Here is a 1,153,433-nt window from a genome sequence, read left to right on the forward strand (position 1 = left end):
ATACGTCAATAAGGATGTCATACGAACTGATCGTTCGCACATTCTTTACTGAAGTTCTCGGCTAAATCAAAACAATGGCTGTGGGGATTTCCCAGGTCGTGGTAGGTTTGATTTGTTTTGAGAACACCGTATGCCTATTAGGGGGCTGGAGGAATAGTGCTTGCCTAATGAGATGGCATGCGTTATGACCTAATCAGATAACGGGCTTCTGTGCCGTTGTGTGGCTAATCAGATAACGGGTTTCTGTGCAGTTTAATGGCTGCTAGTTAATTATTAACCAGACAAGGGTCAGAAATAGGGGGATCGAGACAGTACCCATAGTAAATACACCACAACTTTTGCACCCACATTGTCATGCCTATTGTCATCAAACCCTGTGTACAGTCTAGTTTGTGTAGGCTGATGCAATCAAGATGGCCGCAGTACAAGCTCAATAGCACAAAACCACCTTGACAGTGGGGTTCCTATAGTAAAAGCTGCATTTGATCATTTACGGCTGCAACAGCATATAAATCAAGTCACAACTAAATATGCCTGAAATTCTCCTCATCTCAACCTCAATCCCAAAACAACAGAATTTAGTTTAGATCGAAAACCCAAAAGACGTAATGCTTCCCAGTGATGAACATTGTTAATGGTGGATAAGAAGATATAGATTTGCCTGGCTTTAACATTTACCCAAATGGAATGCCTACTCAAGAACTAAACAAAACGTCTAGCAATATCATGATTGCTAACGAGACTCTGATATTTATTGACTGTACCCCCTTCTATACCTCACAGGCCTCTTCATAGGCCAGTGTAAAAGTTTCTTGGTGATATGTTTTTTGTCATTCTGAGTCTAAGATTTGGAGAACTTCCTGCTCAGACACATCATTCTCTAAAACTTGAGGCTGTCTGACTGATTTCAATTGATTATTTATAAACCATAACTAACACCACACAATGGCTTCTTGGTACTAAGAGAACCATGAGGGCATCACAGAAACACAAGAGAGAGTTGCCAATTCTATCTAAAAATACAATATTGTGCTTTTCTAAAGGTCAAATCATTACTGATTTCCCATACTATCAATGGAAGTGTGTTCTGCAGCTATGGGACCAGAAACTAAAAAACAACATCCTCCGAAGCATTTTCATTTAATCTTTCTTTGCAGGAGTAACACAAAGCTTGCTTTATCCCTTTTGTGGATGGTACAGCTGAGCATTGTGCATAAAATCATAATGCCCCAGTCCATAAAATGGAGCAGGCAAAAGGGCCTTGAACTTTAGTTGTTGCTCCATGCCAACCAGTGACGCCTTTTCCTGGAGGCTGAGACATGATCAAACATTTTCACCCTAGAAATATTGTGAGCTGCCGGCACGGTACACCCTTAAGGGCAGAGGGAGTCCCACCCACCCACCTTTTTGTACATATCAAGAGTGTCTGACAGGCTGAGGAAAGGTCAGCTAAAAGACACTCTCTATGTTCAGGTCAGGCAGCCAGGCAGTATACAAGCGCTGAATTCACAGGTGCCTTGCTGCTTGAGCTGAACTTTGTCGGGCTGAGGATTTCACAGCCCTTTGGTCATGACCTTTTCAAGCTGGCAAAACCCCTTGAGGTCCACCTCCTCATGATGAGTGGGCGCGTCTCAGATAGACTCGGACCTGAGTGCTTCATTTTTAAGCCCTGAAGAGCCCAGGGCTGAGTGTCAATCAGTGACACCATGTCACAGAGTCGGGTGAGGTCAGCAACTCTCACTGACCCTCATCCCACTCTGGGACGAGTAAGGGAATGCCACCTATACTCATTGGCTGACCACAATGAGAGGAGACGGCAGTGCCAGCCCACCAGAAACCTCAGAGGCCTCCCTCCTGCCACTTGAGATAACTGCTGGTAAGTTTTTCTTTCTTCAATGTTTGGTTTGTGCATGTGTGTATATATGTACATGTTTGAATGTATGTTTATTAGTGCATGCTTGCTGTGAATGGGTGTGTATATGTGCTTGTGAGTGGCAAGTGTATATGTGCATGGGTGTGAGTGAATGTGGGTGTGAGTGTGAATGTAGATGGATGAGTGTGAGTATGTATGTATGTTTGATCCACCCGCCTCCACCAGCTTAAATTACTGGCTGCCACAGATGGGCCGCTAGACATTGTAGTCAGTGCAATATTGACAGTTAGAAAGCTGGGAAACCGATGTTCAAAGTGTTGCAGTGGACTAATTGCCTAGTCTCAACAAAACACCAGAAGTGAAAAATATCACATGTAATGCAGTAGGAAAAAATGGAAGCACTTGCCTAAGCGATTTCACGAAGGTGTTAAATCGGTCTTGAATTGTTTGTTAAATGTGAAATCTTTTTGTAAAATCCCACACAGAGATTTAAGTTTAGTCGTGGGAGCTGACAGGTTACCCATATTCAGAGGACACAAAACGTTTTTCAATGTAGTTTATTTTTATCTAAAGGTAAAACCTCCGTTTCGTTGGGGTTCAATTTGAGAAAATTGGATCCCATCCATTGCTGGATGACCAATAAACAAGCTCTAATTTTTGTTGTTGAGCAGTGGACATCTTTGTTTAGCCGGTAATAACCTGTGTGTCATACACAAATGCTAAGGCATGACAGCTGAAATGTCTGAACTGGCTCAACATGGGCTGAAGATTGAGGAACCATAGGGCAGTCCACAGCATACTGTGACACTTGAGGACCATAAAGAAGAGAGCATAAGGGATTGAGAGCTGTTTTCTGTAAAGGAAGTACAGTAACCCAAAGTGTTTTTTTTTTTATTCCAATGTCTAAATATCTCCTTAACAAGGAGTTGTCCACCAGGTCAAGCACATCACAGAAGTCTAAATGGATCCCTCCAACATGTCTCTCTTGCCGCAAAATGTTCTTATGTCATTGGTGAAAGGAAAATTGTTCCTATCTGCCAGTTTTAGATACAATGGCACCAAAATTACATAAACACAATAAGTAGAATTGGAGAAATGAATGTTTAAAGTTTAAAAAGAATTATCACCAAAATGTTCAAAGCCTCAACTGAAGTTACCCTGTCGAGCTAGACCAGGTCAAAGTCAAAAGTTAAGGTCAACTGCAATTGGGTTCAGGTCAGATACAGAGAGCATGTTCGCCCCGGTGAAATCTTTACCTTCTGACTCAGAAACTTTTATGGATAAAAAGTGGTAATTGAGGTGTCATTGATGGAGGGGACTTAACAGCAGGCTGAGGCTGTCCTGTGTTTCAGCGGCTGCTGCTTTGATGTTGAACCCAAACTCTGTTGGTTCCCTAGCGGAAAGGTGGCCAAACATATCTACATCCCATTTCTTGCAGGTTGTGGGCAGGAGGAGTGCACTCTAACACCAGCCAAAGGTCCAGGTCCTGGGGGACATCACTTGGGGGTTAGGACTCACTCCAACAGAGGCTGGCAGCAGGATCCAGGGCAGATCTAGTTGGAACTAGTCAGCTGAGCAGTTGCAGGGTGTGAGGTTTCTGGGAATTTGTTATGTCCCAGAAGCTCAAGCTGGAGGTCAGCCCACTAACACTTGGAGTCACATCTGGGGTACAGTTTTCTTTCAGGTTCTTCACACAGTAGGGCATTCCTTCTTCTGTCTTCACTGGTCCAGGGCTGTTCTGAGGAGAGGTCTGTGGGCTCCACTTTGATGCGCAGTGCCAGCCGATGGGTGGAGAGCAAGCCTTTGTCCTCCACCTAAACTACTCCTTGTTAGTTCCTCCCCTCCCAATGGGTTTGGTGACAGCCTGACTAGATACACAAAGTGAAAGCAGGCCTAGGTGCCTGCCCGTGCCAAGGAAGGCATCCTTTGAAGCTCAGGTGGGGCTGGGAAGATCCCAGCCCATCCTGCCTAGGAAGAAGCCCCTAACCCCACACCCTTTGTCCACTGTCTGAGGAGCATCTGGTGTCAAGTGACAGCTGGACACTTGCTAAAAAGGATTTTGGTTTTAGGCAAGAAAATGACAACTTCCTGAAAATTTCATTTCTAAGGTCGTAATGTAAAATCCGACTTGACCATCAAGTTCTATTTTATATTACTATTAAAATGAGTCCTTGAACCATTTTCCTAGCTACTTCCAAACTGAGCTTAGAGCTCATAAAATTGAATAGAATAAACCAGTACTAACCTTTGGGAGAGCCATCCTTGCTGCAGTGAGAAACGCTTTTGGAGTAGTTTTTTTAAATGCCAAAGCATGTATAACATTGACTATACATGCCCTACTTTTTAAATGTCGTGCACCCTGCCCTATGTGCATTTAGGGTCTAACCTAGGGGTGGCTTATAAGCATGTATTAAAAAGGAACATTTGAGATCATCAATGTGTTTATTTTGCTAGTTCAAAATGGCAGCTGAAAAGTAAAAAAATGGGTAAAGATCCCTGCCAGTGCCTTGGCGGCAGGCACAGTCACTGATCTCAGAGGAAGGGCCTCTGGGTAATGGGTGGCATGGTCCACCAAGACCAGGATAGACCTGTGGTCAATTCTATGGCTGCCTTGGTGGTTCAGATGCTCAACAATATCAATGCCCACCCCTTCAAAGAGTGTTCCTACTACAGGGGAGTGAGGCATGAGGGCCTTTTGCTTTACCTCTGACTTCCCCCTGGCCAGGTAGGTTAAAATGCATCTGATTGCACCATCATCCAGGGCCAATATAAGTGGGTGACCCGTAGGTCAAAGGTTTTAGCCTGCCCCAGATATCCTGCCAAAGGTATGTTGTGAGCCAACTCCAGTAGGAAGGCCTGGTAGCACTGCAGAGCCACCAACACATGGGTTGACCCTGCCGCAGGGATGTTAGGCTCACCATACAGGAGATCATTCTTCCAATAAATGAGATCATCACTAGCGGTGGCGCCAGCTGCCTGGGCCTGCCACCATAGGCCCTTAAGAGTATGGTACTCCTTTTGCAGCTTAGGCCAGCCTCTGTTCAGTTTGCCACCGGCTTACCCAGGTAGGTCTCCCACGGCAGCAATGTCTTCCAGTGTAGGTTCTGGTCGTCACCCTCAGGCTCAGCCTCCTCCCAGACCATGTGAATTTCTGGGGCAAGTTTCTTGTGACTACTGCTCTTCCATTTCTTGGCTGGAACCTGGGCCACTTTTTTGGGCTTTAGGTCCTTCTGACTTTCCTGATTGGCTGCCATGGACTATGTGGTCAAGTACACCTACTCAGGCAATCCCAACATCACGAAGTGGGACGTCAGCGCCACCTCTCTCCCTATGGTGTGTTGTAGGTCATTTCCTAACAGATAGTCTACACACCTGGCTGGTTTCACAGCTACCTTTAAGGAACCTAAGACCTTTCCCTCCTCAAACGGAACTAGAGCAACTGGATTGTAACTAACCTGATTGCCACCTGTAAAACTTGGTGGACTACATCAGGGACTAATTGCTCTGAGGCCACCAGATGACAAATAACAGTAGTCATATTCCCTTCTGTGTCTCTCAGAGCCTCCATCCTATGCCCATTGACAGTGAGCAATTGCCTATATGTTTAGCAAGGTCAGGCATGTGAGCCTTAGGCACTATCTCCTTGTTACCCATGGACACTAGCGTAACCTCTGCACTCCTCCTATATCTAACTGGGGCAACCTCCTTCCTAAGTACTACACTGGCCATTCTCAGGGTAGGCCCACCAAAGGAGGACTGCTTCTAGCGGGGACAGATCGCATCACACTGACTGCTTATCACCAGCATTTATACACTAACTACATTTCAAACTCAAAGTTGGCAGTATATCTAAGGTGCACACTTTTGAACATTTATGTGGTCGCAGGCTGTAACTTGAAAATGATAGAACTATGGCTAGGATACAAAACTGTGCCTCATGGAACATCTCTACCGAGGTTTATGCTTGATATCAGGGCTTACTGGTGCTTCCTTTGTTTGAATTGTACAACTCCATGCACATTAACGGTTGTCTCCCTTTCTCTAGGAAATAGATAGTAGTGATGGTTTTATTCTAAAAACAACAGGATCCAAAGAAATTGCCTTCTAGCATACTTTATTTATGCTTCTTATCAACTGCAAGGTTCTGTCAATAGTAGTCCTGGCAAACAGGATGATGCATGTTACCAAATGTGATATATTCTGGCCACTCTGCTTTTGTGTCCTAGAGAAGTACCTCCCAAACCATCAGGAGGGTATTTCATTTGCTATTTGCTAAACTAACAGCCCAGTTGAGAACAGGTTCTATAATATTTGAAGCTTGGCAAGTATAGTGGCAATGTGACAGGGACGTCTCATGTCACCTCTCCTATTCACTTTAGTGATATATCCGTTGGGGTGACTGTTCATAGGGAAGGAGTTGACAGGGAAACATTGCTAGAGGGTTGAACATGTAATATTGTTGTATGAAGCTGATTTTATTTACCTCTAAAACATTAATATGGGCCCGAGCCACCCATGAAGCACCTAGAGTCCTTTGGTGAACTATCAGGTTTGTGGATAAACAGTGACCTATTGTGCACATCTCCTATGATTAATCTATTTGCTTCTTCTCTTTGATGGGAGAGAGCAACACATATGTATCTATGTGTCCAGGTCTAGCACACATATTCTAAAGTGACAATTTGAAGAAACTGACATCAATCCAAGAATCCATCATGTTCTGGAAGAAAATGGCCTTATCAATTTTGGCCCGGTTGTGCTTTCTTAAATTGTAAAGCTGCTATGCGTCTTATATTTCCTTGAACATTTACTCATCATAACTATCTCAAAGCTTTTTGGAGCTCTTAATTCAACACTGATTAACGAATGTATGACACAATCACGCATGCTTTTACAACACCTGCCATTGCAAAGCAGGCAATACGATGAACGCGTTGTTACCACGCTTTCCATTACCATGCAAATCGTTACAATGACTTGCCTTAGGGAAGCGCTGGACTTTGAATAGTATATATTGCTATACCAACTCCAGTCTGTGCAACAGTAGGGAAGGTGTTGGATTTAAAATCCAACAACACGTTCACTAATGCAAGTCGTTGCAATGACTTGCATGGTAATGGAATGCGTGGCAATGGAACGTGTGGTAACAACGTGTTGGTTGTATTGCCCGCGTTGTAATGGTACTTCGTAGTTCTGGCTGCATAGTACGGGCTGTTTCCCCTTATAAAATTCATCTGGTGTCGATGCTGTTGTAAAGTGGCATAATCTCTCTCCTTTTTTTGCCATCAATAAAAATATTTGGTTTGGGTTGGTACGGACGCCCCATTGAAGATTTTCCCTGACCTGGAATCATTACGTTTTACAAGGTGCATTTGATTTTTTAAAAGTCCTAAGCGGTTGCTGCAGCCCATAACCTGATATACAGAAAGCTGCATGACTTGTCAGTTGACTCTTTCTTAGCCCTGCTATGCTATAAAATATAAACTATGACTACCATTTGAGTTGGAAACCCCCCACCTCCTGAGCTTCATTTTCTTTCTACTTTGTTGAAGAAGCTTATTCTTCATTTTATCTCCGGTCAAAAATCTCAAGATCAGCTTTTTGGCATCTTGCTTTCAACTTTCAGTGCCTTTTCACATAGCGTTGGTTCTATCCACTTTTATGAGGCGGCTTCATGGTAAATTTGGGATATAGGGTGAATTAGTTACAATAGAAGATATAATAGATCACATCACTCCTCATCTACTCACTACGATGAGATATTCAGGTGGCACAACAAATTTGTGATGCACTTACTAAAATAATAGATCAAACATTTTGGAGGGCTAATTAACCCTATCCTGGGTCTTTTTTAATATATACATTTTTATAGGTTCCAGTTACCATGGCTTCCTGATTAAGGCTGCTTAGCCAAAATGGATGTAGTTCCAAAAGCCATGATGAAGATGAACATTTAGGGGCACATTAGGATGCCCGCCACCCTAGCGGAAATCGAGACCGCCTGCCTAAAGGGCGGGGGTCCCGACATTGCCATTAGGATGCGCTGCGCCACAGTGGCGGGCGCATTCCTCAATTTAACATTGTGGCGGGCAATGTTAAAAAACAAAAGCACGCCTTTGCACAATTGAAGCGGCAGGCACCGCGCAGTGCCTGCCTCTTCGATTATGCAAAGGCCGTGTGCCACCCCCTTTGGCCTTCACTCTGAGTGAACACCGCATGCCTTTCACGGAAAGGCATTGACAAAAGCCCATAGTAATATGGCTGGCGGTGTCTAACAGACACCGCCTCCATGTTACTCGTTTTCCGCCCCGGCCGCAAGGCGACCGGGGCGGAAAACAGGCGGGCGGTATTTTTCACCGCCGCCTTCCCCACCGCCATCCTAATATGGCGGGGGGGATTTGGGCTTGCGATGTTGGGCGGTTTGCCTCCGCCAGGCCGGCAGTGGCCACCGCCAGCCTGGCAGAGGCAAACCGCCCGACATCGTAATGGACCCCTTAGTTTCCAACAACTTTGATCATTGACGAAACAACTCTGACCTTACAAATGCTATTATGCTGTTATACAGATAAGAATATCTGTTATCTCTTGTGAAAATGTTGTGTCCATAAACATATGAATATATCGATGGAAGTATCCCTCACATAAGATATTAATGAGAACATTACATTGATTTGCGAATTTATCATCAAGTGCACAGCATAGTGAATTCTATGGACTGAAGCTTAAATGAATAAGTATGACTGAGTGACAGGGTTGTTACATCATATTCAATATGAAAGTCTCTTTTTAATGAATTGTTTAATATAACTATTGAAATCTAAATTTAAGATGATTATTTAGTCCTCTTAAATAAAAAGATTCTATTGCTACAACAATCTGGGTTTCTATATTTATACTTTAACGCCCCTATTCTATATTGTTACCTAAGTATTATTTTCAGACAATTACTGCAAAAGATACAGCCACTTGTAACCAAGGAGGTATAGTTTCCTGGACTTAGAGTCTTGCTAATAACTGGGAAGATTACAAAAGATGCTATTTAATCTGGCATCCTCGGTGTGGTATACCCTGTCGTTTTGCCTTCTTACCTCCTGGTATGCTGACTTGTTTTTTACTGGCTTTAGGATTCTGGGCATTTTACCACTGCTAACCGGTGCTAAAGTGCATATGCTCTGTATTCAAAATATGGTAATGATGGAGTGGACTTTTCATTTTGTATTTTACTCATCTGTAGGGGTGCATTATAATGACATGTATAGTGCACCCACATGTAATCCGGTTTTGAATAAATTTGAGTGTTAGAATTGTGAACCGCGTTAATGTATTTACGTGAGATATTTTAGTTTACTGAAAAATAGTATGAGGAATTAACATAGGAAATACATGTAACTAGTAGAAAATGCTAATATGAAGAAATCGTGTTGTGAAGTCTGACACTTCTCATGTACTAAATGTATTTAAGAAGGATACTTTCCATAATTAGGTAAAGGTGTTGAAATGTAAATTATATATGCAAACTCGTAATGCTTACAAGTGATACATTCGTATGTTAGCCAAAGCTATAGGCCTGAAATGCAAATTCCTGACAACTCTTGCTTTAGGATTAATATTTTGAATGTCATGTGCACTGTGGAAGCTGTTCTTTCTCACATTTTGCATTGCAGGTGGAGAAGCATTCTCGTAGGCAAAAATGTCTTTGTTTTAGCAGCTAGGCAAGGGGAGAAGAATTACAAATATATGGCTTGAAAGCGATAAGGGAAAAGGTTGGTTTCATGCGGGAGAAGGTATGAGAACCAAAGACGAATTGTTGTAAGGAAGGTACATGAAAACATCGTGGAAAAGTATGCTCTTGACTGTACCTATAGCAGAGTACCTGTGAGAAGTGCAGGATGGGAATTCTATCTGTGGATAACTGGTTTGCCTTTGACGAGGGAGCATCTCAGAACGAGCCCTTTTTCTTGTGATGGTGGCTTTATGCTGCTTCACTCATCTCAACTGGGAAGACACTTCTTAGGAAGACTCCCCTACTGACACCTTTCCTTCTGATTTTAAATGCTTGCCTATTAAAATAAGGATTTCATCTTAGCGATAGTGTAGAGATAGATTTAAATTCTCTTCATTCACCAACCCTTGATGCAGGTAAATTTGGACTCTTGCTTTTGATTATGTGTATCCTCCTTCTCGAACTAATAGTCCTGTTCATGTTGCACCATTTAAATTGGGTGCGTAGGTTTGGCTTTATGTTGTTTCCATTGTATTTTTGTAACCTTGTGTTGAGGTGTGTCTTTGTTCAATTCGTTTTGGCTTTGTAATAAAGCTACCTAACATTCCTTAATTGTCCTTTGGTAATTATGTATCAGGAAGTGGTATTTCTAAATGGATTGTGCAGAAATGATTGTCTCCCCCTCAAACTTTCATGCTGCTTAAAAGACCCATCAAATAGTGTCTCTAGAAAAATTCCAGAACAAACCAAAATGGCCCTTTCAGTAAAATTGGCTTATGCACAATTGCCATATTTAATTTTCTTATAAGTCCCTCGTTAGGTTCGCTATGTGTGCCTAGGGCCTGTACATTAAATGCAAATGATTGTTCTATCCACTCAGTAGCCCTTCAAACATGGCTCAAACCTGCCATTTCAAAGCCTGTGTATGCAGTTTTAAACTGCCATTTCGACCTGGCAGGTTAGCCTACTTGCCACACACAAACCTTACTTTTTATTACATCTAAGTCACCCCTAAGGTGGGCCCTAGGTAGCCCCATGAACAGGGTGTGGTGTATTTAAAAAGAAGGACATGAACTTTCATACTTTATATGTCTTAGTAATGAAACGCTCTTAAATTTTCTTTTAACTACTGCAATCTCTCCCATAGGTTAACATTTGGATTGCCTTAAACATCTTTTAAGTGTAATTTCCAATTGGGAGCAGATAGAAATTTGCTGTTTGCTGCCTGTGGACTCACAATTAAAAATCACAGGTTATGGTGAAGTCGGATTTTAATTTGTAAGTCTGAAAATGCCACTTTTAGAAGTTTGCCATTTTCTTACTTTAACCATTTTGTGCCTCCGCCTGTCTCTGAATACATTTCTGGTTTGGGTGACAGCTGAGCTTTGTTCATTCCCTTTAGACAGTCACATACAGAGGGAGCTTAGGTGTGCCAAGCATACCCTGATGGCCTATCACGAGGCTGATGGGACTTGCCCCTGAATAGGGCTATGCCTGTCCCCACACAAAGAACTGCCTACTCCCCTGTAGTGCATCTGGAACCAGGAAAGGAAGGGATGGGACCTTGTGAATTTCACAGGTCTCTTTGAAGTTTCTCTTTGAAGTGGGTATAAGTACTGGGCCTCTGACACAATGTTCTCAGGTCACGTTTGGGTCTTGAGGAGACTCTGCCAGGAAGAGGAGCTGTGCTGCAAGGATAGACTGCCACTTTGCTAACTGCTCTGCTGAATTGGCCTGCTGTTTGCTGTGCTGCAGGAGGGCCTGCCACTTTGCTACTTGCTCTGCTGTATTGGCTTGCTGCCTCCTGCCTGGGTAGTGAGAAGGACTGGATTTATTCTCTACAACATTTTGCAACCTAAGTAACTCCAAGGGCTTGATGTTTAGCCACCTGTTCAGGAAGTCTCAGGGACAACAAATACTTTAACCGCACAGTGACTGCTGCTAGGCTCTGCCAATCAGGAGTCAAACTCGCAGCAGTGCTGTGTGCCAAAGAAGATCTGCTGTGTCTGCCTTCCCGATGAAAGGCCATCACATGTGCCTGCTTCGCTGAAACTGCATCACCCAAAGGCAGTGGCAGTCCAGCTCAGCACTCACCGCCCTCAACAAAGAAAGAAGAGCCGACTGAGAGAAACCATCACGTCTGCCCCCTGTGACTCTGAACGCCGCGCCTGACTTCCCTGCGGCTCGTCACCGCATATTAGCCAGGAAAGAGAGGCTACAGCCCCTCAGGTCCCGATCCTGAGACTGATGGCATTGTTGCAGCCCTAGAGAAAGTACTGTGTACTTCGGGACTTGCAATGTCCCTGTCGTCTACCTGCATTCTCACAGGTAGCCAGTATGGAGCAATTCAATCAGTCTCCCATACCCTGATCTGACATTCTGTCTTTATTAACTTTTGAAGTACTGCATTCGCGCTGACACTGGGAGGAAGCCTTTGTTCTGATCGCCGGCTGGGTTTGCTGACATTCTCCAAGGGCGGCAGCAAAAAACCTACTAAAAATGAAAGTGCTCCTTTACCATTGTAATTGCATATCTTCTTTAAGTGTTCCTAACATGAGAAGTATCGATTGGATTTATTTTTGTTTTGGTCTTGTTATATTCGGTAAAGAATATAGTATTTTTATAATTCAGTATGGAGTCCTTTTGTGGTGTTTTACTGTGTTGCTGTAATTTAGGTGTTGCACAAATACTTTACACATTGCCTCTTAAGTTAAGTCTGACTGCTCTGTGCCAAGCCCAGAGGGTGAGAACTGGTTAATTTAGGTTGTGAACTGACTTACCCTGACTAGGATTGTGGATCCTGCTTGGACAGGGTGTATACTCTGCCAAACAGAAAACTTGATTACTAACAGATGGGTAGGTGATTCGAGTTACTAAGTTTTGAGCTGTTCAGCAAGGATTTTTGGACAATATGTGTGTTTTTTTTGGCTCTGATGGCCATGTTGGATAAAATTGACAAACAGTGCAAGCAAATCAGACTGTTGGAGACAGCCAGGCAATAATGGAAGCAGTACCTCACAGGTGCAAAAACTGATGTAGCAAACTCCCTCTATCTACCACCACGGCGCAAAATCTATATGAATATGCATCCCATCACACATTTGATCATTTTAGCCTTTACTCAATCCCTGCCATTTAACTTTTTTTTTTTTATGTTCGGTCCTCTTGTGAGTCAGCCGGCTAGTCAGAGGGATGTTGTTATAAGTTACATGTGCTTTTTACTTTGTGAGTGACTATGAAAGTGATTACACATGAGCAGTTAAGAATTAATCAAAGAAAAAGACCAACTGTGTGACAAGTGGGTTGAAGATTTAGGTAAAATGGACTGGTCCTTGGTTTTCCTGCTAGGGTCTCTAAGAACTCTTGGTTCAAAGTGATACAATGTAATATCTTACATCAAACTTACTCAACACCTAAACGGTTCCACCACATATTTCCAATGACAGAGAACAACAGTCCTAGAAGTTACACAGCTGGTGTATAATTTTTATGTCTGGCGTTAGCCAAGACCTTTTGAGTTTACTAAATGTATTTGTAAAATATTCTTACCCACAGGGGCATTCAGCCAACTCTCTTCATCCATTGGACTGTTGTGTCATTTACTTTTTGCTTCCGCCCACTGGAGCATACAGCATGGGGCCATGTGTCCGCCTTAATAAGCCACTAGTTAACTTCACTTAGAGCTTAGAGGGACTTCATTTTGCTCTTTCACAATGAGCACGTCCACAAACAAGGTAGTTCCCGTCAATGCCAGTGTTTTTTTACTGTATAATTACTTTAGTGTTGCCTTTGTGTTTGGAGCCTGAGGTTTAAGCAGAGCGTTTTATGCCAAATTTGAGCAGAGGCCACAATCCATGTTTTTTCAGTTCCTGTGTCCTTATAATGCTGTTTTAAATTCCTTTGTTTATCCGTCTGCTGGCATTTCATAGCATAACGGATCGTGTCCCTTTGAAACTGTTCTGTATTACGTTATCCTCTTTTCCTTTCTGTATTAAGGTATGCACACAAACCGAAAGCTTCAATAATATACATATAAATTCTTCAGAACACTTTTATTCTGGACTCAATTTCACCAATGGTTCTTTATTAACTTTTACCCAAGAAGAAATTCAGCCTTTAACATATTTAATTTACAGCAATTGTAACACTTTAAAATTATTTCCTTCTTTCATTACTTCTTTCTTCATTCTTTTCTTTCTTTGTTTCTTTGTTTCCTTCTTTCTTGCTTACTTTTTCCTCTTTATTTCTTTCTTTTTCTTTCTTTCTTTATTTCCTTCCTTTTTCTTTCATTCCCTCTTTCTATTTTTATTTCCTTTTTTCTTTCCTTCTTTCTTTCTTACCTTTGTTCCCTCTTTCTTTATTTCTTTCCTTCTATTTTTTCTTGCTTTCTTTACTTATGTCTTTCCTTCCTTCTTGCTTTCATTCTCTTTTTTATTTCATTTCTTCATTCTTGCTTTGTTTCTTTTTTCCTACTTTCTTTTCTTCTAACTTTACATCATTCATTCTTTCTTTCTTTCTTTTGTTCTTCTTTCTTTCCTTCATTCTTGCTTTCTTTCTTTTCCTTTTTCCTCCCTTCTTTCTTGCCATCTTCCTATCCATCGGTCTGTCCTTCTTTCTTCCCTTTTCTTTTATTCTTGCTGTCTTTCCTCTTTCTTTCTTTCCTTACTTTCTTTTTTGTTCTTTTGTTCTTTCTTTCTCTGTGTCTTTCTTTCCATCCTAATTTCTTTCCTTCTGTTTACTCCTTTCTTTCCTTCTCTCCTTCATTCCTTTCTTTATTTTCTGTCTTTCTATCCTTCTTTTTTCTTTCTTTTCTTCTTTCTTGCTTTCTTTCATTCTTTGTTCTTCTTTTCTTTCCTTTAGTTGTTATTTCTTTCCTTCTTTTCTTTCTTACAGTCTTTTCTCTTTTTCTTCCTTCTTTCTTTCTTTACTGATTTCTTTCTTTCTTTTTTTCTTTTTTTTTTCTTTCATTCTTTTTTCTTTATGACAAGAGGCTGGCAGCCAATGGCAGAAAATAAGTTAGACATTTTAGCTTTTTAAAGGTATGTGTTAACCAAGACCTTTTGATTTTCCTAAAAATATGTGTATGACATAATTACAAGTAGGGATCTTATGCCACACTGCATCCATTTGTCTGTGGTTGGGTCATTCACATTTTTTCCAACCCACTTGAGCATGCATCAAGGGGCAATGCGGAATCCCACTTTTGCCATTTTCTGACTTTGTTATGAGTAATGGCAGGCTTCCCTTTCACAAGGAGCACATACACACACAAAGTCGTTCCCATCAGTGGTAGGTAGTGCTATGGTAATGTGTGCTTATTTTCAGACCCAAAAACATTTTGCCTTCAGACACTGATTTTTTTTTTTTGGGGGGGTAGGGGGATTGACAAACACCTGGCAGCTTCCCAAACAATAGAGCTTTCCAAATACATGACAAAACAAAAATAGCCAAAAAGCTGAAGGACAGCACCAGAACTATTGGCTTTGCTAATGCTTTTTATCACATGTTATTGGAGTGCCCCACTCTGGGACTTTATAGTCTGGCATTCACAAACATCATTGTGGAACTCAAGCGAGAAATCTGAAGTCATAGTCTCATGGTCTGCCTGCACCTGTCTAATAACAATAAAAAATGGAGTTTTACATTTATAGACTTAGGGCCTAATTACGAGTTTGGCGGTAAGGGAGCAGGACTGCCCTGCTCCTGCCCCACCAAACCCATGGTTGAAACGCTCGTCAGATTAGGAGTTTTCGCCTGTCTGACGGATGGTTCTTTGGCGTTCCCACCGCTGGGCCTATGAAATTGGCATGCTATAGGAATGTCAAAATCAGTGCCAATACGGCATGGACTCCAACAGTCCTGGCAGTGTAGGGGCTGGGGTGCATGCACAGAGGCACAAAGTGTACCCCCCCTTGCATGCACTCCATGGCACAGAGGCACAGGAGACCATCAAGGGCCTCCTTTGTTTCCTCACCGCCACCCTTTTCATGGTGGTCAGGAAACTCGTAAAATGCCCTGGCGGCCCCATCAAGCATATTGCGGCCTCAAGACGGCCGATCCACCACCACCGAATTCTAATTCCTGGTGATTGCAGTGGTCCCAGGGTGGCCCAACTGACCTGGTCATATTAGGGTGGTCGGAAGACTGCCACCGTCGCGCCACCATAAGTCTGGCGGTCCACGGACCGCCAGACTTGTAATGAGGCCCTTAGCATTATAGTTGAGGACAAGACACACAGCAATGTCCTGAACATATTTGTACCCTACATTTCTTAAATGGGGCTCTCATTCCTGTACCTACCTTGGGGCTTACCTCCTAAACTGACCATCGCGTGGTACAGCATTCCATTTATATTTCACATTCAGGCTCCATAACACTTTTAATTGTACCACTGAAGAACGCGGTAATGGAGAATATTACCAATGGTGAACAATAGCTTTGTCATATTTTGTGTTACATTTGCAGAGCCATGAAAACTGTTTTTATCCGTGGAAGGCCTGGAGGAATGTAACTCAAATGTAAGCAATTGGCATACATTTTAAATACCTAAAAACTTGCATTAAATGTGGGTAACTCATAGAAAGTCACTAATTTAGATTAAGCAAAAGACTGCACAGTGTCAGAAAACAATGAGGAATCGACACGTATTGGTGGACGTGAAAACACTAGCACAGATCTAAAACTGTTCTTTTATATATAGTGCTAAACATCTGTGTTGGTGTTTCTTGGTGCTTTGAATAATTTAATTAATCAAACTCTTAAAGATGAAAGCTTAAGTTGCTCCTGTTGGGAATCAAAATAATGAACTCTAGGATGACAAGGATATCAGAAGAGAACCATCATGCCTAGATAAATATTGAACAATGTATTTCTAAATACAACGAGATACTGAACACAAAGGAAGGCTGAAATCACACACCTTTCTTGTGGATCCCTCATCCTGCCTGGTGAATGGTGCATCCATTTCCACTAGCCTTTACACATGAGTAGGCCATGAAAGGGGAGCGAGGGGGCTGTAGAACGAAGGTCTGTGATCAGTGAATGAGACAATACGCGTCCCCGGCTGTCGGGGTTCTCTAAAGGGGCTTTGCATAATGTCACCCTCACCTTTATCTTGGTAGCATGTCACCTAGACGTTTCAGCGTTGACACGCCGTACAGGTCTACCAGTTTGATACCATGACTGCAAGCTGGAGGGAGCCGTTCTGTTTACTAATTCTGTGCACACTAGCTAAGAAGCGCGCTGCTCTCGGCGTGTCAAAGTGTGAAAAGGAAAATGCCATTCAAACACTGCGATGCGTGAAAATCAAACTACTAACTGGAACTTTTTTTTATCCAGGTATTGAAAAATGGTAGCTGACATACAGAAGCCATATGTAACACTTTCTGCACAAAGCTAGTGTAACCTTGGGCGCCTGTGGGTATCTTGACAGGCAGTGGAAAGAAGCGTTCTGTTTGCAGTCAGGAACAGACATGCTATGTTCTCGATTTGACAACAGAAAGATGCACCGTGGTGTCCATTGAGATGATTAAGCAACAAAAAATGATGTCTGGAAATGTTTAACTCGATCGAAACAATTTGCACTTACTCCTGGAGCAGTTCAGGCCACCATTTTGTTGCTAATGTACCAAAGCATCTAAGGACTTACCATATCCAAATGATTTGGCCCCCCTCAGGGGGAACTGTACAGCCTGAAGTGCTAGACAAAATGATGTGTCAATGAAAGAGCTACCTCCAAACGTGAGCCAGCCTTGAAGGGCATACAAGAAAGAGAAGGATAGAATGCTTGAATTAATCTCAGCCACTGGTAATTATTAGGGGCTGCATCCCAGTTCATCTTCGTATTGCACACTATGCCACCTCAGTGTGGACCCAGCCATATGCAAATCATTTTTGATCCTGCTCCCATGAGAACAGTCCAGCCCAAATAGCTAGACCAGGTTTTATTTGGACCAGAACAAAAGCAAGCTAGTATCAGTTTTCCCTAGTTAGGGCTCATCAGCCAGATGAAGTATGGTTCCAGGGACACCCTGTGCATGGACCCACAGCTGTGCATAACCATGCCACTTAGAGCAACACACTAAAGTATAGAAAAAAGGGATGTAAAGAATTCGAGAATAAATCTCAGCTACTGGAAATTACTTGAGCCGCATTCCAGTCCATAATAATTTTGCACACCATGTCACCTCAGTTTGGACCCAGCCAAATGCAAATCAATCTTGAACCTGCTACTTTAGGCTTGTAGGGCCTCATAAACTTGGGATAACAAGCCTGCAAGGCACAATTCCACACCTACTTAAAGAGAAGTAAATCTACAAAAAAAAATCTGCATGAAAATACTTGAATCCAATATGAAGCACTGATGATTAATTACACCAGGCTATTCTATTTTCATTGCTTTTACATCTTTTGTGACCAGAGCATAATTTGTGTAGGTGGTTGGAGGTTTTGGAGACCACTCATTTTGAAGACTGAAGCTTATTTTTCTTTATCAGACTCAGACCTAGAGCAAGAGGGACAAAAACAGAATATGTACAGGAGAAAATAAGGCAAGGGGAGAAAGTAGGGGACAATACACCTGCCAGTGACATAAAAAGAAAGGAATAGTAGGGTGGGGGAAGAAAGAGGCACAAGATGAAATCAAGACCAGGCAGCCATGGTATTTAGCAAACCCAGCATTCAGCAGCACCTGTGGCTGTCAAATTAGAGAAAGGTTGTGCCCCTGCACTTTTATTTTTGTCACATTAAGCAATGCCTATGGCGTAATAGGCATTGACCAACCATATGCACATTAGCTAACAATTAGGGAGAAATTACAAAAAACACTTTAGGCGCCAATAGCTGTGGGAGCCATGGCCCCATCTATCCACTACCAGGAGTTCTTTACAGACCACCTGCGTTTTCTACTTTGCTGCGGTACATGTTTGTGGGAGGATTGCAATACTTCTACGGTATGCTTGAAATTTTGGTCTGCTTAATTTTGCACTGCCCTTCGAACTATTGGTTCTTAAATTAAAATATTCACCTCTTGGTCGTTTCATAAAGGGGCTTTGGGGGACAGCCGCCGCAGGGAGATTTGCCCCCCTGGGAAGATTAGGGGAGTTGGTGCAGTGCAACGACTGTGACAGGGATTTGGGCTGGTTGTGGGCTACTTTGTAGCCCTACAGGGGCACCTTTGGTCGTAGTTAGTGCCAATAGTGTGGTGTTTTTAAAGTAGTGCCATGAGCAGTTATATAAGTCCAAAGCTGCTCTGTGGTGCTGCGGTTGTAGGCTCTAGATTCAAGATGGCAGCAGGATGGGAAACAGGCGAGAGCGTTCAAAGTATACCCTAATGAGGTACAGCATGGGACATCATTTTCCGAAATGGCAACCGGGTTTTGAGGCCATGGTACGGCCCCATAGCACATCGAGGTGCAAAGAGCATATGCAGGGCATGATGTGCAATGACATTGGCAGGCAGTTCCTGAAGCGAAATTTGTGGGGGGTATGGAGGAATTGGAGGACAAAATGCTGGATTATGATGAGGAGAGATTGGAAGAGGATGAATTGGTGGATGATGACTCGCAGACTGAGAAGAATTGGTGGTGGCAACAGGGTGCGGGCCAGGAGCGAGTGGGTGTCACCACTCAGCATGTGCCTAGTATTTTACAACAGTCACGTTCTTGTCAGCAACAATACAGAAGACCTGGTGTGCTGGAAAAACGGGAACAACTGGTAAGGCGGCAGGCTCCGGAGCAGGCCCCAATCCTGGCACCAGGTGAGGAATCGATTGATGAGGCAAAGGCCTGCAGAATGGTTTCAATTGGTGTGGATGCTAGAGAGGCTCAGGGTAGTGGGACCACTAGGCTAAGGTGGGGTCTCTATGTGAAAGATACTGGGGTAGGCACAGAGGAACACAACAAGTGATTCCATAGGCTGTCCAAGGATGCAGACAGAGACAGGACTCGAAGGCCGCAGGAGCTTTGGGCAATAGGTAATAGAGGATGCCACAGTTGGTGGTAGGATCATTGACAGTGTCTACTAGGAAATCCTATGCACAGGCTTGGGAGGAATTTTTGGATGGGGGACGCAAAATAGACATGAGAACTGGGCCAGGACAGAGGACATGGTGCAGTTCATTTTGTCTCAAATTGACAAAAGGGTTGTGGAGGATCACAATATCATGGAAATTGATGGGCTCTGCATTCATGGAGAAGCTTTGTGGGGGTGACACACCATTGGCAGGAGACCTGGGGAGATGGATATTGGAAGGTTGGGCCAGGTAAACAGGAAGAGGGGGGCCGACCAGGTTGGCCACTAATTTGGGGACAGTTTTTTAGGTGCTTGCCTGTTTGCCAAGCATATGTGGTGGAGAAGATGAATCTGTGTTGTTTTCAAAATTGATGACATGGACGTTTTTGGGAGATTATTGGGTTTCTGAGATGCTAGGTGGTAAGAGGAGTAAGGGTTTGCTGTGGTGCAATGTGAGGCACGTAGGTGTGGGGCTGGAAGTCTGGTTGCACAGGTCCTGAACAGACCAGAAGGGGGAAGGATAGGTCGGTCTTGCTCCGGAGTATCCCGTTGATAGGTTCTGCCTGGAGAAGTAGGGTATCGCACTATGGGGAGCACCCGGCTGCTTTAGGGAATGTTTTCTCCCACAAAGATGGGAAGGCAGTGTCGACTTTCCAGCTTTTAGTAGTACTGCGCAAGATGCTTATTAGTTTGGGAGTTGAGGCAAGAGGGTATAGAACATATTCCTTCAGGATAAGAATGGCCACAGAGGCGGGTAGGAGAGGTTGGAGTAGGGAGAATATCATGGGACTGGGTAGGTGGTCATCATAATGCTTTCAGCAGTACGCTCAGGGAGGAGACAGGGATTGTTGAGCCATTCCCATAATCTCACCTGCTTCTGCCGTGTTTCAGGATCGGTTACCAGTCCAGAGGCCGTGGGTTTATCTATTTGGATTGTGGGGCACTCATTCATTAAATGGGCTGAGAGGCAAGTGTGCCAGCTGAGCCATGGAGCAAATTTGGTTCTGGATTGCAATCTGTTTGGAGTGCTTTGGCAGGGGAAGAATGCGGTGGAAAGAACTGTTGCCCTGCCTTAAAACGCTGTTGGTAGAAGGGAAGTGTCCAGATGCATTGCTGAGAACGACTTGGTAGTGAAGGGTTTGGCATTGATGAGCGCAATGAAGGAGGACTTAAAAGAGATAAAGCGGCAGTAGTTCGGGTATTATGCTTTTGTGGACAAAGTTCATCCCTTAGACAGTGTGGCAGGCGGCATCTTGCCAGCAGCGATAGATAAAGCCAGGAGGAAAATGTACAAGGAGATGAGGGCCTTTTGTAGGGATTTTGACATTAAATAGATTGAGCAAGAAGACCGGCAGTACAACCCTAGTGAGTTTTTTCAGAGGGGGACGGAGCTCGCTTGTCTCATATTGGTATGGTGTTAAACTTATTGCACCTTAGAGAGGTGTTGGTCTCCACAGTGAACGTGAATATTTAAGTGGTGGTAGGTTCAGAAAAAGCCCAGACAGGATCATTTTTGGGTTGGCAGTGGCCCAGAAGTTGTCAGGATTTTTAGCCAATGTTATTGCTGTTGACAGCGGTGAGCCAGGCTGAAAGAGAACATGTGGATAGGCTCACACCTGGACGAGGCAGGATGTTTAAGGTCCATTAGAAAGTTAAGTTAGTTAGAGGTTAAGAGTTGCATCACAACTGTATGGGAGGTTAAAGGGCTCAATTGCTGAAGATCAGAATAGGCAGAGGTAGAGACTTGCAGGTTTAAGTTTTGTGGGGGTGAGGGACATTTAGGGGCGAGGCAGTTTAACATAGGTGAACATATCTGTATAGTGAGGATTTAATTTTGTAAGGTGAAAGGCCCAGGTATGTGATGTGCACCTGTTTCAATACAGCTGCTTTTATAACACAAAGCATGTGTCAGTGCTTTGTGCTGTGCCCCCTCTCCCCAAGGGGGTTTTGGGGCACAGCCGACCGGAGGGAGGTTTGCCCCCCGAGAAGATCTGGGTAGTTGGTACAGTCCAACAACTGTGAATGGGTTTTGGGATACTTTGTAACCCCCATATAACTGCCCATTCCATGTACCAGCCACCAATTTGTCATTAGATGACACAGTGGCTGAGTGGGGCGTGGCTAGCCAGCCAGGATGGTGGACGTAGCCTGATTGAGCTCCGTCCTATCCCGGGGGGAATTCTCTTGTAGGCGCGATCCCAACGGCGCCTGAAACTGCTGAGGAGTGGGATTGTGCCATCCACACCCTGGTGCCCCACTGTATGACGACGAGACTCCCCGAGGTTTGCCTGACGTTGATGAGGAGAGTCGCGGTCTGTCTCCCACAAGTGGTAGGCTGGGACCGGGAGCTGCCATAGAGGTGGAGGCAGGGCTGCATGGAGCCGCCCTCAGGTGAAAGGCTGTGAACGCCTCGAGGTACAGTCGCGGCCGCCATTTGCATAGTGCGGCCGCGATCCGGGATGCCCCCTGGCCGCTGCGAGTGTCTGCCTCACTGTGGGAACCCCCTGTTTGAAGGTGCTGCGGCCGTTTAGAAGTGGTGCCTGGGAGGACCGGCAGTGCCCACGATCCAGTGGCGTATGCAGCCGGGAGAGCTACTCTGGCGAGGGCGGTCATTTGGCTAATAGCTGCCAGTGCCGAGACCTGTGGGAGGCCCTGATTGCTACCGAGCTGAGGTGAGGAGCTGTGAGGGGGGCGAGGAGAGCGGTGGTGCCCTGCTGACATCCGGAGGGGTACGTGCAGGCACTGGAGTGCAGATGGAGGGCTGCTGGGAGCCATGAGAGAGTGGCGGCTGCCCTGGTGCCGCCTCGACAAGACTTGCAGCGGCGAGGTGGGACGGAGGGTTCTGCGGGTGCCAGAGGTGTAGCTGAGTGCTGGGCGCATATCGAGGTCATTGGGGCCTGAGGAGGACCTTGTTGAACTGGACTGTGACCTGCCGATTGCCCTAGGGGTGAGGAGATACAGACGGAGGCCTGAGGGAGTGAACGAGTCTGTGTACTGATCACGCTCCTCTACGGAGAGTCCTCCCCATTCCTTTATTATCACACTGACTGCCAGGTCCTGAACAAGTTGCCTTGCCTGTGACTGGGTCTGGCCTGGATGGTTGCTGGCTGCTTTTCCTTTCCTCGTGCCTGGGCGTGGAGGGCCTTGGACTGAGTGCGCCTTCCCTACCGGCCGTTGTACTGATCCTCCCCCTGCGGGCTGCCGGTAACCTGCCTCTATGGGCAGAATTCGGACGAGAGGTCAGGAGGTTCAGAGTAGTTTGCCTGCTCCCCACGCGATGTTGGACGATGCCAGCGGGAGATCATCGGTGGGGGACACCGTGACTAGACGCGGGGACGGACAACCTCCAGATAAATTGGATCTGATCCTTAAAGAAATTCGGGACTCTAGGGAGGCGATGGAGCTGCAGCTGGGCACCCTTACTACTGGCCAGACTCTCCTACGGGTGGACCATGGCAAGTTGGCGGATAAAGTCAAGGATCAGGGCCTGACCTTAACGGACCTTGCCCCGACGGTCGCAGAACATTCCACCTCCTTGAAGCAGCTTAACTTGCAAGTCACTACGCTCCTGGATCGGGTGGAAGATGCAAAAGAGCGCAATAGACGCAACAACATACGTGTTATTGGCCTACCGGGGCGCTGTGAGGGGGTCAAGGCACCAGAATATATGGAACAATGGTTTAAGGGACATGTGGCCCCGAATGGTCTTTCCCCATATTTCTGTGTGGAACGGGCGCACCGAATTCCGACTGGTCAGCCTAAACCGGGAGCGCCGCCTCGTCCCTTGATAGTGAGGGTCCTTAATTACAGGGACCGCGATACTTTCCTGCAGAAAGCCCAGGAGAAGTCGCTTGTCCAATTTGAGAATCATCGAGTGTCTTTGTATCCGGACTACACACTGTTAGTGCAGAGACAGCGCTCCTCCTATTTCGCAGTGAATAAAAAGCTTCAAGCCGCGCAACTCAAATATGCCTTGCTGTACCCTGCTCGTTTGAAGGTCATTCACGAGAAGAAAATGCATTTCTTTGAAAGCCCGGCTGACGTTGAAGAGTGGATGGAGGTGATGAGTATAGGCCCCAGCCAAGCTAGTGCTTCGGAGACTTCTGCGCAGGGCGTGAGAGAGCCCTCTGAACGATCTCCCTACGGCTCCCCGAGACTCGGCCGGAATGGCGGGGCGCTTGTCCTTGGAAAGCGCAGCAGCTGAAGGACCAAGAGGAGGCGTTGGAGGCGGCCGGAGCATTCCGTGAAGACCGACACAAAATCGCCATTGATTCGGACGACAGTACCCTGCATTCTGACTTTGACCATAGTGCCATACTGTTCGCTACCATCACACCTAGAATGGCTGATGATCTTATAGATAATTGATGATTGGCATTGACATTTTTCACTCTGCTCTATTATGCATATATTTAATGCTGGTATCCTTTCCTATGCTGTTCTGGACAGAGTGGGTGGTTTACACCTCTAGGTCGGGACTTCTGGGACTGTTGAAGGCGTCACTCCTGGAACATTTATGGTGGGTTGAAGCTTTTGTATGTCCCCCCCCTCATCCTGTACATGTTTCCGGGCCTCGGGCTGATGGCGTCTGATTTGGGGACTTAGGGACTTCTGCATGCTGTAAGGTCCGATGAGGGCCTAGATCCTCCTCACCACTACCTCTGTACTGCTTACTTTTATTTTACCGCCGGGATGGGGTACTGTAGACCCATCGGGCGCCTTATGGATGTCTGTATACTGTCCATGCTGGTGGCTGCCCATCTCCCTCGTAGCGTACGCACCACTGTTGGTTTTTGGTTCTTCATGTTACACCATAGTTGGGCTCAGCGCAGTTCGAGCGATGTGCCGGGTTTAGTTCAAGTTCTGGGGGATAGGGATTTCTGGTCATGTTTACCCGAACACTCATCACGAACAATGTTATTAGTTCCCCATAGGCGGCATGGCTCGTTTACTTATACCACAAAGGTCTTATAATTTGCTCACCTGGAATGTTAGAGGGCTAGGGTCCATCCAAAAACGTCACCGTATCCATGCCTTCCTCCTCAGACACCACACGCACATCGCGTTCCTTCAGGAATCGCACCTAACAGATGCTGAAGCCCAGAAAATGCGAAAGAAATGGAGAGGATGTCTATACTCGACCAATTATTCTGCCTTTGCTAGGGGGGGCTGCTCTGTGGATTCGTCATGGGGTCCCATTCGTTGAGATTGAACGGCGGGTGGATGACCAAGGGAGATATGTCCTAGTGAAAGGAACGTTGGATGGTTCCCTGTTGGCTTTGGGAAGTGTTTATGCCCCGAATTTTGATCAAGACAAGTTTCTGCAGAGGTTGGGTGTGTCGCTGTCGGACTGGGATGGGATCCCTTGGATCTTGGGTGGGGACTGGAACGCGATACTGGATATTGGACTGGATAGGTCGCACCCCCCGCTTCAGGCCTCCGTCACTAACAGATTGACTGATCAGTTTGCCTCCTGGACTGATGGCTGGTCCCTAGCTGATGCCTGGCGGACAGTCCATCGCTCACATAGAGAATACGCCTGATTGACCGTTTCCTGTGTTCTAAGGCTCTTACTACACACGTGGGTGGGTCAGAATATCTGGCTAAAACTTTTTCCGATCATGGGCCCCTGACATTAGCACTATCCTGGGGAAGGGTACCGACTCCGGTACCCACCTGGAAATTGAACCCGTGTCTACTAGAAGACGCCCCTTTCCGTTCTTTGCTGTCCACTGCAATCTCGGACTACTTAAGGAAGAATTGGAATACGGCTTCTTCTAATTTGATAGAATGGGATGCCCTAAAATTTGTGATCAGAGGGGCTGCGATGGGGAAATTAGTGGGAGCTACGGCAGGAAATACACCAGACACTGAGGGATGTGGAGGATAGGCTACGATTGCTGGAGCGGGAAGCGGCCCTTGATCCTAGGAAGAGAGCTTACAAATGGCTTATATTGATCATGCTGAAACATTGGAAACTCTCAGGGTGATAGATTATAAGGAATATACACGCCGGAAACACACTGAGGTGGACAAACCCAGCACATTACTCGCCCGATTGGTGAGGGACCAACCTGACCATCTCATATCACTTGCATTCGTAACCAGTTGGGGAAATGGTTCATACACAAGTGGACATAAACACTGCATTTCGTGCTCATCTCCAGCCGCTATACGCACCCCCGAGTCCGTAGATAATGCGAGAATCACTAGGTTTTTACAGGACCTGCCATTCCCGACACTATCCGAAACAGCTAAGAAAGACATTGATGGCCCCATTACCCAATCTGAGATTCGCGCTGCGATTAAGTGTCTTAACCGCAATAAGACGCCCGGCATGGACGGTCTACCTGTGGAGTTTTACTTAACATACTCGGACCTCCTAGTCCCGGTACAAGAAGCTGTCTTTAAGACGGCGTTTGATACGGGCCGCTTACCTGAATTCACTATGCAGGCGCTGGTGACGTCGATACCAAAACCCAGGAGGGATGACTTGGACATGTCCAACTATAGACCCCTTTCCCTACTCTCGACAGAATACAAGATCTTAAGTAAGGCCCTTGCTACTCGGATACAATCGCATCTTCCCACACTTATCCATCAGGACCAGTGCGGGTTCCTCCCAAACCGTAGCACTTCCTTAAACACTCGTCGGTTACACTCAATAATGTCGGCTACTACGGATGACTTTCCCTATGTGGGATGTATAGCGCTGGATCTCAAACAGGCATTTGATTCCTTATCCTGGGAGTTCATGTTTGAAGCTTTAAAGCATTTTAAGTTCCCAGATAATTTCTTGCGATGGGTTCGCTTACTTTATACACGTCCTACTGGGAGATATATCTCTGACGGTTATGAAGTCTATAGAGGCACGAGGCAAGGCTGCCCCTTGTCCCCATTATTATTTGTCTTGGCCCTTGAACCCCTGGCACAATCTCTGTGTGGTATGGCTGATCGCCTGGGAATACCGGTCCATGGCACGCATCATCTGATATCTATATATGCGGATGACATATTGTTATATTTTCGAGACTTAATAACTGATCACAATCCCATGCCTTTGTTTTTACTACGTTTGAACAATTATCGGGCTTGGCGATAAACCCTGCAAAGTCAATTGGCTTCTTTTTCCGGGAGGCACCGCAATTCACTCATATACACTTTGGCACCCATTGTATGCCGGTGGCTCCTGACACCTTTAAGTACCTGGGAATACAGGTGTACAGATCGCCTGCTGATCAAATCGATGGGAACATCCAAAGGACGATAACTAGACTAGAGCAGTGTAGGCTTCTGGACCTCGTCTGGACCCTGTCCGTGATGGGACGCATTGCCATCTCAAAAATGGTTGTGCTCCCTCGCCTTCTATATTATTATTATTATTTTGTGAACCTACCAGTGAATTTTCCTCAATCTCTCTTTGCCACATTAGATTCCATTTTGATTACCCTAATTTGGGGGACGGGCAGGAGACGGATTAGCCTCAAGAAGCTCCAGCTGGGCACGTCAATTGGCGGGTTGGGAGCCCCGGATTTCCGGGGGTACTATTATGCTAGCCAACTCCAATAGTTATCTTACTGGACTGCAGGTAGAAACTTACATGAGATTGGCTTTACGCCTGAAAAACTTAGCCGTGGCGAACTCCACTCCTTATTTTTACCCAAAGCTAGGATCCCCTTGGATTGCCCCCCCCTCTTAAAATGTGCTGTAACTTGTTGGAGAAAGGCCCTCTCTTACACTCGACGCTTCCACCATATGCGGCAAATATCCCCCTGCTTGATATCCCCACACCACAGGGTAGACTCACTCGACGTAGGCTCCGGGACTGGATGGACAATGGGGTAGAGATTGTGGGCTCCTTTTTTGGAGATGGCGTGTTATTGGACCATGACACATTTGTACGGACCACATGTGCTCCGGCACGATTATATTTGCTTTATGCCACAGTAACGCATTTTATTCGGACCACCTGGGCGCCACAACGCACTGAACCTAAACAACACCAACTGGTACACTTGTTATATTATATGGGACCAGGAGGGCATTTGGTCCGATGGCTATATACAGGGTTTAGGACGCATGCAGCGACTTCACTTGTGACCCTACGGACACGTTGGGCTGAAGATACTGCCACAGACATAGTGGATAGAGCGTGGCAGTCTATACTGGAATACCCCAAGAGAGTGTCACGCAATGCTAGGTTTAAATTTATCCAAACGATGGTGCTCCATAGAGCTTACCTAACCCCCAAGAGAATACATCTCATGTTCCCGGATTCCTCTCATCGGTGCCCTCGCTGTGGGGAGGATGAGGCTAATTTTATACATATGATATGGGCCTGTTCTAGATTGCGTGACTATTGGAGTGAGATCTGCTTCACCCTTCACACACTGACTCAGATGCCAGCTCCGGTTGAGGCATTATCTTGTTTATTAGGACTGCGACGCCGTTCTGGGAAACAGAAAGTCAGATTAAAATTAATAGATTTGGCGTACGTGTTGGCTATTAGGGTCCTAACTATGAGGTGGAAATCCCCTAGACCCCCTACAGTGCCGACTTGGCAAGCTGATCTGTTTCTGTGGGGCCGGGCAGAAGGGACAGCCCTCCGTAGAGAAGAGGAGAGGTAAACACCCTATATCATCGGAGTGGGAAGCTATGTTGATTGCCCTGGAAACAATGGATCTCTCCCCAACTGTGGTGGCTGGGTCCCAATAAGACATGTTAGCCCTCAGATATCTTGTGGTTCATGGTCCTTTTTTAATGTCACACATGAGCTAACTTAGCCTTTGGTGAGTTTGAAATTTAGGTGATGCCCGAAGAGCCCACGGGTAGTGTATGTTTCGGGGGGACTGACTAGGAATGGGTGGGGGTCGGGGGCGGGTGGAGTTGAGGGTAGTGTTAGTTTAGTAGGAGTTGTTTACTGTAAATAATGCACGTCTAAATCCTAGTAATTGGGTTGTACATAGCACGATCCTGCTATGTTCGGATGGGAGGTGATTACATAAGGTTGTTTAGAGGGTACTGTGTCTTACGCATGTACAAATACAGTGATTTTCCTCGTACCTGTCCTAGGCGGGATTGGGGGAGATAATGAAAATGACTGTGTATGCTTCTGATTGTATTGTACCTGCTCATGACATGTTACAGTCTATAATAAAGTGTGTTAAAAAAAAGATGACACAGTGGCTGATATTTTAAGTTCAAGAACATTTTTATTTGATAATGACAAGAGAAAAACCAGGTGTCAAAACAAAGTACATTGGAATATAAACTTGAAGACTATGAAGAGAATAGAACAAGCATACAAATGCAAATATCATGAGAAGGTAAATCTGGGTAATGGAGGAAAGGAAAAAGAAAAGGTAAAAGAAAAGCATGTTAAACAGCAAACATTGCAAGCATGAAAATATTCGAAAGGAGTAAGAAAGTGGTACAATGAAGAAAAATGGAATGCATTGAGCAATTAAGGAGGTTTGAGGACTTCCTGTTGCGAAGGTGGTGGATGAAACAAACGCTTAGAACATGAGTCCAAATAAAGCGTGACAGGGAGCCATAAGTCCATGCGTTTTGTGGCCATACATGCCGGAAAAACATAAGCAGTGTCAAGTCTATGATTATGGCAGACATTAAACCACCACGCCTTGAAGGAAATATTGGAGAAGTCTTTCCAATTAACCGTTATTTGCTGGAAAGCAGCAGCCAGTAGTAAGTCCACAATCTGAGGCTTTAGATCAACATTATCCCAGCAAGGGGAAAGGCTGCCCAGGAAGATGTGTATGTGAGAAAAGGGGATACAAGTATGAAAAATCAGATTAATTTGAGCCCAGACCTGTAGCCAAAAACCATGAACAGGAGTACATAAAAATAACATGTGAAACAAAGTAGCTTGTGGTGATGAACAAGACCAACATGTGTGCGGAGTGCTTGGAAAGCGTTTGTGAAGGTCAAAGGGTGTAAAAAGAAGTCTGTTGTAAATAAAAAACAAAGTCTGTGTAAGGGTTGCCGCTCTCGAGGATTTTCGGATCTTGATCCAGATTCTGTCCCAGAATGAAACTGACCAGGACACAGACAAGTCGTGTTCCCAACATTCCTCCACCTTGGATCTAGGTCTGACAGAGTCACCGTTGTGAAGGTATTTGTAGATAGCAGCAGCTTTTGGTGTAGTGCGTAAGAAGGAGTGGAGTGAGGAAAGGAGAGTGGGTGAAACAGGAGGAGGACAGAGCTGAGAAAGTCGATTAAGGTTTGTTAGGACTGTATCCTTAAGCAACTGATAGTTGCGAGCAAAGGAGGTAGCAAAGTCATAAAGGGAGCGAAGAGTAGCGAAAGGTAAAAAAGAGGATTGAGAAAAGAGTTGGGAGATCCACAACAGACCCCTGCAATGCCATGTTTTCCAAAAGAAGGGTCTGTTGCGAATAAGTAGAGCAGTATTATGCCAGATGGGGGAGGAAAGAAAATCAGCAATGGTTGTGGGAGGGGGATGGGAAGAAGATAGGAGCAGTTTAGTAGTGAATTTATGAATAGGAGTGGAAATAGAAGAGGGTTTGCGAGAGAAGGAAAGATATTCGGCAAAGGAAAAGGGAGAAAGAAGAAGACGTTCAAATTTAGTCCATAGAGGACAGGGAGTGCTAGGGTCCTGTAACCAAAGGGAGGCTTGTCGCAACTGAAACGCCTTATGATAAGCAGGAAAGTCAGGAAAGTTAACCCCACCTTCTGACTTAGGACGAATCAGTCGAGCTAAAGACATTCGAGGTTTCTTTTTATTCCAAAGGAAGGACGTTAGAGTGAAGTTAATCTTTTTGAAAAATTTAGAAGGGATGGGGACTGGAATATTAGAGAGAGTATAAAGGACAATGGGAGACAGCATCATTTTAATAGTGTCAAGGCGACCCCACCAGGATAGGTAAAGAGGATGCCATTTGGACGTGAGATCCGCTAACTTTTGGATGCATTTGGACAAGCAAAGGGAAACAGTATCTGGGATGGTAGGAGTGATATACAACCCAAGGTATGTAATATTGGAGGACTTCCATGTAAAATTAGATGCGGCAAACTCAGGCTTAAATGTAAATTTTGTCAAGGGTAGGATCTCACATTTATCGTTGTTAAGCTTATATCCAGATATCTGGGAATAGGCCCGAACTTCAGTCAGGAAGGCGGGGATCGAAACAGCGGGATTGGAAAAAAAGAGGAGGATGTCATGCGCATATGCGGCTAATTTGATGTGGGAATCTGATATTTGGAAACCTTGGATAGAGGGATTTTGACGAAGTTTAGAGAGAAAAGGTTCTAAGACCAAATTAAAGAGAAAGGGAGATAAGGGGCATCCTTGACGAACACCTCTTTTCAAATCAAAAAAAGAGGATATTTGACCATTGGCACAAACCGCTGCACGCGGGTTGGAATAAAGTAGAGAAATTAGAGAAAGGAAATTAGGACCAAAACCAAACCAACGAAGGGTATGAAAGAGATAAGTCCATTCAACTCTATCAAACGCTTTTTCAGCGTCCAAGGCAATGGCCACAAGGGAATGGGGTAAAAGGCGAGATTTAGAGAGAATATTAAAGAGAAGTCTAGTGTTATCAGTGATGAAGCGGCTCTTGACAAAGCCCGACTGTTCCTCACCCAGAAGATCTGGGAGAAGAAGATCGAGACGTGCCGCGAGAGACTTCGCAAATATTTTATAATCAATATTAACCAAGGAGATTGGCCTGTAATTTTTACAATGTTGAGGATCCTTCCCCTCCTTGGGTATGAGGCAGATATGCGCATCAGAGAAAGAGCCTGAGGAGGAACCCAAGGTAAGGAAAGCGCCAATAAGGGAATTAAGTTTTGGGATGAGAAGTTTTGAAAAGTGAAGAAAAAATTCGACAGTAAATTGTCTGGCCCAGGAGCCTTGTCTTTTTGGAGAGACTGAAGTGCCGTGAGCAATTCTTGTTGGGATATTGCAAGCTCTAAGTGAGAAAGGTCAAGTGGGAAGTGGGCTGGTTTTTGAATAGTAGAGAAAAAATGGCCTAGGGATTGAGAAGAGGGTTGGGTTTCAGAAGAGTAGAGAGTTTTGTAAAAGGTAGAAAACTCAGTAAGAATATCTGTGTCTGTGTGTTTGAGATTGGAGTTAGTGTCATAGATTGATTCAATATTTAACTTATTTTGCTTAACTTTGAGATAATTAGCTAATATCTTACCAGCTTTATTTTTGCCCCCATAAAACTTGGCACTTGATTTCAATAGATACAAGGATGCGTCGTCCGTGGATTTTTTGTTAAATTTCATTTTAGCGTTAATCAAGGCAGTTAAACTTTCCTGTGAACGGGAAGTAAAATAAGAATGCTCCAATTTCTTAATATCCAGAAGGATAGCCGTTGTGAAGCTGCGAGCAACTTTTCGTTTTTCTGCAACGAAGCCAATTATGAAGTCTCTTGCTGCAGCTTTAAAGGTGTCCCAAATGGTGTGCTTGGGGACGGAGGGATTGTCATTGAAAGAAAAAAATTCTTCTAAGAAGGCAGTGAAGGAGGTGGTGAATTTAGGGTCTAAGAGAAGAGAGTTATTAAAACGCCAACGTTTGGGACCAACTGATTTGGGTAAAATATCCAATTGAACTAAAGTGGGGGCATGGTCGGAGAGTAAAATCGGACCAATTTCAGCATGGGTGAGAGTTTGGACAATGTTGTGGGTAACAAAAATGTAGTCGATCCGGGATTGGGAGTGATGGCATGGAGAATAAAAAGTAAATTATTGAAGCTCTGGGTTACATAAACGCCAAGCATCAGTAAGTTTATGCTGGGAGATAGCTTGAGAGAAGGATTTATGTGATTTATTAGGAATGAAATGTGCCTTGGAATTTCTATCCAAAAAGGGGTCTAGGGGCTGGTTGCAGTCTCCTGCTAAGATAAAATTGTCATCAATAGATCTGGTAATGTGCCGAGAAAATGAATGCCAAAAAGTGGGATCACCAGTAGTAGGAGCATAAACATTTAGAAGAGAAATTGGAACATTCTTAATAGACAATTTAACATACGTCCAACGACCATCGGCATCCGATTCCTGAGCGAGCAAAGAGTGAGAAAGAGCTTTGTAACAGAGAATGGCCACACCATTACGCTTGCCATCCCCAGGAGAATAGTAAACATCACCCACCCAACTTCTCTTCAGTTTAACAGATTCTTCAGCAGATAAATGGGTTTCTTGTAAAAAAGCAATATCCACACTTAAACGTGCAAGGTGAGATAAAATTCTCTGTCGTTTGATGGGAGAATTAATGCCCTTAACATTCCAAGTAATTACTTTCAATGACATATCACATAAGAAAAGAAGAAAATAACAACATGAAGAAGAAAGATGTAAGAAAAACCCAGAGGGGAAGAGAAATCAAAAAGAGTAAGAAAGTCTATAAAAGGCAATACAATATAAGATTGAAAAGGAGGGTGAGGAGTAGTGAAAAAGAGTAAAAAAGTGGTAGTTAAGACCCATTGAATTAAAAAACAAGAGAAGGTGATACAAGTAAAAGAGAAAGAGATAGGAAGGAATTTATAGCAGAAGAATTGTCGAAAAACAGAAGAGGAAGACACCTGTGGAACAAGGGAAACCAATGAAGATAAGAGGAAAAAAGATACAAAAAGGGAAGCGAACACCAGGGAAAAAAGGGAGAACATACTTACGGAGGGCAGAGCTGGGGAGGGATGATCACCGGGGAGAGAAGACGAGTAGAAAGGAGTGAGGGGGGAGCGCCAACTAGAGGAGGCAGAACATCCAACGCAAGCGAACCAGCAAGTCGAGGGGAAAACACAATATAAATTGTAAAACCTGCAGGAAAGAAAAAAAAGGGAACAATAAGTTCAAAAAAGAAAAGTAAACATAACACAGGTGATTGGTAAAAAGGGATACAAAGTACACTAGTGAACATTACATATCCATATGACAGGAACGTAAGAAGATGAGCGAGAATCAAAAAAGGAACATAGGAGATGAAGACGTTGGAAAACCTAACAAAGGCAAACAACAAAACAGCCAGCAACAAACATCAAATATGCAGATTAATTAAGACAACAAAGCGACAACATGTGAGAATCACGGAGGAAAAGCTGATGAAGAACTGGATAAGTCCATATCAGACGCCTGTGCAGAGTTCAAGAAACTTCGGAGACGAACAGGATCCTCGTAAGTCGTTGTCTTGTTGTTGTGAGTGACTCTGAACAGGCAAGGATGAAAAAGACCATATCTGGCCCCAATAGAGCGAAGCTCTGGTCGCATATCTAAGAAGGCTTTGCGACGGTTGGCTGTGGCTTTGGCGTAATCTTGCGCAAAAAAGAGATTAGAACCGGACCATTGAAGACGAGGTGAGGCACGAGCCGCTGAGATGACTTTGAGAAGATCAGTATATTCTAAGAAGTACATGATGACACCTCTTGGCCGTGAAGAAGGAGAAGAAGTGGAAGAAAGCCGGCCTAGCCTATGTGCTCGCTGGATGTTAAGCGTAGTACCTTCAGGCAGATGGAGAAGCTTGGGTAAGAATGATTTGAAAAAGGCGATGGGGTCAGTCCCCTCACAATTCTCAGCCAGGCCGTAGAGTCGAAGGTTATTGCGTCTATTTCGGTTCTCCAATTCTTCGACTTGCTTCTGGAGAGAGGAAATCTGTGACTGCATGTGTGATACCTTGGAGGATGACTCCTGAAGAGAAGACAGAGAACGCTCCACTGTAGTCACTCTAGCATCCATCTGAGACCAGTTGTCAGTAAGAATCTGCAATTTAGAGTTAGTTTCCTCCATGAAGGGTCTGAGAGCGCAGATCTCTTCCAATAACAATTCCATAGAGACAGCCGATGTGGATCCTGTCGGTGATGGAGGATCTTTTTTAAGGCGTTTCGTCGTGGCTTTTCCTGGAGGCTGGACAGGCCGCTCCGTGTTGGATTGCGACATTTTAGCAACAAGCGCCCGAGAAGCCTCGAGATGCGCCAATGCAGAAAAGACTTTTGAGTTTTTAATGAAAACACGACGTGGAGTTTTGGGAGTACAAGAAGTTACACTTCGTTCCATAAAAAAAAAGAGTCTCTTTCAGAAGAGAAATAAGAGAGAAATTAAGTCCAGTAGTATTCGCTGCAAGCCCACAGGCACCAAAAAGTGTACGCAAGAGCACTTGGAGGAATCTGCACATTGAAGAACGAAGCAAAAAATCACCATGTCGATTGGGTGCAAAGAAGTAGCATATTGTGGAGCAAAGGAAGTCCATCAGGGGAGGCGCATTATGAACATGAAAAGAGCAATTGAAGGTGAATGCGCAAAAACAGCGCGAAAAACTGCTACAAAATTCAAGTAACCATGCACAGGAAAGCGTGAGGAATTGCAGCGCTTTTGATATGGAGTAGGCTCAAACTGCGTATACAGGTAGGTTACTTGAGGAAAGAAGAAGTCCAAGGAGACAAAATGGCCGCCGAATTTATAAAATCGCGAATAAAACTCGCATAAAGGCAGCATGTGTTAAATATTTGTGGCGTTAGTGCAGAAATGAAGAAAATAGCTCACCATGAGCAGTAGATGGAAGGTGGAGCTCCGTGGCAGATACGCATGACCTGCGAGCGGGTGCGCCGTGAATCGCGCTAAGGAGGAACAAAATGGCGGTCGCGGCCGTCAGAGAGCCGCGTCCGCCACAAGACTCGTGAAAATGAGCATTCCTGCGCTTAAGTGCTGCCGTATCTGGAAGCGCACTGGTGCCTGTGATCTCCGGTCGGGGAAAATTCACTTTGCAGGCGGAGAGGAATGGAAGAAGGCAGCGAAATCCCCTGCCGACCCGGAGCGCTCACATCGGAGCCGCCGTCCTCGCCGGGCGCCAAGCCACGCTCCCGTATAATCAGTGGCTGATATTTTAAAGAAGCACTTTTTGCCTACTTCTTTTATTAGAGTTTAGCTTTGGGTGTTATTTGGCATGTTTGCCAATTTTCCGGCTGTCAGACATTGGAACAGGTGTGCAAGGCTGGGGAAACATGCATGTGGTTGTCACTTTGAAGCAGGTGCAGAGGCTGTTGGCCCAGAGGTTTCCAGGGTTTTTAGCTAATTTTATTATTGTTGACAGCGGTGAGCCAAGTTGATAGGAATGACTGAGCGAGGCAGGAAGTGAACAGTGCGGTTTTAATTTTGTGATGCGAAATGCCCAGGGATTATATGCCATGTGCACCTGTTCCAATAAAGCGGCCCTTTTCCGCACAAGACTAGTGTCAGTTTATGCTCCGCCCCCCTTTCTCCCAAATGGCATTTTGCGTCTCTGGGTCAGTGAAAATGTGTAGCAACGGTCTGTCAGTAGGGTGACCAACCGTCCGTAAATTTCACGGGCCTTTCTGTAATTTGGACCTCACATCCGTTGTCCGTGAGGATCCCTTTTACGGATGCCTTTTGTCCGTAATTTTGGCCATCACAGGGAGCAGCACTGCTCCCCTGTGAGAGGCCTCACCGCCCCCGACCCCGATGGGCCACCTCGCACTCCTCCTGGAGCACAAGAGCTGACCCACCTGCCCATTGTCATTCTGTATGCTGGGTAATTACCACCTACAGAATGTCAATGGGACAGTCTGGGGTGTTAAAGCATGTGGTGGCCTCCTCCTGCCTCAGTGTACAGCATGGCATTCTGTTAGATAAAAGGTAAAACGTCAATGCTGCAACGTTAGAATACAGTTTATATAAAGAAGCCTGTTAAACAAATTAAAAAGAACAGGTTATCGTTCTTACACTATCTCATCATTTTAGATCTGACGTATTTTCAATATTATATTGAACAAATCCATGGTTGCTGCTTTTTTATTTTACAAAAAGAATGGGTCCGAGTTCTGGTATCTCTATTACCAAAACTTACTTAAATTTGTTTTTGGACAGACATACACCACAAACTCTTCAATAATTGCGATTACATTTTGAGAACAACAAGGTGATATTTAAAACCTTCAATAGCATTTATTTCTGCAAGGTTATTCTTTCATTGTTTTGCAATATTATCAATCATATGCAACAGAGTTTTTCAATGTAATTGTATAATCATTACATACATGGTGCTCTCTGTGAGGAGGGGAAAGGGTGTGTGGAGATTGTGAGGGACAGGGTAAAGGTGCTGTGACTTTTCAGAAAATCGCGTTAAAATCAAAAACGCCTTTACAATCAAATAAATGAAAAAAGTTCCCAAAATGCATCACACATAGGCACAAATTAATTCCTCATTTTAATCCTATTGTGTGTTGGATTGGCGTAGTTCTACGTTTCGACCCCCGATTACGCTAAAGGGTTATTCACGCCTCATGTTGGGGTCTTCTTCAGGAAGGTGAAATAGAGAGCATTAAAGGACGGTAAGTCGTTATTCCGTGTGGTCAAGGGCCTTATTGTGCTCCTATGATTTTAAGACGGTGTTCCTGCGTGAGTTATATACATCGCCTTGACAGGTGAAGACAAATAGGATCTCTCAATAGTGCAGAAAACGTCTCTCTTTGCGTTAGTGTTTTCATGGGGAGAAGGGGCCGCTGCCGTCAGTCCTTCATGCTGCCGCGTTGCATCTGCAGCTGCGACATCTGCAGATGCAACGTGGCAGCATGAAGGACTGACGGCAGCGGCCCCTTCTCCCCATGAAAACACTAACGCAAAGAGAGACGTTTTCTGCACTATTGAGAGATCCTATTTGTCTTCACCTTTCAAGGCGATGTATATACCTCACGCAGGAACACCGTCTTAAAATCATAGGAGCACAATAAGGCCCTTGACCACACGGAATAGCGACTTACCGTCCTTTAATGCTCTCTATTTCACCTTCCTGAAGAAGACCCCAACATGAGGCGTGAATAACCCTTTAGCGTAATCGGGGGTCGAAACGTAGAACTACGCCAATCCAACACACCATAGGATTAAAATGAGGAATTAATTTGTGCCTATGTGTGATGCATTTTGGGAACTTTTTCATTTATTTGATTGTAAAGGCGTTTTTGATTTTAACGCGATTTTCTGAAAAGTCACAGCACCTTTACCCTGTCCCTCACAATCTCCACACACCCTTTCCCCTCCTCACAGAGAGCACCATGTATGTAATGATTATACAATTACATTGAAAAACTCTGTTGCATATGATTGATAATATTGCAAAACAATGAAAGAATAACCTTGCAGAAATAAATGCTATTGAAGGTTTTAAATATCACCTTGTTGTTCTCAAAATTTAATCGCAATTATTGAAGAGTTTGTGGTGTATGTCTGTCCAAAAACAAATTTAAGTAAGTTTTGGTAATAGAGATACCAGAACTCGGACCCATTCTTTTTGTACTGCTTCATGGACCCAGGGTTCCGAGTATATAAGGGCCTACCCCTTTACTACTCACGCTTTTTTATTTTAAGCAACTAACAACCATTGACAAAGCCAATTGTTCTAGCTTTGTGTTGGTGTATTGATACTTGCTGTATTATATATCTGGATGCAATGACAGAAACAACATAATACCAGTCGGGCGGAACACTATGCTAAGCGCAGATATTTAGCCTAGGTGTTTTAAACCACGCCCCTTTGAAGAGACCCCCCAGTTTTTTTACACCACTTAAAGCCCTGTAAACAACACCATGTCACAGTCACCTCACATCCTGGCACTGTGCATCATGCATGACTCATGACTTCTACGTTTTCAGACTGCTTATGTGCAGAGGCATAGTGAACTTTACCCCGCCCCTTGCTTTGGGAACTACAGCAAGGTGAAGTTCTTGATGGGCCTCTTCTGTCTGCAACTCTGCAGACAAAGGCTCAGCTCATAATGTGAAAAGGTGGGTGAGTATTTAAGTGAAAAAAGTGTGAATGGCTGGATGGATTACTGAAAGTATGAATGGATGAATGAAAGGGTGAATGGATAGATAGTGAAAGAAAGTATGAATGGATGAGTGAATGAGTGGAAGTATAGATGAGAGAAAAGGTAAATAGATGGATGTATGGGTGGAAGGGTAGATGGATGGGTAAAAGGGTGGATGGGTGTGTAAAAGGATGGATGGATGGATGAGTGAAAGGGTAGATGATGGGTGAGTGAATGGGTGGATGGATGAGTGAAAGGATGGATGGATGGATTGATGAATTGATAAGTGAAAGGGTGAATTAATGGATGAGTGAAAGGGAGGATGTAAGGATTGATGAGTGAGTGAAAGGGGGTTGATGGACAAAAGGATAGATAGATGAGTGAAGAAGTGAAAGGGTGGATGGATGAGAGAACGGATGGATGGATGAGTGAAAGGATGGATGAGTAATAGGTTCAATCGATGGATTCATGAATGGATGAATAGGTTGATGGGTGGGTGGGTGGATGGATGAATAAGTGAAAGGGGGATGGAGAGAGAAAGGAAGGATGCATGACTGAAAGGGTGAATGGGTGGAAGGATAAGTGACTGGTTGGATGGATGAGTAAGTGAAAGGATGGGTGGATGGGTGAAAGGGTAAATGGCTGCATGGATGAGTGAATAGATGGATGGGTCGAAGAGTGGGTGGATGACTCTACAGATGGATGGGGTGAAAGGGTGGGTAGATGAATAATGGATGGATGAGTGAAAGGGTGGATGGAGGGATTGATGAGTGAAATGATGGATGGAAGGATATATGGTGGATAGGTTTGCAAATGGTTGAATATGCTTGGATATAGATGGGCACATAGATGGAAGGACAGAATGAATGGTGAAATACTGAATGATAGATAAAAGAATGATTACACCTTGTAGCACCCATTATCTTAAGTAACATTTCCAATACATTGACTTTCATGTTAATGTAAATGTAAATGTAAATGTACAGGAATTTATATAGCGCAAATCACCGAGCGGTTTCTAAGCGATTGCTTAGGGAACCCGTCCTGGTATTCCCCTGTGAGATAACCCCGGCAGGGTATCCGCAAGGTGAAAGCCAGGCATCCAGCCGCGAGGGGCCGTTGTGGAGATTAAGCAAGCTATTGCCCAGAGTGGCAGAGTGTGAACCCGTGAATCGAGTAGGCACCGGAGTGAGAATTGTCGAGTCCATGGACATTTTAGGACTCAAGACCCCGCCGAGCCGGGAATTGAACCCTGGTACCCGGCTGACCTCTGCTTCCAGGTCTGCCTCCTCTAACCTGTGAGTCATTGTCTCTATATAATGTGTGTGTGATGTAACGCACTCTGACACCCTGCCCTACATACTTGGGATGAGTAACACTATAAAATAAATTAAATACACATGAGAGACGGTCTAAGTGAAGATGTGGGGCACCATTGGAGGGTGATAGCAAGGCCGTACTGGCCGGACTGGGCATCGGATGTTTCCCTGGGAGGCTGGAAAAGGGGGGGGGGGAGCAGTTTTGTTACTGGGGGCTGGCACTGCAAAGTTCCTTGTATATCCAGTAGTTTTTAATCAACAATAAAAGCAGCCTCACTTATATTCAAGTGTGGTACACCATTGTCTGGTGACTAATGTACCTGCTGGAGCGAGATGCAAATTTTGAATCGTCTAAGGTAGTAAGCTGCTGCCATACTGAAAAACCGTGAAGTGGTTAGGTGGTTGTCTATGTACTTACTTATATACTGTTGCGCGACCACCTATGACGTGTCTGTAAAACTTACCTTTTGTCCCGAAGTTTTGTCCTGACTTTTGACCTTTTGTCCTGCGTGTTTGTCCTGAATTTTGTCCCTTTGTCCTAAATTATTACACTCACCGTGCTGAATTTGCACCTATGCCAGTTGGTCACCCTATCTGTCAGTGCAAATGATCAGTAAAACTGACCCACAGCAATGTGCTCACCACCAGAGCAATGTTCTATATAGATAGCTATATTACTGGAATATATACATATTTATATATTTATATAGAGGCCTAGTTCAGGCTGCTCTGGCACATGCGTCTGCCGCTCTGTCTATAATTCTGTCACTTAAAAATACAATTTGAAATAATCGTAAATAGTTCCTCGATGCTTCTTTTTATAGGGCTATAAAGCAGATGTATTTGATTGTTTTATGGGAGCTCACTCAAGTCCATAAAAGTTGCCAGTTTGTTCGTCATTTTGCTGGTTTTTGCTCTTCCGATACTTAATACACTACTATCAACTCTGCCAATCCCCCTTCTCACCTCAAAAATAATTCAGATTTAAGCTAATGAATTCATGGAAGTGAATCAAAAACAGGCTCTCAGTCTCTGAAAACTGTGCTATAGATTTCAAGACCCGTGAAAGCGCATGAGGGGAAAGAGAGAAATGATAAAGGGAGCGCGCGCTAATCTGGTGCTGCTAAGGAAACCGCGAGGCGGTCCTCGCGCCGAGCCGCAGAAACAGAAAGAAGCCTTTCAGTTCCACTGCCTTCTCCCAGGGGTGGGAGACATGGTTGTCATGGATACCCTGGCTGCATGCAGCTAATGGGAGGGTCTGCTCTAGTTGTGCCGTGCTGGGGGCTGTCGAGGGTGAAACATGAAATGAAGGCCCATGGGTACGAGTTCAGGGAAACTCAAGGTCGCAGGGTCAGGTGCCGGCGGCAAAACAGCAAAATTTCAGATCAGGTCGCATTTGCCCAGCAATCTGTGTTTTCCTGACATTGGAAGAAGGTTTTCTATAACTCCTGCTGCAGAACGCGGTTTCCATGGGAAATAAGAGCACACATCATCGCAAAGTGTTTCTGCCAATGAACAAGAATATGTCACACCTACTCATACACCATTTATTTTGCTTTGCATCCTCTATAAATGAAAGAGTTATATTTCCACAAATATAATGTACAGTACAGAAAGCGTTGGAGTATCCCTATACTTGAATATAACTTCTTGACTGATTTATATTAAATCGAAAAACAATCTTGCTAAAGTGCCTTGAAAAACAGTTATCTAAAGCATACAACTGAATCGAAAAACCAGTGCATGTTCTTGCCCTCAAGTAACGTTGGGCCTGATTCGCAGAGTTGTGTATGAGTAAGTGTTACTTACGCTTCCTAGCGGTGGGAAGCCCCGTCTCTGGGACAGCTATGCGCTAAATACGTTTTTTAATATAACATAACTTTCAGTGCTAGTTTACTCATGAATTTTAGGAGTAACCCAGCAGCCTTGATTTACTCCTGGATTTCTGGAGCACTACAAGAGTAAGTCATAGCAAAATATGAGTGATTCGGGCCCATAACGTATTCAAGGATGAAAAGCAAAAATTATAACAAATCAAATATACATACTGAGATGCTTGGCTATTTGCCACACTGGGATTATACAGCACTGTTAGGGTTAAGTCTAGCCAAGTGTCTTGATGAATGTCAAAAGTGTAAACATTGCTTTGCAAGCACTTCATAGTGCTTGGTTGCAGGTAGACATTATAAGCATAAACACTGGTTTAATAATGGCTAAAGTGCAGAGGCATTTCAATTTAAATTGTTCTTTGTGGCTGTGTTTCTTAACTCCCGTCATATGGCACCTGCCTCTATGGTCACAGTCATTTTGATGGGAAAAAAAATGATTGTAAGTCTGCCATTTGTTGTAAATAGATGACAAGATAAGCTAAATCATCCCCAAAATGTTGTACATAGATGACAAGATACTTCTAGTTGATTACATGTAGATTTATTGTAGGACACAGCTGAGTACACACCTCGCCAGCTGACCAGACCATCAACTGACCCAAGTAGAACACTCTGGTACAAGTTAGAACACTCACAGGTATTCTGGGAGGCTGAGGAGGTAAGAACACTAAGGAAAGGCTAATAATGACTACTGTCAGCCATATTACATGAAGAATGTAAATGTAACGTAAAGGAAAGTGGGGGCCGCTCGACCCCCACGCACACATGGCTGTGCCCGGCCCCTCCCCTTGGCCAGTCTTGATTGGGCGCGCATCCCGCCTTGCCCCGGAAGCAGTTTTGCGCTTCCGGGGCAAGGGGGCGGGACCGCGGCATCTGTGGGGTTCAAGAGCCTGGGGAGCGCGGGAAGCGGCCTCTTTGTGCCCGCGCTCCCCAGGCTCGCTCCTTGCCCCGCGGTGGGCACTCTAATTTTCCCCACCCTCCATCCCCAGGGTCCAGAATACTGGCAGGGACTTTGCTAGGTATACGGTTCACTGGTATGCTGTCATATGTATAGATTTCCTCCTTAGGCCTTTTTCCCGCGTATACAGGCAATGTTGATATGTTTACTTTCTGGTGCATTAACTATTTTTCCTTAGGCCTTTTTTCCCTCTTAGATTAGGATTGTCGTATTTATTGTGTGTGTCTGGCGGTAAGGTCATAATCGGTGAGCAGCAATTTAAGGTCCTTAGGTGGGGGCGGCCCCATTCACGAAAGGGGTCGCCCAGGGGGAGGGGCCATTGGTCTCTCCCAGAACTTCAGGGGCAGGATATCCGCTTGCTTGGGTGCGGGGGAGAGGAGTCAACGCTTTCCTCAGGCTGGTAGCCACCCCACACATACACTATGCACTATGACGCTAAGGGCGCGAGTGTAAGGGCCCTCCTGTTATGGTTAAATGGAGTTCACGGAGCGCACAAGGGTAAACTGGCCCTTGTCGCGCATGCGCATCTCGGACGTGAGAGCGTAGCTGGGTAAAAGGATCTGACACCGGTTAGCGACCTTGCCGTAGGACAGAAATTATTAGTAAATGCAAATTTAATACCAGGATGTTAGATTCGGTTAGGAACACGCTGTATTAGAGATTTGTTAAGGTTAGCCCATCATACCTGTCAAAATGGATGTAAATCTAATGTTCTGATGTTTGCATTTTTAATAATTATGTAAATGTTTATTTTATCAATTTAAATTTTGTTTCATATTTTAATAAATACGGCCGGGGAGTCTCGTAAATGTGTAACGGTGTTCTGCATGTTATGGCGGGGGGTGGCCGGCAGTCACAGACCATGTGTAAATTGATACTTCTATAGCCCACTACTCACCCGCAATGGTCTCAAGGCGCTTGTACGAATACCGCTGTGGAACCCATCCTGGCTTTCCCTGTGAGGTGTCCACTCCTGGGCACCCCCAAGGTGGAAGCCAGGCATCCTTAGCATTGTGGGGGCCGTTGTGGAGATTAAGCAAGCTATTGCCCAGAGTTGCAGAGTGGGACTCCATGATTGGAATTGCCATAGAGGCGAGAATTATCAGGTCCATGGAATTTTTGAGCCCAAGACCCGCTGAGGCGGGGAATTGAACCCTGGTCCCGGTCTAGACCTCTGCATCAGGGTCTGCCGCTCTAACCATTGAGCCACACTTCTCCAGAATCAATATACAACACCATTCCTTAGAGGACCTGATGGCACTTTGTTTCTGAAGAAACCACCACAAACATCCCTGAGAGTTGTCTTGCAGCACATGTAGGGTGTTAGTGTGCTTTTCTTGTTCTGAACCATTATCACGGGACAAGAAAAAGCCAGTGTAGATATTGCATGAGAGGAGCAGCACTGAAAGTGGTGGTACCTTCCGACACCATATGCAGCAGTGGCAGCTCTGTTGAGTGAGATTTCCTGATAATGGAACATGTGCAGCTCCTTCATTGAGAAAGCTATCATACCCCATGCTCTAAATGAGGTAGGGGAAGAGGGAGGTGGGCAGACAGGACCCAAGCCACCTCTGACTCGCTTAGTGAATTTAACTTATAACTCAGAGAGAGGGCTTGGGATGAATCTAAGTACAGTGCAACTTATGACCATTGATTGTCCATCCAAAAGTGGAGGTATGGCTGCTGTGCACTAGATGTTTAGTTGTATTATATTTCACCTTAAGATTATTTTATTTATTGTATAAGTCCAAGGCAACTAGGGCCCCTAGTAAGCCCATGAGAGTTTCTGCCCCTACCAAAGTGTCATCTTCATATTAAAGCAGGGATAAATGCTGTTTCCCCAAGTTTGCAGCAACCCTGTTTACATGCTCAATATTCCTACCTAAACCTGCAGTGTACAGATCAAACAGAGACGGGCCACTACACCTTCCTGCTTTAAATCATGGCAGTCAATTTAGACAAATCATCCACTTTAATTTATACCCTGGTGTTGGACCTGTGTCTTTTTGCAGGGTTATCCCCAGACGTTTTGCCTTTTTCCTCCTATTTTTTCTTACCTGTTGTTGTTGGCTTTAGGACTCAGGGCTCTTTACCACTGCTAACCAGTGCTAAAATTTCATATGCTCTCTGTCTAAACAGTAATAGTGATTAGTTTAGCCATGATTGGCATATGTGATTTACTGTTAAGTCCCCAGTAAAGTGCACTGTGTGTGCCCAGGCCTGTAAATTAAATTCCACCAGTGGGCCTGCAGCACTGATTGTGCCACCCAGATGAGTAGCCCTGCAACCAAGTCTTAGACCTGCCACTGCAGTATCTGTCAGTACAGTGTTAAAGTGCCATGTCGACCTGGTAAGTGCACCCACTTGCCAGGCCCAAACCTTCTATTTGACTACATGTAAGGCGCCCCTAAGTTAGGACCAAGTTAGCCCTATGGGCAGAGTGTAGTGCATTTAAAATGTAGGGCATGTGCTGGGTGTTTCACATGTCCTGATAGGGAAATACTGATAATTTCGTTTTTCACTATCGTAAGGATTATCTCTTTCATAGTTTATCATTGGACCTGCCTTGTAACCTTGTACAAGTGTAAGTCCAAATTGGGAAGCAATAGAGAATTGTGGTTTGGGGTCCATGAACTCACAATTGAAAAAATACATATTTTAGTGCAGTTGGTTTTTAAATTGTGTGTTTGAAAATTCCACTATTAGAAAGTATAATATGTCAAAGGGGGTAGGCCCGAATATTGGCAGCTAGATAGGGCCTATGTATAGTAGCACAGCATTGCATCTAGCTGCCACTTGTGTAGCTGTTATCTACTTAACCCCTTGGCCGTGGCGGTAATTCCGCCGCGGCGCTGGGGGGGGGTGCACGACGCCGCCATGCTCGTGACGGAACCACTCCGTCACGAGCCGCGGTGGCGCTGTGCTTGTGACAGAATGGTTCCGTTACGGCCCCGCCTGCTCAATAGAATGCGCCGCGCAGGTGCGAAATCAGCGCCGCACAGGCGCGGCGGCCGGGCCGTGACGGAACCATTCCGTCACCAGTACAGCCCCACCGTGGCTCATGACGGAATGGTTCCGTCACGAGCGTGGAAGGGGTTAAACAGACTAAAACCAATAACAAATTTCATTGGGCCTGGTTATTTATTTAACAATTATTCTATATTTTTCATTAAACTGTTTATTTTACCTTAAAGTGTCAGAAAACGAGAAACACATTGTTTCAATAAAGTTAGTACCGAAGTATTCAATAATACTTATATGCATCAAACGTGACAAAACAATACAAAAACAAAATAAATCAGTGAACAATACGTCACAGTATTGATGTCATTGATTTCACAAATGCAACAATGCAATTCATAATTCGTTTGAACAATTTAAATAGTCCTTTTTTGTGATTGCTACCCACTGGGAGCAAACTTTCACGCAGCTAAGGGTTTGGAATTTAGACTGGTCCCTTAGAGCTGATCCTATATGTATGTTCCCAAATTGTGTGAAATGCCAACGCGTTTCAAGCCCCAATAATATTCTTGGGGTTCTCTTCAGGGCTCTGACTGGGTTCAATCTAACGAATGAGAAACTAATGAAACAACCTTTTGTGAGCAATTTCTACACTTTTCTCAGTGTATTTTATTCAGTTTAGTGTCATGTGGTGCTTAAAAGTACCTGCTTATTCTTGTGCCTATTCCTTTTACAGTTATCAAAAAGGAAGGGAGAAAGAGGCTAAGGCTAGTTTCTGCCTCTTGACTCTACAGTATCATAATGTAAACCATACTTCATGGGTCGTGAGAGACTAGCCTATCTGAATAAACGGGGCAGGTCTTACCAATTGGTATACCTGCTTGGAAAAGAAAATTATTTCCTTTAGTCCCCTCACTCACCAGAGGTTGCCCTTAGGTGACATGCTTCATCATTGGGGCTTCCCAAGCAGCTGCTGCTTGGGGTGTGCTGCGACTTGCGAGGGATACGTAGGAGCACTTTTGTGACACTATGTGTGGTGCAGTGTATGGTGGAGTGGTGTGAGGTAGTGATTTAAAAATACCTAACTAGTAAGCCTACACATGTATTCCTGCTTCTAGTTGGTATAGTAAAAAGGGGTAGATGTAGGAATTGGATCCTTCAATGTGGTCAAAAACCTAACTCTCTCGTCGACATGTTTCAAGGTGTCCCCTACACCTTTTCATCAGGACAGCATGAGGACCCGCCTCATGTTTGCCACTCCATTTGTGAACCTGTAATCTGGTTTACAAGAAAATGAAAGACTCACCTATTGTGTGTATCTTGTATACATACGGTTTAAAGATGAATCCGTAGTATCTGTATTGGGGAAAAACAATATCATTAGTGCATGTGACCTGCCCACACGGGCAGGCCTAATCCCAATGGTGTAGTTCCTTTTGGACTGTGCCTAGGAAATGAACATTTTAATTTGGTGCATATCGTGATGTTCCTAAAAAAAGTGATGAGACAATGGGTGATCCTCCATTCGTCACCTTTCCAACCCTCATTTCATAATGCACCAATGTTCTACGGTCCGCCACCATTTCCACAACAACAGTACCCTTATTGGGAACAACAAAACGAATACCCCCAGCCGCCTTTTTTAGGGAGGGGCAATGGTCCACAGAAAGGAAAAACAAAAACAGGGCAACAAATGCAATGGGCACAACCATTAGAAACATCCAGGAGTCACACTCGGAGTATGGGCCCACCGGAGCAAGCGAGCACCAGCAACCACAGAGTTTAGTGGTTAATCTATCTAAAACCGTCCTATCCATGTTCAACTTACAGTCCTTGAAAAGGGCTTGGGTTTCGTTCCTACCCCAGTCTTGGACGAATTCCAATTGAGCTGCGAACTGAATTAATTTATTAGGAAACTCAAAATATGAGTTTTCTTTGAAAACAAACAAAACCCTGAGTTGGATAAAGGGGACACTGGACTTCACCCCAAATCTACTTTCACCCCCCCGTCAGCAACACTGCCAGTAGAAATCCTCGCTTTCGAGAAAGCGATAATGAAAGAAGTAAGTGACATTGACCCCACAACTGTCAAGGTGTTTCACAACACTTCAAGAGAAGAACAAGATGCAATCAAGACACTTGCCAATAATAAGGCAATCACCATAAAACCAGCAGACTAAGGGGGAGGGATTTTCATACAGGACACAGAGACATACCGACTGGAATGCCTTAGACTACTTAAGGACAAAAGAAATTACAAACAGATTAAAGAAGATCCCACTGAAAGAATCAGAATTGGGATTACTAGCATGATAGAGCAAGCTCTTTCCCATGATTGGACCACCAAAAAAGAGGCGGATTTCCTGAATAATAAAAAACCTAGGACACCTTACTTCTACATGATCCCAAAGATACACAAATCTTTGGAGACACCCCCGGGAAGACCTATTGTCTCGGGCATTGGATCCATATTGGAACCACTCTCAAAATTTGCCGACGCCTTCTTACGTCCATTAATTCAATCTACCAACACGTATCTCAAAGATACAAAGGCAGTGCTATGTCTACTGAAGGACTTCACTTTTGATCCTAGTCAACACATTCTGATAGGGTTGTACGTAGAAAGCCTATACACCAGTTTACCCCATAAGGAAACCTTAGACATTCTGGAAGAAGTAATATACTGCAGCAATTGGCTATACCAGACACCACAACATGTGGTACTAGAATGTTGCAAATGGGCACTCACAGAAAACCTTTTCCAGTTTGAGGACCAACTGTTTAGACAACAACATGGTACGAGCATGGGCAGTACTTTTGCTCCTAGTATAGCAGAATTGTATGTCCACCACTTGGAGGCACAAGTGATTCTATCGCAACAGAACCCACACCGCCATAGGATACTAGAATGGAAAAGATACATTGATGATATTCTGGTGATCTGGGAGGGGGATGAGGTTGAAGCAGTTACCTTTCATCAACTGGCTCAAAATCCAGGACCCTTTCCTAAAATGTACCCATACTATGAGTAGATCCGAGTTAGTGCTCCTTGATTTGAATATTTTTGCAAAAAAAGGATCTTAAAAAACTATGACCCATTTTAAACCCACTGCAAAAAATTGCCTCTTGCTGTACAACAGCTTCCATCCGCGCCATTTGAAAGAAAATCTCCCTTTTGGCCAGTTCCTAAGACTAAGAAGGAACTGTTCGGATACCAGTGATTATGACAAACAAGCCACAGAACTTGCGAGCAAATTGAAACTACGCCAATACCAAAACAATTATGAGGGAAAAAAAAACGAGCAAAGAATAACCACAGAGACGCCCTACTCGAATCATATGAGAAAGAAAACAAAGAGGAAGACAAAAAACCAGTATGTATCACCACATTCAACATCGCCTCCAACCAAGTTGCTAAGTTTGTCAAAAAATATTGGCAAATAGTGAACAGTGGTAAACTCAACATACCGACTCCTATGTTTTCCCACAGACGAGCAAAAAACCTGAGAGACCTGCTGATACACACACGCCCACGACTTGGCGACAAGGGCACACAACAACTAATGAGTACTCTACCAACAGGCCACCACCCGTGTGGCAACTGTAGCGTTTGCCACCTTACCAACACCACAAAAAAAGTGTTCTTCAATAAAGGCCAAACATGGGAGCTGCGAAAATTCACGAATTGCAATACAGTGGGAGTTCTATACCTCATTACCTGTATTTGCAATTTACATTATTTAGGACTGACTACAAGGAAGGCAAGTACCAGGATTTGTGAACATCGCAGCAACATAGGATGCCACAGAGCTAGCACAAAAATGGCAGCCCATTTTAATGAAAAACAACATACTCCCAATGACCTGCACTGGGTAATTCTGGAACACATCAAACAATGTGAGAACCTTGAGCAAGCTCTCCTACTAAGGGAACAAAGATGGGTTTTTAAATTACAGACAGACAGCAAAGGACTGAATGAAAATATTCCGTGGGGACAATTTATGAAATAAATAAATAACCTTCACGAGTACTTCATCAACTCTAGAATTACACTACCCTGACACAATCTGTCCTGTAATTTTCTGAAATAATAGCCCTTAATTTTGCTTGTTAAGTTCATTCAACCTCTCCTTAATTATTGTGTTTATGTATTTAATTTTATTTTTTTGAGCCTTTCTTTGCCCAATCCAAAATGGCACCTACAGTAGGCAGGGTGCAATCCCCCACCAATATGAATACGGCATTTAAAACAAACAAATACGTTTAAATATCCAATAATTCATACCCAAGCCCCCCTCGAAACCATAGGATTTTTAAAGGAATTTTAAATGCAATTTGAAGAGGTTTAGTAAAACGGAGACTATCACGCGCCAAAAGAAACAGAGCGCTCTACTCTTTTTTTCCACCCCGTCTTTTCCTCCCACGTGGTATTTGACCAGACCCGGAAACACTCATAAACGACCGGCAATGGAGGCAACAGTAAGATGCGGCCGCCCGAGGTATGAATAGGTCTAACAAGACGGAGGGAAGCTGAGCCAAAGTAAGTGTTTTCTTAAAACTAACTAACATACGATCTCGCTTTTAGCACACGCAGATCGAAACTTTGCCAGCACGAAACTTTTCCGAACGAGCAGTATAGCGGGGGAAATATAAAAAAAAAAACGCTTTAGATTTCTAATACAGGATCTCACATGCAGATCGAAAATCTTGCCAACAAGACCATTAATAACAATATAATTAGCATTGAATTCCCTAGGTCGAGTAACTGTTTATTTAACCTATTATAGAGTTGTTCTCCAGCGACAATTGGAACACATGTTGCATATAAGTTTTCGAACTTTAAAATTACCGTGCAATCACTGCATTCCTTTTTCCCGGCCATCCCAACCACCTCTGTTTTGACATTTTTGACCAAGCTTTGAAGGAGAATAAGCACGTCTCATGACTTGTAGATATCACACTGCTACATTGATTCAGGAGTTAAATTGTAATAAGAGCAAATTCTACAACAAACGATACATATATATATTTTTTAATCCCACAGGGTATACAGGCCCCTCCACCCAGGCGGACCATGGGGCATATTACTGCTAACAACTAAGTACGTCTAACAAGAGTTACAACACCTATTGTGGGATTTCATTATATGTTTCATTATATGTTTCATGTCATGTATTGTCTATTGTGAGTGTGTTTTTTCCATAATGAGTGTGCACAAAGGTGTACATGTAAGCACCAATAGTGAGATGTATATAAAGTCATGTATATTTTTCACCCCCTGTACAGATACAATATGCACAGATACGAATGGAGGATCACCCATTGTCTCATCACTTTTTTTAGGAACATCACGATATGCACCAAATTAAAATTTTCATTTCCTAGGCACAGTCCAAAAGGAACTACACCATTGGGATTAGGCCTGCCTCTGTGGGCAGGTCACATGTACTAATGATATTGTTTTTCCCCAATACAGATACTACGGATTCATCTTTAAACCGTATGTATACAAGATACACACAATAGGCGTGTCTTTCATTTTCTTGTAAACCAGATTACAGGTTCACAAACGGAGTGGAAAACATGAGGCGGGTCCTCATGCTGTCCTGATAAAAAGGTGTAGGGGACACCTTGAAGCATGTCGACGAGAGAGTTTGGTTTTTGACCACATTGAAGGATCCAATTCCTACATCTAACCCCGTTTTACTATACCAACTAGAAGCAGGAATAAATGTGTAGGCTTACTAGTTAGGTATTTTTAAATCACTAACTCACACCACTCTACCATACACTGCACCACACATAGTGTCACAAAAAGTGCTCCTACGTATCCCTCGCAAGTCGCAACATGCCCCAAGCAGCAGCTGCTTGGGAAGCCCCAATGATGAAGCATGTCAACTAAGGGCAACCTCTGGTGAGTGAGGGGACTAAAGAAAAGAATTTTCTTTTCCAAGCAGGTATACCAATTGGTAAGACCTGCCCCGTTTTTTCAGATAGGCTAGTCTCTCACGACCCATGAAGTATGGGTTACATTATGATCCTGTTTCTTTTACTTCAAGTTGTAGGCAAGGTGCACTTCTCCACTTTCATTTAAGTTAACGCATGTCCATTGACCATCCAGTCTGGAACCTAACAGTGAATAAGTACCTTTAGCATTCTCATTTCAAAGCTTCCTTAAGCAAACAATCACAACAAACACTAAGCTTGTTGAACGTTTGTTCCCAGTGGGCAGCAGCCACTAATAAGGACTTTAAATTGTTCAAACGAATTTTGAATTGTGTTGTTGCATTTATGAAATCAATGACTGGCTCAATATTGTGATGTATTGTTCACGGATGTATTTTTTTGTATTGTTTTGTCAACCTTTGATCCATGTGAGTATTATTGTATACTTCTTTAGTAACTTTATTAAAATAATAAGTGTTTCTCCTTTTTCTGGCTCTCTAAGGTAAAACAAACAGTTTAATGAAAAATATAGAATAATGGTTAAATAAATAACCAGGACCAATGAAATTTGTTATTGGAATTAATCTGTTCAAGTAGATAACAGCTACACAAGTGGCAGCTAGATACAATGTTGTGCTACTTTTAGAAAGTATTATATGCGGAAACAGTGGTTCGTGTGGTGGACATAAATCTGAAAGGATAATGGTATTCTAGTGCGCAATCTCTATATATTATAGGGTTAATATGATGTCAGAAGGAGAAAAGACTGTACACAACACAGTATAGGGTAAAGAAAAAATTATTTATATAATCATGATATAATACAATTCAGTTGAAAACAGTGTATTGTGTCCCCAGTGAAAAAATGGAATCCATTCAAATTGTGACAATTGTCTCAATGGTTACAGCGGCAGACCCTAATGCAGAGGTCTAGCCCGGGACCAGGGTTTCTTGGGCTCAAAATTCCACGGACCTGATAATTCTCGCCTCGGTGCCTATTCCAATCATGGAGTACCACTCTGCAACTCTGGGCAATAGCTTGCTTAATCTCCACAACGGCCCCCACAACGCTAAGGATGCCTGGCCTCCACCTTGGGGGTGCCCAGGAGTGGACACCTCACAGGGAAAGCCAGGATGGGTTCCACAGCGGTATTCGTACAAGCGCCTTGAGACCCTTGCGGATGAGTAGTGCGCTATACAAGTATCAATTTACATTTACATTTACAAATATACAGAGCAGTTTCCAATGTTGTTATAAAGTCGACCTTCCAAAACAATGCATCATGGGAGTGCTTCGTTTTATTGTCGTCAACGGCGTTTTGAACCCTATGTGAATGGGGGGTCTCTTCAGGACCTAACGATATAGGGACTTCTACAATAAAATAAAAGAAGTGAGGGCCAAGAAGAACCTCATTTTGTTCTAATAAAATGAGGACTAGGGGAGGGCTATACATTGTTTTGGAGGGTCAACTTTATATCTACTTTGGAAACCGCTCTGTATATTTGTACAATTGTCACAATTTTAATGGGTTCCATTTTTTCACTGGGGACACAATACACTGTTTACAACTGAATTTTATCCTATCATGATTAAATATTTACCCTATACTGTGTTGTGTACAGTCTTTTCTTTTTCTGACATCATATTAACCCTATAATATATAGTGATTGCGCACTAGAATACCATTATCCTTCCAGATTTATGTCCTTCACAGGAACCACTGTTTCTGCCTATATTATGTACACCCTGGTTCCAAGTGAGAAGGGTTCCCTTGTAACATTTTTCCGACTTTTAGAAAGTAGGCATTTTATTGCTTTACCATTCTGTGCCTCTGCTTGCCTGTTGATTTCAAGTCCGAGCAAGGGTTAAAGTTGTGCTGTTTGTGCATTCACTCTAGACAGTCACACAAAGGGAGCTGAGGTGTGCCCTGCATATACTGATGGCCCAACATCAGGCTGATGGGCCTTCCTGAGCTAGAGTGGTGGGAGGAGTTGTTAATGGCACCTGAACAAGGCTCTGTCTATCCTCACACAAAGCTGTTTCCACCCCCTGTAGTGTGTCCGGAGCCAGGTCAGGGAAAGGCAGGATCTTGTGCACTACAAATAATTTCCTTTGAGGTTTGCCTACTTCAAAGGCAGAAACTGGTATAAGGGCTGGAGCTGTGACACCATAACTTCAGAACACTTCAGGTTAAAGAGGAGACTTCACCAAGAGGAAGAGCTGGAGAGTTGTTAGGATGAGTAATGCCCCTTTGCTGTGTTGCTTTGCTGGGCTGTCCTGCAGTAGCTGCTTCTGTCTTGGGGAGGCTAAGGACTGGACTTTTTGCTTTTGTACCCTGCTTGAGAAGATTCTCCAAGAGCTTGTGTGTACTTGCCTCCTGTTCAGAAGTCTCAGGGCCATTAAATACTTCATCTGCAGCCCCCAAACTCCTCTGCTGGGAGTTCTGACCTGCCAAGTGGTGCCAATTCAAGTTCTGGGCCCTTGGAGGTAGCTTCTGCTGCAAGGAGAAATGAAAATTCATGCATCTCCCTTCAGAGCTGTTTACCCACCGCAAGCTTGTTGTGCTGTTGAAAGAACAACGCATCACCGTGGCTCAGCAGAAAAGATCAATGCAGCACCTGTTTGCAGTCAGAAGAATTGCTAGAGCCTAAGTCTAGAGCACCATGCCTCTGACGTCCGAGACCTCCCCCATTGATGTTTTTGCTGGTCTTAGGAATCTTTGCACTTTACCACTGCTAACCAGTGCTAAAATGGTTGTGTTCTCTCCTTTAAACATGGTACCATTGGCTTACATTCAACTGGCACATTTAATTTACTTGTAAGTCCCTAGTACTGTGGCACTACGTGTACCAGGGCATGTAAATTGAAAGCTACTAGTGGGACCGAGCACTTATTGTGCCACCAACATAAGTAACCTTTTAAAACATATCTCAGGCCTGATGCCGTGCCCTGGAAGGAAACGGGCCAGAAATCTTGCGGGAGAGGACGCGGGATACGATCTACTGAACAGTGGAGCACCTCAGTTTTAGAACTATTAAACTGCAGAGAGTTGTTACCCCGCCATTCCGCCGTACTGACCATACACTGATGAAAGGTCTCCAGCGACACTGCGTCCTTACCCTCAAAAGAGAAGATAAGTTGGGTGTCGTCGGCGTAATTGGTGACTGCGATGCCAAAAGATTTAATAAGCCTGATCAGGGGGCGGAGGTAAAGATTAAAAAGGATGGGACTGACGGCCGAGCCCTGGGGTACGCCCTGCTCAACCCTTTTGATGGAAGACTTAAAGGGAGGCAGGGCAACCACCTGATGTCTATCGGCAAGGTACGAAACCAGCCAGTCTAGGGCCCGGCCTGCCACCCCAGCCTCTTCCAATCTCCTGATCAGGATACCATGGCTGACCGTATCGAACGCTGCCGACATGTCGAGCAGCACTAAAAATGCCGCTCGGCCTTGGTCGGCACGCGAACGAAGGTCGTTCAAGACAGTCACCAAGGCTGATTCAGTTCCATGGGCTGGTCTAAAGCCAAACTGCGTCGAGTCCAGGTAATCATTTATCTCCAAAAAACTGGACAGGTGTTTTGCAACCAGTTTTTCCAGGATTTTAATCGGAAAAGGGAGCAATGATATAGGTCGATAATTGCCTGGACAGGAGGGGTCCAATGATTCCTTTTTCAGTAGTGGAGAAACTACCGCAAGCTTCCAACTATCCGGAACCAAGGCGGAATCAAGAGATTGACAGCAAATTGCATGGAGTGGAGGAAAAAGTTCATCCCTAAACAACTTCCAAAATTTATGCGAAAGCACATCAAGGGGAGAGCCGGAAGCTACTCCATCTGCTAGAGAGCAAAACTCCAGAAGGGAGGGGAGAGGAAAACTGTCCAGCCGGGCCTTCCCATTCCCTCTCTCCAAAGTAGTTAGAGAAGCAACCGCAGGTACCTGAGGATTCAAATTACTCAGGATAGTCGCAATTTTATCCTCAAAGGCCTTGGCCAATGCGTCACATAACAGTTGGGAAGCTGGAGTATCTGTTATGACACAGGCCGGGCATGAAAGGTCTTTAACGATTTTAAACAGGGCCTGAGCTTTATTTGAAGCTGACAACAAAGTCTCTTCTAGGAACTTAGCTTTAGCGCACTTAATCTGCGACTTATAAATCGCTAGTTCCTGTTTAAAGAGAAGTTTGTCAGATTCACTGTATTGCTTTCTCCATGCCCTCTCCGCGCGTTTACACTGCAATTTTTGCTGTAGAAGCTCCCTCGAGAACGAAGGCATTGCATTTTTGGTTCTATCACGCGTTTTCCTCAAAGGGGCCAAAATGTCTAAAGAGGCGGTTATTTGCCGGGAAAGAGAGTTATAACTTTCATCCACATTCCTTCCCAGTAGAAAACTCCCAGGGAGCAGGTTCGGCAGGCGAGAATCTTTCAAAAGCCTCAACCACTGTCTACCAATCTTTGCCACTCCCGGGTTACTGATTTTTAAACAGCCCCCTGGAAGAGCCATGGAGAAGAGAACAAGGGCGTGATCCGTCCAACATTGTGGTAAAATATTCTCGACAATCACCTGACTAGGGGCAGCAAAGATAAGGTCCAGAGCATGGCCCATTTGATGAGTTTGAGAAAGGACTAACTGCTCCAGTTGAATATTGCAACAGGCCTGAGTCAGATATTTAAACGCCAAGTCAGTTGGTCCATCTGGCCACAGATTGAAATCTCCCAACACCACCAGTCTGGCATGGGAGTTAGAGAGATCATAAATCAAATCCGTGAGCTCTGTCACAGCAGACAAGGCACAGGCCGGGGGTCGATAGCACAATAGTCCGGTGTAAAGAACCCCACTCTGCCCCTTCAGGGAGAACCCCATAAGCTCCCAGTCCGGGATCTCCTTGATTTCCAACTGGGAGAAGTCCAGCGATTCCCTGAAAATTAGCCCTATACCTCCTCCTCTCGCCCCAACCCGTGGAATATGTCTAAGCTTATAGCCTGGAGGGCAGGCTTGACCCAGCTCCACTGTACTGTCAGTCCTGGTCCAGGTTTCCGTCATGAAGAGAGCGTCCAATTCGTGTTGTTCAATAAGTAGCGCTATCTCCATGAAATGCTTGCAGAGAGATCTCACATTTAGCAAGCCACAGGACAACATTTCCTGACATCCATTGGATGTAAGAGGTTGATGGCCAGGTAAGGCAGTAGATTTCAAACTAAGGAGCTCCTCTTTAGTATAAGTTAAGAGGGGGGAGTTCGCACGGGCAACATTCCCAGGCACCAGCGCGCCCTGGGCGCGAACGGGCACAAACGGGCTTACCTCTGGCGCACCTCCGGCGCGCCAACGCTGCGCGTAGAATCCATGTGTTCTATTTATCACCGTAAGCGCGGGAGTCCACCGATGCGGCCTCTAGACCGCCAACCAAGATGGCGCCTAGTGAACGGCCCGTCCTCACTAACACTCCCTCACCCAATATGGCGGCTGACGCCGCGAGGCGAGTCGCACAGCGGCCCTGCTATCTAAATCCAGCTAAATGCGGGTGCAACCACGATTACAGTGCGGGTAAGTCCTGCCAGAAGTAATGAGCCACTAAAGTAAATGAAATGCGGGTGCGCGTGTTACAGCGCGAGCGTGCACAGTAGCCAAAAGTTTAAAAGATTTAAAAGCTGCCAAATGCAGTAACGCGCGTGCAGATTCCAACCGATCTACCTGAGTGTGGGTAAGAAGCTCCTTAAGTGCGGGCCAAAGCGCGGGAGTCCACCGATGCGAGCCTCTAGACCGCCAACCAAGATGGCCCTAGTGAACGGCCCGTCCTCACTAACATTCCCTCACCCAATATGGCGGCTGACGCCGCGAGGCGAGTCTCACAGCAGCCCTGCTATCTAAGTCCCGCTAAATGCGGGTGCAACCACGATTACAGTGCGGGTAAGTCCTGCCAGAAATAATGAGCCACTAAAGTAAAGTAAATGAAATGCGGGTGCGCGTGTTACAGCGCGAGCGTGCACAGTGCCCAAAAGTTAAAAAGATTTAAAAGCTGCCAAATGTAGTAACGCGCGTGCAGGTTCCAAGCGATGTGGATTAGGTGTTTAGATTTATTGATTATAAATGTGGATTGTTGTAAATTTTGTTCCGGAAGAATGTATTTGTTGTATTGCTTTTCTGTAGGATGAATTTAATGTCAAAACTTTGAAAGAGGTCCTATTTTACTGTCTGCTGCTTGAGCATTGGCATGCTGTTAGGAAACAAGTTTAACCCAGATGATTTATTTTCTCTTTATCAATCCTTTGTTTGGAGTGGTGTCTGAATGTAATTTGGTTAGAGTTTTTCTTGCTTGTGGATTGGTCTTGTGCTGTTATTTTGTTTCACACTTTTATTGCAGGACATGATTTGGGTTTAATGGATTCTAGTTTTGATGGTATGTGTTTCCACAGATTGATTTGAAGGGTGTGTTTGAGGGTGCATCTGTTTAGGGCTGGGATGGGGTAAGAAAGTGCTAAGGTGACAGGGTCAAGGTTTCTGATGGAACATGATCATATTTTATTTAGGTTTTGTGTGGACCATTGTGAATTGTGACAGTGATTGCCTTATTATCTATCCAGTCTCATGGTTTTGGCATGAGATTTCGAAGGGGAAGAAGTGATGAGATGAAGAGACTTTTTTTCGTTTTAGTGATTCTTTCTTGGAGGTTGAAGTCATCTAGTAACTGTTGCTAAAATATGATTGTGATATAGTGATCAGGCGGTCAAAGAAGTTGTTGATAAAGGCTTTGCGGAATTCAGATGTCCTATATCTTTGGTGAAGGACGCCACTTTGTTTGCATGAGGAGAGAAATGGCAGGGGATCATTCTAAATGAGCTGCTGGTGACTATTTCTAACCTGGTGAATGGCTACAGTTATTGATAAAGACAGCTATTACCTGCTATGTGTGTTTGATTGAGCTGTTGTATGCTATAGCCATAGAGAATGAGTACATATGGGATGTGAGTAGAAGTGGACATCAGTTAGTCTCAAAAAATGTAAAGATGCTTGATTTATTTAAATTTTTAGTTGAAAATTGCTATTATTTTTATTTTTTCAGGGCTTCTTGATCACGAACTTTCCAGAAATCTTTCAATATATTCTTCCTATAGCTGATTGCTTCATTTATTCACTTTGAATGGTATTTTCTTTGCATCGTCTTTGCTTTCTTATCCATGCAGGGAGCACCGATAAGGTGGCAATTGTTAGCAAGAGGATGTTTTTCTTATTGTGCTGTCAGGTCTGAACTCACTGCTGTACAATCATTTCTGGACTCCCCGCCCAGAGCCTAGCTGGGCATTCTAGTAGCATAGACCGTGCTGATGCTCCATAGTGTGGGTCAGACAGAGGATTGCTCTCTGACTTGCATGGAGTGTCGACGAAGAAGGGCATACGGTCGGGCTGCGGAGAGATGTCAAACTAGGTTTCTTTTGCATGCCTTGTTAACTGTACATGTTGGAAGGAAGAGGCATGGCCAAGCCTTACAAGTGCTCTTTCCAAGATGGTGGTCTCTCCAAGCATTGCTGCCTAGAGTTTCCAAATCAAGATGAAGTTGAGTCTTTTCCTGCAATGTCATTTCCTATTTGAATCATATATAAAGGAGGCATTAACAAGTGATTGTTGCAGTGCAATGTATAAGCTCCATTTTTCCCATCCCATTGATCACACATTTGCTTCTTTTTTCCATGGTTTTGTCTCCTTCAGTCAGAATTCCCTTTAGATTATCTTATGGAAAGACTTGCTTGGCTCTTTCCCTTCCCTGATGTCAGGGAGGGTTAGGTGTGTCGCTAATTTTCTTTTGGGTGAATCTTTATCTTCAATCAAGTGCTACACGATTGACAAGGAGGGTTTGTTGATCTCTGTGAGATTCTCCTAAGCAACCTCTTAACACATATCACATACACTATTAGGTGCAGCTACTGACTGAAGTTGCCTTCTCTTTGGGCAATCAAGAAAGAAACTTAATGGATCTTCACAGCGTCCATCCCTTGATAGTGTCCTAACAATATCTTGCTCTAACTGACCAAGAAAATATGCCACATTTGATACTTGGAGCCACCTTGAGGTTTACAGATCATAAAAACAATAAAGGAGTCATTTATCTTTTATCCTTAACTCCATATCTGCATACCTTGACACACACACACACGCACATACAAAAAATTGTCTCCAAAACCAGCCTCTAATCATGTAATGTAATGTAAGTGGCACTTATACCGCGCAGCTTCCACTCCAAGGAGTATCTTGGCGCACACCAACTCAGATGGACCGGTTGGAACGGAAAAGAGTGTCCTAATTTCTGCACACACATTACACTAGAGTCCTGCAAGAGGCGTCAGGCAGAGAGAAAATCCAAGTTTTCAGTGACTTCCTAAAAAGAACTTCTTGCGAAATAGATCGCAGGGAGAGGGGAAGTTTGTTCCAGGCTTTGGTTCCAAGTACAAAGATGGATTTGCCACCCTTCGTGACGAGTTTGAAACGGGGCAAAGTAAGCAGGTTCTGGTTTGCAGATCTCAGACAGCGTGCTGGGTAGTATCTTTTAAACCCATTTTGAAGATAGGAAGGGCCACGTTTGTGAAAAGCCCTAAAGGTGATTAAGAGAAGTTTGAATAAGACTCTTTTCCCTATTGGCAGCCAGTGTAAGATGTTCAAGGCTGCCGAGGCTGACGATTTACGAGGCAGGCGTAGTACGAGACGTGCTGCCGCGTTTTGGACCATCTGTAATTTATGATGGACGATTTTGTTTGCCCCGACATAAAGTCCATTACAGTAGTCTAGCCTGGAATTGATTAAGGCTACAGCAACAGTTTTTCTCGCAGATAAAGGCAGAAGGTCAAAAAACTTTCTGAGTGCTTTAATAATTTGAAAGCACATGCCTGCTACAGCTATAGCCTGGGGTTTAAAAGATAGATGGTCATCAAATTTAACGCCCAAATTACGGGCGGATGCAATAGTGTTGGGTGGCACTTCAGCATCTGGTGGCCAGCATGCTGTGGGGGAGAAAAGGTTGAGATTACCCATTGGTAGAATTTCCGTTTTTCCGGCATTGCACTTCAAATGGTTGTTGTTCATCCACTTGAAAATTGCTGCAAGACAATCCCTAAGATTCTCTTCGGCACCTGGTTGTTCCCTATCCAACACCAAAATCAACTGGGTATCGTCAGCGTAAGAAATCGAGCTGATCTTGAATGACGCGATCAGACTCATCAGAGGTGCCATGTAAAGGTTGAAAAGAACAGGGCTCAAACTAGAGCCCTGTGGCACTCCTGAGCTGACGTTTTTAGCCTCAGATTGGTATGGGCCTAACACAGTTATTTGGCGCCTGTTGGTAAGGAAATTTCTACACCAAGCCAACACCTGTCCTCCTACTCCTGCGGCAGCCAACCGGTCCATTAAGATGTTATGGGACACGGTATCAAAGGCTGCCGACAGGTCAAGTAGGATGAGGACGGCCTGCTTTCCTTGATCCATTGCAGCCCTTAAGGTTTCAGCGGTGAATAATAGGGCTGATTCGGTGGAATGTTCTGACCGAAATCCTGACTGGTTGGGGTGGAGTACGTTATTCTTCTCCAGAAAGTTAGTCAGTTGGCTATTGACAAACTTTTCAGTCAGTTTGAAAAGAATGGGTAACAAGGAAATCGGGCGTAGGTTGGAGAGGGTAGTAGGATCAGCGATGGCCTTCTTTTGAAGTGGCTTCACAGCTGCCAATTTCCAATCATTAGGGATGCTTGCAGTTACTAGTGAGGAGTTAATCATGTTGTTAATCATAGGATTAACCATCTCTATTAGAAGATGCAACACCGGAGGGGGACAGGGATCAAACGGGGAACCTGATTTGCTAGCCAGAATGGCTTTAGCAGATTCTTCCAGAGGTACTGGGACAAACTCATCAAAGTGGAAAGGGGAAGTTATCTTCACAGTCTCGTCAGAGATTATTGTTGTGGTGGTTACCGACGGAAAAGTCTTTGTGATGGTCAGGATTTTATTGTCAAAGTAATCAGATATCGCATCACAGAGATCTTGCGATGGAGGGATCTCTTGCGACAGAGCTGAAGGATGCATAAAGTCCTTGACAATCTTAAAAATTGCTTTTTGTTCCTGGCCAGCAGAGGAGATAGCCTGTAGGTAGTGTGTTTTTTTTGCTAATTTTATCTCTGCGTGATATTTCCGTCTCGCTGCTAGATAAATAGCACGAGCAGCGGTATCGTAATTACGACGCCATCTTCGTTCTAATGTTTTCACCTTGCCCAGTTCAAGTTTGAGCATTGGTGAGAACCAAAGAGCATTTTTCTTTGTCAACCTAGTATTAAGTTTCTCGTTTCTGGGCGGTTTAAGTACCGTGCCGACTCCAATAATCCAATCACAAAATTTCTGATAGTCTGACGTAGTACAGTCAACAAAGGCTGGTAGCCTATTTCTAAATTCATCCACAATATCAGGTCTGCTGGACAATACCTTCCAATCTGGAGTATGTTTGATGTAAGATTTATCAATACATTTTGAAAGATTGATAGTGGGTTTCCGAGCTCCAGCTATATACAGAGGAATGAAAAAATGATCTGTCCATAGCAGTGGTTGAGGGGAACTGATTGTCAGACTAGAAAAGTTAGAACAGATACAGTCAAGTAGGTGCCCTGCTTGGTGAGTGGGTTCCTGATTCACAAGGGTAAGACCCAACACTTCAATTGTGTCGAGGAAACAGCTGACTCCAGGGTCATTTGGGGACTCAAGATGCAGGTTGAGATCACCCAACACCGAAAAATTAGAAAACCTAAGGGTCAGATCACTCAACACACCACCCACAGAGTCCAAGAATTTAGTGGAGGAGCCTGGGGGGCGATAAATGAGAGCACCGGAAAACACAAGGGAGCTATGAATTGTCATAGAGAATGCCAGTGCTTCTGCTTCCTTTATTTCCGTCAGTTGCTCTATGGAGCATCTGAGGGTGTTCCGGTAAATAATTGCCAGACCACCTCCCCGCTGTTCATGTCTATCCAGCCGCTGGATAAGATAGTCTGGGGGGAGGGCTATGGCCAAAGCAGGATTACACCATGGCTTTAGCCAAGTCTCTGTGACGAACAGGCAATCCAACTGAGATTCACTAATTAGGTCATAGACATTCTGGGCGTTTTTTACTAAGGAGCGCACATTAATTAATCCGCCCCGAAGTAATATAGTGTCTATAGGTGTCTGGGTTGGTAACGAAGGACTCATGGTCTGATGGCAATGGGCACAACTAGCAGGACCATACCAGTCTGACGGAACTAAAGAGCCATGACACAGGTCCTGAGAATTTTGGAACGATAATAGGTAGTCCCGTGACATACCAGAGTCCGACATTTACGTAACGTAACGACCGAGGGCAGCTCAGAGTTTACCGCCTCTCGCGCCTCCTTAGCGCTGACGGGCGCAGACGGGCAGACTCTGGCTTGACTCAGGCGAGAGTCAGGCGCCACCGCTGCGCGTCACCGCTGCGCGGGAGGGTGTGAGTTTTAAATACAGGCTCACCTGATGTCCCACAGAGCGCTAGAGCGCTCTGACAAGTGGCCCACTGTATCCAGTAGCAGTCCCAAGATGGCGGCCGGGCGCCTCAAGCAGCACTCAATAAGCACAGTAATCCGCTCTAAAAGCGGTGGGGGCACTTTTTAACTGCAAGTATGTGGGCGGACTGATGGGGGTTAAAATACAAAGGTGCAATTTGCAATTTTACAGAAAATGTAAAAACGAAGAAATTTTGTTTTAAAAGTTGCCGCGCTGTGCACCTAAGCACACGCTAGCAGTAAAGCGCGCTTTTAAAGAATAACTGCTTTTCCTAAGGTCGAGCCACACTAGGTGCTCGCCTTAAATACAGGCTCACCTGATGTCCCACAGAGCGCTAGAGCGCTCTGACAAGTGGCCCACTGTATCCAGTAGCAGTCCCAAGATGGCGGCTGGGCGCCTCGAGCAGCACTCAATAAGCACAGTAATCCGCTCTAAAAGCGGTGGGGGCACTTTTTAACTGCAAGTATGTGGGCGGACTGATGGGGGTTAAAATACAAAGGTGCAATTTGCAATTTTACAGAAAATGTAAAAACGAAGAAATTTTGTTTTAAAAGTTGCCGCGCTGCGCACCTAAGCACACGCTAGCAGTAATGCGCGCTTTTAAAGAATAACTGCTTTTCCTAATCATCTTCAACTCCACACGAGGCGAGGAAACAGCAGCTCAGCCAGGTAACCAGTTTTGTGTATTTTTTTTTAATTTAATTTCTACCATCGGGTGCGGACATGAGACCAAAGAGTTTCAGCCGTAGCCTTCAAGATAATGGACGCTTACACAAAAATCTACATTAATCAAAAATGTAAAAGTATCCAAACATGTGTTTAATTTTTTTCATAAACTATCACATTATATACATATTCATTACACATTAATGGAATTATGTAAATGTAATAAAATGTAGACATTGCACTAGACAAGGCAAAAAATTTCATTTAAAAAAAATGTAAAATCAATATTAGTTCTAAAGCTAAATCATTTAATATATTTATAAATGTAACATTTCCCCTCATGTAATACATTTTCTGTATTTCATTACATTTTAATTTACTCCTAATTTTGTTAAGGTGTAATGCATAAGTGTGTATTTTTATCATTTATCATGTTAAAATAAGCACACCAGTATTAACACTTAAAATAAAACCTTGAGGTGTACTTGTCCATCATCATGATGAATGCTTGCACCAAAATGTCATTGTCCTTAAAAAAATATTTAAATTACTAATGTTTGCACTGTACAAATATGTCATTTTAAAAAACATTTGTATTTCTGTCATAAATGCAAGTAAGAATAGGTATTTCACATTTTCATCATTAACTTTGTTATTAATCGATGACTTATAAATGAATAATAATGCCATGACAAACTTTGTAAAAATTCAAATATTTGTATTAATACATGCGATACTTCTTTCATAAAAAGTTTATTTAAAAATAATTTAAAGTAGGACAAGCAGGATACACTACAAAAGCCTATGGCATTGTTGCACATAACTTGACTCCTAAGCATACTGCCAAATGGTAACCTCCTGAGGAAGGGGTATCTTTTGGGCACAGAGCGGGCACCCCAAGGATCTTTCTTTGAAGGGGCAGATTTAGGTTTGACAGGGGTTAAGGACAGGTGAGATGTGAATGTAGGAGGAGTAGTACGGGGAGGAAGGTGGGCAAGGATTGGGATTTAGAGGTAGAGGGAACTGGAATAGGTAATGTACAGGTGTCAGTATGTTTGGCAGTTGCATGTGGGTCCGGTGTATGTTGTGCATGCTTGGATGTCTGTTTTTTGGCAGGTGTTTGCTATTCAGGTGAGTGTATGCATTTGGTTTTCATTGGTGTTGTTTTGGGTGTGGGTGTGCTTTTGTGTGAGTGTGTCAGTTTGGATGAGTGTGCTGTTGAGGTAGTTAGTGTGGTTGTGTGCTTCTGGGTGTGGTGGTGGTTGTGGTGCTTGTGGGTGTGCTGGTGGTTATGCTGCAGAATGTGGTGCTTGTGGGTGTGCTGGTTATTGTGTCTGTGGTGTTGCTTGTGGGTGTGGTGGTGGTTGCAGTGCTTATGGGCGTGGTAGTGGTTGTGGCGCTTCTGGGTGTGGTGATGGTTGTGGATGTTGTGGTGGTTGTGGTGCCTGTGGGTGTGTGGTGTCAATATTGTGTGTATGTTGTTTGTATGTAGCTTTGTGTTTCTTTTTGCGTCTGACTCAATGTGTGTTTGTGAGTGTGCTGTGTGTGTCTGTTGTACTGGGTTCCTGCACAGAAGTGAATGTGCTTGGGATTGGAGTTGGAATTTGGGTTGAGGAATATACCTGAGTTTAGACAGAAGGTTGGGCTGGTTGGGAGGCTGGAGGTGAGTGGGGAGAATATTTTTGCAAGCGATCTCTGCATGCCAGACATTGATCTGTGAATGGCATCCAGAAATACAACCACTTGTTGCATTTGGCAGCTAAGGCCATGGATGCCATTCACTATTTCATTCGGGCCTACAGAGATGCTGCATAAGAGGTCCATAGCCACCGCACTGAGCGCAGCTGGGGTGACAGGGGCAAGGGGTCAGGTACCTGTCGCAAAGGAGATGCCAGCCATTTAAGGTTGCTGGGTTTGGCCAACTGGGGGGAGCAAAAGGGAGGTTGGAGATGGGTCTCTGCGTGGTGGAAATGGATGAGGTTGGTACAGTACTTGTTGGGTCCACCACCACTAGGGACTGGTTCCTCGTGGAGGCCTCCGAAGAAGATGATGAGGTGGAGGCCCTCATTCCAGTCCCCTCACCCTCCTTTCCATTGTGTCCATTGGTGTCAGCTGTTTCACCACCCGAAGCACAGTGGCCAGCTGCTTCCCCGCCTACTTGGCCAAGGTCCTCTGCTCCTGAAGATGCTATAAAGACATACACAATAGTTTTATGGTATCTGTTCAAATGTAACTGATCATTAATTTGTTTCTCAAAACATTTTCCAAACTTGGATATTTCACCTGTTTCAAAGTTTTTTAAACTTTGGTTTATGTCTATCATTATCTCCTGCATGTAGGAAGATTTTCCGAAACCATTTGGTCACAGTTTTGTAATTCCCCATTTTTGCTGCTATATTATTTTTGATCATTTTTCATAACCATTTTCAATTCTCTCAAGTAACTGTTTAACGCCTCTGAATGGTTCTGGTTTGTTGTTTTGAATAGGGACCTTATGCCACAAAAAGTAATATAAAGCAAAAAGCCCTTTGTACATTTACTGCAATGTTGGATCAGTATTTGTATCAACTGAAAGCCTGTTTCATTTGCTCAGGCATTTCACAATGATAAAACCTGCTTCAAGTAACTTAAGTATTTATCAAATGTTAAAATTAATTTTATGGAATCAGTACTTAAGTTAATTATTAATGTATCCTGGCCTATGTATTTACTTATGCTGTTGAAGAAATTAAAAAATATATTTTTTGGTATTACTTCTACAATGTAAGTAAATACATAGGGCTTGATACATTTTGAATACACCTTAGAACAGAGCTAAAAAAAAATAGAATTCGACTCCAAAATATCTTATGTTATTTTTAGTTTGTTTTAGCATTGTGAATAACATGTAAAACATATTCTGGCTTTCAGAGTACTCAAGTATTGGTACAACATTACAGTACATGTTCAATTTACTGATTCATATATGAATATTTTAAAAAAGAAATCATATGACAATATGAAAAAGATTAAACTTTGATGCATTTCTAAAATGTCCTAATTAGTTAATTGTTTGTGCTTGATTTGGAGTTTTTTGGATGGGGTATTCCAACATATATGTGACAGAATATTCTATCTGCAAAAAGTACTTTAAAGTAATCTATTCTTGTTCATTACTGATTTATCTTCTGGGTATAACGAAGGACATAAAAATAATATTTTTGGGTATGGGTTACTCTGTCACCAATGTGTTCACATTCTTGTCTGTTTACTTTAGCTTTTTACGTGCTGATGACGGAACCGCTCCGTCATCAGCCGCGGTGGCGCTGTGCTGATGATGGAGCAGTTCCATCATGGCCCGCCCGACGCGCCTGCGTGGCGCTGATTACACGCCTGCGCGGCACTTTCTATTGAGGGGGCGGGGCCATGACGGAACCGCTCCGTCATGAGCACAGCTCAACCGAGGCTGGTGACGGAGCGGTTCCATCACCAGCATGGGTGCGCCGCGCGGCCCCCCCGCCCCCTTAGCGCTGCGGCGGAATAGCCGCCGTAGCGAAGGTGTTAAATGTATGCCTATCAAATTCATTTTTTTTAAAACTGACTGGCTTACATGCACATTTGTGAAGGAGTAAGACATCATGCAACTCCGTCACTTTTAACATGCATTTAATTGTATTTTTGTATAGAAAACATATTTGTAATATGTTTTTAATTAAAAATGTAACAATTTCATCTTATGTTTCTAGTCATTTTGGCTCGCATTCTCATTGTCGGTTGTTTGTTTATAACACACAATTGTGATGTTTGGAATATCCACTATATCATAAGTGCATTCTATGCTATGTCATCTTCAATAAGGCTAGTGTAACATCCTTCACAATTGTGAAAGAGCATTACACCTTATACAAATTAACATTTTGGCCTGTTTGGTTCAACTGTCCCTTATAGCATCAAACAATCTCATGTTGAATTCTTTTTAGGCAGACATGAGTCTTCTCAAAACAGTCCTTTAATAGTGATCAGAAATATATTGGCATCATTTTCTGCAAATTAATCTACAAAACACATCATCATTCACTGTGTGCAAAACTTACACCTTCAAGAAATCTTCTTGTGCGCTGGACATTTGCCGACCTTTATATCGATGCCATAGTTTGTTGCTGTAACAAAAAATAGTTATTTAAAATGAAAAACTCAAAAAAGAACTTACCCCCTTGATGATGCTGTAGGGCTCTCAACTGCCCATCAAGCTGGGTATAGGCCTCCGCAAGAATGCGGGCCATTAGGGAGGTCAGGGTGCTGCGCACGTGCTTGGCATGTTGGGAGGACTGGCTAAGCTGGACTTATTTTGACTTCTTGGTCCAGCGTTGTATGTCCTCCCATTGCTTCCTGCAGTAAATGCTGCGCCTCTTGGAGATCCCCAGGGTTCACACCTTCTTGGTGATGGCCTTCCAGATCTCCTTCTTCTGATTGGACCTCACCAGTACTGATACAGAAAATGAAGAAGAAAAAAAATCTTTTTGTTTGTTTGTATTGATGTAACACAATTTTCAGAAATAATTCACAAGCATTTTGAAAAAGTTACATAAGCATTTTTAGTTATTTCTTTTTATAACATTTTAAAAATAACATTTTAAGGAACCTCTTGAGTAAACCTATCCCTTGTTATGTCCTTAGGTTTGCTGATACAGGGTAGTGACATCATCTAGGCTGAGGTATTTATGGGATTATACAAATGGTAAAGATCACGTTTTTTTGGTTTGCAAAATACATATACATATATATGTGTGTGTATGAATTTGTATTATAAATATGATATATTTTTTGCACATGAAATTATTAAATATACACACTCATATATAGATTCACTGAAAAAACATAGGTTTCAGCGACGTTGTAGTTAGAAATTAGCATTTAAAAAACCTTTGAAATTCACTGAAAAAACCATAGGTTTCAGAGACGTTATAGTTAGAAATTAGCATTTAAAAACCTTAGAAATTCACAGAAAAAAACATAGGTTTCAGGGGTGTTATAGTTAGCTGGACATTTCACTCGTACAAAACCATCGAAATTCCTCCGTTATAGTTAGTTCTGCTGACTATAACTCGGGCGCCTGCAATGCACTGCTGATGATGGCACATATTACATCATTCAATACATGGTCAGGAACACCTGCAATGGACATTAGGCCAGAATTCACCTTTCTCGAGCAACTTTGCATGAAGTGTAAGAAACTTATATGCTTCGGTGAGCAGTCGGTGGATGCAGTTTGTGCTGCGCAAAGCAACCATCATTGTTAATTGTTTAATTTTTGGAATGATAAGAAATTCCAAAAGTTCCCTGTTTTATTAGTTCTTTTTTTAAACATTTTTTGAAAAAACACAAAAAAATACAAAATTGTTCAAAAAAATAACATAAACGTACAAAAGAAAGAAGAAGGAAAAAAAGTTCTTATCAGAACTACCTTATCTGGTTAAAGAAAGAACTATAATTGCAAGGTAATGAGTGAAAGTTTGGTTGAATATATGTATACAGCATGATTGACTGAAAGAATGCATTAGTGGAGTATAGTGAATTTATAGGTGAAGATTTATGAGGAAGTACTGCAACGTGACACTGCAAGCTCTTTGGCTGTACTGCACTGTGGCACTTCCAAAGCACAGGGATGTGGCATATGTACATGAATATGTTGCACCTCTGTCCCTCTCTATGCACTGCTGCACAAACAGCAGCCATGCGGTGACACAGGCACCCTTGCACCATGGTGCAAGGATGTCTGTGTCGTGCGGAGATTGTTTTTTTGCAGGAAGGGAAACCTTCCTGCACAAAAACAATCAGTAAAGGCATTTTCTTTTTCAATGTATGCTGTGGAATGCAGCATGCATTGAAAGAGGAAAAATGAGGAGAAATGAAAACAATTCTCCTCGTTGCGCCTTGCTACACAAACTCTAGGATGGTGCAGCATTCACACACATCTCCAGATTTACGATTCCCCATAAATCTGGAGATGTGTTTTGTTCTATGGGTGTTGCGTGGGAATACCCACAGCAACACCTATGGAACGCCCCTTCAACGCAAAGTTCTGTGTATGAAGGGGTCATATTTACAAGGAGAGGAAAAACTGCGCAGGGTGGCTTTTCCTCTCCTCCTAAATATGAAGGAGTGCCTGGCGCTATCACTATGTTACAAAAAGTGATGAACTGGTGGCGCAGGGTGCTTGTAAATCTGCCCCATAAGTGCTTATGTATTGGCAGACTGATACAACAAGAATATAGTGCTGGATGGGTGATTGAAGAATTGCATGAGACTGATAGGAGGTATCCTACGCTGCATGGGTACTACTTCAGTATTTAATGGAGTGGACCAATAGTATGTATCTGCTTAGAGATTTGTAGGGATTATGCACATAATATTTTATGTGTACTTGTGTTGGCGCCTAGGTCCTTTTATAAGAATACCACTAATAACTGGAATGATGACAGTACTGCAAACAGAGTGAACACTTAATTTATAAGTGCTTACGTATTGGTGGAGTGATAGGATAAGTAGATAGTGGTAGATAAGTGATTAAAGAAGTGCATGGGACAGACCGGACGATTTCTACACTCCATAAGTACTAACTGGGTATTTAGAAGAGTGTATCAATAGTATGTAGCTAGTTACAGGTCTGCTTGGATAGTGCTCAAAATATTATAGCTGTACTTGTGTTAGTTGCTAGGCCATTCCATAAGTTAATGAATAGTAACTATAATAATTACAGTATTACAAACAGAGTGTATAGTGAATTTATAAGTGCTTAGGTATTGGTGGAGTAATAGGATAAGTAGATAGTGCTGGATGGGTGATTGGAGAAATGCATGGGACAGACAGGAGATTTCCTACACTACATAGGTTCTAACTGGGTATTTAGAAGAGTGTATCAATAGTTTGTAACTGGTTAGAGGTGTGCATGCATAGTGTACAAAATGTTGTACCTGCACTTGTGTTAGTGACTAGGCCATTCCTTAAGTATATGACTAATAACTGGAGTAATTTCAGTGCTGCAAAGAGAGTCCATGCTAAAGGGAAACATCCTAAACAACGAAGTCAGAACAACGACTAACCAGAACAACGAAGTTTGAACAACGAAGACTCACATTCAACGAAGTCTGGAACAACGAAGGTCGGAACAACAAAGGTCAGAAAAACGACTTTTCAGAACACTGAAGAATCAGATACTGCAGTGTGTGTTGCACGTCACTTTTCTCTGCCCACCTTCCCCTCATCTTCACTTCGATTCGGCATTGTTGGAGTGTTTAGTGTTACGTCACTCATCTCTAACAAATCACAATTCAGTCTTTTTTGGCATCCATTCCTCTGGAAAGGAATTTCTGCAATGATATTGGCGGGCAACGTGACATGCCAATGTCAGCCTTTACGTCTCGTTTGCACACTGGCTGGCGGACAAAAAAGAGTTAAGGGAAGTAGTCTGGTTTCATCCTACTTGGTTTTAGGACCTGGGAAAAGCATAATTGCAGACAGCAGAGTAAATATAGATGATGGACATTTAATGTTGTGACTCTATGGGGCCCATTATAATGGCGGGCGGATTGCCCCCACCAGGCTGGCGGTGGCCACCGCCAGCCTGGCAGGGGCAATCCGCCCGCCATCCACTCACGTTTCCCCCCCCGCCATATTAGTATGGCGGGGGGACCTCGGCGGACGGAAAGACCGTCCGCCGCTTTTCCGCCCCGGTCACCTTGCGGCCGGGGCGGAAAAGGAATAATATGGTGGCGGTGTCTATCAGACACCGCCAGTCATATTATCATGTGCATTTGTCAATGCCTTTCCGTGGCAAAGGCAGGCACACTTCACTCTGGGGGCCCCCTGCGGGCCCCCAGAGTGAAGGTGAGTAGGGGGGTGCACACGGGGGGTACCTGTGGTACCCCCCTGCATTAGCATGATCAAAGCGGCAGGCACCGCGCGGTGCCTGCTGCTTTGATTATGCTAATGCGGAAATGCTTTTTTAGCATTGTGGCGGGCGGTGCAGAGAGCACCACCCGCCACAATGCTAAAAATACAGGATGTGCCCGCCACTGTGGCGGGCACATCCTAATAGTCCCCACGGGACCCCCGCCCTTATGGCGGGCGGTCCCGATTACTATGAGGATGGCGGTCGGGCAAAGTCCGGCCGCCATCCTAATGACCCCCTATGTGTGTAATAATGATTTTTACATGTTTGTCCGGTATTTAAAAGTATATCTTTTGTTTGGAAAATATATATTTTTTTAAGTAATCTTCACTTAAAATGATTTACAAAATGCTTAATTGATTCAAGCATTACGAGACTACTTTCATTGATTGTGCTTGTGCAGAGGATCTCAGCTTGATGTGTTTGGGCTCAACACTTGTTAGGAGATTAAGAAGATAAACACTGCCTTTAATTTTACTCAGCTCGATTGAGCACGTAGATGGAAAAGATTAAACATGTTGATTTAAGAGAAAATACAGGCGTCAAATAGTAATTGTCAAATTCAAGTATTTTCGTTGTATAGGAAGTCGTTCTAAAATAAGTAGTGGTTAAGCATAGTTCGTTGTTTAAATTTTGTGGTTCAGGAAGTCATGGTTCAGGAAGTAGTTGTTTAGTCACACATCCCATGCTAAATTTATCAGTGCTTAGGTATTGGCAGAGTGATAGGATACGTACATAGTGCTGGATGGGTGAATGGACAAGTGCATGGGACAGACAGAAGGATTCCTAGACTGCATAGGTACTAACTGAGTATTTAAAAGAATCTATCAATGCTATATAGCTGATTAGAGGTCTGCATGCATAGTGCACAGAATATTATAGCTGTACTAGTATTGGTGTGTCTATGGTTTCGAGAATGGTAGTCTGTATTTTAGGGTGTGAGGAGGTGCCTCAGATGGTCACGTGGATGATGTCATCAGTGAAGTCATTTGAGATGTCATCAGTGATGTCACTGACCATGTCATGAGTGATGTAATACGTGACGTCATCAGCAGTGCATTGCGGGGGTGCGAGTTATAGTTAGCACAACTAACTATAACGGACGAATTTCTCTTGTTTTGTATGAGTGAAATGTCCAACTAACTGTGACCTCCATGAAACCTGTGGTTTTTTCAGAGAATTTCTGAGGTTTTTTAAATGCTAATTTCTAACTAAAATGTCCCTGAAACTTGTGTTTTTTTCAGTGAATTTTATATATATGTATTTAATCTCCTCTCACTCTTACAAGGAAGGAATCAGCACTCAGGTTGTAGTTTGGAAGTATTTAACCTGCAAAGGACGTGATCCACGCGTTTCAGCTCGTCCGAACCTTGATAACGATACTAGACGTCATTGTAGCATCCTTATTTAAATGTACAAATGCCTCCAGTTGCCAACATTAACAAAGGACTACATATTACTTTAATCCAAAAAGCTGGCGTCCATATTGGCCTGGTCACGATGTGAAAATTCATGAATTGATACAATATAGAAAAGAAAACAAGTGTTAATATGCACACAATGTCATTTCAGCATATCTTGCCCCCTGACCGCTATACCTGTGTGTTCGTCAATGTGATTTATTCATAATAAACATACTTAGTATTGCAAACATCAACATAAACAATGGTCTACACATTACTTTAAAGTCAAAGTCTATCGGCCATATTAATATAGGCACATTGCTTATTATAATGGTTCTTATACGAAAGAAAATTAAAAAAAGAGATGTTAATATACATACACTATCCCTAAATAAAGTTCAAGCGATTATAGTTCCATTCCATTCACAGCTCATTTGAGATGTAATGAGTGATGCCATGAGTGATGTAACTGACCATATCATGAATGATGTTATGTCTGAGGTCATTAGCAGTACATTGCGGGGCGTAAGTTATAGTTAGCTCAGGTAACTATAACTGCTGAATTTCACTGGTTGTGAATGAGTGAAATCTGAGTCTAAGTATACCGTCCCTGTAATCTTAGTTTTTTTCAGCAAATTTCTAGTTTTTTTTAACGTAAGGTAAGTTGCATATCACAATTGATGGTGGGAGGTTGGAAGCAGGGCCTGGCATTGTGATGCCCCCACCCTAGCTTGCTGCTTCTGCCTTCCCTCCTCCCAGCCATCCATTGTCCAAGTCCATGTCCCTGCTCCCTTGTTACAGTCCTGTGTGGCCATTGTTCTGCCACTGGCCTTCCCGCCTTCTCTGAACAGTTAACTTGCTGCCCCATCAACCTCCTCCCTATCCTCTGGTGTGTGAATCCATGGACTAGCCTCCTCCCTCCTGCCATGCATGGTCTGATGTGTTGCCACTGCCCTCCATTTAGCATGATGTACCAGTCCACTCCTCCTGCTCTCCATTGCCCAATTCTATGCCCCATCATTGACCTCCTGTGTAGCCTCTGTGCTTAGCTTGCTGCCCCTATTCTCCTTCCCCCTGCCCTGCGGTGTCTGTGTGCATGCCCCTGCTCCATCCTTTTTGCCCACCATGTTCCATGGACCTGCACTCCTATCTACTCTGAGTGTTCTGTTGAGCTGCCTTTTCCCTCCCACCTGCCTAGCATAGTCAGATGACTGTAACCTGTCCCTGCCACCTCCACCCTGCCTGTACACATGCCATGCCCCTATCCCATTCCTCCTGTCCTCCATGGTCCATTTTACTGCCACACCCTTTTGCCCTCCCTGGTCTGTTGTGCTGCAACTGCTCCTCCTGCCTGCCCCGTGTGGTCTGTTGTGAGGCCCCTTCCCCTGAACTCTCTTGTCTGTGCCCAGGTCCTGACCCTTCCTTCTATCCTCCATGGTCCTTTGTGCACGCCCCTGCATCCTCCTTCTTGCCCATCATAGCCATTGTGTTGCCACTAACCCTCCTGCTTGCCATGCATGGTCCTCTGTGCTGCCATTGCCCCTCCCACCTTCCCTGTGTGGTCAGCTCGCTGCCCCTGACCCCCTCCCACCTTCCCTCCATGGTCTGTGTGTAAGCCATTATAGTCTCACTGTTGCTCTCCATGGTGTGTCTTGTTTCTAGTGCCCATCCTGCCTGACATCCATGGTCATCTTGCTGCTCCTGCCCTGCCCCTTGCCCCCAGCCCTCTGTTTCCATGGGCAGACCCCGATTCCCTCCCTCCTGGCTTGTCTGTTCCATTGTAATGCTCCTGATCCGTCCCTCCTGCCCTTTATGGGTTGTTATGCTGCAGCTTTCTTTCCTGTCTGTCCATTATGGTCAGCTAGCTACCATTGCCTCATTCCCGTCTGTTCTCTGTTGTCCATTTGCAAGGTCCTGCACCCTCCCTATTACTTTCTATGGATTGTTGTGCTGCACTCCCGTCCCGCATGCCCTGTGTGGTGTATTGTGCTGCTGCAAACCCTGATGCCTGCCCTATAGGGTCAGTTTGGTGCACCTCTCCATGTCCCTCCTGTCCTCTGTTATCCAAGTCCATTTCACTACCCCAATTCCTCCTGCCTTTCATGATCCAATGTATCATACTTGTCAACATTTTGAACTTGGTAAGAGGGAGATTTTGAAAAAAAACTGGGGTATTGATTTTTCCCTTTGACTTACAATGAAAAAGAGGAGATTGTAGACAGGAGACAGATCAAATAAAGCCCATTTGGGCTTAAAAACATTGGACGTTTCCTGGCTGAATTGGGTCTGTTGGCATGTATAGTTGTACTACCACTGCCTCTTCCTTCTGCCCACAATGGTCTATTATATTGCCACAGCCTCTCCTGCCAGTCCTGTATTGTTGGTTTGTTGCCCCTGCCCCCCTTTCCCTTGCCCTCCATAGTCTGTTGGGCATGCCACTGCCCTTCCTGCCTGACATCCATGGTCATCTTGCTGCTCCTGCCACTGCCCTTCCTGCCTGCCCAGTGTGGTCAAATTGTTGCCTCCACACCCTCCAACCTGCCTCCAATTTTCAGAGTCCATGCCCCTGGCCTCTGCCTCTCACCAGTATCCTAATGAACAACTATATTGCTAACATTCTATATTTATTACAAAAGTATGGAATGCCTAACCTCATCTTGATGTAATAAAAACTGTAATACCTAGAGAATTTCCTTTAGAAATTACATATATGAGAGGGTCTTATTTGCATCAAAAATATGGTTAGTGCTCTAAAAAACTAAATTGAGGACATATTTTCTGAGTTTTCAAATAGCGACAAAGCACTTTTAAATTATTTGTTATCTTTATGTTTTTTTATCCAGTTGACCACTTGATTAAATATTGCACTATGGGGAGAGGATGTGGTGATACTTCCAGAGCTGCAGACTTTGCAAATGGGGAACCAGGTTGGAGTTTCGGCTTTGGCTCGACATTCTGTGATTCTGGTCAAATCACTTAATCTCCCCATGTCTACAACCAAAATGAATTTGTTCTTGTGTGATGTAACCAATGCTCATGTAAAGCACTCCAATACCTGACAAGTCTGCACTATATAAAACTGCAAAAACACAAAAAATAAAAAGTGTTTTGCACACTTCTGTCATTGGGCTACATGTGGGCTACATCTGGGTGATATTTGTGCTTCATTTGGGCTCTTTTGTCTCTGGTGGACATCTAGGGAGATTTATTTGTTATGAAGTTTCCTAATTTCCTCATTTACTGCAGTCTCCTCAGTAGAAAATGTGTTCAGTTTTTTACTTTGAATCCATCAAAAGGTATTCAGATATGTCACACATTTGCCATAAATTCTGAATGTCAGCACTCTAGCTGATTACTGTAGTAAAGCTACTGCGCACCACGGAAGTCTGCTGCTGGTATTAAAAGTGCATGTTTCAGTCTGCATGTCAGAATTCTTTTAAGAAATAGAAGAGGAGTTGAGAAGTCACTCAAAATGTGCCCTCATTTTACTTCCTTCAGCACTAATCATAATTTCTATGGCACAATGAACCCCCTCATTGTGATCATTTTAAAATTAAATGTTTTAAGTGTTACCAGTTTATTCCAATCAAGATGGCTTCAGGTGTGCCATACTTTTGTCATAAGTAAGACAGTAAGCGCTCTAGTTGTTCTTAAGAACACTCTGGGACATTCTGTCATTGAGCTATACGTGGGCTACATCTGGATGATATTTGTGCTACATTTGGGCACTTTTGTCTCTGGTGGGCATCTTGGGAGACTTATTTGTTATGAAGTTTCCTAATTTCCCCATTTACTGCAGTCTCCTCAGTTGGAAATACTTTCAGTTTTTTTACTTTGGTTGCATCAAGAAGGAATTCAGATGTGTCACACATTTGCCATACATTCTGAATGTTAGCACTCTAGTTGCTCATTAGATCACTGTAGTAAAGCTACTGCTCACCAGGGAAGTCTGCTGCTGGTATTCAAAGTGCATTTTTCAGTCTGCATGTCAGAATTTTATTAATGAAATAGAAGAGTATTTGAAAAGTCAAAATGTGAACAAATTTTTCTATCTCCAGCACTAATCATAATTTCTATGGCAAAATGAACACTCTCATTTTGTTCCTCTGCAAATTAAATGTTTTAAGTGTTACCACTTTATTCCAATCAAGATGGCTTCAGGTGTGCCATACTTTTGTCATAAGTAAGACTGTTAGCGCTCTAGTTGCTCTTTAGAACACTCTGGGACATTCTGTCATTGGACTATACTTGGGCTACATATGGGTGATATTTGTGCTACATTTGGGCTCTTTTGTCTCTGGTGGCCATCTTGGGAGACTTATTTTTTATGGAGTTTCCTAATTTCCTCATTTACTACAGTCTTCTCAGTAGAAAATACATTCTGTTTTTTGCTTTGGTTCCATCAAGAAGGCATTCAGATGTGTCACACATTTGCCATAAATTCTGAATGTTAGCACTCTAGTTGCTTAATAGATCACTGTAGTAAAGCTACTGCTCACCAGGGAAATCTGCTGCTGGTATTGAAAGTGCATGTTTCAGTCTGCATGTCAGAATTTTGTATTGAAATAGACAAGGATTTGAGAAGTCACTCAAAATGTGCCCTAACTTTTATTTCTGCAGCACTAATCATTCTTTCTATGGCAAAATGAACCCCCTCATTTTGTTCCTTTTTAAATTAAATGTTTTAAGAGTTACCACTTTATTCCAATCCAGATGGCTTCAGGTGTGCAATACTTTTGTCATAAGTAGGACTGTTAGCGCTCTAGTTGTTTTTTAGAACACTCTGGGAAGCTGCAGTAGAACACAAAGGAATCAACTGACAGTCTCTGCCCTTGTTGGATGTACATGTTTTACTGAGAATGTCAGACTTCATTCTCACATGACTGAGAAAGATAATGTGAATTTACAGAAAATATGCTCTCAGTTTAGCTTATAGATCACCTTCCAAACCTCTGTGGGAAAAGCATGAGAAAATAGTTTTCTCTCAAACATAATTCATGATATCCCAGCAGAAGGCTTTTTCACATGGTAAAATCACCTTAGAACACACCACAATTCCTAAAATGAGTATGGTACCATCAACAAATGATGTATAATGTAACTAAAGTCTTAAAACCTTCTATTAACTGCAATGCTTTTTAATGAGGTGCTATCATGTATATTGGTCCCAAGATGGCTGTCAACACTTCTTGGATGAAGTGCTGACAGCCAATCAGATCTCACAATGAGATGTGCGGTTAGGCTCCGCCCACATATATATATTTCTTTTTCCATTAATATTTTAAAACCTATAGAACATATTTACACCATTTAAAAAAAGGTTCTCTTTCTGAACCAAGGGCTACCTTTTTGCTATATTTGGTGTAATTCCGTTCAGTAGTTCGGGCTGTAGCTGTGTCTAAAGTTTCCTATTGAAAATTACATGGAGAAAACACGTTTTGGGCCCACCTTTTTTCTCGGCCCCCACTTGGCCGAATTACTCCAAAACTTTCAGGATAGGAGCGGACCGGAGCGCCCCACGAGTTTTGAAAATTTTGCGAAGATTTGTCATCCGGTGCAAAAGTTATTGGGAATACAATGTTTTTGTTGTCCTATGGTAACTAGTTCCTAACTATAACTACCTACTGGCAATTTACCCGGGGTTGCCAGCTGGGCCAGACCAAAGTAATTAGATTGGATTGTAGTCCTTTGAAGAAAGCCTGTGTGATCAGAATGGAAAGGTTTACAAATAGATAGAGGAGCTTTAATGTGACCATTTTTGCGATATCAATTCGGCCTGTCAAGGACAATGGAAGTTTAGACCATAGCGGGATATGGTCCTCGAGCCATGTCATTGCTCTGCCATAATTGGACTTCCTGAGATCATCAATGTCTCTACTGACATAGATCCCTACATACTTGATGGGGCCGGCTGCCCACTGGAACGGATACTCTGTGGGATATGGGACCAATGCCTCTGTTAGGGGAAGAAGCACGGATTTAGCACAGTTGATTTGAACTCCGGAAAGGCCCCCAAAGTGTATAATCTCCAGAACTAGTGAGGAGAGATAAAGATCTGGCTTACTCACATGGAGAGTAATGTCATCTGCATATAGGGGCACTGTAAGGCCACGGGCTGTGAGCCCCATCCCTTGATTCTTATGTTTTCACCGAATTTGTGCAGCCTGGGGCGACAGCGTGATATCGAAGAGCAGGGGGGAAAGCGGGTACCCCTAGCGCGTGCCCCTGCTGACCAGGAATGGTTCCGATATCTGCCCATTGAGGCGTACTCTGGCGGGTGGGTAGGGTGTAAAGGGGGCAAATTTGTGTGAGAAAAGTTGAAGCGAGGCCCATTCAGCTTAACAGCGGGAATAGAAATACCCATTACAGAGTGTCAAATGCTTTGGTCGCATTGAGCAGAGCCGCCAAAGCCGTGGATTGGGGATGTGAGTAATGCATAACTGTGAGCAAAGTACGAAGATTATGTGTAGTCGAGCGTCCTGGTATGAACCCAGATTGATCCGGCCCTATCATCACAGGCGATATAAATAAACAGTGGTCCTAGACCTATTGATCAAAATAATTGACCCAATCAATCTTCATTAAATCATTTTGAAAATTCAAGAGCACTTCAGCCGAATCTGCTCCAATGTAATTAATAATTTAAGATGCAAAAACAAAGCAAGCCACTACAACCTACAACAGAGAATACAATGTATTTAATTCATTGTCTCATGTTTGGAAACATTTTTTAGAAATCATTTTTTCAATAATGAAATATTTCAATAAGTAAAAACCAGCGGATAGGTTGCCCACTGGGAGCGTGCAAAAAGAAGGTGATCAGAGTGCGGAGTGAGTAAGGAAAGAAAAGGAAATTTCACAGCAATTAGTGTAACAAATTTACATTATTTATCACACAAAACGGTATTCTGAATTTACCGTATTGGATACCTGGCCAAACAAAAATTCACATGAAAACTTTGTATTTACAATTTTTAAGACATTTATGCCCTCAGTAAGCACTATATCAAAAAACAAGATTGTGGTCCAAGGTAAAAGGAAGGAGCGTCGACGTTTCGACTCGACTTAGGGCCAACCGGTCATTTGAACCTGGGGCATGCGAGTCTTCATCAGGACAAGAAGGTGGGCAACCAAGGGGTATCGATGACCCCCAAAGTGGAGAATCAACGTGGTATGTATCCTCTTTGCAGTAATGCGTACTCCTTAATTGTAGACGGATCAATCATCCAATTAAGGGGTGGGCACAGAGTTCCAACCATGTGATGATAAATACCTTAGCGTCTTTTAATGATCCCCATCAACACAATTTATCAGGGAGTTCCATGTTTTATGCCACAGTTATGGTGATAAATACCTTATCTTCTTTAGTTGATAATTCCCTTGCTCCTGTCACAGTTCAGGAAGCGTTTAGGCAGCGTTGTATCGCGTACAGGAGCCGAGTCTGAGTTCTACCGGGAACCAACAGGCAGCAAGAGTTGCAGTCTGGGTGCCAGAACATTTGCAAAGATATTATTATCTATATTGATAAGTGATAGGGGTCGTTAGGAATCGCATTGTTCAGCTGGATTGTCTGGCTTGAGGAGTGTAAAGAGTACGGCTTCCCGCATCGATGGGGGGAGCGAACTCACCAACAGCGCATCGTGGTAGATGTCCAGCGATATGGGAATTAGAAGATCAGAATATTATTTATATAAAGGGGCTGCCAGCCCATGCAGGCCCGGAGCTTTTTCCGGAGAAAGGTTGGCGATCGCATGCCGTACCTTTTCACCAGTGGCGGGGAGATCTAAGAATTCTCTATGTAAATTTGAGAGCCACACCAGCTCAATGGCATCAAAATAGGATTGTCGGTCTGGTGGGGAAGATGACTGGGAGGAGAAGTAATGGCCAGCGATGAAGTTGACCATGGTTTGTAACAAGTCTGGGGTTCAGGAGTGTCATTGGCCTTCCGCAACGACAAGCTCAACAATATAGGAAGCAGGGCGTAACGTCTGAAGCATTCTGGCTAGTTTTTTGCCCGGGCGGTCTCCCTCTCTATACCTACAAGCCTTGGTCTCTTTGCCCAGAAATGGACTTCTCTTAGTGCCTCTTCCTGATATGCCGATAGTTTAATACTTAAGTCAGTCAGAACAGCGATGGAACTGGGTCTCAAGTGCGGAAATGTCAGCCTCAAGTGCCGGTATTGTCCTGTGGATAGATTTGAGAATGCTGTTTTCTTTGGCAATACAGGCGCTACGGATTACCACTTCAAAGGCATTCCAGAGAATAGCAGGGAAGCTAACTGAGCCCGTATTGTGTTTGAAGTAGTCCTGGATTGCTGTTCGCACCTCCTCCCTGAAGACCTGATCTCTGAGGGCTTTTGGGGGTAGCCTCCATGAGAACGCAGGGGAAGGTGCTTGGGGTGGCCTAATGTTTAGTTGGACTGGAGCATGATCTGAAAGGGTGTGTGGCAAGTGGGAAACTTCTGGTCGCCATGTCAGGGTATCTCTAGATGTCATCCAATAGTCAATTCTAGACCATGCCCCATGTTGTATGGAAAAGCATGTGCCCCGCATATACTGTGGTGTGTGTCCCGCCAAATATCTAGGAGACAGTTATCTGTGATGATTGAATCCAATGTAGTGGTAGCTTGTGGGTGGGGATATTGGGAGCTACCAGCCCTATCCATTGCATCTACCAGTGGGACATTGAAGTCGCAACCCGTAAAATGGTCTGTGGGTAGGTGCCGGGGATCAGATGCCAGACTCATACAAAAAAGGCTGGATCATCCATATTAGGACCGTAGACGTTGGCTAACGTCATGGGATGGTTGTGGAGTTTGCCAGTCAGAATAATATAGCGTCTCACATCATCGCAAATGCAATGGTCTGTGGTCCATGCCAGGCCCTAACATATAAGGACACAGACCCCCTCACATAGTTAAAGTATGTAGAAGAGTATGTTGGTCCCCATCCTCTGGTGATTAGGGGGGAAGGTTGGTGCCTACGAGATGGGTTTCTTGTAATAGGCAGATGTCAATAGCATGACTGTTCAGATAGACGAGTACTTACCGGATTTTTCTACTATCGTTCAGCCCCATTATATTCCAAGACATTAGCTTTACTAGGGCAGTCTTATTCATCTATAACGAGTGTGGCGATGATGCTACATGTATGAACGAGATAGAGAATTTGTCATCCCCGGCGCTTGAGAAAGGTGTGCATGTGTGTGCCATTATACCAAACATTTTAATGCGAAGCCTGAGATTAACTGGAATAACTCTCAACAAACCCTTCACTCCCAGTCCTCCCCCCACCCACTCCAATGTCCCAATCAGGTTGAAACATACCTGTCTATAACAGAAAATTGCGGGAATCATTCCTGGAGGCAGCGGAGTCTCTGCGGGAACTGCCCGCTGTGACGCTGGGTGGATAAGCATAAGTATAGTTGGGAAAGCCCACCTCTCACACCCCCCAACCATGCGCTACAATATCATAGTTGCAACAACATTGCTTAGTATAATCAGTTAGCATCTGCAGAGTTAGTCCCGCAGACAGGGACAATCATCCCCTATCCACGGGAACAGTGTTTAAGCTCTTACATTCTGCATCAGGTGTCAGCAGGTGGTGGTTAATTGTTGTCACTGAGCCGTGCCTCTGATGGGGAGCCACCGTGGCTCTCCCGGGAGCAGCTGCTCTTGGCCTGTTGTTTAGCAAACTTGAGAGCCACCTTTGGATCAGTGAAATTAAGTGCTTTGCAATCCTGGGTTATCTTGAGTTTGGCGGGGTATAGCATGGCATACTTGATATGGGCCTGCTGCAGAAGGCATTTGCCGGGAGAAAGTCGCAGTGGCCCATCTACACCACCATGGTGAAATACGGGAAGAAGGATATAAAGTCACCTTTGTATTGTATCTGCCCCCTCTCCCTAGCAAGCCAGAGAATAGTGTTGCAGTCTTTGTAGTTTAACAGGCAGGCCACCATTGGACGGGGGGGGCACCCAGAGGAGGTTAGGGACCCACTGATAAGTGGGCTCTTTCAACAATAAAGATGGGGGACAAATCCGCTCCGAATAGGTCTAGCAGCAGAGTTTCCATAAAGTCCTATATCTTTGATATCGCAGTGGATTCGGGCACGCCCACTATGCGGAGATTATTTCACCTCGAATGAGCCTCAAGGTCTTTCTTTTGTTGTTTAATTAAGTCTAATATTTTGTCCATTTGTAGGAGGCGCTCAGAGATAGCAGATTGGGCGTCGTCTGACTCGGAAATCCTTATTTCCAGGTAGTCAAGCGGGAGTCATGAGCATCGACCCTGTTTGTAACCTTGTCCAGGCGAGATATGAGCAGATCCAGTATGCATCAATGTTTTTTAAACTGGATTTTATGTCCAGGAGTATTCCCTTCAGGTCCAGAACTTGCTCTTCGGTGTCGGTCTCTTCTGGCTGGTGAGAGGCAACGTCTTTTCCGGCCTTAGTGTCCGCAGACCTAGCACTGCATTTTTTCTCGAATGAGAGCTTGGATTGTTTGCTCGTCAGCTTTCCCATAGCTGTTGAGGGGTGGCGGGCCCACTGCCTGAGCCGCTGCTGAGGTCTGCGGGGAGTGTGTATCGTGGCCCTGGGCCGCCGGGGATGGATCATGGATCGTTCACCCTTCTGCACCTCTGTCCCGGGCCCAAGTCGGTTCTTCCGGCAACAGCATCATTGAGTCTCTAATGGGGCAGCCGCCCCTGTCCCAAGGCTTTAGCACCGGGGCCTGGGCGGGCACCTCTGATGGGCTGCAGTGTGTTTAATACTGTGCAGGGTGAACCGCCTCCAGCCTTCAGTCTGCCCTGGCACAGAGTGGTGGCAGTCACAGGAGGGGGCCACCAATGCAGCATGCAACCGAACCCCAATGGTGAGCAGGGTGTTTCTCCAACCGCAGCCACACAGAGTCAACTGGGGTAGCGTCCCACTACCTCCGTGGGCCCGGCCCTTTAGCGCCGCAGTGCGGACTCCAGCCTTGGGTCGCTCAGGGGCCCCCACTACAGCGCTTGCCCCTTCTGTGTCCTCCTTTGGATTCTTTCGGCGAGGTGCAGCTCTGCTATCCACGAATCTCTCAGCTGGCCGGGAGTCCGTGCAGTCTTCAGCTGCTTCTCGCCTGTCCTGCCAGGCCAGTCAACCTCAGGCCAGCCGAAGTTTAGGGGGTACACCGCTCTATCTTGTTGCCGGCATCTGGGGTATGAAGCACCTTGTAAGGGAGCAGCAGATGGGCCTTATAGCGCCTGAGAAGTGTCTGCAGGGTGCTTTTCAGCCATAGCACAGCTGCTTAAAGTCAACTGGAGTAGCGGGGAGGGGAGGGCACCCCTGGAGCAGCCCACCATGCCCGCCCTGCAGGACACACTCACCGCCTGTCCACTGTGGAATCCTCCGGTGGGCCCTCCACCGCCGCAGGCCCAACTCCACCAGCACCGCCGTACGGGCTCCTACCGAGGGTCTCCCGGGCCCGCCCGATGCAGCACCAGTGGAGTCCATGTTCTCTGCCAGCTGTCTCAGTGAGGCTCAGCCCCACCGGCCAAGTGTCTCCTGGCCCGCCGGAGGGTCCAGGCAAGCTCCAGTTGCTCCCCGGTTTTTCTACCAGCACAGTTGCCCCCAGACGTGGGTCCCGTGCTCACTATGCCACTGGAGTCAAGCTATCCTGGCTGATGAAGGCTGATAGCCAGAAACCGGTCCTAGGATGCTTGATTCCAGGTCCAGGGAAGATATGGCTTGGCAGTTCGGTCTGGACTGTTCCCATGAGGCTCAGGGTCAAGACTGATTTGCATATGGCCATGTCTGAACTGGGGTGGCTTGGTGAGCAAAATAACGATGGATTAAACCCAGATCTGTGACTGCGGGTGAATGTTTTGCCATTGTGCAACATTCCGACCATCATCTTGTGTGTTTTGCTGTTCACCGTATGTGGGAAGGGTATGCCCAGACGTGGGTCCCGTGCTCACTATGCCACTGGAGTCAAGCTATCCTGGCTGATGAAGGCTGATAGCCAGAAACCGGTCCTAGGATGCTTGATTCCGGTCCAGGGAAGATATGGCTGGCAGTTTGGTCTGGACTGTTCCCATGAGGCACAGGGTCAAGACTGATTTGCATATGGCCATGTCTGAACTGGGGTGGCTTGGTGAGCAAAATAATGATGGATTAAACCCAGATCTGTGACTGGGGGTGAATGTTTTGCCATTGTGCAACATTCCGTCCATCATGTTGTGTGTTTTGCTCAGTCTGGGGGTTTCACCGCTTCCACCTTGTCTCTGGCACTTGTGGGATGCAGCGCCGAGAGGGTCAGATGGGCCATATAGTGCTCGGAGCATGTCGGATTGTAGGCTCAGTCGGCAGAGCTCACTTACAATGGGGCCATATGCATTGCGGCAAAGCCACGCCCCATCTATGCGACTTCTTCAGGACAAAAATGATAATGGGTGAAACTTCCTTTGTGTCGATACAAGTGCCCTAAATGTGGTACCTACTTGTCTTGGTGTTGGTTTTCCAAGCTGTTAGAAAGAGAAGTAGTATAGCAAACCAATAGTCATGTTTCTGGGATAACAACATCTTATTAACTAGAATGTCTCTTCTCGTGGACCAGAATGTGTGTCTGGAGCTGAATTGGCTGCCAGACAGTATATAAATAAGAATGAGAGAGAAGTACATAAACATGGAGTCCGTTTTTTACGATGCCGTAATTATTTCTTTGACATGTCTGCACCTGCTTGATTTTATGTTGCACAATCTTTATTTATTTCACTGTGCAATATTTATCAGCTGGACAGTGGCATCATCCTTACAAGACAAGGCTGATACCTCTTGCATATGTAACATCCTAATAAGATATTCTTACATGCGTGTTGCACGATATGTTCTTGATCTACCTTTTTCCATGTTGTATGTAGGTGCTACTCTCTTATTCTTCCTTATATACGTCTGTGTGTGCAGGTTGTTTGTACAGCATTCACTCCGTCAACTATTCTGGCCCACATTTGCCTTTTCTGAGCTATAGTTGTATTTTGGACTTGGGCTCCAAACAATTGTGGCTCTACTCTTATAATTTCATTCACCATGACAGTCAATTCTACCTCAGTAAAATTTCCCCTCCCTGCCATTGTGAAATGATAAACTTAAATGATTTTAGGACATTAGAATGCTGGGAGCCCCATTGAAAATAATGAAGTGCTCCGGGCTTCTAATAGCTAGTAGAAGCCCAGAGCGGCAACAGTCCAATGGTTGACGTTAATCACAGCTGTTGCTGTGAACAAAGGCCTCTCACAGCTCCAAGAGGACTTTCTTTTTACTAATCAGAGCATTCTGTCCTCTAGGGGCGGAATGTTCTAATAGTCTTAGAGCCATCTGTAGCGGGCTCCACCAGCCATTAAAGGCCTGCTCCTTTTAACACTGGAGCGGGTCTTTAATGGCCGGTAGAGCCCACTACTTCGGGCTCTAAGGCTATAGTAATAACTCACAACATAATTAATAAAAAAAAAGAGATAAACAAGAAAGAGAGTAAGCAAGAAAACAACATGACAGGACCGAAAAAATGCTCAGGACCAATGTAGTGCTGCATTGGAATGGCAAAGGATCATGAACAGTGGAAATGGAGTGTGTTTTATAGTGTGATATGCAGGTGCAAATAATTAGCCAAACCACATCAGTTGTGTGATATTAGCATCCATCTAAAAGCTATAGGAATAGACATAATCTGCTGGTAATCGGCCGCTAGGACAATGTCAGTCCAGCTGTGAAATCTAAATCGGCTCGGTGCAATCTTGCCACCCTTACAGCGACAGAGAAAAGTTAGCCAGCAGAGGAGTCTGCCTCGTCGACGGAGGTAAGATGCTTACTCGGAGGAATGCACTCTGTCAACACGAACTGCAGATCAATCAGCCCACATCTAATTACGACACACGGGAATCCATCACCTCGATGGAGTACTTGTAAACTCCACCACAGAGGCATGACAGGAGTACCGCCAAGATCAAAATCAGGCCCTTAGGCACCCTTCTTGAACATGTTTAAAAATTAAATCTAAGGTCGCAGGGTGAGAATACCCTGACCTCCTAGGCCCCATCGGTGTACACAGAGGAATCCCCCAAAGGCCCAAAACAAAGAAAAAAATCTGCAGGACTCCCTCTGGATTGTAAAAAGAAATTATGGCAAGGGAATCTAACCCCTGGGGCCAAACTAAATATATATGGGGAGGAGCACCCCCCTCCTTGAGACATAAGGGGCCCCGGGAGTGGGCTCCCCAAGGTCTCTGATGTCTCGAGGAGAGGGGTGAACATAAATGAGGAGGGGGGATGCATGGCCTCCAAAGGACCCTGGGACCAACCACCGGGGCTGAACATGGCACCACTCCCCTAGCCTCTAAAGGCCCTGGGGAACTCACCCCGGTGTTGAAATTACTGTACCTGGGGAGGCCCCCCTCTGAGCCATTAATGGCCCCAGGGACCCCATTCCCTGGGGCCAGATCACTTGTGGTTTCCCTACCCCCACCTGCGAGGGCAGGGAAACATGTGATTGCTCCTGTTGGGTAGGAGCATTTTCAAATCTTAACCAAACTGGAGCAAACACAAAGTCTGCTCCCACCAAGCTGGAGCTTTAGAATTGCTCCCACCGGCTGGGAGCAGCCTTTTGATCTGCTTCCCTGCCTGCACTGGTTGTGGCAGGGAAACCAAATAACAAATTGCTCCTGCTCAGAGGAAGGAGCAGAAATAGCTACTCCCTCCAGATGGGAGCAATATCGGTTCTTGCAGCATGTGGGAAGCTGGCTTGGACAGTGAGGGGAGCCACAGGGCCCCATGGTCCTAACTTCTAACCCCATGCTACACTGTGCTTCATGCATGCCCCGGATGGGCACCGGGGCACCCATCTTTAGGTGGAGAAGTGTGGCTCACTGGTTAGAAGCGGCAGACCCTGAAGCAGAGGTCGGCCCGGGACCAGGGTTCCATTCCCGTATGCGGCAGGGTCTTGGGTCAATGTCCGCGGACTCGATAATTCTCGCTTAGGTGCCTACGCTAACCTTGGGTCCCACTCTGCAACTCTGGGCAATAGCTTGCTTAATCTCCACAACGGCCCCAGCAACGCCGGGGATGCCTGGCTTCACCTTGGGGTGCCCTCTCACAGGGAAAGCCAGGAAGGGTTCCCCAGCGGTATACAGCGCCAGGACACCACGTAACGAGGTAACAGTGTGCTTTACAAGTATACATACATTACATTACATTACATCTTTAAATACTGGAGGCCTAGGAGGATGGGATCCCTGTTGCCTGAGAAGGCCCAAGGAGAGGGGCAACGCTGACACCCCCTTTTTAGGTGCACTGGGCCCTGGGTAATGAAGCCCTCTGGCCTGAGAAGGCTTGAGGCTGGGGGCCCCACAGTCCGCCCTTCCCCCTTTTATTTTTTTCCCTGGGTGATGGGGTCCACAGGGCATAATAATACTCAGGAAAGTGAACTACACAAGTCTCTCCCCTTCCCTTTTTATTGGGGTTGGTCCCGGGGATGGGTTTCACAGGGTCCATTAAGGTTCTGAGGCAGGGGCTGTATGCCCTTCTCCCCAGTTTAATTGTATTTAGCTCCAGGAAATAGGGTCCCCAGGGCTTTTTAAGATTTGGGCAGGGGGACCACATGGCCCCCTCCCCTTTTTCTCGGAACTCCCATAATATAAATGTTTTGGCCCCAGGTGATGGGGTCCGGGCCTGAAGGCCTAACCTATGCTACACACACCACAGTCTGTCCATTGTGTGGTGTTGACAGCCTGCTGTTTAACCACAGGACCTGGTGGCAGGCCAAGCCGTGGCCAATCCCCAACTGTGCATCAACAAAGGTGGTGCACAGCATGGAGTGTTGGCTACCTTTGGGGAGTTGGAAGCAGGGCCTGGTTGCAAGACACACCTTGCAGCTAATTCTATGCCATGCACAACCAAACCCATGCATGCTGTGGGGTTGACTGCCTCGAGATGGCTGCCTGCGTCCAATCACACGCCACACGAGATGTAAGGCCATGCACAGAGTAAGGTTGGCTGCCTGCGGCTGGGTCAGCTTCCTCTGGGTGGGTTGTGTATCCAACCCCCATATGTGTATGGCCAAAGGCTGTCCACAGTGTGGGGTTAGTTGCTTGTGGAGGGTTTGCCACAGGGCCAATGATGTCATTTGAGATGCTGTCACTGATGTCATAAATGATGTCATAGAACATGTCATGTATGATGCAATATGTGAGGTCATAAGCAGTGAATGGTGGGGAACATGTTATAGTTACTTTGCTAACTATAATGGGTGAATTTGTGTTCAAAATGTTGTTGTTGTAGCGAACTGTCACCTGTTGTTCCCACAAGAAGAATATGCAAGTTTCAGAAGAAAAGTCCCAAGGTCTTCTACCCACTAAGTATGCCCACAAATGTCATAGCAACACTGGTGTATAGGGAAAGAGGGGAAAGAAGGGAAGAAAAAATGAAGAGGTGTCCCTCGGTATAACCAATAAAGCAGGTAAGCTTCAAATCAATCTGGTGTGTATGTACTTGTTTATGTCTAAGAATTTACAGTTCTGTGTAACTGTCTCTGTATGTAGTAACTTTGCTACCTGTTTAATTTCCCTCTTCCACTATAAATCAATTGCAGTCCATACAGGATCATTGGCGCAATCTGTATGAAAGAAGGATGGAGAATAAAGACAAGTTTTGTAGTGTAGCCATGCAATTATTAACAAATGTAAAAACACTCACCTGCTTTTAAGTAGTATCAGTGAGTAAGTATCACCCAAACATTCCTATATAGATAAAGGAGTACAAAATAGAATGACTTTTCCCTTTAAAAAGAAAAAAAGAAAAATGCAAAAAATCAGCAGGCTATAGCTATGTCTCCTTAACTTCAGGAAATACTAAAGTGCTGTTTCTTGTCTTACAGCTGTACACATTGTATATAGAGGGAATACAGAATTTCAGATAAGTAAAATGTATTTCCTAAGCATGCCAGAGTGAAGCACGTTACCGCCTTTAAATCATTTGGACGCTTTGGGTATCTTCATATCTTTGGATGTGCAGGATACCAAGGAAATAGCATCAGAGCCGAGGAGAGCGGTCACACTGACCAACGATGGGACGCTGACCGTCACGAACTCAAGATCAACCCGGAAAAGACGCGGAGAGCAATCCGGATGTGGAAGAGCAGCACGCGAATGACTAGAACAAAAAGAGCTCTTCCACATTTTCAGGGCTGTTTTAAACCTACATCGCTCGGCCACCACTGCCACCTGCAGTTGTCACTTGCATATTCACCTAACTATAACGTTACTTGAAACTTTGTTTTTTCCGTCAACATACATATATATATTCACTTAAACGTTATTGTTATGAAAAGAATTAAAAAAGCTTAGAAATGTACTGAAAAAAACAAAGGTTACGGGGACGATATAGTTAGCCTCAGATTTCACTCATACAAAACCAGTGAAATTCAGCAGTTATAGTAACCTGAGCTAACTATAATTAAGCCGCTGCAATGTGCTGCTCGTGACCTCACATATTACATCATTCAAGACATGGTCAGTGACATTATTGATGACATCCCTGAGGACATCTCAAATGACATCACTAATGATATCATCCATAGAACTACTCACACACCCACTCGTACACCATGGAACCTCTCATATACCCACTCCCATACAACCCTCACATACCCATTCACGGGCCCCTACCAGTACTCACACAATCAATCACTCATCCACACGTTAGTGTAGGAGAGTGCCTCATTTTTCATGGTTAGCCCCCACTTTTTGCCCTATATTTGATGTGCTATCGAACTGTAAGTGCACTGGGTCCCTGCTAACCAGGTTCCCAGTCACAGTTCTCTTTCCCAAACACTGTACCATGATTGGCACCACTTCAACTACCCCTCTAAGTCCATAGTACATGGTTTCCCTGGTACTTATGGCATGGGTACTGAAGAGGGTCCTTTTGTGCAAATGAGCCCTTTAAGGGGTCCACTGGTGCAGGGGTTCACCCTTATCTGTCCACTGGTCCTTAAACCAACAAAATAGAGATTGGCACAGAAGCTGGAATATCAAATAACAAGTTTATGAATCACTCATGAGCGGGCCTACATCAACACAACACCCTCGGGCACTGTATGAGGTAGCACATGTAATATAGAAACCAGGGGTATTTTATACACACTTTGTAGCTGAGTAAGCATGGAAACTCAAATAGAAGGTACAGTCATACACAGGAATAGCTATCGACTAACATGGTCAGACAAATATCTCTTAATCAGCAAAGTGGGAGGGGAGACAGAACTGCTTACATCAGTTGAAATAGCCTGACAGTTACATTCTAAAACAGGTGCATTCTAGCAGCTACAGGCCTTTCTGAGCTCATACATTGCTCTGGCTCAGTACTGAAGGAGTTAACTACAGTTGATGACTCAAGTAGAATAGAAAGGTAAGCAACAGTGAAGACGGAAGAATCACATGGCTAACAAAATGGGTGCCACAACCAAATGGCTTCAGCTTATGCGAACACCAATTTCTGTTGATTCCCACACTCTGGGGAGGCTGCAGCACTGGTTGTGCCATCACAGAAACCCCATCCAAGGCTAGGCACTCAGCCATTGCAAGCTGCATATCTTGGTGCAGGGAAATCCTAAGAGTCGACATGGTACACAGCCTTGTGTGGTATGCCACTCATGCACAGCACAAGCGATAGGTAACTCACCTCTACATCAGGCCTCAAGCCCTAAGGCAGGGTGCACTATATCCTATGTGAGGGCATATCAGCATGAGCAGAAATGCCCCTACAATGTCCAGTCTATGCTGAGATGTTGTAAGAGCACAGGGAAGCTACGAGGCCCATTGGCTACTATTCGTATCCCTTTAAACACCCCTAAATTTAGTATTTAGGTGGCACCCCAAGACCTAAACTTCAGATTCGACAGACAAGAAAAGACCAGGACGACGAAGACATGTTGCTCAAGAACTGAAGTCCTGCTTCAGAAGAAAAAGTCACCAAACTCTTCCTCATGCCTCAAGGACTCAAAAATTGCTGCCTGCTGTGTTGTCCTGGACCGGAGAGGACTTCAAGAACCCTGGAGCACCTCCATCTTTCAAGAAATCACCAAGAAGCTCATTTGGAGTGAAGTGTGGGAAAACCAGGTCCTATCAGATCCATGGTGTATCAAGATATGGAGTACCATACCCTGAATGGCAAACACCAACAAAAGACTTCACACTGGACTCCCAAAGCACCAGAAGCAAGCACCCATTGAGGAACATCAAGACACTGTGACCCACTTCCTGAGTGGCCCAGCTGTCTCGAGATCGCCTGTCCAAGGTGCCTGCTCCTAACCGCGAGGACCACAAGACACATGACACTGGCTGACCTGTTCTCTCTGAACCTGGTCTCACTGGCCCCAGCACCAACCAACCAGCTGTACCCCCATGCTCCAACCTCCTCCCTCAAAGTATCCCCACCAGACTTACCTGTACATCCTCCTGTGAAGTGTACTTTCAAATTACCCCCTTCGTCTTTGCAGTCCAGCTTCCAAGACCCTCAGCACACTGCTCCCCCTGATCAGGAATGCTCTTGATAGTCTCCTGCTGGAACTTTGGACCTGATCCCGACATCGACCTAAAATGAGAAGGTGAGCTTTGTGAAAGCATTGCTTGATTTTATATGCATTTTTCAGCTTTTTTCCTATTGTTTCCTATTCTGCATAATTGTGCACAATAGAGATATATTTTCAAAACTTTTCAAAATCGTAACTCCGAAAGTACTTACCTTAGAACTGTGTTCTTGGTGTTAGAAATTACATAAAAAACAATATTATGTTGAGAAATTGGTTTCTGATTTATCCTAGAGTGTGTGTCTCATTTATTGCCATTGTGGAGTACAACAGATGCTTAGCACTGCCCTTTGATAAGCCTAAGTGCTCACCCTCACTACCACAAAAAGAGCATCAGAATTCTTTGCTTTTACCTATGTATACCATTTGCGGATTCTCTGCACAGTGGTTCTCTTTTTAGTACACTATATAGAGAGCCAGCTTCCTACACATGTTTATTGTTGCTGTCCAACAAGTCCCTTTCCATGTAAATCCAGTAGAATGCTATTTATTTAAATGCATTTTCTTTTTAAAATGTGATTGCCCATTTGGTTCTGGTGTCATGCACCTTCCCAGAAGTTAGCCGTGATTGGAGTTAGCATAGTAATTCTGCCCCCTCCCAGTATCCAGCATCCTTCCTAAGGATAATCCTGACTAGAATCAAAATAGGAAATCTTACCCCCTCCCATGGTGTATCTTAAATGACTTTTGACATTTTATTTGTAAATAATAAGTAATAATTATAGAGCTAGAGTAAAGTTTTGACTGTGAATTTTATATTTAAATAACAATTTTATTTTTAAAAATGACATGAATAATACTGACTACAATGGCAATTAGTTTTTAAAGTACTGCCACGCAGCACTGATTTTCTGTTTTCTTCTTTTCTATTTTTACTGAAAATGATTTGTGAATAAACCTGTGGCAGCTCCTCTGCAATGGCGGAGGAGCTGTTGCCCACTTCCTGGCTTAGAGCCAGTAAATGTAAATTAAAATGATGTTCTTGCATCGTTTTAATTTACATTTGCGCTCTCTTAGCCAGCGCTGTCGGGAGGGGTGAGGCTGAGGTATTGGAGGGGGAGGAGGAGTGCTAGTGCACTCCACTACCTAAGTGCGCCTATGTGTTTTGGCCAGCCGTCTCAGGCCAACCAAAACACACAAGCGCACTTAGGTTTTTCCCAGCCCAGCTGCATTGAGCAGTGGGCTGGAGAAACCCCACAGACTCCCTAGTCTGAGCAGAGCGTCTTTTCTGCCTGCTTAGACCAATCACTGCACTGCTGCTCTGCAGTTCGGGATTGGATATGGAGTCTGTCCAAGGTGCTGCTGGGACCAGCAGGCAGAAAGAGGAGCGGCGGCGGGAGGAGACGCGATGCTGGAGTGGCCAGGGGCAAAGATACGTTTTGTTTTATTTGTTTAATATTCAATGCACCCTGCGCGACACCTCCTGTGCGACCCCACCTGCCCCTCCACCCTTCAGCCGCTGGAATTAACTAGAAACGTTATTCAAAATTAAATTTTTAATTGCAAACTATGCTTATGTTAAAATGCTAATTTATTGTACTTCTTGTAGCTGTACTCACTTAGAAAGGAAGGTGGTACTGTTTCTAAAGTCAGCTCTCTGGAGAAAGTCTACTACTCTAATAAACACACCTGGTCACTTCAGATACCATTGTACTAAAAAAGGTGGGACAACAGTTTTATACTATTTGAACAACTACATTTATTAATAACATGTTTCTGATTCCTCGATTTTTGCACTTTCTAAACATGACTGAACCATCAATTTTAAAGCAGTGTTTTGTTGTTTTTCCAATTTTATTTGTGACCTTTTCTGTATTTGACATCCGCCATCTTGCATGGGGAGGGTTTAATATATTCAAAAGAGGCATCTTTAAATGGTAAAAACTTAGTAAAAATATAGAAAAAAATAATGCAGATGTTTTATAATATTCTTATGTTTCTAGTATTTTATTTTCAATATTAAAAAATGCGTAGGTAAGGTATGCATGGCAAGAGCACATGCATGTTAAAGGCAATTTTAACAATCGCCCATGTAACTCCGTGGTAAAGGCATGCGTGACATAGCCTGTCCGGAAAATGTAAGTGTGGAAATGGTATGCGTGGTAGTGTCATAACAACCATCATGGCTGTATCAACTACTAATCAGACATGAATGTTGCCTTCTATTTGCTTGAAGCTTCCCATGGCATTGTATTAATCATAAACCTTTCATGGCCTTAGCAGGTGCAGCTGTAATGCTCCATGTTGTACACTGAATATTTATCAGTAGCATAACCTCATCTTCAAACCTGGCAAGAGAAGCAGGATTTCATGAGAATAATGGAGCTAGCATTGTGTATATGAATGATGTCTCCCCTTTAAGGCCCCCTGCTCTTCCTTGAGGGGAAAATGGGGACACCTGGTAAGCTTTTGCTGAGCTATAATATTTGGTCAGGTTATTTTGACATGTATTGAGAGAAATTATATATATATACCTGCTCGATTTTGCTTCTTTTTTTTAGCTCTTAGCTCTAACTGGTCGTTTCCTAGTGAGATACCTAGTCAGCTGAAATTGCAATTAGTTGCCTTTTGATCTTTTGATTTGCTTCCTGCTGTTTTGCATTAAACGCCAGTTAGACTGCAGGCTTCCTGACCTGTTGTGTTTTATTTTTAATACTTGTCTATTCCTGTTGTTCAGACTCCTCGGTCCAAGAGAAAGAGAAAGGTGCAATGGGTACAAGTACCACCTGTGCCTTGATTCAGCAGCCAAAACAAATGACTCATAATTACACTATTAACGCCAATATAGAAAGACAATGTATGATTGTGAGATTGATTCCAAACGAAAACCATCCAAAGAGAATTACACCTGACCTTCCATCTTATCTTATCAAAATGTATTTTAGGCATGAACATTTTTTACAAAAAATAATTACATGCTATGAGCTGAAGTTTCCAAAAAAAAGTTATATTATTTACTCTGTTCCTACCTTTAATGAAATAAACCTGCTATTTTCTGACCATCTGTGGCGTTATGAAGTCAGTCCATCAGGGAGAACTCGAACATATACCTTCCCATCCATATAAAGTAAGGAAATCGATCTAGAATTTACTCCCTTGCAGTCTTGCCACTTACTTGAAGCATTGTCATTACGGTGACACTTGAGAAACCAGGCAGAATCACACGATATAAAGGTTCAAACACGCGCGATCACACCTGATAAGATTGAACAAAAGTACTGCCATTAAAGTATCAAAACCCAATCATTTACCATATTACATTCGTTAATTTCAAATCTTTCTCGTAGATGTTTTTTTTGCCTGGGTTTATCATTAGGATAAAGCTTCTTTACATGTACATTTTATGTTTTTTTAAAAACCCAAAACACCCAGGTCCAAATTATGTTGTCCTTTATGCAAATTAGAAAAAGAAGTTTGATATTTGGTGTTAACTTCAGATATAGAGGTGAGTGGGTCTTTCCCATCAGGCTACCCAGTCACTTCGAGCGCTGGCATTTCTTTGTTTCAATCTGTCAGACAAGAGCTAACAATCTATTTGCCCAGAACGCCAAAATGATGTTGGAGTCGTCGCAGGAAATACTGCTCCTAGCACAATGTTCATTAGAAGTTTTAAAACTCATCTTTGTCTGTTGGGTTGTCAATGTCATCAGGGAGGTGACACTGATATCTACCAATAAAGATGAGAGCAGGAAAGCTGCCCAAACAACAATTATCCTGTGTGCATTTGGCAGAGTTAATGAAATGAAATAATGGAAGAGGTTATGTAAATTTTGAACCCATCAATATTCATTTAATCCTGCTCCTGATAAAAAAATCTAGAAAGTTCACAGATTTTTACAGCACATGGACACGGTAGACTTTGGCAGTAAACAGGACAGCTTTCGGAGATGTTTCTGGGGCTAACAGTGCTGTCTTTGCAAACTTTCAGATGTAGGACAGCACAAAGTTTAATGTAATCTGCTAACTTTGGGGTCTAGAATTTCCAAAATTCTCTTGCGCTGCATGTGCTACAAGTCTCATGACAAGTATGTAATAAGTCGCACTGGCGGTGAAAATGCCTTGTTTGTGCAGTACTTAACATGATTTAGCCTGGCACCACAGTCCACCCTTGAGCAATTGACGTCTTGCGGGAGTGTAGTGCTCAAGGCCCACCCTTCATTACACATTTCTACGCAGAGATAACCACATAAGGGTAAATCACATGATATCTGTGTTATAATATCAAAGACAAGGATGAGCCACAAAACATTCTGAACCGTCTCAGAGGTCTGTGAGATTTTTGAATTGGAAATAAATGACCTTAAAATTAAATTTATGAATTTACGTCCACATAAGTCTTTTAAAGAGAAATTATGCTTGGTTCTAGGAATCTGGAACAGGTCAAGGAATTTGGGGGCATATTATCAAGAAACAGAGTTAAAATTATCGCCGCTTTAGCGGCAGGAAACTGCCGCTAAAGCGGCGATAATGGGCTTGATAATATGCCCTTGTGAATTCCCATAGAAGCCCATGTTCTTGTGTGAACATGGGCTTCTATTGGAATTCTCAAGGGCATATTATCAAGCCCATTGTCGCCGCTTTAGCGGCAGTTTCCTGCCGCTAAAGCGGCGATAATTTTAACTCTGTTTCTTGATAATATGTCCCCTGATTATTTAGGAGGAAGACTGACATGTAACTTATCTTGGTCCGCCCAAGTTCTGAAAAGTCAAATGACCCTGCAACATGTTGAGTTGGCAATCGTAAAGAAACTAAATAGATCCAATTTCCAACCAATCTCCCCCACACTAGAAATATACCTTTTTAGGGGGATTGGTGATGCCCTCTATGGAGCAGAATTGTGGGGCTTTGACTAGACAAAAGGACTAGAAAAAGTAGAGAACCCGTTTATCAGAGCAATATTGGTTATGCCACAGAGTGCCCCATTGTCCCGATGCGCCTAGACCTAGGAATGAAGCCTACACCACATCTTGGAGCACCTAAACCCCTGCCTTATTGGATTAAGCTTTGGACACGTAAGTCCCAAATTCCCATTAAACTAGCTGTGTCAGAGGTCAAAGTGCTGGATAAAGTGGGGATAATAGTAAGATGTGGATGTATAAATTTGGCCTAGAAGAAGCATGGGATAATAAAGAAAACATGAATAAAGAAATGATAGCCAAATTGTAGTCGACATTTTGGGTCATATCTTGGGCAATTGGAAATTTCCAACAGCACATGGCACTTTAACTAATCGTTTTATTTATATTAAAGGCACTTTGGCCCTTTAATCATTTATAGTTCGCATAGAACCCCCACTTAGTAAAAAAGCAAGTGGAACCTACGCCCTCCTAATCTTTATGGCAGACATGTAAATCTAGTACTGAACCTGTGGAGCACTTTATGTTCTTTTTCCATTGCTATGTAAAGAATAGGAGAAGATGGATAATTCCAGTTTGTCAGTGACTCTCTATATCACAACTCACAGAGGTTTTCCGTATCTTAAACTCTGAAAATACTGAGTGGGTCGTGTTCTCAGTGTCAAGAAATGTAATGTATTCATAGTGCATTAGATGTAAAATACAGGATACAAACTAATATCTTACAATGCAAACTGGTTTTATGCACATGTGTTTTGTACGCTGGTTCACTTTAACCAAACCTAGATTGCTGCAATAGGCACTTGCACTTTACTGATGAATAAATTCCAAAAATATTACCATAAAATTGCCCAGATGCCCTATAACATAGGTATCAAATGGTTGTGGAAATTTAGATAGGTGTTATTATTTTGGTTGCTAGGGATTATCATTAATATCAGATAACTTAAACATTTTAATGAAGATCTATTTGTATATATTATATTTATGGAAGTTCAGGTACTTAATGCATGCATGGTGCATAGATAAAAAATACTGATAAAACCCAATAATTTTAAGTAGCAATTTGGTTTTATATATATGCTCTGTATGCAGGTTCATCACAAGTAATTTTTATTTTTGCTATAGGTTCTTGCATTTTACTAATAAATTAGCTTTTAATCTATATATATATAAACGAATGTATGTCTGTCTGTCTGTCTGTCTGTCTGTTTGTCCTTTATGCATGTCTGTCTGTTTGTCCTTTATGCATTACTACACCATTCATCCGATCGCCATGAAACTTTGGGAAGTTGTTGAGTACACTCCCGCGAAGGTTTCTGGCATAATATTTTTTTAAATATCGGCCCCCCAGGGCCCTCATAATCTTTCGAATACTGATGTACGCACCAGACGGAAAACCACAAATCGTGTATCTACAAGCACTCAAATAAATAAATAGAATTGAAACACATTCCTCCGATCGCCATGAAACTTTGGGAATTTGTAGAGTACACTCCCGCGAAGGTTTCTGGCATAAATGTTTTTTAAATATCGGCCCCCCAGGGCCCTTATAATCTTTCGAATACTGATGTACACACAAGACGGAAAAACAAAAAATCGTATATCCACAAACACTCAAATAAATAAATAGAATTAAAACAGCATTCATCCGATCGGCAGGAAACTTTGGGAAGTTGTTGAGTACACTCCCGTGAAGGTTTCTGGCATAACATTTTTTTAAATATTGGCCCCCCAGGGCCCTCATAATCTTTCGAATACTGATGTACGCACCAGACGGAAAAACAAAAAATCGTGTATCCACAAGCACTCGAAAAAATAAATATAATTAAAACGACACTTTGAAATGTTTTCCATATTAAAATGAATACGTTTCAATAAAAATGACACAATGTAAATTGAATGTTATCATAACGAGTTTTATGAATTTCCTTTCTTCAGAGATTGCAGCAACGCGCTACGGGTAATCTAGTTTTAAATAAAATGCCCAGATGTCTTGTATTAACTTCTACAAATATAAATGCCCAATGTTTACTGGAATTTAGATAGGTGCTACTTTTTTTGCTTACTAGTTTTTAGTAACTTATGATAATGTATATTAAATGTATTATGATGTAATGTATTGCATTTAAATTGTATTTAGTTTTGTTTCACTATACTGGTATTTTATGATCATATATTAATTGATTAGGCAACAACTACTACTATAGTATCATGGAAATTATATATATTATGTATAGAAATATCACAGGATTCGCTTTTTTCCCATTAGTTGCATATGTTTTTGTTTGTCCCTTGGATTCCATGCAAAGCCATGTCACACTAGTTTGTGTGACCTTAGTTGCTCTAGCTTTGTGTGGGATCCTAGGAGTGAGTCTTTCCCCATGCATCCAATTATTCATAGATTATCGAGGTGGAGTGGAGTTTCTCTACTTGAAACAATGTTGTTTCAGGGTTTGTGTTCACATTTAATGCCAAAATCTTTTTGTCTGCGAAAGTTGATCAATGCCGGCTTGCAGCCGATACAAACCCCTTAGGTCAGGCATTGCATATTTTGCTTGTATTGTATTAATTCACCCCTGAAACGTCCGGGCTCAATTTACATGCATCTATACGAATTCCAAATCTCTCTAAAGGTTTAAGCTAAATCTGTTTATCTTAATGGCCATCCTCTACATAGCAACTCTTCCAAGAAAAATCAGACAATAGCTTTTGAGACAATTGGCATGATTGATTTGTTAATTATGAGTTTGTCTGTCATCACTCAGGTATACAAAATTGGTATCAAGAGAAAGTTCAATAGTGTAAACTTGTCTCCTTTTTAAATCACATCAATCTGATTGATTTCAGGAATACCCCTAAACATCTCCTGATGAGCCTTTCGTAATTCATTATGCGTTGCACTGTTGTTGCCCCCCCTTATCTGCAGATTATAAATATATAGTCCATTCCTGTTATAATTTCTTAGTAGTTCACCATTCTCAGTTTGTTAAGCTATGCATTTTCAAGTACATGCCCAGTTTTCTATTAGAATTAATTGTACAAAATGTTCTAACCCTACCTATTTCAAGGAAATCTGGTCTTTTGTTTCCTAAAATCCCTAGTTGTCTAGCTAAATAAAACAATATGAAACCTGATTGTGAAATTAGGACGGAGTGCCGCTGTGGTCTTGATGTGAGATTGTAAAATTATGGAGGAGAGTCTTGATCTGAGCTGTGGCTAAGCTCCATCACAATTAGGAACATCTAGCACCTAAAAGTATAAACAGGTTTCAAAGAGTAATTTCAAGTTCACGCTTGGCACAAAAACGCTGCCTTCCCCAGAGAAAATTAATGTGCATGAAGAAAAATAAAAAAACAACACTATTGTTAATAAAGTAAATATCATAAAACTGTAACAAAAAAATAAGAAAATATAATGATTAGGAAGATACCTGGGGGTGCTATTTCTTTTTTTTTTTTTTTAATCCGCGAAAGGGATCCTAGGAAACAATCATGAGCTAAAACGGAATGCTATCCTACAGGTTTTGGTTGAGCAGGTCCTAGGCACCTCCTGTCATCAAACAGTAATGGTGCAAGCCTGAGTAGATGCTGCTGGATCGTTCTGGGCAAGTTGCATAGAGGACCGCCACTTAGGCACCAATTGAGACCAACTCGCAATTAAGTGAAGGCCATTGGAGGGAAAGTGACTCATCTGAGCTAACAGTTTACCTTCAGGCGTACAAGCATTTTCAAAATTGAGATCATTCACCTGGACACAATGTTGTGGGGTTCAACAGGGCACGTGCACAAATATTTTCATCTTGACTTACACATTTAAAATTGACATCTTTTTAGATGGTGACTTTTCTACATGCTTTGCAAGCACATGATAACATACTCCCAAAGTGTTCTGCTTGAAAGCATATTTCTTTGTAAGCATTTCATCACAATACTTGTACATTCTGTCCAAGGCTAAAGTACACTGAGCACGTTGCTCTTGCATTTTGTTGTCCAGTTGGAGATAGCTCTAAATCGGAAAGACAAACAATAACACCAGTTTTGCACGTCCAACATAGTGAGAATCGAACCAGGCTTTTGTTGCGTAAACTGCCTCTGAGATTAGTTCCACAGAGGAGCATTTCTATGGCTTATCCTGGAAAGTATACCAGTGACTGTGATCCAGCCCTGCTGACTGCACTCACTATCCTTCAAAGGACAGTGGCGTGTTCTACTCCAGACTGGCCTCATGATACATCACTCATAGGTATAGGAAGCTAGGTTGCTCCAAGCGATCTGGCAGAACGTATTCTCACTATGCTCTGTATATTATAGGTAGTGTTAGGTAGAAGTATCAGTATGACTTAAATTCATGTATTCATATGATCACTGCAAAGTTATAATACATTATTAATCTTTTTCACCATTCTTGTAATGCTGTTAATAGTGCTTTGTTTCCTTCTGCTAATATTTGCAGCCCATGCTTTTTACACAAGAGCACAATTGCCTCAATAAATGTTTGAAATGCCAATTCCTGTATTGCTTGTGTTTCCCTTTGGTCATGCCTAAGTAACAACGACAGGGTGAATCTGTTTCTACGATTTCCTTGTGGTAGTTAAAGTGGTCATGTTCTGAGGTTTCAGATAGCATCCTTTACCCTACCAGGTTAGGGGTCCAGATGGCACATTGTGAGCTAGCTAGGAATTGGGCTAAAATACTCTGATTATATGAGTGAACTTAGTATCCATATTTTGTCATTTATGTTGTCCAGATGCACAGTCCTACTTCATTTGTAGGAACTGTCCTGCAACAGTTGGATGCTGTGTCCAAGCAGTGCTCTATGAGGTTAGAGACCTTTTTTCACAATCCCAATGTAGCCTCAAAGTAAAAATTCAAAAGCTCAGATTGGGACTAACACAAAATCTGGAACTGGAAGTTCTGTTTACCACCTTGTGTGGCCCATCAGCATGGAGGCCATATTTCAAATCTGCTCAGGCTGGGTACATTTCAGTGAATGAAAGGCTGCGAGTCAGTATGGAGTGCTGATGCTAACAGGACTGAAGCGGCTCAAGTGGCAGCATGCTGTAAGTGAACTACAATTGCCAGCAGGCTGCAAACTATCACGTGTTTTTACTTAGGTACAACAGCCTTCATAGAATATTGAATATACCTTCCTTGTGGTTCATGGCGTCCTTTGTTAGGCAATTGTGCTACCATGTTGCCACATTCAGTGCCTTAATATAGGGCTTTCAGATTTATAACCAGAGATCTTTTGCTTTTTAAAGGATAGTTTGCATGGACCACTGGAGAAGTGTTCTGAAGAGGCATTGTTGATGAAAATGAACTTTCAACTACTATCTTAAACATTTATCAGAGTTGCTGAGACTAAGGCTTTATTTTCCAATGAGCTTTGAACGTTTGTCTTTAACATTTATCTGAATTGTTGAGACTGGGGTTATATACTACCAAGGTCACCCAGGAACAGGGAAGACTCTTTATGAGGTTTATTGCATGCATGTTTACGAACATCATGTGTAGAAAATGACCATCTTTTACACGGTGTACCCCTAGATGTTTGCCCTATCTGGGTTTAATGGATGTAGAACTCTGTGCATTTTGCTCAGCTAACCAGTAGAAAAGCACCTGTGCTCCCCTTTTTAACATCATTGTATGGGTATACTCATAATTCAAATAGTTAACTTATCAATAAGTCTGTAATATATGGTACAAAGTGTGCCCTGAGCTTGTAAGTTAAATGTCACTAGTTGACAGCTGTTCTCCTTATTTAAAACCTTCAATTTAAATATTAATAAGTCACCCATACATAGGGTGTATGGCATTTCAAAGTGGGACATGTAGAAAGTTAATGTTAAACATGTCCTTACAGTGAATGTCCCCTAAAAGCTGTTTTCACTTCGCAAGGATAGCAGTTCCAGAGAGAAACACTGGACTGCACTATTAAATGTAATAATGCTGTCTTTGGATAGGAAACGCATAGATACATAATTCCAGGACTCCTCGCAATATGTATTAAAGCCCAATACAATGGCGAAGATAGATTTTTTTTATAAGTATCAAGGAACACGTTCTTTTAGAAAGTAACCTTCTCCCTGCCTAAAGCCTCTGCAGCTAATTAGCCCTCTGAGTGCACACACCCTGAATGAGGTGTGAAAACTGCTCTCAGAACAGGGACAAAGGCTTGGTATAGGGAGGAGTTTTTGTTCCTCAGCAGGATGACCATTTGGGAAGTACCTGGAACCTTAATTTACTTCTAAGGGGCCTCCTCTGTCACGGGCAGATGTCTGGTAACACCTGGAAAGGCGCCTTCATTTGTTCCAAAAGCCAGGCTATGAGGCAGGCTCCCCAGTTGGGAGAGAGCTGCTGTCAAAAATGGTTTGGACTGACCAGAGAGGAGGGGTTGCTCACTAATCTGGCCACACCTCCAGGTGGACACACAGGCTCTGCACAATGGAAGAAAAGGTTTCACATCTTGGATTTAGGCAGAGAGGAGAACTGTGGGATTGTTTGCAGTAGGGTCACAAGAAACATTGCAAAAGTGGGTAGGGTAACCAATAGGAACATTTACCCTAGAGTGGAGCCAGGAGTGATCCCAAACATAAGTTTGTGCGAAGCATAAGTGTGACATCCACAATACCATTCTCAAACCACTACAGGATCTGAGAGAAATCAGTTGTTTGAGACCTGAGAAGAACCCTGAAGGACTGGACCTGCTCTATCTTGTATCTAAAAACAACAAGTTGATATATGGAATGCTTGGATAAATCTCATCAACTGGCAATCACTTGGGTTGTATCCCAATCCATCGTTTTGTGCCCACTATGCCACCTCAGTTTGGACCGAGCCATATGCAGATCCAGATCAGATGAGTGTTCCTCATGGGAACAGTCCTGCCCAAACTGCCAGGCCAGGTCCTCCCTGAATCAGAACACAACCAATTCAGGACCAGTTTCGCCCTTGTTATAGGCTCTTCAGCCGGGTATAGCTTAGTTTCAGTTGCACAGTAAACCGGGGACTCACATCTGGAAATAACTGCTACACTTAGGGTATCAAATGCAAAAACAACAAGGTGATAGATGGAATACGTGAATTCATTTCAGCCACTAGTGATCTCTCAGGGGAATCCCATTCCACTGTTTTTTTTACCACAAGGCCACCTCAGATAGGAGCAAGCCATATGCAAATCAGTCGCCATAAGTGGGACGGGAATGTAAAGACATGAGTCCCATGCACACTGTGTCAGTGTAACCAAATGTAGCCAGTTGAAGAGCCCATAACTAGGGGGAAACCTGTACTGGGTTGCTTGTGTTCCAGTTCAGGGAGACCTGGCCTGGTAGTTTGGACTCAACTGTTCCAATTGGAATAGCGTCTGATTTGCTTACACCTGGGTCCAATCTGAGGTGGCATGGTGGGCAAAATAACAATGGACTGGGATGTGGCCCCCATTAATTACCAGTGGCTGAGATTATTTCAAGCATTCAATCCATCACCTTTTTATATAATTTAGTGTGCCACCCTAAGTGGGACGGGTATGTCAAGACATGATTCCCGTGCATACTGTGTCACTGGAACCAGCTGTACCTAGGCTAATGAGCCCATATCCAGGGCAAAACTCGTCCTGGTTTTCTTCTGTTCTCATTCAGGGACGACCTGGCTTGGCAGTTCGGGCTGGACTGTTGGAACAGGGTTTTGACTGATTTGCATATAGCTGGTTCCAAAGTGAGGTGGCATGGTGTGCAAAATACCGATGGACAGGGATGTGGCCCAAGTAATTACCAGTGGCTGAGATTAATTCAAGAATTCCATCCATCACTTTTTTGTATACTTTAGTTGCTCTCTTGTGTGCATGCCAAAGAAGTGATGCAATGATTGCAAGGCTGGCCTCCTATTCAAGCTACGGTGGCACAACAAGCTACAAGAGGCCTTTCCTGAATATTTCTAGCTGATCAGTTCAAACTGCACGTGTCTGGACCTTTCTGTTGGCATCTGCTGGAGTGAGTCCTAATCCCCAAGTGTTGTTCCTGAGCTCCTGCAACACTTGGATCCATCTGACTGGACTTTTCCTACCACCTCTGAAAACCTAGGACTTGGAAACTGTTTGGTTCTTAAGAAATTCAGAGGACCAGGAGAAACCTGTAAGGCCGATCTGCCCAAGGTGCACTGCAGCTGGTCTCAAGGCTTGGTTCCCTCACTCGGATCTTGATCATGATGACTAATACTTATCAGAGGGACCTCACTGAGACAGTACCAGGCCTCATGGAGCCCTCTTTGGCCACAGCCTGTAGCCTCGCCCCAATGGAAGCATCCAAGCTCCAAAACAGTGACTAAGTGTGAACAAGGAAATCTTGACCAGGTGAAGGCACGAAATTCAAATGTCTCCTGTTCGGAGTTTACATGCCAAAAATCAATTGCTTCACTGGGACCTCGTCAGAAGGCTATCCAACCTCTTGCAGCCCTCCTTGGCTACAGTCTGCTGCCCTGCACCACGGAAAATTTTGGACTTCCATTTTTTAGACTAAGAGCCCAATTTAGAAGTTGGTGGTTGGGGCCATCCTCCACCAGGATGATGGGTTATTTTGCTACATGGCGGAGGCCACAACTGCCAAATATAGAAATGTCTGTCAGGCCAACAAACATTTCTAGCATACACAGGAACCGCCATCAAGGCAGTTCCTGTGAATGCATTGTAACTATGCCGTAAGGCTCCATCAAACTTGAGGAGCCATAGAGCAAAGTTACAAAGTTTTTTCATTTTCAAAAACAAAACTTCAAATAAATAAAAAGAGCTATTCCCCCCTTGCTATGGGCATCACCTCCAATGGTGAGTGGTGGGGGATTTTTTTATTTTTTTACTGCCCCTACCACAAGGGTTTTCCAGACAGTAATAGGCATTAGAAAACTGCTATATGTCCACCCATCTAAATTGGGCTGGCGGACATAAAGCCAATTCTCAGATGACCCAATGAGTTAAGTTTGGCCACGACAGAGGCAGAGTAGTCTCCGCCAAACTATGGTCTGCCCACTTTTAAATTTGGTGGGCGGGCTATCATGCTGGCGGCAAGGGTACTGTGTTGCCTTTGCAACAGAGTACCATTTACCCACAATATAAATTGGGCCCTAAGTCACAAAGCTAAACCTCCAACCAGGTCGGACCTGGTTCCTCTATGTGGCCCACGCTCCATTGGAGTCATCCTCAAATTGCGCCTAGGTCCATGTCAAACACCACCAGTTGCCGCTTAATGCTTTTTGGCACTATTTTTATTTTCAAAAAATGTAATTCATATCTCTGGATCCCTTATTGGTGTCATTTTAATTATTAAAATGTAATCTATTTTTCTAATTTGGTTTTGGAATTTTCATGTGTTACGTTTTGACTTTATTAGAGTTTTGGTACTGCATAAATACTTTGCACATTGTCTTCTCTGTGCCATATCTAATGGGGGCATTGAGCTCTGGTTAAATTATTGATTTTAGTGGTTCACCCTGAAAAGGATTGTGTTAGTCACTGCCCTTAGCTAAAAACCCAGTTTCTTACATCAAGTTGATGATATTAGAGTTCTGGTAATACACCATTGTTAGATTAGGCAACAAATAGATATTAACAGTATTGCTTAATTTTCCAGCTTTACAGAAGTCAAGTACAAATCTATAACTAATGTTCCACAAGAGAGTGTGTAGTGATGACTTTTGAGGTAGCTATGCAAAACAGAAAGAGAAATATTAATGCACATTTATATTTGAAACACATACTGTTTTTGGATGTTTACTTTCCATGAAATATCAGTTCCATATCAAAGTACAGAGAGTTGATCATACTGAAATAGAATTCAGGTATGTAAAATCTTAATTGCAGTTACATTTACCAGATGTACAAAGCATTTTTCCGTCTCAAACAGCTTGAGTCAAAGAATCAGGCCATTTGCGACAGGAAAAATACTTTTTCGAATATCAAATGCAATTCGGTAACTTGTTACCGAATCGCATTTTGCATTTGCAATTCGAATTTGGAAGGGGAGTACTGTGAGCATCCCTGCCAAATACCAAACCGGTATGGTAAGTAATCCTGTTTTTCACCGAGTCCCTGTGGCAAAACAGTAATACTTAACCACCAATTTAAACTTGGTGGTAACCCAATCACAAATGGGAAGATGTTGAAAAATTATTTTTTAAGAGTGGGCTCTAGTCCCACGGACCACTGCCTACTCTTAAAAAATGAAACTTCAAAGTCCAATTTTTTTCTTTTCAAACGCATGTCGTTTTCCTTTAAGGAAAACGTGCTGCATTTTTTAAAAATGATTGCTTCATTTAAAAGCAATCACAGACATGGTGGTCTGCTAACCTCAGTAGGCCACCATCCATGTGATGGCTGCAATGTCTAATGGGTCACAATTTGAGACCTACCTCATTAATATTCATGAGTTAGGTTGATTTGCGACCCACCAGGAATCGCTAATTAGAAATTGTACGTTTTCTTACAGAAGGAATTGTGATTTACTAATTGTGATTCAGTAAGAATTGCAATTCCTACTTTTTGTAGTTCTCTTCACAACAAGACACTTAAGGTATCTCCTTTGCCTTGTGGGAATTCACTATATTACGAGACCTCATTGACCAGCCAAGTGGCAAGCAGAGACCTGTGTCTCTGTTTTCTTCAATTACTCCTTCCACATAAATCTTTCATAAGTGACATCTGCTGGGAGGTTTGAGCTCAGGAAGACCATTGTTCTGGGAAAGCCAAACTATGCAGGCTATTCAGACCTCCTCCCACCTTTGTGGTCTGGATGGCAGTATGAGTGAATCTAATCAAATGCACTCCAGTAACCCAATCAAAAAATGTAGTTGCACACGTATTTAGGATGGACAGTAAACTAGCAATATTTCTAGCTCTAACTCTCCCAAGCAACACATACACAAGAGTGGCTTTTGAAACTGCACAGATTTACACTGTGGATGAGATATTGTCACAGAGAACAAGGCACTTTAGCTCAAGTTTCTTTTGAGCAAAGTAAGCAAATGCAGCCAAAACTTGGATGTGAAATACCATAGATTATTGAGGAATAGCCAGGGGAATCAGGCGTAAATTTTGAATTCTGGTAATTAGAACCACTAAGGACACCCTCAGGGTTTCACTTGTCATCATTGTCAACTTCAGCCGATTGAGTGGCCACTGATCCCCAATATCAGCAACTCAGGGTCAGAGTTGTCTTTGTCTGTTAACCATTGGGAAGGTACAAGAAAACCAGCACTGGCATAGCCAATAGGTCTCGCCTTTGGGACCTTATAAGTGTTTAGCCATGCAGCACATTATCTTGGGTGCTGTACCTTCCTCGCCACAGACAAATGTAGGTTAAATGTAAATCAGTGCCAGACATTTGAATGCTTTACCACACATTAGCATGTATCCACATGGTTAATAAAGGAAGCTTTAGAACGTACCTTATTGAGTATAACGTGAAGCCACATAAACCACGCTTAGCCCTTTACAACTTACAAGAATCAAGGTACGAATGCAGTCCCATCACTGCTTTACACAGCCATCCTCACACAATCACAAAACCACAATTGATATGTTCATAGTGTTTAACAGAAGCCATTGCAACACTGCTTTTTACAGTGCACCCGACAATGCAGCGCTCGTCAGATACAACGTAAATAGAGGTCAAGTACTTTACATCTAGGTAATGTCAAATAACATCTTCTTTTTATGCAGAAGGGCCCCACAACTTGTGAGTCTTTTTTGAAAGTTGCACAAAACGTTTTTTCAAAGGTAACACTGACCCATTTAACACGCAAGAGTGTAGATATTTCCATCAGTTAAGTGCGGAGCAGATGACAGCACAAGTGTGTTACTCTTGCATACAAAAACTAAACAAATAATCTCTGCACTCCAAAACAAACTTTTAGATGCATGAGATTTTACGTGTGTGTGTGAGTATATATATATATATATATATATATATATATATATATATATATATATATATATATTATCTACTGACAGTCGCCTGTAGGTAGTTATAGTTTGGACCAAGTTTCCATAGGAAGAGCATTTTTTGTTTTGCTTATAACTTTGGCGTTGTTTGATGAATCTTCATGAAATTTTCCAAACAAAGTCTTTGTTCATATCAGCTCCTATGTATAAAGTTTGGGAGTGATTCATCAAGGGGGGGCCGAGATAAAAGGGGGTTCCAAAACGTGTTTTCTTCATGCAATTTCCATGGGAAACTTTAGACAAGGCTACAGATCGAACGGGTGAACGGAATTAACCCAAATTTGACAGAGAGAAGGGTCTCGGTCTAGAAAGCACGCTTTTGCTTATTTGGTGTAAATCCACTCAGTAGTTTTGGAGAAATATCAAAATTTACAGATATCAATATTTGGGAATTCTGCCATCTGATTGGCTGGGGCGTTACGAGCACAAGCTTGCTGCTTATTGGTTGCGAGCACTACGAGCGTTTGCAACTAGGAAATGTTGGCCGCCATTTTGTGATTTCGTTGAAACGAGTAAGGGGAAAAAAGGGCAAAAAGAGTAGGAAAGAGGAGGATAGGAGCACTGTAACCTCTGTGGGGGACTGTGAAGCGAAGTAGTCACTCCTACCGCTCTGAAAGTGTGGTGTTGGTCAGAGTGAAATGGTGCTGAGATGAGATGCTGCTACACTCAGGTATGAAACCGAGAGCCTAAACCGTGAGCTCATTGCTGTAAAGTGATGGGCTCTGGTCTTTGTAGCATACATGTGCAAGTAGTGTTAGTAGGCATTTATACCATACAGGGAGTGGGAAGCGAACTACTGACCGCTACTGTGCATTTATACTATACCGGAAGTGGGAAGCGAAGTACTCATGCCTACTGGTGTGAAGACTCGGGGATCAAACCGAGCTGATTGCTGTAAAGTGATGGGCTCTGGGCGCTGTAGCATCCTGGTCGCTGTAGTATAGCAGTGTAAGTAGTGTTAGTATGTGTTTATTCTATACAGGGAGTGGAAGCGAACTACTCACCCCTACTGGTCTGAAGATTCAGGGATTAAACCGTGAGCCTAAATCATGAGCCCATTGCTATCAAGTGATGTGCTCTGGGCGGTGTAGCATACCTGTGGAAGTAGTGTTAGTTTGTGTTTATACAATACAGGGATTGGGAAGTGAACTACTCACCCCTACCGGTCTCAAGATTCGTGGATAAAACAACAAGCTCATTGCTGTAAAGTGATGTGTTCTGTGTAGTATTCCAATGTAAGTCATAGTAGAATGTTAGTATATAATTCTACTAGAATGTAAGTATATAATGTTAGAATGCAGGGCTGTCATGAGGGGAACCTTGGGGAGTTTGTACACGGTGCTGGAGAAGACGGTTGCGTTGCTGTCTGCTCCTATTGGTGGCTGTTTAGGCTGTCTTGTTTTCCTGCAATAAATCTACTTATCGGATCCACTGCTGTCTGCCTCTTCACTACATAAATTTGGCGACGAGCGGAAGAAGGTTAAAAAGAAGGCAGCACTCACCAATATGCTGAGGTTGCTTGCATTGTGCTGATGACCCGTTTTCTTTGTGAAGCTGTTTCTACTCATCCCAGGGTCGTCGGCTCATTGAACTATGTCATCCGACCTCTGGTAGGATTTATATTTTTTGATTTTGGCTTCCTCTGCCTCTTCACTACACTCTGGTCGCTGTACTACACATGTGCAAGTAGTGTTAGTATGCGTTTATACTAATTCTGTAGTTATGCCATAACCAATGCATAATGGCCCTAGGGAGCGCCACCTCCCAGGCGCAGCTCATACAATGTCCCGAGGTGTGCATCCGCGGGACATTTATGTTTGCTATTAGAGAGCGGGTGCATGGCTTCCACCCTGTGATAGCAAATCCTTGTTTGCCTCCTTGAAGCGAGAGGAGGAAAACCTCGTATCGCTTTAATAGAGTGGATCCAGATGGTAAAAATGGAGAAAAAAAATGAACTGGTCCCACCCGTTCATTTAAATGAGCCCCCTGGTGGGTAACTAGGCGCGGGAGGGCAGAGAGACGTTTCGCAGCCTTGGGGATCGCCACCTCCCTGGATATTGTTTACTAATTGTTCAGGGGGCTTTGAGGCCAACTGAAGTCTGGGGATCGCCACCCTCTGGGGCTTTACCTAAATATGCAGGGTGGACCTCGCCAGTCCCTGAAGCCTCGGTGGCCCTAGGCAGTGCCTTACTGGTTCTGTAATCACACGGGCAGTACTCATGGTGTTGTAAAGTGATACATGCATAGAACCCTTGCAGTTGTAGAATTCCGCAGGCTTCATTTATGTAATAGTCTGTTGGCTTATATTTGGTAGGTGCACCACAAAATTATAAATGTTTTCCCCCATAACCTCCTATAAACAGCCGATTTTCACAATAAACTACAGACAAGTGTTGTCAGAAAAAGAAGACCTATACACTCACTTATTTATTGGGTAAAAAGTATAACCTTTATTAAAACAACACAAATAAATGGAAACACAAGTTTATTAGAACAAACAACAGTATAACATGAAATAAGTGGGTCTTTTTGGAAGCAGCGTACAAAACCTGCAAGACAAAAATGAAACATAAGTATGTGTGCCATGTCCAAGAGAAAAAGAAAGGTAGTCAGAATGAAAGGAAGATAGTGAGAATGGGATAGAGAGGGAGTGGGTGGAATAGAGAAGGGGAGGGAGAGTCAAAAGAACAGAGGGAGGAGGAGACAGAGCATTGGGCTACTGCACCCAGCCCTCACTGTTTACCTCCCGTCACCCGTGTGCCTTGGACGCTGGGGTCCACGAGAAAGAGTGCAGTCCAGCAAGTCCTTAAAATGAAACAAATATGAATGAAGCCAGAGATTACATTATTATCTACGGCAACATTGCTTGCCTGCACCTGTGCACCCAGGCTGCTGTACTCCAGCCCCTTCCCTCGCACTGTGCTCAATTGCAGCTCCTGCGTACTGAGGCTTCACTGCTCACCTGCCACCACCAGTGTGTCCAACAACATGCTGGTACAAGCTCCAACTCCGGGGTGCCTCTCTAGGGTGGCACAGCAGGTCTCCGGTCAGGGATGGTATTTTGATACCACGAGGGAGAAATAATATAATGGCGGCAACGTCTGGAGGTAAATGAAGGTTTATTTGAAGCTTAATAGAGAACACCACTTGAGTGCATCCTTCCTTCTTGAAGTACGATCTACCAACTGTTAGTGGTAATCGTGGTTCAAAGAGGAGTTGGAGTGCACGAGAATACACAAGGTTAAATAATAATATGTTATGCCAACGTTCACATATGAAGGAACAGAGCGCATGCTAGAAGCATAATGTGTGCGTGTAATGCAGTGGTCTTTTGGAACATAAGTACTCTGTGAAGTGTGGCAAAACAGGTATCACAAAATACCCTAGGTCTTCCTAAGTCAATTATAGCAGTGACCAAAGGAGTCATTTTGGTGATCATATAAAAAGGCAGAAAGACAGAGGAAATTAAATAACAATACATCTAACAAACAATTCTGCAAATTACATCCCAAATGTAAGGTTCTGATTCACAGTCGCATTGTTATCCAAGAAGAGGGCGCTTCCAAATAGTTATTGACCTGTGTGAAATATGGTCCTCCTCTTCACAGTAGACCTTCTGGCTGCACCCTAGTCAATAATTTCCAAACAGTGCCTTTCTGTATTGTTTAAATACTTGGCCACATGACATTTTCCAGTGTGTCTGAACATTTGGCAGACTGTCACCCTAAAGAGACACAGATTAATATATATTAGAATATTGGAATGCTGAGAGGTCCATTAAAAACAATGCAGTGCTCCGTCTTCTATTGGACAGTAGAAGCCCGGAGCTCCAACATTTCAATGTTGTCATTCACAGCTGTTGCCGTGAACAAAGACTCATGAAACCAGAGGGCATTTATTTATTTATTTATTTATATTTGTTAAACTTATAAAGCGCGCAAATGCCCATGGGCGTCTCGGTGCTGCGGACGTGGCAGGAAGAAAAGCTGAATTATTGAATAAACAGCCAGGTCTTTATTCTTCTTTGAAGGCCAACAAGGTGTGACATGATCTGATCTCCAACGGGAGAGAGTTCCACAGTTTTGTGACCGAGACAACAAAGCGTTGCTCGCCCCATGAGGCAGTTTCGGTCCGCAGTACTGACAGGAAGTATGCATTGGAGGATCGAAGTGGCCTGTTGGGGATATGGATGGCTAGAGAGTTTAGTAAGAACTGAGGACCTAAATTTCGAGAGGCTTTATAGGCAATACACAATGCCTTAAATTTAATTCGGTTCCTCACAGGGAGCCAGTGGTAACTTTTGATTACATGTGCAATGGGCTTGAATTTGGGGGTTCCTGACAGCATTTTAGCTGCTGCATTCTGTACAGATTGCAACTTTTGAATAATCCTTTTTTGCGCATTAGAGAAGAGTCTGTTACAATAATCCAAGGATGACATCACCAAAGCACCGACCAAAGTCCTGCCTGCATTGAGAGAGAGGTATGGAAGGATCTTTTTGATCTGAGTTCTGAGTTTGTGAAAGGACGATTGCATTCGCATGGGATGCGAAAGTCAGTTTGTCGTCGAAGATTACCCCCAAATTCTTGACTTTGGAGACGGGGTTTGGTGGGGGACCGAGATCTGACGGCCACCAGGAGCTAGACCAGATGGGAGAAAGCTTACCAAAAATCATGACCTCCGTTTTGTCGGAGTTAAGTTTGAGACAATTGCTGGCCATCCAACTACTGATGGCCAGCATGCCTTTTTGGAAGCTGGCTGCCACCCTTTCTCCATTGTTCTTTATGGCGAGCACCAGCTGTGTGTCATCAGCGTACAATGTTAGGCCCATCCCATGTGCCTTGATGACTCTGGCTAAGTCCGATACATAGATATTAAAAAGCGTTGGACTTAGGGATGAGCCCTGTGGGACACCGCACAGTAATGTCATCTGGGCAGAATGGAAGTTGCCCAGTGTTACAGTCTGGGTCCGGTTGGTGAGAAAGGAGGACAGCAGGTCTCTTGCTTTGTCCTGAATGCCCATCGCAGTGACACAGACGATCAGGATGTTATGATCGACCGTGTCAAATGCAGCGGAGAGGTCCAGCAGAATAAGAACTGCGGTTCCTCCCTGGTCAAGGATGGATCTTATTTCCTCTGATGCCTTGATCAGCGCAGTCTCGGTACTATGACTTTTACTGAATCCAAATTGGGTATCATCTAGTCGGTGACGATCCTCTATGAACTTAGAGATTTGATTGTGTAGTATTCTGATACCCTATTAATGCATTACATGTTAAATCCATTTCTACCCCAGCTTGTGGAATGTTGCAGCTATGATGCATTGTGGAATGTTGGGGCTCTGTGGACTGAAGATTTCAGTTGGCATTGGGCTGAGCATCATGTTAGATGTTCCTGGTGGGGCGTTATTACCATCTTAAATGCTTAATTACAAATAAACATCTTTACATCATCATCTGCGTGGACATCAACACTACATTATTTATGGCGATGAGGACTAGAAGAATCTACGCGTAAATCAAGGTACAAGTGACTTACGAAGCCTCTACATTACGTCTATACTGCAGTTGGCGCAATTTACAGCAAATAAACATGACGAAGATTTCAGTAAGAAGCCACAACAAACGTGAACTAAATGAAACTACAGAAGAAACTAAGGAACATAAAAAGCCAAGAACCATGGAGCCACCAAAAGTAAATCAACACGCTTTGAAGCCCCACCAGTGTCCCTCAGATCCGACAGCCCTGCCCAAGCGTGTTGTACATAGCTCACATGGACACTCAACAACAGTAAGCAAGTTTTTACTCCTTTTTGGTTTCTGCTATGAATCAAATGAAAGCTGCGCAGAGATATTGTTGAAAGGATGTTTTGCATCGGCTGAAGCGTATTATTTAGTGTCTAAACAGCTTGACTCTTCATGCTTGGAAACTACGGGGAGACGGTCTGCATATATAGTAAGCCAATTTGTTTGTTTAACTCACAATCCCCAAGGTGTTTAGCTGTTAACCATCTGGCTTCGTACAAACTTAAAAAAAAAACGCTTGATCTTTGTCTATTTCCCTCATATCATTTGTTGAGGTACTGATAAAGAATTAAACCAAGTCACAAGAAGTATTTGAGGGCACGCAGCAGCGACCTTGGAAAGGAAAAATTACTCAATAACATTGATGTTTAGGAGCAATGCGAGGTTCACATGAGTTTAGTGCAAGACGACGAGCATCGTGATGTTTGTCAAGCCGACCAGACTCTCAAGCCAAACAGTCTTGTTTTATTTCCGTTTTTACACACATTCAAAATTTTTAATGGTGGTCCACGTGTGTCACATTTTCCAACTGTCACTACGAAGTTCAAAAAGAAAAGTGCTCGCGCTTACCTGAGAGCATTCCCGCGTCTCGTGCAGACTCTGGACACTTCTTCTTCTCGACAGTCTACTGTGTGACGCATCTGCAATGCTGCCATCAGCCGTCTTGGCGCACGCTGCTGCCTTGAGCCTACCGGCATTACGTGCACTACGTGCCGCCATTTTTCAATGTGTTTGGCTTTTCATGAAGATCTTCGTTCAAAAAAAAAAAAAGAGGTGACATTTCACAGTGTATGCCGAGGATCAACCTGCTTTGTTACTGAAGCTCATCTACGAGATTAACGGGCGAAATGTGTGGTATACTACTCTGCCAATGTAGCAGTTATTTTCAGACAAGTTCTTCCCGAACGTTTGGAAGGAGGAAAAAGAAGCCGGAGCACATTTTGAAGTCTTGAGGTACTTTTGAAATTACCAGGACACATTTTGGAGGTACTTTTGCTGTTTCGAGACTTTTCTTTCTTGTCCAGTCTTGGCAAAGACATAGTTCGAAAGGTCATCGGAGCACTCTTCATTCAAAGTTTATTTTCACAGGCTTTTACTAGAGTATTCTTTCGCAGTGTTTTTACATTCTACTATTTTTGTTCTCCGTTTTAGTATAGAGCATACATTTTATTTTAATTTGGCTGATATAAATACGTTAGATTGATAAAGAAATAGGTTACGCTGCCTTATAATGGTGTTTTAAGTGAAAAATGTTCATCCTATTTCATTTATTTATGTAAACACTGTGTTTTAATTTATGCAAAAGAATACCTTACTATTAAGAATATGCTTTAGATGTAATTTGCCATCTTTTGTGCTGACGTACAATTCCATAATCCTAAGGAATGGGTTTTAAATCCCATATCATATATATATATATATATATATGTTTTGTCTGTAGGAATGGGTTACAGTCCCATAATCCTTAGGGGTGGGTTTTAAGTCCCATATCCTATGTAATAGTTTTTGTCTGTAGGAATGGGTTGCAGTCCCATAGTCCTTAGGGGTGGGGTTTAAGTCCCATATCCTATGTAATAGTTTTTGTCTGTAGGAATGGGTTGCAGTCCCATAGTCCTTAGGGGTGGGTTTTCAGTCCCATATCCTATATAATTGTTTTTGTCTGTAGGAATGGGTTGCAGTCCCATAGTCCTTAGGGGTGGGTTTTAAGTCCCATATCCTATTTTTAAAGTTTATGGTTTTCCTGACTATAGACTAAAAAAAAATGTTTTAGGCGGTTTGAGTCCTACCTTTACACTTCAATGGATTTTATCCTATGTATCTTATATTTAAGGGGATGTCAGTTCCACCTGTTTAGGGGGTGTCAGTCCCACCTAAGTTTCTAATTTTTCCTACCTTTACACTTCAATGGATTTTATCCTATGTATCTTATATTTAAGGGGATGTCAGTTCCACCTATTTAGGAGGTGTCAGTCCCACCTAAGTTTCTAATTTTTACATCTTAGTCCCATTTTTTTAGAGCAGAGGGACTTTGTTGGACTTTATTCCCATGTACGTAGTCTGCACACTACTTCTTCATTGTAATAGTTTTTTACATGCTTATATTTCACTTTTTGGTGAGAGGATGGGTAATTTTGACTTCTTCTGATGCTGCAATTTTATCTGTTTTCTCTTGTTTTTATATTGTTCTCACTCTCGCAATGTGGTTCTTTACTATACATATATTTGAGAGTTGGACTTTTAACGCTATCTTGATTCTTATACTTTTGTCTATCCGTCTTGCATTCCTGTCTGGCCAGTAGGTGTGCATGTCGTTTAGCCGTTGGTATTTTCAATTTTCGTCTTCCTTTCTGCTGTTTTCTTATCTTTCTTCTGTTGTTGAAGGGAGAGTGGATAGGTTATTGTATATTTGCCTGTCTTATTCACGTTTCTGTTTTAAAGGAGGATGGGTTTTATTCTTCTGTTTGTTGTATCGTATTTGGTTCTTTCTTAACGAGGTTCTTTTTGATCCATGTTCTTTCTCTCTTTGTTTTCAATTCGGACGAAAGGGGAAATGTAGTATTCTGATACCCTATTAATGCATTACATGTTAAATCCATTTCTACCCCAGCTTGTGGAATGTTGCAGCTATGATGCATTGTGGAATGTTGGGGCTCTGTGGGCTGAAGATTTCAGTTGGCATTGGGCTGAGCATCATGTTAGATGTTCCTGGTGGGGCGTTATTACCATCTTAAATGCTTAATTACAAATAAACATCTTTACATCATCATCTGCGTGGACATCAACACTACAGATTGTTCATTAGTTTTTCAATCACTTTGGTCGGGAAAGGCAAACTAGCAATGGGCCTGTAATTTGTGTTATCCTCTGGCTCCAGATAGGATTTTTTTCAATAGAGGTTTAAGTATGGTATGGTATTTTTCCAGATGATTGGATATGTACCAGAGAAAAACATTGCGTTACATATCTCTGTAAGTGTAGGGGCTATAATTTCGGTAACCGGGAAAAGAACATCTGGTGGACAAGGATCGTTAGCTGGGCCGGATTTGATGGAGGTCATAGTATTAATAACTTGGGCTATGCTGACTTTATGAAATTACACTAAGAGAGGCTCAGGAAGTTTAGGAAATGAGGATTGAGCAGACAAGTTTCTTTGGACAGAAAAGTTGGAGTAGATGTTATTCACTTTGTCGTAGAAATAGTCTGCTAAAGAATTGCACAGTGTTTGTGACGGCGCAGAGGTGGTTTGTGGTGCTTGTTGTGATATCTTGGTTACTACTTGAAAAAGTTGTTTATTTGAATTTTTAGCAAGCTCGCTCTGCATGGTAAAGTACGTACTTTTTTCTTGAATGATCATTGCTTTGTATTTCGCTAGTTTATTCTTGTATACAAGTTTTTCTTCATTGGTGTATAATTTTTGCCAGTGTCTTTCCTGATTCCTGCATTTTTGCTTTTGTTCTCTAAGTGCATTAGTGAACCAGGGGGCAGATGGAGAGATTCGATTTTTAGATATCATTTTTAGTAGGCACTAGCTCATTCATGGCATTAGGGAGGCAGTTAGTATAGGCTGTTGAGGCTATATTTGGGTCATCTGAGAGGAGGGCAGATGTGTAGTTAGCTGTTATTATCTAATTTTTTCCAAGCCTTAAATGCAACCGTTACATTCACGGAAGTATTGGTAGGTAGATAGATATCAGGTAGTATATCAAATATAACAGCATGGTCATCAGACCATGCTAAGGGTAGGATTTCTTTTATGAAGATGTTTTTGGAATTGGAGAATAGCCCATCCAGAGTATGACCGGCCTCATGGGTGCTGTCCAAGACTAGCTGTTATAGACCCAGCGAATCAAGATCTGATAATAAAGTTTTAGTGTCCTTGTCATGTAAATTTTCTAAGTGAAAGTTGAAGTCGCCTGAGGGTGCGTTCAGCTGCTATGGACTCCAACACCTCACTAAATGTGGTCAGAAATTCCATCCTGGTTCCCGGGGGTCGATAGAGTAGAATACCCTTAAAGATTTGGGAAGGGGTCAAAGAGATGGAAAAGTATATTGCTTTACAAGTTGTCAGTGGGGCATGAAGTATGGAAGTAGTGAAATTGCTGTGAGAGATTATTGCTAACCCGCCCCCTTTTTTGTCTACTCTGTCCTGTCTTACAATGTTGTAGCCCTCAGGGGTCGCCAAAATCAGGTCTGGTTCAGAAGCCAGATCAGTCCATGTTTCTGTGATAAACAGAAGATCTATTTTGTGGTCAGTGATAAAGTCTGCAATCTCCTTTTTATGTTTGCCCATGAATGAGAGCAGCTGCTATATTGATTCTCCTTTTGTTGTTAATATTGAGGATGTTGTTGGTTTCAGGCCTTGGGTCAGTGACTGGTTTAAAGTGACAGTAAGTGCAGGTTTTCGTTCGCAGTTTAAGCGGGCCATCTAATATGAACTGACTGCAAAGTTGGTTAGCTGTTGGGCATAGTTGTAGAAGTTCCATCCCTGAGTAGGATTTCTTCAGGGCTAAGTGCTGATGACCAGAGGGTATGGCCCTAGGCATGGTCTTGATTTTTCTTTTTCTTTATTTGGGTAACTATACCAAAAAGGACAAACACAGCCAGACAATGAATATACAGATTAAATTGATGAACAAAATATTGTGTGGTTTTATCGAATATGTACCGTTTGGTTTGGATAGTAATGGGTGTGGTTTGACCTATTTGCTTCTGTTTTATCCATGTAACTTACAGTACATATTCGATAAAACCACACAATATTTTGTTAATCAATTTAATCTGTATATTCATTGTCATCTTTTAAAATATGACTAGGGCGGGGATTATATTTCCTTTGTCCTATCCTGTTTACTGTCACTCTGGGTCGCTTTTTAAATATATAAACTTTTTGGAATTACAAGCATTAATTATTATGTTTTTTCTCCGTTATACATTAAGATATCGTACAGAACATTAATATATGGTTCGTTTTCTTTCTGCCCTTTTTATTCTTGTTCTTGCTGTGATGCAGGATTTTTTCGCTATCCACTACTGTGCCAGCCCTATTCTACATCTATCCTCTGCATTTCACTTGTTATTTGTGACCCACATCCAACAATACAGATCTAGGTGAGCATTTGTAGATTTAGAGTTATTTATGGACATTTGTCCAGTAAGAGGTATGTGTCTCTACTTAGCTTTGGATATGTACACCAGAATGCCACCACAATTTTAGGTATAACAAATGTATAAAGTCTCATTTTTGTTTTTGAAAAAATTAAGATGTCAACCCTATACCAGTATGACATGTGTTAGAATATTTTGTCTCATTTTTGTACATTCTGTATTTTTCTCTCCCCTTCTCCCCTTCTCCATTCCCTATATGTTTTCTGGGAAGCTAATTGGCACTTAATGGAAGTGTTAAATGTCACCTTATAATAATATAGATACAAGGATCAACTGATTTTAATTAGTCTCATGTGGGTTGTAAAAAAACAGGTCTTGATAATCGCACATGAATTGATATATGTCCTGTATTCGTTTTTAAAGGTCCACTAGAAGAACCGTTGTGATTTTTCACATTTTGTGTGATAATGCTAATCGTTATTTTTTGTCGTGTCTTCCGTCTTGAATTTGGTGTTTTTAAGGTTATGATGTATAAATGGTTTGCACATTATGCTATATTTATGATAAATGTAAGTAATTTGTAATATGTCATGTTTGTTTTCAGCCCTGACGAAGTTACAATACGTGACGAAACGCGTTGGCTGTGTTTGTCCTTTTTGGTATAATTACCCAAATAAAGAAAAAGAAAAATCAAGACTACAAGTACCTGTGTAATTCCTTTGAGTGCGCCTTCTATTCTGTTTCCATATCTGTTTGTTGTACATGTGCCCAGGGACAACGGGCACGGGAAGTGTGCTGCACCATCCTAACTTTTATCTGGACTAGTGTTTTGGTTGTGCTGAACCTTGGTCATGTTGTCCTGTTGCTTCTGCTAACATCCGCCGGAAGTGGTGCGGATCTCCCAACAAAGCCCTCCGAACAATCGGCACAAGCCGTGTCGGACAGGGGCTAAGGGAGTCTAAGCAGCCGGTGAGATGGTGAGTGAGTGTGGAGGTATTTCAGGGCAACAAGCGTTAAAATCAATTTAAAAACGAAAATTACCACAGTGTTAAAAGACCAATTGCAAACAAAGTAGCTAGCAGCGTCTGAGGATTTCAGCCTGGCTCGTCCGATTTCAATCCCCTCGAGCTCTGTAAGGCCTTTGTTTTATTTGTTGGAACATTCTGCCCTTTAGTGGCAGACATTTTAAATAGCCTATAGCCCTCCGTAGCAGCTATACTGACATTAAAGTCCCGTTCCCTTTAACGCTTGAGGCGGGCCTTTAATGGCCAATATATAAGGCTATAGTATCCCTTTGTAACCAGGAATACCATCATGACAGAGAAATACATTACACTTTTCACTTGAATTCTTTTCCTCCTTTTAGCAAGGGTGTGCTCCTTTTTTGCAAATACATTTTGAACTGTAACTTTATTTTGGGAAACACAGCAGTTTCACGGGACCAATAACTTAGCAAATTTCTTGATAGTTTTCCTAGTTCCAAATAATATAAGCACCTACATATCAGCTTTGACGTCTCCGAAGTCAAATCTGTTTCGACAATTAACGCAGATCATAATGCTTTCAAAATTACACCATTTTGTTTGTATGTCAAATTGTATACATAGGTCAAAATAGAAAAGCGTTTATTTTAGACAAAAAAGTGTGTATTTTCATAATTCATTAATGCTGGTTTGTAGAAAATATTTTAAATTTCCAAAATATATTTAATGCAGATATTTTTCCTATGATAAATTATGTGCTGCTAGGGAGACTTATTACTAATATTATTACCTGGTGCTAGTGACATTTTAGCTATGGCCGAATTGTAGTATCCATGTAGAGACATTCCACATTAACAAATTATTTTTTTTCATTATTTCTGGCAACCCTGCCTTATGTATTGATGTTGTCTGGTAATCTTGCATAAGGTGGCTACTAATGTAGACTTGGCTGATGTGGTCACTACTACAACACTAATACTATTAGTAGCTCTGGATAATTTTTATTGAAGATAACACCCCTGGTCCAAGGAGACCCAAGAAAAACAAAGGAGCTTGGGTGAGGCCACTAACCACCATTCATACTGCTGCTTTAATTTGATGTCTGGAAAAACGGGGGAGGCAGGGGGGGCAACATGGGAAACCAAGAACAGTGGAAAACTACTCTATTATCAGCTGGTGCTACATCATAACTTTGAATAACCTGATTCAGAATCTAGGGTTGATAATAACAATAATGTAATCAAACATATGTAATCTACGACATGCTTAGTAAAGTTCAATTCAATTCAATAGATCTTTATTCGGATTCTTAAATTGTACCCATAAAAGCACAGGTCAAGTAAATCAATTGTACAAAATACTTTAGAATCTATAAAATACATAAAAATACAATACTCATAAAAAAGAAGGAAAATGACATGTGGAAAATGCACATAAATTAATTATTGCCACTCACTTATAACCATATTTTTTGGGAACATGCGAAGATTCAACCATCACTCATCGTCCATGGAAATGCGTGCACGAATAGCTGCTTTCAAAAAGGAACTTACGCGGATGACCAAAGCATCTTCTTCTAATCTAAGAATTTTAGTACAAGCTATTTTATAGTCAATAATGGCAGTTTCCTTAAAAAACTGAATTAAAAACAGTTTTGTGTATATGTGGTTAAAATTACAAAAGAATAAAGAGTGTGCCATAATGTTTTTACTATGGTTATCACATGGGCACGTCATAGTGTCTGCTCTTATGCGAAACAATAATCCTCTTTCCCATCGATCAATGTTCTTCAAGAGATAACCTGATGGCAAGTTGGATGGCATATTCTCTATTGACATATACCTTGCTACTGACGATATAGACAACTCTTCATCATGTCTTAACGTATAATACTTTTCAAACAACATCCCCTGAAGCGATTTTTAGTTACACTACCCAGATCACTTGGGTTTAAAAAGAGGTGTTTGAGATTTACACTAGACAGACTTTCTCATACAGCAGACAGCCATGGTATATCCATGCCCTTATCGCAATTGAGGCAATCAGAAATTATACTTCTTGTTAGTGTTGCTGTTGGGTTCTGCCATACTTTAAGCCAAAAAAATGGCTCCCTGTGACAGATGTACTTTAATGCAGTGATCGGGGCGCCCAGCAATTTCCTGCAGAATCTATTTTCCTCACTTTGGATGCCCTTGAAGCCTGAATAACCCCAAACCTCTGCCCCATAGGTTGCAACCGGGATGCATTGTAGTTTAAAAAATGTTGTGATGGGTAGTACTGCCTTGACTTTTTTAGGTTGGGGTAGTGACAATACTGAATTAATAGCTTTAGCGAATTTACCTCTACTGTGAGACACATGAGTCGTCCACAGACCGTTAGCTGGAAATAACAAACCCAAGTATAGAAAAGTGCAGGTGCTTTGTAAACATTAATTTCCTATGGCAAATGATTTAACAAGGTGCTTCTTTGGGCCACATGCCATTAAAAAAGATTTATTAAAATTAGCGTGAAGATCTAAAACAGCCATAAAATCAACAACGCCCTTTATTAAAGTGCATAATGCATTTGGGGTGCGGCCCATTAGGACTACATCATCTGCATATAACAGAGCGGGGAGAATGCTACCATTAATAATAGGGACATCAATAGTGAGCTTGGACAGGGAATTGTGCAAATCATTGGTGTATGGAATAAATAACAGGGGGCCAATACGCACCCCTGCCTGACCCCTCTGTCAATAATAATGTCATCTGACACCTCTACGTTTTTACCAATCCGCACCCGGGCCTTTAAGTCCCTGTGTAGATACGCTAAAATGTGATCTAAAACTTTGTCCAACACGTATTTGAAAAGAATAGACCAAAGATGTGACCTGTTTACAAAATCAAAGGCGGATGTTAAATCCATGTACTCCAAATAAATAGGAGATTTCCGTGCCACACTATATTTACCAATAATTATATTGAGGTTTAGGCACTGTTCAACAGTGTCTAATTTACTTCTGAAACCTAGTTGGCAGGAATTTAGGATATGTTCGCCCTCCGCCCAGGCCCTAAACCTATTAAACAGGATTCTCCCAAGTATTTTTAGTGTATTATCAATCAGAGAGATTGGTCTATAACAACTCGGGTTGGTACGGTCACCTTTTTTAAAAATAGGGACTATAATACTAGTAGACCATGTGCAAGGAATTGAAGCAGCAGTTAGATTATTAAAAACGTTAAGTAAAAGGGGTGGACAGAATTTTAGATCATATTTTATAATGTCTATTGGTAGCCCATCGGGACCGGGCTCTTTATTACCCAGACTCTGCTGTATGGCTTCCTAAACTTCAGATACAGTTATCTAAATCTTAGATGGTCTTTGACAGTCATGTGGGTCCTCATTCCCTGTTGTAGCTTGATAGATCTTGGAGAAATGGGATGCCCATGCCTCACTAGAAATTGTACAGCTTATAGAAGTTAATGTGAGGCCCGCTGATCTCATGTCCTTCACTGCTAGCCAAAAGTCATTCCCATTGTTGAGTTTGACAGGACATGCAAGGTTATCCCATCTCTCTTTTAAAACAACATCTTTCTGTTGTTTTGTGATAAACTTATATTGGTACCTCAATAATTTTATAAGCGCCTGATCCCTTGGTTCCATACCGAGAGACTTTCGAAGATCTCTATTGGCTCTAGAACAAGCACTATTAAACCAGCATGGGCCCCGATTGCGCTCGATTGTTGATTTTGATAACATTTGTTTGATGCCCCCACAAAGTTGGACAAATGAGTCAACTACCTCAGGGTTATGATCGCCTGGAGTCAGACATCCATCGATAAGTGTTAGGTGTGTTTTTATCACTCTGGAGAATAGATCATTGCTATTAACACCTCTCCAGACCACTCTTAAATTATCAGTTGTAGGCACTAAATTACTATCCCACATTATTTCTCGAAGTTTGGCCTGGGAGCAACTCTTAAGGTGGTAGCAATGGGGTTATGGTCACCTAAGAATGTTTGTATAACTTCAGCGTTCACCAGGCCGTCTACCAATAAAGAGGAAATAAACACATAATTGTTTGTGGAGGCACAGCCTCGCCCTCTGTAAATTGGTACAATGTGATGGTCTTTGTGGGGTACTGTCGCGATTTCCATTGTATTTGTTAGATTGAAATTGCACAGGTGGGCCAACAATTCGGGCCCCCTATTGCACGGACGTTTATTTGCAGATAGATCCTTGTCGAACATGTCATTATTTGAAATCTTAACGTTAAAATCACCACCTAAACATAAGCCAGCTAATTTGTCGGACAGCCTTAGTCTTTGTAAATTTGCGATAAAATTAAACAAATTAATAAAATTTGCATTCGGGACAGTGTGAAAATCATTGTTATAAAAATTAATAAATGCTTAGTAAAGTATAATCTGTCAAAATACTAGGGGGCATATTACCAAGCTTAAGCGAAAAATATCGCTAAGCTTGGTTAGCGGCGATATTTATATCGCCGTGCTTCGCCGATTTTTATATCTTAGGAGCCTTGCTATTATCAAGGTTTATCTACTAAGCGATAAAAATCTGCCGAAATGCATGAATATCGCTGAAAAGTCAGCGATGTTCATGCATTACCGAGCAAATGCTCTTAGCCATGTTACCCACCTACCATTGGATAACATGGCTAAGAACTGCTCTGGGCAGGCGTTAGGTTTTGGAGATAATCGCGCTTAGCGCGATTATTTCCAAAAGTTGGTAATAGGAGTTAGCGATGTTAGCGACTGTTTCCAGTCGCTAACATCTTGGCACGCCCACTTTGCATGTCATTAGTGATATATATCGCTGACATGCAAAGTGGGCCCCCAGAAGCTCGCTATCTCCTACTTGCTGTCGCTAACTGGTGTTAGCGACAGCTAGGTAATAGGGTGATTAAATTATCGCCGCTTTAGCGGGGAAAAATTTCCGCTAAAGCGGCGATAAGGCCCTTGGTAATATGCCCCTAGGTTGTTTAGGTTTACACTTAGAGGAAAGTTATTCAGTTATTGGACTTCATACTTGTGCATTTCCAATAGCACTGGTGATGTTAAAGGCGATAGAGACTTGAAAACAGATAAAAGGAACACACACGGCAGATGGAAGGCTGCTCGATACACCAATCCTTCTAACAAGAGCCAACTAGTGAGGCAGAAATGTGTGACTCCCCTGTCCTACGATCACATTCACACGCCTCAAAAATTGCATTGTTAAATATCGTAGCTGTTTATGGTAAAAGCTTGGTGCATTGTTTTGTTGATGCCTTCCTTATAGGACACATTTTTAGCTGCTTGTCAGTTGGCAGAAGAATGCCTGAAAGTTTATTATTATTTTTAGTTTAAAAAGCTTCATTGAGTAGAAATAATGCAATGTAAAACATCAGTACATCTGCAAACAATGTCAAATAAGTAGAATGAAAATACAACAAATAATGCAAATCGGAAAAGAACCCCCCCCCGCCCCCCACCCCCCAAAAAATGGGAAATTCATATACCAATGAACAGTGCTTTTATGACTGAAAGTTTATTATGTAATGTCTTGTTCTCTTGATGAATTGATAACATCAATGAAGTGCGGTGCCAGAGGAGTAAGCCGTTTTCAAACTGTCTGCATTAGGGCAAACGCAGGGAGACAAAGGGACAGGGCGCCATCTAGTGCTCATAAAAATAATTCAGACGCCAAAAAAGCTTTCTAACGAACCATAATAACTAAAGAATGAGGAGCAGATGTGAGTAGCCTGTGTTTCTGATATGGCAAACCCTTATTTATTTGTTGTGTGTGTTTATTTTTGTCAGACAAATGTAAGTAGGGTCTCGCCGCATATGTGCCTGAGTGTTTTGAGGCCATACTTACCTAGTAATTGTTCAGACGCCTGTGTTTACGTTTAATATACGAATCCGATTACAGCTCCTTCAAAATAGATGCGACTGCAATTTAAGGTACTTAATCATACCCATGAGATGTACTCATTTGTATATCCTAAATGTAATGTTTATAAAATATGAAGAAGTGCAGGTATGAGGTAATTTTGTATTTGTGTTACCTGTCTACATATTAAAAACACTGCAATGTGATTTAGACTAGTGGCAACCACAGACATACAGATTTAGTAAGACGAAAACAAGGTAGAGAACTGAGAAGGAATTTAATTGGCTGCCTCCTTTGTAAACAACGAAACGGAGATTCCCATTTAGAACTGTGCATGTGGCACAAAGAGAGAGAGACCTCACTGGTTGGGTACAGCGGGAGAGAAAGAAGCGGATAGTTTTCTACGGTAGGCCACGAATAAATACAGCGCCACTTAGGGTGACGAACTGGCATGGGTGCAAATTCAGGACAGTGAGTGTAAAAATTCAGGACAGGAGGTCAAAATTCAAGACAAAATATATGTTTTACAGACACATCAGAGGAGGTTGCGCAATAGTATATAAGTAAGTAAATAGACAACCACTTAAGTACAAGTAAAAAGAAGTTTATATTAGGTTGAGACAATTGTTCACTTCATGGTTTTTCAGTAAGCGCGCGGCTTTAAGCAAATGTGCAGGTCTTTTTGTGGTAGCAAAACTGCCCCACCCCACCTTTCCAGCTCCCAGAGAAAATGCCGGATGCCCGGTCCGGCCAGTATGGCCTTGCCACCACCCTCCAATGGTGCCCATCATCTTCACATAGAGCCTCTCTCATGTGTATTTAATTTCTTTCATATGCTACTCATCACAAGTATGTAGGGCAGAGTGTCGGAGTGCGTTACAACACACATATTATATAGAGACAATGACTCATTTAAATGTGAAAGCCAATGTATAGGAAATGTTGCTTAAGATAATGGTGCTTACAATGTGTAATCATACTTTCATCTATCATTCAGTCTTTCACTATTCATTCTGTCCTTCCATCTGTGTGTCCATCCATATCCATATTCAAACATTTAGAAACCTATACATCACGTATCCTTCCATCCATGAGTTCACTCATCCATCCCTCCATCCCCCCTTTTACTCATCCATCCATTATTCATCCATCAATCCACCCTTTCACCCTATCCATCCGTACACTCATCCATCATCCATTTACCTATCCAGCCATCCTTTCACTTACTCATTCATCCAGACACTCATCCTTCCACCCATTTACCCATTCAGTCATCAATTCACCCATCCTTCCTTTCTCTCTCCATCCCCCTTTCACTTAGCCATCCATCCTTCCATCCACCCACCCATCCAACTACTCATCCACTCATGAATCCATCCAGTGAACCTATCACTCATCCATCCTTTCACTCATCTATCCTTTCTCTCATCCACCCACCCTTTTACTCATCTATCCATCCTTTTCCGTCTACCCGCCCTTTCACTCACTCATTCAGCCTTACATCCACCCTTTTCCCCATCCGTCCATCCATTCACCCTTTCACTTATCAATCCATCCATCATTTCACTCATCCATCCACCCATTCACTCACCAATCATCCAACCTTTCACTCATCCATCCAGCCATCCATCCATCCATCCATCCATCCATCCACCCATCCCGTCACTTACTCACTCGCCCACCCTTTCACATTAATTATGAGCTGCGTCTTTTTCTGCAGAGTTGCAGACAGAAGAGACCCATCAAGAACTCCACCCTCGATGTAGTTCCTAAAGCAAGGGGTGGGGTGGGGGAGGGTTCACATAGGCAATCTGAAAAAGTGGAAGACATGAGTCATGCATGATGCACAGTGCCTGCACATGAGGCGACTGTGACATGGTGTTGTTTACAGAGCTTTCAGTGGAATTAAAAAAAATAGGGTGGTCTCTCCAAAGGGGGTGTTCGATGTAATTAAGGGCGTGGCTTAAAGCCCTTAAGCTAAAAATCTGTGCTTAACATAATGTGCCGCCTGACTGGTATCTTTGTTGCTTCTATCATTGCATCCAGTTATATAATACAAGTAACGTTACACCTAGAACAAGTAATGTTACGCCTGCAACAAGCCAGAACTATTGGCTTTGTCAATGGTTGTTAGTTGCATGAAATAAAAAAGCAGCAACCATGGCTTCTTTGAATATAATATTGAAAATGTGAGAGTTCTAAAATGAAGAGAGGCTGAAAGAACTGTAATCCTTTCCTTTGAACTTCTTTCACCCCTTCCTTTGATGAACTGGATTCTCAGGTAGCAGCAGCATGAGCGTTTTTACACTTCCATGCAACAGAATTCCCTGCCCTGCCCTGCCCTGGACTGAGGCTGGAGGAGGCCACCACATGCTGTGCCAGCCCAAACTGACCCATTGTCATTCTGTATGGGCGGAGTGGGGCTGCTCTTGTGCGCACAGGAGTGCAAGGTGGCCCGATCACAGTAAGGAGTCTAAGGCCTTTCACAGGAGAACAGCTCTGATCCCTGAAAGGCCTAAAATTACGGACAAAAGGCGTCCGTAAAAAGGATCCTCACAGACAACGGACGTGATGTCCATTTTACCGATGGTCCATGAAATTTACCGACGGTTGGTCACCCTAGCACCACTGTGTAGTTATGGATGACATGCACTTCCATTTAATTATTTAAATTTTTTTAGGAGAAGCCTGGGCGGCAACGGTCGCTTTGATGTCACACTGCTTTATTTCTTTCTTTTATCCGTCGTACAGTGTTGTGATGCCTGTTCTTTTTAGCTTTCAAAACAATAAACAATGTACTAAAAATAAAATAATTTTTTTATTTACCTTCAACTTTGATCCCGTAAATAGATCTGCATGAACTTCGGCATACCAGGAGGGGCGGACTGGGAACCAAAAGGAGCCCTGGCAAAAATGTTTAAATGAGCCCTGTTTTTTTTTTTTTTCCTCTCTCTCTCTCTCTCTCTCTCTCTCTCTCTCTCTCTCTCTCTCTCCTGACCCTTGCCCTCACCCGTGACTCCTGTAAATACCACGGGAACCGGAAGAAAGTGACATAGGCACCAGTTGCAGCCACCTGCCCTAAAGTAGAAAAAAACAAGCAGTCTGGACGAGTTACTCATCTAAGATGCGGCATCCTAAGTTTTATGAACATCTGTCTATTGGAAATAAAGTAAAAGGTGTTGCAAAAATTTTTTTTTCCTAATTTAGCTATCTTAGGAACTTTTGCTTGAGCCTGCAGGGCACACTGCTAAAAGGATTTACACCATACTTGGAATGCAAGTGGAGCTCTAAGTATTTTAAAAACTTTCCAAGAGGGCTTTGAAGGGTTTAACACTTTAGTATATCTTTGCATTTGTAAATAATAAGTTGTTACTCATTTACAACTGTCTGCCTGCGGCTGCGACAATAGGTCTCCGCAGGACACCCTTCATTTTGTATTACTTTGTTCTTTTTATAAAATCCCGCGTCAAAGATTTCTGGTGAACATTTTAAAGGAATCAAAAATTATCCATGCCAAACCTGCTTTATTATTTCTGCAAAGAGCAACTGAGATGCGTACCTTGTGTGCTATTATGAGTTTTCTAAAAATTGTGGTCAAATTAAGAAATACAAGGGGTTGATGGAGGATGAAATGAAATTTACCGCTCCCTTCTATGCTTAAAGTCTGTATATAATAATAACAAAATTATTTTTTTAAACTTGCTTTTAATTGTGATGTCCAGTTTGATTCTATGTGGTTATGTAATGAAATGCATTTTTATGATGGTTTTTAACCATCGAAATAAATAAAGAACTGAACTGAACTGAACATTTACAACTGTCAATCACATATTGATTTATTTTTACAAATCTGGGCAAGGGTTGGGGAAATATTTTCTTTTGCCATCTTAAAACTAAAGAATTTTTTTTTAAATTCTAGTTTTGCGAATTGGAAAAAAATCCACAGCCAAGGAGGGAGAACCGTGAGAGATGCCTGAACACAGGAGAGTGCCGGGGAGCACACAGAGGTATGGAAAATGGTTGCAAACTTGAGATTTTAATGAAAATCATGATTCAGTGACTGTCACTGATTTGACTAAACCTCACAATTTTCAATAAAAATGTAATAGTTTGCAACAAGGAAATGTAGAGAATGGGATAAAACATCCATTATGAGCAAAATCAACGGTGTGCAGTCAAGTTGGACTCTCCACAGCTGGAGATGGCTGCCTCTGGCTCGGACTGTATGTCCATGACTCCTGAGTAGCGATCTATATGTCGGTGAAGTCTGCCTGACTTCTTGGTACCCAGACTTGAAGCTTGCCCTAGATTCATGGTACCTTTTTGGATCTGCGTATCTCGTGCACCTTTGCCATCCAAGTTCTACTGCACCTTCTCATGGTTTCCTCGAACCTCAGATGCCATTTTCTGTGTCATGGTTCTGCAAATCTCGAAAAGGATCCGCAGAGCGAGCGATTGATTGATTTTATTCGGGTTTTTTTAATTAACTCGATAGGAGGCTCCTTTGCTGATCAGGGTCTGCCCACACTGCCCTATTAAATGCTCTTTAAACATTTTGTACTGGACATGGAAAGCAGGATCTACATCCTGAAACGCTGCAAGAGCAAATGTTCTCTTTCAGCAGATAGTAGGAGTACTAGACTTCCTGGATTCAACATTTGAACCATTGTTCCAAAAGGGACAACTGGAGAAAAAACTCTATTGTCGAATTGATTCTTTATTATTTGGGTATCTGGATTGACAGCAGATGCACAAATCTCAAACAGCAAAGATACAGAAAGTATTAACCAGTTATAGCCTGGTTGACTACTGTAAAGAAAAATACTTATATCTCAAAAAACACTGAATGGATTGACACCAAACCAACAAAAGCACACTCTCTGAGTAACTTTATTGCCAGGTCTGGTGTAAATTCGTTCTGCGTTTGGGCTGGAAGCTCAAGCAATATTTCCCATGGGCGCTAAAAAGGGAAAACGCATCTATAATTCAACCCCCTCCTTTTAACTTTTTCCCCTCTATGAATATTCACCAAAATAGTCATGTGGACCTTAGCTGACTTCGCTAAACTATTCTCAGATTTGGTGTCCAGGGAGTCAAACGTTCTAGGCAAATCAAAACATTTCTTTTGAATAGAAAATGTGGCTAAACTACACAGTAGAGACTCCCAATGGGTAATTACAGAGTTGTCAAAAGTGTCTAAAATCCTGAAGTTGGTGCCCTCCCCCTCACACCCCCGCAATCCCTCCATCCCCCACCCCCGGGATTATGTTCAGTGTTGTGGGGACACAGTCATATTTCTCAAACTCCACAATACAAATTTGAAATGGGTCAGCCTTGGAGACTGTGGCAGATGGCCCAGTGATGGATGGGAAGTCAAAGGAGGGTGAAGTCACAGGGTAGCACAGATGAGTACTTCGGGGACAAGGGAGAAAGGGCCAGGATATTCCGGAAAAGCCAGAACGTTCTGTAAGGTGCTGGAAGGTTCCAGATACGTCTGAGCCAGTAAGACCTAGGAGAATTTAAGCACCAGGCACAGCACTACACTTTTTCTGATGGATTCTCTACTCGGGCTGCATAGCTTAAACCATTTGTGCTCCCTACACCTTTTGTTTTGTTTTGCTTCCCTTCAGTTCCCTCAGGTGGGTGGGGTAGCTCCACAGATGCTGAGCTTTCCTTGCTTCCATTTCAGAATTCCTGCTCCAACTTCAAACACTCCAAGTCATCCTGGCTTCTGGTGTCTCTACTGTTGGAGGTGGACTTATGTATTCGGTTTCTGGACTGTATCTAGGACATCTGAGGACTAGTCACACCCTCTCCAAATCTATCCCTTGGTAAGCTATTCTACTGTTACCCACAAGACATTGTATATTGATGTATGCCAGTATATTTAGATTAAAATCTAATTGTCTTATTGGATTACAGGTGTTTCCAGTCAGTCCATTGCAGACCAAGGGTCCTCCAACACGTTTTCCACCTGCTGTACCACCAAAGTCAGCAGTGCTTCATTTGCCTCTACCCTGTTTTCTTATTTCCCTCTGTATTGCCAATTCAGATTCTTCAATTCTTTGCAGATCTTATTTGCCTGAAAGGGGAAGATCTGGTATTATTAGTGGAGTGCCTGGACTGAATTCTAGTGAAATTCTCCCAAAGTAGTGACTTTTGTAGCTATAGTTAGATAAGAGTTTCCGTTAAAAGTAAATTTTTGATTTACTTATCATCTTGACACTGTTTGAGGAATCTGCACAAAATTTTCAGAAGAATAAATAATTAATTCTGGTTTAGGTTTGTCACAACGAGTTTAATGATTGTCCTTCTGACCGGGGTATGGGAGAGGAATAAATAAAGGGGCAGATCAAAAATTGATCCAGATTTGAAATCCCTCAGGAAACCTTTCTGTTTGGTATTAATTTAAAATAAAATCTGGATGTTGAAGGAAATAGAACAACATTCCCATTAAACTAGATCTTTACTCAAAGTAGTGTCTTTACTTGGTTTGATGTAAATCCATTCAGTAGTTTTTGAGAAGGTAGCATTACAAAAAGGTGTTGGTTGGGCTTGATAGGAATTGATTCAGATTTAAGGACAGTTCACAGGCACAAATTTAAACAATAAAGTAAACTCCATTGATCAAGTGAATTGTTCACTCATCATACATTAAGGGTCAGTGACATGAGATTTGGGTTCTGAGACCCAAAGTCTTTGGCTGGCTGCTCACAACAGGGCTTTGCATACACAGGTGAGTAGTGCGCTCTATAAATGCATTGATTGATTGATTGATAGCAAGTGCTACTGTCAGGCGCATCTTAAGTTTACACCTGAGCCATGGCAGAGAGTGCAAAAGAGATGATTCCAAGACTATCATCTGTTTATCTAGACTGAAGTACTGGGGAGACTGTAGAATTGGAAAAGCACAACACAGATTCATAATATTTGGTAGATTTTTCACTCATCCCCTAAGAGAGAAAAAACTGAACACAAGGAGTGTAACCTGTAAATCTGGTACCAACAGTTCAATATAAGGCACAGAGAGCTGAACTCGTAATGGAACTTCAAAAATTACTCGGAACCTGAAATATAAGTATATCAAGGAGAATTTGGAGCTCCAGTAGGAGCATTAAAAAAACACACACTCGAAAGACAGGATATAGAAACACTGAAAAATGTGTCTGCATATGTGCTGCAGTAAGCAGAAAAGGAGAACAACCCTCTCCTGAAAATCTTCGCTTTTAAGAACAAATGTGTGATAGAAAGTGCCGAATCCCAGAATTGGGAATGAGAAGATGAAGGACCACTATAAAACAAATAGCCTGCAATAAAAGCCACTTTAGCCACCACAGTAGCATCAAAGTTTATTGAAAACATAAAACACCTTGTATCCCCAAAAAAACAAGTACAGAAAAGAAATAAAAACATGGCTCTTTCGAGAGCCTCCCATAAAATTCGATTAACAACTTGTAATATTTAACTCCAAACTCTTAAAACACCTGTGGTGAGTTGGATTCAGGGCTTGTCCAAAGACCATGCCCTGCTGCCTGTCCCTGCTGCATATAGTTGAAGGACATGTGCAGTCAATTTCGGCACTCATGAGGATGGAAGGTTGGCCATTTCAGTTTGCAGATGGCTTGCTGACATTTGACATTTTAGCGACCCATTTTTAGACTATTTACCTTTATTTACATTTAGGGGAATTCAATAAGGCTTAACAAGATTACATCAGGGGCATAAGAATAGCCTAGGAGTTTCTCAACCTGAATTTTCAAGTTATTGGTAGATGATTTGACTGTGGCCTCTTATGTTGATGACGTTTACATTACAGATAACGAACTGAATGTACACCTTCAATAAGATGATAAAATAGTTACACTACTTGCTGAGATAAGTAATGACCTGAACTTCAGAAATTCCAAAATATGCTTTTTAACATATCTGGGATATGAATTATCAAGTGAAGGAAAGAAACTCACACTAGAATGTCCTAGAAATGTATGTGAAATACTAGTCCCCAAGCACTCTTACAACTTTTAACAACATTAGTATTTATGAACATAGCCAAACATATCTTCCAGCATTATGCCAAGCAAGTAAAATGCATTGTACCAGTTTATCACCCCTACCTTTACAGCAAGTACTGGAAGGAAGACCGCATCAAACTCCTTAAAGACTTGCAAAAAGAAATGATTGCAACTGCATTACAAATGCAAAATAACAAGTACAGCTTTGTGATATGAATAACTCTCAGCCAGTTATGATACACATATATTATAAACAATCTTAATTGTATACAAATAACATTTATATTCTATAGCACGAGTGCTTCACTCCATTACAGAATGTACTCATTGCAGTTCAAACAGCAATCATCAAAACAACCAACCCCACAAGGTCAGCAAATAATTGTGTTGACGCCTATACACTCACTTGATGCTACCACTAAAGCAAGCATATTGGATGCTTTACATGTGCGCTGGGTTTTATGGGACGCTAGGCAGGCTATTTCAAATGTATTATTTGAATATGATTCCAAATTGAAACACAGGAATGCCAAAGCAATGCCATATCAAAAATCAATTTCTGAAGTTGTCATTAAAATGATTGCATGACTATCATGATATTGTCTGTAAAGATGGACCAGCATAGCTTGCAGTAGGCATTACACAACTATATTCCATGGCTTGTTTAGCAAGCATGTCTGCAAGGGTCTTAGGTAATAGTGCACCCAGAAGGGGAGAATTCACATGATCAGTCATGTCTTTTCATCTATTATAGCATTTTGAGATCAACCGACAAGGGCAATGCTCTACAGCTCTGTCATTGTAAGCTATGACTGGCCGGTTACCAAAGTTCAGAGAACTTGTAGCTAAGCAATTGGGAAAGCAGAAAGAGATTGGTTCTACCTATTGGAAGTCCCTGCTAGTGCTTGCAATTAAAGGAACATAAACAGTGATTTTACCACCATTACCCAGGAGGAGAAAGAATAAATAACAGTTCTTGTGGCCCATACTGCTCCACCAGTGCTGCCTCCAAAACTATTGCAGACTATACAATCGATGACAGTGTTGCAAAATATTTCCCAGTGGGACCACCTCTAAATGAAATGCAAGCACAAATCATCAAGCAGCTAACTGAAAATATTATAGAACACATCAACACCACCATTTACATTAATTTAGGAACTTAGGGCCAGATGTACGACCAATATTTGCAGTCGCAAATTGTAAATCAGCCTGTTTGTGACTGCAAAAAAATGGTGGTGGTATATACAAACGCTTTTGTGAGTCGCTATTAGGATGGGGCGTACCCAGGGCGTCCCTTCCTAATAGCAAGTCAAAATGGTATGTACCATTGTGCGGTCGCAAAACACTTGCAGTTTACCACCTACTTCAGGTAGGTGGTAAGCTACTCGCAACCGGAAGGGGTTCCTAGGGGACCCCTTCCCCTTTATGAATGTATGCAAAAATATTTTTAAGAGCAGGCAGCGGTCCCACAGACCACTGCTTACTCTTAAAAAATTAAACAGAAAGGTTTTGCATCCTGTTTTTTTTTTAAGGAAAACGGACTGCATATAAAAAAAATGTAAATCCTGCATTATTGAAAAAGCAGTCACAGACATGGTGGGCTGTTGATCCCAGCAGGCCACCATCCCTGCGAGTGTTAGCCATTCCCAAAGGGTTGCAAATTGCAACCTACCTCATGAATATTGATGAGGCAGGTCATTTGCGACCCCATGAGGAACCTCAAAGTGTCTGAGACACTGTTGTACATTCCAATTTGCGAGTCGCAAAACATCGCAATTTGTGACTCACATAATGGAATGGTCGTACATTTGGCCCCAAGTGAAAGTTTGTTTATTCCAAATATCAGAAATCCATAAGCCTCTGATTAAGAGTTGCCCTACCGTTTCACTTTATCGTCAATGATTTATCTTCAGAAGAGTCAAAATATAGGTTTTAAATAACTGTTCAAAAATGCCCACTGCAAAATAGATTTGTAGTGTTCAGAAATGCAACAGAAATGTATACAAAGCCCTGTTTGACTTTAGTCTGCATAGTGTTGACACTGATCTTGTTTATGATGCTATAAACAAAAGGGGATAGGTCCATAAACAAGTGGTGGGGGCTAGACCCTTTATAGAATATGTAACACAAATTGCCCGAACCACAAAATCTCCACAAGCTTCTTGAGAGGGAAAGATCAATTTATTGTGATCACCCTCGACACTTTACTTAGTGTCAATGTTTTTTTAAAATCTTTTTCAAGTTATCACAAGCTATATGACAGAAAACGAACAATACATTAGATATTTACACAGCTATAAATACTTTGTACATACATGAAAAACAAATTCTTTACACAATACAAAAAAGGGAAAATTCCTTGCATCAAACATTACAAAAAAACTAAGAATACATCACAAACAACATTAGAACAAACATTACAATCAAAAAATTAGAAAAATATAGAGAAAACCAATCCAACTGGGAATTATAAGCAAATGAATGGCTCTTAAACAAATCAATACTGGACCAGCCGGTCCTAGTATCGTGAAGATGACATTTTGTTCCACCCTATGAAAGTGCCGACGCGTTTCGAGATCAGGCACAATGTCGCTGATCTCTCATCAGGGCTGTTTTATTCTTTGTATCTGCAAGATGCAAAGAAAATATTTTACTCATCACTCCTCAAAACCAAACTTCTTTTAAGGCGATGGACTGAGAAAGAAAATTGCTACATACCAAACTTGTTTGTAAGTAGAGCAGGGCATTAAGGCGTAAAGGGGTTTTAAACCAATTATTTTAAGCGTGCATACAACAAATGATTACAATAATGACCCTTAATGTGCTCGCCGTACTTGTAACATATATGCGATTTAAATCAGCGTTCAAATTAACTGGCCCGTTTTAACATTAGTGTTTAGATAAGAGTTGTTAATAAAGTTTTGAGGTTTTTTATCTCAAACTCAGCGCGTAACTAAAATAGCCACAAAATAGGTTTTCTATATCTATTCATTGAAAATGACACCACGCAATAGGCGCGCCCTGACTTTATATGCGCTTCACATAATAAATATAATTTTCTCGTAGTGTAAGTTTGAGGACACTACAAGTACCATCATGCCCTCTTTTGGAGGTGGGCTTTAAATACAGGAAGTACCTGCGCGGCCATCTCTTGGGAGAAAACTTTGATTACACCAGTGGCGTGCTGTTATTTCTGAGCAGGTAAATGCCAGGACATGCTTTCGGTCCATTTAACGCTCAGAATCTGGTTGAATGCTCAGACTTTTAGCTACAAGTGCTCACACTCGTTTTTTCGTTTTTTTGTTAACACAGGACGGCCAATTGAGAGCATTTTTTCAAAAAAATTCAGAAATTTATAAGGGAACAGAAATACATCATTAAGGTAGGCGAAATGACTCCTGCCCATTCTGGTATTTTTTTTAATAATGCATGCACTATGCGAACAATGTAATCATCAGCCCCACCACTAAAACAACGTTCACTATTGTTTTAGGAGCTTATCCGCCTGGTGGTAGACTACATATAAGTGCGCCGGTTGGCGGCGGTCGACAATAGCAAGGTATGCTTCATGTAGTACTGGGTTACGCTTTAGTAATGAAACCATGAGCTGGTTTGAATTACTAATGTATAAAAACTTCTAAAAATTTCTTGTAGGTTGTCCAGCCTGGCCACGCTTAAAATAATTGGTTTGAAACCCCTTTGTGCCTTAATGCCCTGCTCTACTTACAAACAAGTTTGGTATGTAGCAATTTTCTTTCTCAGTCCATTGCCTTAAAATAAGTTTGGTTTTGAGGAGTGATGAGTAAAATATTTTCTTTGCATCTTGCAGATACAAAGAATAAAACAGCCCTGATGAGAGATCAGCGACATTGTGCCTGATCTCGAAACGCTTCGGCACTTTCATAGGGTGGAACAAAATGTCATCTTCACGATACTAGGACCGGCTGGTCCAGTATTGATTTGTTTAAGAGCCATTCATTTGCTTATAATTCCCCCTTGGATTGGTGTTCTCTATATTTTTCTCATTTTTTGATTGTAATGTTTGTTCTAATGTTGTTTGTGATGTATTCTTAGTTTTTTTGTAATGTTTGATGCAAGGAATTTTCTCTTTTTTGTATTGTGTAAAGAATTTGTTTTTCATGTATGTACAAAGTATTTATAGCTGTGTAAATATTTAATGTATTGTTAGTTTTCTGTCATATAGCTTGTGATAACTTGAAAAAGATTAAAAAAAACATTGACACTAAGTAAAGTGTCGAGGGTGATCATAATAAATTGATCTTTCCCTCTCAAGAAGCTTGTGCAGATTTTGTGGTTCGGGCAATTCTTGTTTATGATTCGGCAAACAGTGGTGGTATACTTAGCAAGATGATGAACAGGGAGTATGTTCCAGAAACTGAGGATAATGTCTAGCAGCAAGAAAGCTAAGTAAACAGGAAGGAATGTCTACAGTTACTAGGGGTGTGTTGAATGAGTCTCAGAGTAATCTGATAGCCACCCAGCTGCAAGATGCTGTCAATTGGTAGCAACTGCGAAAATCAGCTCCTGGGTCCAATAGAGACTGCCCCAGTTCCACACACCTTTCTTTTGACTGGGGTAGGAGCACTAAAGAATTTGTTTGCAGACCTAAATTCCCACGCTTCCTTGTATGATGCAATCCTCATCACACAGTGAACAAATAGAAATATTTGCGTTGCTAAGGAAATCAATATGCTGATTCGTTCTTATACATATCAAATTGACAGTGTACCTAAATTTGTAGTGCCATTACCATTTCTTAAACCTCCAAGAAAGGGCAGGTTTGACACTTACACTTCTATAGCCAAAATTTCACAAAGTGAACTTGTGTGTTTTTTTCTAGTCACACGATGATTTATTTTCTTGCATGTTTAGATGAATATACCAAACAAGTGTTTGCAATTTGGAATAAAACACTATATTTACAATCAGTGTGTGGAAACGAGGTTTGGCAAACTTAGGGATCGGGCACATTGTTTCCTGCTTGTTAGTTTACTAATGGTTTAATCTTTCTGAATGACACTTTACAACAGATCATATGTTTTAGTTTTGTAATTATTAGAGAATTATTAATTTAGTTGATGCCTAGACAGAGTTATTCACACTTTACGAATTGGAGGTAGAGAATAACTTTGAGCTGTAAAACAAATGAACTCATTGATTGCTAATGTTACATTTAGGGATAATATTCTGAACTTAAAGTAAACTGTTTTAAAATATACATAGAAATTAATGGCATCACAAATTTGCTTAAAGAGTTTCATGGCCACTTGCTACTAGAGAGGACCCGAAGTATGGTAAGGTATTGCCTCACACCTACAAAAATTGTAAAACTTGCCAACATTAAGTTAATAACTTCATTAGACACCATTACTCAAGTTGGAAGGAAATGCCTCTTTGTGCATGCTCAAACCAAACGTTTTGGACTGATGCAGCTCTTTTTTCTACTGTGAGAGTGCATGGAGGCCTTTTAATCAGACCTCAGTGCAATTGTTCGAGCCCCTTACAAAATGTATGTTGCATTGGCTACCCCCATTTGGCATGAACTGATTTACTTATAAGTCCTTAGTTTATGGTACCAAGTGGGCATGTGAGTGAAAGTGTTCCCACAGGGCTGCAGCACTGGTTGTGCCACCCTGGGTGAGACAAAGCACAAAATGGGCAGTTTTAAACTGCTAGTTCAACTTTGCCATTTAAACCAATGGCAAAGCTTCCACTTCCCTTAACAATATATACAAGCCTCCCCTATGGAAGCCCTATCGAGCACTAAGGCACGAGCAGTATATTGGTGATTTGGACACGTATTTTAATATGTCCTAACAGTAAACCTTCCAAATTGTCATTTTACTGTGGAAAAGCTAGTGGCCTCATTGTCTAGTACAGAGTTACAGGCTGATATATTGGTCCATCTAACTTCTAAATGGGACTACTAAAATGGGCACTTCAAGGTATCAAATTAATCGCGGCAATAAACCTAACTTGCTGGTCAAGTCAAATTTAATGTCACTTTTTAGGAATAGAAACGTTTAGAAAGTTGCTACTCTGTTGCCCAGTTTATCCAGTGGCCTTTTAGAGTTGCTGGCCACCAGACAACCTTTTGCCCTCTTGGGAAGTAGTGTGTATGACTCCCAGGGTCAGGAACAAAAGAGGCCTGCCACAAAGTGAGGTGTTACCTCTTACTAGCAGGAAGCTACACAGGGTGTTGGCCAAAAAGGCGAGTTTCAAAGGAGAAGCCACCATTGGTGAGCAAATGGTGATAGCCCTTGAGGAGGACTGCCTCTTTTTTCAGGTAAATGGCTGGCAGCAGGAACAGAGAGGGGAATCCGGTTTCCAAACCGTTTTTTCTGTGGGCGTGTAGCCCAAAGGTCCACACTTCTAAGCTGTGCTACCAGGCTTTGCAAGACTAAAGAAGAGTTCAGACATCTTGAGAGTGGGCACAATAGTGCACTCTTGGATTGCTAGATACCACACATAGTCAGAAGCCATCACAGGATGGGAGGGATTTTGGTAAACCATTGCCTAGTGACTGCATCATCCATGCAAGGTGCTTTCTGTGCATAAATATGGCACTCCTGGCACCCTCAACCTCAGATGACATCTGGATGTGAAAAATGACTGAAAAAGGACTGCCCTGCTGACCCCTGGACCTAGCAAGAGAGGCTGCACTAACCGCAGGACTGCACCGGCTGGTCCTTAGGCTAGGGAAGAGGTGGTTGTGCCCGGCTGATCAAAAAGTCACTCCAGAGCCCCAGACTTATGCAGTGACTCTAAGGGTCAGTCAGCTGACCACCTGTTCCAGTTCCAGGGTGTTAGACCTGACACCTTTTGGCGTGGTTCTTCCCCCATCTTTTTGCCTCTGACTCATGTGTTTTGATGCTGTGCTGGATTTCGTTTTTGCTGATTGAGATGTTTTGGACACTCTGCCACTGCTGATCAGTGTCAGAATGTATGTGCTCCTCCTGTAAATTGTGATATTGATTGAGTATACCTAATTGGCATATTTGTATCACCACAAAGTCCCTAGTAGAGGGCACTGTGTGTGCCAGGGCTGGTGATGACAAATGCTACTAGTGGGCCTGCAGCGCAGATTACGCCACCCACATGAGTAGCTTTTAAAAGGTGACTCAGGCCTGCCAGCGCAGGGCCTGTGTGCAGTCAGTGACTGCCATGTCAGCCTGGCCAGTGTCCCCACTGGCTAGGCCTAATCCTTCCCTGTCTGTGCACATCAGTCACCCCTATGGAAGGCTCAAGGTACCCCCCTGGGCAGGGTGCAGTGTATGGATAAGGTAGAGCATGTGCTAGTGCAGGTACTATGCTCTGGTAGTGGGCTACAGCCATTTTGTGTGCTCACTGCTGTAAGGCTATCTTGCTCCATAGAGTAACATGGAGGGGGGCTGGGCCCATGTGATACCAGCCTATCTCCCCATAGGAACAAGATGGGACATAAGTGAAAGATATCCCTGGACTCAGAATTTAATGACACATCTTTTAGTGAAGGGTGTTTTTAAATCCTGGGTTGGAGAATAGCCCTTTTAGAAAGTGGCTATTCTCTTGTCTAAACCCTTCTGTGTGCCTGGGTTTGTGGAATGTCTGCCTGGTCTGGATGTGACAGGAAGGGGCTGCAGAGCCCCAGAGGAGAGGGTCGGAGCCATCCCGGGGATGAAAGGGCACATCTGCCTGCTTGGGAGGAGGGAGGAAGGAATGCCAGATAAGTGCTGGGCTGTGCCTGCCTACCTCCCCCACATTCGCTCTCTCCTGGTGGTCAACTGACCCCACTGGCCCTGAAGCTGACAGGAAGAAGAAAGCCAGAGACACCTCAGTGCTCCGCAACCCCCAGAACTGGTTTAGACTGGACCCAGGGCCTCTATGCACCAAGAACTTCAAAGACATTGGGGGGTATAAGGAAAGGACCCCTGTCTGCAGAGAATTAGATTCTGAAATTCTGCAAGCAAGAAGGAACCCTCGCTGGAAGGAGGACAGCTAGAGAACTGAAGGAAGACTGCCTTGCTGTGTGCTCTAAGGGCTGACTTGTTCTGCTGTCCACCTGGAAGCTAAGGAGAAGAAAGGGACTTTGCTGTGTGCTGTGACCCTGCCTACTTGAAACTGCCAAGACTCTGCTGTGTGCTGTGTCTACAACTGAATCTCCAAGGGCCTGAGAAGAGCTGGCCTCCTGCTGGGAACCCAGGGCTAAAGGTTCCTAAAGCTATCCCAGGAAACAGCTGCAAAATCGTGCTGTGGGGACCCGGGACGCGTGGTGCTGGACTGCGGAGCGTGAGGAGGAGATCGGTGTGCTCATCGGCACAGTAATCGTGAGGGTTGGAGGCTTGTGGAGCCTCCCCTCGTGAAATCTGCTCCCAGGTGGTGGCAAGGTCGAGAGGGGGGTCTAGTTCCGACCAGCGCCCTTTAAAACCCTTTGCCGCCAAATCACTGTCGCAGCCCGGGGCCAGGATCACCCCTGGAAGTTGCTGTTCGTGACCAGGAGCGGCCGCGGCGAAGAACGAAGCCGCCGCGACCCCATTGGCTGAGGGAGCCGAGCCCCCTCACTAACGCCGCGACGGGATTGGCCCGCGCGGCGCAGCGTCATCAGGTGTGGTGTGCCGTGATTGGCTGAGCCCGCGGAGCGTCATCGGCGAGGCCGCGCTGCCATTCGTTGGCGGCCTCGCGCTCAGAGGGGCTCGACTGAGGGCCGCGACCGGATTGGCTGCCTCCGCTGAAGCTGCAGGAGGTGCCTCAGGATTCCCCAAAATCACCGCCGGGACCGGGGAAGAGGTCCGACCCCGCCGAGGGACCTGGAAGCGTCCCGCACCCCTGGCCCGCCGTCCCTCCATCAGGTGAGCTTCACCGCCTCCCCCGCCGCTCGTTGGATTGTCGAGAGCGGGCGGGAGAGGAAAGGGGACGGGGCGGGGACGCGTGCAGTCTGCACGGCTGGTGCGCAGTGGTGCGCCTGTGATCAAGGAAGACGCGAGGCTGCCCCGGGGACGAGAAAGAGTCCCTGGGCCTCGCGAGGGAGTGTCTGACAGCGCCTGAAGCCCATAAATATCAGTACACGTGGGCCTGGTGTTGACTGTTCGTTTTGAGAGCGAAGTGCATAGAAATCAGGGGCATATTTTTGGAGGCCTGATTTGAGAGACTAGAGACTATTTTTATTGTTATGCTGAGAACTGCCTATTTACAAGACCTACTAAGAATTAAGTGCAACCTTGTTCTAAATGAAGTGTTTAACGTGCAACCTTTAAGTTAGAAATGCTATGTGTTTTAAAGAAGTGATTATCATGCAACGGCTTCATTTACATGCTGAAACTAGATAAAGTTATATTTTATATATACTTACCTGTGTGGTCTCAGTTTGTGGTGGATTGGGAATTGCTGTCGTGTTAAGTGCAAATGTTATCCACATTGTCTCCGAGTTTAGCCTAGACTGCTCGCGCCATGCTACCTAGAGGGTGAGCAGGGGTTATCTCAGAGGGTTATTCCGTCGCCCTGACCGGATCTAGGGGTCCCTACTTGGGCCAAGGTACTTACCTTTGCCAACCAGAGACTCCCGGTTCTAACATTGGTGGCTCGCGGTGCGGATTTTGAACTAATAATTGCACTTGACCGGCAGTGATTTCTTGTACATCACTAGTCTAGTTTAGCGGAACAGGTTGCGCAGGATTTTTTCTTTTGGTGAAACCTTTTTTAGTTGAAAAAGGGTAGGAGGTAACATGTCTCAGACCGCGCAAAGCATGAATGCAGAAGGGGAAGTGGAATTTGAAAGCCAGGAGTTGCTCACCTATAACAAGGAGCAACTGAGAAAATTCTGCAGACAGCTTGAATGCCCAGTGAGGGGCGGCGCAAATAAGGAAGAGCTACGGACAGCTCTGAGGGCCTGGTGGGAGGCCAAACATGGTGTCCCAGAAGCTACTATTGAAGAGGGTGGCGCACAGGAGATTGGGTTTTTGCCCAGTGAATTGCCAGTGGCGAAGCCAGCGTCTAGGGCCGGCAGCACCCACTCCAGTAGGATTATTTCTCCAGAGGAGTTAGAGGAGAATCAGAGAGCTAGGGCCCATGAGATTGAGCTTTTGAAGCTCAAAGCGGAAGCCGACGAGAAGAGACTGCGCCTAGAAGTTGAGAAAGAGGCGCAGGAGAGGGCGGCACAGGAGAGGAGGCATGCTCTCGCTTTGGAGGAAAAGAAGCTCCAATTGGCTCATGAGAGGAGCATGAAGGAATTGGATTTCAAATATAAAGAGAGGGGGTCCAGTTCTAATGGTGGCAGCGCACAACCAGTACAGGCGGGTAAGGTATACATACCAAAGGATCTGGTACAGAATTATCAGAGGGGTGAGGATATTTATGCGTGGTTCAGAGCGTATGAACTTGCCTTAAAGATGAATGAGGTGCCTGAGAAGAATTGGGGAGCAGGATTGTGGAAGCATTTTGAGGCCTCTGGGAGGGATGTTTTGGCACCCTTAGAAGCAAAGGATGCTTTGTCCTACTCCGCCATGAAGGAGGCTTTGTGCCTCAGGTATGGGCTCACTGCTGAACAGTACCGCCTGAAGTTTAGGAACTTCAAGAAGCTTGATTCAAGTACTTGGGTGGAGTGTGTGAGTATGTACACGCGTGCACTGGAAGGTTGGATGAAGGGCAGCAAAGTTACTGATTATGTGGGGTTGTGTCACTTGATTAGTAGGGAGCACTTAAGTAGTTTGTGTGTCCCAGAGCTGCGCCAGCATCTTTTAGACAGTAAGTTAACTGATCCCAGTGAGCTTGCTAAAGAGGCGGACCGGTGGACTAGCACCAGGGTCCACAAGGGGGTGGTAAGTACCCCAGCCAAAGGTGGACAGGGTCCCCAGCAGAAGAGTGGGGGGGACACGGGTAATCAAAAGGAGTCTTCTAAAGGGCCCCAAAGTAGTTCCCAAGAGAAGGTGTCTCAACCCCCCAAGTCTAAGAAGTCCTGGCCCCATAAGGGCCCGCAGGACAAGAAGACCCTCACTTGCTATGCATGTAGGGAGGTGGGGCACATTGCTCCAAACTGTCCAAAGAAGAAATCTGCACCCACTGGTGCTCCAGCTCCAGCTCCGGCGATAGCCAGTGTAGCTTTGGGAGGGGATTTGATTTCTAGTGGGGAGGAGGGGTTAGCATTGATGACCCTTGTCTCTCTAGGAGACCGAGAGATGGCCCAGGAAACCTTGCTGCCCCAAAACACTAAGAAATACGGGCAGAAGGTAACCATCAATGGACAGGTGGTGGAGGCTCTGAGAGATACAGGGGCCAGCGTGACATCTGTGAGGTGTCAGTGGGTGTCTGAAGAGCAAATTGTTCCCCAGGTACTCCGGCCTGTGGTGGCAGCTGACAGTTCAGTGCGCTACTGCAGGCTGGCGAAAGTTCCATTTGAATGGGGAGGAGTCTCCGGTATTTTGGAGATTGTTGTAAGTGATGCCTTGCCTGTAGATTGTCTATTAGGTAATGACCTGGAGAGCTCCCCCTGGAAAGAGGTGGAGCACAGGACTCACTTGGAAATGTTGGGTTTGCCTGCGTGGATCTGTGTGTCCACCCGTGCAATGACGGCAAGAGAGGGCGGTCTAACAGAGCTGGAGCCTGGAACAATGGCCCAGGGACCTGCCAAGAGAGGAAGGGGTAGAGGGCGCGGGAAACCAGCCCCCACTGTTCCCACGGTCCAGGAGGAGGCAGACCCAGAGGGGGATGCCCTGGAACCTACAGGGGAGCAGGTGGCCGAACTAGGGGAATTGCCTGAGCTGTCCCAGTGGCAGCAAGAGGGTGGTCCCTCCAGGGAGGAATTCTGCCAGGCTCAGAAGGAGTGCCCTTCTCTCATTGGTGTGCGGCAGCAGGCTGCTGACCAGGCCGCAGGCCTGGGGTCCAAGGAGCATTTGATCTATTGGGAGGATGACTTACTTTATAGTGAGCCTAAGTTCGCTGAGCCCGGCGCAGCCCGTGTGCTGGTGGTACCGGAGCGCTTCAGGAACTTCCTACTGGGTCTGGCTCATGACGTGCCTCTCGCAGGACATCTGGGGCAAGACAAGACCTATCACAGGCTTGTCACCCATTTCTACTGGCCCCAGATGAAGACGCACGTCTCTGCCTTTTGTAAGTCTTGTCAGACTTGTCAGGCCAGTGGCAAGAGTGGAGGGAAGCGCGTGGCACCCCTCCAACCCTTTCCCGTGGTGAGCACCCCTTTTGAGCGGGTGGGCATTGACATCGTGGGGCCCCTGGATCCCAAGACAGCCCTAGGCAACAGGTTTATCCTGGTCTTGGTGGACCATGCCACTCGGTACCCGGAAGCCCTTCCGCTCAGGACAGTCACCGCCCCAGTGGTGGGCCGTGCCCTGATGGGGATCTTTTCCCGGGTGGGATTTCCGAAGGAGGTCGTTTCGGACCGCGGGACAAACTTCATTTCTAAGTATATGAAGTCCCTGTGGAGTGAGTGTGGGGTGACCTACAAATTCACCACTCCTTACCACCCTCAAGGAAATGGTTTGGTTGAGAGATACAACCGCACATTGAAGGGCATGATTATGGGCCTGGAAGAGCCCATGAGGCGGAAATCGGATGTCTTGTTGCCATGCCTGTTGTTTGCCTACAGGGAGGTGCCTCAGAAATCATTAGGGTTCAGTCCCTTTGAGTTGCTGTATGGCCACCCTGTCAGAGGGCCTCTGGCTCTGGTGAAGGAGGGGTGGGAGAAATCCCGTGGGAAAACCCCTCAGGATGTGTTCAGCTATGTGCTGGCCATTCGCAACCAGACCAAGCGCTTCAGGAAGCTCGCTCAAGAGAACCTGGAGGCTAGCCAGGAGGAAATGAAGAGGTGGTATGACCAGAACACTTCTCTGGTTGAGTTCCAACCTGGTCAGAAGGTGTGGGTGATGGCGCCAGTGGAGCCTTGTGCGCTCCGTGACAAGTGGTCTGGCCCATATGAGGTGGTGGAGCGCAAGAGCGAGGTTACCTATTTGGTTAACCTGAAGACTCCCAGGCAGCCCCTGAGAGTGCTACATGTGAACCGCCTCAAACCCCACTTTGAAAGAACTGAAGTGACTATGCTCATGGCTACAGATGTTGGAGGGGAGGAGGATAGTGATCCTCTCCCTGACCTCCTGGCAGTCAAGGAGCAAGATGGGTCAGTGGATGGTGTGGTCCTCTCCCCCACCCTGACCCCAAAACAGCGGGAGGACTGTCGCCAAGTGTTGGGTCAGTTCGCCCCACTGTTCTCCCTGACCCCAGGTGTCACCAAATGGTGCGTCCACGACGTGGACACTGGAGACAGCATGCCTGTGAAACAGAAGTTTTACAGGGTGGCTGACAAGGTCAGAGCTAGCATCAAGGAAGAAGTTTCCAAGATGTTGGCGCTTGGGGTTATTGAGCCCTCCAGCAGCCCCTGGGCTAGCCCAGTGGTCTTAGTGCCTAAGAAAGCTGCTACCCCCGGTGGCCCCCCAGAACTTCGGTTCTGCGTGGACTACCGTGGGCTCAATGCGGTCACGAAGACTGACGCGCACCCCATCCCCAGAGCTGATGAGCTGGTGGATCGGTTGGGAGCTGCCCAGTACCTGAGTACTTTTGATTTGACTTCAGGGTACTGGCAGATTGCCTTAACTGACGGGGCAAAGGAGAGGTCAGCATTTTCAACGCCAGAAGGACACTTCCAGTTTCGTGTCATGCCCTTTGGGTTGAAAAATGCCCCCGCCACATTTCAGAGATTGGTCAACCAGGTACTGGCAGGGCTGGAGCAATTCAGCGCAGCCTACCTGGATGACATTGCGGTGTTCAGCTCCACTTGGGAGGAACACCTGCAACACCTCACTGAAGTGTTGAAGGCTCTGCAGAAGGCAGGCCTCACTATCAAGGCCAGTAAATGCCAGATAGGGCAGGGATCTGTGGTGTACTTGGGACACCAGGTGGGGAGCGGCAAGGTGGCGCCCCTACAGGCAAAAATTGATACCATTCTGGCTTGGGAACCCCCCAAGACCCAGACGGAGGTGAGAGCCTTTCTAGGTCTCACCGGGTATTACAGACGGTTTGTCAAAGGCTATGGCACCATTGTGGCCCCTTTGACAGAGCTGACATCTAGGAATCAGCCCAGGAAAGTGAATTGGACTGAGGCCTGTCAAACTGCTTTTGACACCCTCAAAACTGCCATGTGCACAGCACCGGTGCTTAAGGCACCTGACTTTTCAAGTGAGTTCATTGTGCAAACTGACGCTTCAGAGCAAGGCGTGGGAGCAGTGCTCTCACAGATCAATGATGAGGGAGGAGACCAACCTGTGGCTTTCATTAGCCGGAGGCTGATCCCCAGGGAACAAAAATGGAGTGCCATTGAAAGAGAAGCTTTCGCTGTGGTCTGGGCTCTGAAGAAGCTGAGGCCCTACCTGTTTGGGACTCACTTCCGTGTTCAGACCGACCACAGGCCCCTCAGATGGTTAATGCAGATGAGGGGTGAGAATCCAAAATTGTTGAGGTGGTCCATTTCCCTACAGGGGATGGACTTTACGGTGGAGCACCGCCCTGGTACAGAACACGCCAATGCTGACGGTCTGTCCAGATTCTTCCGCCTTAGTGATGAGGACTCCCAAGAGGTTGGGTAGTTCTCCCCACTTTCAGCTGGAGGGGACACGTGTTAGACCTGACACCTTTTGGCGTGGTTCTTCCCCCATCTTTTTGCCTCTGACTCATGTGTTTTGATGCTGTGCTGGATTTCGTTTTTGCTGATTGAGATGTTTTGGACACTCTGCCACTGCTGATCAGTGTCAGAATGTATGTGCTCCTCCTGTAAATTGTGATATTGATTGAGTATACCTAATTGGCATATTTGTATCACCACGAAGTCCCTAGTAGAGGGCACTGTGTGTGCCAGGGCTGGTGATGACAAATGCTACTAGTGGGCCTGCAGCGCAGATTACGCCACCCACATGAGTAGCTTTTAAAAGGTGACTCAGGCCTGCCAGCGCAGGGCCTGTGTGCAGTCAGTGACTGCCATGTCAGCCTGGCCAGTGTCCCCACTGGCTAGGCCTAATCCTTCCCTGTCTGTGCACATCAGTCACCCCTATGGAAGGCTCAAGGTACCCCCCTGGGCAGGGTGCAGTGTATGGATAAGGTAGAGCATGTGCTAGTGCAGGTACTATGCTCTGGTAGTGGGCTACAGCCATTTTGTGTGCTCACTGCTGTAAGGCTATCTTGCTCCATAGAGTAACATGGAGGGGGGCTGGGCCCATGTGATACCAGCCTATCTCCCCAAAGGAACAAGATGGGACATAAGTGAAAGATATCCCTGGACTCAGAATTTAATGACACATCTTTTAGTGAAGGGTGTTTTTAAATCCTGGGTTGGAGAATAGCCCTTTTAGAAAGTGGCTATTCTCTTGTCTAAACCCTTCTGTGTGCCTGGGTTTGTGGAATGTCTGCCTGGTCTGGATGTGACAGGAAGGGGCTGCAGAGCCCCAGAGGAGAGGGTCGGAGCCATCCCGGGGATGAAAGGGCACATCTGCCTGCTTGGGAGGAGGGAGGAAGGAATGCCAGATAAGTGCTGGGCTGTGCCTGCCTACCTCCCCCACATTCGCTCTCTCCTGGTGGTCAACTGACCCCACTGGCCCTGAAGCTGACAGGAAGAAGAAAGCCAGAGACACCTCAGTGCTCCGCAACCCCCAGAACTGGTTTAGACTGGACCCAGGGCCTCTATGCACCAAGAACTTCAAAGACATTGGGGGGTATAAGGAAAGGACCCCTGTCTGCAGAGAATTAGATTCTGAAATTCTGCAAGCAAGAAGGAACCCTCGCTGGAAGGAGGACAGCTAGAGAACTGAAGGAAGACTGCCTTGCTGTGTGCTCTAAGGGCTGACTTGTTCTGCTGTCCACCTGGAAGCTAAGGAGAAGAAAGGGACTTTGCTGTGTGCTGTGACCCTGCCTACTTGAAACTGCCAAGACTCTGCTGTGTGCTGTGTCTACAACTGAATCTCCAAGGGCCTGAGAAGAGCTGGCCTCCTGCTGGGAACCCAGGGCTAAAGGTTCCTAAAGCTATCCCAGGAAACAGCTGCAAAATCGTGCTGTGGGGACCCGGGACGCGTGGTGCTGGACTGCGGAGCGTGAGGAGGAGATCGGTGTGCTCATCGGCACAGTAATCGTGAGGGTTGGAGGCTTGTGGAGCCTCCCCTCGTGAAATCTGCTCCCAGGTGGTGGCAAGGTCGAGAGGGGGGTCTAGTTCCGACCAGCGCCCTTTAAAACCCTTTGCCGCCAAATCACCGTCGCAGCCCGGGGCCAGGATCACCCCTGGAAGTTGCTGTTCGTGACCAGGAGCGGCCGCGGCGAAGAACGAAGCCGCCGTGACCCCATTGGCTGAGGGAGCCGAGCCCCCTCACTAACGCCGCGACGGGATTGGCCCGCGCGGCGCAGCGTCATCAGGTGTGGTGTGCCGTGATTGGCTGAGCCCGCGGAGCGTCATCGGCGAGGCCGCGCTGCCATTCGTTGGCGGCCTCGCGCTCAGAGGGGCTCGACTGAGGGCCGCGACCGGATTGGCTGCCTCCGCTGAAGCTGCAGGAGGTGCCTCAGGATTCCCCAAAATCACCGCCGGGACCGGGGAAGAGGTCCGACCCCGCCGAGGGACCTGGAAGCGTCCCGCACCCCTGGCCCGCCGTCCCTCCATCAGGTGAGCTTCACCGCCTCCCCCGCCGCTCGTTGGATTGTCGAGAGCGGGCGGGAGAGGAAAGGGGACCGGCCGGGGCGGGGACGCGTGCAGTCTGCACGGCTGGTGCGCAGTGGTGCGCCTGTGATCAAGGAAGACGCGAGGCTGCCCCGGGGACGAGAAAGAGTCCCTGGGCCTCGCGAGGGAGTGTCTGACAGCGCCTGAAGCCCATAAATATCAGTACACGTGGGCCTGGTGTTGACTGTTCGTTTTGAGAGCGAAGTGCATAGAAATCAGGGGCATATTTTTGGAGGCCTGATTTGAGAGACTAGAGACTATTTTTATTGTTATGCTGAGAACTGCCTATTTACAAGACCTACTAAGAATTAAGTGCAACCTTGTTCTAAATGAAGTGTTTAACGTGCAACCTTTAAGTTAGAAATGCTATGTGTTTTAAAGAAGTGATTATCATGCAACGGCTTCATTTACATGCTGAAACTAGATAAAGTTATATTTTATATATACTTACCTGTGTGGTCTCAGTTTGTGGTGGATTGGGAATTGCTGTCGTGTTAAGTGCAAATGTTATCCACATTGTCTCCGAGTTTAGCCTAGACTGCTCGCGCCATGCTACCTAGAGGGTGAGCAGGGGTTATCTCAGAGGGTTATTCCGTCGCCCTGACCGGATCTAGGGGTCCCTACTTGGGCCAAGGTACTTACCTTTGCCAACCAGAGACTCCCGGTTCTAACACAGGGCCATAAAAGCTGTAGTTGCCCATTCTGGCTAGTCAGTAGTCATCTTCAAGGAATCTCAGCTGACCGCCAGCGTGCAGTACAAAAGGGGGTGGTGATGGATGGAGCATTTGAACCAATCAAACACAAACACCCAGTCAACAGATCTGGGTTTAATCCATCACCGTTCTTTAGCCCACTCTGCCACCCCAGTTCAGACATGGCCATATGCAAATCAGTCTGACCCTGTGCCTCATGGGAACAGTCCAGCCCGAACTGCCAAGCCATGCCTTCCCTGGACCGGAAACAAGCTTCCTAGGACCGGTTTCTGGCATCACAGCCGTCTTCAGCCAGGCTTACTTGAATCCAGTGGCAAAGTGAGCAAGGGACTCACGTCTGAGCATACCCTGCCAACTTATGGCGAACAAAGCGTTTCAAAAGGGGGTGGTGATGGACGGAGCATCTGAATCAATCAAACACTCACACCCAGTCAACAGATCTGGGTTTAATCCGTCACCATTCTTTAGCCCACTCTGCCACCCCAGTTCAGACATGGCCATATGCAAATCAGTCTGACCCTGTGCCTCATGGGAACAGTCCAGCCCGAACTGCCAAGCCATGCCTTCCCTGGACCGGAAAAAAGATTCCTAGGACCGGTTTCTGGCATCACAGCCGTCTTCAACCAGGCTTGCTTGAATCCAGTGGTAAAGTGAGCAAGGGACTCACGTCTGAGCATACCCTGCCAACGTATGGCGAACAAAGCAGTACAAAAGGGGGTGGTGATGGGCTGAGCATCTGAACCAATCAAACACTCACACCCAGTCAACAGATCTGGGTTTAATCCATCACCGTTTTTTAGCCCACTGCCACCCCAGTTCAGACATGGCCATATGCAAATCAGTCTGACCCTGTGCCTCATGGAGACAGTCCAGCCCGAACTGCCAAGCCATGCCTTCCCTGGACCGGAAACAAGCTTCCTAGGACCGGTTTCTGGCATCACAGCTGTCTTCAGCCAGGCTTTCTTGAATCGAGTGGCAAAGTGATCAAGGGACTCATGGTCTGAGCATACCCTGCCAACTTATGGCAAACAAAGTGGTACAAAAGGGGGTGGTGCTGGATGGAGCATCTGAACCAATCAAACACTCACACCCAGTCAACAGATCTGGGTTTAATCCATCACCGTTCTTTAGCCCACTCTGCCACCCCAGTTCAGACATGGTCATATGCAAATCAGTCTGACCCTGTGCCTCATGGGAACAGTCCAGCCCGAACTGCCAAGCCATGCCTTCCCTGGACCGGAAACAAGCTTCCTAGGACCGGTTTCTGGCATCACAGCCGTCTTCAGCCAGGCTTACTTGAATCCAGTGGCAAAGTGAGCAAGGGACTCACGTCTGAGCATACCCTGCCAACTTATGGCGAACAAAGCGGTACAAAAGGGGGTCGTGATGGACGGAGCATCTGAATCAATCAAACACTCACACCCAGTCAACAGATCTGGGTTTAATACATCACCGTTCTTTAGCCCACTCTGCCACCCCAGTTCAGACATGGCCATATGAAAATCAGTCTGACCCTGTGCCTCGTGGGAACAGTCCAGCCCGAACTGCCAAGCCATGCCTTCCCTGGACCGGAAACAAGCTTCCTAGGACCGGTTTCTGGCATAACAGCCGTCTTCAGCCAGGCTTGCTTGAATCCAGTGGCAAAGTGAGCAAGGGACTCATGTCTGAGCATACCCTACCAACTTATGGCAAACAAAGCGGTACAAAAGGGGGTGGTGATGGACGGAGCATCTGAACCAATCAAACACACACACCCAGTCAACAGATCTGGGTTTAATCCATCACCGTTCTTTAGCCCACTCTGCCACCCCAGTTCAGACATGGCCATATGCAAATCAGTCTGACCCTGTGCCTCATGGGAACAATCCAGCCCGAACTGCCGAGCCATGCCTTCCCTGGACCTGAAACAAGCTTCCTAGGACCGGTTTCTGGCATCACAGCCGTCTTCAGGCAGGTGTAGTAGTGAAATAAAAGGAATGAGGCTCAACGTAGAATCCAAATGATCCAGGTTTTTATTCTTAAGAAAGAAACACGTCTGGTATTTCAGTTGTCAGGAAGAAGAATGATTCAACAGACACAAGCACAAGTACATCTTGTAACATAGAACACATGAACATTTCAAATGAATGCAAGATAACTTAAAGGGAAATGAACAATACAGATAAATAATACACTAAATAAATATGATGTCACAATACTACATATCCTCCTTTTTTCAAAGGGAAAAAAAACAAAACCTAACCTACCCTATCAAAATAAAATAAAAATTTTAAAAATGAAAATTATTTATATACGATAAATTCCTTAAATTTTGTAGGTTGTTTCACAGATCTTCCAAAAGAAGATTTTTGATTAATAATAACACTTTTGTCACAATCATTGAGAACACAATTATCATCCACAATAACATTTTCATCAAATGAACAAGATGGCAAATCCATTGTGCATGAATTTTCATTGTCATTTTTAAATTCATCAAAACACCAAAAGTATCCACGAGATTTTACCATAGGAATTTGACTAATACCACAACCACTACTAACAACCAATGGTTGTGCTAAAGCCAAACGACTTATATGCCACTTATCACCATTGTCCAAAGTGACAGAATTTTGATGAATCTTTTCAATTTTCTTTGGACTACTAAATTTACTCTGACCTTTAGTAACCTTTCTAGGATTTTTAATAGAAACCCATTGACCAACCTGCAATTTGATTGGTTTAGATCCATGCTTTACATGATGGTAAATTTTGTTCTTGGATTGAGATAAAGCTAAATTAGATTTAACTTCATTAGAATCATAAAAACACAATTCATTTGTTTTCATCCAGCTGGGATTAGTCTTAGATAATGGTTTCCTACATCTCATGAAAGTAAATGGGCTCTTACCAATTGATGGATGTGGAGTTACACGATAAGCCCATAACATTTTCATCAATTCACTTTCCCACACAAGATTTGATTTGAAACACAATTGTATAGTACTTTTTATAACTCTATTGAGTCTCTCCACTACCCCATTACAAGAAGGGTGATATAATGGAGACAATTTATGCTTAATACCATTGGAAAGAAGAAATGATTGCATTTCTTTGGATTTAAATTGTGCACCATTGTCCGTTAGAATGGATGAAGGACAACCTTCTTGTATGAAAACATATTCTAAGAATTCAATTATATTCGCAGAATTCACTTTGTCCACTACCTTTAGTTCAAACCATCTGGAGAACAAATCAACTAGAACAATAATACATTTAACAGTTTGATTAAACCAGGTGATTGGGCCCATGATGTCCATAGCTAAATCCTCCCATGGAAGATCTGGAGAAGTAACATTCCCTAATGGTGGATTGAAAGTTTTCTTAGATTTATCTGAAGATTCACAACTAATACAAGCCCTGACAAATTTTTCAATACAACTATCCATTCCTGGCCACCAGTACTGATCTCTTACTCTAGACTTAGTGCGTGAAATACCAGGGTGACCCTCATGTGACAATTGTATAATTCTACATCTCAAAGACTCCGGAGGTATAATTTTATCTCCCCTGATAAGAAAATGCTCAGAAACAGCAAGTTCATCTCTAACCTCCCAAAACCTCTAAGAGTATCATTCATGTTTCTTTTGGAAAAATCATTCCACCCGGATACTACTTTTGACCTAACATCATTAAGAATGTTATCATCAGAATCAGCTTTGGGTCATTCATCTAGAGAAATGCAATCAAAAATTTTGTCACCAGAAGATACATGCGCTACAGAAAAATCATTCCAAGAATTTATGTCAGCTTCAAAAATTGGTAACGAAAATCTGCTTAAAAAATCAGCGATGAGATTTTTGGCACCAGGAACATATTTTACTTCAAATAAAAAGTCTTGTAATCGCATAGACAATCTGGCAATTCTGGCTGTAGCCTTATAAAGACCATCCGTAGTTAATAATTTTGTAAGTGGTTTGTGATCAGATCTTACAAACAAAAAGTTTCCCCAAATAAATTTTCTAAAATGCTCTAAACCCCACACAACAGCTAACGTTTCCCTCTCAATTACGGAGTATTTTTCCTCTGTGGGGGTTAATGACCTTGAAGCGAAAGCAATAATTACTTCTTGATTTCCTTCTGAGATCTGACTCAAAACAGCACCTAACCTCCTAGAGCTAGCATCAGTAGTAACACACGTAGTGGCAGAAGGATCGAATCCTTGAAGATTCGGAGCACAACAAATTGCTTTCTTAATAAGATGGAAAGCTTGCTGACACTCTTGTGACCAAACAAAAGGAATTTTATTCTTTAGTAAATTTCTCATTGGATAGGTCTTCTCAGAAAAATTTGAAACAAATTTGGAATAGAATTCCGCCAAACCCAAGAACGACCTTAAGTCATCCTTGGACTTAGGAGAAGAGGCATCCATGACTGCTCTAATCAACTTAGTTTTAGGTCTTATACCCTGGTCTCCAATCTCAGGTCCAAGATACACTACTTTATTCTCTGAAAATTTACACTTAGATATTTCACCTGTGAGATCCCTTTCATCTAGAATACTCAAAACTTTCTTTAATCGTGAATCATGTTGCTTAGAATTGTCACCCATAATGAGAATGTCATCTTGGGAAAAGATTACACCCTGTGAATCCCCAAAAAGCTGTGACATGAGTCTCTGGAATACAGCCGCCGCGGATGCCAATCCAAAAGGCATTCGACGGAAACGGAAGCAACCAAAAGGGGTGCAAAAAGCTGTTAAATCTCTACAAGAATGATGCAAAGAAATTTGGTGGTACGCCGAAGATAAATCCAGTGTGGAAAAATACTTAGCTCCCCTAGGTAAGGATAACATTTCATCAATCCTTGGCAAAGGATACTGGTCAACAATAATATTGTCATTCAAATTCCTAAGGTCTACACATAAACGAATTTTTCCATTGGCCCGTCTAGCAACAACCAATGGAGAAATCCATTCTGCAGACTCAATGGGTTGAATAATACCAGCCTCTTGTAGTTTTAATAACTCTTCTTTAACTTCATCCCTCACAATTAACGGAATATTACGGACTTTATGAATCTTAGGAACAGCACCATTTTTCAATTTAATATGATGTGAAAATCCCTTAAATTTCCCGATCTTACCTGAAAATACATTTAGAAATTCTTTCATAACCCACTTTTTGGTGTCTTCACTCTCGCCAGTCACCAGGACCTGTTCGGGACTATTGGGATCAAGAATGATATTTAAAGATCTCTGATCCTTCCAACCCAACACAGAAGGACCATCAACAGAAATATATAATTTACAAAAAGCTGGACGGTCTTTAAAATCAAAAACTAAAGGACGAAAACCTAACATTTCAATTTTGTTTCCAGTATAACTCTCAGGTAGAATGTCACTAGGTTCAAGGTATGGACCTATATCAGAAACTAACTCTTTCTCCCATACATCTTTGTTAATAATCGTAAACGGAGAACCAGAATCCGCTGCGACCTGTAAGGGAATCCCACCAAACTTAACAATGCATAAAGGTTTGCTTTTGATATCTTCATCAACATTCAGTACAATATTACATTGAACATTCTTAGTAATCTCATATGAAGCATTATTTATGTCAGAGTCATAATCAGAAGAATCAGTATCGTTGACACAAGTCACTTTAGCTCGTTGTGAAGAACTTCTGTTGCACACCTTGGAATAGTGTCCCAAAACCCCACAATTAGAACACTTAATAGATCCTGCAAGGCACTTATCAAAACCTGCGTTGTGATTCTTGTCTCCACAACAAAAGCAAGCAAACGAAGAAAATTCATTTTTGCTGTAAGACTGTTTGTAGAAAGGTTTTTGATTAAACGCTTTCCGTTGGAACATCACTGTTGATCTTTTTTTTAAAAACATTTTTACTGCTTTTATTGACAGAAACTTTGTTGACTGTAGGAGTAGTAGTAGTAGTAGTGGATTTAGATTGTTCTGATAAAGCTTTAGAACTTCTATCAGAAAGTTCAGCTTTCTTCAACAAGGTGATAACATCTTTCAAACTAGATTCTCCTTCGATCCAAAGGCTATCTTGAATGCTTTTATTCCTAGAACAAACAACCACTTGATCACGAATGAGTTCATCATGCAAAGATCCGAATTTGCAATGCATAGCCAATAATTTCAATTGAGACACATACTCCTCTACAGACTCATTTTCCAACTGTTTCCTTTTGAAAAACGCATGTCTAGTGACGCCAATACACACAGTGGGAGAGTAGTGTTCAGTCAAATCTGCCAGATCTTTCTGGTTTTTGCATTTGGTTGTAAACTCTCAATCCTTCAGGACCCAGACTATGTAAAAGCATTCTCATTTTACGTTCAGGTGAAAGAGTTCCAACATTATCTTCTAAAGTAGCGATATAATTGAGGAAATACTCTTTCCATTCAGGCCATTTAATTATAGGATCACCAGGAGAAGTTAAAAATTCTTTAGGAGTACTAATATTTCTATTGATGCATGAAGAAGACATTGAATTGCTTAGAGAAGCAGAAGCAGAATTATCATTTGTATTTTCATTGGTCATTTTGCATGAAAGTAAGAATTTAAGAAGAAAAAAAAATACTATTTAACTTACACTGCTGGTCTCTGCGTAAATATGTCAAATAATTGAAGAATCCAGAAGTGCTAACGAAAACGCTGCGTGAGTAGTGCAAAAATTGAAGTATAATGAAGTTCTGACGTGAAAAGCTGCTTAAAAACGTCTTGCAATGACTTCACAGAAATTCAAAATGGAGGCACGCTACTTTACGCTACGTGACCCCAAGCATATGAGTCCTCACGTTAGAATTGTTGTCTTTAGTTGCTAGGATACATCAAAGTAAACGAGCAACAAGTTCGTGCGTGCAACCCATTATTAATGCAATCCTTCGTGAAAACGAGTATAAAGTTACTTCAATTAGAAAACAAGGTAATTCTTGAATTCATCTACTCACGGTTAGAAGAAAATATCACGTAGCGAGTTGACCAGCAATGTAATTTAAAAAAAAAAAGTAAAAATAATGAAAAAAATGTCGGTTCAAACATCCCGATTGTCGCCAAAATTGTAGTAATGAAATAAAAGGAGTGAGGCTCAATGTAGAATCCAAATGATCCAAGTATTTATTCTTAAGAAAGAAACACGACTGGTACTTCAGTTGTCAGGAAGAAGAATGATTCAACAGACACAAGCACGAGAACATCTTGGAACATAGAACACATGAACACTTCAAATGAATGCAAGATAACTTAAAGGGAAATGAACAATACAGATAATGAATACACTAAAGAAATATGATGTCACAATACTACAGTGAGCAAGGGACTCACGTCTGCGCATACCCTGCCAACTTATGGCGAACAAAGCGGTACAAAAGGGGGTGGTGATGGACGGAGCATCTGAACCAATCAAAAACTCACACCCATCAACAGATCTGGGTTAATCCATTACCGTTCTTTAGCCCACTCTGCCACCCCAGTTCAGACATGGCCATATGCAATCAGTCGGACCCTGTACCTCATGGGAACAGTCCAGCCCGAACTGCCAAGCCATGCCTTCCCTGGACCGGAAACAAGCTTCCTAGCACCGGTTTCTGGCATCACAGCCGTCTTCAGCGTGGCTTGCTTGAATCCAGTGGTAAAGTGAGCAAGGGACTCACGTCTGAGCATACCTTGCCAACTTATGGCAAACAAAGCAGTACAAAAGGGGGTGGTGATGGACGGAGCATCTGAACCAATCAAACCGCCAATGTGCAGGCAAAAAATCTTCACTCAGGACTGAAAAGTTGTACCTATGTCTGCCGGACACAGGAGAGTCACCAGAGTGTAGATTGGATGCCAAAGACATACACTAGCCCTCACCAAAGGAAAGTGCTGGACTCGCTCTGAAAGGAGATCTGGACCCAAGCCACTGCTGGGCTTTTACTGGCCCACTGGCCCAAAGATGACTTTGATGGACATCGACCCTTGTGGCAGAAGTCATCCCACCTTACCCATGGACTGAGGAATAACCGCAAAGAGGCCCCATATTGATCTCACAGATCCAAAGCATGTTTCAGCATCCTGTATCCTCAGCATCAGGACCACTTTATTAAAGTCTATGGCAATTTTAAAGTAAACTGTGCAACTGGCCTCGAGGTTGCTTTGGTGACCAGGTAACTGTCCAAATACTGCTTGCAGGCCTCGCTGACATTTACCCTGGCAGCATTGGTCACCCAGTCCAGGCCAGAGTAGCCCAACACAACTCTTCCAAACTTTGCAAAAGTTGTCAAACTTTACAGTTACCAATGCTTGTTTGCACCTCACTTTGGACTAAAAAGCTGAGATTTATGTTTCCTTTAAAATATACATCTCTGGAATGTTCCAGTGGATTCTGCTCATCTGGGTATCTAAAATGCAGAAAAATATAATCTATATTTATAAATTGTGGCGGATTTCTTTTGTGTTGTATGGTTTTCGCAAGAGGTTTTACAAATGAGCCTGACTGGACCAAAGATGGTTTTGTGAGTGTATTACACAATGAGGTTGCACAACCACGCCATATAATACACTATAATCCTTGCAACAGTTTTATGAAAGAATAGACATGAATGTTTTTCTTCAAGATCCAATAACAAAGAGTAGGTATCAAAGAGAAAGGCTTTAGTGGATTTCCATGGCCCTTAAGCAGAAATTTGCTAATTTTGCAGCGGAAGCAGCAAGGCAAAATAGACACTGGGAATAGATGTGATCTCATAATGTACCAAGTTACAGAACTAACGTTGTCTGCTTTTAAAATGGTGATAGACACATTAGAAATCTACAATCGTGAGCAAGAACAAAATCAAGCAATATTTCCATTTCAGTCTTCCTAAAAGTGGATTTGAGCTTTATCAATGACTCCATGATGTTTGACCTTATCACTTAAATTCGAATAAAGGTAATTTGCTGACAAGGGAATTATTCAGCAAACACAAGGAGATGATGGACAGAGAGCTGAAACTTTTCAGACACTCACCCCCTGTCATAGATCTGGGTTGAATCCATCATTATTCTTTAGCTCACTTTGCCACCCCAGTTTAGACACAGCTATATGCAAATCAGTCTTGACCCAGGGCCTCATGGGAACAGTCCAGCCCGAACTGCCAACCCATGTCTTCCCTGGACCGGAATCAAGCATCCTGGAACCGGTTTCTGGGTAACACTCTTCATCAGCCAGGCTTGCTTGAATCCAGTGGCAAAGTGAGCAATAGACCCACGTCCGGGCATACCCTGCCAACTAAGGGCGAACAAAGCAAACACAAGGAAATGATGGCCAGAGCGATGAAACTTTTCAGCCACTCACAGATCTGGGTTGAATCCATCATCATTCTTTAGCTCACTTCACCACCCGTTTTCAGAACCCAGATCTGTGACTGGGGGTGAGTGTCTGAAAAGTTTCAAATGACAAAAGGATGACAATCCAAAAAGTATAAAGACTTAATCTTGAGGTCTTGCTATTAAAATTTTTGCTACCTCACTGTTTCCTTGTGACCTGTGTTCCTCCATAACAAGTTAACTAGGTTTAGTGGTATGATTGATTAAGGCTCCTTGCCTAAAATCTAGTTCAGACTCCTTTGCTACTAGATATATTTTTTGTTCTATTTGGGTCATCTTGAAATCTCCTATAATTATTATGATCATGAGGATGGTCTCACGTACATCTGACATTGGAGGCCGAAATGTTGATGCTACATCCACTTCTTTCATATAATTTTTGGATCGTCGTCCTTTTGTCATTTGATATATGCAATGGACTGATAACATGGGAATAAAAGAGTACAGATATACAGAGGAATACTGAATACGTTCCTATCACTGCGCAACATTTGCCTGAAACTATCCATAAGTGAGGCGGAACTTACCTAGTGGTCTCAGAGACTCCAACAAACCAGAATCAATTCTGTAATCAAGGTTTTATGGGACTGCAAAGTGCTTGCTTTAACTTTGTCAAAGAGATCACAGGCCTTTTGGCATTGAACAAGCTAATAATCTACTGAACTGATCTTTGTTCTTCAGAACAAAAACATGTTTCTTGGAAGAAAATGGACTGAAGTATCATAATGACCTTCCTCCAGGCAGTGTCTGGATTGTGAAGAAGCAACTAGGGTATTCCCTTATCACTCTATAAGGCAATTAACATGTTGGCCACATCAGACATAGTTACCCCTTGGGGATTCATATCACGCAAACAAGACAGCACTCTGGGGTTGTGCCTTTTTGCCAGGGATTGACACATCCTAAACTGTTTGTGCTGTCCTTGGTCCTGCAGGAAAAATGTAAATTCACCACTCCATCACTCACATGCGACTACCACCACAAATTATCACAGACAAAGTGACACAAATCAGGAAGGCAAAAGAAAATAAGGGAAACAGAGAGAGAATACACTTTTGGGAGCTCATTACGATGGTGGTCGGAAAACCTCAGACCGACAGTCGGAAGCTTCCTGACTGCGTCGGAGCCCTTCCGACCGACCCGGTCAGTTTACGGGTTGACCGACCGATTACGATGTTCACGGTCGAAATGTACACCGGTCGGTCATTCCGACCTTGTTCCAACCAGCTCTCGGAGTATTCCTGTTGGTCGGAACCACACCATAACTCCCTATGGACAGCGTTTCTGCCTTCGGGATTACGAAGTTGGATTCCGACAGCCTTTTCCGGCCGCCCTTTCTGACACAAAAAGGCTGTTGGATAGTGACTTTGGGTAGCCCTGGCAGGGCCCCCTTACCCCTGTGGTCTACGGTTGCTGGCTGAGAGGGGAACCTAAGGTACCCCCCTGTAAAACTCTGCACTGTGTGGAAGGCACCATGGGGTGCCTGTGGCAGAGTGCAGGGTTTTACACACACACACCCATTTCCCCATAGGAGCTTGTGTTATGGCCGGTTTACAGGGACAATGGGAATCCGATCAAACAGTGTTCAGTAGCATCGTAATCCGGCAGTCGGAACCGTAGACTGCCTGTCGGTCGGTCCCGACTCCGAGAGGGCGTCGGCCGAAGGCTTTCCGAGCGACATCGTAATGAGCCCCTTGGTGTGCTGGTTGGTCCCCACCTGTCATGTTGGTATGCGTCCACAGTCTGGTCATGGACTCAGAGCTGGATGTGATGTGGTCTGTGTATGTTAACTACAACAGAAAAAGCTTTAGGTCATATAGCAACCATTCCTAATCTAAGGATCAGTCTACATTTACACAACTGACCCTATAATTCCCTATCTGGTGATACACCTGCCATAGAGGCGTGTCCTACCCTCGCTGTAAAACATGCTGTACAGATTAATTAATGCAAAACTGAAGCCATATTAATAATGTTATAAAGAAGCATTCTGAAACTCTTTGTTTATTTAGACCACAGTCTTTAAACACAATGGGAAACCACAATAAATAAATTACAATTCAATTCATTAAAACTTCCTTACAGTATTATTCATGATAAAAGTACGGAATCCACATCCTTTCCCCAATAGCAGCAACCTTGGAACCCCAAAAAATTCAATATTATATATATTAATCTAGATAAATAGATAACAGTAAAATTCATTAGAAATACGTTATCAATTATATACATATTAAAAATACGGTATCCTCTTCCTTTCCACAATAGCTGCAACATTTTGACTAAGTTAAATAGTGTGTAAATTAGACTGAGGTATTTTGCGTAAGCTGGGTGAGGGACTCTTAGAAAGAGGGATAGAATTACTAACCCCCCTTCAGTCTATCCCTCAAAAAAAGTTTTATGCCTTTCATGTAATTCCCCAATGCAATGGCAATATCAAGATTTGACATTTCTATAAGCATAACTGTAGCTTGAACTTGTGACCTTATTGCATATTGTAAGAAAATTGGTCGTAAAAACAATTTTCTCAAAGCTAAAACCGCAAGGCAACCTACCAATATGTGCAGAATATAATTTTTAGTTCCTAGCCCACATTTACAAATTCCATCAGCATGTACCATTTCGGCCTTTGTTTTTCCCTCCATCAACCACGGGTAAATACCAATTCGTACTCTTCGCACCTAAGCTCATGGTTCAGCAAGGTGTCTAGATATGGGTACCATGATTCCTTTACCCATGAGTTTCTTATATCTTGCACTGATTTTTTCGTACTCAGGTATTCCAAGTCATTCTTCCTTGACTGTTCCTGACTTTGGAGTCTGAGTGAACACTTGGTAAATTCTATCTCCAGTGAGTGCTGAGTTAGTCTCACCTATAATCTCTCTGCTATAGTCAGGAGTTTCTTTCTTGCTTCCCTAGCCCACTTTAGGCTGCTACTTCAGATCTCCTTCCTACACCATTGTGAGACCTTCTTCACACCCCCTGGGTCCTGGCGTTTCCAAAATCTTAACAGTGGCATTTGGATCTGAATGCTATATGCTGTTGTTCCTGTCTCCATTCTAACAGCCTGGATCATTGCAGAGCTTGGTAGGGACAGTAAGGTTTTTAGGATCTTCCCTTCTTCCTGGTCCCATCTGCATTTACCACTTAGGTACAGGACTTCTTCCCCATACAATATCTGTGGGGAATCATTACTTCATATGCTTTTAGCATTGGTCTGTGGGATATATCTCCCTATTCCTTATTACATTTTTTCAGCCCGCAAATTGAAGAGAAGGCTTTTGCTTTTTGGACTTCTAGGTGGGTACACCATTTTAGGGCACTATCAAATCAGAGACCTAAATATATATATTCTTTTACAATCTCCAGTTTCGTTTGTCATAAAAATCAGCAATTTTTTATCTCTTTTCCCAAAGCATAACATCTTTGTTTTATCCATATTTACAACTAAAAACTTTACCTCACAATATTTTCTAAAAACATTTAATTTCCTTTGGAGCCCAAGCTCCGTTTGATCAAGTATCACGAGGTCATCTGCATATAAAAGACATGCCACTTTATTTCCGCTCATACTAGGGCTTGCACTTCTTTCCACTTCTAATACTGCTGGTAGGTTGGCCAAGAATATGGCAAATAGCAGGGGAGCCAGAACACAGCCCTGTCTTAGCCCGTTCCCTACTACTATTTTCTGCGTCAGTGCCCCTTGCATATCCTTAATTACCTGGGCCCAATTTCCTCTGTGTAATTCCTTTAAGATGACCAATAAACCCTTCGGTATACCATACCTAGTCAAGCATTCCCATAGACACTTGCGATTCACTGAGTCAAATACTGCCCGAAAGTCAACAAAACAGCAATACAATTTCCCCTTTTGTTCTTTTGACTTCCGGGCAAGTGCCCAAAGGGCAAAGCAGTGGTCTATGGTAGAGTGGCCTTCTTTGAATTCCCCCCTGTTCTACCGGTACAACTGAATCCTGTCCCGCCCAAACTTTCAGCTTTCCTAATATTATTTTTGCAAAGATCTTTTCCCCAATATCTAACAACTTTATTAATCTGTAGTTCTTTGGGGCATGCATATGTCCTTTCTTATGCACCGGTCTGATTATTGCTCCTTTCCAGTTGTTGGGAATCTTCAGAGCTGGATGTGATGTGGTCTGTGTTTGTTCACTACAACAGAAAAAGCTTTAGGTCATATAGCAACCATTCATAATCTACGGATCAGTCTACATTTACACAATTGACCCTGTAATTCCCTATCTGGTGATACACCTGCCATAGAGGCTTGTCCTACCCTCTCTGTAAAAATGCTGTACAGAATAATTAATGCAAAACTGAAGCCATATTAACAATGTTATACAGAAGCATTCATTTATACTAGTGCACATTCATGGGTGAATGTTCTGGAATTCCCTTTGCCTTTTTGCAATACGTCACACATTGAGATGAAAAGGTAAGAGTGTTAGAACTCTGAAGCATTACTTGGTGAAAAACCAAAACCTTGGTAATGCTAGAAAATCAACTTAACAAAATCAAAATGAAAGTTTTAAAAAAATGAGAATCAAAAGAAGCATCCATAGCAATTAAACAACTAGAAATCATCAGAGAACTATGTCAGTGTTGAATGCTGTACTGGAAAACAATTGTGTAGCTCTGTAACACTTGTTAAAAGTCATGTACAAGTCCCAAATGTAGTCTTCAGGTGTGAAACTGTAAAATGTGTGCAAAGCATGGAAACTGAATCCCTAATAGACTAACTAATCTTACTTGGTTCTTGAGCTTCTATCAGGTACTGAAGAAAGAACTGTGAAGCAGGTGCTAGACTGGACCTCTGGAGATGGTGAGTTATTTCTCCTCAACACTGAAGAACATGAAGTAGTGCTGCATGACTGAAACTGATACCAAAGGATCTGGTGTTTCAAGAATTGAAGACTGACGACATGCTCTTGCCTTTATTTGTCTTAAAGGCAAGCAGAGAGGTCCAAAACAGGTTTTCTTTAATACTGAGAAGCACTCAAGAGCAACAGGAAGAAGAAGTCTCAAAGGCAAGCATAAAGGTCCAGACTGGGAGTGGCCTTTCTACTTAGTTACACCAAAGAGCTGGAGCCACACCAAGAGCTGGAGGCAGAGGAAGTCCAATAGGCAAATACTGAGTTCTAGACCAGGTGTGGCTTTGAAACTCCCACCTAAGTTTGAGGTAAGACACAAGGACTCATAGTAAATGCTTTATGAATTAGGCCTGACACATTTCTATTTATTTAAAATAAAGATATAAAATGAATTTACTTTTAGTTTCTTGCCTATACTTTACCATGCAGAGATTTCCACCCCGACTGCAGAGTCTCTCTGTAATCAGTTTCTGATTAAGTTGTGGGGCAAAATTAATTCAGTTTATCGCATTTCCTCGATTCTACAGGATGTAGCTTGCAGGAGATATTTTATTCTTAGATGCGAATCAATTTGTGAATTAGAACGCCGTTTACTCACATATCAAAAATACTGTTTGTGAATACCAGAAAAGATTGTATATATATTCTGCATAAGAATCTATCCATAAATTTACGTGAATATAACAGGAGGAATCGGAACGCTGCTTCCATTCAAGTAATTAAAATAATATTTGTGAAGAATAGAAGGGGTTGATAACACTTTGGATGAGATTTTTGATGCAAGTACCTACTTTGGATTTGGCCTGAGGAGTAGCATTTCTGAGGTATTTTGTTCTTGTCATGGCTTGAACTCCATCGTACCCTATCTCCAATTTTAAAAGTACTCTTCTTGTAGTCGATTGAGACCCACACCATATTTAGTCTTGATGATGGTCCTGGAGAATTAGGTATTTTAGAAACAAACTTAAGCAAGAAGGTATTGCCATAAAAGGACCAAAATGTTCACTTTGTCTATGAAGGGGCCTCTTTATGAAAACCTGTGTTCCTCACTGGACTGTATTATGAAGAACACAGTGTAGGCCTCTCATAGCTCATTTTATGCTTGGGCTTAAATATTTATGTTTGCAAATACTGATATATGTGATACCTTTATCACACATAGGTGCGGTCTTTGGTACTTTATTTATGAAAATTGTTTTCAAGATAATAAACATTACTAAATAGATATGGCCCCTCCTGAGGTACTCTTGATTGACTTTGGCCAAGTGGTATCCCTCCAAATACCTTGAGGAACTGGGTAATCTCTATCTATATGTGTAACCACATGCCTAGGAACACAAATAAAAAGCCGCCCTGAAAAACCTTAAGCCAAGATTTACTGGCTCAAACAATGCATGGGACACAAAGGATTGCCAACCGATGTCATGCGATGCAAACAGCAGTGACAGGTAAACTTTGATGCTTGAAAGCTATTTAGGGATGAATGCTGACTCTTGCACTGTTCCCAAAACACTTTGCACCCTCATGCTGCTAAGGTATGAAAGGGGAGCGTGTCATAGGTCAGCACAAAAATCTTAGATTTTGGAACAGAGACAAATATATTAAATTAGCTTTGTATGGTTGTGACCCAAAACGTAAAGCCATGATAAAGCAAGCGCAAGCAAGGGACCAAGTAGCTACCACCTGATCTACCTACCTGGAACATGTGTACATAGTCTTCCTCACTGAGACATGGCTCAACCCCATATCCACCCCAGACACTGCCATAGTGATCTCCGACAGATATAAAATCACTCACCAGGACCGCACAAAACAGTGGGGAGGAGCAACAGCCATCATCCACAAAGAGACCAGTCAGTGCACCACCACCACCTCCACTCAGATGACAAGACAACCATCAAAGGCACCCTTGCATACTGAACCCCCAGACCCACTCTCCAATTTCTCCATCACTATAGCAGACTTCTTTGCGCCCCTAGCCTCAGACTCCAAGGACTACATCTTCCTTGGTGACCTAAATGTCCACATCAACAACCCCAATGACAAAAATACTACACACCTCCTCAACAGTATGAGCAGCCTCTGATTTGCCCTGATCATCAACGACCCTACACACACTGCAAGACAAATGCTGGCCCCAATTTTCACCTCAAGCAACGGCATCAAATACAGCCATGCCACAGAACACACATGGACTGATCACTGCATTGTCCGCTTCAGAATCCCCAGCCCCCGCACCACCACCCCCAAGATGCTCAACACCCTCCACAGAGGTGGAATGAAATCTCAGAGACCAGCTGGGTTAATTCCCTCAAACCTACTGAACAGCACTCACTTGTAACGCTGTAACGCTGCTTGTAATACTTTTAATATTGGCTGCTTCTTTTAACCTGTAGAGCCTCCTGCTCGTTTTTAGTGTGTATTGTGTTTATCTGCGTATTTTGCACTGACAATTCATTATTAAAATCTGTGACGCTTCGAAATTGGTTAAACTGACCGCATTGCCAACACTTCACCCAAGTGACTTTAGTTTGGGGTTTTTGATCGCCGCCTCACTGCCGACCGCCATTTTGGGTGTGGGGGCTGAGACGCCATCTAGCTGCTTTGCCGGTTAGCGGTGCAGTCTTTCTAGGGACCCGGGCTTTTCTCTATTTAGGGAGCATTTTGATCTGGTGCTTCGCCTAAAACCAACTGAACAGCACTCACTTGTAACGCTGTGACTCTGCTTGTAATACTTTTAATATTGGCTGCTTCTTTTAACCTGTAGAGCCTCCTGCTCGTTTTTAGTGTGTATTGTGTTTATCTGCGTATTTTGCACTGACAATTCATTATTAAAATCTGTGACACTTCGAAATTGGTTAAACTGACCGCATTGCCCACACTTCACCCCAGTGACTTTAGTTTGGGGTTTTTGATCGCCGCCTCACTGCCGACCGCCATTTTGGGTGTGGGGGCTGAGACGCCATCTAGCTGCTTTGCCGGTTAGCGGTGCAGTCTTTCTAGGGAATCTGTCCCATACTATTTAATCCTTAGATATGCTAGCGCGCAGCGCATGCGCGCAGCGTCGCGCCAGAGGAGCGCCAGAGGAAAGCCCGTCTGCGCCCGTCCGCGTCTAGGAGGCGGACGGGGCGGCGGGAGGCGCTACCTCCAGAATATCATATACGGCTGGTGAGCTGCTGGCTATAAGGGCGGGGAGGGGAGCATGTCGTACTGTTTTTCCGGGTAGACATTGTGGGAAGCGGCGCTGCCCTGGCTGCGGTTGGCTCCCAAGTAATATACGTGTAGGGCTACCTGTGGCCCCTGAGGTCACTAACAACTATCAGTGCTTGCTTCTCAATACACGTTCCATGGGCAGGCATGCGCTTAATATCTATGAGCTCCTTGTAATAGAGAGGCCGCTATGTTTAATGCTGACTGAAACCTGGCTGGGAGAAACATCGAATCCCGATATCGCAGCCGCCATCCCTTCTGATTACGTCATCTTACGGCAAGATAGAGTAGCTGCGCTGTAGTCCCGATAGAGCCCATCCCGGGCTGTGAGGCCCTAGCTTTCTCCATGACTCTTTCTGCCCACCAATCCTTTCTGGGGCTTCTTGTTTATCGCCCCCCGGGGCCCCTTGGTTCTTTTTATGAGGATCTGCAGGCAAGGGCCATGGAACTTTGTTTGAAGGGTAAACATTGTCTGGTCTTGGGTGATTTTAACATCCATATGGATCAAGGAGATGAGGGTGACACGATTAGACTCTTGGAAGTCACCGCCCCCCTTGGCCTTATCCCCCACTTGGCTGTACCAACTCATAATAGAGGTCATACTCTTGACCAGGTGTTTTCCACTCTGCCTCTCATCATGGCCCTCCCAATCCCTGTGCTCTGGTCAGATCACTTTCTGATATCTTTTCAGATTGTCGGGGTTGGTAAGCCCGTGTGTGCCGCCACTTGTCCATCGGGGCAGTCCCATCGAGCCTATCATAAGGTCTCTCTTGAAGATTTGGGACAGGCCTGCCTTGATTACCCCTGCCGGCTGTCTGGAAACCTGGAGTCTGACCTTGTTCAGTTGCAAGATTGGATCAGGGAGCGCCTAAATGAACTTGCTCCCGAATCCTCTCCTCGTAAAATTCCTAGGCGGTCATCTGCACCCTGGTTTACTGAGGCCCTGGCTTCGTCCAGACGTGCCTGTAAGAGTGCGGAAAGACGGTGGCGCCATAGGTACGAGGATGTGGCTAAGACGGATTACAAGTTAGTTATTAAAGCATATCATGCTGACATTCGGCGAGAAAAACGGCACTATTTCGCGGCTCGAATAGAGTCAGCCTCTAGCTCCTGTAAGGAGATCTTTGCTATCGTGAAGGAGTTTATGTCGCCCAAAGCTATTGCATCTCAGCACGAGTTCTCGGAACCGTGGGTGACCGCACTGGCCAGCTTCTTTCATGACAAGATCAAGCTGATCCAGGACTCTTTCCCAAACCCTGTCATTGGGGCTAGGATGTGCCAGGAGATCCATGGGAATTTGGTGGAAGATTCTGAGTACACTCTATCGGAATTTCCACCTCTATCTATTATTGCGTCGCATGATTTGCTTTCTCAGCTTAAATCCGGTTCACCTGCTGACCCGTGTCCTGCCAGGTTTTTGGCAAGGATGGCGGAGGTGGTCAATCCACTTGTGAATCCTGTGCTGAATTGTTCTTTGACCAGTGGATGTTGTTCCCGGTATTTGGAAAGAGGCGAGGGTTGTTCCGCTTCTCAAAAAACCGGGACTCGACCCTGACCTTCATGCGAACTATCGCCCGATCTCTCTCCTACCTGCTTTTGCTAAAATCGTCGAGAAACATGTCCATGGGGTCCTTTCTGCCTTCCTTGAGTCACACGGCCTGCTTCATGCCTCTCAGTCTGGCTTCCGTACCAACTTTAGCACTGAAACGGCGCTTCTTGAGGTCAGCGAGGCTATCAAGGAGGTGCTGGACTCAGGGGGCAGGGCCATGTTGGTCATGCTCGACCTGTCGGCGGCTTTCGACACCGTCCCTCATGAAGGTCTTCTCCGCAGACTGTATGAGATAGGTCTGCGTGGGACGGTGTTGAGGTGGTTTCAATCTTACCTTACTGGTCGCCGGCAGGTGGTCTGGGCCCCCCCCACTCAGCCGAAGTGCCGCCGCTGGGGGTTGGAGTACCGCAGGGCTCCGTGTTGAGCCCGATACTTTTTAATATCTTTCTGACCCCTTTGGCGGTGCTGGCTGAGTCTTTTGGGGCCCAGATAATATCATACGCCGACGATACTCAGCTCCTTTTCACGTGTGCAAAGGGGGCTGAGTTTGATGGAGACAGTATCTGTGGCTGCCTAGGAGCTGTATTTGAATGGTTTCAGGGTCATAGTCTTAAGTGTAACCCTGGAAAATCTGAGGTGCTCTTTTTCGGCTGCCAATCCGACCCGAGCTGGCAGGAATGGTGGCCGCATGACATGTTTCCACCGGCATCTTCCTCCACCGTGGCGAAAAACCTGGGGGTTAAAATTGATAATGGCCTGACCATGAAAGCCCAAGTTCTTGGCCTTGTGGGCGTCTGCTTTGGCTTGCTCAGGATGTTGCGGAGGTTTCTCCCTCTGCTCTCTCTTGACCATCGTAAGATTACCGTCCATGCCCTCATAGGATCGAGGCTGGACTATTCCAATGTTCTTTACCTGGGTCTGCCTGACTACCTGATGCAGCGTCTTCAGGAAGTCCAGAATTCGGCCGCCCGCGCCATTTATAGTCTCCCCCGTCGGGCCAGTGCCTCTGATCTTTTATCCACCTTGCACTGGCTCCCTGTCAGAAAGCGAATTGCTTTCAAGGCCCTCACTTTGGCCCACAAGGCGCTCTATTCTACTGGAGCGACCTATATTCAGAAAAGGCTAGCCTTCTATAAACCCACCAGGGTTCTGAGATCAGAAACTCTCACTCTTGCGGTGGTTCCAGTGGTGAAGAAGGCTCGGACTGGTGGACGCTCCTTCAAACGTCTTGCTCCCCAGCTCTGGAACACTCTCCCCCTGTCACTCCGCAGCACCGCCAATCTGCTTGCCTTTAGGAAGGGACTTAAAACTTGGTTGTTTGGTCTTTAGTCTGGTGTTTCTACTTTTCTTACTGATTCTTTTTTTTCTCTGTTGTGTTATGTGTTAGCTGCTGACCTGTTGGTCTGAAAGCGCCGGGACACTCCTTTGGAGTATCTGAGCGCTATACAAAACCCCCCCATAACATAACATAACATAACATAACAATACCTCCAATCCTGCTACCTCCACTAACATTAAAGAAAGGAGTACAAAACTTCAACGCCTGGATCACCAATTGCGTAGACCGCATCCTCCCCATCAAGAGCAACATCCAGAGAAAACCCTCTAAAAAGACCATCTGTTACACTCGAGAACTCAGAACAATGAAACAAAGTAGCAAACTGTTGGAGAGGAGATGGCCCACAAGCAAGGACACCTCCGACAGGGCAGCCTTCAAGACATCCCTCAACATCTACCACTGTCTGCTAAGGGCAACAAAGAAGACCGCCATTGCTGCATGCATCAAAACCAGTGCCAACAACACCAAGGAACTTTTCAACATGTTAAGGAATTCTCTAAGCCAACTGCCAGTGAATATATAATCACACCATCAAAGGAACTGTGCAAACAACTTCACCCACTTCTTCCACGACAAGATCGCAACCATGTACAGAAACTTTGAACCCCAAACCACACCTATGGACTTCCTCAACAGTTACGCCACCACCCTAACCGACACGAACCACACACTGACCACCTGGAACATCCTCTCCACCCAGGACACCACCTCCACCATGAAATCCATCCACTCGGGAGCTCCCACAAACCCATGCCCACACCACATCTTTAACCTCGGAAACCAAAGAATCGGCCAAGAACTCACCGCCCTACTCAAGACCTCCATCACCACAGCAACATTTCCCCCGATGCTTGGAAACACGCAGAAGTCAGAAAACTAGTGAAAAAACCCTCCACTGACCCCAGCAAACTCAAAAACTACTGGCCAATCTCCCAGCTCCCATTCCCAGTGGAGGTCTTGGAAAAGATTATTAACAATCAACTCATGACACACTTGAAGCAGAATCAACTACTCAACCCCTCCCAAACTGGCTTCCACAGCAATCACAGCACTGAAACCAGCCTGATCAATTAATCAGGGGTTTGTAGAGCGCAATAATCACCCGTTAGGGTCTCAAGGCACTGGGAGGGGGGGGGGGTGCATCTCCGTTAAGGTCATTCGAACAGCGAGGTCTTGAGGTCCTTTCTGAATTGGCACAGTGCCGCACTTTTCTGGAGGTGAAGGGGGAGGTAATTCCAGGTCTTGGCTGCGAGGTAGGAGAAGGACCTTCCACCCACTCTCTTCCTGTAGAAGCGTGGGACTGTGGCTAGGGAGAGGTCGGCAGAGCAGAGGTTTTTCTTGGGTGCATGGAAGGAGAGACGGTTGTCGAGGTATTGTGGTCCGGTGTTGTGGAGTGCCTGGTAGACATACGTGAGCCGCTTGAAAGTTATACTTCTTTCGACGGGAAGTCATTGGAGGTTGCGGAGGTGCTGGCTGATGTGGTTGCGGCGTGGGAAGTCAAGGAATAGTCTAGCTGCGGCATTCTGGATGGTCTGGAGCTTGCAGAGGAGTTTTTTGTTGATTCCGGCGTAGAGGGCATTGCTGTAGTCCAGTCTGCTGGTGATGAAGGCATGCATGACCATTTTTCTGGAATCGGAGGGCGTCTATTTGAAAGCTTTACAGAGTATGCGGAGGGTGTTGGATCATGTAGAGGAGACAACGTTGTTCTGGCGGTTCAGTATGATGCTGGGATCCTGTGCATGGTCTGTTGGAGTGGGTGGGTTTCCAAAGGCGGGGGCCACCAGGTTTTGTCCCATGCGAAGTGGGTGGAGCAACGATGAAGACTTCTGTTTTCTCTGAGTTGAGTTTCAGGCAGCTGTTCTTCATCCAGGTTGCGATGGCTTTCATCCCTTCTTGGAAGTTGTGCTCCTTGAAGGGCGGGAGTCTTATTCTCTGTGTTCTGCCTGTGAGGAATAAGCAAATCCAGTCTAGGGCCTTTCCTTGGATGCCGGAGTAGTGGAGTCTGGTGGCTACTGTACGGTGGGAGACAGTGTTGAAGGCTGCTGATAAGTCCAGGAGGAAGATGGCTGCCGTTTGGCCTTGTCGAGGAGGGCCCGAATGTCGATGATCACAGCCACCGATGATATCCGAACCCTCCTCGACCGAGTAGAATCAGTAGCTTTGATCACCTTCAACCTCTCAGCAACCTTCGATACTGTATCCCACCACACACTGATCGAAAGACTCCACCACATCAGCATCCAAGGGGACACGCTCAAATGGATCACCTCCTTTGTCACCGAAGAACCCAGAGGATCCACCTTCCACCTTCCACCTCTGAACCCAAGAAAATCACCTGCGGTGTCCCCCAGGACTCATCCCTCAGCCCCATGCTCTTCAACGTATACATATCCCCGCTGGCCAACATCGTCGGATCCCATGCTCTCAATATAATTTCCTATTCAGACGACATCCAACTCATCCTCTCACTCACCAATGACCCCACCACCACCAGAACCAACTTCAACAGATGCATGACAAACGTTACTGACTGAATGAAGAACAACTGCCTGCAGCTGAACACAGACAAGACAGAAGTACAGATCTTTGGCAACAACAGCAACACATGGAATGACTCCTGATGACCATCAGACCTAGGACCCACGCCCATTACCTCCAACCACACCAGAAACGTCAGAATCATGATTGACAACAAGCTCACCATGGAATCACAGATCCACTGTGTCTCCTCCTCCGGCTTCCTCACTCGATGCATGCTACACAAGATCTTCAAGTGGCTACCCCAACACACGAGAAACACTCTGACATCACCAGCCAACCTGATTATAGCAATACCCTCTACGTAGAAATCGCCACAGACCTTCTACAGAGACTTCAGAACATACAGAACGCCACAGTAATACTCATCCTTGGCCTTCCCCAATGAGCTACTGACCCACACATACATGGCTCTACAGAACCAAGGACCCGCCTACATTAACCACCACCTAAACTACCACCAACCATCGAGAAGAGTACGCTCCGCCTCCCTTTCACTTGCCCATACTCCCCACATCTACCGAAGAAGAAGTGGAGGACACTCCTTTTCCCATATCACAGCAAAGACCTGGAACATCTTCCCCACACACCTCTGGGCCATCTCCTCACTTCTAGAATTCTAAATGGCCCTCCAGACCTGGCTGTTCGAATAAGCCTCCAGGGGCTGTTAGCGCCTGGATACCCTACTGGGTGATTAGCGGCACTTTATAAATCCTGATTGATCGATTGATCGACTTTACCTTAGAGTACACATCGTACATGTCTGACCCTTGCTCTGTTGTTTACACCTAGGACTTTGTACTGGAGGGTGTACTTTTAGTACAAATCCTAAGCTAAACACTTCTAGTTCACCTTTGCACAACACAGTGCAGATCAGAGTCACACAGAGTAGCCAGATTTAGCACGGGTCCTGCTGAGGATGTCATCGGCTGGTGACACTTAGTAAGTCTGGTGCTCTGCCAATTTCTGCCCTTCGCACAACGCAATGCTGCAATTTTTCACCCAGTGCTCCATTTTATGAAGGTCCTAAATCTGAGCCTGTCTGTGGATGTATATAAATAAGGTTCAGTGCCTATAAATGTGTCTTGGAGATAAAGTATTGGGGACAGTGACTATAGCTGGAGGGCTTTAACCTTTAGGGGCCTCCAGTAGTACTGAGAATCTGATTTCTTGAATTTGTGATGTGGCTCAATTTATGGATTACTGTACAAACCTCACACTTGCTGTACTTTGTTCTTCATTGTTGTATTATCAATAACAAAGTCTCAGGTCGAGATTGTATTTGAGTCTTTGTACTGTATACGTTCTTTTGTATCTGTTTTCGAAAAAATGAAAAAAATGTGTTAACCAAAGCCGCAAGGAATCATATTTTCAGGATTTTAGAAATAATGTAAGACAGTTTTATTTTCTATCTGTTTTCCGGAGTTTCATTGAGTTCTTTCTCGCTCTTGGGTAGCTGCGATTTAAAGTTGTTAAGCGGCAAAAGACATTTCAGAGCAAAATAATGACAAGTACTTTCCAGATAACTGTTGGTCTATAAATATTGCAAGGAGCTGCTTGTCAGAATCCCTTTATTTCTGTTACAATGCTGTGGAACAAGAGCGCAGCGAGTTTTACATCTCGTGTACAATAAACATGAGTGAAGACAAAGACGCCTAAGCCTGCCACTCGAGTAATTATCTTAACATCCTTCCAATGAGATATTTGGAATGATTTTGTCCCAAGGGACCAGTATACAATCGTGTATAGCATAAAAATTACAATAATCTTGCATTTTGTACTTGTAGGCGATTATTCTAGTGAGTTATGTGATGCAATCAGCGAAGCCTGGATTCCATAAATAGACATTTTGGCATTTTTTGCAACCCAGGGTCTCCAGAGAAACATTTGTGCTGTAATTATATGCACGTGATTGGAACATTGCTGCTATTATTACAATTCCTAGCGACATTTCGCTCTCTTTTAGCCTCCCTGTTACCGACATCTCCGTTTGCTTCGTCACACAATATGCGCGGTACTCTGCATAACCTTTCTTTTGTGAACGGCCCCCCTCCCTGCATTATACTCATCCAGTAAAACAGATAAGACAATCACGTCTTGTAGTTCAATCAAGCCTACCGACTATAGAAAACCCATATCATATTGACACAGTGTGTAATGTTGCCCGCACCGGGCCAGCCCAAGTTGTGGGGTCCCACGGGGATGTTCAGTAGCCCCACCCCTGTGCGTGCCTGAGGTGGGCCGGCCCAGTATCCGCGCAGACGGCACGCACCTTGTTTAATAAATAGCCCAGGGAAACTGGGCGTGACCAGAGTTGTAACTGGCCACCAGTGAAGCTAGCGTGTCGAAGTGGAAGTTATTCCTAGGCCCTCAAACCCCGACACTACACAGTGCATGAGAAGTTTTAAAGTTGATAAGGTGTTTTCTTGCTGCTAATTTGCAGTCACAGTAGACATGGGCCTAGATCTCATAAATGGTATTGTGCTATTTAGCAGTGGTACTGGGCAATTTAGGACTGGTGATTGGCAATTATGCAATGACATATGCATTGTTAACACATCAATAAGCAATGACAAAAAATATATTTTTAACATTCGTGTAGTGAAAACATTTTTCCAAGCTTCCCTCATACACATGGCACATGTATAACACGCGGTTAGTGACCACCCTGCAATCTAAAGCACAGTAATCGAATTCACGTAATTCTCTAGCAAGCTGGGATCTGTCTTCCTGTTCAGAAGACTCAAAGTGGGTCTGGGCAAGCAGTGCCGTCCCTGTGTTTGCCGCCCCGCGGATACATGTAAGAGTTGGCGGGGGGGTTTTAGGGGTTGCTGCCGATTCCTCAGATGACCGCCGGTAAGGGGGTGTGCGGGGGGGGTGACGGTCACCCCCAAAACCCATGCCCCCCATTGCTACGCCACTGTAGGCAAGAATATGGACACCCTAGGTAAAGCTTGGGAAGCTAGGTGCCACTGTTCAGATGAGGTTTCCACCAATGTTGAAGACTGTCGCGAAACAAGATGCACAATACTAGCAACGCTGCAAAATTAGACATGTTTTGGAAACAATGTGTAAGGACACTGGTGGGCCAGTAAAATGGAAGTAACATAGCATAACATAACATGGGTTTTTGTAATTCACACGTTCACCCGTGGGCATCTTGGTGCTGAATATCAGATGTTTATTGTGTCTGAACTGATCTAGCAAAAGCTCATCTCATACACCATTGAGTGGTGGTAGGTAACAGGAGGGCTCTCTGGTGAAAGGGATGGGCGGATCTAAAAAACCCAGAAAAACAGCAACAGCGGACCTCCAATGCCGCACCTCGTGCCAGTTCCGATATATAGAGATGCTGTGCAGTCAACCCCTGTGCTAGCTGTTGAGTGGCGTTGCTGTGCTCCGGATCAAAAGACAAATATATCAAGTGGGGGCACGCAGCTCAAAAAGTCCAACAGGCCAAAGTTGATAAAAAAGTCACTTCTTTATTTGAAGAAATTTCTTTTATAGAAAATATTCATATTAAATCATCCGGCCAACACGTTTCACTCCCTTACAGGGAACTTCATCAGGGCACGCACAATCTTATATGGAAAACTGTACCCGCCAAAGTTGTAAGCACTTGTTGTCTCAAAAAGGTAGCCGTTCCTGAAGAATAAAATGTTCCTAACCAATCCTGTTTGTGATAGAAATTAATTCTAAATCCGACACTCGAAAAATAGAAAGGAATCCAACAATAATATGTTGAACCCATCAGCCCAATTAATTGGTCAGGAGGTAGCTGTAATCTTCACCCCGGCTTCTCCAAGGTTGGGAGACGCTTCTGGTCGATAAGGCAACTGAGAAATCAACAAGAATCTGTGATCCTACTCCAGCCACTTAGGGGGTGGAAAAGTCAAGCCACTCCAAGGGTGAGAAAAGTATTTTGAAAAAAGTATTTAAAACGGAATGGTGACAATGTAGTACCGCTAAATGCCTGGAAACGTGCCGCATGTCTTCCACCTACTTGTTGAATAGGTGGAAGACATGCTGCACGTTTCCAGGCATTGAGCTGGACAGGACTTTGGTACATTTAGCTAATAAGCTTCTCTGAGCCACGATGCAATACACGCGGTTCACAAGAAATACAGCGTCCTCACATTGATGATTAGAATATACTGTAAAAAATTCTCTACATTGTTTGTGCTGTACCTCATTGTCGCCATACTGAATTGCTACGTCTTCCTTCCCGGGAGTGGCTTGGTCTGCATTGCAGATACTTGCCGATTGGAGCGGTACTTCATTGTCACCATTCCGTTTTAAATACTTTTTGATACAGTTTTCCATATAAGATTGTGCGTGCCCTGATGAAGTTCCCTGTAAGGGAATGAAACGCGTTGGCTGGATGATTTAATATGAATGTTTTCTACAAAATATTGTTTTTCAAATAAAGAAGTGACTTTTCTATTAATTTTGGCCTGTTGGAATTTTTTAGCTGCGCACCCCCACTTGTTATAGATGGCCGGATCTCACATTGGGTGGGGTGCAAGTTAGGGAGGGAAGTCTCATGTGACTATTCAGTATTGTGTATGAATGACAGTGCGCATCACATAAAGATCTTTCAGAAAAACATGGCAAGTAACAATTAAAGATTTATTTGATGGAATGATAATGGGTTGAGGAGTTTCATCAAGAGATGGAGGAAAATCGAATGTCTACCATGGGTGGCTACTCCATTAGGGCAGAGGGGTGTCACCCCACTGCTCTCTCGCAGTGCGAGAAGCAGAAACAAAAAATGGTAAAACTACCATTTCATCTTTCTGCTTCTCGCACTACGAGAAAGCAGAAGTGCCTGGTTGGGGGCGGGCGGGTGGGTGGTCCTGCTTGAGGGCAGGAGGGAGTGTCTTGCCCACTGTTGCCTGACTGTTTGGTCGGCTTTCTGGGACTGACCAAACCAGTCATGCATACTCTCCCTTTTTCTCTATGCAGGCTGCATCCAGCCTACATAGAGAAAATGGCCTCCCTACAGGCGCCCGGCCAGGCACCGTCCACACCAATCACAACGCTGCCATTGCAGCTTTGTTATTGGCTATGGGGAGGGGAGGGAGGCTGCCTGTGGAAATACAGACCCAGCCAGGAGCCGCAGTTACTGAGGCAGTGGCGCGTGACCCAGGGGAAGGTACATTTAAAAGAAATTGTAATTACCCATTAATCTACCGTCCCCTCCGCGACCCCCCCCCCCCACTCGCCCATCATGTCGGCCATGACTGCTGTCAACAGCACTACTCTGAATGAACGACAAGGGCTGTGACGACGTCTCTTTTTGCAGAACCTTAAAAAAATACTCACTTTGTCGGCCGCAGCACTATGGGCCTCTCAGTCTTTGGACTTCGCAGCATTCAAGACTTTGCTGGGCCCCATGTTGTTTCTCCACCGGCTTCGCAGCACTCTGACTCACAGCGCTCTGGGTTTCGCAGCACTCGGACTAAAAGCACTTCAGGTTTCGCAGCACTTGGACTCACAGCGCTCCTGGCTTTGCATCACTAAAATTCACAGCGCTCCGGGCTTCATAGCTCTCTCATTCACAGCACTCCAGGGTTCGCTGCACCATGGCCTGTCGGGTCATAGACTTTGCAGCACTCTAGGCCTCGTAGCACTATGGGCCTCTCAGTCTTTGGACTTCGCAGCACTCAAGATTTTGCTGAGCCCCATGTTGTCTCTCAGGGTCCCAGCTTCCCCCACTCCTCTGGACGGGCTAGTCTAAGTTTAGAAACCTCAGCCACAGCGGGCCCCCGCAGGCCTGAATCTTTGCATTTCAAGAGCTCCCTGGAGCTGTTCACAGAGGAGCAAGGGTTCCCTTGTGGGTGGTAAATGGGAGCAGTTATCTCTGTGTGAGACCTGGCTACTCTGAGGTGGGCTACCTGTACCCTGAGGTGAACTCCCTGCACCCCCAGGTGGGCTACCTGTATTGTCACCTACAAGTCAGATTTCAGTTTCCGGCTTCAGTCCGGGCAACTTCGGAGGAAGCCCAGTCCAGTTGTGTTGACATGTGGAGAGTGATTCACGCCAGGGCTGTGCCCTGGCCGGGTGCTGTCACTTTAACCCTTTAGGGTCGCAAAAGCCAATGCTACCTGCCAGGGGTTGTATTACAAATTGGATGCAGTGTCCCTGTTTGCGCCGAAGCGCACGTTCACATTGGTGCGTGAGATGTAAATAGGAGCGGTGCGACCTGTTGCATTGGCGGTGCACCTAAATATGACAAGGGTGTAACTAGATTTAGAAACCAACTGCTGGATAGCCGCCTTTTTATTTTAGTAACATATGTAACCTGCTGGGACCATACCAACCCCCAGAGTCAAGAGGTGAAACTGTCAGAGTGGTCGTCCACACATGGGACGTTCTATTTACTCACAGAGACGTTATATATATTCATCTCCAAAAACTGGGTTATAGATTTAGGGAGAAGTTAGAGTTGGAAGAGTGGACTCGGAGTCACAGCGGGAAAGTCACCTAGGAGTTATTGATGGGTCAAAAATAGATCTAGACACAAGGTAGTGTGTTGTAATCTGCTTATACCAAAATGTTTACTTATAGTGGTACTGGGGAGATGTGTTGTAACCTGCCCATACCTTCATGTATATCAAAGTGGTACATTCCTTCCCCCCCCCCCTTGTCCCCTTCCTGATGGTATGTTCCATGAGGAGTCTGCTGTAGAATGTTGAGAGCCACTCGGCAGTCTTGGAGAGTGGTGACAGAATAAAGTTAAGTTCTTACCTTCTGCTGCATTAAGAGCTTTCTTTACAACACTGGCGACGGTTGTATGTTCTCTGTTAACTTGATGGTGGGATTACTCTTTGCATCTGTCCGATATCCCGACCTGGCTATCCTACTGGCATCCTGCTCGGGATTTCCCGTGTTTTCCACCCTCCCCTTGCACCTTTTCCTCCCTTCTTCTCCTAGGCTGATCTCTTCCTAGCCTAGGGGAGGTGTTGTATCTGTTTTACTATCGACTTGACATTGATGTACGGTCTCTTCCTCTTACCTCATTCTGTCCTTCCTTCCTTCACTCTTTCCTTCCTTCTTTCCTTCATTCCTTCTTTCCTTTTTGTTCTCCTTACAGAGGGAGATGTGTTGTAATCTGCTTATACCAAAATGTTTACTTATAGTGGTACTGGGGAGATGTGTTGTAACCTGCCCATACCTTCATGTATATCAAAGTGGTACATTCCTTCCCCCCCCCCTTGTCCCCTTCCTGATGGTATGTTCCATGAGGAGTCTGCTGTAGAATGTTGAGAGCCACTCGGCAGTCTTGGAGAGTGGTGACAGAATAAAGTTAAGTTCTTACCTTCTGCTGCATTAAGAGCTTTCTTTACAACATAGTGCAAACATGATGGTACCATAAAAAGTACTTAATGGGGCACAGCTAGAAGCAGTATAAGGGGGAGGTTAACTGGAGTTGAAGGACAGAGAGATGTGGCAACATTTTCTGCTTTCTTTAAGCTAAAGACCGACAACATAAGAAGTGACCTCATCATGGATGTAAGGCGATACCCCAGCCACACCAGAATGTCTAACACTCAACCTAAAAATAATGCATCATGGTTGTCCTTCGACACCTACTCTGAAGAAGCGATACACAAATTGCTTGGCACCTTGAAGCCCTCTAATCACCTCATAGACCCCCTACCTGCTAATGCTGTAAAAGACTTCATCCCCCTGCTCCTCCCACTTTGGACCAAAATCATCAACAGCTCCCTTCAACAAGGTCTCATCCCAGCCTCTCTCAAGGTGGGGCAAGTCACGCCTATACTCAAGAAACCTACAGCTGACCCGTCTTACCTGAACAATTACCGCCCTATCACCAATATCCCCACCCTGCCCAAACTGCTGGAAAAATGTGTACAACTCCAACTAACAAAACACATTGACCAGTTTGACCTCCTCAACACTCATCAATCAGGCTTCCGAGCGAAACATAGCACGGAAACGGCTATGACGCACATAATTGATGACGCCCTCCAAATCCTTGATCGCAATGATTCCTGCCTCCTCATCCTTCTTGACCTCTCCTCAGCATTTGACACGGTCAAACACGAGAACCTACTGGAGCTGCTAAGCACTAGAATGGGTCTATCGGGAACTGTTCTCAATTGGTTTACTTCCTTCCTTCATAACCGGTCTCAGAAGTTCAAGATTGACAATGTGCTGTCCACACCTGTGCCAGTAGATCTAGGTGTCACACAAGGATCTTCCCTCTCCCCCACACTGTTCAACCTCGTCATGGAACCTCTCGCCACCTTGCTCCAAGCATCCAATGTACAATTCCATATGTACGCTGATGACACACAACTTTACCTAAAGCTACGATCCCTGGAAGATATCAATCTTCTGAATTCCACACTTAGTAACACTCAATCTTGGTTGGCCGATAATCACCTCAAACTAAATGCTCTGAAAACTGAGTTCCTACTCATCTCACCTCCTGCGAAAATTACCACCACCCAAATCTGGCTTAATAACCTAACAGCACTCAATGTCCAACCTACCATCGTGGATTCTGCGAAATCCCTAGGCATCACACTCGACGCCAAGCTCAACATGCAACAGCACATTAGCAAAGCAACAAAAGGAGCTCATTTCCAAATCAACACACTGAGGAAACTTAAACCCTTCCTCCCAGCCAAGGACTTCCAAACTGCTGTACAAGCTTTAGTCATCCCGCGCATAGACTATGGAATTGTGGCCCTCAGCGGACTCCCGCTATCCACAACGGCACTCCTAAGAGCCTCCCTGAACGCTGCCGCAAGACTCATCACTGGCTCAAGAAAACACTCGCATATATCTCCAGACTTAAAATCCCTGAAATGGCTGCCTTTTTAAGCCAGAATACAGCTAAAAATTGCCGTTATGACACACTCGGCTGTGCACCACAAGGCACCCAACTACCTCGCTCAAAAGTTGTCTTTATCAGGAGGTTCAAGATCCAACAGAAGCACAAAAAGTCTACTCCTGAAGCCTCGTAGATTCCGGAAGGAAAAAACATACAAACGCTCCTTCTCAGGAATGGCACCCAGGATCTGGAATGCACTCCCTCCTGAAACCAGGCTTATCTCCTCCACTGCATTCTTCAAGAAAGAGGTGAAAACCATCCTTATGGCCAAGTTCACCTGAACTTTATGGGTGTTGGATCAGAGACCTTGCATCGCTTTGTATTTTTGATTACCTGATTGTCACTTGGCATTATATTCTTACTTGATTGCGACACTATTATGCTACTCTCCTACTACCGACCACTATAGGGTACACTTTAGTTTGTTAACCACCTTCTTGATGCCCCCACCCCTTGTTCTCCCTATCCTAAGATAATGGTATAAGCCATCCCTACACCCAAAGTTTTCCTGAACTCTATTGTAGCGGGATCAATGACTTTGCGCCGTCTTATATCACTGGTTACCTGATTGTATAATGTTATGTTTTCTGTACATTACTGCTATCCTATTATGTTACTGACTATTATACTGTTCCCACTAGTTCTGTTTAGTCCTGTTGCCCTACCCCTGTCTCTGTGAAGCGCTCTGATATCTGTAAAGATCTTGTTTGCGCTATATAAAACTTTGAATAAATAAATAAATAAATAAGGATGGTTTATCAGTGTGCACTTAACGGAAATGCTTGGTGTTCAGGTTGGAGATATTACACACCATTTGCATCAACATCTGAATACTGATAAGCTGCAGTTCACTGAGCTCTGGGGATTGCCAGAGTGATTACAAAAATGGTGAGAAGGACCACCGAGCCCCCCTTATGGCAGTCAGGCTCACTTGTTAGGCTCACTCCCCACTGGGCACTCACCCTGAACTTTTACACCTCACCACTTTCAAAAGTCACCAGCCCCAACTGATGTCTACAAATCCAGAAGATTGACATTCTGCTTCTGCAGAAATACGTTGCTAGAGAAAGAAATGAAGGTGTTTGTCTCTGGATTGGAAAGTCAGAACTTGGTACTCTCCACTCAATCCTGCAACATTTACTGTGTTGCTCTGTTAATGGCAGCCTCCTCCGAAATTGAGCGCACAGACACCTCAATTGAAATATGGGACACAGATTGCGATTTTTTTTTTTAATACAATGTTGTTTGTACAGTATGGTGAAGGAGACAATGAATTATCCAATTCATCTGTCTTATCATGCAGGTGCAAAGTGACTTTAGCAAGTTTGACAGCTCTGGTGTAGAGAAGGTGGACATGGTTAGAATAGTTAGGGATGTAGTAGACCATATTAGGCAAAAACAGTGTGTTCTGTCAATACAATGTTGGTTCGGCAGCATTGCTTATTGGATGAGGTACATATTAAGCATTTTATGTAGTGTGCTGACTAAACAAATCAATTAAACCAGTTAAAACATAGACAAGAGCAATCTTCTTTAGAAAATCATATCCAAGAAACATAAAATAGGCTTAAATCAGTTTTACAAGGCACTACTGAATATGATCGAAGGCAAATACAGCGAATATTTCACAAATGGTTTTCAGATAAAGGCTGGTTATGCAAATAGAAATCAATAGGAGACCAGTAAATTCCAGCACCTTGAGTACATGGAAACATCCAGTGGATTTCTATCATGGAAGGCTGCTGTGGCTAGAAGTTTTATGCTTTAGAAGTTTTATGCGAGCAGTTAGGTACCCAGAATCAAATGTAACAACTGAAGAATATGTGGATATAAAAAGAATATTTGTAAGTGTTAGACTTTTCATCTTTAAGGTTGTCTTTACCTCAACTTTTTGCCTATTGCCTCACATTTATTGTTGATTTGTTTTGTTGGCCTTAGGACTCTGAGCACTTCACCACTACTAACCAGTGTTAATGTGCTTATGCTTGGCGTATACCTGATTGGTATATTTTATTGTACTAGTGAGTCCCATATACACAGAACCTGTATTTCAAATGCTACTGGTGGGCTGAACCACTGAATGTGCCACCCACAAACGTAGCCTTTCAAATCTGCCTCAGTCCTGCCACTGCAATGCTTGTGTGTGCTGTTTATTGCCACTTCGAATTGCCAAGACTTAAACTCTCCTATTATTACATATCAGTCACTCCTAAGTAAGGTCCTAAATAACCTTAAGGGCAGGGTGCCATGTAAGTAAAAGGTAGGACATGTACTTGTATGTTTTGCATGTCCTTGTAGTGACAAACAGCCGATTTCGTGTTTCACTACTGTGAGGCCCACCCCTCTTATAGGCCATCGTTGGGCATTCCTTAATACACACTTTTAAACTGTAATTCCTGATCAGAGAGTAGTAGCATTTTCATGTTTTATATCTTTGAAATGGCAATGATAAATTCTCCTTTCTGGTGAAATTGGATTTCGCATTACTATTTTAGAAGTGCCACATTTCAAAAGTGTATATGTAGTAAGGGGTTGGGCCCTTTTTTACAGCTGGGTTAGGCCTCCATTGGGTGTATATGAATAGATTTCCCAAGCTGAAATTGTTAGGGCAGCATTTTATATTCAAGGACAAGTAAACAAATTATTTTGGCCTGTGTATTTATTCACAGATATTTCTTCTTATTCCTCAAATATTTAATGTGCACTGAAACATATCTTTCAAACCACAATTCAAATATCAGGCACATTGTTGCATTAGACAAACATGAGTCAACACGACATTACAAAAACTTATAATACAATAACTCATTAAGTACCATAAACCATTTAGTACAAAACTCAAAAGTGCTCTTAAGTGCTTTTTACTTGAAACCAGTCCAATAATGATTTTTATGCACAGGTTATAATCATTATTATTATTTGAGCAATGAACCTCTTGCTTAAGATGTCTCTTGGATGTAAGGAGATCACTCCATGAAAATAGGCCTTCCAATTCTTTGCCATTGCCTGCAATAAGGATTTTGGTTCAAATGTAACACTCCCCAAGTGTATCCGTTTTGAACACTTTGTTGCTTTTAGGTTCTCCTCAGGACCCTGGCTGGTTAGGTTCTGTGAAACAATAAATAAAATTGCTTTTAGTATAATAATTCCTGTTTGGTTCTATTCTCTAAGCGTCACCTCCACCACTTTGTTTTTTTTTAACACCGCAATTTTCTTTAAGTTTAACTGTTGTGTTGAGCATCATATGCTGTCTTGTGACACAATTAGTAAGATTATATTGATTGTGTCTGTCTTCCAAAACAATGTGTCTTCTGTAAGTGGAGTTTTATTGTTAAACGGAATATAAATCCATCAATCAGGCTTGCACTTTCATTCATAATATAAATGATCTATTATGCCTTGTTGAATTGCCTTTAAGGCTGGCTGCTGTGTGCAGAGGGCTGGTGGATTGCAAGACTTTCTGTTTTATTTGAAAAAAAAGTTTTTTCATGTCTTTTGAATTTATAAAGTACCTCAGCTCTTACTTGTAGAGTTAAAAGCCCACCGTGTTTTAAAATTACAAGTGCAGCAACATTGTATCCCTTCCGCTTGTATCAAGTAGCTAACATCTATTCACTGCATTTTGCTATGGTCAACCTTTAGAAGCATTGACTAATTCCTGCTTTAGGGTACTTGCTTCATTTAAGGCGTGTTAGCTTGTTAACGTATGGCCTTTGGACACTTTCGCTGTTATCTACTTCAATTATCTTGCTCCTTGAGGGTAAGCTTTGTGCACTTATCGCGTTTCAGGTGCAGAATCCATTTTTAAGTCTGCAGAGCTGTTAAGTGACAGCTATTGTAACATTGTTTGTCTCCGCTTGCTTTAGCAGGAAAGCTGTGCTGTGTACTGGATGTAATGGTTATGGCAACTTATGACATAGATATTGTAACATTGTATCTCTCCGCTTGTTTTATCAGAAATGCTGCGGTGTGTGGTTGTTGAAACGGCTATTGCAACATTGTTTCTTTTTCGTTTAAGTAAAGTGCCTAGCGGTTGTTTCGATGTGCCTGCGTTCAAATATTCATCTCCCTATGTCTTGCGGCAGCAGTGCTAGTGGTTCAAATAATTTCAAACATACTCTTTTTAAGTGTTTTGATTTGGTATTGAGTCTCTTCGGCCACATGAGAAATGTGTTTGAAACACCAATTCTACAATTCACTATTAAATTGGATTTTTAATAACCATTAAAATAGTTGCTTAAATATTTTTTCTAGCTAGTCCTATTCTCATGATACAGTATTAGGATTTTTAATCTGTATTCTAGTTTAGAACAGCTAAGCCTGCCACAGCAGAAAATATTTTTGGGGTACTAGTCACTGCAAGGACATGTTAACATTAAATTTCTACATGTCCTATCTTTAAATACCATGCACCTTGCTGTGTGAGATACAAGGCCCTCGTTGGGGTGACATTATTATTTAATAAGAAAGTTTTTACCTTTCAATAAGGTTTATTTTGCATTTCAGTGTTTACACTTCTACAGTCAGACTGCTAAGGTAGGTCTGAAGCCATGTTTGCACTGCCACTGCAGTGGATGGTACATTAGCTGCTGCAGTTCAATAGTAGAATTTGACTTCCAGGCCCTGGGCACCATATACTAGGAAGTTAGAGGTAAGTTAAATATGCCTTTTAGGGTTGTGCCAATTCAACCATGTTTAAAAGGGGGACTACAGGTACTTTACTTCTGTTTAGCAAGGGTAATGTGCAGGGATTTCTAAATCAAACAAAAATATAGAGTACTGCTAAGGTGAAAAATCTGGGATTGCCACGCAGAAAAGGTTGATTTCCTATTGTACTTTTCAGGGTACATACCAACAATCATTATGTGCAGAAGTCAGATAGATCAGAGAATCGTAAATGGTCTATGATTGGCAAGATTACCTTATGAATAAGAGCTGGACCTAGAATGCCATATATTGGAGGCGGAAGTGCAGAAAAGCATCAGCAATTTTAAGAAAGGTAAAGCAGAAGGTCCAGAGTGCATGCCACCAACAGTCACATAGTGCACAAGCCAGGAATTTCCATTATTCCCCGTTCTTCTGACGTACACATCAAGCCTCTAACACAGAAATTAAAAGCCTTATTTACAGTTTGGTAGACAAAATACTCTGTCTCAAACATGACTCAGGTAGTACCCTTTCAGCTAACTGTCGGTCCTAACAGACTATTGTAAGTCAGCCGGACCATCAGCTTTCCATACATGGTGCTCCCATTGCCTCCATCAATGAAAAGTCTATGCTGACAGCTTGCCCGAATGCTGGCCATCGAACTAATGCTAAAAGACTAAGGGCATCACACCACCCGCCATATTTAGGGCAGGCAATTGGATGTCCTTTTTCCTTTCATCAGAAATAAAAATAATGAGTACCACACCCAAGGAAAAAACCTCATGGGTATGGGCTATGAGTTTGCTTTTGTAAATCAAAACATTTGGTGGACAGTGCCAAATGGAACGGCAGCTGTCCACCAAACTATATACCTTCAGTGGGATCACCATGACGGAAGCTCCTATGAAGGGACAGAGATGATTGCTGGGCCAGCAGTGATACCTAAATTTGGTTATCCTCTGTCCTTCAGATGTCATTTCCTCACCCAGCTGATAGGGTGAAAACCACCAAACCGTAAATCAGCTCCTACAGCTATACTCTGATGTGATTCTATTTAGATACACAGGATATGAGAATAAGGTAAAGATGTTTTCTGACAGTAAGGTTATACATGCCTCAAATCGAACCAAGACCACATCAGGTATTAATGAGATTATAAATACGTAGAGATTGATATCAGGCTAGCTGAATAATAGGAATAAATTAGATGCCATGACCTGGAATGACCATGAATTTATTTCACTTCTCGGTTAAGATGAGTTATTAGGCTTCCAGATCACAAATTTCTAAAAACCTGGGTTTCAGGCAACAAGAATAGCAAATAAGAGACACCTAGAACAAAGCACTAGTGAACCGCATTGAAGGAAGCTCCAACAGCTTCAAGGAGATTTTCTCAATCATTAAGGTTTCACTACTCTCTTATCTACTATCAACTACATTGCTTTCTCCCAACAAGTCTGTGACAACCTATCCAACTTCTTCCACAGCAAAATCGCAAACATCTACAGCAACTTTGTGGACTAACCCAACCCCGGGGAACTCTTTGCTAGCCTACCCACCACCAACCAAGATGGCCTGCTGACCAAATAGACAACCCTCACCAGAAACAACACCACGGAAATCATGCAGAGTTTCCACTCAGGGGCCTCAACAGACCCATGTCCCCACTACAACTACACCCTGCCCACTACAACTACACCCTGGGAACATCACCCATTAGCACCACCCTGACCCACATCATCAACACCTCCATCATGTCCACCACTTTTATAGATGAAAGAACTTTGCAGAAATCAACCCCATCCTCAAGAAGCCCACAGTTGACCCGAATCAACTGAGCAACTTCCGATCTACCTCCCTGTTCCCCTATCAAACCAAAGTGATTGGAAAGGCCGTCAACAAGCAACTCACAACCCACCTCAAACTTTACCATCATGTAAACAACATTCAATCAGGATTCAGAAAGAACCACAGCACTGAAACAACACTCATTGTGGCCACTGATGACATTCAAATTATCCTGGATCATCCTGGACCGAGGAGAAACAGTCTGTCAAATCACTGAGAAATGCAGCCCACACCTTGGCCGGCCTGCCTGCCCGCCTTTGTTACCCGAATCTGATTGGCTCCAAACCCAGGGGCAGGGGAAGAATTAACCAAACTAGTTAGAGTTAGACAAATGGAGTGACTCCCACAAACAGGCTAGCACTGGGTATAAAAGTGGCTTCACAAAAAATAGTTAAGGGGGGTTCAAGGGAAATTTAAAGACCCACAAGGATTAAATCCCCAAATAGTTACTCATAAAACAACAATGAAATCCTTGGGTCTGGGATACCTGGGCAAACAGACAGAGTCACTAAAGGTTATCTCGAGGAGCCTGTGGGGGATTCCCTTTCAGGACGAAATCCCTCACCCACCGAAGGTAGCATGCTTCATCATCTGGGATTCTCCTCTTGGCTGGAACACCTAGTCCTGCCAAGGGCTATAACTCCCTCTCTGAGATGAAGGAGCTCAGGGATGTTTTATTCCTACTTTGTTTAGGATATACTAAATCCTCCAGATGAGAGGATCAAGGACAGCGTATGGACGAAAACAGGTCTACATGTTTCAGCCTAGAAGACCCAAAAGGTGTCACGGCTTTCGTCGGGACCTTGGAAAATGCTACTGCAAAAAATAGTATGTGATTAGTAATGAAAAAATATTATTGATGAGAAATAAATACAAAACCAGTAATCCTGCTATTTTCAGTTTTGATTTTCTAGTCGTACCTGTAGAGAAAGGCACAAACCACAAGGGAAAACTAATAGATAAGTGACTCTGAACATGTTTGTGAGTACATAGTGAAAATTATGTGGGATACTTTTATTGCCACATGTACAATGCGTCTCGCATGTGTAGTTACTGTAAAATTTTCTTACCCGTAGTGTATGGATAAGAGGCCTCACCTCAACCTGGCGACACCTGGCACCACAAGAACCGGTCATCAGAACCACCCTGGACCTGAGAAGATTCAGAAGAAGAACTTCGCTGTTGTCTGAAGAAGGAAGTCTGGACCTGCTTGCCCTGAACCCAGGATCCAAGAAGTGACTCCAAGTGTCAGCTGCCGAACACATGTTTGAACAAGAGGGACACATAAAGCTTCTCGAGGCCTTCCCTGCAACTGCCCAAATGACCAGCACCAACTGGACCTGCCTGGACCCTGCTTCTGACCTCTGCTGTAGTGAGAATTTACCCCCAAGAGGTTCCACAGCAGGTTCTGTACCCTTAGCTGGTGTCAGAGTGTACACCTCCAACCTGCAAACTGCAAGAACTGGACTGCAGGTAAAAATCCAGAGGTTCCGGACTCTTCCTGTCAGCAACAACCGCCTCCATCTCCTGCCAACGCGAAGCACCTGCTCTTCGTGTCAGCCACGACCGCCCACATCTCCCTCCAACACGAAGCTCTGACCAGTGACCTGCTCTTCACATCAACAACGATCTCCTTGCAGAGAGACTTTGAGCGGTGACCAGCTCTTCACACCGACAACGATCTCCTTGCAGCCCCTGCTAACGCGAAGCTCTAACTCAGGCTTCTTATGTGGAACTGTACTGAGTTAGAAGGTAAACTCTCCACTGAGACACATTTGGTTCCTATATCCAACCCACACTATATCTCGGTCAGCCTGAACTTTGACTGTAATCCAGTCCAGCACAACCAGACAATCATGATTGGTGCTTCATGCTTCTTGGCACTATTTGTACCTGAAACTTTAAAAATGCATAACTCCAGTTCTACTTGTTGGACTTTTGTCAATTTGGTGTCATTTTATTTACTAAAATGTTCTTCATTGTTCTAAATAGTTTTTGGGGATTTTTGTTGTGTTTTCACTTTATTACTGTCCTGCATGAATACTTAAGACATTGCCTCTAATTTTAGCCTGCCTGCTTTTGTGCCAAGTCACCAGAGGGATAAACAGAGGTTTATTAAGTGACGTTTGTGGTTTACCCTGACAAGGATTGTGTTTGTTACTTGAGTGGGTCTCTCACCCCTCGCAACTAATAACCCAAATTCTTACAGAGTCAGGCCAAAGAAGGACCTGCCCCCAAGTAAAGTTCATGTAAAGCGAGGTACAGATAACATGGGAAGTGCTCTGGATTGCAAAGTGCATAGAGGAGCATGTTGGTGAATCTGGAAGGATACTCCTGGATTCAAGGCCATAAAAGGGCCTGGTGAACATTAAACGTAATGCTCTGGGAAACTGGCAGCTTATGAAGTAATTGTTGGCCTTCCTACACATGATCTAATTTGCAAAGCTTAAAGACACGTCTAACTGCCATGTTCTGCTGAGCCTGCAGTTTCTGTTCAGTCTGAGAGGTAAGACGCAGATGGCATACTTTATGATAGTCTAATCTGTAAAGAATCCTTTCACCCACAACTGAGGATCAGAGATGTTGGGGTCTAAAGGAAAGAATCTTCTAAAAAGACTCATCCAGTGAAAATAGATGAAAGCTAATGAATTCACCTGAAATACGATATGCAGTTCTTTATCAAACCAGAACACAGTTTTTAGGTGACCTTTAGAGACCTATTGTATATACTTTACTATGTACTTCTTTGTAGGCTTACAGCCCACCCACTGCTTTTCATTTGTTTGTTTTATTGTCCTTTAAAAATCCTTTCTTGCTAGTAGTCAATCCTTCCTATTTGTCCCTCCTTTTTGTTTCCTCCCACATAGCAGGGACCAAATACTGTGTCTTTACGCTTTGGTTGTTTCTGTTTGTTTGGGTGACTATTTTTTTATTGGCTTCCTGCTCATGTTGCTGGTTGCCTGTGTTCAGCTTCTGTACCCGTAGATGCTTGCATTTTAATGCAGCATTCGTCCGTCCCAACTGCTCCAATAATGCTGTATGCCCACCCCCACCTACTGCTGTGTCACAGGTTTTTTTTTCTTATCTCCTCTTGCGTCTCACAGTTGCAGCCAGTCTCAGATGTGCACTGAGTGAGCAGGCCACCTGTATTCCTGAGAAAAGAGGCTCAACTGGGACCCTGTGATGTAAGGCAGTCCACACAAGTAGCTGTTCCAACAGTTGAAGTTGATTAAATCCTGTATACTTCCCACAACCCGAGAGGAATGCCAACTGCAACTCACTAGCTGTGGCTGTCATCCACAAGCGCTCTGTTCCAGAACCACGAGTATAACTTAAATGTAAACAATTACCTAAAACATAGAACTCATAATACTGCACCTTCCCACCTTACAAAATCTTGTTTGTTGTGGAATTTTACTTTAACTCTATACCACAAGAATCAACCAAATTATCTCCAAAAGTGGCCCAAATGTTGTGCTATCAATATCGTTATGATGTTAAATAATTTTCATTTGGTTCTCTTACTGGTGCGTGTTACGCATCACACACACGCACGTCTTTAAAAGACACTCCGTTCCATGTGCAGAGTGGCTCATGACTCGTCCGTTTGCCTGCACTCAGAACAGCACGCAACTTCTTGTAATGCTGATCAGTGCTTGGGGCGGGCACACAGCTCATCACTATGCCAGTAAGCATTTGGGGTTAATAGAAAGACACTCACCCTGACTCCAAAGCTGTTTAACCGGCTCCCCAAGCTCTGTAGTGTTGGGTTGCATTAAGAGAAAACAAGTGGCAGAGTTAGACTCAATTGTTTCTGCTCTGGGCAGCCAAAGTGCTTCAGGTGATTGTAAAGTACACTTGATTGTGGTCAGTGGGCGGCAGTACCACAACATGGACTTCCTTCTCATTACCAATATCTGAGGAAAGGCACTCCACACAAGTATCTGTTCCAACAGTTGAAGTTTATTAAATCCTGTACATCGCCTATGACCTGAGACAGACCAGTCACAGAGGACACCAGCTACAATTGACTCCTTGTAGCTGTCATCCACAAGCGTTCCATTCTAGAACGATGAGTCAAATATAAATGTAGACAATTTCCTTATACATGGACTCACACAAACTAAAACATAGAACTCATAATACCACAGATGTCTGGCGCACGTGAGCACTTCAAAATAAATGGAAACCGGTCCTTACTTGTGGTCAGTAAGTGTCTGTGAGACGGAACACAAACAAAGGGCATGGCAGCCAAATATCAGAAGGCTGCTCTCCCTTTTGAAGTGCTTGCACACTCCTACCTACACAGCCACTTTATGCTTGAGTGAGGTGATAACGAATAAATGAAACTAACCTGGGCCATATTAACGTGGCGCCACCCATGGAGGTTTACATAATTATGTACAGAGTTTATTTTGCTAATAAAATGGCCATCTTGTTTCTTACTCTAGTCATCTCTGCCCTTTATCTGGCCATGGTGCAGTCTGGGGTCTGAGTTTGTGTGCGGCAATTTTTGGGCACTTTGCTGGCAGTAACTTCTTGCATGCACGGTGTTTGCCCTCTCTCTGCAGCACTCAACATGTGGATGGCATGGGACGGAAGAAGAAGCAGCTCGAACCTTGGTGCTGCTATCCTTTGTCCGGTGAGTCTCAGGGGGCTAGGCTGAGTTGGTCGCACTCTGTGGGTTGCAGATTGGCAAGGGACTTACTTGTGTGTGAGCTGCAGCAATGCGGAATGGAGGCACAGTGTTTGGTGAGGACCGGTCTCTTTGTTTTAAGGATAAGGAGGATCGCTGCGTTTAGAAGACTGCTCAGTGTTGGCTAGGTTTACCTACTAGTAGCAATGATAACAGAGTTTAGAGTATGAATGTTTAGGTACTTTGTCATTGCAGGAACATTGTGGGTTTTAAGGAGGTGAGGGCTTAAGGTGTACACTCCACACCAGGCTACATAATTCCAATCGGCATATTTTCACTCAAAGCTACACAGTTCTGTGCCACACAATTCAACTCCACACTTTTCCTTCCCACACCACATACTTCAACACCAAACCACATAAATCAACTCAACAAAACAATTACACAACACACCACATACATCCAATCCACTCCATAGAACTCCACATCATGCCACAAAATTCCACAACACACCACATAATTAAACTCCACTATATACCACTCCACAACACAAAATACAATTTCACATAATTACACACCATGACACACAATCACATGCCACACAATTCCAGTACACTCATTACCACATACGTACTATCTCCAAAATTCAACTGCACACCATGTCACATAATTCCACTCCACAAATCCAACCCACACCATACAATTCCACAACTAGCAATTCCAATCCAACCCACATAATTCCACTCCACACCACATACATCCACTCCATAACACATGGGTAAAAGACATTGTCATTTACAATGTCAATAACTCTAACTCTCGCAAAAGCAAGGCCTGTTGGCTTGGCCAATGCTTGTTTTTTTTATTTATTTTTTACTTTGGTCAGAGGGCAAGGTGGGTTGGTGGGTGAGGTGAAGCTCTAGTGGCATTCTTTCAATGGGCAGTATAAAATGTGTGTAATTGGCATAGGACAAACATTTCAATCTAAAAGAACGTATAATGGCAGGTGAAAGGTCCCAAATAGACATTAAATAAAATGGGGGGTGCGGGATATTCCTATGGGACTCCACATGTTACAGGCATTGGTTTTAATTGAAAGGGAGTGCGGGCTACTGCCGAATTCCTGATCAAAAAGAGGAAAACCAGGTTAGGACCACATCATGCAGGCCAACCACTGAGGCAAATAAATGAAGTTATTATCCGTGACTGCGTGCTTGATTTGTATATAGTGTTTTAAAATTATATAATACGTTTATCTCTGAAATCGGTATACATTTATTGTGCAAGTGTAATCACATAATGATTTGATTATTGGATTTATTGGATTAATAGAGCGCTCGATTGCCCAAGGGCGTCTTGGCGCTAAATGACTATGCTGCAGAAGTGGAAAGAGCCATGCGACAGCCAAACAGGACTATGCTGAAAAAAGCCAGGTCTTCAGATTCTTACGAAAAGACAACAGTGAAGGACTGTTTTTTAGTTCAACAGGTAACTTGTTCCAGGTTTTTGCTGTATTCAGTAGGAAACCTCTCCCACCCATTTTAGTTGTTTAAATCTGGGAGTTTTGAGAAGCTTGGCACTACTTGACCTTAGAGTCCTAGGAGGTTCATAATGTAGTACGTTTCTTTTCAGAAAGTGAGGGCCTGATCCATGCAAAGTTTTGTACGCCAGGCAAGCTGACTTGAATTGAATTCTTTTTTCTACGGGGAGCCAGTGGAGACTTCTCATTTTATGGGCCACTGGTTCAAACCTGGGAATATCCAGTACCAGCCTGGCTGCTGCATTCTGGAGCCACTGTAATTTTAATAGTAGCTGTTTTTGCAGCCCTACATACAGTGCATTCGCATAATCTATTTTTGATAGAGCCAGCAAGGTTACCAGAGTTTTGCAGGTGTCAGGAGGGATATATGGCAGCAGTTTCCTAATCAGTTTTAGTGTGTACCATACAGAGGAGACAAGTTTATTATTTGCGCCTTAAACGTAAGTTTGGAGTCAAATATGACCCCCAGGTTCCTTCCGTTGTCCAACGGAGACGGACATCTGCCGAGACTGTCAGGGCACCAGTTGCTTGACAAGATGTTAGGTTCAGCCCCCAGTAGCAGGACCTTTGACTTATCGCCATTCAACTTTAAGCAGTTTACCCACATCCATTGACTGGCTTGGTCCATGCAGTGCCTGAATCTATCCGCTGTCTCGGCAGTGTTGTTTAAAATTGCCACCACTATTTGAGTGTCAACAGCATAGGAAACTGGGAAGAAGCCGCAGTTTCTGATGATGTTGGCTAAAGGGGCAACATAAATATTAAAGAGGGAGGGGCTTAATGAAGAGCCCTGGGGGACCCCCCAGGGCAAGCTGAAGGTCTTTGATACAAATTCCCCAAGCTGGACCGAAAAAGATCTGTCACCAAGAAAAGAGGCCAGCAATGCGTTTGCCGATGCATGTAGGCCTATTTCCTCAAGCCTTATATATCATGGTTGACGGCGTCAAAGGCTGCCGACAGGTCTAACAATATGAGGGCAGCCTTTCCCCCCGCGTCCAGTATACTCCTAATTTCCTCTGCTGCCATAACCAGAGTTGTGTCGGTCCCATGTTCCTCCCGGAACCCATATTGGGAATTATCTAAGACATGGGAGTCCCTAACAAACCCAGCAAGTTGAGAGTTCAGCAGCTTTTCTAAGATCTTGGCCGGGAATGGGATTCTCGATATCGGCCTATAGTTGGCTGGGATAGAGGTGTCACGGTTAGGCTTCTTAAGGAGAGGAAGAACGGAGGCCGCCTTCCAAGCCTTCGGGAAGCAATTGGACTGTATTATGTTGGCGAGGAGCAGCTGAAGTTGAATGCTGAGCATCTCAGGGAACATATGCAGGACCTTGGGAGTGCAAGGGTCCAGGGGGCCCCCTGACTTGGTTGACATAACAAGATGATAAATCTGTTCTACTGACAGGACTGAGAACTTGAATTTAGGGGAACTTGAAACGGAGGGCTTCCCAGAATAGGCTGGAGATTACCCCTTGCATGTGAGTCGCAGTGCGGAGAGACGAAGGATTCGTAGATGAGTCTCACTTTGTCAGTGAAAAATATCCCCAGTTCGTTACACAGATCCAAACTACCTTCTATCTGTTTGGCAGTAGGCTCAGTGAGTTTTTTTACAGTGGCAAACAGTTAATGGCATGTTTTAATTAAGTGCCTAATGTAATTATGTTTAAAGCAAAGACGTTTTATGTTTTATTGTCTACAATGATTGTGAAATGACGTTTTGAAAAATACATACACACATCTTTTTATCTGACTCTTGCAACAGCTAGACAAAGATCTCATGCATTGCCATATAAGCCAACAGCATAATTATAAACACTTAGGCCCTGTTTTTGAGTTGGCTGGAGATTTTCCCGCACCTGTACAACTACAAATCTCTGTTTGTGGAATTCTGAGTTTTATGGAGCTTTTTGTGCTCAGTAATTACTCAGTGAAATAAAATGTACACCCTTCAATAAATTTGGCAGGGAAATCCAGCCAGAAGTTAATATACGAATAGGGTTTGATATTTACCATGACATTCAGATTTCAGAGCAGTAAGCAGCAAAATCATTGCATGTTATTCACCCAAAACTCAAATTATGTGTATTGTATCATACCCGATAAATTCTGACCCCCATGGTACTTGAATTTTATTGGGAGCAATAAAAAACACACGTCCCCTCAGGGCCGCATCTCTAGGGCGGTGCGATCGGTGCCACCACACCGGGTGGGCACTGACTTGGGGTAGGGGCGTCATTTTTGCAAGTATATTAACATTTTAAAAGGACCTGCTGCTGCGTTCCTGGCCTCCATCAATTTTCAGGCATCAATTATAATGTCAAGCTAACTCCGTGTTTAATCGTCTTCCTGGACAGTGACCGTTTGTCTAGTGGAAGATTTGACTCATTTTAAAGAGCACTGAGGGTTAAAATGTCTGCTGCTAAGAACGTGTACCATGCAGATCACAAAGTGCATAAAATGTAAATAAGGCAGTGTGTCACTGCTTCTGTAAGAGAGCTCCTTTTTTTACTTGTAGTTTATAATTCAAAATCCTAATATAGAGCAGTGGGCTATTAACTGTCATCAACGAGCTGTATGCAAACTGCAAGGTATATGTTAGAGCTATATGCTTTTTTGCCGAGTCTTTCATTATCCTAATCTTCCCAAAAGGGTTCAATTGGGAAGAAAACAATTTTTATTATTAAAGAACCCCTAACGATTGGTGTTACGTTTTAAATTCTGAATTTGTGCTTTTCCAGAATAAGGACTCAATCTATACTGCCTACCAGTATGGATGCCGTCACTCCTACACTTCACCTTGTAGTCCTGTCTGATATAACATTTCCTATACACTGATTTACTCACATGATTGTCTCGGTGCAATGGGTGTGATGTAAAGTGCTCTGACACATTACACTGGTATAAATGGTCCTATAAAGCTAAATTAGTCTGAGAGACAGTGGTTATGGAGACTTGAGGGGCACTGTTGAAGGATGCTAGGGAGGGAATCTGTGGCAGAGGTGGTCACTTGGGGGGCGCCAGCAAGCTTTGTCGCACAGGGCACCACCATCCTGCCTCCCCTGAGAGAGCACAAGTTTGAAAAAAATGTATAAGTACGCCATATTTACAAGCACGTAGTTAGTTTAAACATGTTTTGCACACGAGTATTTTATATCCAGGAGTGAAATATACAGAGTGGTTTATATTCAGTAGTGAAACGTATAGAATGTTAAGTAGAGTAACTATAATAATAACGGTGTGAGATTAAATGTAGAAATGTTGGAATATATGTGAAAACCTCATGTTCTCATGTTAAAAAGAGTCATGTCCAAATTAAATGTAACTTTGGATTCCAGTATTTTGTGTAGGCCTTAGGGCAATTCACAGCAAACCTGAACGTGCTGCTAAAATAATGTGAGATAAAGTTGACATGGTTCTTTCAAAATGTACTATTGAACTTAGGGTTAAAAGTATATGCTTTATAGATGTGTTATTTTAGAAACGTATGCTAGTTAAGAATGTTTGCTGTTTAAATCAAGTTAACGTTTTAAGAGTGCAGGAACCTGCTGCATGTAAATCAAGTAGGCCAGAACAGATAATGTCATGTAGTTTAAATCGTCATGTGCTCGTTAGAGGAGAGGTCGTGAGGTGTCCAGTATGGAGCTCTGAGAGTGTTTTATGGCCTAAGATATGGTGAAGTCTGGAATTTGAGGCCCACTGCAGGACGAGCTGTATGCAGGTGCGAGGGTCCTAATCAGCTCGAATGAAAGGGACTTTGTTCAGTGGCGCCTTGCGCAGGCCTGTAGGAGTTTCCAGGAATTTCAGGGGGTATCAGCGCACGGAAGAAGGAGCCTGGGAACCAAGGTCAACTATAACGAGGGTCTTCAAGAGTACCATCATGGAGTTTACCGCGCAAAGATGTACCACGTGAGGGGCGTCCCAAGGGGCGTTTCTATTGGAAATGTGATTTGGTATTAGGGAAAGTGACCCGGGAGGAGAGCAGAGCAGATGATTTTGGGAGCCTAAGGAAGCGGATGGGTAGGCAGATAGGCTGATCAGGAGAGACCCATTATCAGAGAAGAGACAAAGAGAAGTGCGTGATCTTCTTAGGAAGTCACCACGGCTGACACCTAGAGGGTTAAGATCTTGCTAAGTAGGGATGTCATTTAGTGTAGTGTAGGGACAGACTAACCTTGATTTTCTTTTCTGTAATGACTTTGAGGTTGCAACTTGTATCCATTTTGGCAACCCTGATGGTTTTCGAACTTGTACTTATTATTCTGTTTTTCAGACTCAGACTATTCAAAAAGTTCATGTTCATAGTGATACCGATCTACCTCTTGAATCTCATTTTGAGAAGTTTGTATCTTCAGTTATCTTTGACTTTATATTAAATCTTTAAAACTTAATTTTGGTCAGTGGTCATTTAGAGTGGAGTAAGTTCTTAAATTGATTGTTTACTGCGAGATTACCTTTTACTCAAGACAGGTACCAACGATTCAGTCGACAGGAAATGGGATTTGGTAAGATAATTAGTAACCAGTAATCCCGCGTTAGCAGTTGGTAGCAGAGTGAGGATGGTTATCTTCTTGAGGAAGGTAATCTAGAGAGGTTAGTTTACCCCAAGGCCCGAGACGCCGAGAGACGAGCAGCGGAAGAATCGTGTGCCGAAAGGTGCAGACGGTGCGAGAAAAGCAGCAGTATCGGAGAGTGAGTATAAAAAGGGTCATGCGTGAACAGATTGCGGTGTTTTGTGTTGTATTTGTATGGTAATGTCTTGCGGAGTTGAATGCCTGTAGTGTGAAAGAGAGAAGGTTGTGAGCGCGCGCAACCTGGTAAACTGGTAACCTGGTAAACGGGTTAACTGGTGAAATCTTAAGTTCAGGCCAGAGCTTAAGTGGTTTTGGGTGTATCGAACATCCAGGGTAGTTGTCGACCATAGTACGGAGGTCACGAGGTACCATTGACCGCCGTGGATCCAAGATAGGGGGAGTGTAAGAGTGTGTGTATGAGTAACGGACGCTGGTCGAAAGTTACTGTGTGTGAGTAACCTATCGGAGAAGGCGATTGTCTGGAAGTAATCGGAAAGACATTTCGCCAAGTTAGGGTGACAACTACAGAAAGACTGTGGGCGTACAGTCAAAGAAAGGTGATCGCTTGGACGGAAGTAATCATTTTTCAGAGTATGAATGGGATGCGTGCATGACCGAGGAGACGAGCTGAGAAAGGAGGGGAACTGCTGCGAAGGGGGACGGGTGACGTCGGCTAGAGCCGCGCTCTGATTGAGCGGTTGGTGTGACGTTAGCTAGAGCCGCGCTCTGGTTGGGCGGCTAGAGTGACGTCGGAGGAAAGCCGCGTACGGATAGGCCAGTTAGTGAGAACGGGGCTGAGATTGGTGGAATATCATCAGGAAGTAAACAAACGCGGAGAAAAGAGAAATCATGAAGTGTTTTAAGTGTTTGAAAGGGATTTTTAAACGTAAACGAAGTGAACATTATTACGGGGAAGAGGCTCCCCCAGAGGGTACGCCAGCTCATTATATGGCAACGAATGTGGGGCTGCATACGATATTGTGGATTGGGGCTTGGAATAAGCTTACGGAAGGAAATGAGGAAATGCAGTTCCAGAAGTATGGAACGTTTAAGTTAGAGGTGTTACATCGGCTAAAAGCAACCATGTCCTCATTGAAACCCTCACCTAGACCAACACAGTTTGAGGCTCTTAATGCATGGATTAAGGCTGCACACGACCGAAATTTGAACAGGCGTCAACAAAGGCTGACGCGATCGGTAAGGGCAGTGCGAGATTCCAAATGGGATGAGGAGGAAAAGCGTTGGAGGGTACAGACTATTGAGGTGGAAAAAATGTATCCGATGAGGGAGGTGTCAGGAGGAGGAAACCTCATGGAAGAAGACGAGGAAAGCGAGTCGGAGGACAATCTGATAAACAGATTGTTAATGGATAGACCACCTCCGAGAGTGGGATTGATAGAAGATAGAGGGCTCGCAAGGGAAGATGGGAATGAGATAGAGGGATATACACCACTCCCTATATCGGAATGGACACCTAGCAAAGGCGGAGAAACACCTCCAAACAACACTGTACAGAGTGTAGTGGGAAGGTTTGTGGTGCAGAAAACGCCAACCACAGAAAGGGTTGAGTCTGTGGGATTGCCAGACGCTCTTCAAGTGCCTGTTACCATAGGACCCATAGTTTCGATCTATAATTCTGAGAGAGATAGAGGGGAACAACAAAGGCAATTGGATAGGGAAAGGGTTGAGATGGAAAGGAGGAATAATGTGACGAATGCATGGAAACAATTGCCAGGTTCGGTAACATGGAATACCCCATTAGACACAACTGTCGGTCCCAATTCAGAACAGGGAGGTCCGAGAGGACCAATGGATCTAAGGGGACCGCGGCCAAGATCTTTTTCAGAGTTAAGAGCTGATTTGAGGGAATGGGACGGGTCCATAGTATCTCCGAGTAACAGGACAAGAACGGAACCAGAGTGGGAAAGCAGGGGTAACGGGACTGTATCTCATTGTGGGGCCAGCGAAAGCAGTCAGGGCCGGGAAGGCCAAAGTCAAGAGAATAGAGGGGATGCATGTCCTACAAATCAGAGAGAACAGCCGGAACAAAATACTAGGATTGTAGAATGTGAGGAAATGTCCCGTCTCTGGGGGAAAGGAGGAGATGAGGCGGTACGGGCTTTCCAGAATAGGTTTAGGTGCCTTCATCATACACTTGGGGAAGACGTTCAACATTGGAGAAAGGAGAACAGCGATAGGTCCCGCCACGCCTCGAATAATCAGGAATCACAGGGAAGTAGGGAAGAAAGAGGGAGTAACAGAACCTCTTACCCTCTATCCCGTGAAACTAGCCAGGATGGAGAGAGAGAGGCTGGGAGGCATGAAGGAGTGTTTCACCACCCACCCCGAGAAGATGGAAAGGCATGGGACTTAGAGAGATGGGAACAGGGGAGGACTCCCTATAATTCACCAATACCTAAACGTAGATCTCGGAGCTGGGATGGGAGAGATGCGGATGGAGGAGCTAAATTGAGTGTCTTGAAAGCTGAAATAAAGGCAAAAAGGCTTGATGTTACCAGTTTAAAATCAGATGTTGATGAGATAATAGATGGAACATTGCCTTTGGAAAGGATAGAATTGTATGAACAGGATGAGTTATTGTTCATGGCAAAGGATATTACTAGGAAAGCTAGAGCGTTTCATGAAAAACTGACTGATTTGGCAGACAAGTATGCCGTGGATTTGTCTAGGACAAGGGCATTGCAGAGCAACCACAGATTACAGTACGCAGACCAAGATCTAGATGAGAAGAGAACTACTGGATTAAAAACACACATAAGAGAGTTGGTAACAGGGATAAGAGTGTGGAGAGAACTGGATAAATGGGAAGAAAGGTGGTCGAAAAAGGGCACAGTTAGGCGAAGTACAAATGTGATGACCCCTGAGGGACGGGTAATGCAGATGGAGGCATTCCCTTTGCGAGAAATATCAAATGGAAATTATGTACATGTGCCCTGGAGTAGAGGAGACTTAGCCGCATTTACCAACTCATTTCCGAAGTTGCGGGACAATCCAGTCGAATGGTATAAGCAGGTAGAGAGGTTCGTTAAAATCTCGAAAGTACTGTGGATAGATTTGAACACGTTGTTTGACATCGTGGTCCCATCTGATCTATGGACCCCTTGTAAGACTAGTGTCGAATGGCCAAATGCTGAACCATTGAGGGATGCTCGAACAAATGGACCATCTGAGATTGTCATGCGAAAGTATGAAAGGGTAATAGCATGGCTGAAAGATAAGGTACCACCACAGGATATAGATTGGGTAAAAATAGACCGAACAAGGCAGGAACCCAAGGAGACAGTTCACGAGTTTTATGAAAGATTGTTGAAAACATTCAAGCAATACAGTGGACTAGATGTAATGGATCCCAAAGACATAGGGCAGTTCGTGTCAAAGTTTGTCTTGGGGTTGAGACCTGATATTTGTTTGATGATACAGCAACATTTAATCTGTTGGCAGAACAAACCACTAGATGAGATTTTACGATATGCGAGGTACTGCAGTGACGAGATAGATTCTAAAGCCAAGAATCTAAAGGAGAAATTGATGGTGGTGCAAATGCAGTCCGCTGGGAAGGGTGGCCAGCAGAAGCAGGGGATGGGACGAAAACCAAATGGTCAGAACAAAGATAATGAAGAAGGGCAGAGACCTAGGATAGACTTTGCCACTTTAAAGAAAACGACAAAGTGTCATCTGTGTCATCAGGTGGGGCATTGGCGACGCGAGTGTCCCTTTAACCCTGAAAACGGAGAGCTAGAAGTAGAAGAGCAGGTCCAAGAAGACCCAGTGCAAAAAGTGACAGTCCCAAGCAGTAAGGTGGCCAAAGGGGGGACTTCGGCTCCACGGGCCCAATTCCCACAGCCACCGAAGATAGCAGCTGGAGGAAAGGTCTTTAAACAAATGCCTCTGTTTATCGAGGAAGAAAAATGTTATTACATTGATCCATTGACAGGACAACGGGTGAGCAGTGAAGAAGACTGTACCCTCGGGGCAGTTCTAGAAGTGGATCAGAGAGGGCCATTTGTTGAGGCAGAAGTGGCAGGGTGTCCCACTACGTTCTTAGTGGACACCGGGGCTACTCGTTCGACTCTGAGATCAGCGGTAGTTCCAGACTTGCCAATGTCAGGGGAAACAATTCAAGTGGTAGGAGTCGCAAATAAAAGAATGACTAGTCCCTTGACAGAACCAGTGTCTGTGAAAATTGGAAACCACATGAACGAACATCAGTTTGTGGTTTGTGACTCGAGTCCGGTATGTCTGTTAGGTAGGGATTTGTTATGCAAATTGAATTGCACCATATACTGCACCCCACAAGGAGTGGAGGTACAGACTACCGACGATGATGCTACCTTTAAGGTGGCCAATTCAAAATTCTGTGTAGAACTATATCCTACTCTGACTGTAGAAGATCTTCCACAAGACTTAAGAGATGCAGTGGCGTCAGAGGTGTGGGATTTCACAGGAGAAGATATAGGATTGATTAAAGGGGTAGAACCGGTAAAAATTCTGGTAAAACCAAATGTTGAGTTTCCAAGAACGCCTCAATACAAATTGTCCCAGGAAACGATTGCGGGAATAAAGCCTGTGATCGAGTCAATGATACAGCAGGGAATACTGAAGGAAATCGTGGGCAGTCCTTGTAACTCCCCGATTATGGGTTTGCAGAAACCTAGCGGGAAGTTTAGGATAGTTCAGGATTTACGAAAAATTAACAACATAATCGTTTCATGTTGTCCCGTGGTACCGAATCCATCAGTAATATTGTTTCAAATACCATGTCAAGCAGAATGGTTCACAGTGATAGATCTTTGTCAGGCTTTCTTTTCAATCCCATTGGATGAAGAGAGCAGGTACCTTTTTGCGTTTAAAATGGAAGATCGCGTTTTAACATGGTGTCGAATCCCACAAGGATTCACAGACAGTCCATCCATCTTTAATCAGTTGTTGAAAAAGAATCTTGAGAATCTAGTACTGCCACAGAACTCGGTTCTGGTACAGTACATAGATGACCTACTTGTTGCGTCAGAAACAGAGGAAGCTTGTAAAGTAGATTCAATTGCCTTACTGAATCATTTAGCTGAAAATGGACATAAGGTATCTCCGAGCAAGTTGCAGTATTGTCTGACAGAGGTACAGTATCTAGGGCACAGGTTGGAAAAAGGGAAACGTAAGGTGTCCCCAGAGAGGATTGAGGCGATAATGAAAATGAATGCGCCTACAACACAGAGAGAAGTTAGAATGTTCTTAGGAATGGTGGGTTACTGCCGACAGTGGATAGTTAACTTTTCACTGAAAGCAAAGCCCTTACAGAAACTGACGCACAAGGAGGTGAGTGATCCGGTACCATGGGATGAAGAATGTCTGGTGGCGTTTTTACAGCTGAGAGACGATTTATGTCGTGCTCCGGCTCTGGGAATGCCAGATTACGAAAAGTCATTTTCACTCTATTGCTGTGAGAGAGAGGGATGTGCTTTGTCAGTCTTGGCACAGACCCACGGTAATGCCCGTAGACCAGTTGCATATTTTTCGGCTACATTAGATCCAGTAGCCGCAGCGTTGCCCGGATGTCTCAAATCCGTTGCTGCAACGGGTGTCAGCATTGAAAGGAGCGAAAGTATTGTAATGGGACATCCAGTGGTGGTGTATGTACCGCATTCAGTTGAATTGTTAATGACCAGGACGAAGACGCAGCATCTGACCAATAGCAGGCTCACGCGTTATGAGCAAGTTATACTTGCCGCAGAAAACGTGACTCTCAGGAGATGCTCTGTCTTGAATCCTGCTACTTTGATGCCATTACCTTCGGTTATAGAAGGCGAAGGATGTGAAGACCACGATTGCCTTGATGTGACTGAACTATGCACGAAACCCAGACCAGATATAGTGGATGAGCCATTGTCTGACCCCAATGAAATTTACTTTGTTGATGGCTCATGTTTAAGAGACGATACTGGTCGGTTGAGAGCAGCTTATGCTGTTTGTACCATTGCTGGAGTTGTGGAAGCCGCTTGCCTGGAAGGAGTACATTCCGCACAGGTAGCAGAGATTATTGCCCTAACTCGTGCCTGCATAGCAGGAAATGGAAAGAGAGTCACCATCTACACGGACAGCCAATATGGTTTCGGTGTGGTTCATGATTTCGGGCAGTTGTGGTCTCAGAGGGGTTACATGACCTCCTCTGGTTCGCCCATTCGAAATGGAGAATTTGTGCGATTGCTGATAGAAGCATTACAAGGTCCTGTTGACATTGCAGTAGTGAAGTGTGTAGCTCATACTAAGAATACAGATTTTGTGTCACAAGGTAATAGATATGCTGATGAAGTCGCACGCTATTGTGCGGAACAAAGTTATTCTTTCTCAAAGGTGGAAATAGAAGGTGCAGAAGAAAAGACTGAATTAAGTATGATGTTAGAAACTGTAGACACTTGGGAGGATTTAAGAATAATGCAGGAGAACACACCTGAAACAGAGAAAAAGGCATGGGAAATAGCAGGTTGTGTGCGAAGTGAAATGGATTTCTGGGTTTCAGCAGATGGGAGAGCTGTGTTACCTGAAGAATTAGCTAATCCCATGGCGAGAGAAATACATGGTCCAGTACATCTAGGAAGGGATGCTATGATGAGAGTTTTTAGGCAGACTTGGTATTGCCCGAAATTCAGAATAGCAGCAGAATCAGTATGTAAGCGATGTGTTACCTGCCAACAACTGAACGTAGGCAAACGAACACCAGTCACACTGAGTCACATTGGGAGGTCGGGGGGGCCTTTCAATAGAATGCAACTAGACTTCATCGAGATGCCAAGAGTCAATCGCCTTCGGTATGTGTTGGTGATTGTATGCGTATTTTCCAGATGGGTTGAAGCGTACCCTACACGTAGGTGCGATACACTCACAGTGGCTAAATTGTTGCTCAGGGAGTTGATACCGCGCTTCGGGGTGCCTGCCTCTTTGGAATCGGACAGAGGAAAACATTTTAACAGCGAAATAGTGAAGATGTTGTGCTCCACACTGAATATCGATCAAAAGCTGCATTGTAGTTATCGACCAGAAGCTTCAGGAATTGTGGAACAAGTGAATGGCACGTTGAAGAATAGATTGGCTAAAGTAGTGGCATCCACATCTTTGAGTTGGCCAGATGCTCTTCCATTGGTGCTCATGAGCATGCGCAGCACACCTGATAGGAGGACAGGTCTCTCTCCCCACGAGATCCTGATGGGGAGGGCCATGAGACTTCCTACAGTTCCAACTACTGCTCTATTGAATATTACAGATGATCTGATCTTGGATTATTGTAAAGGACTGTCTGACGCCATCCATTCTGTGTCCCTTCAGGTGCATGCGGCTGAAGTTCCAGCAGCGAGGAACCTGTGTCATGACCTGAACCCAGGGGACTGGGTCCTGGTTAAAAAGCACGTCCGGAAGAACTGCCTAGATGTTCGCTGGCGTGGGCCCTTTCAGGTAATCCTGATAACGAACACCGCGGTGAAGTGCGGGGGGCTGCCAAATTGGATTCATGCATCCCATACTAGAAGAGTTCCAGCACCTCTAGAAGGAACAGCTCCCATCCCAGACGAAAGCCCGGAAGTGGAAGAAGAGTCGCAAGAAGGGATTGAGGCAGCTGAGGAGGTGTCGGAAGAAGTTGGGAACGCAACGGATTCAGAAGAAGAGCGAAGGCAGGACCGCAGTGAGACAGAAGACGCAACCGAAGGAGAGAGCAGAAGTGAATACGACTCAGACTCAGATCCGTATCGGAGCGACCAAGAACCAAGTGGGAGGACAAGGAATAGGAGAATAAGGCTTGGAGCTGCCACTTGGCCAACAAGGAGAAGAAGGCTAAGTTTGAGGTCGGCCCAAGAAGAAACGCTTACTCCTATATCCGAAGACTCAGATCCAGAAGAAGATATCCAGGATCAAGCCGAGGAGGGTCTTAGAAGATCAAGTAGGGTGCGAGTGCCTAGCAGAAGATACTCTACTCCCGATTGGACCTACCTCGTTGCAGATGTCTGGGAGACACAGAACAGGGAGGATCAGGGAAGTGGAACTGATCAGAACTGACCCGATCATCACAGTGCAAATAAAGTTTCTACTGCCAGGAGCGGAGACCGAAAGGTTGCTGACACTCAACATCGTTCATCCTGCTCTTCTGAGTGGAATAAGAAAATTGCTTTTAGAGACAGTTGAGTTTCCAGTTTGCTGTTCACGATATCCAATATTGGAGGGAACTCTTCTTCGTTTGGAAATGCTTGAGCGAGTAGTAGAAATGCTAGGAGCGCTTATTGTTGTGGACTAATACCATATTGTGAATGTCTTCAAAGGGGCGCAGAACTGGAAAGGTGAAGAAAGTGATCTTGATTAGAACGGACCCCTTTGTAATTGTGGATATAGAACTGATAGTACCAGGATTGGAAATTGAAAAAACGCTAACTCTCAATTTCGTCCGTCCACTTGTCTTGAGCGAAATAAGGAGAATAATCCTAGAAAAGGTTGACTTTCCATGGTGTGGTACGAACTGTCCAGAACCTGAGGGAATGATACTTCGGATGGACGTTTATGAAGAAGTAGTGTCACTCCTTGAGTCATACATAACTTCAGACGAAAATAAGACTTTTGAAAAGAAATTGTAAATTGTTGCAAGATAACCTAGCGCCGAGTGGAAGAAGAAAAAAAAATGGTAGGGGTTTCCTTTTAGCGGATGGAGAAGGGCTAGGGTTGTCTATTTTACTGGACTTTGAACTGTTTTGCGGAAACAAATTGTCAAGCTTCCAAGTGTTCCAAGAAAGACATTGCAAGAGAGAAAGACTTTGTTTGAAAAGAAGAGGAAGTAAATGCTGGAAGAAAGTCGAAAACTACACTGTTTGAGAACATGGAGGCTGGCAACCCGAACCGCAGGGCAAAATGTATAGCTGTTACATTTTTAGGAGTAGTGGTTTCTCTTATAATTTTAGTGGTAACTGTTTCATTCCTAGCGGGACACGAAGGGGATGGAACCACAGTTAAGGAGGATAAGGGAGTGTCAACACCGAGAACTACCATTATTAAGGAGAAGGGAAACATCAATGAGAAAGACAAAGCGTTGTTAGATGCAGAAGTAAAAAGGTTACACGTGGATGAGTCACAGGGGAATTACAAGTCAAATGCTTATGCTAAGTTGCTTTATGAATATGTTGATGCCATGGAAGTAAAGGATTGTTATGTCTGTATGCAATTACCAATTTCAGTGGAGGAGGGTATCAAATACCATCATCTCCCGTTGACCTATGGGATAACGTGCAGTTTATTGTTAAGTATGTTTTATGGACGAGACGGATTTGAGTATTACTTCTCGAATTTCGACTCGACATTGCCAGAGGTTCCGAATTTCAAGCATTTGAACAAATGGGACTACTACAAAAGCGAAGACAGGTTACACAAATGGTTTATTCCATGGAGAACGTTAGATACTTCACATGCTCGAATCAACAATCTGACTTGTCAAATATCAGAAGTTGAGAAAAAGTTTATAGCTCAGGTAGATACTAGATACAGGAGGCAGAAGATATTGAAGGCATCAGGACAAGGGGAAACAGATTGGACCAAGGAGGAAAGGGCACAACAACGAAAAGGTAGTATTGGTCCAATTGCTTTGGATAAGGAGAAACGGGGGAAACTGTGCATTCACAGGAGTTACTCCTATTATGAAAACGTTTATGTAGGACAAGTCAATTGTGAACATGCCTTTCAATTGGAGTACTACTCTAAGAACTTCATGAAAGGGATGCAAGCAATACCAAATGTATATTTTGTATGTGGAAGATATGCCTATGTGAAGTTACCAGATAATTGGTACGGATCATGCTATCTGGCTGTTGTCTTCCCTAAAATATATCATGTTGAGAATTTAGACACGCCTAAGAAAGAAATATCAACTAGATGGAAGCGAGGGCTGGGTGCAGCAGAAGTAGTTGGAGATGTAATAGGTGCTGCATTCCCGTTCTTAGGATTGATAATGAATGACATTAAGATCAGGAGGTTAGCTACAGTCGTAGATAGACTGTCTGCCAGTACTGCAAGATCCTTGATGCTGATAGAAGGGGAGATGCAATCGATTAGGGCAATGGTTCTTCAGAACCGACTTGCTTTAGATGTTCTGTTAGCAAAAGAGGGAGGAGTCTGTAGGGCCTTGAAGGTACAGGAATGCTGTACTTACATTCCAGACAATTCAAAGCCTCTAGAGAAGTATATACAAAACATCACTGCCATACACTACGAAATTGAGGACCTGGCAAAGGTAAATGTGTGGGAAAAAGTAGGTCATGGAATGGGTAAAGTTGGAAGTTGGTTTGCCAACTTAGGAAAGGGTATCGTTTGGTACATATTGAAGCCCATCATCATAGTAATGATTTGTGTAATCACTTTGTGGGGATTGGTGCGTTTGTATCAATGGTATAGAGCAAATAGGTTACAGAGAGCTATGAAGAAACAGGAAGAAGAGTTGACAGCGATGCAGGACACTCAATATAAGAGTCTGAAAGCATTAGAGAGTATGAAAAGAAGTGGTACTACCCTGTCTTCACTTTAAAAGGTTCTACATTTTTAGTGTCATGGTGATGATGACCCCTGAAGGTCATCAAAGGGGGGACTGAGAGAGCACAAGTTTGAAAAAAATGTATAAGTACGCCATATTTACAAGCACGTAGTTAGTTTAAACATGTTTTGCACACGAGTATTTTATATCCAGGAGTGAAATATACAGAGTGGTTTATATTCAGTAGTGAAACGTATAGAATGTTAAGTAGAGTAACTATAATAATAACGGTGTGAGATTAAATGTAGAAATGTTGGAATATATGTGAAAACCTCATGTTCTCATGTTAAAAAGAGTCATGTCCAAATTAAATGTAACTTTGGATTCCAGTATTTTGTGTAGGCCTTAGGGCAATTCACAGCAAACCTGAACGTGCTGCTAAAATAATGTGAGATAAAGTTGACATGGTTCTTTCAAAATGTACTATTGAACTTAGGGTTAAAAGTATATGCTTTATAGATGTGTTATTTTAGAAACGTATGCTAGTTAAGAATGTTTGCTGTTTAAATCAAGTTAACGTTTTAAGAGTGCAGGAACCTGCTGCATGTAAATCAAGTAGGCCAGAACAGATAATGTCATGTAGTTTAAATCGTCATGTGCTCGTTAGAGGAGAGGTCGTGAGGTGTCCAGTATGGAGCTCTGAGAGTGTTTTATGGCCTAAGATATGGTGAAGTCTGGAATTTGAGGCCCACTGCAGGACGAGCTGTATGCAGGTGCGAGGGTCCTAATCAGCTCGAATGAAAGGGACTTTGTTCAGTGGCGCCTTGCGCAGGCCTGTAGGAGTTTCCAGGAATTTCAGGGGGTATCAGCGCACGGAAGAAGGAGCCTGGGAACCAAGGTCAACTATAACGAGGGTCTTCAAGAGTACCATCATGGAGTTTACCGCGCAAAGATGTACCACGTGAGGGGCGTCCCAAGGGGCGTTTCTATTGGAAATGTGATTTGGTATTAGGGAAAGTGACCCGGGAGGAGAGCAGAGCAGATGATTTTGGGAGCCTAAGGAAGCGGATGGGTAGGCAGATAGGCTGATCAGGAGAGACCCATTATCAGAGAAGAGACAAAGAGAAGTGCGTGATCTTCTTAGGAAGTCACCACGGCTGACACCTAGAGGGTTAAGATCTTGCTAAGTAGGGATGTCATTTAGTGTAGTGTAGGGACAGACTAACCTTGATTTTCTTTTCTGTAATGACTTTGAGGTTGCAACTTGTATCCATTTTGGCAACCCTGATGGTTTTCGAACTTGTACTTATTATTCTGTTTTTCAGACTCAGACTATTCAAAAAGTTCATGTTCATAGTGATACCGATCTACCTCTTGAATCTCATTTTGAGAAGTTTGTATCTTCAGTTATCTTTGACTTTATATTAAATCTTTAAAACTTAATTTTGGTCAGTGGTCATTTAGAGTGGAGTAAGTTCTTAAATTGATTGTTTACTGCGAGATTACCTTTTACTCAAGACAGGTACCAACGATTCAGTCGACAGGAAATGGGATTTGGTAAGATAATTAGTATGCAAATGGGTCAACATTCTAAGTTGTGTGGAGTTTACCACACCCATTATTGTGTGCATGACAAACTGCTAGGGGGAAAGGATACATTATTTACAGTGACATGTGGATTTTGGTATGTTTAAGATCAAAGCCTGCATGTTATTAGCCAAAAAACTCTCACTAAGTGGAATTAATTTTTTGCCCCCGGCCTATACATTCCTAACACTAGGGAGTCCATTTTTATCAGGTGCAATAAATAGGTCCTATCTCTATGGGACACTCATAATCGGGGCCAGGATCTGGGCCTTAGAGTGAGCTTCAGGGCACATTGTCTAGATAACATATGTGTGTGCATGGTTTCCTCAAGGGGTTTTAACGCTATATAAACGATGTGTATTGCTAGCCAGGTCAGTGATGCTCATTTTAGAACATCTGGAGATGATACTCATTTTATGGCATCAGGAGGATGAAATGCTGAGTGGGCCCACCGGGATTTGAAAGTGTGAATAGGATCCCAAAAAGAAATGCCTACAATAAGTGATTTAGTCCAAAGATATCAGGCTTTATCGACTGGAGCAAGCACCATGTATTCCTCTCCATTTTACAAACCAGTAATGGGAAAAAAGGAATGTAGTGTAGGTGCTTTTCTCTTCCAAAAAACACTATTGTTTATTTCATATGTATTGTGTTTGAACATTGGTTTAAACAATGCATAAAAATAATTGATTCCTGTGTATATAGTTATTAAACTACCCTTTGTAATATACTGACCTAGTAAGATTCACAGGATGTTTCAAATTTAATAGAATAAAAACTGAATCCACACGGTTATCACGACCTCAGGTCAGCAGAGCTATCTAACCAGCCTGGCATATTATTTGCAAATCTACTGGCTATCATTTGTCTTTTCAGCACTCACTTGATACGACATGGGTCAAAATCTGAACAAATTACAAGAAAAAAGGCGCATTTAACACTTCCCTAGTGTCTGGCTGTAAATCAGTAAGAACGTTTGACATCCTCAAAATAGCAGAAAATTCGAATGCATGTGTAACCATGAACTGTAGATTAATATAAAGACAACAGTGACACCAAGTGGTTAAGAAGGTATAGGCACACTCAATCCACGGTATTACATAGATCATTGACAATTCATAACTGTTCTGTCTGTAGACTAAGGGTAGGCACCAGGTAAAAAAATTGAATTTCAAAACTCTCTTTCTGCTGTTTCCATATTAAATGTGTTCTGTTAATGTCCATAAACTGATATGATTCAGCGTAGATCTTGAACTTCTCATTATCATAAATTCTACTGCTTTTAATTAAAAAACAGACAATAAAGAATTGGAAAACGGATCGGACTGCTTCTGGAGTTGATGTACAATATAACATACGATTCACCCCCATACGTACCCGTTTTGAAACATTTTTCCCCGTGGGTCAGTCCTCTAAAAACAGGCAAAATTCATGCGCTAATAAAACAAAAAAACATGCAAATTAATAAGCGTGTTGAATTTTGATCCAGCGGGCTATAGAAAATATATCATAAACTATGCTACCCAACTACATAACCTATAAACAAAATTCTATATTAAATATGGACCCATTTATGAACCTGATATATTTTGGGCCTACTGAATCAGGTGGTCAGAATAAATCTATATATACATTATCTACACACTATATACATATTTATACATTTGCAGAAAGAATATTGTCATTAGAATAAAACCCAATCATTTAAACGACCACCATAGGCGACGTGATCTAGCTAAAGGTAACCTACACTTCTGAATAACCAAGACCAGCTTGTTTGTCAAAAGTAAGATTTTATTTTCTATTTTATGGTATATAAGTTGAAAGTTTTATAAATGAAATTTATATGCAATATAGCAAGCATGATGGTAAGAAATATGAGAAAAATACAATTTAAGCAATTGAATCAATTTAAAGAAATTATATAAAGTTTAGCATTTCTAAAACCTATTTCCCTAACTCAGCTAAATAGACAGAAATTAAAGTAAAGATCTTTGAGGATTCTTACGTGCTCCACGCAAAGTCCAGCAGCATATCACCCTCATCGGAAAGTCAGAAAGCAGCAGCCAGCCCAACCCTAAGGGCATGACTTTTTATACCTTTCTACGCTAACTAAACTAGCAAAGGAAAATTTTCAGAAATCCTCGACGTCCCATTGGCTGAGAGTGACAAGTGACATGTCACCCGATTCTTAAAAAGTTCCACAAAATCATGTCTTACAAAGACCATTGTCTCTTCCACGTGAAGCCAGAAACTTCCTGCGATTGCAACTTTGTATTAAGTCATCCTCGCAGCTTCCATAGCCTTTCAGTACAACTTCCACGGATGCCAAGTTAAGGACTGACAAAAAGTTCACTTTCGACCTTGGCCATGTCCGACAGAATGATGTCAGCTCATCAGTTTTTGCTTTGTGAATGCAGCTTCAATAAACGTTTTAATTCAGAATGGGCGTCTCGTGACTTTCTGCAGAATTATAGATCAGCTCTTTTCCTGCGGCTCAAATAACTAGGCCCAAAAGCAGGCAACTTATGTTTTCTAGTATAAAACAAACACAAAAAAAGTATTAATGTAAGAAATAATGTAGATTCTGTATCCACCCCATGGTTTACTAATTAATTAACCCACCCGATTAATCAAAATGTTACCTAGCCATTGCAAACAAATAAAGCAGCGTTTATATTTACCAGTCTCCGTTTTTCTATGAGACCCATATGCACCTAGAATAGTAGAAATGACATCACACAGACAAGGAAAAGCAAAACAAGCACATGCTTATTTTAAGTTTGCAGCAGTTAGTAATGACAAAAACGAAAACAATAAATTATTTTATTATTTTGCACGAACAAAAAGATGCAACAAATATGCACGTTTATGAGCACACATGTTAGTCCCCCCACGTGTAAAGTTTAATCTAAGTTGTATTAGTACGACATATCACAAATCATTAATAATTTTATTCATGTTATGGAAATGTGACTTTGCGAGTTTAAACAAAATTTTGTTTTCTATCTCGCTCCATCAACTCCCTCATCTGGTGATTAACAAATCACCACACCAGCACTCAAAATTTTGGTAAATTAAATTTTTAAGAAATCGATTCAAATTCAATTATTTTAGTAAACCTAAAAATCTGTTTCAGCATAATCTTTGCAATTAACATGACGCTCTCTATGTAACTCCTGTAACTCGATCTCCCTTTCCTCTTCTTTTCTCAGTTTATAAATTCTCTTCTTTTCCTTTAACTGTTTCTTTCTTTTATGTAACAAACAACCTACTTTAGTCAAAATAAAAATGAAAAATATTATAATCAAAGGTGCCAAAATCTTGCCAAGAATTGAACTTCCGATATTATGAAACCAGTTTTTAATTGCTTGAAACCTTTTTGAAAGTTTCCCTGTAAAATCTTCTTCTTCTAAAGGAATTATCTCTGAATGCATTTGTGTAATATTCTTAATATACATTTCGATATTCTTACTTTCATCCGGTATATATGTACAGCAATGTTGGACATGTAAAATGCCACAGACTCCTCCCTCTTTTGCTAGGAGTATGTCTAAAGCAAGGCGATCTTGAATTACCATGGATCTAATTGCAATAACTTCAACGTTCACTAATTGAAACCCATCAGCAGTGTCGGTTGATAATCTATCAACTATAGTGGACAATTTTCTGATTCTCCCTGCATTTAGGGTTATACCAACAAAAGGAATTACAGCTTGAAAAATATCTCCCAGAACTTCAGTAAAAGTTTCTCTTTTAGCTCTATTTACATAATTATGAATTTTAAACAATCCTTCTGAATCTCTGTCAACATGAAACACTTTAGGAAAAACAATTCCCACATAACAAGTTCCATACCAGTGGTCAGGAAGGTTATAGTAAGCTTTGTCACCACAAACAAAATAAATTCCGGGAAATATAGGATCTTTTCCACCTTTAAATCCCCAACCTCCCATAATCTGATAAGTATCTTCACAGTTGCTTGCACCTACAAAATAATTATCAAAAAGTGTATTATCTCTTCTAATGCAAAGCTTTCCACTAACAGGTTTGTCTATGTGAATTGCAATATTTTCAAGCATTTTGCCATTTAATTTCTCATCCTCTTTTTGCCAGAAGGATGACTTAGTCTGCTTGACTAATTCATTTCTCTTATAAATTGCTCTTCTCTCCTCAACCATATTCAAAAATTTCTTTCCTTCAGCACTTAATTTACATGTTAGATTATTCTTGTAAGCATACTCGTAAGTGAGTTCGTTAGTAACAAGGAAATATTCTCTCAATTGTTTTGCTTTCTTATGCTTATTTAAAGCATTATCAATCTTAACATTAGCAAAAATCTCATCATAATTTGAATAGTAATATTCTAAACGACCAGTTTGATAAAATAAACTAGTTAATACACTACATGTTACAGCATAAGTGAGAGGAAGCATATTATATGTTACTCCCTCAGAAACAGAAGCAGGTAACTTAACACAGACATAACAGTCCTTTGCATCCATTACCTTTACATATTCACTCAAAAGCTTTGTGAATGTATTGCTTGAAAAATCACCTATTGATTTATCTTGATGGATGTTAGGCTGATGATCAATTACTTTTGCAGATGCACTATGTTTAGTTTGGCTAACCAGAGCTTTGCTTGTTATGTTAACTTTGTGTAATTCTCTATTCATTTCTAAAGGGATAATCACAGCTAGTACTAACCAGAGCAGAACTAAAATGAGCAGACACACCAGAGTCATCTTACAGCATCTTTTAAAAACAGAACATTTTGAAGTGCTCTCCTTAACATAAGGCATTTTTAGGTTAGTTTTAGCCTCAAAAATAAAAATAAATTTTAAAATTTATATACACCCCCCTTTTAAAATATATTTTTCTTTTATCACCCTAAACAAGATTTCTTCGACCTTATGTCATACATAAGTTTTCTTCAACTAAACAGTTTTTCTTCGACCTTGTGTCAACTAACAGATTTTCTTCAGCCTTTTGCCAATTCAATAATTCTGTACTTCAATCATTGTCACTAATTTCTTGGATTTCGTTTTCTTCTTCACTACTATCATATATGTCAATAACAGGTGGAATTACTAAGTAAGTCCACTCAGGAGACTTATATTTCTGGTTTGGTCTAATTATTCTCTTCCCTTTTCTCGATATCACTTCAATTTTTCTTCCAACTCCAACTTCTTTTCCTGGACTCTTTTGACTACTGATTTCTTCAACTTGTTCTATTGGCTTTTTGATCAATCTTACTCTCAATCTTCCACCAGGCCAGTAGTCTGCTTTTCTCACGTATTTCTTCTTTGGTTCAGAATTATTTGATTCTGACTTCCAAGTCCTTTTCTTTCCGTTTTCACTTCCACCTTCCACGTCACTTTCTTCAGTTTCGTAGTCTGAAATTTCAATTGACTCAGGAACTTCTCTATTCGGCAATTTCACTCCTTCAGGAACTTCACTTTGTCTTCCATCACTGGTACTCGGTAATTCGTTCTCCTCCTCTTCCTCAATTACCTCTAGCTTCCCAGATTTTGGATTTCTGTTCCTTACTTCAGAGCTTGTTCTCTGCCTTTCGATACTCTCCTGGTCTGAAACTTCTTTTGGTTCAGCTTCTTTGTCTTCAATAGAGACAACCGAATCCTCAGTTATCTTTCCTTTTAACAGATTCTCTTCTCCTTCAGAATCTATTTCAATTATTTCTAAGTCTTTTCTTGTCAGATTTCCATTCACTGGCACAGTTTCCAGATGTCGACTTTCTTGTCGATCTTCAGAATCTGGAATTACTTCACCTTCTGTTCTGTCTTCTGCTTCAGAATCAGAATCATCTGTGGTATCACTTTCAACATCAGAACTCTCAGGAGTTGGTACTGGAATAGTATGACTTGGATGAATCCAGCGTTTCAATCCTCTGCACTTTACAGCATTAGTAGTGATCAAAATTATCTGCCTAGGTTTCTGCCATCTAGGAGATAGACAATTCCTTCTCCGATGTACTTTCGTTCTGACCCAGTCTCCAGGTCTCAGATCATGTGTCAAAACTTTGTCATTTGATTGAGCTTCAGTTCCCACCTGATTAGACACAGAAGTTACCATATCAGATAACCTTTTACAGTAATCCAAAATTGCACTGTCATTTATGCTCAACAGTTTACCTACAGGTACAAAAGCTTGCCTCATAACTCTTCCCATTATAATTTCATGAGGACTCAGACCTGTCTTTTTATCTGGTGTACTTCTTAATGACATCAAAACAAGTGGAAGAGCATCAGTCCACTTAACACCTGTCTCAAGACACATTTTTCCAATTCTGTTTTTGATAGTTCCATTTATTTGTTCGACTACACCTGATGCCTCTGGTCTGTATGCACAGTGTATTTTCTGCTCAATGCTCAAAGCTTCACAAATTAACTTCAACAGTTTGTTATCAAAATGGCTTCCTCCATCACTCTCAATAGTGACTGGAAAACCGTACCTTGGGATGATTTCTCTGAGCATTAGTTTTGCTACTGTAATCGAATCACAATGTCTTGTAGGGAAAGCCTCTACCCACCTTGAGAATAAGCATACAATTACAAGTACATATTTCAAACAGTTGTGTAAGGGCATTTCAATGAAATCTATTTGTAACCTGGTAAAGGGACCACCCTCTCGACCAATTATTCCTGTCCCCACCACTGATTTTCTGTTTGGATTCATTTGTTGGCATGACAAACACCTTTGACAAAAAGATTCTGCAATGGTTCTAAATTTTGTATTGAACCATGTTTCTCTAAAAAGTCTGACCATAGAATCTCTTCCTAAATGTGCAGGACCATGATATAATCTGGCCATGTCAGCAATCAAGCAATTTGGTAAGACTATTCTGCCATCTTTGTAAACCCACACTCCATCTTCTTCACGTGGTCTACAATCTGATCTTAACCATAGGTCTTTTTCTTCATCATCTGCTTCATTTTGTAAATCCCTAATCTCATGCCATGTTTCTACAACAGTTGTTAGCATTAATGAATTTGAATCAGTTTCTTTACTCCTATTCCGATTGTAAGAATAATTTTTCCTTGCGCAGTACTTTGCTGTTTCATCTGCGAAGGCATTTCCCTTGGAAATATAATCAGTTCCTCTAGTGTGCGCTGCACACTTGACTATGGCAATTTCTTTTGGTAATTGTATTGCTTCAATTAATCTTCTAATGAAAACTGCATTTTTAATTGGCGATCCTGTTGATGTCATGTATCCTCTCTGTGACCAGAGTTGTCCATAATCATGCACAACTCCGTACCCATACTGACTATCAGTAATGATGGTAACTCTTATATCTTTTGATATTTCACATGCACGAATTAAAGCAATCAATTCAGCCACTTGTGCTGAACGAACTCCTTCAAGACATGATGCTTCTTCAACATCTACAACTGTACAAACTGAGTATGAAGCTTTCAAGACACCTCCTTCGGATCTTAAGCATGAGCCATCTACAAAGTAGACAAAATCCGATTCAGACAAGGGTCTGTCTTTGATATCTTTTCTTGGTTTAGTGCAGAATTCCATGACATCTAAACATTCATGTTCTGTCTCAATGTCATCAACAATTTCGGAATCAGGCAGTAATGTAGAAGGATTCAGATTCAAACATCTTGAAATCGAAACATTATCTGCTCCCAGTATGATTTTCTCATACTTTGTCAATCTGCTACTTGTTAAATGTTGAGTCTTACCTCTTGTCAGTAATATTTCAACTGAATGAGGCACAAAAACTTTCACAGGAAATCCCATAATGATTCCTTCACTTTGTTCAAGGCTGATACTTGTAGCTGCAACTGCTTTTAAACAACCTGGTAATGCTTTTGCAATTGGATCAAGAACTGCAGAGAAGTATGCAATAGGTTTCTTTAAATTTCCATGTCTCTGAATTAACACAGATAATGCACATCCTTCTCTCTCACTGCAATACAGTTCAAAATCTTTCTCATAATTTGGCATACCCAAAGCAGGAGCTTGGCATAAGCTCTTTTTCAGGTTCTCAAAAGATTCCATCTCAGCATCATTGAGAATAATTGGATCTTTTACATCTGATTTGGTCAGTCTTTGTAGTGGTTTTGCAATTACTGAAAATCCACTTATCCATTGTCGACAGTAACCTACCATTCCCAGGAACATTCTGACCTGTCTTTGTGTTCTTGGCGGTAACATTGCTTGAATCATTTTTATTCTCTCTATTGTTACTTGTCTTTTTCCCTTTGCAATTCTGTGACCAAGATATTTTACTTCTTGTTTGCAAAACTGTAGTTTTGCTGGGGACACTTTATGTCCTTCTTCTGCAAGGCGATTTAACAGAATTATTGTGTCGGTTACACAATTTTCTCTTGTCTTTGCAGCTATTAACAAATCGTCAATATATTGCACCAATGTAGACCTACCTGGTAAGTCTAAATCTTCTAATGATCTTTTTAACAATTCATTAAAGATTGAAGGACTTTCAGTATAGCCCTGAGGGATTCTTGTCCATCCAAGGGTCTTACCTTGGAATCTGAAAGCAAAGATTTCATAACTGTCTGGGTGTAATGGAACAGTAAAGAATGCATTGCAAAGGTCAATAACTGTGTACCATTCAGCATCATGTGGAATCTGAAATAGAATTACTGCTGGATTTGGAACCACAGGACAACATGGAATGACAATTTGATTAACCTTTCTCAAATCTTGTACGATCCTAAATGTTCCGTTAGACTTTTTAACTCCCATAATTGGTGAATTACAAGAGCTACTCTTCATTTCCTTTAATACACCTTGCTTGATTAACTTTTCAATTATAGGTGTAATACCTTCAATTGTCTCTGTTTTCATTTTATACTGTGGAGTGTTTGGAAATTCTATTCCCTGTTTCAATGCAATTTTAACAGGATCTACGTTTTTCATCAGACCCATTTCATTCCCAGTAAAATCCCATATTTCAGATTTCACTGTTTCCTTTAGCTCTTCAGGTAAATCCTTTTCTTCAAATGCAGGAAACAATTTTGTTTCTTCTGCTTCCATCATCATCATTGTCATTCTATACAAACCATCTTCCTCCATTGTTTGTAACTCAACTCCTTCAGGAGAACAATATATTCTACAATTCATTTTACATAGGATGTCTCTACCTAATAGATTTACTGGACTACTATTACAAACCACAAATCTGTGTTTGTCTCTGTAATTTCCAATTTCAACTGGTACTGGATCAGTTAAGTCTGTTTTAATTTGCTGATTACTTACTCCCACAACTTGGATGGTATCCCCAGAGAGAGGTAGGTTTTCAATTTCCACTGATCTAACAGTAGAACGGGTAGCACCAGTGTCCACTAGAAAAGTGATATCTACATCATTAACTTTCCCGTTTACATAAGGACCAGACTGGTCAACCTCAAGAGTGGCTCCAACAACACACTCTTCCTCCTCTCTCGGGCACCGTCAGCAATAATCATCAGAATCACTGTCTTGACTTTCTGTTAATAAAAATTGTTGTGAAGCATTTTGCATTTGAACCTTTTGCTGCTTTTGCTGTTTTTGTGGTTTTATTACCTGTTCACATCCCTGAAATCCCACGTTTGGATTATATTTTTGAACTCCCCCACAATTCGGAAAAGGTGGTTGTGGCAATTGGTCTTGACGATTATTCACCTGTTGTTGTTGCTGTTGTTGTAACTGTCGCTGAATATTAAATTCATTTAACCCCTGTTGCATCTGTAGCTGTTGCTGTAGGTTAACACCATTCTGCATCTGTGGATTCAATAAGGGATTCTTTGAGTTTCTAGGAGGATGAGGACACTCGTCCCTCCAATGTCCAATTTCGCCACAATTAAAACAAGGTAATCTTTGTTTCAGCTCTTCTATCTTTGGGCTAAATTTCTTTGGGAAATTATTACCTTTAAACTTTCCTTGTATCTGGTTTGTATTTCCAGTTTGAACAAAATTAGTGTTCTTATTTCCCATGCTGGCAATTTGTTGCTCAGCCACCTTTACCTGAGCCCACATGGCTTTTTCCTTCAGCTTCTTCTGTTTTACTTCTAATTCATCGCTACAATATTTTGCTTTTCTTAGAATATCATCTACAGATAGTGCTTGCCATCCGACAATACTAGTTCTGATCATTTCTCCAATTTCAGGTTTTAGTCCATAAACAAATCTATAGATAAAATGACTCATGTCTTTTTCATCTAATTTTTCATAACCACTGTATTGTTTAAAGATTAACAATAGTCTTTCATAAAAAGAATGAACTGATTCTTTTGTTTCCTGTTCTGTTCTTTCTATTTTAACCCAATCAACTTCTTTGGGAGGAATTTTGTTTTTCATCCAAACAATTACTTTCTCATAGAAATCCATTACAAGTGGATTTGGGGCACCTGTTTCTTTAATTCGCTCAGGTTCTGCTTTTGGCCAACTAATAGATATTTTACATTCTGTCCAAAGATCAGATGGAACTACAATGTCAAAAAATCCATCCAAATCAATCCACAGAACTTTTGACACCTTAATAAATCTATCGACTTGCCTGTACCACTCAACTGGTTTCTCTCTTAATTTTGGAAAGTCATTTGTGAATAACAGAATGTCTTGTCTCGACCATGGGACATGAACATATCCTCCACCTGCAACTTCTCTCATTGGAAATTGTTTTGACAATTTTTCTAATCTTTCATCTTCCTTCCTTTTGGTCCATTTCACTCTCCATTTGTTCAGTTCTCCTAGCTTTTTGATATAGACAATCAAATCTTTAATGTGAACTATTCTTCCCATTGAGTTCAAACTCTCAATGTCACTTTCTGAAAAATCTAATCTGTAATGTTTTGCAAAATTCTTTTGTTTACTTACATCGATTTCAAGTTCTGCAGCTAGATCCTCTAATTGATCATATTTATTTTTCGTTTTCCACTGAATACTTTTGCAAATGAATAGTAGTTCATCATCCCGATAGTAATTTAAACTATCTGGACCAATTGTTCCAATTATTAATTCTTCTATATTCGCTTTTAATTTGGCCACATCAAGTTTTGGTGTGGTTACCCTGACTTCAGGACTTCCTACATCTGACATAGCACCCATTGGTGTTTTTGGAGATAACTCCTCATTAAAGGTTAAATCAGGCATTCTCGATCTAGAAGTGTTTAATTCAGTCAAGTCTGAATAAAATTTTTCAGTAGGCTTTTGAATTTCTGTATTTAAAGGAATAGTTAATCCATTTTTGTTTGTATCTCTTTGATCAAATACAGGCTGAACAGGACCTATTGTTACTGGAACTGTGACAGCTTCCATGCCTTTTGTCATTCTTTTAATTAATTCTTCTTTAGACCTTAAATATTCATTATAATCAACATCCTCAACATTTCTTGTCTCTCTTGCATAATCTTTTGGAGGTTCCCTTGCTCTTGGAGTCATTGAAAAATGTCTGCCTTCATTTCGAGCATTCTCAAATTCTGATCTTCTAGGTGTTTCAGTGATTTCACTATTATTTGGATAAAGTTTAGGAGCTTCACTAATTGGAGGTGCACTCGGTGAAGTTTCAGTAGAAACCACCGGAGTAGACCATGATCTAGGAGGTCTCAAAGGCTGATTAGGCTGTTTCTTTCTAGCAGTTGTATATATTTCTTCCATAACTGCATCCTCAGATTCACTTTCCATAGATTTTCCTGTAGGAGAACCCATTACCATTTCATGAATTAAATACAATCCTTCACTCATGTTTCCCTGTCTCCACATTCGCAATCTATCTTCATGAGTTTCTCTTTTCCATGATGGATTTTTAGAAGGTCTTTTAATTCCACTAGCTTCTCTTTGTAACTGATACATCTCGTCTTCCCACTCAACTAAAGCTTCAAATTGAGTTGGTCTCGGTTTTGGAACAAGAGCATTCATTTTCTCTCGTAAATTTCTTAAAACTCTTACATTAAATGAACCATCATCAGGCCAAGCTAAAACACCGTCGTTTTTAGTATAACGTTTCCAACTGTCGAACCATAAGACAGTATGATATCCGTATTCACCTTCCATGTACGCTGCAGGTGTTTTATACTTATGAAGTAGTTTACCACCTCGCGTTTCGATTTTCTTGTCGGGTGAAAATAAATTCTTAAATTTCTGAAATAATGTTGTCCTTTTCTCAACATGTTTAAAATGATAACTCATCTTTAAAAGTTAAATTTAATTCACAAAATTGTTCGTAAAATATTTCCGGGATGTTCCGCGAAACAACCAATCCGTGCGCGAAACACACCAACAAGCCAATGGCAGTTGAGCTACGTCACTTTTCAGCTCGACCAATAAATTTGGAGAATTTTCGAAGGACCAATCAGCTCACAGGCCGTCAGAGACTCAGGAGCCAATCAGAATACAACCTGTGACGTAGGTCACCCAATCCCAGCGCGGCCCTGTGACGTACACAGCAGCTGCGGTTTCTCGCTTCTCACTCCTGGCGCTTACCCCTCCTTCACAGAATCTTTTCACAGCGCCATTTTAAGGACACTTTTCAGTGTAATTTCAGTGTAAATTAATTCTTAACAATGACTATAAAGACAACATCTGTTCGTTTCACTAATTAGGATAGTTTACATACATTCAAGTATCCACACTTCGGAATAGACGGCGCTATTCACACTAAGGATAATATTCAATTGTCAGTAGAGTAACCTTACCCCACCCTTCTAACACGTATAATTATGAACTCGCTTTGCTCTGAACCCACCACGAAGTGAAAGTTCTAAGAGTTCCACTTGAACATAAAATACAATTCAAACTCGCACTTTTACACGGAAAATTCCCTAAATTCAAACACACATGAAATCCGTACAGGACTCTCACCTGTTTATAGAATTCATGCACCGTTAGCAAAACAACGACGTTATCCGTACAGGGCTCTCACCTGTTTATAGATATGAAACATGTACCCGTACAGGACTCTAACCTGTTTATAGATAATCATGCACCGACGTTAAATTTACCCTTCACTCAAGCTCGGAAATAACTAATACTCTCATCACAGTGAGTTTTATGGAAGGCACTTTGTCCCTATTCTCATGCTGCTTTGATTTCTTAGAAAATCCTCACTATACAAGATTCAGACCTAGCCCTATAACTGTGCTGCTCGGCGACAACACTATGGTACACGGCGATACCTCTTGTGATACTCGGCGATATCACTACAAACTGAACAGATGGCTTGCGTGACTAAATTCTCGCCACACAATCTATACCGGTATAGCTTACAGATAGGCACGAAAAACGAACTTAACATGTGTTAAAACATCGATCCTATTTCCATACCATGACGTAACTCTTAGCAACCAACATATTACCTTGGTTACCTCCTAGCAACCATCCTCTGCTACCAGAGAATTGATCCAGCGGGCTATAGAAAATATATCATAAACTATGCTACCCAACTACATAACCTATAAACAAAATTCTATATTAAATATGGACCCATTTATGAACCTGATATATTTTGGGCCTACTGAATCAGGTGGTCAGAATAAATCTATATATACATTATCTACACACTATATACATATTTATACATTTGCAGAAAGAATATTGTCATTAGAATAAAACCCAATCATTTAAACGACCACCATAGGCGACGTGATCTAGCTAAAGGTAACCTACACTTCTGAATAACCAAGACCAGCTTGTTTGTCAAAAGTAAGATTTTATTTTCTATTTTATGGTATATAAGTTGAAAGTTTTATAAATGAAATTTATATGCAATATAGCAAGCATGATGGTAAGAAATATGAGAAAAATACAATTTAAGCAATTGAATCAATTTAAAGAAATTATATAAAGTTTAGCATTTCTAAAACCTATTTCCCTAACTCAGCTAAATAGACAGAAATTAAAGTAAAGATCTTTGAGGATTCTTACGTGCTCCACGCAAAGTCCAGCAGCATATCACCCTCATCGGAAAGTCAGAAAGCAGCAGCCAGCCCAACCCTAAGGGCATGACTTTTTATACCTTTCTACGCTAACTAAACTAGCAAAGGAAAATTTTCAGAAATCCTCGACGTCCCATTGGCTGAGAGTGACAAGTGACATGTCACCCGATTCTTAAAAAGTTCCACAAAATCATGTCTTACAAAGACCATTGTCTCTTCCACGTGAAGCCAGAAACTTCCTGCGATTGCAACTTTGTATTAAGTCATCCTCGCAGCTTCCATAGCCTTTCAGTACAACTTCCGCGGATGCCAAGTTAAGGACTGACAAAAAGTTCACTTTCGACCTTGGCCATGTCCGACAGAATGATGTCAGCTCATCAGTTTTTGCTTTGTGAATGCAGCTTCAATAAACGTTTTAATTCAGAATGGGCGTCTCGTGACTTTCTGCAGAATTATAGATCAGCTCTTTTCCTGCGGCTCAAATAACTAGGCCCAAAAGCAGGCAACTTATGTTTTCTAGTATAAAACAAACACAAGAAAAGTATTAATGTAAGAAATAATGTAGATTCTGTATCCACCCCATGGTTTACTAATTAATTAACCCACCCGATTAATCAAAATGTTACCTAGCCATTGCAAACAAATAAAGCAGCGTTTATATTTACCAGTCTCCGTTTTTCTATGAGACCCATATGCACCTAGAATAGTAGAAATGACATCACACAGACAAGGAAAAGCAAAACAAGCACATGCTTATTTTAAGTTTGCAGCAGTTAGTAATGACAAAAACGAAAACAATAAATTATTTTATTATTTTGCACGAACAAAAAGATGCAACAAATATGCACGTTTATGAGCACACATGTTAGTCCCCCCACGTGTAAAGTTTAATCTAAGTTGTATTAGTACGACATATCACAAATCATTAATAATTTTATTCATGTTATGGAAATGTGACTTTGCGAGTTTAAACAAAATTTTGTTTTCTATCTCGCTCCATCAATTTAAGAGAAAGGAAAACCGTGGCTTAAGCGTCTGATGCTTGGGTGGCCCGTGGGCAGAGATGTGATCAACGCCCCCTCAAATTATTTGTATCCTTGTGTGACAGCACTGTTTGTGGGCAAACTTTACTCAATGGTGCACCCATGTGTGAGCAGTCGTTGTTTTCTGTGTGAGGGTCAGAGGTATGAGTTTTGCAGATACCCAGCAAAGAACCTTATAAAAACTGATGCTTCTCACTGCAGTTCACTTGTAAAATGTGGATGCTTATTTAGGCCCAATTAATATGTGCACACATGCCGTAAGTTCCACTTGGGTTGGAGGGTGGCTCCCTTCACCTCATTATTGAGGTTCACATCATTGCAAAATAGCTTAATGATCCCACAAAGTGTACTGAATAGCTTGCCTAGAATCGCGTTATTTGCAACATAGATTGAATGTTCTCGATGCATAATTTAGTCAACCCTATTGTATATTTTGGTTCCACATTTCTGCATTATTCCAGTCAGTAGCCACACAATTTTGCTGAATTGCACAAGAGGTGTTAAGTAACAGCTCGCAAATTAGCAGCCATTGCTGCCTCATCAATACTGGTGGAGTAAACCCTTTAATTTGATATAGCCTGCAGTGAGGGATTGACATCCTGTGTGCAAGCATCAGTGACAGCGATGTGAGGCACTGCATGATGAGGATTTATTTCTATAGCTGTGATTTCCAAATGTGCTGTAAACAGAGATTTGCTCTGAGCAGGAACTGGGCAAAGCAGAAAGCAGCTTCAAATTGCCATAGCCACAATACTATGTGGTGTGCTGCTATCTCACACCACCCTCTCGAGAGAATTATACAGAGTTGGTCATACAATGAAAGACAGATTCCTGGTCCCAGATGTATAAAGCTCCTGTGTCATGCATGGTGACCCATGGCAATGTAAGCTCTTTGGTGGGATTTACTAAGCTACACAAAGCCACCTTGCGTGGCTCTGCCTGGCTTTATAAATCCAGAGTAATACAAAACTGCGCAAATCACTGTCTTGTGTTCTGCAGCACACGTAGAGAGAGGAACGTGCCTCCTAGGATAGTTTTTGTGCAGGAATGTGTCCCTTCCAGCACATAAACAATCCTGTTTGTAACACAGGCACCACGGCACACGGGTGCCTGTCTCGGCACTAGGCAGCACTCAGTACACCAGCACAGAGAGAGAGCAGGAATGAGTGTCATATCTTAATAGATATGGCTCATTCTTGCTCTCTCCCTGTCATGCAACGCAGAGCAGCAAGTTGTCTTGTTGCATTGTGTTGTGAGACTTTTTGATCAATCAGGCTCCACACACCCCCACAACAGCCCGCTCGTGCCCCCTCTCCCCCTGACACCCCCTCTTACCCCACTCCCATGTGTCGTGGATTCCTATTGGCGTTGAGAGTGTATAGCCTTGTAGTAAGTGATCACTGTTGAAGTGCCTGCTTCCAGGCGGGAAAGTGCAACAGTGAAGCATGTATTGTGACTATGTCTCACAACCCAGCCCAGTGAGTTGAAATGTTTGACATTACTGGGGTAAATATGAGCTCTACACAGACTTTGTTACAGTTTCATTTAGAAACTGATACTTTTGAAACGGCACCTTATCTCAGGAAATTCTACAATACTGTTAGATCTGGGGGTCTCTAGTTGGCAATGGTTATCCCCCTGGTCCAAATAGGGACCCTTACTTCTAAGTCAGGATAAGGGGATTACACTCCTTAATAACCCCTGTTCACCCCCTTGGTAGCTTGGCACGAGCAGACAGGTTTATCTCAGAGGCAGTTCAGTTTGAAAGCTTTATTCGATTATTTCACAAAACAATCATAAAAGCATACAAAATATGTGCAGTATACATTCCTCGAAATACACTCTATTAATAATATCACTTAAAAATACCAATACAGAAGTACAAAAATAGAAAACATAACAGAGATGTAAACATAGTACAGCACTTAAGGATAAGACTTGAAAAGAGTTAAAAAACCATACTTTTTCTAATGGCCATTGATTTTAAAATAAATACAGCAGTGAAAAAACATACATCTGGATCCTCTAGGGAGAACAATAGGCTCATTGCTGATTTTGTCATTGTTACAGCCTTTTTTTTTAACCACTTGGCTGCTAAGGCACCTGATGAGCTTCCATTGACTTTCCATTGAAATCAATGGAAAGTCCATGACGAGTTACCCTTGTCATTAGCGCTGAAGTGGTTAATAATGGTTTCAAGTACATAATTCGGAAATGCAAGTAAAGGTCGCAGATAAGTAAAAAGTGCACAGTGCTCTGCTTAGTAACCATGTCACAAGGGCAGGGGAGGAAGGATGATTTTTCATATGAGGGAAGGCCACCAAATGGTGGACTATTCCTAGTCGTAGTCTAGTGAGGACAAACCGGTGGGATGGTCTAGTGACAATCCTCAGATAATTTTGGAAGCCAAGTGACACCACATTGGAGAAATAAAATTGTGACGTTGTTGACAACATATTTACATCTATCCGAAGGTACGTTTTCTTACTCATATAACGACGCTTTAACTCATTCTTGGGGATATCGGAAAAACAATCGGGGTCAGCCTTGACATCTAGGTTAAACATGTCTTTAGCTGTTACCACAACATAATGGATCCATGGAATCAGTGAGTACTTGTCAAGGAGAAGGCAATCACTAATACTCCTGGTAAAACCAGTTTCTTCCTTCATCCAGACTGCTCTCCACACCATCAGGGGCCTTAGGCTAATTAGGTCAGACAAAAAATCCAAACCCAATTCCCGGTGTGAGATCTCATTCGAGGCTGATTTTGGTAAACATAACAATCTTTTGATAAAAACATTTTCCTCGACCTGTAGATCCATATGCCTGCTGTGTCCCCAAACGCCGGATCCATATAGTGCGAATGACACACATCTACAACGGTAGATGTGCAGCATGTCTTGGATACGACGATCCCCAAGTTTAGTCGCAAATTTGAAGATTCCGTGGGCACTTTTAGACATTTTGGCCTTCACATTAATTATCTCTTGGGGCCACATACCATTACTACTAAACGTGATCCCTAAATAACAGAATTTTTTTACAATTTCCATTTTTTTATCCTCTATATAGAATGATTTCGACTTCCTCATTTTATTCCCACACTGCATGATGAATGTTTTGGCATTATTGATTTTTATCTTCCTGCCCTTGATAAACCCTGCAAACTTGTCCATTAGCCTCTGCAGGCCACATGGGGTTCTAGATAAAAGCACCGAATCATCGGCATAAAGCAGGACCGGGATGGGCAGACCGTCAACTTGTGGGGCGTCTGAGTTGACCTGCTTTAGTTCGGTATCAATCGCATTTATAAAGAGGGAGAAAAGGAGGGGCGCGAGAACGCACCGTTGTCGAATACCCAAATTAACATGGATGCTGTTCGTACATTCTCCCCCTTGACCATATCTTATGTTGGCAGTTGGCAGATAATTTTGAATATAATCTGGCCAAACAATAAATGATCCCAGGTGGGGCGCCTTGTTCTAGTAGTGTCGACCATAGCAATGCATGGTCGACGAGGTCAAACGCGCTGCTAAGGTCCGCAAAGCAGAGGAACAGCGACCCCTGCTTAGCGCGTGTGTACTTTCCTATTAGAAGGTCTAAAGGTCTAGGTTAATACACTGTTCTATAGTTCCCAGACCTTTGCGGAACCCAAACTTGGACTTCGCGAGGATACCACCGGCTTCTGCCCACTCCTCCAACCTGGCCAACAATACTCGACTCATCGTTTTAAGTGACAAGTCTGAAAGGGATATAGGTCGGAAGTTCTTCGCATTCGACCTATCTCCCTTTTTGTATATAGGGATGATTATGGATTCACCCCAAGTAAGTGGAGTGCTTTCATCAACTGCCGCATTAAACACCTTGATCAGGACGGGGCCCCATAATTTGGTATCGGCCTTGTAGAGGTCGATGGGCACCCCATCCGGACCTGGCGCTTTCCCGCCCTTACTGCGTCTGATAGCAAGCTCAACCTCTGAGACAGTAATGCATAGTGGAACAATGGGCCACTGGTTGGTCACCGTGGTCAGTGAATTGCCCAATCCTTCCGGGTCAAAAATACTTGTAAAATGTGAGACCCAACACGCCTCGCTAACTAAAGCAGTGAGGCATGGCATGTTATCGCTCATGAGGAAGGGGCAGTTAACAGTGTCCCAGAAAAGTTTACTGTCTGAGAGTTCAATGGCCCTAGTCAGCTTATCCCACGCTTCCTCCTGCAATTCATGCTTCCTACGCTTTATCTGCCCCTTATAATTAGCTCTCAAATTTGTAATAATCAGCCTATCTCTGGGTCTAATAGCTAATGCCTTCTTTAACTTTCGTAATGACTCCAAACAAGCGGTGTCAAACCATCCAGTCCTCTGTTTCCTATTGCTAGGCTTAGTTATAGTCATAATATTAACAACTTGGGCATTAATCTGACTAAAGCTTAACAAAATGCCCCTTGAGTCAGTATTAATGTCTAGGCAGCTGTAGAGGTTTGGTAAACAGGCTACCACAATCTTAGTCAGAAGGTTTTCAGAGTTATCTCCCCTCCACTTAATCATGTGGCCATTAGGTCTAATTGTAACAATATCAGTAACCACAGGTTTAGCAGCCAATACTTTATGGCCCCAAATAGTTAATACCATGGTGACACAATTATGGTCACTCATCGCAAAGTCCAAGACAACAGGACTATCACAAGACCCACTTATATTGTCCGAAATCAACACATGGTCTAAAACTGATGCAGCATTCCTCCCGGTAAATGTAGGAACAATATTACCATCACAATCCTTCGCAGCTTGTAGAGCAACTAAATCATATTTTGCTAAAACTAAATTCAGAGATTCCCCATACGCACTATGGGCAAAATGTAAACAACCATCACCATTCTCATCATTAAAACCACATACCCTGTTAAAAGACAAAGGGCACATCTGGGCATTAAAATCCCCCCCCCCAGATGAATACAAAGTTAACCTGTTTGATTGGACAAATCTTTTCCATGGCCTTTTCCAATTCATTGACTGCATTTGGGCGTGACGAGTCCGGCAGATTATTATAATAATTAATCAGTAAAACATTGCAGCCATTTTTATGACGTAACCACAATAGTTGGGAGTGCCAACCAACCTTCTCATAGAGAATAACTTGCACAGGGAAATCAATGGACAACAGGATCAGAAGACCACCTTTAGCTCTGCCCATGGTGGAACTTTGGGCTGGTAAATTGAACGAGACAAATCCTTCATAACTTATGTCCTCCACACTCCATGTTTCTTGGAGACATAGAATGTCAAAGCCTTCCACAATGTCTCCCCAACCCAAGAGATCGTTTTTACTATGCCAACCTGCGATGTTCCATGAAGCTAGAGTATACCCTCTCTGTCCATTGGTATGTCCCAATTCAGGGACTCTTATCCTTTCCCTAGGTGCCTCTTCTCTAAGCCCAATGTCAACAAAATTAGGGTTTGGGCTATGATTCTCTATCACAGAGTGTACTTGGTTGGAAACCAACCTAACATTTCCTGGCGCAATAAGTCTAAGATAGTCACCTAGCTCGCCCATGTTCACATCCTCCAACATACCTGGATCAACACTACCTTCTTTATCGCTTAACCCCACTTGATATGGCTCTATCTGACTAGATGTTTTTATCTGTTCAAAAGGCGTACTTTCCACCCCTTCGTGATCACGTAGCAGCCCCATCTTATAGTTAGAACCCAGTCAGTCTACCGCTTCAAGACAGTTAAAGCGGTTGTAGCTAAGGAACATGTCGGGTATAAACATAGACTCTGGTCTCTTCTGGGGTATATGAACCGATCTATTCCACTTTCCCCTATATCCACCCCTCCTCGCTATTCTTATCCAATCCATAGGATTTCCTATTTCTGCATCCACCCTATATGGGGGGGTAGAAGAAGGTTAGGGGTAATGTCTTAATCATACCGTCGGTTCCTTGGTTTGACCAGGCACATATATGAGAGACAGTTCTGGGGTCTCTAAAAGTGACCACTATACAGTCACCTGCTATGCTTTTAGCTGATCTACCAATCCATGGGGTCCTCCTAACCATTGCAATCTCACTCATAATATGGGGAGGCAAAGGTCTATTCATGTTTAGCCAATTAACCACCTTATTTCTGAGTGAGGCAAAGTTTTCCTTCACATTTTCTCCCAAGCTAGGCACTCCTGCTAGGATAACTACTAAAGAGTTAGCCTCGGGAGGCAAGTCAGGTGTTAATGCCATCCCCGGCCTATTATTGGCCGCTATTCCATAATCATTAAACGGGGCAGATTGCTTTTCCAGTGTTGCATGATCATCCTCCAAAGACCTAGTCTTTATACTACAGCAAGGCTGGGAAGCAATAGTAGGAATAGCTGCGGTGTTACTTGCAGGTGGTTGGCCATTTAACTTTCTGCCAACCTCTAGTGAGGGAAGGGTGGACTGCTGACTAGAAACCGGTCCCCGGAAGCTTGTTTCCTTCCCAGTATAAGAATTGGCTTGGTAGTTTGGTTTGCCCTGTTCCCATCATGCACTGGGACAGGAACAGACTAATTTGCATATAGCCAGGTTCTGAGCTGGGATGGTGCATTGAGCTAAAAAACGGTGATGGATTAAAACCATGATCTCTTGACTTGGTAAGAGTATTCTGCATCATTCAGAAACTATGTCCATCACCACCCCCCTTTTCCAAAATCGGTTTTATCCACACTATGTGTGGGAGGGTATGCTCAGACGTGAGTCCCTTGCTCATTGCACCATCAGGATTCAAGCAAGCCGGGCCGAAGAAGGCTGTGATGCCAGAAACCGGTCCCCGGAAGCTTGTTTTCTTCCCAGTATAAGAATTGGCTTGGTAGTTTGGTTTGCCCTGTTCCCATCATGCACTGGGACAGGAACAGACTAATTTGCATATAGCCAGGTTCTGAGCTGGGATGGTGCATTGAGCTAAAAAACGGTGATGGATTAAAACCATGATCTCTTGACTTGGTAAGAGTATTCTGCATCATTCAGAAACTCTGTCCATCACCCCCAACCTTTTCCAAAATCGGTTTTATCCACACTATGTGTGGGAGGGTATGCTCAGACGTGAGTCCCTTGCTCATTGCACCATCAGGATTCAAGCAAGCCGGGCCGAAGAAGGCTGTGATGCCAGAAACCAGTCCCCGGAAGCTTGTTTCCTTCCCAGTATAAGAATTGGCTTGGTAGTTTGGTTTGCCCTGTTCCCATCATGCACTGGGACAGGAACAGACTAATTTGCATATAGCCAGGTTCTGAGCTGGGATGGTGCATTGAGCTAAAAAACAGTGATGGATTAAAACCATGATCTCTTGACTTGGTAAGAGTATTCTGCATCATTCAGAAACTCTGTCCATCACCACCCCCCTTTTCCAAAATCTGCTGACTAGGTAATACATCCTTGGCCCCAGGTTTAGAGCTAACTGATAGTTTTTTACCCTCTAGAGATCTATTTTGGTCAATATTGGTGGGCTGACTATTCAATTTAGAAGCCAAGGTCGGTTGATTCACCCTTTGCCAATTACCCGTCTCTAATCCCTCTATATTAGTCCGGGGGTTTTTCCTGTTAGCCATATCACTTTGCATATTATCTAATTTATATGAACTTTCTAGGACAAGTTTCTCAATCTCATCTGTTTTGGAGGCCATCATCCTAGTTCTTTCCAATAGTGGGAGCATCAGTGATTTTACAAGTATTTCAACTTTTCCCAACAGGCCGTCATCACCATCAACAGTACAGGAGGGGGATTCGTAAATAACATCTAATGGGGCCATATGCAGGCTAGGAGGGTGGGGAACAGCTATTGATGTTGGGGTAATACTGCTACTTTTCTTTTGCATTTTTGCAGGCCCACCCTTAATAGCGCCACCCTCTCTTTTCCTTTTGTTAGGTACTGGGATGGTTGGCGATCCCTGATCCTGAGCTATTTGGGGTAGACTGTGTACCTGAACTGGGTTAGATACATCAGTGACACTGCCATTACTAGAGCCTACACTTGAAAGAGATATATTAGCAATGGAACAACTCTCTTCATTAAACTCAGCAGCATTACTCTGCTTCGTGCTTGCCCCACAACTTAATTGCATCGGGGGGGGGGTACAGGGGATACTACAGTCCCGATTGCACCTAACGATGAGCGCTTCCCTGTGAATAATTCCAGGGAGAACCGCTTCTCTGTAAGTGCAATGTCCTTTTCAAGGATAGTAGTCGCCCTTTTGAAAAACTGATCCAGCGTGCCTGTAACTACCCCACTTGAGGAAGAGAGCGTAACATTTCTATCTTTCCCTGAGCGAAGAGGCATAATGACTTTCTTATCAGCAAGGGCAAGAAAAATAGAAACATTAATACAATAATATTAGACTAAAAATATGAGTAGGGCCCTTAACTAAATCATTAAATACTAATCATCAAATACAAACAGGGATGTATAGAAATACAACAAAGAGGCGCCGTTGAAAGAGGGCTAGCCCGGCCCGGCCTAGTTCGGCCTTGGACGGCCGTAGACGGCCCGCCCTTTGCCCGGGCTTTGCCCCGCGCGTGTGCCGCGTAACGCAGGTGAGACCAAGGCTTTATGGGAGATAAAGGGGCGGGAAGAGAACCCAGGTGCGCTGTATGTTGCTGCTCACAGACTGCTGGTCCTCGCAGTCCCGCTCCTCTGGTCAGTGGAAAAGTGCTCCTGGTATCGGCCTCAGTTCGCCGCAAGTCTGGAAACAGTAAGTGTCAGGGCAAGGCTCAAAGATCCGTTTCTCCCCACGGTCTGAGTTCACTGGGCAAGAGTCTCTGCTACAAACCACGGCTGCGAGCGGCACCCCCATCTCAGAGGCAGTGTGTTAAGCATTTGTGAATATACACAGTAATACAGTGAAAACGCTACAGATGGACACAACACAGGTTTTAAAAAAATAAGTAGTCTTTATATAGACTTAAACACAAGACCACAAACGACAAAAATCCACAATACTACACTTAAGATTACTTAAAAGATGATTAAAGTCTCTTTGTTCAAGTTGTTGGTAAATGAGACAAAGTTCTCAACAAAGTACCTGGATGCCTAACGCAAAGTGAACAAAAGGCTCGCAAAAGGGGAGATGCGTCGGTTCCGTGACCCGGGGGAACGGTTGTGTCCTTCCTCAATGCTTGCGCAGAGTAGGGGACTCGTCGTGAGCCTTACCAGTGCGGAGGTGATGCGTAGATTCTCGGCCTGCGAGCCCGTTGCGGTGCACAAGATGGTGCCTTGATGCGATGATCCGGGTGCGATGCAAGAAGATGGCACCCTTGATGCGGCAATGCGATGACGATGACGCCCTGGCAGCCTTGCGAAGACTCTGTACGTTGGAGCTGCGACCGGCCCTGCGACACGCTTCTCCGGTGATGCGATGGTGACTATCTCAATGTTGTCACGCTTCTCCGGCAATGAGACAGCAGGCAGCTTCGATGAACACACGCTTCCAGTGAGATGTGGCGAAGGTTCGCTTCTCCGGCGTTGTGATGATTTCAGCTCCGGCGGCGACACGCTTCTTCTCGATGCGTCGCGCTTCCAGCTCCCAGTGGCACGCAAGTGACTGGAGTCAGAATTCCCAGCAAGGAAATTCAGGAGGGAGCTGGAAGTGAAGTCTTTTGGCCCTGAGACTTCAGCAGGAGGCAAGCAGAGTTCAAGCCCTTGGTGAATATTCTGTAGATGAAAGTCCTAACAAAAGTCCTTCTCCTTTCTCTTGGCAATGAAGCAACCACTGCAGGCCAACCCAGCAAACAGTACACTGGCAGAGGGGCAGTACAACTCCTGCAGCTTCCTTGGTTCTTCTCCGTGGCAGAAAGGTTTCTTGTTCCAAGGTGATCTAAATCCTTGGGATCAGGGTCCCAATATTTATACCCCCAAATCCTTTGTTCTCTGAAGGCAGAGAGGCCTCTGCCTATTCCAAACCAGTTCCTGAGCACTTTGTTTACATGACTCTCTTCTTCCTTTCACTGTAAAGGGCAGAGACATCAGACGCCCCACAGGAGGTGGAGCCAGCACAGCGGAGGGAAGATACAGCTCTGGAGCACTCTTTTGACATGATTCCGCCTATCCTTTCTCAGTGCAGGGCAGAGACATCAGACAAGCCACAGGAGGTGGAGCCAGCATTGTAGAGGAAAGACCCAGCCCTATTCAGGTCCCAGGTGCAACTCCTCCCTCCCATCTAGATGCAGATCTCTCTATTCACCACTGGGCTGCCCCAGCCTGTCTCCTGGAATCCCCCAGCCCTGTCACTCACAAACCCAGACAAGGAATACACAGCCCAGCAGAGGCAGGCTCAAATGGTTAGGCAAGCAAATACCTGCTTTGTAAAAGTGGTATTTGCAAACACAGAATATTCAAATAAACTTAAGTAAAAGATGTATTTTATTATTCTGAGTTCAGTCATACTAAATTTGAATTTCTACTGTGTTCCCTGAGTCAGTTAGGATTATAAACATGTAATAATCTAGCTGCTCATTCTGGCCTATGAGAACAGGTAGCCTTCAATAGTGAAACACGAAAATGGCAGTAATTCACTATTAGAACATGCTACACACATCAGAGCATGTCCTACCTTATACTTACAATGCACCCTGCCCTTGGGCCTACCATAGGGGTGTCTAATATGAAGCAAAGGGACGGTGTAGGGACTGGCAAGTGGGTACACTTGGCCAAGTCGACATGGCAGTGCTAGACTGCACACAGGCCTTGCAATCGCAGGCTTGAGACACATTTTGCAAGCTGCTTCTGTGGGTGGCACAACCAGTGCTGAAAGCCCACTAGCAGCATTTGATTTACAAGCCATGGGCACACATGGTGCACTGTAATAGGGGCTGCCAGATAAATCAAAAAACCCAATCATGGAACAGCCAATCAGTACATTAATTTAACATAGGGAGCACTTGCACTGTGGCACTGAGTAGCAGTGGCACAGTGCCCAAAGCATAAATCCAGCAAAAACATATCAAAACAGAGGAGGCAATCCGTAAAAATGGAAGGGAGACTCATGCCAATGATGCCAGGTCTAACACGTGTCGCCTCCAGCTGAAATGTGGGGAGAACTACCCTTCCCCTTGGGAGTTCTCTTCACTATTGCAGAAAAATCTGGACTGACCATCAGCGTTGACGTGTTCTGCACCAGGGCGGTGTTCCACCGTAAAGTCCATACCCTGTAGGGAGATGGACCACCTCAACAACTTTGGGGTCTCACCCCTCATCTACATCAGCCATCTGAGGGGCCTGTGGTCGGTCTGAACCAGGAAGTGATTCCCAAACAAGTATGGTCTCAACTTCTTCAGTGCCCAGACCACAGCAAATGCCTCACTCTCAATTGCACTCCACCTCTGTTCCTGTAGAAGTAACCGCCTACTGATGAAGGATACAGGTTGGTCTAGGCCCTCTTCATTAATCTGTGATAGAACAGCCCCCACACCATGCTCTGAAGCGTCTGTCTGTACAATGAATTCTTTTGAGAAGTTGAGTGCCTGAAGCACGGGTGCTGTGCACATGGCAGTCTTCAGGGCATCAAAAGCCTTCTGACAGGTGTCAGTCCAGTTCACTTTCTTGGGCTGCTTCCTGGAAGTCAGCTCAGTCAAGGGTGCAACAATGTTGCCATACCCCTTGACAAACCTCCTGTAGTACCCCATGAGTCCTAAAAAGGCTCTCACCTGTGTCTAAGTCTTTTGGGGTTCCCATGCCAGGATGGTATCAATCTTGTGTTGTAGGGGCCACCTGGCCGCTTCCTACCTGGTGACCCAAGTACACAACGGAACCCTGCCCGATCTGGCACTTGCTTTGATCGTGACGCCTACCTTTCGCAGTGCCATCAACACTTCCCAGAGGTGCTGCAAGTGTTCTTCCCAACTGGCGATGAACACTGCAATGTCATCCAGGTAGGGGGCACTAAAATCCTCCAGCCCAGCCAATACCTGGTTGACCAACCTCTGAAAGGTGTGCATTCTTCATCCCAAAAAGCATAACGCAGATTTGGTAGTGCCCATCTGGTGTGGAGAATGCTGACCTCTCCTTAGCCCCATCAGTCAAGGCGATCTGCCAGTACCCAGACGTCAAATCAAACGTACTGAGGTACCGTGCAGCCCCTAACCAATCAATGAGCTCATCAGCTCTGGGGATGGGGTGTGCATCAGTCCTGGTGACTGAATTGAGCCCTCTGTAGTCCACACAGAACTGGAGTTTGGGTGTGGCACCCGGCGAGGCAGCCTTTGGGACCAAGACAACAGGGCTGGCCCAAGGACTGTTTGAGGACTCAATGACCCCTAAAGCAAACGTTTTGGAGATTTCCTCCTTAATGTAAGCCCTAACCTTGTCAGTCACTCTGTAAGCCTGGTGCTTGACAGGAGGACTATCGCCAGAGTCCACATCATGGACGCACCACTCTGTGACACCAGGAACCAAGTAAAATAGATCAGGTAATTGCCCCAACAGCTGGCGACAATCTTGCTGCTGATCAGGGGTCAGTGTGGCAGAGAGGCTGACACTATCCACTGACCCATCTTGCTCTGTTGCAGACAGGAGGTCAGGAAGAAGCTCGTCTGCACCTCCATTCCATCATCTGTCGCTAGGAGCATGCCCACTTCAGACCTTTCTAAGTGGGGCTTCAGGCGGTTAACATGCAGGACCCGCAAGGGGTTCCTGGGAGACTGCAAGGTCACCAGATAAGTGAGATCACTCATGCGCTCCACCACCTCATATGGACCGGTCCACCTGTCCTGGAGCGCACAAGGCTCCACAGGGGGCATGACCCAAACTTTCTGTCCAGGTTGAAGCTCAATCAGAGTGGCATTCTGATCATACCACCACTTCATTTCCTCCTGGCTGGCTTCCAGATTTGCCTGAGAAAGATCTCTGAAACTCCGAGTCTGGTTCCTGAAGGCCAGCAAGTAACTATACACATCCTGGGGAGGTTTCCTGGGAGATTGCTCCCATCCTTCCTTGACCAAACTCAAAGGTCCTCTTACCGGGTGACCATACAAAAGCTCAAATTCAGATACTCTGTCCATCACCACCCCCTTTTCTGAATCGTTTTGGCCACTATAGGAGTGGCAGGGTATGCTCAGACATGAGTCCCTTGCTCACTGCATCATCAGGATTCAAGCAAGCCGGGCCGAAGACGGCTGTAATGCCAGAAACCGGTCCCCGGAAGCTTGTTTCCTTTCCAGTAAAGAATTGGCTTGGTAGTTTGGTCTGCCCTGTTCCCATGATGCACTGGGCCAGGGTCAGACTACTTTGCATGTAGCCAGGTTCTGAACTGGGATGGTGCAGTGAGCTAAAAAACAGTGATGGATCAAGCCCTGATCTTTTGACTGGGTAGGAGTGTTCTGCTTAATTCAGATACTCTGTCCATCACCACCCCCTTTTCTGAATAGTTTTGGCCACTATAGGAGTGGCAGGGTATGCTCAGACATGAGTCCCTTGGGGGGCGTGGCCAGCGACATGAAGGAGTGAGACGTGTCTCGGCTCGGCTCCCGGCCCGCTGCTAAAATCCGTCGAATACTCCTGCCCCAAACACAGGTGCACTAGCTACGGTAAAGTGAATTCTTTTGCCGGAGGGAGCCCGGAAATCGCCAGTAAAGAAGCGACGGACGGAGCGGCGCTGCCGAGGCAAGGTGGCGACTGGGAGACAGCAAACGGCCCGGCCCTGATACAAACAGGGACACGAGACGCCGGTTCGAGGGGCCCCTCAGCTAACAGAGCCGGAAGGCAGGCGGACCCGACGATGGAGGAGACGGACGCTCGCTCTGCGCCTCCGCACCCGGTGAGTGCCTGACTGGGCGGCACTGCAGACCAAGCCTTCTCACCGGCTGGAGGGACCCTCCGGAGGCCCTTGCCCCGGGTGGGGGCGCTGGCGGGACCGCGGGGTGCGGCGCTCCTCACCCCCCCCTCCCGTGGTTGACGACGGTGGATCGGGCCGGGGCGCTGCAGGGGTCCCGTCGCTACAGGGCAGCGAGACGGGCCTGAACACGAAGCTGCCCTCTGCCTCCGGGATTACCCTGAGCCCAGAGACGCTGTGAGAACCCTCCCTAGAGGCAAACATTTGAACGCTCAGGAGTCCCTTGCATTGTGAATATCGGTGCTTTCCTAGTGCATACATACTGCCTGAGGGTGAGGCTGCCACAGAGAACCCCTCCCAGCAGCTCGGGACCCGCTCCCTGTTCCCACCCAGCTGCATTCGCCGGAGGCGCCCTGCTCCAAGAACTGAGTGGAAGGCGGACACACCATACGGGAAACTCCGGGCCTAACCCTACTTCAGCGAGCCACATACCCCCTGGGACATTGTACTTGGCAAGTGGGGAGACATGGGGAAAAGGGACCCACCCACATGGGCTGCTAGACAGGAGTCCATTGAAAATTATACCACGACGAGGACGCACAGGGAGATGCCCCAGAATGCCCCGGAAACGCACACTGACATGGCCGTGCTCCTGGAGGCGATTCAGGCCTCCAGAATTGATATCAAAGACTCCAGAGCAGCGCTGGAGACCAAAATAGGCGAAGTGGGCTCCGAGGTTCTGTTATTGCGCCGAGATTTTCGTAACCTCACTGAGAGAGTGACTATGGCGGAATCCAGAATCAGTGAAACGGAAGACACTGTCTCAACCCTCCGCAAAGAAATGGCAGAATTGCAGGCGTCCCACAGGCAACTGCAGTGGAAAGTGGATGACGCCGAAAACAGGGCACAACGGAACAACCTCCGCTTCGTGGGCTTTAGGGAGGGCATTGAGCAAACGGACACGGCGGCCTTCCTACAGGGCTGGCTGCGCACCACGTTCCCGCGAGCCCAGTTTTCTAACTGTTTCATCATCGAAAGGGCGCATAGGGCACTGCTAGCGAAACCGCCAGAGGGGGCGAGGCCGCGGCCGATCATCGCGCGCTTTCTGAACTATGCCGACAGAGACCTCATCCTCCGTGAAGCCAGGAAGACAGGTGAACTTAAATTCGAGAACACGCACATCATGATCTTCCCTGACTACAGCCAGGATGTCCAAAAGCTGAGAAGGTCCTATGACTCGGTCAAGGCGAAGCTCAGAGATCTCCATATCTCATATATGCTGCTCTTCCCAGCGAAACTGAAAGTGTTGTTCAAAGGCAAGTCGCATTTCTTTAGCCGCCCGGAGGAGGCATGGCAGTGACTGGAAGAGAGACCCCTGCTTCGAGAGGCTGAAGAGGAGGGCCGCAGTATCCGAACGGAGTTAGCGGCGGCTAACTTTCTGAGGAATTCACCTAAACCTCCAAGATCCCAGATCCCACGGATGCGACGGGGCTCACACCCGTCACCCTATCCGAATCCTCGTATGGCTGGCCGAGGGAGGGGAGACTGAGACGCTTCTTCCACTGCCACTGGGAGTCAGGAGTCAAGAATCGGAGGACAAGCCCACCCGCATGCAACGGACACGGGAGGACTCGACAATGAATCACTGTCAGATGTGGATGAATCGACGGACCGCTCGACGCATCCGCTGGAGGAGATGATCCGCGAGCTGGAGCAGGGAGCAACCGGCGGAACAGAGGAACAGGACATTGATACGCAAGACTTGCATTCGTGAAGAGGTTTGGGGCTCACATCCGTATCAGCAGCATGCCGCTGCTGAGACCGCGCAAGTTATAAATATCTTTCTTTTCTTTTTTTCCATTGACTCAGATTGTTGTTATGGGGTTGCTGCTGTGGGACCTATGGCCTGGTTTACTCCGGTCCCGACGAGACGCGAAGCACAGCACACACACAGAGGCGACAGCTCTTGTGGACCTCACGTTTGAACCCTGGGGATAGTTTGATTTGGGGTCTGGCGGGTGGGCGACAGACCTTTCCCGCCTGAAAATCCTAGTTGTTAATGGTTCTATGGATGGGCTGGATGGGGGAGAAAGGTGGGGAGGGGGGTGGAAGGGGAGGGGCAGTTGAAGCAGTTTTTTGCGGGGGGGGGGTCCTGGTTGGGGGGGAAGGGGGACAAGTTGGTTATTTGCAGTCAAGTAGTTTGGTGTCCTATGCAGTACTTCCGCACCGAAAGTCATCTAACCTCATTGCCCGGATGGCAAATATATGGTTGTCATGATCTATGGCCACTGAGAAACTGCACGTCCTGACATGGAATGTGAATGGTCTGGGTAACAAGATAAAGCGAGGGCTGGTGAGCAACTATCTTAAGAGAGTAGGCCCAGACGTCATTTTCCTGCAGGAGACACACCTTAAGGGCACGGCCTGTGCATTCATAGCGAGGGGTAGATACAAAGTACTGGGGCATGCGGGGTACAGGGCTGACTCCAGGGGGTTAGCGATTATTGTTAAGAATACTTTCCCGTTCCGTATTACACGTACATGGGGGACCCACTGCGGACCTGTATAGGGGTGCAGGGGACTTGGCGTAGACGCACCTACACTCTTGTTTCAGTATATGCACCTCCAAAGCTACAGGCGGCTGCGCTGAAGAAGCTAGCGACCATACTCCTAGATACCTCAGACACCATACAGGTAGTGGGTGGCGATTTTAATGATGTGATGGATAAGGGTCTAGATAGATCGGGGACGCCTAGCTCCCGAGGAAATCAGACTCCCCTTGCTCAAATAATGTCCGAGTTAGGCCTAACCGATGTCTGGAGACTGCTACACCCAGACGCTACTGCATACTCCTTCTACTCGGCTGCGCACAAGGTGTTTTCCAGACTGGATTATATATTCATGCACAGGCAGGAACTAACCATGGAGGGCACGGCAGAATACCTGGCAAGAGGGCTCTCAGACCACTCGCCGCTCCTGGTCTCGATGGGTCGCTCTGGTCGAGGGAGTGAGGACTCGTGGCGACTTGCCGCTTGGGACTTAACAAATAAGACAATACTTAAGGGCGTTAGAGCAGATGCACAGGTTTACCTGGCCGAAAACGATGGGTCGGTGGACTCAGCAGTCACCCTGTGGGAAGCACTGAAGCCGGTAATGAGAGACAGAATAACTAGAAGATTAGGGGAGGAGAAGAGGAAGCGTCAGGAGGAGGTGGGGAATTTGGAACGGGATATAGTAGAACTAGAGAGAGAACATTTACTTACAAAAAGCACCACAACCGGAGGAGCCAAGCTCGCGAGCGTAATGGTCGCCTTGTAGCTCGGCTCCGTCAGCCCTCTGGCCTGACTCGCATATCCTGTTGCATATCCTGCCCGGAGACGACATAAATCTGAAGAAATAGGAACGCAACGTTTCGCTCTTACTCACTGTTTGGCCTGGAGACTCCGGCGTGCTGCGGTTCCGAAGTTGTGCCCCCCGAAGGGACCTGGGCCTTCGTGGTGTTGAGACCGGGGCCTCGCCTATTGGATCCGACCTGGCGTTGTGGTGACCGTCGGCCCCGGCCGAGAGACTGCGCCACTGGTGAGAGCCGTTGTGAGAACATCCCGGTGACCCTGATCCGGGCCCGCCTTGACGGCCGTGAGGTTGGTGCGGGGTGCGGTGCTCCGTGGACTGATCGTGTGAAGGGGTCCCCCGCCGCTGCTCCGTCCATCGACCCTGGACCCTCGTCGTCGGACTCCGTTTGAGAGGAGCGCCAGCGATACTGCAGACGGCCCCCCGCCTTGGGCGAATCTCCTTTTTTCACCGAGGCTGCCATTGCTGGGACCCCCCGGAAATCTGTAAAGGCCCGCATTTGTGAACTGTTCCGAGAATCGCGGAGGGTGGTGAGGAGGCTGAATTCACAAAATGGCTGCCGACGACCTGTGCTGTGGGTCTCCTCGTGATGACGGACTTGGGTTGCTGGACTGCACGGGGGCCTGGACGTGTGTGCGTGAGCCTACGATTGGAGACGTTCTTGATGCCTTACGATCCTTACGCGCGGCCCTGGCCCCCGGTGCTCCGGGAGACTCGATTCGTTCCACCGCCATCTTGGGTGAACGCTCCTTCATGGTCCCCTCTTGTCTCAGTGATGCCACTGCCTCACCTCCCTCGGTCGCTACGAGGGTTACTGTCGCTATCCATCGACGGGTTTGTTGGCCGGTGGATTTGGAACCTCCTGCTCTTCGATGTTTGGAGTTTGGGGACTTGGATGTCGTGCGGGGACCTGATCCTCCCCGGGTGCCTGAGAACAATGGTGGACCGCTGCCTGTTTTTGCCTTGATGAGGTCGTGTTTCTATTTTGCAGGGAAACCCCCGCTTTTCCTAACGGCGAGACTGAACTCCTGTCTATTATTGCCCTTGTTGCTATTGCTGAGACATTTGAACTGCCTATTTGAACTTTTGCCCACTTGCTTATTGATTGCCCTCCCTGGCCTACGTTTTGCTCGTACTTTCTTTCATTTGTGTGCTTGCCTCGCATCGTGTTGCTTACTTCACACTGTCCTGTGGTGGGTGGTAATTGTGGTTAGGAAGGGACTGGGGTGAGATGCACGGCTCCCGGTGGTTTATTGGTGTACAGATCCGTGGCGAAGTTGCTCATATTTCTAGTGCTGTGGGAGACCCCCCTGTATGTTTTTTGGCGCTCGAGATTGTGTCGTTCTGGTTCACATGTAATATGATCGTATGGTTGGGTGGAGGGTTGTGGCCGACCGTATTTGTTTCTGTCCTTTTGCTCCTCCCTCCCATTTATTTCTTTTGTTTTCATGTCCTTTTTTTTGTCTCTATATTCTTCTTCTCTCTTGTCTCTACTACATTTCGGGTTCTGGTTTAGGGCGACATGCGCGCTGTTTGGAGGGTAGGCCGTAGCCTTCTGCAGGGGTGCTGGGTGGGATGGGTGGGTTGGGTCTTATTTGATGTTTTATTTTCCTCAGTTCTATGGCCCTTTTGTATCTCTTTATTGGAGTTGCCCCGTCTGTCCTTGCCTTCCGTGGTATGATTGGGGTGGGGTCTGTAATGTCGCTGTCCTTCTTTTTGTAGTTCTGCTGCTTTCCATTGCGACTCCCATGCCCTCCTCGTTGCTGATATTACCGCTCTTTTATGTGTTCCTTGCTACGGGGCGCGTGTTTAGGCGCGGCATTCTTCTCTTTCAGTCTGTGTTTTCCTTTCCCTCTCTTCTCTCCTCTTTCCCCTCCCTCCCTTTTTCCTTCTCTCCCAAGGTCAGTATGACGGGTTAGTCTTGGTGTTGTCGCTATTCCGGCCCCTTTGTTCTGTTTCCGATGTGATACTGGGTGGTGGGGATGCAAAGTTGTTCTTAATTATATACTGACTTGTGTTCACGGCCCTGTTTTTATACCGATATATACAGTGCTGACATTCCTGCATGGCTGCCCTTTAGCCTTTCTGTTACCGATGGTTTGATACAGGAATCCGGATTCCTCTATATTGTCGCCGAGCCTGTCATGCTCCTTATTGCCCTATTATAAAAAATAACCTTCTTTGCTCCTGTTTGCTGGCCGTTTGGATCCTCTCTCCTCCCCCCTTTTTAGAATTGTATTGCTTACGTTCCTCTATGATTGATTCTGTAACTTCATTCTGGACTTCTTGACTGCTTTCACGTATTATGGCCGGCCAGTTTGGTTGTAGGCCCAGATTTGTATATCCTCTCTATACCAATAAAGGTTTACAAAAAAAAAAAAAAGCACCACAACCCTGCGTAAACTGCTGGACAACCAGAGACGCTATCGGGAACTAGTGTCGGAGGAGGCGAGAACGCAAAACCTGGCCACTTTCCACCGATTGTACGACGTGGGGGATAAGTCGGGTAAACTTCTGGCCTGGCTCAGTCGTAAAGAGAGAGCGGCGCGGTGGGTAGATGAAGTCATAGATGAGAAGGGGAGGATCGTGTGCTCAGACCCCCACATTGCGGATACGTTCGCGGCCTATTTTGAACGCTTCTACGAAGCCAGACAATTGGGCACGTGCGAGGATTCTCTCCTCTATATGTCACGGGTCGCTCTGCCCGTGGTGGACGCTGAGGCCCTGCCTGCGTTGGAGGCCGACATCTCATTGGAGGAAGTAAAGGCTGCCATCGCTGGGCTAAAGCCTGGCAAAGTACCGGGGCCAAACGGTTTCCCTCTGGAATTCTTTAAGGGCACGGCTGATATAGTAGCTCTCACCTGAAAAATCTTTTTACTGAAGCCTGCCAGGGGGGAGGTCTGCCTGCTGACCTCGCCATGGCAACCATAATCCCCATACACAAAGAGGGCAAACCACGGGAGGATTGTGCCTCATATCGACCCATTTCCCTGTTGAACACAGAGGTGAAGCTCCTTGCCACGGTCTTGGCGCGACGGATGAGGACAGTCATACCCGAACTGATACATTTGGACCAAACTGGTTTCCTACCAGACAGGGCCACAAAATGTAACCTCAGGCGCACGCACAACTGGCTGCAGGAGGTGAGAGATAGGGAACCGCCACATTGGTTTCTTTCCTTGGATGCCGAAAAGGCCTTTGACTCAGTGCATTGGCCGTTCCTAGAGGCCGTCCTACAAAAATTTGGTTTCGGCCCGAAATTCCGGACGTGGGTGCGCCTTCTCTATAATAACCCGCGCGCCAGGGTGAGGGTCAACGGTAGGCTCTCCCGCGAAATTTCTATCCAGAGAGGCACTCGACAGGGCTGCCCTCTATCACCGCTTCTTTTCACGTTAACAATTGAAGTACTGGCGGCCAGGATTCGGCAAAACCATCAGATCTCAGGATTCCGGGTCGCAGAAGCAGACGAGGCGCAGGAGAAATTATCCCTGTACGCGGACGACGTCCTTCTCTACATCACTGACCCGAAGACCACAGTGCCTGAATTGTTCAGAGAGCTGGACTGCTACGGCAGTTACTCCGGATATGCTATAAACTGGCACAAGTCCGTCCTTTTCGACCCCAGAGGAGATGCATGTGGGGAGACGCTTCCGGACAGGCTGGTGGTGTCCGAGGAGGGCTTCCAATATCTGGGGGTATATATCACGCTGGACAGGCAACTGTCGCGTCGCAAAAATGTAGAGAGAATACTCATGAACTCCAAGTCTGATATGGACCGCTGGCGCCAGCTCCCTTTGACACTCTTAGGCAGAGCGGCAATGTATAAAATGATAGTGTTACCTAAGTATTTGTACGCCCTACAAAATGAATATTATTTACTCCCAGACAGCCTAATACGTAAAATTCACGCTGACCTACGAGCTTTTATATGGCTGGGTAGGCAGCCGAGAATAGCACTGACCACCCTCCAACGCCATCAATATAGTGGTGGAATCTCACTCCCCAATCTTGAAGCCTACTACTGGGCGGAGCACATGTCCCCCATTAATGGCTGGCTCCATGCTCCGGCGGACCACCCTACGTATGTGCTGGAGCGTAACAAACTATCACCGCATAATCTGCTGTCCTATTTATATGGCGGATCGGCGAAGAAGTCACTGCTCCCGGCCACGAGCATCACGCTCCTGGCCTGGAGAATGGCCACGAGACGCACGGGGTGGGATAGGAAGCCTACCCGGCAGACTCCACTCTGGCACTGTAAATGGCTCCCCGAGCTGCATAAGCTTACCGGTTTTAAGCGTGGGATGATATTGGTATATCCACGATAGGAGATGTCATTGCTAAGGGAGAACTGAAACCCTTTGCGACCCTGCAGGCAGAATATGGGCTCCCCAGCTCGCAGTTTTTTAAATACATCCAACTGCGACATGCGTGGAGGGCACAGGCTTTGACCCTAGAGGGTCTCCCTGAGTATGCCCCGCTTGAAGGTAGACTACTACAGGAACAGATACCGAACAAGGCTGTGTCATTAACATATAAAACACTTACCAACAACATGCTGGGAGACCTGGCGAAGCTTAGGGACACCTGGGAGAAGGATGTAGGCACACTTGAAGATATCGACTGGGACATAGTCCTAATGTCCTAATGCACCCGAGGGAGGTGGCTATTAAATCCCGGCTTCGCCTTATACAGTACAACGTGCTTCATAGAACATATTTCAATAGGGTGCGACTACTCACAATGGGGAGAACATTAGATGATAACTGCCTGCGGTGTCAGCATGAGGGGGGGGGATTTCTTCCATATAATATGGACATGTGATAAAATACAATCCTATTGGACCCTCATCTTTACTGAACTTAGGGATGTCTTGTCTGTGCCGCTTGAACAGGGGCCCAAAAAGGCCATCCTGGGAATGACTAATGATGTGGATCTCCCCCGCCCCCTTCTGGTGTTCCTGACCCTGGCTCTGGTAGTGGCAAAACGTGACATTGCAAAATACTGGGGGGCAGTGAACGTCCCTACTCTGGAGGAGTGGCGGAGAGGGTTGGACCATTACATGGCGGCAGAACGGGTGACGTATAAAGCGAGAGGCTGCCCGCGAAAGTTTAAAAGGGTCTGGTTGAAATGGAGACATTACCACGGGCTCGATGGAGGGCTGGGGGTGGGAGGCCCATGACTGCGCCTAATGTTGGAGGGAGGGTCGAGATGGAGCTGAGGTGCACGTCCTGAGTTGAGCTTGATGTGACAGAAACGCACTGATGGACGAACATTACTTGTACCAATTGTCTACCGGGCGCGGGAGGAAGGGGTGAGGGTGGAAGGAACTATATGATGCCACTACCATGACTGCACAGTTAAGTTATGAACAAAGTGTTATTAAGCCGATTTTTCATTCATAGTAAATGTTTGTTCTGGGGGGGAGGGGGGGAATATAACAGAAAATGCGGATGCCTAGATGGCCTACATGGACGCCTCCTATGCTAGGTTGCTGGTGTACGGAGAGAGACCCACCGATATTGACAGAATTGACTTTTTGGTGTATGCGCTGGAGAGACACGGGGGGCTTCATGGTCTATACTCTGATGTGTATTACTGTCTTATTTGAATATCTATGCCAGTGTATACCTTATCTTATCTGGGTGTCTGCAATAAAAAATAAAAAAATAAAAATAAAAAAAAGACATGAGTCCCTTGCTCACTGCATCATCAGGATTCAAGCAAGCCGGGCCGAAGACGGCTGCAATGCCAGAAACCGGTCCCCGGAAGCTTGTTTCCTTTCCAGTAAAGAATTGGCTTGGTAGTTTGGTCTGCCCTGTTCCCATGATGCACTGGGCCAGGGTCAGACTAATTTGCATGTAGCCAGGTTCTGAACTGGGATGGTGCAGTGAGCTAAAAAACGGTGATGGATCAAGCCCTGATCTTTTGACTGGGTAGGCGTGTTCTGCTTAATTCAGATACTCTGTCCATCACCACGCCCTTTTCTGAATCGTTTTGGCCACTATAGGAGTGGCAGGGTATGCTCAGACATGAGTCCCTTGCTCACTGCACCATCAGGATTCAAGCAAGCCGGGCCGAAGACGGCTGCAATGCCAGAAACCGGTCCCCGGAAGCTTGTTTCCTTTCCAGTAAAGAATTGGCTTGGTAGTTTGGTCTGCCCTGTTCCCATGATGCACTGGGCCAGGCTAATTTGCATGTAGCCAGGTTCTGAACTGGGATGGTGCAGTGAGCTAAAAAACGGTGATGGATCAAGCCCTGATCTTTTGACTGGGTAGGAGAGTTCTGCTTAATTCAGATACTCTGTCCATCACCACCCCCTTTTCTGAATGGCTTCCAGATTTGCCTGAGAAAGATCTCTGAAACGCCGAGTCTGGTTCCTGAAGGCCAGCAAGTAACTATACACATCCTGGGGAGGTTTCCTCGGAGATTGCTCCCATCCTTCCTTGACCAAACTCAAAGGTCCTCTTACCGGGTGACCATACAAAAGCTCAAAGGGGCTGAACCTGAGAGACTTTTGTGGCACCTCACGGTAGGCAAACAGAAGGCATGGCAAGAGGACGTCCCACTTACGCCTCATTGGTTCCTCAAGACCCATGATCATGCTTTTGAGGGTCCAGTTGAATCTTTCAACCAGCCCATTTCCTTGTGGGTGGTAAGAAGTGGTGAACTTGTAGGTAACACCACACTCCTTCCACAGAGACTTCATATAATTGGAAATGAAGTTTGTACCTCGGTCAGACACAACCTCTCTGGGGAAACCCACACGGGAAAAGATCCCCATCAGTGCACGTCCCACCATGGGGGCCGTCACTGTCCTGAGTGTAATGGCTTCCGGGTAGCATGGTCCACCAAGACCAGGATAAACCTGTTGCCCATGGCGGTCTTGGGGTCCAGTAGCCCCACAATGTCAATACCCACCCGTTCCAATGGGGTACTGACTACAGGGAAAGGTTGGAGAGGGCCCTTGTGCCTCCTTCCACTTTTCCCACTCGCCTGGCAAGTTTGACAAGTCCTACAATGAGTATCTGAACTCTTTCGCATCTGGGGCCAATATAAGTGGGAGACAAGCCTTTCAAAGGTCTTGTTCTGCCCCAGTTGACCACTAAAGGAACATCATGAGCGAAACCCAGTAGGAAGGCTCTGAAGCGCTGGAGTACCACCAGCACACGGGCTGACCCAGGCTCAGCAAGCTTAGGCTCACTATACAGGAGACCATTCTCCCAGTAGATCCAATGTGATCCAGACTGATCACCTGCTGCCTGGTTTGTGGCCTGTTGCCTCAAACCCACAAGAGTAGGGCATTTCTGCTGTTCTTCATAAAATTCCCACCTGGAGGGACCTCCTTCTTGCTGCCAATGGGTCAGCTCAGGAAGGTTCCCCAGTTCAGAAACTTGCACCCCTGTAGGTTCCAGGGTATTCCCCTCGAGGTCTGCCTCCTCCTGGACCGTGGGAACAATGGGGGCTGGTTTCCCGCACCCCCTACCTCTTCTCTTTAAGTCAGGTCCCTGGGCCATACTTTCAGGCTCCAGGGTCTCTTGAACACCCTTAGCTGCCATAGACCGAGTGGTCACACACGCCCACTCAGGCAGACCCGACATCTCTAAATGCGCCTTCCTCTCCACCTTAGCCCAAGGGGAGCTTTCTAAATCATTGCCTAACAGACAATCAACAGGCATGGCTGGCCTCACAGCTACTTGAAGAGTACCAGAGACCCCCCCACTCAAAGGGAACTTGAGCCACTTTGCAATGGCTCTCTGTGTTGTCAGCAGCAACAACTGGGAAGAATGCATGAGGGACTACCTGCTCTTCAGAGACCGAGTGACACTTGACAGCTGTCACACTTGCTCCTCTGTCTCTGAGAGCCTCCACTCTATGGTCATTGATGGTCACCCACTGCCTGTATTCTTTAGTGTTAGCAGGCAGTTGAGTTTTAGGGACCATCTCAAAGTCTCCTTATGAGACAAGGGACATTTCTGCGGGACCCATCTCCTCCCCACCCAGGGCTACACTGGCCATCTGACGGGGTGGTGCACGGGGTGAAACATACTGTCCTTTCTGAGGTCACTGGGGATCATACCAACGGTGTCCCACCTGCTTACAGTGAAAGCAGGTAACAGGCCCCCTATGAACAGGTTTACCTCTCGGGGGTCCTGACTTCTTTTCAGGGGTAGGTTGAGAACCCTTACCTTGGTTCCCTTGGGAATTACTTTGGGGACCTTTTTGGAACTACCTCTGGTTACCCTTACCCCCCGCTATTCTGCTGTGGACCCTGCCCACCTTTGGCAGAGTCTCCCACAAGACCCTGGTACTGACCCAGTGGGGTCTTCAGCAAGATTTCTAGGATTAGTCAACTTGCTATCAATAAGATGCTGGCGTAGCTCTGGAAAACAATTAGTAGACAAGTGCTCCCTAGCTATCAAAACATAGAGCACTTGAAGATTATCAACATTGCTATCCCTCACCCAACCATCCATAGCTCTGCAAAAGAAAGACACATATTCTACCCAAGTGGTTCCCTCCAGTTTCTTACAATTTCTGAACCTCGGTCTATAGAGCTCTGGAGTTTACCAATACCTTGTCATCAGTGCTTCCTTCATGTGGGCATAAGACATTCTATGAGAACTGGGCAAGCCTAACAAAGTATCCCTACCTTCAATTAAAAAAGCGGCCCCACAACCCCGCTCCCCAATCCTTCACAGGGACCCGGTGGGCCAACATTGCTATCTCATAGGCTGCAAACCACTGCGCAATATATTCACCTTTGTGAAAATCTTTGATGACATCCTTGGGAATATGTACCCTGCCTTCTGAAGGTACAGATGGTGTGCTGCCACTAGAGGAATTGATCTCTAAGCCCTTGGTCTTGATCTCTAACTCCCTCAACATTCTCTCATGCTCCATTCTCATTTTCTCCCTTTCCAGAGACAACCTGTTATTCTCTGTTTCCCTCTGACTCTCCATCTTAAGCTTATCCATCTCCAGCTTGTGTGCCCTATTTCTCTCCCTGTCTTCCAACTCTCTGGGGGACAGGTCTTTGGAAGAGATGCTGCTGCCAGCTGGAAATTCTTGCCCATCAATTCGCCCATCTGTATCCCCAACAGGCTCCACCGCAAGATATGGGGCATTTCTAGCTTCTACCCAGGCCCTCAGCGCCTTTTGGTAATCTTCCTTTTTAGAAATGCCTGGTGTAGCAGCTTTCAATTTCCTGCAGAGATCCTTGAGCTGTTTCACAGTGTAGGTTTCCAACCTCTCTTCTTCAAAAGCAAGATCCATAGATGCAACATATGTTGGTTTACTCATGGTAGTAAAAATTGGGAGTTTTCAGGAAAAAACTAACAGTCCAAGGAAAAAGCATTCTAAAGAAAAGTATGTGGTTGCGTTTGGTCTGCACTCACTAGTAGTGTACACCAATCACTGTATATGAAACAAAAATGCAAAGTCCAAATCCTCACCGCTGACCACCAATGTTAGATCTGGGGGTCTCTAGTTGGCAATGGTTATCACCTTTGTCCAAATAGGGACCCTTACTTCTAAGTCAGGATAAGGTGATTACACTCCTTAACCACTTGGCTGCTAAGGCACCTCTGGCCCCTCAATGTAATTTCCATTGAAATCAATGGAAACTCCATGACGAGTTACCCTTGTCATTAGCACTGAAGGGGTTAATAACCCCTGCTCACCCCCTTGGTAGCTTGGCACGAGCAGACAGGCTTATCTCAGAGGCAGTGTGTTAAGCATTTGTGAATATACACAGTTATACAGTGAAAACACTACAGTTGGACACAACGCAGGTTTTATAAAATAAGTATTCTTTATATAGACTTAAACACAAGACCACAAACGACAAAAATCCACAATACTACACTTAAGATTACTTAAATGTTGATTAAAGTCTCTTAGTTCAAGTTGTTGGTAAAGGCGACAAAGTTCTCAACAAAGTACCTGGATGTGTAACGCAAAGTGAACATAAGGCTCGCAAAAGGGGAGATGCGTCGGTTCGGTGACCCGGGGGAACAGTTGCGTCCTTCCTCAATGCTTGCGCAGAGTAGGGGACTCGTCGTGAGCCTTACCGGTGCGGAGGTGATGCATAGATTCTCGGCCTGCGGGCCCGTTGCGGTGAAGAAGATGGCACCTTGATGCAATGCCATGATCCGTGTGCGATGCGAGAAGATGGCGCCCTTGATGCGGCGATGCCATGACGATACGATGACGATACGATGAAGCCCTGGCAGCCTTGCGAAGACTCTGTATGTTGGAGCCACAACCGGCCCTGCGACACGCTTCTCCGGTGATGCGATGGCGACTCTCTCGATGTTGTCACGCTTCTCCGGCGATGCGACAGCAGGCAGCTTCGATGAACACACGCTTCCAGGGAGATGCGGCAAAGGCTCGCCTCTCCGGCGTTGCGATGATTTCAGCTGCGGCGGCGACACGCTTCTTCTCGAGGCGTCGCACTTCCAGCTCCCAGCGGCACGCTAGTGACTGGATTCAGAATTCCCAGCAAGGAAATTCAGGAGGGAGCTGGAGGTGAAGTCTTTTGGCCCTGAGACTTCAGCAGGAGGCAAGCACAGTTCAAGCCCTTGGAGAATATTCTGTAGAAGAAAGTCCTTACAAAAGTCCTTCTCCTTTCCCTTAGCAATGAAGCAACCACTGCAGGCCAACCCAGCAAACAGCACACTGGCAGAGGGGCAGTACAACTCCTGCAGCTTCCTTGGTTCTTCTCCTTGGCAGAAAGGTTTCTTGTTCCAGATGTGATCTAGTTTCTTGGGATCAGGGTCCCAATATTTATACCCCAAAATCCTTTGTTCTCTGAAGGCAGAGAGGCCTCTGCCTAGTCCAAACCAGTTCCTGAGCACTTTGTTTACATGACTCTCTTCTTCCTTTCACTGTGCAGGGCAGAGACATCAGACGTCCCACAGGAGGTGGAGCCAGCACAGGGGAGGGAAGATACAGCTCTGGAGCACTCTGTTGACATGATTCCTCCTCTCCTTTCACAGTGCAGGGCAGAGACATCAGACAAGCCACATGATGTAGAGCCAGCATTGTAGAGGGAAGCCCCAGCCCTATTCAGGTCCCAGGTGCAACTCCTCCCTCCATTCTAGATGCAGAACTCTCTATTCACCACTGGGCTGCCCCAGCCTGTCTCCTGGAATCCCCCAGCCCTGTCACTCACAAACCCAGACAAGGAATACACAACCCAGCAGAGACAGGCTCAAATGGTTAGGCAAGCAAATACCTGCTTTCTAAAAGTGGTATTTGCAAACTCAGAATATTAAAATAAACTTTAGTAAAAGATGTATTTTATTATTCTGAGTTCAGGCATACTAAATTCGAATTTCTACCGTGTTCCCTGAGTCAGTTAGGATTATAAGCATGTAATAATCTAGCTGCTCATTCTGGCCTATGAGAACAGGTAGCCTTCAATAGTGAAAAACGAAAATGGCTGTAATTCACTACTAGAACATGCTACACACATCAGAGCATGTCCTACCTTATACTTACAATGCACCCTGCCCTTGGGCCTACCATAGGGGGGTCTAATATGAAGCAAAGGGAAGGTTTGGGGACTGGCAAGTGGGTGTACTTGGCCAAGTCGACATGGCAGTGCTAGACTGCACACAGGCCTTGCAATGGCAGGCCTGAGACACTTTTCACAAGCTGCTTCTGTGGGTGGCACAACCAGTGCTGCAAGCCCACTAGCAGCATTTGATTTAAAAGCCCTGGGCACACATGGTGCACTGTACTAGGGGCTGACAGATAAATCAAATAACCCAATCATGGAATAGCCAATCAGTACATTAATTTAACATAGGGAGCACTTGCACTGTGAAACTGATTAGCAGTGGCACCGTGCCCAAAGCATAAATCCAGCAAAAACATATCAAAACAGAGGAGGCAATCCGTCAAAATGGAAGGGAGATTCACGCCAATGATGCCAGGTCTAACAAGTACCATCTAATCAAACTTCTAAGAGTGTAACTGATGAAATGGAGAATTGATAACTGATACTCCCTCGTTTCATGTTGGAAGATCCACCTCATTATGTCCAACAGCGGATACGTAGCGCTTACTCATAGGTTGACTTGTTGGTTATTGTTATGTTAGTAACATTTATTAATGTTAGTAGCATTTATATAGTGCACAAATACCACTGTTCTCTAGGCGCTTAATTTGTTAGTTTTGCTTATTGGTTATTAGTAGCATGACACGTCGACCAATGGATAAGCTTTGATGGCTACTGCTTCATAAACTTACATCTCCACTTTACATGCAGGACACAATAATCTAACTGAAAAAATGCCCAATGAAAGTAATCTATCCTGGTAGATGGAATCACTCTTACACAATGATTATATGACAAGAGATCTCCGTCCAAGTCCAACCATGCAGTAGCAAAAGACCAAATTACATGGCTGGGTTGTGAAGATATGCGTCAAGAACAGACAAAGAATGCAGCATAATGCGGCACTATTTGTAGTTGTATTTTTTGGTTATTTTAACAGCTAATAACACTGGTTACAGTTGCAACTCATCAGTACCAGTTTAATACACACCTTAATACAGCAATCAACAACTGAAAGGTGACCAGTTGACCTTTGTAAAGGGTCTGTCACTATGCAGAATTAAATGTGGCAATTTTTGTTTAATAACTTTTGATCCCTTTGAGCTAGAATTTTTAAGGGGTGAAATCTGAAAATCAAGCAGCAGATGCTGGATTAGGTGGCAAATTTGTTGAATCATAATTATGTCCTAAAACAAACATTGCGGCTGTAGAATCGCATAATTCCAGTGGTCATGGCCACATCTGTCCTCCCTATGTTACAATACACCACAGCAATACATTCTATAGGATGCGGCTGACTCCTGAGCGTGAGGATCATGGTCCGATCCCCGGCACCGGCAGCAGCCCAGCTCAGTATCATGTGACTCTGGGCAATAGCTTACTTAATCTCCCCGACGGCCTCCCAGTGGCAGGATATCTTTAGGGGTAATAAGTTTGCGCCTTACAAATGTGGTATTTATTTTTAATTTATTAATATCCATAAATTAATTAATGTTGCTGATCCTAGCTTATTTTGTGGACTTTATATTGCACCAATCACTGTTGTAGTTCATTGCTGCATTCCAACTGCATTTGGATTCCTGTTGTATACCTTTATTGGAATAAGGAAAAATTACAAGACACAGAATTCACTAAAAAAAAAATGGTTACAGGTACGGTATAGATAGGAAATAAAAAAATGTAAAACAGATATTCATCAGAAAACCAAAGGTTACATGGGCATTATAGTTAGGCTCAGATTTTACACACACAAACCTATAGAAATGCAGTTATAGTTACATAAGCTAATTATAGCTTACACCCCCGCAATGCACTGTTTATGACCTCACATATTAGATCATTCATGACATGGTCATCTCAAATGATATCACTGATGGGCATATCAGTACTGTATTAAAGTGTACTCCTACCTAGCCCTTCTTAACCTAGTTTTGCCAAGGGTGGGCGATCTGCCAAATCCCTGTCTGGTGGTCTAACTCCCCATTACCTGTGGGCTGGTGTCATCAGGGTGCCTGTCAGGGTCGTAAGCTCAAGATTCCTCTTTGCAGGGATAAGCAGGGCTGGATTTCCGTCATGCAGCAACTTTGCAGTGTCAGCGAAATGCTCCTTTCCCTTAAACAAGGAAGCGATGATGTATATACAATAACAACACCCCTGCTGGAATCCTGAAGCCCCATTCAGACCGCTATTGTTTATCCTATTGTGATAGCTTTGACGCATACCAGACAATCGTATGCAACAATACTTGTGCAAGTGAACTTTATTCCTTGTACAGAATGTTCAAGGTGTCATGATCATGTGCCTATGAAGTAGAAATGGAAGCAATACAGTTTCAGAGAATATTATTCTAAACAGACACACAAGCAAATGTTTGTCAAACGTCACTGTGTAAGAAAGAAGGCAACTTAAGAAACATGAGCATGTAAAATAATGGTGTTTCTAATCGCGCCTATCCTAACTTGATGACAATCAATTGGCCACGATTCAGTGTTCCCCTGTTGCCTGTTAATGAACCCTTTGTTAGCAATCACACTCAGCTCTGCTCCTTGAATAATTCTCCTGAGAGGAATCCTTCTAAGATCCCTTTAGTTAACACTCCACAGGAGTTGGCACCTGACATACATACCAAACATTCAAAACGCAATGAAGGAAGAGGCCAGGCGAAAGAAAAAAGAATCTGGAACACCTAACAAACTTGGGGGCCCATTAGTATGTCATGCGGATCGCCGCCGCCCGCATGGCAGTGGCGATCCGCCCCACATAATCCCCCACCCACATGTAAATTTCCCCCCGCCACATTACCATGGCGGGGGGACCGTTTTCGCCCTGTCAAAGAGTCAACCGGGCTGAAAAGCTGTTAATATGGGGGTGGGGTCTGGTAGACACCGCCATTCATATTAGCATACCGTGGCGGTAACGCTGCCACTGAAAGGCATACGGTTCTCAGCATTGGGGGCCTGTAGCGGGCCCACAGGAATTCTGGGGGGTGCACATTGGAGGTACCTATGGTATCCCCCTGCAATTGACAGTACAACGAGGCAGGCACCGCACGGTGCCGGTCATGCTGTATTGTCAAATGCACAACTTGCATTGCGGCGGGCGGTGCTTGTTAGAAATGCGGGATGCGCCCGCCAGTGTGGCAGGCGCATCCTAATGGGATGTGTGGGACCACCGCATGCATTGCGGGCGGTCCCATTTCCCGGGGGTATGGCGGGCGGACTTTGTCTGCCCGCTATGCTAATGACCCCCTTAAAGTGGGCTCCAAACCACTCAGAGGTGACAAAAAGGGGGAATTGCCTGGCACGTCAGGAGCAGTTGTAGAACCCTGTGCTCACCTTGATTCTTTTCTGAAATTTAAATGGCTCATTACAAAGTCATTTGATGACTTGCCGGTTCGTATTTCTAAGGTGGAACAACATATGAGAAATCTGGGAGTCTCTTTGGCAGCAATTCATTCATTTTTGTCCACACCCAATAACTCCGGTGTGTTGTCTGATAATTTTGTTTCTAACCCTAGTGTGCCATTCATGTCCATGCAATTGGCACTCAAAGTCCCCAATTAAGGGAAGGGGGGGGCAGCCAACATTTGGCGGACTCCCCACTATGTTCCAAGAAACCTTCCCCTGCCTGCCCTCTCACAGCCCGTCTCCCAGCCACAAAGTCCCTCAATCTTACTGATCGCTACACCCCGTTTACATAACCCAAATTTACCTCACAAGCAGACAGGGAGGGTATGCACTATACTTACAGAGCCTCTAGTGGGGACTTTTCCCTGTGACAAAGTGATTGAGTTTCACCGGCAGCTACTCTATAAGTTTTGGTCTTGGCTAATGTACCTGCTCTCAAATAAGTGATCTTAGAGAGTTTCCAGCAACTCAAAAACAAAGTAACTCATTGGCTGTCAAACAGAGTCATTTCAGACCATTCCTTTGTTAACAAAATCATCATGGCCTGAAGAGTGGGCTGGATAGGTCATTCCGACAAAACTATAGCAGACGATTGTATTGTTATTAATTTCTGTAATACTTGGCCGGCTGGCGACATTTTAAACAAAATCTCTTGTGATTTTGTCCTTAGCAGTAACACCGCCCTGCTGCCATTGGGCTTCTTTTTTAAACACTCTGGCTCTAATTTTGAGGGGAGGAGTGCAAGTGTCAATTGTCACCCAGGAATTGGGTGTCCGTCGTCGCTGCCAGCAGGTTCAGGGCTCTAGCCTACCGTTTATGAATCACTTTGAGGCCATCAGTGACTTAGATTCCCAGGATTGACTTGCACCTAAGCTGGGCAACTCCATCACACACACTCAGCCATGCACTACTAGTACCTTGAGGGTTCTGAGTTGGAAAATTGCTTGGGTTAAAGGAAAATTGCAGATGAAGAGTATTTTAATTTATTTATTCAGCCATTCTGATATAATTTGTTTACAAGATACCTGGGATGTTGGGCATTCTCTTTTTGTGGATGGCTATGCCATGTCTGTTTCCCCCGCCATGCCATCCATTCATGGTAGAGCCAAAGGGAGTTTAGCCACTTTCATAAAATTGAGCCTCAGCTGTAAAATGGAGGGTTTGTGTCACATTCACCTCACATCTTAGGTACTCTTCCTGATCTTCTCAAATGTGTGCAGGGTTCTGATTGTGAATGTCTATTTATCAACCCTAGCCAGGGTAAGTGTACGATGTAGTTAGCAACCTGGGTACATTTTTAGGTGATTTTGTAGTCGGTTCACTCAGATTTAATGTTTTTTTGTTGATGGGTGGTTTTAACCTGTATCCCAGTACTGATTGTTGTTTGTATGGTGATAATGACATTGATCCGGATGGTATGGAGCAGGCACATTTGATTGACTCTTCCTGATTTGCATATGGCCATGTCTGAACTGGGGTCGCAGAGTGGGCTAAAGAACGGTGATGGATTAAACCCAGATCTTTTGACTGGGTGTGAGTGTTTGATTGGTTCAGATGCTCCGTCCATCACCACCCCCTTTTGTACTGCTTTGTTCACCATAAGTTGGCAGGGTATGCTCAGACGTGAGTCCCTTGCTCACTTTGCCACTGGATTCAAGCAAGCCTGCATGAAGACGGCTGAAATTCCAGAAATCGATCCTAGGAAGCTTGTTTCCGGTCCAGGGAAGGCACGGCATGGCAGTTCGGGCTGGACTGTTCCCATGAGGCACAGGGTCGGACTGATTTGCATATGGCCATGTCTGAACTGGGGTGGCAGAGTGGGCTAAAGAACGGTGATGGATTAAACCCAGATCTTTTGACTGGGTGTAAGTGTTTGATTGGTTCAGATGCCCCGTCCATCACCACCCCCTTTTGTACCGCTTTGAGCTCTGAGACAGCTAAGCACACATGCTTGCTTCAAGGGGAGGTGTCTATTCAAACCCACTTGCTGATAACCCAGCCAAGCTCTCAGAAACAGTACCTAGCCTGGCAAGTGGAGGATAGCTCTTCCTACCAAACTGGTATGCAATGATGTGGTATTAACTCTAATGATAGTAGATATTTTAGGTGCGAATTCTCTAGCAGAGACTCGGTAAAAGGAAAAATAATCAGAAATACTGTATTGTCTCTTTACATAATGTCAGTGTTGACCATATTCTCTATTACCACGATAACTGTGATGTTTACTACTATTATTTTGTAGGTTTTCTGCACTTGTTTGGCTGCTAAAATAATAACACAATTACATATGTCTTGTGTGGTGTGTGCGATCTCAGGAAAGGGTAGGAAGAACCCAGAAAAATATACCTGCTGTCTCCGGTAGATTCGGCTGTTCTTAGAAATTTCATGGGACATCTGAAAGTCTTCCTCATTCCAAATGGTAATTCCATATAAGTGTACTGCTTGGGGGCAACAGAAATCTACTGAGTCTGACCAAGGTTGACTTGGCAACACAACTAGGTCAGGGCCCGGGATGTCTGAAGATTGCGAGTCAGTACAAACCAACACCACAAACATGGTACATTTAGATCATGAGTTCCCCAAAAAAGACCAAAGGGTCCCAATTGAAGAGGAAGGTGTTGTGTTCCCTATAGTGGTGTTGTTCTAAGAAGAAGAAAACTGAAATGCATGTGTTTTTATTGTGTCCCAAGTCCCGGACATTTAGGAGGCCAACATTTCTGATACTCAAAATGAGGGAAATTTACAACAAAGGCTTATCATGAACAAAGCAAGGGATGCCAGATCAGCTATAAGTTTTCATAAAACACTTGGCAACCCACAAGACTAACAATCAGTAGCCATGCCATTGCTTTGTAGATCGTATATGAATCCTAAAAAAAATGATGTGGTTGAAGATAGAGTTCTTTTGTAACGACCAGTAGGATGCGACAAAATGCCATGAATGAACGGAAAGGACATATTGCAATTTTACATAAAACATGCACTGTATGTTTCTGCAACAGATGAGGAAATTCTGAGCAAACTGCCTCTTAATGTATATGTGTAGGAATGTGGACTACTCTGGTCTGCGGTGTGGGATATAAATACGGTTAAGTATGATGTATAAAATTACAAATAAATGATTTTGTACAGCTCCTCTCTACAGCCAATGCATGCATTGGACAAGAGCCCTGCCATTTATGAGAATCTCTCTGGGCAATGCATAGAAAACTTCCTGAAATATGATCAAAGGAGAGAAATATGTGCATTGTTTTCACATAAAGACAACCTTGAATCTCAATGTAGTACAAATCCTCATTATCAGATCAAAGCACAGAAACACAACACTTTTTAGACTGTATCTTTATTTTTGCAATACAGTGCCGATGGTTCCCACTTGAACCCCACTGACAGAATACACAGTATGAGCCTGACATGATTCAGATACATAAATATAATTCAGTTACTGCATTGATCAGATGTTAGAAATAGAAGAGTTTGAATGCGCAAATCCTACGGACTACGTTTCGGACAGAAGGCTCCTCCGCTCCATGAGTACTTCTGCTCCCCTATTTCAAGTTTTATCTTGAACAGTCTTGTAGCGGAGCAGAAATACTCCGCTTTCGCTTGCTCACTTGGACGGACAGTGACCATTGGCTGAATTTGGCACTTTTGCTATATTTTAAAAATTAGAGTTGAATCTCAAAACTGCCTGGATTAGGTTCTGAAGTTTATCGTAGCACAATTCAGAGGAGCATTCCCAAATACAAAGACTTTGGAAATTTATGTGTAATGAATGCATGATTTCAAAGGCAGCAGCCATCAAATAGTAAGTAATCCAATTATTGCATTAAACCGTATATTAGAAAAAGTGATAGCTGTCAAAAGCTTGAATACGGTTTGGTGTAAAAGGATAAACTAATATGTGTACAGAGAAAAGGAAGAAAAAGTGTGTAGTTAGGCACCCTTATTTTAGGTCTATTTAATAACAGTATCTCCACGAACAATCTGCTTACTGGTAGTACAGTACAACTGGGTAAACTCAATACAACTGTATGGTAATAATAGCTTCAATGCCCAGACATTTACTAGGATTTAGAAACCGCCTTGAGCTTTTAACACTTGCAAAATCTTGAACATCATCTTCTACAAATTATATTTGAATTGAGACGGATCACTGTTGGAAAGTAAAAATGATACATGTACTGATTTTGGTTGAGGGTGTGCAAAGTCAGCATGGTCAAGATAGGAAAGCTGAGCACCAGAAAATTCAGCAAACAAGGTACTAACCTAGCAACTCTTGGATTACTAGTTACGGTGTCCCTCCTGGTTTTCATATACTTGGAGTGGTTTACCACATGAAAAAGAAAAACAAACCCAAGTGCATGAGCAAACTGAAACCGAGAAAACCACCGTTATAGTTCTCCCAATCCCACTCAGACTACCCACTTTAGAGACTATCCAAATGACGCTAATTTATAGACATATGGGTAGAGATGGTGCAGGAACAACACCTCACAAAAACACCAGGGGTAGTCAACCTATGACCGCCCCAATAACATAACAAGTTTAACCCTCTTGTTCAAACCACAGCCCCTCAACATCCTCATTTGTACTACAGAGGAGCTGAGGAGTGGATACCATAGAAAGTATGCCAAGCTCTGGGGATAAACTAGCTTGGCAGTTCGGGCTGGGCTGTTCCCACTCGAGCAAAGGAAGAGACTGACTTGCATATAGCTGGGCCCAAACTGAGGTGGAATGGTGTGCAAAATAACAATGGATTGGGATGCGGCCTGAGTAATTACAATCAACACATTCTATAAAGCATACGATTCATCACTTGTTTGTACAAGTTAGGCTCTTGGAATAAACAAGGCATTTATTTTCTATTCCGGTTCCTACCTTCATGTGCCCTGAAATCAGATACAGCGAAGGCAGTGCAGTGGGTACCAAAGAACAAACCAGATATTGTGTTTGCTACCCTCACTTGACATCTATAAAATGAATAGGCTGTATAAAGGAAGAGTCCATAATTAATTGCACAATAATTACTATAATATCCACCTTGTACCTCCTATATTGTCCCTACATCTATCCTTTTCCTTTATCAGGGACAATTTACAAGCATATAAATCTACATGGTATCAGAAGGTTCCACGACACAGATGCTTCAAACAAAGATTTGGCTTTGAAATACTTTGCAACACTTTTGATAAGCTATCGTGACAACCTTTAATAAGTAAGATGCACATAAGAATAGGTCATCGGCCAAGTAGTTCTTTAGTAGATTACCTCAATCTGCCCTTGATTTTCAAGGCTCATGCCACAGCACATATGCTTTCTGAGGAAGAAACAGTACAACACGATTAGTCTGAGCTCCAGCTAGCAATCTCTTCTACATTTCCCAAATTGTGTACAACCAGTACCAGAGAGAGGGCCTTGCCTATACTTATTCGCAGTCAACCATCCATTACTTGCCTTAGAGAGGATTCAAAAACTTTCTTCCTCAATTTATAATTCGTCTGTTCAATAAGTTGAATTTTCAGAGCGAAGAAACCAATTTTATGTGATGGCTGAGCTCTATAAATGCACTTGAGTGATTGACTGAATGAGTTAGAGTTAGCTCCTACTCCTGAGCCTTTGCACTGTACAAAAAACTATCATTAAAGGCTTTTAAGACCTGCCTTTCCATATTAGGACCTTCACAGGTAACTTTTTTATATAATGAAAGGATTTTGTTGGTTCCAGGTAGAATCTTGGAGACCAACAGATATTCAGATCATGTACAGCCTTATTAGTTTCTGAAGGATTTTAAATGGAAGAAGAGGGGTCTCATCAATTAGGAAGCTTGACATGAACTTTAGGAAGTTTGACATGAACTTTAGAAGGTATGGCTGATGAGTCCATATTATAAGCATCGCTATATACTGAAATGTAATTGTGCAAGAGATGAGATAACCTTCAAGAACAATGTGTATGTGTCACCAGTTTTATGTGACTACGGCCCGCAGGCTGAAAAAGTTAATGGGCCAAACCAAATAAACCGCAAATGGGATGAAATATCCACACAGGGCTACATGGTTAGAGAAGTCAGTCAAAATATCTGGAGACTTCCTAGAGAGGACATTGAGAGTTACCTTCCTTCTACTATGTAGGGCCTATTGTCACAGCAGAGGGTGCACATGTTGCAACTCTGAACTCTACTGAGGGACTTTCCTGCAAAGTTGCAATGGTCATAAAAAACAGGCATATGGATTGCTTCAAAATAATGAAATAATCGCACAGTCATTCAAGCAGCCTAAAAGGCATCTGCAAGACAACAGTGAAAAAGTAAGTGTGTCAAGTATTAAAGGAAGAATATTCTAGTTACAAAAAAATCAGGCCAAATGTTGCTACTAACTAGCTGTGATTGGGGCACATACAAGCTCTGAGCTACAGTGGAATAATTCAGCCCACTTGTATTCTCTGAAGCACCAAGTCAATGTTTGGTTTAAAATGTACAGTCCACAGCACCTCAGCTGATTAACATGTCATTCCCTTGAGTGGCAAGGTCTATACCTATTCAAGAATCTAAGTATAAGAATTTTCCACTGCCTGTAAAATGTGAATAAGTTCATGTTTGGAGGGCACTAATATTTAAAAGTGGAGGGCATATTTCAACTTGTCGAGTTTGCCTTGAGTGTTCTGAATCACCAACCGATGTGTGACAAATTTGACGATAACACTGACCCTGAGTCTATAACCACATCTCCACAACTTTGACTGAACCATTGTGGTGTCTGTGTAAAGCAAAAACAATTTCCCTGAGACGGTTTGCAGAAAGGCCTTCAACATAGGTAACACTGCCTTTAGTTGTATGTCCATGTAGAGGGCTATATCCTTTTCAATTTCCATGTCACGGTCTTCACCTAGCACAGCGTAATGGACACTTCCATGATCAGGGAGAAGCAGGTGAAATCAACCAGTATATTTTTTCAATCACAAGTTCCGAGAGCAAAAGATGTCCAAGTGAAAGGAAAAAAGATTGTGATTGAGATTCTGTCTCATAGTACAATTGAAGGGTCTGATAAACCCCTGAATGCAAGAGGCAGTAAGCTGCAAAGAACAAGTGAAGGGTCTAAATGCAAGAAGCTGTAAACAGCAAGGAGACGTAACGACTACCTGAGTGCAAGAAGCCATCAGCTCCAAAGTCTTCTAAAGCACCAAAACGATTTTTGGATGCATCTGAGAATAAAACCTTGAAAGGATGCACATCAGCCTTATAAAGAAAATATCTTTTCCACTGACAAATATATCACTGTGGAATACCTTGGCGTAATATCTTGCAATGTCTTTGCACGGAGAGATCTAACGCAAAGTGGCAGGAATCAGACATTCATCAAAGTAGGAAATTATATGTATCAACTTTTCATCTCAAATAAGCAAATACTACCATGGTGGCTGGGCTAAACACCGGTGGTGTGTAAGTAAAATCATGTACTTGTATTGTCAATAAATCTTAAGAATATGTGGTGGGGCAACATATGCCTCGAACACACATATTAATCACGTTTATGCACATAGGTAATCCAGCAGCCAGATGGGTTCATGATTTGTGAAGAGTCGTCCTCTTAAATCATTCTTTCAATAAATGGGCTGTCAACAGATGAAGATTTTATGTTATACTACGACCTGATTTCTATCTGTCTCTCAAAGTTTCAGGAGCATTATCTTGTAAACATCTTGGTGTCTGGTTCAAACATTATGGCACAACAAACAGATGTATTTCCACTTCTTTAAGTAGGTAAGAGGTTATCTGGATAATAGGATGGGAGATTATGGTAAAGATGGCATCCAACCAAGGAAAACACCCAGTAGTCCTTGCCACTGAACTTCAGGTCTGGAAGTAAAGAGAACCCATCGTCCGCTACAGGAGGCTCGTTGGGCCCTATGGACAAGAAGCAGGGAGTTCTCCTTTATGGCTCCTATACAGAGTATGACGCAAGGTGTCCTACGCTGATAGACCTTTCAACGTTTCTCATTGGAAAATCCTTCTTGCCTATACTTGCAGTCTGAGAACAGGAAGATGCTCGGGCAGTCATGTTCCTAACAGCAATGTAATGAGCCTAGGGCACAGGAGGTGACATTTGGTTTAGTTTGGTTAAGATCATATAAACAGATTTTGGGTTTGCCAGTACTGCATCGGACAGGTCCTTCCTCCATGACGCTGTAAATCCACAGTTTATTCACAGGCCTCATGAGTGTGGTGGGATGATCTAAGGCAAGTCTGCCCCTAGACCTACACACATGGAAACTTTTTTGCAACCTCTGCACAACCTGAGGCAGATGTGGCTATTGTTAACTACAAGACAATAACAAGAAAGTATAGCTAGATCACACATTCTATTGACTCTTGAGAATGCTTTGGTCAGCTTGGGCCTTTAAGAAGTGCAGCACACCAAGAGAAAAATGAGTGCTTACTCTAGTGCTACAGATCACGTTGCAGAGGTCGAAATCCATTCCCTCCCAGAAGCACGTTGTTAATGGAGTAGACTAAATCTGTAAAAAGGTTTACCGGAATATGTCTGTCTACCTTTCCCTCTGCCAGGATGGACACGATCATGGCAAGGTGCAGTTTACTAATCTAGTCGGAGCTTAATGCCTGTGGGAGATCTTTCCCTGCACTGCTTATGAATGGATTCAGTGACAGGCTGACTGACAATAGACAGTGGGCTGTGCATGCAGAGACTAAACTCAACTTGTGACTGATTATGCTAATCTTGCTTCTGCAACAAACCTAAAGGCACATGAGAATGAATGAGCTGGATTGCTCCACCAACAACGCCTGAGGCGCCTACAAATGTGGGTTCACGGAGATAGCATCCTCATTCTTTGTTTAAAGCTTTCTAAAAACTGAGCTGCATAAAAGTTGTACATAAGTACTGGAGAAGCTGAATATCAGGTAAATTAAAAACAGGCTGCTGTGTCCAAAGATGGCTTTTTGGACCAACCTAAGACTATTCCGTGAAAATATCACATGCTCTGTAGAGCATGGATTGGGAAAGGTCCATCACCCTACTCTGTTAATTTGTATTTGATTGCCTTATGTTAACCCATCCCCATTGGAAGGTTCAATCGGTCAATCAACTTGAGATGCCCCATGATTTATTGTTATTTTCAGAAGTAGACTCTAGGCTGTACTGGTAACGATAGGCATCAAAAGTGTACCCTTTATTCGTACTCGAGGCAGGCTTGTGCCCTCTCATAGCAGATGATTCCCCTTAACTGGTTTCCTTCGCTGGAGTGTGTGTCTGTGATGAACGTTGTGCTGGTTTACATGCCAATTGTATGTAGAGCCAGGACACCATATGCAAGTTGAATTATGTTAATAGAGGACTCTATATAGGTATGCACAAGATGGTGTGTTGGCTAAATACGCAGTGGACATTAGAAACAACAAGTTATTTGTTTTAGTGTCCCTGTCTGACACTGTAGTTAGCGGGTGGGTTGGGGAAATACATTTAATATCCAATGAAACCATTCCCCTTCTCTGTCCCTAAAAAACAACATTCCTGCTTCCCACTGTTGTGCCGGGCACAGACTGGCAACCATGAGAACTTTTCAGAGAATGTTTGGGGCCACTCTTGAAAACACCGTCATCAAGAGGTGGTAGATCTGACTTCCCCCAATCCTACCAATAAAGGCACTCTAGAGCCAATAGTTTGGAATTCTCCTGGACTTTCAAAAGGCTTGGTGCCCCAATTTCAAGAGAGGTGTGTCCGGCACAGTGAAGTTCTACTGCTGGTCCTCCCCTGGGGTTGCAACTTGAGAGATTAACACACCAGAAACGAAAACATGCCTCCTGTCGAGGATGAAATGGGCAAAGAGAAGCCCAGGTCAAACGTGTTCTATCTAATAAGCCAGTTAGGAAGGCATATGCTGGCTAAAAGTATCAAAGAAGCTCATTGAGTCCACAAGGGTTGAGGAACTAATCTTCCTGACGAAATGGTTAGCCTGAGCTGTATATGAACAGCTTTATTTAACACAACTTCCCGGAGTCCATTATGTCCTGACAGAGCCCTAGAAAAACCTGGGGGATTTCCCCCATTAAGCACATTTGGTTGAGACTGGACTACAGTGACTAGAGCTGGTCATCCTGAGTTCAGAGCTAGTCACTAAATTGTGTGAGCCCTTAAGTTTCATAATACAAAGAAGTTCTCTGAATACCGCTGAGAAACTAAAATCTTTGTTCCGTAAGATAACAATGTCCACGGGGCCCTCACCTTATGAAAACTGTAGTACATAAATACAGTAAAAAGGTTTGGGTCGCATCTATGCTCCAAAAGTTGCTAATCTCTTCAGGCTTTTTTTGTATAGAATCTGAGTTTAAATACCCTATTTCACTCACCTGTAAATACAGATCTACTTTACTCAGAAGTGATCGCTTTGACTGGACATTAATCATAATGTGTGTTATTTATTGTGTGATGCTAGCTCTGGGATTGGAACCTACTACACCTACAGAGGCAAGTGCCTTAGGAGACTTTGTCATCCAAATAGAGAGCATCAGTACTGCTGGCACTAGGTACCAGTGGTAAACAACATTTCACCATGGGTACTGCCAAGTAATTACCAATGCACTAGAATCCCAAGACCAGGGTTCCAGTCCAGCGAAAGGATGCCAGAAGTGAGATCCTTGTGAATATGTTGGGTGAAGCGCAGGGAGATCAAGAGCGATCCAGCCAAAAGCTTCTCGACTCCTCCAGCAAAGGTTCACAGATGCAGGGCACAGCAACTTAGGAGGCTGATGGCAAACCTTCATCCTGGTTTAGACCTGTGTTTATTTAGGTCAAACCAGTGTCCAGTCTCGAAATGTTGCTTCAGTAGTCGCATTGGGTAGCTGGGCGATTTCCACCGAAGAGTCTACACCTCCCAAAGAGAATAATGAGGTAGCTCCATGACGGGGAAACGTCATTGGATTCCTGGCAGTATACTGGGAGCACAGTACTGCCTAACCACCTATGGCTCTATCCAACTTGTTGCCACTTTAAGACTCATATTTGTCATACTTAGGCCCTTTTCCTCCCACTTTATGCCCCAGAGCCTGCATCCATATATGGTATGGTAGGCTGTGGCTCTCATCCAAGTGGTACAAGTAACATCATGAGGTCTCAAGGAGCACACTGTGTACCGAAGCAGATTCAGAGCACAGAAGCGTCGCTGAGGGTGGACTACTAGGATAACCATGGTGCCAGGCTATCATGGCACCTTAGAAATACTCCTGTGAGAGCATCTCACAACCATGTGGCCATCCCTTACAAAGTGCTTCCTGTGCACCTCGCACTCTAACTCACAGACACTTTACACAAACCAGATATCTCTCCTGGAAGAACAGTAGGCCAGTTATGAATAATAAAAATGCAAGTCACCCAAAATCCTGCCACTAATGCACATCAATGTTCTGCCCGAAAAGTAACTATAGATTTTGTGCATCTAATTTGAGGTGGCTATACCCATGGCACTACAATTACCACCTCAGGGTGCCACTTCTTGTAACCTTTGCACTTTAGTAGTTTATATTCCTTAATTCCAATTCTCTGTGGCGTGACAGGAGCTCGGAGAATACGGCAATTTGTGGAAAACTCTAGTGTTCGAAAACATAAGGCAAACAACGGGAAAACTTTAAAAGATGTTCTTGCACCATGCCTGGTCAAGAACAGAAAATGTAGAGAACAGAGAGTGCCCGAGCAGGTGAGTGCAGCACGGGAAGGGGCAGACTGTGCAAACGGACTTGTTTTTGCTGCATTAGAATTCTCCTCTCTACTGCCCTGCAGCAGAGAACATCCCCGAGACCTACAAACAAGGGGGATGAGGACGAAATGTTTTTGGAATATGAGCGGTCAACAGACGATTTCAACGACATGTTACTTTGTTCAAAGAGAAAACGCGATGTTAAAATACATTTCCAACTGATAAAAACCATATATACATGTTCTTGCATCCTTAGAAATGTTTTGCACAGTGATTTGTTTTGAAAATTATCGCCTGTCTGGTGCTAGGTACAATATCACAGGCATCCACATCAGAACCCCTTTACTGTGGTGAACATCTTTCTCTTGCTATACTGCAAGTTAGGCATTAACAAAAACACAAGTGATAACATGTTTTACTGCCTGTCCAGATGTGCCAGAGGACAGTCAATTCCATACATCATCTGGGGAGCTTCTTTGGTTAACACACTACATTGATGCTCCTGAAAACCAACATTACCATGGCCACAAGTAGCATGCTAAGCGATGAGTTGACAACAAATCCTTGTTGCTCTCCATACTGACATCTCAAGGTCCAAAATCTAGGTTTGGACACTGTTCCAGTTGCCCCTTGCAAATGGACGCAAATGGATTGGTTGGCAGGCACATCCCCGGGCGCATGAGATGATATCAGTGCTCCCTCAACATATTAAACATGGTGGCAATCAGTCACAGGTCAGCACAGGTACATAGTCAGTGTATTTAACGACAGGCGCGCATGACTTTGAAAACGTTTTTGTCACAATAGACACACAGAGGTGAAACATGCTCTCTCTTTGGAGAAAAATACATTCAATTGTTTCAAGTATTATTTACTATATAATCAGATTTAAAGATAAAATGTCTTCCACTGCCAATACCAAAGGATAACGCATGAATACTGAAAATATGAAGTGACCTCCACCTTGCTAGCTTGATCAATGAAGCTCACCAACCTATATTTTTTTTAATGCAAATATACATCTACATAATATTTAGCAAATTCCTTACTTCCCTTTCTGGTTTATGCACATGTATAAAACAAACAGTGTGTGTGTTTTTAATAGCCAGGGATTTGCATACTAAGATAATGTCGGTGTGCTGCTGTGGTTGTGCAAATGTCGGGACTGGGATGCGGCGAGACCACAAAATGGCTGCTTCTCTCAGTCCTCCAGCAGCATGCGCCATTTTTCTCCTCTTTCAGACCTGCAGGAAAGAGTAACTCGCAGCATGACAAGACCAGGGCCCTGTCCCTTATGGCTTATTTCCTGGTTTTGTTTTATTGTTCGGGCTGCAGTTGATGTCCCTCATCAGTAGTTCACAGTCGGCGAGTGCATCGTCCGGCAAGTATTTCTTCATCATCTCAATGGTCTTCTGGTAGGCTGTCTTCTCCTGCTCGAGTGATCGTAGAAGATTCCTCATTTTATTCTCCCGGGACAAAATGCTTTCGACATTGGATTCCAAGTTCTGAATCTTCCCATGAGCTACCTGTTTTTCAAATGAAAGCAATAAAAGTGCATTATTTATATGACATCGTTAGAATAAAAAACCTTGGTAACACATCATTCCACACCTCAGTTCTATACAGCATCTAAACAGGAGGGCGGGCACAGGAAATTAAAACAGAATATGTATAAGATATAATTTGCTTCTTCAAATGTTTTGGCAAATGAAAAAGACGCAAAGGCACTTTCGAGGATATTATGTAACTAGTGTGTTTATAGCATCACATTGCCATTCCTAGAATCTTAAGAGCTTACACGCCATCCTGCTCGTCTTGAACTCTAGGCAATATTTGAATAAGTGTATCAGCCATCATAGTGTACTGAGAAATGGAAAAAACTTCGAGTGGTGTCTTCATGTACTACAGTAAAGGTGTGCCTATATACTGAGCAAAATTGCAAGTTCTGTGTTCAGACACTTTGTCACGTTATTTTCGATCCTATTACAGAAAAGTAAACGTTCTTGTGATTCTAAATGTGTACTTTATCTGTTACCTGCAGTTTCTCCGCTAGATCCATGTTCTGTCTTTTTAGTTGGCTGTTCATCCGTTCAAGTTTGTGCAAGGGCTCACTCTCTTCACAGGTATTAGATGCTTCTTGTATTTCATCTTGGAGTACATGGTACTCAACCTCATAAGCATGAAGCTGCTTGGAAATATCCATATCAAAAACCTACAAGAAAGTCATTATAAGAAACTGCATATACAAATGGCAAAAATGCTTTTACAAAGCAGAAAAAGTGCCCCTTCATAAAGGTACAGAAATGGAAATACATTTGCTCAACTAAGACATAGTTCAAAATGGTCCTCTCCTACATCTCATGCCACTCTATTGGTAGCAACAAGGACAATGATGCTTTGCGTTACTATGTATACAGGCACTTTATGCGACATAAATTGTATTTAGTATAAAAGGCAAAGATAAATTAAGTCATTAAAATTAATTTACAGTTATGCTCAACAACTAGGACTATGCATCTCAAACAAGATAGTATAACAAAATGAACAGCGCTAACATAATAGGTCTCGGCTACCAATAGTTAAAAAAACTTAACACTGGGAAAAAGCGAACTAATCAGAAAAGAGGAAAATGGAGTGCAACGTCATTGACGGCTAGGTGGGATCTAGGTAATGCATCATTATCGTAGACTCTCATATTCTTGAGATGTTCTCCTAAACCTGACTGTTGACCTCAGCACTCAATTGAAGCCACAGATTCTAATGTCTGCCCTGGTGCTGCCAAATTCTATTAGAGAGACAATCTCACCCTCTTGAAACATACGGAGTAACATTCCAGCCATTGGTCATGTCTATCACGGATGCTTGTGTATGGTGGCTGTACAAAACGTAATATGAATAAAACTGTGCTAAACACAATATCATGATAACACAGTTTGCAAAGACAAAGAAAGGAAAGCAGTAAAGGCAACTGGATACAGAGGAAAAGCTCTCCACTTTACAGGGCAAGGATGAAGACAAAGAGAACAATTGTTAACTTCTCTGCTTTGAAAGGGTGTAACAAACTGTAAAGGAATGATGAATTTGTACATTAAACTGGGAAACAGCCTTTACAACGAGGTTTTTACCTTGTTGTGCCTTTACCACACATTTTTTTACCACGTATATTTTTACTGTGAACATGCATTTACAACGCATGCCAATACCATGCGTTTAAGGTAAGTTGGGGGGTCTCCCGCCACAAATACATGGTTTTTAAATCTAAAAACAATGCGTGCTATTGTCATGTGTTGTAAATGCATATTCGCGGTAAAAACATGCGTTCTAACAAATGAGTGGGAAAGGCATGCAATGTATTTACCTGCGTTGTACGACCCATTAAACCATATTCTGAAGGTATAGTTGAGAAGGTTTCTTTATTTTTCGTATTTTCCACAATTTGTTCAGCCATTCAAAGTATACAAAAGCATGGATATATTTTTGGGAACATTATTTTTCACTCTTATTTTCCTATTCATATTTTATTTTACCATGGAGCCACAGTCTGCATGTGTCCCTGGGGACATGACAGTTCCAACTGCAGGACTGAAACACACTCTCAAGGGCTGTGAGGATCAGGAATGCTATTATCAAATTAGACAGAAAAACACAGGAAAAAAGGCAGAAATCTCTGGAAAGCTGGCAAGATTGCGCAATTTGGCAAACAGCTGCAATCCAGCTCCAACCTTCAGTGGCATAAGAGGCCAGCAATTAGAACAGTCATCAAAAACGATGAAAACAGAAATGCAATCAATGGAGCTGGTACAATAGTCAAAATGTCCTTCCATCTATATACTAATAGTGTCTAATACAGTACAAACGACTCTGGCAGTTTTAGAACTATGATCACCAACTCACTTCTGTTGTCACGACTGTAGTGACGAAATACTGAAACAGGTTCAGTTCAAGGAAAACTTGTTTTGTTTTCAATGATGCTGTGAGAGGCTATCTGTTTTGATGGGAAGTCCTCTGCATGGCTCTGACGAGAAGGCTCCCCTGCTCAACGTAGTTTTTCCTCTACAGCCTTGGTGTTTTTTTTGCAAACTGCGCCAGACAATCATAAGATCTCACTGTGAGATGAATGTTGAATGGACCAATACCCTAAAGCGGTTCTCTGCGGTGTGCCTCTCTTGAAGTAACTATTGTCCTCTCTAACTGGGATTCATGGGGCTGATAGTGGTGGTTGAGTGACCAGTAGTGAATACTGCTTGTGGAGAGAACATGTCTTTGGAGAGAAGATGCTGTGTTCACCTTGTCAATAAGAGTTTTGGCTTGTCAGAGGACTGGAGCTAAACTTAAGCAAGGAGATATGCGGTAGTCATCAACTCCAGAGCACAAGGCCTCCCTATCTGGCTGCTTGTGGACTACGTAAACCTATCTCTAGCAGCATCACCTCAGGGTCTAGGGGAAGAGTTGTCATCAAAGCTTACTTTGGTGAGTGTGCTTTGGCATTAATCCATTTGTGCTGGACTGTAACCTTTGTGCGCACTTCAATTGCCTCCACGAAGCCTTGAGGACCCCTAAAAATCCCCCTCGGGTCTGAGATTATCAGAGAAGCAGGCTCCATCGACTGCAGACAAATTCGTGGCACATCTGCAGAGAAATATACCACAGAACTCTTGATTCATAAATAAAGTATTGACCTGATACCAGCTTTGCTGTGGCCTGTTCCCTGGTCGGGTGCACACCTTGGTACCAAAAAAATACATTTCTGTGAAGTATTTTGGTCTAGCATAGTGATTCAGGGGCACCAAAACCAGATGTAGTCCCCCAACATAGCCTTTAGCCTTGTAGACTTCCATGGGTTGTGCCCAGCCACCCGGCTCTGGATCCTGTCCCCTTGGCGCTCTCTGTCACCATTTAATTTGCCAGGCTTTGGAAGGACTCTCACTTGCATTTTGAGAGTGCAAATGGCCATCATACTGGCTATGCGTAATTTCGTAGCAAGTGCCTCAAAACCCCATTTAACTCTTGAAACACTAAAGAGCAGCACAAATCTCAGGAGGGTAATAAAGGAGATAAATGTTTTTCTTAAGTGTAGCAAACTGGCGATGGCTGCCTTGTGTCCTACATGAGCTCTATCTCGCGTGGGGCTGAAATTGTGCACAGCTTAGTTGATGGCTGGGGCCGTGCTCACAAGCATGAGGTGGGAAGACATCTCCACTGTAGTAAATTGACAACAATCTGTTAGCCTAGACCTGTACTCACAATGTCAGGAACTGCAATAGCATGTTATGTAAGCATTTTCCATAAACTACAACGTTGGAGCTTAGGGGGCGGGCACAATGATAATGTTTGGGGGACAAATCTCTGGGCCTGGAAAGGTGCTACTGAGTTGTGCTTTCTGATACCCTGTGTATCATTATCTTATGTGTAGTATTTAGCTCTATGAGTGGGTTAACACTATTCATTTTGATGAAGTAAAACACTAACTGAAGTGATAACCTTGAGTGTTACTACAGTGTTTCACTGTGCATGTGCTCAATCTCTAACCCTCATTTATTCCTAAACAAGCTTAGGCCCACTCTGCCATGCTACCCAGAATATCAAGTTCTAAAGGTGAGCACTTGGTAATCCAGTTTGCGGTCAAATAGTGTTGTCTGCCCATGATACCAGTAGCAAATGACTCCAACTGTTACAGTAGGAGCCCAGGAACCCCCAACAGTCCTGGATCACTCATATTGACTTCGAAAGCTCCATTCAGGAGTCTGAAAGACTAGGTTCTGGCCCGGAACCTTCACAAAAGGCCTACGTCCACATAGTATTAGCTCTTTGGTCCTCTCACTACTATCCTCTGAAGCTCAGACCTTGTAGCTTTTTAACAGAATGGTTCTATCATTTCCCTGGATTCGTGGGTTTCAGAGGTCACAGACATGGGATGCACGGTATTAGGTAGATTTCTAACTTTTGCACCTAGAGCTGGTGAATTAGGTTTCCCATTTTCATTATGTCATGGAGATTAGGAAACCACACACAATGAAGAGGACACATATGAGATCAAAGTGTCACAAATAATCTCACAGTGTTTCCACTAGCATTGCCCTTGTAATCTACACTTCCTGGAGCTCACTGATTTTGGATGTGCCACTGTTAACTTGGACATTTTAGTTACTGCTACTTCTCATAAATTTGTCAGGTGAAATAAATCAAGTGGTGCATGAGTGCTGTAAATTTCCATCATGGCTTATCATTGCATGATATAACTCGTAGGAGTTGAATCTGTCCTTTAATGTGCCAACAAAAAGATCTGACAGCAGGGTTGCTAAAACAACCTGATCTCCAGTTAAAGGCACCAAACATTACAGAACGCTTGGCCACATTCCAAGTGATGTTTCTGTTCTTGAAGAGAAATCATACCAAAGTTCAGGCTTCAAAAGCAAATTGTAAACCAAGGTGTAAAGGACACACTCTACACGAGCCATTAATAAGACTCTCACTCTGCACTATACCAAAACAATGGTGTTCAGAAACCCAAACGGTTTGAATGACCTACCCAACTGGGAAGACATTTTTTAAATATGAAATCACAAAAACTTAGTCAAGAGATTAAAGGCCGAACGTGGCTAGCCAGGTGGATGGAAGCTGACCTCTGCTGAGAGTGCTCCCATAGGATTGGAAAGGTGTTAGCAACCGGGACATTTGTCCTGTTGATCAAGACCCCTCATACCTATATCAAATTCCAGATGTCACTGAGCTGTTCTGGAATCTATACTCGTAAAGATGGCCATGATCGCTGTTGGCAAGACTGGAATCGCTATTTGGTAACTGTGACCTCATGGAAACATCTGATGAATATTTTTCTCTGAACCAGATGAAAGGGAATACCTAACCCAGTGTGCAAAGCATCAGTGATGAAACAGGGACTTTACACTACTAGAGGGGCCTACCTTCCCCTTCTATGGGGAGTTTCACCAGACACCCCAAATACAAGGATGCTGATTCCCGGATCTACCCTTGATATGGCAGGAATGCAGAGTGACTTCAATACAAGTGACATTGGGCTTTCCCTGAATCCCTCCGTGCAAGATAACAGAATGTTCCAAAGAGTACTGGTGACAAAAAATTACAAAGTGGAAGACAAGGATCTATCCTTACATGTTTACAAAGAAACCTACATAGCTCTCAGTGAACGTAGGACTTCTTTTAGCCTAGGGGTCGATCCTTGTTGGACTGGGATGAGGACAACTTAAAGAAAGAAGGAATGGGATAGTTTTTAAGGAACAAAATGGCCCTCCTGACTTTACTGAAGGCACTCCTCAAGAATACTATCCAAAACAGAGACCAATATAGCCGCCTCCTTTAATGCCCTAATGTGAGCTCTCGGTGCAAAAACCTCTGAGTTGGAAATTAAAATGTGCTCCTTAAAGGACAATTTCAAAAATAGGGGAAAGGCAAACAAATACAGACTGGTCATCGAGCCTAGAGCATCATAAGTAATTTCAAAGGATAGCTGTATTGTGTATTGTAATGCTGGAAGGACACAGGTGGAACCTCTCAAGAATGCCAAGGAGAGGCCATGATGGGGTCCTAGAGATGGTAGATGACCAGGTGCCAATGATGCAAAAGTTTAAATAGAGACCTTTCTTAAAAACCTACTGGCAGCAGAAGCAGGACATATTTGCCTAAATAGAGTGATCAGACTGGTGTTTTATAACCAGTTGACCTCTTTAGAGAAGCCCGGCCAAGTACTGGATACACTCAAAATATGTTGTCAGTGATAAACTATTGAGTAAGGCCACCACAAAAAGGAAATTCAACTCAGCACAACAATCTGGGGAGCTTGGGGTAAGGGCCTACGCCAGGGGGAGTGAGGCAGTTTTCACAAAGACACACATTTTATGAGTAATTGTTAATGTGAAATTATTCTTCTGAAGTTGGTTACATTCAGGAATAGTATTCCAGAGACATTGATTAACTAATAAAGCACAACTCCAACCACTGTCTGAATGCAGCGACTGCAAAGAGATTACAGGACTCAGGCCACAGAAATGAGAAAGAAGAGCATCTTAAGTGTTTTCTGCTAATCTAGTATGAGGCATTTTCCCACAGGACTATAATGCAGTCATGTTTTCAATTCAACACATTCTTACATACCCAACAATTGGCATTCCTGCTAGTAGTCATTTCTTTAAAGGTTTGGACAACTTAAACTCAGAGAATAACGATGGAGTACAAAGAATTAGGAGTGCCATGGAGAGATCTATGGTCGCCAAAGAATTTAAGATATCTAAGAACACAGCCTAGGTTGTCTTGTCATTCAACACTTAGCCAATCAGGGTTTAACCCTTTGGAAGAACAGGGGCCATTTCTCTGTAAGCTCATACTTTAGTTCATCCCAGCTGCAAGAGAGGGACAAATCCTTAGTCTGTGTTATATAAATGGTCATCCTGAGTATCCCATTCACATAATTTGACCATGCATAATCCTAGGGACAAACACCTTAGATTAGTGTGCAGTGCAGAAAAGGTGGGGGAATATAGAAAACAGAGGTGTACAAATAATTTGCTGAAGAAGGGAACAGATAAAATTATGAAATCAAAAGAAATAAATTATCAGTTTATACATATAGAGAGAACAAGAGAAAAAGCTTGAAAGTTGAGAAAGTGAGTAGTCCATCTCGGAAATAATTTGGACTTGGACGTGGGAAGATCAAAGAGCAGCTGCATTGTTATCATCTGACAGTTAATGAGGTATGCAGATACTTTTGAGGGATAACGAAAGAAAACATGTCGCGAAAGACAGACACAGAAAAGAATATGGAGGGAAGAGAAGGTAAAATATATTTTAAAATGACACTACAAATCAACATGTATGAGTTGCCCAATAAATGCAAAGCAGGCAAACATAAAAAATCTGCTAACACATAGTTCTTGTATCTTGTATACTATCCCAAAATACTTTGTAGCTTCTCAGATTTGAATGTAAACAAATGTGCTGTTGATTCCTTAGATAGAAAAGTAAAGGGTCAAGATAGACAGAAGAATAAATCTTAGACCCGGTTTTTAATATAAACACAAAATCCACCAAGTACAATTTACCTGGCTAATAATGGTTTCCATCTTTGACTTGCTCATATCTGGTATGGTGATCTTAAGGAAATCCACGATGTTCTCAAAGCTCTCACATTCCATTATAAGTGCCTCATGGTTACTAAGTAGACTAAGTGCAACTTTAAATATCACTTCGGTACCTTGAAGAAAAATTATATCTAAAAAAAAGTAGACAAAAACATATGATTTAGTAGTTTGAATTGATGCACATTACTTAACAAAACATGTTATTTGATAACTAGGTATGCAAAATCTCACGACTTCTGACATTGCAACCCATCTTTTAGATCACAACTTTCTGGATAATTTAGTCCATCTAGTTTATTTTATTAATTCATCTTATTTCTTTTTTTCTCACAAAGGCAACCAGTTGACCATGAAGGACACCGATTATGGGCCGAAAATGTGACCAATCTCAAAATAAATTTTTACTACTCACTGGCCTCCAACTAGATTGGGGGGTTTGCTTTCTGTTGTATTCCTTGTGTACTAATGTTAAGCCAACACAACACAGTGTCGTACTGGCAGATGTGCTACGCGTACGGCAACCGAAAACAGAAGCATAGTAACAGCTAACTTTTGAGGGAAAATTCTCAAATACGCCATACACCAGAGATTAAGATGAGTGCCTAAGGTATAATACTTGCAAAGTTAATATATTAGTAAATAATGTATGTAGAAGAGGCCACTGCTGCTCAGCCGCCCAGTTCCCAATTGTGGGAATCAGTGCCTCCAGCCCTTTACCTAACCCACTTGACTGTGTATTTTCTCTTTCCCCTTGTCAGTTTAGTTCGTTTATGGTAATCACATTTTTTAAATTACCCAAAAACAAACAAAAGAAACATCACTATTACACCGCTGCATCATACAAGTATAAATAAAATACAATAATATTCATTAAAACATGGTAGAACACTTCTAAAATCTGCAGCACTTTCAAATTCCCCCAGGGATGTCTTTTGCGCTGGTGGCGCCTGATGCAACGGTCTTTTTTGGTGCCCCCCGCCCTATGACCTCCTTTGCCATTAATTCTCTCACTACCAGTCTCCAACCCTGCACCTCATCTCTCCATAGCCTCTCTCTGACATACATTCAATTTTTTATAGAGCTATTCATAGTTCACTCACACTCTCTTTTGTGATCTGCATGGTATGCGTACTTTACAGCAGGCATATTAAACCTCTGCACTACTTTATCAAGTGCCAAAACTGCCACTGAGCAAAAAATCTGATCGCTCACCAGTAGGAACATAAATCACCAAAGTTATCTTGACATGGTTATTGTTACCTGAAAACTGATGGAGGCACAAGGAAGTTCATGTGCTTTTAAACCAAAAGTTATTTTTAAACACTGTGGCACCCACCAATTTCAGCCCCAGGTGCTACTGCACCGGTTGCACCGCCCTGAAGCCAGCCCTTTCCCCATATATGCCGCAATCACCAATACTTATGCAGATGAAGTAACATACTATTAAAATTAAAATACACACTGTAAATTTACCCACAACAGCATGTGAGTCCCCCCTTACCGTTCAATGCTCCATATTGTTATAGTTAATCCATTTATTAAAAAAATGTCCATATATTTGTTCAAATAGGAAAACATTTGAACAAAGATTTCATGTTATATTGCTGAAAATAATAATTTCTGGACCCGCTCAATTTCAGTTTTTCCAACATAATACTTCTTAATTACCCATTTAAACGGCCTACCGTGCATCATACTTGACAAAAGAAGATGCATGGTAAACTGCCTCTCATTAAACATGGTACAGGCTTCATTAATGTTCCATCCTAGGAGAGTCTACTCAACCATTTTAACAGCAAGGTTTGGGAATCCGCCAGTAAATTATAAAAAGATGATCCCTGCAAGCATTATACTGTTTTTTAAAACAATCGTTGAGGGTAAACCCAAACCTACAGTGAGGGTTTGCTGCATTATTATTCACTGAGTTGCTGTTGCATGTTTCCAACATTAGAAAATGTAAAATGTGACATATATCTTTGTTTACAAAGAGGGACAACATTGCCATTTTATGGTGCCAAAATCAGAAATAATGTAAAGTTGGGAGGTGCGCACCTGAAGCTATTCTGTGGCCGGTTTTAGAGGTTTACAATATGAATAAGCAACATCAAATAGAAAATTGATGATCTTTTGGCAGTAGGCTCCCAATGCAGTTGTAGGGATTCCAAAGTGAAAGTGTTTCTGCAATCACTGATTCTTCATTATCGAATAACGAGGTTCCTGCTGCTGGAAATAACTCATAAACCATAACCAAAAGGTACCACACAGGTTCAATCAGAGGGGTTTAAACTAACCCTGGGCGTAGTGGGCGTAGTGGGGCTCCGCGGAGCTACGCGGAATGGGCGAGAAGCTACGCCCACTCCCGCACTCCGCGTAGCCCCACTACGCACCTCCCTCCCGCTCTCCCCTACATACATTATTTAAGCAACTACCCTGAATAATTTTTTTTTAAAGCACTTACCTTGTCCGGGGCTCGTCCGGGGCTCCCTCTTTGAATAGCGTCCTTTCCTGGATACCAATGCGCATGCGCGGGCGGCCGCGCATGCGCATTTCTCCCGAGAAATGCGCATGCGTGGGCGACCGCGCATGCGCATTTGTTTCCAGGAAAGGACGCTATTCAAAGAGGGAGCCCCGGACAAGGTAAGTGCTTTAAAATTGTTTTATTCAGGGTAGTTGCTTAAATAATGTATGTAGGGGAGGGCGGGAGGGAGGCGGGTGGCGGCCGACTCGGCTACGCACACGGAGTGGGCGTAGTGTTGCCGGCTACGCTGTCTACGCAAAATGCGTACAAGGCAACACTACGCCTACTCCGTGGGCGTAGCCGAATCGGACGCCCAGGGTTAGTTTAAACACTGAAAATGAGAACGTTGATGTGAAAGAAATGCATGACCCATCCCTGCCATGGTGTCCTGAGATGATGCTTCCAAACGTTTGCTGTTTAGAAAGGAAGATTTGGTCCATTAGGTACCCATTGCGAATAAAATAGAGAGATCTCAACGCAAGATTGCTTAGCAAGGGGACGGTGTTCCCCGAAATGCGTTACGGGAATAAAATCTAGCCCGGAGAATGGATCCCCCGAGGGAGCGTTTAGATTGTTGTTTAAAGTATGTATGTATGTATGTATACACATACAGAAGTGAAATGGAATGTGGAGATTCTGACTCAGATTCAATGGCCACTAGCATTTAAAGCTATAATCGTAAACCTTATCTCTGTTATGAAATACTTCTCAGTTTTTGTGCCATAGTATGTAAACATTTTATGTTGTGGTTTGACAGTTAAATAAATGTTTAAGATAAACAAGTGGAATTAGCCACAGCTAGCTTCCTTGGACTGGAATTTGTTTATTTATTTAAATCAGCCAGCCTAGCAGGAATTTTGCATTTGTAACTTCATTTTCAAGTGAATGCTATTCAGGACCATTGGGCAATCAACAGAACTAAAAAATACCTTGCTAACCCTAAAATGCCTGAATAATAAAACATTATTTAAACATTTCAATCATCCAAGAAGTGGAATAAGCATATATCCCAGACCTTTTTGAGTGGTTTATTGTGCCCCTGGTTATCAAAGTTGGGAAACAAACTTGAACAAGGCATTGAAAATGGCTAAACATAGTTTGACAAAGTTTAAATAAGATTTCCACTCCCTGAAAGTAGACCCTTAAGTGTGTTAAAGATGCAGCAGTTTAAAACTGCTTCACAAATAACATTAACACATTGGAATCTCTGGATTATGATGTTAAGAAATCAACTTTGAGGTATGGAATTAGAACTAACGTGTTAACTGATTTATTTCAGGAGCAATATGTACACCAACACGACCCAAGTTGTCAGAACATAACACTGCCACCCAACTGGAGATGGACAGAAGATATAGTCACAGAAAGCCTCAGACTTCACTCTGAGAAGCACCCTCCTGAATAATTTGCTGAGACACCCTCAAAAGCATTTCAAGTCCATACTAATAGTCAACTGAGCACTTTAGAAATGGTAATAACGGCATAGCATATCTTTTCATTCTACCCTTTCCCAAATATGTATATTGAAGGAACGGTATAACTTACCAAACACTCTGGCAACAAAACCCAGAGGAAACTGAGAAGCGAAGAGTGTCAAAAACCAAGGGGCAGCGTAAAGACTTGGGCTGATCTCATTCTCCTCCAGATGATTATAAAGGTCTCGGTGATAGTCATGGAGAAGCCTTGATAGCTGGTACATCTGAATCTAATGTATAAATGGAAGAACAGCAAAAAGAACAGAAGCCTTTTAGTTTTCTCCTTCAAAAGTATATGGGACTTCTTAAAATCTGAATTCACCATCTTACAGATTTGCATTTCCCATTCTTTTCAACATTAGGAACATAAAAATATGAGGCAGTGTGGAAAAAGCAAAACATAAACACGTCAAATGTGACTGTAGACTAAAAATATTGAACCTTGTTTATTTTTTTGCAGCTGCAATGACACATGTAAATATTTTTGTGGGCATGGATTCTACAAAACACATTGTAATCTACACTAGTTTATGGGAGCACCAGTTATTGCTCAGAACATGGTATACATACATAGCATTGGCATCTGTTAAATGTCACAGTGGAGGTGATGAGGAGAGCCGTGTTAGCAATACAGATAGCCTTAAATCTGCCTCCGCCTGAAATCCACAATGTGAGGTCATTTGGACCCATAAGAAAAAAATCCTTTTTATTTTTTATTTTAGACCTCCTGGTTTTTGGATGTCTTCTATGAGTGAGCTCTCGCTAATGGAGTACCGTCCACTAAAAAGTCTGTTAAAATGTGTTTTGAGCTATAAACGCCAGTGCACAACAACTGAAATCAGGTCTGCGGCTGCAAAGCTGGGGTAAGAAGCTCTGTGTTGGTTATATGTGTAGACTTACATCCAGGTGTGTACACATGTGAGGGAGGTAGACGGTTGCCTGCCTCAGCCTTGTACCTGTGCACTGGAAGACCTGTGGCTGATACAACGCCATTTAAATAGATTTTGGCCCGCGTAGGCTGTATAGCTCGAAATCAAAAAAGATAAGGTTTCCATTCTTTTTGGCTGAACTATAAGTCGATATAGTTTTACTGTATTTACACTTAGGTGAAAAAATGCTTTCATGTAAGTTTGTACAGGCTCAACATAGAAAAAAACATTGATGTGTCTTTTTGTATGTTTCTAAGGGTTCCAAAGAAATATTCAACGACAGAGCTGTCCTCAGTGCCTCTGCTTATGTATTTGTACTATATCCCTGAATTAGCCTTAATTAGATATGAGTTTTGATCTACCTGTTAATTACTCTACTGGCAAGCTGTAACAGACCCATTTGGGAGGATTCAGTTTCCCTTGAAAGATTTTGGGGACAGAGATAAATCTACATAGGGCGATTAGCTGCCATTCTCCGACAAGCCTGGGCATGTTGTTTTTTCGCAGAGGGAATGGGCGGGCATGTAGAACTCTGGTATAACCCACACCACTGATTCAATTTGAAGGATGAAAACCTTTTTTGGGTAGGTAGAGTCAGGCTCAAAGAGGAGGTCGTCAAGGCGCCTGCTTGATTCTGCCATCCTGAAAACTCCCAGATTGCTGTGCGGGTGGCTGGCTAGCCTGTACATTGCTCCCAACAAGCATCAGTCAGTTGTGGAGAGGAATGACTCTGCATTTGTCCTTGATGCACTCTGACTTCAGAGCCAGAGGGCACTGGCTTCGTAAATTCTGAAAAAAGAATGCCTCTTTGCACCACAGAGGCCAAGTTCTTCCTAGAGGACTCACTGGTAGTGGTACCCCAGGTTCCGGCAGGGAATACACATGCCCTGCAAGGAGCTATGAAGCCAGGGGTTTGGGGACGACAGAGAGGGAGTGTGGTTTACTTCAGACCCTGGGCCATGGGTGTATCAATAACTGGGGGCTGGAGAGCAGATCCAAAAATATCTAAGCTGCTGATGAAACGTTTTTACATCTTCAGGAGAAACATCCCAAAATTCAGAGTCCCAGAGGCCCTAACTTGACAATCGGGGTGGCCAAAGCATGGTGCAAGGAGTAAACAATTAGGATCTTTGTGACCTCGGATATCTCACTTTACTTTGGCCACTTAAGCAAGACATTTCTTGTCCGAACGGCGCGGGTCTCATGATATTGTGTTTCTGTATACACTACACTGGGAGGCCATTACCATTCATTCATTATTAAGGCTGTATGCTGAATCACAGTTTTTTCCACTGTTACCAATGTTTATATATGCACTGGACAATATCCTCGTCTAGGATTGTCACAAAGAGTGGTATTCTCTTTTCATTCTAGATATACCCCGAGGAAGGGCAATGCATTGGGGTTTGTTGTGAAAACTAAGTGCAGATGTTCGCACAGAGTAATGGGAAGTTAACATTACAGTTCATAAAATATGAAGACAAAGCCAATGAAAATATAAACATGAATAAACAATGAATTGGACAAAATTCTGATTCAAGAATTTATTATTACTACTACATTAGTGGAGTGTCAGAGAGGTGCAATTTTTCATCACGCCGGAGAACGTCTTCCTCACATTGATACAAGACACATCAGGATCAGGAGGTGATACCAACTGGCACCCTTATCATTAGGACCGCAGGAATTTTACGTTTAATAATTCAACGAACACTGAGAGTGCGATTGCAATCCTCATATCGTGCATTATTTATGCCCCAATGGTGGCGTAAAAGTGTGGCAAGCCTTCATCAGTAAGCCCCAGAATATTTTGGGGCTTATTTATGAGAGGCTTGCATTGCCAGAGTATCACTTTTTTTGACCCTCCAGTGGCGCAAGCCTCTCAACCATACCTTTGAGACGGTGCAAAGTCACCCTGCATGGCTTTGCATCGCCTCATAGATATGGAGTAAGACATAGCAGCGCAAGTCACTGCTTTGAAATAGTCTGTGTCAAGGAGGTATTCCATGGGCTTTGTGTGGGGTTCCGACACAACACCCATTGATTTGAAGCTGCCCCATATTTAGAAAATCAGGTAAACATGGGGAACTTCAAAAACAGATGCCTCCCTGGCTGGTCATCTGCTGGACCCTGTTTTTACTAATATTTCATCCCTCACGGTCCAACCGCCGGTCCCTATGGTTTGGTCTGACCACTTTTTAGTCCCCTTGGCTATTCAGGGTACTGTACCTGTGTGCAAATTAGACAACGCTCTCTCCCTTAAACGTCCGTGGCACAAATGAAACTGGGATCAACTCCAAACCCATCTTTCTGCTACTGTTCCGGTATTACCGATGGATGCTGACAAGGCTAATTCAGCCTTTTTGGATTGGATCAATCAGCCGCTGGATAAGCTGATCCCAGCTAAATGGTCCCTGAAACGCACCTCCAAATCTAACCCGTGGTACAATGACAAATTAGTTGTGCTGCGGAAAACCTGTAAAAAACGTGAAAGGTTTTGGAGAAGGGACTTTGACCCATTATCTAAAGATCGCTATCAGGATGCTGTAAAGATCTATCATAAGGCTATCCATACTGAGCGCGCTGCATTTTACGCTAAAGAAGTTAGTAACAGCACCAATCCCGCTAAGAGTATCTTCTCAATTGTCTCAGGTCTTAAAAAACAGAAGGGGGCCGTCGGCCCACTGATTACCTCGAACAGGCAATGCGAGGAGCTTGCCTCGTTCTTTTTTTAAAACGTAGAAGACATCTATAAATGTTTTCCCGCGGCCCAAACCGGCTGCCCTGAGATATCCAATAATGGCACGATCTCCACCTTAGAGGTTTTCCCTCAGATTCAACAGGTCCGTTTACTAGCCCTCTGCGCTAAAATTAAGTCAGGTTCACCGGCCGACCCACTGAAACCTGAACATTTCAGGAAAATGTTACCAACTATTTCTCCTCTCCTAGGTCAAGTGATCAACAAATCGCCCAGCTTAGCTGTCGTGCCCACAGTATGGAAACAAGCTAGGGTGATACCATTGCTCAAAAAACCCTCATTGGACTTAAAAAAACAGAGAACTTCAGGCCAATTTCATTGCTTTCATGGCCTGCCAAGTTCATGGAGGCATATATTAACTCCATTCTCTTAGACCACTTGACCGCCAATAATACTTTAGATCCCTCGCAAAATGGCTTACGCCCCGGCCATAGTACTGAGCCCTTGGCGGTGACAGAGTATCTCTGGACAGCGATGGACGCAGGACAGACATCAGCACTGATCCTTCTGGATCGCAGTGCTGCATTCAACACTGAGTCATATGCAACCCTGTTGCGCCGTCTGGAAGAGGCTGGCATCGGTGGCCTTGCTTTGAAGTGGCTAGCATCATTTCTCTCCGATAGGACTTATCAGGTGATTGCTCCCACTTTCTCCTCTTCCGCCTTCCCCATCAAACATGGGGTGCCACAGGGTTCTTCTCTGAGCCCTCTGCTCTTCAATTTGTATGTACAACCTTTGGCTGTAATTGCCCAGAGCAGAGGACTGGCTGTGGTCTCCTATGCCGACGACACTCAGCTGGTGGTAGCCCTCTCGTGCAACTCTAAGCACGACACCTCTAAGTTTCAAGGCGATCTTGCTGTAGTTGCCGGGTGGATGACAGTTAACTGCCTTCAGCTGAATGCCAGCAAGTCGGAGGTGTTGCTGGTGGGTAGGGTTCATGGGTTATGGAATGAGTATTGGTGGCCCACGAACCTAGCCCCCCCCCCCCACCCCCTAAACAGGTTGTAAAGAACTTGGGGGTTTGGATGGACACCTCTTTCAGTTTCCAGACCCAAACGAAGAAGGTGGCGGGCAACTGTTTCGGTTTGTTGCGCGGACTTAAACCTATTTTGGGTTTCTTTGATGCCCCGACCAGACAGACCATCATTCATACCTTGATTACATCTAGGCTTGATTACGCGAACTCTCTGTATCTGGGGGCTAACAAGGTGGAAGTACACAGGCTACAGAGAGTACAGAATGCCACAGCAAGCATTCTTCTGGGTCTGCGCAGAGTCTGTTCGGTGACTAACACAATCCGCTGCCTTCATTGGCTGCCAGTGGCTCAACGGATTGAGTTCAAGGCTCTTTGCATAGTCTTTAAAATCTTGAGGCTCGCCTCCCCTAAAATTTTGACTGATCTGCGCTCTTTTTACATCCTCTCCGGTCACAGCTTCGTGCCATGGCCCAACATTTGCTAGTGGTCCCTCGGGTTAGGAGGACTCGGGCTGGAGGGCGCTCATTCCGGTACAGAGCAACTATTCTCTGGAACTCACTGCCCCTCCATATTCGAGGCCTCAGCAACTTCCTCGAATTCAGGAAAGCTATCAAAACTTTTCTCTTTCCCACTGTGTAGGTTGCTCTGGTTCCCCCCTGCGTTGTGGTTGCCTAATTGCTGTTAGCACCGGGACGCCTCTTGGCTGGGGCAGCTGTCGCGCCCTACAAATCTTTTAAATAGAATAGAATAGGTGTAACAAGTAGAGATGGTTTCATTTCTCTCCTAGTTGTTTCTTCTTTCCATGTGTGCTGCATTCTGCAGCTCACATAGAAAGAGAAAAACGCTTCTCTGGATTTTTTTTGTGAAGGAATGTGCCCCTTCCTGTACAAAAACAATCCTGCCTATGTTGGTGTAAGGCAGCAATGTGTGTGCCAACGCAAGCGAAAAGGACAGGAATGCATCATATTTCAAAATACGCCAATTCCTCATAAATTAGGCCCATTGTTTTTAGCTACAACTTTGACTACACCCCCAAGCTCACTGACCTTTGGTTTGCTAAACACTGTTTAACATTAATTCCCTACAGTAAAAATGATTTGCTGTAGGAATTGGGGGCGTTTCTAGTGGTCGATAGTTGTCGGTGATGAAGCACACAAGGTTCTAGAAATTTTTGTCAGAAGGGGGGTCCTTATGCCAAAAAAAGTTTACAAGGAGGTCTCGGCATCAAAAAGTTTGAAGATCTGTGCTCGAAATTGTCAATGAGTCTGACCATGATCTGAAAGGGATTGGTTCATGTGAAGAGCTGAAGGCTAAAGCTAGTAATTTATGTAGCCAGATAGATATTAAACAAAGGAGGAAGAAGGTTATGTTATCTGGAAACTCCTAAGAAGTACACAGAAGTAGTGGCATTTTCTTTCAGATGGGAAGGAGCAAAACCATTCAAGTGGCCAGTTTCTAACGACAGCGTGGTATTGTGCAGATCAACACGTAGTCTTGGTCGACGGCATCTAAAAGGACACTGATTGGTCAAAATAAATATGAAGACCAACACTGTTGCTGTAATTTGCCAACCATCACTGACCGGTAGCAATGAGAATGATTATGTCCCCGCTGCCAAGCAATACCATGCCTGCAGTGGGTGAAGAGGATATTAGCTTGCACCACACATGATTAACAAATACATGGGGTTCACGTCTAGTGAAACCTTCTGTGACTAGATAAAGGTTCAGAATCTTACCTGCAGCGACACCATATCAGGTCGGTATTGTTTACGGAAGCCCAAGTCATACATGAGGAACTTCAACATTTCAAAGGCTTGCTCTTCACTCATGTGCAGGAGAAGAATGCCAGCCACAAAACTGATGCCTTGGCAATAGCCCACTTCCTGGTCCAGCAAGGAATAGGCTTTCAGGAGATTAAACAGGGAGAGCTGCCCCGCTCCCAGCTGTGCAGAAAAGTACGGGTGAGTTGGAAACGTCCGACCTACAGGGAAAAACACAAAAGGACATGCAATTGATAAAATCAAACAACAACAAACCCAACAGAACATCAATAAATATATTGTATTTTATTTTTGAATAAGACAAGGCTACAGGTTCAAATGAAATCACATTAATTATGTTCTTATTAAAATGGCACAAAATTGCCCGTTACAGCAAATGCCTGCATTGTGATATCTATAATGCACATCACAGAAAATATCAAACATCAGAAAATGTAACTCTATCCAAGTCAAGTAAATGTTATTGAGACTGTACATAATTGTTTAATAAGAACGACCCATTTAATCCACCAGAGAGATGATGAAGCCAAAAACGACTCTTTATTTAGGATGACTGTAGATTGGATTTTATTTGGTAAAAATATTTAAAAAATTCTCTGCAGACAAACTAAAGGGATAGATTCATGTGCCCTAAGAAGCACAGAACTGTAGAGTACGTTATAACCATTTACGTCCGCATGGAAGTTCACCTGTGATTTCTTCTTTTATTTCTTTTCAGTAGTGAGGGCTGTTACTGCTGGCTCGAAGGAAAGTTTTCATAAATATGCTTGGCACATTAAACCTTTATTAGTGGTTTACTCACTTGTGACATTTTGGACCCTACGCATAAAAGTAAATGTGCCTGCCAGGAATTCACAAAGACTTGCAGGTGTAAGGTTTAAACCTGTTTAAAGGCGCAGAGCTCTCTGCTAGAGTTCCCCACATGTTCAAATCACGCTCAACAGGTGTGACTGAGCGTTCCAAGGCGTGATTAGCCGAGGAAGATAGTGAACGCCCACAAACGTTGACAATTGGCGGCATTCGCAAACTTCTCATTATCCTTTCCACGCTGGAAACTGTAAGAACTTTAGTCTAGCCAAGGCCTAAATTAACTTTTTCCGGGGTAGGGTGGGGAATGAATCCACCCCAGATTTGATGCGATGTAGGGCAAGGGGATTCTCCACTGGGGAAAATCAAATTCCTTGTGGAGAAAAAAAAACATGGAAAAATGTGTGTTTGCAAATGGGATCCTATTCTCCAATGAATAGCTCGCCACTATGGATAACTACAGAGGGAACAGGAGACTTAAAAGTCATCTGAAACCGTCTCTCTAGTACAGATACAAGGCGTACTAAAGAAAATGTTTGTGAATAGAAGTAAATCTGCTAAAACAGAAAAAACAGACATTTGAGGTGAGCGGATCTAGAGTGTCGCTGGTGTTGAGAGTGCTCTTACAGGGGCTGCTTTCCACCTAAACTTGAGAACTACCCAGAGTTCTCTCCTTCTTTTTTGCATAATTTATGCGTCACTCTATGGCTGAAAGGGTTTTGTTTTGACTTAATACTGGGTGTTCCCTTGTGTCTGGACAAAGCTATACTTCTCTGAAGAGCTCTAATTAGAGTGAAACACTGTGTCAGGGGTTGCTTTTACTCATTTCAGGTTGGCTTGAGTTGGTATTTCACTAATTCAAAGCTGTAATATTGTGCCTGGAGTGATAAATGGCTTTTGTAATTTTACAGCTCGGCAAGGGCAGCACTGTACTAGTCCTATGCTTAAAAACTTTGCTGTACAAATTGCAAAAGACTTTGTCATTTTCTATCTCGGCATGGATAGCACTGTGCTAATCCTATGCTTAAAAACTTTGATAGAAAAACAGACATTTGAGGTGAGCAGATCTAGAGTGTCGCTGGTGTTGAGAGTGCTCTTACAGGGGCTGCTTTCCACCTAAACTTCTTTTTTGCATAATTTATGGGTCACTCTCTGCCTGAAAGGGTTTTGTGTTGATATTGATATATATATATATATATATATATATATATATATATATATATATATATATACCTATCTATATATATTACCTACTGGCGGTCGCCAGTAGGTATATATAGTTAGGATTTTTTCTCTATGGGATTTTTGAAAATTCTATGTCTAATAACTTTGGCGTTTGTGGACGGAATTGGCTGAAATTTTCAGGAAAATGGCACATTTTGTTTCTGAGCAGCCCCTGAAAATTTTGGGGGGGTTCGTCAAGGGGGGGCCGAGAAAAAAGGGGGGTCCCAAAACGCGTTTTTCCCATGTTAATTTCCATAGGGCGGTTGGCCTCACTTTTAGCCCGAACGGCTGAATGGATTTGCACGAAACTTGGCAAAATTGTAGGGACTGGTAGCCCGATGTGCCTTTTGTAGGTCTCAATATATGTGCTCCAGTGGATTTTGAGAAATTAACGTTTAAAAAAAGATATATATCTGTAACAGCGGACCGGGCAGCGCTCCGCTACGCGTACTTTTCGCGCAACGGAGCTTTGTGAAGCGAAGCTGATTGGTTCTCCGGCGTCTGTCAACATTCCAAACAGTCCGTAGCGGCCGCCATCTTGTCTCTCGGTAGGATCGAGAGACAAGAGGAGGCCAAAGCGAAGGGGCAAATGACCATAAGGGGGCATAGTAGATCCTCCTTGACCTCCTAGGTTTGATGTGGAGGTTTTAAAAGGGCCCCGCGGAGCAAAAAAAAATAAAATAATAATAATCGAACGGCTGAATGGATTTGCACGAAACTTGGCAAAATTGTAGGGACTGGTAGCCCGATGTGCCTTTGCTAGGTCTCAATATATGTGCTCCAGTGGATTTTGAGAAATTAACGTTCAAAAAAAGATATATATCTGTAACAGCGCTCCGCTTCGCGTACTTTTCGCGTTACGGAGGTTTGCGAAGCTGATTGGTTCTTCGGCGTCTGTAAACATTCCAAACAGTCCGTAGCGGCCGCCATCTTGTCTCTCGGTAGGATCGAGAGACAAGAGGAGGCCAAAGCGAAGGGGCAAATGACCATAAGGGGGCATAGTAGATCGTCCCTGACCCCCTAGGTTTGATGTGGAGGCTTTGAAAGGGTCTCGCAGGGCAAAAAAAATATATACCTTTTTTTTAGTTTTTTTGCGTGGAGTGCGCCCGGTTCGCGAACCGGGAAGCGTTCTGGGGAGCGTACTTTCTTGAAAATTAGTGAAAAAAGTTAGAGTAAAATAATAATTGTGAGTGATCAGATGTAGGGTAGCTCTGAGAAGAGCTTTTGGGTTTATGGTACATTTAGGTACTTATAAGTAGGTACCAATGCAAAGTCTTAAATTCAGAGTGAAAATTCTGTTGCCCTCATCTGAGAAGTGAACTCCATCTCCTCTGTAGATATCTTGCATGTAGTAACGCAAGTTATTGTTGTACAGGGAGCCCATTCCATGGTCTCTCATGTAAGCTGAAACAGATTTGTTTACATGCTTCCTCGATTTCTCAATTTGTGGACAAAATTGGTTCGACCACCTCCATTTTTGTCTTTGGCATATATTTGAATATACCAAGGCAGTCTGAGGAAAAAGTGCCATCAATTGCTCAAAGGTGTCCTTTAAAAGCATTTCCAGACCTACCGCAGTCAAAGTGCCCAAATCATTACCTCCACAGTGCACAATTAACAGGTCAGGTTTTGGCAAATGCATAAAGGTTTTCACCAATGGTATCAATTGGTGACATTTTAATCCTCTGTGGCCAAACCACTTAATTTCCACATCTTGTAAATTGAGGTTAGGTAAATTCCTGTTTTCAGCGTACCTTTGAGCCCAATAGATATAACTATGTCCAACAATCCAGACAGAAAACATGGCGAGAGAAGGTTCTCCTGCAGTCAGATGAAGTGTGGCAATGAAATGGCAGTTGAAAAAATGAGAGTGTAAAATGAAAAAAACTGAGGAGTTTCTGTGTTAATGAAGCAGTAAGAGTGATTGGTGGATTTTGATTGCTGAAAACAGAAAGTTAGTGTGCATGGATGAGTTCCTTGAAAGATGTATTTTGAGTGGCGAAGAAAAAATCATTAAATGAAAGAATGCTCTGGATATGCAGGTGCACTGAGAGTTCAGAGTTCAATTGGAACATTGTTGTGTGAACTTGGAAACACCAGAGGTCTTGCAAGAGGTGGTTGCTATGCAGAAAAAGCAGAGAGGGGGCAGAGGGGGGAAGGGTTTTGCTTTGAAAAAAAGTGAGGGAAGAGTTTTGATTGGGTGACATGAGAGATATGTGTGAGGAATTACAGCATTTCTGTGCTTTTGATAGCTGCAGACTCTGGAGTGCATACCTTTTGCTCTGCTGAAGACAAATTGGTGTGTTTCTGAGACTGTTTTGAAACTCAAAGTATTTGCTAAGGTGAGAAAAGATTTCTTTAATTTAGATAGAAAATAGTGTGCTTTAAGGAGAAAATTATGAAGAAAGTTGTGTTTTTCAAATGTTGCTTTGTCTCAAGTGTTTTACAAATAGATTTTGTTTCTTTGAGAAATTGTAATTGGAGAAAATGTGAAGTATTAGTACTGACAGGGCTTTTATGTGCATAGGAGCTGTGGAGTGTTTTCAAATTATGACTTGTAAATCGTTTTTGAGAAAAAGCAATGGTTTTAATATTGATGAGAAGGACATAATGGTGTCTGCTTCTTTATAAGGTAATTGAGAGTCTCTGATGTTATTTTTTCCATTTCAACGTAAGAAGATTGTCTGTGGAGCAAATTGCTTGTAAATATGCTCCCACCTGTGCATGGGAAATTTAGATTTTGAATGTTTGCGTTACATAGGCATGTTAAAGGTGACTGAAACATGCTGCAAAGGCAATCAAAAAACGCTTTTATGTGTCTTAAGGACATTTTAAGTCATTTCCCCGTGTGCAGTGTTTTCAAATTATGAGTTGAAAATCGTTTTTGAGGTAAAGGAATGTTTTCAAAATTTATGTGCGCCATATGCCCCCAAATTTCTTTTTCAGGGGTGCAGCAGGGTGTTCTTGAGACACCCCTGCACCCTCGGAAAAATTCGTAATTTGCGATGAGGTAATTGCTAATCGCAAATTGCACCTTCATTCCTATGGGCCTCCTGCTGCATGGAAATGAATGGGTAATTTGTAATTAGCAAATAGCTCATCGCAAACTAGGAATGGTAAAGAATCGCTATTTATTCCTTAAAGTTCGCTATTTAGGAAATGCAAAAAACTTTGATGATACATATGGCGGTTCATCTCTAACAAGATAAGAAGCATAGGGATAGATTTATGATGACTGGCGCATCACCAGGGATGTGTTAGTCATTCTGTGCCGCTGTTCCGTCACCTATGGTGTGCTGCATTTACAATGCGGCGCATCATGGGGCAAAAACAGCACAGATGCGTGATGTATCTGTGCCGTAAAGGTGGCGCATTGCTGGAGTTGTATCGCAAGTGTGATGAAGCTCCAGCAAGGGTCGGGGGTGCCCCTGTCGCAGGGTTTCTGTTCTCACACAGAACTGTGGACAGAGGATTGGAACCTCGGCGAATTAGGGTGTCCCAAAACTCACCTTAGTAATCAAAACCCCTTAGCAAGCTAGGTACAGTGTCACATTGGATATAACAAACTCTCAATGTTTAGACAATCCAGAATATGAACTTATAGTACCTCAGGATACGTGGAACTCATGAACAGTCGGTCGTTATATATTTCTTAGAAACCAGAACATGGAGTTAAGAAGAACACATGTGTATTTGAAATGTTTATTTACTAATGCCGCCTTCTCAGGCGTAGTATCTTAGATTATACAAGTACACATATTATCAGTAGCAAAATTACCAGCATAGTTAGTAGTACATAAAAAGCGAATGGTGACAGTATGTTAACATGCTGTAAATGAATAAGAGTTAGCAACACTTATAAGCAGCCGCGGGCCGTGGAGGGAGTTACGGTGGGGCAGGGAGGCGGGGAGGGGGAGGGGCAGGGTGGAGAGGGCTCCACCCTGCCCCTCCCCCTCCCCGCCTCCCTGCCCCACCGTAACTCCCTCCACGGCCCGCGGCTGCTTATATCTCACCCTCCCTAATACACATAATATATTATTTGCTAAGAAGGTCTCTTTGTGTTGGTTTAGGGCGTGCCGATACTTTAGTGTCTTAGATTTGAAGGAATCACATCAGCATACACCAGCTCTCTCTTCATGTGAACCGCATCAACTGTTGTGTATGTGTGTTCGGCAAAGCAATATAAAACCCGCCTCATGCCCAGAATTGGCAGAAGCTGCACTTATGTTATGAGTATGAAGTCGTGGAGATCAGACCTCATAACAATTCTGTATCGTGTGGTTCTTGAAACTTCAGCACTCGCTGTACAGATATAGTTTAACAAGTAAAGCAGATAGTAGAGCAATAACATATTATTGTCATGTAAATCACGATGAACTACTAGGTTGAAAGCTAAAGCAACAACTAAGTGTCGTGTGCAGAAGTTGCAAAAAAGGAAAAAATGGTGTTTAAACCGGTAATGAGTCCATGCTAACTTAACACGGTGTAAAGATATCCAGGACCTAGATGACACCTCCCCATGATCCGGAAACGAACTGAATAAGATAATAGAAGTGCCATCTCATGAGAGCAGATTGCAAGTTTATATGTGGACGGTCCGCAAGGTAAAACATTAAAAACTAGGAAAATGTAATGCTAAAGAAAAATAAAACAGCCAAGTACTTTATCGAGTCTTAAGCCAATAGGCAAGCTAAATAATAAAAACTTGACAAATAAGTCAATGAATTGTCAATGAAATGCTAGTACTCAGCATATCAAACATGAAAAAGGTCTATGACATAACTGTGTATGCAAAATAAGCTGCAACAGCCTCCAATAGGAAGTCACCGTCTTCATCCGAAAAGAGTTCAGCCATCCAATTTAAAAGCGGAAAAGAACATACGTGCTCTCCCAGCACCGGATCCTCTATCAACATCAGAGGACATCTCGGTGGGTTTTCAAGAAAGCTCTGTTCCAAGAAAGACTGTGTTGTCGCCAGTAAATTCCAGGGACCAATTAGTCCATGCATCAATGCCACAGCCATAATCCTTTCGCCAGGACAAACCAACTCGTGAGTAATGATAGGAGTCATCAGCTGATTAAAGTCGACGTCAGGAGAAACCGGTCCGCAGAGACACAAATCAATGGCCCAATCGAAATCACAGGTCAGGCAGTGAAATACAGCCTGGACACAGGTGAAGTAGGAGAATCGAAAAGATAATCCATATGCCGTGCTTAATATCGCCAACGGCATTGTGCCATAATATTCAAGCATGCGATTGCGGAACAGTGTCAGCAGCTGCAGGGCGGGAGCTTGCACAGGAGGGACATCCATATTTAAAAATGTAAAAAAGCACAAGAGCGTCCGCTGGTAATGCAAGTAAAAATGGGAATCCACGAAGCAGAGTGGAAAAAATAGAATGAAAGAAAGCAGGGATGACTCCAAAGATTTTCTCAAATGAAGTCACGAGACCACTGGTAATAACTTTAAAAAAGTGCGCCAGGCCCTTTGTGGAGGACGCGTTAGAGATAGTCTGAACCATCTTGCTGAAATGGAAAGGCAAATCTGTATTGAAAAGGGTCTGCACCTCTGTACGGGTGTTCGCTATGTGAAGCACGAAAGTTTCACGGGCCGAACTCAAGGCCACCTCTCTCTGAGACAAAAGAGCTCTTATTCTTGTCATGCCGTTGAAATGTGCTCCCAAGGTTGGTATTTGTGGCCAGATTGAAAACTCCCTATGTTCATGTGTGGGAGGAAATAGAACATTTCTGCAGCAAATAACCCGTTCATTTACTGTGACGATAAAATGAATACTTTTAATTAACCCAGAACAATCTTCATTCTTGAGCATCAAATAACTACCATTTTCCAAGAACTTGAACGTGGGGATGATAGCAGGAACTGGTGTGCCTTGCAACACGCAAGCCATATTTGGTCGGTGTTTGTTGCATGAACCGTGTAACTGTATGTGCCTACACATTAGTGAATGATCTGGCGTCTCAGTGCATTCCTCTCCATTCAGATAAACTTCTTGATCATCTTTGAAAATCTGTATGTGTATGGAAGCGACCAGACCTCATGAAGAAAACCACTACCTAAAGGTTAATAACGACCTATTGGTATATATTTCATACAATTTGAAAACTTATATAAAGCAAAAGGCAGCGTTATTAAACCGTGGATAAGGCACGTTGCCAAAGCAGTCAACCTTTTGGATTTATACTGGAAATGTTAAAGGAAGAATTACGGAGAAGGGCCTGTAAATCTTTAATGGACAACGAGTAAAATTACTCCAACCATCATATTCCTCTAACTCCGGGATAGTAGGGGTGTTTAATTTTTTAGAAGTAGCCAATCCAAAGCATTTGGTCTGGGAAATTGTTTCATTCACAAACAACATATGATTTGGGATGAGACATGCACGGTGGAAAGCCTCAGTGCCTTGTACCTGCCAGGTTCGTGAACCCCAAACTGATGTAGATCCTGGATATTTTTACTCTGTGTTAAGTTAGCATGGGCTCATTACTGGTTTAAACGCCATTTTTCCTTTTTTGTAACTTCTGCACACGACACTTAGTTGTTGCTTTAGCTTTCAGCCTACCTGCGTCAAGATCTATGCCTGCTTCAAGCAGGCGCAGGGTTTTGATGTAGCTTTGTCCTATCTGATTGTAAATGCGGCACACCGTGGGTGGCAGAGCAGCGGTGCACGTTAACTGGTGCATCCCTGGGGATGTGCTAGTTAATATAAATCTGCCCCTTTACATTTAATTATGTGCAGGGGACACAGAGTAGGTGAGGTTTATCCAAGGTTAAGAAGAGATGAGTCCTGTTCAGGGAAAAAATGGAGATAGGCTTCAGTATATTATATACTTAAGTAGTGTGTTAAGTTTTTGATGACTGTTATTAATTTACTGTTGGGTAATAGTGGTTAATAACATTTTTTATTATATTTTACCACAGATTCAACTGCAGATTATTTTAAGATTTTAGGATGCCAAGCAAAGAAAGAGTGAGAAAGGCTGCAAAACGTCAAAGACAGCAGGACCATGGAATAATGCAGCAGTCCTCTAACAAAAAGATTTGTCAAGTCACCAAGAAAGCACTGGGTAAGAGTCCAAAAACAGTCATAGGAAATATGTCTAGTAAAAAAAATATTACTACAGAAAATGTTTCAGTCCAGAAAAGGAGAAACAATTCAAATGGTAAGGAAAGGCCAATGAGAAATGTTACTGCTAGAGTAAGAGATAACTCTATGCATGAAAGTAGAAGGAAACAACAGTTTAGGGACATTCGGAAACGAATGTTCCGCAACAGGATAATTGGGAATTTGTTAAAAAATATTAAGAAAGGTCAACAGAAAGTGGTTTTTTATAAGAGAAAAAAAATAGTTGAGAAAGTTATTGATCAGGCATTTGAAATTAAACGTAAGTTATTTATTTTGACAATCAATAGAATTAGGAAGCTAAACAAGGCAATTTATGATTTCAAAAGAAATAGTAGATGGAAGAGAATAGTTAATCGTAGTAATTTTTGTGAAGTTTTTTCTGGAGAATGGATGCATAGTTCAAGCTCTGAGGCATTTTTTAACGAGGAGAGTTATTTCCAGGATAATGATTTGGTGCATGCAGTTGACACCAGTGGTCGAGCTTATGAAGTGAAAGATGGTTGTCCAGTTGAAAAAGAAAAATTTGTGAGAACAGAGATAGAAGAGGTGTTAGGTAATGAGGTTTTAGGGAGACGTCCTAAGGGTCCTGTGTACACCTGGAAGCGTAGTAGTATTTGCAGTGTACGACAGGATTCCATCAATTTGCTTTGTGATTTTATACGGTCATTTAATAAGAAAAGTTTGAAGCAGAAAATGAAGTTGTTGCAAGAATTAGATCCTTGCAGAGTGAGAGAAGTGATAGGTTTGCATGGTCATTCACTGGCTTGTCTTTCCAGGAGAGTATGCCAGAGTGTTTTTCATCATTTCAGGATGCTAGCAGTGCATCATAATAAAGTGAGGAAATTAGTTAGAATGTTGTATTATGCTAAGAGTCCAGCAATTATGCTTAAACAATTATGCGCTGCTCTTTTGCATGGTTCTGAAATAGATGTGAAGAATATATGTGAAGAAATTGAGTTTTGTTACTTTGGAAGTAAAGAGCAGAATGTTGAAATTGACCAAGAAGAAGAGAGTAATGTGGAAGATAGTGTACAGGTTTCCAGTACAGATAATTTCCAGAGGGAAATTGCGACGTTTGAGGTGAAATCAAGTGAGAGGCCAAATTTCACTTGTGTGTGTTGTCGACGCACTTATTATAAGAATCAGACTAAGTTAGTGGATTTATATGGAAAAAGTGAAAGGGAAAATAATAGTGAATGGAAGGATTTTACAACATACTTGATGGTAGAAAATTGTTTTGATTTGGGATTGGATCAACGTGTGTGTACTTATTGTTGTAACAAATTAAATCAAAACCAGATGCCTGCTAGAGCAGTTCATAATAATCTGGAATTGGTTGAGATTCCTTCTGAATTGAAGGATTTAAATACTTATGAATCTATTTTGATTCAAAGTATCCATCCCTTTCAGGCTATTGTAAGAATGGAGCCAAAGACAGGGAAATTGCCTCCATCAGATTTACAGAGAGGATTAAAGGGAAGAGTTGTTTATTTGCCTCTAGATTTGAAGAAAAACATTAACACAATTGGAGTAGAAAAAGTGGAAGAGGAACCTCTTGTTATCTTAGTTAATGGGGTTCCGACAAAGAATAAGAAAATATGGCAAGATTTAGTAGATGTTAGGAAAGTCAAAAGGGCAACATTGTATTTGAAAAAATATAATAAATACTATAAAAATGTATATGTTGCAGAAGAGGAAGTGAGGAAGAGGATAGCGATTTGTGTGCTGGTCAAATTGAGAAAGTAGAACCCTGTACAAGTGAAGAAATATATGAACATTATAGTGTTCATCCTTTGCATTCCAAGGAAGTCATGGGGAATGCTATTGAGTTGTTTCAAATGAAACAAGCGAAAGGGAGTCCCATTAGTGTTTGGGAGGAAAGTTTGGAAGCTCGGTGTTTCCCACAGCTTTTTCCAACAGGTCAGGGAGGAAGATATGATGAGCGACCTCATCAAATTCCTGCTTCTGAATACCGGACTTTGCGATTGTATGCAGGAGATCCTAGGTTTCGACAATGCATTCCTTATTTGTTTCATCTCCTGTTTGAAAGCGATCTGTCTGGACTGTCATATGCAGTGAACCACATCTTGAAAAGTGGTATACACATGCAAAACATCTCGGCAAGTGACTTTATGGATAAAGTCAATGTCCAAGACAGTATTTTGGATTCTCACCTGATTCATCTCATGGCGTGTCAGCGTGGTACTAATGAGTACTGGTACCGTCGTCATGGTGATTTAAAATGTATGCTGAGGAACTTAGGAACTCCCACATGGTTCCTCACTTTGAGCTGTGCTGAGTATGGCTGGGAAGACTTACTTGAATTTCTACGAGAGGCAAATGCTAACGTAGAAAACATCGAATTCAAGACACCCGGAGAACTGTGCTCTTTGGATCCAGTCAATGTATGTAGGTACTTCAATCATAGATTTGAAGGTATGATGTCTTTCATCATGAATAAGAAGAATCTACCTCTTGGAGAGGTGTTGGATTTCTTCTGGAGGAAGGAGTACCAAGCAAGAGGTGCTCCTCATATACATATGTTGCTGTGGATCAAGGATGCACCTAAATTTGGAACGGATGCAGAAGACTCAGTGATGAGTTTCATAGAACAGTATTCTACGTGTGCTGTTCCAAACGCAAAGGAGAAAAAAAGCCTAAGAGAAAAAGTTCTACGTTTCCAAAGCCATCGATGTGGAAAGTACTGTCGTTGTAAATTCCGGAACAAAGACAAGTTCTACACCAAATGTCGTTTCGGCTTTCCACGACCGGTGATTTCTAAAGGAAGAGTGAACAGTTTGATGTCTTCGCTGCGACATAATGTGATGAAGAAATCACCTAAAAACACATACAATTTGAAGAGGAACGAAGAGTCTAAGTACATCAACGACTACAACCCGGTGATTTTGTCCATGTGGAATGCTAACATGGATATACAGTTTGTGGCTGATAACTGTATGGCTGTGGCTCGGTATGTGACATCTTACATCACCAAAAAAGAGAAGACAGAATTGAAGGATATGTGGGAGGACATTTCCCATGAAAAGAGCCTCAGCAAGAAGTTGTACAGTTTCAGTCTGAAGATGTTGTCGCATCGAGAAATCGGAGCTTACGAATGTTCTGACCGGTTGTCTTCAGCAAGTCTCTATGCCAAGTCCAGGAGTATCGTTTGGGCGAGTGTTGGTCTTGCTGCAACGCGTAATCGAGTTCTGAAACCTGTGCGGGAAATTGAGTATTTGGCGGAAAAGGAGCCAAACAGTACCGACATTTTGAAGAGCAACATGTTGGATACATATTATCCAAATCGAAGCAGTCACCTCGAGAATGTTTGTCTGTATGAGGTTCTGCAAAATTACATATTCAAGAGGAACATTAAAGAAGATACTGAGAAAGGAGTGTATACTGTAATAGGAAGTGAGGGATGTCTGGTCAAGCAAAGAAAATGCCACTTGATAAACCATCGAAAATTGAGTGGCGAATCTCCTGAAAAAAAGGAGTTTTTCTATTTAGCACTTTTGCAACTTTTTAAGTCTTGGTGTGCAGAAGAGGAACTGCTTGGAGATTTCCTTTGTTACGAAGACTCATTCAATGCTGCCAAGGAGACCATAGAATGTCCTGCTTTTCCCAAATATGTAGAAATGTTGAATGTGGAAATTGAGCAGGAAGCAACGATTGCAGCCGAGATTGCCAGAGACAGTTCTCAGGACAGTCAGAGTTCTGCTTCATTGAGTCAGGATCCACTAGGAGGACCTCTTATCGAAAATGAAGCTGCCACTGCTATGAATGAAGTGGAAAGAGCCATGGCACATGCTCAGGAGGATGCGGTTAACTTAGAAGAGTTGGAAAGACAACTCAACGTTGAGCAGAGGAAAATATATGACGAACTTACCATGCAAATTGATCATGGATTAAGTCATGACAAGAAAGAGTGCTCATGTACGTCGTTGAAGCCTGTCCGACTGTACGTGAGTGGAGAAGCGGGAACTGGAAAAAGTTTCCTTATTAAAGCAATTTCATGTTATTTGCAGGAAAGGACAGAGTCATCGCTGTCTTGTGTTGTCACCGCTCCAACTGGACTGGCAGCACATAACATTAAAGGGATTACTTTACATCGTTTACTGATGCTGCCAGTGGAGCATGACAACAAATTAGAATATCACAAGCTATCTGGAGATGCTTGTTTTGAAGTTTCAAGAGTCTTGAGGAAAATGAAACTTCTTATCATTGACGAAGTAAGCATGGTTTCCAATGTCATGCTTGCCTTTGTGCATTTGAGAATGCAAGAAGTTCTCAAAACAGAGTATGATGTGTTATTTGGTGGCAAACACATCATTGTTTTCGGAGATCTTCTGCAGCTGACACCAGTGAAAGGGCAACCTGTGTTCAAAATGCTCACGCATGAAGATACCAGGAAGTGCTTAGGGAGCATTGGCAACGTCAATATATGGCTAAACTTCAATTATGCTGAACTGCATGAAAATATGCGTCAGGCAAAGGATGAAGTTTACAAGACTATTCTACAAGATGTTAGAATTGGAAAAGTGACCGAGCATGGGAAAGAAGCTTTACATGCACGATTACTGACAAATTTATATCCAGACGAAGATGTTGTGCCTGAGAATATTTTTCAGAAAGTTACTGAGAAAAAATCTGGAATATGTTTGATGCCAACTCTTGCAGAATGTGCCAAATTCAACAACAAAATGTTGCATTTAGAAAAGCAAGAGATTGTGAAACTGGAAGCTATTGACAGAGTAGAGCATATGGGATCAACAATTATTTTGTCTGAGAATCTGAAAACAAAATTGGATTCATTAGAGAAGAGTATATCTAAAACTGCGGGTTTTGAAAAGACTCTGAATGTGTGCTTGAACTGCCGTATAATTTTAAGAAGGAATTTACATGTTGAAAGAGGTCTGGTAAATGGATCAATGGGTAATGTTGTTGATTTTGTGAAATACAGAAATAGAGATGGAATTGAATTTTTAAAAATTAAATTTGATGGCATTGAGGAAGTACAGCTAATTGCTCGTTGTTCTGCTAGATTTTTGCTTGTAAAAGACTTATATGTTCGTCGTAAGCAGTTTCCTGTTTGCTTGGCATATGCGGTGACAATCCATAAATCGCAAGGTTTAAGTGTAGACTGTGCATTGGTGAATATTGGCAGTTCTGTGTTCAAGGATGGTATGGCATATGTGGCATTGTCACGAGTTAGGACTTTATCGGGATTGTACTTGATTGAGTGTGATGTCACAAACATTTGTGCGGATCTAGATTGTGTTAAGGAATACAATATGTTGAGAAGAGAGTATGCGCCACATTTGCCTCAGTATCCTTTGTTTGAGAAACGTGTGGTAGGCCGGAAACGAAGAAATGTGACCAAAACTGGGGAGGTTGTAGCAAAAAGACGAAAAGTCGATGAACCTGAAATTATAAGCAGAAACAAAAAGGATTCTGTTGAAGATGTTGTTGGTTTTCAATTTGAAAACAGTTCTGGTGTCAACTGCTATGCTAATGTAGTGGTTAATGTTTTGTTTTCTCTAGAAAATGTAAAAGAAGAGATTGTGGTCAATTCTGATCAAAGATTTTGCAGTTTGTTAAATTCTGTGTTAGAGAAATGTAGCACTGATAGAACAAACATAGAAAGTGTGTCTGAAATTCGAAATCTGTTAGACAGATGTTCAGGCCAAACACAATTCTCTCAAAATAGTCAGCAAGATTGTCAGGAGTTTTTAATGTATATGCTTGATGTATTGCATGATGAAGGTGTAGATGTAGATCACCTGTTTGGGCTTTCTTATCAATGGCAGCATGACTGCGAGAACTGTAGGGTATCAAGTACTACTAGTGTAGACTCAGAAAGATTTATATATTTAACTTTGCCAGACAGTAAATCAGTCTCTTTTAATAAGCTAGTAAAAGCAGCTGATCACAACATGGAGTGTAGCCAATGTAAATCTGAAATGATGTCCACATTATTTATACGAACATATGGCCAGTATGTCATTTTAATGTTCCAACGATGTAGGCCTGATGGAACAAAATTGACAACTTTAATTAAAAATTTTGTGGCTTCACAGTTGTCAATATCAGGAATGACTTTTGTAACTGTAGCAATTATATATCATGATGGTCCTTCAATAACATCAGGACATTATACAGCTTATTTAAAGTGTAGAAATGGCTGGTCATTCTGCAATGATTCTGTTTTAATTTTCAAAATAAAAATTGCCATATGTCCTTAAAAACTCTTACCTGGTGTTTTTAAAACCAAAATTTTAGGGAAAGAATCTCGGGATGTGCTCTGAGGAATTTCAAGAAGTTCTCATGGCTCCTACACTATTTGGCCTTGAGGATAAGTGTAGTACAGAGACATAACTTCTTACCATAACACTGGACGTCATGGAGAAATACGTGCACTTTGAATGAGTTCAGAAAAACTATTTCTTTTTATAAGCTAATTGAAGCAGCCAATCAAAACATGGAGTAGAGGGAATGTAAGTCTGCAATGCTGTCTACTGTTTTACATTGCTTTGTGATTAAAAGTGATGTAGAGAATTAAATAATTGTACTAGTCATAAAGGTAGTGTAAGTCTGCTTCATAGTAAGCAGTATCAGTGTGATAGGAAATGTAGAACATGATTGAGCAAGAAGGGGAAGATATTACTAGTCCAGGATTGTGTAAATGATCTTCAACATTTTAATTCTGAAAGTTGCGGAAATGCGAAAAGACGGGATTGGCTTACAAGAAATCCAAGAGTTATAAATGGGTCTGACAAGATTTGGCCTTGTGGAAACTTGTGGTAGAGACCAAGAAGTCATTTATTGTATGTAACATGTTTTTGAAAACGATGGAGGTTTTCTTTCAGAAAGTGGCGGGTTGAAAGTAATAACAGCACAACAGAGTGTAAGCTGTTCATAGGACATCCTTGGCCGTCATGGAAAGTAAGTTAACTTTAAGGAGTTCTGAATTCTGATTTGTTATGTTGTATGGGTTTTTTAAACACAATCATTTTGATTGTGTTTTTTTTCCCCCGCTGTTATATGATGAATACCTTCAAGTCACTGTTTTTAGTGAAATTTGATACATTCTGAGAACAGCAAAAATAAACCATTTAACATGTATAATTAATTCTGTTCTGTTTGCATTTATGATGTACATGCAGAACTGTGTAGGAGGCATGGAGAAGGTGAGGCTTCTGTAAGTGTCAAAGTTGTTGCATACAGTGAACACATTCACACATCGGTCCACTCTTCCTTGGATGTGGTGGAGGTGGTGGGGAAGCACCAGCTGAAGCTACTAAAGAAGCCATTGCTCACTGGTAACAAAGGGTCTTTCTCTCACAATGATGAAAGTCAGAGTGAGGAAAGAAAGAGGGATTTTCATCATTTGGGAAAAACAATAGTTCTCAACCAATGAAAAGTGTTCATTTTAGATTATATGACCTAGTCTTACATCATTAGGAAACCAAAAGTGAAATGAACCAATGAAAAGTGTTATTACCAAGTCACATGACCTGCTGTGTTTACGTTACACGCTTTGCAGGGCCTCCCGGTTTGCTTCCAGAAACCTGTGCTTTGCGACTCGGTAAGCGTACCAGTTCGCTAACGTAGTACGTCATATGACGTATCACGCGACAACGCGAAACGTCATGCGGACGGGAGGCGTCACGATGTTGTTTTCTAACGCGGCAGTTGCGGTAAAGAAACGTTTACCGGCTCGCGGTCTATTTCGCGGCATCAAGGTCAGCTAACGGGAAGCTTTCCGATTCGCGAAGTGGGAACGAAGAAAAAAAATTTTTTTTAAAAAAAAGTTATTAATAAACATATAAAATATATTTTGGGATTTAAAGAAGAATACATTTTACAGCTACAGATATTTGCTATTAAAAAACCATTGAAATTCACTGAAAAAACCATAGGTTATAGATTATATATAGTTAGGAATTAGCATTTACAAAACCTTGAAAATTCACTGAAAAAACCATAGGTTATAGACCATATATAGTTAGGAATTAGCATTTAAAAAACCTTATTTTACTCACACAAAACCATTGAAATTCCATATATAGTTAGTTGCACTAACTATATATCGCGCACCCGCAATCCACTGCTGATGATGTCACATATTACATCATTCATGACATGGTCAGTGACATCACTGATGACATCACTGATGACATCTCATTTGACATCATTCTTGTGCTAATACGATAAACCTCTTCAGACTCTAATATAACCTTAGATACACTCAGTGTATACAGAAACTCACACACTGTCACTCATCCATGGAGTTACTCACACACCTAGTCAGTCATGCAAAGAAACAATCTCACCTCCATTTCCTCAACTATACAGTTATACACACCTTACTTATTCAAGCATATACTAACACATATTTACTCTCTTATACAATCCCTGATACAAGTTCACAATGATCCATACAGCTACTCACACATTCAGTGGCTCTCATGCACAGTTATTTATATATGCCAACTCTCACATGTACTGTGTTTTACATATGTACTTACTTTGACATGTAGCACTGAGATATCCATTCACTCACCAATGCACTCATGCACACAGTCAACCACCCATACAGCTGTTTCCACATGCACTTTTGAACCCATACATCTAGTGAATCAACTGCTCACACATCTATGCACAGAGTCATACACCTCCCAGGCACCCACACACACACTCAGTCTCCCATACAAATACTTGAGCAACCAATCAATAACCCATATACTTACTCATATAGCTACTGATCAACACATGCAGCAGTTTACAGAACAACAAACATAATGATGCACAAATTAAGACAGTTTAGTCACTAACCCGTGCACTCAGTGAGACACATTTAATCACTCACTCATACAGTCAGTCATGCACCTACTAAATCCTTCGTCCAGACACTTATACATCCACTCATTCTTCAATATGTAAGACATATTTAAACTTTACAGAAACAAAAAATCACTGGATGTTGTTATCAGTGATGTCATCAGTGATGTCATTTGAGATGTCATCAGTGATGTCATCAGTGATGTCACTGACCATGTCATGAATGATGTAATATGTGACATCATTAGCAGTGGATTGCGGGTGCGCGATATATAGTTAGTGCAACTAACTATATATGGAATTTCAATGGTTTTGTGTGAGTAAAATAAGGTTTTTTAAATGCTAATTCCTAACTATATATGGTCTATAACCTATGGTTTTTTCAGTGAATATATATATAGATAGATATATATATATATATATACACATATTAGTAAAATCAAAAGCTCTTGGCTAACGCCAGGCCTAACAAGTGATATATAAACCAGGTGATATGAAAATTGTGAATTATTTTATAACTGGTGCCAATTTTTTTTTTTTAAGTATTAGGGAACAAACAATTCAGGTGAAAGAGGACAGAATAGGTTTTTGCTGAATAATGCAAATTGCCGCATTTCATTCACTACACTAGTTACTAAACACGAAATGCAGGCCTCAGATGATCATGTCACAAAATGCCGATTGAGCTGTTCCCACAACTTCTGTTTGCTCCACAAGAAAGTGAAAATACCGACCTCTTCTGAGAGGGCATTAAGGTTTGTTACAGATATAAAGAGGAGTATGGGAATCCTAAGTTAAAACTTCAAGCAAAGGAAACACAGCCATGTATAATATTTTCTTGATGATTTGTTAACCTATGAAAAATATTGCAAATTCGAAGAAATGGATCGTTGAGATCTTTGCAATGCTAGATACAAGAACAAGGGTGGGGAATGAACATAAAGACCAGTAACAAGCGACACAAAAAACGGTGGGGTAAAGGGAAGGCCTCATTGGTTGTATGAAGAAAGCTCACTACAAAAACGTCGCTGGTGAAGGTTGAAGATATTGCTCAATCACAATGACTATATTATATTAAGAAGTACAAGGTTACCAGGCGCTTACTGTACAAATTGAAGCTATAAACATAAAACATGCGATTTGCAGCCTACTAAAAGGGTCTGCAAATCTTTGGCTTTTCAAGGAGTAAAAGTTCCAAAATATATTTTAAAGAAAATATGTGTCAATATTTACCTTTCACTTAAGTGATCAACAATTTACATTTATGAGAGTAAATTAAATTCCACAGTCTGATTCACAGCATCAGCACTGGTGGAATTTCCCTTTGTAAATGCCATTCATGAATGTAGAAAGTCTCCTGCTCTGTTAGATTTCCCACATTAGTAAACAAACAAGCATTTGCAATGCAACTGGTCTCCCATTTGTGAAAGTTAGAGCTTTTGGTGTTGAAAATGACAATGTTTTTTGCTTTGTTTTGTATGCAGTGGTCCCAGCTAAACATGGGCTGAGCTGAAAACAATGAAAAAAGCTACATTTAAATATAACAGGAAAAATTCAAGTCGAAAGTTGGTTTTGAACATGCTTTGTTTTTGGGCAAATTACTTAATTTCCCAATACCAAACTTTAAGCGGAACAGTGATTTGGATGGGTGATAATGCGGTGCAGACTGGGGAAGATAAGGCAATTTTATATTAAAAACCGCTGCTTCTGAACGGCCAGTAGGGCTGGGGATGTGAGAAATCAAACATCTTAATACGTCCGGGATTAAACCAATTGTATACCAGTGAATTATTAATTTAAAAAACTGCATTTGTGCCTGTTAGGTAGGGCTGGGTATGGAGAAGAAACTTACAAGGCTGCAACAGGATAAATCACAGGTTTGTGGTGTAACAGCCGGAGTAGCTGATGTTGGAACTTTGGAACAGAGTCGAGTTTTAGTGTTGGCTTAAAATGCTGTTGTTTTAGGCAAATTATTTAATCTCCCTGTGCCCAACATAATTAAATGTGCCCTTGTACAATGTAACTGGTGCTTATCTAAAGCACTCTGATACCTTGTGTGCGAGTTCACAGGATATACAATTACCTAAAAAAATAAGACGTAGGGCTGAATGCGAAACATGCACTTATCAAGCATTCACATATAATATGCAGCGTCTCGCAAATGCTAGTAAAATGTATGAATCACAATCAATTGTAAGCAGAAAGATGCTCCTAAGCAAAAGCCTTGTTAACTCAAAAACATTCATTTTCTCGCAAGGTCCAGTAAAACGAGTGAATCACAATCAATTGCAAGGGGAATGGTGCTTTTAAGTGATAGCCTGGTTAACCACAAAACATTAATTTCTATAAGATACGCAGAATTTAAAAGCAAGTGTGAAAAAGTTACTTCAAGTGTTGGTTTTGAATACTGAAAGCAATTCAAGATTAACAATCAACCCAACGGGCGCACAGAATCCCAGCTATACACAGGCTGAGCTAAAACAGCAAAAATAAAAAAATGAAAAAGAAGTGCTTCATTACCTTTTGCGCGAGTTCACAAGATATAAAACTGCAAATAAAGTAAATGGGCTAAATACAAAACAGGCACTTATCAAGCATTTACACATAATACGTAATGTACCGCAAAAGGCCAGTCAAATGTGTGAATCACAGGAACATTCGAAGTAGAATGGTGCTTTTTAGCAAAAGCCTGGTTATCCCAAAAACATTCATTTTCTTGCAAGGGTCAGTAAAATGTGTAAATCACTGTCAAAGGTAAGCGGAATGGTGCTCCTAAACAAAAACCTTGTTAGCCCGAACATATTAATTTTCTAAAAAATGTGCACAATTTAAAAGCTATGGTGAAAAGGTGTTGGCGAGTTTGAAGACCAAAAGCAATCCAGGATTGACAACCAGTCCGAGGGGTGCACGGAATCCTAGCTGAAGATGGCTGAGTTGGAAACAACGTAACTCAAACTCTCGCAAATCAGAGGCTTATTGCATTGCAAATGCTTGTTGACATCTGAGACAGAAGTGGCAGCAGCCATAGAAAGGCAGGGACCGTGATGCCAGGCGGTGCATTTCAAAAGCAGGAGGAAGGAGAAAGCAGCTGCAGCCAAAGCAGACCTTGGTCATTGAATGCACAGCAAATGTGGCAAGATAAGAGCAAGATTTACAGAGCTTTGTAAACCATAAGCACTGGTCTCCAGTGCACCAGGTTAAAGAAAGAAATTGTGCTCACAAGCTCGGAGTAACAACACATGTAAAGGGGCAGTCCTTGAAAATTGGCAGAGCTTTAAAGGCCATATCCTGAATCCAACATGTCTCGGAGAGACAGCGCAATCGCTACCTATGCGAGACATAAAAAAGCAGAAGCTTAAATGTATACAATGCATGCAGTCATCCTGCACACTGCAGTCACTAAACACAAATATGTAGGCTTAAGGGCATTCAGGAAAAATGTGAGGGTAGTTTTCCAACCTCGCACACAAGTTAAGTTTTATTAGTGGGTAGGGGAAAGGGTTTTTCAGGAGGAAAACTATTTTCAAAATGGAGAAAAATATGTTATGGTGATGAAGATTTGTGCAACATTTATTGATGCAGAACATTTAATTTGGTAGAATTCTAAATGAGTAAGATGGAGTACTGATGCAAGCCTAAAGAGCTCTGAGATTTCCAGTACCATACATGATCAGATCATCCAGTCCTGGTTATTTCTTAACGTTTGGGGGTTTGTGTTCTTGTTTACCCCACTGCAAGATCAAGAGCTTCTCCCAAAGAATTCATTCATATGGATGTTTGAAAGTTCTCTTTTTTTCTATTTTAAACTATCACAGATAAGAGGGATGGACCTGGGATGCATTTCAGTGGCTGAGTTGCAGTCAGAAACTGCACTGTGGAGGTTATGTCCACCCCCAAAATGAAGAAAATCAATCACCGCTATGCCGCATTTAGATTGCTGTTTGAGGCATGAAGAATAGATATGCACTGGTGATCCACCAGTGGGCCCAAACTGCAGGGTGTCGGGGACATATCAGAACGGGTATTAGTAGAAGAAAGAAGTATGAGGGAGGTGCGGATCGATGATATAGCAGACAAACACTGTATGATCTGTGCTGAAATGCTACAAGAAATCTGAAATCTCGCATTAGTGGAGAAGTGTGGCTCACTGGTTAGAGGAGGCAGACCCGGACGCTGAGATCAGACCCGGGACCAGGGTTCAATTCCCGACGCGGCAGGGTCTTGAGCCCAAAATGTCCACGGACTGGGTAATTCTCGCTTCGGTGCCTACTCGAATCACAGGTTCACACTCTGCAACTCTGGGCAATAGCTTGCTTAATCTCCACTACGGCCCCCCGCGGCGGGATGCCTGGCTTTCACCTTGGGGACACCCAGTAGGGGCTATCTCACAGGGAAAAACCAGGACGGGTTCCCAATGCAAAGCGCTTTGAGACCTGGCGGTGATATTGCGCTATATAAAAACCTATCCATCCATAAACCAGAGAGGGTGCAAAGAAGTCATCAAAGTCCATACAGCACTGAGAAATAATAATGTTTAGCCTGACTTTGGGAAACTGAGTCGTTTCTGGATCTGGATGGTAATGGCTCCACTTAATAGGATGAGCAGGTAACAGAGAATAGACTCTACATAAATTTTACATTATTAATGGAAATTGCAGTAAGTGTGCATTGTTCAATATTATTTTAAGAATTTTTTTGTTTAACAGTGTCATCAGTGAATTGCTCATTGTGGGATATGGGCATGTTGTAAGCTAAATTGTATTTGTAATATTTTCTGTACTAATTGGATAATAAAATATTTTTTTTTCACTAGAAAATTCCTTTTTATTATTTTTAAACTGTGCTTGACAATTTAGAGTTATGGGAATGTACTGCAAGGCTGTTGCACGTTACTGTCTCTCGTCTTTTCACCTAAGATGTCTCCAGACAAGAGATCACAGAATAGTGGTTGCAGATTTTTATGTTTCACCTTTTTTTTCCCCAAAACTGTTGATGGCATCTCTGTATTTTTGTTATTGTGTAAAATTGATGACAGAAACCTATTTTATTGTTCTTTGATAAAAAAAACGTTTGACCTATTAAAAAAAAAAGAGGGTTGAGACTGACTGACTGGGCCATGGACCTTGAATTCCTGGCCACTGACCTCCAGCATGAGCTCCTTTATCCAAGCCCCGACCCTACCTTGTATGACACTGTCAGTCAAACTTCACATTGAGCAGGTTTTGTAGATTTAAAACTATGGTGCTCCATGTTGCCTGAATGGTGAGTGGAGAGATATTTAACGGACCCACTGCGTCTAAAACTGTCCCCATCTGCAGCAGAAAATAATCAAAATAGTATGGGCTCTGTTGGTTGAGTGGTGACCCACAGAGCCCTTCTAGGGTCTTTAGAAGATGGCAGGTTGAATTACCAAGTTGAAGTGCAGGGTGAAGTAGCACAGGCAGAGAAGCATGAGAAGTGCCACAGTAGACAGAAGAAGTTGGTGGAAGAAGACAGGCGCTTGGTCACATATCAAGGCAAAGTTTCTGCATTCAAGCCAATGAAACGAAATGAAGCAAATGGCGCAAAGAATAATTGTGTTCAAGGGAGTTGTGAATTAAAGTGAGAATTCAGGCTCCACATGAGAGTGCTGTCCAATGAGCTCGCTGAGGTGATCTCCTCATTGGAAATACGTCTCCAACAACAGAAAAGAAGAATAGAGATGTAGTAATAGGGAAATCATTATTTTGCCACAGGACATAAGTACATACAAGAAGAACGAGAGACGGGTTAAAGCTATAATTCTTTGACTACCTTCCTACCAGAATTCTAAGTACAGACAAGGATGTGTAGGTTATAATAAAAATAATAATGTTGATTACTCTGGTGCTAATTTCAATGAGTTAGATAAGGCAAGCACTAACTCTAAAAAAGAAAATCAAGAATTGAGCAGTCACCTCCATTACTTGACTGAATGGGGGAATTGAAAGGCTGGAGAATGTTATGACAGTGCCTAATTTATGGATTCATAGTATAATGTGTTTCAAGAAGGTAATAATCTAAAAAAGGAGGTGCACAGACTTTCAGATACACACATTAACTGATCTGTGAGAACTGCAGAAGAACAAGGGAAATAAAGTAGCGTGGTACCTAACCAGAGGCACATACGTGACATAATACACTTGTTTGTGGACCTCTGCAAGGAGACACAGCTATGATGAGAGTTCCTTCAGAATACTGGAAAACGCCTCTGAAGATGAATATGGTAAGGTCAGCATGGCAACCTGTTGAATAACCGTGGAAAGATGCTACCCACTGGCCACAGCCGAGCCAATCCTGGACACTTTAGAGAGTGAATAGAGTATGGCAAGGGGAGAAAGGCTACTTGCACACAAGCATTTAGTGGCAGCTGAGGGTTCTCGCTGAAGGACCTGTCCAACGGTCTACTGCCCAGGGCTAGGGTTGAACGGCACTAGGCATGAATAACAAGCATTTGCAATGCAAATTGGTCTCGCATATTTGAGAGTTAAAGATATTGGCATTGGCAATGTTTTTTAGCTATCTTAAAAACCATTTGCGAAAACATAAAATGAGGGGCACTCCCAGTGGCAGCAGACTTCGGCTGTTGTTTTGCAACGCTTTAAGGTGCAGCCTGGTAAGCAGGGGGCTGAGAAACCACAACCCTGTGGCGCGGGAGTGGCGTGATTTGGTTGGAATGATTTAGACATTCACTGAATAGAAGTTTGCTCTTTCTGTGCACAACTGTCCTGTAGAAAGGTTGTTTAACAAGTTTAAGGAGATCGTCCCAAACAAATTAAACAGTTTTCGCTCTGCGTTTTGATAGCACAGCTGTGAAACCATCCTACTGCTAACAATATACACAGGATGGGTTTGGATCCAATCCTTTGTTCTTAAAGTATAATATTTCTTCTTCAGAAGAAGCCCTGAAATTTCTTTTGGCACAACTCTTGGAATTGCCTTTTTAAAACAATTTTTAAATATCTTTTAGGTAGGATTATATTAATTGTATTTGCCGATCATGATTTTTTAGTGTAATTCTATTTTCACAGTATAATCAATTCATGGTGTTAACACTGCTTTGTTAAGCTGATTGCAATGAATTCTATAGAAGTATTATATTAGAACTGCACTTTTGCTCCTGCTACAGTCCTTATATTGTGATAGGTTATGTATTTCTTTCTTAAATAATTGCACATTTGCACTTTAATATTCTTAGGACTTTTTATCTAAGTAGAATGTGTCGGTACATTGTATGACTTTGTCATGTATTTTTTGTGCACTTTTACCTATGAGAACTGTTTTATTGTAGATCTTTGTGTATTTGTTATGTGGAACTCTCCGAGTTCCAAAAAATAAGTAAATTTGAGTTTGGCTTTTCCACCCCTTCAAACCATTGGCTTTCTTCAACCAGCCTCTTTCAGCCGTTGGCTAGAGACTGTCGATCACATTGTGCCTCAGTCCAGTGGAGCACACATCTCTCATTAATGCTAATGGCTGTTTGGGTGTATTCTTCTGTCTCCACTGAAGTGCTTGCATTGACCTGCATGAGGAACTACCTTACCACTAATGCCCCCTGTCCACTCCTCCTGGCTGCCTCCCATATGCCTCAGTCTAATGTGGTAACACTAGCAAATTAAAACCAGACTCAATTACTTTGTCAATGGTTGTTACCATTGTGAGCCACACAGATTATATGTGCATGTCATGTTTGATAACATCTGGTGCCAACTGTTTTGTGAAATGCATGCTTCCCAGTCGATGATGGAACTCCTGTAAGTCCGTGCTCAACCCAAACTACAAAAAATCTTTCAAATTCTCAAAACATTGGTCAGTATTCACTGAATTTCACATTCATAAGCACAAGGCACATTCACCACAGAAGTCTATTAAAAATGTCCTCAACTTTAGACAGACTTCAAATGTTGTAGCTAAAAAAAAGTGGCTGCTCCAGAACCCATTGGACCCCCTGGTAAAATTACACCAGGAGCTGTCAAACTCAGTACGCATCTAGATGTGGGGTCAATGATAAAACGATACCTAGAGCCACAACACCCAGCGCTACTGCCTACTTCAGATCACAGATCAAAGGGGTAGAATAGGGATGGGAAAAGTAGTTAATTTATGGTAAGACAGACGGAAAAATACAGAACCACGTGAGGTAAATAAGGGTGAAAAGGGCAGTTGGGCCAGCAGTTTGGGGGGAACTGATACAAAAAGAAAGAATTTCATAATAGAACCACGAGGATAAAAAGAAAAGGGTTATCATAAGATAATATTTCAGAAATAATACCAGACTTCTCTGTGCCATGTGCAGACTGTCACGTTTATAGATTTTAGCAGATTCATATAGAACAAAAAGCGCTGGGGGTGTCGGATCACTTAAAAACAAAAGAAAGTCTGGAGTCAGAGGATATTGCAGAGCACCCATATGCTGGTGAATAACAATAATGCTTCTATTTAAACTGTCAGTGTCTGTTTGTTTTTAGCACAGGTTGCCACAATTGCTTAACAAAGGAATCGCCTTTCGTGTATTAAATACTTTTCAAAAGTTTTGAACGCGGTTTGTGCTCTCAAATCCCATCGACAAACCGCAAACAATGTTCACCATTCAAAGTGAGCCCTGGCTGGACCATGCAAGGCAGCTCCAACAAAACGGAAACGGAGCACCCGCAAACAATTCAGAAATATAAAGCTGCGAAGCCAAGTTCAAGGATTCCAAGGGTTATTTATTGTACAATTCAAAGTGGCAGCATGCCTCTTCAGCATAAAACCTAGGGCGTTTCGGCTCCTATTCCAGAGCCATGATCACAAGGGTGAATAATTACCAATCATCTAAATAGTAGTTTAAATGCACAATGTAATGCGCTCGGTAGTCTTTCAAAACTCCAATACCAAACATGCACTATCGGTAAAATTCAAAATATGTAATCACTGGTCCTCTAGATTGGAACCCGCGTATGGGTCAGGTGCCCGTACCACTGAAAAGAACCCTTTACGTTATAAAAACAAGCGCGGCCACGTGGCTGCGAAAGTGAAAGTGACCCTACAGAACAGATGGCACCCTGCGCGCCCCTGCTCGCTCCCACAAGCTGCAGGCCGCCACGCGCACGATTGAAGGTCTGGAGTGATTGCAAGAGGCCCTCTCCTAGAGCAGGGCATGTGCGCTACACTAGGCGAGACCTTAAAAGCACTAGGCATGAATAAAAGTGCCTTGCTATGCCCTTTGCTCTTTACATAACTGCCATCCTGCTGCCTTTCTCCTGGCTTCTTCTCCACTAATCATGTTCAGTATTGGTGAGCACATGCAATGCCTTGCTATTATTGTTGTAGACCTGTAGACGTCTGTTCTGATATATAACATTTCAAAATGTAAAAAATAAATAATATTAATGTTAAAAACATAAATGTCAATTTTTATTTACTTTTTGTAGCGTGTGGGCTCTATTTATTACTTCTTTACTTTTTCATCAAACAGAGTGCATTATTGGGAAATCCTGCACTGCTCGAAGCTTTCAGAAAGGCCGAAATGCTCAGTAATCAGGTAACCCCACACTTTTGCAAGTAGATCACGTAAACATAGCAAATGAGATCAGTAGCAGAAATACCAAAGTACACTTACAGTAATTAATGTCACCCATCGGGAGATTAAACGCTTGCACTAATTTGTACTTATGCCCTTTGTTAGAAAGTGGCAGAAGTAGAACCCGGAGCACCTGCCTAGGTGACCTCCGGCCTCTGTTCCCTGTCCTAAAACCGCTTACCATGGTGACCATTTTTGTCTTCCCGCACCGAGCAGAAACAGTCTGCAAAAAGCATAGCAGGTCAACTCAGGTGGTCTGAAACCAGCTGCTGTGAGTCTGCCTTCAGCAGCCAGACGAGGTATGGGAACGGGCATATCCCTGACCTGCAAAGATGACCCATCACTAACATAACCTTGGTAAAGAGTCGGGGCACCAATTTCATTCCGAAAGAGCGGACTGCAGATTGGCACTGTGTGGAACCTATCATAAAACACCATCTCCTGTGCATGTACAGTATCGGTATGTGGAAAAATAAATGCATTATGGACGTCGAGGGGAACCACCCAGTGTCCAAGCTTCTGAGCCAACAGAACCTGCATGAAGGACAGCATCTTGACATTGACCTAGCAGAGGAAGGCATTCAATAAAAGGTAGGTGAGAAAGGACAAAGCCCACTGGCATTCCTGGGATCAAGAAATTAACAGGCTTAACGTGCCTGCCTAATCTCGTGTTCAGTGACCAGTTCATGGCGCCTTTGCTCAACAGAATTGAGACTTACTGGTGCAGAAAGCAAACATAATCCTCGTAAGTGGTCTAGGGGACAGGGAATTGGTGTGGGAAACTCCTGGAAAGGAGGAGCAGCTCTGCTCTAGCAATCAGTCCATCGTTATGGGCTGCCAATTCCACCGATAAGACATTTGCCCACCCGATGCATGTGCTTATTTGTGAGTGACCTAAACCAGTTTTGTGGAGTGGGAGAGGAGTATGAGAAGAGAGAAGGCTGATGGTGACAGTGACGACCCCTTGAGCCACCACACATCCTGTACTGGCGTAGTAATTGGTTTGGCTGCAGTCCTTGACAGGGAAGTTGGTACTGTCAAAGGGCGTTGAGCTGGAGAATCCACAAAACCTGCGGTACTCTCTGTGAAACTAACAGTCAGGTGACACCAGCCCCAGGGAAGAAGCAGAGCCTCCCCCCGCTTCAACATATTAAATTGCCAAAAAGGCAAGAGCCATCAATCAGTCTGGCCTCATCGCCTGAGGACTCAATAAGGCCTTGTGCAAATTGGAGAAAAGGGGCCCTAAATCAAGAGTGCCTCCAAGTCCACCTTAGCAAATACTGATCAAATGGTTTGCTTTGCCGCATCCTGCCCATTGCGTAAAACCTCTGCAAAGGGGTCTTGCAATAGATCTGGGAGACTTGGCACGACCATCTGAGCCATCTCCCACGGCGCATGTGAATACCAAGCAAGCAGGCAGCTCACAGTCTAATCTTAACTGAGGATCAAATTTTCTTTCCCATAGCCTAGAACTCTTAGACCAGGATATTTCCAGGGTTCTACTTCAAACAGGATGCTTGCACCACCAAACTCTCCAGGTAGGGATGGGCCGAAAAGTTTTTGGGTCCCTAGAGGCTGGGATGATGGTGGCAGATGAACTGACAAATAACTGCTGGGGCAGAAGTTAATTTGTCCCAAGCAAACCGTATGAGTTCCTCAAGGTCTCACTGAACGAAAGCAAGGGCTCTGAGGCAGAAGTGATAGATGCACAATCCCTGTTAAAATATTTGGCTTCTCCTTCTCCATGGTCTAGGGTAGCTTCAGAACGACAGCCCTGTCTTCAACAGGGATCCCACAGGACCCTCCAAGTAAACTCCTTGAGAAGTATCTAGCCAGCTGGCATTTTGTAATGGCAGATAGTCCCCAGCATCTGTGCATGCAGGACGGTGAAGATTACCCGCCTCACAGCTGTCATTGTTGTCATGCTGAACAATGTCAGACATCTGTTACCATCAAGTCTGGCCCAAACAAATTATGCTTGCTTTCAAAGTACTCATACCTACTAGGAGTCTATATTAAGCTTGGCATCTGGAACGCCATCAGATGGTCTTAGTTTTTAAAACTTCACCACGCCGTGTGATGGTCCTGAAGAAGGTGCCACTAGCGTCGAAGTCAGCATCAGTGTTGGCTCCAACGAGGGACCAGCAGCAAACCAATCACAAAGGAGGGACTGAGGGCTTTTTAGACAGGTCCAGCATACATGCCCGAATAGTAGTAAAGATACAGAAGGTATACTGTTCCTAATTACGAGACAAGGGAAAACTTGTTTTGCGTGGTCATGAAGTGTAGGAGGATGAGGATTTCTCCTCTTGGAATATAGGGCCCTCACACACCCGGCAAGGTGTCATGCTTCATCATATGGGCTGCTCCTCGTCAGGTCGGCGCTGCACTACCTGACAGTTTGGTGCCATGGGGGTGCGGGCCTGATCAGTGTAGATAAAGGAGTGGAGGTTTATAACCTGAAGGAAATTTAAAACAGGTAAGGGAGTACCAGCAAAAACTATTTTAATCAATCGGTCTCCCACCCTGATTAAAAGAAACAAAGGGGTATTTCTGAGATTATGTCTCAGGTAGGGCGCTCTATTGTGCGGTCAACATGTTTCTCACCTAGTTGTGAATCAATCTGGTGGCGATTCGTCAGGACCTAATAAAATTAAATCTATCTACACAAGGGTGGTTGTATGGTGTGATCTAACTTTTTAAACCAACCTAACACATGCTCTGTGTTGTACCTGATAGCATATGAACAACCTGGTGAAGGAATAAAAACAATTATTAGGATCTGAAATACCAGTATAAGCAAAACTCTAGTGTTCCCTGTGTGACAAGCTCACAGCACACAGTGGTGATGACTAAAAACATCCATAACGTGATTGCCATGTGTGTGACTCTCACAAACATTTTATCGTGAGGATTACACAGGCGCATTTGGTGGAGCGCCACCATAGTTGCAGAAAGAAATGATGAACTCACCCACATTGGGTTTCTCTATCTACTTCATCGATACCCGGCAGGTATCTCACAAGGAATTTCCTTGTGTGCTGTGTGGGTTGTGGATTAAAAGAAAGGAAAATTAGAGCATATCACATAAAATATGTGATTTAGGTTTGTGGCGCTATGCAGGAGTTGTTCAAACTTGTAACAATGTAACGAGGGGTAGCCATTAATTTATGGTGAATACCAGGCTCGCCGTTACCAACGAAAAACTGGGCATGAGCTGAGTAAATACTACTTTACTTCAAAATATAAAGCCTTTGGTAGAGGAATGGGGCTGACCAGCGCATTGGTGCCAGGGAGAGGCTGACTGCCACCAATAGTGTACCCACCAGCCAAAGTCCAGTAGGAAAACCTGTTGGCTCCATGGTGTGTAGGAGGGCACCCCAAGGGGAGCTTGCCAGAATAAGGCCAGCATCAGGCCATGATTTGCACACAGTCCGTTCCTGGAGCTAAAACCGCCAGACAAAGCAGAGGAGCCACAGGGCCCGGGGCCAGCACTGGGGCAGAAGTCAGGGCAGGGCTGACATTAATAAGCTCAGGCACTGAAGATGATGCTACTGGAGATACCTGGAGATCTACCACAGGCCTAACCCATAACCAACTTGGCGTCTCGTCCCCTTAATACCTTCTGAATGCATAAGCCCCGACATTTACTGATCAACTTGGAGTTGTGCTTGTGCCCAGGCACCATAAATACACCTCATAACGGTCAGAGATAAATATTGGTTTGTGGCAGGATTGCCACTGCTTTAACGCAGATTTTCTGGGCAGTGACAGCATGCTAACTCTGAAAATTTTAGAATTTGGAGAACAAAACTTTCCAAGGAGTGCACTGTGGATCCTTGTGAAAGGGTGTGGAAATAAGCAACAGACATCAGTGCGACAGGATGGGGCTTATATAGCTCCCGTGATGTCATGATCATGGTGGTACGCGGTGGCGTTGCGGAGTCAAACACCACCTACTGGCAGGGACAGCTTCTTTGACTTTTCCAAATTCTGTCTGCCATCTGGAGGAGATTCGAGAGATGAGGAATACTTAGGCAGAAGGATCCATAATAAGTTAGTTAGCCCTGTATGGTGCAAGTCTTCTACAGTACAGAGTGTAAATGCACACTCGTTAAAACCAACTCTTAGTTAAGCGTATACTATTTACTCAAAGGTCAATTCCCTGCGAAGCTGAACACAAAGCTAATAAAAACATGTTTTTTTTAGAGAAGACATTATTAAGGGTACATACGACGTAATCTAACTAGAAGCTACATCTTCCTTTAGGTGACTTCAAAGAACAAGACTGATTGATACGAAACCGCATATTAAGGAAAGCCACGAGGCACTGTCTCTTTGTGAGAATTACATGAGAAATACCGGGAAAATAAAAAACATAGTTGATGGTTGAGCTACAACAAACCAACTGCAATGGAACACAGTAGGGTCCAGACTAGAATTATGTGAGAAACCAATTCTGTTTAAACTAATTTACAATATTGAATACTCGAACAGTCATCACATAAGAACCTTGTTATTTAACATTGTAATGAAGACTTGCTGCTTGCACCCAGCATTTTAGTATTAAAATTGCAATAAAAGTCTAATATGCTCCCGGGATGGGGGGGTGGGATAGGCATATAATACATGGAATTCGGTAATCCCTGTATAAACGGCAGTCTCTAATTTCTTTATAATAGGTGACTTGTGACCACCAAGTCACGGATTATAACGAAAAGAAGGCAGACCTTGACTATTATGAGTTATGACAGTCGAGTTCCAACATCATAATGCCAGATGCCAGAGCCAGCAGTCGAGGTGAAAGGCAAGTCAGTCACAGAGCAAAATTGAAGCAGCTGTTTAAAGCCACAAATGGAACATTGCTTTTCTTTCTTTTGCTCTTTTGTAATAGCTTTCAATGACAAACAGAGAGAATATGTTTATTTTTTTGCTCTCCGAAGACCGAAAAAAGCTAGGATCCTTGTGCATGCTTCTACACATACCGATTTCCTGCAGCCTTTTTTTACGATTTGAATTGAACTGTTTATCTGTTTCCAACAAATATCTATGAGGTTTTTTTGATGTATTTATTTTTGCACTAGAGTTTTTATTTATATTCATGTTTGCAACCATGCTTGCAATTTCAAATGAAAGAGCTACGCGCCAACGTTTTAAGTGTTTTGTGAAGAAAGTGATGGTGTAACCATTTATTATATGGGATAAGTATCCCCTGCCGTACATGATAAGGATATTGCAAGTCACTTCGGAGTTCCATAACCTTATAAAGGATCCCAGGCTTTGGCCTTGTTCTTCTATATGGTTATGAATCTCCTCTGTGACATGCAAAATGCTTATAATGTACGTCAGGGGGTACTTTATCCCTAATATAATAAAAATATTGGATGAATGCACAGCTATCTTACTCTTCAAAAATGCTTCTCTCACAAACGCATCTACCACTCTTATCCATGCCACTTTGCAGCATCAAAGCAGCCATGCTTCTGCTTCCTGTGACACTCCCACCCTCTAGGATGAAAGGGCTGACTGTTCATACTGGATATCTCTGTGGCTTTCAGCACAATTGGCCATGGCATGTATAGCTTTAAGACAAGATTACTGAAGAGATTGACTAACTCCTGTAAAACAATCCTCAGCTGTTCAGGATGGGTGAATATACCATAATCCAGAGGCCATCAGTACTCTGGAGCGCATAAGCGTATTACTCCATCAGCATACGATGACGAAATTATGAAAATATGTCATCTTTCTCTAGCATTAACCACTTCAATTACTACAAGAAATTCCTTTCTTTCTGTGTCTCTTCTTGAAACTAAACCTGCAAAGGGCTACATTTTGCATAGTCTAACCTACACTAATCAACACCTAATCCGATTCTAGCTGGAAGGCATCGATAATCAAAGCCACATGCCCAAAATATCCCCAGAAGCACAACTGACTAACTTCCCACTTGAATCCTCTATATACTAATATTAAATGTACATTTTTTGATCTTGGACTATTAAAAAAGGGGTCAACTCACTTCTCCTGTTCGTCCTTAACATCAATGGTTCAAGCTAAGTCTGTCTCTCAAATTGACACTGGCAATTCTATCCTACCCGTCCTTCTCCATTTCACTTCTTAGCCACAGCACACAATGCATACAGCGTGGCAGCTCAGAGGCACAACACAGCGTAAGAACGCTACTAAAGACCCCGGTGGCTAGCTACTCAAGACCCCGGTGGCTACAATGAGAAGTCTAACCTACAAAATAACGCATATGAACACCCTTCTTGCCTTTAAAAAATAAATCAAAGAATCTAATGCACCTACTGAAGCCTCACAAACTTATTAAGACATGAAACATCCCAACTAAAACAGCATTTGCAATGCCATAGGTCTCGCATTACTGAAAGTTTGAGCTATTGGCATTGCATTATTATTTGCAACTCCAATAGGTCAAACTTTCAGTAATGCTAGACCTATTGCATTGCAAATGCGTGTTTATCACTACAAGCATGTGGTATCACACAATTCAAAATAAATACATATGTAAAGTTAAGGGCAAGCTACAGTAGGTACCGCACTACAAAGCATTATTTAATATTTATTGAGTTGCTCTTCAATCAGTAATATTAATACTTGGTAGAGAAATTCAATACCATTCTTGTGGGAAACTGCAAAAGAGAGTTAAATGATATGTGTCAAAACATACAAGTTGTGTATTTTGGCTATATATTGGTATAATTCTGCGTAAAGTAGTTACTTGCAAGCAGGTAATAATTGTGAACCACTGACTGAGGCCAAGTAAAATATAGCCAGAGTCACTGGAATTATGTGGCAGCTAAGGGACAATTTGGCTCCAAGAACCCCGTGGGTAGCCTAGTACTCAAGCTCACAATCCGTCACTCACATAGGAAGACTGAAAGCATTATTTCAGCCACTGAATTTTGCACACTATAGAGCATTGCACTATGGTTTGTGCACCCATAAACTCTCCCTCAGGCTAACCATTTTGATGACGGTTTAATCGTCACTGCTCCATATTCTGACCAGCGGTATGATGCCTAATACTCACTGCGGGATCTTTGGGGATTCTTGGTTGCAGTATGTTTTGGCTTAAACATTGACAAGAAAACAAAAATGTTGCACCACAAAACCATTTAAAAACTACTGGTATAGGGTAACCAACGTATAAAGTCCTGACTTAACCAAATTGCCAGGCAAGCTTTGTCCAAGTGTCCTGGGTTTCATCCATGAACTGATCAGACTACAAGATCTGGGGGTGCTCAGCGTTTTTGGTGCTGTGTAAGCAGAGAATAGTGTCCTACCAGAGGAAAGGCAAGTTTGCCTTTTACTTCGTGAAATTGTTGATTCTTAAATTGCAGGACAGACTTGTGTGGAAATCTGTGTTTTCATTAGGAGCACCGCTAAAGTCCTCACTGTACAACCTTTCTACACACACTTTAATATAACACGTGCCAGGTGTTAGTAAACCCTACTTGCTACATAAAAGCAATGATTGACAGTTGTCATCCTTCAGCTGCTTATTACTATATTCACGGTTTATATTGCTAGTAACGAGGTAAAAGTTTTACCTCGACAATTACCATTTGTAAAAAATTTTAAATTTTTTTTAAAAAGAGGCTTTAGCTACAGATCAGGTGGACGGTAGATCATGTAGCACGAATGGTGCATAACTCCACTAGAGGATAGAAGCTACCATTGTGCGCTCATAGTACCATTCGGCGGACAGCTGCAGGTTCTCTGGCAAAAAACACTGGACAACCATCGGCACTCGCCATGGCAGCCTTGAGACATCGAGGTATAGCTAAAATGTTGATGTTCCTGACTATCCAGAGAATCGAGGCGGCTGATTGTCAAACATGCACAATGCATCCTTGTTGGCTGAAGTTCATCAGTGACGTGGAGGAGGGGAAATGACCAGGAAGAAAGAAAGGGAAACTGGAGCCCAATGGATAACTGAAAAGTAATACGGCAGGCGATGTGAGCAAACATCGGAGCAATAAAGTCCACGATAAGAAAGGTAAACGCGATTAGGAGGAATTTCGGCGGACACTGGCACAATAAGGTGTCCTGCCCTCGGGTCGTGACAGCTACCGTGGGCCAGAGGCCAAAACATGTAAACAGATGATCAGCTCCATCCGTTCTCTGGGGACACCCGCGCAGGTGGTAACGGCTTCTGTTATTCTTGCCAGGAACATCCAAGCAGTCAAACGTCTCGCTGCTATAACCTAAAGTGTTCTTACTCCAACACTGCTATGAAATGGCAGTCTCTTGACAACAAGGGTCGGGCTCGGCCCCTTCAAGGTCACTCCACACTTCAAAGAGCCATTAGACGGCGCCTGTACTAACCTCTAGTGCTTGTTTACAGCACATTCGGCATCAGTATTGGGGCGATGGGTGCTGCCCCAGATTTACATACAGCGGATACTATTAATTATCAAGAAAGGGGGTAGTACTTCCCAGTCTAAGAGGTAGCGCTTCATCGAGGTGTCTGTGGATTCGCAAATACACAGATATAATGATCGCGCGTTTAGTCAACGCCTTCTCCATGATCCTCTTTGTAAAGCCGCCACTGTCAGTTTGCAAAGATGTCAATTCATTTATCGCTCTGAGCCCAGCATTGGGTGTGGTCACAACGACACAACATTAAACAACAAAGACCTCCTAAATGTCAATTCGCCTCAACCTGCTGATTACCCGTTACCTCCTCGCACTAGAAACTGAATCTTTCACGCACAACAAAGTAGACAATACCTGCACCGGAAAGCTCTTGCGATCCGCCCTCAAAGGATGGCAGCTAAGCGCCTTCTCATTTATAATGTTTTATATAGCGCTAGCTAGACCCGTGGGTATCAAAGCGCTTAACATACGCAAAGGAAAAGAAAACAAGTAGGTTCAATTACCATGCCAAAGCCAATGCACAGTGTCAAAATGGCGTGGGCTGCAGTGATGAATACAGCCTGCTGTGTTTGTCTTTGTTTTTTAACGTTCTGGCCATATCACCAAGCAGCTTCACTGTTCGTCTCACCGGAAAACAAGCCCGCGAGTGATGCGCGCGAGTAACCCACCTCTCTTTCCTTCTTTCATTTTGTTGCTTCCCTGTGAAATGGATCCAACAAAGAACAATCCCGCGAGTGGTGCGTGCGCGCGCGCCAGAGTGAGACATGTGGTTTCAATTATCCCGCCCGTGTCTGGGCACGATAATTGAAACCACATGACGGTCGGTGCTCGTAACAGACACCAACAGGACATGGGCAGAGCAATGCGCCCGCCTTGGGCCAATTGTGTGCTGTCTTTTATTAAAAAGACGCACGCAAAGGCCAATAGTGTGGGCCTAAAAGGAAAAGCACACGCATGACCGTGTGTGATTCCTAGGTCCATTTTCAAAACCCTCTCAAGGGGTCTCGCTGCGCGAGCACTGCTGCACACTGCAACGCAGGCGTGAGACCAAACAAACAGGCAACAGGCTTATATGGCTCCAACAAGACCCTAATTGCTTGGAATGTAGTTATGCATGCGATTTATAAAATGCTAATTATCCTAGAAAAGTCACTTCAGCACTATACAAGAGCAGGCGATTACATACAGCAAGGAGTCACCACAAGAAAGGGATACAAACGGTGAGATTATGAGGAAATGCACGTGGAGGGGGAAAGAAATGTTGCCTTCACAGATGTATGCCAGGTAGCTTCTTTCCTAACAAATGTGTGTTGTGTGACAATGTCCATGTTTGCCGCTTTTGGACAGTTCAAAGACAACCTAAAATATTTCTGTTTATTTTTAAAATATTTAAATTTAAACCAACTTCATCAATCACTGTAGGAACTCTCTTCTCTTTTCCTTAGTCGCTGGATACAAAAATGTCTTCTTTAGCTCTATTCAATGCCTACTGCAAATATTGAATATGGCTAGGCAAGGAGCCGCAAGGTGCTTGTAGGCTCTACACAAAAACCTAAAGAAAGTATTAGATACTTGCTTTGTGACAAATGCATTGTTTATACGCTGTTCCTTTTAAACTGCTCCATTGTAGCCTGGAGTCTAGTTTGAGCTATATAAAATAATTAAATAAACATCCTCTTCTAAATGTAATAAAACATCTGGTGATGCGTAAGAGCCAGCACATCTAATATGTGCTTTTTATGAATGTAAACCTTACGAAATAAAGATATCCCTTACCCAGGGACACCCCTACTTGAGAAACAACAGCCCAGGCCTTCTGCTGAAGCCCCTCAATCTTCTGAACATGCCATGCCACCCACAACCATTTTATCATTTCCAACAGACAACTGACCAATAGAATGCTTTACTACTGCTAAATCCACCCTTACCCCTCCTGTTTTTTGCCTTTCTATCTCTACCAGCCCCAATGTACAATAATCAAATAAATTATCAACTACTAAAAATGTAACCCACTCTCATACAACGTAGTTAAGAAATGTTCTCCGATACCCATGCGGCATGGTCCATGCTGTAAAAAACATACGAATAACTTAACTGTGATAGCGCCAGCTCCTTTTCTCTTTACAGGCCGGCACACACAAGTACTGGTAACTACAACATTGTATAAGGCTGCAGGAACCGCACAATGCTATTACAGAGACTACACACAGGGCCGAAGGCTAACACAATTGAAATTTTTTTTCATCGCCAAGTAACAATAAGGTTCAGCACTTCATCACATAGCACAAGAAGTCTGTGAAGCATAGGTCAAGACATACCAAGATCTACAAGGATAGCATGTTGCTGAGCTGTCAACTGCTTCAGCAGCTCCTTGTAGGAAATGTCAGGCGGGGACTGCTTGTTTGACAGTCTGTGTCGAAGGCGGTACTGCATAGCTAGGAACTGCCATACTTCTCCCCGACGGCTTTTTGGTACTCCTGGAAGGTGGGACAGAAAGAAAACACACAGTAAAATATCACAGCATCAGGGCATGGTCATGTCTAAAGAACATGATGATAATGGAAGTAGCAGACTCCAGTAACAAATAAATGTTCATGGTATAGTGATTTGTATAGTCACAATAGGTTCAGGGCCTTATGACAACTTTGGCGGTCCTCCAGCGGCGCCACCACCATGCCGCCCACTGGAGGACTGCCAAAGCTGTGGTGCGCCTACCTGACTGATTAAGAGTTATATCCTGGTCAGGGGGAGGGGGGGGGGGGGTTGCGGTGGTCTCACGGCAGTGGGCTGTTAGGCTCATTGGAGCGCATAACATGCAGCCTGCCGTCGTAAAAGCATCTGCATGCAGGCCACTTCATGCAGGAAGTGGGGGTGCAAATCCAGGGGGGACATGTTTTGCCCCCCCTCCATGCACCCCCAGGCCCAGGAGCGGCAGGGGGCACTGTTAGAGCTCCCTTTGTTGCCTCTCAGCCACCTTTTCCATAGTGGGCTCACCGCCATGAAAAAGGCATTGAAACGGCAACTCAGAATGTGCTTGGTGGTGACAGCAGTGGCCCCGCCAGCATATTCGTGCTGGTTGCAGACCCCCAGACCAGCGGGACCCTTGATCTCAGTGGAGCCAGCGGTCTGACCGCCCCACACATAATACTGCAGGCGGGCCCACAGTGTGGCGGTGATTGAACCACCACCACGAGTACGGCGGTCCTATGGACCGCCGTACTCGTAATAAGGCCCCAAATGTCAATTCAAAAATAAAGCAATAGTCATACACAAGCATCTTTTTAAAACAAGTCATTGTGGAAGTTGTCCAGATATTTATGACTATGAAAAAATGAAACTGGTCAGGTAGTAGAAGGTTTTCCTGCATAGTTACTATAAAAGACCATTGCTGTCTAACATTTCACAGAAGAGATACATGGGTCTCTAATATAAATACAGGAACATTACTCATTGTTGAACTTTCAAAACCCACTTGAAAATGAACCATAGTAATAGTTTTACAAAATTGTATGCAATGGCTGACCATTTTTTGTACATTAGAAATAAAATGTAATCTTTTATAGGAGAATGGCACTAAACATGGTATACTGTGAGTGATCCGTCTCCATTAGTTCTTCCCAAACACACTTCTCGATTGCAGCACATCTACTTAACACAATCTTAATGTCCAGACTCATCTCTATTGGTTTCCTATGCCTTATTAAGTTTGTTTTAAACTAGTTTCAATATAAATGGATGCCTTCATAAAAAGTACGTATTTACAGATGTCGGTAGAGGCCGCCAGAACAAAAACAAACCTTTTGTAGTGTAGTTGCAGCTCTCCTGCATACTGACGGAAGGTCCCATAATGAAGCTGCGTGAGGAGCGACTCATATGAGATTGTGCGGGACAGGAAAATATGTAGGTCCAATCCACCACTACTTGACTGAGTGACAGTCCAGAGTGGGCCACCAAAAGCAGATATTATTCATGTCAGCTCTGGTACTCCAGCTTCCATAGGAGCTGCAGGCAAAGAGAGTGCTGCTAGGGAGATGAGATTATTTCAGTGTACTGCCACCACTTACAACTCTGTCTGCTGAGGACACACCCAAGACACTGCCTCCACTACACACCGACCTACAAAACTTGACCACCACCACTACATGACCTGTCAACCTGTCAAAACATCACCCAAATTAAGGTACATAAAATTGGCAAAGGTTAAGAGTTATTTTCATTATAAAAAAAGAGTAAAGGTAACTTAAATAATGAAAAAAAGATGGCTAGCCCTCCCTCCACTGCTCACCCTGGGACGACGTAATGACAGGCAATGGAGTGGCAGCTGGAGTAGGGACAGGCAATGTACTACAACTATCTGCTGCTCAGTTTGTTTGCCTCCACCCCCTGTAGCTGATGACGAGTGATCACTATTTGCTGTCTCGCCTATTTGGTGGACACTGGAGATAGTATTATATTGCACTCTCTAAGAGTTAATATTGCACTCTCTAAGAGTTAATATCGTGATCTAACGTGTACATAATTACTGTTGAGCAATTGATTGTCATGGCTGCCTACATGAACAGCTGCAACAATAAAAATAATGAATGAAATAGTTTATTAGTTTTTCTTTTAGATACTCAATTAAACCTATATCACACTGTTTCTAGTTTTCATCTCAGCTTTTTTTTTAAACCCCTTCACGTGCTCAGAACAGGAATCTTGCCAAAGGCAGAGGCTATCATGTGGCCTAAACATTATTGAACACAATGTATTGTTAACAAAATCGACAAATACCAACATTCTACTATAATTAATCCTCGTTTAAGATTAGTATTTTACAACATATTTTTGCCAGTGCGGAACTAAATACCAGTTTGGCATTTGCATTTTCAAATTTGAAAAAAAAAACGACTTTTCTACAAGCAATTAAGAGGCTAACGCTTCCCGCATTCTGCGGTCGGTTAACATTGTATTTTGTTGAATACCCTAAGCTGGAGTTGAATAAAAAATACTATTTGTGTGTGTTTTTTTTAACTTGGCTACCAGCGCACACCAAATTAGATATTGGCTGCTCTACTTTCTAGAAGTCAAGTCAAGTCAAGTCAGAGAATTTATATAGCGCACTACATACCCAGAGGGTCTCAAGGCGCTTAGGGAGGGGAGGAGGATTACTTGTCAAATATCCAAGTTTTCAGTTGTTTTCTGAATGCTAGGTGGTTCTGGGTAAGGCGAAGGTCAGTGGGGAGTGAGTTCCATGTTTTAGCAGCCAGGTAAGAGAAGGATCTGCCTCCCATGGTGGTCTTGTTGATGCGAGGTACAGTGGCGAGGGCTTGGCTGGAAGAACGTAGTTGGCGGGAGGGGGTGTAGAAGGACAGTCGTGAGTTGAGGCATTCTGGTCCGATGTCGTAGAGTGATTTGTGTGCGTGGGTTAGCAGTCGGAAAGTGATCCTCTTATTGACGGGTAGCCAGTGGAGGTCTTTCAGGTGACCAGAGATGTGTTCGTTGCGCGGGATGTCTAATATGATCCTGGCTGAGGCGTTTTGGATTCGTTGGAGTTTCTTCTGGAGTTTAGCGGTAGTACCTGCGTAGAGGGTGTTTCCGTAGTCCAGTCGGCTCGTGACCAGAGCATGGGTGACTGTTTTTCTGGTTTCGGTGGGGATCCAGCGAAATGTTTTTTTGAGCATGCGGAGAATGTTGAAGCAGGATGAGGATACGGCGCTGACTTGTCTGTTCATTGAAAGTGAAGAATCCAGGATAACGCCTAGGTTCCGTGCGTGGTCTGTCGGGATGGGGGCTTTTCCAAGGGCTTCCGGCCACCAAGAGTCGTCCCATGCAGAGGGGGATGTACCTAAGATGAGGACTTCTGTTTTATCTGAGTTCAGCTTCAGACGGCTGTGTTTCATCCATTCGGCAACTTCTTTCATTCCTTCGTGTAGGTTAGTTTTGGCGGTGCTGGGGTCATTGGTGAGAGACAGGATCAGTTGAGTGTCATCCGCGTAAGAGATGATGTTGAGGTTGTGTTGGCGGGCGATGGCCGCGAGGGGGCTCATGTATACGTTGAAGAGGGTGGGACTGAGTGAGGATCCTTGTGGTACGCCACAGATGACTTCAGTGGCCTCGGACTTGAATGGTGGAAGGCGGACTCTCTGGGTTCTTCCGGTGAGGAACGAGGTGATCCATTCAAGTGCTTTTCCTTGTATTCCGATGTTTCTGAGGCGTTGTAAAAGGGTGCTGTGGCAGACTGTGTCGAAGGCTGCAGAGAGGTCGAGGAGGATGAGGGCGACTGTGTCTCCATTGTCCAGTAGAGTTCGAATGTCGTCTGTTGCTGCGATAAGGGCGGTCTCAGTGCTGTGTTTTGCTCGGAAGCCAGATTGTGAGGAGTCGAGGGATTTGTTGGCTTCGAGGAAAGCGGCGAGCTGGTTGTTGACAGCTTTCTCGATAACTTTGGCCGGGAATGGAAGGAGCGAAATGGGGCGGTAATTTTTGAGTTCGGTGGGGTCCGCTGTGGGTTTTTTCAGAAGGGCGGTGAGTTCAGCGTGTTTCCAGCTTTCCGGGAAGGTGGCGGAGTTGAAGGAGCAGTTGATGACGTCTCGGAGGTGCGGTGCTATGACGGAGTCTGCTTTGTTGAAGATGTGGTGAGGACATGGGTCTGTGGGGGATCCTGAGTGGATGGAGTTCATCAGGCGGATGGTGTCCTCAGTGGAGATTGGGTTCCAGTCGATAAGGGTGTTCAAGGGGGGAGAATGTTCAGCATATGGTTGGGTGGGTTGGTCTCCGGGTTGGTTGTCGAAGCTGTTGTGGATGTCTGCAATTTTGTTGTGGAAGAATGAGGCTAGGGAGTCGCAAATGGCTTGAGAGGGGGTGATGTCGTTGGAGTTGGCCGAGGGATTGGTAAATTCCTTGACGATGTTGAAAAGTTCCTTGCTGTTGTTGGCGTTGTTGTCGAGTCGATCCTTGAATGCTGTTTTCTTGGCCTTTCGGATTAGTTGGTGGTGTGTGCGGGTGGCGTTTTTGAAGGCGTCCTTGGTGCTGGTGGATGGGTCTTTTTTCCAGGCCTTTTCAAGGGAGCGGCAGAGTTTCTTGGACTTCTTAAGATCATCGTTGAACCATGAGGCCTTCTTGCTGCCAGGTTTGCTTTGACGTTTTTTCAATGGTGCTAAGGTGTCGGCGGTGTTGGATAACCATAGGGTGAAGTTGGCGGCGGCTTGGTTTGGGTTAGAAGAGTGGGCTGGGGTGTTTAGAAGGAGCGATGAGGAGATCTGGTCGATGGTGATTTTGTTCCAGTTTCTTTGCAGAGTTGGTTGGAGGTGGTTGATGGGTTTCGGCTTGTTGTAGGTGAAGTGAACGCAGCTGTGGTCAGTCCAGAGGAGATCCGTAGTGTGGCTGAAGGAGACATGATTGCTGGAGGTGAAGATGGGGTCGAGTGTGTGACCTGCGATGTGGGTGGGGGAAGTGACCAGTTGTTTAAGTCCGAGGTTGGCGAGGTTGTCCAAGAGGGTGGTGGTGTTGCGGTCGTTGATCTTTTCAAGGTGAAAGTTGAGGTCTCCCAGAAGGATGTAATCTTTGGAGGGGAGCGCATGTGGAGTGATGAAGTCTGTGATGTCTTCACTGAATTTTGCGCGGGGTCCTGGTGGTCTGTAAAGGAGGGTGCCTCTGAGTGTGGTCTTGGGGTCGGTGTGGATCTGGAAGTGAAGGTGTTCGGAGTTGGCGAGGTTGGCGTCAGAGCTGGTTGTGATGCGGATTGATTTTTTATGGACGATAGCGATTCCTCCTCCAGTGTGGCCGGTACGGTCCTTGCGTGTGATCTTATAATCTTCAGGGATGGCAATGGTGATGTCTGGGGCGGAGGAGGCGTTCATCCATGTTTCTGTTAGGAAGGCGATGTCCGGAGAGATGGTGTCTAGTAGATTCCATAGGTCAATGGTGTGCCTGTGGACCGATCGGGTGTTGAGCAAGATGCATTGTAGGTGGTTGGGGTCGGGAATCTGTGGTGTGATCTTAGCGGAGTTGTTGACGGTGCCGATGAATTTGCAGGAGTAGCATGAGAAAGGTCCATGGGTGTGTCCAGGAGCGGCTTGGACGCAGTTGGGGGAGCGGCCGGGGTTAAGGGCTAGGAGGGTGGTGGCATCGTAGTTAATGCGGGAGGGCTGGGCAATGCGGGGGCTAGGGGGTCTGGCGCTGGGCGCGGTCCAGGCGCGGACGGGCGTAGACGGGCTTACCTTTGGCGCACCTTCGGCGCGGCCGAAGCGCGTGGACGCTGCGCGTTGGGACATCTGACATTTAAAGGATGGTGGAGGGGGCGGAGCGTGGGAGGGTCAGCAGCTGGGAGGCGGTAGCAGGGAGGAGGGGCGAGCCTGGAAACAACAACACGGAATACAAAATGGAGGTCAAAGGGGAGGCGAGGCAGGGGCAGTAAATAGCCTGAGTCACAGAGAGAGAAATCGGTGTAATGCAGTTGCTGGTAGAAGAGAGCAAACACACTCAAATATAACTCAGGGCGGGCGGCGCTACAATTTCAAGCGCTATGAGAGTCGGTCTGATAAATTGCGGAGCCTACGTAATTATAAGCAGCTTCTGAAATGACACTACGCTAATGCAGCTGATCGCAGGCGATACCGTATAGTTCTGTGAGGGCTGCGATGATCACCAGGGCAGGCAGGCAGCAGGAGTAATGGGAGAGGAGCGAGGAGGGAGCAACCGGTCAGGAACGAGTCCGGGCGGTCACAAGGGTAGTGAGGGGGTGGCGAGCTCTGTGAACGTGGGTGGGAGGGTCAGCAGCTGGGAGGCGGTAGCGGGGAGGAGGGGCGAGCCTGGAAACAACAACACGGAATACAAAATGGAGGTCAAAGGGGAGGCGAGGCAGGGGCAGTAAATAGCCTGAGTCACAGAGAGAGAAATCGGTGTAATGCAGTTGCTGGTAGAAGAGAGCAAACACACTCAAATATAACGCAGGGCGGGCGGCGCTACAATTTCAAGCGCTATGAGAGTCGGTCTGATAAATTGCGGAGCCTACGTAATTATAAGCAGCTTCTGAAATGACACTACGCTAATGCAGCTGATCGCAGGCGATACCGTATAGTTCTGTGAGGGCTGCGATGATCACCAGGGCAGGCAGGCAGCAGGAGTAATGGGAGAGGAGCGAGGAGGGAGCAACCGGTCAGGAACGAGTCCGGGCGGTCACCCGGACTCGAGCTAATCATATTTACTGACGAAATACATTCTTACCAAAAGAGGTCATTGTGGGTGATCTTATTGTAAAGGCAAAAAGTCTCTTCACCACTCTTCCCACAGCCACCTTAAATGTTTTTAAAAGCATAGGTTTCTGTCGACAGATTAAGTCTCAACTAGTCAAGGTCCGTCTCTAGAAACAATGACCTTGTTTATCAGTTAAAAATCAGCAATCTAGTCATCTGTCCAAAAGCCAGGTTTTACCATTCACTCCAGCTTCCCCATTCCAGCATCATAAACAGAAAAAAATTCAGGCGCCGGCCTACAGTCATCAAGTTAAGGAATAGACTCTCAAATATTCAGCAGGCTCTTACTCACTGGCAACTATTTATCATACTTCAAATATACATTAGTCACACCAATGCAGAGGAAATCCTCCACTGAAGAATGAAGCCGTGTACATTAATCATAACTATACTCAAGATTAGAAACCTTCCACATCGGAAATACTGACTAGTCTTCCTTCTAGCTATTATTTTTAACATAACTGAACGATTGCTGGTTGTCAGGATTACCCACTACAACATCTGCAATCATGGCTGCGTAAATTACAATCCAAAGAGAGGGCCATCACTCACAAAACTAAGAGAATAATTTCTGGTCACCACAAACACAGGGTGGGACTGGCCTATGGGGCAATCAGGCAGTGCCCGCCCGATGGGATGATCTGACATCAGTGTATGGACAGGTTTTGTGTCTGTTTGAGGGTCTGTTTTTGGTCTGCTAGGCCGGGTTTTACTATCGATTTGCCTGATATTAAAACAAACATTGCTCCTGCAAGATGAAAACTATGCAAAACACTAATACAACATGTCTTTCCATGTTCAAAAGTGCCACAACTTGCAAACATGGGCCACTTTTTTAACATTCTAATTCACTAAGAGGGGACCCTTTTATTTTGGTGCCCAGGTCTATTTTCTGTCCCAGTCCGACCCTGTACAACCATCAACCTGTCAAACCATTGAGGCTCCATTCAAATGATAATATTAATATTGTACAAAAATGAATTCCTGGAAGTCAAAACCGATCCTTCAAAGCACAATTTCCGCTTCCTGTGATGGAAAAGACCCGTAATGGGTGCACATGCACTAATGTGAATGAGGGAGACTTTGGATGCGAGAGATGAAGTGTATATTCAGTGTGCTCCATTTGTAGGTGAAGATTTGACCTCGGTCAAAGTAGAGTTGCATGTAAATCTACGAGTGATAATTCCGTTGGCTGCATACACCCATTTTAATAAATGAATATTATGTTTCATCTCAAAGTTTTGTAGGAAAGAGCTGCATTTAGCCGGCATGCCTGCTGGGATTTGAAGAGGGGCATCGCAACAGAGGTAGCACATAGCAATAGGCTGTCCTCCAAACTGTAAATGGAGAGGGTGTTTACTCACAATAATATAGTTCCAGTTAACCCCATTCCTTCATCAGTATATTGACTAGACATTGTCCCAAATGCAAACTGCTGTACATTGATAAGTAAGGGGCCAAAATCTTCCTTCGAAGTATTTTGTCACTTTCTATTAACAGGAACCTTCCAGCAACCCATTTAAAAATATTTTTATGTTTAGCGGTGTTTATTTTAATACTGTAAGGATTCATCATCTACATTATCACCACTACTGTGATTTGTCGAATCTTGACAATTCTTTGATGAAAATGACTTTCTGACCACTGATAGGGACCTGCAGTTCTCCTAACATCACCTTAGCTTTAACTTACAAATTCGACTGGTCATATTATCAAATAAAATAATTTGCCTGACGGTCTATTCTCGTATACCCGTATTTTGGTGCATATGTTTGTCATGCGTGGAAGTAGACATTAAAGTTGTATCACCTTATTTAAAAAGATATATAACATTACACACCCACAAGACAAAATATAAGACAGGACAGGCTTAGGAGAGAAAGCATGCACACCTTCTTTTAGGCTGGCAAGAACTTCTTCCATGTCACACTTTATCTTGGTCCGGCAGTTCAATTTCTTATCCCAGAGAGTTGAAACGTCTTTTTGACAAATCTCTTCATAGACCAATTTCGCTTTTTTGGATTGAAGTTCATCTCTGCTTGCTGGAACAGAACCATAAAATAGTATGTTATTTTGACAAATTTTTCGGCCACAATGCCTCCACATATGGATCACCTCACATTTCCACGGATCCCTTTGCATAAATGTTGGTGAACAAATATTAATACAAAACATTTCAATATTTCAGTAATGTCAGTTGCTCTTTTACATACTCTGAGTGATGCCATGCATCAAAACCTCCAGTTGTGAAATTGGGCAGCTTAAAAGAGCAATTCAGTTATGAGGTTCAAGGAATAGGGGCCTCCCCATTATGACACTACTAACACAACAGATAGTAGCAGCACAGAGGGAAGGACATCCGTCCATTACTACCCAGATTATGAGATCCAGTGCTAGACCAGCCAGCTGGTAAACTAGCGGATTACCAAGCAGGCTGCAAGCTCAATGGCTAAACTCTGCATCGCAGCACTGTGAACAAATCTCAGGGAGGAGCAGGAAGGACTGTTTTAAATGGTCCTGCTCTCAGAACTCCAGCCATCTACACATTCCCACAGCTGCTGAGCACTAGCAGCTTCATCCACCACTCACAGCTAAGTAGGTAGACGGCTGATGAGTGGAGGTGAGAGAACGGTGGTGGAGCAGAATAGGCAGGAGTAAAAACTGTTCGTGAATGAATGACTCAAGTGCTTCTCCTTAATAGAAATCTCAATGAGTTTAACTCTACAATGAGAAGATTATGTCCAATCTTGGTTACAAGTGATGTGTTATATATACCATTTACAGACACATTGGCCCTATTCACAAAGGCACATTTACACTTGTAGATTTGCTCACATGTAAATTTACTCTTACACTTTGTAATAAGTTTTCTATTTTGGCTATTCGCCAATTCTGAATGTAAAGTTACTCCAAAGTGTACATCTAAATGTCCCTCACCCACTGAAACCAAAGGATTGAGCCAAATTCACAAATGTATTGTTACTGCTAGTAGCTTTTCACACATAGGCAGAGGTCTCTGCCACCAGAGTGGATATCTCCCTATATCCCGGTATTTGTTAAGCGTGAACTAATCGCCACTAAGGGTCTCAAGGCGCTAAGGACCATCGGGAAGATTAAGTGAGCTATTACCTAGAGTCACATGGTGCTGGACTGAGCTGCCGCTGGTGCCGGGGATCGAACCGTGAGCACCGTGCTCCAGAGTCAGCCACCCTGGCCGCTGCGCCATACCTCGCCCTTTGGTAAAGTATAGGGAAAAGCCCTAATAATTGTATCAAACTTTTAAAAACTTTGGTAACAATGTTTTAATGAGGAATATTAATATAAAATTATTTAGTACTTTTTAAACCTAAAACAAGTAAAATAAAATGTTACAGCACTATTGTCTTATGTGTATTAAAAATAATTTATTTTAATATAATGTATATTTACATAAAAATGTATTTTAAAAAATCCCAACTACAGTCAAATATTTCTTTTTGTTTTATTTATAATGTGTATTAAAGAAATTACTAAAATGTAGCTATAGAAGTAATTTTAATTTATTTATTCAAGCAAAAAAATTCTGAAGTTTTATTTTTACTTAAAACTTCTAGTAAATTATGTTATAAAATAATATTTATTTTTAAATATATAATGATGCAATGTGAAATAAAATGTATGTCCATTTTTTAAAAGGTGAGGAGGAGGAGTACAAAGAAAGAAGTATAATTGAGAATTCGATTTATTGGATTCATAATTTTGAGGATTGTGCTGTGCAATCGGATTGGTTCCAAAGAGTGGTTCCTTCGTGTTTTGATTTGTCTGTGAATAATGCCCATATCTTTTTTAACCATATCCATCATTAAACTATTAAAGCACCGGAAACAAAAAGGTTACTATTTTTGCTAAATATTAATTTTCTGTTAGATTTTCTCGAGCAATATCATATATACAAGCAGCATTGCCCACAACTTCCTTTTTTAAACACACTTTAAGAATCTGACATCTTTTTTGATAAAATAAATATGTTCTGATTTAACATGAAATCAATTAGATTTCCGTTGACTTTGGGGAAGCATGATTGAAGGTTTTGCAGCACAAAACAACATCTGCAGCATGTGTAACAAACCTAAGCCTGCTCATCCTAGCTTCCTAAATACAGCAATTAAATCACTATAATTCAGCTATATCCTGAAGAAGCTCATACAAGCATCTTTGAAATCACATCCCTAGAAACCACACAAACGCAGGTCTACACCAACGAGTATATATTCGGTATGCCCTGCGTTTGGAAAGTAATGGAAATAGTAACATGAAGAACAATGGACAACTCAAGGTTTGCAGGTCAGGCTTCTAGCCTTGTCATGGGTCAAAAATCTCCATACTGAAATTAACAGAGCACATAACCGCTCAACATAATGTCTGTGCTCGTGTAATTTACACTACTGGACCAGTCGGTGGTTCTCTAGATCACTGATTATGTCAAGTTGCCCAACCGCCTAACAAAGGTAATGGGAACAGAGGTAGCGCGGCCTACATTCCTTTGGTGCCTTCTCTTAAAAATGCACCCGAGGTGAACGGGCCAGACCTAGCCTTTTATTTAGGGATTACAGGTATCCTCTAATCAACAATTACAATGCAAATTGGACACGGTTCAAAGTGTGCAAATTGATGGTAATGTTGCTTATTGATAATTCAGAAGTGCAAATTTTGAAATGGAAACACTCATTTGGTGAGCGTGGGTGCAGTGTTCTAGTCAATGAAATATCAAAAAAGTGCCCTCAGGGCAACTATTAGTAAAAACACTTCTAATATGGAAGCACTTTGCCACTAGGCATAAGTCAAGCACATTGTATAAATAAATCCTCCAATAACATAAGAGCACATTGCAACAAACCTAGGCAAAACAGCCTTTACCATCGCAGCCACAATAGCTGCTAATTTCCTTTGTTTTCTAATGAGGGAAATTGCAAATGCTGATGCCAGTTATTAAAGTGTGGTCTGGCAAGGTTTGGGTTCAAATGCCTTAGAAACAACATACTGCTGGGGAAAAAATAAGACAAATGTTCACAGGCATGGGCATGCAAGTGCCCATCAACAACAAGGCGATGATAGTTTGACTCGTGTTATGTCTTCTCTTCAGCAGCTGTCTGCCATGCTTCCAAGGTCACGACAAGGATCACGCTGATTGGAACACAGCCACAGAAATCACATTTATCATGTTCTCTCCTGCTTCCCAGAACAGAAGATCAGCAGTTGATGAATAGTAAAGTGAGAAAACACACAATGTTTTGAACAGGAAATGATAGACAAATAAACTGCACTGATCACTGATGATGCCACTAAAAATCTATTGAAGGCCCTTGCCTTCAAGGGCTCCAAACACCAAGGTCAGGGCCTTTAACTTAATCCTTTTTGCCACAGGGAGCCAGAGTAGTTGCCTCAGATGCCGTGAGATAGGATGGTGAAAAGGGACCCGCCAGATCAGCCTAGCAGCCGTATTCTGTATAAACTGAAGCCTATGCATCAGAAAAGAGGGGAGACCCAAATAAAGGCCATTCGGGTAACCCAAGCGTGATGTCATAAGAGGGTGGATTACTGTTTTTCGGTTCTCTTCCGGAAGCAGGTGTAGCAGCTTCCTGGCTGATCGAAGATTCAAGAAGCAGATCGAGGAGATGTGCCTGACCTGGATGGCAAAGGAAAGCTCAGAATCAAACAGGATTCCCAAATTACTGGCCGATGAGGCCGAAGCAGAGGGTGGATTCAATTCAACCGGCCACCAGAGTTTAGCAGGTGGGGAGCCTTCTAGCTAAAGAAAATAACCGCAGTTTTATAGGTATTCCGTTTTTTAAAGTTTGATTCCATCCAGTTGACAATGCCTTTAAGGCAGTCTTCAAATTTGAGGAATGCCGCTTCCGAGTGTTTGCGGAACGTGAACAGCAGTTATGTGTCATCCACATAGGAGACTCAACAACGTGGGCACACAGTTTGTGTGCACATCCCAACGGTGGGCACTCCCTCTGGTTCGTCGTATAAGACAGACTCCTTTGTATTTATGAATCGATTTATTGTTATTTCATTTGAATTTCAATGAATATAGATTCAGTTCATCACATTCATTTCAAGTTTCATATGCTTCAAATCTTTTCAACAATTAAGCGCTGTTGACACTGGTGCTCCAATGCCGCTCGTTGCTCTATTTGGAATTCGTGACTCTTGGCGCTTTGTTTGTGTCACTTGCCTGCTATCACTCTAGCGTGGGTGTCAGACCGCTATTGCACCGGGAGTGAGGCTGCTGCTACAGGGGCCGGGACTGCGAGACCCAGGGTGCAGCGCAGGATCACCACAGCGCACCTGGAGTCTCTTCCCGCCCCTGCTACGCCCTGACTGGCTGCCTGCCCTGATTGGCTGCCTGTTTCTACAACTGCTCGCGGCCCCCGCACCGCGGGAGCCGCTCGTTGCTCTATTTGGAATTCGTGACTCTTGGCGCTTTGTTTGTGTCACTTGCCTGCTATCACTCTAGCGTGGGTGTCAGACCGCTATTGCACCGGGAGTGAGGCTGCTGCTACAGGGGCCGGGACTGCGAGACCCAGGGTGCAGCGCAGGATCACCACAGCGCACCTGGAGTCTCTTCCCGCCCCCTGCTCCGCCTATAAAGTCACTCCCTTGACGCTTAGCGGGACGCGTGCGGGACGCCGGGCTAAGCCCGGGCAAAGGGCGGGCCCTCTGTGGCCCTCAGTGGCCGAGGTAGGCTGGGCTGGGCCCGGTTACTTTCATTGACAGCGTCATTTTTACTCGTGTTTCTTTTTGACTATTTGATATACGTCGGACTGTCTGAGGAAGACTTATTTATTGAAACAGCTCCGTAACTTCCTCGAACTCCACATCTGGTCGGTCTCCATTGCATCTCCAGGACTATATGTATTATCTAGGAGCATTATTTTAATATTTGTTATCACTCTTCTGGAAGTAAAATACTTTTGTATCACAATTTTGTGGGTTAAACTTCATAAAAGATGTCTAAAAAACTGCGCTCAGGAAGGGAAGTGGGAGGCACACCGGGCACACAAAAAGATCTTATTCGTACAAGAAATAAATCTGTTAATAACCCCCCTTTGAAGGGTCAATGCCAACTCTTTGATCTTTGGGATTTGCCCACCCCTAAGAACGCTAATATGTCTATAAAAAAAGCCCCCGGCGCCACGGTCCAGGAGGTCCATACTCAAGCTTTTACGTCTCCCCCGCCTATCTCTGTGCAGCCCGCAGTACAACAATCTGTAATAGTGGTGTCCTCTTCCCTTGTTCATTCTGAAGGGAAGGGAGAGAGTAAGGTTGATCTACCTGGACCTGAAGGGGAACCCATGAATCATCCACTTTTGCCTCATACTCCGCAGAATGATAGGTTGGGTGGTGACCCGTCATCACTATCCACAGACCCTGAACTCTGCGGTCGATATGTAAATACTGCTAAAGTGGAGACTCAGGCCCCTATTAAACCTTCGGGGGGTGCGACTCCTTCTGGGCTTATGTTGTATAGTAGTACCCCCTCGTTAAATGGTCAGGACATGTCTGATCTGTTAGATGCTTCTGGGTCTTTGGGTCTTAACCTATCGGGTATATGCCATCCACTGGAGGCGTGCGAAAAACCTATTTCTGAATCCATGATTGCTTTGGAACAATTATTAGCCTCGATTCTATCTCTTTTGGGGAAATTTGTTGGCAGCTCAGATTGTATCTTGGATTCAGTTACCCAAATTTTGAAGGCTTTGTTACAAAAGTCATCTGATACGAGATGTGTTTTCCCTCCTATGACTGAACATAGCCTGCCAGTGGGGGAAATAAATGTGCCTTCAGCGGTCTCTAATATGAAGGCTGCGACAGCAGTTCTGAAATCACACACTGTAGCTATTCCCTTAACTGCAGTGCCGAACTGTATTAAGAACTCAGTTTTAGAGATCGAGGAGGAAAACAAATCCATCTCCGGCCCTAAAGGGGTTCAAGACCTGTTCCCCATCTTCACGTCTGAGAATAAAAAAGAAGCTGATGATTCTAAACATGAGGTAAAGGTTAAAACTGGTAAATATGGAAACAATAAAGGGAATAAAAGGAAACCAATTCGAAAACATAGGAAGAAAAGGCAGCGTCGGATAATTTTTCAAAATTATTCGGCGGAAGTGGAGAATGAAGAGGTTGAATTGGAACCCTCCTCTCTATCCGCAAAGGCGGATGCTGAATTGAATTCATTCATTCCTACACCTTTAAAGGTCGAAAGTGAATCGTGTCCTCCAACATCTCTGGAAGTCTTGTCACAAATAGGGGGTCATTTTCCAAGTCTTTCTCTACCACCTGTGAGTGGAGTCCCAACTCATTATCCATCTGGGCCTCTTAACCCCTTGGCTCCTCCTTTTTCTACAGCCTTAGAGACTGGTGACTGCCATCTATTAGATTGCCCCCAAACAACATTAAAAGCTCCAGTGGACACTCTTGTGTTAGACTTTCTACCTCTATTTGATGTCGACCTTCCCTTAAACAGAGCCTGGCTACTTAAGCGCTTTAGTGAGAGTGAAAGTCTCCACCATATCCAAACTAGGGACATTGAGTTAGTTACCCTGTTTGGTGAAGTCAAGGTTTCTAGTATAAGGGTTAAATTTTATTCTCCTATTATTGTAAACTTGATACTGCAGCAAGCTGAGATTTTCCAACGCACAGGTATTGATATTCTCCCGATCTTCAACCCTGGCAATATAAACCACTCCTTTGGGGAGGTATTTGGAAGAGATGAGATTAAGGGGGTAGCCTCTTCCCTTGGGGAACTGAAGATTCGGGTATCTAAGGGAAAACGCTCGGTTTTGCAAGTGAAGCCACTTACGCTAACGCAGAATCCCTCTCTTATAGAGGATAATGATCGGTGGTACTGGCTGCATAGTGCCTTATCTACAAAAACTAAAGATAACCCTAGATTGTTTCAGCATCTTTAACACTTTACTTAAAATTATTTCTTGGAACGCGGCAGGGATTCATAGTAGCCCAGAGAAATTTGATTTCCTATTCTCGTTAGGAGCTAATGTGATTTGTTTACAGGAAACTTGGTGTGTCAATACGTTGAATGTTTCTAAGGATTACTATGTCTTGGAAGTGCCTGCTGCCCCTTCCAAGAAAGGGCACGCTAGGGGGGGAATCGCCTGTTTATTATCAAATAAATTGCAATGGAGATTCTCCCATTATATTGATTCCAGTAAACTTTTCCATGCTATAACCATTGAAAATCTGTTTAATAATAGCATAAAGTCCCCCATCGTGATTTTAAATGTGTATATTCCTCCAGAAGAGTGTTTTAATGTGTTACTGAAGCAAGTATTTCGTTATATAGATCAAATTAAAAATGTCCCATCCCCTCCAGAAATGTTGCTTGTGGGAGACTTGAATTGCAAAATCTCTAATGTCAGTCTGGAACTCTTTAGGAATAAGTCTAAAGAAGAGGCGTACTTTGTCCCTCAAGCTCTTTTCCCTGATAAGTTAGTGACAAATAAAAGAGGGAAGATCTTGCTAAAAGAATTAGCGGCCGTCGACGGACTTATATTAAATGGGAGATTCCCGTCGGACGTGCCTGCAAAATTCACCCACAAGTCTCCCTTTGGGTCTTCCATCTTGGATTATGCAATCGCTGACTATGGCCTGTTACCATCTATTCAGGACCTTAAGATTATACCTACTCCTCTGAGTGACCATAGTATATTATTTGTAACTATTTCCTTAAATCCCCTGTCCACTGCACCTTGGTCTCTTAATGGCAGTGATGCTGCCTTCCACGCTTCTTCGGGAAGGTGCTTTTGGAATCCCTCTGCCATTAATGGGGTGCAGGACTTTCTATCCGATACCCTTTTAGTTCTAAATGAGTGGCGGGGGAATGAAATAGTATACTTTGAAGAATTCTTGCGTAAGATTATCTCTTATGCTAATAAATCTTCCCGACCTAGAAGAGGGGTAGAGGTTCCCAGTATACTGCGTATCCTGAATAAGGAAATCAACAATCTAGTCCGGGAACAATATCTAGATAGAGGTATGGAACGTGGAAAAGAAATTTCCAGGCTAAAAAGAAAGAGAAGTAGACTTAAGCTAAAAATAAAAAAGGTTAAGGAAGACAATGTCTGGATTAATTTAAGGGAATCTGTTGTTCATGGTAGGATCAGAGAATTTTGGGCAATAATCGGTAAGGGGTGTGGGTCTAGACTAAGCCCCTCCCCTATCCCTATAGCGGAAGAGGTATGGATTACGTATATTCGGGACCTTTATGCAGGGAATTGCACTTCTGGTGCTATTGCCTCTGATGATATTCCAGGTGTTGATACCACCATTGGTCCCACCCCGGAAGGCCTTATTAACTACCCCATAGAAAAAGAAATTGAGATGGCCATAATAAATATGCGTGTCTCCGGGGCAATGGGCCCAGATGAACTCCCCATGACGGTCCTGAAACAGGATCCTGCAAGGTGGAGTAAAATTCTGTATCCCTTGTATAAAGCCTGTTTTGTGTCTAAAATGGTACCTGTCTCTTGGAGGGGGAGTATCTTGGTCCCCATTTTTAAGAAGGGAACTAGGGATAGCCCCAGTAATTATCGTTTGATTGCTCTCCTCGACTCAATCGGAAAGGTTTTTGCGAAATGTATTTTAGGATCCCTCTCCGCTTGGGTTGAGGAGAATAACATCCTGCCGTTTGAACAGACTGGCTTCCGCAGGGACCACGGAACGCTAGATAACCTCACCGCTCTTCATGTGGTCACTGATAAATATGTACAGGTGAGAGGAGGGGTAGTGTATGCTGCTTTTATAGATTTCTCCACGGCGTTCGACAAAGTTGATCGTGGAACGCTGTGGAGAAAATTGGCTGCGCTTGGTCTCCCATCTTATCTGTTGGAGTTGGTGCGGGCTCTCCATACAGAGACCTGGTGTAGGGTCCTGCTGGGGGGTGAAAGGGGGCTATCTGATCCAATTCCATCTGGTAATGGCCTCAAACAAGGCTGCTTATTGGCTCCCCTTTTGTTCTCCTTATACACGGCTGACCTTCCCGCCGCTTTGTCTGTTACAGAGGGCATTGCCCCGGTGGTGGGGGGGACCTCTATATCCTGCCTGATGTATGCTGATGATGTCCTTATCCTTGATCTTACCCCTAAAGGACTTGCAAATCGGCTACATGCTCTTCATATTTTCGCTGTGGCTCATTGCATGAAGATTAATATAACCAAAAGTAAAGTCATGTGTATAGCTGGCAAGAAGAGGTGTCGATCTGCAGATTTTGGCTGGTTTATCGGGGGTCAAAAACTGGAGGTTGTAAAGTCCTATATTTTTTGGGGGAAAATCATCACGGCTAATCTGAGTGAGAAGCTCCATATAGAGCATTGCTCTCGCAAAGCTCTTGCCCATGGCAAAGGTTTAAACTCACTATACCATGCAACGGGGAAACGGCACTTTCCGAGCTTATTGGAAGTGTATAGATCTAAAATCCCCGCAACAATACTATATGGTATCGAATTAATAGAGGTGAAAAAGTGGGATTTTTGCCATAAGATTGAGGGGAAACTTTTAAGATCTCTCTCTTCCCTAAATACTGCTTGCTCTTTGGCCGCTTGCAGGCTCGACTTCGGTCTAAGGAGCAGTTGGGTACAGGGACTATGTGCCCTAGTAAGATGGGTGGCCTGTCTTGCGAGAGCGGAAGTAGGGACAATGAGAGCTCTCCTTAAAAGTGAATTATTGGGTAATTTTAATGAGTTTTCTCAACTTGTTCGCAATTTTAGAAAAGCCGTAACTCTTTTAAAATTAGATGAAACCATTCTTTTTTTGTATTCCCCTTCACAGTTAAAACTTGTTTTAAAAGCAGCCTCTTGGGACCTATGTTTTCAATCGGATAAAAAGTTAATTTGTGAAAAAAGGAATGTAGATATCCTTCTTGATTCTTATCTGATGAAACTTCCACAACCTTATGTTCTATGGTCCCTTCCCCATGGTATTCGTAGATTTTGGTTTCTTCTACGCTACGACTTAATACCCTTAAATCTTCTGTTATGTAAATGGTATGGTTCCTCTTCTTTGTGCAATTTATGTAATTTGAATATCCAGGACAGTATGCATGTTCTACTGATTTGCCCTGCGCTCCGTAAATTGCGCGCTAGATGGTTAAAAGTTATTTGTCTCCGTCTTGGCATTGTCACTTTGAATGACTTTCTTCATGCACTTTATTGTCCTCCTAATGAAATGTTCTGCTTCCATATTTTTAATTTTTTTAAAGGTTTTTTAGCTATTTATTAATATTCCATGGAGATGCTTCGACTTGCCAATTTTCTACAGTTCTGTCTTGTATGTCAGTTTTGTACTTAATTTGGGTACTTTATATGGCAGATATTGTTTGTGAAATGTATTTGTATTGTTCTTAACTCTGTACATTTTATGTGGCCCTCTGTTGAGAGCCAAACATAATAAATAAATTGATTCTTGGTGCTCCAATGCATTTCGGGCTGGAGTCGCCCTTTCTCAAGGAGCGCTGAAAATCAGAACGGCAATCATTTGCATCATAGTTCAACAATATAACAACTCACATAGTAAATTCAATGTTTAAACGTAGATGGTACACTCTAAATAAATCAATGTCGATACATTCAAATGTGTTTTATAATTATCCATATGCCGTGATAACAAGCCGTGTTTCATGTGCTCAGGTGACATAAGAGTGCTGCGCTGATATCGACGGCGAACACGTGAAGGTGAAAGGGTTGTGTGATCATGCCGGGGTAGGAAGAACCTAAATAAACAGATGCTCAAGTAATTTGGCAATCAACTTCACTGATCGCGGAAGCTGAAAAAATGCAGTTGAATCAGAGTTAGTATGATGGTCGAAGTTTTCAGAGACAAAGCGTTAATGAGAGCCCTGGTGGGGAATGGAACTTACCGAGGTGTATCAAAGCGGGTACATAGAAGTCTCCATCACGTTCGGCTGACTTCGACAAGCGGTGCTGGCGCGTACGTGCTTATCATGCACGTTTGTATAAACATAAGGGAAGGACTTCTTTAACGGTGCATCATGAGCATAAACGAAGGACTAATGGCTAAAGTTTAGATGTTAGCCATCTTAAAACGGAGGATGAAAGGCGGTGTGGTGGGATGATGAAAACGGTATTGTGGAATAATAAAGACGATGAACCGATGTTGAAAGAACAAAAATGTTTAGAATGGTGTGCGTTCAGAGGGAGAAAGAAAAGGGTGTGTGTTTTGGACTATATGGGACATGATAAACAATGGTTACATGATTATGTATAACATGTTACACTTAGAATAATGTATACAAAAATATACAGTAGCACAAGAGTTATTTGTGTCCATATGTACCATGTCAGGTACTTATAAAAAACAACTTAGTTCGATACGGTCATTAAGACCGAATGGTTTCAGCGACTGCAAGCGATAAATCCAAGCAGTTTCTTTTTGTAGAAGCGTTTTGTTATTGTCTCTTCCTTCTTTTTTTGGGATCATTTCCAACACCATGAATTTCAATTGTGATACATTGTGTTTATGTTCCATGAAGTGCATGGCCACGCTAGATCTTTCTTGTTTTGTCCTTATGTTTGACTTGTGCTCGTTCAAGCGGGTTTTGATTTTTCTTTCTGTTTTTCCTATATAGATCTTCCCGCATGGGCATTTCAATAAGTAGATTAAATTGGACGAGTCACATGTAGCGTTTACGTTGATTTTGATTTCTGTGCCCTTCATTGGGTGGTTAATTTTATTGCCTTTGATGATGTTGTTACAACTATTACAGTTGAGGCAAGGTCTGGTGCCTTTATATGTAGTTTGTTGTTGCAGTGTTTCTCTAGATAAGATCTCTCTCATGTTGTTGGCTCTGGTGTACGCAAAGATTGGTGGATCTTTGAAAAGATCTTTAAAATCCGGTTCTGACGATAGGATTCTCCAATGTTCCAGTATAATTTTTTTGTACCTTCCACTGAGTGTGGAGTATTTGGATACTATCACCATCCTTGTATCTTCATTTTTTGTCACTCTGGTGAGTGTCTTTTCACGTGAGATCGCAGAGACCTTGTTCATGGCATCATTTACTACTTTAGGTGGATAACCTCTTTCAATAAATCTCGAGTTCATTTCAGTCAATCGTTTAACGCAAACTTCTGGGTTTGAGACGATGCGTTTCACTCGCAACATTTGGCTAAAAGGTAGATGACGTTTGAGTGAGTTCTGGTGAAAACTAGAATAATACAGTATGTTATTACGATCTGTCGTCTTCCTAAAGAGGTCAGTTTCCAGGCCTGTAGGAGACCTTATAATGGATACATCCAGAAAATTAATTGTTTGTTCATTCATAGTCCATGTAAGTTGAATCCGTTGGTCTTTGGTGTTGAGTATATTCAGTTCATTCTCTAGCTGATTCTTCGTTCCATTCCAGATGAAAAATAAATCATCAATGTAACGTTTGTACATAAGCAAGTTGTTTGTCCATTCGGGGTTGTCATAGATGTGAGTTTGTTCGAAATTTGCCATGTATATATTTGCATACGTCGGTGCGGCGCAATTGCCCATGGACATGCCCGACAACTGTTGGAACCATTGGTCGTTGTAAGTGAAATAGCTATGGTATAGCGTAAAAATCATGAGTTCCATGAGTAGGACTTGCATGGTTTCTGGGATGTCGCTGTTTAACAGGATTTTTTCCACTGCGTCAATTCCTCCACCATGTGGGATAGACGTGTATAAGCTTTTCACATCTGCAGTGCAGTGTATCAAGTTATCGTTTTCATTGATTTTGACTTCTGAGAGTTTAAGTAAAAACTCAGTAGTATCTTTCACGTAACTTTTTAAATTTTTGACAAAAGGTTGAAGGTAACGATCAAGGAATTTTCCAACGGGCTCATGGAGAGACCCCTTGGTGGAGAATATCGGCCTCATCGGTGGATCCATCAAGCATTTATGGATTTTAGGCAGTATGGTTATCGTTGGGCTTTTTGGGTATTCAACCAATAAAAACTTTTTAGTGCGTTCATCGATTGTTTGTTGTTCATGTGCTTTAGTGACAATGGCGACTAGTGTAGCTTTATATTGGCTGGTGGGATTGGATTCCAATATCATATATGTGTTAGGATCCGAGATGTGTTCTTGCATTTTAGCCTCATACATGCTGGAATTAATAACGACGAGTGCGCCGCCTTTGTCTGCTTTTAAACATTTGATTTCTTTGTTATCAGCGATTTTTCTTAACGTACCATAATCTTTATGTGTGATGTTTTTTCTATTGATTTTTTTGTTGAAGTTGATTTTCTCCAAATCCTGTTTAACAAGTGTCTCAAAGGTGTCAATACTTTTGTGACTGGTTGGTGGCATGTAGGAGCTGGATGGACGTAAACCACAAAGTTGATCAGGTTTTTTTTCCGCTGCCGGTGGAAGCACATTTTCAAAAAAATGGCGTAGCCTCAATTTGCGTGTTAATTTAAAGGTGCTTGTCTCCAATTCCAGGTGGTTAGTGAAAGTGGTTGGAATAAATGATGTGCCTTTTTGTAAAAGGTTGATTTCATAGCTGGACAATTTAGTATCTGAAATGTTGATTACTAGCGATTCCCTTACTTCCTGTTGTCCTTCTTGACACTTCTTGTGGTTGGTGCTTCTTTGTCCTTTTCTCTTACTCCGCCTGGGTCGTCGGTTTCTTGTGGGCCTCCCCCTAAGTGGAAAAAATCCTGTTAAACAGCGATATCCCAGAATCCATGCAAGTCCTACTCATGGAACTCATGATTTTTACGCTATACCATAGCTATTTCACTTACAACGACCAATGGTTCCAACAGTTGTCGGGCATGTCCATGGGCAATTGCGCCGCACCGACGTATGCAAATATATACATGGCAAATTTCGAACAAACTCACATATATGACAACCCCGAATGGACAAACAACTTGCTTATGTACAAACGTTACATTGATGATTTATTTTTCATCTGGAATGGAACGAAGAATCAGCTAGAGAATGAACTGAATATACTCAACACCAAAAACCAACGGATTCAACTTACATGGACTATGAATGAACAAACAATTAATTTTCTGGATGTATCCATTATAAGGTCTCCTACAGGCCTGGAAACTGACCTCTTTAGGAAGACGACAGATCGTAATAACATACTGTATTATTCTAGTTTTCACCAGAACTCACTCAAACGTCATCTACCTTTTAGCCAAATGTTGCGAGTGAAACGCATCGTCTCAAACCCAGAAGTTTGCGTTAAACGATTGACTGAAATGAACTCGAGATTCATTGAAAGAGGTTATCCACCTGAAGTAGTGAATGATGCCATGACAAGGTCTCTGCGATCTCACGTGAAAAGACACTCACCAGAGTGACAAAAAATGAAGATACAAGGATGGTGATAGTATCCAAATACTCCACACTCAGTGGAAGGTACAAAAAAATTATACTGGAACATTGGAGAATCCTATCGTCAGAACCGGATTTTAAAGAACTTTTCAAAGATCCACCAATCTTTGCGTACACCAGAGCCAACAACATGAGAGAGATCTTATCTAGAGAAACACCGCAACAACAAACTACATATAAAGGCACCAGACCTTGCCTCAACTGTAATAGTTGTAACAACATCATCAAAGGCAATAAAATTAACCACCCAATGAAGGGCACAGAAATCAAAATCAACGTAAACGCTACATGTGACTCGTCCAATTTAATCTACTTATTGAAATGCCCATGCGGGAAGATCTATATAGGAAAAACAGAAAGAAAAATCAAAACCCGCTTGAACGAGCACAAGTCAAACATAAGGACAAAACAAGAAAGATCTAGCGTGGCCATGCACTTCATGGAACATAAACACAATGTATCACAATTGAAATTCATGGTGTTGGAAATGATCCCAAAAAAAGAAGGAAGAGACAATAACAAAACGCTTCTACAAAAAGAAACTGCTTGGATTTATCGCTTGCAGTCGCTGAAACCATTCGGTCTTAATGACCGTATCGAACTAAGTTGTTTTTTATAAGTACCTGACATGGTACATATGGACACAAATAACTCTTGTGCTACTGTATATTTTTGTATACATTATTCTAAGTGTAACATGTTATACATAATCATGTAACCATTGTTTATCATGTCCCATATAGTCCAAAACACACACCCTTTTCTTTCTCCCTCTGAACGCACACCATTCTAAACATTTTCGTTCTTTCAACATCGGTTCATCGTCTTTATTATTCCACAATACCGTTTTCATCATCCCACCACACCGCCTTTCATCCTCCGTTTTAAGATGGCTAACATCTAAACTTTAGCCATTAGTCCTTCATTTATGCTCATGATGCACCGTTAAACAGAAGTCCTTCCCTTATGTTTATACAAACGTGCATGATAAGCACGTACGCGCCAGCACCGCTTGTCGAAATCAGCCGAACGTGATGGAGACTTCTATGTACCCGCTTTGATACACCTCGGTAAGTTCCATTCCCCACCAGGGCGCTCATTAACGCTTTGTCTCTGAAAACTTCGACCGTCATACTAACTCTGATTCAACTGCATTTTTTCAGCTTCCGTGATCAGTGAAGTTGATTGCCAAATTACTTGAGCATCTGTTTATTTAGGTTCTTCCTACCCCGGCATGATCACACAACCCTTTCACCTTCACGTGTTCGCCGTCGATATCAGCGCAGCACTCTTATGTCACCTGAGCACATGAAACACGGCTTGTTATCACGGCATATGGATAATTATAAAACACATTTTAATGTATCGACATTGATTTATTTAGAGTGTACCATCTACGTTTAAACATTGAATTTACTATGTGAGTTGTTATATTGTTGAACTATGATGCAAATGATTGCCGTTCTGATTTTCAGCGCTCCTTGAGAAAGGGCGACTCCAGCCCGAAATGCATTGGAGCACCAGTGTCAACAGCGCTTAATTGTTGAAAAGATTTGAAGCATATGAAACTTGAAATGAATGTGATGAACTGAATCTATATTCATTGAAATTCAAATGAAATAACAATAAATCGATTCATAAATACAAAAGGAGTCTGTCTTACACGACGAACCAGAGGGAGTGCCCACCGTTGGGATGTGCACACAAACTGTGTGCCCACGTTGTTGAGTTTACTTATCGGCGTAAACGGACGGTTACGCCACCAGCAGGAGCACCCTTATATAAAGAACCTAAACTACACTTTTTACAAACAATCTCATCAACTTGCTGTGCACCGCACTTACTGTTCTTTTTCATCCACATAGGAGACTGCATTCACTCCCCAGGATTCAATAAGGGTGGCCAGATGGGCAAAGTATAATTTAAATAGCAGTGGACTGAGTGACCCACAGACCAGGGGTTTGGATGAGGAAGAGAAAACGTGGAGAAAAACCCGCTGGGAGCGCTCTTCCAGGAAAGATCGAATCCAGCACAAAACTGTGCACTGAAATCCAAGTAGGCTTAACCTGTTAAACAAGGTGGAGTGTGCCACTGTTTCGAACGTTGCCGACAGGTCTAATAGTACCATGTTGGACACGGCCTCGTGGCGTGGTCCGACCCCTCCCGCATGGCGGGCCCCGGACGACATCGGTCCTCCGTCGACATGCGGTCGACCCCCCTGACACGAACATTCACGAAACCTCGATGAGAGCAACACCCTGGCAACCTACGGCTCTCCCCCTTCCTGGTACCCCGGCGGACCCTGCTCGCCAACGCTGCCGGTCTGGTGACCATGCCAGGCCACCATTCCCGGCCGACGCCATCTTGGGCCCATCACGTCCCGAGCACGTGGCCGCAGCCGCCCTGGCCCCGGCCCCAGCGAAGCCCGACATCGAGGCACCAAGATCCTCCCAGGTGGTAGAGTGGCCACTTGGCGGATCCCGGAGGAGGGGAGTTTCGATGGGCCTCCGGCCGTCCCCGGACGCCTGGTATCAATCGCCCTCCAGCCTCCCTGGGCGCTGGCTCCACCCCCCTGCTGGGTGTCTGGACACCTTCATCCCGGCCCCTCTGACCCCCAGACGCAAGGGTCCGGACATCAAAGGACTCCAGTCCTATATCTGGGCCAGCCCTGGATTAGGACTTCAGTTGTATCTTGGAGTCGAAGCCCTGCTGACCTCGTCGCGGCTGATCCTGATCCGAACCCTTGCACCTGGAACCTTCGAGGCCCTGCTGACGCTGACGCGGCCTGACCGATCTAAACCACCTTCGAGGCCCTGCTGACGCTGTCGCGGCCTAACCGATCTGAACCACCTTCGAGGCCCTGCTGACGCTGTCGCGGCCTGACCGATCTAAACCACCTTCGAGGCCCTGCTGACGCTGTCGCGGCCTGACCGATCTGAACCACCTTCGAGGCCCTGCTGACGCTGTCGCGGCCTGACCGATCTGAACCACCTTCGAGGCCCTGCTGACGCTGTCGCGGCCTGACCGATCTGAACCACCCTCGAGGCCCTGCTGACGCTGTCGCAGCCTGACCGATCTGAACCACCTTCGAGGCCCTGCTGACGCTGTCGCGGCCTGACCAACGCTGAACTATCCAAGCACCAGTTGGTGCCAAGACTGTCCCGCTACCCCCTATCCCGAAACCAAGACTTTACGGATCCCTCGATCCTTGCCTGCTAACCCATCAAGAACTTGCCTTAATTGCCTATATAAAGATTCTTGTGAATATTCCTCCTGTGTGGTGTCCTTCTGTAAGTAGGGTGATTGCTCAAGTTGGTACGATTGTAGGAGAGGAGTCTCGCCAAGGAGGCCTCCCTACGGCGCTCGGCCTATTCCATAGAGAGAGGTGGGTCTCGGGGCGGGCAGTCAGACATCTTCTGTCTCCCCTGGGATCGCCTTTCCAACATTGGTGGCAAGCGACGGGATCCGAGCCCGCGCAAATCGTACAGCGAGTAACTCGCCACTACTAACAGAGACACACAGCAACCATGAGTACTAAAGAAGCCGGAACGACTACAGAATTCCAGAAGGAACGACTAGAGGAGTACACCCATAAAGAACTCAAACAATTCTGCAAAGCCCTGGGTATCGCTACCACCGATCTGAGCACAAAAGATGATTTTAAAGAGGCATTACAAACATGGGTGGAGACAGGAGCGACCCCACCCCAAGCCAACGAGGCCATTGTCATCGAGGTACCCGTGAGTACCGTCGCAACCCCAGTGGAAGAAAGGACCGCCAACAGAGAACCGGGCCTCTCCCATGAAGACGCCCGGGAGCGAGAGAGGAGTCGGCTACATGAACTGGAGCTCGCCCGACTCCGGCCGGACGGGGAACTTCAATTAGCAGAAAAGAAAATGGCCCTTGAACAACTGCGATTAGAGGGTGATCTGGAAGAGAGGCGAAGGCAAAGAGAACTAGAAGAAAAAAAACTTGCGTATGAACACGAGCGTGGCCTCAAAGAACTTGAGATCAAGGCCAAAATCGAAGAGGCTACCGCCGCAGTAACCCGGAACCCTCCACCTCCTGCCGACCCGAAGGTCCACATCCCGAAGGATATCGTCAAGGAATACTACAAGAATGACGATATCCAGCAATGGTTCAAGGCGTATGAAGTGGCCATGACCGCGCACCGCATCCCGCGAAAAGACTGGGGTGCCGGCCTATGGGGGAGGTTTGTCAGCGAAGGAAGAGACACCCTGCTAGAGCTGGCCGAGGACGTGATGTCCTCCTATGACCACATGAAGGACGCCCTGCTCATCCGGTATGGCCTCACCCCCGAGATGTACCGGCAGAGATTCAGAGACTGCAAGAAAATCCCCGGTACCACGTGGGTCGAGTACGTGAACTTTTATAGCAGGGCCCTGGAAGGATGGATAAAGGGCAGCAAAGTGTCCACTTACGAGCAGCTGTTCGACCTCATCGTTTGGGAGCACCTCTCCAACAACTGCTTTGTCGAGCTCAGACAGCACCTTCTCGACAGCAAGCTGACCGAGCCACGGAAACTCGCCATCGAGGCAGATCGATGGGTGAGCACCCGGGTCCCCCGGACCCCGATCGGAGAGGCGGAACGGCCAGGGGCACCCCCGCCAGCGTGGCGGCGGAGGAGGCCAGAACAGGAGCCGAGACTTCCCGTCGGCCCCGGGCCGGAGTCTGCCTCGGGCGTCCCCCCAAAATAACACTTCTCCGTCCCTGATCAGAAGAGGGACCCCCCCGGCACGGCCGGGGCCCCGCCCGAACATTACTTGCCACAGATGCCAGCGGCCCGGTCACTACGCTAGTGACCCCCTCTGCCCCATGAACCAGCGTCCCGGCACCACCGGGCCTCCGACCCGCCAGTTCGCCGCTGCAGCCCTGGGGGAAGGGGGAGAAGAAGACGAGGAGATCTACAATGAGGATCAGACCGAATATGAACCGGCCGCCATGGCCCTGGCCTGCCTGGGCGAAAGAGACATGGTCCCCCAGGCCCCGCTACCGAGCAACACTCAGAAATACCGTCAGTGGGTCCACATCAATGGACGACGGACCGAAGCCCTCCGAGACACAGGAGCCAGTGTGACGGCCGTCCGCTGCCACTTGGTGACCCCCGAACAGATCATACCAAACGTACGATGCCCCGTGAGGACCGCCGACAACTCCGAGACTCTGTGCCAGATGGCCCGAATCCCCTTCGAATGGGGGGGAGTGTCGGGTACCCTCAAGGTGACCGTCCGGGACGACGCCCCCGTGGACTGCCTCCTCGGAAACGACCTCGAGAACTCTCCCTGGGCCCAAGTCGAGTGAAGAGAACATCTCGGCATGTTGGGACTACCAGAGTGGGTCTGCGCGACGACCCGATCTATGACAGCCCGAGCCTCGGCGGCGACCGAGGCCACCCCGACCGAAGAGCCGGAGTGGCCCGCGCCACCACCACCCGCAGACAATGAAGAGTCCGACTCCGAGCCCAGGCCGTCGGAGCCCGACCACGAAAGCAGCCACGAGCTCAGCGACATACCCGAACTAGCCCAATGGCGCCAAGAGGGTGGCCCCACCCGAGAGCAGTTCCGGCAGGAACAGAAGGTCTGCCCTTCCCTCGAGGGGACCCGACAGCAAGCCATCGCCCAAGCTACCGGGGACACCTCGGGGTCCCACTGGGTCTACTGGGACCACGGCCTCCTATACAGTGAACAGAAAATTGCCGAGCTAGGGGCCAGCCGAGTGTTAGTGGTCCCCCTACGATTCAGAGACTTCCTTTTGAACCTGGCACACGATGTGCCCCTCGCCGGGCACCTGGGGCAGGACAAAACTTACAGCCGCCTGGTGACCCATTTCTATTGGCCGAAAATTCGCAACGATGTGCATAACCACTGCCGAACTTGCCCGACATGCCAAGCCAGCGGAAAGAGCGGGGGAAGGTGAAGGCCCCGCTCCAACCCTTTCCAGTAGTGACCACCCCCTTCGAGCGAGTGGGGATCGACATTGTGGGGCCCCTGGACCCCCAAACCTCGCAAGGGCATTGCTTCATCCTTGTCCTGGTGGACCACGCCACCCGCTATCCTGAAGCCATCCCCCTCAGAACCATCACGGCTCCCGTGGTGGGCCGCGCCCTGATGGGGATCTTCTCCAGAGTAGGATTCCCCCGAGAGGTCGTGAGTGATCGAGGCACGAACTTTATATCGAGGTATATGCGGTTCCTGTGGCAACAGTGCGGGGTCACATATAAGTTCACCACCCCGTATCACCCCCAAGGGAATGGACTTGTGGAGCGGTTTAACCGAACACTCAAGGGGTTGATCCAGGGCCTAGAAGAGCCCATCCGCCGCAAATGGGACGTCCTGCTGCCCTGCCTCTTGTTCGCCTATCGGGAGGTACCGCAGAAGTCCCTGGGGTTCAGCCCCTTCGAACTCTTGTACGGACACCCTGTCCGAGGTCCCCTCAGCCTGGTCAAAGAAGGCTGGGAAACTACCGTCCAAAACGCACCACCGGATGTCTACCGGTACCTCCTGACCCTCCGAAACCAGACTCGGAAGTTCCGGGCCCTTGCCGAGGCCAACCTAGAGGCCAGCCAGGAGGACATGAAGCGCTGGTATGATCAGAACTCTTCATCCATCGAGTTCGAGCCGGGCCAACAGGTCTGGGTCATGTCCCCGGTCGAACCTTGTGCCCTCCAGGACAAATGGTCGGGCCCCTTCAAAGTGATCGAGCGCAAGAGCCCCGTAACCTACCTCGTGGATCTGGAGTCCCCCCGGAACCCCCTCCGGGTTCTGCACGCCAACCGGCTCAAGCCGCATCTCGCCCACACAGAACTGAGCCTGCTGCTAGCTACCGACGATGGGGCCGAAGACGACTCCGAGCCCCTGCCCGACCTCCTACGGTGCGCTGAGAAAGACGGCTCCGTCGAGGGAATCTCTCTGTCCCCCGACCTGACCCCCACACAGCGCCGAGACTGCCACGAGCTGTTGGGGCAGTTCACAGACCTGTTCTCCCTCACTCCCGGGGTTACCCAGTGGTGTGTCCACGATGTCGACACCGGGGACAGCCAGCCAGTGCGACACCGGGCTTACCGAGTCCCCGACCGAGTTCGGGCCTGCATCCAGACAGAAGTTACCAAGATGCTGGCCCTGGGGGTGGTCGAACCCTCCGACAGTCCATGGGCCAGCCCCGTTGTCCTGGTCCCCAAAGCCGCCGCACCTGGCACCCCTCCAGAACTCCGGTTTTGCGTCGACTACCGGGGACTGAATGCTGTTACCCGAACCGACGCACATCCCATCCCCCGGGCCGACGAACTAATCGACCGCCTGGGAGCCGCCAAGTACCTCAGTACCTTCGACCTCACCGCCGGGTATTGACAGATCGGCCTCACCCCTGGCGCCCAGGAGCGATCGGCCTTCCCAACACCAGATGGTCACTTTCAATTCAAGGTGATGCCCTTCGGCATGAAAAACGCCCCGGCCACCTTCCAGAGACTAGTGAACAAAGTGCTGGCGGGGCTAGAAGAATTCAGTGCCGCCTACCTAGACGACATTGCAGTGTACAGCCTCCACTGGGCCGAGCACCTGAAGCACCTCTGGGAGGTCCTGACGGCCCTCCGACGGGCCGGACTAACTGTGAAAGCCAGCAAATGCCAGATAGGCCAAGGGTCCGTGACCTATCTGGGACACCAAGTGGGGAGCGGCCAGGTGGCTCCCCTCCAACCAAAGATTGACGCCATCTTAGCCTGGGAGCCCCCAGTCACCCAGACCGCCGTCCGAGCCTTCCTGGGGCTCACTGGGTACTATCGGCGCTTCATCAAGAACTATGGAAGTATTGTGGGGCCCCTCACAGAACTGACCTCGAAGAACCGGCCCCAGAAAGTGCAATGGACACCCCCGTGTCAGGTGGCCTTCGAGACATTGAAATCAGCCATGTGCACCGCCCCTGTGCTCCAAGCCCCTGACTACAGCCGAGAGTTTGTAGTCCAGACCGACGCCTCGGAGCACGGCATCGGGGCGGTCCTATCTCAGATGGACCCCGAGGGGATTGACCATCCAGTGGCCTTCATCAGCCGGCGGCTGTTGGCCAGAGAGCAGCGATGGAGCACCATTGAGAGAGAGGCCTTCGCCGTCGTGTGGGCCCTCAAGAAACTCAGGCCCTACCTCTTCGGCACCCACTTCCGGGTGCAGACCGACCACCGCCCACTACGGTGGCTGATGCACATGCGTGGCGAAAACCCAAAGCTGCTGCGATGGTCCATCTCCCTCCAAGGGATGGACTTCACTGTGGAGCATCGCCCTGGCAACGACCACGCCAACGCTGATGGCCTGTCCCGGTTCTTCCGCCTCGACGAAGAGAGTCCCCAGGAAGATGGGTGACTCTCCCCGCCTTCAGCTGGAGGGGACGTGTGTTGGACACGGCCTTGTGGCGTGGTCCGACCCCTCCCGCATGGCGGGCCCCGGACGACATCGGTCCTCCGTCGACATGCTGTCGACCCCCCTGACACGAACATTCACGAAACCTCGATCAGAGCAACACCCTGGCAACCTACGGCTCTCCCCCTTCTTGGTACCCCGGCGGACCCTGCTCGCCAACGCTGCCGGTCTGGCGACCATGCCAGGCCACCATTCCCGGCCGACGCCATCTTGGGCCCATCACGTCCCGAGCACGTGGCCGCAGCCGCCCTGGCCCCGGCCCCAGCGAAGCCCGACATCGAGGCACCAAGATCCTCCCAGGTGGTAGAGTGGCCACTTGGCGGATCCCGGAGGAGGGGAGTTTCGATGGGCCTCCGGCCGTCCCCGGACGCCTGGTATCAATCGCCCTCCAGCCTCCCTGGGCGCTGGCTCCACCCCCCTGCTGGGTGTCTGGACACCTTCATCCCGGCCCCTCTGACCCCCAGGCGCGAGGGTCCGGACATCAAAGGACTCCAGTCCTATATCTGGGCCAGCCCTGGATTAGGACTTCAGTTGTATCTTGGAGTCGAAGCCCTGCTGACCTCGTCGCGGCTGATCCTGATCCGAACCCTTGCACCTGGAACCTTCGAGGCCCTGCTGACGCTGTCGCGGCCTGACCGATCTAAACCACCTTCGAGGCCCTGCTGACGCTGTCGCGGCCTGACCGATCTGAACCACCTTCGAGGCCCTGCTGACGCTGTCGCAGCCTGACCGATCTAAACCACCTTCGAGGCCCTGCTGACGCTGTCGCAGCCTGACCGATCTGAACCACCTTCGAGGCCCTGCTGACGCTGTCGCGGCCTGACCGATCTGAACCACCTTCGAGGCCCTGCTGACGCTGTCGCGGCCTGACCGATCTGAACCACCCTCGAGGCCCTGCTGACGCTGTCGCGGCCTGACCGATCTGAACCACCTTCGAGGCCCTGCTGACGCTGTCGCGGCCTGACCAACGCTGAACTATCCAAGCACCAGTTGGTGCCAAGACTGTCCCGCTACCCCCTATCCCCGAAACCAAGACTTTACGGATCCCTCGATCCTTGCCTGCTAACCCATCAAGAACTTGCCTTAATTGCCTATATAAAGATTCTTGTGAATATTCCTCCTATGTGGTGTCCTTCTGTAAGTAGGGTGATTGCTCAAGTTGGTACGATTGTAGGAGAGGAGTCTCGCCAAGGAGGCCTCCCTACGGCGCTCGGCCTATTCCATAGAGAGAGGTGGGTCTCGGGGCGGGCAGTCAGACATCTTCTGTCTCCCCTGGGATCGCCTTTCCAACATACCACCATGACAGAAGAGCTGCTATGCACAGTTTCTATCAAGAACTCCAACACTTCCAATAAGGCGGTTGAGCACACTCAGGTCGGCATTCGCATTCTTTTAAGAGTGGCAGCAAGAATGCCTGTTTACAGATAGCCGGGAAGATGGTGGACTTCAAAGAGGCATTCCAAATCATATTAAGATAAGGATTTACTGAGTGTGCAGCCAGTCTGAGGATTTGAGGGGGACAAGGGTACTCTTATTTATTTTTTATTTATTTAAAGAGTTTTATATAGCGCTGGCTAGACCCGGAGGTATCAGAGAGCTTTACAAGAGAATCAACAATGTAACAGAAAAAAGTTCAACAATTACACATTAAATCCCCCCAAAAAATAGGCAATACAATTAAGAGGAGAGAGGGGAGAGAGAAAAGTAGTGGAGGGGGAAGGTGAGGTGAGAAAGGGAGGAGAAGGGAAGAGACAATAAGGAGAGACGAAAAGAAAGTCTGTCTAAAGACCGACTAAAGACCGAATGGGTAGGTGAGGACCCAGGAGGGACTCCACGGCCCATCTCACCTATAGCTAAACCAAGAAGCACCATCGGGCTTCAGACAAAAAAGTTCTGTCTCAATACTTTGAGAGAGGGGAGAAGGAGAGACATAAATAGAGGGAGGATGTGGGAGGAGACGACAGGAGGGACAAAAGGAAGTGCAACAATGTGGTTTAACAGTGTAACAGAAAAAGATCAACAATTACAACATTACATCAGACAATCCGCAATACATTATGAAAGGAGAGAGAAAGGAAGTGGGGGGTAGGTGAGGTGAGAACGTGAGGATAAGGGAAGGGACAACCGTAGAGACGAGAAGAAAATTGTCTAAAGACCGACTGGGTAGGTGACGACCAAGGAGGGAATCCACGGTCCATCTCCCCTATAGCTAAACCAGGTAGCTCCATCGGGCATCAGATAAAGTAGTTCGGTCTCAAGTGTCAAGGGGAGAGGATCGCATAAAAACAGGACAGGAGGAAGATACGGCAGAAAGACGAAGGAAAGTCTGTCCAGAGACCGGCTGGGTAGGTGACGGTCGAGGTGGAAATCCCAAAACCCATCTCCTCTATAGCTATCATGTAGCTCCACCGGGCTTTGGCCAAATAGCTAGGTCTCAATGAGAAACATTAAATAACATGGAGGGCAAAATAAATGGAGCATAGAGGGGAGGGAACAGGGAAGGTGAGAAAGGGAGGATATGGGAAGGGACAACAAGGAGAGACGAAATGAAATCTGTCTAAATGCCGACTGGGTAGGTGACGACCAAGGAGGGAATCCATGGCCCATCTCCCCTATGGCTAAACCAGGTAGCTCCATCGGGCATCAGACAAAAAAGTTCAGTCTCAATACATTGAGAGAGGGGAGAAGTAGAGATATAAATAGAGGGGGGAAGCGGGAAGAGACGACAGGAGGGACGAAAGGAAGTCTGGCTAAAGACCGACTGGGTAGGCGACGTCCAAGTAGGGAATCCCCCGACCTGTCTCCCCTATAGCTAAACCAGATAGCTCCATCTGGCATAAGAGAAAATAGCTAGCTCTCAAATGACGCGGGAAATTCACAGGTAAACAGGGTGGGGATTAGGGCAAGGACAGGTGGGGGCAAAGGTTAGTATCAGAAAAGAGGAGAGTAGTAGAGCAGGGAGGGGAAGGGGGTATGACACTCTGCCACATGGTGGCGCTGTTCATCTAATTTAGAGATGAACAGAACAGAGATTGTATATGAATATAAAATACATAAAAAAATACTGACACCTGCCTCCTCAGCCTTTCCTTTAGATTTGGGGACCTGGAATAACCTGAGCTGTAGCACTTGCAGGTGAGGGAGATGGTTAGTAGTTGTTTTGGTACAGTCATTGGCAGTGATGATGGGGCAATGACTGGTGTAAACTGCAGTGGCCTCCTAGTAAGGGCCCTGACACTTACTTTACAAAGTAAGCACTGGTGTCAACAGTACCCAGGAAGGTTGAGTAGTTTTGGGATATTTTCCTTAAAAAAATCAGGTAGCCTAATGCAGCGATCATGCGGGGGGAGAAAAGTAATTTTAACCACATCAGGGGAAGTGAAGGACTTAACAATAAGAGACTGTCCTTATCCTTACGACAAACAGGTGGTCTTCTAGCCCCCAGTGTTCTGCAGAATGAAATCGGTGTGCCGTCTCCATCCATACTGAAGAAAGTTTGTGTTCTGGGAGTCTCTCACAAAACACTACACGCTGAACACTATTCGTATGCCAAAATAAAACCAAGCTGGAAAAAGGCAAATCTATAAACAAGAAAAAAATTGCTTCTTGTTGCAGAAACATTATACAATCCAGGACCATTGGGCAATGGCATGTTTTCCAAACCCCTACAGTCTGGGGGCAAATGCACCTTGGGATGACCAGAATAAGGCTACGCGGCCAAGAATGATGCACATGTGCACGTCTATGATTGCAAACACTTAATTCAGTTTCTGGTCCCCTTGACCAGCAGTATTAGCCCTACAAGTCGATCTGGGAGCTGGACCTAGGACCACATTGTAGATTAGATCTTGTGCTGAGTAACAATGTTTTAGGCGGCACATACTTTGAGCATTTGCAAAAGAAACAACTATGACAGGAACTTACACTATACTCAGTGCTACTGTAACTATGAGAGTGTGGGGCTGCAGCTTGTTTTTACCATGTAATCCAATATCTGCAGCATGATTGCAGAATGTAACAAAAAAATGGTTTCTTGCTCAAAAGGATCAAAAGTTACTAAAATTGCAGTGACCGGTGTGGTCACACAATAGAAGTCCATATGTGAAGTTTGACTGGTAATCTTTCAGTTGCTTATTAATGTATGTGAGTGTTAATCTAGTGCTAATGAGGTGAAATGTTTGCGAAAGCAGCATTAACATGTGAAAAACGGAAAAATGATGAAGTAATACTATCACAAAATATGCAGCATAAGGTCGCATAACTTGCCATTTCTTGCCGCATAATTTAGTCAGTCCTACTGCATAATTTGGCCGTTCACTACCGCATAATTTCAGTGGCCCTGGTTATACTATACAACATTATCAACTAAAAAGAGTACAAACAGCTCTAGGGAGTAGCAAAGTTCAAACAAACACGGACCAGGGCCGGATTGGCCACTGTGCCAAACTGGCATTTCCCCAGTAGGCTGCAGACTTGAGGCTACTTTCAGAGCAGGATGGATCTTCATGACCCCATGGGAGTCTCCTGCACTGTGAGACTCATTTGAACGATTTTACCTGGGCTGATTTTGGAATCCAGACCGGCCTTGGCACGATCTATGTACACACACTCAAAGTCACGTGCACACACAGGGCCCGATCATTCCTAGAAATGCAATCTACAACTAAACAGAAAACATGACAAGCTGGCATCCAAGCCGAGTACTTTTCCTATCGCAGGGCACCCAGAGGAACCGAGCAGACTCGGATTTATATTCCAATAAAAGCTAACCTCTGTCATGAACCTGCCCGTCACGGCCTGTGTGTGTTGCGGTATGGGTCCTAACGCTAGCAAGGAAAAGGTGGCTCGGCCCTCCGGCTTGATTTTGAAAGACAGCCATAACCGTCGTGCAAAGGGCTATCACACCTCTGTGCCCCAGTGCCACTGCACCTGCTGCGTTAATCACAGCTACGTTTCCAGCGCTTAATTTACCAAAAAAGTGCAGTGTTCCAAAGCTTTTCTCAGGAGCTGCTGAATGTCTGGATTGATTAATATGAAAGCTGCCTAGACTTGGTTCCACCTTAACCCTCTTACACCCACAACGCAACAATTCTCGGCTCTTGCGAGTTGCGGGTTCTTTTTAATCCCTGCTTGTCCCCTTTCTCTCTTGCTCCTCCTATGTCAATCTGCTACTTTCTCGCTTGCTCGGAGTCAAAAGCAGGCCCGGCTCCAGGATTTTTTATTTGGGTAGGCCAATGGTGCATTAGGGTGGGCCACTGCGGCACTCGCGGCCGGCATGACTCGCGGGGCAAGGGAGACGGGGCTGGGGGGTTCACGCGGGGTGGGGTCACGAGGGATGGTGTTTAATTTAATAATAATTATTATTAAAAAATATAGCTTACCTTTCCGCAGGCTGGGTCCCACGTCTTCTCGGCTCCTGCTCTCCTGCCTCTGGCAGGAACAAGATGCAGGCAGCCTGGCTCCCTCCCCAAAGCCAATCACAATGCTGCAAGCAGTGTTGTGATTGGTCGGGACACCGCCCAGCCAGGGGCTCATGTGGAGGTAATGTTCTCTATGCAGGCTGCATTGCAGCCAATGCAGCCTGTATGGAGAAAGACAGAGTGGGCATGACTAGTTTGGGCAGCCCCAGTGGGCCGACCAAACAGTCTTTGTGCACTCATGACCTGACACCTAATTAAATAAACAAAAACCAAAAGGGCATGACAGGGTCGGCTTTAGCACTAATGCGAAAGTCTTGTTTGGCGCCCACCAATGACCTCTTCATCCGTAGATACCATTACTACCACCCTCCAACAGTGCCCTTAATCCCTCTGTAGCCCCTCTCTCATATGCATTTCATTTGTTGTATAGCGCTACTCATATCAGTGTAGGGTGTCACAGTACTTCACATCACACACACATTATACAGAGATAATGAATGATGCAAGTAGGTAAATCAGTCTATAGGGAATGTTGCATAAACCAATGAGGATTAGAAAGTGTAGGACTCATGTCATCCATACTGATGGGCAGTATATTCTAAGAGGGTATGGTCTGAAGAAGCACAAAGTCAGGATTTAAAGCATACCCTAATGGTTGGTGGGTTGGCTTTACTAATAAAAATGTATATCTGCCCAAGCTAACTCTTTTTAGCAACATTAGAATAATGAAAGACTGAGGAAGTTCTAACTATATCGCAACACAAACAAAATGTGAAGTTCTAACTAAACCATTCAGCTCATTGATGACAGTTCATAGGTCACTGTTCTATGTTAGGATTGTAAATCCTGAGCTGCAAGTAAAACAAGAATCACTGTGACAAAGACAGTAACCCACTGAGCTATCCACATAAAATACAGTTTATCTGCATTTCAAAACTACCAACAAAGGATTGCTCTCCAGCAGGATCAGTAATCATCAGTTATCTGGACATTTTTATTGTTGCCTTGCATCCATGGTCAATATAATGATAACAAGCATTTACAATGCAATAGGTCTCGGGATAATTAAGTTTGAGCTATTGGCATTGCTAAATATTGCAACACCAACTGCAACAAAAGTCTATAAATTGTAGGCCCAAAAAATGTTTATGTATTTTTGTAGCAATGGTGGCTGCGCTTTAGATGAATATGAATATGTTTAAAAGTAAAGTGCGCCATACTGCGATTGCTACAATAGCTAATTGTTTATGCGTTAACAAATGATGTGTGCACTGACGGCTGGTGGTGTGTGTGCCTGTAGAAATTGTGCACTGATGGCTGGTAGTGTGTGTGTGCCTGGTGAAAGCGTGCAGTGACGTCTGGTGGTGTGTGTGCCTGGTGGAAGCGTGCACTGACTGCTGGTGGTGTGTGTACCTGGTGGAAGTGTGCCTGGTGGAAGCGTGCACTGCCGGCTGGTGGTGTGTGTGCCTGGTGGAAGCGTGCACTGAGGTGTGGTGGTGTTTGCGCCCGGTGAAAGCGTGCACTGACAACTGGTGGTGTGTATGTCTGATGATAACGTGCAGTGATGGATAGTAGTGTGTGCCTGCTGAAAGTGTGCACTGACGGCTGGAGGAGTGTGCCTGCTGAAAACGTGCACCTCCTACAGCACCACTCAACCCCCAACCCCTACAGCACCGCTCAACTCCCACTGCGTACAGCACTACTAAACCCGCAATGCCTACATCACCACTCAAACCGCAATGCCTACAGCGTCACTCAATCCTCACCGCGTACAGCACCACTCAACCCACAACGCCTACATCACCACTCAACCTACAGCGCCACTCAATCCCCACCGCGTACAGCACCACTCAACCCACAAACCCCTGAATGCAGAGTCTCTTCCTGTGTACCCTCTCAACTCACCTGAAAGGACATTTGCATGGAAACAGCGGCCAAGTTGGCTGAGGTATGGGGACTAAGGCGCCCATTTTGCAAAGACTTCCCATACCCTTTGGTAAAAACAACCATCCCAGATGTGTTAATGGGTACCTAGAGGTACCTCTGTGTGTGAGTTCAAGGAGGGGGTCTAATGTGATTTAATTTATGGAATAACTTGAAGCATCATGATGACAAAAAAATATTTTTTTTTAGAGGCAATATAAGGTTGTTGAGTTTTAAAAAGAGTACTTTTAATGGTCATAAAAAATGTCTGCAATAGGTACAGTCTGGTTAGCTATTACTGCTATGTATTCTTTGAAAGCACTTCTTTTATCTTATACAGGGCTGCTGGAATTATGCGATTCTGCATCCGTGACAATTTTAACATAATTATGTATTTGCCACATAATCCACCACGTGCAGTATACCATGCAGATTTAAAAAACAATTGAAGCTCAAATGGATCAAAAGTTACTACAAAACATGGTGACGTGTTTGTGCGCATTGGAAGCCCTTTTCAAAGGGTAACTGGCCAACTTTCAGTAGCTTATTTCTGTATTTGGCTGTTAAATTGGTACTAATGGGGTGAAATATTTACCCAGACAGTTCTACCAAGTAAAAAAATGTCAAAATAATTAACTTATACTAGTAAAAAATGTGCTGCATTATACTGTATAATTTGTCTATGGTGCTCCCCTTCCACATAATTCCATTGGCCCTGATCACATAATCATTGTGTGGCAACCTATGTTATACAGTGTTTATTACAATTTTAGAATAATGCCCTACATATTCACATTGCTTTCTGTTACATGCTGGGACCGCAAAACTATATAAATACACATGTCACTATTATGCACTGCACAATCCTGGATTCAATTTTGTGACTGTTCTCATACAGACATCTTCGGGGATCACATTAACCAAGTGTCATGATGTGTGTGTCCCATCAATTAGTTTAAGTGCATGTATTTAACACCTCATTACTCACTTGTAGGCGTGAGCATTATTTTAAGTGCAGTTGCTGAACGTGTAAATACAACAAAATACTTATCAAATATTGTGTTGTTTTTAGCAAAGCTGTTGACTTTAAATGAAGACAGCCTAGAAACGCAAAAAAAAAAAGTTGCTCTTCAAGGCCATCTACTTTCTTCAATACTTAAAGAGGCATTTGCGCCCTCCTGGGACTGCCGCCACTGACCCACAGTTTGAAGACCTCCGCCCTAAGGCCAGGGCAGGAGCTCCCACCGCATACTGTGACTGCTGGGTTTGGCCCATTGTCATTCTATATGTGACAATGGGCCGCGATAATCTGTGCTGGGCTGAACAGAGGCTGCAGCAGCCTCTTGAATCGGATCAGGAGAGCCAGCCCGAACACTGATGGGGGTAAAAAAACGGCTCACATCATGTTTGGGTGGGCCAGGCTCATGTTTGGGTGGGCCCGGCCCACCCGGCCCACCCTCTAGAACCGGGCCTGAGTCAAAGTCTAATGATGAGTATGTTCTGGCTCCCAAAAATGAGTGTTGGTGTGTCCACCCCCTGCAACCATTAGCACAAATGAAGCACTGGCTATGCCCATTCCTGGGTGCTAAGACGCCCAGTTCTGACACCAAAACAAGCGATAGCATCTGGTGTTCAGTCACCTTCCGCAGCAGGCTTCGAGGTACTGCGCGGTGTTGCCTTCAGCTCATTAATACACCAAAGCTAACTTCAGAAAAGAATCACAAATCAAGAGAAACAGATAATGCAGCGATAGCTGTCACATGGCCCCCCATATTCAAGGGGATGGCTGTCAACAAGTCCCGCAGAGCTAAGCATTTTGGGACTTGTAGTTTAATGGGTGCGACAATTGGTATGGTACATCAGGTCTTAGAATGCTTAGTGTTTTAAATCCAAGAGATCACTGAATGTGTACTGAAAAAGTAGATCATGCATCTGCAATGTAATGTGCTTGCCAATTTCAAAATGACGGTCCATTACTAAATATGCTGCTCCTCAGTAGAGCTTCCATTGGAAGCAATTCTGCAGGACACCATATTAAATCAACCCTTAGCCGGCGTCCTGCCACACTCCCCCCGTCAGCCTCTCTACCTTCCTTCCCCCTCCCCACCCGAGGGAGGGCTGTCTTGAAACCCAGCCCTGCTAGACATCTCTGTGAGCCGCTCATCAATCGGCCTGGAATCCATTGCACAAACCCACAATGACGCATCCCGTGACGTTGACACTGCCCCTCCCCTCTCCTTCTCTGGAGAACTGAGAAAAGAAGAGAGAGGAAAAACTGTTTACTGCCACTTTATCACTCTCTGGGGTGTCTGGAGACCCAGGGACGGAGATGGACCAGCACCCGGAAGAGCACATGCGACAGGACCCTTTTTTGCACAGTTCTTACGTCTGAGCACTGCAGAAACATAAAAAAGCAGTTTTTTCTAGTGCTCTGACGTCATGGCAGTAAATAACCAGCTGTGAAAAACCATGTTCACGATATCTTAGATAGCTTTCTACAATTATATATAATATGTAGTGTAAAACATCGAAACAAATATAAACGTAAAAATAAAACAATATTCAATTTTAATAAATCAGTGTGCCTCTCCTGATGAACAACCGATACAATTAATGTTTGTTTTTTAATGCCCAACACACGTAACCTCCAAAAGTTGCCCAAAGTCAACGAGGATATTACCTTTGTTGGGGTGGCTGGCATTAAATGGCTGAAATATTTAGCTGACTGTGTGTGTTTATACAGCAGAGGTGGTGATGATAAGCTATCTGGTCGTCGTGTTTATCTCCACGCCCGTGTGTGGTGTGTGCTTTCCCTGCCTCCTGGGTAGGTCATTTCACAGGGTCCGCTGCATATCTACATCACTACGGCCTGACCTCTGCGGCTGACCTGAGGTCTGACCAGCTCCTGTGACCGAGCAAAGACCGTCTTTACCCCAGCTGCAGCACCCCAGCTGGATGCAGTTCAAGAAGGCCCTGGGTCCGCCTGTCCTTCACAGAGGTGGCCTGTGAGGCCCGGACCCTAGTGTCGCTGAATAAATCTACAGCCTGGCTGTTCCTCAAACTGTCTTATGCAAAATGTTTTTCCCTATCAAAGGTCTCTGATTCAGCAAAGGAGTGCAAATAAATGATTATTTCGAGTGCAACCATAGGAGTGAAGAATTTAGAGTATGTGTTTGCTCCTGGGAAGTGTTGGTACTACTATCTCATTAAATCTATTGCAGCAGTGCTGAGAGGTGTGTTACCGTCGCCTCTAAATGAAAGAAGTGCAGGTACTCAGTACCGGAGAGAACCTGCCCAATTAAAGCACCGCCTCCCCGAGTCATTTCAGCTGGAGCAGGGAATCTCCTTGAAATAAGCTCCATCTTCTCAACCCCGGGTGTAGCCACATATGTCGGGGATTCCTGTGTCCTCTAACACGGTTTCCTGTCCCTGACTTTAAAGGGATCCCTCTGATAAAGCCCTGCACTTTGCGCATCTCAGAGACTGTGCGGGCTGAGAGCCACGGCTGTGAGACACCTTATGGCTATTAAAGGGAGGTCATTTTTTTGCTAGGCCTGCTGACAATCGCAATTTCCATTAGTGCAGCAGGTGCAGTGTCACCGGTGCGCCCCGAACCCTGATTATTGATGAATTTTGCCATTCAGGCAGGAAGCCAGGGGGACAATTTCCTTCCGTGCACTAGAGCCCATGACACACTGCCCACACCACCGCCTCCTGAGACGACTCATACTGCACAACAATCACTCGCACAGATCGAGGTTTCGAGTTTTTCACACAGCTGCTCATATATTTGAAAGTCGTGTCGCTGCACTGTAACAGCAGATTGTTTTAGAGAACGAAACCGGTTCCCTGAATTAAATACAACGATAAACATCGTGTGGGTTAACACTACCAGGTAAATACTGTGCTCAACATGGCTTTAGCTGAAAACTACTACAGTGGCCAGAACACTAAGAGGCACATCTGTCGTCACATCAGCAGGAAAGTGCCCACAGACCTGCCAACCGGACTCATGCCATGTGCGAGGCTGTCAAGCAGTCCAGAATCTTTCAGCCACAAACATGTTGCATGCTGGTTCTTGTAGTTTCACTTTTCCTCCATTTATAGGTGTGGTCATAGTCCTACACGTTCCAGCAAGGAAGGAGTGTTAGCTGAAAACATACATTGGCTTAAGGTGTCATGCAAAGGCATCGGGGCCCACAGACCCAAAGGGCCAATCGAACCCTGACAATTGCTGTATTTTACTACGACCTTCAGCAGTGAGAGGCGCCAATGTTCCTGTTTGCAACGAGCCCATGGCATCCTGCCCACGCTACTGACAACAGGGGCAGAATGAGACAGTATGCAGCATTGCATTTCACAGTCACACAACCTAAATATGTACATATGTATTCTGCTAAGTTGGAACTTTTATTATGGTAACAGAAATAACTATTCAACAGACTGTATTTTGGAAACAGGCAGCACAAAGTCACTCTCCCACTACCAGAGCTCAACCCCACAGTCTGTAAAACAAGCCACGCCACAGCCTGGGAAGTCCCCTCACTCTGGCGCTTACCTTCCAGCTTCTGGTTTTCCTTCTCCATCCGCAGCAGCAGGATCTGCTGATGGATAGCTTTCCTCCACAAGCTCTGCAGGTCCTCAGCATTCCTCCTCCCGCCATCTTGTCCTGGCGCGTCATCGTCCTGTGACAGGGAGTCGAGGGGGGCTTCCTCCATGGCTGGCGCGAACGGGGACAGGGGCAGCAACTCGCTCCCATCAAACCGGTCTGCAAGAAGGAGGAGAGGGTCAGAGCTCGAGTGCAGGAGGCATGCTGGCCAGACTCACCCGGGCGACGGAGCAAAGTCACTCCTGCTCGCCCTTCGACGGGCAAACACTTTCCAAATCCCCGGCTGCGTTTCCTGTGACCTTTCAAAGTAAGAACCCTGCGAAGAATGACTGGGTGAGTTTTTGGAGACTTCCTTCTCGGGTCTGTCACAAATACAAACACGGAGTGTTTACCACTTCCACTTTTCACAGTTAGTCATGCCTCCCTGCCACTACCTCACTCACATTTCTCGTTTGTAGTTTCTTATCTCGCAGGCGGCACTGGGGCCTTTCTTCATGCTTGTTGTTTACCATGAGGTGAGAAGGAAACATTGTCGTTCAAGCAGGCGTGCTCCTACAATCTACTACCCGTAAATGCTAAAATTAGACCCAGACACTCTAACTGGACTAGACTGAGTGAATTACCTCAATAAGATACAGGCAGCGCCCTTGCGAGGTCAATCAAAAGGGAGCAAAGTGCCTAAAAACCCAGGCACTAACAATATTTCTGTCTGTTTTTAGCACTAACGTCTATAGCGATGCCGCAAATAGTGCTTACTCCTGCACATACCACCTGGTTCTGCTCTCGGGTAACTGTCCATGCACCACCGTGAACATATGTTAATAACTGGCGTAATAATGCAAACAAAATTTTTGATCATCTTATTTACCCACAGGAATAGCAATACAAAACGCACCCAATAACCAGTATAAATAGCCTTTGCTATGGGGCATTTTTTAAAATCTTTGGAGTTTGGCTAGATAGCTATACCAGCAGGACAAAGTATAGTTTGTCTCTTCCTACATAGATGACTTTTTTGACTAATTACATTATTTTCAGTATTTTTTTCAATTTACTTCACACTAAATGCCCATTTTGTAGGATTCATTTTATTGCTAAATATAGGTTTCATTTAATAACATAGTTCTCTGCAATAATAACAACGTTACATTGAAATGCTTTCAAAATTAGTGTATGGCCACCTAAATGGGATGAATAATCTGCAGATCTTATAAATATATATATCGTATCTAGCTCAAATGGATCGAAAGTTGCTAAAAACGGAGCAATGAGTGTTCCTGTGAAGTGAAAGGTACCTCGCCCCCCCAGGTCTGGGGGGAGTCCATTATCATCCCTATCTATAAACAAGCATTGAAAATGCAATAGGTCTCGCAATAGAAGAGTTTAACCTTTTTCGTTTTGCAAATGGATGAGTGGCGTTGCGTGGATGAGTGGCGTTGCGTGGATGAGTGGCGTTGCGTGGATGAGTGGCGTTGCGTGGATGAGTGGCGTTGCGTGGATGAGTGGATGTGGTGGATGTGGCAGTGGATGTGGTGGATGTGGCAGTGGATGTGGTGGATGTGGCAGTGGATGTGGTGGATGTGGCAGTGGATGTGGTGGATGTGGCAGTGGATGTGGTGGATGTGGTGGTGGTGGGTGCGGTGGTGGTGGATGCGGTGGTGGTGGATATGGTGGTGGATGTGGTGGTGGATGTGGTGGTGGTGGGTGTGGTGGTGGGTGTGGTGGGTGTGGTGGTGGGTGTGGTGGTGGATGTGGTGGTGGATGTGGTGGTGGATGCGGTGGTGGATGCAGTGGTGGATGCGGCGGTGGATGTGGTGGTGGTGGATGTGGTGGTGGATGTGTTGGTGGATGTGGTGGTGGATGTGGTGGATGTGGCGGTAAATGTGGTGGTGGTGGATGTGGCGGTGGATGTGGATGTCGTGGTGGTGGATGTGGTGGATGTGGTGGATGCGGTGGTGGTGGATGTGGTGGTGATGGTGGATGTGGTGGTGGATGTGGTGGTGGTGGATGTGGTGGTGGTGGATGTGGTGGTGGTGGATGTGGATGTGGTGGATGTGGATGTGGTGGTGGATATGGATGTGGTGGTGGATGTGGATGTGGTGGTGGATGTGGATGTGGTGGTGGATGTGGATGTGGTGGTGGATGTGGATGTGGTGGTGGTGGATGTGGCAATGGATGTGGCGGTGATGCGGTGGTGGATGCGGTGGTGGTGGATGCAAAACAAAATGTAACACAAGCAACAGCGCATGCTCGATGCCAGGCAAGACCTAAAAAAGACTGAATATGTCAACAATGCATCTCGAGATTCATACAGAACTACCTAATGTACTTCACCAGATACAAGGAAACAATTAACTGCTACTTCGGGCAAATCTCCAACAAGATAAATGACTTCACTAAGCTCAATGAGAACAGAAGAGCTGCATCTTTCTTGGAGGAGGACCATTTCTGCTGAAAAGACAGTAGTGAACACGTGACACCATTGGCGAGACAGCGAGTCGAGTAAAGTATGCTGCAATGCATTTGGCAGTACTTGTAAACCAACAGGTTATTTAAGTAAAGCATTTCTGAATTAAAGCACAGAGTGAGAATGAGAGGGACCAGCGAGAGAGAGGATAATGTGAGGAAGAAAAATATACAGAATATGAGAGAGCAAAAGAAATGAGAATGAGAGAGGGAACACGATATGGCAATGAAAGAAAAGAGAACTGGAGCAAGAGAGTAATTTAGAATGAAAGAAACTATAAAGAATGAATGAGAACAAAGAGTGAAAGAAATCGCAGGACAGAGGGAGGAAGGCAGGGGAGGAGAAATGCGACACGGCGGGCAGGGGAGGGGGCGGAGCGGGGAGAGGGTGTGAAAGCAGCAGGGGCCTGGAGTGCGGCTAAGGGAACTGAAGAAATGCGACACGGCAGGCAGGGGAGGGGGCGGAGCGGGGGTGTGGGAGGAGTGCGCCTGAGGGAAAATACGTGCAAGGCAGGCCGCTGGAAGTTTTTCTCTTTAATTTGGCCTCCTAATAGCCCTTAAAGTGCTTGCCTGGGTCATGAACACGCAGGGAACCTTTGAACGAGAACATCAAAGGGGCGCCGCGAAAGTGACGCTTCCAAAGGTGCAGGACCTCTTCCGTAAAGAGCTGCTCCTTCTATGAAACCATGCCCACACTTGCAGGGAATTGTCAACCTTATACGGAGTCTCAGTAGAGAGGCCAAGGAAGGTGTGAGCATCGTATCTAAATCAATTTCTCATGCAACGAGGGGGATCGCTCCGAGTCTATGTTAGGTGATTAGGGGGGCGAGGAGGCGGTGAATGTGGTAAGCCATTGGGGGAAGGGCCGCGCTGGTATGCCGAACCAAACAGAAGCGGACGGCTACCACATTTATGCAAGGACGGGGTGGGAATGTAATGAGCTCAGCATTGCAGCATGTCTGAGCCCTTGGAGTGGCGCAGACTGCTGTTAAAACAAGCATTTAACACCAGCGTTCCGTAACGTGAATCAGGATTTAGTGTGTACTTTTATAGCACTTATGGGACACAATGGGCGCTTCAAAAGGTGGTAGCAGGTGGTAGCAGGAAGATGTTTCCAGACGTGAACTGCAAATCATTTTTCTTTTGATAAAACTTCAGAATGTTGTGTCTGACCCAGCTGACGGACACACTCCCCTTGGCAAGTGAAAGCATTAGGTGGCGGGAGGGAGTGCTTTCAGTCGATGAGGAGCTCACATACCTAGTTAGTGTTAGGTCAGGGCGGAGCTAGCGCGCAACCATGATTCTACCCCTCCTTGTTAAATGCAACAAAAAGTATATCATAACAAATCAGATAGGCATTATGGGGAAAAGGCACACGTGGTACACAAAGCGATACTGTATCACATACAAACTGGTAGCTCGCTGTGAAAGCCAGTTTTACACCAGTAGCTTTAACCCTGTCTGAGTACACACAGTAATGCTCTAATGTAGAGACAGGAGACAACAGATTCGTCTGCCAATGAGGGGCCGTGGAGTGAAGGCTCGGGGGCGGCGGACGGGGGAAGCCGCATGACACTCCGTACAAGCCAAAGCAAACTCGAACAGAGGCAAGAGGAACTAGTCAATGACACAGCAGTGCTAAATAGAATATAACAGATATATGAAGTGTGCTGTGATCGGTCTGTTGTTTTTCCTATTTTCTAGCACGTAGGGGGCTGCAGATAAGGGGGGGGGGTGCTGTGGGGCTCAAGGGGCGCATTTCGGCAACAGGCCTGAGTCGATTTACAGTTTTTAAGGGGAGGCTTTGGGTTGCGGTGCCTGGCACTGGTGGGTGTGGCGTCCATAAGGAGGAGTTGTAAACTGGGGTCCGGAATATGGGGGGAGTCGGATCCGATCCTCATACAGGACTCTGGGAACTGCTGAAGTCCTTGGTAGGTGGTCCGGGTACAGTGGGCGATGGAAGGTGGGGGAGGGCTCAGAGTGACGTCACCTGCCCAGGACGCGGGGGCAAATATGATGCTCCTGAGGTGTTGATTCTGGGTTTGGTACAGGGGTGAAAGAAGAGTTGCGATAGGTGGCATGCCGGGCTCGAGAGGCGGACAGGGGTGACCGGGTCTATGGGGGGAGAGCGTGTGCTTTCATTAGCAGCCTACAATAATCTGAGTACTGAAGCTTCCAAACATATGTAAAACACGGGTGGAATACAGTTTTAGCAATGGACATAGCTGCTGAGGTCTCGGATAGTTATTGTGTAATAGTTTGCATTTTAGGCAGGGTTGTTGTGAGTGACGTTGAAGCCGCAGTGAGGGAAGCTGTCCTGGGGGCAGGGGGTCGGGCACGGAAGACGTGGGAGCCGCGATTACTACGGGGGCTACGGACACATTGGGCGGGGGGGGGGGGGGGTAGTCTGAGGAGGTGGTAATTGTGGTAAGAAAGGCGGGGAGGCCTTGGGGTTGTTGGCGAGGGGGGTAGCCTTCAAGGGGGTAGGGCAGGGGAGCTGGCACAAGTGGGATGCAGCGGGTGTGGTGAAAGTGCCAGACTCCGCACTACAAAGTGTGCAGGAGGCCTCCTTCAGCAAACTACAAGCATGCTTCACTCGTAAAGTGTGGCTGTGGCCTTCGTGCACCGCCATGGGTGCGAGCTTTGTGCAGGGTGCTGGGTGGACACGTTGTGTAGAGGTGAGCCCTCGCACGGACTTTGCATGCTACAATTTGCACAAAAGTGCCGACTGAGTCCTTTATTAAAAGTGCTGGATGTGCTCTTTGTGCAAGGTGTGAGCCCCCTTTGTAAAACAAGCAACGTTTTAGAACATGAAAATGGGATAGGCCTGAGTCGATTTACAGTTTTTAAGGGGAGGCTTTGGGTTGCGGTGCCTGGCACTGGTGGGTGTGGCGTCCATAAGGAGGAGTTGTAAACTGGGGTCCGGAATATGGAGGGAGTCGGATCCGATCCTCATACAGGACTCTGGGAACTGCTGGAGTCCTTGGTAGGTGGTCCGGGTACAGTGGGCGATGGAAGGTGGGGGAGGGCTCAGAGTGACGTCACCTGCCCAGGACGCGGGGGCAAATATGATGCTCCTGAGGTGTTGATTCTGGGTTTGGTACAGGGGTGAAAGAAGAGTTGCGATAGGTGGCATGCCGGGCTCGAGAGGCGGACAGGGGTGACCGGGTCTATGGGGGGAGAGCGTGTGCTTTCATTAGCAGCCTACAATAATCTGAGTACTGAAGCTTCCAAACATATGTAAAACACGGGTGGAATACAGTTTTAGATATGGACATAGCTGCTGAGGTCTCGGATAGTTATTGTGTAATAGTTTGCATTTTAGGCAGGGTTGTTGTGAGTGACGTTGAAGCCGCAGTGAGGGAAGCTGTCCTGGGGGCAGGGGGTCGGGCACGGAAGACGTGGGAGCCGCGATTACTACGGGGGCTACGGACACATTGGGCGGGGGGGGTGGTAGTCTGAGGAGGTGGTAATTGTGGTAAGAAAGGCGGGGAGGCCTTGGGGTTGTTGGCGAGGGGGGTAGCCTTCAAGGGGGTAGGGCAGGGGAGCTGGCACAAGTGGGATGCAGCGGGTGTGGTGAAAGTGCCAGACTCCGCACTACAAAGTGTGCAGGAGGCCTCCTTCAGCAAACTACAAGCATGCTTCACTCGTAAAGTGTGGCTGTGGCCTTCGTGCACCGCCATGGGTGCGAGCTTTGTGCAGGGTGCTGGGTGGACACGTTGTGTAGAGGTGAGCCCTCGCACGGACTTTGCATGCTACAATTTGCACAAAAGTGCCGACTGAGTCCTTTATTAAAAGTGCTGGATGTGCTCTTTGTGCAAGGTGTGAGCCCCCTTTGTAAAACAAGCAACGTTTTAGAACATGAAAATGGGATAAAAAAACAAGCCAGTGTGCCTTAATCATATAGGCCTTTAAACACAACAAGACGGAGGGCATTGCTGTGGGGAGGGGGTGGAGGAGAAATGCACACGGCGGGCAGGGGAGGGGGCGGAGCGGGGAGAGCGGCATGTGGGTGTTAAGAAGCCGGGCCTTTGAAGTGAAGCTAAGCTTCACTTCAAAAGGTGTCGGAGGAATGCGGGAGAGAGGAACAGATGGCGATTGCGGCTGTGCACGCGCTTTTAAGCTCAATGCACATGCGCATTGAGCTTAAAAGTCACGGGCACTGCAAGGAATCGCCACGATTCCTTGCCTCTTAGTTAAAAGTTGTTTAAGCCGCAATAGGCTCGCAAGCTCGATGCGCATGCGCATCGACAGGCGAGACCTAAAAAGGAGAAGCAAAAAATTATCGCCCTATCTCTCTCCTTACTGCCTCCCTTAAAATCATGAGCAGGGTGCTACTGAGCCGTTTGGAGGACTGGGTCGAAGAAAAGGGTATCCTTGCGGACTCCCAGTTCGGATTCCGCAAGGGGTTAGGCACAATAGAACAGTGCATAAACCTGGACCTCTTAATTGGCAAATATACCCGCGCTAAGCAAGGCTCACTGTTTCTTTGTTTTGCAGACCTTTCCAGCGCCTTCGATTTGGTTGACCATGGTCTTCTGTGGTCAACTTTGCTGGATATGGGCGCCCCACGGGAAATTATCTATTTCCTGGCACAAATGTATAGGAAGTTATCTGCAAAGATACGTTACGGGCAAGGGGGCGAGTGTTCTCCTAATATCCCTGTATTCTCTGGTATTAGGCAGGGATGTGTCCTTGCCCCTCCTCTTTTTATCAATTCCATTGAGTCTGAATTACGTGATATTAGTGCTGATGCACCGACTGTTGACGGCATACCTATCCCAGTATTGCTTTATGCCGATGACACGGTCTTGCTTTCGAGAACCCCTGTTGGGTTGCAGAGACTCATGGATAAATTTGTAGATTATATTAAAGGGAGGAAATTAAAGATCAACAATTCAAAAACTTTTATTATGGCCTGTGGCAAGAAAATCAAAAATTTAAGACCCTTTACAGTTAGGGATCAAAAAATACAAGTAGTGGATACATTTTGCTACCTAGGTATTACTTTTAATAGTAGGGGCATATGGGCGTCTGAAGTGACCAATGTAAGAGCCAAAATGGGCAGGTGTGCTTTTGGTATTTTTAAGTTTGCCTCCAAGTTAGGATCCAGGCGTATACCCGATATGTTGTATTTATACCCTCATAAATGCGTAGCCCTGGCCCATTATGGTTCAGGGGTATGGGGCTACTGTAACCACAATATGCTCTAGGTGGAGGAAAATAAATTTGTGAAAAAACTCCTTTGTTTACCATCCTCCGACTCAACCAACCTGATCCACCAGGAGATTGGCCTGGAATACCTTACTGATCTAATAAGCCTAAAACCACTTTTGGTGTGGAGATCCATTTGGTCTAAGGAGCAGACAGGGTTTACAAGAAAGATCATTTTAGACTGTCTCCATATGGATAAGTGCTCTCGTATCCCCTGGCTTAATTACATTACCCGTGTATTTAAGGATGTCTTCAAACTACATGTTTGTGATAACCCCTCTAGTGTCATAGACATCCCTAAGAAAGAACTTAAAAAAGTCTTTATGAGGGCCAGGATTTTAAAGCGTAATGTTGCCATTTCCTTGCACTCTACACATGTGTATAATGAAAAGTATAACATGTTGGAATCGGGTTTTGCAGGATACCTCAAAACGGTTACCATCCGCTCTCACCAATATGTCTTGACAAGACTGCGGATGGGGACCATTCATACGCTTGTAGCATGCCCGCACATTAAGTCTCATACTATTTCCCCATGCCCATGTGATGGGACTTCAAAGCAAAGCCCGGAACATTTTTTATTGATATGCCCGTTTTATCTTCAACTTCGTAAAACCTATTTGAAACCACTTTTTAAAAGATATAATGTATCCACTATTAAATCTGCCATGAGCCTTTTATTTGCGCTTGATTCACAGGACATTTGTTTCTTCACCGCTGTATTTATTTTAAAGTCGGTCCAGTTGAGGAAAAATATGTCCTTTGCTACATGAGTATTTACAAATCAATTGAATTTTAAAAAATGTATTCTTATATGTACTTTTATGATTATTGTTACAAATGATCGAATAAAGTTTTTGAATTGTATAGTTTGTCTCTTCCTACATAGATGACTTTTTTGACTAATTACATTATTTTCAGTATTTTTTTCAATTTACTTCACACTAAATGCCCATTTTGTAGGATTCATTTTATTGCTAAATATAGGTTTCATTTAATAACATAGTTCTCTGCAATAATAACAACGTTACATTGAAATGCTTTCAAAATTAGTGTATGGCCACCTAAATGGGATGAATAATCTGCAGATCTTATAAATATATATATCGTATCTAGCTCAAATGGATCGAAAGTTGCTAAAAACGGAGCAATGAGTGTTCCTGTGAAGTGAAAGGTACATGGTCGACTTTCAGTTGCTTATTGCCGTTCAACTGTTACTCATGTGGTAAAATCTCCCCCCAGCATCATCAACATGACAAAATAATGAAAACATGTGATAACAAAATGTGCCGCATACGCTACAAAACGTACCTTTTCTTGCAACACAATTTAGCCAGCCTTGCCACACTTGGTCCTAACACACAGCACAACTTCAGTGGGCGTGCAGCGTGCTTATAAGAAATTGCCAGTAAATCCAGAATTACATTTGAGTCTTAGTAAAATATTAATAACCACTGCCTCCTCTTCCACCCATACCTTTTTATTCTTCTGCCGAAACTCCTGGAGGATGCACTAGTGTGACATGTTTATGAATTGAGTGGGATCCACTTTAACTACTGGCTTTTTGTTTTTGCTCAATTTTCCCTTTGATTTCCCAAACCCTGCTTAGTGCCGTCAACTGTCAATGGACACAAATAAAGGGCTGCCTGATGGCATGCTGCCACGAAGTAGTCTATGGGGAAGGACTACCCACACGAGATGGTTACAAGTGTATGGGTTGCTAACTTTAAGACATGCAATTCTCGGTATAAGCTTCAGGAGTCCTGCTGTTTAGGGAAGTAGTCAGATCATGTGCCCTGCAGATAATGTATGGTGGCCGTATTATGAATAACCACATTCAGGCCTAAATTTTCAAGGCATGTGCGAAGGCTTCCTAATTTATATTGTGTCTAGTCTTATAGAAAGCTAGGTAGGCAGTCCTGTTAGAAGTGAAGCCAGTACCAAGTACCTGAAATGTACCTCTGATGTCTAAACGCTAAAACACCATTTATTGTGGCAGAAGAGACTGTCAATTCTTGTTCTCATCTTCATAAGAATAAATCCAGTTAGAATTCTATGATAAAACTTACGACTTTCACTACTAAAACGGTAAAAGCCATGAACGTTTGATGTTACTTTATTTCCCATTGCAAAAGGATTAAGTGGGTTAGCGACTTGCCTTATCAGTCCCTGCAGGAACCTAGCACAAGGATGTTTGAGCTGAATTTGGCTTTATGCTTCAACCTGCCTGAGCAAGTGGCCCTTTGTCGTAGCCCTTTGCGTTGCTTGCACTTTATTTCTAAGAGATCATACACCTAACATTATTGCAGCTCACTAGGCTTCGCTTCCTCGAGATACAAACTGTAGAGGACATTGAAAAACGTATGAAAGTAAGCTCAACCAAAAACACCCACCGAGAATGCGCTTTCATTAATTGACATTAACTGGCTAGCGACTAGGAGTTAAAGACTGGTGCACAAGATACACACGTCATTCACACTGCTTCAGAGAGGAACTTATTGCTAAGAACTAAGCAGAGTTAAGTCCTTGTTGCTAAGCAGACGTCTTGATCCATGAAATTGTACCCCATGGTATTGGTACAACAGTAACCAGCATCAGAACGCCTGCTCTCAAATGTTGGGGGTCGTAAATCAAGAACAGCTGTAGCTAGAGGTTCTTACTTTACTTCTCTGAAGCTTACGTTTACCATGCATTATTAGATGGGTCAACTATAACAGATATTTCCTTCACAAAGTAAATGCCTCCGACTCAACATTCACAGTTGGATTGTATTTGCCACCAACCCTCACACCACTTTCTATGAATCTTATAGATAGTTATGAACTGCTGCACCCAGTTTCCAAAGGTTCATCAAGAAGTGACAGACTGACCAACCTTTGTATTCTTGTACCCTATGCTCCGTAACAACTGGATGCTGCGCTACTTTGGGAAGACAAGATGTTCTCTAATTGGTACCAGGATCTGGGAAGTCGTTACTTTCAAGACCATTCTATGACGACCATAGCATCGTGATTAGTTTCACTTCACAATGTTGCATCTAAAAATCCAACTCTCTGAAACAGTGAAGATGGTAGAAGTTTTCAAAGACTCTGACCAATGAGAACTTGAATAGTGTTTGTACTCTGTAACCTCCCATCTACGTCAAACTAGGTGAAGTGGGAGGTGAACTCGAGAACCTGGTGTTATTCTTCTACTATCATAGACAGCGAGGTCTCAGAGTGAAGAGACCTCTACCCCCTGGCAACTTACAAATCAAGCGACAGATCAATAGAGCGCTGCACACTTTAGTACGTGATCCGTGGTGGAATGCACTTTCTAAATTCCAACTATAGGCAGCTAGTGGTGTAACTAAAACAGGAGACATTACTCTACCATTTATTTATATACATACATTGTATATATTGTACATGACATTTACTGTCATACGCATTGGACCCTATTCGTTCTCCTTTTCTTGTTTTTTGTCTTCCAGGAAAGTCTCCTCTTCTATGTTCCCATGAACACTGGGGGTGTACTGTCAGATTGATTTTCCAACCTGTAAACACACTTACACATAAGTGGCAGATGTTTCCAGGATGGATTCTAGGTGAAGCCTACCACACAGCGTATGCACTGTCTTTTGCAAGGCATTGTGGGCTTACCAAGAACATATAGGGGATTGGAGCCTGCCCATTGCTAATCACTGATTTGTTGTCCTGTCACTCATTTGATTGCTTCTTATTCTATTGATTGCCTTGTCCATCTTTGGCTGTCTCTCTCCTAAAGCATTGTCAATTTACATGTGTTTTTTGATTGCTCACTTTCACGGACCTACTTTTTTTCTTTTGCCTATGCATTCCACAAGACTGCATGTGTTTTCCAGCTGACATCCTAGTGTACTTTTCCTCCCCCTTTGTGTTGCACTTTCTTGCCTGTGCACTTCTCGCATGTCTTGTCCATGTTGCTCTCTAGCCTGTTGCTTCCCCTCACCACCCCTGTCCTCCATGTTGCTTCCCCCTTGCCCGCGCGGTCCTTCTTTCTTGTTCCATTGCTTCTCCTCCCACCCGTGCAGTTTCTCCCCCCGTGCTGCTTGGAGGCACTCTATGTTGCAACTCCACATCATCTATGTTGCACGCCCCCACCTGCCCTTCAATAAAAAAAAAATATTGTTTGCATAATTTTCTAGGGGCATGCATGCGTGGTGTACCCACCTACAAAATGACATGATCGCTGCGTCATAGCGCCTACTTAAAAAAAAAAAGTTTCTTTCCTTTAGCCATGCTGCACAGCATAAAAGATGATGTGAAGTACAGCTTAAAACCATTGGCAGAGCGAATAGATCCTTCCTAAAGGCGTGACCTATCAGCTTTGCAAAAGCCTCCAAACATATGAGTTTGCGGGTGTTTCATGAATATTGTAAAGTCACCTCCATCATGATAGATATCCTTTTCTGCCCCAATAGATAATTTTCCTGCAATACTTCCAACTGTAGGTCAGTCGTATGTGCCAACAGGGCATGGGTAAGAAAGCAAATTATTAACTGGGTGGATGGAAGTCCACCACAAGTAATAACGCCAATAACCTGTTAGGTCAAGTCAAAGGGTTCAGCAATTTAAACCTGGCGGGACTTGACTTGGTACCCCTGGGAGACTTACCAGACCTCGGGCTGCGATGGGAACGAGAGGGGTTCCACTATCTTGGAATACAGGTGGCCCGACGGATTCACAGCTGCTGGCCCGGAATGTGGATCGTATACTCACGTCCCTACAGCAGTCGGTATCCTTTTGGAATTCTGTGCCACTATCTCTGATGGGACGGCTGGCCGTCGCCAAGATGGTAATGCTTCCTCGGACGTTATGTGTCCTCCAGAACTCAATGTGTCCACTCCCTCCACAAGTTTTCCGCACTCTCAATACGCTGCTCACGTCTCTGCTCTGGGCGGGTCGGCGTAGCAGGGTAGCACTCCACACTGTTGTCCGCAGTTACGAGGAGGGGGGTGTGGAAGTGCCACGCTTCAAATTATATTACTATGCAGCACAGTTTCAGCCTGCTGCCCGCTGGTTCACGGACGCGGACTACTGGGAGACACGCCTCCTTGCGGGTAGGGCGGACATCCAGATGCTACAGGTCGTCATAATGCAGGGCAGGGGGGCGGAAGAGACTCTTCCTTATGTTGAGCATCACGCGGCCAGCATTTGGCAGCAGTTTGTCGAGAGGGTCTTACGGAGGGCACCATTCCATAGGGAGCTACCGGTCTGGATACTGGCCCCCTTCATCGAAATGGAGAAATACATGTCTTTTCACTCCTGGCGGGAGGGTGGCTGCGGGGTTATGGCTGACCTTTACCCAGAGTCCTTCCTAACTTATGAGCAGGCAGAGGAGGCCTTCGGCCTTGGGAGGGGACAATACTTGCACTATCAGGGACTCCAGGATGTAGTGAAGGTTACCTGGCCCCAGTACCCGGACGCACCACTGCTGACTCACACCTTGGACATCCTTCTATCCTGCGGCAAGGGGCGTAAACTGATCTCTCTTCTGTATAAGGCCATGAAACAGGATTCCAGCCCCCCGGTACCACCGTCCCGGATGGCCTGGGAGGCAGATCTCGGCACTACACTAGAACAGGGGCAGTGGAAGCGTATAGGTTCCCTCACATGCAAGGTCTCGTGCAATGCACGGTTTAAACTGATACACTTTAATTTCTTACACCGTACCTACCTGACCCCAGTTTCCCTGAGGCGCATCTCTGAGGATAGAGACGGCAGATGCCCTAGATGTAGAGAGCAGGCTTCCTACACTTAGCCTGGGACTGTCATTTGGTCAAGAGTTTCTGGGTGGGGTGGTGGATCGCATAGTCACGGCTACAGGCCTTCGGATAGCGATGGACCCCCTGCATTGTCTGCTTGCGTTAGTCCCCAGACCCAAGAAAAGGAAGCTCTCATATAAACTCTTACAATTAATGTTGGTGCTCGCCAGGCGCAGGGTGGCGATCACTTGGATGGGACAGAGGGCTCCGGAGGTGCCTATTTGGCTAAGGGATATCCGAGAGTGGTCCCTGGCTGAGGAAACTCACATGCAACTCACTCGGCGAGACGAGAAACTGCAGGACGACTTACTCGCCTGGCGAGTCATGTGTGCCTCAGGGCTAGCAGAGGGGGAGCTTTCCTCCCATGCCGACTCTGACAGTGCGGGTGGCGGGTTGAGTACACCAGTTGGGTCGGGGTCTGATGGTGAGGGAGGGGGTGACCACTAGAGATATTCACCACCTATAGATGTGCTGGGCTTGGCTGCTTCCTCACGATGTATTACTTGGCTGCTATTGTGTTTCTTCCCTATGAGTCCGTTCCTCCCTGGATACTGCCTACAGTCCTAAGTGCAGCTAATGAGGTCGTTGATCTGTATACATATGCTGTAGTGATGCCAATTGGGTGTTCTTGTATATGTTGAGTAAACTGAAAAATAAAGTAAAAAAAAAAACCTGGGCTCAACCCCTCATATCTATGGCACAGAGCAGACAGGCTTAACTAAAAGAAAAATTGTAACATATTTAAAGAAGTAGCAAAACAGTTGAAATGTAAAAGACACACCAAAACAAAAATCTCAATCTATTTATTGACATGGAGAAAAATGTGAGAGGCAAAATGACCCCAAAGTGACAAAAAAAATCCAATAAGGGGAACCGGAAATACAATTACTTTTAAGATTCTAAAAAAGCTCCCAGAAAGAGCAAAGAGCCAATGAAATCTATGATCATGAATGACCAAGACCTATACATGTTTGAAGGCCAACCACGATGGAGAATCTGGTCGGACACACCAGTAGTTTCATGCCAGTTTGAGATTTTTCCTTGAGATATAGTCTCTAAAATGGAATCAAAATCCACTAGCAGGGCAAGATTGCAAGCAGTATCTGAGAAGAGTTCCACAAGGTAGGATAGCTATTGATAGAGGTTATGTTGAAGTGGTTGGTTTGGAGGGGAAAAGGTCAGAGCTAGAAAATTCAAATTTTGCGCCCAGAGAAGTACTCTTGTAGGCCGGATGCTTTTTACAGCTTTGCCCAGTTAATATTTCTATGTTCTGACTTAGTCTCTTTTTCAGAGCTTAAAATCCTCAAGCTGGTAAAGGTTGCAGGCTGTATCTGACAATGATTTCTATGAGGCAAGATACCCCCTTGCCAGCAGAAACAGATTGCTACTGCAGAGAAGCTCCAAGAGTGGGAAACCTATTTCTTTAGCCCAGCAAAGTCGGGCCTTTGACTGATTGGCCAAAGTGGTGGATCCCAGTCGCCCAGAGGTGTGGAAGTCTATCTCTTTAGTCAAAACTTCTCATAGATGTAAAGAGGAGTCCAGTTACCTACCTCAAGGGTCTCAGGACCTTAAGCACAGCACTTTGGGAACAACACTCACTCCAGCGGAGGCAACCAGAAGGGTCTAATCCAGATCCAGTTGCTACTGGTCAGCTGAGCACTTCAGGAAAAAGGCCTCTAGAAGCCTGTTGTGTCTCTGTAGCTGCACAAGAGGTCGACCAATTGACCCCTGGAGTCCACTTCTTTGCCCTGGGTACAAGTGGGAGCAGGTCCAGCCCTTCAGGTCCGCTCACAGGTCTCAAACAGCAGGTGCAGTCCTTCTTCTGTTCTTCCACAGATCCAGTAAAGGTTCTGAGGATTGTGTCTTGGGGTGGCACATTTATGTTTGGCACCAGCAAGTGAGTGGGGATGACTTGTGGCTCCTCACTAACCAAATGGGAAATAGTTCCTAGAAGCAACCCTATCCACTTTTGCAGCTTTTTCAGTTTCCCTACTGCCAACAATCCATCAGTGCACCTTTTTTTTCCAAAATCCAAGATAGGGAAACCCTTCTCTCCTTATACAGGTTCTGTATGGCCTCCCAGAGGTGTGGCCAGGGTGCTGAGCAATCATGTCCTTGGTGATCACTTAAAAACAGTATTTGGGGTAGGTCTCCTCCCACTCAGTTTGGTGTCAGCTGGACTAAGGAGACACAGGCTGGTCCTTTCCAGGTGTCACCTGACATTTACTTCTGACACAGCAGGCCCTTTTGATGTTAATTACGTTTCTGGCCTCATCTTAAATGGTATTCCTGAAAGTGGAAGAACAACACCTCAACACCCCCAGGCCTTTGCCCTTGCTCTGGGAACAGTTTTCACACCTCATTAAAGTCAAACACTTGCTGGACAGCTGCTAGGCGTGAACATTTTAGGACAGTGCCACATAAACTCCAAAACAACTAAGTTCCCTACTGTATCACAATTGCTCACACTTAGAAACATTCAGGTGGATGAGAATCCTTTTTAGTGTTGGAGGCCTGACAGTATTTTGTCTTAGCTATTGGTCTGAGAGGGATTGGGGATGTTTTTTCCATCATATTGTGATGCTGCAAGCACTGTCACTTCAATAACTACACTATGGATACAGAAGCCTTGCCAAATCAAAGCAAATTACTCCATCATGTTCAGGACGCACCACCCAACGCTCACCTTCCACCATGTCCCTAGGCATGTGTTAGAAATGGGGGTCTCTCGTTGGCAATCGTTAGCACCTCTGTCCAAGTAGGGACCTTTGCTTTTAGTCAGGGTAAGGCAGTTACGCACTCAGACCCCTGCTCACCCCTTTGGTAGCTTCGCATGAACAGGCAGGCTTATCTCAGAGGCAGTGTATAAAACATGTGTGCACATATACAGTAATACAGTGAAAACACTACAAATGGACACCACACCAGTTTAGGAAAATAAGTAATCTTTATCTAAACCAAACAAGACCAAAACGACAAAAAGCCACCATACATATATCAAGATATTCACAAAAATAAAGCTTGTAGCAACAAACAGCTCCACCTGGCGCTATGACAATGACGTGAAAAAAAATCCAAAGTACGGCGCTGACCACGAGGTGTGCGGCTTCGGGTGTGGAGTCAAATGTAAGGAAGCCACCCACGTCCAGTATCGGCTCCGTAATGATGAAGCACCGGCGTCATGATGTCGGGGCTGAGGTCGGGGCTGCGGTGCGAGTATGGGGCGGTGCGTCGTGAGCGTCAGTAGCGGTGCCCTCGGCTCCAGTGCAGGCAGTGGCATCGCTTGCAGGCATCAGTGTTGCAATTGCTCTATGGGGCAGCTGAAACCGCACTTCCAGATGCAGCAGGACAGAGGAAATGAAGCCTTTGTGTCCCTGAGACTTCAGAACAGGGGCAAAGATTTACACCAAGCCCATGGAGATCCTCTTCAAGCAGGATGCACAGCACACAGCAAAGTCTCGGTCCTCTCCTTGGCAGAAACTTCCACTGCAGGCCAACCCCACACAGCAAAGGAGCAGTACTTCTTCAGCTTTCCCGGCTCTTCTCCTTGGCAGATGGTACTCTTGAGTCCAGAAGTAATCTAAAGTTCAGGGGTCTGGGCCCCAATATTTATACCCAATTTCTCTTTGTTCTTTTGTGGCAGAGAGGCTCTGTGCTCTGTCAAAACCAGCTCTGTCCTCTATGGTCGTACTTCCCAGCAGGAGGTGGAGACAGCATTGTGTAAGTCAGACCAGGCCCATTCAGTTGCAAGGAAGTCTCCTCCCCCTACTCTAAATGCAGCCGAGGTGTATTCAGCCCAGTCCTGACTCAATCAGGAAAGGCAGGACATACCTCAACTCCCCGTGGCTGTCTGAGAGAAGGCATATCCCCAGCCCCGGTCACTCCAAAGCCAGACAGTCAATCCACAAACCAGCAGAGACACACAGGATGGCTAAGCAAGAAAATGTTCACACAAACAGTATCTAGGGGTCAAATAACCATGTAACTCAACTGTGGACACGGACATTAACACATCACAAAAGAAGTAGTGGATACCCAAAAATACAGCAAATGTGACATGTGATTACCACGTGGCAACTCAAACAAATGGGCAAATATTCCCATCAGTAACCGTCCTTTGCCGCCCTTTTTAACATCATTTGGGTTCTCCTTGCCCAGGAGACAAGACAACACAACACAGCCTACTGATGTTATCAAGGCTATGTGTAGTTATTAAGAAGATGTGTTATCAATAAGGGTGGTATATCTGAAAGATATGAATATATGTGAGGTTACTGAATAAGCAGTGTAAGTGTAAGTGAATAAGTGTGAATACAAAATAAAATTGGATAAATTGAGTAAATGGTGATTTTAATAGTATTTCTCAATTGTCCAAATCTAAAAACAAAATGAAAGTACAGATTTAACAAAATATCTGTCAGCAATATTGGTCAACATGTTTCGGCATTAAGAATGTAATAGTTCATATGCCTTCTCCAGGACCTGTTAGAAACTACTACTTATAAAGTGAGAGTTAAAATCAATATCACCTGCAATGTTCAGGTTTCATACTCCACCACGTACCATTGTCTGTGCTGTCTGGGGAGGCCTCCCCAGACAGCACAGACGACTGTGCGGAGACACCGACGGACAGAGCGGTGCTCCTCTAAACCTGAGCTGCAGCCAGGTGGGGTGAGGTGCCATCACCACTACAAATGGTACGTGGTGGAGTATGAAACCTGAACATTGCAGGTGATATTGATTTTAACTCTCACTTTATAAGCAGTAGTTTCTAACAGGTCCTGAAGAAGGCATATGAATTATTTCATTCTTAATGCCGAAACATGTTGACCAATATTGCTGACAGATATTTTGTTAAATCTGTACTTTCATTTTGTTTTTAGATTTGGACAATTGAGAAATACTATTAAAATCACCATTTACTCAATTTATCCAATTTTATTTTGTATTCACACTTATTCACTTACACCTACACTGCTTATTCAGTAACCTCACATATATTCATATCTTTCAGATATACTACCCTCATTGATAACACATCTTCTTAATAACTACACATAGCCTTGATAACATCAGTAGGCTGTGTTGTGTTGTCTTGTCTCCTGGGCAAGGAGAACCCAAATGATGTTAAAAAGGGCGGCAAAGGACGGTTACTGATGGGAATATTTGCCCATTTGTTTGAGTTGCCACGTGGTAATCACATGTCACATTTGCTGTATTTTTGGGTATCCACTACTTCTTTCGTGATGTGTTAATGTCCGTGTCCACAGCTGAGTTACATGGTTATTTGACCCCTAGATACTGTTTGTGTGAATATTGTACTTAGGGGTATGTATCTAGTGTGGGTCGTTAAACTTACCCTTGGACCCTCTTATTAATTGGTTTATTGTTTGTGTTAAGCAAGAAAATGCCCACTTTCTAAAAGTATTTACAACAAGGGGTGGTGAGGGACAGAGTCTCTGAATTAAGCAGAATACTCTCACCCAGTCAAGAGATCAGGGCTAGATCCAACACCGTTTTTTAGCTCAATGCACCATCCCAGTTTCAGAACCTGGCTGTATGCAAATTAGTCTGTTCCTGTCCCAGTGCATGATGGGAACAGGGCAAACCAAACTACAAAAGCCAATTCTTACACTGGGAAGGAAACAAGCTTCCGGGGACCGGTTTCTGGCATTACAGCCGTCTTCGGCCCGGCTTGCTTGAATCCTGATGGTGCAATGAGCAAGGGACTCATGTCTGAGTATACCCTTCCACGCTTAGGGTGGACAAAAATATTTACAACAAGGGGTGGTGAGGGACAGAGTCTCTGAATTAAGCAGAATACTCTCACCCAGTCAAGAGATCAGGGCTAGATCCAACACCGTTTTTTAGCTCAATGCACCATCCCAGTTTCAGAACCTGGCTGTATGCAAATTAGTCTGTTCCTGTCCCAGTGCATGATGGGAACAGGGCAAACCAAACTACAAAAGCCAATTCTTACACTGGGAAGGAAACAAGCTTCCGGGGACCGGTTTCTGGCATTACAGCCGTCTTCGGCCCGGCTTGCTTGAATCCTGATGGTGCAATGAGCAAGGGACTCATGTCTGAGTATACCCTTCCACGCTTAGGGTGGACAAAAATATTTACAACAAGGGGTGGTGAGGGACAGAGTCTCTGAATTAAGCAGAATACTCTCACCCAGTCAAGAGATCAGGGCTAGATCCAACACCGTTTTTTAGCTCAATGCACCATCCCAGTTTCAGAACCTGGCTGTATGCAAATTAGTCTGTTCCTGTCCCAGTGCATGATGGGAACAGGGCAAACCAAACTACAAAAGCCAATTCTTACACTGGGAAGGAAACAAGCTTCCGGGGACCGGTTTCTGGCATTACAGCCGTCTTCGGCCCGGCTTGCTTGAATCCTGATGGTGCAATGAGCAAGGGACTAATGTCTGAGTATACCCTTCCACGCTTAGGGTGGACAAAAATATTTACAACAAGGGGTGTAAGTGTAAGTGAATAAGTGTGAATACAAAATAAAATTGGATAAATTGAGTAAATGGTGATTTTAATAGTATTTCTCAATTGTCCAAATCTAAAAACAAAATGAAAGTACAGATTTAACAAAATATCTGTCAGCAATATTGGTCAACATGTTTCGGCATTAAGAATGAAATAGTTCATATGCCTTCTCCAGGACCTGTTAGAAACTACTACTTATAAAGTGAGAGTTAAAATCAATATCACCTGCAATGTTCAGGTTTCATACTCCACCACGTACCATTGTCTGTGCTGTCTGGGGAGGCCTCCCCAGACAGCACAGACGACTGTGCGGAGACACCGAAGGACAGAGCGGTGCTCCTCTAAACCTGAACTGCAGCCAGGTGGGGTGAGGTGCCATCACCACTACAAATGGTACGTGGTGGAGTATGAAACCTGAACATTGCAGGTGATATTGATTTTAACTCTCACTTTATAAGCAGTAGTTTATCCAATTTTATTTTGTATTCACACTTATTCACTTACACCTACACTGCTTATTCAGTAACCTCACATATATTCATATCTTTCAGATATACTACCCTCATTGATAACACATCTTCTTAATAACTACACATAGCCTTGATAACATCAGTAGGCTGTGTTGTGTTGTCTTGTCTCCTGGGCAAGGAGAACCCAAATGATGTTAAAAAGGGCGGCAAAGGACGGTTACTGATGGGAATATTTGCCCATTTGTTTGAGTTGCCACGTGGTAATCACATGTCACATTTGCTGTATTTTTGGGTATCCACTACTTCTTTCGTGATGTGTTAATGTCCGTGTCCACAGCTGAGTTACATGGTTATTTGACCCCTAGATACTGTTTGTGTGAATATTGTACTTAGGGGTATGTATCTAGTGTGGGTCGTTAAACTTACCCTTGGACCCTCTTATTAATTGGTTTATTGTTTGTGTTAAGCAAGAAAATGCCCACTTTCTAAAAGTGGTATTTTCAAACCCAAAATATAAAAAACATCTTTACTAAAAGATGCATTTTTATATTCTGAGTTCAGACATACTAAACTCCATCGTTCTATCTTGTCCCTATGGGAAGGTATCTTGTCCCCATGGGAAGTTATACTTATAAGATAATATAGATAAACTTCCATTCTATCCTATGGGACAGATATCCTTATCGAATTATCCTGTAGTTCACTTTCAGGACATGTTACACACACCAGTACATATCATACCTTTCACATACACTGCACCCTGCCCATAGGAGTACATTGGGCCTGCCTGAGGGGTGCCTTACATGTAAGGAAAGGGAAGATTTGGGCCTGGCAAGTGGGTGCACTTGCCAGGTCGACATGGCAGTAAAAACTGTGCACAGACACTGCAGTGGAAGGTCTGAGAACCCTTTGAAAGGCTGCTTGTGTGGGTGGCACAATCAGTGCTGTAGGCCCACTAGCAGCATTTGATTTACAGGCCCTGTTCACAAACAGTGCACTGTACTAGGGGCTTAGTAGTACATCAAATACGCCAATCATGGAAACGCCAATCCATAAACACAATTTACTAGGAGGAGAGCATATGCACTTTAGCACTGGTCAGCAGTGGTAAAGTGCCCAGAGTCATAAAATCAACAAAAGCAGGAGACCAAAAAGCTAAAAGTCTGGGGAGGATCCCGCTGAAAGAGCCAGGTCTAACAGCATATTTGGCAGGACGTAGGCAGTCTCACCTTCATAGGCCCAAGGTCCCCAATAGAAACCAACAATAGTATGGTGAGTCCAGTGTCCACCACTGTGAGTTACAGATGAAGTATGGACGTGCTGCTGTAGTGCAAACTTTGCCGGAGCCCCAACGTACTCTCCAGGAGTTGGCACGCTACAGTATTAATACATATCCCATGGCTTGCTGAGACAAATTCAAGTCAATGCATGTGGAGAACAGGGCTGCCTTGAGGGAATCACAAGTGATGCTGCACCAACCAAGTACGCATTAAAACAGACACATGATCCTCGGTCAGATAACTGTCAAACATGCCTTTCACATTCACTAGAGCATTTGTCAACACTTGCTTGTTTCTTTAACCCACTCACAGATGTTGGTGGCCTGCCAGCATCTGCTAGAGCGTTTATCTGAGCATCACGATCCTCCTTTGGTGCTGGAATTTTATTTTGTGAACAATCACTGTGACCGAGGTGTATTTAATAACAGTTTTTGGATACATTTCCTTTCTGCTCTTTCCTACCCCACTGCAGTAGGTTAAAGATCATCCGTAACAGATCATGTCTGATGGTATTGTCTGTTTTCCTAATGAAATTATGTGGGCTCCCTTTCATAACCCATTTCGCTGCACTTGGAATCTTAATGCAGAGTTTGGCTGCATCTTCATCAGGTAGGAGTGGTATCAAGGGAAAAGGCAGGCCTTAGACCAATGGGTTAAAGCAGTGACATTTATTTCCGTCTTGCTCTCTTTCATGTCCCACCCACTGTGCACAAATGCATTTTTTCTACATCCGTCCATCCCTGCTAACTTACACCGAAGTATGCTCCCACTGTCCTCATGAGCATGCTATCCAGTTTCATCAATATTTGGCCCCAAAGCCCCATGGCGGTGTAGTGCTCATGTGTGGAGAGTTGGAACATACACAGATTCCTGAATGCAAAAGTCCAGGTAAGGCACATACCCTGAATTTAATAGTAATAGTTAAGGGATCACTCTGAAAACAAACGGTTGCCAAATAAATTGTGTTCTGTTTATGTTCTGTAATTTACTTTTCCCACCATTTGTATTGCAACCTCAACCGTTTCATGGCACTATAATGCTTTTTATATGGAATTTCATGCAGTACAGCAATGGTGTTTCCATCTGACAGTTGTCTTTTGCTGTGTTTTTGGAGAGAATTAGCTTTTAAAAGTACAGCTTATTTTTGAAATATACTGAAAATAATCAGGATTCTGAATACATTGTTTGACGTCCATGCTGTTCAACAAGATACATTAGCTGTTCCCCATGATCCGAAGAATTGGCCACAAACATTAAAAATATTTGGGAACATGGACCTCTACAGACTTTGATGCTTTTTCGTCAGACAACTGAAGCCCATTGCTACATGACCTAAGCACAGACATTTCACATTGGAAGTAGCTTCCACTTCAGCTTATGGAAAATACAGCCCTCTTTAAATTGACTGCACTTGTGCAACTCCTCAACATACTGCAGAATAAAACACAAACCAGATGGGTGTTTGCGGAAACTAGATGTTTTGACACAATCATTGCTATGACAAGATAACAGCCCTTAAGAATCGCATTAACTGCTCTTCAAAGAACCACATTCGAGGGTTGTATAGCATTTCCTAATACAAGGAGATGCAGCAAATTTGCTCAGCTCGCAACAGAGAACGGACGGGTATTTGCCCCACTGGGCGAACCAGGCAACAGAATTGGTAGACAAGTGATGGGTAGTAAAGGTTTCACACGTGATACATGTGGGTGCAACGCTGGGTAAAGTACCAACAGCTACATGCAAAGCAGTAAAGACATGGCGCAAACTTGCTGAGAGATGGGCTGGGTTGGGAAACTGACCTCCAAAAAGCCACTATGGGGAGGATGCAGAAAAATTACCTTGAGTACCTCAACAGGATTCAGAGAATGCAGCACTACGTTAATATGCAAGCAGGACGACGTGTTGAATACATCTGACATTGTGACACTTAATCACATGCATGAATACAGTATTATTGGTTTGTAGCGGTTTAAATACCTACAGCTAGTGGGGGCAATGGCTGAGGCGGAGGGGCGCTAGGCAGCATGACCAGCAGTGAGTGATGATGGATCCCATGTGTCACATGTGATCTTGTGCGGAGTGGGTAACATACACTGCTCTGAACAGCGCCTGGACTCACACCAGGCTGTAGAATCGAGACTGGAAATGTTTAGGGGAGGTCACCTGCTGCATCTGGAAGGTTTATGTCATGCCGTAGAAGGGGCGATAGAGGCACACTGACATGGGGGGGTGGGGGTAGTGGGGGAGGCGGGAATCGGCGGATAGGGCTTTGCTGGTTGGGATTGTTAATGGCGCTGCTTCACTGTACATCCTGTGGATAGAGATACACATGAAGCGTGTTTGTATGATGTGTGCATAAAATCAATAAAAATTTGTTTAAATACCTACAGCTCAAACATGCACTATCCTCATGCACCAAGGGAAAAATTGGCATGGTGCAAGGATTGAAAATGATTTAAAAAAGCAGTTTCCAGGGGCGTGGCTAGCAGCCGATGATGGCGGCCGCTGCTTAGGGAGGCTCCCGGGAAGAAGCGGCTTCCCGCATCAATCCGTATCTTATATCCTTCCCTCACCAGCTGGGTGGGGCGGACCGGACCCAGAGACCGTGCGGCTACCGTTGCTGAAATTTTGGGTGCGACGGAGGCTTCGCCGGGAGCGGAATCGCCAACTGCTCGAAGAGGAGGAGCTGGGCCTGCCTGCAGCGCTGCAGCCGCGGAGCCACAGAACGCAGGCGGCCGACCGGAAGTGGCCTGAAGCCGGAGGAGGGGAGGCCGGAGGTGCCGGTGCGCCGGGTGAGTCGCTCTACACACCCACGGAGCCCTGTCCAGTGCTGTCGGGCCCTTGGGACGCTCGAGTGTGGCCCCCGTCTCACGCGCTTCACCCGGAGGAGCGGACGGCGCCTCGGAGCACTCGCTCTCCCGCTGCCCCCAACAAGTTGCGACAGGGCCGGGGGCCGGCCAGTTCATCTTCACGGAGCCGGCAGTGAGGGGCCCAAGTGTGCCAGACACAGCCACTTCTCCGAGGGCGCCAGTGGGGCCCCTGCTGCCGGTTCTATTTACGAGGCGGGAGATTGGACATTACTGCACAGCAGTGACGCTGAGGATCCACGAGGCCTACCATGAGGCCATAATCCGGAAGGCAGCTGGGGGGCAGATTCAGGGCGCAACCGGCAAATAGCCGAGGAGTGGCAGTGGCAGGGGTGACATCCCCCCCCCCCCCCCCTGGTGTGTAATTGCGAGGGGCCATCATCGACTTCCTTGTGGGTCCACCTGCGCGGACCGGTGCGACGGAAGGCACCCCTCCCCCACCCCTTCTTTGGCTGGACTAACCAGAGTCATGTCGAACAGGGGCCCAAAAAATGCCTCCGCCCAAGCCAAACTGGACAAGTTTGCGTACAGCAGACAATCACCACCCCAGGAGCAACGAATATCGGCTGGTAAAGTGGCAGAAGCGGAGGGGGCGAAGAAAGCCACGCTTGATGATGTCCTGGCGGCGCTGGCCCAGGTACAGGCGACGGTGGGTGCCACGGCGACTGAAGTCACCCTGATACGGGCTGATCTCCAAAAGATAAACGAAAGGGTCAAACAGGTGGAAGTGGTCGCCAAGTCGCTGGTCGAGGATGTGTCCGAATTACAGACGGCGGTGGAACGACTGCAGACGGACAACAAGCTTCTTAAAGACAAGTTGGATGACCAGGAAGGCCGTTCCAGACGTAACAACGTCCGTATTTTAGGTGTGCCGGAATCGGAAGACACGGGGACGCTTGACCTCTATGTGGAGGACTTAATCAAGACCCGGCTGCAACCTAAGGGGCTCTCGAACTTCTTTTCGGTTGAAAGGGCCCATCGTGTTCCGGGAGGAAAGCCCAAGACGGGAGGCGCGCCGCGTCCAATACTGGCCAGGTTGTTCAATTTCCGCGACCGGGACGCCATACTGCAGGCCGCAAGGATTGCGCCAGCCATACAAGTACAAAACTCAAAGATTGCTTTCTTTCCGGATTACACGGCAGAAGTGGCCAGGCGGAGGAGAACGTTCCTAGAAGTGAAAAAGACCCTGAGAGAAAAGGAACTGCCGTACTCCATGTTATTCCCGGCTAAACTTCGAGTGGTAGCGGACAAAAAGGTGTGGTTTTTTGATAACCCTGAAACGGCCCGGGACTGGCTGGAGGGCTGGCACACTGTTGGGAGACAACGCAAGACGCATAGGCCGGATCACGATCGTAGGGGTGGCAGTAGAACAGGCTCCCAGACATCTGGTCGAGGAGAGAGACTGGAGCGGTCTCCGTCCCATGGCTTTGAAGGAGGAGGTGGGACCGAATGACTCCTACCCCGAACTCTGCATCGCAGGAGGTTACTGGCTCCCGTTGTGAATTGCTGTTTGGACTGCTGCACGTAGACTCTGGCATGGCCGCCCCGACGGCATACAGGGAGGCCGCCAGCCCGGGGAGACGCTCTCCCCCCCTACGCGCAAGTACTCTAGTTATGGGAAGGGTAAAGCACTCTGCTTGGTTGGGGTGGCGGGCAGTTCGAAGTCCGTTTGGCAGGGAGGCAGGGAGGGGGGATTGTTCAGAACTGTTCTTGTTTCTGTTAGGAATGTATGTGAGCGGTCGGGGCCACTGCTTTAACCCTTGTGTGCGCCAATGTATGTTGCTGGGAAAAGACAGCGATGCTATGCCCCCGTAATGTTCCCTTCCTCGTTGCCGTGCAGGGGCACGGCCATGTTTGCGACTCAGCCGCTCAAACGATACACCCCGACCACTCTAAGCACTGATGGCTGATGGTACTGGCCCGGTAATGGACGTGGGGTCTGCTGACTCACATTGCCCTCCCTTATGTTTATTGTCCTGGAATGTGAGAGGCTTGGGTGACAAGGTTAAACGGGGGTTGGTTCTGACTGCAATTAAGCGCCAGCGACCTACATTGGCCCTGCTGCAAGAAACACATTTGGTAGGGGGGGCAGCGAAAGCCCTGGATAGGCGTGGCTATAAAATGTGGGTTCACTCTGAATTTACGTCGGGATCCCGGGGTTCTGGTATATTGGTACGAAAGAACTCCCGATTCCTTCCCTTGTCGACTAAGACCGATGATCAGGGGTGCTTCGCAGCTTTGCATGGGCAATGGGAGGGGAGGCTCTTCAATGTGGTGTCTGTATATATTCCACCAGCCTTGCAGTCGGTCCACCTCCCGAAACTGGGGGAATTCCTGTTGACCCTCCCTGAAGGTGAGATCATTCTGGGGGGGGATTTTAATGCTGTCATGGACACACAATTGGACAAGCACCCCGCGCCTGCGTCACAGGGGGGGGAATCCTACTTCCGACGCTTCGCGACGTCCATGGGTTTGACTGACATCTGGAGGCACTTACACCCCAGCGCGCAACAATACACTTTCCACTCTACGGTGCATGGCAGTCTGTCGCGCATTGACTACTTCCTATCACTGGGGGAGGGCCTCCGCTATGTTGATGCAATGGGGATTCACCCGAGGGGGATTTCCGACCACTCGCCACTCACGTTGTCACTCTCCACACAGGCTAGTGCGCGAAAACGCATTTACCCCATTAGTGCTACATACCTCAAGGTCCCACAGGTCCGTAAGGCTCTCACAAACACGACGAAGCAGTATTTCCTTGAAAACGTACGTTCGGTGCGCTCCCCGGCAGTACTCTGGGAGGCCTACAAAACGGTTCTAAGGGGGCAAGCAATCAACTCCATCACGGGGCATAGACGGCAGCTGTCGCGGGAGGTGGATGAGCTGGAGGTGGCGCTGCTGGCCCAAACCGAAGCCCATGAGACTAACCCCTCTCCCGCCGGCCTTCACACCCTCACCCTCCAGCAACAATTATATGCTGATCACTTGCGTCGGCTGGTGAAGGGTCACTTAGCCGACACTCGTAATAGAATTTATGAGGTAGGAGACAAAGCTGGAAAAATGCTTGCGTGGCTCGATAGGCGAGAGGGCAGCTTTAGGGGAATCCAAAGTCTGAAAGATGTGAGAGGGGTAATACACACTGATCCGCGACAAATTACAGAGTTGCTGGCGACCCATTTTGAGCGAGTATACACCCCGGAATGTACGGTTACCGCTGAAAGGGCCAGGGCCCTCTTGGCACCGATAGAGGTCCAGACGTTGTCACAGGAGGCCTCAGTTGAGCTGGAGGCAGACATTACTGTCGATGAAATCCAGATGGCAATTATGGCTCTACATCCGGGAAAGGCAATGGGCCCAAATGGCATACCCATTGAATGGTACCAAGCAATGCCTGAAGCCCTCAGTGTGCATCTGTTGGGGATGTATGCGGATTGTCTGGTAGGGGGTCGCCTCCCGCCGGACCAACGGGCGGCGACCATCGTGGCCATCCCCAAACCCGGCAAACCGCCGGATGAATGTTCCTCCTATCGGCCTATTTCCTTACTTAACGCCGAAGCGAAGATTTTGGCTAAACTCCTGGCACAAAGGCTCCTGCCCCATCTGTCGTCAATTATACATCCGGACCAGTCCGGGTTTATGCCGCATAGAAGCACCTCTTTAAATCTACGGCGGTTGCATGGGATCTTGGCTAGGGCGGACGATATCGACACTCCAGCAGTGATTTTGGCCCTGGATGCCAGAATGGCTTTTGATCTGGTGGAGTGGGAATACCTGTTTGAGACATTGAGCCGTCTGGGGTTCGGCCCTCGCTTCATAGCATGGATCAAACTACTGTACACCGACCCGGTGGCGCAGGTGGTGGCTAACGGCCATATATCACGTACATTTCCGTTGGGAAGGGGCACACGACAGGGGTGCCCTCTTTCGCCCCTGCTGTTTGCACTCTCTTTGGAACCTCTTGCGACCCTTCTGAGAACCACACCGCTTCTCAAGGGCATAAGGTGGAGGGGGGGTTGGGAAGACCGTCTGTCACTATACGCAGATGATATGCTGCTTTACCTGACAGACCCTGAGGATGGGGTGCCGGCGTTGCTAAATATCTGCGATGCGTATGGCAGCGTTTCTGGATATGCGCTGAATTGGACCAAATCGGAGCTGTACGTTTTGCGAGGCCCGGCCCCGACTCTGTCCGACACGTGCCCGCTGAAACGGGCGGGTTCTTCCTTTAAATACCTAGGGATCCACGTCACCAGGGATCCGGTTGAATTTGTCGATAAAAACTTGAAACCCCACCTGGACAGGCTGAAACGGGATGTCGGATTCTGGTCTGACCTGCCACTGACACTCTTGGGCAGGGCGGCGCTCTATAAGATGATGGCACTGCCGCGTTTCTTGTACGTCCTCGAAAATACACCCTACCCCGTGGCACCGCGATTCTTCCAGAGAGTCGCTGCTCTAGTATCGACCCTTCTGTGGGGTAGCCTCCCTGCACGCGTGGCACAATCAAAGCTACATAGGGATTGGTATGATGGGGGTATTGCGCTGCCAAATCTCAAGTTGTACTATTGGGCTGTACACCTGAAACCAATAAACCAATGGATTCACGCCCCGCATACCGAACCTGCCTTCCAGTTAGATAGGGATCAGTTGGGCATAGATACCATGCTGGGACCGTTATACGACCGTCGTAAGGTACGGGCGTTAGTGGGCCCCACTAAATTAACCGTTCAATTATGGCACACGGCGACGGCGGCATTGGGTTGGAAGGGGAAGCTCACCGGGTTGACTCCGCTATGGGACTCACGGGCACTAGGTAATATGAGAAACACTAAGGGCTTTGAACACTGGGACGCGATAGGCATCTCCACGGTGGGTGACTTGTGGGAGAGGAATGCTGTGATACCCTTCACCCGCTTAAAAGAATTGTATGGCTTGGGTGATAGGGAGCTTTATAGATACATTCAAATACGACATGCATTGCTCGCGGCCCTACCCCCCGACGCATCTCTGCCCGACTCCTCGCCTCTGGAAGACCGTCTCCTCACTGACTACATGTTGGAGAGGGCGACGTCGCTCACGTACCGTAAATTGCTTAATAACTCCCCGGACCCAACACTCCAACTCAAAGGGAAATGGGAAGAGGACGTAGGGGACATGGATGAACATGAATGGAATGCAGCACTGGGCTCATCCAAAGAGGTGGGCATCTCAGCGCGTATGCGCCTGGTACAATTCAAGGTGCTGCACAGAGTATACTACACGAGGTACATGCTACACCGCATACATAGGGCGCCGCATCAATACTGCCTCCGTGGATGTGGGGAGGAGGGCACCTTTTTCCACACTATATGGGAATGTCCCGGGATACAGGAATACTGGAAACAAATACTGCGTACGATCTCCCAAACTCTGAATCGGTCCCTGCTGCCCGACCCGCGGAGGTGCTTGCTTAACATTTGGGAACCCACGGACCTGTCTAGGTATGAACAAATCTGGGTCACGGTGGGTTTGATGATGGCAAAGCGAGACATAGCGCAGCGATGGGGGGTGGCGGTCCTCCCGTCCAAATCCCAATGGTGTCTACACATGGATGCGGTGATGGTGACTGAGAGGGCGGTGTATTCTAGTCGAGCCTGCCCGAGGAAATGGAACAAAGTATGGCTGAAATGGAATAGTTACAGGGGGGACATTTGTGATCCTTTAGATGAGGACGAACCAGAGGACTCTGGAGATGAGGAAGAGGGGGGATGACCTGGGATGCAGTGGATGGGCAGGAGAGCGAACGGGGCTATTGTATGCGTCCCCTCTTTCGACGTGCTGAATGGGGAGGAGGGTGGACGGAAATGGGGGGAGAACTGGGGCATTAGCATACTGAAACTGGGGGAGGGAATATACATCTCCCGAGAGAAATTGCATTGACCTAAGTCAGACCGCACTATCATTCCTACTGTTTTTGGTTTGTAGTTTGTTATTTTTCATAAAAAGACAAAATGCCACCAAAACCACCTCTAACGTTGATAAATCTGTATCGAATGCACTTTTAATGTGTAATATGTTCTACTGGACACTTGACTACATTGTTGCTTTCTTTTCTACATTGCTATTTTGAATCATGTCTAACTTACACGATATAGCGGCCGGCCCGTGGGGTTGTTGGCGAACCGCTGTGTACTATGCTAAGTGCAATAAAGGTTTTGGAAAAATAAAAAAAAATTAAAAAAAAAAAAAAAGCAGTTTCCAAGATGCATACTACTCGAATGGTCAATATGACAAAAGAGCTCCCACGCCTTAAACCCCAATGGAAACAATACACAGGAGTCGCTGAAGATGACAAGTGGGACAAGGCTGTCTTGCACACTTGAGACGTATCAGGAAAAATAGGCATTAGAGCGGTCCAGCTCAAAATACTTCATAGCATCTGTTGGACTTGGCCTTTTCCCCCCAAATTTTTCGCTTTTTGCCCCCCTAATTTGAATGTCTCCCCCATGGTATTAAACATATAAGAACCATGTGTGGTAAGAGTTGCCCTGTTGTAAAATTAAATGTTGTTAAATGGTGTGCAGAAAATATTCCCCCATGTTAAACATGCACCCGACTGAAATGTACTGTGCTTAAAATGGATGCCATGGCCATGGGTTTTGCCACTGTACTGCCATAGGTCAGCGGTCTAGTTATTATTACCCAGCTACCCCTAGCTTTAGGAGGGAAAGCCTGGCACCCAGGGTGCTCACCCCCTCCCCTTGAGCCAGTGTGAACCAGTTTTCCACAACATTCCGGAAGGTGCTGGCTCTGTGAGGGAGGAGGGTATAAGAAGGGAGAAGTGCCACCAGAGAGTCAGTCGGCGCTGGGACAAGAGGGGAGGGGACCTGTTGTGAGGTGCGACCGCCACATGGGGCTGTGAGCTGGGCCCTGCACCCCTATAAACCCCCCTCTGCTGTCCCCATGGGCCCCTGACAAGGGAGGGCCCCTATCCAGATCCCTGACACTGTGGGGACCGGGAATTACGCTAGCGCTGCGATGAAGAAGCACCCAGGAGGTGAGAAATAGGACTGTCTACTCCCTCTGGTGAAGCTGTGACCCTGTGGAAGTGCTGGGTCGTGAGGAGCTGCCTGGAGGAACTGTTGCCCCTTATGAGGTACTGCCTGGCAAGCGCTATTCTGGGGAGGTTGATGCCCCCAGGGAAGTTGTGGCCCCTGTGGAAGCGCTAGACTGGATGGATTGTGCCCTCGAGGAACGGTGGCTCTAAATCTGCCCCTGGACTGCCTACCAAGCGCTGTGGGGAGAGAAGCGCTGGGGCTGGTGTGGCCACCGGAATGCTACTGGCCCTGGAAGTGGTGTGGGCAGAGGGAGGAGCAGTGCGCGGTGAATAGCGCCATTCTCCTGAGGAAAATCACGCTGGAGGAGCCTACCCTCGCTTCAGCGCGGTGTCCGCTATATAATTAATTAATTAAGAAGGGAGCCTACCCCTTACTGCCGCCGAAATCACCGCCACGGCCCGGCGCTGCTGAGGAGACCCCCACCGCTGTGGGCATCGTCGCGGCGGCCCCCGGTACCAGGAGAGGGCCGCCGACTCCCGCACCACGTGACGGGGGGGCCAGGCCGCGTTATCAGCCCGCCCCCGCCGCGCACGGATTGGCCTGCGCGGCCGTGACCTTTGAAGGCAGCGCAGGGATTGGCTGACGGCCGGGAAGGCCAGGAGAAGCTGAATCCAAGGCCCGGGTCCCCGTGAGGGAGGAGGGGGACCCGGGTGAAGCACTGGAGCGGGGCCCCCGTGGACGAAGGGGGAGCCCCGAGGATTGAGTGACCGGAGCGGGAGCCTACCCCGCCGGTCCCACGCGAGGGGCCGGTGAGGTAGGCGGGGCCGGGGCACACTGTCGGTGCCAGCTCCGCCTCCCGACCTGAGGCGGCCGGAGCAGAGTGCCGGTGGGGCTCCCAGGAGGACGAGGGAGCCCCGAGTGAACGGCGGAAGCCGTGTAAGGAGGGGGGGAAAGCCAGGCAGGCTTCTCCCCCACGAGTGCCTAGACACCGCGTGTCTCCCCGGAGGCCTTCTTGAGGCAGTGTTGAAACCCCGGGTGAGGCGAGTGTGGTCGCCCAGAGGTGCAGTGGCCCCCCCCTGTCCCGGGACCCTAAGAAAGGGGCGGAGCCTAGAGGAGGCCCGAAGTCAGCAGGAGTTGTGTAACGGGGCCCCCATAGTGAAGAGGGAGCCCCGATTGCGGCGCTGAGGCCTGAGTGAGGCCTTGTGGGCCTAAGTGACCGGCGCAGATCACCGGGGAATCCTGCGACTCGAGGCACATTGTCGGTGCCTGGTCCCCCCCTGCAGAGGAGACCCCAAAGGACGCCCCGCAGGACCTACTGAGCCCGGTGAGTGGGGCTTATCTTAAGCTGGTGGAGGGGGGGCAACGGGGTACATTGCCGGTGCCCGCCCCCTGGGACTGTGTTGCCTTGTCAGGCGCCCCGCTTTGCGGAGGGCACCTGTGACTTGGGCTCCAGATTTGTTGAACTGCCCTAACTTTCCTGCAACTAACTGCCCTACCAGACAACTCAGGAGCAAGCCGGTTGCCCTTATTGCATATACTGGGGTAGAGAGTCTTATTCCCCCTCATTGCAGATATAGGTACCTACCTTATGGGTTGTCCTGAGGTCCCCAGTTATAGAGGAAGTCTGGGCAAGGAAATATCTGAGGGAGTCCAGAAGTAAGGAGGGTTGACTGCTGTGTACACCCTGATGTTTGATACCCCTTAGTTGATGGTAAAGGGAACCTAATTGAGTCCTGACAGGTGTTCCTGATCTAGGAGGAGGGCCCCTATCTGATATTAATGCTGGGTGAGGTATGTTCTGCATAATGTTGGTCAATGGGTTGGCCTGATGTGTTATTCCAGGCCCTTGTTTATGTACCAGATTGATGGGCCAGACGGGCTGATTTATTACAGGTGTTCCTGTCCATGTTATGCCGTGATGCCCTAACGTTTTTTCCCTAACAGGGGTGGGTTGGTGTTAATGTGCATGATGTATTTCTATGCTAATGTAGAATTATGCAATTACAGCCTTTCCTTTAGGATGAGAGTCTGAGTTGGCCCCGCCAGATTGGCCCCAGATCTAATGACATTTTGATCCCATCCTTTTATCCTTTCAGCATGGACTACTTCCTATGTAAATAATTCCCCCATTATTCGCTTGGCTCTGGCGCCATTTGGCGTCCTGTTGTGACACTACTGTTTTGCATTCTTTTGCCTTGCAGGTTGGAAACCCTACTAAACTACGTATCTTTTTCCAACTCAAACTGGTGTCCTGCCTCTTTTGTGGTATGCCTGGTGTGTTGACTGAGGGTACTGCGTGAGTGCTTCACATGTCCTCGAAGTTTGGCCTGCCCGCTTGATGCCATGCTACCCCTTTGGAGATCTGGGTAACCCCCATTTCCTACAGCATCTATCACACAAAGATGAAAATATACACATTTAGTTGGTTTGTTGGATAGTAAACTATGACTGTGGGCGAAAAGAGGTGGATTCCCCCATTCCTCAAGAAAGTGAACGATTGCAGAGGGTTACAGGACAGGAGCCTGTGATTAACTGAAGATGGCACTGGAGTAAACATGGTAGAAGTCAGCAGGAAATACAATGCACGAAATTAGGGACTGTCCCAAAATGTTTGGTAATATTTAGGGGGATTGAATGGAACATACATGTATTGTATAGAATCCAAACATACGTTCTGATGGATCAGCCGCAAAAGATGTCTGTAACCCTATTCTATTAGATATATGTCTCCCAACAGGCATGCTTGTATTGGTAACAAATGTCAAGTTGATGGTTTTACTTTCACAATGAACTATTGTGATATCATGGTGATATTGTATTCATACTATGTCGCTTCTTTTATACTTGTTCACCAAATGAGTGACCTCCTTTTGAGATACACACGCAATAAAATGTCATTGTTAAAAGAAAAATGTCTAGTTTACTAATGGTTTGTGTTGATTAATGTGAGAGCAAAACGAGCATGAACCACACATATATCTGTAGAATGTTGTGAATATGCATGGTTGTTTTGAGTGAATTCCACATTTTTTTTTTGACTGGGTGGTCAGATGTTCATTGTGTAAGGGATCCTATCTTTAAGTTAATTTTATCTAAATAGTTCTGAACATTTTTGATGGAGTGCTGAGGTGAAAATACTGCTGAGTTGGGAAACATTTTGCCACTTGCATGGCTTTGGTGCTGTGTTGCGCACAGGAGGCGTTACCAGGGTTCTGTCTAGTGTGCCCTATTTGGTGAATGTGAAACTAGAAAGGTGCTGTTTTGTGGTTATTTTCTAGGGGGAAATGGTGCTCGATGCCCATTGACGGACTATTATTGTGCACTGGAGATGTGTTGGATACCTGTTGCAATTTCTTTCTACTGTGTACTGATTGGGTGGCTGTGTGGTGTGTCTAATATCTGGGTGAGATTTGAATCATACCTATGACAAACTATTTGCCAGACGTGCTCTACGTTACAGACATGTCATGTGTTATGTCAAGTAAGGGCTATTAACAGTATTGACTGTTTGGCTACTGTCAAAGAGAAGCACAGCCAGGCTTGGCACGTGATAAAGATCAGCGCAGATTTCAGAAATGTTAGTGTACAACTCATAAGAGCGGTCTGATAGAAAGGACTTGAACCACGTCAAAGCATTTCCAGAGGAGTCTCAGGAAATGCTTTGACGTGGTTCAAGTCCTTTCTATCAGACCGCTCTTTCCAGGTCTTCGAGGGTGAAACCACCTCCTCCAGTAGGTCTCTTGGTTGCGGAGTACCGCAGGGCTCCTCCCTGAGTCCGACGCTCTTTAATATATACATGCGCCCCCTAGCTGAGATCGTCCATCCCTTCGGGCTAAAAATCGTTACTTACGCGGATAATACTCAACTAGGTAGCCCTCAACCAATCTCACACCACGCCCAACCATCTGAGAGACTGCTTAGAAGCAGTTAACGCATGGATGACTTTCTCCTGTCTCAAAATGAACGGAGACAAGACAGACGTGATGCTCTTAGGTAATACCCCCCCCCCCTCTCCCAACATCGATTCCCTCTGGCCTTCCTGCCTATTACCTGCCCCCACACCCAAAGACTCAATCAAGAGCCTAGGCATCTGGTTGGACAAGGCCCTGAACTTTAACTGCCAAGCAACCAAACTTTCAGCCATCTGTTCGGTCTACTCAGGCTCACCCGGAAAATTCTCCCCCTATTACCCTTTCATGCCAGGCAGATAATGGTCCAGGGTCTAATTCTATCGCGTCTGGACTTTGGAAACGCCCTCTATCTAGGGTCCCCACAGACCACCCTGAGTAAGCTCCAGGTGATCCAAAATTGTGCAGCACGAACCCTGCTCCAGATCCCCCGTCAACTCCCTGTCAAAACAGGTCTAAAGAATCTCCACTGGCTTCCCGTCAGGGAAAGAATCCAGTTTAAAAGCCTAAGCATCGCTCATCGAGCCTTCTGGAAAACAGGCGCCAGCATCAACCATTCACTGATCACCCCCTACCTCCCGAACAGACAGCTCAGATCTTCCACTTCTTATCTTGTTGCAGTACCCAGGATAAGAAGAGCCAGATGTGGGGGCTGCTCGTTCTCCTTCAACTCGGCCAGACTTTGGAACTCTCTTCCCCTCCATTTGCGAATAGAGCCCAACCTCCTCTCCTTCCGCAAACAGCTAAAACCCTGCTCTTTAATAAATCAGACTAACAACCAGCTGTTCATATGCATGTCTGTCCGTAGCGCTAGGACGCCTTAGGGTAGCTACCGCGCTTTACAAATCCTCTTTTCATTTCATTTCATAATGCAGCAAATCAACCGATATAAAACACTGCAGGTTTGAGGACCAACAGTGAATTGTAATGATGACCGTTTGTGAGATGATCCATCTATGAATCTTTATCAGGTGTTGTGCAGTGGTGGCTGGTACCCCAAATATTTGGTGAGCAACCAAACATGCAATACCAGCAAGTGTACTAAGCCCCGAAACATGCCTAAGTCGCTACTAGAAACCAGGCCCAAACACAACTTCCCATACATCAACTTTCAAAAAATAAATAGCATACCAATTTATCATCCCCAGCTATCAGAAACATTAACGAAATATGATAATTAACAAAAGAAAAATAAATGTACTTACCTAACCCACTCTGTTGGCTCACCTCCCCATTTCCTCTGCATCAATTGAATCCTCCACACCAATCCAGACGCTGCTCTCATGATGATGATCATGTTCAGCAGCATGAGAGCAGCGCCAGGATTGGCTGGAGCAGGCTGATTTGACGATCCTGCAGTCACTGGAGGCCTGTGTCTGCTCTCCACCCACCTATGACAGCTGGGTGAAGTGGTTTATAGTACGCATGTCAGGCTGGCCTTCACAAGACAGCTGGCCAAAATGTTATTCACACTATAAACTGTGAGAGAACTACTCCCCTATTGCCTGTCAGCAGCAGTGGCCCTGCCCCCCAAACACGGCTCAGACCAGGGAAAGGGAAAAATAAAATGATAATAAATTAAATTTTATTGCGTAAGCAAAAGGAACAAATGATGGACGGAATGCTGAACAATGCAAACATTTACCCCCAGTCACAAAGATCTGGGTTTAATCCATCGTTCTTTTGCTCTCCAAGCCAACCCCTGTTTGGGCACAGCCATATGCAAATCAGTCTTGACCCTGCCCCTCATGGGAACAATCCAGACCGAACTGCCAAGCCAGGTCCTCTCTGGACCGGAAAAAGCATCCTCGGGCCGGGTTCGGGGCATCAGCCCTCATCAGCCAGGCTAGCTTGAATCCAGTGGCGCAGTGAGCACGGAACCCACATCTGGGCATACCCTTCCCACATAAAGCGATAAATGCGAAAGGAACAAATGATGGACAGAATGCTGAACAATGCAAACATTCACCCGAAGTCACAAAGATCTGGGTTTAATCCATTGTTCTTATGCTCACCATGCCACCTCAGTTTGGACCCAGCCACATGCAAATCAGTCTCGACCCTGCCCCTCATGGCAACAGTCCAGCCCAAACTGCCAAGCCAGGTCGTCCCTGGACCGGAAACAAGCATCCTGGAACAGGTTTCGGGGCATCAACCCTCATCAGCCAGACTAGCTAGAATCCAGTGGCGCAGTGAGCACGGGACCCACATTGGGCGATAAAAGCAAAAGGAAAAAATGATGGACGGAATGCGAAACAATGTAAATATTCACTCCCAATCACAAAGATCTGGGTTTAATCCATCGTTGTTTTGCTCAAGGAAACCATAGGAATGGAGTGGCTGGTGCCTAGACATTATAAGTGCTGATATTTAGATAGGCATGTATCACTTGGGTATTCTTTTTTCTTTCCTCACATGTTTAATCGCAACATTCAAAGTTGTGGGCTTAGGTGTTACAGTGGGTTTACTTGTTAAGAGTGCATATGCAGATGTTGTTTATTTCTGTAACTACCTCGGTTTAGAATGTGCTCAAAAGACCTCCTGCAGGAAGGTGCGGGTTGTGTGCTCTGCCCACCACCTGTTGCTGCTGACACCTCTTCCACATCGTGTCCACAGCTTACTTTGTCACAACACCAGCTGTGATTATGTACTGTAGTTGTGCCCATATTATTATGCTTCTAGAAGTCATCTCAGTAGTTACATTGCAGGTAATTACATCTCAGTAGATGACCTTGGGTTAACCACATCATGATTACCTATACACAACAATGTTTTATCTCATGGTAACTATACATTGCAGCTTAAATTATATTATTTCGAGACCTACACGTGTGTGTGTGTGTGTGTGTGTGTGTGTGTATAAATATATATATATATATATATATATATATATTCCAACCAACTGCAGAGACCCATTTAGATGCAGCCACACACGAACTCAATTCTGAACTCTTTTATTCAACAGCCTGCCAGCAGGTTTACAAAGGTGACGCTCTTCAGGTAATCACACGCCAAATGCATTTCGAGAGTCTCCGCTCTCTTCCTCAGTGGCAAAGTCATCATGTGCTGGCCCACTCCCTCTTCCTTTGTATTAAGTCCCCGCCTCTTGGGCGTTAGCAGTCAGAGGCGTTTCTGGGATCCGTAGTTTTTGTGTTGAATGGAGTGATCCCCAGCAAAATGGATGCAAATATTAAAACCAAGTGGGTTGAAGGCACATCTCGTTTGCTTGCCTGCCATGCTTTGTTGCCATTGATGGAGCGTTTTCAGGGGATACCTCTGCAGTACTCCTCAAAACGTTCGTGTCCGCTTTTCCCTCTGTGGTATAGAGGGCTGGCTCTGTTGTAACAGCGGGCTGCAGTCCACGACCGGGCGGCCGTTACTTATTCCAACCAACTGCAGAGACCCATTTAGAGGCGGGGACTTAATACAAAGGAAGAGGGAGTGGGCCAGCACATGATGACTTTGCCACTGAGGAAGAGAGCGGAGACTCTCGAAATGCATTTGGCGTGTGATTACCTGAAGAGCGTCACCTTTGTAAACCTGCTGGCAGGCTGTTGAATAAAAGAGTTCAGAATTGAGTTCGTGTGTGGCTGCATCTAAATGTGTCTCTGCAGTTGGTTGGAATATATATATATATATATTACACTCACACACGTTTTGAATACTACTTTTAAACTCAGTTTCAAGGTGAAGGTTCCCGGGGTTCGTTTAATTAGGCCCCGGGTAAGTCAGGTCCCGGGGAAAATAAAAAATAATGAGGTGGCAGCGTGGGCCCCCATGGTCCCGGGACCCCCATCTCCCCAAGCCTGAACACACAGAAAATGCGGGGGGCCATGCATCCCCCGCAGCCTCGGGGACCGTCGCCTCCTCGAGGCTATAATAAATTATAGTGTGTGGTGGAGCTCCAGCCCCCTGCCCCCTCCAAGGGCTAATTGACTGCAATGCGGGGTGCACACCCAGCCTTCCGCCCAGCCTTGGGGCCCGCCACCTCCCCGATGCTATATTTAAAAATAATGCAGCCCCCCCACCTAGACCCGGGTACCGCCACCTCCTTGGGGCTTCATTTTTGCAGGAGGGGGCCACGCGCCCCACCTCTCGGAGCCGAGGAAGCCCTGGGGACTACCACACACTAGGGTCGGCTCCAGCAATGGCCTGAGGTGCCCACCCCAGGATATTGCTTTTTGCTATGGTTTGGCAGGAGCATTGCTCCCGCCAAGCCATTGCAAACTCTGATCCGCTTCATGGAAGTTATAGCATTAAAAATTGCGAAAGCGGAAAGGCTGTTGGACAGATGTTGGCAGCTCCCTCTGTCCACAAGCAATGCCAGCTCTCGTGGGAGGCAGGGAGCCAGGGAGCCAGCAGGGACCGCGGGGTCTTGAAATCCCCGGGGCAATATCAGCTGGCCCCCTCCACATATAAATAAAAAAATGATGAAGACCTGGCTCCGGGGGATGGGGTCCGTGGGGCTGAAAAAGGCCAGGGGAGGGAGGCGCGCGGCCCCACTCCTTTACAATAAATAAAGGCCTGGCCCTGGGGGATGTGGTCCCTGGGCCGATATTGGCCTCGGGAGGAGGGCCGCTTGGCCCCCCTCCCATTTAGAAAAATAAAGAATGGGACCCGGGAGATGGGGTCCCCCCCTACCGTCTTAAAAAAGAATTGTTTAAAAAAAGGAAAAGGTCAGCCCCGGGGAAGGGGTCCACAGGGACGTAATCGGCCCAAGCAAGGAGGTTGCTTGGCCTTCCTCCCTATTTTTAAAAAAAACAATGGTCCCGGTGGATGGGGTCCCCAGGGTTAAATCAGCCGAGGGAAGGAGACTACACAGCCCCCCTACCCTAACAAAAAGTTTTATTAAAAAAAATAAACGCCCCCTTCACCACCACTCTGCAAATGCACCTCCTGGCGCAGTGGTGGTTGGGGAATGAAATCCCCTTGAATGCTGAGGGTCTTTGGGGGCCAACAAGTCCTCTTCTTACCTCCAGTAAGTACCAGACAGCAGAATTGCTAAGAGGACTTTATGGCCTAGCCCCTCTACTACTCTGCAAATGCGCTATCTGGTGCGCTTTTGGCTGGGGATTAAATTCCACTTTACTCCTGAGGGCCTCAGGACTAAAGTGGACTATTTCCCCCAACCAGTAGTACGTCAGGAGGCACGTTTGCAGAGTGGTGGAGAAAGGGAGCGTGGTCACCGAACACCTCTAGGTAAACTCACTGTATGGGACTTACTGGGCTTAACAGGAGGGGAAGCTGGCCCCCAAGGACCCTCAATAGCCAGGAGGACTTAACCCCCCTTCTAGTAGTGCGCCAGGAGGTGCGTTTGCAGAGTGGTGGAGAAAAGGGGTTTGGCCTCCTACCAGGTGGTAAAACCAATAAAAAACTGCATACCTGCGATGTAAAGTACCATAATGTAAAGGTACTGAAATCAAATCTTGTTGTACTTAACTGCGAATAAAAAAAACTCTGATGTACTCACTGCAGAATAAAGGTAGCGCACCTTACAGGATACTCAAGGAGGCCTTCCTAAACAGCTTCTTATTCTCACCTCTTCCTCATGCATCTCTAGCTCAGTCTCAATTAGTGTCTTCTTCCCACCAGCATCAACCTCATCACATGGCCCATGGTTTGCCATTGTGCCACAGTGATCTTTGTAGCCTCTATGTTAACCTCGTGGACTCTCCTAAATGAAAATCCTGAGTCACACTCGTCACCAGCAAGTGCTGATGCAAGAGTCGTTATTTGTGACTTGTTTGAAATAGCTGTAATTCCTTATGTCTGCATACCAGATTGTAAAGATTTGTTCAGTGATCACAACCACTCTTCATAAGCAGTTTTTCTATTAGGAATTTGAGAGCCACTAAGATTTGCAAATCTAGAGCCACAGAAATTTCTTTTTGTACATGTAGCCCAGCTTTTGAAATATGGTTACAAGAAGAGTGAGGTACCACTGCGAATTACTCTATTTTGAATATCCAGGATTTCTCCATTTTTTTAACATTTGATTTTGCAACAGTTCTTAAATGTGGACCAATATTTTACTAAAAGACACACTTGTTAACCCGACTTGTTAACTTCTACAGCGCAGCCTCACAGAAACTGCAAATGTGGTATCATTTCAAATGAGAGGAGCGTTGAAATGAAGAAACACTTGACAGTCTTTGGAATTTCTTCATAATCATTTGCTTTGTTTCCATAAAGTTTTCGGCATGTAAGTATGCATAAAACCTTTTTTCTCAAATCTGCTCCACAATCTTGGCTTGCATTTAGAAATGTTTTGATTTCCTTGGTATCAAAACTGGACAAATCCTCAGTTCTTATGACTGAAAGAGTCAGGGACACACAACCACATAGTCATAGTTACAAAAGTAAGACTTTACAGTCTGTTTTCTTCAAAGTATGTAAATGTTTCTTGATTTAATGTGCATTGTGGGTAAGGCATTTTGGAAGAAATATCCAAGCGACTCTTTCCTGAATTCAGATTGCAGATAACTAATACTTTGGAAGTACCCTTATTTTACAAGCAGCCGAATGTTGAGAATGTAAAAATAGTCCCCCAGATCCAACTCCCTACTGTATAGATGCAAGAAAAGCTAGCAAATTCTTGGGGAAAAAATCTTGCGGTGGGAAATCTGCATGAAGAAAACAAAGATATGAGACAAGGCTACCCCTCGCTACCAGCTCATCTTTACCTTTGCAAACAGAACAATGTATTTCTGGAAAAAATGCTGCCTTCTGTTGGCCTACCATTCATGCTCCAAATATTACAAATGTACTGTTTCGAGTCATGGCCTTATGTGAAAAAACACTAAAATGCTATTTTCACAACTTATAAAGAATAAAATAACATCGGGTTTTGCCATATTTAGAATTCAAGTATACTGTACCAAAAACTAGGTACGATTACAAACCCCCGTAAAACGAAAAAGTAGCGTACACATTGCGCGCTGGTTTAAAAAATTTTTACCATTAGATTTCAATCCATACATACTTGGAACTCCAAATATGGTTTAGCACTAGGGGTGTGAAAGACGAAGCTGCTTTGCCAGCTTAAAATATCTTCCTTTCACAGTTTGCGTTTGACACGAGGACAAGTTCCCCACCACCATGTCATTACCGTATAAATAATGTGTCACTCATACTACGTTCCCTGGTAAAAAAAAAAAAGCCCTGCTAGACAGTGATACACACTTACTAAAAACAATTCTCCTAAAAAAAGTGGAGAACTAGTTGGAAAATATGCCTAGTCATGCCAAGACAGGATTTATAGGGGATTTTTATGAGTCTGCTAGTAGTTCTGTTTTTCAACATACACGATACAAACCATAATAAGTAGGCATTGGCCACATACTGGAAGATTTGAGTTCTTCAAAACCGAAGTCTGTGTGAGGGCACTACGCCTGCCTTTTTGCTTTGGGATGAACAGATAATGAACAACAGATTTCAAAACAAAGTGCTCCAAAATTAATTTGAGGCTCCCAAAAAGCTTTGTACCCAAAATATTAAGGGATACTGTTATGATTTTGACTGAAATGTTTACCAATCAGTAAGGGTTAATGCTAAAGGTATATGTGGATGTAGATCTTTTCAGGCAGTAAGGTCAAGAATCAGAAATGAACCTCCTCTGAATATATGAGCAATTCATAATTGTTATGGATACAAGAAGGCACCTCACACTTATTTCTCTATGCAACCCTAGGCACCCGGTTGGTTTACTGGATTGTGGTTGCTTAAGCTTTTTAACGTTGTTGACTACTATCTTTGTTGTTATATTATTAAGTTTATTATTGTGTTTTTTATTTACTGATGGTACCAGAGGTTTCTCCTCTTTACCTAATTGTCAGTCATTGGGTTCTTCATACTGTCAAATGCTTGCGGTGAACATGTGTCTAATGAATATAAGAATAATAATAATAACAAGCATTGGAAATATTTGTCTTTGCCATGAATGGGAACGACATATGCATATCCCATGCAAAGTTCTATTGTAAATGTTGCCTAAAAAAACATTTTAAGAAGAAAAGGATATTAAAGACAATGCAGTTTAATACAATCCATTCTATTAGAGTACAAATTGTAAACATTTTGCCTACATGAGATAAGCATTTAATGGACCACTGAAATTAATGGAATTGCAAGTTGTGGACTAGCTCACTAGAAAATTGAGGCATGTCAAGGGCACTGACCACCTTCAATCAATACCAGTGCATGTTTGTTGAAAGATTTTTAAATAATTTATACCAACCTTTTTGCTGCATTGCAGAGGTAGAAGACTTATTCATGGGCGAAGCCACCCTCAGGAATATTCGCTGTCGCCACGAGACACGGCGGGGGGTGACAGGTCCAGCATTTAAAGAGTCATTGCTACAGCCAGACAAAGTCCTTCTTCGCCCCTCCCAATCACTGTGGAAAGGCCAAATCATATTAAAATCAAAGTCAGATCAGAAAGCAAGAATCCCCTGGGAGGCAGATTTAAGATGAAGACCACAACTGTGTTGACAGCAAAGAAAGTAGGTTAATAGTGCAAGAGGCAGAACTAGAAATCTGTGTGAAAAATCAGGTAAAAAGACATCAACAGCAAAAAAAAAGCACAGCTCAACCTGAAACATGAGTAAAAGAGAGGGCATATGAAATCTCTTTCCATAAAAATGCAATCCTTTAAAAAGTTTCTTCATCCCATACAATGGTCATTAAGCAGAATCTGCTTAGGCGTGTTCTGTGGTGATGCACAAGATCACTTAAGAAAGTTAATTCTGGTTCTGACCCACGTCTACCCATTTGCTATTGGAACTCAGACCTCTTACTATAGTTGCTGAACTTGGAGAAGCCCACAATCCTGTTTCAATGCCACATGCTATGTCAGTTGTGGACATTATCACAACTGTACAAACTCCTGGAAGGGGTTCACTTTTCTGAGGGATGGTAGGGATAAGTGGAGGAATCTGGAGGACAGTAACCCAATTAGAGAAACTGAGTGCCTTCATAAGCGCAGCAGTTGAGCTGTGTGGTGTTACACAATTCTCTACAGCAAGAGAAGAAGAATTTAGCTTTTGAAAACAAGGAGCTGTGAGTACAGACATTATATGACAGTAGCTCAGTATGCCTGGACCAGAGGTTAGCGGAAGTACATATTACCTTTAGTTGGCATTTCAGGGAGCACATTCCACACAAACAAACAGAAAGTTAGTATGCAGCTCTCTTGAGGGAAGTAAAGATCAATTCCTAGTATAAAAACTGCAGTTAGCACACTAATGAAAAGCAATGACTTGAAAATATCAGACAGTCTCTCAAAGAGCACTTCCCAAAACCAAGCCAAGGGTGTGTTTGAATACAGTGAAGTGAACAATCCACACCTTTGTTAGCTGGAAGAAAAACACCTACTATAATCAACAGTCCCCAGCACTTACATCACAAGACAAGTCAGCCATAATGAACTGCAATTTAATCTCCAACACCCTAACCGTGTGCCCGTTCCATTTCAAAACTGAAGCGGTGCGTGTGTACACAAATTCCTATTTATGAAAAATGAAGTATGACAGCCATGAGGGTTGAAAGATAACTATCAATTGTCTGTAGACTCTTTCAAATGCTACTGGCATTGAAGCAAATCTATAGAATGACTAAATAGGGTGGACACATTTCTGTTTCAAAAGCCTCATGCGGTTTTCTGCAATGTGCAGAAACATGAAACCACAAATTGATATCCAAGCCTGGTCCTAGCAATCAAGATATGCACAGGACATGGACTTGTGGGAACAATTAAGAATGTAGTACTTTTTTCTCAAAGTAAGATTTAGTTTCCTCCTTAGCTCTTTAAAAAGCATTAGAACTAGAAAGTGGCATACATCTTACAAATCTAGTGGCTTTAATTCACGGACAAGCAGCTGGCTTTTAATTGCCAGTTTTAATGTCTACTTTAGCTATAATCACATAAGCAAAACTCAGTCAAAGATGATGAAGGCACCAAGACAGCAGGTGCCTGGAGAAAAGGCGGGGGTCCAAACAGGTGGAAATGGAGTCCTGCCACCAGAGAGAGGTATTCTGGCAAATTAAAGAAGAAGAAGGAACCCTGGACACAAATCCAGAAGAGCATTCAGGGCAGAGCAATGGAGGGCAAATAACTGCACTGTTTCCTCCTGCAAGGAAGGCATATATACGACCAGGAAGCCAGAATATCAGGCATATCACAGAGAGACCACCAGAAATTCCATGATTCCCCTGTAAATGAAAGGGGGAAAGGGTCATGGGTTTTTGTAAGAGGTGCCACAAAAGTTTGAAAGAACTATCGAAACAAGAGGGAGGAACAGAAAAGGTGGAAACCAATGGATACCTGGGAGGAAGTGACAAAGGAAGGAGGTGCCAATCCCTATGAAAGCCAGGGAGGAATCAGTCAGGCGAGAGGCAGAATGAGAACAGGGCCAATCTTTACCTGTGAAGGATTGGCCCTGTTCCCATTCTGCCTCTCATCTGACTGATTCCTCCCTGGCTTTTATAGGGATTGGATTGGACAGGATAGGGTTGGTTTGGATAAGGGCTTTTTAGGGCTGGATTGGATATTATGGGCACCTCTATTTATCAGGCAAGTCTGGAGAATGGAGAAGGAGGAGAGAGTATGCATAACAAGAACAAGACCACTCCTTATCTGCGAAACCTCTATGGTTCATGCAAAAACATTCTTACACACTTTGAGAGAAAGAGAGAATAAGAGTAGCACTTGGGTCTAATTGAACAGATAAAAGAGAGAGACCAGAGACTTGAAATAAGGAATAGGAACCCTTGATGGCTGATAACTTAACTACTTAAAAACTGCAGTAACCTTTGAGACAGGACACTGTGTACTGTGTGATTCCTTACATGGTCCCATAAGAAAGAAGCAAGTGGTTAAGAGGTTCATGGATGGAGAAACCTATGGATCCTAAAATTGTCCCTTAACCCCTTCGCTGCGGCGGCTATTCCGCCGCAGCGAAGGGGTTACTCCTCTCTTACAGTTCATTAGCCTCTCCAGGGGCTAGAGACATTCTTAAACATCATTGATTCATTATCTGTTATATTGTGCTTGATGGATTTATCTTCCTGCCCTGTATTGTATTGATTCTGTTCTTATGCAAATGCAATGGACAAGAGCTTTGAGACTGCAAAAGTTGGTAGCAAGCCCTTGCTAAACAAGAATAATAAATCAAAACAACCATTTTGTGTGACCACATATTTCCCAGATGTATAGAAGGAAGTATCAAATGTGGACCAATAGGAAAAAGGTACCTCATGTTAAGGAGAATGGAGAGAACTACTTAACAAGAAAACCGGCCCTTGTATAGCACATGCTGCAAATTAATTGCCTAGTAAACATATCAGTAGTTTATAATTTAAAAAAAATTAATAGTAGCCACCAACTAATGTCTAGAAAAAACACAGAGATGAACATATTTGTCCAATAATGTGCCCACGGACTATCTAAGGTTCCGCTGTTAACATTTCAATTTTCTTAAATCGTAAGCCAGGCTTGCCAAAAGGTTTTATGAGGCCAAGGGCTAACACTTAACGCAGGGCCCTCCGGGTGCCTGGTCTGTTTTGTCAGGTGCCACAAGCACCTACTTACCATTTTAAAAAAAAATGTACTCCAGGGAAAAAGAAAACATGGCATCTGTCACTATCTACTGGTCTGGGCAATTAAGCTGCCTCATTATTATTAAAAGTAAAAGCTTGCTTGCAATTACAAATCTATAAATGAATTGCATTGTGAATGTTATTGAAGAAGAGCGGGGTCCTGGAAAGCATAGAGCTTGGGGCATAATGCTCCCTTTACTGCATTCCTCCTCCCCAATGATAGCCTTGTCCTAAGCATGTCACTGTAGTAAGCTCATATGCAATAAAAATAGTATCCAAACTTGTAGTAGTTGAAATCAAGAATTTATTCCAAGAGTAAGATAGCCCACGACATCCTTCAAACACATTAGAAACTCTAAGAATGTTTAAACTAGTAAATTCCTTAAAGCAATACAAGTTACAAATGCAAGTAAGTATATACATACTACAGTCACTTTGAAGATTTACCTGAAAATTAAAATGTCGAACTGCCATTCTCATCTATGTCTATGCTCCCAGGAGTCCACCAGCAATCCAAAGAAGAGGGTCAAGGAGACTACGTTTCTCCATTGCTACAATGTTTGATTCCTCTCTCTTTAGATTGCAGATCCTGTGGCAATTTCCCGCTCTTCAAGTAAAAAGCTAAAGCCTTGGCTCTTTTAGCATTTATCGTTTCTTTTTCCTTCACTTCGCTTCTCTAGCTACACATGAAACATCCTGGAGACAGCTAATTTCCACTGTGGTTCTTAAATAACCACAGCTGATGCTTCTTCACACATGTGGCAAATACAGGTTCATCTGAAGTCTAGCAAGGGTCTTGTTTAGAAGGAAAATGAGAATTTATTTTGTTTTAAATTTGCTACATTAGTCTGTATGTCACCACAAGTTCCAAGGATTTGTTATACCCGCAGCTAAGAATGATCACTCACTAAGTCACTGATTGTTTGTCCAGGACATTTTCCTCAATAGTTGTAGGACTTTCTGCAGGGGCACCCCTGCTTTTTCACTTCCAGGGATGAACCAGTTTTTGTTGGCTTCTAGGACTCTGCCTGCTTTACTCTTGCTAACCAGTGATAAAGTCCTTGTTATCTCCTTCTTAAACATGGTAAAATTAGCTCCACCCATTAATGTCACATTTAATTATATGTTCCTAGTATATGGTACTATATGTTTCCAATGCCTGCAAATTAAATGCTACTAGTGGGCTACAGCACCCATTGTGACACCCACCAAAGTAGCACTGTAAAATATCTCAGGCCTGCCATTTCAGCATGTATTCTAGTTTTAAACTGTCATTACAACCTGGCAAAATAAATATTTTGCCAGGTATACACCTTCCTTGTTAATTTTTATAAGTCACCCCTAAGGAAGGCCCTAAAGGATCTTAGGACAGCATGCACAGTATCTAAATGTAGGACAAGCCGATTTTAGTTTTACATGTCCTGGCAGTGAAAAACTCCTAAAGTCATTTTACACCGCAGCAAGGCTATCTCTTTCATTGACTTAAAACTGGGTTACCTTACACTGAATACGTGATAACTTCAGTTTGGAAGCAAGTAGAGAAATACTATTTCCACTTATCTGAACTGCAATTCAAAATCCCTTTTTAATGGTAGAGTAAGATTTTAAGTTACTTTTCTAAAAATGTCACTTTTATTGATTTGGCATTATTCTGCATAAACCAAATGTGCCTTTCTGCAAGTGTACAGGCTGATATAACTGATGATGGCTCACCTATGGTGTCATGTATATTCCTTCCAGACAGAGAACACAAGGGTCTTGGGTGTGTGTACGGTGTTCCTCTCCTGAGCAGGATGGACTTGGTGTTGTACTCAGGCATTCCTGAGCTTCAAAGGATAACCTGAGGACTGTGCCCACCTCCTTCCTGACCTCTGAAGCTGGCGGCTTAGTCACTGGTAAATGCAGTTGACACCCGGGCCTGCCTGTCCTTTGTTACCAAATACAGTATGGAGCCAAAACCAGGGGAAAAGGAAGAACTGACCAGAACCAGGGTTAGGGTTGCACAAACAGAGAGGCCACCACACACAGGCTGCCATCTGGTATAAAAGTGGCACCATAAGAATCGCTCATCAAAACACACCTGGACCTGACGAAGATTCAGAAGAACTTCCCTGTTATCAGAAGAAGGAGAATTGGGCCTGCTTGCCTTGAACCCAGGACCCCCAGAAGTGACTCCAATGGTCAGTTGACTGAGCTAAAGGGTCACAACAAGCCTCTAGAGGACTTCATTGGAACTGCCCAGCTGACCAGCACCAACTGTACCTGCCTGAGCCCTGCTGTAGTCCTGATCCCCAAGAAGTGCTCCACCATGCCTTGAACCCATGTACTTCTCCTACTTCAAACCTGAACTACATGTGAAAATCCAAATGTCTGGGCTTTTCACAACCTCAAACGAACTCTGTGCTTCAGCAATGACCGCCCGCGTCTTCTGCCAATGTGAAGCCCCAAGTGCGACCTGCTCGTCCCACCAATAGTGACTGTCCTTGTCTCCTGCCAATGTGATGTTCCATTGGTGACCTGCTCTTCGCGTTGACAATGATCTCCTCATATCTCCCACCAATGGAAAGCTCTGGCTGAGGATCCTCACATGGACTTTGACTGGAAGGTAAACTCTTCACTGGGACAGACCTGGTTCCTACATTCGACCCATGCTCCATCGCGGTCTGCCTACCCTTGTGACCTTAACCCAGTCCAGAGCCAACAGATAATCATGAGTAGAGCTTTGTGCTTTTTGGAGCTATTTTCACCCGCAACTCATTGTTTTTTGCCATTTTTGTGACATTTTATTTGATATCATGTACTTTAGTTACTAAATTTGTATGGGATTTTTCTTGTGTTATGTTTCACTTTATTACTGTCAGAGTACTGTATAAATTCTTTACAGATTGCCTCTAAGTTAAGCCAGACTGCAATGGTGCCTAGTAACCAGAGGGTTAGGCACAGGTTTATTTAGTGACTTTTGTGGTTCACCCTGACAAAGATTGTGTTTATTACTTGAATAGAGCTCTCACCCCTCTCAATTAATAACCTCATTTCTTACACTAGTGCAACACTATTACTGACATTAGGATTCCACCTACCACATCCTCAAGTTAGATGGTTGATTAAAAGTTGATATTTTACTCAGACATGCTTTCTAGTCACAGTCACAAAGACAAAACATGGGCACTCGCCACACTATGATTACTTTCATCCATACTACAGCCACATTTCCTTTTTTATGCATTTTAAGAACTGTACAAAATGTACTCGTTTCAGTGCAGAATTTATTTGCAACTCATTTCTACCTCCATTTGTTCCAACAGGGTACCAGAGTTAGCTAATTATATAGACATATGATTGAATCAACAGACGTTTCCAACAAACAAAGGTGGTGCCCTAACCAAGCTGTCTTCTTGATATGTCAAATATGCATTAGGATTGTGAACTTGCTTATTTGAAGATTTAGATGAATTTTGAGTTTTCTTGAAATCATCTCATAACATTGAAAAACTTACTTTGGAAGAATGTAGTTATTTATTGAATTATGATTGAGAACCTTTGCAGAAGGGACTTCAAAAAGATCAGTTTACAAAAAGCAGAGAAAGATTTCCCGAAATCATCACATGTGGAATTATTTGATCCCCAGTCCAAAGGACAAAAACAAAGATTCAGAATATAAAGGCAATTCTTGCACATAACAAGCTGAAAGTTAGAATTAATAAAATTAAAAAACACAATGTCATATAACCCAAGAGATAAACATTTTATTGGAGCGGAACAACCACAATTTACTTCCTCATAAAAGGGTTTTGACAACACACAAAAAAAAAATGTTTTACTGTCTTCAGGGAAACACACTCGTTTGTATGTGAGGATCTGAGAAATGATAGTGAATCCACACAGAGGAGTGGAAGGAAAATATTACTTATCCTGTAAGCATCTGTTCATAGAATGTAGTGCTGTAGATTCACATGCGCTGCATACTTCTCCCATCTAGTGCTGGGCTCAGAGCTTTATCAGATTAATTTTGTGAATGATGGGATGTCCTGTGATTCCTCCCTTAGTGGACAATGCCAATGAGCATCGACTCCATGTTGGATTGTTTTTCACACGAGTGAGAATATGGATAGAGTGTTGCATGATCTTACCATGGTGCACCATAGCTTTTGTGCAGTGAAACAATATAATAACAGAGGAGATCAGCAACAAACGCAGGCTTCCATCGGGGAATGTTAGTGCATGTGAATCTAAAGCACTACACGTTATAAACTGATGATTACAGGGGAAGTAAAAAAAATTCTGTTCGCAGCATGTGTGTGTAGATACATTTGCTCTGCAGAGACCATAAAGCTGTACCATTGATAAACTGTGGCTAGCGTATGAATGATTCAGATGTCTGAAATAAAGTTCGTAAGACTGGCCAATCACAGCCTGCTGTCAGGCTAAGATATCCACAAAATAGTGCTTGGTAAAAGTGTGTGAGTTGACCAGGTGGCCACTTTGAATATGTTAGCTAGTGGGATGTTATCCAAGAAAGCCATGGTTGCCACTTACTTACCGGCAGAGTGCCCTCTGGGAGAAGCGGGAAGGGCTATTTTAGCTTTGTGATAGCAGATATGGATGCCCTTGAATATCCACCTGTCTGTACTAGCCTTAGAGATGTGGTGGCCTTTGTGAGGTTTTGCAAAAGCTACAAAAAGCTGCCAAGCATCTGAAAGGGCTTGGTCCTGCAACTATAATACAAGAGATCCTGTTTACCTTCTTAAGGGTGAAGGGTTCTTTCCACCACTGAGTCGAGCTGCAAAAGGAAAATCTGGAAGTTACCCATCGAGGTAAAAAGGCGATAACACCTTAGGGAGAATGTAAGGGTTGGTTCCAAGAACACCCCTTTCCTTTTGAGCCTGATTGAAACACTCTTGCAGGGTAAGAGCCTGCACCTCACTGGGAGAAGTAATGGCTATGAAGAAAGCAACTTTTCATTAAATGAACCCTAAAGACAAGAGTGCAAGTGTTCAACGGGAAGACCTATTAATCTGGTGAGGAATGCATAAAGGTGCAAGTAATATCTCTGGAAGATATAACTCCTTTGAGGACCCCATGAATGTTTTGACCACTGGAATCCTAAACAAGAAAGAATGTTCCCAGTTTTTCATGTAGGCAGAGATGGCAGCTAGGTGTAAGGGTATGGAAGTGTAGACTAGGCCTGACTTCTGCAGTGAGGTAGCACGTAATGCCCTAGACATTGGGTTTTAGAGGGTCCAGGTTCTAAAGATGCAATAGTGGACAAACCTTTTCCACTCTGAACCATAGCAGGCCCGTGTTGTAGGCCTTTGCTTTTCACACAGGATTGTAATGCATTCCTGTGGGAGGTAAAGGTAGCCAAACTCTAGAACCTAAGGTATCAGATAACTCGGTTGAACTGTCTGGGGTGTGGGTGTGGGTGTCTGATCTGGCCTTTGCTGTGCATGAGAAGATCCAGCCTGATTGGGAGTTTCTTGTGGGTGCTGATGGAAATCTTAAGGTGCATCGAGTATCATGGATGACTTGCCAAATTATGGACCACCAGGATAAGTGTGAAAGATGTTTATCTCATCTAACTTATCATGTGCAAAAAGAGTGAGAGAGGATAAAAGTTGTATGCAAAGATCCCTGATTAATTCATCCATAGTGCATTGTCCATGGACTCTGGGTGTGGGTACCTGGAGGTGAAATTTAGGTATTTTGCTTCTTTGGGGGTGCAAACAGGTGCATCTGTGGGGTGCCTCAGCAAAAGAAGTACATATGAGAGACCTGCGGATGTAGCTCCCACTCATAGATATTTTCATACATTCTCCAGAGCTGAGGCATTCCACCAGAGGATGTATGTTTCTATCGGAAAAACTTGTTAGTCATGTTGTCTGTTTTGAGGAGAACTATCTTGCCTCAAACAACCTGAAAGAATACTTTGTGGGTTCGTTTTATAGCCAACAGCTCGAGGTACTTGATGTGGTGCCCCTGGGGTTGAGGGGCCAACGCTCCTTGATCAATTATATTGTGAAGATGCTCCTGTCCAGCCTGTGAGAGAGGAGTCCATGGTAATAGTAATCTGAAGAACAGGGTCTGAGAAAAACCTCCCCTGCAAAGGTTGTGCTCTGCAGAAATTGATGAACGCCGTTCTTTAGCAAGACTAGATCTTCCCTGGGGCTTTCTGCTTGTGACCATTGTGCTGTAATGAGGGTATGTGAAGCCTGGAATTAGCTACAATGGTGATGCTGGAGGCCATCATCACTAGGAGTCGCATCACAGTCCTGACTGTAATTTGACAGCTGGGCAGGAAAAGAGGCAGCAGCTGATGAAATGCCAACACACACTATTGGTTGGAGTAGGCTTTACCTACTACTGCATTTAGGACAGACCCTAGGAAGGGCTGAACCCATAGGGGTTGAAGATGGGACTTAGTAGCATTTATGGTGAACCAAAGAGTGTGTAGCAGGGAGATTGCAGTTTGAGTCTGGGCTAGGCATTGCTGACTCCATGATCAGTCAGTCATCGAGGAAGGGGAACACATGAGTCCCACTTCTTTGTAAATGAGCAACCACCACTGCTAGGCACTTCGGGAACACTCTTGGAGCAGTGGTGACACCAGAAGATGATACTTTGAACAATGTCCGTTGCTGCTGCAACAGACCAGTGGCTGCCAGGGCCAGCTCGTCCAGTATCCACGGACATTGTTCCTTCATTTCGCGGATCCAACTATCCACAAGGACCGCAACTTTCAATCCAGGACTACTTAATCCTGCCTGCAAATTGTGCAACCCTCTGCCTAACAACCTTGCAAAACCGAGCCATGTGCGAACGATGGTAACCACACCAACGTTACGAGCTCCGAGTGAGCTCTCACCACCCACAGTGGACCCGAAACCCTTGTGAAGTTAAAACCCGCACCATCGAGGCGTATCATTGTTTTATCCAGGCATAATAATTTTGTACAGTCCTGATGATGATCCCAATGTAATTTAGAGCGCGGTATCGAAACATCGACCTTTTTAAAGTAGTCATACAGTGAAACCAATTTGTATTACTTTCTGTATGTACTACTCTGGCAAACACTTGTAACACTGATTTAAAAAGTGTCCAGATTGCTCACTTCTCTTTTGCCTGTGAAATTTCCTCCTTTCTCACAAAGCTATCCTCTATTTCTCCACTGTGCTCTTCGTTCTGAGTATGGCACAGGATTGTGCCCTACATTTATGAAACGTTGCTCATGTATTGAGATGTTATAAATTCAATGATTATTCTAAAAATAAACTCCCTGTCCGGCTGGACTTGGATAAATATATAGCAGCCTATTTTGGTCTGTATATCATTGCCCTACATCTCTGGAATTACTTTGGACCGCTGTTCTTCCTTAATTGACTTATACCCTTGGTCCACAGCCACCTTCAGGGTCCCCCTTGTTTTTTCTAGAAAAATCAAAGAGCTGTGTCAGCTGCATCAGGAGCACAACAACTTTTGAATTTGGAAATGGTCTTGCCTTGCACACTATTTCCTCCCCCTCTTCCTACGCTACACAGGAAGGTGCTTTATGAGCTCCTGCATCTCTTCCCACTGTGAACTGTTATATCTGGAGAGAAGTCTGACAGAATTGGCTGTACACAAGTGGGAAACTGCCCTGATGGTCTCCCTCTTTGCCTCTGCACTGATCATGTGCTCTCCTTGTGAGGAGTCGGGGCATTACCAGTAGCCTGACCAAATGCCTTTTTGCAAGCAGTATGAACTACTAGGGAATTGGGGGGCAGTGGGTCTTGATGCAGACAGAGTCACAGAGGGTTTGTACTTCTTGTCCACCCTGTTGATAATACTCTTGGCTTTGGCTTTACAGTCTCCTTGCAGGTTTATGGGGCAGATTTAAGCACGCCCTTGAGCATCAGTAGGAACTGCATGGTCTGCTCTGACTTGAAGAGTGTTTCTACAAGAATTTAATCTTCTTTGTGTAGAACATGCATATGTACTGTGTGGAAGTCTGCAGCCAACTAAATGACTTCTTGGTAGGCCATGGTATTGTCTTGCGGGGATTGCCTGATGGGATAGCGGCCTATATCTGGGTCAACTCAGGGGACCAATACTATAGACATCCCAAGGGTCATCTGTGTGCTCTGGATCAAACAGATTGCTTGAGTCAGAAAAACTGCTAGGGGATACCCTCAGGTGACTCTAGTGGAGGCAGGAGTGGTGATGTGCAGGAGTGTGGCAGGGGAAGTTGTAGAAGAGGTGGGAAAGGCGTGATGGAGGTGGACTATTGGGACTAGGGTCACTGATTCTATGCCTCTTTGGCACCAGTTCTGGGGGGACTTCAGAAATACGTTCTTCCTCGACGTCAAGCCTCCTTCTGTGCGGCAAAGTCTCCTAGCTTCAGTGGAGGTAGTTTTGCTGAGATTTTCCAAGTAACAAGATGGATAAAGAGGCACTTCTGCCTAAGTCGAGCTTCTCTTGGAGCCTCTGCAGGATGGGTAACTTTGATTCTTTGGATCCAGTTGTTGCCGGTGTTTTTGCCGTCAACTGGATCTTTGATGTCAACAAGAACTTTGGTGGGGCCATAAGTACTGGTGTTGAATAGAAGTGAGGCTGTTTGCACCCTTGGCCCATGTAGGGCCTGAAGGTCGGTCATGGTCAATGCACTTGGTTGGATCCTTCTTTTTTCCGAGAACTTTTCTCAAGGCGACCAGAGTCAGAAGGTAGCAGAAGCCTGGAGATGGCAGTCTCTGTGAACAGGAATCAACACCTGACTCCAGCGGCAACAGTGCTCTACCATAACATGAGGCCTCTTGTGAGGCCTTGAGTTAGTATTGACGCTAAGTGGCATACTTAAGACCCTTGGAATGGGTTTAGTTCAAGGACCACTGGTTCTCGATGCCGGCTTAACATCCTCTTTCTCCTTGTGTTCGGAGGCGCTCAAGGAGACTAAATCTGGACTGGGTGTGTTTTGCTAGTAGGGATTCCAGAGGGGCCGGCCTCTTCTCTTTCGTTTGCACTTATGAAATCCAGTTCACCGATGATATCAGGGGACTCAGAGAACAACTGATCGTGTAATTTTGTGGTGTGACCAACGACTCTCCCTTCGGAGTCTTAAGGTTTTCTTGGAGAGAAAGGCGAAGCTGGACTCACAGAAGGTGCTGTAGTTGTCCGGATAAAGACACAAGTTGCAGACATTATGATGGTCGGACCATGGGTACTTGGGTTTGCAACAGGGCACTTTCGGAAGGGTGTCTCTTCCATCACCCCTGTGTGTTCCACATTTGTAGGTGCGGAACCTCAAAGGGGTTGTACGCAGTCTTTGAAGGACTCAGTGCCCTGGAGTACAGGAACCAGAGTGTTGTATGTGGGTCCTCAGATAATGTCTGTCGATTAAAGTGGAAGTCATCCAATGCAGGTTGGTTATTAAGAATTGTTGAAATCTAACCGCAAGGGCCTGAAAAAATGTGTGAAACACGCCAAAGTTCATTGCTTTTTTCTGTGTACGTCTGAGCCTGATATCGAAAAAAACTATCTAACATGGCGTCAATCACAGCCGATGACTCAAAAAACGTCTTCGAAGAAAAAATACCTGCAAAAATCCCAGGCTAACACTGTATGGGAGGAGTAAGCAGAGCATGTGAATCTACAGCACATATACTACGGACATTACATTTAAACAACATTTTGCATTAGAAAGACAACAGTAATATGTTCAGTAAAATACTCTTGTGGTTTATCTTACATGTATCTTGCATGTTACTGTAGATGTCTAGGGTGGGACGACTGAAGTGGTCTGAGCATACATGTGACATCCTCGCACAGAACTTTACAACTTGAATCAGATTCAGTTTCAGATGTTGGATGATTTGAATTATCACAGAGATTTTGAATGAAGCTCACACACTGATGGTGGATTACCCTACTCAATACTATTCACTAGTTTAGTTTAGGTCTGCCAGTTAAACCTGCTTTTTATTCCTCTATTAAGCAGACGTTTATAATACGAAAAATACATGGAGAGCACTTTGCCTTTGACCTTTATATTTAGTGGGCTTTTAGGTAACCTCCAGGTCAAATGAAGATGGTTGTAGTTGGAAAGGGCGAATACAATTGTTCTGATCTAGTACACTTATTGTTAGAGAAGGATGACCGTAAGCGCTTCTTATGTAAAAGTAAAGAAATTGGTTAAAATGAAAAAAATGCATGCCTTTCAATCAGAATACTAAAATCGTTGGAGATGTTTCACATTTGCTAAATTGATAATTGGGCATTTATCCCTGACTGTGTGAGGAAGTGGGATTGAGGAGACATGCATAGACTGTGGAGACTGTCTCCACAGTGCTTTTACTGAATCGCTCTTTGTAAAGTTTAATTTTTTTCAAAGTTTTAATGCAAGAGTCTTTATTTTGTTCTAATTTAATGAGACATAGAGTTTGAAAAGCACATTAGCCTTTACTAGAAGTCAATGATACGTCCCAAAAGTGAAGTGTAAATATTTATGTTGGTGGGAGTGTTTAGAAGAAGTGTGAATGTATATGTGTAAGAAAGAGTGAGAAAGAACCAGAAAGAGTGAGAGAGAGACATTTTCTTTTCATTAGAAAGAGAACACTAATGATATATTCCGTATAAGTATATGCACTTCCATTTAGGAAGGTTTCTTCAATTGAAAATTTCACGATCCAAGTCCATTCTTCATGAACACAGTTTGTCTAAGCAGGTCTCTCTTTGCAGGGGTTTGCTGCCATCTACTGTCTCCTGCATGTGTTCACAAATTAACACAGGAGGGAATCTTATTTCCCAACTTTACACTTTTTGATTGAAAAAAGATTCTTTCTTATATTGCTTTCGAGTTTTATAGAAATGATTTCAGAACTGCGAGATTATTCCCTTATTATTTGTTGTGCTGATTCATTAAAAGGTTGAATTTTTATTTAGGCAATGTCAATTGTTCTGTGCGTTACACTAATTTCTGCAAAAATGTATGCGAGTGCAATGTTTTGCAAGGTCATTCCTTCTTCCTGTCCAGCTCATCACTTATGTACACCCTTATGCGTCACATTAAACACCCCAGCCTCTATAATTATTATCCACTATATCACCGTAATGGTTAATCAATTTGATTATTCATAGTTTACCAAAATGATAGCATGTCACATAAATAATATTGAAATATAAAAGAGATTACACATCTGTGCTTAAAAATACAAATGCATTCATCTTAACAAATACTCTGATAGGAAAACAACTCAAATTTGCAAATGTATCTAATTCTTGTACATTGTGAAGTGCCTAGGAATAATGCCATTGTAACATAAGTACACAGCTTGTAAGGCTCCACATGTAATATTAAATAAGGTTTCAATTTCCTCCTTGCACAAGTAAAAATGTTAGTCCTTCTTTAAACTTGTCCACGAACAGGCTAGGTTAAGAATGTGAATTTGGTTGAGCCGAAACATGGTGAACTCATTCATCACATCCGTTGACCCCCCCACCACTTACACTCTTCTGCTTGTATCCTGGCTCAGGATTGATGGCCCACATCTAAAGTAGCTTTTGTCTACTTACAGACTCTCTGTAGACAACTGTTCTCATCTGATGCTGTACAATCGATTTGCAGATTCGGTAGAATATTCATTCTTCTCTGCATGGCAGGCTTCCTTGAAAGTTAATGCTCAGCAACCACTGGAGAACCAAAACCTTTAGACTGACCTGTGTACTTCACTAGGCATTGCACCTCTTGTCGCATTTCAGTAAATACCAGTCACATAAGAGGAAAGAAAATGGCCTCCTTCTGCTTTTACTAATCCATCTTCATTCCTTCTACCCGCAAAGGGTACACACAGCCAAGCCACAGGGAAGCCTCTATTATTTCCTGAGGGTTTATTTTTAGGAGAGAGCCAGGCAGGCAACCCACATGTTAATACAGCAATGCCCTCAGCATCTTATACTCTAAGCAACAGAGCACGAGCATTGCCGACAAATTAAAGAATACATGTATTTAATGCTGCTTTCAAAAAAAGAAGCACTTTTCTCCTGTTCCAGAAGATATGTGCCAATTCATGTCACTACCAAACCCCACTGCAAGATCATAAACACATGATACCAAATATGGCAAGATATATTTACCACCAGCATAGACTCATTACGAGATTAATAAATTATGCAGCGTAATAGCTGTCCTTATTTATGGTCAAATTCATTGTCTGCATGTAAATTAAACAACAATGCTCCCCATCCATGCACATTATATTCACAGTTACTACATCTACAACCCCAGCGTCATCCCCACCAAATGCCCACATTCCTCCAAGCCCATCATACAACTAAGCTCTTTCAATTGTATCCACTCCTTCCTTCTACTACGTGTGAAAAGCTTCTTTTTCCAACTAGATTTCTGCCTAGGAATGCGTGGTCTGCAAATCCCACCAAGATTACATGACATGTTGATGGTGCAAGTGTGGTGCTTTATTCCAGTTCTGGCCTTTGACATTAAGCACACCATTTTTCACCTAGGCACACTGGCTGCTTCCACTCGAGCCTTACTTCGACAATTGTGGTTCCCATTATTTTTTTTCTTCTAGACTTGTTAAACCCTCCCAAATCCGAGGGTATGTCTGTCAGTGATGTGTACGAAGCAATTTACAGAAAGGACCATGAGGATCCCCTGTAAAGGAACTGCAGTCTATCTGTAGGGTTTACCTTTTTATCCATAAACTAGAACCATATATGGGCCCTCTTAGGTCTGTCTACGAGCCTCCTGTAATAAGCAAAATGACCTGCACTGACTTAATGAAAAGTGATGACGATGTTGAGTATTACTGATGATGATGACAATGATTATGATGAAAAGTGCTCGGGTCAGTCTCCATTCAGCCATTAGCTTTCATGCCATAATCATTCATATTTTGGTTCAACCTACCGGACACAGGGTATTTGGAGTGTGACGCATTGCGAGCGTTGAAATGTTGTCTCTTTACACCTCAGTTTACATTACGATTGGTTGGGGCTGGAGAAGCAAAGGACTTCAACTCATGAAACACCTTCTAGCTGCACTTAATGTGTTCTGAACGAGCAGCAGCGGAAGGGAGGGCTGTAGTGCACAGGTCTTCAGGCAGAGACAAGAAAGTTTAATATCAACAATTATTGGAAATAAAGCTGCAAAGCAGCAGCAAAGAAGCTCTGAACCAGAACCAGAAATCACACTTCAACTAGAACCCTTGCTGCAGTCGAATGTTATTGGGCTATTGAGGGAAACTTACATATCCAAGACGATCACTGCATTAACGCCAAGGTGTACCAGTCCACCACTGGAAGATGGATAAGTCATAGCAGGTGGGGAGCCTGGGGCTGTGACCAGGAACCATGGTAAGATAACTATTAGATGGCATGAGGGCTTGCTTGGCAGGTCGGGGGGCTGCATGTGACTGTTTTGGTAAGGTGATCGTATTACACCCTCCATTCTTGAAATGAGCCAGTCTCCTGCTGCCTTATAAGAACCACCATAGTGTGATCTGTCCCAGGTGATCTATCTATCCCTTGTTTAAATTCATGGCTGTTTACATTGTGCATATTAATGTGTGTTACACTCCTGTCCTGTCACAGTCTTCACGGGGGTGTGTGTGTGTGCAGGTTCTGTGTGTGTGTGCGGGGTGTGTGTTTGTGTGTGCGGGGTGCGGGGTGTGGGGGTGGGGGTGTTTGTGGGGTGGCAGTTCTCCAAGACATGATGCGGGCCTTAAGGGAGCCCTCCCTTTTGTTATGGTTCGTTATTTGAGTTGTCCTTAATGCCAGTGTTTGTAACATAAATGGCCCTAGAGTCGTATTTTCCTAACATATAGAAATAGCTGGGGCAACAGGTACAACTCTCCTAATGGACGTCAGTCTTCACCTGCTGTACCCCTCATATTCCAACTAAGGATCCACATACAACTACCCTGATGCAACTGATCCATCAGCTGGATCATCGCCTGCTGCACCAAAAGTGCAATCCACAGGCAGATGTCCTGAGGCATCTCACCTCTTACCACTCACATTCCCTTCTACTCCACTACTGGGTCTCACACATTCCTCTGCTAAGGCACCTTTGTTGTATCCATAAACCAGAAGCATACCATGGTCTATTTAAGTTTGAGCTACAGGCAGATTTACGTATGTGCCTGCAGATTGTTTTCAGCCAAAAATACTACATATGTTTAAAAAACATTAAACTTTGGGGATGCCTACTTCAGTTATTGCTCTTTTGGAGTTCATATTTTGGGTCAGACTGCAGGGCAACAAACAGAGTGGGTCATGAGTTCAGTCCCTTCAGCAACCGTTCCCACTGACCGACTCCTGGGATCCGCACACAGCTCAGCCAATGTACCTCGTCCCTCCTTGCAGAACACACTCTACTCCGAGAGTGGACAAAGCACTGGGAGGCCGGTCTGCACACACAAACGCCCACATACAATTCTGCTCTTCCAGTGCCGGGAACTACATGCAGCTCTGCCAATGAAATTCACCCCTGACCTCCAGTACCTCTTGTTTTTGCAGCATTGAGTCTTATACACCTCTGGGCTGAAGCACCTCATCTCTTATCTCCAGAACGTCGGGCTCTTCCAGTACTGGGATCCACACACAGCTCAGCTGATGCACCTCACACCTAAGCTCCTGCGCTTCTGCTGCTCCAGTACTGGTTCCCACACACAACTCTATCAATGCACTTCACCCTTGAACCCTGGCCCCTCCGGCTCTTGAAGTACAAGAAAAAAAAGACATACACACCACTGCCAATGTACCTCACCTACTGACGTTCATCGCTTCTGCTGTTCCAGATCTATGATCCACAAACGACTGTCGATTGACCTCACCGCCTCTTGTTTTTCCAGGTCTGGGATCCATATACCGCTCTTCTGTTGCACTTACCCCGGACTCCCAGAATGTCCTTCTCTTGTAGTACAGGGATCCCGCCGCCGAACACCCCCCCCCCCCCCCCAACCCACACACCCCTACTCCCCGACCCCCAAGGCTTTGGCATTGCCAGTCAATCCTGGCCCACAGCACTTCTGCTATTCCAGTACTCACACACAGCTCCGTTGATGCACCTCACCCCTGGCTTCCGGCACGACAGCTATAGGTACATGCTTTCTGTATGTTTGCGCCTGTGTGTGAGCGCACAGGGATGGTTATCTGTGTTGACTCCCTATGAAGAACTGGACCAATTGGCTTTGCCAATGTTTGTTTCTTTAAGGCAGCAAAATCTTTAAGGCCTATTTCTTCCATAATTACTGACAAAACTACATTTTTCCTTTTTAACAACAACCGGCAGTAATAACTGTATCCACAAATAATATTTGTTTCCTTCAAACATTTGAAACGCAATCTGATCCTTAGCGGGCGTGAAATAGGGCCTCTCCTTTCCATCTTCTTGGAGGGAGGCACGGGGCTGTAGTGGTGCAGAGTGGCATATAAAAGGGGAAGTGTTGTCAACTGCTTGCCATGCTGTAATACAAGTGTGGTGTAAAACAGGGTGTCCATTGGCTGTCAGAGCTCTCCAGGCACCTCACCATGCGGTCTCTTAAACTCAAGGAGGCTGAATAGACCAACTACGAACTGAGAGGGCAGTCGTCACCAGATCACACCATTCAAATACGTAACACTACTGCGACACAGACGTGATGATGCATGGAGGAAAACAATGTGCACTTTTCACACGGGACGACCCCTGTTTTTCAGGAAACAACACTCAGAAGATTAACGTTAGTTCAAAGTAAAACGTTACACGGTGACCCAGGAAAGCCCCACAAAACCCCAAACACATTCCCAGGTGAAATACTCACACGTTTGACAGCGTTTCAGAGCAAATAACAGAAAACACAAAGCAACAACTCAACACAAGGTCCAAACACAAACACGGCACAAGGAACGGTTGGTTACACATGAATTGGAAATTAATTTCTTAATTGGCCCGTTAACCCCAATTACTGGAATTATAGGTCTCAACACGAGGGTTAAAAATAAACTCCAACGCCACTGTAAACACTCGACGGCTGGGTTAATAGTTTAGTCAGCCACACCGGAAGCCAAGAGCACCGCACAGAAGGAAGGGGGCTGTGCAGCGAGCAAGTGCAGGAAGAAGAGTGCAGCTCACCTCTTGGGGGCCTCGCCCTCGGACTGCTGGAGCAGCCGCCCCGAGCTCTGGTAAAAGCCCTTCAAGAAAGAAGGGGCAGAGAAGGACGAGGGGAGGCTGGAGGACGCGGAGTCGCTGTCATGGCGAACGCGTCGCGCGATGGGCACAGGGCTGAACACGAGCAACAACAGGAAAAACTTCATGAATATGATAAAACATTACTGTAAGTCGCTCACATCATAGGTACATGCTACGCCGCTAAGCAATTTGATTGGCTGGTTGTAAAAAACAAACAAACAAAAAAAGCCCGCCAATCGAATAACTTCCATTTTTTTTAGCAGTTTACTTTTTACATCAACCTGCTAACTTCCTGGCTGGACTCTCAATGTAAAGTTCTCTCTAGTTGTTAAAACTAGCGCACATAACAGCAGCTGTACAAATATTAACTCGGAGGTTTTGCGTTTACTCTTTTGCAAAGATTAGGAGGAAAGCAATTAAGCTGCTGTGGAATTTGTTTTGCCTTTAAACTCGGGCTCCTGACAAAGAAACAGACAGTCTGCAAGCCTTCATTTAAACAACCACTGCAAGCCCCTTCCTGATTTTGAATGATATCACTCGCAGATAAAGAGAATAAAAAGCAGTATACCTAGTTGAAAAAAATATGTATGCGGTGCAGATTGACAAATCGGTTATCAGAAAATAAATTAGCTCAAAGACATACTAAAACTGAGATGTACATTGACGCTACATTACTTCAATCAAGGTAGGTCGCTAAATTAAGGAGCTTATAGTGCATGGGAAAGATCTTTATTTACTGAGGCGTCATACTTTTATTCTTTAATTTTAACTAGTCATGATGCACCTACTTTGAAAGTTAAACGAACATCACTTCACGTATTAGAAGTTTTAAAAAAACATGTTTAGGTCGAAAAATAGACAGGCTCCACTTCCCAATAAAGAACGCATTGCAAATAGTAAAGAGGATAAAACGAGAACATACGCAATAAATATAGCATTTTAAGTTGTCAAAACAAGAAACTGTCCCTTAAGAGGGTCCCTCTGGATGTATGGGCCTTTCAAATTATGAATATAATAATCAAAAGACTTCCTTACCACGTTTTTTGAATCTGGAAAGGTTTCTATATTTTTTCTAACAATAAATTGTACAATCAAGTACCCACACTCACCTGCTTTGGGGTGCATCGCTAGCAAGGGAGTTCTGCCTCTGAAGGGGGGACCTTGTGTCTGGAAAAGTTATCCGCCTCTTGGAAAGGGAAGATGATGGCAAGCTGCTGAATGTGTGAGCGCGTCTCCGAAACAGTGGCGAGTCAGGCTCTTCTTCTTCGGCAAAAGGCAGCCAGAGCGAGGACACAGGCGAGGCAGGAGGGGTGGTCGGAGGAGAGTCCCCGGGCGAGTAGTCCTAGAGTGGCATCAAAAATAAGGGTGAGACCATCCCTTGCTGCCCAGCTGTTGCTGACCAAAACCAAAACAAGTCTGCTTGTTCATCAGCACAAGGGCTGAGGCCCATCCGTTCTAGCACAGCTGCAGACAGAGGCAAACAAACTCCGGCTATCTATTGTATGCTAATTGACTTCATGGCCACCAAAACCCTTAAAACGGCTCCAGCCTCTTAAAGGACAAGTTCAACAAACTGAACTTAAGGAGCAAGATGATTGCAGAGCAATCACTAAACACATTTCAGTCATGAACCTATTCACATATTACAGTAGTTACTTTAAGCGGAAAACTGTTCTGCAAGAGGCAAGGCTGAGAAAAAGAGCTTAGCAGCTTTTTTTCTAAGTTTCCTGTACAGCCACAGGTTTCCTGTACAGCCAGCAAATATCCATCCTGAAAAAAAGTCTAATGCAACAGAGCTTGATAATCACCGGCGTGCTTGCATCAGGAAATGACATCCATGAGTGCAGTTCGGTGCCTTTTTTCACCTCGGAGGAAACAGACTATCCGATTAGACATTGTTTGAAGTAAGGGAGCATCATTAAAAACAGGAAACAACTGACAAGAGGGTGAACGAATGATAAACACACAAGGACACAAAAGGCAGCAGGCTCTACTGTATAAAAATAAGTTGACGAGGAGAATGTAACTATACGTTTACGGTTGATCCTCTAACGCTGCCTGATCAGCCCCACCCATGCCCCGTCTATATTTGATTGGGGTACCCTTTGAAGCAAACTTTGGTGGAGTCCACTGAACCCAAGACAATGTGGCTTAACAACGTATTTCAAAGACTTACACAGTCTTTTCCAAAATTGGACTGCCACGCAATAGTTTTGCTAGAAATGTAGAAGTCAAATGTTCAAAGCATTGTTAGATAATTTTGATTTTAAAATGTGTTTTTTAATCAGAATGTATGACTAAAAATCTGTGATGTAGGACAGTGGTTCTTACCCTTTTGACTTTTGTGGAAACCAATGTATCATAAATGGAAACCAGGGATCCACAAGTCTATTTCACGATTTAAACCTCAACAACAATACACAAAATATACACAAGAAATACACACTATATTAATTCAATACTTCTGCTTCCTTCTGCAACTGCTTAACTATGATAGCAAACTACACCCTGATCAGACCCACGTTATATTCATAAATCAATAGGTAATCCTGTGAAATCGGAGCTCTCAGTAGAAGTGATGGGGCAGAAGTGTAACTGGATTGACACTATCCGCTAGCCGCATATGAAAGCAATCAAGTATGGTACGAACAAAGCCGGAGACCATGCAGGGTCTTTGAGTCAAAAGGTGATAAAGACCGCTATTGGATGAAAGCTAGAAGACGAGGTGCTCATTACGCCAAAGTGTATGCTGTCTACTGGGAAGTGGTACTCTGACTGGAGAAGTATGCAAACTCTTCTGAAAAGTGTTGACATGCCCCCTCTCCAATAGAAGTGTAGGTGCTGGCAGTCTGTACGTACCTGACCATAATAAGCAGCGAACGGGAGAACATGCAGGCTGGGGAGACCTTTTGGGCAATCTACCGGTGTATACATGCATGGATCACTGAGGAGTTACAACATTGGCTATCTAAGTGTGTACATGAATATGATTACTAGAAAATCATTAGCAATTGAAAGTGTTTTAGTCAGAAACTGCTGGTTCAGATCGGAGCCTGTGTGAATGCAAACAGTGACTGTATGTATTCACATATGGTCTATTATGTCCTAGCTATCATTTTCTGACTAAAACAATTTAAAAATGCTTTATTCTTTTTCTTTGTTGATTTTATATAATACAGTGTTGCAAACTTTACCTAACCTCTGAGTGTGCATTTCTTGAGGAAAAAAAACCGAAATATATATATATATATATATATATATATATATATATATATATATATATATATATATATATATATATATATATATATATATATATATATATATATATATATATATATATATATATATATATATATATATATATATATATATATATATATATATATATCCCTTCCAACTGCTCCCCACCGGGCCCCGAGGAGTAAGTAGGCAGCGCACCCAAACTGTTACAAATCTCCTTTAATGTTAATGGCAGCATAAAACCACAAGTTGCCTCCCCAACGCGTTTCGACAATCAGTCTTGATCACGGGTATAGCGGCACTTCCGACTTCTGTGACTCGATTTGCAGTTTTATAATGTTACAATCAACTGCGTCATGATCGCAGTGCATCTTGGTCACAGCAGTCCCAAACAACAATCATAACCCTCCATTGGGTATACTTAACGTGATTATGCACCAAAAACCACAATCATGGAGTCCAGTTTGTCCCGTCACAGGCTTGAAATGTGTTCGCCCGCACGGGCCTCTGACACGGACTACCCGTTTAACATCCTACGGGCAGCCCGAAGTCCTTCTGAGAGTGGCGCCGCCTCTGCCGGCACTGGGCTGTGCCGTGAACACTTCCCTTCCAACTGCTCCCCACCGGGCCCCGAGGAGTAAGTAGGCAGCGCACCCAAACTGTTACAAATCTCCTTTAATGTTAATGGCAGCATAAAACCACAAGTTGCCTCCCCAACGCGTTTCGACAATCAGTCTTAATCACGGGTATAGCGGCACTTCCAACTTCTGTGACTCGATTTGCAGTTTTATAATGTTACAATCAACTGCGTCATGATCGCAGTGCATCTTGGTCACAGCAGTCCCAAACAACAATCATAACCCTCCATTGGGTATACTTAACGTGATTATGCACCAAAAACCACAATCATGGAGTCCAGTTTGTCCCATCACAGGCTTGAAATGTGTTCGCCCGCACGGGTCTCTGACACGGACTACCCGTTTAACATCCTACGGGCAGCCCGAAGTCCTTCTGAGAGTGGCGCCGCCTCTGCCGGCACTGGGCTGTGCCGTGAACACTTCCCTTCCAACTGCTCCCCACCGGGCCCCGAGGAGTAAGTAGGCAGCGCACCCAAACTGTTACAAATCTCCTTTAATGTTAATGGCAGCATAAAACCACAAGTTGCCTCCCCAACGAGTTTCGACAATCAGTCTTGATCACGGGTATAGCGGCACTTCCGACTTCTGTGACTCGATTTGCAGTTTTATAATGTTACAATCAACTGCGTCATGATCGTAGTGCATCTTGGTCACAGCAGTACCAAACAACAATCATAACCCTCCATTGGGTATACTTAACGTGATTATGCACCAAAAACCACAATCATGGAGTCCAGTTTGTATATATATATATATTATATATATTATATATTAATACATTGGTGAGGCAATATGGTAGCTCTCAAGTAAGTGGAGGGCATCAAGACCCAGTTGTCTGTTGCAAATCACACCATGCATTCCTTAGGCAAGAAGGTTACAATACCAACTACGCCCTTGTGGACTATCTCTGTAAGGATAACCCTCCCACACAAGATAAGAAATACATTCTAAAGCCCAGTTCCCCAGCCCGACCAATGAGCTATTAGGTATAGTGGGCTCCCCTACGTCCTAAAAGTGGCACAGTCACCAGATTATCGAAGTTGCACTACTGGATACCTGGTAGTCCTATTAAGTGAACAGCACAACTTCCCGAACTAGCCCAACAACCTAACAGACCTGCTCAATGCTTGAGAAATCAGGCTAAATATCCGAGTTCTTGCTTGCCGCTAACTCAATCTTTTTTTGTCAGACTATTTTGCAAAGTCATCCAAATGTGAGTAGCACTAAACTTTGTTTCTCACCATTTGGACTTGGGTTCCATGCAAACGACATGCACCACACCACTAAAGTAATTCTTAACTGTTTTGCTGGGCAACTAAATGTCTGCAGTATTTGAAAAACGTTTATATGAATCAGCGTGCTTACCTGGATCAACTAAGTAACTACTGAGTGGAAACACAATTAAGATGGCATAATAAATTAACCTGTAGAGCATGAATGAAGCACAATATCCTTCCAGAAGATCAATTTGGCAATATAGAAGTCCTAGGGGTAAAGAACCCAAGGGTATTTGATCAGACCACCTTTGGGGTTTAATTTATTTTTTACTGAAAACGTATAAGAAGGACTGTATCTGCTGAGTAAAGTTTGGCTGTCCGCAATGGATGTCAGTATCAGAAAAGGACTACAAAACTGCTGCTGGAGTATCGTTGATAATCAATGTTTCTTTAGAGGAGATTGCACCCCAAAGGATACAGTGGCAATGGAGAATGTTCATAATCTGGGTTTCTTACCCGATAACAATTTACCTATTAAATGTCAACTCGCAGATGTAGTACATACTACTCCTTCTCAGCCTAATAAACTGTCACGTTTTGTCTTTCTGAATTTGTGACAGAACAACACATATATGCAGGCGTTATTAGCGTCTTGTTTACTGTATTTCAAACAGTTTACCTTTCTCTCTCCATTAGAACTAATGAGACTAACTAGAAAACACAAAGTAGACCTGTTTGAGAGTTCTTTGGGCTGTGGACCGATCCTCTTACCCCAGAAAGATATCAAAGATTCTTTTGGCTACCCATCCAATAGCACACAGAGTACCAGAAAATATTCACACCATACAAATCTTTTTGGAGCAGGAGGCAAGCGGCAATACTATACAATTCCTGGAGGACGCAATGCTTATGAACGACCAATAAGACAGTTATTACAGTGAGTAACTTATAGCAAGTGCCAGTCCCCATTCATCTGGGTTCCTGTGATCAATGACAGGCATGTATTTTTAAGAAGCGGAAAGGCAGCCCTACTTGCAGGATACACAGAACAGCCTCTTTATGAGAACCAGACACCGACCTGTGAAGTGACACATCATTTTGTGTTTACAATAAAAGTCCTAAGAAGGATCCGACCTGGATGTTTTGCAGATATCGTCACAAGAAATATGACAATTGAAGGTGAAAGGAAGATCCTTGGCACTCACTGTAAATGATGCAACACACACAAATGCAAGAGTCTAACCTAACCACCGTTTCTCATCTCGGAGGCCTATCTTCCTATCATCATCATAGCCTATCATCATCATAGCCCATCATCATAGCCTATCATCACAGATGACAAATAGCCTGGTAAAAGGGATTATCAGATGTGCCCTTCCATAAGACAGTGTCAGTCATCTAGAGTGTACAGGATCCGTTTATATCACCGGAAATTTCTGAGAAATTTAATCAGAACTGGAGTGGTTATTGTGGAAATCTAAGAGCACCTTTATATGAAGGATGGATGAGCACACAAGGCACTCTTGTCCCTATAAAAATGCTTATGGTTGAAAAAGAGAGTCTGTAAGTCCCTAATCATAGCAAACCAACATGATGTGTACTAAAAATACAACCAACCAAGTTGTCTAGTTAATATCGTTGGTAGCAGAGGTTCGAAAGTCTTATATTTGGAAAAAACCAAAGCCACAAATTTGACGTCTATGTAGGACAGAGCTTCTGAACTCACAACCACAAATTCAATATAACCTTAAAGTTATGCCTCACTACACCATTTTTCGGAGAAAACCCTACTAACTATGAATTCAAGTTGGCCTTGTCTGCAAGACTAAAATAACTCTCCCATAGCAAATTAACTGAGTTTGTGAATAAAGGGCGATTCAGCCAAAGAGTGAGCAATAAACCCATGGAGCATCTGGAAGAGTTTGTAAATTACTTTATGAACTAAAGGGAGAGGAGAAGCATTTCCCACATAGAAGAAGCATGTGCAGGTCTCCCTAATACATTTGTTTTAAAACTGGAGTTCTCATTGAAATGGAAAACCATTCTCCACATGCCCTAGATGAGAGGTCATTTCCACACATCAACAGCAAAGCCATCACATACGGTGCAAGTGTGTGCACCTCTGCTTTGTACCGCTTTATATAAAATATGCATGTGACATTATGCATGAGGATCAACACTTTCTGAGCAGGGACAGGAGAAAACAGGTTCACAATGGCAGAAACATTGTCTGCTACCTTAGAATGACGTTGTGGACAGTTGAATCCAGCCAAAGGCCTTGCATTTAGAGACAGCCCAAGCCATTCCCTACGTATACTAAGGAGTTGATGGTAACCTGTGGTTCAAGAGGACAGAAATCAAAGCTCACAAGCCAGCTGACTTCCTCGGGCTGTCACAGGAGGTCATTCAGGGCACCTTAACCACATGAGCGCTAGCGAAATTCCCCTCCTGTGCTCTTCTTTACAAAAACCCATTATTCATGACGAGCTGGGCTCGTCATGAGCGTAGCAGGAGGCTACCTCATGACGAGCCCAGCTCGTCATGAGCGTCGAAGGGGTTAAAAAAATGGAAGAAGAGTAATTGAAACCCGGACTCCTGGCTCCAATATGATGTAAGATATTGTTACTTCCTAAGATGGGCAAATAGTACCAGCAGAACGAAAGAGGCTACAAGTCCAATGGCTCTCTGGAAGCAAAACCACTGTTTAGCCACAGGTGAAAAAATTAGATACAGGTTTGAAAAAAGTCCAACACTTCTTTGTAGAAGCCATTTAAAATGTGATGTCCAACACAGCTCCAATGGTGGAAATTGGTGGGAAGAACAAAGCGAATAACTTCAAATTTACTTGCGTGCAAATCTAGAACAAAAGTAAGGAATAGGTAATAATCCACGAAAGGAGGTCATGCTCCTTGAGAGGAAGGGAGGCTTGGTCAGTCACTCATTAAAGGAGATGTAAATGTGCACTCCATATAGATGTAGAATGTCCACCACCAAAGCTATAAATTTGGTGAAGACACAGGACACTAAGTTCAACCTGAAGGGAACCTCTTTGTGCTGGTACTGGACCCTACCCTTCCTCCTCTGCAACGTTTGTGGGAACCACACAGGAATTTGGAAAAGGGCATTTTCTCAAACAGACAGCACACATCAAATCCCCCACCCAGAGCACTGAGGATCCCCCACCAAGTCAACATTTGTACCAGGGATTCAGCAAAAAAGTTTGAAGTGGCTAAGGTCTAAAATGGTGCACAAATCTCCATTCTCCTTGTCCAATTCAAAGAATCAGAAGTAAATCCCCAGATTACAATCTGCCAAGGGAACAATATGAATGGTCCCCAAAATTAAGCAATTTTCTTACCTCCATCGGAGCTACTGGGACATTTAGTATAGATGAGTTCAGACCAGGTAAGAGAAAGTGACAAGGACCCTGATGCCATGACCCACAGCAGGTACTGTATACTGAACTTCCAGGACCAAGATGAAAATAAATCGTTTCCCAACAAGATCAGGGTGCTCCATGGTCCCAAGAAGAGAGTTTAGAATGGCTGAAATCAGGCTGAGACTTTGTTACAAGTGTCATTTTCACATTTTGACAATCATTTTATTTGTGATGGATGTTGCATAAAAAGGCGGACATGGAAAAGTCTCTCTAATATGGGTAAGGAGGACCAGCATAGTAAGAACCAAAGGAGAGTTAGTTGGCTGTTGTATTCAGGATACTCTGTCCCCTTGCTTCACAGGTTTTCCTGTTTTTTGGATTAGGGCAAAGAAGTTCTTGACAATAAAAGTGAGAGTAAGTTCCGAAAAAAGACAGGAAAACATGAACAAGCCTAGCAGCTGCGTCTACTGGAGCAAAATCAGGATTGTTATCTTGCTGCCGTTCATTGAATCCTGAAACTTTGGTCTGATATCCTTAGCAATGTTAAGGTAAACATTTTCCAAATGTTTCACATTTTAATGGTACAATCCAGAATCAGCAACAGTATGGCAGATGTGCCAGAAGAGATTCTAATACACTTCCCCTTCCATCCATTACAATCCAGAAATGTATCCTGGCCCTGCTTCTACCCCGTGAAATGCATCATGCCAGGACACCACCAGAATGTATTCCATTTAAGGAAGTTTCTTCTTCCAGGTTGTCCCCTTTCGCCTTAGAATTAGTGTCTGGGTCTCTGGTGGGAAGAGGTAGGAGATTACAGGATGTGCAGTAGAGTATCACTACAGCCAAAGGGCTAGCAGCAAGATGCTCTGGGAAGTCTGGGTCATAAGTACTGGTGATAAAAGAATAGGGGGCGGCACTGTTAGCATCTCGAGCTGAGCACTGAGGCATTTACCTCTACCCTCATAATCAACTCATAATCAACTGGCCCTCTGGCAGGTGGACATCTCAGGCAGCAACTATGGAGACCAAGTGGGAAACCAGGGGACCTACAGTGATGGCAGGTTTAGCAGCAGAAAACCAAACCAAGTTTGGGGTAACTAGTACATCACTTCTTCCACTGGCAGAATTCTATTCCAGTACAGATACAATTAATTTCCTTAACATGTAGACTGAGAATAAAACCAGTAGAAACATTTTGAATGGCTTCTCAGTTTCTAGAATCTTGGCAGAGAAGAGGTGAACAAAGATATGAATTAATCGGAATGAAGAATTTTGGTTATGGTTTGATGTGTAGACATCTGGTGCCTTTAGTACCAAGTATAATCATCGAAGAGCCCACTGAACCTGCATATCACAAGGGGTGTGGGTCCAAAATAGAAACAGGATCAACAACTGTATACAAATGCTTTCAAAAGAAAAGATTTGTAACCCCTTGACCGCGGCGCAAATTCCGCGGCGGTGCTGGGGAAATAATGAGTGGGCAGGGTTCGAATGGCCCCCGGCCGTCCTCCGCACACGCCCACTGTGACGTCGGACCTTAATGGGAGATTTCAATTGAAATTCTAGGGTCCAAATGAGTGACTCTTGAGAAGTACATTCCATTCTATACAAGATATTTAATCACTAAGGCACTAATTTCCAAGTATTTGTTTTTTCATCTCACAAATCAAAGCAGAATGCTTTATGTCAGTGATGAATGGTTCAATCACACTCTCGTCCTGGTAAGAGAGCATCCTTAAAAGAGTGTCACGCTAAAGTAATTACCAGTTCACAACTCGCCGTTTGAAAAAGTCCAATAGGTTTCTACACATGCCTGGAGTAAATGTCACACATTTTCAGGTCAAACATTGCTTCTAATTACCAGAATTCACAAACGAGAACCGTGCATATTTTTTCTCTTCCATATGGAAAAATACTTTTTTCCCCTGTGGAGGAAGCACCTTCAATGTCCCCCCTACATAATATGGAGATGTTGCCTTCCCACTACCACCCTGAAGGTACCTTCTCCTGCCTTTGAAATGAGTTGTTTGCATGCATTCCCAGGGTACCAAACTACCTTCAAAATGACATTCTATTTTGATAGGAACACTCCCCTCGTACTCCAGGGCACAAACATTACCAACCCTAACCTGAAATTTATGATTGTGGAAAACCCAAAGAAATGTATTATCTGCCACTGGAAGTGAACTTTGCACAGATTTTGTAAATCAATGTATTGAGATTTTCGAGTAGTGAGTGGCATCTTTTTTTGACAGACCTAGATGTGTAAAGCATTTGTGAATTAGAAATTACATGTACAAACTTCCCATTCTTCAACAACAAGACTCGAATGTCATTAAATTAAGTTATTATTGCAGTAGTAAGTGAAAACATACACTATGGTTAAAAACATTAATACTGAGAATGAATAATTTTTTACATACCCGATCCGACGCAAAACTGTTGCAACGTTCAAAGCTGTCAATGCTCCCAAGACGACCTCGCATCCTGTTCGCTCCCTGTAAAATCAGACAGAATTTGGTCTTACTGTTTTTGGCATAACTTTATATTTAGGCAGGTTGACTGATATTATCCAAAATACTGCTTAAGTTTTATATATGCATCAATTGCATAAACAAAGTAACAATCCCAGATGTCTTCCACCATCCTTGTAAAACGTGTTTAGACACTGCTGTGGAAGAAGATTCAAACCCCATGAAAGGATGGACATCTAAATTCAGATTATCCTGTTTAACACCATACACATCCTATGCAGCTATGAGAAAGACCTGCAAATTAAATGTATAACCTCAAGTGTGGTCTAACATAACCCCCAGATTCATCAAAGTCCCGTTTTGCGAGTCCTCAATAGCGATTATTAAGGAATCGCTATTAAAGACTCGCAAAACGGGATTCATGTACAAATCGCAATAATTATAGCGATTTCTACTGCCTCCTTATTTGTGATTCGCTAATTGCTAATCGCAAATAAGGAATGGCTTTCCCATTCATTCCTATGGGCCTAAAGGCCCATAGGAATGAATGGGGAGTCATTCCTTATTTGCGATTAGCAAATAGCGAATCGCAAATAAGGAAGCGATTTCAAGGGTGCCAGGGTGTCCAAATGACACCCTGTAGCACCCCTGAAATGCTCATGTACACTGGTGTTGCGCACACATATGTCCAAAGGACATGTGTGTGTGTAACATACAACTTAGAAAAATGCACTAAAGTCCATTTTTCTAAGTTTTCGCTATTTACCACAAAGTCAGACTTCGCGGTAAATAGCGGCCCCAGATTGCGAATTCGCAATTTTTAAATGGTTCATGAATTGCATTTAAGGAATCTCTAATTGAGATTCCTTAAATGCAATTATTCGCAAATTTGCGATTTCTACAAATGCGATTTTTGCAATTGGGATGATGAATCCCAAATGCAAAAATAGCGCTCGCAAAGGGCCAGATTCTCAGAATATGGCCCTTTGCGAGCCGATTTTGGCTTGATGAATCTGGCTGTAAATCCCCACTTCATTTGTTTTTGTGCTGTATAAATATTATTACATGCATGCACCTGCACAGCAAGCTTAACCACTGTCACAGACATTTTCCTTCACTTCAAATCCAGTTCATAGGAAAAAAGTATTGAAAACCAGGGAGTGTGGGAGGGAGGGAAAAGTCGTGGTCCACATGGTGATGATTAAGAAACACAGTGATCTTTTCTCACAAGTCAATACATATTTCTTCTCTCCTCTGGGATCCTCTTTTTGCATGAGTTAAAAGTGACGTGAAGCTCCTGGGATTCCACAAATGAACAGTTTTTGAAGAATTATTCAGCCGAAACTGAAATGTATCAATCATAGCAAAAAAAAAAGGTGGCCTCCTTTTCAGAGCTCTAAAGGTTAACAATTCCTTGCATGATGAGCTCACTCAATTCGGGTTATTTTCTTTGCATTCTGTTCATCCCATTATAATCTCACAACTCCAAGAGCTATCATGTAAATAAAATAAGCATTGGCAAAGCAATAAGGTCTGGTCTTGGCGATGCAGTGTGATCGTTAAATTGTTTAAAAATTTTTTTTATTGCAAGCATGGGCGACAAACATTAAGAGACGAAAGAAAAAAAATCCTGCCATCACCTAATTGTGGAAGACATCTGCTTGCATATATCAATTGTTAAATGTAAAAAAATAAATTTATCATTGCATATGCTTTTAATAGAATAGTATTGGGGTGTATTTTGGGATATCGGGTTGCTTTTCCACAATACACTTAATGCTTATATTTGTATGATAACTTGTATCAAGATGGAGACTTTTATTGACGCTGTTAATTTCCTAATGCCAGAATCCTATGGTGGTTGCGTTATAAGTGAGTTTAATTTCATACATTTTTATATAAATCTTTAATCATATTCTTGTTACTGCTGCTGTCTGAGAATACAGGCTGTGAAAGTGATGTCATCTTATGGAAATGTCTACTGTCTGAACCTGCAACATCTCTGTAACCAAAGTATAATACTAGTATGTGCGCCTGTAAGAGCAGAGGCATAATTCTACTGGCTACTATCTGAGTAACTTTCCATTTCCTAACATTTTTCCAATAAGCACATTATTTCTCATTACATATACCTAAAATATTAGATGGGCTGACCTGGAAAATGAGAGGAGGGTGAAAGTACATGTGAAGAAAGATGCTATATAGATTGTGAAAAAATGTATAGGAAGGAATGCTAAATTCAATAACCAGATTGCCTCAGCTGCCTGTAAAACCTATGACATTATAGTCTGGCTTGAAAGCACGACTGTCAGACACCTATTGTTACCAATGTTATACAATATACATAGAGTGGTCTTTTCCTCCACCTGTTCCCGTCTCACTTAGTGCTGTTTGTATACCACCTCCTATGTGGTGCTTGCACTGCAGGAAGGGTTCCAACATCTCAAAAGTACACTGAACCACGACACATCAAATTATTTATAACACAGATGGATTGTATAAAAAAAAGCAATCGTTTTTGTGTTAATATTAACTCAATGACGCCACTAGATGTCAGCAAATGCACAGAAACCGAAAGTTTCGAACACCTGCTTACTAACATGAGCGTTTCATTTGCTAGGCCACAGCGACATGTCAAATGAGAAGCGTGTCCTTTGTGCTGCCTTTAAACAACAGACTGTGTGTGGTTTAAATAAAAATCCCAGAGGAAGGGATAATAGCAATATAAAGATTAGAGAAAAGTTTCACACATGTTATACCCGTCTCAGCAAACTTCGTCAGATTATTGAGAAAAGAATGCATGTACTGACTTCTTAGAAAAGAAAAAGAAAACGCGTATAAATATATATGTCCATAAGTCTTTTTAAAAAGCTATCAAGGGTTATTTTGCAAAGTGAAAAAGTGTTGGATTTCTAAGCAACTATCACACATAACCGAGCTGTGGACTACTCGTCTGGCATCTCAAACGAGTTTAAAACGCCTCTGGCAAGAAATCATACATTTTACAGGTAGTTATGTCGCTCGTGCCACGCGGGCAATAATCTTGTACGTTCAAGATTTCCTGACACATTGTTTATTTTTGCAGTTTTATATAGCGCAAACTCGACTCAAAGGCATTTCAGCGCTTCACATGAGCACAAGTACATACCCGAGTTCAGAATAATTTTTTAGGCACGAGGAGATTAAATGGTTTGACCAGAATCACAGGATTTTGACCTGACGCCGGGACTTGGTCCTGCAGTTAAGGGTCTGCTTCATTGGTATTAATGTTTTGTAGGCAACATTTTCAGGAATAAACGGTCCATTTTCATTTCAATACATGCTGTAGGGTACTTTTCATATATAAAAAACCCAATAAAGTTTGTTTTAAAAAAAGGGCCTGCTTCATAAGGCCATTTGAGCACCTAGATTTTGTTGTTTTTTGTGGGGGGGTTTAAAATTCTTTTTTTTAGTTTTTTTAGACAAAACAGATTAAAAAAACAATCCTCCTCAATACAGAAGGCATGTGGACAAGCGTGCATAAACACATTCGGTCTCATTATTTTCTAGGATATACCGCTGTTTACTGCAGTACCCCACCGGCCTCTCCGTAGGTACCCGCACACCTGGGGTTGAGCACCTATGTTACATGTAGGAGTGATATACACAAAAAGAGGTACCCGAGATTTCTAAATTTTAAATTATGCATCCCTTACAGTTCTACTCAATGTGAGTTATTGGACATATACCACCAGGTGTCATGCTTCATTATAGGACAACCCACTCTCTCCAATAACCCAGACATTCACTTGGAGTCAGGGAGGCACTTCTAACTAAAATTGGACCACTGATTTATGTGTATTAAAAACCAATGTGGCATCCTAAACATCTGTCATCCATCACCACTTTGGACGGTAAAAGTGGCGATAGGGCATTCATTCCCCTTGTCCCTACAATTTGTTTTAATACCAAGTGTCATCTCTATCGAGTAAAAATGTTTTTAGGATGCCACTACTTTCCGGGGGAAGCGAGGGGGGAGGTCTGTCGCTCAGCGCCAGGCTGTCTGACCCTACCGATTCTACATGTGATATGTGCTCCTTTTTTCTTGTGTCCTCCCTTCTACCCCCTCCCTGCCTCCCCCCACTGTATCGCATAGTACTAATTATTCCCTCCCATACTGCACTATACCCATGTTATATAGTTTTGTTTCAATAAAAAATGACGACACAATAAAAAGAACCCAAGAGAGTGAGATATAGAGGCAAGAATGTGATGAAAGAAAGACTTAAGAGGTGAGATAAATACCAGCCAGCCTTGGTGTTTGGCAACGGTCTCACCTCAAGACTTTCTTTCACCACTTTTTTGCCTCTATCTCACTAACAGGTTCATTTTCGTCTCTGTTTTCTCCCTTTGTCACAGTTTTCCCATCTTTCTCTACATCCTTCCTGCTTCCTTTTCTGCCTTTTCCCTCTCTTGGTCCAGATAAAAGTCTGATAAAGAAAAATAGGTACTGGTCCCCAAACCTCTGCTGGCTCCCACCACTGGCATACAACGGCACAAATTGAGCACTGTATATTGACATTTAGGAACATAGCTATCTTTGACATCCTGCAACCATCATTGTAGTTTTTCCTTCACAAACAGCATTTGCAAAGACGCTTCAAGGAACTCAAACGTATGACTGCACCACCTCAAACAGATGAAAGACATGCACCCAAACTCACTAACAAAAGTGACATCATCTGAGATTCCGACAACCTCCCACCCACTAGTTTTCACGGATGTGTTTGCAGACATGCAGCATCCAGTTCTGGCTTACTTGAATTGCATTGCATTGCAAAATGTGTCTAAACTTACCCTGGAGAAGATATTTTCCAAAGAGCTGGTCAATGATTTTCTGGCTTTATTCTTCAGAACGTCCAACTTGAACCTTCCGCTGGGGGCAGCGTTTTCTGGAATGGCACTGTTCAAAACACTCTGCCGAATAGGAGGAAAAGCATTGATTTTACCGGATTCGTTTTCTAAAATTGGCCTATGTCGATCAACGACATAGCAATATTATTTCCTCAAAAACATCAGAGAAGAAAAATACACTAGGCCTGGTATAAAACAGGTGTACAAAAAAGTGAATGTAATTCTTTTGCAATTAAAGATTTATTGTATTTTAGCAAGGATACACCTAAAATGACATGAGCTTCTAGTTTCTGGATTAAAGAACATTTGCTACAGAGGAAAACTTGTGTGTGTGTGTGCGCACGCACAAACCTGTGTGTCTCTCTCTCTTAGTGTATGATGCACACATTGAGTCTATTTGAATGTTCCCCGCATAGGAATAATCATCTTTACCGAAGACACTCCTCAAGATAAGGCGGTTCTTTATTTAACATTAACATGTTTTTAATAATGGATGAACTTATGATGGGTTACCGATGGTGTCTCTCCAATATGAAGATGGGCCTTCTGTTTGGCTTCACACAGCTGCCTCAGATGAAGAATCACCAACTCGTTCTCCTCTTGGTCTGTCACAGGCTTCATTTTCTGAGAAGAGAATACACAAAAAGGTATTGTTTGTGAAGACACAATGTCCATCGACTTTAATAAGGTTCAGTGGTGCAGGATGGATACAATGGGGCAATCGGTAGGAACCAATTTGGAGATGTTTGTTGTCTTTCACTGATTGATTCAGCAATGCTTGAATTATGCTGCAGAAAAGAGTGTATCTCGAGCCTAGGGGATGACCTCCACAGGTTGCCAGGCCCTGCTTCACAAACTCTTAACACTGTCCTTAAAATGCTTCCAAATACAGTATATCAGAGTTTTAGTTAGCCAACTGAAATAATAAACCTCCTGCGAGAGGTTTCTAGCCAGCTTAAGTAAACCAGATCTTCCTGAAACAACATGGAGGAAGAAAGAGGAAAGGACAGAGGCTCAGCAATACCGACCACCATTGCTTTAGGCAAGAGGATTGCAGCAGACACACCGGATGTCTTGTATGTCAAATATCAACCACAAACATTTCGACATGCAACAACAGATACTCCAAAATATAAACTCTAGATCTTGTTACTTTGATGACATTGTGCAAGATGACATCTTAGAGTCAATACTGTTGCAGGTCAATATTTAAGGGTCGCTATTTGGGTACCACACCCAGGAGTACCAGATCCATGCCATGTTTTTGAGATAATCCCAATTGTTAGCAGGTGGTAACTGTGCAGGGCTGAAAAAAGATCCTGTTATTGGGCTACCACAGGATGTTTTTGATTCTGCATAGCTACAATCATCTCAGACAATTAGCAAAACCTACATTGGTAATGCCGTGAGGTGAGCCAGTCACGCCACACAACTACCAATAGTTGCTGCACATGTCTCAAGCAGTTTTTGGCTGTCAGGACATGCTGTGATGCCAGAGGAAATTGTGTTTCTGATACTTAATCCACAAACTCCTGAGCTGGAATTATAATCCAGCTGATTTGTCTGCCAGTAATGGCCTAGCCATATCTACCGTCTTCACCCAGCAGGTTCATAATGAAGCTATAATATATAATCAAAGCTATAGTATCTTACGTGGATAGCTTGTAAATCTAGCTTGAATCTGGCCTTATGATGAACATCATTAATAAAGACCAATGATCTGCAATGTTGTAAAGAGCCCTTGCATTTTTCCTTCAGTACATGATCCTCTGAGGCAAACGGCGTAAATGAACAAAAGAGGGAGCTGTAAAAGTAAATAGATGAAGGTATCTGCAGTAAAATATGTAGTTTTCAGTGGCGGCTCCTCCACTAAGTCGGAGGAGCGTCGCCCCACTACTCCTACAGCAGTGAAAAGGGGAAAAATAAAACGATAATAACAAAGTTATTATTGTTTTCTTTTTTGTTGCTGCGGGGCTTGGTTCGGGCAGGGCTGGTGTCTCATGGAGGAGGAGTGGACTGTGCACAGTAAGTGCGCATGACTGCTTGGACGGCCGTTATGGCCGACCAAGCAGTCATGCCCAATGTGCATATTCCCCGCCAGGCGGCATTACACTGCCTGGTGGGGAATATGCACAGGCTCCTTGTCCTGATCTGAGCACCGAATCACTGTGCTCAGGCCAATCACAAGGCTGTACTGCAGTGTTGTGATTGGCAGGGGAGCCTGTGTGCCTGGAAGCTTCCTGCTGTTTCTTCCAGACTGGAGTTAGGAAGAGCAGAAAATCAGACGGAGAAGAGATGTGGGCTTCGGAAAAGGTAAAGTCTTTTTCAATGTATTTTAACCCCCCCGCTTTTCCTCAGCATGCCCCGTCTCCCCACCCCCGTTCACACCTGCTGCCACTAGTAGTTGTTAGGCTGCACTGCAAATCATGGATTAAAGTAAGCTAACCAAGTACTGCACAGTGTTAAGTATGAGTATGATTGACAATCTGGGGCGAAATAAAAGAAAGCAGCAAGTGTGGAAAATAAAAGCACAGGGGATTAAGGGGGGGGATAGAGAGTTACAGATCTTTGTAAGGACTAATTTACTGGATGAAGCTAAAATATACTGTGCATCTCTTTACGTCAAAAGGTATGTGCTTTGATTTCAAAATGTTATGCTTTCACCTTAATTCAGCACTAATTGTATGTCAATAATGTTTTCTGATGAATCTATAAACTGCACTTATGCTAGTCAAATGGATGAATGCATCATTGTAACAAAACCTCTAAAGTAAAAAGTCAAAGAGAAAATGGCACGTTGAAGCTATTTCCACATTATCACACCAACAGTAAGTGATGTAATGCTGCTTCTACAAGGGATTAATTTGATCAACCTTCCTGCACACCAGCGATTCATTCCTTTGGTGTGGCTGTCACACAGATGCTGTAAAATGCATGTGTTCAATTTCAAATAACAGAGAAAATGTTCTTCCTCTGAACCTAAACAATTGCGTTCCGCCAGGAGGAATTATACATTTGATTCGAAGAAACTTAACTTCAGTTTTTGGGCAAGAAAAATTGCAGTCAAAACAAACTTGTTTGAGAGACTGGTTTCGTTATCTGTCTTTAAAGAGGTATTTATGAAAAGGTTGAAATTAGTTTGCCTGACATTAAAGTCCATCTTACATATTTCATTCTGCACAGCATAAGGTACTGGCTTTCACCACGAAGCTCAGAGATTGCAAATTGGGTTCTGATAGAAACAGAAGCCACAACGAATTATTCTTTAAAAATAGTCCTTGCTGGGACCAGAATGAGAGCTCAAGCACATCTTTTTTTTGGAATCTGTCAAAGCTACACGCTCAATATACGTCAAAGTGGCTGAAAATTTACGGTGAAGCTTCAAAGTTTGAGTTTTACTTCAATTTGGTTAACTCTGAGCTAGTCCTTTCTGAGCAAGACTCTTCTGGACTTCATAGGCAGAGGGCTAGAGAAAGCATTTTGTCTACAGGCCAGCTTCCTACAGGAACAAGCCTATTCTCTTTAGAGAAGTCTACAAGGTATGCAATCCCTTTCCAAGTATGAACTGTGACACTACCTCATATTATGCATTGCTATCCACTGACTGTGCTTGCCAGAAAATTCTATCAATGTAAGAGCCCTAAAGCTCATTTGGTATTTGACCTCACCAGAACCTAAAGCAATCTAAACACCTAAATTCTACGACTTAATCTTAAATTACTATTTAAATTACCTAGCATGAATAGGATGTAGCTATTTAAAAAGCTACAAACCCAACTGAGTAGAGTGAATAAAGATGGTCACAAATAGGTACATTGTTCTTAACGCGGAACAATAATGCACATCCATTGGACACCATCAAAATGTCTAAATTGAATCTTGGAGAAGACCCCAATTGTTTGTGATGCAGATAATCAATGCATGTGAGCCTCACACATTCTCGTTAGTTGTCATGAAAGGGAGACTTTCTAAAAGAGGATATTAGGAGGGATTTCCTTGACCCTAAATCTAGAGATTAAACTGGGTGATCCAATTATCATTTTTGCTGACTTCATTTCAGTATTTAAGTGTTTATCAGAACAACTCATTGATCAAGGCTGTTAAGTTGCTAAAGAAATTACTGCTCAGCAATTGGAAATCACCCTCTAAATCATCTATTGAGAGTTGTATTGACCGAAGACCGTCATTTTCTTAGTTGAAAACATAACAATTTTCGCATTTGGGAACAGGAAGAAACATTAAATTTGACCTAGAACCAGCATTTAGATCTATCAGATTGAGGCAATCTAATTTTAGGCATTAGTGTAGTTAAATTATCATCCTGTGATTTCTAATCTCTTGATCCTCCTATACCTTTTGCCTTAGTCCCTTATATTTACTGTTCTGTCTAAATTACGCCTATCTGTCATATACTTACATCAGTTTTGCTGTAGTATTCTGATTTATTTTACCTTGTTGACAAACTCATATTTCTCTCAACATTATGATTAATTGGACACTGAAATTTCCTAAAGCTAATCCATTGAACTTTACATCTTCTTCTCAATGAAATAAATTGGAAATCACCCTCTAAATCATCTATTGAGAGTTGTATTGACCGAAGACCGTCATTTTCTTAGTTGAAAACATAACAATTTTCGCATTTGGGAACAGGAAGAAACATTAAATTTGACCTAGAACCAGCATTTAGATCTATCAGATTGAGGCAATCTAATTTTAGGCATTAGTGTAGTTAAATTATCATCCTGTGATTTCTAATCTCTTGATCCTCCTATACCTTTTGCCTTAGTCCCTTATATTTACTGTTCTGTCTAAATTACGCCTATCTGTCATATACTTACATCAGTTTTGCTGTAGTATTCTGATTTATTTTACCTTGTTGACAAACTCATATTTCTCTCAACATTATGATTAATTGGACACTGAAATTTCCTAAAGCTAATCCATTGAACTTTACATCTTCTTCTCAATGAAATAAAAAACGATTTTACAGAATGAAGACAATAATGCTGAAACTCTATAGATAGTGTTTAATAGAAGGCAGCCCGCAGCAACAAAGTTGCCTTCTACCTTCCATCAGCAATCAGGGTTATTTGTCTATTTGGGGGGTGGGAGTGGGGATGGATGTAATCTCACTATTAGGGCCATTCAGTAAATCTGGCATTTACCCGGGGGATTTTAGCCTTGGACGCAGGTTTTAGAAGCATAGGGCTCTCAGACACTTTTCACAGCTCCCGAGGTTAACTGCAGCAGGCATAGGGAGGTTTCATGAGAGAGGGAGGGATGGGGAAGGTAGCGAGAAAGAGGTCAGATGTGGAAAAGAGTCAGAGCGAAAGAGAAAGAAAAGATGGATTGGATTGCGCAAGGAGCCGAAGAGAGGTGTGGTTAGACCATTTTTGCCAGGCTGTTTTTGGTTCCCCATTCCTACCCTGCTCACAGTCTGCATGTCCTCATAAGAACTGCGGCTTCAGGATAGAAGTGACTTCTTTTTATTTTATATTATTTTACAACACAAAAGTGGCAACATCTCAATGATCATACCGCAAAGACAACATCAGCGTTATACAGTTAAAAAGAAAAACCTCTCAGTTTCCTAGATCACCACATTCCCAACTTAAAATTCTTTGTCAGGGATGATCTTGGAATATAGAAGGGCAGAAGACAGGATGCAAATCTTCGCTTGTCTCAGGCCTACAGTAGCATGTTGCTTACGTGGGCTATAAATATTAGAAACCTATATTGCAGCAATGCAAACCGTGGTGCTGGAAAATATTTGATAGGAATACTAGAGATGAACATTTCCCCAAACATGGCCCAATATATCTAATTAATGCAAAAAAAATAAGTGAAAGAGTCCAGACAAAAAAATTGTGATGATGAGAGTGGCCATGCCATGCATGATGTCAGATGGCTTATACTACAGCAAAATCTTTCAAGCAACAACGATTCTCACTGGTATGTTGTCCAATCCGAGTCTTGACTTGTTGTGTTGTCTGACCAATGTAGATCAAGGCACATGGACACCATATAGCATGTCAGTGGTTTTACAATTCGAAAAATCATTTGAATCAACATTGATGGACTTTTGTACAAACATTTTAGTATTCACTGGAATTGGCACACAACGCAGTGTCCCTATTTTTACTGCCCTTGCAAGGATGGGAGACCCCATAAACAACAGATAGTGCAGTCTTCGAGACCTGCATGCTTGCAGAGTGTACTAAGTGGTCGTCGACAATCAATGACAACAAGGATTATTTTGAGATCCCTATATTATTGTTTGTTCCTAAAACATTAGCCAATAATTTATTGTATGGTTTTTGTAATTGTTTACGTTTTTTTGTGGGGGGTTTTATATAGCAAGAACTAGACCCAAAGGTTACATTACAGACGGACACATTCATTTTTCTTAGGCACGAGGAGATTAAGTGATGGGGGTTGATAAGGGAAACAAAGAGTAATGCTGGGAACCGGGGCGTAACCTTTTGTTGCACATATTGATGTGGTGTGAACTCTAGCCACTGCAATATCCTGTGCTGTGGGACTATCAGCTTCGGAGTCTCTCTTGCTGCGACAGATATTATAGAGGAAGAGAGAGAAGAGAAAGGTACACTGAAAAAGAAGCAAAACCCCAACATACAACTTCAAAGACCCAGACCCCAACTCACATTTGGTGCCCGGAAATGGACTATAAGAAGGGAAGGTTGAGACCGCCAACATGTGTCATCTGCCAAGCAGCCAGACAGGCTGTGTCAGGAGGGGAAGGTCTGCAAGACATTTGCCTGTGACCAGGACTGTGGGCAAAGGACTACTAGTCGGCCTGCTGGTTGAGGGGACATCACGCAGGGAAATCAAACCCTGGAACCTGGAGCACCAGCGCCAGCCAGCTTGTCACGATTAGTGTGCCCTGTGAGAGAGACGGAGTGAGGTCCACAGGGGAGCTCAACAGAGTGGACTCCCAGTGTGAGGAGACGGTTGCTGCATCGATTGGGTCGCTGCCTGTGTCAAAATTCTATTTGGTGACATCCGTATACCAGGAGAGGGCCGCCATGAAAGTATTGAGAAGCACAAGTGATGGGGACTGTGCGGAGCCTAGTGGCAAATTCATATGTCAGAAGGGTCTGCTATGGGACGGACCAAAGGGAAGTGAAGCCTGGAACTTTGGCAGGTAGCAATACAGCAACCTTGTATGCCAGGAGGGCTAACACTATCAAAGACTGCTGAGGATCCAGTCGTTGCCCAAGAACTGTGCATTGGGTGACTCGTGGGTCACCACCAAGCATTAACAATTGTGCTGGAGTGCCCGTGAGCTGAGGAGGACATCATGAGTGCATTGCCAAAGCATTGGGATCTTTGCTAGAGGCACTGGAATCCAATTCACCCCCCTTTTAGAAGCATTAGATTTTAAGTGCGGGAGGAGCACCAGAGCACCTTCATTCGCTGCTGGAGCAGGCCACTTAACCTTACGAGAGAGCACCCGCATGCAGGTTGCTGCTGCCTCTCACGAGTGCGGCCGACTCTCCCACCAGGACCAGAGCAATCGAAGTGCCCATGGTCGGGGCACTCACTGAGGCACTACAAGCCTACTCGCTGCTGTAGAGGGTAAGACTAGTTTTGGATCTATAATGTCCAGGGGACTCACAGCTAAGGGCGCGCGGTGCAAAGACACATTTGACTACTTTGCTAAGAGCTGAATTGGACTCTTTAATTAAGGCCTACTAGTGAGCATTACTTCCAAGTGGCAACCAGTAAATGGGGAATAACCCCTACCACATTACAAAGAGCAGGTTGGAAAGGAATTTGTCAGTGGAACACTAGAACCCCGACCTCACAGAGAAGGTGTTATCGTTCATGTATGTTGGAATACTACCTTGAATGTGTAGAGTTAGAAATAAAATAATTATTTTCAATATAAATAATATAATATTAAATGTGAGGGATGAGGTGGGGTTGACATGTTTCATGCCTATGATGCCAGGAGGGTCAACATTGCATTTCATCTGGAATAGAATGAATTAATCCTATTATATATGAGTTAGTAGGTCAGCATCAAAATCATGGGGGCCCACTAGAGTCCATACTGTACCTTAATCGAAGCAGTGAGGTAGGTTCCATCTCATAATCTGGAGAGAATTACCCCTTAGGTAAGGCAAAGATTCATGGCGTGGCAACAGGAAAAAGTGATATCCACGGGACATTCTCCCTGGACCTCCCCTTCTCTGCCTCCATCCAGATTTTCGGGTGGAATCTACCCCAATGAATCAATTCAGGTGCAGTATCTTACACCAGATCTTCGCTTCACTTCAAAGCTCCTCAACTGTTTTTCACTATGACTTCCACATATGTTCAGCAAGACCCCGTCAACACCAAACAAGCACCGGCAAAGCCAATAGATCTCGCCAATGTTATTGGCCTTGTCAATGTGATTGTCTTTTAGCCATGTTGTCTAGCAGTACATCTGCTATTAAGCATTGCAGAAAGTGACTGAAATAAGCGCTATGATGCGGCCAGCGCAGGCCACATCATAGCGATTTATTGGGTTAGGAGGGGCAAGAAAATAAACTCAATATGGGTGGCGAAGAGACTTGGCATCTGCTGGCTCAACATCCTGTGATTCTGGGCTTTCAGTAACTTTCAGACATGCTGAAGAGCAGATGTGCTACTAGACAACATGGCTGAAAAACATTCGTATCGACAAGGCCAATAGTTCAGGCATTGCTGAGACTTATTGGCTTTGCCAATGCTTGCTTTTATAGTTTTATTAAGCACATACAGAAATACTTGCATACAAAGCCCCTGGTGACAAATGTAAATGAAAATGCAGTCAACAAATGCTTTTTTCATTTAAGTGTTCACTGCTCAAAAGCTACAAAAGCTCAACTGCTGCATAGGTTAAGTTGCTTTTGAATTAACTGTTGAATTTCCACCAGCGTTAAGACTTGCTTCGAAAAGCAATGGCAAAGCCAGTAAGTGTGTTAGCTTTGAATTATTTTCACAATTCATCTAAAAAAATGGCCTGTGCATGCACACTCTTAGTGGCTGTCTTTAACAGTTTTTGTAATAGGTTTTTGCATAAACATTCAAAGTCAGCTGTGCATATGTGCCCACACACAGAGGACATCTTTGAATGTTTTTACACAAAATTCAAATACTGCCACTATTGCATGTGAATGTAACTGCACGCCAAGGCGACCATATTGGAATATGTTAAAAGCACATTAAAGGATGGCGGTCTATGCATTAGTCCACAAACATGGGCGGCCACCTTTGAGTAGGTTTAAAGCCTTTTTAAAGCATGTAGATTGCTAGCAGAGCACAGGTGTGATGTGGCACACTGCAAGTGGTGCCGAAGGCTAGTACCAATGCTTGGAGTAAAGCCGAGCTCTGCCAAACAAAAAAAGTTATTAAAACCATTGTGAAGAAAAAAGTAAAGGACACATTAAAATAGATGTGTTTTCTTCAAATTAATAAACTGGTACAATTCAACAAAGGCCCAAAATATGCAATGCTGGATTAATGTCACTGTCGAGCTGTGGTGTTGTGCTTATGTGTCTTAGAATACCTAGTTATGCTTGGTGGGGAAGAATGAATGCCGTCTACAACCGGGTCCTGGAGAGTGAGTGAGTGTGCGTGCGTGCATGTGTGTGTGTGTGTGTTGAATTGAATTGAATTGAATGACTGTCTGACAATATGTTATGTGAGTGCCTCTATCCTTAATCACTGTGATCCAAGAGACCTCAGTGGTATAATAAAAACTTTGGACCCATTTTAGAGTACGATTTCTGTACATAATGGTCTCTTACACCAGACTTATGCATCAATCTGCATGAGTAAGCCGCAGCTGCTGAAAGGACAATCCTTTGTGAATTGGGCACAACATTAAAATGCTCAACTGCTAAACAAACTGTAGATCTACACCACATTTACAGGGATTTACGGGAAAACCAAATGTCTTATCCATCTAGCAAATTCCGGCCCCATTGTTTTAACAACTACAAAGAGTGTTTGTAAAACAAAATTCCTAATTTGCAGTGTAATAAAATTTGCAAAATCGTCCTAATGCACATTCCATCACCTCACTAAACTGGGATAACAGAAGTTGGATTTTTTTTTTAAACAAATTGAATTTGTCAAAACATCACATATAACGCAGAGCTCTGTGACCCAGAAGCTTCTGACGCATCAATACACATCAATTGCATTTGACCATTTTCATGTATTTTCAGGAGAAAATGAAGAGCAATATAATAAAATCTGGACCCTAAAACTGTAACCCCCCTAACCCACCCCCCCAGCGCACTGTCAACCATTCCAGAGCAACACATCATATTGCTGACTGCAATTGTACAATTGTAACCCAACAGCACCTACAATGCAGCTATCCAGCCGAACATCCATAGGAAAGGAGATGAAAAGAACAAAAGAGAAAAAGAAAATAACAACAACAAGTGGGAAGGTCATTCTGGGTCTCGGTACACCTGTGGTGGCTCGAGCTCCAGGCCACGATAGTCCGCCCAGCGCTTCCAGATCTTAAAATGCTTTTGGGGGCACCCCTGGCCACAAAGATTGGGGTCTAGACCCATACAGAAATCCAGACCATTTTTCCAGGCAGGGACAGAGGGTGTCATCGCTGCCTTCCAAGCCCTAGCAATATCCCTTTTCGCCAGGGTAAATCCCAGGAGAAGGAGATGGCGCTTGTAAATGTTGCCCCCCATCCCTTCCATAACATGCAGGAGGACTAGCTTTGGTGAGTTTGCAAGTTCCCATCCCAACACTTCAGAGAGGCAGGCCAGCAGCCGTCTCCAGGATCGCGCTAAAGCAGAGCAGTGCCAGACAGTATGCAGCAGGGTTCCCTCCTCATATTCACATCGGAGACACACTGGGGGGGCTACCAAACCCGCCCTCCAAAGCCTAACCCCGTTATAATATACCCAGTGTAGGTACTTGAACTGGATGAGTCGTAGGCTCATAGCGATGGCCGCCCCGCGCGCAGAGGCTAACACCTCCGTCCAGTCTTCCTCTTCCATCTGACCAATGTCCCCCACCCTCCCAAGTCTCCCTCGGGTGCTGTAGTGACGGGGAACAGTGTGTGACTAGGGACTGATACATTTTAGAACTCTTGTGGTCATGGAGGTCCCCCATAAACACCTTGGCCTCCACCGGACTGAACTCTGCCAGTGTCTCCAACCCCACCATGCATGGGGAAAAGGCGTGACGGAACTGTAGATAAATTGGGTTTTCGGCATCTGGAAGTCTTTCTGGACATCCTGGATGTCCCTGCATGACATCACCCAGGGTAGATATCCCAATGTTATGCCAATCGCGGAATCCCTACAGAGTCGCCAAGTGTGATAGGCGTCCATTATGCCAAAGAGCGGTTTCCCGGGTCAGTCTGTTCCACCAACCCCCCATCCTCTGTAACGCCTGCAGCCAGATCTGGAAGACACTCTGCGTGGCAGACGGTAGGGAGCGTCTTAATGGGGCACAGTAGAGAATGGTATGTAAGGCGTGCTCCCCCATGCACCGACGTTCGACAGCATATGCTGGGTCTGCCCTGTCCGCATACCACCATTCGTTCAGGAGGAGCAAATGCGAGGCCATACAATAGGACAAAATATCTGAAGTTGCCAATACTCCACAGTACCTGGACAGAAAACAAGTCTGCAGCGCCACCCTTGCTGCTCCACCATCCCAGAGAAACTGCCCCAGTGCGGCATTGACCTGACGGAACCACCTAGGGGGAATCGGGTACGGATGATTCTGCAATTGATACAATAGGCGCAGGAGCGAGACCATCTTAAAGATGGCCGACCGGCCATAAGTAGACAAGGGCATGTGAGACCAACAGAAGTTGGATTTTGAACTGTCAGTGATCCTTTGTGGATACTCATTAATTGAGAGTCAAATGTTGAGTGAAGCTTTCTTAGTGCCTCTTCTGAGACTAAATCGCAATTTCCTATCAAATTGGATACTATGCTCGTCCATAAGCTTCTGTAATTGGCTAGTTGCTAATTTCTCAATTACTTTAAAACATTTAATGAGAAGGGTATAAATGTCTATAATTATTACGAGACATTGGGCATAGGGATGCTTTTTCAAAGGTGAGGCAAGCAAGGCTTGTTTGAGAAAAGGGTATACTTCCAGTTTTGAAATAACCATAATAATCCCTTACATCATTCATTAATTGTGACTGTGCACCACAAAATATAATTCCTCACAGTTGGTTAGATTAAGGTGCTCCTTGTTTGTTTAAAGGATACCATCTAGCAACAGAAATGTTATTTTTTGGATCAGTTTACAGGAGAGTTGGTGAATTTTCATTCCTGTATCTAGTTTTTATCTCTGGTTCTGGGTTCACCTTAATAATCAATATATTTTCAAAATACCTGTGCTGCTACTCCACCAGTCTGCGGACCACAGTTTGAATCCCACAAGTTCTTGGTGTATCCGCTAAACAAATATTTTTTAAAAAGTCTAGAAATAGGTTCCACAGACATTATTCTGAGTGTAAAAATGTAGCTCTGGTTGTACAAATTTGGTTTTTCTGTGTTTTATTTAGATTGTAGTTTGATTTTATTACTCAGAGAGCCTAAGGCCTAGTTACAAAGGCATGTTGAAGAAAATAAAGCAGTACTCCTGCACTACTCTGTGACTTACCATACATGCCTTTGTGAATTGGACCTGAAACATATCTAATGGGACTAATCTGGGAATGTTCATGTGCAATTAGTAGAAAGGACTATGCCCTCTTTGCATTTTTACTAGTAGAGAGTTTGAAGTTTGATGGCCGATTCACAAACGAATGTTAGAGTACATAAAACAGTACTCCCTTAGTACTACTTCCTGTACTCAAATAAAATGCTTTTGTAAATCGGCCTCTATGTTTTGTCGTCAGCTTTGATATTTCCTTTATTTTCGTTTAGCAGTCCTCAATTGCATTTCTTTGGACCTTCATTTTTCATGAACAGAACCTGGAAAAAGAAAGGACTGTACATTCTGAGATAAAACACAACCATACTTAGTAACACAAAGTGATGTGGAATTTGTGAACAACACTGTGATTACTTGGTTGGCTGTGTCCCTTGTATCACAATATGACTGATGCCATAGAGAAAAAAGCAAGAGAATGATTTTAATCCCAAAGTTTGGTGGTTGACCATTTTCAACCAGCATAAATATAAAAAAAAGGTGCAAAATAAATCAAATACATACATTGTTCACATTTTAATCACATTTCATTGCGGATGTACTGTGAAAAGACATGAAAGACAAGTCCTACAGTCAAAAAACAAAACAACATTACCTGAACACGCTCAAAAATATCTGCTTGTTCATTGTCTGATAGCAATGACAGCTGTCTCTGGATTACGATTTTGGCTCTTGGAGGATACAGACCTTCAGAAGATAAAATACAAATATTTGAAATGAATTCCTGAAATCAACATGCATATCAGAAGACGGACAGACAAGAGTGCACATCTTTTTTATGTTTCAAATATGCTTTTTGTGAGAAAATCCCAGAAATAGAAACCGTACAAACCAACAAAATAAATATTTTAGGGCCTGATCCACAAATGTTTTGAGATTCAGGAATCCAGTATTAACTGATTAACAAACGCAAATTGTATGTGTTGCGATGAATCGAAGCAAGGATATAACGTGTTCAGCAGTTTATCATAGCGATCTAAATTAATGGCAAATTGGTATTACCTTTGCGAATTCCAAATAGCGATTCACAAATAACGATTCACAAATTCTAAGTACAACACATTTGCAATTACTGAACAAGTGCAGAACAGGCATTTAGCAAGTGCAATTTACCACCAAGTAAATGCCAATGCTAACCAGGTACAAAGAATAAAAGGAAGCTTAGAATGTAGTACACCTTTTTCAGAATGAAGGCAATGGTGAGGTGTAAGTGCACTTTGGGAATCCAACGAGGAAGAAGGATAAGGGAGGAAGTATTCAGAAAGTGTCACACTATTTGAAAAATGGGAGGAGGAAATATATGGGAAGTATAGGTTAAGCAAGCAGGTTTTACTGGAGCTAATAGGTGATCTAAACCAGTGGTTCCCAATATACTTTTTAGAACGACAAACATTTGCGACCTGCGTAGGTACCATTGATGGACATGAGCAGGGGCGATTTTTGAATGTAACTAAAGCATTCATTGTCAGTTACAGGCAGCACATTCTTCATTGAAATGGCAACAAACTTGGCACAGACATGCAGTTTTAGTGATAAAACTATACAGCACTCAAATTATGATGTGTAGAAATCGGGTTTCTGTGAATATTTATCATTGTACTTCACCATGTAAAGTGGATTGATTTGTTTTGATACTATTAAAATTTATTTTCCAGCACACTTACAGAAATGTGCTTTATTATTGCTTTCCTAACAGCTGAATGATACAGTTCGTTTACAGATATTTAAATGTTGCTGTGTTGCAAAAAAACAGCATCCCCTAGCATTTGCTTTCACACTTTCTATACCTCAGCAACATTGTCCCATAATTCACTTTTAAAACTCTCCTCACTTAGCAGTCAGAGAAAAAAAATAAACACCAATCCAATGTTGAAAGTATAAGCAGTCATTTGTCACAAGACATAGCCTAACATTTGACCTCTGCCTATGAAGCACCAGCAAATGTAACAAGATAAACAAAGAATTTCAAGGCATCTTTGTTAATTGCTTGGACTTTCCCCACCCACAAAAAACGTCTCACAACCGACCCACAGTTTGGAAACACTGATCTAAACCCAATTTTGGCCAAAAACATTCAGCACAATCAAGCTATACCTACTAACTAACAAGTCATGTGCTGCTTACATGAACTTGCCTCTCAGAGTTACCAGGGCATATTTGCAGTGGCTGACAGAATATCACAAAGACCAACTTCACATGTGTTTAGATCCTCCCTGGATGCCATGTTATCCAGAATACATGTTTACTTTGCTTTCCAACATACGTACCAGGACTTGCAGGACACCATGGAGCAATGTTATCGCATAGCAGAAGTCCCACAAGTCACTGGATGTATTGTTGGAACTTCTGTATGGATATGTCCACCATCAGGCAGAATACCCATATAGGAACCGTAAAAGTCTGCATTCACTGAATATGGGAGTAGTAATTCAGAATGCCTGATATCAAACTCAGTGGCCCCATACCCTGGCATTACACAGCTCTTTCATGTTCCAACACTGTGCTCTGTGTAACCATTTGATAAGAAGACAGCTTGGAGAAGGGGGCATATTAGGTCATTTATAAAAATGTACATCCTGTACCTAAGCATCCCATAGATATTTGAGGATTTATCCCCTAGCAAACAGTGGGTATGCCACTAGGGATCACTGACATAATATCGATAACACAAATATCGATGTAGCAAAATATCGAGTAAAAAATATAGAATTCAAAAATATCGAACTCCTATCTCCAAACAGGTAAGTGCAAAAATATCGAATCAAAAATATCGTTGTAAAAAATATAGTCAAAATATCGAATTTTTTAAATGTCTTAAAAGTAATTGAAAAACAATAAAATATTAAATATAATTAACTTAAACATACTTAAAATACTTAAATAACCATACAATTAATAAATAATTAATTTAAGTTAAAAATAAATAAACATACAATTTAATTTTTAAAAACATACATATATCTAAACATAATATTAATAAAAAATATACAATATTTTTACCGTAGGTTAGCGGGACAGTAAAATTTACTATTACCACTCCACTGAGTGCAACAGTAGAGAAAGAGTTGGATAGCGTAGGGGTAAAAATTACTATTCCCACTCCAGTGAGTGCAACAGTAGGGAAAGCGTTGGATAGCGGGAAGGTACAAATTAATATTCCCACTCCAAATAGTGCAACAGTAGGGAAAGCGTTGGATAGTGTAGGGATACAAATTACTATTCCCACTCCAGTGAGTGCAACAGTAGAGAAAACGTTGGATAGCGGGAAGGTAAAAGTTACTATTCCCATTCCAGGGAGTGCAACAGTAGGGAAAGCGTTGGATAGCTTAGGGGTAAAAATGACTATTTCCCCTCCAGGGAGGGCAACAGTAGGGAAAGCATTGGATAACGGTATTGTAAAAATTAATATTCCCACTCCAGGGAGTGCAACTGTAGGGAAAGCGTTGGATAGCGTAGGGGTAAAAATTACTATTCCCACTCCAGTGAGTGCAACAGTAAGGAAAGAATTGGATAGCGGGAGGGTAACAATTACTATTCCCACTCCAGAGAGTGCAACAGTAGGGAAAGCGTTGGATAGGGTAGGGGTAAAAATTACTATTCCCACTCCAGAGAGTGCAACAGTAGGGAAAGCGTTGGATAGTGTACGGGTAAAAATTACTATTCCCACTCCAGGAAGTGCAACAGTAGGGAAAGCGTTGGATAGCGGGAAGGTAAAAATTTCTATTCCCACTTCAAAGAGTGCAACAGTAGGGAAAGCGTTGGATAGCGGAGGGATAAAAATTACAATTCCCACTCCAGTGAGTGCAACAGTAGGGTAAGCTTTGGATAGCGGGAAGGTAAAAATTACTATTTCCACTCCAGGGAGGGCAACAGTAGGGAAAGAGTTGGATAGCGTAGGGGTAAAAATTATTATTCCCACTCCAGTGAGTGCAACAGTAGGGAAAGCATTGGATAGCGTAGAGGTAAAAATTACTATTCCCACTCTAGGGAGGGCAACATTAGGGAAAGCGCTGGATAGCGGGAGTGTAACAATTACTATTCCCACTCCAAAGAGTGCAACAGTAGGGAAAGCGTTGGATAGCGTAGGGGTAAAAATTACTATTCCCACTCCAGTGAGTGCAACAGTACGAAAAGCATTGGCTAGGGAGAAGGTAAAAATTACTATTCCCACTCCAGAGAGTGGAACAGTACAGAAAGGATTGGATAGCCTAGGGGTAAAAATGACTATTCCCACTCCAGAGAGTGCAACAGTAAAAAAAAGCGTTGGATAGCGGGAGGGTCAAAATTAATATTCCCACTCCAGAGAGTGCAACAGTAGGGAAAGCGGTGGATAGCGTAGGGGTAAAAATTACTATTCCCACTCCAGAGAGTGCAACAGTAGGAAAAGCGTTGGATAGCGTAGGGGTAAAAATTACTATTCCCACTCCCGGGAGTCCAACAGTAGGATAAGCGTTGGATAGCGTAGGGGTAAAAATGACTATTCGCACTCCAGTGAGTGCAACAGTAGGGAAAGCGTTGGATAGTGTAGGGGTAAAAATTACTATTCCCACTCCAGAGAGTGCAACAGTAAAAAAAAGCGTTGGATAGCGGGAGGGTCAAAATTAATATTCCCACTCCAGAGAGTGCAACAGTAGGGAAAGCGGTGGATAGCGTAGGGGTAAAAATTACTATTCTCACTCCAGAGAGTGCAACAGTAGGAAAAGCGTTGGATAGCGTAGGGGTAAAAATTACTATTCCCACTCCCGGGAGTCCAACAGTAGGATAAGCGTTGGATAGCGTAGGGGTAAAAATGACTATTCGCACTCCAGTGAGTGCAACAGTAGGGAAAGCGTTGGATAGTGTAGGGGTAAAAATGTATATTCCCACTCCAGAGAGGGCAACAGTAGGGAAAGCATTGGATAGCGGGAGGGTAAAAATTACTATTCCCACTCCTGGGAGTCCAACAGTAGGATAAGCGTTGGATAGCGTAGGGGTAAAAATTACTATTCCCACTCCAGTGAGTGCAACAGTAGGGAAAGCGTTGGATAGCGTAGGGGTAAAAATTACTATTCCCACTCCAGGGAGGGCAACAGTAGGGAAAGCATTGCATAGCGGGAGGGTAAAAATTACTATTCCCACTCCAAGGAGAGCAACAGTAGGGAAAGTAAACACTTACATATTATTAAAAATATAAATATTAACTTACTTACCTAAAATTCGATATTTTTGTTCTCTATATTCTGTTCATCGATATTTGTGTTGTCTATATTCTGTCCATTCGATATTTTGTCCATTCTATATTTTGGATTCGATATTACTGCTATTCTATTCGATATTTTTGTAGTCTATATTCTGTCCATTCGGTATTTTGCCCATTCTATATTTTTAACTCGATATTTTGCCCATTCTATATTTTTTACTTGATATTATGACTGTATACTTGCCACTAGGCCATGACTTCCAACACATACCTGCATCCCCATTAACATAGGGAGCATAAATACAACTTTGCTCGCAAAAACACCCAATCTGCAGTGAACTTATATTTGGACTACTAAGGGAAATATTCCTTTGCCTTCACCAAAGTGGTGGAGGTCAGTATTATATGCCTGACACCTGATGCAAAATGCTCACTTGTTGTGCAATCCTGCATACAATTGTAATGAGGGGAGGGCTACTCATAGATCCAGACAATGATTCAATGATGACTCTGAGGATGTAGAACTCTACCTTTGTCAGCAACCCCAAACCTGGATGCCAATAAAGCAGAAGAGGGAATGGCAAACAAAACACACATAGCAAACAACCTCTATAGTAAGTATTATTCTTTCAGTCAAATATAACCGATAAAAGCATTCCCAATAAGTAACACAAAATCTCTGTACATTCACAGCTCATGAGTCATCAGTATAAAAAATCCTATGGACTTAGCACTCACAACAGAACAGTGACAAAGGAAATTATTAAAATAAACTTATAAAAATAATTCCCGTTATTTGCATCATCCATGTATTTCTTTCTGCCTCTTTCATCGTCTCTCTACAGAGCCCTCACTGGTCCTGGTCCTAATCCATCCCTGTGTGTGACGCTCTTTCTGGTGCGCAGTCTACTGGCCATTGTAGGCACTCGTGAGGCTCGAGGCCTCCTTGCTTTCAGCAGTCTGCCTCTTATTCCTAGCACTAACATGTGCTGTCTGTAGCTCCTTCAAGGCAGAGGTCACTTGCACCAACCCGTTACTATGTGCACACTGACGTCACCCACCTCCACAAGTGGCTCCCCGGTGTGCCATGATAGGATACCTGTGGCACTGGCAAGTTGGTTCATTCACCTACTGAAAATTTGTAACCTACCATACAGTGGTCTGTATATGGGTGTTCTACAGTCATCTTCAATGTGTGCACACATTGCAGTTATTGTCTCGGTTATTGTCTCCATTTTTATGGCCACTGACATCTGTCTCTCAGTGACTGCTCTAAATCTGTAGTTTAGTGCACGTTCTAAGCCCCCCAACTCCCATTCCTAAAACCCTCCCAGCCTTTTCCTGCTGATGATGCACCGTCAGTACTGATTTGTCCAATGTGTGAAATTCTTGAGGTTATGATGTGTCCAATGACCCTCAACTCAACATGCGGACATTGCCATAAACGCAGCCCTCAGTCTTCTCAGAAGCCTCTGGTGATGTAGATGAGTTGTCAGTTGTGTCTGTGATCTTGCAATTCCGGTTTAATGTCAAGGCGATCTTGCTCTCTTATCCATGCAGGACCCTTGGTGATAAGGATGCAGTTGTAATCATGACTGGACTGGTGGCAGATGCTGCTGTGTTGGGCTCGCCAAAACCACCTCTCTCATCTCCATAGACCATAGCACCTTTCTCTTCTTGTACTGTGGCCTCTGTAAGAAATGTTGCTGCTTACTATAATAGGCAGCATGTATGAAATTAATAACTATTTATGTGTCTTGCTCTGAGTTCTAAATGTAGTATATTGTAAACTTGTTAATAAATTGATGTGTAAGTCATCCTGGAACTTGTGAAACATACACACAAAATTGGTTATTCTTGCGCATGAAACACTGAACTGCATGTCCCAAAACACAATATCCCAGTTACATTTAGAACATGCAATAGACACACAAATGATGGACGGAATGCGGAGCAAATCAAATGTTCACCCCCAGTCAAGAGAACCAGACTAAATCCATCATTCTTTTGCTCACCATGCCACCCCAGTTTAGACCCAGACATATGCAAATTAGTCTTGACCCTGCTCCTCATGGGAAATGTCAAAGCCAAACGGCCAAGCCAGGTCCTCCCTGGGCCAGAAATAAACATCCTGGGACCGGTTTCAGTGCATCACCCCTCATCAGACAGGCTAGCTTGAATTTAAAGTGAAAAATACCCACTTTCATTTTTGTGAATCTCCAGCTTCAACAGCTGAGTGAATTATAGCAATCATCACTTTCAGAGACTTAAAAAAGAAATATGTAAAATGTATTTTCCCAGTTAAAAGTATTAACATTAGGAATGTTTCTTTTTTACTCAGTAAAAAAATCATTGCACTCTCAAATTCAAAATGCAGGAAGTAATATACTCTCTCTAAAAGTCATACCCCGATCCATGCTCAACATACTTATCCTTAATCCCCACACAAAATTTCACCAAAGCTTGCGCCAAGGTTTTATTTTGCTCCAAGTTGCAATTTTGCACCAACACCAGATATCCATCCCAGCAATTGTTATGTTATCTGGTCCAGAAATCTATTTTGAATTAATTGTGATCAATTCACAGCAACCTTTATGAATGTCAACCTTTGTCCTAACCAGTACAATAATCTGTAATTATTAATATTAATAGAAAATGTTGCCATTGAATGGTCTGCATAAATAGCGAGGCGTACCTTCAATGCGTTCGCATAGTTTGTGCAGAGCGTGCATAGGACAGGCTTCACACAGCTTGATCTGAGTTTTGGCATTTTGTAGAGCAGCAGCAGTGCTAAAAGCTTGTTTTAGAGTCAGCATCACCTCATCAACCTAAGCAAAACAAACACAACATCAAGGAGAACACAAACACATGAAAATACACAAATTGGTACGCATAAAAAGATTTGCAGCAGGCAAGATTTGAAATATCACAATTCAAACATGATTTATTAAAGTATAAAGAGTACTTATTAGACAAGTTATTGATCATAATAGCTTGTCCTTTTTCAACTGGTCAATTCAATGCCGTACTGTCAAGATCTTCCATCTGCATGGGTCGTGGGAACAGCAGCTAAGACCTTCCACCCCGTTAACTGTGTACTCTCAGTGGAACTTGGAGCTTACTTCACACTGAAAAGCCATGACCACAAACTCATGTGAACAAAAACACTAAGTTCTACAAGAAGCGATAATCTGTGCTCCCAAAGAATGAAAAACTCTCAACACATGATTTCCATGTGATGTCCCTGCTGAATACTAGGGAGAACTAAGAACCGAACCTGCTACTCTTTGTTCCAGAGTCTAAGAATTGCAGACTAATGGTCATTTTTTAGACAATAATCAAACATGTTGTCGATTAAAAGGCACCTAAATTTAGGATTTCTTCTAACACCCCATCCTGCTACTTCAATAATTTGTCTCCAGCTACCGACCGCACACAACACCCAACCTTGATCAACTCATTCTCTTTACACTTTCTTTACCCACTACTTGTAATCTTTGCCGCATCCGCTCAGTCGGCCTTTACAAAGTGCACTCAATGCTCAAATGGACGTTTTCACTATGGGAGGTGCATACAATAATAAATTAACATATATTTTTATTAGCACTATTTTAAGACCAATCAAGTGGATGGTGCTTGCGGGATGGTTCACCGAGTAGACAAGTTTGAATCCCCGCAACGCTGACAGTCTTCCACCTTTCTGATGTCAGTAAATTGAGTACCGTTACATTGGGCAATAATATCAACTGTTGCATTGCGTCGAAATGGCAGAATTAGGTTATGAAGTTTTATATAAAAAACAAGTTATTATTATTATGTCAATCTCCCTATTCCTACACCTTAGTGTGGTGCCTGTCTCTTCAAGACACGTGTTTGTTCCTCTTTAGGCAGCACAGCTGGCTGAGAGTTCCAGTGGCAGTGAAAATTAACTGAGAAATTACTATGCAAGCATTTAATTACCAAATTGCCAAAAATAGTTTTTCTTGAACTCTCTCCTTCTTTCATAAAGTATATCACCGAATTTCTAAGGAAATCCTTAGTCTATACTACGTCAAACTAGATGCGATTACCACCTTATAAGATTTAATGTTTTGTTTTTAGATCATTTTATGGCTTTATACCATCCTCTTAGTTTGTACTTAATCTAGATGATTTTGGACTTTAACCAGCTATAGAAGAGAAAAACAGAAACTCTTCTCTGAGTATCAAACTCTGTTATTGATATTTTGTATTGCTGTGACTGAACTTCTTGTCGGTCTTATTCTGATACACCGGAACTTCTTTAGGAGGTTGAGTTACCCAGAAGTTATTTGTATATTTACAGCAAGGCTTTTAAGATTTGTTTACCTTAACCTGACTGCTAAGTTGGAATAACATTTCTTAGCTATAAATATGGATTCCTGGTCCTTATGGTGTAGCCAAATGTATTGCACCATTAATTAAATTGATGAAGAGTTAATTCCCTTTACACCTCAGTCAATAGAAAAAGGTCCTTCGGAAAGAATAGTAAAAGGGATGGCCCAGCGCTGCATCTCCTATGAGGCCTGGAAGCCAAGCCTGGATGCTGGCAATCTCTCCTGCTGTTGTACTCTGGGCCTCATTCTGAGAAGTATGGAGTTTGTCCCAGTAGCTCCTCCAGCAGATGGAGTCTTCAGGTGAAAACCACCAGGTCCAAAGTGTCTTCTGTTACTGGTCTCACTGGAATTAAGAGGCCACTCACAGTGAAGGCCCCTCATGTTCCATCTGTGAAAGTGTAGCTGCTGGGTTCCTATGCGCCCCAGCCCCACAGCTCCGCGTGGACAAGCAGCTTGCGAGAAACAGTAGGCCACGTCAAACCCTGCTACTGATTCCTTCTGCAGCATGGGCGCATGTTGCAGTCTGCACCTGTTGTGTCTGGTGAAAGGTGTTCAGGCTTATGGTAGACTTCCATCAGAGCCTGCTCTCTTAAAAGGTGTAAGGCAGCTGGATGCACTCTGGCACCTGGCAGCCATGGCCCCGGATCATTTGTGCTATCTGGGTCCCCTCTGCCATCCCTCTGGGCTGGAAAGAGCGGTCAGGGTAAGTGAACGGTCTCGCCCACAAGCTCACCAATGATTATTAATTCATTAGCGATTCTTAACCATTTGAATTCGGTGGATGCCAGTAAATCACTACCGGAAAGTGGGGACCCCAGCCTTAGTAATCTCTAAGATTTTAGGCTCGAAAACTTGAAAACAAAAATACAGAAATAAGAAGACCTCAAACAGATACACAAATTACAAAATATTTTACTCAATAAGCAAACATAAAATTCTACAAAAAACGAAATTCAATTTTAATGGGAAATTCATAACATTTCAAAATTTAGTTTTGTTTTAAAAAGGCAAAGCAATATCCTAGAATATAATGTTGTCTTTTTTGCTCCTAATGCTCTGTTATTGTCGGTGCATACCAGTGCTTCAATTGAAGCCACCAATTTTTAATACCAATACAGTTTGCTGTATTTGCAGTGGTCCCAAAAATCATTTGAAAAGCACACTACACTTTCTATCACTGGTATATCCATTCCTAGGATTGGGAGTGAAACGCGCACTGCATGTAGAAGCTGCTCATACATTGACTTGCCACAAATGTGTTGCTTGTGTAAAAGTGAATGCTTTTGCTATTTATTGGCAAAAGTAATGCCTTGAAGGCAAGAAAAATCGCTGTCGTCTGCAAAGTATTTATATGGAGAACTATGTCCCTTAACCCCTTCCGCGCTCATGACGAGCTTAGCTCGTCATGAGCGACGACGCTCGTACGCTGATGACAAGCTGAGCTCGTCATGTAACGCGGTATTTTTAAAAACGCAGCGCGCAGCGGGAAAACCGCTAGCGGCATGCGGTTAAGAAGATGCTGCTGGCGATTAGAGGTGGGTGAGGCGACAAATTAACAGGGAGAGCCAAGCCAGACCCAAACTAAAAATATGATCATTAAAAGTACCTTCATACACAATAATGAAGAGAAACGTTTCGGTGAAATTAAATACTTGCCTAGTATCATACAATTGATGCAGAGCAGCCGCGACTTATCTAAGCTTTCTGTTTCACTTTGTAAAAATCAGCCAGTAAATGGATATCTATTTACCTTTCCTTATGTTAATTCTTTGTTTTTACCTTAGTGTATTTTTTGGAAGTTTTTAAATATATCCTGAATTCAATCCGAAGGCAGAAAGCTTCACATAAGCACCAATTTCATTACACAAGGTTACATGCATTGTTTTATAGGCCTGGTCAGATTAGGTGATTAGCTCAGAATCACAGGATGTTGAGCCAACTTGAGACTCACAACTAGTTTCCCAGTTCCACAGCTGGGAGCTCTAACAGTAAGGCCACATCCTGGTTGGAGGGAGGGAGGGAGGCAGAAGCCACACGAACGCTCGGCTCGTTATGGGCTCCAGGTTCCAACAGGTCCTCGAGCAGGGCAGCACCACCATTTGAGCGGAAGAGTGTTGCCCACAAAGAAAAGCCCCAAGCCAGAGCTGAAACATAAAACAATAATAACGTTTATTTATTACTATTTTCTTTTTCAGCAACCAACCCATTCCGAACTGAGTGACAGGACGGGGCGGGGTCAGTGCTGCTGAGTGGCAGCAGGGAACTGTGCTCTAAAGTTTAAAATGTGCATGTCTCTTTGGCCAGACGTCTTGCGACGGCCGGCCAGACGTCTTGCGACGGCCAGCCAGACATGCGAATTTTAAACTTCTCTAACCTGACTATATTAGACAGCTGGGTTAGAGAAAGCACAGGCCTCCAATGCTCTTGAGAGCGCTGATTGAGGCTGCTCCCTGCTATCCTGGTGCTGCTCTCACGCTGGTGAGACTAGTGACAGGATTGGTTAGGGGAGTTGATCGCGTTAGAGCCTGCCTTGAGAGAAGACCGAAGGAGAAGGACGTTGGGTCACGCAGGAAGTAAGTGTGTTTTATTTATTTATGTATTTATTTATTTTGTGTCACCCGCTCCACCACCCTCGGTACATGCCAGCCACCACTGACCTCGATCTCAGCCAGAGCCAGGCTTCAGGCTCGAGCTTTCAGAGGCTCGCCCATCTCTACTGGGAAAAAAAGGTGGAACTGAGACTAGCCCCATCTATCCTCTAAGGCTACTTTAGTCATGGATATTTCAGGATCATATTGTGGGAAAGGTACTCCTATCAGCATGAGGCTCCCCTTGGACCAGCAGTCTAGCATCATCTCCTCCACTGTCCCACAGTAAAAGACAAATATTAACCGACACGCAGCATCCCAGATACAAGCGGCAAAATTCTTCTCTCTCTGATTGGAGCAAAGAGAATGGAGGGGAAGCAGACAAGATCATTTCTAGTAGGTGGGGCCTAGACATAGGTATGGCTACATATTAACAGCTTCTCAGTGACCTAATGCAAAATGCTGCTCCTCCCCTGCAGAATGTGACAAGATCTCCCATATCTCCGAGGTATCCACTGGGCTTGGTCTCAAAGAGACCCCGTGGAAGGGTTGTGGACCCCATGGAGATTTGGGGGGTCAACTGTGACGCAGGGTTGAAAGGGCCTGAGTTACGCCACTGCAGCTTCTATATAAAGTGCTGCCAGTCTCAGGAAATAATTTCTATACCGCTTTTTGTTCAAGAGATGATTCGACATCTTTGATTGATACTGTATTACTGAGTAATAGTTCCATGTTTTACTAAAATTGTGAGCACTTTGACACTTTTCATTTGTTCATTAATGTATTGTTTTCTTGTGTAGTAATGTGTTTACTATATTTATGACTTGTTTTTTTACTAATTGTGCAATGCGGCACTATATGGCAGCACATGAAGTTGATAATGCCCTTTGGCTTGCCTGTACTAAAATAATCTAAAACTTAAATTGAATGAAACTGATAGACTTAATTGTCAGGATAAACGAATACATTTTGGTTTACCCAAAGCTATCATTCATTGTGAAATCCTTCATAGAGGCATAGGTAAAAAAAAAACACTTTCGTTCAGTTTACAGTGGCCCGACCTACCCTCTTCCCCAGCGGGCCCAACCCCCAGTCTTTCTTATTCTTTGAGCGGGCTTCTACCCGAGTGGGTGGGGATTGACATACACGTGTCTTTCCTACACACAACAATAAAGATTCATTCTTGCGCAGGAGAGCTGTCTCCTGCATAGTATGGCAGACAAAGATACGTTGTCCTTCACGGAAAGCCATATACAGTACCTCATTGCGTCCTCTCCGTTTTCCTCAATCACCCTCAGTACCTCAGCGAAACAACAAAATGAGGCTGATAAGTTAATACGTCTCCAAAAAAAACATATCCGCACAGAATTGCACGGCCATTTTTTGCTAAAACACCTCAAAGCAGGGACTATTCCGTGGGGCCTCCAGGTCAAGAATATCCCTGTCATCTTTATTGAAGACACAGAATACAAGAAGGGATTTAGTCAAATAAATACTAAGTGCAGCAGAGATCTAATGGTGCATACCATAGAGACAGCACAACGGATCTGCAGCCAAGAAGAGTCAGAAATAGAGGAACTGATTAAAACCATTAACGATACCCAAACTGTCACTGAAGCAAAAGCGCTTCTTGAGAAAATTGAGAAGGAAATTGCGGTTTTTAAAGATAACATCCTTACCATTAAATCATCTCAATTTGATAGGGATTCTAAATCCTTTAAACTTGAACAAGTGTATCCCTTCCTTAAAGAAGACTTTTACACGTCAAGAGAGTCACGGGGGGCCCTTACTTCTTACCAGGGTAGATCAAGAAATAGGTTCCTCACTTTTTCTGATACAACTTCATCTGACTCCTCTAACGACTCGAGGCAGAATAATTCGAAAAGACGAGGTGCCTCATCCGCTTCTTCTTCTTCTTTTTTAGCCAGGCGCGGGCAATCGCGTGTCCGCTTCAAGCAGCCATGGGACATGCGAACCCGCAACAAGACTTACAACAACAACTAAATGTGTCCACTATAGTTAACCTTTCGGACAAACAACTCACGAAAGATGAGGAGATGCTCTTAGGCCTCGGCCTCAAGTTTGTCCCAAACAAAAAAACAGATTTCACCAAACTTAAATTGGAAGCATTAAATTTCTGTCGCAAAATACGACTGAAGGCCTTCTTTGCTTCTGCCGAAGTGACGTCTAGTAATGAAACTACTGGGTTGAGAGTCAAGTCAAAGTTTACACCGACTCAAAATATTCCAAAACAAATAATTGCTTTCGAACAAACGGTCCTATCATCACTCACTAAACTTGAAAAAACTAAAAGGTTTATGAAAAATAACATCAGTAAGGGAATGACCAGAGCAATCAGTGATCTAAAATCTGACACATCAATCATAATCAAGCAGGCTGACAAGGGTGGGGCTGTTGTGTTGTGGCCACTCTCCATGTACCTTACAGAAGGGCAGTCACATGTCAATAACCGTGATTGGTATAGGCCGTCTAAGGAGGACCCTATACATGCAATCCAAGACAAAATTCTTCGAATATCAAAGACTGGGTTGGATGAGGGCTTCCTGGGACCCAGAGAGTTCGAATATCTCAACAAGAAATTGCCAAGAACACCGGTTCTGTATTTTTTGCCTAAAATACACAAAAATGCACAGGTACCCCAAGGCAGACCCATTGTTTCGGGCTGCGATTCTGCTCTAGAGCCTGTATCTAAGTACATCGATTTTTTCTTAAAACCGTGTATAGTGCAGGTGAAATCACATCTTCGCGACACGACAGACTTCATTACCAAAATAGAAGGGGAACCATTCAATGAAGAAAATCAACTGATGGTAACACTTGATGTGGCCTCTCTATACACCCAAATTCCTCAGGATGAGGCGTTAGAGGTTATAGAAGTATATCTGGACCAACGAGAGAGACCACATAGGGTACCCACGTCATTCATTGTGTCATTGGCTGAAATCACGCTACGAAGCAATTATTTCAAATTTGAGAATGAGTTCTATATTCAAATCAAGGGGACAGGCATGGGTTGTCCCTATGCGCCGGAGCTGGCAGTGCTCTATATGGATCAATACGAACAACGATTCATATATAACAATAACCCATTTTTGGACAATATACTTCAGTGGTTACGTTACATTGACGATGTCTGGCTCCTGTGGCAGGGGAGCCAGACCGAGTTAGACCAGTTTCATGCTTGGCTAAACTCTCGACATAATGACATAAAATTCACATTGAATTCTGATCATCAAAAAATGACTTTTCTAGACGTCACAGTAGGCAGTAACAATGGAACGCTCTTCACGACGATTCACAAAAAAGCCACAGACAGAAACACTATTCTGCATTACAAAAGCTCACACCCACAATGCCTAAGAGAGAATTTGCCTTACGGGCAACTGTTAAGAATAAGGCGCAATTGCACGACCATGTTGGACTTCGAGACACATGCTTCTCTATTCTGCGGAGAAATGGCGAATAGGGGTTACCCCAAAAAGTTGCTTTCACACTCGAAAAAAAGAGCAAGATTCATTCCAAGGGACACTTTGCTAAAAGTGAAGAAGAAGGAGGAGCTTGACAAATTGGTCTGCGTGTCGACCTACGGTCAGCACACGAACCAATTCAAGCGCATCATTCTTAATAACTGGCATTTATTGGAAACACTGGAACCCCCCCTTCAAAAACCTATTTTTGCCATGTGCAAAAATAAAAGTATAGGGCAACATCTGATTAAGGCTGACAGCTCTATCCCAAAGCAAAAATGTGATCTCATAGCTCAGTGGAATTTAAAACCAATCTGTGGGCACCGCAAGTGTGGCAACCGTGTTTCATGTGCGGGGACATTAGAAGGAAATGTCTTTTCTCATAATGGTGTGACATGGAAACACGATGTTTTTACAAATTGTAAAACTAAGAACGTGGTCTACGCTGTGGTGTGCATTTGCAACAAAGTGTATATAGGGAAGACTACTCAGGCGGCTAATGTAAGGATCACGCAACATCATTCACGGATAAAGAAAAAAGTACTGACTGCGCCCATGGTGGAACATTTCGTGAATAGCAATCACAGTGAAAATGATTTCAGGTGGACAATACTGTTTTGGATTGATCCGAAACACTACACTAATGTTGAGACGGCTCTACTTCAAAAAGAAGCCTATCTTATCATGAAATTTGATAGTGTGAACAATGGGTTGAATTGTCTCAGTGAAATAAACAGAGCGTGATAAACGCGCAGAACCTAGGTGGAACTACTATTCCCAGGAAACACCAGTCAGCTTCCCAGGTTCCCACAACCCCACAGGTCACATGAGGATCACATGATCCATTTCCAAACCCGGAGATTCGAACGTCCATCCTGTGAGGAGATTGATTCCGCGTTTGTGTGCATAGAGGATACGCTTCCAAAAAACCAAAACGAAGGTAGGCTTCAATGTAATGCACAAATAATGAAATAACTATCTTGCCAGCACTAACCACGGAGTTAGGCTCACACGCCCTTTTCCGCCTCCATGTTTTCACAGAATTTAAATACACTCGACAATATGCAGCGGCAGTGAAGCCCGCCCTGGGTCGCGTTTAAAGTAAGTCAGTTACTCTTTTTCCGACAATGCACAATTTAAACATAATATGTGCAAGCTCTACAACACATGTTTGAACTGTTGCAGAAAACGTGATCCGCACGAAGATATTTATTGGTGGCAGGAAGTTAGAAGCATCGTTCGTTGAAAACGCGACAGGTAAAAATTATTCCCGCTTCTGTTTTAGCTTTGCCCCAGCAGCACACACACATTGTCCTAAACAATACCACTCTGTTGCAGTGAGCAGCCACGGCCTAGACCACAGTTCACTACAAGTGCAGCCTTGGATTTTGAAATCACCAGGTATGCTGCACCTTGACCATGTGTAAAAAGTTTCTTGTAAATAATTAATGGATTGAGGACTTGATAGGTAAAATTAGTTTTTTCTGTTTTGTAAATAGTTTCCATGGACCAGACTCATACAGCCCTGATGAGAGTCTTTTAATTTACCCACGGGACTCGAAACGCGTCGGCATTTAAATTGATTGACATTTACTGCAAGCGATTTATGCTTAACTCTTTTTCTGTACATAAGTGGTTGAACTTTGTATTGGTTTGAAATAATTTCTACACCGCTTTTTGTTCAAGAGATGATTCGACATCTTTGATTGATACTGTATTACTGAGTAATAGTTCCATGTTTTACTAAAATTGTGAGCACTTTGACACTTTTCATTTGTTCATTAATGTATTGTTTTCTTGTGTAGTAATGTGTTTACTATATTTATGACTTGTTTTTTTACTAATTGTGCAATGCGGCACTATATGGCAGCACATGAAGTTGATAATGCCCTTTGGCTTGCCTGTACTAAAATAATCTAAAACTTAAATTGAATGAAACTGATAGACTTAATTGTCAGGATAAACGAATAAATTTTGGTTTACCCAAAGCTATCATTCATTGTGAAATCCTTCATAGAGGCATAGGTAAAAAAACCACACTTTCGTACAGTCTCAGGAAAGGGCATCCCAAAGACCAAAAAAAGTATAGTGGAATTTTCATGCAGGAGTAAATTAAATGCACACAATTATAACCATGTTCATATATTTTTTTTAAAACACGAGAGCCTAATTCCCCCTCCCCCCCAAAAAAATAAGAACTGAAACAACTGTTCTCCAACCTTTCCTGTGAAAAGAAATGTAACCTTGTCAAGCGGCCTACGCAGCTTACCTCTGCCTGCAGTACGTGGGGGAAAAAAGCATTGCGGTGAATGAGGCTCAATGAAATATCTTAAAATGTATGTTTAGATATCTGCGGTCTACTTACTGCATTAAAACGCTGCATCTGACATGGCTGCGCAACGTGCTTTGGGCTCCCAGTCACACAAAATACTGTTTATACAGCAACAGAACTTTGAGGCATTTCTAAAAGCCTACTCTGTATTCCTCATATAAACAAAAACACGAGGTTTGTTTTTTAAACTAACCTGCTCTTAAGGGCATCTCAAGCATCCCACAATTCGTTCTGAAGTTATGACAGGAAGACGTATAGTGTGCATGACGCACTTTACTCACCAGAGCCTCGCTCGCGCACTGGAACACGTAGCAGACGTACTGATTTATGCCCGGCTCGATGCATTCACGGCAGACAAGGCCAAAATGATCAATGTGCTTTATACCCTGGAAAGAAAATATTCATTGTGTTGTAAGTCACGTAATACATTCTGGTTAACGTTTTAGGATAGCTATCTTTGTGGGACTTCTTTTAAAACATGGCAGGATATTTTTTTTAAAATGCAAGATATTCAACTATATTTATTATTTATTTGTTGATTAATTAACACCTTGACCGCGGCGCCGCTGCCACGCCCTGTGCTGGACATTCCAGAACAGGGCGCGGTCGTGACGGAACCGTTCCGTCATCAGCACAGCTCAGCCGTGAATGATGATGGAACGGTTCCGTCACCAGCATGGAAGGGGTTAAAACCATTACAAGAAAGTACAAAAACAAATACAAACCAAACACAATAACTAATTGGACATACAAGGATACAATGCAAAAAGTTGACCACAATTCATTAACTTTTTCCAGTTCGGGATAATTTGGAATTATTACTTAATTTTTAAAACAGTCTATAGAGGGTGACAATTATACGGGGATAATTTGCACATACGCCATTCAATAAAAGTAGAAAACATAGTAAGCAAAACATTATTTAAAAGTAGTACTCTAAAAACAAGCAAATAACACAATTAAAAAGTGCCCAAAAATTTTCCATCGTACTTTAAAAACTGCAACATCATCGTTTCACAACCGTAACAAATTTAACTTTCACTTTGGGTGTCAACCATGCATAATTTCTTTTCCACTCTAAGCATGAATTTTACAAACTGCTGTATAATATAGACGTTGACACCACTTAAGCAGAATATTAATGCAGATCTACAAGTTCTAAGTCCCATTTCTTAAAAAATTGGTTTTAAAATCGTTTTCATTTCCTGCAACATTTTTGGGCATAATGTTACCATATGCAGCAAGGTTTCCTCATACTGCCCACAAAGCTGACAAATATTTGATGCCCATTTGGACTCCCATTTGGGGGTTCCATCGTTGGTTGGATAAATTCCAAACCTTAATAAAATACATTTCTTTTTAATTAGGGATTTTTGATGAAAGAGTAAATAAGGTTGGACCTTCATTTTTGGCAATAGACCAAAAGTGTTTTTTTTTTCCTCAACTCATCTTTATCCAACACTTCTGACAACAAGGCAACGATTGTAATAATTACTTTTTTATAAACCATTTTACTTCTTGTTTCGTCTTTCGAATTTAGGAGACACTCAGCTAAATACTCCTGCCAGCTTCTAGTATATTTGCTGGTCGAAATCTCGCTCCAGCACATATTGGCCAGCGTGCCCTCCTCGGCTCGAGATAATGCCAATAGTGTTTTTAAAAATGAAGCTTGACGCACCAAGAGCTGATACCTTAGGCCATATTCCAATCTTAAATTGGCACGTGAGGTCTGCCTAGGAATCCTAAAGACTGATTTATATGTCCTTGCCACTATGCCCTCCAATACTTTCACGTCTCTGCCCTTAAAAATTATGGACCCATAGTCCAGGGAGGGAATACGTTTTGCTTTCATGACTTTAAGTAGGTGGTCATAATTAGGACATACTAATCTGTCTCTTAATTTTCGAAAAGCGAAGGCAAGTGAGGTACCTTTAGCCTCTAAGTTATTAAAATGCTGTCTAAATGACAGTCTGTCATCAAATGTAATTCCCAGATATTTATAAGTTTTTACACAGTCAACAGACAAACCATTGATATTCATGACCTTTGCCCCAAGTTTGCCTTTCCCTATTAACATTATTTTTGTTTTTTTTATATTAATTGTTAAACCATTTTGAGTTACATATATATTAAATGAATTTATTAATCTTTTTAATCCTATCATTGTTTGACTCAATAAAATGGTATCATCGGCATACTGTAAGTATTTGATTTCTTTACCTAATACAGAGGGGGAATGTGAATTTACATCATTAAAATGGATTGGGAGATCAGACATAAATAAATTCAAAAGACAAGGAGCCTACCTTTGTTTCGAGGCGGCGGGTAGTATGTCTGCCGTCGCCAATTTTGACCTGCACCCAGGTATTGGAGTACAATAATTTAATCATTTAGTTTCTGATATACCCCAATTCATTAGCTTTGTCCAAAGAATATTTCTGGGTACAGAATCAAACGCGGCTTTTAAATCAATAAAACAGATGTACAATTTTTGTTTCCTACATATTGCTCTTTCTCCTAATAAAGACAATAAAATCAAATTGGTAAAAGTCGATTCCCCCTTCCTAAATCCTGTCTGAAAAATAGGGATCAATTCTTCTCTTTCCGCCCAAGACTCCAAATCCTCTAGCAGACAGCTTGCAAATATTTTCGCATCTACGTCTGTGAGGGTAATTAATCGATAGTTTGCAGGATTATCTTGGGGCCCTCTTTTGTAGATCGGCTGTATAATACTTCCCCTCCATGAATCCGAAATGTAGCCTGACTTAAGTATATCATTAAAGAGGAGCGTTAATAACTCTGGCCAATACCCAATTTTAGCTTTAAAAATAGCGTTGGGAATCCAGTAGGGCCAGGTGCTCCGTTTGATCTAATTTTAAGTAAAACTTTTTTAACTTTGTCTACCGACCATAACTTAATATTCATAGTGCCTGGTGTATCCCTTGTACCAGGAGGGTCACACTTCTCGACTGGCTCCATTTTACATTGGGGGTCGAGACATCCAAACTCCTCGATCAATTGGAATTGGGAAGTTATTTTCTTATTAAAAAAATGTATCCAGCTTAATTCATCTATATTGGCACTCCACACACTCAGACGACACCCTCCGCACCGCCGAACACCTGAACTTCCGGATCCACACCGACCCCAACACAACCCTCAGAGGAACCCTCATCTTCAGACCCCCCCGGACCCTGCCCACAGTTCAGCGACTCCATCGCCGACCTCGCCAGCACCCACGCACTCGATTCCACGGACTACATCCTCCTCGGGGACCTGAACTTCCACCTCGAGAACAACAATGACGCCAACACCGCCACCCTGATCGACAACCTTACCAACCTCGGCCTCAAACAACTCGTGACCGCACCCACCCACACCGCCGGCCACACGCTTGATCCCATCTTCTCCACAAGCACCCACGTCTCCTTCGACCACATCACCGAACTCCACTGGACAGACCACCGCTGCGTCCATTTCACCTACAAGAAGCCCACTACGCGCCACCGCACCCAACAGCCGCCCGCTGCTGCTGGAGCAAAGTCACTAAAGACCAGCTAGCCACTACCCTCGCCCAGAAACCACCCACCGACCCCAACGACCCAGACACCACCACCCGCAACTTCAGACAATGGATAGACGAATGTGCCAACACCCTCGCCCGCTCAAGAAACCCTCCAACAGCCTCACCAGCAAGAAAGCCACCTGGTTCACCGAAGAACTCCAGACCTCCAAAAGAACATGCTGGAAACTGGAGAAGAAATGGCTCCACGAAGGAACACCGGACAGCCACGCAGCCCACAAGAAAGCCACCCGCAGACATCACTAGCTCATCAGATCAGCCAAGAGATTGTCTTTCAAAACCCGCCTGGACAACAACGCTCATGATAGCAAAGAACTCTTCAGCATTGTGAAAGTACTCTCCAACCCAAGCGCCAACATCAGCAACATCCCACCCTCCTAAGAACTGTGCGACACGCTGGCCACCTTCTTCCACCGCAAGATCGCTGACATCCACAACAGCTTCACCATCTCGACCGCCCCGACAACGCCAGACCCCACCCCCCTGCGAACTCCACCTGCACTAACCGCCTGACCTCCTGGACCAACGTCAACGGCGACGAAACACGCAAGATCATGAACTCCATCCACTCAGGCTCACCGTCAGACCCCTTCCCACACCACATATTCAACACAGCAGACGCAGCCATCCCACCCCAACAACAGAAAGTAATCAACATCTCCCTCGAGACAGCCACATTCCCGGAAAGCTAGAAGCACTCCGAGATCAACGCCCTTCTCAAGACGCCCAAGGCGGACCCCAAGGACCTCAAGAATTTCCAGCCCATCTCCCTGCTCCCATTCCCGGCGAAGGTCATCGAGAAAGTCATCAACACGCAACTGACCCGCTACCTCGAGGACAACAACACCCTAGACCCATCCCAGTCTGGATTTCGAAGAAACCACAGCACCAAGTTGGCCCTCATCGCCGTAACAGACGACATCAGGATCCAACTTGACAATGACGAATTATCAGCCCTCATCCTCCTGGACCTGTCAGCCGCCTTCGACACGGTCTGCCACCGCACACTAAAGACACGCCTCCAAGAAGCCGGAATCCAAGAGAAGGCCCTGGACTGGACCACATCCTTCCTCACCGGCAGTGTCCGCCTTCCCCCCTTCCGCTCTGAAGCCACTGACATCATCTGCGGCGTACCCCAGGGATCATCCCTCAGCCCAACGATGTTCAACGTCTACATGGCCCCCCTCGCACATGTTGCCTGCCAGCATGACCTCAACATCATCTCCTACACCGACGACACCAAGCTGATCATCTCCCTCACCAAAGACCTGGACACCACCAAAACCAACCTCCACGAGGGAATGAAGGCTGTCGCCGAATGGATGAGGAACAGCCGACTGAAGCTGAACTCGGACAAGACGGAGGTCCACATCCTCGGAACCACCCCCTCAGCCTAGGACGACTCCTGCTGGCCGACCACGCTGGGAACAGCACGACACCCACCGACCACGCACGCAACCTGGGATTCATCCTCGACTCCTCTCTCTCCATGTCCAAGCAGGTCAACACCGTCTCCTCCTCCTGCTGCTACAAGACCCTCCACATGCTTCGCAGGATCTACAAGTGGATCCCCACCGAAACAAGAAAAACAGTGACCCATGCCCTCGTTAGCAGCAGACTGGACTACCGCAACGCACTCTACGCAGGCTTCCCGGCCAAGCACCTACGACGACTGCAATGCATTCAAAACGCCTCCGCCCGACTGACCCTCAACGTCCCTCGCCACAGCCACATCACCCCTCACATGAGAGACCTACACTGGCTCACCCGTCGAAAAGAGGATCACCTTCAAGCTACTCACCCACGCACACAAAGCCCTCCACAACACCGGACCAGCCTACCCCAACGGCCGACTCAGCTTCTACACCCCCAACCACCAGCTCAGCTCTGCCAGCCTCGCCCTCGCCATGGTCCCACGCATCCAACGAACTACCTCCGGTGGCAGATCCTACTCCTTCCTCGCGGCCAAGACCTGGAACACCCTCCCTACCCACCTACGGCAGACCCAAGACGTACTCACCTTCAGAAGACTCCTCAAGACCTGGCTCTTCGAGCAGTAGCGGCACACCTTTCCCCTTATCGCCTTGAGACCCGCACGGGTAAGCAGTGCGCTTTATAATTACACTTATTAATTGATTGAGGGCCTAGGCCATAGTAAGCACTGTGGGTCAGGCATAGGGTTTTAAACAGAATTCTTCGACCCAGAGGAAGCCAGTGCAACATGATAAGGGAAGCCGAGACTGAGTGGTATTTTGGAAGATCCATCACCAGCCTAGCTGCAGCATTCTGCACAAGCTGCAAACGTCACACCAGGCCTTTGTTAAAGCCCAAATAGAGGGCATTACAATAGTCCAGTCTAGACATTACTAAGGCAATAACTGCCTGCATTCGTGAGGCAAAGGAAAGGAACTGGGAAATTTTTCTAAGGATCCTAAATATCCCAAAATAAGTGGACACTGTTCTACTGATCTGCAAGCTCAGGGAAAGAGAACTGTCCACTATAACCCCTAGATTTTTCCCGTGGGATACAGGACCAGGAAAGCCACCAAGTGTATCTGGCCACCAATCGTTAGACCAAATGTTATGTTGATTACCAAAGATCAGGACCTCGGTTTTTTCCCCATTAAGTTTGAGACTGCCTGCATACAGTTTTTAAAATTGGTGGCAGATTCCCTAATGCGGTGGGTAATGGACACCATAATTTGTGTGTCATCAGCATAATACAACACCTCCAGTCCAAAGGATCTTACGACCTTAGCCTGCGGGACAACATAGATATTAAAAAGAGTCGGGCTCAAGGAGGAGCCCTGCGGAACTCAACATAACAAAGAGTTAGGAGCCGAGTGGAATTGGCCAATTTTCACTATCTGTGCACAATCACTGAGGAAGGAGGTAAGGAGCCTGAGTGCCATGCCCCCAATCCCTATCTCCTTGAGCCGTTTCACCAGCCTCAAAGGAGACAGGGTATCAAAAGCTGCGGTAGGATCAAGAAGAACCAACAGCGTAGTATGCCCTGCATCAACCTGAGCACGGATATTGTTGAATACTGCAGTTAGCGCGGTCTTCGTGCTATGATGGCTTCTAAGCCATGCTGCGAGCCATCAAGCAACATATGATCCTTTAGACAGCGCTAAGGTGAGAGTTTAAGTGTTTTTCCAAAATTGTGCCTGGGACTGGTAGCAGGGAAATAGGGCGATACCTCTGCCTGTGTCTTCCGAGCTTGCCGTTCCAAAGCCAGTGTGTCCATATCACTTTGCTCTAAGATCTGGCCTGTACTCTGAGTAAAAATGCACACACTACCCATAGTCTAGTGGGCTGCCAAGGACACCAGATGAGGAAGGTGTAATATTCCTGGACATTGATACTCCATTTCGCAGGGGGCAGAGAATAGATTAAAGGGTTTAAGTATCACTGGCTTTCAAAATAATGTCTGATTTTGTAAGAAAACAGTGTACAGTCCAGGGAATGATTAGGGTTCTTACACTGTACCAATATAAAACAGAGAAAAAATAGATTGAAGAAATCCATTTGTTTTCATATTTCATTTTTGATGGGCATCACCAACACTCTACTGCTGAGCTTGTTAATAAACTTATGCTGAATACAATAGGCCGGGTTCTTTGTGGTGACAAGCAAATGATGCCATATGTCAGATGCCATAGGTCTGATCTGTTTATTATGAAAAGGTATGGCAAAGGCAGTGGACCTGACTTATTTATTGTGAAAAGCATACGTTAAATCAAAGAGGTCTTTATGGGTGGATTGTTAATATACTTTGCTAAAACCGGTAGACAGATATTTTCTTGCATGCAATCACACAGATTACGGTAGTAGGCAAAGAATTTTGTGTAGATTACCCCTTCTTATACTTCCTCAGGGTAGAAGATTAGCACTGTGATAATCACCGTTAGACCTTTTTAGGGAATAATGTAAATTATTTTACCAACAGTAATTTTTTACTTATTTGTAATTTTTTGACTGGATCCTTGGTTAACGCCTTGTGATAAAGCTTATGTTCAACAGAGTAGTCCTGAATTGGTTATTTTAACAAACCTGATTGGTTCATTGGGAAAAGTTATGTCTGAAGCCAGACAGCTGATCTGTTTATTATGAACGTTATGACAAAGGCAGAGTCTTGACTTATTTGTTATAAAAACATAGGTTAAAAGCAATGTAAGGGTAGATTGATATTGCACTGTGAAAGCCTGTTTACAGATAATTTATTACATAGAATCACAAATTTTCCCACATCAGATGAGGGTTTTGTTGCTTTTGACCCCCTCTGACTTTGAACATTTGCACCGTGATCATTCTAGTTAGGCCCTCTTAGGAGGCGTTCTATATTGTTTTGTTAACTGTAGCTGTTTACGTGTTTGTAATTTTAGGACAATATGCCTGATGAGTGACTTGTGGAAAATCATCTGCTTAATTAAGTAGGCCAGAGTTGAATATGGTGACAGCACCAATGATGAAGGCTATAAGACTGATTGGTTAGTTAAGAAACATTATATCAGATACCATATATCTGATCTGTGTACTATGGAAAGCTATTACAAAGGCAGTAGGTCTAATTGTTTCATAGAATAAAAATGGTAAAGTCAATGTGCATGCAGGAGTGGATGGATATTTTACTATGCTAAGCATATAGAAATGTCTTTTCTTAAATAAAATCCAACAGATGACCACAGCAGGCAAGGTTTTCGATGTCGGTCACCCTCTCTGATAAACCCTGGGGAAGCTGCTAATTGCTTTTCTAAATGTAGTTTTGTAGATATTTTCAATCTTATGCACAGTAGTTTAACTGGGTGCGTAATAAAGTACTTTTAGATATGCCTGACAGCTTTTTCTGCCTGCCAGGCCCTTGTAATAAAAAATCACATATCTATCGCTCTCTCTCTCTCTTTGTGCCAGTCCTCTTCAGCTATTGGTCTGTCATTCTCATTCGCACTCTCATTCATTCATTAATTCTCTCTCTCCCTCTCATTAACATTCTATTTCAGCCTATGCCAGCATGTATGGGTCAGTCTATTACAGCCACCTGCTCGACCGTCCTGTGAGTGATGTCACTTTGTGTGATCCCATCTCCACATCCGTCCTTGAATGTGCTTCAGAGGCATAAGTGGTGGGCCAGTCCTCAGTTTTCCATTATCTCCGTTTATAGGTCTCCTTCATTTCTCTTTTTTTAGGTTTCGCCATGCGAGGGCTTCTTGGAATCGATACGGTTCCAGAAGTCGTTTTGCTGCTCCGTCTGCATTTTTGATTCGTGAGTGTCGTTTTGCATCATTGATTATGCAAAACACAGTGTAATGATTGCCCCGGAAGCAATCATTACACTGAGGGTTGCCACCCTGTCCGCTTCTGGCCCTGCCCACCGGGATTGGATCATTTACTTGCGGAGGGACACGGCCTCCTTCAATTACTCGGAAAGCACTATATTTGAGCCCTAAATGAATTCACTTTGAAATGCTTTTTTCACTTCCTCATTGATTTGACGCAGGCTGGCCGCTTTCATCGCGCTTGTTTGTTTATGTAATTAATTGGAGCGCGGTCCGCTGACTTTAGCAGACGCGCTTGGTTTATTTATTGAATTTTTTTGGGACCACAGTCCGCTGATTTTAGCGGATGCACTTGGTTTATTTATTTAAATTTTTGGGGAGCGCGGTCCACTGACGTTAATGGACGCGCTTGGTTTATTTATTGGGGGTGGGTCGAGTTGGTGCTCACGAGGGGCTAGTGGGTGGTGTGATGTTACACATCAGTGAATACCCTCATTGTTCGCTTTTCACCCCGAGCTCATGCCTCCTCCCCAAAGCCAGAACTCTTGCTGTATGTGCTGCGCCCCTTGTTGATCTCTTACCCCCTTTGTCCCTTCTTGGTATTACCTACTCACCCTTGCTGACTTTTTGCTTCTAGTTCCTCACCTTTCCCCTATTAGGCACTCTACCTATTCGCCCACCCAGGTGGTTCATCTGGTTTGAACGTTGTTGGTGGTATCTTTCTGCAAATCCTGGCTCTTTATGGGACGGATATTAGTCACAACTGGGCTGAGCCGCCTGGATACGGGGCGGGACAATCCTCAACTTTGTTTGCACTGTCCCACTTCCCGATGTGCCAATGCGAGCCGAGACCGCACATTTCAGGCAAGTGACTTCTCTAGCAGGCTATGCTCAGGGCGCGTCTCCCGCGGAATGGCTATTGTCACGAGGAAAGTAGGCATTTAAAAGTCTATATTTAGCACATTCTATTGAATTTGGTTGACGCACTTCAACAATTTACATCAATAATGGTCGGAGGTCGCCTTTACCTCGGTCATGACATAATGCAACGACTCGCTATGACATTAACAGTACATGTTGACTTGAAATTAGAACACTGAGGGAAATAAAAATAACTCTACCCTATCCACAAGGCTGAGCTCTCCGCTCACTGCCACAACCCCATGACTGCAGCAAATATGCTGACATTTACACATTAAAACTGAGCAGACACAAGGACTATGAGGACTGTCCGAGGTAATTATAACAAGCATTTGCAATGCAATAGTTCTCGCATTTACGCAAGTTTAAGCTATTGGCATTATAAATGACAATGCCTTGAATTTATGTTTTAAAAACAAAAATAAAAGGCATCATCATTTACAATGCCAATAGCTCAAACTCGAGTAAATGTGAGACCTGTTGCATTGAAAATGCTTGTTTTATTTCAATTTTTTTTTTCAATTTATTTTATTATGTTTTTGGCACTCCGAAGAGGGCCACATAAAACAAAATACAACGGATACAAATACACTTTTCTCTAAATAAAAAATAACAGCTACAGCATTTTTACATAACACAAGAAAATCAGCGTCACGAACCTCCATATTACATCAATAAATAGCTAAGAAACATTTAAAAAAGTTAAAAATATTGAAGCAAAACATTTCATTGGGAGGAGTATATAAGGCCTGTAAAAAAGAGTTCATATTAAGGATACCCAATTGCAGGCATATTGGCTTTAACCACTTCAATCGTAGTGGACGCAATGCATGACATGTAAACAGTATATGGGTACGTTCCTGAACAGATGCATTACAGAAATTACATGTAGAAGAAGATCCATACCAGTTTGCCAAAAGAATATTCAGGGGCAACAAGTCCTGCCTTAAAAGAAACCAAAATCTCCGAATACTATGAGGTAAATTCCAGGCGACATAGGGTTGAGCAAGCTTCATAGAATAAGAATTAGCAAGGAGATCACCTCCCCTCTTTACTTGCGTGGATTTTTTGTCCAACGTAAAACATAAACCCCAAGACGCCTGCTTCAAGAGGGATTTTAGCTGGGTAGGAGAGAATGTAAAAAGAGTACTCTCTTCTAGTTCAAGAAGTGCCACAGCCTTTCTGAAATTCTTAACTATTTGAGAGTACTCTTTTAAATTACGAAACAATTCCCCCTTAAGAAGATATCTCAAAGACCCCAATTCACCTCTAGCTAGGCAAGCAACCCATCGAACTAACGCTGATAGGCCCTGCGCCCAACTGCTACTGAGACCGAATTCCAGTCTGCAGGCGGACACTGTACAAGCCGAATTAAGAGATGTTATAGACCTTAATAATTGTCCTTCAACCGTCTGCAGAAAACCCCAATGCTTTATATCTACCAGTTCCATTCCGTACAAAAGAGTTGGAGGAATTTTTGCCCTAAAAACCTCCAATAAATAAGCAAAAAGTCTTCTCCCTGTGGCGGAGTAAAGGGCACTCAGACTTGGGATCTGGCTTTACGAGAATTATTGTCAATATGAGGTTTCTCACTCAAGTTGGATGAAATAATTTTTCCTAAAAAGGAATATGTCTTAACCACCTCCAGTTTCTGACCACCTACTGCCCAACCAAAATTCTCAGATTTGGATTTTTTCTTCCCTGTAATGCACATGATTTTACTTTTAGAGGCATTTATCCTCATATAATGTGACTCTGCAAAAAGGTATAAAGCCTGCAGACGATTGGCCAATCCCTTGGGTGTTAAATCTAGGATAAGAATGTCGTCTGCATATAGCAAGCAGGAAATGGAGTATCCCCCCACTACCGGGGCAATGCCAACACAGGATGAAAGGGCAGCAGGAAGATCAGCAATATAGAGGGAAAAGAGTAACGGTGCAAGAAGACACCCTTGTTTTAGTACATTAATAGATGGGATAACCCGCGATAAACCCCTTTCTCCCCCCTGTAAAACTCGGCACCAAGTGTCCGTATGTAGAGAACGCACCAGATCTAATAGGAGAGGGGGCATGCCCAAACCAAACAATTTTCTCCACAGCAAAGGACGGTCAACTTTGTCGAAAGCTGTGGAGAAATCAATAAAGGCCGCATACACTCCTCCCCCCCGAACTCTTATATATTTATCCGAAATATCCTGAAGGGCTGTAAGGTTATCCAATGTGCCATGTCCCTTACGGAAACCAGTTTGTTCAAGGGGTAATATCTGATTCTCCTCGACCCAGTCCGAAATTAACGAGAAGAGGCATTTGGCAAAAACTTTTCCAATGGCATCAAGGAGAGCTATCTGACGATAATTCATTGGCTTATCCCTATCACCCTTTTTAAATAAGAGGACCAATATGCTCCCTTTCCAAGAAGAGGGTACATTTTTACTGATGAAGCAAGATCTAAATAAGGGAAAAAGAATCTTACTCCAAGAGATAGGATCCTGTTTCAGTACTGAGATGGGAAGTTCATCAGGACCCATTGCTCCAGAGGAGCGCATATCCCTAATGGCAAATTCAATGGTTTTCTCCGAAGGGGAGTCAATAGATAACTCATCTTCTTCAGAAATCGCCTTATAATCTACTATTGCAATATTCCCGGTGTTAGAACCCGGGGTCTCTAGTTAGCAGAGGTAAGTACCTTAGACCAAGTAGGGACCCTTGCTTCCAGTCAGGGTGAAGGAATAACCCTCTGAGATAACCCCTGCTCACCCTCTAGGTAGCATGGCGCGAGCAGTCTAGGCTAAACAGAGGCAATGTGGATAACATTTGCACTTAACACAACAATAATCCCCAATCCACCACAAACTGAGACCACACAGGTAAGTATATTTTATAAAAATATATAACTTTATCTAGTTTCAGCAAGTAAATAAAGCAGTTGCATGATAAACACTTCTTTAGAAAGCGGTTGCTTTTTATCTTTACGGGTTGCACTTAATCTTAATAATGTTGCTTGTAAATAGGAAGTTCTTATGCAAAAACATGTATAGTCTCAAGTCCCTTAAATCAGTAGTTAAAAATATGGCCACTGATTCCTAATCAAGCGCTCTCCCAAGAGCAGGGTAAACAATGCCAGCGTCAAACAACATAGGCCCCTACAACGAGCCCCTGGTGTCAGGGACTCTAAGCGCTTCCTGCGCGTCTCACCCGGATGCTGGGGGGAAGGGGGTCTCCTTCTCTTGGGCTCGGTGTCGGGCCCCCCGGCGCACCTCGCGGGGGAAACGCTCACTAGCGCTCCAGCCCGGCCGGTCTCAAGACGCTCTCCGCCTCTCTTGGTCCGTCAGAGAGCAGCGGGGAGCAGAGACGGCAGGCCGGGGGCTGGAGCACTCGGTAAGATCCCTCGGCGAGGTCTGCTCCGTCTTCCCCGGTCCCGGCGGTGATCTCTCGGCTCCTCGGCAGCTTCAGTCGAGGCAGCCAATACCGTCGCGGCTCTCCAGACGAGCCCCCTTACACCCGGGAGTCAGCCACTGGCAGAGCGGCTCCCGGGACAGGCAACCGATGACGCTCCGCTCGTTGGGCCAATCACGGCCCACCACTACTGATGACACTGCGCCGCACGGGCCAATCCCGTCGCGGCGTTAGTGAGGGGGCTCGGCTCCCTCCACCAATGGGAGCGCGGCGCCTTCGTTCTTTGGTGCCTCAGCTCCCCAACGATCGGCGATCTTGGGGGGGTATTCCTGGCCCCCGGGCCGCGGTGGTGACACAGCTCACAGTCGTTTTCAGTGCGCCTTGCACTGGGAAGGCCCACAAGTCTCCGGGCTGCCCCACACACACGCGTGTCGATGAATACGCCGATCGTGGCCCCTCAGCAGGCTGGGTCAGCGCGGCGCTCTCAAGCAGATGAGAGAGAGCAGCCCACGCGCTGGGCAGGCAGACTACAGGGTTTCACGATCTCCTCGCCACACAGCAGCTTCAGGGGGGGGGGGGCACAGCAGGGTCTTGTAGTCCTTGGGCAACCTTTATGTCCCTGGGTTGCAGACAGGGGGCCAGCTCTTCTCAGGCCCTTGGAGATTCAAGATTGTAGACACAGCACACAGCAAAGTCTTGGCAGTTTCAAGCAGGCAGGGTCACACCACACAGCAAAGTCCCTTTCTCCTCCTCAGCTTCCAGATAGGCAGCAGAACAGGTCAGCCCTTAGAGCACACAGCAAGGCAGTCTTCCTTTAGTTCTCTAGCCGTCCTCCTTCCAGCCGAGGTTCCTTCTTGGCTGTAGAATTTCAGAATCTGACTTCTGTAGTCAGGGGTCCTTTCCTTATACCCCTCAATGTCTTTGAAGTCCTTTGAAGTCTTTGTGCATGGAGGCCCTGGGTCCAGTCTAAACCAGTTCTGGGGGTTGCGGAGCACTGAGGTGTCTCTGGTTTTCTTCTTCCTGTCAGCTTCAGGGCCAGAGGTGTCAGTTGACCACCAGGAGGGAGCTAGCATGGGGGAGGTAGGCCGGCACAGCCCAGTACTTATCAGGCGTTCCTTCCTCCCACCTCCCAGGCAGCAGATGTGCCCTTTCATCCCCGGGCTGGCTTCGACCCTCTCCTCCGGGGCTCTGCAGCCCCCCCTGTCACATCCAGACCAGGCAGGCATTCCACAAACCCAGGCACACAGAAAGGTTTTAGACAAGAGTACAGCCACTTTCTAAAAGTGCTATTCTCCAACACAGGATTTAAAAACACCCTTCACTAAAAGATGTGTCATTAAATTCTGAGTTCAGGGATATCTTTCACTTATGTCCCATCTTGTTCCTATGGGAAGATAGGCTGGTATCACATGGGCCCAGCCTCCTCCATGTTACTCTATGGAGCAAGATAGCCTTACAGCAGTGAGCACATAAAATGGCTGCAGCCCACTACCAGAGCATGTTACCTGCACTAGTACATGCTCTACCTTATCAATACACTGCACCCTGCCCAGGGGGGTACCCAGAGCCTTCCATAGGGGTGACTGATGTGCACAGACAGGGAAGGGTTAGGCCTAGCCAGTGGAGACACTGGCCAGGGGGACAGGGCAGTCCACTGACTGCACACAGGCCCTGTGCTGGCAGGCCTGAGTCACCATTTTAAAGCTACTCATGTGGGTGGTGCAATCTGCGCTGCAGGCCCGCTAGTAGCATCTGTCATCACCAGCCCTGGCACACACAGTGCACTTTACTAGGGACTCCATGGTGATACAAATATGCCAATCAGGTATATTCAATTAATATGACAATTTACAGAGGGAGCACTTACACTCTGACACTGATCAGCAGTGGCAGAGTGTCCAAAGCATCTAAATCAGCAAAAACGAAATCCAGCACAGCATCAAAACACATGAGTCAGAGGCGAAAAGATGGGGGAAGAACCACGCCAAAAGGTGTCAGGTCTAACACCCGGCATATAAATTGGAAATATAAATGACCCATGATAGTTCAGCAATGGGGATGGGGAGGGCGCTAACTCTTGCTCCACAACCCTCACCAACGAGGGACCAGAATTTTCTACTTTTGCCATGAACAGCGGCCTCCCGGAGACTTATCCAAAGTGAGTCCGCTTTATCTTTTCTAAGTTTTTTCTTAATTCTGCTTCTCCTTCTTTTTAACAAGTATATTTTCTTATTTGTTTCAGTAGTTCTACATAAAAATTGCTCCCGTTCCAGGTTATTTATCTCCTTATTTAGAAGGGTAATTGGTCTAGGAGCATAGATCTTTTTTACAGAGAAGCTGGACCTTTTGGCAACAGAGGTAACCTCCTTCATGAAATTCTCAAAATGCATTATTTCGGAACCCTGCCAAAATCTCAATTCTAGTATTGTTTTAACAAGTATACCCTCCAGGTCCTTCTTGGATTTAAAGTTCCAGAAGCATCTACCAGACTCCTTATGGAAGTTAACTAAATCACTATCAAGGGACCAAGAGTCGGATTTAGGTGGTTGAAATAAGTGACTTATAGTAATCAGATTGTGGTCACTAAATAGTGTCGACGAGACCACCAAATCCTTCACTAGAGAAAAGGTAAAATAATCCGTAATTACGTAGTCCAAAATTGACTCACTTTGAAAGGATCTGTGAGTATATTTTGCAGGGACATCAGAAGGAAGCCTACCATTCACTATTAACCCTTCCGCCACAGAAAGTTCTTCAAGTAACAGCTTCCCTACTATTAACCCTTCCGCCACAGAAAGTTCTTCAAGTAACAGCTTCAGTAAAATGCTTGTTTTATTTGCAACTGGCAGCTCCCCAGACAGCATTACCGACTACTCCACTGCCGCTCTTTGCAAATACAGTACGCTGCATCTCACATGCCACTGCTTTTAAACTGGGCAGCCATCTCTGAATTAAAATGTCCCAAGTGTGTCTTTTTTTTTTTACCAATTCAAGATTCCTACCATATTTAAAAGCAATACATCACCAGGATCATATACTAATAATATATATATTATGTTCAATCACAATCAAAGATGGCTGCGCCGTGTGATGCTTACTGGCAGACATTTTGGAATGGCACGGAGCACAGTGCATCATTGTTTGATCATCCCAGATGACAGACACCTTGCTTCCCATCATGGTTGTCAAGTTGGAACTTTTAAAAAGTGATATAATATGCACCATGCCGTTCCTCGAAGGCAGCCCACTGCTTTGTTTAAACGTTAAACTTATTTTTTATTGCAAGGACATGCCCACTACTTTAAGTGGTATCCGTATTCGTTTTTGTTCTTTCATTCTTTTGATTTATCTTATATACGCTTGATGGGGTTCTGTGAGCATTTTATTGAGAATGAGTGAGTAGGTGAATGCAAGATAAGTCAGAGGGTGGATGTGCGAATGCAATAGTCCAAAATAAAATAATGTGCATAACATAGGAATACAAAACCTATTCATGTGCACATTATCTGTCACCTGACTTATAAAACATAAGTAAGCAATACGTCCTCATAAGTGCAATTTTACAAATCGGGTAATTTACTCTCCAGAGGTTTAAGAATCTACCACATAGTATTTACAGTTGTATATGAACTAAATAAAATGACACTGCGAGAGACCCAAGCAGTCTCAAAAGTGTTTAATGTGACATGCTCACTAGGGCAGTGTCACTAACATCAATCTTACATGCATAGATATTGATAATGATTCAGTGACAGTTTTGTGTGGTGTAATACACAACTGCTAGACGTAATACATAACTTGCGAGGTTTAGTGGCACCAAATATGTCCCTAATGAAGTAGGTCTTTGCAACAGGTCAGAACCCCAAGCCTAGCAGGTAAAGTGTTGCTAAATGCTTGAGCAGTAAAATATTGGGGAACGTCTAGTTTCTCCAGAGGTGTGTGGAAGAGTGAGATTTCAGACATGAGATGCAATGTCAAATCCCTACAAGTAACAGAAACCATGCAATGCAACACAACTCCCAGAGTCCCCAGAGCTCGAATGGGCCATGTCTGATAGCCTTTAGCCACACCCGGAACCCCAGTGCTCTGCTGACAATTCCCTCTGCCGGCAGGGCTCTTACATTATTGCCTTTGTGCCCTTTGGGCTCTGGATGGAGAGCTTGGCTCTTCACCGGCCCCCTCTCTGACAGTACTAACCTAGCACACACCCAGCTGCCAGTCCCAAACACCTGCACAATTTGGCCTTTTTTGTTTGTTTTATGTAGGGCTTTGATCGTGGGCAGCTTAGATGCCATGGAAGCACCGCGTGGTGTTTGAGCACATCCTGTGTGTGAGGGAGGGTGGGAGACAGACAGAGAGAGAGTGAGAGGGAGTGTGTGTGTGTGTGTGTGTGTGTGTGTATGTGTGCGCGTGCGTCTCTCTCTACGAGGACGAGGGTGTGCGGAAATCACTTTCAAAGGATAAATAAGAGTATCAAACAGCACGCTTGATATACAGTAACGATTTGCATATGTGTGTTTTTCACACAAGTCAATGACAGAAAAACAGGAAGCCGTTTTCCACCAGCTTGAAAACAACAGCTATAAAAAGTCAGTGATTCAACACTAACATTCTTAAAGTAATTTTGTATGAATCGCACCCCCAGTGCATACTTAGCGCATACAGTGTCAACAATTTCTGTAAAAAAGTCAGTCAGTTATGGGATTCTGGGCATGCTCAGAAGACACGAGTGTCACACCTACAAAACAGAAAAAATCTACAGTATGGACTAAGAATTGTCAGTTATGATAGTGCAGCAAAAAATCATTTGTGTATTTACAATGTGCACTCATGATTAGGCCTGGGCGGTAAATTCTGTTCCGCTCGCGGAATTTGGGTAATTTTGCATTCTGTGGAGGACGCGAAATTGCCCAAAATTCTGCGTTCCGCGACTTCGCAAAATGTTTGCTTGTTCGCGTTCTCAAAATGCATGTTCGCAAGATATTTCCCCCCGAGCATGCAAACAGCGATTGCGAACAGTGAAAAAGCATCGCGAACAAGCAATTCCGCGATTACGCAAATTCTGCCCACCCCTACTCAGGATCGATTACTGCTTGCAGAAGCCCTTCAAAAAAATAAATAGCCAAATAAACAAAAAAAACTAAACAAATTTAAATGTTAAAAATATAATATAAACTACATTTTCTAAATAAAGCCTAATATAATATTATCACCTATAAATATGAAATAACACGATAGTAAGAAATGCTGAATAACACATAGCTGAAAAACACACGGAAAATAAAATATGACAGAATAACATTATATAAAAATATAGGTTATCAATCACATTTATACGTTTTATAAATCAATCCAAACATTAAAAAACTTTAGTAACTTGAAAAGTTTTCGAACAAATGTAAGCTTGGCTGGTCAATCCATTTTCCGGTTGCTTCCAACTTTTCTATTAATTCTAACATTAATTGGTGTTTCAAAAAGGTTGCAATTAGTCTGTGAATCATGATTAACAATTGTCATGACGTTTTTTAAATTGGGTATAATAAGAGCGAAGCTGTGCAAATTAGCACATCCGAACCCTGAGTTAAGATCAGCACACTGGAGACACAATTAAGCTTGGCATTCACTTTAATTAGCTGCTTCTTTTATGCGTTTCTTTCAATGAAACAAGAAAGTCTATTACTAAAATCTCTAGGAGCAGGGTGAGCATCCAGATACTCAGGAGATATTGAATTAATTTGAATTATTCACGGTTTGAAATAGGCTTTCCCATTTGTAAAATGGCTCAGTTATACCCTTCTGTTGACATGCAAAATGGCTTTGCGTTCGGCAGTTAAAGAAAATTGTATGATTCATTTGTATATCATTTCTAATTTGTTTCTAAATGACTATAAAATACATAATTTTTCAACTCACATAAATACCACAAAGAAATTAAAGTCTGGTCCTTTATTGTGTTTTTGCAGACACAGTGTTGCCACAGTCATGAAATGGGGAAGATAAAAGGTCACAGTTACACTGTCAGCAGAAACGAGGAAGTTTTGGAGGAAGAACAGGGACGATCACAGACACCGATAATAAATGATGTGAGGGCTGAAAATAACATTTAGTTACTTGAAGACGGATTAAAATGCACCATTTAGCACCAATGATCAACTAGCATTGGCAAAGCCATTAGGTCTCACCTTTGGGACTTATTGGCTTTGCCAATGGCGATTAGCAATGCTATAAAGCAAGGGTACTCGCAAATATTTCCGCATCGGCCCAAAAGTATGATCTGTGTTGCACCCAAGGGCCTCATGGAAGACAGAAGGGTGGGGATCAGGGGACAAGTGGATGTAAGGTGGGCTTAGGTGGAGTGAAACATTTACGTGGTGTGAACTACGAGTCCGGGGTTATTTTGAGGGTGTCATTCTATACTGCCCTCCAAATTATTCCTCTCGAAGAGAGACAGCTATGACAATACTTTGCTGTGCTGTATCGGAGTTGTTGTCCCTCTACCACACCTTGGAGTATGCCATGCCTCACGAAAAAAAGAAAAAAAATAGTTCCTGGAAAGTGAATTCTCATGGAAGAATACTAGGATCCAGTCAGAGAGGTGGTAAACTAGCTATGCTCCACGGGAGGGACAAAGACATTTTGCACAGCCTAAAACGAATAAAGCCAGTAAACAGAAAGTAAGCAACCGCGAGTTACAAAACACAACGCCAATGGTAAGCAATAGAGGGAATGCATTCCTAGGTAAGCGTTCAGCATGTCTCCAATCTATCTTTGCAACCAGCCATCTGCCCTACCTGGTAGACTTCCACCTAAAAATATTTCTGCAAATTAACTCCTGCTTTTCCCCTCATCACCATTAAAAGGACCTGTGGACTGCATATCGTTCTTTTTCACAATAAATGTCAACGGTTGACAGGGATATTAAAAATTCAGGCCAAGACTGGAACAGTACGATTGGAGGCACAATGGCATCAAACCCTCATAGACGGCTACAAATAAGGAGACAAACAAGACAGTGCACTTCTATTCTCTTGTGAATGAATATGCCTCTACAACAGGACAGACCAGAAGACCTAGGCAAGCTCACCCATTATACAAGAAAATATGCTTAGGTTAGTAGTGAATTAATTAATGTTTCCTGTTATAATTACTAACATCACTTAAAGATCAGTGGTTTCACTCTCCTAACATTCCACCAAAGAAATTGTTGTAAAATTCTGGAAAGCATGCAACGTGCACATACCTGAGAGCAAGAGGAGATATCTTTAAAGTTCTTTTCAAGCTCCACAGTTTTAGTGTCAGGGCTGATGAGGTTAACTTCAAACCGACCAACCTTGAAAGAAAGAACAGAAAAATAAATTAGTTTAGTATTGTAGGATACACTTGCAATGGGCCAAGTGAGCTATGTCGTACTGTTCTTTGGGGGAAGAGGAGTATGGTTTTTCCCAATGGAACACAGTATAAATGTTTCACATTTATTAGAACATAATAGCAAAATAAGTCATGCTCAGCATCAACCACAAAAATCCTGATTTATTGTCTGTCGGGACTCTTCAGCCATTCTGCAATCGATCTCTTCACAGGCAGTATGAATGTCCAACCCAAGCATCAGTGGTGAAACATCTGGCGGAAAGTATTGATGGTGAGCTGTCCCCTGCCAGCACAATTTTCCCAAGTCATACAAGGGAGAATTTTAGAAACATTGGAGTATTTCTATTTCCTGGCTTTCTTGCATAGGATACCGACATTGCCTTTATTCTTTTAAATGTATTTATTTTGTTTTGTCACAATACATAAACGAACATCCCCCCCCCCCCCCCTCCCCTTTGGTCAGGCAGGTAGAGATACAGGGATTTCATGCAGAATCAAACAATAAAATAACATAATTCATCCATTTTGTCATTTTTTTCCCAAAACAATACCCGATATACAGTTAATAATTAACAAAAAACATCTTATGTCCCATAGAGTTAATTTTTGTATTTCATACATCGTTACTTTGGGCTTGGCACCACTCTAATAGCGGGGCCCAAATTTTCAACCCTTGTTTACGTTTTCTTTTACCCTTCCCCTTATATATAGCTATTTCAAGTCTATAGGTGGCTAATAGCCTCGCAAGCCATTGTTGAAATGATGGCGCCAGTTCATCTAGCCATGCCGATGTAATGCAGATCCTTAGGATTGCCATGGCGATAAACAAAAATTTGGCTCCTGCCTCATAGAGACTAGGATCCGTGGCCCCTAAAAGGATCATTTCTTCTGTTAAACTGATAGGTTTTTTCAGAACACTAGATACAAATCTCTCAATCTCTTGTTTCAAGAGAATCAGACCATCACAGGTAGCAAATATATGTACACAATCTGCTTTGGACAACAATTCCCTTAACCAGATCCCCATTTAGCAATTTTATCTGGAGTGTAGTATAACATGAAGCATGATTTATAAAATTGCGCCTGCAATTTGGTAGACATAAGGCATGATTGTGACATTTCATAGATTCTGTTAAACTCTTTCGGGGATATACCGATTTACCATGCCACTGTTGGCCAGTTTTTTCTAGATCGGGGAATATCATATTTAGAATAGCATATATCTCCCCAATAGAGTTTTTCTTGGTGGAGGCCAGCTTTTCAAAAAGTTCTAATTTGTTGGCAATAATCCCTCCCGTGGATCTTCTATTGATGTAGACTCGAATTTGGAAGTATTTAAAGAAGTCCCGCTTGTCTATTTGAAATTTCCCTCTAAGTTCTTCAAACAAAAGTAGCCCCGTGGAGGAGCCCAGACTCCCAAAATGTGTTATTCCAGCCGCTTCCCATTTCTTCATGCAGTTATCTCTAAATATTTCAGGCAGATCCAGGTTATCTTTAAACAGTGTGTAATAAGAAACACGCCCAATACCCAGCATTTTCCTAATTTTTTTTTAGGATCTTGTATCCGTTTAGTAAGGTCTTGAATTTGACTCTCTTATGATAACTATCATATAGGTGACGCCAAAGGTATCCTATATTTTGATTGCCTATAATTAATTCATATATAGATGGCTGGCCTTCCCGGGGTCTCCCCTCAACCGTGTCGATTTGCAGCAATTCCTGACTATTAAGTACTAGAACGGCTCAGTAGTAGGCTCTCAAGTTTGGAAGGGCAAGCCCCCTTTTGGTGCCGTAAGGAATTTATAAGCGCGTTGGGGGATGGGTGTAAGCCCATATGAATCTGGAGAAGGTACATTCCATGTTTTTTAGACAATGATCGGGAATTTCCAGACAAATGGCTCTAAATAGGTAGAGAAGTTTTGGAAAGAAGACCATCTTTAGGGCGTTAGCTCTACCAATCAGAGACAGATGTACGTTATCAAGCTTGTGCAGATCTTTTTGCATGGACTTCAATACCGGGTTTACATTAATTTCCACCAGGTCTTCTAGTTTGGAGGTGATCGAGATCCCCAGATTGGTTGCACTGTTTACTACCCGTGGATCATCTAGTTCAATTTTTTCATTAACCACAATCTGCGTTTTTCCCTGGTTCAGTGCATATCCTGAGATTTTACCAAATTCTATAGCCTCCCTCGTAATTACGACCATAGCTGTTTCTGGATTGGTGGTAACAATAGCTATATCGTCTGCGTAGGCCAGGGTTTTGGTAGCATGATCTTGTGATATAATTGGCTCTATGCCCCTATTTTTTTCTAGCCTCTGAATAAACGGGTCAAGATAGAAGGCAAAGAGAAGAGGAGAACATGGGCAGCCCTGCCTAGTTCCTCGGGCTATACTAAATTCCTTCGTGAGGCTACCGTTCAGCAATACCATAGCCACCGGATTGATATATAACTGTTGTATTGCTTGGATGTACCCTCTGGGAATACCGACCCGGGTCATGGCGGACCATAAAAACTGCCAGGACACCCTATCAAAGGCTTTCTCGGCATCTAAGAGTACCAGAGCCATAGGGTCTCCTGCAATTTGTGATTGATCAAATAGCGTGATCACTCTATGGATGTGGTTCACCGTTGATCTTCCTGACACAAAGCCGTGTTGATAATTAGCAATAACTTTGTGGATGATAGGAGCTATTCGGTTTGCAAGCAGTTCGGAATATATTTTGAGTCTGCATTTATAAGAGTGAATGGTCTATACGACCCTAATTGCTCTGGAGGTTTGTTTTTCTTGGGGAATATTATTATTTTTGCCCGAGCCCATGAGTTAGGTGGAGATCCCCCTTTAAAGATATACCTAAATAACTCCAGTAATATACCTTTCAATTCGTCTAGAAAAGTTTAAACAAATTCTGAGGGTAAACCATCTAGCCCAGTAGCTTTCCCCTTTGGTAGGTTTTTAATTATTGTTGCTATCTCCTCTGCGTTGGGGCTTTCTTCTAACATTGCTTGATCTAATTCACAGAACCTAACTGGGCTGTCGTGTTCAAGATACTCCTCAATTTTTTTAGCGTTAACTCCACCCGTGTCGCTATATAGAGAGCTATAAAATCGAAAAAATGCTTCCCTGATTGACTCTGGGTCGGTCACTGGGCCTTTCTCTGGGTCGATTATCTCATGAATCATATTAGCAGACACCTGTTGGCGCATACGGACTGCTAGTTGGTGGCCGACCAGTTCATTCACCTCATAAACCATTTCTTTGTTTGCCATGGCCTTTTTTACAGCTTTAGCGGTTAGAATATCCATTCTAGCTGCCCTAGCAATGGCCACTTGATTCTGTTTTCTTTCGGTCTCTTCCGGCCCTTGGTCCCCACAAGTGGCACATATTAATCCTTCCTCTGCATGTCTAAGTCCCTCCTGTAGTTCACTCATCTTCTTTTTAGCTATACTGTTCACTTTTAACGAGTATTGCAGTGTTTGCCCCCGGATCCCAGCCTTCAGGGCATCCCATACTACATTAATCGAAACACTTGCCAGATTGTTTTTTAAAAAACTAGGAATCCACTCCCGCATGTGTGTGCAGTACATGGGGTCAGATAACAAGGATTTTTCAAATGTCCATGATCTGGGTGAAGCCGGAATATTGCCTATATCCAGTGAGCATACCAAGGGATTATGGTCCGAGAGGACTCTAGGAAGCTTATTGATTTTGCTCTTATTTTTTAGTGAATTTGATAGTAGGAAGAAATCTATTCTAACATGGGTGCGATGGGGGTTTGAGAAAAAGGTATAACCCGGATCGTTAGGATGAGAACTTTGCCATCCATCTATGAGCCCATGTACACAGCAAAGGTGTTTTATTGCCTTAAACACCTTGGGCTTACGACCTTTGTAAATCCATTCATCCTTCGTGGACCAGTCCCAAGGAAGATTTATGTTAATATCCCCACAAATCGCCATTGGGAGTGGCCAGTGTGTAAGCTCGTTAGAAATATCATTAAAAATAGAGGGGTCATCAGTGTTGCTGCCATAGATGGCACAAATCGTCATTTTCTTCCCCTGCATATCTTGGCACTCTGTAATTGCCCATCGCCCACATTTATCTGTTTTACTGCATAAGAATGTATAACCTGGGCCTTTGGCCACCCCCGTACCCGAGCCCCTTGAGTTGTTGCACACACCAGTTTATACCCTAGGGTTTTTAAGAGATGTGTTTGTGAGCCCTCTATGTGGATTTCCTGCAAACAAACTATATTGCCCCCCAATGATTGTAGTCCTATAGATACATTTTGACACTTTCTTATATCATTTAGCCCACAAATATTTACTGATACGACCTTTAATGCCGCCATACCTTCAATTTCTGGTTGTCCAATCCATAACCCTTGAATCCATCTATGCCCCCTTTTTTTGTTACCTGTCTCTGACACTTCAGTTTGCATGAATATTCCTGCCTGACTTTTTCTAGCTTCGCATCTGTATTACGTACCTGCCTGGCCCGCACCCCTCCCCCCCTCTTCCTTTCGCCCGCCACCCCCCACTTCTTCTACGCCCCCCCCCTTACCACCCATTGAGGCGTCCTGGATCCAAGGGAATCCAGGTGTGGGCGTCCGTTTAGTCAGTGCGCCTTAGCTCACCCGCGTCCCGAACCATGTGTGAATGCAGTGTAACAGGAGGAGGGGGGTCTTCTGAGTGAGCAAACGGCTGTCTATACTTTCACACAATCATATATTACGTCATATTTTGATTACCAGTCTTTAACATTTCGCCCCCCCTCTTCTCTTCAGGATTGTGCCCCATCCTTTTCTGGTGTAGTAGTTCTGGTCTGGTTGCGGGTTTCCCTTTTGCCATTTTTAATGTTTTTCTGTGTTTCGTTTTCCTGTCTCTGAGATTCCTTTTAAGTAGACCTCTGCCTGGATTTCACTTGTAAAGCTTCGTGTTGTTCCCTTGATGACTATTTTTAGTCGAGCTGGGTTTTGTAAAAAAACTATCGCGCCAATTTGCTCGAAGGGAGTGAATAGTTGTCTCATCCTCCACCTTCGTTCCACAGTAGCATGGGCATAGTCTGGCCGAGCAAAGAACATGAAGCCTTTGTGCTCCCTCTTACTAGTAGGCCGAGCAAGGTCGTAGATGGCTTCTCGCAAAAGAAAGTTCCCGAAGTGCACCAGCATTGCCCTTGGATATTGAGGAGGCTTGTGAGATCGTTTCGGTAGAGTTAGGGGGAAGCGGTGAGCACGTTGCATTTCCCTGTCCATTTCCCAAGCTTATAGTTCAGGGAAGGCTGATTTAAGGAGGTCGGTCATGAAGCCCCTTGGCTCGTTTCCCTCTGCGCCTTTGGGGATTCCAAGAAAGCGCAGGTTGTTTCTTCTGGCTCTATTTTCTTGATCTTCGACCTTTAGCATTAAATCTTTTATGCTTCCCTCCTGTTCTTTTTCCTGAGTTTGAAGATTGGCGATATCTTTCTCCAGGTTTTCAGTGCGTGATTCTTCTGAAGCTATTCTATCTGAGATCTCTGAGCAGGTGTTGCCCACTTTTTTTATAGCACCTTGCAGTTTTTGGATGGCTGCATGGTTCCTCTGACTGTCCATTTTGACATCTTTGTGGAAATTCTTAATGGAGCTTAGCACTTCACTCAGTGAGGGCTCTGCAAACTTTCCCGAGCCACTTGTATTTTTGTGTTCCTTATGGTCTCCCCCTTTGTTTTCATCCAAGGTGTACTGATTATGATCCGGTTCTCTTGTTGGTTTTGGAGTTAAACTTTTTTGTGTATACTTGGTTTGTTCTTCGGCTTGTTCCGCGTTGCTCCCTTGAACTGTAGTTTCCTCATATGTTAATTTACATTGTCTTTTATGCCTTGTCCTCTTTTTTTCCAGCTTTTTCCTTGGGGCGGTGCCTTGCCCAGATTCATTCAATTTCCTTAGATCTGCGGAGTCAGATACCTCAGGGGTCGATACATCTGGTTTTTGGCCTTCATTTATGTCGCTTGCCTTGCTAGAAGTAGATATGCCTGTTTCATATATATCTGAATCTGATTCTTCAGATAGTACTTCAGTTTCAGATTGTTGCATTTTCCCAAGGGAGGAAGTTTGTACTGTGGGAGAAGAATGATCGGATCTTGGCAATCCAGTTGGATACTTTGGCATATGCTCCCCTTTCTCGGCAGAGGTTGCTGATACGCTTGCCGCTTCTTTTACCGGAATGGGATCTGAGGTCTGATTTCCTGAATCTGGAGCCGGAGCAGTCTTAATCCCCATATTTACCTGTTCTGTAGGTGCAGCAAGGTCATCACTGCTGGTTCAGCTGGCTTCACCAATTAGGGTCCTTTGGTCACCCAGAATAGCCCGTTGGTTTTCGGCTTTAGCGGAGTTTCTCAGCCCTTCCTTGGCCAATGAGCTAAATATATTGGAGATCTTAGGCTGAGATTCTGCCAGCTGCCCGGTGGTTTTGGCAGCTGCCTTCAAATTTTTGATTGCTTGCAATCTCTTTGCCTTTTTAGCCATTAATTCCAAATTATCGTTGTCTTCTGTATCCTTCCCCTTCTCCTTCTACTTCTCTTTCGCTTTCTCCTTTTCCATGTTCTTTTCTATGTTTTTATTCTTATCTTTATTTTTAATTTTCTCGGTATCATCATTTTTCTCAGCATTTTTGTCTTTGCCTACTCCTTTTCTGTTCTTTTCCCTTTCTTTTGCCTGAACTTTATTTTCTGTAGCTTTAGCTATAGCTCCTCTGGTCTCAGGTCGTCTCTGTATACCTTTTACTTTCAGCGAGCTGTGTGTGCTTTGTGTGCTCTCATCGCTCTCAATCCGCTCAATGGTCTGGCTCTCTTGTGCGTCTTGTGCGTCTAGCATTTCCGGTGTTTCTTGTGAGGGTAGTAGTAGATTTTGGTCGTTTACCTTCTCCCCTGGTCCCGTGTCCTTGCCTTTGTCCTTGTCTTTGTCTTTGTTTTGCTGTTGTTATTACGTGCTGTTTTGTTAGTCTTATTACGTTTGCTACCTTTATGGCTATTTGTGTTTTTCGTGGTTCCCTTCCCTTCGCCGGTTCCTGATATTCCTGGTGATCAGACACCCGTATATCCACCCTGTGCCTCTTGCCCGCTCCTCTGCCGCCTCCAAAAGCACAAAAGTTTACATAGTTTACAGAGAGTTTTATTGTACCATTAACATCCTTAGTATCCTCGGGCAGGTTCTTCTCTAGCGCTCCCAGCTTCACATTGTACCCTCTCAGGCACCTCTCAGGCACCTGTTCTCGACTGCCAGCCCCACACGCCGCACGCCGCTCTTCCGTGTTTCCTTGACAACACCAGAGTAGCGTGGGCCGTTAGTCACGGAATCACGGTGTTCGCAGATGACGAGGCACGAAGTACGAAGTGCGAATCAAGCCGACCGAGCAGCTGATCGGCAGGTTTTTTGTAGATCTGCAGATCGGGCGCTTGGGGGAATGGGAGATCGGCAATGGCAGCGGAAAGCAAGGAGCAGGTAAGGCCCGCACTACAGAATTGGGTGGATTGAGTGTGGGGTGTGAGTGTCTTTTTGGCTTTTTGGCTACGAGCCGCCCTGAGCTGCCGCAGGGGCCTGGGATCTAGTGATCACTGTCACTAACGCCACAGTCCTTCGAGCCACAATCCCCCATCTGCCTCTTGGAACCTTCTTTCGGCCAGACCAGGCGCAGACCCAAACCCGGACCGGCAGCCGAGACCCAAATTAGACACTAGGGTGGGTAAGTGAGTGAAAACTAGGAGAGCTCCAGGACATGGGGAGGACAGGGAGATGATAGTCTGTAGCAGAGTTAGAGTTAGGTTGTTGCAATCCAATGGCTGCTTATAGCTCCTCGTTGGTTTTAGATTTCACGGAGGGGTGGCTCTAAGCATCCACGGTAGCACGGTAGCACACACTGCAAGTTGGCCTTCAGCACTTAGCTCTTAGTACATCGCGCGCTTACACTGGTATTGAAGCTTGCATAAAGTACTTTACGGTATTGTTATCTTTATAGTCCTTTAATCCTTTAATCCATTAGCCATTATCACCATGCAACGATGTGTTGTGACAATCCTGTGCCAGCCTGGTTAGTTTACGCAGCATGAGTGATGACAGCGGTGACAGCGATGTTAAGGTGATAAGGTGATACGGTAATACAGTGGTGATAGAGGATCGCTCACAATCGCATGCCTCACCGCTGGTTTTTGATTTTGCTGCAAGCTGTAGTTGTAGGCTGTAGTGGGCTGTTGAAGGCTGTTGAAGGCTGCTGATTACTCCATTATCCGATTACTTCATCCGATTACACCGCTTTCCTACTCTCCAACAGGGTTGTGCATAGTTCGTTGACCTGGCCGGGACTCACAGAGCGATGCTTCTTGCGACTGCTCACACCGACGCCATCTTGCCTCCTCTGATAGAATTTGTCAACATTGCCTTTATTCAATGCAAATTCTAATTTGCAAAAGGAGCACAACTGATATTGTTACCACATGATGATTTGCTATACAGTGTGCAGAGATGAAGTCCAATTTCACTGCCAGACAGAAAAGGATCACTTCATGGACACGTCTACAAACCACAGAACAGAATATGCAACTAAACCAAATTATTTTTTTAACTGCAAATGTGTTGAAACGTACATATTGCCTAGAGATTTTTTGCTGCTATTAAGACATTGCACTCCTAAAAGATCAGAAGGGATGATAAAAACATTTTCAGTTCAGGCTCCTCTGCTGTGGAACAGACTTACATAAGAACTACTAAGTTTACAGGACATTCTTATGTTCGGGAAATATACTGACAACTTGCCTATTCAGTCGGTAGACAGAGGCTGCCTACAAGCAGACTCTTAATAGAGAAAAGGGAACAATATGGGATGTAAATGCCCTTAATAAAAAAAAGGGTCACAAACTAAAATTTGTATGAAAAAAATCACATCTTATTATTTGGAACCTCTTCAAAGACTGCACTCTGGCAGTCCAAATGTAAGATTCGCACATTTAGAATAAGGTTAAAAAAATGACTGCCAAGCAGGGTAGCCCATCTTGCAAATGATTGCTTCCTTCCACACCTGTTTGATGAGATGAGTATCTACAAGGATCCAATGTTTGGATGTCTTTATGTTCAAAGTAGTACTGTAGACATAGAACTTTCAGTCATGTTTAGAAGATAATGTATTACTATTGCCTCTGAATATGTTTTACAAAAGCCTCTAGTTGAGCATTGTAATATTTCACCCTTACAACTGACTTTAAAGAAGTGATGTAATATGTGATGTCCCCAGTGATGTTAATGATGTCTTTATATCATCTGTAAAACAATGAATGTAGGTGGAAAGTGCACTCAATTAATAAAAGTATTCCACTCTTACGATATGAGTCAGAAAGTGACTTTGGAGTCCTATTTAAAGAGAAACCACTGTTTGCCTATACTCGGGCACAGAATTTGAAGGAACTGTTAACTAAGAGAACACGATTACCCCAAAATGAAAATGAGGATATTTATAAATTGCAATAATGTGATTACAGGAAATACACTTTCACATCCCAGAACTGGAGCAAGTATACAATTACGACATAGCGCAAACTGCAATTTAGAGTACGTAGTGTACATGATCAAATGTCCCTGTGGACTTTTATATGTTGGAAAGACCGAGAGAAAGATGAAAATTAGATTATCTGAGCATAAAAGCAGAATTCGAAATAAAAACACTACTTCACCTCTAGCAATGCATTGGACAGATCAACGTCATACAATAGCGCAACTGAAATTCCAGATTATTTAACAAGTCCCACGCAGACCAGGAATGGACAACTCGAAAATCCTCCTCCAGAGGGAAGTCTTTTGGATAAAGAAATTACAAACTCTGATGCCCTACGGGCTTAATGACAAATTGGAGATGGATTGTTTCTTGTAATGAGTTCATGTAAAAACATATCAAGCCTGAGTTTCATGTATGACCGATCACACGCATAATACATATGCACTCAATAAAACTAATTCGACACAATCACAAATATTGTACATGGTCAAATCACAAAGCTCTTCAAAGTAATGGGAATTTTTGCAGATTTATGTATATAGGTTGATTTCATGTATTGTATTACAATGTCATACGCACATATATTTGTTATTAGTGATCCACTGTAGATATGGCCTCGAGAGATTCAACAATGAAAGCCTAATGAATATGTTCATAATATCCTGTGTAGTCACATATCAGGGTGTATGGTTTTAATTGTTGTAGAAATTGCAATGGATATGTATTGAATAGATCGTACAAATACGCAAAGTGAAAATTCTATCTGACGAAATGTGATTCTGCATTCAGATAATCGGGGTTCAAATAGGCGATATTATTCAGAATTACTGGCTCGAGTTTTACTTAGCATGATGTGAATGTTCGTCTCGCTTGCGGTATTGCCTGTAATTTTGTAGCAATAAAGTTGCGTGATACATTCGGCAACATTGGTCGATTCGGGTGTCTTATTTCTATATCGATGAACTTTAGACAGACTGGGTTTGGAAAAGAGGTAGGAATACGAGTAGGAGACTCGTCCTTTCTACGAGCGGGTGTACATGGTCTAAGTTGGCGTTTCTTCGGTGAGCGAGCGTTTCTTGAGTATAGATTTAGAATCACGACTTTCTAGTAAATATAGAGAGGCAACAATTGTTGTATCATTATGTTTAGGCGAATTCGGCGTTTTGACTATAAGATTTAGGGGTTGTTAGACCCGTCTGCTTCTGAGAATCCCCTCACCACTATGATTTCTTTTGTTCCCCTGTACCTCCCAAAATTTGTCGCTTTTTATTTGTCTACCAGGACTTTTTATGTGTTGTCTCATGGGGTTAGATGTTCCTTGATGCCCAGTTGCTCACAAAGTTTGTGGCACCTATTTACAAGGCGCCTGGCCCAAACCTGTGGCATTACAAACTGGGGTTGTCAACCTGTATAAATGAACCTAAAATGGTGGACACCCTTTTTCCTCATGTGAAGTGACTCCCATTGGAGCCTTCATGAACCCTGGCCTTTTGAGGTTTTGGCGCCCTTTGTTTGGCGCGCATTTCTAACAGGAATTCCTTTGTTTTCCTCAGGTACACAAAATGGCTGCTCTAGAACCCCAGTACGGTGGCTGTGAGTGTCCTAAATACCCCTCAAGAGTGCCTTGTCATTGTCACAGCCAAAGAAGGTTCTAGAACCTTCTGGCTCGTGCCAGTACCCCAGGGCACTGGCTATATAAGGCCCAGTCCCTGGCGGCCATTTTAGATGAAGATTGTTCAGACTAGAGAAGGAGATTAAGAGATTCCAGACTTGACACCAGATTGACACCTGCCCTGTTGACCCCTGAGGTGGCTGGTAGCGCAGGCAGTAGAGCAGCAAAGGGTTGCTGGCGTTGTGTCTGACTGGCGTTCCAGTCAGCTACGTGAGAAGTGATCTAGCGCCTACAGCGCCTGCCCAGCGAGTACCTCATTGCCCCCTAAAGACTGTGGCCAGATTCGTGTGCCTCCCCGCCCCCCGGTGGTGAACTGTGATCGATTTATCGAGTCGCGAGGCGAGAGCAAGTTCGCCGCGACCGCGATCGTCGGCTGTGCCCCTTTCGCGACAGGTGCCTCTAGAGGGGAGCTCGGACGTCTCCGAGCCCCACCAGCGTAGAGTGCTTCCTGCGCAGATTGAAGGTGAGGTGGTGCGCCGGGGCGGGGAAAGGCCGGCCTTCGTTGGGCGGGACTAGCGTCTCTGCCACTCCCCAGTGACCCGGGAGCTGTAGCTGTGGGCGGGAACCACCCTGTATGCGGAAGTCGGAGGGAGGTCCGCGGAGCCCCTGAGAGCCCCGTCGCTGACGAGAGAAGTGCTGTGCCCGACTGAATCGTATTTTGTTTGCAGCCGATGTGAGGTGGGCCCGTTTCTTCATAGTGAATGCAGCGTTGTGAAGGAACTGTGAACCGGCATTCATTTGACTGTGCGCGTAGGTTGTGTGACCTCTCCGGCAGCCCGTTCGTCAGTCTAAAGACTTTGAACTGGTGCCGCCTGTGCTCTAGTGGTGCTAAAGCCCTTAGGCGCGCATAGACTTCACCGGCAAAAGCAGAGATCCTATCCCGGTGACCACCGAGTGCAAATGATGTATTTACTGTGTTTCCTTGCCTTTTAGATATACGCGCATACGCCCTGAATGATTATTAAAGAGTCCTAAACCTTATTTTGTGCTCAGAGAAGCCGTATACCTGGTCATTGAAAACAGCATAAACTGTAAGAGTTATCTTTCCCATTTGAAACGTATTGCAGATGTAATGATTCTAAAGTATTTAATTGGTGGCAGCGATACCAGAAGAAACATGTGGTTGTTTATTTAAATGAACCAATATTCATTCTGATATTTATTGTGAAACTCATTCCTGAAGTTATTCTATTTATTAATACTATTTATTACCAGAACTGTATGACCAAAAGAAATGTATATGTGCTTTCCCAGTCAACCCTATTTACAACAAAGAACTTTTATATAAAGGAATCGTATTTTTCTACAGCAGTGGTGTGGTGTCCTTCTTTTTGGTGTGGATGTACAAGGAGTTATTATTGGGTCAGAGCCGGCTTAACACTACAGCCTTCACTTGCCTTGTCACTTGAGCCAAGCTACCCCCTTTGTGCTGGGCTTGCCCATCGCAGGTCCAACAGGGGTGTTATAGTTAGCTGGACATTTCACTCATACAAAACCATTGAAATTGCTCCTATATAGTTAGTTGTACTAACTATATTTCGCGCACCCGCAATCCACTGCTGATGATGTCACATATTACATCATTCATAACATGGTCAGTGACATCACTGATGAAATCTCAAATGACATCACTGATGACATCATCCAAGTGACAATCACATACAACTTTTCCTTCTCTAGTAAAATCTTTCATCACTCTTTGTAAAATACAGAGTATCATATTTGAATCCATTGACACAGCAATACAAGTATCTAAAAACCCACTCAGTGATTCCTAGATGTATACACACATCTAATCACTTACCTGTAGATTCACTCATACATGCTGTCAATGAGCTATAGAACACTATCAAAAATACTTATACACCTATATCGACATTACACACCAGCACACAACCTATTCACATATGAAGTTATCCTACTCACTTACGCAAACAATGGATCATACTTACATACTTACTTAGCTACACACTTATACAAACACCACTTCATAGTAAGTCATACTTAGTGTATTATAAAATCATTATTACAAATATACAGTCAGTCACACAATCATTGAGTCTTATGTATACTTATACTGTCACATACACTGCCTTTTATTTTTCTAGTTTGTTGGACATGCACCATTGAGAAATATATTTGCTCATCACCACACCCATAAAGATATTCACTCACCCAAACAACTGTTAGAATATGTAGTTTTAACTTCATATATCTACTGAATCAACTATTCACACATCTTTGGGCAGTCACACACTCCCTACCGAACCACACACACATTCACTCTCCCATACAAATACTCAGTTAACTAATTAATAACTAAAATACACTTTCACATAGCTAGCAAGCAACTGGAGAACCACTTTACACAACAACTGACAAAGTGATACATATATTCACACAGTTTAGTCACTATCCACTATATTTAGTGAGACACTATACATTGTTAAAGTAAACAGTCAATTACACTGCTACTAAACCCTCCATCCAAATATTTATTTTTATATATCCACTCATTTCTCAATGCAAATTGCTAAATATATAAAATGCATATTTAAATAACGAAGCAAACCACATTCACTGGAGGATGTCATCAGTGATGTCATCAGTGATGTCATTTGAGATGTCATCAGTGATGTCACTGACCATGTTATGAATGATGTAATATGTGACATCATCAGCAGTGGATTGCGGGTGCGCGGAATATAGTTAGTACAACTAACTATATAGGAGCAATTTCAATGGTTTTGTATGAGTGAAATGTCCAGCTAACTAGAACTCCCCTAAAACTTAGTTTTTTGAATGAATATATATATAAAAAACTAAACTCACCCTGAACACCAAAAATACCCCACCACCCCAAAACCCTCACGCACCCTAAACCCCAAAACCTTAAACGCACCCTGAACCCTAAAAATTCACCCTACACCTCAAAACCCTAACCCACCCTGACCCCCAAATTACACCTGCACCCCAAAACCTAAATGCACCTTGAACCCCAAAAATATCCCTGGACCCCAAAACCTTAAATGCACCCTGCACCCCACAAATACCCCTGCACCCCGAACCCCAAAAATACCCCTGCACCCTAAACGCACCCTGAACCCTAAACATTCCCCCTACACCCCAAAGCATAAACGCACCCTGAACCCCAAAATTACCGCGGCACCCCAAAACGTAAATGCACCCTGAACCCCAAAAATACCCCTGCACCCCAAAACCCACCCTGATCCCCAAAATTACCCCTGCACCCCAAAACCTAAATGCACCCTGCACCCCAAAACCCTAACCTACCTTGATCCCAAAAATTACCCCCTGCACCCCAAAACTTTAAATGCACCTTGAACCTCAAAAATACCCTTGCACCCCAAAACCTTAAATGCACCATGAACCCTAAAAATACCCCCTATACCCCAAAACCTTAAACGCACCATGAACCCTAAAAATACCCCAGTACCCCAAAACCAAAACGTACCCTGAACCCTAAAATTACCCCAGCACCCCAAAACCTAAACGCACCATGAACCCCAAAAATACCCCTGCACCCCAAAACCTTCAACTCACTCTGAACCCTAAAAATATCCCCTACACCCTAACCCACCCTGACCCCTAAAAACACCTCAGTAACCCAAAGCCAAAATGCACCCTGAACCCTAAAATTACCCCCTACACCCTAAAACTCTAAACCACCCTAAAAATACCCCAGCACCCCCAAACACAAACATACACATAACCCTAAAATTACTCCTGAACCCCCATAACATATACCCCTACACCCCAACTCCAAACCCTATACTTACCTTATACTTGCATATAAAAAACATATGCTTTTACCATTCATGCATTTACAACGAATTTCGTTGTAAATGCATGCATGGTAAAAGCATATCAACTGTAATGCCATGCGTTGTAATGGCATTGCGGAGTCATGGTAGATGTGTCGTCAAGGTATGCGGGGTGATGGCATGCAGGATAAAAGATTCGTGGTAATGGTTGGGACTTTTAAGTATTGATCACTGATTTGGGGGTCTTACTTGAATGAGGAAACATGGACAATAAGGCATGTTGCACCCTTCGAACTGTGACTGAAGGCCCCTAAAAGTGCACCCAGACGCTGCAAGCACCGGCGTGTACAAGAATTAAAGATGACTGACTCTGCTTCTCAAATACCAGTCTATGTGAGCCAGAACAGTCTGCAGGTAACTTTTCCTTGGTTTCGTTTAGGTAAAGTACAAAAACTAAAAGTGAGCTTTATACTGCCAATGTTCCGATGGGCAGTTTTGACCATTTTGCTTTAAAGCTTTTCAAATTCTAGTCCCCAGTTCTCATTATCAGTTACCATTTTTATGTGCTTTTGCTTATTAGTTATTTCTTGATTTATTTCTAGTTTGTTTAGGAATCATCTTGTATTGCATTCTTTTACTTTAATGGTGCAGCCTGAACATTTCTCTGTGTCACTGCTACCAGGGGTCGAGCAGAGAACCTTTTAGAACTGTTGTGATCTGACCAGATTGGTTAGTAGGGGTAACCTCACCACAAATTTATATCCAAATTTATGACAAGCACTTTGACCCCCCTGAGGGGGCTGAGACAACGTGTACAAGGTCAAGATTTCATTTATGAAATACAAAAAATTATTTTTTGAAAGACAAAACGCACTGCACTATCAAGGGTGTTTTGGACCAGGAACGCAAAACTTCATGAAATAAGTAAGGAACAAAGGTTGAGAGGCAGGTGTAATTTTTATGCATGGAGCAAAACAGATAAAGTAACACTTTTAGATGTATTTTTACACAAATGTATGACGTTACAACGCATACATTCACAACGCATACCATCACAACGCAACTTTTACAACTCAAGATCCATTACAACGCATGCTATTACAACGCATGCCATTGCAACGCAGATGCTATTACAACGCATGCCATTACAGCGTAAGTATAGGTAAGTATTTAATTTTATTAATATTAATTTAATTTTTATTTAATTACAAAAATGTTATTATTTTTTTAAATAAATTTTTATTTGTTTTTAAATATATTTTAATTTACTATTCTAACTCTGTGGGGGTGTAATAGTAGCGTACGTGTTGGATAGTGTAGGGGTTAAAATTACTATTCTAACTCCAGGGGGTGTAATAGTAGGGTATCTGTTGGATAGTGTAGGGGTTAAAATTTCTATTCTAACTCCAGGGGGGTGTAATAGTAGGGTAAGTGTTGTATAGTGTAGGAGTTAAAATTACTATTCTAACTCCAGGGGGGTGTAATAGTAGGGTAAGTGTTGGATAGTGTAGGAGTTAAAATTACTATTCTAACTCCAGGGGTGTATAATAGTAGGGTAAGTGTTGGATAGAGTAGGGGTTAAAATTACTATTCTAATTCCAGGGGGTTTAATTAAAATAAATTAAATTAAAATTAATTTTAATTACAATTAAAAATAATTAAAATAATTAAATTAATTTACGAAAATTAAATTGAAATTAAATTAATATTTTTTAAATTAAATACTTACCCATACTTACGTTGTAATGGCATGCGTTGTAATAGCATGCGTTGCAATGGATCTTGCGTTGTAAATGTTTCGTTGTAATGGTAGTGCGTCATGAACGTTGCGTTGTAATGGTTGTTTCCCTTTTTACACTGAGTCTACGAATTCATGTCAAAGAGATATAGTTAAGAAAGTAATGTGTTTATTTATAAGTATTGTGATCTATGGACGGAGCACAACGTTGTTCCAACCATCTATTTGAAGAAGACGTTAAATAAAACATTTAAGCAGAATTCGCATGCATCTCTGGCAGCCACTGTGTGCTCCATGACAGAGGGAGTGACAGACGATCTGAGGTGATGTCAGGTAAACAAAGGACTTCTAATATTTGCTTCTGGAAAAAGAAAAGGAAAGGGCACAGAGATCTCTCTTTCTTCTAGGGAACATTTACTGGCCCTTCTTTGATCATTTAGTGTCAGTTCATGATGAATAAATATGGCTGCTGATTGCGCCTTTCTGAGTGTGTGGTTACAATATCACTTACTGCCCCATGTCAAACAAATGCGGCCTATACACTAAAACACAGTACTTAGGGTTGAAATGTGGTTTCCATAGCATTTGTTTTTGAACTTTTAATAGCCCTCCCCCACCCCAAACGTCCCCACACCCTCATGACCAAACAACACCAAACTTAAAAAATAAACAGTACATTCATTATGAATTTAACACATTTTCTAGAAAATTGTTAAGGGGCTACGGCACTCATCCGGCCTCAAAGGAACGGCAATGCTATGGAGCAAACTCACACATTTCTCTGTAAAAAAAAAATCAAAACGGATGAACAAATGTGAACAAGGTTTGGAAATCAGGTAGTTTTTTACTTCATTTGATGCCTTTGTGTTGGTTTTGTGCATGTCCATCAAATTGTTTTGGAGTTATAAGAGAATGGGTTATATGAAGTTACAACGCATGCCTTTACCACTCTTGAATTACAACGCATGCCTTTACCACGCATACCTTTACAACAAATTTTGCTGCAAAAGCATGATTGTGAAAGGCATATTTGTGGTAAAGGTGACCCCTGCCCAGAGTCCTAAAAACCGGTTCCTTGTGCCCCTAGCCCTTCTAAAAACGACCCTTTCCCTGAGCCCTAAATACTGACCCCTGCACGAACACCCTGGCCCCCAGCCCTTCTAAAAACTGCCCCTCTCCTAAGCCCTAAAAGCAGTCCCCTGTGCGACTCCTACCCCCCCTCAAAGAAATTAAATACATTCATTAACCCCCCAGGCAGAATCTCCCTAACGTCTCCACAGCATCAACTCCTCTCCAGCTCTTCTGAGGCGGGGCGCACATCATAAAGAGAAAGCAGAAAGGTCTCTCCCTTTCCTCTAATGACGCTGATCATTTTCACCACCCTTACCATACATATACCTTTACCATACATACCTTTAAACTTAAATCGTTGTAAAGGCATGTGTGGTAAAGGCTACGAGTGGGAACAGGGCATGCATTGTAACGCATAGGCTATGCGTGGAAATAGCCGCACCATCATGGCTGTTTCCCAAGAGAATGACATAGTCTAATGCACATCATTTGAGCACCTCCCTCTTAGTGAGTGAGGTGGAGGAGGCCCTTAATAAAGGGATATGTCTAAAAGCCCCAGGGCCAGACGGGGTACCCCTTGACTTATTTGAAAGTAATCTCCAACTCTGACCACCCGTCTTTTTTTTTTATTATTTGGCTGTTTTATAACGCGCTCTGTTACTACCAGAGTGTCCTGGCGCGAAAAGGAAAACAAGGAGGTGGCCAAAGGAAACGAAAAAGAGAAAAAAAATAAAAAAATTGTCTTGACAAATGTTTTTAGAGCAGCAATAACTGGCCCCATACCAACATCATGGGATAAGGCTATAGTGGTCCCTGTGCATAAAGAAGGAAGATCCGGCCTGTTATAGGCCCATTTCTCTAATTGATGCCACGGGTAAGGTACTGGGGAGGGTGATATTAGCACGCCTTGAGACCTGAGCAAACTCTAAAGAGTTAATATCTAAAACCCAATATGGCTTTTGCAAAGTTATGGGAACAAATGAACTGTACCTTAACCTGGCATTGATTATGGGCAAGTACATGAAGGCAAGGAAGGGGTCGATACACCTTGCCTTATAGGACTTGTCCAGCGCCTTCGACATGGTTAATAGGGATAAATTGTGGTCTATTATGGAGGATATGGGTTTTGAGGAAGCTCTTATTACCCTTTTGCGTAGGTTGCACACATCCACCATGGTAGCCATACGATTTGGCCCTTGGGGAGAAAGTACTGGACCCAGTGTGTCTACAGAGGGAGTTCGCCAAGGGTGCATACTGGCCCCCTTTCTCTTCCATGAGTACACAAATGGTCTTGAATCTGTCCTAAAAGACCAGGAGCTAGACTTCCCAAGAATTGAAGGAAAGCCGATCCCGTTGTTGTCAAATGAGGACGACACAGTCCTAATGCCTTTAACTGCCAATAGCTTACAGAAGTCTCTAAATGCCTTTACTAACTTTATGTTATGTTAACTACTTGGGGATTGTTTTTAACACTAAAATGAATTGGGAATACCAAATCTTATTATATCTCATTATATCTAGGGTGCAGAATACTACCCATGCCGTGGAAGGCCTTTTCAGTTTTGCGTGTAAGTTGGGCCATAAGCCAGTAGCAGAATTGTTAAGCTTATATAAATCAAAATGTTTGTCTACTGCCACCCATGGGGCGGGAGTATGGGGGCATCATGAAAGCACGCATCCTCAAATGCTAGAAAATAAGTTCCTAAAGCGTTTGCTGATGATTCCAAAAAGCGCTCCTACAGCATTTTGTCACTCATTGTTGATCAGATTAATATTGCCCCATTGATCCTCTGGGCTAAAGTCTGGCAGTCGGAAGACCTTAAGCTAACAAAAGAAATCGTCAAGGATTGCATGATGTTGGAAAATGCCGAGGCAATTCCATGGCTCTGCTATGTAAAAAGAACATTTAACGAAATAGGCCTTGGGCATTATTAGGACAATCCTGACAGTATAGATAAAAATATGAAATCAACTATAAAAAAAGGCGTATCGTGGTGGGCTTGACAACCGCCGGCGGCTAGCGGGGCTGCAATCTTATAACGATCAGTCACTTTCACATTCCCAATTTTATCTGTCTTTCTCAACGAACATGCACTTTAGATTTCTTTTGACTAGATTCCGGCTCTGCACATTGACTTTCTAGTGGCCTTTCCTAAACAGGCCGGTTGGTGCAATAACCTCATTCCCTGCCATTGTGACAATACAGCACAACAGATCACTTTACTTTTTACCTTATTCTGTGCACTTTATAAGGAACCAAGGGCCAGGCTCCTTATTCCTTTTTTAAGAGAAACTCGTCCGAGGAACTATCAGGAAGGCTTTAACCTCCTATTATCCTTGTCTACTGAAGCAATCTGTACGGTAGTACTACATTTTATTGAGGTTGCATTTTCAATAAGAAAACGGTATGAAATTTGAATAAAACAGGCGTCTCCCTTTTAGAATTCTAGAATCTTAGAATTTTAGTACTTTAGAATCAGATATCTTAAACTCTTTTGATAAAGTGTGGAGTATTTGAGTCAAGTGACATTTTTATTGTATTAACTTGATATGTATCTTTTTATATCCTGTATGAATGTTACACCTTTATGGATTAATTTAACTGAATAAAGTTATACTTGACTTGATTTAATGCACATGTCAACATGTTTTAAATATTCTGTAAATATTTGTGATGATATAAAAAAAGGAGAGAAAGGCTTCTCAAATGATAAATATTTGATTACGCTTGCAAACAGCAGGATTAGCAGATCAATCACAACATGGAAGTCTGTGGTTGGTTGACGTAGGCTATGATATCATGTAAAGGCTGCCATCTGGCCAGCTGTCATATATGTGAACGCTCATCAACCTCAATGTGAACTTCACCGCTTCAAAAAAAAAAATCTTGCTTACATTATCAAAGGGCTGCATATCTCCACAATTGCAAAATATTGTATTTAATGGCCCACCACGCAGAAGGGTGAATTATTTTACCTATCAAAATGTTGGTGACATCTACAACTTTCCCATAGAGGTATTCACTATAAAAATGATCACCCTATTTCAGCTATTTGTGATCATAATAATTTTCAGAAATGTATTTGTGAACTGTGTATATAGTGATGTAAGCTGACCCCCACCAGTACTTGCTTATTGCGTTTAAGTATGGTCTTTTGTATTGCAATGTTTGCAAAATAAGTGACAACAATCCCAATACTTTACAGCCACCTTGAGACAGTGATTATGAACAGTGAAGGGGGCGAAACATGTCTCTAGAGGTAACAGGTTGTAATCAGCTTTTTTGATTTTGTCTGTTAGACCTTATAAATGCCATGGTTATGCCTTGGTGTGAGTCTTGTGGCTCAGTTTCCTATATGACTCAAACTGCATCTCACCGATGAAGCCCAACAATGTGGAAATATGTCAGGGATTGACTGTGTTCCTGTGCAGAGGGGACATGGCCTATTAGTTTAAACGGATTGCCACTAGTGGAGCGGGGTCAAGAATAATTTGTATATGTTTGGTCTTTGCAGTGGCACAGTGACTAAAAAAAGGATAGCGCTGAATGTCGTAGAGATCAAATCCTAGGGGCTGTAATTAGTTCAAGCACTTCATTTTGCTTTTTCTCTGTAATGGTTTTCTAGATCATAATAAAACGTTTAGTATTCACTCAATAACACATTTAAGGTTAAGGTAAGGTTTTGGTGGGAGCAGTTGGATGATGTCACTCTCGTGAAGAAGTGTCTATGACACAAAGTCTAAACACACTTAACATTTCCCGGTTGAGGTACTGACGCAATCAACGTTCCCGTTCCTGTCTATTTTATGGTGTGGTTGTGCGACCTCACCATGTAATACACTTGCCAACCCGTTTAGCACACTTAGGTTTCGTTTGTCAAACCTTCTGCTCCACCCTGGGTAGATGAGGCTCTCGTCAGCAAGGCTTACACAAAGCATTTAAACAGCATCAAAACAATTGAAGAAGAAATCGACAAGGCACCAAAGAAATCCAACACCAATTTATGAAAATAGAATGTGTTTTTATGAACTTTTATACAACACAATGAATGAAAAAAATCCACCAGGGGGTTCCTGAGATATAGATTTTACAAGGTATATTAAATAAAAGAATTTCACTCAACCACAAATAAGCACTGGCAAGTTCAACAAATTTGACACTTGAAAACGTTGTCACCAAAATGTTGGGCTAGTTGTTTGCAGTCACTTAAAGTCACTTTAGGTGACCAACTCCAGTAATACGTCAGTAAGGGGGACTAGCAAAGGTCCTCAGAATCAGTTCCCTTTACAGGGAGGCTGTCTTCAGGCAGTGCCAGGCACGTTATCCTCTTTACAATGGATTGCTATGGAAGTGATCCTGATGTAAGGGATGAATGTTATGTTATGTTAAAAGGGTTTTATAAAGTGACATACACCGGTTGGTTTCATTGGGCTGAGTCTAGAATTAGCCGAACCCAGTGGAAAGATTATTCATAGGCCTGCACAAACAGCCATGTCTTTAGAGTTTTCCTGAAACTCAGAAGTTCAGTGCATGACCGGATCTCTAAAGGGAAGGAGTTCCACAATCTAGGAGCCAAGGAGGCAAACCTGCATCCTCCTTGTCGTTTTAACTTAAAGGCAGGGGTAGTCAGTAGCTGAAGATGGGCTGAGCGTAGGTTGCGTGAGGGAGTGTACCTTGATATGAGACTGTCTATAAATTTTGGGCTACGACCGTGTAGAGATTTAAAGATTAAGCATCCAGTTTTAAAGGCAAAGCGTTGGGGAATGGGAAGCCAGTGTAGCATTCTTAAAAGAGGGGTGGCAGATTGCCACCTGTGTTGCTGGTGAATCAGTCTGGCCACTCAGTTCTGAACCATCTGTAACCACTTGGTTAGAAAAAGTGGCATACCCAAGTGAACTGAGATCGCGTAGTCTAAGTGTGACAGCAACATGGCTATCACGACCTGTATCAATGCTGCTTGTGTAAGTAGTCGGCTGATCTTTCTGAGCTTTCGCAGATGGAAGAAAACAGGACGAGATCACCGATCCGACTTGCGTTCTTAGTGACAGGTCATTATTTATAGTGACACTAAGGCTCTTGGCAGAGGACGTGGGACTGGGGGGGTGGGGGCTTAAGGGGGTCCAAGTTCCGTAGGCCAGTAGTGTGGGCCCCAGAAATTGTGGCTGCTCCCTGTCAGAACTAATTCAGTCTTGCCTAGATTGAGCTTTAAGTGATTACGATCCATCCAGCGGTGGATGTACAGCATAGCAGCCTTAAATTCAGAGACTGAATTAGGTGAATTGTCTATGGTAAACATTAAATGTAAATCATTGAAATAGTTAAAGGTGGTCACTTTTCTTTCCTTCAGGGACTGAAGAAGGGGGAGAAGATAAAGATTAAACAGGTGGGGGGATTGCAAGGATCCCTGCGGGACCCCACATGTTTTTCTTAGCTTAGGTGCCGTAAACTGGGCTATGTGGACTGTCTGAGAGCAATCTTCAAGAAAAGAGCTGATCCAGGATGAAGGATGCTGAAGTTACTCAAGAATGCTGTGGATGCGATGAGGCTGACGTGGTCTTCCTACGGTTACTCCTCGATCCACAAAGAGGGTGCAGCGTTCCTGCTCACAGGGTAGACATGCCTACAAGTCATCTTGGTGCTGGTAGAAGTCCAGTCACAACTGGGCTACTAGTCGCCCCATATCACGGTCACAGACAAATCCTTCCCTGGGCGATAAATCAGATTCTGGGTGACCAAGCAGAATTCCAAAGACTCTCACGGGCTCAGCAAACTCGGGTGCAACGTTGAGTGTCAGGCCTGGCCCCTGGTGCTGCATGTTGGCGGTTTGCAGTGGCTTAAGGTTCTGGGCTACCAACTTGCCCCAATAGGCTTCTCTACTGTTGCGTCCTTGTGCTGTGAACAGGTCAGTTAACTGACCCTTGGAGTTTCTTGGCGCTGGCTGGGCTCTGGAGAAGACTTCTCCTCAAGCAAGACACCACAGGCACATTCCCTCTCCTTTGCCATCCACCAGGTTCAGTAGGTGCAGTCCACACAGTTGCAGCCTCTCTGCCGGTTCCACGGTGTAACATGGCAGTCCTTCTTTGGTCCTTCTTCCAGATCTGAGTTCTGGGTGCCGGGGGTGCCCTATTTATGCACAGAAAATTCTCTCAGGGTAGAATGTGGTTGGTAGCCAATGGCTACCAGGTTTCCTCCCTCTTGACGACCACTTCCTGGGAAGTATGGGATCTGGCTACCTGAGGATACACCACTCTGCCCATTCCCAAGGTAGCAGAAGCCCTTTTTCGGGGTCCTGAGCTCCTTAGCCCAACCCAGAGGAGTGGCTAACAAGGGGGTTACACGCCCCTGAAAAATCGGTTTGACAACAAGTTTCCCCTTTTCTTCCTTGTCGCTAGATTGTCTGCCTAAACAATGGGGCAGCTCTTTAAAGGAGACTCCAGCTTTGAAGGTCGCCTTTTGGCCAATACCAGTGTGGTTTCCAGCAGGAGGGAGGTAACACCTTTCTCCAGTACAATCCCCTATTGTCTCCTTTCCTGGGAGTCGTTAGCATCTCCACCAGAAGGGCAAAAAGCTGCCTCAGGGTCAATCTCCTTGTGCAACTGTAAAGGGAACAGGAGATTGAAGGCAACAAAGTGGCAACTTTGTAAAAGTTGCACACTGGAACTTGCTACATTAATTTTGACTCGAGTAGTGAGGCTAAATGTAACAAGTTGCTTGATACCTTGGAGTATCAACCTTGGCTGCACTGTTCAGTAGTTAGCACAGCTGAGGGCTCAGCATGTAACCCTGCACTAGTCAATGGGGCGCCCAAGACACTTCACAGTAAAAATTACAGTTATGCATTTTTTCTGTCAGAACACGTAAAATGCATGTTCTGCCCATGAAATATGCTGCACTCTACCATAGGGGTGACCTACACATGTTTCAGGGGAACATTTGGCGGTGCCATAGCTTTAAATGGCAAAGTCAGGCTAACGGTGGGAAACTACTCTTCCAGTCTGCAATGGGAGACTTGTTTTAACTTTGTCACACCCAGGGTGGCACAACCAGTGCTACAGTCCCTGAGGTGACTCTCTAGCTTACAGTTTTTTGGCGACACAGCCATCAGCCAACACGTGTTTCGTCTATAGGACAATACCCAAAGACTTCCTCAGTGCTTGGACTGCTTATTCAATATTGGAAATCACAGACAGTATCCCCTTGACAGTTGTTGCCACAGTATACCCATAATCCAATTGTTATTGTGAACATAGTTCATGTAATCATCGCGCAACAGTAAAAGTTCCTCAGAGTTGGAGATTCACGAGCAATCCGTACCCTCCGGCATTACGCGCCGCGTTTCTTGGATTTCATATTATAGATATGTCCTAGAGAAGAATTTTATTACCAATTGATGATTCTTTCAATGACAACATTTCCATTCTGGATATACTATGGTGACAATTGTCAGGGGAAGATTGCTCGTGAATCTCCAACTCTGAGGACCCTGGGGCTCCTTCAAATACAAGCGCAGGAGACGGTGTTTGGATTGTTTTTTTCAAATTCAGGCAATATTCGCAAATATTTTAAAAAATCCCTGTGAATTTGAAAAGAAAAAAATGCCTCTGAGACCTCAAGACCAATGCCTACCCTGCCCCCTTTTAATTTTTTTCACTTTTTTGGGAACTCAGCTGAGTCAGGGGAACCCCTTTATATATACTGATATTGATACTCAGAAAGCAAAACTGAAAAGTCCCCAGTATATCAAAGCACATCAGCATCATTGTAAGACTGACAAGTGTAGCCGATGCCATTCACATACCTTCAGTAAGGCTCTTAATCGAGTGTTACACCCCATCTAACCGATCCAGTTCAATGCAGTGATAGCCCAATTAGCTAGATCATACTTCTGCACATCATAATACTTTCAGTTAGCCATGACTAACACAAATTGGAAAAGGGAAAACCTGCAACTCAATATTAACACAGAGAGGAAGAACAGAAAGGCAACTGCAAAATAAATAGGAGGAATAAAACAGAGATGTCGAAATTTTGATAAACACCATGCTAGGAATACAGAACAGGAAGCAATAAATATTACATTAAAAAAACTCGATAATTAAATACAAGGACATATGAGCACAGCTGTTTGCATGCCACGTAAAGTGAAGGGATTTAATAATAAGATCAAGAGACAAAAGTCTCTCTCACTTGAATAACTTAAAAAAAATATATACGTTTGCCCAACAGATTCATTTAGACAAAAAAAAATGTGATACAGAGATGGGTGGGAGCGGTTCTATTTTTGCAGGCCAGGATGGGTGAGGGATATTCTAATTTTGAAGACAAAGAAAAAGAAAAAACTGTTTTATGTTATGTTATGTTAGCTCTTCTATAGCGCACGGCTACTCCAAAGAGTGTCCCGGCGCTTTGGCAAAGAGAAAAGTCAAAAGGAAGTACATAACACAGCGCTCTCCACGGGCGGCAAAGAATTTACTGGGCGAAAAGCCACGTCTTCAGATCCTTTCGAAAGGCAAGCAGGTTAGACATAGTTCTCAGGGCAATAGGGAGCTCATTCCAACAACAAGGGGCCAGATACCGAAAAGAGCGGCCTCCAGTACGAGCACGCTTAATTATAGGGACAATAGCTTTGGCTAGTCGTGCGGACCTCAGGGCCCTCTTTGGAACATAGAAAGCCATCCGTTTCCGGAGATACTTAGGGCCGATGTGATGGAGAGCTTTGTAGGCCAGAGTCAAGATCTTAAAAGTGACTCTCTTGGCAATTGGAAGCCAGTGAAGTTTCTCTAGCAGCTCTGACTCTACCATCCTAATTAACAAAAATCTAATATATGTAGTAGACTCAATCCCAACACAATGATGGTAGCTGTTCCTAAAAAGGGGAGAACTCTGCAACTTATTCTAATTGAGATATGGTGTGTTAAAAGGTAGAGTCGGTGGGATCGAAGTAAAGGTGGGGGAATTCCTCCTTTTGAAATTCGTGCCCTCATACACCCTTGCGGGTGACGCTGCTGTCCCCCACAGGCCCCGCAAGAGGGCTCTTTGTCAGAGATCTTTTGTAGGAGGTGCCGCAGTTGTGCATGCAGGTGTGTGGGCCTAGTCAAAACGTGTGTGTGTGTGAAGATAAAATTACCTCACAGGAACACTAACACAATTTTATTCAAGGGTCCGGAAGATAAATTAAAATGAAGAGGACTGATGTCTTTCCTAAAAGCAAATATGTAGGAGTGATAGGTATGCTCCCGCTGCTCTCAGTCCGTGAAAGTAGTGTGAAAGTGCGGTGGGGTCAACATGTTTCGCGCATAGGGCGGATCCCTAATGGATCCTCAGTGCGATTCGTCAGGACCGTGAAAATTAATATAAAACTGTGGGAGTGAAGGAAAGACACCAGGTACTTCCACCCCACCTAAAATAAGGTCAAGTGCGTCTAAGCGCTAGGAGACACGTATTATCCGTAGTCTCGTTATTCCAACCTGGTGGAGACACAAAAAAGAGATAGACAAAGCACAAAACATAGAAACATTTAAAAAGATCATACATAGGAATCCAAATGCTGTAGTAGTGGATCAGAGCAGCATAGAACTGCAAAGCATGCTCACTATAACATGCCTTAGTGTTTGTTATGAAGCACTTGTGTGCGTAGCAGTTGCGGCCAGTGTGTAAGCAAATTCCCACCGACAGAGTAGTCCCCATGTATCAATGATATAACCGCTTTGCTGTGGCACGAATTCTCCCGCTGTGCGGGAGAATTCGACGCGTGTGGAAAACGGACGGCCCCCAGCCATCTTCGGCACATGCCCACCGTGACATCAGACGGCCGGGGGCCGTCCGACGCACCGGAGAAGATAATGGTGACATATGTTAACATGCATGTATCATAAGTGGACAAACAGGCTGGTTGACATAGTGTGGAAAGACAATCATCAGCAATGTTGATGTGGTGGTCGTTGACCATTGCCATTTGATGAGTATGGTGTAATCAAAATAAACCCCCAGGGAATAAATATAAGCTCAAAACAGTGCGTGGGCTAATGGTGGAGAGATCGTGGTGACTGAGGTCTCTGTTAAAATTCCGCCATAACATGCAAAGGTAGTGATGGCTATGCAGAGCATGTAATGCGGAACGCAGTGGGACAACACGGCAGATGAAATAACGCATACCCCTCTGTAAGTGAGGATGGGCCCCGACGGGGAGTGCTTTGGTTGAGAAAAGATAAAAGCTACATATTGCCAGAGAGGGAAAGTGACTCCTTAAGCCTGTCAACGTAACCAAAACGAGGTGAATATACCTGTGTTTGTGGCCTGTAGCAGTTGGAGCATACTTACTGTGTTCCCCTCTTTTGACAGCCTGTTTAGCTGCCCTACCGATTAGGATCGCCGGTAGCGAGTGGAAGGAGCCGCTGTTTAGTTATAGCCGGGCAACTTCCTGAGACCAGCAGTGACGGTGTGGGCGTGTCCTATTACGTAAGTTGCATCGGGAGAGATTGCGGGTAACTATGGCGGCCATGACGGAAGAGTATAAATGGAACTAAGTCGAGCAGTATATATGTGGGGGCTATAGAGCTGAACCACATAAAAGTGGTAAACATGATTACATTCTCACAATTGGCGAGTGTGCAGTGTATAGCAGGACTGACTAAGGGCAATACATTGGATAATGTAGTTTATATGCAGTTTATATTGTCGTGTATTTCTATAGGTTCTGATTCGATCCCCCTATTCCTGACCCTATTCTGGTTAAACTTACTAGCTAGTTAACTAACAGTCAGCCCATGAGGCAAGAAATTCCCCATGATGCAGATACCGTTATCTGACGCAGTCACACTACGGCACAGGAACGTGTTATCTGATTAGGTCATAACGCTTGAGATCTAATTAGACAAGCGATATTCCTCCAGCCCCTGATAAGGCATACGACGTTCTCATAACAAATCAAACCTATGACAACCTGGATAATCCGTGCGGCCATTGTTTTGATTTCACAGAGAACTTTAGTAAAGAATGTGCTAACGAGCAAGTCGTATGACATCTTCATTGACGTACCTATGTCCATCCTTACGTCAATCCCGGCACCTTTAAGGTATAAATATTGCCGACCTTGCCCTATGCAAACACACGCGTGGTGACAAGACGGAGCAGCCATACTTGCCGAAGCCGAGAGCAGAAGCAGACCCCGCAGGCAGCAGCCCCGCCTTCCTGACGCGCTGAGAGACGCGCTGCTATCTCAAGCCGAGAGACCCAGCACCGGCGCTTCTGGGCAGCCCTCGCAGGCAGCCTGGAATATCGAGAGCAGAGAAAGAGATACCATTCCTCATTCATCCTAAATTCCAGGTACAGAACTGAATAACCCCTCCTAGAGAATTCTTTAGTTATTCACTTGGCAAAAACAAACTTAAACTAAACTGTAACTTTCTATTCCCGCCCACGCATTAGACTTAGGTCAGGTACACGGGGTAGGCGTATTTAGAAACACCAGTTGAGTACGTTTAGTCAAATGTATATGTATATGTAAATATATTTTATTCATTTTAAACATCATATGGCTCAGAAACCATATCAATGTTTTTACAGTATTATTTTATACTATTGCTTCTAATGTATGCACTTTACTTAACTACAAGTATTGCAATAATATCGATCCATTTCTCTTGTACGAGAAAAGAGACTGATCAATAAATAACATCTTTTATTGAACACGCCCGTCTCTTCCTTTTCTCTACATTCTGATGAGACTAAGAATGCACGTACTGACTGAGTAAAATAATTGCCTTGTGCTCACACGACTCTCGAGATTGACTCTTGATTAGGGGAGAGCAAAGTTGTCATGTTCTATGGTTGTCAGAAACTAAATCCCTTCTTGTCTAATCAGGGGAGTTAATCCTTCCTTGAACATTCGAGAAAGTTTCTAGCGAACTCTGAGCTTAGCTGGCAAACCCAAAAATTAAGTCTAGTATCGACAGTAGTAGACCTAGTTAACGTCTGGCCTAGGCCTTTACTGCTGTAGGCACTATTCCAATGCGCAGAGCCTATTGGGAAAATAGGAGCTACACTACATGGCGCCCAACGTGTTTGGAAAGGGCGATAAAACTAACGTAAGACATTTAGAGTAACTCAGTCGTGCTTTCTCACTCAGACCCCTTTTCCCAAATACTCCAAAGACGTCTGGAGTGGGTGAAAGGTTATTATATCCTCCAAAACCTCGCAGGAGGGAACTCCTATGTATGGTTCTTGGTCTAGTCAACGTTGAAGGATAAAACAGTTCCAAAATATTGTGCATCTAATCTTTGTTCCATAAAGAAACCTGATCTGCAAACAAAAGACATAAGCCTCCTGTCGGTAAAATGACAGAGAGTGATGAAGAAAGAGAGGCAATTAGATTAGCTACTGAAATAGCAGCAGCTGATACTACAGCACTCGATGCAGACCCGGATATAATACTCATCCAGGTCGCCAAAAGGAGAGCTATAACTCTCAAACTTATAGAAAATGGACTGACACCTAGAGGTGGCACAGTCATATTCGTAATCGAGGCACACGAATATCGGCAGACAGAGGTATACTATACATGGATAAATTTTCCAGCAGCAAATGCTGTAACAAAGTACTTCCACTATTACAAAGTAGAGGAACCTCCTAATGAGTACACTCCTTTCGAGGAGGTGGAAGTACCACTCAAATTCCAAGAGCATTTGCTCTTATTTGATGGCGCCCTAATACATAACAATCACATTACAAGGCTCGGTCCTTTAGGAAGACCAGGAGCAACGTGGCCGGTCCTAGCCGGATACACACCACATCCAGACATCGAAAGAATGCCTGCAGCAGAGCTATTAATACAGCTAAAACAACTACTAAAAATTCATAGACAATTAGTTCAGTATGTAATGCGGACTTCAACAATTCAGCCAGCGATTAAACTTCCACAGCTGACCCCTCACCAGGGGAACACAAATAAAATTACACCACAGAACATCCAATCCTGCCTAGGTAAAGTTCCAGCTAAACGGGAACAAATACCATTCTGGTTGGCACAGAAAATTACCCAAATAGAGGCGGTGTTTCCTGACACCACCCCATTAGAAAAACACAGGATTCTGACTATATGTCTCCCAATGGGAATCGCACCACACATTGAGGACTGTGACACTTGGGGTACAGTCTTTGCTTCCATCTACACAAAAACGCACGGTGTCCCATCCATTTCGGTGATACCAGATGTGCTAAAACAAATTCAAGATGAATACGGTCCAGAACCTGCTTTAACTCTTGGTATGAAATTACTGAAAGACTTCAAGCAGGTCTCGGCTATATTACTAGCCAACATAAAGGGTGAAGCAGCAAACGTGGCGATCCGCCAGAGGTTAAAAGAGACAGATATAGCAGACCAACCAGCTGAAATTGCCAGAATCATAGAAAAATCCTATGAAGAACTAGGCAGAGATAGTCTAGGTGGAATACCAGTAAAACCGCAACTGACTACAAGTCCAGAAAAAATATTTTTTAATAATAATTCACCAAAAAAGAACTGGGATGGAAATAAACAATCCAATCCTAAAGAAAAGAAATTCCAGTCCAGAGGAAGGTCTCCTAGGCGAAGAGAGAAATCTCCAAACCCGAGACAAAGGTCACCTCAGAGTGAACCCTCTGGGAATAGATATAACCTTAGAAATAGGGATAATATTAAAAAACCTGATAGATATCAAGACATTGATACGCGTCCCTCTCAATCTTTTCAGAATTCCTCGCAGAAATCGGAAAGAAGAGGACGATCAGAAGAGCACGCCAAGTCCAAAGACAAGGAACCTGCTCAACTGAAAAAGAAATCACAATTTCCAAAAAAGAAGGTAGCCAGTATCAAGGTAGTTAACAATGCCGAGAATACTGAGGACACAACTGAAAAACGGAGAATGGGCTCAGACAATGCTAGACAGCGCAGCAGAGGTGAGCATAGCTCGCAAAGTCCTTATGAATCATCTGGAGACAGTGGACACGAATGAATACCTTCAAGTGGAAACTGCAGATACCAGAGTTAGCAAGCCCCACAAAATATACGAGATAACATTACGTATAGAGGGAGATAAGACTAGGAAAATAAGGGGACTATTTTGGGATAACCTATCCAAGGGCTATGACATCCTTCTAGCTGAAAAAGACTGGCCACCAGAGTTTGTCAGGGAGTGCCCTCATGGCGAAGAAGTAATTATGCCTGCCTTCTCGAATCAGATACCGATTCATAAAAAATATACACTTGCTAGAAAGTGGGCAGTGGCCTTAGCACCTGCTTTATATAAAAATCATGTAGGATGGGATGAGGATTCTCCTCCTCACAAAGTCCAGTTAAAATCACAACCTACTGCACAAAGGCAGTACCCAATTAAGCAAGAAGCTAAAAAACAAGTAAATGAAATACTAGATCAGCTAGAATACCAAGGGGTGATTGAAACTTGCACCTCACAAATGAACAATCCTTTGTTTCCGGTCTCCAAACCAGACAATTCGTACCGTCTAGTTTTGGATTACCGACACCTTAACACATGTTGCAAAACTTTTGCAGTGCAAAATTCACACAGTGCTGCACTAATGAATAACATAGTGCGCAAAAAATACAAAACAACCTTAGACATCTCCAACGGATTCTTTTGTCAAAACATAGCACCAGAGAGCAGATATTTAACTGCATTTTCAGTAAATGGCACTCAAAAACAATTCTGTCGGTTAGCCCAGGGGTACAAGAACAGCCCGGGTGTATTCTCAGCAAGAGTAACAGAATTACTACAACTATATGATGATGAAGCATTATCTTATGTCGATGACATTTACTTAACAGATGATGACTTGGAAACTCACTTGAAAAGAGTGAACACCATAATACTTGGTTTCGCTGCAGAGGGTTACAAATTCAACTTCAAAAAGTCCAGAATTGCCCATCTGACGGTCCTATTCTTAGGATATGAGTTATCAAGTGAAGGCAAAAGCCTGGCAGACAATTTCCTAGAGAAATGTGCCGTAATCCAAGCTCCTAAAACACTAAAAAACCTACAGTCAATTCTAGGCTTCCTAAATTTCGGAAGAACATATATTGCAAATTACGCAGAAAGGGTCAAACCCCTTTACGATCTAATTAAACCAGATTTTAAAAGATCCAGTTGGACTCAAGCACACACAGAAATTTTGAGATCCTTACAAACAGACATGCTAATTAAAACAAAATTAGAAACCCGTGATAATACACGCAACCTTGTGATCCGAGTCATCCCAGGGAGATGCGGATTCACATACCTGACCTCTAATGAGGGAGATAAGGTACCAATTGCATTCAAATCACACTTGTACACTAAGGCTGAAATGAAATTTAGCCCAACGGAAAAAATTCTTACAGCAACACAGACAGCTATAGCAAAAGAACGAGCCCTGGCACAAGGTAAACGAATAATAATCGTGACACCAATACCAGCCTTAGAGGCGGTAACAAAGGCAAGCATTCCAAATGCTAAAGCACTCCATCCAAGATGGATACAATGGGCTAACTCTCTTGCTGCAACAGACGTGATGTACGAATTTGATCCTTATTTAAAAACACAAGAATTTCTCCAATATGAATTTGAATGTCCTCCGCCAACCGAAATTCTGCCTCTAGATGACTACGGCTGTATAATATATACAGACGGATCAGCACAACCCGCAGTAGGGGGTAAACAAGCTTACAGTGCTGCGTGCGCGATTGTTAAAGGTCGTTGGCACGAAGGGAAATTTAAACCAACCCTCACTAAAACACAATCTCTAGGAGATTGTACAGCTCAGCGAGCTGAATTACTAGCATTCAAGATGGCGCTTGAAAATACCGATCGAGAATTCCCCACGCTCATAGTGTGCGATTCGTATTATTGCGTTCAATCTTATAATGAATACTTGCAGATCTGGCTTCAGAATGGTTTCAAGGATGCGAAAGGTGGCACAATCAAGCATAAAATGCTCTGGGAACAAGTAGCTCTTTTACAAAAAGAACTACCAAAGACTCACGTGATACATACACTGAGTCATCAACGTGATGGCGTTCACGTTGCAGGGAATTCATTGGCTGATGAGGCCGCGAAGGCAGCTGTGCAAACGGCTTCCGTAGCTGCCGTCACCCGGTCAAAAACAAAAATAGACAGCGAAATATTACAAGCTGTCAGCGCTTCAGAAAAGGATTCGATAGAACCACTCCCTAAAGGCTTTCCAGTAAAATACTCATACATAACTGATACAAACAATGTTCCTTTTGCTCGAATCCCTGGAGTGGGGGATAGGGCAATTCCAAACATGGAACATAGGTTAGGACTGATAATAGCGGCACACGAAGGGCTTGCTTCTACCCATGCTGGCGTCTCAGCCACTGTATCATTATTAAAACAGAGATACTGGTGGCCACAAATGAGAAGACAAACAAGGAACTATGTTCTAGCATGTGAAATATGTCAAAAAATGAAAGTATCAACTGTGAGACGTCCAGCACAGACGCCCCTTCTAATCTCGGATAAACCATTAGCCTGTGTTTATCTAGACCACTGCGGTCCCTTACAAAGGGATGGTAACTATAAATATATCTTGGTCGCAGTGGACTCATGCACGAGATTCATATGGATGTGGCCCCAGCGAACGGCTGACGCCAGAACTGTTATAAAAGATTTGCGAGTCTTTATCGGCACATACGCAATTGGCATTCTGCATTCGGACAATGGTCCTGCTTTTAGCTCTCGGGCTTATAAGGAGGCCATGGTCAGCATGGGCGTGCAATTGCGGTACTCTTGTCCATTTCACCCTGAGGGGAACGGAATTGTTGAAAGAAAAAACCGTGACATAAAGCAATCTATAACGGCAAAGGTATTAGGTTCGGGAGCTGGGTGGGTCAAACATCTAATAAGTGTCCAACGTAGTCTTAATAACTTGCCAAGAAATTCTCTGAAGGGATTCAGTCCGTACGAATTATTATTCGGAACTAGGATGTTGATCTCTGACCTTGATAGTCAGACTTCAGTGGTAACAGAAAAAAGCTTTGATGTCAAAGACCGTTTGGCTATTTTGCAGGACTTAAACAAAACAAGAAAAGACCTGAGCAACATACAGTTGAAAGAACAGCCAACGACCACTGAAGAATCACCACCTGTCCCAGCAAGACCTGTCTGGATTCCAAAAGTCGGGGATCTAGTCAGGGAGAAGATCGCGGTAAAGAAGGAATTTGGGCCTTCTTACAGAAAAGCAGTTCCTGTCTTGTCTGTCAACGGGACAAGATCAGTTGTACTACCGCCACTTGCTGGAAAAAAGGAGAACCGAGTTGTATCCATCGACCTGGTAAAACCACAACATGTGGCCGATAACCAACAGTAGGCCAAGTGGACTCCCAATAAGTAGCAGAACACCAAGGTTTGCTACCAGTACAGAGGTCCTATCAAAGAGGCTCATCACATTCGAAACGCCTACGGAAGAACAACAAGGACTATGCAACAATGCAATAGAACTTAGACCTCTGAAAACCCAAATAAAGACATTTAGCAGAGACACACCAACCTATACAGAAGTACCAAGTGAAAATGCGAGAAACAAAAATCCTGAACCAATTGGAACAATTGACAGAACTGCATCCGGTTACTTCATCAACTTCGATGATTCCTCTGACGGCTTCAGCGAACAAAAGACACAGCCATCATCAAAATCCTTTAAAAACAAAGCTAAGGAATTTTTGAAACAACTGAAAGAAACATATCTAGTTTCTCCATGGATTGAATTTTGGGTGGGTTTTGGTGCATTTATCCTCATACTTTGGCTCATCATGGTATTTACCTTGGGACGCTTCATTGAGGGAAAATATGCTAAAATGGACACAGCAAGTCAGAACATCAACTTGGTCCTCAAACCACACACATCTTCACACGTCGAGAAAAGAGAACTTTCTTCAGAACTTTCTTCAGCCAACTTCACAGCAATTCCAATATCTGGTGGGGTAGCCTGGGACAACACTGACTATGAAATTTATGGTCCGGTCGAGATCCTGAAATATCCACACCAAATCAAGATCTCCTTGAGTGACTTTGCTAAACCAAACTCATTTGCTGATGATTGGGACTTTGAAAGTATAAACAATATGATGTCTGACTTAGTAATGTCTGCTAAATTTACAAAACATGATTATTTGCAGGGTTCTACAAATTATGACAGCATGTATTGCTATAACCATTATGGTAACCATTTCTTGCATAAATCTGCACAACCTAGAAATGTTTTAAATTATAATCAATGGGAACATTGTGCTACACCTCCAAAAGGGAGCTCTAGAACCGTGTATGGCAAATATTCATATTTTTCAGGTTTTAACATAACTAATGCTGAAACATTTTATTACAAATTGTCAAACAAGACAGGGATGAAAACCATGATAACCAACACAAAATTGATATATTCAGATTCTTTCTTTGAAAAAATGAATACTTTTGGATTTGATTATTGGGACAAACATGTTGATTTGAAAAGTGTTTGGGGCACAAAAGAATGGCAAGTACAGGGTTTAGAAGCCTTGTTTAGAGCCTGCATGATCCCAGAACAAATGATATTTTTAAATGACACCGTTCAACAAACCACCTGTCTTGGCTTAGCCAAAATCAAAGATTTAAATAACCTGTCTATTCCAAAGCCAACAATGTTTAGCAATAACTCTGATACAGATGAAGAAATAGACATGAACCATATACTTAACCAAAACAGAACACATCCTGATTGGAAACAATGGTTGATCTGGCCCACAGATACAAATAACTGTCAAGATAGATTCCTGAATAAAACACAGGGTTTCAAAATGAACAGGCCAGACCCTAGATATCCCCAAAGACATCACCCAGGGATAATAACAACCTACAGTGTGGGCAAATTATGCCTTCAATGGCTACAAACTTCCACACTGCCTGAAATTAAGCAACACCTAACTTTACTTACTGATGGTGCTGACTTGCGTGATTTCATACTGGGACCACGCAAACAGCGTCATAAGCGTTTCATAGCAGCCTCTGTATATGCAGCATACAATGAGGCCTGGAAGGTTACTCAAATTGAGACAGCAGAAAGAATACGGGAAATTGACCGTATTAATTTGGAAAAATCACTTTCTGTAGTGGACAATGGGTTAATGACTCTGTCCTCCAGAATTTTTTCATTGGACAGCATTGTGTCTTCAGCAATCGATATATTATCGCAAGACTTACTGTTATTACAACATGGTCAGTCACAATTGCGTTCTATTGTACAGCTTGGCTGGACGTTACAAAATCTGCGTTCAGGCTATGTGCCTTGGCGTTTAATCAACACAACGTCACTATTCCAAATCTTTAACCTTACTGATAGACAGATCGGTATGGCGCAGAAGGGTGCTGATTATACAATCTTGAGCATTGAAAAACTAGAAAGATTACCGTTGACAATGTCAGAACGACCTGTCAGTGAATGGATAATCCACGGAATCATAAATATTCCAATCTCAACCTTCAGGTTTCAATACTGCCAAAAATATATACAGGCTGGCATGTACGAGAAATTGGGAAAGGGGTACCTTAAAACAACATGGAACCTGCCCTATTCACATGCATGTGTCAGTAACAAAGGACAGAAAGTGTTTCTTAGTGGCAACAATTGTGCTATGTCACTAAGCGGCACGCTTCTGTGTAACGGTATTAGTTTGCACGGAGCCTGTGAAGGGAATTCATACAACCTTTCATGTCACCAGCAAGGCGCACCTGCAACTGAAATAGAACCATTCTTTCAAAGACTCTATAATGGGAGTTACATTCTTATTGTAGACCGCAGATGCTGTAGTCTTATGCCCGGGACTCCTTATCTCGTCACTACGACGGCGAAGGTCAAGTGCTGTGGACGTTCTTTGTTTCCCAGCTCCTTTCCAGACAGGGAGGCAAGGGCATGGCCCGGTCTGAAAATTACTTCTATTCGAATAGACACTTTAAGCAGAATGAAAACAGTGCTTCTTCAGACGCCTACAAGGCTCACGTCCTCTAAAGAAACGTATGATCTACAAGTCGCAAGGACGACTGCAGAGATACATACATTATTATCAACTAATTCCCCCGTACATTTCGCGGAAATCCTGAGCGAAATCTTAAATATTTCTGATACCACAGGGGTCTCAAAGGTATTTAAGACAGTATTTTCGATGGCATTAACACCATTCAAAGCCATACTGGGTATTTTTCCAGACTTCGTCCATTCGATTTTTGGCGGACTTCCCCTGATCCTAGGACTAATTGCAGGAATCCTATTCCTAGTCCTTATTTTTCGTTATGGCAACCCATGTCACAGATCAAACTCTCGCGACAATGGAAGATACGATCCTAGCCATTGGATACCGGGACCGGATATCAAAAATCCTGGGACTATCCCGGCTTAGAGACCTAAACATGACTTGGTTTCTATCATTTCGACCAATGTGGCAAAGGTGTGTTTTACCTGTACTAAGGTGTCTGCTATGCGGAGAAGAATGCGTGTTAGACACCTGTCTGACGCTACAATCGGATGCGCCGGTGGATGCAGATACACTGTTGGTTCCTACCAAGGTTCACGCACTGTGCTGCCCTCAAAGGCTGCCAATTCTGATGACGGCATTCCTGGAATCTTCACCACTGCGATTGAAGAGTAGTGAAGTTCAAGATGAAAGCAGCATCGAACAGGTACGACCTTCTGTCAGCAATGCAAATCAGAATGTCAATGGAGACAATCATGCGCATGAATGCATGGTTACCCCTATTTCCGACTTAGAGGAACTTTCCCATGAAGCTGTTGACAGTTTTTTCGAAAGCCTGAATGATATGATGTTCTCTCCGGAACAGAAATAGAGACTTTTGAGTAAACTCACACACGGCGTTCCCTGAATTCGGCCTTCAACTTTAAACATAAAGTCACATGTACAATTACAATCCAGTTCACGGACAGCCACTTTTTTCAGCAAGCCCCTAAAATATTTTTCTATATATTTTTTCCCGGGACACTGATTTTCTGCTTAAAGTAAGAGACTATTCCTAGAGAACTAAGATTTCTATTTTAGATACTTTATAGACTTTATAGACTTTAGCTGCCCGCTGGTATGTTCGCAATAGATTTTATGTGATGAAATGGTTTCGACTTTTTTTCTGTATAGCCATATTAAGAGCCATTTCATGTGTATTTCTCATATACCAACAAGCAATAATGCATAACAATGCGTGTTTACTTTTGCATTTAATTCATAGCTTAAGTGCATACAATATATATGACTGCAATTTTTCAGTATATTTGAAAATTTCGAAATGCATTTATGTATTTTGGGGTGGTAAGGTATACACTATACTCTATAGTATGTTGTACTATGTTATACTATGCATAGATTAGTAGATATGACCATAGTTAGCGTGGAGTGGGTGTCGTGTATTTCTATAGGTTCTGATTCGATCCCCCTATTCCTGACCCTATTCTGGTTAAACTTACTAGCTAGTTAACTAACAGTCAGCCCATGAGGCAAGAAATTCCCCATGATGCAGATACCGTTATCTGACGCAGTCACACTACGGCACAGGAACGTGTTATCTGATTAGGTCATAACGCTTGAGATCTAATTAGACAAGCGATATTCCTCCAGCCCCTGATAAGGCATACGACGTTCTCATAACAAATCAAACCTATGACAACCTGGATAATCCGTGCGGCCATTGTTTTGATTTCACAGAGAACTTTAGTAAAGAATGTGCTAACGAGCAAGTCGTATGACATCTTCATTGACGTACCTATGTCCATCCTTACGTCAATCCCGGCACCTTTAAGGTATAAATATTGCCGACCTTGCCCTATGCAAACACACGCGTGGTGACAAGACGGAGCAGCCATACTTGCCGAAGCCGAGAGCAGAAGCAGACCCCGCAGGCAGCAGCCCCGCCTTCCTGACGCGCTGAGAGACGCGCTGCTATCTCAAGCCGAGAGACCCAGCACCGGCGCTTCTGGGCAGCCCTCGCAGGCAGCCTGGAATATCGAGAGCAGAGAAAGAGATACCATTCCTCATTCATCCTAAATTCCAGGTACAGAACTGAATAACCCCTCCTAGAGAATTCTTTAGTTATTCACTTGGCAAAAACAAACTTAAACTAAACTGTAACTTTCTATTCCCGCCCACGCATTAGACTTAGGTCAGGTACACGGGGTAGGCGTATTTAGAAACACCAGTTGAGTACGTTTAGTCAAATGTATATGTATATGTAAATATATTTTATTCATTTTAAACATCATATGGCTCAGAAACCATATCAATGTTTTTACAGTATTATTTTATACTATTGCTTCTAATGTATGCACTTTACTTAACTACAAGTATTGCAATAATATCGATCCATTTCTCTTGTACGAGAAAAGAGACTGATCAATAAATAACATCTTTTATTGAACACGCCCGTCTCTTCCTTTTCTCTACATTCTGATGAGACTAAGAATGCACGTACTGACTGAGTAAAATAATTGCCTTGTGCTCACACGACTCTCGAGATTGACTCTTGATTAGGGGAGAGCAAAGTTGTCATGTTCTATGGTTGTCAGAAACTAAATCCCTTCTTGTCTAATCAGGGGAGTTAATCCTTCCTTGAACATTCGAGAAAGTTTCTAGCGAACTCTGAGCTTAGCTGGCAAACCCAAAAATTAAGTCTAGTATCGACAGTAGTAGACCTAGTTAACGTCTGGCCTAGGCCTTTACTGCTGTAGGCACTATTCCAATGCGCAGAGCCTATTGGGAAAATAGGAGCTACACTACAATATACGCAGGATTCATGTGTGCCAAGGGCGGGAATAATAGACAAATCTTAATACTAGCCCCTGATGATAGCGGAGCTTACATTAGCTGGAGTTCATTTTAATATTAAGGCCCTTTATATCGTGAGATGGTCATAGAGGACATGCCGTGTTATACCAGTGGCAGACAGGTGCTCTCCCTGTAGTCAGCAGAAGGGAGATTAATTTTAGTTATTAGCATGTGGTAGTTTTTGCTTGACAAATGGACCCAATGTAGCCATTGCGATCCTAAGGATGATAACTGTTACAGAAAACAATGTAGGTTTCTCTAGTGACAGGGAACGGCGTTGGGAGGGAGTAATATGTACCCTAAACAGTCCCACAGTCTCTGCCAAGGATCAGATCTCAGGTGACCACATGAATTCTAATTGGATCTGGAGTTAAGACACCAGTTCCAAACCATGGTATGTCGTCATTCAAACCACCCAAGTTGCTTTTTAAGCAAACACCGACCGTTGTTCTTATCTAAATAATGTGCGTGTGGACCAGTTGGGATTTGATTCAATTATAGTCCAACGAAGACCTTCTGGGGGATGATTTTTCTCTAGGCAGTGGTTCTGTAGCCTTATGTTGGTTTTCCTAGAGAGACTAGACTCAATCCCATCAGATTAACAAAACAGAAGGAATAAAGCTGGGACTAAAATTAGAAACACAACATTTACCTTAATAAATGTGTATGCCAGAGTTACTGACTATCATGAGTTTTGGAAAAATTAGATAACGTCTTTCCACACAATGCCAATTTGACTCTTGCTGGAGACTTCAACAGCTACATGGACAAAATTCCCGACAGAAGACCTCAAGCAAATTCCAGAACAAAATGTTTAAAGAGGAAGAGCTTATTGCATGGAAAACTGCCAACATTGCAGATAAAGATTTCAAATTTTTCTTCAACCTACGACCTTCCTACTTAAGAATCAATTATTTACTGTTTAGTTAAAAAAAATCCTCAATTTCCGCACTAATAAAGACCTTATCTTGTTTTTGTCAGATCATGCTCCCATGAAAATCATCTTCCATTCAAATACTGATAACACAATTCATATCATGATGGAGGATTCAACACCACCCTCCAGAGCAACCAATACATTGTGTGACATCACTAAAAACAATGTTGGGTGCTTACAAAGCCTTGCTACATTGCAAAATCATACAGCTAGCTGGACAGAGAGAATGGAATCAATCAGGTAAAACAAGAAAACTCGGAGGGACATTATAGCCCTAGAGTCCACTGTAGCAGGCTATAACGGTCATTAAAGGCCCACTCCAGCGTTAAAGGGAGCAGGCCTTTAATGGCCTGTAGAGCCCGCTACGGAGGGCTCTAAGGCTACTACAACATTCTGCCCCTAGAGGGAAGAATGTTCTAATTTGTAAATCAAATGCCACACGGAGCCCGAGAGGACTGAAATCCCCTCGGGCTCCGTGAGGCCCTTTGTTCACAGCAACAGGTGTGAACAAACATTGGAATGTTGGAGCTCACAGATTTTACTGGCCGTTAGAAGGCCAGAGCACTCCATTGTTTTCAATGGAGCTCCCAATATTCCACTGTTCTAATAATTGATTGGAAAACATATACATCAAGCAACAATGACTTGTTCACCTTCCAGCATCTTCTAAAAATGTGTCAATTTCTGCCAATTACATCATCCTCAACATCAAGGCCAAATATCACACATCTGGCAACATAAATGGCAGAGTGTTTACAAACTATCTTAAACCAAGAAAGAAAAAACAAACTTTCCTCCCTTTCAACAATGCTTTAGGGAATCCCCCACTCTAAAGAAGTGTAAAGCTTATATCTAAGTGCTAACACGGAAACCAGATATATCTGAAGAAGAAATGACAAAGATAATCAAAGGTTTTTTCAAAATTGAAGGTGCCAGGTACACATGGGTTCCCCTTCATAAGAATTTCACAATATCTAGATCGACAACTGAAACTCTAAGCCCGCTTCACCAATTTCATTGCTTTACGTTCTGTGGTGCTCATTTAGTGAGACCTCAGCAACGTTCATTCCATAAGCATGGAAGGACCCACAATACACAAAAAAATCTGACCAATTTCACTTTTAAACGTGGACTACAAAATATTTGCAAATACCCTTGCATCTTGCCTCCAACTTGTTATGCTATTTCTTGTAAAGGCAGTTCAAAAAAAGGGAGAATATGTTTTTAATATGCTTTTATTACCAGACTTCTATCCAAAACATTGGCTGCGACAGAAAATACACTAGAAGGTATGGTGAGCTATTGCAAGAGGCTATGATAGACCCATTTGGGCCACTAAACACAAGTACAAACACTCCACGTGGGTCAAATGAAATCACTCCCTTTCTGACACACTCCCATTGCCAATATTTCTATCCAGTAACAATCATAAGCTCTCATATGATCTGATGCAAAAGGTTACCTAAAAAATAATATTCATATACAAATTAGACCTTACAGTGTGGATAGAATGCATATATCCTTTCTATTGTAAGCATCCCCTTTTGGACAATACATATCAGTTTATTCAGATGTATGGAAGATGTCACATTTAGAGATTCTTTAGCAGCCAAGATTACTGAATTCTTTGCTTCCAACTCGGGCACTGCATCGAGTTGTGATGTTGAATGGGAGACTTAACGTGGTGATGCAGCAGTGGGTATTCAACATGATTTAGAGAGAGACCTTCAGAAGTTGGAGAAAAATCTCCACAACCGAGACAACAAGCTAGGTAGTAGTCTGGGAGAGCTTTTGCGATTGCTGGAAATACGTGAACAATGCAATGTAACTTTGGAGCAGCTAAGATGCCATGATTACAAATACTAATTAAACTAGGTGCACATTTTGGAGGGACGATTGGGAAGGCTTCTTGCCTGGTTGGTATGGCAGATAGTAGTGGGGCTGCTATTACTCACCTGCTGTCTTTGGATGGCACCGTTGTTTTCCAGCCGAAACATATAGATGAGGCATTCAGATCTTACTATGTGTTCCTTTATCGACTGCCGGAGCTAGAATTTCCGAAAGCATTGGAATCCTTCTTAGAATCTCTTCCGCTACAGTCTCTTCCGTTGATGGTATGAGAACGATCAGGTAGTCCAGTATCAGATGTGCAGGTGAGGGAAGCTATAGAGACATGGCAATAGATAAGACATCTGGTGCAGACAGGTTCCTGATGGAGTTTTGTAAGGCATTTGTGGGTGTTCTGGAGCCTAAATTGGTGGAAATCTGTGGGGAGGCCTATGAAAAGGGAATCCTCCCTGTAGCGACAAGAGAGGCACTGGTAGTGCCCCTGCTTAAGGCTGTGTCGCAGGATGTGGCTCCCCAGGATTTTCGACCCCTCTTCATGCTGAACTCTGATTATAAGATTCTCAATAAGGTATTAGCAGCAAGGCTGTTACTCCATATGCAGGCTTAGATCCACAGGGATCAAAATTAATTTTTACTGACACATACCATCTCTAACAACCTGCAAAGACTTTATTCAGGTCTGTACACCCATCAACCACCGCCTAACTCTGCTGGAGCAATTGTGTCAGTGGATCTTGAGAAGGTCTTTGACAAAGTGTGCTGGGACTTCCTGGAATCCACTATGCATCATATGGGCCTCAGTGCTAATTGGATGAGATGGGTCAGGCTGATCTACACTCACCCAATGACTAGGGTTAAAACAGGGTGCATGATTTCGGAGACCTATGAAGTGCTTAGGGAAACAAGACAGGGCTGTCCCCTGTTGCCCCTCTTATTTGCCCTGTCAGAAAGTTTTGAAAAGCGTAAATGGATTGGGGTTTAGACAGGATGGCTCAGTGGATGTTATTTCCTTATTCGTGGATGATCTACTTATTTATCTTCGTGATGGTGCAACGGATATTCCTCAGGCTCAGCGACTCCTGGAGAAGTCTGGAGAGTGCTCGGGCCTACGAGTAAATAGGAGTAAAATGTGTGTGTTTCTGGTGATCGCAGGTTTCAATCGCCCAGTTTCTTCCATCTTGCATAGTCTGGGCTGCATGAACCTTTAGATAGTTGGGTATCCAGATCTTCCATGCTCTTGAGGACCTGCAGGAGGAGAATCAGGTATTCGTTCAATTACTTCCTGTGTGGTTTTTGCTGTATGCTTAAACTACCAACCATGTTGCACCTTCTAAAACGATCTTGCTTTTTTGTAAATCTTCTGGTGAAAATTCTGGTCTACTGGTTCAGGAGACTTAATGCACTCCTTCATGACCTGATTTGGGATGCGGGCGCGGGAGGGTTGCATTAGCTACCCTCTGTTGCCATCCACTTGTTGGGTGGTCTGGGAGTACCGGATTTGAATTGTACTTTCTAGCAGCTCAACTCCAGTGCATCACAAGATGGCTTGATGGAGTGTACATAGCGGATCTTGGTCTTGTAGGCAACTAACCCCACCAGGAACTCCTGTTGTGAAAAATGTTACGTCTAGCAATCTGGATTCCCCACCAGAACATCCTTTTGTCTACTGCCCTAAACTGCTGGTGACGCGGGTTGCGACAAACTGGTACGGTGTCCCCTTACGCCCCTGGACTCCCATTGGTGGGAGTACCCAATGGCGAACCATTTACTTTCTTTAGTTCAAGGCAGCTGGTCCCAAGGACGGAGTTCGTGTTGGTGACCCAAAAAGACTGTTTTCAAATGAATGCTTTAATTACTTTTGAAGAGCTGGTGAAACAGTTAGGCCAGCCTGTGGGACAATTCATTACTTATGAAGCCCTTACTCATGCTACATGGGATTTGTGGGGGGGGATGCGAGAGTGGAACCACCAATGCATTCGGTCCTTCAGTTATTTCTGACCCTGGGATCGGAATCTCATTTGGTTTTGTGGTTCTAAAAGTCACTAAATGGGCTGATAATTCATCCTTTGAGCTCGTTGGTCAGCTAATTTTGGAAGGGATATGACAGTCGCTGAATGGGGGAGGGTACTTGTGTATCCAAATGTTTTTCGCAACACACATCTTAAATATATTTAATTTAATTACTTCTATATTACATATCTCACTCCTCACAGGATCCAGACAATATATATGGGGGTGAGCCAAGGGATTGCCCTCACTGCACAACTACAGGAGCAGAATTTGGACACATTACCTGGGGGTGTCCTGAACATGTAGGGTTCTGGGAGGAGGTAATTTTGCATGTTAATAAGACACTGTCTAGATCCTTCACTGATATATGTGCTGTTTGTTTGCTTGGTTTCTTCTGTAGGCCAGACCCCAAGAAGGTGGGGAATAGATCTGTGGACTTGGCCCTGGCTTTGGCCAGGCAACATGTTGCTATGGTCTGGAAATCAGCCAGGGGACCTAGTGTGGGGACATGGGTGTCTGATGTTAGTCACTTGGCACAGGCTGAAGAAAGGGCACTTCAGAAGGGGCATACGTCATACACATATTGCTCTTCTCTGGGGGAAGCGGTTGATGAATGGGGGTCCCCTGGGTATGAGAGAACAGTTGACATTGAGGAAGGGTAGGCTGTGGGGTGGAGTCCTGGTAGGTGGTGCATAGATGCTGCTGTAGATGGAATGGATTGCCTTTCTCTGACCCGACCCCCCCTCCACCTGCTCCAAGCTCCGCAGCAATTGATGTTGTCCTGAAATCCTATAATAAGCCTTAGACACGCATGGGAACAGTTAATGTTCAGATTTTAATGTGTATATTTTAAATATGCATTAATATTATCTTATGGTATTTAGAGCTCCCAAAAAAGAGTGCATAACTCGAACCCTAGCAAGTGTTTGTGTGCTTCTGATGCTAGAGTGTGTGAATATAATAGTAGATCCGAAAAACTGATTCAGTACTTATTTTGAACTGTATTACTAATAGCTGTAATCCCAGGAATCGGACTCAGAATTTATACTGTAATGCATTGTTGTTTTTTCGAAAATGCCAATAAACAAAAGTGGTAAATAACTAAATAAATGTACGTTTTCAATATGAATGCATAATTATCAATGTCATTTGTTTCATTGCAACAGGATAATTCACCTTGCTGAAATATAATGTGTTGTTTTGTTAATAAATATTGAAAATATATTCCTAGCTTTATAGTGTTCTTGAGTCTCCTAGGACTGCTTGTTACCTGATACACACCTTATACATGTAATACTAAATGAGCTGCAGGAGGTCGCAGTTCACTAGGTTCTCTGTCTCATGTTGGTACAATTAGTGCCAGAGGGTCTAGGGCACCCTTGCTCAGTCCATGTTTTGAAAAGAATTCCAGTAAACTTATCAGTGTGTCCAAAGAGAAGTTTCAATGCTCTTGAGGGACACCTGGATAAAGAAAGGCATATTACCTACCTAAACAATTATTCAGCTATGGAAACATCGCCCATTCAAGAATGTCAACTAATTAAGCCTCTCCCAAAAAGAAAAGGGAAACTAATCACGAATAGTTAGTCTTTGAGTACAATAGGATGTAAATTAACAAAACACCATCCGATATGCCACACACAAAATGGAGGTATCTAAATACCGTACTAACCCAAAACACAGCACTAAAATTAAAAATGGACAAAATTTGATACTTTGTCAGGTGAAAGCTTCTACATACCCATATCGAATCTGACACACTAAGTATTTCATGGCGGGCAAGATGGCGGCCGGGATGTCAGCTGTGTGAATGTGTGCTCTGCCTCCTCCTTCACAGCAGCGAAGCCAAGAAGCTGCTTACCCACGTTTCTGAGATCGTGCTGCAGAGGAGCGTTGCTCTGTGAGCCCCCCGAGGTCATGGAGGTCTGGGGGTTGTGGTTTGTGGATCGTTTGAGGCTCACCGTTTCTACACCCTTGCTCCGCCGCTCCACCCGGGCTCCACGCTGTGCTGAGAGTCCGGCGGCTCTCGCGGCTCTCGTGGCTCAGATGAGACCGGCAGTTTGTGGGAGATTCAGAGAGCGCCTGAGAGACACGGAGATCGAGTGCCGCCTCCAGGCAGCACAGCCGAGCGCCGAGCAACGAGGGGAGTAGACTTTACTCTGGTTTTTTGCTTGTTGTGTCAGGCTCGGTGTTTGAACATGGCTCCGAAGGGAAGAGGAGCAAGAACGCGAGGGGCGAACAATCACGCAAACAATGCTAACAATGCTAATAACGCCGGCAGTGCTCAGAACCCCTCTGATCATGGAAGTATAAACACTGGAGCTGAAGCTGGGGATCTAGCTTCATCGGTGGTCTCACATAGTCTATCATTAACTCAAGGCGGGCGAAACAAAGGCTTGAGAGACACTGGCGAAATTGGAGGAGCCTCTCCTTCTGTGGCAAATCAAGGTGAGCCGAGTTTAAAAGCCCCAACAGTGCATGCAATCTTTATTAAAAAAGGTGGCACTGTAAACGCAAATGCAAATACGAAAAGTAATGCGGCGGCTAACAACACAGCTGCGGATACGAATGATCTTGCCCCCCTAGAGCCCCTTGTCAATGTAGCGGGCAGAGACAAGCGAAAAGGAAATGATGATCTAGGTGACTCTGAGTCTGCCATTTCAGACGGGAAGTTCTATTCTATGACTGATCTATCTGTTGTATCTGAGGAAGATTGTAACAGTCTCCCAGGAGAATGGGGAGATGAGGCTGATTCCACGGGGGAGGATGATGAGTATGAGCCTTTATCTACTCAGACCCTGGGTCCCGTTGACGATCAAGAAACTGTCAGACGCAATCTAGAAGTGGAGAATTCTGTAAATGTCATGTTCCCCCTTTTGCAACCTGCTTGGGAAGCAGAGGAAAATGGGGGAAGTGGCGGACAAGAACAAGATTGTAACCATAACCAAGATGGAGCAGATACTGAAAGGGATGCTGCCACCTTGGACCTTATCTATAAAAGTATCATGGCACACCGTGCAGAGACTAAAGCGGAAAGTAACCGCACACAGGGGGGGCGGTCCGGAAGCTCCAAAACACGATGCGACGAATGGTTAAAACCCTCAGTGAGCTGACTACGAGAGTAACTGAGACGGAGGAGCATATCTCTGGTGCTGAGGACTCGTTAGTAAAGCAGCAGGCGGCTATAGAAAATCTGCAGTCAACTACCGCAGATGTAGAATGGAAATTGATGGACTTGGAAAACCGCGCAAGGCGCAATAACTTAAGGGTCTTAGGTATACCTGAATCAAAAGAAGGAAAAGATGTTCCTAAGTTTATCATTGAGGTGTTCACAGAAGCTTTCCCTGAGCTAAGTGAATGGCACTGGGAGAATGAGATTGTTAGGGCACATCGATTCCCTTTCTCTCAGCGGAAAAATTATGGAGATACTAATGTGGCGGGTGGTACAAGACCTCTGCCGCGAGCAATTTTGATATGCCTTAATAATTTTATCCTGAGAGAGGCACTATATGATCTTGCACGCCCTGACAGACGACACACAGGCAATGGGTGTGAATTCTTTGTCCGTCCGGATTTTTGTCCTGCCACCATGAGGCAAAGATGGGAATTTCGCCAGCTGATTTCGCCATTTCAAGCGAAAGGAGCACAAGTGTTTCTTCTCAATCCGGCGAAGCTGAAAGTGATCTTTAAGGGGCAGACTAAACATTTCACATCTGAGATCAAAGCCCAAGAGTATTTAAAGCTCATAGATGTCAATAAGTGATGCCTTTCATTCTAGGGTAAATATAATCTGTTTTTTTGTGAATTCGGTGAAATTGCAAGTTTGGTGAATCAGGGTGAAGTTGGCTATAGCTGTTCTGAACTGTTCCCGAACTTTCAAACTTTTCTTTGCTTTTTTTGGATCATCAGTAGACTTTATCAGAGTTCTGCAGCAATGAAAGACTTCCTTAATATTGGTTTAATTTCACTCTGGTATGGATACATTGTGGTTATTAGTATGCGAAATAACCAGACTGAGTGTTTAAAGACTAATTTGCAACATATATTTTCTCTTTTTCTAACCAGATTGGCAATAAGCAGACTTGGTTAATGTAAGCTAATGTAAGTTACAGTCTGGTTAGGAGACACATTGTTTCTATTGTCATTTTTTCTCCTGTAAGATGGAATAAGGAATAATCAGAGCTATTAAGTGGGTGGCGGTCTGGTGGGTTTCGTTTTCTGTGGGGGGGGCACGCGTATACACTCTTATCACCGAGGACTATGTCCTTAAGCCCTGGTGTGGGAGGAAGGGAAGGGGGTAGGGAAGGGGGGGTGGGGTGCACTGGACGCAGTTTGGGTGGTGGGGGTTAAAAATAAAAAGAGATCATGAGCTCATGTTTTTTTGTCGTATTTGTAAGAGTGGTATGCAAGGCAGTTGTGGAACCATATTTTCGATTCCTGAAATCATGGAATGGCAGTTAGAACGCTAAGACTAGGTACATTGAACGTAAGGGGTCTGAACGCCATCAACAAAAGACAGCGGGTGGCTAGGGAATTGGTGTGGCTGCGCTGTGATATCATTTGTCTCCAAGAGACGCATGTAGCATGGCCAAAATGGAACATCTTGACTGAGCTTGGTTATAGTGTTTTAGCAAATACCAAGAACACTTGCACGGCCCGTGGGGTAGCCATATTAGCAAAAAATCATGTTACTGGCACAGGGAGGGTATTAGAGGATAGCGCTGGAAGATGGGCAATTGTTGAATGTGTTATAGGCTCCTCTAAATTTATGGTTCTACTTTCGACGAGTCAGCCGTGCTAGATTATCTCAATGTTGAATTAGCAATGTGGCCTACCCCAGTAATAGTATGTGGGGATCTAAATATAAATCTTCAATCGGGATCATGGCACAATGATGATTTTTTGTATGTGGGTAGGAAACCAAAGGTATATAGATCATTGCGATCATTTCTTATCTCACACGGTTTGGTCGATGCGTGGTCCCATCTTACGGGCTGCAATCCTGGTTATACCTTCTTTTCGGCACCCCATCAAAAGCTGGTGCGTCTTGATTATTTTTTTGTACCACAGGTTATGCTTTCAGGTGCACAAATACAGGTATTCCCGCAAGTTATGTCAGACCACGGCCCTGTCGTCCTTTCTATTGTATTTAACAGCCCTGTCAGTAAACCGAGGGAATTCACCTTTGATCGTAAATTGCTACTAGATTTAAAAATTCAAGGAGGATATGATGGATTGGATAGTAGAGTTTTTTAATCATAACAGGGGCTGTGCTGAGATGGGGATAGTGTGGGACACGTTCAAAGCCGCTCTTAGAGGGGAGGTCCTCAGTTATGGCTTACATGCGCAGAAGCAAGCACGTGCTCAGCTGCACCAATTGTATAGTAATTTAGCTGAGGCAGAGGAACAGCTAGTACAGGATATATGTTCGTGTAGAGATATTCTGGACTCGGCTGCGGAAGTCGCCCGGTGTAAGGCACAGGTAAACCACCATTGGAGCACAGAGGCGGCCAAAACTTATACCATTAAACGGCAGCTCTTATACGAGTACGGTGAGGCCAGTGGTAGGTGCTTGGCCCAGAAATTGAGGGCGCGAGAAGCCTCACAAAGAATTAGTACCATTAAAAATACAGCTGGGCAAGTGATAGAGAGTGAGACTGGAATAGTCGAAGTTTTTAGACAGTTCTACACTCGATTATACACTGGGGAAGACTATGACAGAAGTAAGGCCGCACCTCTACTTGAGCAATTCTGCGAGCAAGATCTGGATAGTGATATTGCATTAAAGCTTGAGGCCCCAATATCGATGTCTGAACTTGAGGCGGCTATTAAGGCACTCCCAGCAGGCAAGGCAGCGGGCCCCGACAAGTTTCCGTTAGAGATATACAAAACCTTTTTTCAAGCTCTGAAACATGATATGCTCGCCACATTACGGCTCGCGCAGACTGGGTTGTACCCTAAAACATGGGACGAGGCCAGTATTGTGGTTTTTAAGAAAAAAGGGAAACCCGCTGATCACCCAGCCTCATACCGACCCATCTCGTTATTAAATACTGACGGGAAAATATATTCAAAAATTTTGGCTGCAAGGCTTTCTGAAGTGATATCTCCAATGGTCTCTTTGTATCAGCATGGGTTTATTCCTAAACGTGGTACAACTGACCATGTCAACCGGGTGATTACCCTAATTGATTATGCAAATGGCATGGAAATACCGCTGAGCCTCATATTATTGGACGCTGAGAAAGCTTTTGATCAAGTATCATGGGCTTTTCTATGGGACGTGATAAAATCTCGCGGGTTTGGGCCAAAATATATACAATCTGTTCAGACATTATATCAACAGCCAACCGCTCAGATTTATTCAATGGGGCTTCAACCGGCACATGTCTTAATACAAAAGGGGACAAGGCAAGGCTGCCCGTGTTCCCCTCTCTTATTTGCCCTTTACATTGACCCGTTTTTAAAAATGTTGGAAAACAGTTCCCGGATCCCGCCAGTAATGATAGGCCAGCAACAATATTGCGTGCTCGCGTACGCTGATGATCTGGCCGTACTTTCTCCTAAGCCCGCGGTGGCGATGCCTGAGATCGAGCATTTGGCAGCAGTATTTGGGTCGGTATCGGGCTACAAGCTGAATACTGCGAAGACGCAGATTCTATGTGTCAATATCAAGTCTTTTATAGACTGCAGGGTCCTCACAGAAGTAACATACTTAGGGGTACAGATCACAGCATCTGCCACGGCCACTGTACATTCTAATTGGCAAAGGCTGCTCACTGGGACTCGTAAACAACTGGACCAGGCTGAATGTCTTCCTTTAACGTTAGTCGGAAGATGTAACACGCTAAAAATGATGGTATTGCCTAAGATTCTCTATTTCTATCGCTGCGTACCATTAGAGAGCCCCCTGGCAGACACTATGCAACTGCAGTCGGTCTGTATGAAATTGTTGTGGTCTCGTGGAAAGGAAAGGCGCGCAAAAAAATACATGGTTTTACCAAGGGCGGTTGGTGGCTGGGCGGTCCCAGATTTTCTTCTATATTACTATGCTTGCATGCTCCAGTACATGAACATCTTGCTTACAGGGGTAGGACCTGTGGATCTAGCATTACAACCGTCAATATATACCTTACTCCTTGGATCCGAAGTCGGGAATCGCCTTTTTCTTAATTTAGATTGGAACTACTATAAACGCACCAGATTTAAGGTGGTTGTTGCTGTTTTTAAGGTCTGGAAGGCAATTAAAAAGGTATATATAATGGAAAAAGCCTCCAGATACACTCCATTGACTGCCCCGATTCTGTCTCCTAGTATTTTTTGGGATCGTATAGTTGTGAGCTGGCGAAAGAGTGGCTTAATCATGTTAGGGGATCTATTTGTAGCGGATGGGTTAAAATCTTTTAATCAGCTGAGGGAACAATACCACCTACCAACTACACATTTTTTCAAGTATCTGCAAATCTGTGATTATTTATCGAAAATTAATATATCCATGTCTTTTAATCCCCTTATCGAGGCAAATAAGAAAGGTGCCCGGATAGGGGCACTTTATAATTTAATGCTTGGGGCTCTGTCCAATGATATAGAAAAACACATAAGTATATGGGAAAACAGATTAGGCTGTCAAGGGATTCCGTTTGAGAGGTCAATTGAATTAGCAGGGCAAGTACTTATGTCAGCCAATCTTATTACGCAACATTACAAAACTCTATTCTATCTTTATCATACACCAGATAAAATATCCAAATGGGGTGGCAATCCAGAGGGGAAATGTTTTAGGTGTAATGCTGTACAGGCAGACGTGACATATCTTTGGCACCTGTGCTAAACTAAGGGATTTGTTCGGGCATGTCAATAAGTTCTTGTCAGAGATACTGGGTGTTCCTGTCCAGCTGTCACTTATGCAGATCCTTTTGGGTCTGGATTCAGGAAGTGCTCATAATGTGTCCCCAAGCAACAATATGTATATGATGTTTGTAGCCACAGCGGTTTTAAGGTTGTGCATAGCCTCGTGCTGGCTACAAAACGATCCTCCTTCGTTTGAAGCATGGCGGACCCGGTTCCTTTTTACTTATAATACTGAATACAATCTCTGTGTTTTGAAAGGGAGACAGAAAAGGGCATTAGGACAGCAAATCTGGGGCTCTGTCTGTGCATATATGGCTCCAGAAGGTTGACCACTTGGGGAGGGCCCCTCACTGTATTTCTCTGTATTTTTCTGTACTCTTTCTCTGGAGGAATTTCCCAAAATATCTGTTCCACGGTATGATGTTTGTCATTGATTCTATTCCACTTTTACGTGATGAGAAGGTTTTTTTTTTCTTTTTGTTGTTGGATCATGTGCTCATGTTCTATGTATCTCAATAAAAAAAATTAAAAAATATATATATATTTCATGGTTGTTTGACAATTTGTTTCTATCTGAATGAACTCAGTGTTTTTATTTTGCACAGAGCTCTTTGGTCCAGACAAATTTCAATGAGCTAGTTTCTCGCGCTGACAGAGCATGCAAAGTTTGTACTAATTCAGTACAGTACCAAAACTGTGCTTAATCACATAGCGTAGCATCTTAATGAACAATTTTCTCAGATGCTTTGAAAAAGCAATTTTACATGCTTCACAGCATATAACAAATTCACAAAAATGAACTTTTACAATGAAAACATTAGGTAATGAGAGAGCTGATGATTTTGGGGTTCCCCCTAACCTAGGGGGAGCACCAAGCAGATGCCTTGAACACAAAGAGCATAAACAAAAAGCACATTTTGTTGAACTTCAGTGGTGATCCCATCATTTTAGGACCACCCCAAGCACAGTTATTGGCAAAAAACTGTGTCGAAGCACACCTTGATGGCACTCGGCCATCAGGGTGGCCCCGATGATGAAGCATGTCACCGACCAGGTCGGTGAGTGAGGGGTTCCTAATAAAAGAAGGACTTTCTTCTCCCTGATAACGAATCATCCCGTAGAAAATCGCTCTGTGAGCATTTTTTCTGGTGATACTCCTTATTATTTTTGTTAATTGAAAAAACAATCCCAACCAAAGGCCCTGCAAAGCATTATGGGACAAGATTAGCAGTGGCAGTGAATATTATAGTATCCAATATCAAAATATTTCTACAAAGAGCTGCAGTTCCACTGATCATCCCTAGATGTCCCTCACAAGTCAAATGCAAAGCATTGAAATTATTCTTACATCAAGCTGCAGTTCCACTGGTCGTCCCTAGATGTCCCTCACAAGTCAAATGCAAAACCATTGAAACCCTTTCATCAAGCATTTGCATTTGACTCGTGAGGGACATCTAGGGACGACCAGTGAAACTGCAGCTCTTTGTAGAATTCTTTGGATATTGTATACTATATAATATTCACTGCTCACTGCTAATCTCATCCCATAATGCTTTGCAGGGCCTTTGGTTGGAAATGTTTTTTTGCCAATAACTGTGTTTGGGTTTGTCCTAAGAGGATGGGACCACAACTAAATCGTTGAATAGGATGTGCTTTTTTGTTTTCAAGGCATCAGTTTGGTATTCCCCCTAGGTTAGGGAGGATCTCAAAATCATCACATCTCCCACTGCTTGCCTATTTTTCAGGTTCACCATTGTGGAAGTACTATATGCACTTTAGCATATAAAGATAGAAAAGCTTATTTTATCATATCTGGTCATGTACAGGAAGCTTTTTGCAATTAGTTTGCAATTTTAGCACAGTACAGCCAAGTACACAGTGTCTTCAGCTACGCTAGACTACGTGTACTGCGCAAAGTTTAAAGTATACTACGTGAAGCTACGTGTAGTGCTGCTACGCAAACTACGCCCAGGCTTAGTTTCATGGACGATATTAAGTGCTGAAAATACCAAGAAGACGATACCAATCTGGAACACCTATTTTTAAATGCACGAGTTGACCCCATGCAGGAACCGCATTATTAAGCGGATACCAAACGTTATTACCCAGATTACTAGAAGCCCCCTTTAATCCTCCTTGTAGAAACGCTGAAAAACAACTCGCCCCTTAATAAGCTAAGAATCAGACTCCTACATCCTCAGTTTGTGATTCCCTACAACAAATAACCTGGAGCTTCCCACTTCTCAGACAACAGAAAAACGCTGGAAGATTGACATGGATGTCAAATACACAGAATGTAATACAAAAAATACCGAACTCTCATCCCTGAAGAGCAGAAAAACACACCGAAGATCAAACCAAGATCTTCGCACAGATGACCACTTTGATATCTGTATATTGATGAAATCCCACACATCTGACACTCACAGATCCTGCTCATCGTCCCCAGTTATTTGCCTTACCTAAAAGCAGCTCCCTCTCTTGTTTCATTAGTGATCGACACATGGACGGATATGTCTCACCTTCACAATGGCGCCAATGGTCTTCACTTATGATTATATATCCCCTCTCGCTTCCAGTCCTTACCCCCTACTACATACTGTTTTGCCCATTGCGATATGGCAATCTTTTTCTTATTACTTGCTTTAAATAATAATAAAAACATACCTGAGAAATAAAAAGTTTTTGCAAAAAAATAAAAATACTAAAACATATTGTACCTGAAAGAGCATGGTTCTGTTCTTCTCTGAATCTGTGGGCTGTACATGACTGGGGGCACTTGCATGTCTCCGGCGAGGAGGTATTTTAACACTGGCATCGTGAACCCTCCTCTGCATGACCCCAGTTACGCTGTTGCACCGCGCGCGGAACTCTTGTGGATCGTCAAACCCAGAGTCCTCCAAAATCCGCTCATGGAAGGTGACCCGGCTTCCAGTCAGGTTTGTCTGGCTGCCAACAGTAAACATCCCTGAATGACCAGTCGTCCTGGCGTTGCCATTATCACACTCAAGTTCCTCAAACGGACTGTCCACAGGAGAACATGGCCCATCGCCCTCAGTGAGAGGCAGATCGGTGCACGAATCATTACTCCGCTGCTCACTCAACAGCTTCAGGCGCTGACGCTCATGCTGGCTGAATTTCTCAATGCAGTCATCAATTAGCGTGGAGGGAGCTTTTTTGTGAGCCACAGTCACTTTTCCACAGTACAGAACCTCAAACTTCTGAGAGTTGTAAAAAGCATCTTCACCATCTTTACTGCTCTTAGACTTAGAGTCCTCTTTCAATGCAACTTTGGAGACTTGTCGGATACTGCTTATAACTTCTGGAACCTGCAAAAAACAAAAACAAAAGGAAATTAATATATTGCACTTAGAGAATAAGCTAAGCAATAATAACTTTAAGAGGCAGAATCCCTTCTCCTTCTAAACAGAAAGATGATCAAATCGAGCAGTGCATGGTAATTTTAGAATAATACAAAATATGATGATTACAAAAGATACCACAGCGCTTGGCATATGCCTCTCATTTATAAAGTAACAACCATGTGATGTGTGCAGAGTAAAGAAAAACTGCAGTTGTAGGGTTAGCATAAATGTGTATAAGTCCGTTTCTCGTAAATATCCAAATCGAAAACAATTTTAGTAAGACGAAACCCTTTCACTGATAATTTCACAAGCCATGGAGATGTTTCTCCTGTCCCACACTTCGTTACCGTGTTGTGTACGTTTATGCATAGTGTTTGGGTGAGAAACGCCTTAACTCCTTGCAAATGTTAGCGAATCCTACAATGTTAACCACATTGTGCGTCTTACCATCTTTTTCAATGGCCACTCTCCTGGGAACAGCAATGTTCTCGCGCATTACCACACTTATCATAGTGGAAGATTATGACCTATTGGTGCAATCTTTTGCATCCTTAAGTGCATCCTACACCAATAATATCTAGAGTTTGACCTGAGAATCAAGATCTGGGGTTTGTGGGCACAGTCGCTATATTTGTCTACAGAAGTATTACCTATGAGGACAAGAATTGCTAAAAGTCGATCTCGGCATGTCTGACATACATGTGGGCATGACGGCTCAGGGAAATAGCAGGCGGCTGAAGCAACTGTCTACGACCCACATGTAGGCCTGGGCAATCATTTAATTACTGAGACGTAATTTGCGCAATTTTTGCATAAATTCCCAAATTAAGCTACTTTTGCACAGTTATGTGCCATTTGAAGTAAAAAAAATCCACAAACATGCAGTTTGCAGTAAAAATGTACAGCAAGTGGCTGTCGTTCGCAGGGCTTTTGCTTAAATGGGTCCTTGCACCAAAAATTGACGAGAGGATGCATTTGCACTTCTATATAGCATGAAATAATGGATTCACATTTTGTGTAATTTTTATGTAATTTCGATAATACACCAAAAGCTAATTACGCAATTTTGGTACACCCTTACCCGCAGGTCACAATTTCTAAACACCGGAAAGACCAAATCAGCCTTTCATTTTTCTAAGTATATCAACAGACTTTTAATAAATTGTATAATAGTTGCATTGCATCCAAAACACCAACAACTGTGGTATTAAGTGCAATACAAAAATACCTTATTAGTATCACATAAGCAGTCAATAGAGCAGCGTTCTGTAACTTTGCCTTTTTGTGATATTCTTCAACTTGTTCTTATTTTCAGGTGCTCCCCACCGCTGTGCTGTGGAACACCAGTTCTTAACATTTGTACTTCTGTGGACCCCCAACTGAATCATTACTGAAACCTGGGGACCCTCCTCCCCCCACTGAGTCATCATAGGGAGCCAGGGACCCCCCTGCCTAAGCAACACCGATGATTTGCACCTCAAAACAATACACACAAAAATACAAAAACAAGTATTCACCAAGCAAAAGCTCAAATATTGAAAGGTTTTAACAATTGAAAATCAAATATAGAAAATAAATTGTTTCTCTATTTGTATGCTTTATCTATTTTAATGTATTCATTGTAATACTATTTAATTTTGTAAAACAGGGGCGGGTCCCCTGAGTGGGCCTCGCAGACACGTAGTTCCCAACCATAGGTAAAGAACAAGCGCTGTATGTAAAACAACTCATAGGTTGATTGCTATGTATGCTAGTCGACTATCACAACTGCTACATACAAGCTGAAATAGCCATTGAGGGTAAAAAGAAATATAGGAGACTCTTTAAATGTGATAGTAATATTCAGACGAAACAAACTGCAAGGATTGAATGAACACACTGAGTCCACGAGTTACACGTGGATTCAACACAGACCTAATATTTCAAATCTGCAATGGTTTATCAAGGGATGTGTTTCTGTGCCCCTCCAACAACTGTGTTGTGTAGAACTGACTTGTAATGGGCGACCAACCAACAGAGAAACTGAGCTTATGTTTGGTATATTCTTATTTAAGCGAATGCCAGCAATACTGAAAAAAAAAGATATTAACGCAACAGAATATAAAAGCATAGAATTTACGCACATTATAAAAATATATTCACAACAAGTTTAAAAGTATAATTTAATTATTTTTTAAGAACTGAGAACTTGAATTTTATCTTTTACCTTCTATTTTGATAGGTAAATGGAATCTCTGTTTATTATTCCAGGTTTAAAAATACATAAGAATTATTAAAGAAATTAGAAATTGAGAAATTTTGATTTTGATCTGATAAGAAGACGCTGTAAAATGTAAGATAACGTTATTTTTTCTTTTAAAGTATTGGAGGAAACATAAAGGCAACCTTAGAGTATTATATTTTACAGTAAATGATTAACCAAATATAGAAGGACTTTCCGCAAACTGATACTTTGATGTACCAATCGAGTTTGACAAAGTCAACGACCACAAAGCCTACAAAAACACCATGAAACCAACAGCAACGTTCCCCAAAGAAGCATAATCGGAAAAGCAGAAACAAACACTGGCAAAGTCAAGAGGTCTCACCTTTTGGTTTTGCTAATGCTGTTCAACAACTGAACAGCCAAAAAGACACCTCAAAGTGCGTCGTATGTAAATCCATCCCAACAAGAATGAAACAAAGGATATTTAAGGAGTGCATGTTTTTTAGAGCACTTGGCAGGGCAGCTTCTTTAAAACAAAAGATTTACAAGTCACTAGAAACAAATAGATTAATAGAGTAATCACAGCAGAACGTAAAAACAAACCGTGTGCATGAAGTCGGTCATTACAGATGTCAGTGTAATGCAAGGGTCTGGGAATCTCCGCTAATCTCATTTTAACATGGAGCCGACAAAAGCACAGGCCTGTGTAAGCTACTACCAGAATGGTGTCTGCTGAGCCCCATGGATGGCAGTGGAGATGGTGTCTGGTGGGGCCAGAGCCCCAATGGCATCCCCTTGTCATCCTCTGGTAAATGGATACCCAAGAGATGCAGGAGGAGAGGGAGACGACGAACCATCAGCTTCCACTTCTCCACCACCCTTGGGTCCATGGAGAATCTGTGGAGGTGACGGATCAGTGCCCGCCCTGATAATAAAATTAAAACCTGTTTTTTTCTTTTTACTGGTTAAAAGAGATGAAAACGCAACTCGTTTTCTGCATGGTTATGTCCCAGTAGTGGCCAGGTTCCGCTGCGTGCATCTTATGTAGAAAACCATGGAGTGCAAATCCACACCAAGATGGTGAAGCTCACATTAGGCATCTCCCTGCAATGAGATATAAAGGGATCTAAACCATGGATATTCAAATTAGGTCCAGAAGGCTGGTTCCATGTCCACGTAACCAGTATCCAGTTAACTACTGGCTAACTAAATAGGTTAGATTTAGATTCATAGCAGATAAGTGCATTATACGATGACATCCTGATGTTATGGCATGGATGCAGTCCTCCTAGACCTACAATGTTCATCCCGGATCTTGACAGTGTATTCAAACCTCCTCTTGAAGCCTTCCTGATACCTATGTACTCGTGTAAGGCTCTTATTAGTATATTTGAGCTTTAGTCATGTTTAAAATATGGTAACATCTTATTTCAACATTACAGTAACGGTCAAGGAAGCCAGTCACATTTATAGCATACCGGATGGACACCAGCATCACCTAAAAAGAGGAGTAACAAAAGATATCTGCATGTGTAGAAGTGTTACTGGGTGCTACCCAATATATGTAATCCACTTAGGACTTCAATCAAATAAAATGTAGATTCCACACAACCTTGGCAAGTATTGCCGTGACTTTGGACATCGTCTAAACAGCGGATGGCACAGAAGTGACCGGGCAAAACATGATCCACGTCTACAAAGGCACACAGTAAATTAGAACAGGTCTGCCCTTCACTGTGGTGAGATTCCATTCAAACATAAAAGTACATTAGTCAACTTGAAAATGCCCTAATTTCAAGCGATAAAATTGCCTCACTAGAGAAACAGGAAAAAACAAACAAGATTCCGCAGGCCTCAGGAAATATTGTCAAACAACCACAAGCACTTTTCATTATAAGTTATTGCGGATAGTAAGAAACTCAAGCAAAACAACCTTCTATCTATGCTCAGGAAAATTTGGTATCTGCAAACTGTTTTCACAATTCTTTGCCTTTAGCTAAATTATTTTCCATTTGTGCCCCACTCCTTTCACTTGTCCGGCAAAACACAAGGCTGGCGCACCACATATCTGAACCTCTAATACAACTGAAAGCCAGGTAAGCACCCTGCCGGGTGAACAAGGCCAACAGAGGTACTGCCTGAGTCTGGTGGACTTCTATGGCATATTGGTTCCAGGGATTGCATCTGTTACCACTGATGATGATGAGGAGGAGAGATTCGAGTGAGGGAGAATATGTGCCCAAGCAGAATATGTTCAGCAAGAAATGCCTGCTCCAGTTCTAAAGGCGAGGGCCAATAACCTGGAAGCGGTCCAATAATGGCCGCCACAGCCCACTGTGGTAGGCTATAAAGTTATTAGAACATTGTCCTTTAAAAAAAAAAATCACACTGCTCATAAGCATTCATCTCTGCTTTATGAGTGCACTTCTGTGCTGTTCATTCTTCAGTTAGTGCTGTTTTCTCTCCCCCACAGCCTCTGTCTACCTCACTCCTAAGCATAACTACTACGTGAGGAGACGGAAGCGAGGGGAAGTCGGAGGCTGTGAATTGAAGCACTGAAATCTTGATAGCAGTGGGGTTATGCTGGTGTTTATGACGTGCTGCCGAGCCGCTGTATTGATTGGAGGCCCCAACATTCCAGTGCTCTAATTTACCATTACTGCCCGCACGTCAGGCAACGATGCTTCCAATAATTTAATAACCCTCAGCATAGTTAGGGGCCCGGGTCGCAGGCAAGGACGTATAACGGGGGTACTTAAGAGTAGTTATTGGCCTGCAGGTAAAGGAAATAAGGCTATTTCAATCCTGAATAAAAATAAAAAAATGGATCGCTGCCGAAGCTATTGCATACCGGAAGATTGGGGGAAAAAATACAGCTCCGTTCTCCCACAGCACTCCAAGCCACGTCCGTGCACGCCTGTTGGCATCTGACCCGGCTGTCTGGAATCCGCCGTTTGATTTTGAAAGAATAGAAGTACAATCCGTCACAAAAGGGGAGCCCAAAACACACTGGAGGGGCACTGGGACCTGGAAAATACCCCCTCAGCTGACCTATAACAAGAGCTACCGCCAGCAAAGGAAGGGGTCTGACTGGCTGACCAGCTCCCAGGCTGCCATTCGGGGTGCTAATACGATTGAAATTGATTGAAAATGTCATTATCCAATACTAGGTCAATAATAATGACCCCAAGCTGCATATCCTCAATTCTGTAACCTATATCAGCATCTCACATACAACTTCCGGCTGCGATTTACAGATGTTATAATGGCGACTCTATGACTCACAACAATTTAATTATTCGGGTATTACTAAATAATTGTTGTTACATTCCCAGTAAAATCGTATAAAATGCTATACGTGTGCATGTATACATCACATGTAAGATACCCATCCATGCAAGGCAAACCAGATTTTAATTAGTTTGATTGAGTATAATAGGTCACATATAATGTTTGGAATTACTACTAGGCATCCAAACACGTGGACGGGCAAACGTTGTTAATTTAGGAGTAAAGTGACTTTTCGAACATTTTAATATTCTGCGATCCAATGAAAGTCAATAAGAACAGAAGGCTCGGCATTGTCTTATGTCATGTCATGTGTAGAGAGCCACCCGGCCTCTCACCAACATTGTAGCAACACACACACACGCACGCCTTCACCCTCGGGACGGGCACGCCCGAGGTATATATTAAAAGCGCGGAAGACCGCTCGGGGTCTTTCCGGCATACCCTACAACTAAGTGTGTGTGTCCCATTATTGTGATTGAGCGCTGCGCGCGAGGCCCTGACCTCGCCCACCACACTGGCGACGAGGCCGGTTCTGCTCCTACCCGTGCCTGGCCGCCCTGCCGGAGCTGTCCGCTCCTCACCTGTCGTCTGCTGCCGGCCGCCCCTGCTCTGCTGTTTTCCCGGGCCGCGGAGCTCGTCCGCCGGCCTGCTGTGCCTGCTCAAAGTCGGCTCCCCGCCCACGCGCCTCCCTGGTTGGAGCGCGTTCAGCTGGCGGGAGCCGCCTGGTGAGTGCCTCGCCCCGCGGCCTTTGCCCGGCCCCCGCGCTGCGAGTGCTGCCGTCTGGGGCTTGCCCCGCTCTGCATCCAGCGCGAGTGCGCTTCCCGAGCGTGCTGCCCCGGAGGGGGAGGGGTGAACAGGGGAGACGCTGCACGTCAGCCCCGAGGCACAACCACGTGGTGCCTCCAACGCGTGTCTGGCCCTCCGCCTCATCCTGCCGTGTCCTGCGCGTCTGTGCTCTCCCAGGAGCAGGTGGGAATATCGAAGTCTGCAGCACATGGAAAAAAAAATATAATAATAACACGGTGGACAGTTACAAGTCACTACACAGGGATCAACAGTCTCATCAAACATTGGCAAGTGCAACTGTTCCATCATTTTGAGATTTTCGCTACAGGGTGGCTGTCCTGCCACCACCCACGCCACGTCCAGGGTGCGAGTCACTTGTGCCACCGTCCGCCCACCTTCCTTGCCGCACCGCGACGTGCAATTCTGTGATAAACAAGCACTGGCCAACTCAACTTCTGCCTCACGTGGGAGCCCCGTGTCAGGAAGCTAGACGGTCACGTACTCACCATCCTGACTCCGTTCCACGCTGCGCGGACCGCGCAGGTGAGGTGTGATCCAAGGGAAGGGTCACCATCATGAACGACGCCGCCACAGGGGGTGCGCCCACGTGGACGGCCGCACATGCCGCTACGCCACGCCCACCTCCACGGCGCGGAGCAGACACTCACATAGTCAGCCATGCCCACACTGGAGTGGCCCCGCTTCCGCCATTCAGCGAGACTGCAGACCCAGCGACTGCGGCGCCGCGATGGAAGGCGTGGCTGGGGCGCTTGAACCTCTACTTTAGAGGCACCAGAGAAACTGATAACACCGTGAAAAGATCACTTTTGATCCTGTATGGAGGCCCAGAAATCTACGACCTTTTCGAGTCTCTCCCGAACACCGGTGAGGACGATGACTATGACGCGGCGGTGGCCGCGCTGAATACCCACTTTGACCCCCAGGTCAACACAGACTATGAGAAATTCAAGTTTAAGCGGGCGTGGCAAACTGAGGCCGAATCAGTGGACATGTATTATGCGAGGCTGCGCCGGCTGGCCAGCAGCTGCCCGTTTACAGAACCACGTGAGGAAATCAGAGACCAGATAATCGTAGGGTGCAAATCAAAACTTCTACGGAAGCTCATCCTCAGACAACCGGGCATCACGTTGGATGCCATTCTCGTCCTTGCCCGCTCCCATGAACTGTCGGATTCCAGAGCAGACGAAATGGAGCTGGCGCTCCGGTCCCCCATAGCTCCGCAAGCCACACCCAAACTGGCGCCCATCAAGGAAGAAACTGTTGACGCGATACAGAGGAGACCGACGGGAGGTAGAGCTCGACAGTGGCAGACCCGGGACGCTCAGTGTGCCTACTGTGGGGGAGACCATGCAGGGACCGCTGTGTGCAACGCGAAGGGGAAGACGTGCTCGAAGTGCGGCAGACTCAATCATTTTGCCGCGGTGTGCCAAGGAGGACGATACAGGCCCAATGCCCAAAGGGCGCGAGGCGGATATGGATCTCGGTCGATGACATCCAGAGTGAGACAACTGTCGCTGGAACAAGAACACCCGCCGCCCGACACGAAGGCACAAGAACGGAAACCGTACTATGAGGACGAGGAAGACGATGAAGTATATGTAGTATCCTATGTCAGCAGGATATCCACCCGGAAGAGACCACCACCCATGTGCACGATCTCTGTGGAAGGATCAGAGATCAGAGCACTGATTGACACCGGAGCCTCCGTAAATGTCATGGACTCTGACCAGTATGAACAGATGTCGCCTAAACCCACACTGGCCCCGACGAACGCTCGAATATACACATATGGAGGCACCGAACCCATGCCGCTACGCGGCGTCATCAGCACCACCATTCGCAATGGGGAGTACACAACGGAGGCCCGGTTCCACGTAACTGAGGGGAAGAAAGGTACACTGCTCAGCTGCAACACAGCGGAAGACCTCGGGCTGGTCTTCTTCGCCAACCAAGTCCACCAATCACACGCTGATACCATACTAGGAGACTTCCCTGCGCTCTTCAGTGGCCTCGGAAAGCTCAAAGGCAAGAAGGTCAAACTGCACATAGACACCTCTATCCGTCCCGTTGCCTTGCGACACCGAAGGGTGCCCTTTAACCTCCGTCCTCAGGTTGAAGAGGAGCTGAAGAAGCTCGAAGCCCTTGACGTAATCGAGAAGGTGTCAGGACCGACTCCATGGGTGTCTCCACTGGTGGTTGCCCCCAAACCCAAACAGCCTGGTGCCATCAGGCTGTGTGTTGACATGAGACTGCCGAACACTGCTGTGAAGCGGGAGCGCCACATCACGCCCACCATGGACGACATCGTCGCCGACCTCAACGGGGCGAAGTGGTTCTCTAAACTTGATCTCAACGCGGGCTACCACCAGTTAGAACTTGATCAGAGCAGCCGGTACATCACGACCTTCTCCACCCATGTCGGGCTCCGGCGATACAAGAGGTTAAGCTTTGGAGTGTCATCGGCGGCCGAAGTGTTCCAGAATGCAATAAAGGAAGTTCTGTCTGGGCTGAGTGGGGTCATCAACTTGAGCGACGACATTTTGATCTACTCGAACACGCTGGAGGAACACCATGCACATCTTAGGGCCACCCTACAAAGAATACAGGAACATGGACTAACCCTCCACAGAGACAAGTGCTCCTTCTACCAAGAAGCAGTGGACTTCTTCGGCTACCGATTCACGCGCGAAGGGCTCCGGGTTGACCCAAAGAAAGCGGAAGCTATCCAGAATGCCAGCACGCCCAGAAACCCCACCGAGGTGAGGAGCTTCCTCGGGATGGCCACGTACTGTGGCCGGTTTATACCCAACCTGGCTGACCTGGCCGAGCCCCTTCGTGCACTCACCAGACAGGACCATGAATGGGAATGGACAGGCGCGGCAAACCAAGCTTTCCAGGAAATCAAGGCGAGCCTTCTGGACAAGGCCACGATGGCCTACTTCCAGCCACGCAGGAAGACCGAATTGGTCGTGGACGCCAGCCCCGTAGGCCTCGGCGCTGTTCTACTGCAGGAATATGGCCAAAATGACTGGAAACCCGTTGCATATGCGAGCAAGGCCCTCACGGACACTGAAACACGGTATGCTCAAATCGAGCGAGAAGCGTTAGCCATCAAGTGGGCCTGCCACCACTTTCACTTGTATCTCTGTGGCCAACCCTTCACCATTGTAACCGACCACAAACCACTCTTGCCCCTGTTCACCGGCTCCTCCAGGCTTGCCCCACCGCGGATTGAACGGTGGGCCGTCCAGCTACAAGGCTACAATTTCACCCTGGTCTTCCGGCCCGGCGCCCATAATCCAGCGGATTACTTATCCAGGCATCCAGATGTAACCAGGAAGGCAACCCCGCTGGCGGATGGTCCATTGGTGGAGGAATTCGTCCACATGGTGGCCGTGGCTGCCTGCCCAGAAACCCTCACCCTGCAAGAGATCGGAAAAGCCACTGTTGAAGATGAGACTCTGACCCGTGTCAAGAGTGCCCTGGACACTGGAAGCTGGACTCGGTTTCTGGAAGGAGCTCAAGGACTGCGTCCGGAAATAAGCCATGCCCGACAACAGCTATGGCAGATCCGCCATGAATTGAGCGTTGGGGATGAAGGTATTATACTGCGAGGGCATCTCATTGTGGTACCTATAAGCCTCCAACAACAGACCCTCGCGATCGCCCTCACGGGCCACCAAGGAACAGCCAAGACGAAGGCAAGATTACGCAACAAGGTATGGTTCCCGGCCATGGATCGCATGGTGGATGAGTTGGTGCGCTCCTGTCATGCCTGCACCATCACAGGGTCAGACCCAGCCCCAGCCCCAGTTATCACAGAAGAAGCGGCGACAACACCCTGGTCTCAGTTGAGCATAGACTTCGGGAGTTTCCCAGACGGTCGACACACGCTGGTGGTCGTGGACTCTTTTTCGAAATTCCCAGTCGTGGAGCTGCTATCCTCCACAGCATTTGGACCAGTCAAGAAAGCGTTGGACCACGTCTTTGCCACTATGGGACTCCCCGAAGAGGTGAAATCGGACAATGGACCCCGCTTTCAAGGGCGAGAGTTCCAAGCATATCTGGAGGGTCTGGGGATCAAGCACCGCAAGATCACACCGTTGTGGCCGCAAGCAAAGGGCGAAGTGGAGAGACTCATGCGGACCCTCAACAGGGCGCTCCGCATCGCCGTCAACGATGGCAAAGACCCGGAAGCTGCGCTGGACCAATTCCTGAGTGCATATCGACAGACCCCTGATAGCACCACCCGTTGCGCACCAGCGCATGTCCTGTTCAAAAGAGCACCAAGAGGCAACATCCCGGCGTCCTCTACATGGACCCCTGAAGAGAGAGACGGTGCTGCCATCCAGGCACGGAGAATGGTCACGAACCAGTAAGCAAGCGAAAGAAGACATGCCAGACACCCCGGGTTGCAAGAAGGTGACATCGTCGTGGTACAAGATCGGCACCCGGGGTGGAAATTTAGAACCCCGTTTGAACCAGAGCGATGGATCGTGGAGAAGATTAGGGGAACAATGGTGACTGCCCGCCTCGGCCAACAGACCGTCACACAAAATGTATCGTGTTTCAAAAGAATAGGAGTGCCGGACGGCACTCCCCAGGAGGCCGACGAAACCATCGATGTCGGCACAGATGGTCCGGATGATGGAAGAACGGGGGCCCAAAACTCCGTGCCCCTCCCGAGCCGTGACCAGCCAGGAGAAGACAGGCGTCACCTTGGTGTGCCCCGAAGTGAAACAACTGGGTGCACTTCTTCCTCCCGTGATGCAACAACAACCCCGGCTGGGGCTGTTGAGTCCCCGGCCCGGTCCAACCACAGGTACCACCTGCGGCCCAATCCTGGGCCAAGCCAAAGACTCCAAGACTTTATGTGCACTTCCCCTTAGCTATTGTGTTTTGGACAGTTTACATGTGAACTAAATTGAAGGAGGGATGTAGAGAGCCACCCGGCCTCTCACCAACATTGTAGCAACACACACACACGCACGCCTTCACCCTCGGGACGGGCACGCCCCGAGGTATATATTAAAAGCGCGGAAGACCGCTCGGGGTCTTTCCGGCATACCCTACAACTAAGTGTGTGTGTCCCATTATTGTGATTGAGCGCTGCGCGCGAGGCCCTGACCTCGCCCACCACATCATGGAAGCCCCATATAGCTTAACATACGTCGAGTAATGTGCAGCGATTTCCTCTTTATTCTTTACTTAACATTATTTAATGCCCATATGAATTCCGTCAGATATTCTAGATTTCAAAAAACAGCGAATAGCAAACGCATTAGCCTCCGTTATAATAATATCTCTCTATTTATGGAGCACTAACTGAATCATGATTTCAGCTTTAAATCACAGTAAATGCTTTGAAGCATTTACCACTCATTGGTACTCATTTTATTCGGCAAGGAAGGATGTCCTTAATTGACCTAATAAACTATTTTACATCTGCTAAACTATTATCTAAACTTCTGCATGTAACTTTGTTTCCAATTTAAAACCAACTTGTCACGTTTAATGCGGCTTTTACTATCATATTACTCAAAATCGGGCTCTACTACGCATATTCACATCAGCAGAATAATTCCTCCTGCTCTCTGTGTAAAACAAAAACAACTACCAGGGTTAGTGGGCCCGCACGGACCATGCATCAAAAATCACCGGTTTTTTTATTATTATTATTTTTTTAAATAAGAAACACAAAGGGTGTATTATAATATAACAGCAAGGAGATTTTGTTCAAGTATAAAACAAATGGAACAATTACACAAATAAAAAGAATCAACGAGAATACCTTTCTCCTTTGAAACCAGTTAAAAAGTTGCGGCATCCTGACGTGAAGTCCCGCGCGCTCCCATCAAGAGTCACGAGCGACCGCACTCCCTCGCGCCCAAGTACTCTGAAGTACGCTGAGAGTTGGCAGTGATTTCTTTCCAAGCCTCTCCGAGAAGGGACAGACAATGACATCACCAAGTTTTCTAAAAGTAACCGTTGGGCTTTCACCAAACAAAGCGTTTCCTGAAAGGGTTAGTGCAGGAAACGCGTGCACCGGCTGGGCTGGCAAGGGGGGACCCAGGGAGAGCCAGGCGCGAGCTGGTCTCTCCCTGGGCGTGTTCGCGCGAGAATCAGTAAGCAGGTGGGGTTGATTGGGGGGAGGTATTAAAGGGAAGTCAGGCTGGCGGTTGGGCACGGCGTTAGAGGGAGGCAAGGGAAGGGAGGTTCTTTTTGCCCCACCCTCCCTCCCTTTATTCCTTAGTTAGGTTTTTACTTGACGGTGCTCTGGGCGCTGCTCTGGTCTTCGGGCCTTGCCACTTTTAGGACAGGTGTCTTTGTTCTTTTAGGAGGCGGTTTTGGCTAGTGGGGTGGGCAGCCTGGAGCGGGTTGGCCATCCTGAAGGGTAGCTCGTTGGGTAATCCTGGGGGTATTAGTCAAGAGTTAGTTTCGGGTTCTGTTAGGTAGGGAGTTTAGGCATAATGTGTAGATTGGAATTTTATGATATAAATAAATAATGAATGTGTTCAAGAAATGTATTATGCACCTGTCTTAAAATAAAGTGGCCTTTCTTGCTCCTTGAAGAAGTGTGGACAGTGATTTCTTGCGCGAATACACGGCAGCCGGCCTCTTTGGGTATGTTACAACAAATTCACAGTTGTGTGTTCATTCCGATGCAGGGTAAAACAAACACTGTCAAAAGCCAACTCTTTGAGTTTTGCATAGTGAAAAGGTTTTTACTGACGGCGATCTTCGTTAGAGGCTGAACAGCTGAAGAAATCCATCTTTACCAGGCAGTTATTGTCACACAATGCCTTTACCATACAATGCAACCGGGTATTTTTAGCGTTTAGAGTGAGTATGGATACTGGGTGGTAAGGTTTTTTTTTTTTAGGATTTAGGGATAGGTATGGGTATTGGGTGGTCTGGGTATTTTTAGGGCTTAGGGTGGGTAGGGGTATTGAGTGGTAAGGGTCTTTTTAGGGTTGGGTAATGATATTGGGCCATAAGGGTATTTTTAGGGTTATGGGGTGGGTAAGGGTATTGGGTGGTAAGTGTGTTTTTAGGGTTTGGGGTGGGCAGGGCTATTGGGTGGTAAATGTGTTTCAGGGTGGTTAAAGGTATTGGGTGCTAAGTGTGTTTTTAGGGTTTGGGGTGGGCAGGGCTATTGGGTGGTAAATGTGTTTCAGGGTGGTTAAAGGTATTGGGTGCTAAGTGTGTTTTTAGAGTTTAGGGTGGGCAGCTGGTATTGGCTGGTAAGGGTGTTTTTTAAGGTGGGTAAGGGTATTGGGTGGGTATTGGGTGGTAAGTGTGTTTTTAGAGTTTGGGGTGGACAGGGGTATTGGGTGGTAAGTGTGTTTTTAGATTTTTTTAGATTTTGGGGTGGGCAGGGCTATTGGGTGGCAAATGTGCTTTAGGGTGGTTAAGGGTATTGGGTGCTAAGTGTGTTTTTAGAGTTTAGGGTGGGCAGCTGGTATTGGCTGGTATTGGCTGGTATGGGTGTTTTTAAGGTGGGTAAGGGTATTGGGTGCTAAGTGTGTTTTTAGAGTTAGGGTGGGCAGGGGTATTGGGTGGTAAGGGTATTTTTAGGGTTTACAGTGGGTAAGGGTATTGGGTAATAAGGGTTATTTTCCACTTTTGATTTCCCCCTTGTCATTGTCTTCCTATCTTTCCCTGCCTCTTCCTTTCTCCGGTTTCCATCGTTATCTTTCTTGTTCTGGGTGAAAGTCGGTTAATGAAAAATATGCCCCCAGTGCGCACCACCTGCAAACACTGATGCAAATTAAGCTCTGAGCACAATCATTCACATTACACCACACTTTAAAGTCATTAAATATGGATTCTTGGTTGAGATTGGGATTTTGGCTGCTGTTGGACAGGCATGTATTTGGGTTGGAGTATGTGGTAGCAATGAGGCTACACTAGGAGCACTGGAGGTGAAGCATCACACAACAACAACAGGCTCTACCGGTCAGAGGACAGCCACGTACTACAACACATGCTTTACGACTTACTCAATACCTTCCATACAAATAGACATGTCTTTCTTAATCCAATTTGAGATATAAACCGCTCTTACTACTCCACAAATGTGGAACAATTTAGTGGGCATAATCTTCATAAGTGATAGGTGACTAGCAGCCAGATCTGCCAAGAAGGAGACCCGACTTGGCGCAGGTAAAACCCATCCCGCAGTAGTACATGATAACATACATGGTAACAAGACCAGCTGTTGTGATACCAAAATGCACGCTTGGCACATCTCCACAACTACAAACAAGGTGATGTAAATTCAAGAAAAATATAAGTTCACGAGAACTGGCAACATTAAGCCCTGAAACGCGAGGATCCAGTGCATGAAACACAAGCAATCATTAAGAAATTTCAGGGGGCCACTGCAATTTGCACCACACATTGCCACTGTACTTACACAACTACTAACCATCACACTGGACTGTGACAGCTCAGACTGTTTGAGGCTGCCAACGCTTTAAGAATGGCTTAGTTGGCAGGTATTAGTTGTTTTGAATGTATATTGAATTATCAAACAACAGTTTTCTACTCATCTTGAATTTTCACAAACAGCGCCACCATGTGACAGCTGTCGTAAGTACAGGTTCAGGCAATTAAGTGCTGATGCCGGCAATTAAGTGCTGGTGCCCAGCCCCGAGAACCACAGGCTCAAATTAAGCACTGTGCCGGCAAATAAGTGCTGGTGCCCAGCACCGAGAACCACTGGCTCAAATTAAGCACTGGTATAACTGACCCTGATTCACACAAACAACACTGATCTGCACACTTTACTCTTTATTGTGAAGATAAGCTCTAAGTCCAAGCAAAAATGCTATAGGTAGACCTGGCAAGACACACAGCGCCATCGTGTGTCACAAGATTTCTTCGTTGTTCACACGGTCAGCCGGTGAGGAGCCGAAATCACATGGTTACAATGTGATTTTGAAACTTCTGCAGCAAGCGTTTTCAACTAACACTGTGTGCAAGGCTGAGCACTGCTGATGTCTATCAAAGTTTTACAACCTCCCCAGGACCTGATCGGCATCCTTAGAAACTTCAGATTGGTTGTTAAGGGGCGGGGTAAAAGAGTTACTGTGGCTCACGGGCAATGACCTGCCCAAAGCTCTGTCCTCTACCTAGATAGCCACACCCCCTTAGAAACACTTTAAGAGCTTCTGAAGTAATGGACTTATGGTCCGACGCCACCCGTATACCCCACTGTCTCCTGGTTTCTTCGTCTCAAATGGTGAGTTGTATTCAGGGCCACTGGAATAATGCCGTTGAGTGCCAACTTTTGCATAATTATAGATTTGCCATATTTGCCACATAATCCGTAATTTGCTGCATAACCTGCATATTTTAACAACAAAAAAATGTTTTTTGCTCAAACGCTAAATCTGGAGTGGTAGGTTAGAGGGCAGTGAAAGGCCTTTTGCATGCAAAGGTTGGCTGGTCACTTTTCTGTTGCTTATTGCTATATTTAGGTATTAAATTGTTACTAATGAGATGTACTCAATGCCCAGCCATTGTTAACAAGTGTAACAAGCATTTGCAATGCAATAGGTCTCGCATTAGGAAAGTTTGAGCTATTGATATTGTAAATGACATTTTTTTTATTTATGTGTTGGTTTTGAAAATAGCGAAATTAATAGCTTTGTCATTTACAATGACAATAGTTATAACTTTCGCAAATGTGACACCTATAGCATTTGCAATGCAATATGTGTTGTATTTACATGACTTAGATGTATTGATTAAACAAATAACAATGGCTTTTAATTTTTTAAATAATTAATACTTTAAAAAAAGTTTTTGTAATTTATAATGGCAATAGCTTAAACTTTTGTAAATAACTTTTGTGAAGATAATGTTCAGTGTATTTTATTGTGATGAAAATCCAAGAACAGAAGTGAAATATTAACATCTTTTTGTGACATTTGTAATAAAGCTTCAAACATTGAGAGAACATATTTGAACCAGTTGTTGTTGAATGGTTGCACAGATTGATGCTGTGGTGGTGCTGAGTGATGTCGTGGTGGCGACGAGTGATGCTGTGGCGTTCAGTGAAGCTGTGGTAGCGCATAGTGATGTTGTAGTGCCCCTGAGTGATGCTGTGGTGGTGCTGAGTGATGCTGTGGTGATGCGATCGATAGATAGATACAGTGAGGGCGATAGATAGAGGGAGGGCGATAGATAGATGGAGGGAGGGCGATAGATAGATAGAGGGAGGGCGATAGATAGATAGAGATAGATAGATAGAGTGAGGGCGATAGATAGATAGAAAGAGTGAGGACGATAGATAGATAAAGTGATGGCGATAGATAGAGTGCGATAGACAGACAGAGTGAGGGCGATAGATAGATAGACAGATAGAGACAATGAGGTCGATAGATAGATAGCGTGAGGGCGATAGAGTGAGGGTGATAGAGAGATAGAGTGAGGGGCGATAGATAGATAGAGTGAGGGCGATAGAGTGAGGGCGATAGATAGAGGGCGATAGATAGAGTGAGGGCGATAGATTGATAGAGTGAGAGCGATAGATAGATAGAGTGAGGGTGATAGATAGATAGAGTGAGGGTGATAGATAGAGTGAGGGCGATAGATAGATAGAGGGTGATAGATAGATAGATTGAGGGCGATAGATAGCTAGAGTGAGGGCGATAGATAGATAGAGTGAGGGCGATAGATAGATAGAGTGAGGGCGATAGATAGATAGAGTGAGGGCGATAGATAGAGTGAGGGCGATAGAGTGAGGGCGATAGAGTGAGGGCGATAGATAGATAGAGTGAGGGCGATAGATAGATTGATAGAGTGAGGGTGATAGATAGATAGAGTGAGGGCGATAGATAGATAGAGTGAGGGCGATAGATACATAGAGTGAGGGCGATAGAGTGAGGGCGATAGATAGAGTGAGGGCGATAGAGTGAGGGCGATAGATAGATAGAGTGAGAGCGATAGATAGATAGAGTGAGGGTGATAGATAGATAGAGTGAGGGCGATAGAAAGAGTGAGGGCGATAGATAGAGTGAGGGCGATAGATAGAGTGAGGGCGATAGATAGAGTGAGGGCGATAGATAGAGTGAGGGCGATAGATAGATTGATAGAGTGAGAGCGATAGATAGATAGAGTGAGGGTGATAGATAGATAGAGTGAGGGCGATAGACAGAGTGAGGGCGATAGACAGAGTGAGGGCGATAGATAGAGTGAGGGCGATAGATAGAGTGAGGGCGATAGATAGAGTGAGGGCGATAGAGTGAGGGCGATAGATAGATAGAGTGAGGGCGGTAGATAGATTGATAGAGTGAGAGCGATAGATAGAGTGAGGGTGATAGATAGATAGAGTGAGGGTGATAGATAGAGTGAGGGCGATAGATAGATAGAGTGAGGGTGATAGATAGATAGAGATAGATAGATAGATAGTGTAATTATGTGGCGTGTAATTATGTGGCACTGAGTGGTATTTGGAGTGTATGTTGCGTTGAGCGCAGTGTAAATATGTAGCATATAATGTGGCACTGAGTGGTATTTGGAGTGTATGTTGCATTGAGTGCAGTGTAATTATGTGGCGTGTAATTATGTGGCACTGAGTGGTATTTGGAGTGTATGTTGCGTTGAAGGCAGTGTAATTATGTAGCATATAATTATGTGGCACTTAGTGGTATTATGAAGAGTGTATGTTGTATTCAGTAGAGTGTAATTGTGTGGCGTGTAATTATGAGGCACTGAGTGGTATTGTTTGGAGTGTATGTTGCATTGTAATTATGTAGCATATAATTATGTGGCACTGAGTGGTATTGTGTGGACTGTGTGTTGCATTCAGTAGAGTGTAATTATGTGGCATATAATTATGTCTCAGAACACTCCTACCCAGTCAACAGATCAGGGCTTGATCCATCACCGTTTTTTAGCTCACTGCACCATCCCAGTTCAGAACCTGGCTACATGCAAATTAGTCTGTCCCTGGCCCAGTGCATCATGGGAACAGGGCAGACCAAACTACCAAGCCAATTCTTTACTGGAAAGGAAACTCTGTCCATCACCACCCCCTTTTTTTAAATTATTTTGGCCACCATAAGTGTGGAAGGGTATGCTCAGACATGAGTCCCTTGCTCACTGCACCATCAGGATTCAAGCAAGCCGGGCCGAAGACGGCTGTAATGCCAGAAACCGGTCCCCGGAAGCTTGTTTCCTTTCCAGTAAAGAATTGGCTTGGTAGTTTGGTCTGCCCTGTTCCCATGATGCACTGGGCCAGGGACAGACTAATTTGCATGTAGCCAGGTTCTGAACTGGGATGGTGCAGTGAGCTAAAAAACGGTGATGGATCAAGCCCTGATCTGTTGACTGGGTAGGAGTGTTCTGATTAACTCAGATACTCTGTCCATCACCACCCCCTTTTTAGGGCTCAGCCTACGCCCACGAAGTGGGTGGAGTTTCGAGCTCCTAATGTTAAAGAGAAAAAAAAAGTATCTCTAGGGCTCTGGCCAGACACATTTCAGACACATTCCTTAGTGTTTTCTGGCATCTGCCTAGTGATTCGTCTTCGCTGTGCTGGGTATTTTGTAGCGTTGATGTGATAGGCTGTAAGTAATTTACGCGTGCCCGATGTGGCATATTTTGTGCGAGAACGAGCACGGCAGAGTGATTAATCTTAATTAGGAGCTGTCAGAGTGCCCATGTAATGCAATCCAGATGGTGCGAGCGCGTTCACCATAGCATTGCATGTATTATGCGCGCGTTTAACATTTACCTTTCGCGCACGGCAGTCCATTCAAGTTTACTCGGCTAATTTCAATGTTTGAATAGCTGAAATGCTTTTACCGAAATTAAAAATGTTTGTTTGGAATAAAACGTTTACAGTTTTCAGCTACCTTGCACCTCCTTGTTTGAACACGGAATGTAAAGCGAGTTTGTTTTAGAGCACTGATGTGCGATAAAAATAAGTGGGAAAGTGCAATTTCGGATGATATTGAACATTCAACTTATTTCAACGGGTGGCGAGTTCAGTAAGAGGTAAAGAGTGCGAATTTCATGGCGGTGCAGAGTGGCGGTGCAGAGTGGTGGTGCAGAGTGGTGGTGCAGAGTGGTGGTGCAGAGTGGCAGTGCGGTGGTGCAGAGTGGCGGTGTAGAGTGGCGGTGCAGAGTGGTGGTGCAGAGTGCAGAGTGGCGGTGCAGAGTGCAGAGTGGTGTTGCAGAGTGGCGGTGCAGAGTGGCGGTGAAGAGTGGCAGTGCGGCGGTGCAGAGTGGCGGTGCAGAGTGGCAGTGCAGAGTGCAGAGTGGCGGTGCAGAGTGCAGAGTGGTGGTGCAGAGTGGTGGTGCAGATTGGCGGTGCAGAGTGGCGGTGCAGAGTGGCAGTGCGGCGGTGCAGAGTGGCGGTGCAGAGTGGCGGTGCAGAGTGGCGGTGCAGAGTGGCGGTGCAGAGTGGCAGTGCAGAGTGGCATTGCAGAGTGGCGGTGCGGTGGTGCAGAGTGGCAGTGCAGAGTGGTGGTGCAGAGTGGCGGTGCAGAGTGGCGGTGCAGAGTGCAGAGTGGCGGTGCAGAGTGGCGGTGCAGAGTGGCGGTGCAGAGTGGCGGTGCAGAGTGGCGGTGCAGAGTGGCGGTGCGGTGGTGCAGAGTGGCGGTGCAGAGTGGCGGTGCAGAGTGGCGGTGCAGAGTGGCAGTGCAGAGTGGCGGTGCAGTGGTGCAGAGTGGCGGTGCAGAGTGGCGGTGCAGTGCAGAGTTGGTGCAGTGGTGCAGAGTGGCGGTGCAGAGTGGCGGTGCAGAGTGGCGGTGCAGAGTGGCGGTGCAGAGTGGTGGTGCAGAGTGGCTGTGCAGAGTGGCAGTGCGGCGGTGCAGAGTGGCGGTGCAGAGTGGCGGTGCAGAGTGGCGGTGCAGAGTGCAGAGTGGTTGTGCAGAGTGGCGGTGCAGAGTGGCGGTGCGGCGGTGCAGAGTGGCGGTGCAGAGTGCAGAGTGGCGGTGCAGAGTGGCGGTGCAGAGTGGCGGTGCGGTGGTGCAGAGTGGCGGTGCAGAGTGGCGGTGCAGAGTGGCGGTGCAGAGTGGCAGTGCGGTGGTGCAGAGTGGCGGTGCAGAGTGGCGGTGCAGAGTGGCGGTGCAGAGTGGCGGTGCAGAGTGGCAGTGCGGCGGTGCAGAGTGGCGGTGCAGAGTGGCAGTGCAGAGTGCAGAGTGGCGGTGCAGAGTGCAGAGTGGTGGTGCAGAGTGGCGGTGCAGAGTGGCAGTGCGGCGGTGCAGAGTGGCGGTGCAGAGTGCAGAGTGGCGGTGCAGAGTGGCGGTGCAGAGTGGCGGTGCAGAGTGGCAGTGCAGAGTGGCGGTGCGGTGGTGCAGAGTGGCAGTGCAGAGTGGCGGTGCAGAGTGACGGTGCAGAGTGACGGTGCAGAGTGGCGGTGCAGAGTGGCGGTGCATAGTGGCGGTGCAGAGTGGCGGTGCAGAGTGGCGGTGCAGAGTGGCGGTGCAGAGTGGCGGTGCAGAGTGGTGGTGCAGAGTGGCGGTGTAGAGTGCAGAGTGGCGGTGCAGAGTGGCGGTGCAGAGTGCAGAGTGGCGGTGCAGAGTGCAGAGTGGCGGTGCAGAGTGGCGGTACAAAGTGGCGGTGCAGAGTGGCGGTGCAGAGTGGCGGTGCAGAGTGCAGAGTGGCGGTGCAGAGTGGCGGTGCAGAGTGGGGGTGCAGAGTGGCGGTGCAGAGTGCAGAGTGGCGGTGCAGAGTGGCGGTGCAGAGTGGCGGTGCAGAGTGGCGGTGCAGAGTGGCGGTGCAGAGTGCAGAGTGGCGGTGCAGAGTGGCGGTGCGGCGGTGCAGAGTGGCGGAGCAGAGTGGCGGTGCAGAGTGGCGGTGCAGAGTGGCGGTGCAGAGTGCAGAGTGGCGGTGCAGAGTGGCGGTGCAGAGTGGCGGTGCAGAGTGGCGGTGCAGAGTGGGGGTGCAGAGTGGCGGTGCAGAGTGGCGGTGCAGAGTGGCGGTGCAGAGTGGCGGTGCAGAGTGGCGGTGCAGAGTGGCGGTGCAGAGTGGCGGTGCAGTGCAGAGTGGCGGTGCAGTGGTGCAGAGTGGCGGTGCAGAGTGGCGGTGCAGAGTGGCGGTGCAGTGCAGAGTTGGTGCAGTGGTGCAGAGTGGCGGTGCAGAGTGGCGGTGCAGAGTGGCGGTGCAGAGTGGCAGTGCGGCGGTGCAGAGTGGCTGTGCAGAGTGGCAGTGCGGAGTGCAGAGTGGCGGTGCAGAGTGGCGGTGCCGTGGCGGTGCAGAGTGGCGGTGCAGAGTGCAGAGTGGTGTTGCAGAGTGGCGGTGCAGAGTGGCGGTGCAGAGTGGCAGTGCGGCGGTGCAGAGTGGCAGTGCAGAGTGCAGAGTGGCGGTGCAGAGTGGCATTGCAGAGTGCAGAGTGGTGGTGCAGAGTGGTGGTGCAGAGTGGCGGTGCAGAGTGGCGGTGCGGCGGTGCAGAGTGGCGGTGCAGAGTGCAGAGTGGCGGTGCAGAGTGGCGGTGCAGAGTGGCGGTGCAGAGTGGCAGTGCAGAGTGGCAGTGCAGAGTGGCAGTGCAGAGTGGCGGTGCGGTGGTGCAGTGGCAGTGCAGAGTGGCGGTGCAGAGTGGCGGTGCAGAGTGGCGGTGCGGCGGTGCAGAGTGGCGGTGCAGAGTGCAGAGTGGCGGTGCAGAGTGGCGGTGCAGAGTGGCGGTGCAGAGTGGCAGTGCAGAGTGGCGGTGCGGTGGTGCAGAGTGGCGGTGCAGAGTGGCGGTGCAGAGTGGCGGTGCAGAGTGGCGGTGCAGAGTGGCGGTGCAGAGTGGCGGTGCAGAGTGGTGGTGTAGAGTGCAGAGTGGCGGTGCAGAGTGGCGGTGCAGAGTGCAGAGTGGCGGTGCAGAGTGGCGGTGCAGAGTGCAGAGTGGCGGTGCAGAGTGGCGGTGCAGAGTGGCGGTGCAGAGTGGCAGTGCAGAGTGGCAGTGCAGAGTGGCGGTGCAGAGTGGCGGTGCAGAGTGGCGGTGCAGAGTGGCGGTGCAGAGTGGCGGTGCAGAGTGCAGAGTGGCGGTGCAGAGTGGCGGTGCAGAGTGGCGGTGCAGAGTGCGGGTGCAGAGTGGCAGTGCAGAGTGGGGGTGCAGAGTGGGGGTGCAGAGTGGCGGTGCAGAGTGGGGGTGAGTGCAGAGTGGGGGTGAGTGCAGAGTGACAGTGAGTGCAGAGTGACAGTGAGTGCAGAGTGACAGCAGAGTGACAGTGAGTGCAGAGTGACAGTGAGTGCAGAGTGACAGCAGAGTGACAGTGAGTGCAGAGTGACAGCAGAGTGACAGTGAGTGCAGAGTGACAGTGAGTGCAGAGTGACAGCAGAGTGACAGTGAGTGCAGAGTGACAGCAGAGTGACAGTGAGTGCAGAGTGACAGTGAGTGCAGAGTGACAGCAGAGTGACAGTGAGTGCAGAGTGACAGTGAGTGCAGAGTGACAGTGAGTGCAGAGTGACTGTAGAGTGAGTGCAGAGTGACAGTGAGTGCAGAGTGAGTGCAGAGTGACAGTGAGTGCAGAGTGACTGTAGAGTGACTGTAGAGTGCAGAGTGACAGTGAGTGCAGAGTGACTGTAGAGTGCAGAGTGACTGTAGAGTGCAGAGTGACTGTAGAGTGAGTGCAGAGTGAGTGCAGAGTGACAGTGAGTGCAGAGTGACAGTGAGTGCAGAGTGACTGTAGAGTGCAGAGTGACTGTAGAGTGAGTGCAGAGTGAGTGCAGAGTGACAGTGAGTGCAGAGTGACAGTGAGTGCAGAGTGACAGTGAGTTCAGAGTGACAGTGAGTGCAGAGTGACAGTGAGTGCAGTGTGACAGTGAGTGCAGAGTGACAGCAGAGTGACAGTGAGTGCAGAGTGACAGCAGAGTGACAGTGAGTGCAGAGTGACAGTGAGTGCAGAGTGACAGTGAGTGCAGAGTGACAGTGAGTGCAGAGTGACAGTGAGTGCAGAGTGACAGTGAGTACAGAGTGACTGCAGAGACAGTGTGTCAGGGTGCACATTGTGTGAGTGTGCAGAATGAGTGTGCAGGGTAAACAGTGTGTGACTATGCAGGGTGACATTGGGAGTGTGCGGGTGGGCAGTGTGTGAGTGTGCAGAAAACACCACACACACATAACGCACACACACATAACGCACACACAAACCACACACCTCAGTCTCTCAACACCACACACTTGTCACCACTCAACACAACACACTCACCACCACACTCACTCCCCAGGCTCACCCCCACAGACTCACCACCACACACTCACCAGCACACAGAAAACAACACACACAACAACACACCCCCAGCCGTCAATGAATGCTTTCACCATGCACAAACACCAACAACCATCATCCATCTGTGCACGCTTTTACCAAGCACACACCCACCAGCCGTCAGTCCACCCTTCCACCAGGCACACACACCTCCAGCCGGCAGTGCACTTTTCCACCAAGCAATCGCAGTATGGTACACTTTACTTTTAAACATATTCATATAAAGCACAGCATGCCACCATTGGTAAAATTACAATTCAACCAACATACTTCCACTACACACACTCCATAACACATGGCAAAAAGACATTGGCATTTACAATGCCATTAGCTCAAACTCAAATAAATCCGAGCCCGATTGCATTTCTAATGCTTGTTTTGAAATTATTTTGGCCACCATAAGTGTGGAAGGGTATGCTCAGACATGAGTCCCTTGCTCACTGCACCATCAGGATTCAAGCAAGCCGGGCCGAAGACGGCTGTAATGCCAGAAACCGGTCCCCGGAAGCTTGTTTCCTTTCCAGTAAAGAATTGGCTTGGTAGTTTGGTCTGCCCTGTTCCCATGATGCACTGGGCCAGGGACAGACTAATTTGCATGTAGCCAGGTTCTGAACTGGGATGGTGCAGTGAGCTAAAAAACGGTGATGGATCAAGCCCTGATCTGTTGACTGGGTAGGAGTGTTCTGATTAACTCAGATACTCTGTCCATCACCACCCCCTTTTTTGAAAGCATATAATTATGTGGCACTGAGTGGTATTTGGAGTGTATGTTGCATTGAGTGCAGTGTAATTATGTGGCGTGTAACTATGTGACACTGAGTGGTATTTGGAGTGTATGTTGCATTAAGTGCAGTGTAATTATGTGGCGTGTATCTATGTGGCACTGAGTGTATGTTGCATTGAGTGCAGTGTAATTATGTGGCGTGTAATTATGTGGCACTGAATGGTATTTGGAGTGTATGTTGCTTTGAGTGCAGTGTAATTATGTGGCATATAACTATGAGGCACTGAGTGGTATTTGGAGTGTATGTTGCTTTGAGTGCAGTGTAATTATGTGGCGTATAACTATGAGGCACTGAGTGGTATTTTGAGTGTATGTTGCGTTGAGCGCAGTGTAATTATGCAGCATATAATTATGTGGCACTGAGTGGTATTGTGTGGAGTGTATGTTGTATTCAGTAGAGTGTAATTGTGTGGCATGTAATTATGTGGCACTGAGTGGTATTGTTTGGAGTGTATGTTGCATTGAGTGCAGTGTAATTATGTAGCATATAATTATGTGGCACTGAGTGGTATTGTGTGGAGTGTATGTTGCATTCAGTAGAGTGTAATTATGTGGCGTGTAATTGTGTGGCACTGAGTGGTATTTGGAATGTATGTTGCATTGAGTGCAGTGTAATTATGTGGCGTGTAATTATGTGGCACTGAGTGGTATTGGAGTGTATGTTGCATTGAGTGCAGTGTAATTATGTGGCGTGTAACTATGTGGCACTGAGTGGTATTTGGAGTGTATTTTGCATTGAGTGCAGTGTAATTATGTGGCGTGTAACTATGTGGCGCTGAGTGTATGTTGCATTGAGTGCAGTGTAATTACGTGGCGTGTAATTATGAGGCACTGAGTGGTATTTGGAGTGTATGTTGCATTGAGGGCAGTGTAATTATGTGGCGTGTAATTATGAGGCACTGAGTGGTATTTGGAGTGTATGTTGCATTGAGTGCAGTGTAATTGTGTGGCGTGTAATTATGTGGCACTGAGTGGTATTTGGAGTGTATGTTGCATTGAGGGCAGTGTAATTATGTGGCGTGTAATTATGTGGCACTGAGTGGTATTTGGAGTGTATGTTGCGTTGAGCGCAGTGTAATTATGTGGCGTGTAATTATGAGGCACTGAGTGGTATTTGGAGTGTATGTTGCATTGAGGGCAGTGTAATTATGTGGCGTGTAATTATGAGGCACTGAGTGGTATTTGGAGTGTATGTTGCATTGAGTGCAGTGTAATTGTGTGGCGTGTAATTATGTGGCACTGAGTGGTATTTGGAGTGTATGTTGCATTGAGGGCAGTGTAATTATGTGGCGTGTAATTATGTGGCACTGAGTGGTATTTGGAGTGTATGTTGCGTTGAGCGCAGTGTAATTATGTAGCACTTAACGCACTTCTAAGGGCTGCGCCTGCGTCCCGCAACACGATATCACGCACATTGACGGTCTTCACGCACATGGGAGCAGCAGCAGTCTAACATACGATCAAAAGTAAATTCCAAACCACGCACTCTACACGGCATAGCCTACTGCCCACGCGGGCAAGCGCTTCAGGATCCCACACAGAGATAGTGAGCACTATATGTATATAAATGCTACCATACGATTCTGAGGGCGGACGTGAGGTGTCTAAGGGGGGTGCCTGTTTTCAATCACAGGTTAGCATCAAATAACAGCTGAGCCAGAGCGGAGAGCGCCGTGTCATGCAGGTAGTAAAACGTGAAACTTTTATAGCCATGCCTTCCTCCTCAGAGCTCTGTGACCTCGAGGAATCCGAACTACCTGTTTGTGTCTACTGTGAACGGCTTTCACTGGCTTTGATTATCCTGGACAGACCTATTTGTAGCTGCCAATGAAAGTGTCATATTTCATGTATAACTAATGTATCCATTCATAAACAGTAACACTGAAGAACAAAAGACGGAGTCAGGCCTGCTGGGCATTGAATCTGTAAGAGATTGACATATTGGTTGCAGCACTCATTCAAACAAAATACGCTAACACTTGAAGACTTTTGCACGTTAAGGCCCCTGCCCAGCAGGAATCTGCCTACACTGTGAAAGGGGACCAGGCAGGTGATACGAGTCATGCAGGATTTTACAGCGAGAGCTACTTTATAGCTCCTAGTCTTCATCTCGGAGACTCGTGGCTCCAGCAATAATTTTTCAAATATTTGCTCTCTTAGCAACACCCCGGAATTAAATACCCAACGCGTCTTCTATTACTGAAACCACAAATGACACTAGAGATTAAGGCAAACGTGTTTACCCCACGTGCTTCTAAGTGGTGCCGAGAATGTGCTTGTCAGTGTGTGCGGTAAGGTGCGCCATCTAAAAAACTGCTGTCAGGAAGGAACGTTTGAGGAACGAACACAAGAAGCATAAGCAAGGAAAGAGATTATCACAGTGCACAGAAACACACGAGAGTGTGGCCTCTAGAGCAGCAATAACCCCAAGCTAGAAAAGGGAAGTACAAATTAGACCGACTGGTGAATAAATGAACTGACACACCGCAGTGACAGAAACCGGCTTAAGCAACAGCAGAAAATATTAGCAATTTAGGAAATAATTATTACACCATCAGCCAAAAAAAAAGAAAAGGGTGTAAATACTTAATAGAAGCAACAACACTGAGGATGGCAAATGGTGATCACTTTGCGGCCGCTTTGATGTTCTCAGTGGCCGCGCGGCTCCCTGAGAACATCAAAGCGGCTGCGAAATTGCTCCAGGCGGACAAATGGTGCGTGCTCCCGGCGCACATGCACTGTGCTCGATCCGCCTGCAGACTGGGAGCCTTTTGAAAGGCCCTTACTATACTCTCGCTGAACAATGCATGCGCGTTGGTTCAGCGAGACCTAAAAAGTACAAAATAATGAAGTAACTATTCAACATATTGTGCCGCATTACGCTGCATATTTTGACTTTTATTGCCACATAACTTCCTCAACCTTGCCGCATAATTTTAATATCTCGTCGCATAATTCCAGTGGCCCTGGTTTTATTCGGAAGTTGGCAGGTCTACAAATTGAAACCGGTCTACAAGTTCAGAACGCAGCGCATTGTTAAGGAGGGCACTGAATGGGCTGACTCGTGTTTTCTTTCTGTAAGCTGCTTTCCAGCTATAGTCCTAGAGTCAAGTGCTCAGATTGGGTCTGCAGACCCAAAAAAGGGGTAGAACTATCATTAGGGCAGCTACTGCACTGGCACTATGCCAACAGGTGTGCCGGTCCTGCTGCACCCCAAATTATGTCAGCCTTACACTGCCGAACCGGAGGCAGGGACATCCACTTTCCTTTCTCGTGCTAGGACCAATCACTCTTGCATAGACATTGAGACAAAATGGTAACACCAGCACAGATAGAAGCACAGCCAGCCTACATGCAATCACTCAGGTGTATGAGAGATTATAAGGGGGGGCGGTGGGGGGGGGGGGGTTGAATGTAATTGTATTCTAAAAGACAAAAAGCAAGGCCAGAAACAGACTGAATAAAACAGCAATCACGCATCCTGAAGCGAATTACTATTTCTACATCAAAATCGTAGCCAATCATGTGAAAATTGCACAAAATGAATAGGATTTATTGTCAGAATTTGAAGAAAACGAATAATAAATCAAATACCACGTTTACATAGTTACTCCCTTAGAAAAACACTACACCATAACAAATTTTACAATCAACCTGTAATCACTCGCCTCGGCACTGGAACAAAATTGCACTTTGGAGACAAAATATTTACTCTTTCAAAAATTGCACATATTAAACTAACACAAATTGTACTCATTGCAGATGTGACTGGAAACTTAATTTTAAAGTGTTTTTACTTCCTAAATAGGATGAAACAATGTTTTCAAGGCATACAGATAAAACCTATTAAGTTAGCAAAATAGAGAGTGCAGCTCTCAAGCACAGTGCATAATATGGTGCACACCCTCCTGCTAGTGCTTAATTTGAGCTGGTGCTAAACATCAGCCAGTGCTGGAATTGGAAAATATTTACTATGGGAACCCATAATCGTGGGTGAAGGTGTGGCAGAGGAAAGGGGTGGCGTCACGAGTGGAGAGCCTGAAAAGTGTAATATGGCGGCAAACTTTTACATTTATTTAGAAACAAATCTGCTGCAAAGAAATTGGAAACCATGACATATGTAAAAGTAAATCTGTTCTTAATTACTTAACTGGGCACAAAGAGCATGCATTTTAAAATATCTTACAGGGTTAAGACACCTGCTGCAGAGATCACTGTGTGCCCAGCCATTTTGAAGGGATTATAATAACAGTAAGATTACTCTTGTTTTTAAAATAGTTCTTAGAAAATTCTGCATTTTATCTAGTCACAGTTTTGACTTAAAATAACAGAGGGTAAATGTGCCTGCTGCAAAACACATTTTGTAACATGCAGATCACAGATTTGCTTTTTATTTAGAGAGCTACTGCTTTCGACACCGAGATCATTTTCTTACTCAAAGTTCATAATTTGCAAGCTTCCTAACATACCACAGTTATTTATTTAACAGCATGAAGAAGCTGCATGAAAACTGTATTTCATGGGTTTACAGCCTTGTATGTTTTTCTCAATCTGTTGTTATTCTAAGATTGCAAAGAAAAAAATCATTTGGGAAGTAATGAAGTCTTATTAGTACAGACACCACAATCACTGTGTTGCGGTTTATATCCTGACTTTGTGTTTCTCTCAACCATTCCCTCTTAACCTCTACGGTGCTCAGAACGGCCCCCGGCCATCCGACGACACGGTGGGAGTGTGCGGAGGATGGCCAGGCGCCGTCCGAAACACTCCCACTCATTAATTCTCCCGCACAGTGCCGAAGGGGTTAACATAAAACATTTAAAAGTATGGATTATATGCGATTCCTACACCTTCTAAGTTTTAACTCTCATTGCCTTATGTAACATTTCCTGTACATTGATTTACACAAATGTATGATTTATTGTGCCTCTATGAAAGATGTAAAACACTCTGAAGCCCTACACTGGGATGAGTAACGCTATAAAGGAATTAAATATAAAAAAAATAGTAGGTGCCACTTAAATAAATATTTGTGTAACTACTCATAAAGACAGATACATTCTGCATTCTTAAAGTGCAAGCGCATCTCTTACATAGGGGGTGAGCAAAGTTAAACATCTGCATACAAATCCGTTTCTTTAAGTACTCTTAAAGTGAAAAGATGTTGTGAGACTTTTTCTTCCATTGTTTTGTCGTCTAGCTGTTACTCCAGCCCAACGTCCTATCCAGTATTACACCCAAACAAAAGAAGGGCTGATAGCCCTTTAGTTGAAGCCTTTTGTAAGGGCCCATCTAGAAATGTAAATAAAAATGCCTCCTGGCTGCCTACTCGTTGCTTATCCGAACATAATGCAGACAACGTGCAGTCACTGCTGCATTGCGTCCTGGTGTCCGAAAATGACAGAAGGACAATACATCATGTTTCCCTGGGTCAGCCGGATCCCAGATCCCACCAGAAATAGCGGTGCGATCCCCCTACGTTCCAGCAGTGAAACCAGCACTAATTATGGGACCCGGTGTTATTCTTCATCGTCAAATGTTGACTCAGACCAGCAGAGAGAAAGGATAAGGGAGGGAGGAAAAGAGAGACAGTGAAACAGTGACAAGGGGCGAAAGCAAGAATCAAAAGAACATGAATGAGGTAGAGTGACAGGAGGTGTTGGGTGGATAGAGGCACGAGGTGGAATCAAAACAAGGCTGTTTTTGGTATTCAGGGACCCCGCCATCCGGTTGTGCTCGAAGGAGGTTCCTCACAACAATTTCGGATCCTAGCACCTGGTTTCCTCTTTATTATTTTTTTTGTTGTTGCATTTTTTAATACAAAATAATCACTACTGCTAGTAGTTAAGCATTCGCTTCATTAATAAGAATGGTATGAACTAACTGGAGAACACAAAAAAAACAACACTTCCTTTGCCACTCGCTCCACAAGGCCTTTGAGCATCACGTCTTACCTTTTCTGACTTCCGCGCCCTCCACCTCTCCTTGAGCCGCTGGAACCTCGCTTTCATGCCTCACGGAAGTAATGAAATGTGTACACTGCAAGGGTGCAGAGCGTCCGGGTGAAAACAGTGCATACTTTGTCCCACACAAAGCAAGGCCTTGCGGTGACGCAGAACGCGGCCTGCTGCCACCGAGAGGTGACCACTCACTGTTGGCGGGTTCTCCTCTGTTGGAAACTCTTATCACTGGGGAGATAATTTTTTGCAAATTTCCACCCTTCTACATGGGTAGTGGCTGCATTCCAGACATAACTTCCTGACTGGAAAGATATACCTCGCTTTTAAAGTAAGCCCTCACTCCTTCTAGGGCAGTGGTGGGCTAGGCTGCTCAGTGGAATCCAACACAAGGAGGCTATTTCAGTTGCACGTTCACAGGCATGGCCGAAGCAAGCAAGCAATGTTATTGTTTAAATGGCCTTATTGGCAAGGACGTGGTGGCAAAAAATTAGGAAAACTCACACTATCTCTGCAAAAAAAATATCTAACACAAACTAAAATGACAATTGGTGCTTAATCACTCAGGAACTGTGTACAACATAGCTTTACCCACCTCACCTTTGTCCCATGACTATGAATTAGCCAGGCCGCAATCGCTTGTGATTGGCTACTTTTTCAGCAATGAAGGTCTGACAGGGACAGCATATCTCCATCCCTACCTTTGTTTTCCTAAATGGGAAACTTTTATTTTTTTTTAAACCAGCCCATGTCCTTTAAAGGAACACCACTGCCTGCTCCCATCAAGAGCATGCCTGACTTGATTCCCAAATCAGTTATAGGTTAATTTTTCTTTATCAAGTTTGTTGACAGAAATCCTAAAACGTCAGAGTATTATCCTTCTAATCCCAGTCCCGGTCTAAGAAAATTAGCCTCTAAACTCAGTATTACAAGGTCTTCTTTGGGTCTGGCGTTAGCCAAGCACTTTTGATCATACTTACATTCTATATGTGCAATACCCTTACTTATAGGCGCTTTCAGTTAGCCCTCTTCATCTATTGGCCTGTTATTCACAAGAACTACAGCAAACATCCTAGGGCAATGGGTCAGACCACTTAAACCACTGACTAACTTCCCTATGAGAGATAACGTTCAAGGTAGTTCCCTTCAGTGCCAGGGACCTCTATGGTAATGTGTGTGATTTGAGACCAAAAAGAAAATATGTGGGCCTTTAGCTAATAATACTTTTTTCTATATTTATATTGGCATGGGACCGACAACACCGGCAAAAATAAAATGTCAAGAAAACCATGACAAAACAAACATAAATGGCTACTTGTACTTTTTTTTTTACAGTCGATAGATTGGAGGGCCTATCCGTCCAGGATCAGAATTATCTTGAACCTACCCCCTTGCTTGGCTGTAAAGAAACAAATATTTAACCCTTTACCAACTGGCATTCGAATCAACAGACCACACAAGCCACCGTTCTTTAATCTATAGCTCCCTCTGCTGGTGAAATGAAGGTAGTTCTTGGCAGTTGTTCAAAATGTAGACAACTTAAAGGGTGTTAGTTCTATATTATTAATTTGGAACATTGGAAGCTCCATTAAAAACAATGGATTGCTCCGGGCTTATAATGGCTGGTGTTACTGCTTAGTTTCTTGATAATCACATCTAATGTTAATGTTAATGTTAAAAAGTATTTATTGAGCGCGCTGCCACCGGTTGGTTTCCTGGCGCTGCATATATAACGCTAAATATATAACTGTTTCCAGTGGTTGGTCACTAGGTATGTGTCTCAAATGCATCATTAAACTTTTTTTGCTAGCCTTCGTGATGAAAACTTCAGCAGACAAGCTAATAATTTAAAATGGAGAGCCAAAGGCAGGGCTTGACCCTAGGAGCCAAAGGGAGAGCCGAGCTAAGTGCCGGGCATGACCTTAAGAGCCAAAGGGAGAGCCGTGCCAAGGGCCGGGCTTGCCCCTAAGAGCCAAAGCAGCGGCCACTTCAATATTTGCCATGGAATTACCCAACAAACGTCATGAAAAAAATGAGGCGACTTTAAAACTTTACATTATATCGCCTGACCTAGTGACATTTATTAAAAGTTAAAGTTTCTAAACACAAACTTTGAAACATTCAAGAACACTGCCCACACACACTGACAATGCATCACAAATTAACCACAAGTCGCATAAGTTGATATGTGCCCCGCATATGGCCAATATTGTTCTAGAAGGAGCACCATTCTGGTCCATTGAACCATGTAGACCACGTTTTTGAATTGGGCATCCCTTGAACCGAATTGCTTCCGGGTACTCAAAAATGTGACAGTCAAGGAAAGTGAGGCAGTGGCTAACATTAAAACTTTGACAAAGCAGGAAAACTGTAATTATTTTTAAAGTATAAGTTAAGGTAAAGGAAGGAAGGGTGCAAATTGTAAGTTAATAGCAGCAACTTCCTCTGGCTTGGATATTGATTTCAGGAGTGCTCAAGCAGCACAATACCTCAATGACAGCGACTTCAAATACTGGAAAACACAAAGAGGTGTCAGTGATCACAGAGTTGGCTCCACTGTTACTGGGAGCCTTCATCGGGGCACATGAAGTAGCATTACCTCCCGTCCCTCCCTCGCCTTCCTTCAGCACAATTGAGGCCCCGCCTCCCACCCAGACCCACCCCCAGCATAAAAACTCTGCCCGCCCCCACCTCTACCTGTTTTTTTCTGTCTCCCTAGTGAGACTTACCTTTTCAGCTCCTCTCTGTGGCGGTGCCGGGGAGTCTTCGGTCTGGTTCTCTGCTACGGCGGTGCCCTCTGCAGCGTTCTCCTGGCTGTGCCTCCTCTCCTCGTCTCCCTCGTGGTATGGGGGCGGAGCGGTGGCTCAGGAATCCTCGGCGGTGTCCGGCGGTCCTCCTGTGGCTGGGGCTGCGTTTCCGGGTCGGGCTGCGTGGCTGCCTCCTCCCGGTGTGCTGTATTCCAGGAGTCCAGGTAGGACGAGTTTGTGCCCGTTTCCTTTTTTGTTTCTTGGCGGGGCGCATTGCTTCTTGCACCCGGGGACTGCCGCTCTGCCGGCTGCCCAGTGAGGGGCTGGGCATGGCCCAGCCCACTTGCTATGGTCCCCCTGCTCCTCTGAAGTGCACCGTGTGGGTTTTCCGGGGCTTCCCTGTGCCTTTTTCCCTCCACGGCTCCTCGGCTTCATATGTCCTTTTTCGTGCCTTCTGGATTTATGTGCCGCTGACGGATTCTTCGCACTGCTGGGGCGTTAGTGTACATTTTACGGCCTGTGGTTTCTCCAGCCTGCTTGTGCGTTTTACTTGCCCTGTAGCTGTTGTATGCCGACCGGCCTTGGTGCTGTGCCTCAGTGAAGTCCTTTGGTGGCATTGGTTTTCGCTGGATGGCTTCTCTTCTTGTCCTGCTGCTCCATGTTCCCTTTGTTGGTGGCCTTGATGGTTGTCTGCCCCTGGGTCTGCTCCTGTCGGGGTCGCATGGGGATTGGTTGGGGGCGTACTGGTGTCCTCTTCCTCTGCTGCTGGGTCTCCGGTCCCCCTGGGGTGCCCTTGTCGCTCTGCCTTTCTTGTCTCATGAAGGTGCTGGCCTTGTTTCTGGCTGCCCTGTCCTGTGTTCTGGGGTTTGGTTGATGCCTTCCGCGTCCCGTCCTCGACCGGCTGGTCCTATGTGCGCATGGTTCCCGTCTGGGTCCTTGGGTGTGGATCCTTCTCCCGCCTCTGCTCTGTGTGTGGCTCCGGGGTGGTGAGCGTTCGGGCCGTGGGTCGCTGGACTCCTGTGCTGGTCGGCTGGGTTTTCCTGTTTCCTGCTGGGCGGGGACTGTGGGTTTCTTTCCATGGTGTCCCCGGCCCTCCCGGTTGGGCTTGCCCTTTTGTGCCGAAGTGGGGGTTGGTGCTGTGTGTAGCTTGCGTTGCTCGTACTTGTTGTGGGTGCGTGGTGCGTGTGGCTTTGTCCACTGTGGTGCTGCCCTGCTGACTGTTGCTTGGCGGTTTCCTGTGCGGCCTGCCGTTGGCGGTCTCTTCCCAGCCCTCCTTCTTCGCTGTGTTGGTCCCGATTGGTTTCAGGTTTCTCTGTGCTCTCGGTTTGCGCCTGGGCGTTCGCTTCTGGGCTGCGCGTCCCTGTCTTCCTCCAATGGCTTTGCTTCTTGGTGTGGGTCGCCCCTTTCCTCCTGTTGTGCTGTTGGCCTCTGTCCTGGCCGCGCTGCTTGGTGGGCCTGTTCTGCTTGGCTGCTGCCGTGGCGCTGGCTGGCCTGTTCTCGGCTTCTTCTGTGCCCTCCGTGGTGCTGGGTTTCGTGGAGTTTGCGGTGGCGGTTCGTGGTGGCTGCATGTCGCCTCCTTGGGCCCTCTGCTTGCCTTGCATAGGTTGGGGCGTCCTGCCTTTCTCCCGTGCCTTGCACTGGGGCCTCTCCGTGGTCCCTGCTGTGGGTTTCTCCTCCGTCTTTCGGGTGGGCGCGGTTTTGACCGTTTCTTTTGCCCTGGCTGACTGCCTCTTGGTCGGTGTGCCTTGCCCTGTTGGGTTCCTGTCTGTGTCGGCTTGGTGCGGGTTCCACCGGTTTGGAGAGGGTTTGGCTGTCTCCGGTGCCTGTCTCCGGTTCCTGCTGGGTGGCTCTGCTGGACTGGGAGTCCTGTTTGCTTGCCATGTGTTCCGTCTGCTGGGTTCCTGTTGGTGGGGCTTGGGTCTGGGGCCCGCTCTGTTCTGTTGCTGTGGCTGGGGTGTCCGGCGGTTTTGTGCCTGTCCTGGTTCTCCTCCTGGATTTGGCCTGTGCCCTTCCGTGTGTTGGCCCTTCGGGCTGCCTTTCCGCGGGCCCTTCCTGGTGGTTTTGGCGTGCCCTGTATTTTGGGGTCGCTTCTCCCCTCTTCCCAGTCGCTGGTTCTTTTCTGCGTTTCCTGCGGTTCTATGTGGGGTATGCCCGTTTATGTGTTGCATCCTTCCTCTTCGGCCTCGGGCCTTCGCACTGGGTCTTCCCGCTTGTCCGGACGCTCTTGTGAGCTCAGCCCCGTTCCCTGGTCCGGTGGGTGCCTGGTCTCTCTTCCTTCATGGGTTCGGCCTTGTGGCCCCGGGGGCTCCTCCGGCGTGTCCTGTGGCTGCTGGTGCTGGGGCGCCTGGCTTCTGCGGTGTTCCCTGGGCTTGTTTTCTTCTTCTAAGCCTGTCACTCTGCCTCCTGTTGGATTGGTCTCCGGGGTCTGTTGTCCCTGCTGCCCTTGTCGGTCGGTCCGCGGGGGGGGGCTCTCCTGGTGGCTCGGCCTCTGTTGCCTTCTGGCTCGGTGTTCACTGGCTCCTCCGGCTCCACTTGTGGTGGCTTCGGTTGCCGGCCTGTTCAGGCTTGGCTAGGTTTGGGATCCTGTTCTGGTTCCTGCTGCTCTCCCGGGGGTCCGCTTGCTGGTGGCTGTTGCGGCATTTTGGCCTTGCCTTGGTGTCCTTTCTGGGCTCTCTGCGGGTCTGTGGGTGTTGGCTCCGTCTGACCCTCCGGTGGCGTTGTCCTTTGCCGCATCCTGGGTGGGTCCGGGTTCTGGTCCTTGTTCCTTGGTTGCCTGCGTCCTGTTTCTGTGGACTCTGGTCTGGGTGCTGGGGCTGTCGGCTCTCTGCCTCTGTGGGTGACCTGTGTGCTGGCAGTTCTGTCATGCTGGGTCCTTCCTTCCTCCTGGGTTTTCTCTCTCCTTCCCTGGGTCTGGACTGTTGGTGGGTCTTTGGGGCCTCCCTGTGGTGGTCCTGTTCGTGGCTCCGGGGTCGGCCTGGGTGGCCCGGTTCGGGTCTTTGGACTTGGGTCCCGGGTCTTTGGGGGCGGGGCGTCTGGCCCTCTCCTGGGCCTCTGGCTCTTCTGTGTGCCTTTCCCTGCCCTCCCTTTTACGTAGTTCGGGCCTTTCTGGTGCGGGCTCTGTGGGTCTGTTCTCAGGGGTTGTTGGTTGCTCCCTGTTGGCCTTGGGCTCCTTGTTTTCCCCTCCTGTCCGGGTTGTGTTGCGCTCGGTGGGGATTCCTTCCGGGGGTTCCGTGCCCTTTGTTGTTCCGAGCCCTTCGCCTGGGTTCTGTGCGGGGCTTGCCCCTGCTGCCTGGCGGTTGTGCGGCTGGCCTTGGCTGGGTTGGGGGTTCTCGGCCGGCTGGTGGTGGCTTGCGGGCTTCCTGTAGGTCCTCCTTTCGGCTGTCCTATGCTTGGTGTTTGCTGGCCTTTGGGCCTGGGGTTCTGCTCTGGGTGTTGTTCCCATGGTGCTGGCCTCCTTTTGGTGTAGCTGTTCGCTCCTTCTGGGGCTCTTCTGGGATTGTCGGTGGCTCCTCTGCGGGTGCAGGGGGTGGCTTTCCTGCTTCTTGGTACTCCTGGCTTCCTTGCGTGTTGCCTGGGGTCTGTTGCCTGGTTTTCTTTTCCGGGTCTGGTGTGTTTGATTCTCCGCCCTGTCGGGTCCTTCCCTTCGGGGTCTTTGCTGCTGGTGTTGGATGTCCTATCCGATCCACCCTTGGGGCTCCTTGAGGTCTTGGGTTGTGGCTCTCGGGCCTTGGTTTTTTGGTTGCTGTCGCCCCTGCAGGGCGCTTGGGGGTGTTGTGGGCCCTGTCTTGTGCGTTCCCTTCTGTCTGGTCTGTGGGGTTCTGCTGGTTTTGGGTCCGGTTCCGTCCCTTTTCCCTCCGGCGGCTCGGCGTTTTCGCTCTGTCATGGGGTGGTTTTGGCCTGTGTTCTGTCCTGCTCCTTCCTTGGCTGTGGATTCTCGTTTGCTCAGTTTGGATGTCCGGCCTCTTTTTGCTGTGGTGCCTGCTGGTTGTGGTGTCCTTCCGGGTGGCGGACTCTGTTTGTTCGCTTTGGTCCGGCTCCGGTGTTTGCCTTCCCCCGCTCCGTGGGGTTGTTGGTTTCGGTCCCCGGCCTTGGTGGTTTTTCCTCTGGTGGGGGTTTGTCCCTCAGTTGTCCGTCTCTGTTTTCTTCTGCGTGCTATTTCCTCAATTGTGCTGAAGGAAGGCGAGGGAGGGACGGGAGGTAATGCATCCATTTCTAACGATAATGGCATTACTCCTAGTCCCACTCTCTCGCCTTCCTTCAAGTACCCTCCCTCCCTCCCGGTGCGGTACAACTGAGTGCTAGCTCGGCTTGTTTGTGTACAGGTAGAGGTGGGGGCGGGCAGAGTTTTTATGCTGGGGGTGGGTCTGGGTGCTGAAGGAAGGCGAGGGAGTAGGACTAGGAGTAATGCCATTATCGTTAGAAATGGATGCACAACTCGGACAAAGTGTTTTGGATACGTGTATGAACAGTCCAAGCTGAAACACACTTATTTATTTTGAAAATTCTTCAATATGTCGAGCGTTTGCTTGCCAGTTTTTGTTTTAAATACTGCACTAGGGAGAACATGGGACAGTGTCCAGGATCCCAGCATGACTCTGAACAGCCAGTGCCCTTGGCCAGAGCCTTTTGTCCTGTGGGAAGGTTCAAGCCGTACTTGGCTTGCGCACCTATAATCATGGCCACTGTAATTATGCAAATAGGGGCCCCGGCGGTTTTTTGCATTATTTTGAATGTGTTGCATTTTCCACATAACTCATCATCTGCTGCATAATCTGCATATTTTAAATCAAATAAATGTGTTCCTAGCTCAAACGGATCAAAAGTTACTGAAAATGTGGAAGCATGCATTCTGCTTGCAGTGGAAGGCCCTTTGCAAAGGTTAACTGGTCACCTTTCAGTTGCTTATTTCTGTATGTTGTTGTTATACTGGTACTAATGAGGTGAAATCTCAGCATTATCTGTAAAAAATGCAAAATATTGAATTAATGCTATCAAAAAATGTACCGCATTATGCTGCATAATTTTCCTTTTCTTGCCACATCATTTAGTCAATCCTGTTGCATAATCTGGGGCTTCCCTGACGCATAATTCCAGTGGACCTGACTATACTGATATCTGGTTCTATCTTGATAAATCACTGACTAGAGGAACACCTTACGGACAGCAAACATGAGCATTATTTTGCTCAATGCAAAATACAGTAAACTCGATTGTGATTGTATTCTGTACTTGCTGGTTGTTCGAGCTTTTCGGAAAAACAGGCGGAATAAACGCAAAATATAGTATGAATGTGGTTCATAAGACAACAATTGACAAATGAGAACATAAATCATATCAATAACGCATGGGAGGCATGTGTATGCGTGTGACGGTGTCTGATAATAAATAGGTAGCAGAGAAGCCTTTGAGACAGCAGTGGCAGCTCCTCTGTTCTGGCGGAGGAGCGTCACCCCACTGCTGGAGTCAGCAGATGAAAACATGTAAAATAAAATGATAATAAAGGAATGAACAAAACTGCTTTATTATCATTTTAATTTACATGACGAAGACGGAGCAGAGTCTTGAGGACGGGGCCATCCTCTGGCAGGAGTAGTGGTGGGCAAAAGGTACTGCAAGTGCGCATGTCAGTTTGGCCGGCTGAATTAGGATGGCCAAACCGACATGCGCACTTTAGATAAATCCAGGCTGTTGCATGGAAAATAGTAGACATAGGCTCATAGTCCCCGTTGGAGCATAAAACCAGCTCGCTCAGCCTAATCCCAGTACTTGTCTCATGCTGGTTAATTCCAGCATGAAAGTAGCGTCCGGATTGGCGCAGGGGAGTCTGAGACCTGTGCATTGGGAGCTGAACAGCACCGAGGCGGCAGGCTGCAGGTACATTTTACCTTTTGTCTGCAACAGCAGCCACAGTTAGAGAGTCATTAGTCTTATAAACATACAAAATGTACAGTTATTAGGACAATGAGTTGATGAACGACGTACGTGCCACTACCCTTGTTTTTTCCACTCATGGGGGTGAGGTGAGACTCTGGAGGGGTTTAGAAAGAAAACAAGGCGGTTCTTTAAGACACGTTAATATGAGGGGTGGGAGGTGCCAAACTCAGCTCCGAGACGATTTGAGTGGTATAGTGCAATGAGGGCAAAAGACGACTCAAAGGGAGCATGGATAGGGTTAGGTGGGGGTGGTGGTCAGACAATGTAAAGTTTTAAGTTACGCTGAGTCATGTCTTGCTCAGTATTTTGTGACTAGGGCAGAGACAAAGGGCAACAATATTTAGCTGGCCGAGTCACTCCACCCATGTAGGGTTGACTTCCTCAGAGAGTTCCCTGAGCAAGGAATGCATGGCACGGGGCTCGACTTTATTCTAAAAAACGACTTCCCCATAATGGTTGACTTCTCCACTCTTGGTGCATCAAAGAAGACCTCTGATCTGGATGTCTTTAAAATTTTTAAATAAAATGTAGACACTTTCACACTCCACCCTGAGATGAGGAACCTCACAACCAGTCAGGTCCTCAGGTGTATATATAGGTAAAGATTATGTTTCTGGTTTGCTATGATAGTCCACACAGTCATTTACAATCTCATCTGCCTGATTACCAAACCACGAGAATTCTGGACTTCAGGCAGGCCACAGAAAGTTGCCCAGAGTGCCACATTTAATAAAGGCACTCATACTGCACAGAAAGGAATACGGTATGCCCATAGATGTTGTCACTTCAGACACAGTTGTGCATGAACTTGAAATCCACACTCAACCAGAACACAGGTGAACGTGGCAGACAGGGCTGGAGTGGCCACAGTGGACACAGGGAAACCCCAGTAGGCTGAGAACCAAAAAGCTGCTTTTAGGGGTGGATGAAGTGATCGCCAACTAGCCAGTCCGGCAAACACCCCTGTAGGAGCACGCACTTTTTTAATGTAAGTACATTCATAATTGGCTCAAACAAATGTTTGCGGAGATGGTTGGACCACTCGGCTCTCAATATTGCTGGTCTGGACACATTTTCAGCAAGCTGATACTCACTGTTCCCAAGAAGGGGCCAGAGGAGCAGCAGCGGTGTAATGGGTCCCATAAAATACACATTTTGTGTACACTGGGCAAGGCTTCCAAAATGGAACCTAGCATCCTGAGAATTGTTGTGTGGCACGGCTTATGTAGCATATGGAAAATGTGGCATAGCACCCACTAAATTTATGTTGAGTTTCAAAAGAGAAATGTTTTTGTCAAGCCTTACACAATATCAATGTATGTATGCATTCATGTATGTAGGTATGCATGTATATATATGGTATTTCTTTAGCGCAAACCTAGCTAATAGGCAGTGTTCAAAGAGCAACATACAGTCAAAGACTAATAGGAAAGGAAGCTGGGTTGGGACTGGTTGGTTCATTGTGAGACAGTGTTCTTCAACATGGTGAGTCTTAAACTCGTTCCAAAATTGGAACAGGTTTGGGCGGCCCTGATCGATACAAGAATGTTGTTCTAGATCCTGGGTGAACAAATGGCCCGCTGCCTTGTTTTTCTCTTCTTCATATTTCTTAGTCTGCAGTCTGATGGTGTCCTGGCTGAGGTATGCCAAGAACCACCAGAGATGTTGAGTTTGTCTGCAAGATAAGCTGAGATTGTGATTGATTTGCAAAAGATGCAGCTGGTTTTAAAGATGGTGAAGGCGGCAAGGGGAGCCAATGGAGTTCCATCAAGATGAGGGAGATGTGATCATATTCCATGAGGCCAAGAATGAGATATGCTGCAGCGTGTAGGATACCCTTAAGGGGTACCAATGTGGAGTTTGAGAGGCCATGAAGTAGGGCATTACCACCATCCAGATAGGATGAAGATGAAGTTCCTTTAGCAAGACAGGGGTTGACTTTCTTTAGTAGACGGCTGGTACCAGGCTGTCTTTGTTTTTTGGCAATGTGTTCCTTCAGTATAAAGTTGGTATCCAGAGTGAATCCAAGAGACTTGGTATTCGGTCATAGTTGGGGTTCAAAGTTGTCAAGGTTCAGATCACTGTATCTTGTTTGTTGTTCTTGGCAAACAAAAGGAATTCTGTCTTGGGTGGGTTGAGCTTCCGCTAGGTGCTGGACATCCAGGTCTGAATGACGTGGAAGCAGTGTTTTAGGCGTTCAATGTCTGAAGCAGAGGAGATTTTAAAGCAGAGTTGTGTATCATCAGCATACTGGTGAATCTTGATGCTGTTAACTGTGTGTAGGAGCCCCAAGAAGCTCCATGTTAAGGTTGAAGATGACAGAAGACAATATGGAGCCCTACGGGACTCCATAGGTAATATGGGTCTTTTGTGGTCTGGAGGTGCCCATGTGAACAAACTGGAAAGGCAGGAGGAGAAAAGTAAAGGACATTGCGAGTAAAACCCATTTGAGACTCCAGGGGTGCGTATGATGGCAGGATGGTCAACTGTGTCAAAGGCAGCTGAGAGGCCCAGCCACATCAAGAGGCAGTGCTGAATAATGTTGGTTCAATAAATATATTGAAAACACCCCACTATTAATTCTCTGTATATTTCTCTGAGAACAAGTGAGCGAGAGTGACTGAGCGAAAGGTTCTGTACTGTTTCCATGATCCCTGAGGGGTCAGGGTCGTCATGTTCAGTGGTTGCCAGAAACCATTCCCTGGTAGGTTAGGAGGACTTACGGTAGCACTGACGGTTAGATGGTCTATTAACCAACATATCCTGCAGGGGTGTCCGGAATCAGTCTTGACACCAAGCCCCTAGTTTATGTCATCCAAACAAAGCGAAGATCCTACAGATTAGTATGAACTGTAGAGTGGAAACGGCTGTAAGCAGCACCATGGAGTTGATTCTTACTTACCAAAGGTGAAGGACCAGGAGGACTTAAAGATGACAACGAGTCCTCCTCACTTCTTGTGTGTGCGGTTCATGCAATGGATACAGGAGCCTGTGGGAAAATGGATGTCCAGTATATGTGACGATGTGGGGATGAACCATATTTCCTTGATGAAGATGGTGTTAAGCTTGTGATAGGTGATGGGGTTTGCAATGTCTGGAGTACTGCAGAGCACGTGTTATTGAGCATGAGTTGTAATGTATATTCTGTCGTTTCAGGGTGCGTGGTATTTAGCGAGATGTGAACGAGGTTGGGTCTGTTATAAAAATACTATATGGGTGTGTGGGGCTTTTACATCTGGATATGATTAAGTGGATCGGCAATATTGGGCACTGGGTGACGCATATGATGTTATCTTGCCTTGTAAGTTTCAATGGAACATGTGTTCTGACCTAAGGTCCTATCTGGACCCAACAGGCCCAAACAGGCAATGCCCGTGCCTGTGTTCGCCCTTTGATGAGTAAGCCTGGGTTTTGGAATGCCCTGAAAAGCTGAACGGAAGAAAGAAGAAGGCAACTCCACAGTTGTCAAAAACCTCAACCCTTGTGACCCGTGGTGTATGCACTTTTGGCAGGCAAAGGAAATGAAACGCAGAAATAAAGTCTCGACCAGAATCATAAAATGTGGCAGGGAAGCTGGGACTAGAATGCAGGCCAACATAACCACTAGCCTGCCCTGGAGGCACGAAGGGCACCAAGACAGTGTATCTAGGATGGCATACATTAAATTGACTTTATGTATGATTAATAGCTGCTCGAGTGGGAAACATTTGCATCCCTAGTGCAGCACATTTGGTATTATTAAAATGTATGGACACGAAAGCACATCCTTACTCTGTTGGTGCTCGGAACAAGAACTGCATTTCCATTATACATTCTCAGATCTCATTATCTACTGATGCTGCAGCTATTCAAGTTGCAGTTGTTCAATCATATTCGCAGTGTCCTTGAGATAATTATTTTATGGACACAGTATGTGCTATTCAGTGCAGGCTCAATTATGTTTTGTGGTCTGTGGGAACCTTTTCTAAGATGGAAGAAAAGAGATGGTGTTCCTTGAAAGTAGCTATATTTATCGTTAAAGTCGGCAAGATGACTGAGTTTACTCTTGTTGCTGACATGATGCTAATTGTAAGTATAATCCTGGCAAAGCTGACTGGTCCTGTAAAAAAAAAACACCAAGAACCATGAAATACTAATGTCCCATTTTGCTCCCAAATATTAACATTTTATTTTGTGTAAATACATTTCCTTAAAACTAGAGTTTGTTATTGTCAGTGAAAACCCTGTATCCCCACAATAGCAGCTTTAACTTTTATAGCAGCATGAATACACACGTGGTATTTAATAGTATGCATGTATTTTTCATCAGATACTCGCATTACTTGAATGTCTCTTGAAAATATTCTGCTTCGCAGACCATGTATGTATCAGGGCTACCCACTACATGCTAGAAATACCACTATAAAGCAGGGATGGCAGTCAAAAGCCAAGGATAGCCACAACGTGTCATTGGTGGCTATGCGGTGGTTATGGCAAAGGGCAGCAAAAACATGCCAGAGCCACCATGATGCCAGATTAGGCAACAACATGCAACATTAATTAAAATGGACATCTTCCATCAAGCTAAGGAGGCCACCAAACTATCAAGGGTGGCAACAATATGCCAGGAATACAATTATGCCAGGTGTGCACACAGTATGCCTCGATTAATTAAAATGGGCATCTTCCATCAAGCTAATGAGGCCACTAAACTATCAAGGGTGGCAACAATATGCCAGGAATAGAATTTTGCCAGGTGTGCACACAATATGCCTTCTGTGGCCACTATTATGTTACAGGTGGCCAAACTCATACCCACGCAAGCAGACATGCATGCACAGACATTCTTTCTCATAGACCATTACAAACATACCCACTCACACACGTTTATATGCACTCATTTAAGTAAAGTTGTATGTGCATAGCTAGTAGAAAAATATTGTATAGAGCTAATACCAAAAGCGATTCTTACAATAATAGTAACACTCAAAAAACACGTAAAACATACCTATTACATTTATAAATAGGATGTCCAATATTAAAAGTTTAAACTACTGAACATCTCGTGTGCTAGTCAGTTAATAAACTTAAGTGGCTCGTTTCTTTTTGTGCTCGTTATGGGCCCAGCCTCGTTTTGTGCATAGGAGCAGAGTTTTAGTCATGGTTTCTGGACAAAAAATGTATTTTTTTGTTTGTGCACTTCTGAGTGACTTAGGGCGAGGGTTGCCTCACTGAGCTGTAGAGTACTTCTTTGTGTCCCCTTGCTTTTTGTTTGGGGCGCACTGTACAAGGAGCTCTTAAGGTGCGTGTTAACCATGTCCGTTCTCTGTCTCGGTCCCACTGAGTCTCTTCGATACCGGTTTTAAACATTTTTGTTTCCCTGGCAAGCTACGGAGATCGAAGCTCCACTCAACATAGTGGTTACGGCTTGTCTACAGGTGCAAATGTGAAGTTTCAAAAATGCTGGCGTCAGTAGCTTTTTCCTTTGGGCCATGACCACTGTGCATAAGCAAAGGATGTGTAATATTGTTTTTTGTTTGTATCCGCATAGGCGACAACATGGGTTTGACGTCGGGCGCTTCCAGGTTGGGACAGAGGTTTTGGAGCCTATATACCTGAAGCGGTATTGCATGAGCTGGTGTTTTAAGGCCGGTGAAAAATGGGTTGACGTGCTCCTGGGGTCTCAAGCTTCTATCGGAGTTGATTACTATCCAAGCATGCCATCTCTTTGCGGAGTGAATCTTATCATTTAAATGAGACAGATATTTGGTGGAAGAGTTAATTACTCAAAAAAGGATGCTCTTTCCATGTTGCTGGCCCATGCATCTTGGATGCCTAGTTCATCTATTGCCTGTCCTAAGTACTCTCCCCAAGAGTGTTTTTACTTGTTAATCAAGTGCGCCTCAATTTCCATCCAACATAGTTTCTTTAAGGAACCCCTCTCGGAGGTGCTCAGCCGCAGCATAATTTGACAAAAAGCATTAATTCTTTGTAGTTTTTGATTTTTAAGCCAAATTCAAGGCGAACATGGGCCGGAGATTTTGATTTCGGTATGGAGAATATTGTTTTGTAGGCTTTGGCTTGGAGCTTGTTGAGTGTTTCTATTTCCCCGGCATGCATAATTTCCGTGCCGTATGCCACTGTTGGAACAAAGTGGGGTTCCATTACAGTTAGTAGGTAAACAATTGAGGGGGCTGCTGAGTTTCTTTTTCCTAAACTCAAATATTAGCGAACTTTATTTTGCCTGTATGGCAGCTAGGTGGTGCTTGAAGGACATCTGGTGTTCCCGATTTTGCCCAAATACTTGTATGTGGCAGCTACCTCAACCTTTTTGTCTGTGGACTACTTTGGTTTCATTTAAATTCAGCTTTAGGCCTTGCTGGTCCATGCAAGTTTTTAGTGTGTTCATGCTACGTTGCAGGCCAACTGGAGTTTGGCTTAGAGGAACAATATCATAGGCATACTGTAGGCATCCTATTTTCTCTGTTGCCAAGCTGGGGGGGTAGGCTTTCCTCTTGTGGAAGGTGACTTTCGAAGTCGGCAAGGTAGAAATTAAACAGACTTTCAGCTAGCACGCATCCCTGTTTCAGGCCATTCATTGTCTCAATTTTTTCTGTTACTGCTGACATCTCCAATTTTAAACTAAGCCCAGGTTTCTTTATACCCTTGCTATGATTGCCCTTAACTAATTTCTTGGGATGCCCTATTCTATCACTTTTGCTCGAAGGCAGCCGCAAGGTACCTGGTCAAAGGCTGATTTGAGGTCAACGAAAAATGCAAACAGCCGGGTTTTGAGCGGTTTTGCCTTTTCAGCTAAGATGGTAGGTGCTGTTAAAATTGTGAGCGTACCCATGCCTGGTTGAATCCAGTTTGTATTTTAGGATTCAGGTTTTGTTTGTTGACTCATGTTTGCAGGTCTTGGAGTAAACATGATGCATATAGTTTTGCCTCGACGTCACTCAGTGCAATTAACCTATAATTGCTCAGCGAGGATTGGGTTCCATTCTTATGGATGAGATGAAAGATCTTTCCTTTCCATGAATCTGGTATGATGTTAGTGCAGGAAATTTGATTGAAAACTAGTAATAAGTAGTGTAGCGTTAACGCGTTGGGCCTCATGAATTATTTAATTTAATCATTTTTTTCCTATCTCTAATTAACCTTACCTACCATACCGAATCCCTTAGGTCCTCAAATGGCTCTTGTTCTGTGCTGAAAGGAACAGGAATACTGAGTGGATGAAAAATTATCATACGAGTACCTGGTATAAGATAATTGTTAACATTCAATGTTGGAATGAAATCCCAAGAAATCCCACCTCTAGATCAGTTAACCCCAAATCAAATTGAGCTTAGCCACAAGCAAATAATAAAACAGAATCAGCAGTGTGATTTATCTTAATTTGCATTTTCTATTTAGATTAAAATACATTTCATACAACCTAAATTTAAAATAGATCAGATTTAAGAAGCATTTGGAAGCTATGTGAGATCCAGATATGAAGGAACTATCGTCCTCAGCCGAGGGAGATTTTATCCTAAGGGAAGTTAATTAGCAGGGAAATCAGTTGTCTCTCAGACCAACCCTATTAGGAAAGTTCAGTAAATTCCAAATTACCAGTTCTAGTTCATAGACAGAATCATCTGCCTCTGTCTGTACTGCAGCGTCAATGCCACAGCGGCTCTGACGCAAACCTTCTCAGCGAAAAAGGTTGCACTACACTAGCATAACAGCCAGCAGCAAATTGCAGTATTTCTTCACAGTTTGCGTTGTTTCTGGAAGTCCGAATAATCAGTCTCTGTACTGCCACATGGGTGTAGGGGGAGAAACCCCCTAGTTAAAAATGTAGAAAATTATACTCCATCAATTTCAGGTCTACACCCCTTGACATCACCAAATTTGTCAGACCACTCTGTCCCATTGGTTGCCCACGAAAGGATGAGATGATGTAGTAGGCAAAAGTATACAGATCCGGAAGAATTACGTGATCCATTACTCCCCATTTGCTTAGAGCCACAGTCGTTTAGTCATTTGATTATTTGTTGCATCTAGAAAGTAGGCGATTTTTGCTCTCATCCCTTGTCTGTCTCCATTGTCAAGCGTTTGCTCTAGGAAGTAACACTTTTGTTGTAAGCCTAGTCAAGCAAGCTACAAATGTCAAAGAAGGCAATTGACTGAGTGTTAGAACACAAGTGGTAAATTTACGAAAAGTTCCCATAGGCTTCAGACTATTCAGTTCATGCTTTAATGATGCTGTGTCTAGTTCTTTTGATTGTTTTCCTCTGAACATATTATGGTGTTTGAGTCAGGTGTTCTTGATCTCTTTAGTGTCTTCTTCTTGCCCTGACCAGGGTCCCGCTTTGTCCTACTGAACCGCATTATTGTCCGTATGCTGTGGCTTCCTACCTTTTTTTAACATTGTGTCTTTGTGCGGGTTACTGATGATGGCACTGGCGAATAGGGCTTTATTTGACCACCCCTGGGTTGAGTCCATTTGTGCTTCAAACTTCACTGCCTACAAGGCATGGTTTCCCGGCACAGCTTACTTCTTTGCTGATTTGCGGATGTCAATGGATTCAATGGGGAAACAAGTGGGAGTGCACTAGACCCCCCCACAAACCGCATCCAGGCCTAGCCGGCCTGCTCCCGCAGGGGGCGCGCTTTCTCCTCAAGAGGCTACCTAAAGCCTCCCACACTTGCCTGTACCTACTCCACCTTCATTTGCTTCCTTGCTGGCATTCTGTGTCACCGGTTAAAAAAGGCTTCATTTAAGGTACCTAAATCCCTTTTGTTTTCAGTGAGGCTTTTCTACTACAGGCGCCCTGCTTGCTCACCTCTGTGAAGCTCTGGTTAGCCGCCCCCACGAGGCTTCCACTGACTTCTCATCCTTCCCCCCCCCCTGCATCCATGGGGGTTAGGCCGGGGACAGCATTGACTGAGGTTTTAACTTTTTCCCCCTCAAGGGGCGGTCCGGAGCTCTGCCTAAATTTGGCTGAGTGATAACCGGAATTTGATGGATTTTGTCGGGATCAGTCGGCGGCCTTCGTTTAAGGTTTTCCCTACTGCAGCTGTACTCCGTAACGAAGACGGAGGGCGCAGTCCCTTTTCTCCAACCTTGGCCCCGCCTAGTTTGGCCACAGCCCACCAGATGTTTACTGGGCCTGAAACTGCTGTAGCGGTGCCATGCCCCTCTGCCAGAGCCTGCGGCAAGATAGGGATAGTGCGCCGAGAGCGGGGCAGAACACTGAGTTTGGGGGGCGATGAGTCTGCCCTATTAAGGGGCTGAGAGGGGGGCCAGGGACAACGGGTTGATGAGGCCTGAAATGCAAGCCTCCAGTCACGCTATTGGCACTGGTGCCTCCTTCTTCCAGTGTACCGCTCCTGCCAGCATCTTCCCAATGCAACACAACCTACTCGGGAGGACACGAGCACAGCAGCTGCTTTCAGCCACCTGCCTTGGCTCTTCCGGCCACTTTTCCTCCAGTTGCTCTCAGGTCACGATAAGGCTTCCTGCACAGAGGCCACTTATGAACGTACACCTCTCTCCAGTTCTCAACAACCACCACCACTAGAGGCCTTTAACTAAAAGGTCCCCATTGTACTGCAGAAGAGTTCATCACTGGGATTTGTGTTTCACTTCCGGATCACAGAATTATCGCTCATCAATCATGCACTCATGCTGATGCTCATAAACAAGCACATGTATGCACACACAGTCCACATAAAACATATCAGCCTTCCACTCCTTCCTCATGACTTATCTGTGAAAGCCAGAAGCTGCAGGTGAGTTTGCGGTGTCTCACTGGGCTTGGATGTGTCTGCTACAGTCTGGCTCTTCAGTCTTGGCAGCGAATGGGCAGCTGGCTAAACCTGCTGGTGCACTGCCACATTGTACTGTGGTAGGCCTACCAAGGGTTGAAAAGACAAGGCACTACTGCCTGCTGTTCTTTTGTTTCTTCAGCCCTGGAGAGGCATCTGAACCAACACTCAAAAATCAGGCAGTTAGGAAGTAGTCAGGGGCAAAGGGTCAGATATGGGGATTCTGCAACATGTGCAAAGAGAGAAGGAGTGAGAAAAGTGAGGGCAGAGGCAGGTGCAAGTAGCAATGGTTGCCATTTATTCTCCAGTCGATGGACTCAGCTCATAGAGAGAATCTTTCTCACAGTGAGCGGTCCAAAGCGGCTGGGTTTGGCAGGATGTTCAGGCATCACTCACACATAGATACTGCACATTGACATTTGAGTTGATATGAATCGCCCCCACAGTGCAGCCCTTGCTCTGATAGTGCCCTAGGCAGAAGGAGATTTGGTACATTTGCTGCTGATGGTGAATAAAATTAATACAAAAAAAGTGATGGACAGAATGTTTGAATTATTCTCAGCCACTGCTAGCTAGTATGGCTGTATACCAATCCATCTTTAATTTGCACACCATACCACTTCAGTTTGGACTCAGCCATATTCAAATCAGTGTCGACACTGCAAAATTGATGCTGTGTGGCTTGACTCTCGACACTTCATCGACCAGGTACCATCAGCAAAACTGATGCGTCACCGCCAATTCACCTCCCCTGTGCCTTGCAAAGTCCCGAGCACCATTGTGCCAATGACCTGCACTGACAGTAAGGAACCACTTTCGCACCAGCCCCAGCGATGCCTCATCTCCCCAGCGCCTCTCAACGTCTTTGGGTTGTCAACGTTTGTAAGGAACATTATTGGGGTCTGTACGACTCAGTACCCAGTCGCGTTCCATCGATGTCGGCCCGAACTTTGAGAGTTGACACCAACAAGCACGTTATTATACCTCCAGTTGGCTCTATTGGGTTTCTAAGTGCTATAACTGCATCTAATCTGTGAGAATTCGTATTTTGATTTGTGTATGTTGGGTTTTTGCCATTTTGTTCTTGTCAGATAAATATTGACTATTTTTCCAAACAGGTGTGGACTGCTCTTGCCCAGCTACCAAGGGGGTGAGCACAGGCTATTCTGATGGTGTAACTAACTTACCCTGACTAGAGTGGGGGTCCGTGTGCAAACCACTGCAACCAGAGGCCTCATTTCTAACACTAACCCGCAGTCCTGGGCCCATTTTCCTTGCTTCTACTAGGGCCTATGGCATTCTTCCTACACTACTGGCTGATGGAGTGTTAAAAACAGTATCTGCTACATATTTAACAGTAATTTAAATGACTTTATACTGAACCACTGGAGCCAAGTGAGATGCACGCTGCTTGTTTCCATCACCTTAATGTAGATACCTCTGAAGACTGGGTGTGGAGGGGTGGGTGTGCGTTGCACTGAGCAGTGCGTGAGGTATTTGTGTTCATAAATATCCTGGGGTTTCAGGAAGTCTTGCGCGTGGCCGTTGGAGGTGGATGAGGAGAACACGGCTTGAAAACGGTGCAGCTTTCAGCATTACGAAACGCACCAGGCCATCTTTCGCAATCAAAAACGACAGAATCCAGGAGCTGCCAAGCGCTGGCGATCCATTAACACATGACGTTACGTTACCTGCAATAGGTGAACCAGTAGAAACATAAGTTGTACTGCCAAAACGAAATGAGCTGGAACAAAGCTCTTGGGCTTGATTCGCAAAGAGAAATCTGCATTTAAAGTGGTTAAAGACTCGCTTAACCTCCCCCAACAGAGCCAATTAGATGATGTTGCTGTTTTAAAGCTTTCATATGAGAAAGAAGTCGCTGTCAGCAGGAGTAACCGCAATAATAATAAAACAACAATAAAGGAAAAGACATGCTATATTTTTGTGCGTGATGCATTACAAATTAAAAAGAATGTTACTTATGAGCAGTGTTATGTTTCTAAAAGAAAAGGTCCTGGGCTCTAATTTTTTTCTCGGAAGCTCAAGGGAGGCCCTTACCGAATGTCAGTTCTGATTTCACCTCACGTCCCTTTCATCCACCAAGGCATTCTCCCTGCCTTTTATTTCACTGTTCCAAGTTCTTTTTCATCCCCACTTTCTCCCTTTGTCACTGCCTCCATCTTTCTTTTTCTTCTTCTTTCCACCTTTGCTGCCTTTCTCTCTCTCGATCAAAGTGAAATCAGATGATTTAAAATATGTCCCAGTCTCCGAAAAACAGAGCCCCCACCTCCAAACACCTGCTCAAATTAAGCAGAATTTGCAAAGCACACCTGCACCATTCGTGTTGTCTTTAGGCCAACTTGAGGTTGCTGATACAATGTTAGCACAATTCCTCGTCCCACAAGGCAAGGAAAGTTTTTAGTAGTTTCCTAAATTAAAGGTTATTACTAGGCCATTCACAATAAGAGGAACTGAATTCAATTATGTGGCTAAAGAACTGAAAAAACACTTCGACTTGACTCGTTTTAGCCACCGTAAGAATGGAGATAGAATAGCTTAGACTTATTGGCAGGTCATCACGTGTGACTGTCAGTGGAGATGGGGTCCAAACATGTAGAATACAGGATGTACTATGCATAGGAGCTCAAAGCATTACCACAGGCAACCAGTTCAAATATTCCAGGGTTGCTATGATGTATTCAGATAGGCTGAGCCGCCATGGTGCGTCTGGTGGCTCAGCGGCACCATGGTGGCTCAGCGGACTAATGCGTGGATCTATGTATGACCTTATGGTCAGAGGTCTAAATCCGGCGCATCTACTCAGTCTTTCATCCTTCTAAGGACAACACAAGGAGTGACACTGAGTTGGTTAAGACTAACCACCTGTTATACTGCACCAAGATGCCACAAGGTATAAAAGTGTTTTTTCATACACACGTTCTGCTTTATGTTGGGACATTGATCCCTAAAATACGTAGAGTATGTCTAGGTGTCAGGTCTTTTCGGTTTTTGGCTGCCAAACTCTGGTATTTGCTCCCTCTAAATCTCAGACTAGAACCCTCTGAAATTCTATTCAGCAAAAAACTGAAAAGTTGGTTTTCGAGACAATCATTAGGTCACTAGTCGGATTAAAGTTGGCTCTCTCACCAGGCTTTCAGGTGGAATCCAGCACGGGGACACTCCATTGGAGTAACCAGTGCTTTATAAATCTGTAATAACATAACATGTTATTGATAGCAGCAATTTGGCTGCAGCATTCTTGGCTCTATAAAGTCACTTTATCAGTCACTTGGAGTATAGTCCAAATGGGGCCGAACAAGTGTGATAAGGGCCTGGACTGTGTGCGCCCATGCGAGAGAGGGAAACAGTGCTCTAGGCTGATAGAAGATAGTACTAATAATCACTATCCTGTTGGTTTTCACAGAGAGCTACGACCCGAAGAGCACCCGCACACATAGGCGTGCAGTCAGATTAGGATGGGGTTCACATCGTAGCGCCAAACACCATGTACATAAGGATAATCAGGCTGCCAGCCACTATTGGATAGCACTGACATAAGCGTGGGCTTCATATATATAGATTGCTTTGTTTTACGCCAGTGTCAAAATGAGCACCAAGTGTGATGACGAATGGTTCACTTTGGGGAGAAAAAGTGAATATCTGACAGGAGGAATTATGAGCGTGCTTGACAAGAGGCAAGAGGACATACTCTGGCGAAAGAACCTGTGTCACGATGGAAGCTGCATCATCTAGTAATGGTTCACTGTGCCCATTTTTATGCTTTTTTTGGTCTCCTTGTTGGGGATAAAGATACATATTTCATCATGCGGCATTAGAGGTTTGTACTTGGCCCAACTGGGTGATATTGTTGGCAAAAACCCGATAAAATGTGTGTTTTAAAATAGTAAAAAAACAGGCAGATGGTGGTTGCTGTTATGTGTACAATGGTCAACAAATGTTGGGATCAAGAAAGCATAAAAAACTGTTGATGTATACCTAGCATTTGCCTGATTCACAAGATGTAGTCCATTGGTGCGTGCCAAACAATGGATGAGTCTTGAGACAACTGAATGAAACAAACATCCAAACCATAAATCAAGTAGGGAACCCCATAAAAACAATGAAGCAAATATGTCAACCAAAAACCCAAGGGGTGAGTATTAAGAAATTAGAATACAACGAATATACCAGCCCAAAGCTTACCGATGTAATGCCTTAACCCCTTCAGCGCTAATGACAAGGGTAACTCGTCATGGACTTTCCATTGATTTCAATGGAAAGTGAATGGACCTCGCACACACCCCTTAGCAGCCAAGTGGTTAAAGATTAAATGCATCGCTTCCTGCTGCCTAAACCAGGTTCGGTGAGCAGTGCCTCTGTGAGTATAACCAACATGGCCACGCCCTTGTCATCAGCATTAACTAGGGAGCTACTAATGACGTTCGAGCTGTCCTTCATGCGTGCTGGTGGTTGCTGGTCGAGGGCACCAGCACTTTTTTTTGGTGGTCGTGATTTATTCTTTATCAGCAGACTTTGAACCAGAGCAAGAAAGGCAAAGGTAGAAAAGGGAGAAGAGAAGGAGGCGGCGAAAAAGTAAAATAGTGAAAAGACAGAAGGCAGGGATGGAAACGCACATGGAAGAGTGAGAATAACAGACGAAGTGTAGTGTGGTACAAGGAAATAGCATGAGATGCAATCAACGCTAGGCAGCCTCAGTATTCTCTAACCTTGGCATGCAACAGCAGCGACAGCAGGCTTCTAAGAAAAAAACTTTAGGCCCTGCACTTATGTATTTATTGTTGCAAAGGAAGCACTACTTAAGTGGGCAATTTCAAGCTTTAATCCAGCTAAAGCTACAAAAATATAGCCGCATGTCTTCTCCGAGAGGCAACGAAGAACGAAAGTAGGAGTAATTATGGCACACTTACTTTCCAAATGTGAAAGATTAGGTTTAAAAAGTAACCACACATATCCAAGATTGTAATCCACGAAAACATTGGTGGTCGTGATTTATTCTTTATCAGCAGACTTTGAACCAGAGCATGAAAGGCAAAGGTAGAAAAGGGAGAAGAGAAGGAGGCGGCGAAAAAGTAAAATAGTGAAAAGACAGAAAGCAGGAATGAAAACCCACATGGAAGAGTGAAAATAACAGACAACAAGTGTAGTGTGGTGTAAGAAAATAGCATGAGATGCACTCAACGCTAGGCAGCCTCAGTATTCTCTAACCTTGGCATGCAACAGCAGCGACAGCAGGCTTCTAAGAAAAAAACTTTAGGCACTGCACTTATGTATTTATTGTTGCACAGGAAGCACTACTTAAGTGGGCAATTTCAAGCTTTCATCCGGCTAAAGCTACAAAAATATGGCCGCATGTCTTCTCCGAGAGGCAAAGAAGAACTAAAGTAGGCGTAATTATGGCACACTTACTTTCCAAATGTAAAATATGAGGTTTAAAAAGTAACCACACACATCCAAGATTGTAATCCACGAAAACATTGGTACCCTCACGCGTAAGCTCTAAAAGCAAACAGCAGATGTCAGCCACGCTGTGGTCTCCGAGTTCAGACCCGGAGTTGCAACAGTCCTCGCTGGCTCATTTAGCAGTTGAACATTCACCACATTACATAATTAGAATGCACGAGGCAATCACACGCATTAACAGCCTCCTTCGCGAGCAGACCTCTTTCCTTTCATGTACCGGCAAGGAAAGCACGTCCTTTGATTTTTTTCACGCACACAAGTTTCAAAACATAAACTATGATTTTTTTACACTGAGGTTTAATTAGCCAATTACGAACAGCGAACTAACGCCAAACATAACAACTTAACTAAATGAAAAAAAACGGGGGGAAAAACGAGAGAGGAAAAGGTACTAAGTACCTTACAGAACTAGTGTTTCCTTATACAATAGGCTCTCGGATTTAACAATTCAATTATGTACTACCTGGAAGATGTAAGGCAGCCGATTTACAGAAAACGCTATCAAAACGAAAACTGCAGTATACATCCACGTTCTTCACACGAGGCAAGTTTTTAGTGGACTGCTGACTACTACTACTGTACCTCTTTATTTGTTTTTTTAATATGGAATAAAAAGGCGAACAGGGGTGTAAGCTCTGGGGTTTCTAGATGGTTGTATTTATCAATTGTGAGGTATCCTTAGGACAATAATTATTCTTTACTGGATAAGTACCACACTCTTATATGGCACAGGGTGCTCTCAATGAATCGACACCATTGAACAAGGAAAGCAGCCATCACCCAACAGAGGAGCAGGCAAAATATGAAGGGCAAGAAGGCATGATGCAACTATGCCTCAAAACAGTGGGATTTGGCCCTAAAACTGGTGTCTGGGATCATACATCATTAGTATACACTGAGATAAAGAATCATGTGGGAAAAGAAAAGGAGTTACTTACCTGTAACTATAGTTCTCCAGTAATGGTATCTTTCATAGATTCACATGCATGCCTGTCGTTGAATGACATAAATGGGGCCAATGTGGCAGTGTTGTGATTCTCCACAATTCGTGTATGTCTCAAGAAAGCCCAAATCTAACCGGCCGTACTATCCTGAGGATGAGCTTACACTAAAAATGCAATACATGTAACAACTCAAAACACTGGTAGCACTGAACTAATAAAACCTCTGAAGCCTGCTACTGGTCCACAAATAAAAAAAAAACACAGTTGAATCTTACCTAATAGTTCATGTTAAGACAATAGCCTTCAAACATTGTTACAGCAAAGTCTTTGAAAATCGACTCCTGTGTTATATTATAATTAAGACAATCTAGCAGAAGGGACATCCTCCTCCAGGTTGTGGGTATAAGGCTTATTATGTTTAAGGCTTATTACAGAGAATTGGTTCTCATCACTTCAAGAAATTATTAAGAGATACATTTTCTTCAGCGAAACAAGCTTAAGGTCCACTGGCCCTTTGGCATCAAGTAATTTCTAGTGAATAAATGCAGAGCCAGGTTATGCACTCCATTAATATTCACAAGCATGCACATAAAGGACTACGATGAGCATATCTTGGATGATTCTTTTTAGTGAAAGGTGTTTCTCTGTGCGACTGTGGCTTCTGCCATTGGTAATCAAAGCCAGTGATCTTCATCCATGTTTTCAATAACAGAAGCCTCAGAAATTGACTAGGATTGGAGTACACTAGGGTTTGTCGGCGATGAGCAGCAGCAACCACTGAGAATAATACTTTTCAAAGAAAAAAGCATTTTGCAGGCAACTATCATCTTTTGAGTTTAGCTAATGTGTTTACTTTATTATACAGTCTAATGAACCAGCGTGTTGGTTTATCCTGCATCAATCTCAGCCAGGTGCCTGTGAAATCTGGATGTAATGCATAAAACAGCTACAGCTATCCGGTCATGATTGCACTGCCCCTGAACTCAACTAAAATGTTACAGTTTAGGTGCTTTCTTTACTGTAAAATACCACAATTTAATACCTAATTACCTTAACCAAATACACCATAACTTTACTTCTCCAACACCCTTTCAGCACATTATACACTACACTTATGACAATACAAACTTTCACTGTTGCCGCTCACACTTCTCACAGTCCCAGATTACACCACACTCAACTTCAAAAACAATTGCATATCCATTTAGGCAGATAGAGGAACTCGAACTTCGAAGCAGCTTAACATCTAAAAGATGACCCTTTTAATGCTGACCTCAGCCAAATCACATACTATAATCACCTCATCTTCCCTTGTCTCTGGCTGTAACAAACCCTCTGCCAGAAACTTGACCACACTATTAACTTCTCTCCCTACCATACCAACATATACCAGGCTATCATGAGAACTGAGATAAAGCATCCTACGTGGCATCGGCAACATGTATATCAGAAGCAAATTCTGCACCCTACTTAAGGCCCCTCCCCCACCCACTAACCTCCCAAATTCTCCTCTCAGCCTGGCTGTCCATATCAAGTCTTGACTATCGTTCTCTCCCATTGAACAGATCCCTATATTCCTCATTTTCAACCTTTCTATACTCCTTCATGAGACCTCTTGTGTGTTCTCCATATGCTACCTCACTTGGTGGCAATATCCTTTTTTGTGTTTTTGGTATATTTCATATGCCACAATTGCAACATATTGTTCTCCTTACCTTGTGTTCTTCCTCCAAACTCTACTTTACAATGCTTTATGCCTCTTCCACTGATGCTGAACACCACCAGAAACAAAACCCTGCCTTTCCCAGGCTCAATACCCACTCTCTTCTAGGCAGAAGCAATAGCACAATCTTCTGTAGATAGGAACTAAGGAGCACAAATTAACTCAATTAGGTGGCTTAAATCTTTCATGGCATGCTACACCACTGTTGCCAGCTTCCAGCTGTTTAATATGAGAAAAATCTGGCAACACATGATGTTCCAAATAGCTAAATCCATGATCAGTACATTGGTATTAAGCAAGCTAGGCTACTGCGACAGCCTACTTCTGTAACTTCATTTACACAATTTCTCTCCCTGCAACAAGGTAATTAATTCCGCTGCATGGATGATAAGCTGCTCTGGATATTACTTACTTCACTAAAGCGACACCAAGCAGGCTGTTGTCTGCCAAAAAGAGAGCATAATACAAAAAAAGCTCAGACTGGTATTAAAGCCATTACAAGCCATCTCCCAACAAATCACACGCCACATCCCACAACATTTTCTTCACTAAGCAACCTTTATCCCCTTGATTACCACACAAGGCTCAGAGTGTTACAACTACTTGCTAGCATCCCCGACGGACCCAAAGCCACCCAATCATTGAGCGTAAATGCATGTTTGCATCTCACAACTCAAGTCATCAAGTATCAACAACTTCACTCAGGACTGGGAAGAAAATCTTAAATGCTGCCTGACGGCAACATTTGAATGGATGGGGAAGAACCATTTGAAATGTAATACGGGCAAAACGGAGATTATGCCGATGGGTCCACAAAATGACTTTGTCCCTAAACTATGGTGGCCGGAGACTGTTGAGATACCGCCCCATACCACCAATACGGCTCGTAATTTGGGTATAAAGTTTGACACCGCTCTGTCATTCAAACAACAGGCACTGCAGTAGCCTGGACCTGCTTCAATATCATCAAGGGACTGAGGACATTTTTTGACCTGCTTCCTTTGGCGGCTAGGAAAATGGTAACAGTCCCCCTCGTGACATCAAGCATAGACTATTGTAACAGTCTCTATGCAGGGACTAATAAAGTGGTCACACATAAACTTCAGATGGTGCAACATGCAGCAGCCAGGCTGGTACTGACATTTCCGAAGAAATCCTCAGCATCCGCAGCATTAAACACCCTGCATTGGCTCCCAATAATCAAAAGGGTCCTTTTTAAGATCCTGATTATTACCTTTAGAGCCTTCCACTTTCGAGGGCCAAAGTATCTATGGGGGAGGTTTTCCAGGTATCATCCCACACGTACTTTGCGGTCCTCAAAAGCTAACCTTCTGTCGGTCCCTGTTTTCAGACTAAGTACGAGAGGTGGTAAATCTCTACCAGTCCTAGGGTCAAAAGCCTGGAATACTCTTCCCCCTCATCTCCGTACCCTGGAGCGAGAAGTAGGTTTCCGAAAGGCACTGAAAACGTGGATCTATAACTTACCGGATACCTGTGTCAGAGCACTAGTGTGATAGCCTGGATCAACCACCATAAGCAGTATGACCAGTGCTTACATCTTTACGGTCAGCAGCGGCGCCTAGATGCTCCTTGGAGCGACTGTTGCGCAGTACAATACACCATTACATTACATCAACTACCTCCATGGAACCATACCAACTGCTATCCTTCTTAAACAGACTTATAGCGGTCTATGGCACTTCTTTTAAAAGGGCTACCAATTCATCAATAAAAATAAATAAGTAATGGAAACTGAACACAGTACAAAGGTTTTACAGCGCAAACCTTTGGGGAACGAGTTAAGTGTGAATCTATGATCATGGCTCCCAGGTTCATCATTGATGTTTGAACTCTAGAATTGTTGAATAGTTATTGGCGAGGCGGGTGGCACTTCGCGCTTAGATTCATCTGGTCCTAACAGATAGATATGAATAATCCAAAGTCACTGTGTTTGATCCAGGAAATAGCAGCTGTGGCATATTCAACAAGCTATCAAGGCAATTATATTTGATATATATTTTTAAGTAACGTCAGCGCGTTGTCCAAAGATGCAATATTTATGTAGACTAAAACGACCATTAGGGTGAAGAGGCGAGGTATTTAAAAGTTCGACTTTCAGTCTTCAATCCTTTGGAACATCATTAGACCAAGCAAGAGATGGGCAGCCCAAGACACATGACCAGCACCATCTGGACCAATTGTCAGGAACTTCCTCAGTTTAAAGTTTTACATTGAACAAGATACACTTACTTAGGCACAAAAAGGTACATTTGAAATAGGCCTGAAGCGAAATGTCTCAACAAACCTAAAATGTCTTCCATTAATAATGGCATCACCAGTGCCAGTTCCAAGCCATATGGGGTATGTTTGCAATACAGAGAAGAGTTGTTTATCCCCTTTATGGAAGGTAACCAAGGGCCATGCTATTGCCAACTGAGATCATATATGGAAAATTAGGTTTGGGGTGAGCCAAGGAGGGACACAGGAGGGAAGAGTCTAGAAAGGGTCATTTTGGAGATTACAGTAGTAGAACGAGGTTTGAGATGAGTCGGAGCGTGGAGGTAGAGAGAGTAGAGTGGAGTGGCATAGAATGAAGTGCAGCCACGTAGAGTGGAGTAGTGCATCATAGAAAAGAGTGAATAAAGTGGCATGGAATGGCACAGAGAGTTGCATAGAGTGTCGCGTGGAGTTGTAGAGTGGAGTAGAGTGCAGTAGAGTGGAGCAGAACGTCATACAGTGGTGTATCGTAGAGTGTAGTGTTGTAGATTGGAATAGAGTGGCCTAGAGTGAAGTGGTGTAAAGCACAGCAGTGCAGAGCGCAGTGACATAGAATAGATTGTTTCAGAGTAGAGTGAAGTGGTGTCAAGTGGAGTGTTTCGGAGTAGAAAGCAGATGTACAGTGCAGTTGAGTGCCCATGGAATTGAATAGATTACAGTGGAGTGATGCAGAGTGTAGTGGCCTAGAGTGCAGTAGAGGGGCGTGGAGTTGAGTGGTGGAGGGTAAAGTGCAGTGGTACAGAGCAAAGTGGCATAGAGTACATTGGTGCAGAGTAGAATAGAGTGGTGTAAAGTGCAGTGACAAAGCACAATAGTGTAGAGTGGCGTAGCGAGCAGTGGTGCATTGTAGAGTGGCATTGAGTTCAGTGGCCGAGAGTTGCAATCTTGCACTGTAGAGTATAGTAGAGTGGCAAAGAGTAGTGACGCAGAGTGGAGTGGCGTAGCATACAATGGCATAGTATTGCAGAATAGAGCAAAGTGGTATAGAAAGCAGTGGTGCAGAGTAGATGGCATAGAGTGAATTTGTTTTGAGGAAAGAGTGCTGAGTGCATTGGCGCAGAGTGCACTGATATACAGTGCAGTGGTTTAGAGTAGAGTGATTTAGAGGGTAGTGGCGTAGAGCGATGTAGAGTGGTGCAGCGTAGAATGCAGTGGCATAGATTAGATTGCTTTAGAGTAGAGTGGAGTGGTGCAGGGTAGAGTGCATTAGCATACAGTAGTGGCAAAGAAGCACAGTGGTGTAGAGTAGAGTAGCATAGAGTACAGTTGTGTAAAGTGGAGTGGTGCAGAGTACAGTGGAGTGGCCTAGACTGGCCTGGTGTAAAGCGCAGTGGCGAAGAGTGCAATGGTGCACAGCTGAGTGGGGTAGAGTGCACTGGTATGGAATAGAGTGGTGCAGGGTAGAGAGGCATAGAATGAAGTAGTGTTGAGTGTCGCACTCGACACCAGCAGCACTAAAGCCAGCCCTGGTGGTAGACAGTTGTTTCTGTGGAACATGTTCACCTATTTCAGTGTTGACAACACATGCATCCACCAAATAGGATAAAAACTATGTTTTGACATAGGCCGGATGTTTAACCCGTTAAGCGTGGCATAAAATTACCGTGGGGCGGGCATTTTATTGCGCGGGCGGGGCCGCGTCGGCCAACGGACGTGCGCAGCACAACCGAGGTAGTGCTCGCGAAGGCCGTTGGCGACGCGCGCACTTAACGGGTTAAAGCTGTAGTGTAAATGTAGTGGTTTTGGGGCTCCTGTTTGCAGTTTTCAGGAAAGCAGTAATCTGTGTTGTCCAGGTTTTTACAGCACATACTGAGGTTATTGCTCCTTAATAGTAGTGTACAGCCAACATCTTTTGGCTTGCTAATGCATGTTATTATTAAAAGGGGTTGGTACTCGGACTCGCTGACTGTAAACAGAAAGATAATTAGACATTCCCTAGAGGCTCATATTAAGCAAAAGTCAACAATAGTTTGATAGAATACCCTCGCTCAACATGAATATTTGCACCCCCTCCCTGCAGGCTTGTTTTAAGGGTTATGTTACAGCCTCGTAAACTGCAGCACAGGAGGGGCACGGGTGGGCTCCATGGGGAGAGTACTCACCATTCATCTTGCTTTTGTAGAAAAGCTCTCACTTTGACGTCACAGAAAGAAAAGTAAACACCCGGTTCCCTGGGAAGACGGAGCCTGACATTTGACCTTTTTGTTCAAATGCATATCAAACATGACATATTAAGAACAAGATTTAAAGGCCTGTTTACAGAAGGTGAGATCTCGGAAGGATACAGTAAGCAAGGTTTGGGCAAGGCAGAAAATAGAAAGCAAGAAAATGTGAGTTACAAACCACAAAGTCAATGGGAAGAAATGGGCAGAATGCATTCCCAGGGAAGCATTCTGAATGTCCCAAAGATGTCTTCAGCGTAGGATTCGACCGACAATACATTGATGATTCGTGAGTTTCCCAGGATTTACAGCTTGAATACTTGTGGTGACATGAGTAAGCATTTAGTAATGCAACAGATGGTTCCAGGAAATATATTCCCATAGTGGTCTCTTTTTCTGCTCGTTACATGTTAGATTGGGTCAACTCAGTCCTATCAACAGGAGGCCAGTAAGTGCCTATTTTATAAGAGTAATTGTCCAATTAACGTGTGCAAAGTGCAGAGACTCAATAACCCTCTCTCTTAACCCTTCAGTTCAATATTTACATTCGTCCACTGTGTCCCAGATAATTGAGGAAGGCTAAGGGCACTTCCATATGTAAACTGATAACACTGACGCTCATATACAGAGGGGCAATGAACACATGCACATGTGGATGAAATATGTATATTTTATGGCAATAGTTACGTGGTGCCAACGTGACCCAAAGGAAAGTTGAGCTCTTTCACCGAGGCAAAAATACAAGCCATGGTTAACAAAACATGGAAGGATTTCACTAAACTCTCCTATCAGGCATGGTCGTACGCTATATGTTATAACCATAGGTTGAACTATAAACAATAAGATTCCGCTGCACTCCTAAAGTTAACCAAAATATTCAAATCGGTGTATACGAGGAAAGCAAAGTCTCTTAGGGTGCTCAGGGTGATGCTCCAACTGTCCCAGGAGAGCAGAACGTATAATGCCTGAAAGAACCCTGTAAGCACAGGGTGGTTGACCTGAGCACACCTGTGTGCTTTAAATGAGCAAAGGTGATTCGAAGGTTAATGTTCAAGAAAAGTTTTATTCACTTTTTTGTTTTAAATATATACGTTGATCTGTATCATGATTCTGTTTCGGAGCAGTATTTTCAATGAAAATTCAAATCCTAAACGAATGTTCAAACAGTGAATACAGATATATCCAAAGTGTTCTAATTCCATGTAGTAATGTCATACATAACTCCTCACCCCGATGCATTTCGAGCCTAAGGGCTCTTCGTCAGGGGGTACACTGTAAGTAAAGTAAAGGAAGGTAGTATCAGTATGGAGCTGGATCTGTGTGAGAGCTAGAAAATAGTGACATTCAGAGCTATAGATATCTCCAACATGCGAAGTGCTTTTAGTCACCTCCTGGTGCGTGTGCATAAAAACGTTAAATGAAAGTTAAATACAACGAGCCTGAAGGGCTAAATTTAAAAGTGGAAGGTTCCCTGAGTTTAAACGTGAGGGGTGACAAGGGGTTTCATAACCAAAAAACGAAAAAGTGAAAAATAAAGTGCATGCATTAGATGGGCGAACCTGCATAATCCACAGTGAACTATGTGGTGCGCATTTGTGAAATGCCGTTCAATCGCACTTACCGAGGGTTAGAAGGGTGGAAAAACCATGCATCACAAAGAAGCCGTTTGTGAAATACACTAGTGAAAAACGCCGACAGACGTGCGTGATGGTGTACGCGAAGCCGCAATGGCGTTTAATGAAAACAATCAGTGCAATAGAAGACGGGCTGCGAGCGAGTCAGGGCCGGTAAACACAAACAAGGGACTAAACGGGAATACACATATCGGGGAAGTGAGCTAAATGGGTAAACAATGTGGAGGGAATGAAAGACAGAGCTCAAAAAGATAAGTGAGAGCTGTATGTAGAAAACCGCGAGGGAAAGTAAGGTTCAGGATATCAAGAGGGTCAAAAAGAATCAAAAGATAAGGAACACAGAAAATGTGTGATATAAGGTGACTGAATACTAATCATCAAATAGATAATCAGAGCATATACAAAAAAGTTAATCAGAGCATATACAAAAAAGTTGATCAACCAGCAGTCAAATACAGTTCAAAGGTTAATATGTGTTGTTATAGGAAGCTGCTAAATTCCAGGCGCTCGTTGAGCCCATGTGGCACAGTCGTTCCCAGTTTGAAAATCCAAAATAGTTCCCTTTGCAATAAGAATTTTTTAGGATCCAGGCCCTCCGGTTTGTTTACAGTTTCAAGGACCAAAAAACGAATCTGACTGTTCGTGTGATTTTGTTGTGTAAAATGTGCTGACACGCAGGACTTCAAGTTCTTATTCCTGATGTTGCTTCTGTGTTCATTAAGGCGTGTTTTTATCTTACGCTCTGTTTTGCCTACGTACGGTAGACCGCAAGGGCATTTTAAGAGATAAACCACATTGGTGGAATCGCAAGTAGCATTGGTTCTCAAGGGTATCAATTTGCCCGAACTCGGATGGTTGACATTAATTCCTGGTATAATATTGTGGCAATTTTGACAGTTGTGGCATGGAATAGTTCCTTTGTATGTTGTAGATTCCTTTCTCTGTGGTTTGATGTATGACCGTAGGTTTCTAGATCTTTGATAGGCAAATATAGGCATGTCATTGAAAATCTTATTGAAATCTGGTTCTAATTGTAGCAGTTGCCAATGGTTTTTGATGGTTTTTTTGATCAAGTGACTTTTGGTGGAGAATTTGGAGACAAACACATTGGGTTGTGTATTCGATTTTACTCTTTCTTTGGGTTGCAACAAAGTAGAACGAACAGTAGATCTGACACGTTGGTAAGCAGTGTTGATGATCCTCTGGGGATAGCCTCTTTTTGTGAACTTTGTCATGATGGTAGAACTGTCCTGTACAAATGCCTCTTCAGTGGAAGCTATTCTTTTTGCTCTGAGAAGCTGTGAATACGGTAAATGCGTTTTGAGACTGGATTGGTGAATTCAATCAGTTCCATTAGAAAGATTTGCAAATTTTGTGGTTTGTCTGATCGTAACAGTGCTGCTTCTGTTGCTTGTATTCCTAGATTATGAGGGATGGAGGTGTAAAGAGAATTTACATCAATGGTACATAACAAGATGGGTTTGTGAGGATCAATGGTTATCTGGCTGAGTTTAGCTAGAAAATCTGTGGTATCTTGTAGAAAACTGGTCATGGATTTAACAGATGGTTCAGACAATCGTTGACAAATCTGTAACCAATGGAACCATCACGACCAGAGATCGCAGCTACCTTATCAAGAACTATCCCAGTGTCCCATACTTGTACATGATTCCCAAAGTTCACAAGCATCTAACACAACCACCATTCAGACCCATTGTCAGCACCATCAATTCCATTCACGAACCAGTTGGAACTTACATCGACCGTCATTTACAACCATCTGTTAAATCCATGACCAGTTTTCTACAAGATACCACAGATTTTCTAGCTAAACTCAGCCAGATAACCATTGATCCTCACAAACCCATCTTGTTATGTACCATTGATGTAAATTCTCTTTACACCTCCATCCCTCATAATCTAGGAATACAAGCAACAGAAGCAGCACTGTTACGATCAGACAAACCACAAAATTTGCAAATCTTTCTAATGGAACTGATTGAATTCACCTTGATGCATAGCTATTTCAGATATAACAACACATTTTACAGCCAATTATCCGGAGTAGCCATGGGCAATTGTGCTGCTCCGGCATATGCCAACCTGTTTATGCAGGATTTTGAAAATGAACACATCCTTTCAGTCCCACATTGGCAAAATCACTTGCAAACTTACTATCGTTACATCGACGATATTTTTCTAATTTGGACAGGCACAGAGGAACAACTACTATTCGCCATTTCTGATTTGAACAACACTGATGAAAGAATTCAATTCACCCACCAATACAATAGTTCCAACATAACTTTTCTGGATGTCAACATTACTAACAAAGACTACAAACTGGAAACATCAATGCACATTAAGCCTACGGATCGCAACAATTATCTACACTATTCTAGCTTCCACCAATCCAGTCTCAAAACGCATTTACCGTATTCACAGCTTCTCAGAGCAAAAAGAATAGCTTCCACTGAAGAGGCATTTGTACAGGACAGTTCTACCATCATGACAAAGTTCACAAAAAGAGGCTATCCCCAGAGGATCATCAACACTGCTTACCAACGTGTCAGATCTACTGTTCGTTCTACTTTGTTGCAACCCAAAGAAAGAGTAAAATCGAATACACAACCCAATGTGTTTGTCTCCAAATTCTCCACCAAAAGTGACTTGATCAAAAAAACCATCAAAAACCATTGGCAACTGCTACAATTAGAACCAGATTTCAATAAGATTTTCAATGACATGCCTATATTTGCCTATCAAAGATCTAGAAACCTACGGTCATACATCAAACCACAGAGAAAGGAATCTACAACATACAAAGGAACTATTCCATGCCACAACTGTCAAAATTGCCACAATATTATACCAGGAATTAATGTCAACCATCCGAGTTCGGGCAAATTGATACCCTTGAGAACCAATGCTACTTGCGATTCCACCAATGTGGTTTATCTCTTAAAATGCCCTTGCGGTCTACCGTACGTAGGCAAAACAGAGCGTAAGATAAAAACACGCCTTAATGAACACAGAAGCAACATCAGGAATAAGAACTTGAAGTCCTGCGTGTCAGCACATTTTACACAACAAAATCACACGAACAGTCAGATTCGTTTTTTGGTCCTTGAAACTGTAAACAAACCGGAGGGCCTGGATCCTAAAAAATTCTTATTGCAAAGGGAACTATTTTGGATTTTCAAACTGGGAACGACTGTGCCACATGGGCTCAACGAGCGCCTGGAATTTAGCAGCTTCCTATAACAACACATATTAACCTTTGAACTGTATTTGACTGCTGGTTGATCAACTTTTTTGTATATGCTCTGATTAACTTTTTTGTATATGCTCTGATTATCTATTTGATGATTAGTATTCAGTCACCTTATATCACACATTTTCTGTGTTCCTTATCTTTTGATTCTTTTTGACCATCTTGATATCCTGAACCTTACTTTCCCTCGCGGTTTTCTACATACAGCTCTCACTTATCTTTTTGAGCTCTGTCTTTCATTCCCTCCACATTGTTTACCCATTTAGCTCACTTCCCCGATATGTGTATTCCCGTTTAGTCCCTTGTTTGTGTTTACCGGCCCTGACTCGCTCGCAGCCCGTCTTCTATTGCACTGATTGTTTTCATTAAACGCCATTGCGGCTTCGCGTACACCATCACGCACGTCTGTCGGCGTTTTTCACTAGCGTATTTCACAAACGGCTTCTTTGTGATGCATGGTTTTTCCACCCTTCTAACCCTCGGTAAGTGCGATTGAACGGCATTTCACAAATGCGCACCACATAGTTCACTGTGGATTATGCAGGTTCGCCCATCTAATGCATGCACTTTATTTTTCACTTTTTCGTTTTTTGGTTATGAAACCCCTTGTCACCCCTCACGTTTAAACTCAGGGAACCTTCCACTTTTAAATTTAGCCCTTCAGGCTCGTTGTATTTAACTTTCATTTAACGTTTTTATGCACGCGCACCAGGAGGTGACTAAAAGCACTTCGCATGTTGGAGATATCTATAGCTCTGAATGTCACTATTTGCTAGCTCTCACACAGATCCAGCTCCATACTGATACTACCTTCCTTTACTTTACTTACAGTGTACCCCCTGACGAAGAGCCCTTAGGCTCGAAATGCATCGGGGTGAGGAGTTATGTATGACATTACTACATGGAATTTGAACACTTTGGATATATCTGTATTCACTGTTTGAACATTCGTTTATGATTTGAATTTTCATTGAAAATACTGCTCCGAAACAGAATCATGATACAGATCAACGTATATATTTAAAACAAAAAAGTGAATAAAACTTTTCTTGAACATTAACCTTCGAATCACCTTTGCTCATTTAAAGCACACAGGTGTGCTCAGGTCAACCACCCTGTGCTTACAGGGTTCTTTCAGGCATAACCATAGGTTAGACACAACGTTTGTGTACCCACTCGCTTTGGCCCCAAAACGAAAGCAGCTGTGGGATCCAGTCACATCATTTTTTGACATTAATGCTCGTCGTTCCCTGTCTCAAACTCCATTTCAACAAGAAGTTGCTAAACCTCCATGAGTTCCTTAGTTACTGTATCTATTTTCTTAGCATACGTTTTCACCATTATTACGTTTAACAGGTATCTTTAATTTTTATGTAATTTAATTCTGCTGGTTATGAATGCATTTCATTTTCCTTTTCAGTGCTTATGTTTCACTATTTATTGCATCATTATCCTTGTGCTTATTTATCCTTACTCTGTACGTCTTCTATTTTATGATTATCAATAAAATCTTTCTGAACTGAAAAAAATACAAGCCTGGACAGGTAGTTACCTAGTGCTCACAGAGGTTGTTGACAGAAGTTGGATACAAGTGCTACAGATCCAACCCAACTAAGTGAGGTTACAAAGGACCCACACAGTTATTTTCACAATGTGGAAACAGGAGATAAATATAATGGGTAAAAGCGTGTAGGATGAGTGTGAACCAGAGAAGAGGAGGTAAACAGCCGGCATGTGGCCTACGTGGCCAAACGCCATGAATCCAATAGAAATTCATAGCCAACCACTTATTGGCGAACAAACTGTGTACAGACACTTCACCACACATTCACCAATGCACTGTCAATCAAGGAAAATACTAATGGCAGGCATTTAAAAGACTGAGGCAGGAACGTGGAGGGTCACTGATCCAGACTTCTAACTGAACACTGATTTTTTTGGGCTAGTTTTTGACTGAGGGCCCACATCAAGGGCACTGACAAACAAATGTCAGGTAGAAAAATCCACAGTTTGCACCTGGTTGGATCCTAACTCTCCAAACCACCATGAATTGTACTCTATAGACTACGCTTCTCTTTCCACTTTCTCTGAAGCAGCCAGAAGGATGTGGAGAACCAACTTTGATTTCCTTCATTGTGAGGACATCCTAAATGATCCAGGTCAGAAGCGAAGTCTCCGCCATCTAAGACAGAACCGCTTATTTGTAAGGCTAAACAGTCTATCGGGTGTTTTCACTCCAATTACATGCACACAGCCTCATGAAACCACCTATTGTGCGGCATGGAACGACCCAACCTACTGGAAGTGTGACCCTACATTTTTAAGACGTGCAACATCGTTCATACAAAACATGTTTTTTGTGGGATCCTTCTTGACCTGGACACACTTCCACTGGAGAAAATTGACTGCTGCTTTTACTTCTAACAAGTTTGCCTTCAGCTTGAGTGAATGGACAGATAGGTTCTGCTGTATTAGAGGTCTCCAGGCTCTCACTGAAATCACATTGTACTGGCAGATCCAGCAGGGTCGGACTGGGTCAGAAAAAAGGCCCAGGGGCACAAAATAAAAATAAAAAGTGCCTCCAATTATTAATTAGATCCCTAAAACAAGGGGCACATGCTTTCAAGTTGGTGCAGTTTTTAGTTTTGAAATACATGCTGTGTAAGTGTTTTGAAAGGTATGGGAGACTGCTTACATTTGTGTTTGCTGCAGGGCAATATTTGTGTTAATATGAGGAACATCACTGTAAAAAACGGCGCAGCAGACCATAAAACAAGACCATCAAACAGCAAAAAAAGTCCCACCCACTGACCCATCAGACAAGCCCGTTGGATCCTAACTCTCTCATTGCTCTAGGCAAGTCCGACCCTGATAGCCAGCTCAACTTCAAACGTTCCTCCTTCAAGAAAATTGAAAAAACGAAGGGAGGCCCTTGCATTTGTTTGGTCATTGGTGCCACGTCACGCCTTTTGTGTCATGGGAATGGGCTTGAAGTGTGGGTTTTACTACTTCTTTCACTAGCCACACACCATATAGACATGCAGGTTGCCGATCCACGGAGATGGCACTGGCCATAAATCAGAGGCTCGTCAGCAAAATCCAATGTGAAGCCTGGAGCTGAGCAATCAATGTTCCAAAAGCCAACACCCTGATGGTGACAAGCCAACACTCAATTTTCTCTCTAGTTTAAAAAGGTCCAGCTACATTATGGGCACTGGCAGCGTAGTAGCCCTTAGACGGTTCTAGTATTAAAAAAGAGAGGACTGGCTGAGCAGCATATTCGGACGTCATTACGAGAGGCCTGCAATTCGCTGTAGGGTCAGTAATCCAGTTGTTGGCCCACTCAGAAATTATGAGATCTGCGGATTTCCAGTTGCTCTTTCGCATTTCACCAAGAGATTGCAGTTGCTGCAATAAGAAGGTTGCTGCATATAGAGAAGCATTTTGGGCATGCAGCAGCTTAGCACTACTGTCCCTTGCCAGGCTGCGCAAACGTCTCCCCTTGTTTTGCCCCACTCCTGAGACTTTGGCACAGGGCTCACACCCAAGAAGGGGGACTAAGCCCTCTCCAACTAGGTCACATCTGCGGCAGGGAAGAGGTCCTTTATTTAGGCCTTAATGCCCTGTTTCCTCCTCTTTGGGGCGGTGTAAGTTCACCCATTAAGTTACCAAAAAAACGTGCAATATAAAATGATTGTCCCTAACAAAACTGGTGTGGTTTCAGTCATTTGCCTGTGCACTGTTCTTTAACACAATTGTATTTAGTGCTTTAGGTGTGGGAGCCTGGCTATTAGATATGGCGCTATGAGGAGTTACTGGGGAAATTGTACAGAGAACGACCAATTTCCCCAGTATTTCCTCGTCAACCCTGTGGATTGTGAAATTCACAAAAACCATAGTGAACGTTCTCAATATTCTAGTTCAGCTTCTATTTTGCGGTCATTTGCTGTTTCTGAAATCACTGTCGCCACACTGGTATTCTGGCACCACACTGGTATTCTGGCACATTCAAAGGCACATAAAACTAGCAGAACAAAGCACTAAAAGGAAGAGGCGAATAAAATACGCATTCATCGTCTTCCTCACTAATCCATAGGTTGTCATGTTTGCCATGCACTAAAGGCCACAACAATTTGGTACTCAAGATATATTCACTGGCCAGCTGTCATGATGTATGGAACCTCAACAAATAAAAGTTGTTTACTAAAATGACACAAAGCTGTAACACCCATGCTAGCCTTCAAGGTGGGGCAGATAAATCTGCTAACCAGTAATGAAACCACTCTGCAAGCTTTTAAGCCCACTATCACAACTACATCCAAGAGGGAAGTAAACACCTGATCCCATGACCACATTGTCTGATGTAGGTTTGGGACGATGCCAGTAATTGATGTGCAGTTATCAAATGTGAAAACAATAACATCCAAACAGAAATCACATGCGGGAAGTTAAGCCTTTCCAGAGCCAGGAACGCAAGGGCACAGAAAAACAAAGCCTTTAAAGGTCATTGAAGACCGCGCAATTTTCAAATAAAGAAATATTTAAAAGGTTTACTTTAATTGAACATTTTACATCAGTCGTTTAAAAAAGAGAAAACCACACATCCCTCCGATATTCCGGTAGTCGGAATACATTCAACGCCCAGATTGTGAACCACCGTGAGGCCACATTTATTTTTTGTTTTGTTTTTTAATCTTTGGCGAGAAACATTTCCTGAGTTTTAGGTCTTGCATTAGGAAAGAACTTTTGATTTTGCTACAATTATATGTATAATGTACTTACTTATAGGGGCTTTCAGGCAGCCCTCTTCAGAAATTGGTCTGTTGTGCCCTTCACATATTTTCCCTCACTGCATACAGCCTACATTAATCGCTGGATAACTTCTGTGTGAATGAGAGAATCTTTGCTTTTCACATGGAGTACACCAAACACAAAGTAGTTCTCTTCAGTGCCAGGGACTGTTATGGCAGTGAATGCTTTTTGGAATCTAAAACACCAGATGTATTGGCTTTGCCAAAGCTAGTTTAAAAAGCTCCTACTCTTTTTGTGGCCACCCCTGTCTTGAGACAAAGGACATCCTGAGGAGGTTGGGTGTACCAAGTCAGGAAGAGTTACTGCATAATATTGTACTTGACACCTTGCCTAAGAATCGTGGCGACGTCGGGGGTACGACATCTTTGAGAGCTAGCAGATGCAGTATAAATTAGCTCACATTTGGCACCCCGTCCATACATCATAATAGGTCCCAAAAAAGCACACCTCGCCGAGATTGAACCCTCAACTGGCCAAGGAGTGGTACAAAAGCAGACCCAGCCTTCCTTGCTACAGATAAGGTGTGAGGTGATGGGGCCGGCGGAAGAAAAGATACCGCCCAATCGCCTCATGGAGCAGCAAGCAGGCCTGTTGGTTGGGGTGGACCACATGAGGGAGGTTGAAGCAATGGGGGTCTCCTTCCTTACGGTGATCTAAGGTGAAGTGCAGTGGGTCCTCAGGTCACTTGTGGCATGTGGCGGAAGCAGCCACCAACCAGAGACATGGACTGTGAGACAGCCCAGTGACATAGTGGGAGGAGTTACTAATCTGGGTTAAAGAGTGTCTGGAGCCAGCTCAACCCTATCCACTGACTCCTACCCCAACAGGTTTGATAGCACACTGTAGATCAAAATGAGGTTCATCCCACACCTGGGGGCCTGTAAACCAAAACTGTATGAAGGACTATTAACGAGACGTGACTAGGAGATAGAAGAGGGCTTGGTCAGAGTCTGAAAAAGTGGAGACTGGGCACAGAGGCGAGGCTTTCAGGTATTGTTTCCCTCCTCCTACCAGGAGGTGGGGTGGGGGTGAGGGGGGGGAGGGGGAAATAGTTTCAGAGCCTGAATGGAGACCACCTGCCTCCGCTCCCTTGCCTTGCCCGATGTGTGAATCGGAATGGTGGAGAAGAAATTGCATTAGCTGCAGAGAAACTTGGAGAGCTGTAGTGATCCAAGAATAAGCTTGCTTGAGATGAGCCCTTGCAGGTGATACGTCATTGGAGTTGTGTGCGAGGGGGCTGAAAAGAGAAGACAAGGGCAAACAATTGGACAAGAAACAACTACTGGAGGGGGTTGAAAAGAAAAGTCAAAGGACAACAATTGGACTCGGACATAAGAATGGGACTCTTACTGCTTTGCCCAGCTCCTATAAGGCATGCATGAAGTACTGCACTGAGAAGAACATCAATCTATGTATTTGGACTACGTAAAATTCATAACCCACAAACCTCAAAGTTAATTTAAAATGAAAAACAAATTTTTTGAAACAAGAGAGGAAAACAATCTATTGGGTTCTGGGGGACGAATGTATCTTGGTTAAGAGAACTTGCCACCCTCCTCAAGCGCCAGCCCCATGGGAGGAAGGCCCAAGAGGCACCACCACAACTATGACAGAACGCCTAGCAAGCTAACTGGAGTGACTACTGTTAAGGATCCAGGCAGACAGAGGAAGGGAAGAGAACCTCTGATTATGAGCAAGATCTGCAAACAGCTATGGCAACTGATACCGTCTTTGTTATACAAAAAGAAGCCTGTATTTATCACATGGCACACTTTAGCCAATTACCGAATGCTGGGGCAGGGAGGTGCTTTAAATCTCGACTATTCCCCTTTCCTTTCTTTGTTTTATTCCATTGAGGTTGAGATTGAAGGGCAAAAGACTGACTATGAACCTGTTTCCATTTCTCCTTCCAGGGGTGAGGAGAAAGCACTGACTTGTCGCTGACCTGTACATTCAATGGAGTAGGAACGTATTGGAGAGCGACTGGAGAAGTGGCATGCTTGATAGATTTATACCACTGCTAAGGGTGGATGTGGTCAATCTTTATAATGTGTTTCAGTGTTTCCAGTTGTAAGTTTAAATGCTAGGTAATGATTACAGGGATAACAGATACTTCTGAGAGCCATAAAATAGGGTTGGGGGACTGAGGAATGAGTGGGTCAATGTTATTCTTATTGCTGTGCAGTTAAATTGGGTAGAGAAATCTGGTAACTGGAAGCAAGGGGCAAATCTGATTAGTCTAAGTGAGACTTCCCTTACCCTCCTACATAGACTGTAAAAGCAGAGGAACACACTCACCAACTGTTTTACCCAGGAATGGTCATGACCCACAAGTACCAAGTCATCTCCTTGTCTTGGAATGGTAATAGCCTCAATGAAAAGATTAAATGTGGGGCAGTGCTGCAATTCGCCAAAGGAATTTCTCAGAAACACTCCCCTTGAAAGAGGTGCACTTATAGGTATAAACTGCCCCTTTTTAGGCTGATGCTGTCTGGTTTTCTAAAGACATCTTGGGGGCTTTAGGAAAGCTTACTGGGGAATGCATTACGCCCATTGCTCACCATTGGCTTTATGGGTTGTCATTCAAGTTTGCTTGCTTTCTATTTTCTGGCTTTATTTGTTCTATTCTGTCCAACTTCAGTTTGTCCCTCTCGTGTAGCATACCCTATTACTGTATTCTTCCACCAAGTGCTGTAAACAGGCCTTCTAATCTTGTTCTTATCTTCTCACATGAGCTATGCATCCAAAGAAAGAGGTAAAATGTCAGGCTCTACCTTTCGCAGGAACTTGGTGTTTACTTTTCTTTCTCTGACTTCAAAGTGAGAGGATTTATGTGACTAAGAAATGCATTTTTCTAGCACTCAACAAAATGTAAATATCTGTAATTGACTGTACAGATGTATTAGAATTAGGAAAGCACAAATGAAGCATTTTTTTTGTTAGTGTGGTGGAGACAAATATTTTAATACAATCAGAACAAATCAATACATTAGGATATGACAGTTCCACACTATCGTTTGTGAGCTGTACACTTGTATTAGTAAAACTGTATGTCTGTGACATGTAATGGTCATTTCAAATGAAAATGGGTTGTCTGTAGTGGCAGGGCACTACCACACTATGCATACTTCACTGTACGCCACTCCATTCTACTCTACACCACGCCATGCCTCTGCACTCTACTCTGTCCCACTCCACTCTGTGTCAGTGCACTCTTCTCTGTACGACTCAACACTGTCATTGCACTCTATACCACTTCACTCTATGCCACTACACTCTACACTACAGCACAATACCCCACGGCACAATACCCCACTGTACTCTTCGTTACACTGCTGCCCTCTACCCTGCACCACTCCACTTTACGCCACTTCACTCTACTTTGAAACAATGTACTCTATGCCACTCCAGTCCACCGTGCACCCAACTCCACACAATGCCACGCCACTGCACTCTACTTTGCACCACTCTACTCTATATATAATAGATATAATATAGTCAGCCTGTATATTGATGCTCAGCTTGCCTAGCCGCTATGTTCACACCACAAACTCTGCATTTGCATGCTCTTGGCTGATACCAGATGGTTGCAAACTTCAAACTGCCTGAAGATGCTAAAGGGAAAAAACCAATAACAATTTCTTATTAGAATCATAAGGTAGCTCAGAAAGAAATTCCTATAAAAAGTAAATTGCTTTTACCTCTGTTAAAAAAAAAAAAAACACAAGCTCTAGGAAAATTACGGGAACTGTTTGATTCCAGACATGGTCGACTTGGGTTCAAAAACAATCGTTCCTTAATGGGGCATGATGACTGCTTCCAAATCCTGAGCTTTGCTTTAACAAATGACTGATATCAGGTTTGATAGTACAATTGTTTAACTGGATCAAACCAAGACTGCAATACCCAGAATGCACTAATCTGTTAAATGAAAGACCAGGCTTTGAAGCGTAGTATTCAAGAAACATGGATTCATCCGGAAACCCTATTTGTTAAGCAATAAGATAAAGTCAAAATGTCTGAAACGGTCTAGATAATTTTGTGTCTTACTGAAAATCACACAGTCCGTTGAAGTGGGAAGTTTTCCAAAATCATGACAAACATGGTATTACTGTTGATGTGTATTAATTCTAGCTTTCACAGACAGGAAATGCCAAGCTGCGTCTACTTAAGGTCACCGGATGGCTTGGGAACACTTTTTTTTAGAGGCACCAACAACACCCATGCACTGGTGTACCAAATGTGATGTTCAGCTTGATCCTTCCATTCTGAGTTGAATAAAAAAAAATTAAAAATCCAAATGATATACTGAATATTATAAGCTACTTAAGATATGTTTTCATGTATTTACTATACCCCCATTTTGAAAATTAAAATAAAAACATCATTTTTTTCTAAATAGGCTCTTATTTTGAGTTGGGATATTCAATAACTCCCTGTGAAATATACCCCAAATCGCAATTCCAAGTGTGCCTGGATCCAGAATTATCAGGTAAAAGAAACTCCTTCCACACAATTCTGGGCAGGAGACACTGGGCCTGTCAAATCTGATGTAGGGCAGGGGCTGCAGGGGGCATCATTACCTGACACCAGATCACACACAATGCCCTCCTCAAACCGCTACGTATGCGCTGCACCTCTGTGGCAACACCCCCAACCATCCACCAGCACCCATGCTGACAGTTTCCAAGTGGAAAATGTCACCTTTGCCGAAATAGAGAACCCATCAACACCAAGTCTAAGCAGTCACTTCCCCTTCTGGCGGGAAAAAACTCATAATCGGGTGCGGGAGGTGGTGCAGCACTGACATCAAACATGACATCATTTACCTGGAGATTGAGCAGTAAAAAGCCCTTCAAACAGGGCCAGCTTTAGAGCTTTTGGCACCCGGTGCGACATTCATTTTTGGTGCCCCCTCACCCCCATGACCACCTCATCGGATTCCCTCATGACCATCAGCCAAAAGTGCCCCTCATCTCTCCATAGCCCCTCCTCTCTCTCACATACATTTCATTTGCTTTAAAGCACTGATAAAAGCTGACTTTACAAATAAAAATGTATATCTACCAAAACAAAAACTTTTCAGCAACATTAGGAATAGATTATGAAAGACGGGGAAAGAAAAGCAGACCGTCCTAACCAATTTTATGCAGTTTGCATGCAGCTCTTTGATGACAGTTCGTAACAGTCACTGTTCTATATTAGGGTTGTATCTTATGAACTGTGGTAAAAAAGGATCTCTATCACAAAAGTAGTAATCCATTCTGCCATTCACATAAAATACAAATCTGTGGTCTGCACAGTACACGTTCTTTGCAGCAGGCATATTAACCCTCCGCGCTACTTTATGTTGAGTCAAAACTGCCCCTAGACAAAACTCTGATCTCTAGCAGTAATCACAATAGTTATCTTGACAATTTTAATGCTACCTGAAAAAATGGACGCACAAGGAACTCTGCTGCAGGTTTTTAAATTTTAAGTTATTGCTAAACACAGCTGAGTCCCCTACTCCGCCGAGGTCAGCGCCCCCTCCATGAATTAGCGGCCAGTGTTGCTGTACCAGATGCACTGCCCTAAGGCCAGCCCTGCCTTCAAAGGTTTTTTTAGGTCTCGCCTGAGCCAGTGCATGCGCTAAACATGCGAGATTTTTTAGTAAGGGTGTTCTAAAGCTTGTGTCCTAAAGCTTGTGGTTACGCGCACAGTTATGAGCGTAGGCGCCATCTGGCTTTCCTGGCTCGTCATGGCTCATTACGCGCATCGCTCGCGGGCACCCTTACAGCGCTCGCACATCATCCAGCAACGATGCCGTGGCTGGTTTCACTTTCTTTGTTTAATCACTGTGGCCTTCTATTTACCCCTCCCACCTCCTAAACAACATCGAGCAGCATTCGCCATGCCTTTTTATTTATTTAATAGAGCGCCCGTAATGCTAGCCTGAAACGAACACCCCGCCAACCTCCCTAACAACATCAAGCAGCGATTGCCGTGGCTCCCCTCCCACCTCCTAAACAGCAATGAGCAGCAATCGCCATGGCACTTTTTTTATTTAATGGAGCGCCCGTAATGCTAGCCTGAAAAGAACACCCCTCCCCCCCTCCAAACAGCAATAAGCATCAATCACCCTGGCCTTTTATTTATTTGTTTAATAGAACGCCCGTAATGCTAGCCTGAAAAGAACACCCCTCCCACCTCCCAAACAGCATTGAGCAGCGATCGCGATTGCCTTGGCTCCCCTCCCACCTCCCAAACAGTAAAGAGCAGCAATTGTCGTGACCTTTTATTTATTTATTAAATTAATAGAGCGACCGTAACGTTTGCATGCAAAGAGCACCCCTCCCACACATCACGAGAAGCATTCGCCATGGCTTTTTTTTTTATTTAATAGAGCGCCCGTAATGCTAGCCTGAAAAGAACACCCAGCCAACCTCCCTAACAGCATCAAGCAGTGATCGCCGTGGGTGGTTTCACTTTCTTTATTTAATCACTGTGGCCTTTTATTTACTCCTCCCACCTCCCAAACAGCACAGAGCAGCAATCTTTGTGGCTTTTTATTTATTTAATAGAGTGCCCGTAATGGGTGCATGCAAAAAACTATAAACTTCACTCCAACTGTCCTATATGCCAAGAATCAACAACTTAGCTTCGATTTATGATGAAGCAGTCCGAGATCCATTAATAAGGATGAAAAGCAGAGGCTTCCCTGCACCTGCCTGCAGAAGGCGCTCAACTTATTGGGGTGTCGCCCCTCACTAGGTGTACCACCTCGGCCCTTGTGGCACCTCTCCACTCCTTTCTTAGCAGTTACAATTGTACATTTACTTATAGGTAAAGCACACTATGCGATCTCACATGAGTGGTTTAGTGTAAATTAGTGTTATGGTGAATCAATTTTATAGTACTTTTTCTTAGTGTTGACAATGGTTCTAGGCGCTCGCAATCTGTTCACCTAAAGGAACTGAGGGGAAACGTATCTCACCGATTTGCCCAAGATCACACAAAGCTCAACCTCGATGTCACGTCTACAGGCTTCAGAGCCGCTATCTTTAACTTTACAGCACTGTGGGTCCCCTCCCTGCCCTCACCCCACTGATCCTCCACCACTCTCCCACCTCTGCCTTCCCACCCGGCCCACAGTCTCACCTCACTACCCATGGCGACCGCCTCTGTCTCTCACACGTGCTGAGGCTCTGGGCTGCTGAGGGCTGGGGCTGAGTCACACCAGCTCCTCTAAGCATCGAGGAGGAAGCAGGGCCAGCAGTCACATGACTGGGGCGGGTATGATGTGTGACTGAAGAGATGAGGTGTGAGAACTTACAGGGTTACCAGTAAAGTGATATAAAATGAGATGAGAGGTTCTACATAATGCAAGTGAGGTGATGTGATGTGCATGGGTTAAGTGATGTGGCATAAGTGGTGTTACCTGATATGATAGGGTGTACATACTTTCCCACAACTTTCAGCGCGCAATGAGCGCTTTAACTTTCTAAGCAGCCCGGGACAATGGCCGTTGCTTCTTTAAAATAAAATAGGTCTCGCATTTAAAAGAATTTGAGCTATTGGAATTGTAAATAACAATGCCTTATATTTAAGTAGAAAACATCGCAATGGACCGCACACCGCTGGTGGGGCTGACGAGCCCGGGTTACGCACCTGCGTGCCACGAGCGGTACCGACCTGAGAATATTTTTGGCAGCCTACGCAGCACCCCTACATATATGCCTATTCCCTGCTGACGAGAGGTAACAACCTCGAAACACGTGTCCAGGGATGGCCAACGCGACAGTGATTTTTGCTCAAGACCCTGGCAGAGGCGCACCCGCTGATGCTTACTTCATGGACCACATGGCTTTGGGGTAACACGTTGGTAGGACAAACAGTGTGCGACCAATTGGACTGCCTTTTATTTAAGTGTTAATTATCAAAACAGATAAATTAAAGGCATTGCCATTTCAATGGCAATAGCTTAAACTCTCGCAAATGCGAGACCTATTGCATTGCAAATGCTTTTGCATAATTTGTGCCTCAACCTAAATTCTGAGCGTGTTTGTCTCACTTGTACCATGTGCTTTGTTCACTTCTGAATTAGCCTGACGTCTCTGATGAGGTCCACAGAGAGCAAATCAGCCTGGGAGTGGCTTATATCCCACGACAAGGGGGATTGGGTGGTATTTTACTAACTCCCCATCAGCCATATTTTGACTGGAATGGTGAAAGTTTGTCTTTTTGGCCTTTTGCTAATCCAGTGCTTAAAGACTTTTGCCAGAAACCTGCAGTGACACCAATAGACAGACGTGTATCACTTGACATGTCTTCCGGCTGAGCTGTTTTTAAAGTTTTGAATAATGTATGTGCACATTATGTTGGTGGGATGAACGTCTCCCGCAAATCTGAGGTGAAGCACTTTCTGTTTTCCCCTGGCAAACTTTCGTTTTTCTGATTCAATGAGCCTGTTGTGTTGGAGGTGTGATTTCTATATAAATATAAGATGCCACCATAAGTTACCTCTTGAATTAAAGCTACACTTGGAGCTATCAGCAGAGTCTCCGTTATTTTTTGCTACACAAATGACGGTTTCTCAGGCTATTTCAGAATTAAAATAGCTGTTTTTGTAATACTACTAATTGATATGCACGATTTCTCAAGTTATTCCAGTTCACAAATTTCCTAATTGTAGCCAGCTATGTAAAAAACGTTATTCCGTGGGCGGCAATTAGCATGAGAATTTGGGGGTACTACATCCACAATCCAGAGAGCAGTCAGATTTAACTAGTTACACAATTCATTTTAAAGATGATGTATTTCTGTAATTGCTGACTGACTGAATGACTGACTGACTCTCCCACTCTCTCTCTCTCTCACTGACTGACTGACTCTCTCACTCGCTCTCTAACTGACTGACTCCCTCACTTGCTCGCTCTCTCACTGACTGACTCTCTCAATCTCTCTCTCACTGACTGACTGACTGGGTAGTTGCCAGCATTAAAAAGACAAAAACAAACTCAAAACCTTATTTATTGTTAATACTTTTTTAATATGGTCGGTCAGTTGCACATAATGCTTTATTGGTCATATATAAGGTAACAAAAATGCTTCTGACACTTCTTTATTATAACTTTTCAGCATGCTGAAGACTTCTGTACAGCACAGCTTAAAGACTTAGCCAAAGTCAATATCGCTGGATAAACACTTATAAGGTCCCAAAGGCGAGACCTATTGGCTATGCCAATGCTTGTCTTCTAGTAGAGTTTAACTGGAGATTGAGCGGTAGGTAAAAAGGCCCTTCAAAGGTTTTTTCTTGTAGTAGAGTTTAACTGGAGATGGAGCAGTAAAAAAGGCCCTTCAAAGGTTTTTACTTCCATCAGAGTTTTTGTGATTTAAACGAAACACTGCCAAATATCCCCTATGCTTTCAGTAAGGAGACGCTACTTCACAGCACCCCGAACCTAAGAATAGTTCCAGCACCTCTGCTCATAATGGCTGGAATTTAGGTCAGAAATACCAGCCAGCAGGCCAGTATCACTCCGGGATCGCCGCCCCAAAGTCCAGCCAACTCATACTTGAGTTTATTTATGCTTTAGGCTTTTTGTTTTTCTGCTGATCATTTTTCGACCAAGATACACTAAAATTCTTCTTGCAATGTTCTCGTATAAGTTATTTCAACTGTACGGCAATGAGTTTTTCCTCGTTTATATTTCCATCCTGCCACTCATGAACCATGGCTAGAACTATTGATCTCTCGACTGCTCAATCCCCTTTAAGCAGTCACTGCTGCTGATGTGAAGGGAGTCACAATAATCTCTGGTATGCAAGAAGTGGGCATCTTGACAGCAGGTTTCTTATGCTATTGTACAATGCAGCGGTGAAAGCAAGAAGTGTGCTAACATCACGAAGGCAGTCAAAAGAGATAAAAGTCACTATGGCCATCAGAAATGGAACACAGCGAAAGATACAGCCCTGCACATGCTCATGTTCTGAAGATAACCTTGAGCCGTGCACTCTTTGAGTGTCAGGGAAAAAAAAGGCTGGCAAAAAAAACAAAAAAACAGGAGATGCCGTGCCAGTGTTCGGCAACGATTCTTCATTTGAAAAAAAAATGTGTACAACAGGAAAAACATTTGACACGGTCTGAATCTGTCAATTCAAAAAGCATTCATGGGAGACAGACAGCCTTTTCTTCTTAACTAGCAAGCAATATCTCAGTGGTTGCAGCAAAAGCACCCACTCCAGCACTCAAAAACAAGCTTTATGGGCAAACAACCGCGTTGTTTCACACTGTCTGAAATAATGTTCACTGAATATCTAACAGATTTTGCTACTTTTGGCACGTGGACCCATCAGAGTACATCTTTAGGATATTTTTGTAAGGGCGTCTTGGGGGAGGCAGGGCAGTAAGAGATTTGTTATGATCATGGTTACTTGATTATGTTCGCTTTTGGGGGAATTCAGGGCCTTGGTCCTGGGGTAAGTTTGCATTTTATTTTTATTTATGCATATATATTAGTTGATCCGCAGACACACTACTTTACCAGAGACAATTACTAATCCATCATTACAATACTACTCTAAAGAACAATGTACAACTATAATCCAGATAGAAATATGGAGAAAGACTACAATAGTATCAGCAGCAACCAGTTAATACATCAATTTTGAGAAATTAAACACAATAAGTATGATCCGAATATCCATAAAACACTTATTTTTTTATCTATAGAATTATAAAAGAAATCAACTTTCATAAAAAAACTACAGAATAAATAATTGAATTATATGACAACGTGCCTCCTTGAAATTTTATTAGAGATTCCCCTCTCATTATCCTCGATACAATTTAAAAAATGAGGTGAAGACGTTTTTCAACTTGTAATAAACATTTCCAAATAGGGGATTCATCGTGCAGTTTACCGCCTCCTCATATGTCGCACAGGTACACGTAGACCAAAAGGGGGAAACATGTTTGTTTCTCATGTTACACAAAACATGACAAAAGACAAGACACACTAAATCCTGAAGCCTAGAATTATAAAATTGACATTTCTGGGAGCCTGGTTTTCCTACTTTTTTACCCATGGGTTAACTTCTAATCGAAGCTAGAGAAATTTAAATTTAATAAAAGTGCTCCGAACTAAGGGTTCTAGGTAGGCTTTTAAGTACAACTGCACAACATCAAGTCTGATGAATATAGAACTCATTTGTGAGGATATTCATGTGAAGGGAGAGCCACCTCTCTAAGGCACTAAGCTTTTAATTGCTGTACAACCATAGGTCATAGCCACTTTTGTCTATTTTCGGTTCTAATTGTGGTTGGGCATGTTGTATATTTCCATGTTAAAAAGGACGATGAGATACCAGGACTCAGTCTTTCTTCTATATCAATTTGCCTAGCACCAAGTAGATCAGTAACTGTAAAGCTGCTGAAATGAAAAACCTGCTGAGAAGTTTTAGTCTCCAAGTATTCTAGCCGCACCCCATCTATTACCTCTTCCTTCTTTCACTAATCTTTTCAGATGTTAACTTATTTGTCTTTAACATCTTTGCGTGTCAGGGGGTCAAGGTAAACCTAGTAGAACATCTTACAGCTAAAAGTTTAAGTAGCCCCAAAGCACATGGGTAGGAGGGGATATATTGACATACACTGTATACGTTTCCCCCGTGTACACTTTTGACAGCCTTCTTATGTGCGTATTTGGGATCTCTCAGATCAGCTAAGTGAACAGAATATTTCATTTTTGTGCTCCCATCCCTATTAGTGAGGCGTTTCTGGAGCAGAAGCATTTATTTCTAAGTTGAACTAAGTGGAAGAGGTGTGGCGCAGCGGCCAGGGTGCCTGACTCCAGACCACAGGGTTCACAGTTCGATCCCCAGCTCCGACCGCAGGTTAGCCCAGCACCATGTGACTCTGGGCAATAGCTTGCTTAATCTTCCAGACGGCCCCCAGCGCTGGGACACCTCTCCGGAGTTAGCTGTGCGCTTTACAAATGCTGCTCTTTGAGACTTTCTAACCCTTTGTTTCTTTTTCTCTGAAAGTGTGAAGCATCCAGCAGATTGACTCAACTCTTCAAGCAGGCGATTGCTTAAGTTGTGTCGGTGTTTACCGGTGCTCGGCGCTGGCACTAGTTTCTAAACAGCAACACTTACTCATGAAAGTTCACCACAAGGGGGCACTACCTGTCTGCTTTTAAAATCAGTAGTGTATTTTAGGCTAACATACACTTTAAAACATAATGAAACAAAGGCGTTTAGTCCTGCCTTACAGCTTGAGGAGGGATGCTCAACCTGTATGAGTGTGATGGATTTGTCAGAGCTGACATGGTCAGCGGGTAGTGCTTCTTTGTCCTAAACTCTGCAATGAGTTTGTTGCTCATTAAAGTAGGGGGAAACGGAGTCTTACTTTGCATTTAAGTAAGCATTGGAGACTCACTTATTCCCCATCTGTTATTTATACGTTCTATGTGGTTCTGTTTGTGTCCTTCGTATCTACAAGAAAGCAAATCTAATCTAATGCAAGGATTGTGTGAGAAACAGCTCTACCGAAACTTCAAAATCATATATCTTTGGTGCCTCCATCTCTCAAGACCCTCCACACACAACTAGCGTCATGTCACAGCTTGGTTTAGAATTCATCCCATGCCCTACCACCTCGAAGCACCAGAAAACAAACATTTATAATATTATGTGTTTTGTGGATCTGTCCTCCTTGTTCAAGGCACTGCACTAGAAATAGTCCTATGGCTCCCACAACATCTAGAATAAAGAACCATTTCATACTACCCACAAGTGGAAAATACTTAGCTATTTCAGAAAATCAACTTTTGTCCTGGGCTGCCATTCTTTCTTACGATTTGCACAGTTTCTATTAACCATATAAATAATTGTACACGATAATAAATTAAGCATTTTATATCACCCCCAGCGACCATACTATATCATCTTCACTTTCCCAACAAAAACTAAATGCCTACCTTCATGTGAATGAGTCTGTTCACTCATAGGCATTGTCAACATATTACATTTTGTGTGTACATTATATTTTTATCTAAAGGAGGATTTTTGCCTACAAATGGTGGAGATTGGGGCCTCTTACTGTTATTTTTAAATCTGAAAGCAGAGCACAAAGTACAGCCCCTTTAGCACTTTACCTTTAGGGAAGAGAGGGAAGCAGTCCCAGGCTTACCCAGGGTGAAGGTGTGGATTATGAGACTTACAACAACTCACAACTTAATTCTCAATAATTAGAAAGCCCACCACTGCTTTACATTGACTAAGAAAAGTGCTTTATTCTACGAGCAAAGAGCACAATACTACATAAATCAGAAATTATAAGGAATTCTTTAACAACTACAGTAATCACTAGCACTTACATTTATTATTAGACAGGTAATACTTCCCCATGTTCTGGTGTTTTGGCTTCTGTATCGCTCTAAGGCAATATGATCTGGCCATAAAGTCTAGTGAGCCAACTACTGTGCCCATAATGATGTTATGGCAGCAGTTGCTGGGCCGTAAACCTCTGGCAGTCCCACCAGGATCATTACCTTCTGATCACCGGGGTGATGGTTAGTTTGTAGCGGTGGGGCAACCACCAGTTGCAGATTCCTCGTCACCCAGACACACTTTCCTTGCCACCAAGACCTGTCTTCGCCCAGGTGCCTCTATGGAAGGCGGAGCAGTATCGGGTGGGAAACATCTGCAGAGGTCATAAAATAAAACTCCATTGCCAAAAGTGTAGTAGAGCCTGCATGGTTTTAGTGACACTACCACTGTAGAATCAAGGACTCCACCATCCGTAGGCTAAGTCGTAAACTATAGAGTAGAAAATTCCGCCGTTCCGATAGGTAGCTGTGATGAGAAGAAAGCACTGTGATGTCACCATTCACCTGTAATAACGTGTTGCAGGCGACAAATGATGCAATTTTCCTATTAGAGGCACATTCTAACATCAGACAATGTGAGAAGAAAATAGTTTACATGCCAAAATAATGAAATCACTCTGTCGCATAATCACCAGTCTCACGAGCAATATTTATATACTATTACCGAATAAAGATTTCTAGTAATTCTGTGTACAATTTCATTTAGTTCACTGTCAAAGGTTCGTCCGGATATCCATTTGTATAAGTTATTGACAGCGCTAACACAGTCTCCTCCACAGAAGTGAGTTAATAAACTGTAACAAAGAGATCAACCTGCAAACATAAAATAAAAATATTACACACAAACCAGCTTAAAAGAAACCGAAAAGATCAGGCAAAATCAAACCGAAGCAGAAAAAACGCGTGTCACTTTTAATCGCTGTCAAATATTAGCGACCATTTCTAATTCTTTCTCATTTTCGCGGCGTTGGGAAGAGAGGATTAGTCGGCTCCGAAATTAGTACAATTTGGTTTACAAACTGACCCACTACGCTCAGAAAAAAAAGTTAATTGAAGCATTGCAGACCTCTGTGGCGCAATTCGCTCAGGGGAGCATATGAAATACTTCAGGGTTAATTTAATCAGGTTAGTTTAGTGCAAGAGCTTATCATCGACTGCGCGAGGTAAGCGGGAAGGGCGGGAGACCCACGAACAACAGAGGTTACTAAACTGCAGCAAAACGGAGAGTACGTGATTACGTGGAGAACGAGCAGTACCGTGGGCACGTACAAGCACACACTGGTAGAAACCGGTGCACCCTATTCTCGTCTAAGAGCGTTCCTCTGGCTTGGTACAATCTCACCGTGCTCGGTGTTACAGGCAGTTGATGTGTTACCCATGCATCACTGTTTTAACATGTACCTCCCAAATGTTCTAAATAGCCAAAACGTCTCTTTTCTGAGGAAATCCTAATACGCTTTACTTGACGCGTCTGTGACGGTGCACCAAACAGGACTGCATTGAAGAAAATATAGCATGATGCATTCTGCAGCACATTTTTCAATATCCTAGACCTAGACCCAGCTTTTGGCCTGATCTGGTTGGGCACCAGTCCAGGGCGCCAATTTTCAGAGGTGTGCATGTCTTTATTAAGGTCATGCCATGCAAACAGCAGCAATCCCTATCAACAGGCTCCAGTGAGACAATTTATACTGCTTTTACTTATTGCTTAACATGCCACAGACACTGTTTTTCGGTCAAAGCCTACCAGACAGCGCAGCTGCGCTGTCTGGTTTGCTAACGACAATTCTTGTGGACACTCGGAAAGCTTCCCTGGTAATGCATTCTGCTCATTGCTTACCATTGGTTTTGAACCTACATTTCCTTGGTTTCCATTTGCTGGCTTTATTTATTTGAGGCTGCCCAGTTTAGTTCATCCCTTCCATGGCCCATACCTTACTTAAGGTATTTCTTCACCAGAGTTGGATTTCTGTAAACAGGCCTTTAAATCGTGTTCTTATCTGGTCACATTTGCTGTGCATTCAAAGACAGAGGTCAAATACTATTTCTTCCAGGGAGCTTGGTGTTTACTTTTCTTTCTCTGTCTTTAAATTAAGAGGATTTATATAACAATAATGCTGGTTACTGAGGGTGCGCTGGAGGAATGCTGTGGAGATTGGTGTTAACAAATATCCAAACTAATCAGTACACTAGGTGACATTTCCACACATCGTTTGTGCGTTATTTACTTTTAACAATTAAACTGAAAATTGGTGCAAATGTAATGGACATTTCAATAGAGAATGTGTTGTGTGTAATGACAGCTAGCTACCACACCATGCATACTTCACTTTGCCCCTCTCCGTTCTACTTTGTGCCACTCCATGCCACTGCACTCTACCCTGCGTCACTGCACTCTACTCTGAAATACTACATTCTACACCACTGCACTTTATATCTCTCTACTCTACCCCTCTCTAATCTACTCTGCACTCTATGCCACTGCAATCTATGAAAATGAACTCTACTCTGTACCACTCGACTCTACGCCAGGCACCATATGCTAATTCACTCTACGCCACTCTAATCTACTGTGCACTGCTGCACTCTATGTCACTGAACTCTACCCTGCACCGCTGCACTCTAAGCTACTCTACTCCACTCTGAAACAATCTACTCAACAATGCCACTGAGCGTCACTCCATTGTACACTACTGCACTCTACACCTCTGCATTTTACACTGAACCACTCCACTCTACGCCACTGCACTCTACACCAATCTACAGTGCACCACTGTACTCTACGTCAATGCACTCTACACCATTCTACTATACAACACTGAACTTTACAACAATCTACTCTGCAACACTGCACTCTCTGCCATTGAACTCTATGCCACTGCACTGCTCTACACCAATGCACTATACGGCACATCACTCCATGCCAATGCACTCTAACATGCACCACTCCACTCTTTGACACTTCTACTCTGCACCACTGAAATCTATGCTGCTGCACTCTTCACCACTCTACTGTACTCTACACCAATGCACAGTATGCCCCTACACTCTACGCCACCCTACTCTGTATCACTCCACTCTATGCCACTGTACTCTACCCCATTCCACTATTCTACTCTGCACCACTGCACTCAACATACTGCACTCTGCTCTGAAGCAATCTACTCTATTCCACTTCAATGTACCCTTTGACACACTTCACTCTGGTGCGATGCGGCAGTCAAACAATTAACTCCGAGGCGGCAAGCTGCAGCAGGCAGTTGGCTCACCTGAGCCGGATACAGGTGTGGGAGGAGTTTGCATACGGAGCTTGCGGCAGGGACTGAATTCATTCGCAGCGAGGAGGTGCTCCCAAAGGCCGGCGTAGAGGTGAATGCCGGTGAAGAGACTGTTCCTTGTTTTCGCACAGATTAACAGGCACTGGGAAAACGGGGGTAATCGGGACTGCGAGACAAGGCTCCAGTGAGTGAGTGAGTGCAGTTGGCAAAATAATTTGTGTGACTACGCCCCCCACGGATATCTTAATATATGTTTATCATTGCTTGAAAAGCTGGCGCGGGGGAGATTCTTAGCAGATTGATATTCTGCTAGAAAAATAAGTATTTGAATCATCGGGCTTGCTTTGTTAAAACTGCATATACTTGTTGGCCGGTGCAGGGGAGGGGGGATATCACGGACCATAGGAACTGCTGCTGAGTCCGCTTGGGTTCATGAACGCGCATTATTGTTACCTGTTTGCTGCACCACGCTGGACATTGCTGGGGCGTTCCCTTGAGCCCATTTCGGAGCCCACCTTGCCGCTACTGACTGTACTGCTACCCGGGGTCTCCTCCTGCCGCCGCAGCGCAACAACACTCGAGCGCGGCCGCAGTGAGGGGGGAGATCTGCCTGGGGACTACAGATCCCAGCAGCCTTTGCGGCCGGAAGCCGCCTTCACCCGCGCCAGGAGGCGCTTAAATTCCCGGCTACCCTCCGCGTCCCGGGACGCGCGCGGGCGAAGCCCGGGCCAAGGGCGGGCCCGTTTGAGGCCTGAGAGGCTGGGCTGGTCCACCCCTCTTACATCTGGGCTGATCGACCAGCAACGTGAGTTCATTTTTCCTATTGTCTAATATCATTAATAAGTGCCTAGTGACGTCTAAATCTCGTCAATTATGGCGGAACCTTTAACAAGACCAAGTGTACAGGGGGGCACTGTTATTGGTCCCTTGGACAATTTCTTTACAAGAGCTGTAACAGTGCTAGCTCGTGAAATTGAATTCACTGAATGTAGACTCTCAACGGACCCTTCCTTTAGTAAAAGATCCTCATTGGGAAAAATTGCCTCATCAGCTACTCCTGAAAGACATGTAGCCATAAGTACAACCACTGACTCTGTCGTATTGGATCTGATCAGTGAAATACCAGACGATCTGTCCAGTATCAATACCAAAGAAACCACATGCAAACAAACGTCAAATGTCCAAAGTGCTGTTACCATCATTTCTGAAGGAGTGTCTACTAGAGCGCAAATACTAGCTGAGAAAGGCGGTTTGACTAACCCAGAGTCTATGAGACTTGGAGCAGTTAAAAAGCAGAGGAAGCAAGTGACAACAAAAAAGGGAAGACAACTAAAACCTACACTGGCGGATAGCAGCGACCTTACATCAGTTAGTAAAACTACTCCCAATATACATCCAGCGGGATCTGACTCAAACCCTGTTTCATTCCCTGCAATTACGACTCCGTGTCCTTTTGTGCCCATGGAGGGCAGCTTCTGGGCAAAACTCACTGAGATTTTCTCACTATCAATAAGACCTATTGATGATAGACTGAAGCTCATGGAGGAGCACTTATAAAAACTTGAACAGCTGACATTAAGCAACCTGGAGCATAATAAAAAAAACTACCCAACTTCATCAGACTGCAATCCACAAGACATACTAACAACTACTACTAATCTGCCATGTTGTGATCTAACAGTGAGCCCGTCGCAATCGAGGACGGCTCTAGCCCAGGGAACACTGACTATTGAAAATACACCTGTGATTAAAAATCCTAAGAACCTGACGGTAGGGGGGAACCCTAAAACAGCTTGTAAGGAGTTTCTGAATCTATGCCTTATGTCGTAGTTCTGACCGGAGTCCCGGAATTGGAGAAGGGGAAGATAGAGTCTTTTTCTGAGTTAAAAAACAAGACAACATACTGGCTAAATATAAACAGGCCATTACCAATACAAACCAGAAGTAAGATCTTGTTTGTGAGGAGGGTAAACTGGGTGGGGAGCAGCAGGAAAAACATTGCGGGGGACTGTATTATTATAAATTTTGGAGACAGGCAAGCCCCTAGACACATATGCGATGAATGGCATCACATGCCAGACACAAGGATCCACACACACGATTTAACATATTTCTATAGCCGAGAAACAAGTCCCCAGTTCTTAAATGCTCATACCTATAATCGGGCAGGAAACCCTGATATCAGACGCCCCACAATTGGAAAAACCGGCAAAGAGCAAGTGCAGTTTATGGGCTTCCCAGTTACCAATAGATTCAGTACACTCGAAATGGTGGACTGACTGCCCATAGACTCTGCTTCTCCCAATAAGCAAGGTGAAACAGATATATATTTAAAAGATAAGCCCTTGGTGGGGTACCCCCACGAGAACAGTTCTCAAAACATTTGAACAGGAGTGGGAGTAGGAAAGACAAATGAGAATCTACAGACAGCTGACCTTGGAACTAAAGGAAACCCTGTTGGTACTGCAATTTGTAGCATAGCTATGCTACCAAACACAAAAGCTGAATTGACAAAGAGCTTTGGTTTTATGTCATGGAACATAGTGGGGCTTTTAGGTAAGGTTGATAATATGGATTGCACAAACCTTTTCCAAAACACTCTATGTTTTGCCTGCAGGAAACCTGGGCACTTGTCCCAGTTCACATAAATGGTTTCCACACATTTCACACACCAGCTTCCAACACGACTAGAGGCAGAGATAAGGGGGGCTTGTGCACCTATATATCAAACCTTTTAGATGGTTTGATAGTAAATTTTGAACCAACATCAGAATACTTTCAAATTTTATTATTAACAGATGGTAAGAAACAGCAAACCGTCCTGGTAATAATATTCCTAAGTCAGATATAACAACGACTCTAGAGAATCTGTCCCGGGCTCTTATCAGCATTCTTGAATCAGATCCTCTAAGTGACATATGTGTCATATTGGTTGGTGATTTCAACTCCCCCTTATGTCCACACAGCCACCTGAATATCTGTGGCTTAGGTTCTAATAGAGAGGATGGCAGCGCACACTTTCCCCATACCCTGTTGGGCAACTTTTTTAACAATCTAATTTTTGAATTAGACTTGGGGTTCATAAATGAATTATGCCCCATTCCAGTCCCTTTTGAGCCAACCTTTATTGGGAGGGGCTTTCAAACTATTATAGATTATGTCTTAATTTCCAAGCGGCATTCGGGCCGCATTCAAGATTACAGCTTAAGTGAGGTAGCTTAGAGCGACCATTACCCATGTACATTATCCCTACTCTTGGTAGCGGCCGGGGACAAATTAAATTCACTAGCCGAAAATCTATACAATTATAAATTGATTTTGGCAAAGAAAAATGGCTATACACTAAAGTGGAACAAAATTGAACCAGCAGCCTTTTTCGTAAGCCTTATTAATAATAGGTACAGTGAGTTTGGCACCTGTCTCTCAGATGACAAGGAAGACTCTGAGCTGTGCAATGCCTTCCTCAAAATAACCGAAGAAATCCAAAATCTTATTAAAAGGCCACAAAGATCAGATAAAATCATGGTGAAAAGATGGTTTAATAGCGAGTGCAGTAAAACTCAAGCGCACTTAATGGCATCTTTGAAAGGTTCCCCACGAAATCAAATCGCCATTAGAACTGCCAGAACAGCATACCACCAGGCAGTAAAAAAACGTAAGAAAGAATTAAAAGAAGAAGTATGGCAGGCCTTACACAAAGCAAGTGTGTTAAAGGATAACACAGGATTTTGGAAGGCTGTAAACGCACCATCTTTCACAGATAAAGCATCAAATACTGAAGAAATAGCTATTACAGAGAATGAATGGGTTACTCACTTCACTGAGCTGTACAAGAAAGACACCTCAAATGTATACGAGAGTAGCGAGGAGATAGCTAGAACGCAGGTTGATGCTCAAAAAAACTTTCAACTAAAAGTCAAGTTTTCTCTGGTTGAGGTGCGAGAGGCCATTAAAAATAGTGCCACTGGGAAAGCCCTGGGACCAGATGGGGTACCAATAGATGTATATAAAGCAAATTTAGAATTGTGGGCCCCTCTTTTAACAAATTTCTTAAATAGCACTAACAGAAACAGCGTTTTTAACACTTGGCAGGAGGCCATTGTTATTCCTATTTTGAAAAAAGGTGACCGTAGTGATCCTAAATGCTACAGACCTATATCCCTGTTGGACTCACTTATGAAGGTCGCGGGGAGAGTCATACTTCATAGACTGCAATCATGGGTGGAAGAAAATGGTGTGCTTTCACGTTTCCAATATGGTTTCAGGGCCGGACTAGGTACCACAGAACAAGGCCTGAATTTAGCATTAATCGTTTCCAAATACATCAGGCCAAAAAGGTAAACTTGTTTTTATGTTTCGTGGACCTAAGTTCGTCCTTTGATTGCCTGAACCACGAGAAACTATGGACCACATAAGCACAATTAGGTATAGAATCTGACCTGATAGTCTTCATAAAAGAATTATATAGGGGTGCTAGGGCTAGAGTGAGGCATGGAATAAAGGGCGAATGTACCGCCAAGTTTGACATTCAAAAGGGCGTCAGACAGGGATGTATACTAGCGCCCTTTCTTTTTAATCTTTATATTAACAGTGTAGCATCCCACCTCACGGAAGAGCAGTTTGACTATCCCAGAATTAAAAAATCCCCAGTACCGAACCTCCTTTATGCAGATGATGCAGTCATTACGGCGAGAACCCAAATAGGTCTACAAAGAGCAGTGAATAGATTTTCCGATTACATGTGTGAGAGAGGTCTCAAAATAAATATAAGTAAAACTTTCACCATGTCTTGTGCCACTAGGAAGTCACCGAAATGTAATATTTTCCTGTCAGGCGCAAAAAAAGCCAAGGCAGAGACGTTCTCATACCTGGGAATCAATTTTGATGAAAAGGGAACGTGGACCTCCGCAATGGAGGCAAGGAACATGCAATTTACAAGAGCAGCTGGGGCAGTGAGATCTTTTGTCAATAAACTAGGAGGACGCCCAATCTCAGTACTCCTGGATATATTTAGAGCAAAATGCGTGTACACTGCGACCTATGGTGCAGGCATTTGGGGTATAACTGATTCCAAGCTAATTCAGCGTGGAGAAAATAAGTTTCTTCGCTACCTACTAGCAGTCCCTCCGACCACTGCAACTTTTGTTTGCCATCAAGAACTTGGTATAGATTACGTCTCCAATAAAATAAAAGTTGATCCGATTTTGTTGTGGCACAAAGTTTGGTCAATAGAGGAAACGGATCTAAACAGGGACGTGATAATGGATTGTCTGGAATTACAGGGTGCCAAAAAGGATCCCATGGCTTACCTATGTGAAAAGATTCCTTACAGACATAGGGCACTCGGACTATTTTGATACTCCAGATGTCTAGTTTCAGTCCCCAGGAAGAAACTATAAAATATATGCCTGCAGTTTCTTGAGAACAGGCGCTGGCAAGCTGAAAAAAGTAAAAAAATCAGTGATGGACAATTATTTAATCCGCCAAGATCAGGGAATACAGCAATACCTGATCAAGGTGCAAAGCTGCTATGGACGCATGTTATTGACTAGATTTAGGGGGAATTATCTCTTTAGAATGATAACTTTTCCGGTGGAAAATTGTTGGTCAGGAGAAATGGATTTATGTCCCTGTGATAATGTGTCAAAACAGTCAACTTTGCACTGTACACTACTTTGTAAATTCTTTTCTGTCCCAAGAAAGAGATTCCTTCTTACATTGTTTAAGCATTGGGGTCTGAGACACTGTAGGGCTGCCTTGATGAAATTACAAATGCTAGAAGACGAATTATTTATGCACCTTGTTTTATCTTTTTTAAAGTCTGTAATTAGATCCAGGAAAACAATTAATTAACTGCCTAGAAGATGCAATTGATATTTTTATTTCCCTTTTAAAATGTTCTCTTATAATGTATTCTTAAATTGTCTGTGCTTTTATGATTGTTCTTTTAGCTAATCGAATAAAGCTGCTTTTTGACTTTGACTTTGACACTTCACTCTACACCACTCTATGCGGCTGCACTCTATGCCACTGCACACAATACATTCTAAGCCACTTTACTCCAAACCAATACACTCTACGTCACTGCACTCTATGCCAATCTACTCTGCACCACCGCACTGTTATGCCACTATACTCTATTCTGATACACTCTACTCTATGCCACTGCACTCTATCCTACTGCACTTTACACCACTGCTCTCTATTCCACTTTATTCAGTACCACTCTACTCCAAGCCACTGCACTAATGCACTCTACTCTGCAATACTACTTTATCCGCCACTGAACTCTGCACCACTACTCTGTGCCGCAGACCTCTAGATCACTGCACAACTCTATTGCATTTTATGCCGCTACACTGTACACCATTGCACTCTAGACCAGTCTAATTTACTGTACACTACTACACTCTGGACCACTTCACTCTCCACCTCTCTCTATATGACAATGCGCTCAGCCCCACTTTACTATGCACCAGTGCACTCTTCGCCACTGCGCTCTACACCACTTCAGTCTTGGCCCCTCTACTCTGTGTAACTCCACTCTACACCACTACTCTATGCCTCTAAACTCTATCATGCACCACGCTACTCTACCCTGCACCACTTCACTCTACTCTGAAACAACCGACTCTATGGCACTTCACTCTATGCAATGACACACTCAGCTCATCTCTGATGACTATAGCTGTAGAAACGCCGGTATACACAGAGTTTCTACAGCTATAGCCATCAGAGACAAGCAGACTTATTAAGGTCAAACCTACACACTTTTTCCTAACTGTAAAGGAATAGACAGGAGTTGGGGATTGTTTAGTAATACTGTCCATGACTGGGACATGCTGGAAAGATTTACACTACATTTTAATATACTACTCAATGTAACGGAATTTGTGAGGAGATTTGAACACTCTCAGTTGCTTTATGCTTTATAGCCTTGAAAAAGTCCAGGAGGACGATACACGTGTCGGCTGCAGTGTTTTGGATTTTTCTGTCTGTAACCCTGACTTTGAAGTAAAGGAAGAACTAAACTTCAGTGGACTGGATGTATTCTCTATCAATGGCCTATCATTCGAAACTAGTTGGATTTCCAATGATTGAACTATTGTGTGCTTGATTTTTCTCTGCACTCTATTCTACACAACTGCACTCTACGATACTCTACTCTGCACCACTGCACTCTTTGCCACTACACTCTACTCTGCACCACTCAACTCTATGCCACTTAACTGCACTCTACACCAATGCACTCTACCCTGCACCACTCCACTCTACACTGAAACAATCCAATCTGCGCCACTGCACCCTGCGCCACTCCACTCTGCGCCACTCAATTCTGCGCTGCACTACTCCACTCTGAGCCACTGCAATCTATGTCACTACACTCTACACCACTGTACTCAAAATGTATGCATTCAACACCAATCTACTCTGCACCAGTGTTGTTTACCCCACTTCACTCTAGGCCACTCTAAGTCACTCCACGATATGCCACTCTGACGCTGTACTCCATTAAACTCTACTTCATTCTCTGACACTTCTCCACTCTACGACGCTCTACACAATTTCCTCTCTGCCACTTTACTTCACACTGTTCTATGACACACTACTCTACTATTCCACTCCACTCCATGACAATCTATTCCATTCCACTCTACAACACTCTACTCTACTCTATACCATTCTAGTCTATTACACTATTCCACTCTCTGCCACTCCACTCTATAATAATACTCAGCCCTACACCATTCTACTCAACAACACTCTACTCCACTCTATGCAACACCCGCTACGCCACTCCACTTTGCAGTAAGCCACACCACAACACTCCACTCCGACACTTTATTCCACTATAAGACAATCTATACCACTTCACTCTATAATACTCTACTCCCGTCCACTGTATGAAACTCAACACCACTCCACGACCAACTCTCTAAGCCACTCCATAACAATTGACTCTATTCCACAGCACTCCACTTTACAACACTCCACACCACTCTCCTTTAAGCCACTAACTAGAAACCATCCTGAACATCAGTGAATCTGGTGTACAACATGACTAAAACATACTGGCAAGGCCAATAGCTCTTGCCTAGGCGAGACCTACTGGCTTTACTAAGGCTTGTTTAATACTTGTTCTGCCCCCACCTTGCCCTCCCATGTCCCTCTTTCTATTCCTGCTGTCACACACCAACACACCTCCTTCCTCTCCAAATAAACAAGCATTAGAAATGCAATCGGGCTCGGATTTATTTGAGTTTGAGCTAATGGCATTGTAAATGGTAATGTATTTTTGCTAAGTGTTATGGAGTGTGTTAATGTGGTGGTGGTGGTAGTGGTAGTACTGGTGGTGGTGGTACTGGTAGTACTGGCGGTGGTGTTAGTACTGTTGGTGGTGGTAGTGGTAGTACTGGTGGCTGTAGTAGTGGTAGTACTGGTGGCTGTAGTAGTGGTAGTACTGGTGGTGGTAGTACTGGTAGTACTGATAGTGGTAGTACTGGTGATGGTGGTAGTACTGGTAGTGGTAGTACTGGTGGTGGTGGTACTGGTAGTGGTAGTACTGGTGGTGGTGGTACTGGTAGTACTGGTGGTGGTACTGGTAGTGGTAGTAGTGGTAGTACTGGAGGTGGTGGTACTGGTAATGGTAGTGATGAAGCAAAGCTTCGCATATTTTGCGGCTTGCCGAAGTCAAGAACCTCGTTTATGTGTAATAAGGTAACAAAAGCGTATGTTTTACTAACATTTGTTTTGTTTAGGCAAAGTTCCCGAAGCTTGCCTATGTGTATTTCTAATGAATTTAATCCGTGTCCTTTAATATGGCCGCCGCTTGTATTTTAGTTACTGCGCATGCGTCAGCCACACTCACGTGTCCTGACGCGTCTGCAGAAGTGGAGGGAAAGTTATGCGCATGCGTAATTCATAGCTGTGCTTATCATGTGGTACTGCTCGTGCTACTGCCCTTGTGATTGTGTCAATGTAGCTAACATTTAATGCAATAATTTTATTTCTTGATGATGAGTTAAAAGTACAAACCCTATGATGTATTTTCATTATGACATTATTATGTATTAACTTGTTTTCGCTTACTTTTCATGTACCGCGGGGAATGGGGGTCCAAACTGATTGGGAGCCATATTGACGGTCTCTTCTGCGCATGACCAGGGAGCATTGAAAGGTGGCCACTTTGGACAGTGGAACTCAGCCAGCTGGCAGCCACAGTCAAGATGCGCCTGGGAAAGCCACCTCTGCGCTCCGAGAACGGCGAATGTTGCTCCTCATGTGTTACAATGTTAATTTCCTGCACAGTTCTCATGAGAACCCCAAACCTGCTAGGCGGTACCCAAATATGTTAATGAAGGCTTCAAATCGTGTATTGTGATTGGTGTGTTACCCAAATCCTACCTTAGGACCAATCGAAATTGAGGGATTCTGACACTTTGCAACATTGGGAGGTGGTACACTGTCCCCAAACTGTATATCTACCCTGGGTTCACCTAGTGAACCGTCCGACTTGTCTGGTTTAGCTGACCTGTCACTGACCCAACGCACTCAATAGGTGACTGAAGATACAGAGCGCTGCGGAGCACTCTGTCCGAATCTGACCATAGGCTAAGGTTCTACTGAACCTTAAAGTGCTGGCAAAGCACTTAGCTGGGAGTTCGCTGACCCAATCGGGGTCTTGATCGATAGCTGCAGAGCGGGTGGAGCGCAGGCGTTGCTTCCGAACTGTGGGTTCCGGTCCTGTCCTGAAGAGGGTCCTGTCCTGAGGGTTTGCTGTCCTGTCCTGAGGGTCCTGTCCTGATTCCTATTCCGAGGGTATCCTGTCCTATCCTGGGTGTCCATTCTGCACCTGCTGTCCTTTGAGGGTATCCTTCCTTGAGGGTTTCCTGTCCTTAACTGACCCGTGGCCAGGGTTTGGTTTCCACACCTTTCTAGGTAAATATTGCTCTGAAAACTCTTAAAATCTTGCACCTTCTGAATTTCTAACTTTTGCTTTAATAAAGTTCATGCCTTTCTGCAACTATTGAAAGTCATTTATATTTTTCCATAAGTTTATTCCTATGTCTTCTCATTTGTTAGAAATTATATTTTGCATAGCAGTGTGTCATTTCCTGATATGGTCTAGAACTTCATTGCCTAGATTGTTCAAAGGCCCATTCACCTTAAGTGAAGCGTGTTATTCATTATAAACTCTCCTATAGTCACCCACACTTAGGCTATCCCTGTTTAGATAATACTGACTTGCATAGTATCTTTTCTCGTTACATTTTATTAGTACTTTGATGATTACTCTGTCATTATTTCTTTATGCCTATGTGATTTACGTTATCTTGATTATTGATTGCCTTGTTTTATCATACCTCATGCAAGAAAATAATGAACTTTAGATAAACATTTTAAAACTTCCAGTTGTCCGTGGTCATTTAAACAGTATTTGAATGTTATTGGTTGGGTTTGTATTTTGCTGCCTTTCTTTTACAGCTAGCTCCCTGATTCATTGTGGTCATTAGGCACCCGCATTGGTGGATGGTAAGTCGGGTGCACCGAAAATTGGTAGCAGGGAACACACACACACCAACTTGGTAGAGCTCGTGAAGTCACCTGATCGATGTATATGGTGATTTGAAAAGTATATGGGCCCTGAAGCCGGAAACGGCGAAACTATTGGTCAGGTGGCCTCGCGCGCTCTATCAGTTTTCTGGTAGCTAGAGGATGGTTAGGGACTAGTTGAGAGTAAGGCAGGGATTAGTTGGACTAGTTAAGTCGGAAGCTGCTATTATATTAATGCTGCTATAAGAGCGGCTGTTCTGAGGGAACTGATCACTCTCTTGTGAATACGCTGCTGAAATTCATGAATTACTGTATTGCCATTATTCTTGTTCTTATATTGTTATATGTACTAATCCATGCAATTGTCAATCGTTTAGTTGTATGTTGTCCGAACTCCCCGGGGAATTGAAAGGGCAAGTGGTGAATAGAATCCATTGTCCTGAGGTCACAGGTTCGAGGAAAGTTAGGTGCAGGTTAGGATAACCGGGAAGCACTAACTAGGGTTTTCTGAATACATGTGTGAATAAATGACAGTAACGGGGTTCATTGGCAAAATTCCCATAGTGGCGTAACCTAGTAAGGGTCACATCGGAAGAGTAGCAGGTTCCTCGGAGCTAGCGTGAAAGCAGAGGGGTCCGCTGAGAAACCTTAAACTCGGAATAAATCCCGGAAAGAAGTGGATGAGTTTAGGGGAATAACAGGTTCACCGATGCTAGAGTGAAGGGTAGGCGGAAGAGATCTGCCCGCAGCGAGTGAAAAGTAAATGGAAGTAGTTTACTTGCAGTAAAACAATTCTTTCTCTGTCTAGACACTTGAGCACTGTGGCGAATGTGTATTTGTTGTAAAATAACCAAGCACTGAGCACTTTAAAAGAAAGAAAGTTTCCGTTACCTTGTGGAGGGAGGGAGTCAGTCGCGAAGCGCCTCTGACGTCATTCTGTGCCGCGCTGGGATTGGTAAAAGCAGCGGGCGGGTAGCGGAGCTGGAATTGTAAAGGAGGGGTGAGCGCCGGAGCGTGGGAACTGTCTCACGAAGGGGCCGCGCACCCATTGGCGGAGCTTATTTAGTGTCGCGCACCCATTGGTTGCACGAATTTCTGAAGCGCGTTCTGATTGGAGGTAGTTTGTAAACAAAGTTTAGCGCAGAAGTCGTATGTGGCACTCGCAGACTACAGGAACTCGACCTGATCCAAGGCACCTAGGGTTTGAAAGGGATCAGTGGAAAACTAATAGATACGATATTATGTACGGAACCAAGAGAAAATTGTCCCTTGTAAGTAAGGTGAAAAATTATTTTAAAACGGACAAACCGATTAAATCTAGGGAAGGTGTTCTTGTCCCACCACCTAATACTCCTGCCTCATTCATGATGTTTGACCGAGGGTACAATACCTGTGTGTGGTTGGAGAATTGGGTGAAGTACACAAAAGATGACGGAGTATTGGCTTTTCCGTTAGATGGTACTTTCAATGGTAGGATCTTATTTAATTTAAGAACCCGAATGAATGAACTGCATCCCAGACCGAGACTAACGCAGTATGAGGCATTAGAGGAATGGGAGATTGAGGCTTTTGAAAGAGAAAGACCCCGAATGGACAAGGGTTTGACCAAGTGGTACCCCAGGCAGAAACAGGAATCCAGGGATAAAAGGATGAAACAGTGGAGGCAGAGCATGATTGTTGAGGGTCTGTTTCCCATGATGCCGGCATGTCATAACATTGGAGCGGGTGAGAAAAGTACTGAAAAATGTAAGCATTGGGGGGCCCTGGGGGATTCAGATGATGAACTAATAGATGACATCTGTACCAGAAGTCCGCCACCCTACAATGAGGGAACCCGACCTTCCAGTGTAGGAGATGTTCCCCGACGCCACTTCCTAAAGGAAGAAGACAGGTCCCTGGGACTGGGAGGGGGTGGTCAAGTATTGCCCTATCCTGAAAAACCCGAACCGACGGAAACAAGGGATATATATCCCAAAGTGCCCGCGAGCCAGGAAGAAAAATATTCACGTACGAAAATCTTTTTTCCCAGACCCTTGTATGAAAGCGAAGAGAAACCATCGAATTCAGGACTGCCTTTTGTTCAACCTCCATATGGGGAAGAGCGCAGGTCCTTTAATACTGGAACTTTATTCCCGAAACCTAATTATGGGGGAGGACCAAGTGAAACGCATCCTACTGCCCCGAGTTTTACTCCTCCGTTGACCCCACAGATATTACATGACACAACTTTAAGAAGGGTACTAGTGGAAAAGGAGCAAGAGGCTCTAGCTAGACAAAGGACAGAAATAATTCAGAAAATTTCCCAGTTAAATACCAGTCCTGAGGCATTGACTATTCCAGTAACTATTGGACCGGTGGTCCCGTTATACGGAAATGGTCAGGGAAATCCGATTACTCCAGTTATGACCCCAGTCATGGCAACCCCGAGACAGGAACCGATCATCATAGATGATCAGTCCAGTGAGTGCGAGTCTGAAGTTGCGTTCTTGGAATTACCAAACAAACAGACTGGAAAGGGAATACAGCAGAGGCATAACCCTTTTAATACAAAAGAAATTAAATTAGAGACAGCAACAGGTACTAGGAATGTCTCTCTGGTAACTCCGGATGAAATTGAGAGTTGGAGTCGTGAATTAGAGAAACAAACTCCGCAAACAAAACCTTTAGACCTCTACAAGCTGAGGGTCGAAATAGAAGAATTAATGGCAGGAAATGTGGGGTTGGATCGATTGAATACCTACTCTGAAGAAGAATTGTCATTCATATGTAAAAGCTTTACAAGGAACACCAGAGTGCTCCACGAAAAACTGACCGAAACAGCAGTTAGTATGGGGGTAGATATCTCAAAATCCAAGCCCTTACAGAAACCGTACAGAGCAGACTTCTCAGACAAAGATATAGAACACCTGAATGTGGCAGGGAAGAAGTTGCAGATTAAAGAATTAATGGGGGTACTGCAGAAATGGGGAGATGTGGAAAGATGGAGAAGCAGGTGGGCGAAAAAGAGGGAAGAGGTTCGCTTCCGACAAGTGACTCCTGAGTTTGCTTTAAGAGAGGTAGAAAAACCTGAGCAGTTATGCCCCATGCGCGAAGTTCCAGGAGGGAAATATGTGCATGTGCCCTGGTCTAGGCAGGATATTGTGTCCTTCACGAACGATTTTCCAAAATTACGAGAGAAACCAGTTGACTGGTACAGGCAGGTGGAAAGGTTTGTGAAGGTACAGAAATGTCTGTGGAAAGACCTGGATGGGTTTTTCGACATTGTGGTTCCAGTAGATTTATGGACCCAGTGTAAAATAAACATAGACTGGCCGAGTGAGGAGTACCCAAGAAATAAAGAAACAGGGGAGCCATCAAAGGATGTCATGCGAAAATATGAGCAGGTAATTCAGCACTTGAAAGAAAAGGTGCCCGCAAAGGAAACTGATTGGACAAAAATAGATAGAACAACACAGGAAAGGGACGAGACAGTGCACTCCTTCTATGAGAGGTTATTGCAGGTATTTAAAACATACAGTGGTATTGATAACATCGACCTGAAGGATATGACGCACTTTATTTACAGGTTTGTAAATGGTTTAAGACCTGAAATTTGTCAGTGGATAAAAGATAATAAAATCTGTTGGCATACTAAGAAAATGGATGAGGTCCTGCGGTACGCTAAGTACTGCGAGGATGAGATGGCAGAAAAGAAAAAGGCCCTCAAGGAAAAGGTGATGTGGGCTCAGGTGAAGCTCGCAGAACAGCAGGAAAAACAATTGAGTAACATGGTTAAAAATGCTGAGAACAAAGGTCCTGGGGGAGGGGGTGGAGGAAAGCCCCGGCCCAAATTTAGCAGGGAAGAGGCTATGAAAAAATTTCCCTGCCATCAGTGCGGCGAAATTGGACACTGGTGAAACGAGTGTCCCCAATTAGTAGATATTAATGAAAAAACTCCTGATTTAACTCCACAGACGCAGAAAGAAAGACCAAGAAAGACTCAACCCCAGGTAAAAACAGTTCAGGTGCCTCGAGCACCCAAGCAGGTATACAGGGGAAGACAGGCAGAAGATGAAGAGATAGAGGTTTGGGAAAGCGGGGAGAACAGAAATACAGCAACTTCGCAGTATCTGCTGAATGATACCTTCCTTTGTAATGATCAGGACTGACGGGGCCTGAGAGGGGAGGACGAGGAGTGCGTACTTGGCGCTTCCTTGCCGGTAGACCAGTCTGGACCATATATTGAAGGAAAGGTTGACGGAAATGATGTCACCTTTCTGTTGGACACTGGCGCTACCCGTTCTACTGTAAGAACAGTGGACGTTCCAAACCTACCCCTCTCGGGAGAAAATATCCAAGTAGTGGGTGTATCTAATCAATTGATTAGTACTCCTGTTACCGAACCAATGGAGATTTCAATTGGAAATTTTAAACAGATGCATAGATTTGTCGTCTGTGACACCAGTCCAGTGAATCTACTGGGTCGTGATTTGCTGTGCAAAATGAACTGTACCATCTTTTGCACACCAAAAGGTGTTGAAATACAGACCCCAGATGAAGATGGCATTTATAAATTATTGTTGCTTAGACCTGACTCAGAAATTAAAAGATTGACCCTGCAGGACTTGCCCCAAGAACTCCAGGAAGCCGTAAAGCCAGAGGTGTGGGATTTCACTGGAAAAGATGTGGGGTTGATGAAGGATGTGGACCCCATACAGATAGCCATCAAGGACAATGCAGTATATCCTAACACTAGGCCCTACCGAATGAATGCTGAAGTGAAAGCAGGTGTCACTCTGGAAATACAAAAATTATTAGAAGGAGACATCATACAGGAAGTGATGAGCAGCCCATGTAACTCACCGATTATGGGCATCAAAAAGCCTAGTGGCAAGTATAGGGTAGTGCAGGACCTGAGAAAGGTTAACAAAATTGTAGTTCCTTGCTGCCCTATTGTCCCGAACCCTGCAGTGATATTGTACCAGATTCCTTGGGATGCTGAATGGTTCACTGTGATTGATTTATGTCATGCATTCTTTTCGATACCCCTGCACCCCGACAGCAAATTTCTTTTCTCATTTGCCTTCGAAGGTCACGTGTATTGTTGGAACCGGGTCCCTTAAGGGTATACGGAGAGCCCCTCTATCTTTAATCAGATCTTGAAAAAATGTCTAGAGACTTTGACCTTACCTGGGAACTCTGTGTTAGTGCAGTACATAGACGACCTTCTACTGGCGTCTAAAAGTCACAGGGACTGTGTAGTTGACACCATTGCCCTCCTAAATCATCTGTGTGAGAAAGGGCATAAAGTGGCCCCTGACAAACTATAGTTCTGTGCGAAATCAGTGAAATATCTAGGACACCAGATAGAAAAGGGTGTCAGAAAAGTCACATCAGAAAGAGTGAGAATAATTCAAAAGATGCAGTTGCCCCGTACTCAAAAAGATGTCAGAATGTTCCTGGGTGTATTAGGGTACTGCAGGCAGTGGATTCTGGGATTTGCAGCCTTAGCCAGGCCCTTGATAAAAATGACCACGAGAGGAATGCCAGATGTTGTAGAGTGGGACGATGAAAGTCTAATGGCTTTCACAAGACTGAAAAACTGTCTGTGTACAGCCCCTGCGTTGGGAATGCCAGATTATTCCAAAGAGTTTGCCCTATTCTGTGACACTCGCGATAATTGCGCATTGTCAGTCCTGACTCAAGAACATGGCACGACCAGAAGGCCTGTGGCCTATTTCTCTGCCACTTTGGACCCAGTAGCTGCTGGGTTACCAGGCTGTCTGAAAGCAGTAGCTGCTACCTGTGCAAGTTTGGAACAGAGTGAGTCCATTGTCATGGGACATCCTGTGACCGTGTATGTTTCACATGGAGTAGTAATTCTATTGACCAGAACTAAAACACAGTATCTCACCCCTAGTCGGCTGACTAAATACGAGAGGATTCTTGTGGGTGCAGCAAATGTAAGCATTGTTAGGTGCGGTATTCTGAACCCTGCCACCTTACTCCCCGACCCCTTGGAAATAGAAGGTGGGGATGATGATGAACATGATTGTATTGACCTGACAGAGTTCAGTACTAAACCACGCCCAGACATAAAAGAAACGCCATTGCCTGAACATGATAAAGAACTATTTGTGGATGGTTCCTGTCTAAGACATGAACTAGGAGGCTTGAGTGCTGCTTACGCAGTAGTCTCTTTCACAAAAATTGAAGAAGCAGGTTACTTATATAACATCAAGTCTGCACAAGTAGCCGAATTGATAGCCATGATAAAGGCTTGCAAAATTGGGAAGGACTTACGCATAACAGTGTATACTGACAGTCAGTACTGTTATGGAGTTGTGCATGACTTTGGCCAATTATGGCTACAGAGGGAATTCATGACTTCCTCAGGTACTCCCATTCGGAATGCGAAGGTTGTTCATGACCTTTTAGAGGCCATCCAGTTGCCCAAAGAACTGGCAGTGGTAAAATGTGCTGCTCATCAAAGGAGCATGGACAAAGTATCACTGGGAAACGATTATGCTGATCGAGTGGCCCAATGGTGTGCCAAAGATCGGTATATTGTAAATCCAAAACGAGGGGGGCCAGGAACCAGCTGCCAGCTTCAGGTGTTTGAAGAAGTGCCTACGTGGGATGAAGTGAGAGAGTGGCAGGAATCGGCTCCTTGGCAAGAAAGAGAGAAATGGAAGGAGGATGGGTGTAGACCGAGACGTGTGGATGGTGTGATTTTGGGCCCAACTGGTATGCCTGTGTTACCCCGACACTTGCTTGGCACAATGGCAAGATTAATACATGAAGGATCACACATTGGTAGGGATGCCATGATTCTGGTATTTCAACAGACTTGGTACAGTAAGAAGTTCAGGAAGGTAGCAGAGTCCCTCTGCCAGAGGTGCCTGTCATGTCAACAGATGAACCCAGGCAAGAGGACAATGGTTGAACTGAGCAAAATTGGGAGATCAGGGGGTCCCTTCGTAAGGATACAGATTGATTTCATCACCATGCCCCGTTGTGAAGGGAAGCGATATGTCCTTGTCATTGTTTGCATATTTTCAAAATGGGTAGAAGCTTACCCTACTTCCCAAAGTGACGCACTGACAGTAGCAAAGTGTTTACTAAAAGAACTGATACCTAGATTCGGGATGCCATTCATTATTGAATCAGATAAGGGTGGACATTTCCAGAATGACATACTGGCTGAACTCTGTAAGGCCTTTGGAATAAGGCAGAAACTGCACTGTGCATACCACCCAGAGGCTTCTGGAATAGTGGAACAAGTAAATGGAACTATCAAAAACAGACTAGCAAAGCTGACAGATGCTACTGGCATGACCTGGGTGAAGGCCCTGCCCCTGGTCCTGATGGGACTGAGAAGTGTTCCTGACCGCAAGACAGGCCTAAGTCCCCATGAAATCATTATGGGAAGAGTGATGAGACAAGCATGGGTGCCAGGAAGCAAACTGTTGAGTATTACTGATGATTTGGTGCTTGAATACTGCAGAAGATTGGGTGACCAAGTGCGTTCTATCTCTCGCCAGATTGGAGACGACGGCATCCTCAATCCAACGACTCCTCTCCACAGCTTGGTTCCAGGAGACTGGGTCAAAATAAAGAAGCACACTCGATCTAATTGTCTGGCACCAAGGTGGGGAAAGAAACGCCAAGTAATCCTGGTAACAACAACTGCAGTGAAGGTCGCAGGTGTTCCCCAGTGGATCCACGCTGGACACACCCAGAAGGTATTACCAGACACAGAATTTGCAGGAGAAGGGCAACCAGCAGAGGACCCTGCAGGAGCCGGTCCAGAAGCAGCTGACAACGAGCAGCCCAGCACCAGTCAGGTTGCAGGAACAGCAGACGTTGGCCCAGGAGTAGTTGACTACGAACTGCCAAGAATCCAGCCTGCTGAAGAGGTCCAGGAAACTGAGCCAGGAGTAGCTGAAGACGAGCTGCCAAGCATATGGCCAGAAGAATGGATACCGATGATTGATCTGACCGAAGATCCTATCAGAACAAGAGAGCGACTTAGTGAAGGTAGAGAGTGGACTAGTCAGGAAAAGCAAGGCACAGGCGAAGAACCTCAGCCGCTTGAGATTCACATCAAAACTGAGGAAGGAGAAGGTCAGACAGGGACAGAGCAGGTGTTCGATACACCACCGCTAACACCTGATGCAGATAAGGGAGAGACTAGAAATAGAGTGATAGTTCGAGCAGAAGAAAATCAAGAGATCGAAGTGCTTGAACAGGATCAGAGAGGGTTAAAAGAACGGGTTCAGGAAACAGAAACAGAAACAGAGACAATCGAAAGCCAAAAACAAAATATTCCTGAACAAGGCCAGATTAGCAACCAGGCAGAAGAATTTGATGCTAGCCCTGGAACTAGCCAGATAGGGGAAGTAGGAGAAGAAAGTGGAGAAGAATTACCACAAGATAAAGAGAACAAGAGAATAAGAAAAGAAAGTGAAGTCCAAGTACCGACTAAGAGACTAAAGAAAAGAAACAACCTTGAGCCTAGGTTTGTAAAAAGATTGAGACTAAGGATAAAGACAGTGGAAGAAAAACGTGCAGAAGCAAGAAGAAGTGCTCGGATAGCAGAGCAAGAAGAAGACTCTTCCAAAAGAAGGAGTGAGCGAATAAAAAGACAAAACAAAAAGTACAAGTCTCCTGAATGGACACTGGTTTTGGAGGAGCTTGAAGATCTTGATATAACTGACGTGAGCAACGGAGAGCCCGTCCCTGAGTACTCAGCTGAAGAAGAAGACGAACCACCGTGAATTTGCACAAAGTAAGCTAGTTGTGTAAAAAGCCAAAAAGAGGGGTGAGAACACTCCTTCTGAGCCAAAATGTCTGATTCAACGGTGAATGGTAGACCTAGTTGCAGCCGTTTTAAGACGTGTTGCAAGGTGTGTATATGTAGTGTAGTAGTACTGATAGTTATCTGGATAGGATTAACAATTTTCATTCCCTTTGCTGTAAGTAAAGATACTAACATTGTCCCTACTGAAGTTGTAAATACTGACAATGAGGAGCTAACAACACAGAGTGTAGCACGACATGAAAGAGCTTTGAGACAAACAAAACAGAACTTAGAAGTATCAGATGAGGGAGGACTACATTATCATGGAGTTAAGAACAAGACACACTTAAACGTTTTCGCAAACTTATTAATACACTATGTAGAGACTATGGAAATTGAAGATTGCTATGTCTGCATGAAGCTACCTACTTCTGTGGCTGAAGGCGTGACATACCATCACCTGCCATTGACATATGGAATCTCCTGTAGCATTTTAGCCAGTTTATTTTACAAAAGGGGACCGTTACAGTATTATTATTCTAACAATGACGTGATCTTTTCTGAACTTCCTATACGTGGGAATTTGAATCCTGTACATACCAAAACTGACACCATAAGATATATGGGAGACTACTTTCTGACTATAGGTAACATTGACATAGCAGACGCACACAGAGATAACTTGACTTGTTCTTTGCGTGAGCAGGAAAAAATGTTCCTGAACATGGCAGAGAAAAGGAGAATTAAAATTCAAAAGAAGGCTAATGATGAAAGTCAGAAAAAGCCAAAGTGGGCAGAGAACATGGAAGGCACCTCATCTGGTGGAGCGGGTCCTGCTCTGTTGCTGGATTTTGAAAAGAAAGGCAAGCTATGTCTTCACCGCGAGAAGACTAGCTATTATAATAATGTTTTCATTGGTTCCAGTGAATGCGAACATAATTACAAGGTAATTGGAGGTTGGGGTTTCAAAAATGGGTCAGAGCCTGTGTTTCCTGGAATTTATTATATTTGTGGGGACAAGGCTTATTTCAAATTGCCGGATCACTGGTATGGAAGCTGCTACTTTGGCATTGTCTTCCCGAAAATATACCATGTGAATGGAAAGGCTGGAAGCAATGAAGATACTAATGGCTTAGTGCGTAGTAAAAGAGAAAGTATAGGTGAAATTATGGGTAGTATTTTCAGTGCACTGATACCTGGAGTGGGAGTGGTTCTGAACACTCACAGAATTTGCAAATTGTCTACTATAGTAGATGTGCTGTCTACTGAAACAGCTCATGGATTTCTGCTGGTCAATACCGAAATGGTTGCGATCAGATCAATGGTTTTACAGAATCGACTTGCTCTTGACACCTTATTAGCGAAAGAGGGCGGAGTCTGCCGGATGTTGAAGGCGCAACATTGTTGCACTTATATTCCGGATAAAAGTGTACAGATCAAAAGATATGTGAAAAACATTACTAATTTGGCAAAGGAACTCAAACCACTCGAGGTTGATAGTGCCTGGAAGAGACTGGTAGATGGTCTCTCAAATGTAGGTCATTGGCTTGCTAGCATAGGTAAAAGCTTATTATTCAAAATTCTGATGCCAATTGGTATTATAGGTCTTATTATACTTTCCATTTTCTTATGCTGTAAATGCCGCAAGCGCACCAAAAAGCACGAGGTAAATGCAAGAGGAGTGAAAAGAAGTGTGGATGAGATTGAATTAGAAGAAGTGAATGATCAGATATACAAAAAGGTGAAGACTTCTCACCCTGCTAAAACTGAGAGAGAAAAGTTAGAACGGTTGCTGGAAGAAATAGAACTTTATAAGGTATGAAAGAAAGTTGGCATCTGGTTCCATTATAATTTGTGATGATAGTAAATATCATCAAAGAGGGGATTGATGAAGCAAAGCTTCGCATATTTTGCGGCTTGCCGAAGTCAAGAACCTCGTTTATGTGTAATAAGGTAACAAAAGCGTATGTTTTACTAACATTTGTTTTGTTTAGGCAAAGTTCCCGAAGCTTGCCTATGTGTATTTCTAATGAATTTAATCCGTGTCCTTTAATATGGCCGCCGCTTGTATTTTAGTTACTGCGCATGCGTCAGCCACACTCACGTGTCCTGACGCGTCTGCAGAAGTGGAGGGAAAGTTATGCGCATGCGTAATTCATAGCTGTGCTTATCATGTGGTACTGCTCGTGCTACTGCCCTTGTGATTGTGTCAATGTAGCTAACATTTAATGCAATAATTTTATTTCTTGATGATGAGTTAAAAGTACAAACCCTATGATGTATTTTCATTATGACATTATTATGTATTAACTTGTTTTCGCTTACTTTTCATGTACCGCGGGGAATGGGGGTCCAAACTGATTGGGAGCCATATTGACGGTCTCTTCTGCGCATGACCAGGGAGCATTGAAAGGTGGCCACTTTGGACAGTGGAACTCAGCCAGCTGGCAGCCACAGTCAAGATGCGCCTGGGAAAGCCACCTCTGCGCTCCGAGAACGGCGAATGTTGCTCCTCATGTGTTACAATGTTAATTTCCTGCACAGTTCTCATGAGAACCCCAAACCTGCTAGGCGGTACCCAAATATGTTAATGAAGGCTTCAAATCGTGTATTGTGATTGGTGTGTTACCCAAATCCTACCTTAGGACCAATCGAAATTGAGGGATTCTGACACTTTGCAACATTGGGAGGTGGTACACTGTCCCCAAACTGTATATCTACCCTGGGTTCACCTAGTGAACCGTCCGACTTGTCTGGTTTAGCTGACCTGTCACTGACCCAACGCACTCAATAGGTGACTGAAGATACAGAGCGCTGCGGAGCACTCTGTCCGAATCTGACCATAGGCTAAGGTTCTACTGAACCTTAAAGTGCTGGCAAAGCACTTAGCTGGGAGTTCGCTGACCCAATCGGGGTCTTGATCGATAGCTGCAGAGCGGGTGGAGCGCAGGCGTTGCTTCCGAACTGTGGGTTCCGGTCCTGTCCTGAAGAGGGTCTTGTCCTGAGGGTTTGCTGTCCTGTCCTGAGGGTCCTGTCCTGATTCCTATTCCGAGGGTATCCTGTCCTATCCTGGGTGTCCATTCTGCACCTGCTGTCCTTTGAGGGTATCCTTCCTTGAGGGTTTCCTGTCCTTAACTGACCCGTGGCCAGGGTTTGGTTTCCACACCTTTCTAGGTAAATATTGCTCTGAAAACTCTTAAAATCTTGCACCTTCTGAATTTCTAACTTTTGCTTTAATAAAGTTCATGCCTTTCTGCAACTATTGAAAGTCATTTATATTTTTCCATAAGTTTATTCCTATGTCTTCTCATTTGTTAGAAATTATATTTTGCATAGCAGTGTGTCATTTCCTGATATGGTCTAGAACTTCATTGCCTAGATTGTTCAAAGGCCCATTCACCTTAAGTGAAGCGTGTTATTCATTATAAACTCTCCTATAGTCACCCACACTTAGGCTATCCCTGTTTAGATAATACTGACTTGCATAGTATCTTTTCTCGTTACATTTTATTAGTACTTTGATGATTACTCTGTCATTATTTCTTTATGCCTATGTGATTTACGTTATCTTGATTATTGATTGCCTTGTTTTATCGTACCTCATGCAAGAAAATAATGAACTTTAGATAAACATTTTAAAACTTCCAGTTGTCCGTGGTCATTTAAACAGTATTTGAATGTTATTGGTTGGGTTTGTATTTTGCTGCCTTTCTTTTACAGCTAGCTCCCTGATTCATTGTGGTCATTAGGCACCCGCATCGGTGGATGGTAAGTCGGGTGCACCGAAAATTGGTAGCAGGGAACACACACACACCAACTTGGTAGAGCTCGTGAAGTCACCTGATCGATGTATATGGTGATTTGAAAAGTATATGGGCCCTGAAGCCGGAAACGGCGAAACTATTGGTCAGGTGGCCTCGCGCGCTCTATCAGTAGTACTGTTGGTGGTAGTACTGGTGGTGGTAGTACTGGTAGTGGTGGTACTGGTGGTGGTGGTACTGGTAGCGGGAGTACTGGTGGTGGTGGTACTGCTGCCCGTAATACTGGTAGTGGTAGTACTGGTGGTGGTGGTACTGGTGGTGGTAGTGGTACTGGTTGTGGTAGTACTGCTACTGGTAGTACTGGTGGTGGTGGTAGTACTGTTGGTGGTGGTAGTGGTAGTACTGGTGGCTGTAGTAGTGGCAGTACTGGTGGCTGTAGTAGTGGTAGTACTGGTGGTGGTAGTACTGGTAGTACTGATGGTGGTAGTACTGGTAGTACTGGTGGTGGCGGTGGTACTGGTAGTGGTAGTACTGGTGGTGGTGGTACTGGTAGTACTGGTAGTGGTGGTACTGGTAGTACTGGTGGTGGTGGTACTGGTAGTGGTAGTCGTGGTAGTATTGGAGGTGGTGATACTGGTAGTGGTAGTACTGTTGGTGGTAGTACTGCTGGTGGTAGTACTGGTAGTGGTGGTACTGGTGGTGGTGGTACTGGTAGCGGGAGTACTGGTGGTGGTGGTACTGGTAGCAGTAGCATTGGTGGTAGTGGTACTGCTGCCCGTAATACTTCTACCAATCTGCACTCTGCACTACCAATCTGCACTCTGCACTACCAATCTGCACTCTGCACTACCACTCTGCACTCTGCACTACCACTCTGCACTACCACTCTGCACTCTGCACTACCACTCTGCACTCTGCACTACCACTCTGCACTACCACTCTGCACTCTGCACTACCACTCTGCACTACCACTCTGCACTACCAATCTGCACTCTGCACTACCACTCTGCACTACCACTCTGCACTCTGCACTACCACTCTGCACTACCACTCTGCACTACCACTCTGCACTACCACTCTGCAGTACCACTCTGCACTCTGCACTACCACTCTGCACTACCACTCTGCACTCTGCACTACCCTATCCTTCACCACAGCACAGAGCAGAACGGCGCCTTCCCTCATAGACTGACATACAGCATGGTGCCCAGTAGGACTGCGCCAGATTTATATTTAGCTGGTGTCGCAGCCGCCCAAACTCACACTGTGAACCCGAAGTAGGGCATGAAGAGCGCACTCTTTACCTCTTACTGAACTCGCCACCCGTCAGGTGCTCCTGGGAACTCCTGCATAGTCAGACGCATATTAACTGACACATCGTTGAGCAAATAACAAACCTTTCTTTTTTTTAAATAAGTAGCTGAACTGTGTCGACAGAGTCCTTCACGCACGGCAGCTTTAGGCGCGAAGAAATATCATGTAGGAAATCGGGTGACCCAGAGAGGCTCAGATTATATTATACAGAATAAAATACCACTACAAAATCTTTTTAAATGCATAATTGTTGAAATGAGTGAATGTTCAATATCATCCGAAATTGCACTTTCCCACTTATTTTTATCGCAGCTAAGAGTGACAGTCAAATATACAGCTGGTACCGTGTTCTTCCCTCGTTATTCCACTTACTATGTCAGCCGCTTAAATAAACAAACTGGCAAGCCAGCCCGAAGCACCCACCACGTCGACCCTGAAGTATCACCTCACAGGGCTATCAGTGCTCTAAAACAAACTCGCTTTACATTCCGTGTTCAAACAAGGAGGTGCAAGCTAGCTGAAAACTGTAAACCTTTTATTCCAAACAAACATTTAAAATTTCGGTAAAAGCATTTCAGCTATTCAAACATTGAAATTAGCCGAGTAAACCTGAGATGAAAGGAGCAACAAAATAATGCATAGCGCGCACCCACCAAAACGCACTGCAGAATGGTGAACGCGCACACAGCATCTGGATTCAATTACAGCACCTCCCTGACAGCTCCTAATTGATATTTATGGACGGCCGTGCGCGAAACCGCAGAGAAAATGCCAAACATGGCGGACGTAAATTACATATAGCCTATCGCGTCAAGGCTACTAAAAAGACAGCACAGCGAAGACGAATCACTATGCAGATGCCATAAAAAAAGGCCGCGCACTAAGGAATGTTGCAGCCCGGACCCCTAAAGAAACTTTTTTTTTTTTCTTTTACAATAGGATCTCGGAGCTCCGCCCCGAGCCCTAAAAACTTGGCACCAGCATGACAGAGCCAAGCTGTGAAAGAATCAGGTGAGTTTTAGAGGTTTGCGTTCAGTTAGAGGCCAGTCACTGCTCGGAGGTAATCCACCACAAACGGCCCCCGCGTCCTCATTTTATTCACTATTAGAGTAGTAATGAGGGCGCCATTTTTTTGCTTATACAGTGCTGTGGACCAGCTCTGTCTAGACCATTGACCGTGGTCTGTTTTTCCAAGTGGGGATTTCCCAGGCACCTCTATAAACAACAAGCGCACACAACAGAGAAGAGAAATGATCTTGGCATATTTAGAAATTTATCCAGGCGAGAAATGTTTTTTTCTTCTAAAAAAGACTTTGAATAAAGTTTTGGGAGCCACAGCAACTATAAATGAACTTGGTCAGGTAAACTGGAAGGTAACAAACAGAAAAACCTGTTATTTTGTTTGCATTCTTTTGAGACTGCAGCAGACACTGAATATAAATAATGGGTAAGAACATCGAAGCAAGGTAATAAAATGCTAAAAATAAAAAGGTACAGTACAGTAATTTAATATATTGGTCCTCATTTAGAGAAGCTAAGCCTCTATATTGGTTCTTTCTCCTTGATCACAAGGAAGAAGCAAAAAACAGAAAAGCACATAGAGAACACATACAACTGACAAAAGGTATTATAGACCTGGCCTGAGGCAGCACAGTTCACCTCAAAAAGAACAGGGAAGTACATTCTACCTGGCATAGGTAAACACGTCAGGATGTTCACATAGCTCAGTAGAAGTGCATAAATATTGACACTAAAGCCACACAGTTGGCTAACCTTGCTGTCCCTACAACGCACTCTATACCTCAGACAATGAAAACTCATAAAACATAGAGAACAAACCACCACAAGAGCACCCTGTATATAATTTATAAATACACACCCTTATATTCCCCCAAAAACTCAAAATTTGAAAGGGAAGTTAAGGTTGACTTATATGCTTAACAACCTTTTCGGCATAAAAACTAAAAGGTCATGAAAATACTGTTAAAAAGCTAGCTTCAATGCGTGTCCCAACTCCACCGCACGAGGCCAGCCTAACCTCAAACGCCTGTTGATTGAACAATTTTTATTGGGTTTTATCAACTTTAGACATTAGCAATTGTAGCAGGATAAGAAACCAAGATTCCGTTTTTGCACAAACAATAGGCTAGGAGTAAATTACACTGGCTTGTATGATGTAAAATGCCAGAATCCTTCGGCTACGTGCTGCTGTATAAAATTGTCTCCCTATGCGTCATAAAAGGATGAGGGGGACCCAATGAATAATGGGGATGGTTTGCAGAACTTGGGAAAAGAAACAAGGGGGAGCACAAGCGATAATGGTATAATGATGCGAAACAGTATTGCGGAGCTGGTGTGAACTCTGGTGTATTGTGATGGAGGAGAAGCGTAGCTGGGAACTAGAGACCTTTAAATTTGGCACGGTGAGGAAGGGCGGGCCTCTTTAGTCGGTTCCTTGTACTGTATGAGCATAATATCCCAGGCAGAGGCTATAGGGCGCCGGCGAATAGGACGGGCTTCCTCCCAATGCAGTGCAGAACTTTCTGCCCCTCCCCATCGGTGTTTTCCCTTGCACCATTGAGAGAGAGCTGGGGGGGGGGGGAGAAGCTTGGGTCCTCCAGGGCATGGTTAGTAGACTTTAGGCCAACAGGAGGGCGTGGTTGGCGAAGTGCACCAGTACCCTGTGATTTGTTTGTTCGTTTTTTTGTTTGTGGAAAATACCTGAGGTTATAGCCTCCCATGAATGTAATGTGGTGCGTTCTGTGACCGTGGTTAATGAAGTTTGGACTGCATACAAAAAGCTTGCTATGCTGGGGGAGGACCAGAGCATATGCAAAAGGTTGGCAACATGAGTGAGACATCTGGGACAAGTGAAATTGGCTGTGGAGAACCTACGATTTAGTCACGAGGGCGTGAGATAAGTCCTATGAAGGATCCTGTTATTTGATGTTATTAAAACTAGTGTTCCTCAAAACAGTCTCCAGCACGCTCTGTGTCATGAAGAGGTCTTGTTAATTCCTCCTCCCAGAGGCATTGCAGGCGAACCAGAGGAATGTCCGTTTGTTCCCTAATAGCTTTGTATAGTCATGTGATGAGATGTGATGTTGACCTTTCTTCCCCCATGAGGTATAGAGTATGTATCACTGCGTGGGTAGGCGGTTCTTCGTCTAGTGCTCCCCATAACAGAGTGACACCTGCAATTGCCTGTATATTAATAACTGTCCCCGGGGAAATATATTAGTCCTGGCAAATTTGCTCGAATGTAAGGATCTGGGCATCTTGGAAGAAGTCTCCCACCATTTCTAAGGAGTGTGCATGTCATTCCAATAGATGCTCAGCCGTAAGTGGATCTAAGGGTCCTGGTAGACCCTGGAGGGGAATTTTGGGGGCGTATGTGGTGATTTTGCTCATGTGCTGGAAAACCCTTGTTAGACAGTTTTGGGCAATCCACCTGTGTAATCCACCTATGTATCTTGATAGTGGGGTGTAAGAGCTGGATTATCATATAGGAGTAGAATTGACCATATCCTATGGTGGTCTGATAAAGGTTTGTTCCTGCCAGCCATAGGGAAGCCCACTGGAGCTGTGCCGCTCTGTAGTACGTTTCAAAGGATGGTGCCCGAGCGCTCTCTGACTCCTCAGCAGTTGAAGTTTTTGAAAAGCCATACGTCGCCCTCCACCGTACCACAACAGTTCCCCCAACAATTGATCCAAATCGTGGAAAAAGCAGCATTGGGGAAACACTGTAAGATTTACCAAACAATGTAGGAGGTGGGGGAGGACGATCAGTTTAGAAAATGTTATCCTGCCTGTGAGTGCAAGGGGGAGCCAATGCCAGAAACGGATCTGGGATCTATGGGCTATGTAGGCACATTTCAGGTTACCTTCAAACAGAACTTTTTGGGAGTGATAGAGACAAACCCCAAGTTAACGGACCGCAGCTGTCCTCCAGGCTAGCGGAGTGTCACCGATTTGGATTACCAGTGGGAGGCATCTCTGTGAAATGGAAAGGCACATGATTTCCCAAGTTTACCCGGCGGCCAGCTGCTTCCTTCAAGTCCCGAAAAGCAGTCGATATTAAGAACATGTCAGCTAGAGTGTATCGGATAAATAATAACAAGTCATCTGCATTGAGCAACACGGCGTGTGTGGTTCCATCTGGGGGATCCCCACTGCTGGCCCTTCAAGCGAAGGCAATGAGCCAGCGTCTCCATGGGGACTGTGAATAGGATAGGAGAGACAGGGTAGCCCGGACAAGTGCCACGACCTATTGGAAAGGGTGTGAAATCAAGTGACCCATGCATGCCCTAAACATGTACAGCAGCTTCGAGTAAGTCCACAGGCGTTGGCCCAGGCCTTTTGCCTGTAGAACCTTCAAAGGGGTACTCCCAAGATAAAGAATTAAAGGCCTTTTCAAGGTCCAATATGAGGCATGCTGCCTACAGGTATCGCAGTGAGGTCTGATCCATCACATGGAAGAGTCATCTAATAATAATAGATGTGTTGTGTCCTGGTACAAATCCATTTTGGTCAGGGTGAATAAGGACAGGAAGTACTCTCAAGTACCGATCCGTTAGGACTTTGCAGAGTGTTTTATAGTCAGCGCCCAATATGGCCACGGGGGACAGGAGGAGAAGCGAATGGACTCCATATCAGGCTTCAATAGGGATACTAGAAGAAACTCCAGGAGGGAAGCTGGGAGCACGCCGGCGGTATGGGCTTCATTGTACACCTTGACTAAACATAGGGCCAGACTAACGAGAACCAATCAAAATCTTCAGTTGGAAATCCATCTAATCCCGGAATCTTATTGCGAGCTGGGTGATGTATTGCTCTCTTTACCTCAGACACAGTAATGAGTTTGTCTAACTCCTCTCGTTGCTAAGCATTGATGTTGGGCAGGGATGGGTGAGTTAGGAAACATCTGATTGAGCCAGTGGGTGGGGCGGGAGGCTCCCTGTAGAGCTCGGCCTAGTATGAGTGAAATGCCTGTAGTATAGGTGATTGGGATCTCAAAATGGGGGGCCCGAGGCAGGGATGATTTCTGTGATTGAAGAAGTAAGTGTTTCCAGTTAGGCCAACCATGCCAGTAGGTGACCAGGTTTTCCCCTGCAGTGTGTATGCCGGCTGTGTATACTGCGAAAATATAACAGTGGAGGTGTTCTATTAAGACAGCTTGTTGTTTCTTAGCACCTATCAGAGCGTGGTGCATAGTATCATCAAGAAGGGAGCGGTTATCCAAAACAGTCACTGCCTCATCTGCGTCTCGGAAGGCCCTGCTCAATTCCCTGTGAACCTCAGCTACGTTTGAATGTAGAAGCCCCTAGTGACAACTTTAAAGGAATCCCATTCAAAAGCACGGCTTGTGGCTGTGCCATGATTTTCCTCAAAGTGCTGAGCCATGTGGGTTAAATGGATATCTCAAAATACCAGGCCATTTAATGTATCTTTGAATACCCTTCAGGTAGGAACTGGAGGGTGAGGAGTACACCCCTCAATGTCTACTATACGCGCGCCATGATTCGATATTACACAGCCAAGGTAGTCTAAGTGGCGATAACGTGGAACTAACTCCTGAGAACACATAAAGTGGTCTAAGGGACGTAAAGATTGTGTGGTGTTGAGTAATGGGAGCCCATCCAGAGCACTGCTTGGAGTGTTATGAGCTGGTGCAGGAAAGAGTGGGGTGTGGGAATGGTCAAGAGTGACATCCAGTATGTTGTTCTAATCGCCACCTAGTATCCATTGGATATCAACCCATTGGGCTATTATTCTTGATAGAGTCGTCCAGAGTGTTGTTTGCTCTGAATTTGGTACATAGTTACAACCTAGAAGGACAGGCTTACTGTTTAACCGTCCCACCACAAATTCATATCTGACCTTCTTATCAATTACTATGTTTTGAGTTTGGAAGGGAGTACCCAGACGCATACAGAGCAGTGCACCCTGGGTGTATGAGGAATATGTTGTGCCATGGGCGTAACACTCCATCGCCTGCTCAGGCGATGGAGTTTATCGCTAGTGAGATGTGTTTCCTGTAGGAAACTAATGTGTCTGCTGTCTTTTGATGAAAGCATAAACTGAGTAATGACGGTGTGCTAAATGTATCCCTGTAAATTTAATGTGAGAAATCGTATGGTGCGTTTAGTGCTCATAAGGGGGAATTGCAGCTGGGTATCCTTACCACTTATTCGTTCCAGCCCTAAAGAAAGGGGACCATGTGTCGCTCGTGCAACTGGCTAAAACAACAGGTAGCAAACAACAAAACCATAACCAAAACCAGATCCTGCAGCCAAGGGTTGCACGCCAAAATCATTGGTCTTTGAGCTTGTACATGAAACAGGGGTGATGACAGAGAATCGCTAAAGTTGGAGAAGTAGTGGAAAAAGAGGCTTCAGATGTGCAATTCATGTCATGGTGTAGGTGGGATGTCAGAAGGCCCCTGGACGGTCAGGGGCTATGTTCAATAACCATAAGGAGGAAGGGAGGGGGACCTTTATAGTTGATCGTCCGCTGATCTGGGCGTTATTACCGGGTCTAACAGTAGTCCCTTATGCCAAACAGAATAATCCTTGCTCGCCGTATCACTGGAGTCAGTATGCTGGGTCTGCAGGGAATGTTGTCGGAGGGCAAATTCTCATTGTTCATTCTGGCGAAGTGCACGAGGTAAGGGCACTCAGAGCGTCCCCAGGCCTATTTCGAGGTCTGTTTCTCTGGCCTCTTTGCTTGCCGGATTGGGATGGGTTGTATTATCTGTGAGAGGGCGATTGGCTGCCCTCAAAGTGGGCTTCCATCCAGTCCCAGGCTGAATTCGGCTCAGGGAAGAAGTGGGCTTGTTGATCATGAATTACCTTCAACTTCGCTGGGAACAGTAGAGAGATTTGAACATTCAGATCCCGGAGGCAGTGCATCACAGCGAGAAAAGAGGAGTGTTGACGTTTATTCAGCACAGTGTAGCCCGAGAATATCGATATGCGACTGTTTTCATATTACAACGGAACTGCGCATCTTGTCACTTGTAGGAAACAGCTCTGTCTCTCCAGTGGGCCATCTTTGCCACATCTGGATGGGAGGGGGGGTGTCCAGGTGAAAGTCTACTGGAGGGTACCCAGTTTGCTCTTTCTATTGAGAAGTGTGGGGAGAGGGATTGGGTTGGTGTGAAGGTCTTCAACCACTTCTCCAGAAATTCGACCATCATTCCCTCCGCAACTTCTGGAAGACTTGCTATACTACACGGATGTTGTTTCGCCGGACCCGCTCCTCGGCATCCTCTGCACGATATTTGAGTCTTTCCATTAATTTGTAGGGATCCAGTGTGGATTTATCATGATCTGCAAGTTGCGGTGTCATATCAGAGATGCGAAGCAAAGTATCCGTGACCCTAGAGGCTCATTTCTGCGGGTCTTCGTGGAGGAGCCCGAACTCCACTCGGATTTCGCTTATATGAGACTTGACAGACGTGTGTAAGGTCGCGATGGCATGTAATATAGCGTCTAGCTGATCTTGTTGTTGTGGAGGTACCAGGTCACCACATTCCAGCCACTCTGATGTTCGAGGCGCCGGTGAAGGTGGGCGGGAAGGGTTCCAGGTGCTCTTTTGTCTGCCCATAGTGGCCGTATTCAGAAGGCCTCAAGTACCGTCCCTGGCAGAGCCGCTCGGGTATTAGGTGATTGGAGCCTCCAATCACCTAATACCCGAGCGGCTCTGCCAGGGACGTTACTTGAGGGCGCCTCAAACCAGGTCTAGGCCCATGTCAGACAAAGAGACAGATGGCAGCGGGGTGAGGAAAGGCAGTGTCTCCAATGAACTCTTAATGCAAGAATTCCGCACTTCAAACTACTCTGTCCGGAAACAGGTCCCAGCGACCCCAGCCGTCTGCACCGATCACCGCGGCAATGAGAATTGTCCCGAGCCACACACTGTCTCCTGCGTTCCGGTTTCATGTAGGATTATGGGGAAAGGCATTGTCCGGGTGCCAAAGCTCCTCTGCTAGGCATCCGCCATCAAACTCTGTAGGACACTAACCCCCTGTTATTACTTGAGAAAGGTTGAAATTACTTGTATTCAAAATTTTGTTGATCATTTATAAGTGGGTAAAGAGATGCATGGTGGAGTGAATACATTGTTGGGAAGACCGTGGACAGCATTGTGGAATGGTGGAGCTGTGGGTCCAGGGGGGCTGTAAGTAGGGGTGCGGAAGGTGCTGCAACACCCCCAAAGAAAACCTTGCTGGAGTTCAGAAGGTGATAAAAGAGGCCTTTACTTTTTTACACTTTTCAATTTGTTGTTAGCTCAAAGCAGAGGTCAAGTGCCAGGCAGTGTTTTCCTACAAACTGATGCTTATTTAACATGGAAATTGGTGTTTACTTTTTTCCTTTCCTGAAATGCAAAGTGAGGGAATTGTGTAATATAAACCAAGTGATAATCTTGTTATAGTGCAGGAAGTGTGAAAGGAAAGGCTGCATAATATTTCCTAACAAACAACTTTAATAAATATGTCAGCAGTAAAAAAAAAGTACAAATGAGATGCATTTTTCTGTAATTCTGAAGTTTGATTGTATCAAAGATTTTAATAGAACCAAAACAAACTCCGATACTTCAATTGAGTGATGCACAGAAATCTGATTTTCACACACGTTAACAATTGTGTACAATATACGTTTAGCAGTAAAGGTGGATGTCTGATGCTAATTTAGTGGCCATTCAAGAGGCCATTGCAATGCAAAATGTGCTTTATGTAAAGGACAGTCCCCTTGCACAACACGCTGTATTCATATATGTGGATCACTGTGCTCTAGAATGCACAACTGGATATACACGACTCCCCCACCATTATTCTGCTGAATAGGTGAGGCGTATTTGCTAAACTTGTTCTTTGTGCAACCCTTGGATTTTTCACCATCACTATGAGTTTACTGATGTAATTCTGGTGACAGCACCCTAACTCTTAAAAATGTTCCAGTGCCGCTGTGTGGGTCCATGAAGGCCGGTGTTCTGGCATCTAATGGTAGGTATATAATAGTGGACATTTGCAAGTACTATTAAGGATGTACAGCAGTGGCTTTCTTGCCATTTCATGGGGAACATATGGACATGTGTGCATGTGTTTAGTGTGAGGGTATGAGCGCGGCAGTGTAGTTGTCTTTTAGGAAGAGTGAGGGCATATAAAGGTGGCTGTATGGCATAAAATGGTGGGTTGGCAAATGTATACGATGCTGGGTAGGTGTTCTGATGATGGCAGAAGTATAGCCAAATAACCTTGGTTGGACTGAAGTATGTAGGTATGCTGGTATGTTATAGTGCGGCTTTTGGCAAATGATGCTTGCTGCGTGGACATGTGATGTATGCATTCGCGCATAACCTAATTAATGAAGTGTTTTGTGTAGCAAGTTAACCTTGTGTTTAAAAATAGTTTGACCTTGTGAAAATTATATGCCTGGCTGGGAGCTGAGATGGACGTATTACAGCAGCTTTGGAGCAGTTTTTTTGAGATCGGTCCTGGACCAGGGTTCAATTCCCCGCCTCGGCGGGTCTTGGGCTAAAAATTCCACGGACTCGATAATTCTCGCCCCGGTGCCTCCTCGACTCACGAGTTCACACTCTGCGACTCTGGGCAATAGCTTGCTTAATCTCCACAACGGCCCCTCGCGGCGGGATGCCTGACTTTCACCTTGTGGATACCCTGCTATCTCACAGGGGAATACCAGGAAGGGTTCCCTAAGCAAGCGCCGGGAAACCCACTGCGGGTAGCTGTGCGCTATATAAGCTCAACTACATTTACATTTACATTTACATTTTTGAGGAATGTGGAAGTAATGGAATAAAACACTCATACAGACCCAAACAACAATAACATCAAAACCAAACTAACACATTCAAAGTACAACACAACAATACATCACTACAGCACAAAAACACCACAACATCACACCACCACTCAAGATAGAATGTTCAAGACAACTGAACACCACTTCAACAAAACAACATAAAAACACATTACCACAGCAAAATATCACATAGCAAAAGCAGAGTACCACAAACTACATTGCCTCATCACAGTGAGGGAGCACATAAAAAGAACATACCTGAGCAGAAAAGTAGAAAGAAAACAGAAATGAAAAACACGCTTGAACAATGCAACATGATAAAATGCAAGCAACACAACAAATAGCACCCTTAAAAGCAATATCACAACAGTAAAGCAACAACGGAACACAAAAATAGGACAATAATACTACTTAAAATGTGGCAATGCAAGAGCAGAACTACACAACAACACAACTACAAAATAACACTAATAACGTAATATAACATAACAAAAAACACAGAAACAGTGACATTTTATCAACACACCAAGACATCACAAACAAACGACAACAGAACTCCAAAAACACAGAACTGCATAAAAACACAGCACCATTAAAAAACAGAGCAACATGAAAAACAGACCCATTCACCACCTATGCAGCTTAACCACCCACTGATTTGCATGAAGTGAATGAACATTTACTAGCCTATAAAGCATATTTCACAGAGTGTAAGCATATAAATATTTCGACTTTGAAAATGTACTGGGGGCTGTTCTAATATGAAGTATGGACTGCACTCTTTGGGTACATAGACATCTGAGACACGTCAAAGAACTTCTCTTACCCATTGTAAACCAAAAGAATGGCAACCATACACCGCCAGACACAGACAAACTACATCACAAAGATGCCTGGCAGGACCATAGAAAACACATTCATCCAGCTGAACCAACATGGAATGCCTCCAATCTTTACTGTAAACAGTGTTCATCTACGAAACACAATAGCAGAAGACAACTAAGACTACACTCACTGTAAACCCCGAAAAGAGACTAGATTCCAAATCAATTAAATGGACATTACAAATACCATAAATGAGATATACAAATACTAGGCCTTCAATATTTCGAGTGGGGTCAAATGGGATACCATTTTGCACCGTGTTTTTATTTGCATGAACGTAGAGTCTCAGAGGTAATAGGAGTTGGATTCACAGGGGCCTTGACTGACAGGGGTTAGCTGCATGCCCGGGGCTTTCTGGATCTCTGCCTGGTGCAGAGACGACTAGAGATGGAAGATTTTTTCTTCAAACCAATGTGACAGTTTGAAAAGGATAGTATTAAATATTCTGTAGTATCCCAGTGAATAATAAAACATGTTTTTATGTAGCCCTTGTTGCCTGTGCCTTACCCCTTCAGTGTCCTGTACATACTACGAGTTTCCCTTATGTTATAATTCTTTGAAAGGACAAATCTTCCTCCTGGGGTGTGAACACACAGCCTCCAAGCTGTGCGCAGATTGCTGCAGGAGATGCATTAACCCACTGAGCTACTCAATGCTGTCAGCTGTCCAAGTGGGGGGAAAAACTCCAAGCCCTGGTTATGCTGCATATGCTTATGTGCAGCGTCCTGTAGAAGCGGTCCGATTGTGATAGCCTCCAAAACAAACAGTCGCTTCTTGACCTCGTTAAAATCTTAAATACTTTAACGGTCTTTCCTTGTGGTGGAAGCAAACAGAGCCACCGAGGGCTGCACAGCCCAGTCACTGCAGGATCCATGACCGAAGGCCTGCAGCTGTCCCTGTGCCGTGAAGAAAGGCACCCCCCCGCAGGCGCCATGTCAACAGAGGCGCTCTGTGCTGCCGCCGCCCGGTCACCGAGCGAACCTGCCGTGAACACAAAGGGCTCCCCTGTATGCATAAAACATAAACATTACTTGCAGCTCGCGGTGCAGACTAAAGGCCCGAGCACTTTCATTGCTTCTACGGCACAGACAGGCCTGCTACTCTTCACTGCTTGTTTGTTGAACGGGAGTGAAGGAATGAGCATGTGAGGAAACGTGACAGCTCTCATTAAGGGACTGGCCTGTACTGTGGCTGCCAGCTACAATTTTAGTCATCAGAGAGAGCCTTTAGCATGAACGACTGGACTCTGAATCCAGTACTTCACTGCTGAGACGTAGCAATGGTTGATTACTGAACTAGTTAACCACAGTTGTTACATCATAACGGAATACCTGGCTGGGCTCTCTGATAGCCTGTTTGAGCAGCACTGGAAAGGAGCGAGTGCAGGTAGGGTGACCAGAATTGTTAAGCCAAAAACTGTGACACTTAACGAAAATAGAAAAAGGACTACCATTTTACTTTAGAACAGGCAGTTAGAATATACATAAAATGAAATGTTTTAAACCCAGTAGCTTGCCTGTTAATTAAATTGCTTTCTTGAAATAACTGATAACTATCCCTACTTTGTAAAACATCAAAAAGCACCTCCCACCGTTTTCATTCGACCCTCTAAAAACCGAAGCCTGGTCACCCTAAGTACAGGTCCTTGTGTGGAGGGGCAAGAGACAATGAATGGGGGGTGTGGGTTGCAGCAGGAAATGCATTTTTAAAATATTTTATTTGGGACAGAAAGAAGAACTCATGTTAGGTTTTGTTCCCTCATTATTCCTCTGCCTCTCCACTGCAGATGAAAGCAGGGGGCAGATGATTTTGGGGGCCTTAACATAAAATTATAGATGGGTAAAAAGTGAATTAGGGGGATGTTTCTCACCTCAGGGTTCTGAGTGACATCATAGCCAACTTGAGCTTCGCTCTCGTTGACTATTTGATGTCACTCAGAACCCTTCGCTGATGCACATCCCCGTTATCCAATGTTACCCATCTATAATTCTATATGTTATGTATGGCTCTGACAGGAATCCACTATTATGAATAACTGGATTCAAATCAAGTTACTTGCTACTATGAAAAAGCAAACGTTTGTTAACAAAAAGTTTTATCCACTGTTGCTGTGTCATGAAGGAATTGCAGGCTGCTCTATCTGAGCCCTCTAATACCCTGTCAGAGCAGTGCTGGAAATCCCAGAGCACAGCTTCTGGAGGAGAGGGCATGGGGGTGGGGTAGGGGCCGGGCATGAAGTCAAGTATTTCCTTTTTGACATTTTGGACACATGAGAGAGGCTGTGTTATGTATGCAAAATACAACATATATCCTGAGCTAACGAGAGAATAAAATTGTAAAGAGATCAAATAACAAGCCAAGGGTTTCTTCTTTTATTCTTTTATTTCATGTGGTAAGCGTTCTTAAATTTCTCTAGCCGACACGTGTTTCGTCTCTAGTGGTATTCAACCACAGACTTCTTCAGGGCTGTTCCTTCTAAGGTCGATCTATAAGTCTCTCCTTCCCATTACCCGAATAATGGTGTACTGGGAGTTGTCATTCCTAGTTAACTGTTAAATATTTGTGTTTCCCGGCGTACTTTAGCAGCAATATGACACTGTGTTCCACATATGCATAGAGAGTAAGTATTTTCTTCCTGAGACGATATCACGTCTTCATACAGGGAAAGTATCTGGCTAGACGCCAACTCCCAGTACACCATTAATCGGGTAATGGGAAGGAGAGACTTATAGATCGACCTTAGAAGGAACAGCCCTGAAGAAGTCTGTGGTTGAATACCACTAGAGACGAAACACGTGTCGGCTAGAGAAATTTAAGAACGCTTACCACATGAAATAAAAGAAGAAAACCTGGACTTGTTATTTGATCTTTTTACAATTTTATTCTCTCGTTAGCTCAGGATATATGTTGTATTTTGCTTATATGGTTATGAGTTGATCATGCCAGTTGGTTGTAGATAGATGGCCTAGACCTTATACATGGAGCTTTCTGTATTGTATGCAATAATATTGATTTCACTGTGGCCCAGCGCAATCTTCACCCAGCCATCTTTGTTTGCCTTGTGTTATGTATGGCTCACCCATTACTCCTCTGCCCCTGCTTAGTAGCTGAAAGCAGCTGCAGATAATTTTGTGGGTCATGCATACCATAAAATTAGAGATGGGTAGAAAGTGAATTATGGGGATGTTTTTCACCTCAGGGTTCTGAATGATATCATAGACAACTCAAGCTTAGCTTGTTGTCCATTTGATGTCTCTCAGAGCCCCTCGGTGAACAACATTCCCGTAAATCACTCTTACCCATATATAATTCTATATGTAATTGCAAACACATTTGATTAGCACAGGAAGGATGCCAATAATACACAGAGCCTTTATCACATAAGCTTATCAGCAAACAAGCCTTTTTTTAACCTATCCAAAGGTATATCTGTGCACTACAGTCATGATTATAAGTGGCCGGCTAATTCGGAAAAGAATTAATAATGTAAAAGATAAGGTTCAAGGGATTCAACAATGTAGTGAAATAAGGAATACACCCTAAAATATGGGTGACATACAATTATAGGAGCTTCGATAGGTAAGCAGAGCTGTCAGAAAGAGGAGGCCAAGTAGGCATTATTCCATAGGCCCGTGCTTTTTCAAGGTCCCATGCTTGTACTGCAATCTTTTTCATATATATATGTATATATTTTGAGGAAAGCCTGCCCTATTTATTAACGAACAGGGACCACTATGGACCTCTACATGCTGAAACTCCTGCGTTTTCTCTTTCAGCAGAGAATATTTTTTGTAACGCAAAATAGGTGCTCATGGTATGTGGATCCTCTCATGAAACGTTTGGCCCAGTGGTGGGAGAGGATTGGGGGCAAGGTGGTCTGGGGATGACGCAGGCGATGGATGATGATAGCTGTTGGAACTGGCCCTTCTTGCAGGGTCATCCTCAAACTTTTTGCTTCTTCCTCCCTCATTTTTCCTGACCCGTGGCTGTTGGCAATAGGACTCTGTGCACTTTACCACTGCTGATCAGTGCTAAAGTGCATATGTTCTCTATGTAAAGTATTATTCTGATTGGATACACATGTTTGGCATATTTGTATCACCATGAAGTCCCTAGTAAAGTGCACTGGGTGTGCCAGGGCTGGTGATGACAAATGCTACTAGTGGGCCTGCAGCACTGATTGTGCCACCCACATGAGTAGCCCTAAAATGGTGTCTCAGGCCTGCCACTGCAGTGCCTGTGTGCAGTTTAGAACTGCCATGTCCTCCTGGTCAGTGTCCACACTGACCAGGCCTAACCCTTCCCTTTTTGTGCACATCAGCCACCCCTATGGAAGGCCCAAGGTACCCCCCCGGGCAGGGTGCAGTGTATGTGAAAGGTAGAGCATGTACTGGTGCAGGTAACATGTTCTGGTAGTGAATTACAGCCATTTTCGTTGTTCACTATTGTAAGGCTATCTTGCTCCATAGATTAACATGGGGGATGCTGGCTACAGTGGTTTACAGCATTTCTTCCCATAGGAACAAGATAGGACATAAGTATCTAGTATCCCTGAACTCAGAATTTAATAACACATCTTTTAGGAAAGATTGTTTTTTAATCCTGTGTTTGAGAACAGCACTTTTAGAAAGTTGATGTTCTCTTGTCTGACCCTTCTGTGTGCCTGGGCCTGTTTGTGTATTGACTGTCTGGTTTGAGAGTGACAGGGGCTGGGGAATTCCCCAGGAGGATGGATGAGTCAGCACTAGGCTGAATGACTGCATTTGCAACTGGAGTGGTGGGAGGAGTTAGCACCTGGGCTGAATAGGGCTGTGCCTGCCTTCCACAATGCTGGCTCCACCCCCCTGCTGGGCGGCTGAGGACCCTGCCCCTCACTCTGAAAGGAAAGAAGCAGCCAGCAAAACAAAATACTCAGGAAACTCCCAGAACTGGTTCAGACCGGGCTCAGGGCCCACATGCACAGAGAGAACAAAGACTTTAGGGGTATAAGTACAGGACCCCTGACAACAGAAAATTAGATCATCCTGGAAATCAAGAAGGAACCTCTGCCAAGGAGAAAGCTGACCCTGAAGAAGGAAGATTGTCCTGCTGTTGCTCTGCTGGACTGACCTGCTGTTGCTTTGCTGCCAAGGAGAGGGGAAGGACTTTGCTGTGTGCTGTGTCCCCTGTCTTGAAAGAATCTCCAAGGGCCTGAGAAGAGCTGGCTCCCTGTTTTGAAGTCCCAGGAACAAAAGGACTTCACCCCCAGCTTCCCTGAACTCTGCTGAGAGAGTTCTGTCCCTCCTAGAGCGCTTGATCCAGTTGTGGGGCCTCTGGAGGTTGGACCTGTGCTGGGAAGCTTGAAACTAAGCTTGAGTGACTTTTGAAACTGAAAAGTGTTGCATCGCTCGCTTGCGGAGCGCATCCCCGACAGTGCGAGAAGTTTCCCGCCGGTACGGTGTTCGAGATCGTCGCAGCGCCTGACGCCGCTGCCAGAGACGTCGCATCCTTCGTTTGCGGGACGCACCAGACCGGTGCGGGAGAATCGAACATCGCTGCGAGTATCATCGCAGAGCCTGTCGTCGCTGGGTGAGAACGCCGCACCGCTTGCTTGCGGACCGCATCACGTCGCTGCGAGTGTCGTCGCAGAAACCATCGCATCGAGGAGCTGCGAGAGAGAGGATCACCGCTGGACCGCGCATCGTCGCCCCGGAGATCGTCGCAGCCCCTTCGAGATCGTCGCATCGTGCCTTTGCGAGAACAGACTTCCTACGGAACCTACGCACCGGAATCCATACAAGTGGCCTTCCTCCCCATACAGACCGGATTCGTCGCAACACGCCCGCTGCTGCAGCGGGGCTGTCGCAACGCCTCCCCAGGGTCTCAGGAGCAACGCATCGCTTGTTTTCCACCGCACCAGCTTCTGCTTTTGGAACTTTGTTGCAACTAAAAGGTACTGTGAGTAAACGTGACGCAACTGTGAACTTTTCACGCATCTGTAGAGAATTCTATTGCAACGTAGAGAATTCTGTTGCAACCTAAAGAATTTTAACGCAACCTTAAGAACTCTTTTTGAAACCATATTCTTGAACTGTGTATGTTGGATTTTTGTCGTTTTGGTCTTGTGTAGTTTAGATTAAAAATACCTTTATTTTTCTAAACTGTTGTGGAGTCAGTTTGTGGTGTTATCACTGTGTTACTGTGAGTGTTGGTACAAATACTTTACGCATTGCCTCTGGTTAGCCTAGACTGCTCGTGCCAAGCTACCTAGAGGGTGAGCAGGGGTTATCTCAGAGGGTTATCTCCTTGCCCTTCATAGAAGCAAGGGTCCCTATTTGGACAGTGGTACATATCTCTGCCAACTAGAGTCCCCAGTTATAACAATAGCTGTACTCATTTCTGTTATAAAGAAAATAAAAAAATGCGAAATAAAAAAACAAACCTTGACCCAGGTCTCACAAAAAATTCTAACATGCACGTTTTGACTGGGAAACAAAAGCAGCTCTGGCAAACATATTCACACCAGCCCAGTCCTTCCCTTTCCATCAATCCATTCTCTGCCTCGCTCATTCTCTTATCATTTCCACTTTCCCCTCTCTCTGATCTCCCTCCATACTTTCTTACCCACACCTCTATTTCACTTCAGTTTTCTCTTTTATTCCCCCCGTTGGGTGCTGCAATAAACCCCAGGGAGCTGGCGAGAGTAACAGAGGCACCACTGGTGGCACCAAGCTTTCAAAAACCGACCTTCAGTGGCTCCACATCTGCGACCTGGGAGAAATGCCAGAGAAGGCAAATGAACAGTCCAACTCATCTAACACACCGATTGGTGACAGAAGTGGGCACAACACTATCATAAAATTAGGTAAAATGTGGGTTGAAGGGCAACGCCTCCATAAGGCAATGTAAGGCAGTAATAACTTTAGACCACCAGGTGTTATCAAATTACAAGAAAAGGGGATGGGAGAGCGCTACTGTGATAAAATAATATTCTGTCTGGGGCAACAAACATCCTTGAACCGTTTCCAGCTGTTCTGTGCCACAGTTGCCTCTTATTAGAGGACAACATCACTGAGAAGTGGGTCTCAGACCAGCCAAGGCAGATTCATAGGGCCATTGTGTATATATGTGTCTGAAGGCAGGAAAAAGCACAGAATCTATCTCTCATCTGTGCAGGAGAAGATGGTGCAGACCACATTACACTCACTGATTCTTCATTAAATATTACGCTACGCTTACTTTTCCAGTGTGATTCGCTCAATATCTTTGGCTTCTGACTGTTTCTAGTTTGACACAAATTCTTGCAGCAAGGCAGCTGGAATCTGAGGAGCTTCCCATGACAAGCAGACCCTAGACGGCTTTAGCTGGGTCTCCCAATGCATTGGTAAAGTATCCCACAGCCTTCGTGGGACTCCACCACCTATTTGAGCATTTCTTGGCACACAAGGGAGGTGCCTATAATTTCTGTGTAGGCCACACACTCTTCTCCTTTCAGGAGCACCCGTCACCTTCCAGTTTAAATTGAAGAATATTCCTCCTGCAATGAAGCCACTGGGTAGGTAGATGGTTACTGATCATTTGAAGCTCATTGCAAAACAAATGACAATTACTAGCTCCTTGACACACACCGTTTGCAACACACTACTTTTAATTACTTATATAAATGTACTAATCATATTTGACCAATGGGGATTGAAGCTGTTTTTTCCATTTCAATTACTGGATGGAAAAGCTCATCCTGGTGCCTATTCACAAAGGCATTTTGGAGTAAGTCAAGTAGTACTCCTGCAGAACTTTCTTTCACACCTTGGTGAGTCTGCCCAAAAAATGATGCAAAATGGAAATAAAAAGAGAATAGTAATACACGATTGTTAAAATAGAAAAGACTGTGCCCTCTTAGCAGTTTACTAATAGAGATTTGAACCTTTCAGGCCTGATTCACAAAGTAATGTAAAAGTATGTAACAGGGTACCCCTGTAGTATGTCTTGTATTACTCACAAAGGCTTTTGTTAATCGTCCCCTTTCTATTGAAAGTACCTTTGTCTACAGATAATTAAAACGTAATCCACATATGACACTTTCTTCTAATACTCCCCTTGCAAAATGTTTCAATTATCTATGAACTGCTGCTTGCAACAAAAATGTGTGACAGTTCATTTGTATAAATCATTTAGCGATGGTCCCTACAAAGTATGCCTCAAGTTAGCACTCGGCAGTTTTTTTGTATTCCTTAAAAAAAGAACTGCCATGATTTAAATATGCATCACGAAGCCAGGCTTGCATCACAAATGGCAGCCCCAATTCTGACCTTAAAAGAGCGAAAAATCCCCTCTGGAAATTGACATCAGCTGTGCAATTAGCCGCTCTAGTCATTTGAAGCAGGAATAACGAGTCAGATGGGCTGAGCCACAGACAAGCTCGGAGCATTTGTATCTAAGCGCTCAAGAGAGTCTTTTGTTTTGAAAAATGTGCTTTATAAAAAATGTATTTTGTTGCTTTCTGAGGAAAGACGTCACTGAGCCTAGTATGCGGAGCAGTAAAAAAAAAACACGAAACAATCTTCGTGTACAGTCATAGTTAGATAGGGACTTAGTCACAAAAAAACAGAAAACAGTGCAAATTTAAGATTCTAGTAGATTTTCTATTTTTTATATTCAATGAAAATTTAAAATTTCTAGATGTAGTCTTATCTGCACAAAGAAATACTCTTGCAGGTTTGACCTTGTAGAAACAATGATATAGCATATTTACTTTCCTCCCTTATTTCTCCACAAACAAAAAATGATTTCACGTTCACAAATCCCGTCTATTAAGACCCCCCACATAATTTCCTGTCCTAAATGCACTTCAATTGATTTCTTTATTTTCCAATCTGAAGTTCTTCAATTCATTTTTTATGAACATGTCTCAAAAACTTGATAACACAGCCAACACTCTCCTTTCTCAGGACTAAAAATAAACAAGCATAACATCAAGACTTAAGTTAGAACTTCAAAAAAGATTATGTTTCTGACTTTCTTAGAGCCCCAATTTATAGACATCTTCATATTTCTTTCATAACATGGACTAGGTCATGACCCATGTCTTAAACACTTTATGCATTTAAAAAAACGGAATGAATATTTTAGGATGGCATCTTCAGGGGTGATTTGCCATGGTCTTGAGATCTGGTGCAAAAGAGCAAGTGTTGGTGATCATAAGTGAAGACTATTCAGAAGAACTGGTAAACAAGTTCCCAAGCATGTTTGGGAGGACCTAGGGAAAATAAAAGGCTTCAAACATAAAATTAAAGTTAAGGTAGAGACAGTACCATTTAAACACAAGTTACGTAGTTTTCTATTTAGTGTTAGGAAACAGCTTAAGAAGGAACTTAAAAATATGCTTGTTAAAGGAGCCATTGTCCAAGATAAATGAGCTAGGTGAACTGAAGGGGGCATAATGGTTCACTAATATTGACTAAGCACCTGTTTATCATCAGATACAATTAGACCCAGTGACTCAGCATTACACAGCATATGTATTCTACATAGGTATGTTCCAGTTCTGATGAACGCCGTTTGGGCTGGCGTATGCTGCTTTGGTTTTTCAGCACATCATATTTCACTTACTCAGAGGAGTAAAAGGTAACGCTGTGTTCCAAGATGATGTACTCATTTTCACTGAAAAGCGAGAGGAGCATCACTACATTCTGCCTAGTTCTGAGATACTTCAGTACAGGCGTGTGGTTGTGAAAAAAGAGAAGGCCGATTTTGAAAACATGAAGTAGAGTTCTTGGGTCATGTGGTTTGCAAAGAGTCCATCGTACCACCCCTAGGGCTATTGAAGGGCACTGTGACAGCTCCTTTGCCGAAGGATAAAGAGGGATTGAAATCATTTCTGGACCTTTCTGAGTTCTGTGCCAGGTACAGTCCTGATTATGTGTCAAGAATAAAGAGTTAGTCTAATATACTAAAGCTGAGTGTCAGTTTTTCTTGCGATGAACACTGTCAAAGCAGGCTTGAACGGGTTAAAGTGCAAATGACAGAGGCTAAGGTCTTGAACCTCACCTTACCTTGTGTTACGGTTGGTGAATATGGGGTAGGGGCATTACTTACTCAGAAAAGGGTGAAGAACTCACAGTAAATCTTTCTTCTAGAGACCTCAATGAATCAGAGCTCCATTATACGGTGACTGAAAGGAAATTTCTGGCATGTTGTTGGTCAGAGCAAAAGATTCTGTCCATTTGTGTGGTGTAGAAAATTTCTACTACAAACAGATCAGAAACCATCAGTGTAAATCTTGGGGGTGGTAAGGTAACAAACTACATCCAGGAAGGCCAGGCTGTCTTTTACATTGCTGGAATAGAATTTTGACATGGTGCATATTCGGGGTCGAAGAACAATCCTTTTGAGGCTCACCATCAAAGAAGAGATGGATGTTAGTGACTGATGTAGAAGACTGATCTGTAGCTACTGTACACTTAAGAGTCAGAGAGTTTATGTAAAGAAATTCAGTGGTGTGAGGCCATGAAAGGAGAAGCTGAACTTATGATAGTAGATTATGTATGTTGAAATGGACAGCCAAGAGAGGAGTTATTACATGTCAGTTTGCAACCATATGTTAAAGAGGCTGACGAATTGTCTTCTAAAGATGAAGTTTTGCTTTGGTGCAACAGTGTGGTCCCACCTGTATAGGTACGTGGGGGATTGATACAAAGTGTGCAAAAAGGGCATTTGGACTTCACTTTTACAAAAAAGGAGATTGCATGAAGAAATCTGGTGGCCAGCTATGGACAAGGAAGTAACTGGGTAGTGGATGAATGTGTCATTTGTGTGAACTGCGAAAAAGGTGTTTAGTGGTGACTCCACCTCTACAGCCTTTAGAAAAGCCAGATAGTCCCTGGGTGAAAACACGGATTGATTTGATGGGACCATTCAGTCAGTTGCTTGTTCAAAATTGATATGCACTGGTCATGATGGACTCTCATAGTAAGTGCACAGAAATTGCATTTTTGTTTGAACCTACTTTCGATACAGTGGTGGAATTCTTAAAGGATTTATTTGTTAAGGAGGAGTTTCCTGAATTGCTTTCAACAATTGTGTCCAATTTGCGTGTTCTTAAATAGGTAATTTCCTGTGCTCTCCATATGTTACACTTGATAAACATATTATATTATCCGCAAACTAATGAGCAAAATGAGAGCTTGAATTGGGTGTTACCCAAGTGTGTACAGTGGGCAGTAATTGTTAAAAGTAATGTGATTGATATCTATGCTATGGATTTATCACACCACATCGAGTCACAAAGGTCTCCCCCATTTAAATTGCTCTGATGTGGATTTTCATGTGGCTGAAAGCAGTAACATCCTTGAAGAAGCTTCAAGATATAGCTAAAAACATGTAAAAAAAAATTTAAAAAAACAAGCACGCGCAAAAGATTATGTTGATCATAAAAAAAACATCCAAAGACATAGGGGGTGTGATGAGGTGTGCATCAGAAAACCAAGTCACATAAATAAAGGTGAAAGGAAGTTTGTAATCCGGTGCAAGTGGTGAATGTATATGTTAGTACAGTACACGTGGAGGGTGGTCAGTGGTGGAGAGTGGTCAGAGCAGTGAAGAAGGAAAGTGGGTACCAAGGGGGGATTGAAGGTGATGAAAAATCATTCTAGCAAATTCCTCCACTAAGGAGGATACACATCTGTAGCTTAGCCGTTAAATTCCAGTAATTTATATTTTTAAGAGAGATATTTTCATCAAGTAACTGTATTCTTGGTATGTACACGGTGACATTCTGTAATGGTAAGTGCTACTAATGTTTAGCGTTATTAAGTTTTCTTTGTTTATTTTTTTAAAAAGAGGGATGTTAAGTGCAATGGGCCTAACTTGAACAGTGTAAGTTTCCCTACATACTCATGATGGCCATTATAGGCTTCTAGAATGCAGGTGATGTTATAGAAAGTTGCCTTTTAGATTATGTTCAGTTGAGATCTGAGCTGGGACAGAACGCGGGAAAGCGGTGCGCTGCTTTATACTTATTAAAACATGGTCCATCTTACATTCATCTACGTGTTATTATTTGCATTCCAGCAGATTGCTTTCTGTATTAATGAATAGAGGGGAATACAAATGAATGTGATACGCAGGATGATAATTGCTTGCACTTTTCAGATGTAAAATAGTTGCTCATGCAGTCCAATGTAAGCTCTTCATAGAAAGTGGAATGATACCAAACAGCCAATAGCATGATGTTGGACGTGGCCTTCTCTAAAGGGTCTTCTCCAAATGTTTTGCCTCCACCTTCCTGTTTATGAACCTGTTTTTGTTGGCCTTTCCTACAGATAACCAGTGCTAAAGTGCTTGTGCTCTCTCCTTAAAACATGGTAGGATTGGCTTACACCCAATTAGCATATTTAATTTACTTCTATGCCCCTAGTAAAGTGGTACTGCATGTGCCTCGGGCCTGTAAATTAAATACTACTTGTGGGCCTGCGATACCAAAGGGGATGATGGACGGAACGTTTGAGCAAATCAAACACTCACCCCCAGTCAACTAATCTGGGTTTAATCCATCATCATTATTTAGCTCACTCCACCACCCCAGTTCAGACATGGCCATATGCAAATCAGCCTGACCCTGTGCCTCATGGGAACAGTCCAGCCAGAACTGCCAAGCCAGGTATTCCCTGGACCGGAAACAAGCATCCTTGGACCAGTTTCTGACTATTCAGTGTCATCAGCCAGGCTAGCTTGAATCCAGTGGCAAAGTGAACAAGGGACCTACGTCTGAGCATACCCTGCCAACTTAGGGCAAACAAAGCGATACCAAAGGGGATGATGGGTGGAACGTTTGAGCAAATCAAACACTTACCCCCAGTCAACTGATCTGGGTTTAATCCATCATCATTCCTTAGCTCACTCCACCACCCCAGTTCAGACAAGGCCATATACAAATCAGTCTGACCCTGTGCCTCATGGGTACAGTCCAGCCCGAACTGCCAAGCCATGTCTTCCCTGGACCCGAAACAAGCATCCTGGGACCGGTTTTTGGCTATTCAGCCGTCATCAGCCAGGCTAGCTGGAATCCAGTGGTAAAGTGAGCACGGGACCCACGTCTGGGCAAACCTTGCCAACTTAGGGCGAACAAAGCAATACCAAAGAGGATGATGGACGGAACGTTTTTTGCAAAGCAAAAACTGACCCCCAGTCAACTGATCTGGGTTTAATCCATCATCATTCTTTTGCTCACTCCACCACCCCAGTTCAGACATGGCCATATGCAAATCAGTCTGACCCTGTTCCTCATGGGAACAGTCCAGCCCGAACTGCCAAGCACTGATTGTGCAAGACACTTAAGTAACCCTTTAAACAAGTCTCAGACCTGCCATTGCAGCCTGTGTGTGCAGTTTTAGACTTCCATTTCAACCAGGCCAAATAAACCTTTTGCCAAGATTAAATCTTCTTTTGAAATGAATATATAACACTCCGAGGGTAGGCCCTAAACAGCGCACTGGGCAGGGTGCAATGCATTTAAAAAGTTGGACATGTACTTTTAAGTTTTACATGACAAACGGCCAAACGTAAGGCACTGTTTTGCTCTGCTCTCTTGTGAAGTCTTTGGATAGAGGTCCTTGTGTTTGGCAGACTCTTCAATAAAACCTAACACTAGTGTGCATGACTAGAAGCAAGAGAACCCACGTAGGACATTTGCCGATGTTCACACCGCTGGAAAGAAAAACTGAGGATGGTCGTCTTGCGATTGCGAAGGGCAAATTTCACTGGGATCATGGCCTTCACAGTAAAAACAAAAGGTTTTGATGTAGATGGTTTATCACCAAGAACTTAGAAAATGATGGTCCCAGAAGTTATGAATTTTGCTTACCTTAGCACTGCTGCCATTTAATAAGTCTTAGGCAACTTTGTACACCGAAACTGACTTTCAAGAGAGGAAAAGCACTTTTCAGGGTGGGGCTTGAAAAATCAAATTTTAAAGTGGCTATGGTAAATGGAAGCAGTCCCTATACATATTACACATTATTAGCATGATTAGGAACAACCTGTTCTGAAGGTTATTAGTTAATCAATCAGTATTTATATAACGTGGCTTATTACCCCAGGGGGTATCCCGGCGCTGAGGAATGGAGATCCTTAGTCGACGAGCCAGGTCTCGAGTACTTTCCTGAAATCGGCAAATAAGGGGGTGGTTCTGAGATGGAGTGGAAGGTCGTTCCAGGACCTGGCGCCAGTTGCGGGGGACATGTGCAAGGGAGGCGGATCGGAGTTGTCCAGTCGGCTGGTGGAAGGACAGGCACAGGTTAATGTAAGAGGGACCGGCAATGTGGAGGGCCTTGTAGGCATCAGTCAGCAGCTTGAACTGGCATCGCAGAGTGCATTTTCGTTGTCCATTCGGCTGGTGAAGAGGGCTTGAGACACTGCTTTCCAGGTGCTGACGGGAATCCAACTGAAAATCTTACAAAGCATCGAAAGGTGTGGAAGCAGGAGGAGGCTACTGCATTAACCTGGCGCTTCATGCAGAGATCGCTGTCCAGGATGATGCTGAGGTTGAGGGAGTGGTTGGTGGGGGTAGGTGAAGGTTCGGAAGCAGTGGGCCACCATGTGTCATCCCATGTGGAGGTGTTGCTTCCCAATATGAGCACTTCTGTCTTGTCTGTGTTCAGTTTTAGACAGTTGGAGCTCATCCAGTTGGCGAAGTTGGTGATGGCGATCTGGAAGTTCAATCTGGTGGTGGTGTCTTTCGTGAGATAGATGATTAGTTGGGTGTCATCAGCGTATGAGATGATGTTGAGTCAGTGGGTGCAAGTGATTTCAGCCAGTGGAGTCTTGTAGGCTTTGAAGAGGGTGGGGCTAAGGGAGGATATTTTGGGGACCCCGCAGATGATGCTCTTGGGTTCGGAGGTGAAGGGTGGTAGGCGGATTCCCTGTGTGCGCCCTGTGAGGAAGGAGGTGATCCATTTGAGGTTATTTCCTCTGATACTGATGTGGTGGAGTATGGTGATGAGTATGTGGAGGGATATGGTGTTGAAAGCTGCTGAGAGGTTGAGAAGGATCAAGGCTGCTGTTCACCATGGTCAAGGATAGATCTGATGTAATCGGTTGTGGCTATCAGTGGCAGTCTCAGTGCTGTGGTTAGATCGGAAGACGGACTGGGTGGTGTCGAGGAGGTTGCTTCCTTCCCGGTGATCATGAGTTGGCTATTGATGGCTTTATTCAGGACCTTGGCCGGGAAGGGGAGCAGCGAGATGGGGTGGTAGTTTTTGAGCTCGATGGGGTCTGATGAGGGTTTCTTCAGTAAGGATTACACCTATGTGTGTTTCCAGGCTTCAGTGTAGGCAGCAGTGGTGATGGTTGAGTCGAGTATGTTGGTGAGTGCGCTGCTGATTTCCTTCGGTCCCAGGTGGAAGGCGTGATGGAGGCAGGGGTCCATTGGTGCTCTGGAGTGAATGGAAGTCATGATTGTTGTGGTGATTGGTATGGTGAGCAGTGTCCAATTGGTGAGGAGGCTGTGAGAGACAGGAGGTGGCCGAGGTCGGCTGGGTGCAGGTCTAAGTTGCTGTAAAAGTGCAATCGAGTTGTGCAGTGGTGAGCTTGTTAACATAAGTGTTCAAACAGAAGTTCTTTGAAACATTCAGAGGTGATTGCAGCTTCTGACGCAGACTGCAGAATACAGACAGCTACAGAAGTGAATTAGATGGAAAACCCATTCATCTCTTCCTGCTATTCTCACATTTCTATAGACAAAGAGCCTATGGAGAACAAAAACACTCCTGACATGTGTAGCTATTTCAGAACGTATTCCAGTCGGGCACGGCTTCTCCACAAAGTACTCAAATACAAAAGGCTACCAGAAAATGAATTGCTGCCATCCTCATTCAGATTGTTCACTCTAAGATACAGATGTTCAGGCTCCACCTACGTGCACATTAAAAGGATATCCGGCCAACAGAGACAATTGAAATCTTTTGAACTCTTCATGAATGTACCACTCAAATGGATATAGAGGCTTCAGAGACCTATTCTGAATAAAAACTGTGTCCATACTCATGAAAACACATAGGGCTCTTTTGTACCTTTTTATGACTAATGTTTTGTTTACCAAGGGTCTTTCATTTCTGGCTTTAAAGCAATGTTTACATTATCTTACATTAAAAGAGGCAGTGAAATTCAGTCAGAGATGTATCTGGACAAGGCCCAATCAGACCATATATCAGGTATTATGTGTAGGTATAGACATAGCTCAAAAAATTAATATCTCTGATATCTATTTGTATTTCTTTTACTTTTGCCTAGAGGTTCAATTCAAGTTAGTTTGACACTATTTGTAAAGTTGTGCGCTACACATGTGCCAAATAATAACATTAACAATTAAAGTATGCACAAGGACATTGTAGTAAATGTCATGGAACAGGTCAGGTACACTATGGACTTACAAGCTTCTTACAACGTGTCTCACAGCTAGATTGAAGCATAACTTGTGATTTTTTTTTTATTAAACTTCAACGAGGGGGAATACTTAAGGCGTTTAAAAGCAGATGTCAAGTGTAAATGCTTAAGCACCAGATACGGGTGTTGTTTGTGTCTTACTACCTTCAAAGAAAGCCAACATGTTTTGGTAAAATCTTATTTAAGGTAAAACTTAATAAGCCTGTTGTAATTATGCGTGCCTCAAGTTAAAAATTGAGAGCGAGGGCACGGAAACAACGAGAACGACAGAACGCGAGCAACTGTTGTTCATGGTGGTTGTGTTTTTGAGCACATTTTATTTCCAGAGGAAATGTGTCCTAACATCCAAAATGGATGTAAAGATGCGTTTTGTGCTAAATTATAGGTACAAATGCCAGTTTTAAATTTCTCATAGGTATGAATAATTTTGCTTAATTATTTGAAATTTATAGAAATCATGCACCAGGGGGAGGGGAAAATTAAAAAAAATGCATCATGAGTATAAATATATCTGTGTTTTACTGGCTAAGAGAAGCTTATATGGTTTGCAAAGTGTTTTGCTTTGTTCTTGGGGTTGAAGTCATTTCAGACTATTTATCAATGTCAATTAAATGTATCAATTAAAACTTCTAGTTTGGAATGTGGCTGGCTTAAACAGTCGGACTAAGAGGAGACTAGTATATGAAGAACTTAGGATGCATAACCCTCAGATAGTAGTTATAACTGAGACTCATATTGCATACAAGGATAGACGCCTACTGAACCAGTTAGGCTATGATCTTCTGGTTAGCACGGAGTTTAATGCCTCTATTCGAGGAGTGGCCATACTGAAGCATAAACAGCTTCAAGTAGAAGCTAACAGAAAAATGACGGATAAAGCGGGCAGGTGGGCCATGGTACAAGTGACTCTGGAAGGGCTCCAATATACAATCTGTGGGGTTTATGCTTCAAATCAGGACGAACCGAGAATAATTGATCAGGTCAATATGGAGTTACTTACTTGGGAAGGGGAGCGAATAGTGCTGGGGGATTTTAATTGTGTTATGGATCATAATTTGGACACAACTAGAAAGGGTGCGTTTCAGAGGATGCGTAAGACGAGGGCTGCCATTATAGATTTGGCCAATATACATGCAATCAAAGATGCTTGGAGGTATTTATATCCTCAATCAGCAGGCTATACTTATTATTCACCTGCCCACAAACTCTGCTCACGCATCGATATGGTCTTTGCCTCTAACTCTATATTGTCAACCAGTACAATGTCAATATGCCCTAGGGTAACATCGGACCATAATCCGCTCTTACTCATAACAGAAATTGATACAGACAGGCATCCACCTAGGCCCTTCTCTTTTCCTAGATATCTACTATCTGATACTGAGTTTGTGAGTTTGTTGAAAGGACATATAAAAGATTTTATTGACATCAATGGGTCTTCAACATCTCCCTTGATGGTGTGGGATGCATGCAAGGCCAGCATTCGTGGGTTTACACAACAGTTTGTCTGGCAGCAAAATAAAACCGGTAGGATTCAAAATAAAAAATTATTAGATGGTATATGTAATATCGAAGAGAGGCTATCTAAGATGTTAGATACTACTACTACTATTACTACAAGGGCAAAAGAAATCGAAGATTTAAATTTAAAACTGATGGAATCAAGATTAGCACTGAAAAATATTCTTAGGGAGAAAAGCATTTCTAAATTAGCTAAATACAGGCTGAATCAATATGAAAGTGGGGAGAGGATAGGAAAAATTTTAGCATACAAAGTGGCAGAAGACCGAGCCCAAATGCTGATTAAGGAAATAAAAGATGACAACGGACAACTACATCAAGATTCTAAATCAATATTACTCCAGTTTGCCACATATTATCAAAAATTATACACACCTGAAACAACCCCAGCAGGAGATAATATAAAAGCTTATTTGACAGAAAATGCTGTACAGAATATAGAGGATGAGCAAGCTGAACATTTAGAAGAAGATATAACAGCAGGAGAAATTCAGACAGCTATTAATTCCCTAGCACTGGGAAAAGCAGTAGGTGAAGATTTAATTCCTCTACAACTCTATAAAAAATGCATGGAAGAATTAATTCCTCTCTTGATAATGGTTATCAAAGCTATTGGCAAAGGAGAACAAGCTCCAAAATCCTGGAATCGCACTCAAATTATATTTTTTCTTAAAAAAGGGAAACCCCCACTAGAGAGAGGGTCTTATAGACCAATTTCATTAATTAATGCCGATGCAAAGATATTTGCAAAAATACTAGCAACAAGGCTTGCGTTATTAATGCCACAGATGGTTTCACCATTTCAACATGGGTTTATCCCTAAACGGGATACCACCGCTCATATTAATACTGCTATAGCTGCATTCGATGTTGCGAGGACGTGTCCCACCCCACTCGGTATGATCCTTTTAGATGCGGAAAAGGCATTTGACCGCGTGGGGTGGGACTTCCTCTGGGCAGCTCTGGCTGCATTCGGCATCAAAGGTCAATACTTGAAATGGGTTAAATCCCTGTATGATCAACCAAGGGGTAAAGTATGCTACTCAGGACTATGCTCACCTTTCTTTCCAATTGAACGCGGTACACGACAAGGGTGCCCTCTTTCTCCTTTGTTATTTGCTTTAGCAATAGAACCCTTTTTGATTGCTTTGCACAAGCAAGAGATGATTGCACCGTTTAAAAATAACCTCAAAACACTAAAAATAACTGCCTACGCAGATGATGTAGCGGTTTTCTCCACAAATGTCCCTGATGCGATATCAGGCATAGGTATCGAAGCAGATAAATATGGTATGGTATCAGGGTATAGGTTAAACACCAGCAAAACGCAAATAATTATAAACTTTACTCTACCCACACCAATGGATGGAGTATGTAATGTGGCAACATATCTCGGGGTAAAAATCTCTTCTAATCTTGATTCAATAATTGCACTTAACTACGAACCCTTATTAAAAGAAACTTCTCTTCTTCTTAAGAAATGGCATAAACTTCCAATGGGGATCTTGGGGCGAATCAACCTAATCAAAATGAAGATCTTGCCTAGATTTCTATATCTCTTCCGGTCTATACCCTTAAGAGTGTGTAATACTTATTTTAGCAGACTGGAGGGTATTATCAGCAGTTTTATATGGGGGTATAAGAAAGCACGGCGGGCGGTATCTTTGCTTAAACTCCCCTATGACCAAGGCGGACTTGGGTTACCAGACTTTAAACTATATTATTGGGCTGCTTTTTTAACCCGCTTTCGTAGCCTACTTATCCCTGACAAACGTCTTTATTTTCATAAATTGATACTAGGGGGGGAGGCTACTATGTTCTTGTACAGACTCAATGACCCCAACTACTTTAAACGAGTACGGTTCAAGACAATTCGAGACACGGTAAATATCTGGCGATCTATCCTTAATAGGAATAATATCTCCCTATTTCATGCTAAAACACCAATCTGGCAAAATCCAGGGTTACCAGGTGTTTTTCACGACTCAGCTAGTATTATGTTTTCGGATAATGGTATAAACAATTTGGGAGACCTATACGATCATACTGGATTTTCTACCTTTGAAAAGCTTAAGATGATGTATAATTTACCAGAAAGGGCTTGGTTTAAATACAATCAGATCAAGGATTACATTACCCGTAGAACAGGCCTCGATGGTATATCTGAATCCGAAATCTGGAGCTGTATGTATAGGGATTCTGACAAGGCACTGATCAGCTGTGGTTATAAGACTTTCTCTATCCTACACAAGGACGATATCAGTAAAGTGGCAGAAAAGTGGAGCACAAAGCTAGATGTGAATGTAACACCAGATATGATAACCTCCTCATTAAACAGCCTAAACAATGCAGTTCAATCATCAAGTCTGAAACTACAGCTGTTTAGAACTCTGTTTCAACTGTACTACTCTCCAGACAGGATTCTAAAATGGGCTTGTAATAATGAATCGATTGAATCGAATGATCGTACAAAATGCCCTAAATGTGCACTCAAGGGGGCAAACATTGTTCATATGTTTTTTTTATGCCCAGAGCTATCCATTTTCTGGAAGGATGTAGCTGGTGTTATCTCGGCCAAAATGGCTAGGCCAATTGTACCCACACAACTGGATATTATGATTGGGGTTGTTGGGGTAAATAATAGACTTCGGGACTTGATGAACATACTTTTTACATGTGCCAGATTAACTATTGCCAGGGCTTGGATTCAAAGCCATCCCCCCACGGTCATGGAATGGTGGCTTTTGGTTAAAGACATTTATAATATGGAAAACTCTCTAGCGATAACTAAGGGACAGAGGCAAAAACAGAAGGTACAAGAAATATGGGGAGTAATTATGTTGTAATGACCATACAGCAATATTGATTCATAGTATTGTTTTTGATTGAACGCCTCATCTTGTCTGATACTGTGTATATATGTATTTGATGTCACTCATGATGCTAATAAAAAATAAATAAATAAATAAATAAATAAGAAATCATGCACCAGTAAAATACAATTATTTAGCATATTCTTAGTTTTTACCTAGGCATCACTATATACGCTCTAATAGATATACATCAGTCAGTTTACTTATAATAAACTACCTTCTCCAGTGTGTAGTGGTGCTAAACACAATTTAAAGCGCTCTCGACTATCATTTCAAAGCTTTTGTGCCAAATAAAAAGGATACGCAAATTATACATTCTTTCAACCCAAATCCGCACATTCTCAACTATGTAAATTTATGTGTAGCACGACCGCATTTTTTCTCAAAAAGTTACAGAAATACCTTTGTCTGCTAATTTTGAAAAACTAAATTCAAAGACACTGTTAACTGTAGAAATTGTAGCAGCAGGGGGACCTCGTTTAGAAATCAATCACACTTAATCAGAACTGAGTAACCATGATGCCTGGCACAGCTATCTTTGAGATGACTTGATAGTAATGAGGAAATTCTAAGAAGGAGTGTAATTTAATAATGCCATGGAGAAAACACAGAGGCACTAATGGATACGCGGCAACTAGATTTCAGGATGCAGCGGCAAACAAAAATGGCACCAACAAGTTCTGCATGGGAAAAGAATATATAGGAATATATATTACGGTGCATAACCTATGCAGGTGATGGACTCCGGCACTACTTTCTCTGGACTGGGACTGATTTTCTTTTTTTGTAGTTTATACTATGAAAAAAGACACAGTAAGTAACAGAGCATAACAAATATGTCAGATTTTTTTCAAAAACATTTATTTGTGAATTTATTTAATTGACAAGGGAACATTCAGGAATGCAATACAGATGCCTATAGCCCTACTGTGCCCCTTTGTCTCAGGATCTAACCATCTGAAAATCACGTCCGGTGTGCCACCCTCTGAAAGAGGAAGTCCTAAAAAGGAGAAGGTAGAATAAAGATTCGGAGAGAATGGAGAAGATTGGATGTGTATAAAGGAACTGCTGAGACAGTAATGGAAATAAAGACAGTAATGGAAATAAAGACAGTAAAAGGGTATGGCAGAGGATTGGCCACAGTCCAGTAAGCTGTTAACCCCCACTGAATCTTTAATGGAATTAGGGAACCCCCCCCCCCCCGAGTCGTAACTGGAAGCAGGGTATCCCCAACATAAGCAATTTCTATGATTTGCACCTCAAAACAAGACATGAAAAAACAAGTATACACCAAACAAATGCCCAAATATTGCAATATTTAGTTAAATTCACAATCAAATTTGCAAAAAGTTTTAAAATGTTCAATTTTGCTTCTTTATTTGTATAGAATGTAATAATTTTAACAAGATTTAATTTTGTAAAACAGTTGCTGACCCCTTTAACAGGTCTGAGGACACTTTCAGGTCTGAGGACCACAGGTTAAGAACCACTGCTGTGGGTCATTTTGTCAAATCTATCACTTACATGCAGAGTGAAAAGAATTATGTGGCGATGGAGGGGCGGGGGCACATTATACAGCAGGGTTATCAAAATTATGTGTCAGGAAAAAGCAAATTATGCAGCACATCGCAGCACAAGTTGGAGCAGTCTTATATCTTTATTTTGTCATTGTTACTAATAACACTGTCTGAGCAATGTTGCACCTCATTAGTACCAGTTTATCATCTAAATACAACAAGTCAAAGATGAACTGTTACTCTCTGCAAAGGATCTACTACTGCAGGGAACTAACTACCTGTGATGCATTGTGTTTAGTGACTTTTGATTCTTTTGAGTTATAAATAAAAAGTTTTGGTGAAATCTACGAATGATGCCACAAATGCTGCCCTATGTGGCAAGTCCATGATTATGTGGAAAATGCACAGCCGCAGAATCACATAACCCCAACGGCCTTACTTACGTGCTTCAGGTAATACTAAGAGGACCATTAAAAGCTGACCCCTGGAAGGGGAGGAGTAATGTCTCACTACTACGGAAAGCAAAAATGTTCCCATGTAGTCCAAGACAATCCACAACCCAACCAGGAAGGGTAGCCCCAACGGAGCTTGGATAGCTTGACAAATTAAAGGCCACAGGAAGAGTTTCACCTAATTTCTCCCTATGTTCGACTCTACTGTGCAGATTCATCCCATGAGTTCCCAGTTCCATCTCAGCTACAACCATAGGACCTAATGCTCAACATACATAAAACTCATGATAACTTCCAATTTGTATACAGGACACTACCATCGCTCCCACCTTGCCATGTTCAGATTTCTTGATCCACTCCTGAGGAAATCCCAAAGGTTTTACCCACGTCTACCTGAGAAACAACAAATGACTTGCCATTTTTCACTACATAAAGGTAACATTAGAAACATCAGAGCATCAGGGGCCAGAGCAGGCTTGATTTTCAGAATAACCACTATGAATATTACCCCTGCTTAAATTAATATTTGTGTACATTCACCTCACGGAAAGCCAGAAAATCCTCTTGGCTCTGGTTACATACCCCCCTCTCTTTAACACACACACTTTGTATGATCAATCACTGTGTGTTAAACACATGGTTGTCTTGTAGTGAAAGAGTTCTTAATTGAAAACACTCAAATATGCTTTTTATGGTGGTATTTAAATATTGTGGCTAGATTTCTTCATTTATGCCAAACTCTATATCCAATTCTTTAGTTTTCTGTTGACAAATACTTCAACGTGCCTGTCCTATTAGTTTAGAAGAAGCAAACAAAGTCTATAACTCAACAACTCCCAGCAAAAACACAGATGTTCATTTAGGTCGAAGCCTACCAGACAGCGCAGTTGTCTGGTTGCAAAGACATATTGGACACATGCTGAAAGCTTCCCTAAGAATGCATTCCGCCCATTGTTTAATATTGGCTTTGTGTTTGGCAATGCACATTTGCTTGCTTTCTATTTGTTGGCTTAGTTTAAGGCTGTCCAGCATGTCTTTATCCCTCTTGTGGAGCATAGCCTTTTCATCATCTCTCTAACTGTTTCCTTGTATTCTTCCATGAGTGCACTCTTTCAGGGAACTCTCTTCTTCTTTTTTTGTGAGTACATGTTTTCAGTAGGAACTCTCCAACCCCACCTTCTACACCAATGACATCCCACCTTCACAAGACCTGTGCGACTCGCTGGCCACCTTCTTCCATCGCAAGATCTTAGACATCCACGACAGCTTTGATGCCGTCACCACCCCGGCAACCACTGATACCCCCGCTCCCACAACCACCACCCGCACCAACCACCTGCTCTCCTGGACCAACATCAACGACACCATCAAGATCATGAACACCATCCACTCCGGATCCCCGGAAGACCCCTACCCACACCACATCTTCAACAAAGCCAGCAGCACCATTGCACCCCATCTCCGGAAAACCATCAACATCTCCTTCGAGACAGCGACCTTCCGGAGAGCTGGAAGCACACAGTGATCAACGCCTTACTCAAGGAATCCATGGCAGACCCCAAGGACCTCAAGAACTTCAGACCCATCTCCCTGCTCCCGTTCCCGGCGAAGGTCATCGAAAAGGCCGTCAACAAACAACTGACCAGCTTCCTCGAACACAACAGCATCCTGGACCCGTCCCAGTCTGGGTTCCGCAGCAACCACAGCACAGAAACTGCCCTCATTGCCGCCACCGATGACATCAGGACCCTGCTTGACAATGGAGAAACCACGGCCCTCATCCTCCTGGACCTGTCCGCCACCTTCAACACGGTCTGCCACCGCACACTACGAACACGCCTCTACGACGCTGGAATCCAAGAGAAGGCCCTGGACTGGACCACCTCCTTCCTCTCCGGCAGAACACAGAGCATCCGCCTCCCCCTTCCGTTCCGAAGCTACTGAGATTCATCTGCGGTGTACCCCCAGGCTCATCCCTCAGCCCAACGTTGTTCAACATCTACATGGCACCGCTCGCCCACGTCGCACGACGGCACGACCTCAACATCATCTCCTACGCCGACGACACCCAGCTGATCCTCTCCCTCACCAAAGACCCCCACACTGCCAAAACCAACCTCCAGGAAGGAATGTAGGCAGTCGCCGAATGGATGAGGAACACCCGACTAAAGCTGAACTCGGACAAGACGGAGGTCCTCATCCTCGAATCCACCCTCTCGGCCTGGGACGACTCTTGGTGGCCGACGGCACTAAGAGCACCCCCTACACCCACCGATCACGCACGCAACCTATGGGTCATCCTCGACTCTACCCTTTACATGACGAAGCAGGACAACGCCGTCTCCTCCTGCTTCAACACCCTCAACATGCTTCGCAAGATCTTCAAGTGGATCCCCACCGAAACAAGAAGGACAGTCACCCAGGCCCTCGTCAGCAGTAGACTGGACTACAGAAAAGCACTCTACGCAAGAGCCCCGGCCAAACTCCTGAAACGGCTCCAACACATCCAGAACGCCCTCGCACGCCTGATCCTCGACATCCCTCGCCGCAGCCACATCACACCCCACCTGAGAGACCTGCACTGGCTCCCTGTCAACAAGAGGATAACCTTCAAACTCCTCACCCACGCACACAAGGCACTCCACAACACCGGACCAGCATACCTCAACAGCCGACTCAGCCTCTACACCCCCACCCGCCAGCTCCGCTCCGCAGTCCGTGCCCTCGCCACCGTCTGCCACATTCGAAGAGTGACCGCCGGTGGCAGATCATTCTCTCACCTCGCCGTCAAGACATGGAACACCTCCCCATCCGCCTGCGGCAGACCGAAGACCTTCTAACCTTCAGGAGACTTCTCAAGACCTGGCTCTTCGAACAGTAGCAGCTCCGCCCTCCCTAGCACCTTGAGACCCTCACGGGTACATAGTGCGCTTTACAAATGCCGATTGATTGATTGAGTAGTCTCCCTTGTATGGTTGTTCACAGCAAAAAACGTGCTGTATTTCTTTGAAAAGGTTTCCTGCCTCCTATCTTTCTGCTTAACTGATTCTACTTATCTCTGCCACTACCAGTTCATAATTCGTGTATGCCTGTGATGAACAAGGTTCAGTCTAGGAGCTTGTTTATCTTGGTCAGTGCTCCTTACCAATAGCATAACTTTAACAATCCTCTTCATCATTTTCATGCAGTCGAATGAGCAATATAAAGACCTTTAGATTTTGTTTTTATCTTGTCACAGACAGGTGCATTCAAAGACAAAGGTCAAATGTCATGCTCTGTCTTTCGACAAATTGCTGATTTTTCTTTTTACAGGGAGCTTGGTGTTTATTTTTCTTTCGCTGACTGCAAAGTGAGGGGATTTATGTAACAATTGTGTTGGGTACTGGGATTGTTAAAAGACTAGTTTTTTTTCTAACACAACAAAATTAAAATGTGGGCAAATTAACTTTGCAAATATTTCACAATCCATCAGAATTAAGAAAGTACAAATAAAGATTTTTTTTTGTATTTCTGAAGTATGTTGGAAACAGATTTTAATATGATCAAAACAAATCAATATACTAGATGATACAGATTTCCACACACTACATGTATGCGCTGTATAGCTGTATAGTTTTATCAGAAAAGCTGTATGTCTGTGCAAATGTAATGGTCATTTCAATTGAAAATGTGTTGCCTGTAACGGCAGTGCACTACCACACAATGTTTTCTTAATTTATGTTCCTCAGTGTGCTCCAAAATGTACCACCAGCTACATACTACATCTTTACCACTCTCCTACTGAATACATTGGCTACACTTATTTTGAATGGCACATGGAATTTTCACAATTGCTACGATTTCAATAATGTATCATTAATGGTAGCACTCCACTCTTAAAATGATTACAGCACCCCTGGTGCATGCCAATTGTGAAATGTCAATTTATGCACAAGCCCTTGTTGGTATGCATCTTGTCAACTATCCTGTTCCTACGCAGGTCTTGAAGGAAGCAGTGTACTGTCATTTAAATAACATTTGCTCAAATATCTGACAAGCACTTCTCAGCTTTTACTTTAGTATTGAGTGTACACACAAGTGCTGAAAAAGACCAGTATTCATCAATATAGAATATACATTGTGTTATTTGCAATTCACATCTCTACAAAAAATTCTAACAGGTTTTAATATGATAGCTGAAAACAATACTGGGACACTTTCAGAGGATTTTTGAGAAATATTTAAAACTACACAATTTTATAATTAAGAGCAATAAAGGAAGTATGTGCATGAACATTACAAACTACTAATGGATGAACCACCCATTATGTTCCTTTATAAGCAACACCTATAGTGTAAATGTTTACAGAGCTTGTCAAAGAGTATTTATAGCACTTGCTACTTTAGCAGAGCCTGTTTCTGAGTTCTCCTAAGTCCTTAATATTTACAGATAAGACCAAAGGTATAAGGCGATTGGGAGGTCTAAGATTCTATTTCATTTTAAATCAATAACCACGTAACTTCCATTGCACACTTGACTTGCCAAAGGTAGCAATAGCTAGCAGAGAAGGCTAACCTCATGGTATGACAAAGAGGCAGCGACTCGGGTACAGCATAGCGCATTACTGACAAATCTGTATCTCTTCTAGAGACACGGGACATACTTTAGAGGACAGTATGGAACGAAACCCTCAAAATAACTCCATGACTCACAGTCCACATCGTGTACATCCTTCACTCCATCTACACCCACCCTGGATTCACCTGTCCCCTGACCACCCGACTGCCATCAATGCAGCCCTTGGCCACACTACAGACCATACTTTTTTAATCCTGAAAACATGTCTGATAGTAACCCTGGTGTACTAAGAAACCAGTGGCAAAGCCAATAAGTCCCAAAGGTAAGACCTATTGGATTTACCAAAGCTTGTTTTAAATGAAAAGGAATGGAAATTTGTTGTTTGGTGTACCTGACGTAATTGAATCCCTTCCCCCAAATCCTTTACAGTCATTACATCTGTTACGGAACAATTGCAGCTTTAAGTGTTCCTTTGTTCATAACTGAGCTAATCAGTTCCACTTTACACTGCCTGGAATTCAAGATGGAATTCCAGAACTATTCAAAGTGCCCAATAGGCAAAGCATTTTAGGCTTAATGACGCAGTACATGGTAACCTTGCGTGTTTGTTACCATAGCAAGAAAATATGTAACAGCGAACACCAAAGGCAAATTGCTTAAAATATACATATAAATGTCCCAAGCTTAATTCAGGCTAATCATTGCACTGCTGTTGTGTGCTGAACTTAAAGGCGTAGCAAAATATCACCAACGATATTATTACTAAAAAGATATTTAACATAAGTACTCAACAAGTTCACCTATATCTAGCTCCCCGCTTATCAAATGAAACAGATTATTCATTGAAGGGCATCAGAAAAATTAGTGCTTTAGTTAAAAGAAGCGGGCGATAAGACAAGTGTGAAAACTCATGGTCAAATTAAACAAGCATTTGCAATGCAATAGGTCTCGCATTTGCAAAAGTTTAAGCTATTGGCATTGTTCATGATAATGCCTTTTTTTCTGTTTTGAAAACCAACACATAAATAAATGGCATTATCATTTACAATGCCAATAGCTCAAACTCTCGCAAATGTGTCACCTATTGCATTGCAAATGCTTGTTTACTTACCCCAGCGGCCATGGAAAGGCATAGTCCAGCTTATTGTATTCCATTTTTATTACACTATTAGTGAATAAAATATTTTATTTATTCACTATTAGTGTTACAAAAAATTTACAGAAAATCAAGCGAGTGGAGCTCTGTGTTTCTGGCACTGAATTTGCCACCTCTTATGCCAGGAGACACTAAGGCAATGCAAGGGTAGCAGCAAAGTGCAAGGCAGGGCGACCCCTAAATGACGTCCAAAGTCTGCATTGTCGGTAGTTTGAGCAAGCAGATCTGTTCTGGGAACTCCCAAGCTGTATCAGTATAATCATTAGCAGCAAGCCCACAGCTGCACAATATGCTCACAGAGTAGACATTAGTGTCGACGTGTGTTTCCTTGCTACTTAAACTAGTTAGCTCTCAACCAAAATGGTTGTAATGGTTTAAGTTTGGGGTTTCAGACTTTCTCACAGGTCATATAACTTTAACATTCTTATTTCCTCACTGCGTGTTTTGTTCACATTTTCTATCGTGTTGCAGGTCCCTCAGTCTGTGCACACAATTGCAACAAATGCCTTTGGTCGTGCATAGATGCGGGTTTGCAAAGAGACAGGCTTGGGATCGTCACAATACAAATTAGAAAGTCTTCCTTTCAACCTTGTAGGCATCATTGATGTTTACCATAGCTACATTGCTAACAGCCACAATACCGTGTTCTAATGAAGTTGCAATGGAAACAAGCCTCGGACAGGGAGGCCGGGAAAGCAACTAGAGAGGAGATTAAGCGAGCTTCGCTGCCGCACATCTCGGCTTCCGCGCACTGCCCTCTAGATCCACCCGCCTGTGTCTCTGGCAATGCTGGCCCGGAAGCAAAAGTTCCTGGAGCCGGGAGCACGGGGCCGCGCTTGCCCGCCCCCGTTGAATAGGAGCAGCATGGCGGCTGAATTAGAATTGCTAGCTGCTCTTGCACTGGATCACAAGGAACCGTCACCTGTATTACCGAAATAACCGCTCCGCCGAACCCAGACGCCTTTCTTCCACCCTGCACACCAGCTAGGCTCAGGGACATGGAGAATATGTAGCTTGAGTTTCCACCCCTGCCGCGGTTTAAAGAGGACTCGGAGGTAAGAACCCCAGAAGTACTGCTACTGATCAGGGGTGTTGTGGGTACTTATGAATAATGCCAAGGTGTACTCTCATTACCAGAGACAAGCACTCACTTCGGTGCAAGTTGACGAGCCGGCAACAGGAGGCACTAGCAAGTGCTGGAAGCTACCATAGCCTTGGTCATTGACACGGTTACGTTTGACACTTTCAGCTGCCATTGAGGCGTGCTTTGTATATGTTTGACGTGTAGGTACGGGAATGTGCTGTGAGCACTTAAGGCTTGTAGGCACTGAGTTATGGTCTTCATATTACAGAGACCAACAACAAGAGGTAGCAAACGGTACGTTACAAGAGGGTGGATTTGTGAAAGGGGTGTAGCGGTTCGAATTGTAGGACGGGTGTAGTGAGGAAGTATTGCTGTAGGTGGGGACTAGAGGACGGGTTGTTGTCGGTGGTGTGTTATAGCTGAGAGGTGGAGGGTGGATGTGTTGTAGCTGCTGGATGGATGGTGGCATTGCGGGCAGGGGCTGCGTTTCTGCGTAGGGTGTAGTTTTTCCTCTTCAGTGACAACTAAGCTTAAGGTGAACGTAGAGCAGCGGGTGGGTAGGTAAGGACGGCGATATCATCACCTACCTGGACTGCCTTAGGGGGCTTACCTACTCTCTAACCCCACGGAAGGGGTTTGCTTAAATGTAGGTCCTTGTCGTGGGGACTGAAGCACCTGATGATTGTGCAGAGGTCTGCCCACCGCGGTGCCCTTCGCAGCTCAGTGTACTGTCTGCCTGGGCGAGGACAGGGCCGGGCCCTCCTCTTCCTTCTGTAATAAGACACCAGCGCAGACTGCAGGCGGTGTGCAGAGCAAGCACAGAAGTGTGGTTCATATAAACATCCGCGGAAGAGGATCTCGGTTCCGCCACATGCGGGTACACGCCCCACCAGGCACGCTTTCACTTATAACCAGCGCAAACGCATATTCCAGACTGTGGCAGATCTGGCCTTTGCTCCGAGTGCCCCCGTTCACTCCCCACCTACTAAACCAAATGTGGAGCCTCCTCCATTTCATTTCTCATCTAAAAGTGTGTGTTGAAAAAAACGGGAGTGGTAGGGTAAAGATAATGCGGGCAAGAGAAAGGAATGCCATAAAGAAAATTATGCGTCTGTTTATGGGAAGTCGTATACAAGCGTATACAAGCCAGCAACAAAACAAAACCAGGGCGATCTGGATCCGTGGAGCCGAGGGGGGCGGGGGAGGGAAACTGGAAGCCAGCAGGGAATCCCGCCGCGGCCGCACCGGAAGTCAGTGACGGGGGCGTGGCCGCGTTCGGACCGGAAGAGGAGGCGTAAATCCGTCTTGCAGCCCGGGGCTCCTGTGAGCGGTGGAGAGCCCCGAGGCCGCCAGCAGGAGGTTGCGGAAGTGTTGCGGGGCTCCCTTGACCAAGTGGGAGCCCCGGGAAAGGAGCGTGCTGCGAGTGGAGTCCCTCGAGATTGGCCCGGTAAGTTCCAAAGGGCTGGGGGGGCCTCAGTGCTCTCGTGTGTGTATGTGTGCGGGGGGGGTGTCTCTGCATGTATGTATGTGCGTGCGTGCATGGGCGGTCATGTGTGTGTATGCATTGTGCCTGCGTGGGTGTATGTGTGCGCGCATGCATGAGTGTGGCTGTGTGTGATTGTGTGTGATTGAGAGTGAATGGCAGGCAGGGGATGTGCACGGCGACGTGCGCGCCCTCGAGAAGGAATCTGAGACAGCGAGGCGCGTGGGCGATCGCTGTCTCACATTCCCCCAGACACGCCAGCAAAAGATGTCTTGGCAGACGAAGCATGCTTCGCATGCTTTTTAGGTCTGCTCGACCTAAAAACTTTCTTTAGGTATGCAAAGTTAAGAATTTGTGGTCAGTAAACCCTCCCTCACATTTAACAATTTGTACTTATAACTGGGCAAAATCTAAAGGTTTGGTAGATTTTAGGGATGGGGCAGAAACATTGGGATTTAAGGGAAGTGTCAAGGGTGTTGACCATGTACAATCCTTCAAACATCCCAAAAGTCAGAAGTACATGAGAATTTACAGACATTTTGAATTGTCATTTTCATCCTGAAAACACACATAAATTGACTAATAAAAAGTTTGGAGTAAGTGTTTTACCAGAGTGGGGAAGAGTATGGAAGATATTTATTTGGGGTGTTAAGCACTGTGTCGATGCAGTCATAAATCTCCTATAGATGAGATTTGGTGCCAGTAGTACTAAGATACTGGTCAAAAACAGTAGTAAAAAACTGTAACAACTTTTTGCAACCAGTATCTAATTTTGTGAACGGACCTATGATCCGTTTGTAAAATTAGGATTCAAAATGCATTGCGGAATGAAAAGCCTAATTTATATTATTTAGGCAAGCGATTTGCAATCCTCTACGATTGGCTACAATCACAAGGATGGTGAACTGCATCTCTTGTGTACACACAAAGGGGGTGTATAGAGTTTACAACAAAAACAAACTCCAATAGGGCAAATTGCTCTATTTGGAAAAACTGCCCTCACTCACATACCAAAGTATGTGACATGCTTCATCATCGGGCCTGCTTACAATACGCCCTGGTGTAGCCACACTCAGGGCGGAGCATTAGGGAGGGGGAAAAATAATAAATTCCACTTAACAAGACGTACAACCAAATAAGTTCAACACATACAACACATAACAAAAATGTGGTGTGAGCCGTGCAAACACCTAGTGACAGAAACTGATAGTGCGACTAAAAGTGCAGTTTAATGGAGGTGATTAAAACTGATTAAGGGTGCCAGCCAAAAAAGTCATTTTATTAAACGTCCCTTGGTACCCCTACCAGGATAAAAAATAAGAAAAGGATGGGAAATGCCTTAAAGAGATAGTAAGTGAACTGCATCTCTTGCCATCAGTTCATCTTTCGCCAGTCATCCTATTTGTCTCTCTGATCAGATTCTTTATATTAGGCTAGGAGCTTTCTCCACACGCTGCCCGACTCTACGTGAGACACGGTTGTGAGTCCCCTCCCCAAGCTAAGTACATAAAGTGCTCACACCAAAATTTTTTGCAGCCTCTACATGCTTAACATGGATTTTAAACTCCTTAGCAAGATCTTTGCGCTAATCTGGTCCCGCACATGCCCTTCCTTATATAGGATGACCAAAACGGGTTCATCCTGGCCTAGAACACGTACCACAATCTTCGGTGTCTGTACTCTGTGCTATACCACCCAGAGGTACAGTCCCTCCTGGGAGCGACCCTAATATCGGTGGACTTGGAAAAGGCCTTAGACAAGGTTCGATAGGACTTCCTGTTCGAAGTTTTGCAGAGGATGGGACTGGGAGACGATTAGATCAGGTGCATGAGACTACTATATGAAACACCCATGGCACGTTAGGACTGGCAGAACAGTGTCCTTGCAATATGAGATCTTCTGTCGCACCCAGCAGAGGTGCCCCCTGTCCCCACTCCTGTTTACACAGGCCACTGAACCCCTAGCAGAGCTGTTTAGACAGAAGGGAGCGGGAATGGGACGAACTCTCGGAGACCGGGAACATATTATCTCTCTATATGCGAATGGTCTACTGCTTTATCTGGCGACGCCACTGCAGGATCCTCTAGGGCATTCGACCTCCTGTCTGAATTTGAACACCTCTCGGGTCTGAGGGTCAACAAGACCAACACTTCTTTGTTCCTCATTTCCCCGGGAACCCCTCGTCCATGGGAGCAGCTCCCAGCAGACCTTAACTGGGCTCAGGTCACATTTCGATATCTGGGAATACAGATATTGCACTACCTGGAAGAACTACGGGACGGTAATCTTGGGAAAATGCTCCGATCCCTCCGATCAACTACCGATAATGGCCCGAATCTCTCTGTCCAAAATGGTCATGCTGCCCCGCTTGCTATATTTTTTTGTTAATTTACCGGTGACTGTACTGATCTATTGGTTACACCAACTTGATTTGTTACTGCAATAGTTAATATGGGACAAGGGTTGAAGGAGGGTGTCCCAAGAAATGTTACAACGCCCGAAGTCTGAGGGGGACTGGGAACATCGAACTTTGGGCTATATTTCCTGGCCTCTCAGTTACAGTGGATTACGCAGTGACTAGACGGGCTAAGGTGGGAGGAGTTAGGTCTGGTGGGTTCCTCTACCCACATGGGGGCATTGCTGGCCAGACTGCTAAGTCTGGCTGTTGAAATCTTGCACCATTTGTTACTGCTGGCAACGACATTGCACTGCTGGAAGCGCTGTGTAGCCAGGATGGCGAGGACCCCTCTGTAAGCACCAGAACTGCTCTTCGCATGGCGACCCTTTAATGTTTTTCACGGCTGGACAACTGACGGTCTGGACAGAGGTGGGGTTGGTGACTGTTGGGAATTGCTAACAACAAAACGCCCTAATTCCCTTTGGAGACCTGGTATATAGGTCTGGCCTACGGCAGGTCAGTTCCTTACCACCGAAGCCTTGATCCGCACCTTCCAAGGTTTTTGGGGTGGGGCAGTGGGGAACCCAGCACACATACAGCATTAAAACTGCTGCCCTCCCTAGGCACGGCAAGGCATTTGGTGAAGTGTTTTTTTAGATCGCTATTGAAGATGTCCCATAAGCCACTGCCGAAACTGCGTCAGAAGTGGGGGGGTGATTCTAGGCAGGGACACCTCAGACTCTGACTGGAATAAGATCCTAGTGTATCCTAAGAAGGTCTTGAGGAACAAGAGATTAAAACACACACAATGTAACTACTTACACACAACATACATGACCCCTCACAGATAGCAAGTCGTTTATGGCAGAGACCCACACTGTTGCCCTGGGTGACGCCCCTTGGATGCAGATTTTATACACATGACATGGGAATGCACAGTGCTACGACCCTACTGGGACTAGGTCATGACTGCCCTGGAGAAAACATTGGGATGCAACCTTGACACTGACAGGCTGCTTTACACTCCTGAGGCGGAAAGGCGGGAGCATCATTGCATCGCCAATTTTTAAAATTGTTTGTTCTTTTAAAACTGCTCTCTGCACTTTTGCGGACTTACCCGCTCTCTCCACCTCACTTTCCATCGTTTCCTCGGGCAGCCGATTGGACGCTGCGATGGGGATTGGGAGGCCAGCCGCCATCTTGGGGGTAGCCCAGGGTTGCCGCTGCAGTCTTTTCTGCAACATCACTGCCAGATAGCATATAATGTGTATTTCATCCCGGCCGCGCAGCGGAAGTTGATGGAGCGAGATAGAAAACAAAATTTTGTTTAAACTCGCAAAGTCACATTTCCATAACATGAATAAAATTATTAATGATTTGTGATATGTCGTGCTAATACAACCTAGATTAAACTTTACACGTGGGGGGACTAACATGTGTGCTCATAAACGTGCATAAATGTTGCATCTTTTTGTTCGTGCAAAATAATAAAATAATTTATTGTTTTCGTTTTTGTCATTACTAACTGCTGCATATTTAAAATAAGCATGTGCTTGTTTTGCTTTTTCTTGTCTGTGTGATGTCATTTCTACTATTCTAGGTGCATATGGGTCTCATAGAAAAACGAAGACTGGTAAATATAAACGCTGCTTTATTTGTTTGCAATGGCTAGGTAACATTTTGATTAATCGGGTGGGTTAATTAATTAGTAAACCATGGGGTGGATACAGAATATACTTTATTTCTTTCATTAATACTTTTCTTGTGTTTGTTTTATACTAGAAATCATAAGTTGCCTGCTTTTGAGGCCTAGCTATTTGAGTCGCAAAATAAAAGCTGATCTGAATTTCTGCAGAAAGTCACGAGACGCCCATTCTGAATTAAAACGTTTATTGAAGCTGCATTCACAAAGCAAAAACTGATGAGCTGACATCATTCTGTCGGACATGGCCAAGGTCGAAAGTGAACTTTTTGTCAGTCCTTAACTTGGCATCCGCGGAAGTTGCACTGAAAGACTATGGAAGCTGCGAGGATGACTTAAAACAAAGTTGCAATCGCAGGAAGCCTCTGGCTTCACGTGGAAGAGACAATGGTCTTTGTAAGACATGATTTTGTGGAACTTTTTAAGAATCGGGTGACATGTCACTTGTCACTCTCAGCCAATGGGACGTCGAGTATTTCTGAAAACTTTCCTTTGCTAGTTTAGTTAGCGTAGAAAGGTATAAAAAGTCATGCCCTTAGGGTCGGGCTGGCTGCTGCTTTCTGACTTTCCGATGAGGGTGATGTGCTGCTGGACTTTGCGTGGAGCACGTAAGAATCCTCAAAGATCTTTACTTTAATTTCTGTCTATTTAGCTCAATTAGGGAAATAGGTTTTAGAAATGCTAAACTTTATATAATTTCTTTAAATTTGATTAAATTGCTTAAATTGTATTTTTCCATATTTCTTACTATCATGCTTGCTTTATTGCAAATAAATTTCATTTATAAAACTTACAACATATATACCATAATTTAGAAAATAAAATCTTACTTTTGACAAACAAGCTGGTCTTGGTTATTTAGAAGTATAGGTTACCTTTAGCTAGATCACGTCGCCTATAGTGGTCATTTAAATGATTGGGTTTTATTCTAATGACTATATTCTTTCTGCAAATGTATAAAATGTTTATAGTTTGTAAATAATGTGTATATAGATTTATTTGACCACCTGATTCAGTAGGCCCAAAAATATATCAGGTTCATAAATGGGTCCATGTATAGTTTAGAATTTTGTTTATAGGTTATGAAATTGGGTAGCGTAGTTTATGATATATTTTCTATAGCCCGCTGGATCAATTATCTGGTAGCAGAAATTGATGGTTGCTAAGCGGTAACCAAGGTAACATGTTGGTTGCTAAGGATTGCGTCATGGTATGCAAATAGGATCAATGTTTTAACACTCGTTAAGTTCGTTTTTCGTGCCTATCTGTAAGCTATACCGGTATAGATTGTGTGGCGAGAAATTAGTCACGCAAGCCATCTGTTCGTTTGTAGTGATATCGCCGAGTATCACAAGAGGTATCGCCGTGTACCATAGTGTTGTCGCCGAGCAGCACAGTTTTAGGGCTAGGTCTGAATCTTGTATAGTGAGGATTTTCTAAGAAATCAAAGCAGCATGAGAATAGGGACAAAGCGCCTTCCATAAAACTCACTGTGATGAGAGTATTAGTTATATCCGAGCTTGAGTGAAGGGTAAATTAGCGTCGGTGCATGATTATCTATAAACAGGTTAGAGTCCTGTACGGGTACATGTTTCATATCTATAAACAGGTGAGAGCCCTGTACGGATAACGTCGTTATTTTGCTAACGGTGCATGATTTCTATAAACAGGTGAGAGTCCTGTAAGGATTTCGTGTGTGTTTGAATTTAGGGAATTTTCCGTGTAAAAGTGCGAGTTTGAGTTGTATTTTATGTTCAAGTGGAACTCTTAGAACTTTCACTTCGCGGTGGGTTCAGAGCAAAGCGAGTTCATAATTATACTTGCTTGAAGGGTGGGGTAAGGTTACTCTACTGACAATTGAATATTATCCTTAGTGTGAATAGCGCCGTCTATTCCGAAGTGTGGATACTTGAATGTATGTAAACTATCCTAATTAGTGAAACGAACAGATGTTGTCTTTATAAGTCATTGTTAAGAATTAATTTACACTGAAAAGTGTTCTTAAAATGGCGCTGTGAAAAGATTTTGTGAAGGAGGGGTAAGCGCCAGGAGTGAGAAGCGAGAAACCGCAGCTGCTGTGTACGTCACAGAGCCGCGCTGGGATTGGGTGACCTACGTCACAAGCTGTATTCTGATTGGCTCCTGAGTCTCTGACGGCCTGTGAGCTGATTGGTCCTTAGGAAAATCTCCAAAATTATTGGTTGAGCAGGAAACTGACGTAGCTCAACTGTCATTGGCTTGTTGGTGTGTTTCGCGCACGGATTGGTTGTTTGCGGAACATCCCGGAAATATTTTACGAACGATTTTGTGAATTAAATTTTACTTTTAAAAATGAGTTATCATTTTAAACATGTTGAGAAAAAGACAACATTATTTCAGAAATTTAAGAATTTATTTTCACCTGACAAGAAAATCGAAACGCGAGGTGGTAAACTACTTCATAAGTATAAAACACCTGCAGCGTACATGGAAGGTGAATACGGATATCATACTGTCTTATGGTTCGACAGTTGGAAACGTTATACTAAAAACGATGGTGTTTTGACTTGGCCTGATGATGGTTCATTTAATGTAAGAGTTTTAAGAAACTTACGAGAGAAAATGAATGCTCTTGTTCCTAAACCGAGACCAACTCAATTTGAAGCTTTAGTTGAGTGGGAAGATGAAATGTATCAGTTACAAAGAGAAGCTAGTGGAATTAAAAGACCTTCTAAAAATCCATCATGGAAAAGAGAAACTCATGAAGATAGATTACGAATGTGGAGACAGGGAAACATGAGTGAAGGATTGTATTTAATTCATGAAATGGTAATGGGTTCTCCTACAGGAAAATCTATGGAAAGTGAATCTGAGGATGCAATTATGGAAGAAATATATACAACTGCTAAAAATAAACAGCCTAATCAGCCTTTGAGACCTCCTAGATCATGGTCTACTCCGGTGGTTTCTACTGAAACTTCACCGAGTGCACCTCCAATTAATGAAGCTCCTAAACTTTATCCAAATAATTGTGAAATCACTGAAACTCCTAGAAGACCAGAATTTGAGAATGCTCGAAATGAGGGTAGACATTTTTCAATGACTCCAAGAGCAAGGGAACCTCCAAAAGATTATACAAGAGAGACAAGAAATGTTGATGAGGATGATTATAATGAATACTTAAGGTCTAAAGAAGAATTAATCAAAAGAATGACAAAAGGCATGGAAGCTGTCACAGTTCCAGTAACAATAGGTCCTGTTCAGCCTGTATTTGATCAAAGAAATACAAACAAAACTGGATTAACTATTCCTTTAAATACAGAAATTCAAAAGCCTGCTGAAAAATTTTATTCAGATTTGACAGAATTAAACACTTCTAGATCGAGAATGCCTGATTTAACCTTTAATGAGGATTTATCTCCAAAAACACCAATGGGTGCTATGTCAGATGTAGGAAGTCCTGAAGTCAGGGTAACTACACCAAAGCTTGATGTGGCCAAATTAAAAGCAAATATAGAAGAATTAATAATTGGAACAATTGGCCCAGATAGTTTAAATTACTATCGGGATGATGAACTATTATTCATTTGCAAAAGTATTCAATGGAAAACGAAAAATAAATATGATCAATTAGAGGATCTAGCTGCAGAACTTGAAATCGATGTGAGTAAACAAAAGAATTTTGCAAAACATTACAGATTAGATTTCTCAGAAAGCGACATTGAGAGTTTGAACTCAATGGGAAGAATAGTTCACATTAAAGATTTAATAGTCTATATCAAAAAGCTAGGAGAATTGAACAAATGGAGAGTGAAATGGACTAAAAGGAAGGAAGATGAAAGATTAGAAAAATTGTCAAAACAATTTCCAATGAGAGAAGTTGCAGGTGGAGGATATGTTCATGTCCCATGGTCGAGACAGGACATTCTGTTATTCACAAATGACTTTCCAAAATTAAGAGAGAAACCTGTTGAGTGGTACAGGCAAGTCGATAGATTTATCAAAGTGTCAAAAGTTCTGTGGATTGATTTGGATGGATTTTTTGACATTGTTGTTCCATCTGATCTTTGGACAGAATGTAAAATTTCTATTAGTTGGCCAAAAACAGAACCTGAGCGAATTAAAGAAACAGGTGCCCCAAATCCACTCGTAATGGATTTTTATGAGAAAGTAATTGTTTGGATGAAAAACAAAATTCCACCCAAAGAAGTTGATTGGGTTAAAATAGAAAGAACAGAGCAGGAAACAAAAGAATCAGTTCATTCTTTTTATGAAAGACTACTGTTAATCTTTAAACAATACAGTGGTTATGAGAAATTAGATGAGAAAGACATGAGTCATTTTATCTATAGATTTGTTTATGGACTAAAACCTGAAATTGGAGAAATGATCAGAACTAGTATTGTCGGATGGCAAGCACTATCTATTGATGATATTCTGAGAAAAGCAAAATATTGTAGCGATGAATTAGAAGTAAAACAGAAGAAGCTGAAGGAGAAAGCCATGTGGGCACAGGTAAAGGTGGCTGAGCAACAGATTGCCAGCATGGGAAATAAGAACACTAATTTTGTTCAAACTGGAAATACGAACCAGATACAAGGAAAGTTTAAAGGTAATAATTTCCAAAAGAAATTTAGCCCAAAAATAGAAGAGCTGAAACAAAGATTACCTTGTTTTAATTGTGGCGAAATTGGACATTGGAGGGACGAGTGTCCTCATCCTCCTAGAAATTTAAAGAATCCCTTATTGAATCCACAGATGCAGAATGGTGTTAACGTGCAACAACAGCTACAGATGCAACAGGGGTTAAATGAATTTAATATTCAGCGACAGTTACAACAACAGCAACAACAACAGGTGAATAATCGACAGGACCAGTTGCCACAACCACCTTTTCCGAATTGTGGGGGAGTTCAAAAATATAATCCAAACGTGGGATTTCAGGGATGTGAACAGGTAATAAAACCACAAAAACAGCAAAAACAGCAAAGGGTTCAAATGCAAAATGCTTCACAACAATTTTTATTAACAGAAAGCCAAGACAGTGATTCTGATGATTATTGCTGACGGTGCCCGAGAGAGGAGGAAGAGTGTGTTGTTGGAGCCACTCTTGAGGTTGACCAGTCTGGTCCTTATGTAAACGGGAAAGTTAATGATGTAGACATCACTTTTCTAGTGGACACTGGTGCTACCCGTTCTACTGTTAGATCAGTGGAAATTGAAAACCTACCTCTCTCTGGGGATACCATCCAAGTTGTCGGAGTAAGTAATCAGCAAATTAAAACAGATTTAACTGATCCAGTACCAGTTGAAATTGGAAATTACAGAGACAAACACAGATTTGTGGTTTGTAATAGTAGTCCAGTAAATCTATTAGGTAGAGACATACTATGTAAAATGAATTGCAGAATATATTGTTCTCCTGAAGGAGTTGAATTACAAACAATGGAGGAAGATGGTTTGTACAGAATGACAATGATGATGATGGAAGCAGAAGAAACAAAATTGTTTCCTGCATTTGAAGAAAAAGATTTACCTGAAGAGCTAAAAGAAACAGTGAAATCTGAGATATGGGATTTTACTGGGAATGAGATGGGTCTGATGAAAAACGTAGATCCTGTTAAAATTGCATTGAAGCAGGGAATAGAATTTCCAAACACTCCACAGTATAAAATGAAAACAGAGACAATCGAAGGTATTACACCTGTAATTGAAAAATTAATCAAGCAAGGTGTATTGGAAGAAATGAAGAGTAGCTCTTGTAATTCACCAATTATGGGAGTTAAAAAGGCTAACGGAACATTTAGGATTGTACAAGATTTGAGAAAGGTTAATCAAATTGTTATTCCATGTTGTCCTGTGGTTCCAAATCCAGCAGTGATTCTATTTCAGATTCCATATGATGCTGAATGGTACACAGTCATTGACCTTTGCAATGCATTCTTTACTGTTCCTCTACACCCAGACAGTTATGAAATCTTTGCTTTCAGATTCCAAGGTAAGACCCTTGGATGGACAAGAATCCCTCAGGGCTATACAGAAAGTCCTTCAATCTTTAACGAACTGTTAAAAAGATCATTAGAAGATTTAGACTTACCAGGTAGGTCTACGTTGGTGCAGTATATTGATGATTTGTTAATAGCTGCTAAGACAAGAGAAAATTGTGTAACAGACACAATAATTCTGTTAAATCGCCTTGCAGAAGAAGGACACAAAGTGTCCCCAGCAAAACTACAGTTTTGCAAACAAGAAGTGAAATATCTTGGTCACAGAATTGCAAAAGGAAAAAGACAAGTAACAATAGAGAGAATAAAAATGATTCAAGCAATGTTACCGCCAAGAACACAAAGACAGGTCAGAATGTTCCTGGGAATGGTAGGTTACTGTCGACAATGGATAAGTGGATTTTCAGTAATTGCGAAACCACTACAAAGACTGACCAAATCAGATGTAAAAGATCCAATTATTCTCAATGATGTTGAGATGGAATCTTTTGAAAACTTGAAAAAGAGCTTATGCCAAGCTCCTGCTTTGGGTATGCCAAATTATGAGAAAGATTTTGAACTGTATTGCAGTGAGAGAGAAGGATGTGCATTATCTGTGTTAATTCAGAGACATGGAAACCTAAAGAAACCTATTGCATATTTCTCTGCAGTTCTTGATCCAATTGCAAAAGCATTACCAGGTTGTTTAAAAGCAGTTGCAGCTACAAGTATCAGTCTCGAACAGAGTGAAGGAATCATTATGGGATTTCCTGTAAAAGTTTTTGTGCCTCATTCAGTTGAAATATTACTGACAAGAGGTAAGACTCAACATTTAACAAGTAGCAGATTGACAAAGTATGAGAAAATCATACTAGGAGCAGATAATGTTTCGATTTCAAGATGTTTGAATCTGAATCCTTCTACATTACTGCCTGATTCAGAAATCGTTAATGACATTGAGACAGAACATGAATGTTTAGATGTCATGGAATTCTGCACAAAACCAAGAAAAGACATCAAAGACAGACCTTTGCCTGAATCGGATTTTGTCTACTTTGTAGATGGCTCATGCTTAAGATCCGAAGGTGGTGTCTTGAAAGCTTCATACTCAGTTTGTACAGTCGAAAACATTAAAGAAGCATCATGTCTTGAAGGAGTTCGTTCAGCTCAAGTAGCTGAATTGATTGCTTTAATTCGTGCATGTGAAATATCAAAGGATATAAGAGTTACCATCATTACTGATAGTCAGTATGGGTACGGAGTTGTGCATGATTATGGACAACTCTGGTCACAGAGAGGATACATGACATCAACAGGGTCACCAATTAAAAATGCAGTTTTCATTAGAAGATTAATTGAAGCAATACAATTGCCAAAAGAAATTGCCATAGTCAAGTGTGCAGCACACACTAGAGGAACTGATTATATTTCCAAAGGAAATGCCTTCGCAGATGAAACAGCAAAGTACTGCGCAAGGAAAAATTATTCTTACAATCGGAATAGAAGTACAGAAACTGATTCAAATTCATTAATGCTAACAACTATTGTAGAAACATGGAATGAGATTAGAGATTTACAAAACGAAGCAGATGATGAAGAAAAAGACCAGTGGTTAAGATCAGATTGTAGACAACGTGATGAAGATGGAGTGTGGGTTTACAAAGATGGGAGAGTAGTTTTACCAAATTGCATGATTTCTGACATGGCCAGATTATATCATGGTCCTGCACATTTAGGAAGAGATTCTATGGTCAGACTGTTTAAAGAGACATGGTTCAATACCAAGTTTAGAACCATTGCAGAATCTTTTTGTCAAAGGTGTTTATCATGCCAACAAATGAATCCAAACAGAAAATCAGTGGTGGGGACAGGAATAATTGGTCGAGAGGGTGGTCCCTTCACCAGGTTACAAATAGATTTCATTGAAATGCCCTTACACAACTGTTTGAAATATGTACTTGTAATTGTATGCTTGTTCTCAAGGTGGGTAGAAGCTTTTCCTACACGACATTGTGATTCAATTACAGTAGCAAAACTAATGCTCAGAGAAATAATCCCAAGGTACGGTTTTCCAGTCACTATTGAGAGTGATGGAGGAAGCCATTTTGATAATAAACTGTTGAAGTTAATTTGCGAAGCTATGAGTATTGAGCAGAAAATACACTGTGCATACAGACCAGAGGCATCAGGTGTAGTTGAACAAATAAATGGAACTATCAAAAACAGAATTGGAAAAATGTGTCTAGAAACAGGAGTTAAGTGGACTGATGCTCTTCCACTTGTTTTGATGTCAATAAGAAGTACACCAGATAAAAAGACAGGTTTGAGTCCTCATGAAATTTTGATGGGAAGAGTTATGAGGCAAGCTTTTGTACCTGTAGGTAAACTGTTGAGCATAAATGACAGTGCAATTTTGGATTACTGTAAAAGGTTATCTGATATGGTAACTTCTGTGTCTAATCAGGTGGGAACTGAAGCACAATCAAATGACAAAGTTTTGACACATGATCTGAGACCTGGAGACTGGGTCAGAACGAAAGTACATCGGAGGAGGAATTGTCTATCTCCTAGATGGCAGAAACCTAGGCAGGTAATCTTGATCACTACTAATGCTGTAAAGTGCAGAGGATTGAAGCGTTGGATTCATCCAAGTCATACTATTCCAATACCAACTCCTGAGAATTCTGATGTTGAAAGTGATACCACAGATGACTCTGATTCTGAAGCAGAAGACAGAACAGAAGGTGAAGTAATTCCAGATTCTGAAGATCGACAAGAAAGTCGACATCTGGAAACTGTGCCAGTGAATGGAAATCTGACAAGAAAAGACTTAGAAATAATTGAAATAGATTCTGAAGGTGAAGAGAATCTGTTAAAAGGAAAGATAACTGAGGATTCGATTGTCTATGTTGAAGACAGAGAAGCTGAACCAAAAGAAGTTTCAGACCAGGAGAGTATCGAAAGGCAGAGAACAAGCTCTGAAGTAAGGAACAAAAATCCGAAATCTGGGAAGCTAGAGGTAATTGAGGAAGAGGAAGAGAACGAATTACCGAGTACCAGTGATGGAAGACAAAGTGAAGTTCCTGAAGGAGTGAAATTGCCGAATAGAGAAGTTCCTGAGTCAATTGAAATTTCAGACTACGAAACTGAGGAAAGTGACGTGGAAGGTGGAAGTGAAAGCAGAAAGAAAAGGACTTGGAAGTCAGAATCGAATAATTCTGAACCAAAGAAAAAGTACGTAAGAAAAGCAGACTACTGGCCTGGTGGAAGATTGAGAGTCAGATTGATTAAAAAGCCAATAGAACAAGTTGAAGAAATCAGTAGTCAAAAGAGTCCTGGAAAAGAGGTTGGAGTTGGAAGGAAAATAGAAGTGATATCAAGAAAAGGGAAGAGAATAATTAGACCAAACCAGAAATACAAATCTCCTGAGTGGACTTACTTAGTAATTCCACCTGTTATAGACATATATGATAGTAGTGAAGAAGAAAACGAAATCCAAGAAATTAGTGACAATGATTGAAGTACAAATTTATTAAATTGGCATAAGGCTGAAGAAATCCTGTTAGTTGACACAAGGTCGAAGAAAAACTGTCTAGTAAAAGAAAAACTTATGTATGACATAAGGTCGAAGAAATCTTGTTTAGGGTTATAAAAAGAAAAATATTTTAAAAGGGGGGTGTATATAAATTTTAAAATTTATTTTTATTTTTATTTTTATTTTGAGGCTAAAACTAACCTAAAAATGCCTTACATTAAGGAGAGCACTTCAAAATGCTCTGTTTTTAAAAGATGCTGTAAGATGACTCTGGTATGTCTGCTCATTTTAGTTCTGCTCTGGTTGGTACTAGCTGTGATTATACCTTTAGAAATGAATAGAGAATTACACAAAGTTAATTTAACAAGCAAAGCTCTGGTTAGCCAAACTAAACATAGTGCATCTGCAAAAGTAATTGATCATCAGCCTAACATTCATCAAGATAAATCAATAGGTGATTTTTCAAGCAATACTTTCACAAAGCTTTTGAGTGAATATGTAAAGGTAATGGATGCAAAGGATTGTTATGTATGCGTTAAGTTGCCCGCTTCTGTTTCTGAGGGAGTAACATATAATATGCTTCCTCTCACTTATGCTGTTACATGTAGTGTATTAACTAGTTTATTTTATCAAACTGGTCGTTTAGAATATTACTATTCAAATTATGATGAGATTTTTGCTAATGTTAAAATTGATAATGCTTTAAATAAGCATAAGAAAGCTAAACAATTAAGAGAATATTTCCTTGTTACTAACGAACTCACTTATGAGTATGCTTACAAGAATAATCTAACATGTAAATTAAGTGCTGAAGGGAAGAAATTTCTGAATATGGTTGAGGAGAGAAGAGCAATTTATAAGAGAAATGAATTAGTCAAGCAGACTAAGTCATCATTCTGGCAAAAAGAGGATGAGAAACTAAATGGCAAAATGCTTGAAAATATTGCAATTCACATAGACAAACCTGTTAGTGGAAAGCTTTGCATTAGAAGAGATAACACACTTTTTGATAATTATTTTGTAGGTGCAAGCAACTGTGAAGATACTTATCAGATTTTGGGAGGTTGGGGATTTAAAGGTGGAAAAGATCCTATCTTTCCTGGAATTTATTTTGTTTGTGGTGACAAAGCCTACTACAACCTTCCAGACCATTGGTATGGAACTTGTTATGTGGGAATTGTTTTTCCTAAAGTGTTTCATGTTGATAGAGATTCAGAAGGATTATTTAAAATTCACAATTATGTAAATAGAGCTAAAAGAGAAACTTTTACTGAAGTTCTGGGAGATATTTTTCAAGCTGTAATACCTTTTGTTGGTATAACCCTAAATGCAGGGAGAATCAGAAAATTGTCCACTATAGTTGATAGATTATCAACTGACACTGCTGATGGATTTCAATTAGTGAATGTTGAAGTTATTGCTATTAGATCCATGGTAATTCAAGATCGTCTTGCTTTAGACATACTCCTAGCAAAAGAGGGAGGAGTCTGTGGCATTTTACATGTCCAACATTGCTGTACATATATACCGGATGAAAGTAAAAATATTGAAATGTATATTAAGAATATTACACAAATGCATTCTGAAATAATTCCTTTAGAAGAAGAAGATTTTACTGGGAAACTTTCAAATAGGTTTCAAGCAATTAAAAACTGGTTTCATAATATCGGAAGTTCAATTCTTGGCAAGATTCTGGCACCTTTGATTATAATTATATTCATTTTTTTTTGACTAAAGTAGGTTGTCTGTTGCATAAAAGAAAGAAGCATTTAAGAGAAAAGAAGAGAATTTATAAACTCAGAAAAGAAGAGGAAAGGGAGATTGAGTTGCAGGAGTTACATAGAGAGCGTCATGTTAATTGCAAGGATTATGCTGAAACAGACTTTTAGGTTTACTAATACAATGAATTTGAATCGATTTCTTATAAATTAAATTTACCAAAATTTTGAGTGCTGGTGTGGTGATTTGTTAATCACCAGATGAGGGAGTTGATGGAGCGAGATAGAAAACAAAATTTTGTTTAAACTCGCAAAGTCACATTTCCATAACATGAATAAAATTATTAATGATTTGTGATATGTCGTGCTAATACAACCTAGATTAAACTTTACACGTGGGGGGACTAACATGTGTGCTCATAAACGTGCATAAATGTTGCATCTTTTTGTTCGTGCAAAATAATAAAATAATTTATTGTTTTCGTTTTTGTCATTACTAACTGCTGCATATTTAAAATAAGCATGTGCTTGTTTTGCTTTTTCTTGTCTGTGTGATGTCATTTCTACTATTCTAGGTGCATATGGGTCTCATAGAAAAACGAAGACTGGTAAATATAAACGCTGCTTTATTTGTTTGCAATGGCTAGGTAACATTTTGATTAATCGGGTGGGTTAATTAATTAGTAAACCATGGGGTGGATACAGAATATACTTTATTTCTTTCATTAATACTTTTCTTGTGTTTGTTTTATACTAGAAATCATAAGTTGCCTGCTTTTGAGGCCTAGCTATTTGAGTCGCAAAATAAAAGCTGATCTGAATTTCTGCAGAAAGTCACGAGACGCCCATTCTGAATTAAAACGTTTATTGAAGCTGCATTCACAAAGCAAAAACTGATGAGCTGACATCATTCTGTCGGACATGGCCAAGGTCGAAAGTGAACTTTTTGTCAGTCCTTAACTTGGCATCCGCGGAAGTTGCACTGAAAGACTATGGAAGCTGCGAGGATGACTTAAAACAAAGTTGCAATCGCAGGAAGCCTCTGGCTTCACGTGGAAGAGACAATGGTCTTTGTAAGACATGATTTTGTGGAACTTTTTAAGAATCGGGTGACATGTCACTTGTCACTCTCAGCCAATGGGACGTCGAGTATTTCTGAAAACTTTCCTTTGCTAGTTTAGTTAGCGTAGAAAGGTATAAAAAGTCATGCCCTTAGGGTCGGGCTGGCTGCTGCTTTCTGACTTTCCGATGAGGGTGATGTGCTGCTGGACTTTGCGTGGAGCACGTAAGAATCCTCAAAGATCTTTACTTTAATTTCTGTCTATTTAGCTCAATTAGGGAAATAGGTTTTAGAAATGCTAAACTTTATATAATTTCTTTAAATTTGATTAAATTGCTTAAATTGTATTTTTCCATATTTCTTACTATCATGCTTGCTTTATTGCAAATAAATTTCATTTATAAAACTTACAACATATATACCATAATTTAGAAAATAAAATCTTACTTTTGACAAACAAGCTGGTCTTGGTTATTTAGAAGTATAGGTTACCTTTAGCTAGATCACGTCGCCTATAGTGGTCATTTAAATGATTGGGTTTTATTCTAATGACTATATTCTTTCTGCAAATGTATAAAATGTTTATAGTTTGTAAATAATGTGTATATAGATTTATTTGACCACCTGATTCAGTAGGCCCAAAAATATATCAGGTTCATAAATGGGTCCATGTATAGTTTAGAATTTTGTTTATAGGTTATGAAATTGGGTAGCGTAGTTTATGATATATTTTCTATAGCCCGCTGGATCAACGCGCACAGCGGGCGCGCCGGTGGCGCGCCAAAGGCAAGCCCGTCTGCGCCCGTCCGCGCCAGGCCGGGCCCAGGAGCCAGTCCCCCTGCTCCATTGGTGACATACTCTATGGACAGTCTTCGGAATCTCCGTAACTCAGCAGGTCGTCTGGGCCCTGCTTCCATCAGACACCTGAGTCAATTAGGCATTCTATCTCCCTCTGCCAGTGCTCTAACATCGTTGCCTCAGTTATCTCAGTGTCATTTGCAATCCAAATTTGTCCCCGCTAAAACCCAGCACCTAAATATTTTTTACCCCAATACTAGGTCCCTAGTTAAGCATCAACTTGACATCTTCCTCCTCCTTACTAGCCATAAACCGGACATTCTTTTCCTTACGGAAACTTGGCTTAACATCAACTCTTCTCCAGACATTCTGGCCGCTCTACCAGACAACTATTATATCATTCAGGTAGATCGAGATGCAGGGAAGATAGGGGGCGGAGTTGCTGCTATCATCAACAAAGACTTTGTCTTTACTAAAATGACATCTCTTGATATTGCTGCAGTCGATAATCTGGTCATCAAGCTCGAATCCAATTCTGGACCTCTTTTGTGTATATTGATATACAGACCCCCACAAAGCATGCCATCTTTTCCCTTTTCCTTGTGCGATCAACTTTCTCCGATGGTCACAGACTACACGAATATCCTGCTAATTGGAGACTTTAATTATTGGCTCAATTGCGAGTCCGGCGGCCCTTTAGCTGGTGAACTCATGGAGCTTATTACTGGACTCAACTTCAGGTCTAATATCAATACTGCCACCCACGTCAAAGGGCACATTTTAGACCAGATCTGGAATACGAATTCTAGTAATTTTAGTATATCTCCACCTATCGTATCCCCGTGTATCTGGTCCGACCACTTTCTGATTCAGTTTAGTATCCTTATTTCTGAGCCTAAAATCAACGTGGTTTCCAAGCATGGATCTATCAGGAAATGGGGATCTTTGGACACTCCAGCCTTTCTGGATAGTTTAGAGAAATCTTTACCGGCCTTAAACACCGACCTTAGTCTAGCTGCATCCGACATTTTCAACTGACTTAACAAGGCCAGTGATACACACGCCCCATTGAAAAAATGTAAAATCATTCGTCAATCTGACACCCATAAATGGTTCTCTCCTGACCTTAGGGCAAAGAAACTCATTGTCCGGCAAAAGGAGCGAGCGTGGAGAAGAACTTATAGCACTCTTGACAGGACCTGTTATCTAACCGCTCGTGCTGACTACATGAAGACTATTGTCTTAGCCAAAACTAATTACTTTTCCAATTTAATTGAACAGTCAAATAATGATCCTAAGGAGATTTTTTCCATCGTTAATAAGCTTTCGAATCCCAGTAGAACCCAGTTCACGCCTGCTGCCAACCAAGAGTTCTGTAGCACGTTAAACCAATATTTCCTGGATAAAGTTGCCACAATTAAATCTAGTATTCCCGCTACTAACCCCGTCTTGTCTGCCCCTGATCACATCACCAACACCCTATCTTTGGATTACTTTCCCCCTCTGGACGCTCCAGCCCTAACTGCCCTACTAAATAGGGTAAAATCAGGCTCTCCCCGCGACTGCGGTCCTCCTTATATACTTAAGACTGTATTTGCTACTTTCCCTGATCTGGCCTTAACACTCCTTAATACCTCTTTACTTCAAGGGACAGTACCTAAGTCTTTTAAGGAAGCTGTCGTGTTGCCCCTCCTCAAGAAACCTGGAGCGGAGCCCACCACTCTTTCAAACTATAGACCTATTTCCTTACTTCCGTACCTGGCTAAGGTACTGGAAGCACATGTTACATCGCATCTTTCCAATTTCATTGAACACTCTGATTTTTTAGACTCCTCTCAAGCCGGTTTCCGCCCAGCCCATTCGACGGAGTCAGTCATCAATTAGCGGTCCTAGATTCCCTGCGTCTTAATGCAGACTCGGGGACCCCTCAGGCCTTGGTCTTACTTGATTTGTCAGCTGCGTTTGACACGGTCGACCATAACATTCTTCTCGACCGTGTCAGACTAGCTGGCATCTGCGGGTCGGCTCATGACTGGATTAGATCTTTCCTCAGTGACCGTACTCAGGCAGTCGGCATACCTCCTTTCTCATCCCATAAACTTCGACCACCTGTGGAGTCCCTCAGGGCTCCTCATTGTCACCCATTTTGTTTAATATTTACATGCTCCCCCTGCTTCAGTCTCTTAAATCCTTTAAAGTTACCACCTTTAATTATGCAGATGATCTGCAACTCACTTTCACAATTGACAACTCCCCAGATTCGATTTATCAATTCCAAAACACCATGCTCCACATCTGTCAGTGGATGGACGAGAACCAACTAAAGTTAAATCCGGACAAGACGGAACTGGTTCTCTTTGACAAAAGTCAATTGTTCTGGGGCCCTCACTATTGGCCATCTAAAATGGGCTCCCCTCCTGTTCCGTCTAAATCAGTTAAAAGTCTGGGGGTGCTCATCGATAGTCAACTTTCATTAAAACCTCAGGTCAATTCAGTAGTATCCACCTGCTTTTTCCAATTACGGAAAATAAAAAAGATCAGTCAGATGCTCACTCGATCTGCTCTGACTCAGGTGGTAATGGCATTGGTGTTGTCACGTTTAGACTATGCTAACGCTATTTACCTAGGCCTTCCCGTCACAATCAGTAAACGCCTGCAGATGGTACAAAACCAGGCGGCCCGACTTATCTATCGCCTTCCCCGTTGGCAATCAGCCAGACCTCTTTTGAGGCAACTCCACTGGCTTCCGATCACGCACCGTGTCACTTTTAAATCGGCTTGTATAATCTTCAAGTCTCTACATGCACGTAGTCCCAAGTTTATCCAGAAACTCTTGCTTAGATATACCCCGTCCCGCAGCCTTCGGTCTGCATCTCAAATTCTCTTGAGTACCCCCCGGTTTCAAGTTCTCACGCAAGGGAGGGCGCAGATTTGCCACTCTTGCCCCTAAGCTGTGGAACTCTCTTTCCCTGGAAATCCGCTCCTGCACAACCCTTCTTCCATTTAGGAAGCTCTTGAAAACCAGGTTGTTCCTCCAGGCTTTGGCTTAATGCTGGATGGTCCCCACTGCAGATTTAGTGTCCTGTCGGTTAGCGCCATGAAACCCTTGGGTGTGCGAGCGCTTTATAAAATCTTGTTAAGATAAGATAAGATAAGATAAGAGATATGCCTGCTGGGGATTTACTTGTGCCTGCCCAAGCGGAAAGTAGAACCCATATTCATTGATCTGGCATTGACATTAGCCAACAGATGGATAGCCATGGCCTGGGCATCCAGCGCCGGACCCATGGTAGGGACATGGTGTGAAAGATGTCACAATGAGCTGGAGGGGAGGGAAGGGTTTTACTTAGAGAGGAGTCCAGGGGGCTGAGACTGCATCCCATTGCGGGATTGTGGAAGGAGGTCCTTGATGTCTGGGAACACCCAGAGAGATAATTAGCGGGTAGCCTAGGGAATGGGGAGGATGTGGGAGGATGTATGGCTGTCTAGGAGGAATACACAAATTTCAACTGCAAATTACACCAAGTCATGTGACCAGAGACAGTCTGCAGGCACCAAATGGCTAAGGGAGGAAAATGCCAACATTCTAAAAGTAGAATTTTCAGAAATGTAATTTAAAATACGACTTCACCATAAGTTAGGATTTTATTTTTTTTTATTTTTTATTTTTTTTATTTTTTTTTTAAACCTTTATTGTGCATCAAAAATGAACAAATACGGGCCCATAACCAACCGGCCGGCCACGGATACAGTCAATGCACCAACGCATGCAACACGGCGACACAGTAACAGTTTGTCACGAAAAGCAAGCAGTTAAGAGTTACACTGTAAATCATAGCGGTACTGCGTCTCAGGATTATTAAAGGTTTGTTTTACATTTTCCGGCGGGTAGGAAGGCCTACAGCCGCCATCGTGGCATAAACGAAGAAATCAAAAGAGTCAAGTCCGAGTAGGCATGGCTTAATAGTAATCACAACACTATCATGTAGTCATGAAAGTCAGGAGTAAGTCACATAGGCGGCAGAGCGGTTCTGAAAGTACACGCAGGATTATAGCAATCAACGTCATAAACAGTGCTCATCACCCCCCACCCACCAACTATCCCAAACACGGACCCAAGAGAAATTAAGAAGGAAAAACAAAGGCAAAAAGAAAGAAAGCAAAAAAAGGTACCATAGAAACCGAAACCAAACTCAAAACCCATCCCTCAACCCCCACCCTACACGCATGCAGAGGCTATGGCCTACCCCCCCCCAGCAGTGTGTCTGTCGCCCAATAAACCCGAAATATAGAATAAGAAGAGAGAAGAAAAAGGAAAGAACATAGATGACTTCTAAGATATAGGGAGTAAGAAGAGAGCAATCTAGTCTATAACTCCCAATAAGAAGAAAAGAGGGGGAGGAGCCAACCGGATACCAAATCTCTCGGACACCCCAACCATGCAACCTCTCCTACCCTATATATCGTAACAAGAATAAAGAGTATACAGAACAAAAGAAGGTAGAGAGAGCACAGGTGTCACATCAGTACACACTTAAAAGACGTCTCATCCTGAATCCCCACCCGTCCATCAGCCCAAGTAATTATATCCCCTCATGTGGACCAGCATAAGCAGTGAGCTACAGGCATAATATAGAACAAAGAGCTTCACAGTAGCACACTGTAAAGAAACGCTTCAGTCCGAGACCTCGCCAGCCAGGAATGTACCATGCACCAAGGGAGTCCGCTACCCCTGGCCAGTCCGCACACGTCTCCCCAGCCAAAACCCCCGTGGGGCAACCTCCACGGGCAGAACAAAGGAACAAGATGGCCGCTCTCTGCAGGGAGTTGTTGTTCGAAGACAAAATGGACGGGTCCATTCCCGACCAGATCCATGAACCCCACGGATTAGTGTCAACAGGTACCCCCAATTGTGCAAAATAATCAGAGTCAGAAGCGGGGCAATCGGAGCGTGGGCAGGCAGACGATGTAAACGCTGTGTAAGCGTCGCTAGTCCCGAAGGCAGCATAACCTTGGCAGAAAGTACGAGCTCCGATGGAGGTGGAAACAGTGTAGCGCTGGCGGAGAAAGCGGGCATGAAATCGCGGTCACCAACACTGCCGGAGAGATGAAGTGCGGAGCACTCATGCGGCAACAAAATAGCCCGATCATGGGTCAGGATAGGCAAAGCGGGACACTGAGAAAAGCAAGCCCGCGGGGCACGAATCACCCCGGGCGCGACAGCCTCAAGTCTCTCGCACAGCGACAGAAAGCCTCCACGCATTTCTGCCCGCAAGTTGTCGATGGCAGCAAGAATAGAGCCAAACGTCAGAACGGCCGGACGTTCCATCCGTTCCACAGTCACAGGCGCGGCCACCAAAACAGTACAGCGCCCGGGGTCCCGCAGCTCAATCCAGGTGTAGTCCGGGGTAACGTTGGCAAGCAGTGCAGCCGGACCCGCCATCTCAGCCGCCCCACCGGGGAATATATCGGGGCGCGTGGGCGCAAATATCCCAAAGCAAGAGGGACTTAGGTCGTCATAGAAGCCACACGCAGGCAAAAAGGAACAGGAGCAGGCTTGTGGGGAGGCTACGGTATGCAGACGCCGGCCGCCACGGGAGGGGGCTCGGCGCCTCTCACCTGTAGATCCCGGCAGCAGAAGCACCAGTGAAAAACCCCGGTCAGCGGGCACACAATTTAGGGCAGGCACAGCCCCTTAGCCGACAGCAGCATCAATCAGGGCGCCGGGCTCGCTCCGCATACAGGACCCCTCGCAGCTCCGGTGGTCGCCATGTCCGGATCTCAGCCTGTGCTCCGGTAACAGGGGAGAAACAAAGTCCGCAAATCGCTCCAAATACAGCGGGTACTGAGGCAGGCAGGGACCTCGGGGGAGCAACAGGCAATTCAGCGCTCACACGCCGTCCTCCCGCTAGTATGCCACGGCAGGAGAAAGCTCAGGATATCGTCGCGAGGAACAAAGGATCGAGGAGCCGAGAGACTACACGTCCGTCCTCATCGCCATCTTGGCTCCTCCTCCAAGTTAGGATTTTAAATTAGGATAGTAGAGACACCATACATGAAGCAATTATCTCTTCCCATTTGGGAATTACATTTATGAAATGTAATAAGGCAACTCCAATCTCATCTATTATTTGAGAGAGATAGGCCTTGCAGTGATGAAAAACAAATGTAAGAGTATATTTACTATCCGGATTTGTAAACCTTAAAGGCATATGTCCCACTTTTTCAATCCTTTGCACCCTGTTCTCTGGGCTGTCCACGGCCTACACTAAGGTTGACTTAGATGTATTAAAAAGGAAGGTTTGGGTCTATCAGTGTAAAATAGTAGCTTAAAACTGCACATGCAAACTCTGTAATGACAGGTCTGAGACATGTTTAAAGAGTTAACGAGCTACCAAAGTGAGTGACACAACCAGTGCTGCAGGCCCATTAGTAGCATTTACTTTGCAGGCCCTAGGTACATGTAGTACCCCTTTACTATGGATTTTTTAAGTAAATTAAAGCTGCCAATTGGGGATAAGCCAATATTACCATATTTAGAGGAAAGAGCACAAGCACTTTAGCAATGGTTATCAGTGGTAAAGTGTGCAGAGTCCTCAGGTCAACAAAACCAAGCCAATCAAAACAGGAGGTCCCCTCCGCCCATGGAGTTTATGGAGTGGGTAAAATAGATTTTAATGGTTTGTATATTGGATCGGTGGTGTGGATGGACCAATGGTGGCAAACGGGTGAAGAGGGAGGTGAGGCTGTCTGGTGATTAGACCAGACATTCAACTTACCAGGGCCATTAAGTTCAAGGGTGCATGTTGGAGAGGGTCCTACTCCTTCCTGTACATGACTGTTGAATCTGCTGAACTGACTGCCTCGCCAGAAAAGTAGCCAGCAACTGGTGCTAAATGAGGGGGAAAAAAAGAATGGTGGCATGCAAGGGACAGCTGACCACCCATCTCTGTGACTATACTTCAAAACTGTTACAAAACACTTTTTTTAATTAAGAAAAAAAATGAAAAAGGTATCATATTTAATCTTTATGTCTCCCCAGTGGCGAGTATTGTGGAGGGCTACGGTATGCGAATCGTGTTGTATGCTGACGACACAGAGCTGGTCATCTCACTGTCACGGGCACCCAACCTGGCGGCACCTAATTTCAGTGCCTGCATGCAGGTGCTTGCCTCCTGGATGTCTAACAAATGCCTGAAATTGAATGGCAGCAAAACAGAGGTGCTCGTGGTGGGGGGGGGGGCCCGTCTGTGTGGTCCTCGGCATGGTGGCCGCCCTGTCTAGGACCTGTTCCCACGCCATGCCAGCAGGCCAAGAACCTGGGCGTGTGGATCGATTCAGACTTGACATTTGCACCGCAGATAGGTCGTGTGGTTGGGGTGCTCTTTGGTATCCTGAAAGGTCTACGGAAGATCTTGGACCTCCTTCCAACTGATGCTAGACGGACGCTGGTGCACGCCCATGTTACCTCACGACTAGACTATGGCAATCTCCTATATCTAGGTGCTACGGTTAGGAGTCTGGATCGTCTGCAGGTGCTACAAAATGCCGCTGCCCGGCTGGTCTTGAGGCTTCCCAGAAGAGCTGCCTCAAAGGCCGCCTTGGAGGCTCTCCACTGGCTTCCGGTTAGGAAAAGAATCGTGTATAAGGCCCTCTGCACCTGTCATCGTATTATTGGGGGCAAAGCACCCAGGTCTCTACAGAGCCTCGTTGCGCCCTACAGGCATGTACGGTCTCTTAGATCTTCCGGAACTGGCCTGTTAATGATCCCCAAAATCAACAAGGCCCGCATGGGGGGTAGGTCTTTCCGGCTCCTAGCAGCAAGGAGCTGGAATAAACTCCAGCTGGAGCTTCGTCTGGTACCCTCGGAGGCCAGGTTCAGAGGAAAGCATAAAACGCATATGTTTTTACAATAATCAGGCGCTTGAGCATAGAGGGGGGCTTGTCGTTGATACTCACCATAGCGCGGGGACACGCCGGGGTGCGTAACCAGGCGCTTTATAAACTTCCTTATTATTATTATTATTATTATTATTATTATTATTATTATCACTGAAGGCAATATTGTTTAATCAGTACTATCCACAAGAGCTAGTGTTGCATTTTGGATCACACTACCAAATAGGGCCATGGAGAGGGTGACACTCTCAAAAATGGTGATGCTGCCACACCTGCTCTACTACCTCCCTAATTTACTCCACCTTCCACCCAATAAAGTCTTAAGAAATTTGACTCCCACTTGATTACATAATAAGGAATGAGACATAAAGTAAATGAATAGCCTTAAATGCATTAAGAATACCAATTGCAGAGAGTGATCTCTGGGTTCCTTTATGAATTCTACTATTTAGCGTCCGAGCTACGGTGGGTCGCTAGATGGTGTGTACCATTTTCTTCGGATGCCATTCGGACATGCATAGGTGTCGACCGTGGTTCAGACATTGTGTACAAAGACAGTTACTGCTCTATAGTATCAGTATTAGGGTCAATGAGCAGCAGTATCAAATAAGAAGCAGCTTTCCATGGAAGGGATTACACTCCATCTCCCTTGCTGCGTGAACGGTGTACAGAACATCTAATCCCTCAAAGCATCTCCAGGCTCAAATGAGAATAATGCCAGGTAATATCACATCCAACTCTAACTGTGCACCACCATGCCTGAAATACACTGCGCTGTTTGTTGTCTGAAATGGTGGTTTGGGTTCATCGTCTGTGGTTTGTCCCGCCACATGTGTTTGCAATTCGGCAATCATGAAATTAAGTGGTACTATCAAACAAAAGCTAGACGCTTTGCTTAAAGAGGCTTTTAATGCACTGCTAAATAAGTCCCTTCTCTGCTTTGGATTTTGGCGATGCAGACATTAGATCAAAGTAGGCAGCAGTGTAAAGCAAGAAATGCTTTTGATGTTTTCTTCATTACTGTGCCTAGAATTAAACAAAGTGAAAGCTACTTAACTAATGACAATATTTCTCTCTAAGGCCAGTATTCTCAAAAGAACCAGGAAACAAAGCAATGGAGTAGTGGAAGACTGAACCCCTCTGAAATAGACGACAAAAATAAAGGAGACGCTTCCTCGCCTTTCGCAGAAGGAGTAGCCATATCATGGTGCAGGGTCCTACCGCTCACTCATAAGCTTTTCTACCTCATCCCTTGGAACCCAGGGTTCCAGCATTAGGAAATTATTAACACCTGCTGCTAACGTGTTCCTTAATGGCAAAACTGTGGAGAAATTCCTAAACCCCGTTGATTGACGTCCTTTGTTCTTTTCTTGCGCTATTGACTTCTTGTAGTGCCCAAACCAGACCCAGTATGAGGTCTGCTCTCTCCCCTCTCCCCAGCAGCCCTGCGGTGCTCTGCTCCGACGCAGATCCCATTAGCCCAACGCAGGTAGGGTTCGAGCTCGCTCTGTGACATCTAGTTGTTTTTTTTTCTTTTTTCCCCTCGTGTGACTCTTGCCATCACTGTACTTTTTCCTTTTGTTGTTCTTTTGTTTTGTGCCTCGGTGTTGTTTTATCTCCTTGCAACTTTTGTGCCTGGTTTGTATTCTATGTGCACTGTCCATATTATTGATGCCCTCAGGTTACTCTGCCCTCCCGCTTCTTTCTCACTGGTTTTCCCGCCGTTAACCCCTCCTGCTCCCTCCTCCCAGCTGCACATTACCTCCCCCCTCCGCTACATACTGGCGGCCACTGCCGTGTTGCGCCTAAGGCAAGCCCGTCTGCGCCCGTCAGCGACCAGCGCCAGGAACCCTGGAACTCTGCACCGCCACCGCTACGGATCAGCAGCACTCCACGCACTTAAACCAGGCAGCAACAACAACTGCAAGCTAGCTTCGCCGGCCGACACCCACAGACCCTTTAACTGTTACCGCTGCCAGCACACCTGCAGCACCGCCAAGACCACGGACCCAAGACCACGGACCCAGCAAAACCAGCCCGCAAAAACACAACCGAACTGAAATCCCTGCAATGCATCCGCCTCAACGTGCAATCCCTCCACAAACAGGCCACCGAAATCTGGGACCTCCTCGACAACACCACCTCGGACGTAGCGTTCTTCACTGAAACCTGGACCAACACCACCTTGGGACGGGACATCGCCACCACCATCCCCCAAGGGTACAATATCTCCAGAAAGGACTGCCACACCCGCCCGGGAGAAGGGATCATCATCGTCCACAAATCCACCCTCCGCCTGAGCACACTCCCCGACGAGCCCACAGACATGATGGAACATCTACACTTCAAGATACAGACCAACCCTACCACCACCCTCCGAGGAACCCTCATCTACCGACCCCCTGAAGCCCGCAGACCGTTCGCCATATCCATCACGGACATTATCTCCCCACATGCCATCACATCCACCAACTACATCCTGCTGGGAGACCTCAACTTCCACATCGACAACCAACTGGACACCAACACCTCATCCCTCCTGGGCAACATTGGACTTCTCCAGATCATGACCGCGCACTCAGCAGGACACACACTCGACCCCCTCTTCACAACAGGAAACTCCATCACCTTCAGCCACACCACTGAAACTCCCATGGACTGACCACCGTTGCGTCCACTTCACCTTCAGAACACTCATCATCCACAGACACCAACACCCACTCCCACGACGAAACTGGACCAGAATCACTGACGACCAGCTTACTTCTTCACTCAGCAACTCCACCCCAACCATCAAGGAAAACGAAGACCCCAACACAGCAGCCTGACCCTGCACACATGGATCACCGACAGCACCAACACCATAGGCCCCATCAAGAAAAACAACAACACCCACGCCAAGAAAACCAGATGGTTCACCTCCGAACTTCGGGAGTCTAGACGCACCCGCTGCCGCCTCAAAAAGACCTGGAGGAACACCAAATCCACAGAAGCACACAACAACTTCAAAGCCGCTACTAACGCCCACCCCCAACTCATCAGAGAAACAAGGAAAAAAGCGATTGAAGACAGAATCTCCACACACACACAACAGCAAATAGCTCTTCAACATCATGAAGGAGTTCGCCCAACCCACCAGCGAGTCGACTGACATCCCTCCCTCACAAGACCTCTGCGACAAACTCAGCACCTTCTTTCACCACAAAATCAAGAGCATCTACAACAACTTCGACGAAGACAACGAACACACTGAACCTCCAACAACAACCCCCGACACCCTGAAACCAACGATTGGCAGCTGGACAGCCCTCACCACTGAAGACACACTGAAGACTGTGAACTCAACCACTCCGGGCCCCCTTCGGACCCATGCCCCCACCAACCTTCAACGGAGCCGCCGAAAGCATTGCACCCATGCTACGCCACACCATCAACCGCTCCTTGGCTACCGCCTCGTTCCCCGATTACTGGAAACACGCAGAGGTCAACCTCGTCCTGAAGAAACCCTCGGCGGTCCCCACTGACCTCAAAAACTACAGAACCATCTCCCTGCTTTCTTTCCCTGCGAAAGTTTTCAAGAAAGCCATTAACAGCCAACTCACCACATTCATCGAAGAGCACAACATCCTTGACTCCTCCCAATCCGGCTTCAGGAAAAACTATAGTATGGAAACTGCCCTCCTCGTCGCAACAGACAACATCCGCACCCTACTGGACAAAGGAGAAACAGTAGCCCTCATCCTCCTTGTACTCTCAGCGGCATTCGACACATGCTCCCACCACAGCTTACTACGCAGACTTCACGACGCAGGGATCCAGGACAAGGCCCACCACTGGATCAGCTCCTTTCTCTCTGGCAGAACGCAGCGGGTCAGACTCCCCCCTTTCCTCTTGGACCCTATGCCAACCACCTGCAGACTCCCCATGCGATCCTCCCTCAGCCCGATGCTCTTCAATGTCTACATGGCTCCACTCGCCCCCATCGTCAAAACCTACGGACTCAACATTGTGTCTTACGCAGACGACATCCAACTCATCCTCTCCCTATCCAACTAACCCAACATCGCCAGAGACAACTTTCGAGAAGGCATGGAAGCTGTCGCCAGATGGATGAGAGACAGCTGCCTACAGCTTAACACCGACAAGACAGAATTACTCATCATGGGCCCAAACCCGGACGTCTGGAATGACACCTAGTGGTCCCCCGCCCTCGGAAACCCGCCCATCCCATTCTGGACTCCGAGCTCAAAATGGACCGCCAGATCAACGCAGTCTCGTCCTCATGCTTCCACACCCTCCGCCTCCGACATAAGACCTTCAAATGGATCCCCCCCGAGCACAGAAAGAACATCACTCACGCCCTTGTCACAAGCAGACTAGACTATGGCAACGCACTATACACCGGAATAAACAAACACCTCACTGCAAACTACAGAACATCCAACACGCTGCCGCAAGACTGGTCCTCAACCTGCCAAAACACTGCCACATCTCCCAGCACCTGCGCACACTCCACTGGCTCCCCATCGAGGCAGGAGTCACCTTCAAGATGCTCACCCACTCACACAAGGCCCTCCACGACACCGGACCAGCATACCTTAACAGCCGACTCAATTTCCACGCACCCCAAAGAACCCTACGATCAGCCCAGCTGTCCTGCACCGTGGTCCCATGCACCAGAAAAACCAGATTGGGAGGCCGCTCCATCTCCTTCCTCGCGGCCAAGGCCTGGAAGGCCCTTGCGCTCCACCTCAGACAGACAACATCACTTCCCATCTTCGTAAGAGACCTCAAAACCTGGTTCTTCGACAGACCCCCTCCCTGATGGACTGGAACCTGCACCTCCCACCACCAGCATCTTGAGACCCTTATGGGTGAGTAGTCGCGCTTAACAAACGCTTGATAGATTGAAATCTGCTAACTCACACAGTGCCACCGTGTGACACACCATATCAGCTCCCAGTACAAGGTCCCATGAAAAGAGCAGACATCACACGGTGGCATAGAAAACGAGCTGAAAACCACTGCAAACCATCGATTCCCGGTTCATTTTTATAGGCTTTTAACTGCGGACGCCCATTAAGAGGTATGAAAGCACCCCAGGACAATACCACCAACCTCAGCAAGCTCCTCCTCACACAGAGATTTTTTTTTTTTAAATAGATGGCAGCTCTGACTCCTCCTTTGTGGGAGTAACAATTAAAGTGATATTTGCATGCTTTTAGTTTAAAGTTACACCTCTAATCCTGCAGATCTGGGATAACTGGGTAACGCTAACGTTTAAAGTAGGAAAAAAGTGGTACTTGGGGCCGAGATAATTTAGGGGGGAAAAAAATCACAATTATTAACATCTATGGGAAGAGTAAAGACTGCTTAAATAGTCAGCAAACCTTCGTAAACGTAGTTGACTTTTTTGTGCCATACTCCTTTCATGAATTTTTTAGAATTGGAATGTCGTGTTCATAACTTTTGTCACAATAACAATAAAAAAACAATCACTGGAAAAAATAAGAAGGCAGGCATAAAAGCAAAAGTAAAACTGAAAATACGAAAGGCGTGAAAAACAAATTTGAGTTGGCAATTGTAATTTTCATGATACTTTGTATATGTTCAGTGTTTTTGTGGCAATTCTGTTTTATTGGGTGAAGTGGACGAGGCATATAGACCATAGAAGATAAAAGTTTCGTGACTATAAATGAATTAGAGTCTAATTCTCGAGCACAGCGAGATAATACGATTGTGTTTTGAAAATATAACATTTGATATGTAATACATGTAAAATGTAATGCATCTAGACCAATAATTTGGGCTACAATTGGTTTAAAGTTTCACTATTATTCGCTTCGTTTATTCAAAAATAAGCAATATGGGAGCGACTTCACACTTTCATAACATTGTATGTGCAAACAATAATATCTGTCGGATAGTGAAGAAGACTAGGAGAATTTAGGATTATTTTTTTTAATCTGCACTTTTAGCAAAAATTCCGTGGGGAAAATACTCTTTTAAAAAAAAACGCTCTTGAGCATTAAGAGCTCAGAGAGGAGATCACCCGCTCAGAAATCAGCGGGTCACAACTCTGAATCCAAATAAGGACTAACCAACCTTTCATCCTGCCACGGTCAATAAAATGAGTACCACTCCTTTGGCTAATTTTAGCACATATTTTTCAGAACCCTAAAGTGAAATCAGTATGTGCTGTGAGCTACACAAATAGGCACTCTATGTTTGTAAGTCTATTGACACAAGCCAGGTTGAGCAATAATAATCTTTGCGACAAAGCTAGCACGGATTAGAGTTAGTCCCACTACCTGCTTCCTCAGACCCTACAAAGAGCTCTAGATGTGCGTGATGTGATTTAAATGAACTCTGCATTTGTGGTTGGTGCAGAGATCACTCCCAAAACAAATGCAGTTTAGCATGAAGTAAAGAAATTAACCAAAACAAGGACTGGTCTGGTACATTTTAGCACCAGGGCCCCATGAGCAGGGCAGGCTTTAGGGCAGTGAAACTGGTGCGGCGGCACATGGCGCTGACCTGGGGAGGGGCCCTGACCTCAGTGGGGGTGCAGTGTTTAGTAATCACTCACAGTTTAAAAACACGTTTTGGTGCGTCCAGTTTTCATCCAGCATTAACAATGTCAAGATAACTCTTGTGATTAATGTTCCTGCTAGAGAGTGTGATGAGACTTTGTCTAGTGGCAAGTTTGGCTCTCCATAAAGTAGCACAGAGGGTTAATATGCCTGCTGCAAAGAACGCGTACCATGCAGATCACTGATCCGTAGATTATGTGGATAGCTGAGTGGACTAATGCTTTTGTCACAGAGACCCTTTTGTTACCACAGTTCATAAGATACAACCCTAATATAGAACAGTGACTGTTACGAACTGTCATCAAAGAGATGCATGCAAACCGCATAAAATAGGTTAGGACGTTCTGTTTTTTACCCCAGTTTTTCATAATCTATTGCTAATGCTACTGAACAGTGTTTGGGTAGATATAGATTCTTAATAGTAAAGTCAGCCTTTACTGGTGCTTTAAAACAAATTAAAAGTATGTACGAGAGGGGCTATAGAGAGATGAGGGGAACTTTTACCTGGTGGCCCTGAGGGAATCCGAGGAGATGGTCATGGGGGTGGGTGCCAAAAATGATAGTTGCACCGGGCGCCAACAGCTCTAAAGCCGGCCCTGCTCATGAGAAGTACTTATATACACTCAGTGTCCCTACTTTAAAAGGTCTCATATCCCTGAGGTACATGGTCTCTCTTGTTACTTTTTTTCTAGTTGTATATAGCACGAACTAGACCCGAAGGTATCAAAGCGCTGCACATGAGCACCAGTTGCGTTACAGGCTGACACATTCATTTTTGTTAGGCACAGGGCGATTAAATGATTTGCCCAGAATCACAGGATGTTTAGCGTCTCTGCCAAGACTCAAACTAGTTCGCCAGCTCCGAGGTCGATCGATCTAGCCATTAGGCCACATCCTCACCCCTGGTAGCCAGTGCCCATTTACCAAATGCGAGTACTGTTAAACATCAGGGCCAGTGGTATACAGTCACCCCCCCTCCCCCCGCCCACATTGAAATTAATAAAATACGAAAAAAAAAGATATTTCCACTTATTTTTGCCATTTTGTCACCCCCCCCCCCCTCCCCCCCCCCCCTCAGTGATGACACCCGGGGCGGCCCGCACCCCCCTTCTTACGCCACTGGTGGTGTATAGTTCTTTGACGTGGGCTGCAATGTAACTGCATAAAGACAACTGGCAACATGTTGACAAAGAAAGATATAAGGAAGTACCACAGAAAAAAGCCAACATGCCAGGCTTGCATTGTGAGACCTGCCCGAATTTCTTTAAAAAAAAGACAGATGAAGCAGGGGGAAAAAAGCAAAAAAAAAGATTGCTTTCTGTGCTGAAGGCTTTCCCGAGATAAAGAATGAGATGAGTCACTACTCTATGCTTTTAAAAATTAAAATAGTCCCTCATTTAGAGCCAACAAATTGGCAAAATGAGCCGAGCCAGGGGTCTGGCTCGGATATTAGACCCCGTGCACGAGCCGAGTCCTGAAATTGTCTGATATGCAAATCATACAATAAACATCACGTAAAGTACGATCCAGTTTCTTAAAAATTAAAAAACGTTTCTTTCTTTCTTCAACATGTGGAAGCTTTGACGTTAATATGTAACTTTAGAACTGAGAAGTACTTATTAAAAGTGAACCATTAGTCAACTAATATAACCACGTACCTGGTCCAGATTAATATAGAGCAACATTGTAGTTCATTTTTATACAACTGGTATTCTGAACTCATATATAAAAGCCCTTCCATATGCAATAATTAATTAAAAATGTGTTTTGGTGAAACAAAGTTTTTGCCTTAAATGACACAATTGAAGCGCTAAAGCTGCAATTTATCCAGGTTTTTTTTTGTTTCCCTTTGTACAAATCAGCACTCAGTGGCGTAACAATGTGAGGTGGTACCTGGTGTGGAAAATTTCTTGTCACCCCCGAGTCGAGTTCAGTCGCGTTTCGTTGCGTTTTTTGACTGAACTAAAAAGTTTCAATACATACATATTTTTGCCATTTTGTCACGCCCCCCTCAGTGATGACACCCTGGGCGGCCCGCACCCACCCTCACCCCCCCTCCTATGCCGCTATCAGCAGTAAATGGTTTTCCATTTGTCTTTTCGGATGTTAAAGCTTGTTTTTTAACTGTGCATTTTCTGCAGTTTTTATTCAGCACAAACTTGGAGCACTTTACATGAGCACCAGTTACGCAAGGTCACGTTCATTATTTTTATTTTAAGATTAAGTGTTTTTCCCGGAATCACAGGATGTTGAGCCGACGCCGAAACTCGAACCTTGTTCCCCAGTTCCAAAGTCGCAACTTACACCATAATGCCACATCCTGGGTAGGAGGAGGCAGGCAGACGCCACATCTCAAAACTCAGCTCTTATGGGCTCGAGGTTCGAGCAGGATCCCGAGCTGGGACATAGCCAGGTTTACAGGCTTGAGCCTGGCTCGCACTTTCGATGGCTTGCCCACCTCTACCCTTGCACATTCCAAAGCAAAAACTTCACAGGGGGCAGATTGAGACATCAAAGAGCCAACAGCATGAAGTGAAAGAGAAATACTCCTCTTGGGAGAGCCAAAGCCCCCTTATATGTATAATTTAAAGGACTGATAGCAGTGTTTACGAAGACTTCAGCCCTATAAAGCCAGAGGATGAGGAAAAGGGGAGAACTTGTGCACCCCCTGGAATCTCTATCCTTTGTAAAACTCTGTGGCACAATTTCATTGCTTCAAAGGTACAGTACAAGGTTCCAACAAATTGGGAATTACGTACCCGATTCTGACAGTACTCTTGCTTACGTTAACTTATGCTACAAAGAAATGAAAGTGGTATTTTCCAGCCTACAAAACTGCATTTCCGCTTAGTGCGGGTGATTCTTTAAGGCCAGGCATGGCTGACTGGGTCGGATTGGTAAGGTGGGCACTAGGGCATTGGCCGAGGGGCCGGTATCCGAGTTCCAGCTGTGGGCTGCTTTTTTGGGCAGCCTGGGGGCCTGATTTGGGCGGTGTCTGTGTTGTTCGGATGCCACCAGCAGCCCAGTGGGCGCCTGAGTGGCCTTTCAGGAGGCAGATGGGCATCCATTACCTCCCTTTTATCAACGGGCGGAGGTGTCACTCGCTTTCTCTGGCAGGGCCGGCCCATTAATGTATGCATATTGAGTGGTGGCAGGGGGCCTGAGCAAAAGTGGCCTCTTGTTTTCAGGTGTGTTTCACCAGTGTGAACTAACCCGTGCATTTTTTTGTTTTATCTAAGTATAGTTACGAAAACATGCCTCTGTCAGCGACCCCCTCCCCCTTCTTTTTATAAAACTTCGCCAAAGCAGTGTTTTGTGGAAAGGCAATATGCAAATGTCGGCCACTTTTTTTTTTTTTTCACATGCCCGGGCCAATTTTTAATCCCAATCCAACCCTGTTGGCTGAGCCATTGTGGGCGCCCTAGAGATGAGCGCCAAATGACTGCAAAATATCCCGAAATTACTTTTATTAACCGCATGCGAGCTAGCGGTTTTCCCGCTGCGCGCTGAGATTTTAAAAATCCCGCGTTACGTGACAAGGTCAGCTCGTCATCCGCGTAGCGCAGGTTACGCCCATGACGAGCTGAGCTCGTCATGAGCGTAGAAGGGGTTAAGCAAATAGTAAGCGCCCATGTAAAAAAAAAAAACTGACATTCTTTGCACCATTATGGTTTAGAAATCTACGACATGAAATATGGCGCCTCTTTAACAAATCAAACTGCCTGGTGGCTGGGTCGAGTAGTTGCATGTAGTGAAAAGGGTCGCATATTCTACAGCCACAGTGCTTGTACATGTCATGGAAACAGCGAGACGTAAAATGCACACCCTACACTTTCAATCACTTAGCATCCAAAGCTCCGGGCACAAAAAACAAACATTCTAAATGAACAGACTGTTCAGATAAAATACAGTAATCTGAGCATATTTCCCAACAAAACCCTAGTCATCGAAAAACACTTGTTCTTTTCATAAGGTAGCAGGTAATCATTACGGAGTACAAAAAAGCAGAGTAAACACTACATAATCACTCAAGATAAAACAAGCCATTCAACGAAACGTAAGCAGGCCTCCTACAGTCCGCCCGCGCCCAGTCACATCACCAGCATCTGTCTGGCCTTCTCCCGGGGTCTTTCGGGTGATAAACGGCCAAAGCAAGCCACTTCAAGCCAAACCAAGGCCAGTTAAAGCCAAACCAAGGCCAGTTAAAGCACTTTGGTATTCGGCCTTGTTTTTCATTCGTTCCCTGGCATTGTTTTGTTGTTGTTGAGGTTTGAAGGTGACAGCCTTAGAAAAGGCTGCCCAGAAAGCATTTAATCTGAATTGCTTTACCACGCTTTACAAATTAACACAACAAGGTTATGCTTTTTGTATGAAATTCTTGAGTTGTTCATGATATATTTCTGATAAAGTACAATGTTGCTTTTTAAAAGAGATTCAAGTAGTTAAATTCCAGAGACGTGCAAACCCTTGGGCGCTAAACTTGCAACGTGTTAGCTGTAAACAATTGACTTATTTTCGTCTCTGACTGTTTCCGGTCCCTTACATTTCTCTCCCCCCCCCAGAAAGTAGTGGTATACCCACGTTTTACCTCAAAATAAGATGGAGGAGCGTCGCCCCACTGACTTCAATAGGAAAAATAAAATAATAATAAAGTATCGTTATTACAATGTTTTTTCCCTATTGAAGTGAGTGGCTCTCAGGGTGGGGCTGGCTAGAGCAGGGAGAGGAGTGGTTTGCACTCCTTAAGTGCCTTTCGGGCTGGCCATACAGTCCTGCACATTTTACATCTTCCCCAACAGGCCTGCTTTACACAGCCTGGTGAGGAACATGCAATGCCTCCCAGTCCCCGTCTGAGCGCCGTGGTTCAGCACTCAGACCAAGCACAACCCTGCATTGCAGCGTTGTGATTGGCTATGGGGAGCCTGGGTGCTTCCTGCGCCTTCCTGCTGCCAGCAGAGACAGGAAGAAGTGGACGAAGAGGCGGTGGCCGGCCGACCCAGGTAAGTGCTATTATGAATAATTTTGTTCCGTTAGACCCCCCACCCCCGATTGATAGCAAAGTGAGAGAGTAAAAACACAAGCACACACTTGTAAATACACATCACCGTGTGCGAAGGGGGAGAGGCCTTGGAGGGGGCGTGGCCTCCTGCTGAGACCGACCTAAGAGGCACTCTGCTCTCCAATAAGCCCACCACCATAAAGCATCGTCGTTGAGGCTGTTGCCGATGTCCTGGGGTGTTTTCCCGCCCCTTACTGGACGTGGGCTGCTTACTACCTCAAAAGACAAGCTGAAAAGCCACTGTGTGCAGCGGTTTCCTGCTGGTCTTTCCTGCCACAGTGTGATTTTGGCTCCTCAGGGGATGACCCTGTGAAGGGAGCAGAAATCGAATGGCACACAGTGTCAACCTTGTGACGTGGCAGGTCCAACCTCGATTAACTGTTTGGTCTGACCATGACCAACTTGTGTCCCCATGCTCAAGAGAGGTGGTAGGGCACTGAAACATAGGTAGCTACAACATACTGATCGCCCCGTGCTGTGGAGAAGAGGATTGGCTTCTTCAGTTCATACTTGAGATAACCGGCTTTGTGAAGAGCGTAGCAAACATGTTACTGCCCTCGCCTCCGGTTCATCCTGTAGCTGAAGGTCTCCTTCAAGCCAACAAGGACACTAGGCCGAGACCAGCTAAAACTTGTTTTACAACATTTGAATCGCTCTCCATCTTTGCAATCTGACGGGAGGTTGTTTTTCAGTAGATAAATCAAGTGTGAAGGTTACCGTGCCCTTTACTGGATTGCTGCGAGATCCTAAAAACAAGGACACAACCGATCCGGCCAATGGACAAATGCCACTCGTTCTGTTTCTTTCTATTACAGATTCATCAATTGTGCTCTTAGTGATCCCTGGGATGAAAAGACTTTTAAACAAGTTCCATTTTTGTACATAATGCTCTAGTGTAACTGCTGGATTTTATTTTTATCTGCATTTGATGTTGTCCCGACCAGGCTCAAAGCCCCAGGCCCAGCCTCAGTCCCAGTTCCACCACAACCACACCACTTACCACACATGGCCTTCTTCATGGACGGCGGCAGGATGCTCAGCGAAGGCTGGGGCAGTGGCAGTTGTGGCTGCTCCTGGTGTCTGCTCCCCTGTATAGTTGAAGGAGAGTCCAGGACCCAGGCATACAAGCACAAAGGTCATCTTGGATTTAGAAATGTGAATGGAAAAACACTAAGAACATACGCTTCCCTTTTAATGGCACAAGATGGGCCCTATTTTCTTTAGAGCTGTACAGAAGAGTGATGGATATGATTTCAGGGTTGGATCTGGAAGCAGCAGAATAAAAGGCCATTCCACAATAACTTCTATGGCCTGGCTAAAGTGTAAGCTGCTGGGTTTTCTCACTGCTGTACAGTTCACATTTACTTTGCTAAGCTGTGCACCCTTCTTGTTGTTGACTTTGGGTTCCTTTTCGGTCATTTTGTTACTTTCTTCTCATCCTCTAAGCTTTCTTCCTTTTAGAGAGCTGTTTCTTCAGTGGTTTCCCTCTTTGATGTGTTCAAGACACTCATTTGGTTAATGAATGATGACTAATTGAAGGCTTGTTTAATTGACCAAAGAAGTTGGTGATGTTCAAATTAGCAATGAAACCATATTTAAACCCTCCTCCATCACAAAAAAAGAACGGCTAGATTTAATAAACCAACTGAAAATCGACAGCTAGTAAACTAGCTCAACACCATGGCACCAGAGAGGCTGTGGGTCACACAGCAGCCCCGGTTTGCATACGAGCCCTTTGGAACCTGACGGGTGCCTGACAGGTTACGTCCCTGCCGCCTTATTTAATCCAGTCTATAATTAATATCCGGTCTTGCACCACACCATAAGCAATATTTCTGCCACTCAAAACAGTACTTAAATTGAGAACGTGCAAACAGCTTAATTACCTGATTTCATACGGCATGGAATTGCCTCACAATCGTCCCACCCAAACGAGAGACATGCCTCACTTTGAAAAAGCTATATTGGAACAGCATGTAGGGGGGCTGTAAAAGCGGCATAAGGGGTCTCTATGTAGTTATGTCTTCTGTGTCCTCCAGTTGTATGCCTAGAAGACACTCGTTGTAGCTCTTTATGGTGCCGAGATCTGAGGGCATAAAGATCCAAAATCTCTGCAATGGGATTGGACTTAGGGCTCAGGCCGATTTCGGAAAAGATCAAATTTCGACCGCAGGCCTTTTGAAGCAGTTTGTGTGTTACCACTGAACTATCACAGTATCTCAGTGGTATGAAGGAAATGCTTAAAAATCCCATTGCTGCCGAAATCCCTTGGATCAAATATGTTAAAGACTCATTTGAGGAGATGAGTCTTGCCAATCTTTGGCTTGACCCTGAAGGCTATTGCTCTTCTATAGGTGCAAAACAAAAATAAGAACCAATTTAAAATATATAAAAGTTTAATAATCTTTTAATGCATGCACAAGGTTCTTTAACACATACCCTTTTAGCAAGTTAAGGATACTTATTTTTTAGAAACTTTTCTTGATGAAATTGAGCCTAATCTTGCCAAAAATACTGTATGTTCAGTTCAGATATGGGACACTACCATTGCATGCCGTTACATCAAGATGGACAGGGTTATCAAATGCGAATGACCAGGGATGCCCTATGTGTAGTCGTTAGAAAGAAAATGTACCCCATATGTTATTCTTTTGTGCAGCAAATAGCAGGGCAAGATTAAAGTGGTTGATTGATTCCTGGCTGTAGGAACCATGGCATTCGGAGAAACATGCTGGCGTAGATAATTCTTCAAACAGATTTGGCTGCCCATATGGTTTTTGCTGTTTTCAGATTTTTATTGCATGCTTGGCTGATAAGGAAAATATAGACCAATGTAGCAGTTTTAAAGGATATTGACAGATGCGCTTTTATTAATATTTAGCAATTTTTTAATTATTAATCTGTTTCTACAACCTATATAAGGCCCTTAAAATAGCATGGCCCCAGGCTTGTAGACTAGACACTTTCTTTTATATATGTTTTTGAGGTACGATTTTATCTTGCATCTTGTTATTTATTGTTTCATGTAACCCTTTTATGGTAATGTAAACAAAATAAAGGGTATGATATTGAAACAAAAAAGTTATAGCCTAACCATACACTGTGTTGTACTGCAGAACTAAATTAGTGAAAGTAAATGGCAGGCAGGTAAAAGAACTAGTACTTTACACGTTGGTAAATGCTCCAAACTCCTTGGGCGCATTCACCAAGCACTTTGCTAAACCAATGCTTAAATATTCTGCTAGAAAACATTTGAAGTGGGCAGATTTAGATTGCTGTTGGAGTTCTAGTTTTACAAAAAGGGCAACTGCCTACCTAAAGACCAGGAACTGGTGTTTAGCATACTTTATATGCCACTCCAAGCTTATAACCATTTGGTGTTGACCTATGCTGTGCGCCTCTCGCCCTTGGACAAATCTATCTATGCTTTTGTGACTAGCTCTTTGATACAAAACATGTGTCAGGAGCTGCTTTTACTTATTCCAGGTTGGCTTGGATATTATTAAACTAAACTAAAGCTGTAGTGCTATACCTAGAATGGTAAATTGCCTTTGCCATTTTTTACTTCAGTGTGAATAACACTAGCTAATCCTATGCCTAAAGACGTTGCTGCAAAAATAGCAAAAAGGCCTTATCAATTTTCTCGCTTGGCATTGACAGCACAGTGCTAAACCAATGCTTAAAACTGCTACAAAAACTGACATTTTAGGTGCGCAGCTATGCAGCGCTGTTGGAGTTGTAGAGGTGCCCACTCAGGTGGTCCGTGACTGCTTAGAAAATTAAATATTATTAACAGATTAAATAATTTTATATAAATAGAAAAATGTAAAATGCAAAATTTTAAAACGTCCTGTTAATGTGAAAGAATTTTAGTTTGGAGGCAAAAAATTAAGTTGGTGTCCTCAGATTGATCCTTGGGAAGGAGTGAAGGGTGGTTTCAATTAAATTCAAAAACGATCCAACCCTCCCATTATAATTGTTATTTTTTTATTTTGGAGTGTGGAAAAAATAAAAGATTTCATAATTTGTGTGATGAATGCTTGTTTCTGTAATTTTGTGTATTGTTTTGTGGTTCATATCATCAAAATTTCATTAGGAGTGGGTCCACAGCTTCCAGTAATGGCTCAGTAGAGGTTCCTGGATTCTAATAGTGATGAAGTAGGTGTTCCCAGAAGCCAAAAGGTTAAGAATCACTGGTCTACAGGACAGATATGATAAAGTAGTCCATTGTCTTGCTTGAAATGCAATAGACTCCGGTGGTCAAAATCCTGAGCCTTTACTTTATTTTGCTGGTGTTAAGAATTAATTAGAATTTTTTTCAAGCCTTTGAGTAAGTAGCTCGTACCAAGGATTTCACCACAGAGAGTCTTAGCCTCTGTCACACAGAAGATACCACCCACATTTTAAAGGTGGGGAACTACCAAGTTTTTTAAAAAGACAAATATCAGTAAACAAACAACGTTTGAAATTCAGCATTTACCAAGAGAATAAATGGCAAAAAAGGTGACAAGCATTGGCATAGCACATATGCCTTCTGGGTATTGAGCCATGCACCGCATTATCCTATGTGCTACAACATCTACTGTTACTTCACGTGCCCTGATGAACGGCCACACACACCCAAGAGCAAAAAAAATTGCAAACAGTTTCTGTGGAAAGCAACAAAGGTTCTTGCCTTAAGTGTTGTGACAAATGGGAAATTAACGTGGTGTGAAAACAACCCACATAGAAAAATGCCTGAGAGATAAGCTTTACTTCTGAAGCCTGCTGGCAACACTACAAGTGAAATTAGGTATGGCATGTTTATGTACACAGCTAACTTGTGTTTTACTATTTGACAGTTAAAGCAGACTCATACGTGAGATATTCTAGCTTGTGTGCATATTAAAAGTGAGTGTATTTAATAGATGAGAAAAGGAACAGTTAGTATGTTTTGTATATTGTGATAATTTGTTGATACCCAGCGGTATTGTGGAAGGATATTACTAGTTTAATTTTTGGTATGGGAGTAGTGTGACTAGTGTCCATCATCAGAACTCATATGTAATTACTCTAAAAGATAGCATGTGATTATCAAAATTACTGATTATATATATGTAATGAAATACGCTTTGGGTTTCTAGGAACTTAAGTCAATCTTGCATTAGTCTCCCAGCCAGCATGTGAGTCATGTACGAGTCTGTAAGCAAATAATGCATCTAGAACTAACTGGTGGTATCTGAAGTAATAATCAAAAGAGACACACAATTATGTGACACAAGCCTTACTTGTGATGAGGTATCTGAATGAATGTCCTAGTAAGACAGTCCAATCTAAAGTAGTAAAGTCAGTGCCATTTTAAAGACGTTAAACACCATACACATCATCTTGATTCCTAAAGCTGAAAAGGAAGACAGACTAACCACTGTTGTGGCCATCTTCGGTTGGGAAAGATTGACAATTGTGCCTCAGAGAAGGAATCTGGTTCTTGGGTATAATCATACTGTTTTATTAGTTGAAATGTGAGTAAACAACAATTCTCAATAGAAGTCATTAGTAGGAAAAATATATTAGGACTCTGTTTGGGTTTGTCTGATAAATGGGGGGTATTTTGAAATTGAGCGCCATGCTAGGCAGAGAGTTAAGTACAGATCAGTTTGATATCATCTAGTTGAGGTAGGTGCCATAATATGGACCCTGCTTTGATGCAAATAAATCCTATCCCATTCTGTATATTACAAGGGTGTCTTTTGTATGTTTTGGTTTTTTACATTGTAATAGTTGTGGACGTTGTAAAGGCGCACAACTAGTCCAGGTTCCAGTGAAAACAATTGGGGGGGAGGGGTGGTGGGGGGTTGGGGGGGGGTTGATAAAACGAGTCTCAAATATGGAGGGAAATACGAGTTCTTTGTAAAGACAGTGTTGAAGAGGAAAATTACATTTAAACCGAATTGTGACATTTCAAAGAGGAAAAATGATAAACATGCACGTTAAAGAAAAAATAGCAAAAAGAGAGATTTTTTGTTGCTGCATCGTAAAAGCATGCAGACAAGGCTTTCATTAGATGATGTCATTCGTATAAGTAATATTGACTGTGATTTATTAACCTGAAGAGTATTACTTTCATTAACGTGTGCTAGAAATGTGTAAATGATAAACTCTCACGTTATGGAGTTTACCTCTAATCATTACTATTTAATTTCTATATATGTATTACTAATAAGAATTTATCAAATGTTATGAATAATCCTAGTTATGGGAGTGAACTTTACTCAAATTTACCATTTATGTGTGCAAACGAGTGCACCGAAATGACAAAAAAACTAGTAGGTGTTACACATTCCTAATTAATTATGCTTTCGTGAAACTTCCATAAATTGTATTTCGTTATGTACTAACGTTATGCATCTCTTATGAAGACTTAAACATTTAATTTCTAATTTGTTTGCACATAACTACATTCGAAAAGCAGCAATGCATAATACTGACATGTATTATTTGTAAACACACTAAATGATTTTTGAGTGCATCAGAATTATGCTAGAATCATGACATTCTTGTATTTCCTATAAATGTATGCTTAAATTTGCTAACGTACATTTTATGTTATATTAGCACAATTTTAATGTAAGCCAAAACTGCAATAAGTGAAACTTCTGGACTTGATGAATCTACTGCTCTTGAGAGAATTCCTCAATATAGCAAATAAAGTGAAACAGTCTTTTCTTTCATGAGTTCTAATGTACTCAATAGGATACTTTGCTACATTTTCGATACAATCCTGAACAGCTGCCTGGGAAACTGTCCTCTTGACCTTGCTCATATACTTTTGCTACAAGAACATTGTCCTAGCATTTCACTTATTGGATTTATTGAAGAATGCATAATGGTATCACCTACTCCTCTACAATATTTGTCTCCTTTATGTCGTCTGACACCCATCCTATATGAACTGACCAATGGTCTGAAGTGGTTTGACCAGATGAGGTGACTCGTGGAGGTGTCACCCCCGGACCTTTAAGAATATAATAGTGCCTGATTTAACTGACGTGTATCACTGTCGATTGGATTCATCTTTCCTTGTAACCTGGCTGCAGTTAGTGCTCTTAATGGTGACGGATGAGCTGCTTACTATTTCCTTACTTGCGAATTTCTTTGCGGATCTTTCCATTGCATCTCTGACTTGCCTGATGCAGACTCACCTAGCTCCATTCCCGAACTGACGCATATGCCCCTGGTGGTCTTTTCCTTCTTGTGAGACTACTTGGACTGGCAGGTTTCATGTCCCTTCCTGAACTCTTGAGCTTTGGTTTCCTATTTTAAATGCCTTATTAGAATCTGACTAAATTGACTATTACCAGATTTACTGATGCACTTGTTTATCTTAATTTCTGATGAACTAACTAAATCATCATATTGACTCAGGTATCACGATTGTTTCTCTAAAAAATGAATGTGCACTCCTAATTTGGGATAATGACCAGAAGAGATCATATTTGAGAGATCTCAGAACATCAAACACTAATGCTGTTATTCTATATAGCTTTAACAGGGTTCTTAGCGAGTATGATTTTGGTTCGCCTAAGTCTCTTTAGGAGATTTGGGCTCGCTGTGATAATCTTCTATCTTTATAGCATTGTATTAAGAATAATCTACATGAGCTTGATTTCTAGTTTATAGTTCAGTCATTCAATTCCTGGTTTTCATTGGATGACTGTTGAGACCCTTTATATCCAACCCCTCTCTGCACTAAACAAGATCCATCAGAGGACCAAGAAAGAAAGAGGCCATCATTGACAGGGAGACAAAGGTTATCCTTTTACCCTTCCCCCCCTTCTTTTTTGATGGGCCTACTAACGCTACAACAACAGCAAACGTTCCATAGGAAATATTGTAGGGAGGGAGGTAGTGAGGATCTGAATAGACACAGTTAGATTTCAATATGAATAAATGATGGTTCAAAAATATAATTTCTTAGAGCATGCAATCATTTACTTCACAGGGTTAACGATGAGCCAAAACCTTAGGAACACAAGACTGACAGATGCAAGGGATGAGCAACGTTTTATTCATGTATAACTCAGGGCCAGATATAACAGGAGTACAAGAACCTTTGACTCACTGCATCAGCGAAACTCTTTCTACGCAGGTATTCCTCTTTATGACATTCAACCGCACTGTACGTGTCATCAATGTTCAGTGAAAACATTATCAACCCAAGTCCTGGCATGACTATTATAGCCAAAAGTGTGATTTCATGGATGAAGGACACGTGCAAATAGGGATCTTTCTTCAACCACCATTGGTGCCATTTAGGCACCACCTCCTTTTGTCAGAGGGACAACAGTACACCTTTGGTACACCTTTGTTGCAAAATAACCCTAGGTTGGATGGAAATAGCAACCGATGATAAAACATACTAAAGCAACATAAACACAGTTTATCTAAAAGCATAGCTCGCAATAGTTGCTTTACGTGAAATTGAAGCATAAAAGCTACAAAGAATAATACCGAAGTATAAAATTAACAGTCCGGTTCAGATCCTGCTTGGAAATATTTCAACAAACGTTGGCAGCACAGCCTTGCTCTCCCATGTGTGCAAAACCAGGCTAGTGCCAAAATTACTTTGTGACTGATTAACTTGTCCCCAGGGGACCTAGTGTGCTGTTAAAACCCCCAATGGGTTCTCTGGTTAAAAATGAATTTAAACGAGAATGAAAAAAAATTAAATGTGTGTAATATACTTGCCCATGTCAGAAATTTGTTACATTCAAGATGCACAAAATGCCTTGGGGAAATAATCAGTAGTGTAAATATAACACTGTTCCACTGATAAATAAGGGATAAAGTATCATTTACCGTATGTTATTAGGACAATGCAAAACACAGAGGAATTCTGCAACAAATCGGAGGTAGAACTCAGGACAGATGGTATTTTATTCTATATAATGCACTCTATTACACATTTCCCAAAATATTTAAATCCTTTCTGGACTAGTTCTTTCGTGTGAAATGTATAGTGAGGCTGCGGATATGTACATTAAAAGTGGAATCTGCAGTGTAAAATTAAGAACAATTATGCACAAGAAATCTCTTGCAAAAACATTTTAGGCAATTTATAGTAAATCCTTTTACAAAACTGCTGTGCTTCATCATGTGACATGGAGAGAGATTCCCGTTTTCTTGTAATGAACTCTAGGCCTGCAAAAAGCATACATACAATCATAAAGGTTTCCTTTCTAATAAGGGCTGTTCATTTCAGGAAAGCATCGTTCAGAAGATCTGAGAAGCTACTTATTCATTTCATTGTCGACACAGCAGCTGTCATTCTCACTCAGTCTATTGGCACTGACTGCAGGCACCATGAGGGCTCACTCATCTGCCATAAATTATTACAGTAAATAAGCTATGTCGATTTCCTATTACAGGCAACTAGTGAATACAAAACGGAACTGCAATAACAAAATCAAAGACATGATATACATATATATATATGTCGTGAGGGGTGATAAATAAAATCCTTGCCTGAAAAACTTTGCTGCAGAGGCCTGAGTTTTCTTCCTCGCCGGGGGCTTCCTGGAAGTGGTTGGGTATTTCTTCGGATATATATATATATATATATATATACAAGATGGTAGATGTTACCGAAGAATACTGCCAAATGCTCACTAGTGTTGCTCTTAAATTAGTTCAAATGTAGCACTGTACATAGTAAGCACTGCAAACTCATTCAAATGAAGAGGGAGAGGAGTGGTCAAAAGTGGCTTCATGAAAGACTAAGCTTTAAGAGTTGAGTTTGGTGATCTGGGCATGTACGGTTGCAAGGGCAATCAATTTAATACTGTAAACAAGGCCAAGTCAGAAGACAGTACAAAAAATAACACACCATGTCGCAAATGTGAAGTGAAGATTTTTTGAATGCCTAATTTTCCGACATAACTTGTTATAGCGAGTCACTGGTTTCTTGTGACTTGCTTCTGTTGGATAGCAGTGCTGCGACTGAAAAAAAAGAGGCCTCATCACAGCTGAGGTCTTGCCATAACTAAAGCTACAGAAGCCAAGAGTACAAATAAGGCTTTCACTGAGTATCTTACACATATTTATGAGGAAACCACGCATCCCATTACCACGCATGCCTTTACCGAGCATCCATTACCATGCAATGCCTTTACCATGCATGCCTGTCCAACGAAAATATAAGTATATCGCAGGTAAGTAAAAAGCATATATATTCCAATCAAGCAGGGCGTTCAACGGGGTGCGTTCTGGCCCCCACCTTGATCTACTTCTATTTGAAAGATGTGACTCCTTTTTTTATCAGCATGTCCCCATGACGCTCCATCTATTGCAAATCTGAAAACACCAACATTACTCTACGCCAACGACACTTTATTAGTGTTGCAGATGCCAAGTGGACTTCAGCATCTGCTAAATTGATTTGACAAATTTTGCGTCTCACATGGACTCGTGGTCAATTCATCTAAAATAAAGGACATGTCCATAAACCTGAACAAGCCATTGAGAGGCAAGTTTAATCTGGGTACCGTGAAATTGAGATGGTGGATACATTTGACTGCCTCAGAATTAGGCTGTTCCCTAAAAGTGCATGGAAATCCCATATTGATAAGGCCTCACTTTAACACAGTAAATGGTGGGTGCCATCCTAAAAGAACATAGTGCATTATTTACCAGGCCAATAATTTCAGCACTTCAGTTATATGACACAAAGGCAAGGGGCACAGCTCTGTATGGGGCCGAGCTCTGGGGCTTCCAAAACATTGCTTATTTAACTAAAACTGAAAACAGGTTCCAGAAGAATCTAGCCATGTCACCAACTTGTACCCTGCTATATCCAATGATTTTTCGATATGGGGAAGAGGACTAAGGCAAGAATCAGCCCCTTCCTGTTTTGGAGGAGGCTGAAAATAACACCGAAAATTGCCCCTTATGCTAAGACCCTCCAATAGCTTACGGAACTGGACAGGTTCCACAAAATTGAGTGGTTCAACAATACCAAAAAAGTACTTAGTTCTTTGGGACTACTCGATTTGTAGAACATTTCCCCGGTAGTCTGTATCCCTCCAAAAAAGAGATACTCAAGATATATATTGGACCTGGGTAGCCTAGAATTATGCCAACATCTCCAATAGGGATCCACTAACTGATGATTAATTTACCATGTTGAAGACCCATACGGCCATTGAACCTTACTTGGATTTTAAAACAAACCCCACAGATAGGACGCTTTACATCCAGTTCAGGTTTGGCACTTTACTTCCTAATACATTCATTGCTAAATGGTCAGTGTCCTCTGCACCCCTCTCACTATGATCCGCCTGCAATACCTCAAACGAATCTGTCATTCACGTTCTGTTTGCCTGTCCTGCTTACATTCGCCCAAGATTGCGTTGGATCAAGCCGGTCTACCTTCAGATGAATACCATGAGATATGTTGTGGCCCTGAGAATCTTAAGATGTTTGCGCTGTAGCCACATTTTTGGGGATATTCTGGTTCCTGAGACGCAAAGCAATGGCATCACACACTTTAAGCCCATAGTTCCACAATCCGTTCTCAGCTTTGAAGTAAGGCACTGGCACGTACCTTGGCTTACGTTTCCACCTGTACTAGCTGGGTTATCATCCACAGTTTACATAGCGGAGGTTTTTTGTAGAAAGAGTTTGTACCCAACCTTTTGGTAGTTCCTTACCTGTTTTTTCAGTTATATTTACGTTTTAACCAATTTGTTACAGCACTTTGGACGTCCTTAAACTGTTCTTGAGTTATCAACCTGTTTACACAGCAGACCCTTGAGGTTTTAGTAGAAAGAGTTTGCACCGAATATTCTGACAGTTTCTTACTTGTTCTTTCAGATAGGTTTATGTTTAAACAAATTTGTCACAGCACTTTGGTTGTTTTTATATAGTTTTCTGAACTACACTGAACTACACTACCTTTGCATTGCATTCAAAGTCTGATCCCCTTTTTACGGTCCCATCAACTTAAAAAGCAGGTATGGTGCATTTATTCCAAGCTGCCCCACAGATCAACTTTGGGATCAATTGCTTTACATTGCCTAGATCGATGATAATCGGTGCTTAAGGTCTTTATTCCATTTTTATTTCTTCGGTATAATGTATGATAAAGGCCTGTCATATGTTGTTTTGGCTCAGTGAATGCATATTGCTAATTTTGCACTTTTAACCTCAATGCCTCCTTCAACCTATTTTCATGTATTTTATTGCTGTTGTGTGGTAACTTTTATGGCATGTTGCTGAATACAATATACATATATATATATATATAGCTATACATACACACACACATATATATATATATATATATATATATATATATATATATATATATATATATATATTCCTTTGCCACTCAAAGAAAAGACCATTACCCACCCTAAACCCTAAAAATACCATATACCCACCCTTAAGCTACCTTTACCACCCACATACCCTCACCTATGCTAAACATACCCCTCCCACCCAAATACCCTCACCCACCCTAAACCCTAAAAATACCCTTGCCACCCAAATAGCTTCACCCACCCTAAACCCTAAAAACGCCCTTGCCACCCAATACCCTCACCGATCCCTAAACCCTAAAAACGCCCTTGCCACCTAATACCCTCACCAACACTTAAACCCTAAAATCATCCTTACCTTAATATATACATATTGTCAAACTTACCTGGCATATACTTACTATTGCCTGGTAAAGGCATATGTATAGTATTGGATGCATGGTTAAAGTATTGTCCGTGTTGTAAAGGTTGTGGCCCAATGAAAAAAACGATAACCTTGAAACCTAGAGACTTGAGGTGTAATGCTAGGTTCGGCATTTACCCAAAACTGTGGATTTGTAGCCAAATCAATTTATCTTCTTAGCCTTAAATCACGGGTACGTGAAAAGGAATAGAAAAAGTAAATGCATAAGTATGTGAAATGTAAGACAAGATTTGTACCATGTGTTCACCCCTGCACATATACAGAAAGAAAACACACTAGTCTTTGAAAAGCCTTACCTAAAACACTGCTACCACAAACCCCCTTGATTCCATGCCCAAGGTTCCACACCTACGTTCCAACCCAACACAACTCCTCTTAGTGATGCTTCTTCTGCAATAAAATGTTCTCGGCAAGTATTTTACTGCTCCTTGGAACCTTTTGCACATTATATCAAATAACAGACAAAGATAACAAAAATAAAATAAAGACTTCACAATTGAACATCATAAAGTTGGCATTGCATCCAATTTTTATTCTCTAAACTGCATAATCTTTTTTCACATTTGTATAGCATTTGTGCAGCGTACCATTCACAGTAGTCCTGAAGCACGCGAATGCTGGATCTAATCCCGTCTCCAACACAGATGCTTAGAAGGAGACCTAGAAAAGGCTCAAAATACTCTACCACCGCCAGAAGAAAATCAAGACCTTCCACATCATCTGTATGCGACAGCTAGTCTATATGCGACAGCTAGTCTGTATGCGACAGCTAGTCTGTATGCGACAGCTAGTCTGTATGCGACTCTACTGTGATCGATCTGCACATCCCCTCCCCAGTTCATCCAATGCACACTGGAGCAGCACTGCCCTTGGACAAGAAGGATAAATAACTTTAAAACTGAAACTCTTTCATGGTCAAATCATTTGCTGATTAGAAATTAAATGTGCAAGTGCAATCGGCTTTGAAGAATAACTTATTGTAGGACACATTAATTGAATACCACTTTTACGCCATTTTAAACTCTTTTACATCCTTAACTTGCCCTTTTTCTTGACGCTCTTATCTTCTTCGCTAATGTTAGCAATAACGTGCAACAGGGTTGCATTTAACAATCCACTAAGGAGGTACTGTTCTGTTATTTAACACTGACTGACAATTTTGATTCTATCACTATGACAATTCATTATCATAAACAGTACTTGACCTTACGATTGCGATTTCTATTTGTTTCACAGTAAAAGCTAAAAAGATAAATTTCTCATGAATCTAATTTTATCAAGGAATATCAGAATATCACCCAACATCAACACAGGCCGATGTGGGTTTTTCAAATTCTCCAGCAGAATAAATAAATACCCCTATAAAAATAAAAAAAAATAAAAAAATTTGCAAGCAAGCTATTCATCAAGCTGTAATCAACTGGAAGCTAGGGAAGGAGAAGCTTGTGATCTCTGTAAACACAGAGCACTTACGCAAAACTGCTATAAGCCTGGGAATTCTCCAAAGCAAATGATCTACAGTTCTCATGGGTTACTGACCAAGACGAGAAGCTTTCCTTCGTTTGACTTATGGTTATTAAATATATTACAGATGTGTCAAGATGGCTTGTGAATATCAAGTACAAGAGTTTGCAGTAGGAGAGCCTTCTCTGGCCTTCTCACTAATGTTAAACTGTTCTACTGGGAAAAGAACCGAATTAAAGGCAAACACACTAAATATAGTGGTCCTATTGAGGAAGTATTGCAGAAGTTTTTCAGCAACGCATTCGGACACTTTTATGAAGATCCTAGATAAAATAACACATAACGAGGTTGAACATGCCTGCTGCATGTGTGGAGTATTGTTAATCACATTTGAAACAAGCAAAATCTTGTTAAGTCGCAATATTTAATAGGTTAGCCACCAAACTGAGAAAACTTATTGGAAACATCAATTTAAGATCCAAACCCACACCTGCCACATACAACTTCCAAGACAGAGCCACATCTAAGTTTCATGCACTACTTAAATACTAATTAAACTTTAATTATGTCTACGCTCATAATTGCAAACTCGTCTAAATGTGCATGTTTTATTTAAGTTTGTATTAACAAATGTTAAATGAAAATGCTATTCATTTTCTATCAATTTTTACAGAATTGTTACTGATGGTAAAATATGAGTGATTTGGAAAGACTTGTGTAATATCTTTTAGGCACACAAATGACAATTCGGGGCTACATTCTTTAATGTCTTAAAGAAGCAAATGCTTCTTACGATCAAAAGCTGATGATCAGAGTATATCATAGGAGCCAATCCAAGAAAGATATTTTCTTCCTTTTGGGTTGCATTAAAAGGGGGGTAGAAGATGTGACTCCAAGGCCTATTACAAATAAGTCAATATCTATATATGTATACTAAATATGCAGATGTGCTGAGTGACATTTGCTATTTATTTCCATTGCTTAACGAGAGGAGAGGCCATGACCTGTTCGTCAACAATGGTAATAAATAGCATATTATACTAGGAAGATCTATCTATATATTTGCCTCAAGCCATATCATTTTTCATGTGTATTTGTTTTAGCAACAGGCATGTTACCACCACTGTTGAGTGAGTGGGGGGGGGGCGGGAGGAGGGGGGGCAGTTGGGCTATAACAAAGCCTCAAGTAGGGCCTGACATCTTTACCCCTCCTTCAACAATGATAATAATTAGCACACTCCACTAATCGCATCTGCATATATGGGTTATGCCATGGTATTTTATAACGTATTTTTTTATGTGCATTCACTATTTTTTTTCAAAAGTAATTAACCAAACCAGGATGCAAGTGGGTACTTTTGGGCAGAAAGTCACTGCAGAGGCCATGCCACGTGTGATGTGTTTTTCTTTTTTTAAAGACATCCTTTGATTATTTGCAAATGAAAATCAGAAGAACAAAGAATATTATAACAAGAGCCATCATTAAACCTGTCACAGGCAGGCCAAGTACACAGGTCACAAGCAGAGCCGTAGCAACATAGGACGTACAGGATAATAATCTAATTATCAGGTACAGGGCATCAGACGATACATATGAACCAAGTATTACGCAGCCGAGTACAGCTTTTGTATTCAAGCGCTGCTCGAATAAGTAGAGCCTCCTTCCCCCGCAGTGGAGGGCGACTAAGGGGCCCCGGGGTCCAGAAACTCAGTGAGTTATTTCCCCCATTCCTCAATGTCTCCCTCTGCATTTTCATCATGTCTACCCTTCCTCAATTGTTCCTCCTCTGCCACAGTCGCATCACCCACCCAACGCTAGAAACTAGGGCCCGCCTGCCCCATCCATGTGATCGCTACTCATCGCTTGGCCAGTTGCACCAGTAAATGTACAAACTTAAAAGCCATCTCCTGTGCTTTAGGCCGGAGTACAACATCCGATGAGCAAACAAGAGATTCCAGGGAACGGAGAATGGGAACCACAGCCTGAATCCTGTCTATCACCTGTACCCTAAATGTCTATAACAACGGTCACTCCCATGGCAGATGTAAGAAGGAAGCCTGCTCTTGATGACAGCAGGGGCGGACGGTCGGCTTGGGGTAAAGATTCCCTAGGGTCTTGCAGGCTCCCTCCCACCAAGAAGACACATCTAAAGAGTCTTCCAGTGTCCTAAGGGCCGCAAGGTTTGAGAACACAAAGTCCCTAGCAAACTTTTAATGAACGCTCACAAAAGCATGCAGTACTTTTTATAAAGTATGATACCTGGCCAGCGTCTCTACCCCCGCCATTAGTATCTGAGGAAGGGATTGAGCGCCAGCAGCGCCCCGCAATTGTCTCTTCTCCCAATTATTCTCCTCAGTCAGCCAAGCGCCAAGTGTTGTATTTGGGAGGACAGATAATATAGATCTACGTTCCAGACCACCACACCCCCCTCCTCCAGCAACAGAAAAAGGATATCCCTTGCTATTCTTGCTCAGCCTCCCGCCCATTTCAAGGAAGTAAGCAAGGAATGCAACTGTCTGAATACCACCCAAGGAAGTCTGTCAAACGAATTATGAATGGAAAAGAGACGGCGCAGCAGAAACACTATTTTTGACATGGCCCATTAGGGAGCGAGGAAGAGGGATCCAGAAGTTAATGAAAGACCTAAGACCCTCAATGGCCCTGACAAGATTGAGCTGCAGGCGCTGCGGTTTCGTTTGTGAAACCATCATCCCCAAGTACCGAAAACAATCAGTTTCCCATCTGATGGGTAGGTGCGATAGTATCTTCGGGAAGACCGGACACGAGGGTCTTGAGAGGGAACACCAGTGATTGCTTGCAATCGATTCACAAGCCAGATACCTCTACGAAAGTATCTAAGTCGCCTAAAAATAGTGGAAGCGAACACCTCAGTGCCGTAAGCTAAAAAAAGAGTATTATCAGCGTATAAGGATACTAGAGGAGTAACATCACCCACCTTAATCGCTCACTGGCAAATTTCTGGTCATATCAAGGTGGCCAAGGGTTCTATAGCAATGGCAAAAAGTAGCGGGCACCTGTGAAGTAATTTTAACATGCGATCTGTGAGGCAGTTAAAAGTGATTTTCTTAAGTCTTTGAGATAATAAACTGCAATTTGACTTTTGCACTGCAGTAATAAATGTGTGAATGTTTATTAATACAGTTGCTCTAAATAACATGTTATAAGGTCACATTTATTTTCAAGGACACTGCTATATTCTGAAAAGTATCTGAAGTTAAGTATTCATTTTATTACCACAGCGGAGCAAATGAACGCTGTACTGTTTACTACAAAAACAGCAACAAAAAGACAATTTTTTTTTAAACGCCATCTTTCTCTCGCCTCCAGAAGTCCAGCCAATTCTATATAACTATTACCCATCTTACAACCAACGTTTGTTTTCTGTTTTATTAAGTGGTCTAGTCTATATGTTGACTGATTTGATAATCACATCTGGGTCACAGACTAAAATCATCCTGCATTTCCTGACAAAATGGCAATCTTGTATCTGAATCAGTCATGTAATCTTTAGGAAGCCACAGCTTGAATCAAAATCTATCATATTTAACACAGCCAGACAATTCTTCAATGAATTAAGCCCAAACAGGGCTGAAATTCTAAGGTGACACTGAAAAAGCTGTACGTTATCGAAAATTACCTACCGTAATCCATGTATGGGTTGGTTGGATCAGTCCTATTTTCTCCATAATAAGGCTCCAGGGCCAAAACAGACAATATGAACAAACAAGCATTTGCAATGCAATAGGCCTTGCATTTAAGTGAGTTTCGTAAATGTGACACCTATTACATTACAAATGCTAGTTTGCAAAAAGGCCCATGCAGCACTTTAACTTTAATATCGGCCGCATCCCTTTCTTTGGACGAGCCATGTCTAAAGAAAGGGGTGTCACCATCATTAAAGTGAAAGCGCGGTATGGGGCGCTTTTACAGAAAAAAGGCATTTGTCAATTTAACAAACAAATGCTTTTTTTTGTAAAAGCGCCCCATGCCGGACTTTCAGTTTAATAACAGCCATGCTCCTTTCCTTAGACTCGGCTCGTTTAAGGAAAGGGGCACAGCCGACATTAAAGTAGTAGTGCGGCATGGGATAATTAAAAAATAAATAAAATACGTTATTTTTAAAAACATGCCGCTGCATTTGGCGCGGCAAGTATAACAAAGGCACGGCCACCACTATCAGTGTGGCGTGCCATACTATGTAAAAAAATAATAATAAAGCTGTTGCGAGAGAGTGTGTCCTGCCTGCAATAGCAGGCATGTAAAAACCATCAACGAAATAGTGCTCGTAGGTGGTTATTAAAGCCTACCGAGCAATAACACAGCTAACAAGCATATACAATGCAATAAGTCTCGCATTTATGCGAGTTTAAGCTACTGGCATTGTAAATGACAATGACTTTTATTTATGTTTAAAAACGAAAACAAAAATAAAAAGCATTATCATTAGCAATGTCAATAGCTCAAACTTGCGTAATTGCGAGACCTGTTGCATTCAAAATGCTTGTTTAGGTAAAAGTGCCTGCCTTTCACCAAACAGAACTAACCCTTGCGTGACGTGCCTGGTTTTAGCACCGATTGTGCCCCTCACGGAGAAAAAACCAGCAAATTAATTGAATAACCAAGCGCAGCCACTAAAGCGAGCGGACAATGCTGCAAATTAATTAAATAAATAAGTGCGGTCGCAAAAGTGAAAGCAGACCACGCTGCAAACAATTTTTTTTTTTTAAATAGTGCTGTTAGCCATGGTAAAGCAGACCGTGTAGCATAACCAGTAAAAGGTCTAGTCCTTATGGGCGGTAACAAATGGAGATAAGGCGGTACCAAGGAGGGACTAAAAAGCCTATTTACCAATCAGATATTTACAACAAGGGGTGGTGAGGGACAGAGTCTCTGAATTAAGCAGAATACTCTCACCCTGTCAAGAGATCAGGGCTAGATCCAACACCGTTTTTTAGCTCACTGCACCATCCCAGTTTCAGAACCTGGCTGTATGCAAATTAGTCTGTTCCTGTCCCAGTGCATGATGGGAACAGGGCAAACCAAACTACAAAAGCCAATTCTTACACTGGGAAGGAAACAAGCTTCCGGGGACCGGTTTCTGGCATTCCAGCCGTCTTCGGCCCGGCTTGCTTGAATCCTGATGGTGGAATGAGCAAGGGACTCATGTCTGAGTATACCCTTCCACGCTTAGGGTGGACAAAAATATTTACAACAAGGGGTGGTGAGGGACAGAGTCTCTGAATTAAGCAGAATACTCTCACCCTGTCAAGAGATCAGGGCTAGATCCAACACCGTTTTTTAGCTCACTGCACCATCCCAGTTTCAGAACCTGGCTGTATGCAAATTAGTCTGTTCCTGTCCCAGTGCATGATGGGAACAGGGCAAACCAAACTACAAAAGCCAATTCTTACACTGGAAAGGAAACAAGCTTCCGGGGACCGGTTTCTGGCATTCCAGCCGTCTTCGGCCCGGCTTGCTTGAATCCTGATGGTGCAATGAGCAAGGGACTCATGTCTGAATATACCCTTCCACGCTTAGGGTGGACAAAAATATTTACAACAAGGGGTGGTGAGGGACAGAGTCTCTGAATTAAGCAGAATACTCTCACCCTGTCAAGAGATCAGGGCTAGATCCAACACCGTTTTTTAGCTCACTGCACCATCCCAGTTTCAGAACCTGGCTGTATGCAAATTAGTCTGTTCCTGTCCCAGTGCATGATGGGAACAGGGCAAACCAAACTACAAAAGCCAATTCTTACACTGGGAAGGAAACAAGCTTCCGGGGACCGGTTTCTGGCATTCCAGCCGTCTTCGGCCCGGCTTGCTTGAATCCTGATGGTGCAATGAGCAAGGGACTCATGTCTGAGTATACCCTTCCACGCTTAGGGTGGACAAAAATATTTACAACAAGGGGTGGTGAGGGACAGAGTCTCTGAATTAAGCAGAATACTCTCACCCTGTCAAGAGATCAGGGCTAGATCCAACACCGTTTTTTAGCTCACTGCACCATCCCAGTTTCAGAACCTGGCTGTATGCAAATTAGTCTGTTCCTGTCCCAGTGCATGATGGGAACAGGGCAAACCAAACTACAAAAGCCAATTCTTACACTGGGAAGGAAACAAGCTTCCGGGGACCGGTTTCTGGCATTCCAGCCGTCTTCGGCCCGGCTTGCTTGAATCCTGATGGTGCAATGAGCAAGGGACTCATGTCTGAGTATACCCTTCCACGCTTAGGGTGGACACAAATATTTACAACAAGGGGTGGTGAGGGACAGAGTCTCTGAATTAAGCAGAATACTCTCACCCTGTCAAGAGATCAGGGCTAGATCCAACACCGTTTTTTAGCTCACTGCACCATCCCAGTTTCAGAACCTGGCTGTATGCAAATTAGTCTGTTCCTGTCCCAGTGCATGATGGGAACAGGGCAAACCAAACTACAAAAGCCAATTCTTACACTGGGAAGGAAACAAGCTTCCGGGGACCGGTTTCTGGCATTCCAGCCGTCTTCGGCCCGGCTTGCTTGAATCCTGATGGTGCAATGAGCAAGGGACTCATGTCTGAGTATACCCTTCCACGCTTAGGGTGGACAAAAATATTTACAACAAGGGGTGGTGAGGGACAGAGTCTCTGAATTAAGCAGAATACTCTCACCCTGTCAAGAGATCAGGGCTAGATCCAACACCGTTTTTTAGCTCACTGCACCATCCCAGTTTCAGAACCTGGCTGTATGCAAATTAGTCTGTTCCTGTCCCAGTGCATGATGGGAACAGGGCAAACCAAACTACAAAAGCCAATTCTTACACTGGGAAGGAAATAAGCTTCCGGGGACCGGTTTCTGGCATTCCAGCCGTCTTCGGCCCGGCTTGCTTGAATCCTGATGGTGCAATGAGCAAGGGACTCATGTCTGAGTATACCCTTCCACGCTTAGGGTGGACAAAAATATTTACAACAAGGGGTGGTGAGGGACAGAGTCTCTGAATTAAGCAGAATACTCTCCCCCTGTCAAGAGATCAGGGCTAGATCCAACACCGTTTTTTTAGCTCACTGCACCATCCCAGTTTCAGAACCTGGCTGTATGCAAATTAGTCTGTTCCTGTCCCAGTGCATGATGGGAACAGGGCAAACCAAACTACAAAAGCCAATTCTTACACTGGGAAGGAAACAAGCTTCCGGGGACCGGTTTCTGGCATTCCAGCCGTCTTCGGCCCGGCTTGCTTGAATCCTGATGGTGCAATGAGCAAGGGACTCATGTCTGAGTATACCCTTCCACGCTTAGGGTGGACAAAAATATTTACAACAAGGGGTGGTGAGGGACAGAGTCTCTGAATTAAGCAGAATACTCTCACCCTGTCAAGAGATCAGGCCTAGATCCAACACCGTTTTTTAGCTCACTGCACCATCCCAGTTTCAGAACCTGGCTGTATGCAAATTAGTCTGTTCCTGTCCCAGTGCATGATGGGAACAGGGCAAACCAAACTACAAAAGTAGTATACCCTTCCCTAAGCGTGGAAGGGTATACTCAGATGTGAGTCCCTTGCTCATTGCACCATCAGGATTCAAGCAAGCCGGGCCGAAGACGGCTGGAATGCCAGAAACCGGTCCCCGGAAGCTTGTTTCCTTCCCAGTGTAAGAATTGGCTTTTGTAGTCTGGTCTGCCCTGTTCCCATGATGCACTGGGCCAGGGACAGACTAATTTGCATACAGCCAGGTTCTGAAACTGGGATGGTGCAATGAGCTAAAAAACGGTGTTGGATCTAGCCCTGATCTCTTGACTGGGTGAGAGTACTCTGCTTAATTCAGAGACTCTGTCCATCACCACCCCTTGTTGTAAATAATTTTGTCCACCCTAAGCGTGGAAGGGTATACTCAGATGTGAGTCCCTTGCTCATTGCACCATCAGGATTCAAGCAAGCCGGGCCGAAGACGGCTGGAATGCCAGACACCGGTCCCCGGAAGCTTGTTTCCTTCCCAGTGTAAGAATTGGCTTTTGTAGTCTGGTCTGCCCTGTTCCCATGATGCACTGGGCCAGGGACAGACTAATTTGCATACAGCCAGGTTCTGAAACTGGGATGGTGCAATGAGCTAAAAAACGGTGTTGGATCTAGCCCTGATCTCTTGACTGGGTGAGAGTACTCTGCTTAATTCAGAGACTCTGTCCATTACCACCCCTTGTTGTAAATAATTTTGTCCACCCTAAGCGTGGAAGGGTATACTCAGATGTGAGTCCCTTGCTCATTGCACCATCAGGATTCAAGCAAGCCGGGCCGAAGACGGCTGGAATGCCAGAAACCGGTCCCCGGAAGCTTGTTTCCTTCCCAGTGTAAGAATTGGCTTTTGTAGTCTGGTCTGCCCTGTTCCCATGATGCACTGGGCCAGGGACAGACTAATTTGCATACAGCCAGGTTCTGAAACTGGGATGGTGCAATGAGCTAAAAAACGGTGTTGGATCTAGCCCTGATCTCTTGACTGGGTGAGAGTACTCTGCTTAATTCAGAGACTCTGTCCATCACCACCCCTTGTTGTAAATATATTTACCAATCAGAAGCCAGCATTTAAGAAGGACAATGACACAAAGCCAATGACAAATATGGACGGAGAGTGGACGAGGCTTCCACAGCATACCCTACTACAGCATGCCTCGCAGAGCAAGCAGCGCATGCGTGCTATAGCTAGGCTTAACCTAAAAAGCGGGTGTCCTCATGGAAGGTTACAAATGAAGACAAGGCGGTACTAAGGAGGGACTAATAAGCCTATTTGCATATCAGAGGCCATGATTTATGAAAGACAATGACACAAGCCAATGACAAATATGGGCGGAGAGTGGGCAGGGCTCCGAGTGCATACTCCAATACCTCATGCTTCGCAGAGCAATGCATGCGCCACCCAGGCTCTACCTAAAAAGGGTAACCCTCTCTCCTACTCTACCTAGGTCAATGTATGTGCACACCTTACCACAAATATATACACTCACTTCAGGATTCATACATGCACTGTACAGACAGTGTACATAACGCCTGCATAAAGTTAGGAACATAGAAAATGATGTTATTAGTTATGGTACTATTTTTTCTGTACTGGAACTTGTTTAACATACAAGTATCTTCTAACACAAATCAGGTCAATAATTTACAGACTGGTGCACTACCCACACTTTTGTGAAGCCATTCTACAAAGTTGATTTTCTGTGTGTAAGGTAGCTGTGCAGAGCTGTCAACAAATGTGTATTACATTGTGAGTGATCAGCAACTCAGCAAGATATGTGCCAGGTTACCCCAATTGTCACTCCTCAGATCATACCCAATAGTATAATCTGAAGTGAAATTCACTCTTGCATATGCACTTAGTACACACATTAAATGTTGTCTCGTGTCAGCACACTACAGCAGAATCAGCTTTATGAATCGCATGTAATGTAAACATGTGCTCTTTATGATGGCTTACAAGCAGAACTGTGACTTAAGCTTGAAAAAAGTTTGTTAAGTGGCCCCTACATTTTAAAATTATTTGCTGACATATAGCGGCCGGAATAATGATAAATTATGGTAAACGTAGAGCTATACTGTTTGAGTCTATAAAACAAACACATCAATGATTTAAAGACATTATATGGTGTTTAAAAGATTTCAGCTTAGTCTTTCAGCGTCATCAGAAACATTAAAGGATAAGTATTTTGGTCAACTACAGTTTGGGCAGAATATGACACGTTAATGTTAATGAAAAACACTAGTGGATTTAATTGTGTTGATGTAATGTAACTTTCTTTGATAAAATGTAATACTGTTCTTTCCAATGCTGTGTGTGAATGAACAACCGAATGAGAAAAAATCCCACAAGCACAAATATTCATTGCCCCTTCACTACTTATGTACAAAGTAATCAACGAACACTGGGCTGCTTTTTGGCATTTTCCTCCCCATTTGAACATCTTCAGGTCTTGCACTCCAACCTTCGCCTGCTCAGATCAAATGGGTACCCAACTCTACTTTTTTTCTCTGTTATTTTTGTTTGTGATTTTTTTAATGCTTCCATTTCGAAACTAAAATAAAATGGTTACCCGGCAGGAAACGAGTTTGAATTGTGTGAACATAAAACACTCTTATTTATTAGCTCTTGTGGCTAGATTGTCACGGAACTCTTTCAGGACAAACAATTTGCGAAAAGTGAAACAAGCTCTGTACTCTGGATAAAAGTTGTGCTCTGTGAAGATTTGCAGGACTAAAAATAGGTTTTAATAGAACTGACTGCCATACAAACGCCCTGCAACTTTGCTGGAGAGGCAAACGGCATTTAAGGGATGCCTGGCAAGCTGCAACAACGTTACGTCATCGTTTGTGGATCAGAGAGAGAGAGAGATACCATCATACTGCCACTTACCCAGTTTCTGTATTGACACTATTATCTCCAGCAAATTTGTGCCCTTTAGAGTTGGTCTTAATCGATTAATTGCAACAAGTTGTTTCCTATGGCTACCATAAAACACAGCACGGGGAGATGTTTTTTTTTTTTAATATGTTATTATTTTTGTTGCTGTATCAAAAACCTTGAACAATTACACATTTTGGCAGTTTTAAATATGTGTTGTTCTTTGATGGTACAAGTACACAATTTCTCTGGCGTAGACATAAAGAATACATTACATATACCCCATCAATACTATCCCCTGCATTCCGCTTCACTCCCCGGTCTGTTAACCGATTTATCCCCGCCCTCTTGCATCATTCATCATCGTTCTCCTCCTTCAGAGCTATCAGTATCATCTTCAGGCAGTGGATCGCACAATCCCCCCCTAAAGACATTCCATGGATCCCAGATCTTATTCCATTTACGTGGGCTGGCCCTGGTCTTGTAGACCGCGCGCTCCGTTACCATAAGCATATCCATATTTCTACACCATTGTGTTAGCGTGGGTAGATCTGCTGCACCCCACAGCACGGGGGAGATTTTGATTTTTGACTCCATGGCCCTATGGGGTTGTCTTTTTGTTTTAGATGGTCTGGACATATTAGATCGGGGTGGAAAGCAGAGTACAGTGAGCGCCACGTCTAGGCAAAGTAACAAAAGAAACCCCGAGCAGTTTGTGTAATAAATACCAGCACAGCACATTGAGTGGAATGTGGCTCTAACAGTGCATCAACAGAACCCCCACAAACTAGAACAAAGACGGGTCAGAAATATTGATCGCACTTAATTAAAAATAACAATGCATATAGAGGTACTGTGCATAGAGAAAATATTTAATTTGATTTAAAAACAAAAGTCAGACATGCATCGCACCAATTAGCAATAGGATAACATTAAGGTTCCTTGTTAAGATGGTTTGGTTGTGCATTTCAGATCTTAGGTGCATTTCCAGTAGATTGTTTTAGAGCAAAAACATTCCAGCTGCACATGACAATATTTAATGTATTCATGTGTGCGTACTACCAACACAAAAGCCCAAAGAGCTCTGTATCTGGACACTGAAAATGGCTTCTAGTTTGAACAAGCATTGATGAATCAAATAGGTTTGGTTTCATTTTGAGCTCTGACTAAACTTTAAACAACCTGTCTATAGAGGAAAAAAACTAAACTAAACTGCACTTCTTTATCTACAGATCCATCTATGAGATAAATAATTAATTTTGTGATGGTTCAGTGTGGTTTTGTGATGTAAAGTAGTCCCACCATGAATTTCAACAAAAGCACTGTACAGGAGGTGGAATGATACAGCAAAACAGAATAAAGCGAGCAGGTAATATACCTCTGGGAGCATCCAAATGCTAAAACCTGTATATTCAAAAGAATTGATAACCACAGCTCATGCAGACCTAAAGAAGCAGGTCCTCTTCAACTCGTAATCAAAATTTGTAATCTTATTCTGCACAGTACAAATTAAAACGCTGTGGGTGTGCACTGATTTCTCACTGTGGGATCAGCAGGCCTACTACATCTGACCTCTCCTCGACAGTAAACATGTTAAGTGCAACCGCATCTTCTCCGCCAACAGTTGCCGCATATAAATAGCACAATATTTTCGGAGCAGCATTCTGTACGTGTTTAGGTCCCTGCCGTCCTATCCTTGATTGGGAGAGGTAAAAATAAACACAGACACACACCCTCAGCTTACACGTTAACAGACATGAATGAAATACATAACAACATGCTGCTCGTGCTTCTATGTATATATGAGACCTCTCATGCTGAACACCTCCTTTGCTTTAAGCATTTGAAAGGTTAATTTCCGGTAGTAACAAGCTGACAAGCACGTAGGAGTATACCACTTGCACTAAAAGCTAAAAATTATTTACATAAAAGAAAAAGAAAACGTCTTGTAAGAAAAACTATGTTTCTGATTCAACTAAATAATCCCAATGCTGGTTAATGGGAACCATAATCGACAGCAAACGTAAATGGGAAAAGTCCCTTGTTCAAAGTGGCAAGAAAAAGGCCCCCGCCTACGTTTATTTTTTCAAAATATTTAATTGAGATCTGTAAGAGGAGATATATACCTCAGAAGCTGTTGGTATATATTACCAGAAAAGGGGGTGGTGATGAACAGAGTGTCTGAATTAAGCAGACCACTCTTACCCAGTCCAAAGATCAGGGCTTGATCCATCACCGTTATCTAGCTCACTGCCCCATCCCAGCTCAGAACCTGGCTATATGCAAATTAGTCTGTCCCTGGCCCAGTGCATCATGGGAACAGGGCAGACCAAACTACCAAGCCAATTCTTCACCAGAAAGGAGACAAGCTTCCGGGGACCGGTTTCTGCCATTTCAGGCGTCGTCGGCCCGGCTTGCTTGAATCCTGATGGAGCAGTGAGCTAAAAAACGGTGATGGATCAAGCCCTGATCTTTGGACTGGGTAAGAGTGGTCTGCTTAATTCAGGCACTCTGTTCATCACCACCCCCTTTTCTGAATCGGTATATATTACCAGGCATGTGTGCCCAATCCAGCACTTGCATGCGAATGTTGATAGAGGAGGGGAGAACATTTACTTCCTGAATGCCCCCAATTTAGACGCAAAACGAAGCACAGTTAAGTGGGGACCCTAAATATTGCTAAGTATTTGCCAACATTTCGTTGTGTCACATTTGAATATGTTCAAAGGTAACACAACTTAATCATACAGTTCTCATATATATTTTTTGTGTTGATAGCGATCATGCTCTTAGATAAGAAAGTTGCCCCTCCACTCCTCATTCTCACTCCTGCTGAGGAGTGCTAAGCAGCACTGGAGATGAAGTTTAAAAGCCCCTAGGGGCCACCTCTAAGTCTGGTGGCAGTAGTTAAATGGTGATTTATAAGCGTAGATGTAAGCTGAAGATTCAGAACCAGTGTCTTGCTGTCTCTCCTCCATTTCTGGAAAATGGTTAGTGATGCAACAAGATGGATCCTCATGTGGATGAATGGAGGGAGCCATTTCTATGCGTTTTTAATCTATTCTTAACCAGAAACTGATTCTTAAGATCTCACCAACTTTTTCATGTTTGTATAATGGGATAGCTCAGTTCCCTAGCAGTTAAGCTCCTGATCTCTTCAAATGATAAAATGGAACATCCACAACTTGACTGCCGCAATACATATTCAAGATTCTCTCTGAGAATCCCAATATTCATAGCACATCTGCAGCAGCATTAGTGAGTACAGGTCCATGTTTGAAGACACCACCAGAGGCCATCATGCTTCAAACTAAGACAGGACAAAGACATCATAGGCATTCTTTTTATGTCCTTCAGCTGCCACTTCCACTCTAGCCTTTTAGACTCCAGCTAGTGCTCCAGACTACCTGTCCTTTCCCTCAAAAGGCTGGCTGAAGGTCACACCGTGACATTACCGCCAGGAGGACTGATGAATGGGAAACATGAGGTGGCCTGCAGGAGGGATTAAAGCACTAGTACATGGGTTAGGGGTGAGAAAATCTGCACGGAGAAGAGCCAAATGGGAGAGAAGCGCGGGCCTTAGGGAGGGTCTCAAGCGAGAGTGAATGGAGGAGAGGACAAGAAGAAAAGACTTGTGAGCGGGTATCACGTGTGACCGGTGGGAGAAGCTGGAATTCCAGCTCTGCCAACAGTTTTCTTCTCCCCCAAAGGGATCCCTTTTCGTGATCCCGCCCCCCATTAATGCTTTTTGTCATGAAGGCAAAAGGCCTCATACATCTGTCTTATGCACATGAATAACAACAAGGTACTGTGCTTTTCAATGTGACATTCCCTGGGCTAAAATTTTGACTGCAGACTAAAACATACTTAAAATCGCAACTAAAGAGGTCTCTGGGCCAGACCTGAAAAACAAAATATTCCACCTCTCCCAGCATCCAGACAAGCATGGTGTTTGAGCGACAGAACACTCACAAAGAAAAAAGCAAATACATTCCTGTGCTCACGATACAATGCACCCTACCAAAGCCAAAAGCATCTAGAAGCCTAGGTAATGCAAAGTCTACATGAATAAATATTTCATACCATTAAAGTGAGGACTTCTTCTTTAACATTCTTTTATTCATTTTCCAAGAAGAAACAGGACAAAATGCACTCCTCATTACAATCAACGTGTGTGAGAAGTTGGCCTGGTATATGATGCTCACTAGTTCTAGTGATCACCTTGTACCATGCCAAGCAACCCTTATGGTGCAGGTTGTAAAGTCAACCTTATAGACAAGCTATCCTAGGGGTAGCGTGGACAAAGCAGTCTTAGGCTAAACTCTGTATAGGCATGTGAAGCAAGCTGTTTTACCATACACAATCCCTTGAATACCAAATGAAAGGACACCACACAGATATATATTGAAAATATATATAGATTTATTTCTACAAATAACCCTGATACTCTTTATGAGCACAGAAGCAAATGCGTTAAAACAAAACACAGTTTAAATACACAAAAGTTGCACAATTATGGATGAGCCCTAGGGGCCACCTAAACCATATACTAAAATAGTGGTATAAGAACCACTATGAGGAAAGTGAAGAGGCCTAGGGCCTGGGGAATCGCTGGAGCTGTTCGGGACTAGCAGTGAAGAAGTCGGGAAAGGTCCGCGGGACTCGGGTGCAGTGCGGAAAGTGCACGCTTTACCAATGCAATGTCAATGGTGCGTAAAAGTTACAAAGTTAGTTATTAAGGAACCTTCCAAGTGACCTAGAAGGATGAAACTTTAGACACAGACACTAGAGGTGTGTACCAGTGTGGGAACACCGGCGTTGCTGAGTTACCTCACTCACAGGAAGCGGGTGCACAGGGTCGAAGTAGTGTCGGGTTTCGTCACGCAGGTCGATGGTGCTTGGAGCTGAAGATGCTGCAGGCGGCTCGATGTGAAGAGTTCCGGTGGATCCAAGGGTGGATCTGAAGAGGTGAAGACCTGAAAGCAGAGGGGACAATGTTCAAAGTCACTAGCCAGTGACTACCGTGGAACCAGAGTGGAACCAGGCGATGTCGGGTGCAAACAGGCGTCGAGGTGTAGCTTCTCTCTGCAGCCACGTGGACACGAGGGGTCGAAGACGTCCAGGAGTCGGTCACGAGCTGTCCCACGCAGGCTTCTCGCTGTTGGCGGTGTCGGCAACTTGATTGGAGCAAACAGGCCTTGGCTAATGCAAGCCACGCAGGAATCGAAAAAGGCTTGTTACTCGGACCAGCAAGGTCAGAGCAGGTGCTCCTTTTCACAGGAGCGAGGGCAAGTCTGGAGCAACCAGACCCGCAGTGAAAGTTGAAGGTTTCGTCGCCAAGATGGTCGCTAGCCACGTGGCAAGTGGACGGGATGGCGCGTCGAGTGGCACAGTGCAAAAAGGGCCCCACGCAGATCGTGGAGATGCTGGGGGGCTGATCTTCGGTGCAAGGGCTGCTCGAGGTTGGGGCTTCTCAAACCCCAAAGCACAGCGTCGAGGGTGCCTCTGATGCTGCGCAGTCAGCGTTTCGGGGGTCTTCCAAGAGGTCCGGTCCCACGTCTCTCGGTGCCTCCACGGGTCCCTTCTTTGCAGGGACTGTGGATCGGGCGGTGAGAAGTCTGGGAGTCTGGGTCTTGTCAGGCTCTGGGCTCGGGCTCCGGCGGGAGGCGGCGGCAAAGCAGACGTCGAGTTGCTGGTTGGTGCCTGTGTTCACAGGGTGGTCACTCCTTGGCCACAAGGGAGATTCTCTTCCGTCTTCTGTGCAGCAGAATGTCGAAGTCCAGTCTTCTTCTGTATTTTAAGTTGATTCAGGATGATCTGAAGTCTCAGGACACAGCTCCCACTCTTATTCGAATCTGGGGGGCCGGATCACCTACTAGGTCCCTCCTCTGGGTGGAACCAGGAAGGGGGGTGGTTACACCCCCTTTCCTTTGTCCAGTTTCGCGCCAGGACTGGGGCTGGAAAGCCCCAGCACCGGTTTGAACTGGCCTATGCACAGGGACACCTTGTGTGCCCCAGGCATGTCTGATTCTATTCAGCCCTGTCCTACCCAATACACAAAATCCTGTCTGGAGTGGTGCTAGCACCTCCCCAGGCAGGAAACCCTTTGTCCAAGCTGCCCTCGCTGGAAGGACTCCCAGCAGCAGGAGGTCAGACTTGTGTCTGTGGTAGCAGCATCCATTTTGTGATGCTGAGGCTCTGTTTAACTTTAACCGGGGTTCAGGCTAGGTACATGTCGTGTCCCTCTAGAAGGGTGGAATGCTACCCCCGTCGCCAGAACTGGCGAGGGGGTAGTATTCCAATTCGTATGACACCTTACTCGACATGTTTTGATAAAGCCAAACCAAAGATAGCATTTAACCGCGAGGTTCATAATGCACTTAAGAGTATTTGGTATGGCAGTATCATGAAACAGCTAAAGGACATGGTTCCGAAAGCTGCAGACAAGCTCAGCTCATGCCAGAGCACCATCTCACATATTCCCAAGCACTCTGCCTCCAGGATTGATGAGGCCTTCCATAGGAGTGGCTGATAGGGACATATGTGTCCATTTTAGGTTAGGTATAGGCATACTACACCTAAGTAAGGGGTGATTACACCGACTTACCCCAGCTGAGTGATCAGCCAGTTGTGTCAAATATGGAGGCCAGGCCAGGGGTAGCACAATACATGCTGCAGCCCCTGGTAGGCCTTGGAAGCACCTATGCCCTGGGTACCTGGGTACACTGTTACAGGGGCCAATAAGGTGAGCCAATTCCAATTGTGTATGTACCTAAGGTACATGGAGTCCATTTTAAGGAGAGAGCAATTAACCTGGGGCCCTGAATAGCAGGATCCCAGGTCAACTATGTCAAAAACCAGCTAAACACCAGGCAAAAAGTTTGGGGGTAACCATAGTCAGATATCCACCTTCCTACAACGTGCGCATAAGAATCCAACATTTCTGAAAGCTAGTAGGATAACCTGAATAATTCAAATTATAACCCAACTTTGACGTCTCAGTATCCGAAGTATATTGTATGAGATGGAGCTGTCTCTATGCAGAACACACTAAATGTATATAGGAAAGAAAAACAATTGAGCAAGATATAAAGGCAGATTTTTAAGTCCAGGAAAAAACACCCAGTTCCAAAAGTGTATTCAAATATCTAACCATCCCGGACTCGGTAAATTACATTAACACACAAAATGTCATCTTAGTAGGACAAAAAATGAGTCAACACAACATTATGCACACTTCTTCATGGGGTACTGTCTGCGGCAAAGGGTTTCTAGATGGATTGAGCAGTGAAGCAAGAGATAAATATGTTGTCCCTAAGAAGCCATGATGGCCATATCATATAACCAGTCTCCATGATTAGGAAGGGTATGCTTTTTCCAACTTCTTTGGATGAATAACCAGGCAACAAACAACAATATATCTGAACATGTTTTCATATGTCACAGTAGTATTGTAAAGAATAATCAGCTCATGTGCAAAATGCAAGTCTAGAGTATTGTTGGAATTAATTGTGAAGAGCATCTTCACCCAAAGGGTCAGGAGCGAGGATCAGGACCAGATCAAATGTATCTGATCACCACATCTCCAGCATTCTGATGTGTGAGTAAGATTGGACACGCACAGCTTTTGGGGATGACCAATGCCAATCATGGAGTAATCTGAAACAACTAAATTTCAATTGTACCTCCCACAGGCCGTGATTATGTATTTTAAGCAGGTCTGTCCAGTTTCCATGTTTACAGACTTTCCCCAATCTCCATTGCCATTTGATTAGCAGTTGATTATGCAACAACATGGCAAGCAGATTTCTGTTCCATCACACTTGAACAAATAAATATATTTGTTTATATGCGTGATTCATTTTACAGTATTTTTAAGAAGTTAACATGTAAGTGTTAGGATGCAGCAGATGGCCTCACATTTGCTTGGCATATTTCCCATCACCATAAATCAGAGCTTTTAGGGATTCGAAGTGCTGCAAAAATCCTTAAGATTGCACAGTAATTTTGAAGACTATTTCAGGACAGGGTTTAGCTGTATGAATACGTTTCCCCACACAGTTATAAAAGTTGAACTAATCCAAGGTCATATAATGAAGCACCATTTAAAAGAAATATTTATAGAAATGTGAGCACTTGTGTAAATAAAGAGTCACCAGAAAGAGGCCATGAACTCTACTGTCGAGGGCTACTGTATTTGTGAGGCAGCAGCTAGATGGGTGGTGACGGTGGCCCTCGGTTTCCAATAAGACAAACAAGAAGCAGCTGGAGAAGGATATTCTTCCGGTTTACAGACGAGAGCTAAGCATGAAGGGAATATGAAATAAGGTTTTGTTGTACAAGATTAACCCAACACTGTTGAAATCCATGTTTTTCAAAAAGCAATCACGACATCATAATGCTGCAGGTGATAATTTCATTTCTATTGGAAACGACAAAGACAATGAACTACTTTCACAAATAAGGCCGACTATTCTCTTGGCCTTATCTTCTGGGCCTAAAACCGAAGGGCACTGCTGCTTATGAGGCGTCAGTGGGCACAAAGGAAAACATTGGGTCCAAGTGAAAGAAGAGGAACCACAGGAAGATAACCTTCGAAAAAGAACAAAGCAGCCTTTCTGTGAGGCCTAGGGCCACCCACAGAATGAAGGCAAATGGGTCTGGGATTTATCATTTTTTATAAAGGTGATATTCAGCTTGGTAGATGATAGCCAGAAATCAAACAAAGATGCACGCCAATGAGGCCCCATATGTAGAGGTGGCCTGTGATGAACTACAAGTGAACGCCAATAACTCTGTTAATCTGCTGTGGATTGTCAGCTGAGCAAACTGAACAATGGGGCAGATGTTGGCTAGTCACAAACTGCTGAATCTCACAAGTCACTAGATTTGTCTATCAACCCATAGCTTTCTGTTAAAGATCATGTAAGCAAGGAGTCACAAAGAGTAGTGCGGGGGGAGGCGGCAGAGCTCCAGGGAGGCCCATGTTACACTCCCGACTACTCACTGATCTTCCTAACCGCGCTCTGGTACTCTAGACGTTTTGTGCACCAGTCATGGCTGTGCACCAGCTGTACGCCATTCATGGGCCAGAAAAAGATCGCTGCGCTGATCTCTCTCTCTTTTGAAGGTAGGCTCCTATCTCCAGCTACTGGCAAACTTTTTATGAGTAACATACCATTTTATCTATTGAGGCGAACAACTCGAAGAAACCATTCTTTCGTATCAAATTTGACCATCTTTTTTCTGCACCATATCACACAGCCACTCCACATTCTCCGCTATGCACCAAGAAGTTAGAGCAAATGGCACATGCATATAAGTTTTCTGCCATCACTCCAACAGTTAAACAAGCATTGATGAGGCAAATAGATTTCACATTTACAATGTGAGTGCTAAACTAATGGTTTTGCCAATGCATGATTGTTAAAAACGAAAACAAATAAATAATTCGGAATACTTGGGGAAAAGCAAACACATCTTAAGGTATTTTGAAACTGAACACTAAAATAACTATTCTACATCTCTATAACTTGCACGCAATTTTTTTAAATTTTTTTTGGGGGGGGAAACCTTTATTGATGACAAGAGTAACAGGTCAGTACACAGCTTCACGCCTACAACCTGCATCTGCAGGCCGGCAGCTACACAAACTAGAGTCCAGGGCGGGCTCATAATTAAGAAGGCACGACAATAGAACTTAAACACAGCATGCCGCCTACAACCCTGCTGGGCCGGCCGCGATATAAAAGTGATATAGCCAGGTATGACGCGTGTCATAACCACAGGGTGGAAGCATACTGTACACAAGCAAACCGCAATTGAGGCTTCTTTTATCATTTTGTGGTGAAAAACCAGAAACAGTAACTCAACAGGTAACAATCCTTCCCATGATATACCCCCATGCAGTGTATGTGGATTAAAGGACCTTAGGGTGAGGAGCCAAAATGCAGTGCTTAGTAGTGGGTGGAGCAACCTCCATCGAGGTTAGTATTTTCCGCACCAACTAAATACTTCTGGCTGACATGGGAAGGGGAGGGCAGAAAGGGAAGAGGGGAGAGGAGGGGGTGTGGGGGGGAAAAGAGGGAGGGGGGATAGTCATAATCAAACCTGTGAGGTCAATATTGTGCAAAAGTCATGGAAATAGTGCTACGTGTGACATGTTAATTCCGTGAGTGTGCAGTCAGGTGTGAAGTGTGCGCCGCAGACCAGCCTAAAGCCGGGCATCGGGAACTGCCAAGTTGTACAGGAGGACACCTACTGATTCAGAGGGCGACAAGGGAGCAGGGGAGAGGATAGAGAGGTAGGGTATGGATTCAAGTGTCAGAATGCACCTCGCTCTGTTGACGGAGGAGATAGGCAGTGAGGGGACCCCATTGATCTTTGGGACGTGACTTGTGTGGTAAGAGTTCGGCATAATTGTGGAGGTGATCTTGCCAAGTTGACATGGTATTAAGCCAGATCTTAAATTTAAGAGCACGGCCTCTACCCCATCCACAGGCTACATGGCGTTTGGCTAGTAAGAGGCCCAGTGCAAAAAATTTCCTATGTGACTTCAGTGCCGGGACCAATTGACCTAACAGGGCCGTCTTGGGACTGGAATCGATAGCAACTCCAACCATGTCCGAAAGTTCTCTAAAAATGGCTTGCCAATATGCCGCAACAGCAGGGCATGTCCACGCCAGGTGGAAGAAATCGGCACCCTCCACCCCACATCTGAGGCAATGGTCAGTGTCACGGAGGCCAAGCCGGAATAGTTTGGAAGGAGTGAAGTAAATGCGGTGCAAGAATTTGAAATGAATTAACCTGAGACGGGTGTTACCGGTCACTGCATTAGTGTGTGAGCAGCTTTCCTCCCATTGATCGTCAGACAGTGGGTTGCCAAGGTCACCGTCCCATTCGCTGCGGACTCTGAGCGGGGGCGGCGATGGGGCAGGCTGGGCGTGCTTGTGCAGCATAGACACCACATGCCTGGGGTTGTCAGTTTGTAGGAGCGAGTGCAGGGGGGGCAGGGTGTCCGGCATGTCAAGGAAGCTTGGAGTAACTGCCTTAATGTTCTGTCGCAGCCGGACATAGAGGAACGTATCCATGACAGAGGGGGCGTTCTCTCCAAAGAATTGCGCCGATGTTCGGAACAGACCCTGGAGGTATAGGTCACCCCACGTGTGGATCGCCAGTTTTGTGAGTAGCTTACGACCAATCTCTTCACAGGTAACACGTAATCTAGGGTCATGTGCTAGAGGCATACATGGTGAGTACAAAAACTTGACCTCCATGTGATCCGCTAAATGCCTCCACGCCTGAACTGTGCAGTCAACTGTGGTAGGGTCTCGGTCTGAAACACTCGGCGTAGTATATAGATATCCCGACGGTTGCACAGGGCGCATATATCCGTCCTCCACTGCCAGATGGGCCATGAAGGGAGGGGGATGTAACCAGTACGCGACGAAGTGGCCCTGGGCACAATCGTAATATCGTTGGAGGTTAGGAACATCAAACCCGCCCTGATGATAAGGTAACATGAGTGTCTTTAGACTGATCCTGGCCTGTTTTCCACCCCAAATAAGTCTCGACAGTTGGGAATTGAGGGCGCGGAAGAAGTGGGAACCCGGACTGTATGGTATGTTTGTAAAGAGGTATAACAATTTGGGGAGGACCACCATTTTTATAAGGGAGATGCGCCCCGCCATAGAAAGTGGGAGGTGGATCCACTTGGTGATGGTATCGGTCAATTTGTCAAGTACAGTACCATAGTTAGCCCTAATGAGGGTCTCACGATTCCGGGAGATAATGAACCCCAGATATTTTATTTCCTCAGTTTCCCATATCAAGGGATAGTCCAAGGGAAAATGCACGGTCTTATCTGTTAAGGGGAATAGAGCCGATTTCGACCAATTGATTTGTATTCCTGAAATAGCGCCGAATTTGGTGATTTCGCGTAGAAGGGGGTTAAGGTTTTCTTGCGGTTTATGTACATATAGGGCCATGTCGTCCGCATACAGAGCTACTAGGAGCTGACGCTCCGGGTATATTAGAGAGCGGTGGTTATGATGCTGTCGGAGTTTGGCCGCCAGCAGCTCGATGGCGATCGCAAAGAGGCCAGGGGAGAGGGGGCACCCCTGTCTGGTGCCTCTATGTATTTCAAAGGGAGCTGACCTGGCCCCATTGAGTAGGACTGAGGCACATGGTTTGCTATATAGCAGCTTTATCCAATCAAGGAAGCTGAAAGGGATCCCCATGCGTTCAAGGAGGGCCAATAGGTAGTCCCATTCAAGGGAATCGAACGCTTTGGTGGCGTCAAGGAACACAGCAGCAGCCTCGCATCTGGGGTTTATGTCTTGTAGTACAGCCTGAAGGGTGCGTAAGTTATGTGAAGTCGCCCAGTTGGGGACGAAACCCGCCTGGTCAGGTAGGACCAGGCGCTCCATCAACAGGTTAAGGCGGGTCGCCAGTACCTTCGCTAGGATTTTGACATCAGTATTAAGCAAAGAGAGGGGCCTATAGGAGTCGCAGTGTTCCGGTGGTTTGCCCGGTTTCAAGAGAGACGTAATGAGGGCTTCGCGCATAGAGGGCGGGAGAGTTCCCACTTCGAGGGCCGAATAGTAAACTTGCTGTAATATTGGGGCAAAAATGTGAATGTATGCCTTGTAAAAGTCGATTGGCAGCCCGTCAGATCCAGGTAATTTGCCCGATTTCATGGACATGATGGCATCTTTTATTTCATCTACCTCGATGATATGGTGGAGGAATTTTTGTTGGGATGGACCAAGCCACGCGATAGCCGTGTCTTCCAGATAGTGATGCAGATTAATAGGTGCCGATCTTTGAGAGGTGTAAAGAGTGGAGTAGTGGTTCGTAAGGATGCGGAGTTGTTCAGAAAGGTCTCGTTGTGGGATCTGATGCTCATCAAGCAAGGTGGTGACGAAATTATTATATCTAGGGGACCGGACAGCGGATGCAAGTGCCCTGCCAGGTCTATCCCCTTCACCGAAAACGCCTGCAGTGTGCTGTTTGCCGAGGAATTTGCACTCCCTATCCGCCGCCTCCGCATATTCGTTCAGCTTCTCCCGAAGGAGGGCGTTGGAAGAATGGTCGCAAGTCTCGCGAGTACTAATCCGTTCCAGATCTCGAATCTCGGATTCAATTTTACGGAGATCTCCTCACAGGGATTTAAGGACACCGCCCCCCCTTAGAGATACACCATCCCCGAGCGGTGACCTTAAAGGCCTCCCATACCACAGTGAGGTCCGACACCGACCCTACGTTCCGGTCAAAAAAGTCCTGGATGTCCTGTTCGAGTTCCGCCTTGAAGGCAGAGTCTGTGAGGTGGGAAGGGTTGAGGCGCCAGCTCAAATAAGGGGAGGTCTCAATGGGAATGCGTAGTGAGATTAGGACCGGGGAATGGTCGGAGAAAGTGTCGGGCTGTGATTAACCAGGGAGTAAGGCCTGCCGATGGGAACACATAGTCGAGACGGGCCCATGTGGAATGAACAGCAGAGTGGTGGGTGCCCTGTTTTAGGGACGGGTGCAGGTGCCGCCATGAATCAATGTAGTGGTGTTCAGCAACAATGGAGAATAGGGCACGTTGGGTTTGGGAGTAGTGTGCAGACTGGGGGTGAGATCTGTCCATGCTCAGTGCCACGGCAGTGTTGAAGTCCCCGCCTAGTATTACATGGCCTATGCCCAGTGTTTGAATTTTACCACACATCGTGAGCAGTGAGGAAGTATCATCTACATTGGGGCCATAGTAGCATGCAAAAAGGACCGTATGTGAGTATAGTTTACCCCAGACCATGCAATATCTGCCACCGGGATCTACCTCCGTCCCGGCAGGTGTGAATTTCATACCGCATCTAACGAAGATCGTAACCCCTCTGGCATAGTTGGAGTAGGAGGAAAAAACCCTACAGGAGGCCCACCTGGACGCAAAGAGAGACGAGCTATCCGACAGTAGATGTGTTTCTTGAAGCATAGCAATTGATATGCCCTGCCTATCGAGGTATCCTAAAATTTGCCTCTTTTTTCTGGGGTTATTCAGCCCTCGGATGTTCCACGATACCAACTGAAACTGGTGCGACGGTAGCGTACCCTCTACATCACCCATGTAGACATAGGATGCATCCTGTAGCATGTAATCACACATTTTAGAATCATAGCACATTTGACGTTAAGCAGAGTACAATTCCCCCACCGCAACCCCCCCCAAACTCCTTCCATGGACAACATAAAAAACATTACAATGCCGTAGGTAGTGTAGCGAACTTCCTTCCCACCCACACCGGCAACCCCAAGTGGCCGGGAATTCAATCCCCACCCAGCATCCCAGAAACTAAACAAATGAAAACCTAGAAAAGGTATGTAAATGTAAATGTAAATGTAGTTGAGCTTATATAGCGCACAGCTACCCGCAGTGGGTTTCCCGGCGCTTGCTTAGGGAACCCTTCCTGGTATTCCCCTGTGAGATAGCAGGGTATCCACAAGGTGAAAGTCAGGCATCCCGCCGTGAGGGGCCGTTGTGGAGATTAAGCAAGCTATTGCCCAGAGTCGCAGAGTGTGAACCCATGAGTCGAGGAGGCACCGGGGCAAGAATTATCGAGTCCGTGGATTTTTTTTAGCCCAAGACCCGCCAAGGCGGGGAATTGAACCCTGGTACAGGACCGATCTCAGCTTCCGGGTCTGCTGCCTCTAACCCCTGAGCCACACTTCTCCACTATGACACATATCCCTACCCACAGAGGGGAAGGGGTGTTAGGGGGCTCGCCCATTTGGGGACCAAAACTAGGGGCACCAGACCAGCCGATCCACTCCCCTACTTACACCCACAGACAACAGGTAAAAAAATAAACAGTCGTCTAACGTGGGAAGGAGGTGGGTGACCGAGTACTCAGGTAAATCAAAGACCGATAGGCCCCGTGCTGATCAAGTACCTAAAACAGAATATGTAGAAACAGATATCGTTTAGGAAATGAACAGTGCGCGCCATGTAAAAAGGGAACAATACCACAATGTTGTCTCTCAGTCCTGTTGCGACATTGGTGATTGCGACCTAGATCTACGTCGAGTTTCTTCGTCACTGTTTAGTTCCCTCCTACAATGTTTAAGAAAGTCCTCCACCTGTTGCGGGTTTTGAAAGAAGTGATGTTTACCCTGAAATGTTACTTTCAACTTGGCAGGGTATAGCATGGCGTATGGGATCTCTTGCGCCTGAAGTTTCTTTTTAACCGTTGTAAATTTGCGCCTAGCTTCCTGGACGGAGGGGGTGAAATCAGGAAAAAAGGAGAGGGTAGTGTTGCAATATTTCACAGTTCCCATCTCTCTTGCCCATTGTAACACCGCGTCCCGGTCTCTATAGTTCAGGAAGCGCACAATAATAGGGCGAGGTTGGGCTCCAGGAGGCGGGCGTGCTGCCAGAGATCTATGGGCCGGTTCGATAATGAAGTGTGGGGAGAAGGATGCTTTCCCAAACAGTTCCATGAGGAGGTTCTCTACGGAGGTCTCCATTTTACCTGTGTTGGTGGACTCCTAAGGCCTAAAATTCTGACGTTATTGCGGTGAGACCTCGCTTCCAAGTCCTCGTTCTTGTCTGCTATGAGTTTAAGCATCCTGTCCATTTGAGTGACTTGTTTACCCGTTGAGGCGGCTCCATCTTCCAGAACAGAAATCCTGTCCTCTGTGTGCTTGATGCGGGTTTCATGTTGCTCCAGTTTAGTAACAACACTGTCCATACGTACATTGATGGTGTCTATTTTGGCGTCAATTGTGGATAGGCTTTGCTTCATCCCCAGCAGTAGCGCTTTCCAGTCTTCTTCCGGAAATGCCGGGGTAGGAGGACCACTGTCAGGCTCCGGCGTTGTTTTAGAAGATTTTTTGGATTCAAAGGGTATTTTGGACTGACGTGCATCGTTACGGCCCATGTCTCTTCTGGGCGTCCGGGATGCAGTGGGGGAAATGGACGCCAGAGCGCAGGAGGGACCCAGTGAAGGAGGAGAAGGTGAGCACCAGACAGTGCCCTCGCAGTGGAGAGTGGCGAAAAAGAGCTGTGGCAGGAGGCACCGGATGAAGCGAGGACCCTGATAGGATTGACAGCGTGAAGAGCTAGCTTGGGGGGGAACGGCAGCACTGCGGACCGACGTCCCACGCAATGGCCGCAATCAGCTCAGGTCCCGTACTAGGCCGCGCCCTCACCTCTGCTCCAGGAGGGGGCACACAGGAATCAACCAGTAGGACGTGCGGTCATCTACAGATGGGGGGGGGGAGGAAGGAACTGAGAGACCAGTCCGTCACAGGTGGAGCTTCCGGATGTGGATGGCACTAAGCGTCTAGATGATGTTCGGCACCGTAGTGCCAGATCGCAGCAGGAGTAATCAGCAGTGTGCAAGGCGGTCACTCCGGCCCCGGAGAAGTAGCCCAAGAGGAAGGGCGGGCAGGCGGTCAAGTTCACGTGGAGGCAGCGACTCGCGCTGTGGCAACAGTAGGAGCAGCCCAGTCACAGCCGGCCGAGGAGCGCCAGCCGCATATATGGGAGAAGCTGGGAGGACGCCGGCCTCAGTGCAGCGGGTGGTGGGCAGCAATGGCAAATGTCCAGCTAGGCCCTGCCGCAGGGGAGTGATAGAAGCGGCGTAGTGATGTAAGGCCCATGCACAAGGCCTCCCAGACTCCCGGGAGGACGACCCAAGATGGCTGTGGGTCGGGGCGCCGGCGAGGCAGTGGGCCCAGCAAATATCAGGAACAACGCCGGGGGGGGAGGGAAAGGAGGCAGCTGAAGCTCTCAGATGGCAGGCAGCTCTCACCTTAGGTAGCGACTGGAGTCCCCCCGGGCGTGTAGGTGTAATTCAACGTCGGGCGGGTGGGCACCGCACAGCAGGCCAGGCCCACTCGGCCGTGCCGGGAAGGCCGCAAAGCACCGGACTTTCCTAACGAGGCAAGTCCGCGCAGGAGAGCAACCCCAGCTGCTCCACGGATCGCACAGGTTTTCTCCGGCCGCCGCTCACGCCCAGACCAGGATCTCCGGGACAAGTAAGGTACCGCCGTGATCAGCACGGTGAGGTGCAGATGAAGGGGCAATATTGAAGCAGATTTTTGCGGTCAGGATCCCTGCAGGATAGGCAAAAGCACTCGGTCGTTCGGGAGCTTCACACCAGTGCGGCCATCTTGGTCTGGCGCCACCTAGCGCCCCACGCTATTTATTTTTTTTATTTCAAGAAGGAAACTCTAAACATAGCTTAAAAAGCCTTTTTAACAATGTCAAGCTTAAAAATAACACAGAGGATTAGCTGAATAAAGGACTTAACAATGGTCTGACAAGTTCCAGAATTTAAAGCGCACACAAGCGCTTTACTTTTCACACAATAGAAATTGGAACAAATACTTCAACCATTTGGTGCTTTGCAGCAGTCGATGCAACCAAATTATGGGCCACCGGTAGAAGAGACATCTCTGCAGTCACTCTACTGCCTCAAACACAGACTAAGTGCAGTAGCCTGCCCCTCAACCAACACCATGCATGTTGCCTCAGTGCACCAATGCTTGGGATTGAATGAATTAATACAACATGTAGAATGTAGGCTATAAAAGAAAAACAACCAATAAAGTCTGCTCCTTAGTCTAGCCTGGCAAAAATATAACTGTTGATGTGCTTTTGCAGATGAGCTGGGAGGGGTGAAGGGCAAATAGGAGAGTGCAGGGGGCGGGGGATGTGTAGAGGAAGCAGCCCATGGGAGAGACTAAGAAACACATACACTCCTATGGTTTACTCAAAGAAAAAGAATAAAGGAAGTACCTGATGTGAGTTGTGAAAGGATACAAGTGATCTATTCAAAAGGATGGTAAATTAGCTATGCTCTGGGCGAGGAAGAAACACAAGAGGAGAAAGGAAAACCATCAAATAACCAAGCAAAGAAAGCCAAATCATGATAACCAATGAGCTTCCCCCAAGCCCACTGTTATTATTGAAATTGTACACATAAGGTCTTCAGCAACAGACTGCTAAAAGGTCTCTAAGCAGGACTTAATCAGAAACTTAAAAACCATGTTCACCTACATCAACCCTGATCGAGCTTCTTGCCCTTAACAGGCACACTGTGTATTGTTACCCCCTCTAAGATGGCTCAGTGACATAATGCTCGCTGGTGACATCTACAGCAACCTTAAGATCACATGATCAAATCCCAGCAAGGCAGACTAAGACTTTTGAGACTGGTACAAAGTTCCAACACATATAAACAATAGAGGTATAGAATGAAGTGCAATAAAAAACCATTTTGGGGTTTTCTGCGGTAACAATGACAATGTATATCATCCCTTGTGAGTTAGTTATGTTTCGTAGTCTAAAACTAACCAACATTACAATGCAGATCATATATTTAACTTGTGCTATGTAAGCCCTAATACATGTTCCCAAACTATGTACTGTTGTTCCCAACGACCTGGTCTGCATAATAAATAAACACCCCAAAACTAGCTCTGTAAATCAAATCGACTACCTCGAAAAGAACATCTAATGACTATAGCTTTTATTAATAAGCTATGAGCCACAAGGATGTTCATAAGGCACTTTTCCATCAAGAACAGGTGATCCATTCTAATATTTGCAGTTTTTGGTTACCCGCTTACATATTATTAAATGAAACGTGTGATAAGGGTACAAACATTTGAGGGAATGAGCCCCGCTTACGTTAGCTGTCAATGGCATCCATTTTAAATCAAAGTTCTAACAAATTTTAAAAGGTAGATTCATACAAAATAGTCAACAAAATCAGAACCCAGTCCAAGTTAAACAAGTAAATATCCCTACTAATGATCATTTCGTTTTGTTAGAGGCTGAAACAACAGCACATTGAGGCTGTAAAAACAACCCTTCAGCCGTGATTATATTTTTTACCTATAGATACCTGGCAGAAGATGGTTGCAAGTGCCCAAGTTACCATGTGGCGTTTACACAGGAACCGATATAGTACATGCACAGAAACAAGTAAAGAGGTTAAAAAGTCATATGCTTAAGAAATTTCAATAATTGAGGTTACATGCTGGGTCTGGTCTGTTTTGTCTCATCTCCCAATTTACTACAACATCAGTCTGGACCGCCAGCACCATTAACACTGCCAAGTTCCCTGCCAAGTGCCAGCTAAAGCTGCCCATGAGAGGAACAGGCACTCAACGCTACCACCAGTCCCACTATTTACACTTTGTGACGTACATCGAAACACAGAATCACAATAATCAGATTGACTTTCTGAAACCAATGGAAATAGCAACCCACTAATCAAGACAGAAAGGAAGATGTAAGAGAAGCGAAGTTGAGATGATGAAGAAGAGGGTCAGAAATATAGAATGAGAGTCATAGACAGATAATGTATGTATGTACACACTTCTGAAGATGTCATCACCTCAGGTGAGGGGGATCTAGATGCTTACAGCAGAATACTATGCTATGCTGTGGAGAAGGTGAGTGGGATCTTCGTACAGGAGAACTTTGAGCTTAGGAAGGGGAATGTACAGGGGAGCCTGGAGACCTGATGTTACCTGAAGCACATGTTCTTTTTTTTTTTTTAAATGATTTGCTCAGGATAAACATCAGTGCACATATTTTCCTCTTTGACAGCTTTGATCAAGACATTGAGCTATACATCAATATTTTTATTCCACAAATATTTGCCTTAGTAATTCACAGTGTCAACATCCTGCGAGACGTTTTACTATATTAACTACTCCGGGCCACCAAACAAGACACTCAGTAAGCTCCAGAGAGCCTGACACAACAAGAACAATGCACCTATATGCAAAATGTTCTACTGGCTGTCAATCTAAGAAAGATGACTATTCAAGAGTCCTTGTAAAGCACACAATGCATTGCAAGGTTACATTCTGATGATCTTTTTATGGTGTACAATGTAAACCAGTTCAAAGCAAGATGCTGGCCTTCTTCAACCTCCTATCTATCCATACAACATGATTTAGTATCAGATCACTACATAGCCAATGCTCTACCCACTGGAACACCCTTCACTTAACCAGCGACTAAAACCCGGCTTCCAGAGCTTACACAGAGTGTTGTGAAAGACACACCCCTTCCATGCCAACAATAGTTGTAACTCAGTCCAAAATTGATGTAAAAATGCTCTTCCTCCAACAAAAGATACAAGTTTCTAGTTTCTCAACTCTTTCACTCTACGGTCATATGAAAAACATACCTTCAAACCCACATCCTTTGTCCTGCAAATGCATCATATAGTACAGAATACTATTAGTACAGAACAAGGCTTTCAGAAAGTTTGGACAGTCATTCTCCACATCCACCTCCGCAACCTCCATGTCTGGCCAAACCCCCAACTATTTTGCTCTCTTGTTATCTTCATTTTCCTGGTCTGTTGCAAATCCCGCTACCAATGCACAAAACAAGCAGCAGAAAACAATGCTTTAGAAAACCTCAACCCAATAACTAACGAAATAAATAAATAAATAAATAAATAAATAAATGAATGCATGAATGAATGAATAACATTTACCCTAGGACTCCCCCATCAAGACACTTTCTTCATTCTCTTCCCCAGTTCTGCTGAGCACAGTCGCTAAATAAATTGTCCCACAACATCAGGGGCACAAAGGTTCCCTGAGAAATACATTCAATCCCAATGTATGCTTTTAAAAGCGAATGGAGTACAGTCAAAGGCCATATATTGTGAAGATAAGATCCGAGCTCTGTCACAGCTTTGCCATCAAGCATTCTATTGCTTCTCTCTCACTAGGCACCTCTGCATGCAAGGATTTTTCACCTGGTCACCCTGACTCCACCCAAGTGTCAGCTCTAATGTGGCACTCCCTGACAGAACGCCTCCCAAATGTATTAAAATACTTGCCACTTTGTTTATCCAATGACTGTCAAGTGTGACAGAAGACTTAGGAGCACCAAAAACCATTGTCAAGATTTGGACTAAATCAATTGGAGAAAAATCCCCTGTACTCACCCACCACTTTCATTTTGAAAGTTGGAAGACCTCTCTGGACAATTGTCTACAATGTATTGAAACATAGATTCCTTTTCAAATTTAAATCTCAGCTGGACATTAATCTTCATTGCATTTTATAACTATTGTGGCACACTTCACTTGTTCAAACTCCTTCTAGAAAAATTCTGCTCGACCACAGCAATTACTGAAGAGTCAAGTACCCTAAGGGGGTTTTGGTTAACCTCTGGAAGCAATCGTATGCAAAGACAGGGTGAGGCAAACCAAAAAGAAGTACTAAACATTGATCATGTTGAATACACTTCACCTACTCAAGGAGCAACATCCTGACATCCAAATGTAACATCTGCTCTTTCAATGCCTGAACATAACATCAACTATGGGACAAAAACAGTCGCCTATTGGATAACTACACCACATTATGGTATGGTTTTTACTAGTAATGTGCATGCTATTCAAACTCTCATACATAGGCATTTGTAGCATTAGGTAAATAAAAGTACTATAGTGACAAATTTTGATAGCCGCGATCACGTAAAATAAAAATCGTAGTAGGAGAAATTCTGCTTTGGACGAACCCTTACATTGAGAAGGCAAACGAGTCAAGTCAACAAAATTTATATAGCGCGCTACATACCCAGAGGGTCTCAAGGTGCTTGAGGAAGGGTGGGAGGGTTACTTGTCGAATATCCAAGTTTTAAGTTGCTTTCTGAATGCAAGATGGTTCTGAGTGAGACGAAGGTGAGTGGGGAGTGAGTTCCAGGTTTTGGCGGCCAGGTAGGAGAAGGATCTACCTCCCATGGTGGTTTTATTGATGCGAGGCACGGTAGCTAGGGCTTGGCAGGAGGAACGTAGCTGGCGGGGGGGGGTGTAGAAGGAAAGTCGAGTGTTGAGGCAATCGGGTCCGAGTTTGTAAAGTGATTTGTGTGCGTGGGTTAGGAGGCGGAAAGTGATCCTCTTATTGACGAGGAGCCAGTGGAGTTTTTTCAGGTGACTGGAGATGTGGTTTTTACGTGGGATGTCGAGTATTAGTCTGGCCGATGCGTTCTGGATGCGTTGGAGTTTTTTCTGGACTTTTGCGGTGGTGCCGGCGTATAGGGTGTTTCCGTAGTCCAGGCGGCTTGTAACCAGTGCATGGGTGACCGTTTTTCTGGTTTCGGTGGGGATCCAGCGAAATGTTTTTTTGAGCATGCGAAGAATGTTGAAGCAAGATGATGAGACGGCGTTGACCTGCCTGGACATCGAGAGTGAGGAGTCTAAAATGATGCTCAGGTTCCGTGCGTGAGGATTCAAACAGGACTCCTAATCTAAAGAAAAGCTGCGACTCTTGCATACCCCATCAAGCAGCGAGTAATTGCAAAAGACTTTCTAGACAGGCTTTTGGCCTTCACTACTAATGACTTTAAATAGTTTTCATACTTTTGAAAGCTCGTATTCTTTAATTAAAAATATAACTGCAGCCATCTGTCTCGGATAGTCTGCTGTACACAGGCAGACATGCCATGCAGATAAAACAAGAGCGTTGACGCCAAAAGCAGCACAACAACTGAGAAAAGGCCCGTTATAAATAGGAATTTAGGAAAAAACAACACTACTGCTTTGAATTCCATCCAAGTACTAATGATGACTGTTTATCGAACAACAGACTTTCGAGAACTTTACTTAAGGTCACATTAACTGAAAATATTTACCTTTATACTTATTTTTAGGGAACGGACAAAGATAATAACCTCATGACATTCACATCTCCTGATTTGATACCGCCTTGAGACATTTTTTATTTTGACTAGGAAATTAGTGTAAGAAGGTTAGTTACATGAATTTTTCCCATTTTGTGTATGTCACAGGTGTTTTATAGCAGGAAGCCTTGTCAAGCAATGGCATTATTATGAGTGCCCCTGAAGTTCCAATGGGACGGTGACAGAGTTTACTGCCCAATAGAATTGACAAGATCTGGAAAATTTACTGTAAATCTGTTGTGGTTCACCGGGGACTTTAGTCTCAGAAAGGAGGGAGGTTTAAAGAGGGGGGGGGGGGAATCTGGGTTGGAGGCAGGACAGAAATAGTGTGGGAAAACCAAGTCCCTTGTAATAAGGCTCCAAGTCTATTAGCAGTCTGATGGTATGGTCGTATAATTTTTGTTTTTTGTTTACTCTGTGATGTAAATGGGTCTACAATGTCACTATACTAACTAGAACTCTTACTTTTGATGTCTTAATGTGTTTTTTTTGCTGTTCTCTTAATCACAGTAGAACTCCGTTCAAAATCTCTTTCACGACTCCAATCTATATATACTTTCGAACGTATGGACGACATTTCTAAAAAGAAAGTCACCCTACTTGTTGCTAAATAAAGAAATATTTTTTTTGCCACGTTCATGAGGCAGAGATTGTATGGAAAGTTTTGTAACTCACAAAGTTTGCAAACATTTTTGCTTTGTCATATTGGCATGAAAAACGTGAAATGATGTTGTATCTATCCTTATTTACCACTAGCCTAAAGGTTCTGCAAAAGATGTACTTTGCAGAAAACAGTGTGTTCTCCTGTCAAATTCCACTATGCGCAGCGAAACTTAAAGCCTAAACTTTCTGGGAAAGACTGCATACATTTTCCAACTTGACTCCATTCGTTTAGAGTGAACATGCACTTCTATGACAGTAAAACTTTTCTTGCAACATCCTGAAAAACTTATTACAGCTTTAGGCAAATGGGCAAAGCGAAAACTTTGTACGTTTCACAAACTGCTAAAATCAGAAACATTACAAAATGTTGCGGTAAAAAACATAGCAGGATCTTTTACTCTCTGAAACCCACGAGCTGGTCCCTACTGAGGTCTACAAATATATATTATCCTATATATGATCCTATCAAAATGAATAGGCCTAGGAGTCGGCATCACCTCAAAAGTTGGTTAGCACCTTCTTCAGGATCAGCTCTCAAAACATTCTACTCAGTAAGCATTGCTCCGCCAAGAGGTCATTAGGTCGTGGAAGAGGTTCAAGAAGGTTTGCATGGGTAAGTTTATGAACTACCACTACTAATAAATGCCAGTGATATAATTTAATATAATAAACTGGAATGCTGCATCATTAACAAGAAATATACTTATTTTTAATTTTGAAGAATCTGTATCCCATGTTTACACGACTTTAGGTTAACGATTCACATGCTAAGTATTGTGATGGCTCCGCTCATGTTCTGGCTGATAGAGCCGAGTGAGACCATTGGCTCGGTTTTCCCCTATTAATTTTCTACTTAACGCAAAGGCGTAATCACGTAACTTTCTTGTCAGGAACAAACATTTCAAGTTAATTTGTTTTCTCATGAGTAAAAAGATGGCGATCACTGATGTGTTAAATCAGGCAAGGCAACATAGTTTTTATTTGATCATTTTGGTACATATATACTTCTCCAAAAGCACCAGTCGAAACACAAATTACAGTATTTCATTGTCATTAAAACAGTTACACTTCAGTGACGGAATGTGCTTTTTCACATTTCGAACACAAATTAACCAGCAGGGAGGCGCCAAATTCACCAGTTGAATGGTAGGGTATGCTGAAGATAATAAAATATTAAACTGGGGAGGATGCACATGCGTATTGTCGAGCTGTTACATTTTTGGACGCTGATTGCCACCACACCTCCTAGAAGAGCCAGCTTCCAGGACGCTGTACTAGCAGATGTCAAACCTTAAGGATGTCGAAGAACTGATATTCTGGAAGGAGCACCCACAGAACCAGATTATATCCAAGAATTGGAACAATATGTAAAGCGTGGAAGCTTCAGCACCAGCTCGGCGCCAGATCACAAGAAAATTCTTGCTTGTACCAAGGCTACAACTGGCGGCTGAGAATGTGCTCCTTAAAAAGGTTCCGACAGGACAAAGGAATGAATGCTTGGTTACGTTCAGGACCTTGTACAGATCGCTGTGGAGAATTATGATCACACGACCCCAAGGGGCAGTACTTTTACACACAGACTTAACTCACAAAGTTAGGTCATGGCCAAGAATGCCTGGCTCCAATTTGCTTTGTCACACAGTGCTCACGATCTGTGCTACATCACACTTGCTTCTACTTTTTCATCTGCAAGACAACACTGAGCTACACCCAGTTCCAATACTGTTAGTTCACTCTAGTGAGCATGTGCTTCACAAACCATGAAATACGCCCATAAAAGCTGGCATCCCCATTAACAGGTCTGCAAACTCTAACTAGTGAACCACACCTCTTCAGTGCCTGTACGTTCACAACCTAATATTCTCTCTGGTCATATACACGTGTACGTGACTGTACCCCTGACCCTACCAGTACCTCTCAGTTCCATAGCTTGACTTCTCGAGACAGGGGTCTAACTAGTGAGTTAGCATGCGCAAATGCCAGCTCTCGGACAGAATGCGACTGCATTGACAGTTAATGTATGTATGAATTGATGTATAGAGATTTGTAATGTGCAAACCTACCTATAAAGCAAAAGAAGGGAGCCACTGCCATGGCCACAGGTTGCTATCCAGGGATGACGCTGAGTAGTAGAAAGGAGCTTGGCAGAGACGATTAGAGACAAGGGCATTGCCCAGGAAGTTCATCAATCTTCTCCAGCCATTTTAATATGCCTGGTTGTGAGAGGTTGTTTAAGTGTGGGGTTTCAAATCATTTCTGAAATGGAGAAGGGAGGTTGCCAAGCCATTCCTTCAGATTAAGGCTTCCGAACGGTCATCCAGGCAATGGAAGCCCTGTTTGCTGGTATAGCAGGAATCCCATATGGCACACATATAAAGCAATCTATATGCAGCTGCTCGACTCATCAAGGATCCTCCTTAGCTGAAGCATTTGGATACTCCAGGTTAAGCAAATTCATGGATGACGCACAAGTGAACTACGAACTATTAAGTTAAAGATCATATATCGGGCACTGGTCGCCAGTCACTTAGATGTAACACATATATGTCTCCACTCTGACTGTAGGAGATGTCATCAACCAGGATGTCGCAGTGCATAGCGTATGGAAATTTCAAGTTTTAGAAAATTAATCGACAAAGGTATGGACAGAAAAAAAAACTTCCTAGAGGTCACCAAACTTCTCACTGCTAAAATCGCAATACTAAATGACACAAGTGATTTCAGAGATATTTTGCACACCACCACATGAAGGTCCTACATAGCCCAAGCGAAGGCCATATGAGAGACCGTAAACATAATATATTTGAAATGCCAATTTATGAACAAATCATATACAGACTTGATGACAATATTCCTAAATTCTGTACTACAGGAGAAGTAATTTACTAACCCATGAGTACGTGCCACTCGTCTTGTTTTATTAGTATTTACAGAAAATTGAGGCAGTACAAAGTCTTGTTTGATAATATCTTTGTTGAGTTATGAACTTCCAAGTGCTCATATACGTGAAACTGAACTGAACACAAATAAAGTACCTGTGACGATAAAACGAGAGGATTGCAGGCTGATAATGTGTGAAACAGGATAGAGGTCAGGTAACCTAAGGACCAAATATTCACAGCCCATGAACATAGAGAACTATTACAGTAAACATTGTTCAGCTAAATATTAAACGCTAATATCTTCCTATGTAACCCGTTCATTGATATTTCTTATAGCATCATATACCATGTTTAACCGATAAGACACCGGCATAATCGAATGCGTTTTTATATTCAACTATTGAGATCTTTATAGATCTTTATAATATGGACAACAAAGCCAATTATTGGTATTTGCATATTTCAAATAGTTTAATACATGCAAAACACTTTTTCACATTCTATACAAATCTATATACTAGCATTATCCTCTGTGCTGAATGAGGTATGTATACATAACTCATTCTAGTTGCCCCCGCTGTCGTGCAGACAAAGCTGGTTTTCTCCACATGCTATGGTCTTGCCCTTGCCTCAGTGATTACTGGGGACGAATCTGCACCTCATTGAACACAGTTACACAACTCCCAGTGCCGGTTGAGGCTCTGGGTTGTCTCATGGGTCGCCGGAGGCGCTCAAAGAAACAAAAAGTACGATTAAAGTTCTTGGACCTAGCATTTATCCTATTGGTGAGGGCCCTCACTATGAGGTGGAAATGCCCAAGATGCCCGGCTGCATCCATCTGGCAAGCAGACATGCTTCAGTGGGGAAGGGTTGAAAGGGCAGCTCTACGTAGGGAGGAAGAGGAAGGGTTACGGAAACAGCCCATTTCAATGGAATGGGAAGCCATGCTGATTGAGCTTGAAACACTGGATTTATCCTCCCCATAACTCGTACTGCCCCAATTCCATCTCATATCAAACGAGGATACCAGATAGCTGCAGACTCCTAAGCCCTCAGATCAGGACTAACGCCCTCTAGTCCTAGACCATGTTTATCCTGGGAGCAACATGTCTGTAGTAATTTACCCTGTCCATTACGAACTGAAAGCGGACCCTGGCCGGGAGCTACGGGGGGAGGGACGGGTGGAGGGAGGGAACAGGGGGAGTTGGTTCAGTTTTGTTACTTGTATTTACACACTGCTTTCATTCTCATGTGAATCATTTAACTGATACGCCGCGTCATTGACAAATATGCTAATGGAGCCCGGGTTCCGAGACTAGTTACTCATACAGACTTCACTATGTAAAATGTGCTAAAGATAATGACATAGAAATGTATGAAAAGTAAGGAAAGAAAAGACAAGACAGTCTCTGATGTATTCTATGTATGCTCTATAATGTGCCGTGGTCACCAATAAAGTGTGTTTAAAAAATAAAACATAACTCATTCTATAGAACCACAAATATGCATACTGAAACTATGAATGACCATGGGAGTTCACAAGTCACAGATAATGAAGTGCTTGGTGGCTTCTTCTATAATACACCACAGAAACCGTGACTGGAAGCAGGTAAGTACTCAAATCCAGTGATATGGCTCATGTGCACTAGTGAAAGTGTCATGTCTAAAGTGCCCTGACTCTGTACGACCTTTGCTCAGAACTATGGTCATGATAGTACAGCACGATTATGAAATTGAAACACCTAGGAAGCAGGAAATCGGGTGTGGGGCAGAGTCACATTGCCCATATTAAAGAGCTGCCATTGTACAGTCCATCCGACATTACCAAAACATTTAACTGAAACTCCAAAAATGAAGAGAAATGAAAATGTTAAACATCCTATATGGCTGACTATTCTGCACTCAATCTGTATTATACTGAACTTAATCACAACAGAAATGAATGAATAAAAAGAATGAAGACTCAAACTGGAGACAGGGCATACTGGAGACAGTCTGTCGGTATAGTTGCCATGAGTCGTCATCGACTTGATGGAACCCAAGAAGATGTTGCACACGAGCCCAGCACAATACAAAATATATAGATCACAGTCTTTAAAAGGCCAGGGTTAGCCCATTTGATAAGAGTCAAAAATGGTTTGCTGCTTTGCTAAAAGCAGTGTTCAATGCCCTCAAGACTACAGACGGACTTTTACAATTCCAAATTCAACCAACAACACTTCATGCAGAAATAAAAACAAAAGCACCCCCAATTAGGTTAAGAGACCATATATTTTTGTCTTGGCCCCGGACAACTTCAATTCTTGGCATGTTGAACAAGCAGCGAGGAAATATTGAGCACACAAACAAATCACAATATCCTGGTTAATTATCATGATCAGCTCTTCCCATGGTCTTCAAGTACAGATTTTGAGCCCTTCTGGCCCACTGTGACCACTATTCATCTTATGGTATTTCATGGCATACATGGCGTGGCGAATCACCTGCTGAGAGATGAAAACACCATATCATGGGCTTTAACTGGGAAGCATCATTTGCCATCAAAAGGCATACTACAGCTTATTATTCAATGTAAACCCACCTGCAAAGGAAATCAGACTGCCATGCAAATGATAAACTGATGAAATCTAGCATTCCTGATTTATGTGTTCTGAAATGAGAAGCACCCTAGCAATATTTAAGAGCACATTTATTCACCATTGGACACATAGGCCCTCTTGTTACCTTTTCAAAATTACTTAATCACCAACACCGAGCCAACGATGAAATTTTTGTTCTCACACTGGGCTTATAAATAAAAGTTCCATTTGATCCCAATAAGCTCTTATTCACAGTCCAAAACGTAAGGAGTAGAATGCTACCTGTGCGACCGAAAGTGCTTTGAGGAATCATCATGTGTGCCTTAAAAGGCAAGATCCTGTCCTTCATACATTCACTGTTAAAGGCAATCACAATGATAACCAGGGATATGCCCTGCCTCCTCACTGCTGAGGGTGGCAAGGGCTGGCATGTAGGATAATTTTTCAACTGTGAGATTCTGATTTTAGCCTAGCAGCCAACAAGGATGATAACAAGGAGTGAAGAATGCCTTGCTGCGAACTGCCCCTTATCGTTAATTAATAAAGACAACAAAATCGTTGGAAAATTGCTTGCCAACCGCCTTCTCCCACTTATGACGTTAATTGCCCGCCCTGATCAATCAGGATTCATCCCTGGCCGAGCTACCTGACACAATCTGCACACTATCTTTTCTGTTATTCATCAAATCAACCCCGCATTGCCTGCAGTGTCCCCCCCTCCTGGACGCCACCAAGGCCTTCGATATGCTTGAGAGGCCCTTTCTATTCTATCTCCTCCCCAGATTGGATTTCAGCTCGGGCTGTGTTAAAAAAATTCAACTCCTTTACATGCTCCCAACAGGACGCATCAGGATTAATGGGCAAGTCACCGACCTCATACCAATTACATGGGGCACCAGGCAGGGGTGCCCCCTATCCCCCATGTTATTTGCCATCGCGATGGAGCCGCTGGCGGCTTGCCTGCGTCAGCACTACACCAACCAGGGCATCGGGTTCTCGTCCTGCGCCCTGGTGACCTCCATGTAGGCTGACTATGTCACGATCTACATCCGTAGCCCACAAGAGAAACTGGACCCCATGACAAGGGAGGTGATCAGTTTCGGCTCCCTATCCGGGATTCAGGTAAACTGGAGCAAATCAGTCATTTTCCCACTCACAGACACTACCAAACCTTTCCCTCTTTGAACAGGCAGGATTCTAGGAAGTAGGCAGACCCTCCGGTGCTCCAGCAAGTTGCATAGACTTCTGGGAATGTCCCCTCATCTCTGTTGTGCAGACACCAACCCTGGTCTCACAGTCCTTCGAGTACTCTGCAAAGCACTCCATTCCTTGGTCACGAACTTGGAAATGGAATAAAGAGGGGTGGTTTGGGTCCCACTCTATGTGCAAAATTGATCCACCTTCTAATGTCCTGGAACCAGCTTGGGGTGGTTCCCTTTCAAATTTAATTTCCTGGCTGTAGTACAGACACAGACTTTGTGCAAGGTGATGGTTCTCACAGCAGGTAATGAGGCTGACCGCAAGCTGGAGTATTCAAAACAAGGCACAATACGTGTGAGATCTTGTCACCTAACTGTCCTCAGCACTTCTAAAGTCAAAATCAATGACAGTAAAAAAGGCCAACCGGTTCCACTCCATTATTGCTGCAGAAAAAAACAAGGTCCTGTGGTTTAGAAGTCTGAAGACATAGTCCTTGCAATTATGATCTTTTCCACATTATCATGAGCCCATGCAGGCATTATTTTATCCTTTATAAGAGTAAAATTAAATAGAAATATCCCTTGGCTTCAAACACAGTCATACTTAGTTTACTTTCATCATTTAACAGTCATCCCACCTACAATAATGTCTTCAAAACGTCTTTTTGATGCTTTCGTCCTCACAATTCTGCCTTGTTTCCCCTTACTGCTGCTAATTTAGCAGCTTCATCATTCTACGTTTGACTCAATAGCTTAGCTGTCCCTGCTCTTCCTTTTACTTAGCAGCTACCGATGACCCACTTTCTCAGTGATATTCTAATCTGAAATCCAATTCCTTCTACCTATGGTCAGTCCCACAGATTCCTCCTGAGACCCTGAAACTCTAAATGTCAAGTCATATTAAAGTCAAACTGCAATCATGTGATGTCACCAGTAGAACCATACACAACATTACCCATTTCTATTTCTTCACTTTACAGAAGGTATATCTTCAGCTCTTATGTGTGCATCAGAGAGTAGATTAACAGTAATTCATTCAACAAAAACCCTATGCTTGTGGTCTGCCTTATCCGCAAAGCTTTCAGATTCATATTCCTTATTCACCTGCCCCACCAACAGGGAGCCACAAAATTCTGACCACATATTTCTACACCGTTGGAAATTCATCAAATATGAGCTTATTATAGAGCATCTTACCAGTAGCATGTAAGAAACATTGGAAATCTGTGCTGTTTGGCGTATCCTATGTCCATTAGTCACTTTTTTAATGTCAAAGTGACAAATTTACCCATAGAGTTTTTTTATATGATTGTTGATACTATCCCAAGTATACAAGGAGAAGTGGATTAACCCGACTCTTTGATCAGAGTAAATGGGTAAACTCCAGTCATCCATCTTGCACAAATAAGATTGAGCACACTGTATGTATAACGTTGTCTGATTACACCGACATATGTGGCTTGCTCATACACAATGATTGTACTAAGTGTGAGATAAAAGGTATAGCACATTCTACAATGCAGCATCTTAAAGTTGGCTTTAGAGGACACCGTTCTGATACGATGCCATGCTTTCTGCATCTCCTGCTCAGTCAATGTTATACATAGGGGCAATGATATTTACTTCTCATATTAGTGCATTTCATCCTTATAGTAAGCATTACAGCATTGAATAGTCATATAAATATTTTTTTCCAGACATAAAAAAAACATGATACAGGTTTTCAATATTAGGAACTAGGGTGGTTACATGGGGATAGTTGGACAAAATCTGCCCAATCTTAACAAAAACCACAAATTGCCCTGGCTTCAGCCTCAACCATTTCCAGATCATAGTCGGAGCTAGGTCTCACATCTTCCAGCTAACTTTTCATTTCTGTTCCAATTCTTTGCCAAGACATAGCTTCTGTCGCAACAAACCAGATACACACATGCTGTTGCCAACAGCCTAGGATTTTCCCTCCCCACATATTTGACAGACATGTTTTACATTTTTGGGTCACTTTGCATCATACACTACTGTAGAAAGGCATGCCTATAGCTTCAGGCAATCAGGTTTTCGACAGTGACGCGGTCGGAATACCATGTGCCATCTTTCTATCGCGGTCTTTCTCCACTGTTGAGTTGCTGTCCACTCCGATGACTGAGAGCTGGCACTGCCCTGCAGCTACTGCACTCCGACTCAGTTGAAGGATTAAGAACAGAACAGAACCTTCAATGGTGATGACTCAACCTCCACGGCTGGAATATATACACACTGCAATTTCTTACTAATCACAGTGATCAGACATTAAAAAATCCGGCTGGTGTCCAGCGTTACAACAGCCCATGAGCAAAGTTATTTTTTGGGAAAGTAAAACAGAGAAACAGGTCAAGGTGAATGCAGATTGTGAAGAAATTACACTTGGCATGCATTCCGACGGGCATCATTCTATACATTCTTCTACAAATCCTTGGACTGTCAGGAAGATAAGTTAAGTCGTACAGTTTATCTAAACTGTCTGTCTAGGCTGATTTACTTTGTATGTGGAATGCAACGTTTCAAGGTGGATGCTGGAGGATTTTAGAATAATGTACAATGCTAAAGCAATGCAAGGCAGGTGCAGGGGCGTAACACAGCCCCCACATCCCCTGCAGAGCGGGGGGCCCAGGGGCAGAGGGGGCCCCCTCAGCACTGTACTCACACCAGAGAGCTCCGGATTAAATCCGGAGCGGGCCCCCCTGCAAGGTGCACGACTTTGGTTACGCCACTGGGCAGGTGGAATGTTACTGGTCTATCATCAAGATTCATTTCCAGCGGCGGCTCCTCCACTAAGGTGGAGGAGCGTCACCCCACTGCTCTCTGAGCAGTTCAACAATGAAAAACAAAAAATGATAACGCAATGTTATCATTTTATTTTTCCATACTGGCTTAGAGGCGGGGCAAATAGTGGATGGGCTGCCCACAGAGCAGGGGGAGGAGTGGATGGCACTTACTAAGTGTGCATGACGGTTTGCCCGGCCTTCTTGGGCTGGCCAGCAGTTATGCGCTCTTAGCCTATTCTTCACCCGGATGTATTGCACAGCCTGGGTGGAGAACAGGCACAGGCTCCCAGTCCTTGTCTGAGCGCCAAACCACGGCGCTCAGACCAATCACAACGCTGCTGTCTTGTCGGTGCCAGCAGCATCATGATTGGCTATGGGGAGTCTGTGTGCTTCCTTCTTCCGGGAGACAGAAGAGAAGAGAAGAGGACGGAGGAGAGGCGGTGCAGGTACCAAGGTAAGTGTTATTTTGTTTTTATTCCCCCCACCCCACCCAGCCCCACAACCCCTGTTCGGTAGCAGCCACCACTGATCACTTGGGGCGCACCAATACCCATCTATTCCTTATTTGCAGCTAGATAACTGAGAAGAAGTAAGGAGAAGGGACTTTCCAAGGAAAATAGGGAATTCCTTTCTCCAATTAATTTTCTAACCAGAATGCGACACATCTAATATTCCTTCGCCAGCTAGGCACTTACGCCTCCGTGGATTGGAAATTAAGATTTAAAATTGTAAACTTAAATAAGGTAATTTAAGACGCAGATTTGGTAGCTTCAGACTAAACAGTAAGGCTGCACCGATTTTGGAAGGCAAAACTGCCACCTTTTCAATAAAAAGAAGTTTACCCTACATCAAAATCCAGTAATTGGGTGTATATATAAATGGGTAGAAGAACCCTCCTTCTCCAATTTCCAGCTGCTATAGTTTTCAAAAATGTTAGGTATGTAAATCAACCCTGCTTAAATTAAACATGGAACATTCTGCAAAAAGCTAGCAAATTAATAAAGCAACATTTTGAAGGAATACGCTTTTATTTTAAAAAAAATATATATATATATATTTATTCCCAAAATTCTGTCGGGCAACAATTGTTCGGCGGCACCAAATCCGGGGAATTGAAAAATAAATGTTTTTTTTTTGTTGTTTTTTTTTTAGTGGAGGCACTGCCTTCCTGCTCAGAAAATAGTATTTTCACATCCCCGCAGGTAAAGGAGATCTATCTGCGAACCCGCAGTTAAATCACGAATCCCCAATACGCCCAACACACATTGGTGATATAAAAACCTTCAAACGGATATTTTATAAAGTATAACTGTTATAGTGAAAACTGCTAATTCAAGATGTTTACAGCGGCCTGTGGTTTGCTGAGCATGTAACAGTTATATCTGATTGCATCAGCTTCTTCCAGCTGTGATATTTCCTTGACCGCAGAAGAAAGTAAAAGTCAACATACACCATGAACGCAAAGAACAAGGGGAAAGTCAAACATTGCAGCGTACTGTACGAAGATGAAATGGCTAGAGTACATAAGCTACATTCTGAAGATAAGCTTTATGCTCAGTTATTTTTCTTATGATGTGCACCATCGTGTTAATGTTTCATTTTCGACGTGCTAATTCCATAGGGTGCCTATTCTGCATGCTTTACAGAGTAACATGTATTCCTTAAAACAGTACTCAATTCTTTGAGATTGAGCAGGAGAACAAAAGGGCACAGGCACATGACACAAGTTAATAGGAAAAATACTTTTGAAAACAGAAAAGTGGACACACGCTTTACCCTTTCAGTGACTACTATATTCAAATGGCAGCTCACGGCACAGAGTAGCTGAAACCAATGCAGGCCAGACTGAGTAACTGTCTGTGGCTAAGATTCACTCAAGCACTTTCATACATCCTCTTTGGAGTATGCTGGCCAGACTGAGTAACGGTCTGTGGCTAAGGACCACTCAAGCACTTTCATACATCCTCTTGGGAATATGCTGGCCAGACTAACTGTCTGTGGCTAAGGTCCACTGAAGCACTTTCATACATCCTCTTTGGAATATGCTGGCCAGACTAACTGTCTGTGGCTAAGGTCCACTGAAGCACTTTCATACATCCTCTTTGGAATATGCTGGCAGAATGAGTAACTGTCTGTGGCTAAGTCCACTCAAGCACTTTCATACATCCTCTTTGGAATATGCTGGTAGAATGAGTAACTGTCTGTGGCTAAGTCCACTCAAGCACTTTCATACATCCTCTTTGGAATATGCTGGCCAAACTAACTGTCTGTGGCTAAGGTCCACTCAAGCACTTTCATACATCCTCTTTGGAATATGCTGGCAGAATGAGTAACTGTCTGTGGCTAAGTCCACTCAAGCACTTTCATACATCCTCTTTGGAATATGCTGGCAGAATGAGTAACTGTCTGTGGCTAAGTCCACTCAAGCACTTTCATACATTCTTTTTTGTTATCTAATTGAGTTGCCCCAAGTGCACGTATACGGCCAGACGTCGACCAGAGTTTGGTGTATCGTTGGGGGGGGTGGGATGGAGTTGAGCTGCACCTTCCCAATGAGGTACGTAAACATTAGAGATACTTGTGTTTATCACTAGAAAGCAGATAGCCGAGCGCCTTGGGCTACATCACTCTTTCTGTGCATCGGTGAAGATTGATTTGTATAGGGTTGATATTGGCCTTTGAAATCATAAATAAAGTAAACGACGGAATTGAATGCTGCATCGAGCAAGTGTCAAGGACTAAAACGTTTTAAAGCAAATATACCCACAGTATTTTTCCTATTTTATGGCAGAATTTATACAAGGCGGAGAGTAAAACAAGTGTTTTGCTGGTCCAGTTTGATACGTTTGAATCTCAAAAGCTTCTCAGAGGACATTTTCCACATCGGGCGTGGGTGGGTGTGGTTCTTGTCTATGATGCCCGGTAGTGGAGATGATGCTAAAGGGGAGGATGTATTATCTAGAATATAGAACTTCAAATTTGCCTCACCCATGCACATGTGACTGACCTTAGACAAAATACCTGATCTGTGTTCCTCATTTCCCTTTACCTGTAATTGGTAAGTACTTACAAGCTCTGTCAGTGAACTGTGCTGTAGGAATAAAAGTGCTGAGTTGATTAAACATATGCAACGTTGTGTGAAAGCAGACAAGCACCCCTCAGGTTAATAATAACTTTTTTTTTATACAGGACATCATATCATATGTCTTCCTCTGTAAGCACCGTAAACAACATGTATTTCTTTCTGCAAATGTAGAGGTACTCGGTTTAGCGTCCTAAGAAGGATGGAAGGTTGTGTCGGGTAGGATGAAATTTAAATATGTAACCTTCACACATTTGAATGGTTTAGTAACCACATCCACGAAAATTCAAACAAAAGCTTGAACAAACACTTACAATCTGAGGTGGATAATGCCATGCGACAGATTTCTAACCCTGTCTTTTTTCCACAGTTTAGAGTCGCTGTCCACTCCAATGAGAGATTATTGAGACTGCCCTGCAGCTAGTGGGGAAACATCACTTACAACGCAACTTTTACCACGCAGTGCCTTTACATCGCAACTTTTACAACGCAAACCATTACAACGCATTGCGCTGGGGGGCGCTCTAGGATAGGGAATAGGTTAATTTACTATCCAATAACCTTCCCTACTATCCACGGGGACTGGAGTTGGAATAGTAAATTAAACTATTCACTATCCAGCGCCCCAAAGCACTATGCGTTGTAATGGTATGCGTTGTAAAAACAGCGTTGTAAAAGCATGCGTTGTAATGTCGTACATCCCAGCTAGTGTACTCAGACTCAATTGAAGGATTAAAAACAGAATATAACCTTCAATTTGGTGAGAATTCAATCGCTACGACTGACAGAATAAAAACACACTGCAATGTCTTATTATCTACAGTGGACACAGGACATCAAAAAATCCAGCTGGTGTCCAGCGTTACAAGAACCCATGAGCAAAGTTCTTTTGGGGGGCAATTAAAACAGAGAAATACGTCAAGGTGAATGCAGATTGTGAAGGAATTACACTTGGGATCATTCTGAAGTGTATGATTTTATAGACAAACATTAGCCTTGGACCGTAAAAGAATGGCTGAGTCGAACAAAGACCGTTGTTTGACTCGGCCATTTCCCTCCCTTCTACTTACATGGTGTTTACATTCTTGTTATAGCTTAATGCACCCTCTACAGCTCTCCAAGTCCCTGCTGCTCAGCCAGTGTGTGAGGCCACAAAGAATGTTGAGAGTGTTGGTGTTGGAAGGAGTGTCAGTTAACCCCTTCCGTGCGGGGCTGTTTCCCCCGCTGTGCTGGGGGGTGGGGGGGCGCGTACAGCGCCCCGGTGCTCATGACGAGGTCAGCTCGTCATGAGCTACGGCGCTCCGGTGCTCATGACGAGCTGAGCTAGTCATGGTCACACCCGTTCCCATGAAACGCTCAGCACAGCAGGGGAATCAGCCCAGCATGCGAGCGTTCCACGGAACGGGCGAGGTCATGACGAGCTCAGCTAGTCATGAGCACCGGAGCGTCGTAGCTCATGACGAGCTGACCTCGTCATGAGCACCCAAGGGGTTAAAGATATGGGCTGAGCAGCAAGGAGGCTGCTACTTACTTAACAGCTTATCTGTTGATAGAACAGATATTTCACTTAACAAATTTATGACGAAAAAGGAACCATCATGACAACTTTTAAAGAAATGATAACAAACGTGATAAGCTCCACGTTTTTGAAAAATAACATGCAACCTTGATACAGATACTGCATCATAAAAGCATGCAAATGGTAAAATAGAAAATGTTTACCTTTAATAGATGTGATCATTAATGACTATTAAATCATAAGTCTAAATCATTGATAATGTGACTTTAATGAAAACTAAGAAATCTATGTGCAATAGATAAATATATATGTGGAAAGTATGAATTGTTATTTCATATTATAATGTGTGCACCAAAAATGACAAAAGAGAAGTAGGTGCTACACAGGATTTTGTTTAAAGCTACATAAGGGAAACTTTCCTCAAACGTACATTTTATATATGTGTGTTTTGAATAGAATTCACATAAGGAGATTTATTTGTATTCATCTTATATGTGTAACGTTGATACTTACAAAACATTTTATGAGTACCTTATACTTACATGAATACAATTATGATTTGAGTGAAGTGCCTATCAATGCATTCACTTATAAGATGAATAATGTTAGTGTTATTAACATGAGATTTAAAATTAATCACACACTGAACAATGTATTAGCAATATTTTATATAGGCCTAATTTCTTGCTCTTTTACAATGTGAACTTGTGGATTGAATGGTCTGAAGCTTGTGGAGATATTCAGCAAAGAAACCATTTGTATTCCAACTCTTAATGTTTCCTTTGACATCCTCGGTACATCTTAACTAATATTGAAACATTTTCTGTTACATACTAGAACAGCTGCTTGGGAAAGGGTATCGACAAGTCATAGCGTTTTTTATTTAATTTTCTTCTCTGAAGAATCTCATTGTTCATACGACTAAACTTACATGACTTAAGGAAGCTACGTAATTTTAATTACTTAATTTTCCGGAATTGTATTCTTTTACCTACTATATTAGCCTCTTCCCATCAGGACTAACCAATAAGATAAAGTGGTCGGACATTTCTGGGGATGCCAAGGGGAGTCACCCCTGAAACATATGGAGTATAATTGCTTAGATTTTGGAACTGAATTTTGCTTACCCCATTTTGCAGCAGTGAGCATTGACGGCTTGGATATCAGAGGACTAAAGCTAACTGTAACGCTACACTGATCTACTGCCGACTGGTGGACTGGTGTCATTTGAATCTTTTCGGCTGAAGGGTTCGAGTCATGCTGCTGTAACTTACTGTTGCAGTGACAAAGACAGATTAACTGAATGTAACAAACTGGAACTGGTCACTTGGAACTTACTGAACTTTCCTACAGGTTTGTTTGAAGCTCAACTAATTTGCTATCACCCATATGCCATATAAATCTGCTTCGACTAAGGAAGATTTTTCCCCTATCATCATTGAATCACAGGAACTAGTATAATTGTATTAAATCTTTTACTAATTTAATGTTAGTATTGTGAGTTTTTTCCTGAATGTTCTTTCATATGATTCAATAACTAAACTTTCATATATTTAACTAAATTCTGACGATTCTGACAATGTTGTTGTGGGTAAATCTAATGATTTTGAATCACAATGGTTATTATTGTGTATTTCTGATTGTAAGGAGAAGAAGCTTTGATAATAACCAATTCCTGGTCCTCACTGGAAAATTACCCATCCTCCAAATATCCAGTCCCTTTCAGCACAAAATAAGATCCAACAGAGGACCAAGAAGTTTGACTTGGTAGCTTGAAAGGAAAAAAAGGAAATCTAGTGCTATAGATATAATAGTAGCTGATGAGTAAACAGAAATATATTGGCCCAGAGTAACTCTACTACACTATCTACTTTCCTGTAATTAAGATCGAATAAACCTTATTCTTACAACCTACACTTTGGCCACTGTACTTCATTAACAACGGTTCTGTTGAGTGTAAACCTAGACCTAGGAATGTGCCAACATGGTACACCTTCCCCAGTGAAGAGTAATGAGGAGAAATATATTCATTTCTCTACATTTTTATCTCTTTCTATTTGTGCAAATGCCTCAAGGGTCACCTTCGGCACAAAAACAATCCTGCTTACAATGCAGGCACCGTTGCACCATGGTGCAAGGGAGCCTGCCTTGGCGCTAGGCAGCACATTGTGCGCCAGTGCTGGGAAAAGACAGGATTGTGCTGCATAGTGTTAAATATGACGCATACCTGGCCTTTCCCTGATACGCAGCGCAACAAGGCCCGAGGCATGACTTTTTGATAAATAGGCCCCTATGTTGTTTTTTTGATCAATCTCCACCCACCCCAAACAGGTTTTAGATTTCAGTCCTTAATTGTTATAGTACAATATCTGAGGTGTTAGGAATTGGAGCACGAAAGTCAATTGTGCAATACCCAAGAGGAGGAATTTAATCTAGCAGCATGATATATCATCAACCAATGGTGAGAATTTCTACTGAAATTAGGTCTTGGGATTGGTAAGTACTTTTGCAGGGTCTGTGATGTCCCTATACTCTTCGGCAAATTCCAGCTGTTGTGTTGTCACTACATGTGATTGGCTTTCCAAGCAGTTGAAATTTTTAACCTAAGAATGTACTGTGTTTTTTGTGTATAATGTACAGGGAGTAGTGGCATTGTGTGTATTTTGTCTTAACAAAAACAATTTAAATCTAAATTACATCTTGGGTGAACTGGGCGTATACCACTAGTAAGTGGCACTGTGTGACACGTAGGAAATGCTTAAGTTAAAAAATTAAACAAAAGTGTAAGATCTCTACATTTATCATAACTGCCCTTTGCCAAAACTGATGAATGCCAAGAGATGACCAATAACAAGGATTCATGGTTTTGATTTCAGTTCATGCCGCTTTCTTTCAAACACCCCACACATCCTGTCTTTATCTCACTTGTGCAGGTTATTTTTCATCCCTATTTTCTATCTTTGTCACTGTGTTCCTATTTTGCTCTTACTACTTCGTTCTCCTTTTTTGTCTCTAGAGCTGGGTCAGTGTCTGATGATGACAAATGAGTCTAGGTTACCAGAAATGAATGCCAGTGCCCACCACATGCAACCATCAGCCCAAGCCCTCCACATTCAACCACAGCCCAAATCGAGTAGTGAACCTAGGAAGAGACTCCTAAGAGATACATGACAAGCTTCTGTACAAATGTCAATCAATCAAGGTAACTGTGCAAAAAGGTTCTCAGGGAAAATTAAACAGTATGGGGTGTTCCATCATTACGCAACCATATCCGAACTATTTGAGTAGCACCAGTTACAAAACATTCTCGACCAGCCATGCGATGCGACATCCATCGGTGGATTTCGCCTCATCTCACAAGTCTGGGTGCAGTAATAAGGAGAAAGTTAACAAACCACCATTTGCAAAAAAAATAGTCACAAAACTTTGGCAAAACATGAATACCTAAGTTTGGGAATAAAATGTGCGCATTTAGCTCCTGGCTGCTTTTGCTTACTTTTTTGTATAGTTGAAAGAGTTGTAATCAGTGCCCAAAAGCAACATAACCAATGTACTTTTCTTTTTCCAGCAGGGAATTCCACATTAAGAAACTATTAGTAACGCTCCACGTCGTGCATCTAATACCCCCTTCACCTCTGTTCACGGAAAACAGCCGATTTAAAAAAAAAAAAAAGAACTGTAACAAAGTTCAAGGGCAGCTGCAAAGTAATCTTGACAGCCATCCAAACAACGCTTTGTGTAACTGGAGCACTGCGCCAACACCCCTACATACAGACAAATACCAACAGTCTGTCAAACTTACTTCAGGTTTCTCCGGGCTGTGCACTGCAAGGTGAAGAAATGACCTTGAAAGGCTAAACGTGCATGTCAAGACAGAGTGTTTTCTTTCCAAGCTGGATTCTGTCTTTCGTCATGTAAGAACTTTGCTATTTTTTTGTTCCAGGGACAGAAGTGGCTAAAGATTTCAGTTCGCAAAATAGTCGATTTAAGAGAGACAGACTGTGCAGCTGAATTGCCTAATGCAGGTTTTACAAAACCCACAAACAGTTACCCCTGGCTACCGTTGGCTTAAGTGATGATCCACACAGTCTAGAGTGCAGATTTGCAAGGACAAGACTCCATTGCATAGATTATATGTACATAAAATTGTTTATTTTTTTAAGAAAGAAGCTACGAACAGCAATAAAGAAATATCTGTGTGGGGAAGAAAAAAAATACTTAAGAGGTAACCTACTCCCAAAATATTAAAATATCACTTTATGCCTAGAAAACAATGCCCACGAGAAACGAATAATGGACAACATTTGAAATTTGTTTTGCAGCATTACATATTAGCAGGGCACTTTTCGGGGTAGACGGACTGCTGCCACTGCGTCATTTTTTTTCTTGGGTCTCTTCAGGCACATGGTTGTTGCTGGGTACAGCTTCAACAAAGGAGGCTGGGGTACCCACCAAAGGGGCAACTCATGTGCATGCTCTCTTTCTTCTGGAAAGATACCCTAAAAAAGGGCCTACTCCTGTGCGTCCCCTGCAAAAGGGTCAACCTCCTGTGCACACTTTTTATCTTCTGAAAAATAAGGTACCCTTCATAAGGGGAAACTCCTGTGAATGCTCTCTATCTTCTGGACAAGGTACCCTTCAAAAGGAGAAACTCGTGTGAATGCTCTCTTTATTCTGGACAATAAGGTACCCTACAAAAAGGGCAACTCCTGTGTATGCTCTCTTTCTTCTGGAGAACAAGGTACTCTAGAAAAGGCTAACTCCTGCGCACACCCTACAAAACGGGCAATGCCTGTGAATGTTCTTTCTTCTGGACAAGGTACCCCACAAAAGAGCCAACTACTGTGCATGCTGTCTTTCTTCTGGACAATAGGGTACCTTACAAAAGGGGCAGCTCCTGTGCGTAGCCTACAAAAGGGGCAACTCCTCTACATGCTCTCTTTCTTCTGGACAATAAGGTAACCTACAAAAGAGGCAACTACCGTGCATGCTCTCTTTCTTCTGGACAATAAGGTTCCCTACAAAAGGACAACTCCTGTGCATGTTCTCTTTCTTCTGGACAAGGTACCCTACAAAAGGGCCAATGTCTGTGCGTACCCTATAAAAGGGGCAACTCCCTATAAAAGGAGCGAATTCTGTGCATGCTCTCTTTCTTCTGGACAATAAGGTACCATACAAAAGGGCCAACGTCTGTGCGTACCCTACAGAAAAGGCAACTACCGTGCATGCTCTCTTTCTTCTGGAGAACAAGGTACCCTAGAAAAGGGCCAACTCCTGTGCATACCCTACAAAAGGGGCAACGTCTGTAAATGCTCTCTTTATTCTGGACAAGGTACCCCACAAAAGAGCCAACTACTGTGCATGCTGTCTTTCTTCTGGACAATAGGGTACCTTACAAAAAAGGCAGCTCCTGTGCGTACCCTACAAAAGTGTTAACTCCTATACATGCTCTCTTTCTTCTGGACAATAAGGTACCCTATAATCTTCTGGACAATAAGGTACCTACAAAAGGACAACTCCTGTGCATGCTCTCTTTCTTCTGGACAAGGTACCCTACAAAAGGGCCAATGTCTGCGCATAGCCTATAAAAGGGGTAACTCCCCATAAAAGGGGCAATTCCTGTGCATGCTCTCTTCCTTCTGGACAATAATGTCCCCTACAAAAGGGGCAACTCCTGTGCATGCTCTCTTCCTTCTGGACAATAAGGTTCCCTACAAAAGGGGCAACTTCTGTGCATGCTCTCTTCCTTCTAGACAATAAGGTACCCTACAAAAGGACCAATGTCTGTGTGTACCCTAAAAAAGGGGCAACTCCTGTGCATGCTCTCTTTCTTCTGGACAAGGTACCCTACAAAAGGGCCAATGTGTGCGTACCCTACAGAAGAGGCAACTACTGTGCATGCTCTCTTTCTTCTGGACAATAAGGTCCCCTACAAAAGGGACAACTCCTGTGCATGCTCTCTTTCTTCTGGACAATAAGGTCTCACACAAAAGGGGCAACTCATGTGCATGCTCTCTTCCTTCTGGACAATAAGGTACCCTACAAACGGACCAACGTCTCTACGTACCCTACAGAAGGGGCAACTACTGTGCATGCTCTCTTCCTTCTGGACAATAAGGTCCCCTACAAAAGGGACAACTTCTCTGCATGCTCTCTTCCTTCTGGACAATAAGGTACCCTATAAAAGGGCCAAAGTCTGTGCGTACCCTTCATAAGGGCCAACAACTGTGCATGCTCTCTTAATTCTGAACAATAAGGTTTCTCAGGAGTGATGCTTTTGTTTTTAGAGGTGTGTTAATATGTGCATATTAACAGCGCCATGGGCACGTCTTGCAACTGAAATGCCACCTCTGTCCCTTTTGCCTGCTAAGCAATTCACTCTTCTGATCTTCAGAGTCCTATTTGGGAACATCGGGTGGAGGGGGAGCAAATCACACTCTTAGGTACAGCTCAAGTACATAACCAGGAATTACAGGTAGGGAAGAGGAAATAAAGTAAAAAAATGTTTTCACAACCGGTGTTTTATTTAGCTTTTTAGATCGCTACAAAGGGATTCAAGTCATGTGTGGAATCTTCAGCCACCTCTGACTTTTCGAATAACATGTAGTTGCAGCATGGGGCATGTAGTTTTACTTTTTACATTGTCCATATGGTCTCAAAATAGAAACATGGAACTTGATGTTGAATAAAAAGTCAATACTGGTTGAAAGCGTCACACATGCCCTGAAGCCTCTTGGTAGCTAGACTTTACACTTTTACAAAATATTGTATCCAGTTTTGAAGCCTGTGACTACTTGTTTCTTATACGAAACTAAAAGAAAATTTGGTTCGCATGTCTTGTGATAGTTCGCTTTTTCATTTGCGTCATGAATTAAAACAAGCATCTACAACGACCAACATGTTGCCCTTTGTTTAATGAAAAAGTTCATACCAAGCTACATTCACACACAATTTGGGCAAACATGACAGGCAGCAGTAGTGCAAGCTTCTCTAACACACAGAACAGATAAATAACAAGCATCAGCGGCAGGGGGGCTAGCACATGACTTCATCACACACTCAGAATTGGAACACACAACAACAGTCCAAGTTTACCTCTCCAACAGCACAAGTACAACTCAAGCGTTCGTGGTGTAAGCTTAGGATAGACATTGAGCAACAGTAGTGAAAACGTCCCTTCCCTGCATAACGGGGAAAGCAAACAGTTCAAGCTCCCTGACCCACTTCCCCACCCCGATAGAAGCGGTACCCCATAAAGGTACTTGCGTAACTTTATTTTTTTTTGGGGGGGTTGGGGTTATATAGCGCAAACTCAACCCTAAGGTATCACAGAGCTTTTTATGAGCACCAGTTCCATTACAGACGGCCAACTTTATTTTGTTAGGCACAGGGACAGGGAGATTAAGTGATTTGCCCAGAATCACAGAATGTTGCACGTCCCTGCTCACACTCGAATCTGGTTCCCCAGCTCCAAAGTTGACCGCTCTAGCAATTAGGCTACATCCTCTTCCCTACTTATAGAGTATAAAGACTGCCAGAAACAGTGCTAACTTCACTCCCTCAAAGAATGGTCTCCAACATTTTCTGTAGCAAGAGCTACTTATGTTCAATTGAAATCTTCCTGAGCTAGTGCTATTCGTGTCGAGCAGTGATCACCTCAATCCATCAGGCAGGGTTACCAGCAGTAACGTCAACCTGTAATGCTTCTATACGGGTAATAAATAACAGCAATAGCGTAATGCCCCAGACACCAATATAGTATAGTAGCTCTACTCAATGCTGCATGATTTATCAAACAAATATAAGCTTTAAACATAACGTGTGCATTTGAAAAGCACATGTGCTTGGTGAAAGGTATATTAGCACTGAAAGCAAACGTTTATTTTTACCCATTGAAATTCAACAGGAAATTCAATTGAAATATCACTATTTTTCTTCGAACATCAGCTTATGAGTTCTGAAAATGCACACATTTTCATCTTGAATACACGCTTTTCAATGTTGGTATCAATCAGTCATTTGTAAAGTGCACCACTTATCCGTGAAGGTCTCAAAACGCTAGGGGTAGGGGGTGCTGCTACTGCTTGAAAAACCAGGTCTTGAGGAGTCTTCTGAAAGACAGCAGGTCTTGGGTCTGTCGTAGGTGGATGTGGAGGGTGTTCCAGGTCTTGGTGGCGAGGAGGGAGAACGATCTGCCGCCGGAGGTCGCTCTTCGAATGCGGGGGACTGTGGCGAGGTCAGCGGAGCGGAGCTGGCGGGTGGAGGTGTAGAAGCTGAGTCGTCTGTTGAGGTACACTGGTCCGGTGTTGTGGAGTGCTTTCTGTGCGTGGGTGAGGAGCTTAAAGGTGATCCTCTTGTTGACGGGGAGCCAGTGCAGGTCTCTCAGGTGGGGTGTGATGTGGCTGTGGTGAGGGATTTCGAAGATCAGGTGCGCAGAAGCGTTCTGGATGCGTTGAAGCCGTTTCAGGAGTTTGGCCGGGGCTCCTGCGTAGAGGGCGTTTCCTTAGTCCAACCTGCTGCTGACGAGGGCCTGGGTGACCGTTCTTCTTGTTTCGGTGGAGATCCACTTGTAGATCTTGCAGAGCATGCGGAAGGTATTGAAGCAGGAGGAAGAGATGGCGTTGACCTGCTTAGTCTTGGAAAGGGTGGAGTCAAGGATGATCTCTAGGTTGCGTGCGTGGTCAGTGGGTCGGTGCGTGGTCAGTGGGTGTTGGAGCTGTTCCTAGTGCGGTCGGCCACCAGGAGTCATCCGAGGTATACATTTGTTAATGCAACAAAGCAAAAGCTTCTAATTTAGCAAGCTGGGTTGCATCCTGGAGATCTACTTACATGTAGCTTGAGAGCTGCCAGTAGCTCACGAGCTACTGGTTGGAGAAGTCTGTGGTACAGCAAGATAGGAGCAAAACAGACAGCCAGACTTGGCACAGCAAAGGAGTGCGCGCTTCCACTGATCACAAAGGTACAGGTCAGGCCTCAATTTCATGTCAGTTACAATCAGATGTCTGGAGGATGTGGTTATTCCGCTGAGATGAATATGTGGGTGGATGAATAAGTAAATGTGCGAGTGCTAGGTTCATTCAGGGGGCATTTCAGCAGGACACCTGCAGTCACTCTCTTTTACTTCTGGTTACTCTTGCGTTGCTGTTACAGATGCTTCAATCAAATCCTGCTAATCCTTCTAAAGTCCCTCTGAATCCTGCTGCCATTGCTGGAACTCCATTACAAACAATGAGTGACCTAAAATTAACCCGAAGGACCTGAGTAATTTATGACACAGACAAACAATGGTCCAATCGGAGGAAGCAAACAAAAAATGATTTCATGAGACACACAATTTAATGTTCTTGGTTATAAATGACAATGTCCCCCTCTCCTAGGTTGCTCCTTCACTGCTCACACTTCCAGTGCAGAGGAAGACCCGCATTTGAGGCAGTTAGTGCCCACCCACCCCCATGTGCCGGGCCGAATTGGACGACACCGCAAAACCTAGCCTGGATTAAAATTTATAATCTACATAGTGGCAATTGTTATCTTTTAGCCGTGTCAGATTTGGCTGGAATAAATACTATACCTATACATTGGAGAGGATCTTAGATAAAAAAAAATCTAATTGAAGAAATAGGTCCTGAAACCCTTTCCATCTACCCTTCTACACTCGCACAAGCAACTTCTCTGAGCACCTTCTTTATTCTTTAATTTCCTCTGGAGCTTTGAGTGCAGATTTCTGACAATATTGTGTCTATATGAAGTGCATAATTACTATGTTTTCTAGAAATTTTAACTAAAAACTATTTGAAGTAAATATGTGTGTGTGTGTCTAAAACAATCTTTCCAATGTATTATGTTTTTTGCTGTTTTGATTCCTCACATGTTACGTTTCATATATTCATAGGAGATACTGATACAATCGGCTCTCTGTATTTTGTATGCTTCCTCTGATAGGACAACTGGTTTTTTTCGTTTTTTTAAAACATTTTATTGTATTTATTATACATCACAAGCAGAAACAGTTCACATGAATTGATCGTTACATTGAGTGGTAGATATAATACATTGAAGGTTATCACTGTACATAATAAAAGTAGATGAGAATACATTTGTACCCATCTCATTGCCATGTCAGTTCTAGGCTCCCATGCCTCACGTGGTGGACCGCTCATGATGTGTTTACTTTCCCCGAGTATCAATCACTTAAGTCCGGCTCCGAGTCTTCAGGAGGAGGGGCACATATATTACCCTGATAGGCGTTTCACTTTCCTCATATTCATGTCCACTTTCGGGGGCGTCCCCTATTAATGAAAACTGCCTTTTCCGCTATCAAGGTCACGACACCAATGTCGATGGGAAGGCATCGTTGGGGTCCCCCAGTGCTGTGCGATATTTCTTTTGGCTATTATGATATTGAGGGTTGCCCAATCCTGTGCTGCGTCGCTGAGATCATTGTGTTACCACACATTAAGCAGGCACCTCCGAGGCTCTGGAGGGACCTCGAACCCGCATACCTGGGAAACCGTAGCCATGACCTCCCTCCAATATTGTGTAGCGTGAGGACAATCCCATATCGTATGATAAAAGGTACCCGTGAGCCCAGACCCTCGCAAGCAAAGTGGCGTGTCTGCCCTCCCCATTTTGTGTAGAGTAGTTCTCGTGAAGTATGTTCTGTGTAGTATCTTGAGCTGCATAAGTTTAAACCTGGAAGGGGTCGCCACCTCTCGTGGTGATGCCAGCACCTCCTGCCACTCCTGCTCGTCCATCTCTCCGACCTCCGCCTGCCATCTCTCCTTTAAGGTTTAAGTGGGATCTTTCTGGTTGTTGAGCAACTTTCGATACGTCAATGAGATTGCCTTTTTAGTGAGTGAGTCAGCAAGAAAACGGTCCTCGAGGGGAGAGGACTCGGGAAGTTTGGTTCCCGGAGGTATGGCCTTTAACAGAGCGTATTTGATTTGAATATAATGGTATTGTTCCCTTCCTTGATAACGTGAAGCTAGAGAAACTCTAGTTTCATCCCTGAGTAGGCACACATTATTTGTCGACCTCCCTTAAGTAAAGAAAAGACGACTTTGGTGAAGTTCCTTATGTTTCTTGGTTTTATTTCATTTTTCAGAATTTCTTTTTTCAAAATTTCTTAGAATGAGGCAGATTCACATAACTGTAATTTAAATCATTTTTCAACATTCCAGTTCAGGCACTGTCTAATGAGTATGTCCAATGCATTTCGGGCATTTAGAAACCTGCCCTTCATCAGGGACTTGACACTAGAAACAAAATAAATATGAACACAATTTAGTAAATTATAGTGATTAGATAGGCAAACACACGTGGTTGTTAACATTATATCCTGAACATTTTGTACATGAGGAAGGTTAAACAGCAAGCAGTATGCAACACAGTGATCATGACCGTTGATACAAAGTTACGCATATGACCGTTGATACCAAGTTATGCATATGACAAAGAGAATGGCTCGGTGTATCAATTACATGCCTGTGTTCAAAGTATTGGGTGAAATCTAGAAAAACAAAAGTTGTAAAAAACGGGGTTAGGACTGCTACGCTAGATATGGGGTGGTTCAAGATGGGTAGTTTAACCTAGCAGAGGAATATGAACTGACCTGCTTAAGATCGGTGAATGCATTCGGTCCGGTACTCGTCTCCGCCAAAACGCCGGCTGAACACTTGGGTTTGCCGCGTTCATTATATTCAAAACAACTAAGTCATGTGACTAGTCACATGGGTATCAGGACACTGTGAAAAGACTATAGCGTAGGAAAATCTACTCGTATTGCAAGGAAAAACCCTCGCGCATGGAGTTTTTTTAAAAAAAAGAAATGTGGACAAATTGCTTGGATAAAAATATATGTTAAGTCCTATTCTCGAAGCGGAAGCAACAAACGTGTAAATTATTTTTTTGAAAAAAGTGAGGGATAGACTAGGGGAGGGTTCGAACTACGGTAAGAGCAGTCAGGAGTCCTGTGCGCTATTCATGGAGCCATGGGGAGGGTAATAAGAATCGTGCTAAGGAGATCGTGTCAGTGTGTGTGATGGTGGGAAACAAACACAATGACAACAAGAAGGTATTCAGAGCAATACAATCATAAATCATAAATAACATGAGAATTCGATCCTCTCATTGAGTCCTGTAGGTTTCTGGGTAGATAATTTATGAATCCAGTAATTCTCTCTTTGAAGCAGAAATTTATTATTGTCTCTGCCTTCGATTTTCAACACAGTTTCAAGAACTATAAACTTGACTTGGGAGAGATTATGCTGGGACTCCACAAAATGTGCAGATAAAGCTGATTTTGAGTTTTTCAGTCGAATGTTTGATTTGTGTTCTGTTAAGCGTACTTTCAACTTACGTTCCGTTTTTCCTACATACAGCTTCCCACAGGGACACTTTATGCCGTAAATCAAATTACTAGAGTCACAGGTTGCACTGACTTTGAGTTTGATAGGATATCCTTGTGTAGGATGATTAATGATGTTTCCTTTAATAGTGTTATTACAGTTGCCGCAGTTTAAACAAGGCTTTGTTCCAGAGAATCACTAACAGAGAGTCAAGTGGACTGAGTGTAGCAGCGCAGATGGAGACGTGACCGGGAACGCGAGTAGACCACGAATGGTGCTACCGTGAACGCAAGGGATTCAGTGTAGAACACGCCGATCTGGAAATAGAGAACACAGGCAAACCAGATTGAAGAGTTTGAGAGAGCACATCGCGCCAAAATACACAGATTTCAGGACCCTTACGGGCATTCACGAACCCGAGATAGACGCGGGAAAGTGCATCCATGGTGTGTTTATATAAACAAAAACGAGACACTGAGGCACAGACAAGTCCTATATACTCCCCAAAAAAGAAATTCTAATCAAGACAGACACACAGAGTGAACCCTGGAAACCTGCTACAAAATAGGTCAAAGATAAAAGTGATAAAGCCCTGATGAGAACTCGCAAACTGTGATAACGAGTTCGAAACGCGTCGGCAGAAAGGAGAAAATGAATTGTTGGACTGACTACAATATTGATTAATACGCCTAGTCAAATCTTTTTCTATCTCCTTTTGAACGTGACTTTATACTTTAAAAAGATATATGTAACTAAACAGCATGCAAAAATTTAATATTTGCTGGATAATAGTTGTGCAATGTTCATTGAATGAAATGTTGCTTCTATATGTAATGTTATGATTTATGTACATGTGTAATGTTCAATGTAATGTCTTTCTCATGCAAAATAATTTGTACTTGAACAAACAAAAAAATAAAGGGTATAAATAAATTATACCGAACAAATATAGAAATAGGACTGATTTGTTGCTTGAAAACGAATTGTAGGGTTGGCATCCTGTTTTTCAAAAAGTATTATATGGTCCAGCTGACCCTACATCCCAGGACCTACCTCCTCACTTTCACAAAGTCATTCGCCAGATGGCACCTAGCATGCACCCAGCATGCTAGCTTCAGCTCAGGTCAGGCAATGAGAGCTGGGCCAGTGCATGGGCTTTCTTACTCTGTGGTCGGATGGCTTGATGAGACATATAAAGGCAGGGCAGCCAGGGACATGTTAAGGATTTTGGGGCCCTGGGCGAAACATATTTTGGGGGTCCCTGTTGGGAACAGCTTTGGATTTATGATCCAATTTCACCTCTTTCATGCCCTCTTTGGCCAGGTCACTGACAGTGCACAGGCACATTGTTCCAAATTCTAAACATGGTTACATCGAATATTGAGGGATAGTGACATGTTTTTAATAATGTTACACAGCAGCAGCCCACTAATATTATTGCAAATAATATCAGTGACCCCCTCCCATTTCTCCTATGGGTTATCCTGTATTGTCCTGAAGGAAACTTTTCATGGATGTTGCTCGAAACATCAGCACAACATTTCTCTGCAAAATGTCTGGAATAGAGTCCCACATATCACACACATTGAAAATAAATTAAAGACAAATGGTATTTAAAATAATTTGTTGAAGAATTATTCAAGGTAATTAGAGCAAAAAAACGATGGATTTAGGACCAGAGCTCTGTACTGGGGTGAATGTATGACATTGTTCTGCATTCTGTCCATCAACTGTTGTTTTTGCATTTTTCACCCCGAGTGGGACGGGTATACTCAGACATGAGTCCCGTGCTCTCCACACCACTGGAGTCAAGCTATCCTGGCTGATGACAACTGTTAGCCAGAAACCGGTCCTAGGATGCTTGATTTTGGTCCAGGGAAGACACGGCTTGGCAGTTCGGGCTGGACTGTTTCCATGAGGCACAGGGTCAAGGCTGATTTGCATATGGCCATGTCTGAACTGGGTGTGGTGAGCAAAAAAACGATGGATTTAGGCCCAGAGCTCTGTACTGGGGTGAATGTATGACATTGTTCTGCATTCTGCCCATCAACTGTTGTTTCTGATTCTGTTACCAGCATTATTTGTTAACAGTTATCTCATTCCTTGTTGAACTGGGTAAATCTGTGAAGGTTAAATAGGTGGGCAGCTGCCATTTCAGTCTGTAATGGGTGGCGGAATGGTTGCTATTCAGTTCTACATTAAGACATGGCAGCTTCCAGATTGCCCAAGAGGGACATCCTCTGACCTTTTTCCTGCAGTGGATCGCTCTCCAGGACCCGATGCAAAACCCACGTAAAAGAAGCTCCCCTTCGATGCAGGATCTGCCTGGGCTCATAGTTTGGCAGTGGACAAGCGAGCAAGTCCTCTTCGATCAAGGCTCTCCATACATACACTACAGGCAGAAAAGATTTAGCCACAGCAAGAGGGGAGGAAATACTTTGCCAGATCGTAACCAATGGTCTTCTCATACCCTGAAACTAATCTAGGCACAGAAGAGTCATGTTTGAAAATCAAGCCACCACATTTAAGATCATACCACTGTCTCCCCGCTTTCGCTTTACCCAGTTTAACTACCTGAATAAATTATATCACACAGCACAGCACGCATGTATCACAGCACAGCAAGTATGTATCCCCACATGGGATGTCTACATTTGGAACCTGAAGCACAAGTTACTACTTGTGTAACGATATAGCTGTAAGAGACATTAGTTAGTGATAGATTCCTTACCTTAGAATATCCCCAGGCGTCAGACTGGATCCGGAAAATTTTGCGTAGCAATACCCCTGCGCGCCGGCAAGCGTCGTCCGCGACTCCGCGTCCGTCGTCGGCGTCGTTAGCGCCGGAATGACGTCGTCGGAGTACTTAGATGCCGCCCATGCGCGCTGAAGTCAGTTCTGATACACAGCTTTTCCGCGCCAGATACGCAGAGCCATGATAGAACCAACACTGGTGCCATGAAACTAGGGCCCTGAAAGGGGATGACCTTAACCCTAGATATCGGTTCGCAGAACGGGGAGGATGGGTGGGTCGGGAAGAAATCTATCACTAACTAATGTCTCTTACAGATATATCGTTACACAAGTAGTAACTTGTGCATCTGAAAGAGACACGTTAGTGATAGATTCCTTACCTTAGAATAGATACCCCAGTAATACCAACCCCGGTGGTGGGTCTGCGAACCAATAATAACACCAGAAAATCCTGGAGGACGGAACGGCCAAAGAAGCCATCCCTCCGGACTTGACTGTCCAGGCAGTAGTGTTGTGCAAACGTGTGCAGCGAGGCCCACGTAGCTGCCTGGCAAATGTCCTGCAAGGGCACTCCCCGGCCCAGGGCAGTGGTAGTCGCCGTGGCCCGAGTGGAATGAGCCCTCAATCCAACAGGGGGCTCCTTCTTAGCCAAGGAGTAACATGCCTGGGTACACAAGATGATCCACCGGGAGATGGTCCGCTTGTGCACCGCCTTTCCCTTCTTAGCGCCCACGTAACCAACAAAGAGTTTGTCATCCACCCGGAACTGGCGTGTGCGATCCAAATAGTAAGAGAGCGCACGTTTTGGGTCCAGACAGTGGAGCCTCTCTTCCTCTTTCGAGGGATGCGGAGGCGGAAAGAAGGTGGGCAAAGTAATGGACTGCCCGATGTGGAAGGCCGTGACAACCTTGGGCAGGAAAGAAGGTCTTGTCCGCAACACAACCTTGTCCGGATGAACAGAGAGGAAAGGAGGTGTGAAAGAAAGGGCCTGGAGCTCACTCACTCTCCTGGCAGAGGTGATGGCAACCAGGAAAGCAGTCTTCAAAGTAAGAAGACGGAGAGGACAGTTATGGAGCGGCTCAAAGGGAGCACACATTAGGTAAGTAAGTACAAGATTCAAGTCCCACTGGGGCATCACGAAAGGAACAGGAGGGAACATGTGTGTGATGCCCTTCAGAAACCTATTCACAATGGGGGACTTGAACAAGGAAGGCTCATCAGGTAGCCTTAAGAAGAGGGAAAGGGCAGAAAGGTACCCCTTGATAGTGCCCAGAGCAGAGCCCTGCTGGGCAAGAGAAAGAAGGAAGAGGAGAACCTCAGAAAGGGGTGCAGAGAGAGGGTCCACAGCCTTTGCTGTGCACCATGCCACAAATCTGTTCCACCTGCAGGCGTATACCGACTTTGTGGAGGGACGCCTGGCTGCCAGAATGACATTACAGACTTCAGGAGGCAAGTCAAATGGCCTAAACTGCCGCCGCTCAATCTCCAAGCTTGTAGGTGGAGACTGGACAGGTTCGGGTGGAGGACCGTCCCCTGCTGGTGCGACAGAAGGTCCTCCCGAAGAGGCAGACGAATCGGGGGATCGACTGACATGCTGAGTAGCTCGGGATACCAGTATCTTCGTGCCCAGTCCGGAGCCACAAGGATAACCTGGGCCCGGTCGCGCCTGATCTTCTTCAGCACTCTGGGCAGAAGTGGTATAGGCGGAAAGGCGTACAATAGACCGCAACTCCACTGGCGAATAGATCTAACCAAGGCTTTCCCCACTGCTGAAAGAGGCCTTGCGCCACGTCCGAGCTCAGACGCCATTCGTGATCCATCATGCACCGACGGCTGAGTTTGTCCGCCCTGGCATTCAGAGAACCTGCCAGGTGTTGAACCACCAGGGTCACGCCCTGATGTTCCAGCCACTGCTAGAGGCGCAGAGCCTCCTGGCAGAGGGTCCACGACCCCACCCTGCCCTGTTTGTTGCAGTACCACACGGCGGTGGTGTTGTCCATGAACACCTGCACTACACTCCCCCTGACAGAGGGGAGGAATGCCTTCAGTACTAGACGGATCGCCCGCAGCTCCAAAAGGTTGATATGGAGCCGGGACTCCGCCGGAGACCAGAGGCCTCTGATCTCCACCTCTCCCATGTGGCCACCCCAGCCTTGGAGGGACGCATCCGTCACAACCACGTGCTCCGGGTGGGGTAGGGAGAGGGATCTGCCACTGACCCAATCGCAGTCCGTGAGCCACCACTGCAACTGTCTTGCAGTGCCCTCCGAGATCAAGACGTGATCGGACAAGTTGCCCTGATGCTGAGCCCACTGAAACTTCAGGTCCCACTGCAGAGCCCGCATCCGTCACCGGGCGTGATGCACCAGAAGGATGCAGGAGGCCATCAGCCCCAGAAGCCGCAGCGTCAACCTGACCGAGACTCGGGATAAAGGCCGAAAGATCGGAATCAGAGCCTGAATATCCCGAACCCGCTGTTCAGGAGGATAAACCCGAAACAGCGCCGAGTCTAGAACCGCTCCGATGAAGAGGAGCTTCTGAGAGGGACACAGGTGTGACTTCGGCACGTTGATGGAGAACCCCAGCAAGTGCAGGAGGTCGGCCGTAGTCTGGAGGTGGCTGACAACTGTCTGGGGCGAGCCCGCCTTCAACAACCAGTCGTCGAGGTAGGGAAGACTGACACCCCTAACCTGCGCAGATGAGCTGCGACCACCGCCATCACCTTCGTAAACACCCGTGGGGCGCTGGTAAGGCCGAAGGGGAGTACGGTAAACTGAAAGTGCTCGTGGCCTACCGTGAACCGCAGGTAACGCCGGTGGGCCGGCAGGACGGGGATGTGAAAATAAGCGTCCTGCAAGTCCAACGCTACCATCCAGTCTCCGGGGTCCAGGGCAGCTAAGACCTGAGCCAAAGTCAACATCTTGAACTTCTCCTTCCGGAGGAAGCTGTTTACGTTCCGTAGGTCTAAGATACGGCGTAGGCCCCCTTTGCCCTTCTTGGGTACCAGAAAGTAGTGGGAGTAACAACCACACCCTACTTCTGGCCCAGGAACGCGCTTGATGGCCCCCTTGGCCAAGAGGGCCGTGACTTCCTCTTGCAGAAGTTGCAAGTGATCCCCCGATACGCGGTCGAATTGCGGTGGCATGGCTGGAGGGGTCGCCTCGAAGGGGAGGGAGTAGCCCCTTCGGACGATTTGCAGCACCCACCTGTCCGACGTAACAGTGCACCAGTGGAAGAGGTGATGGCGAACCCTGCCCCCCACTGGCGTCACATGGGCCTGAAAACACGGACTAGGAAGGTTTTGAGGCGGATGCTGCGGGGGGAGGTGTGGACTGGCCGCACCGTTGTCCCTAACCGCCACCATGGCGGTTTCCACAGCCGCCACCGCGCTGTTCAACATTCTGCGGTGCGTGGCTGGCAGCACGTGTGGGGGCGCCCCTTCCGTGGCCACAAAAGGAGCGAAAGGCACCCGATTGCTGGCGTGTGGCCGAGAGGCCCAAGGACTTGGCCGTAGCCCTGGAGTCCTTAAAACGCTCAAGCGCATGGTCTGCCTTGTCGCCAAAGAGGCGACGGCCATCGAACGGCATGTCCAGAAGAGTGGCCTGGACATCGGCCGAAAAGTTGGCGGTCCTCACCCAGGTGTGGCGTCGAACCGCCACCGTCGTTGCCATCGCCCTGCCCAGTGAGTCCGTGGTATCCAGCCCACACCGGATGGAATATCGCGCTGCATCTCGACCCTCCGCAAGGGCTTGGGCGAGTTTAGCCCGGACCTCCTCCGGACATTGTGGCAGCACGTCCGCGACCGTGTCCCACAGGGTGTGGGTGTAGCGGCCCAAGAGGCATGCGGTATTGACAGACCGCAGACCCAAACTCAGGGACGAGAACACCTTCTTCCCGAACTGTTCGTACCTCTTGGATTCCCGATCGGGCGGAGCCGTCGGGAATGCGGTCTGGGAAGTAGAGGCCTGGATGACCAGGCTCTCGGGGTGGGATGGGTGGACAAAAAGCAAGGGTCGCCCGGGGCCGGGCGGTAGTGTCTGGCCACGTTCCTATCCACAGGCGGACCTGTGGCGGGCTTGGACCAAGTGCCCACAAGAACGTCACACAAGGCCTCATTAAACGGCAGCAGAGGCTCACTGGAGCTTGCCTGCAGTTTAAGGACCTCAGTGAGCAGGTTAGTCCTCACGGCCGCGACGGGGAGCTCAAGGTTTAAGGCCTTGGCCGCCCTCGTCAACACTACACTGTAAGCAGCCCCCTCCTCCATAGCCACGGTGGGAGGGGAGACAACTCCAGTGTCTGGCGAAGTATCAATACCACTGGCCTCCCAAAGCTCATATGTCCAGTCCTCTTGAGACTGGCACTCCTTTGCCAGAGGGTCCGCAGACCCCTCCCAGTCACCCTCGTCACCCGTCTCCTGTAGAACAGGGTCAACAGACGGGGCCTCCTCATGGAAATAAAAATCTCCAAAGGCCGTCGGAAGCGGCGCCCAGCGGCACCGCTCCGGCGCCAGAGTCGGACCGAAGGGAAGATTGGGGACGGCGTCCACAGTGGGCACCGGGGGTGACACCCACGGGGCCGGCGCCGGTGAGGTCGACCGGCGACGACCCGGATCCGGAAGCGGATCCGGTGAGGTCCTGCGGCGCAGGGACCGAAGTCGCCGGCGGCGCCGGGGCCGAAGCACCCGACGGCGTCGGGCCGAAGCACACGACCCGCTAGGGCCTCCAGCCGGGACCGTTGGGCCCGGAGGCGCCACGGGACCCAGCGGAGAAGGGAGGGACCTCATGGCCATGAGGTACTGCTCGATCTCCTCCGGAGCTGCGTCATGCCCAGGGACCCGAAGGTGTGGAGCAGGCGGCGACGCCTGCGACTCCGTCGGAGCCGCGTGGGTGGTGTCACCCAAACCCCCGGCCGCATCGTGCGAGCCTCGGGGTGGGTCGGAGGAACGAGGACGTCTCTCCGACCTCTCACCTGAGGACTTGGATCCGGAGGACCGATGTCCACTCCCGGAGCTGCGATGACTCCGACCCCGCGACCGGTCCCTCGACCTCCCGTGGGACCGGGACCTGGAACGGCACGGGGAGCAGGTGCCGTCGTCGTGGTCGGGGCCTAAACACTTCAGGCACCGGCGATGGGGGTCGGTAACCGACATCAGTCGAGAAGTGTGGCTCACTGGTTAGAGGAGGCAGACCTGGAAGCAGAGGTCATCCCGGGACCAGGGTTCAATTCCCGGCTCGGCGGGGTCTTGAGTCCTAAAATGTTCATGGACTCGACAATTCTCGCTCCGGTGCCTACTCGATTCACAGGTTCACACTCTGCGACTCTGGGCAATAGCTTGCTTAATCTCCACAACGGCCCCTCGCGGCGGGATGCCTGGCTTTCACCTTGCGGATACCCTGCCGGGGTTATCTCACAGGGGAATACCAGGACGGGTTCCCTAAGCAAGCGCTTAGAAACCGCTTGGTGATTTGCGCTATATAAATTCCTGTACATTTACATTTACATTTACTTCGAACAGGGTTTGAACCCGGGCATCCCTACCGGCACCGTTGGAGTCGAATACTCGAGTAGAGAAAAGATCAAAAGATCAAAAAGATTAGTCAAAAAATGACTAAGGGGTAGAGCTTCTCCGGATCTGCGCTAGCTGGCGCGGAAAAAAGAAGAACTGACGTCAGCGCGCATGGGCGGCGTCTAAGTACTCCGACGACGTCATTCTGGCGCTAACGACGCCGACGACGGACGCGGAGCCGCGGACGACGCCTGCCGGCGCGCAGGGGTATTGTTACGCAAAATTTTCCGGATCCAGTCTGACGCCTGGGGATTTTCTAAGGTAAGGAATCTATCACTAACGTGTCTCTTTCAGATACCCCATCCAGACACCAGACTGTCACCTATCATGGTTTTTTACGCTCATTTAAAAAATAAACTCCATACACTGCAATGCTGTATACTTTTACCTATAATGCTGTGCTCATAGCAGGGTTCGGATGGGGATGTTGTGGTAAAAAGGTTGGTATTGAGGTTGGTTGCTGGGTGAGGAGCTATTGCACATCCGTCAAGTCAATGTCTCCCCTGGAGCGGAGGCTGGTCCCGAGGGGTGGTCCTAGTGTGTGAGGGGGGAGTGGGGGTGAAGATGTGCTTGCTGTACATATTGTTACAAAATGGTGGATGTGAACAAGGGTTGGGGCAGTTACCGGGACTCCAACGGGTTCTGAGTTGTATGTTGTAAACTCAATAATGAAATGCCAAAAAAATAAAATAAAATAACACCACTGTCAGGAATAACATTCACTTGAGAGGAGGGAGTATGAATGGGTGGAGCCAGAAACTTACGAAGATAATGAGGTCAATCTAAGGACAAAAACCCTAAGCAAGGCAAAATGGTGTCAAACAGCACAGGCAATCTTAGTTTTTTCTGTAGGAGGTTGTGCCAGTTTGTATTTTTTAATCATTCAAACACAATAAAAGAATTACATAAATGTTTTAAATGTGTGGTCTACGTGTCAACACAGCTAGAATCAACGTACCTTGTTCCTCTTGGAGTCCTACCTCTTTACTGAACAGCTGAACAGTTTCACTGTCTTAAAATTCAGAAAGCCAACAAAATCCGCACAACCAAGCACCCCCTTAAGAACGGCGAGGCTGGAAGGAGATCTAACTGGGATAATGTAACACTGCAATAGGGACATGGAGGTGGTTTGGCAAGAACTGTAAATAAAAGAACATTTTGCCTTGCAAGCAGTTGTCTGCGAGAACGTTTTGCAGTTTGACACCAACGATACAGAGGGCAGAACTCCCTTTCACAAATTTAAGGATGTGGCTTTGTGTGCCGAAGGCAAGAAAAAGACGGCAGGCAGACAGGCTGAGGCTGCGCTGGTGTGCCCAGGTAGGTGGGGTACTTGTTTTGCTAATCCTGGCACACGCTGCAGTCTCTTGATAAACTGGCGGAACACTGTTTATGAAACAGAGGTAATAGATGGTGGCGTTCGGGTGATTAGTAGGCTCATAGGCTTAAAAAGAGCCACGAATTAAACTGTTTAAGTACTGCACCATGAAAAGGGCATGGAATTATAACTTACAAAGACTCCTGTTAACCACAGCTAGGAAAGGAAAATGAAAACTTGACAAGTGTCCCTGCACAATAATCCTAAATGCTCAAGTGAATTTGGGCAAATACCTATAATAATAATAACCCACATTTGTTAAGCGCACAATCACCCGTAAGGGTCTCTAGGCGCTGGGGGCCGTCGGGAAGATTAAGCGAGCTATTGCCCAGAGGCTAACCTGCCGCTGGAGCCGGGGATCCCCAGATTCCAGCGTCAGTCGTCCTGGCCGCGGCGCCACACCTCTCCCCACCTAAAGTAAACCAAGTTCTCCACATAGGGTCACCATAGGAATTATGCTTCTCGTTGGTCAGTACCTGTTGCAGAACCATTTTAATGGGCAAACACCAAATACCACGACCACCGAACAACGCGTTGCCTGTGCAACGTGGGAGGAACACCAAATGCATTCATTTACAAGTAAGTTGTTATAATAACGCGTGTTAAGAAAAGCGGCATTGGACTTTAAAGTCCAATGCTTTCCCTACTGTTGCATGGACTGGAGTTAGAATAGTAAGTTATACTCTTCCAAAGTCCAGCGCCCCCTAAGGTAAGTCGTTGTAATGACCTACATTGTAAATGGAATGCATGGTTCAGATGCATTTGTTGTTCCTTCCGCATTAAGGAACGTGAGGGAAAGGAAAGCGTGGTTGTGCCATACAATCATTGTAATGCTGTACTGACATTTCAACTCTCCAGAGCATGTGTCCCCATGTCGAGCTACAGATCCAGGCCCACCCTTTTGTACTCAAGAACAGAGACAGGTGGATTTACACTGAGTGGAATTTTTTGGCCTGACTATTCATGGATGCGTAACTTAATCTCAGGAACATTCCCCACACGTGTCCACACCCAAAGGAAACAATGGTAAGAACTAACAAAAGGGAAGGAAAGGCTGTCTGGGAAGCTGAATGGGTGTAGGTTAACTGTGCCACAGCATGACTTATGTTAACTTCAGCTCTAGTATTAAGAAAACATAATTAGCTGATTTTTTACAGGTTACATTATACAGCAACACTTTAGAGCTTCATAAAAGACACCAGTCACAGGAACAGTATCCAAAGGTCAAGTTCTCTATTTACAAGCTTGTCCCAGGCTTCCCCGGGCAAAGCACTGTGGTAGATGCAGACAAAATAGCCTATACTCTAGGCATAATAGACCACAGTACACAGATGTGACCAAAAATGCAAGCATTTGCGCCATGAGATTATGGCTGAAACCGGACATAAACGGAGGGAGTCATGGTGCGAAATTGGGAACTACCTTACACACAAGATATAAATGTGAACAGGCTGAAGGCCAGGGGAACATGAATCTGTGGAGCCAAAGGAAATGGACCCATGTTCTGAGGAGCTGGAACATGAAAAGAAAAATCATCAACATCGAGATGTGATGCCTGGTCGCAAGAGCTAAACTAGAGGGGTCGTAAATACCACACTGTACCCCGCATGCAACAAGCTATATGTGCTGGGATAAAATTGTATCTTGGTTTTGGTTTCTGTACAATTTATATACTAAAACTGCAAATAAAATTTAAAAAATGGCAATCTTTTGTTACAATGTTTTTAATTGACATGAGTGGTAAAGTGCAGCAAGTCCTGTTAAGCCTTTGACACTAATATTATTTTCTTGTGAACTCATCAAAAAGCTCTGATGCAGGGAACATGACCTGCTTCTCAGTTTATATGGAATCCTGACCAATAGCTTACCAGTTCTAACCCCAGGCACTGGTACCAACCACTAGCCCCTTTGAGGAGCATGTGCTTGTATAAACAGTACCAGCCCTTCACACAACTGTTTCCCCCAGTGGAGGGGTGTGGGCAGATTGTAGAGGAGCCTTAATGTGTTGGTCTTCTGTAGCCCTTGAAAGGCCTTCTCCACTCCTGTGCCTTGATGTATTTCCCAGTGAAAATAACTTCCTGCTACCTTTACAGGAAATGTGAATTAGGTATTGGTGCCTCTTTTTGAACGAATCAGGATGAACCTTTCCCTTGGTCAAGGAACTGGCCAATATAACTGTGAGGAAGAGAGAGGGATATGTGCCATTATAAGAGGCTAGGATATTTCTTGGGTTTGTTGTAGCGAATACATGGGATACACAAGTTCTGCTCTCTAATTCTGAAAGGCTTCCCCCAGACAGTAGATAGAAAGAGTCACTGGTTCTCAAATATAATACCAGACCTTGAGATTCCAAGACATAATAACAAGAATGCAGTATTTTAGGAGCAGCTAGACAAACTATTGCCTTTAGGTATTTGGTGAAATTTTATCAGCAATCTTAAGTAGGCACAGTATGTTGTAGTATAACTCACATTCAGAGAACATATTGGCAGAACCTTGAAAAGTTAGTGTGGAAACGATGATCCTGTGCAAAGAAAAAGTTACCTTCTAAACTGGTCGATTTAGTAAATATGGCACCTTTCTAGGTAATGTGCACAGATACAGGCAGAAAGAACAACATGGAGGTACAGAATTCATGTTTATTTTGCAGCATTTCAGCCAAATGCCAGAGAAAGGCAATCTATCTTTTTGAGATTTGATCTAAAAAACATCTTTTGAAAGCACACCAAAATGTGATGTTCAAACGAGGTAATATTATTAAAAGGTACTACAAAGTTTTTCCCAGCTAACACAAATAGGAGTATATAATCCCATTTGCATTGCACAAACTTCTCCAAAAACCAGCGGAACGCTGTACAGAGTCAACGTTGAAGATACAGCCAACAAACGATTGAAGGGGTAGCGGAATTCTGGGAGCAAAAGTTGCCTGGAACAGCATCACGATGTCATGTCTTTTAAAAAGTGTACATTAATCTCTTTCCTAAATAGGAATAGGGTTGAGATGTTGTTCCATATCCTACCCGCTTAGAAAGAGAAAGCCTTTTGCCTTGCTGATGATGATGCTGGTGTGCTGAAAGCCACCAGAAATGGTTAGCTTGTCTACCCAATTAGCGGGATGCAGATCGTTACAGCTTTCTAAATGATGCAGTGCTTTCCGAATCTAGTGCAGTGGGCAATGGAGTTCCATCAGCATGGGGGTGATGCAGTCATATTTCTGTTGGCCATGCAGGAAACCTCAATCCTTACTTTAAATAAGTTGGCATGCATTGGTATTTTCAAAGAAGACTATCATGTCAATACTTCTCTGTCTAGGACAACACTTGAGACATCCCCCCACTCTATCTTAAAGGGCCCACCCATAGCCTTCATCCCCCTCAGAGCTACTTGTGAGTACGGCAAATCGCTCTCCTCTGGCACACTAGTAAAATGCTGATCACTCTCACCCACTGTTAAAAACTGAGCTCAGAAAGACAGGGCTACTATCGCTTTTCCATAGTATCATTTATTATTAGGCATGCACAACATGCTTCCCTGTCTTGTTACATAGCCAATTGGGAACAAAAAAGCAACTTTAGTCACAGCATTAGCTACAAATAAGACAAAAATAATCCAGGTAAAACCAGTTGCCTTAATTTCTCTAGCTCATCCTCATGACAAGAATACATTTGCTAGTTTGTAGGGTAACTAATGTGTTTCCGTCTCCCCAGCAACTAGCGCGCACAAAGCATGACAAGGAGTGCTTGACTGAAGAAGAACGGAGTCAAGTGTGCTCGACGCCGATACCAGTCCTCGAGCTGAAGATTACAAGTTTGTTCTAATGGATTAAATAATGGTTTTTGGCTCATGGCTACATCTAGAATCACGATCTAAAGCAATTCATAGAGCTGCACGGTGTGGAGACTAGGAACCATTCCAACTAACTCTCATAGATCCAGTGACCAACAAAAAAAAACTCTAACACAACCCTGTTTTCTCTCCCATAGTTGGGGCAGTTCCAACAGGATCCACCGGTCCCACACGTTCGCAGAAGACCAAGGTGAACAGAAAACAAACATCAGCGGCACGGCTACTATCTAACATTCCTAGGAATAAATCCGTTACCGCGGAAATTCGAAGGTTGCATTGGCTTCCAGTGGAACAACGGATTAAATTCAAGGCACTTTCTCTGGCATACAAAGCCTTGAGCCAAAAGGGTCCGGTTTTTCAGCAAAATCTTTTTGCCTGGTATGAACCAACTAGACACCTTCGCTCCTCCGGCACCAAACTTCTGCAGGTGCCGAAAATCCACACTTTACAATGGGGCGGTCGCAGCTTCCACTTTTACACCTCCAAGCTCTGAAACTCCCTTCCGTTCAAGCTTAGAAGCGCAAGCTCCCTCACTTCCTTTAGAAAAGGCTTGAAAACCTGGCTGTTCCAGAACTAGTTGTCAGTGCAGACTCCCCGCCGTCCCTAGCGGCAAGACACCTCCGGGTATACGTGTGCTTTATAAATTAAAATAACATAACATAACCTATTCTAAGATTGAAAACTAAAGCTTCAACAGCAGACTATTGGTTCTGCACCTCATGCAAGTTTCCTTAATTCAAAAAGTCCTGCGCAACAAAACCCTGGCACCAGCCATTACATGATGCCCCCGTTTCCCAGATCCTGAAAATGCAGCTGAAATTGGGTGACAAGATCCTTGTCGTATGGCAAACGAGTCCATCTGGGTTTCTTCCAGATGGACTCGTTTGCCATACGCCAAGGATCTTCTCTTTCGGGCTTGACTTAGCCCTGGGAATTCCCTTTTGCGTCCAGCACAATATACTGGAGCATCTACTTTGGACTACCTCTACATGTTTACTTTGACATTTTGCCTCACTTTACTTAAGCCCTGATAAAGTTCTCCAAGAGAGAACGAAACGCGTTGGCTGAGCTGAATGTGCTATTACCGTATAGGAAATACGGTTTTGAAATAATAACTTATTCATTACAACAAGAGTATCTTGGATTTCATTGCCTGGCGCACATTCACTTGCAGCCACCTATTCTAAGATTCCCAATGATAAATAAACGGCATTTTCCATCACTGGTGTTACGTAGTCGCAAAATTAAAGTGCTCCACAAGAAAAGGTTAAATTAAGTCAAAACACTATTTGTTTTGTGCAAAATGAGCAGTTCCGTGCCTTCTTTGCTGGCATGAAAAGAAGACATTTAGGTGTGGCCTGTTCCTGCTAAATTATTTAGATATCTGTGCCAGCACATGTGTGGGCATGCTAGGGCAGACAGGAGCTCGAGTCTCCCATTCAAAATATTTACAGGGTTTTCCAGATGGGATGTACAGCTCACAAAGTTACTTATATTTAAAGAACCCACAGCTTAATTTGCGCCGGTCCTTTCAGGTGATGGGCACCAGTACTCACTTATGGGGACCAGAACTTAATTTATTCATCAGATTTTGACCCCAAGCAGAACAAACAAAGGCAAAAAAGGGAGGAAGAAATAGAAAAAGAAGAAAACAGAGACAAATGAAGAAAGCAAAGATAAAAAAACTCCCCACAAGAGTGAGGTCAGAGACAGACAGAGTAGGAATGGGGAAAAAAGAGACAACTGGTGAAGCAAGACCAGGCAGTCTTTGTATTCAGCAATCCAGGCGTTCAGAAGTGCCCGTGGCAAACTCCTAACTGGGGATGGAAGACTTGTATTTTAAATCTGTGGTAAAAAGATGCAAAACTGTTGGCAAATCTAATCCTTCTCACTGACTTTGCATCCACCTGCCTCAGACTGAAAAATGTAGATTACCATGCATCACGCGTATTCCTGGTTCTCAGAATATAACATTAAGGCAAATGTAATGCCTGACCTCTGACAGCGCTCCTAAATGCAACTGTGATGGGATTTTTTTTTCACACCTGCAGAGGGACAACCCTTATTCCGCTCAGCGGGTGAAAACAAAAGGACATTTTTCCATGTTTGGAAATTTGCCCAGTAATTTCACCCAGTCCTCCTAAGAGAAGCTTTGGGCCCCTGCACGAAGGAGAACCTGCCAAGTGTGCTGCTGTTCCTGCTTTCTTCTGCCTCGGTTTATCTTTCACCAGGACACAGCAGTCAGTGTTCGGACAGGTTGTGAATATTATCAGGAATGCAGGTTTACAGCATATCTCTGGGGTTTGACTTTCAAACGCTCTTGCGAGGTTACATTGCGAAACACTACCGCAAGCAAAAACATTCGCCACTCCCGAAATTTCACATTAAAAGCAACTTTCTGCCATTCCTGCACATACGGACAAGTTCTTCTGAGAAGCTCTAGCAAACCATTTGTATAGGGCTTTACTCGCCTCTTAGTGCAGGGTATATTAAAGCTTAAATCACAAATGCACAAAAAAAGAGGATGCCGATTTAAAGGGAAAACAGGGCACTGTGTACAATAGATTATTTAAAATAACCCTTAGTTTAAGGTCAAATCAGAGGACCAACATCTTCTCCCTGTGGAATTAAAACGACTTTCCTCTTCCCCTTTGATTCGTTAATAGACTAAGGGCACTAAGAGAAAATGCTGAGCTAATAGCCGAGTATCATCTTCGTCAAACATTCCTATTGGAAGGGAACTAGTGGCAGAAAAGATTATTTGTAAATTGTGGCCCCAGTGACACCTGCCACCGGGAACTAAAATACCAAGCATTAGCAAGGTAAATAATAGGTTTAGCTTATGAGAGGCATTGGCTTTTTCAATGTATTATTCATGGTGTACAGAAGTGCGGGTGAAAGTTAAAAACAAAAAAAGCACTGACAGGAGAGAGGGCGGGTCTGGAGGCAACACGGAGGGAGTGGGGGGTAGGCAGTTGGAGAACAGTTTTGGGGGAAAAACGCTATGAAGAGGCCATTGGTGTCCAAGTCATAGCGCTTTTTTTGTATTTTGGCGGGTGTGGGAACCAACATATGCAACAGAGGAAGGGCGGACGGGAAGGAAGGCCCAGCAACACAGACAACAGTGGAAGGGGTAGGGGCAAGCAGCAATGGAATGATTAGGAGCAATCAGCAATTGAAGGACGTAAGACAGTGGGAAGAGGCAAGCAGCACTGGAAGGAGGGTGGGCGGGTGTGTTGGGGCAAGCAACAATGGAAGGAGGGAGGGCAGGTGGGTGGAATGTATACAACAAGGAAACCCTGAAGAACCCTGGAGGCCAAGCACCAACAGAGCATGTGAGAGCAATTGGATGGTGGCAAGTAACAAGGCCACACAGGGGGAGGTTGGGGACAAGAGTAAGGAAAGCAGAGGGGGGAGAGGTACACAAGTGAGCCAGCTGAAAAAGGCAAACTCTGGTTGAGTGCCTAAATACAGAAAAAAAGTAGCAGCTACAAAAATTAGCACAAGTAATGCATGCATACTTCTGGAGAGGGACAAATAAATGAAGAGAAAGGAAGTCTACAGCAGTAGAATAATAACCAGCAAGCAAATAAGAGTAACAATGAACCCAACCAATGGTAAGCAATGGCTTTTTCTAAGGCCATTGACAGGAAACAAAATGTCTCGAAGAGATAGAGCACATGCTTTCTAGGCGAAACCTAAAAATAACAGCAGCAAGCTGAAAACAAGTAGACCTAAGTTCAAAATCAGAACCCGTTTACAATGCTTGAATAAAAACAACTGGCATAATTGCATTGTTCGGACAAAAAAGGGGCAAATAAGGACTGTCTTATTTGAAAATAAAGTATTCAGATAAAGGATGGCCACACAGTTCATGTTAGCCACCCAACAAGCTACTCTGATCCCCACTTCCCTAACTTCACCCCTCAGTTCCCTCAAGAACTGGCTTTGGAACGTCACCCCTTTCCTCCCAGCGTACAAAATCACAGTCTGAGTTTTATTGTGTCCGTCATGGGGCACAAGTAAAGACACAGATGTTCGCTGACTTGCATTAATGTTCAGAACAACAATGCTTGCTTTTTATGGGGACTTGTTTAACCTGTTCACCGTGGCGCGAATTCCGCCGCGGTGCGGGCAAATTAATAAGTGGGCATGTTTCGGATGGCCCCTGGCCGTCCTCCGCGCACGCCCACTGTGACGTAGGACGGCCGGGGGGCCATCCGACGCACCCAATTAGTTAAATCTCTCCCAAAAGAAGTGATATTTCACTAGTTGTGGAAACTACATTTTGATTTGAAAACTGGTGTGAACCACAAAATGGTTCTCACTTACACACTTTTTCCAAGGTCCTCAAATACTTCTTCACTCAACAAATGAAACAGCACACTGAGGCCAAGGACATTTTGGATGTTAAACAGTGTGTGGTTCGGCTTGGTCTCAGGATCTAGAGGTGAGAAAAGAGTCTGCAACAAAACTAGGATACAACTCCCACAAAAACATTACTATACTGGATAAAATACATGCATTTTGATACTGTGAGCCACCCTGTAGCATTGTAAAGGCTCAAACATCACATGAATAAAAATAGTGCAAAAATAGACGTGAGGAAATAATTTCTCAATTGCAGGTCACACTTTTTACAACCTGGATTTTTGGAATAGGATGATTTAACCAAAGGTGAACCACTGGGGTTTATCAATATTATTCAGTTTGTATCTTGTCTCTCTAGCAGGCATCATGAACCGTCTAAGAGTCTGCTACCAAACGTAGCCAGATGATCCCCAATCACATATAAAACTCAAATAAGGCTTTCATACCAATATGGGGGGGTCTAAAAATCCACAGACACCCCAAAGAATGGATAAAAAAGGATCACAAAGTTAATTTGTAGTTTTAGCCAAACTTTTATTCCCATCTCTACCTTATTCTAGGTCAACAGACTTTGGACTTACCAAAAAAGAAATTATGGAATTCCTACTACAGTTATGCCTTGTACACTGGACTATACATAGAGCAATGTCCTTCAGATGAATTCAAATAACCTGTGCATCCTCAACTGCATATGAACTTATTTGCTGTACAGATTAATATGACACGATAATTTCCAAAGCGATATGCTATGCATAATAGATCATGCTCCGTAGAAGTCTAGAACAAATAACTGCACAACCAATTAAAACAGAAATCAGCTCTTAAAATTGGATCAAAAGGCTTCTTCAAGATATAATTCTCTCTCGCCTGACCCAAATCCTCACCAATCATTAAGATCTTTAGCCCACACGTGTGAATGCACTGTAAATCTGTTCCACAGACATGAGGATATGAGGTCTACACAGGACTTTTGTCAATTTTTAATCTTCTTCCTTGAAGTTTCAAATATCTAATTTATGGGCACTCAGAAGCATCTTATTGCAGCCTCCATTTTAAAATCTTCTCCATAAACGAGATTGGTGGAGATAAATAATACTGCAATGGATAAATGAGACTTCTTTGGAAATATCGAGGCCTTAAGTGGCTAATTTGAATTACGGGCCATATGAAAACAAATACAACTTTGAATAAAGTTATATGTATAATTCTCAAAAAAGGCAGATGAAACAGGGCATGGACGAGTAATTCAAATGAGTTGCAAATCTCCCCAATATCGAGGAAAATGTTTGTTTATTTAACCCAAAAAACCTTTTACCAATTAGGGCTTGTAATAGTTGAGGGGGCAAGGAAGATCACTACATTCAAACTAATTTAACATCAAGACAGAACCTTGCAGCGTGGTGCACCTTTTTTGTAAGCTGTGCAGGAACAGAAAGAGCCCATAAAAGGCGGTAGCTAAAAAACAAAAAAAAAAAAAGCTCCCTCGTTCTTTGATGGACATAACAAAAAGCCTGCCTTCTAACACCTGCAGAAGTTGAACTCATTTTTGTATTCAATTAATTGAGTGTTGAGTTGATTGGGATAGCTTATTCTAGTGCCTGTAAAAGCCTATCCTCCATCACATGGATTTAATAACCATGAATTTGAAGTGGGGGATGAGGAATAAAATTCAAAGCATGAGCATTGTGGGATTCGGAAGTACAAGTTTATCCTTTCTTATTTTTTTTAAAGAAAAATGTTATTCTTTTTTCTATATGTATTTCAAGGTAAGACCAGCATTTCATGCACCATTCTCCCAATATCATCATGAATACATTTTCAATAATAATATGGTGCCCCTATTTGTGCCTTCCATTAGGACATGAGCTTCCCATGTAGGAACCAGTTCATCCTCAATTAATCATCGGATGCCCACATTTTCTTTGCCAGATACACACACACATACATACATACATACATACATACATACATACTCTGGGTAGTTCCGAAATTATGTGGAGAGTAGTTCCTTTATATGAAGCACCCTACACCACCACCGAGACTCTGAATCTGCTCACCTCAAATGCCGGCTTTTCTAGCACAGTTTTTAAGCATAGGATTAGCCCAGCAATAATGTATCACAAGTAGGCCTATATGATGAGGGCCTCGGAAAACTAGGGCAATTTAGCGTACCCTTTAATTATCGATATCCTGGGGTTCGGATTTTAACAGATGTGATAAATGACAGTGACTAAAAGATTTCCCCTATGTTAAAGTGAAATACATAGGGCTTTTTGGTTCTTTCTGCAGCAAAATCTGCTTGTCCGGTATTTAACAGGCCTCTTTACCTGGTAGATATAGGTGAAAACCCCGAGCCACATGTAATTGGGACACCTCTGCAATCAGGGTTTTATGCATGGGTGTTGACATTTAACAAGGCACTTGTGTTCGAGGCCCTAGCCCCAGAGGCACCTGAGGTGATTCTCGTATACCACCAGGAATGTGTCAGTCAGTCAAGAATCTTTATTCGATTTAGTTAAAAATCATACAAAGAGATAAAAACTTAATATACAAATAAAAACTATTTACAATATCATACAAATCAGTGCGTACAAAAAGGTTCTTTTCCAGGCTATATATAAAAAGAGCGAATTAATTCATTTTATACAAAGTTTAAAAATAATACAACTCATTTAGGGGGGCCCATTACTATGCTGCATTTTTTTAGTTCTAGCTGCCGCCACCAAGAAATTTGCCATGCAAAATGTAATCCGAATGTTGTTCAGTGATTGAAGACAGAGCAGGGCTGGTCTCACCTGCGTGAAGCCAGCCTCCTTTAAAACAGGCAACAGATATTTTTTCCTAGGCTCTAAAAAGAAACCACAAAACATAACAAAATGCATGGTGTCTTGAACAGAAAAGTTATCACAGCAACAGGGGGGGGCTAATTCTGTTTTTTCCCAAGTTTTGAAGTTACCCAAATAAAAATGTAACAAATTAAACCTAAACTTGGTCAGGAGAAACCTATGAAATGGCTTCGTAACAAAGCCAAGGTAAGGTGCTAGTGCAATGGAGTTTACAAGCAGATAGTGTTTCCTCACTGCCGGTTTCTGCAGTTCCCTTTCCTCGCGCCCCAATCTTGCCCTACTCATGAACTGCTTCTTGATTGTATCTACATCTTGTTTCTTGATGTCCAGAGGGGATGTGAAGAGTTCCGGGCGTCCCAGGTCTGAAAAAGACTTCATCAGGTAGGCCAACCATGGCACTCTTTTAAAGTGGTCCAAAGACATGACATCAGTCATAATCTTATGATTAAGGGACAGTTCTTCATTGAGCCACGTCTTTAGCCAAAAGATCAAGGGTGCCATGTTCAGTCTATCAGTGACGAAATCCAGACCCACCTCCATGTGTATGGAAAAAGTCGGTGTGGACTGTGGGACAGACAAAAGGGAACGTAAAAATCTGTTTTCCACCTTCTCTATCGGATCAAGATTTACATATCCCCCAGGAATGTGCAAAAGGCGAGTTCAGTTGTAATCGCTTCTAACAGTTAATGATGACTAGATGTTTTTAGAAGTTCTGCACCAGTTATCTCCTCCCATCTGCCTCAACTTGGGCGTCGTATATAATTCTATAAAAGGCTGGCCTACCCTTAACAGCACAGAAAGGTTAATTTTTAAAAACAAATGGCGGCCTTGATGAAAAAGAACAACACCGATTTATCACACATAGCTGCATCTGATAACCAGAGCTGAAAACAAGGGTTGCAATCATTTATCTGCCGTATGCATGCATACAGAGAGGCAAGTGTTAGCTGTAACTACAAACTGCACTTGTTTGCCTTCAGTGTGTTTCTGACTAAAATAAATGTGGAGCCCTTATCCTGCATTTGCCAACTTTTCTTTGTACCCGTCAGCACTAATATGAGGGTGTTGTCATGATTTCCAATCTCTCCTACAAAAGGGCCAGTCAGCATTCCCTGGATGCTGGGCACAGTGCATCTGTCACCAGCAGAGTTCGGAGCCAAGATAAGGGAGTGTGGCATCTTGCGAAAGACACACATCAGAAGCAAACAGAGACAGAAGCAGCTAAGTCAACACTACAGGAGGTACTATTAGATCTGAGCTTAGCATAGGTGTAGTTCATAACTCAGTATTTTGCATCTGCAACAGTAAAATATGTGCCCGTTTATTATTTTGTGTTTTGTCTGTATATGTAGTGCTCATGAATGGTGCCAGTTTGTGAAAACTGGAGATCGAAGCTCAGTCGATGGCCAAGGATCAGTGAACTTAGAAGATAGAGGCAGTGCAGTCCTACAGACTGCCAAGCAATACAACAAACTGTGTTCTGGAGGCACACATTCTAGAGAGAAAAGTTTCAAACTCTAAAAAACATAAATGGATCATACCGGTTAGCTCTTAGGGACTCACTCACCTTGTAGTATAAAGGTCATGGGACCTGTTTGTAGGTCAACCAAAAGCTCACACATCGCATGGGAATCATAGGCTCTTCTTACAGCTCTGTAAACTAGAGAATTTCCCATGATAAATAAATGTACAGTAATTTTATCTTCAATGTGAAAAGTGCAGGTTAAAGGTACTGAAGTTGCAGGGTAGGAGGGGCTTCAATACATAAGTCCACCACTCATAAAAGGGTCGCATGACCATGAACACTATAGATCAATCACTCACTTGGAAATCGCGTAGTGCAGCAATTCCAAAAGTTCCCAAATATTGAGACTGACAAGTACATCAACTAGCTCCAACGATTATGGACACCCAACTGAGAGATGGGCTGGATACCTTAAGTGGAACATGGTTTTCAACTGCCCCACAAATTTGTGTGGAGTTCAGCTGGGTATGCCAGTTCAGAGACTCCTCTACCAATAGGGAGCTACTGGGGTGATCAGGCAGCAGACCTATGTACTGCTCGAGTCATGCAGGAGGAAGAAAGAGAGCCACTGCATCTCATCCTTTGGCCGGAAGAAAGGAGGGAAGGGGAATAGACACTGGTCAGAGTAGCAATCTAGTCTGGGTTTTTTTTTTTTAACTCTTTTTATTATAATCAGCATTAATAAGATACATTTCTTTCAGATAGTAAACATACGTCATCAACGAATCCAGCACTATACATTCCCAGTACAATATTATAACAGTGTAAATTATTCCATGAATACTTCCAATACCCCGTCTATCCCATGCCTCCTCCCTTCTAGAAATCTTCTTCTGAACTCTCATCCACCAGAGCTCTCGGCGCTTCACATATGTTTCCTCTGAATTCATTCCAGGCGCCCCAGATCTTGTTCCATTTCCCCGGGCAACCCCTAGTTGATTTGATTTTGATATTTATATAGCGCAGCAATTACCCGAGGGCATTAAGGCACTAGAGCCAGCCTAAGATAAAAAGCCAGTCACCAGCAAGGTCTTCGGAGCATGCCAAACAAAAGGAAAGAATACAAGTCCAAAAAAAGTCCAGCTAATCATAGATTGCCCATGTAGAAAAGTACAAAGAAGTGATGTCCAGCTCCACCCAGAAGGTACAAATCACTGGATATATGGCTACAGAGAACAGTAGCTTCCAGCCAGCTGCAGGCAATTAATGGCATGTTAAATGTATCACCCATTTCAAAGTCCTACAAGAGTGAGAGCAGAAATCTGCAAAATTGGTTTCATCAAAGGATGTGAGATGGAAGAAACCTGAAAACACAATCTCAAGAAGGAAAATAAATGTTACTCTAGAGAAGAGGGAAAGATCTCAGTTCCAAGGTACAGGAACAAAGTTCCAAATTCGTCACAAACCAAGTAATGGTGTCCACACAGGGGAACAGAGCAATTCAATATAAGGGAAGGCAAGGAGAGACAAGTCAGACAGTTTCACAGCAGCCAAAGCTAAAAAAAGGTTAGAAACCTATCCCCTAAATACATAAAGCTGTGACCAAAAAATCCCAAAAGAACACTCAATTCCAGAAGAAGGACAGTGTGGAACTCAGAGTACCCGACGAGATTTGACTATCTCCGAATATATTCACCACAGCTGGAAGCTGATAGCAGACACCACATGCAAAAGGAAAGGCACAGTGAGGCTTAGGAAGAAACCACAATATAGGAAAATATAATGAATAAATGAACAAAAGAGAAACAAAATTCTGAGTAAGAAACAGAGGAATACTGCAGGTAGCCTTCTGTAAAATGTAGACACCTGCAACTGTTAATAGGAAGAAGAGAACGGATACTTAGTTTCATTTAACACATTTACTGTAGATGAAAATCTGCCACAACAGACTCAGGAGTGCAGCAAACAAACCATAATAAAATGGGCAAAAAATTATAACATTCCAGGTGCAACTTCTAAATGGGGGAATAATGCACAACATTTAAAGTCAGAAAAGATCAGCACTGTAAAATACGAATCAGAAGTTCTTCAGTGGATATAAACTGGAATAGCCATATGCATTTTGCATCTTGCATAGCAAAGTAGTTGAAAAAGGCACAACTGCTCTCTCCCTGCCACAGTGTTATGCAATAGATGGCTCAGGCTTCTTTTGCCATCGTTGGACCACGAATAGGATGCACACTCCAAGAGGAGACACACCGATTTGTGAACCAGCCTGAGGGTAGTCTGGCCCTTAATTTTAAAGGGGTTACATTTACAACGATTGGAATCACAAAGGAAATGTTGGCAAAATCATCAGAGATTTAAAAGGCCCAAGGCACTGCCTTATAAAAGAATTAAACACAGGCCCTTATCGGTTCATATGAACCAATCTCATGCAAGGATTTAAGTCAGCAAGCAGGAAGACTGGTCCAGACATGGAAAATGAAAGACTGAGTCTTAAAGTCTCTAGCCCATGTGCATCCGGGATAAAATTCCTCCACGTTTTGTCATTTTTATCAAGATGTTAGACTGTTATTCCTCACACTAGCATCAGACTTCCTGTTTAAACTGTTAGGCAGGCCAAGAACCAAGGGTGCCAACCAGTGCTTAATGTGAGCCGGTGGATGCCAATGGAGGCCACCAGCACTAATTTTTTGGGTACCCGCACTTATTTTTCTCCATCAGACATTTCTTGAGAGCAAGGAGAGAACACACAAAGGAATGACATGGAAGAGATATACAAAAAAAACAGCACAAATGGAGAAGGCAGGAATCTGCACAAGTGAGATGAAAGAGGCCTGAGGTGGACTGAAGACTACACGGCTTTAATATTCGGCACGCTGACATTTAATAGTGTCAGACGCGGGCTTCTGAGCAGATCTTTGGGTACTAGCACTGATTCTTTTACTTATTATGAACTGGTACTGACTAGCATTCAGATGTAGACCAAGTCACATTGAACAGGAGAACTAACCGAATAATCTGAATAGCTCCGCCATGCTAAACAAGAGTGCCCAGGCCACGCAACTAGATGGAGTGTACCCTATTTTGAAAAGTGTACACTGTTACTGATTCTCTACTGTCAACAGAAGTCAGCATATTGTGTGTCTGGGCAAACATCCATTTAAATGGTGCGTTTTGGGTGCTAAATCCTAATTCCTACAGGGTGTCTGATGATAGTGCTGATACGACTGGCGGGTGCGACTTGTTGTCCTCAGATTTTTCCCCTATTATGCAAATGATGAGCATTGGGTGTATACGCCTTCCTACCTTGCATTTTACTGTCCACTGCTTATTATTGTGAATGTGTATGAAACTGCACAAATATAGTTTCTTAAAAAATTGTGCATTTACCACATAATTACTAAACTACTAAACTAACTGAACATAACAGTCAATAAAAGTCTAGCTTTTAAATAAAAGTATAACATAAACTGAACAGTGTTATTTAATGTGCTACCAGTATCTGGATGCTTGTCTCTCTCCAAGTGTAAGTCTTGGCTGTTCGACCTTGCTAGACTGGGACAGCAAAGGTCAAACAAGCATTTACAATGTAATGGTTTCGCCTTTTGAAAAGTTTGAGCTATTGGCATTGTAAATGACAAAATTTGTATTTATGTGTTGGTTTTGAAAACAGATAAATAAATGGCATTGTCATTTACAATGCCAATAGTTTAATCTCTGGCAAATGCCACACAAAAACACACAGACCCACACACACACACAGACCCACACCCGGTGAAGGTATGGATTACTGGGTAAATCAATGATGGATGGATGGATGGATGAATGGATGGATTGACGGACAGACGGACATATGGACAAAAGCATGGATGGGTGAACGCAATGTCCCTTGGATAGATGTAACAGTGAAGGTATGAATTACTGGGTAAAGCAATGATGGATGCTTGGATGCATGGATGGATGGATGGATGGATGGACGGAAGGATGGAATGATGAACGCAATGTCCCTTGGATAGATGTAATAGTGGAAGTATGGATGGCTGGGTTAAACAATAGAGGATGGATGGATGAACGCAATGTCCCTTGGATAGATGTAACGGTGAAGGTATGGATTATTGGGTAAAACAATGATGGATGCTTGGATGGATGGATGAATGAACGGATTGATGGATGGACGGACAGACGGACGAAAGGATGTATGAACGCAATGTCCCTTGGATAGATGTAACGGTGGAAGTATGGATGGTTGGGTAAAAGAATGGATGAATGAAATGGTCAGGTAATTGATGAAATGGTGGCTGTATGGGTATAAGCATGAATGGGCAGAAAGGTGAAAGAGTAGCAAGAGCGGAGGGCGGATGCAAAGGTGGGAGAATGAATGAATAGATGAGGGGCTGTAAGTGTGAACGGAACAATTCTAGGAAGGGTCGGGCTTACGTGCTTCTATCTCTCTGAGTCATTACACGTTTAGTTTAAGTGTGTGGGGGGGGGCGGTGCTGGCCACTCCCTTGTTAGCAAATAACAAATCTACACTACAGGATGTGGACTGGTCAGTTGAGATATTTTGACAACAAAGAGGGCTAAGTCCTTTTTCACAGTTCCACTTGCCTGTAAAGGTGGCCTTTGCCAGGCCACCTGTAGCGTGACCTTTCTGGATAATATTTGCACCAAGTAGGTAAACTGGATAACTATATAACTCACAATCTTATATTATAAACTTCAACGCACTGTATGCATCAGGGCGCTGGGTCCTCTCACAAGAGGTGTTGGACTCAGACCTTGACGTCAGTAGGATGCAGGCTCCACGTGCTACATGCTCACACAAACTCACACGCACACTCACACACGCACATACACGCGCACACACACACATCCACGCAAAGACATGAACACACGCACAAACACCCCCTCCCCCAAGGGACGCGTGCATGCACGTGCACGCGGCATGCACGCACATCAGCACTTGTGCGCAGGCAGGCGGTGCGCACGCCCCTCCTCCCCCCTAAGAGCCTCGTCAAGTTGTCACATGCGATGCGCGGAGCCGGTAATATTATTACTGGTGTGATTATTCCCTTTTTTATTAGGATAGACGTGGTGATGGCGGGACAAGAGCAGATACGGGGGGTTGGCGGGGCAGAAAAGTGGGGGCTGGGGGGGGCATGAAAACATGGCTTGCCGCTCACGGCGCTGTTTAGAAATCACCAGTCCGTCGTTCTTGTGGCCAGGGTGTAAATATGTGCCTCGACTGGGGGAGCCGCCTGCTGCCCCCCTCCCCGAGGAGTGCGCAGTATGTGTGATGGGTGGTGGGGGGCGGGGGGGGGGAGGGGAGGATGAAGACTGTGGGGGGATGAAAAACTAATATTTGCACCAAGTAGGTAAACTGGATAAATATATAACTCACAATCTTATATTATACACTTCAAGGCACTGTATGCATCAGGGCGCGGGCCGTGCAGGGCGCTGGGTCCTCTCACAAGAGGTGTTTAGCTCAGACCTTGACGTCAGTAGGATGCAGGCTCCACGCGCTACATGCTCACACAAACTCACACGCACACTCACACGCACACTCACACACACACGCACGCGCACACACACATCCAGGCAAACAAAGACATGCACACACGCACAAACACCCCCTCCGCCCAAGGGACGCCTGCATGCACGTGCACACGGCATGCACGCACATCAGCACTTGTGCGCAAGCAGGCGGTGCGCACGCCCCTCCTCCCCCCTAAGAGCCTCGTCAAGTTGTCACACGCGATGTGCGGAGCCGGTAATATTATTACTGGTCTGATTATTCCCTTTTCTATTAGGATAGAGTGGTGATGACGGACGAGAGCAGATACAGGGGCAGAAAAGTGGGGGCTGGGGGGGGCATGAAAACATGGCTTGCCGCTCACGGCGCTGTTTAGAAATCACCAGTCCGCCGTTCTTGTGGCCAGGGTGAAAATATGTGCCTCGACTGGGGGAGCCGCACATCGAATATGAAGGTTTTGAGGGTGTGGGCACACAGCGGAGGGGTCAAGGCGGGGGTAGCAAAAGGCAGCAGAAGAGAGAGCTTCTAAGCAGATGGACAGACATTAGTGGGGAGGGAGGGAGCAGGAGATCAATGACGAAACTGAAAGAGATCGCTTTTAGGAACGAGCACAACTTCGTCCGCCGGAGATCAGAGCGAAATGGCATAACAAAAGGGCCGCCATTTTCTCGATTCGGGGCGTGTTTTTTTGCTAAACAACCGCCCACCGCCGCATGACGTTTTCAAAGGGGCGGAAAGGGAAAAAAAATCGGCGGAACGCTCAACAATCGCCTGGGGAAATGACGGACAGTTCTCTCTTCCAATGGCTAGCCTCCATTTATGGAGTTAGCCAATGGAACAGAGAGGCGGAACAAAGCCACACAGTGTAAGACATAAGATTTCGCCTGCGCAAAAGGCTGCTGCGCAGCTTTCGACAGGCGAAACCTAAAAAGGAGGTACTTGGCAGTTCAGTGAAGTCACAGTATTTCATACGTCCTGGAGTTTCAGAGATTATAGGAAATACTATTTTAAAGGATTACCCCGGAGTTTCCAAGAGCTGGCGTGACATCTTACATAGAGCTTGCTAAAGCAGGTTTCATCACTTCCCAAAGTTCAAAAATGGATGTTACCATGATCCTCAATGAAACTCATTTTATCAATCTCAAAGAGATAAAAAGGAGTTTGTAAACTCTAAGAGTCAAACATGTGACCTACAAATTCTCCATTCTCGTTGAGGCTCTGAATGTTTTTAATCAATGTCTCATTTGGGATGGGGCTCAGAACAAGGGATTCAGGTACTCTCCTAGGCCTTTTACCATTCATGACAATTATCAAGGATGGTTCCACCACAAGCCTCTGTGTGTGCCTCTTGTATCAGTGCTGCAAGACCATACTAATGGAAATACACTACTCCATACATTTATGCAGAGATATCATGAGTTGTTCATGAAGGTTGATGGCGAGACATTTATGTATACAGTGATTTCACAATCCACATTTAGTGGTTCCATGCCCCATTATGTGGTTCTCAACACTACTTCATCCTGCTTGAACCCTGCTGTTTGCAGTAGATCAATTCAAGAGAAGGTGGAGGAGGAAAATTCAGCGATTTGGCGCACTCTGCGCACAAAGCCAAATACAGCAATTCCTATCGGTGGCACGATGGCTCTTAGACGTGTTCACTCTAAATCTCCATGACTCGTGCTGAAAAATCCTGGATAAGCTGCCTATTTGTAGCAAGCTGTGGCTGAAGTTCGAAACACTGGCAACATTTATACTAAGTAATTTTTGTGTACTCAAAATCAGACTGAGAGGCCGCAAGAAATCGCTCAGCCTCTTTGTAACCAATTGTAAGTGTCAATGGTTGTCTACTCAGGAGCAAACCATTTTGAAAGGAGCGAAAGGGCAGAATATTCCATTCCATAACATGATTATAGAGTGCATCCATGCATTGCTGTAGAAGTAAAGCCAAAAAAGTACAGGGAAAAAAACAAATTGGTTTTTCCACTCCATGTTTTGAGTAGCCATAGGCAAACTGATTTTCATGATTCTACAATTGAAGCACAGGCAGCAAATTGCAAGCACATATATGGCCCGAGATGCAGCAACTTATTTACTATAAAGACTGCTGTGAGCACACTGTGCCTTTTGCATTGACAGTGACATTACTTGCAACACCAGTACCACCTCGCTATAAAGATGGAAAATTGGAAATTTGGAAGAGAATCAAACTCGAGTGAGAAATATGAAATATCAAATTTAATTAAATCGACAAAGCAGCGAATCACTTGCCAGCAAGATGGACTAGAGCCTCGTGGGGAGATATTTGAAATATAAAGACAACTAGATCTTAAAATCAAAAACAGCAACATTTCAAAGACAGGCAAGCCATTGCTGTGAGATGCCACACAACTTGCGAGCTCTGCGAGACTAACCACATAAAAGCGACACAAGAGCAATCCATATGCCAGACGGTCAACCAGGTGGTGCGAGTGATGTAGACATAGGTAATACTACATGCTCTTCTTGTGTGTGGTTCGGTGTGGCGACCAACCATAAACAGTTCATCGGCTACAAGCACAACTGTCAGTCTCAGTGAAACACAACTGTACAATATTAAACTGAAAGTCACTGGCAAAGAGACTGCATTTGACACTACAGTGGCGTCAACTCAAAAGTACACAGTCATCACAGCATAAGCTCTCCACTCACCCCTCTTCGACCCATTCTTGACGGTACAGTCCAAACAAATGAAATGCTTACCACAGACTTCAATGAGACCACATGCTTTCAAAAGATGTTTCACCCTCCAAGAAATAAAAAACGAATTTCCACCCTCCAAAACACAAAGTCAACCGCATTGGAGACTCAAAAGGTTGCGAGGCATGCCATAGTGTTGCACTAGTCCAAATGCACAGCATCTATCGGTGATAAGAACCACAGCAGGAAAAACACAAAGTGTTATGAGTTGACACCGCAGACGGCTGATCCTTGAGAGGAACAGGAGGCAGTACATGCTTCTTTGGATGCAGATATGCGCAGGAAGGGCTGTTCAAATTGAGGCCTGATGACAGAGTACTTATAAAAAAAATCTCTGAATTACCTGACTTTTGGAATTTAAAAAGAGCACAGGAGGGTACAGGACACCGTGAATGAAATTTATTGCGTTGCTGGCAGATTTAATAGGCATTGAACTTACAGAGGAAAGACATGAGGTTACAACAGTTGACAGAGAGTCTAGAATATACACCTGGTGTTTGAAGATTAAACTTTCCGCAATATTGAGCATCACCCTGAAGAAGTCCCATGTGAATAGGGACGAAACGCATAGGCTGTTTTAATCTTGGACATGTCATCTTGTTTTATCATAACACTTGAGCACTTTATGAATTAAGATGATGGAAAAAAATCTGAATATGAAAAATCTGTTTATTACACGATTGATAAAAGTTTTTGCTGTCATATGTTCTATTACAAATAATGTATAAGCTTTGTGAGTTCTGAAAATATCTCCTTACATTTTCCAAATTTTTGTGCTCCTCAAAATGTGTGTATTCTTACAAGATGACCGTAGAGGGTCAGAGCAAGGAATATGGGAAGGAAGTGGAAATTGGAGTCAATGAGTTGCCAAAAGTTCAGGGATAAATGCACATGGTCATAATAACATGCCAAGGACTTTCATATGAACTTCAGTACCTTCACCATCCAGTCTCTGAAAGATGTAAACACGATGACACAAATCAACATATGTGCCAATGCTCTAAGGCCCATAAAAGGGTGCACACTTTACCAGATTACTCTTCTACAGAAGCCAAGTAGCCTAGTGGGGGTAAGTGATTATTATTAACAACATCAACCACAGAATGCATCCAGGTGATAGTCCGGCTGCAGCACATGCTTGTGTGTTTCAGAAAGACAAACCGCAAACTGATAATAAATCATGTAAGCTCGTGTTGATCCTCCTTCCAGCGCTCCAGTTTCAAATACACACAAAAGGTGATGGAAGGCTGCTTGCAATAAGTCTAACCACTGGCAAAAGCTCGAGATAGCACTCCAACGCGTCGTTCTTTTGCTCACCACGCCACCTCAGGACCCAGCCAAATGCAAATCAGTCTTGACCCTGCTCCTCATGAAAACAGTCCTTCACGAACGGTCAAGCCAGGTCCCTCTAAACCAGAACACGAGCAACACAGGATCAGTTTCGCACTACTTATGGGTCCGTCAGGCGGGTACAGCTTTGTTCCAATGACAAAGTGAGCACCCACGTCTGCGCATACCCGTCTCACTTAGGGCGGTATATTTTAGTTTCAAATAAAGCACTGGACGCACGTCTTGGTATACCCATGCCACTTAGGGCGGTATATTTTACTTTGGGCATACCGACGCCACTTAGGAGGTATATGTAAGTTTCAAGTAAAGCACTCCCATTCAATTCCTGATATAGTGCACTGGCATTTGAACAGATTTTAAGAGCTGCGGATTTTGACATACAATAGGCATAGAAAACTAGACAATTACATCATTTGTCAAGATGAGAAGACCAAGAGCCCAGCTTTCTAGGACCCAAAGTTGGCAACTTAACTACAGGATGGTGCTTCCTCCCTAAAAGTGCATTAAAGACATCCTAATGACAGAATTTCAGAACCTTCACGGAGATAAAAACACACGCTTTTATTGCTTCCCATACTATCAATTTAAATATAGTATGGCTATTTGCTTATATAACTTCTCGCGCTCTGCAAATATCCATGCTAAATTGTGCCTGTCAAGAGAAAGCAGCTTGTCTAATTTTGCACATTCAGGGCCCACTCTTATGTAACATTTTGTGTTACAAAAGTTATCATTTATGTGCCAAATGAAACATGCGCTTGAGTTGCAACAGCGGGTTATATTTCGGAACAAGGGTTCATGAGGTCCAAACTGGTCATTTGCCAAAATAATTAAGAGTCACGGTCAAACTTATACACAAGAATAACATGAGTAAATAGGTATACACACAGTATTAGAGAAAACTAAAATCTAGTTTGGGGAATGTCTTTCTACAGGAGAACTAACCAAAGCATATTACTTGTCACCAGCAACGATTGCAATAAAATTCTGATATGAAACGGCCACATGGATTCCTCCTCTCTGTAGGTCTATCTCATGGCACCGCCATGAACAGGTTTAGACACAAGAGGCAGAACGGTTCCACTATAAACAGTTGCAGAGTGGCTGAGTGGCCACCAACTGCACCATTAATAGCGTTTTGGAATGATAAAACCTCTGACATGTTACAACTGCTACTGCATTTGTGCAGCACTTAATAGCCTTCATTTTTTTGTTTTAATCTGTTTTATTGGATTTAACAAGATAACAAAGTAAATATCTGCAGTACGGCTTATGCTGCTTGCATAATGTGAACAATGCATTCATGTTACATGCATGCAGTAGTTTCACAGTGTAAAGGAACGCCTCTGTGCACATTCATATGCTTTACAGTGTGTTTCATACACGTTTCTGACGTATTATAAACAGATGGCTGTTAAATCGCATAATTCGCCAAGTGAACGGCAGTAGGCAAGCCGCAGTGGGAGTTGATAACAAGGGAGGTGGGTGATAATGTTGGGGACAACTAAAGCATAATTGGGAGTTATTAATACAAATGTGTGAATCTGGGAGATAAGGAAAGTGCTCTTTCTTTACAATACAGTGCCCACTTTGCTTTCACTTTAAAAAAATTGCTTGAAAGAGGTTAAAAAGAAAAAGAATTAACCAAGCATAAATGACCTCCTTTACGAGAAAACGGATTACTCTTAAATTACAAATCTCAGTTTTGCTGCTGCTCCTCTTCTTGAGCAAATGTCCACACTGAATGTTTTATTGACTAAGTAGAGCCTCTGTTCCAAGCAGAAAAGACTTAAAGTTTCCAAAGACCCTGCAGAGGAAACCAAGTGCAGTTCTTCTAATAAACAGCTGAAGAGTGTCGTGCAGCTCTGCATGACCCCTCCTCCCCCTGGCGAGGCACGACAAAGCACAGAGAGCCACCGTAGCAGGTTCTACCTGCCAGGCGCCGAATGGCTGTCAGTATTTCTTCACTGTTAGTTTGCTTAAAGGGAGAAGAGGCATGCGGAAACCAAGCAAACCCGAAAGCACAGCACACGCACAGCAGAGAAGACGCCTGCAAGGAAAGGGCGTTGACTGGGCATGGAAGTTTTAATAAACAGAGTGGTATCTCTTGGAAACAAACTCCGGTGATGGCTGGTCTGGGAGTGTGCCATGGAGGTGCGGAGGGGGAGTGGGAGTGGTATGTCTGGGGGAATGTGCAACATAATTAAACAGCAAGGCCCGGCTGAAGGAGGGTGTTAACATGCATTCGACTTCTAACCAGATAATTTCTAGGTTTTGCCACTTTCCCTTCTTTAAGTACTTAAATGGTGTGGTGAGAAGGTGAAGTAATCATGAGGATACCCCTCTACTTGTGAATTCCATGTGCCGAAGAACCTTTCCTCTCATACGAGTCATGGCAGGCCTCCATCTCAAACAGTCCTGGTAAAGTGTGGCAAGGCAGGTGGGTTTTTCAAAGCACATGGATCATACCATGGATTACTGAGAGTTTAATGCATTTATATCACCCAAAGTTCTTTGGTAGCAGGGAAGCTTTCAGTGGTCCCTACTGGTACACTGTTCTTGAGACGCAATGGCATTTGGCACCGAGGGTGATGTATATAGGGCATCTCTCTCTGCCCTCACTCCAACTATAATGGCATTGTACAGTAGCATGTTTTACAGTACTGATTTAGGAAGTACTACATCTATAGTGCATGGATGGGAGAAGAATATTGGTAGTAGTTGGGTCTATTAGTGTTGAGTTTCGGTGTTGTGTGTGAGGCCCAGAGAGTTGACTCCAGACTAGTATCAGCTGTATTTGCGTATGGCTTACGCTTGTGGTTGTAAGCAGAGGAATGCGAGTATAGGATCGTAATCAGGATACACAAAACAGTCAACGTTGAGGCATGAATTTGGTTAGGTCCAGCATTTGGGAAAATCCAGATCTATATTTTATTCAGAATTCCCCATGATTGTTGACTGTCTTTCTTCTCTTCAGGGTGTTTTCCAGAGCTCTCCTGTTTGTACTGTGAAGGAGCTCCCACCGAGACACGTATTTGATGGGATCACCAGGGGCGGGCCATATTTTATCTAAGGTTTCTCCTTTGATTGCTTGGCTCTCAGAAAACTTTTTCTCTTACCATGAGATTTTTTAAGAAGGAGATGCAGAAACAGATTTCATGAGAGCCTGTGTGAAATGACAATGGTTCAAAGGGGTTCAATTACCACCTCTATTCAATCTGTAGATTGGGTGACGAAGACACCAATTAAGATGCCTATCTGGGAAGATCTGGTCTCTGTTTCTGTTCTCAATGCAGCATGTATTCGGGACGTCTCTGAAATGGAGAGCTTTAGTCAAACACAAAACAAGTTACTTATTGTGTTTGCTTAGTTGAAACAAAATGCAATAATCTGTATCATCATACAACTCTTCTGCCATTTTTAAATACTATAAATAACATTTATACTATTACCCATTCTTTGGTACTCAGTTTCTGAGCTCGGAAGAATGAAATGCTTAATATGCCTTGATGGGTTTCAAACTCAAACTCCAGAACATCACATGTGTCACAGGCAAACCTTCAGCTCTTTCAACCCTCTCTCCTGCCCACTAGCTGAATATGAGGCTTTGAGCAGAGGGAATCTGCATAGGCCATGTCCTCGAGAAATTGAACAAGGTGAGACCAAAGACTCTGCCCAATACCAATTTGTCTTTTCAATCATAAATAGGGAATTACATTGGTATTTAGTTCCTGGAACTGTAACAATCCTTCAAGTGACACATTTTATTAAAAAATCCAAACCAAACACCCATGCATGCACACACACCTTACTGAAATTGTAAACACCATTAAAAAATGGTCACCTACTGCGGTCTTATGGCCTGGAATTGAAAAGCAGCAAAACGTTCTAGTTTTTTTTGCTACATACACGTCTCAAAATAGCATGGGGTAAGAATATTCTCCTTTCCAACCTGCAATAGCAACCATAAATGAGCTCAGTGGTACCTAATTGTTTCAAAATCAATCAGCAAGTTCACTGGTCACCATGCATGGGATAATTACCATGTGGCTACCAAGTGGGAGTCTACCAGTAGGCCACAGGCAGGAAACGGGAGCAACTTTAGGGAACCAACCTCCGTCGCATGTGAATAAATATAATACACTACAGATCAGTGGTGTATTATTTTTATTCACAGGCGATGGTAATTATTCCAAGTATGTTGCGGGCAGGGATAATTCTGGGGGTCTGTTTTAAAGTATTTGCATTCGCTATGCTGTGCGTTGTCCCCTCTTATTTCTTATAATCTACAGGTCCGGTTAACTTCAAGGGTGGAATTGGGTCTTCGAGTCCTGCCGAATTTGCCTGAAACTAAAATGGCAATGAAACATGTCGGCCGATCCTCTTAAAATGGTCTAAACATGGTATGTTTTTTAATCATGAGTGCAGGCACTACAAATTAAAGACGTATACAGTGTCACAAGACTCAATTTTAACCTTTTTGCTTGTGAGGAAGAAGTTCTCCTCCAGTCAAGGGGACCCATTTAGATGTGTACTACAGATGATAGAAGTTTGTAACCCACTGACACACACAAGCACACACACACATGCACATACACAGGCACACAAAGACGTGTGCACGAACACACACACACACACACACACACGCACCCACTCGCACATGCACACACCCTCACCACCACCACCACCTGTCAGGGTATTGGTTCCTTCCCCTATCATTGGACAGGTGCTGATCAAAGAGTGAGCAACTTGGCGAGAACCTGCCTCTCAATCTTTGGTGGTTGCTTACGTGAGGCACTTCCTAAATACACACTTGTTTCTTATATCTAGGATTCACCACGAGGCATAGGACCTACTTTTAATAAAACACCCAAAATGGGATGGTTCATAGATATAGACTTGAACCTCCCCCGCTTAAAAGCAATAAGTGGAGGGCCTCGAAAAATATCAATTGAATATGTGTTGCATAACAAGGGCTTTCGTTGTGTTTGATTGTGAGTGGAGGGTGCCCTTGACGCTTTCTTTTTTCCCTCTATTACTCCTCTTTGTTTACCACACAAATTTATTAAAAAACAACTTATACAAAGATGATAGCTTGTTACAGCCATCCAGCATTATAATCCTGAATCTTTGAAAAAGGTGAAAAAAACCTTCCTGTATAGCAGCAATTAATTATTCCTGCAATTTAATGTAATATTTCATACATTTCAAGAGTCCTCAGTACAAATAGGTCCCACTTTAAACATCCCTGGTTCAGCCCACATTTTCACCATATCTTTTTAATAATTTTGATTTTTAATTATCATAAATAGATGCCTCTGTATGTAACAAATATTTATCAGTCCTATGAACAAAAAACGTTTCAATATCCTCAAAATGTGTACTATCCGTGTTGCATTTGTTTTATACCCCAGCTTCTACCACTGAGATCATCAAGCAAAAGTAAAATCAGCCCCATAGTCATTTTCGGTAATCAGCCCGACATCGTTTTACGTTCAGTTCATAAATGAACCGGGACTTGTAATATTCGTAGACTAAAAGGTCTCTTGATAAATTTGAAGCAAAGACTCAACAATCCCTCCTAACTTTACCTAAATAAAAAAAAATGTAGACCACAGATTTGTATTTATGAAAACAACTTTATTAACATTTAAGAACTTTCAAATGTACATGGTTTTTTTTCCACAATAGGCATGTGCCAAACACACCCATGATCTAGCAAGTAAATTACATCATATCGCTAGTAATGTGACAGCATAACAGAACAAAGGCAGACTAATTTATTATGTCTGGTAGAGATAACCAACATCTTACTCCCACTGGCCAAGGCGGCGTTGATGTCCGTTTGGAAGCGTATTGTCTCTCTCCTGGTGCCAAAGACACCACCGAATTAAGCAAATTGGATCAACTGGTTTTACAGGACACGGAAACGACAACAAACTAAAAGAAGGCAGAAAGTTTGTTCGTGCTCCAATTTCCCCCCGCATTGTCAGTAGCCCTATCTCTCACATTTCATTTAAACTATTGTCAAAACAGATTTAATACTTAAAGGACTTAAATATGCAGGCCTCGCATGTAATTTTCCCCCACTTACGCCATACCATCTTTAACCGACATCACTTTCCACCTCATAAATTGTTCTTTTTATAAAGGACAGTTATTAAAAGACAGTATGGTTCATTGCCAGTTGTCCTTGATTCGGATGTGCTCATACTTACCTAGCAATCTGAAAGGGATTTCACAAGTCTTAGCAGAATCCAAAGCGATTAACAAATTGTCGGTGTATAATAATAATTTAATAGTGACTGGCAGCAGGGCAAACGCTGAATGCTCCATTGGAGCATTAAACGGGTATGGTGGACGTTCCTGGTTTCTAAGTTGCAGAACACAGTTATTTCATGTTATCTTACAAGTATTACACATATTTATATGGAATACTTTCTGCAATTGTTCTGGGTCTGGCAGCACCAATCAGCTTCAGTACTTTTGAAATAATAAGTGCAGGGGTCTAAAGCTTTACTCTTTGACCTTTGATACTTTATATTATCTCACAACAAGGTCTCTATTCCCATCAACGGTACCACTCCACTACTTTGCTACTTGATGTCAGGGTTCTGACCACTAAGGCTACATAATCTTGATCCCAGCTCATTTGTTCACCACCAGACACCCCAAGTCCCTTTATTTTACTCTTACATGTTCCTTTTCATGCCTGCCTTCTACCTCCGCTACAGTTTTTAGACCTTCCTCGTCATCCTCCTTTCCACTTTTTGCGTTTGTTTCTCTCTTGGTTAAAGTCTGAAGGGGAAAAGCAAGTGGCGGTATGCAAAAACGAGTGGCAGTGGACCCACCTGCTCAAATTAAGCATTGCCTCCTAACCAGTTTTGAGGCTCTCATCACAGAACAGACTTTGGTACGGTTTGTGAGCTGCAGTAACAAACAGGGAGTGTAAAGATACTAGTAGTGTTTCTGCTGATAGATGTGTTATGAGATTTTTGGGTGCCGCCGGAGATGTAGCCAAGATGCTTAGGAGAAAACTCAGTATGTGACTTATGTACTGCTCGGCAGGTACATGTATGTGTGTGAAATAAATGCAGGTATTGGGAGTTGCTGCGATATCTGATAACTTAGCTGTAGTAGTTTGGTTGGGGTTTAAGAATTCTGTTTTGACGCATACTGTTGTATGCTGGTATATAGTGATAGTTAAGGTGGGTGCAATAAGTAGTGGGCCCGCTGATACCCATCCGAGTGGCAGAGCTGAAATGCTGGATGTATGAGGGAAGAAATCCGTTTAATAAATTTAATTCAACACACAACTAAATACAGTCGCTGGTTTTTCGGTGATCGTTTGTGGCAAAATGCAATGTGTTCTGTTCCCTTGAGTGATAATCTCGGAGGGATGTGGAAAAACGTAATAAAAAGTTGCCCGTTTTTCAGGAAGTCTGGAGTGAGGGCCCATGGAAACAAGAAGCCCTGGCATGAATTGAGCAGCAGGCTGGGCACCGACAGAAACAGCACGTCTCTGCCCTCGGAACATGGAAAACAAACCAGTCTTCCGGAAAAAGTAGGCAATTTATTGCGGAGCAACACGCGCATTTAAAGAATGAGCTGTGTATGTGGTCACCGACGATCTGATTATAAATTAAAATGCACACGTGTGTAGAACTTTCCCCTAAAGGAAACTGTGTAGGCGAAACACCATAGTTTGAAAGCATGGGAAGCAAATCCCACCTTTCACCCTCTTCAGACTAATAAATAAAAATAACACTATTAAGTTGGGAAAACAACATTTATTTATAAATGTCAAAATACTGTTGTTCAGTTAGAGGTGTCCACGATACAGTCCTTCAAACCGGTGCAAACAATCGAGTAAAAGTGTGTGCTTTGTGAGTCACTGTCACTTCTGTTGGCAGTTTATTTTGTATTTTATTCCTGTCAGGGGCTTTTTGGACACTGTTCTTTAGGATTTCTTCCCACCTCCTCAACTGGGGCACTAGGTAGATTTTGGAGCATGGGGAACATCTGCCAAGAAGCATCGGATGTCCCGTACACTGTATTTAGGGTGCAGGGACATCTGGCACCAAGGTACCGCTTGACAATATGATGTTCCATGCCAGAATCACACACACTACACTGTTACTTATTTGCAGCCTAGAAGTGTTGAAGTTTTTGTAATCAGCATGGTTATTTAAAAAATCCACTTTGTAAGGTTTATATTTTTGATAACTTAGTTGGCTAGTGTGGGAGAATGGGTGGAAACAACTCCCTGTTTGACTAGGGTAGCAGAACTGTGGGTGGGCCACACGTGTTTCCACCATTTATCTGTGCCTTCTATAAAACACATCAGTAAATTGTAAAGTGGTACATTACATTACAAAAAAGAGTTGTATCAGGTGTTCTTATTGATCAAGTCGTCTTACCTTTGCGTCGTGCTACCCGTAACTTTGACTTGTCAATAATAAATCCAGATCCTAAATGTTGCAAGAAACAAGGAAAAAAGTAACGACTGCAGTCCCGAAACATAAAAAACCTTTTCTAGATGCGAATGCAAACTATGTGCAGAAAAAGTGGCAACTGTGCAAAACAAACCCAAATCAGGATTTAAAAAGTAATTATCTGCTCATTTGAACGTGCGCTTTAGGGTTCTGGAAAGTCAGAGTCTTAAAAAAGGGTCTTCTTGGTTGCGGCAGGATGTCCTGAATAATTCCAAACAGTATCTCTATGTCATTTGATTCTTGAGCTATTGTGGTTTAAGTGTCAGTCCATTGTCCCAACCACCTAAAAGTATGGCGGATAGCTCATGACATGAGGGCATCTAAAGTTTGGTCCCCCTAGACAAACTAGGTTGGGTGCTATGTCATCTGCAGCGCCAGTAGAACCCCTCCCCACCCCAACTAAGACCAGCCGGATTCAAAAGATTGCCATGAACCAAAATGTCGGGCAAACAGAAAAGCATTGCTCCTTAAACTGTAATACTGTTACGAGGATACCAACCAAAAATATGAAACTCTTAGAAAATGTTTTCGTCATATCTAGATCTCAGAAAGTATTAAGACCGTTTGGCTTTTTATGTTATTCACCACTTAAAAGCCATGTTTACAAACCCATAAACAAAAATACATATATTTATTTTTAAAAGTCAAACATACAGAGTCAGATTCTTGTGACAAATAGAGTTCCAGGTCTATTACCACCTCCTGTAAGCCTTGACTGCTCGACCTTTGGAGAATCAAGCACATAACTTTACTTGATTATTCAAATAGTACGCAATAGTAACCAAGACCCAGGGGCACCAGTGGCAGGTGAGAGTGTACACCATAGATACTGCACAGTAAGCATGGGATGCCCTTGACCCAGAGAAAAAACATCACTAGTATCTTTTGACAGAAGCCTACATGTGTTTCCACAGATCTAAGCTGTGGGCGGGTTTCGTCCCCACCACGGAGGTAAATATTTGAACACAGTGTGCAAAAGTTCACTTTACAGACTGCAAAATAATATCCACTTCACTGGATGGCGAGTATTTGTGAAGAAGCAGAAGCATTATATGCACCGAGCTACACTAACGCAAGACCACCTTTAATTTCCTGACACAGGAATTTACACAACATTACAAAAATATGATGAATGGATGACTATAGGCAAGCTACAAGTGAGGGCACTATGTCAAATCAAAGACTATATCAAAGATTTCCTTACGGGCAGAACCTTTCAGGTCGTTTCGTCTCTTGCGAACTCTAAAACCTATAAATCCCCCTATGGTGTACCACAGGGCTCGATCTTGAGCCCTATGTTGTTCTATCTTCATGTAAGCCCTTTAGCCACCATTGCAGAAGAAGCTGGGTTGTCTATCTTTTCATATGCGGATGACACCCAGCTTCTATTTTCTCTATGTGCTAATGAAGCTTCTAAACCATCATCCTTACAGACTGGGTTGAATAAAATAGCCAGTTGGATGCATACCAACTGGCTAAAATTAAATGGCGAAAAAACGGAGGTTTTAATCTTGGGTAAAGATAAAAATCTCTGAGGCCCACGTCATTGGCCTCGAGAAATGGGTACACTTCCCCAGCCAGTCCAATCTGCTCGAAACTTGGGGATAGTGATCGATGATCAACTGTCCATGAAGCAACAAGTAACCAAGACAGCTTCTATCTGCTTTACCATTCTGCGGTGGCTCCGGAAGATACTATGGATGTTGCCAGGTCCTACTCAAAGAACTGTAATCCAGGCCCTGATAATGTCTAGATTGGATTACGGCAACATCCTGTATCTCGGAGCTAACAAGGATGTGATACGCAGACTACAAGTAGTGCAGAATTCAGCCGCGAGATTGTTATGTCACGCACCCAAAACATCCTCCATTTCTGGCTTTTTACGGGACTTACACTGGCTAAGAATCGAGAACCTGACTAAATTTAAGGCCTTATGCTACATGCATAAAATTAAATCAGGCACTGCTCGCCGTTACTTATGTTCTTTAGTCCAGACATATCATCTAACTCGTTCGCTTAGATCTTCTTCCCAAGCCAAATTTTCAGTCCCAAGATTTAAATTAGCACGTACGGGAGGACGCTCTTTTCATTATCTGGCCCCTGTGCTATGGAATTCACTCCCATGCCCGCTTTGGCATGAAACCAACCACAAAAGCTTTCGTAAAAAACTTAAGACCTGGTTGTTTAATCAGTAAATCTTGTCTTTCTGTTGCATTTGTCCTTGGTGCCGGGAAACCTCTGGGTAGCTGCGCGCTCTATAAATTACATTTAATAGTAATAATAATAATGTGAAGCATTATGAGTAAATATCATGGAAACTGGTATTTATTTGTGTGGAAGCAAAGAACTCTAGAATAATATTGGTGTAGCTTAAAAAGTTAAGTTACACTGTCAAACCAGACCTAACAATCCATGTAGGTTTAATGACTGCCCTCCTCTCTTCAGTTCAGCTGCCACAGAAAACACCATGAATTATCTTGTCATCTAAAACACTTTAATAGCATTACATTGTCATGTGTGTTGCCCTGAAAGTTCAAGCTCAGGGAGCTGGATAAATAACAAAATCACCACAGATGTGCAGAGGGAAAGATTTTTTTGTGTGGAAGCACACAGACTTTGAAACAATCAAAACATGTACCTAGTTCCCAACATGTGGGTGGAGCCAAAGCCCCTCTCTAGTGATGTTCACATAATTATCTGGCAACAGCTGCGCTGTCAAGCCACACCATTAAAAGAATGTAATCCATATTAAAATCTCAAGCTGATCAGATTTGTAACAGTGCTGAATTATGGGCATTGAATGTGAAAAACATGAACTTTGTTTATTTGAAAACGTATCAAGGTAGATAACAATAACCCATAAAGTCAAGCCTCAAACTGGGTCTGCATTTCTTAGGGAAACTGAAACTGGATCCACTGTCCATACTTTAAATATAACTAAAAGTATAATATCAATATACATACAACACCATAAGAGACACAGACAAAACTGGGGGGAGGACATAGCTACAAAATCAACAACAAATTAAACAATCACTCTATGCACCTGACCAGCCTCTTCAGGTCAAAGAACACACTTCTTGCAGATACACCCATTGCACCTACAGAAAACATTTAGAGCTAGCTTGGTCTGGAAAATATTTGAAGATAAAGGCACTAAAGGGTACTGCTTTTGTTGCAGTCTAAGTAACTACATTATGGATGTTTTATTGACACAGTGTGTTAACCATGACCGATTAAGCAGGCCAGGGTATTTTTTTCAATCCCTTTTTTTGACTACCACTGGATAAATAGGATTTGGCTAAATTCCAAAGCAAGACAGAGGAACTTCGACATTTGGACTTCTTCCAACAGTGCAGAGTGTGTGTGTTTTGAAGACATTTTACATGCCATTACAAAATGTAAGAGAACATTTATTTTTAGTGAGGCATCATCTCCTAACTGATGGTTATTACTTGACAAAATATGTAAAAATGATTTATGTAGCGATTGATTTTCAGGGTTTGCTATAATGTTTACCATTGAAGCATATAACTAGTGGACAGTGCAAGATAAAGGCGCCAACTAACTGTCCCTTACTGAAATGAAAAGTCAGACTTTTTTTATTGACTGCTTTTCATATTTTGCACACTTCATTCAGCAAAACAATGTTTTCGTTTGAATGAAAGCTAATGGGAAACATAAACTTCTCCCTTAAATGGGAGGTGATTTAAATGGGGTGTGTGGAAGTAGGAGCGGTTGGGGTTTTTCATAACCTCTCCCTTCATTTAGACTGTTTACAGCTATTCTCTTATTTGATTTACACAAAAGAAAGCTTTCCGTAGCCCTGTAATTAATCAAGTATATCTTATTAAAGCTATTTAAAAGAGCTGGGTTGCATTATGGCATATTTTAAACAGCAGTATTTCGAACTATGTGCAAACTAAATGTATTTAATGAGTTTGTAAACTAGCCATGAACTTTAACAGCCACGCTCTGAACTTTTCACTGATAGAATTGATTTAATAAAAGTATCTTACGTACAGCAAATATGGCAATTACAACTAGAACATTTCACATCTTTAACTTATGGGTGCGTAACAGATGCCATTTTTTGCAGGGTCTGTTGAGGAATTTATATGGTCTCGTGTTCTTCGCTGCACTTTAATGCTTTCATTATAAAGACAGCTTCCCCTATAAGAAGTTGCCAAGTTACTTCATTCCAATTCCTTTCCCTGGAATTGACAAACAGCCTGACTTATGTTTTAACTAGCATCTTCGTGGTTGTGTGAGAAGGATGCACTGTAGGTCACTTCTATGCGAAGGGGCTGAATAACTGCTGGAATCAGTACTTGTGTGGAGAAGTGTGGCTCAGTGGTTAGAGGCGGCAGACCCAGAAGCTGAGATCGACCGTGGACCAGGGTTCGATTCCCCGCCTCGGCGGGTCTCGGGCTCAAAGATTCCACGGACTTGACAATTCTCGCTCTGGTGCCTACTCAACTCACGGGGTCACACTCTGCGACTCTGGGCAATAGCTTGCTTAATCTCCACTACGGCCCCTCGCGGCGGGATGCCTGGCTTTCACCTTGTGGACACCCTACCGGGGTTTCTCACAGGGGAATACCAGGACGGGTTCCCTAAGCAAGCGCCGGGACGCTTACGGGCAGCCGTGCGCTTTACAAATCCAGCACATTTACATTTACAAGCAACAGTTGTCTTTTATTCTTGCCTGGTTTTTCGTGTCTTACTTTCTAAAAGTTATCTTACATTATAGTGTCCCTCCATATATAGACCATTTGTACCACTTCCATTGCTTCAAAGCTTTTTCGGAAATTGGGCACCCACGTCACATGGTTATTAGTTAAGTGTGGCTCAATGGTTAGAGCGGCAGACCCTGATGCAGAGGTCTAGCCCGGGACCAGGGTTCAATTCCCCGCCTCGGCGGGTCTTGGGCTAAAAATTCCACGGACCTGATACATCTCGCCTCGGTGCCTATTCCAATCATGGAGTCCCACTCTGCAACTCTGGGCAATAGCTTGCTTAATCTCCACAACGGCCCCCACAACGCTAAGGATGCCTGGCCTCCACCTTGGGGGTGCCCAGGAGTGGACACCTCACAGGGAAAGCCAGGATGGGTTCCACAGCGGTATTCGTACAGGTGCCTTGAGACCCTTGCGGGTGAGTAGTGCGCTATACAAGTATCAATTTACATTAAGGACAGGAGTCATAGTCTGGTATCATTGTGTTTGTCAGTAAACAGAAGAATGATGTGCTTGTTGCATTTTTTTAAAATTGAGAATATTTCGCCCAGGCATGGGTGCCACAGGACCCACAGGATTGGGTTCCACAGCGGTATTCGTACAAGCGCCTTGAGACCCTTGCGGGTGAGTAGTGTGCTATACAAGTATCAATTTATATTAAGGACAGGAGTCATAGTCTGGTATCATTGTGTTTGTCAGTAAACAGAAGAATGATGTGCTTGTTGCATTTTTTTAAAATTGAGAATATTTCGCCCAGGCATGGGTGCCACAGGACCTTGTCTTTCAATTGGTACCAGGAGATCGGCCGGCTGTCCATTGCCCTGCTTGACACGTTAGTAGTACTGAACTGTACTATTTTCCAGTCCTCTAGCTACACAACTGACTTAATAGTATGTATGCATGTTTTAACCAGCATTTTCCAATGGTTCTGTTGATCGTGGTTGTGTGAGAAGGATGTACTGTTGGGTTCACAATTTTGCTCACATTATAAGGTTTTAGAGCGGTGTTCTGTGTGTTAGGGAGTAGTCGGACCTATACGCTATGTTGCTTCTGCAACAGTTGTGCAAGTACAGAGGGTGCTGCAAGGCCAGATTAGGAATTAAGAGCAGGCCATGCAAAAATGCTCAAACCACACCAGCTCCCTGCCTCTCTCCCTCTCTTTCCTGTTTATTTCTTGCCAACCCCTCTCTCGCTCTCTTCTTGTACCTCCTGCCATAAAATCCTGGGAGCTAAAGACACAGACAGCAGGTTTTCACCTTTAAAAAAAGCTTAAAATAGCTCCAGAACCTGGAAAAATGGCCAGACGGAATCAATAGCCAATCAAGCCCTAGAGTGCTGTTAAGATGGCAAAGTTTTCCCGACTAGATGAATAGGCGGGTGTTTTGTGAGGCAAAGGAGATATCGTATATTTAAGTTGCCTATAAGCCCTAGTTCATGGTATAAAATGTACCAAATCCCTGGAAGTTAAATGTCATTGGTGGACAGCAGCCCCTAAAGTGTCATCAACTATAGTGGCAGTGCAAAAAGGGCGTTAGGACAACCATTGTAGCTTAACTGTAGCAATGTAAAAACTGCAATACGACCTGTCACAATAAACCCAGTTGACAGGTTGAAACCTCCCTTTTAAATATTACTAAGTCACCCCTAAGTAGGACCTGTAGCCCACAAGACAGGATGCATGCTATTTAAAAGTAGAACATATAGAAATTTATTGTTGAGATGTAATCACAGTGAGTAGCACCCAAAAGCTATTTTTCACTGTAACAGGCCTAGCAGTCCTATGTAAAAAACCAGAATACAAATTAACAAGGATTAAAAATACAATAGGTCTCGCCTTTTATTAAGTTAAAGCCATTTGCTTTGCTATACAATACCATTAGCAAAGCAAATGGCTTTAACTTAATCATAGGCGAGACCTATTGCATTTTCAATGCTATGTTATTTCTGTAAATGTGTGGGAGACCATATCTACACATATTGCACAATCTGATGAAACTTGCACCTTTTCTAAATATTGAAATAAACCCCGCTCATGCACCGCCTCCCCTAAGACCCCCGGACACCTGTAATTGACGATATTGTTTCGGTACCTTTCCGCAGGGCTTCGCTTTGGGACAGCAGGGCGAAGAGCATGTCCGTGCTGGACGAGCCCTTGGGAGCGCTCAGCTCCTTGAGGGCATCCATCCCACATCGCTTCCTCCCGCTCTGCCTGCCTACCCCAGGCGGGGTTCAGGGGGCAGCCGTGCCTGGCCTTGGTCCTACGGTCCAATCCCACCCAGGCCTGTCTCCGAGGGAGGCTGGCGGCACAGGCAGGGTTCCCGGCCCCTGTGGAGGGCGCAGGGAGGGAGGCTGCGCGGCTGCACACGTAGAAGGGGGAGATGGTGGGAGGAGGCGCGGAGCAGGGACGGTGAGTGCGAGTAATGCGTGTAACTGTGGAGAATGAAAGCTTCACACTGCCCAGGCTCAAGGGTAGTGGCTGCTGCGATCAGGTACAGGTGAGGGGTGCAGGCTGCAGGCGAAGCAGCGTGAAAGTAACCCTGAAACTAGGCTGTTCACAGGGAGCAGGCAGGGGTGCTGCGGGCATGCCTGAAGCAGGCAGGTATGGAGGAGTCTGTTCTTATGCAGGCTGTTCACAGGGAGCAGGGAGGGATGCTCCAGGGATGCTAGAATCAGGCAGGTCTTGATGCTGGGAACAGGCAAGTCTGAAGAAGAGTGATACTGATTGCAGGGTGTCCACAGGGAGCAGGCAAGGCTACTCGAAACAGGCAGGTCTTGAAGGAAGTGATCCTGAGTGCCTGGTGTTCACAGGGAGCAGGTAGGGATGCTGCGGGGAGGCTGGACACAGGCTGGTATGTTGGAGACTGTTCTTATGCAGGCTTTTCACAGACAGCAGGCAGGGGAGATGCCTTGATGCTGGAAGCAGGCAGGTATGGAGGAGACTGTTCTAGTGCAGACTGTTCTAGTGCAGGCTGTTCACAGGGAGACAGGCTGGGTGCTCCGGGGATGCAGGAAGCAGGCAGGTATGGAGGAGACTGTTTTAGTGCAGGCTGTTTACAGGGAGCAGTCAGTTGTGCTGAGGGATGCTGGAAGCAGGCAGGTCTGGGATGGAGTGATTCTGAATGCAGGGAGTTATTTCGGCCCCACACCCTCGGGTGTTAGTATTTAAATAGAAAGAAGACTTTTGTTGTTGAGGGGGTCCCCGCGCAGCCTTGCTTCTCTGTCGCGACTAATTACGTGGTGTACTAAAACAAAAACTGTGCGCTGTATATAACTCAGTGGTGGCTGCAGCCCCCATGTTTTGCAGTCCTTCTGCCCTAAATGTTAAACGTCAGGGGGGGGCATTCCGTTATCATTTGTGATCAACTCATGCTTCCGGTAGGTGACCCTTTAGGCCACGTCCTTATTAGCTTCAACAATCACGGAATGTCTTTTTACAAAAGCTCATTAGTGCACCACGGTTTCCCACATAATCATAGGCTGGATTTCTAGCTGTGGGTGATGCTGTACTCAAACCTTATCTTACTTGCGATCATCGATCTTTATCTCACGACCCTGCACATTCTCCCATTCACCCAATCCTTACCTTCATGCGTTACCGGCATTGCGACGCAGTCAGCTCATAGCCCAGTTCGGTCAGGGCTCGGGACACCCACTCGTACATGGCGGGGCCAGGAGCCTTACTGGCAAATAGGGTGCCTGAGCCTTCCAGTTGCTGGTGGTGCGCATCCACCAATCGCTCGTTACCCCATACAGCTCTAAGTGCGTTAGTTTCTGCTGGGGTCCAGGACATGCGGCGACAAGCAGCCAACATGGAAAAGGAGACTGAGGGAGACGAGGCAATGACCGGACTACCGGCTCATCCCTCTAGAGGCTTAGGGTAGAAGGCGCAAATAACGATGGGCGACCATCGCTCAGCCAAGGTGAAGTAGGCCACATTGCCTCGCACTTTGGACTATCCACTAGTAAAACAAGCACGGCACGGTCCATAAAGTGAAAGAAGATCTCTTGTCTTTATGGGGCCATGAGTTTTGAACACAGGCCCCCATAAAGATAAGAAAGCTTTCACGACGCATGGAAGGCAGACGAGCCCGTCCAAGTGGGCCGTCTCAAAAAGAAAAAAGTATATGTCACAAAAAGCTCTTTTCCAATGGCTGCCCACCGTTTGGCATAAATGGTTACGCCAGCCAAAGGAAAAGAGGGGCGGGGCTTGAAGCCCTTTATAGAAGTTACTCTAAACCATTAAATCTCACCGAGCGCGCTACACATGTGTGCAGCAACGCTAGTCGAGACCTAAACACCTAATACTGTATTGCAGGAATGGGACTTCTAAGAAAAATGTGTAAACATCTATTTTTAATAGTTGATAAAAATCCAACTTGATGTTTAAGTCAGATTTATAATAAATATTAAGGAAAAATAACTTTTAGAAAGTTACCCTGTACTTGCCTGAAATATCACTGGGCTAATTTGCATAATTCTCTGCTCTCCACCAGTAATTAGCCTTGAATAAATGTGAAGCGGTGTGACATGCTTCCCAGAAGCAAACAACAGGCTGACCCGAATGGGCAGAGAAGACTCCTCTGAGCTCAGCAGAATATGCTGAGTCAGCCTGTGGGCCTCTTTTTGACAGCACAGTGTTAAATCCTGCTTTGCAGGCTTGCTGAACCACATGTAACACTTGAAAGGAAAAGAACTGGATGGCAAGATTGTTCTTGTGTATCCAATGTCTGGTTGCTGAAGGATAATGCTTTTGTCGTACCAGACTTCTGTCTCTGGGTTTTACATATATCATCTGGGACGCACTAATAAAAAGAGAAGGGAACAGAATGCCAAGACAATTCTGGTGTGTCCAGTGTCTGGTTGGTGAAAGGAGTCTGATTTTGTCCAACCTGATTTCTATCTCTGGGTTTATTATGGGTACAGTGGCTGCCCCAAACAGCGTTTGAATGTCAAATGTAGTAGGACAGTAGAATTGCTATAGTAGACACCAGACTCACACCCCCAGTCCTCAGAGCCAAGTTTAATGTGCCCAAAAACTCCATCTTGAAAATGCCCCAAATCGGTAAGGTTGGCCCAGAAGCATTTACCACATTGGTTAGGGAGCTAGGCATAAATGTTGCACCTCTAGGCACCCACTGCAGAACACTCTCTGGACTGGAGGAAGAACAGAAGAAGACTGGACCTGCTGTCTGTGTACTGAAAAAAGCCCTGAAGGACTGGACATGCTCTCTCGTTCCCAAGACAAGGAAGTGAACTCCAAGGGTCATAAGACTGACCTTCTAGACAAGCTACAGGGATACAAAAAGCTACAAGAGGCCGTTCCTGCAACTGCACATTTGATCAGTGGTAACTGGGCCTGGACTGAAACATGCTGTTGGCCTCTGTCGGACACCCTGTGAGTTTCTAAGCGCCTCCCCTGAGGGTCTGAGGGGAATAGAAAAATGTATTCCTATGGTAGACTAGGACCAAGTCAGAAGGTAACATCTTTGACCTTACAACTGGTGTGTGTATCCGACCAACCTTCATCATGTTTAGCTTCACACTATGTTTAGGTGCCAGTCTACTATGTCCGTTAAACCTGAAAACATTTCAGAGATCTATGTCGTGTGTGCAGAAAGTCCAACATCTTTGGTCAAGTCAAACACCATTGGTCAAATCTAACACATTCTTTGGCGTTAGAGCAGGAATAGCTGCTACTTTTATAACACATGATCAGTTGAGTCCAGGGCTATATAACAGCAAATTATTATTTGTATCATTATTTTAGAAATGAACCATGCAGCAAATTACTTTACTAACTTGATACTTATTGGATTTGCCATCACTTTGAAAGGTCAAACTGATAAATAATGACGGAGCGCAGACTCTGTAAAGTGTTTTTGCTTCCAGTTACATCATGAGATTTCCAAATGCCACGTCAAGTTTCTGTGGCTGAATCCACAAGTCAACAGCAGGGCCTTATGTCAAAAAATAATACTTTTAAAGTACAACCAAACAGAAGCAAGCTCTAAACAAAGGTCAGCAGAACCTGAATTCTCTGTTTAAACACAGCATCGGGATTATTGATATTTACATTGACTTTTTTGCCACTCTGATCTTTCAGAACAGCCAGAGTGCTTTTACTCAACCCTACAATAAATATTTAAGGGATGATCCATTGCAATTGCTAATATTTTATATTTGTTGGAACGGGAATGTATGGGGTAATCACAGAATTTTTCATCACAATGCAGTTATGATTTGCGCAATTTAGATAATTGTTCAACATATTTACACAGCCTACATGTGAACTTACTGAAAATGTATTTGTGGTCCTTCACCATAGCCGACCTGGGACATATGCTTGATAATGATAATAACTTGTTTTCATGTCCGTTCCTACAACACTTCTGACATTTCTAAATGCTGTAAATAACGTTACTATGACTCCCCCGTAATGGATGAAAGAGGCGTTGCACAAGCTCGAATTATAAACGTAATCGTTGCACAAGCTCGAATTATAAACGTAATCCTCAAACAAGAATGGACGTGTGGGTTACAGCGTAAAAACAGATCATTTTTTACATGACACAAAAACCTGATTTGACTATGAAGCTCTGAATGTGCATTTTGCACACGTCTAGAAAAACAATACTGAAACCGAGAAAAGTTGAAGTACCTACACCATAAACGTATGCTTGGATTTGTAGAAATAGAAGAACCTAGATGCAATAAGTTGAACATGCTTATTAATTATTTATTTATTTATCAATGTTATTTGTAGAGCGCAACACTCATCCCAAGGGATATCAAGGCGCTTATACCAGTGCTGATGATTCTGCAGAACTGACGCTAGAAGCTGATGCATTAGGGATTAGGGAATAAGTATGTTTTTAATTTTTTCCGGAATTGAAGATAATTGGTGGTGTGTCTTAGGTCCTGAGGCAGCTCGTTCCATTTCTTGGCTGCTAGATAGGAAAATGAGCGGCCTCCTGTCCTTACTTTATTTATGCGTCTTGTTCTGGCAAGAGCTGATTGGAGCGATCGCAGGTTTCTTGTGGGAACATAGAATTCGATCTTCTCCTGAAGTAATGTAGGGCCTGTTTTAGGAAGAGCTCCATGAGTGTGACTAAGCAGTTTGAAAACTGCTCTCTGGCGCATTGGCAGCCAGTGCAATTTCTTCAGACAACCTGAAGCAGACTCATACCCTCCTTTATTGCAGACAAGTTTAGCCGCGGCGTTCTGCAGTACTTGTAGGCGTGTGAATAAATGTTCATTCATGCCTACAAATAAGGCGTTGCCATAGTCCATGAGCCTAACCAGCAAGGCTTGTGTTACCGAGCGTCTGCAGTCCAGTGGTATCCATGGGAACAGTCTAGCTAGAAGCTTTAGGATGGCGAAGCCTTTACCACAGAGGGATCGCACATGGTCCTTCATAGTCAGGGCGTCGTCCATAATGATGCCCAGGTTTTTGGCATGTTGTTTTGGGATGGGGGCCATACCTAGAGTGGGTGGCCACCAAGTAGCATCCCACACTCATTTGGCGCCGCCGAACAGTAGGATTTCAGATTTGCCGGCATTCAGTTTCAAGCAATGTGTGTGCATCCACTGGGCCATTTCAGAAAGACAGTTATGCAGTTTAGATTTGGTAATGTCTGGTTTTTCGTCCAAGGCCACCATCAGTTGTGTATCATCCGCATAGGAGCAGATGCCACTGCCCCACTTCCCACCAATTTTGGCTAGAGATGACAAATAGGCATTAAAAAGGGTGGGACTTAATGAGGCCCCTTGGGGGGCACCACAACTGATGGGGCTGGGTTTAGAATGAAATTGACCCATATGTACTGCTTGAGTACGGTTGCTCAAAAATGAGTATAGCCAGTCTAGGGCAGTAGAATGAACTCCTTTTTCATAGAGGATGTTCAGCAGGCAGTTGTGAGAGACCGTGTTGAACGCTGCCGACAAGTCCAGCAGTATCAGAGCCACCACCCCACCTTGGTCGGTGCATGATCTGATACTGTCCGACACTGCCAGCAGCGTTGCCTCCGTGCTGTTGTTAACTCTGAAACCTGTCTGGGAGGGGTCCAGGAGATGATTCGCTTCCAGGTACCTAGTCAACTGGCCATTCACCAGTTTCTCTAAAACCTTAGAACGGTATGGGAGCTGGGAAATGGGACGGTAATTTTCGGGGTTGAGGACGTCCGTCCCAGCTTTTTTTTAGGAGGGGAACCACTGAGGCATGTTTCCATAAGTCCGGAAAGATGGCGGTTCTTAAAGATTTGTTAAAGAGCTGGGTAATCAAGGGGAAAAGCGTGGGGGCAATTTTTGAAAAGACAAAATGAGGACAAGGATCCAGTGGGGAACCAGATTTTACTGTACTCATAGCTTTCAGAACCTCATCTGCTGTGAGGGGCTCGAAGCTACCCAAGGTTGGTGTGACTTCCGAGTCGGGGACGACCCCGGCAGTCTTTGCTACGTCAGTTGTGCTAGGGGGACTCTGAGGACTGAAGGTGGAGTAGATCTTTCTAATTTTTTCAGTGAAGAAGGCGCTAATTCGTTCACAGGCCACTACCGAAGGGGTGAGGGTTTGAGTAGTGCTAGACGGCTTGTTGAGTTCCTTAACAATTCGAAAAAGTTCTTTGGCCGAGTTGCAGTTTTCATGGATGCGCTGGGAAAAGTAGTTTATTTTTGTATTTTTTATGGTGAGATTATAGGACCTCAGCTTGAGCATGTAACTTAGTTTGTTTGCTTCGTTTTTGGACTGCCTTCATAGGTGTTCCAGTTTCTGGCACTCCCTTTTGAGACTTTTTATTTGTGGGGTGTACCATTTTTCCATATGGGGCCGTTTCCTGGATTTCCAAATAGGGGCCAGCTTGTCTAGTGTTTGATAGATCTCAGTTTCGAGGGTGGCCGCGTATACACATACTGTGGTATCGTCTGAGAACTCTATGTTAGCATCTGGAAAATGTGTATCGAAATTAGATTCATTAACTAGCCTCCAGGCTCGGTTGGAGATCTGATGGGTTGTCCTGGGTTTCAATGATTTGGTGGGTACACCCAGTGTGAAGACTATGAGAGAATGATCTGACCAGAGTAATGGCATGATCTTACAAATATCTGTGGCTTCGATGTTGGTGAAGAGTAAGTCTAGTGTGTGGCCTGCTATATGGGTTGGACCCTCTATCCACTGTTTAAGATTGAGGATCCCCATATCACTCTCCAGTTGGGAGACAGCTAGGGTGTCCTTTTTCTCATAGTACATGTTAAAGTCTCCGATTACTAGGTAGTTATTATGTTTTAGGCAAGTTGGTAGGAGTTGCGTTAGTAATTTGGCACTAAAATTACCCTGTTGGCCCGGGGGGTTATAGATTACTGCTCCTGCTAGGATGGTGAGGCCATCATAGAGTAGTTGAAAGGGAAGAGTTTGATGTTCATTGTAAGAGGTAGCCTGCTCCGGAAAGCAAAGTCAGGTGGTCTCTAAATATAATAGCAACCCCCCCTCCCCTACTTCCGACTCTATCTTGCTTGATGATTTTGTAATTGCTAGGTAGTGCATTGGCCAAATCTGGGGCGTTAGTGTCGGTCAGCCAAGTTTCGGTGATAAAGACCAGATCAGGGTTCTTTACTTTCAGCAGATCCCAAATATTCATGGCATGCTTGGGTAAGGATCTAGCATTGAAGTATAGGCAGAGAAGCTTTGGATAATCATGAGTCTTCGGGCAGCCTAATTGTACTTGGCCCATGCTAGGCCATCTACAAGCGTGACAGGAAATTGGGCCATAAGAAAGTCCCGGACCGGTCAGAGTGCATTGTCCGTGGTTATGGCCCAGATTGTGTGCATAAGCCAGTAGCTCTTTACGGGAATAGCAGATGGCGGCATGCGGGGATTGAGTGTCACCGACAGGGGGTATGGCCCCTGGTCCCGGTCGGTCACGGACGGGCGCAGACAGGCTTGCCTTAGGTGCGCCGAACGCCATCGTCGCACCCGCTGCGCCGTCCGCTGCGCGTCGGCTAGCACATTGGGATAAATAGCGGGAAGCGCGGGCTCCTGGCTCCGCCCTCCGGCTCGCATGGGATGTGCACTGATTGGTTATTTTAACAAAAAAAGTTATAGAAATGATTGATTAAATTCTTTATTTGGTACAATAGTAGGGTTATTAATGATGAGACTTAGCATCTAAATTGCTTTTATTGTATGCATCACAAGTAACGAAAAGTGGCGCAAAAATAATTTGCAATATGTTACACAAATGAAACTTTCAATATCAAATTCTAATTTGATTAGAGTCTAAGAATCAATGAATGGATTTTACTATAATGACTTCAGAATAATATACATGTATGTACTTTGAAAAATTGTAGTAATAGGCAATAAGTAGAGTTGAACTTTCTATGCAATATTTACAGACGTTACAATTATCTCTCTAGGATATGCTTGATTAATTTTGTTATACTTGAACCAAACTAGGAATTTATTTTACTAAATCAGAAATGCTAACTTTAAATGCATTTAACTGCCTTTTTCCCTAGGCTGCATTATTTCATAGACTGGTGTAATTGTTTTTTGTGACATTTCCTTAAGCGTTGCTTTATCTGTTCTGTTTATGCAACATTCTTAATACAATAAGACACTTTTCCAGTACTTCATTGTGAATGAATTGGTGGGAACTAAACTTTTTGACTAAATCCACGAAGAGCCACAAAGTATATAAGCTCTTTGTTAACTAACCTGTGAGCACGGAATGGACAGTCGTTTCTCATGAAAAACACAGGAAAAAAATGGTGAAGTATTGAATTTGTAACTGATGAACGGAAGAATGGTCACTTGAAGATCAGATTACTGTATGGTGACAACAGATGTCCCAAATGGACGATTTGGGGTATAAAAAGTGCCTCTCCAAATGAGGAGGGGTCCTTATTCTACTGTTTGAGACCTCTCCTACTGCTCTTAGCAGATCAATAGGAATCCTTCATTGCCGACAGCCTGATTACCTTAAGTGCCCCATGCCTTTTTCCCTTTGCAAATGAACTTGCCTGCTGGACTATTTGGACCTATCTGGTAAGAGACCAGACCTGAACTTTCATCCATTGCCCTTGCCCATTACCATGGACTTTACATTAGTGGTTTCTAACTTAATCGCTTTTCTATTCTAAACGAACGTTTTTTAACCATCCTCCTGCCTTTGTTGGTGGTTCGAACCCTTTAACCATAACCATCCTCTTTACATATTCTTTATTATACCCTTTTAGCCCGCCGTAGCGGGCTATACCGGCTATTAAAGGCCCGCTGTAGCGTTAAAGGCCCGAGCGGAAGGTGAGGGACTTTAACAAGGTAGCGGAACGTTAATAGCCGGTATAGCCCAGCTACGAAGGGCTATAAGGCTATTAGAAAATTCTGCCACTAGAGGGCAGAATGCTCTAACAAATGAAACAAAGGCTTTAGGGAGCGCAAGGGGATTGAAATTCCCTCAGGCTCTCTGAAGCATTTCTTCACAGCCAGAGCTGTGAACAAAGAGGCATTGGAATGTTGGAGCTCCGGGCTTATATTAGCCATTATAAGCCCGAAGCACTCCATTGTTTTCAATGGAGCTTCCAACATTCCAATGTTCTAATTAGCAAAAGAGTACTCGGACTAAATGTGTGGTTTTATACTACATGTTGTAAGGCTCATAACTGAACTGCTTAAAATGTTACATACATGCATTGATTTTGGATCTTTAATACAATAACCAAAGTATCTAAATGTATCTGGGATTGTTATTGTGTCGTAATATAATTTCCATAGAAACTGTGTTTTGAGATATTGATTTCTAAATGCATGCAAGGGAGAGTCATAGATTATTTTCAGCACATCGGGTTCCGTTGCTCCTGTTCTTTGTACCCACTGCAGAGCTTTTGGTTTGTATAATCCTGGTTACATTGAACTTCTTTAGAAGGTTGGCGTCTTTTAATTGCACAACTCTATTTTTATGGCATCGTTCTGAGGGTAGTGAGTTTGAACCTCATCTCAAATTTGTTCATTGGCTACCAATTATTGGTCCTCATTGGGTGGCCAATAGTGGGACATCCCGATTTCTCACCCTCACTACAACGAAGGAAGGTCCATCTGAGGACCAATGCCTCTGTGGTAAAGTGTTTTGAGTGGCCCTCTAAACAAGTAGAATCCGAGTTCAGTGACTAAATAGTATAATCATTAATAGGCCCAGATCCATTACTTGAAAAAGAAAGCTTCCGCTGCCACGTGTGTAGGTGCTTTGATTTCTGCAGTCAAGTGAGACATATCTGTGCTCCCCACACTCAAATTAACAAATTGAAATGTATTAAGTTAATGGTTTCCAATATTTCTGAAATAGCTTATGATCATTGTGAATGTTTTTCAAAATGGATTTTGTTAAGTAACCCAAGTTTCTTAAAGGAAAAAGGCTGCATTTAAAAAAAAAATGTAATTACATTTTGAAAAACTTCAGTGAGAGGCATAAGTGGTCCCCTAGTCCTTCTGCGGAAAAGCCAGAGGCAGCCCTGCTACTGAATAGAGGGTTTGCGTTTACGCCAGCAAAGGCTTGGTTGCTGGCAAGAGGGACTCGCTTAGCCCCAAAGAGTGGTTTTACTATACCAAATTGTCATGCTTCATGTTGGATTCATGACTTATACAAACAAGATCCACACTTTAGAAAATAATTCTGCAATACACTAAATCTTGGACACAGTAATCACTGTTGCCCTTTATTGTGCGAATACCACTGAAGTACTAGAACCCATTCCGGGTCGGAAATACAACCGGAACTCAGGATCCATACAAAGAGATTGGAGACCTGAAGAAGTCGCTGCGCACATCAATTAAGCGCAGCGAAACACGTGCTGGCTACGGATCTCAAGATTAAACTGAAGTGACTGTTTCAACGGAGGCACAAGAGTGTTTTTTATTATTGTCAATGATACATAATATATACTGTCGGCTTGTGCAATGGACTGTTGCTTTGTTTTATCAGTGGTTATCCACACATTGGGGAGGAGGGTGGCTCTCCATACCCTTATGCACCACAATCATAATTGTACACTAGTACATACTCACTGCGTATTTCCCAGGAGCGCCATTACCCTACACAATCCACCGACCAAGAAGTCCCATTGCACACTACTGATACATAGGAATTCTATTTGCTAATTAAAATGGATGCCCAAAACACACCCTTGAAAATAGTGAATCAGTAACCATTTCTAAGTCCTTTTAAAGATAAAAACAACGTTACGAATCACTAAAAGGTTTTAGTACATTAGAACAAGCATTTTTAATATTTGTAAACCTTCCGATTTAGGGTATTGCTTCTAGGTTTGTAACTTCGGCCTTGCTGAGATTCGCTGTCAGATCACGACAGAAATCAACCTGCCAACCAGAATGTGGGAAATTACAGCTAAAAATACCAGTACAGCACATGCCTGGGAATTGTGGGAAGCAGCTGGTCTGAGACCCCAAGAGAGCGCAATGAATTATGGAGCCCTGAAGTGAAGAATATCCGTGTTAAGAAAGGCAGGTGTTTGTTTTTGGAAAGTGCAGCTAGGTGCCTGTTACAGCTCATGGGTTGTGCATGCAACCTTCGTGTTAGTTAGCGCTCACTATGCCCATAACCTTGTTGTAACCTGGCTAACATCGATGTAATTAACAGGATGTGACAGCAATATCTGAGAATTATATTTAGATTAATGTAACCCAAATTCTGAATACGAGGATAATTTAAGAGTTCAGTGTCATATAAATAAAAACTACAGACGGAAACCTTAAAAACACACATCGAGCCAACCTTAAACTGGGGGTAATTTATTCTTTATAATATAGTATCTCAATTCTTATTTAACCTTGAAAGCCCTTAGAACGCACCCAGTAAGATAATGAGCAAAGTTAAATATTTATTATGGGTAATGTTTAGGACTTGAATTTTTAACTTGCTTTGGTGTTGTGGATTACTCTAATTTAAATACTGATTAAAGCAACATGTGGACTGAAATACCCTACTCTTAAGAAAAAGTTGAATGTCGCAGTATGGAACTACCTATTGCTGGTTTTCAAATGTGTCTAAATTAAAGGCTGGTTGCTCCTCTTGACTGTGGGAAGAATCAAACTTTTAACTGAGGCCCCGAGAAGTAGAACTAACCCTTCTAAGGTGTGCAAACGGAAATTATTTCCCCCCCTCAAGAGCCTGCCCAGGAAGAGAAGCTTTGCCTTTAGTGGAGAGCACTGCAAACACTTTGAGAAAGCGCTGCCACTCCTGCAATCCATGAGAACGAGGAATTTTCTTTAATAGGCTGCTAAAGAAGGTTTCCAGTCTCTGTGGGGCGATTGTTATTTTATAATTATTTATTTATTTGCGGAGGAAGCTCTTCTCTTTTGCGGAGTAGGGAAGACATATTTGATCCTGGGAAGGCAGCGGGCTTGCTATATGGCAGCTACATTCTAAACATGATGGTATCAATTCTGCTCTACTTTATACTCCTTAAGTGATGCCGCGACTACAGTAGTATCAGGATATTCTATACTATAAAATATACATGCCTATATTTGGTATTATAGGAAATAAATTACACCAAAACGTATGCTCAAGGATACAAGTAACGAAGGCGTTCCATGAGCGTAAAGGGGAGTGCCTCCAAAGGTTTATGAATCTCACACTTAACATATTAAACTATTTTTACATACAGCTGGGAAATATTCAATTTGTAATACGATGTTTTCATGTTTGTAGACTTATATCAAACACCAATAATTGCTCCTTCAGCCATGTACTATAATACTTATTTAAAATTGAGAAGTCTAGTGCAAAAGAAATGTTGGAGGGGCCGCTCAGAAACACTTTACATTTCCAAAGAAAAATGTGAGAGAAATGAGGATCAGATCCACCACTTTAGGATGTACCGATATACATGAAGTACCCTTTCGGCTGTATCTAAAAGCAGTCATAAGGGTGAACTTCAGTAAGGAGTGGATCTGAGCCAACAGCTCTAAGCATGCTGGAACTTCCAGTTTGATGTTTCCCATTATAAGTGTGAGTCTCCCATCAGAGCCTGCTTCAAGTCACTGGAAAAGTCAGAAGATACCATCCTGACATGGGACCAGCTGACATTTTTGATACCCTACGTGTGTTTGTTTTCTACTTTTCGGCTTTACTGTTTCATGTATCGGGGGCTGATTTTGCTCTTTCTTATTGTAGCTTTTCTCGTCCAATGAGATTTGTGTCCACATGATTGTATTCCCTTTGTGGTTTGCCTCAGAACCTTAATGTTTCTCTTAAATATATCCTTCATTCCCTCTGGGTTAACTAAGTCATTTTCCAGCATTTGGGGGCTTTGCTGTTTTGAGGTTTGCCAGTAGAGACTCAGTAGGACCAAACTGCAGAAAATGTGATTGCAACAGACAGAGCGGCCCTCCACATTTTATTTTTTGGGGGGCCTCCGAGAACACCATACTTGCATTTGACCTTTGGTAGGAGAGCTACTCTCTCAGTGGGGCGCTACCATGCAGGAAAACATTCATACTCCCTCCACCGGCAGCATACTTTTAGACTTCTCAGAAGCAGGAACATTATCTTATATGTTTGAATAAAAGACCAACAGTGGACAGCAGGTTCCAGCCTCATATGTATTATAAAAAGATGTACAAAGAGCTTGACTCCAAGCAAGCATAATGTTGTTATGTTTGCAATGGCGTTAGGAGTCCAAGGGCTGATAGACTTCAGGTAGAAGCACAGGTTACTATCCTAGAGTGAACTAATTTGCCAGTTTATGCATCCGTGTGTCACTTAACGCCACAAGCCTATCCTTCAACTCTAATACTATTCTGGGCCTGGCAGTGAAATGTAAGGAGCTTAGAGAGAAGGCAGGAACGGCTCTAGCCGGCAGCCAGGCCCAGCTGAGGCTTTTATGCAGAAGAGCCCTCCACCCAAGTTCTGCTGCTATATTTAGGCCTGTGTCCATGCAAACATAAGTACTGGGTGGTATGGGGTTGACAGTCACTGCATTCTTTCAACGAGTGTTATACCATTGCAGTTCCTCGAATGCATGAATCTGCTGTTGCAAGTAAAACATCAGAATGTTTCTTGCCTTACAAAACACTTATCAAATTTCAGTGATAATGAAGATTTGGGTCGATTTCTAATACCGCACTGTGTCCAGCACAAAGCCACGTGATGCTAACTCCAGGGCAACCAATATATTAACATATAATGCAATCCATGAAACTGGGATAATCAAATGTCCATTCCAGAGGTTGGATTTGGGAAAGATCACTGTCTTACCACCCATCTGTTCTGTCTGTGCCAAGATATCTGGAGATTGCTATTTGCTTCATATAAAAACTACTAGAAGACCTATGTATCAAGAGTAATTGAAAGAGATACCTGGGGTCCTATATCATGTAAGTCCATATGAAACACAATGATCAAAACCAATTTAGTGGAAAAACAGTTTGGTCGAAAATGAAAAACGAAACCCCAAGAATGGTAAAAGATTATCTTTTTACACAAGAAGCGGGGTAGCGGAAATAGCTCTGTCGCTTAGCCCCAGGTTAGCACGCCCACTGCGGCTTGCTGCCTCATCTACTCCTAAGATGGCAGCACCAGAATGGAGATACATTCGGCTTGGTGCTGCCTCTTTGTTAAGTCCTGCTATAGTGCCTGCTCAAAGGCTTGTAGACCAAGCAGCTGTCCATCACTTGCAGACCTATGGTGATACGGCAACTAAGCAAAACCAAAATGGATGATGGACGGAGTGTTGAACAATGCAGGTCCCCCACACCCCTGAGTCAACTGATCTGGGTTTAATCCATCATCATTCTTTAGCTCACTCCAATTGATTGAATGAATTCTGAAAAGCACTAAGCACTAATTAGTGGGGTGCTGGGCCTCTGAATCCTCTATGCTTCTCCTCCAGTGCTCCATTTGAGCCGGTGGTTTCCGGTGCTCAGCACCGGCACTTAATCATCAACACCTGCACTTCTCATGAGCACCATTTAAGGACACATTAATTTGAGTTGAGCGTACGCAGAGACTCAAACCTGGTTTCTCAGCTCCGAGGTGTGCATCTCTGGCCATTACACCATGTCCTTTACCCGCTTTCATGGTTAGCAGTTGGTTCTGTTTTAGGCAGCGCTAACAGGACAAAATAGGCTAATGCAAGCTGCCTTCTGACAAGAACCGAGCACTTATTTGTTTACAAATTAACCACTGTTCTCCACGCATTTAGGCGACTCTGGACTAGAGTGGCAGCCCAAACACCTCAAATATCTAGGGATTTGCTTTTGCAAAGACTTAGCTGAAACACTACAGTATAATCAATACAAGGCTATTTCCAAAGATAAAGACCTGCTCTCCTCCTGGTCGCCTAAATTAATTACATGGTGGGGTAGCCTTCAAACACTTAAGATGAGGATAACACTGATTGTGAATTTTGTATCCGCCATGTTGCCACTGAAGCGGTTTACCTTATTTTTCCAGGATATTGACAGATTAACCTCCTAATGTTGGTGGAGAGATAAAAGAGTGAGAATTTCATATAAAGGCCTCTGAAAGAGCTTTGGTCTAAAGGGGTGCAATCTCCCAAATTGGAGTCTTTATCAATTAGCCTTCCTAGCAGCTCTTTGGTTTGCCCCCAACTTCCCGAATTCCCCAAGATGGGTGGGGATAGAATGTAACCTTTGCGCACCCTGCCACCTATCTGCAATAGTCACAATGCCAAAGTTTAAAGCGCCACTGTTAGAACCGGGGTCTCTAGTTAGCAGGGGTATGTACCCTAGCCCAAGTAGGGACCACCGCTTCCGACCTGGTAGCTTGGCGCAGAGCAGTAAAGGCGTAACTTCAGAGGCAATGTGTAAAGTATTTGTGCAACACACAGCAACAAGGACACAGTAAAAACACTCACAAAAGGAACACCACACCAGTTTTGTATAAGAATAAGAATTTCTTTATCTAAAAATTATGCGAGAACCAAAAGCAGGTAAATCCAGCTCCAGGCAAGATCAATAATGAAAAGGATTCCAGTTTCCAAGCAAGATCAATAATCAATAAGAATGAATCCAGTTCCCAGGCCTGATCAATAATAAAAAGGATTCCAGTTTCCAAGCAAGATCAATAATCAATAAGAATGAATCCAGTTCCCAGGCCTGATCAAATCACCAAAAGCTCATGTGTGCCAAGGGCACTTGCTGGTAATGTCTTTCTCACAGTGTCCTTGGATGGTAAAAGTACACTTGAGGTAGGTTCTTATGGTCAAAATTCACTGGGGGAAGGTTCTTAGGCCAAAGTTCCCTTGTAGCGTAATAAGTGTGCCTCTCATAGAAATGATGCTCCCAGCGTAGGAAGTGCGGCTGCCCAGGCGCTGCTGGTAATGCTAAATAATGCCGCAGTGTCAATTACCAAGTAATTATGCCCCCGTAGGCCAGTCAGTGAAGGACGGTTCCCAGCCAAGCACAAAGCTCACACTCCAGGTACCCGGCCAACCTGCACCCCGCCCCTTCGCAGCAGCCTGGTTGCACTGAGGCGTTACCTGGGGTGGTGGTTGCGGACGCAGGTGCGAGGCTCCTCTCTCCCTGGGGCCTTGGTCTCAGCAGGCGCTGCACGGGTGGGGGTCACAGCCACACAGCGCTCCTTTAGCACAGCGCTTAACAGTGCCTCCAAGTCCTGGGCAACGACGGAGCCTCCTGCCACACAGCGCTTCGCTTCTCAGCGCTACACAGCGCGCTCCGGTCCCAGTGGCGGTGACCTCAGGGCCAGTTTCAGTGGGCTTGCGCCAGAAGCAGAGGCAATCACAGAGCCCTGGGAGGATCACGGGGCAAGCAGTGCTGAGGGCAGGCACAGCGTTGCAGGGCAAATCTTGAGAGTGTTGTTGCTGTTCCAAAGGGCAGTCTTTAAAACGCTGTGGTCCAAGGACAGGTAGTTTCCTTTAGCTTAAAAAGGGTGCAGTCCCAAAAAAGGCAATCTTTAAAAGGTTGAAGACTCTTTAAAATGTTGTTCAAGGAAAAGTAGTTCCTTTGGGATGTTGTGGAGACACTCTGGTGGTGATGTTGCAGTCTCCCATGCGGGGCAGGATCAGCAGACAGTAGGGCAGCTCAGCAGGTTGTGGGGCAGCAGTTACTTGGAGCAGTCAGCCTCCTTCCCAGTGGCAATCCTCTTGCGCAGCAGTCCTCACTCCAGCAGGGATTCTTCCAGGTCCAGCAGTGTAACAAGAATGTGAGGCCAGGACCCTCCCTTATATATCTTTCAGACTAAGGGCTAGAAAGTGGTAGAAATCTCTGGAAGGGTCTGGGGGGCAGGGGCTTCTGGAAGAGTCCAGGGAGTTCTGGTATGTTCCCTGCCTTCCCTGACCTAGCTGTCACAGTGACGAGAGACAGGCCGTTAAGGCTACAGTGGGCAGCCCATCACAGCTCATCCCAGGAAAGCAGGTGTGAATCACCACTCCCACCTCCCAACCCAGGCAGGCTATCAGTATGCAGAGGGGAGGGGGGAGTCTGCAGCCTAATCTAAGTGTAGGCAGGAAAAAGTCCCCTTTATAAAAGTGGGATCCCTAGCGTAGTAATGCCCAAACCCTATATATCATTGGAAAGGGTTCCCCGCCCGAGTCCAACAAGACCAAACATGATAGACTTATTAGGTCCCTGTCAAAAGTTATTCCACAAGGGGAGGTTCCCAATGTTAGCCTATGGAGGATTAAACCTTACTGCGGTAGCAGTGGCTTGTGGCAGATATGCCAGCCTCACAAGGTTTTAGGGAAGAGCACCTGCACCTCAGCACTGTTTAGCAGTGGTGAGGCGCCCAGAGTCCTAAGTCCAACAAAATGTAAGGTAAAAATAGGAGGCAAAAAGGGCAAAAAAAGGTAGGGGAGACCACCCTAAGGCTGACAGGTCTAACAGCCACATTCTCAGATTATAGTCTCAGATACTGTGGTAGCTCTAAATTTCTTAGATAAACACATGCCGGTATCTTTCTACAACTCTAGACTAGCTGCACTATGGTACAATCCTAAAACAAAGGCTGATGTTGCTGTGTACATCCCCCAAACATGGGGCATTCAACAAATTATAGATCTATACAATGATAGTTGCCCACTGCCTTTCTCACGTTTAGCACACATGTGAGAGATCGCTCTAATTTAGACTTTTATAGTTTCCTGAAAATAGAAGTAAAGTTGTTTAAAGTCAGACATGCCGAACATCTGACCCTTCCTGTTCGTTTGACCTCCTGACTTCGCTTAGGTATACATTGCCTCCAAAATTTATATAACACTCTCCAATCCTCTTCGAACTTAACCGTTGGTACTGTATACAAAATGGGCTCAACACTTTAACTTAGAAGTGTTGGAACACCTCTCAGAAGAAACTGGCAAAATATTAGCAAGCTATCCTTGAGAAATAAAATACCTTCTCTCCTCCAATCAAAATTCTTTACTATGAATGTATCTACTAATTGCACCTCAGCTAGATTACATGAACTAAACTTGAGTGAGAGTGACTCTTGCTGAAATTGTAACAAGGTGACTGGCTCATACCAGCACAGGCTCTTCCAGTGTCCACTCTTTGCTCACTATTGGGACCAAATTTAGACCCGCCTCTCAGCTATTTTTAATATTTTGCATCCTATTTGACTTTTCCAATGTGGTTTTAGGACCTGGAGCCTCTAAGATCACGTTGAACCTTCAAAGAATTGACATGGCACTGCTTGAACTCCTTCTGGCAGTCGTTGTGAAGGCCATCTTGTGTGAGTGAAAATCTATCGACCACCTCTTTTCAAAGATGGTTGGCATGGATCTCTTTTATGAGAGGAGGTCATGGTTGGCGATCCAGCTGCCAAATACATCCCCAGATCTAGACTGCTGTCTGGCGCTCTCTTGATAATTTCACCAATATTGAGAAAATCAAGGCAACACACTTATCTCCACTAAAACTGAGGTCTTAGAACTGACCCACACCTAGACTTGGACATCCCACTACCCTTTTCTCCTGTTCCCCTCTTTTTCCTTTGTATTGCCCAGTTCTTGCCCTGGTTACATTATTCTTTGCCTTGCAATTTCCTCATGCAGCAGCCATCTCTTATGCTCCAGATTCATATGATACAGACTATACATTATTCCTCTTTCTAATATCTCATTGGGACTCATCTACAGGGGAAAAATACTCAGTCGTTATACAAAATGTAGTCCCATTCCCAGTACATGTGTATGTTTTAACTTAAGAATGTCTACTGGTTTCCACGCCGATTCGTTTATGTACTCCTAATACTTATGTCTTATGGTACATCTTCTGTATGGTTCGCAAGGTCTCTGTAATACTTGACTAGTTGTATGATTTATTAAAATGCTAATTAATTATTTGTAACAGAAAAAAAAATATTTGGAAATTGTTGGACTGTAACAAACATTTGTGAGGCCTGTGAAAAGGGTAGTGGTCTTTAAAGTGTCTCAATCATTCTTGTTATGTTCGCTCTTTTAAACACACATGCCCTTTTCCTTTCCATATCTATCATCTGCATACCTTACATCTCATCTCTTCCTTTTAAACACAGTTTTGACAACTGTATACCTCCTTCACACACATTTGCACAGAATGCATGGCTTTATGTAGTTCGTCAGTTTGTTTATATAAAGATCCTCTGAAAGCCAAAAGGGTCTCAGTGGTTAAATGCACCTACTACAGAGCTAGGTGTATAATAAGCAGACAACTCGCTCAGTCTTTTATTCTTCCATGTTAGAAAGTGAGCCATTGACATTAAACAGTCACAACTGCTACATTTCACACTGCAAGACTGTAAGCAAGCACTATATGATATACAAGGCATGTTTATTTTTAGAGGCTTGTATTTTGCTTCAATCTAGGTTCCAAACATCTAGTGGTGTCAGTGATTTACTTAAAATAATTTATTGGAAGTAAGCAATGTCCCAAGATGTGCGGCATAGCCATGTTTTTTTTAAATATTGTGCTTCATTCATATCACAAATAGTTTTCAAAGCACTTTAGCCCACGTGTTGTGTCTTTCGTGAGGCTTCCAGTTACACTGTAAAGACCAGGGGTTTAAGGGGGCCGGGTCCCTCCGTGCAGCATTTTAGAACGGACATTGAGAAAAGGGTTCCTTTAGTCATGTCCTTCACTTTACTGGGAAAAACACCGACGATTTCTGAACAATTAATGTAATAAACGTTCAGGTAATCAATGTCAGTGATTAAATTCATGTCAGTGATTAAATTCCTGTTTCAATTTTTCATGTTACTGTATCTAGCAATCCATTAAGAGTGTTAGCTATTCCCAGGATGTTGGGTTTCTGTATTTTTTTTTCGTTCAACATATTACTCCTGTATAGTGCATGCTTTCAGCTGACTAGCCTCCAGGTAATTGAAAGCGCTGATATTCAGGCTCAAGGCAATCCTAGAAACAAGGCAGAACGAGTTCCTCGCACTGCCAGTCATTGGGTCAAAAAGGTGTTCAGAACACATGGTCATCCAATTCTTGGCTTCTCTGCAGAGTGCACAGAGACAACCACTGAGAAAGTCAATAGTCCTGGCTGGTGTCAGGGGTATGTCCGTTGCTGCGTTACTATATCTGGGTGCAATCACAGAAAGCTCAGAGAGACCCCAAAATACCAGTCAGGTAGTACACTACGGAAATCACGGATATATAGTTAAGTGTTTATGCTATGTCTTTAACTGCATAGGCCGTGCCCCTTTTAGAGACCTCCACTTTTTTCATTCCACTTAAAGCCCTGGTAAGGACCATGATCTCATCCAGGTCAAGGGCCACAGCATTAAAGAAATAGCACCCCTTAACCAAAACAATTTCAGAGGAGAACAATAGTAATCCTTCGTGATTTTTCATGGGGGAGACTTCATTTAATTAAAAACTAAAGGCACTTTAAAGGTCACAGGTCTGCAATAAAGCAGATGAATAATGGACATACAGTGGCATAATTTATTTTTCCCTGTGAGTGCGGGACTACTAAAGCCAGTAAAAAAAATATATATATATTTCTCGAGCCCCTTTGAGTAGAGGGTCTCATTTAAATATATTCTTAATTTGGGTTAACTGGCTTAATAATAAAAAAAACATTTGAAAAACAGAGTGAGTTGCAGTTACCAAAAATTTGGTAACAAATATGTCCATGAACGATACTGATAAATGGCCTCAAAGGAACAGAGAAGTATTCGAAGCAGAGGACAGAAGGGAGAAAGGTACAAAGGCTAAAAAGGTGGCCACAAGTAAGATGCTGAGTTCCCAAGGAGTCCCAAAGGAGCCATCAGTCAGGGGGCACAGCTGGTGATGCACAGGACATGTTACTCAACTCAGTCTAGGCCGGCCATGAATACAGTTAGCACCTCAGACGCGGACGCTATTTATGACTGCTAACATCACATCCATTGACATACGTCTTCCTCTCTCTAAGAATAAAACAAATAGTCATCACCCTCCTGCCCCATGGTTCTCTGACAAGCTTAAATCAGAAAAATCTAAGTGCAAAATGCCGGAGAGACACTGGTGGAAAGATTATGCTCCGACTGAGAAACAGGTTTACAAACAAGTCGTCAAAGGTTACCAGGCACTTTGTAAAGCCGCTCATGCCGAATACATAAATAATAACATCTTGCTGTCTCTAAACAACCCTAAAACTCTGTTCAAGGTGGTGCAAGAACTGTCGGGCGCTACGCACGAACCCGAGCTAACTGAAACCCAATGTGAAGATCTAGCGGCATTCTTTTCTGACAAAATAGAAAAAATGTACTCTGATTTTGACACTAAGGGAGATCAATCTTTTAAGTCCAACAACTTACTAACAGATTACACCTCTTTCCCTGTTATACTGGACAAAGAGGTTAATTCTGAGGGTATACTCGATAGCTGGCTACCCCTTGATACTGTGTCGTTCAATCATATCTTACTTAGTATCAAATCTGGCTCCCCCAAGGACCCGTTTCCTATCTCCGTTTTAAAAAAATTGGACCCCCAAATTCTTGGTCTTATCATGGAACTTCTTAATGCCTCACTTTTGGAAGCTGTAGTGCCAGCTGCCTGGAAACACGCTATGATCCTCCCTTTGCTGAAGAAAGCTAATGCGGATCCGGATGTTCTCTCAAACTTCCGTCCTATTTCATTGCTACCCGCATTTTCCAAAGTTCTAAAAAAACATATTAACCGCCAATTGACTCAATTCGTGGACTCCCAAAACATTTTGCATCCATCCCAATCCGGTTTTAGAACAGGCTTCTCCACTGAATTGACGCTTCTAGGTGTCACCGAAACTATCCGCCAATGACTTGATAAAGGAGATACAGTGGCACTCATATTATTAGATTTGAGTGCCTCTTTTGACTGTATCCCACGGGATTCTTCTTCAAGTTATACAATCTAAGGGCATTGTTGGCACTGCGCTGAAATGGCTGGCAAGCTTCTTTACTAACCGAACGTTTCAGGTTTTCTCCCAAACAGCCAGCTCCAGATCCCATAACTCCCCCTATGGAGTGCCCCAGGGCCCTATCTTAAGCCTGTTGCTCTTTAATATTTACATCAACCCTTTAGCGTCCCTAGCAGAAGAGGCTGGGCTAACTATTTATTCTTATGCCGACAATACCAAGCTTATCTTTTCCTTATCTACGAAATACACCTCTAAGGTATCATCTCTTCAATCTGGCCTACAAGAAATTGCTGGATGGATGCACACTAATAAGTTGAAGCTGAATGGACGAAAAACAGAGCTTTTAATTATTGGCGGAAACAAAGCTCTTTGGGGCCCACAGCACTGGCCTCTGCAAATGGGTGCCCTCCCTCTACCTTCGCAAACTGTTCACAACCTTGGTATTATTATAGACGAACAACTGTCCATGCGTCAACAAGCCGTCAAGGTTGCCTCTACTTGCTTTGTAATTTTAAGTGGCTTAAAAAAATCCTATGGATGCTGCCACTAATGACAAAAAACTATGGTTCAAGTCCTAATCGCATCCAGATTGGACAACGGTAATGTTTTATATCTAGGTGCCAACAAGGATGTAATCAGGAGGCTGCAAGTGGTCCAAAACTCAGCGGCCAGACTCCTTTGTCAGCTACCTCGAATAGGGTCTCTCAGGGATTTACACTGGCTAAGGATTGAAACCCTGTCCAAATTCAAAGCCCTTTGCTATATGTACAGAATTAATGCCGGTACTGCTCCTCGCTACCTTAATGCCCTAGTTCAACCGTACACTCTTTTTCGCATCATCCAGGAGGGCAAAGTTTGTGGTCCCCAGGTTCCTACTTGCTTGCATGGGTGGTCAGTCTTTTGCCTACTTGGCTCCGTCTCTATGGAATTCACTTCCTCTTTCATTTCGTTTTGAACACAACTATGTTAAATTTCGGAAAAGTACTAAAACATGGTTATTCAATGTCTGAGCTGACTCGCTGCTCCCCTCTTTTCTACATGTGTCTGTAGGCGCAGAGAAACCTCCGGGTAGCTGTTGCGCCATATAAATGTAAATATAATAATAACAACTCAGTCATCACAAGAATGCGAGGCTAAGTGTTCACATGACCGGTGCTAGTCATGTTAACATTGAGGACCATGATTAGGGTCTAACTGAGCTTTTAGACAGTATTTCTGATCAAGATTTTCAATGAAGTGGAGGCTGCCATGTTGATAGCTTCAGTGAAGAAGAAATTGACAAACAAAAGAAGAAACAAAGGAAGCAATGGAGATGGCACCAGGAGTATCACTAGAAGCAAAACAGACAGAGGACAATGGTGTCACTGTGGGCAATGCTGTCTGCCCGACTGATTTCTCTTGGTCTGCAGCATTCAGAAGAGGTGGCAACTGTCTTGTTTGTTGTCATCTATTAACTCTTTATACTTTTCTACAACTGTGTTACGAGAGAGAAAGGGGCATTTATAAGTGACATCAACCTGAGGGCGGCTTAGACATACTTAGCTAAAACAGAAGAAAATGGGGAATGACAGGGATAAGGGTCATTCTACGGTAGAGACTGAAGCGAAGAAGGGCTCGCCAGAGGAAGGTACAATGTGGGATAGATTTCTGAAAATACATAGGCAGGAGTACGTAAGGTAGAGTAGGAAGACGCAGTAGACAACCGTGCTGCAGTAGAGGGCAAATGCAGAAGATTTTAAGGGCCAGAGATTGAGGAAGGAAGGTATGACAACAGTGGTCCAGGGACTCAGTGGTACAAGATGTGTCAGAAATGCATGGCTCAAACTGCATGGACATTATGCAACAATGGGGACTAGTAAGAAAGGAACCACACTCGAAACTCACACCATACACGGAAGGGAGTGTTCAGAAGCTCTGGATTCAGAGTCTAAGGAGAAATGAACCAGAAAGGTGTCTAGTTTGGACTTAACAGTATGGCAAGAAGAAAAACACGGAGAAGGTAGGTCAAGTAATAATAATTAACCTCAAATAGTGTGTGAACATACATTTTTAAGTCTCCCAAAACATTAAACAAACATCTGATGGCCTGAGAAATATTCTGTGCCATACTTTGACTTTTTTTGTACCACTTTCACTGGAGAGCTCTTTCACAGGATTGCTGAATAGGAGCAGGCCGACTGGTGAGGGGAAGAGAGTACTATTTGGCCACGTCACTTGGGCCCAGAAGCACCTCCTGAGAAGGCATCAGTGACAAGGGAAACAAATGCACAAACACGTACTGGGAATACATTACTCATTGCATGAAAAAGACTCCAGACTTCCCCGCTGTGAATGGCATTGTCTGGCTTATTAAGGAAAAATACTCTTTCGTCTATTCGGTGCGGGATAAAACTCAGCATGCCACAATGAACTCAGCATGCCACAATGGGCTTCAAATAGCTGACCTGCTTTGCTGAGCTGAAGACGGTAGCCCTCTATGAAGATATTGAAAAGCAATAGAGGAAAACATGTTGCTTGACATTTGGAACATCAAACGCAGAGAGCGTGAGGTGTTTCTTTTGTGCAATGACCTACGCAACAGATGAAACCAACAACAGTATTCAATACTCCTTGCATTATGGTATGCGCGTCACAATGGTATGTACGTTCGATGACCCACAGCTTGAGCCGCAGTCTACAGTGCAAAAGAGGAAAACAGCATTCTATAATAAAACGAGCTTATAGTCACCACATGGTTGAAGCAAACTACATTATGAGGTCATATGCCATGATATTTTCAAGAGGGATGTAAAAATGTGTGGGGGGGGGCTTTAAAAGGGACATGGCCCGATAATTAAGGATATGACTTAAATTCTATGATTCCCATAGTGTGCCACCTGACCGGTATTTTGAGTCCTCTCTAAGCTTTCGGTTATTGCATCCAGATACATAACTAAACAACTGACACACCGAAAATCAGTTACGACTACTGGCTTTGTCAATGGTTGTTTAAGATAACTGAGAAAGAACAATGATTTTGTTGTGAATGATTTAAAAATATTTAAATTCTGAAACTGTGAGACTGTGACTTAAACATTAGTGAGGTCTGTGGAAAGGGAGTGGTCTTTAAGAATGTCTCAGCCATTCCTGCTGTGTTCACTCTTAGTCATATGCACCCATTTTTTCCCCATATCTCATCCAGCTGCATAACTTCCAGCTAATCTTTTTCCTTCTCAGCACTATTTTCACAACTGTGTATCTCCTTCACACACATTTACACAGAATCACAAATGCAATTGTAATACTATGTGCTCAACAAAGAGGCCACGTATTGGACGACCATGAATTCTAAACACCTTTTTGACCCACTAACAGGCACTTTGAGAAACTCACACTGCCTTCAGTAACATTTTCAGTGCCCTCAATTGTGGCCCGTTATAAACGCCTGGAGGTGAATCCCTTTCACAGTACACACTATACAAGCGCACTAAGCTGCACGAAAAAATAAAACAAACACGAACACAACATCCTGGGAATAGCTAACACTCTTAAGGAATACAAAATTAAGTAAAATATGTGAATTATAAACAGAAACTAAACTGCTGACATGCATTAACGTTTCTTTACATTCATTTTTCAGAAATCGATCACTGATATGAATATAGGGCCCGATCAATGTATATTTTAATTTCTACCGAGTCTGAGACCCGGAGGAAAGCCGGCCCACTTAAAGCCCTGAATGCCATCTTGTCTGCACTACGAGAGAAAATGTATATTATTAAAAATCTTACTACGTGATGTTCATTAAAAGGCACAAAAAAATAGCTGCACATAAAACGGTCGTACAACTGATTCATTCGGACAGCTCCATTAATTTGTAGTAATAAAAAACTGTCGAGTTCAGCGGCAGTTTTACTGCAGTGGGAACACATCGGAGAGCCTGAGATGCAAAAACAACAATACAATGTTATCTTATTTTTTTTTTAGAGGAAAATAAAAGTGGCTCTCATTAGCGAATTGGATAACAAAAAAAGTGGTCCATGTTTCCACAATTGGGGCCGTTTCTACCTTGTAAAGACACGCTGTAGAAGTGTTTTGCAAGGCATGGAACACAGCATGGATTGCAGCTTGCTGCAGGCAATGTTTATTTTTTTAATATCGGGAAATCAACAGTAAAAACCGGAGCAGTAGACCATAGAATTGGCCTACAAACAGCGAAATAACCAGCCCACACGCTGTCCTGTCAGACCAGCTCTCGGGCACTGGCCGATTGCCCTATCGGCCAGTCTAACCTTGATAACATTCCTTTTTAGGTATCGCCTGTCGATGCGCATGCGCATCGAGCTTGCGAGACTATTGGGGCTTAAACAGTCTTTAACCAACTTGCAAGGAATCGAAGCGATTCCTTGCAGTGCCCGTGAAATTCAAGCTCAATGCGCATGCGCATTGAGCTTAAAAGCTCGTGCACATCAGTTCCCTCAGCCGGCTGCTTTAACACCCTCTCCCCGCTCCGCCCCCTCCCCTGCCCGCCGTGTCGCATCGCCGTCGCATTTCTCCTCCCCCCTCCCCTTCCCATGTGCTCCCACATATACACAAATTATACACACGATTATTGCTGTAATTATATGTAATTGTTATGCAATTCCCTGCTAAATACAAGAATATTGCTGTAACTGTATGTAATTGTTGTATAATCATGCCAGTTTTTATTTGTATGGTTTAGCTACATGTCAATACTTTATGCAGGAGCCACGGGCTAACCTGCACATCTGCACTCTTTTTAGCCTGTTCTTGTGCCTAATGTTTCTATATGCACTTGGATTGCTGCCTCCTCTCCTGGTACACGCCCAGCACACACAGCTAGCTCAGGTTCCCCTGTTCCCGCCCCCCCCCCCCACACGTCACGGCCTTTTCCCGCCCACCCCAGTCCCAGCCACTCCCCTCCAAGTACTTTTAACCTCCCACTGTTGCCGGCGTTTCCATGGCAACTTGGATTCACTCCACGACAGACCCCGCTTAAGGTACGTGTTCCGTCTCTGCTCCCGATCACGAGATCGCTCCATGACACGATTATGTGTTCGCTAACTAGCCCCCTTTCCGCCTCCTGAATTACTCTCGATCCCCGGCCGATCACTCACGGATCGACGCCTTTACCACACCACACAGGATTCCCTTGCAATTACGAACCTGTCCAACGGAACCGGAGCCTCAGCCTCCGCCAATACTGGTTTTCCCTTGCCTCCTCCCAGGTGAGCCTTTCCTTCCCCTTGCCCCGTCATGCCTCCTGCTCCGGACGCAGAGCATATCTGTAACCCGTGCCGTTTTCCTCCCTCCCAGATTCATTTCTAGCCTGCCGATCCACGCTGGATAACTGCGCAGACTCACATCCAATGGATCTCCCCTGGATCGGACCACTCTGTCCACTAGATTCTTTCCTTTCTCCCCCCCCCCGACTTAGAACGACCAGGTGAGCCTTAACTTCCCCTTGCCCCGTCATGCCTCCTGCTCCGGTCGCGGAGCACATCTGTAACCCATGCCGTTTTCCTCCCTCCCACATTCATTTCCACCCTGCCGATCCACACTGGATAACTGCGCAGACTCACATCCAACGGATCCCCCTTGGATTGGACCACTCTTTCCACTCGATTATTCCCTTTCTCCCTCCCGACTTCGAACGACCAGGTGAGCCTAACTCGACCGGGTACCCACACCTGTTGACCAGCCCGATCCTCGCTGGCCACCTAGCACGCTCCCCACGCAGCCCAACTCATGACATGCGCTCCATTCCCCCTCCCACGTCAGTCCTCCCTCGCGCAGCCCCCTGCTGCTCTCCCGACATACCCAACACCTCATTGATCATTGCGCTGCTCCCTAGCTATTACCCCTACGCAACCTTCCTTGATTTCGCACCCCCAGCGCGATCATTCCGCTTCAGCTCTTCACCCGCGACTTCCAGGTCCTACCCCCTCCCATGGGCCATATCTACCAATCCCGGTTTGTGGGTGATCCACGCAACGCCACTCACACACGCAACGTCACACACACGCAACGCCACTCAACCACGCAACGCCACTCAACCACGCAACGCCACTCAACCATGCAACGCCACTCACACACGCAACGCCACTCACACACGCAACGCCACTCACACACACAACGCCACTCACACACGCAACGCCACTCAACCACGCAACGCCACTCACCCACGCAACGCCACTCACCCACGCAACGCCACTCAGCCACGCAACGCCACTCAGCCACGCAACGCCACTCACACACGCAACGCCACTCACACAGGCAACGCCACTCATCCACGCAACACCACTCACACATGCAACGCCACTCAACAACGCAACGCCACTCACCCACGCAACGCCACTCACACATGCAACGCCACTCACACACGCAACGCCACTGAAACAACAGCGCCACTCAAACAACAGCGCCACTCACACAACGCCACTCACACACGCAACGCCACTCACACAAACAACGCCACTCACACAAACAACGCCACTCATCCACGCAACGCCACTCATCCACGCAACGCCACTCATCCACGCAACGCCACTCATCCACGCAACGCCACTCATCCACGCAACGCCACTCATCCATTTGCAAAACGAAAAATGTTAAACTCTTCTATTGCGATACCTATTGCATTTTCAATGCTTGTTCCTACTTATTGATCTGTGCATTAGTTCTTTTTTTACCCAAAAATAAATGGCCTACTAGGGGACGCATGATGGTAAGGACTGGCCAATGTGAGAAGTTGGAAACAAATGATGGAACTGGAAAATTTGTCAGGGCTGCCAAGAATGGGGGGGGTTCTGTGACACATTATGACATAGCTTGGCCAGCAGGCGTGTCTCTGTGGCAGATTTGAACATTAATATGCATTCTATGAAAAGTGCATGACCATGTTAAATGAACAAAGTTTATGTTGGTTGGTACTACACAACGCAATATGTGCAAGGAGGCCTTTCAGCTTCAGAAGCAGAAAGTAAAAAATAGAATTTCAATTAATAAAAAAAATATAGAGCCTTCTAAATTTTTGTTGCTCTAGCTGTTTCCATATCTTAACTGGAAGTTAGGTCCTTACAAGAGCATAGAATGCAAATATTCTGTGTACTCTGACAAAGACTGTCATATTGTGGGGATACCTAGGACCATGAGGGCAGAGACAAGCAAATAAATGTTAAATTATGCTAGGTCTGCGCTATGCCGGAGCTAAATAATAATAGAAGAAAAAAACAAATTAAGGATAAAATTAGAGAATATAATTAAGATGGCAAACTGGCATTTTAGACCAAATAGGTTTGTTTCTTTAAAACGACAAGTAAGTGTTTTGGGGCAAAATTATTGTATTTACAAAATATTTCAAGCTGATATGTCATCATAATTCATGATGATTTGCGGACAGTGATTGTAAACGTTACAGCATTTCTTTGCTTGCACAATGCACATTCTTGCAATTATTCTTATTCTGGGACACAGCTGGGTTCATTTCTTTATCATTAACTAGAGTTGTCCTTGAGAGATGCAAGATGAGAGCAAGCTATCTGCTGTGTGAGCCTGGATGATCCAGTCCGAGATTATTAATCCACAACATAATGTATTCTGGCAGCAGTAGTCTTGATTAACATCAATGAAACCAATGTAACTCAACAACTAATGGCAATGCTTCAAAATTGGAAGGCTCAGACCTGGACAATTGTGTCCCGCGAGGACATAGAGTCATCCTATCTCTTTCTCTAGGGACCATGGGAGGAATAGTGAAGTATTAAGTTGTTTATTTGTTCAATGTTTTTACCAGAACGAGAACAAATTCCCCAAACTTTTGAAGTCATTTAAGATGTCAAAATGAACTAAGAGAGCATGAAAGTTGATAACAAACACACATCTGGGAGCAGGACCATTCACAAACATTGCCCCTTTCAGTTTTAAAAGCAATCCATAGGGGGTGTATGTCACTATAGCGGTTGAAATATCGACCTACAAAAATATCACATCCACCACACTGCTCCACTCCATCATCAACAAAGTATATAATGGTATTCTTAATTCCACATCCGCCTACCTAGATTTAACCTGCAGTGTAGGGATGGATACATTATACTGGATGCAATATTTATTTAGGTCAGGATTTAGCAGACAGACATCGATAGGCGAAGCCCATTCAATAATAACTATTGCTATCGCAAGTATCCGGGAATAAAGCTTGGCTTTCATCAGTAACAGAGAGTTCTTAGTTTTTCACCTTCAAGCCAACATGTTGGTGACAAAGATTACAACAGCAAGATATACATTTTTTTTAACTCTAGAGTGGGGGGGGTATTGAATTACCTACAGTATAGTATTTTATTCTTCAGCACTCAAGGAGAACAATCTACTACTACCGTACATTAAACCAAGCTCAATTAGTCATTATACTTAAACAGAGCACAATTTGACATTTGAAGCAGTGCGAAACATACTGAGTGCAATTTACAATGCGACTGTAGTGATCCTTCGCATATGTATTTCAAAGCAATTATCCTGACTCAAGCACTTGTTCTTGGAATCTCTTCCTACTTACTGTAGTCACCACAACCGGTACAATAACATCAATTATTTATGAAGAACAAAACACATCCCAAGGGAATGCTTACCATCCTGGCACAAGAATTTATGACATTCCAAAAGCAGCCCTCAGAAATCTATTGTGGGGTTATTTTTGGTTCTTACACCTTGCCGGGGTGTAGACCATGTGCATCAGAAGGCATGCTGATCATGCAGCTACGTTGGCTGCAACTGTCCACAAGGTGAGCAAGCCACCAAACTCGTAAGGCGAGCCGATCCAGACCTGTGCCAAGGGTCTGGCTTGACACAAGAGCCAAAGTCACAATGTAAATTGCATAATGAATGACATGGAGAAAAAAAACTGCAAGTTCAGTGGTAGTAGAAATCTGTACATTTTTATCATATACATGCTCAGTGTGTCATAGCCACTCTACTTTAATCTGCATGATGTGGATTTTTATTTTCCTCTCCTACCAAACTGCATAAAGTAGAGGGAGAAGGCCGTGGCCTAGATCTTTTGTGGTCCATCCTTTAATTGACGCCTAGAGGCAAAATACAACCAAACCAAGCCCCAGCCAGGCTTAACCCGGTTTTGGCTTACCCATCTATATTTGACACATATCTGCAAGACCACCACTGTGCATGCAGACCTAGCCGTCGAGATGTCCCATCAGAGCTCATACTTCTTCTACACAAAAGCATTAAGTCTTGGATTTTTATTACAAATTATCATAGAAAATCACTGCTTCCCCTTACTTGATCCAGAATGACAGTAGCAATTCTGAAACATGTAATGCAGTCTAAATAGTTTAATGGAGGTGAACCAGAACACAACTCTGAGATCTTTTAAATACAACTACAGGAATACAACACTGTGCCTCTGAAATTACAAACTCAACTGGTAACTGTAATGTTATGTTATGTTATGTTACAGTGAATTTATATCGCGCATTATCACCCAGAGGTCTCTAAGCGCTGTCAACGGCCGTCAACCTAGGTGAGAACAAAAGTGAGCTATTCAGATTGGCATCCCTGCCTCTAGAAACAACACAGTTTTTAAACTCTTCCTAAAACGTAGGAGATTTGTTTCCTTACACAGTTCACTGGGAAGACGGTTCCATGTCTGAGGGGCAACGGTCAAGAAGGCTCGCCCACCCAAGGACGATCGATTGCACCGCGGGCAGTCAAGGTAGCAGGCCTCCGCTGACCGGAGTACCCTACTCGGCCCTTAATGTAACTTGGGGCTGAACCATGAACGGCCTTGTGCACAATACAGAGACTTTTAAATTTGGTTCTTTGAATAATTGGAAGCCAATGTAGATTCTACAATAGGGGGGTGACATGAGTGTGTGTGGGTTTCTTAAAAATTAGTCTCGCTGCATTATTCATTACCACCTGAAGCCTAGAAAGCAGATTTTTTGGCAGCCCAAGATATAGAGCGTTCCCGTAATCGAGACGAGATGTTCATTTAATATCAAAGCATGCAGTCCCAAAATGGTGGCAATATTAGCAAATCACTGGAAGTCACAGAGAGCAATAATCCCACTTCCACAATCAGCAACATATTAATATCCCAAGTGCCCGATTTGCTTTTTTTTCCCAACAAACTTTATTTGTTTTTCAAAAGCTGTATACAAGTCACGCAATTTAAGTCAAATAAACACATCTTATCCAGTCATGAACCGCGTAAATTTAATTCTGCTTCCCATTTAGATCTAGCCTCTTTGATAAAGCCCCAAGAGGATTAATGCAAGTCGGACAAAATACTGGTTAAATTTCCGCAAGACTTAATTTCAAGTTTGCAAATTATTGCTATTTGAATATATAAGTTGATTATTGGCGTGCAAAAGTGCTTGAAATAAACCCACTGAGAACACAAAGATACAACTGTCATAAAAAACATAATTTACTTCTGCAAAAATAACTTAAATAGCAGCCCATTTGTGGGTGAAGATTAGACAGATATATGAACAAAACACAAACCCAACCTGGGCCAAATAAATAGCAGGGGTGCAGAATTGGGATGGCGAGTCATCGTACATTAACAACTGCACATTCAAAGTCTAGATGCTAACACTATCAACGAGAAGCTTGATATCGATGCCGTTCATGCAGTAATGTTTAGTCACACAAGATAGCGTTGGAAGAGTAAAGCTTTTTCCTGCCAAACTTATTCACTCATATGTCCTGAATTCTTAGCAAACAGTCCAAATATTTGACCTGAAACAGCTCATCAAAAGGTATGCAAGAAACCTCAACACATATACTTTCTATTACACATTACCGTAACATCAGCATAATTAGAAGCAGTGACAAGTCGAATGTAACCCGATTGAAGCACAGCTCTGACAATCACACATGATACCCAATGTCCCTTGCTGAGATTGCTAAAATCTCAAAGAAAATTGGTTTAAATGTTGGCCCTAACCAACTATTAAGTTCTGTTGTCTATGTCTGTGTTTCTTGCTTAAAACATCCCCTTTTTTTAAATAACCTCCGAAAATATGCTAAGATCGGACTGAATTTCCTGAATTTTCACCAAACTTCCACTAGGGACCGGACAAAGCGACGGCAGACTATGCTAGCCGCACCACACTGTTTCGTTCCTTGTATGTCAAAATTTCGATAATCAGTACAGGCGTGCACATCAAATCCTGCACCTGCCGTTGATGGGTGCAACTGCAATTCAGATCAATAATCTTGACTATTTGGAATGGTGCACCACTGAGCTTCTTTTCCAAAGTGCAATAGTACAGAATATTCGGACAAGTGTTCCTTTTAGGTTTCTCCTTTATTATTAATGATCAAAGTTTTGGCGTCAACGCACATACTCCATCCAACGTGTTTCGTTCAAATGTCATTGAACTTCATCAGGGATTTTAAAATAATAAACAGGTCAGATATCCAAATTGAGTAGCGATGGAAACAACAAGGCACATGCAACTTGGTTTATATCTCCATACTTTCGTATGTCAAGACCAGAGCTGGTGAATTTCAATACGGAGCAGCTCCACGTTAGCGCACCTGGTATGTTTGCCCATCATCAATACCATAGCAGTGTGGTGTCTCTGGCCTGTTAGTAACTAATTACTAATAAAGGAAAAACCTAAAAGGAACACTTGTCCGTATATTCTGTACTATTGCACTTTGGAAAAGAAGCTCAGTGGTACACCATTCCAAATAGACAAACTTCCACTAGGGCACTGCTTTCCACTGTTGTTTGCAGCTTTCTTTAGGGTAAATGGAGTTTGCCTAAATAATGGCTTTACTATGTTGCACAAAGCTCCAAAGTGCAAGAGGTCTTGTTTATGCTTTCAAAAACATATAAATACAAAATATGTGGATTTTCAGAATCACATGAGAACATGGATCAGCAATGTGGGGTAAAGTATAGGTCTAAGACTCATGGCAATGTTCAGAACTTTAGACAGACAATGTGTGTGAGCGACTAACCACCGCCCTTAGGGAACACATACTACTACCATTGCAGTTTCAAGACATTGGCAACAGGCTGAGAAGGAGGAGTATGAAAAGAACAAGCCAGGGTATAGTTTCAGTTTCCACCCAGTTGAAGTTGTTGGTTTGACAGGACAAGAAGGGGGTCTTGGTTAATCCATTGCAGCCAACATGGCCTCAGAGAAACTGGCTAGAATCTCTGAAGATCAGCAGAGGCTCAGACTTTCTAATATCTGTATATAGGCAATGGAACAGACCAGCATGTTAGGGCATACACTGGCCTATCTCTTGAGGAGAACCAAATTAAGAGTACCAATGCAATAGTTGAAAAGCTTCATCTTTCGATAACTTTATATGTTTATGTCCCTTTGTGAGAATGTTATGTTATATAGCAGTTATAAATCTGTTGTTTGGTAGAGACACCAACACGTTGATAACTCAAAACAGAACAATATGACAAGAATCCTACAAGATGGGGGCTAGAGACAAGTGGGTAAGCAGTCAGGCCCTCCTCTCGCCTATGTTCCTGTGATCATTTGAAAAAAACACAGTGGCTGTACTGGCCATTTTTTTTCAACTATACCAATAATTGCCACATCTTTTTAATCTATCTAGAAATGTAGAAACCGTTGTGTTTTTCTGTTACGGAGAATTTTTATTGCAAAAGTTCGAAAACGGTGCAGCACTAGTCAGTAGCCACTTTCCAAAGGTTTTTATTCAACCTTTTCCTTTACAGTAAAAACGAAACAAATATTCAAGTGGAACACATGATCAGATTTGTCACTTGAACTCGTTGCACACAACAAAATTTTTTAGTGGCATCACTGTTAAACAATTTTGAGTAAAGGGGGCAATAAGACAATAGCTGGAAGTGGATTTTGACGTTACATAACATACACAAAGAATTTAAACAAGCATTTACAATGCAATGGTTTCGCCTTTGGAAAAGTTAGAGCTATTGGCATTGTAAATGACAAAATTTGTATTTATGTGTTGGTTTAAAAACAGATAGATAAATGGCATTGTCATTTACATTGCCATTAGCTTAATCTCTGCAGTCACTCTGCAGTCCCTAGCACTCCATAGTCACTCTGCACTCCCTAGTCACTCTGCACTCCCTAGTCACTCTGCACTCCCTAGTCACTCTGCACTCCCTAGTCACTCTGCACTCCCTAGTCACTCTGCACTCCCTAGTCACTCTGCACTCCCTAGCACTCTGCACTCCCTTGCACTCAGCACTCCCTAGCATTCTGCAGTCACTCTGCACTCCCTAGCATTCTGCAGTCACTCTGCACTCCCTAGCACTCCCTAGCACTCTGCAGTCACTCTGCACTCCCTAGCACTCTGCAGTCACTCTGCACTCCCTAGCACTCTGCACTCTGCACTCCCTAGTCACTCTGCACTCTGCACTTACCACTCACCACTCTGCACTCTCTACTCTGCACTCTCTACTCTGCACGCTCCGGATGCAGGGCAAGCTGCCCGTCCCCTGCTTTACAAACCGTGGGGGTTAAGATAACATCGAAAGGGTTATTGTGTTACACAGGAACACCAACTATGCCAGAAAGGGCAACAGGATGCCAGCCGAACCAATTACATAAACACCCAGGGGCACGGGACCGTTGGGAGAAGGCATAATCAGTAAAGGCATATGTTGGTTCTTATGAAAGCCTTTATCATGTAGGGAAAAGGGAAATGTGCAAACTTTACACGCTCGGGCGGGATTACTGTCTGCAGTTATATCCTCGGCCATTCCAGCTCCTTGGAGTGTAAGATATCCTCTGGGACCTGTACCGACCTCTGAGCAACTATAGCTGCGCCCCTTGTCCACACTCCCAAGCCACGCCTGTAGGCCGTGCCATACCCGGCTGCACCGGGGCTCGCACATAGCCTGGCCATGGAGGCTAGGGGACAATAAAATGGCGCGGGGGTACTGAACCCCCGCCGGGCACTACCACGTGAATCTAATGCCTCTTTACTTGTTCGCTGCCCGCTTCCCTACGACATGACCCCGCCTGGGAGCCTGCCCAGCGTGGGCCAGGGGGGGACCTCTCCACCTCCCTACCGCCAGAGATGGGGGAGGGTGGCCCGAGGCAATGTATTCTACCCGGCCTGCTGCCACACGGCAGAGCCACAAAGGCCACCCCCCCAACCGGAGTGGGCCGGCGCCCAAGCCGGGGAGACCACCAGGTAACTGGTGCTCCTCGAATGGGGAGTGTGAACTCCTTGCCCGCCACCTACTCGGAGCACCAGCCAGAATAGGGAGAAGGTAGCTGGGTGGTACCGCTGGTCCCCCTTTTGCCTGCTGAAATGAGCCTACGAAATGGAGCCTGTAGGGTCAAGGGTAAAGTGAACAGTACCCTGGACGTGGACAATGGATTCACGGTTCGCTAAACAGCTTCCCGCCGAAAAGTACAACTTAGCACAGACTCCTCTAAAGCGCGGAGAACCCACAATGCCATCCCACCCGCTTCTGGGCCTCTCCATGCGTCTGGCACCCTATTCAGGTCTGGCATGTTCAAATATTACTTGGTGCGAGTGCCCCGCGTGGCTACACGCACGCGCTCACCCCCGCCGCCCCCGATTGCCTTCTGTGCCTGGAAGGGGGGGGGGCGCCAACAGCGCCGCACTTGTCAAGTATATAAACAAACTATTAACCTGATACTAGTTCAACATGAAAGTCCATTATTCAAAGTGCCTTGTTCATTTAGTGAGACTGAAGCACGGCAATGCTTAATCTCGTGACTGTTGGTAAATCTCTTGTTCCTACTAATATATCATTTGCTTCTCGTGGCATCAATCCCTTCAGATTTAAAGGAATGGAAGTGCGGGTCATTTGCTTACATGCCACATTTTCTCTCCCAATCCTTAGATTTTCACACAATTAATGAAGCTGAAATCAGGGGATTGCAACGAACCAAGCATGAAGCAAAGATTGATTACAACAGATAAAGTGGCCAACTAGGCACCACTTTGGAGAACTAAGCAGTATTACAGCGGTCCATGATATATTAAAAGCATCCGTTACAGATTTGCTCCTAGGGCATTTTAAAGCCAATTGCTGCAGCGATTCTCATAAGTGCGCAGTTAGTGCAAAAAGTGTTGAGCAAATTAGAATCAAAGAAACCCCCGTGCTTCCAGAAACTCTAGCCCCTAAGTAAGCGAGTATATGCAGCTCACCGTCCTCATTCCACCTGAAAAGGAACTGAGGAGTGATTTAAACACATAAAAGAAAAACATAATCACATATTCAATGACTTGTTCACCCCCCGCCGCCCCCGATTGCCTTCTGTGCCTGGAGGGGGGGACACCAACAGCGCCGCACTTGTCCGCCATGCCCCGATGAGCCGCTCAACCAGGGAAAAGTCACCCGTGACTCTGCCAGTGTGCTCCGCTCTGCAGGATGCAAAAGGCATTGACCCCTCACGCCGCCCACGCCTTCTAAACCCGCGTACCCCGCCGCTACTTGGTAGTGAACTGGGTCATTTGCGCCCCCCCTAGACCGCGACACATGACTTCGACGTGGGGTGGGGGTCCGTACAACGGGAGCCTCGCCCCCTCCCCTCCGTGCAAGCCCCCCCAGGCAATGGCCTTTTGGTTGCCATCCGAGATGAAGGAGGGGCGGGAGGGGCAAACTGAGGACTCACCGCAAGGAAGAACTCCCGGACCCCAAAAGGCAGCACGAAACGGCAGACGGCGTGTGCCGCAAGGCAGTGGCCGCCAGGAGAGATCGACCCGCCCGCCCCACGAAAAAATGTCGCCCGCATGGCCGAGAAAAATAAATAAATAAACAACCGCCCACCGCCGCATGACGAGCGCAAGGGGGCGGGATGAGTAAAAATCGCGGGAACGCCCATGAATCTGCTCGCAGAATGACGAGCAGATCTCTCTTCCAATGGCTAGCCTCCATTTATGGAGCTAGCCAATGGAAAGAGAAGGTGGGACAACACACACATATTGTAAACATTAGATTTCGCCTGCGCCGAAAAGCTGCGCGGTGTGCAGCTTTCGACAGGCGAAACCTAAAAACGAGCATAGTTTCAGCCGAGTTGTTTTCCAATCTCCTATAACAGTTTTGGCTCAAAGGACCATGGCCTGTGCCTTCTACATGAACAGAAAGAAAACACAGAGAGCTCCGGCTCATTCTTATTCCCTGTTCTTCTTCCTCTGACTAATGTTTGCTAATGAGATATCTCCTTCCCATGTTCGGCACTGAGGTTCTCACTCCACCAAAATTATGTTTCTTTGTCTTTCCCCCTAATATTTTTTTTTCTATTCCTTTATCACCAAAGATCCAATTTCTTATAGGTGCAAGGCATGTGCACATATGGTAGTTTGTCATTTTAACGACTTTCTAATATAACGTCATCATGACAAAACCTCATTTTACAGAAAAATGAAAGTGCCAGAAGACATTATTCACCAAAATATGTTTTTGCAGAAAAGGTAAAAGTTCATTTTAAAGGCCAGAATGACAAATAATTAAGAAAGGAAAATTGGATTTTAACGTACTGCTTTTATCGAGTTTTTATTGAATATATGAACTCTGGAATTTGAGTGTAGTTATTAATGTAATTTTAATCATGGTTGTGAATAGCTGAGAACTGATAATTCCAATAATTCTAGGTGATATATACGCTATTTATTTTTTATTGCACTCACTTTTTTGGCCTAAGCCGAAATAAAGTTATTTGAAATTAAATGGCTAGGTAAACAGGACGGATGTGGAAGAGAAGGAAAAGGGTTTGTGAAAAGAAAAGAAAAATGGGGAGGGGAGAGAAAATATGAGGTTTGTTAAAAAAAAAACAAAGGAGTAAAGAGGAAGGGGAATTAAGGGGTTCGAAGTAAGAAATGCATTGGCAATGCCAGCTCCGCTGGCTTTGTATGGTAATGTGAAGCCTTACCAGTAATAGCATGGGAATGGATATGTAATTGTGTGTAAGCAAAGAACAGTAGAATAATATTGGTGAAAGTTAAAAGGTCAGGTGAGAGTTTTACTGTCCAACTAGACCTAAACATCCATATAGGTTAAGGACTGATCTCCTCCCATATGTGCTGCTGACAGAGAAAAACACCATACATTATCTAGTTATCCAAGACACTTTAATAGCATTAGAGTGCCACATCTGTGAACGTTCAAGCTCTGGTAGCTAGATACGTTCACAAAAAGATCACAGCTGTGTGGAGGCCAACACATTTTTGTGGACGCACAGAACTTCTGCCCAATCAAAACATGTACTCCTAGGTCCCAACATGTGGGCGCACCTAAAGCCCCCTCTAGTGAAGCTCACAAAATAGGCGACTTCTGCGCTGTCAAGCCAGGACATAAAAATGAAGTAGAGCAGGAATATCACTAGGGGCAGTAGAGAGAGTCTTAAAAATGGAAAGAAGGAGCATGGGGTAAGGGGACTGAAGTTAAAAGAAATGATTTTTAGGTAAAAAAAAAATGGTTTTACAAGATTGGTTTAAAAAGAAAATATTTCAGCAGATCGACTTTCTTTAGGCTGGGTTTTCAATCAAAGCACATACCAGCACAAATATGTGCTCATAGCCTCTTTATGATTAGGAGCACAAAGACAGCAATGACTGTTATAAAAGAAGATGGGTACCGGATACTACGATACTCCTCATAAACTGTGGTAGGATGACATGTCTAAACTTGCTTCAAAACAGACACATTACTGTACAGACGGCCCTTCTTTATGGTTTGCCGGGGTCTTAAAACTCATTGTGCTGCACACAATTTATGATGATTTTGGAGAAATAATTAATGTTGACATCACGATGACTTCAGAAGGACTTCTGAAAGTTAAGCTGTCTTAGGATATACAAATGTATTCAGGCATAAAAGAAACAATCTACGACAAGGTACTCAGCACAGAGGATTGCTGTCTAACACAGCAACTCAAAGATACATCAAAGAGGCAGGTCACATTCACCCTGAAAAAAAACACCCAGTTGCTAGCCCCGGGTGACATTCTATGAATAGGACTGGTTCATATAAAGAAAGTGCAGCCGTTATCTACAGATCAAGCACAAACAAGCAAAGCAAAGTTGAAGTCAGTTCTGGGCCCCTGGTAGCTCCAAAACAAGACATAGCAGCACACAAAAAAGAAAAAAACCTTTCATGATCAATTGTGTAATTTCATTTCGTTTTGGCCCACACACCTACCCCTCCAGGTTAAGCATCCCTCTGCTGACCATACACCTAGTACCGGCTCTGCCATCAGTTACTCACCTACCCCCTTTGCACGCTTCCTATTGACTGCTTATCTTAGGTGTAGGCAACCCTGGCCAGGTCAGAGGACATTTATGTCTAAGCAATAACAAGATGCTTCAGTGTGAATGCTGGTCTCAAAGAGCACAGAGCAGGGCACCTCTAACATAACTGCACCTCAGACCTCACCACAGTCTTAAGCGCCCACAGGTGCCCAGAACTGTGAGACGTGAAAGGGGTAGTTTTTTTTCCCAAACCATTTTTATTGAGATTTTGTGTTTTAAATCGCTGGTGGATACAGCGTAACAGAGGACAAGGCAAATGATATTGCAATTTTGATAATGATAATGCAGTGCAGTACGATCAAGCTGCTCGACAGTCGAGACAGGGAAACAATATTGGAAGAGGTGTATGTCATGGAACAGAAATCCTGACAGCTGTTGATCTGCCGTCAACAACCTCTCAATAAACAAAAGCATGTTCACATGAGGTGCGTAAATGGAGAAGTTGTGGAGAGATGGTCAATTCAGACCAAGACAGTAGAACCAACAGCAGCAGAGTCAAATAAAACGAAAAAACCACTCAACAAACAACAAGAAAGCACACAGGTTCAATCACAACCAATTAAACAATCACACAGTGCTTTCAGAAACTAATGTATTTTCCAAGCTCAACCGGATGACCCTGAAAAGTACCACAGAATGTCTCTAAATAAAAGTGTTTAAATAACAGACTATTTTTAAATATGCACATGGTACGCAGGGTCACATTTCACTGGCAGTTCAAAATGTACTTTGTCTGTAAAATTGTTTTCTTAAACGCTGTAATCAACTGTCTGAATAATCGGCCTCCAACAACACAAAAATAACCTTTTACCCCACAGCTGTATCTGAAATACTAAAGATGGCCTTTGTCATAATAGACTGAAGACAAAATACCCAAACCAATGTCTAAGCAAAATAAATCACAATAAAACTATTTTAAGGTGAACAACTAAGTCTCTCAGTTTGGACAGTTTGTAATTAATTTAGGAGAAATCCTTGGAGAAAGCTACACCAAACACTGCTGCATCATTAATACCTTCAAATGGATTTTGCATCTTACTTTCATGGACAAGAACACCACATTTCTTTCATTCAGAGAAATGGACACGCTCGGTCTCATTCTTTTCCTGTTGGGGTAGATTATTTTCCTCTTTTTTTGCTGCACACTAAAAATGTATTAGCGGATTCTTAAAATACAACGAAGAAATTAAAAGTCTATTTTTCTGTTAAGGGAAAACATACGGGTTGAATGAGTCAATCATTGGCAGAGCATGCTCGAGCAGGGAGCACACCAAAGTATTCATCGATTCCTTTAAGAGTCTGACAGTCGCTTAACAAGACCAATTGGCTCCTTTCAATTTTACACAATAGCCTTCTTGAAAATCCTTTGCAGGACAACCTCTTGGCGCTTCCCTCAGATATAAAGCTGTCCAACGCACTCAAGTCCTCCCGTACCTTCTCCGGGCACTGCAAACCACATTTCTTCATTGCTAAGAAAGTGGTGTTACTCAGAAAGGTGCACCACTGTATATGACCTGTACCGTATCACAAAGTCAATATTACAAATTCTCGAAGTTTGCTGCATCGGGTGCAGCCAGGATCTGTCACTCCTTGTGCTACAGCACATTGTGAAATTCGCCTGAAGTGCTGCCCTTCCCCAATCTGATCTCTTGCAAAAACCCTTTCATTTTACTTAGCACTTTATTTTTCAAGATTCTTGTTCAGTTTTTCATGTGGATTCTATTCTACATCTTTAAAATATCAGACCATTTTGAATGTTATAAAAGGCATTCATTATTCTAAAAAAGTATATAGCAGAGAGACTGTTCAATAAGACAAAGCATGACAGAAAAAGAGAATATAATTTAATTTGGAATTAGGAAGTCCGCAAGGAAACCAATGTGAATCATGCCAAAAGTGGGCATCAATTAACTCACCACCATCACCAAGTAATTTTCACATATGGACCCAGGCAAGTGCCCTTCCCATCGCTCTCCGCTCTCTCTTCCATCCCCCCTTTTGCCCAGAACCACCAGTAGACCTCACTCCTGCAATTGTCCCTTCTCTACTGTAAACCACAACCCCAATGCTATATTCACATTCCACCTTTCCATGAACCACATCCCTTTGCTCTACCTAAACCACCCAGCTTGTATATTACACCACTGCTTTGTTGCTCAATTTCCACTATTCACACTGCTTACATACAAACAAAAAAATAAGATTTATCTACAGCTCATGGAACAACAGTTTTCAGGCATACAATAAGTGGGAGAGAGGACTTGTTTTCCCTCGCGAACGAAATGTGCATTCCTGCAATGATGTCCAGTCTCCTCTCTTCCAACAAGGCTGAAAGTATAATGTTCCTCCCTAACCCACAATGGCTGCTGTGTAACAGGGAGGATAGATAGGGAGGGTGTAGCTGCTTTGGTCGAATCATCACTCTCACAGCCTTAGAAAGCCCTTTCTCTGCCTACCCATTGCAACTCAATTTCCTAAATAATTTTCAGCATTTGGAAAGCCACCAGGACCTGTGGCCTTTATTTGGGTTTTGTGCTTTCCAACAGTCTGAATTATTAAATTGATGTAATTGCAAAATCCGTTTCTATTAGCTATGAACCCAGTCTCATGAGAAAAGACTGGAGTGCCTTAGTATGGTATACGTCTATTAGCTATAGGACAAAGTATGTTGCTAATCCCAACACTTGGTACAATATAAAATGTGAAGTTAAATTACTCTTTAGGGTTTTGGCTGCCATTAAGCAAAGCTGTGTACCTTATTTGTCTTACCATGCCTGCTGCAAGAGGGTAGGTTGAATATTTCATCCATATAGGTGCCTCGTGCCATGAAACTCAGCCAGCAGTTAAAAACTAAAAAATTACCACGAGTTTCCAAAAACAAACAATTCATTATACGCCCTACAGACTATTGTAGATAGCTGTATTTGCAAAAACATTAAATTGTAGGAAAAAATAGTGTAATGGCGGGCTCGGTCCATACTGCCATTGCTTATATTAGCTTGAATGTTTTGGTACTGAAAACATATTTCAAGTGGCCTCCTCAGTTTACTTAAACCGGCACAGAGCCTGAAATGATTTCCAATCCGATTGCTTCCTAAAACCCTTATTTGTGAGAAGAACATCATATTTATATTTACTTACATCAAATAATCACTGAAATGCAAACTTCCAGGCCTAACTACAAAAATGTCCTAGTGTGTAGCGTAGGACACAAATCCTTAACAACGCAGGAAATGTGTGGCGAGTTCCCATGAAGGATCCAAAGTTGGTATGAGGCTATCTCAATACCAGATTTTAAGCTAGCCACTCACTATGTAAAGGACTGCTATTTCGGGTCATATGTGGATGAACGCTATGCGGGCATCCTGAAAATGTAGCAAGGCTCCAGACAGCATTGCCAACCCTGGATTACAGCAAACTCACAGCCACCACCAGTGTACGTTGAATATACTAACATACCTTTACATAAAATGAAACACACGTTCAGGAATGAGACTCCTGGCTAGATAGTTCACTCTGAAACACGGAAAATTATACGCCAATCACCACAAACAAGCCTGCCGTCAAAGAGAATTCCGTGTCTTGCTGGACATTTTTCTGAGTTGAAAGAGAAATTTTCAAATACTATGATATGTCCCATGGACGGAGTCTGTAAAAATATTGACCAATGGTCAGTGATCAAAGAAGACACCAGAGCACAATATCTTTTGTACCCCACAGACTCAAAATACAACTCTGGGACAACTCCAGATAAACTCGCCCCAGAGGGCAAAACTCATGTTGACCAGAACATCTTTTAGCACCAAAGTTATACCATACTTTACTACTATATCGATCCACACAACCTCTGACATGAAAGCACCTGGACTTTTCATTGACTCAATAACGTACAAATCAGCCTTAATCACACCGGCTCCATGGTTTAACGCGTTGATTGCTTCTTTTTCTATACATGTCCTACATAACAAATACTGAATCGTAACTTTCACTATAATATAGGCCAATTCTCTTTAAAGTGATGTCACATGTAGTGATAACACTCCCTGGGACGTCACTTGATATGTTGTTTATCGACACACTATTTTTAGGGTGTGTACCGTGAGGTGACAGCTAAAAATACTGATCACTGAATGGGTCATTGCTAGCACGTCTCAGCTGCTACAAGCTCGCTGCTAGACCTCCCAAGCAGTTGTCATTATGCTGGAAGGAGAGATGGCCACTTTCTTTTCTCTTTTAAGGGTGAAACACAAACAAATCGTTTTCCTGCCATGTAAGCAAAGTACATAAAAATATGTTCACTTCAAGGGTGCTCAAAAGTATAAAATAACCAGCCCCAATATAATTTTAAAACCCACATATACACCTCGTTCATGCAAACAATGTTCTGAACGAAAATGCATCTCCAGATTTTCAACAAACCTCTTGCAGTTTTCAGAGCAACATTTCTTTGTGGAAGTTGGTTTAAGAAAACAAAACTGTCTTTAATCTACATTCTTTGGTTAATTAAAAAAGTTTTTTATGTTCCACTTTGCCAGTAATCGGAAGGTGAATGTTGACTTTGCTGGAGATTTCACTAATGTTTGTTTTTATTGCCAATGGGGATGGGGTGGGGCGGGGAAGTGGTTAATGGCCTTTCATTGCTTTTATGGCTGAACCCGCCCAGTCGTGTAATTACTGCCTTTGTGGCAGGAAATGTTCAGAGGGAGGAGCATCCCAACAATACAATGGTCTCTGATAGAGAGCGATGCAATTTGCTGAAGGCCAGGTGAGTCACACCCACTGCACGTGGTGCAGATGTAACGTGTCAATGACTGCCAGTCAAAAGGGACTTGCAAAGTGCACGGAATGAGGATGCAAACTGAGAATAGGCCTGGCAGAAAGTTCTGTGTACTTAAATTGGCCTAAACAGGGAGGGGCTTGGTAAATCAAGGAGGGTTAAATTGTATTACAGGAGATTTTATAGAAGTGTGGCGAGGTTACCTCTTAGCCTGATAGTATTTGTTACTTGCTAGTGTGTAATTCTCCTTATGTAACGTACTTGGTTCTATTTTAAAGCGCTCTGACACCTTTGGGTAAAGACAGCGCTTTATAAAACTGCATTAAATAAATATGAAGGGGGAGGTTAGAGTCCACTCCCCAGAGGGTGGAACTAGAGTGCCATTTGGAGTAGGTAGTAAGTTTGGAGAGGGCCTCAAATTTAAAGATGTATTTTTTTTGCCAATTAATAAAGTTAGAATTATAGAATGGGCCATAAATGCTGAAAAGGGACAAGGGCTCTTTGGAATTCAGAGAATGCCTAGTGGAAGTTTTGGTGGGAGGGAAAAAGAGATACAAGAGGAGCAAACTATAAAAGAAAGGCTGTAGTACGTTACTGAAAGTGCATATCCTAGTGGTGTGTGGATGAGAGATGTAAACAGAGAAAAACTAGGCAAGGTGTTAAAAGTTCATTGGCATTTCAAATAATGCACTGCGGGTGATACTTTATCCAATATTCAAATTGAGAGGTAGCGACGCCAGACAAAAAGTTACTCAATCAGTTCAATACCAAAGTGCGTGATTAGCAACTACAGGAAAATAACATTGGCCCAGTGCTTTCCGCTATATGTGAAATGTCAAAAATTACTCAAAATGGAAGGAGTCAAAACCCTTGAAACAACTGCACTAATTCACACAATTGTTAATGTGTTCAACAGATACCAATGAATGAACTTATAGGGAAATAAAAGTACTCATGCGGACCCTCCGCCACTAACTAAATTTAGTCTTTCAAGCTGGCAAGAAAACGGCGTACAGCCTACCAAGAAAACAATGCATTGCACATAACAAACCTATGTGGCTTAAGTTTTTATTTAACAAAGCAATTAATTGCGTTACCAGTCATTTAATTTTCTTTACCTAAACCAAATGGAATAAAAAGACCAGAAAATAATAATTTGTCAGAGAAAAGACAAATACTGGAAAGATGCAGTATGCAGTGGTTTTTGAGTCACTTGTGATTTTGATGAAGATTCTCTAAATGTTTATACATACCAAAGCATCCAGATGAAAAAATATAACACAAAGTATCTAAAACAAAAACAAGATATTTTTAAGATTTTGAGTGCAACGACCTGAATGCTAAGAAGCCTCAGAATCCACAAACCGCTTCCTCTTGGAATGCAGCTTCAGTGTAACGCTGCACTGCAGCCAAGAGTAACTGCTCTTCTCAGTGTAGTCCACATGTCCACACAGACCTGCCACATGGACATGTAAGTCTTTTTACCTTAAGCAACACACGAAATACAAGCATGCTGGTGCCACAGTGATTAACACTTTGATAATGTATCCAGGTCACTCACGTCTTTGAGGTAAAGTGAAAGAACTGCAGCTGAAGGGTGTCCAGACACATCTATAAATGTGTAAATTCTGTTCATTAATATAAGAACAGTTAAATAACAAATCCTTGACTAGAACAACTGTGAACGCCACTGACAAAGGCAACCGTCTACCTGAATCAGTCAACTCCAGCCAGCACAAATACAAGTAGATAGTAAGAATGCAGTTTATTCGTTCTTAGGGGATATAATAATAATAAACACATTTATAGAGCGCATGGTTACACTCGGCCAGTGTGTCCCCGCGCTGCGGTGCAAAACCTGCTTCGAACACTACCCCCTAACCTAGCCCATCAAGACTGACTTCTCTACTGGTCACCAAACAAGCCTCCTTAAAAGAAGCACTGCTAAAGGTATATATCATGTAATCAGAGAATACCAGACCTTCAAATGTAAGCTTCACAGACATATGGTGGCATAACAGCCAGCTGATGGCACACTAAAATTCACCTCCTAACCCAGAAAGAAATCCAAATGCGACAGAATTCTCTCCCTATGTAGAGCCACAGAGTAGGGCACAGTGTCCCATGTCAAGAATAAACCACTTTCCATTTCCTGTGAATCTGAAGGCCTGGCTGTTCTAGAACCAGCTTAGCTTCTTCCAGTCAGTAGCCACCCTACATGCATCTTAAGCTTCTTTTATTTTGCAAATCACACCCTCATGGCATGCAGAAAAAAACAAGTAACAAACACCCCTTGTTTATGGCATGAAATCAAACTAACATGAGAGTTTTTGATTGCACCGTTATTTCAGAAAACAAGTTCAGATTGACAGCTACAGAGTAGTTTATATCCAGTTTGATTACATGGTTTCGGTTCTAAGACAATTGTTATGTGTCCTATGTTTCATACTGCACAAGGACATTCATTCATGCACACAATGGAAACCAATATCTCCTCCAAGTCACACTTGAGGCTCATCAGAGGCACAGCGTAGACTAACGCACTGTGACACTTCCCGCTGCTGTGTCCTGTCTCAAGGTACATTGTGAACTACAGCGCCCACGGCTCTCACTCCAGCAACCTCGACATTAACCACAGAGCAAAACAGAGGGGTTCACACTTTCGTATGTCTCGAACTGGAGATCACAGCAAAAATGAGTCACGTTGAAATGCGACCACTTCCTTTGCTTGATCTAGTTTCACCAGGTATTATTGTGGGACGGTTTAGACAGGCCCTAGTTTGGAACAGAAATGTCCCTTCTCCAATAAATCCTTCAAACATGTTCAAGACGCTAAACTGGCTTTCACTGTTCAGTGAGCGACCTTCAGAATCCTTGCGCCAATGCAAGTTAGACCTTGCGAGAAGCCCGATTCCTAGAAAAGTAAAAACACAAACAAGCGGAATGTGCAACATGACAAGGATAAGGTGTGCCACAAGGAGACGAGGCGTGACACTGCAGCACGGGCAATAGGCCCAGACCTGCTTTGCACTGAAACAAAACACAAGAAAATGAAAACATTTCCATGAATCACCTGGGAACACTGTTAACAATGTCAGCTTGCAAAGATATCTTTCTTCACATTACTTATTCACATGACTGGCAACAGGACAAAATAACTAGAATTAGGCCAAGAGAGCTATGCATAGCATGCCCTCTAGTTTATCCTGCATGATGGCCGGTTTCTGCAAAGTCTCCTACTAATAGAACTGTCACTCAGGGATAAAAGGCGTTTGACATTGAACACAACCTACCCATTAATCCTACATCAGCTCTGTATCGTCCAAGTCATTTGAAGGAGGTTGCGCAAATTCTCTATAACAGATCACTGAAACTGTAAATATATTCCTTTTTAGGGCTCGGACTCCTCCCCCTGGGGGAGGAGTTTCGAGATCCTAATGTTATAAGAAAAAAAAGAAGAAGAAGAAGAAGAAGGGCCTTGGTGAGAGGAATTCCACACATTCCTTTGCGTTTTCTGGCATCTGGTCAGTGATTCGTCTTCCCTGTGCTGTGTATGTAGTAGCCTTGAAGTGATAGGCTGTAAGTAATGTACGCGTGCCCGATGTGGCATTTTGTGTGCGAGAACGTGCATGGCAGAGTGATTAATCTTAATTACGAGCTGTCAGAGTGCCCGTGTAATGCAAGCCAGATGATGCGAACGCGTTCACAGCGGTGAGCGCGTTCAATGTTAAATGACGAGAGGCAGCAGGCGAGGCTCACAGAAGATGACTCATACATGCTCGTCCACACTGTAGTTCTTGTTTGTTTGAGTTCTTGGGGGAAAAAACATGACGCAGGACAAAGCTGTTTCAAGGTCGGACCTAAAAAATGAAAACTCTAGTTGTAATATCTTTATGCCACTAGGTGGAACTATTGACTTTACAAATTGCACGTTCTGAGTTTGGCACGCTGGGGCAGTCTTCCTCAAACGGCTTTTGACCGTATGCCCAGATCATTTGGCATTTTCGGCGAGATAATAAGAAGCAGCTTTTAACATGCAGAGGCGTTGACTAAGTAAACCAACTGAGAAAAAACATAGCTATAGAGTTTATACGAGCTTTGTCCCTTAATTAAAGATATTCGCATGATATCTCTATATTAACAAAAGCCACCTTTCGATGAAATGCCAAAATCGAAAACAATCATGCAGACTGGTAGGACTTTCATTACGACGATAGGCCGACGCCTACATCGAATAAGTACGTCACAGTATCTCTGTCCAAAAGTACAAGTCACCTAAAAATGGTATATCGGTTTAAGAAAAAACAAATCGTAACCATGTTTCAATGTGGGTCCAATATAATGTGCTAAAAAAGGAATGTCTGATTGACAACACCTGGAAGCGTAAAGCATAAGAGCGAAATCGTAAATTAACTATACTCTTAGCCGGACTTGCAAAGATTGTGCAGGTGCGGGCTCCTCGTTGATAGTACTCACGGATTACTCCTGATGCGCAAACCAGGAGTACTACAAGAGTAAATCTGAGCTAATCCAAGGTCTAAAGACTCTCCTCCTCACAGTGCTCACCATTAAAGATGAATGTCACCTCCTACGCGGAGACGCCTGCCTGCTCCTGACCCTATATATCTTTTTGAAGGAGAACCTCTGGGATAACTTCTTCCTCAAGTTTATAGGAACTAATGCCTATGCATACCCATATGTCTTGTATAGATCAAACAGGAATTGTGCTTGTATTACGTAGTGGATTTCGGAGGTCGGCAATGAAAGGACTGTAATCGGGAAACGTATAGGGTCACTCCTCACCCATTCATATTCTGTGTCACTGTCTTTACTAGCTGAAGAGATGCCCAAGCAAGCCAGGATTACAAAGTCTTAGAGTACATACGCCTAAACAGACCAACAACAACTTCAGTCATGGCCCTAGTCAGCAGTCACAGGCTCAGGGTCTCCCTGGGACCGCAAATCTAGGGCGCTCAGGCGAATCCTGATGCTGCTCTCATGTATGTATGAATGAGAGCCTCTGCCTGCAGCAATGAAGAAACAAAACAAAAAAGCAGCATTTCAGCAGGCAGTACTACTACCTACTACTACTACTACAGAGTAGTGAGTGCAGAGTAGTGAGTGCAGAGTAGTGAGTGCAGAGTAGTGAGTGCAGAGTGTGAGTGCAGAGTGTGAGTGCAGAGTGTGAGTGCAGAGTAGTGAGTGCAGAGTAGTGAGTGCAGAGTAGTGAGTGCAGAGTAGTGAGTGCAGAGTGAGTGGGCAGAGAGAGTGTGCAGAGAGTGTGTAGAGTAGTGAGTGCAGAGGAGTGAGTGCGCAGAGTAGTGAGTGCGCAGAGTAGTGAGTGCGCAGAGTAGTGAGTGCGCAGAGTAGTGAGTGCGCAGAGTAGTGAGTGCGCAGAGTAGTGAGTGCAGAGTAGTGAGTGCAGAGTAGTGAGTGCAGAGTAGTGAGTAGTGAGTGCAGAGTAGTGTGCGCAGAGTAGTGAGTAGTGAGTGCAGAGTAGTGTGCGCAGAGTAGTGAGTGCGCAGAGTAGTGAGTGCAGAGTAGTGAGTGCAGAGTAGTGAGTGCAGAGTAGTGAGTAGAGAGTGCAGAGTAGTGAGTAGAGAGTGCAGAGTAGTGAGTGCAGAGTAGTGAGTAGTGAGTAGTGAGTGCAGAGTAGTGAGTGCAGAGTAGTGAGTGCAGAGTAGTGAGTGCAGAATGCAGAGTAGTGAGTGCAGAGTAGTGAGTAGTGAGTGCAGAGTAGTGAGTAGTGAGTGCAGAGTAGTGAGTGCAGAGTAGTGAGTGGAGAGTAGTGAGTGGAGAGTAGTGAGTAGAGTAGTGAGTAGTGAGTAGTGAGTAGTGAGTAGTGAGTAGTGAGTAGAGAGTAGTGAGTAGTGAGTAGTGAGGAGTAGAGTAGTGAGTAGTGAGTGGCGAGTAGTGAGTAGTGAGTAGAGTAGTGAGTAGAGTAGTGAGTGCAGAGTAGTGAGTAGAGTAGTGAGTAGTGAGTAGAGTAGTGAGTAAAGTAGTGAGTGCAGAGTAGTGAGTAGTGAGTGGCGAGTAGTGAGTAGTGAGTAGAGTAGTGAGTAGAGTAGTGAGTGCAGAGTAGTGAGTAGTGAGTAGAGAGTAGTGAGTAGTGAGTAGTGAGGAGTAGAGTAGTGAGTAGTGAGTGTCGAGTAGTGAGTAGAGTAGTGAGTGCAGAGTAGTGAGTAGAGTAGTGAGTAGAGTAGTGAGTAGTGAGTAGAGTAGTGAGTAAAGTAGTGAGTGCAGAGTAGTGAGTAGTGAGTAGAGTAGTGAGTAAAGTAGTGAGTGCAGAGTAGTGAGTAGAGTAGTGAGTAGTAAGTAGAGTAGTGAGTAGAGTAGTGAGTAGAGTAGTGAGTAGAGTAGTGAGTAGAGTAGTGAGTAGAGTAGTGAGTAGTGAGTGCAGAGTAGTGAGTAGTGAGTGCAGAGTAGTGAGTAGTGAGTAGAGTAGTGAGTAAAGTAGTGAGTGCAGAGTAGTGAGTAGTGAGTAGAGTAGTGAGTAGTAAGTAGAGTAGTGAGTAGAGTAGTGAGCAGAGTAGTGAGTAGAGTAGTGAGTAGAGTAGTGAGTAGTGAGCAGAGTAGTGAGTAGTGGGTGCAGAGTAGTGAGTAGAGTAGTGAGTAGAGTAGTGAGTAGTGAGTAGAGTAGTGAGTAGTGAGTGCAGAGTAGTGAGTAGAGTAGTGAGTAGAGTAGTGAGTGCAGAGTAGTGAGTAGAGTAGTGAGTAGTGAGTGCAGAGTAGTGAGTAGAGTAGTGAGTAGAGTAGTGAGTAGTGAGTGCAGAGTAGTGAGTAGTGAGTAGAGTAGTGAGTAGAGTAGTGAGTAGAGTAGTGAGAAGTGAGTGCAGAGTAGTGAGTAGAGTAGTGAGTAGAGTAGTGAGTAGGACATCACAGGCAGCAGCTGTGCAAGCTTCTTACACTCAGAAGGAGACCACAGGCAGCTGAGGTGCAATCTTCTCCCACTCACAAGAACGACATCACAGGCAGCAGCAGTGCAAGCTTCTTACACTCACAAGGAGACCACAGACAGCAGAGGTGCAAGCTTCTCACACTCACAAGAAGGACATCACAGGCAGTAACGGTGCAATATTCTCACACTCACAAGGAGATCACTGGCAGTACACACCACATGAACACACTCCATAACACATAGCAACAATACATTGGCATTTACAATGCCATTAGCTCAAACTCAAATAAATCCGAGCCCGATTGCATTTCTAATGCTTGTTAGAGACATGTTGCTATATGAAAAATGCAAACATTGTTTCACTTACTCTTATATCATTACAATTGCTTCCACGCGATGCATGCATGACACTACTAAACTGTGTGGTAGGCCCAAATATGTAAGAAACATTGCAGAGAAAGCAGGTATGATATTGTGTGAGCTTGAATCTGACCATCACTCCATTCAGCATGCATGGAACGCAGCTCAGCGCCTGCCACAGGAGGCTCTGCATGAATTTGCCCTGGCACTTGCCTGATTGGGGTCTGTGGCCCTGAAGACATGGCATGCCATCTCCGATTCAGGGTTGTCCGGCTGAGCCTTAATCAGGTACGCAAAGTAGGTGAGGTCCGTGCTGTTGTGGATGAAGCGCGAGATGTGCTGGGCCTTATGCTCAAATATGAAGACTGCCGGGCTCGTCACACTGCACGCCACAGGGACGCAACGAAGGTGAGGGATGCCCAGCAGCAGTTGCACCTCACGACTTGGGGCGCTGCACCCAGGCAACTCCTGCCTCTCACTTCGGCGCCGGATCTCTGCCATCAGCCAGGGAAGCATTGGCAGCGTGGTCCTCCGATCCAGTGAAGACCATCCCACATACCAGAGCCTGAACTTCTTGTCCGTTGGTTTGTTTGGTGTCTCCTCTTCCTGCTGCAGAGGATGGAACAGATCCGCACAACTGGTTCGACTCTCCATGGTTAAACCCCCCTTCTAAAGAAAAACATAGGAAAATCTGTTTAAATTCAAGAGTGCTGATACAAAACAGTCTCTGCATGCTCACAAACAAATGTGCCTTCTTAATCACAGAGTTGATGTAAAGCAACACTATATGCAACTCTGAAACCATTAGTGCTTCAACATCAGGGATGCCCAAAAAAAAAGGCGCCTCCAACAGTTGTCCAGGCGGGTCAGTGCCAAGGTACCAATGTGGCATCAATTCAATTTACCTGCATGGGATCCAAATGGGTTGATTTACATGCACTGCTCTCAAACACGTGGCCAATTATGGGCACTAGTTTTACAGGTTTATACTTTCATTTTTGGATGTAGCTTTAGGGGGAAACACTCATGTCAAGAGGGAGAGGGTATCAGGCATGCTGTGTGTGTCTTTTTAAAGGAATTTTAATATGCTAGGTTTGACAGCGAGTTCCCTACAACCACAAACTTGGATGGTGTTTCACTTTATTTTCCACTGTGACTAAATAAAACCACGTTGTCAAGAACACTTATAGCATTTTACCGCCTACATTATATTGTCAATACACATTTTGCTGGAGTAACATCTCTGCCCAAAACTCACATTTGAGTGATACAGCCTAGATATTTTAACAATCCCAACTGACCACCAGAAAACAATGAGTCCAGCAAACATATATTTGCAAAGCAGACCTTTGTACCACAGGCATTCCCCAGTACAGACATAATTGTGCCAAGATAGATATGTCCAATACAGAGGTATTTGTTTCATAATGTTGAAAGGCATTCAACAGACAGTTAATTATCCAGACGAGACACCTTTTTTTTGCTGTAAATATCAGTCATTACTCAGGGTTATTTGGTGATCTGGTGCTCTTATAACAGTGACAATCGTCTGGAACAGGACATCACCTCAATGGTTCCGAGTGTACTGACCATACAAGCAGCAAAAGGCTGCCCTCCAAACAAGGAGAAGCGCTAAACAATACTTAGCCTAAAATACTTGTACTGAAATTGCTCATGACCGGAAGGTCTCTTTTAGCAGGCAACCACCTGGCAACGTTGTTACCTGCAGCAAGCTTCCATTTTGTCCATCGTGGGCTCCTGCTAATGAAGGGAGACACTGGAAAGAACTAAAACACATGCAAGAAGATCAGGCTGCAGGAAATTAGGGGATGCCTGACACACAGTAACATAAGATGGGCCAGGTTAGGACAGCCACTTCATGTCATCACAGACTCTGTGTTTCTGGTCATGAGCTGAAGATATACTGTCAATACTGTAATTAAATGAGGTGCCCCCTAGGCCATCTACACAGGAATTTGGATGCAGGGATAATGTGCATAGCAACTTGCGTGGTGGTGGGGGGGGGGGTGCATAAAACCCAAAAGGACTTGGAGTGAGGTTAAAGCACACAGGCACAGAGGATAAATCCGACACATGAGTGGTTAGGCACACAGTGAATTAGTGCAGAGGAGGTACAGATGGCACACAGGGAAGTATAGTATATCAATCACATGGATGCCAGGTACACGATGAATAAGGGTACATAAGCTAGACGAATGGAAGAAATGCGAGTTTGGTTGCTCAACACAAACACACGGCAGAGGAAAGAAGAAAATATGGTGCTGACACTTTGCTTGGTTTTAATATTTTACAGCAGTGACATTTTGACTGCAGCTTCGTTTAGAGGAATATCAGATAGCTAACAAAAGACAACACTCTTTCACTGCAATCACGCCACTCAAACATGCATCTAATACCTCTGACCTTTCTAGGGAGCAAGACAGTATAATTAACCTAGGGCTTGTCGGTCATATGTTTACTTCCCTGCAGGATCAACTCAATATTTTTCATAACAGGTGTCCATAAAACAGCTACCGCAGATTTGGGAAATAGCACCTACTATTCACAGAGACAATTCAGCAGATGGAGTGAGTTATGTAGAAAGGTATGATAACTTAACTATAAAGCTAATGTCATGCCACTTTTGTTTTCCACTTTAATGCCACCTTACACTAACTTTCTCCAAGCCTAGTACTTTTTGTTTGGACTTATTTCAAAAGAAATAATGCATCCGTCCAGGCAATGGAGTTATAAAGACATCACCCCCAACAACCACCAATCACAGTAAGAAACAGTGATGTAACTATAATTAACAACCATTTATGGCAAATATACTTAGCTGACAGCTCTCTAGAAACGTGCAAGCATTCGCAGTTGTGTTTTTCACCTCTCTATTTATAATGGTCTTACGTGGCACATGCAAAGTGCTAATGGCTAAAAAAAAATGTAGCAGTGACGTTTTATATGGAAATCCTTAGAATGGTTCATAAGAAGCCGGGAAATAAAACAATCTGCACAACATCACACAGCGAATGAAGGGGCTGGATCAGGCCTTGAACTTTAAAATAATCCAACATTTTTGCCTAGGAGGGAATACTCCTTCCAGTACTCAATTCTTCTTTACCACAGCACTAAATTCACAAGGAAAACGAATTTAAAATTGGTTAATGAGAATTTTCCCTAAAAGGCAGTGCACTTCTGCTGTACAAAACTAGTGTTGGATCGCAGCTCTAAAAAGTATTTTCCTCAGCTTCAGTCTTCCCTAGTAATCTGCTGATAACATACAGTTCCTGCACTACTGTCCCTTCACGTGTGAAAATCCAACACATGGCATTGCATTTATTTTCAATGGAGGCAATACAAAGAAAAATGTACAAAATAAAACATGCATTACGTTTTTAAGCATGCATAACATTTTTCTAAAAACCTGCAGTACGTATTTCCTGGTTACCAATTAATAAAACTGCAGTGTATTAACCGCGAAGTAACCGCCCTCAGCACCACCTTGCTCCATGTGCAGTTTGGTCTGCCCCACACATTACCAGGAGAATGGGCTTCTGAAACAAGAGACAGAGGGAGCAGCTGCACTCAACGCAAGACAGATCCTCCCCCTCGCAGCCCATGCCTGCAGCCTGGACCACCTCCCCTGCAAGCCCCTGCAGGGCACGCATGACAGGCAGTGCCCGTGACGTGAAAGGAAATACTCACAGAGTCCATGCTCGGCAACTTTAACAACTCCTCATCGTAGCCTCAGCTCTGCAGCTGCTTCTCGAGAGCCAGCAGCAACATGCAGGACAGCACAGCTCTCCCAATCTACAGGGCCCGCCCACCGTCATGTGACGTGTTCCATGACGGCTTCGAGTAAACATCAGCGAGTGCGTCGTTTGTGTCAATGGTCTCATCATGTGCGCGAGAGAGACACCTAGTGACCACAGCTTGACTGGCAGTAGAATTTTTACGAGCCTCTGTCAGTAATAGAGAAATCATATTGTGTCAATTTTGTTTTAAAACTAACTCCCATTGGCGTCGTGTAACCCCAGCTTTCACAGCCCGAGCTGCGGTGGTGTTGACACCTATAAGTTATGAGCCTGTTCTGTCTTCAGCTCTGCAAAAAAAAACGCTCTTACAAAAGCAAATGGAAAACCTTAAATTAACCAAGGTCAGGGTTGGGAAGCTAATCCCAGTACAAATCGCCCGAAAGGTGAGAAGATGAGAGAAAAAGATGGAAAGAATGTGCAGGGGTGTAGCTTCAATTGATGCAGCAGGTGATGTGGCACTTATTTATTTATTTATTTATGCGTTTTTTATATAGAGCGGACTTTACCCGAAGGTGTCAGAGCGCTTCACACTAGGAACAGAACTGATACATGAGAACATTACAAGTGAATAAATTACAAAAGCAAACGTTACATCACATGAGGCAAAAGTGACAATCGTGAGCAAACAAAATACCAGAGGTAGCACACGGTGCATTACAGGAGGAAAAAGTGACATGTGTGCAGGTTACAAAAGCGTACAAAGTACAAGTAGAGGTATAATACTGCAATAAATGGAGGACACTCAAACACAAGAACAAACGTTACGTAGGCAATGGTGGCACTTGTGCAAGTATCGAAAGCAAACAAAATGTAAGAGGTAGCAAACAGTGTGTTACAAGAGAAAAGTGACGTGTGCATGTTACAAAAGAGTACCAAACACAGGTAAAAGGGTAGTGTGGTGTTGCGCTCTAGTCTCTGTGTGACGTCCTGCCTAACGGATTCCGTAGCGAGAGCGCTTCCGGGGCAGAGGCGAAGAGGGCAACGCTAAGGGAGTGTGCCTCCCGCTCCGTGGGCGATATAGTTAAAATAAAATAATCAAACTAAGCCGACAGCCTCCGCATCATCATTTACATAAAGGGGACGCATTACATTGGCGACGAGGGCTCGTTGACGACCCCGCGCGTCACCCGTGATTTCACCGGCACAACTCGCAGCCCCATACACTATAGAGCGCGACAGCACACGTGCTGCTCGTGAGGGAAGTTCACTGCCAGAGAAGGCCATGGTCAGGCAGAGGCACCAGACCGACCAGTGAGTGCCCATGCGACCCTGCTCGTCCACGCACAGGAGAGGAGCCTCAAGCCAGGGGTTCACGCTGACCCAGTCTGGACAAACCATAGAGAGTGGACCCTGCACAACACACTCTTACAGGGTAGATAAGACAGCCAAGGGTCACCAGAGAGCTCCGGACACCACGTGGGTAGGAAGCAGCAAAATGGACAGCGCAGTGTGGAGCTAGTGAGCACCACCCCACCTAGCCAACCGGAAACCTAACACAGAAAAGCTAGCTGGCCAACACAAGCCTTGGGACAAGCCACGGACGGTAAGGGGCTACCATTACCACGACACTGGAATCCCAGAGCCCAAGCGAGGCGGGGGAAGGCAACGTGACCCCAACGCAGCTCACAGACGACGAAGATACCGACGACCACAGGGAGGACCCGGGTGCGATATCCAGGCCCAGAGGCAAGTACCCGCCAGAAGCACGATGTGCGCCCAAACATTCTCATTGACCAACCCGGTGCCCTTCTTAGCAAAACCAGGTCAGCCAGAAATGCCGTGGGAGGACTGGCGAGAGTATTTCAAAAACTACATCTCCGCATTGGAAGAAGAAGGAGCTGAAGCCTTTTCCAGCGCCAGGAAGAAGAAAATACTCCTGCACAACCTTGGACCAGCAGGACAAAGGATATACCTCAATCTCGTGAAGGCGGAGAGACCAGCCACAGACACTGACGTGTTTCAACCTGCTTTCGAAGATCTTGACGCACACTATCGTCCAGTGGTTTGCACGGCGATTGACAGGTTACATTTTTATCAACGCAAGCAAGCCAAGGGAGAATCGGTGGAGGAGTATGTTGCAGCTCTACAACAACTGGCAGTTACATGCAAGTTCGGAGCGCTTCAAGAAGATCTAATAAGGGAACAAATCATAATGCACACCGTCAACACATCTATTCAAGAAAAATTGTGAGTGAGCGGAGATGCTCCACTCAAGGAAGTAGTAGCGTTAGTCAAAAAGGCGGAACTGTCCAGGAGATGTGCGGAGGCCGCATGCCACGAGAGCAAACCAGAACCAGCGTTGTGTAAGATCTCGAACCGGGACAAAGCAAACGCAAGACAACAAGGACAACAACAGGGGGCCAGGAACAAGCAAAGATATCAGCCCAAATCATCTAGGTTCGCCCGGCAACACGCAGAAGGGAAGAGTGCATGCTACAGGTGCGGAAGTCAAACACATGCGGCCCACAACAAGAGTTGTCCAGCATTTAGAGCAAAGTGTGCTTACTGCGGCATATTGGGGCACTTTGCAAAAGTATGCAGACGGAAGTCACAAAAGCAGAAGTAAAGTTCGTGGAGCAAGGCGAAGATGGAGAAGACGGCAACACAGATGAAGGGAGTGAAGATGGCGTCCTGTGCATAGAAGAGCAAGTGCTAGACATAGGAAGCCCCACACACAAGAAACCAGCGTGCGTCATGACCATTGGAGGAGTACCAATAACCATGATAGCGGACTCGGGGTCACCCTACACTATTGTTCAAAGGAAAGTATAAGAGAGAGACTTTGAGCCCATAATAGGGAATCACTTGACGCCCACGGACATACACCCGGTCACATTTACGGGAGAACCCATCCCCATGGTGGGATTCCGCCCCTTAAGGTTCGAATTCAATACACGATCAGCAACAGGGAAACTGTACATTGCTGAATTTGGACCTAAAGTATTAGGCTGGAAAGATCAAGGAGCCTTAAAGATCAAACTCAATCCAGGAAGTGGCACACAAGTACTGGTGACCGAAGATAACCCGCTCCCGGAGAAGAACACATGGAGGGAAGAATTCCCAGGAGTATTCCAAGAAACCATAGGACGGATGGCCAAATTTACGCACAAAATCTGCCTAAAGGATGGGGCGAAGCCCGTAAGCCACAAAGTCCATAACATCCCCTTTAGGAGCAGAAGAGCGGTGCAAGAAGAACTGCAAAGGCTAGAGGAAAACTGGATCATCGAAGCCATTGAAAGCGCAGAATGGTTGGCACCCCTGGTGGTGGCACGGAAACCGAACAGCAAGGTACGGCTCTGTGTGGACCTTCGAGGACTTAGCAAGAACATCATAGTGGACAAGTTCCCACTTCCCAAGATAAATGAAATGCTGGCAGAAACCAAGGGAGTGAAATGGTTCTCCACAGTGGACCTTACCGCCGCCTACCACCAGATAGCTTTACACCTTTCTTGCAATCACTTGACGTCCTTCATAACCCCATTTGGATGCTACAAGTTCCTGTGGATGCCGTTCGGGCTGGCCTCAGCTGCAGCGGTTTTTCAAAACTTAATGTATCGGCTGTTCAGAAAAATGGAGGGCATCCAGTTATTTCAGGACGACATCCTTGTGATGGGCAAGTCCCAGGCAGACCACGATGAGAAGCTGAGGGCAATGTTAACAGTCCTAGCCGAGAATGGACTGACTGCCCAATGGGACAAATGTAAATTTGGGAAAAGGTCTGTAACGTATTTAGGTCATGAGATACACGACGGAGGCGTCAAACCCAAACAGTCCAATGCGAAGGCCATCGCGGATGCACCCACTCCCACATCCAGAGAAGAGGTCAGGTCCTTTTTAGGAATGGCTGAATTTTATAGTAAATTTGTCCCCCACTTTGCGACAAAGACCCACCATTTAAGACAGCTCTTGAAGGAAAAGAACAAGTTCCAGTAGACAAAAGCCGAGCAAGGGGAATTTGAAGCGCTTAAAAAAGACATAAGTGCAGCCATACCTTTACAAGGATTTGATCAGGACGCATTGTCGATCCTGACTACAGATGCCAGCGATAGAGGACTGGGAGCTGTCCTAACCCAAAGGAGTCCCCAAGGAGAAGTCACCACCATAGGATTTGCCTCAAGGTCTTTAGCGCCCAACGAGGAGAAATTTAGCCTAGTGGAAAAAGAGATGTTGGCGGCAGTATGGGCGATGGAGCGTTTCAGACAATTCTTGTGGGGTGCTAAGTTTCTTCTGCGCACGGACCACAAACCCTTGGTAAAGGTCCTCACCTCGAGTGGTCATGCACATGCGACCCCCCCGCATAGCCAAAATGACATTGAGGCTCCTGGACTATGTGTATGAAGTGGAGTATTTGCCAGACCAGAAGAATACAGTGGCGGATTACTTAGGCAGGGCGGCTGCGAAAGAAAAGGCAGAGGACCAGAGACCCAATGAGTGGGAAGAGTATGCCATAGCCCTCATGGAAGACCAGGAGACAGCCATCAGCGCCCAGGAGTGGGAGACAGGGTACGAGGCGGATGACACGATCCAGGCCGTGAAAGGATACATAACAAGTGGGTGGCCAGACAAAAGACCACTGGACAGCAATTTGAGAAGCTACTGGGAAGTTAGGGAGGAACTTTCCATAGGAGAATATCCAAGTTTTCTACTTAGAGGAGCTAGGGTAGTACCCCCGCAAGCCCTGCTGGAGAGAGTCCTGGCAATAGTACACAAGGGACACTTGGGAATCGTCAAGACCAAATGGAGGACTAAGGAAGCCTACTGGTGGCCCGGCATGGACAATCACATTGAAAGACATGTCGGGGAGTGTGAGCAATGTAGCAATGTGAACAAAACGCAGGTGCTGCTTCAACCCCCTCTGGGGAAGTATGACTGTCCAACAGGCCCATGGGAAGAAGTGTCCATCGATATCTTGGGCCCCGTCCAGGATGCCCAAGGGGTGCCCAAATATATTACGGTAACTATAGACCGGTACTCCAAATGGCCGGAAGTATTTGTAAATGAAACAGGGGATTCAGACGCGTTACTATCATTCTTAACAGACCTGTTCTTAAGAGAAGGTATTCCTAAAGGGATAATGTGTGACAACGGGCTACAATTCAAGTCGGAAATGTGGGCTGCATTTATGGAAACAAATGGCATCACGGTGAGACATACCCCCATATACCATCCAGCAGGCTACGGCCTGGTTAAACGGTTCAAAAGGGTTATAATGGGGTCAATCCAGGCATCGATAAGAGCAGGAAAAAACTGGGAGAAGGAACTCAAGTGTTTGGTGTGGGCGTACCAAATCACCCCGGTGAATACTGGATATAGCACGTTCCGGATTCTATGCGGGTGAGAACCCTTCACGAAAGATAATCTGGTGTGGAAACATCTCATAGTGAAGAGACACTGGTCCCCGGCAGTGGTCCGCAAGAACGTAGACAAAGCACAAGCTATATATACAGAACAATACAACCAGGACCACCACATCAAGGAGACCACTCTGGAAAGGGGGGAGTGGGTGAGAGTCAAACAACCCACACTGAAAAAGAAGAGAGAAAGCAAATACAGCCCCCCGTTGCAAGTGTTGGAACCGTACAAGCGCTCAGCATTGCTTAGTGACGGAAACATTTGGTCACAGGTTAGGATGGCGAAATGCAACCGAAGTGGTGACAGGGAAGGCTCCAACAGACCGTACAGTCAAGTACCCAACGAGGGAGCCACCAGGAGAGAGAGAGTATCAGAGAACCAAGAGGAAATGGAAGCGAGGAGATTGGACCAGGAGGAAGAAGTGATGGAGGAAGGGAGTCAAGTATCCGATCTTTGGGATCGGAGCGGAAAGCAAGGATGTGAGGAGAGAGTGCCTGAAACCATCCCGGCACAGAGACAGTTAGAGTGTTCCCCACCCCGGGGAGTGGACACTAAGGTTTCCAGAACGCGTCGAGGTAGAGAAGTCAGGCTCCCGAAGAAGTTCGAAGATTTCGAGATGGAACACAAGTAAGACTGTTGCCTGTAGTATGTTATTGCTGTGCGAAAGGAGGGAAATGTGGTGTTGCGCTCTAGTCTCTGTGTGAAATCCTGCCTAACGGAAGCCGTAGCGAGAGCGCTTCGGGGCAGAGGCGAAGGGCGCAACGCTAAGGGAGTGTGCCTCGTGCTCCGTAGGTGATATAGTTAAAATAAAATAGTCAAACTAAGCCGACAGCCTCCGCATCATCATTTACATAAGGGGGACGCATTCTGCAATAAATGGCAGACTCTCAAACCACAAGAACACACTGGGAAGGCACTTCCATAGTCATGGAGAATAGAGATTTTCTATGCTAAAAGGTCTTCCTTCAGATAATAGAGAGGGCATGAATTAACTTTGGAATTGTCTTTGAAGGAGGAGAACTTTGAGGTCAGTTTTGAAGGCCTGGGAGGAGGTGGTGGTCCGGAGCTGAGGCGGAAGTGAGTTCCAGATTCTCACTGCATTTATCTTCCAAATAGCAGCCTGGGGACCATTTCCGTCCTTGTGCTATGCCCACATTACAATGAGTATGCTACTGAGAGTATGTGAGGAGCTGGACTGAAGAGTTAAATGAAGAGCACAAGAAAAGAAGAAAGACACTGTGACAAGCAGAAAGGGACACACGCATGAAAAGATTGATGAAAGGGTGAATGGACTGATGGGTGAAATGTAAAACCTTGAATTGGGTGGATGAAGGAAAGAATGGCTGGAATGATGAAAGGCTGGATGAATGGGCTGATGGATGAATGAAAGTTTGGATGGATGAATTGATAAAAGGAGAGTGAAATGATGGGTGGATGAAAAAGGGATGTATGGATTGGAAAGGATGAATGCGTGGAAAAGTGAGTGGAAGAATTAAAGGATGGGTGGACGTGGAAAAGTAATGATGAAACGTTGAATGGACAGAATGGTAAAGGAAGGACAGATGGAAACATGAAAAGATGGATAGATAGATGCATGAAGGCTTTAAGGATGTATAGATAGATGGAAAGATGTTGGGATGAAGGGGCCCATCTATAGTGTATATAGGGTTTACTCACTTCCCTCACCCAACAACATTTGAGGTTAGGGTGCAAATTCAGGACGGTGAGTGTAAACATTCAGGATAAAGGGTCAAAATGAAGGAAAAAAATTCAGGACAGAAGGTCAAAATTCAGGAAGAAACTTCAGGGCAAAAGGTAAGTTTTACAGACACATCAGTGCCATTGTGAGATGTAAAGCGGCACACATAGGATGTAGCTAATTGGGACCTGCAGTGCTGACTAGAGTGCAGTCCTCGAGTGGCCAGCTTTATCTGTCAGATCACTTCAAGTATTCCATTTCAGTTCAGCTGGTGATGACTGGTGTAGGGGCTGTGTTAGAAAGGCGACCCCAGGGGAGACAGAAGGTGTCTGACTGTCCGCCCCGAGACCCACCTCTCTGTATGGAATAGGCCGAGCACTGTAGGGAGGCCTCCTTGGCGAGGCTCCTCTCCTACAATCGTAACAGCAGGGTAATCACACTACTCACAGATAGACACTACACCGGAAGGAGGTTCACAAGAATCTTTATATAAGTACTCAAAGCAAGTTCTTGGCAGGATAGCGGCAAGGATCGAGGGATCCGTAGTGTCTTGATTTCGGGGGAAAAAGGGGGTAGCGGGACAGTCTTGGCACCCACTGGTGCGTGGATAGTTCAAGGGTTCAGGCCGCGACAGCGTCAGCAGGGCCTCGAAGATAGTTCAGCTTGGTCAGGCCGCGACAGCGTCAGCAGGGCCTCGAAGGTGGTTCAGCTTGGTCAGGCCGCGACAGCGTCAGCAGGGCCTCGAAGGTGGGTCAGCTTGGTCAGGCCGCGACAGCGTCAGCAGGGCCTCAAAGGTAGTTCAGCTTGGACAGGCCGCGACAGCGTCAGCAGGGCCTCAAAGGTAGTTCAGCTTGGACAGGCCGCGACAGCGTCAGCAGGGCCTCAAAGGTAGTTCCAGTGCAGAGTTCGGATCAGGGTCAGCCGCGACGAGGTCAGCAGGGCTTCAACTCCAGATACAACTGCCGTCCTGATCCAGGGCTGGCCCAGATATAGGACCGGAGTCCTTTGATGTCCGGACCCTCGCGCCTGGGGGTCAGAGGGGCCGGGATGAAGGTGTCCAGACACCCAGCAGGGGGGTGGAGCCAGCGCCCAGGGAGGCTGGAGGGTGATCGATACCAGGCATCCGGGGACGGCTGGAGGGCCATCGGAACTTCCCGCCCCTTGGATCTGTCAAGTGGCCACTCGACCACCTGGGAGGATCTTGGTGCCCCGATGTCGGGGCTTCGCTGGGGCCGGGGCCAGGGTGGCGGCGGCCACGTGCTCGGGACGTGATGGGCCCAAGATGGAGTCGGGCCAGAGATGGGGCCAGGCATGGTTGCTGGACCGGCGGCATTGGCGAGCAGGGCCCGCCGGGGGCCAGGAAGAGGGAGAGCCGTAGGTTGCCAGGGGGCGGCCCTCCTTGCGGGTTCGACGGCGGCCCGATGTCGTCCGGGGCCCGCCATGTGGGAGGGGTAGGCCCACGCCACGAGGCCGTGTCCAACAGGCTGGTACAATACTGAGTAATGGATAAGACCCATAGCGGACAGGTCTTGTATGAGGGTAAAAGCATTAAGCAGGAAATGGAAGTAATTAACCCACCAGCATGAGCTATAATTGGTTGCACACTGCTGAGCATTATGGTATTATTGTGGGTTAGAAGTTGACATTACTATATAATGACCTGGCTAGCCATGTATCAGCCTCCTTATTGTAACTGTATATTGGAAATAGTATACTGCTTGGGCTGTTTCAGTTCTGTGAGATATAAACTGCAGATTCTCATTGATGCACTGAAGTGTGCTACAGACTAGAAACTGTATACACTGTTAGGGCATATTTGTAGGGCAGAAGGAGGCACTGTCTTTTACATACATTTTATATTGACTGGAAGCAAAAGGCCAACATGAAGTTTTACTGATAAAACTGTATAGCGCACAAATTCTAATGTGTGGAAATGTGGGTTCAACAAATATGTATCAATTGAACATCACCAAGTAAAGTGTCTTGATTGTTTTGATCCTATTAAAACTCTGTTTCCAGCACACTTCTGAATTACAAGCAAGTGGTCCATTTGTGGTTTCCTAACTGTTGATATGTTTTGAAACATTTGCACAGTTCATTTGCAGATATTTAAGAGTTGTGTGTTACAAACAAACTGACAGCTTACAACCTTTGTTTTCGCACTACCAAGAAAACTTGGGAAAACATGGTGCATTCTACAACACATTTGACATTATATATAAATTGTATTAGCTTCTAAACCATAGCAAATTATGACATTACTGTTTACCAGGATACAACAATCTTTGATAGGGCTCCTCAATGATTCCCTCACTATCACCAACAGTCCCTCTCACATGTATTTCATTTGTTTTATAGCACCTCTCATACCAGTGTAGGGTGCCAGAGCACTTACATCACACACACATATAGAGACCATGAATCATATGTGTGTAAATCAGTTTATAGAAAAAGTTATATAAGGCAACGGTGAGTACAAGATGTAGGATGCACATGTCACCCATGCTGGTAGGCATTTCGTTTGTTTGGTCTGAAGAAGCTCAAACTCCGGATTCAGAACATAACACAGTAGTTAGTGTTGACTTTAATGACAAGAATTTATAACTACCCAAATAAACCTTTTTTAACAACATCCGGATAATGAAAAACTGAAAGGAAAACATAACGTTGTAACCTGTACCATTCAGCTTGCATGCAGCTCTTTGATAGCAGTTCATAGCTCAATGTGCTAAATTATGTATGTAAATTATGAACTGCACAGTAACAAAAGAATCTCAGTGACAAAAACAGTAACCTACTGCGTTCTGTACATAAAATAGTGTTCTTTGATATGCATGGTACACATTCTTTGCATTAACCCTCTGTGCTGCCTTAGAAGATTCAAAGCTGCCACTGAACAAAACTGCCATCTCTCTCCAGCAGGTACATTAGTCACCAGAGTTATCATGACACTTTTATTGTTGCCTGAAAGCTGCTGGATACACAATGAACTTTGCAGTGCCAGCCCCCAGTAACAAAACTGCCCCCACACCCTTCCAGCCTCCTAGGGAAATGCCCCATGCCAGGTACGACCAGCCTGGCCATGCTACCACCCTCCAATGGTGCTCCTCATCTTCACATAGACCCTATCTCAGGTGTCAAGTCAAGTCAAGTCAAGTCTATCTCATGTGTATTTAATTTCTTTTATAGGGCTACTCATCCCAAGTATGTAGGGCAGGATGTCGGAGTGCGTTACATCACACACATATTTTATAGAGACAATGACTCATATAAACGTGAAAGTCAATGTATAGGAAATGTTACTTAAGACAATGAGGCTACAAGAGTCAGATGTCATCCATACTGGTAGGCAATGACATAGTGTGGGTGGGGCCACAGGGGTGGCTGCCCCGGGTGCAATACTCTTAGGGGTGCAAAATAAAAAAAAGAAAATTGTTGGTGGAAGGGACTCGAGTCACGCTGGTGCTGTTGTCTCCAAGTGCAGGTTATGTGGTCTTACCCGCCTTTTCCTCAGAACAGCTGCACGAAGCCGTCATCATCCACCCTTTCACTCATCCATCCACACTTTTACCCATCCATCTGCCGTTTCACCCATACATCTATTAACCCTTTTACTCATTCATCCATCCTTTCTCTCATTATTCATCCATTCACCCTGGCAGGGCTTGGAAGCCAACAATGGCGGACGTGGCTGCTCCGTGCCAGGCCAGCCATTATCCTGTAGAATCTGTAAGCAGTGAAGCCACGAAGTTCCCGAAACCCCGCACGCCGCACCAGGGTAACCTTCCCCTACAAGCGGATGTAGCTGGCACCGCAACAACAATAAACTGAGCAAGAGATCCTGATAACAAAACTGGAGCCGTGCCTGCTAAAATGGTGGCTACGGACCACATGCGATTGCTGGCCTTGACCCCTTGGAGTTCATTGATCCAGGAGGCAGGGACGAGTGAGAGGAGGCAGCTGCAGTGCGGACTCAAGAGAGCCCTGAGCTTGGCAACCACTGATCCTAGAACGGAGGCGTGTAGCCGCACGTTGACAGGCAACATCGGGGCAGCTGTGCCGAGTGTGGAGTGGGCAATCCAAGCCCCTGCCTGTGTGGCTGCGATACTGATCACACTGGCAGGACTGCGGGAGGGTCGGAAATCACCTGCACCCTTCTGACCTGATCTGGCAGCCTGCGACAATGCCCTCCTGGCGGCCCGAGGCGGCTCCCGTTCCTCTGGGCACCCCGCCGCCAACTCTGCAGTGAGTACCGGAAGACTCAGGGACCTGGGACTGCGCGAGGGGATGACTGGGCCTTTTCCCCTCCGCTAGTGGCAGGGATGTCCGGGCGGAGCTGAGGGCCTTCCCCCAGACCCAGAGCACCTGATCGGCCACCCACCCCAGCGCCTGTGACCATCCTTCCTTGCTGCTGCAGCCTGCAGGGGGCTGGACAGACCTATACTGGGTCTGCACCAAATACTTCTACGCTGCTGTCGCCTGGCAGCCCACGGGTGCTGGATTGACCCTGTGGGACTCCTCCGAGGTGAGGTAGGAGTCAATAATTTATTGGGTCTGGCCAATTCGAGGATCCAGGGGACTCTGGGACACACACGCTCCCTATCATAGTGGCCAGGGGTGATGCCTGAAGCCTGACCTGGGGCACGTGCAGCAGCGAGCACCTGGTCCGGGTCCCGGGGGAGAGTGATGAACTACCCTGCGGCTGGAGGGCTGGCAGGGGCCTACAACATTGGGCTTTTTCTTTTCCTTTGGCCCAAGGGCTGGGATCCCGATTGTGCACACAGTAGATACGCACGTGGAGGACTTAATAGCCGAGAATCTCAGTTGGCAAGTTAATAATCTGTTCCCCCTTGTCGTGCTATGCTCGCACCATCCTCTCTGAGGGGCACCCTATGAACATATATATGAATCTCAGGCTCGACCCTCCCCGAGTGGGGCATTGTGAGGGTCCGGAATTGTATACATATACCGAATTAGGTAGAGATAATTTGGGAGATAGAGCATCAAAACCTCAATTCATGGGGGGATCTGAAAAGGATACCTCCAAGCAAGCACCTGATTCTTCCAAAAAGAGATGTGATAATAAATAACAAAAGAATAGAGAGAATAGATCACAACAAGAGGTGGGTCTCCTCAACAGGAGCCCTCCGAATGGAGATACAACCTTAGGAATTGTGATAACATTAAAAAACCTGACAGATATCAGGATCTGATACACATTCTTTTTGTTCCTTTCAGGGTTCATCAAAAAACGCAGAGAGGGAAGGACGGTCAGAACACAGATCCGAAGAAAGAACAAAGTCCAGAGAAACACATCATACCTCGGACTATAAGATCAAAAAAGATGATAAACCAAAATCAAAACCTCAATTTAAAAAGAAGAAAGTAGCTGGCCTTAAAGTAAGAAATGCTACATGGAGGGGGACTAACCCAGAAAAATGAAATGTCTCTTCTGGGAGAACCTGATTTATGGCTATGACATCGTTTTGGCTGAAAAAGATTGGCTGCCTGAGATCGTTATGGAGTGCCAGAAGGGAGAAACAGTAATTTTACTTGCTTTTTCCGTCCTCTTCCAGTATCACTAAAACACTCATACGCGCAGGAGTGGGCGGTAGCACTTGCTCCTGCATTATATCGCAACCATGTAGGGTGGGATGCTGAGTCACCTCTCCAAGTAATCCCAGTAAAAATGACTCCAACTGCACAGTGGCAGGACCCAATAAAACAAGAAGCGAAGAAACAAGTCAAGGAGATCTTAGATCAACTTGAATAACAGGGGGCAATAGAAAATTGCACTTCTCGTTTGAATAATCCTTTATTTCCTGTAATAAAGCCTAACAATTCATACCGTCTAGTTTTATACTACAGACATTTGAATACATGCACAAAAACATGGTCGCATTAATGAATAACTTTGTGCGGAAAAAATAAATAACAACACTAGATATCTCAAGTGGATCCTTCTGCCAAAATATAGCGCATGAAAGCATTCTCAGCCTTAGGCTCCGAGCATCAATTTTGTAGACTGCTCAATGGGTATAAGAATAGCCCCCGGGTTGTTCTCAGCTGTGTAACAGAGTTATTTCAAAATTTTAATGAAGAGGCATTGTCCTATGTAGATGATTTTCATCTGACGGATGATGATTTCTTGGATTATTTGACCAGAGTGAGCAAAATCATTTTAGGGTTCGCCTCTGAGGGCTACAAATTCAATTAAAAAAAAAAATAGCCCACCTCACTGTCCTATTTATGGGATATGAGTTATCAAATGAAGGAAACCGCTTAGAAGCTAACTTTTTAGAAAAGTGTGCACTGCTCCAACCTCCAAAAACTCTGAAAAATGTACAATCCATTTTGGGATTCCTAAATTTTGGCAGATCATACATTTTGGATTACGCAGAAAAAGTGAAACCTCTTAACGATTTAATCAGACCCGATTTTTAAATTTGGCATTGGACACAGGAACACACGGATATCCTTTGTTCCTTACACGCTGACATGATAGCTTTCAAACATCTACACACATGTGTAAATACCACAAATCTGCCGCTCCGTGTAATCGTAGGTCAATTTGGGTACACTTATCTCCCCTTCAATGAAGGTGGAACGGTACTGATAGCATACAAATCACACTTGTACACAAACGTTGAAATGCGTTTTGCTTCAACAGAAAAAATCCTGACAGCAGTACAGACTGCCGTAGTGAGAGAAAGAGCACTGGCTCAGGGAAACAAATAATTGTCATAACTCCAGTACCGGCCTTAGAGGCTGTTACAGAGGCAAGCGTTCCAAATGCAAAAGCTTTCGATCCGCTATGGATACAATGGGCTATTTCTCTCACTGCAATAGATGTATTCTACAAATTTGATTCTACATTAAAAACAGGCATTCCTGCAGTACGCACAAAAATATTGTCTCCCGAATGAAATAATGTCTCTGGATCAGTATGAATTTGTAAAAGGACGTATGCAGGAAGTTCCATCCTAGCAGTACGAAGACACAGTCTCTCAGAGAGACTGCACGGCACAGCTGGCAGAATTAAAAGCACTATTACTGGCACTGATAAATACGGATTGGGAATACCGCAAAACCCAGCATTGAAGGTGATGAAAGATGTTCTGAACCTGCGACCAGCCCCTGTGGCTGTACCTACCGAGTTTATTATCAGTTTACTTACAATAGCGATGAAGAAAAATTCCTCTTTTTTCAAGGACATCACTATGTACAGACAAAGGGTGTGGCGATGGGGGCAGCCTTCGCCCCTGATCTGGCGATTATCTACATGGACAACTTTGAGAGATCGTTTATCTTCAACAACAACAACAATCCCTTCCAACACCGGGTCATATTGTGGAAAAGGTATATAGACGACATATTGATGATCTGCACTGGAGACTCGACGGAGTTGAACCTCTTTCATGACTGGCTAAACCTATGCGACCAGGATATTAAATTCACAATACAATTGGATGATTATGAAATAGCATTCCTGGACATCAAAATTTGTTGTGAGAATAAGGAGCTTTACACCACATTGTACTGCAAGCCATCAGAACGCAACTCCCTCCTCAGATATAACAGCCATCACCCGCGGGGTCTGAGAGACAACTTGCCGGTGGGGCAGTTCTTACGGATTCGGAGGAACTGCTCCAAAAGGGCAGACTACATGGCAGAATCTGAGGATCTGAGTACTCGTCTGATAACGAGGGGATATCTAAGAAGAATGGTGAAGAGAGCTCAGAAAAGGGCCTGTTTCAGCCCACGTAAAGAGTTACTGACCCCGAGGGAGAAAAAAGATATATCGCTACAAAGGTTAATCTGTGTTACAACTTTTTCCACTAGAAGCAATGCCATAAAGAAGGTTATTAACAAGCAGTGGAACCTAGTGTCGGATGACATTGGTCAACCTACGCCACCCATGCACTCAAGGATCACGTGGTCCACTCATTCTTGGAAATTGAAAAAGAGCCCACGATTCAATCACTCTGGAGTCTGCCACCGATAAAGGGACACTACAAATGTGGGCATTGCAAAGCATGCCACACTACGATTCAAACCAAGAACTTTGTCTACAAACAGCACACAACTGCCCTACAATCCTTCATAAACTGCAACTCAGTGAATGTTATCTACACTATCATTTGCCCATGTGGATTACTATATGTGGGCCAGACACAGCAGAAAATCAGGCCAGAATACTTCAACATCAAAGTAGGATACGGTGCTTGATCCAAGGGGCACCATTAGTTGAACATTTTGCTATAAAGTGACGCAACCCTGACCAGCTACAGTGGCTGGTTATAGAGAAAGCTGAACTGGGACTAAGAGGGGGCAACCTTTAATCAATCCTAAACACAGGAGAATCCAAATGGATGGTTCGGTTGGACACCATTATCAATGGACTCAACAAACTGAATACTAGCAATGACAGATTTTACCCGCCATATATCACATAAACCAAACTGCTGACTCAGTTTGGTTTATGTGATATATGGCGGGTAAAATCTGGCCTACAGCTTGGATGTACATATTATAACCGAAAATATAATCATAAATCTTGAATTGACTATTTTTTACTGGACTTGAGATTAATGTATCAGCTAACAAGTACTAACCATATAGGCGCTCATATCTCAGACCACTCTGCTATAACCTTAAATCTGAGTTTCAAGTTAGATAGGGCGGATTCAGCCTGGAGGTTAGATCGTACCCTCCTTCTAGATCAGGAATGTATGAAAGTGGTAAGGGAAGAATTAGAAGTTTTTTTAGAGGCTAATCTGCGCTCAGTTAAGCTTGAGATAGTTTGGGAAACCTGCAAAGCATTTTTGAGAGGTAGGCTGGGAGCTCTGGGTGCAATGAAGCGCAGAGAATATTATAAAGTGGTCTTAGAACTGGAAGAGAAGATCCGTTACAATGAAGTTAAGATTATTGCCGAGGGAGAACCTAAAATAACGGATCAGGCAAGGATTGATTTAGTCGGGCTGAAATCAGATCTGGTGGCGGTTCTTGCTCACAGAATTAAGGAAAAGAGGGAAGCTAGTAATCTGGCACACTTTAGTTATATGGGAAGGGTGCAGTAAATTACTAGCTTGGAAGGCAAAGAAGGACCAGGTACGCAACTTTATTAAGGAAGTAAAAAGCCCCGACACAGATACTGTAATTACAGAAAGCAGAACAATTGCAGAGGCTTTCTTTGATTACTTTTCAAAGGTTTATAAGGAGGATCTAGATCCGGAGCTCCCGGACATCAGGGAATGGCTGCAGTTAGTAAACCCACTTCCAGCTCAGCTTAAACAGATCTTGAAGACTGAAATATCTTTAACGGAAGTGGAAAAGGCCATAAAGTCTGCTAAGGGAGGCAAGGCTCCGGGGCCAGACGGGCTTCCGTCAGAAGTATATAAATCTCTGATAGGACTAATTGCTCCAGTATTACACAATTTATTTAACAGTATTTTTCAAGGTCAGGTAGTCATGCCCGAATCTTGGAATGAGGCGGTTATTGTCTTAATTCCAAAACCGGGAAAATCCCCATAATATCTTGATTCTTATAGGCCAATATCACTACTAAATTGTGACTACAAACTTTTCGCAAAAATTATGGCAGACAGGTTAAGTTTGGTCATCTCAAAATTAGTCCAGGATGATCAAAAAGGATTTATCAGGGGCAGGTTCTTGAAGGAACTTACTTTTTCATTAATTGGAGCTATTGACATGGCCACGGTCTATAATCTCCCGCTGGCAGTAATAGCACTCGATGCCGCTAAGGCCTTTGACCGAGTCAACTGGTCCTTTTTGAAAGCTCTCATAGGTCATCTTGAGTTAGGGACGTGTTTCACCAGTACTCTATTATCTTTATATTGTTCTCCCACTTCCAAGGTACTGGTAAACGGAATTTTAACACAATCCATTAAGGTGAACCGCGGCACACGACAAGGATGTCCCCTATCCCCACTATTATTTAATTTATATATAGAACCACTAGCATGCAAGATTAGGAATGCAGATACCATACCACTGTTTGTTGTAGAGGGATAGGAGAAAAAAATAGGCCTTTACGCAGACGATATTATCATTTATACCCGAATTTGCAGCAATCATTGCAAAGTTTATTCGAACTTACGAAAGAATTTGGTCAAGTCTCTGGCTACGAAATTAACGAGGACAAGACTGAAATTATGTTCTGGAACTTAGATTCACAAGGCATCTTATGTAAAAAGGAGATGCGTTATTTGGGGGTAAGGATTACGCATAATATTATAGAATTAACAAGAATCAATTTTATGAGGATAAAAAAAGAAATAGGTTCTATATTGCGTGGTTGGGGGCATTTACCACTTACTTTATAAGGCCGCACGAATCTGGTAAAGATGGTGATTCTGCCAAAAATTACTTTTTTGTTTGAGACAATCCCCCTGGCATTTAATAAGGATTGGTTTAAGAAGCTACAAAGTGAGATTTGCTCTTTTATTTGGGCATCGAAAGGGTCCCGTCTATCATGGAAGAAGCTCAGGAGAAAATGGGCTAAAGGTGGAATGGCGGCTCCAGACTTTATGTTATATGCATGGGCTTTTCAGTTAAAGAACTTTAGAATATTGCTGGGTGTCCCGATGGCCACAGCTATTGGAAGTATGTTTTTGGCTATGCTTAAGAAAAGCAATTATAATGAGGACGGTTTTTTGTGTAAATTTTCTGAACCTAAGTTTTCCAAAAATGTAAGACTGAAAATCTTGCGGGAAGCGGCAGAGCTCTGGTATAAAATTAGGAGAGCTCTAAAAATTTCTTACTATGGATATAGGGCTCCCATTTGGGATGCCCCAGGCTCAACCCCCTGGTCTCAGGATGCATTGGCTATGCCATTAAGAGCTGCAGGCTTACAGACTTGAGGTAATCTATTCCCGGACGGAAAACTGATTGATTGGGGTCAGGGGGAAGCCACTTGGGGGAAAGGGTTCTCAAAATTCAAATATTTACAGATACAAAGCTGGGCAAGTAAAATGGATGTTGTGATCGGTCTCCAGAATGATCCTGAAGATAAACTTTTCTCAACTCAAGTCTACAAGAAGGAATTTGCTCTATGGTATTGGGCAATGTTGGAGATGGAGGATGGCTTGTTCCTGCTTCCAGAGGCTCTGTGGGGTGATTGCTTGCCGGACATCGCCAAGGAAGATCAATGGCAAGTAACGATGACTATGCTATATAAAATAGTTAAGTCTGCAAATTTAAGGCGAAATCTTTTGTTCACTATCCACCGAGCATATTGGTCTCCTCGTAGACTCTCGAAATTCAAGGCTGGTGGCTTGGTGGAATGTCCTAAATGCAGAAGTATCAACGTAGATGATTTGCATATGTTTGTGGATTGTTCAAGCATTGGGGAGTTCTGGGAGGCAGTAAGTAAAAGCTTGTCACGGGCAGTTGGTCTGAATATTGAGGTAAGCCCTGAACTAATTATTACTGGAAGATATGATTTGCAGAATAAGAATATTAATGATAATGTTAAGTTGGTGTTTTATGGAGTTTTGCTTGCCCGCAGAGAAATCTGTAAATTATGGGTCTCGCCCATATCCCCAACACTTTTGGAATGGGTGAAAGCTATGAGATATTTTGCTAAATTAGACTCAATGGATCAGAAAAGAAATAAGCACAGATTTTGGTTACCTTTTTTACAACACTTTGGTTAAGGGGGGGGGGGGGGAATAGGGTCGGGAATATGGCCTGTTAACAACAATCCAATCCAATGATTAAGGTCTTGGCCTATCTCGCCGGCAGTTTTTCCTCCCTCAAGAGGGATACACAGATAAGGTATCGGCTGCCAGGGGGCTGTGGCCTCGGGAAACCCAGGTTGGTACGAATTGAGAGGCTTGGCACCTGTTGGTAAGCTGCACAAGCCCTACTCTGTAAGGTTGGTATATGAGATAAAAAGCCCATAGTAGGTATCGTGTCGTTTTTTTGAATATGGGTGGCTCAAAGGCTAATGAGGATTTAAAAAAAAAAAAAAATACTAGCAATGCCCAATTGGCATGCCTAACTAATGAATGATCAGAACCTACGGACGCATACCCTACATGGATGGCACTTCCATGGCTAACATATGAACTTCAGTACCTTTTGGGCCAAGCTAGGCCCTTAAACCGCCGATGTAACTACGTAAAGACTCAACATGAGGATGACATTTCCCCTAGCCTTCATATGTACTCCAGGGTCTTTAATAATTGTATTGGCCTACACTCGGAATGACGTTAGGCCCATGGATCTGACACGCTTGTTCGGAGACAATGACCTTACATATTAACTTACATAAAGCTGTGACATTTTTGCGGAATGTGAGCAGTAACACCTCTCTAAGGTCACATACTTTTAGGTGACAAATATTGAATTTGCATACATCCTTATTATATTTATTGCATGACTGTGATGTATGAGCAGTGTCAAGGTGAATCAGAGTAGATGCTCTTCTTCCAGATGCACAGGAGCAGAATGTTGCAAGTTCCCAATGCCTCACCCAAGCATCCCAGCAACAAACATAGATTGCTTGAATGCCAACAAAGCCCGAGGGGGTTGGAAAGTGGATGGGACAGAGAAGAGACTGCCACACTGCGTCACACTACGTCTGATTCTTTCTTCAGCTTCAGACATTGTCGTTTTCTATCTTCTTATGCTATTCGGCTTGTATTCAGCTGTAAAAGAATTTAATGATTAGCGTAAAATGTCTCACTGAGCACTCTGCTCTGTAAATATACTCTCTCGGTATGTATCTACCCTATGCAGTAGTGACCCTTGCTTCTCTTCTATTATGATGTTTGCCTTCAGTGCTGAAAACTAAAAATATTGATTCATTAGCTTCGTTTTAATGTGTTCTCCTAATCTTCCCTTTCTCTGTGCCTTTCAGGTTCTTTCTTCACCTGTTATCTGCACTGCTGCTATATTTATTGGATTCTGTAAAGGTAAGTTAACGTATTTACATTTCACTCTCTTGCTTCACCTAAACCTTTTTCTGCTTTGATCTTTTTTCTTTTCTGCCTTTTTCCTAAGAGTTACTTCACTCTACTTTAAGTTATATATATATATTCTTGTTTGCTAAAAACTTCTGCCCCGAAATTGCCTTCTATTAAATCTCTACTCTCTCTCCAATATATGACTTGTGCTGCCTCTAGATATTTCCTACTGCTCGCTACTCATACTGCTAAGAGCATGCCCTGAAACGGGTACACTATACCAATGCGCAGGACTAATATCGGTTTCCTCTCAGAAATGTATAATGCGCATACTCCGAGCTCACAGACAGATTGCCAAATAATAGAAAGGTCTTACTTGCAGCTTTCGGCTTCGTAAGTATTCCGCTGCCTCTAGAAACGAACACTTTATTAAATCGCGACGCTCATCCCTGACTAAGCTTTGTGGCGAAATTTTGAGACGTCTGTTCCTCCTCCGAACTCAGGTGAAGTGCGCCACAGAGCGGACTCGACACCTGGTTCTTCTCGATTGCCGTCAACCACTAGCGCGCTCACTTGCAGTCTTTTCCTTTCACTCTCGGCAGCCATCTTGGATTTCTGACTCGCCTTCAGTCTGCCTTGCCAACTCCTTTTATATATCATTGTCTTGTAGTTTATTGTATTGATCCTATGCTTCCTGCCATTGGATGCTCTGTTAGCCCTGACAGTACCCTCCCTCAAAGTACTTCCTCTCAGCTGGGGCCTATGTGGGAATCTTCTATGAAAATCCCGAATCAATCTAGGAGCGTTTACATCTGTGGATAACTCCCAAGACCTTTCCTCTTGTCCGTAGCCTTTCCAATCTAACAGGTAGTACATTTTCCCTTTCCGTACTATTTATTTATTTATTAATAAAAATTTTAGAGCGCGAACAAAGGCCCATGGGCGTCTCGGCGCTAGAATTTCTGCAGAATTTAACCGGTGAAGGGAAGAGTGGATCTACTGATTAAAAAGCCAGGTCTTGAGTTGTTTACGGAAAGACCAGAGTGAGCGGCTTGATTTGATCGAGGGAGGCAAAGTGTTCCAAAGTTTGGGGGCTGAAACAAGAAATCTTCTGTCTCCCCATAACACAGATCTACTGCGGGGAACCACGAGATCATTTAGACTAGAGGAACGTAAGGTTCTAGAGGGACAGTAGGGAATCAAATTTTGAGTGAGGAAGGCAGGTCCCATATTGTGCAAGGCCTTGAACACTATACAAAGAGCTTTGAATTTTATCCTATTCCTGATAGGTAGCCAGTGTAATTCTCTAATGGTTGCAGAAGCAGAATGGTATTTAGGGATTCTGCCCAGAAGCCTGGCTGCTGAGTTTTGGATTATTTGCATTTTATTCAAAACTCTTTCTTGTGCATTCAAGAACAGAACGTTGCAATAATCCAGGGTTGTCAGTACCAGTGAGGTGACCAAGGTTTTGCCAGCTGAATCAGGAAGAAAAGGAAGGATTTTCTTGATTAGCCTCAATTTATAAAAAGCGGCTAGTGTCTAACACTTGCTGTACCTCAAACTCTTCTCCTTTTTCAGTTTGAATGGGCTTTGGGGGTTTATTCATCCGTAAATCATTCGACACTCTCTTTAGTAAAGAGACATGAAATACTGGATGGACTCGTAATCCCTTAGGCAACCTCAACTTGTAATTCACTGTACATAATCTTCTCTCAATTAAATAAGCCCCTTCAAACCTTGGCTGTAGTTTTCTGACTCCCTTAAGCCTAAGATTTTTGGTGTTCAGCCAAACCTTATCTCCTTCTTGAAACTCTGGTTCTTTTCTTCTCTTTTTGTCAGCATAAAATTTGTAACTCTCTTTGGCCTTAGTTACATTTTCTGCGGCTACCTCATGCACCCGTGCCATATGTTCTATCAAATCAGTAACTGCTGGAACATCTACCTCCTGAAAATTCAATGATTGGTGAGGATGCCTCCCTGTGGTTAGGAAAAATGGGGTGTAACCAGTAGATACATTTTTTGCATTGTTATGTGCGAACTCAGCTGCCCATAGATAATCTGGCCAGTCTCCTTCTTGATCTAACAAACACAGTCTTAGATACTGCTCTAATTCCTGATTCGTCCGTTCTGTTTGGCCATCTGACTCTGGATGGTAACTAGTGGTGTACCTAGTGTCTATGTTCAATTTTTTAGTGAAAGCCTTCCAGAAATGAGATAAAAATTGGGAACCCCTGTCTGAAATTAAAACTCTTAGTATTCCATGAGCACGAACTATGACCTGACTAAAAGTGCAAGCCAAGGTTATCGCTGTGGGCACACCTTTTAAGGGCACAAAATGGGCCATTTTAGTTAAGGCATCCACACACACTAGTATGGTATCAAATCCTTTACTCGAGGGGAAATTCACTATCAGATCTAAGGTTACTGTATGCCATGGATAAGGTGGATTTGGCAAGGGCTGTAATAACCCCTTGGGATGGGAGCTTGTCTCTCAGATTTTCCCCTTGCGCTGATCTCACATGTAGTTACATATTTGCGTATATCTTTGATCATGTCTGGCCACCAGAAACGTGGTCACACCAATTCTTCTGTGTTAGAAATTCCCTTATGTCCCGCCAAAATGTGGTCGTGACTTTCCTTCAAGGCCTTTTGTTGCATTTCTAGCATGGGTAGGTACAGAGCTCCATTATGATACATTAATCCTTCTCGGATCTCTCTTCTTGAGTCTCCTTCCAACAATTTCTCTATTTCTTCATTAGTTAGCAATTTCTGATCTTTCTGTTCTCGAACTTCTTGCAACACCGCTCCAATTACCTTTTCAGTAGGTATGATTGTCTGATTGATTTTCAACCTCTTCCTGTACTCCCTCGATACCCATTCTGGACAGAGCGTCAGCCTTACCATTCTGAGATCCTGGTTGGTAAGTAATAACAAAATCATAGTCCCGAAAGTACAAGGACCAACGTAGTTGTCTGGGTGTTAAGGTTCGGGCTGACTTCAGAAATTTCAGATTTCGATGATCTGTATAAACTGTGACAACATGTTTAGCACCCATCAAATAGTGTCTCCACTCCTTGAAGGCATCCTTGATGACCAGTAACTCTTTTTCTGTTATGGTATAATTAACTTCAGTGGTAGTCAATTTTCTTGAACGGAAAGCAACTGAATGTAGCTGTCCAGTAACCTTATGTCTTTGAGACAACACTCCTCTCAGTGCCAAATTGGAAGCATCGGTCTCCACATAGAAGGGTTCAGATGGATCAGGATGTAGTAATATTGGTGCTGATGTGAAATCTCTCTTTAATTAGGTAAATGCCTCCTCCGCCTCCTTTGTCCATCGAATCTGACTCCCATTTAAGCAATCTGGTCAATGGAATTAACTTCTGGAAGACGTTTTGTATAAATCTCCTGTAAAAATTGGCAACCCCAATGAAACTTTGGATTTCCTCCACTGACTTGGGAGATTCCCAATCAATCACTGCCTTTATTTTGTTCTCATCCATTATTATTCCGCTTGGCGCTAGCACAAATCCCAGAAACTCCACTGAAGAAACGTTAAATGTACATTTCTCTAATTTGACAAAGAGACTATTTTCTCGTAGCCTTTGCAGCACCTGCTTTACATGTTCCTCATGTTCTTCCACTATATCTGAGTAAATCAGAATGTCATTGATATATATTATCGCATTTCGATCAATGAACTCCTTCAGTACGTAATTAATAAAATGCTGAAAGGCTGCCGGTGCATTGCATAAACCATAGGGCTGACTTAGAATTCAAAGAGCCAATGCTTGGTTCGGAAAGCTGTTTTCCATTCATCTCCTCATATTCTAACCAGATGGTATGCCCCTCTCAAATCCAACTTAGTATAGACCTTTGCATCCTTTACCTGGTCCAATAATACCGATATCAAAGGCAAGGGGTAACGATTCTTTATCGTGATCCAATTGATTGCTCTATAGTCTATACAAGGTCTCAATTCTCCATTCTTTTTTGGAACAAAAAAAGTGGAGAAGATACAGGAGATTGGGATGATCTTATGAATCCTTTATCAAGATACTTTTGTAGGTATTTCTTCAGGTGTTCATCTTCTCGTTCAGTCAGAGGGTAAATTCTGGTACATCGAAAATTCTCTCCTGGTTCCAGATCGATTTTACAATCAAATTCCCGGTGTGGGGGAAGTTTTTCTGCCTCCGTCTCGCTAAAGACATCTTGATACTCAGTGTACACTTCAGGTAAGCTGGTGATGTTTATCACACAAATTATAGCTTCCCTCTCACTTAAGTGAAATACTGGGGTTTTCTCTGAATCTCTTTTATGTTTCTTATGCCAATTCTCTTTGCAATATTGCGAATTCATAGTTATTATTCGAGCTTCCCAGTCAATGGTAGGGTTATGCTCAGTTAGTCATGGCAATCCTAATATCAATTGAAATTGCAGGACATTTATGAGATTAAATTGCAGCGTTTCCAAATGTCCTTCTTCAGACTCTAACTCCACCGGTTCCGTATGGCTCATTTTGGGTCCTGATGAAAGGTTGGTACCGTCAACTTCTCAAACAGCTTCACTTTTTTCTTTCCTAATTGCCCACAATCCAATCTTATCGGCAAACTTAAGATCACCGAAATTCCCCGTGGCTCCTGAGTCTACCATTACTGTTACTTGTTTCAAGGTTTTCTTCCTGAAATGCAAGGCCATCATCATTACCAAATGTGGGGCTGCTGACTGCAAGGTATTTGCCAAAGTATGTGAATCTGGAGCTGTTTTAGATTCTGCACCCACCAGTCCAACTCCACTTACTGGTGGTGCAAGGAGTTTTCAGCCGGCGTCTTCTTTGGTTTCTTAAGACAATTTCGAACAAAATGTCAATTCCCTCCACAATAAAGGCATTGTTTGTTAGCTCTCCGTCTTTCTTTTTCTTCCTTAGTGAGAGGTCACCGTACAGCTCCAATTTGCATGGGTTCTGACCCACGGTTTGAGTCGTTTTCCTTGTTGCCTTCTGTTCTCGCTCGATCAAACCTGGCCACACTTGGACAAAATTCTCGCTTTCTTTCACCTCTTCTTTCACTCTGACGAAAGTCTATTTCTAAAACCAAATCTATTAAGGCTGAAATTTCTGTAGGTCTATTTGGCACTTGCGCCAAAGCATCCTTCAGTTTATCTTTCAAACCCCGATTAAACTCTGCAGCTCGTTTGTTCTCTGGCCATTCCGTTTCTACAACCAACTTATTAAACTGAGCCAGATAAGCAACCAGGTTTCGACTGCCTTGTTTTATCTCCAATAAATGGTTGTCTGTTGCTTGAGAGACTCTCCATCAGTCAAATATTCGAAGAAATTATTTCTTAAATTCGTCTAGATCATACAAAATTGGATCATTTCTGGTTACCAAAGGCATGGACAAAGATGCAGCGTCCCCGCTTAAGTATGATAAGATAAACGCCACTCGAGACTGCGTATCGAGGAAAACAGCTGGACGACACATGAAGTGTACGGTGCACTGTGTCAAAAATACTTGAGCCTTCTCAGGATCTCCATTAAATCGTTCTGGTGGTGCCAAAGGAATTACTGGGGACAGGGAATGAATAACTTGGGTGGTGATCTTAGGTTGGAAAGCTGACGCCTCACTAGGATTCCCTGCCGGGAAAGTTGAATATTTCAAACTAGTAGTAGATGCCATATTACTTATCTTTAAGGTCAAATCTGTAGTCTCTTTCCTTAACTCTCTAATCTCTTCTCTGACTGATATTAACTATCTTTGGATTCCCTCTAATATTTCCCCTTACTTCTTTAAATCTAGACCTTCGGCCATTCTGCTCAGGTGCTAATTTATACGGGGGCACTTCTCTCTGTCAAGGTGAATCATAGTAGATGCTCTTCTTCCTAATGCACAGGAGCAGAATGTCGCAAGCTCCCAATGCCTCACCCAAATTCATGACTAGGTTGGAGACGTTAGAGGATATGACACTCTACACGTAGAGCGGAGAATTGTTGGCGACTGGGTGAAGAGTGAGCACCTCCGTATCACAGACTGTAGTGTGGTTTATTTACGGACTGAAAAGGATAAAGACATTCCATACGTCAGGTGGATTTTTGTGTAACGGTAGAGTCTTGTTTGCCCAAAGTCCTGAAGAAGCCTGGAGTAAGGAGAGGCTAAAACACGTCGACTATTTTTCTATGGCACCAACACAAGAGAATTTATGTCGAATATATGGAATTATGAGAAAGGAGCTTGATATAAAGGAAGGATAAAAGGATTAGACCTTCACAAGCTCCTTTGCATGTGTTTTTGGTGACCTGACTATAGGGAATGTGGTTATGTAATTAGTTGCGAACATCCCTTTTTGAAATAACTGTGGGCAAAAGAACCATTAGAAAGATTCAATAGATTTTCTTAATTTAGTATTTTTTCATTTGTATTTTGTGAATTTGTATATATATTTTATATATGTGTAGATATATTTGTTAAATGTTTGTATATATATATATATGTGTTTAAAATAAGAGAAAAAGAAAAGAGAATTTATTTTCCCTGGCAAAAGATATGGTTTACTAAACAAATATGCAAACCGACCTTTGACCATTTTTCTTTGATTTAGTGAATTGGTTGGCGTGCATGTAGAGGAATGAAGTTTAAACAAAACGCAAGATTCATTTAATTCTTAGGAGAATACATTGTCTCAAGGAAAGATAATTAGTAGTATCTGTCCTGCAATTAACATATATAAAATTATATCACAGGCATCACTTTTTTTATTGAATGTTTTATACCCAGATGCCTTATGGTTTATTGGGTTCCCCCTGGTATACAGATCACCCAAGCCTCCCAGCACCAAACATAGATTGCTTGAATGCCAACAAGGCCTGGGGGGGGATGGGATGGGACAACGAAGAGACTGCCATACTGCGTCACAGTACGTCTGATTCTTTCTTCAGCTTCAGACGTTGTCGTTTTCTATCTTCTTAGGCTATTTGGCTTGTATTCAGCTGTAAAAGATTTTAATGATTAGCGTAAAATGTCTCACTGAACACTCTGCTCTGTAAATATACTCTCTCGGTATGTACCTACCCTATGCAGTTGTGACCCTTGCTTCTCTTCTATTATAATGTTTGCCTTCAGTGCTGAAAACTAAAAATATTGATTCATTAGCTTCTTATTAATGTGTTCTCCTAATCTTCCTTTTCTCTATGCCTTTCAGCTTCTTTCCTCACCTTTTATCTGCACTGCTGCTGTATTTATTGGATTCTGGAAAGGTAAGTTAACTTATTTACATTTCACTCTCTTTTTTTCTTTTCTTTCTTTTTCCTAAGAGTTACTTCACTCTACTTTAGGTTTTATATATATATATATATATATATATATATATATATATATATATATATATATATATATATTTATATCAAAACAAAACCCTTTCAGGCATATATATATTCGGGTTTGCCAAAAACTTCTTCTGCTCCGAAATTGTCTTCTATTAAATCTCTACTCTCTCTCCAATATGAGACTTGTGCTGGCTCTAGATATCTCCTACTGCTCGCTACTCATACTGCTAAGAGCATGCCCGAAATGAGTACACTATACCAATGCGCAGGACTAATATCGGTTTCCTCTCAGAAATTTATAATACGCATGCTCTGAGCTCACAGACAGATTGCCAAATAATGGAAAGGTCTTACTTGCAGCTTTCGGCTTTGTAAGTATTTCGCTGCCTCTAGAAACGAACACTTTATTAAATCGCGACGCTCATCCCTGACTAAGCTTTGCGGCGAAATTCTAAAATGTCTGTGCCTCCTCAGGTGAAGTGCGCCACAGCGCGGACTCGACACCTGGTTCTTCTCGATTGCCGTCAACCACTAGCACGCTCACTTGCAGTCTTTTCTTTTCACTCTCGGCGGCCATCTTGGATTTCTGACTCGCCTTCAGTCTGCCTTGCCAACTCCTTTTATATATCGTTGTCTTGTAGTTTATTGTATTGATTCTATGCTTCTTGCCATTGTATGCTCTGTTAGCCCTGACAAGCAGTTATTATTTCTTCATGTACAGTTTGGGTTACAATGATGTTTATTATAGATCTCCCCCATGGCATTATGTTCACATGCGCTTCAATCAGAATGTATGAACATTAGGATCTGAGACGGATGCTATGATACTTGCTTGCGCTTTAATAACTATATATCAGTGATGCGCAATAGTGCATGAAGGTCCTCTTCACAGAAATTTTTTAACTTTTAATTGTACTTGATGTTTGCCATTTACTGTTATATCCGAGTAAATATACACTGGACTTATGACAGCTGAGTCTGTCTTCACGTTTAGTTGGGCTACTCCAGACACAGGCATCCAGTGTCTGCACCACGTTGAACGTCACGCGGCTATTAGCTTTTCCCTTCACAACGGCTCTATTTAATGGAGCCGCAGCACAGCCGATATCTTGGTCACAACTCTTGGTGAATCACGGATTCGTCACGGTGAGTGCACACGCATACATGTCTGAGAATGCGTTTGTTAAATTCAGGCACTTCTGCCGTAGTTAGCTCGAGCACGTTTCTCATTATCTTTTAAACACTCTCCTTTTCAAAAGTAAGCACTTGATGTCAGCGGTTGGCCCACAGCCCGAAGAGTGAACATGTCCGAGAATGTGTGGGTTTCATTTAGGTAATTTTACTTCAGTAAGATCGAGCATGTCTCATATGATATCGCGTTCATTTTCGATGAGTTAGAACCTGACGCAAGTGAGATTGTGTTGGTTTCATTTAGGCACTTTTGTTTCAGTTAGATCGAGCACGTCCCATATGATATTGCATTCACTTTTATAGCACTATTTTCCATAGGTTAGAACTTGACGCAAGCAGACGGTTCTCAGCCCGAGAATGCTTCAGTCTAGGCGTCTGTCTTTTGTGACACCCTCCTCCGCCAGACTGAGCACTTTTTCCAAACAGTAACGCGCTTACCTTGTCAAGCCATATCATTTTTCAATCATGACACTCAACTTCACTGCATAGCACTTTATGCCTATCCCTCATTAACTTTACTTGGGTTGCCATTCTAACGCCTTTATGTCGGCTTTCCCGTGTCTGCGAGGCCGTATGAATTTCAATCCTTCCGCTGAATGTAATTTTTTGCACTTGTATCTCTACTCAAACCAGGTCCTGAACTTAGCAATGTTTTTATGTTTTACCCCCTCAAATTAGGTTTACAGATTCCATAGATTAATTCAGGGATCTGCTCCTACTCGTATGATATGGGATTCAAACCACAAATTATTGGATTTAAGCCTTTTGAGTATGACCTTTGTGGACAAGATTTATAGGATCCATAGCATCTTATGAGTAAGTCCTCCATTATATTAGGTAATTTTTTACTTGCCAAACCTCTAAGCTTTCACGGCTTACTGACAGACACCTTATTCTTGCAGGTGTTTCTCACTCTCTCCTTCGCATTTTTATCTTGGAGCCACGGAGCCCGTACAACCTGACAACATTTAATTCTGTGAAGTCCCTCCCTATCCATTTACGGTAAATATAGTGACCAGTACTCTTTCATGTCACTGTCTTACTCTACTTAGAAATGGATATGTCGATCCATCCTTTTATTTTACACATAGGTGCCCCGTCCCTCCCACTCCCACATCGGTCCTGAGGAAGACCCCGCCAGTAAGGGTTGTAAGAACCTACACTCATATAGGGGTCGAAACGTCGACACTTCATTGATGCCAGTTCCTTCAACAGTACTTGTTTTACTGTGAACTCTTGTGTTACATGGCGATGGAATTAATTGTATACAGATGCTGTGTACTATGACTTAGGTTTTTGGCATTGAATAAGATATGCCTGACAATTTGATTGTGATATTCATCACCACTTATACTTCACGTACTTCACTACCTCACTTGAATCACTTTCCTTCCCCTTTCACTTATTCATCTGGGCACTCCAATGATGATTTTTAAATGTTTTTGCTCTAAAATGTCGCTCTTACAAACTGTAAGTTATGTTCAGTGTGTTTAAATAACACTGTAGCATCAGCATAGTTTTTCTTTGATGTTCTATTTAAATACTATTGTGTTTTCCATTGACAATGTTTTGATGTTGTAATACTGGGACCACCATACTTTATACACTCTACTAGGGGGGCAATGACCACTAAGGCCTTCAGTTTAGGCGACCGACTAGAGAACATTATGAATGTGGCTGATTGAGCCTCAGGCACTACCTTTAAGAGGTTCTATTTTAAGCCTGTTCTGGATGTGGCTAATTTGGTAGTAAGTAAGCTTTAAACTGGGATAATCCGAGCCTCTGGTCCTGACATAGAACAAAAAATGTCCTAGCTAGCGTAACCGAAAGTTTCAATTCTATTAAGGACTCGGAGGCGACTGATTATCTTACCCGTGCATACTTGATCCGGGAGACCCTCCCTGTTTCTGCCCTTGGTTTGCATTGTAGTATTTGATTATGTCAACAAAGTCTGTCTTAATGCATGCTTTCATGGCTACTTTGCTTCTTGGGTTCTATGTTCTTCTGGTAATTTCAGATCTTGTATTCCAGGCTTGGATTCTGGGAAATGTGGTTTTTGTTGGTACTTTTAATATGTTGGCTGTAAATATTGTGAAGAAAGCGTAAGCATAATCCTCACCTCCAAGTCCTTAATAGATTTGAAACTTTCCATTATGTTAGCTAAGAGATTTTTCATTTTCTCATTTTCACTTAGAAAACATTGATGGATTCCGTTATGCTCAGAGTTGGTGTTTACTCGAGCATCAAAATGCACTCTCAGCACCCTTGCACATGTAACGGTAATGTGTGAATATTTTGTGTTATTTTTCTCTTGCAGGTTGCAGCCAAATTAAATACTTTGTAAGCTCTACCCTTTCCCTCACTGCACTGACATATTTTAGTAGTGCACCATGCACAGTTTCCAACGCAACAGTTTCTGGTGTTGAAACCTGACATTGCTCGCATTATTTGGTGCAATAATAAGATACGTACTGTCGCTTCATGCATACAGCCCGGATCACTGACATAATATAGAATGGCAAAATATCGACTTACCAAAATATGGAGGTAAAAATATAGAATACCAAAATATCGACCTCCTATCTCCAAACAGGTAAGTACAAAAATATCGAATCAAAAATATTGATGTAAAAAATATAGTTAGTCAAAATATCGAATTTTTTTAAATGCTTTAAATTAATTAAAAATTAATTAAAGAATAAATATAATTAACTTAAACATACTTAAAATACTTAAATAACCTTAAAATTAATAAGTAATTAATGTAAGTTAAAAAATAAATAATACAAATTGATTTGTTAGTACACATATATATATAAACGCAATATTAATAAAAAATGTAAAATATTTTTACCGTAGGATAGAGGAAAGGGTAAAATTTACTATAACCACTCCAGTGAGTGCAACAGTAGGGAAAACGTTGGATAGCGTAGGGGTAAAAATTACTATTCCCACTCCAGAGAATGCAACAGTAGGGAAAGCGTTGGATAGCCTAGGGGTAAAAATTACTATTCCCACTCCAGTGAGTGCAACAGTAGGGAAAGTGTTTGATAGCGTAGGGGTAAAAATTACTATTCCCACTCCAGAGAATGCAACAGTAGGGAAAGCGTTGGATAGCGTAGGGGTAAAAATTACTATTCCCACTCCAGTGTGTGCAACATTAGGGAAAGCGTTGGATAGCGTAGGGGTAAAAATTACTATTCCCACTCCAGAGAGTGCAACAGTAGGGAAAGCGTTGGATAGCGGGAGAGTTAAAATGACTATTCCCACTCCAAAGAGTGCAACAGTATGGAAAACATTGGATAGCGTAGGGGTAAAAATTACTATTCCCAATCCAGAAAGTGCAACAGTAGGGAAAGCGTTGGATAGCGGGAGAGTTAAAATTACTATTCCCACTCCAAAGAGTGCAACAGTAGGGAAAGCATTGGATAGCGTAGGGGTAAAAATTACTATTCCCAATCCAGAAAGTGCAACAGTAGGGAAAGCGTTGGATAGCGGGAGGGTTAAAATTACTATTCCCACTCCAGAGAGTGCAACAGTAGGGAAAGCGTTGGATAGCGTAGGGGTAAACATTACTATTCCCACTCCAAAGAGTGCAACAGTAGAGAAAGTGTTGGATAGCGTAGGAGTAAAAATTACTATTCCCACTCCAGAGAGTGCAACAGTAGGGAAAGCGTTGGATAGCGGGAGAGTCAAAATTACTATTCCCACTCCAACGAGTGCAACAGGAGAGAAAGCGTTGGATAGCGTAGGGGTAAAAATTACTATTCCCACTCCAGAGAGTGCAACAGTAGGGAAAGTGTTGGATAGCGTAGGGGTAAAAATTACTATTCCCACTCCAAAGAGTGCAACAGTTGGGAAAGCATTGGATAGCGTAGGGGTAAAAATTACTATTCCCACTCCAAACAGAGCAACAGTAGGGAAAGCATTGGATAGCGTAGGGGTAAAAATGACTATTCCCAATCCAGAAAGTACAACAGTAGGGAAAGCGTTGGATAGCGGGAGGGTTAAAATGACTATTCCCACTCCAGAGAGTGCAACAGTAGGGAAAGTGTTGGATAGCGTAGGGGTAAAAATTACTTTTCCCACTCCAAAGAGTGCAACAGTAGGGAAAGCATTGGATAGCGTAAGGGTAAAAATAACTATTCCCACTCCAAAGAGTGCAACAGTAGGGAAAGCGTTGGATAGCGTAGGGGTAAAAATTACTATTTACACTCCAGAGAGTGCAACAGTAGGGAAAGTAAATACTTCATATATGAATAAAAATAAATTAAATATTAATACCAAATACAAATTAATTAAAAGTAATTAACAATTTCATATAATATAATAATTAATAAATTAAAATTAAAAAAAATATTATTACAAACAATTACCTATGAATATAAATTATTTACCAATTACCAATTAATTAATTAACAATTAAAAAAATTAATAAAAATTACAACAAAACAAAACCAATAAATAAATAACAATATTTAATTACTTATAATTAAATTACTTCCCACCCTATTACCCTATAAACCCACAACCCACTACAGAAAATACATTAATAAAATTTACATAATTATCAATTAATCAAATTATTAAAATTAATTACCAATTATATGTTAATTAATTACCAATTAAAAATTTAAATATCAATGAATTCAAAATAAATACTAATAAATACATTTAAAAATTTAAATATTTATATTTAAATTACTTCCCACCCTATTCCCCTATAAACCCACAACCCGCTACTGAAAATACATTAATAAAGTTAACATAATTATCAATTAATCAATTAATTAAAATAATTACCAATTATATTTTAATTAATTACCAATTAATTATTCATTGACAAATAATTCAAAATAAATACCAAAAAATAAATTAACATATTTAATTAATTATAATTAAATTACTTCCCACCCTATTCCCCTATAAACCCACAACCTGCTACAGAAAATACATTAATAAAATTAACATAATTATCAAGTAATCAATTAATTAAAGTAATTACCAATTATATTTTAATTAATTACCAATTAATCATTAATTAACAATGAATTCAAAATAAATACCATTAAATAAATTAACATATTTAATTATTTATAATTAAATTACTTCCCACCCTATTCCCCTATAAACCCACAACCCGCTACAGAATTATATTACGCAAAAATTAAATACCATAAAATTAATTAATTAAAATAAATTATAAAATAAATATACACTTTTCACACATATACTAACATAAAAAATACTTTAAAAAATGTATATTAACTTACTTACCTCAAATTCGATATTTTTGTTGTCTATATTCTGTCCATTCTATATTTTTGTTGTCTACATTCTGTCATTCTATATTTTTATTGTCTATATTCTCTCATTCTGTATTTTTGTTGTCTATATTCTGTCCATTCGATATTCTGTCCATTCTATATTTTTTGATTCGATATTAATGCTATCCTATTCGATATTTTTGTAGTCTATATTCTGTCCAGTCGATATTGTGTCCATTCTATATTTTTTAATCGATATTAATGCATAGCGATATTAAAAACTCGATATTTTGACTCTATACCATACAGCCCACTTTTGCGAGAACTTTCCCAGAGTGTTGCACCTACTCATTCGTAAATTTGTGTCTGTATATGTGTGTGTTGCCATTGATCAAATTAAACTTGACATCATTCACTGAGAGAGAGAGAGAGAGAGACAGACGCATGGTTAAGAAATGAACGCAACAGATGAGTTCCAGTTCGAAGTTCCAACCAAGCTCTTCAGCCAGAGCACTCCATGCTTCCAGTACACCATGACTATCACACAGGTCCAAATCATGTGCACCGACCTGTCTCCCAGTGCTAAGTCACAGACCCAACTAAATTAAGTTGGGTACCTTTTATGAATAACAGCAGGTGTGACCTGAGAGATTTAATAATCTGAGAGAAGAGCTATTTCGGATACTTTTGTTCCTGCAGCCACCGTTCAAGCTTTGGTGCCACCTCTTGGACTTCCAAGTTCCTTACTGGCTAGTTATCAAGTCACCACCTTCCGGTCCATAATTTTGAGTGTTTGCAGGGTGCATTGTTAAGCTATAGCTATATCTAAGAGTTTGCTAATTTGGGTTGAGGTGTTTGGTTTGTCTATTCTCTTAAGGGTGTTTTGGGGAGGAATGGCCAACATGGCAGCCGAGTAGTAGCTCACTCGCACTGCTCCACCATCTGGTTCCACCAGACTGCTTCCTTGCCCACGCTAAGAGGGCCCATGGACGGGGGGCGCAGCGTGGCAGGGTACCAGTATATGACGGACTCCTTTTTGCCAACCACGCAGTCTCAGGGGAGCAATGCAGGGGCTCCTTTCCGAGGCAGCATGCAATGAGATCCCAACATGAAGGCAGCCTCTGGGAGTGAACAGTGAGGGAGCCGCTTCCGGCTCTGACAGCTCCCAATGGGCCCGGTGTACCTGGGGCCTGATTCATCCTTCATAGTGGCTGTGATGCAGTATCAGCAGGAGTGAGTGCAGCTGTGCGGTGGTACACCAAGAGAGGGGCATCAGAGCAGTTTGAAAGTGCAGCCTAGAATACGTACCAAGAGAGCAACGCTGTTGGCCTCTAGACCCTCGTGGCTGACCCCGGGCGCCGGACCACCATAGTACTTGCCCGGATGGAGATAGGAGGCACATTGTTTCCAGCATGACGGATGGCGGCTGACAGCTACACAGATCCAGAAGTACATGCATACCCCCTCTCACGCAATCAGTCAAGCAGCGCCATACGAATGACCCACCAGCTTGATGCAGGCTTTCGCACCCACAGACGAGGCTTACTTGCAGTCCATCTGGCAGCCTCACACTTGGACGGGAGTGCCACCGGATCACCAATGGATCATTGGCACAGGTGGACTGCTGCTGAATACACTACACAGGACCCCTCAATCCATCAATGGATACCAGATCCTCTGGTGACAGAGCTTTGTGCTATTCCACAGAGAGTCTTACGCACTGCCAACCTACCCATTGGACTCAATTGTGACCTACAGGTCAAAGAAAGACACTACCCTTAAGTATATGCTGACCAAGGTCCCATCTAAAAAACTTGATTCCCAAAGGGAGGCTGTTGCTGGAGATGAGCAAAGCTGGGGGCCCTGGCCCAGATTGGGGGGACCCCAGAGTCAGATGCGTCACTCACAGGCTCCTTTATTGAATCATTATTTGGTACACTCAGGAAAGATATTGCAGCTCTCTGGAAAGACGTCGCTGCAGACATTAAAGACATCAAGAGGGATGTGGTAGAGATTGAACAGCAGGTGGTGAACTTGGAGAGTGGCAGCAACGGTAGAGAAGAACTTGAAACCTATCAACGTGAGCTAATGGACCTCTAGGACCAGAACACAAATCTGTAACTCTGCCTAGAGGATATAGAGAACAGGTCACATCGCTCAAATATCAGGATCAAGGGGTCCCTCTCCAAGAAGCCCTGGAGGATCTAGAGGGATACTTTAAACAGATCTTCCTGGAACTGCCTGGCCAAGGTATCATCCTGAACCGCACGCACAGAGTGGGACGTTCGTCCAGTTCCCCAGGATTGTCAGCGAAAAGAGGCTATCTTGGCTGCGGTTCAAGACAAGGGCCCAATTTTGTTTGAGATAGATATCTGTCTATCTATCTGTCTGAGAGTGGCTTTATCAAGACCTCTCTCCCATCACGTTACAAAGACGCCGATTTCTTAAAGCACCTATATCCTTCCTAAGCGACAAAGGGTTCACATACAAATGGGGACACCTGTTCCACCTGATCTACGTATGGAACCAGGAGCCCCCGCGATCCGCATGATGGAGGAAGTCCAATTTATCCTGTCACTGAAAGAACCCATGGTAGATGCAAACTCTGATGCTCAACATCAGGGATCACCCTCACACGACTGCCGGGTAAACGAACACATAAACCCTCAATGAAGGCCGCACAAATATCAGATACCTAGCAACTGCCCTCCTGCAAGGCTGTGCGGGCTTCTGTGGGGTGCCCCTTGCAGTGGTTCTCGATCCCCATGTCCTCATTGAATAGGCCCTCACTCTAGTATCTGATCAAGGCAGCGGGCACCTTTACAGAGACAGTTGTGCCGGCTCTGGCGGAAGTTGGCATCCTTTTTTTTCACAGACTTTCTAGATAGGATGCAGAGTGAGACTATATACTTAACCTTACGATCTCCACAACAGACAAGGTGCATCTGGAACAGCTGTACCCGATCTCCTGGGCAGCCCAATGGGTATCTTACTTGGGTCCGTGGACTGCCAGACTCGTAATAAAGCCCTTAGTATTTACATCCATAACATTGTGTTTCAAGTTGTCTGTGATGTATATACACATGTTTCACCTACTGAGTAAGCCTTGCACTGTGTGATCATAAGGAATAGAAAAAAGGTGATGAGTGGAATGCTTAAAATAATCTCAGCCACTCCTAATTACTCAGAGCCGCATCCCACTCCATTATTTTTTTGCCTACCATACGACTTCAGATTGGACCCAGTTATATACAAATCCTCCTTAGTTCTGCTCCATTAGAAACAGTCCAGTCCGAACTGCCAATCCCGGTCCACTCTGAACCAGAACACAACCAACATCAGACCGGTTCCCCCAATTTCAGGCTCATAAGTAGGGTGCATCTCGGTTCCATTGGCACAATGAGGTCAGAAACCACATTTGGGCATATCCGTCGCAATTAGGGTGTTGTCCTCAGGAATACAAAAAAGTGATGGCTTGAATGTTTGCTGTGTAATCACAAGAGCACTAAGCACCGCTATTTGTTTATCTACATTTAATATAATGCATTAACACAATATGTGCCTTTGTGCTCATAAGTATCGCCCTGTCTTATTAAAAATGCAATCACACGAAACGCATGCCACGTACAGTACAGCTTGTTGTGCAGTGACCTTTTTGTTATTTTATTGCTTACATTCTAATGAGAACAACATATTCAGCCACTTTGATCGACATGAGCATAAGAACAATGAAACAATGGAAGCAACATTTGTGATAAACACAAGGACATTATCACTGTGGCCACATTATCTGCTTTTCATTAACACACATTGTAAGTTACACTCGTGTGTGTGCATGATTAACTTGATAGAAAAAATCGAACATTCAAAAAAAAGGTTGAACTTTATCTTAATCAAATATATTTTGAGCAGTATAATCAGATGTCATCTTGCTCTTGAATTTGTTTATACAAAGGAACAGTTTTAGAACAACAGGGAGATAGCGAAGTGTGTTAAGTCACAGAAGACTAAGGCCTACTTTTTATCCTTCGGATTTGTAAACCGCTGCTGTGGTGCAGAGTAACACTTTCTTTTTTTCAGCAAAAGGTCATGCTACGTTTACATAACCTGAGCAGAAAAGAGTCACATATAGAATCAGTCCCCATGCAACCTCATCATGTCCATTTTAATGTTATGTTTATAAATAATGGCAGAGTTCTCTTGGCCCAGAGCAGTGAACTGGAATCCGTTACTCACCATCTATGCTGCTGAAAATACTCTCCGACTCGCACTAGAGAGGATGGTGCTAAGCTCGCAGCTAACTTCGAGGTTTCCACAGGCCACCACCTGAAAAGCCAACAGCAGGGAACTGTGCACAATGATGCTGGCAAATACAGATCACAGGTGATGCTTTACTCGTTCCGAATGCCCTGCCCATCTCCCTCCCGCATTGGATGCAGGCAGTTTTTAGTAGGCCTCCTTTAGAGACCGAGTCTGTGCCTCCATTGATATGTCAGAGCATGGGTGAACATTGCAGTCATGAGCTTTAGCTGTAGCAATGGTGTACAGACATTGTCATTCTGAAAGTGTTTTATAGGTTTCGCCTTGAATTTGAATTTGAATTTAAAAACATTTATACAGCGCACTTATACCCAGCGGTTTCATGGCGCTATTTAGATTGCAGTAGACGGCAGCAGTTGGAGGGGGTTAGACCGAGTAAGCTTGCGCAAATAAGAGGGTTTTAAGATCCCTCCGAAATTGAGTATAAGAGGGCGTTGTGCGGAGGGCGGCAGGGAGAGAATTCCAGAATGCTGGGGCCAAAACAGCGAACCTTGCTCCACCCGCCCTCTGTTTTTTAAAACGGGGGATGACTAAGAGGGCCATGTGAGAGGAGCGTAGTTCTCTGCTTGGGAGGTAAGGCACAATGGCAGAACATATGAATTTAGGGGCAGTGCCTGACCTAGCCTGAAAAGTGAGGCAACCAAGTTTAAAAAGGGCACGCTCTCGCACCGGCAGCCAGTGTAGAGCTTTAAGTAGTGGAGTGGCCCGATGATACTTGGGGAGGCCATGAATCAGGCGGGCAGCCTGATTCTGCACCAGCTGCAAACGGTGAATCGCGTAGGCTGGAGCCCCATTGTAGATTGCATTGCCATAATCGATACGGGACAGTACCATGGCAATGACAATGATTTTCAGAGCAGGGAGAGAAAAGAAACGATAGACTTTCCTAATTATCCTTAGGGAGAAAAAACAAGAAGAGACGACTGAACCAATATGTGAATGGATAGAGAGTTGTGAATCCAAGACAATCCCAAGGGTTTTAACTTTGGAGACAGGGAGTGGGGGGGCACCAAGTGGGGGGGTGCCAGAAGGAAGGAGACCATGGACTGCAACCACCTCCGGTCAAGACCAACTCGGTCTTGTCTGGATTGAGTTTGAGGTGGTTGTAGTTCATCCAATCCTGAACAAGCGTCATGACTGACTGGACATTCTGGGCAGATGAAGGAGAGTGGGAGAGGTTAAAAATTAGCTGGAGGTCATCGGCATAATTAAACACCGTGACCTCCAGCTGCTGTAACATAAAAATGAGGGGGTAGATGTATAAATTAAATAAAAGGGGGGAAAGTGACGATCCCTGAGGGACCCCGCACTCCACCTTGCGGGAGGCCGCAGCGAGGCCGGCCAGGTGGACCGCTTGGGTTCTCCCAGCTAAGAAGGACTCAAGCCACGAGAGAGCCAGGCCTTCTATGCCCGCCGCCCTGACACGGTTGAGGAGGATGGAATGGTCCACCGTGTCAAAAGCGGCGGACATATCTAAAAGTATCAGGGCTTGTGGTACGTTGGTATCAATACCCTCCCGTAGCCTGTCCATTACCGAGATTACCACCTTCTCCGTAGAGTGCAGGGGCCTGAACCCAGCTTGGCAGGAGGAGAGGCAATGATTTGCCTCTACGTGGGCACTCAGGGTAGTCGTGACGTGAGTCTCGAGAATTTTAGCTAGGTAGGGCAAAAGGGAGATAGGACGATAGTTGGAGGGGGAAGATAAATCGACGCCGTTTTTTTTTAGGATTGGGACGACAACCGCTGATTTATATAGGCTGGGAACGGTGTCTGATATAAGTGAGTCATTGAGGAGGGTCAGGGGCGGAGTAGGGCAGTTTAAGTAAATTTCCCTAAGGATATGGGCCGGGGCGAAGTCCAGAGGAGATCCTGATTTGACTCGGACCAACAGCGGGGGGAGAGTGTCAGTGGTCAACAAAGGAAAAGAAAGCAGTTTGGGAACCGTGAGGGGTGGGGAGGGGTTTATAAATGTAGGGGAAGGAGGGGAAATGTTGAGTTTAATTTTTGCGACTTTATCAATAAAGAACTCATTGAGTGAGTTACAGAGGGACTGGGAGGGAGGAATAGAGGCTGTAGCTCTGCCAGAAGATGCGAGTTCATGGACAGTCGAGAATATTTCTTTCGAATGAGACTCTGCTGCCATTACCCTACCCGTGTAGAACTCTGTTTTAGCATCAAGGATGCCCTTTTTGTAAATTTGTAGAACAGAGAGGTAGACTGTCTTTAGCTCAGGACTATAAGTTCTGCGCCAAGCTCGCTCGGCCCTCCGTGCAGCCAGTTTCTTTTCTTTTAGATCCAAGGTGAACCGACGGTTGGCTGCATGGGCTCGCCTGACTGTGAGTCGCCTTAAGGGGGCAAACTCATCGCCTGCCAAGGTCAACCAGTTGTCGATAGCGGACAGCTGGGAATTGGCTGTAAGGCCAGCTAGCTCAGGGCTAGTTTTGGCCAGGGTAGAGAGAAGGGAAGGCATGTCAGTTTTCCCCCATTTCCTAACCCAGGTGTTCTTGGGAAGTTGGGGTTTGGTCAAGGGGGCTAAGGCCAGGGAGAAAGTGATGGTGGAGTGATCCGACCAGGAACAGGGGGCTATTATGGGGGGTGTGGATGGGATATTTAGTACCCAAATTTGATCTAGTACATGGCCACGCGTGTGAGTCGGACTATGAACCAGAGATGAAAAGTTTAAACTGGTCATAAGGTTGGTAAACTCCCTAGATTGAGGGCTCTCAGCAGGGTCATTGGGCCAAAAGTTAAGATCCCCCAGGACTAATACTGATGAGTTATTAATCACCAGGGTAGCCAAGAGAGTCTGAAAGCTAGGAAGGAAAGAAGGGGTGAGCTGGGGGGGACGGTAAATTAAAACGAAAGTGAAGGGGGCCTGATGTGAGGTCGAACGGGCTAAAAGATAGTCTATGTCAGGAATAGGAGGGGAAGGGAGAATCTGAAAATTAAAATTAGTGCGAGCGATTAAGGCCACTCCTCCGCCCCGCCTGCCATCAGAGCGGTCCGCTCGGATGACCGAGTGGGTGGATGGTAGGGCGGCCAGCACATTAGGTAGGGAGTCATCCTTGAACCAAGTTTCGGTTAAAAATAAAAGGTCTGGATCGTGAGAATCGATATAATCTAAATGTTCATACTGATGTGTGACCGCAGACCTGGTGTTTAGAAGCGTAGCAGAGGTACTGAATACCGGGTCAGGGGGGACCAAAGATGATAAGGGAACAGGGAGAGTCGTGTTAGGGGGTAGGACTCGAGAGGCTGCTATCTCAGGGGGTAATCGAGAAGAGGAAGAGAGCAGACCTAGATGCTTCAGACGGGCTGCTATAAGGGGATCGATGTCCCCAGGAGCCCAGTAGGAACAAAGCTGGGAGGGGGAATACATGATTGGACGGACAGCATCCCGTGCCCCTAGCCCCGGACGGCCGCGGACGGGCGCAGACGGGCTTAACTCTGGCGCGACTCCGGCGCAGAGCCGGCGCGCCCGCTGCGCTCGTCCGCTGCGCTGATGCATGGGGAGCGTTTAAGTAGGCGGATGACGAGGGGGGTGGGCGGAGTCAGCCGGGCGGGTTGGGAGGCGGATTAAAAATCAAAAACAAGCCAGCCGCTCGTAATCAGCGGGACGAGGGACTGCTTGTATTCAGCAGAGAAGAAGATAAGGTATTTTAAAACAAATGCGCTCGCAGCCTCGCGCTAGCCCTCTGCCACCGGGCTACTCGCAACACTGAGGCGAGGGAAAGAGAAGCCTAAGTAGGCGGATGGCCAGGGGGGTGGGCGGAGTCAGCAGGGCGGGTTGGGAGGCGGCTTAAAAATCAAAAACAAGCCAGCCGCTCGTAATCAGCGGGACGAGGGACTGCTTGTATTCAGCAGAGAAGAAGATAAGGTATTTTAAAACAAATGCGCTCGCAGCCTCGCGCTAGCCCTCTGCCACCAGGCTACTCGCAACACTGAGGCGAGGGAAAGAGAAGCCTAAGTAGGCGGATGGCGAGGGGGGTGGGCGGAGTCAGCAGGGCGGGTTGGGAGGCGGATTAAAAATCAAAAACAAGCCAGCCGCTCGTAATCAGCGGGACGAGGGACTGCTTGTATTCAGCAGAGAAGAAGATAAGGTATTTTAAAACAAATGCGCTCGCAGCCTCGCGCTAGCCCTCTGCCACCGGGCTACTCGCAACACTGAGGCGAGGGAAAGAGAAGCCTAAGTAGGCGGATGGCGAGGGGGGTGGGCGGAGTCAGCAGGGCGGGTTGGGAGGCGGATTAAAAATCAAAAACAAGCCAGCCGCTCGTAATCAGCGGGACGAGGGACTGCTTGTATTCAGCAGAGAAGAAGATAAGGTATTTTAAAACAAATGCGCTCGCATCCTCGCGCTAGCCCTCTGCCACCGGGCTACTCGCAACACTGAGGCGAGGGAAAGAGAAGCCTAAGTAGGCGGATGGCGAGGGGGGTGGGCGGAGTCAGCAGGGCGGGTTGGGAGGCGGATTAAAAATCAAAAACAAGCCAGCCGCTCGTAATCAGCGGGACGAGGGACTGCTTGTATTCAGCAGAGAAGAAGATAAGGTATTTTAAAACAAATGCGCTCGCAGCCTCGCGCTAGCCCTCTGCCACCGGGCTACTCGCCTTCACATCGCTTGAGCTGTACTTGAGAAATCGATTGTTTTTAATATAAACTTAAAAGGGACTTACATCCCCCCTCCTCTTTTTCTTGGCTTCTCATTGGTTTCTGTGCGTGCCACTTACATTTCCTCCATTTCTATTGGCTGTAGCATATTTTCCTGCATTTACCAATTCTTGTTCCTCCTCTGCACTTCTTATCAATTTTCCTGCCGCCGAAATACTGTTAGCATCCACTTTGGTGGAACTATATTTTCATAAAGTTTTTTCTTTTACTCTTGCAGCATATTTTTATAGCAAATTATCACCTGGAGAGATTAAGTGATTTGCACACAGAATGTTGCACAGCCCCACCAAGACTGGATCAGGGATCCCCAGCTCTCGACTTAGCAGCTCTGGCCGCTGCGCCATATCCTCTCCACTCCAGTGGTTGCTGTCAGGGACCTCTTGCCTTCTCCCAGATGATGATTGATAAAAACAGCTCTTTATGCATTACACAGGCAAAACCTATGCATTACCAATCCTTTTTTAGGTCTCGTCCTATTAATCGCGCAAGCGATAATAGGACGAGAGTATAGGAGGCCAAATAAGCTTTGAAACCATCGCGGATTTCGTCGAGTGCATGTGCTCGTGCACGCGCTTGCCATTTGCTCCCCGAGCCGCCTGCCTGCTTCACACTTCAAAGGAATGCGCCCCCCGCCCATGCAATGCCGAGAGCCAGCGCTTCCCTCCCACTCGCTCACTCCCCTTCTCCCCCGCCCCCCCACCCCATCCGACTTGTTTTAAATTTCAATTGAAATGAGCTAATATTTCCCTAATTATTTTTTCCCTTGTTCGCTTTACCATTTTACTATGGCTTCATTGTCTAAAGGATTTACTTTGATCTGCGATCCCTGTGTGCTTTAATGCAACAGTCCACTGTGAATTAGTAAGTCATGTGGCCGCTATGTTGATAACGATTTTGTCTGCTTTCTTTTTGTTGTGTTCTATACATTCACTTCACGCTAATTTTTTAGGGGTTCTGAGGGCAGCGTGACCTGTCACACCGTAGCTTTTGCCTTTCGCTTCATTGCCATTCCATCTATTTTTTCCCTTGTTGGCTTTAGCATTTTACTATGGCTTCATTGTCTAAAGGATTTACTTTGATCTGCGATCCCTGTGTGCTTTAATGCAACAGTCCACTGTGAATTAGTAAGTCATTTGGCCGCTATGTTGATAACGATTTTGTCTGCTTTCTTTTTGTTGTGTTCTATACATTCACTTCACGCTATTTTTTAGGGGTTCTGAGGGCAGCGTGACCTGTCACACTGTAGCTTTTGCCATTTGCTTCATTGCCATTCCATCTATTTTCTTGGCGTTCTCACTTTCTGGCTGCCTGGCGCAGTGACCCTTGCAGCTGCGCACCACCTTTGAAGTGTTTGTGCTGCGCCTTGAGTATCACAGGAAAGAGTCGAGCAGAGAAATTGCCGACAACAGTCACTCCGATCCCAACTTCCCGCGCTTTTGAAATGTGCTCTTGTCGAACAGCTCCGTGCTGATCAAAGCATCACTTTGATATTCTTATCACAATCACCTCCTGAACCAGCCTCCTGCCTTGGCAGAAAGCAGCCTTAATTGACACTCAGATGCAAAGGAGCCGGGTTGCTGTTATCTGCGTGCAGCTCCTGAGAAACATGTTAATTGTGACAGAATAGGCCACTTCTGGCAAACCGTATTCCAATCTATTCTGTCGAATCAATATCTTTGTCACTGAATGGATGTTATGACATCCCTGCTCTTTAAGCTCCGCGGCGCTGCATTCCTTGATGTTCTCACCATATTGTGTTCATCATTAGTGTAGCTGCTTTGTCGAATTCCGTCGTGCATCACTGTGATTTCTGAATCGAGCATTTTACATTTCTTTCCCTTAAAGTCCATAAACTCTCAATGCGTTAAGTGGCTTTTACCAGGAGAGACATATTTTACCTCTGGGTGTTTTGATCGCTTTACCTATACTATCGATGTTAATGCACAGAATGTATGAGAAGCACATCAGATAAAGGGTGACAGACTAAATGGTTTGTGGTTACCTCTGGTTTTATTTAGCGTTTACTGAATGGAATACTAACAGGGCTCATATGAGGTCTACATTGATAGAACAGGATACCTATGGAGCCCAGAGGCCTTATCATTGAGGCGCACGTTAGTGCAGTACAACGTACTGTTACTATGCAATTGCACGTTTTACTTGGACTTTTTTTCAGACTTAGGGGCATATTATCAAGCGGGGAGTTAAAAATTATCGCTGTTTTAGCGGCAGAAAACTGCCGCTAAAGTGGCGATAATGGGCTTGATGTATGGCCTTAAGAATTCCAATAGAAACCCATGTTCTGGTGTGAACATGGGCTTCTATTGGAATTCTCCAGGGCATATTATCAAGCCCATTTTCGCCGCTTTAGCTGCAGTTTTCTGCCGCTAAAACGGTGATAATTTTAACGCCCTGCTTGATAATATGCCCCTTAGTGCGTAGCTCTGGAATAGAAAGGCAGCCACTGTTCATAGTATCTGTGCTGTGCTGTCTGCACTAAGTTCTGAGCAATTCCAAGTTAACTGTATGCATTTTGGAATTGCATAAAAACAGGCAATGCTAGAAAAGCAAATTGAATCGAGTAGCTTAACAACTTCACACAAGTTATGTGCTGTTACCGGGCCCAAGTTTAGATTGACTGTCGCACTAACCATTTATAAAAGAATGCTGACCCACAACCACTTTTTTTTTTCTAACTATGGTTATGTACCGTGTGTGTGCTAGGTCCGCATCTATCATCTCATTTACTGACTTCCCATTTTCAACAATACCCACATCTTTTGTAACCACTTACATGAGGGTTCTTCTGGCTACTTCAAAGACATAATAATTTGCTTGGAGTAGAAGGGATATTTTTTCATAGATCCATGGGCCAGTATATAGTCTGTGATGGACCCCCAGGCACAACTGTGTGTTGTGCAAAGTTAGTGTGTCCTAACCTTTGAGTTCAATGGGCGGAGTGCCGAGTGCAAATTGTACGTAGCAGAGAAGGGGCCTGGGGTGGAGGGACCAAGGTGACTTAGGCATACAGTTGGATCCTGGAGGAGACACACAAGTGCTAATGACTGCCACTGAGCGTTGGCTGGACTTTGGGAAGATGAAGAGTGAATTCCCCAAGGTATTCGGCGGGAAGGTTGGCAAATTAGAAAAATTCACACACCGGATAGACCTCAAGGAGAACTCCAAGCCAATTTCCCACAAAGTAAGGAACGTACCCATAGCAGTAAGAGAAGCAGTACAGTAGGAGTTGCACAGACTGGAAGAGAACAGAATCATTGAACCAATAAATTACTCAGAGTGGCTGGCGCCCCTAGTGGTAGCAATGAAACCTAACGGAAAGGTCCGCCTCTGTGTGGATTTAAGAGAATTTAATAAATGTATAGTTGTGGAAAAATTCCCGCTACCACGCATTGAAGAGATGTTGGCCAAGACTAAAGGAGTAAAGTGGTTCTCCACTATTGATCTCACTTCCGCCTATCACCAAATAGCTTTGCACACCGTGAGCCGGAAACTGACATTGTTTATAACACCCTTCGGATGTTACCAATTCCGCCGCATGCCCTTTGGTCTCGCGTCGGCGGCGGCAGTGTTCCAGAAATGAATGCACCGCCTGTTCAAAGACATTGACGGTGTTCAGTACTTCCAGGACGATATATTGGTGATGGGAAAAGATCTAAAGGATCATGATAGGAAGCTGGACAAGGTGCTTTGAGTCCTGGAAGACAACGGTCAAACGGCGGAGTGGGGGAAATGCCGCCTCGGAATGACCTCTGTCACATACCTGGGACATGAGATTGGAGAACATGGCATTACGCCTAAAAGGGTCAATGTAAAGGCGATCTGTGATGCCCCCGCACCAACCAGCAAAGAAGAGGTGAGATCTTTCTTAGGAATGGCAGAATATTACAGCAAATTTGAACAACATTTTGCCACCAAGACGCATCATCTGAGGCAACTCATTAGGGACAAAACAGTATTCACCTGGACAGAGGAGACACAAAAGGAATTTAATGCCCTGAAAAACGACATCAGCCATGCCATACCTCTACAGGGCTATGACCCCCAAGGGCGGTCAGTGTTGACAACGGACGCCAGCGAAAAAGGACTGGGAGCAGTCCTCATGCAGGAAAGAAAGGATGGAACAATGGAAATCCTCAACTTCGCATCAAGGGGTCTATCTCCAACAGAACAAAAATTTAGCGTAATAGCGAAGGAGATGCTGGTGGTAGTGTGGGCCATGGGGAAGTTCCGCCAGTTCCTATGGGGTACGAGGTTCCAACTCAAGACAGACCACAAACCCCTAGTCAAGGTCCTCACATAGAGTGGACACGCGAGCGCCACGCCACACATCGCCAAGATGACGTTGAAACTGCTTGAGTACAGGTACAATGTAGAGTACATCCCAGGAACCAGAAACAAGATAGCGGACTACCTTAGTAGAGCTTCAGCAATGGAAGAAGCCACTGGCTGTGCGGAAGAAAGTGAGGAGATGGTGGCCTTAACAGAAGACCCGGAGAAAGTGATAAGTAACCAGGAGTGGACCGAAGCGTATGGAGAAGACCGGGACATCGAAGAGGTCAAAGAATGTATCCTACAAGGATGGCCAGAAAAGAAACATTTACGGACAGCACTCAGGAAGTTCTACGAGGTGCGAGAGGAACTGTCTATAGACGACAAAGGCTTATTGTTGTACCGAGGAGACAAAGTAGTCCCACCGACAACACTGGTACCCCGCCTGTTAGCAGTACTACACGAGGGGCACCTAGGAATCGTAAAGACTAAAATGAGAACAAAGCAGATGTACTGGTGGCCAGGGATGGACATCCAGGTGGAAAGACACATAAGGGAATGCGATCACTGTCAAAGGGCAGATAAGACCATGACACCCCTAAGACCAGCTTTAGGGAAGTTCGCCAGCTCGATAAATCCCTGGGAGGAGGTGTCTGTAGACATTCTGGGACCTATATTAGACACCTTGGGCATGCCAAAATATCTATGCGTCCTCGTCGACAGGTACTCTAAGTGGCCGGAAGTGCACATTCAGGAAGAAATGGACACCGAAACAGTGCTCAGATTCCTTACATCTATCTTCCTTAGAGAAGGCATTCCCAGATCCATACTGAGCGACAATGGACCACAGTTCACCTCGGAGAATTGGTACATGTACATGGAGAGGAATGGCATCAAAACCAAACACACCTCCATATACCACCCCGCAGGAAATGGTCAAGTGGAGCGGTTTAATAGGGTCATAATGGGATCCATCTAAGCTGCCATCACAATGGGCAAAGATTGGGAAAAGGAAGACCAAAGTATGATGTGGGCCTACCGCATCACCCCCACAAGCACAGGGTATAGCCCCTTCTGGATTTTGAGAGGAAGAGACCCCTTCACTAAAGACAACCTGGCGTGGAAGGAGAAGACAGTAACAAGCAAGTGGTCTCCAGCGGTGGTGCAGCATAATCTAGAGAAAGCCCAAAAGATATACTCTGAACATTATAACAGGGGAAGGAATGTGAAAGAAACAGCCCTTGAGAGAGGGGAATGGGTTAGAATCAAACTAGCAGTGCTGCGGAGAAAAGGGGACAGCAAATACAGCCAACCTTTACAAGTAAAGGAAGTATATGACAGAGCGGCGCTGCTCAGCGACGGAAATGTGTGGTCTCAAGACCGCATGTCCAAATGTGGTAAGATTCTACAATGGTCCCATGAAGAAAGTGGGAGGACATCACAAGACCGGATGCCACAGAAAAAGGAAAAAATCGCCCCGGAAAAAGAGGGAAATCCTGGAGCTGGTGGAAGCTGTGAGGAGTTGGGAGACAGTGACATCTCCTCGGCAGGAGAACATCAAGGAGAGGAGAGGTAGACCCCGAGGAGAGAAAGGCCCGGTGGCCAAAGGGACAAGGTGGTGAGTCCAGCAGAGAACAGCCCCAGGGAAGTTCCCACTACTCCGGTAAGGCGCACACGAGCAGGTAGAGCGGTGGTGAGGCCTGCCCGATTCAGAGACTTTGAATTAGGAGAAGAAAAATAATGCACTTTGTGAGAGACTGCATGTTTTCCATTGGTAATGAAAAAGGGGGAGATATGTAGAGTCGCGCTCTAGTCGCCGCGCGCTGCGTGATAACGCAGCACGCGCGGCGGCCATTTTGGAGCTCGGAGTGCGAGCTCCAGTCGGGGAGCATTCTCGGAGAGCACCGGACGCTCTTCTGCTATCTAGAGATAATTAATAAATATACTTTCCCCTCATCTCTTGCCTCCTGAGTATTTCTGGCAGTGGTAAAGGCCTCATTACAGTGTGCAGGTTGCAAAAGCGTACAAAGTACAAGTAGAGGTATAATACTGCAATAAATGGAGGACACTCAAACATAAGAACAAACGTTACGTAGGCAATGGTGGCACTTGTGCAAGTATCGAAAGCAAACAAAATGTAAGAGGTAGCAAACAGTGTATTACAAGAGAAAAGTGACGTGTGCATTTTACAGAAGAGTACCAAACACAGGTAAAAGGGTAGTACTGCAATAAATGGCAGACTCTCCAACCACAAGAACACACTGGGAAGGCACTTCCATAGTCATGGAGAATAGAGATTTTCTATGTTAAAAGGTCTTCCTTCAGATAATAGAGAGGGCATGAATTACCTTTGGAAGTGTCTTTGAAGGAGGAGAATTTTGAGGTCAGTTTTGAAGGCCTGGGAAGAGGTGGTGGTCCGGAGCTGAGGCGGAAGTGAGTTCCAGATTCTCACTGCATTTATCTTCCAAATAGCAGCCTGGGGACCATTTTCGTCCTTGTGCTATGCCCACATTACACTGGGTATGCTACTGAGAGTATGAGAGGAGCTGGAATGAAGAGTGAAATGAAGAGCACAAGAAAAGAAGAAAGACACTGTGACAAGCAGAAAGGGACACACGCATGAAAAGATTGATGAAAGGGTGAATGGACTGATAGGTGAAATGTAAAACCTTGAATTGAGTGGATGAAGGAAAGAATGGCTGGAATGATGAAAGGCTGGATTAATGGGCTGATGGATGAATGAAAGTTTGGATGGATGAATTGATAAAAAGAGAGTGAAATTATGGGTGGATGAAATAGGGATGTATGGATTGGAAAGGATGAATGAATGGAAGAGTGAGTGGAAGAATTAAAGGATGGGTGGACGTGGAAAAGTAATGATGAAACGTTGAATGGACAGAATGGTAAAGGAAGGACAGATGGAAACATGAAAAGATGGATAGATAGATGCATGAAGGCTTAAAGGATGTATAGATAGATGGATAGATGTTGGAATGAAGGGGCCCATCTATAGTGTAGATAGGGTTTACTCACTTCCCTCAGCCAACAACATTTGAGGCTAGGGTGCAAATTCAGGACGGTGAGTGTAAACATTCAGGATAAAGGGTCAAAATTAAGGACAAAAATCCAGGACAGAAGGTCAAAATTCAGGAAGAAACTTCTGGGCAAAAGGTAAGTTTTACAGACACATCAGTGCCATTGTGAGAGGTAAAGCGGCACACATAGGATGCAGCTAATTGGGACCTGCAGTGCTGGACTAGAGTGCAGTCCTCTGAGTGGCCAGCTTTATCTGTCAGATCACTTCAAGTATTCCATTTCTGTTCAGCTGTTGATGACTGGTATAGGGGCTGGTACAGTACTGAGTAATGGATAAGACCCATAGCGGACAGGTCTTGTGTGAGGGTAAAAGCATTAAGCAGGAAGTAATTAACCCGCCAGCATGAGCTATAATTGGTTGCACACTGCTGAGCATTATGGTATTATTGTGGGTTAGGAGTTGACATTACTATATAATGACCTGGCTAGCCATGTATCAGCCCTCCTTATTTTAACTCTGTATTGGAAATAGTATATACTGCTTGGGCTGTTTCATTTCTGTGAGATATAAACTGCTGATTCTCATTAATGCACTGAAGTGTGCTACAGACTAGAAACTGTATACACTGTTAAGGCATATTTGTAGGGCAGAAGGAGGCACTGTCTTTTACATACATTTTATATTGAATGGAAGCAAAATGCCAACATGAAGTTTTACTGATAAAACTGTATAGCACACAGTGGCGGATCCTCCATGGCGGCGTTTGGGCGCCGCCCCACTGCTTTCTCGCCGTGCGAGAAGGCAGAAACAAATAGTAGCGAACTACCATTTGTTTCTGCCTTCTCGCACGGCGAGAAAGCAGAAGTTCCTGGTTGCGAGAGTGGGCGGCGTTACTCGAGGGCAGGGGGAGTGGCTTTCCCACTGTTGTTAAAACTGTCTGTTTGGGCAGCCTGAGAGGATGTCCAGACAGTATTAACTAACTGTATTAAGAACAGTGGGCAAGCCGCTCCCCCCTGCCCTCGAGTAACCCCTCCCACTCTCCCTGCTCTCTGTATGCTGCAGCATACAGAGAGAAATGACGTGGTAGGGGCAGCCGGCCGAACCAATCACAGCGCTGTGCTGTGGTGGAGGGGAGGGAGGCTGCCTGCAGCCTTCCTGCATGACGACGAGCACCATGGGAATTCAAGAACAGGAACAGGACGGCGGGAATCGGGAGTCTGGAGTCGGAACTTGAAGGCGGGAAGGTATAGGTAAGTAAGTTTATTGACTTTTATATTTATTTTATTTACTTCGTGGCATGTGCTGGGGGAGAAGCCAAGACACTGCCACCTTGTGAGTAACAGAAATGCCACAGGTCAGGATGATGGTGTGCAGTAACGAAAGTTGTACTCAAAGGCTTCAAGAAATGTGAATGTAAAAAATACGAGGGCTGAGTAAATACGGCTTTATTACATCACACATTCCAGGATAAGCTATCTTTAGGTGCCTGCTATCGCGCTCTGCCGTTCGGCTCAAGTCCACCGTTCTGTAACCCCGGCTCCCAATAATGTCCAGTTTTACTCTGAGCGGGCTGCAGGTTTCTCTGCGCGAGCGAGCGCTGTTAGCAGGATAGATAATGCCCCTCTGTGTGTGCCCAGCCAGCTCAAGCAATCCTGACAATTTTACAGTGTGTGTACAGATGGGCTTAAGCAGGGAATTTGTGAGGGTCTGAGGAATATTATTACACGTGACATTCCTGTGGGGATTAGTCTCGTCGGCCCATGCCACTCCGTCAAGAAGGTGCAAACCGCGCGCTTTCTTGCTGTCCGCTGCTTTCCAGTTAGACACACACCCAGGTGAAGCGCTTGGTCGTACATTCTGATGAGTTGAGCACTTGTGAATACCAGTGCACCTATGTTTAACTGGCGTGAAATGTAAACTGGTAAAAATATTGCTGAGCAAAACCTGAATCCCTGCAGGGTCAGTCAGCTCATCCTTTCAAAATATATGAAATGTTGTGAAAGGGTGGTAATAGCAATTTGTGGGAGCCAAGAAGAAACAGATCAGTTAGTAGGGTTCATAGATCTCGCACGAGTGTCACTTAGTTGCCCAGATTTTGGTCCGCGAGTTTTAGCACACTTTTGGAGTTGCTCCATTAGCGTGAAATTTAGGTGCACACCAGTGGCGTAACGAAACCTCAAGGTCCCCCCTGCAAAGTGCATGGAGGGGCCCCCTTCCGGACTTACTCCGGAGCTCTCAGGCACTCTGTCTGTGATCCCAACCTCTCGCTTGTCATCCTTACTTTTCTTTCTTACTTTCACGCATCGTCCTGGACTCCTTCTCCTGTTGATCTGTTCTCGCTTTTCTTCCTGCTTTTTCCTTTCCCTGTCTTTCTCTTTAGCAGCAGCGGCAGTCAGAAAGAAACTAGCACTAGAAAGTTAAAGTAAAGACCACAGCACTGCAGCAGGAAATAAATTAGGCACTTGCCGGGCCTTTGGCAGCATAACCATTTTAAACTGTGCCAGGCTGAAAAAAACAATAAATAAACAATGCTTCTGAAATTCACATATGCAGAACTTTTGCGTTCTGTGTCTGTAAAGTGAGTTACATAATCCCATTAAATTAGGCAACTAGCTTTCTAAACACAAAACGGTACATGCTGGATACATGACTCTTTTCAGAAACCTCAGTCTTGGTTGCTTCGTAGTCTGGCACAATCTAGAATGCTGCCTCCTAACGTGCTCCAATTAGCACACTCCCCCTTTGCACTTCAGTTGCAGACACAGAGCAACATACCCAGTTCTCGCTATACCGCCAGTGCAGTGGGATGCATTTCTGTACAACTAAATTCCATCCGCTTTTTTTACTAACACTCATGGCGAATCAGTGTGCACAAGTGACTGCCAACAGCTAAAATAAAGTACATACTGAAAGAGTAAAGGGAATTCTTAGAAATTTCCTGCCAACCGCCACTTAAAACTACCTTGAGGTGATGTGTGCTTGCTTCTCTCAAACGCACTATACTTCATTCATTGCTCTTACGCCCTACCACTTTCAAATTCCACCAGCCGCCACTGACAGCACACAAATACTAATGTGTGGAAATGTGGTTTCAACAAATATGTATCAATTGAACATCACCCAGTAAAGTGTCTTGATTGTTTTGATCCTATTAAAACTCTGTTTCTAACACACTTCTGAATTACAAGCAAGTGGTCCATTTGTGGTTTCCTTAACTGTTGATATGTTTTGAAACATTTGCACAGTTAATTTGCAGATATTTAAGAGTTGTGTGTTACAAACACACTGACAGTTTACAACCTTTGTTTTCGCACTACCAAGAAAACTTGGGAAAACATGGTGCATTCCACAACACATTTGACATTATATATAAATTGTATTAGCTTCTAAACCATAGCAAATTATGACTTTACTGTGCACCAGGATATGACAATCTTTGATGGGGCTCCTCAATGATTCCCTCACTATCACCAACAGTCCATCTCACATGTATTTCATTTGTTTTATAGCGCCTCTCATGCCAGTGTAGGATGCCAGAACATTTTACATCACACACACATATAGAGACCATGAATCATATGTGTGTAAATCAGTTTATAGAAAAAGATACATAAGGCAACGGTGAGTACAAGATGTAGGATGCACATGTCACCCATACTGGTAGGCATTTCGTTTGTTTGGTCCGAAGAAGCTCAAACTCCGGATTCAGAACATTACACAGCAGTTAGTGTTGACTTTAATGACAAGAATTTATAACTACCCAAATAGACCTTTTTTAACAACATCCGGATAATGAAAAACTGAGAGGAAAACATAACGTTGTAACCTGTACCATTCAGCTTGCATGCAGCTCTTTGATAGCAGTTCATAGCTCAATGTGCTAAATTACGTATGTAACTTATGAACTGCACAGTAACAAAAGAATGTCAGTAACAAAAACAGTAACCCACTGAGTTCTGTACATAAAATAGTGTTCTTTGATATGCATGGTACATATTCTTTGCATTAACCCTCTGTGCTGCCTTAGATGATTCAAAGCTGCCACTGAACAAAACTGCCATCTCTCTCCAGCAGGTACATTAGTCACCAGAGTTATCATGACACTTTTATTGTTGCCTGAAAACTGCTGGATACACAATGAACTTTGCAGTGCCAGCCCCCAGTAACAAAACCGCCCCCCACCCTTGCAGCCTCCTAGGGAAATGCCCCATGCCAGGTACCACCAGCCGGGCCATGCTACCACCCTCCACTGGTGCCCCTCATCTTCACATAGACCCTATCTCATGTGTATTTAATTTCTTTTATAGAGGTACTCATCCCAAGTATGTAGGGCAGGATTTCAGAGTGTGTTACATCACACACATATTTTATAGAGACAATGACTCATATAAACGTGAAAGTCAACGTATAGGAAATGTTACTTAAGACAATGAGGCTACAAGAGTCAGATGTCATCCATACTGGTAGGCAATGGCATAGTGCGGGTGGGGCCACAGGGATGGCTGCCCCAGGTGCAATACTCTTAGGGGTGCAAAATTTAAAAAAAAGAAAATTGGTGGTGGAAGGGACTCGAGTCACGCTGGTGCTGTTGTCTCCAAGTGCAGGTTATGTGGTCTTACCCACCTTTTCCTCAGAACAGCTGCACGAAGCCGTGCCCTCAAGCATCTCTCATGGCCTCGGGCCAGGTCGAGAGCTGCTCACGCTGCTTCCCAGTGGCATCGGGAGCAGCGCCGCCCAGCGACACAACAGCGGAACATCCCTTGGGGTACCATGGCGTCGTACAAGGAATTCATTTTTGCTTTTTGGCAGGCAGAAGGAGCATTTCAAGCCCGACTTCCGTGCTTGCTATCTGATGTCCTGTGTCGGTTCAGAATGGCGGGTTGAGTCACCCAGTGGTGTGGCATCTATTCATTCCCATCCACATCCAAACCTATTCAACCATTTCCAAACCTGTCCATCATTTACCCTTCCATCCATCATTTCACTCATCCATCTCTCCATCCACCCTTTCACTCAACCATCCATCATCCATCCCTCCTTTCACCCATCCATCCTTTCACTCATCCATCCACACTTCCACCATCTATCCATTCACTCATCCATCCAGCCATTTACTCTTTCAGCCGTCCAGCCATCCTTTCATGTACTCATCCATCCATCCATTCACCCAATCACTCATCCGTCTATTCATCCATACATTCACCATTTCACTCACCCATCCATCCATCCTTTCTTCCAGCTCTTCACCCTCCCTTTCACTCAACTATGCATTATTTCACTCATCCATCCTTAGATCCTTTTCACTCTTCCATACACCCATTCACCCGTCCATCCTGTCAATCATCCATCCATATTTTCACTCATCCATCCATCCTCCCTTTTTCTCTCCATCCCCCTTTCATATTAGCGACCCATCCATTCTTCACCCATCCATTCACTCATCCACTCATGAATCCATCCATTGACCCTTTCACTCATCCATCCATCCATCCACTCACCCTTTCACTCACTCATCCATCCTTACATCCACCCTTTCACTCATCCGTCCATCATTCACCCTTTCACTTATAAATTTTCTCAATCCATCCATAATTTCACACATCTATCCCCCATTCACTCACACATCCTCCACCCTTTCACTCATCCATCCACCCTTTTACCCATCCATCTGCCATTTCACCCACACATCTATTTACCCTTTCTCTCATCCATCCTTCCACTCACTCACTCATTCATCCATCCTTTCTCTCATTATTCATCCATTCACCCTGGCATGGCTTGGAAGCCAACGATGGCGGACGTGTGAGCCCCAGCTCCGTGCCAGGCCAGCCATTATCCTGTAGAATCTGTCAGCAGTGAAGCCACGAAGTTCCCGAAACTGGCACGCCGCACCAGGGTAACCTTCACCTACAAGCGGATGTAGCTTGCACCGCAACAACAATAAACTGAGCAAGAGATCCTGATAACAAAACTGGAGCCGTGCCTGCTGAAATGGTGGCTACGGACCTAATGCGATTGCTGGCCTTGACCCCGTGGAGTTCATTGATCCAGGAGGCAGGGACGAGTGAGCGGAGGCAGCTGCAGTGCAGACTCAAGAGAGCCCTGAGCTTGGCGACCACTGATCCTAGAACGGAGGCGTGCGGCTGCACGGTGACGGCAACATCAGGGCAGCTGTGCAGAGTGTGGAGTGGGCGGTCCAAGCCCTTGCCTGTGTGGCTGCGAAACTGATCACACTGGCAAGACTGCGGGAAGGTCGGAAATCACCTGCGCCCTTCTGACCTGGCAGCCTGCGACAACGCCCTCCTGGCAGCCCGAGGCGGCTCCCATTCCTCTGGGCACCCCCACCGCCAACCCTGCAGTGAGTACCGGAAGACTCAGGGACCTGGGATTGCGCAAGGGGACGACAGGGCCTTTTCCCCTCCGCTAGAGGCAGGGATGTCCGGGCGGAGCCGAGGGCCTTCCCCAAGACACAGAGCACCTGAGCGGCCAGCCACCCCAGCGCCTGTGACCATCCTTCCTTGCTGCTGCAGCCTGCGGGGGGCTGGACAGACCTATACTGGGTCTGCACCAAATACTTATACGCTGCTGTCGCCTGGCAGCCCACGGGTGTTGGATTGACCCTGTGGGACTCCTCCGAGGTGAGGTAGGAGTCAATAATTTATTGGGTCTGGCCAATTCGAGGATCCAGAGGACTGGGACACATATGCTCCCTATCATAGTGACCAGGGGTGATGCCTGAAGCCTGACCTGGGTCACGTGCAGCAGCGAGAGCCTGGTCTGGGTCCCGGGGTCAGAGTGATGAACTACCCTGCGGCTGGAGGGGTGGCAGGGGCCTACAACATTGGGCTCTTTCTTTTCCTTTGGCCCTAGGGCTGGGATCCCGATTGTGCACACGGCAGATACGCACGTGGAGGACTTAATAGCCATGAATCCCAGTTGGCAAGTTAAGAATCTGTTCCCCCTTGTCGTGCTACGCTCGCACCATCCTCTCTGAGGGGCACTCTATGAACATATATGAATCTCATGCTCGACCCTCCCCGAGTGGGGCATTGTGGGGGTCCGGAATTGCATACATATACCGAATTAGGTAGAGATAATTTGGGAGCTAGAGCATCAAAACCTCAAGTCATGGGGGGACCTGAAAAAGATACCTCCAAGCAAGCACCTGATTCTATCATAAAGAGATGTGATAATAAATAACAAAAGAATAGAGAGAATAGATCACAACAAGAGGTGGGTCTCCTCAACAGGAGCCCTCCGAATGGAGATACAACCTTTGGAATCATGATAACATTAAAAAACCTGACAGATAACAGGATCTGATACACATTCTTTCTGTTCCTTTCAGGGTTCATAAAAGGTCTCTTCTGGGAGAACCTGACTTATGGCTATAACATCGTTTTGGCTGAAAAAGATTGGCTGCCTGAGATCGTTATGGAGTGCCGGAAGGGAGAAACAGTAATTTTACCTGCTTTTTCCGTCCTCTTCCAGGATCACTAAAACACTCATACGCGCAGGAGTGGGCGGTAGCACTTGCTCCTGCATTATATCGCAACCATGTAGGGTGGGATGCTGAGTCACCTCTCCAAGTAATCCCAGTAAAAATGACTCCAACTGCACAGTGGCAGTACCCAATAAAACAAGAAGCGAAGAAACAAGTCAAGGAGATCTTAGATCAACCTGAATAACAGGGGGCAATAGAAACTTGCACTTCTCGTATGAATAATCCTTTATTTCCTGTAATAAAGCCTAACAATTCATACCGTATAGTTTTAGACTACAGACATTTGAATACATGCACAAAAACATGGTCAGTACAGAATGCACACAGTGCCGCATTAATGAATAACTTTGTGCGGAAAAAATACATAGCAACACTAGATATCTCAAGTGGATCCTTAGGCCAAAATATAGCGCCTGAAAGCATTCTCAGCCTTAGGCTCCGAGCGTCAATTTTGTAGACTGCTCAATGGGTATAAGAATAGCCCCGGGTTGTTCTCAGCTAGGGTAACAGAGTTATTTAAAATTTTTAATGAAGAGGCATTGTCCTATGTAGATGATTTTCATCTAACCGATGATGATTTCTTGAATCATTTGACCAGAGTGAGCAAAATCATTTTAGGGTTCGCCTCTGAGGGCTACAAATTCAATAAAAAAAAAAAAAATAGCCCACCTCACTATTTTTGGGATATGAGTTATCAAATGAAGGAAAACACTTAGCAGCTAACTTTTTAGAAAAGTGTGCACTGCTCCAAACTCCAAAAACTCTGAAAAACATACAATCCATTTTGGGATTCGTAAATTTTGGCAGATCATACATTTTGGATAACGCAGAAAAAGTGAGACCTTTCAACGATTTAATCAGACCCGATTTTTTAATTTGGCATTGGACACAGGAACAAACGGATATCCTTTGTTCCTTACAAGCTGACATAATAGCTTCCAAACACCTACACACATGTGTAAATACCACAAATCTGCTGCTCCGTGTAATCGTAGGTCAATTTGGGGACACTTATCTCACCTTCAATGAAGGCGAAACGGTACTGATAGCATACAAATCACACTTGTACACAAACGTTGAAATGCGTTTTGCTTCTACAGAAAAAATCCTGACAGCAGTACAGACTGCCGTAGTGAGAGAAAGAGAAACAAGTAATTGGAAACAAATAATTGTCATAACTCCAGTACCGGCCTTAGAGGCTGTTACAGAGGCAAGCGTTCCAAATGCAAAAGCTTTCTATCCGCTATGGATACAATGGGCTATTTCTCTCACTGCACTAGATGTATTCTACAAATTTGATTCTACATTGAAAACACAGGCATTCCTGCAGTACGCACAAAAATATCGTCTCCCGAATAAAATAATGTCTCTGGATCAGTATGAATACATTATTTACCTGATTGTTCTGCTCAGCCGGCCTTAGGAAGTAAACAGCAATGCAGCGCAGCTTGTGCAATTGTAAAAGGAGGTATGCAGGAAGGCAAGTTCCATCCTAGCAGTACGAAGACACAGTCTCTCAGAGACTGCACGGCACAGCTGGCAGAATTAAAAGCACCATTACTGGCACTAATAAATACGGATTGAGAATACCGCAAGTTCCAGCATTGGAGGTGATGAAAGATGTTCTGAACCTGCAACCAGCCCCTGTGGCTGTACCTACCGAGTTTATTATCAGTTTACTTACAATAGCGATGAAGAAAAATTCCTCTTTTTTCCAGGGCATCACTACGTACAGACAAAGGGTGTGGCGATGGGGGCAGCCTTCGCCCCTGATCTGGCGATTATCTACATGGACAACTTTGAGAGATTGTTTATCTTCAACAACAATCCCTTCCAACACCGGGTCATATTGTGAAAAAGGTATATAGACGACATATTGATGATCTGGACTGGAGACACAACGGAGTTGAACCTCTTTCATGACTGGCTAAACCTATGCGACCAGGATATTAAATTCACAATACAATCGGATGCTTATGAAATAGCATTCCTGAACATCAAAATTTGTTGCGAGAATAAGGAGCTTTACACCACATTGTACCGCAAGCCATCAGAACGCAACTCCCTCCTCAGATATAACAGCCATCATCCGCGGGGTCTGAGAGACAACTTGCCGGTGGGGCTGTTCTTACGGATCCGGAGGAACTGCTCCAAAAGGGCAGATTACATGGCAGAATCCAAGGATCTGAGTACTCGTCGGATAATGAGGGGATATCTAAGAAGAATGGTAAAGAGAGCTCAGAAAAGGGCCTGTTTCAGCCCACACGAAGAGTTACTGACCCCGAGGGAGAAAAAAGATATATCGCTACAAAGGTAAATCTGTGTTACAACTTTTTCCACTAGAAGCAATGCCATAAAGAAGGTTATTAACTAGCACTGGAACGTAGTGTCGGATGACATTGGTCAACCTACGCCACCCATGCACTCTTTTAAAAAAGCAAAGAGTATCAAGGATCACGTGGTCCACTCATTCTTGGAAATTGAAACAGAGCCCACGATTCAATCACTCTGGAGTCTGCCACCGATAAAGGGACACTACAAATGTGGGCATTGCAAAGCATGCCACACTACGATTCAAACCAAGAACTTCGTCTACAAACAGCACACGACTGCCCTACAATCCCTCATAAACTGCAACTCAGTGAATGTTATCTACGGTAACATTTTCCCATGTGGATTACTATATGTGGGCTAGGCACAGCAGAAAATCAGGCCAGAATACTTCAACTTCAAAGTAGGATACGGTGCTTGGTCCAAAGGGCACCATTAGTTGAACATTTTGCTATAAAGTGACACAACCCTGACCAGCTACAGTGGCTGGTTATAGAGAAAGCTGAACTGGGACCAAGAGGGGGCAACATTGGATCAATCCTAAACACAGGCGAATCCAAATGGATGGTTTGGTTGGACACCATTACCAATGGGCTCAACAAACTGAATACTATCAATGCCCAATTGGCATGTCTAACTAATGAATTATCAGAACCTAGGGACACATACCCTACATGGATGGCACTTCCATGGCTAACATATGAACTTCAGTACCTTTTGGGCCAAGCTAGGCCCTTAAATCGCCGATGTAACTACGTAAAGACTTAACATGAGGATGACATTTCTCCTAGCCTTCATATGATATGAACTCCAGGGTCTTTACTAATTGTAATTGTATTGGCCTACACTCTGAATGACGTTAGGCCCATGGATCTGACACGCTTGTTCGGAGGCAATGACCTTACATATTAACTTACACAAAGCTGTGACATTTTTGCGGAATGTGAGCAGTAACACCTCTAGAAGGTCACATACTCCTAGGTGACAAATATTGAATTTGCATACATCCTTATTATAATTATTGCATGACTGTGATGTATGAGCAGTGTCAAGGTGAATCAGAGTAGATGCTCTTCTTTCAGATGCACAGGAGCAGAATGTCGCAAGTTCCCAATGCCTCACCCAAGCCTCCCAGCAACAAACATAGATTGCTTGAATGCCAACAAGGCCCGGGTGGGAGGGGGGTGGGGTGGAAAGGGGATGGTACAGGGAAGAGACTAAACATCATATTAGTATGAGCTGCACACCTTTATTTTCACCTAAGTTTCTCCGAAATTCTAAACTTCAATTTTGTCATGGCGTGCTCAAATGCGTCGTGCCTAGCCCAAACTGCACGTATGAAACTAAACTCCAACATATATGGGACACATTTCTGACCCAAACCATAAGCACAGCCGAAATTGCGTTTGCAATATTATTTTCTTATGTACATTTTCCTCTTGTCCATTTTTACACCGTTATTTTAATCCATTAATAATCCACATGTTCACTTGAAATGCTTTTTAGTCTTCATGCAAGGAAGCACCATTTTCCAAATTTCTAATGCTCCTGCTGGGCCATCCGAACCTCACGTCAAGAACACGACTGAAGCCAAATTCATCCAAAGCAGTTTAATAAAATCCAATGCATTTCGGGCCTCTGGGGCCCTTCGTCAGGGAAAACTAGAAACAACAATAACACATGTTTTACTGTGACAACCGATATGTACAATTTTAACCTTTAATGTTTTAAGTCGCCCGCTCTTCTTTATCTCAAAACAGTTGCTGTAACTAAAATACATTCTGCCTAATATCTCGGTCCCCACCAAACCCCGTGCAGTTTCACATTAGTGTCTTCCTCTCTCTCAATGAACTAATTACCATACTTTCTCACGGACTGCTACCGATCTCAATCTGCTCCTTCCCTTATTACCAGTCGGGTGAGCATTTGAGCACGCCATGACAAAATTGAAGTTTAGAATTTCGGAGAAACTTAGGTGAAAATAAAGGTGTGCAGCTCATACTAATATGATGTTCAATTTCGGCTGTGCTTATGGTTTGGGTCAGAAATGTGTCCCATATATGTTGGACAGGGAAGAGACTGCCACACTGCGTCACACTACGTCTGATTCTTTCTTCAGCTTCAGACGTCGTCGTTTTCTATCTTCTTATGCTATTTGGCTTGTATTCACCTGTAAAAGATATTAATGATTAGCGTAAAATATCTCACTGAACACTCTGCTCTGTAAATATACTCTCTCAGTATGTACCTACCCAATGCAGTTATGAGCCTTGCTTCTCTTCTATTATTATGTTTGCCTTCAGTGCTGAAAACGAAAAATATTTATTCATTAGCTTCTTTTTAATGTGTTCTCCTAATCTTCCTTTCTCTATGCCTTTCAGGTTCTTTCCTCACCTGTTATCTGCACTGCTGCTATATTTATTGGGTTCTGGAAAGGTAAGTTAACTTACTTACATTTCACTCTCTTGCTTCACCTAAACCTTTTTCTGCTTTGCTTCTTTTTTCTGTTCTGTCTTTTTCCTAAGAGTTACTACACTCTACTTAAGGTTATGTATATATATATATATATATATATATATATATATATATATATTCTTGTTTGCCAAAAACTTCTTCTGCTCCGAAATTGCCTTTTATTAAATCTCTACTCTGTCTCCAATATGTGACTTGTGTTGCCTCTAGATATCTACTACTGCTCGCTACTCATACTGCTAAGAGCATGCCCTGAAACGAGTACACTATATCAATGCGCAGGACTAATATCGGTTTCCTCTCAGAAATGTATAATGTGCATGCTCCGAGCTCACAGACAGATTGCCAAATAATGGAAAGGTCTTACTTGCAGCTTTCGGCTTCGTAAGTATTCGCTGCCTCTAGAAACTAACACTTTATTAAATCGCGATGCTCATCCCTGACTAAGATTTGCGGCGAAATTCTGAAACGTCTGTTCCTCCTCCGAACTCAGGTGAAGCGCCACAACGCGGACTCGCCACCTGGTTCTTCTCGATTGCCGTCAACCACTAGGGCGCTCACTTGCAGTCTTTTCCTTTCACTCTCTGCAGCCATCTTGGATTTCTGACTCGCCTTCAGTCTACCTTGCCGACTCCTTTTATATATCAATGTCTTGTAGTTTGTTGTATTGATTCTATGCTTCCTGCCATTGTATGCTCTGTTAGCCCTGACAGTACCCTCCCTCAAGGTACTTTCTCTCAGCTGGGGCTTATGTGGGAATCTTCTATGAAAATCTCGAATCAATCTAGGGGCGTTTACATCTGTGGATAACTCCCAAGACCTTTCCACTGGTCCGTAGCCTTTCCAATCTAACAGGTAGTACATTTTCCCTTTCCGTACTCTAGCGTCTAACACTTGCTGTACCTCAAACTCTTCTCCTTTTTCAGTTTGAATGGGCTTTGGGGGTTTATTCATCCGTAAATCATTCAACACTCTCTTTAGTAAAGAGACATGAAATACTGGATGGACTCGTAATCCCTCAGGCAACCTCAACTTGTAATTCACTGCACTTAATCTTCTCTCAATTAAATAAGGCCCTACAAACCTTGGCTGTAGTTTTCTGACTCCCTTAAGCCTAAGATTTTTGGTGTTCAGCCAAACCTTATCTCCTTCTTGAAACTTTGGTTCTTTTCTTCTTTTTTTGTCAGCATAAAATTTGTAACTCTCTTTGGCCTTAGTTAAAGTTTCTGCGGCTACCTCATGCTCCCATGCCATATGTTCTACCAAATCAGTAACTGCTGGAACATCTACCTCCTGAAAATTCAATGATTGGTGAGGATGCCTCCATGTGTTTAGGAAAAAAGGGATGTAACCAGTAGATACATTTTTTGCATTGTTATGTGCGAACTCTGCTGCCAATAGATAATCTAGCCATTCTCCTTCTTGATCTAACAAGCACAGTCTTAGATACTGCTCTTATTCCTGATTCGTCCGTTCTGTTTGGCCATCTGACTCTGGATGGTAACTAGTGGTGTACCTAGTGTCCCTTAGAAATTCCCTAATGTCCTACCAAAATGTGGTTGTGACTTTCCTTCAAGGCCTTTTGTTGCATTTCTAGCGTGGGCAGGTACAGAGCTCCATTATGATACATCTTCTTGCGTCTCCTTCCAACCATTTCTCTATTTCTCCATTAGTTGGCAATTTCTGATCTTTCTGTTCTCGAACTTCTTGCAACAGCGCTCCAATTACCTTTTCAGTAGGTATGATTGTCTGATTGATTTTCAACCTCTTCCTGTACTCCCTCGGTACCCATTTTGGACAGAGCGTCAGCCTTACCATTCTGAGATCCTGGTCGGTAAGTAATAACAAAATCATAGTCCGCAAAGTACAAGGACCAACGTAGTTGTCTGGGTGTTAAGGTTCGGGCTGACTTCAGAAATTTCAGATTTCGATGATCTGTATAAACCGTGACCCCATGTCTAGCACCCGTCAAATAGTGTCTTCGCTCCTTGAAGGCATTCTTGATGGCCAGTAACTCTTTTTCCGTTATGGTATAATTAACTTCAGGGGTGGTTAGTTTTCTTGAACGGAAAGCCACTGGATGTAGCTGTCCAGTAACCTTATGTCTTTGAGACAACACTCCTTCCAGTGCCAAATTGGAAGCATCGGTCTCCACATAGAAGGGTTCAGATGGATCAGGATGTAGTAATATTGGTGCTGATGTGAAATATCTCTTTAATTGGGTAAATGCCTCCTCCGCCTCCTTTGTCCATTCGAATCTGACTCCCTTCTTAAGCAATCTGGTCAATGGAATTAACTTCTGGAAGAAGTTTTGTATAAATCTCCTGTAAAAATTAGGAAACCCAATGAAACTTGGGAGATTCCCAATCAATCACTGCCTTTATTTTGTTCTCATCCATTGTTATTCCGCTTGGCGCTAGCACAAATCCCAGAAACTCCACTGAAGAAACGTTAAATGCACATTTCTCTAATTTGACAAATAGACTATTTTCTCGTAGCCTTTGCAGCACCTGCTTTACATGTTCCTCATGTTCTTCCACTGTATCTGAGTAAATCAGAATGTAATCGATATATACTATCACATTTCGATCAATGAACTCCTTCAGTACGTAATTAATAAAATGTTGAAAGGCTGCCGGTGCATTGCATAAACCATAGGGCATGACTTGGTATTCAAAGAGCCCATGCTTGGTACGAAAACTGTTTTCCATTCATCTCCTTCTCGTATTCTAACCAGATGTTATGCCCCTCTCAAATCCAGCTTAGTATAGGCCTTTGCATCCTTTACCTGGTCCAATAATACCGATATCAAAGGCAAGGGGTAACAATTCTTTATCGTGATCCGATTGATTGCTCTATAGTCTATACTAGGTCTTAATTCTCCATTCTTTTTTGGAATAAAAAAAAGTGGAGAAGATACAGGAGACTGGGATGATCTTATGAATCCGTTATCAAGATACTTTTTGTAGGTATTTCTTCAGGTGTTCATCTTCTCGTTCGGTCAGAGGGTAAATTCTGCTACATGGAAGATTCGCTCCTGGTTCCAGATCGATTTTACAATCAAATTCCCGGTGTGGGGGAAGTTTTTCTGCCTCCGTTTTGCTAAAGACATCTTGAAACTCAGTGTACACTTCAGGTAAGCTGGTGGTGTTTATCACACAAATTGTAGCTTCCCTCTCAATTAAGTGAAATACTGGGTTTTTCTCTGAATCTCTTTTATGTTTCTTATGCCAATTCTCTTTGCAATATTGCGAATTCATAGTTATTGATCGAGCTTCCCAGTCAATGGTAGGGTTATGCTCAGTTAGCCGTGGCAATCCTAATATCAATTGAAATTGCGGGGCATCTATGAGATTAAATTGCAGTGTTTCCAAGTGTCCTTCTTCAGACTCTAACTCCACCGGTTCCGTATGGCTCATTTTGGGTCCTGATGAAAGGTTGGTACCGTCAACTGCTCGAACAGCTTCACTTTTTTCTTCCTAATTGCCCACAATCCAATCTTATCGGCAAACTTAAGATCACAGAAATTCCCCGTGGCTCCTGAGTCTACCATTACTGTTACTTGTTTCAAGGTTTTCTTCCTGAAATGCAAGGCCATCATCATTACCAAATGTGGGGCAGCTGACTGCAAGGTATTTGCCAAAGTATGTGAATCTGGAGCTGTTTCAGATTCTGCACCCACCAGTCCAACTCCACCTACTGGTGGTGCAAGGCGTTTTCCGCCGGAGTCTGCTTTGGTTTCTCAAGACAATTTCGAATGAAATATCCATTCTCTCCACAATAAAGGCATTGTTTGTTAGCTCTCCGTCTTTCTTTTTCTTCCTTAGTGAGAGGTCCCAGTATAGCTCCAATTTGCATGGGTTCTGACCCAGGGTTTGAGTCGTTTTCATTGTTGCCTTCTGTTCTCGCTCGATCAAACCAGGCCACACTTTGACGAAATTCTCGCTTTCTTTCACCTCTTCTTTCACTCTGTCGAAAGTCTATTTTTAAAACCAAATCTATTAAGGCTGAAATTTCTGTAGGTCTATTTGGCACTTGCGCCAAAGCATCCTTCAGTTCATCTTTCAAACCTCGATAAAACACTGCAGCTCGTTTGATCTCTGGCCATTCCGTTTCTTCAACCAACATATTAAACTGAGCCAGATAAGCAACCAGATTTCGACTGCCTTGTTCTATCTCCAATAACTCTCTGTCGGTCAAATATCCGAAGAAATTCTTTCTTAAATTCGTCTAGATCATACAAAATTGGATCATTTCTGGTTACCAAAGGCATGGACCAAGATGCAGCGTCTCCGCTTAAGTATGATAAGATAAACGCCACTCGAGACTGCGCATCGGGGAAAACAGCTGGACGACACATGAAGTGTAAGGTGCACTGTGTCAAAAATACCTGAGCCTTCTGAGGATCTCCATTAAATTTTTCTGGTGGTGCCAAAGGAATTACTGGGGACAGGGAATGAATAACTTGGGTGGTGATCTTTGGTTGGGAAGCTGACGCCTCACTTGGATTCCCTTCCGGGAAAGCTGAATATTTCAAACTAGTACTAGATGCCATATTACTTATATTTAAGGTCAAATCTGTAGTCTCTTTTCTTAACTCTCTATTCTCTTCTCTGACCGATATTAACTCTCTTTGGATTCCCTCTAATATTTCCCCTAACTTCTTTATATCTAGACCTTCCGCCATTCTGCTCAGGTGCTAATTTATACGTGGGCACTTCACTCTGTCAAGGTAACTCAGAGTAGATGCTCTTCTTCCAGATGCACAGGAGCAGAATGTCGCAAGTTCCCAATGCCTCATCCAAGCCTCCCAGCAACAAACATAGATTGCTTGAATGCCAACAAGGCCCGGGGGGGGGGGGGGGGAAGAGAGGGGATGGGACACAGAAGAGACTGCCACACTGCGTCACACTACGTCCGATTCTTTCTTCAGCTTCAGACGTTGTTGTTTTCTATCTTCCTATGCTATTAGGCTTGTATTCAGCTGTAAAAGATTTTAATGATTAGCGTAAAATGTCTCACTGAACACCCTGCTCTGTAAATATACTCTCTCGGTATGTACCTACCCTATGCAGTTGTGACCCTTGCTTCTCTTCTATTATTATGTTTGCCTTCAGTGCTGAAAACTAAAAATATTAGCTTCTTTTTAATTAGCTTCTTCCTTTTCTCTATGCCTTTCAGGTTCTTTCCTCACCTGTTATCTGCACTGCTGCTGTATTTATTGGATTCTGGAAAGGTAAGTTAACTTATTTGCATTTCACTCTCTTGCTTCACCTAAACCTTTTTCTTCTTTGCTTCTTTTTTCTTTTCTGCCTTTTTCCTAAGAGTTACTTCACTCTACTTTAGGTTATATATATATATATATATATATATATCTTCTTGTTTGCCAAAAACTGCTTCTGCTCCGAAATTGTCTTTTAAATCTCTACTCTCTCTCCAATATGTGACTTGTGCTGGCTCTAGATATCTCCTACTGCTCGCTACTCATACTATTATTGGTTTCCTGTCAGAAATGTATAATGCGCATGTTCCGAGCTCACAGACAGATTGCCAAATAATGAAAGGTCTTCCGCTGCCTCTAGAAACAAACACTTTATTAAATCGCGACGCTCATCCCTGACTAAGCTTTGTGGCGAAATTCTAAAACGTCTGTGCCTCCTCCAAACTCAGGTCAAGAGGGCCACAGCGCGGACTCGACACCTGGTTCTTCTCGATTGCCGTCAACCACTAGCACGCTCACTTGCAGTCTTTTCCTTTCCCTCTCGGCGGCCATTTTGGAATTCTGACTCACCTTCAGTCAGCCTTGCCAACTCATTTTATATATCATTGTCTTGTAGTTTATTGTATTGATTCTATGCTTCCTGCCATTGTATGCTCTGTTAGCCCTGACAAGCAGTTATTATTTCTTCATGTACAGTTTGGGTCACAATGATGTTTATTATAGATCTCCCCCATGGCATTATGTTCACATGTGCTTCAATCAGAATGTATGAACATTAGGATCTGAGACGGATGCTGTGATACTTGCTTGCGCTTTAATAACTATATATCTGTGATGCGCAATAGTGCATGAAGGGCCTCTTCACAGAAAATGTTTAACTTTTTCACGCGCCAGGACGCCCCTTAGCTGGGGCAGCTGTGCGCGTTACAAATGTATGTAACATAACATAACATAACTTTTAATTGTACTTTATGTTTGCCATTTACTGTTATATCCGAGTAAATATACACTGGACTTATGACAGCTGAGTCTGTCTTCACGTTTAGTTGGGCTACTCCAGACACAGACATCCAGCGTCTGCACCACGTTGAACATCACGCGGCTATTAGCTTTTCCCGCACAACGGCTCTATTTAATGGAGCGGCAGCACAGGCTTAGTTTAGTTTAGTTTATTTGTTTAGCACAGTTAATTAAAACCATTGCTGTGAAATATCCATATTAGCACAATTGTCGCATCAAGAAACAAAACTGAAGAAATACACTGTCGTTTTTTAAAAATCTATACATTTAAAAACAATTTTAAAACTACCAGTGTTAAGTTACTATTGAAGTTCAAGCAGCACAGGCGATATCTTGGTCACAACTCTTGGTGAATCACGGATTCGTCACGGTGAGTGCGCACGCATACACGTCTGAGAATGCGTTTGTTTAATTCAGGCACTTCTGTCGTAGTTAGCTCGAGCACGTCTCTCAGTATCTTTTAAATACACTCTCCTTTTCAAAAGTTAGCACTTGATGTCAGCGGTTGGCCCACAGCCCGAAGAGTGAACATGTCCGAGAATGTGTGGGTTTCATTTAGGCAATTTTACTTCAGTAAGATCGAGCATGTCTCATATGATAACGCTTTCATTTTCCATGAGTTAGAACCTGACGCAAGTGAGCTTGTGTCGGTTTCATTTAGGCACTTTTTTTTCAGTTAGATCGAGGACGTCCCATATGATATTGCATTCACTTTTATAGCACTATTTTCCATAGGTTAGAACTTAGCGCGAGCAGACTGTTCTCAGCCTGAGAATGCTTCAGTCTAGGCATCTGTCTTTTGTGAAAACCCCCTCCGCCAGACTGAGCACTTTTTCCAAACAGTAACGCGCTTACCTTGTCAAGCCATATCATTTTTCAATCATGGCACTCGACTTCACTGCATAGCACTTTATGCCTATCCCTCATTAACTTTACTTGGGTTGCCATTCTAACGCCTTTATGTCGGCTTTCCCATGTCTGTGCGGCCGTATGGATTTCAATCCGTCTGCTGAATGTAATTTTTTGCACTTGTGTCTCTACTCAAACCGGGTCCTGAACTTATCAATGTTTTTATGTTTTACCTGCTCAAATTAGGTTTACAGATTCCATAGATTAATTCAGGGATCTGCTCCTACTCGTATGATATGGGATTCAAACCCCAGATTATTGGATTTAAGCCTTTTGAGTATGACCTTTGAGGACAAGATCTATAGGATCCGTCGCATCTTATGAGTAAGTCCTCCATTATATTAGGTAATTTTTCACTTGCCAAACCTCTAAGCTTTCACGGCTTACTGACAGACACCTTATTCTTGCAGGTGTTTCTCACTCTCTCCTTCGCATTTCTATCTTGGAGCCACTGAGCCCGTACAACCTGACAACATTTAATTCTGTGAGTTCCCTCCCTATCCATTAACGGTAAATATAGTGACCAGTATTCTTTCATGTCACTGTCTTACTCTACTTAGAAATGGATATGACGATCCATCCTTTTATTTTACACATAGGTGCCCCGTCCCTCCCACTCCCACATCAGTCCTGAGGAAGACCCTGCCAGTAAGGGTTGTTAGAACCTACACTCATACAGGAGTCGAAACGTCGACACTTCATTGAGGCCAGTTCCTTCAACAGTACTTGTTTTACTGTGAACTCTTGTATTACATGGCGATGGAATTAATTGTATACAGATGTTATGTACTATGACTTAGGTTTTTGGCATTGAATAAGATATGCCTGACAATTTGATTGTGATATTCATCACCACTTACACTTCACGTCCCTCACTACCTCACTTGAATCTTTTTCCTTCCCCTTTCACTTATTCATCTGGGCACTACAATGATGATTTTTAAATGTTTTTGCTCTAAAATGTCGCTTTTACAAACTGTAAATTATGTTCAGTGTGATTAAATAACACTAAAGCATCAGCATAGTTTTTCTTTGATTTTCTATTTAAATACTATTGTGTGTTTTCCATTGACACTGTTTTGATGTTGTAATACTGGGACCACCATACTTTATACACTCTACTAGGGGGGCAATGGCCACTAAGGCCTTCAGTTTAGGCGACCGACTAGAGAACATTGTGAATGTGGCTGATTGATCCTCAGGCTCTACCTTTAAGAGGTTCTATTTTAAGCCTGTTCTGGATGTGGCTAATTTGGTAGTAAGTAAGCTTTAAACTGGGATAATCCGAGCCTCTGGTCCTGACATAGAATAAAAAATGTCCTAGCTAGCGTAACCGAAAGTTTCAATTCTATTAAGGACTCGGACGCCACTGATTATCTCACCTGTGCATACTTGATTCGGGAAACCCTCCCTGTGACAGGTAAGTAATCAGTTTCTGCCCTTGGTTTGCATTGTGGTATTTGATTATGTCAACAATGTCTGTGTTAATGCATGCTTTGATGGCTACTTTGCTTCTTGGGTTCTATGTTCTTCTGGTAATTTCAGATCTTGTATTCCAGGCTTGTATTCTGGGAAATGTGGTTTTTGTTGGTACTTTTAATATGTTGGCTGTAAATGTGAAGAAAGTGTAAGCATAATCCTCACCTCCAAGTCCTTAATAGGCTTGAAACTTTCCATTATGTTAGCTAAGAGATTTTTCATTCTCTCATTTGCACTTAGAAAACATTGATGGATTCCGTTATGCTCAGAGTTGGTGTTTACTCGAGCATCAAAATGAACTCTCAGCACCCTTGCACATGTAACGGTAATGTGTGAATATTTTGTGTTATTTTTCTCTTGCAGGTTTCAGCCAAATTAAGTACTTTCCCTCACTGCACTGACATAGTTTAGTAGTGCACCATGCACAGTTTCCAACGCAACAGTTTCTGGTGTTGAAACCTGACATTGCTCGCATTATTTGGTGCAATAATAAGATACGTACTGTCGCTTCATGCATACAGCCCACTTTTGCGAGAACTTTCCCAGAGTGTTGCACCTACTCATTCGTAAATATGTGTCTGTATGTGTGTGTGTGTGTTGCTGTTGATCAAACTAAACTTGACATCATTCACTGAGAGAGAGAGACACATGGTTAAGAAATGAACGCAACAGATCAGTTCCAGTTCGAAGTTCCAACCAAGCTCTTCAGCCAGTGCACTCCATGCTTCCAGTACACCATGACTATCACACAGGTCCAAATCATGTGCACCGACCTGTCTCCCAGTGCTAAGTCACAGACCCCAACCAAATTAAGTTGGGTACCTGTTATGAATAACAGCAGGTGTGACCTGAGAGATTTAATAATCTGAGACAGAGCTATTTCGGATACTTTTGTTCCTGCAGCCACCGTTCAAGCTTTGGTGCCACCTCCTGGACTTCCAAGTTCCCTACTGGCTAGTTGTCAATTCACCACCTTCCGGTCCATAATTTTGAGTGTTTGCAGGAAGCATTGTTAAGCTATAGCTATATCTAAGAGTTTGCTAATTTGGGTCGAGGTGTTTGGTTTGTCTATTCCCTTAAGGGTGTTTTGGGGAGGCATGGCCAACATGGCAGCAGAGTAGTAGCTCACTCGCACTGCTCCACCATCTGGTACCACCAGACTGCTTCCTTGCCCACGCAAAGAGGGCCCATGGGCGGGGGTGCAGCGTGGCAGGGTACCAGTAGACGACGGACTCCTTTTTGCCCACTACGCAGTCTCAGGGGAGCAATTGAGGGGCTCCTTTCTGAGGCAGCCTGCGATGAGATCCCAACATGAAGGCAGCCTCTGGGAGTGAACAGTGAGGGACCCGCTTCTGGCTCTGACAGCTCCCAATGGGCCCGGTGTACCCGGGGCCTGATTCATCCTTCATAGTGGCTGTGATGCAGTATCAGCAGGAGTGAGCGCAGCTGTGCAGTGGTACACCAAGAGAGGGACCTGAGAGCAGCTTGGAAGTGCAGCCTAGAATACGTACCAAGAGACCTACGCTGTTAGCCTCTAGACCCTCATGGCTGACCCCCAGCGCCGGACCACCATAGTACTTGCCCGGATGGAGATAGGAGGCAAATGGTTTTCAGCATGACGGATGGCAGCTGACAGCTACACAGATCCAGAAGTACATGCATACCCCCTCTCGCGCAATCAGTCAAGCAGCTCCATACGAATGACCCACCAGCTTGATGCAGGCTTTCGCACCCGCAGACGGGGCTTACTTGCAGTCTATCTGGCAGCCTCACACTTGGACGGGAGTGCCAGCGGATCACCAATGGCTCATTGGCACAGGTGGACTGCTGCTGGATACACTACACAGGAACCCTCAATCCATCAATGGATACCAGATCCTCTGGTGACAGAGCTTTGCGCTATTCCACAGAGAGTCTTACGCACCACCAGCCTACCCATTGGCCTCAATGGTGACCTACAGGTCAAAGAAAGACACTACCCTTAAGGATATGCTGACCAAGGTCCCATCTAAAAAACTTGATTCCCAAAGGGAGGCTGTTGCTGGAGATGAGCAAAGCTGGGGGCCCTGGCCCAGATTGGGGGGACCCCAGAGTCGGATGTGTCACTCACACGCTTCTTTATTGAATCATTATTTGGTACACTCAGGAAAGATATTGCAGCTCTCTGGAAAGACGTCACTGCAGACATTAAAGACATCAAGAGGGACGTGGTGGAGATTGAACAGCAGGTGGTGAACTTGGAGAGTGGCAGCAACGGTAGAGAAGAACTTGAAACCTACCAACGTGAGCTAATGGACCTCTAGGACCAGAACACAAATCTGTAACTCTGCCTAGAGGATATAGAGAACAGGTCAAATCGCTCAAATATCAGGATCAAGGGGTCCCTCTCCAAGCAGCCCCGGAGGATCTAGAGGGGTACTTTAAACAGATCTTCCTGGAACTGGCTGGCCAAGATATCATCCTGAACCGCACGCACATAGTGGGCCGTTCGTCCAGCTCCCCAGAATTGTCAGCGAAAAGAGGCTATCTTGGCTGCGGTTCAAGACAAGGGCCCAATTTTGTTTGAGATAGATATCTGTCTATCTATCTGTCTGAGTGTGGCTTTATGAAGACCTCTCTCCCATCACGTTACAAAGACGCCGATCTCTTAAAGCAGCTATGTCCTTCCTAAGCGACAAAGGGTTCACATACAAATGGGGACACCCATTCCACCTGATCTACGTATGAAACCAGGAGCCCCCACGATCTGCATGATGGAGGAAGTCCAATTCATCCTGTCACTGAAAGAACCCATGGTAGATGCAAACTCTGATGTTCACCATCGGGGATCACCCTCACACCGACTGCCGGGTAAAGGAACTGATAAACCCTCAATGAAGGCCATGCATAAAACTACAGCAGAAGAGAGCCATCGGGAATGTGCACTCTGCTACATCGGCTACAAACCATGTTGAGGCACAAATATCAGATACCTAGCAACTGCCCTCCTGCAAGGCTGTGCGGGCTTCTGTGGGGTGCCCCTTTCAGTGGTTCTTGATCCCCTTGTACTCATTGAATAGGCCCTCACTCTAGTATCTGATCAAGGCAGCGAACACCTTTACAGAGACAGTTGTGCCGGCTCTGACGGAAGCTGGCATCCTTTTTTTCCACAGACTTTCTAGATAGGATGCAGAGTGCTTCGGCCCCAACCAAAAATTGCAGATGACTCCCGCAACAGGAGAGACTATGTTCTTAACCTTACGATCTCCGGAAGAGACAAGGTGCATCTGGAACAGCTGTACCCGATCTCCTGGGCAGCCCAATGGGTATCTTACTTGGGTCCCCGGACTGCCAGACTCGTAATAAAGCCCTTAGTATTTACATCCATAACATTGTGTTTCAAGTTGTCTTATGTCTTCCGTGATGTATATACACATGTTTCACCTACTGAGTAAGCCTTGCACTGTGTAGTTGATGGAGCAGATAAATGAACAAAATTTAGTTCAGTCTTGTGAAATCAAACTTCCATAATGTTTAATAAAACGAATATGTTTGCATGTATGTTATTAAACCAACCTAGAATAAAAGTTGCACTCACCAACATGAGGGTTTAACATTATGTGCTCTATGTTGCAGCAAGTACGTTTTAAAAATAATTAACTAACTTTGTTTGTTTGTCTATTGTCTTGTCAATATTAATTGCGGCTGTTTAATTAATGGCATGTGTCTATTTTATGTATGCTTTTGTCTATGTGGTGTCTTTTTATTTTATACAGGTATGAGGAGAATCCTGCTGGACTAAATGAAGAATGGTAAATATAAATGCTGCTTTATTTGTTTGCTTCTGCTAGGTAATATAGACTAATGGGTTAATTAATTAGCAAAGGTGGGTGGGAAACAGAACAAATGTCAATTCCTTAATTAACTCATGTTTTATGTTTGTTTATATAATAGTTTTACAAATGAAGCTTAGAGATGGCTGCAGAAAAATAGCACACTTTAAAAAGTGATGCAAGAAAAAGGTGGCGCAGAAAACTGACGCTTTCTGAAAAGAGGCCTGTTGATGAAAAGGCCACAAGAGAAAATTATTCTGAAAAAGATGAGAAGCCTATGAACTTTTATTTTGAAAGGTTTTGAAAAGAACTGCCAAAAGTGACTCTGTGAACAGGTTTGCTAAATGTGCCACGGAAAGCTCAGAACGGACAAGCTCAAGGCTGAATGGAAGAAACGTGATACATTTTGCATTGCTTGAACTTCTTTGCTACAAAATGTAGCAGCCTAAGGAAATGCTGCCAAGACTCTGTGCATGAACAATGGACTAGTGAATAAGCCCGGACATGAAGTAGAAGATGTCATATTGTACTGTGGCATGAGGTGTCTCAGCCAATGGAGAGCTAGAATTCCACTGTTGGAATGTGAAAATTAGTTAGTTTAGCTCAGTTTAGGGTATAAAAATCAGCTCAAAGAACAGACATTTGGCCTACGCTCTTGATTCCTGAGGGACGTGTTATGCTGATGGACAACATACGTAAGGAAAGCAGTTTTATTAATTACTTTATTTCTAGGAGAAAAGGGTAGAGACAGAGAGATAGTTAGGGTTTGGAAAAGCTTATTTTTACTTAATTTCTGCTAATGAATAATATTTCTTGAATTAAGTTCTCTTTATTAATGCTGAATAAACCTCTCTTTATGACATTTTCTAATGCTTGTTTAATAAAATTCTAAAACCTAAGTTTTTCTGATTATGTTTAAATAAACTTTCTAAATGACAAGCTGGTCTTGTTTATTGTGGATAGTTTAAACAACATATATAGATCTTATCGCATCATGATTCAGTCGCTCTGTTGTTGATATGGGCCTAGTATTGTATGGTAAGTTTGATGGTAGTAGGTAGAGTCATTTATGCAAAATTTTGGTAAGAGCGCTGGATCAATTTCCTGGTAGCATTCAGACGGTTTATATGTTGTTTTTGACATACATGTTGCATGCATGACACATATATGTTGGTATATTCATAGGATTAATGTTTAACATATGTTGAGTTAGTGATGTTGTCAGATTGTTTAATGTAGTTGAGAGGGTTTTTTCCAGCAGTGTGAAAAATCCCAGGTTAGCCATGGCAAAGAGTAGTGTAACGCTTTGATCAGGACGCTGTTATCAGGTTACACAGGTTCATTTGTTCTGCTTCAAAGGGTGATATCGCCGCATATCATCGTGTTGTGGACGTACAACACAAGTTTAGGGTTCTAGGTGTGTTGAGTAAATTGTATGTATGATAGTGAGGATTGCCTAAGAAATTTGAACATTGAGTATAGGGACTGTGAGCCTGTTTTAAAACTCTCTGTGAAAAGAGTAATAGGATATATCCAAACTTGTGTGAAGGGTAAGGGTTCGTCGTTTTCTTACTGACAAAAGAGATTTTCTTCTAAAGGTTAAAGTCCTAAAGAAGAAAATAAGTGTGCATGAATAGGGATTTCTTTTAATATGTATGAGTGTATGTGTAAATGTGGTCTGAAGAAGTAGCATCGTCTATTTCAAGTAAATGAGTGAAAATCTGCGTGTCTAAGAAGCTACTATCATATTTAGAGAAGCAGGCAAATGGTGTTGTTTTGTGTAGTCACTAAAATGTCCCAAAAGTAATTATAAAACGTTTTTAAAGCCTTTAAGTAAAGTCTGTGCTGTTTAAATAGTATAAAAAGTGTTAGCCTTCGGGTAAAATCTGCGCTATTTAGAAGTATTGAAAAGTATTCTGCGCTATTTTATAAGCATTTAAAGTGTCCCGATCGGAACAAAATAATTGTAAGGGAGGGGCTGTTTTGCGAGTGAGAGCGCGAGGGGAGAGCTTGGAGCTGCAGCGGCTGTGTGCGTCAGAGCCGCCGCGCTCTGATTGGCTGAGACGTCCGGGGTGTCAGAGCAAAGCCGCGCTCTGATTGGCTTAGGCGTCCGGAGTATCAGAGCAAAGCCGCGCTCTGATTGGCTGGGGCGTCGTGTAAATCAGCGCTGTGATTCGCTAATAGCGTTTCATTATGTGAGAAGTGGTCGCGCACTAATTGACTGATGCGCGTTACCACTATCTGTCAAATTATTAATTTAGATTTTAAATTGTCCCCGCTTTAATTTTCTTGACATCGTATTAAAATTGTCTCATTTTATAAAAGAGAGGCAGAACGCGGAGAACTGAAAGCCGCAGTAGCTGTGTGCTTCAGAGCCGCCGCGTTCTGATTGGTAGAAATGTCCGGCGCGTCATAATAGAGCCATGCTCTGATTGGCTAAGGCGTCCAGCACATCACAGCAAGGTCACGCTGAAATTGACTGAAACATCGCCAACAGCGTTGTGATTGGCTTAAATCGTTGTAGTCGTGCTGTTATTGGCTGATGCACGTTGTCACCGTTTGCCGAATAAATTTCAATCAGAAAAGTCACCGCTTTAGTTTTCCTTCTCTTTTCAGTCGCGTATGTTACAATTGATACGTGATAAACAACTGACGAGCGTTGTATAGTATCTTAACATACTGTAATTGAAAGAGATATTGTGAATAGTCGCGCTATAATCGACTCCTGCGCGTAATCATTGCCAAGTTGTTATTTAAGTATCTGGCTATCATGTTTAAAAGTCGAGTTGTTTAAAGGACGCGTGTGTCAGCTGATGATACGTATAGTGAATGTTACACGCTGTGTTTTGGGCATATTTTGCAAAGGAGGGACTGCTTGGAGCGTAAAGGGAGAGAAACTGAAGCAGCAGCAATAAACGTCACAGCAACAGCCGCGTTGTGATTGGCTGAGCGTTGCGGGGTGCTGTGGTTGGCTGAGCGTTGTGGCGGCTGCACTGATTGGCCCAGGCATTTGTTGTGCTATGGTTGGCTGATGTCCATTGTTTGTTTTGCCGAGTGTTTGGATTTTGAATTGTTTGGCGCCGTTAGTGTCTAGAATTGCATGTGCTAGCAGATGAACATTGTACTAATGTACTGCTCACATCAGATGTGGTGAGCTTAATTTGCTGAAAAGGATTAATTTGGAGCGCGAAAACACGAGTGAAGAAAGAGAAACTGCAGCAGTAGCATAGGTTATTGTAAAAACACTGTAATTGGCTAAAGTGTCATGATAACTATGCTGTGATTGGTTAACACTCTAGAAAACGCGCAGTGATTGGCTGATACGCTTTACTACTGTTGAATTGAGTGTTTGGGTTCTCATTTACGAATACTTTGATTTTCTTTATTATAAATGCCCAAAACTGACCTAAAAACGTGATTTAAAGACAGCAAAAAGTTTATAGTATTGAGGACTGGCTGATAACTTGATAAGTAATGAAATGTTTGTTTGTGTTAAAGCTTATCACATAGCTTAGAATACTACAGTAGTCACCCTAGTAAAGATAGCAACAGAAGTAGCAAGAACAAAGACAGTAACAATATTAACTGTCACAATATAAATTAGTAGTTCAATATTAATAACAAGTTACCAGAGTACAATAAATATAACGATAACAACAGTAGTTCCTGCTAGCATAGGGAACATAGCAACAGTCATAGTTGTGATTTCAGCCACCTCCACAGTAGCATCAGTAGTAATAATAATAATTGTAGTTTGTAATTACTAAGCCAAATTAAATTCATAGAAGATAAATTTAAAATTGATTGACAAAAGGGAAAAATGGAGGATTATGCAGTATAAATAAATAAATAAACATTACTGAGCCTTTTGCTGGCTGCTGTATTACTGGTGTGATTATTGTATCTCACAAGGCTACATATAATTTATTGACAGCAGAGTAGGAGCTATCCATTACTAAATTAGACAGAGTGTATTAGGGAGGTTACCTGTGTTCAAGGTGATTGCGCACGCTAAAGAATTATTTTAAAATTACCCAGTTCTGTCCTTAATTTTGATTTATGAATTAGATTACTTCCATTAGTGTTTTTAATTGGTTTATTTTGCTACTGCCCAATTTAAAGTAAAAACACAGTAACGAGAGAAAGTCTGTTGATTAATTTTAATAAAGGTAAGTATTTAAAAACATGGATAACAATTATCTAAAGAAAAAGAAAATGATTTCTTGGTACCAGAAAATGAAAAATGCTGTTGCTAAATGTGAGAGAAAATTAATGATTCCCAAATTAGCGAATCTAAATAATAAAGGTGTCAGAATAATAAAAATTGATCAGTGTAAAAATGATGTTGTAAATACAGATCAGGACAGAAATGTAAGCAAAACCTCAGAACAGATTAATGTAACGCCAAAAGTCCCGGTTCAGATTAATAGAGTCCCAGCTCAGACTTCTTCTCAACGTGACGCAACAGAAAAGTATGATGAAAAGCCTATAACTTCTGGAATTAATATTCCTGATTATGTGAATTCTACAAATGATTTTAAAAAGTCAACGAAATATATAGAAGCAGTGACAGTCCCTGTGCTTGGAAAAGATGAAATTAGTTCTACAGTTTTAACGGTCTCATTAAATTCTGAAATTCAAAAATTTACTGAAAAACTTTATTCTAATGTATCTGAAAATGAGCCAGTAATGATTCCAACTCAGCAAGAAAGAGTGATGACTCCAGTTCTAGCTAGTGAAAAGTCTGATATTGATCTGATTGATTTGACACAGCCTGATGAGTCAAAATGGTCAAAGAAAAAGGAGATTGAGATAAATGAGTTAAATAAACAGATACAAATACAGCGACAGGTGGTGATTCAGCAGAATGAGATACTTCCACCATTGCCAAATTATGTTAATGAGCAGATAGACAATACAGATACAAAATTAAATAAAGAACAGGAAAACAGACTACTAAGAATACATGTACTACCCGTATCTTGGAAAGAATCTGATGGTCTTTTAAGTGAAAACATCCAAGTAATAGATGAAATTGATCAACAGATTATAACAAACTTGACAAATGATCACGAATGTCAGGATGTATTAGAATTTCATAAAAAGCCCAGACAGGACATTAAAGATGTTCCTCTGCCAGAGTCAGGTTATGTCTACTTCACTGATGGCTCTTGTCTAAGAACGGAGGAAGACTTTATGAGAGCAGCATATTCTGTCTGCACAGTTGCTGATGTTGCTGACAGCGAATACGGTTATGGAGTTGTGCATGATTTTGAACAGCTCTGGTCCCAAAGAGGTTATTTGACTTCTGCAGGTTCACCTATCAGAAATGCAAATTTAATTAAAGGATTGATTGATGGCATTCAATTGCGAGTAAGGATTGCTGTCGTGAAATATGCAGCATACAAAAAGAATGATGAACATGCTTTGAGTTCACTAATACTAACATCTGTAGTTGAAACATGGCAGGGAGTCAAAGATTTAAAAGATTAAGCAACTCATGAGGAGAAAAACACATGGTTGAGAGCAGAAAGTAGACAGCGAGATGAGGATGAAATACGGACACAGAAAGATGGCAGAGTAGTTTTACCAAATAGCATGATTGCTGACATGGCCAGAATGTACCATAGTTTGGGACATATTGGAAGAGATTCAATAGTCAAGCTTCTCAGAGGAATTGTGTTCAATACAAAATTGAGAATAATTGTAGAATTTCTTTACCAGAGGTGTTTATCTTGCCAGCAAGTGAACCCAATTAAGAAAACAGTTGTGGGAATGGGAACAGAAGGACAGGAGAGTAGTTCATTCACCAGATTACAAATGGATTTTATTGAGATGGCACTGCATAACAAACTGTGCTACGTTCTTGTGATTGTCTGTTTGTTTTCAAGATGGGTGGAAGCATTTCTTACGCAACATAATGATGCCATTATTGTTGAAAAGTTACCAGATGGTAGAAGACATATTGAAAACAGACTGTTACAAATGATTTGTAAAGTTTTAAACATTGAACAAAAGTTCCATTGTACATATAGACCAGAAATTTCAGGTGTTGTGGAGCAAGAGATTGGTACTATAAAGAACAGAGATGTAAAAATGTGCCTAATTACATGTATAAAGTGGACAGATGCCCTTCCACTTGTTTTGATGTTTCTGAGAAGTACTACTGATAAAAAGACAGGTTTAAGCCAACATGATATTCTTATGGGCAGGATCATGAGACAGGCATTCATACCAGTGGGAAGATTGATGACTATTAATGATAGCGTCAATTTGGAGTACTGTAGGAATTTATCAGATGTAGTGACTTCTGTGTCCAATCAGGTGGGAACTGAAGTACAGACAAGAGAAAAAGAGCAAGCACATGATCTGTCACCCGGTGACTGGGTGAGAACAAAAGTTCACCAAAGAAGAAACTGTTTGGTACCCAGGTGGCAGAAAACAGGACAGATTATTATTGTCACTAAAAAAAGTGAAGTACAAAGGCCTGAAAAGGTGGATAGACGCTAGCAACACCATTGGTGTACCTACACCTGAAAATTCTGATAAAGAAAGTGTCACCACTGCTGATTCAGATTCTGAAGAAGAGTCTGAAAGAAATCCAGATCTTGAAGATCGACAGGTTGGTCGACATCTGGAGAATTTGAATGGAAAACAAGCCTTGAAGGAAAAAGACTTGAAAGTTGTGACATTAGAGTCAGAAAATGATGGAGATCTGCAAGAAAAAGAAGCAGAAGAAGAATCTGATCAGATTGTGATTGAAGACCAGGAGAGTATTGAAAAGCAGAAAAGAAGCTCTGAATGCAGGAACAGGAATTCTGAAACTGGGAAGTTGAAGGTAATTGAAGAAGAAGATGAATTGCCAAGTACCAGCTACAAAGATGATGTTCCTAACGGAGTGAAGCTGCCGAGTAAAGAAGTACCTGAGTCTAAAGTTGAAATTTCTGACACTGGAACTGATGAGAGTGATGAAGATTCTCAAATAAGAAAATTCAGAAAAAGAGCTTGGAGAACAGAATATAATGTGACCAAGCGAAAGAAGAAATTATCAAGAAAAGATGGTAATTGGCCAGGAGAAAATGAAGGCCAAAAATTCAAATTGGTACACAGATCAAAAGAAAAGATTGATGAAATATCAAGTCAAAAGGATTCTGAAAAGGAAAGTGAAGCAGGAAAGAAAATAGAAGTGATACCTGTAGTGGAGGTAAATAGTAGCAGTCAGGAAGAGTTTGAAGACAATAGCGACTATGATTGAAGTACTTACCTGTTAAAAGTTTCCTGTTTTTGGCATAAGGCTGAAGAAATTGTGTTAGATGACACAAGGTCGAAGCAATTGTGTTAGCTGGAAAAATAACTTGTGACATAAGGTTGAAGGAAAGCTGTTAGAGGGTTGAAGTTGTATAAAAAAAAAAAAAGAAAATTGAAAAAGGGGGGTGTTAACATTTTTTGGAAAATTTAGACATTTTGCATTTTTAAATTTTTTGTTTTTTCTTTGCAAACTTAGTGAAAATGCTTAGTGAAAATGCCAATTCAAGATGCTTAATCTTAAAGAGATGTTGTAAGATGTCTCTGATATGTGTGCTCCTAATAATTCTGCTTTGGTTAGTTGTAGTTGTCATTTCCTTTTTGGAATTAACAAGGAGAAGTTTAAGGTCATTATGACAAGCAAAGCTTTAGCTAGTCAAGACAAGCATGGCGTAATAACTGAGCTGCAATAAGAAATTGTTCCCTTAAAAGAGGATGATTTTTCTGAACGTCTGTCTAAAAGATTTCAGGCAAACAAAACATGGTTTCAAAAAGATTGGTGGTTCAATTCTTGACAAGATACTGATACCTTTATTAGTTGTAGTTTTTGCGACAACATCTTTATTAGTTATAGTTTTGCGACACTTTTATTGAAGATCAGTTGCATGTTACACAAGAGAAAGAAATACTTGAGGAAAAGAAGAGAATTTATAAAATCAGAAAGGCACAAGAGAGAGAGATAGAACTGGAGGGGTTTCTTAAAACTCAATATGAGAGTTGTAAACAAACTGATGAGACAAGTCTTTAGAAATACTAACACAGGTGAAATCGAATCATGTTCATCTTAGATAAAAATGTTGCCAAATGTTTTGGGTATGGTGTGGTGATTTTAAAATCACCAGATGAGGGAGTTGATGGAGCAGATAAATGAACAACATTTAGTTCAGTCTTGTGAAATCAAACTTCCATAATGTTTAATAAAACTAATATGTTTGCATGTATGTTATTAAACCAACCTAGAATAAAAGTTGCACTCACCAACATGAGGGTTTAACATTATGTGCTCTATGTTGCAGCAAGTACGTTTTAAAAATAATTAACTAACTTTGTTTGTTTGTCTATTGTCTTGTCAATATTAATTGTGGCTGTTTAATTAATGGCATGTGTCTATTTTATGTATGCTTTTGTCTATGTGGTGTCTTTTTATTTTATACAGGTATGAGGAGAATCCTGCTGGACTAAATGAAGAATGGTAAAATATAAATGCTGCTTTATTTGTTTGCTTCTGCTAGGTAATGTAGACTAATGGGTTAATTAATTAGCAACGGTGGGTGGGAAACAGAACAAATGTCAATTCCTTAATTAACTCATGTTTTATGTTTGTTTATATAATAGTTTTACAAATGAAGCTTAGAGATGGCTGCAGAAAAATAGCACTTTAAAAAGTGATGCAAGAAAAAGGTGGCGCAGAAAACTGACGCTTTCTGAAAAGAGGCCTGTTGATGAAAAGGCCACAAGAGAAAATTATTCTGAAAAAGATGAGAAGCCTAAGAACTTTTATTTTGAAAGGTTTTGAAAAGAACTGCCAAAAGTGACTCTGTGGTGAGGTTTGCTAAATGTGCCACGGAAAGCTCAGAACGGACAAGCTCAAGGCTGAAAGGAAGAAACGTGATAAATTTTGCATTGCTTGAACTTCTTTGCTACAAAATGTAGCAGCCTAAGGAAGTGCTGCCAAGACTCTGTGCATGAACAATGGACTAGTGAATAAGCCCGGACATGAAGTAGAAGATGTCATATTTTACTGTGGCATGAGGTGGCTCAGCCAATGGAGAGCTAGAATTCAACTGTTGGAATGTGAAAATTAGTTAGTTTAGCTCAGTTTAGGGTATAAAAATCAGCTCAAAGAACAGACATTTGGCTTACGCTCTTGATTCCTGAGGGACGTGTTATGCTGATGGACAACATACGTAAGGAAAGCAGTTTTATTAAATACTTTATTTCTAGGAGATGAGGGTAGAGACAGAGAGATAGTTAGGGTTTGGAAATGCTTATTTTTACTTAATTTCTGCTAATGAATAATATTTCTTGAATTAAGTTCTCTTTATTAATGCTGAATAAACCTCTCTTTATGACATTTTCTAATGCTTGTTTAATAAAATTCCAAAACCTAAGTTTTTCTGATTATGTTTAAATAAACTTTCTAAATGACAAGCTGGTCTTGTTTATTGTGGATAGTTTAAACAACATATATAGATCTTATCGCCTCATGATTCAGTCGCTCTGTTGTTGATATGGGCCTAGTATTGTATGGTAAGTTTGATGGTAGTAGGTAGAGTCATTTATGCAAAATTTTGGTAAGAGCGCTGGATCATGATCACAAGGAATAGAAAAAAGGCGGAGTGGAATGCTTAAAATAATCTCAGCCACTCAGAGCCGCATCCGACTCCATTCTTTTTTTGCCCACCATACGACTTCAGATTGGACCCAGTTTTATACAAATCCTCAGTTCTGCTCCAATAGAAACAGTCCAGTTCGAACTGCCAATCCCGGTCAACTCTGAACCAGAACACAACCAACGCCAGACCAGTTCCCCCAATTTCAGGCTCATAAGTAGGGTGCATCTCAGTTCCATTAGCACAATGAGGACAGAAACCACATTTGGGCATATCCGTCGCAATTAGGGTGTTGTCCTCAGGAATACAAAAAAGTGATGGCTTGAATGTTTGCTGTGCAATCACAAGAGCACTAAGCACCGCTATATATGTATCTACATTTAATATAATGCAATAACACAATATGTGCCTTTGTGCTCATAAGTAGTGCCCTGTCTTATTAAAACTGCAACCACACGAAACGCATGCCACGTACAGCTTGTTGTGCAGTGACTTTTTTGTTATTTTATTGCTTGCATTCTAATGAGAACAACATATTCAGCCACTTTGATCGACATGAGCATAAGAACAATGAAACAATGGAAGCAACATTTGTGATAAACACAAGGACATTATCACTGTGGCCACATTATCTGCTTTTCATTAACACACATTGTAAGGTGCATGGTTAACTTGATAGAAAAAAATCGAACATTCAAAAAAGGTTAAACTTTATCTTAATCAAATATATTTTGAGCAGTATAATCAGATGTCATCTTGTTCTTGAATTTGTTTATACAAATATACAAAGGAACAGTTTTAGAACAACAGGGCGATAGCGAAGTGTGTTAAGTCACAGAAGACTAAGGCCTACTTTTTATCCTTCGGATTTGTAAACCGCTGCTGTGGTGCAGAGTAACACTTTCTTTTTTTCAGCAAAAGGTCATGCTACGTTTACATAACCTGAGCAGAAAAGAGTCACATATTTTTATTTTATTTGTATTAGTTTATTTTGCAAGTTTCATAACAAGATCAGATTGCGACCCCAAAACTGAATTCGAATTCCCCCCTCCCCCCGCAGTTCAAGGCAAAGAAATTTCCGCTTAACCTTAATCAGTCTTCCTACTACATTAGAATGAATACACAGCCGTTTAGCCAACAACCCAGTAAGCAGGGCAGGCGGCGATCCAAACACATATTGCATCATGTTCGAGGACCAAAATAGGGAAGAGTAACAGGCAATGAAGTGTTATTTAGCAGCCCACAGGGGGGGGGGAGAGGGAGGGGGGCAAAAGGGGGGGCAATACAGTGCAGGGCCAGCGCGGGGTGCCACCACTAATGCGCATCGCCAGTTGCCGCCTCTTCCCCTCGGCGCGCCAGGTACGTTTGGTAGAGTTCCCAGTAATTTTTAGGCCTACTCGTGGGGGGGAGCAATTCACAGTAGTTTTCAGATTGTGTACAGCAGTACACCATTTCACGTGCCCATCTTGTAGGGGTGGGAGCAGGGCCTCTCATCCAGGAGCACGCAACTACTTTACGCGCGATCAGCAATCCCATGCCCACCAGCCGTCTCACTGACACAGCCAAAGGCTTCGTGTATCCCAACAGGGCCATCCCCGGGACAGGGGGTATGTCAACATCTACCGCAGCGCTAATTTCAGCAAAAATCTTGTGCCAGAATGCGCTTACTGCAGGGCATAGCCAAGCTAGATGGAGGAACCCTGCATCGGAGGCATGGCATCTGTCGCAGTCCGCTGTAGCTCTCAAGCCATACCGATGCAGCCTGGCGGGGGTGTAGTAGATTCTGTTTATGTATTTGAAATGTATGAGCCGGTGCCGGCCGTTCAGTGAGAGTGTTTTGGTAGCAGTACAACAGTATTTCCACATGTCATCCCCGATTGCCATGGAGAGGTCCGACTGCCATGCTAGCCTCGCTTTGGTGTATGTGTGCTCCCTGTGTGTTTGTGATATTGTATACAGGTTGGACTGTAGTTTCTGGGGAGAGGAGGCCTTAAGTACGTATGTGAGCTCCCGTACCTCCGGTGGTTCAGCCATTTCTCCCCCTAGTAGCTCAGAGAGCGCATGTCTGACTCTGTAGAACTGGAATTTCAGCAGCAAGGTAGGAGATGGCAGGTCTACGGTCACCTGGCCCCAGCTTTTCACTGTTCCCTCCACGAAGAGATCACCTGCTGTCTTGATGTTAAGGTCCAGCATGGCGGCCACCACCCCCTTTTCACAGAGTGGGGGCAACCAACGCACCCAGTCAATAGGCATAATGGGGGAGTACAATAGCGCTCCCGTCTGGGCGTGCAGGAGTCTGGACCATGCGTGGTTAGTAGCAGTCAAAGAGTCAAGTATGCCAGTCCTGCGGTCAGTGGCTTCAAAAATTGTGTGGGGAAGTGTGAGGGGTTTGGCAAATAGTGTTTCGAGTGTAACATGTGGGATGCCACGAGCTCCATGTATCCAGGTGTGCAAGTGGGTGGCCTGCGCCACCCTGTAGTACAGTTCAAGGTCAGGAGCGCCAAGGCCCCCCATGGAGTATGGTAGAGTGAGTAGTGACCAGGCGGCTCGGGCTGCCTCCCCGCCCAAGCCAGTCTCGTTAGTAATTGTTGCAGTCTCTGGAAGAATACTCTCGGGAGAACCATGGGGATAGTAGAAAATAAAAAGAGGAATCTAGGGAGTACTACCATCTTCATTATGGCAATTCGTCCCAGCAAGGAAAGGGGGAGTTTACACCATGCGGCTACATCGTCCTCCAGTCTGCTAAATGCAGTGCCATAATTTGCTCTAAACATAGTTTCTGGATCTATGTGCAGCTGCACCCCTAGATATTTGATCGTATCAGTCGTCCATTGGAGCGGGTATTCCATGGTGGCCAATTGAGTACACGGGGTCAAGGGAAAGGCTAGTGATTTAGACCAGTTTACTTTTAGGCCTGAGAGGGCTCCGTATCGGACAACCTCCCGGAGGACAGGCGACAGGTTATTGTCAGGGTCTCGGATATAAAGCAGGGTATCGTCGGCATACATAGACACCACTATCTGATAGGTGGGAAAGTTCACGCCCCTGGCTCCATGGTATTCCCGCAGGGCACAGGCCAGCGGTTCAGCCACAAGTGCATACAAGAGCGGCGAGAGTGGGCATCCCTGCCTAGTTCCTCTCGTAATGGGGAATGAGGAAGTGACGACGTCGTTTAGCCGTAGCCTAGCACGGGGGCGGGAATACAGGGCTCCTATCATTTGCCGGATTTTTTGTCCCAGGCCCATCTTTGTCAGAACTTTGCTCATGAAGGACCATTCGACAGAGTCGAAGGCCTTTTCCATGTCCAGGAATACCGCTAATGCCTTTCTGTCCTGCCGTACGTGTTGGAGCACCCCCAGTACAGTGCGAATATTGTATGTCGGGTTTCTACTAGGAATAAACCCAGCCTGTTCAGGGGCGACCAAGGAGGGCGCAAGCAATGCCAGTCTGGTGGCTAAAATCTTGGCAAATAGCTTAGTGTCTACGTTCAGCAAAGACAGGGGCCGGTACGAACTGCAATGCTCCCTGGGCTTTCCCGGCTTCAGTATGGCTATCAGCAGTGCTTCCCTCATAGATTCCGGCATAGTGCCCTCCACACAGATGTCATCAAAAAGGGCCGAGAGGTGAGGAAGGAGCTGGTCCTGGAAAGCCTTATAGAAGGCGGCCGTTAGGCCGTCCGCACCGGGGGCGCTGCCCGACCTCATGGCGGACAGGGCGTCCGTAATCTCGTCTTTTTCTATAGGCTGCATGAGGAATTCCCTTTCGGAATTCGATAACATTGGGATATTTATATGGCCAAGATAATCATCTATTTCATCCTCGAGGTGTCCGCCCTGTGACGTGTAGAGGTCGGAATAGTAGTCCCTGAAGGCGCCCGCAACCTCATTGGGGTCAGAGATGAGGTCGCCATCCGTCGATTGAAGTTCTATAACTGTGTGTCGTTTCCTAGGCCCTCCAATGATCCTGGCTAGCAAAGCACCTGGGCGGTCCCGCTCCCCATAGGTCCTGGCCGTGGCGTATTTCCCCATGTGTTTTATTTCTCTGTCTGCTTCCTCGTGATACTCGGTCAGTAATCTATTGATGTCATCCATCACCGGTCCCTCCACCTGTGTTATCTGGCTGCGCTCTAACTCTCCCAACTGTACTTCTAGGTCGGCTAATCTCTTTCTAATGGATCTGAGTATACCAGAGTGTTTCGACATGGCCACCCCCCGTATATACACTTTGAACGCTTCCCAAATAGTTTGAAAACTATCCACTGAGCCTATGTTAGCCTCGAAGTAAGTGTCAATGGCCTCCGCCAGTTCCCCTCGAAACACCAGGTCCAGCAGCGAGTAGGGCGGGAATCGCCATGTGAAGGGAGGGATGGTTTTGCTAGGTGCCAGCAAGCCCATGAGTATAGGGGAGTGATCAGACAATGTCCTTGGTAACACCCTACAATCTTGAACCGTACTCAATCTGCTCGAGGGCAACAGCATGTAATCTATCCTGGTGTGGATGTCGTGATAAGCTGAGTAGTGGGTGTATCCTCCCTGGTGTGGAAATCGGGATCTCCAGACATCTTCGAGGCCCAGGCAAGTCATAGCACTCTGCAATGCCGTCGCGGCCGCAGACGGTGTGCGGTGAGGCCCCGATGATCTGTCCAGTTCAGGGTTAAGTGTGAGATTCATATCTCCCCCCAGAGCAGTAAATTCGGGTCGTGTTGGCGCGCTCTGGCCTCCACGTCACGATAAAACTCCGGAGAGTCAAAATTGGGGCCGTATGTGTTAATGACAACGAAAGACATTCCAAGGCCTGTGCATCTAGACATAACGAATCTCCCCTCGGGGTCAGATTCCAGGGTCTGTTGTGTTAGTGTGGATTTTGGGTTAAGCCATGTCATCACCCCTCTAGCATGAGTAGTGAAGCCCGCAGTTGCAGAGTTTCCGTCTAGGCCTCTGTACTTTAGCATCCCACTGTTGTTCGGGAGGTGAGTCTCCTGGAGCAGCGCAATATCTACATAGTGGCGCTGTAGGTAGCTCAGTACCTTCCTGATCTTTCTGTGGTCGTTAAGCCCCCGTACATTCCACGTTAAAATCCTAAGCTTGGGTGGCGGCGTGTGAGCTGTGCTATTCGGCTGTTCCGTCACGAGGACAGATTCCAGAAATTATCAAGTCATGTGTAGCATGTGCATACTGTGTGTGTACTATGTAGATCAGAGTTAAGCGTCTTGTACCTTGAGTAGCTAAACAGGCCCATCCCCAACTTCCCCTTCCCCCCTCCCACAGTAGACCAACCCCAACTTGGCCTAACATGACAATCCCAAAACTAGCGTAACAGTCCCGTGTGTGACACGGGAAGCTCCCAAGGGAGCTGTGGGTGCTAACAGCGCCGGGGCAGAGGTCGCCTGTATATGAGTCAGTAACCCAACAAGGTCACGCAGTTAGGACAGGCCCCAACTCCATCGCCCGGTGCAGTGATCGAAACGAACCTCAGTACTACAAATATCAAACTTTTGAAATGGCAGGGTCGCCCCCGCATACAGGTTATATCACACACTGATCAGGCAGCGATCCCCAACTTCAACAACAGGCGTGTTAGCATCGCAGATAGTTCAAAACAGCATTAAGTCAGAATTTGCTACTCATACAGTTTGGAATAGTCTCACCAGAAGGTCGTGACCAGAAGTGTTCGGAGCCGGTAAAGGAGATCCCCGGGCCGGGGTGCGGAGCAGCTACACAGCAGGGGTGGCAGCCACAGACAGTTGCTACAGGGTGTCGAAACTGTGAGGCTTGTTCCAGTCAGTGGTAAGGAAGCCAGCTCGCACGCCTACTCTTGGTCATCTAGGCGACTGTTGGTCCTTTCGCCTACAGGTTGGGCGCCATTAGGATTCCGGTGCTTCTTGGACCATACTTTGAGGGATTTCTGCAAGTCTTTGGGGTCCGTGAAAAAGTGTGAATGTCCCTGTCGGTTAATTCGCAGCTTCGACGGGTACAGCATGGCGTAGTCCAGCCCGAGGTCCTTCAGTTGTTTTTTGTACGGGGCAAAGCGTTTACGTTCTTCCTGCACTTTGGCTGTAAAGTCAGGGTAAATGGAGACCGTTGAGCCCTCATATTGCAGAGTTCCCTTCTCTCTGGCGACTCTCAGGGCAGTGTCCCGGTCCCTGTAATTCAGGAGTTTCGCTATGATGGGTCTCGGAGGAAGTCCCGGTTGGGGCTGCGGCGCCAGCGTACGGTGCGCTCTTTCCACAATGAACATAGGGGAAAAAACATCGTCTCCCAGCAATAGGCGAAGAAGTTTCTCGATGAAGAGTTCCATTTTACCCGTCTGGGTCGTCTCTGGGATCCCCGTGATCCTTACGTTGGATCGGCGTGAATGGGCCTCCAAGTCCTCCGATTTATCCCGTATCACCTGAAGTATCTTCCCGATTTGCTGACGATCTTTGTCCAACTCCATTTGCGCCTCCTCCACTTCAGTTAAGCGCCTCTCAGCCATGTCTAGGCGCTCCGAGTGTTTATCGACGCGTTCCGCCATGCGGTCCATCCGGTATGTGAGCGCGTCAATCTTGGCGCCAATAGATGTGATGCTGTCCTGGAGGCCCTTTTCCATAGTAATCAGCAAGTCTTTAATATCAGAATAAATTGTGCTGTCCTTGTCTCTGGGCATGGCCGCACCGCCGGAGTCCGAGTTGTCCGTTGATTTTGTGCGGCGGCTCTCGAAGGGGAGCTTGGTCTGTGATTTATCGTCTTTGCCCATGGCAGCGCAGACAACTGTAGCTGTGTGGCGATGGATCCCCGCGTTCAATGTGGCGCGCCTGGGAGAAAGTTCTGACTGCAGATCTGTCCGACGCGCCTCTCAGCAGTTCCGATTGAGAGCCAACCCAGGTTTCAGTGACTCCCCAGGCCTCCGCAGTGAAGGGTGCCAAGATGGCCACCAAGATGGCCGCCCCTCGTGGTCTAGCTCTCACCAAGTGGAGCGGCAAAGCCCAAGGATCTGGCAGGGCCGTCGGGGAAAGACAAGCAGAGAGGCGCAATCACCCAGGCTCTCCTCACAAGGCAACTCCACCGGGTAATCTCTGCTCCCCAGCGGTAGTCCACACTGGTCAGAGCACCAGCGGGACGGTGCAGGTGGGTAAGCACGGGTGTCTGGCGTCCAGGGGGGGAGGGGAATGGCAGGATCAAAGGTTGCTCCCGGTGAAAGCTGGGCTGGAAGCCTGACTCACCCCCGTAGCAATCGCCAGAGCGCCGGCGCTCCAGGTGTCCCAAGTGCTGGTGGGTCGTAGAGGCAAGTCTCCGTCTCCCTTCGCGCGTTCTGCAGTGGGCGCCGGGGTTGTCTCCGGAGGTCAGGAAATTCGCCGGGCTCGATCCTCGCCAAAGAGCCGCACGTCGCGTGACGCAAGTCGGGCTGCGTGCACCCCAGAGCCGCGGCTTCAGGGCCTGGTGGGCGCCACTCTATCCCGAGGGTTTCTTGGGCAGCCGCAGGGTAGCCGGGGGGAATTTTCATGGCAGCCGGCAACCAGAGGGTTTCAGAGCAGCGGGGCGTGATTTCGACCCCTGAGGTCCGTGGAGATTTAGGATTGTTACAGGATAAGTCGGCGATGGCGCGGAGCTCTAGAGTTATGCGTCCGCCATCAACGCCGGCAAGCTCCGCCCCCAGAGTCACATATAGAATCAGTCCCCATGCAACCTCATCATGTCCATTTTAATGTTATGTTTATAAATAATGGCAGAGTTCTCCTGACCCAGAGCAGTGAACTGAAATCAGTTACTCACCATCTACTGCTGCTGAAAATACTCTCCGACTCACACTAGAGAGGATGGTGCTAAGCTCGCAGCTAACTTCGAGGTTTCCATAGGCCACCACCTGAAAAGCCAACAGCAGGGAACTGTGCACAATGAGGCTGGCAAACACAGATCACAGGTGATGCTTTACTCATTCCGAATGCCCTGCCCATCTCCCTCCCCGCATAGGATGCAGGCAGTTTTTAGTCGGCCTCCTTTAGAGACCGAGTCTGTGCCTCCATTGCAGGCATGAGCTTTAGCTGTAGCAATGGTGTACAGACATTGTCATTCTGAAAGTGTTTTATAGGTTTCGCCTTCACATCGCTTGAGCTGTACTTGAGAAATCGATTGTTTTTAATATAAACTTAAAAGGGACTTACATCCCCCTTCCTTTTTTTCTTGGCTTCTCATTGGTTTCTGTGCGTGCCACTTACATTTCCTCCATTTCTATTGGCTGTAGCATATTTTCCTGCATTTACCAATTCTTGTTCCTCCTCTGCACCTCTTATCAATTTTCCCGCCGCCGAAATACTGTTAGCATCCACTTTGGTGGAACTATATTTTCATAAGGGAAACATCCTTTACAACGCAACTTTTACAACGCACTACCATTACGACGCAACTTTTACAACGCAAGTCATTACAACTAATTGCGCTGCAGGGCGCTCTAGGATAGGAATAGTTTAATTACTATCCAACACCTTCCCTACTATCCACGGGGACTGGAGTTGGAATAGTAAATTAAACTATTCACTATCCAGCGCCCCCCAATGCAAGTCGTTGTAACAACTTGCGTTGTAAAACCTGCGTCGTAATGGCATGCGTTGTAAAAGCATGCGTTGTAGTGACATACATCCTTTCATAAAGTTTTTTCTTTTACTCTTGCAGCATATTTTTATAGCAAATTATTACCTGGAGAGATTAAGTGATTTGCACACAGAATGTTGCACAGCCCCACCAAGACTGGAACAGGGATCCCCAGCTCTCGACTTAGCAGCTCTGGCCGCTGCGCCATATCCTCTCCACTCCAGTGGTTGCTGTCAGGGAGCTTTTTCCTTCTCCCAGATGATGATTGATAAAAACAACTCTTTATGCATTACACAGGCAAAACATATGCATTACTAATCCTTTTTTTAATCAGCACTGAAAGAAAGAGGAAAGACTCTCTTAATCATCACTTTAACTTTTTTGTTTGTTTAGGAAAGCTCAAATTCCTGAAAAATTAAGTTAGCCATGTGAATTACGGAAATATTTCACATACTTTCACAGGTAGCTTGCTATGAAATAACAGGCTACTTTCGAAACTGCAGCTGCTGACAAAATGACAAGATCAATGGTAAGATCATCATGAACTAGTCTGTGGATTTGGACCTCACAAAGGAGGTGATGGGGAGGGGAGATGCCCAATAGCTGGGGAAGAAACCTACGAGGCAGCCCTGAACTTGTACGCCTTTCACCACTTACAGAGAGTTCAGCTGCCAGTTCGGTGGGGCCCTCTTAGCTCTAGGCAGTGGGGCCGCAGCACTGGCTGCCATTGATTGTTACTTTAATTATCAAAACGATGGAACTCCCTAGGTACTGGTTGAGACACAGCACAAACTCAATAGTGGACATTAGTACAGTGCCCAGACAACAATGCATCAGCAAGTCTGTGTAAGCACATTTGAACTTTGGCACACGAAACAATGCATCCACAATGGAGCACAGGGACAATGGACAGGGGTGGCTACTCTGTTGGAGCAGAGGAGTGTCGCCCCATTTAAAATACCCCCAAAACCATTTATTACCATTTTATTTTTTATCCCGTCCTATGCCAAGATATTGGCGAAGATGATAGCCAATCGACTGCAGCCGCTGGTTCCCCTCCTGGTCCTTGTGTGGCGCCGCGGCCAGGGCGACTGACGCTGGAATCTGGGGATCAGGGTTCGATCCCCGGCCCCGGCGGCAGGTTAGCCCAGCACCATGTGACTCTGGGCAATAGCTCGCTTAATCTTCCCGACGGCCCCCCAGTGCCTAGAGACCCTTACGGGTGATTGTGCGCTTTACAAATGTGGACTTTACTTTACTTTACTTTCCTGACCAGTCGGGTTCCTCAGTTCTTTCTCCAGTGGATAACGGTGCTGTATTTTGGCTCAGGTACGCGTCAATGGGTGGGTGTCATCGGCTTTTCCCATAGAAAGAGGCACGCTTCGGGGTGTCCCTTGACGCCGATGCTTTTCGCGTTGGCGCTAGAGTCCTTGGCCTGTAAACTGTTCCAGCGGCATGCATCGGCTGCATTGCACTTCCGGCAGCAACCACTTGTGCTCTCATTATATGCATGGTCTTGGACTGCCGGCCACCTCCCCCCTTGAACACTGACTGAATTACCCAACTCAACCAGTCAACACATGGGGGTCTTTGGAAGTCAAGGGGGGGTACGGGGCCCCCCCCCTGGCCGTATTTATTAAAATATAAAAACAAATCAAAAATTTTAATCAAATAAACATTTCTGATAATTATTAAAATGCACACTTTTCAGAATATTAGATTGACATCCGTTTCGACATGGTATGATGGGCTAACCTTAACAAATAGCTAATACAGCGTGTCTCCTAACGTAATCTAATCATCCTGAAAATTAAACTGCATTCTAATATTTCCAATACTTAATAACTTTTTAATAACTTTAATAAAGGCCTAGGGCAAGGTCGCCAACCGGTGTCAGATCCTTTTACAGCTGCGCTCTCGCGTTGAAGATGCGCATGCGCAACCCAGGGCACGTTACACCCACGTGCGCTCCCCGAACTCCATTTAACCATAACAGGAGGGCCCAGACACTCGCGCACCTTAATGACGTCATAGTGTTGTGAGGGGTGGCTACCAGCCTGAGGAAAGCGTAAACTCCCTCCCCCGCACCCTTTAAATTAATGGAGACCATCTCCTGCCCCTGAAGTTCTGAGAGAGACCAAATGGCCCCTCCCGCGGGCGGCCCCTTTCGTGAATGGGTCCGCCCCCCCCGTAAGGACCTTAAAATGCTGCTCACCGATTAATGACCTTACCGCCAGACACACATAATAAATACGACAATGCTATTCTAAAAGGAAAAAAGGCCTAAGGATAAAATTGTTAACACACAGCAAAGCATAACATCTACATATATAATTACTCCTGTAAGCGGGAAAAAAGGGGCCTAAGGAAAGAATTGGTTAAAATCACGGCACTGCACCAACGTTTAAATTCTGTACTTCCTTCCAGTACACAGGAAATTCCAGGCCTACTGGATCAAGTCCCCCTTACATCTATGTTCCGGCACATTGACAAAACCTGATACTCACCATTTTGCCAAGCCCCAAGGTCTGCTAAATAAGGGATGGAGGGTGGGGAAAATTAAACGGCCCCACGGTGGGGCGAGGAGCGAGCCTGGGGAGTGCGGGCACAAAGAGGCCGCTTCCCGCGCTCCCCAGGCTCTTAACCCCTTCGCCGCCGTGACCCCGCCCCCTCGCCCCGGAAGCACACCAGTACTTCCGGGGCGAGGGGGCGAGGAACGCGGCCCCGAAGGGGACGGGTTGTGGGAGGGACCGGGCCCCGCCATGCTTGCGTGGGGGCCTATTGGCCCCCCCTTGTATCATGGTCTTGGACTGCCGGCCACCTCCCCCCTTGAACACTGACTGAATTACCCAACTCAACCAGTCAACACATGGGGGTCTTTGGAAGTCAAGGGGGGGTACGGGGCCCCCCCCCTGGCCGTATTTATTAAAATATAAAAACAAATCAAAAATTTTAATCAAATAAACATTTCTGATAATTATTAAAATGCACACTTTTCAGAATATTAGATTGACATCCGTTTCGACATGGTATGATGGGCTAACCTTAACAAATAGCTAATACAGCGTGTCTCCTAACGTAATCTAATCATCCTGAAAATTAAACTGCATTCTAATATTTCCAATACTTAATAACTTTTTAATAACTTTAATAAAGGCCTAGGGCAAGGTCGCCAACCGGTGTCAGATCCTTTTACAGCTGCGCTCTCGCGTTGAAGATGCGCATGCGCAACCCAGGGCACGTTACACCCACGTGCGCTCCCCGAACTCCATTTAACCATAACAGGAGGGCCCAGACACTCGCGCACCTTAATGACGTCATAGTGTTGTGAGGGGTGGCTACCAGCCTGAGGAAAGCGTAAACTCCCTCCCCCGCACCCTTTAAATTAATGGAGACCATCTCCTGCCCCTGAAGTTCTGAGAGAGACCAAATGGCCCCTCCCGCGGGCGGCCCCTTTCGTGAATGGGTCCGCCCCCCCCCGTAAGGACCTTAAAATGCTGCTCACCGATTAATGACCTTACCGCCACAGGCCAGGTAGTTAACCGACTATCTGGCCCCCCCCCAAACCGCCTACACTGAAAGGTCATAACTTCCTAATCCAAAAACCCTCTACCCCTGCTATTTAATTCCCTATCCCTAGGGCATCCCCAACTGTCTACCGGAACCCCCACCCTGTGATTGATCCACCGACTGTTAGTCTACTTGGTCCTGCGATGACCCCCTGTGGGATATTCTGCGCTTAATGTGTATGACATAGTTTCTCAAACCAAGTGTTGATCCTCTTTATCGAGTGATTCTTCACCGAGTGACTCCTTGCACTCGCCTAGCCCCCCCACTCCTCTTACGTTCAGCCTGGGGGAAACCAAGCCCCCCCTATGGTGCCGTCTGTGTCCTATCACCGTTACCCCATGCCCTAACATGACTGAGGGTGTGGGGGGCACGCCTCTCGAGGCTCCCTGCAGATGCTATGACCGGGGGAAACCTGGTACTACATTCTACCCTTCCCACTGGTATACTGTACAGTCTGCTAACCATCCACACCCAGCCATTACGCCTGGAAAGTGTTAAGTGCCTGATACTACTTTTACCATGGAAGTCCCCACTTCCTGAACCGGGGAAACGAGGCGCTGCATAGGCCTATCCTTCCTGGGGTTGCCGAGGCTAGGACTGCATACCCTTGTGTACTGTCCCATCTCTACCGTTGTCACTTACCAATTGGTGATCTATGCATATCTGACACTGGTGGCCCTGCGTGCACAGGCGCCGTTACTGAAGGTATACATTTTCCTGTGACGGCAAATACTGCAATTTTTGTGAAGCCACATCCTGCTACGTTACTGCCGCCAGCCCCATATAAGGGCTTACACACCGAAACAATCAACTCTGTGTTGGCACCTCCTGCGTTTTTTTTAATCGCTCGACCATCACACTTGCGTTGTTGTTTGCCATCCTCTACCTGACGTCAGCATCCCATGGGCTGTCCACCTGTAGCAGCTTTGTGATGCGGAGCACTCCAGATATCCACCATGGACCCGGCCACACATAAATGGAAAAGATAAACACAAACCATTAGTGTTTCTGGCGATAACTGCAGTACATGTGCTAGTCTTACATTGCCATCCCTTGCCACGTTTGAGATACGATTAGCGTCAGATGCCTACTCCTAAACACTTCCGACTAAGTGTTGAGCATAGCCTGAGTTTGTGTCCCCTGTAGCGTGACTGTATCAGTGTTATGAAGAGTACCCTGAAAAAATGGCCTTCATTAACAAATACTACCCAGTGTGTAGTGTATTGCCACAAAGCATGGAGTCCCCAGTGCATACCATAACGCCCTCATGACTCCTTAACGCTGATTAGGATAACAGTTAAAAAGGGACAGTCCGTTTGTATTGGCACCCACCCAATCACAACTTGATGAGATATACGTGTTCTAAGTATCGAACCCCTTGCGCCTGACTGTTGGCTTGGATCGTGGCTGACAGTGGTAACGCGTAATACAACTAAGGGGCAACCATAACCTATAAGTATTATTCTCATGATCCCAGACTGAGCATCGTTTCCCTAACAAGTTGCAAGTAGCAGGTGGCCCCCCCGTTGCCACCCATGATTGTCCAATCAATTGATAGTACACCGCCACCTATTGTAAATCATGATGCAACATTAGTTTCAACAGATCAGGGTTTAATGTGTTACTGTTCATCAACCCATTCTGCCTCCCCCAGTTCAGCCTTGTTCATCCGCAAATCTGTCTGACCCACCTGCCCATATAAGAGCACCAGCAGTATCAGAGATGGGATTTAGGCATGGTCACGACCCTCCTCTTTAGATCCACTCTACTCTAGTGAGTTTTTTGCGTGCTCTACGTCCTCTGAGGAAATTACCTGAAACTAACAGGTCTACTATGGAATGGCAATTTCCTGGCTGATCCAGAACCAGAACTGGTATTGTCAATATTCCCGATATATAGCCTCGTAAAGGAGCTAGAGGGGTGTGTTTAGAACAAATAGGTATTTGTTATACACCTGTTCTCTTTTCACTTACTCCTTCCTGATATTATAGGCTGGTAAAACGAGCTGCTCTATATTCCTTCAAGACTTAGGCTGAAGGTTGCTCCCCCACAGCTACCACTAATGTCCCCCTAAAGTAGTGAACAGCTCCTCAGATGTTGATTACCTTCACAATGCAATAAGTCCCTTGTTTGGATTTCTGCTTTGGTTTGCAAAGGAAATGTGGGACCTGGGAAACTGGCTTTCACAGCCGCGTCAAGCCCTACCCTTAGATGTGCGTTACTCACCAGGGGGACCCCAAGAAAGGGGTATACCCTATCCGTGAATGGATCCACGGTTGTTCTATCACCTCAGCAGACCCCAAAGATAGTAATTCAAAATTGTCAGCAATTATGGTTAGATTGTCTATTTACCAACTAAACAGCAAGCACGACTGTCTTGTCGCTGAGTCAGAAAGGAAAAAACAAGGGCACAGTAATTGTCATCCTAATGTCACAGCGTTTAACCCCATGTGGGCAGCTTTTCATGCTCCTTGCACTCAACCAAACTGACAAATGGTCGTTTAAAGTGTTCTTGCCGAAATGTAGGTATGCAATGGGCAGCATCTCTGAGATTAGTATCAACATAAAAGCATTTAGATACAGTGCCTCTCAATGTAACACATTTTAAAGCGTGTTGATTATCCTGCAAATCTGTCATGGATACCGCCCTCCTGGGCCTACATTGGACATTCTTCATTTCAAGAAAGAGATAAAGATCTCCCAATTTCAGCGGGCAATTATTGGTGGCCCTGAACCATCCTCTTGATTAACTTGTGAGCTAAAAGCCCCACTGTTTTATTGCTATCCCCAGTAGCAGGTGCTCACCCTGGCCAACCATTTACTGAACCAACTTGCTTGTAAACAGGTGTGATAGGATGTGGGATAGTACTTTACCTACCCACACTATTCTACTTAAAAGTCCCACTGCCTTATTGCTATCCCCAGTAGCAGGTGGTCACCCTGGTCCACATCAGAGGCTGGCAGTTGCTGGTAAATTGAGCCCAAAACCCCGCCAAGACGGGGAATTGACTCCTGGTCCCGGGCTAGACCTCCGCATCAGGGTCTGCACCTCCAACCATTTGAGCCACACTTCTCCACCAAACTGGAGCCAAACAGTACTTGATATAAACGTGTAAACATTAATACCTCCACTTTGGGCATTCGAAATTGAACTGGACTGACCACGTCACTTCTAGCAACAAATATTATTCCACTGTGGTTCTTTATACAGAAAGGAGTTGAGCCTATCATTTTTCTTCAGCTTTCGTTGGCTATCCACCACTACCTATATAATAGCAAAATGAACTGTCTAGAGGATTTCTGAGAACTTCTGATTGGGCGCCACTGAATTCCTCAACTCATGTGCTGTTGTCTGCAAGCTACCAGTACTCGTAACCGCCTGGTCAGTAGCAAAATATAGCAGTATTAGATGTTTAGCGGGGTTCCTATAACTTTGGGCCCCCTGTGTCACTGCACCTGTTGCACCATTGAGAGCATGAACCTATTGCTAAAGCAACTGCATGTTAGCTCACCTCTGCCTGACAGTTCAGCCAGCGCATGAACATGATGTTTGTGCGGCGCACCGGGCCCTTCCCGCGACAAATCGGTTTTAAAGAATTATAAGTGCAGTGGCATCATTAAATACTCGGGATCGTTACCAAAGTGACCAATATTTACTTATGCATTTTTATATGGCGCTGTTCTTCAACCACAGGTACAGCACAGAACCAAAACTGTGGTCTAGCCACCCACTTGTAGTCTTTTCTGTCATTACCACAATTATTACTATTACAAGTATCTGACCTGTAAGACTGGGCTATTGGCTTTGTCAGTGGCTGTTTGCTGCCTAAGATAAGTACATAGCAAACATGGTTTGTCTAACAGTTTGAAGAGCTTACATTTGAAGCCCTGGGGACATCATGACAAGTAAAGGACCAAAACTGTGGACTAGCCTAATGTGCCGCCCACTTGTAATTTTTCCATCATCTCCCCCAACTATATATTACCTGTAGCATACCTGGACTATTGGCTTTGTCAATGGCTGTTTGCTGTCTAAGCTAAGTAATTAGCAACCTCGACATGCACATAACATTTTTAAAATTACACAAATAAAATTACACCAATAAATGACGTGAATCTGCTGTAGGACTTTCATTAATTGGAGTAGGACTAAGTGAATCTCTTGGGCTCAATGTGCAGCACTGTGACATGTTGCCATTGACAGGGCCTATGGCGTACACTCGAAATATATCCACACATTTCCCCCTACTGCTTAACATTTTTGAATGTCACTACTAATAGACAGGTAAAATGAATGATGATGTTATTTAAAAAGCCCCACCTACGTGTGTATGGTACACCTTTTACGGCTGCAGGGTTTCAGTATTCCACTATTTTTACCGGATCCCACTGGCAGTGTTGTTAAATTAAATCAGCAAGGGAGCTATGGGCACTCAGCCAACCAGAACAGGCTCTTTAGCTATGGCTTGGATAGTAAAAGAAAGGCACATTTGAGGTTCAGTGGGACCCGTAAATTCACGAGTCCCGATGCAACTGCACCTGCTGCACTAACAATAGTTACAACAGTGCGCTGTTCTACTGGAGTAACATTGCCGTTTTCTACTTACTTATCCTGAACAAAACTCACATTATAACTTCGGACGGGTTAATGTGACACACTGAAAGTACAAGCATGGACCAACGGATACGTTCTCAGTTCTGAAATCTAGTCTATTTTAAAATCGTGCTACATGTTCCACGTCACAATCTACTCCAAACAGCAGCTTGGCGCTCACTCTCAAACAGTTTCAAACTAACGTATCGCTTCCGTTTTTGATGAGTCAGGCCGTGTTTTGAAATTCGGAGCACTCTGTGGACAACAGGGAGTCATTCTGACATTTTTAATGTTCCGCAGTAAAATTCCTATAAAAGTTTTGTGAAAAGCTCTATCATATGCAGTAATGCACAGTTAAACCATATTTACCGCACTGCCTCTATTTTTATTACGTGGCAAGTCCATTAATAAAGCTAGCAAGGACTTTCCTGTTCTCATCGCTGTCAACAGATAACACTCACTTTGTGCAGTGACTCGGTGCAACCTTTGGGTAGACTGTCCTTGTGCTGAAACACACCAATTCCGCCCTGTGTTTCCCCCTGCCTGCCCAACACACCCACGCTGAAAGAACATGGACACACGCGGCCCCAATGCTCACCATCGGGATTCAATCTTCGTTTTACCTCCTCTGGGGAAACGCATCGCCGTCCTTGCACTGCTTAAGGGTTGACCAGTCTTCTCCCGGCCATGGACGGAGGCCACGCCAACCGACCGTTCCCAGCGCTCAGTTGCGCCGCTCCATCAGCCACTTCCTTCCTAGCCTTCGAGAGCCACCGGGGGTTGAAAAAACGCCTTTCCTGCCTCCATGCATCTCCATCGGGTTCTGCATGACCCCGCCTAAGCTCGCAGTCTGCAACACCTGTAGCGGACAATAAAAGACAAAATTATTCTGCCCCCCGCTGGGGGGGGGGGCACGGAGCAAGCCCGGAGTTGTTCTCCCTTGCCCCACACGACATGCCGTCAGCCAGCCAATTCTCAATCCTGGCGCCTCCGCTTCACCGGGTGTGCTGCTCCATACGAAACGCCGAGCAGATCCTGGACCTGGAAAAAACAAAACGAGAAAATTAAACGGCCCCACGGTGGGGCGAGGAGCGAGCCTGGGGAGTGCGGGCACAAAGAGGCCGCTTCCCGCGCTCCCCAGGCTCTTAACCCCTTCGCCGCCGTGACCCCGCCCCCTCGCCCCGGAAGCACACCAGTACTTCCGGGGCGAGGGGGCGAGGAACGCGGCCCCGAAGGGGACGGGTTGTGGGAGGGACCGGGCCCCGCCATGCTTGCGTGGGGGCCTATTGGCCCCCCCTTGTATGATTTGAGGCTCCTAACTTGAGGTTATATTACCTATGCGCGCAGGCGCAGTTTGCGCACTACTGGCACTTCCCACAGTGGTTTCTACCTTATACTGCTTTAGAGTCCGACGCTGTTCTCCCAATGCCGCTGCAGGCGATGACCCTTTCGGGGTGTGTGGGCGGCCCCAGGACCGAAATCAACCCTGTACAATGTACGGCATGGGCCTGGCGAGCTCTAGGCAAAGGGTCACAGATTACCTATTTATATGCCCAGTTGCTGCCACTGGCTGCATACCCTGATATTTCAGTGGCACAGGAGCGGGCTGTGCTGCGGGAGCTGGCGGATGGCGGAATCACTCAGATGGGGTACCTGTATAAACAAGGTCAGTTTCGGTCCTTACAGGATGTACAGGGGGGTCAGAAACGTAGCTTTATGTTGGGGTTTATATATGTCAGAGTACGGCAAGCAGTTAGAGCTATCTACCTGGATTATCAAACGGAAGCTACACCTTTGCTTGCGCTACAGGTGTTGCTGGCAGGAGCAGAGAGAAAAGGCCTGATCACTAAGCTATATAAGCTATATAAGCTATATAATGCCTCACTGCGGAAGCGGGAACCAGGGGAACACCCCTCTTATCTTCGATGGAATGGCACTCTGGGGTCCATACTAACGCTTGAACAATGGAAGTTCTGCTGTGAGCTCACTGGTGCCTCATGGCGAATTGTAATCTTAGCATAATTCACCTTTGCTGCTGCCCGAGGCCACGCAGTGGCCATCAGGAGGGCGGCCCCTTAGATACAGAGGGCTTCCCCCCGACCCTCTCTAGCCTCCCTCCTCCCCCGGGCAGGCGGAGTCCCGAGGGGAGTTAGGAGGAGCTGGGTGGGCAGGTCCGGTGCGGCAGGCGGGGCGAGGGGTACTTAAACCCCCTCGCCATTTTCTCTGCCTCTTTGCCGCACCGGACGCGCCGTAGTGTCCTCGTGTGGGGACACACATTTTGTCTTTTTCTGCCCGGATGCCGTGACTCGTCCTGGTGCTGCGTCGTACCTGGTCTGGCGTCGGGTGGTTCCGGTGAGTGTCGGCACTGTAGCCATAGGCTCTCTCCCTTTCCTGCCAGCGGCTCCGTGTGGGAGTCGGGTCACACTGGTCATGTTGGGCAGAGGCTGGGGCATAGGAGGTCCGCGAACCCCCTCATGGCCTCGGGTCTGTTGCGGCAGAGGAATCGGCGGCCGACTTTGGTCCGGATCAAGGTTTATTTATTAGGCAACGCTAAGGGGGCAATGTTTCTCTGTTCTGGGCACTGAGCTATAGTTCTTCCCCTTTTCTGCCTGTGGCTCCGTGTGGGAGTCTGGCCACACTGGTCATGATGGGCAGGGGTTGTGCCCGGGGATGTCCGTGAGCTCCTCTTTGGCGTGGGTCGGGGTTGTGCAGCGGCTCTCGGAGCAAGAGTGGTACTTTGCTAGTGGCACGGCCGATCGGCATTCCGCCCCCCACCAGCCCCTGCGTCGCAGTTCTCGGCCTGGTTGTGGAACCTTGGTCCGGGGCGGGGGTATGGTGGATGACTGGCATTATTTGTAGGGTGTATTGCAGCGGCAATGACTCATGTCCCCTACGTTTCTACGTAGGCGGTCGGTAGGGAGCGTTACTTGCCACAATTTAGGTCGTGCGCGAGTGGCACAAGTAAAGAAGTTGCCGCCTTTGGTCCACTTCGAGGTTCACGGCTTCGTAGGTGGTGTAGAGTTGGGAAGGGCCCTAGGCCCGCATGGTGGACAGCAGCAATAACATGCACACAGACACCAGTTAGGGGTAGTGGGAATGGCCACAAGCACGTGCGCTCGGCCCCTTTTATTAGCAGCGTCATGTGACACCATGACGTCTGTGGTGGGTGGGTGTAAAGTGGGTTACATCACTCCTGAACACTAGACCGTGTTCATGCTAGGACTCTACATCCCTCCCATTTTTTTAATCGCAAAAACCCACATACAGAAATTAACCTGTGGGAAAAACAAACAGTATCAGGATGCAGTAAAGTGTTCAACTTCCGCTGAGTCCTTTTATCCACCGCTGCTTGGAATCACAGATGATGTTCAATCTGCTGCGGGGAGCGTCAGTTCACAGTGGCACCGGTTTGGGGGTGCTCGATGGAACCAGTCTATTGACGACTCTGCGACAAGATTGTCCTCACAGTCCTTCTTTTGCTCACTTCCATGGCGACGGGTGCAGTTAGAGTTCTTGTCGTTCGCCGGGGAATGATGCACGATTTCCGGTCTCGGCCTTAGCTTCACTTGTAGTCTGTGTCCTACTTGGCAAAAGGCAGATCCGTTGCAAGGCATCCCTCTCACTAGGATGACCCCTCTCGTCGGTGTTCCCCTGCCACGGGATATCCTTGAGGTCCTCTTTCTCGGATTTGCGCTGGGCTGGATGTGCCATATCAGGTTGCTCCTGCGCCGCCGTCAGTGGGGGTATGTAGCAGACCATGTGCCTCACCTCAGATTCCGCAGCCTCGTCCCAAGGTAGCTGTTGGTTTCTGTCTTTGCTTGCGATGTCTTCGCCCTCCCCGGACCTTTCGGATGGGCGTCGGAGGACCGTCTCTCGTCGCGGGGACTGCGTCCCGGAGGCCTCTGCCCCTGAGTCACCACAGCTGGCATGTGTCCAGTGTCCGTGTGACCCCAAAGGTGGATGTCACAAACGGTCTCGCTTGCTCCTCTCCGCAGATCCTGGGTGTGCGGAAACATCGTCTGTCAGCTGGTCTTCTTTGCCACTGGTGTTCTTCCGGCCTCGTGTTCCTCGCACCGTTGTCCTGGCACTTGTCGCCTCCCTTCTCTTCGGGAGTGTGAGTGGTCTTCCTGCACTCCTCTCTCTTTCCTAAGTTGGTTCACTGTGGGGACGTTGCTTCGCCCTGACTTCTCCTTCTACTCTTAACTGTGGCAACAGGCCACATGGATATACTTCCTTCCTTTTCACGGTGGCAGACGTGCCACTCGGATCTCTTCTTTTCCTTCTTCCTTTTCACAGTGGCAGACGTGCCACTCAGATCTCTTCTTTTCTTTCTTCCTTTTCACAGTGGCAGACGTGCCACTTGGATCTCTTCTTTTCTTTCTTCCTTTTCACAGTGGCAGACGTGCCACTCAGATCTCTTCTTTTCTTTCTTTTCGCGGTGGCAGATGTGCCACACGGATCTCTTCTTTTCTTCCTCCTGCATCGCGACATCACTTGGACCGATCTTGTGTCTTCTCTCCTGACCTGGGTCCTCCATGCAGTGCGCGCACTCTGCAGGTGTACCCCTGGTCTTGTCCCCGTCGGGGACACTTTCTCCTTCTTCCTCAGCAGCCAGAGTTGGTGTCGCGAACCTTCTTTTCTTGATGCTTTCTTTTCTTGATGCTTGTTGGTGACGTTCTGGGGTCCACGTCCGTAGACCTTTTCATGGTTGAACGTCCTGGACCGGTTGGTGGTCCACTTCTGCCGATGCCTGGCAGGTTGCTTTCGGTCGTCCTGTCGGACTTTGCGCTACAACAGTTCCTAGGGGACCCGTTGTGGGTCAGCACTTGATGGGCGATCATTCTGCGGATCGGCTCCTGGGAGGCGCCATGGATCTGTCGCGGGTCGGCACTTGATGGGCGATCGTTCTGCGGATCGGCTCCTTGGAGGCGCCATGTCGTGGGGTCGTCCGCGAAGATTGTTCTGCGCGATGGCGCTGCATGCATTCTTCTTTCTGCTTGCGGCGGCTGTGCGTTGCCACGTGGCGCGTTGATTGCGCACTTACTGTTCAGGGTTCTGGGACGCCTGTTGCGTGACGTTGGGTACTTGCTGCTTTGGCTGTCGTCAGGTACTTGATGCTTTGGACCGTTGGCGGGAGTAGTTGATGCTGCAGTGAGCGCCTGTGGCCACAAGGCGTTGCTGCTCTCTCCGTCCTTTGATCGTGGCAGTCTTTTCCCTGGACGTTCTTCCGGTGCTTGGCAGTCGTTTCCTCCAGACGACCTGTGAGTGCTTGGATGCTTAGTGAGGCATTGGTCCCTCTTCCCACGTCGCGTTGGAAGTGGCTGTTGCCGACTCCTTGCTGGTGTTTGTGGGTGTCTTCTGCACTGTTGCGCACTTTCTTGCTGCGGGAGTTCAGATGCTTTCCCTGGGGGCGCTACTCAGTCTGTTGCCTCTAGATGCTGCTAATTTCTCTTGCGTTGTACAATGCTTGTTCTAGTACTGGTGGATTTAAGTGCACTTTTGCTTTTGGCCACTGGGTGGCAGTGTTGCTGGATTTGTTAGCAGCCTGTCTTGTCTTCCCCTGATGTGCACTCTACTGTCTCAGTGCACAGGGGGCTGGAGCTGCTGCTGGTAACAGGACTTCACGCTGTCTTCCAGGTGAGTCCCTTCCCTGTGTTTGTATACTTTTGGGGGCGGGAGGGAGCAGGCATGATGGCAGGCGGTTGTGTGGGTAAATGCTGTGCAGGGGGGGTGAAACGTCTGTGAAGTTTTATGTGACACAGCTTATCTTTGGCGGCGCTGGCCGCTTACAGGCACTTTATTTGTTCATGGAGCCCACGAGGTGGAGCTCCTCTAATCTGCGGCGGCGCTGGCCGCATGTAGGCGCTTCCTTCTTCAGCCGGGAAGCCTAGGAGGTGGGGCACACTTGGACACGGCGGCGCTGGCTGCATGCAGGCTTTGCAAGCCTCTGGCAGTCCTCACGCGGGCGGGGGGGGGGGGAAATGGTGATGTTTCCCCCGCAGGCAGGGGAAGCGCGTCGCCCCCTTCACTCCTCGCTGGGTGGGGGCACTTGAGGCAGGCCGCGGGTAGGCTCCGCCGGCTCTGCCTATATAAACGCTGGTACTCCTCCGGCCCTGCAGACTCTGCTCTCCGGTCTCCCGCCGCAGCAGCTTTTCCTCACACACGCTGCGCGGCGGAGACTCGCCATGTACCTCGCAGGCCGCGGGTAGGCTCCGCTGGCTCTGCAGTGTCTTTCCTCGCGGGGGTGCCGTCGGCAGGCCGCGGGTAGGCTCCGCTGGCTCTGCAGTGTCTTTCCTCGCGGGGGTGCCGTCGGCAGGCCGCGGGTGGGCTCCGCTGGCGCTGCAGAGTCTTTCTTCGCTGGGGGGCTACCGGCGGGCCGCGGGTGGGCTCCGCTGGCCCGGATCACGTTGTGAGGGGGGTCGGGAGGCGGTTAGCTACTCCGCTCCCTCCCCCTCGTTGTTGACGGTTGTTGCGGGTCCGGCCGCACTTCCCCACGCTGTCTTCAGTCTCTGTGCCCCGCCGCTTCTAAGCACACACGCGGCGGGGGCAGGGGACGACTCGGGCAGGTCGCGGGTGGGCTCCGCTGGTCCTGCCTACTGCTGGGCATAGTTCATGGCGGGCGTTTCGCCCCTGGCGCTCACCTTCGGCCGGCGGGCCAGATGCTTTGTCGCGGTCGTGGCGGGTGGGCTCCGCCCGGCCCGTGCACCTCTCCGGTGGGGTATTCAGCCTCGCGGCCGTCGCAGGTGGGCACTGGGCGGTCCGCTCTTGCTTGGTGGCACTCGTTGGTGGCGGTCGACGCGAGTGGGCTCCGGTCGGCTTGCTGTGGGGCTCCGACGTGCCCACCGGCTTCACGGCGCGTTGCGCCTCGCCACAGGGGATGCCCTCTAGGCGGGCAGCTCTCTTCCCCTTTTCCTCTTGTTCAGCCGAGGGTAGTGGCACGCATGGGCTGCACTACCGGCCTCGTCGCCATTGTAGAGTTGGGAAGGGCCCTAGGCCCGCATGGTGGACAGCAGCAATAACATGCACACAGACACCAGTTAGGGGTAGTGGGAATGGCCACAAGCACGTGCGCTCGGCCCCTTTTATTAGCAGCGTCATGTGACACCATGACGTCTGTGGTGGGTGGGTGTAAAGTGGGTTACATCACTCCTGAACACTAGACCGTGTTCATGCTAGGACTCTACAGGTGGGGGGGGCCAGGAGCGGTGATGGCGTCACTGCATGCTTGTTGTATCTCGGAGGCTCTGCTGTGGTCACGGAGGGATGTGATGGACGGAGTACCCCCCCCCCCCGCGGCCATTTTGGGAAGGTTGACGCTACAGCGGTGGTGGAGTTTTTCAGTGATGGCAGGCTGTTCTTCCGGTTCGGGTACCCCTTTTAGGGGGAGCGGGGATCTGGGTTGTGGGGTCGGCCACTAGGCCCGGTGCCTTTAATCATTGTACAGGAGCGGAATCCTCACCGGGCCCCTTCCTCTCTGACACCATCACGTAAGGGTGCTGAGAGGGATATATCCTGAATGAAAATTGGGGGCACGGAAACTAGTAGTTCGGTTGTTTGTTCTCTACATGCACCTGAGCCCTGATTCCCACGCAGCGTGCATATTGCCGCCCGGTTTTATATTGTGCTGTTCCGCCAGCGAAGTTTATATATATATACCGGGGAAGAAAGCTCTGCCTGGTTTTACAGGGGTTTTGTTTTCTCCCATAACCTGCACACTTGTCACTTTTTCCTCCTGTGCGTCTTTGCCACCTCAGGTATTTTGTTTGCTCACATCTGCCTCCTTACTTCATGTAACGTAACGTCTGCTTTTGTGATCGGTTCACTTGTAATGTTTTCCTCGTGGATCAGATCTGTTCCTTATGTGAAGCGCTCTGACGGCTGCGGGTAAGGTCCGCACTATATAAAAATGCTTAAAGAAATAAATATTGTTTACGGCTTCTCTCGGTGGTATGTCCCAGGCTTCTTCGGGAGGGGCAGGGTACTCAGGAGCGGTTATGCGTGAGAGTTTAGGCCACTAGAGGGCATCGTGCTATGGTTCCTCGCACTATGCAAGCCCGAACAAGGAGATATGTAATGATTGGCACCTTAATTCTGCCCCGCTCGCTATGAGGTATTATGTGAGCACGGTGTGGGTCATTGTCCGGCGCATGTGGGTATTGGCAGCCGTGGGTGGCCATCTGCTTGGGCAGCATGTTTCGCAATGTATGGCGCACGTGGTTTATGGCGTCAGGGTGCGGCCATTTTCTTGGGCAACAGGTTTACTTGGTCCGGCGCACGTGCGCGTGGGCATATGAACGTGGCCTTCCAAATGTGGCCGCCATACCTGCAACGAGGCAGCCTCGCGGAGCCGCCTCTTGCAGCTAATCGTATGATGTATGCGGGCCGCTTAATGGGGGGCTGCCCTCATGGACTGTACAGTCTGGACTGGTGTGCACGGACCGGCCTTTTGGCCGCCACCGGGAGCGGGGTCAGACGCTTTCGCTATCCGGCCGCATACCGGCCTGTGGGTGCTGGGGTTTTCGCTTCGAGCTGCTTTCTTCGGCCCTCCTCTTTCGGTCATGATTTTCCTTTCTCAATGCTTGCTGCTCAAAGCGTCTTTTGTCCTTACGTGATGTGGCGTAGTGGCGCGAGCGCCGAAACACATGCTGGATAATTCTGTCAGGGCTGATGTGTGTTGCCATCCCCCAGGCCTTTGGCTTTCCACGGCTTCGTACCGTTCCGTGAGCGCTTGGGTGGGTAATATGCTTTGCGCTAATGTGTACCGGCCTGTGGGTGCTGGGGTTTTCGCTTCGAGCTGCTTTCTTCGGCCCTCCTTTCGGCATGATTTTCCTTCTCAATGCTTGCTGCTCAAAGCGTCTTTTGCCCTTACGTGGTGTGGATGTGGCATAGTGGCGCGAGCGCCGATTCACATGCTGGTTAATTCTGTCAGGGCTGAGGCGTGTTGTCACCCCCCCGGGCCTTTGGCTTTCCACGGGTTCGTACCGTTCCGTGAGCGCTCGGGTGGGTTAATATGTGTTGCGCTAATGTGTTGAGAATGAGTGCAGAATCCTTTGAAGTGCTTCAGTGTGTGTGTGGGAGGCATCCAGGCCAGCAGCAAGTCGACACTGCATAATATACTCGTATGTACATGCAACTGAGTGCCTGCATGTAAGAGAAGATGATAAACTTTGTATGTACACGAGACTGAGTATCTGCACATGAAGGGTTTGTGTTACACCAGGCCATCTGCCAGTGTATTTATGCATGATACGCTTAAGGGTACAGGTAACTGGGTGTCCCTGTGCAAGTGAGGTGTGATGCAGCAAGCTAGAATTGTATGATGTGGATATTGTGTACATGTATCTGTGTGCCCAGGACTAAGAGATTTGGGTTATTCAGGCAAGCGGTATGCCAACACTGCATGAGGTGAGCAGTTTGTACATGTGTCCTGGTATTCAGCCTAGGACATGTGCGATTCACCAGCCAAGCAAATGCTACTGCATAGTGTGGACAATATGTACACACAACTGATTGCTGGTGTACAGGAGATGTGCAGTACTTCAGGGCACCAGTGCACAGACTAGGTATGATGTGGCTAAACTATTTATGGGTTTGAGCCTCCATCTTGGGGGACGTACTAGAGCAAGCCATCCACTGCATGAGCAATGTATCAGGTGTTGAGTGCATGTTTGTAGGGGAGGTGCAACGCACCAAACCCTGCATGCTGTGGTATGGGGGCAGGTAAATGAGTGGCCTTGCAGAAGAGTTGCATGGGACAGTCACTGTGTGAGGTGTGCTCAGCGTACATGGGCATGAGCGCCTGTCACCTACAGGAGAGGTGCCGTGCTCAGAAGACTTACGATGACTGTTCGTTCCAGGAGAGGTGCTTAGTTGTGCGCGCAGCGTACATGTATGTAGATGGTCAACTGCTCTTGCGCAAATGTTGTAGGCCATTTGGAGCTTCATTTTGTACTATATCTAAACATGATCCTCTACATGAAAGTGCTGCGACTGGCAGAACAGAATGCGTATGCCACAACAGTGTGGTATCAGCGTGCCAAAGGTGTTAGTGTCAGCCCCTTTTCATGTGTTGGGCGTCTAATTTGGGTCGGTCATACGCGGTGTCGTGCAGGCACTCTCTAGAAGTCCATGTCTAAGTGTGTTGTTTCATTTTGGCTCTGCTAAACCGTGCCTGTGTATGCCGTTGCAGTGTGGCGGTCCTTTGTAGCTACGACTCGAGTGCACTCATGCCGCTTACCATAAACTGGATTGCCAACTTTTAGAACTTCAGAAGGGTTAGCACTTCCGGGGGCGCTCCTAACCAGGACACGAGGGTCTACAACAAGGGTCACTCTTGGGCAGCAGGTTGGGTTCCTGGGTAGGACTACAGCAAGTAAGATTTAGGGGATTGTTGGGCCCAAAAAAAAACCATAGGAGACTCTGGCTGCCTCGGTCTTTTGCAACGGGATTGCAACAGGATATTGTACTTGACAGGGGAGGGCTAAAACATACTTTCAACGTCCTTTCAGACCAAGCAAATACTCATGGTGGGGCATGCTGGGAGTAACTGCCTCTCGGATAACAATATGGTTATGCCTGGGCCGGCTGCACCAGGGGGCATCGCTACGATGGCGGGTATAGCTTAGCGCACTGTAGTTGGTCGGGGCAAGTCCCTCGACTTGTACCAAGAGTGTGTCTGGCATACAAGTTGCTAATTAGCTCAAGCGCATGCCTGGCAGGCTTCACATTGGCATCCTCGGCTTTTGGCCATTTCCTCCCATCACTTCACCAGCCAACAAGTAGTGCTTTGGCTTCCCCCAGGGAGAACAGCCTTGCTGTTTTATATGCCGGGTATGTGTGCCACTTCTTTAAGGGGTTCCTGGGCCGCATGGGGATCCCATTCCTCACTGCTGGCAGACAGGCACACCCAGGACCGAAGGTTATGCAGGCGTTGGTGTCTCTGGTGCTTCGCAGGTAACCATCCCATTGCAGAAGTAGCACACAGCGTGTGACACGAGATTAGTATCAGTTGCATGTTACTACGAGTTCTTAACATTGGTAGAAGATATACCGCTAGTTTACAGACTCGCTTACAGCAAGAACTCACTGGGAAGACACTTCTACACTCAAGGCAAGTAGAATTTTCTAGATTGTAGGTCTGCCATCAGATATTGGAGAGGGCAGGTAATATCATTGGAAGTGTCTCTTTGGGGGAGTTCTTTTAGGTCAGTTTCAAGGCCCTCGCCTTTACCTCACCTCTTCATCAGGCGCTGGAGGTACGGAAACAATTGCCCACTTATCTCCTGGCTTGAGGGTAAGGTGGTTGTACTGGTACTGTAACTGACAATCAGCCCTGGCCTGGGTAGCGTGGGGGCACCTACGGCCCTCTTTCTGTGTTACAGATCGGTATATGAGGGGGCGGGGCTTCTAATGGATGTTTTTTCTCTCCAATACAGGACCAAAGTTGGAGAACTGCCCTACCCTTTGGGGGCCAACTGAACCACCATCTGGTGAAGGGTTAGCTAATTGGGGGCAGCCCGCCAGGGTTTAGGTCTATCTTTGGTTCCCCCCAGGTGTCATTAGGTCCATGTGGCGGGGTAAACAGGTTACACCCCTTGGAAGTATTACAGTAGTAGTCATCTGGCCCCGGAGCTCAGAGGTAGCTCCGGTACTATATTCCTATGTGTGCTCTTATAGTACATTGTATGTGTCGGGGCTTGTGCTGCTTGACTGGGCATTATTGGGTCTGTTGTCGGTAAGCAGCGCAGTCTGGGGCCAAGCATGCTGACTCGGGCGGCCTCATGTTTTATCTGCTGTTGACGGATTATTGTCATAGCTTTTATTAACGCAAACAATATAGAGTGTAACGGAAAGAAGCCTCACGGTAGCAGTGCCATTACGCCTGCTGCATTGATAGGTATTGGTTCAATGCTGACCAGAAGTGCTGCTTGGTAATGGTAGTCCGGTGGTGGTTTGACTTGTTTAACCAAAGCATCAAACTTAAGCCACTTCGTATAAGTTCTTTTTTAAAATCAGCTCTTTTTTAAAATCTGTTTTATACCTGGGTGTGAGATTGATGTCGCCCGAGGTTTTATAGTATTCCCTGCCTGGAACAGCGTTGCTGCCAACACGCGCTGAGCAGACATTCCAGCCACTTCAGTCGCCATATTTAATAGGGGAAGGCTGGCGGTCTAGTGGATCGTCCCTCCCACCCTCCTCCCTATCACCGAATACATGGATAAAAACGTCAGACCAGCTCGCCCGCGCAGCGGGCGCGCCGGTGGCGCGCCAAAGGCAAGCCCGTCTGCGCCCGTCCGCGCCGGGACCGGGCCTAGGGCCATGACCTACGGCCAAATTAATAACGCTGGTCACATTGTTTATTCACGTACTTCGCTGCTTAACTTACGGCCACCTTTATTACCTGACTGTCATTTTTACGACATGGCATTAACCCCCAAGAACGATGTGATGCACTGTGCACACTGTAACAAAGAGATAGTTAACAACATGCTCAAACACTCAGCTATTACATATATCACAGATACTGATATACTTATAGCCATGGCCCTTATTAATGCTCGCTCCCTCTGTAAACACAGACAAGAAATAGCTGAACTCATAACTGATCACAATTTAGACCTACTGTTTATTACTGAAACATGGACTGATAAAGCTTCCGAGCCGGATTTAGTGGTTGCTACACCCATTGGTTATAAAGTTTATAGACAGGACAGAACAGGTGGGAAAAGAGGAGGAGGATTAGCAATTATAGCCAGAGAAAGGTTTGGTATTACAATATCACCTATCCCAGAAACTTCATGCGAAGCCTTACAGTTCAGAGTTGAGCTTAGTGCCCTATGTAATATCAAAGGGATACTCCTTTATCGACCTCCAGGAGGCAGGGCAGACTTTCTATCAGGCCTAAGTTCCATACTGGAATCACTGGCCATTGAGGACTCTTGTACGGTCCTAGGTGATCTGAATTTCCATCTGGAAGACAAGAGCCAGAGTGATACTCTGGCCTTGCTTTCAGACATGGATATATTAGGGCTCAGACAATTGGTGACCTCATCCACACACGAGGCAGGACACACATTAGACGGAATATTCTCTAATGTTAAGGGCCTCCAAGTTTCCGACATTCTGCCAATGTCTTGGACCGATCACCACGCTATCTTTTTTACTATAAGAGTCCCAACCACGGATTATAAAAAATGTAAAACTTTTTCCACACTCCTTTTAAAGCCTGGAAGAATATCAATCATCCAAAACTGATAGATCAGCTAGACATCACGCGACCAGTGATCTCACCCGATCCTAACATTGCAACATCACAGTTTCATGACTGGGTGGGCCATGCTACCAATCTCCTGGTCCCCATGAAGTCTATATCTAAAAACCGAGTTAGGCCTACAGCATTGTGGTACACAGAAGAATTAAAAAAACAAAAGCAACACTGTCGGCACTTTGAAAGGCAGTGGAGAAAAACATATGACGCGGCAAGTAGAAAGCGATATAAAGATTCACTCGCCGTCTATAAAGGAATGATAGCAACAGCCAAAAGGTCGTTTTACTTCGCCCAGATTGAGCAAGCTCAACACTCCAGTAAAAAATTGTATGAAATTACCAAAATTTTGTCCGGTAATCTTCCCGACCTTATTCCCCCTCCATCCCAAAAAATGTGTGATGAGCTTGCTAGTTTCTTTTTCTCTAAAGTAGACGATATTTACCAGACGTTTACGTCCAAGTCCAACACAACTAACCTCCCGCTTCCCAATAAACATACAACCCTCTTAAATAGCTTCAATCTTTTAACCGATAACCAAGTAAAGACCATTGTTACCTCTATTAAAACGGGATCTGCTTTAGATCCCTGCCCGGTATCAGTCCTTCTCCCTGCTGTCGACGTCTTAATACCAGTAATTACTCAGGTATCCAATGCCATCCTCAGCTCAGGAACCTATCCCATTGTTTTAAAAAAGACACTTCTGAAACCCCTTTTAAAGAAACCAGGCCTTGATAAAAGTGACCTGAAGAATTATAGGCCCATTGCCAGTCTCCCCTTCATAGCAAAAGTGGTCGAAAAGGCTATGAATTCACAACTGTCGGAGTATCTTGAGAATTATAGACGGCTTGATGACACACAGTTCGGATTCTGGAAATATCATGGGACCGAAACAGCCTTAATCAAGGCGGCAGATGAAGTGCGAGCTATACGAGATCAGGGTGGGACAGCACTCCTGGTAATGTTGGACTTGTCTGCAGCCTTCGACACGGTCGATCATAAGATCTTGATCGACCGTGTCGGTAATATGGGCATTGGACAAACGGCAATAAAATTGCTCGCCTCATTCCTCAAGGACAGAACCCAGGCTGTCGCCTTGGGGACATACCAATCTGCTCAGTTGTCTCTGCCGTGTGGAGTTCCTCAAGGCTCATCCCTAAGTCCGACACTATTTAATATCTATGTGTCGGACCTTGCTAGTGTCATCAAAAGCCACGGGATGAGCCTAACTTCATACGCAGATGACACGCAACTGGTACTAGCCATTAAAGGCGATGGTCTGGAGGTGGCTCAACGCTTTCAAGAAGGAATGTTGGCCATAGAAAATTGGATGGCGATAAACAGCCTAAAACTTAACTCTGAAAAAACCGAGGTGGTCATTTTTGGACCACTTGAACCACCTTGGTCCTCAGCCTGGTGGCCATCTACTCTCGGAGCTCTCCCAACTCCAGTGGCTAAGGTTAGAAATTTAGGAGTCACCTTCGACGATGCTCTCATTTTCATAGACCATGCGAATAAAGTAGCATCAACGGCACACTATAAGCTACGCATGATCAAGAAAATAAGTCCGTTTTTACCAGCAGCTGCCATTAAAACTCTGGTTAGATCCCTGGTTCTGTCGGCCCTTGACTACTGCAATGGTTTATTTTTAAACACTCAGGCCAGGGTCCTTAAAAAGTTGCAGTCGATACAAAATGCTGCTGCACGTCTACTCTCCGGACTTCCAAAATTTGCGGCAATATCAGGAACAATAAAAGATTTACATTGGTTGACCATCCACAATAGGATTAAATTTAAATCCTTATGTTTAGTCTACAAGTCCTTAAACAATAGAGGTCCTCAATTTCTAAAGGACCAGTTGGTTCGATACCTGCCCCATAGACAGCTCCGGTCCTCCAATCTCAACCAACTAATGGTCCCTCGGTCCAAAACAGTTTCATGGGGTGATCGTCGTTTCCTCACAGCGGCACCTAAACTATGGAACACCTTGCCCCAAGATATTAGACTAAGCCCATCACTCCTGCAGTTTCGCAAGAAACTAAAGACATGGTTGTTTAACCAATAATTGTTATCTCTGAATCAATTTGGACACTACAGGCCGCACCGACCAATAATTCTGCAAATCTCAGCGCCAAGACGCCCTTGGGTATAAGCTGCGCTTTATAAATGCCAAACATAAACATAAACATATAAACATAAACATAAGTTAGTGTAGCTTGAGAAGGCTGCGCTCACGGCTCTTTTGGCAGTCCTCTTGTTATTTAATTTATTGCAGATTATCAGTAGGCACAGCTGAAGGGTGGTAGTGCTCTGACAGATCGGTGTCTGTGTATTCCAGGACCTGAATAGCACAAGGACGGTGTTGTTTTGGGGAGAGGTGTCTCCGGGTCGGACAGAATTGTAGTGTCTTGGCAGAATTGTGCGCGGGTGTGCGGATGACCCGTCTAGGGCGCATGGGCAGAGTTCAGCTCGTGGGCGCATAAACCGAGGTTCTGGCAGTGGGTAGCTACCAGTGTGGCATAATGTATTGACGCGTACCCGTCACAAGAGAGTCCCCTCCGCAGGCAGAGGGAGATTCTCCGTACATGGCAGACCCAATTCACAAGGTAACCACAGAAGCACCCTTCCATGCTAAAGGAGAACCGTAATTTATACGTGTGCAGCAGTGTCTTCTACGCACACTCCTAGGCGCAAGGGTCGTTACCAGACGGGACATGTGTATCCTGCCTTAGTTTTGTGACGCTTCCCTTTGTATCAGTCGCGGGTGGGACGCTAGTAGGCGCCACTCCCACTCCTGGAGCATAGATTGGGGGGCTTCCTAGTGCTCGTACTGCACGACTAGCCTGACCCCTGCGTGTGGGGGGCAGTGTTGGTCCTGCCTGTTGCCTCTAGAATAGCTGCACAGCATATGAGATGTGTACATTGTAGTGTCGGGGCTGGTGCTGCTTGACTGGGCATTATTGCATCTGTTGTCGGTAAGCAGCGCTGTCTGGGGCTAAGCATGCTGACTCAGGCAGCCTCACTATGAGTAAAGGAGTGTGAAGGCGTCCTTGCCCGAGCAGACGGGAGGCCAGCTTGGACCTGTAAATCCCCTCGGACACCAGGCGGTCTCTTCCTAGGTGTACACGGAGGATCATTTAATGCTGGACACTCCTGTGTATTGAGCTATTGGTATTGCTCTTATCAGCCTTTTCGAAGCCTTCACTGCTGTGCGATAACTTCCTGGCCACCTTCAATTATACAATTTTCATACTTGCCGTCGGGGCAATTTGCCTGGGGCGCTCAATGGGAAGTGGCCCTCACAATTTTCCCAGCTTTGGCGGGGGATCTGACTGTTCTGTCTGGTAATTTTTCACCCCTTTTGCTTGTTTCACTCAGAGGGGGGGGGGGGGGGGGGGGGGGTGGCTGGCTCCGTGTGTTTCTTTCAGGATTGGGTCGAGCGGCATCACAAACACGTTTACGTGTGGTTGGGCTCCCCTTGACCTGTTGCCGAACAGCCTCGTGAGTATACTGGAGTATCCTTAGATTCTCAGGGAGCTCCTCCTAATGTGTGCTGGGGCCTGATGCTTTCTTTCAATCCTGTTATATCTAATGGAGGTACACCTCACCAGTTAATTATGATAATACTTTGGTATTTATCATTACAATATTCGCCTGTATTCTTAGAGTATAAAATCTCAAGCGTTTAAATTAAAGCACAGTGTATGCCAGCATCACCCTGAAGCAATTGTGTCTGGGCCTTGGCCGGCGAATATGTCTGTTTGACAGGAATCAAGCAAGCGTTGTTGGCAGTTGTATGTGTACGAGGCCCGAGTGCAGCAGGAGTACATGACGCCCCCCGGCTCTCGTGGCTGACAGATATCTTGGGCCTTCTAATGCCGTTTTCCTTGGTAGAAGTGAGAGGCCTGTGCAGGCACTACGTTTAAGATGAAGGTTATGCCGCATATCTCAGTATGTTCGAGATGACAGGGTGCTACAAGCTTCCCACGGGGGTCAGACTATGATCCTTATGGAACTCGGCTGCAAAAATTCCGAGCGCAGAAGGATAGCTTTAACCCCTCATCTTATTTAAATAAAGTGTGCACAGCGTAGGATCTACGAAGTCCTATGTCAGCTTGAGTGGCCTTGGCCGGCAAGAATGTTTTGGGTAACAGCTTCGGCCTAATTTTGCAGGGATAGGTTCTCTGCAAAAAACCTTTCCTCTGTCCAGCAGGAAGCAGTCCGGTTATGTGATTCACTGCTACTGAGAAAGGTTAGTGGATAGACATACATATATAGGTTGCAGGTAGGAAGGAAGCTAAGTAGTGGGGGGCCCGGGCGGCGACGGTTGCCGCCGGCCGGGCTGTGGCGGAGTTACAGGGCCATCCGGAAGCAGAGAAGTTCAGCACTGGACCTCAGCGGGCACATAGGGGTGCCAGAGCCTAAGACCTGGGGCCTCATGGGAGGTTCCGGGAACACGTGTCGGCACCCCATTCGTCCTTCGGGCGGTTGTGGGCCTGTGCAACCAGGGGTTTGCCTAGTACGCCCAGCAAGGGGCGTGAGTATAATGTTTACCATAAGGGGCAGCACATGGTGGTTCGCCACGGTGCTGCCTGGCTCATCAGGCGGGCAGGTGGCGAGAATGCGGCCTGCCCTTGGATTGCCCGTAAGATAACCCACTATGATTACATAACGTTGTATGAAATAAATAAACCTGCAGCAGTTTATCCCAATGTAACACTGGTGTCTAGTGTGTTATTTGCGGGATGCATGCTAAGTGTGGGGTGGGGGGTCCCTGGGGGTCCCTGTCGCCCTGAAGTATCTATGCGGCTGCCCGAGGCCACGCAGTGGCCATCAGGAGGGCGGCCCCTTAGATACAGAGGGCTTCCCCCCGACCCTCTCTAGCCTCCCTCCTCCCCCGGGCAGGCGGAGTCCCGAGGGGAGTTAGGAGGAGCTGGGTGGGCAGGTCTGGTGCGGCAGGCGGGGCGAGGGGTACTTAAACCCCCTCGCCATTTTCTCTGCCTCTTTGCCGCACCGGACACGCCGTAGTGTCCTCGTGTGGGGACACACATTTTCCCTCCCGACCTCTCACCCTGTGTGTCAGCTTGTGGAGGACAGTTTGAACGTTTTAATGTTTTAATTTTCGTTTCAGGCGGAGTTACAGGGCAATCCGGAAGCAGAGAAGTTCAGCACTGGACCTCAGCGGGCACATAGGGGTGCCAGAGCCTAAGACCTGGGGCCTCATGGGAGGTTCCCGGAACACGTGTCGGCACCCCATTCGTCCTTTTCAGGCGGTTGTGGGCCTGTGCAACCGGGGGTTTGCCTAGTACGCCCCGCAAGGGGCGTGAGTATAATGTTTACCATAAGGGGCAGCACATGGTGGTTCGCCACGGTGCTGCCTGGCTCATCAGGCGGGCAGGTGGCGAGAATGCGGCCTGCCCTTGGATTGCCCGTAAGATAACCCACTATGATTACATAACGTTGTATGTAATAAATAAACCTGCAGCAGTTTATCCCAATGTAACACTGGTGTCTAGTGTGTTATTTGCGGGATGCATGCTAAGTGTGGGGTGGGGGGTCCCTGTCGCCCTGAAGTATCTATGCGGCTGCCCGAGGCCACGCAGTGGCCATCAGGAGGGCGGCCCCTTAGATACAGAGGGCTTCCCCCCGACCCTCTCTAGCCTCCCTCCTCCCCCGGGCAGGCGGAGTCCCGAGGGGAGTTAGGAGGAGCTGGGTGGGCAGGTCCGGTGCGGCAGGCGGGGCGAGGGGTACTTAAACCCCCTCGCCATTTTCTCTGCCTCTTTGCCGCACCGGACGCGCCGTAGTGTCCTCGTGTGGGGACACACATTTTCCCTCCCGACCTCTCACCCTGTGTGTCAGCTTGTGGAGGACAGTTTGAACGTTTTAATGTTTTAATTTTCGTTGCAGGCGGAGTTACAGGGCAATCCGGAAGCAGAGAAGTTCAGCACTGGACCTCAGCGGGCACATAGGGGTGCCAGAGCCTAAGACCTGGGGCCTCATGGGAGGTTCCGGGAACACGTGTCGGCACCCCATTCGTCCTTCGGGCGGTTGTGGGCCTGTGCAACCGGGGGTTTGCCTAGTACGCCCCGCAAGGGGCGTGAGTATAATGTTTACCATAAGGGGCAGCACATGGTGGTTCGCCACGGTGCTGCCTGGCTCATCAGGCGGGCAGGTGGCGAGAATGCAGCCTGCCCTTGGATTGCCCGTAAGATAACCCACTATGATTACATAACGTTGTATGTAATAAATAAACCTGCAGCAGTTTATCCCAATGTAACACTGGTGTCTAGTGTGTTATTTGCGGGATGCATGCTAAGTGTGGGGTGGGGGGTCCCTGTCGCCCTGAAGTATCTAAAGTATTTGCACCAGTTCTACTATACCCCACTGACACTTTGTAGGTTTGATCTGCGAGAAACCGCTAGCTGCATGAGGTGCGGGCAGGCAGATGCAGACTTTCTGCATCTGGCATGGTTGTGTGCAGATATATTTGAATTATGGTCTAGGGTGGGGAGCGTGCTTACTGACATTGTGCTGGAAACTGTGCACTGTGCTCTTGAGGTTTGCCTCCTTGGTAGTGTAAAGGGTCTAAATCCCTGCAACCGGCGCATTGTCGTGGTTTTGACCCTATTGGCTAAAAGGGCTGTTGTGCAGTGCTGGGGTGCGAAAACCACTCCCACTGTAAAAAAATGGATCCGAGATTCACTTTATTGTGGAGACCAGCTGGAGGCCTATGCGGAGGAAACACCTTTAACCTCGCGGCCCAAAGATTTCTGGGCCCCGCTTACAGGATATTTGCTGAGCCATCCTGACCTGTAACAATTTGATTGTTTATAAGCTGCTCTATACTTGGACATTGGTTGCCTGAAATTGTAACTCCATCCTTTACTCCTGTTTATTATGTACTACTCATATGTGTCTGTGGAGCTCGGGATTCACCGAATGTACAATGTAATGTCTTCTGATATGCCAGGGTGAGGGCGGGGAAGGGGGTTCGTTTCTAGCGGGTTATTGCTTTTCGATTTGTATTTACATGTACCTTACCATGCTTATCGAACCTTAATAAACATAGATACAAAAAAAATACAAAAAAGAGTATAACTGCCAGAAGCAGGGCTACAAAGCTTCACTGATCAAGTACCAGGCAGAAAGGGCTCCACTAGAAGTGGCACCCTTATGCCAGCAAGAATAGGTAAGTGTAATGTGCCACCGCCTCCTCCCTCAGTAATCAACACTGTCCCATAGTCTGCATTATTATCCATGTAGGTAGTCTTCAAGCCTTCCATACTCAAGGCAGTTCGGAGATGTAATTTACATTTTCCCTTTTCGGCACTGGTGGCCCTTGTGATGACTTCTTCATCTATTTCTCTTCTCTGTTGTAACTCTTTCTTCTATTTCTCCTCTATGTTGGAACTATCTTGCCTTTAACAATCTTAAGGGAATGTTATGTTATGTTCTTCACTAAGAATTCTGCCTCTGGCAGCTGCTCCTGAGCTGTTGATGGGTGAGGTCAATAAAGTACCCACTACATGAAGACTTCGACCTTCTAGTGTTTTATTCCCAATTACAATTGGAAGACACCACATTTTATTGGCGACGAGGTGGAGAAGTTTGACCTTAACACAACAAGCTGACCAACTCCGTGTCTCCTCCAGCGGCAATTAAAAAACAAGCATTTACAATGCAATGGTCTCGGCATTGTTAAAGTCAGAGCTATTGGCATTGCTCATGACATTATTTTTATTTATGTTTTTGTTTTTAAAACATATAAATAAATGGCATTGTCATTTACAATGCCAATAGCTTATTCTCTTGCAAATGCGAGACCTGTTGCATTTGCACCCACGCACACACATACAGAGCCACCCACACAGAGCCACTCACAGTCATTCACATAGAGCCTCCCCCACACACACACACAGAGCCACCCACACAGAGCCACCTACACACACACACACAGAGCCACCCTCACACACAGAGCCACCCACACATAGACCCACCTACAAAAAAAGCTACCCAAACAGAGCCACCCACACACAGCCACACACACAGAGCCCAACACAACAGTTGATGGACAGAATGCAAAACAATGTCATACATTCACCCCAGTACAGAGATCTGGGCCTAAATCCATTGTTTTTTGCACTCCACACCACCCCAGTTCAGACATGGCCATATGCAAATCAGCCTGGACCCTGTGCCTCATGGGAAGGGTATATGCCCAAACGTGGGTCCCTTGTCCATCATCCCCTTTTGTATCGCTTTGTTCGCCCTAAGTGTGGCAGGGTATGCTCAGACGTGAGTCCCTTGCTCACTTGGCCACTGGATTCAAGATAGCCTGGCTGATGAGGATTATGAATCCGAAACCGGCCCCAGGATGCTTGTTTCCGGTCCAGGGAAGAAATGGCTTGGCAGTTCGGGCTGGACTGTTACCATGAGGCACAGGGTCAGACTGATTTGCTTATAGCCATGTCTGAACTGTGGTGGCCGAGTGAGCTAAAGAATGGTGATGGATTAAACCCAGATCAGTTGACTGCGGGTGAGTGTTTGATTTGCTCAAGCGCTCCGTCCATCATCCCCTTTTGTATCGCTTTGTTCGCCCTAAGTGTGGCAGGGTATGCTCAGACGTGAGTCCCTTGCTCACTTGGCCACTGGATTCAAGATAGCCTGGCTGATGAGAATTATGAATCCGAAACCGGTCCCAGGATGCTTGTTTCCGGTCCAGGGAAGAAATGGCTTGGCAGTTCGGGCTGGACTGTTCCCATGAGGCACAGGGTCAGACTGATTTGCTTATAGCCATGTCTGAACTGTGGTGGCCGAGTGAGCTAAAGAATGGTGATGGATTAAACCCAGATCAGTTGACTGGGGGTGAGTGTTTGATTTGCTCAAGCGCTCCGTCCATCTTCCCCTTTTGTATCGCTTTGTTCGCCCTAAGTGTGGCAGGGTATGCTCAGACGTGAGTCCCTTGCTCACTTGGCACTGGATTCAAGATAGCCTGGCTGATGAGGATTATGAATCCGAAACCGGTCCCAGGATGCTTGGTTCCGGTCCAGGGAAGACATGGCTTGGCAGTTTGGGCTGGACTGTTCTCATGAGGCACAGGGTCAGACTGATTTGCATAAAGCCATGTCTGAACTGGGGTAGCCGAGTGAGCTAAAGAATGGTGATGGATTAAACCCAGATCAGTTGACTGGGGGTGAGTGTTTGATTTGCTCAAGTGCTCCGTCCATCATCCCCTTTTGTATCGCTTTGTTCGCCCTAAGTGTGGCAGGGTATGCTCAGACGTGAGTCCCTTGCTCAGTCGGCCACTGGATTCAAGATAGCCTGGCTGATGAGGATTTTGAATCCGAAACCGGTCCCAGGATGCTTGTTTCCGGTCCAGGGAAGACATGGCTTGGCAGTTCGGGCTGGACTGTTCCCATGAGGCACAGGGTCAGACTGATTTGCATATAGCCATGTCTGAACTGGGGTGGCCGAGTGAGCTAAAGAATGGTGATGGATTAATCCCAGATCAGTTGACTGGGGGTGAGTGTTTGATTTGCTCAAGCGCTCCGTCCATCATCCCCTTTTGTATCGTTTGTTCGCCCTAAGTGTGGCAGGGTATGCTCAGACGTGAGTCCCTTGCTCACTTGGCCACTGGATTCAAGATAGCCTGGCTGATGAGGAATATGAATCCGAAACCGGTCCCAGGATGCTTGTTTCCGGTCCAGGGAAGACATGGCTTGGCAGTTCGGGCTGGACTGTTCCCATGAGGCACAGGGTCAGACTGATTTGCATATAGCCATGTCTGAACTGGGGTGGCAGAGTGAGCTAAAGAATGGTGATGGATTAAACCCAGATCAGTTGACTGGGGGTGAGTGTTTGATTTGCTCAAGCGCTCCGTCCATCATCCCCTTTTGTATCGCTTTGTTCGCCCTAAGTGTGGCAGGGTATGCTCAGACGTGAGTCCCTTGCTCACTTGGCCACTGGATTCAAGATAGCCTGTCTGATGAGGATTATGAATCCGAAACCGGTCCCAGGATGCTTGTTTCCGGTCCAGAGAAGACATGGCTTGGCAGTTCGGGCTGGACTGTTCCCATGAGGCACATGGTCAGACTGATTTGCATATAGCCATGTCTGAACTGGGGTGGCCGAGTGAGCTAAAGAATGGTGATGGATTAAACCCAGATCAGTTGACTGGGGGTGAGTGTTTGATTTGCTCAAGCGCTCCGTCCATCATCCCCTTTTGTATTGCTTTGTTCGCACTGAGTGTGGCAGGGTATGCTCAGACGTGAGTCCCTTGCTCACTTGGCCACTGGATTCAAGATAGCCTGGCTGATGAGGATTATGAATCCAAAACCGGTCCAAGGATGCTTGTTTCCGGTCCAGGGAAGACATGGCTTGGCAGTTCGGGCTGGACTGTTCCCATGAGGCACAGGGTCAGACTGATTTTCATACAGCCATGTCTGAACTGGGGTGGCCGAGTGAGCTAAAGAATGGTGATGGATTAAACCCAGATCAGTTGACTGGGGTGAGTGTTTGATTTGCTCAAGTGCTCCGTCCATCATCCCCTTTTGTATCGCTTTGTTCGCCCTAAGTGTGGCAGGGTATGCTCAGACGTGAGCCCCTTGCTCAGTTGGCCACTGGATTCAAGATAGCCTGGCTGATGAGGATTTTGAATCCGAAACCGGTCCCAGGATGCTTGTTTCCGGTCCAGGGAAGACATGGCTTGGCAGTTCGGGCTGGACTGTTCCCATGAGGCACAGGGTCAGACTGATTTGCATATAGCCATGTCTGAACTGGGGTGGCCGAGTGAGCTAAAGAATGGTGATGGATTAAACCCAGATCAGTTGACTGGGGGTGAGTGTTTGATTTGCTCAAGCGCTCCGTCCATCATCCCCTTTTGTATCGCTTTGTTCGCCCTAAGTGTGGCAGTGTATGCTCAGACGTGAGTCCCTTGCTCACTTGGCCACTGGATTCAAGATAGCCTGGCTGATGAGGATTATGAATCCGAAACCGGTCCCAGGATGCTTGTTTCCGGTCCAGGGAAGACATGGCTTGGCAGTTCGGGCTGGACTGTTCCCATGAGGCACAGGGTCAGACTGATTTGCATATAGCCATGTCTGACCTGGGGTGGCCGAGTGAGCTAAAGAATGGTGATTGATTAAACCCAGATCAGTTGACTGGGGGTGAGTGTTTGATTTGCTCAAGCGCTCCGTCCATCATCCCCTTTTGTATCGCTTTGTTCGCCCTAAGTGTGACAGGGTATGCTCAGACGTGAGTCCCTTGCTCACTTGGCCACTGGATTCAAGATAGCCTGGCTGATGAGGATTATGAATCCGAAACCGGTCCCAGGATGCTTGTTTCCGGTCCATGGAAGACATGGCTTGGCAGTTCGGGCTGGACTGTTCCCATGAGGCACAGGGTCAGACTGATTTGCATATAGCCATGTCTGAACTGGGGTGGCCGAGTGAGCTAAAGAATGGTGATGGATTAAACCCAGATCAGTTGACTGGGGGTGAGTGTTTGATTTGCTCAAGCGCTCCGTCCATCATCCACGTTTGTATCCCTTGCTCACTAAGCCACTGGAGTCAAGCTATCCTGGCTGAAGATGGCTGATAGCCAGAAACCGGTCCTAGGATGCTTGCAAGGGTTTATTGGATCACCCACTTCTTTTGAATATCTTTTTTTTCTTATGGCAGGTGTGTGTGGCAACACGGACAACAGGATTCTGAACAATACTGATAGTAAGAGACAGGGTGGAAGGGAAAGGGCAACAGGACAGCACTGGCTGTGTTATTTCATTTTTTTCTAATGGCGGTGGGGATGGGTAGTACGGACAACAGGAGGGTGAGGGGTAGGAGGGGAAGACGTAGCATGGACAAAGAGGAATGGTAGAGGAAAGAAGCAACACAGACAATGGGGTGGCAGGGAAAGAAGCAACATGGATAAGGCGGTAGGAGGGGAAAGCAGCATCAAGGACAATGGGGGTGGGAGGGAAAGAAGCAACATGGACAACGAGGTAGGAGGAGAAGCACTAATACGTATACTTAGGTCAGTACTTGGTCCATGCTCCTGCTGAAAGAAGAGGAAGTGAAGCCTTCACGCGCTGGCCAATTAGAATGCCACAAATAATAAGAGTGACAATGAAGCCAACGAATGCAAGCAATAAGCTTGCTTCAGGTCCCTTGTTATATACAATAACTTGCACATGCAAGACCTAAGAACTGCAGTGGATTTTCCTTCTTCAGTGCCTTCATGGCTAACTAATAAAGAAGCAGGCTATTGTTCAACTGCGCATCATAAAGCATCCAGCAAAAACCCTGTCTCTTACTTACGATGGGTTTTTGATCAATCTGTTTTAGCAACCATGTTAGCAGCATCTTCGCAAACGCTTTTGACCCCAAGTTCACTAGTGCTATGCTATCATTCATTTGTTCACCAGCTTAGTTAGGCTAGTCACCTTTTCGTATTAACGGGGAACTACATCACAAATCCAATCACCCCCTCCCCACAACCAAAAAAAGAAAAGAAAAAAAAAAAGAATTTCAGAGTACTCCAAGTAAGTCACTGTTACTCACTCACGAGCCCAGCATTATTTTCTTAAGCCTGGAAAAGCAGAGCGACATTTGGGAATATCCAATGAAATCTAGATACGCGCATTGTCCCTTGACATAGCTGTAAGCAGCTGGTTATGCCATTATGATCTTTTCAGTGGGAGGCCAGTGTGATATTGAAAAGATGAATACGACGTTGTTGGCCTGTGCTGTCAGGTTCCACCGTGCACAGTGTTTCACAGCCTCCCCATGATTGAAACTCACATACAGAGGCTGGTTTGAAACACTGTAAAATAATATGAATGCTCTTTCTCGCCTTCCGCTTGTCCTCGGTCCTTTTGACTGCTCTCAGTCGTGGCCTTGGTGGGTTTTTGGGTGTTGCCACGCTGCAGCATTTGGCAGCAATTCAAAGGATTTCTGTGTGAAGCTCGGTGAAAGCCACATTCGGTAGCCGAAATAATACACGTCGTGCTTGCAATGCACCGGCATTGGCAGTGCCAGACCCATGAGGCGTGACAGCATCTCTACCACCTCCCCCTAGCAACCCACTATCTTTGGGCCATGGCATATATAGGAAGTCATTTAAAGCCATAGAAAGAAAATAAAGAAAACAAATAAAAAAATACAAAATAAAAGAAATAACATCACGGCAACGGGAGGGCGGGCGGAGAAGGCATGGACAACGGGAGGGAGGATGATGGAGGTGGGCAGAGAGACAGCAGAGACGACGGAAGGGAGGGCGCGTGGGTGGGGAAGGCACGGACAATGGGAGGGAGAATGAGGGGGTATTTTGAAGGCACAGAGTTGAAGCGCCACGAACGATGCGCAGCCTCACCATAAGTCAGGCAAAGTCGCCTGTGACGGGGGCGGGGCCGTGTCCGGACCGGAAGAGGAGGCAGGCGGAGTGAAAGCGTCTCGTGGCCCGGGGCTCCTGTGAGCGGTGGAGAGCCCCGGGGCCGCCAGAAGGAGGTTGCGCAAGTGTTGCACATGCCCGGTGCCTGCCGCGTGCGGAGAGCGGAGTCCCCCAAAATTGGCCCGGTAAGTTGAAAAGGGCTGGGGGGGGGCTCGGTGCACTTGTGTGTGTGTGCTTGTGTGTGTATGCATGTGTGCGACGGCGGGGGGGGCTGGGTGCACTCGTGTGTGTGTGCGCGCGTGTGTGTATGTGTGCGGGGGGGTTTGTCTCTGTATGTATGTGCGTGCGTGCATGGGCGCTTGTGTGTGTGTCTGTGTGTATGCGCATGTGTGTGTGGTGTTTCGAGCTTGCCAGGAGACAGCGGCAAGTAAGACAGTTTGAGATGGCATCATGTTAGGCATTACATTAAAGCGTATAACATCAATATCACTTAGTGCATTAATCTCATGCCCTAGGTATCAGTACTGGAAGTAATGAGTCATAAAAAAATCACACAGCAATTCCTCATGTTTACAATATGAGCTCATGCTCATTATCTCCGCTGAGTGTTACGCCAGTGTTAGTGAAGTTCATACCTCCATCTTGTCTGATCCATGACAATTATTGCTTATTTAGAGGGGCGCTAGGTGGCGCCAAACCAAGATGGCCGCATCGTTGTAAGGCTCCCGACTGACTGAGCGCTTACACACACTTTTTCAGTATCCTCTCCAGTGTTGGCTACTCCTAAATGGTCTCGGAGTGATCCCTGAACTGTGGTGAATCCATCGGTGCCACAATCTTCCCGATCGGCCGAGTGGATCGGAAGCCTCTGAGACACCTGCCTGGCGCCGGCCGATACTGCTGGAGGGGTCGCTCAACGCGGGCAGCTCCGGCTCGCAGGAAAGGCCGGTGCTTTGGGGCCTACACGCTCGGGCCGCCGGTGACTGGAACCTGCCGATACTGCGGAGACGGACTCCCGCCCAGCTGCCACGCTTTCTAGGATTGCGCCTGAGCCCCCGGAGGTGCCCAACCGCCGGCGAATTGACGCTGCACTACCGGACTGCTCCTGACCACGAGGCGTTCCTCGGGAGCCGCTTGTGGTGTACGGCGGGAGGCCCGCTCTTGGAGGAGGGCCCCCAGCTCCAGAGGGCCTGTGAAGATACGCACAAGGTACGGACTTCGCCCCCCCGCACTGCACGCTGGGACATTCAAGGTGGGCCCCTGAAGTGCACGATTGACCATTCCCCCCCCGGTCCCCCCCCCGCTGCACGTGAACTTACCATTGTGCGACCCTTGCGTGCTGGAGGGTGGGGGGTGATCCTCCCCGCGCACCCCAGCTGCTGAGAGGCGGGAGGTCTGGTGGTTGGCCTGCGGCTCTCTGCTCCCGCCCCCCTCACTCGATCTTTGGCCGCTCTGAAGGGTCCCCTGGCTGGCGAGTGCCGGGAGTCGCTGCTACTGCAACGCTAGGCCCCACCCTCGGACTCGGATGTTTGCCTATCTGTGATGACCCCTGACTCTGTCATTCGACCCACTGGCTAGTTCATCTGCGGCCTAGTACCTGGGAAACACGTGGTGCTGTAGGCGCTCGCCTGCCTGCCTTCCCTGCGCCCGTTGTACCGCTCCTTTGCTGCTCTTTGGCTCTCATCCCCCTGACATCGGCTAACACCATCCCACGCCCTGGCCTCCTCTCGGACCGCGACACCGCAGACTCCACGGCGCGACATGGGCCGCAACGACGCCAGACAATCTAAGATCCCCTTTGAATCCCAAAAGAAAGCGTCCAAGGCACAGCCGGAAGGTGCGGAGAGACCGGCCACCCCCGTGCCCCAAGAAGATGACGGGAAAACGCTCCTGCTGGGCATGAGGCAGAGTCTCTCCTCGATAGACGCCAAGATCGACACCATCAATACCCGTATGCATGGTGTCGTCACTAAACTCGAACACCATGACACTCGTATAAAGGAGGCTGAGGACAGGATCTCAACGCTCGAGGATGGGGCCACCTCCACTGCCAAGCAAGTCACGCAGCTGGACAGACTGTTGAAAGTAATAGCGGACAAGAATGAGGACTTAGAATCTAGGTCCCGACGCAACAACGTCCGCGTCCTGGGCCTTGCGGAGTCAACCAACACAGGGAGGATGGAAGTGTTTATGGAAAAGCTGATCGTGGAACTGTTTGGGAGGGAATCATTCTCCCCGCACCTCATTGTAGAGAGGGCGCATAGGTCTCTTGCTGCCCGCCCTCCTCCCGGGGCGGCACCGCGCCCTGTTATTGCTCGCTTCCTCAATTACAGAGACAGGGATGCGGTGCTGCGCAGAGCTAGAGAGGTGGGCACGGTCACATATGGCAACACGACGCTTTCATTTTTCCCGGACTTTACCCCCTCCGTACAAGAAGCCCGCCGTAAGTTTGCGGTGGTGAAGAAGAAACTCCAATCCCTGGCAATTTCCTATGCCATGCTCTATCTGGCCAAATTGAAAGTAACGCATCGTGGCTCACAGCATTTTTTTCTGAATCCGCAGCAGGTGGAGGACTTTCTTAAGCGCCACCAGAAAGAACGATCCTCAGACCAGGCTGAAATCCAACGCTCTAGGTCACAGTCACCTATGTCTCAACAAGACTGACTACTTGAGCTTCTTGTGTGACCATGAAGACGCTGCCCTGAACTATCCACGTGACCGAACACTGTAATGCTTGGTGAGGTACATTTTCTTATACTGTTTCAAATCTCACTGGAGAAAATAAAAAACTCTGTAAGTGCTTGGTCGCCCACCTCCGTCCCACGTAAGGTAGCTGGGTTTCCTAGCGTCCTGTGGGTGAAAGCAAGGAGGTGGTGGGCAGGTTTGGCGCCCCTGGATTTCCGTCCCCAATGGGTGATCCCCTACAGAACTTTATCATATCTTTAGTTTTGGGGTTGTTGTTGTTAGGGAGGGGGGTGGGGAGTCCTAATTCCCGGCTAGTTGGGGATGCCGGTGTGGGTGGGATTTTATTGTACCTTCAGGCAGTGGTAACTTACGGGCCATCTCTACAGTCTATTTGCACCATGCCACGTCAGACTATTGCTATGCATTACCGGCCAGTCGGGTTGCCGGACAAGTTGGATTTCTTACCTGCTTTAGAGCCCGCTGCGTAGCCGCGGTGGGAACTGCTGAGACATTGAGGAATGTTATGATCACTCTGCTGGGTGCAAGTCTTGTATTTATCGCTCTTGCTGGATTGCTATTGTGGGCGGTGAGTCTGTGCGTCATTTGCATTACCGAGATGAGATGGGGGACGTGAACAGTCCTCAACCGGTTTTGAACATTCAGCTTGTTACTTGGAATGTGCGGGGCCTTAATAACCCTAGGAAACGGCGACTGATACTGGGGTATATGGACAGGCACGGGATCTCGGTCGCTCTATTGCAGGAAACACATCTGGTGTCCTCTACGTCCCCCTCGTTTGCTTCCCGATGGGCGACCTGCAGGGTGTTCTCTGCTTATTCGAATTATGCTAGGGGTACCACAATCCTGGTTAAAAGAGGTCTGGGGTTTACACTGTCTGGCTCTGAGATTGACTCCTCGGGTAGATATTGCTTGCTCTGGGGGAAACTGCACGTACATACTGTTTTATTCGCTTGCTATTATGGCCCCAACACTGACGACCCTTCTGCCCTCCTCACCATGTGGGGCAAGATACAGACCCTAGGCATATCTCACGTTGTTTTAGGTGGGGATTTTAACACCGCGCTGGTCCCCGCGCTTGACCGGTCACACCCGCAAGCCGGGCATTATACACATACGCAGCGCACCCTGCTAGGTATAGTGGAGGATCACCACCTGACAGACGCATGGAGGCACTTGCATCCTTCTCTCCCACAGGGTACACACTTCTCCGCGATCCACTCCACCTGGGCACGCATAGACTACGTTTTCCTTTCAGCTGGCCTCACCCCATGGCTTGTCAGGGCGCAACACCTCCCCCGCACCTACTCAGATCACTCCCCAGTCCTATTGACACTACGCATTCCACTGGATACTTCTCCTTTCCTGAGTTGGCGTCTGAACCCCGCACACCTCACAGATTCGGTCTTTAAGTCTGATTTAGAACAAGACATAACTGATTTCTTTGATCGCAACATCAACTCTGTTTCAAGTCTCACAGTTGTGTGGGAGGCGTTCAAGGTTACGGTACGCGGGTGGTGCATATCCAAAGGGGGCGGGATCCTCAAGGCCCTTCGTGGAGACCTGCGGAAACTAGAAGAGGAGATAGGCGAGCTAGAGGGCGAACTGTCTAACGGGCCGGGAGGTCGCGCAGTTCAGGCGCAGCTCAGGGAAAAGATTAATGAGTACACTGAGGCAGCGGACAAAGAATGTAAGTTCTTGGGGAAACCCTACACAGCTCGGGTATATGGAGAGGGAGATAGGCCAGGTAGGGCCCTTGCTTCTGCTATCAAACCACCCAGGCACAGCTCTTACGTCACCAAACTGCTTGATAGACATGGGACGCCCCAAAGGGACCTCGCTTGCCAGCCTAGGGTCCTCACAGAACACTACGCTACACTATACGCTTCTCAGAGACAGGCACCACTGGATCTCCCTTCCTATCTCGATGACACCGCTATTGCCTGGCTTGGCCCAACCCAACAAAAGTTTTTGCACCTGGAATTGGAAGTTGACGAAATTAAGGATGCCATTATGTCTATGAAATCAGGCAAGGCCCCGGGCTCAGACGGTCTACCGATAGACTTCTATACACTTATTGGCCCCGATTCTTAAAAATGTGTACTATTCGGCCCTTGAGGAGGGAGTCCTGCCGCTGAGTATGCGGGAGGCCCTTATTACTTCTCTGTTGAAACCTGGTAAGCCCCCAGAGCACTGTGACTCATATAGACCCCTTTCCCTGCTAAATACTGACGTCAAGATCCTAGCAAAAGTATTAGCGACCCGCCTGAACCTCCTTATGGAACGCCTGGTCTTGCCGGATCAAGCGGGTTTCGTCCCAAATCGAGCCACTTCACACAACCTTCGTACCCTCCAGGCGGTGCTGCAAGATATAAACCCCAATTGCGAGGCCGCGGCGGTCTTTCTAGACGCCACAAAGGCGTTCGATTCCCTAGAATGGGACTATCTTTTAAAACTGCTGGAACGTATGGGCACCCCCTTTAGCTTCCTGGATTGGGTTTGATTACTCTACTGTAAACCGCAGGCTGCTGTCCTCCTAAATGGTGCCCGCTCAAACCCCTTTGAAATACACAGAGGCACTCGCCAGGGCTGCCCCCTCTCCCCAGTTCTTTTTGCGATTGCCATAGAACCCCTGGCTGCCAAACTACGTCAGCACCACAACCATCGCTCCCTTATCTACCCAGAGAGACAGTTACTCATATCACTATATGCCGATGACATGACCCTCTACATACACAAACCTCAGGAAAACCTAAACCCCATCTTGCGCGAGGTCACCAAGTTCGGTGCCATTGCAGGTGTACAAATAAACTGGGCAAAGTCTGCCCTCTACCCTCTCACGGACAAAACCCACAGGTTCCCGCTCGACTACCCATTAGTGTGGGAAGACGAGGAACTGAAATATCTGGGGATTAATGTTACCAGAGACCGGGAGGCCCTTATGCGAGCTAATTACGGCACGGTTCTGGATAAGTTGACAGATAATATCACGAAGTGGATCCATCTCCCCCTATCCATGGCGGGGCGTGTCTCGCTACTCAAGATGGTTGTTCTCCCCAAGTTATTGTACCTCTTTACTAACATCCCCTACTGCCCTGGCCCACATTTCTTCCGAGCTATAGACTCTCAGGTGTCCCGGCTGATATGGGGAGGGAAACAAGCCAGAATCGGACTCAAAACCCTCATGCTTCCATACCATCAGGGAGGCTTTGACGTACCTAACTTTCGCCTCTACTATGATTGTGCGCAGGGCCATTTCGCTGCGTACTGGCTGCATCCCCCACCCTTCATGGCACACCTTGCTGTCGAGGACGGCTATATGCGGCCCGCGAAGCCATCTGGATACCTCTACTTGGACAATCGAATCCCCGACCGCGACCCTACTACAGTAGATTGCACTGTGCTTGCATGGCGCAGGATCCAGACACGCTTGGGCGCATCTCTCCTATACTCCCCTCGCATGGTACTCGCGCATGATCCCAGACTGAGTGTTGCCCGGGAGGAAATTGGAAGTCGGTTGCTGGCTAAGCTAGCATTGCACACGTGGGGAGATCTCTTCATTCAGGGCCATTTCGGTTCCGCTGCACAGTTCTTTGGAGAGCACGCACCTACTGTTATGGACACTTTTCTCTACACACGGCTACGCCAGAATATACGGGCGATTACGCCGGACTTCCCTGATGAACCAGACACGGTCGCCCCACTACACGCGCTTTTACAATCTGACACCCCGAAACATGTGGTGTCCATGTTATACAAGCATGCATATACTGCCTCCGACCCCCCACTTCTGAAAGCTAGGCAGGCATGGGATGGGGACCTTGATGCCCCCCTCTCGGATGACCAATGGGAGGAAAGCTGCTCCCACACCAACGCGGTTACTGGTAACGCTCGCCTCCGCCTAGTGCATTTCAAATTCCTTCACCGCCTCTATTATACACCTGCCAAGTTATATCGCTTTGGACTACGGGATAATGATCGCTGCCTCCGTAGGAAAAGTACTGAGGCGGACTTTGCCCATCTTGCCTGGACTTGCCGGGACGTTGCGACATACTGGACTGATGTGTTCGGGCCTTGTCCGACATGGTGGGAATGACGCTTGCTCCCTGCCCCAAAATAGCTCTGCTGGGGCGGGCCCCACCCTCCCTTAAGGAGCATCGTAAATTTTTCGCACTCAGTTTCTTACTCGCGAAACGTCATCTGGCCTGCAGGTGGTAACAGGGACGAGCCCCCAAATTTAAGTCTTGGCTGTCAGCAATGTCTACATGGCAGGAACAACTGCACAACTATGCGGACCTGCTGCCCCATAAAATGCGTCCCAAGGACCTATGGGGACCCCTCACTGCTTATCTCCTCAGAGCACAGGACGACGACACAGAAGAACCGGATAGTTAACTAAATCCGACCCATGTCTCATGTTAGTTCCGTCTGGGAGAATACTCCACCCTTACCACGGCCCTCCCCGTCAGACCTCCTTTCCCCCCCCACACCCCCACTCATCAGATCCCCCCGCACGCCATCCCTCACGACCGAACATTACACCATGACAGGGATAATCACGGAGGCACACACTTACACTGCAGTAAACATTTCGTGACAGACCCCGGGCCAACCTGTACACGCCACCCTACTGGGGGATGTGGGCCGTCTCGCACATTCCGCGCACGCTTCCCACCTACAGATGCTCACACAGAACTTACCCGGTACTTGCACGCACGGATCACTTTCCTTACCGCGGACACGTTACCTAACCGCTCGATTCACTCCCCCTCTACAGTACCCCTTGCCAGAGATTGCAGGGCGCTACATTTACGCCTCAGCCATTCCCCTGGAAGGAATGTTTTCCCTCTGCCCGCCCTGCCCTGGTCATTACGCTGAATTACATACTCTGCAGGGTGGACATACTTAAGGGGGGGATTGTACACGATTGATTCCTCACTTTATGTTCTCAGGTTTTGATGGTTGGGGGGGTGGGGGAGGAGGGTGAAAACAGAAAAATAGGAGACCTCTGATGTCCAGCTGCTGAGTTATAATTGCTCTGGAACATAATTAGTGAGAGGACGTAATGTGCATGACCTTGTTCTACTTTTGACGCGGCCGGCCCGAACGGGTTGTAGGCGACATGCTGTGTTTAACGAACTGTCTCCACCTAATAGTGCTTTGATGCTAAGTTACTACTCTGAGTTGCTGCCAGCCTGCTACCTCAGGTTGTAGGCTGACGAGGCTGTGTACAGTTCCCTTTTTTACATCTAATAAAGGTCTTGGGGAAAAAAAATAAAAAATTATTGCTTATTTATGCCCCATTATGTGATGTGCGAGCGTATCCGGCGTTATAGAATAGCTGCTAATGCATTCCCAACTATAACGGGAATGTGGCATGATGTAGGTACACCTATAGGCAGGCGTCTCGGGCCGTCCACGCCATGCTAAGCATCATCGTCGCAGATGTGTCCTGCGAAGTCTGCGCATGGGGTGTCTCCGCGGTCTCTGGCGCGTGTGCTAGTGGTCACTGTCAGTGTCGTCGTGTGTCTATGTCTTAGTTATGGGACACCAGAAAAACTAAGGTGTCCCGATGTCAATTCTCTGCTGAACATCCAACTGGGGTAACTAGGTAGGGGGATCAGGAGTAAGAACTGAACAAACGGGGGGGGAGGAGTACATAGGAGGAGACTCGGGATGAGGCCCCCTGCCATGCTTAGGAACTAGTGAATCAAAAGGAGAAAAAGAAAAGACGTAAATGGAGGGAGAGAAAGAGCGGGGGATACGTTATCGAGACATGTCCGGTAGGGCAGGAGAACAGGTATTGTGTCTGTGTGTCGCTGTGCGGGTATATTCTTGTGTCCGTATAGGCAGAGGCCCAGTGATCAGGGAGGGCGGCCCCTTCCGGGACAGGGGCATTGTATGGTAGTGTCGCCTGGTGGTGCGTCTGGGGGGGGCGCCTCAGCTCAGGATGGCAGTGGAAGATAGTCATTGGTCGCGTCATGAATGCGGCATGTCAGTGTCTCCCTTCGTCCCATCACGCCCTCCAGACCCTCGTCTTTATGGCGTTGCTATCACATGAGGGCCAGTAGGGGAGGGCGGTGTCTGAGTGGTGTCCTGGTCGGTGTATGCCTGACGGAAAGTCTGCAGGACATCCCCCCACAGTTGTGCTATCGGTATGGCCCTCAGACCTGCTTTTTCCTCCCTGCGTAGGGTCACTTCCTCAGCTATTGCCCAGTTGTTAAAGGAGGTGTACCAGTGTCGGAGCTGTGGTGGATCTTTGTTTTTCCAATGCTTGGTGATTAGCCGCTTGGCGGTAATAAGGCCTCAATCCCAGAACCTGGAGTGGACCCTGATGTGTTTTGTTCTCCTAAACAACCTGAGTAGGCAGGTCTCCCATGTGTGTGGTAGTTCCGCCCCGGCCCCCTCCGCCAGTAGTGTCATCACTGCTGTCCAATAAGCGCGCAACCTGGGACAAGCCCAGAGCATATGAAGTATATCCGCACCCACCAGGGAGCAGCGTGGGCATTCCGATGTGTCGATGTCAAAATATTGGTTTATTCTGTCCGGTGACAGATATGCTCTATGCAGAATGTAGAGCTGAATGATCTTAAATCGGGAGTTACGAGGGATGTTGCTAGGTCCCTCCAGGATCCTTTCCCACTCTTTATCTGACCAGTCCCTGCCTCAATCTGCTGCCCATTTCTCTCTCAAGGGTTGAAGAGTACAAACAGTGTGTTAACATTTCCTGTGTTATCCAGTGTACCACATGTGTTCCACCTCCCATGATGTGGTTCTTCCGACATGTCTCCCCAAGCTGCCGTATATGTGTATACTATGGATGCGTGTAACAAGAACTGTCCTGCTGGCACGCCTGTGTACGCCCGTAGCCCATCAAACGTAAGCAGGATACCATCTGCATATAAATCAGCCATCGTTTCTATCCCTGCCTGTTCCCAGCTTTCTATCATGGATGCCAAGATGATCCCTCTATTACTGGGGGTTCCCAGCAGTGGAAGGGCAGGAGCATAGGGTGTCACCATTCGCGTGAGACACAAGCATCGCTTATAACATCGATACGACACAGCTAGATGCAGTTGTGCCAGGCGAGGGGCCCTGGTCAGGGGGTGGAACAATGCGAGAGCCTGGGCGTGTGTCAGGGCCGGGGCAATTGAGGACGTATCCCCTAAATTTCTTCCGGCTAGCCAGCCGACCACCCACTGCAGTTGCGCGGCCAGGTAGTAGAGCTCCTGGTCAGGGACCGCCAAACCCCCCGTCCTGGTAGGGGCATAGAGCTTCCGCAGAGCCACTCTGGGTCATCCTGTGTTCCAGATGAGTCCCCTTACCATAGTTTCCAGCTCACGGAAAATGCGATTGGGTACATAGACCGGCACGTTGGAATAATAGTATAGGAGTCGGGGTAACGCAATCATCTTTGTCAGGGCTACCCGGCTTGGTACTTTCAGGGGGAGTGTTCTCCAAAAGGCCATCTGAGCCCGCAGGGAAGAGATGGCTCTGACCAGGTTGCCCTCTAGTATATCTTCCGGGGTACGGTAAATGTGTATCCCGAGGTAGCGGAAGGTAGTGGTGTGCCAGGCCAATCGCTCCCCGCCGTGTCTTATCTCGCATTCCTGCGTGTCAGGGCTGAAGGGATACACCCTGGATTTACCCCAGTTGACTTTAAGTCCCGAGAGGGCTGCAAAGTCTTGTAGCGTGTCTGCGAGCCCCTGCGGCATCTGTGTGAGATCATTGATATAGAGTAGCAGGTCATCTGCGTATAGCAAAATCGTATGGGTCCCATCCGCCAAGGGGATACCCCACGCATCGCCCCACTCCTCAACAGTTCCGCCAGTGGCTCAATCGCCAGGGAGAAAAGCAGTGGCGACAGTGGGCAGCCCTGTCGCGTGCCCCTCCGTACTCTAATGGCCGTGGACAACAAACCTCCGGTGCGAACACAAACTGTTGGTGCTTGGTATAATAGACTGACCATGTCCGTGAAGTCTTCTCCTAATCCGAACTTCAGCATTACCTCTCTGAGATAGGGCCACTCCACTGAATCGAAGGCCTTCTCCATGTCAAGCACCAAGCACCCCGACCTCGGCCAACGAAAGGATTGGTTGTCTACTTTTAGAGAGACAATTGCTTAACACCACCAACGGCAGAACAACCCAGGTTTGTGGTAATTTAGTTAATGGAAGGCTCACAGTCAGGTCATTCTATTTGGTCAATTTCTGGAGCAGCCCTCACAAATGAGTAAAAAGACTTTGGCTAAGTTCATAGTCAGTAAGAAGCAGAAACACTTCCCCAACATAGACCCAAAGGCAAAGTGCCTAATATCAAGCTTTCAATTTGAGCTTTGACTGAGGAATAAACCAACATTTGTATAAGAACGCCATCCTCAGATTCGTATGCCCAATTCAGCTTCCATTTTAACCTCTGTTTTTTTATATTGAAGAATGAGGAACTGCACATTTGATTACTGAGCTGTAAACAAGACTATGATTTAAAACTGATAGAGATTTGTCACATGCCAGTCCTATGGGACCAAATTATAGGTGCAAAGAGCTTTAACAACTAAGCAAGACTCCTACAACCTTGTTGATGAATGGGATTGCGATGGATGAGTCACGGCATTCTAGGCCGCATTTGGGTTGTATAAGTATCAGGGGTTACCATCAGCCTTTGTAACAACCCCATCATCTTCCAATGATTTGTCCCTAGAGTCAGTGAGTTTGCAGTTAACCAAGTCTTGGTGCAACTCTGTGAAACATTTACCGAACATGTGCCTTCTCAAAATTAGATAATGCAGCCCCTCATAACTACTCACTTGGCTGCCCTTCATCCAACCATTCAGTGCCTTACAGGAGAAGTCCAGAAAATCTACCCAAGACTGTTCCATTGAGTCCTAATAGGTACCAGATTTTAGGGGAGGATTCGGGAGGTTTGAGTCAGGGAGAAGGAGAGGAGAGTATGGCTGACGGACGAGAGGTAGATAAGGCTGTAATAAGTATCTCGGGCAGTGAAGACATGGAGCCTTTGACGGTGGTTGAGAGCAAGGTAGAGGTCATAAGGGAGACGCAGGAACCCTCAACACAAGAGGACAATTTGTACTCTGGGGGGAACACAGGGTTGCCTGAGCAAGATGAGGCTAATCCAGATATACACATAGTTACCCTTCTGAGGAAATTAGATAGAGATATGAAGGAAGGATGTTACGTTGTGAAGGCTAATCAGGCAAGCATTCAGGCTTCATGTAACAGTTTAGAGGCCAAGCTTAGCGAACTAAGTCAGCGTACAGAGGCTCTGGAGTCAGAGGCTAAGAAGCTCCGCGAAGAGGTTGTGACCAATCAAAAGGAAATTGATGAGATTAAATTTCGAGAGAGAGCACAGGGTGAAAGGATGGAGCGCTTAGAAAATATGCAGAGGCGTAATAATTTAAAAATCTTGAAGTTGCCTGAAAATAGCGAGGGTACAGACATAAAAAGATACGTAGCTCATCTTTTGAGCACAGAACTAGAGCTAGAGGTAGACGAGGAGACTATTTTTGCTGATATACAGAGGGTACATCGAGACCCTTTTAGGTTGAATTCTAATAGGACTAAACCGAGGAAAGTTTTAATTAATTTTTTGACATATTATCTAAAAGAGAGTATTTTGTCAGTTGCCTTGAAAAAGAAATCATTAACAGCTGATGGAGCAAAGGTAGAAATTAGATCAGATCTGTCCCCAGTAACGGCGAACAGGCAATGGGAGATGGGAAAGCGAATGGAGCCTCCAAGGAATTTGGGTGCCACAGTTCAGCTCAAATTTCCGGCATTTCTTAAAGTTATGTGGCGAAATAAGATGCACTCCTTCCGTACAGTTGAGGATGTGGATGAATTTATTGAGAGATGTGCAGAGATGACACAAGATGCATCCACTCTAAATTAGGGATTGCAATTGTCCCTTTTGTATAGGCCTAAGACAACACATGTATTAGATTCCTCGGAACTAGAGAAGCACCACCACCATCGCACTCACAAGGCCTATGGCCATGGTCGGACAGGAAGGTTTTCCAGAGGGAGGGGGGGGGGGAAGGGTAGGGGGTGGGAAGTGGGGGGGGGATTAAAAAAAGAATCCTCAGAGGCCAAAGGGTCACCAGCGATGTAAAGATCAGTTGTTTCTTTTTTAGAAGAGAATGACGGGGGCTAACAAGAAAGAATTAAGGATTTTGTCCTGGAACGTTAACGGGCTACGGGTGAAATCCAGGAGAATGATTATTTTCAAATATTTAGAAGAAGTGGATAGCTCATAAGTATTATACACCCCAGACTATGGTGACCAAAGGGGTTGCAATTTTAGTCAGGGAAGGGGTGCAGTTTTCTTTTGGAGCGATGGTGGCAGATCCCGGGGGGAGGTGGCTCATAGTACAGGCCACGGTGGCTGGGAAAGACCTTGTCTTGGTTGGATATTATGGGCCAAATATTGATGACCTGGGACCTTTGGATAAATTAGCGGCTGAATTATTAAGCTTTTCTGACAATATTGTTATGGCAGGAGACTTTAATACGGTCATGGATAAAGACCTAGATCGTTCAGGAAAGAGAGCGCAGAGGAATGTTAAGATGTCTAACAAAGTAAAGGTGCTGTTAACACAGTTTGGATTGTGCGATATTTGGCGTATTAAATCAGGCCAGAAGGTGGGCTACACATACTATAATCAAAATTATAGACATAAGTCAAGGATAGATTATTTTCTGTTAGATTTAAGGATGGTGGAGCATGTTACAAGTATTAGTCATGTAGGTGTACATCTATCAGATCATTCAGCTATCCTTTTACATCTGACATTTGGCCAAAAAACGCAGAGCCCGGTTTGGAGATTAGATCGTGCGATTCTGTTAGATCAAGAAGATATGGAGACTGTAGAAGGCGAACTGGATGTTTTTCTGACTGCGAATGTAGACTCAGCCAAGCTAGATGTGGTTTGGGACACGTGTAAGGCCTTTTTGAGGGGGAGGCTGGGGGCCTTAGGGGCAAAGAAGAGAAGGTTATACTATAGTAGAATCACTGATCTGGTAGAAAAAATCAGACGACATGAGGCAAGGATCATGGGAGAAAATGAGCAGCAGCTAAGGGACCAGGCCATTATTGACATATTAAAACTGAAGGCTGAATTAGTTACAGTTCTTGCAGCCAGAAACAAAGAGAGATGGGATGCTAGCTGCCTGGCACATTTTAGTTATGGAGAGGGGTGTGGTAAGCTTTTGGCATGGAAAGCAAAGAAGGACCTGGTTCGAAACTTTATCAAGGAAATGAGAGTGGATGGGTCTGAAGGAGATACAGCTATTACAGATAGTGGAGAGATTGCAGAAGCTTTTTTTGAGCATTTCTCCACGGTTTATAAGGAGGAGTTAGTACCAGACCTACAAGAGGCAATAGCATGGGCACAGTTAATAAAGCCACTTCCAATCCAATATAAACAGATTTTGAATTCAGAAATTTCGCTGATGAAGGTGGAAAAAGCCATAAAGAATGGTAAGAGAGGTAAGGCCCCGGGGCCAGACGGTCTTCCTCTGGAGGTATATAAGACCCTGATTGGCTCAATTGCTCCCCTATTACATCGAGTATTTAACAACATCTTTAGAGGAGACATAGCGATGCCGGAGTCCTGGAATGAGGCGGTAATAGTCTTGATCCTAAAACCCGGCAAATCACCCAAATATCTAGATGCATACAGGCCAATATCATTATTAAATAATGATTATAAATTGTTCACTAAAATTATGGCCGATAGATTGAGTCTAGTTATTTCGCACTTAGTTCATGAGGACCAAAAGGGATTCATGAAGGGTAGATATCTAAAAGAACTCACCTTCTCAGTGGTTGGCGCAATAGACATGGCAATCGTTTTTAATTTCCCTCTTGCTCTTATTGCCCTGGATGCCGCCAAGGCTTTTGACCGCGTGAATTGGCTTTATCTGAAGAAACTCATTCAGCATCTAGGGTTAGGTTCAAGCTATACCAACACCTTGCTATCACTGTATAGCTCCCCTACCTCTAAGGTGCTGGTTAACGGCATTTTGACACCCTCGATTAGGGTAATGAGGGGTACGCGTCAGGGATGCCCTATTTCTCCATTATTATTTAATTTGTATATAGAGCCGCTTGCTTGTAGGATTAGAGCTATGGATACAATAGCCCCTTTTAGGGCAGGTGAGTGGAATAAGAAGATTGGTCTTTACGCGGATGATATTATTATTTTCACTTCAAACTTGAAAGAGTCAATGGGAAACATATTTAAGCTCACTAAAGAATTTGGCAAGGTTTCAGGGTATGAAATCAATGAGAGTAAAACAGAGCTAATGGCATGGAACTTAGATACTGAAGACATTAAATGTAAGAAGGAGATGAGATACCTAGGCGTGAGAATAACGCAGAATATAGCGGACTTAACAAAAACTAATTTTTTTAGGGTGAAGAAAGAAATAGGGACTATATTGCGAAGTTGGAGTCATCTACCTCTTACTCTGTTTGGTCGTACTAATCTGATTAAAATGGTGATTTTACCAAAACTTACTTTTCTGTTTGAAACAATTCCCTGGGACTTTGACAAGAATGGGCTTAAGAGATTACAAAGCGAGATTTGTTCTTTTATTTGGGCCTCTAAGGGATCTCGCCTATCTTGGAAGAAAATTAGAAGAAGATGGGACAAGGGCGGGCTGTCAGCCCCAGACTTTTTGTTATATGACTGGGCTTTTCGTTTAAAAAAATTGAGAGAGCTCATGAGAGTACCGAAGGCTACAACCAACGGGCATATCTTTTTGGCTATGTTAAGCTTGAGCAGCTATGATGAGGACGGATTCATGTATACATTTTCAGACCCAAAATTTTTCAAAAAAGTGAAACTGAAAACGTTACGGGAAGCGGCAGAGCTCTGGTATAAAATCAGGAAACTAGCAAAGTTGAGGTATTATGGGTATAGGTCGTCTATTTGGGATACACCAGGATCACCGTCTTGGGCAGAGGATGCATTGGCTATCCCGTTGAAAATAGCAGGATTACAAACTTGGGGAGACCTATTTCCAGAGGGAAAGTTGATTGGATGGATACAAGGGGCACAGGTGTGGGGTAAAGGGCTATCTAAATTTAAATATCTGCAGATGCAAAGTTGGGCAGACAAGTCGGACACTGTTATCGGCCTCCAGAATGACTTTGAAGACAAAATATTTTCACCACAATTATTTAAGAAGGAAGTTGCGATATGGTACTGGGAAATGGTGGAGATGGAAGATGGCCCGTTCACACTGCCGGAACTGCTATGGGGAGATTGCTTGCCGGACATCGCTACAGAAAACCAATGGCAAGTAATGATGACTATACCCTATAAAACAGTAAAATCCGCACATTTAAGGCGAAATGTTCTGTTTACTATCCATAGAGCCTATTGGACTCCCCGTAGATTATCGAAGTTTAAAGCTGGTGGACGGGTTGAGTGCCCAAAATGCAGAAATATAAATGTGGACGACCTGCACATGTTCGTGGAGTGCTTGAACATCAGGGAATTTTGGGAGGCGGTAAGCAACTGTTTGTCACAATCAATTGGCTGCACGATTGAGGTAAGCCCTGAATAAATTATTACTGGGAGATACGATTTACATGATAATAGAATAAACAATAAAGCAAAGTTCGTTTTCTATGGAGTTCTGCTAGCTCGCAGGGAAATCTGTAAGGTATGGGTAGAAGCTATGACACCGACATTTATAGACTGGTTAAAGAGCATGAGACACTTTGCAACATTAGACTGCAAAGGTCGGAGGAACAAGAAGCATAGATTTTGGTCACTTTTTTTGCAACATTTTGGGTAAGGAGTGGGCCTTCGCCTTGGTATATTGTAAGAGATCAGGACACAAAATGAAAAATCCTATGATTAAGGCTTTGGCCTATCTCGCAGGCGTGTTGAGCAGGTCCGTCCTTCGTGAAGGCGGAATCAGAGACCGGGTTGCGGCCTCCAGTAAGGCTGTGCCATTGTCTTTACAGGGCGGTACAGAGAGTTTTTTGGCCCAGAGCGGGCTGGAGAGCCGCATATGCCCGAGTCTATAGCCAGCATATGAGATAAAAGCCCAGGGCGGAAACAATCGATCAATGGGCGGCGTAAAGGCTAATGAGGATTAAAAAAAAAAAAAAAAAAAAAAAGACTGTTCAGTCAAGTTGAGACTGTCCTTAAACTGTAAGTGGTAATTTTTTGGGGTAAGACTAAACTTAGTAATAAGGGCTGCTTTCATGGGGATTAGCGACCTCTGGAACCAAAATGGTATCCCTCCCATGCTGGCATGTGCCTCCACAGACTTGTGCTCCAAAACTCCTCTGGGACTCTGTGTATTCTAAGGACTATCTCATAGGCTGTGAACCACCTATCATTTTCATCCCCACCTGAAGCCTGGGCACCATGTTTTTTGGGTATGTGGGCTCCTTGATCTCTACTGGACACTGTGTTGTTGCTGCCACCATATCTGCTGGACTCTGACAGCTGTTTGGCCTTCAAGTACAGCTCTTTTAGACTCAGTTTATAAGCCCACAACATCCATTCTTCAACCATGCCCCTTTCGGCCTCAGCCCTGCCCTTTCTGCCTCAGTTTTTTAGGTCTCGTAGAGGCGTGGGCTCGAGCAGCGAAGCTGCTAGCCACGCCCTGTGAGAGATTTTATTCTAAAAAGGGTCCTGTAAGCCCCGCCCCTCCTTTTCATTGGGTAGCGTCATCGTTTCGGGTAAACGCTGGTTTCCCATTGAAAAGGAGGGTTTTTAGTTGCCTCCCTGTCCGCTTTTTAGAACGTCCCTCCGGACAATGTAGCTTGCTTTCCTTTTGTCGTAAAACCTGTGTGGACAGATCATGGGCCTCTGTTTATGAGGATAGAGCAGCTGCGGTTAGATCACCGCCTGCCCCTCCTCCTCCCCCGCCCACCCGAGCTCTGCTGCCTCCCGGGCTCGGTACACTGCTTCTTCTGCATTCCTTCAGCGGTGAACACTCTGCCCTTTGCATGCTCTTCCTTGCACCCCCTCCCTCCCCCCGTGGAAGCTGGGTTCCGAAGCTGCTGCGGAGATCATTGTGTAACTTCTGGGTCACAAGTCTACCTGTGAGATAGCTGAGTGGGTTAAGCGCGTGCAGTATAGAGGTGTGTGTGTACGCTGCAGGTGGCTTGTTTCCTGAAGCCGGCTGCAGAGCGAGTCACTCACTGACCGTGCTTGCAAGTGTGCATCGGGCTCCCTCGCAGACCGAAGCCTCCGCCCCTGCCCCTTACAGGAACAGGTCTGTTTCTGGACAGTCCCGGTCTCTCTGGCCGCTTGAAAAAAACATCTCCTCTCTGAGCATAGACGCATGTTCTGTGCCATGTTCTCACCTTAGTCCACAGCACAGAGGAGAGCAGCCGGTTTAAAGGGGGGGGGGGCGCTGCTTTTTCACCGAAAATTTGTGCACTTTGCCCCGGCCCCGGAATCAAGCTTGACAGCAAGTGTGTGTAAAAAAAAAATCCATAGGCAGTGGGAACGCAAAACAAAACAAGCCAGTAAATCTTGTCTTTGTTACTTTGCTGCGCGTGTTCATTGGTCTGGTAAATGCCCTCAAAGCAACCACCATTGCCTCTGTGGGTTGGAATTTGCATTTTGGAATATGGATGCCATACGACAACTGGGTTCTCAACAACATGTTCGGCATGTAAACGTGTTTTGCTTTTTAGATTCACAATAAAATATGCAAGTCCAGTCTGGTCACTAGATAAAGCTCTCTACCAGGCTTTATGGATGTAGCCCTTTCCATGGATGTTTCACGAGAGCCATTTCCCTTGACTGTTAGATTTTTTCCCTATTTTCAGCTGCAAGAACTTCCCTGAAACATGAGCCTAAACGTCTGGCTGTTGCATGTGTGCACTGACCAGGCTGATAAGAGTGATGTCAATAAAGAAGGCCTGTGCGCATTCCTCAGCCTTCACTGCTTGTTTGTAAGGGCGCAAGATGCTGTCTGCATTAAAGTCCTACTCACAGCAGCGTTCCTTTTACATGACTCCAATGATTCAAATGAATCTGCTTTTATTCGTTTTTGCTTGCCTCATGCGCCGTTTTACACTTGATTAATCCCCTTCGTTCCCTTACATTTAATTTACACCTCCTGCCGACACATACCAACACTGCCATTTGCACAACCAACAACTCGGCGCTAGGGTAATCTAGTTATGCTGTGAACGAATCGGTGGAAGTGCCCAGAGGTTTGTCCTTTGAAGCCAGTTACTGCTTTGATGTAAGAATGTCCTGTGAACACAAAATGGGCCCCTGCTACCTTTTTAGGTTTCGCCTGAGCCAATGCGCTTGCGCATTGCTCAGGTGAGGTTATAGTAAGCGGAAAAGAAAAGTCTACCAAAACGGCTGCGGATCGCATACAGTTCATGTGATCTATGCATGTGCACACCATCGCCAGCCACATAACACACCAACATTTGTCTGTGCCTCGGCATCTGACTTCAAAGGCTGCCGCTCCCCCCCCCCGCGTGCACATCACGCACCACCATTTGTCTGTGCCTCGGCATCAGACTTCAAAGGCTGCCGCTCCCACGCCCCCCCCCGCGTGCACACCACACACCACCATTTGTCTGTGTCTCGGCATCAGACTTCAAAGGAATGCGCTCCCGCTCCCCCCCCGCCACAGCAATGCCGAGATCTTGTTTATGGACGAAAGTGAAAGCCTACCGTGCTTGTTTACAGTAGCCTTGCTCCTCAAATGCTGTTGCTGTGTTGCCATCTCTCTAGGGACACTCAGCTTGAAAACACTCGACTTGCTAGCTGCAATGCTACATCCGCTATGCTTTGCCTCTAGACACATCGATCCCTCGCAGACTGTGCTGACTCTGCCCCTCCTGATTCTGAAACTGACCAACGCAGTCACCACACAGTCTCTTCTCTCTGTCTTATGATGTCTGCCCTGCCACCATTTACTTCAGACCCTCACCCTCACACCTCCTCACCCTCACACACCCTCACACCCTCACCCCATCACCCTCACCCTGACACCCTCACCCGCCCTCACCCTCACACCCCCTCACCCCCTCACCCACCCTCACACACCCTCACTCACCCTCACAACCTCACACCCCTCACCCTCACAACCCTCTCACCCTCACTCACCCTCAGCCGCTCACACCCCCACACACCCTCACCCACCCTCACCCTCACAGACCACATCACTCAGGGGCACCACCACATCACTCAGGGGCACCACCACATCACTCATGGACACCACCACATCACTCGGGGACACCACCACATCACTCGGGCACACCACCACATCACTCTGGGACACCACCAATCACTCAGGAACACCACCACATCACTCAGGGGCACCACCACATCACTCAGAGACACCACCACATCACTCAGGGACACCACCACATCACTCAGGAATACCACCACATCACTCAGGAACACCACCACATCACTCGGGGACACCACCACATCACTCGGGCACACCACCACATCACTCTGGGACACCACCAATCACACAGGAACACCACCACATCACTCAGGGGCACCACCACATCACTCAGGGACACCACCACATCACTCAGGGACACCACCACATCACTCAGGAATACCACCACATCACTCAGGAACACCACCACATCACTCAGGGACACCACCACATCACTCAGGGACACCACCACATCACTCAGGAACACCACCACATCACTCAAGGACACTACCACATAACTCAGGGGCACCACTCAGGGGCACCACCACATCACTCAGGGACACCACCACATGACTCAGTAGCACCACCACATCACTCACGGACACCATCACATCACTCAGGGACACCACCACATCACTCGGAGACACCACCACACCACTCGGGGACACCACCACATCACTCGGGGACACCACCACATCACTCAGGAACACCACCACATCTCTCAGGGGCACCACCACATCACTCAGGGACACTACCACATCACTCAGGGACACCACCACATGACTCAGGAATACAACCACATCACTCAGGAACACCACCACATCACTGAGGGACACTGTTGGACTTGGCCCTTCTGGCAGGTTCACCCCTAAACTTTTTGCTTATGAATGTGAATTGGTGGTAGTGATTTTTGGTTTCTGCGCACTTTACCACTGTGTCCCAGGGTAAAGTGCGTGCATGTAGTGAGGTTGGCCTGCCCTCCTATAGTAATGCATGGGAAATGTATGTGTCCCTGGTAGTTCCTGATGCGTGGGGTGTGCAGGCTCGAGTTTGGTATGTGCGGACTGGTGAGATTGAATGCTGTGCAATGATGTGTGCGGCGTGAATGTGTCTAGTGTGGAAGTGCCACTTCTAGAAGTTGGTATGATTGTGTAATTTGTGTCTGGCGTATGATTGGCTGGAGCTGGCTGGTGAGCCTGGCTCCAGGAGTCAGGATGGGTCTGCCCCAGTGGTGAGTGTTGAGATTAGCATGCTGATGTGAGGGAGGGGTGCACCTGGGACCTGAATAGGGCTGGGCTTTCCCCACACAATGCTGGCTCCGCCCCCTGTGGTGCAACTGATGACCCTAGCCTGGCCAGTGAATAGGAAGGGTGGTTGAGCACATCACAGTGCTCCAAAACCAGCTGCGACTGGTTCTCCCCCCCACCCTGCACACAGACAAAGAGATTTACTGTATAAAAAGGGGCTGTGTCCCCTTGCAAAATGTTCTCTTCTTGATCCAAGCTGAGGGGGGCCCGCTGCTGCTGCTGGGCGCCAGGAGGACCGCCACTGGGGATTGCCTCCCTCACTAGGAGGACCCTGTGAGCTGGCCCCTGGACCCAGCCTTGCCCCCCACCCCCTGAAGGACTTGGTGCTGGACTTTGGAGGCATTAGCGCATAAGAAGCGCTTTACTTTTAAGCTTTCTGGAGCCCTACAGCGCCTGGGAGTGCTGGATTTGCCCCTACGTCTCAGAGCACTTTATTTTCACTTTGGTGGCTGCCCACGCCGCATATTGCCGTGTTCCTGCCTCCTATTGCCCCTGGCAAGTGCCCACCCCGCCAGGGACTTTTGTGCCAGTGTAATGGTTTTCGTTATTACAATCTCCCGGGAGCCTACCCCGGATCGGGCCCGAGATTATCCCTGCCGCCGCCCGGCCCGCAATAGGAAGTCAGGCAGGCCGGGGGCGGGACCGTGGGACAACAGGAAGTCGACGTAGTTCCCCTGGGGCTCACAGGAGCGAGGGAGAGCCCCGGAGTGCACCAGCGGTGGTGCAGCCGCCAGCGAGGCTCCCGTCTGGAAGGGAGAGCCCCGCCTGCTGTCCAGTCCCGCCTGCGGCCGAGGAGACCATGGACAGAGCAGTCCGGTGACCGCAGCCGAGAAGAGACGTCCCGACACAAGCCGCCGGTGAGTGGGGCCCGCTGCGGATTGACGAAAGGGGGGCGGTCGGGGCACATTGCCAGTGCCCGCCACCCCTAGAGGTGCCCACTCCATTGTGGGGGCAGTTTCCTTTCCCATAGAGCGGCCCCGGTTGATAGCGGGCCACTCCACAAGTGGTTGGGGCATTCCTCCAGAGTCCACGAGACTCCAACGATGGGGCAAGTTGGTCTTCGAGCCCCGAGGCTCCGGCAGGCGGCAAGTTGCTTCCACGAGCCCAGTTGGGCTCACGGCGCATATGTGTTGACGAGCCCCGAGAGGCTCAAGGCGGCACTTTGTTTATTTAGAGCCCACCAGGCTCACGGGCATTGCGAGTGTTTTGAGTCCCCCGAGCGGGACTCCACCGATTGCGAGGCCCCATTGTGAAGAGTCCTGAGAGGCTCGTGGTGGCCTATTTCTCCTTTGAGTCCCCCGAGAGGGACTCCAACGTCTAAGGGGGCATTTTCCTTCAGTGGTATAGCGGCCCCGGAAGGCAGCGGGCCGCTCCCACCTTGCCCCACAATTTGTTCTCGAGCCCAGTGAGGCTCACGGGGCCCCGAGTGTTGTGTGTCCAGACCCCACGAGGCTCCACCATGTGGATCCCATTGTTTCTACAGCTGCCCAGCACTTAGTTGACAGCTTCTCCGTTTAGGCCCCCTGACATATGGGACACAGGGAGTCCTAGCCCCAGAGAGGTCAGTTGGCCTGGGGACAGTCACAGGTTAGGGCCTATGTGATTTCTGCGCAATTGTTCTTTGCTGCACCTCTGAATGTGTTTTTATGCGTCATGTGCTTTTCTCTACACCGCTGAATGTATGTTTATGCATCATGTGTTTTTCCCTACACCTCTGAATGTTGTGATGCATCATGTGTAATGTTCTTATGCCTAGACCCCTAAATGTATTGTGATGCTTAGGTTGTTGTTCTTCCTAGTACAGGTGTTACTAGTGAGTTCCTGGTTCCCTGCGTAATATTTTCCTAAGGTGGTTAGGGTTGCGTAGGTGGTACTTACCTGTTACCAGTGGTTACTGGTTGTGTGCTTTATTTTCTATTCGGTTCTACAATTGTTCTATGTGCTAAGGGTTATCCCTACAAAGTGCTAATTCTACCAAGTGCTAGTTCTAAAAGTGTTTATTCCTGACATTGGTGCCCGTGGCCCTGTCCCATGCCCCTAATCCCCTGTAAATTCTGCCCGTGCCTATGGCACATTGTAAAGTGTGTATTTATTATCTAATGTGTTTTGTACAATACAAAGGCTATTTTTATATATAAGCTTGTGTGGAGTTTCCTTTGTGGTGGGCCTTGGGTGTTGTTGCTGGGTGCGTGCGCAAACACTTAACTCACATTGCCTCCGGGATAAGCCTGTCTGCTCGTGCCAAGCTACCAAGGGGGTGAGCAGGAGTTATCTTGGCGTGTGACTCCCTTGCCCTGACGTAGATGGTGGTTTCTGCCTGATTTTGGCGCAAGCCTTAGCCAACCAGAAATCCCATTTCTAACTGACACTACCACATCACTCAGGGGCACCATTTAGGGACACCACCACATTACTCAGGGACACCACCACATCACTCAGGGACACCACCACCTCATTCAGGGACACCACCACATCACTCAGGAACACCACCAAATCACCCAGGGACACCACCACATCACTATGGGACACCACCACATCACTCAGGGACACCACCACATCACTCAGGGGCACCACCACATCACTCAGGGACACCACTACATCACTCAGGAACACCATCACATCACTCGGGGACACCACCACATCACTCGGGTACACCACCACATCACTCAGGGACAACACCACATCACTCGGGGTACCACCACATCACTCAGGGGCACCACTACATCACTCAGGGACACCACCACATCACACAGGGACACCACCACATCACTCAGGAACAACACCACATCACTCAGGAACACCACCACATCACTCAGGGGCACCACCACATCACTCAGGGACACCACCACATCACTCAGGGACACCACCACATCACTCAGAAATACCACCACATCACTCAGGAACACCACCACACCACTCAGGGACACCACCACACCACTCAGGGGCACCACCACATCACTCAGGGACACCACCACATCACTCAGGTACACCACCACATCACTCAGGGACACCACCATATCACTCAGGAACTACACAACATCACTCAGGGACACCACCACATCACTCAGGGGCACCACCACATCGCTCAGGGACACCACCACATCACTCGTGGACACCGCCACATCACCCGGGGACACAACCACAACACTCGGGGACACCACCACATCACTCAGGGGCACCACTCAGGGGCACCACCACATCACTCAGGGACACCACCACATCACTCAGGGACACCACCATATCACTCAGGAACACCACCACATCACTCAGGGACACCACCACATCACTCGGGGATACCACCACATCACTCGGTGACACCACCACATCACTAGAGGACACCACCACATCAATCGGGGAACATCACCACATCACTCGGGAACCCACGGAGCAGCACAAGGGCAGGATTGAGGCCAATATTCCTCAGCTGTAACTGACCGCATGGAAACCTTTTGATGCTGGCTCATGGGGCACGCTAGATTTCGCATGCCAAGACCACAATAGGTCACCCATTTTTTGCTTATGAATAATGGCCCACTTAAGCCCTGAAGCTAAATAAAGTAGCCTATTTTTGCTGCTTTATTTTAGGACAATAGGCATACTACTTAGAGAGTTATTTGAGTTAAACTAGTAGGGACCAACAGAGGTCCTGAGGAGTAAGCAGTAGGGGACTGCTTATGAAACATGTCGACCAAGTAGAACGCATAAAAGCTCTACTATAAACCCCTTCTTAACGTTCCCAGCCAGAGAAGCCAATACATTATTTTTTGCTACTAGACAGGGAATTTTTACTTAACACCCACATATTTAGGTCCCTACACCTCTTCCTAATCACCTTCACTGCCTTCACATCACACATAGCCTATCGTCACAAAACCAATTGCTCCTGGGTAGCTCGTAGGTCGCAGCACGCCCCGCCCCGTAAAGGGACGGGAAGACCCCCATGATGAAGCCTGACACTAAGGGATTCTTAGTATGTGAGGGGTATTTTAAAAACACATAGTGCTTGCCTTTGCCACCAGCCAAGGGAGTCGTCCTCACTATTCTTGATGTGGTGGTGTCCCTGAGTGGTGTGGTGGTGCCCCTGAGTGACGTGGTGGTGTCCCCGAGTGATGTGGTGTTGTCCCCGGGTGATTTGGTGGTCTCCCCTAGTGATGTGGTGGTGTGGTGGTGTCCCTGAGTGATGTGGTGGTGTTCCTTAGTGATGTGGTGGTGTCCCTAAGTGATGTGGTGGTGTCCCTGAGTGATGTGGTGGTGTCCCCGAGTGATGTGGTGGTGTCCCCGACTGGTGCCCTTGAGTGATGTGGTGGTGTCCCTGAGTGATGTGGTGGTGTTCCTGAGTGATGTGGTGGTATTCCTGAGTGATGTGGTGGTGTCCCTGAGTGATGTGGTGGTGCCCCTGAGTGATGTGGTGGTGTCCCCGAGTGATGTGGTGGTGTCCCCGCTGAGTGATGTGGTGGTGTCCCTGGGTGATGTAGTGGTGTCCCCTAGTGATGTGGTGGTGTCCCTCAGTGATGTGGTGGTGTTCCTGAGTGATGTGGTGGTGTTCCTGAGTGATGTGGTGGTGTCGGATGTATGACGTTACAACGCATACTTTTATAACGCATACCTTTACAACGCATTTTTTACAACGCAATATCCATTACAACGCATTCCATTACAACGCATGCCATTACAACGAATCACATCACTCAGGGGCACCAGTCGGGGACACCACCACATCACTCGGGGGCACCACCACATCACTCAGGGGCACCACCACATCACTCAGGGACACCACCACATCACTCAGGGGCACCACTCAGGGGCACCACCACATCACTCAGGGACACCACCACATCACTCTGGGACACCACCACATCACTCAGGGGCACCACTACATCACTCAGGGACACCACCACATCACACAAGGACACCACCACATCACTCAGGAACACCACCACATCATTCAGGAATACCACCACATCCCTCAGGGACACCACCACATCACTCGGGGACACACCACATCACTCGGGGACACCACCACATCACTCAGGAGCACCACCACATCACTCAGGGGCACCACTCAGGGGCACCACCACATCACTCAGGGACACCACATCACTCAGGGACACCACCACATCACTCAGGAACACCACCACATCACTCAGGAACACCACCACATCACCAGGGACACCACCACATCACTCAGGGGCACCACCACATAACTCAGGGACACCACTACATCACTCTGGGACACCACCACATCCCTCAGGGGAACCACCACGTCACTCAGTGACACCACTACATCACTCAGGGACACCACCACATCACTCAGGAGCACCACCACATCACTTAGGAATACCACCATATCACTCAGGAACACCACCACATCACTCGAGGTCACCACCACATCACTCAGGAACACTACCACACCACTCAGGGGCACCACCACATCACTCAGGTACACCACCACATCACTCAGGAACACCACCTCACTCAGGGACACCACCACATCACTCGGGGCACCACCACATCACTAAGGGGCACCGCCACATCACTCAGGGACACCACCACATCACTCAGGGGCACCACTCAGGGGCACCACCACATCACTCAGGGACACCACCACATCAGTCAGGAACACCACCACATCACTCGGGGACACGACCACATCAGTCAGGGACACGACCACATCACTCGGGGACACCACCACATCACTCTGGGACACCACCACATCACTCTGGGACACCACCACATCACTCTAATACACCACCACATCACTCTAATACACCACCACATCACTCAGCTCAACCGCATCATCACTCAGCACCACAACTGCACTATCCTTGCTTGCTACCAACAAGCACTGCCATAGCCAATAGGACTCGCATTAGTAAAGTGTAAGCTATTGGCTTTGTGAAAAACAATGCTATTAGTTTATATATTTTCAAAGCCAACACATATTTTAAAAAATTGTCATTTACAATACTATTTATTTATTTATTTCATTTATATGGCGCGACAGCTACCCCGAGGGTTTCCCGGTGCCTTGTATCTGTTTTACTCAGAAAGCGGAGTGTGGACACTATTGATTAAACAACCATGCTTTAACTCCCTTCCAAAATTGGAGGTAGCAGGTTTCCATGCGTAGTTGGAGCGGAAGTGAATTCCATAGTGCTGGGGCCAAATGGGCAAATGAACGTCCGCCCAATCGTGCCCGTTTGAACCTGGGAACAGTAAATTTGGCCTGATGCATGGATCGAAGGTTACTATAGGGTAAATATTTCTGGGCCAGCTTACATAGATATGCTGGTGCTTCCCCTGAGCTAATCCTGAACATATAGCACAGTGCCTTGAATTTTACTCTGTTGGCGATCCTCAGCCAGTGTAACTTCTTGAGGTGTTCTGACATACTCGTGCGCCCTGGGAGATTGAGAAGCAGTCTCGCTGCGGCATTTTGAATGACTTGAAGCCGGTTCAAGGTATCTTTATTGACTCCTAGATATAAGATATTTCCGTAGTCTAATCTCGAACCGACTAGTGCCTGTAGTACAATTCTCTGTGCCCCATCCGGTAGTTGCCACAGTATTACCTCAACCATTTGAGGATGACAAAACAGGTTGAGGCCGTTTTGGCTGTTTGGGCACGCATAGACAGCTTGTCATCAATTATTATCCCGAGGTTGCGAGCGGCTTGTACCGCAACCGGGGAAGGACCCATTTCTGCCGGCCAGTGGGTAGGGCCCCAAAGGTCCTTTTGGTTGCCAAAAATGAGCAACTTAGTTTTGTCCCCATTTAACTTTAACTTCTTTGAGTGTAGCCAGTCCGCCATTCTCAGAAGCCCAGATCGAAGGGGAGAAGTTCCGGATTTGTCAATAGATGTGAGGGAAAACACTAATTGTGTGTCATCCGCATGTGAATAGATTGTGAGGCCCTTTTCTTCTGCAATTATGGCTAGCGGAGTGACATAAATATTGAAGAGCAACGGACTCAAAATTGAGCCCTCGGGTACCCCGTAGGGGGAGTTCAGGATATCCGAAGAATTATTTTTGGAAAAGACCTGGAAAGTCCGATGTGATAGAAATTGGTCCAGCCACTTCAACGCTTTTCCTCTGACCCCTATATCCTCTAGGGCCTGAATCAGGGTTATATAGGAGATGGCGTCAAAGGCGGCACTCAAATCTAAAAGAATGAGTGCTGCCGTGCCACCATTATCCAGTTCTTGACTGATTACTTCCGTAACCCCTAATAAGGTGGACTCCGTAGAGTGACCCTTTGTAAAGCCTGACTGAGAGTAGTGTAGTAGATTATTGTCATTGACAAAGTCTGCTAACTGTTTATTTACGTGTTTTTCCAGGCATTTTGAAAATATCGACAGTAAGGATATTGGGCGGAAGTTAGAGAAAACCTTCGGGTCGCCATTAGCCTTTTTTAGCAGGGGTACCACCATGGCATGCTTCCACTCGCCGGGTATCACTGCTTCCTCTAATGAAGCATTTAACAGTGATCTGATTACCTCCAGGATGGATGGATCCAGCTGTTTCAGAACATGAGCTGGCATAGGGTCCTGAGGTGAGCCTGATTTTATGCTATTTAGTGCTTCCACAAAACTCTTGGTCTCCAAAGGTTGCCACACCGTAAGTACATTCTTAGGGGGGTATTCCCTATTATCCCTGCCGCTAGGGATAGAGGAAATTGATGGAGAGTCTGTAACATTACCACCGGAGTTGAAATTTGCGTAAATGGTAGATATTTTTTCATGGAAAAAATTGGCGATAGAATTGCATTGCATGGTGGACAGGGTCGGGGGTTCCGATTGGACTGCTGCTCCTGCTAGGTTCTTTAGAACTTTAAAAAGAGTACCTGGGGGGGGGCGTGGCCAAGATGGCGACGGAGTAGGACGTGCTTTGGTCCCCTCCGGCGCCAAGCCCTAAAAATAGCCTTGAATAGCACTGACCCCGGGTGCCCACATGGGGTTCTGGGCTGCTCCGGAGCCTACTTACTGTGGCGATCGGCGGAGGAGCGATCTCCAGCGGTCCCTGGGCTCGCAATAGCGAGATGAGTCGGCGGCGGTGTCCGGAGCCTGCGTCACGCTGCGGCCTGAGACACGGAGAGGCAGCGTGAAGACCCTGACGGGAGCCCGGCGGACCATAGCTGGTGGAGCACCGGACCCGGTACCACGGAGTGGCGGCGAGCCAGCGGCGACGAGAAGAGGCCTGATCGGCGCCGTGGTCCGGGCGCCGGGGAGGGGGCGGAGCCTCCTGGCCGAGCAATCGGTGCCGCACTACGGCCCCGGAGCAATCGAGGCCGTGGTCTGCGGCCTAGCTGACGGACGTTCTGCCCTGCTGCCGGGGCCCTCGTCCGGGGTTCCCGACCTGTGGAGAGTGGCGGTGGGCCCCCCCATAACCACTGGCAGAGTCGGATCCTTCATCTGGGATCCACGAGGTTTGGCAAGCCGGGCCTGACGACTGAAGGCCGCAGCAAGGTCGTGGGACGCCGTAAGCACTTGGGCCCCTTAAGGATAGAGGCACAGCAGAGTGGAAGCGGGTGGGCAGTGGGTCCGTAACACCTGTGGACGCAGTCGCTGAGAGCCTTGTGGTGGCTGCTGATCGACCATTTAGCTCCGGTTTGGCCCCCCCCTACGTCTCGAGGACTGAGTTTATTGGAACGAGACTGGGCCTGGGTGACCGGCAGAGAGGGGAGAGGTTGGACCCCCTGAAAGTTCGGCAACGCTGAGGCTGCGGACAGATACTGGCGTTGCAGTGGGAGCTGGTGCTGCGAGGGCTCCCCCTACTGATCCGGACCTGCTTGCCGAGTGGGCACATTTGGAGTCGTTGGCTGCAGCTGGGGCTTTGGGTGCACAAAGTGGGATCGAGGTAGTGGCACCATCTGGAGGCTACCCTAGTGTGAAAGGCACTGCGCGTGAAGCCCCCCTGGGAGGCGACGGAGGCCACAATGTCTACCATTTCACGCAAGGGGAAGAATGGAAGGGACGGCCAACCGAAGACCAGCCAGCAGCTGGCATCACCTGGCCCGAGCTCCTCTCCCAAGAGATCTGACGACGAGGCCCCAGCCACCAAAGCTTTTATGACTGGCCTCTTCAAATCCATCAAGGAGGATATATCGGACCTCCGAGCGCAATTGACGTCTGACCTTCGGGAGGTGAGACGCGACGTGGATGGCATTGGGGAAAGAGTGGCGACGTTGGAGGATCACGATCTCAGCATGGCGAATGACGTCCACCAACTGCAACAGGACGTGCTGAGGCTTACGGAGCAAAACTTGGACTTGCAGGCTCACGCCGAGGACTTAGAGAACCGCTCCCGGAGGAATAACATTCGCATACGAGCGGTACCGTGGGATGGCGAGGCAGGAGACTTAAGGGGATACGTGCAGGAGCTCTTTCTACAAATCCTGGCCGAGGACGACGTACATGAGATCCGGATGGACCGTGTCCATAGAGTTGGACTGCCCCGAAGGGGAGGGGGACCGCCCCCGGATATACTGGTCTGTATCCACGATTTTCAGCTAAAGGAGAGGATCCTCAGGAAGGCGCGAGAAATTACTGACCTGCAGTTCCGAGAACACCGCCCGCAACTCTATCAGGATCTAGCGGCAACGACCCTTCAGAAACGGCGAGATTTCAGGCCGGTGACGGCGTTTCTTCGGAATCGTAGCATCCCTTACTCCTGGGGCCACCCTTTCCGCATAGTCTTCCGGTGGCAGAATAAGTTAGTGCAGCTCCGCTCCTTGCAGGCTGCAAAGGAGCTACTAGGCATTGAGGATGAAGACCAGGCATCAAGGGCGAGCAGCCCCTCGACGAGGAGACGACGTCGATCCTCCTCTTGGCACAGAGTGGGTTCAGCATCGGACCGCAGGAGGCCTGATCGAGCTACCAGCCTACAGGAGAGGGGGGATGCGGTAGCTTCTGTCGCCTCCGCGACGCTGACGACTTCACAGCAGAGCTCCGGAGCGGCCTGACTTAAGGGCTGTTGATCAGTGGGCGCCGGAGGGGCTCGTGCACTCGAGTTCCGTGGGTATGAAGGTACTTTGTGAGAAGACACCCCGGACCGAGGCCAGGGGAGTCCCACATGGGTTCTCCCACCCCCTTCCTGGTGACTGTTCGGTGCGCTGCACTGACCTGGGACGCTTCGTTGAGTCTGCTAAGTATATTTGTTTGATTTTGAATTGGGGTTTGGGTTGGGGGGGACACTGGGGGTGTTGTGGGGGGTTTGGTGGAGGGGGGAGGGGGGGCAGGGAGGTGGTGGCGCCTGGTATGACTGTACGGTACGTCCTTATTGCGCTGTGTACATGCTCCTGGAGCTCTTGCGTGTTTGGCCTTTGGGAGTGCTTGAAGCTTGGGAGGTCTTTGTTGCTGACCTTGAGTTGATGGAGGCGGACGAGGGCTCAGAATTCGGTGGAGATCCAGTACTGAGACTGTCTACGGATTGGATGGGTGGGTTTCTTGCTTGCTGGAGTGAGGGGATGACATTTGCATTGAATGTGCAGGGGTGGACTCTAACTTTCCGTTATGCCGCTTAGCATTGGGACATGGAATGTCAAGGGACTCAACTCTCCTCAAAAGCGCCAAAAAGTGTGGAAATATATTACTGACCATCATTTAGATATTGTGGGACTCCAGGAGACCCACCTGGCGCGTAAGGACGAACTCCGCCTGCGCCATAGGCAGTTCCCACTGGTCTATAGGTCATCTGCTTCCACCAAACATAAGGGTGTGGCGCTTCTCTTTCGAGCGTCTATACATTTCCAACCCTTGGGGGTTAGCGGGGACAAGGAGGGGAGGTGGCTTATGGTCAAGGGAGTGCTTGCTGGTGTAACGTGTACGTTTGTGGTGATATATGTCCCCAATGCGGGGCAGAATGCCTTTCTCCGTGCTGTGCTTGATAAGGCGGGGGATTTTGCTGAAGGCCTTATGGTACTTATGGGAGACTTCAATATGATTTGGGACAGAGACCTGGATGGCTCAGGGGCGCAAAGGGCGGGTGCTGGGGTCTTTTCCACTGAGAATCAAACTGTAATGGGTGAACTTGGCTTGGTTGATGGCTGGAGATTTCTGCACCCCCAATCGCACGACTACACGTTTTTCTCCCATGTTCATCACACTTACTCCAGGCTTGACCATATCTTTGTGAGCCAGGCACTACAGGGAGCGATTTGAGACTCTAGCATTTTCCCTTTGTCTGTTTCGGACCACAGCCTGCTGGTTGTGGGGTTGCACTGGCCCTCCGGGGGTGACGGGGTGAAGAAATGGTATTTCCCGCCGGCTCTGGTCAGGGATGACGCCTCCTGCAGGGCATTGCGCAAAGCAATAAGGGAGTTCTGGACCCTTAACCCGGCGTCAGACACTTCCCTCTTTAACACCTGGGATGCGTGTAAGGCCTCCATCAGGGGCACATGCCTTCAACTAAATGCTAACCTCAATAAGTTAAGGCGGAAAGAAAGGGAGGAATTAGAGGCAGAATTAGTTACCTTGGAGCAGGCCCACAAGAACAAGCCATCTAGGCTCACACTACGGCCGCTGACTGCAGTGCGGGGTAAGCTGAAGGCCCATTACGCCAATCGGGCGGAATTTACCTTGCTTCGACTTCGGCGCATTTCCTACTCCCAGGGGAATAAGGTAGGCAGACATCTGGCTCGTCAGCTGTGTGATAAACGGGAACGGGAGTATATAGGTGGCATGCTGGACGCCTCGGGGACGGCCTGCCTCGAGGATGCGGGTAAGGCCCGTCTCTTTGGCCAGTTCTATGAGACATTGTATAAAGGAGATTCCCTTGACCAAGCGGCGCAGAGTCGCTTTCTGGCTGCCCTCCCCATTCCACGGGTCTCGAAAGAATGGAACGAACAGCTTATGGCCCCCATCTCTCGAGAGGAGGTATTGGAGACTATCGGAGACCTCAAGCTCCACAAAGCTCCCGGTCCAGATGGGTACACGGCATTGTTCTACAAGACCTTTGCTACGGAACTCTGCGAGTTCCTGGTTCCCCTCTTCAACGAAATGGCAGCCTCGGGTTGCACCACGGGCTCCATGTCCGAGGCGGTGATCTCGGTGATCCCTAAACCGGGGAAGGACTTGTCCAAATGCTCGTCTTACCGCCCGATAGCTCTGCTCAACGTAGACGCTAAGCTATACTCCGCCATTCTGGCACGTAGACTCCGGGATTTGATGCCGGCCATTATTCACCCGGACCAGTCGGGATTCATCAAGGGGCGTCAAACGCACGACAACTTGCGAAGGGTGATTCACCTCATTGAAAAGGCCTCGAAGTTCCGTCTCCCAGCCGTCCTGGTGGGGCTCGATGCGGAAAAAGCCTTTGACCGGGTGGACTGGAACTTCATGTTCCGCACTCTGGAAGCCTTTGGGTTTTCGCAAGGATTCAGCACCATGATCCGAGCGAATTACAGCACTCCGTGCTCCAGAGTGATGGTTAATGGGCACCGTTCCGCTAGCTTCGCCCACACCAGGGGCACGAGATAGGGGTGTCCTCTTTCTCCCCTGCTCTTTGCCTTAAGCATCGAACCCCTGGCCATTGCAATGCGTGAACGGGAGCAGATAAAGGGACTCCCCTTTTCAGGAGAGCAGCATAAAATCTCCCTTTTCGCGGACGATGTGCTGCTTTCTGTAGGAGACCCGGCGCACTCTCTGCCGCACATTCGTACTCTGCTGTCCGATTATGAGGAGGTGGCTGGATTCAAGGTGAACTTCGACAAATCGTTTATCTTGAACTTAACGCTCCCACCGGCCGAGCTGGAACGCTTACGACCGCTTACACCGTTGGCTTGGGCATCGGCCTCCCTCCTTTACCTGGGGGTTCGATTGACACCTTCTATTGACACCCTGTTCGCTGCGAACTTTCCGCCCATGTTAGCGGCGGTGAGAGTTGACCTGGACCGCTGGAAGCCGAAATACATTACTTGGTTGGGTAGAATCCACGCCGTTAAGATGGTCCTCCTGCCTAAATTTTTATACCTTTTTCAGGCCCTCCCCATTCCGATGGAGTTAGACTTCTTTCGACGATTGAAGACCCTCATGCTGAAATTCATCTGGCAGGGGGGCCAGGCGCGCCTCGCTTATGCGACTTTGAGGCGCCCGCGGGAGGAGGGTGGAGTGGGCCTCCCAGATATGCACCTGTACTACAAGGCCGCACAATTGAGGGTCATGGTAGAGTGGTCGCAACAGGAATCTGAAAAACACTGGCTACACATGGATAGGAGTGTGGCTGGGAGGTCGATATGGGACCTGGCTTGGAAGCCCAAATCAGACAGACCTAAGAATGCCTACATCAGCACCCCCACTAGCACTGTTCTAAAGGTATGGGACACGGTATCAGGGGACAAACGCTGGACGTCGTTCCCCTCCCCCTTCACTCCGTTGCACTTCAATCCGGCTTTCCCGCCGGCGCTGCAGGAAGGACCATTTCGGCCCTGGAGAGAGGGCGGGTGAAGGGCCCTTACCCACCTATTTCATGGCACGGAACCCCTCACATTCTCCAACTGCATGAGGGACTATGGTCTGCAGCCCACGGAACGCTTTCGTTATGCCCAACTGATTCACTGGGCGACCTCCCCTGGTCTAAGAGAGGCAGCTACGAGACCGCCCTCGCCCTTTGAGGCCTTCCTTTTACGGACTGCTACGATGAAGGGAACGATCTCCTTTCTGTATAAGCTCCTGCTCAGCACAATGGTCTCCCCTCGTCCCCGCTATATGGAACACTGGGAGGGTCAGCTGGGTAGGGAGGTGGAGGACGGTGAATGGAAGGGACTCTGGAGGGACATTAAGACCCACAATCACTCAGCGGATCTCCGCGATGCCCATTACAAGACTATGTTTGATTGGTACCTTTACCCCTCGAAACTCCACCGCATATTCCCAGCGACCTCGGATCGCTGCTGGAGGGGCTGTGGCCTACTGGGAGATTTTCGCCACATCTGGTGGGACTGTCCAATCATTCGACCCTTTTGGACCGAAATTCTGTCACATATCAGAGAAATGTTGGGATACCCGATCCCGGACTCCCTCTCCTTTGTCGTCTTGGGTCTCCGAGATCCACTGCTGGAACATCAAACAAAAGCAGACAAACAGATTATGTGGCTATGTCTCGGAGCGGCCAATCTTACCCTGGCTGCGGCCTGGAAAAAACCAGAGGCCCCGGCTATGTCGCTATGGCACGCAAGACTATGGAGGTTGATGAGCATGGTGAGAATGGCAGATATCTTCTTGGGCAACTTTAAGAACTTTATGTTCCGATGGGGTCCGCTTGTCAGATTCCTATCGAATGGTTTACCTTCTGCTGTTTGCCCGTCAGCTTTGCGAGCGCTCCACCTTTTCCAGGTTTGACTGCATGATTGTTGTGACTGCGTAGAGCAGGGAGATACTGTTGGCTGGCGCCACCACATGGGGGGGTAGGGGGGACACCGGGGAGGGGGGAAGGGAAGTTTTTTTTAGGGGGGCTTTGTTTTTGTTGCGGCCTAGCTTGCTGGGGGGGACCCTAGCTTTCCCGGGGACCATCCCGAGGACCTTAGTACACTGCGATGATGCCTTCTCGTGTAAGCCTCGGCAGAGACAATATGGAACTCCGGGTAGTTGGAACCCCTAGCTACCAATGACTCACTTGATCCCGCTCTATGCGGTGAAATGTACCCCGTAGCTCTGACTGGATACGTCGGGAGTATTGCTGGATTATAGTGTCTGAAACTGCAATGTTGCCGCCTGTTGTCTCTCTGTATTTCATTCTTTTTTTTCGAATGCAATAAAAACAACTTTTACAAAAAAAAAGAGTACCTGGATAATTTTGTGCTCCTAAGATGGTATTTTTGGTGTAATTTCCCTTAGCTATTTTACAGGACAGATGGTACGCATTGAGTGCTTGTTTATATGTTTCCTTTTTAATAGAATTATAGTCTCTTCTCCACTGCCTCTCAAACTTTTTTACAATTACTTTTTTCTTCTTTCAATTTCTCAGTAAACCACGGGGCCGGGGGATTACATGATTTGCATTTACTTAAAGTGAAAGGTACTATAGTTTGTGTGGCGCTAGATAGCCAACTGTTGATCTCCTTATAATCTCTAATTTTAAGCTCCTTAGGATCAATACCGGGACTAGATCGAATTAACTGTTCATTAAGATCATTTATATGGAGTTTTTTCCAGTTTCTGAACCATATCTCAGATCTGGTTAGATCTTTGTTAGTGGAAACCCAGATGTTAAATTTAATGAGGAGGTGGTCAGACCATGGGATAGGAGATGCAGGTTCACATCTTATACGGTCAAAATTTGCAAAGATCGGGTCTAATAAATGACCAGCTATGTGTGTGGGGCCAGTGTTCCATAATTGGATGTTGAGTGCCTCAAGGTCAGAGAGAAAATTAAGAATCATGGGACAGGTGCGATCTTCTAAGTGCAGGTTGAGGTCCCCAATAATGGTGAACATAGATGCTTCCATTAGAAGGGGCAAGATGGATTCTGACAGGGCAGTCACCCAATCCCCGGCCGCACCTGGAGGATGATAGATCAGGATCCCTGAGAGTGTGGCTTGGGGAGTCAGGGCCAGTTTGAAGAGTCCCGCTTCACAATTAGCCAGGTTAACATCTTCCCACTTACAATTAAATGTTTTTTAAAGATAATACCTATGCCGCCGCCTCCTTGATTCGATCGGTCTTTCCTGACTATGGTATAGCTTGGGGGTAGGGCTGAGGCAATATCCGGCCCTGAGTTGGCAGCTAGCCAGGTCTCAGTGAGGAATAGCGCATTCGGCTTCTGATCAATGAAAAGATTGAAGATGTCGTCTTTGTGTTTGGGCAGCAATCTACAGTTCGTACGTAGAAAGTTGAACTGACTGACATGACCTTTGTTCCTGTCAGGGCTTGTAGTCATACAGCCTCCGTGCTGCCCAGTTATTCCTAGGTGGAAGTGGGAAAAAGAGAACTTGCAATCCGAGCAGAAGGGTTGTGAGCCTTCCAGAAGCAAAGTCTCACATTGAGTGTAGCATTTTACCCTGAGGCTGAGTAGGTCCTCCCGTGAATAACTGTATGCTGTATGGAATCGGGCAGGGGGGGTGGCCCCTGGTCCTGTCTGGCCGCGGACGGGCGCAGACGGGCTTGCCTTCTGCGCGCCGCCGGTGCGCCCGCTGCGCGACGAACACATGACCGACTAAAATAGCACTCCAGCAGGGTTGGTCCCGCCCCCCGACCTCTAGCCCGCCACTGCCCCGCCTTCACTCCCTCCACATCAAGCGGGACAAACCCGTGGTGGAACGGGGGGCCGGCGGACAGAACAGCGGGTGTCAAACAAGGCGGAGGTGAGGTCAATATTTGTTAAAAATAGAAAGTGGCGCTCAATTAAAATAACTTTCACAACAGTTTTTTAAAAGGTTCAGTGCAAAGTACGGTGTGCAAAATAGCAATATATCGGTCATAACGCCACTTTGCCACCCCATTGCAACTGATCCAGTGAACGCCTGCAACGCTCAGAACTAAATAGCACTCCAGCAGGGTTGGTCCAGCCCCCCCGACCTCGAGCCCGTCACTGCCCCGCCTTCACTCCCTCCACATCAAGCGGGACAACCCCGTGGTGGAACGGGGAGGCGGCGGACAGAACAGCGGGTGTCAAACAAGGCGGAGGTGAGGTCAATATTTGTTAAAAATAGAAAGTGGCGCTCAATTAAAATAACTTTCACAACTGTTTTTTAAAAGGTTCAGTGCAAAGTACAGTGTGCAAAATAGCAATATATCGGTCATAACGCCACTTCGCCACCCCATTGCAACAGATCCTAATAGCTAAAGCTCACACTTTCCTAATGCGAGACCTATTGCATTGCAAATGTTTGTTATTCATCAGCTGCAGAGCGGGCGCCAAATGTTTTTCTGCCCAGAGCGCTATCTGATCAAAAGCCAGCTCGTTAGAAATGTAATTGAATAAATTGGTTTGATTTGGGAACCAGGAACAAAGAATACATACTCACTGACCAGGGAATTCAGCTGGGCTGTCTGGGTCCATGGAGGGGCATATCGGAGCCAGTTTTCAAGCTCAGGATCATGCTGAATATTCACAACATTCCCTTGAAAAAAGAGCGAAACCACTTAAACATAGCGCTGGGTCACCTTATGAGCCCCTCTATAGTGGACCTTAGGTACCCAGGGCATAGGTGCATCCAAGGCCTACCAGGGGCTGCAGCACATCTTAAGCCACCCCTGGCTGGCCATCCAAAATGACACAACTGGCTGATCACTCAGCTGGGGCAAGGTTGTGTAATCACCCCTTGCTTAGGTTTAGTATCCCTATACCTACCCTTATATATAGACACATATATACCTATAAGTCACTTCTATGGCAGGGCTTAACAATACTGGAGGCAGAGTGCTTGGTTTTATGTGAGATGAGGCTCTAGCATGAGCTGAGCCTGTCTGCAGCTTTCGGAACCATGTCCTTATAGCTGCTCTATGATATAGCCATACCATATACTCTTAAGTGCATTATAAGCCTCGCGGTTATTGCTAACTTTGGTTTGGCTTTATCAAAACATGTCGTGTAAGGTGCAACAAAGTCCCGCGCACACAGATTTAAGTTTCAACAAGTATAGTACTCATATATGTAATTTACGATAACAATAATCCAACGTCGATTCTTTAAATTTTGATGTGTCACTCCTTTTATTAGATGGTCACACCAATAGAAATTGACAGCCAGCCGACACGTGTTTCGTTATAGGTCAATACAATCATAGACACTATAACTCTTCAGGGCTGGAAAAATACAAAAAATGAATGACCTATAGTGAGTCTGCAACAACAGTAATATGTTACAAAAAAACCAAAATTGAATGTGCCCATTCTCTACATTCCAAAGAATAACACCCGTCATAAGGAACCCAAAAGAAAGTGGTTGTATAAGGTTAATACAAACAGAGAGAGTAGCAATCAACTACTAAGGTCGCGGTTAAAAGCATTGAAGCTCTTTATGGAAAAAGGATGATCTTGTAAGTCAATTACTCAAAAAATGTATAAATTATTATCCATATAAATATAAAGTGGACAGACACCCGTGAAACAATTCAAACAAAAAATAAAAAGCATACTAATATTCGTAATGTTTACGTCCAAGTCTGTCAGCAGAATTCATAATATATTTAGAAAACATATAAGAGTGCGTTCCGAAATTATACAAATTATGAGATCCAAAGGCAGAATTATCTATTGGGGGAGATTTATAGATGACTGTCTCTTGCTTTGGGCAGGTACACAGGGCGAACTTTTGGAATTTCTTACATACATGAATAACAACCCTTATGGTATGGAATTCACCCTGGAATTCAGAGACAAACAGATCTCTTTCTTAGATATAGAATTATACACCGATGACAACAAATTGAAGACACGTCTTTTTAGAAAAAGTACTGCCTGTAACTCCATCTTACACTCAGACAGTTCACACCCTATACACCAAATAAGTGCTATACCATATGGTGAATTTGTCAGGGCCAGACGCAATTGTTCAATGCTTTTAACCGCGACCTTAGTAGTTGATTGCTACTCTCTCTGTTTGTATTAACCTTATACAACCACTTTCTTTTGGGTTCCTTATGACGGGTGTTATTCTTTGGAATGTAGAGAATGGGCACATTCAATTTTGGTTTTTTTGTAACATATTACTGTTGTTGCAGACTCACTATAGGTCATTCATTTTTTGTATTTTTCCAGCCCTGAAGAGTTATAGTGTCTATGATTGTATTGACCTATAACGAAACACGTGTCGGCTGGCTGTCAATTTCTATTGGTGTGACCATCTAATAAAAGGAGTGACACATCAAAATTTAAAGAATCGACGTTGGATTATTGTTATTGTAAATTACATATATGAGTACTATACTTGTTGAAACTTAAATCTGTGTGCGCGGGACTTTGTTGCATGAATCTTAAGTGTAAAAACCTTTTTACATTTAAAATTGAGGGGTTTTGTGTAGGGTCTCCCCCCCCTGCTTGCACCAGTGACTACTGTTTGTTTTCAAAATTTGGATATGTACGCAAATTCGGTTTGAGCGCCATTACTTCCCGCATACTTAATACCCTCTTGCTGTTGTTTATAATATGTCGTGTAAGGTGTCATACGCTTTGGAATACTACCCCCTCGCCAGTTCTGGTGACGGGGGTAGCATTCCACCCTTCTAGAGGGAGAAGGCATGTTGTTCCTACTGACCCCGGTTAAAGTTAACCAGAGCCTCAGCATCACAAAATGGATGCTGCTGCCACAGACACAAGTCTGACCTCCTGCTGCTGGGAGTCCTTCCAGCGAGGGAGGCTTGGACAATAGGTTTCCTGTCTTGGGAGGTGCTAGCACCACCCCAGACAGGCCATAGTGTATTGGGACAGGGGGGGCTGAATGAAATGAGACACTGCCTGGGGCACACAAGGTGTCCCATGCATAGCCTGGTTCAAACCGGTGCTGGGGCACTCCAGCCCCAGCTCTGGCGTGAAACTGGACAAAGGGAAAGGGGTGTAACCACCCCCTTCCCTGGTCCCACCCATACGAGGGACCTAGCAAGCAATCCAGCCCCTAAATTTGGTATATAGGAAGGAGCTGAGTCCCAAGACTTTAGATTTATCCTGACTGAAACTTGAAATGAAACTCTGGACCTTCGACGTTCTACCTGAAGATAGAAGACTGAAGAATCTCCCTTGTGGTCAAGGAGTGACCACCCTGAGCAAGCAGGCACCATCAAGCGATCAATGGTTTGCTTTGTCGATGTTCCTGCCGGAGCCCGAGCACAAAGCCTGACAAGACCCGGACTTCCAGACTTCCTTCAGCCCGATCCACAGCCACAGCAAAGCTGAGACCCGTGGAGGCGACGCGAGACGTGGGACCGGCCATCTTGGAAAGCCAGCAAATTGCTTTCCGTGCAACTTCTGAGGGACCCTCGAAGTTGTGCATTGGGGATTGGGAAGACCCAGCCCCAAGCACCAAGTGCACCGAAGATCAGCCCTCCACACTCCACGAGTACTGCGTGGGGCCCTTCTGCATTTTCCTGCTCGACGCGTTTGTCCGGTCACTTGCCCATTGGCTAGTGGCCTCTGTGACAAGGAACCTTTGAATCTACACTGCGGTCTGGTTGCTCTGGACTGGCCCCTGCTTCCCTGAAAAGGAGAAGCACATCAGACCTTGCTGGTCTGATCCAGAAGCCATCTTTGATTCCTGCGTGGGTTGCCTTTGCCAAGGCTTGTTGACTCCAATCCGGAAGCCGACACCGCCGACAGCGAGATCCTTAGTGGGACAGTCCGTGTCCAGCTCCTGGTCATCTTCAACACCTCCTGGTCCACGTGGCTCCAGAGACAAGCATCACAACATCACCTGATTGCATCCCGACATCACCTGGTTCCTTCCTGGTCACTGGCTAGTGACCCAGACTCTGTCCTCTCTGCTTTCAGGTACTCTTCATCCTTGATCCGCCCTTGGATCCAACCGGACACTTCTCTCCTCGTCGCCTGCAGCATCTTTCTCCAAGGCTCCATAGGAATCAACGACGAAACCCCAAAACACTTTGGGACCTATGCACCTGCTTCCTGTTGGGTGAGGTAACACGAGTACTTCGGTGCTCCTGTGAAGATTGACGATCCTAGTGTCCTAGTTTCCAGTAGCTTTTTCCTAGTCCAATCGGAAGTGCCCTAAAAGAACTAGTTTCCAATTCTTTCGTTCCCATTCTAACTCAATGAGAACTCGCATGTGTGTTTAGACACTGCACACGCATCCCGTGGGCCTCCTACTTCCTATCCTTTGGTAGTACAGTGTAGCCCCAGCGATTCCCTAGGCCCTAGGCCTATCCTTTGTTCGTGACGTGGTTCTTATACCACTATTTTAGTATATGGTTTTACGTGCCCCTAGGGCTCTACTGTATTTTGTGCAACTTAACGTATGACAATTGAGTAACTTGTTATGTGCTTGTGCCTCTGACCTCATAAAGAGTTCAGAGGATTGTGTTTAGTAATAAATACATATATTTTTATATATAACCTGTGTGGTGTCCTTTCACTTGGTATTAAAGGGGTTACATATGGTAAAACAGCTGGCTTCACATGCCCTCTTGAGTTTAGCCTAAGACTGCTTTGTCCATGCTACCACTAGGATAGCTGGTCTATAAGGTTGACTTTACAACAATCACCATAAGGGTTGTTTGGACTGGTGCAAGGTGCTCACTAGAATAGTGAACATCATATACCAGGCCAACTTCTCACATTGGTGTGCAGCGGTTGGGATTTGAGCTTGCTGCTGTTTTACCAATTGTAATCTTTGAGATATCATTTGAAAGATCACAATAGGTACCATAGGTATATATAACAAGACTTAAAATACTTAAGTTCTACTGAACTTAGTTGTTGTAGACCAAAGGGCTTAGCATACCCTGACTACAACTCCTAGAGAGGTTCTAGTAGGAAACACTTAGGTTAGGTAGGTGCACACACCACACCTCACTAGATCATGTCTACCACACCAGAGCCTACTGTGACTCTCCCTGTGGAAAGTGACCCTCCAAGGGCACCTTCTAGATATGATACACTTAATTTTCGTGAGTTGAGGCAATTGTGCACCAACAGAAAATTAAAACAGAGTTCCAACCCTACCCTCAAGCAACTGATAAAGCTCATGGAGGAATATGATGCTCACAAAGCATCTACTTCAGGCCCTTCAGGAAATGCAGATGAGGTACTGCCCTCCACAGAGGACACCACTGGTCCCCCTATCATACATGATGATGATGATGATGTTGAGGAGGATGTAGAAGAGGGAGAATCTGGGGAAGAGGTAGAAAGCCAGGTCCAAGTTAGGAGACTTAGCCAGGCTTACCTAAGCCTATTTGGGGCTGAGAATGGGACAGCCCCATTCTGGCCCTCAAGTGGACTTAAACAGAGGTATAGGAGGCGAAGAGCCCATTCTGGGGATTCCATCCACTCCAATGCTTCAAGAGACTCTAATGCCTCTGCTCAGAGGAGAATTACTTCCCCTCAGAGGAGAGGCCAGGATTAGGGAGGCTAATCTGAGGATTGAGAGGCAAAAACTCGAAGTTGCCTTAGCCATAGAAAAGCTTGCCCTGGCCAGAGAGCAGAAGTTAAGTGGATTAGATTCCACTGGTGGCAGCAATATCCCTAAGGATAAAGACAAGTCCTATGACAATAGACACCTGAGTAAGATTGTGCCCCCCTATAGAGATGGGGCTGACATCCACAAATGGATAACTGCTTTGGAGAGGGCCTGCAAGGTACAGCAGATCCCCCAAGGTCAGTGGGAAGCAATCTTGTGGCTCTCCTTTGCAGAAAAAGGAAGAGACAAGCTCCTCACAGTTAGTGATGATGATACTAACAATTACACTGTCCTGAAGAGGGCTCTAATTGATGGGATTGGCCTAACCACTGAACAGTACAGGTTGATGTTCAGAGATACCCAGAAGACACAGACTCAGGACTGGACTGATTTTGTAGATTGTGCTACTAAGGCTCTGGAGGGCTGGTTATTGGGCAGCAAAGTACATGACTATACAGGATTGTATAATTTGATTATGAGGGAGCAGATCCTTAGTAATTGTCAAAACCAGCTTCTACACCAGCACCTGGTGGACTCAGATCTGACCTCTCCACAAGAATTGGGTAAGAGGGCAGACAAATGGGTCGGAACCAGGATTAGGCCTAAACATCAGGGTGGTGACCAGAAGAAAGATTCTACCAAGCCTCAAGAGAAAGCTGGGGATAAATCAAAAGACAAGTCCTCCACAGGGCTCCAAAACTCCAATGGTGGGGGTGGGTCCCAAAACACTTCCTCTAACCAAAAGAAACCTTATTGCCATGTCTGTAAACAGCCTGGCCACTGGAAGACTGACAGCAGTTGCCCAAGGGCCAACAATAAGGAAAACATTCCCCCAAGTAATACTCCCAGACCTCCTGTTACTATTAGTAGTAATCCCCCAGGTGGTGGGAGTGCCCCCAAGAATTTGGCTGGGTTTACTTTGGGAACTCATGTGGACTCTGGCCTAACCAAGTCCCCTTCCATAGCTACTCTTGTCTGTGAAAATGGCATGGGGTTTGCCAACTTCACTGCTTGTCCCAACACTTTGGGCAAGTACAGACAGGAGCCCCTCATCAATGGTCAGAAAGTTGAGGCCTATAGAGACACAGGAGCTAGCTGTCAGTTTTACGCTCCACAGGATCCGGTTGTTGCTCATAGGGGTCCACCTCCAAATGTTACCGACTCCCTGACTTTAACATACAGGTGAACCATTAGGCGAGGGAAAAAAGGGAAGGGGAAGGAACTGCTGGGACAATAGGCTCTGAAATGACATAAACATAAAAGATACTGTTATGTATTGCATACAATAGAATGGCTACTCTCATATATATTCTCGCTAATAGGAAGTATACCTGAAGGATTACAAACACACACATCCAACAGAAGAACCAACACCAGGACAGCAGTTTAGGGAATAACACGAAATAGTCAAGCCCAGCCCTCAACTCCTGAAATAAAGAAAACTCCGTTTTCAATATAGGTTGAGGCCTTTCCAGCAATCCAGGGAATGGTAGTGATTGGTATGAACACTGATTTACTTCATACACACTCCGATACAAAGTTTAGGATCCAGGATTATTGTGTCATCATAATCCTGCGAGTTCAAAGTACACATTCATCACCCATGTGCTCTTGTATACATACGGTAGAACGTAGTGGCCACCACAGTCCTCCGCTGTATAAACTCCAAATAAATCTTCAGGAAAACACGGCAGTAAGTGGTCACCCAATACACCTTATTCCGCAAAATCATAGAATGAATTAAACCACAAACGGCAACGCGTGGCAAACGTGCACACAGCGCTCCGCTAAACATAGAGGAAAACGATTCAATGTTACGGCAGCATGTAGCTCCTACCACGATGCTCTGCAACCTACTCGGGAAAGCCAAAGGTCTTCTGAGCGGCAAAGCGTGGTCAGCGACTCACCGCGTTCCGTTCTATGCCACAAGAGCAGCGGCGCAGAAAAGACTTTACTGATACAAGGAGCTGCAGGGCGCCGGGGTTCTAAACGGTAACGCGTGGTCAGCCGACACACAGCGTTCCGTTCCAAGCAGAGGGCGCAGCCGTATAGGAATCAACTCACCGGCCTCTGAAAACGATCCGATGTTAGGAAAAGGATTGCTTCGTCAAACCTGGGAGTTCGAGGGGGAACGGGAGACTAGCTCTCCTAGCAGCTAGTAACGGGAACAGGAAACAACAGAATAACGGGCATCCGCATCAGCGCGAGTTGTCAATAAGTACCTCCCACTACAGGAGGCTCATGGGAGTTGTAGTCCTAAACCTGAGGTAGGCGCCAAGGACACACGAATCCTGACAGTAGGCCCCCCTCCTCAGCGCCTCCTAGGGCCCGGCTTGGCCGGGAACCGTGCATGGAAGCGACGCACAGCGGCAGGCGCATGAACATTGCCGCACGGCTCCCATGAGTCATCCTCCGCTGAATATCCCTTCCAGGCAATCAGGTACCACAGAACCCCACGCCTCCATTTAGAGTCTCGTATGCACTTCACTTCATACTCCTCACCACCATCAACAAGGACCGGAGGAGTGGCTCACCTCACACGAGACAAGGCAGGTTTCAGAAGACTGCTATGAAAAACAGGGCGGATCCGCAGACTTGCAGGCAACTTCAACTTAAAAGCCACAGGGTTGACTTTCTTGATGATGACATAGGGTCCAATGAAAGGAGGATGAAACACACTTCGCAGCTTGAACCTGATATTCCTAGTAGAAAGCCACACCTCATCTCCGACCTGGTAGTCAGGGCCGCCACGACGGTGCATGTCAGCCCATCTTGGCCTTGATTAAATGTATGGTAAGTTGCTTCTGTACAGAGTGCAGTTTTCTCATTCTTCCATACACCGAGGGTTGATCAGACACACCTTCAGGGATACGTACTGGAAGGATGTTAGCATCAATCCCATAGGTTGCATAGAACGGAGACACCCCTGCAGAACAATGCCAAGCGTTATTATAAGCTAATTCTGCCATCCACAACAATGAAACCCACGAGTCCTGAGCGGCTGACGCATAACAGCGAAGATACTTCTTTAGAGTCTGATTCAGCCTCTCTGTCTGGCCGTCCGTTTGAGGATGGAAGCTCGTGGACAATGAAGACTTAATATGCAAGGCTGAGCACCAGTGTTTCCAGAATCTAGCAATAAACTGGGGGCCTCTGTCAGACACAATCACCTCAGGCACACCATGCAGACGAATAACTTCCGAGAGAAGCAGTTGTGCTATCTGACCTGCCGTAGGAAGATTGATACACGGTATGAAGTGTCCCAGTTTGGTTAAACTGTCAATTACCACTAGGATGAAGGTCTTGCCTTGATCTGGTGGCAAACCGGTAACAAAGTCTAGGCTGAGAGTCTGCCAGGTTTTCTAGGGGTTGGCATGGTTATTAGCTTCCCTTTCCTCCTTCCGCTATCATTCTTAGATCGGGCACAAACATCGCATTGAGCAACCCACAAAATGATATCTTTCCTCAGAGTCAACCACCAAAAGTGTCTTTGTACCAATTGTATCGTCTTGAGCACTCCCTGATGTCCTGCCAGCGGAGACATATGGCACCACTGGAATGCCTCCTTCTGTAATGCAATAGAGGGCAAAAACAACCGATTGTTCACAAAAGGCAACCCTTGTTTCATGGTACGTGCGTTTTCCTTGGCAGCCCAGGAATCCCAGAGGGATATAGAATTAGCGTTCCTTATCTTCTCTAGGAAGTTTTCTGCGCTTAACACACAAACCACATTTGAGGGTTCTATGATGGATTCCAAGACAGGAGCAGTCGAGGGGTTCCCCTCCTCTTGTCTTGACAGAGCATCAGCCTTTCTGTTCTCACACCCTGGTCTGAAGGTGATAACAAAGTTAAATTCAGCGAAAAATAGCATCCATCTCATCTGACGTTGGGTCAGATGTCTGGCTGTCTTCATAAACTGGAGATTTCGGTGATCGGAATATACCGTGATTGGGTTTATAGCCCCACAAAGGTATTGTCTCCATTCCTGGAAAGCCCTTTTTACTGCTAAAAGCTCTTTTTCTGAGATGGTGTAGTTCTTTTCAGCAGGGTTTAACTTCCTGGACAGGTAAGCCACCGGGTGTAGCTGCCCTGTTTCTGGATCTCTTTGAGACAGAATGGCCCCAATGGCTTCATCGGAAGCATCGGCCTCAACGATAAAAGGTAACTCGGGTTTAGGGTGAGCCAGATCAGGAGCAGAGGTGAATGCCTCTTTCAAATGTTCAAAGGCGTTGTTAGCTTCTTGGGACCAGAGAAAAACCGCTCCCTTGCGGAGCAGACGTGTCAAGGGTACTGCTAACTGTGAAAAACTCACAATAAATCATCTATAGTAGTTAGCAAACCCTAGGAAACTCTGCACGTCTTTCACAGTCTTGGGTGTGGGCCACTCTTGAACTGCTGACACCTTGCGATCAGACATACGCAAACCCTCCGGGTGAAGCATAACCCCCAGGAACTCGACAGTTGTCACCCCAAACTCGCATTTGCTCAACTTACAGTACAGCTTATGTTCCCTCAACTTCTGGAGCACTAAGATGACCTGAGCTGTGTGTGTGTCTACCTCTTCAGAGTATATCAAGATATCATCGATGTACACCACTACACAGACATCTATGTACTCTCTTCATAAAAAAAAACCTGAAAAGCGGCAGGGGCATTGCACAGCCCAAAAGGCATTACCAGATATTCATATAAGCCATAATGGGTCTTAAATGCGGTCTTCCACTCAACCCCTGCCCTGATGCGAACCAAATGATAAGCTCCCCATAAGTCGAGTCTCGTGTATATTTTAGCATTGCGAACTTGGTCCAGTAACACCGTAATGAGGGGTAAAGGATACAGATTCCTAATGGTAATGCTGTTTAGCCTACGGTAATCCACGCACACCCTCAGTTCGCCATTAGCCTTTGAGATGAAAAACAGAGAAGAAGCTGAGGGTGAGCGGGAGGGTCTGATGAAGCCTATGTTTACATAGTGGTCTAAGTAGTCTTTCGGGTGTCTTGTTTCAGGAACAGATAAGGCATATACTCTACAAGTAGGGACTCTGGCTCCGTCCACCAAATCAATTCGACAATCATACTCTCTATGCGGAGGGAGCCGTTCGGCCATGACTTCACTAAAAACATCCTGATATTCCTGAGGTAGAACCACCACCCTTTCTGCTGCAGTCGCTATATTATGTGAGTTCAGTAAAGCTATCACTTGTGTGTCTTGTTCCAGAGTGATATGTTCTTGACATCGGGGGTCTAAAAATTGTAAGGTCTTCTTCCTCCAGTGTACAGAGGGGTTGTGGTGGCTCAGCCAGGGCATGCCCAAGATTACTTCATACTGAGGTGCTTCTATAATCTTCAGACTTAACTCTTCTCTATGTGTACCCCACTAACTGGTACTGACAAGACTAATCTTTCTGTCTTCTCAGTTATGAGACCCGATTTTAGTGGTTTACCATTTACCGCCCACACTTCCTCAGGACTGTCTCTAAGCACCCTACGTAGAGCCAAAGTAGACACCAAACCGCTGTCCACAAAATTTCCGGTGGCGCCCGAATCAACCATTACCATCACTTGATGTACCTGATCCTGATTTACTAGGGTCATGGGAAACACTATGTGGGATTCATGGTCCTGAATATTTGAGGCTGCCTATGAAGGGATCTTCCAATTAACATCTCCCCTTCCCTCCTGTGGTGTATCTTCAGTAGAAATAGATGACACCGCAGCTCTCTTGTTTCTTGCCCAGTTCCCTGAGTTCCTAGGTTTCATGGGACATTCTTTCACATAGTGTCCTTTCTTCCCACAATACATACATAAGCCTAGGGTTCTATGGCTCTCTTTTTCAGCCCTAGACAACGGTGCTCTAACAGCTCCTATTTCCATAGGTTCGCTGCTTGCCTCAGTGGGATTACCAGTCTTACGTGAGGAGAAATCAGATTTGTAGTAGCCCCTCTCAACCTTCCTTCTTTCTCCCCCTCTCTCTGTAAGCCTCCCATCCAATCTGAGGGAAAGGTTTATCATATCGGACTTTTACATCGCATGCCTTTACAACGCGGTATTTACAACGAATACCTTTACAACGCATAGTGCTTTGGGGCGCTGGATAGTGAATAGTTTAATTTACTATTCCAACTCCAGTCCCCGTGGACACTAGGGAAGGTGTTGGACAGTAAATTAAACTTATTCCCTATCCTAGAGCGCCCCCCCCAGCGCAATGCGTTGTAATGGTTTGCATTGTAAAAGTTGCGTCGTAAAGGCACTGCGTTGTAAAAGTTGCGTTGTAAAGGTTGTTTACCATCATATCAGTACAGGTGTGGGGTTGAGGATCTATTTGAGCTATGACATCCTTCAAGCCCTCTCTTAGACCCTGATAATACAGCGACATCCTCTTCTCTTCTGGCCATGCCGTCTCTGCCACCAACCTATTAAAGGTTGTAAGATAAGATACCAAATCCTGTCTCCCCTGCTTTAACTCTAACAGCTCTCTGTCAGCGCTAAAGGTGGTGGCCCTTCTATCAAATACCTTCTCAAATTCAGCACGAAATGCCGTCCAATTGGACAAGATGGCATCGTCGTTTCGTACCAATGGCACCACCCAATTGGCAGCATCGCCACTCAAATAAGAAATTGCAAACGCCACTCTTGAATGATTAGAAGGGAAAGAAGAGGGTTTGCAAGAAAAATGCATCATGATCTGTGTTAAAAACACTTGGGTCTTTGACGGCTCTCCTGAATATCTTTCAGGACTTGCCAGGGGTATAGGAGGGGGTACGGTGTCCTGATTTTGGGGAGCAGCGGTGAAGGCATCAAAAGGATTCCTGGCTAACTTATCCACTTTCTCACGTAAGGTCGCTGTTTCGGCCTTAGAGGAAATCAATTCCTGCTGCACTAACAACAAAGCTTGAAGGACATCATCCATAGTGGCCATGGCCCCTTAAACCACCGGATCGGGTGGAGCACAATTTGTGGGCGCGTTATTCTGTCAGGATTATGCTCCACAGGATCCGGTTGTTGCTCATAGGGGTCCACCTCCAAATGTTACCGACTCCCTGACTTTAACATACAGGGAGTCCGAACCATTAGGCGAGGGAAAAAAGGGAAGGGGAAGGAACTGCTGGGACAATAGGCTCTGAAATGACATAAACATAAAAGATACTGTTATGTATTGCATACAATAGAATGGCTACTCTCATATATATTCTCGCTAATAGGAAGTATACCTGAAGGATTACAAACACACACATCCAACAGAAGAACCAACACCAGGACAGCAGTTCAGGAAATAACACGAAATAGTCAAGCCCAGCCCTCAACTCCTGAAATAAAGAAAACTCAGTTTTCAATATAGGTTGAGGCCGATCCAGCAATCCAGGGAATGGTAGTGTTTGGTATGAACACTGATTAACTTCATACACACTCCGATACAAAGTTTAGGATCCAGGATTATTGTGTCATCATAATCCTGCGAGTTCAAAGTACACAGTCATCACCCATGTGCTCTTGTATACATACGGTAGAACGTAGTGGCCACCACAGTCCTCCGCTGTATAAACTCCAAATAAATCTTCAGGAAAACATGGCAGTAAGTGGTCACCCAACACACCTTACTCTGCAAAATCATAGAATGAATTAAACCACAAACGGCAACGCGTGGCAAACGTGCACACAGCGCTCCGCTAAACATAGAGGAAAACAATTCAATATTACGGCACCATGTAGTTCCTACCACGATGCTCTCCAACCTACTCGGGAAAGCCAAAGGTCTGAGCGGCAACGCGTGGTCAGCGACTCACCGCGTTCCGTTCTATGCCACAAGCGCAGCGGCGCAGAAAAGACTTTACTGATACAAGGAGCTGCAGGGCGCCGGGGTTCTGAACGGTAACGCGTGGTCAGCCAACACACAGCGTTCCGTTCCAAGCAGAGGGCGCAGCCGTATAGGAATCAACTCACCGGCCTCTGAAAACGATCCGATGTTAGGAAAAGGATTGCTTCGTCAAACCTGGGAGCTCGAGGGGGAACGGGATGCTAGCTCTCCGAGCAGCTAGTAACAGGAACAGGAAACAACAGAATAACGCGCATCCGCTTCAGCGCGAGTTGTCAATAAGTACCTCCCACTACAGGAGGCTCATGGGAGTTGTAGTCCTAAACCTGAGGTAGGCGCCAAGGACACACGAATCCTGACACTAGCATCACTATGGTGACTGAGAGACTAGCCCCCTCATGGCAACTTTTACCTGGAGCCACATATCAGGTGACCAACATTGATGGAGTACAGAAAGATCATCCCATGGCGGTAATTAATCTCAGCTGGGGAGGTGTCACTGGCCCCAAGAGAGTGGCAGTGTCTACAAACTTGCCTGTAGATTATCTACAGGGAAATGATCTAGAGATCTCAACCTGGGCTGAGGTAGAACAAGAAACCCATTCTAAAATGGTAAATCTCCATGGAAAGGTTAGTGGGGCTGTGATGGCCCCAGCCCCGGCTCAAGATGTCCTCCCTGAAAAGGTTGGTAGGGCTGTGCTAGTCTCAGCCCAATCTCAAGCAGACTCCTTTCCTAGACAGATTGACAGGGCTGTGATGGTAACAGCCCAAACCCAAACTGAGACGCTTCCTGAAAAGGTTGGTGGGCTGTGGTGGCCACAGCCCAAACTTAAACAGATTTTAGTGTTGTGAAACCTGAAACTATGGATCACTCCACTCAGACAGAGAGCATTGGGGAGGAAGACAAGTCTCCCTCCCACCAGACATTAGGTGAGAGTCAGCCTCCTCAGGGAACTGACCCTACCCCTTGTGAAGGAACTGCCCCAGAGGTAGTCAGGCCTAGCCTGGCAGAACCCCTGATGTCAGTGGACCCTTCCAAGGTGGAACCCAGTCTGGAGCAGGTAGCCTGCCCCTCTCTACCCTGCCTCAGTCAGCCCAGGGCTGTAGAGGTCAGGGAGGCCAGTGGACCCCAAAGGGCCCCCTGTCCACAAGAACACCCCCATCAGCAGATTAGGGGCACCAAAGCTAGCAGCCCTAGCAAGGTGAAAATTTCAGAAACTCCTGAGGGATCTCCCTTACACTTAGTTAGGAACCTCCCCCAGATGGACTCTGTTGGGCACAGCCAAACCTGGGACCTAAGGGCCCCAAACCTGATCTGTCCCTCCAGTAAGCCAACAAAAGGGACCAAGCCTCCAGCTGTAGGCAGCTAGAGGTTGACCCTGAGAGCACAGTGCAACTCAGTCATGGAAAGAAAGGCACACATGGTGGATAGTGATTGGAGGAAGCTGAGCCCTACATTAGTGGAGCCTCACTTCAGTGCTCCATCTCAACACCAGCCTTTTACTTTGCCAACACACACCACAGGTAGTGATTCCCTATGGTGGAGACCCTCTGATACCCCTAGGGTGAGGGATTGCTTAGTGGACCATGAGACAGGGGGTAACCATGCTAGTGCAGGTACTTCCCTATATGGCCACTTAGGCAATATAGGCTTACCTGGTCAAGGATAGCCTTATCTCCTTTCGTTTGGGGGGGGGGGGGGGGTTGTGTAGGAAGGTGGATACCTGACTCTGGTTACCCCAGATTTTTTCCCTAGTGCTTAGCTGGTTTTTGACTTAGTTGGCCTGGGATCCTGCTAATCAGGACCCCAGGCTATCTGCTGTCACTGTAAAATGGTCTCCATGTACATTTGGTACATCTCCAATTGGATATTGGGTCACCTTATGAGCCCCTGTATAGTGTACCTTAGGTACCCAGGACATAGGTGCATCCAAGGCCTACCAAGGGCTGCAGCATATCTTATGCCACCCCTGGCTGGTCATCCAAAATGACACAACTGCTTGATCACTCGGCTGGGGCAAGGTTGTGTAATCACCCCTTGCTTAGGTATAGTATCCCTATACCTACTCTTATATATAGACACATATATACCTATAAGTCACTCCTATGGCAGGCCTTAACAATCCTGGAGGCCGAGTGCTTGGTTTTATGTGAGATGAGGCTCTAGCATGAGCTGAGCCTGTCTGCAACTTTCGGAACCATGTCCTTATAGCTGTTCTATGATATAGCCATACCATATACTCTTAAGTGCATTATAATCCTCGCGGTTATTGCTAACTTTGGTTTGGCTTTATCAAAACATGTCGTGTAAGGTGTCATACGCTTTGGAATACTACCCCCTCGCCAGTTCTGGCAACGGGGGTAGCATTCCACCCTTCTAGAGGGAGAAGACATGTTGTTCCTACTAATCCCGGTTAAAGTTAACCAGAGCCTCAGCATCACAAAATGGATGCTGCTGCCACAGACACAAGTCTGACCTCCTGCTGCTGGAGTCCTTCCAGCGAGGGAGGCTTGGACAATAGGTTTCCTGTCTTGGGAGGTGCTAGCACCACCCCAGACAGGCCATAGTGTATTGGGGCAGGGGGGCTGAATGAAATGAGACACTGCCTGGGGCACACAAGGTGTCCCATGCATAGCCCGGTTTAAATCGGTGCTGGGGCACTCCAGCCCCAGCTCTGGCGTGAAACTGGACAAAGGGAAAGGGGTGTAACCACCCCCTTCCCTGGTCCCACCCATAGGAGGGACCTAGCAGGTAATCCAGCCCCTAAATTTGGTATATAGGTAGGAGCTGAGTCCCAAGACTTTATATGTATCCTGACTGAAACTTGAACCGAAACTCTGGACCTTCGACGTTCTACCTGAAGATAGAAGACTGAAGAATCTCCCTTGTGGTCAAGAAGTGACCACCCTGAGCAAGCAGGCACCATCAAGCGATCAATGGTTTGCTTTGTCGATGCTCCTGCCGGAGCCCGAGCACAGAGCCTGACAAGACGCGGACTTCTAGACATCCTTCAGCCCAATCCACAGCCACAGCAAAGCTGAGACCCATGGAGGCGACGCGAGACGTGGGACCGGCCATCTTGGAAAGCCAGCAAATTGCTTTCCGTGCAACTTCTGAGGCACCCTCGAAGTTGTGCATTGGGGATTAAGAAGACCCAGCCCCGAGCACCAACTGCACCGAAGATCAGCCCTCCACACTCCACGAGTACTGCGTGGGGCCCTTCTGCATTTTCCTGCTCGACGCGTTTGTCCGGTCACTTGCCCATTGGCTAGTGGCCTCTGCGACGATGAACCTTTGAATCTACACTACTGGTCTGGTTGCTCCAGACTGGCCCCTGCTTCCCTGAAAAGGAGAAGCCCATCAGACCTTGCTGGTCTGATCCAGAAGCCATCTTCGATTCCTGCGTGGGTTGCCTTTGCCAAGGTTGACTCCAATCCGGAAGCCGACACCGCCGACAGCGAGATCCTTCGTGGGATAGTCCGTGTCCAGCTCCTGGTTGTCGTCGACACCTCCTGGTCCACGTGGCTGCAGAGACAAGCTTCACAACATCACCTGATTGCATCCCGACATCGCCTGGTTCCTTCCTGGTTCCTTCCTGGTCACTGGCTAGTGACCCAGACTCTGTCCCCTCTGCTTTCAGGTACTCTTCATCCTCGATCCGCCCTTGGATCCAACCGGACACTTCTCTCCTCGTCGCCTGCAGCATCTTTCTCCAAGGCTCCATAGGAATCAACTACGAAACCCGACACACTTTGGGACCTATGCACCTGCTTCCTGTGGGTGAGGTAACGCGAGTACTTCGGTGCTCCTGTGAAGATTGACTATCCTAGTGTCCTAGTTTCAGTAGCTTTTTCCTAGTCCAATCGGAAGTGCCCTAAAAGAACTAGTTCCTAATTCTTTGGTTCCCATTCTAACTCTATGAGAACTTGCGTGTGTGTTTAGACACTGCACATGCATCCCGTGGGCCTCCTACTTCCTATCCTTTGGTAGTACAGTGTAGCCCCAGCGATTCCCTAGGCCCTAGGCCTACCCTTTGTTCATGACGTGGTTCTTATACCACTATTTTAGTATATGGTTTTACGTGCCCCTAGGGCTCTACTGTATTTTGTGCAACTTAACGTAAGACAATTGAGTAACTTGTTATGTGCTTGTGCCTCTGACCTCATAAAGAGTTCAGAGGATTGTGTTTAGTAATAAAGACATATATTTTTATATATAACCTGTGTGGTGTCCTTTCACTTGGTATTAAAGGGGTTACATATGGTAAACCGCTGGCTTCACATGCCCTCTTGAGTTTAGCCTAAGACTGCTTTGTCCATGCTACCACTAGGATAGCTGGTCTATAAGGTTGACTTTACAACCATCACCATAAGGGTTGTTTGGACTGGTGCAAGGTGCTCACTAGAATAGTGAACATCATATACCAGGCCAACTTCTCACAGCCGCTGAAAGTTACAGCTGGGCAGGCGTGCTACGGCACACTACAAGTGGGAAAGAGGCAAGCTCTACTTCGTGACTTTATGTCGAGCCCTATGCCACTGCCTCCGTATCCAAGGAGTACTACTGCCACCGTTAGTGCAGCAGGTGCAGTGGCACCAGGGTCCAGAGGTGAGACATGCTCACACTGTCACCCCGGCTTTAATTGTCTTTTATCGACCACCTTGGGATCAGCGGGTTCCATTTTGCCAATTGGCATCGGGGCTCAGGTCGTCGTAGCCGCAGCGCTGTCTCTTTACCCAGAGACAGCTGTAGGAGACCTCTGCAGGAGACAGCTTCAGTAGGAGGGCTTGGTGGTTCAGAGCAGACATCAGAAGAGGCCATGGCGTCACGGAAAGGGAACGGCCCCTATATTTGTACCCTCAACTAGCAGCATGTTGTTTTACTGTGTGTTCTCATGGCACGTGACAGGGTTTGTAACCAAAACCACCTTTTAATCTGGTTAAGCCTGTCGGGAGGTGTCACATATGGCGTTGCAGCTCTCTGCACGCGCAGGGGTGAGGAAAGGAAACATGACGGGCTTGTGTATGGCACACCACTTGTCGCTGGTATGGCATCAGGGCACTTTCGGTTCAGGGGTCTCTCCCATATGGTTATCAGCTTTCCATCACCAAGTGGAGTCTAGTGCACCTTGCACCATTAGTAGTGCGAGTGGATGGGTCCCTGTGTCAGATGAAGTGCCATCTTCAATGAGCCGTGGGTGCACACGAGTGTGAGAGCTCGTGTTAATATGGGGGGAGGCTGCCCGGAATCACTAACGCATCTTCTTGAACAGCAAGCATGCTTGTTGCCGGACTGTTGCATATGTGTGCATATCTGGGCATGTGTGGTGTGTGGCCTTGCAATACACTTTGTGCATGGTTGAGGTGGACGAGGGGTCTGAACAGTTAAAGGAGTGAGTGTAAAACTATCTACGGATGGAGGAAGGCTGAGTAGAAGCAGAGTGCGTAGATACAGGCATAGAGGAGAGCGCAGAGACAAGCAGACAGAAAGGAGTGTGCACAGACAGGCAGATACAGGGGAGTCGGGAGATTGCGCAGATACAGGCAAGCGGATAAGAGTGTGCAGATACAGGCAAGCTGAGGACATTGAGCAGATACAGGCAGGGAGAATAGAGTGCTCAGATACTCATAGGCAGAGGAGAGTGCGCAGATCAGGCATAGCAGAGTAGCAGTTTCTGAAAGGCGATACTGGCATGCAGAGACGAGGAGAGGGTCAGGCAGACTGGACGGATATACAGACAGACCGGAGTAACAGGCAGGCAAAGCGGGACGTGGACACCAGCATAAGCAGAAGAACCAAGTGTGGGGCGCGGGCATAACAGGCAGGGTAAAACCGTGAATAATTTGCAAAACTGATCAGAACGTCAAAACAGACGGGTGAAACGGGAAGTGAGACAACTGGGCTGAAACCTTGCTATCATCCGGGGCCCCTAAATATTTCACAGCGAGCCGGGACCGGAAGTACTGAGGGGAGATGTTTCTGTGACCTGTGTAGTCAGAGAGGACCGGGTTGAAGGCAAGCCAGGATCAAAAATTTGCTAGCATTCGCGACAAGAATGTTCAATTCTATTAAGGACACGGAGGCGAGGATTATGCTTCTCAATCTTTACTGCCAAAAACAGAGCAGCCAATGAAAATGTATATTATCATAAACACAGAATAACAAAACTACATTTCCCATGATACACATGAGTATAGGCACGCCCCCATAGTCCATAAGAACCCTCTGCGTGCCTCCATCTTCCTCTTTCTTTGAAGTGAACACAAGTCCAATATCAACTTGAATAACTGTACAACTCCTCCAACGTGGAAGAAACAAAGATCACCAGGCCAAGGTTTCTGTCAGCCTTCTCCGTCTATTCAGACTTCTTGTCTGGTCCTGAAACAAAGGAAAATGAAACAACCGTAACCACTGAATACGTGGGTGGGTAAGCTTGTTACACTTAATCAAGCCAGGTGGGATAATCCTCGCCTCCGTGTCCTTATTAGAATTGAAAATTCTTGTCGCGAATGCTAGCAAATTTTTGATTCTATTACAGGACCCTGAGGCTTCAGATTATGCTAGTTTAACGCTCTTTAAATACCACAGAGGTAATATCCCCCACCAGCTTATAATAGTATGTCTTAAAAGTTGACTCAGAGGACCAGTCTGCACAAAGCATAATGTCCTGAATGGTAGAACCCAGCATGAACGTCTTTAACGCCATAGCGCCTCTTACAGAATGAGCACCAAACATTTGAGTGTCAACACCAACTTCTTTCATTATAAAACGAAGCCAGCTGGCAATGGTGGCGGCCGCCACAGGTTTAAAAGGTTTTTGCAACGCAATCAGTAACTGAGAACAACCCTGAGGCCGCAAGGCCTTCGTGCACTCCTCATATGTCTTTAAACATTCTACCACACATAATTTGTCATTTTCACAAAAGGAATTATAATCAATATGACGTGACAATGTTTTAGTACGACCTGTAATAGTGAATGAAACCCCTTCCGGTGTAAATACTATACCTGTTACGTCGAGTGCCCTCACATCCGATGAACGTCTGCACGACGACAGGCAAAGCAGCATGGCCAGCTTGGCCGACAACTGTTTTCTGGATACAAGTGAATTAGCTGGCCATTTATTAAATAAATCAATAACTAAAGAGACGTCCCATAGAGCCGTATACTTGGGTTTAGGCGGATTGGCAACCCTAATTCCCTTAAGGAGTTTGCATACAACCGGGTGCATACCCACCGGTTTCCCGTCTATCTGGGCATGCCCCACAGAGATTGCCGACCTGAAATTGTTCACTGAACGATAGGCCAGTCCTTCCGCCGCTTTGTCCGACAAAAAATTCAACACGTGGGATAGTTCCGTCCCCACGGGATCCAGATGTCGTTCCACGCACCAATCCACCCAGTTTTTCCAGGCCGAGGAATACCGTTTCCTGGTAGAAGATGCCCAGGCCTGTCTGATGAATTCAGAAGTCCTGCTCGAAACTCCTGGCAGGTGCCACTGTTCCCTGAAAGCCGTCATGCCATCAGCGTGAGTCTGCCCTCTAGAATCAACGGGTGCCGCTCCTGAAGAGGGCCCAGCAACAGCCTCTCCGACTCCGGAAAGAGCCTGGGGAGATCGCAACTCCACTGCAACAACTTGGGAAACCAAGACTGGGACGTCCACCACGGTGTCACCAAGACTATCTCCGCCCGTTGCTTGATCACTTGCGTCATGACTCTGGGTATCAATAGAAACGGGGGAAACGCATACTGGGTCGCAGATGACCAAACCTGGAGAAAAGTATTGGTTGCTTTCGCTAACAGATCTGGCCTCCAGCTGAAAAACAGGGGTAGCTGGTGCGTTAGTCTGGAAGCAAATAGGTCCGTCTGGAACAGGCCCCAAATTCTCTGAAGCCACTGGAAGACCTCGGGAAGCAATTTCCAGTCGCTGTAATCTCTCAGGTGTCTGGAGTTCCAATCCGCAACTTGATTGGATTGTCCCGGGATGTATTCCGCCATCACCGATATCTGATTCGTGAGGCAGTAATGCCAAAAATCTTTGGCTATCTGTACAAGAAGAGACGACCTTGTGCAGCCTGCGAGCAGTTCCAAGCAGTTTATGTGCAAGGATAACTCTTGCTGAGACCATCTGCCGCCCGATGAGACGTCTCCGCAGCGCGCGCCCCAGCCCCAATGGCTGGCGTCCGACTCGATTATCACCTCTGGCTGAGAGGCGAAAATCGCTCTGCCGTTCCAGGCGTCCACGTGACCTAGCCACCACTGTAATTCAGTTCTGACGTCTTCCGACAGAGGAATGGCGTCCGAGTAGGACAATCCCCTCTGAAGATGCCTGATCTTTAATCGTTGAAGGGCCCTGTAATGAAGAGGGCCCGGGAATATCGCCTGAATGGAGGAGGGCAATATCCCCACTACCCTGGCAATCGCCCTGAGTGTGACAGTCTGACTGGTCAACAGCTTCAGGATCTCCTTCTTGAGGTCTTTCAATTTTGCTCTGGGAAGACACAGCTGGGCAGACAGAGAGTTTATCGTAAACCCGAGGAAGTCTATCACCTGACTCGGAACAATCACCGACTTCTTTTGATTGATAACAAATCCTAAGCTCTGAAGCAGAGTAGTCGTAAGGACGAGATGTCGTTCTAGTGTGCAACGACTCTGTGCCATGATTAGGATGTCGTCTAGGTATATTATGAGCCGTATCCCTCTCTCTTTGAGGTGAGCCACTATTGGTTTCATCACCTTGGTGAAACACCAAGGAGCTGATGAGAGCCCGAAAGGTAGAGCCAAATACTCGTACCATCGGCCGTTCCATTGGAATTGAAGGAACCTGCGGTGTGGAGGGAAGATTGGGATGGAGAGGTAGGCGTCTTTTAGGTCCAGTCGCACCAGCCAATCTGCTTCCTGTAACAAATCCGCTAGAAGATGAATGCCCTCCATCTTGAAGTGATTGTATGTAAGCAATTGATTGAATTCCTTGAGATTCAGGACAAGCCTGTTGCCGCCTCCTTTCTTCTGAACGACAAAGCTATTGCTGCAGAAGCCGTGAGGCCCTTCTTGGCATTGAGCAATCGCGCGCTTCTGCAGCAAGTCTGCAATTTCTTCGTTGATGAAATTGCGATCTTGTTGGGAAAAATGGAGAACTGCTGGGGGAGCTGACTGTTTTTCGGGGGAGAGTAAAACTCCAACTGAAAGCCTTGAATGGTCTGTAGAACCCAAGCGTCCTGAGTCAGGACCCTCCATTGCTGGAGACAGTGCCGTGTACGGCCCCCTAAGGGAAAGAGAGAAAGATCTACTACACTCACCTGCGGGTTGTGGCTTCTTGAAGTGTGCCCTGTTGTTTCCAGAGTGGTAACGACCCTTGTTGAATCCTCTGCGGGCGGGGTAAAAGGTACCTCCACGGGTAGAGTCCCACTCTCCTCTTCCACGACCGAAGTCGCCACGTTGGGAACCTTGGTGAAATCCCCGGCCTGACGAGCGGCCCCCGCCTCGCCCGGCCCGGTTGAAAACACCTTGAGTAAGGGCCCTTTTGATACCGATTTGAGCCTTGTCCAGGGCGGTGAAAGTACCCACGTATTTTGAAATGTCCTTGACAAACGGTTCCCAAATAAATTGCCACCAGCCAGGGGGCCGGGTTCCGCCTCCGCCAATTCAGTGAGGTTGCCGTCCATTCTCATCAATAGAGACTTTCGCCTTTCCGATGATACCGCACAATTGGCGTTTCCGATGAGGCAGATAGCTCGCTGAGTCCAGCCAGCTAATATATCTGGGTCGATAATAGATGCGCTCTCTTTGGCCGCCAGAGCCATTTCTAAAATCTTAGCTAGAGGACCCACAACGTCTAGCATTTTGTCTTGACAACTGCACCACGCACAGTCTAGGCCACGTTTGGGGTCCTTAGAATTTTTTTTAAGGAACGTTAGCATGCTAGCGTCGATCTCTGGCATCTCCGCCACCTTGTCTGGCAACTCTGGTCTGGGGCACTCCGATCTGAGTCGGTTACGTACTTCTCTCGAGAATCCCTTCCTCAGATTTTCATGAAGGTAATCTGAAACCGCAGGAGGTGGTATCCAGTCCGAGGACTGGGGATGGACAATCTCTGAGGGGTCAAAGGTGAAAGGGGTGTTAGGAAGCTCGGCTGAAGCCTTGGGGCCAACCTTGGCTTTCTTCGGTGGCGGAGGAGGCTCCTCTGAAGTATCAGTGTCCGTGTCAGTGTTAGTGGTAGTGGTATCTGTATCCACTTGAGCCTTAGCTGTAGCTTCGCGTAGACCACCTGCGTAGGCATGTTCCGCCGACCCTCTAGGGGGCAGGCTCACCAGAGTCTGGGAATGTGGCCATTGCTCGGGATTACTGGAGACTGTGCCGGACGTAGAAGCCTCAGATTTCTTTTTCTGATGTTTCTTGTCATATCCATGACGTTTAGCGAAACCCTCCAGTTGTTTTCTGATTGGGCGTAGGGCTACTGCCAGTGCTTGTTGCACAGTCTGAGGGACTTTGTTCTCCATAGCTTTATTCACTGAAGCTTGGACGGAAGCATCTAGGGCTTCCACGATGTTGTCCTCCAAGACAGCTTCCTGATGTCCATCACCAACTTCCTCCTCCCCTCCATAGTATTCTTCGGGGTCCTGAGCCCACTCCTCCATAATTCGGTTTGTATAAATTCTATATTAATGGAGCAATACTCAAAAATTCACTGTGAGGGGTTTATTGGGGGGGGTCAGCCCACACGCACACAATAAAATCAAACCAAACAATGTAAATGAACAATATTCCATTATAATAAGCATTTAGATATCCCCATGCAAAGCAAAGTAAGGGAACCAGTAAACAGGTGCACTTAACTCTTGCTGTGAGCAGCAAAGAAAGAGGAAGATGGAGGCACGCAGAGGGTTCTTATGGACTATGGGGGCGTGCCTATACTCATGTGTATCATGGGAAATGTAGTTTTGTTATACTGTGTTTATGAAAATATACATTTTCATTGGCTGCTGTGTTTTTGGCAGTAAAGATTGAGAAGCATAATCTGAAGCCTCCGGTCCTGTAATAGAATCTCTAAAATGTGGGACAAACACACGCATGCACGCGCACACACATGCGCGGACTGCCAAGGAGACTCGTTTATGTGGCGAGACATCTCTCCTCGTGGACCAACTCTTGGGAACCCAGAGCAAGGGACCTGGATGAAACGGGGCACATTTCTGCATCTTAAATGTAGAGCTTTATGAACCCCACTCCGATGTATACAAGCTAAGCGACAGAACACGAGACAGATGGGGCATGGGTGCTGGCAACTCTTGGGAAGAAGGTGTGAGGAGGTTCAACAGGCGGTGGAAGGTTGGGGGGGTATTGGCATCTCTGGCAGCAGAGACCAAACTAGTGCCTTGGTTGGTATAATGCACTGGGATCCACCCATCTATCCACAGACTGGAAGCTTCTGGCACATTCATGACACGTGGGTTATGTCAAAGAGAAAGGTGAAAGTGCTTATCTCCCGTTTATCTGCAGTCCACTCAATGACATATGAGGAACAAGTATTTGCAATGCAATAGGTCTCACATTCACACACGTTTAAGCTAATGGCATTGTAAATGACAATGCCTTTTATTTACTTTAAAAAAACCAAAACATAAATAAAGGTAATTGTCATTTACAATGCCAATAACTCAAATTCAAGTAAATGCGAGACCTATTGCATTGAAAATGCTTGTCTCTATTTTGCAGCCAGTCTGGTTAGCTGCAGCTTAAGGTCCCTCTCAGCTTGTCTGTCCTTCAGCTCTTCAGGAGACAGGGTGTGTGAGGATATACTGCTTCTTGCATTGGAACCAATAGGGGACACCATCTCTGTGGGCTTTCCTCTCTCCTCTGGAGCCACTGCCAAGTCATTTCCCTCTCCTCCTCATCATCCTTCTCAATGTCATCACCCTCTTGGTTCTCTGGAGCAGCCTCCAACCAGCTTGCTTCTTTGAAAGCATAGAGGGATGCCTGAAGGTCCTGCTTAGTGGACCTCTTCTCCACTACTAGCCCACTCTCTTTGCTAAACTCCTTCAGCTCCCTCATATTGTAGTATGATTGGTAGTTGAGATCCAGTATCATTCTTATAATATACCACAGTTGCAACAAGAAAACAAAGTCACAAATGTATGAAAGTGAGGCAGGAAAAGAAGGAGAGAAAAAGTCGAATTGGATGTCAAATTACTAACTGGGATTTTTGTGTTACACACATCACTGTATCGCACTGCACACAAGTACTGAATTCCACAACTGACACCAGTGTTAGAAAATGGGTTGTTGGTTGAGAGGGTAAAACCCTACTGAATCAAAGGCAACAATGCTTTCCAAGGTGAACCACAAAAAGTCACTACCAAATTAACCTGTGCCTAAAGCTCTGGTAGCGTTCCATAGAAGCAGTCAGGCTTAACTTAGAGGTAACGTGCAAAGTATTTATGCAGCACACAAACACCAATAAAGTGAAAACCACACACAAGAAAATTCAACACCACTTTAAAAACATAGAGTAAAATATAATAAATTACTTGACGCCAACATGACAAAAATCTAATCAGTAGAACTGGAGATATACAATTTTCAAGATTTAAGGTAAATATAGCGCCTAAAAGTACAAAGCACGACTCACAATTATCTGGTCGTGTGGGACTATGTGAAAGTAACAAGTTCACGCCACCCGCTATGGAGCAAGGGTCGGATACAATGTACAGGTAATTCAACTGAAAAAAGTTATCCGGAGGGTCATCGTTGTTGCACAAAGAACATGATGGGCGTTACGGAAGGTCTCCACTGTAGCGCGACGATCTCGCCTGGTATTGCGGACGTTTGTTGCTGGAGATTCACATTGGCAGTCACCGTGGTCTGTAAATGTTGTAGCACAAAAAGCAGATCTCTAGTCGTTGCTGGCAGTTGCTGTAGCACAAAGAGTCTAATTAATCGGAGCTGCATATTGGCAGTCAGCGCTGGCTGCAAAATCTTTGTCCAAGCGGGCCTGTTCGTGGCCATGAACAGACCAAAACTTCGGGATTCTTCTTTTCTTCAAGGAGGAGTTTAACTTATTCCACTCCTAAGGTCCAGGGCCTGGGAAGCAGGCTCACTCCAGCAGGGGCCAACAGTGCTCAGACAAGTCCATTTTCAGGCTCAGGCAAGTCCAGTTGCAGCAGGTCAGCTGAGCAGTTACAGAGAGGCCTCTGGAATTTGTTGTGTCCCTGTAGCTCAGAACAGGAGGTCAGTCAGCTGAACCTTGGAGTCACTTGAGCCTGGGATGAAAGGTGCAGGTTCAGTCTTTCGTTTTAGCAAGTAGGGCAGGCCTTAAGGAGCAGGACAGTAGGGTGTCCTTCTTCTGTAGTATCTACAAGTCCAGGAGTTTACCGAAGAGTGGGACTGAGGTTCCCATTTTTGTACCTGGGGCCTCCTTTGAAGTGGAAAAAGCTTCCAGAGTTTTCACCCTACATCTGTGTATGGAATTTCCTGTCTCCCTGCCCTGGTCCCAGTCTGTCTAGGGGCACAAAAGCCTAGTGTGTAGTCTTTTGTGTGTGTGTCCTGGATCAGTGCCCTTGAAGTGCAACTGTGGTAGGTGACAACTCCGCCCTACACATCCCGTCAGAAAGGCCCATCCTGCCTACACCCTGACCACCTATTGGGGTTTTGTCTGGGCAGAGCCAGCTTTAGTGCTGCTGGCACCCTGTGTGACAATGTTGGTTGGCACCACCCCCAATGAGGACCTCTGTCACTGATTCCCTCACTAACATCCTTTAACAGTGCCCTTCAAGTCTCCATATCCACACTCTCTCAGATGCATTTAATTAGTTATATATCACCCCTCATATCAGTATAGGGTGTCAGGGCACTTAACATCACACACACATTTCATAGAAAAAATTATTCATACGTGTGTAAATCAGTGTACAGGGAATGTTGCTTAAGACAGAGGACTACAAGATGTAGCAGTCACATGTTATCCATACTGGTAGGCAGTATAATATAAGAGTGCTTGGTCTGGAGAAGCACAAACTCAGAATTTAAAATGTAACACCATGGTTTGGGGGTTCTTTTTAATAATACAAATTGATTTCTACCCAAATGAACCCTTTTTGCAACATCAGGATAATGATTGACTAAGAAAAATCATAACTCTCTGATCTATACCTTATGGACATTGGAAGGCATCGCGAATCACCAACGAAGGTAATGGCAGTCGCGAATCCACTTACAGAGACACCACGCAGTGGGCAGCTGGCCCTTGAGCCTGTGTCAGCGACGCCAACCCACCCCCCACACCAAACGAACTAGAGACAGTACGAGATGTACGGTTTGGACTTATTGTGCCAAGCAATAGGCCCCTTTAGTTGGGACAGTTTCCCAGACATTGTTCTTAACTTTCCCCCTCTCCCATCCATCCCTAATACCCCTACGGGAGCGGACAGCTGGTCTACGAATGAACATGTGTGGAATGATTATACGGGCGGGGGTGGCTCTGGTCATGTGCCAGGGCATAGTGGAGTACCAACCTGCATGACTAGTTGTCAGACATGACGAAAATCCCCAACACAGACATTACATTTATCACGCTAAATGTCAGGGGGCTACACACGGCGAGTAAGCGCTACGCAGTCTATGCTTACCTAAAAAGACAGCAGGCACATATAGCCCTTTTGCAAGAGACCCACTTGACGACGACAGAGGTTGGACGACTACAGAAAACATGGAGAGGCATTGTATGCGCTACTGGGTACTCTGCATTTGCCAAGGGGACATTGATATGGGTCAGGCCAGGGGTGAACAGCCTTTACGACGCAGCTGTTACGCCGCCGTGCCGTTACAACGCGGTCTTTTCAACGCAAGTCGTTACCACGACTTGCGCTGGAGGGCGCTGCAGGACAAGGAATTTTTTAATTTACTATCCAACACCTTCCCTACTGTACGTAGGCTGGTGTTGGAATAGTAAATAAAAAAATTCCTAAGTCCGCACCCCCTCCAACGCAAGTCGTGGTAACGACTTGCGTTCAAAAAACCGCGTTGTAACGGCACGCGTTGTAACAGTACGCGTCGTAATGCCATACATCCCTAGATGGCCAGTCAATTCTAATAAGCAGTATCTACGCCCCTAACATAGAGCAGAACGTGTTTTGGAGCCGCCTCCCGAAAACGCTGGCGCACCACACCCATGCCCCCTGGATATTAGGAGGGGATTACAACTGCGTCATAGTTACAGCCCTCGACCGCTCCCGCCCCCACCAGCACACTCACCACTTTACAAACAAACGGAACTCTTTAATATATGGGTGCAACACTGGGCATTGACTGACCCGTGGAGGGCGCTACACCCCACTACAAAACTGTATTCATTTCATTCCATTCTGCATGACTTCTGAGTGTGCCTGGATAGATTTCTTTGTTCGGCTGCTCTGCACACTAAAGCACAGCACGTGGACTATCTAGGAAGAGTACTTTCAGACCACGATGCCCACTTACTGACCCTTAGATGGAAACCGCCTCACCCCCCAGTGCCCAGGTGGAAACTCCCTCTGGAGTGTCTCACGGATCAGGTATTCACACATGGTCACGGGGAACACCTACAGGAACACTTCACACTCAATGCAGGGACGGCATCCTCTAGGCTCATAGAATGGGACACACATAAAGTGGTGGGTGTGCGTGGGCTCCTGGAGCCCATGCTACAGGACTCAGAATGCACGTTAGCAACCCTACTAAAAGCGGATGACCGCGGTGAGGTCGTCCAGGAACGCGTGGCCGAGGCTAAAACAAAGTACGCGGAAACAATAAGAGATCTGCGCAAATATAATTTCAGAGCCTATGCAGCCAAGGTACACCGGGAGGGCAACAGGGGAGGAACACTTCTGGCCTGGTTAGCTAGACAGGACCCCGATTTGAAACCCATCACAGAAATTAAAGATCGGACTGGTCGGCTCCAAACCTCCCAACTCGCAATCCTGCAAGTTTTCTACACATATTACTCCCACATATACCAAGCCCCAAGACAGGGAGACCCCCAAGCGATAGACAGTTTCTTGCACACTCTGACAATCCCCCAAGTCTCGCCGGAAGTTAAGAAAGGCCTAGAACATAAGATAAGACCTACCGAGGTTAGAAAAGCGATAGGAGCATTAGCCAGAAAGTAAGCCCCAGGGATGGACGGCTTCCCCCTCGAGTACTATAGTACCTTCTCGAATCACTTAATCCCACGGATGGTCACCATGTTCGAGGACGCGCTTGAGGCGGGGGTCTTGCCGAGATCCCTCAGAGAGTCGATAATAGTCACATTCCTGAAACCACACAGGGACCCCACGCTCCCGTCGTCCTACAGACCGATCACGCTGCTTAACACGGACTACAAAATCTTAGGTAAAATGCTAGCGGAGAGATATGCCCAGGTCCTAACCCAGTTAGTCCATCCCGACCAGTGTGGGTTTGTTCTAAACCGCAACACGTCCCACAACCTCTGTAGACTATTTCATATCCAGGACACAACACGAGAACGGTTCCCTAACGCAGCCTGCCTCATATTAGATCTCGAAAAGGCATTCGACACTCTCTTATGGCCATACTTGTTCGAGGTCCTCAGAAAGAACAACATTGGCCCACGCCTGGCAGCATACACAAGGCTCCTATATACGTGACTCACGTCCCGAGTCCGGATGGGCAGCTACATCTCATCAGAGTTTGCGGTGGAGAGAGTAACCAGAAGGGAGCGCTGTCACCCCTCTTATTCGCCCTAGCGGTCGAATCCCTAGCAATACGCCTGCGACAAGAAGGCGAGGACTGGGGAGTTCCCCTAGTGCACACATGGCACTGCGTGTCCCTATACGCGGACGCCTCTTAATCTATGTTCGGGATGCTACAAGCGACCTGACCCGCATCTGGAAAATGCTGGAGGAATTCGCGGACATCTCGGACCTCAAGGTCAACTGGGGGAAATCTTCGTTGTACCTGCTAAGCCCCCATATGGCCCCATTTGAGGCCCGAATAGGCGCCCGGTCACTTACGTGGAATGCAGAGGCCCCCCGCTATCTGGGAGTGCGGTTGTACCACACCCCAGAGGATCTATACGAGGGAAATCATCGTAAAACCCTAGCTGGGCTACGGTCAGCAGTGAGCATTTGGAAAACGCTACCGCTGGCACCTATAGGCCGAGTGGCCCTAGCAAAAATGATCATGGTCCCCAGGCTACTGTATCATTTTGTAAACCTCCCAGTGGTTCCGCCACAATCATTCTTTAAAGAACTGAACAGCCTCCTAACGGAGTTAGTGTGGGGCGGGGGACGGCGACGAGTAGCGCTATCCACACTTTACGTGCCTTCCATGGAGGGGGGATTGGGAGCACCGGCCTTCGAGGCATACTTCTTGGCGGCCCAGCTCCAATGGCTGTCATATTGGATTGCAGGGCGTCACATAGGGGAGACCATCACTGCAGACGGCCCCATGCCACAACCAGCGATCCACCGAATGCTGCTACCAGGCACTAAACCTATACGTACTCGGCCCCTACAACTGTCCATTGCGGGCACCTGCATGATGGGTATCCACCGTATGTCCAAAACACAGCCGCTGTACTCACCCCTGCTGCCACTGGTGGGCTTCCCACGAGGAGACACATACTACACACAGAGAACACTTCGAGTCTGGACAGAATTGTCAGTCACGGAGGTAGAATCGTTATTCGAAGAGGGACATCTGAAAACATACGATCAGATGATGGAGCAATATGATCTCCCCCCCGGGCAATTCTTACTCCACAGGCAATTAATAGATAGCAGTTGTAAATACTGGAATCCTAACACAGGGGAACCCACACCACACCCAGTGATACACACGATCTTACACATGGGAGTGGGGCAACATCTGGTCACTTGGCTTTATAAGGCAGTACGTACACTATTCCTCCCATCCCTTCAACCCCTGCGTCAGAAGTGGGAGACGGGCATCGGCAGAGTGGTCCACGATAAAGAATGGAGCACAGCCCTGGAATACCCCAAAAAAGTATCCAGAAATGCAAGATTCCGTAACATACAGTTCAACATCCTCCATAGAGCCTATCTCACACCACACCGACTGCATCGCTTCTTTCCGGATACACACTTTGAGTGCCCCCGATGTCAAACCCCGGGAGCAGATTTTAGGCACATGTTAAGGGATTGCCTCACACTTCAAGGATTCTGGGGTAAAGTCCATCGGACCCTCAAAGAGGTTATTGCCATCACAACCATGTCCACATGGGAAGCATGCGCGCTTGGGATATTCCGCAGGCGGAAAACCGAGAAAGTGCAGTATCGTTTCCTCTCACTGGCCATTCTCTTGGCAAAACGGGGAATAGCTATGCATTGGAGGACCCCCACGGGAACACCAGAAGCGGCCTGGATAGGTGCGATGTATAAGTGGGGTAAAGCGGAGGAGGAGATACTCCGGGAGGAGGAAGTGAGGTGGCACCGCAAACACCCTATATCCTTAGACTGGGCCCAGTTAATGTACAAATTTACACAGGCAACATGACCCCAAGAGTCACCGACGGCCTCGCAATCCTAGACCCGAACAGCCACACCAGCCCCTGCACCTCAATGACACAGCCACAAAACTACCCGAACATCGCAAGAAGCCGCGCCCCGTGACCCCTGCTACCCGACGTGCGCCACTGACTCCCCGCACGCTGTCGTACTCTGCAACCTAGGACCACTGACGCCCCACCCCGGTGCAGCAGATAACCCCCCGCTTCCCCCCAAGACAAAGCCCCCCCCCCACCCCACCCGGTTCACCCCTAAGGTTTGAAAAAGTTAGAAAGTTTAGATTGGACGGGGTACCCCCCCTACCAATGGTTTACTGGGAAGACCTATAGATAATGACGTCATGACGACACATGCAGACACGGATCATGCCGACCTCGTCGGCGCTATTTGAGACGACTGAGTAACGATCAACATACCATAAGGTCATTACCACGCTCAGAATAGTAGACCGCTCACCACGGACAGTCTTTGCTCTTCTCAGGGGTGAGCTACCGGCCCTGCAGGGGATTATGTGGTAAACGTTACTGGACCGCACAGCTTGGTATGGCCGATCGACACATGATTATTGTATGGGGAGGGCTACTTGGCGTTTCCTGAAACTGCGTACTTATAGTCATGCACTACTGTACCGTATAATCACTGTCATGCTGGTTGTAAAATGCAAACAAAAACCCAATAAACAAATTTAAACAAAAAAAAACTCTCTGATCTATACCTTGCAGTTTGCATGCAGCTCTTTCATGACAGTTAATAGCTCTCTGTTTTATATTAGGATTTTAATTTATAAACTGCAAGTAACAAAATGATCTCTCAGACAAAAGCAGTAACCCACTTACCGATTTACATTATAAATACTTGTGATCTGCATGGTACTCAGTCTTTGTAGCAGGCATATTAACCCTCTCCGCTACTTTATGATGAGTGAAAACTTCTACTAGATAAAACTCTGATCTCTCTCCAGGAAGAACATTAATCAATAGAGTTATCTTGACATTTTTATTGTTGCCTGAAAATTGATGGAGGCCTTGAACTCAGCAGCAGGTGCTTGTCAAACCATAATGTACTTGCAAAAGAGCCCCCACCCAAAGTCAGCACCCAGTGCAGTGTGACCGGTCGCAATGGCCTAGAGTCGCCCCTTTGTCTGGGATGAATACACAAAGGCCAACCACACATAGTCACCTAGTAGCACAGAAACAGGCTGCAGGCCCCCAAAAGATAGGACAAGAAAATGCCACCTTTTGGTGGCATTTTCACAGTTGTGAGTTAAAATCCAACTTTATCGTTAAAGAGGGTTTAAAATTACTATTCCGTAGACACTAAGTATGACTTTCCTACCTGCTCCCAATAAAACAATCAAACATTATCACTTATTAAATGTAATAAAGTAATGCAAAGTTATCCTGTGGGAGCGGTAAGCTTTGCTATCGTGAAACACGAATTTGAGAGGTTTTCACTACCAAGACATGTAAAACTTAAAAGTACATGTCCAACATTTTAAATATGACAAACCCTGCCCTATGTGGCTGTTTAGGGCCTACCCTATGGGAGACTTATATGTAATAAAAAGAGAGTTTTAGACCTGGTAAATATTTATTTTGTCAGGTTGAAATGGCAGTTTACAACTGCACATACAGGTTGCAATGGCAGACCTGAAACATATTTAGAAAGACTACTTAAGCAGGTGGTACAATAATCTCTTCAGGCCCATTAGTAGCATTTAATTTACGGCCCTGGGCACATGTAGTACCACTTCACTAGGAACTTAACAGTACATTAAATGTGGCAGTTGGATGCAATCCAATTTTACCATGTATAAAGGAGAGAGCACCATCACTGCAGAGTGGTTAGCCGTGGTAAAGTGCACAGAGTCCTAAAACTAACCAATATGAATTCAGCAAAACAGGAGGGACTAAGGCAAAATGTTTGGGGGTGACCCTGCAAAGAGGGCCAGGTTCAACAAATATCATCTCAGCTGTAAATGCAGAAAATAATAAACTAATGGGTGCGCCCCGTCCTGTATGAGTCTCACCTTGCCACCCTCAGCTGTCCAATAGAGGCATTATCAGTTAAAAGTCCTAGCCAATGAACCTGATACTAGTCTGTAACACATGCATGCTTAAGCACGGAGGCAAACCTACATCACCCCTCTGGCCCTCATGAACAACAACTCGTCCATTACAAGCTAGACTATCATTAAATACTCTACTAGTCATGTACTCAGGCCTGGCATGCAACAACATGGACAATGTCTCTATAATGCTTTAGCCTACACTAGTGGCATGATACCACTTTAGAAGTATTCAGTATACATAATACAATGTGAATATTTGCATAGAGCTAAGTTTCCATATTAGTTCTGACTGTAAAAATAGGCTCTTCCCAAAAGAGTGAGGGATATACCCTTGATACGTCACTTCCTTGTGTAATCACTTCCAAACTATACCTCCCCGGCGCAACTAAGGTTGGAGTTTGGCCTATTAAAGCAATCATGGGCCAGGTACAGCGCATATATCATCTGCTAGAATAAGATCAGATCATTGGCCCCTAATACTTCAAATCAGCTCTTATGGCAAGCTCTCCAACAGAGGGAGAATTCTCCTCAAAAAGCTACCTTCAGGAGGCTCTGGCAGGCACCTGACTTCTGGCCCTTTGGAATACACAGACCCATCACCTAACCTTCAAGAAATGGGTCTGGAAATCTTTGAAAAAATTGTTGTTGTGGAGGATAAAGCTGCCCTATCAGCCAGATCTCACGCTTGGATGACTTTGAACAACTACACGATCTTAGCCCCTCAAAAATACTTTCATTTGGGTTTACCAAAATCTCAGAAACGAAAATTCTTAAAGTTTCGCCTTGGCATGATCCAGTGCACTCAGAACCTTCCACTGTGGAAGCAGGGGTCAACACTACTTTCTTGCAGTCTGTGTAAAAATGGGCAGGGTGACATCACACATTTATTATGCTCCTGCAAGGAGTTGTTGCAGGAAAGGAAACAGCTGCTAAAAACCCCTTCAACCAAAGGGGACTTCGCTCAAGGAGGCAAGCAGTTTTGGCATGCTTCGACCCAGCAACACCACAACTAAACTGCAGATTAGAGAGATTTCTTGTATTAGCCGAGCAAAAAATGCCATTATAATTGCAAGCCTCACCTGGGTTTAGGAGTAGCCCCACTGGTCATCATTCCATGCAGGCCTAGTCACAAAAGAATTGCTGGTACTCCTTTAAATACCTGGGCATACACATTACAAAAGATCCACTAGACTTTTTCACCAGAAACCTGGCACCCCCTCTGGAACGAATGAGAAGGGATGTGGTTTACTGAGCATCCCTACCCCTCACATTACTGGGTAAAGCGACATTGTACAAAATGATGGCCCTGCCACGGTTTCTTTATGCCCTTGAAAATACACCATTTCCTGTTCCACCCTGATATTTTAAGCAGGTGAATGCACAAGTGTCCGCACTACTTTGGGGCCACAGCCCTGCACGTATAGCACGACCAAAACTGCATAAGAGTTGGTATGAAGGCGGAATAGCACTTCCAGACATACAGCTGTATTATTGGGCAGCACACCTTAAGGTCCTCAACCAGTGGATCCACGCTCCTCAGGATGATCCAGCATATAGGGCGGATAGAGACCAACTGGGCAAGAACAACATGCTTGCAGCCCTATACAACAAAGGGCTGGCACTGAAACTGGAAGGCCCTACAAAACACACGGTCCCATTGTGGCACGCAGCACAGACCAGGTTAGGATGGAGAGGGGTTATCACTAAACTTACTCCACTCTGGGACACCAAAAAACTGGGACAGTTGAGAAATAGCAAAGAATTTGACAGGTGGGACAACATAGGCATCTCCACGGTAGGAGACCTATGGGACGGGGGGACTGTGATACCCTTTGCCCAACTTCAGCTACAATATGACTTGGGCCCAACCGAGACATATAGGTACACTCAAATAAGGCATGCACTGCTGGCAGTGATACCGCAAGACACGGAGGTCCCAGAATCAGCCCCGTTGGAGGACCGACTGCTCACTGACCACATGCAAAAAAGAGCCACTTCCTTCACATACAGAAAGCTAATCAACAACCTGCCGGACCCAACGGTAGATCTGCAGGGCAAATGGGTGACGGAGGTGGGCGATATAGATGATTCAGAGTGGCAAGAGGCCCTAGCTTCTCCTAGGGAGGTGGGAATCTCTGCAAGGTTCCGGTTGGTACAACTTAAGATTTTACACCGAGTGTATTACACTAGGACCATGTTACATAAAATACAAAGGGCGCAACATCCATATTGCCTTAAAGGGTGTGGAGAGGAGGGGTCGTTCATACACACAATGTGGGAATGTGCAGCAATAATGGACTACTGGCGAAAGGTGCTACGTACAATATCGCAGGCGATGGGGGTGTCACTTCTCCCTGACCCGCGTAGATGCCTGCTCAACATATGGGAGCCCAATGACCTTACACGATATGGACAAAAATGGGTCACGTTGGGACTCATGGTAGCGAAACGAAATATTGCGCAAAAATGGGGGGCAGTGGAAACACCGTCATTAGCGACTTGGTGCAGAGACATGGATCTGACTATGGTCACGGAACGAACAGTGTATGCTAATCGAAAGAGCCCCCGAAAATGGACAAAAATATGGGCAGCCTGGAATACCTACAGGGGGGACATATGTGACCCATTGCCAGAATCCGAGGGCGATAGCACAGATAAAGAGTGAGGGCGGGATGGTGGGACAAATGGAATATACCGATGAGGGCGACACTGCAGAAAAATCGGATTACTATTGACTCCATTACCCCTGGGTATTCGGCTGTATTTAACCTAATTACATTATGTGACTCTCTGTACACTGTCATTATTTCCTATATGTTGAATGAAAACAATAAAAACTGTTTAAAAATAAAATAAAAATTGCTAGTAGCTCACCATCGATCATAGTGCAAACCCATCCAAACCAAGATTAGAGGTCGTTCCTATGGAGGTAGAGCCAGGAAACCCTCATTGAGTGCAAAGATTGGACCTTCGGTTAAGCATCTCTCCGGATGGACTGCACTTCCTGATTTCACAAAAAATGTCTGCTGACTGCATTAGTTACATTGGCAGCAAGTGCACTAGCACTAAAGTGCTTTTAAGCTGCAAACAATTTAATTGACTCAAAGATTTTAATTGTTTTAGGGATGCACAAAAGCGTACTTAATATTTTATTACGATCATATGGTTTTAATAGAACATTTTGTATTGCAATGGTTTTCAGTAACTGTGCAAATGTAATAAAATTCTAATTCATTCAAAATTCACTTCCAAGGAAGCTGCAGATGTATGGATGATCTCAGCAAGACTAGGCCCCATACACAATGGGGTGGCAAGGCATGCTGAATTGCCTTTGGCCATGCTAATGTCTTGGTACTCAAAGTTTTGATTGTTCAGTGTAGGCACTTAATTTAAGGGATATCAGGTGCAAAGCTGGAGGAAGCTCAGGGTCTCAGTGACCATCAAAAAAGGAACAGATGACAGTTGCACACACACACACACAGACACACACACACACACACACACACAAGATCATCATTGCTTAGATGAAAAACATATTCACTTATGTGTATCAATGTGCCTGTTCTTGTTGCCTATCGATAGAATAGAGTGTTACTTGTTTACATACACTCATGTCATCTAGAAATGCCCACACTCTGTGACAAAAGAGTATAATAAAACTAAAGGTCAATAATACAAGCATTGATATAATCTTAGTTACAATGCTTAACAAGCATTGGTAAATGCAATAGGTTTTGCTATGTGATTAATTTTAAACAGTTTTTTTGTTGTAAATTGTAGCTTGGTGAATAGTTGTGCAATAGAAGTTACAGAAACTCGGTTAAAGTGTTATGATTTGTATATTGAGAAAGGCAATTATATGTGCTGTTACTGGTGGTATTATAAAGCGGGAGTTTGAGTAAATGACGAGGACAAAGAAATAAAGCACATAACCGAAAAGTACAGTGTGAATGCAGATGAGGCCCGGGACCAAGATTAGGTGAGATGACACTGCATGTCGCTCGCCGCGCCTTGCTCTGTCTGAAAAGGCATCTAGTAGCTATAAAAGTTGAATCCTGCTACGGGGGTTCTTTGTGTGGCTCTGCACAGAGAACTTAATAATCATCCCGTTAATCTGAAGAGAAACAACACCCAGAGATTAGTTTATTGGATGGAAGCGCATAATGGTAAAAAGATGGGAGCTGTATCTGTGGAAACAGAAATAAATAAAACGAGAGGGGAAGCAACGAGATGTGACCTGGAAGAGGCTGGAAGAGATGGGGAGGAGAGAGACAGCCGCAGATGCACTTGTATACAAACAAGCAACACAATAAAGAGACTAAGTGCTAGGTGAGCTTCTGAAGGGAACTTTATGCTCTTGGTTTTTTCCCAGAAAACACACTACAGAGGCGAGAAGAGGATGAGGTATAGCAGTCATAGCTTCTGACTGCTGACCTGGAGACACGGTTCAAGCTTCGGCGTCGGCTCAACATCCTGTGATTCTGGGCAAATCATTTGACATTCCTGTGTGATGACAAAAAAAGAATGTGTAATGTAACTGGTGCTCATGTAAAATGCAAAGCACATTTTACTAAATCGCAAGCATGAGAGTCTAACTAAATATAAATGCATAACAATTACCCCCTCACACAACATACCCCAGAAAACATGGTGAAATCAAACTACTTGCTGCAGGCTGTAAATTTAGTTTTTTTAAACAATGACAGACTGTTTGTGGAGTTTTGCAGCGGTATCTCTTGGTTTTTATTGCTGTGTAACAAGTCAGATGAAAGAGTAAACAGTAAACAGTTTGAAAGAGGTGTGATTTAGTTCAAAGGAGCACTGCATAATAAAGATGTAGGGCAGCCTTTCTTGGCACTCGCAGCAAGATCCTGCAGCTGCTGAAAGCAAATCTGCCAAAAGGGGTGAGTTCCACCTCGGAAGTAGGAGATGCAGAGGCCATGGAGGGGTCAGAGTGAGAGAAGTGCAGGCACCAATGATGAGGAAGCAAGAAGAAAAAGCCTTTGCTGATGGATGTTGCTCATAGAAAGTGCATTTCGAAAGAGGATAAAGCAGTAAACTCATATTCCCAAATTCACATGAAGCCAAAACTCCAGGTTGTTTTCAAGTTCTAAAAGTCATCAGGTGTAACAATTGTAGAAGCCATTGTAGAAGTCTTGCCTTGGGGGTAGATGTTATAAGCGCCTTAGAGTAATTGAAAAAAAAAAAATGTTTACTTATTAGAAAAGTGGTTTAGTAATTTGCAAATCCACTGAAATGAATCCCTATGATGCAGTTGAACGGAGTGTATTTACGGCATACAACATCCTTGCTACACCTCTGCTTGATTTGGTTAAAGTTCTTTCCATTCAGATAGCGAAGCTTGAAATGAGGATGTGGCATTGAAGCCAGAGCTACTGACATTCAAGCTGGGGAACCAGGGTTGAGTATCTGCATCAGCTCAACATCCTGTAAGCAAATTGCGTAATCTTCCCGCGCCTACAAATATAAAAATATGCGATGCACTCACACCAAATATAAGAAATGTTAAATTTAAATTCTGAAAGAAGCACAGACACAAAGAAGTAAGTGGAAAAAAGTGACATGATAGCTTGTAATTTAAATAACAAAGAAGTTCAAGCAGATGGAAGGAGTACTTAAACCTCGGAACACTGATAAGAAGAAGACACGGAGAACAACAGGAAATGCTATGTTACAACCAATAGAAATGGAGGAAAAGTAAGTGACAAGCACATGAACAAATGGAATGGGAGGGCGGAATGTAAGCCCTTTTAAGATTTATATTAAATACAATAGAATTCTCAAGCGATGTGCAGGCGAAACCTAAAAAGTGCATGCTTGTGCCAGTAAGCACATTGTAAACATTATGTCACCAGTATTAATTGTTTATATTGCTCATTCTGGGAAATAGCAAAAAAAACAGTAATACGTTTTGTTTATTTATTATTTATTTATTTTAGTGTTTTATAGAGTGCGAACTTGACCCGTGAGGGTATCATAGCGCTTTACATGGTATACAGAGGTGAACAAACAAAAGTCTAAAGTGCAGAAATATACAAAAAGGTTGGTGAGGGGCAGGGGTTCTGAGAACATAGGGGAAATCATAGTTAGAGTCAGTACACACAAAAGCGCCACATATTCTCTGCGGGGAGAATTGGTGATCTGGGGAAGAAGCAATATTCTTAGATTCATCAGGCACAGCGTGGTGGTTGAGGGCAGGCCTTAGCCAAGGGATTTATCCATGAGGAAGGTTTCGGCCTCCTTCTTGAAACGTGCTAGAGGAGGGATTCTTCTGATGGCGGGTGGGAAAGAGTTTCAAATTCTTGGTGCTGCCCCGGTGAACGCCCTATTGTAGGTTCTTTTTTTCTGAAAAAAGGCGGGTTGGAGTAAGAGGTTTCTAGCGGACCAGGAGTTCCTGTTTCCTCCAGATACCACTAGTTTCTGTGCTAGATAAGCAGGGGAGTTTGCGTATAGAGCCTTGTGTGTAATGCATGCCAGTTTCAACTGACTTCTGGCCTCTAGAGGGAGCCAGTTCAGCGCTTCCATATGTGGAGAGATGTGGTCGAATTTCCTGGTGCCAGTGAGTAGTCTGGCGGCCGCGTTGAGGCAGGCTTTTAGAGGTGCTAAGGAGATCTTGGGTAGTCCTGTAAGGGTGGAACATCCATATTCCAGTCTAGAGATGACTAGTAATTGAACTGCCATTTTTAAGTCAGGAGCATCGATGAAAGGTTTCAGCTTCCATAGATAGCTCAGGTGGAATCTGGCTGCCTTGGCCATCAAGTTAATGTGGTCTTGCATGTTCAGGTTACAGTCGAGGATTATGCCCAGGGATTTGGCGGAGTCCAAAATGGTCAGCAGGCAGTTTAGGACAGTGATGGCCTTGATCCACATCTGAATCTCCGGGTTGGCTTTTGAAGGGGAGATTAGGAGAAATTCCATTTTCTTTGTGTTTTCTTTGCGTTGAGTTTGAGTTGGTTAGCAGCAAGCCATTGGACAGTCAGTTTCAGGGTCTCATTCAGGGAAAGGATCTCCTTGAGCGAAGAGGTATTGATGTATATTTGGGTATCGTCCGTGTACATATGGTAGGAGATGTTGTAGGTACGAAGAAATTCCGTGAGTGGCTCTAAGTAAAGATTAAAGAGGGTGGGGGACAGGGTTGAGCCTTGGGGGACTCCATCCATGACCGGGGTGGGAGCTGATAGGTTGCTATTAATGAGTTATCTCTGAGATCGGTTATGGAGGAAGGACCTGAACCATTCTAGGACCACACCATCCAGACCCATCCTGAGTTTGAGACGTTCGAGTAGATTTTCATGGTTGACCGTATCGAAGGCGGAGGATAGATCTAAGAGGATTAGAAGGCAGGTTTTGCCTTGGTCTAGGGCTTGGAGGGCATCGTCCACGATGTGGAGCATAATTGTTTCAGTGCTATGTCCCGGTCTGAATCCAGATTGGAAGTCATCAAGTAGGTGGAAGTTGTTGATGTGCTGGCTTCAGGGCCGAACTGGGAACCAAAACCGGCCCTGGCGGGTTTGTGGGTGCCGCCGAACTCTTTGCCAGAGTCGGTTTTCGGCTGATTTGTTACAGGGCCGATTTTGCAGCTATGCTGCAAAAACGGCCCTATAACAAAAACAGCCCCCAGGGGCTCCAAACCGGCCCCCCACCCGTGTGGCGCACCAGGGGATTGCCCGGTGCCCGCTACGGCCAGTCCGGCCCTGGCTGTCTTAGTTGCTGTTGTACACACTTCTCCAATACTTTGGCTAATAGCGGGATATTGGAGATAGGTCTGAAGTTGTCGGGGGAGGCTGGGTCCAGAGATGTTTTTTTAAAGATAGTGAGGACTTGGCCGGCTTTCAAGGGGTCTGGAATCGAACCCTGCTGAAGAGAGGCGTTGATTATTGCAGTCCAGCAAGGAACAATGGATTGGGAGGCAGCAGCGAGGCAGTTGGAAGGTAGCGGGTCATTAAAGTGGTTATTTGGGATTAAGGTAGAGAGGATTTTGGAGATGGAGTCTTCGTCATAGTATTCGAAGTCAGTCCAGCGGGCTTGGTTTTTAGGTGAGGCCAGAGGGGGTGGTGCGGAAAAAGGGGGCTGGTCTGGAAGGGGTTGAGAGTAGGTGGCGGTACTGAGTTCAATTCCTAATGCCGTGATTTTGTCAGCGAAGAAAGAGGAAAATTCCTCTGACGATATTAGAGATTTGGGAGTTTCTTTCGGTGTTTTAGCCAGTTTATCAGATTGGTGTTTGACCAGCTCAAAGAGCTTACGGGGTCTATTCTTGGCGTTCCCCAATTCTGATCTGAAATATTCTCTTTTGGAATTGAGGGTGTGCTTGTTGTAGGAGTTTCTCGCCTGGCGGAGAAGTTATAGATGCTTAGCAGGGGGATGTTGTCTCTAGTTTCTTTCAGATTGCCGTAGGGATCTCCTCTCCATGTTGAGGGAACCAGTGAACCAGGGGTTTCTGTCTTTGATTTGTGTTCTTTTTAGTTTTAGAGGGGTAAGGTCATCCAGAATGTTTGATGTAGACGCCGAGTAATGTTCATTGAGGTCGCTGACCGTGGTTATGTGTGAGGTGGGGGGGAGGTCAGATTTTCAGCGAGCCTCCAGTTTCATAAGGTCGAGGATCTTAGTGTCTCTGGTCCAGCGTTTGGGAATCACCGGTTGCGGTGTCTTTGTCTTGCGGGTCCCTTGTAGGATGAAGGAGATGGAGTGGTGGTCTGACCAATCACATGGGTCTATGGATATAAGCTTGACTGAGGATTCCTTAGAAATGATCCAGTCAAGGATGGCCCCTTTTGAGTGGGTTGGCAGAGAGCAGGCTTGAGTCAGGGCTTGGTTGGTTAGGAGGTCTTTGATGGCGTTTGCCCTTAGGGTCTTTAGTGTCATTCCAGTGTAGGTTGAAATCACCCAGGAAAATCTCTTTGACATTGGAAGAATTTTTGTTGTGATGATTTCCAAGAGGTGATCGGTGAAAGAGTTGTTAGAACCTGGAGGGTGGTAAAAAATGTGCAAGTTGCAAAGATGTAATGAGTTGCTGCAAATTGAGAGCGCGAGGTATTCACAGGAGTCAGTGGTGTCCGCCAAGAGTTCCGTGACAAGGAGGGAGGATCAGTAGATGCAGCCAATGCCTCCTCCTTTCCTGTTGGAATGTCTGTCCAGTCTGGCAATGTTGTAATTGGGAGGGACTAATAAGTCGAGGCAAGGGGAGGAGTATTCATTGAGCCAAGATTCTGTTAGTATAGCTAGGTCTAAATTTTTGTTCAGGATGAGTTCAGCAATATCAGCAGCATGCTTGACTGCTGAACGGCAATTGATTAAGAGACCAGACAGGGTGGTGGTCTGGGGGAGTGTCAGGGGTCTGGACGGTCAGGACTACAGGCACGAGGTTGCTTTTCATCAAACTTCTGTTATGGACTGTAAGTGGCCTGTTGGGGTTGATGGTGACCGTGCTGATGGGGTGTCCAGGACTCATATCTAATGGACAAGGAATGGCTCGGACAGAGTTGTGGTCTTGGAGGATAGCTGGGATTTTGTTTCCCGTGAGGTTTAGAGGATTAGAGGTGGCGTGGGAGCATTGTAAGAGAGTGCGAGAGCTCGGGATTCCTCCCTTGAGAGGTGGCAAGGTTGTTTGCACAGGCAAAGATGTCTCAGAGTTAGCAGGAGTGGATGCTTGGGAGGCTCGGTGATCGGTGGGGAGAGGTATGGGGTGACTTGAGGTTAGCAAGGGAGAGCTCGGCAAGGTGAAGGAGGTTCATAAGGTCCAGAATGGAGCTATGGATGCTCTGGGTTAGTTTAGTCACTCTGGAGTGCAGAGTTTCGAGATCAATGTAAGCTGGGGGAGCTACAGGGCAGGGGGCAAAGGTTCAGGAGCAGTCCAGGGGGCGTGGAAGGGGAGATAGGTTGGTTTGAGCAGACTCCAGGTTCTTTGGAGGAGTACCTAGCTCGCGATTTTGGTGGATGGCTTGCGGGGAGGCCGTTGGCGGTCTGGGGGCGGCTCTGTTTGAGGTGCCGGTGGGTGAGCTATAACGGTGAGGGTGATCAGTGTTGGGAGCCATTGGAGGGCTAGTTTGAACTGTGTCCGGGTCATTGGGAGCGTACCAGTCTCCCAGTTGGTGGGGGGCACTTGGAGGGAGGGGATCAACGGTATAGGGGAGCGTTTGTAATCGGGGTCAGTAGGCATGCTGGGGGGGGATAGGAAAAACTGCAGTGGAAGACCTTGGGGGGTATGCGGGTAGCTGTGCACAATAGGCTGGCAGCACGGTGGGTCATTGGTGCAGGTATTAGTTACCCTATTTGTGTTGTGCAAGAGAGGGAGAATATGAGGAAACTACGGAATTTGGCACCTCTTCCTGTGCTTCATAAAGTTGAAGAGCACCCAAAGAAGGGAAGAGGGCAAACAAAGTGGGGGTGGCCCAGCAGGATGTCAGGAGTGCCAGAGGCAGACATCAGCCCCATGCTACTATTCACAAGCTCACTAAGTCTTTAGCTACATCTCTTTCCTACCTCTCTCTTTTCTCATTCTTGTGTTCTTTTTCTATCTTTGCTTCTTTCATATTCTCTATCTCCATCTCACTCTCTTGCCCAGCTTCCACTTTCTGTCTTTCTCTCTCTAAATCTCTCTATATCTTTCTCATAGTCTGGCTCTCTCTGTAGCCTGGTCTTTCATTTCTGACTCTCACACACACAATCTGTACTTCTATATAAATTGACTATGTTCTATGTTCTCTATTACACCTGCCTCTTTCTCTGCCTCTAAAACTCTAATTTGTTTATCTTTGTCTATCCCATTCTTTGTCTGGCCTTATGTCACTGTTTCACTCAGTTTCTCCCCTATGCTCTTTCTTTGCGTCTTCTATTTGGCCTCTCCCTTCCCTCACTGTCTCCTCATTGTCTCTTCTTACTTGTGAAGCATAGTAGTACAGTACTAAGCCCAGGTAGGCATCCCTTGACTCAGGCCCATCAGAATCACGAAGTTCCAATTGGCCAGGCTGTGCTTGTGGGCAGTCAAGGGACAGGCAGGGAGTAAATATGTGCATTTAGGTGACACAAATACACAGCAAGTGTGGCGCCCTCAGCCAGGTCTAGCTACTCAGCTAAGCACACTGAATGCTGGGATTTTTAACCTCATACATAGTAGGGAAATTTGAAACATCCACAAAAAATACACAGTTCTATGGGTTCAAAGGTCAGGACTGTCTCAAGTTCTCAAACATGGCATAGCTGATTTGGTAGTTATGTTTCTTGGTGAGGTGTCACATCAATAATAATACATTTTTGTAATTGCAAAGTTTAGTTCTGCTCTCGATATCTATCAGATGTAGAATTGCTCTTTATCAAGTCCCTAAATTGTCATTAATGTCAAGATATGGCACAGATAGTCCATGTCATCAGGGACAGACTATTCTGGTCCATCCTTTCGGATGTATGTCGTTACTACGCATGCATTTACAATGCATGCCTTTACGACGCAACTTTTACAACGCAAGTCGTTACAATGACTTGCATTGGGGGGCGGTGAATAGTGAATAGTTTAATTTACTATTCCAACTCCAGTCCCCGTGGATAGTAGGGAAGGAGTTGGATAGTAAATTAAACTATTCCCTATCCTGGAGTGTCCCCCAGCGCAAGTCGTTGTAACGACTTGCATTGTAAAAGTTGCATCGTAAAAGCTCAGCGTTGTAAAAGTTGCGTAGTAAACGCTGTTCCCCATCCTTTCATTTACAAACCATTGTAATTTGGAAGTTTAGCCATATGCTTGTAGGGACTCCAACTCACAGAACGCATTCTTTTTATATGGCTGGAAAAGGGTTCCCCAAATGACATTGAGCAATCTGGCAAAATTAGTGTGCCATCTCAAAGCACCTCTCAGCAGTCCACTGACATCACAGGAGCTTACCTGTGAGGTTCTGTGAATTCTGAACCCATGGGTTCCATTTTGTGTATGTGTGGTTGCCCTCACATAGGCTAAGATTGTGGCTGAAACCAGTCTTTTAAGGACATGTAGACCTTAGCTTGAGTTCATGCTGACTCCTGTTTGACCTGAGTAAACTGACCCTGTTGCCTGAAGCTGACCTTGTTAAACCAGTTCCTGCCCTTTAGCTGATCAAGATTGAGGATCAAAGCACAGGACATTGTAGAGTTTGGTATGCACACACACACCCCTTATACTGCTTCTTATCTGTTTTCTGTTCCTTCTTTTATGGTCTGTTTATGATATGGGTTGTGGTCCTTTTATTATGGGTTTGTCCGGCTTGTGTAAGAAGGAATGTTAGGCATTTTGCATGCTTGCAAAAGCTAGGACTGCCCCTTACTTGTATGCTGAAGTTTGCATATAAAAGGCCTCTGTTTTCTGAATTCTTCAAACTGCCTCATTCAGTTGCTACGGCTTCTGTGTGACGTGGCCTCACTTATTAAATTTAATAAAGATGTCTTTTCATATTTTCAGCTTCTGTGCCAAGTTCTTTTTTATTATTAAGTATTCCCTGAGAATGAAGATTTCAGTTCTTCAAATGGCACGGCCAACGTGGGCTTCATCAGAGAAGTGACTTTCTGTGGGAGTGATCTGGTCAGAGGACTGAAATCTACTGAGGAGGACAGAACTGGATTCTAGTAAGGAGGTACTCTGTGCACAGGGATTCTGGAGATTCTTTGATTCTGCAGCCCAGTATATTTCTGATCTTCCTGATTTTGAGCCTCCACATGATGTCACTCCTGACTGAGAACCTTTTTGGCGTGAGTATTCTAAAAAAGACCGTTAGGTCATGTAGAACTTGACAGTTAGAATTTGGATAACCTTTTGATTAGTAAAAATAAGAAGTACAAGTGGGTCGCTCCCACGACTTTGTTTGGTTTCTTGGTTTTGATTTGGTTATTGCAATTACCAAAGCCGAGGGGTTTGGTTTCTTAATTTTTGATTTGGTTATTGCAAATTACCAAAGCCGAGGGGCACGTATATTTGCGAGTGTATTGGTAGAGATAACCCCTTGAAGTTTGAAGCTAGATTAGTGAGCTATAAGATGCCTAATCTTAGCAAATTTGGGACTGTAGCTTTGGAACTTTGGAATTTGTGTTGACCAACTTTGGATTTGTATAGGTTTGGATATGCGAATTGCAATTTGTGTAGGCAGGTAATGAGGAGATATTTCTCCATTTGGTTTAGTTGAACGGTGCACGTACGAAAAGTACCTTAAGCACCACTTTGATTATAATACTTGCGTATTCCGCAGTATTTTTAGCATGCCTGTTTGTAAGCTCACATGGAAAAATGTTTTGCTTTTTTGGAAGGTACCATAGTGTGATGTGAAGTCAATTAGCCGGCCCCCCTAAAGGGAATATCTAAATAGGTTTAGATTTACAAACATATTTCTTCCTTGGTGATTTTGTATCCCCAGGGAATTAAAATATGACATAATACAAAACAAGGATCCTTTGTTCTGCGCAGTTTTATGAATGAAGATATGCAGAACGATTTTGTTTGGTGTTCTGATAGCCAAAGCTAGTGAATTGAGTGTATTTTCGCTTCTTGGACATACATCAGTCAGTTGGGCTGTTTTTGCAGTCTTTTTGAAACACAATTGAGAAGCACTTCTTGTAAATATGACTTACAACTAATATTTACAAATGGTTTGGTTTAAGTACAGTCTGTGGGCTGTCCTTGGTTTCTGTCCTGAGTATTGATTTGTGGGTTAAATGTGTGTTTAAATTTCTATATGGGTTTCCCATTAGTGCAACTTCTGTAAGTACATAGCGATGGCGCTATTCACGAGATGCATGGCTAAAGCGGGCTGTATTGTGTGTCCTGAGTGTTTTGACCCCTTTCTGTTTATGTCTGAAATGAGCTCAATGTCTGTTCATGGTTTTTCTTGATGTTTTCAGTCTATTAAGCAAAATTTTGTAAGCATATTCTTGGGTCTGTTGCTAAATAAAATTGTCCTTTTTAGAAAGAAAAAAAATGGCGCAAACATTTTGTCATGTTTCAAGTTAGGCGTCCGTGCTTGGGCTTATAAATGAATGCGTCTAAAAATGATAGGCAAGGGATGCAGCTTGCTCTTATATGTGGAATTATCAAAAATAATTGGGTTTATTAATTTTTTTTATTAATTATGAAAAATAATTATTAAAAATAAGTGCTACAAAATTCGTTTTTTACTATTCATGAAGCTTAATGCTAATACTATGACATCCTAGCATTAACATTTAATTTAAGTTGTGCTATACCGCATAATGAGAACATTAGCATATGGAATTTCACTTAGCGCAGGCGTACAAAACTCATTTTTCTAAAGATTTACATGGCATATGTCTGATTAAAAATCTCTGTAATTTGTAAAGAACATTCTGAGGATGATTAATATTTATCATAAGTATAGGATCTTTATTTTTAAGTGCCCCAAACATCAAAGTCGAATTTGGGTAAAATAGACCATTTAAAACAGCATTCTTGCCATTTATGATAGCTTTAAAGTGCTTTAGGCTTCAGTAAATGCATACATTTAGGTGTAATACAAATTTGCAGACTGTCCCCATTTGGGGTTTGCTTTTAAATGACCCAGTGAGATCCATTTAAGGTTGATGAAATGAGTACCATTGCAACAAGCATTTGTTCTAAAACTGGTGTGTGTGTTATTAGGTTCGGTGAATTATTCACAGTAACTGTTGTTTAATAATCTGGGAATAGAGATAATTTTTAGCGCCTAAAAAGGAGAAATTATTTTTCAAAATAGAGTGAATTATTGCAGGTTAGGAGGAATTAGGAAGGCCTTTCGCCTTTGTCAGCCTCAGAATGAGCAGAAGCTGTGGGCTAGGAGAACAGGCTGCTCAAGTTGCGCTAAGATGCTTTCTTTAGTATTCCTGTAAACAATAGAAGAGGCTGTCATGTTGACATTTGTGACCTTTTAAATTAGGGCCTTGTCTCTGTGGAATGCAGAATGACCTTGCTAAACAAGCCTCTAAAAGGTGGGGTTTCTGGTCTCTAAATAAGAACATAAATAAAATTAAAGAACTTAATTCCAAAGGGAAAAAATATGAAAAAGGTTTCTTTGAAAGTCCCAACACATGCTAAATGCTCTGCAGAAATGATATATTTGTATCTCTGCCTCTAAAAATAATGTCTGCTAGTTGCTTTTATTTGACCGAAAATGAAGCATTGCATTAAGTCTTAGACAGAAAATAAGATGAAGCTTTTTATTGAAATTTTGAAGGCTACATGCCTAAGTGAGAACGAATTGTGGCGCAAGGCTAACATGGAGTGTCAGTGAAAGAATTTTACTTTTGGAAAGATAAAAGGGCTTCATGTTGCAAGGTGACTGACAAGATGGTAACAGTTAAGTAATGGAAATTTATTTTTGTGTCTGTTAATGTGTATTATGTTTTGTCTTCTGATTAAAAGTTATAATTGATGTCTGTTTTTATGAGAAATGTCTCTCTTTTGTGTGTTGTGTATTTTTTTTTTTTGCTTCTGCCAACAGATCATTCATGGATTGTTCTGGGTGATTATAAGGCTGACAAGACACGTGAGTTTGGTTGGTTAAAAAGGGATGTGTTTTTGCGTAGCCTTTGGGAAGAAATATTCACATGTTTTTTTTTAATGTTTGTGTATTTGGTCCTATCATGAATTGTTCCTGCGGGTCCTGTGTGTCAGAAGAGACATAGTGGGTTGTATTTGACAGCCAAATGTCCACAAAATGGTGATTTGCTGTCAAAAGGAGGGTGAGGATTTTAAACCTGACAAATTAAGAAGGCCTCAATAGTGGGTTTTGGGCTGCAGGTTCACAGTGCATAAAGTACAGGACTTGAAGTGGGTACGTCACCGCTCATTTACATATGTTATTGTCTTGTCTATGTTTTTTGTGCTTGATATACAGCGAGTATATCTGATGGCTTGACATGTCCGTTTTGTGCGGTTTTTTTGCATGTTTTTGTTTTATGTTGCTGCTTATGATACTATTACAAGTTTACCTGTGTTGTGAAGGGATATACATGACGATGTGTATCCTGCAAACAGTTGGGTAGATTTGCTTTGACACTAAATTTCACAGAAAAACAGACAACACTTCATCAGTGTATGTCAAATTTGGCTTTAATGGTATTTGAAGGAAAATAAAAAAGGGATATACAGAATCAAAGTGTGTCACATGCTGTTAGTCACGTACTGCCCCTCCCCTTAAGGAACAGGCAGCCCTAAAATTATGTATCCTGAATTGGACGTAAGGATAAATTATAGATCTGTGACTTTTGCGCATGGTGACCTAATTTTTATATTACATTAGTCAGTTTTGTTCTGCTTCCTAAATAGTGTATGGCCTTGTACCATAAAGGAAACAAGGTTTAATTTTTTTCCCTGAAGAAGGAACTGGAACATTAGCTGAGATTACCGTATATGGTGTAGCGGCCAGCGGCAGAGTTTAAATTTGTGTATTATTTTGACCTTTTGTGTATCACCCATACTCTTGGTATTGTGTCACATGCCTGACTATCACCCAATCGCATCGTGCCTAGTTATTGGGATTTTAGCTGTGTCCTAGTTCCATTTCCCTTTTCCATATTCTTTTCACCAGTTAGCCCATTTCTTTATTGTTGGTGAATTATTCAGGTTCACACTTTCAGATTGCAGTAATGTACCATGGACCCCCATCTTATGTATAATTCCCTTTTGTATAACCAGACTGTTTTCCCTGATAATCTGTACTATGCGATTTTTCTTTTGAGATGTTCTAGATAAGGAATTTAGGAACACCTATATGTAATCATTGAGATAAAATGTGTTTACCCCACTATGTGTGAAGATATCCATTCAGATAGAATTCCCATGTCGCTATCTACCCTTAGATGGTGGAGGATATGCTCTCACGCGGAAACCCAATTGAAGAGCCTAGAGGCACTGTTTTGCCTACTGCCTTTGTTTTTGTATTGCCTTTGAGAATGACAGTGTATTTCAACGCAGAATTGTCCCATGGCGTATGGCCACTCCTTTGAAGATTGCAGGCCACCTGTTTTCAGTCCCCTTGTTATACAATGAACTGTTTAAAGCATCGCACTTGCTCCATCAGACGGCATTGGACATCACAGAACCAGAATTTCAGTGCAAAAGAGCGAAAGAGAAGGATTCCAGTTACTTTAAGTTTTTAGTTTCTCACCTGTCATGTGCTGGTAACCTCTGACAGTAGGCAGTCCATTGAGCCCCTTGGCCTGAGTTTTGGCCACCCCCCCACCCCCTTTTCTTTGCTCCAATGGAAAGGCAGTGCACCAGAGGATCCAGGATTGGAAAAAGGCACTACATTGTGGTACCTATTATTAAATGAAAGAGCAGCCTGAGCGTCCTCTGACACTGAATGATGAGTGTTGGAGTCTGAGAATGGTCCCGGGTCTGCACTAGATGATTTGTGCTCATGATCAATGAAGATCATGCTATCTGTAGTGTCTGCCGCAGAGGAGAGATTCTGGTGCACTGCCTTGAGACATTGAGACTTTTGAATGAGCTATGAGTGTTTGCCAGGAGGGCCCTCCAACGGATACTGAGAAGCACCATTTACATGAAAGGCCTGAATGAAGAGGCCCATGCGGAAGAAAACAACAAAAGAAGATTTGATGGACAATAGAAGCCTGCCAGAGAGGCTTTTGAACGGACTCTGGGCATAGTTGGTTTCACAAGTGGTTTCCGTGCGATTGCATATAATGGGTGTTAAAGAGACTGATTTTTGCTGTTTTGCTGGCATTGTTTTAAAGTAGTATTCTGTTTAGTAAAAGCAGAATAAAGTCCATTCCCTGTGGAAGAGTATCCCTTTTCACCTCAGAGCATTGATGAGGATCACCACTGTTTCACCTGAACATATAATTAGTTACTGAAATGCATAGGAGCCATAAAAAAATGTGTTACTAGATAATTTTAGGATTTGCTTTCTGCTTAGAGTTGTGAAAAATTATAATTTTGTTTGTAATAGTGGTCATTACTTTCTCCTGTTGTCCATATGTTCTTAATAACATGTTTTCTAGTATTTTTAAGCATGACGTTGTCTTTTGTGGGTTGAATTGCTTTCACTACCCAAATGACTTGTGCACCCGCCTCCCAACCTATGTCTTTTCCTACTACTACTTCTTTGCATTCTTTTCATATCTTACCTGAACACGAGCAGATTAGAAGGTCAGAATTTGTGAATAATTCCTTTGTACAGTTTCAGCATCAATACCAGTTAGTAATGAACACCACTAATTGTTGGGTGTGTGGTCTTATGCCACATACTACAGATAGAGGTATTCCCTATTTGGTTCTGTCATTTAGTTACAATGGGTCTGTATGGGCATATCAGACGATGTTTATTTATGCCAACGAAGTCTATCCCTTGCGACCCATGAAAGATAACTCGAGTAATAGTGCCTTAGTGAAGGGAATAACGGATAATATTGATATTGATTCAGACACAGACTGAGTGATTGCCTATATACGGGCAAAAGGAGGGTCTGAGGTTCTGTGAATTCTGAACCCATGAATTCCATTTTGTGTATGGCAGCCATTTTGTGGTTGCCCTCACATAGGCCATGATTGTGGCTGAAACCAGTCGTTTAAGGACATGTAGACCTTAGCTTGAGTTCATGCTGCCTCCTGTTTGACCTGAGTGAACTGACCCTGTTGCCTGAAGCTGACCTTGTTAAACCAGTTCCTGCCCTTTAGCTGATCAAGATTGAGGATCAAAGCACAGGACATTGTAGAGTTTGGTATGCACACACACACCCCTTATACTGCTTCTTATCTGTTTTCTGTTCCTTCTTTTATGGTCTGTTTATGATATGGGTTGTGGTCCTTTTATTATGGATTTGTCCGGCTTGTGTAAGAAGGAATGTTAGGCATTTTGCATGCTTGCAAAAGCTAGGACTGCCCCTTTCTTGTATGCTGAAGTTTGCATATAAAAGTCCTCTGTTTTCTGAATTCTTCAGACTGCCTCATTCAGTTGCTACGGCTTCTGTGTGACGTGGCCTCACTTATTAAATTTAATAAAGATGTCTTATTTTCAGCTTCTGTGCCAAGTTCTTTTTTATTAGTAAGTATTCCGTGAGAATTAAGATTTCAGTTCTTCACCTGTAAGAAATATCAAAACAGTTTTTCCTTTGAATATGTAGCTTTTTTTTAAACTGAAAGGGAACAGCTGGCCTGCTGTATGCATTCCGCATTGGCACATGTGGAGCTGGTGACATGAAGTCAGCTGCAGCACTTCAATATGGGGTCCAGCTGCACACGTGCAAAAGTACTATAAAAAGGTGGTTCCAGGCTAGGCCTCTGGACTCGGCTGCTTCCATGGTTGGAATTGACAGTTCTACCAACCTTGAAAGCAGATTTTATTTATTCTCCCTCTCTCGGAGCAGGCCAGTTCAATTGTGTCTCCAGAATACACATTGCTCACAAGAAACCTAGCAAGGGTCGGAAACCAAAGCACGTGGCGACCCCCAAATGACATCCACGTGTGCGAGTGTCCTTCTCAAAACTGGGACTGCACTGGAAGCAAGTAGCAGTACCAGTCGCCCTCCCGATCTAGGTGCTGCAGAGGCAACAGCTTTGAAAGCCATTGTCACACATTGCAATTGTACTTAGCAACAGGGCAAGTCCCCTTCACAAAACAGGTACAATCAGCAATTTAAGACTCCTCACAAAAAAACTGTTCACCGTTTGAACAGCTTTAAAGGAGAAGGTGTAAATATCTGCAAGGATGCAGCATGTCATGAGTCACACCTCCAAGGAGAGCTTGCTTGTTGTCCATCAGCAGATTGTCTGCTGTGATTTTTATGTGGATGCTTTTTGGGGTAAGACGAAAACTACAAGTCCCTTAATACAAACTTTGATTGAATAAAAAGGAAGGGCTGCTTGACAACATCACATATGACATGGAGCCCCCTGGCATCAATGTATGTGTATGCAACAATTATTAAGGGTGCCAGGCACCCACCTTCACATTTGATAAATAAATTAGAACACCAAGCTTGGTTAATGACATGAATGTGTCTTTCAATGCACATAGTGTGCCTAGCATCAGAGCAGAGAGATATAACATGCATGATGCTCATCGATCTGCTCAGCATCATGAAATAAAGCCTTACATTTTAAGGGTCATTTATCATATTAATATTTGCAGTCCTTGGGAGGAGGAACTGCTTAAAAACCACCACATATCTAGACACAATAATGACACATCTGTGGTGCTTCTGAAGAGAGGAGGCATTGAATAATGATGTCATCTTATGAACATCAGTAATTTGCTCAAACATTTTATTGTGACAATGCATAAGGTAGTCCATCCATATATTATAATGACCCACATTCAGGAGGCACTCAACAATTGTGAGGAAAGCAATGAATAACAAGCATTAAAAATGCAATAGGTCTCGCCTTTGATTAAGTTAAAGCCAATTACTTTGCTATACAATACCATTAGCAAAGCAAATGGCTTTAACTTAATCAAAGGCGAGACCTATTGCATTTTCAATGCTTGTTTGGAAGAAGGTGCCATGAAGCTTTCAGTTGGCTGGCTGGTAGCTTACCCAACCACATAAAATAGCCTTGTTTTTCTCCACACACATTTACCACAGTTTTTCTAGATTTAAAATGTAAGGGAAAAACACACCGTATTCTACGTTTTGCAGCGTGATACTGGGTTGAATATGAGCAATTACCAAGTTATTCCGATTCTGACCCACGGAGATCGTAAAGGAGGTAATACCACACAGCAGGGCTACCGGAGGTCTCCAGGCGGTATTAGCTTCCGGTGTTCCAATGCATCGTGTGTGATGCATATTCGTTATAAAGCGAAGTATCACATCGTATAGGCCAAAAAATACAAAAGTATTTAGCAAATGTAATGAAATATCCAATTACAGCTCGCCACACAGCTAATTGTGCTGTGTTGTGATTTATAGAGAAAAAACGAATGCATTGTGCTACACAGTAACATGCTACCCTCCCACACGTGCAAACTCTGATATCTTTTAATTCAATGTTCATTGGCCCTTAATGGCAACCATCTCGGGTATTGTTATGGGTTTACATTCATATAGTGCTTTATACCCAGAAAAGGCACCAAAGCGACCTGTTGCATGTCACTTTGTGGAATTGCGTTGTTTGATAGGAAATCCCATGGGGAGTGTGTTTCAGTACATTGCTCAATGCTCCATGAGAAGAGTTGTTCTCGTGCTGTGCTAGTGCCTGCGCCTCAGCGTGTCAGTATGTGAGGAAGTGAACATGAGTGGCAGTTATGGTTAAGCTTAGAAGGCACTGATGTATTTGGTGGTTTGCTGTGTGCCATTGGCAGAGAATGCATACATCAGCTCCCTGCTAATACGTATATTTATTTTACGTAGTTTTAATTAGAGTGAACTTGACCTGAATCGGGTATCAGAGCGCTTTACATAGCACCAGTTGCATTACACGAGGACACATTTATTTATTGTTAGGCACTGGGAAATTAAGTGATTTGCCCAGAATCACAGGATGTTCAGCGTTGTTGCCAAGGCTCGAACCCAGTTCCCCAGATTGTAAGAGATGATGCAGACTTTGGGAGAGTGCAGAGACTGCCTGCTGGAAAGATCAGGACGTCCTGTGGATCCATTAGTGAAACAAGAACTTAATGCTTGGATCAAACATCTATGTAAAGAAGACCAGAAGTTCTCATTGGAGCCTTCATCTAGTGGTGCAAGTCGCAGTAAAAATAATGGAATGGCCTTGCGGGCAGAGGATGTAACATTCATACAGTATCTTGAGAATTTATATATGATAACGCAGCATTACATACTGAAGATATAGTTGAAAAGTGACGGTATCTCGATAAAATACTGTTTTCTCTAATGAAAACAGGTTTAAATGTTTAATGCGAGACTCACGGATGAAATAACGTGGACAGAGAAACGCTGCAATGATAGTCTGCCATCAAGGATTGCCTTACAAGTAAAGGGACATGATAAAAACAAGGCAGCGCTGGAAGGAAGGAGAAATGCGAGTCACGGCCGGAGGCCGACCGTGAAAACAATGCAGGCTCCTGAAACTGAAAGCACGGCCGGCCGGCCGTGAAAGCCTTTGATGCCGCAGGGGGTGGAGCGGCAAACTGAAAGCACGGCCGGCCGTGAAAGCCTTTGATGCCGCAGGGGGTGGAGCAGTTGTACTGGGGTGAATGTATGACATTGTTCTACATTCTGTCCATCAACTGTGTTTTTTGCAGGGGGTGGAGCGGCACCAAGCTGGGCAACAGATGGCTGACGATTTGATGCTGTGCACGGGCATTTTACGTCAATGCGCTTGCGCAATGACCTAAAAGCGCACGGGCACAGCACCAAATCACCAGCTAGTTAAACCTCTGATTAAGCCCCTTTATATCTCGCTCCCGCTCAATGCGCATGCGCATTGAGGTAGGTCGCTCGACCTAAAAAGGCTTAGGAATGGCCTACGTTGTGTGAAAGCCAGTATCCCACAAGGATTTAAAGTGTGGTAGGCTTTTCAGGAATCATATCCAGTCTCGCAGGGACTAGTCAACTTTCTCAGACTCTGTTAAACAAACTTGCTGTGGGCAGGATTTTAAGACTGTGTCACTTGGCCTAGTAACGAATGGGGAGGCGAAGGAGGGTGGAGTCACAGTGTTACACATATCAGCACTTGTGGGGTAGGATGGAAAAAAATAACATTCAGGAACAGCTGGAACAATCTGGAAAAGACAGAATATTCTGAAGAGCTAGGTTATAGACACTTCCGGATCAGTAAGAGATGGAAAGATCTAAGTACCAGTCACAGGACTACACTGTGCCTGGCAGCATCGATTCATGGGCTTTCTACTCCAGTCGCAAAGAACACATCAATTGCGTTCCTTAAACCTTTTGTGTTTCACTTCTCTTTGGTTCTCTCAGGTGGTTAAGGTAGCTCAGGTTAAACCTTTCCTCCAAAGATACTGAGCTTTGCTTGCTACTATATCAATATTCCAGCTCCAACTTCAAACACTCCAAGTCATTCTGGCTCCTGGAGTCTCTACTACTGGAGGCGGTCCTTCATATTCTGTTCTTGAACTGTATCCTGCTCGTCTAATTGCTTGTCAGTGCCTCTCTGCTCCCATCTTCTCGTAAGTCATTTTGTTGTTACTCACAATATATTGTATTCTATTGTATGCCAGTATATTTATATTAGTGGTACCTTGTCTTCATTGCAAACCAAGGGTCCTTGCAGCAGGCCTTTCACCAGCCATGCTTCCGATGTCTAAAAAATGGGGCAACCCAGTAACCCAGGGACCTTATTTTAAAAGATGGTCCCTTTTCTGCATTATTTGAACTCAATTGCCATAAATAAAAGCATTAATTGCAGAAACCAAGAAAACGTAATACAATGTTTCTTTATGATACTATTGCGGTGGAAATCCAAGGCTACACTTTCCCCATAGGGACCTTATTTTTGATAATAATGCTTCTGAGGTCAGCAAGTCGAGACGCTTATGGATTGTTCATTTTCTCTCTACCTCCTTTCTCTTTGTGCAGTCATTTCAGATTCGGGAATTCATGAAATATTATTTGGCTGAATGGGGAGGTAGTGGGGTTAGCACCCAAATCCCGGGCCTGAATTGCAGATAAATCCTGACATATAGTCATTCATCTTAATTTAACCAAGGCATCCAGACTCCCTGTGGTGGCAGAAAGGAAGCTTCCATTGTTTCTTACGGTGTTCTTCAAAATACAAGCAACCTCTCTCCCATTTTATTCATGTGTTAATCCATTACAATCCCATTGCCTTCTTGTTCTGTTTGCCTGATTATTGGCACAGAGTAGTCAGTCATTTCTTTGTGGAGCGAATGTTGTTCAGTAGTGTGCATTAAGGATTTTTAATTTTACAAAACAGTTTTTCCTTCCTTGCATGATATTGATTAGTTTCCAGTTTTAACTTGGATATATGGACGTGTTGGACGTGTCAACATTACCTCTAACAAGGATGTTTCAGGGCTGGAAATGCTTGCACCAGTGGAATTTCCTATTCAAGACCTCACATCGGGTTTTTAGGTCTCGTGGCCTATCAATGCGCATGCGCATTGAGAGAAGCGAGACTATAGGGCTTTAAACAAAGTTTACCTAACTGCGGCGATTTGGTGCTGTGCCCGTGGCTTTTAGGTCAATGCGCAAGCGCATTGACCTAAAATGCGCGTGCACATCACCAAATCGCCGTCTGTTCCCTCAGCCGCACTCCTCCCACACCTTTGAAGTGAAGCTTAGCTTCACTTCAAAGGCCCCGGCTGCTTCACACCCTCATGCCGCTCTCCCCGCTCCGCCCCCTCCCCTGCCCGCCGTGTGCATTTCTCCTCCCCCCCCCCCTCCCCAACCCTCTTGTTTCCTTTC

The 1,153,433-nt window shown here is 44.5% G+C and overlaps 1 protein-coding gene across 4 annotated transcripts; it reads right to left on the reverse strand.

Moving 5' to 3' along the window:
- Positions 1–273,309: 273,309 nt before the first annotated feature.
- Positions 273,310–929,601, reverse strand: TBC1D4 (TBC1 domain family member 4). Of its 4 annotated transcripts, XM_078657428.1 has the most exons (21): positions 929,472–929,599; positions 925,977–926,432; positions 560,412–561,020; positions 504,287–504,376; positions 484,153–484,257; positions 473,804–473,936; positions 466,525–466,616; positions 453,735–453,845; positions 453,165–453,284; positions 448,278–448,352; positions 438,484–438,716; positions 437,318–437,467; positions 417,857–418,014; positions 374,037–374,246; positions 339,201–339,350; positions 330,394–330,552; positions 292,025–292,269; positions 285,694–285,853; positions 281,592–281,761; positions 274,553–274,729; positions 273,310–274,043 (listed from the first exon to the last, which is right to left on the reverse strand). In XM_078657428.1, the coding sequence occupies exons 1-21, from the start codon at positions 929,478–929,480 to the stop codon at positions 273,810–273,812; spliced, it is 3,846 nt and encodes a 1,281-aa protein (XP_078513554.1). In that variant the 5' UTR covers positions 929,481–929,599; the 3' UTR covers positions 273,310–273,809. The 4 variants fall into 4 exon arrangements, with proteins under 4 accessions (XP_078513554.1, XP_078513555.1, XP_078513556.1 ...); XM_078657429.1 differs by lacking the exon at positions 437,318–437,467 and having other exon boundaries at positions 929,472–929,601; XM_078657430.1 differs by lacking the exons at positions 925,977–926,432; positions 929,472–929,599 and adding an exon at positions 591,312–591,478.
- Between the last annotated feature and the right edge of the window lie 223,832 nt (positions 929,602–1,153,433).

The sequence above is a fragment of the Lissotriton helveticus genome, chromosome 8 (assembly GCF_964261635.1).
Source record: "Lissotriton helveticus chromosome 8, aLisHel1.1, whole genome shotgun sequence".
Lineage (NCBI taxonomy): Eukaryota > Metazoa > Chordata > Amphibia > Caudata > Salamandridae > Lissotriton > Lissotriton helveticus.

Excerpts from the sequence above, each read along its gene's own strand:
- TBC1D4 (XM_078657428.1), bottom strand. Across the intron at positions 504,377-560,411 it reads ACAGAACCATGCTCTTTCAG|GTTGGTCGGTTTGAAGTTAA; the intron begins GTACAATATGTT and ends CTTTCTTTCAAG. Across the intron at positions 473,937-484,152 it reads AGTGCGCGAGCGAGGCTCTG|GTTGATGAGGTGATGCTGAC; the intron begins GTGAGTAAAGTG and ends TGTTTTGCTTAG.